The sequence below is a fragment of the Psilocybe cubensis genome, chromosome 5, assembly GCF_017499595.1.
Source record: "Psilocybe cubensis strain MGC-MH-2018 chromosome 5, whole genome shotgun sequence".
NCBI classification, from domain to species: domain Eukaryota; kingdom Fungi; phylum Basidiomycota; class Agaricomycetes; order Agaricales; family Agrocybaceae; genus Psilocybe; species Psilocybe cubensis.
The window spans coordinates 602,649-1,675,642 of NC_063003.1; the positions used below are offsets into that span (position 1 = coordinate 602,649).

The window sequence follows — 1,072,994 nt, forward strand, 5'->3', positions numbered from 1 at the left end:
CAATATCTATTTTCTTCAGTCAGCTTCGAGATAAGGTGATTGACGATGCGCTCACCACTGTAATGAATATGAGGCACTTTTTACAAGTGTATGGTACACATAAGCCATCAGTTACTTTTTTTCGTGTGTGTTCAGTGCCGATCGTAAAACAGGCCCTGTGTATTTCCGGACTTCGATATTTATACGGGTAAATTTGAATCGCAAAACTAGCACGAAACCGACCAATATTGACAAACCACGAAGTGAAAGGATATTCGCAAAGCAATTTCAATTATCCACTGCGTTGTAGAGGCCATACATACACAAACGCGTCTTTAGGCGCCTTCCTATACTGGACCGAAAGTAAGTCAGCGATTCGTGTAATGCAAATATACTTTTCTCGTACGTGAGCGTGAACATACGTCATGCCGTGAGGCTATATAGAAGCCAGATGACAAGTTCATTTCTTGAAAGACAACCAACATTCACTGATGTCAAAAGAGCTAGACCGGGCTGCAAAACGATAAGAGAAAATCTTGGAGGCTCCTCATCTACACGTCGAGAATGATAAATGCTCAAAGTGGACGGATTGCAGGCAAAGACGCTTCGGGGATCCATTCGATGGAAAAGTACTGCTACAACGTTTTCAGTACACATGCACATATGATGGATATTTACAACTTACCTAATGTGCGTAACCAAAGTATATAAACGAAGAGTATAGCGTGAAGAATTTTATGAGGGCATCCAAAGTGTGACAGTGGAGGGATCGATCGATGTAGCGATTGCAGGAAGTGAATATATGCATATGTTGAGTATCCCTCACTTCTGACTAAAACTAAAAATACATGACAGATCATATATGTTTGTTTAAAGTGTATAAGTAAAGAAATCTCACTTACTTGGATTATGCTCATGCGTCTAGCTCTTGGTCCTGTTCGATTGTGCTTGCTTTTTAAAGCTAATTGAAAATTGCTCTCCCTTCACTGGAACAGGAAAATCCCAGTTACACGTCATGCATTCTGGCATCGAGTTAGAACTGGTGGCCATCTTCCATGCTGGTGAGAATTTGAACGTTGGGCGTAACCACAACGCAATCTTGGACAACTTCTTGAACATATAATAAACCAATTTGAGAGATGAGACCGATACTAGCGAAGACTCACCCTAAAGTCGATAGCAAGACGTTGCATAGTTGGCACAGGGTGCCTTATCAAAAAGAAGGGGTCAGGACAGAGATTCGATGCAGTTGGTGGGGTGTTGAAAGTAAAGGGATATATGCGCGTATATACGCTTTTGGTCGTCTTGTAAACCGAAGGTAATCACTGACGCGTAAATACACCAATAGGAGCCTCAAAATAAGCGGAAGAAGAAAAGCTTACCAGACCTCTCCAGTGCTATCCATTTCCCCAGGTTCCGTTCCCCAACCTCCATCTCTACACCAAGCCCACATGCATTCCGAGAGGGTTACCACAATCAGCACAATTTACCAATTGTTGTAGCGAATGACGCGCATGGTTTATTGAAGTACCAACGAGTGGTACCTAAAACCATAAATTCGAGCGTTCAAAGGCCGAAAAAATATGAGGAGCATGATAATACAGTAGATAGAAGGTTGTGGGATGAAAGAGAGTGGCTCTAGTAGAGTCTAGGCGAATTGTACATCCAGCTCAGCTCTAATTGACGTGATTGGATCATACAGCCATCAGTGGCAGTGCAGCTGGTATAAATTTGTGGCTCGGTTGAATGCGTCCTCTTTCCGAACCCTCCTGTCTTGTCGGCCGTTGGCACAGAGCAAAGAAAACCAAGACTCTCTGGAAGCCGGTAATCCTTTCTTGAACTGGAGTATAAACATTGGTTCCCGGATGCTGAACGATATATATTTTTTTTGTTAAATGAGACCTCGCTTCTTCGTTTGAAAACAGGTTCTTCGCAGGTTCTCCCACACGAGGCTAGAGCTGGCTGGTGATTCCCTATGCCAATGACTTTTGGTTTTTCTCCGCAATTTCTGTAACGTACGTATCATCAGTATATCTAACTATAGGGGTATCTTCTTGCGCGTGCTTAACAGCTGTCCTATTGATCAAAACCGGGCTTGGAACCTTTACTCAGGGCCCAACTTCATCACTAGTTGTCCCCGCCAGCTTGACATGTGCGACAAAGGATTAAAAAACAAGTTCGTTACGCTTAAAAAATATCTGTTTTGAACTACTAAAATACACTGTACTTCTAGCGTCACTTTCTTATGAGCATGCAATCAAAATCCGTGCTCTTCAGTCGTCTTTAAGCTCTGACTGCCAACTGGCGATGACGATAATCTGACTGGCATACAACTATGTTCTTGGAGACTGGCTGAGTCTGGCTCACACTGCTGGCGCTGATACATATTTGATAGAAAAATATGTATTGGTAATTATGTTTCCTGTTGGTTTTTGACATATTTTTCTCGTATACAGAGTCCGGGGTTACCCAATTAGGGAAGCCCGAAGCCTATATTCCAATAAAATATGTCAAAAAAATGTAGGAAACATAATTACTGGGTCTTATTTTCTTTGAAAATATGTATGAGCGCCAGCGGTGTCAAACTGTTTTGCAAAGAAAACTTTGACTCCGATTTCGTTCTCCGCCGGAACACTCCCGAACATCTGGAGCCAGGATTGATTGTCTTCCAGCCTCGTCGTGCTCGGGCTACGTGAGGCAGGTCCTTCGTTGTCAATGCTGACGAGGACGAGGTGGAAATGCTAGCACGTTTTTTTTTCTCGCTGACGAAAACGAGGAGGCAAACGTCCGACAGAATCTCTGGCTCGTGTGTACACTATGTTCTCGCTTGTCACGGATTGGCCTTCTCTACCAATAACTTGGAATTTCCTGAGAAAATTTCTTTGCCATGACTTCTAATGTGCAACAGTTCCTGCAAAAATGCTATACATGTTGCTCAGAGCTTGGGAACTCGAAGGCAATCTCCGATAAGATGTGGGCTGCTGTCAGCAAGTATATCCGGGTCGCCAAGCGTCTGAGGGGAAGGAGAGAAAAACTAGGAAGAACCGGTGAGCACGCGCAGTTTAACTCTAACGTTACCTAGAACATAAGGAAATACCAGGAAGCGGGTGAACTCGGGACCCAGAAGAAGTAGGTATTAGCCTTCTATGTCTAGGCAGCCGCAGCCGCAGCCGCAGTCCCGACTAGGGTCCGCAAAATATCATTTGGTTGATATACCATCGATAGAATTCACCTTTATCTCAATGCCCATCTGAATTGATACAGCACATACCAATGTGAAAACCTGTCAATCCAATCCGGCACCGTGAATGCACGAATGATATCAATTCTTGAGGTTTGTACTTGTGTTTGTCGATTTCTAATAAGCTCATTGAACGCGACAAGGAATGCATTTTAAATGTCCTAGGCTTCATCATTCAGAGATAACGAACTGTTTCAGTTTTTTCCTGAGCATATGACGGGGTTGTGAAGCATGAAGCTGAAGGGTGACTGTGACTGCGCTCCCAGGTCATGGCATGATTCAATTGTAAATCTTATAATTAGCACAGTGAATACGCCCCTCACTTATTTGAGGCACTTCATGTAGGACATTGACAGATAGTACGCAGATGTGCACTGGCAGGGGAGCACTGCCTATATCACCGACAATCTCCATCCCGATGTTCACGAATAACAAATTTCAAGCAATAGGGTTCTCTGGTTTATTGAACCACCTTTCAACGCATCCATGGAAATTATGTGAAGTTTCAAATTTGGGCCCGTAGAGTTTTAAACATATAACACTGCACCTTTAGGCGCCTTCAATGTTCATTGGACTGTCTGACATTTGGATTACCTCAGAGCTTTACTTAGGCATTGCATCATGACCCACCATGATTATCTATCCATCAAGCGCCCATGGACATCCATCAACCATGAATTTCCGCGTGCTAACCTGTCTATCGGTGCTGATATTGTGCTGCCAGGCTTATTTAAATAAGCTTTTCTGCGATTGCCCTGAGCCAGCAAAGTGGTAAGCGTGCTATGTGCACTGTCGTTCTATGGATCGACTTGTCTTAAATGATAGTATCACTTTTGCGACCCACACAACCAGGTACATATTCATCTGCTTTTTATAACTGAGGACTTTAACGGCCTTGAATCCGTTATGTATACTGGCTTCCCAGGCGCCTAATTTAGATCTTAAATGTAATAGAGTGTTTGGATAATATTCAATGTGTGAAACGCATCACACCAGAAAGAGTTCTCTGAAATAGACTGTAAAAAATTTATACATAAGAACCGTGTGCTGACTAGGCTAAAAACTTGTTTGCGTTGCTACCAGCCTACAATGGGAACAATGAATGCTTCTCAGTTAAACTACGTCGCCGACTTATGCGAGTCGGCGCTGTATGGTATGCTATTTTTCCCATTCAGATTGGATGACGATTCTAATCACTTTTTAGGTGCCTTCTCCGTCTTAATTCTACTCGTCATTTGGATTCTTTTGTGAGAAATTCTTCCTGCCGCCAAATTCCACCTACCATGGCTAAAGATGCATCCCTTTCTAGCACGGCTAAGAAGATGACGATAGTCCATAAATGTATGTTCTTTGCCAGTATTATAATGTGGGCAATGTCAACCGCGCACCTGGGCCTCCTCATACAACGTCTGTCATACGGGAAAAGCACTCTTTGGGAAGCAAAAGCTGCTGTGTCTCTCGCCACCTTGCAGGTATGCATGTTCTATCGAAAATCGGTGTATTCGACGAATTATCAAACATTTAACCGGATCTAGTTGATGGTTAGCGACACAATTCTAGTATGGCGAGTTTACGCGGTATGGGGGAAGAGTTACTGGACAATCATTATTCCCGCCATATTGGAAATCAGCGCAGCTGGTATACTCTTTTGCATCTCAACTGCCATTATTCCATCTAATTTGTGCATTGTTGGTAGCTGTTCGATTTTCCGTGGTCGCAAATGGAACAGAAGTACTTCGTTTTGTGTCAGACCCCGCTAGTTTTATAGTAGCCGCCAACACAGTTTATTGCACAAGTCTTATTGCGGGAAGAATCTAGTAAGAACTTGCTGAGATAATACACCCCCAATGTACTCATATCTGATTCCACTTTGGGTTCTAGCTACTTGCAGTATTGTATCAGAAAGGCGGCACCAACCTTGAATGCATCAGGAAGAAACAGGTATCAGGCTGCAGTATTGATGATTATAGAATCTGGAGCTCTTCACACTCTGTCTCTGGTTAGTTGCTGTAATGTGTATATTAAGTGTATCACTAACCGAAGCCACGATGGTGCTTGTATACTAGATTATTTCTATAATAATTGACAAAGTTAATAGTCCTGGCATACATGTAGCTCTGGATATAAATATGCCTCTGACCGTAAGACGTCATTTACTATCTTTCCACCCATTCTAAAAAGTCTCTTAGGGAATTCTTCCGACATTAATCCTACTCACTGTGCACTTTGAGCTCGCGCCGGGCAGCCGTGTATCAAGCTCAGAATTTATGCTCTCTACTGATCATGAATTCCAGACGGCGGAGGCGCCGGCTATAACCTTTAAAGAGGGTACAAGTATTGGTTATTCGGGGTCGAAAACAACTGTGAGCACTTTGAAGGATGGAACCAGTGACGAGCCACTTGAGAAGAGATATGAGGTATAGAACATCACAGTCTGACAGTAAAGTCCGAAAATACTGTCTATAACGCTCCGTGTTCTTAATAGTTTTGTTTCAACATTACCATTAAGAAACGATTTTCTAACCAAGTCTGGCTGTAATACACGTGGCCAGTGTCGGAATTTTCAGGAATGCCTTACAAGGCCGAAAAGGCCGGCAAGGCCCGGCTAGCCTTGTGATGCCTCCCAATCTGAGAGCGTGCCTAAGAAGTAACCGTGATTGACCTTGTAAGGTAGTGGCTTAGAAGTCTATACATGCCTAGCAAGGCGTAGGGAATAAGATTAGATTAAAAGACCTTGCTAGGTTGGGCTTGATTCAAAGGGCATCTAACAAATTAAAAGGAAGATGAACGCACTGACATAGTTTCCAATTGATTAGTAGTCAACGATTGCTTTCAGTAGGAATTGTGTTGAAGTCAAACTTTTATGCACTTACCAAGAACCGAACGCCAGACCTTCAAGACAAGACAAACCTACCAATAGCATTGTTACCACTAGACCAAACCTCCTTTCTTAAATTATAGTGTGGCGTTAATATGACACCACATTTTCTGTGCTTAGTCAACTGATGTAACCGATCGAGTCCAGAGTCGTCTACTCGGACTTCAATTTTTTCAGACAATCTCAATCGTGAGGGCCGTACTATGCATTGAAAAGCAAAGAAGTAATCAACCAAACACAGTAGTATGTCCGCCATAATGAGATACACCGGAATGCAAAGTAGTCTAAGTACAGCGTGCCTACTATAATGGTGTAATATTAGCACGCTTACTAGAGCGTGTGCTCCGTGTTTTGGCTACAACAGTTGCGTCAGGCTGCACAGGGGCCAACCCCTTCTTTCGACCACGTTTTGGCTTGATTACTGGTGCTTCAAGTGGAGAAATGCTTGTGGAAGCATTAGGAACAGAGACTGTATTGGAAGAAAGGGGAGGGCTTGTCGGAGTCTGAGTCTTCGGAACTGGGAGAAATACTGGGAGTGGAGCATTGACCGTGGTATTTGTAACATGGAGTGCAGACTCAAAGGCTGCCGGAGTCGGTTCTAATACCAATGATACATAATGGGCATGAGCTAAACGCGTGGGAATCAAAAGACAAGTACCTTCGTCAGTATCAGATCTATCTTCAGTAATATCCTGAGTATTAGATGGCAGGTTCCGAGTGCTTTGTAGTGGCGGCGCAAAGTCTTCTACATCAGAGTCGGTGTCACGGTCTTCCACATTAACGATAGGACCCGGAATAGAAGTTGTTGAACTAGGAGTTATGGTTGTTTGTCGACTAAAGTTGGCAATCATCTGATAAACCGGATGCGGAGATGGACTTGACTCGGAATCCGACATCCTGGAATGGCTTGATGTAAGGATTTCCGTAGGCTGCTGTGTAATAGAAGTAGGAATAATGGGTTTTTGGTGTGGAAAGAGAATATTATCCCAATATTTGAACAGTGAAGCGAGTGATGACTGCTGTGTAATGAGATAATGCTTGTACATATCGTGTTGAGCAAGATAAAGCCTCCCTGTTGTTGGTCCTACACCACTACTGGTAAATTCACGGTCGTCGGATAAGATGTATATAGTCTATATTAGTAGTCAATATCTAGCACTCAATTTATAATACATGTAATAACAAATACATACCGCTGTTGCAGACGCAGCTATCAAGCCTGGTGTTGTACAATTCATACGACTATCAATATGGGCGCTTGGACTATCTTCCCGTGTTCGAGGCATAATCTCCGCCTTTAAGGCCGATGGCCCTAGAAGAATGATTCTTGCCGTCTAAACTAGAGTTTTAGCCAGGTATTATGTATTTTCAGAATTAAATATACTGTACCTTCAAAAGAAAATCACTTTTAAAAAGTCCCAAAGCGTTGTTGGTGTCAGAATCTGCAAATAAAACTGGGGGAAATGTGTGCGCAGTGTCATTGGGATAAATGAGCTTCCAGATTTCCTTCGTTCCGGTCATCACTTTTACACGGTCCGATGCACCAAGCAATGTTTGCACAACCGCATGGGAGCTTAGGCCAAAAGACAATGGTGAGGTGAACAGCTCAGATGGAATGTTTGGGAAAATAGAAGGCGCAGAGGTCCGAATCTTATTTAGTATTGTTGAACGGCCTTCCGACAAGCCTTTAACGAACTATAGAATAAAGATATATGAGCAAGATATCCTAAACTTGGAAAAAAGATATAAAACGCACCACATTAACTGCCATCTCCACATTCTCACTGATAATTGAATGGTACTTTGCTGGAAAGCATTCGTACAATTCCGCAATATTGCCAAGCTTGGATGTATTCTCGTCTTTGTACCGAGCAGATGCATTGTTAGAGCTGAACGAAGGCCTGGGATTTCCAAAGAGTGACTTGGGAACAATAATACGATAGAAAATGAAATGATATTTAGCAAGACGAATAAGGTCCTTTCGGAGAGCTATTTCGGCTGCGCAATCCGATGTGTCAGAGACAGCAGGTCGAACAGCGCCTTTTTTGTTGATCAAGCGCATTTTCAAACTTGCGTTTTCCTCTTTAAGCTCCCGGACCTTTGATTCCAGATTAAAAATGGTATCTTGCTGGATCCGACACCTCTGTTTCTATTCATTAGAATCTAGAAAATGCAAAAATACATTAAAATATTACTTACTTGCTCAAGCTCGGCCAATGTTGCTCCACGGAAAAAAGACGCGCCTGAAATGGATGACTCGCCTGCAACGGAGCTTGGAACAATTGACATTGATGAAGACATGACCAAAGAGTTGTACCAGAGAGGATATGAGTTAGAATATCAGTGCTGCTACTCAGAAAGAAGAAATTTTGTGTCTTTTAAACAGAAAAGTGAGCCGCACCCTTTCCTCATGTTAAGCGCCGTGCTATAGCCTTGATATAACATCATTTTCCCACTATGTAAAGGATCAAGCTGAAAATTTAATATAACGTGTACAAAACACAAAAATAGAGCACTATGCATGCTTGATTACACTCTTTATTGTATTCTGTTTAATATGTAACAACACTAGTTATAATAAAACATGTGTAGTTAATTTTATTGATTTTAACCGCCACCACATGTCCGGATCAAGTGAATCCATAACAATAAACTCGTTTGCATCATTTCCAAAGTCTGGAATCAGAAGGCCACCGCGTACTATACTACGTACGTCAATAATTGCAGAGTTTGTTCGCCTTCGGGCTCGTACTCGGAGAAACTCTAAATCTTTATCACGCCTACGTGCCAAATTTGTGCGCTGATCAACCGGTTCATCAAGTGGCAGAATAAGAGCAAGCGGCCACTCTGTTTTGTCATCTAATGACACAATAAACATGAACAGAAGTTGTGCAAAGCAGTACTTCTGATGATCAAGTGCCAAAAGGACGTAATCATTTCGTGGCCGCTTGTGGAAACTTTTGCTAACTCGAACCATATCTCTTTGAGCCGACCAATCAATTTCCGACTGATAATGAATTCTTGCAAGCTCAAATGGTGTAATCTGTTACACAAGTAAGTTTTGACATGAAAAATAAATAATGCTTAAATTGTTCTTGTAACTCTTACCTTATGATTGGCTTTTAATCGGATAGTACTTCCAGAAGCTGCTGCAAGGTATTTTCCTGTTTTAATCCGGAAGCGTTCAAATGCCATGTTCTCTTTGAATTGTTTTTCCACATCGGCAAATGTGATTATTGCTTGAAGTGACCCAATTGAAATGTGACTTTGAGCTCTTTTCTCATTACTTGATCCTGTTAAATGTCAATTTAATAACATTATACATGTACAAACAAATAGACCGTTACCCAATGAATTTCCAAGATTGGAAACTTGTGGTGTAGATATAAGTGATTCTTCGCCGTCCTCTTTGGGCATGTCAAGATCATCAATAGCATTGATATCCATGCGAATAATCATTGCAATAAGATCATCGTGGTTCATTTTTAATATCTGTTAGAAGCAAATTTACTAGATCAGACAAATAATATTGTACACATGAATTAAAGCACATTCCTGTGGCGCCACATCTTTGAAATTGGTGTGAAAGCGGTACCAGAGCTTAAGCAAGCCATGTGCCTTTTCATTGGGTTTAGTATTAGAGTTCCGAGTTGCACCTTTTGCAACAATATCTTGAATCATATGGACATGTGAATGGATTTTAGGAAAATTCCAATTTTTGTCTGGATGGAGTTGAATATATTCCTGGAAATTTTATTGTTGAGAGAATTAATTGGGTCTACATATGAATTGGAGAATGCCTTACCTCAAGAATAGAACAGAACTTTGCAAGTTCTTTTTGTAACCCATGTAATGTTGTACTGCTATGAATAATCAAAGATGAATACATATCCAATTCTACAAAGCTTCGCATAAGCTTGAGCAGACAATATCCACGGTCTGACTTCTCTAGAACATTATGAGATGCATAACAAATGATCTAGAAATCACAGATATATTATATTCACAATTAGTGTCTAAAAAATGCATGTGTACCTTTGCTATATCTTCATATTTTGTTCCATCTGCAAATTCTCCTGTCTTAATTATAGATGCAAAGTGATTAAGACCACTCCATCGAGGAATTTGATCAAATCTATAAAAGCATAAACCTTATTATTACTTATCCATCAAGAGGTTATATTATCAATGCTTACTGATTGTCAATAATCTCAGCATCTTTCCTTCCAGAGCTATCAATAATAGCCTTAAATTCTGACCATAAATGATCAGAAAATAGTCCACCATGGTATGCATGTAGTCGATCCCAGGAAAGAGCTTTATATACATCACTCCCATTCATCATCCAAAATACATTCTGTAGGAAATATTAATCAAGAATAATGACATATATAATGCACTATACCTCTACATTTCGTAATCCATATTCTTTTAAATAATTCTCCTTATCTTTAGCTGTAAAATTTTGTGCCTCTGTATATATGTGTTTCATTTCTGCTGATGTTCGATAAGGGTATACCGTGGTAAGATTTGATAAATTTTCCTTTGGAACCAAGCATACAGGACACGGAAAGTTGCTTGTAGCACCACGGGTTAGGGCCATAACACATCTATAAAATAGGCGCCCAACAGTTTCATTTACTATAACAATTATATTGAAGTAAACTATTACTTACTGCTCTTCATAATCCGCTGATAAAATCAAAATAAAGAAGAATAGCCACCGGACAATGTTGTCTGCACACTGTGCATAGTATCCTGTTGTGGCATATTCTTGAACGGACTTAAGAATTTCGTGGAATCCTTTGTGCCAAACAATACGCTTGAAGTTTACAAAAATTTTCTTTCCTGACTCGCCAGCATCTTCATCAACCTAGAAATCCATATTTGGAGTTTAATACTAAAAAAATTTATAACATTTAGAATGCTTACAATAGGCAGCCATCCAACTAGGATTCCCCCACCAATACCATCACTGTTTCGAAGATTTGCTGGAAGATTTGCACAGCGAGCAAGCACTGGATATGCCTTTGCAGTACCAAAGGTGGATAGCCGAGTTTTGTCTGCATATAGGATAATAAAAAATGGTAATGCACCATTGGGAAGAAGGTTCTAAAGCAGAGTAGGATGATAAGTATTCTACATTTGTAAAAAGAAAAATATATACATCTACCTGGATGCTCCACCATTCATTTGCAGTCCATGGTTCTCCAATCAACCGGTCTCGTTTACCGTCATTTTGTTTATAATGCCTTTCAGCAATCCAATGAAACTGTGAAAGTAGAGAAGGATTCTGAAGAAGACTATTGCACCACTCAATTAGTGGCCGGATATACACTTCATACCCAATTTCATCATTTTGGTATGGTACAAGATATTCCTTTTTCTGGAACTGTACTCCATAGTATTAGTTAGTACAACTACAAAATAGAAAAAATATTACGCACTCCAGTTGAACGGTAGCTACGAGCAAGCTCCCAGGTCTTCTCAAGCTCTGATACACTGTCAATTGTAAACTGCTCTGGCTTTTCTTTGATTCTGTCAATAAGGGTTAATAAAATCTGCTTTTGCTGCCTATTCATATGTGAGCTAAGTGCAAGTTCTGCCACTTCGAAGTCAAGACGTGTCCTAAATGGATGCCACGGGTTGGTACTGGTAGAATGGGGTGTTGGTGACGTTTGATAGGAATTTGGATTATATTGGTGTGTAGGAATGAATTTTGGTGGCATATTTGCACTTGGATGAAATTCAATGCAGATTTGATGTGGAAGCGGTGGGGGCAAATGATTATTTGAAATTTCATCAAGCATTTGAAGTATAGAGGATTGATTTGTGACTGGCTCAATTGAATCTTCCGGCTCCATTGAAAGGGAAATATGATGACCATTTAGAGAATCCTGTGTCTCCATTTGAGCCATATCTATAGCAGAATAAGAAGCGGTTGTAGAATCCTCATTTGGTATAGCTGGAGAGTGGCTAATAGCAGCATTTAAAATTGATGTATAATGTAGAGAGTCTGTATGAGTTTTGAATGGTAAATGTCAATAATTAGATTATACACTATGACATACTATTTTCATAAACCCTATTTGCAAAATCTCCAAAAGCATTCTGTGCATCCAGACTTGGTGTTTTGCCACTACATGATCGGATATGTTGAGCAATGCCTTGGATGCTAAACATCTTGTTGCATATTGGGCACAATTGGTCCTTTGGCTGGCGGCGGTTAGCCATGTCTTTGAAAGTAAAGAAGATATCAGAAAGAGGAGCAGATAAAGAATTAAATATGATCCAACTGCTTTTATACTATTTTACCAGCATCTAATATAGAGTGTGCTGGAGATTATTCGTCTCATAGGCCCTAGTTTCATCATTCTGCTGCGCTACATCACTAAGCTACCATAATCAGTTCATCAATTTAGTCTGCCAGAACATGTATTCTAGTAACCATCTATCAAAATATGTCATAGTATCCAGCACAAAGGTCTTTAAGAGGTTAAAGATTCTCATTGTTGATGATTAAGGCAGTACTACCATAGTTGTACAGTGCAATATGCATGCAACATACAACAATCAACACCGAGTTACAATGCATCAACTTATGAGATATCAGTCAAATCATTCTTTCCCATGTATCATGTTCAAAATTAGTCTCTCTTCGTGTGGAATTACTGATTATCCACCGTACCCTAGATTATTTACCTTTGTAGATAGCATGTGCTACATAAACAGTTACTTTGGTGAAGACGTAGACGATGTATGTGATTTTCTTCTAAGTCCACTGTGTCGCGTGATCCATGTGACATTCTTCTCACGGCCGTGACCCTTTGCTTACTTGTGCTCTATGGCGCACAAACTGCAGGGATATTGACACAGCACTAAAAGTACATAAAATAAAGTGTAAATGATCCACAATGACGTAGAAAATTGTCCAATTTGATATATCTATACTGACCATCCCTTGAATGCCTGACAACTTTGCACTTGCTGTGTATGTGTGTGACGTTAGTCACAGTCAAGTTGTAAGGCCTCGTATGGTTGTAATATGGATCAACTTCAACTTCAGTAGGTTTCTTACGGTAGCTTGTACATTTAGCACTCACATTTTCTCAAAATAAATACGCATTTGGTCCTCTAAATACATTCTATAAATCATTTTCATTTGCCCCTCTTTACAAGTGAGTGACACATGACTTCTATATTTATCTAATCCAACGCAAGGCAAAAGTCGGCATTCTAAGAGAGCCGAATCACATTAGAAGCCAAATTTTGGCCTAATCTAGGCCCCATCATTGTAAGGCTATCCCGAAATTTCCGACAAGCGGCATGTTTCCTGCTCCGCAGATAATTGTTCTTCTGAGTTTCAAGACGGCAGTTATTTGCCGTGCTTAATAAGCACGGCCACCTTTCAAATTTCGAGGTTTAAGGTTCAACGTCAACTCGTACCACTACCATTGACAGTGACGCTGAACACATTTTGAAGATTTGAACTTCATTTTGTCTCCTTCTCAAGCCACTCACTGCATTCTTATGTATCACTTGGAATTCACTTCGACACGATCCGTTCGTATCGGCACTTTTATGCTCTCGAAACCTTACACCATCAATTCAACTTCCCCTCCGCGCAACCTACAGTTTCTCCGTAATTGAACCCATGTGGCATCCTCTGCACGCCAGAGGACGGCTCCTGCATTGTGAATTCTTGCCTGGACACTGGACCTCTGGGGATTTACCCTTTTTTGCTAAGCAGTATATCTCAGGGCAAGTAAACGGTGCAATGGTATGCCCCTATCTGGTTCCTTTTCACAACTTTATGGATAAAGATTATGAGGCTTTTGATATTCGCCCAAACTGCTAAGATTTATTTCCTTGCGGCAGTGTCTGGTGACAGTGAAACCTGAACTGATCCATGATAACCATCAATCCAAAGAACACGAGTCAAAGGATAGCGACACTATAAAAAGGGGCGATGGTTGGAGCCATCCATCTCTGCGAGGTTTCCAAATTCTGTTTCACAGGTGGGCATACACAAGTGAGTATCATATTACTGGAGTTGAAAAATATGCCTGTTTACCAGAACGCAGTCATCGAACGTTTCCAATCCACAATTTTTAAATGTCATTTGGAGACCTTCCACTGGAACTCGTTCACCTAATCGTGGGCTACTTACGTGACAACGCAAGCACTTTGAAAATCCTATCTCTCGTGTCTCATACCTGTTTAGCTGTGTGTCGAACCCATCTGTTTAGGGTTCTGCGCATGAACACCCTCAATCCTTCATTTAGCTACAAATGCGCACTTTGGCAAACGGTGCTCAAGCATTCCTCGGCGGTCCTTCCGTACGTGAAGGTCTTGGAGTTGGGTCCTCCGGTTTTTCAACTTCGCGCTCGCGATGTGAATATGTGTGCCAAGCACTGGACAGAGGTCGTGGATAGAGGTCTGCCATCAATCCACAATGAATGCATAGAGTCAATTCTCCAGGGTGTCATACACGTCCAACAGGTCACCCTTCGATTCGAATATCAATCCTGGGGAAAATTTTCCCCGTCCTTTCAGCGGTCTATTATAGATCTTTTGGGAAGGCCATCTCTGTCATCATTGAGCGTTGAGGACGTTGTAGGCTTCCCTATCAGGATTCTCGGCAGCTGCAAACGACTACGGGATCTGTCGTTGATTTCTGTGGAGGAAATTTCCGACGACTATGATCCTGTTTACTGCAGAACCTCCCTCGAGATGACAACGGGTGTAAGAAAAGGAAGCCTGCAATCGCTTACCTTGTTCGCATCAGACGGTTGCAGCACGTCTTTGGACTGTATCCTTACTGCGCATGACTCTGGAATAATGGTGTCAAGTCTTCAGCGGCTCTCTGTCAATATGACAGGTTCTGACGGTCAACTGGCACTGATAAAACTATCACATTCTGCATCATCAATTACTACCCTTGAACTTCGTCTCTCCGATCATATTGGTGCGCCAAACACAGAATGCTTGTGAGGTATCATGCATTTACTCTTCCGTTATATATTTAGGACACAAATTTTGCAGTCTGGGCGATTTCCCTGAGTTGCGGATCTTGAAGCTCAGCATTTCGTATGACAGCTTTCGGCCGCTGCATGTTCTGGCTCTCTTTTTGTCTAAATCCCAACCTGCTAAAAAGTTGGCAGAGATCTCGATCCACCTCAGATTAGACGCCGAAAACTTCGAACGCTCTTCACAGGAGTTAACACGGATATGTTCCAACAAAGACTGGCAACTTGTCCAACAAACTTTAATCATGGAAGCTGCCTTTCCATCGCTGAGCAAGTTGAACATTGTGTTTCGGCCTAAAGACGTTGCAACATTTATAAGCGACTATCTAAACCTCTCGCTGAATCTTTGTCTTCTCAAAAGCATGCCAACTTTGTACGCGCAAACGCATCCGAAAATTGATATTTACGACGGTACGTGAAGGGAATAACTTCATCAGCTAGTGGATGATAGACACTGACTTTCACAGATCGATTTGAACAATATGTGCATAGCTGAAGAACATTCCATACTCTCACTACTATCGAATGCAGTTTTCAGTACATGATTCCTACCATCTGTTGGGATGGATTTACACTGTGCTCACTGAGGAAGAGTTTTGTAAACGTTTCAATGTGGAAGTTTTTCCCGATCTGCGTGTAAGTAAACTAATTCCGGAATCGGCAAAAAGACAAGGGTTGCGTCTAACGCAGGTCTAACGTCGTTCGGCTAGCCATCTGAACACTAGAAAAATGGATAAGGAGGCCCGATGTACCGGTGTATGCAATACCACCTTCAGGCTTCAAAGTCGTGTTTTTAAATGTCAGGAAGCGGTAAGAAGATATGGGGAACTGGCCAAGAGCTTCCTCTCAATTTCTTCAATATTGTTCGCCGTCGACTTGCCGCCATTGTGAATTTCCATTCAATATCAATGTCATTGATGTCGCCTCCCCGGTCAAAGCGTCCGTAAATAGTCCGCAACCCGTAGGTAAGTTTAGTCCAGCAAAACACATCTCATTTGACGATAACAGTTGATGAGACTGCGTCAATGAGGACATATAGGCGGTCGAACAGTCTTGATTCAGGTTAAAGTGCAAGGAATAATTTAATCTAGCTGATTCTAAGCATATTTCGTCACCTCGACTTTTATGGGTATCTGCAGCGCCCCATGGAGATGAGATCTCGTTGCCACTTTGTCCTTTTTGCTGGCTCCCGGTTCTAGTTTAGTTTTCCTGCTCAATGCCGAAGGCCGTCGAGTGCTTACCTACGCTCTCCCGTTCCGGGCACATGGCCGCAACGGTTGAACGGGACCTGAAAGTTGGGGTGCGAATTTGAAGTTGGAGCCTTTATCTTCCTCCCGTCCACTGCCCAGATTGCTAAATCCATACGATCGGCACCACGCCTTTCGTCCATCTTCAAAGCCGACAGTTGCATCGAGAAACGACGACAGCCACTCGTTTCTCCTTGCTCCGATCTCACCGTCTGTCGCTGTGGTCGCGTTCGCGATCGTGCCAGTCTTCGCATCGTCTCATAGTATTCTGGCAAATTGGGCACGAGGCCTGTACACCCTACGTCAGCTTACTCCACCTGTGTGATACGCACGGCACGAAGATTCCTAAACAAACCTCGCCGAATAGAGGTTTCCTTGGGTTTCTTGTTCCCTTCATCCCCCAACGAGAGTGGTTGCTTACTCGTCCCCCGTTTTCTCAGTGCCACGTTGTCCTTTATTCCTCTTCGCTCTACGCAAAATCTGAAAAAAGGTTTCCAAGCCGCTGCCTTGGTGCAGATTTAACTAGCCAAATCCAAATTTTCTGGTGCCGGACTGCTACGAATTCTCATTCCCAAACTTTCTAATCTACGACGTGCCTGCGGATAAATCTATCGTATACATCAGATTGGGCGTTTCATTACACCCTGACCTCGCTGCAAAGTCGAACACGTTCATGCCTAGAGGCTTCACCCTGCGAAATCTCATCGATCATTCTTGTTCAAGATCACGGCCTCATTTACAATTTAGAGGAAGTGCGATAACTACAAAGAGTCCACCCTCACTCGGCCCCCTGTACGACCGTTTACTTTCTGTGTGCGACCCGTACTCTCCTCATAATTAGAGCTTACTGACGGATCAGGCCTTCCACTCACTTGTCCTCATCAAAGTAATTTCCACCTCAAACAATCCATTTCCGCTCTTTAAAATCTACATCGTTGTACTCTTCAATTTCAAAGCACCCTACGCTTAGGATCGGCTCACATATTCTTGATTTCTTGATAAACCCCAGCCCTTGACCTTTAGCGTACACCAAAATGCCCCATCTGCCTACTTCGCAACAGTCCTCATCACAGAAGTCATATACTATGTCTCCTGTCTCGCCGACATCGTCTTATACCTCATCTGACTACTCGTATTTCTCTCCACACGCGCCATTTACCAGTCCGAGTCCAAGCACTAGCAGTGGCACTTTGAGCGTTCCAAGTTCTCCGTACGTCAATGTTGGACCTCTTGCTATTGGACATGGGTACAAACCTCCAATGTCACACAGCGCAGGCACAACTATAACAACGACGACGACCTCGCCTGGCGGTCCCGTTATCACCGCCACTATGACGACGCGTACTTCAGCAGGCATTAGCAACGTCAGTAGTGCCGGTGGCGGTGGCTACGGCAGTTATTCTGGCTACCAGCCCCAAGCCAACAGCAATCAGGATGTCCTTCAGCAGTTTGCGCTCCACATTCCGCCTCCACCGCCATTATCGCTGTCTCTTTCTACACAGCGCAATCCTTCCGCTTCCTCCACGGACTCTCGGAATTCCTCTGGATCTCCTCAGATGTCCCTCTCAAGCACACCGGCCCAGCATACGCTCAGCGTGCTGCTTCCTCGAAACGTCCAGCCTGAAATGGTCACTATATCGGCGAATAAAGGTGATCGAATACGCGTCGTGGCCGATGCATGGGGTGGTGGAAATGAATGTGAGTCTGTTCTTACTCTCGGATGCTCCGTGACTTCTGTCCCTTTTTTGAAATTGTGAACGGGCACTAACGACTGATGTTTATCCCCCTTTCAACAACTTTAATCTCCATATTGTGTTACATGCTCACCTCACGAATTTTTACGGTGCCCTTACAGGTCATTATGAATGGCAGATCAGCTTCCCACCTCATGACATAGATATGGGCGCTGTACATGCTCGCTTCGATCCCGATGGCCGATTGACGCTTGAAGTGAGGAGAAGAGCTGCTGCCAGAGCGCGTTATCTCTGATGCAACATCTCCATTGTATCCCCTCTTCCCTGACATTCAGCATCTCAAACCCGATCCAAGAGCTATGGTAGGAATACCGAACACACATCGCGTCGACGTGTCCTCTAGGCAAAACTGATGATGGGGGCACGTGTACATGAACACATGAGCGACGAGGTGGAGTTGCGGATCCGAGATCATCAGTCTGCTCTTTTTTACGGCGTTGGGACTTGGGACCCTGAAGTCCTTGACTTTGCGGGGGTATTTTATTCCCTTTTGTTATCATTCCTGAAATTCTAGATATTTTATGGTCTTATTTTTCAATGGGCCCTCCGTCGGTTTACCATGACGAAAAAGACATTCACGACCTTGTGAGTGTCTAGGTACTAGTAAACTGGTGTTTGTCAGGTTTCTTTGATCCTTCCTGGCCAGTTTTCTGCGGCACCTTGGGTAAACTCAACGTTACCTCGACTCCCGGCTCCGACACGACTTTACTCTCACTCTATTTTCTTTATATGTATGATCCGAAATTTTGACCGGCTGGCACGTCATCATATCGTGAAGGGCTATGCAATGGGAATGGGATGCTGCGGGTGTCCTAATTACACCGATACCTCGAGAGATACCTCGTAGAACTACATTCTGATCTATGCAAACTCCTTGTCATAATGTATATATATGCAATCCATCGATATTGCAACTGTGATTCGCAAGGTAGATGACTGAAGGGCGACAGTCAACGTAAATGATTACATTAAGGATCCAAAGAGTAAATAATTCACATCGTGGTGCGAGCACAGGCCCATGCAGGCCTCCTAAACCTAGTTCCTTTCGCATTATTACCTCCGCCTATAAGATGCTTCCCGGTCTGAGTAGCCAACGGGTAAGCCCCGCAAACTGCGAGATTTTAAACGAGGCTTCCTCCGACAGCCTACCGGAGGCTCAGAAGGACGTTTCTTCACATGATGATCGAATACTTGTCTTCAATTCTGAATTTGTTCTTCGGAGTTCCACTCCTGCGAATCATAGGTGACATAGCAACAAAATTCATTACGACTTGTACATTAAGGTAATTAAACATTCAAACGTAAAGTTTAATTACTTTACAGGAGCTGAAGTAGTCGTATATTCCCGACATCAAACCATCGAGGTTTCTTGCAACGTCTAGCATCATCATTTATGACCACATTTCACCCACTGCCACATCTCACCTCATGTCTTCAACTTCGTGACAAAAACAGACTAGTTCCAGTTCTTGAATTTGTTCACAGGAAGACGGAAGACACAAATTGAAGAATTTCTCTGTAATTCTTCTTAGACCATGATCTAAAAATAGAATCAAAAAGGCTGACATGCACAAAAACATACAATTCGTCCAAATTGCAATGGACTATACCTTGGATCCTGGCCTGGGCGGCTGACGAAAGTTTCAAAAAAGTATATGGCGCAAATCCCGCCGGCCTTACTTGTCCTTGCAGGCCAGACTCGTCCACGACCAACATAGGCACAGCAAGATGGGTAACTCAAACAACAAATCGTCATTGTTCGTTGGACTGTTGATAGCGATACCCGCAGCCACTGCTCAGAATCTCAGAACAACCACCGCATTCCCTCTTCCCAGCATCCCGACCATCTCTGCTCTCGCCCCGCTCCCCGTCCAGTCGACACAAAAATTCCAACCTCAGTTATCCATTCTGCCTAGCCAGCCCATCTCACTGAATACGCTCGTCGCTGCCCCAGTACCATCCGGATTCCCATCTCCACTTCCAGACGGTGTTGCCCGTACCGCCTCCGGGAAACCTATACCATGTTCCCCAAAGAACGTCAAGTTGAACCCTTCAACGCATAAGCTCATTTCGGAGTGTGTTGAAACCTCTTTCTGCGCCCAACCGCCTGGGACACCTGTAAATGCTACTGGCCTCGGAATCTGCTTCCCTCGTTTGTGTAGACGCGATGAGTATCCGTTCGGATATGGCACATATGGTGGAGGACAAGGCAGAAGAAAAAACGCGACTGTGATCCCGATCCCACCCATGTGCCCAAAAGGAACATTCTGCCCGGACACCGGTAGTGGATGCAGGCTGGAAGTTGAGATTGGGGGTCAATGCGAACTGGCGCGGGATGAACAGTGCATGGCTCCACCGCCTAATCCAAACGTCAACCCAAAGGAGAATAAAGCGATATGCCTGAACGGTGTGTGCATGTATGTCCAGATCCCATTGTTCGCACAGTTTGCGGTTATTAATGCTGCGATTACGCGTTCGTTGTTCCTAGGGCAGCAACACAACCGTTGGGTGAAAGTTGCACGATAGAAAACACGACGTATGTGAGCGACATGAACAGAGGTGCAGCCGGAGGAGGCCAATTCATTAGTTACGTCATCAAACACAACTGCCTCGCGCCCGATCTTTTCTGTGATCCAACCGGAAGCGCAAGCGGTCCAGTTTGTCAAAAGGTCAAAAATCTGAGTGAAAAGTGCAGGTTTGATGCTGAGTGTAAATCGGTGAGAAACTTTTTTCCTGTGACGGATCATGGAGAGATCGCTAATAAGTTGGTTTGTTGCTTGCCATTCGTTGGTCAGGGTAACTGTGCTGATATGTCCAACACTTGCATACCAGCTCCTGACTCAGCATTCCATATTGCGCCCTGGCAATGGTTTGCAACAATTATGTCTATCGTACTCTGTAAGTTCAAAGATAAACGCAGAGAGCGAAAAGGCTGACATATTCGATGACATGATATACCAGTCCTAATCTCTGCAATTCTCGTCCTCCTATTTCTCCATCGTCGGCAACGGTACCTCCGATACCAAGAGTTGCAAGAATACTATTATGAGCAAATGAGGTGAGTGGTATCAGAATTCATATAAGTCAACAACTGTGTTGACCATAGACTTGATAAAAGCTTGCGCCGGTCGATTCTTGCCCTACACGCTGCTGCTGCTGCCGACAAACATGCAACGAGCAAAAGATCCAAAAATGAGAGTGCGGATATTGTTAGCGAGAAGGAACGATTTTAGTATGGTGGAGAGTATAGCCTAAGTCATTGTTGGCTTCTATCCAGTCTGACGATTGAAGGCGTGGCTGGTGTGAAGTGATAAATAGGCTGAAATAATGATGTGCGAGAGTATGAATATATCTACTAAGTATTCTGCAAAGAGCCGTCAGTAAATTCGCGCAGAGATTTCGTTTGAGGGACAAAAAATGGAGCTATGCATCAGTGAACATTCCACTCCAATGGTGGACAAATTAAGCCGGATATAGATCACTCTGCTTCCCAAATGCGATACCGAGGCAGAAGCCTGGATATCAACATTTCGAAGCGTCATCTGGCCCCGGCAGATGTCGTCATATAGAAGTTTGAGAAGAGGGGAGGGTACAGAACATTCACTCACATATATTGTATCCTAAACTCCTATCTGATGGGCCTTTACACATCGTCATCTTCTTCATCCGTGAGCTCTTCTCCCTGGCGTATTCCTTGGTGTCGCTCATAACCATCACGGCGCGCCCATGAAAATCCGTCGGTGTACGGATTAATACGCAAAGGTAAAATGAGAGTCCATAAGGAACTGGAAACCGGTAAGTTAGTCTCTAGATTGAGAAGGGGCGAGTACGTACTACCCAGAGTCTCCTAAATTGAAAAAGAACGCCAAATTCTTCTTTTTGCTATTTCCCGATCCAAATTTTAGAGCACCGTGATGTTAGCAGATCTGTGTACGCACCCTACATCGTAGGAGTTGACAAATTCCTGATAGGAGAAGCGTCAATAATAATTCAAAAAGCCGTACCACATCACACAGACCTCATTTCTAGCCTTCGCCTTTTTCCGGTATTCGTCGTGGTCCTGGGCTTCGACGGTGGTCTCACCCCAGGAGATGCCGTATAGATGATATGATAACATGACACCGACTGCAAAGCATAGAACAATTGAGAGAATATACATCATGGCAAACATTATTTCTGGGACGTGATGGTCCCAAGGCTAATTGACTATTAGCCAAAGGAATTGAACAAAAAAGAGTCAAAGTACCTTATAAGATACTCCAATGGAATCAAAGAATTTATCGTATCCAGAAGCGCATAAGCAGAAAGTGGAAAGGACGAGGTAGGCCCTGTAGAACCAATGAGAACATGTTTTCGCGAAATGAGTATCAATTCTTACATGAACAACACAAAATGGCGCTCATTGTGCAAACCCACGCATTGATTAATCCCTAACGCATATCATTACTGTTGTCTAGACAGTAACTGTGCTCATATACTCACACTATACATGTCCATGAATAAGGGTGTAGGGGTCAGGCGGGTTGAACTCACTGGACAGTGGTGGTCATATTTCAAAACACATTTATTACATATCCGACAATGATGGGCTCTCTTAAAAGGGAGTTAATAATGTACACTAATCGATAGAGCAAACGCACATACCTCTGGTCGCGATTTTTTGCATTTCCAACATTTGGTATATGAGGCAGGTGTGATTTTGGTACCTCTGGTCGTCCACCTCACCCCACCAGTCAGTACTTTCTGTTTCCCCTTCCTTCCTTTTGTTGCCCAAAATATTCCTGTTCCAGGCTCCCGTGGAGGATCATCAACGAAACCTGGCGAAACGGTCACCACGTAGTAATAATGCATAAGTAAATTCAGTGTTATGAGGATGCATAAAGGAATTGTGATTATTGGGTATGAGAGATCCGGTGCAATTACATCAACTGGTGTACTGGTGGTTCAGTAATGTTCATATCTTAATAAAAAGCCAAGGCTCACAAAAGCATACAACTCCAAGAGACATTAAAATTACTGCGAATCCGACAAAGTATGGCCCAGCCGCGCCTGTGATTGCGTTCCCCCATCTTTCTAGAGTTTTAAAGCACTTGAAGACTGTCTTCGCGCATATCATGACAATTAGAGAGAGAGGACCTGGTGCCAGGCCCAGGTGGTAGTGGTGCTTGAACAGGATTGTAGGACATGACGAACGCATACAGTCACAATCATAGACTCACGTGAAACGTCACAGTCAGAGTTCGGCACGTTCGGCATACAAGCCTTCATGGTCCCGGTCCCCACGGTGCGCGCTGCCAGTACAAATTTTCTACTGAAGTATTCGACCCTGTGTGGCAATCGCGTGAGATAATTTTTCAGGCGCATTTTGTAATTTATATTTCCTCAGATGACTATTTCTGATGAAGTAAACGGATCTATATCCGAGAATTACGGTGTTTTCGCCAGAATTTGAATAGCGCCCATACAATGATTGGATTTGGTCAAATTGGTAGGTGGATAAGCGCCTGCATTGAACTTGTAAAGTAATCCTTGACAATGCAGAGAAGGTGGTCATGGAGAAACTTTTCAAACCGTATGTTATTATTACGTTAAATCGATCATTGATTTCTAAAACAATCTCTAGAATGCGAGGCAAATAAGGAGACAAAGATGCATACGGCAAATACGTTGCCGCCCTCGACAGCAAACTCGACGCTTATGAGCGAATCCTGAGCAAGCAGAAGTATCTCTGGCTGGAAAGGTAAGCATACTGTTTAGTATTTTTAATTTATGTTTTAGGCTACCAGAACATTACCCTTGCAGACTTGTTCCACATACCATACGGTGCTGTACTGCCACTCGCCGGAGCACCTCTTCTGGACACAGTAGACTCCAGGCCAAATGTAACTACGTGGGTATAGTAACGTCTATTGCTACACAAATGAATAGTGCCAATGCTAATTACAAATACAACAGGTGGTGGTGGAGGGATATAACTTCGCGCCCTTCGTGGCAAGCAGTCAGACCATTGGAAAAAATTCTGAATACCGAAACATAGTCTTTTCTTCACTTGGTGGATTTTTAACTAGTGCCGAATATATTCTTCCATCGTGGTCCCCCAACGTCACCGAGAACTCGCTCAACTTCGCTTTGTTCCAGATTGAGAAGCATCCTTTGCTCGCCTTTACGAGTGACGGTCAATCCTTCCTCCACAATAATTGCACGGGAGGCGGCAAGAGAGTCCATTACCATCGCCAGCTCTGCTGGAGTGGGTTTACGTTTCGGGTCGTCTTCTTCAGTCAAAATATCCATATAGGTCAGATGTTGATCGTGGACCTTTAAACGTCGAGATCAATATCGGCAAATGGACATTGAGACAAACAGATCACTACTTGCCTCACTTAATTTTATCTCTTCTACTCCTTCTCGTTTGACACATTTGATCAGGGATGCTAACATGAGGCGTTCGTGGAAGCTAAGGTCACGAAGATATGCTGCAGTCGGACTGTTCTGTAGTGATTGAATGACCTGCTGGATTTGAGCCACTTTAACCGTAGTTTTCGTACGCCTCGCCACCTCTGCAGCTCGCCTAATTATCAAGTCAAGCAAAGGTTCCCAAACAAAGTTAAGCACCTTACCGACAAATATCCAAGACACGTCTCGCATCTCCTGTGATTCTACTAACAGTCATAGATGCGTATCTGATAGCATCGTAAGCGATGATATCTTTCGATGCATCTTCCTCGTCTTCTAACCCTTCTTTCGCACTGGCTAATCGCGCTTGCACTATTTTGATCAGCTGTGGTTGCTTATAAGGCTCGAAGTTGATACGAGTCATCCCTGACACATTCTTTTTTCAGAGCGGTCGGGGAATTAGTCATAAAATAAAGCAAACCTAGTCGACTTCGAACTCTTCCTGTCATGACTCTTTCTGGGAGATCCATGGTGTTTGCAACAGCGATAACAACAAGCTTGCTACCAGCCATCGTGGGCCAGTTGAAAAAGTTATAAACGACCTCCTGTTTGGGTGTCACTAGTTGGTCTAATTCATCCATTAGGACAACGCTAAGACATTGATCAATTGAATATTCTAAAACTGGATAGATGCGATGAAGACATACCAGGCATGCCCCCCCGGTCCACGATTTCCGGTGGCAAAATGACGCGACAGGGCTTTCAGGGATTCTTTTGCGGAAAGACGGAGATGACCATCCTTCTTAACGTCGTGTCCTGATACACCTTCCCATAAAAGATTGTATGCAGCAGCGGGTTCAGGAATTTTTAGGCCATTGATTTCGACATATGTGAAGGGATTGATTTCCTGTTGCAAAACCACCTTATTACACAAATCAAGAAATAAAAAGAAACAACACCCACGCTACATTCTGCCATTCGTTTTAGCTCTTTCACTACGGTGTGTACAGTGGCTGTTTTCCCAGTTCCAGGAACACCAGAGATATCTAAAAAAACAAGGAATCAGAAAATTGTGGGTAAAAGTAATACTAATGTAACGCACATATACAGCCTCCACTGCCTTCTTCCAGAAGCTGGGAAACACTATTCATGACCAACGCATATTCGTCGTCACGACAAGGCAGGGTATCAGGCCTGCTTCCTACATGGAGCGCATGCAATGAACGCAGCCAAGGATCCTTTGGGAGGTGTGCCATGCTTGCTTGGAATGTGAGTGATTGCTCTGGGAACCGCAAAGTCATCCCAGTTTTCCGCTTTCTAGGTGAGTCGGTGACATTCCCATTCCTACGAGCTAACGCAGCTTTGGAGTGTGGAGTTGGATGGACAATAGTTCGATTGCGCTTCTTCTTTCGGGGCGTTTGCAGTGCACCACCTCGCCGTTTTTTTGATGGAGTCCGGGGTTCACCCAGAGCATCTAGCTCGTCCTCCTCTTCAAACTCCTCTTCTTCGTGTTCATCGTCCTCCGCCATTTCATCGTCAGAGCCAGATTCTTCCTCCTGTTCTATATACTGATCGGATGCACCGTCGTCGAACTCGGAGTGATCGCTCTCCGCACCGTCCTCTTGTACTCCATCGCCATCCTCTTGTTTGCCACCCTTTCGACGAACTTTTGCGGCCTTGGCTTTTGGCTTTGTTTTGGTTGGTGATGCACCTGCTGTTGCCTTTGATCCTTTATCTCCTTCCACATCCCATATATCCCCTTCTCCCCAATTGTAGGCGTCGTTCTTCCCAGAACTTGGGCCGGAATCGTCTTTGGGGGGTTGTGATCTTGTAAGCGTTGTACGGCGATGTCGATCGTAGTCAAGCTCGTAGAACAAGCCTCGTCGAGAGTCTACTGCATATCGGCAATAAAATTTCTTTGTTGGATCGTCTTTAAAAGCAGAATCGTCTTGTTTACTTGTAGTTTCTTCTAGTTCGTCATCGGGTGATCTGAATCGAGTAGACTTTTTAAGAGGTGATTTAGGGCGCTGTGACGGTTTATCAACAACATATATGAACTTTGGTTGTTCCAAAGCAATGGCGCTGGGAGAAGTGGAGACTGTGCATCGCGAAAGAATGACACCGGGCGTCAGGGTTACTCTTGTCGAAAGGGAATAATAAATTTCATTCTGTTGATTGAATAAGATAGTCGAAAATAATCGCATGGGAAGAGTTTACAAACCTCTTTATGCTCTCTCTTTGCTCGGATACTAGCCATTTCCGAAGGTCGCAGGAACCAGTGAACACGAACACGCATCTTGGTAGAATCAAGGTCCACACTCTCCCCTTTCGTTCGTGTTTGCCACATAGACACAATGACACCGATGCTTGGAGGACGCTTTGTGAGATAAAGCGTGTCGGTTTCAACCATAACTGCATCTCCAATACGGTATGTTTGGGTTTCTGTCGTTCCAGCTGCAATTCTTTTGGACCCTCCCTTGAAACTGGTTACTTTGCGCTTCATCAAAAACGCGTCGAAAAACACGGTTTCCTCCTCGTTATCATGCTCTTTTTCTTCTTCTGTCTGATTTTCACTTCTCTCATCCAGTTCTTCTGGCAATAGGTCGATAGCTGGATTCATTCTTCGTGTGTATATTGGATCGCCTATCCATCGACAATCAAGGACATTTTTGTCGGAATGCTTCGCCGAAGGGGTTGCTGTTGGTTGAAATCTCTGAGAGCGTCGTGTTGGTGTTTGTGGCAAAGACATCAAGACCGTTGCTGCGGATAGCTTAGGGAATGCTTGCGCTTAAAACGACTTGAGGAAAGAATGTCAGGTTCAGTTTGGGTTGAATTCAATTAGGCGTGACGTGTTCTGGAACCGTTACATATCCCGTGATCTGCATCACATTACGTGACGTTCGTGATGCGACATGCATATAATTTCTCACGCTCTCCGGGCACTGACTCAGCTATCCCCCCGGCCTTTATCTTTACATTCCCGTCAATGACAAACGGCAACGCAATAACCCCTCCAAATGCATTATTAGCTACAATGAGCTTGGGTCCGATATCTCTCCACATATATTCGGTGCCCTGACAAGAGCTACTCCAGAGTCCAAACTCTCCCTGTCTTGAAATTAGCTTGGCTTGAGATACAAGATGCGATGGACTACATGGCTAGACGCAGTCCCGGCACCCTAGACCATGCGTACACTCTTCCTTACAAACCAAACAGGACTGGGGAAATTTGTCATGTACCTCAGGAAGATGGTTATCAACACCGTGCAGTTCCGCTGAACAAAAGTTGATATGGAAATAATGTAGCGTTTCCGACCTTGACATTATTTACAGTGCTGCCACGAGTCTCTTAACCTACTTTAGGAATTCCAAACGCGCTGTAGCATATATGTGCCGAACTCTTAGTATCAATCCTTCGCTAAACGTTAAGGTTCCCGAGAAAATATGAAATATTTAAGTCTATGGCATTTGCGTAATTCTGTTTTGTCACAGAGGGTGGCGAGGCTGTTCATCTCAACATTGGTCAAAGTTTGACGCGCCCCTTGCTCTCTGATCACTCGCCGCTGCGGAAGTTCAATTGGTGCTGTTGCTCCTAATCTTAATCTGGTCCGCCGCCACTGGCTTTTGTAACGTATCCTATTGTACCGTGTCAGTACTACAATGCACAAATGCTTCTAAATGAATAGTTTCAGGAATTCGCATGCATGTTTTACGGTCGTCGGTCAGTAACTGCTCCGGCGAAAGAGAATATCAGGAGCGTCTTATATCTGCCATTACGTTTACGTTCTGTGTATAGTGAGGCTTCAAACTACAGACCAAAGATCCGCTAAGCTGTAGGTATTTTCTTCTTGATCGTCGATCCCCCTATAGCCAGATGATACACGACCTTTGATATATGCGACACTCAAAAACAGCAGCCTCCCCGCTGATAGTGAATATTTGCTCCTGCACAGGTCATTGCTGAATTTTGATGGAATGATAGATCATCAGAGGTCTCAAAGCCTCTCGGGGTGACAATTCGCCAACCCGATAACTCGGCATCACTACAAATGATGATATCAGGCGCTCCATGCTACGGAATTGACGGATATACTCGTACAACGTGATCGATGATGCGTGGGTCCAATTTCCTTAATAGTCGATCAGAAAGGCGCCACAACTTGTATGCGATACCAAGAAGCACAGAATACTCAAACCAAAACTACTCACAAAACGGGGTCACTTCATGGGAAGCGTGAAACCAGCAGAATATGCTCTTTTTCTAGACTCTCTGATCGAATCTAGCAGCTTGACTAAAGACAACCTGGGTCTGATATGAATCTATGTCTGGTAGTGGAGGACCTTATTATCCGTTAACATTGAGCCCTTCAGTTTCGTAGTCAGCGACAATGGGGTGAGAGCGCTTACCCTGGTACAGATAACTTGGCCAATAAAAACATATGCAAAACGGGAGTTGGGGTGTCCCCCGACCACACACTCCTAAACCCATCCTCGTCTAGACATTCATCAGCAATGCCAGTTACCCACAAAGCCGCTCTGTACAAAGAAAAGTTTGGACCATTTGTTGTGGAAGAAGTTCAAACCTACAAACCCGGTCCTGGAGAGATTTTAATCAAGATACATGCAACCTCCCTGAACCCCGTCGACTGGAAAATTCACAAGACTGGGGTCTTCGGCGTGTGGTTAGAAAACTATCCTGCTATTGTTGGGACAGATATTGCTGGTGATGTCGAAGAAGTTGGGGAGGGTGTTTCCGAGTTCAAACGAGGAGACAAGGTGTATGTGTTCCTTTACTGAACTGAACTCGAGGCGCTATATTGGATTCATCATGACCTTTCTTAGATTTTGTCAAGGAAAGCTTGAGAATGATGGAAGTAGCTTCCAGCAATACACCGTCGCTCTGGCTGCCACGGCTGCTCGAGTACGCTTGGAGCCATAAATATACTACTCCGTTTAAATGGTTTACGCTCTATTTATGTAGATCCCTCACAACCTCTCGTACGACGAGGTTGCGGCCCTCCCTGTTGTTCTCAGTTGCTCATGGGTTGCACTGTACAACAAAGTCCCCCATGGCCTAGGCATTACTCCTCCCACAACCAAGAAAACGCAGGGACTATATGCAGGTACACCAATCCTCATCCTTGGCGGAGCAACGTCGGTTGGGCAGCTCGGTGAGTCCGTGATTGATTATCAACTTCATATATGCTCATGATGCGCCAGCCATACAATTTGCGAAGCTATCTGGCTTCTCGCCAATCATTGCTACAGCGTCATTGAAGCACAGCGATCACCTTAAATCCCTCGGAGCAACACACGTGCTGGACCGTAGTCTTCCGACAGAGACGCTCGTCGAGCAAAGCCGCCAGATCACTGACAAGCCGATCAAATACGTATTTGACACTGTATCGGCAGAGAGCACACAGAAAACTGGAATTGCTATTCTCGCGACTGGTGGAAATATGGCAGTTGTCCTTCCCCCTGCCGTCGAAGTACCGGAAGGGAAGAACATCATAGTTGCAATTGGCTTGTTGCGATTCCCATCAAATATCGAACTGCTCGAAAACCTTTACCATGATACTATCACAGGGATACTCGAGCAAGGCCTAATTAAGGTATGTGTATAATGACGGGATCAATAAGACATCGATTTATCCGGCTCCTTCTTTAGCCTAACAAGATTGAAGTCCTTCCCAATGGGCTGGAGGGTATTGCTGAAGGAATGGCCAGAATGGAGGCAGATACCATCTCTGGTCTGAAACTTGTTGCCCATCCTCAGGAAACAGCTTAAGTGCCAGAGTAACTGTGGAACAACAATTTTTACTACTACTTTCATTACATGTAGATTCTGTTTTCTTACATACATCATAAGTCTCAATATAATGAATACACATGCAAATTGCAAGGCTAAATATTGTGCGACAGAAAGACTCGGACAGAAACAACTATATGGGCAACTTCATAATACTTAATTTTATGTTACGTAGTTCTTTGATGGCACTCGAGGCTTGAAGCTTGATTTTGAAATGCCCAGTTAGGCTATTTTTGGAGGCGCCAGCGCCAAGAAGGCAGGCATCTGATGGCAAGCGCCGGCTTGAACAATGGTGGCAACTCATGAAAGGAGACGCTTCCGAAGATTCCACAGGCACCGGTAGACAAGAGTGTCGTATTCGTTAGAGAAATGCTCTGACTTCCTCAAGACATCGAGGTTACGATTCGACAAGCACGCTTTCACATAGACAGAAAATATGGATATAGGACCGGGAGATCACATCCGTTGAATAAGCCTCTAGTACTCAACAGGTATGACAAAAATCAGAATGAGTACAATAGGAAGTTGATGCACAAAACTATTCCGGATTGGAGCTTCCGGAGGATGAGCTTTCAGGTCTACTCATATGAGCCTCCACCTTGATATCCGTCGAAAATCAATGAAGCCTGCTAACTGCAATGAATATGATAATGGATAACATCGTTGTCGAGTCGGTAGCAACACTGTCATAAGAATTTTAAGAGAATATAAAGAGTTGAACTAGCTTTTCGGGCTAATTCGAGTAGGTAGAATTGTTGTTCAAGTTGTTGAACAAGGACACTGTTGGTCATAGCCGATGATTAGATCACTTAGTCAGCAATCCTTCGAAGCCTCGGAAGACACGCATCGACTCGGCAGTCGGCTGCTGCAACCTGCAAGAAACGTTCTACTTCTCCTCCAGTTCGAGTCTGACATGAATAAAAGGACAGACCGAATGGGTAGTCGTGTTGAACGACCTCATATCTATCATGCAGAAAGCCCTTCTTCTGAACTCGAAATATGGAAATTTTGTCGTGTCCGATATCCCTCGTGAATCGCCTGGAGTAGGCGAGGTCCTGATCAAAGTGCAGTCCGCGGCTCTTAATCCTGTCGATTGGAAGATACAGAGATTCGGCTACCTCATCGATGGATATCCTGCTGTACTAGGGAGCGATATCGCGGGCGACGTTGTTGAGGTTGGCGAGGGTGTTTCGGATTTCCAGAAGGGCGACAGAGTGTACGCACCACAACAACTGCGAGCTTCATCAAACGATACTGAGATCCTATTCAAAATCATAGCTTCAGCCAGGCCGTCTTCAAAAAGACTCGTGGAGCGTTCCAACAATATGTCGTTGCCTCCACTTCATCCTTGTCAAAAGTACGAGGTCTAGTTGCTGCCCCAATTGACATTTCATAAATTCAAGGGGTTTTAGATACCTCCCAAGTTTTCGTATGATGAAGTATCCACATTGCCCATGGCCCTAACAACTGCCTTTGCAGGCCTCTACAAAGATCCTGACTCTGGCCTTGGAATCACACCGCCAATAACTGAAGAGGCTCGGGGCAAATATGCCAACACTCCAATCGTCATACTTGGTGGCTCCAGTTCTGTAGGGCAATATGGTTTGTACCATTCGTCTTGCCACTTTCCGCCGAGCGACTTACTCTTCATTAAAGTCATTCAGTTTGCTAAGCTCTCAGGCTTCTCTCCAATCATTGTAACTGCATCGCCCTCGCACACCGATTCCCTATTGGAGATCGGAGCATCAAATGTGATTGACCGAAATCTATCTACATCCTCTCTAAGCGAAGAGATAGGAAAAATCACATCCAAACCTATTCATTTTGTTTTTGATTCCATTGCATTGGCAGAAACACAGCAAACTGCGATCGATATCATATCTCCTGGCGGTCGTGCCGTCGTTGTCTTACCGGCTGTAGTGGCTCCAGCTGAAGGAAAGTATCTCTCCAAAACAAATGCAGGACACGTGCATCCAATCCCTACCTTCTATCGTGAACACCTCTACGGATTTTTGGAGAAGGGTTTCATCACGGTGAGTATAAATAGACTCGATAACATGACCCCTGCTTACATCAAATAACAGCCAAATCGATTTGAGATTCTACCGAATGGTCTAGCTGGAATCGTGGAAGGACTTGAAAGGCTGGAGGCCAACAGAGTGTCTAGGTTGAAGCTTGTGGCGCGTCCTCAGGAAACATTGTAGCTGTTGTGGCATCTGATTTGTACAATCATTCGTGAGCAGCGCGAGCCACTGGCACCATGAAAAATCCGCCTTTTTGATCGCATACTTCGTCATCGGATAGACCTTTCGCATCAAGTATAACGTTGAAACAGGTTGTGAACTCATCGATCCTGAGATAAGTTACCGCCTGAAATGGAGGCTGAACCAAATATAGTCCGAGTACCGTATAACGATCAGCAGTCAATCAACATGTATCACCCACGCCCAAATACGCACCCTTCACTGGAATAACCGCACTGAACTATTATAAAAGGCTGGCTACTCTTACAATGGCATCTATCAGTGTAATCTTCCACACTAACTTTCCTCTAAGCTTTGAGTTTTCGCTTCCGTTACTATCCCAAACATGACCCTGACCCACAAAGCCCTTGTACTTCCCGAGCAGTTTGGAAAATTCGTCGTCGCAGACTTCCCTCGCGAAGCGCCCGGTCCTGGCGAAATCCTGATTAAAGTGCAGTCAGCGGCACTAAATCCCGTCGACTGGAAGATCCAGAAATGGGATGGTTTGATGGACGGATACCCTGCCGTTTTAGGGAGTGACATTGCCGGAGACGTTGAGGAGGTCGGAGAAGGCGTGAAAGAATTCAAGAAAGGAGATAGGGTGTAAATATTATTTTTCTACCCCCCGACTACACATTCTAACCGATGAGTATAGCTTTGGTCAGGGAGAATTCAGAAAGACCCGAGGCGCGTTCCAGCAGTACGTCGTATCATCTGCCTCAACGACATCCAAGGTGCGAACATCACAGAGCTGGATACAACCCTAGAGTCTTTCATTAATTTTATGGTGTAGATTCCGCCTAAATTTTCTTACGATGAAGCCTCCACGTTACCGATGGCACTCACCACAGCTTATTCGGGTCTTTATAGCAAACCACCCAATGGATTTGGCCTCGAGGCTCCGTTGACCGACGCAGCTGTCGGTAAATACTCGGGGAACCCCATTGTCATTTTTGGAGGTTCCAGTTCAGTAGGACAGTTCAGTAAGTACCATTTCCTGCTCGACGCATTGACGATTAATCTAACTGCCTAACGTCCCATATTTCCAGCAATTCAACTTGCCAAAGTATCGGGATTCTCTCCTATAATTACAACCGCATCTTTGAGGCATGCCGACGCTCTTAAAGATATTGGTTGCACTCATGTACTCGACCGTAACCTTTCTTCAGACGCACTCAATGCAGAAATTAGTCAGATCACTACAAAACCCATCCACCATGTGTACGACTCAATATCTTCCGATCTTACCCAACAAATCGCTTTCGATATTTTATCTCCCGGAGGTCGCATCGTTTATGTCTCATTCCCCACTGTAAAAGCAACAGAGGAGAAGCAAATTAATTTTGCGTATGCAAAGCTCACAATACCTCCAAACACAGAGCACATGCCTGCGTTCTATCATGACCATGTCTACAGCTTCATAGAAAAGGGTTGGATCACTGTGAGTCAATCTATACACTTTTTATGCCATGAAACTAATAGCTTGATTATTATTATAGCCTAACAACATTGAGGTCTTGCCCAACGGTCTTGCTGGAGTCATTGAGGGCTTACAAAGGTTGGAGGCGGATAAGGTTTCGAGGCTGAAGCTTGTCGCTCGTCCACAAGAAACAGATTAATATTTATTTTTGCTCCAATGTCCCCTTCAATTCTCAGAATGTTATTTTTATGTACATGGATTCAGACAAAGGGAGCAATCACACACTATTGATGAACATGAAAAGTCCTTTTCATTTAATCAAATCAACCAACGGGCCTCTAATAATGGTATTGTCCTTCAAATAGTAAGTATTTGGAATAGATAATGTGCTACAAAAGTTATACAAGGTAATCATAGGCTCCAGCGGCTATATGTAACTACGTGTAAAAGATACGCGACCAGAGCTGCACTGTAACTCTTTCCTCACTCTCCACGAGTGGCAAGATATAGATAGGGATATCATAATCCCTAGCGTCTTTCCTTGACGAAATAATGTAGAGTGATATAGCTCGATATCGTGAAAACAACGAAGAAAATGGCGAGTAGCGAAATGTTGGGCCACCAGAATGACTTTGAAGGCAGATAGATGAGATAAAAGAACGAAAATAGCATGTTTAAAATTTACCTGGGATCTAAGCCCGAATACAGACAAAATGGTCGCAGCTGGAACGTCCAGCTCGACGCCATACTGTTGTTGAGATTTGTTAGGTTAAGATCATTGATGACGTCATCGTATATAGCTCACCTTCACCTCCTTCAACTGCAGGAATCTCAGCTCATTCACAGCAAGAGCCTCAAACGCGGCATGGAAGAATGAAATAGTATGCAGCCATTGGAATGCAGGAGAAACGCTCTCGCGATTGATCAACAGACCCGTGAACAACAGACTAAAGAAGAAAAATCAATCAATCAAAAGAGCCACAGATGGCCATATCAGCTATTGGACGTACTTGAACAGCATGATGAGCGTGCCAACTAAACTCGCCACGCTTACATTCGCAAATGCGATTGAGAGCCATAGTACAACGCTGGCGGTGGTCAGGTTGAACAACACCAGCGTAAGCATGAACTTCCAGAAAATAGACACGGCTGGCACGAGGCCGACGAGGCCATATACGATTCCGCCGAACATCATGGGGGGAATGAGACGTAATGGTAAGATATCAAACAGAATCTGTCATGTAAGATTATCAATCAAGCTCTAACAAGCTATGATTAGGGGTTACCTTCGATGAGAAATATGTGAAAGAAGAATAATATCCATTTGCCCTAAGATGATGTGTAATTAGAAGGGATTCCAGGCACCAAGGTGATTAAATCGAACCTTTCTCTAATGAAGAGTATGCGTTCATTAGCGAATAGGCCCAGACTCGACAAACAAGAAAAGCCGAAAAGAGCCAGCGAGAAAAAGAAAATGCCTATAATAACAAAATTACAGAATGTCTTCATAATTCAAGATTATAACATACCGAGTCGATTCTGGAAACCTGAAATATCATTCCTAAAGAATGGTCAACGTATAACGACGACACAGGCAAGACAACGCTTACGTAACGTTGTGGTAGAATAGCCCACAAATAACTGAAAACAATCATCAGTTTTGATACGAAGAGCAAAGACACGAAAATACATACTAGCCAGTGCAATAGCGGAAGTGTAATGAGCAGTTAGCAACGCGGGATCACGATATAAGTTCTTGAAAGCCCTGCCACTCAAAATCCTAAATTGCGTGGTCCAACTAGCCCTCTTCCGCCCTCTCAGCATCGAAGTCTCGAGGATAACATCTGGAAGCTCATTGCTTGTGGTTCCATTTGCATTGCCATTTCCACTGCTGGCGTCTGCGCGGACGACTTCCCTCCTCAGTTGTTCACCAGCCGCCTTGATCTCAGCAGCGATTGTGCTTCCCGCATACGCCTCCACAAGCACATTCAGCGCCGGTGCAACAGGTACATTCTGCATTTGATTTTTATTCGCGACGAGGCTTACAACACCGTTCTCTAGCACGGCCTTGAAGATCTGTGATGTCTTGCGCTTGATGTAGTTCCCAGATGAGGATGAACTCGTCGGCCGCAGCTCGGTATCGTCGTCGGGGTTTGTTGACAAGAGAGAGCGAACAGAGAGGGGCACGCTATGTGGAACGATAGACAGTCCTTGTTCTGCGCTGGCAACATTAGGATTGTCGCTAGGAGGTGAGACATCGAGAGGTGTTGATGATTCCGAGGCCGCAGGAGCGTCAATGCTCGCATGCATCGTGAGATCAACTAACAAATGAATCCTTCAGTCGGCGTAATATGTCAATCAAATAGAAGACGAACTAAGGAAATCGGCGATATTGAAACCAGGGGGGCAGGGCTGGCCTATTGAAGCAAAGTATTCCTGGCACTTGGTGAATTCACCGGAGTACACCAACTTCCCGGCGGCTAAGACGAGGAGTTGGTCGAATAGAGCAACAATATTGCTGCGGGGTTGGTGTATAGTGAAGACAACAGTTCGGTTATAGTTGCGCGCAAGGGATACAAGACTTTCAACGACGTTGAAAGCATTGTAGGCATCGAGGCCGCTGGTAGGTTCATCCAGGAAGAGGATTGAAGGCGAAGTAACCAGTTCACAGGCAATCGATACTCTGCGCTTCTCTCCCCCTGAAATTGAACGGTGACCTGAATAAAGAAGCAACAGGTTGAGACCGAACCGGATTACAGCATAGGGTCTACTTACCGCTCTTTCCGATCCTCATGTCCTTGATACCCAGAATACCCAACTCGTTCATAGTCTCGAGTGTCCTGAATTTCTTAGCTTCAATGCTCATCTCCCTCGGGAGTCGCAACAAGGCACTGTAAAGAATCGTTTCGTAGACGGTTAACGTGCTCATTAAGGTGTCCTCCTGATCCACATATCCTATAACATTCCGGAATTCGGCATCACTGACTTCACGTCCATTAACAAGGGTAGTTCCATAAACGGCCCCTCTCTTTCGCTTGCGAGCAAGGATGTCGAGGAACGTAGACTTTCCGGCACCGGAGGCACCCATAATGGCCATGATTTGCCCAGGCTTGACACATCCAGTGATGTTATCCAAAATGGTACGGCCGGCAAGGTCATATGTGATACCAGAAAAGTAGAGGGAAGCGGGGACGTGATCCATCATCAACTTTGCAGATTCATGTTCCGGTAGGCGAAGCTGACCAAAGTCTCCGCCCTTGTTGGCGCGACCAGAATACCATAAAACTATTGAATTTGTTAGAAGCCAGATATCGGACTAATGATGTTGTACAAACCTAGGAATGTCAAAAGAACGAAAAGAAGAGCGCCAGCTGAACTTAATGCCACCCATAAAGTGTTGTCCGGTTTCGGAGGTTGCTGGAGGGATATTAATATTGGTACCGGAACCAAAGATAACAAGATAATAGTACTCACGACGTAGCCAGGAACCTGCGAATAGTGTAGACATTCACCACCCTCGCATTGAAGAGTGATATACGCGTCTCCGAATATTTGATCGATCAAATCATTCATTGCTGGCTCCTCAAATTTACACCCCTGTTTGGACTTGCAACTGAACGTCGCAGGACCTTTAATTTCTTCAGTCAAGAAATCGGAGATGTCTATGAAACGGGCAGCACGTTCAGATTTCATAACAAAAACATGCACATGTTAACACGCACCTATGCTTCCGTCCTCCCCACAGATAAACCTCCCAGGTACACATTTGCATTTGATCTTTTCGCATTGATAGCTCGTTGTGTTGGAGGCGTAACTCCTATCCGTCTTCGATTCGCATTCTTCCAAAGCGCAATAAAAAGATTCGACTTGAGCGGTCCAGAACTGGAAGGCGCAAGTGCGGTCTTGAGCGTCGCAACTGAAAGTAACCTGCGGCGGCCGTCCTGGTAGCATATCAAGAATCTTCCGGTCTGAGATTGAGGTAAGTAAGGCGCATTTTAAGAAAACAGTTTGCGTACTGGTGACGTCGCACATCTGATGATTGTTGAAGACAGTTTCCCCGCCCTTGTAGCATGTCATGTTTGCTACCTCATCATCCCCTTCGGTAATGATACCACCTGCCAGAGGGAAGCCGACACAAGCATTGTCGGTTTTACAAACTGGAAGAGGTAAATTGAGGAAAATCTGCTGCAAAGGTATACAAAAAAGACTACTCACCATTGCAATTTATTCCACCCCAACCATCTTTACATTCGCAACTGTCCCCAGTTCTAGGCCTTCGATGCTCCCCGTCCGCCAATGAGTCACATTCTAACGACAGAATGTCAAATATGAGGTATTGAAGAAGGTTCATTTTGACATACGCGGTTGTAGACAGTCAATTCCCGACCATCCAGGAGGGCATTTGCATTGACCGTCGTACTTATTGCATTCAGCAAACTGCCCGCACTCGAAAACGGGCAACATGCAATTGAAACAAGGTGGGCATTTGCCTATAATAAACAGAATTAAGAGATGGTTGTTTCGTGTCTGCCCGCCGGACTTAACAGACCTGAAGGTGCCATATCTGCGAATGTATTTAAGCTCTGCAACATCTTGTCAGAACGCCGCAGGAGTAGATTAAAGAGTATAATCCTACTTGAGAAACATAACTGCGATTCGATAAGAGTTCGTTATATGACGTGTTGGTTGCCAACACTGAGGTCGGCAATGATATAGATGCGATGAGCACTAAGGAGAGTATTCGCCCAGCGGTAGAAGATATTGTGCCCCTTGAACGGGCAGCTGCCATGCCCATGGCTGCGGGGAAATTTAGAGGTTAAGTAGAAAGAGTGAACACAGGGCTCATGGCTTTCCCCAGAGCAGCGCTGACCTCTCGTGACCGGTTACTATAATTAAATGCCGCCGCCCCGCCGCCGTAATTGTCCGGTGTTTAACCGATCCAGCCTCGGTGTCAACCACTTCGCCAACAACATCGACCACGCCGACAACTTGCAAGAAAGCAAGAATAAGAAAACATTCCTAACACAAAAACATCTCATCTACCATCGTATCAAATTCGGCAATCGTGCTATGAGCGTTGCTTTGGACGTTCTGATCTTCGCCGTAGGTTGGGCACACGTCGTCCTCGCCCCATTCTTCAAAGTCGAAGAAAGCTTCAATCTACACGCCACACATGATGTTCTAATGTATGGTGTTGGTCGTGAAAACTTATATAATGTGCGCTCTGGCAAGTGACAAAGACCTCCAAAGCCTAATATTTCTTTGAAAGTACGACCATTTCACATTTCCTGGGGCAGTGCCACGAACATTTGTTGGCAGTGTACTTCTTGCATGGGTTTCCACACCGACTATTAGGGTTGCGCAATGGCTAGGCTTCGTTCCTTCAAAATTTGAAATACAGATCATAGGTATGTGTTTCTTTCATATCCCGACTGTTTCTTCTCATCAACGCGTAGTTCGCTTGTCACTCGCCAGTCTCAATTCTTGGTCGCTTTGCTTGATTCGAAGAGGCGTATCACGACGATATGGAAGAGGCACAGGCTTATTTTTTGCACTGTTAACGTGTACGCAGTTTCATTATCCATTTTGGATGGGTCGCACCATACCCAACATGTTCGCCACTATCCCTGGTGTGTAAATCCTTGGTATACTTTGAACCTACATTTAATATGATATAGTCAATGTATCAACGTACCTCCTTGTTGACAGAGCTTCAAATTCGGTATATACATCCCTCAAGAGGATCTCTGCAGCAGTTACCTTACTTACATTCGTTGGGGTTGTGCTTCGCGCGGAAGTGGCACTGTTTTTGGGACCTTTTGCTCTCCAATTATTAATTTCTCGACAAATTCCCTTGCTACGATTATTGAAAGTGGGGTTCATTTCTGCTCTCATCTCACTACGTAAGATGCTTTCTTTGCCTTTTCACCCCTTGTTTATATTTTTTTCCTGTAGTTTTAACTCTCTTCGTGGATTCCTATTTCTGGAACAAAAGCCTTCTATGGCCCGAGTTTTCTGGGATTTACTTCAATGTTATTGAGGGCAAAAGCTCGGAATGGGGTGTAAGTTGTTTTCTCTAGATCAATATCTAATACTCATTTTCTCTAAAGACATCGCCTCCGTTGACTTACATTACGTCCTACCTACCCAAGCTCCTCCTCGGTGCCCTCCCTTTGTCGATTATAGGTTTTGCTATCGACCATCGTATAAGATCCCTGCTTCTTCCATCGATGGCCTTCATTGCTTTGATTAGTAACCTTGGACACAAGGAATGGCGATTTATTATTTACGTTGTGCCTATATTCAACGTCGCAGCGGCTAGAGGTTCCAAATGGATGTAAGTTGTACAGCTGCCATTAGTTTGACTCCCCTTTCATAACCATATTGCAGGGTTTCTCTCAGAAAGAGTAGTCTTTTTGGTCGCCTCTTTTTCATGGCCACCGCAGGCATTCTCGCTCTCAACCTCGTTATTGCTGTGCTTTTCACCAAAGCATCTATGCGCAACTACCCTGGTGGCCAGGCATTATATACATTTCACCAATTATACCCAGCGAAAACGACATACCGTCAGTCCCCATTCTCCTTTCTCTCATCAGAACTCTAACGTTACCTTACATAAAGCTATTCCACACGTCCACATATCCAACCTTGCGGCACAAACAGGTGCCTCCCTCTTCCTCCAACTCAATGCGCCACCTTATTACCATCCTTCCCAATCCCAACAACTCTCACAACCATGGGTCTATAATAAGACGGAAAATCTTTCGCCTAACACTTTATCCAGTTCCTCAAGCCCTTTTACACACCTTATCTCAGAGGTGCCGCCCTCGACCGACTCGCGCATGGATCGTACATGGCGAATAGTGAGCGAAATCAAGAGTTTCGATCGCTGGGCTATCAACCGGGAGATTTTCAGTTTTAGAGGGAAGAAAAAGGGCGAATTGTTGACCCGCTTTAGGGATGTGTTGATACTGCAGGAGAGTCCTAAGCTTTGGCTTCTGGAGCGCAAACGTTAGGGGATTCAGGTAGGCCTATAATGTCTGATTTTTATGCTGATTTGAACTTTCAACCAACAACATGCACTATTTATTAAAGGATTTGACGCTGGACAATAAATGAAATCTGGGACCACCATTCATCGATTGTATATCATTCGAATCATCTGACTGGAATCAAGTTTCTTGCGGATGCGCGACTAGCTTGAATCCAGACACCTGATCCTTCTGCAATCTAGCCAAACCTTCCGGAATACCTGCTAAACCACGAGGAAGAATTTCGATGCTGTTAGGCTGTTGAAATGGAGATTAATTGTTCTTATTTAGAATTGACCTGCAAAGGGAGCTAGAGACCTACCTTGATTACACCCTGCTCCAACCACGCGGTGATGTGATCGCGATAAAGACTTTCAAGCAGTTCGACGTTATTGGGGTCTCTTAAAAACCCGCTGACAGTGGTGACCTTCTTATCCTCTGGAGCTGGGACTGCCAATGGCAGTACGAGTATAATTTGACCGCCCGAGGCCAATATGTCGAGACCGTCCTGTTCGGTCTTCGCGGACGAAACGGTGTCAAAGACATGCTTAACTGGTTGACTTCCAGTAGCTTTCTTGATTGCAGTGATCAATGCGGATGAAGGGAGGTTTCGATCGAATACTTCAGTTGCTCCGATGGATTTGAGGTGTTCGGTATGCTTAAGCGACGCGGTTGTCAGAATGGGCGAAAAGCCTGATAATTTGGCGAGCTGTATAGCTGGAAGCGAACTCTGTTGCTTATCAATCCAAGAGGAACAAACGAAACCGCGTACCAATCTGTCCAACAGATGAAGCCCCTCCCAGAATCACGATAGGGGTGCCAGCATATTTTCCTTTTGTCGCTTCTGACACCGGAGGCTCGAACCCTAGACCAAAGGGAGATTTGTTGTATAGAGCAACGTAGGCGCATGTCAAGACTCCCGGGAGTGCGGAGACTTGTTCGTAGGACCAGTTGTCGGGAAGCTTGACAAGAGGGATAGTAAGTTGGCTCACAAAGTTCAAGAAACCATCGTGCATACCTTGGCTACAGTTGCAGCAATTGCAACACAATATTGTTGGAAAGAGGAGAATCTGCTGTAGTTGAATTGCCCTTGTACAAACCTAAAGCAGGTTCACAGAGTTAACGGTAACTCGTAATGCCAGATTTACTAGCGCTTACACTCGGTCGCCTTTCTTGAAGCCAATGACTCCTTCCCCAAGTTCTTCAACATCCCCTGCAATATCGCATCCTATAACTGCCGGAAATTCCTCAACAAATATTCCATACTTCTGGATCTTCCAGTCGACAGGATTGAGAGAGGTCGCTTGAATTTTAATCAAGATTTCTCCGGGGCCAGGCTTGTAGATTTCGGTTTCCTTGATCAAGAAATCACCGAATTTTTTCTCGAGGAGGAGTGCTTTCTGTGTGGAAGGCATGCTTGATGAGGAAGTGATAATGTTGCAAGATAAATGTTGGACGGCAACTTGCACTCCAACACAGACTCCTTCCATTTTATACTGCAATGCACGATCACTACCCGTTTGAGTATTCTGCGTTTCGCCCCCTTTCTAATCTCTCAGTGCGTTATTTTCTAGCTTGCTAATGCAGTCTGATATTGTCAGGTACCGCAGCCTTTGTTAACTGCCTCCACTTTTGAGAATGAGCTGCCACCAGTGTTGCGTAGGCCCTGACCCGCGTGAATTTGTCTTGCGGCATCACTGCGTTATCCAGCCGGCTTAACATGGGGATCCATCATGACATAAACCGTGGGCACACAGTGTATTAAATTCGGTTATCATCCTTGGCTGACGTATGATAATATACATGGTTATAAATTGTTAAGCCTGTAGTAAAAAGTGAAAACTTGGCAGAGAGTCGATGGACTTTAGACAAGTGCTAAGTCATTATTGCATCTTTCAAGTTCAAGTTACTTTTCGTCAGATGATGAACTTTCAGCGTCGGATACGAGCACAAAATTCCTTTGCTTATACCTAACCTTTTACTTTGGACGCCTGATATTCTTACGTGGAGTGCGCAGCCAGAACGTTGAAATACGCGAACACTCAAATTTCAAACTTGATTCAAAGGACAAAGGTTGCTGAATTTTCTCCATTTTCTTCGGAGGACCGAGATTTGAAATGTAACGCGTGACTACCACGAGGTACTCCGAGTCTATATTGGGGTACGACGATACCAAAACGGGAACACTATTTTTTTTTGGAATCTGTTTATGGGAACACGAATTTCATCTCTTGTATCTGGAAGATTTGTGGTCGTATCAAATTTGTATGCTGTTACAATAGCGACATTTCCGTTGCGATTCTTGAAGCTTGATGGCACATCGTGTGTAGTACTTAACTTGGCTGCCCATGCCTTCATACCGGAGGTCCCCTAACTTATTGCAGGCTCAAGCCGTTGAATAAATCCTCTATCAATTTCACCCTTTCTTTCCCTCTTGGGCTGACCTTGCACTTGAGAGGCTTAGGCATAAAGGATATTCCCTAATATTGCATCCAGTTTCTCAGTAATTCAATGAGCATGCACAAATTGAAGCTAGTACTTACATCGTTGTACTCATCCTCCAGGTTCCACTTAGTTCCCGATGCATTCGAACCATCTGTCGGAGTGAGGTCAAACGCCCAAATGAGCCTCATGGTAATGAGATTCTACAGTCAAATTTTATGTATGATTGAACGTAATCTTAGAGTCGAATGCATGTGATCGTACCGTATTCGTAGTAGCAAGGTGCATTCCAGGACATAAACGCTAAGATCAGCTAATTTAGCCTATCGCTCAAAATAATATGTATATTTGAGAAAATAAATACCTTTCCGCCTCCGAACACGAAGCTCTGGCGAATGGTGTAACCTTTTTCGAGGCCGGGCTTTGTTCCATCAGTTGTGAAAAGGTACCGTTCTGGCCAGAAGTCATCTGGACGTTCGAAAAGTTCTACAAAACGTTTATTGATCAATGTACATCTTATTTTATTGTAGAGATGCATACTTGAATCATGCATGACGCCCCCTAACACAATGCGAAAACAATGAGCGACGATATTGTGTGATTTACCATGGATGGCAATTACAAGTGTTTATCAAAATGGGAACGCCCTTCGGGATGATGTAGCCTCGATACTAAAAGCATGTGCCATTCATGGCTATATGATAGGCCAAAAAACATTGACTCACTTCTAAATCCTTTATTGCAGCGTGTGGAATGCCAAGGGGCCCTACGGGCCTCAGACGATGTACCTATGGTCATGACTTGAGTGATCATCACTAAGATATAAGAATTGAATGAACTTCGCGAATAACAGCTTGAATGTATGGCAGGTTATTAATATCCTCCAATGCTGGGAGCCTGCTGCTGCTAATAACCGAATCAATCTCAGCTTGTGCCTTTTTCAAACATGACGGGTATTTTATGAGGCATAGAATCAAAGAATGAATGAACGCCGAGGTTGTATCAGTTGCGGCGTCAACCATTACTCCACCTATATAACTAAATTCAATGAGTAAAAACGCATGGTTAATGTACCACAGGTGCACGGTTTGCGCTGCTCACCCTATCATTTCCCGACTCAGTCCGAGATCTATTTGATGCTCTAGGACACCTTGGATGATGCTTCCATCTATTTGACCACTCTCCAACCTCTTTTCTGCATGTTCAAGCAAGGAGAAGTATAAGGCTCTTTGCTGGCTGCGGGTCTTCCTCCAGAGCTTTTTCCACGGTGCGCAAAATTCAGAGAGATATTTCAGAATGGGTATGAGGTCGACTGGAGTGGCTCCAGGTAATACAATCTTTGAGAAATGACGAAAGTATTGGGTAAATAATGTCAATTCTGGCGTATCATTTGTAGCTGCTGATTTTTCGTAAACCACAGAGATCGTCAGCGAGAATGCCAAACGATAAATATGAGAGCAAAGATCCTGAAAGACAGTGGATGAGAGAGGCTTGCATAAGCAAACAATGTACAGGGCCGTCACCTCCGGACTATGTAAAACATTGTACAAGAACTGTGTAGTTTCGGCCTCAGCAATTGGGAGATGAGCATGTACGGCCTGCGGAGACACCAGAGATTTTATGGCGTTGCGTCCAGCTTTCCAAAGGTGACTATCTGTATGTAAGCATTATACCAGTGTGGTTAGCGTACATTAGTTTCTAATGTCAATATAAAGAGACTACACTTGCCAGCAGGTGCAAATGGGAAAAAATTTCCTTCAGTGACAGCATGCATTGCGTGTAGAAAAGGGCGGTTCGACGTTTCACTCGCTCTGTCCTCTAGAAGCTCCTTCACAATTGTCGCATCCGAAAGAACGATTATTGTTTCATTCAATGCTTTCAACTGTTCCGGTAATTTACTCTCAGGCCCTTCACAGAAAGAAAAGACACATACAGAGAAGATCCCTCCATATTGATTGGCCAACTTGCTAAATCTAATTAGCAGTAGTATACGTCGTATGTGTGCAACTTAGCGCTTATCAGATTGAGCAAAACAAGCCAATGACTCACTCAAGGAATGGAAATTTCAGCGGGATTTGGTGCATGTTGCCGACTATAGGAAATGTTGGAGGTCCGGGTGGTAAATTTTTGTCTCGTTTTCCAATCAGAAGCAGCTTGGAAATGATCCAAGCCATAGCACATGTAGTCAACAGCGCGACGAGCATCATAACACCTTGCCACCGAGCGGAACGCTGGTTAGAGGGTCAGTATCCTTTAGTAGTAACGGGGCTTTGTTGATGGTAGAAGTCTTTGGGAATTGTGCCTAGAGGAAAGGAAGAGTCGATTTGAAGCCTTATAAAACATGGGTTTGTGGCACTCAGGAATGACAGAAGGATAAACGATGTATAGGGCTACCAGTGCTCAGGTGCGTCAGAAGAAGCAGTGAAAATGATCAATCAATCATTTAACGCTTTGGAACATTCTTGAAACGCCTTACTTGAAGTGAAATGAATGGGGTACTTTGATAGTTTTCCATTTTGGTAGACTGGAGGTGGCAGCATATATACTAAAAATAGGAGCTTTGGTGGACCCCATGTTCTGCCCATCACTTAAAGTTAAACACGGCATCTAGTCTCTGGAATCCCACCGTCATTCAGGAGAGGGCACGAAAAAGTTAAAATTTTAGTCTTTTTTTGGAACCTCTCCCCGTGGGGGGCATAAGGCCCAATTGTTTCCGAAGTTTCGAAATCTATCTCTGATGAAGATAGGGGCGTTATATATGAGTGAGGACACTTGCAGGTCAAGTGAGTGCAGGGACTTCGAACTCTTAGTAGTCTACCAGCAAATTTATTCAGCATAACAGTGATAGATTATACATATTGTGTAGATCTTGAAATAACATTTTACCTTGAACCCCACCCAGTAGACCCACTGCCAGTTAAACAGGATCAAGTTTATTGTATGCATTCTCAATGACATCCATTCTTTGATTATCCCTGGGGGTGATTTTACACCTAAAGGGCTTAGGCGATAAAGTAATTCCCTTGCGTAGATGGTTACATGTAATGCATGTATGTGATGTAGGGGTCCACTCACGTCTTTGTACTCGACTTCTATTTCTCTCCAGTGCTGGGTTACCTCACCATCAATCGGGGAAATGTCGAATGCCCAAAGAAGACGCATGACGGCAAGACTCTGTCAGCAATGATTAGAGCGAACACAACTTCGAGCGACAATGACTATACAATGTTTGATTTTGCGAGGTGGATTCCGGGGCATATTCGCTAAATAAAAGGGAAGCCGGCATTCAATGTGCCGTATATTCTATTGAAAGTGAAGGTCTAGAAACGTACCTTACCACACCCAAACATAAAGTTTAGACCGATCGTGTAACCTTTGTTAAGGCCTGGCTTTGTCCCATCTGGCGTCATCAAGTACCTCTCTGGCCAAAACTCTTCCGGCCGTTCAAACAGTTCTGAAAAATGCTTTTAAACATCGATAATAATTAAACAGCAACACATTACACACCAGGGTCGTGCATCATTCCCCCTAAGAACGGTAGAAATACTTAGACGGTGCCCAAGTTAACGGGGTAATTGACGTACACATGTTAATGAAGATTGTAGCACCCATTGGAATGATATATTCATCATACTTGGAATGACAAATGTCAAGACGCACACCAATCCGCAGAAGGAATATTTCCTCACTTGAAAGTCTTTTCCTGCAGCGTGCGGTACTCCACTTGGACCAACAGATCTTATACGAAACACCTAGTTGATTCAAATGTCACCAATTTTCAAAATGCAAATCTAAAGTGGTACAAAGAGCAAACCTCTTTTATTAATGCTTGAACGTATGGCAAGTGATCTATATCGGAGGCAAATGGAAGTCTTTCCCGACTGACAACAGCGTCAAGTTCCTCTTGCGCTTTTTGCAGAGACTCAGGTGATTTGAGAAGGCAAAGAATTAAGGATTGGATAAGCGCCGCTGAAGTCTCAGTACCTCCATCCAACATGACTCCTCCAATATACCTAAATGTTGCGAGGTCAGTCCTAATAAAAAAATGCAACTGTAACACCCACCCTAGCATTTCCCTGTTTACCACATCACCTGGCATTTTTTCCAAGAGGCCTTCCATAATAGTCCCTCCACCTACTGGGCCATGTCTGAATTCCTGCTCCGTGTGATCAAGCAGGGAGAAATACAACATTCGCTGAAGTTGACGTGTCTTTCTCCAGAGTTTTTTCCACGGCGCCCAGCGCTCTGGAACGTATTTGAGAACAGGGAAGAGATCTACCGGAGCCGCATCGCCAGGTGAAAGCATCTTTGTAAAATGGTGGAAATAGTCGCAAAAAAGGGTAAAATCTTGAGAGTCGATCCTAGGAGCAGGCTTCCCATAGAGAACCGATGCCATAAACGAGTACGTGAAACGAGTGATATGGGTGTAGATGTGCTGCAGAACTCGTATCAGTATCCGGAACGGGAAAATAAGTGGTATCGGGTCGTGTACTTCGGGTTGGTGTAAGATGTCGTACAATAACCGTGCCGACTCTTTCTCAGCAACATGAAGATGAGTTTGGACAGCTTGAAGTGAGACCAGAGACTGCATTGCCTTGCGCCCAAATTTCCAAACCTGACTCTCTATACAAGTATCAGCGCAAGCAATAGTTCAACATTTAAGAATTCATGGACTGGCAGCACCCACCGGATCCCGAGAATGCAAAGTAGTTCCCGCCAGTAACAACATCTAACGTGTGTGTATAAGGACGCTCGGAAGTCTCGTTAGCTCGATCTTCTAAAATTTCCTTAACAATTTTTGCGTTTGATAACACGATAATGGTCTCGTTAGCAATTTTCAGCTATTACACATATATCAATGCAGCTCAGAGGCTGGTTGCGAGTAAAACGTACAGAGAAAATTCCCCCGTAGTCTTTTGCCCATTCAGTAAACCTGGATCATCGCCTGAAATCAGCGGTAAAGAAAACGAGTAATGCAGGCAAGGTCGCACTTGAGAAAAGCGAATTTGCTGGGAATCATATGAATATTGCCGAGTAGTGCAGAAAGGTTCGTCCACGAGTTTTTTTCGCGCGGACAGTCTGGCGGACAGTCCGCCGGACTCTGGGTGTATCGTGGGTATTTGTGACCATAGTGTGACCTCCGGGCCACGTCGGGGGCCCACTTGCATGGTCACTGTTCGAGGCAGCGAGCTCAATGCTTTCCAACAATGCCCCGCCGCTTGATGCGCTACACGGCGCACGCATTGTTGTTGCCACTTGACACTACTGCCAAACACGTGAGAATTGGGCCGGCTTATTGCGGCTTCTTTTCCATTTTTGGATATTGTGGCTGGCCCAACGCAGCCACTCGTGTTTAGACGCGCTTTGTAGCGCCAAAGCTAGAAATCTCTGCATTGACATACTATGTAGCTCTCTATAGGGAGATATATGTAATATGACAACCGAAAATCTATAAATTTGGCACAAGTTCTTGAGTTTTAGAGCATAGTTTTAGCAATGAACCCAGATAACCTACCTCCTGATCCTACTATATCACCTATTGGTCTTTGTCCAGGAAGATCCAACCGCCCATGTGGAAGACCTATGCCACCTATAGCTATATACAAAGCTACTGGATCTCCTTCCAAGAGGCATTTGAAAGGATCTCTCTGTCAAACTGTATGTGTTATTAACTTAGCTTATTGTGCAAGTCTAATTAATTGTCTAGTGTTCTGATTATAGGTGTTTGTACACCTATCATCATACTCCTGCATATATATATGAGGATGCCCAACGTCTTTTGCACCGAATTAATTTTCCTGATGATCCACAGGGCTATCCTCGCACTCTTAGACCTTATATTTCCATTTCAAACACTGCCAATCATTCTTCTTCTCAGCCAAATCAGACTCAACAAAGACGAGCTCAGTCCAACTCTACTGGTGTTATTCCTATTCCAATATCAGATAAACTACTCTGCACAGTTTCTACATGCTTTACAAAGTCAGGAACCCGAACTCAAGGGAGTAGAACTTGCATTGAAAATAAATGCAAGACCTGTTGTACCAAAGCTTGCAAAGATGCCATTTCTAAGCAAGCTTTTAGAAAGGCATGTCATGCCCATCGCCAGCCCGAAAATGTACCTTATGCTCCTGATATTTCAACTCCTGCTTCTCCAGAAAGAATCTCTCAAGTTCATTCTCCTCCTCTTCCTCCTCTTTCTACCCAATCTGTTACCCAAAACATTTCTATCTCACCACCACCGAGCCCTTTCAATATTTCTGCTTCTCAGGTCTCTCCAAATCAATCCCCAAACCAGGATATGGTTATTTCTACACCACCTGCTACTCAGTTCGGACTTGGACAGGTTATTCCAAGAGGCCTGGCTCAACCTGTAGGAGGTACATGGGCACAAAAGCGAACAGGATTACTTAGTCATACCCGAAACCTCAAATCTCTAAAAGTTAAACAACATGAAATGGATGAACAACGAAAAAGAACATGTATTTTGGTTGTATATCACACTGTGAGTTCATATTCTTGTTTATATTCAAGCAGTTAATAATATTCTTCTAGAATGGACAGCCTCCTATTAGGCTTGAATATTATATACAATCCTTTCCCCATTTTCGCTTGTCAGACTCTGCTGAGTTAATGAAAAACTTGGAGCTTCAGCCAACAACCAAACTGGATTACTGGAAAGGAGAATGGGTAACTCTCACCATGGAAAGTGTTCTTACTGTTGAAAAGGGCCAAAGACTGATTTTAAAAATCCGTCCAAGCCTTAGAGAAACATTAGAGCACTGTCCTGGAATTGAAGATGAGCTCAAACTACAACCAAAGACATCACAAGCTTTGTTAGCCCAACAACACACCACATTAGTGTCGCCTATTCGTCAATCTGCAATACAGGAAGCATCTTCTCTAACAATTACACATTCTACCTCAAGAAATCGGTCTGCTAGTCCAATTTTATCAAATCATATCCATATTCCTAGGAAGAAGCGCCCACATGGATATAGAACCCCAAATTCATCAGACAGTGATTTACCCCCACCACCAAAAGTTCTAAAGAAATCTCATAACTTACCACCACCACCAAAGGTTCTAAAGAAATCTCATAACTCTACAAAGCAGTGGCCGTTTGATTTCAAGGTCTATCAAATTCACAATGGATTTCTTCAAATGCAAGAAACACTATCCAAATCTCAAACCTCTAGAAGCAACCCTTATATGAAGTCATCCAAGAAATCTGCATTATCTATTCGTCCAAGATCTCGTATAAGTGTCAAAGATGCTTTCTATGCTGCTTTTCCAGATGCTTCTTTTCACAAATCCACATTTTATGAACACAAATCTTATTGGAAAACATATGACAAAGATATTGTTGGCTATTTTGTGGACATGGGCAACTCGAAACAGGCAACATATAGGTCATTACAGGCTGCCTTAAAAAACCCCCAGGATATTCCAGATACCTTTTCTGAGTCCTCCTCTTCAGACAGCTTGGATGACTCAAGTTCTTCAGAAAACATCAGTCCTAGTGCTCGTGTCAGCCCTCTTTCCCATATTTCCTTGCCTCATATAGCTCAGTCTAATGTCAATGGTGGATTATTGACCAAAGAAAAGATATCCAGTCTCCGTCATCAAATCCAGGGTGATAAAGAATTACTTTGTTACGTTCTTATGGACCCTGAAGAAAGCATGTTTTTCTGTAATTCCAGAAAAACCTTTGAAGCTAGCTGCAGTCAAACTCCGGATAAATCAAAGAATCAACTTCTTTTAGATTGCATTGCCTAGTAAGTAATTTTATACTGCTCTTAGATGGCTAGATTTACTAATTTGTATCTTCTACAAAGCTATGGTCCAGAGATACAAGCTCTTATTATTTCTGAGCTAAGAGAAATGTTTCCTGAAGATTCAGAAGACATAGATATGTCAATTCTACAGCCTCTCACCTATGATTCAGTTATTGAAGAGGTGCTTTTTCCTGAAACAGTGACACTTCTCATTCAAGAAGATCTTCGGATTTCTATGCTAGAAGTAATGCAACTTTTGCAAGACAAGCATGCTATCACCAAGGATGCAGCAATATCTACTCCTACTATAAAAGAAGAGAAGAGTGATAGTATTACCCTCACTGGCTCTGCAAAAGGAAAAGAGCGTGCTGTTATCAGCGGTGATATTATTGACCTGACCGTGGATTCTCCAGGCCAAAAACCTATCAAGCAGGATGTTTCTGCTCATCCTGGCATTGCTTTTGGTACCTGGGAAATCATTGACTTGACTTTAGAGCCTGATTCTCTGTAGCTACAGTAGCACTTTGTAACGATTACTTATATTACAATTGAACAAATTTACAGTTAATGCCAATCCGACGACCCAGAAATTGACGAAGTCGTGAGGGCGCGTGTAGTCACATGACCGTGTGCACATCCATCGTTTACACCTCCCAACACACCCGTTCGCTGTTTCCACCAACCAAGAGGCAGAGAGTATGTTACCAGGAATTTTCGGGCACGGAAATACACTGGCAACATACTCAAAACCACATCAACAACCCCCGGTCACTGAGAGGCGAGTAGAACAGCTCGCTCGTCAACGTCAAGACTCCCTGCAAGACCCGACCTCAAAATCCGTGCTGTAAGTCCGTCAAATCACTCCATCGAAATTTTTTGGATGACAACGGGCTCTGGCTTGTATTTGTAGCCGGAAACAAGTGCGAGTTTTTTAATTGTGGTATGTCTACAGCACTCTTCCCCAAGGAATGACCTGCTCATTGCGCTCATAGCTTCCGTCTCAATAAATCCATCGGCCCTCTTTCCCTCAGTCGTTCATGCATCATGTTCACTGAGGTAAAGTTTCCACTCTCCCTTTAGCATCCTCTCGCCTAGTCACTAACTACACTATTATCTAGTCTCGTGTCTTTCTCTAGGTAGATTGGAACATAGTCGTTCATGCATCATGTTCACTGAGTCTTGTGTCTTTCTCTAGGTCTGATAACGATGACCTTCGACGACGTCAGACGGTTGAGAGTCGCGGTCTTTGGAGCAGGTGAGCTCCTTCCTCCGGTTAGTTGACTCACATGATGAACTCATAGCTAGTATCAAGGCATGGGTGGCCTCACTTGTGCCCTCTCGTTAGCACACGAAGGGTTTCTCTATATCGATGTCTACGAAACTGCGCCCAACCTAGGTTTTGTAGGAGCAGGAATTCAACTTGCCCCCAATATGGCACGCATTCTCGATAAACTCGGCGTTTGGAAAAAGATCGAGTCCGAGGCTGTCTTAGTCAAGAGCACGAGCATCAGACGTAAGTAATATCAGTTCTTGACATAGTAAATCAATGTGCTTAAATCTTCCCAGAGGGAACAACCGACAAAGAGCTCGGCTTTGTCGAGTTCGACTCCGTCAAAGATAAATATGGCTACGCTCACATGGTAGGACACCGTGCCTCGCTCGCTGGGAGCCTTTACGAAGGCTGCAAAGCACAATCTGCCATTACCTTTCACTTCTCGACTGCCGTATCTGAAGTGAATTTTGGCGGGGATGACAGGAAGCCATCGTTCTTGGCTACGCCATTAGTAGGTCCAGCCGTGCGAGTCGAGGCTGATATCATATTAGCCGCCGATGGTATCAAGTCGCTCACTCGAGCAGCAATGCTGAAGGAACTTGGTTCGACGGATCATGTGGTGGATTCTGGACAGGCTGCATATCGCATTATGCTGACCCGCGAGCAAATGAAGGATGATCCTGAGCTGTTGGAATTAATAGACGCTGACAGAGTTACTCGGTGGATTGGGGAGAAGCGGCTACTTATTAACGAGCTCGCAGATGTCATGGGTGCGCTCACGCGGACGCCGACGGACTCAGAGCTCAGCGCAATCCTGTTCTCTGTACAACTCAAAAGTGGTATTCAGAATCGGTCTCTTCCCTTTTGCGACTCCCGTTCAATATTGTCTCCACAATGCTGCCCACAACCCCACAACCTCATCTCTCTCATCAACCGGACGAACGTTTCTCAACTCGACCTCAGTGTGCCAGAGTGATGTAGAACACGAAATGCCAATGTACCCCGGAAGCATGTATGCGCATCAATACTTAGGAAAGGAGGATGAGGATGAGGTGGTAGACATGCGTGACAACAGCGCGTGTGAAGGATGTTGGGCGTTGCGGAGGTGCTGCGAGTCAAGTCAAGGTGTGGGATCAGCATGGGTTGATATATGACGCGGTGAGTTTTCGGCATGTTAATGCGATTTCCTGCCTTCAGTTTCAATGTTTTTGATTCACGTTTGTTCTGGGTCTGGTTATTGATCGAGTGTTAGCACCCTAGCTTTCAATAAACTGGCATTCACACTTCACACTTTGTTGACGCCGTGCCCATATGTGTTTCTCAGTTTCATCAGTGGCAAAGCTTATTACAGCTTATTGTTGTGGGGTAGCGAGGCAATACTGGATGCATGTTTTGAAAAACTGCCGCTTGTTTGATAACACCAAGGATCACCCCTGGGCCGGGGTTATCGTGCGAGCGGCAGGCTTTCAAGACACAGAGCAACAACTAAACCCGGATTGCTGCTTGTTCACAACAACTAATGTAGGTTCCAACATGATTTCTAATGCTCTTTATTACAACTTCCTACATATCACTAATCGACTCTGGGTGTATCTGGCTTGAGTAAAAAATCCCTTGGGATTTCATGTGGATTTTTCCCTTTTTTCTCCAAATCCTTAATGATGTTTCGATTTCGCCTCTTGATTAACTCGTCCAAAAAGAATTCATATCTGTCGGCCTGCATCTCACGAACAATGGCTTGATACCCTCCTAGCCAAGCGTTGGCTTGTTCTGCTGCAGATGAGTTAAAACGCCACTTCCCATCAGGCGTCATAAGCTCGGGCCATTTTGCTGGGTTACAATTGGCATTACATTTGTCGTCTTGAGCTTTATGTTTACACTTGAAATGGAATACGTCAACGGGTAATGCTGAGTGGGAAAAGTACGTGTCTTTCTCCTTTTCAAGCATTAACATAATTCGACAGTTATTGTCGTGCCAAAGAACTCCTGGAAGAGACTTTTGGGTAGGAAACAAAGTCTTCCAAAATGTCTGAAAATTAAATAAGCAACAATTCTCTAGAAGCAAGAAAAATGACGCACCCGTACTCCGTTTGGGGCCTCTGAACCATAGAATGTTGCTCGTCCAAGAATTACACCACACGATGCCACACACAGCTCTTCATTATGAGTGCGTCGCCTTCCAAACCGAGCTCGCAATGTTTGATTACCCTTCTCTGACTTCTCGTCACAGACACCATTGGCGTCAATCAAAACCTCTTCATCGCCAAATATGGTTGACTGGCCATCATCAGTGGAAAAGGCATCAGTGGGCTGTGAGGTTTTGAGACGGGCAAGCCGAAGTTTTAATTGAAACATTGCTTTATTGTGGATATCGTTGTATGCTTCAAGAGCTCGGTGATCCTTCAGACTGCACGTTTGATAGCCCTCATCAATGGGAGCTGAGCAGCTAGTAACCGCACAGATAAGGTTCTGATCTTTATGTGTAGGGCAGAACCGATGTTTGACGGAATCCAAAGGAATATCGCAGTCATGAATAGAGCAGGTAGGCCGTCCAATAGTTATGCCATCAGTAACCACAGAACGAAGGAAAGCTAGAATCAAGCATGAGTTATATATCACTAGAATCATAAATTTTCAAAATTTACTCTGTGTTCCATCGGGCAAATCATTATACCAGCAGCATAAATCACATACATGGTTCCAAGCTTCCTGACCAGTCCCTGCCATCCAAAGGTTCCGTCTCTTTAAGGCTTTTCTGAGGCGGATGGCTTGACTAGGCGCTACATGGTCAATTTGTAAGACCTCATCTTCTTCTTCCGAGTCTTCAAGAAGCCAGAAGAGACTAAGACCATTCCATACGTCATTGTGTTCTAGCACCATGCTTTTGGAATATGCTGCAGGAAGAGAGGATGACAGGGACTTTGAAGCTATTGCTTCATTATAGATGCGGGCACAATTTGAAGCAGAAGTCCTGTACACTCCAAGTTAATGGAAGAAATTCACAACAAAAGAAAGAAGCTACCAAGACGTCAACATCATTGTCGTAAACAATTCCAACGTGGCAATGTCCATAAAAATTCCTTCTGTAACATGCAGAAAGGTGCGATGTATACGGTAAAATGTCCGAGTGGATTGTGCTCTATCTACCCAGTAGTTAGGGTAGTATCGAGTTTGGCATCCTGCGTTTATTATTGTTAGAAGGGGGAGTTTCAACAAAATAACAATACTAAACACATACCCGAACAAAACATTGAAGTAGAAATACCCGGGATGGGTCCAAATGATTGTGTAAAAACAGTAACAGAACGGCTATGTGCTTCTTTCAGTGGACGTCGATGGAGCTCATCCTTTTTAGAAGTCTTGGGCTTGATAACACATCGTGGATCAAGGCAATGACGAACAGGAGGCATTAGATGATAAAAGGCTCCGATTTTAGAATTAGTAGTGGTTTTAGCTTGATATATATGCTAACTCACCTATGCCATTCTGTCTTCCATAGTCAAGAAAGCATTGAATATGACGTTGACCAAAGGAATGAACACAGCTTTCATCAACCCTAAAATTCCACGCAATATTGGCCATTGCACGCCAAATAATCTTCATAGCCTCATGATCGACACTTAAAGATTGTGCGAGAAAAGTGTGTACGTTCAGACGCAACCGTGCTGGACATTTGTCTTCACCCGCATCAGATTCTGCTAGTCCTGGTTGTTGTGACAGACAGATTGTTGGCTTTAGGAGTTGGATAAGTTCAATGAACTTCAAACATCCTTCAAAGTCCAAATATTTGGCAATACTAGCTTGGATTTGAAGGATTGATTGGAGAGTAGATGAAGAATATGCACTAGATGAAGAGGACATAATGGTTGCAAGGTTAGAAGTTGTTCAACGATGTAATTGTATTAGCATTTTACATCTATTGTCTACTAAAACAGCTACAATAAATACTACCTAAACGGGCCTTGTCTATGGAAGTAGCACACCGCAGGAGTAACTGGTGGAAAAGGCGGAAAAATACAGGAGAGGCGGGGTGCCATTAAAATATTAACCAGTGGCACTTAGCATTCTCATGGCCAGGTCGGGGGCGGGGGGCGGAGGGCGGTAATGTGTCGGGGAAGGCCACTGATCGCTGTAGAGCAGAGTGAGCACGGCTGTCACTCACCCAAGTCACACAGGCCCACCCAAAGGCCTATGAGTCCGGCGGACAGTCCGGCGGACAGTCTGGCGGACAGTCCGCGCCATTTTTTTTCGCAAACCACCTGTCCTCGAGTAGTGGGAGTGTCGGAGGGCCAGGTGGTAGGCTTTTGTCGCGTCTGCCTATCTTTAGAAGCTTGATTAAGGCCCACACAGCGCTGCATGCGAATAGTGTGTAGAATTTAAGGTTCATTTTGGAAGGTACGGATTCGAGATAGTCTGTGTGGTGGAAACCGAAGCAACAGTAGAAGAATAAAAGGCCGAGAAGAAGTCACTTTATAACACTAGGAGTTTCTCAGGGACCGTGGAGTTCGAACAGTGCAACAGAACTTCGAAGTATCCATATTGGGAGGGAACAGAATCCAATCTGGGAATGGCGTTTCAATCAGATAGGGTCACCTTTCAATTGTCATTCAAAATGAAATTTCAAAAAACGAAAAAACGAGGCCCATTTAGTCATGGTATTTGGGCGGAGATCATACTGCTAGTTTGAATTTTGAGGTTGGTCGCAAACTCTCAGCCACTGTGAAGAAAAAAACTGAGCCAAACGAAATCTGTGTCATGATTGTAGTCAGAGGACAATACTCAACTATCTGGGTTCTTGTATGATTCAGTGACAACGTGGATGTAGTTGGCTCTCAGGTACTAATCACGGTAGAGATGCTCGGAGATCTCCAGCGGTGAATGAATTTGGATTCAAAAGCCGTGATTACCCGGCATACGCCGTGTGCACATAAGTTTTAACTCTCTTGTTCTTCAACAGTTGTTAGTAAAGATGTACTCTGTATACACTACCGCTTCTGATATAACAGAGGTCTCGCTAAGTAGTGGATACAAGCGTACTATATGCATCTTCAATTATATCCACCCTAAATTTATCCCTGGGAGTAATCCTGCACTTAAATGGTTTAGGCGATAAACTGATCCCCTTTGATAAGATATTTAGATAGGATATAGATATGCAGCATAAAATCCGCTCACATCATTGTATTCATCCTGTATGCCCATCTGCTTTTGTGCCGAATCACCATCAGTCGGAGAAAAATTAAATGCCCAAAGAAGACGCATCACGGCAAGATTCTTATTATCATAATGAAATCAGTCAACGATAATTTTTGAGAAATACTAGGTAAGTACTCGTACAATGTTCGAGTTCGCGAGGTGAATCCCGGGGCATATGCGCTAGTAAAATCAACAGACAATTGAGCACAGGTGCGTTGTGATGTGGTTCGATAACGAGGAGTATACCTTGCCACTTCCAAATACAAAATTTGGGCGGGTAGTATAGCCTTTTTTAAGGCCTGGTTTTGTTCCGTCGGGGGCCAGTAGAAATCTCTCTGGCCAGAAGTCATCCGGCCGTTCGAAAAGATTTAACTATAATCTAAGTGCCAAGTATGCGTGTCAGCATATGTCAGGATATTACTTACCTGGATCATGCATTATACCCCCTTCAGTCGGTGTATAAGTATTTCAGAAAGGCCTAATTTTTGCACGAACAACCCACATGTGTTGATAATGATTGGAGCTCCTTTTGGGATGATGTACCCTCGATACTTATGGAGCCAAAATAGATTGGTGGAAAGACATATTAGAGCTCACTTTACAGTCTTGGGACGCTGTATGAGGTGCGCCGGACGGTACGGCAGGCCTACTGCGATGAATCTAAAAAATAAATTGAAATCACTCCCTTGCGAGCAACAAAAGGAGCATCATATTAAACAAACTTCATTGATTATTGCTTGGACGTACGGTAGGTTTTCTATATCGCGGGGCTTTGGAAGCCTTTCTTGACCAACAACACTGTCAATTTCCTCTTGCGCCTTTTTTACCGAAGCAGGAGATTTGAGCAGGGAAATAATCAACGACTGCATGAGGGACGCGGAGGTTTCAGTGCCTCCATCCATCATGACTCCCCCAATGTACCTATACGTTCAATAAGCATCAGTCATGCGGAAAAAGTAGGTACAGGTCAGAGGTCAAGCACGTACGCAATCATCTCCCGACTCAGACCAAGTTCTGACTGCTTTGCTAAAATATTTTCAACAATCGATCCATCTCCTAGTCCAGCGTTGTAGTTCTTCTCTGATAATGCAAGTAGAGAGAAGAATAATTTTCGCTGAAGTATCCGCGTCTTCTTCCAGAGCTTCTTCCATGGTGCAAATGCCTCTGGAATATATTTTAGAATGGGTATCAAGTCGACGGGAGCAGCATCGGGGGCTACCATCCTCCCAAAATGACGGAAGTAGTTGGAGAAGTCAGAAACGTTGGGTGAATCACATCCTGCTTCGGGCTTTCCAAAGATCACTGATGTTACCAAAGCGAAGTTAAATCGAGTTATATGGGTGTATATGTCCTATACATTTATATCAGCATGCCGCAGCGCACAAAGAACAACAATAAATATATTTCAGGTTGGTGTAGAATGTCAAACAACAACCGTGTCGACTCGATCTCTGCCGCAGGATGATGTATATGAACGGCTTGAGGCGACACCAGTGGCTGCATCGCCTTGCGTCCAAATTTCCAAATGTGAGCATCTGCAACCAAGGCAATTATGAGTATATCATTCGGCAGGGATCAAAAAAGAAGAGAGTTTCGACCAGAATTAACAAGAGCAAAATAGTTGCCTTCAGTTATGGCGTTTAACGAATGCAGAACAGGCCGGTTGGACGTTTCATTTGCCCGGTCTTCTAGCAGCTCCTTCACAATTGTTACATCTGACAGTACAATCATCGTTTCGTTTGCTACTTTCACCTGAGGCGCCAACGTCAGCAAAAGGCATAGAACCATCATCAAGGAGAAAATACCGAGAAAATGCCACCGTATTCCTTGGACCATTCTGTGAGTCTGGAATATTGTCTGTAGTCAGTGGTGAATGGCTAGTATCAGCAAGATGAGCCAAACTTGAGAAAAAGAAATCGATAAGGGAGCAAGTGAATATTTCCAAGAATTGGGATGGTCGGTGGGCCAGGTGGTAGGCTCTTGTCTCGCCTGCCCATCAGAAGAAGCTTCAGCGCAATCCACACAGCGCCGGAGGCAAATAACAAGGAGATTTTTTGGTACATTTTGAGGGAATATATTTTGGTCCAAAGGCGTTTTATAGCGGGTCTATCATACTATCGAAGTCCGGCAGCAAAAAAATGGCATACCATGAATGAGGTAGAGGCATATATCGGTGGCATCTGCATACCGATTCTGCGATGAGGCCAATGAGTACCGAATAAGTGTAATATTAAAGTACAGCATGAGGGAGAGGTTGTTGCCTTGTATCTCGCTTGCCTACTCAAATTATGTACGTTCCATGAACACCGATGCATGTCGGCCCCGAAAGCTGTATTGCCCGACAGCTGTATTGGACGTGGTTTGGGACAGCATTTGTGAAAAAACCCGGCACAAACGTGGTACTGAACTGTGGAATTCAAAAGGTTGAAAGGAACAAAAACACTGAAGTACTGACCACTTGTAGTACAACGTAAACGTTTATCTCATCTCGTCGTTACCTTTCCCGAGCCCATTCCCCCGGCACTTTGCACGGCCTGTTCCTGTCGTCCGCAAAATGCAGAACATATCTACACCTATCAGAATCAGTCATTGAAAAAATAGTATCATTCAAACCAATATAAATACATAAATCCCAAATACATAATAAGTAATACATAGTAAGGAAACAAATCGAGGGTCCTCAATTGGCAATGTTCTAGAATGTCTGAGCTATTTAATATCAAGTTCCAAGTTCATGTTCCAAGCCAAACCAGATATCATGAAGTGTCCATGGGATTGCAAGATAGCCTTTTAGAGTTGCGTTGAGATTTGGATTGAGATTAATAAAATAAAAAAGAGGAGGAGAAAGAGAGAGAGGAAAAGAGAGGAAAATGGTACGTAGGATAGAAAGAGGAGCATTTCAAGTTCGAGGAGGCAGTGACCGACAAACAGAGTAGTACTTAATTAATAGCAAGTAAACCGACAGACAGAAAACACGGAGACAAAAGGAAGAAAGAGAAACGGGGGAGAGCATCAAGCCTTTAGCAAAAGAATGTACACAATAAATCCGATGCAGCGAAAAAAGGAGGTTTATGTGTGGTGGTGTGTGTTCGTTTCGTCGGGTCACAGCAAGGTGAAGAATCGTGAATTCATAGATAAAAAGAAGGAAGATGGAAGCAAGATGAGTGGGGGAAAAATATGTGAACAGTAAGAAAATGGCAACAAAAAAGGAGCGTGTCCCATCATATCTCGTTCAAAAACAAGAAAGCCGGAGAAAAGGGAAAAGATACGAAAAGCGAAAACATAAAGGAAGAAAAGGTTGGTGTCATAGAGCAACGCCAGCTGCACCCCACTCGCCATCGTCCATCTCGACCGTCTGTCTCCTGCGAACAACCTGTCTACCACTCCTCGTCGTCACCACCGTGGGCTGTTGCTGCTTGGGTTCTTCATACTCCTCCGGGTCCTCCATTTCCATCCCAATCCCCATCTCACTTCCCGTTAAATTCAACCCAAGCCCCAAATCCTGCTGGCCTGCCCCAGGACCACCAGCACCGCCCTCACGACCTCTTTCTACAACCCTAGCACACTCGGCCCCAGCCTCGCTGCGCAAGTGCCTGTTCAGCGCATCCATCCTCGCAAATTGTTTCCGACACCCATCGCACTCAAACGGCCTGAAATTGCTATGCAGCTGCTCATGCCTCTTGCAATCGTGCTGCCTCGCAAATCCCTTGCCACAGCCCGGCCAATGGCACTTGTACGGCTTCTGCTCATAGTGCGAGCGCAGGTGGCCCTTGAGGTTGAACCCCCGCGTGAACGTCGAGTTGCACCCAGGCACCGTGCACGCAAAATTCGCGTCCTGCTTGCGCCGCCGGATCGACGCGTTCGCCGTCCGCCCCGTCGTCACATTCTGCTTCGCAATTGGGTTGCCTTGCGCGTCTGTTGCCCCCACGCTCGCCTGGCTGCCTGCCCGCCGTCGCCCACTGCTAGGTCCTACATCGCCACCGCCATTCGACGACGCCCCATCGTTGATGTCTCGGTATGCCCCGCGCCCGGCGATTGGAACCTCCTCGCTGAACCCGCCGCTAACAGGCGGCTCGCCAATTTCAGGGCCTGCCAGTCCGAGATTATGTACGGCATGCTGCGAGTGCGCACCGCCGAGCGTCAACCCACCGCCTCCACCCAGCCCCAACCCCAGCCCAAGACCCATTCCCATCCCACCACCTCCATACCCACCTCCACCACCACCCCCATACCCATCATCCTCCACCAGCTCCTCATACCTCACCCGCGGACTCGCGTTCGGGCTAGGATACGGGCTGACTCTACGGTTCGCCGTCAGATGCCCAGACGGCGACACACTCAAGCCCTGCAGCCCATCCCCACCCAAACCGAGACTGCTCCCACTCCCACCACCCACACTCGAGGACCCGGCTCCGACGCTCGCATGGCGCGAGTGTCCCCCATGCGCGAACGACTGACTCCCCCACACTTCCGCGCCACGATCCGACCGGCTGCCGCTGCTCGCGCGGCGGAAGTGGCCGACATGCACATTGGGCGGAGGTGGCAGACCCAGGCTGTTGCCACTGCTGCTCCCGGCAGCACCACCCCCGAGAGACAACGAGCTGCTGTGACTGTGTCCTGAAGGCGACAGCGAGCGACGTGCGGGCGGTAGATTCGGGTGTAGGAACTGCTGGCTCTGACTCTGACTCTGCCCCTGCAACGCCGCCTGCTGCATCGAATGCAACTGCGCCTGCTGCTGCTGCATATGCATCTGCTGCTGACTCTGTGAGAAATCCGGATATATACCGCTCATTGAGCTTGTGTGTGCATGCTGCCCTCCTTGTCCTTGAGCCACACCTCCTCCCTGATACACACCGACCCCAATCGTAGGCACATTCAGCCTCACATCCTCCGACCTCGACACTCTATGCCCGCCTCTGCCAATACCCAAGCTCAGAGAGTCCGACACAGCGCGCCGGATTGGGTCCGCAGGCAACAAAAAGTTGTTGTTGTTATTGTTGGTCATGCCCACGCCCATTGTTACGTTGGAGCCAGGATTAAGGTTCGGAGGGGAAGGCGAAGATGTCTTCGTACCGGATGGAGAGGACGAGGACGAGGCGCCCATGGCGCTGGTGTTGTTGATCGTAGGCGATGCATTCGTGTTGGGGTTCGGGCTGCCTCCTCTCGACGCAGACGCGCCACCAAAGCTGAACGATTGCATCTGTTGTGCCTGCTGGGCAGCCTGCATCTGCATTTGCATCTGCAACTGGGCATGCGCCTGCTGAGCCTGCAGTTGCTGCTGCTGCTGCTGGGCTTGCAACTGCGCCTGAGCTCGCATCTGTTGCTGGCGCGCAATCGCCTGCTGCTGCTGCTGATACTCGTACGAGCCCCACGTGTCCGAGTTACTCCGCTGCCTACCGCCCATACCCAACCCCAAACCGAGCCCAAGGCCGAGAGTTTGCGACTGTCCCGCCTGCGCTTGCCCAGATAAATTGTAGCTCATATTCTCCGGGAACACAAAGCCTCCACTTGCACTCCCTCCTGTACTTCCTCCAGCACCCGTGGACGCCGACGACGGCGCACCACCGCTCGAAAGCCCCGCACTTCCCAAGTCATTGCCAACATTTGGCAGTGGAACTGGCAGCGGCAAAGGCGATGGTACAGGGCTCGTGCCATGACCCGCCCGGGTGGGACCAGCATACGGTGATGCATGGCGCGACGCGGGCTGCGATCGTGCTTGCTGGTGTTGTTGTTGCGGGGACAGGCTGGTTTGTTGTTGTTGGGAGAATGACTGCTGCAGCGGCGGCGATAGGGACTGTTGGTGCTGGTAGAGGTCGTTGTTGTCATTATTGCCGTTGTTGCTGTTGCTGCCAGCATACTCCTCGGCGCCTGAACGGTACACACCCAAGTGTCAACAAAAGATGACGATGCCAAAAAAAGCGAAAGCGGTAACGATAGTGATGAAGATGATGAGACGCCCCCAATTAGATGTAAAGGAGGGATAGCGAGGGAGACCAACACGATGATGCGACGACAATAACGGATGAGCGTCAGAAAAGCGACAAACCATCATAAACAATGCCATGTTGATGGCGACGATGTAGAGGTAGTACGTACGATGTTGCCGTAGTCGCCGTCAGTCGTTGTTGTTTGGAATGGTTGAGGTTGTATAATAGTGGCGATCCATGACGATATGATGCGATAGGTGACAGACAAAAAAAGAAATGAAAGGAAAGATTCAAGTACAGGGGATACATGTCCGAGGAGGATCGGCAACAGTAGCGCAATAACCGATGGGCAATGGGCAATGGAACGAGACCAGGGGGAGCAGATGTGTGAAAACAGACGGAACAAATGATGTAAACAGGAAGAAAGGATAAACAAAGCAAAGAGAGCAAGGAAGCAAGTTGAGCAAAAATGATAAAAAAATAGGGAATGAAGATAAAGATAAAGGAATGCAAGAACAATGCAATCAGAGGGATTGGGAGAAGGAAACAGATCATGCCGCAGTGATGAATGAATGAATCATTGAAAGGGACAGTGGAGAAAGACCAGATAGAAAAAATAGACGGAAAAACCATTGCAAAAAATAAAAAACAGGAAAGGAAAGAAATAAAGGAAAGAAAATGACAAAGCAAAGCAAAGCAGAGATAAGGTTTTAGGAAGTAGCCAGGCAGTCGATCATACAGTATGTTGAGCCATATGATTGCGACGACGATTCATGTAGTACAATGTCAATGTCGTCGTCAGTCATTGTTGTTGTTGTGGTTGTTCCAAAACATCGGCAATAGTAGCCCAACAATGAAAGGAAAGTTGTAAAAATCCAAAGAAGAGAAAAAAAGGCAGAACAGGCATCGAGAAAAATAAAAGAAAAAAGGGTAAAGCACAGAGAGAGAAAGGGAACCAGCAAACAGACAATCAATCATACCGTAGATTGTGTGGATGCCCGTAAGTCGTCGTCGTTATGGTTGATGATAATGATGGTGTTGACAAGGTCAATGTACCGCATAACATATACCATTCAGGGTGTCGATGCCGTCAATAATCATCGTTGTTGTGGTTGATGATGATCCAAGTACAGGGGTAGATGCCCGAGAACATCGGTGGCATTAGTGCAACAACGATTGGATAAGTGAAAAGGACCAGGGGAAACGAATGCACGGTGTGATAGAGGCGATAACAGAACGACAAGGAGCACAAAACAGACGGAGCGAGCCGTTGTAAAAAAGATTAAAAAAAGGGGACATAGGAAAGGTAGAGATTGATTAGCAAGATAACCCAACAAATCACAGGCGATAAGCCAGGGAAAAAAACTGACCTTGGGTGAGCGTTGCGAGAGTTTGCTGGAAAGGAACATTGGCATGCCCATCGCCTCCACCACTAATGGGTGTTGCAGGAACAATGTGAAATCTCGGTCCGCCGCCTCCGGCACCTTCAGCATTCCCATTATTCCCCTCCATATCGTCGTCTCCCGGGGCGTTTATCTTGGGCACAGCTGTAAGCATGCTGCTATCTTGCTGCTGCTGCTGTAAGATACTTGGTGCCTCGTATTCGTCCGGCATGAGAAGCCTGGGTGGGCTCTGCGGCTTCTGTGAGGGTAACGGAGAGTGCATCCGCAGATTGTTCGGTGACGGTGAGGTGTTTGGGTTCGCAAAACCACCCAAGCTGGCCGCAGGCAACGGTTGCGTGCCCCAGTTTGGTGTGTGCACCGACATATTCCCAAACGAATGTGCTACATCGAGGCGGGGCGACGGGTGGGGCTGAGGGTTCTGCTGTTGGTAGGGTTGCGGGGACGGTGAGGGGCGGGGCGACTGGCTGTTCCCGTGCAGCGATGCGACTGAAGACGCGCGCGAATGTCGACCATCTCCCCCAGCCCCACCGCTACTATTGTTCGTTGCAGCATTGCTGTATGGATGTCCGATATCGTGCGGATCGCCGCTGCTGCTCGCTGGTGAGCTGTGGTCAAAAGGCGACCCATGGGTTCGGTGTTGTTGTTGTTGCTGCTGCTGTTGCTCTTGCTCTTGCAGTTTGTGCTGCTGTTGGTCTGCAGGTGGTGAAAAGTGTGGCGACATGTAATCGGCATCCTGCGTGAACATGAGCAAAGATGAGGCCTGGTTGGTCGACCCAGAAGGGGCGTCATAGTCGGATGGTTCGTAATCGTTCATGGCGTGGAGTTCCGACAAGATATCGTAGTTTATATCCTCTCCCGAGAACGAGAGCTCAGAATGCTGCGAAAACGGAGAGTTGTAGTAAGAACCGTTGTAACTGGGAGTGTGGGTGTTGTTCGGGTCGGCGAGGTTGAAAGATGGGTTGTCAAAGTCTAGATCTGCAGGCTCACGACGCGGTGAAGGTGGAACTAGTTTAAAGTCGCCTATATAGGGCGAACCATCAGTTGTAGCGTCCATGGCGTTGCTGTGTCTGCAAAATGGTCCAAAAGTAAAGAGGGAACGAGGCGATGAGCGCTCGCACGGCGGAGTCTCAATTTCTTCTCAATCAGCGCTTATCTAATCATCTGGCGCTTGTCGCTATTAATAAAACATGCCAACATCAACTTGAAGTGCTGTGCACCAGGAAACCCACAAACATAGCCTTTACCCCTTCATCACCCCTTCTGAGTCCTAACTTAATCCTTGTACAAACAAAGCATGTCGATTTATCCCCATGTTGTCCAGGACTCTACCAGCCCATTGCTGAACATCGTGAATGAACCCTCTTTGTTTTTCATTTCCGACCAGGTAAGTCTACGGGTCTCCGGAGCACCTGTCGAGCCTATATTCCTCCATTTGCTCCGAGATCCTCTTCGCAAACCCAAATTTTCCCTCGCCCGCCGCAATGTCCGCAAGTGCACCCCACATTCATCAATTAACGACGGATCACGGAGTGGTAGTCTCCCAAAGCCAATGGGAATCCTCTGGCGTCTCGTTGCACACAAATCAAGAAACGATCTGCTCTACGATTCGTCCATTCATCCAACCGAGCAGTCAGTCAGTCGTCAATTCACCGAGACAGAACACCACAATGCACCACAAACCCACACTCGCTGTGTTATGACATTGTCAACGCATGCACACCCACGCAGGGCAGAATTAGAGATGCTGCTCAGAGTAAGTGCAGCCTATGTATAGTATACTCATACCAGAAACACCCGCTCGCTCTGTGAGTCGAATTTACTTTTACAGAATTAACCCTGCGCATCGCTTAACCTCCTTTCCGAAAAGATCATCATCGTCGTCGCCATATTTATCGTCATCACATTCACCCAAACACTTCGATCATGATCATAAGGCTATGCCTCGATTCCCACCACCCAACGGTCTGAGTCGGTGTTACTCGGCACAAACGGACAGAACGTTGGTTCAAAAATAGCACAACACGAAACGCCTAACAAAGCGTAACAAGAGCAAGAATAATATGACGTCTGTGAAGTAAGTAAGCAGGGGCAGTACAGTGTCTAAGGATAACTGGAAATGCGTGTATATTATAACCCAGCAAGCAGAAATGCATAGCTTGGATTTGTTATTTATTCCTGAGACTGGGCCGGCGCAGTAATTCACGATAAGAGTGCCAGATATCTATACTGACATCCAACCGCAAATCCAGACCACACCCAAACAAACAATTCGACCGGCATCGAGCATCCCAACTTGTAATTATTTAGTCTTCATATTTAAATACTGTATGCACACATGCCAGTCAGTTGGTTTAGAGACACCAAACTCTGTACATCAGGTAACGATAGGATTGGATGAGAGGAACAATCAATTCAAGTCAGCGATCTAAAGAATAGGCCCAATTCAATAAATTTACTTTACGTACGGTGTGTATGGAAGTATGGACATTGGTCAGTGACAATGCAAACTAAGTAGAAAATGGCAATTTTGATAGGTTCAACCCAGGATCAATCTGCGAGACGTATTTCGCGCTTTTGCAACATTGATACACGTTTGCAGGTTCGGGCTTAGTAAATTAATTAGGCCAAGGGCCAAGGCGAACAGCAGGTGTAAAAAAAGAATGACCTGAGAATGTCAAGGGCGCGGCGTGAGGCCAATACAACGCCGTCAGGCTTTGAAAATGGTTGCTGTCCTCCAACCAACAAAAAGCAGCTGCATGGTGATGGTCCAATTATTGTGGAATATCGACAATGTTTGCGGTGACCTGCTAATGTAGTTCATTTTCCAATTAATGCGGAATATTAAAAACGATTGCGGTGATCTATTACCTTAGTTCTCTGCCGCTGTATCCGAGTCGTGTTCCCGTACTTTGGATGGAAAAGTACGCTCAGTGATATATTTGTTCTTAGAGATAAGAGATAACACCACTACCTCATGCCTCTGACGGGTGCCCAAAATTCCAGTTAAAACATGCTTCTAGTCAAGGTGATTAGAATACGTAGTTAGGAGAATATCATTGAGCTCTGAGCGACTACCCACAAGTCAAGGTTTTTTTTGTGTCAACTTTGGTTTCTATCAGAAAAGATGAATGACAAGTCTCTACGACTGCAACGCAGTTGGCTTCCATATATTCGTATCTGGCTAAGCAATAATCTAGCCTTAACCAAACGGACGTGTTTCTTTTGGTTGACATGGTGAATCTTTAAAATAACTCGCAGCGCAGAAAAGTATTCAACATCGATACTAAGAAGACCTATCACCCTCATCTCATGCGAGATATGTTATGAGATTAGTGAGTCACCAGTCTTGTCATGGAGGATAGTTACTGTAACCACTTCTCAATCTTGTTGTTTCCAAAATCTTCCAAGCATTAGGCACCGTACTCATGTCTTTCAATGGCAAAATGGACATCAAGAAGTACGCCAGTCTCCAGCGGGGACTGCTCAAGGTATTGCGGTTTCCCAGTGACGGGCCGGGGTTCGTGTAGTAACTCATGCTAGCCATTTAGAAGTTACAACAATACTATGGGCACATTGAATTACCCATACTTCATTCAGCCGCTCAGTAAGTACGGCAACGAGGAGAAAATGTGTATGCTGTCAATCAATGCTGGCGCTTTGTATCCCTGGAGCTGAGGCTAGAGACCAGTGACGACGCTGTTTTGTTTACTTTCTCTGAATCGAATGGAATTAAATTATCCGACCATAAATTTCCCAGAGATGCGACGTACATGTTGTATGTACGATTGGATAGTTGTGAACGTCAAAAGATACAACGGATTATCCATCAGACGTGGTCCGTAACGAGATAGGCATCTTCAACCAACTTGAAATTGATAATTCAATGTACAACAAGTCTTTCAGTCGTGTAGATCAGAATTTACGTATTGAAATTCTGTTTTGAAAGGGAAATGAAAGGAGATCAAAACTTAAAGTAGGATGACAAAGAAATACTTGAGGTTTGGCCTATAGTTAATGTCCGATTGCAGGTAAAGTTTGATAACAATATATAATATTCAATGCTTTCCAAGCGTCTGGCCGAATAATGGCGGGACATCGGGAATTGTAGATTGTACTTTACTTCAACCACAACTTAGTAAACTATTCTCAGGTACCAACATCCGTCTTGAATGTTGAAGTTACTACTATTGGAGTAGATTGACGCATATCCCTGGCCGAAATGGATCTAGGACCGTGAGAGGCGCGCGTTTACCCCGACGTCGGGCACGGATTCGTATCGTGGTCTGTCTACGAGAGACTAGGCACGGATGCAGTTGATCTATTTATAGGTTGATCCGTTGATGGATTTGCTCCCCGAGATGTCAGTGAGCGAGTCATTCACCTTGTCATCGTTTCTCTTGGTTTCCTTCGCTATGAGTGGTGTGAGATTTAATCCTGTCGTCTCATCTAAAGGCATTCAATACAATCTGAGAATTATTTATTATATAGCCATTCAGTACTCGAACAGTATCATTCCCCTAAGTTAAGTACCTATGTTTCATTCGAACTTATGGCAAGCGAATAAAGGTTTGAAAACAAATGAAATTTGTACAAGAAGTGTAAAAGTTCAATGCTTCAAGAACACATGCTCCTTGTTTTTCCAATAGAGACCTATAACAAATGATGGTGTTAGTCACAGGTAAGGTCGAAGATCGTTTTAAAAGCTTCTGCCGATTCAAGTGCAGCCAACTTTGGCAGAAACAGCTTTCGCAATGTATCGCAGGGCACGACAAAACTGATTTTGGGATCAATTTTCACATGAATCCTGAGTGTGAAGCGTCGCAGCGTTGATGTCCAGCCGGATTTAAGAAGAATGCGTTCTAATAGATGCCAGTCGCTCTCAGGAACGTTGTACTTGCAAACTACAACGAGCTCGAGGTCTTTTATGTTGTGCCCGTTTTTAACTTTGGACAAAAGGTCAAGCTGTTCGCGGAGAGGTATCCACGTTTGGTCTTCTCCCTCATCCTGGAGAACAATCTTCAGAGATGTTAAGGTTTCAATGGAAGGCATAACACATTTCGATATAAAATGTATATCGTCGGGCTCTAAATATATTCCAGAGAAAAAATAGGTTACTTTTTTGATTGAAAAAATGAACAAATTTCTCACTTTCAAGATACAAACAGACGGAGTTCAAGTTCTTGGCATGTCGAAACATCTCCAATGCAATTGCTGAGCGCTTCTCAGTAAATCTGAACTTTAGTGTTTTCAAATATTCAAAGTCGAGTATCATCGAAGGGCGTGATATGGTGGTCTTGAGCATGCCATCAGCGTCGTGGAGACTGTCGCAATCGACATTGATCTCCTTTACCCGTACATGCCCATACAAATCCAACATCTGTGGATTGCCCTCGAGATCCGGGCAGCCAAAGTAAACCAAGGAAAGAGTTTCTAAAGCAGTGCGCGGAAGCAGATGGAACACGTTAAAATTGGTGACGTTGTTTAAAACCAGATTTGCGAGTGTTGGTGACTGGATGAGGTCAACGAACATAGATCGAGTGGACGATTCCAACAATCTCCAATTAACCCTCCATTTCAGGCGATCAAATGCAGTTAACTCTTTAGAGCAAAGGGTGAGAGTTTTGAGGTTCGAGAGTTTCATGAATGCAGATCGTTGCTCCGGGGAAATTTCATACTTCTTATTTATAGTTGTAAAGCATAACTCCCGCACGTAATTGGCGATATGAGGATGGTTGTTGATAAGCACTACAAAGCAATCTAGGTGCTTAGTATCCCAAACCCCCAGATCAAGAGAAATTGAGCCGAAAAGATATTTGCGACAGTGATGAAGAAACATGGTGTTGACCAATGAAATCAACTTTAGGTTACAAATAGAGCTTGGTGTCGTAGGGCACGCAATGATGTCAACGATATCTGCAATGACATCGTACGGAAGGATTCTGGGAAGAGAAGACATAAGGCGTGAAGGCTGAACGAGTAATAGAGGTTGCTTGGAAATGTAGACGAGTGACAACAGCACAACAAAAAGCCTGGAAAAAAGGTGCTGGAACCAGAGAGCGTCTTTTAAGCCTGAAAAGATGCCACTGCAATGGCCCCCATGACGATTCCATTAAGTGACGGCCCAACTTGAGGTAAATGCAAAATTGTGGCCCATTACATCTTTCCAAGCAACAACAGTAGGGTCCAAGCCCTAATAACATAGCCAATGGGTTGTACTGACACAACGACGATGAAATGGGTTGCCCGTGGGCCACTGTTTCTAACGAGATTGGAAGGAACTTCCACAGGAGGCCCAAGAAAATTTTGAGTTCGTGAAGTTGAACCATCACATGATAAAAAAGTTGCGACACGTGTTGCCTCCACCTCTCATCTGCTGCGCGTTGATCCGTTGGCAGTGTTTATGGATGGGGTCAAGGTGGTTCAACTTGCAAAATGATGTTACGAGACACAACGTATAACTAATTGCTGTTTTTCTAGGTCAAATTATTGGTAAACTAAGATTCCAAAGTCCACGCACTCGCTGGACAGTGGACACTATAACTGCAACCTCATTTCTACATAAAGCCCCTATCATCAGGGCAGGCCCTAATGCCACCACCGGACCGAGAAACTATAGTTTGACTGATTCGCGTCTTTCTTTTCTGAACAACGATGGGATCCGACTCCTAAGGTTAGACACCGCTACTATTTTCAGTTATGGGAAAACATGTGGCGCGACTCCCAGTTTACCATTATTGACAACCTCGCAGAATCGAAGGTACCGCATTCATTTCACTTCCTGCAACGTATTCCAACTTGAAGCCTAGGAGATCCGCCAGTCTTCACCTGGAGCGGGTACTATGAGAATGTTCTAGCGGTGATGGATACACTTTGTACTTCTTCTGACGCAAGATGCGTGCAGCATTGCTATTCAACCTGCCACGCCTCAGCGCCACGCCATTACTGCACATCCCTCTTGTCAGGTTTCAACTCGGCTTCTTTCTTATCTTTTCCCAAAGCCTTCTACTGCTACTAAAGCCTCGTCACCACTATAGATCCTGACCCTTTGGTCATCTTTTAGGTGGCGATTTTATCTAAAGGTATCTACGATGCTCATCATGCTGCTCGTTACATCTACTATGGCTTGGATGATTTCCAAGCTGCTTCTTATTGGAAAACGACGCAAAAACTTACCACCCGGACCTCCAACATTTCCTATAGTCGGCAACATGCACCAAATCCCGCTGAAATTTCCATTCCTTGAGTGAGTCATTGGCTTGTTTTGCTCAATCTGATAAGCGCTAAGTTGCACACATACGACGTATACTACTGCTAATTAGATTTAGCAAGTTGGCCAATCAATATGGAGGGATCTTCTCTGTATGTGTCTTTTCTTTCTGTGAAGGGCCTGAGAGTAAATTACCGGAACAGTTGAAAGCATTGAATGAAACAATAATCGTTCTTTCGGATGCGACAATTGTGAAGGAGCTTCTAGAGGACAGAGCGAGTGAAACGTCGAACCGCCCTTTTCTACACGCAATGCATGCTGTCACTGAAGGAAATTTTTTCCCATTTGCACCTGCTGGCAAGTGTAGTCTCTTTATATTGACATTAGAAACTAATGTACGCTAACCACACTGGTATAATGCTTACATACAGATAGTCACCTTTGGAAAGCTGGACGCAACGCCATAAAATCTCTGGTGTCTCCGCAGGCCGTACATGCTCATCTCCCAATTGCTGAGGCCGAAACTACACAGTTCTTGTACAATGTTTTACATAGTCCGGAGGTGACGGCCCTGTGCATTGTTTGTTTATGCAAGCCTCTCTCATCCACTCTGTTTTTCAGGATCTTTGCTCTCATATTCATCGTTTGGCGTTCTCGCTGACGACCACTGTGGTTTATGGAAAATCAGCGCCTACAAATGATACGCCAGAATTGACATTATTCACCCAATACTTTCGTCATTTCTCAAAGATCGTATTACCTGGAGCCACTCCAGTCGACCTCATACCCATTCTGAAATATCTCCCTGAATTTTGCGCACCGTGGAAAAAGCTCTGGAGGAAGACCCGCAGCCAACAAAGAGCTTTATATTTCTCCTTGCTTGAACATGCAGAAAAGAGGTTAGAAAGTGATCAAATAGATGGAAGCATCATCCAAGGTGTCCTAGAGCATCAAATAGATCTTGAACTGAGTCGGGAAATGATAGGGTGAGCAGCGCAAACCGTGCATCTGTGGTACATTAACCATGCGTTTTTACTCATTGAGTTTAGTTATATAGGTGGAGTAATGGTAGACGCCGCAACTGATACAACCTCGGCGTTCATTCATTCTTTGATTCTATGCCTCATAAAATACCCTTCATGTTTGAAAAAGGCACAAGCTGAGATTGATTCGGTTATTAGCAGCAGCAGACTCCCAGAATTGGAGGATATTAATAACCTGCCATACATTCAAGCTGTTATTCGCGAAGTTCATTTAATTCTTATATCTTAGTGATGATCACTCAAGTCATGACCATAGGTACATCGTCTGAGGCCCGTAGGGCCCCTTGGCATTCCACACGCTGCAATAAAGGATTTAGAAGTGAGTCAATGTTTTTTGGCCTATTATATAGCCATGAATGGCACATGCTTTTAGTATCGAGGCTACATCATCCCGAAGGGCGTTCCCATTTTGATAAACATTTGTAATTGCCATTCATGGTAAATCACACAATTTTGTCGCTCATTATTTTCGCATTGTGTTAGGGGGCGTCATGCATGATCCAAGTATGCATCTCTATAATAAAATAATGTGTATATTAATCAATCAACGTTTTGTAGAACTTTTCGAACGTCCAGATGACTTCTGGCCAGAACGGTACCTTTTCACAACTGATGGAACAAAGCCCGGCCTCGAAAAAGGTTACACCATTCGCCAGAGCTTCGTGTTCGGAGGCGGAAAGGTATTTATTTTCTCAAATATACATATTATTTTGAGCGATAGGCTAAATTAGCTGATCTTAGCGTTTATGTCCTGGAATGCACCTTGCTACTACGAATACGGTACGATCACATGCATTCGACTCTAAGATTACGTTCAATCATACATAAAATTTGACTGTAGAATCTCATTACCATGAGGCTCATTTGGGCGTTTGACCTCACTCCGACAGATGGTTCGAATGCATCGGGAACTAAGTGGAACCTGGAGGATGAGTACAACGATGTAAGTACTAGCTTCAATTTATGCATGCTGATTGAATTACTGAGAAACTGGATGCAATATTAGGGAATATCCTTTATGCCTAAGCCTTTCAAGTGCAAGGTCAACCCACGAGGGAAGGAAAGGGTGAAAGTGATAGAGGATTTATTCAACGGCTTGCGCCTGCTATAAGTTAAGGGGATTCAAGAATCACAACGGAAATGTCGCTATTGTAACAGCACAAAAATTGATAAGACCACAAATCTTCCATAATACAAGAGATGAAATTAGTGTTCCCGTTTTGGTATCATCATACCCCAATATGGACTCGGAGTACCGAGTGGTAGTCACGCATTACATTTCAAATCTTTCTCTTGTTTGACCTCGGTCCTCCGAGGAAAATGGAGAAATTTTAGCGACCTTGTCCTTTGAATCAAGTTTGAAATTTGAGTGTTCGCGTATTTCAACGTTCTGGCTGCGCACTCCACGTAAGAATATCAGGCGTCCAAAGTATATTATGTTGATATTAAATGTTAGGTATAAGCGAAGAAATTTGTGTGCTCGTATCCGACACTGATTCATCATCTGACGAAAAATAACAACTTGAATGATGCAATAATGACTTAGCACCTCTCTTAAAGTCCATCGACTCTCTGCCAAGTTTTTACTTTTTACTGCAGGCTTAACAATCTATAACCAAAGATGTATTATGGAAAGCAAGAGTGTTACGCTCGATCTTGGGAGCGTAACGCTCTTGATTTCCATATGTATTGACCAATCACATTCATCCGCATGTATTGCATGAAAAATACGATTTTGAGAACTTTTTAGTGAGAGGTGATCGACTTGTAACTTGAGATACATTAAGCAGTTTCTTGGGGACGAGCGACAAGTTTTAGCCTCGAGACCTGATCGGCCTCCAATCTTTGTAAACCTTCAATGGCTCCGGCAAGGCCATTAGGCAAGGCTTCAACTCTGTTAGGCTAGAATTGAGATGTTGTCAGTTGCTACTTCCATTAGAAAACCAAACACAGTTGTTTAACGTACAGTGATCCAACCGTTTTCCAAAAATCGGTAAACATGATCATGATAGAACAAAGGCATGATCTCTGCATTATGAGGCGTGGAGAGTGCTGCAAACGCAAAGTTGATTTGTTTATCTTCCGTTGCTGTGACAGTAGGTTGCAAAACATAGACGACACGGCCTCCGGGAGAAAGGATGTCAAAAGCGATTTGTTGAGTTGGACCGAAAGAGATTGAGTCGTACACATATTGGATGGGTTTCGAGGTAATTTTGCTAATTTCTTCTCTGAGGGCGTCCGCGGAAAGGTTGCGGTCGAGTACGTGAGTCGCACCAAAGGTTTTGAGCGAGTCTGAATTTTTCACAGACGCGGTTGTAATAATAGGAGAGAATCCTGACAGTTTAGCGAGCTGGATGGCTGAGGTTTGCACGTTGTTATTCATCAGATACATAAGTTGTTGCAACAGGAAGGTATACTCACTGAACTGTCCTACTGAACTGGAACCTCCAAGAATGACAATGGGGATGCCGGCGTATTTACCAACGGCAGAGTCGGTCAGTGGAGCCTCAATGCCAAAGCCATTCCCTGTTTTACTATAGAGGCCAGAATAGGCAGTGGTAAGAGCCATTGGCAATGTAGAGGCCTCATCGTAGGTATATTTAGGTGGAATCTATATCACAGAGCACATGAGATGTATGCTTGCAATTTTATTCCGTTTGTGCGCACCTTAGATGTTGTTGAAGCAGATGATACAACGTACTGCTGAAACGCCCCTCGGGATTTTTTGAATTCCGCCTGACCAAAACTACAGTGTACTGGTCAGGAAGTGCACTTGAAAATTGATAGGCAAAACCTACACCCTGTCGCCTTTTTTGAACTCTGTCACACCTTCTCCGACTTCCTCGACGTCTCCGGCAATGTCGCTCCCTAGAACGGCAGGGTATCCGTCAATCAAAACGTCCCATTTCTGGATTTTCCAGTCGACGGGATTTAGCGCTGCGGACTGCACTTTGATCAAGATTTCGCCATGGCCAGGTGCTTCGCGAGGGAAGTCGGCGACGATGAATTTCCCAAGTTTCTCGGGAAGCACGAGGGCTTTGTGGGTGATTGTCATTTTGAGTGCGTAGCGTAGAAGAATACAGGGGCAAGTTGTGGAGGTGGCTTGATGAATACACATTGTAAGATTGACTGGCCTTTTATACAATTTCTGGTCGGGTTTAGCATATCGGTTCGATGCTGGGTTGTTATCCGTATACGTATCTGTATAATAGTGATTCGTCATCGAATATGCATGGATATCAACAAAAGAAGATCGTCGGCAACTGCAAATCCAAAAGAGTCTAATTAGGAAGGTGCTGACCCAAGTTTAGGTTGGGTAAGCTGAAGGTGCGTTCCTCATTGGGCGTTTTTGGAAAATGCTGACTGATCGTTGGAGCAATCCTTGTGCTTTTTTTAGTTCATCCTCCATTTCACGCGGCGAGTTACCTCAGAATTGAAGAGCCCACAAGCGACTGCGTTGTTGTCTTCTTGTCGAGATAGTTCACGAGAGTTCACGGGACGAAAATTGATCTCGTTTTCGATTGATTCGCTGTTCGATAGAATCTCATATCTATTTGGCAGTCCTCTGATGTAAACAGCGATCATAGTATGAGGCATTGCCATACTTACCCCAATACAACCCTTCTCCAAAAATCCACAGAGATGTTCGCGATAAAACTTTGGGATTGGATGCACATGCCCTGCATTTATTTTCTATCGGTACATTCATTCGGCAGGCGTTGTGACAGCGGGCAAGACATTGACCGCAGCGTCGCCGGAAGATATGATGTCGATGGAGTTTGCTGTGTTTCTTCTCAATAGAATCAAAAGCAAGACCAAATAGAGAAGATGTGGATAGGTTTCGGATAATCACTTTCGATGCCCCTATCTCTACAACGGAATTGATATACGAGTGCGATGCATTGAACTTTTAAGTACGATAAACCTGAAAGCCTTGCAAATTGAATGGCCTTAATAGAGAGTGAGTCGTGCGGCGGAAAGTGGCAAGACGAATGGTACGCACCATATTGCCTTAAACAATTGGAGCCACCGAGAATGACTATTGGAGTGTTGTCATGTTTACCCCGAGCCTTTTCAATTAGTGGTGGTTTGATTCCAAGGTCAAAATCAGGCTCTTTAAAGAGGCCTAAAAAGTCAGAGGTAATGTGGAAATTTCATTGTACGAAAGCTTGGGGGTACTGAAATGTCGATTGGGGCAGCAGCTGGACCTCATACTTTCGAAAAGGAGGGTAACGATATATTGCGAAATTCTGGAAGAACTGAACGTTGCGGAATTTCATGAACACGCTTCCTGCGTTCGGGCATAACGAATTTGCTTGATGCAGGTAGTAAACAAAGTGGCCAAAGTCGAAACAACAAAATTACAACTTCGTTCGAACTCCGCGCCAACTCCGATTTCTAATCTCGTGACATGCTTCTGATTTCATCAGGCTGGAGAAACCTTCACCGGAACCGATAGATCAACGCTACACATTGTCGCCACACCACACGCACGGCCGACATCGATTCACATTCGCTATTAACTACTCTAAAACTCTATAAGTTATCAAAATGCCTCCCAAAGGAAAGCAATCCCAGGGTTCCTCCAACAAAGTAAAGGAGGACAAGGTAATCTGATACCTAGTTCTGTGCGCAGTGGAATTGGATCATTGACCGCAATGGCATACAGACTTTTGGGATGAAAAACGTCAGTGTTTACTTCTATTCCCCGTTCCAATGAGATGGTTTCAAGACTCAAAGTAATGGATCAACTGTGGAGAGTTTTGCATCCACCATTTTTCGACCTACGAATGAACTCCCCAAACTCACACATGCTTCCTCTTTTGTAGAAAAACAAATCAGCGAAAGTCAAAGCTGAAGTAGCGCGCATCCAACAACAAGCTTCTATGGCCGGAAAGTCACGCGATACCCTCGAGAAAGAGAAAGAAAAGGCTTTGCGTGCGAAGGCTGCCGCCGAGGAGGAGAAACGTAGAAAGGAGGAAGCTGCGCTCCTCAAGCCCGTTCAGACGCAGAAAGTGCCTTTTGGAGTAGACCCAAAGACAGTTCTTTGTGCGTTCTACAAGGCCGGGACTTGCGAAAAGGGGAACAAGTGCAAATTCAGTCATGACCTCAATGTGGGGAGAAAAGTCGAGAAGAAGAATTTGTATTCGGATGACAGGGAGGACAAAGATAAGCTTACAGGTATGATTTATTTCTACATGTCAATGAATTGGATATGGTACCCTTGAGACTAACGTGGTTCGATCTGCCTTTGTTCAGATACTATGGATACCTGGGACGAAGAGAAATTGCGAAAAGTCGTGCTATCCAAGGCTGGTAATCCTAGAACAACGACAGATGTACGTCGCTTTTTTCTCGTGGTCCTATCTTTGTAAATGTCAATAACATTGGCTTTCAGATCGTCTGCAAACATTTCATCCAAGCCATCGAGACCCAGAAGTTTGGTTGGTTCTGGGAATGTCCAAACGGCGAGGGTTGCCAGTACCGTCATGCTCTACCTCCAGGTTTCGTCCTCAAATCGCAAAAGAAAGCTGCGGAGGATGCGGCAAAAGCTAATACCATCAGTTTGGAAGAGTTCTTGGAAGTCGAGGTACGTTTTATATGCTTTATAATGCAGTGTTGTTATTGCTGCTAATCTTTTTCTTTGTCTTTCAATGCAAGCGTCATAAATTGGGTAGTAATCTTACGCCAGTCACCCCGGAGACATTTGCCATCTGGAAGAAGACTAGGATGGACAAGAAACAGGCGGAACTCGATGCCCTGAAGAAGGCCAAGGATCTCCAGAATAGCATGGGCAAGAGCAGCGGTATGAGTGGAAGAGATCTGGTGCGCTCTGCCTCACTCTTATTGCATTCCAATGTTGATGATTCATGGTTATTATGTACAGTTCCAATACAACCCCGAATGGTTCGAAGACGACGAAGACGACGACGGGTCAGACGACTGGGATCTGGAGCAGTACAGACGAGAGAAAGAGAAGGAGGATGCAGAGGAGGAAGCGCGGGCACATGGCAGGGTTCAGGAAGGTCCTGCCGATTCGGATACATTATCGGAAGACAAGGGCGAGGGCGGAAGTGGTGGGACACATTGAATGCCTATGTTTCTCCCGTTATTTTCTTCTTTCTTACCATTCCCATTCTATGTAAACCGACCTTGTTGTCGGTTTCCTGGAATGCATTTGTATAGTAGGATGGACAACGCCGCATCTAGCATTCAATTATTCTTCAACGTGCTCATATAGTAATTGAAGTTCACAGTGAAACGTACAGCAGGTCAGGCCTTGGATAGCGAACAAAATACAAAAAACAATACGTAGATGAATCAATCCTCATCGCTCCCGTAGTCCGCCAGTCCCAATCCTGTCGGCTTGGCTGCGGGTGGGGGAGCACGCTGTTGTGGTGCTGGGGCACCGCCGTGTCGTTTGCGAATTTCCGCGAAATATTTGAGACCTTCTAGCGTGTCTGCGCTCAACAACCCATTTGCCTGGATAGGTTGCTCAGGCACGTCCTCTATCCTTCTCCTTTTGCTATCAGGCTGGTCATCATCTACTTGATGCTCCAGCTCCTGTCGTTGATCGTCACTATCATACTCTTCATCTGGTGGCAATGTTTCCCCTTCCTCCAGAGCTCTTACGGATCTCATGGCGTCCACAATTCTTGGGTCCATTTTGGCCTTGATAGCTTCTTGACCCATTTCCTCCAATCTGCGCTTCTCGGCAACCTTTTGAACGGGATTGGGATCCTCCGTTGCCCAGCGCACATTAAGGATTTCGTCATTGTCGAGAGACTGGCACGCCATAGCTTCCTTAGCAAACTGTGCGTGGAACTCAGAGACGTACGTCACGAAAGCAACGCTCCTATATTGCAGGACACGTACTAGATTGGGGAAAAGAGAACGTTGATCAGTTATCCGTGAAAAGACAGAAGAACAAGCAGAACGTAAACATACTCCGTTCAATGGTTCCCCACTCCCTGAAATGCCTCGCAACGACCTCCTCAGTTTCCTGTCCATTGCCTGTCTCCTTGATGCGTCCAACATACAGCGTCCGATTCTGTCTGTTGAAGCTTCCAACACCACCCATGTCGTCTCTGTAGTCTGCGAACTTGTCACGGGCGAAGCAATCCTTCGACGAGTCAGGCAAGTCATCCTTCGCGTCAGGGAGGGTGTGTCGGTACTCGCATTCCCAGCCGTACGGGCAGCAGCCGCGGGAAAAGAAGAGGCAAATGTATTTCATCCCAGTCGTGTTGGCGCGCGTGAGCCCCGAGTCGCGTTTAATGCTGCATCGTGTTTGGGATTTTGTTTTGCTGTAATGGGGGTTATATGGTAAGCATATCGACTTGCGTATTGTATTGTACGTTAAAAACTTACTTTGAGTAACTGTCTTCACGGTCACCCCCTGCCCACTTGTTATACCAAATATCTATTCGTGGTGGACGGTGTAAGATCATGTATTGCGTGAACATGGTAAGGTCTGAAACTACGTACTATATTCTTTTCCCGTCTGAACAGTCTCCTCTTTCACGACATCTCCGGGTTTGACCTGCTTTCGAGCAGGCTTTAGCTTTTTGGGTGGTTTGGGTGCTTGTGGTATCGGTGTTGGCGCAAGAATTTCAGCTTCAGTTGGAGCAGTAGTCGGCATATTATGTGATAGGTTATACAATAGTTGCAAGGAATGATATAGCGGCCGAGTAAGAGGGAAACTTGGAATTGCAGTGTCAGAGTCAGCGAGCAAGATCAATTCACGAACATTGTCACGTAAGGCCGTGACGAATCACCGCGTCACATGTTCAGAGGCTGTTGTCTGTCACGGTGGTTCTGCACGGTGTTCATTTTCTTTCATTAATTATGTCTCGTAACTTTTCTCATTAGAACGCGCTCAATGCCCTCTTGTTGATTGAGTCTAAGCGCGTGCTTTCGAGAAAACATCAAGCCTCAGGATGGGCGGCTTTCTTTCCCTATCTACTTACACCTGCCCATCTTCAAAAGCGCAAGTCCCTGTCTAAGAGGCAAAGTCTCTAGAGTATGTGCATTATAATTACCCTCGCTTGGCCTCTCCTGAATTCATTCGATTCAATAGTGTACGGGCCCCGACTTGAACAAAGACGTACGCGGTGTAAGGAAGCAAATATGGCCACTACTTAGAAAACAAAGGAACTGAGAATTCCAAGGAGAAAAAACCGCTTCTTTTTGGAACCCTCCGTATCCGATGACGAGACTACAAAATTCACTTTAGCGGCCTTCTGTCACTTTTTTTGGACACCGTTACTCACAACTCCTAATCCTCAGCAAGAGAAAACGCTGATGAAAGAAAAAGGTCGTTGGGTATGTTTATTTTTCTTGTACTTGTACGCAATGCGACTTAAAGTCTCGCAAAGGTTGCCAGGCGTGGTAAACCCTCGGCGCAATTATACCAACGTCACCACTACAAACAAAAGGCATAATTGGAACGCTAACTGTAAAAAAACGGTTCTTTGTTTTTCAACACAGCCCACATTATATGACGAGAGGCAATATTTCCAATGACTAGTTGGCCCCTGACCTTCTCTTCCCATAGTGAGTATATAATGTTAACCCTCAACAAAAGTGTTCTCATTTTCTCCAAAAGGTCGCGGTGACCAGATATGGCTGGCACTGGAAAGCGCAGCCGCCTCGTTAAATATGCCTTGCTAGTCGCTGTTACTGTCGAGTCATCCACCGCATATGCGAACATCATGATGAAGCAATGGAAACTCGATACTCTTACGCCTTCAACCTCCATACTAGCCGAATTTATACCTTTCGACATCTTCCTATCTCTCTCAGAAAACGTGTTGCCCCATTCGAACCCTTTTCTCAATGGTATCATTTATATGGTATATTTTCAGCAAGCTGCTGCATGTTTGGGTGTATCTTTGCTTGGAGGTATCTTAACCTTGGACATGGCCTTCATGTGGTTGAAGAATTATCTCAGAGGAGACTCCGATTGGCTTAGAGATCCTCAAGACGTTCTAGATCCCCAAAAGTGCAACTACTTGGAAAAGTTAGGTGGGAGAGTACGCTCAACATATACCGCATCACTGAAGCTCACGCTTTTTTGTTTTACCAGTACTGAGTTGGGCAAAAGATCTCGGCCGTCTATGGAGTGCAATTTGCATCATTGTCATTATGGCTGCTGTCGAATGGGATATTGCTCATCATTGGCAACACTCACATTTGATCGACACTGAGAGGTCGAGTTAAAATTTGCATATGGCCTTGACTTGTAAGATCAAACGTTCATCTATTGCCAATATCTCGTTACACCAATATTTTTATCCAGAATCCTCAAATACATAATCAATACTTTTGAATCGTTGGTCATCACCTTTGCTGCTGAGATATCCAAGCCAGAACCGGTGTTTTCAGGTCAGGTCTTGGGGTACTCGTCACCTCGTTAATGACGGGCGTGACCCTAGGGATAGTCAATGAATCCATTTCAGTAGATTCGGACGTATATGCGCCTTTACCTGTTTCGAAAGTTCGGATCTGTTCTTGACCCTCTCTTGCAGGATTTCTGCGGGTGATTGGTACCCAGTTTCTAGACATTTCCTCTTCTCTCTGCGCCTCCATGGTCATAGCGCGGTTGGCTGTAAATTCAATACCGAAACCTGTTAATATGTGGGTCACAATGCGGTCTAGTTTGGACTCACGCCTATCCGCCCGGAAAGTGAATCGGGCAGCGAACCTGGTCAATGTGTTCTCGCTGCCCAAAGACAATATGGGCGTTCTGGTGCCATAGCTAATGATGACGATGTCAATGATATACTCATAGTCCCTTGGGACTGCAACCTCGTTATAGTTGACAGTGACTCCTGTGCTGACACGGAAATTGCTACGTCCGCACATCTCGAAGTCGGCTTGTCCTGTCAATAATCCATTCTCGAAAATGAAGACGCGGTCGTGTTTGTGCGGAAGCACGAGGTCGCGCGAGGTGGGGCAACTGTCGAGCTTGAGCGCGCACATCTGCTTGAATATTGGCTCCGGAGGAACTTTACATGCAGCCCATTTCCCATCAGCGCTTACAGTTATATCCCTCTCTGGAACGGATGTCGCCTCGTTAGCGGTGTGAGTGAATCTGCACGAGTATCCTCCGGCATATAGTGGCATTTTGTCGCGTGCTATGAGCACTTGCGAAGGTGAGTACACTAGGGGTCGGGTTGGACTATGGAAGTGGGCTTTTGCGCGGTCTTTTGAATGTGCTTAAACCTCGGTGACACCTGGAGGGTGAGGAGGTTGAAGGGTCAATGTCGACGTCCTTTGGCGGTACAGGCTTTTTATGCACCCTTCCCTGAACCATACGAACAGCGGGCGCGTGTTGGTGCCCTACAGTACTTCCTGAATCGGCTCTACTGCCTAAACCACCTCACAATAGGCCGGCAGCCTGTGGTAGCTGGGCTTAGGAGACGTGTGTGGTTGAGCAAGGTCTTTCCATTGTTTTCTGGCTGATGGTTTCGATGGATAAGTCTTTCAAGTCTGATGTTCTAGATTTCATTTCCGGGAAATAACCCGCTACAATGATTTCATATTCATGTGTCTTTGAGGCTTCTTTCATTAGCATCCTTTTTCGGAAATACGCGGTTGGTGATACATGGCCCAACAATGAACGGAATTCTAGTGGGAAGCTTTTGTCGTCGCAGGTGTTAGTATTTCATTGACATTACTTGTTATGATGTCATCTCTCACCTTTCTCTGTAACTCGTGCCTTGGTAGCGGTCTGTGAATTGGTCTTTGAAGCGCCTCTGACTACTACAAGTCCCTTTATCCGAGCATAGTAATCTCCTGCGTTTTCTTTTGAAAATCTTCATTGAAGGCTTCCATTGAAAAAATGGCATCAACTCTCCAAACAAGTTCACAGAAGATTGACATAGGGGTGACACTCCTTTGCACTATCAAAGAATTGGTGTAAAACGGCTGTCATTCAAACTGGATCTTTTGAGAAATCCCACTATAATGTATGTTCAAATTATATCACTAATCGAATTGCATCTATAAATTTCAACCAGGTATTGTGGTCTACACTTTGGGTGTTCCACAAGACGGGTTTAAAGAGTTTGAATGAATTTCTTTCAAACTGAGAAGCTATTGCGATGCATGGTTTTGTAATCAGTCGGGGGGTAACGATAAGGAATATGTATTGGCACAACACTCACGGACGGTGTGGTAGACGAATCTTGCTTGTAGTATGATGCTACTGATCCCGTCAACAGCAAGCATAGTAGGATTCCATGGAACTTCGCGGAAATCTTTGTACTTGGGACCTTTGCCTAACTGGTATCGGACCACGAAGATATCTATCTGCCCATAGCTTTGTCTGTTATTCGATATGTGCCTTCCTATCTCGACGTAAGATCTGGCTTGCAAAATTTTCAATCGATGTGCTGCAACCTTTCTGTTATCGCGGTACACATAGGCCCAATCTTCGTAGATTTGAAGTGTGTCCCCTATTAGCACCGGACGTTGTGTTATCTCTGCGGTACATGCATCTTGAGTCAAAAGTTCTGCGGGTACACTAGCTAAATATATCGTTGTGTCCGGTTTGAAAAGCTGTTGATGGAAGGGTATCCCTGTATCGAGAGTGTTCCTGTATACCAATCTGCAGGCGTACTCGCTGTTATTTGACATAGTGTGTTTGTAATAGAGGAAAAGAAAGACCGGCTCTCTTTCTATGGATCAAATTGTGGGATAGGAAAGGTGTAAGTAGAAACGAGAAAGGATGTTTTGTCACGCCCATTCCAGTTCATTGGAATTCGTTCGGCCTTGCGGACTTTTCCCTTTATGTGCCAGCTATTATATTTCCATCTCTTTTGTGACACACATTGACCGTGCGAGGGTCATGCTACATATGACCAATCAGACATTGTACTGTTGAAGTTTGGTTGAAGTGGGTCCGGGCGTCTAAATTGACTAAATTCGATCTATTGAAGCGGCAACTTCCTCAGACTCTAATGTGGTCATTGCCGAGACGCGTAGTGCGCTCAATCCTCGATATACAGCAATCATGTTATCACTGACTGAATGATGTTTACATTTGCAACAAAACGATGAAGATACTATTAACCAGGCAATAGCATCATCGGCAGGACGGCAAAGGTCTTTCCGCTTTCGGAAAGTCCTGACCCGAAGATCACTTCGCTTTTGACTCCACGTTCACCGGGCTGAACGCTGAATGACGGCCGGAACCCTTTACATAGCTCAATAGCTCAATTTTCAAGGCGCAGAGCTCTACACTCATCTTTCAACATCCTAGTGGCTTTCAAAACGACGTATAGGGTCATCCACGTCGATCTACCTTATCTTCTCGGTGGCGGTCTGTCCGACTCTGATGATTATCATAGGTCACAAATGAAAGAGCTGTCAGGGGTTCTCTATAAACAAAATATGGAGCCTCAGAAGCAGAAGTACATCAGAACTCAGATACCGGCGTAACGAAGGCGTTTGACCTAACTTTGATTCTGATAATCTGATTCTCAGCGCTCTTCGGGTCAGTCGACATCGATTAGGGTCTATTTGGGTATATAAAGGCCACTAACCATTCTGTTCAACCGTATCGCTTAAAATGTCCCCCACTCAAAAGGCCCTCTTTCTTGATAAGAAGTTTGGTAATTTTGTTCTTGAAGATACAGAAATCTACAAGCCTGGTCCTGGCGAAATCCTCATCAAAATTCACGCTACGTCACTTAACCCTGTCGATTGGAAGATCCAGAAGCTTGGGGTGCTTGAAAAGTATCCCGCCATCTTGGGGACTGATATTGCTGGAGAGGTTGAGGAGCTTGGAGAGGGTGTTAGTGAGTTCAAGGTCGGGGATCGAGTGTATGTTTCAAGTTTTTCGTAACCACAGTCCGAGTCGACCTCCCTCATCAACACAATTTCTTTTCAGGTTTATTCAAGGCACATACGATAACAGAGGAAGTAGCTTTCAGCAATACACTACCGCTGTTGCCTCCAGTGTTGCAAGAGTATGTGCATTAGTGTTGCCTTTGGCCTCAAATATCTCACTTTTTGTACTCGATTGTACAGATACCACCTAACTGGACATATGATCAAGTCGCTGCTTTACCAGTAGTTTTGAGTTGCGCATATATAGGACTATACAACAAGAATCCGTATGGTCTGGGGATTGATCCCCCTATCTCTGAGGCGACTGAAGGCAAGTATGCCGATACCCCTATCGTTGTTCTCGGAGGTTCAACATCTGTGGGTCAAATGGGTACGTGTAAAACAGCTTAGCATGGGCATAAAAGAGGTTCAATTGTTCATTATAGTCATTCAGCTTGCCCAACTCTCGGGATTTTCTCCGATCTTCACCACAGCGTCGCCCAAGCACACGGTTTTTCTCAAATCCCTCGGTGCAACGCACATCTTAGACAGGAGCCTTTCATCAAGTGATATGAGGGCCGAGATAAAGAAAATCTGCAATGATAAACCGATCCATTTTGTGTACGACACCGTCTCTTCAGAAGATACGCAAAGAACGGCATTAGACATCCTGGATTCAGGAGGACAAATGGTCGCCGTGAATCCACTGAAATTAACTCCATCGGAAGACAAGAAAGCCTTCATGGTGCTTGGAATATTGCGAGCACCACATAATGTTGAACTTACTGAAACGCTTTATCATGACAAAATATCGGGATGGTTGGAACGAGGTCTGATAAAAGTAAGTCCTCATGGAGAACATCCGTTCTCAGAAATATCCAATTTATCATTTTTCTAGCCCAACAATGTCGAGATCCTTCCCAACGGTCTTTCAGGTATTCCAGACGGTTTGGCAAGGATGCAAGCAGATCAAGTGTCAGGCACGAAGTTGATTGCCCATCCTCAAGAAACGTAAAATATGTCATTGTGGACTTTCAGACAGAGAACTTCCAAACAGAATGTCACTTGTATGTACTTCATATTGATGATTTATGGTCTACGGAATACAATCATGCTCAAAACAATGCGGGAATTGGAAGGTGGGGTTTAGATAATCCACAACGGCCACGCACCCAGCCGTTATTCAGGAAGTACATGCGACAACAGTTTTTCGAGAATCAACGGGCAATTCCTGTCTTTATCAGCGTGTCTACATTCCAGCAAGTGAGTTGGACTTCTGATTGTAAAAACAGGGACTGAACGTACCATATGATAGAAGATACATTCTGAATTTCGCCACATACGTATCCGTTTCTATATCGTACATGCTGTTGATCACCGTTCCTCCCAATGGGTGGTCGCAAGGAAGTACTATAACATCGAGGGTCTTCCATTTTCCGTATTCAAGGTTTCTGTCCACAAAGGTCCGAGGCGATGGCTTGGCCATATCGACGCGATGGACTAAATAGTCTGAGAGTCGCCCCATTGATTTTATGCTGGAGGAGACAAATAATTGGTTGTTTGTATCGAAAATGTATACCCAGCTGCTTGAATCTGGACCGCGGATGTCAAATACAATGTCCTGGTCGGATTCTATCAGCTCCTGGGGAAAGTAGCATGTGCAAACTTTGTCATCGTTTTTGCGCATGGCGATTTCGTAATGAGGAGTTGGTAGTCCTGGGTTGTCTTTGTAGGCAACCCTGAAGGTGTAATTATTTCCTGCCACCATGATTGGAACTGGAAAAGACATGACCTGCGACTTGTGTTTGGTTGGGGAGTATGAATGTGCGGAAGGGAGGAAAACGAGTTGGGAAGGATGCACACAAACAGGGCGTTGATGGCATTTAAATGGTGTTGGTGTGGTATATGTATGGTATTCGTGCCCAAGTAAAAACAACGTTGTCATCATTTTCTCGAAAGGCACAATAGCACCTTTTGTCCCCGTGTATCTGGGCCACTCAAGTACTCATGGCCCAACGTGTTCGAGAAAACTAGGTTTCCGTGAAATTCAACGAATAGGGCCTCGCAGTTATACAGAATCTTCTAGAATACTGGCCCGGTACTGTAAGTTTAATCCGCAGAATGAATGGGGCGACTGTAACCTTTGGGCGCCTAAACAAATATAATGCCACCAAGTTGAATAATCTATAGAATCCTGATTCTAAATATAACCCACAAACGATACCGAGAACATGTACCAACAGAACAAATAACGTTATTGGTAGAAATCGACAGGAATTTCTGGCGAATAAACTGGCCACGTTTGTAGAAAGTTGTCCTTCTTAATTCCAAGGTCGGAGTCGCTGTATTGAATATCATACGTAAGGTCAAAATCAAAAGGATCCGTGGCCGAGAGAAAGCTCTCTACGAATAGCAAAGATTTCTTCATTTCATCAGGACTCATTCGTGCATGATTTGCGAAAAAATCAAAATAATCGGCTTTCAGGAATCCCATTTTGATGAACGTCGCTATGATGGATTAGACACTGTTAAAATTGGCGGGTTGAAAAGCTCATGTAGTGACGTACCCTTGGTTATTAACCTGATTTTAAATACGGCCACGCAGATTCGCGCAGCATCAGCTCTATCGAGCGGTTTACCCTCCATTTCATGGTCAACTGGTACTATAAAAATGGCCATATCATATGAGGCTGTATCGTGTGGCTTTTTCTGAGCGGAAAAGAGTGGTGGCGGCTTTCCTGTATCAGCTCTGTCTAGCCAAAAATGTCCTACACGGCCTACGGGCTTAGACTTGGTATTGGAGGTTAGATCGCTGGTAAATGAATACACCCAGAAGTCGGAATCTGGCCCTCTGATGTCGAAGATGACTTCCGGCCCTATCAGTTCCAAAGGGAAAAACCCAATATTCATATGGTTGTTTTGGGGCATATGTCGAAATATGTTGATAGCCGTGTTATATTTGTATGCGAACCGAAATGTGTAGTTTCTTGAAAAGAGCATCGTTTTTTCCCTGTCATCAGGGTTTGTAACTCTTTCCATGGCAGAGTAGGCCTCTGAATCTTGTGACATGCCGACACTGATACCAGGTGGTGAAGAATATAAAGGATATACAGTACTATAAAGCAAGGTATTTATACGGTGATATTGTGTTGGCATTGTAGTCCTTTACAAACAATGGCCCATTTCCTTTACTGGATGCTCGGCCTCAGCAAAGATTTGAACGGGCCACGCATACTGGCCAGCGTGGCCCCATAAGCGGCGGCCAAAAGAGGTTAGTATATTGAAGCAAAGAAGAAATGTAGGTAATATTCAGACCTTTCTCCTTATGTTACAGACCTATGAACCGTACCGGCTGCTGGTGGAAGTCCGCGCTTAAAAGAGAAGGAATACAACATACCCAGGGGTATCTCCATGTGACGTCCATTTTGGTTTTTCCGTTCATGGTTTTGGGTATGTACCTTCATGCCTATATACTTAAGCTGTTAATTTTTTTTACCTTCCCTTTCCAGAAAATTAGGAGCTCAGGCAAGTGCAGTTACTAGTTTGGTAATTTACTAGGCTATAAACCCCTTGTGGGAAATATGATTTTAAAAAACAACCGTGGGATATTTTCGCTGATAGCGTAGTCCTATTACATCCGTCCGTTCCCCTTTCTATGTAGAGACACTCCTTCAGACCGGCTTTGGCCTTACTCTTCGTATACTCCCAACAAACCTTATCTATGAAACTTCAGGCTGTTCAAATGACCAATCAGTATTAACAGACCACCCGCAGGCCCTCCAGGCATTAGTGTAACACAACTATACGGAATAAAGTTCACATTTTCACGCGTGCCGACATGTTGAATCATTTGGTTATGGTCCATGGACTGATACTACTCGAACCGAAGCTTTTTGGTGTCATGACCATGACACATCGCGGACGCTGCTAGATGATCGAATGTTCTGAGTAATGTGCACACAATTGCTGACATTAACTGGGCGGTAATAAAAGGCTATATATCTGTCAGTAGATTCATTAACTTTTCCTATGACGTATTTTCGATTTGCTGACCTGTAGGTAAGTAGTGGCAGACAGGTAATAATTTCCAAGTTTTTCGGTGCGTTTTGCCTTGACTCGCGGACAATTTGAACACCGCTACGATTACAACGGATGCCAAATCCATGAAGCCACACTAATCATTGTCCCCCATACTCGCCACTTGAAATGGCGTCGACTCAAAGATCATATCACCATACAAAAATCGGCAACATGTTCGTGGCGAAACAGATATCCAGTACCCCAACCAGAAGAATAATCTGCTATAATATCGCCGGAGACATCGTCGAACTTCTTCAAGGAGTCAATGATTTTGAACTGGGAGATCTATCTTCATTACCTCCTTTTGCCGTATTTGAACTGTGTTACTTGAAATAGCCCGACCTTGGTAGCATCGTGATCGCAAATCATCGCAAATCATCTCAAACATATCTATCGGCCCCAATGTTGAACGAACATGTGAAGCCGGGACTGTAAGTTGAGAAAAGCCATAGTAGGCCGAGAAAATCTTATTAATGCATGAATCATCCAGAACATTCTATTCCGTTACCCAGATACCAACCTTTTAAACTTTCAAATCTTTACTAATCTGCTCTTTCCACCATATTTTTAGTATAGTAGCCTCACGAATCTGCGATGATGCCATCCGTTCTCAGGGGCTCAATATTTGATATTTAAGCTCGACAAACTTAGCATAGCCGTCCAAAGACATTCCAACGCCCTTGCTTCCCAGACACACCTTCCAGAGTGAAACATGCCTACTACACAGAAATCCCTCGTTCTCGACAAAAAATTCGGCAATCTGGTCATCCAGGACACTGAAATATACAAACCTGGCCCCGGAGAAATCCTCATCAAGGTCCAAGCGACGTCGCTCAACCCAGTTGATTGGAAGATTCAGAAATATGGAGCATTTTTGGAGGAATTCCCAGCCGTTCTGGGTACCGATGTAGCTGGAGACGTTGAAGAGCTCGGTGAAGGAGTTACTGAATTCAAGAAAGGGGATCGAGTGTGAGTGCATTAGTCGATGTAAATTGGACGCGACCTTTGGGCGCGTTGCTGACGTCATGGATATTTTTGCTAGCTTCATTCAAGGCAGATTTGAGAACAGAGCTAGTAGTTTCCAGCAATACACAACTGCCGTCGCCGAAAGCGTCGCAAGAGTGCGTCTGCAAAATAACTGTACTCTCTTAATATCCTAATGGCAATCTCTTTAGATTCCTCCCAATTTCACATACGAGCAGGTCGCTGCACTTCCCGTAGTCCTGACATGCGCATATGTAGGACTATACAATCAACAGCCATACGGCTTAGGTATCGCTCCACCAGTAGACGAGTCCACCCAAGGAACTTACGCCGGAACACCTATTGTCGTTCTCGGTGGTGCGACCTCGGTTGGGCAAATAGGTATACACTCTTTTTTTGCGATGTTTATGACATACTGAGACAAATTTCCATAACCCAGCCCTTCAGCTCGCAAAGCTCTCCGGTTTCTCTCCGATTTTCACAACCGCGTCTCTCAAACACACAGAGTTCTTGAAATCGCTAGGAGCTACGGCTGTTCTTGATCGCAGCCTTTCGTCCAGTGATATCATTTCTGAGATAAAGAAAGTGACCGATAAGCCAATCAATTTGCTATACGATGCCGTTTCTTCAGCAGCCACGCAGCAACTTGGATTGGACATTCTGTCTGCTGGTGGGCAAATGATCACAGTTCTTCCATTGGCCGTCAAAGTCCCGGAGGATAAGAAAGTCATTCCTATTCTCGGATTGTTGAGGTCGCCAGAGAATGTGGAACTCACTCGTACATTGTATCACGACAAAATAGCAGGGTGGCTCGAGAAGGGTGTGATCAAGGTAAGATTCAAGAATTTATCTGAGATGGGAACTTAAATGATTAACCGCTTGCCTGGTGATTAGCCAAACAACATTGAAATTCTGCCAAATGGCCTGGCTGGAATACCCGATGGGTTGAAGCGGATGGAGGCAGACCAAGTTTCTGGTCTGAAACTCGTGGCACGACCTCAAGAAACAAAATAGTTTAATAGTACTAGTATTAGATATTATGTATAAAATACAGCTATATTTTCTGGAATATGTGGACATCGTTGGGATATTGTCAAAAAAGCGAGGTAGCAAAAGGCAACCTCGCTTGTTCAAAGCCACTGGCATGGAAATTGGAAAAACGGATCAAAGATTCTGTGCCAGCGTTATCTGATTAGATTGCAAAACCACAGTAATACCGAAAGGGGTAATCCAACGGAATCGCGTCATGTGGGTACCCTAATCGCGTTTTTGCTCCTACCCCTCATCTTTCTCTTCTTCCAGGCTGCGCTTCTCTGCTTTGCGCTGTCTTGAATATTTGACCGTGTGGAACCCCAGCTTCCAAAGCGTATACTATAGGTCCTCCAGTGTCGGGAGACTTGTGGCTAGCGTGCGCGAAACCGATTAGATCCGGCACGAGCACGACTGTACAACGCTACGCAAACTCAGGAGATTCAGAACCTATACTTTGAAAAGTAGCATCGGCCGACATACGACAGACGATACTTTGCTCATGCGTCATCTCTGACTTCTCTCACACTGACGGTACAAACAAGAACTCCAACTGCGAGACGTCAATATTTTGTGTGTGTGCACAAGCAAAAGAAGCACAAGGGTTGCTAATTTCTCCACGAAAAAGTGGATTTTAGACTGGGTGTTTAATTGGGATGGCATCTGCGTCGGCGCTCTGTGCGCGGCGGGTTGTAGGTGCGGCTACACGGGAGAACTGGGTGTATTCAGGAGCGGAAGCAACGGGGACGTGGGTTAAGACGGCGGGAATAGCTCCAGCGCGCGGAAGTGCAAGTGGGATTCTAGGAGCGCGTGGGGTAAGTTTGGCTGGTCCGGGTCCGGGTTCGGGTTCGGGTTTGAATTCGGGTTCGAGCAGAGCGAGGTGTACGGGAACCCGCAGTTGGAGCTTGTCGGCTGTTGCACGACGACCCCATCCACACCTGCATTCACAATGCTCCCATCCTCGCATACAACACGCGGTTTTGGTCAGAGGCGCGTGGCGGACGACGAGTATCGGCATTGCCAGCAGCAGTGGCGGAAGACGGTTATTCCGCCATATGGCGCAGCCGCCACCTGAAGATGGTATTCCAGCTACGAAGAACGCTGCTAGTCCCAGTGCAACTAACTCCACCGTGCAGCAAACACACGGTTCTTCGACTGTTGCTGCTGCTGCTGGAAAGGCTGTGGCTACTACATCAACGGCAACAGCGAAGACAACGGCGCCGCCCCCGCCCAAGAAAGAGCATCCAACTAACGCGGAGCAACGCCGGACGGACTGGAGCATCATCAAACGGCTCATGGTTAATGTGTGGCCGAAAAACGACTGGAAGACGCGGTTGACGGTGCTTGGTGGGTTTGGGTTGCTTGTCCTCGCGAAGGTACGCTTGTCTACCTTATCTGCGTGCTGATGGTGAAGGTGGATTGCGGACAAAGGTGTTAAATGTGCAAGTGCCGCAAATTTTCAAGTCGGTAGTGGATTCGCTCAACGTGGATATAACGTCTTCGTCGACAGTGTGGGTGCTTGCTGGGTCGCTGATCATTGGATGTGCGTTTTTCTCTTTTGACTTTACTTAGCCATTTCCAATTACTACCGCCGCTCTTACAACGCCAGTGAGACTGACCATCCCTCTTTCTCATAGATGGCGCAGCGAGAATCGGCGCAACACTCTCAAGCGAGCTGTTAAACGCAGTATTTGCCAACATTAGCCAGCGTGCAGTGCGCAAGGTCGCAAGGCAGACGTTTGAGCATTTGCTTAATCTCGATCTTAAATTCCACCTGAGCCGGCAGACGGGTGGGTTGACGCGGGCTATTGATCGTGGGACCAAGTGAGTGCTTTTATTGCGTTGCTGTATGTATACTAAGCTTTGCTGAACTTTGGCTGTGGCCCCTTGTAATGTAGGGGTATTACGTTTTTATTGCAGGCCATTATTTTCAGAATTGCGCCTACTGCGCTGGAAATTAGCATGGTTTGTGGAATTTTGGTGAGTGTTTTGTTGGTTTTGAGGACTAGGTCAATTTCTAACGCTTTTTTGTTTCTTTGATGACGTAGACATATAAGTTTGGATGGGACTTTGCAGCTATTACTGCTTTGGCGATGGTTGCGTATACTTGGTTTACTGTACGGACGACTTCCTGGAGGTTTGCGTTTTTTTATGCTTTAATGTTATTTACTGACTATTTCTTTGGAATATAGAACTCGTTTCAGGCGAGAGGCTAATCAGGCCGACAACAAAGCTGCTACCGTTGCAGTCGACTCATTGATCAACTTCGAAGCTGTCAAGGTGCGCTTGGCCAAATATATCCCCACGTTGTGCATACCCCTCATAGTGCCTTTCCTCCCCTCTTCCCTCCCACTTTCCACTTTCCACTCAACTTCCATATGCTTCTTTGACACCAGTAGCATTTCAACAACGAAAAGTATGAAATTGCACAGTACGACAAGCATTTGGCGGATTATGAAAAGTCGAGTGTGAAGATTACGACGTCCCTGGCGTATTTGAATTCGGGGCAGAATGTCATCTTCTCGAGTGCGTTGACGCTGGCAATGTTTTTGGCTGCGCAGGGTGTTGTGAATGGTGGGTTTGTTTGTTGTTTTCATACTATGCATCGATGGTTTGCTGAGATATTATGCGCGTCATAGGTACTATGACTGTCGGAGATTTGGTCATGGTCAACCAGCTGATTTTCCAGCTGTCGCTGCCTCTCAACTTTTTGGGCACGATTTATAGGGAGATGAGGCAAAATCTTTTGGATATGGAGGTGTTGTACAAACTTGTTGAGGAAAACACACCAGCAAAGGTATATCTTTTTTACAACCATTCCCGATCAACCCATTGAGGCTGTCATTTTAGGACGCAGAAGACGCGCAACCGCTAACTCTCAACGGCGGATCGATTCGGTTCGACAACGTCGCGTTCGCATACCACCCTGACCGGCCCATCTTCCGCAACCTCTCTTTCACGGTACCCGCCGGGAAAAAAGTAGCCATCGTCGGACCCTCAGGGTGCGGCAAATCCACCGTTTTCCGCCTTCTCTACCGATTTTACGAGCCATCTTCTGGGCGAATCTTCATCGACGGGCAAGATGTGACGCGGGTGCAGCTCGAGTCGCTCCGGCGCAATATCGGTGTGGTGCCGCAGGATACGCCGTTGTTCCATGCGGATATTATGCATAACGTGAGGTATGGAAGGCTGGATGCGACCGATGAGGAGGTGGTAGAGGCTGCTAGGAAGGCTAATGTGGATAAGACAATCGAGAGGTTGCCTGCTGGGTATGGGACGATGGTGGGTGAGCGCGGGTTAATGATTAGTGGTGGGGAGAAACAACGATTGGCGGTGGCGAGGGTTATGTTGAAGGATCCGCCGATTTTGTTCTTTGATGAGGCTGTAAGTTTTTTTCCTTCTTCTTCCTCCGAGAAGCGTAACTTTATTGAATTGTTTCCCTGCTTTTTCGTTTAGACTTCTGCTTTGGATGCTCATACCGAGTCGGAGCTTATGAAGAACATCAACACGGCACTACTGGATAAAGCACGTACAAGCATCTTCATTGCTCATCGTCTGCGCACCGTTGTTGAATCCGGTGCGTCTCTCTTTCTCTCTCTACTCTTTAACTTTTTTTCTCACCATGACTAATCCTTCTTGTTTATTCTCCTATTCTTGGGACCTGTAGATTTGATCATTGTGCTAAGAGAAGGCGAAGTGGTCGAGCAGGGTACACATGATGAGCTTATGAAGCTGCGAGGGCTATATTATAGCATGTGGCAACAGCAAGCTTCGCTGGAGAAGATAGAGGAGGAAGGTGAAGAGGCGTTGGAGGGTTAGATTTATCAGTTTCGTGGATTTGAGGTATCGGTTTGCTGTGCTGGCTTCCTCTCTTTTTCTTTTATGGTTGTCTCTCATCACCACTCTTTTTTTCGTCTCATTATCTACACAACTCACGATGGAATAGAGCATTGCATTTAGGCTTTGTGCAATTTTCCGAGGTTCGGGATTCAATCGAGGACAGAGCTGCATGATGAGGTCACGTGATCGTTCAGAATCAGTTTTCGCGTCGGAGAGGGAGACAACTTTTTGAACTTAGATGAAACTCTCGCTTTCACTTAAACCACTTTGAAGATCTACATGTCTCTGGCCTTTCCTGATTATATGAAGTCGGTATGAACTCTGTCCGTTTCGGAGATTAATTTGGTTCCAGAGGTAATGGAAGTTGAAGTTCGGGTATGTTTGAGGACCGGTTGAAGAAGTTCCTTGTCTTGTCTGGTCAACGTCATGATTACGGTGTGATGTGGAGAGGGCATTGACTATAAGAACCTGCGCTGCTGGCTAGGGAGGTATAGGCTCAGGATAATCCGCGTCTCTTGGAGTTTTTCGGTGCGGTGAGCGCGCGTATTTACTTCTTTGCTTTTGTTGTCTGCTTTGTGTGCTTATGGTTTTTTCTCCTTTTTCTCCAGCAACCCATTGCGTTAAGTTCACTTGAAATCTCATACAGCTTTATTGTACTGGACAATGGCGAAATATAAACTCGGATTCTTGTTACTCCTCGTCAGCACCGCGATGGCGGCGCCGCGTTCCCAACCCCAGATGCAGACGCAGATTGACTCCATGGTATCCCGCAGTACGGTGCCCCCGGAGTTTCAATGCGACAGGAACTGTTACCCGTGGCCGACGCAATGTAATAGTATCTCGTATTCGGTGCTTGAACCGGAGGGATGTTATAGATGTTGTTTGTTGCCTGATCATACGACGGTGGGAGGAGGAAATGGGGATGATGGGGAGGTATAGGTATAGGTATAGGTGTTAGGTATGTGCGTTTTTCTTGTTCAGAAGGCACTTGTATGCGCCTTGTTGATGTGTTCTTTTGGCGCTTATTTTAGACGTATGCGTGTGGAACTTTTAGGACTCTCAGAGGTTTATGCAGATGTTCTGTGTTCAATGCGAAATCTATAGAGGTTTTTGTTCTTTTGTTGGTTATTCTTGCTGTTGTGAGTAACTGACCTATCTGGAATTCATGCTCCTTCCCGACTAGGTATTATATGCAATCAACTTCCTCCCCTCTCTTCACCAGATTTCAAACACTAACGACTTGTTCTTCTTTGATTTATCACATGTACATGTCTAAATTGCCGTCGTATCCGCGGCTCGCTTTCGCCTTTTTATCCTTACTCCTTACTCCTGTCCTTCTTCGCCGCCTATCGCCCTCACTCTTGCTTCTGCTAGATCCCGAAAAGGCGTGTTTTGCAGGTCGAATGGTGACATTGGCGTTGGTATTTAAATTGGCAGAACAATGATGGCGTTAACGTAACGCATAGATATGGATATGGGGCACGGGACACAGATGGTGTGTTTAAATTGTTCGAAGGTAAGTGTGGTCATACTCACAAGTAGCTTTATTTTTGCAACTTATGGCTGTGCGGGCTCGTCATCGGGTGAGTAATGTATAGGTATGCGCGTGTACTAGTGTCTGGATTCTGTGTCGAGTATGTTCTTGCGACGAACTGCTATTGCAATCGCTTCAACTCGGCGATGGTAAAAAGACTGTGTGTCTTCCTCGGATCTATCATCTATGTCATCCTTTAATTTCCTGGCTCTTTTACTCGAGGTACGTGTGTATGCGCTATTCTTATTCACGGTTCGGGAGGACTCTCGATTGAAGATTCTGACGTGATATATCAGACAGAGCATGGGCCGTTGATTGTGAAAATGAATGTGATTGTGAATGTGAATGTAAACGTGAGTGTTGAATGTTGAATGCCGTCAAAGGCGAGTAATTGCGATGTCATTTGCTTCCGTCGCATTGCCTTTGCATTGCGTTGCGTTAATTTCCGTAATCATTCTTGCTCCTGACTCCTGGCTCCTGGCTCCTGGCTCCTGCCCCTTTCCCTCCTCCCTTACCATTTTTTCCTCCTTTTGTTGTGGTGTGATCTGTGATTTTGCTTCTTGAAATCTTCATTGTTCACTGAGGTGTGAGTATTTACGTCAAACTCGCGTTTGATGTGTGATATGTTATCGCCTTTGTTTGATGCATCGTGGGTATGTCGAGCCGTGTATGTGTGTATTCTATGCAGGTGAAGTGGAAGGGCTCAGGCTGGGAAGGAAGGAGTGCGAGAGCCGCTTTTCGTCCTATCTAAGCTATGATTGTGATTGTGATTGTGATTGTGATCAATCAACACTATGATGTGATGTGATATGAAGCTGTGGTGATCATGAAAATTATATCATATCCTACTTCTATCCTGCATCAGGCTCTGTTAGGGGTATATTTTTGAAGCTTGAAGTTTTATAATTGGGGTCTATTCAGTTTTTGACATTTGTTCAGGTAGGCGTTGAATCATTTGGGAATTGGGAATAGGAATTCTCCTATATATATATAAATATATACATCATATACACTTTTATCTACTCATTCTAGTTACCGTTAGTAGTACTACCAGTACCAGTGCTAACTCGACTCGACCTCGAAGACTACTACCCGAGTCCACTCTGCGCCACCAGACTCGGTCAAGGTAAATTTGCAATCGCTCTATTTATTCATTATTTCGCTTACAGTTGTCGTCTTGAACTTCTTTGCATTGGATTTGGTTGGCATTAGTGGAATGTTTAGATAGGAGTGGGAGTGTGAGGAGATGCCAGATGATCGTGGTGGTGCGATAAATAATGAGTCTTTTGGTTGGGTGGGAGGAGATCATGTCATGATGGGGCAGTGGCAGGCAGTAGCGGTGGTAGTAGTGTCAGTCGGGATGTCACCGGACGAGACCGTACAGTTGTCAGTCTCAGACGTCAAAGAGAGAATAAAACATATATAGATGTAGTATTAGTACTAGAAGAACGTGAAGTTGAAGCAAAGGTAATGATCTCCGAGGCTAGTTTATTTTATTTTTTTACTCTGGTTCTGGTGTTGGTTTTGGTTTTGGGTTTCCTCGAGGTTCGGCTTCGGCTTCGGGATTGGATCTTTCTTGTATTATTTGGACTCTTGATTCTGATTCAGCGTGTTAAGTTCTGCTGTAACGCAAGTGCAATGTTTATACTGTTAATTGGTGAAAGTTTTTAGGAAGGGGAGCCTGGGGAGGGAAGAGTGACGGGCGCTTATGACTAATTTCCTGTGTTGAACTTCTGACTACTAGTTATATAAATATATCTGTAGGCAAATATGTACACATGTACATTGTGTACGTATGTCGTTGTATGATTTTACTTTGTTTTGATTTTCATTTGAATGAGCCGAACAGAAGATGAAGATGTAGATGTGGATGAAGATGAAGATGATCTGGCCCGTGAGATGAGTGATGAGTCTGAGTTTGAGACTTTGTGAATGTGCATGCCATTCACACTATGCGTATGTACATACATAAGTAGAAGTTTGACACAAACCAGCTCTGTATTGTATATGACATGCATTACCCAGCAAGCAGAGTTTACTTATGTACTATGGACGGATGGGTGATCAAGCGGCGGCGAGCCGAATGATGGTGTGCTAAAAATAGCGCTGCGTCGATGAACAATTGAAACTTGGAAAAATTTCGTGATGTTTTGAGTTTTGATCAGAAAATTGTCAGCGTTCGGCAAGGTGAGGGTGGTGTCAGTTGTAGATGTCGACTGTCTTTGGGATCTGATGAGAGTTGGGAGTTGAATTTTGATGTTGTCGATTGAATCTGAGTGCTTTATGGATATTCTGTGCTTGTGATTTTTGACTGTTTTCTTTGTTTGTTAAATAATTGGTTGTTCGGTGTGTTGTGGAAAACAGTATTTCTTGAAAGTCTTGGATAGTCTATGACTAGAATTTAAAGAATTGAATTAGATGCATGGTTTACGGTTACTTGGAATTAATCTCTCAAGCTGGTCTCCTATCGCGCGCCACGCTTTCGATCTGCCAGCGACAACGTACCAGTCTATTCATTTTAAGAATTCCATTGCATTTGACATTGGCATTGGTGATGCCCAGTGTATGACTTGGGTTCTTGTCGTATTTTATATTTATTTAATTCGGAGTCGGGAGTGGGGGGTGGTCACCCGACCGTCTGAATCGAATGTCGAGAGTTGTTGTTGGAGGTTTGAGGAGCCCTTGTCATTGCTCTCTGCAGGAGGAGGAGGATAGGAGATCCTGAATAGTCGCAAAAGCTATCTTGCACAATGCTATGTTGTGAACAAAAAAGGGATCAAGCCTCGAGTCACGAAAGAAGCAAGCAACGGCAGAAGCTTCGAAATTCCGGACCTCGATGTGAGCAGTTATTATAAATTCCCGTCGAACCTGGATGAAGACATTGACAGACTGAGGTCTCCAATGCGGTACTTATCATTCGAAGAAGACAGAAGACGGAGTTACTGTTTATCAGATAGCACGGGTATACGTGCGATATGGGGAAGAGGATTTTGAGTTGGAGAAGGAAGGATCCTTTGTGTCGGGTATATCGTGTGTGTGGCGCAGATATACGTGATCGAAGAGGGTGATTGGGTTCTTTGAAATTGAATGAGGGTTTGTGGTGTGCTGTGGAGAGAAAGGGAAGAGAATGTTAGCGCTGAAAGGGAGAGTTGTAGAGATGGTAGGAGGTGGGATGATGTGGACAATAGAGCGAGCGTGTATTTTTGGAGTGAGAGTGGTGTGGGTTAATTTAATTTTGAGATGGAATAGAATAGGGTGGCGCGGAGGCTGTTTGGCGTGGTGAATGGAAGACACTGTGAGAGGCTTGTTGACGGTGTTGTCCTCGTCGTTGTCGGTGGTGGTACCGGTGTTGTCGTTGTTGTTGCCGTCGTCGTCGTCGTCGGTGTTGTCGACAAATTGACTAGAAAAACAAATTGAAAGACAGGGGATGGAAATTAAGAGTGTGAGAAGGAGGGGCTGGGCTTGTTGATAAGATGATGTTTCAAATTTAGGTCCGCTGATTCGTGCCCCAATAGTCTAAGCTGGGCTTGCTTTCAACATTCATACTCCCGTCTGTTAATGCAACGCCATGGACGTCGACCACCCCCACGGCCTCGTCTACCCAAACGGTCTCCTCGCTGCCCTCCCCGTCCTCCACCCACCTCCCGACAATGACCCCCATACCCTCAATACCAATACCCCGCATCACCACCACAACCACCCCCGCCCCCGCCCCCGCACTCGCTCCCCACGACACACTGCCTCGCCCCCCATTCGCGCCCTATCTGCACCCCAGTTCGCCGACCTCCACCTACAGCATACACTCGCTCACCCACCGGACAACACCCTCTTTCCCTTCTTACATGGCCTCGAGGGCGACAACCACGCCCAGAACACATTCTTCGCCTCGTCGTTTGCCAATAACACAACCACCAACTCCAATGGGAATCAAAGACACCATTACCAGCATCAGCACCAGCACGGTGCAGAGCCGCCGCCGCGGATTACGCCGCGCGTGCCGCACTACCGCGGGCTCGTATGGGTCGTGTGCGAGGACGACCTCGAGCGTGCGCGGGACTGGGCCTCGCTCAGGGTGCTCCGCCGCAAGCCTGTCGGGCCCACTTCTACCGCAACCGCCACTGCGAATGCAAATGCAAATGTTAGTACCAACGCTGCTGGAGGTATAGCGGGCGAGGACGACACGGACCACAACCCGCACGCGCCATCGTCCTCCGACTCGTCTTCCTCCGCGTCTTCGTCTTCTTCGGATTCGTCGTCTTTGTATGATGATGAGGACGAGGATCTGGACCTGGACCTTGACCTAGACCCGGCGCATGCGCATGCGCATAGCCAGCCAGAGCGCGGCGTCGACACCGACGCGCAGGACATTTTGCTTATGCTCGAGGCGACGAACGAGGCGGCTGTCGCTGCGAAAGCGGCCGCTGTGGCTGTGGCGGCCAAAGACCTTGATACAGACAAAGGAGCACTCGAGGACAAGGAGAAAGAGCGGGAGAGGATGGGGTACAGAGATCGGCCGCTTGATGCTGAGCTCGACCTTGACACGGACCCGGACGAAGAAGATGCGGATGCTGATGAGGATGAAGATGGGTCGCATACCTCTGCTTCCGCTGCTCAAGTACGGTTGCCGTCAACGCAGACACAGACGCAGCCGCAGGTCATTTCACTTGAAGAAGTCTTCACTGTCGATACAGGCAACGCCAAAGGCACACAGAACTACGAGGGCGCGCATATGCACCCTGTTGCGCACCGGCCTGCGTTGGTGCTCGCTCCGCCTGTTGCGGTGCCTGGTGTAGGTGTCGGTGTCGGTGGAGGAAAGGGGCTGGGGATTGATACGAACACAATTGCAAATGGCCATGCTGTCTCTTCGATTGCAAATGGGAACGTTGTCTCTTCATATGCGAATGGCCATGCAAATGCGAATTCCAATTCGAATTCGAATGGTAAAGGTGGTACAACGACGACGACAACAAACGCAACCGCCAACGCGCAAATTACAACAAGCACAACAACACATGCGACGCATACATCCCTCTCCCCACTCACATTCGCAACCATCTCACCCTCATCTTCGCTCTCCGCAACCTCTGCCTCTGCCTCAACGTCAACCTCGTCGTCTCCGTCGTCATCTGTGTCTTCCTCGTCCTCCTTCGTCGATTCACCACCGCATTCAGTGTCCGTTTCCCCATCAGCGTCCGTGTCAGCGTCGCCTTCTCTAACAGGCTCCCCGTCGATGTCGATGTCAGGAGATACAGAGGGTGAAGGCGAGGGCGAATGGTCGCCTGCAACGTCCATCTCACATATTGCTGGCAGCCCGCTGTCGAAAGAGGTTGATGTCGATGTTGATGCTAATGCTGAATTAGGCGTAGAGGGAGAGGGAGGACAGGGGAGGCCGATGTCGCTTTTGGAGATTGAGCTGGATGCGAAGAGGGTGGGTCGTTTACAGTCACGTCAGGAGTCGGGGCATCCACATGAACATGAACAACAATCTCAATCTCAATCTCAACATGAACATCAAGAACTAATACCCACCACATCCCCAGCGTCCGCCTCACCTTTACCTTTGCCTCTACCTTTGCCTTTACCATTATCCTCACCCTCGTCCTCATCTTTACCTTTACCTTTACCTACTACACTCTTACAACCTGACTCGAACCCCAAACCCAAACCCAAACCCAAGGAACGCCGAGCAACAGACCCGACAAAACCACCGCTGCTCACATCCACATTCCGGCCTAAAGAGCTGTTGAGGCGGGTTAAAGGGCAGGGGAGGAAGCATAGTCATGGTCATGGGCTTGGGCATGGGCGTCATAGGGAGAAGGGGAGGTTGCGTGTGGATGTTGGTGGGAATGGGAATGGGGTTGTGGGTGGGGGTGAGGGCGAGGGCGAGGGTGAGCAGGATGAAGATGTGGATGTGGATGAGGATGAGGAAGATGGGAGGTGGGAGTTCGTCCCTGCGCGTGTACCGGATGGAATCTCGTTGAGGAATTTTGGAATTCAAGTGGTGAGTTTCTTCTTTCTTTTGATTCTTTTTTGTTTTTGTTTTTGGTCTTGGTCTTGGTTTTGTGTTCTTTTTTTTGGAGGTTGTTTTTATTTCTTTCTGTTGCTTTCTTTCTCTCTTGTTTCTTTTTCAACAAAAAATTGTTTGGGGGGTTTGGTGAAAGAACGTCATTTTGTTTATGAAATAATTTCTTTTGAGAGGCGTTTGGATGGACAGATGTCTTTTGTTTTTTTTATTTCAATTTTGGAAAGGCAATTTGGGGAAATCGTCGTATTCCTATGTGATGTTTCTGTGGCTTTTTTCTTTCTGTTTCTTTTTTTCTGGAGGGGTTCCAAGAAGTTTCTTTTTCTTTCTTTTTTTTTTTTCGTGGTGGCTTTTTTTGAATTATGCGTGTGTTCTTGTTTTTCAGTGGTCAGATTTTCTTTTTCTTTTTTTCTTTTTTTTTTTTTTCTTTTGGATTACAGTTGGAGTCGCGTTGGAGGGTAGTTGGATCGTATACTTGGAGGTCTGCCGCAGGGTTTGCGGATCATTATTTCTTTCTTCCTTCCTTCCTTCCTTTCTTTAATTTTTGTCTCTTTTTTTCTTTGATTTTGACGCCTGGGGTATCCTGAATTTGCAATTTTGCGACTTAGAGGAGAGGAGGTCGAGTTTAATTGTGGTTCTTTCGGTGAAGAAGAAAAACCTCTTTGCCTTGTCCTCTTTGTGTTTCTTGTAAACAGGAGCATTCCATGTTTCTGTTTACAATGCGTTTATATTTTTTGGATTTTTTTTTTTGCTTTCGTCTCTCTATTCCACCTCGTTTGTGGAATGAGAGTTTGGGGTTTAATCCAAGTTCACATTTATTCTACTGTCGAAGTCAAAAGCCAATTTTTTTTTTATTCTTTATACTTTGGCGTTCTTTTCTTTGTCTGTCATCTCGATTTTTGTTCCCAATTTTCGTTGGTTGCCGAGATAGATGGTGGTATTGAAGGCCATGACAATACCCCAAGGGTGCTATGGATGGAGCGAGGTGTTCAGCGGTTGGAAAAGGGGAACAAAACAAGAAATAGTTTCATTTTTTTTTTTGGTTGTTTCTTGCTTCTGCTCAGAGTTTCGTTACTCAGCATTTGAGTTTTTTTTTGGACATTTTTGCCGTTTCTCTTTTTCAGTTTGGTTTGTGCTTTGCAAGCCCTTTCAGATGGTTCTGGCGCAAAAGTTGGAAAAGAAAGAAATGGGTGGTGGGATAGGCAGGCGCCTTATGTGTGGATTTGGAGAAGAAAAAAATTGCGCTTAGGATGTGACTCGTATATGCTTTCTTTTGATAAATGAGCGACGACTTCCCTGATTTGCACTTTTTGTCGTTTCATTTCCATTTGTCTTTTATTTGTTGGAATATGAAATTTCCCCGGACAAGGTTTTGATATATTGGATCTGCGCCTTTCCTCTTTTCCCCCTTTTTTGCGGGGTAGTTTTGATTTTTCAACTTTTTTAAATTTATTTCATCGAATGATTGGCCTCGTCGCCGCGTCCAACTTTCACTTTTTTCTGTTCTCCAAATGTGTTTCTTGATGCACACACACTAACTTGTTCTCTTCACACAGCCGATTTATGCTACATTGTCTGACATTGTCATCTACTCTCCGCACGGTGCAACGCCTGCGGCTCTGGCCCTCGCGCGCCGCTTCAGAGCTGCGATCAAGGCAAAACGCGCGGAGCGCCTGCGTGCTGCCGGTCTGGACGATGAGTCCATCAGGGGCGCGGAGAGGGCGCTGAAGGCCAGGGAGGCGGTGCAGAACAAGTTGGATATGATGGAGCGGGAGGGGTCGGGGGACAGTGGGAGCTCCGGCAGCAATTTTGGGCCGGTGTACGAGGATGACAATACGGCTCAGCAACAGCAACATCAGATGCCCGAGTTGCAGACGGAGAAGGACTCTGCTATGCATCCGCACATTGCAGCGCTGCACAGACGACGCGCGGAGTTTTTGGAGTACAATGTGTTTGTGCTCGACGCGGACGAAGATGAGATGCGCCGTGCGATGCCGCATATGATGATGCGCGTCTGTGGTGCGGGTGTGCCTGGGGGTTTGGGTTTGGGTGTTAGTGTCGAAGCCAGTGCAGTCGGCTCTGCCGCCACTGCTACCGCCACCGCAACAGCTACCGTATTCGGCGCGGACACGGCACTGATGGATGGTGGTGCTCATACGGATAGGTCGGATGGGCATGTTATTGAGTTAAAGAGAGAGGAGGAGCTGGCGGCCGCGGAAGCGAGGCGGGTAAGAATGGAGGCGGAGGCAGAGGGGATGGGAATGGTGGTGGATACGGTGGAGGCGGGTGTAGATGTTGATGCTATGGATGTGGACGAGGTCGTGGATATTGTCGCGGCCGCTGCGTCGCGTGTTGCTGCTGAGCAGGCGCAGGCTGAGAAGACAGAGGAAAAGGACACAAAGAAAGAGGAGGAAGAGGAAGACATCCTGCCCAATACAGTCGACTTTGCTCTGCGCGAGCGGGAGGAGATGCGCGATTTGACTAAGGCATCTGAGATTATCAGTCTCCCGCCCATTACGTCTGCATCCTCGCGAGGACAAACAAAAACGCCTGTTGAGTACAGCGACCTTGGGCCCTCACCTGTATGGGATCCTCGCGTTGGCCAGGTATATCTGGGCAACTCGGGTGATGTGCCGTTGACGCCTGACGTACCGACACAATTCAGGCATGCAGCAAGTGTCGCACGCGCGGCAGCGGCGGCAACGACAACGACCGATGCAAATGCTGAAGAGAACGCTAAGTGGAATTGGAAGACGCTCACGCGGCATCTGCGTGGGGTCGATGGGCTCATGAAGGAGTATAATGGCGAACTTGGTCTAGAATACCAACATGGGTTCGAGGAGGAGGATGCGGAGGGCACGCTCCCCGCGGATGACCCGTTCAACTACGCCGCGACGAACGACCCAGCACACGGGTTTGGGTATGACATCTGTGTCGAGTGCCATGATCTTGCGCCATTCCCTTCCGCGGCGCACCTGCGCGCGGCGGAGGAGCATCTTGGGATGCTAGATGTCATGTGGCGGGAGCGATGGGAACGAGCATGGACAGCGCGTCTCGTGCGTCTCTGTGCAGGGAAGAGCGCGGAGGAGCAGGCAAGAATTAGAAATATGCATGCCCCACCGACGCCGCCGCGCCCCCCTCCCCATGCGAACGCGGTAATCCACCTACCGTTCCCCAGCTCGCCCCCGAACTCGCAGGGGACGATGGTTGCACTTATGCCTGTGGTGAGGTTTTTGGAGAAGTGGATCCAACCTGTGCCTGTGCCTGTTATTGTCCCACCACCTCCACCTCCTCCTGTGGCCCCTGTGCAGGAGTCCCAGAAGGGAGAGAGTCCACCGGCAACTACTGGTGGAGCGGGCTCGAGGCGCTGGTCGTCTGTTACGGCGCTCATGCCGTCGTTCCCTGTTTTCCCCGGCAGTGGCAGCAGTAACAACAATACAACCAAGGCGGCCCCTACACCTCCTCCTTCTTCTCCGCTGCCCCCCGCCCCCGCGCGAATGAGGTCCATGACCTCTCCGTCGTCTTCCATGTCGCACCACCCACCGACGCCTGTGCAAGCGCGCTCAAGGCCGCTCAAAATTTTGTTGTATTCTTCTGATGGGTACACCGAATCGTCCGTCCCAGCTTTGTGCCTGTTGATGGCGATCAAGTCGTTAATGCTGCCCGAGGCTTACCTCGAGCTGCAGGTGGAGAAGCGGCGTAGCTTTTTTGTGTACCAGACTGACCTGGGCCTGTTGCGTCGCGTGGAGAACCGGCTGCGTGAGGAACGGGAGCGAGAAAAAGAGAAGGAGAGAGAAAGGGAGAGGGAGCGTGAAAGATTGGCGACTGGTGTGTATCTATCATCTTCGTCTTCGTCGACTGGGGGTGGGAGCATCAATGCAAATGGAAAGAGGACTGCAGGAGGTCCAGTGGTTGTGCCTGCACGAGGAGGATATTGGTCTGGTTCGTCATCCAGTGCTGGCAATGCAAACTCGAATCAAAATCCGGGTACGACTTCAAACCCAACCCCGTCTGCGTTTACGGGGCGGCCTGCCGCCAAGTCGGTGTCGTTTGCTCATGCACCTGGGTATATGCAGCAGCAGTCATCATCACATCAGGTTGCTACCAGCTCCATTTCTGGGGCCTCGTCCGCGTCGTCTCCTTCAATGGCGCAGCTTGTCCCACATGCGAGGGTGGTATCGTCGCAGCAGAGCACATCGGCCTCTCAGTTCTCGCAGAAGCCACAGTTTGAGTTTGGGAGTTTGCCAGCTACGCCTCCTGCAGGGATGACTACTACGCAGCAGCCGCAGCCGCAACCTCCTATGATGGGCGTCGTGAAAGGACGACCGAGGGCGAGCACGAGTCCGTGGCTGCCGAGTTTGTTCGGAGGCGATCACCAGTCGTGGTTCAACGATCCACGGTTCGATGGCAGTTTCCCCAGTAGGGTGCTGCCGTTTTTGTATCTTGGAAATCTGTACGTCAGAGTCTTATTATGTTTAGTTTCCTTGAACTCAAGGTTATGTTTTAGGAATCACGCGTCGAATGTGTATATGCTTCATGCGTTGGGTATCACGCATGTTGTTTCTGTGGGCGAATGCGCTCTAGTTCCGCCTCCGCATCATATGAGCATGCACGGCGGGGCAGGGGATGCTTGTGCTCGGCCAGGTCCTGGAGCGCATTTCGTCCCAGGCAAGGGCCCCGGCGGGCACGGCTCGTTGTGGATCGAAGAACGCGAAGGGCGCATCAAGGTGCTGGACATCAAGGGCGTGTGTGATGATGGAATTGATACTCTCGAGCCCCAGCTCGAGCCTATATGTGATTGGATCGACAAGGCGAGGCAGGAAGGTGGGCAGGTCCTTGTGCATTGCAGAGTAGGCGTGTCGCGAAGCGCGACTGTCACGGTGCGTATGATTCCTCTATGACTCTCTTTCTTTTTTACTGATTTTATACGGTGCATAGATTGCATATGTGATGAAACACCTCAACCTACCGCTCGTGGATGCGTATCTGATTGTTCGCTCGCGACGACTTTCAGTACTCATTCAGCCAAATATGCGGCTACTTTATAACCTGTGCGGATGGGAGATTAAACTGGCGAAAGAGCGCGCCGGTGGTGATGAACGAAAGCTTAAAAAAGAACTGGCTAGGACGTTGACCTGGCCATATCTGTCCAAGGAGGTTCACGCTCTGAACGAGAAGTATCTTCATTGAACGATCATCGGTTGCCAATATTCTTTTCCGGCGCTGTATGACGACATCACTACCATTCTCTCGCTCGTTATCATTCTATTCCCACTCCTACTTTCGACATCTTGACGACAGAAAAAAACCACCGTTCCAGAAATTCAAGATTGGTCCCCTGAACCTTCTCTCTTACGAAAGGCGAAACGAGGGTTCATTTCCTTTCGAGAAATCAACGTTCACCGGTTACGCGCTGTCAAATCTGCAACTTTGTTTTTCATTTTTGATTTCTTACAACGAAAGCATCAACCAAGCACAACGTAACGCAAATATTCCCGATTGCAATTTTTTCTTTGTAACAATACTGTCCGCACATGTTTGTCATTTTATCTTTTCTTCCTCTCTATTATTGTTTGTACTCGTGGCTCGATCTTTTCGTTCTTGTGTCATTTTGTCTTCTTTCCTGTCTATCTGTCTGTCTGTTGTAACTGCCTTCTATCGTCGATTCTCTGCCTGTGCCTATAATTGCTACAGAAAAACTCTCATCACTCCGTGTTGTACATCTTGTATATCTGTTCCGTCGTTTTATATTTCCCTTTTTTTGGTGTCATTTTCTGTTCCAGTCCTGAGTAACATTTCTCTTACTTCCCAGTAGCCTTGCACCTTGCATAAATACAATCATGTTCGATGGTTATTTGCTCGTGCAATATTTTTGTCTTTGATCTTCTGAACAAGTTTCCAAACTCATTCCTAATCATTGTGGGACCCGCAGCTGACCTGTCTCTCAGGTCCTCAAATCGCGCGGACTGCAAAATTGTGCGAACTATTATGATTACATCCGAATGGCCACTTGCAGAACCAACGTGCGGGCAACTGCGCACCTCCCTCTTTGCCGCCGGTGGATTTCACAAATGTGCTTCGATAGAAGCTCTCCTGTGCTTTTCTCTCCTTCTTGGTCCAACATGAAATGAAACAATGCGGTTCATTCCCGCGCATGTTGTTTACTATATTTTGGATCCAGCAGGTGTAGAAGATTGTAGAAGATTCGGAGGTTTGTTGAGAACTTGATAATACGACAGCAACATATGGTTTTGCCCTCCCAAAAGTGCCTCGCGGAATCTACGTCACTATTTTCCGACTTCTTTTTTTTCTGAAATGGAAAAAAGTCCAGCAGTGGACTCACGCAAGGTGAGTGTTTAAATATACGTTGGTACCTACAGTCTCGAGCGAGACGCTGGTTCCTCCGTGTGTAAATGAACGACGTTATCAAGTAAGTTTAGTAAGTTATCGCAAAGTCGGGCTGTCCGGATCTGGGTTAGTATACAATGGGTTGTATTAGGTTACAATGGATCGGCAAAATCCTCTGTTCTGGGCGCTTGTTTCCTTACTATGTCCACGAGCTATATACTGCCTGTCTGAGGTATCAATTAGTATGTCAAGATATACTAAAAGGCTTGTGGGCTAGCCGTTTTTTCCACGACCTTCCCCCTGCCACCGCCTTATCTCAAAAGCAGAGATCTGAGAATATTGACAGGAATAATCATGGGTCTGAAAGCCTTGAGGGAAAGAGGAGCGACAAAGGAGCGAGTAAGTCCGAGCGTCCTCAATCAAGGCATGAATATTTCCCCGTAGCGAGGTCAGCATTGCCTCCGATCGTCAACAATCACGATAATCATAACTGAGATATTAATGTGTTAGTAGGGAAATGAAAAAAAGAAACGGACTTCAAAGGGACAGGGCAAGAAACGGCGAAGCCGTTCAAATCTTGCCCCTGGGAATCCATGCTGTCTATCTATATGCATCTTGCTGCACGTCACTTTCGATCGGTCGATCGCGTTTAGAGGAGGGAGTGAGGCTTTGAATGAATGAATTCATCGAGACCTTCGATGTTTAGTGTGGCACAACTGATGTGCAAAAAGGGGATGAGGATGTCTGATGGAACGTTGTTCGAAGCCAGTTGCGCCACGGACGCTATAGTCCTTAACTCCTTTACATAGCCGTGGAGGCGTGTGCCATTCACCACTCTCAGTCCTTTATTAAACTTGCTATTTAGGACTAAAAAGTCGCCCAAAAAGCTTTATCTTGAAGTTATAGCCACTGGTAGTTTAGGTTATTCGGCTTATATATCAGGACTCTGACCTGTATAACCCTGGTCCTTACAAATCAAACATTCTCAGAGCTTGAGGCTGGAATTAGTCCTCTAATTTGAATACTGGCAATATCGACTTCAGACATGGAAGCAAAGAAGAAAGGAAAAATGGACTCGCCACAGGCACCGTTTCCAGGCTTGGTGGCGAAGATAGCTTCCTTCAAAGCATCAATATCTAGATATCTATACGGACGATATGTGTTCTTGATTTTATTAATAAACCGATTCACGCCAAATTCTGGCACAAGAGAAACTGTGCATCCGCCCCATCCTGCGCCTAGCCGCAATGGAAACAAAGGTGATTAGAACAAGGTCACTAAAGATATAAAGGTAAAAGAGATACCGGTGAGTCTGCTACCGTATGCTCCTGCCTCCCTGGCCAAGCGAGTTAGCTCGTCTAGTTCGGGACACGAGCATTCAAACGATTTCGAGCAGCTTTCTTGAGAATCGTTCATGAGCCGACCAAGGCTTTCAATATAGAAATTATCGTCGGGATCAGAAGACACCGCAGACTCCAAGCAGGTGCGCCTGAACTGCAGGACCCTTCGGGCCTCGGAGAAAACGTGCTTAGCACGCTTGTACAATTGGAAATGCGTCGCTTCGACTGCAAACAACCAAATACAAAAGGCACAAGGTTAATGTGGTTAAATGGGGATCATCGTGTGTCCGAAGACGAAGCTGCAAGACGGACTTACTGTCAACCCAAGACAGATACAGCTCTTCAAAAGCACCTTTGGAGAGCCCACTCATTTTGATCATCTCATCCATCGTTACTCCAAGCTGTCCATTGACGATTTTATTCGGTTTCAAGACCTCCAGCTTATATTCCATCTCCACCAGCGCATTTTCCAGATTATCAGGTCCTATATCCTCATTGTCCCTTTCACCTATGAATTTCCCAGCGACTTCCCGGAATGTTATCCGTTCGTTGGCATCGACTTTAACGCCTAGAGATTTAGCAAGTATTCGTGCTCCTACTAAAGTCTCCACGACACGGAGGTTATATCCCCGCTTTGCGCTCAGAGCTTTATCAGCCACCACCAGAGAGTTGGCGATGACAAACACCGCTCGGCCGGGAAGCGGGACGGTTTCAGCATGCAAAGACGGGTGAAAGGTGATATACAAAGCTGAGGATGGATCGCACATCACTGACGCCGCTTGATCCATGCTTTAAAACGGATGTCAGGTATAATGTTATCAGAATCTAAGGAGTTTATGTTTAGCCTACCCTCCACTGTTAACACCTGCTCAGATAGTTGATATTTTATATTCAATACAATTTAAATGAGCACTTACCGACTCTCTTCTCGTTTTCCATTGCCATACGCACAAGGTCTCCTTTACTGAGAATGTTCGCAGAGGAATCCAGCTATTGAAAGAGTAGATGAAATGTAAGAACAACGACAGACTCTATCTATTGCAAAAAATCCATGTACCTTTCCATTCACAACCAGAAATGCCAATGTACTCGCAACAACCATGGCAGCACTCGACGAAAGACCAGACCCGGCTGGTACAGTCCCACTTACCAAAAGATCAACGGGAACTGGCTCTTCCCGTTTCTCTCCAGCAAAATGTTGATTCAACACACCCTGCTCAAAGATAAGAACAGGGCATAGATATTCATTCCTCGAGATGCTCACATAATATCCAGCCTTCACATAACTTTCCCATCGAAGCTCTCTGGTGTTGATGTCAAGGTGCCAGAATTCCGCGGCACCAGATTGCCTGTTGGCCTCTGTGGGTTCTTTGACAGCAGGAGCGAAAACCTGGCGAGTATATTTATCGTCTAGATTTTCTGCGACGACGCTTCCCGGAGTATGCTCAATTGCCTGCTTTCTTTGCCCTCGCAAAACAGGTCGGGGAGCACAGGCGATCAAGATATCTGGCTCCACAGCGGCTGGGAGGACACCAAACAATGCGTAATCGACATGTTCGCCTTGATCCGAGGGCGTCTAATGAGCATCCATCTGTCTCCAACTTGAAATATATGCGTACCGATCAAGCTGGATTGATATCGTTTTGATCCAGTCAGTACCAGTAATCTAATAGTATGTCAGAGAGAATACGTACTTCACACGTCCTGGAGCTCTCGCGATGTACGTTGGCCTCCTTCCGAACCGTCTCTCGAACTCTTCAGCTAAGTTGTTCCACCTTGTCGCATGCCGAAAGGATACCTCTACGGCGCCAAAGACATCAACCAAAGACGTGTAAATCGGTATGGGTTGTTCAGCAATCATGATAGGGGGATAGGGGGATCTCTGGGAGAAAAGGAGAGTCGAGAACTAGATGAGCAGATGGGAGAAGGTGACGGTAATGGACCGCGAATTTTCCGTAAAGACTTGCTACTCATGTGACTGGTGGGTGTTTTCGCCATCTCAGACACCGTCAGCTGAGCGGACATTTGGTAGTGTTCTTATCTCTCTTTTGTGATCATGATCTACGGAAGGTATTGTCATACCTTGAGGCTGCAAAGACTCAAAAACGCTACCCTCAAACCCCATATTTTCCTTCAACTATCAAAATTTCTTGGACGTTCGCGAGTTCAGGCTTGATTAATATTTTTTTCTCGGGCAGGGTTCGATGCGAAAACCGTCACAGTGATTGGAATGTTATGTACGTAGAACTCATCAATGCGGCCCGACTCGGAATCCGGGTGTTTTCGTCATTGATGCTATATTTTTGTTCTTCTGTAACAGCTGAGCTGTTGGATATGGCCGTCAAACAACCGTTCGAATGAAAAGTATTGCGATGGGTGCGGTAGTGGAACAACTCTGGAACGAGCTCTAGTCTTGAGAGCGTATTTGGCGCTTGCTTGGCCATATTTGGTTTTGATCAAAGTGACAAGCAAACTGCCATGTTTGGGTCTCCATTTAGGCGCTCTCGGGGCATTGCCCCTATAGCCGTCATGTCCGATACCGCCACTTTACCAAACCCTCTAACAGTAAGTAACTTGCCACTAGTTATGAAAGGTAAATTTGTTATTTACAATATTCATTCTGAACATTTTATCCCACCGCCTATTTCTTACCACCTGTTGCCACCTAATTAAACTTGAATAATATGTCACTCGCACTGTGCTAATGACTCGGTAAGGTTGAGTATTTGAAGACTTGGGATCGCCTCCTGATCTAGAATGTCTTGATTGGAGACATTTTCCGCTCTCATTAAATATATTATATTATCATACTTCTCGTATGCCACTCTTCAAAAGTCTGACGGCTCCGAATATTCATCAAATCCGAAGGCACTTTCCCTTCATTGTTCGCTACTGGGTTCAGTGGAAGACATTTCATTTTATTTGGGAAGATGGATTATGTGATCCCACTACATTGGTGAGGGACTAAGGTAAAGTTATAAATGGTTTTCTACATTATGATCTTGTGTTAAAAAAGTTGAGACGTCGCGATTAAGATTAAGAATCATCTTCGAAAGTTTTGATTAATATTAATAACTGACAAGCAGCATGTTACTAGTACCTGATGGGACTTGCAATCACAGGGGATAATATCTATCCGGATAGCAGAAGACCCTTGGGGTAGCGTCAGTATCAATCTTTGCCAGGGTATATAGCAGATAGCTAGAAGGTTCAAGGAATTTGTGCTCTTCGCACGTAAAATGGATCAATGTGTTCCTAAAATAGTCTTCTTTCATAGGTAGCAGATATGGTGAAAAATGTAGAATCCAGTGCCTGGTTATATCGTCATGATGGATGGTTTACGGGGGCCCACAATATTCATTGTTCAAGGTCAGCCAACCATTACTCAGCCCACTGACAGCGACAATAGCCCTGCAGGTTAGTTCAGTGTTGGCTTCCAGGCACCCCACCTGATGAAGTGACTCACTCCAAATAATATGGGGTCTCTTGACAATGATTTGAGCATCTTAGTCTGTGGCGCACGACGAGAAGCTCATCTGACATGAAAATTTCTGATGTTTTTTTCTGGAATGAGATGATTAAATTTAACGCCTTTACAGGCAACCTCACGGTAGATTCGTTATATTACTAATAGCCATTGTCAGTCAATTGGATCCGGTCGGCAATTAAAGGCAAAATACTGCCCGTTTGTAACGGCTCATTGCTTGATTTCAAGTAAAATATAGGAGGATTAAATCAGATCAAAGATAGGGAACCCTATATTCATCGAACCTTATATCAAACCGCTCATTCGACACTCCTGAGGAAGAGTCACCATCCATTCAGATGGCCTATGTATTTTTTGACTTGACTAGTCACTCGGTCGTGGTTAAGCTGTTCGTCGAACATTCAACTATGCACGAGGTGACTTGTTATAACTGTGTAATGACATCATGACCGGCAATTAATGTTAATGAGTAAGCGGTTCATTGACAAATATTGATGCCTTCTTCCCTTATCACTTGGCCAACTTTTCTTTGTGACTCACATCTCTAGTATCTACAACTTCGGCTGAATTCTGGCTTTGCTTTTAAAAGACGACATCCTACTCCTTTGGCACATCATTCACTGAACTATCTTTACCCTCTTTTTTGACAACACAGGATTTACAATGGCTGCAGTACGCATTTTTACATGCATCAGTCGTTCCACAATTTTGTTCTGATCGTTTTTGATTTTTGAACCGCGTCAACAGACATCTGATACCAATGGTACCTCGATCCACCATGACGCGGTTGGTCGAACCCATATCACGTATACGATCATGCTCCAGGCCTTCCTAACTAAACATATTTTCCCTAGATCAAACGCCTCCCCGATGCATTCTACGATGACTTCCTTTCCGACCTTGCCAAAGAAAGGAAGCCGAGCGCAAGTGGGTCCACTATAATCTATCCCCGTATATTGACTTGAGCTCACTCATTGTATCTCATTTCACCGCACGCGTGCATCTGCCTTTCTTTTGACATTCCAGTCCGTAGTTTGTTCCCACTGGAGAAAACCCCCGGTTTGATCTCCCTTTTGGCGGGCAAGCCGAATGCTTCGACATTTCCGTTCACCTCCCTGACTTTCAATGCGCGTTCGCCCATCAACCCTGAAGAAGAAACGACGCTCACCGTCTCGGGAGATGATCTCGCACAAGGGTTGCAATACGGCGACACTGCCGGCTTGAAAGCCCTTCTCGATTGGCTTCATGGTCTCCAGGAACGCAACCACGGACGCAAATCTGGAGAAGGCTGGAGAATATCAATCGGTTCGGGGTCTCAGGATTTGATTTACAAAGTCTGTTGCGTTTTCTTCTTTCCATCATATCTGAAAATTTAGGTTCTCTCATTAACAAATCGGCTGTTTGTTATGTATGATTGTTGACAGGCTGTCGCTGCGATGGTCAACCCTGGTGATTCTGTTCTGGTCGAATCTCCTGTCTATGCGTAAGCCTGTGCTTCTATGGAGCTTTGTTCGCTCTATCTTTCTGCGCCGAGCTAATCCTTGTTCGTTTTACAGCGGTGTTATTCCGATGTTCCACAGTTTGCACTGTAATCAGATCGGTGGGTCAAAGAATATCTCACAACAATGTTCTTTATCTTAAAAAGACCGTGTCCGAACTTTACAGAAGTAAACACAGACTCCCAAGGGATACAGTCAGCTTCCCTGAGAACAATTCTAGAACAATGGCCTGAGGGAACACCCAAGCCTAAAGTTCTATATACGGTGCCGGTACATGTCAAATTTACTGGCATCTTTATCTATAATTGTTTATTTGCTCATTGCTTTGCTTGTGAGTAGTATGGGTGTAACCCAACAGGGATGACAGCAACTCTGGAGAGACGCAAAGAAGTTCTCAAGTTAGCCCGAGAGCACAATTTTATTATCCTGGAAGGTGAGCCAGAGTTAAAGTCTCTACCTTTGCTCCTAGTTCTCCTACTAACCGTGTCTACTCAATTCACATACTCAATGACGTGTAATAGACGATCCCTACTTTTACCTCTACTACGGCAAGGCGCCGAGATACCCATCGTACTTTGCGTTGGAGCTTGAAGAGCCAGAGGTCGGCCGTGTACTCCGGTTCGACAGCCTGTCGAAGATTCTGTCTGCCGGCATACGCATCGGCTTCGCGTCAGGTCCGGAAGCCCTCCTCAAGGCAATAGACCAACATGTGCGTTCCTTCTCCCCTCCAAAACCTATTGCCGAAAGGTCTTTCTCATGAATATATGCTAACGAAAGTCTCTTCATTTTCTGTGCTCCTGGCCGTGGTCCCTCGCTTAAAATTGTATTGGATCATGTTATATTGTCGGCTGCCGTCCCTTCTGTCTGTATTTATTGCTGGTGATGATGTCTACATCAACCCAGACGGCGACGTCCAACTTGCAGACTTCTTCTCTCACACAAGCGATCGTGTTTAAATTGCTTGATTCATGGGGATACGAAGGCTTCCGTATCCATACTGAGCGTGTTTCCGCGTTCTACGCTGCGAAGAGGGATGTGTTTGAGCGCGCAATGAACAAATACCTTACTGGCCTCGCGGAATGGAGTACCCCTGAAGCAGGCATGTTCTTCTGGTGATTGAAACCCTCTTCTCTTCTTCCTCGATAGATCACATTCACACTTAACTTTCTTCCCTTCATCTCCATATACACAGGTTCAAACTGCGTCTGAACGACACTCCCGACGCAGACGCGCATGCGGACTCGGGCGATTCCGCAGCCGTGATCAGAACCAAAGCCGTCGAAAAGGGCGTGCTCGCGCTGCCAGGCACCGTCTTCCTTCCCAACGGGCGCGCGACACCGTACGTCCGCGCGTCGTTCAGCTTAATCGGGGAGGAGGACGTGGATAAGGCCATACAACGATTGCGGGACGCGATTCTCGACGCGCGCGTTGCTTCTGGTTCGACTGCGTGAGCTGAACGCTGCCTGTGGCTTTGAAGCACTCATTTCTCTGAAACCGAGAGTGCGGATCCGAATTGGATTGGGATATGGATGAATAAGTATTTAAAATTTTAAGCTTTTTGGTGGAGCGGTTAGAACTGAATGTGTCGGGGTTTTTCACTGACTTAAATTGCAATTTGGATGGGAGGATAATATATGAGAATTTCTGAGGGATGATGGGGGCGGCGATGACTACACGGGGTTTGTGGCCGTGGGCCTGAACGCCTTGTGGACACTCTCAACTGTCGTAGTATCGTGTTCTGAATTTGCTCCTATCTACTTAACGGGTTGAATGGGCATGTCTGAATACAGGAAAAATTTATACAATTGTTGTAGGATATGCCTGATTTATCCTCTCGATGTATTACAGTGCTTTACATGTTTATTTCTAGATTTCTGTACGGATAAACGGATAGCTGGGTGTGTCTATATATTGCGTTGAAACCAAATTCCAGTGAGCAATTATGTATCGGGAGATTATTTCAATTATTTAACATGTGCGAAACACACAAATGAAAGCGAGATGGGGAATCGGTCAATTAGAAATTAGGTGTCTTTTGCCTTTGGAATGCCGGGATTGCGAAGGACTGAATATTGAATATTGAGTAGTTGGTCCTGGATGCCTACAGATGGCCTACACTCTCCTCCTGGTGTTGTCAGGGGTACAGTGTGTCCTATGACCTGATTTTATTTCTGTCTTTAAAATAATTCTTGGATCACTGTAACGAATCATGACTGACCAGTTGTTATTCTTGTTGGATGATCACTGCCAATACTTCCCCATACTTTTGGGTCATTTTATTTGGGGATGGGTACTTTGATTCAGAGGAGCTTGAGTCAGGCGGTGCCTCAGTTAAGACTTTTAAAAACTAAAGGCGTCTGATGATACTACTAGATTTAGTGCATGGAACTTATGACTACAGATTGGACACTGAACCACGGACGGTCCACATATATATCATCTTGAATACCAGAGTTCTGGCTCCCTAGTACCGACTTATGGGTGTCGAATCTAAGTTTGAAAACGTCTTCAAAATGATACCGTGTTCCATGTTCCTTTGTCAGTGGAAAGACGGAAGAAATTAACGGATGTGATGGGAAGAGCTCCATATTTAATGCCATGACAGGTAACAATGTTATGAGGTATTTTTTGAATCTTAGCATGGGTCGTGTTATTTAGGCTAGATGTGGCGAGTTTTAACATCTCTCACTGCTACGCCTATGTGAAAAGGAGCGCTCTACTAGCGGCAGAAGGCTTTCAATCTAATTTGAGCTCACGACCGCCCAGATAGAGAGTTTGTCAGGCTCTGTCTAATGTGACTATAGATAAAGGGGGAGTTGTGTCTATTTAGTGTTTGGTACACGCTTTGTGCTTCTCCTGAACGCAACCCTAATTTTGGCATACCTCCACTGTCAGACCCTTCATAGCAATCTTATCTTTTTAATTTTTGACAGCCTTGTCCACTACTGAGGTTGACGCGCTGTTTCGGCATGTAAACGTATTTCTTAACGAACTATAGCCGATCAGTTCTACCTGTTTGGTTGCCTTCTCGATGAGCAATGAATGATCATGAGAGTTCGGAAGAGGGTACCAGGTCCGCCGCCCTCACGTCGTTTAACCAGGAAAACATGAGTCGGCAGCCTTAGACAGCCAAACAATTATAACGACCAATAACCTGGCCCTGGGGCAAGCTATCCCAGGTTGATCCCTTTACAAATTACAGCATGCACTATGTCAACCGCCGTCAACAATAGGGTGTTTCCTGCACAAATTTGGTAGTTTTCCAAAGCGGGGAAAATTTAAATTCAATTTGATTTATTCATAGGCGGACTTGCGTACAAGTCACGCCCACTTATGAAGCAGGTCACGACTATGTTTTATCAGCAAAGTTTTGGCATTATAAAAGAGCGGAGGTTGTCTCATATGAACTCCAACAGCGAAAACTGCAGAACTACCATCTAAGAACCAATGTAAGTTTTACTGGTTTTTCCTATAGTCGCCCATACCAGGCTTCTCACGCTCGTACATAACTGCAGTCTCCAACCATGTTAGCCGAATCCAGTGCTCCCGTAGATGCATGCCGCCAAGTTAAATGCCCGAAATGTGGGAAGATTACCTGGGCGGTAAGCAAGCTTTGTTTCGAGTCAGACACCAAGGATCGGATATAAGCTTCTTTGCTATTTTCGCATCCTTGTGTGGCTGCGGGTTACGAAGAAGTCTGGATTATTGAACCCTCTTTTTTGTTTGATGACAGGGTTGCGGCCAACACGTCGAAGCGGTACGTTCGTGCCCTCTTTTTACGCCATCACTCGAGCATTGCATCACCATGCGCCTCTGTGGCATATATCAATACATATGAGGGCGCTACTCGGGATGCAGACGGGGATTGCCTTGTCGAGTTCCTTGACGTATTCCGCCTTGATCTGATGATGGATCTTTATTCTAGGTCATGCAAACAGTCAAAGAAGAAGACAAATGTACCTGCCCGCGAAACTGAGCGGCAGAATGGGGACTATAATGGAAGGGTGTCCGGGGTCACATAATGTCCCGATTAGGAAGGGACCTCATGATCTTCAGAATCTCGTAGTCCGAAACGATCTTTACCGTTACATACACTACATTTAACAAGCAAACATATTCCACACCCTACACTCACGCTCCCTCCATGCTATGATGGATCCACAACCTGTTCCCCGCCAGAGCAATGAACAGGACCCAAACTATATTTACGACCCCGAGGGCGATGTCCTCGTCACCACCAACTATGACGCCTATGTCGATGAGGGCAAGCCCATGATCAACGACTATGTCAGACATGCACGGGTCGGTGGCGGCCAGCATGGAGATGTTTATCTGTGCCAGAAGATCAACCACAAGCTCCCAGCCAACGATCCTGGCCGCCGTGTTGCAGTCGTAAGTTGCGCGTCGTTCTTAGATGGTCTTGTCCTTTGTTCCAATTGTTCCTTGTTCGTGATCGCAGGCTATGAAATCGGTGAAGAGAAATAATCCTCGCGCAGAACAGTACAAGAGCCTTCGAAAGCAACGTATCCCATCGTCTCAGACTCACTTGCCCGTCGCGGACAGGTTGAACACAACAGAGGCAAAGATAAAGAGGGAAATCGCTATCATGAAGAAGCTGCGCCACCCGCATGTTGTTAGATTATTCGAGGTTATAGATGACAGGCTGCATGAGAAAATATATATGGGTATGTGTCTTCTTTTTCTTTTCGTGAAACGCGTCTATCGCGATGTGCACCTTTCATCTTTCTGGGGTCAATATATCCGGTCATCACCAATCTCAAATGCCTTTGATCTTTGCAGTTATGGAATATCTTGGAGGCGGAGAGGTGAAATGGCGCGATGAGCGTAATAACCCTGTTCTTACTGTCGCCCAAACCCGTCGAATATTGCGAGACGCTGTTCTTGGCCTAGAATACCGTTCGTGATTATCTCTTGCCCCTATTTTTACACTTATTCACATCTAGCTCAGTACACTACCAGGGCATCATTCACCGTGATATTAAGCCAGCTAACCTTCTCTGGACGGAAGACCGACGCCAGGTCAAGATTGCTGATTTCGGTGTCTCACATTTCTCCTATGCCCAACGTCTAGCTGCAGCAGGAGGAAAAAATGTTGATAACGACCCAAGTGACCCTATTCTGCTAGATGAATCAGGCCTCACCAGGCGTGCTGGAACACCCTCTTTTCTCGCTCCTGAGGTGATATACGAGCATACGAATGATGTCCCTGGTTCAATATCTCTCAATTCGACAGCACTGCATTCTTCATCGTCTCTCGGTTCTATGTCACCCATTAGCCCAACCGACCGCCCAGAGATAACCAAGTCCATAGACGTTTGGGCCCTCGGTGTTACGCTCTACTGCCTGCTGTTTGGGACGACCCCTTTTGTGGCGAATCAGGGCTCACGCAGCACACATGGTTCTGAATTCTCTCTGTATATTTCCATTTGCAACGATGATTGGCCTGCCCCACCCCGTATTGGATTCGACAGGATTCCTTCAGGCGGCCGGCATCCAGATTCAGACACAGAAGGAGCAAGCATCATCCGCCTGCTAGATCACTTTCTCCAAAAGGATTACCACAACCGCATAACCCTCGATGAAGTCAAGGTGCGCATTCCAAGCATATTCTACATGAAACTTCTTTTTTGAATTTCTCAAACGCTGTTTACAGAGAAATTCGTGGGTGCTGACGGGCCTCGAAGATCCGGAACAGTGGCTCAAGATCACCTCCCCAAGAGCGAACACAAAGATCAATGTGTCGCAAAACGACACCTCGAACGCCATGTCAGCTGTGCGATTTCAGTGGCGGTGGGGCGGGAAGCTCGTGCGGCATGTTTCTTCGCTGTTCCGTCGCCCAGGTGGATCGTCGCGCATGTTGGTACCCCAACCAGTGCAGGAACCAGTGATCACTCCAACAAGAGTTGTTTCTGACCCTATGCATCGGCAGAGCTTGCTTATTACTCAAAGGCCACCTGGCCCAGGGACTGCAGTCTCCAGCCCGCCGGCGCACCAGTTGACCCATGCAGCTGTACAGAAGCGGGACAAGGGCAAGCAAAAGGCGGAGCCATCAGCCGGCAGAACGTTGACGCGTGCATTGTCGAGGGGCGGGTCGAAGAGCCTGCGCTCGAGTTCGACGGAGCGTGAAATAACGTTGCGCGGAAGCTCAACGTCAGCGAGTCCGCTGCTGGGCTCCACGAACAAGGCGCGCCGTGGGTCAGACAGTCGGGTTCTCACACGCGGCGCGAGCGGATCCTCCGCTCCTGGACAACACTCGAGGCAGTCGACAGCAGGGACGAGCGCAGGAGAGAAGCGCAGCCGGTTCTGGTGGTGGAACAGCGCGTCCATATCGGCGTGGCGACCAAATAAGTTTGCACCGCAGACGCCCACTGCTGTCGTGCCCGACTACGCGCCACAGACTGTGCATGCTCCGGGAGAGATTATCGTGCAGCAGCAAACGCCAAACACACGAAGGAGCGAGGAAGCGTTGAGCAAGTACCGCCCAACCGGTACAGAGGCCATTGTCGACAATGGTGCGCTGCTTACCGCCGCGCGTCGCGCGTCGAGTTGGGGCCACCCGGGGCAGAGCGATACCCCGAACATGGAGATCATCAACGTGCCGTCGATTGGGTATAACCTCAATGAGCATGATATGATTGTGGGTGCGGGTGGTGTGACGAACGCTGAGGCGGGGCCACTTGTGGTTCCGCTGGCTCAGATCGCAGGACCGTCGACACTTGTCATAGCGCAGCCATCGCAACCGCAGACGTTCGACGACCGCTATGGCCGACCTGTGTACGACGACGACGACTCGTCAATTGAGAGCTTGCCGGACGACAGTGGTAGTACTTGGCAGCGCGGCGGCGAGATGGATGATCTGATTGACCTCCACGATCCTGATCACGGCGACGAAGATGGAGACATACTCGAGGACACAAGCGATGATGAAGAGGAAGATAATGTAGTCACCTTTTCTCCTCGAAGACCAACATACAACAACAATAATTGAGGACAAAACCATTGAGTTCTTTTTTTTCGTTCTCATTTCATTATCATCCATCCATTGGTGGTTTCGCCATCATCATCATATACCTATCATATTATTTTTTGGAGACGCATCTTTCAACAACATCCATCCAAGCCACGGACTTCTGCGGACACTTTTGTGCACATCCATATACAACTCTCCCACTCAATACCACTTATAACCACCCTCTGCTTATTTATATTATATCGACCATCCTTCCAACCTCCACTCAATCCATTAACTTTCCCGAGCCAATGCCGACATCACATCTGCTCATGTATTTTTTGTTCTCCAGATTTTCTTCCTTATTCTCTTTTAATACCCCTTCCCCATAGAATCACTATACGTCCTTTCGACACCCGCAATTGAACTTTGTAGCTAGCCCATCCTGTATTGCTCCGCACCCTTCTCGACACTACACGGACACCCACCATTTAGACGGTAGCAGTAGTTATTAAGCTTCATTAGAATTAAAAGAGCCAAAAAGGGACGCTTTTTTGGAGGTGTCTTGCATTTTTGTACACTTGTACACTAGATTACAATTATTGCACAAAAAAAAAACACAGCAATATTAAGTTAAGCCCGCTAGTGCAGGAAAAGCAAATCCCAAAAAGAATAGTATGTATCTGAGTGTATAATGAACATGATAGGTCGTGAACGGTTGAAAAGGGAATAAAATAAGGGGAAATGTTGAATTACTGTGGGAGAATGGTATGTAGGATGATGAACGGCAATCAGTAAAGTGTTGAGTGCTGAGTGGAGGTGAGGAAGGAGGGAGAGGAGGCGTTTGAGTAGGTTGGTGATTATAAATTAGCGAGTGACTATCCTGGAGAGAGAAAGCATAATACAGAGTAAGCATGGTGCCCAAAAAAGTGAACAATGTAAAACCAGCGGTTGTAGGAGGTCTCTATATCTTATCTTATGTCGGCCATCCTCGTGCGTATCTCGCAGCTCCGCCAGTGAGACGTCGAATAATCTCCAACACGGCCGTGGTCCCATCAGCTGTATCACCTGGCATTGCATTGAAGCTGTTCCACGCAGCCCTATCCGCATACGTGACGCCACCAGCAATTGCGGCTTGTGGCATCACATACGGTGACACCGCAAGCACAGCAAGTGCGCCTACACCCAGGTATGTGATCATCTGGCTGGTAGTAGGAGCAGCGGCAGAGATATTCTTGTCGCCGTACACATAGGTGTTGTAGATGTTGTAGAACCTGTTGCGCCGCGGCTTTGGGTCCTTAGGAGCAGCATTCTTTTCGGAGGCTTCAATCATCTTGTCAATGACGCTGCACTCCACACCGAGCTCTTGCTTGAGCGCCTTCCACTCCTCGATGGCCTCGGGCGATACGCCACCTGGGATGGGCTCGAAGGGTATCTTTGCACCGTGGTGCCATTCTTTCAGCGTAGCTTCAGCAGCCAACCGCCATTTTCGTTCCTCTTTGTCCGCATCTGCGACTTGATTATACGCGGGTGGTTCGTCGAGATGGTCGAGAGGTTTGGTAGTGGGTTTGGGCGTAGGCGGGACGATGGTGGAGGATGAGGAGGCCATGCTCTCGTCGTGAGAAGGCGATGGTGACCTTGAAGGTTCTTCAGTTGCTTCCTCGGTTTGAATTTCCATTTCGACGGTTATTCGAGGCGGAGGAACAGGAGCGGGTTTGGGAGCGGGTATTTCGTCCGTTTGAATGCTGAACGATGCTTTGAGGGGTTTCCTTTCCGGTTCCGTTTGAACGCCATGATTGACAGCAAACTCTGTAGGGTCATATTGAGTTCCAAAATCAGAATATTCTTTCATTTCTTCGAAAGTAGGCCTCATCGAGGGAACTATGTTCGCAGCACGACTTGCAACCTTCTGCTCGCGAAAAAAAAGGTAAGTGTTTATATATTTAGTAGAAAAAAAAAATAACAAACTCTTTTCCTCTTTGTGATGATCGTCTGGATGACATCTTCATCCTCGTCTTCTTCCGTTTCTTCTTCTTCTACGACGGTATTCTCCCCGCTGTGGTAATCTTCTGGCTCTGGAGATTCTTCCGGGTCCATACTCCATTTAATGTTGGCAAGTTCCGCACCAAGGCTCTTCGACATGGTGCTAGGTCCACTAGGCACGTTGCTACCACTAGGCCCAATAGATGACATAGAATTCCGCAATTCATCCATATCAAACCGCATCCTGTCAATGGTCTCCTTCAGGAGCATATTTTCCTGCTTTTGCTCATCGAGTTGGGTATGAGCTTCGAGAGCAGCAGATAGCTCGATCTCAAGCTGTGCGATGCGATCCTCATAGGTTTCATGCTCCTTTATCCATTTTCCGGTTTCGATTTCGTGCAGTGAGACGGCGTCTTTCAAAGAACGGATGGTTTCTTCCCTCTTCCTCAATTCGTCGCGGTATCTTTCAGAGGCAGCTAAGATAATTTTTTTAGCGTCGCCGCAGTCAACTATTTTAGAAAAACTAACCGCATTGCTCCTGATATTGGCGTTGCAGACTACTGTATGTTGCTTTTGCGCTATCCAAAGCTTTTTGCACTTTGGCGACTTCGGCTTCAAGGGCAGCAATTTGGGTCATGTTTCGCGACTAAAAAGGATAAGGTCAGTTACATGTTCACAGAGGAACATAAAAATAACACGTACATCTTTTGCCCTTAATTCTTTCTCCTCTCGATTGGAAGCACTTAACTCGCTCCGCAATTCCTCCAGACGCTGGTGTGTCTCTTCCAGTTCCAGCTCATGCTCGGCAAGCTTGTTTTGCAGAGTTGTCTCGAGCTCAACAACTTTACGGCCAAGCTGGTCATTCGTCCTCGTTAAAGCTTCTATCCGTTCGCTAACTTCCATGGACACTGTGGAAAGGGCGATAGAGCGGTCGTGAACCAGACCTGCATCGATGTCATCCTCATCTGAATCATCTCCTGAACGAGGCATTGGGAGAGTCGATATGGCATTGTCAAAGGAATCATTGTAATCGAAACCATAGTGCGGAGGACGTTTGACAGTGTCATCCGGAGAGGAGTAGCCGTCAAAAAGTCCTGTGGCGTAGGCATTTTGTGGTTGAGAATGGGCACGAGAATGTGGGCGTGATCGACGTCCAACGGGCGAGCCAGGAGAAAAATTCAGTTCCATCTGACCACTGGAAGGCGAAGCGGGGTTAGAAGGTGTCCTGGCCCTGTCGCGAGGCGTTCGACCCCATGCCACTGGCGGGCCCGACTGTATAATATGACGTGCTTAATTAATTGGAAGTCCGGAGGTGACATGGAAGCTACGTACCTCTGAATCACTACGATTTCCAGCATCACTTTTTCTGCGGCCTGCAGGCGTGGGACGCTTTGCCCAGCTTGAAGGGGCAGTGTTGAGTGGGGTAGACCGTTGTCGTCGGTCGGAATCCAGAGGTGACTTTATCCCAGGAGTCGTTGGGCCTCGAGAAGGTGGACGACTATGAGGACTTGGACGATAAGATGTCCCCGTCGATTCATTGCTTATGGTTCTGGTATGCCCATAGCTATCTCGTTCGTCTTCACTACTATGACCTTCGTGCATTGGGCTTTGAGGTGGTGTGATGGCCTTTGTCTTTTCCGCTACAAGTTGAAGAAGAAGAGGAGGGGTAACTTGGATGCCTTTATGATTACTGACGAGCTCCCGTAGCATGGCCGTTTCTTCATCGGAAAGTAAAGGAGTTCCATTGTATAAATCGGCAAAGATATCCAAGATTGAGAACACGCTGTCCCCTGGCACCGATGGCTCTCCTTGGTCGTTTGTTGTGCAGTCCGGATGCTCTTCAAAGACTCGAAAAAGCTCTCTTTCGATATCCGCTACTGATTGTCTGTTTCTTCCAAACTGTTTATCCTACGACAATATGAGTGGACTGCAAAGATACAGCAGCGTTTTACTCACCATAATTCTTTCCTGCTAATGGTGGAAAAGCAAGAAGGGTATCGCATTTAATGCCACAATGGTAGCGTAGGTGAACAATGCTTGATTTCCAACAGTGCCTTGTGTTGATGCCTGTTTATCAACCAGGTACACGTGATGGTGTGTCCACATGGCTTGCATCAGCCGAGCCCCGGTCCCGACTTGCAAAGTTTCTCAACTGATCCCCATAGTTTGCCCCTCCGAAATAAATCTGTCTTGACCTCCACTATGGACGAAGCCGGTGATACAACTCCACGGGTAGTGGAAAAACTGGACGTCGAGGACGAAGAGGATAGACAAGCTAGAATCCGTATGCTTGGACCCACCCAAGCTTATTGTTTGCAGCAGCTGATCATGTATCGTACTCCCCAGAATCATACCTTGAAAAACTGAATGCATCTTCTCAGACGAGGAACTTTACGCGTCCATCTGGTATTCCTGAGTTTAAATTCGATTTTGGTGACAGGACAACGTTTCCTGTCGTGCCTAATACAGAGCGTGTGTTTTTCCATACGTTTCAAATGCTCCGCGAATCAAGTTGACCTTCTTGCCAGTTCTGTCTCGCGTGCAGGCGTTCCTTCCTCAACTTGAGGCATCGAACGCAATCCTAACTCAGCGCGCCCAAGAAGACCCAAGCAGTGTTGATATTGAGCATATTCCAGAGGGCATGGACCAATACATCGAGATGGTACACGCATAACTTTCATTCATCAGCTGTAATTACATTCTGACCTATACAGAATCTGGGTCTTGGAGTGTTTGAAGATCGGTCTCACATTGCGAATCAGGGTGATGAAGACTCCGAAATGTCCACATCCTCTTCCTCATCATCCGAATCTTCAGACAAGGCGCGTGATAACGACGACGATGATGATTCGGACGCGGACTCGGACGAATCCTCTGAAATCATAACCTCCTTCGTACCTTCCAGGCCCATTAAACCTCTTCCCAGACGCGCCTCGACCAAGCCAAACCCTGGTATTGTTGTCCTAGACGAACAGCCGCAATCTCAATCTTAAGTATTTTACGTCTGTATTTTGTATCTGTGCCTTTCTATCCCGCGAAAAGTACACAACAAACTGCAAATACGTGGTCCTATTCGCAGCCTTTCGCTATATACTGCCGATTCTTCGCTCTTGGTTTTTTCTGTATTTGATAGACGTTGTATTCGGTTTCCATCGTTTCTTATCTGCTTCTGGGTCATGTGTAGTTGTATGATTTACCAATTGCCTCCCCCACGAAATCACAAAACAGGAATCTCCGGTAGTCGGGACGATCCCCGTAAATTGGTCAAACTGTTGGGGAGAATAAGATGCCTAACTTCAAATGGTTTCTAGAGCTGTTCTGGAAAAAGTCCAGTGCACACAATCAATGGGATTTAACTTCATATGCCTGTTCAAATGTCTCACACACACCAAACCCACACTTAGAGTTATATCCAAACGACAAAAAAAACTCGAAATTTTAAGAATAACGAAATCGAACGAACAAGGAACGAAAAATCGATCCAAAATGCTTGAATACAAAGTGACACCGGAGTGTGGAGAAATCGAAAAAATTGAAAATCTAGCCAGATTGGTACAAAGCAGGGCCCGCGACAATATGGTCATTCAGCATCGACATGTTGGAGGGGGTGATGGTAACATTAGCGTCGGTGACGGCGATAAACCTGACGGGAAAGTAAATGGATATTAGTTATTAATGTCTTGCACCAAACATGAAGGCAACGTACATAGTGCCGTTGATGATAGGCGCCGTATCGTTGCCAAACACGTTGCCTCCGGGCTGGTAGGTCTGTCCGCTACTTCCGTTGATATTGACGAGCTCCGAGTAAGTGACGTTGAGCTGGGAAATCCAGGCGACAAACTGAGAGTTGGAATCGAGGAAAATGTTAACCAACGGTACCAAGAATGAGGAAAATGAAATTACTACGTACCGCTGGAGAACCTGCTGTTGTGTTCGTCACGTAACTGTTGTTGTAGCTGACATTTTGACCGGGAGCATCCCAAGTCAAGAAAACTTCTCGCCCAGGATAGGAGAGGGGATCGCTGCGATTATGGGTGATAGCAGGGGTGGTGTCATTGCCAATAATAGACGTGTTATACAGAGGAGTAGCATCAGGGTTATTCTGAATTCGAGTTCGGATGAGCAGATGAGCTTCTGGGTCATAATGCGCAAGAAAAAGAACGTACGCTGATGTTCAGGGCAGGGAAGTTTGTCCACTCGATGCGCGGGTTTTCAGCAGGGCAGCTGACAATGTAGGGTGCGAGCAGTGTCCACGCCATTGACTGCGAAATCCCTGTCTCAAACCACACAGGCATGGGGAACAACCCCTCAAACTGTCTGAAAATCATTTGCTGCCTCGCCTCCGTTGTGATAGATTGCAGCAACAACTGCGCCGCATCGCGCGAGTTCAAATGCTCCAGGAAACCATACACACCAGATTCACCGAAGCGCGTGAGTTTCTGACAGAAGTCGACGTACTCGCGTACGGTATTGAACGGATACTGATAAGTACACTGCTTCGCTGCATTGGCCCCAAGAATGTTGGTGAGAAGTTCTGCATGCCCCTTTTCTTGCTCAGCCATGAATTGGATGAGGTACCGGTCTTCAGCGTTCAACCCGGCAGCTTCAAACTCTTCCACTGAGAATCGTGCAAGACCATAGTGAAACAGGTCGAGCTCAATCCACTCCTGGTTAAGAGCCAAGTTCTGAAGAGTTTTAAATGGTAAAAGTTGAGCGTACTGGTTTAAAAACAGAGGGAGAAAGAAGGCGAAAGGACTGACAATAGATTGGAAGTCGAAATCACTCAGCGGGTGATAATAAGGTATGCTTCCATTGGTACCAATCCCACCGGAGGGCGTAGGAACTGCAAGAGCAGCACTTGCAAGAGAGAGAAGGCCTCCGAGTATTTTTGAGAATTTCATGCTGAAGACTTGTGACGGAACCCGGAGAGGTATGTGTATGTTGAAGCGAGCAGGAGTTCCTTATGAAAGCTAGAATTGAATCTTTTCATGTTTTTAAACCCTCTCAGACCGATTAGGAGATAATGTTTGAGTTGGGATAATAGTAAACTCGCTCGGAAAGCTCGGTAGCACTGATGACGGAGGAGTCTCAGTCAGTGGTGGAGATCGAATGGCAAGCCGAACTCGCTTCTCTGTTTGTTGCTACAGCCAGAATCAACAATCGAGAGGAATACGATGTCTCGGAGCTTAGTGTGTATGTGGATACTCGATGGGTTCCGCCTGGTGTAGTACGATCGCTCTTGGGGCCGAAGAATATAACTGAGGTTGCCGACTAGTTATGCCTCGGCCCTTCAAAGGTCTTTAGATGATTCAGACTCCAGTAGCTGTCTTTAATTGAATTCAGACTGGTAGAATCTGAGCGACCAAAAGGAATACAAGATTCCGTACATATCATACTGTGTAACGAACTTGTGGACACCAGTTATCGACGGGAGAGTTGGGTTTAAGTTGGAAAGTAGTGGCAAAGGCATGACCATTGACCAACGACACAACACGGTGTTTGCCGGTGTCGGAGTGTCAATTATGACGTGCCGTACAACATGTGCCCATACTTGAACAACTTTGGTATCTTTTCAAGATGTGGCCGTTACAACGCGGTGCTCAAAGCAAATACTAGCCCTATATTCAAAGGGCCATCGTTCTTTTATTAATCCTTAATGGACCGTCTTCTTGTAAAGAGAAGGCCAACGTGACGCTGAATTCAGCCACACATAAGGTCCTTCACATCATCCTGTACCCCAATCGAGCTGTTTGGTGGCCTTGGCCACCGCTTTGGAATGCGTATAACTCGCATTGTAAGTATTGCGCATTGAATCTGTGGAGGCTTATATACACGCCAGCGCTCGACATCTTCGAATCACTATCCTTTCTGCCTTGCCTCTAAGCGTCTCATTGCCATTTAATTCTTACCCAAGCTTTCAAATCGCTACTCTCTGATATTAAACATGATTTCAGGAAGCTCTGCTACATGCAACAACTTCACTCTCAGACTCCGCCACCGAGTAAATCCTTCCCTTTCTGTGCCAATGTTTGACCAAGCATACATCGGAATGCTCAACTTTACAGTGTGCACAGTTCAGCTTGACTCGGTCACACATTCCCCCGGAATGCTTTTCGATATTCAAGATAATAATTATCACAAAGACCCCAACAACTTTGTCTATCTCTTTGACGGAAACCAGGACCGAATTTATTGGGAAAACCAGCCATCGCACGCCCGGATTCACGAATTTGGTGGTATTACAAGCTACGCTGATACAAGATTGCCTAGACCAACATATAGTTGGATTGACCAACCAGTCATATACGATGCGAACCGAATCTACGCCATTGTTGTTGTACTTCCGCCTGATCACCCACTCAGTGGAAAACCCATTGAACGGTTTACATCCCTTGGCAGTTCGTCTTCGTGGCTTGCATGCTTCATTATAAGATGCGATTGTCCTCGTATGTTCATCAATTTATAACGTGTTGTGAAGGATAAATTAAGCTTACATATCTCTTTTTTAAGCACCAGAACAGCCCAGGAGAGTTGCGGAACTCAACAACCCGCCTTTCGATATCGACTCTGCCAGCAGGTATCTCTCAAGCGAGCCTCTGGAGCTTCAACCTGGATATCGCACTCAGGATTCTGATGTGAATTTACCAATTGAAGGGCTTTTTCAATTCCTCAGACTAGGGAATCGTAGCACGTACGAGTAGATCATCTGTTTTTTCAAATAATTTTTCGTTATGATTCGTCCTCCGGCAATTCTTCTGATTCGATTCAACATTTTATATTACATATATTCTACATCTCTAGATTAATTTCTTTAACATAATAGAACTTGGCTTCTCATACCTTGCCTATCGGTCAACGCGCATTTCAATTAGCAAAATACATGCGTTGCTCTCGGTCCATATTGAACGAATGACTGTCTTTTATCTGGCACTGGCGTGACTACAAATGTGGCCCGATACTGGTGTTTGTGGGGGAAAATAAAAAAAAATAAAGAAAAAAGAAAAAGGAGAAGGAAAGGGGGGGAAAGAGGGGGGATTTTCGTACCATATCCCAGTACCCCCCATCGATAAAACAATTATGCTAAATGGTACAAATTCCAAACTGAGTATTCCTCAGTATTCCCTAGAATACCCCACTAACACCTAAATCTTCATACCAACGACCGCCCGTGATCGTCAAGTTGTATTGAAACGTAGATATCTCCGAAAGCTTTGCAAGCTGCACTTCGTATGTTCTCCTGACAGCATCCTCAAAGTGAATCTGTTCAGGTCCGGGATCGAAGTGGTCCCAGACGGTGTTATGGAAATTGATTTCGAGTCGTCGTAGGTAACGCCAATCACCCTTGGACAAAAATATGTCTGCGATTGGAGTCCAATCTTCTAATCGTTCTGATCCAGAATCGCTGGGAAATAATATAGAGGCGAGTACGAGCGTGGTAATGCGGCTCTGGCCTGCTAGTTCTTTGAGTACCTCGCAGATTTGAGGCACCCAATGATCCTGGAATTCTAAATAAATCCGCAGAGTGTGTAATGTGTCCAGAGATTTGGACGCGATGATAGAAGGAACAATGGCTGAGGTGTGAGGGGGCTCTGCAAAACATATAAATTATCAAATAATTTTGTTGATGAAGGTAGACATACGAGACAGCTTAAAGTGAATGATCGACAACCCCTTCATGTAGCCAAATAGTTCCATGCAAGATCCAGCATCTGCTGACGGATGGAATTTAAAGTCAATTTTCTTGACCATATTGATGTCCATTATCGGATTGAGATGATTTTTTTGTGGTTCAATCAAAGTTTTAAGAGATAGCGCTGTAAAAGAGTCGGTATCAAGTGCATCAGGCAGCAACGGAGGGAAGATTCCTGAAGAAAATGCATTGATAGAGTCATCCTGATTCTGCGGCAAATGAATATCATATTCGCTATATTTTAGGTTTGAATTTCGGAAACAAAGACGCTTGAGTCCGGTGCAAGGAATGAGGTAGGCAGGATTAAAAGTTAAGAAGGTCATGAGTTTGAGGTTAACGATGGTAGGCAATTGAATGAGGTGAATGAGCACGTCTAGTGTGGTAGGGGGTAGCATTCTCCAGTCAAGACCAAATATACTGTCAGGTCTGATAACGAGAGTGTGTAGGTTGTTTATTTTCTTGAACGCAGCCTCCTCTTCATCAGACATGTCGTAGTAGTGGGAAATGGGTGTGACCTCTAACACTCGAACATAATCTGGAACCCAGGGCGCACTTTCGATAAGGTCCCGGAATAGACGACAGGTACTTCCATCGATGATATCGAGGGTGATGGAATGGAATATATGCTTACGGCAGTGCTGCAGAAAGGACTTGCAGGTTAGAGAGCACGCCTTCAGATTGGTGGAGGCGTCATCGTCCATGCTGGCCACCCCATCGATGATAGTTAGGATGATATCTGAAGGCAGAATATCCACAAAAGAGATCATTGTCCTGAAGTTTGTTCTAGAAAGAGTTTGACGAAAGGAAGTGCAAAAGATGGATAGATGGTTTAGATGGTGGACTCCAGCAACGAAATTCAACCGCCAGTGACTAGTAGCCGTTGTCGGAGTATCGGAGTCTCGGCGTGACATTTAATTCTGCACACGACTCCATGCCGCTTTTTTTATTCCAAACTTTATTCAGTGAGGTTTTCCTCGCATGCAACATGTCCAACTGTGCTCCCTAGTAGGTTCTACAGCCACTTCTCTGTCTACTCATGTCCGATTAGATCGTTTCTTGCGGATGCGCAACCAACTTCGACGCCGAAATCTGTTTCGCTTCCAACCTCGAAAGACCCTCTACAATCCCTTCAAGTCCATTCGGGAGGACTTCGATGTTATTAGGCTGCAATTATACATTACATTTGAGTCGGCATAACAATCAGCACCTACACAAAATGCGAAGTAGTAAAACTCTCACTTTGATAACACCGCTCTCGAGCCACCCAGACAATTTATCGTGGTACAGAGTTTCAAGGAGCTCTCGATGTTGCGGCACCGTCATCAGACCAAGGATACTCGAAACCACCTTCCCATCCGGCACTTTGACATCCTCGGACAGCGGAAGCACAATGGCCATCTTTCCCCCAGGACTTAAAACGTCAAGTCCTGTTTGCTGAGTGCTTGCGGAACTGACGGCGTCATACACCAGACTGACTTGACGGGCATCGTAGAGTTGGTCTATTTTGCTGGAGAGTTCGCTTGATGATATGTTTCTGTCGAAGACGTGGGTTGCTCCAAGATTTTGAAGGTAGGCTGCGTGCTTCGAGGAGGCCGTTGTGAAGATCGGAGAAAACCCTGAAAATTTGGCGAATTGAATGACTGGAACGCGATTGATTCATTGATTGGTTATTGGTAGGTAAGTAAGAAGACATGCATTCATAGAGCAGATGTGATACCTATTTGTCCCACAGACGTGGCCCCTCCGAGAACGACTATGGCAGTTCCGTTGAATATTCCCTGGCTGGCTTCGGTTACAGGAGGCGGAATGCCTAAACCGTCCGGGACTTGGTTGTACAATCCAACATACGCGCATGTAACGACCACAGGAAGCGCAGATGCCTGATCGTAACTCCAAGAATCAGGGATCTAGAACAACCTTAACAGAAATGACAAAAGAGGATTAAAGCCAAAAAAGTACCCTTGCGACGGTCGACGCTTTCACAGCTGCGAATTGCTGGAAAGCTCTCGATCTGATTTCAAAAGTACCTTGAGTAAAACTACCAACAAGCGACATCATAAATCATCATTAAAAGGAATCACATCATATTGAAAACAAAAACACTTGCACTCTCTCGCCTTTTTTAAAGTCTGTCACTCCCTCGCCTATATCCTCGACGTCTCCAGCAATATCGAGCCCTAGAACGGCGGGATACGTGTCTATGAACACGCCTGATCTCTGGCTAGCTGCGTCGACGGGGTTGAGCGCGGACGCTTGGATTCGAATCAGTATCTCGCTTGCAAGGGGCTTGTATATTTCGGTGGTTTGAATTGAGAGGGGTCCGGATTTTTCGGCTTGCATTAGGGCACGTTGAGTGGAAGGGGACATTATGAAAATTGCAAAATTGGGTTTGAGAGAATAGGGTTCTGAGAGTGTGTTTGTATTCCGAGTCTTGTCTGATCAGTAAATTATAAAGGATATTATATATCTACCAGGCACGTAAAGGAATTGGCTTACAGATAGTTAGACGGGTTGGATTACAGATCATGTAGGAATGTGTGATTACAGATCTTCGAATGACTACTGTGGGTTTCTCGGGCAGTTAAATCAGAGAACTTACCGAGAATAATACCGCCCGCTCGTTGTATTAGAGCTACGGATATATAGCCGTAGGAGGGAAACTGATTTGTGTTTGGTTAAAGACTAGGTCTTTGTACAGGGTAGATAAGATAATTGATCAATGACCAGTTCAATGCCATACGATCAATCGTTTCCATACACAAGTAGGCAAACGAGCAAATGCATATTTTGGTTCTTCACGAATCGCACATTGATCTAATCAGATAAGATGAACCTTCATCACTCCGGTTGCATCCACTTGCCCAGCCTTTTTTCCAAGGCTTTGAACTTCGCCAACGCAATGAACGGGCGCCTATTCCATCCAACAAACCACAGCACACTGCAAAGTTAGAATACTACATATTATCACCAACCTATTCAAAGGCCTAGGATGCCTCCAAATCCACTATGCGACGTCTGCAAAACTCTCAATCTATCATCCACCAACAACCGCAAAGCAGCCAAATACCCACTAGATTTTGTGCAAGACATCTACCGCAAATCCATCAGCCATGTATTCTGCCCGTTCTGCAGACTTGTGATTGAGTTCATTGGCCCTGGCCTCGGCGGGCAGATCTCCATCGAGTGGAAAGACAAAGGGGGGTTCTTTTTTAGTGTGCAAGGTCGGACTCTGGCGTTTATTGATGAGCGAGAGGCGGCGACGTCCCCGTATGGTGCTGCGCGCAGGATCGAGCCGACGCTTGACCCAGAGCTTGTCAAGAGGTGGCTTCAACTATGTGCGGCGGAGCACACTGAGAAGTGTACGCCGAGCACAGGCGTGATTCGGCAGGCGGAGGGGGACGTGGGGGTGAAGACGTTGAGACTCATCGATACCCACAATGCATGCCTTATCACTGCTGCCCCAGGCGACCGCTACCTCGCGCTAAGCTACCGGTGGGGGAACAGCAATCCCCCCATCCGCCTGGAAAAAAACACAAAAGACCTCCTCTTCACCACCGGCGCGTTTGCCTCGCCCTCTGTGCGGCAGAAGATACCGACTACGATCCGCGATGCGATTGATTTTGTACAGATGATCGGGGAGCGGTATTTGTGGGTGGACAGTCTGTGCTTGGTGCAGGATTGCGAGGAGGATATGGCGGATGGTGTGGCGAATATGGATCTGGTGTATCAGTGTGCGGTGTGCACGATTATTGCTGCTGCTGGGAAGGACTATAATGCCGGCCTGCCGGGTGTGCATCCGGGATCGAGGTTTGCAAGGCAGAATGTGGTTGAAGTTCTTCCTGCAATATCGATGGCGATGACGGAAGGGGTGTACGATGCGATGCAGGCAGAATATATGACGAGGGGTTGGACGTGAGCTTTTCAAATTTTAATTGTATTATGCATATTAGTATCTGACGATGTCTAATGAACAGCCTACAAGAGCTCGTCTTATTCTATAGAACAATTGTATTTACTAGGAAACAGGTCTACTTCCGATGTCGCACAAACTGCTGGAGCGAAGACACAATCTACGACGCCTTCCCATCCGCAACCAACGAAATCCTGCACTCAGGCAGCATGGTCAACTTCGCAGAGAACGACGTCTCAAAAGTCTACGACACATACACCGCCCTCCTCTCGCGCTACGCCGACCGCCATCTGTCCGTCGAAACCGACACCATCAACGCCTTCACCGGTATCCTGCGGTTCCTCTCCGCCAGAGCCCAATCAGGGCTTCTAGAAGGTTTATTGACAGCCGCGTTTGATATATGTATAATTTTCTGGGATCCCTGGCCGACTATTACTAACACGCCTGTGAGACGCCGCCTGTTCCCTAGCTGGTCGTGGGCGGGATGGCCGGGGATGCGGGATGGGCTCGGGAGCAAATTGTCAGATCCACAAGCTGCGAATGCGTGGTTGCATGAGCAGACATATATTGTATGGTATAAGCGCGGTCCGAGAGACTCTGAACCGTCACTTGTATGGAGCGTTGAGATGAGCGAGGGGTATAGGCGCGGAAGGGGCTATGAAGCGTGTGAGATTGGGTATCGCGCGAGCGCGGGCGATCCATATGGCCGCCAGCAGCACCAGCGCAGGGCCTTTGCCCCGCAGCGCTCGCGCGCTGACTCGGAGGAAGAGGGAGGGGATACCACGTACCAAACAGTGCCCACGCAGCCTGCGGACGACGCACGGCGGGAAGCGATAATTTCCCGGGAGCTGCACAAGCGCTCATACCATCTCCTGCAATTTTTCGCGTACACGGTGCGCGTGCATGCGTTTGGCGAGCCGCCGCAGAGTGATCCGTATACCAAGCTTCACCCTCTTCTCAGTGGTGTCACTGGTCACGGCACCGGCAACGATGGGATGCACCAGCAGGAGATTGGGCGCATGAAATTTGATAACCATTTAAAGCCCGAGATGGGGATGTCGACGCATGAGCTGGTTGTGTTAGCCAAAGCGGATGTGTATGATATGGTTTTTAATGATACGGCTAGGATTGAGAGGCCGTTTTATTGGGTTATGTTGATTAAGTGGGTTGAGGAGGAGGAGGAGAAGGTTGTGGCGGAGAGATGTGGGATTGGGATGTTATTCCAGGATTGTATTGAGCTTGTTGTGTCTCCCGGGATGGTATGGAAGGAAATAGTTTTGGCTTGAGTTAAACCATTACAAGGCTCCTGTTTTGTTGGAATATTAATGTCACTTGATTGTGTAATTTTAATTTTAAGGCCGTTTTGGGAGTGATGGCCATGGGCGCTTATGGTAATGCGTCGTTGGTGGTTTCGATAGAAGCTACTTACAATTTTAATTGATAGGTGACATTGGGTCGTGGTGATTGAAAGATCAGGATTGGAATTGGATGGTTGCACTTGCGAACGTGATTGGGGAACGGAAATGGTCCTCGGTCCAACGGATTGAGTTGGAGTCTAAGGGTTAGTCTCCTGCAAGATTAAAGAGAGTCGAGACTGAGATGTTCAATCAATTCAAAGTTTGCCAATGAGATTTCGCTAGGCGCTTATGCCAATGACTCTATTAACGCGTCATTGTTAGTTTCATCTTTAACTAATATGGTGACGTTGGGCCATGGTGCATGGTGGTTGAAGGATTGGAATTGGATGGTTGCAATTGCAAACGTGATTGGGGAATGGCAATGGTCCTCAGTCCAACGGATTGAGATGGTGGGTTGGTCTCACCTCTGACTTAGCCGTGGGGCCGAAATATCACTTGTCTGTGTAAGATTAAAGAGATTCGAGACTGAGATGTTCAATCAACTCAAAAGTTTGCCAATGGAACATCGCTGGGCGCTTAAACTTATGACTCTATTAATGCGGAGTCATCACTTCATCGCTAGTTCCGTCTTTAATTGATATGATGACGTTGGGCCATGGGTACTGCGCATGGGGGTTGAAGGATTGGAATTGGATGGCTGTGATTGCGATTGCAACTGCAACTGGGGAGTGGTCCACGGTCCATCATGACAATCCGTTGGAGTCTAACGGTTAGTCTCACGTCTTACTTTGCCCGTACCGAAATATCACTTATCTGTGTAAGAGTATCGAGAGTCGAAACTGAGATGTTCAATCAACTCAAAGTTTTGCTGGGCGCTTATGACTCTATTAACGCGTCATCGCTAGTTTGAGCACCAGGTGGTTGAAGGATCGGGATTGGGATTGGATAATTGTGGTTGTGGTTGTGATTGGGGAATGCGCCAACGGATATTGGTTATTGGAGGGTTGGAGGGTCGGCTCAAGTTGATCGATGATAGCACTTCTGCATTTCTGCCCGTCCCCGGGCCCGAGATGATGATCGTTCAACGTTCATTGATATTACTTACTAGCACGCTGATGGTCATGACCATGATCAGGTCTATGCGGTGATTGGGTTGTGATTTGTATCAATTCGTGAATCCATCATATGCAATTCCAGCACAGTTGACTGGAGACTGGATATTGTATATTGGAGATTATGATGTGTTTAGACTAAGACTGAAAGCATTGAGCAACACTAAGACCAAGACCACGGCTAGCGCTAGTTTATAAGGAGCGCTAGTGTTGCTGTAGATAGCTTCAAAGTCGAAATCAAAATGAACTTGGGTTGTAATTGGCGTGCGAAATCTGCGTACGTGGACCAGGACTAGTCCACGCGTTGGACCTAAAGTATCCGAATTCTGAGGACCGACTCGATGGGCGTCCCGTTGTCCCCGACTTCCCTAGCTCGCAGAGTCGCAGGGTGGGTATCGTATAATCGTAAAATGCCACAACCACAAGCTCTGCCGCTGCGCAGTAGTAGATATTTCGGGATCCGGAATCCGGGCTCGGAGTTGGATGGGCGTGGACATGTACGTATAGGGATAATGGTTATGGGATGGACATCGGCCCTCGGGTTCGTGATGCGTGTGTTGTTTTTAGAGTATAGTATTGTGTCCTATCCTGTGGTTCTGTGGTTCTGGTTGCTTGTTATAGGTGATTGTTTCCATGCGCGAGCTGCGAGTACTTATGTAGCTGGGGATATTTTAGGTCAAGTGTAATTGGTTGGTGGCTGTTAGTGTTACCTCGATGGTGTTCGATCCGGACCAATCAGTGCCAATGCCAATGCCAATAAATGCCAGCGGCAAGTTATACTGGCATAGTATGGAAATGGAAGTGGGGATGCTGGAATGTGTCAATGTGGGTTTACTAGGATTTCTGGAGATTGTGATTGTCAATGTCAGTGAGACGGATTCATCATTCCGGGATAGTATTTCGATGTCGATTCGGACCTCGGAGATTTCCCGCGCGCGGGTAGCCGTTGAATTGTGAATGACAAGGCGATTTCGGGAGAGAGGGCGGCGAACTTTTGACGAAGACGAGGATGAGGATTCAGGAGGGCAATTTTAGTGGGTACTGCGGGTGGACTTCGGATGCCGGTTGGGATAGTTGGATAAGATTATGTACTACAATACCTGTCCAGCGTGGATGGATGACGACTCTCGGATGTCGCCATCGCGCACAAGGTTTGGTTGGGTATACAGCTGGCGTGGCAAACCTCGTGAAGGATGAGCCGTGTGCACAAGGGTAGAGATCAAGTGTGTGATAGAAGTGTATGGGTATGGGTGGGCGTGGCCGAGGTGGCGAGGGAAAGATAGGCGCACGTGATGGGGCTGGCACTGGCAGTGGCAATGGAGATGCGGGAGAGGAGAGCCACACTTGGCATGGAAATGGAATGAGAATGAGACACGACAAGCTCGTTGCTTTTGCAATTCAACCACCACCACCATCGTCCATTCTATCCTTCACACTACTCTTTCTCCTTCCACAACACCGTCAACACACCGTTCACGATGGCGAGAGACCCGAGTCTGCTCGTCGACGCTGACAGACCCCGCGCCATCGCCCCGGCCGCACCAGCCATCGCACATGTGTGAGTCCAGCCTTTTCCACTTTCTTCTCTCCCCAATTTTTTCAAATCTCCAACCTGCTATCTGCAATCTTCTACCCCACACCAACCGAGACGTCGATCTCTCGCTTATTTCGTTTTTCATTTTATATAACTCGCTTTGCTAACCGAGCCGTACCTCGCTTTCTTTCATTCTCTTACCCTGCCCTCCTATTCCGATCCGCTCTCGCTCTCGGATATACATACTGTGATATGGGCACGGAACACATACACCTACGACGGATATCGACATCGACAGCCAACTCCGCGATCTGCTGATATGCCCCCGCGAAAGCGGTGTCGTCAACTACGTCGTCGATCATGGCATCGCAGAGCAGGATGTATACGCTCCTGGCGTCGTGAGTCCTCCTTTCTCTTTTCGTTAGTGTTTTCGTTTGTAGAGTGGCATGGGCAGGCGGGTGCGGGTGGGTGGGTGTGAAAGGGCACAGTGGACCAACCCCTGAGTGCGATTACGATTGCGATTCGACGACTGGACTTTGAGCTTTGAATCTAATCATCCCATTTCACATTCAAACTCATATCTAAATCTAAATCCAAATCTAACCAATAACCCTCTTTCTCCCCACAGCCCCCGCGCATCCTCGCGAAACTAGGGTTCACACCCAACTCACTCACAGCCCTTCGGCTAGGCGCGGACGACACGCTCGTAGCGGCGGGCGGCCAGGACAGAGAGCTGCATTTATCATATTACACACCATCCTCCTCCTCCTCCTCCTCTCCATCCACGTCCACATCCACTTCAAACCCAAATGCCCTCTCAAATTCAAGCTCAAGCTCATCCACAAACGCATACACACTCGCCTCCCAAACCCGGCTCTCAACAGGCCACCCAACGCGCCTCCCGCGCACACGTCGTCTCTGGACATACGAAACCCGGCTCGTCGGGTCCATCAACAACTCCGTCCTCCTCCTGCCCCCGGGGGCGAGGGGTATGGGCGCTGCGGAGCCCCGCGCGGTGATTAGCAATAATGATTGGTGTGTGAGGGTGTATGATATCCCGATGAGGGTTAAGAGTGCGAGGAGGGAGTTGGGGTTGGTTGGGGAGGTCAAGTTGGATGTGGCTGTTAATCATTGTGAGTTAAATTTAATTCTATATCTATATCTCTATTAACATATACTCCCCATACAGCCTCGTTATCACCAGACGGCCGCACCCTCCTCTCCGTCGGCGACTCGCACAAGATATACTTCCACCAGCTATCAGGCAGCGCGCATCTCACATTCACACCCATCCAGACACTCGACATCCCTCCGCCGTCCGCGACACCGTTTTCGTCGTCCCGCTCGTCGCCTTATTCGCGGGCGCCGTACTCCTCTTCTCCATTCTCCTCCTCCTTCCAATCACCGTACTCCTCCTCCTTTTCATCACCGTACTCCTTTTCCTCTCCATACTCCTCCTATTCATCGCCGTATTCCTCGTACTCCTCCTACCCATACACACCAACCCAAACCCACCCAACAACACTCACAGCAGCATTCTCAACAGCCTTCAACGCAGACGGCAGCAAGTTCGCGGTCGCGAGTCAGGAGGGCGTCGTAGCTGTGTGGGATGTGAGGAGTGTGAAGAGGCCTTTGGGGGTTTGGTGTACGGATCGGATGCGCGGGTCTTCTTCTGGGTCGGGGAGTGGTGCGGGTGGTGGGTTAGGGTCAAGCTCAGGCTCAGGTTCAGGCTTAGGGTCAGGCTCGGGTGGCAATGTAGGAGGAGGACAAGGACAAGGACAAGGAGGCGCAGCATCAGGATACATCCACCCACACACGACCCCCCACCTCTTCGACGACCCCTGGGACTGGACACGCGGCACGCGCGCCCCCGGGTGGTGCGTGCGCAATGTCAAATTCAACGCGGGCGAGGGCGCGCGGATGGGGAAGGAGGTCATGGTGTTTACTGAGGTGGGTGTTTGTGTTTTTTTGGTTTTTTTGTGTTTTTTTGGTTTTTTGTGTTTTTTTGGTTTTTGGTGTTTTTTGGAGAGCTTTCTTTGGGAGTTTTTTGGGGGGGTTTTGGTTTTTGGAGGTGCTTTTTGGTTTTTTTTTTTTTTTTTTTTTTTTGCTTCTGTTCTTTTTTTCTTGTGTTTTTGGGAGGGTCCTTTTGCGGGTTTTTTTCTTTCTTTCTTTTTTTTTTTTTTTTTTTTTTTCTTTTGAGAGAGGGTTGGGTTTGGTGGGTTAGGTTCGGTGGTTGGGTTTGGCGTTTCTGGTGGTTGGGCTTGATGGGTTTTGTGGGTTGGGTGGTTTTGTGGGTTTTTGGCTTTGGCGGGTTTTAGCGGTCGGGTTTTAGCGGTCGGGTTTTGGTGGTCGGGTTTTGGTGGTTGGGTTTTGGCGGTTGGGTTTTGTGGATTTGGCGTTTTTTGGTGGTTGCGCTTGATGGGTATTGCGGGTTTTTTTGGCTTTGTGGGTTGGGTGGTTTTGGTGGTTTTAGGTTTTGGCGGTATGTGTGTGTTTTGTGTTTTGGAGGTTTTGGCGGGTTGTGTTTGGGGTTTCTGGTGGTTTTAGTGGTTTTGTGTTTTGTGTTTTGGAGGTTTTGGCGGTTTTGGTGGGTTGTGTTTTGAGTTTTGGTGGTTGTGTTTTGTGTTTTGTGTTTTTGGGTGTTTTGTGTTTTGTGTTTTTGTGTTTTGTGTTTTGAGTGTGTTTTGTGTTTTGGTGTTTTGTGTTTTGTGTTTTGGGCTTTGGCGGTTTTGTCGGTTTTTGTGGGTTTTGTGTTTTGGCGATTTGTGCTTTGTGTTTTGGTGGTTTTGATGGTTGTGTTTTGGTGGTTCTGTGTTTTGTGTTTGGGCGGTTTTGGAGGTTTTGGCGGTTTTGGCGCTTTGTGTTTTGTGTGTGTTTTGTGGTTGCGCTTTATGTCTGCTTTTTTGTGAATTTATGATTTCTTTCGCGTTGTATTTTTCTATTTCCCCACTAACCAATCTCTTATACTCATTCTCTCTTCTTTCTTCTCTTTCTTCGCATTTTCCCTCTTTCTCTTCTCTCTTTCTTCTTCTTTCATTTACCCTCTCTCTTCTCTCTTCTCATCCTCTCATTCTCCCCTCTCTCTTCTCTCTTCTCTCTTCTCTCTTTCTCTATCCCTATTCTCCCCGTATATCTTCACTCACTAACACACCCTCTCTCCCCCCCTTCCCTTCCAAACCCAACCAAAAAAAAACACCCAACCAACCAAATACCGAAAAAAAGCACACAAGCAAAATCCACATAATAGACGCCCAGACCTTCGACTCGCACGATATAGTCACCGTTCCGACCGTGTTTAGTCCGCCTCGCAAGGCGGGTGCGGGTGGGAGGGTGAGGCCTCAGAGTCAGAGTCAGACTACGAATCCGCGGGTGCGTGTGAGAGGAGGTGTGGGTGCCGCGAATGGAGGAGCGAATGGAGGAAGTGTTGGCGGTGTAGGAGCGGGAGCGGGAGCGGGAGCAGGAGCAGGAGCAGGAGCAGCACCGAGCGGCCGACCGAGACTCGGAACAGGAACAGGAACAGGAACAAGAACGAGACCAAGACCGAGGCTTACAAGGACCACGAGCGGCGTGAGCGCCTCCGCTGCATCTGCAGGTGTTGGTGCCGCCGCGCCTGCTTCTGCTATACCTTCTGCTGTAGCTTCTGCTTCGACTACAGCTTCGGCTTCGACTACAGCATCTGCAACACTAGCTAGACAGTCCCCGCCGACAAGCTCAAGCACGACCGCGTCGATCGCAGGGGAGATCGCGAGCGCTGTTGACGTGGACGTGAACATGGGTATGGCGCGGGGTTTAGCGCTGGTTGGCGGTGTTGGCGGTGCTGCTTCGGGTCTTGAGGGTTCGAGTGGAAACGCAGATGTCGACCTGGATGCAGACGCAGACGAGGATGAAGACGCGGGCATGGACATAGACGTCGCGCTAGCAGCTGCACAGCGCGCTCTGGCGCGGCGCCGGCGGCGTGTGCGCGGGCCTGTTCGCGTGGGTGTACCCGTGCGAGATACCGAAAATACGGAGAGCATGGATGTGGACAGAGAGGGAGACGGAGGAGGAGAGAGAGAAGGAGGTGGAGGTGGAGACAGAGACAGAGAAGGGGAACGCGCGCGTGCTCATGCGCGTGCGATGGCGCTTGCGTTGCCTGTAAGCCACGCGCGTGCGGAGGGCGAAGCAGAAGCGGAATCTCCTGGCGCTGGTACTAGTACTAGTGCAGGGCTCTCGCCGTTGAGACGGTCCGTGACGGATCCTTCTCCTTCTTCTGGTTCTGGTTCTGGCTCTACTTCAGGACAGCAACAGCAACAGCAACAGCAGCAACAGCAGCAACAGCAGCAACAGCAACCAAGCATCGTCCGAGCGCTAGGCGACGCGTTCCGGATCGCGATTCCCTCTTCGTCTTTGTCTCCATCTTCGGGTTCTGCTTCGGGTTCGGTTCCGGGTTCTGCGTCACATGCTGCGAGTGGGAGTACGAGTACGAGTGGGGGTGCGAGGACGCGTACTCGTGCACACGCGCACGCGCATACACGCGGATCGCACTCGAGTTCAAATGCGCGCTCGCCTGCGCGCCGGACGACGAATACAAGCACACCGAGGTCACCACCCACACATAATCATACATCAAGGTCTTTACCCACACCTACACCGCCTACCCATACGCATACGCCTACACCGCCTACCCATACGCACACGCATACGCACACACCCACACCCACACCACCGCCAATGACGCGCACACCCGCACACAGCGGATACTCGCCGCCCGCTAGCATTGGGGATTCGACGTGGCGCACGCTTGGGGGAGGGATTGGCGTGCGTGGGCCGTGGGGTGTTTCGCATGTTGGTACGAGTGCGAGTGCGAGTGTGGGAGGGGATGAGAGGATGGATGTTGTTCAGCATGGGGATGGGAGTGGGAGTGGAGAGGATGAGGAGGGAAGTGAGAGTGAGAGCGAGAGCGAGATGTTCCATGTGCTTGACGAGACGGAGCTCGCGAGGCGCGCGCGCGAGAGAGCGAGGATGCGGGTTGTTGGTGATGATGATGACGATGATTATGAGTACGAGTACGAAGAGGAAGAGGAGGATGGGGATTTGGAGTATACTGAAGGCGAAGGGGAGGGAGAGACGGATGCGGACGGCGAGACTGAGACCGAGACGGAGACGGAGCAGGAGGAGGGCATCGTGGTTGTGCCGGACTTGGGGGATCGGGAGGTGGAGAGCGAGGTGCATGCGCTGCTTGCTGTGCATGGTATACCCAGCCGCATTGGCGGTAGGAGGAGGAGGAGCAGGGAGGATAGTATGGATGTGGATGAGGTTGGTGGGTTGCATCAGGGAGAGGAGGAGGAGGAAGAGCAAGGAATGTACCGCTATGATGAAGATGATAGACGCGAGCGCGTGAGGCAGGCGCTGCATGACGCGCGGGATTATCGGTATGACGTCAATGACGAGGATGTCAACGACGATGATCGGGATGAAGAGCAGGAGCAGGACTGTGTGGAGGGTCAGTCGAGGAGTGTGTCCCCTTCGCGCTCCGTGCTTGGACGCCGGCGCAGGCGTATCAGACAGGGTGCGAGTGCTACTTCAAGTGGATATATTTCAGGGGGGAGTGGTGTAGGGATGAGACGGGCTGGGTTTAACCTCGCGTCCATGTCCACATCGGCGAGGTATGGGAGTGCTGGGCCGTCGCGGTTAGGTGGCGGTGCGGGTGTGGGTATGGAAGAGGATGAAGATGAGGAGGGGGAGGAGGGGTGGGGGTCTGGTGTGCATTATGGCGGTCTAGCCTCTGGAAACACGAGCGACGCGGACAAACGCGTCCGCCCGCGCCGCGCCGGCTCGGGCTCACATCGCGGTACAGGTACACACACTCCCACATCTACATCTGCATCTGCATCTACACACGCACACGCACATACGCGCGCGAGTAAAACCACGTTGTCGTCATCTTCGTCGTCCCCATCGGCGGCGGGAGCGAGGTTCGCAGGGCGCGTGGGGATATACGACGAGTTGGATATTGCCGGTGTGTGCTTTGACCCGTGGGGAGAGAAGATGTATGTGCTTGGAGTGGGCGCGGCGGGGTCTGCTTATGGGTATGGGTACGGTTACGGTTACGGTTACGGTGGTGCTTATGGGGTTGGGTACGCGGTTGGGGGTGCGGGTGCGGGTGTGGGTGCGGGTGGGTATGGAGGAGCAGGCGGAGGAGGAGGAGGAGAGGAAGAGGAAGGTGTAGGTGCTGTTGTCGAATGGAGTGTGAGAGGTGCTGAGAAGAGGTGGTGGGTTGATGAAGGGTGGATGTGAGGTTTTTTCTTGCTTTGTTTTCGTGTTTTTTTCTGGTTGTGTTTGTGGTTGTGTTTTTGTGTTTTGTGTTTTTCTGGTTGTGTTTGTGTTTTTGGTTGTGTTTGTATTTTCTCTCTCTGTTTTGCTTGATTCTTTGCTCAACATCCAACATCCACATCCAACTTCTATCTTCTATCGTCTCCTCGCTACCTCCCCATTATGAAAAACAAATCGTAAAAATCGCTTCATTTCATTTTTTTTGGTCGGTCGGTTGTAATAACTAGTCTAAGGACGGTGTATGTGTACAGTATCTGTATGTGTATGTTTGAATTGTAACATGTAACATTAGTTTGCTTGTTGTAAAATTAAAATTAAATGTTCTTTTCTCTTCTCTACTCTTTACTCTCTACTCCTGCTCTACTCTCTCTGCCTAGTGCCTAGTCCTTCTATCTTCTCTTCTTGCGAGGTTGCAACTTTTTTCCCCTTTTTTGTACAGTTTTATTCTTTTTTCTGACGTACAAAAGGCTTAAACTGTGCTTTTGCTATATCGACTATGACTATGACAGCTGCATACAGTATCTTGGCTTCTTACCTGTACTCGTATCCGTTCGTGTTTGTACTATTGCTACTAGTATTACTACTACTCTCCTACCATTAAGCTCTATAAATCATGCATCTGGATCTGCATTCGTTTCTATTCATTCAGAGTCTCCTGTCTCTCTGTCTTCAGTCTTAGGAGAGTGTAACTTTAAGTATGACTCGGACGCGTTACTGATTGCACGCGACGCGACACGACATGACACGACGTGATAATTGATCGCGTCGCGTCGTCGTGTCGCGCCGCGTTGGTGGCTGCGGCTGACCTTGACTTCTGACTTCTGACTTCTGACTGCTGACTGCTGACTGCTGCCAACTATAATATATAATGGCTAATGGCGGCTGACTCGTGATGGACGGCTGACGCGCTGAATCGTGATGGACTCTATGGCTGACACTGAAGCGTAGGGTAGGGTATATAACCCCCCACATCTCCCGTTTGAATTCTTTCATCAGCCCATCCAAGGTTCAAGGTTCAAAGAGCTTGTTTGTTTGTTTGCTGGTCAATCCGTTCATGTGGCTGGAGGTAGAACCTGAGGTAGAGCCCAAGGTACGCAGCATTCCATTCCATTCTCTTCTCCTCGCTTCCTCGCCTCCTCCCTTGCTCAATTATCTCAATTATCTCAATTATTGTAGGATGGGACCGCTCGAGAATTATCTCGCGTACTCTTCCTCCTCTTCCTCCTTCTCTCCTCCGCGTCCTTGGTCGCTCCAGTCCCTGTGAACCGTCCGATGACCTAGTCAAGATACGTCACGGACGACCCCAACCACAACCACCATCGCACACGGCCACACACAGCGCTGCGCTGCGATGCGTACGTGCATGTGTATATACCCGAATCCGGATCGCAGCTCGTCAAGAACGCTCGATTCACCTCTAACCCCTTAAAACCAAAAAACCAAAAAACCAAAAAAAAATAAAGTGTACTGAGAACGAGAGCTGAGGTTGGGTTGGGATGGGTTGGGATGGGATGGGATGGTAAAGGCATGTCCTCCTCCAACCTTTAATATTTGATATTTTAAACTTGAAGTGCTGAATAGAATGGGTTGTTTTGGGTGGGCACTTAGATCAAGGCTTTGAGCTCCGCTCGCTTCTTTACTATTCTTGTCCCAGTCTGACGACAACGGAAGCCTGTTGAAGGACGAGGGTTTGGAATGGTGAAGGTGTGTCTTTTCCCCCCTAACTTTTATTATTTCATCGTTTCATTAATTTTGGGTGGTAGATAAAGGCTTTGAGCTCCGCTCGCCTCTTCACCCTCCCTACCCTCATTCGACGACCAATACCTATACCCCGCTGAGATGAGGGTTTGAAATGGTGAAGGCAAGTCCTACGTCCCTCATTATTATACAATTCGGGGTATTAACTTGGTTTATTTGTGGTAGATAAAGGATTGAGCTCCGCTCGCCTCTTCACCCTCCTTGCCCTCGTCTCACGACAACGGAAGCCTGCTGAAGATGAGGACTTGTGATGATGAAGGTTTGCTATATTCCTCATTATAACATTTTTTGGGTGCTGAATGTTAATGATTTAGATAAAGGCTTTGAGCTCTGCTCGCCTCTTCATTATCCACGCCCTCGTTTGACGACCTGTACCTAAACCCCGCTGAAGATGAGCGTTAGGAATGGTGAAGGCAAGTCCTATATCCCTCATTATAACATTTTTTGGGTGCTGAATGTTAATGGTACTTGTAGATAAAGGACTGAGCTCCGCTCGCCTCTTCACCCCCTCACGCCCTCGTTTCTTGACCAACAACAAAACCCCGTTGAAGATGAAGGTTTGGAATGGTAAAGGTCTGCTACACCCCTCATTATAATATTTCTGGGTACTGAATGTTAATGATATATATAGATCAAGGATTGAGCTCCGCTCGCCTCTTTACTATCCATTCCCTCGTCTGAAGACAACGGAAGCCTGCTGAAGATGAGGGTTTGGAATGGTGAAGGCAAGTCCTATATTCCTCATTATAATATTTCTGGGTACTGAATATTAAGATTTAGATAAAGGATTGAGCTCCGCTCGCCTCTTCATCCTCCTTTCCCTCGTCTGACGACAACGGAAGCCTGCTGAAGATGAGGGTTTGGAACGGTGAAGGTCTGTCCTATATCCCTCATCATTATCCAATTTTTAGGGTGCTAACACATGGATTATTTGTGGTAGATTAAGGCTTTGAGCTCTGCATGCCTCTTTACCCTCCCTGCCCTTGTTTCTTGGCCAACAACAAAACCCCGTTGAAGATGAAGGTTTGGAGTGGTGAAGGTACGTCCTATACCCCTCATCATTATCCAATTTTTAGGGTACTAACACATGGATTATTTTGGGTGGTAGATAAAGGCTTCGAGCTCCGCTCGCCTCTTCATTATCCACGCCCTCGTTTGACGACCTGTACCTAAACCCCGCTGAAGATGAGGGCTTGTGACGGTGAAAGTGTGTCCTATATCCCTCATTATAACATTTTTTGGGTGCTGAATGTTAATGGTACTTGTAGATAAAGGACTGAGCTCCGCTCGCCTCTTCACCCCCTCACGCCCTCGTTTCTTGACCAACAACAAAACCCCACCTGAAGATGAGGTTTTGGAATGGTAAAGGTCTGCTACACCCCTCATTATAATATTTCTGGGTACTGAATGTTAATGATATATATAGATCAAGGATTGAGCTCCGCTCGCCTCTTTACTATCCATTCCTTCATCTGAAGACAACGGAAACCTGCTAAAGATGAGGACTTGTGATGGTGAAGGTACATCTTATATCCTTCATTAATTAGTGATTTTTGGGATATTGACACTTGATTTGATTTGGGTGGTACTCAGATAAAGGCTTTGAGCTCCGCTCGCCTCTTCACCCTCCTTTCCCTCGTCTGAAGACAACGGAAACCTGCTGAAGTGAGGGTTTGGGAATGGTGAAGGTGTATCCTATATCCCTCATTATTATACGATTTTCGGGGTATTAACACATGGATTATTTGTGGTAGATAAAGGCTTTGAGCTCTGCTCGCCTCTTCATTATCCACGCCCTCGTTTGACGACCTGTACCTAAACCCCGCTGAAGATGAGGGCTTGGAATGGTGAAGGTCTGACCTCTATCCCTCACTATACGATTTTTGGGTTATTAACTTGGTTTATTTTGGATGGTAGATAAAGGATTGAGCTCCGCTCGCCTCTTTACCCTCCCTACCCTCATTCAAACAACAATTTATCCCTAGCTGAAGATGAGGTTTTGGAATGGTGAAGGTCTGTCCTGTATCCTTCATTAATTATGCGATATTCTGGGATGTTAATACTTGATTTATTTTGGGAACTAGATAAAGGCCTTGAGCTCTGCTCGCCTCTTCATTATCCACGCCCTCATTCAACAACCGATACCTATACCCCGCTGAAGATGAGGGCTTGGAATGGTGAAGGTACGTCCTCTATACTCTAACCTTTACTATTTGATGTTTTAAAGTGCTGACTTGGTGTGTTTTGGATGGTAGATAAAGGATTGAGCTCCGCTCGCTTCTTTACCTTCCCTGCCCTCGTTTCTTGGCCAACAACAAAACCCCGCTGAAGATGAGGGTTTGGAATGGTGAAGGTACGTCCTCTATACTCTAACCTTTACTATTTGATGTTTTAAAGTGCTGACTTGGTGTGTTTTGGATGGTAGATAAAGGATTGAGCTCCGCTCGCTTCTTTACCTTCCCTGCCCTCGTTTCTTGGCCAACAACAAAACCCCGCTGAAGATGAGGGTTTGGAATGGTGAAGGTCTGTCCTGTATCCTTCATTAATTATGCGATATTCTGGGATGTTAATACTTGATTTATTTTGGGAACTAGATAAAGGCCTTGAGCTCTGCTCGCCTCTTCATATCCTTGCCCCCATTTGGCGACCGATACCGAAAACCCGTTAAGATGAGGGCTTGGAATGGTGAAGGTATGTTATTTTTCCTCTAGCCATCGTCATATCATTTTGTTGGGGTGCTGAATACAAATGATACTTGTAGATAAAGGACTGAGCTCCGCTCGCCTCTTTACCTTCCCTACCCTCGTTTCTTGGCCAACAACAAAACCCCGTTGAAGATGAAGGTTTGGAATGGTGAAGGTATGCTACATCCCTCATTAATTATATGATTCGAGGTACTAACACATGGTTTATTTTTGCTAGATAAAGGATTTGAGCTCCGCTCGCCTCTTTACCCCCCACGCCCTCATTTCTTGGCCAACAACAAAACCCCGTTGAAGATGAAGGTTTGGAATGGTGAAGGTACGTCCTATATCCCTCATCATTATCCAATTTTTAGGGTACTAACACATGGATTATTTGTGGTAGATAAAGGCTTCGAGCTCCGCTCGCCTCTTTACTGTCCATTCCCTCATCTGAAGCCAACCACACCCAAGGGAGGATGAGGGCTTGTGATGGAAGGTATGGAGTCCCTCTAATCTTTATCCTTCATACATTTTTTTCGACCAGCGTCCCTTTCCGCCTCTTTTTCATTTCACTTTTTTTAATTCTTTCACTGAATATGAATAATACATAGACATCGCTCGAGCATTAGCTCCCGTACTTCCGCCACCTCTCTGAGTACCCCGATGGCCTATACATCGGATAATGTATACGCATGCTCGTCAAGAAAGCAAGCGACACGCAGAAATAAATAAAAAAATACAACCCAGGTGTGTCACCTCCATCCCCATCCCCCATCATCATCAAGCTACCAACTAACGCAAATCGGATTCAGAAAACCCAAAAACCCACTTCGCCCACTTTCGTGCGCGAGACCCCAAAAAAAGTGAGTGAATTTCCGAACCCAATCTGCATCATGATAATCCAAACCTAACCATGAATCTGTCATAATCATATTATATAGAAAGATGGTCCCGGGAGTTTCTCGCTCTCCGGCCCTCTACATCAGTTCGCATACGAACGCAATTTCAAATTAAATACCCCAAAGCAGCATCGGAAGGTTAGGAACGCGCCACCACCGCCATCTTTGATATAAGTTAGGATAGGAGATGGTAATCATCTTCCATGCTGCAAAAGCTCCAGTGGGGGTGGTCTCCGTCCCCCGCTGTAATGAACGTGCATGTCATTGTCAAGGATAGCTGGGGGGCATGCGATGGTCGAGGTGCGTCCCGATGCCCATACCTATTCTTTTATCTACCAGCGTGCTGATTCTAAGTGCTAGTCGAGATAAACGATCGAGCTCCGCTCTCCTCTCGATCTCCACCATCTATGCCCCTCCCCGTCCGACGACGACGACAACCACACCCCCATTGCAAAGCAGTCGTAGTTGACGACGTCACGCTCGCACTGCAACAATATACCCGGGTCGCTCAGCTCGCCAAGAAAGCAGGCAACCCAACGCACAAGTTGAATAGATTAAATACAAAAAATCCAACGTCGCTGCACTACGCGCGAGACCCAAAAAAATCGTGTATAATAGTAAAACCCCTAGCAAAAAAAAAATATAAAAAGTGTAAAACGGGTTCTGCCTGGACGAAACTGAGTGTCCTGTGGGATTTGACATGAAACACAATAGGCGCTCATACACCCGCGCTCAATTGGTCAACAAGCGACTTAACCAGCACCGCTTGGTGATAAAAAAAGCCGCAAACATACCCTTTACGTGCTCACCTTCTCTTGTTTTTTTTTCAAGTTCTCTCCTTTGATCGGTACCCCTGGGAATAATTTCGGGCACGTCGGTCACTTCAAGGTATCGCGTCGTTCGTCTTTTTGGACTTCAACATAACTACACATCTTTCTTCATCACCAGTCCTCCTCCCCGACCATCACACCGTCCAGCCAGCTTCTAGACAATCTGTTGCTCCGTATCATACAAGTCTCTGGGACCTACGGGACCCTCCTTTATCGTATCACGTATCACTAGACAAGACAACATCTCATCCAAACGGACCGCGAATCGTCTCAATCACAACTAGTATCTATTGGAGCGAAGTACCGAAGTACCTTGTCAGCGCCCACCGCCATACCCAAGCGAGCAGTACCTGGAGGGTCCAGCAACCAAAAAAAAAGGCAAGGAGTGGACGGCGGTTACTATGGATGCCAAGACAAGTTTTCACTCTAGACGATCGGGAAGTTGCGACTTCCGCTTGCTAGTTGCGAAGTGGTTGCGTCGGGCCCCGAACTAATGACCATACAATTTTGTCCTTAACAAGCGCTAGCGGTCGTCATTTCTGGATGTTGAGATCATCCCATGTCTTTGAAGTTCGAATCCGGGAGCAGACAGACAACTTGAAGCACAGGGACGATCCACGTACTCGACCTTTCAGAACAATTTAACTTTGGGGGAGGATTGGGATGTCGCAAACTGAAAACTTGGCCAGGTTGGTTCTCGAACACACGGATTGTAAGCGCCCACCAAATCGTCAGGCGAAAGAATGTGACTTTGAGCCATAGGTAAAGCAGAAATAGCCTGGCAATAAGGTGTCCCCAAAAAGTGCCAAGAACCGGTACCGATGCTCGATTAATAGATATCTGAATTAACAGGGAGCACACAGCGGGCGCCGCAAGGGCGCTCTAGGTCACATCATGGATTGAATCCAATTAGACAGACTGTGATGTTGATTTCAGTTTTGTGTGCAAGGTTAGGTTCGCTCTGGGAAACCTGCTCCTGAAGATCCTGAAATGCCACATCGATATCGTCCTTGATTGATAAATGGACGGATAAAACGGAGCGGAAACATTCTTGACTTTGTCGTCCGTGGTGCGCAAAGTTGAGGATATTCAATTGAAGTAAGGATAGGGATTGTGGGTTTTGAACTTTAAGGGCAGGCGGCATGACGTGGATAGTTGTAAAAATAATGATGAGCCATTCACATTACTATATTGAACAAAGTATACAGAGAGTGTGAGTGTGGGGAACTGAAAAAGAAGATAAGGTTTCAAATATTGTTCACGAGAACATATTTGATGATGGGGAGCGTACCTTTAGCCTATCTAGCGCATAAATATTGCCCCTATCAGCCGAGAACTGTTGTGTATCCGCATCACCAGGTCCAATCAGTAAAATGTTTCTGTAGGCCAACTTACGCTGGTCCATCTGCAAGCTCCTTTGTCATAAATAGGTAAAACAGTAGATCCGACCATACACGCCCTGAAGCAAAGTGAGGCATTCAAAAGACCGTCTTTGATAAAGAGTTGCGATGGCGTCAGTTTGGCTAAACATAGAATTTCAGGGCCATTTATAGATTCGGAGCGAGCACGAAAGGTCGACCTGTTGCATACAGTTTGACGAGGCAAAGTCGAGACGCGTCAAGGATCCTGGCATCCGAGAATTGCGTCATTACAATCCTAGAGAGAGCACTCATTCTTATTTCTAAAGAATCAAGTGAACTGGGATCATGATACCATAAATGAAAACACAGAGATTTTTAGATCAAAGCATTCCTTTGACGAGCCAGACGATGAACTTCGTTGTCCATCGGACTTCTCGTTGGCGTCCTTGCCATTCGGTTGTGTGGCTCCTGATATTTCTTATTTCTCGTTGAAGATCCTTTTGGAGCGCCAAAAGTGGCGGGTCAGAGATGGTATGCGTCTTTTCTGGGGAGGCGATGGAGCTTGCGTGCTGCGCCGAAGGAATGATCAATAGAAAGGAAAGTTCAGTATCGATGTGGGCGGATCGTGAGTTGAGATTCGTAGACCCAAAGAGGGTTAGAACAGGAAGACTCGAAGAACTCGGAGAAAGCCAAATGCCTGTAAAGAAACGTGAAAAAGGTGCCTTCCAAGAATTTCTAGATATTTGCAATATGGAATAGGTTTACCTTTCGCATGGTATGTCCACCCTGGCCTTTCCCATTCGCTCAATAAGATACCTTGCCCCTGTTCTGGGGACTTTCCTTGCCAAATTCTTCCCGCTCTGGAAACCGCTTTCATGAATCTCTTCTCGTACAATGTGTAACCTTCCGGAATGCGGCCTGAGATTCCTTTTGAACCATAGAAGCCATTTGCCTAACAATCAGATTAGATATCAGTATTCCCACGCAAAAAGGCAGATTACCTTTGGACTAGAAGCTACAATGCGACAATCAACGCCAGAAGCCTTCATGATAAGGTCCTGGTAAGGTCTATACAGACTGAAATAGCCACTAGTTAGGTCAAGTAACGGACGTGACATTTGGCCGATATTGCGGAAAAGAGATTTGAAAATGGACTCTTCTTCCCTGATATTGAATTGCCCCGCTTGGATAATCGGAAAGAGAAGTGCCTCATTGGGATTATTTGGTTCTTTGCTGGTTATGGACGGGTTCAACTTCCGATATTTTGCCTGAAATTTCGAAAAGGCCGACTCTGCGATAGAATTAAAATGGTGCGGATGCGTATTTGAATTAGACCAGAGGAGCGTGTAGGCGTCGTTCGTATATGAGTGTGGATTGAGTTGGAGAGTCGACTTTGAGGAATGACTAATAGCAGGTAATAGAGTAAATGAAAAGTTCTTGACAGTTTGAATAAAGTCGAAACAATATTGGGCGATATTTGGTTGACTGGAGAAATGAACATAGCGATCTTGACGATTGGTAAAATAGGATTTGTTTAAATTGGCTCTGGAAAAATACAGTTAAACATCGTCAAGTATGCCTGATGAAGAGACACCATACCCACTAATCATGACATTGTCATCTGCCCCGTAAATTTTGGCGTGCCACGTCCCCCATCCTTCGTTAAACCGGGGAGGAACTAATTTCGCGAGAATACCTCGGAGACTTGGGCTACGAAACATGGAAACATGCACACGCGATGGAAATTCTCGAAGCAAAGGGAGTAAGATATGAGCCGTAGAATCCCGCCCTGGACGTGTCGACCGATTAAAATCAAGCAACAGATCAACGTTAAGGCTCGGAATATCGCGCATTCTACGCGCTATGGTTGATATCTACAAAGAAATAAGGTAAATTCACAACATTGCCTTCGTAAGCCACGTACAAGCTCGTCCTCTTCTGACCCGATGTATAAGGAAGATAGAAAAATCCGCCTTTCCGCTTGATTTATCATATTCTATAAAAATTTAGATATAAGAAAGACGAGAGAAAGGACGACATACCAAAAGTGTCGAGTAGAACTGAGGTGGTTCGCTCAAAATGCGAATTGAGGAAGCAGGGATTGGAAAAACCGGTTGGGTATCAACTAGTTCCGAGGCAAAAGCGCGTACTGATTGGTCTACAAATGTCGTGGATATCCATCTCCGTGAACTTGGGTGAGATATTCGAGAAAATAATGGTGCTTTCCCAAGGGAAAGACGTCGCCACATAGAAAGGAACACAGACGTTCGTGAACGCACCCACCAAAGCGAAACTGCCGCTGCTTGGCTTGCACCTCCAAATAAAACAGCTTATCACGTGATAATCATTGAATCCATTCTAAATCCAAGTTGTGACACTGACTCTGCTGGCTCTTCAGCGTAATGTGACTCGTACGTATCGCGGTCTCCACCTTACCACCTAACAGCCTCCTTGCATCAAGAAAAGCACTGGAAAAACAGAAAATGAATTCATTTGAAAAGGTATATCAAATATCCATTTAGGCAATCTGTAAACTCATATGAATCACTGTTATGATCACTAGTAGTAGTAGTAAGCAATGTTACATGACACATGTGTGAATGATTCGCGCGCTGAAATATACATCGGGCCGCCGAATGTCTGTCCTATTCTCAACACAACCCATACATTGATATTTCTCCCCCAGGTCCTCCTCCGTAAGTAAATATCGTAAATTCGATCAAAGCGCCCTGGTGAATTTTTCGTAAATTCTGGATTAGGCGCCCATCAACGAATATCAGTGATTCTTCAGACTTCGAAGTATAGACATGCGTCATCTCCATCTACTCCTTTGATAGGCTATATCATGAACCTGGTAATGCTAGGATCCCACATTCATCTTGGTTATCGTGATTTGAATGTATGAGTCAAATTGACGCAGACGTCCCATTTACTCTTTATATTCCCCCTTATAATCCCCACCTTCCAATCCAGCCTCTCAGGACTCCCCCACCTTTAGTACATATGGAAAAAGGCCAAGAGGAGGTCGACGTAGCCGAATCTTTTGTCACCGCCTTTTACCATGACTCGGAAGATGAAGACGTCTCTGTGTATGTGTTGGATTGCCAATGCGCAGACCTCAATCGCTTACCTCTTCTTGCAGTCAAACCAGGAATGAAGATATATTTGAGCTATATTGGAACTCTCGACCGTTAACACCACTGGAACGAAGAAATCCTGAAGATGCGACCACAGGTTGCACTGGTGATCCAACCAGCCAGATATTTCTGATAGGCCCAAAAATGCTATCTCATGACAATAGCCAGAGCGTCAGAGAAGATATCATCAGATCAAAAAGCAACGTGGGGTCGACTGAGAATAGAGAGGAGAGCGATGCAGCTCCAGCAACCAAAAGGACAATGCCAGAAAGCGAAACAGCTTCAGAAGTATGCAAAATAGACTCTGTTACTTCGCCCACGCTGACCGAGTACACCGGTAACCGTTTTCAGGGTCTACCGGAAGAGAAGACACCTGTCGAGGAGGTCTAAATCAATATCCTTGAAGTAAATTCAAGCTTTTATCAATGATGTAACTAGAGCAGCTGGAACAAACCAGAGTTTAGGTTGATTTGCTGATACTTTAGGGTTTCTATCCCTAAAAACTGACCGGAGGTGACATTAAATTTTTTGCACACATCGTCCCATACGGGAAAAAGCGCCCATGAAATCCATATTTTACAATTCAGACCTGGCTTAGAATATGTGTACTTGCATTTGATCACATCAGGCTATTAGTTAGGGGCAGTACCGTCCCTTATGGTTTGATATTCAATATCATAACAATTCAGGGTCAGGTCAGGACCCACATAAAACCTGTAAATCTAGAGACTTTCCAAATTCTAGAACCGTATGGACGTCTAACTGAGGAATATCCATTTGTACCTATATTTGTTTCTTGGGCAGTGGGGCTAGTAACGCTATGCCATGATTGCCATCCAATCTCAATCTCACACGGTGGTCAACCACCGAGAAAGATGTCACCGCCACTTTGTCATCCATAATTCCATCACGATGGGTATGTTCACTGACCACACCCTTTCCTATATACTATATTACTATTATATCCTGACCCAAATGTGTCATCGGAGCGAAAATTACCGCCGAGTAGTGTTTCATGGACATATAGCTCAAAAATTAGGACGATGCCGAGGTAGCTAGGATATTATGACTCTCTACCCGGGAAGGTTTGATAATCTTTACAAAAGGGTGCCTTGTTAACAAATCTGCAAAACCTACACTTCGCGAAGCTGCCAGGCGCTTATGGGCGTAGTCCACTCCTTATTAGTGACTTTTTTCGGGTCTTGGCTATGCAATCATCAATCCGATGTACATTGTAAGTTGCTCCGACTAGTAAAGGTGTCGAAGGGAGATATCATTGGAGATATAGAATATAAGGAGGTGTGACGCTCATAGGGAGGCCGATTATTCTTAGTGCATACGGATAGCAGAGATTCCCGAGATCTGTTTTTGGACCTGCGGATACGGCAGGTTATACTTATACTGACAAGCCATTTCGGGTCCGTCGTCTGCGAACTTACATGACGTGAAAAAGTGACGTACTAGTTTACTGTCCTAAATCGTGAATGCTTTAACAGTCGTACAGCCTTCAAGCGGTAGGATTCTCAGTTGCACAATTGCGCACTAGGTGAACTATGGATAATATAAATACAAATGCTGCTTAAATCAAGCCTTGATGCCGGATTGGACATTACATTGACTGACGAGAAACCTGACAAAAAACCTTTTATGCCACGGTTTTCGACGAAATATCCTAATCATCGTCTCTTCCACCACCTCTCAATAATCCATCTTATAGCCATGGCCACGCATATGGGTCCGAATAGAATGACCAAAAATACAGCTGGTCCAATGAAGCCGGCCGTTGCGAATATAGATAAGTTATTCATCAGTCCACAGGACATGGCGCCGAAGATGGACCCGACGGCACTGCACAACATCTCCTTGCAGACCATGTGGTGTATCGAGGCGTCATTTCGAAGGTTGTCTCGCCGTGATGCCAAAACGAATAGGTGAACAAAAGTAAGAACAGCGCCCCCCCATGCACCGACTTTAATTGACGTTGCAGATGATAGGCCAGAATCGTTCACCGAAAAAGTCAGGTTAAGAAGTTTATATCCCAGGAACTGAAGTAGGGCGTATTTTGCTGGCGACAATACAGCTTCAGCAACGGCATATGCATCTTCATCGTTCCCCGGCCACGATGACTTGGAGATTTGGACACCTTCACGAAAAATCTTTAAGGACATCAAAGGTTGAATGAGAAGAAATTTCTATCGAATACATTGCAAGCGTACCATCATGTCCATGTCAGAGAGGAAGAAGTTGGAGAGATGAGTTGGTGGTTAGGTTCCTTGGTAGCGAGTATGAAAGGCTCTGGGGAGAATAAAGCCGTACAATGAGATGAAATCAACGGTGCCAGTTTGGCACGAGGCTTTATAGCACTGACGCACTTTAAGGTACCTAAAACGTCCTGTTGGGATCTCCGGCTGAGTTGTTGTTTCTAAACTACTTTGACACTGTCGGACGTCGTGTAGTGATCGGAGCGCTGCTGCAAAGAAGTTTACCCATGTAGATTGTGCTCACATTGACGATTAAAGAGGATATCTGAATCGATTTCGACGAACCTTGACATAATATCAATTGAAGGGAAGAATTAAACCGCAAATCTGGAATCAGCTTGGAGATGACACAAGTGTCTGTGAATCGACGGAATCTCCCAGAACTCACAATTTACATAAATCTAGGTAAAATAGATCCCAGGGACACGGCGCCGCATCGCCAGTTTCACTGCTTCCGATAGGGTGACGATCCTGACAGTATATGCATCATCATAAAAAGTAATTATATCGTCAGTCACGAAACGCACTGGGATACTCGTGACTCCGTAAGTTTGACTTGTTGCTTAAGTTCATTCACGTTGATATTTTTAAGCTAGTAAGGGGGTTGTGATGGATAAGCACGCATGTTCAAACGAAACTTTAAAAGATACCCTAAAAAGAACACGTTTTTTCGTCTTCGATATACCGAAGCCCGATAGCTCGCTGGCATCGGAGGCCTTGTTGGAGCTTCTTGTGAATCGGTTGACAAATTTTGCCCTATTCAGTGTATATTATGCCCGGACACGAGTCGTAGATACGGAATAGAGAAACACGCCATTGATTTGGCGCCAGGGCGAGCGTGCAAAATGTCTGGTCAATTCCGAATTGTGAAATCTGCCTGCCAGGTAGCTCCAGCCTGATCAAAGAGGTTGTAGTGGCGGAGAAGCGGTTACGACGACTGTCAAAACCAGACAGCCACGTGGAAATGTCAAGCAACAAAATTTGGGGACGATCGAGCAGATGTATTTTTTGAATTTTTAATTTATTGTGAAGCGCTCAGGTTGAAAATGGCGCCACTACAAAACTTGACAACCAGAATTCCTCTGGTTTTGGAGAAACAAATAGTACATTTCTGTTGATTTATTACTAGTCTGGGAAACGAAGCTGAAAGTATCTAGGTAGAGTTGTCTTGAACCCTGTCATTTCAAAATAGTAAACCTACAGGATACTACTACATAGAATATGCGACTTATGGTGAGAGTGTAGTAATCGTACGCTAAAGCCAAGCCTGCGCATTGTCTTCCATGTGCTAAGCGTGGCCGGTAAGTAGCACATAGCGCCGTACGGTGATGGTACTCAAAGGAGTTGCGATTCATTCGCAAAGCATTTACTAGGACACTTCTAACTTTAAGAAATTCAAGTTTCAATCCTTGAAATTTTCAGCTGTATGTCATTGCTGAATTAAATTTGGATGATGTCTTGGCATGTGCCGCAGCTGTTAATACCGCGGATGGTCCAAAACTACCTCAGGCGCTCAGGAAGTCCGCAATTTGTTGTGCCCCCTCCTCTCTCTGGAAACGGTTGCAGACCAAAAAACCCTCAGTTAGGGTCATATGGCCTAGGTCTTCTCATAAAAAATAATATGGGTATGCACTTGCGAAGATAGGCAGACACCATTCGTACGCCCATTCCATAAGGAAGTTTAAATCAACAGAATTAGTAGACCTCGTGAGCACATAGTAAGGTAGCTTTTTTCTTTACGATTTCCAAAAAAAGGCTTTTGTGAAACCGAGGCTCTGGATGACTCACTGTTGCCGATACACAAATCGAATATTTATGATTTATGGTCGTTACAGCACTGGTCGGCGGACATGAGAAATGCGTCAAAAACGTTGCGTTGTGGAATGCTAATTGAGCTCGGGGAAGGAATATATTGGTTAATCATGACAAAGTTGTCGCACCTGTCCAGCGTTGGCCGAATAAACATCTTGAGTATTAGTAAGCATGCGGGCGAAGTCTGAGCTATCAGGAGTTAGCTGTAGACTATTGCGAGAGGAGCAATCGAATATCGACGAACATTAATAACCAAGTAATGTTATTTATTTCGGCAGCTAGGGAAGTCAGCCGAATCATAAAGTTGAAACATAAAGGTGCATTTGCAGATAGCCATATAATCTTCATTTCGCATCTGCGTACACGCCGATAGAACACTTGCGAAATATCCGTGACTTGTGCATTGTTTTGAAAAAGAATAGATCAAAAGAATAGACCAAGGAAAGAAAAGGTACTTCATTTAGGAGATCTCGTGCGATCCAAGGCATTGATTTAGCGTTGACCGAAGACCCTTCTATTTTCGCCGACTCGTAGGCAGGTCAAAAATAAATGACCAAGGGGCGGGGAAAGAGGGCGGTATCGAAAAGGACTAGGCAATGACGAATCATCCGGAGAATATATTCAAGGGTTATTATGTTCTTGAAAGGCGTCATCAAAGCTGGACGCGAATCATGAATAATTTGGACGTATAAGTTAGGGCCCAGATTCTGAGGCAGCAGCTTGTTGCCTCTTCTCTGCAGCGGCCTTAGCCTCGCTCAAGGGCTTGCTCCAGCGTGCTTCCGGTGGGTCCCAGATACCAAACTCCTTCTTCATGTCTTCTATGTTTTCTGACCATCGCTTTTCCCAATAGACTGTAATGAGACTCTGCGCACTTCCTCCACATTTAAGGGCCCATGGTACGTATTCAGAGAACAGTCTGGACCTCTTCTGTGCCGTTAACCGTAGAGGCCCAAACAAAGCAGAAATAGCGGTCATTGGCAGTCCCAGATTGGCAAATTCAAAGTATTTGAGGGCCAGTTCCGACTCGACGTTGACAGGCAAGTTGCAGATGCAGTGATAGAAATCGTGACATTCACGATATCTCTGCATAACATAAGCAAGTTCAGGATCGTCAATGTATTTTACCTGAAGGACGAATGAAAAGGCGTCGTTTGGTATGCGGCCTGACAAAGTGTACATGTAACTTACCGGGGCGCGAGTGTCAGGTGTGACCCCACATCTTTCTAGCCAAGTCACATAGGCTCGTCCAAAAGACCCTTCTGGATATTGCGCTAGTTTGTTCATATCGACCGTAGATGAATTGACGCGTGGTCTGTCTTTCAGGACTTTGCGGCCTTCAGGACTCGCTAACATTCGATCCCTCAAACGTGGAAGGCTGGGGCCGGCGGTAGTTTCTCCAAGTGCAGCAATCATGTCTGCCGAGATGCTCTGTTAGTGCCAAAATAGTATGTAAGTCTAGAGTAATATAAGCCTCACCTCCTCTACGCGGATCTGCCAACGACACGAAGGCTGATCCCACTGCCAGAAACGCGTTTTCAAACCAACTGAGAGGTATGTGGCCTTCATATGCTGGTTTTGTTGCAGAGCTTATTCCACGGAAAGATTGGCGAAGCTCATCCCTTGTTCTGCATTGTGGTATCGATAAATGCCGTGTTTCCAGGAGGGGTGTCGCCAAAGATTTTAATATGCCATTAGAAGCTCGAAATTTTGAAGGTGAAAGACGTTGCATCATAATCCAATAGCCCAAAGAATATTTGACCGGAAGTCTAACTCGCAGAGCAGTGAGATGTGGTGTGGACAGACAGTGGCCAATATGGGCAGGAGCAAAGGAGGTAGCCTGCAATTCGGAGCAGTGCCAAGAAGGATGTGACAAGCTTCACGTGAGTATAGTCACATCCTTAAATACTTCTGGCCCTTCAGGCCAGTGTTGATCCAGTACCACAACGATTGATCTGGGTCTGCCACCACCATGAGGTCGGAGAAATCGCATGGAACGTGTATACGCTCTCTCCTGATCTTAGGCCCATTTTTGTCACATCATCACAACGAGTGGCAGGGCATGAAATTGCCTCGTGTTCGGCAACAGTAGAAGAGCAGAGGATTCATTTGATGTTTTTGGACCAATACGCGCCGAGTCTTTACCTACTACAATGGCGGCCTACATTCCAAGTGGCATTCGTTCACATTTGTCCCAACCCGGTGTGCACGAGTCAGAATCGTGTAGAAGCCACTGGAGTGCCTTGAACGCCAGTTCACTACGCTCTTCTTTGCCTATATTATAATATGCTGCATCCATGATCGCTGCTGGGCCACTCCCCTCTTCTTCACTCTACCACACTCTCATTTACTGTCAACTTGAACATTTCTTTGCGATGGATAATTTTGCACGTCTGGCTGTCATCCAGGGGCTTATTCCTGCTGCGCAGAACACCCAGCCTCGGGTCGGTGACGATCGCAGACGCTATGCTGTTTATTTCTCTTCGAGGCCCAGTTTGCTCCCGAAGGCTAGCGAGACCGATGCAGGAAGTACTTGGACTTTCTCCGCGTCGGAATTGCCTCGTTCTGGAAGCTCTGGAAGCTCCAACAATACTAGTGTTGAAAGCGGGGTCATGACGCCTGCAAAACGGATTGTCGATAGTTACCGAGCTCGTCATTCACTGGAACAGATCAGCCAGACTTCTTCTGGTTCCAGTTACTCATCAGAATACTCGCAAACTAATTCGTCGAACAAGTCGTCTCCGTTCGAATCGCGTCCCTTCCCGACAGGAACCTTGAAACCGAAGTTACGACGCTCGCGCCACGAAGCTCTGCTTACTGCTGTATGTTTGCTAGTGATGGTTTTCCGCTATGTATAGTCCCCTGTTGACAGATGGATTTGTCTGCTAGTTGCAGGAAGCGCAAAATATCGCCAATGTGCGTAACCTTGGACCTCACGAAACGATTGCATGCCCTCGTTCGGGGTGTCACGACTTGCTTCCTGGTATACATGCCTTGGCTTATCATCTAGACATACACGATATACATGACTGGTACGCCTGTTTCAAGTTCCGGAGTCCAACTCTTTGAGACGACCTATTTATGTGCCACAGTACTATCGGTTGTAATCGCTGCAAAGATCGTTTTGAAGATCAGACGGCACTCCGTCTACATCAATGCAACAAGTCCCATGTTTTTGCTCTTCCGTCCATCTCTGCGTTCCCTCTTCGCTGTAAGAAATTGATTGAAAGCATCTTGCGCCTTGCTAAATCGTGGTCTCTTTAGACGGATTCCAGAAAGTTGTTGCCTTATTACACAAAACGCTCTGACAAAAAGGTTCTATTGTACTATAGGTTCTGGTAATCATGCTACACCTTTTACGATTCAGTTATCCACATACTACGCTTTGCTTTCACTTGTTATCCGATTTGTATCTTTCGCTGTATACTTACTGTCACTATCCTCAAGAATCTTTACGTTGTCTATACACCTACATTAATTAATTAATCACATCTTATCCCCGACCCTTCAGGGTTGTTAACACCCCTTGCTCTTGTGCACACTGTGACATACATACTGTATCGGACGCGAAACGCAATGTTCCGGTGCGGGACAAATCTCGGAAAAGTATGTAGTAGAAATATGTATTTAAAGTTTGTTGTGCCCCTATTAAGATTAGATTACATGTTTCCTTTTACTATTAGTTTTACTGACTTCGGAAAGGCTTGATCGATCCCGACGGTGGTTTATGAAAGTGGCAGGGCAATCGACTCAAACCTGAATGAATTGCTAAGAATATGGTATGCGGTCATCATTTACATTATAGAGACGCAGGTCCCCGAAAGGGCCAGCCCTTGACTAGATTCCAAATCACTCCTCGACTCCGTCATCTTTGTATTCCAAGTGCTTATTCAAGGACTCCTCCCTGCACCCTCGCGAACAGAAATAATCGGTGTCGCTCTGCGGTAAAGTCAAACACATAATACAAGGCGATGCCAGACCAGTGGCAACTGCTTCTCTATAGCGTTGAGCGACGATGACGACAGCAAGTTAGCATGTAATTTATCCCCATGACAAAAGGGGAAGAAACAGAAAGAGAAATTGACGTACTCGCGGTGCCGCATAGAGCAATAGTCGCTGACTTTCACCCCTTTCGAGTCAACGTGGACAGGCTGCCCGCAGCCAGGGATAAGGCACTCAGTATCATCGGCAGATTGCTGCGTGCTAATAAGATGAAGCTGTTGAGCGGCAGAGTGTAGATTAGAAGAAGCTACCAAGATGACTGCACCATTAGTTACCGCGTTCTGCGCAGAACCTGCTTGAGAGGGTACGCCGGGCTGCGGGACTACGTTATTGAGGAATGGATTGTTTACGGGCGCGTTGGGGTTATGGATGGCGGGTGGAATGACCTGAGGCGCAGGATTCGCGAAGGGATTCGCTACAATTGGTTGGGAAGTTGGTGCGGTCTGAATCGTGTGCCCTGCAGGGTTCACATTAGGATTGATCAAGGCCTGAACTTGCGGAATGTGCTGTGCTACGAGTTCTGTCAAGACAGTGGAGGAATGAGATCAAGCACGATCAGGTTAATGATAGCGAACATGTGCTTACTTGCCAACTGTATCGGATCGAAAGCTGGGGCTCCTTGTTGCTGAGCTTTTGCGTTGTTGGCTTTAGTTTGAGCTTGATGGGTCCCGACAGTTGGGTTCCGAGGTTTGCCACTTGCAGCTGCTGAAGCAGCACAATTCTTGCCACAGTATTCAAAATTCTGAAATTTTGGCTTTTTATGACATTGCTTCAAGCGCACTTACATTAGCTGTCTAGTTCTTGAAGTTTATCGAACGAGAAAGACATACATTGCACATAGTGGCTGCCTGGCCTGCACATGTCTTCGAACAATAGGAGTGGTTAGAAAACTTCGGTTTCTGATGGCAATACTAAAAAGGTGTTTGTCAAGTCGCCCATTAATGTAGGTTCACAGGAGCATGTCATACATCGCAAAGTTGAGGCGCTTGAACAGCAGGTGTAACTTGAGCGACGGCAGCCATCTTTGTCCAGGTATAGGTCAGAGATAGAGGAGATGGTGAATGGATAGCTAAATTTTCCTTCCTGGTTTTAATGCTGCACCCACCCACCTCGAGGACATGGGACGGTCAACTAACATGACTGATCCATATTCAAAAGATGCGGCAAAGATCAATTACCATCAACCATAAGCATAGATACACGCGGTGCGCAGGCGGTAAAGAGCACAGATCAACCAAACAGAACGATAAAAACGAGGCCCTATCAATGACGATCTAACATCCGTTGCCACGGAGTTTCGCCCTCAACCTCTCTAGGCATTTCCCGAGTTCATTTCGGCCCTTTCTGTCAGCTCCTACGCCCCAGAAGGCATCTTTGTCCGAATCCTGTAGAAAATATAAGCATGAAGTCATACACAACGAATGATCACGGCACCTCAATAAGCTCTGCGTCGCCCGTCGCCAACAGTTCCGCCTGCAAATCGGCGTGCTGGGTAAATTTATAAAATAATGTTTCATCCATCTGTCATTACATCAATTGTCAACTTTCAGATTAGAGAGAAAATATAGCCAACCTTTTCTATATTCACTTGCTTCCAGTCAGGTCTCACTTCAGGTTGGAAGCGACGAGCTTCAGAAAATGCAACACTTGGTCGCTCCGAACATGTTCGGATATGCTCAGCGAGGTTTGGTCGGTGCTGTTGGAACTGCAGAAAATAGAAAAATATTAAGCCGTATACAATCAAAATAGTGTTTCTATATCTAACCTTGAAGGATTGAAAGAGGTGTTCGCTGGTAGGGTACTTCTTCCCGTTATAGATAACAGGATGAGGGGAAAAGTTCGTGAAGCCATAGTGTGGGTCATGCTTGTGGTAAAACAGGATACGCTGACGAGCGGGTGAAGTCTTGACAGGCGAAGAGCGTTTTGGAATTTCAGGAAGAGGGGGAGAGAGCGTTCCCGCACCCCTTATAACTGGTCGACGAGAGCGATACACGCTCACTCTAGGCGAAGTTATCCGTGGCTCGTCAACCTGATCAGGAACATCTTCGGTAATGATGATATGACTGTCGACGTAAGAATGGGTCCGACGGATGGGCTCTGTAGTGCCTTCTTGGCCATTTTCAGAGGTTTCTGCTAGGGTGAACATGGTATTCAAGCTATGGGTATCCCATTGAGATGGGTCAACGTCAGAAGAGACATAGATTGTTCTGCTTCGTTCTTCAACCCGGTAGACAGGCCCTTTCGTTGCAGTAGGAGATGTGAGCCCACCAATGGGTGGAAGGGCCCTAGTATTGACCGAGGGAGACGTAACAATGGTAATGGTTTGGCGCGTTTGCATGACTGAGCTGGTGTTGGGATATTGGAATTAGCTATTTGGATTCCAAGTTCCTTGAAGAGTTATACCGCTTGGATTGCTTGAAGAAATTTGTCCTTTGAGTATCCGAGTGAGAGCAAAGCACCGCTGTTGGCAAATATTGGTCAAGTAGAACCGTTTTAGAGCAACGTTGTTTCTCTGATTATCTCGAAACGGCCCCGTGGAGTCAACGAGTCAAAATGTCGGATATAGGTATCTTTCCGTTTCGAAAGCAGGGTGTTTAAGGCCGTCAGGCCTCGAGGCTTCGTAGATTATCATGGTTTGTTGTTGTAGTCGCGGATTGAAAATAGCAATCCATGAGGCCACAAGGGCATGGTGACGTGACTCGCGAACGTAACTCTCTTGGATTCAAACCACCATACTATCAGTTTTTCCCCACTTCATCAAACTCTGGAATTTGACAAAGCCTGAAGATGTATTGAAATAACCGTTCGACTATGGAATACTATACTCTTTAACTTCGAGAAATGGAACAGTGTGTGGCTTAGTGTTGGTTCAAGTTGCATTTCAACGTTTGCGATGTTTGGCCATGGTTTCATCAATGCGAAGAAGAACGCAATGCGATGCGGTAGCGTCAATGACACGCTCTATCCTCGTGTCTACTGGAATGAAAATCCAAGAACGCCGTCATGGTTTCTGTGTAACTGCTCGGCGCAACCACAGCCTAGTCTAGAATTTGACATTGCTTTATTATCGGTCACCTTCGCCTCTTTTTTTCACAGATTCACAAAGACATGACTACATTCATCGATGAGTTCAGCTTCAGTCACCCAGAAAATAAAGGCTATGGGAAGCATAGGAGATTGAAGATCATCGCTTCCGGTGATCCAGAATATTCAATGGGTAAGGCGCACCTCACTAATTTTTTGCATCATCACTGACAGAATGTACATAGTCGAAGCAAAGTTCAACAAAGGATGGAAACACCCTCATAAAGCAATACCCAAGATACATGCTGTTTTCAAAGTGTTATCATCTGATTCCAATCTACAGCCATTCCATCGCTATCGGTGCGTCATGCAGTCATGCGGAAAGTTCGAACGGCTTCCTAAATCCACGAAAATACCTCAGAGCTCTTGTCATATCGTCTCCGTCGCTCCGAAACCGTACAAAAAATCCAGCTAATGAACAACTGCTTTTCCATGGAACAAATCGCTTTTGCGGCCTGGTTGAAGATGGGAGCAGGGTTCGGCTTTGTAACCTCCCAAAATGTCACCTGTGCAGTGTCATCCGCAATTCGTTCGATGTTGAGAAATGTGGTACGATATATGCCAACTTCAGTCAAAACACTGTAGTGACATATCCGAACTCAAGGTACAAAGCATAAGTTCCGGAGGTTCGGGACAGGGATTTATACCACAGCATGTTCCTCCAGTGAGCAACTACTCAACTTTTACACAATCTATGTGTCTGACGTGCCATCAGAAGCGGATGACTACACTCTCAATGGTGACGAGTCTTCTAAGCTACGGGTTCTTTTGGTGAGCCGTGTAATCGTGGGCAATCCCCATAAGCGTCGGTATAATGCTACAAACTTGACTGAGCCTCCATGCGGACACCACTCGGTAACACCTTTACTTATTCGCGCTTGCCAAGGGTCTGACCTCATATCGCAGGTTGTAGGAGAACCGGGTGGAGACTTAAATTATGAAGAAACCGTAGTATACAACAACGACGCAATTCGTCCTGCCTATCTCATTGTCTACGGTGAGATGCCAATATCAAAATCTAAATTCCATTCCTTTATCACTGCCCTTTTCAAGACGCCTTTGGCGTCGTAACTTCGGCATTCAATCTGTCATGTAATATATTTGCATAATTTATTAGAATACACATTCAATCCAATATTTTTTGACGTAGAATTGTTTGAATATGTTTTCTATCTTTTTCTCACTTGGTTGCGTAAATGATGATATGCACAGGCAGAATACCGTCAGCTGTCGGAACGAAGAGTGATTCTTCATCGGTATCCTGGGACAAAATCAGCAACGATATCGATATGCAAATAGGAAGCGACCTACATTATTGACACCCGCATTGTTTGACTCGACAGCGATATCACAAGCAATCATGACCCTGTACGGAGAAGATGTGCACGAAGTTGCAAATCGATCAGCCAAGGCAGGATTGCGATACGAGTATACGCCTTCTCCGAATCTAAACGTCTGGTCAGCATATGTTTGTCAATGTCATAATAATGACCGACTGATGTACCTTCCATTGTTATAGCTGGCTCCGAAGGCAAACGACTTGAAGCACGATTTGACAATACTGCAAATACCACAAGATTTAAAGTTGCAAAGTGTCGGTTCTTTCGTACCCAAGTCGCAAATGCACTGAGAGCTGTGGAAGGTTCTGATTTCCTCAAGTGTTGGGTTCGCTTGCCTTGGAAAATTATAAAGATTCGTCGTTACCCATGATCAGGTTTACAACTTGCCTGTATTGCTCATGACGAAGACGGACATCTCTAGGAAGAATGATCTCGAACGCCTTCTCAAAAGACGGAGATGAACCAGGTGATTCCCATTCACTTAGAAATTGAGCTCTTACTGAAAAATGGTTATCAGGAAACGTGGATAAGATAAATGAATCGCCGTACAGTTTTTGTAAGTAGTGCTGCCGGAGCTTAATTCTCGAAGTTGTGGCTCTACACGGACGACGCGATCGCAAGGAATGCACATCGTCCCGACAGTACGAGGCTGAACTTCGCACAGTTCGCATTTATCGACTTGCCCCAAGCGTACACCTTCGCTGAAGAAGCGTCGGAAACAACATCAAGCTCGAAAACCTTCCTTAATCTTACCGAGCATGTACCTCGGAGCAGAAGTTTGCAAACGCAGGTTTGCCTGTTGAACGGCACCCTTGAAGAATACACACCGTCGGACTAGGACCGCCTCCATTTCGTGCGCAGCTCCTGCTGCAATATGGATGTTTGTGGCCATTTTCGATGAATTTTGGCTTCTTGCCGCAGATCTTCCAATCAAACCATTGTCAAGGAAGATATATTCCCAACGATTGAAACGACGTACCTCGCACAAGTCGACTACTACAGGCTGCTTTGTTCTGTGGCTGGATCCCCAACTCACGACATTTTTGACGAGGGACACCATGTTGGAAGAGTTCGGAAGTGAAGATGAGAGTGTACGGCACGTTCATCGATATCATGTACTCTATAAAGGGTGCATGATGGCCTCGTGAACGACACGAAGCATCCTCGTTTTTTGCAGTCAGAATCGGTGCTGACCGGGCATGGTTATCAACCGGTTTCTACATCAGTTTAAAAATCGATTCTTCGGATTCTGGTTCTTCTTCAAGATTGTTCATCTCTTGTCCTTGAGACAGGTGTAATTCAAGTTTGACAATGGCCTCTCATATCCCTCTTGCGCTATCTTTGCTAGGCACGTTGGCCAGTCACTATCCATTGGGTTCAATAACTCAGAAAGCCGCGCCGCCCCCACCTCCAAGCGTTGCGCCCACAAACGCAACACCAAGCGCCTCCGCTCTACCTTCAGCTCCGCCAGCAACCACAACTGCATCAAACCCTGTCGGAAACACGAATGGAACTACTGCGCCTGCAGCAGTTGGGAGTAATGGAAATACCCCTCCAGCTATAAATCCTGTTGCCTTGTGCGAGGTATGTTCAACATGGAAGCCCGACATTTTTTATTCTTCTTTGACTTGTCGTTGTAGGTTTGCCACGTCCGACCAAAATACTTCGATGGTACGAGAACGCATCCATACTGTAGCAAGTCCTGTGCAAGCAAAAAAGCCGGCAATGGTAACACTAATCCTCCTGGATCTTTCTCGGGGGCCGGAAATAATGGAAACTGCAACGTAAGTCGTCATCGATCAGATCTCTATATCGGTCCTGACTTCGTATATATGCACTAGTTTTGCCACAATAGACCCAAGTACACAGATGGAACAAAGGTGCATGATTACTGCAGTAAAGCTTGCGCCAGGAGTGCAAATGGTCCGCATACGAAATCTACAGGCGGAAGCGGAGGTAACTCGTCGGCTGGTAAATGTTGAGCGCCCACTTGTTGCAGAATGTTCGTCCGTTCTGACTTTGCCATAGCGACTTGCCAAGCTCCAGGATGCCAAAATCCTCCTCATCCAGGAGGACACGATTACTGCTCACTTGCGCATAAAACGTTTGTTCTTCGCTTCGAACCGTTGTCTCCCAACTAGATACTGACCCCTTCTAACAGGCTAGGGGAAAACCTTTGCCTCATGTGCCTCCAGGCTCCCAAGATGGCAAATTCTCATTTCTGTAGTCAGCCATGCATCGACGACGCAGAAAGCAAAGGCCCCATGATCCTTGAAGTGCCCGCAGGCCATGTAACCTTCAAAAGCGGTTCGTTTTCGAAACAGTTTCATTATCCCATTTGAAGTTCATAAGTTCGGTCTGTTTCCAGTCGCCGATCAATTTAAAGCATCTTGGCGGCATGTTGGGACAGTTTGCCCGCCCGTACGACGCGTGTACAAGATTTTGGCTCCTCCAGCCTCTTTGGCTGCTTACAACACGTATCGGTAATGAAAAACCTAGTCTTTGTTCTCTTTTGTGACTTCTCTGACACTTTCTTTCTTTGTTTGCGTAACAGTTCAGCGGTCGAGGCTCGGGGACAATTCGTAGGTTCAGGTCGATCTGAAGGGAATGAGAACCGACGCTGGCATGGCACTCGGCGTGTTTGCAATCTAGGGGACAAAGGACACACGCAATTCTGTGCAGCCTCCAACTGTTCTTTGTGCTGCATCATCCGCACCTCCTACGATATATCACTGTGGGGAAAGAAGACAGGCTGGGGAAGGTTCGTGAATTGGGCTATTACTTCTCTTCCAGGGTCGCGGTTGATGTTTAAAATTCAACCATCCAGGTTTGGGAAAGGAATCTACACGTCGTCGACTTCTTCCAAGTAGGCTGCCGATTGATTGTGTTTAATGAAAATTTTACTCATGCTCCATGGTTAGGTCCAACGATTATTCACATAATGATTGCAAGTCGTCGTTGAAGGCAATCTTGTTGAACAAGGTCGTCGTTGGGAAAGGATGCAAGTTACTGCAGGACAATACGTCGCTAACGGCCCCTCCTGTAGGATACGATTCCGTAAGTAACATGTACTTCCAGAAGTTCTGCCCTGTACTCTGTACTCACGTCTTGATAATGTTAGGTTCTCGCAGAGAAAGGAGGAAGTTTGAACTACGACGAACTCGTCGTATATACCAACGACGCCATCCGGCCGTCTTTCCTTGTCATGTATGATGAGCCTTGATTGCCTCGTCCTTCCACCCACCAAAGCGTAAACAACATCCAAGAGAGTACCTGCTATTTTAACTTATGTAAACCGTAAAGATAGCAAAATGCATTTAAATAAAAACCACATGTTTATTATCAAACTGAATTGTCCAACCATAGTCATATCGAAGTGCCCTAGATGAAGAGCAGTCGTCAAATGGAAAGGAAGGAGTCTGACCGAAATTTGGCAATGAAAACAACGTGGCAAGAGCTCAATAGAGATAGTATGCTGAGAACATTCGAAGAACAGGATTCTACGTGGGTCCAGCACGTTGCTTCAGCGCATTGCGAATGCAGCTGGCTGCATGACATATCGCGTTGACTGCCAGGCCAGCCATAGCATGATCAACATTCCAGCGGAGAGTGTCAAACTAAGAAGATTTATGTGTCAGAAAAGTGTTTCGTTACTCTGGGTTAAAAAAGGCATCGCACCTTTCGAAAACTGCGATACCTGTGAAACGAAAATTTAAAGCAACGATCAGAATAAAATGATTTAGCCCACAGTGCAACAAAACGTATTCTTCTTTAAAACTCACCGAAGAGACCCCGAATCTGAGCACAGTACACCACGTCCCCACACATTCCGGTATCTAGGAGAGATGGCACCGAAGTATTGACAACACCAGCTCCAATAACCCAAAACAACCACGTCACAAATATCCAAATGACCTGGGCGCCGATGGACGCTACCGGGTGTTTTGACCATGAAGGGTGTAAAAAGAGAAGACTATATGCTCCTGCCGTTAATGAGGTCCAGGAAGATGCAAACCTGGATGAAAGTTGAAAATTGTTAGAGCGACTTTTGAAGATGATATATGAATAAGAATGGATCACAAAAGCAGCCTGATTCCATCTCGCGCCCTTGTGTTAGGGTAATTATCATGGAAGCGGTACTGCAAGAGAAGCCAACTTGCAAATGCGACCTATGAAAAGCGTGGTACTGAACAACCAGATGATCAAACAAAAAAATACACTCTACTTACTTCCATCAACCCGCTCAAGACTAAGAAGATGTAAGCCCATGGTGCCCATCGCTGCAACCTGACCCCGGAGGTTTTATTCAACGGCCGCGGATTGGTTTGGGCACGTTGATACATCCATGAGAAGAGGGCCAGGTACATAAGTCCGAGTGTAGGCACCAGACACGCTATAATGCTTGTTGTTGTGCTCGAAAGATATGAAGTGCTATCAAGAACATCCGGAGGGATTGAGGGTAATATAGATGGCGAGTTGGTGGCGGAGGAAGTTATTGTACTTGTCGAGATTGATGTATGGGACAATGTAGATGACGAAGACAGGAAGGACGAAAGCGAAGACGACATCGTATACTAAATTCGACCAGCTAAACGGATTATAAGAAGAAGAAAACAGCAGAGAGTTCAAATCAAATCTTACCGAATCAAGGAGAAGGCAACGAACTCTGCGTTTTTGAAAAGTGGAAGAGTAAGTATGAAGATAGAGAAGAAAGTATGTGATCCCAAAGTCAATGGCGAGGACACCATGCTCCGGTTTGCAGCACGTTATGGTGAGGTCGCAACGTGTTCAGCTATCAGTATTATCACCCAGAAAAAGACTTCTGGGATCCGGTTATGCCTTGAACAATGGAAGACGTCTTTGTTCCGTACCTTGATGCTGAAATAGTTGCAATGTGTGCTGGGGATGCTTCTGCGATATCTTCTACCTGAAACCTAGTAAAGATCAGTTGACCGCACAGCCGTCATCCTCCTCGGTAATAGCATAATAGCACTGATAACATTGGAACAGATTTTATGGGGAAATATACATTGATGATACATAGCGAAAGAATAGAGCCAAGAATAAAAGGCAAAAAGCGCGGTGGAAACGCAACGTGCTGGGACACATTTTTTGAGTTCTTTGACGACCGATAAACGTTTAGACTTGAAAAATTGGAGTACAATTTCTCAGGGTGCAAAAAGATTGTTCAGGAAGGCCTCGGAAGCAGCAGAAGGTTGCTTAGGCTTCGCTGCGTTCTTTTTCTTCAACCTCTCCTGCTTGACTATATGTGAATTGGTTAGACTATAACCTCCAATCCAGATATTTTGTAAACTTACGAATCTCTTGTCTGCGCAAAGTTTTAGCGTAGGGATTCAGACGGAAGAGAACCGCCTTGTTGACGAGGGGATTCTTCTTCTGGGTCCAAGGACGTTTCTGGACCTTCTGGCCGGCGGGGCGGATCACAGACTGAATTTCGTCGCTATTGATCAAGCGAGTAACATCGGGATTGGTGACCTTTGCAGATGGGAGGCTGAATGAAATGAAAGTCAGAACCTTTTCATTCCGGCCAGATGGGAAAAGCCTACATATAGTTGTTTTTGTAGACGGATGGCTTGTCAAAAGTGCCGAAGACTTCATCCAAAAGGGCAAAAGCTGCTTCCGTCCAGATCACGAAGCGGCCAATATGTCCACCAGGAGCAAGCTGGAGAAGATTGAGCCTCCTGACATTGACAAGCTCAACTCCAGGCAGATTCCGGAAAGCCTTAACAATTCCGTTATCCTCGTTGTATACTACAAGAGGTCCACGGCGTTGACGGTGCCTACGATTCCTAAGTTTTCCCTTCCCAGCACGAAGCTTGCGGGAGTTGGAAACTTTGACAACATCTTTATATGCATGAAGGGCCTTGAGAAGGGCGACAGCTTCCTTCGTCTTCTTGAAGGACTCAGCACCGTTCTCGATGACCAAGGGCACTTCCTGAATCTCCTCGATGCGGTGTCCTCGGGCAAGAACGAGCGACGGCAAAGCAGAAGCGGCAAGGGCAGAGACGACAGCAAAACGGCGCTGTGTCTGGTTCACCTTGACGTGCCATCTACGCCAGGTCTTGGTAGGCGCGAACATGCGACCGCCGCGGCACATATTACCGAAGGCGGCCTGCAAACGAAATCTCAAAAGAGTTCCATGCAACGTGACGAGGCCGACATACCTGACCCGACCTGTGGGTTCCTCCACCTCCAACACGCGGAATACGTGCGACTGCACGACCCGTACCCCACGACTCGGCGCTTGTCTGATGACCTGCTTTCTCGCTAACGGAATATGCTTGCCTCCTGTTCTTTGCGATGCTTTCTAAACGTTTCTTATATGTTGAAGAAAAAAAATTCGTGATATTCGACTACATACTGTGAACTTGTTGCACGACATCCAACCTAATGGGTGCAGTCAAGACCGCAGGAAGAGGCAGCGATGACGAAGAAGCGCCCGAGGCGGATTGCACGGAAACAGTAGGTCTGGACGCCATTTGGTAATTAACAGATGTGCGGTTATCGCAATGAACAGTTGTTATCTGTTGTTGTCCTTCTAGTTTTAGAGTTTGCTACTGTACATCACGTCGCATCCTAACAAATCAAAACAAGCCCCTATTTTGTCGTTTCCAAATTAGGTTCATGTGGTTAAGCGGAACCAGATGGGATATTCAATGTTCTCTGAAAAATGTTGCATCGGAACACGACATACTTTCCCTACACTCAGGTGGTTTGTCCGTACCTATCAAACTTAAAGCTAGGTAATCGCTTGTCGTCCCTTATCTAAAAACTTGTCACATCATATGATGTGTGTGAATCAATCGGATTGCACTACCGCGGTTTAATCCATTGAGACCATCTAGAACACCTGAAGGCGAACAATCTTTCCATGTTTTAAGTCACAGATAGACGTATATATTTGCCCTGAAGCTTGACAGGCCCCTTGTCCAGTACCATTGGCACTAATGCCTCCGACTTACTTTATTGACGACGGACCTTGATCTACCTTGATGCATAAAAGCTAGGATAGTATCTTGGCATTTCACAAGCGCCCAAACTTGGCAGGTCAGACTCACTCTTTCTGTACATCTGTAGTCCAGGCCGAATGCGACCATGTCATTTCTGAGATAATTCCACACTTGAATAAGCCCCTCGTGTATCTGCATGATAAATGACCCTGCCTCCACCAGTTTCACCGGTATAACCCGAGTCCTCGACGTTTTTATTGAAGACGAGCAGTTCCTTATGCTTCGACATCCACAATGCTGGGCTCATAGAAGGAACTGATTTTTCCGCGATAATGTCCTAGAGATAACGGCAAATCAAAGGAATCCCGAACATCAGTGTATTTTCCCATGTAATGCTCTTGGTCTCCATCTGCTCTTCTTCTTTTCGCTGGCAATACTGGTCCATGACCATGAATTCGCGTCACGAAGTACGGTAGAGCGGCCCTTCAGAATTTAAGAACCAGAATGGGGATTGAAAACAAACAAGACCATATTTTGTCGCTGGGGTATATAAATCCCACCTGGCACCGATCTCTCTTTCATCCGTACCACCATCATCAACATGGCACGTCTCTCCTACAACGAAAGCTCATCACTACAGACTACCTTGCGGTCACGGCCAAGGTAGCCTGTTTACAGTTTTCGCCCATCACGGCAAATACCAACATGCGTTATGGTCACCTCTAATGGCCAGACCGCCGTCACTTTGGATGGAGCGATATCATTCAATGTACGTTCTCCATTGACGAGGAGCACCCGATTGTAACTAATTATCATTACGTCTAGTTTATGAGTCGCATATATCCACCCATCAGGCAGGTCAGTCATTGACCTCGCCGAGGCGCTTGAGCCTTCGTTATCGATGTAAGATGATACTTTGAAACACTAGGTGCCTATTCTTACCAATAATTTTCTAGTATCATAGTACCCGCAAGAACGACGGCCCTAATGACCTGCCAAAGCAACAATTCATTCAATTGTCCTCGTTTTTATGAGGCGGGGTGCAGCTCAGTAAGTCTTTGTGACGTTTTCTACGTACCTTGATGGAAGACTCATGTACATCGGATAGAATCCCATCGCTTCGGTTCTTTGAACCGCCTCCACCATACCTTGAAATTATATATATAGTGTACTGTAGTTGCATCCCCACACATCACTTCCATACGTGCAGAAATGCCGTTCCCCAATCAGCGTCGACTTGTAGCATGGAAGATGACGCCCGGGTACCCCACGACCCAGACTACCCGGATTTCTGTTTGAAGTCGCGGCTCTTTGAGCACGCACATCAACATGATCCCGGTTCTTGTCCGTGCAGTGGGAGAGGGGTTACATATGTCCAGTGCTGTAGTCCTATCGAGCTAGAGTATCCGACATCGTCATTATGTAGTACAAAACATTCAATGCAACCAGCTTGACATACTTTAGTTTGATTGTTAGAAAATCTACAGTGTGAATAGTTGCCACTCGCCAAGTTTAACAAGAAAGCATGATGGTTGATCATGAGGTTGTCGTTTATCAGACACTATATAGTACAGATATAAAAGGGAATATTATCCGTGTATCGTCGAGGGTTTTCGGTATCAGGGTAACTTGACTGTGTCACTTGAGGAATATAGAAATAATGTCGATTTGCAAAGAGACGTTGAGGATTACAATGTCAGGTCTATGATTGCATCGTCGTAGGTCATAGATGGCTCTTGTTTTACTTCTCTTTTGATTCTCTGTTCAAAGTTCATCAAGGACGGAAAACCATTGCAAGGTGATAGCACATACCTTGCGCTGCATTCTGTCCAGAGTATCGTCTCGGCCGTCATCACGAGTGAGATCGATCAAATCCAGGTGTTCTGACGCATGTTGGCGTTTTACAGAAGGTGGTGACGTTGGTTGAGGGGCAATGCCATCGGCCATCAAGATATCTATGAGATATCAAAGTATGCAAAAGTTAAACTCCTAGCGCAAAATGAACGCAACACTACTCTCACCTATCGGGCGATACCTGAACTCAAAGGTTACTTGTGTCCGTTTGAAATTTACTTTTCTGGCATGCTTGGGTTCTCGTGGAACGGCAGTACCCAATCTGTAGTTCATATGTGAGATTGTCTCTCGCCCGATATGTTACGACAAGCTCACTGTGTTCCGTGCGTGATCCCCTTCTTCGCCCGTTCATAGATCCTAAGCTCATCGAAGGGTGGAATATGTCCGTGGTTGTCAGTGACTGAACCAGTTTCAACATGGCTAATCTTGACTTTTATCTCGCCAATAGAAGACAAGTTTTTCACCATTTGTTCAGATTCATCCTCTGTCGAAGGTGCGCTCAGCTCTATCAATTGATACAAAACACAACATCCCAACGTACCCACTAATCGACAATGAGAGAATACAAAAGGCCTGAGAGTGTTGTTTCCCCCTGAAACTCCCTTTTGCACTGAAGTCGAACTACGTGTAGGATGTGAAATCTTCGAGTATATTATTTTCCCAGCGCATTTATGTCCGTCGATCCTCACTTTGGAAGCTGTCGTTTTCGAACGTTCACTATCGCGATAGCAGATTTGGAACTCCTACGTTCATAATAACCAGAAATGATAAATTTAGCGCGATGTAATTATGCTTGAATCCGGATTTGCACTCACTTTGCCGGCCTCTGAAGGTATCCAGCACGTCGCTTTTCTACCATCTTGCGAATACTCAATCTGGTATTCGGGCAGAGGTTGATTGTCAACTTGAATCCAGGCCGAGAAGTTTCCGATAATAGGCATTTACTCAGCCGCTAAATAAAGCAGAAGATACGGTACGAGAGCAGATTAGAAACTGATGAAAACCCGTAAGCAGGCAATTCCTGAAATCAATTACAAAGGCGCCGACCTTAATGAATGATTGCGACCAAAACGAAGAGGAGATTGCAGCACCTATAATGCGTTTATACTGGCTAGATGGATGATCGACGCCGGTTGGAAGGACAAGTCCGCACCAATGGTCGGATCGTGGTATAGTTGTGGGAGGATCATCTTGTGTGGCAACCTGCTGCACTTCATGTCCGAAAATAGTGCTTACAAATTATGTCCGCCTTAATCATAATGACCGTGTGAGTAAAGTCACATCATCTGACTCTGGTCACAGCAGGTTCATGCTTAGAGTGACAGAACATCAACCAATTCTTACCACTCTCCAAAACAATCTCATTCCCGATTTTTTCTAATGGTTAATGATCAAGTCGGTCACCGCCCTCTCTACCCATTTTGGCTCAGTTACCTTTATGTGATGCTGTACCTAGTAACATTCATCGGAGTGTTGCTGCCACGACAACCTGAAGTTCCTTCTTAAACGATCATCTAAGGGATCATGATGTTAAGCTGCAAGCATGCAGCAGCAAGCTCGTCTGATATTTTGGTTCGGATTTTTTTAGATGGCGCTGCCTTAACGTTTGACTGGTTATTGTAATCGATGTGACATATGGTGGAGGCAAAGATATTCTTGGATGATATCTGTCAAATGATTGTGCGTTTCAAAACGACGATATGGTTCGATATGCTCATTATAACTCATTGTTAAGGTATCGCTTTTGGCACCCCCCAGGATCAGAAGTACACCTATTTAAACCTCCAATCGTTTTGCGACCTAACCGATTTCTTGAACGTGATTGGCCTATGCTCAACAATACGTTCTCATGTATTGGCGAATCATTATTACTGTCAGTATCAAAGATGATTCAATGAGTACCGTTATCTTGGACGCTGGGCAGTGGATATCTGAAGGCCTTTATGATACTTATTCTCTTGCATTCTCGACAAATACTCCGATTGTGCCAACAGTCTGGCGCTTATACGGCATAGCATGGGTTCTGTTTCACCACGATTTAGCAAATTAGGCGCATTATCATCCAGCATTACTCTACAAGGTCTTCCGAAGAGATACGAAAAAGCATCATCAACTGCAGACCTGTCGTTTCCAGTATCCATCAAAGGCTATTCCGATATGATGCGGACATTATCTAGCTTCATTAACGACGGCCTTCTTGATATGACTTATGGTTCAGCAGTGAATATATGAAAATCTTTCTTCCTTAAACTTCCCTCGCCGAGCAGAGGTCCTCTCGGACGCCCTTCGCTACGATTGTGCCAGGCCTTGGCTTGGCTGAGAGTGTGGTAAGTCGCCTTATAATCTTTGACAATTTGACGCTTTATGTTCAAACGTGCTGGTCAATTGATCAGAGCAGGCCTTTTCACAACTCAGCGTTACTCCTGGCAAAATGGACCACATTGTCTTTTGCGATGTCCTCCACGTCTTCGCCTTTGTAGTTCTCTCCGCAACACTGCTAACGGCCACCATCTCTCGGCGGGTCCCAAGAACAACTCCATGGTTCTTGTTGCTTTCATCAGCTACACTGGGGGCAGGGTCCCGCATTCTCATCGTGGGGCAGCAAACAGGGCCAGCAATTAATCCATCTATTTGTACCATGCAGGCCATGTTGTTGAATGGATCAGCCCTTCTGTAGGCAGCTCTGTTTAAATTCGTGCAATGTTTATTTCTCATATTTCTCCAGTAATATCTACACAAGCGCCGCTTTCTTGCTACAAGTTAATAGCCTTGTCGTCATGAACTTATTGTGTCGTATCTGACCACATTTGGTTTAGTTTTACCTCACATTACTTGCAGTCCAGAATTCGAGGGAACTGCCCACCATCACCTTCGCTTTGGTAAGTGGGTCAAAAGTCGTCAATCATTGTCAGCTAACTATCTCCTGTATTTTTCTTCATAACGCAAAGATGCAAATTGTTCCGATATTCATATTTCTTGGAGCGGTGCTCGCAACTCTTGTGGTATGTAACAGTCATTTGACAGCATGTATATAAAACCATTGTTTCCCAAGGTTGCAGCCAGCAACCCTGATTTGATTCATCCGACGTTGACGGGGATGTATTGCGAGATCGAGTCCTCGACTCTGTGAGTTTTATCAATTGCGGATTCACCGTGTCCTTTTGATATATCAGCAATCTGTAAATAGCAATATCACACTAACAGCAGTGGGCCTTGTGGGTGTTTTGACTACAGTCAGTACAAAAGGTGAGTACCTTACCGGTCTTACAAGGGCTATGCAAGAACTACCTATAGTGATCCTCTTGATCAACCTTATTCGGAGAAGAAAGTCCCTTCACTCTCCGGGACTACCTGCAATACTAAGGCATCCCTCGGTCATTCCAAGAGCGTTCGGGTATACATTCGTCCTTTTTCTCGTTTTTGTGTACGTCAAATCCTTTTTCTTTGAGCCCAAATATGCGCCCCTGATTATCATACTTCATGGACGCACAGATTAGGTATCGCATCCCTTTTCCTTAAGGACTCGAAGACGCTCTCTCAGGTGTTCGATATTGTTATATCGGTAGGGTCAGCAGTAACAGCTGTGGTCTTCGCCACCGAATCGGTAGGTTAAACAAAAAGAGTCACATACTACGCGGACAAACTCAACATCCTGTCTTCTGTTAGGACATCCTCAAGGTTTGGTTCTTTTGGCGAAATCTTAAAGAAACAGATATAAAGGAGGGCGTTCCAACAGCAAGTGTATGATTTGTTTATGAACAGTTTAGGCATCAGTTACGATGCAGTTTCAAAACCATCTGTAAAACAGGACACGTAAAACTGTATTTTTAGCGGGGCTGATACAAGTGTTTGATATTACCTTCGTCAATTATCAGCCTGGTCCAAAACTCGATCGGTATCCTCGACTTTGGCTCTCTTTGCGGGGCTCTCTTTCCCTTCTGCCTCTACAACCGATCTTGTGCGGTACATATATTGTACTGGCGATGCAAAGCGTCGCATTGCCCGCCTTTGTTTGGCGTTCTTATGCTTGCGTCTGTCTCTATAATTATTCTCCTGGACGAGATTTCTCAAATGCCTCTGCAACTAACAAATCAGCTATGTATGCAACTTGGAGACGTAGTGGGGACAGCATTGTCTTCCCACATACCTCGAGGTCGCGGATTTCTGCAGCGAGATCTGCATCTGTGGGCCTAGTCATTTCATCGAAGTTCCTCTTTGTGCTCTTAGACCATGTACTGGGGTCTGTATTCCGCATTGTCTCTAAGTCTAGAAGAATTGGATCATCTGTATGGGCTGTTCCCGAACCAGAAACGGAGGGGTTCAGATCATTGTCATTGTCATTGTTGGGTGTCTTGTACTTCTCCGCCGATTCCCATCCGCCGCGAATGGTCTCAAAGGTGGGTTGAGTTTCTAACAACCCCATAGACCTTAAAACGCCTTGGAACCAGTTTCAGTGACGCTACACTAGTGACCAGAAAAAATTGAAACTCACTAAGGTCCCTGTATTTAAAAACAAACGTGGCTATTATTTCGACACGTTTAATGGGTGCCTCTTCCCGAAGTCTATGGATTCTTTTATTAGCAACTTAATTTAGGCTTGTTGAACAAGTTCGTAATGCACAATTTGGTATTTTCGACCACGGGCCCAATATGCCTATGGGTTGGAACGCTCCTCGAAGGACTTCCTGTACGATTTATAACTAATCTGATTTCTCGAGCTCCATCGTGATCTATACATCATAACAAGAAAATAGACATTTGTGAATTTCCATCAGAGGCATCAGAGAGCAACAGAAGATACCATGTTTTCCTTTGAATGTAAACCTTTCTCCTCGGTGCGAACTGAACATTTCTGCATGAACAATTTCCTCGTGCTTGGCGTATTTCTTCTTCGCTTCGCTGCGGACCTCCAAATTGATAGTTATTCCTCCTGCGTCGACACCATCTATTGATACGTCGCCACAACTGTCCATCAACGATTTCTTACAGATCCAATTAACTGAGAATTTCTGTCCGCGATTCGAAGTGGATAAGAGTATAATCTATGAGTTGTGATCTCCAGATAATTGGAATAAACTCACTTGTCCTACGACGCACGGGATCCAACATTCTAAAGTCCTATCCCTAACAAAGTGGCGCATGCCGTAGTGGACTAATTGTTGGTTATTGACGGCAATATAGGCATCAAAATCATTGATGGTGGGCATCGTAGACGGGCGATCTTGACAAGTAGATAATTCACTGATTTAAACGTGGTCAGAGAAAAAAGAGAAGGGTGCCACTCAGCGATTGGATGGATGTGATTGATCAGATATGCTTATTACTCACGCAATACACACAACGCGGCAAGTACCCGGGGCCGAGTGGAATTCGACTCCGCTCATTGTTGTGGATTGTTGACAAGGCTTACGGGCGCCAATCTGGTTTATTCAAATCAAAAGTTGAACATTACTACAAATCGATAAACACAATTACAAATCTAATCGAAGAATTCCTGCACGAGAATAACATCTACACCTCCATCATAATCAAATACCGCCATTGGTTTCCTCGTGTTTGACCATTTTCTTCAACGCGAGTCTGCGGCGCCGCCTGGACCTTTTCGATCTAGGCTGAGGCAAAATAGCCGCTTGTGGATATTCAAATTGCGGAGGAGACCCAAAACGCTTGAGCTTCTTCGCGCCTGGCTGAGCGTTGCGCAATGCCAACCGCTCTCTATGGCCCTGCTCCTGTTGAAGGCACTCCAGATGAATCTGGTACCGATCATGCCGCATTAGCCAATCAAGTTGAACAAGGCAATCCGGAGTACTGTTGAATAGCACACCTGTAAGCTCTGAACTTCCTTCGCTAATTCTTCATCTGTAGGGCATATCATTTCATCGAAGTTGCGCTTTGCGTTTTTTGACCATGAAGCTGTGCTTCTGTTCTTCATCGTGTCTGTGCCCAAACGCTCTTCAAGCTGGTCGTCAGATTCTTTAATCTTAACACTCTGCGGGTCTACAGGCCTATTCTTGGCAACGGTCAACCAGGCTTCCCTGATGGTCGAAAAACTAGGTAGATTATCAATCAACCCTTTAGATTTCAAAAAATCTTTTTGATCATTCAGCGCCTCAGCTTAGCTCTAAACATTTAATAACGATGGTGATCAACTCACCGTACTCTCGATACTTAAAAACGAATGTAGCAACAATCTCCACCCGCATAATAGGCGTGTCTTCAGACCTTCAAATCACAACATCATTTGTCAGTAGCTATATAAAGCATTAATAAATCAACAGGGCCGTACAAAGCTTCACCATCAGTTATTGGCCGAATGGTCTGGTGGGTGCCAATGGACTTGGAAGGACCACGAGTACGACTTATAACAAGGCGAATTTCTCTAGCACCATCTGTATTATCGACATCCCGCCAAATATTAGAAATTTGCGTAAGCGGTTGAAACTTCAGTAAAAACGCGACTTGCCTTTGTCGTCTCCTGGACCCTCGAAAGCGAGCTCCTCGCCTTTGTAGGAGTGAGTCACCTCTGCATGATCATACTCCCCGCGAGGGCCTCTGTAACGACGCTTTGGGAGATGCTCAGGCTCTTGGTTAATGGTGACCCCGCCAATGTCGACCCCGCCAACAGTGACATCGCCGCAGCTATGCATCAGCGACTTCTTGGAAGTCCAATTGACCGTGAATCTCTACAAGCATACAGCGGGTGCATATTTTTTGAATCTCCAGTTACAGTAATATGCCAGGAGTTTCACGAAAAATGCGCTAACCTGTCCTTTAACGGAAGGAATCCAACACTCTAGCATCCTGTCTTTGGTGAACAAGGTGGTCCCATAGCAGCACAACCTCTGGTTGTCGACACGGATATACGCCCAGAATTCGTTCATATAAGGCATCTCGCAAAGGCGTTGTAGGCGACAAGAAATTCTGCAAGGACTCGCTATAGGCGGGGTGAATAGTGATGATGATCCCGGGCACAAGAAGCGTGATTCAAATGTGCCGCGTCGACTCTGCGATTGTTATGACTTGTTGGGTTACTGCCACGCCACATGGGCGCCAATTTGGAAGATCCGGTTGTAAACTCGTTGATAACAAGGTTGAAGCAATGTCGAAGACCAAGTAAATGGTACGAGTACGCGCTGTAAACGAGATAGTAGTCCAAATTTAAAGTTTTAACGTTACCGTCAACCTATCAAGGCGACACAGATATTCGGCCGAATAGGGTTCTGATCAATATATAATTCAACGATGAGAGCGCAGCCGGACTCATCTACGGATAAGATAAGAGAGAGATAAGGATATCCCCTGAGATCTTCATTACTTGCCATCACCATCTAGACAGTCAATGATTGTCTTGACTGACGTGAAAGCTCTTCAAGTCACTAAGGCTTCTCTAATTTATCGTGGACTATATACTCGTTCGAGCTCTTCAAATTTTCTCTTTTCAATTTTCGGCTCTCTCTCGCCTCAAGCAGCCTCAGCCCTCTCCTCATCTCTCGTCTCTCGAGTCTCTTCGAGTGCTTTTCCTGAATTTTTCGTTCCCACCCTCCTCTCCCTTCTCTCTTCTGTCCAGTGTTTGGTACAGCCACATCGGGCCTCTCGTTTCGGCTCTCCGCGTGATTTTTGACCCAAGCGCTCAGGCCTTTGGCGGCCAGACTTACTCCGAATCAGCCACATCTTGTCCATCGCGAAAACCGCCAAAAACATGCATTGCCTTTGTACCCTTTTAAGGTAAGTCAGGAATTAGCCGACCTTACCAAGCCAATCAAAACATTTGTTGACCTTGGATTGCCTTTGAAAGGTTAGTGAATTATTAACTGATCTTTGCTTGGGATTTTAATATTTGTTCTTATTGTAAGTCATAGCAAAAGATTTCAGATGTATGTATAATCAGAGAATTATAAATTCTACCTTATTTTCCAATATAATTATATGCTTTGCCTTATATTGTGTTGTGAAGCTTTAGAAAAATATTTCCTTGTTAATGAAATCTTCCCTAAAAATTGAAAGGCAAACCAATATCTAGATTAGTAGTGTAGGTTATTCATTGATTTTTAGTTATTATATTGATTGTTCAATATTTATAACCACGGGGCGCTCCTCACTGCTCAGAGCAAGCTCAGAGACAAAGTTCCGTGAGAGATCACATGACATAGAGTCAGACATTGGGGCCACGGAAATTGGGGACGGGGACTCTAAAAGACCGTCGCACAACTCAAAACGACTCTGTCAAGGCTTTTCACCTCCCCCATCTTCAAGAAATTAAATGGTAAGAATTTCTTCCTAACTTGTGAGATTCCTGCCTTATAACCTCTAGCATATACAGTTCTAACAGTACTAGCACACATGTGGGACTGGGTTTGGCTGGTCAGATAGTAAGTGCACATCATATTCTGTACCATCTATTCCACAATGTACTCATTTTCAACACAAAGGTGACCAACTATCTGATTCTCGCACTCGGTCTCATTCTCGCTTTTAGTGTAGTTTTTTTGCTCTGCTGTTTTGACTTCTACAGTAGCTTTTTTTACTACACGTGTATTTGTATTTAGTTGGTTAATAAGCAATTTGTACATTTCTGGATACCGGCGGCCAAGCCAGAAAGAGTGAAATAAGATTCATTAATGAGCGCACATCTTTGCAAACTTACCCAGCTTTGCAAGGGCAATTAAAGATTTGCCCTGCCTTCAAAGGTCAACTAAGAATGACCGAAAGTTACTAAGGATTTGCAATGTTGCTAATTATAACGTGTCCTTACTTGTAAGTGCTTACAAGTAAGGCCATTTATAATCTTTGTGTCCTTAGTGCCATTTGTTACCTTTATTAGCAATGTATTATCTGGCAAACTTATGGCGGTTTTCGCGATGTCGCGTCTATTTCGCGTCAGATTCAGATCTTTCAGTCGATCACGTGACTTCCGTTTTCCCAGTCACTTTTCGACTAGCCGCCAAAGCCCTACGCACATACGGAAATTCGTGTCACCGCGAATATCTCAACCTTCATCCAGACTTAAACCATTCATCTGCAATTACTTCTATTTTTCTCACTCGTTTTCCTTTACTCATCTCGCAGGATTCCGTTCGAACGATATTAGCTTATCACACAGTTTGGCCAACGGTACTCAAAAACAAATTTACAAGATCATTCGTACGACATGCTCTGAGACGGCAGCAAAGGTTTGGGATTCTTTAATTCTAGCATACAAGCTCGTTTCTAAAGGTGATATGTCAAATTGAATCATATTGCCCCTCACTCAACACATGGAACTTACAATCTGTGGTTGTCGACAAACCCAAGTTTCAATGAAACCTCAAAAAATGAATCCAGCTCCTTGCTTCCCTCCCGCCTTGAAGAACGCAGCAGTCGCACTTGCGCTGCCCACCTGCTCAAGCATCCCAATCCCCTCCGGATTGCCCAAAGTTCTATCTCCCGGGTCCGGCTTAACATTCGGGGACGCCGCATCAATACTGAAATTATCTCTAGTCACCCTCGCCAGCATCGCGCTGCGCACCGACTGCGACTGCGGATCCTCTGGGTGCTTGTTGTGTGGGTAGATGACGTGCCCTTGAGACATGCAGTCGTTTTGCTCGTACAATGTGTCCTGCGAGAGGGATACGACGACGGATCTGTTCATTTTGCTCTGGGGGGTTATCGCAGAGATTGGACGCGCCAGGCGCGGTGGAAGGAGCTGAGAGAGTCTTGATGCTGCGGTCATTTTGGTGAGTGTGTACGTGAGGTTGCTTGATGCGAGGTGAGTTGATAAATGTTTTATACGTGTGCGTCAAAACGAAATGATTTCCTTTGAAATGTCTGAGTTTCTATTCCGATATCTAGCCCCTATCTACCCCATAAATGACATCACTGGGGAACTATCGGAATATCGAATCATTGACTAACGGCGCCAAAAATCAATATCGTTGCCATAAGATTCGAATTATATGCCTATCAATTGAGATAAGCATCCAGTGACAATGTATCAAAGTACGAACTGACCTTTATCTAACCGTCATTTACTTCTTCTCAAAGTGCTCAGCACTACCACCCGCACTTCCGACCTGATCCACCATGCCAATCCCCTCAGGATTGCCCGATCCAGTATCCTTCGGCTTCGTCTGTTTTCCTGAGCTCGCAGCATCCAACGAGCCGCCCGAATGATCTTTCCGCGTCCCCTTCCCGCCCTGTGCAGACTCGCTATGCGTGCTCTTCTGATGAAGGTTCGACGGGTCGTTAACGTTGCCTTGCGAGATGCTGTCTTTCTTTCCCGAAAGACTTTCTTTAGAAGGCGAAGCGGCGTATCCCCTGCGCATCCCAGTTATGGATGCGCGTGCAGGCATAATAGCCATTGTTCGTGAGGCTTTGAGTATGCTGGTCATGTCTGTGTAGTTTAATGTCAATGTTCAGAGCAAATTGAATCACAACCGTCTCTTTGGAGTGTAAATGGAGTTTGTGCATATATGACGTCACGCGAGCCAAGAGCCCTAAGTATGCCTGAACGCGTGAGGCCGTGGCGTCGACTTGGCGCTCCCGACTTATTTTTAGAACCCATTGTCATCCTCAACCCCTCTTGAGGTAAGTTGAGCTCCGAAGGCAGACCCTGAAGCCGCAGAAGATATGAAGGAGATCAAGCCTATCTCTGCGCATGTTGAAATTAAAATGGCACGATTCGTGTATGCGGTTGGATTATAAATAAATACTATCGTACAACATTGGGTACTCAGTCGATGATCACAGGATATCAGAATCATGATACAGATGCAGAAAAAAAAAGATATGCTAAAGTGGGAGATACGGTATGTTAGAGTTTTGAATTGAAGGATAGGTTGAGAAACGCACGATAGCATAGAATGTAGACAAAAAAGGGCACCAGAGCTCAACTCGCGCAGGATTAGAAGAAATACTGGATAAACCGAAAACAAGGTCAGAATTCAAAGCAGCAGTGCAGCAGACGCCCATGGAGCAAGTAAAGAACGTACACCAGGAAGAGTAGGCACCCGAATGTACTCGAAAGCATTCTGCTGGTGCGACCTCATAGGCAACATCTGGCTCCGTGACCTGTACGGCACTTTCGCCTGTGCCGGTTTCGACGACCTCTCAACTGGAGGTGGAGGGCGTCTGGACTCCACTCTCGGGCTTCCAGCAGGGCTCGAGTTCAAGCTCGACGGTGGACTGGCAACCTCTGGAGAAAAATGGACTACCGTGCTGCTTATACTCTCGACGGGGCTAACCGTTAAATCGGCTGTGGTTGTGGACGATAGAGGGAGTACTGGCGTAGAAGCTGAGAGAATGGATATTGGTGGTGAGGAAGAGCCTTTGCGCGATTTGCGGCTGGAGAAAACTGATTTGAGACGCAGAGGGATTGTGATAGAGGGCATGGTAAAGATGATGACAACGATAACCAGAAATCAGAGAATATAGGTATTCGAAAGAGAGGTTGAAATTATGGGTTTGAGAATGAGACGACGAGCCTGCGGGGTTGAGAAAAGAAGAAACGGTAGTGTTATATCCAGAATTTATAGGTCCCGATGACAGGTTTCTGGGAAGAGAAGGAAAGACGATATATGAGATATGAATAAACCGAAAGAGGGAGTGTTCCGAAAGAGACTCTCACTTCAACTAAGTTTAAATAGTCCTAGCCTGGCCAGGGCACCATGCACACCACGATTCCATATCTGATGAGGAGATGATGCTCTAGTCCGATATGAAAACTTTATTGACACCCGATAGGAATCCGCCGGGGGACAAAGCGCCGCATACAGACGCGGTGATACAATGGTTTGAAGGGTTTTTGAAGGAATCGAATATAGCTGCTAAGCGCGGGCGCAACTCTGCCGCATAGCGGTGTCTAAGATTGTATTGATTGATCCAGTGGCTAAGCGGATCCTCGAAAGAGCTGGTTACGGGTTGAAAATAAAGGTTCTTGGGAACTGGAAACACGATGATCGTATATTGTTGTGGATGCTGACAGGCGGGGCGACCCTCCAATTATACGATTTGAATTGTGAAACCCGCAAGGCGTCGCCTCACCAAGGAGCGCCAGCGGTATCAGGTCCTCGTGTCGGGCATGCCCAAAAGCCACTCTGGACACCGACCATTGATGTTATTACGGCGTTCTTTTATCTATGACACATATCCTCTCAGACAGGTCGTAGACAGATATCGATACCGGAAAGTTTGTAGGCCATTCCATCGCCGGGTGCCCACAATTCGATGGATGTATGCGGTAGGATACCTTTCTTGCCACCAGAACTCTTCAAGTGGGATTCCATATTCTGTTCCGGGAATGGTCTCGCATCCTTACTTTGATGACGGCCAGAGGAAGATGGCCAGAAAGACTGGGTGCATCACGCGAGCCTCTGCGAACCTGATTTGGCCGCGTAAGACCCGAAACGCGAATGCGCTAACTCGTACATCGGAGCCCTCAGCTCCAAATGGAACGTTGGAGTCTCGTTCCACATCTTCTATGGATGATTCCGAGACCAAGAGGTTGGATGGTCATATGAGAGCATGCGAGAACAGAAACCAAGGTACTAGGACACCAACAATGAATATGTTAGCGGTGACCAAGCGGTGACTCTTGGAAGAGAAAAGCAAAAGTGATATGGCACCGAGAGCAACTCGCGCCACGTCGGGAATGCCGGACGCGGGAGCTTGAAAGGCGGTGCCGAAAATACAGGGCCATTTCAGGCACAAACGCTGACCGCGGGGTCCACGGACACGATACTCGAGACTCGAGTTACCTCGAGTTGTCTCTGTTGAACCTGGTGGGTTGTCGCATATTCTCGAGCGATTGTAGATAGAAATAGAACGATGGTACAGAAAACATTTGACCTGAAATCAACCCGAAACCTCAGTTTGAACTCGACGCATGCATTGCGAAAGTATCAAACCCTTATAATTATGATCAGATTGGATACGTGCATATTGACTACAAGTACAAGTCATCCAACGGGCAGACCGACATCACGACGACAGAGTTCAGCAAAAGACTCGTTCTCCAGGTCTCCATGGAAGTAATCGGATCGTTCGTCACAAACATGTTTCATTCGCAGACATCGATCCCAAATAGGCATTGGATATTCCTATTGTATCAAACCTGCCGGCACCATTCAATCCCAGTTTGGGCAAATACAGCGTCGGACCCGCACAACTACAGCCAAGCATAATCTAAAACAGCTTGGTGTTATCCTAACTACAAACTACAACAGTAATACTCGTCTCCCTACCGAACTAGATTGTCATCCCAAAATATTTGGCATGCCATTTCCCCAATCCGCGTTAGACGCTGAACCATCGTTGGACTGGGCAGTATAAATACTCTGACCTTGAAACTGATTGGGTATGTGGAATGGGGGATAGCTCAGTAAGGAATACTGAACATTAGCATCATCAACCTCATTGGCTTCTCCATAGGTTGTGTATTGGGTATAACCCATTTCCGTCAAGGCTAGATCCTGGATTTCCCAGTTATTCGAAATTGGGAAAGATAGGTCAGGGAGGACATGTGCAGTAGTACTGTCATTTGTCGTGAGATGTCTTGATAATGACGGTTCGTAAACGTGTTGGGGATTTTTGTAGCTCAGTTGGAGTGGTCTCTCAAATCTACCTCGTTCTGTCAAGGAGTCGCTGACGAGTATAACGCTCTGCATTAAATTGTATACTGATGATGCAGAAACAGACATACCGGAATCGCCCTGCTTGGTTCCACCTACATACAACAAAGAGTGAGCTTGATAACAGACATATATAAAACACGAACCCTTTCTCGCATTCCTCCAGTATATTCATACATGTATTGTAATCATGGCTCTCTTCTCCTAGCACTTCATCGACCCGCACACTAGATTTAATCTTCTTCAGTTTATCAAGAACCAAAATACCCCCTGCCATGTACGCAGAAAGCTAGAAATATGCCATAATTTGTAAGCATACATTCCATAAAATTTTCTAGAGAGACTCAGGTGCACGATTATACTCACCGCTGTAGTGGGAAAGATACACAGCCCACGAGCCAGGCCCACCTCCAGCACCCTAGCACACTGTATCGCTGCACTCGTGCATTTTTCAAAGCTGGCAGTGGCAACGAGCTCTTCCGTAATATGCCGCCGATGAATCTGAATGTCTATGTAATGAAAAATCGTATGGAGGTTAACCGACTGATGAAAGAATATCGGATCCGCTCTGAGAGGATCCCACTGTACTTTTTAACGCAACCATCGCACATTATTAGTACATCCAGAGGCAAAGCGAATAGCATGGCGCACGATAGTCAGGTAAGTTGTCTTTCCACTCTATCATGGCCGAGTCGAGTGCTGCGATCATCCGGGCCTCCCAATCGACTCCAACATACCCAGACATCGTTTTAGATTTTTTGTTGGAGTATAATGTCCTCAGCACGACACTAAGCACTTCGCAAAGCCTGATCAGGCGTATGAATGCGGTAATTGTGCAAGGTTTCCCGTCTGGCTGCTGAAATGCTTTTCGAGGGTCGTCCATTATCCAGTATTCGTCGTCGCATGCAATGGGGTATTCAACATCAAATCTGCGCATTTCAAATGTCAAAAATTTATAACTAGTAAAAAGATGTGAGCCAAATCAGAAACCCACATTTCGTCTTGATATGCACAAGGGCGACCATATAGCGAGCTCAATATACGCTCAAGGCAGACGAGGGACCTAAATCACAAATTTATACTATCACTCCAAGTTGAATGGACAGATTCATTCACCAGAAAACGCGTTTTCGCAATTCTTTCTCAGCGGACGGTGGTTCGTTGTGTGCGTTACGCCTATGCAGACCAAGCTCTATCGCATGTCTTAGCCCCATGCCAAATACACTCCAAGACGTGTGTGGCAAAGAGGTACTGTAGAGATATTGCCCTGCTAGCTTACAACACCAAAAGTAAGCCAATTTATGTCTTGAAAGAAAAAGAAAAAGCTAGCTTACACAGAAATATTGCAAATCATAGATGCTCGCATTGGAAAGCGTTGCCCATCGGTGGACAGGGACCTGCGAAAAGTATTTCCACCCTGCAGACAAGTGTAACGTTCCATCGTTTATCAGCACACGGGGGTCCGAGCAGTACTTCGACCCTAGTGCACAGACCATCAAAACTATCATTCCAAATGAGGCATCCCAATGGTGTTGCCCGATAAACAAAGACTTCATGAATGTGGGACGATGAAGCACTGGAATGAGGATGTTGGTTTTCTCAAAGTAGAGAGATACGAGCTTTTCAAGCAGGTCGTCCTCAGGGAAGATGTATGAAGCTTCCGATGGTGTCACGCAATGTAGTTCCCACTATAGAAACCTCAGATTTCGCAGTGAAAAGAAAAAATAGTTTTTGCAACGTACTGGATGAATGCCCCAATAGCTACTGATCCTGTATGATTTGAGTTCGGGTTCTGGTTGCATACCGGTTATTGAATATTTAATATCATTCAGCCGCTTCGAAAATTCGAGTACACTGTTCAAAGTGTCAGCCTAACCTCTCCATCTCTTTCAACACTGCAAAACTGACCTAGCTTCTCCAAAGTACCGCACGTCCACACTAGCATTCATCGTGAACTTCTTCATCTCTTCTGCCAGCGATACATGTGATAAATCTTCCTCTTCTGGAGTTTCTTGATCATTGGTATTTGCTGGCAGCGAAAATTCCGTGTCTGGTGATTCAGCAGGCTGAGGGGGCGGATTTGTTACGATTTCGTCAGGTATGAGTGGTTCCGTGGCATAAGCATCTTGCGCAATCTCTTGCGCTCGTCCAGGTTCCCGACGTATCTGAGACGACAGTGAATTAAAAGATGAGCATCAGGCCATAAGTCATAACAATTACCTGATCAATAACCCGCTCGAGGGTTCTTATTCTCTGCTCCAGTATTTCAATGTACCTATATGCTCCATTATTAGATCCACAAGACATAAACAAGCAAGATGCGTACCCTGCCAGTTGCATCTCTCGTTTCTACAGTTTGTAGAGGTAAACATCTCCAATCTTCCAGACGCAGCATAGGTTTGATGTACCTTGTGACGGGTTGGCAAATCGTGGCTGCAGTATGCATCGGACTGGCGGCAATTAGTACAGGTGCTCCCAGGTATCGCGTTGCTGTCGCCTGAGTCACAGTGAGCAGAAACACCATCGAGTTTTGGAATCTGGCACGGAACATACATTTGACTGTTAAGTAAACGCTTAACTTCAGCATGCGATTTACCGAGAAAGGAACGTGTACTTCTTACTTACTCTTCTTGACGCGACACTTGTCGCATGCACCACGTAATCTTCGGATTTTTGCTTTTTGGACCGAGCTTGAATCTGCAGCGTTACTTGCTGGGGGAGTTGGACTTGCCGAAGACATGACACGAACGACTTTCTCTTTCTACCACAGTTGAAAGTGATCGTTAAAGTAACAGAGGGGTGGTTGGTGGTAATGAAACCTTTTGAACGGTCATTTAGCTCGTTGACGAGTTGTCTGCATTGCCCAACGGAGTAGCGATACACGTGAGTTATGTTAAAGTCATTTACGCGATTAGGATTGTGAAACGAGTGCGGTCTGGATTGAAGTGAAGTCAGGGAGTGCCTCAAATTCAAGATGATGTATTAAATACGTAGAAAGTCCATCCAGGGCATAAATTTACAAAGAAGAAATTCGGAAAGAATATCGAGAAATCTAAGAGCAAGCCAATAACACAGCCACAAATGAAAGCTGGACAGGGTCCCACGTGACCATGGCGTAATTATTAATATGGAAATAGCCGAAGGTAGATCTTTTTTTGGCACAGGGGACGTATTACCCCGCATTGTAATTCTTCGAAAATTCTCGATGAAGGTTTCCTTGCCACTGCACCACAATTGCTCCATAACATGTTCTGTTGGAGTGCCATGACCATTGAGGGTTATGGAAGTGCTCAAGGTTTCATACATATTCCAGCATTGTTCCCCGCTACACTCGGAGATGAGTAAAATTGTACGTAGCACCGCCAGTCCCGATTATTGTTGCGAACGACCCGGGTCGGAACCTGGGCGCTAACTGGGAGGTGGGAGTGGATGAGGTTAGCGCATCAAAGGCGTAATAATAGGCGAATAAGTGCTAGGCGGTCATGGGTTATGTGAATCTGAAAGGTTGAAGCTCCGGCACTGACACACCATCATCCTTTTTCCTTTCAAGAATCCAGTCTTCGGTCGGATGAAAACGTGATCGCCCTGGCATTTCCACCTACATATATCGGTGCACACCTTTTTTCGACAGAACCACCAAGTGCATAGCAGAACACACTAGCAAAAGGCACAAAACCGCCATCCTTGTTTACATCGACCATGTCCGCTCACCCACGACCCATGCAGCACCCGGTTCTACCTTGGGAAATAACTGACGCCATCATCGACCACCTCCACTCCGACGTTCGAGCACTGGCAATATGCAGTGCGGTCTGCGCAGAATGGCTCATACGCAGCCGCCATCACATTTTTTCGACCGTCCAGCTGTGGCCCTGGCGGGCCCAACGTTTCTTCGAGCTTGCAGCGTCCAGGGAGTGCACGTTCGTGAACAAGATCAGGTGCATCGAGGTCGACGATTCGAAAACGGTGAGGAAGGTGGATGGAGATGAGAGAGGAGCCGACGAACGTGGAGACGGAATGACCTTTTTCGAGGCCATGGCGCATTCGCATTTCTCATGCTTCGCTCAAGTCCGGACGCTCATCGTGCGCAACGTTGATTGGACAAAGCACCCGCTGCGCCACCAGGCTACCCTGCGTACCCATCTTTCCAAGTTCCATCAAATCGACAGGCTGGAGTTGCACGGCGTTGTATTCCATGACATGCGCGAAGTCGTACGGGTCGTCGATGCCTTCCCGGCGCTCTATCACCTCACTGCGAATGTCACATTCATGAAGATGTTGGAGCACACCATCGCTTCTGAGATGACGAATCACTTGACCAATAAGCTCGGTTCACTTGACTTGGGAACTGATGACAGTATACCTGCACTATTGAGTAGCGTCGTGTCCGCGGACCGTAATCCTTGCTCAATCAGGGAATTGAACCTGCAGAATATAAGGTCAGATCATCTGAAGTATGTTCAAAATGCGCTCGAGAGAGCGGGGAGCAACCTACGACATCTATCCCTAGGATTTGAGTCGGAGTTGGGTTCAAAATCTTTGCAGGGTATGAGCCCATCTAACGTTGGGTGTCCATTCCTAACTTGGTCTCAACAGAAAACACCGACCAGTTGTTAAACTTTTCCCGTTTGAGCTATCTTGAAACCCTGAGCCTGGAGGGATGGAACCTTTTCAGGACATCAAGTATTCAGGACAGAATTTCTGTTATTCTGGAGCGTATAGAGTCGTCCTTCCTAGAGTCCATCCGCCTCCGAGTACGTATGGACATTGAAGACAGTGCCATGCAAATGCAAAAATTCAACTGGTGCCGAATTGAGCGTGCATTGCTGGCACTTAACTTCTTTGGCATGAAGTCTGTCGTGGTTGTGGTTGACATTCCATCGCGAGGGACGATAAAGGAGACCGAGGTCGAAAACTGGATAATGACGGGTATGAATGACTTGTACTCTCGAGGCGCGTTGCGCGTCAGAGTCGTTCGTGAAGGAAGTACAGAGAGTATTAAAACCTCCAATGGTCAGTCGGGCATTGTCATCTCTCTCATCCCCCTATTAACCACGAGCTGTTCAGCAGTTGTGTCGAAAGAGACTTGAAATAGTTACCTTGGAGGAGTATGTTATGATAAGAGTCCCTTCATTTGGCTTGTCTGTGTATGTTATATGATTATGGTGGAGATTCGAATTAAAATTTGGGTGAATAGAAGGGAAGAGGAGCGAACGTTGAAAATTGGCTTGAGGGATATGGTGGTTTGAATGCAAAAGGCGTTCCACTCCTTATCTCGCCAAAACACCGAGCCGTGTTGCGCAACAGATAAGAGGCAAACGGGACGCCGCCCCACATAATATTATAAATAAATATCATACGGCCTCCTCGACTCTTAACGCTTAAAGGTTCAAAGTTTCCCATGGTGAGATGGCCGAGCGGTCTAAGGCGCCAGACTAAGGTTAACGACCAGGATGTTAGACATCCAATTAGGTAACCAATCATTGGTTACTTAATATCTGGTCCTCCGGGGCGTGGGTTCGAATCCCACTCTCATCACATCTTTTTAAATACCATTTGTGGCACCGTCGTGTGGGTTCAAATCACACTCCTATTTTACGGTCAGTTTCTCCTGTATGCCATGTAACTATGCTCACACCATTTATAGATGACCATGGCCATAGTTTTTGATTTTAATATCATTTGACTGCACGTTGGATAAAGAATTTGTCCAAGTAATAAGCACGACCGTCGAGTCGCTCATATTTGAATCGAAGTGATAGATAACAATACATTTAGAAAAAAATGGATCATATGTTGTTTAAATTAGTATCGCTGGTTTGGTGTTTGGTTCCAGCGAAAGACTAAAAAATCTACCAAGTTTGTGATCATATTGCGTGAGATAATGTGTCGGACTATGCCGAATTCATAGAACTTATAACATAAAATTTTACAGCACGACAGCTTGATATATCACGCGTCTATGTGGGCCTTCTACTTTTCTGTCCAGTTCCCTGCGCAAATACCTCAGTACAATGTTGCAGTAATAAAAAGCTGATCAATACGTCTTCTTTTTAATGACTTATGATTTATTGTGAACTATCACTATTCATTTGCGGCTTTGATGAGATCAGCAGCCCTTTCTGCGAGAAGATATACAGAGCCTTGAGTATGGCAGCTTGGAATGAAAGGCTGAGAAAATTAACGCTCAGCAGAGGCTCGAGATATCAATCAATGCATGACTTACAAACACGGAAGCATCTACAATGCGGACTCCATCGACGCCTTTTAGTGTCAGATTTGCATTCACCACTCCTGTTTTTGCATTCGCTGGTGACATCGCAGCTGTCCCAACCCCATGAAACGCGCTTCCAGCAATACCACGGACGTATGCCTCTATGAGTGAATCATTTGTTGCCGTCGCAAGTGCTTGACTGAAATTTCCAGTGACATAGCGGGACCATGCAGGCGCAGAAATGAAGCGGAGAGCTCCTTTAACCGACTCTGCCGCAGCAGAGATATCGAAGGCAGTGGTCAAATACTGCGGGTCAACAATAGGCAGTTCATACGGATTATTGCTTCGTAGGGTGACGGTTCCCCCTGAAGTCACCAGAATGTACCCAGGAGTATATTAGATATTCGATCAAGGACATAATTAAAAAACATGAACTTACGAGAAGTGGGTGTACTTGGAACAGTGACGACTGTCAGAAAATTTCCCGTCGTTGGCATTGGAGTTCCTGGCTGAAAGAAAAAATTCTAGTGCATGTACATTCGATGAAGACTATATCATTTTCTAGATTAAGCATCCTTACGCTGAATATAATTTCCCAATGTGGAGTATTCTGCCCTGCAGAAGGATCCGGTGTAGACTCGAAGATGGAATCATTTGACGGGAATCTTGTGAAACCGTAAAAACTGGCGACAGTGTTTGAGTAGATACCCCTCTTATTTCCACTCCATTGTGTTAGTGCAGCGGCGGCGGCAGTTGCATTTCTGAATATGATATCAAGCGTGCCAGTGTCATCTACCTCGAAAACATTTGGGATGAGTAAATGATCACTCAGGTTGGCACCAACAGAAGGATTATTAATTGTTGAAGTGACCTGTAAATGATTTAGCGCCGTGCTATTGCCAATTCCTGAGAGCATGAGCAGCTGCGGCGTGCCGATTGCTCCGGCAGAAATAACGATCTCCTTGGTCGCGGTAACAGTTTGTATTTGACCTACAAAACATAAATTAGTTTTTCTATGCACAAAAAAAAACAAGGGAAACTGTATGACCAAGTGTGAGATTTCCTGGAGGGGGAGAGGCCGTATAATGTACACTTCGAAATGATGGCAATCCGTTTGTTGAGTTGCCTGACTGAATTAGCGCCGTCGCCGTAACATTAACAAGGACTACCAAGTTAGGCCTGCCAATGACGGTGGAATTTAGATAAGCCGTCGAAGAGCTACTGCGAGCTGCTGATCCTATAGTAGATTGAATAAAGCCCACACCAAGAAGATTATGTTCTCCTCCTCCAGTATCTTCGTTGAACGGGAACTCGGCCAACTGTTGAGTGGTTTCCAAAATTCGTTCGTCTATTGTTCGATTGTTCCCTGGAAGACTGATGAAAACTTGACCGTCTGTTCCGTGATCAGCAGGATCACATTGGCCCACTGTGCTATGCCCATCAGCTGGTGCTACTAATTTTTCATGCTGTGATCTCGTGTTACTACCTCAGATAAATGCATGCATTTTGCGAGAGTTTGCCTACCTTGAAGACATATTGCTCCATGTTCGTCCATCCCCAACCCGAATCACCAGAGACCGAAGCAAGTCTATTCCAATCATCTGCCGAACAGTATTGATGAAACAAAAAATCTTGGGAACACAAGAAAGTTATCTGTTAAACATGGCCACTAAAGCATCATCGTCACCAAACACTTACTTACGCTACTTGATCCTCCCAATACATGGCCTCTGATATACGGAACTACACGATTGTTCAATCCCGGCTGCGCCTGGGTAGTAGTGTTCCAATCAACTTGTGTATCTGCCGTTGGAAATGCTTCATTTATTGCGAAATTCGGTCCATAGTAAAGTTACCAACTAGGGGTCATAGTAGGCGCTAAAAAGGGTATCCGGAGATCAGGGAAGTTTTGGTCACTTTACAAGAAGGAATCTTGATTACTTGGTCGCGACAAAACACCCCAGTTACATACCTTATTCCAGCCTCAAGTACAATGACAGTCGTGGAAACGTTCTCCGTAAGACGGCTTGCAAGGGTAAGCCCAGCAGTGCCACCTAGAAAGAAAATAAATTATTCCTTGAGCGTTAGCGCACTTTCCTGCGCCAATTTCATCTCACCGCCTACTATCACATAGTCATAAACCGTAGTGTTAAGTTGAGATGGTAGCGTGATAAGAACAGCTTGAGTACTAAGCACAAAATAAGTGTGAAAGACGGTGAGCGCGCTTGTTACTAGATAAGTTTGGAGGAAAGGCGCCATTTATGGTTGAACATGGAGATGAGTACATTTCGAGATATATACCTGAGGCACAACTGAGAACTCCGTAGAGTGCGCGGGACAACTTGAAGCATTTTTGCTTCAGACCTTACCATGCGCTGGCAACTGGGGTCAAGCTGAGAAATAAGAAGCTGCTCCCACGCGGTTTCTCTCAGGGAAAGATTCATAGAGTGGAGGAGGCTTACAGATGGATGCAGCGTTATAAATGGTTGACCTTAGTTTTTTGGTTTTTTTGGAAATGAACCAGTATTGTCATGTCGGTTTTGGTTTTACAAGGATACCATACACGTAAGGAAATATTTCGTTATACATCTGTGTGTCTTGAAGATATCATAGTACACACCGATATTCTTGGTAGACAAGGAAGCCCTTGCTCTTCAATGGACATTCTATTGGCATCTATATATTTAGAGTGACGATTAAAGATAAGAACCGGAAATGAGTACCTCAATATCGAATTTACATGCTTACCCAAACTTTCTTGATAGAACCTTCCGCGAAGCTTGATGGAGGTTTGAATCTTGGGAAATAAAGCAATAGTTATGGGCAGGTGTGAAATAGGGGCCACCGCCACCTGTTCGCAGGCATTCCTTTCTGTGGCACCATTCACAACCAGACCTGTTCAATTGCAGCTTTGTATCAGCAAAGAAACCTCGATTTAGATGTGTTTATTATAGGCTTGCGTTAAATTTATCACAAATATTATAACTCATCAGGCGCGCCCAATTGAACAGATCCATTATTGCGGCATGTTAAATTCCCTTTTCCCATCAATACCGCTCTTGGTTTATAATGTGATTTTTATTTTAAATATGTTGTGGTCCACGCTGCGTATGCGTCGTATTCATTGTTGGCTTTTCCATGTAGTGGTTTAAAAAAACGTACCGTTCCGTGAAAATCTGACCATTTGTCAATGATTGCATTGGACATAATAACTTATCAGTACAATCACTAGTTATTTGCCGCTTTAATAATGTCAGCTGCTCTCTCTGCCAAGAGATATACGGGTCCTTGAGTGTGGCAACTCGGGATAAACGGCTGATACCATTAAGCGCTCAGTGGAATATTTGAGTAAAACAAGGCACAGCACTTACAAACACAGAAGAATCCACAATACGAACACCGTCAACGCCCTTGAGGGTCAAGTCAGAATTGACCACGCCCGTCGTTGCGTTCGAACTTGACATGGCAGCCGTGCCGACTCCATGAAACGCGCTTCCAGCGATACCACGGATGTATTGTTCTATAAGTGCATCACTAGTCGCAGTTTTCAGTACGTTGCTGAAATTGCCGACGACGTAGCCAGACCATGCAGGAGCAGAGATGAACCGGAGAGCTCCTTTGACGGACTCCACCGCAGCAGACATATCGAAGGCAGTGGTCAAATATTGGGGATCAACTATTGGTTGGTCGTATGGATTGTTGCTTCGGAGAGTGACAGATCCTCCTATGCACATAAACACAAAACTGCATGAGATATCGGGTACTGGGAACAAAGATAGAGACACACTTGAGGTTGGGGTACTGGGAACCGTGACCACCGTTAAAAAGTTTCCGGTCGAAGGCATAGCAGTACCTGGCTGAAAGAAGAAATTCTAATGAAATGTTTGTCAGCCTCGAAGCGGACAGCGCTTGCTGATTCTCACACTCAATATAATTTCCCAGTGCGGAGTATTTGGACCAGCAGAAGGATCAGGGGTTGTGTTGAAAATGCTGGAGTTCGCTGGGAATCGGGTAAAGCCATAAGTATTGGAAACGCTGTTTGCAAAGGAGCCTTTTTTGGTCGTCTTCCATTGATTTAATGTGGATGCTTGGGTGGTAGCATTTCTAAGAAGATCATCGAGCGTCCCAGTTCCATTTACTGCAAAGACGTTTGGGATTAGCATATGGTCGCTGAGGTTGGCGCCAACGGAAGGATTGTTGATCGTAGTATTTATTTGTAATCGGGCCAACGCTGCGCTATCCCCAATCCCCGAGAGCATTAACAGCTGAGGTGTCCCGATTGCTCCAGCTGAAAGAATAATTTCCTTCGTCGCTGTTACTCTTTGTATGGTGCCTATAAAGACAAAATAAGCGATTGAAGAATGATATACAAATGCAAAAAAAATATTAACCAAGTGTAAGATTGCCAGGGGGCGGAGTAGCTGTATAGTGTAAGCTTCGGAAAGATGGTAATCCATTGGTCGAATTTCCAGATTGGAATAGCATCGTCGCCGTGACGTTGACCAACACAACTAAATTCGGCCTGTTTATTACACTGGAATTCAAATACGTTGTCGAGGAGCTACTGCGCGTCCCATTTCCAGCGCTGGATATCAGGAAACCTACTCCGAGGAGACTGTGGTCCCCACCGCCAGTGTCTAGGTTAAATGGGAATTCAGCGAGTTGCTGAGTCGTGGCCAGAACACGAGTGTCTATCGATTGATTGCTTCCCGGAAGGCTAATGGGTACCTGCCCTGTTTTTGAATGGTCAGAACCATCAAATTGGCCAATGGTGTTATGAAAGTCGGCTGATGCAACCAGGTTTTCGTGCTATTTACCTTCGTCAGTAAATTTGGACACACAGTCGCGAAATGAATGATGTTCTTGCTTGCCCTTGTGACATATTTAGCCATTCTGGTCCATTCCCAGTTTATATCACCCGAGATGGAAGAAAGTCTGTCCCAATCATCAGACGAACAATACTGATGGAATAAATAATCTAGAAAATACAACGGGTAATTGGTGAAAGGCAGACATGAAACAACCAGTAAAACGCACTGATGCTACTCGAACCTCCAAGCACATGGCCTCTGATATAGGGAATCTCCCTGTTGTTTAGGCCTGGTTGAGCTGTTGTTGTAGTGTTCCAGTCGACCTGGGTCTCTGAAATGTAACAGATTTCAATCTTTCCTTCAAATCTCAAAAGACAAATCACTGACTTGGAGATAAGGTAGGTGCGATAAACGGTATCTGGAGATTTGGGAAATGTTGATCGCTACGTAAATAGCACCAGTTAGAAGTTTAACGAGCATTCCAGTTGAGTCGCGTACCTGATGCCTGCCTCGAGAACTATCACAGTTGTTGAGGCGTTCTCTGTCAGACGACTTGCAAGGGTAAGCCCCGCAGTTCCACCTAAATTAGCCAAAAATGAATAAAACTTTACATTCCAGTTTTATTTTATACCCACCGCCTACGATTACATAGTCGTAAAACGTCGTGTTGAGTTGCAGTGGCAGCGTAATAAGAACAGCCCTCGCAGGAAGCACTACATAAAACACGAGGCCCACCAGACCGATAGAAAGCCAGGTTCGTAGAAAGTCCGCCATTCTGTCGATGGATCCCATGCTTTGCATATAGAGGACATGCCCGTCCATGCACCATTTATACCTGCGGAACGCGCAGATAAAAAAGCGATCACGAGGCCACTTTTCACTTCGAGCAAAACTTTCAATGCTGCTATTCAAGTTCAAGATGAGAAAGCAGAAGCAGAGCGAAGCCAATTCCACGCGTGGTCGGTCAGGGGCTGCTGTATGTCGTGTGAAGCGCTTGTGTTTCCAAGATAAGTAGTTGTTGAATGTGTTGTACCTGGTTAACTAGCTGAGTCTTTACAATGCGTCCGCGGCTGATTGCTTAGTATGAAAATTCAAACTCCACACCACCATTGGTAAAAAAGCTTGAAAACAATTTTGTTCGAAGAGATAGTGCCTACCTGTCTCGTTTGAGGCGCATGTATGTTTAGAATGAATCAAGGTCTCGGGCTAAAAGAGGGACAAGAACATGCATAAAATTAGTGGCCCTGCGGAAGTTGTTGGATTAATATACCACAGCCGCTGCGCCGAGTTCGTAGGTCAAAATAGTGCCGTTCCAATGGTGCCTCGCGATTCTCTGGAGTGTACTCGACGAATCATCCATTATTCATTAAATACAACACTGGGGAGTAAATACTGAACACAGGGTATAATATTCTAATCATTCTTATCTACTCATCCATTAGTGGGGGTTGGGTTGGTGTGGTTGATGTGTGGAAGGCCGAAAGCAGACAATCCTAATTATGCCGTTACTATGGACGTGTGTACATCGCAAGCGTATGTGGGGGTTGATTAGTTAGTAGAAGCGAGTACTGATATAAGGTTTCTTGTCCATCAAGCGCCTGTGTACGATATTACTGGTGAACGAAGACCACTGTGGACGACAAAATGATCAGCAAACATTTCAGGGAAGTGGGGAAACAATCACGTACTCCATTACCGATGAAGACAGCGGCCTTGCGCGCAATATCCATATCCACAGCCATTCCAACATCCTTTTGCTCTGCGTCCAATTGCAAGTCCCAGGTTGAAACAATAGTGTTCCATCCGTCCTTGCTGAACTTTTCTTTGAGGCCGTCGACCCAGCCGGTTTTGTCGTTTGTCAAGAGGAACAGCACGTCGAGGTGCCTGACCTCGCCAGGCTTAGCATCGCGATAGTACTCAGCTCGTGCAGTCTGAATTTTGTTCATGATGAATTCGTCTGTGGGATAGCAGTGCTTGAGGTAGTATTCGACGTTCTCGGGAGTGTTCTTGCCGTATGTGTAACCTTCGGGGTTGATGAACTTGTCGGGCAACTCAGGGGTCAAATTCCAGCTGTAGAAAGTTGAGTTCCATTGAGCCAGTCCCAAGCACGCTTGCTTGTAGTCACCTCGTCGAAGATGGATAGCGAGCATGCGATCGTAAGGGTTTCTCGACGCGGGCAAAGATGGCCGAGGACCTTTGGGCAAGAACAAGTACTCGTTCCTGTCGACGGCGGAGCGAACGACGGGAGAAGTGTCAAAGAGGCGGCTCACAGGTGACGTGCTGAACATGTCCCAGAGGTTCAAAATACGGTCGGATCCCCACAGGAACAAATCGAACACCTGGGGGAAGTTGTCGACGGAGCGGAGAGCGGGGCGAATTTCGATACAACGTTCGGGTGCGTCGCGCAGGAGCTTCTCCCAGTGAGTGAAGATAGTCATTCCGTCCTCCCACATGATATCGGGCTTCACGTCGCCAGTGTTGATGATGCGGCGTTCGTGTTGAGGGCAGACAATGTGCCACCAATCCTCAGAGACCGAGCGGGGGGCATCATCTTCAGGGTCCCAGGGTCCACCGACGGCGGGTCCGCTCATGAGCGCGTTGGCAGGGGTGCGTGGAGGCCAATGAGGGGTCTTGCTCTCTGGCCATGGGTAGTAGTCGCCCTTCCAGACGTAGGGCTGGAACACGTAGGCACGCTTGGACTTGTAGGCAAGCAGGGCGTTCATGAGCCTAACGAGACAGGTCAGTAGGAAGACGGCACAAAAGGACGCGACGTACACTTCATTCAGCTGGTTGTTCCATCCAAGCATTTGAATTTGGTTGGCGAAGTGGAGGTACCTGCCTGTCCTACCCTCAGGGAAGGGAAGGTCGAGGTTGTGTTGAGGCAGGTCCTTCTCCCACTGCCATAGCTTCTCCCAAGTAGGAGGCAAGTCGGTATCATCCTTGGAGGGGCCGTTGACGATTCTCTTGATGGAGTGAAGACGTTGCTTTCCGTGCCGTGAAAAGGAGTAGAAGACGAGGGCTACGACGAAAGCGACACCAAAAACGATCCAGCGACGACGAGTAACACGGTTAGTGCTCCTCCATCGCTGGGTGGCTTGCTTTTTCATTGACCTGTACGGGCTGGACATGGGTGTCAGGATGAAAGCCAATTTTTTTGATTTGGTCCCACTATATGTTTCAGCCGCACTAAAATAGGCAGAAAATCCACGTGTACTTCGGACAACCAAACTTGTTCTTCTACAACTACTGTTGGCACTCAGTACTCAACAACGACTGCGCAAACGGTTACTATCCACCGTTCAATGCCTTGGTTGCTTATACAGACGAGGCTATGTGCTCTTAAGATACCATACACCTTCTCTTGCTCATTTCGACGATTTTCGCTCCCGTGCTGCGTGTGAACAACTCATTGGAGGATCAGGTAGTGATGGTCTTGGCAACCTAAAACGCCCCTCCCCTGACACTGTGGGAATAAAAAACAATATTTATTAATGGACCATTTTCCTTAGCATATGGTGTTGCCGCGCAGCAGAAATACCAAAATATTTGCGGCAAATTATGCCGGTAGTTATTTGTCAAAGTCGCCCTAAATCATGATGTAATGAACGGAGCAGAAATTGGGTTGACGACATTCGGATAAGAGCGAGCCTAGAAGCGCCCCATATTTAGTGGTTCCGGCACGCACCATATTCTGGGTAGGGCGGCAAGCCCTATTTTTCGGCGCTTCGGCACGCACCATATTGGCAGGCACCATATTTCGGCGCTTTGGAGCGCACCATATTCGGGGTATGGCGTTATGCCTGATATTTCATGCTTCGGCATGCGCCGGGTTCCCGAGCACCATATTTTGGCGCTTTGGCACACACGGTATCGCTGCCACCAAGTTTTGGTGTTTGGCACACGCCATATTCAGGATATGGCAAGCATCATATTTTAGTGCTTTGGCAAGCACCATATTTCAGTGCTTAGGCTAACAGCTCTTATTAATGTTTTATAAACAATCCTAATATGATGAATTTTAGTACAGCAGATTTTGAAGCGTATTAGACGATAGAGCAAGCAAAGAATTTATTGCAAATAAGCAGTAGAAAAGTATAAACGCGGGCCAGATACATTAAAAAGGTTTAAAGTAAAGCAAAAGAGGACATGTTAGGGGAATAACCCAATAGCCTCACGGAATATCCTGTTCAATAAAAACAACTAATAAGAAAGACTGCCACCGACATCAGTGCATACAGTAGCGGCGGCGTATTCAGCCCTTTCGTCCTTCTTCAAGCGGTATGCTTCCGACGTATAGACCTACGCAGAGGCTGATCTAAATGTTAGCAAATATTACCGACCATTAAAACATGATTATACCAAGTTCTCCTTTTCGCCCTCGTTAGGATCCGCAGCCCGTCTCTTACGTTTTTTTCCAGCCTTCTCGTCAACCGGTTTTGACAAATTGTCAGCCAAAACACCTCCATTGCGGGCATTTGGACTGGCGCTGGGTTCCATAGAAGGGTTTGCAGGATCAGTTTGAGTTTCATTATTGACCGTTGTTGATGAGTTTTTGTTCGGGGTGTTATTGCTTTTTGAGGGGAGATTCTCGTCATCCGTTGAGATTTCAGTAATAGTAGAAAGCTCGCCATACAAATATGCAGACTGTACAATCATCACAAGTATAAGCAGAAGGAAAAAGCGGTTATAGTCAAAATTAAGAGCATACATTGAATGCTGGCTTGCAGGGAGTTTTTCGCTGGAGGCGTGGGGGTTTTGATGTAAGCTGATTTTCCGCCTGCGCCTGCATGGCTTGTAATGAATTACTGCCCCCCGCTGCTCGGAGCGGAGTTTGAGGAATAGGGCATGATGGCTGAGGAGTATGGCACCTTGGTTGTACTTGCTCTATTGGGGCCTAAAAGAAGAAAGAATGTTTAAGCAAAGGGCAATAAATGCAAAGATTAAAAACGATAGAATACTTCAAGATATTGAGGATTTCGCGTTAGAAGTGCTGAAAAAACTTGATGTAGAAAGTTATCCACGGAATTCATCTCATCATTATCGTCAAGATGACCATGATGCAACTTCCCAAATGATGCACTTTCCCTCCGAATTTTGTCGGCGTCGTCGTAGGCACAGTTCATATCTTCCATAATAAGCAGGTTGACGACGTGGGGGACCATAACCATGTCGAAAAATGATTCAGCGTTGAACGCCCGACTTTTACGCACAGATTCTGATAAATTTGTGAATTCATCCCAAAATCTATATGCATCCTCTGACGAATATGCTGCCAAAGCGTCCTCTTGTCCAGAGATCTGTTCCACCGGAGATTTGAGTCTGTACAAACCTATGTCAAACGTACTGTGGACGAGCAACTCCGTAACATAGTTTAAATCGCCGTCTACAACAAGCTGAGTCCAATAGCTTGCAATCAGACTACGCACAATAGGACCATAGCTAGCCAATATTTTAGTTACGTAGATAATATATTGGAAGATGCAATGAACGTACTATCCTGCAGATGCCACATTATAACAATACGGCGCTCTCTTGTCTAGTTGATTTAGGAATGATAATTTTGGGGTTTTGCATTTAAGAAGCATTAAGCCCACAAATCTTCGCCATGGCAGAGATGTTTCGAATCTTGCACAATCCGTGCCGGAGCCTTCGAATATCATAGGGAAATTGTGCTTTACGTGAAGCTCAGCGATACGGTCGGCTACCTGGTCATAATCAATCTCGGCCACCGGCCAACCATTGCTGCGTGCAGCATCCAGCGAACTTGTCAGTCTCTCTTTGGATCTGAAATAAAGGTGGCTGCAGAGGAGCTGGCTTTTGAAGGACATATTCTGGGCTGCTTTGAGACGGTTGCGATTGTTGGCAAGGCGAAACTGGGCACGCGCAACGGCATACTCTTTCATTATCATTTTCAAAGAAATATCTATCTCATCTTCAGGCGGGATTGTGTGATGGGGGTCGTCGGATTTAGAACAACCTTGATGAGGGCATGATTTGATAGAAAGGTAATCCGAGCCATCCAATACGATCTAGACCGTTAAGAGGGTCAGCATATACCCAATAGAGACGGTCGACACTGAAATAATCCTGTACCTCATTCTTCTGGAACGTAGCCTTCGGCTGGGACGTAGCCTTCTCCTGGGACGTAGCCTTTGGCTGGGACGTAGCCTTCGACGTAGCGTTCTCCTGGGATGTAGCCTTGGCCTGGGATGTCGTGTTCTCCTCAGAAGTAGCGTCTTCGCTGGGCGGAATAGTCTAAAGGTACGGTGATCTTTCAGTCAAAAAACAGATAGAGTGTGTAGACTTACCGTTGATTGTGATACCTCGTTATTACCGTCATTTTTCTGAGCGCATATCACGAGCACAGGGGTTAGAAATGTAGAAAGATACCGGCACATTTTCGAATGCAAACCTTTGCTTTCTTTTTGGCTAGTTCCTCAGCCTCAAGACTAGCTGCTTCAGCCGAGCGTTTCTGCAAAATGTGAGATTAGATAAAGTAAACAATATGCCATCCAATTAAACAATACATACCATACGCTTAATCTCATGTATAGATTGCAAAGATTTGACTACTTTGCTCTAGAGTAGGTTGAATAAGGCTCTTTTTGAGAAAAAAAAAACAAAAATGATAGCACACCTCTTGGAATGTAGTAAATTGTTAGTAGCAAAAAATTAGCATAATAAATAAAAATCATTCATTACCAACTACGGTACCGTTAAATTTACGCGGCAAAGTAGCTGTGGAAGAGCCAACCTCCTATACAGTAGTCATTAGCGGTGTTTGTATACTGAAGGCATGTATTTCCAACCTTTGATTTCTGAGAATAAAGATGTACAATAAAATGAAGCGCAGCGGTTGGTAAGATATGAGCCATACCTCTTTAGACGTACGCTCTTTTGAAGCGTTGGGGTCAGACTGTGTGGAGGCCTTGAGAGGCTCTGGGACCGGAGCTCGATTCTCTTTTTCAACTTCCTGAAACTCGGGGTTTAGGCATAAAAATTAAAACATCGGACTTGAAAAAAACACGCACATTGTGAGCTTCAGGCTTGGAAGAACCGGGTTTTCGTCCTGCTTTGGACTTTGCAGTTGACCAGTGGAACTTGAGAGTGGAAGCTTCTTCTTGCACAGGACTGGGCAAGGCGGTCAAACCAATTGCAGGAAAGGCAGTATTCATATTCTAGATAGCGTTCTGTTAAATTTATAACCCACGGCATAATCATGATGCTTGGTACCTGTATTTCAGAGTTAGAACGAAGCGGCTCTTTGCCTTTATTCTGGATTTTCCCATATAAACATTGAGCAAAAAATGCTAGGCAAAATTATAGAAAATAAAGAGCACCTTGACACCCTTGTTGGCCTTTGCAGTCACTTTTGAATTTAAGACTCTGTCCTCTTCATCGGATTGATCGCTCTCGACAAACTTAAGCTTGCGTTCCTTACGCGTTACAGATCCAGGGGTCTTCATAATCGATCGTGGAGGAGGCTTGGATTTGGGAGTTGATGAAGGGGAGACGTGACGCTCTTTTCGCCGACCGGTCTTTGTGCGAGAATCTTGAGGTTTAAGCGCGGGTTTTGATGCCTTTTCCTAAGCACGCTCCAAGGTCAATTACACTGGCATGCATTAAATTAACGCCCTCTTACACGAGTAGTATCTTCTTGATGGTGTTTCTTGGACTTGCCTGCCAAATCCTCGTCGTCGGCGCATTCCTTGTCATTGGAGCATCCCTCGTCATCTTCCACGTTGTTGAAGACGTGATTGAAGTTTTCCTCGTCGTCCGAGCTGCAACTAATATTGTCCATCTCTACTTCAACGGGCCCAGAGTCATTAGCAGCCGTTCCATCGCCAGCATCATCTCTAAGGACCTCAAGACGAGCGCCCTGAATGGTTGCAAGCGCCTTAATATATTTCTTGATGGCTTCTCGGTCAGGTTTCTCCTGTGAGTTCTTTTCATCCTCTATATCTTTGGTGGCCGTTGCAGAAAAATGGCTAAGAAACTGTTTCAAAAATTCGTCGATGGGCCAGGCGTGACTATATTCACGAAAGACCTTGGCATTTTTGATAGCCTGTACTCATTTGGGAGTCAGTAGGTTATACGTGCTTAAATAGTTTTTGAGAGAATCACATACCCGTTCTTTTGCACATCTTATTTTGTCTCTTGATTGACGTCTAAACGGTTGGCGAACATCCAGGTACTGGAAGGCAGCTAGCTTGACTATCCGCTGAACACAACGGCATTTTGGTCATCATGGGCGCACGTAACATCTGCATAAGAAGCTCACATTGAGACGCAAGTAATGTTCTTTTGTCAATCCCATGGCAAGCTCGAGGTTAAAGCCGCCAAAGGCCTCACCGCGTCCTGCCTGGCCAACGGGACGAGGTATTAGCCTATCATCCTCTTGGTCCTTAGCTACCTTGCATTAGAACATTTAATCCGTCATTTTAAAATCAACACGCACATAATTGATATTTCAGGTCTTTTACGACCTTGTCTTTCTCTGCTAACTCTTTTTCTTTCTGAGCCAATTGCTTAATCAGCTCTTCTCTTGAAAGTAGGCGGGGTTCCGAGGAATTTTCAGCCCCGGAGGAGTTTGCTTTCGAAGAGTTTTCAGGCCCGGTGGAAGGGTTGGGGTTTGCTTTCGAGGAGTTGTCAGGCCCCGCGGCGGAAGGGTCGGGGTTTGCTTTTAGGGGTTTTGCAGGCCTGGCGGCCCTGGACGGGTTTTGATTTGCTTTTGATGATTTCGGCGGCATGGAAGCTAGGAGGCGAAGGTAGTCGCTGTGTACTGTTCAGTTGAAGTTTCAGAGGTATATAATGCTGCGTTGGCGGAAAAACTCGGATTATGGGCACCTGCCCAGCTAAAAGATAATATACGCTAGTCCTTATTTGGTAGCATTATATGCGGGGGCGCGATGTTTGGGGTATACTCTCACGTGAGGTTGTTCTAAGCGTATACCTGGCGGTTTGCGTCGATTTCAACTTCCAAGTCCCAAAAGCCCAAGTCCTGACAAATACAGCATGTCCTTTAACGTAGGTTATTTCTCCGGAGGCCATTATGTTACCTAAACAACCGATGGCATTGGGCTAAAATTCTATACAGAAACACAACTGCGTCAATTCTGCAGACGGTAAACGTCCCGATGCCCCAGTCGACGTACCACCGGCGAGCCCAGCGTGCATTTGTTGCGTTTTACTTCCGATGGAGGGCCTTTTGAACACAAATTCGGTCGATAGCAGCTGCTTGCAGCCAACCAATTCCTCAGATACTACGCCCGCGGAACCTGCTTACGGCCAGCTGCCCACCATCGAATGCGTCTGCGGCTGTATATCGCTCCAGCAAACAGCCCAGGCTGCGTCCAGCAAACAGCCGCATCAAGTTAAGAAAAAACCCGTCCAATCAATCCCGCTTTGGCGTGCCTTTGTGCAACAGGTACAACCTGCCGTCCCTCCGAAACAGCAAGCCGTAGCCTCCTGCCAGAATCCTTTGAAGGGCGGGGTAAAACGGCAGGATACCCTTATTGTTGAAGACTTGCCTAGAAAGGATATAGGAGGAGAGAAACCCCGTTCTTTAAAGCGTAGCAATACGGAAATCTTCATTTTATAGTACGATAAGGCTTTGGAGCAGAAATAATATATCTACATGCCTTTATGCTACCAATATTATTACCCGGCCGCTTCAAATTTGAATATCTGCTAAATTGTCAGAAGCACTCAGGTTGGAAAGCAATGTGGTCCTACCAGAAAGAGGTAAAGTCAGCTGGGAAGTAGCCCAGTTGTTGATGGTCACCAGCCGTTGTCGATCTTGTGAATGACTAGTCTTGCAAAGATGATGTTTAGACAGATAGGTCTTAGACCACGCTTTGATATGCTCCTGCTTGATAACAACATTCTTGCCGCGACAAAGAACATGTTGATTGATGTGAAGGCCGGCTTCCCATGCGCAATCCAAAATGAGAACTTCTTCTCCCAGGTAATCTATCAACTCGCGAATAAACCAAGCAGTCCATTGGCAGTCAACAGGCGGAAAGTTAAACCAGTGCTCAAGGATGGTCGAACAAAATTGCAGAACGCAGGTCTTCGAAACGGTGTTATACTTAAAAGATCGAGGAGCGTAGATGTAAACGGATTCTCTTGGTTGAAACCCGCTGATAAAGGAAGCGGCGTCGAACTCCGCATTTGTTTGTACAGCCAAAACTTCTTCAACCCGTCGAACCAGTACACCCAAGCCATTTGAGATGTCGTCCTTGCTACGATAGGCTTGCTCGAGGACGCTGTCCAACCACTCCCATAATAGAACGTTGGAAAGGAGAAGCTGCTTTTGTTGGAATTGGAGATCAAGTTTCGAAATTGTCTTCTTCTGGCTGTATGAAGCGTATAATTGGCAGGCTCTACGGATGTCACATGAAATCACAGGCTGACTGAGAATTTCGGATATCAAAGACACGTCAAGCCACTTTGACTGCCCTTGAGAGGGAGTGTTATCGATTGGGAGGTCTTTTAATGCAGCCAAAATTTTTGATATGCATTCTGGCCTCAAAGCGTTCAAAAATTTGCTTTGTCCTATACAAAAGGAGCGGTCAGAAACCTTGAATTCAGGCTGAAACAGCGGAAAAAATTGAACCGACCTAGGGATGTTACCGAACTGCTATTCCTGGTAATTCGTTCTTTAGGAGCAGCATTTTTCTTGGAAGCTAATAGTTTTGTTTGCACAGCGGACATTTAGTAAGGTTTGAACTGACGAACCTTTCGATTTTGTGACCGTAGAATCTCTGTCTCCATGTAGATTGTCTTCGAAGTTCAGATTGATATCTGGCCCGGAGTCGCTTTCGGGATCCTTGCGATGGCTCATTCGGCGAGCCTTGCTTGAGGTCAAGGTCTCTAAATTTTTGCTTGTAGATATTTGAACTCGACGGAGACAAATAATACCTTTACATACGTTGTGATGTATTTCTACGCTTTTTGATAGGTAAATCCATTTCAGAAACATCCCTAGTCCGTGCCCGTTTAACCGCTCCTGTGTATGTGTCAGTTATCAGGACGATGAAAGCATAATAAAAGTAAGCAACTAACCCTTGCGCGAACCTGTTTTGCTCTGTAATCCAATCACGGCTTCTTCGTCGTGGTCTCCAGCGGTTACACACAAAGGAATAGACTTTGCTGAGCTTTCCATGTGTTTTTCCCATTCTTGTACAGCCTCTTGGAGTTCAACGTTACCGTACGGTGCTTCGGACATAGAATCCGAGTTACAAAGCCTTGCAAGATTCTCTGACGAAAGATCCTCGATGGATGAAACGCCTAATCCACTGAGGATGCCTGAGTAGTCGGTACCGATTTTGACATCATTGCCTCTCCATCCGGGACCCAGATCCCACTCATCCGCCGTAACTCTCTTATTATCGATAACCACAGAAACCATTTTCATGGCTAACGATTTATCAACGCGTGGAATCAATTCAGGAGGCAACTGACGGGCAAAATGCGTGATTGCTTGGAGAAGAAGTCGACTGAAGTGATTGATATGAGCCTTAGGAGAAAGTAAAGAACCTCCGTCCGCGGTCCATGTAGCTTGCTTGCACATTGGCGTCTTCGATAATTTGTGCGACCTAAATTTCATTTAAGATGCTGGGCATGATGTAACGTTTATGCTGACAGACGTACACTGGATTTCGCATTTCAATACCGATGGCAAAAGTTGTATCATTAACTCCAGCCGCAAAAGCAACGCTATCAACCCCGTCAATTAGTTGACCAGGAGGGTAACCAATGAGAGTTAGGCGATAGTAGATTTCGTTGGGTTGTTGGACGTAAATGGGTTGATGACCTCCATGGAAATGGAGACCAGAGAAAAATATGACGGAAAACTCCTCCATGAGATACGCCAATCCGCAGCATAAAATGTAAAAGTTTTCAGGCGCCACGTCGGCCCTGTAGCGACTGAGAACGTGCATACAAGTTGGAGCACCTGAACTGTCGGCAGCGTCGACATGTGCCATCCCAAATTTTCCGAGCGAGGATTCCAAGGCAACATCTAAGCCAAAAATGAAGTTCAGATTGTATAATAGTTATGCGGGACACACCATGCTGTGGAACTCCAGGAGCTACATTCAGTTGCCAAGACGGCCAGACGCAATTATCATCATATCCTACTGGCGCAAGCGAGGCCACCTCGGCTTGACGCTTCAGGCGCTGGAACAAATGCTTGGATGCTTTCTTAACTCCTTCAATGCCAGCTTTTGCCCCAGCCTGAGAATGCCATCAATTGACGTGTAAAACGTTCAGCGAACGACGTACTTGAAGTATATTGAACCGCATTTGCAAATCATAATCCCTGGCCTGAGTATACACTTTGCTCTGAACTCCTGGAGCGCTGAGGGACTTCTGTGCCTGTAGGGTTGATCCAAGGGTGTAGCATCGAGGACCGGACTTGATATTAACTGCGCGATCGCTTCGTTCAAACTGAATACCCCCCGAGTACTCTCCGTTTGTGTCCTTAACGGGTTTCTGCGAAGACATAAGTTCTTGAGGCCCCAAGATTTCTTCCTGAAGTCTGCGGCATTCTTGAAGGTCTATTGGATCTCGCTCATGTCTGACGGTTGTTTAATCACAAAATCAAACGCAAAAAAAAGATCCTTACTTGCTCAGTGTCCAGGATTTAAGTACATCGTCTCCAGGAAGCCCCGAACCGTATCTATCGCGTTCTAGATAAAAAATGTTGTCGCTTGGTTTTATGTATAGCATTCCTGAAAAATAGAAAAACTGTCATTGCCGGCGGGTGAATTACAGAAAGGGATCAATCACCTTGCATCTGTCCTTCTGCTGCAGTGCTCGGTACCTTCAAATTAGCGGAGTAATGGAATCTACGCCTCATCGCGTCCATTGACCAATCGGCAATGCCCAGGATGATCCGGGCCTTGGGGTCGTCGACTTTAGGGTGAGATTCAAGTTCGTATAGCACCGGAAGCCGAGGGTCGCGTCCAACAAGTTCCGTCATAAGGCGAGATCCAGCAGGAGCGCCAACTTCGATGCGGCTGACGTGAGAAGACGGAGTCGCATCCAATTGTTCAATAGTCGGACTGGTCTGAGGCGTTAGACGACGTGTCGTAAGGCTGGATCGAGAAGGAGAAGTATAGCTGCCCGCAGCTCGAGATGCAACATTCGATGGCTCAAAAGTTGTAGTCGTACGAGGCGTTCGGGGTTTAGAAACAGGAGCCGGTGTGGGCACTGACGCTAATACTCTGCGACGCAATACTGGACGGAGTGACTTTGGTGGAGGAGTGGCCGGCGCCGATGCAGTTGGGCGACTTTTACTTCTGGTCTCAGCAGGCATCTTGGGCTGTGGGGAACAGGAAGGAAGGAATGAAAACAACCCTTGGTAGAGGAGCATTACCAATACAAAAGCACGTACCAGGACTCTTTTTGGGAAATTGAAATACAGAAGTGTCCGTTCCGCTGGGCTCCTAAAGCAGCCGTCTCCGTATCCTCCTGCATATCTCGGGCACGCACCGATACTCGGCTTCCTTCATACCGCGGTTTCAAATTTTGCAGACCGCAAAGTATAGCCTACGCCATGAGAAAGCACCGCTTGGGGGATCGAGAATAAAGACAAGTCACAGCGCGTAGCGCCCAGCGGAAGTCATTCCGCGTCCCAGAGGATTGCTTTCGTTCAAGTCTCTACACTTAACCGGCCAGTACGTACATATTAATACCGTATGTAGATTCATGCACCCTCCCTACTCACCGATACGAATACGTATGCGATATGCGGCTATCGATTGGCACATAATGTGTGATATTCTTCAACTGGATTTAATTTATATTATTTTGGATTCGAGACTGCGCTGGCCTACGGAAAAACCGCCCTTGGAATGATGTACGACCTGCTTATCTGGGCTGGTTAAGATCTCCGTCCCGGTACAGATATGCTGATGATGACATACCGGGGCCAATCCATTGCGCGGGCTCTTCGATGTCGTCATACGGTATTTATTTGGGCGCAAATGCAGTCTTTATTCTGGCCTAATCGAGTCAGTAATGCAGAAACCTGAAGATGAAGGCGCGACTTCTGCTTGCGTGCGCACCTTATCTCTACCATTAGGTCGCCAGGCAGACTGCCCATCCGACGCGTACACACGCACGCAGTCGTACATGTACATGTTGAATTCTATAGCTATACTAGCTGCGTACGTATATATTTACCCGGTATAATCAAGCCTTGTTAATACACGCTAGCTACAGAGATGTACGAGATATTATATTTCTGCCTACTCTAGTAACTCTACTAACTAAACCTTCCCCTATCGCACCGCTCATGCTGGAGGAAGAGAGAAGAGGGAAACCGTGCGAAAATGTTGAATCGGCCTACTTGACGCACGGGATTTCGAAATCCATGCCGAACACCGGCATGGATTTCGAAATCGCCGGGTACTTATTCCCGATTCTGGCGATGATTGACTCTTTTTCCTTCCCCACTACCACTCAAACGCGTACGTTGTAGCAGCGCGCGTCAGACACAACAATGTCGATCGTAGATTAGGTAGCTTAGAACGTACGCGTTTATATACATAAATTTATAGTAATATGAACGCTATTCGTTCCTAGATCTGAAAACATATACGCGCATTAAATCACCTCGATCATGAAGAGGGTTTGTATGTTAGGATATCGGAACAGATCAAACACTCATAGATTTGTTTAAAGCAGCGTTTAAATGCCCCGAGAAATGTAGCTCGATTTCTGGATGTAGAAGCGGGAGTTGATGATGGCGAGGAGGTGGACTCCAACGAGGAAGAATCTGACCAGGAATTAGAAAGTACGCAAGCCCTATAATCTTGACTATTATCCTAGGCTGCGCATACCGCGAAAGCCACCCTTACAAAACAATCCCAGATGACTTTCTCGATGAACAGGAAGTGGATGGGCTAGACGTCCGCCCTCGGTCGCTGGATGAATATGCTCAAACAAACGATGAAGCCCTAGAGGCGTTGCTGCTGCGATCCAAGGAAAGAAGCCGTGCAGAATCAAACCGACGAAAATCAAACACTGTGGATGCAGAAGCAGAAGATGATATATTTTCCGCCAGTTTTTTGCCTGCATTAACTGCAACGGATTATCCCTTGTGGAAGGTGACTTGCCGCGTAAGTTCTATCCTAAGCTTCCCGTCTACTTTTTCTGTTGACGTTTCCGCAATATAGGTTGGCAGGGAAGAATTGGCAGTTGCGTCTCTACTATTCAGTACTCAGGATAAGCACAAAATTCGATCTGTTTTTGCTATTGAGAAGATGAAGGGATGTATATTTTTGGAAGCATTGTGGAATCTTGATACCGTCGATCTGTTGAAGAAGACTCCGGGAGTTTTGATAACCAAACGAGGCGTACAAGAATCATTGGTTTCACCTGATGATTACCGAGAAATACTTCGGGGACAAGGCAAAATCTCTTCTGCAAAACCAGGATCCTGGGTCGCCATCGCGAAAGGTGCATATCGAGGAGACGTTGCGCTGGTGAAGGAGACAGAAGGGAGGCTTGTACGCCTGTTAATGCTTCCTCGGCTTCCCTTACCAGGTACAAACAAGGCCAACAAAAGAAGGAAGACGGAACGTGCTGGAGATTCTGTTCTTTGGACGAAGACTCAGTGGTCGGAGTGGTTAGACTCTCAAGGGCGCTTTGATCAGGTTGTAGAACATACGGCACACTGCTGGCAAATAGGAAATATTCTTTTTGAGAATGGACTGATGCTTCAAGACTTTGGACAGGACTCCATCAATGTTGTCGTCGAGGAAATGCCCTTTCGCTACTTCCAGCTTTTCCAGCAATCCACACACAGCTCACTGGACTCCTCATACATGCTACGCCCCAGCGAGTGGAAATTTGAACCCGGAGAGCGCATTCTGGTTGCAGGTGATGAAGGATCGCAATCTAGAGAGGCCTCTGTAGCTGTTATCCATCCGTATTATCTAGAGGTTGCATACCAGACCCACGATTCGCCTAAGATCACAGATACCGCGCTAGTGCCCTGGATTCGCGTGACAAAATTGTTTCAACTTGGCGATTACGTTTCTGTACAGAGCGGGGAAAATCAGGGAACCGAAGGTTGGCTAATTGCGAAAACGGACGCGTCGGTCGTGATAGGACTTATCGACTCGAGCATTCTGACAATTTCAAGCTTGCAGGTTTTGGAGACTATACAGGTAGGACTTCTTTCCTTTTCGCCTTGACTAGAATTCCTAATAAAATATTCGATATAAAGACGGTAGAAGCGCCTATAAACTGGGTACATCTATCAAAAGCTCCTTTTCAACACCTGATGAAAGAGGACAAGAAAAAAAAAGTCACAATCCCTTCCGAGGCTCGTCATATTTGGTGTGATAGAGAAGTTTTGATAACAAAACAGCATCATCCTATGAAAACTCGCCGAGGAAAAGTGGTGGATGTTTTGCCTTCCGCCGATTCTGCACACAATATGAGATTATTAGTAGAGCTGTTGGATTACCACGCAGCTTGTCCTTTTCAAAAAATCCTTTTAAATCATGGAGACGTTATTGACATAAGGTCGTGATTTCAATTCTTACATTATGTGAAGCAGATGTTAATAAAAGTTTAACAGGACTCGCTTGCCTCTGGGAAATCGACACGCCCTCGAGGGGATATCTACCCTAGTTCTTCATAACCATGACAGCTCTGTCGACACTCAGTCCGCTGAACGATCTAGTACGCCTGTTCCCACCAGCCCAATCGCCGATGGGCAATGGGATCCATCAGCACCGTTGCCCCACGATCCTCAATCCTCAATGTCACCGTCGGAATTATCGCAATCCTCCCATGTTCTATTCAGCGAAATGCTAGTGGGACAGAAGGTCGCCGTCTATATCACGGGGGGTTCATTCAAAGCTTCGAAGCGACACTACTTTGTAACTATCGCTCGAGACGAAAGAAACCATTTTACATTCCTTTTGCTGCGCCAAAAAAGGCCATCAATGACTCTACAGCCGGACTGGGTTACGCCGAAGCATCCCAGTGGGACTCACACTAACAACCTGATGTTTGTCGTTGATGGAGAGAACCGACACCAATTTGTACGCCGGATCGCTCAGCGAGACTTAATAAACCAATCCCCCATCCTCTTAGTTAATCCAGTAATGAGGAGGCAAGGGCAATCCGATATATTGTGCGGGGTTCCTTTTGAGGTAGAATCTACTGCATTAGTCATTGTGGAGGAGACAGAATTGGAGAGAAGTGCAAGAGATACGCTGATGGCAGAATTGAGAAAACCATGGCGCTGCTGATATATCGATATGTATCTCACTCTAATGTAAATCGGCCGGACCCAAGTCGCGGAAACCAATATATTTGTTTATCAAGGCGTTTGCATTATATTACTGGCTTCTGAAACTAAAATGCATATCGCGACGTAAGTATCTTCCGGTTACGTTTGCTTCCTTGGATCAAGTGGCGTGGGCAATCTTTATGTTCACGCCAGCGAGCGCGTTGAGTTTTTTTCAAGCCTAGTTTCTTTCGCATCAGCTCTTTCCCCCTTGCCCACCTTTTGTTCGTACAATCCTCAGTCCTCGATTTAGGCCTTTGTCAATCATTGCAAGGTAGCTTATGTGCTTATCAAAGAGCTAGCATAACAATCTGAAATGCGGGTTCGTTCTAGCTGCACTGCTCGTAGCAAACGGATGTGTCGAACTCTCAATGTCTGCCACCGAGGGGACAAAAACACCGTGATTGCCCTGCTGGATCTCTGTTGTGACACAAAAAACTACCCCGGTATGCCCTTCATCTTTCTCAGAAAGTTTACGCTGCTCATTGCCTATCCTCGCACGTACGCAGAGGGAGTTGAGGCGCTACAATGCTACCTACAAAGTTGCTTTGAAAACAACATCGCGCTTTCACATGATGATGCGCAACTCTTCGCAGACTTCTTGCAAGACTACGTCCGATGTGCGCGCCGCTCTCTGGTATCAATTTCCAGACCTAGGACCATCCCACCGCCTGGGCCATCAGCTTTAGCACGCCTGCTCCTCATCGATTTCAAAAAGGATGACCTGATAGTTTCTTGCATCAAGGCCCTTGAGGTTTCTTTTGACCTCTCAAGGCTTGCACGACGTCGCACCCGGGCATATATTTTGGTCATGGTTCTGTAAGTCAAGGGCTGTCTATCAGCGCATTCTTGCTGACTCTGAGCACCATTTAGAATTTCAACATTCCTTCTGGCTGTATCAGAGGCGGTTGAGAGGTCTGAAGGTCAGCACTACATCCTGCAATCTTTCAATTTTCTCCAACGAGCAACCCGTGAAGCTCGGCAAGCCGGTATCTCGCGTACAGACGCAATCTATGCAGTCATTCATTCTCAAGTTGGATCGCTTTTCGGCTCCCTGTAGCCGTTTTGTTGGCCGCCTTGAAGAATAGGTTTTGTCTTTAGTGTCAGTTGGTTATTGGTTTTCTCGGTCTTCATTTCTACCTACTATGTTTGCCTCAACTGTCTTTCCTTAGGACAAGTTGTAGTAATTGAACTCTATTGTACGTGCTCCTGCATTCTATGCACAAAATATATTTGGGGCTCTTCGTTTGCTTGATCCATTGGCAAAGCGTTACTTACCAACGCCTCTCCCTCTCTAAAGCCTGTAGATCTGATCTGCTGCAAGTTAACTATGTTGAACCAAGCTGCTCAATGATGCCTTAACGTTAACTATGCATGATACGTACTTGTAGTGGGACAGCCGGTACCCCAGTATGTTGATGACCCTGTTCCGCTGACCAGTCATTACTAAAATATATATCACAATCGCCGTTAACTGCTCTTTTGTAATACCGGTTGCAAAGCCCTGAAACAGCTTTATAACCAAGCGCCTGTTGCTGCTTGCTGGTCCCATCTTTATTACTTCGGCGCTGCTAATTCTCTGGCCTCCATCCAACTTAATCTCCTCAACAATTGGATCGATTTCTCTGATTCTAGTTGACTTGCTAATTAGCTAACACAGCCCGATCCATAGTTGCTATGGATGTGGCGCCTCAACATCGCGACCAACCTCGCGTCGATGTCCCAACTCCTGAGACAAACCCCTTTCCCGTCCTCTCAAATCTTAATGATACCCACTTCCAACATCAATTACTCTATCTGGCAATGACCTGCGATACGGTTTTCGGTCTCACCAGGGCGGCAAATGCGCTCCACAACCTCTTGTTGGAGAACTGCGGGATTCTCGAAGAACAGATTATGACTTGCGGTCGATCCATGGTTGAAGAAGCGACTGAATTCGCGGACAACGACATTGTGAGGGCCTTTTCTCGCTGTGTGTTGGGCGTCATGAAGCACATCTTCTGACCACTCCTTAGTTTGAACTTGCCACTATTGTTGCTGCTATCCCCTCAGTCAACTTTCAACTGAACATGGATCTAATTCAAGATGCAGCACGCGCCGTCTATGTCGCAGCAGGTCTACGCCGAGACCTGGATGTACGTTTGAATTCCCATTCCTTTGATTCAAATTAACCGTAAGCTAACATTATGGGTCTAGGAAGCTTTGAAAATATGTAACTTGGCCTTGAAGAAGCAAGAGTGAATTATTTTTCCAAAGATTATTTATTATAATAAAGCGTCGTCGTCATCAGGTTCCTCAGGGTCACCTCCGTGAACAAATATAGTCCGCGAATACTCGTCACTTCTATCTACAATTGCCCACCCCTTCTGTTCTCGATATATTCTTCCAATGGCATTTGTGATTGACTGCAAATCAAGCGCTATTGTTGCCCGCTTGTCTGATTCCCTGAAGACCGTGAGGGTTGTTGCTGCATTTTTCCCGTTTGTTCTGTAGGGAGTCACAACAGCCAGCAGCCGAAGGGACCGCTTCCACAAGCCCCAGAAATCATCTCCAGGGACGTTGAATTCAAGAATTAATTCCAAACGTCCGTAACAGATCTCTGCATTCTCATCGATAACATTATTATTCCGGTCCTTTGTCACGCCAAGTAGTTCATACTGGCAGTAAATGTCATGCCCGCAGTTAATATATAATAATCAGTCACACTTAGGTATTTTCAGGGGGTAAATTGTCAAAAACGCACCTTCACCCAGGATCTGCTTCTTTTATTTTCAATTGCATGCTCTGAATGTACTTCTATCGTGTCCCCACCCATAATCCTGACTTTTCCCCAACTTACTAACGTCTGAGGAAGCCTTACTTGGATTGAGCGAGAGCTCTTCTTGATGATTGGGCTAATGTATTCCGCAATTCTTTGTCTAATGTCATGGCTTGGCTTATATGCTTTGTTTTGTGGCGCCATAAGGATAGAAAGTGGATCTAGTATTATATCAATTTGTTTAGGAAGTTGGTAAAAATTCTTATGGTCAACTCACACTGTGCATATAGGCGTTCACGTTCTTTCACTGAATCTCGCGTACTTCGAGAAGGAACCCCGCGCGCCTTTAAGTCATACAAGTTGTCAATCATAGAGAGATAAGCCCTGTTTATGACAGCGTTATCCATATTTGCCCATGGACTGACGTGGGATCGAAGTTTGTTTCTCATAAAACCGCAAAACCGCTCCATCCAAAACGTCCACGTAGCCCAGACAGGTCCACAATAGCGTATATTATCGCATAAGTGTAGCATGCCGTGAAGAGTCAATACACACATCGGCAGCCGGTCGTACTTATACTGGTAGTAAAGCCTGCAGACGACATTGAAGACTGATTTCATGGAAAAACTGACTCATGCTTACTTTTCGTAATCCTGGACCCAGCTTGCAATGCCTATTTCGAGCGCGCTAAGATCCTCACGCTTCATGGTCAAAGCTGTTAACTTTTTCATAATGTTAACCAGTCGAATGAAGTGCTGATAATAGATTTCTTTCTTGAATCTGTCCTTCAGAAGAAACGGAGCAAGGTATAAAAACCAAAATGACCATCCCTCTGCATTGAGATACTTCTTGTTGTTGTAGGGGTTTCCGAGTGCCCGGACAAAATACGAGGGTATCCACTGGACGGCATATTCGGACTCTTTGGCAATTTCTTCCCATATATGCCCTGGGATTATGAAATCATACTCCTCCTCGTCATCAAAGCCCTTGAATGTTCCCAACCACAGATCTACAAGATTTTTGACTACATTTAGGAACAAGAGATGCATGTAGTCCCAGGGCATCCCTCGAGCGTAGTCCAGTGATTGCACACGCTGAAGTGCAGGCATTCCCTTAATTCCCGTTTGCATAGCTATCTCTCCTCGCCGCTGCGCAGTTGGCATTTGAAGCATTTTCTCTGTGGTAATTTGCCAGTCGACATGCTTTCGCAAAGGTAAATTCAAAGGATCATAAATTTTCTCACGACGGGTTGCCAACAGTGGCACATAATAGATCCCATTTCTTTTCCCGGCAGGCTTGTAGAGTGCTCCGTGGATTCGACATGATCTACATGGGCACAAGCCGTTGTGCCCTTTGATCTTGAGAAATTTTTCCATTGCGACAATATCTCCGGTTGTAAAAATGCAATAGGCATGGAGAAGAAAGATGCTGCGAGTAAGGCAATTGAAGGTTTTGATGCCTCTGGCTAGCGTTGCCAATTCCTCGTCAAAAGGATAAAGGAACGATGTCAGATTTTTGGGGGCATTTGGCCCTGGAACAACCCCTAGACAAACGACACGTGCTGAATGAGTCCTAACGTCTGATGGTAAGCTTAAGATTTGCACAAGTATGGGCATCGCGGATGGTCCACTTGGCCTATATTTGTAGAGGAGAAAGCTGTCCATACATAACGACAGTGCAATATCGGTAGGAGCGGAGAAGTATTTATGTGGAAGCTGTTGTCCGTCAACGACAACGTAAGTTCTACGCAATTTCTTGTAATGTCCGCAATCAAACACATCCTCAATATCGTCCGAATCTTCCTTGTTATCGTACACGTTCTGTCTATAAGACAAAAGGTTCGCCGTTTCTGGATTTGCAAAAAGTGCCTGGAGTTGCGGTGATAGTGGGATATAACGGAAAATTCGACGAGATCTGCCTCGCGAATCGAAGCGGGGTTCCTGGCAATAAAAACATAGATTGTCGTCCTTGAATTCTCCCGTGTAAGCCTTGCACGAATTAATGCAACAATCGATTATTTGCGGCACAAGGTCTGACAACTTAGCCACACGATTAACCGTGGCTTTCCAAGAACTTAATGGCATGCGATGGACAAAATAATAGCGCATATCATCATAGACGGCGCGGGAAAAATTTGACATGATTCGAAACCTGAAAGCCTGTATATGGTCTACGTCCTTTAATGTGAGACTGTGGCGACCTGTAAAGCTTGCAGCTAAGTCAAACACATACTGAAAATCAAAGAATGTCAATAACTTACTATGCTCCATGACATCTATAAGGTCGGAGTTGCTGTCACGATCACTCCAATCTGAAGTGTCCTCTACGTTCAGTTCCTCCTCAAGCGCGAACCTTGCGGCTATTTCGTCTTCCTCCACATATTCAAAGCTAAAGTCGTCTGGGTGGTCGGAACGTTGGCCGGGGCCCGGGATTGAACCATCACTGCCCGTGGTAGAATTTGAAATTGTGTCGAGGAAATCATCTCTATGGAGCAAATTGTCTGCACTGGCAGGGCTCTCAAGGCCGTTGTCACTTCTAGCAGGTGTTTCCGCGTTCAACCGTCGGATGGGAATGTGAGGGCTTGTATCTTTGGCCTCATCCTCATCCGTCTGATGAAGTAAACCATCACTATAATGCAAATTTTCAAGACTGATAGGGGTATCAAGGCCGTCATCCCTTCTTGGAGGAATATCCACGTCCAACCGCAGGATTGAAGGCTGAGGGCTGGTATCATTTTGGGGTTCATCCTCATCCATTCGATGAAGGTTGCAGTTAACACGGAATTTCCCTTCCTGAAGACGGCTTTTCTCATCCTCATCCATCTCACTAAGCTCTTCATTAGCATCGTATTCAGCTATGGATATATCTGAACGCCCCCCCGGCAAATCTTGTTCTATTAATAGGTCTGAGTCGTTTATATCTGGATATCTGTGAAGTACTACAGATAAGCGTTCCATGCTTCATGCGATTTCGATGATACAACATACCCTGGACCGTAACTTGAGCGATCCAAAGCGTCGGCAGAATAATCGGTTTCTTCCTCCGTGTCGGGGGGTGGTGTCCTTCCAACCCTCCTGTAATGTTTAGCCCGAGTTTGACGCGAAATGGGCTTACCCATACTACGGCAGTCGAGTGCGCAACCACAAAGCACCTTTCCAGTTCTCTTTCGTCGGCGAGTCTGACGACGCTTGCGATGCCGGGTAGTGCGACGCATCGATAACTAACTTTACATACGTATATATACCAATTAAGTTGAAAGACAAGGCAGTACTTATGCATGAATGAAACCTACCGGCCGGTGCACGAATGATATGCAAGTGTTAGGAATATTGTTCTTATTGTATTTCTCAATCCTATCTATATACTAGTATCGTGTACTATTGAAGCTCACTAATTGTCGTTCGTTCGATTACAGTGTAAGAGGGGAAAGGAAGAAACCCTTCAAACACGTGCAAAGCAGGCGTAAGTACTCTGCGATTCCGAAATCCATGCCGACTTTCGGCATGGATTTCGGAATCGCGTATGGTAAGTTTACGGCTGCGAAACCGAGGCACGTTTTCGCAACTTGTTCCTTCCCTTGATGGTACAAACACAACAGTCAAGCAGAAAATCGCCGTATGTACGCAGTTTTGTACATAGTTTCGGGAGAACAGTAAGCTGATACGACCTCTTGACTGACAAATTAAGGTATTCATCGTGCTTCCCGGCCCAGCGTGAACAACACCCCTCGTCTCGCTTCCCATACCCACCCTCACCTTCGTCGCAGCATCCCCATGATTCATAATATAGCACATTAAAGTCTGTACACTCAGAGACTTGAGGCACAATGACACAATCGGCAGTGAGAGGGGCGGAGGATGCGGGGCTTGGTCGTCTTCCTGAGCGACATCCCGCTGATAGAGACAACTCACCATCATCGATCAGCACCTCCCTTGGGCGTGGCAAAACAGAGAAAAAGATGTCTCCAGCATTATCGTAGTTATTAATTAAGCATACTCATAGCTACATACACATAAAATTTTGCAAGCTGCTTGTCTTGAGGTCTCGTCTTTTTGAATGGTCTGCACCTCCAAGTTGCTGCTTGTCTTTGTCAATAGAACAGTAATTATGGTCTGGGGTCAACATCATGAACGACCGCTACGGCTTTCTCACTGAAGAGCTCAGTCTGACGCAGAGGTCAGTCGTCCTCACTCTGCTTTCTAACTCCTCATTAACCTTCATATATATAAATGTAGACTTTAACGACGAAAACAAAATCCTCTTCTGACAGTTTATTATCTATGAGCAGCGTGGGGCGAGTTCCGGGAGTCATTAGAATGCTGTGATCGCATACAGGAAATCACATTGCAGCAGCCTCCGAGTTGCGCAGGTTTCAGGAGCGGCCGATGGACCGGCGGACGTTCCTACATTGGGACCACCATCCGCCTACCTACCTGAAAAGCTGGCTTGCCAACGTTGACGTTAGGTCCCAGATCGGGCATGTTTGCGAGCTGAAGGAAAAAGGTAAGCTTTTCCTTCTAATTTTCTTCTTTTTGTATACCTCAATCTAATTCATTGTGGCGCATGTGGTTTCTATTGGAGGAGCGTATACTACCAGCCTAAATTTAACAAGAATTACAAAGGCTACCCGCAGACTGTCTACCGAGATAGACCGAAATCCCGCTTTTTGGAGTTCGATCAACCTTCTCGACTTCTCAACCAGTTCCAGACAACTTCGGTCATACTACTCATCTTAGACGGCATCTGTGCCCTGCAGTACATCGAGGAGCAGCCGAAACCTTCATCACCCGCCGTTCATCAGACACTAGATTGCTCGTACAGCATTCCGGTCGCCTTGAATCCTAACGACGAGCAGCAAAACGCTGATTGTCCTGGGATATTATGAGCAGCAAGTGTTTACGGGAGAGTATCGCCATTCTTAAAAACGCATCGATTCTGTGAGTGTGTTCTATCACTGTCAGTGTCATCTTTGATTTTAACATCCAAAGGCTCAGGCACTACCGATAAGATTGTTGAGACTCGGTAATGACGCGCTCAAACGACAAAGTTTACTTTCAATGCGCGTGCACCTAATTCCCAGCCTATTGCACGGTTTCTTGGTCCTAAAAGTGCATTACTATCCACTGTAAGCGTTCAAATTCCTGGATTTAGAAGCCAATATATATATCTAGGATAGTAAAGTGGAACAATGAATTAATTAAAGCGTTCTGCTGCTCGTCCCAGCCGTTCAACACGACGACAAGCGGCTCATTGATCCGCTCGTCATCCTCCTCAACCCCCTCTACACCTGCCGCGCCGCCTTCCACCCAAATGACGAGCAGTCGGGGTGGCATGAAAACAAAGGAACGCGCATTCTGACGCGCCTAGCGTGATCGTGCAGGACGAGAATCAGGACGAGAATTAACACGTGAAGTGGTGACAAAGCAACAATATCGGCATTACGTTCGAAGCGGGACGACACTCATGCAGGTGAAACCGCGTCTCATAGCAGGTGCAGCTGCATACCCAAGGCTGGCCGAAAAGAAATCGAACCGAGCCGCGAGACAATGTTGAGCCGGATGGGAACTTGAACAAGGAAAAAGCAAGGGGTACCTCCGGTATAGTCCTTCAATGTGACTCTCTCCAACCATCCTCTCACTCCTTTCCGAAGTTCTGCATAGACGCCGAAGCACCGTAGCAATATGCCCCCCCCCTCTGGTAGGTAGTTCGCCTTTCGCCTTTCGAAAATACGCTAATACTGATCACCTGTGTTTGGCGTGCACACCAACGGTAGATGAAGACCACCAAACCGTGACCAAGTAGAAGAGTGGCGCCACCACCAAGTTTGACCATGGGGATGGTAATGATTCGGATGGCTCCAGTCGCGACCATTCAACACATTCTGAAGACAACGCCCAGCATTCAACCAAACCCGACGCCTCATTGCCCTCTTTCAAAGCCATCCCAACCTCGGGCACGTTAACCTCCTTCACGAGCCCCATCGACACTGGAACCACCGCACTCTCTACATTGGCTGCCATCGCCGACGCTGCCGACCCCACATCCCCTCCCGCTAACGAGGTAGCATCCATCAACGCCGCCGCCGTTTCGGTTTCTATCATGGCCTGAGCGTCATCATTTGTCGAAAAACCCCCTGTCTCGTCTACTGCGTCATCGGACGTCGCTGCTGATCCGTCGCGTTCGAGATTGCATACCCCGAGGCGGACGGTAACAGCGGCGACGAATCGAAGCCACGCAAGGGCAAGGCCAGAGTTCGAGCGAATGTTAGAGTTGGCAAGGCGAAACCTCGGGGGAAGCCCTCTGCGCCAGCTGCTGCTGCGAACGAGAAGAAAGAGAACGGCGTCAAAGTTAATGGCGCCGCCTCTTCCAATCCTTCGGTCGATTCTGGAGACAACATTCCTTCGCCAACGACGAAGAAAGGCCCTCCTGTACTTCAGATTGATACTACTGTCGAGGAGCCTGCGGACGATGCGGCTGCTGCGATTGCCGATGACGACGATATGGACGTTTCCATGGAGCATGAAGACGCCGAACCAGAGGAGGAGGAGGAAGAAGAGGAGGAGGAAGAAGAGGAGGAGGAAGAGGAAGAAGAGGAGGAGGAAGAGGAAGAAGAGGAGGAGGAAGAGGAAGAAGAGGAGGAGGAGGAAGAGGACGGTGAAGAAGAGCGTGAAGAGTCCACCCATGAAGAGGAGGAGGCAGAACCTGTTGATGGAGAAGCAGCCGACGGTGAGCAGGAGAACGAAGAGGAGGCGGTCGAAGGAGAAGGTGACGGCGAGGAGAATGAGGGTGAAGGAGACGAAGACCACGAGAACGAGCAGGACCAAGAAGATGCTGAAGCCGAACAAGACAATGAAGAGGGCGAAGAGGGCGACAATGACGAGGATCCTTCGCCTGGCGATGTAGACGCCGATGTCGAAGATCACGATGGCAATTTGCAACCTGCTCATCGCGCGGAAGCCCTAGACGTTTTGGCCACCATTGAACTCAAATTCGCTCTACTCAGAGAGCGAGTATATGTGGAGAAAATGGAGGGCTTAGCTTGGGAAGAACTCATGGTTCAATCTGGTAAGTTCTGTCGTCTATTGTTCACATCCGCTAGGTTTATATCATTTTATCTTGTTATAGCTATACATCCGGAAATGCTACATTTACAAAAAGAGCTTTCCCAACGAAGAGACAAGCGCCTCGAGCTCGCTTCGAGGAAGCGCTCCTACGAAGTCGCCAACGCGGAAGCTCGTCGAAAGGCGGATGAATCAGGAGTTTGGAGCTGGTGGAAGGTAAATATGGCTATCATCTAAATTCTAATCTTACAACGTCTAATACTTGATTTTCTAACACCAACAGGTTGCCAGAGATGATCTTCAGACCGAAATGATCGCTGAAATGAGCAGAAAGCGACGCCGAATGGAAAGGGATAGACGAACAGCTGAGAAACATCAACCGCGTACGCATCGATTTACGTTTATTTTCAATTTTCATACTAATTGGAGTCTGTTTAGCACGGCGCATTCCAGTGCAGCAATACATCGCTGTTCCACCTCCATTGCCTAATATGCGCAAAATCGTCAAATCTTATCCGTTCGGAAGTCGAAAACATAATAAAGCTGATGCGCATCACCATCACCACGCCCACCACCCTAAAAATCTGGTGTATCCTGAAATATCCACCCTTTCTGCAACAGACATTGCCAACGACCTGGAATTCTTGTTCCAGAATAGCAAAGCGTCCGCCGCGTACGACGTTCAGCAATCTCTTCATTCGCATCATCATCATCCCCAACAAACCTATTCATCATCTTTCGGACCTCTCCCACCACGAAACGGAATCAGTGGCATGGGTGTGGGCATGGGCAGATCATCCAGTATGGGTATCACGTCCAATGGTCCACCTCTATCTTCTCATATGCCTCCGCCATCATCAATGGGGCCTCCTCATTCCAATTCAATGATGCAGCCGCATCAGCACGGTATGGGGTATGATCAGTACGGTGATATCCCACCATCCTTCGGTCCCGGAGGGCCACCACCACCACAGGGTAGAATGCGCGATCAAATGAACAGTAATTCATATCCCCCACAGGGACCTGGAGGCATGATGCCGGTTGGACCTTCGTCGAACAACTCGAGGGACCTCAACTCGTACTCGAATTTCCCAGGCGCAGGCGGACGCTCGCAGTCGCATTCTCATGGGCCGCCAATGCCTATGTCGGGTGGAGGACATGGCAACGGTAACGGATACCCTGGAGATCATGAAATGAGTAGTATTGGTCCTGGTGGACAAGGCAATTCTACAGGAGTTGGGCACCAGATACATCCGTACCATCCGTACTTCGGTCAAAACAGCATGGGCCCTGGGCCAGGTAACCAACACTCCCAGCAGCAACAGCAACAATCTCATCAACCACCTCCACCGCATATGTCAAGCCATCACAGTGAAAATGTGAAGAGTGGGATGAACGGCCGTAGGTCAGTGTCTCCTGGTCCGATGATGTCGAATGGTGCTCGGAGTGGCCATGGACCCGGTGCCAAGTCGAACGGCAATTGGATGGGAGCAGGCATGGGTATGCCCTCATATAACCTATGTGGGGGTGGGGGTGGCAAGGGAGATTGGGACCCAAGGCTATTGCAAGAAGAGGAAGAAAGAGAGCGGATGGCTCGAGATAGGGACCTTCGGGAGAGAAAGAGAGACGCGAACGCGAACGCGACAATATGGAGTGCGAGAGGATTCGAAGAGACCGAGAATTCCAGAAGATGGACCGGGAGCAAGAGAAGACGCGAGCATCACATGCAGCAGCAACATCGTTCTGCCCTGCCAGGTTCGTCGCACCCAAGCCTTTCACATTTGCATGCTGGTTTCACAGGTGGACCGCCCCCGCCCCGTCCGCCCCAAAGATCTGGCATCATACCCTTCATCACCACCATCGAATCCACCATCACCACGTCGTTCATCACCATCACGGGCAAGCGTCGCAGCACGCGTCGTCCTCACTGCCGCCTTCTAGGGGTCCACCTGCCTTCATACACAGTCCGAGGTCGACTCGAGATTACGAGAGCTCGCGGCCTCCATTGCTGCATGCCAGCTCAGGACCCAGCCATTCTCATTCAACGGAAATATGGAAAGGGAGTCTGGTCATTGGTCATCCAAAAATACAGAAGACCGTCATCGCTCTCATCTTGACTTCAGAGACAGAGATCGGGACCCAAGGGACAGAAACAGAGACAGAGAGCGGGAAAGGGATCGAGAAAGAGAGAGGGAAAGGGACAGGGATTCCAGGAAAATTCTTCCTTCAAGACACTCCTCTGGCCCTCCTATACACCCTCTCGACGACCGAGGCGATCGACCCATGGCTATGCCCTTCGTCATGGCGTCCTGTCAGGCTATGCAACAAACCTCTGCAGGCTCGTCCTCCGGCTCTCACATGAACGGCTTATATAGGATTAGGTAGTTCTACAGCTTCTCCTCGAGGCCCGCCGTCCTGGAATACACCTGCCGGACCAGAAGAACCATCGTATCGCATCCCTTCTTCTTCCTCTGCTCCTCCGCCTTCAGGCCCATATCTAGGATCTTCACCAATCCAAACGCACCGTTATGTATCTAACAGCGGCCCACATGGTCCACCTCTATCTCGCATGCCGAGCAACAACCCCTCTTCAAGTCTGAGCAGAATGGCATCTCCTTCAATCCCTCCAATTACCAGTAGTCGCACCCGGCCACCCCCGAGTCCCTCTTACTCTACATCGATGTCAAATTCACATCGCTCCCCAGTGACCAGGTACGCTGCTGACTGTTAAATTAACTTTTTTTTAAAGGCACTAATTTCAAACAATCGCGCAGTCCCAAATCCCGGCCATTGTCGCCCCCGCCGCCCAGCGGAAGCAAACAACTTCTTTCTGGACCTTCAGGATCAGGTTACTCACCTTCACCACGCCTGAGTGGACCTGGTCGCACCTCCACGCCGATTGGACACCATCCGCCACCGTCGCCGACGTCGTCGGGGTCGCTGGCAAACATCCAATCGGAGGGGGTGATGAAAAACGGCAGTCACCATCCTCGTATCCCGTCAGCAGCCGCACGGCATCGCCTCTCATGTCGTCATTACATGCGCCCCTGTCGGGTTCGGGCAGACCGACGTCAAATGGAATGGGCGGAAGCAATGCATTAAGTGGCGGGTCTGATCGTGATCGAATTGAGCGGGATCGGGAGCGACATGCGGTCGCTGCTTCATCGCCAAGGCTGGGATCTACAGTGGTACACCCACCACCGTCGAAGTTGAGTGCATAGTGCAATGGTATTATTGAATAATTGTGGACATACAGTATATCGTTTTCGTATTTTTTTTCCTATTATTTTCTCTTCGTTTTCTGTTTCTATATTTTATTGTATCATGGTATCTTACCCTTATTTTGTTTCCCTCCCCTTCTTCTTCTTCTCTCTCTCTCTGTCCTGTTTCATTTTTATCGTCTCATACCTCATCTTCTGGTAGCGCTGATCACCCTGCTGATCAGCCGTGGCCTGTGGATTCAATCGACACATGGAATTCTCAATCCGCGGAAATGTGCGTACCTTTATCATGCTTTGAACTCAGTTTTCTAATTATTGCACATACTTTGATAGTTTCGATATTGGGGCCGGCATTACGACTAGCGGAAACAACCTTGGGCAACATATCTACGCCCAAATTCAGTCAAGAGCGGTTTCTGCATCGGATCCAGCCGATATCGAAGAAGATGGTGAACTCGACTGGCTAGCCAAGTCATTCCAATCAGGTAAGGTATCAACAAATCCTTTACCATCTTTGCTTACCTTTTCTCGAACTTGCAGTGGTGCCCAATGATCACAACATGCAGGACTTGGATACCGGAGACAAGGGTCAGTAAAGATTTTCAACGAGGTCGCGGCAGCAGCAGCGAGCGAACCGTCTCCGAATCCTCGTTTTCAGCCTCTTCATATGAAGTTGGCCTTGTGCATTCTGAGCCAACAACTCCCACATCAGTAAGAATTTCACTCATAGTCCATATTTCTGCCTTTTAACCAGAAATTTAAATAGCCTGATGCGCCGAAGGGACTGTTTCCTGCTTCTCCACACAGTACACCGCCGCAGTAGCTCTTACACTCTACGAATTCGATTATAGAACCGCCCAGACTGCCATGCGCCCTGTTATCAGCCTGGACCTCGATGAACACGCCATCAGCATCCCCTCTTCCTCGACTCCAGGGTTCATTCATGCCGCCGAAGTTCGATCTAGTGGGCCGATTTCACAGTGCTCTCCCGTTATCAGCTTTACCTCCAACCGCTTTTCGACCGAAGCGCAGTACCGCTGTGTCTCGGACGTGTACATCGATGGAAACCAGGTCTACAGCATGCCTGCGCACTTGCAGCTGTGTAGTGCCAGCTCGGACGGAATGATTGTTTACAAGATGGAACTTGGTAACGACGTCTGGGCGATTCTTACGAGGGACTCTGATGGTGCGTCTTCTTTATGCGTATCCGCGCTTGATTACGACCTTCGGTACTTACTCTTGATTAACAGTCCATTCATCTTATACCATGACGCAGAACATCTTTACGGTGTCTACTGGAACGATTCACGACGAGATTCCTGTGTTCTCTATCAGCTATAAGTGCGTTGAGCACGAAATGCTCCTCCGCCTTCAAGATGCCGATGAAGCGCGCCAGTACTTGCATGGCAACGTGTACTTCAACAGGAACCCCAAAAAAGTGTACATAGGCTGCGAGTTGATTCCTGGAAAACCTGGTACCTCCTGCTTTGGGCTTCGTTTTGGGATGAACTCTTGTAGCCAGGTTATGAGGAGATGCGAGGGTAAAGTCAACGATGGGCTATTGCAGGCGGTGATAACTCTCTCCCTACAAACTAACTCGAATCGGCCACTACGAATATACGCGGATTCGTCGCAGTTCACTTCGCTCATGACTGTGAGTGCGGGCGGACAGAGTTCAGGGATTGGTCAGGGAAAAACGGAAAACTTCTGCGCACGGCATGCACTATTCTCCGGTGTCACTCTACAGCATATCATGCTAGGGCGTTTATATCACAATAATATGCTATTTCAAGAAACATTATATCACAATACTATGGTATTTCAAGAAACATTATCGTACAAATTGCTGATAAGATAAACTAAGCAGTGATTTATTTACAAGTCCAAAAGTAAAAGCCAATACGAAAGCATGATGAAAGCGTAGGAGAGTAACGTGTCAAAACATGGAATAGTCGTCCAAAAAAGCGGCTTCAAAAAACAAAGGGAATGTGAAGTAAGGTATTACGTCGAAAAGGAAAGTCATTCACGATTAACGACGCGTGCACAAGGGATGGTATGACGTATTGATGTTGCATTGCAGGGACGGGCTAAGTGGCGAAGGCCCTATGCGTCGTATGGGTCCACGGGATGAGTGGTGGGCAGTAGTGAACGCGACTGGGAGCGGTGGTTTCGTCGCAAACGTGGGACCGACGTAGTAGATGGTTGTCTGTCGCTGTGGTCCTCAACGTTCGCTGGCGACTCTTTATATAGAGTAGTTAGCAACTGGACTAGTTGGAATATATCGGAGCAACGCACCTTCTACATGTGAACCCGCCTCTACATTCTTTCTCAATCTCCTCTCCCTCAACCTCTCGTACAAATTTTCTTTGATGTTCTCCGGCAGAACTTCCTGGCATCGGTTGTAGAGCCAGAGGCGGGCTTTCTCGATAATGGCCATAATGTCGCCGAGGAACGTCAGGACGATGCACAACATCCCACCAATGAAGATTGGGACTACCATCACGAGATTAAAGTAGTGCGTCGCTTTGTCCACAGGGATGTTCAAGTCGGGCATGATGAGTAGAATGAGAAAATTTAGGATGGTAAGAGAGGTTGAAGGAGTAGTTTTGAGGGAGGATGTGAGGGAGGTGGAGGTTATTGGAGAAGAGGTGTGTATGTGGAAGCTGTGCAGGTGAGCAGGCTCTTAACAAACGTTGACAAACGAATCAATATACTCAGATAGAAAAGTTTTGTACACTAATCATATGGCTAGGGTAAGTTAAGTACTGTACGCGATCAGGATTTTTACTTTCGTTATACATTTCATTGACCTTTGAGGTTTTCCTTGTGCTTCGAGGGAAGGAGGGAAAGAGGCAACAAAATCGAATAGTTAATTAAGATTCGATGCAAACGTCGCTCATGGCCTCGATATCGTATACCAGGTTTTCGCACTTACCCAACGACTTCGAGCTCTCGAGGGCCGTGTACTGCAACACATCTCTTCCATTTGCTTTACCTGTTTGAAGCGTCGTCTTACGGTTTCTCTTAGCGCCCAATTTTGTTACTTGGTTGCGTTCTTACACATGTAAAATTATCTGTATCACGCGCCCCTAAATTTGCTGATTTGAAGTGCACGTAAATATGTAGTATCAAAATCGCACTAAATATAGTTGTCTGGCTAACAGTGTGTCCAATACTCCACAAAATACTGTTTAGTTTCCCAGAAAATGTGATGTATTGCTAAAGCACTAATAATAATAATTTCATTCACACCAAAATGTCTTCTTTCCGTCATATCAGCTATTTTTATTGGTTCTAAAACGCCAAGCGATCATGTTTCAGCTTTCAGCATGGGGAAAGGTGATTAGATCAATAATTATGAGTGTGAAATTTGTCATTGTAATTTTCAACAGCATTTTTTATTGGACAAATGGAGCAATCGCTATTCGCTCAGTATATTTTAGTGTTCTTGGGTCCCACAGTGCTGACAGCCTGGAGTCCACGAATTATATGATGATCAGAGTTGATGGTGGCCTCTGTTTCAGTGCACAATCTGCTGTGTAGAAGGGAATTGCGGATAACATCAACTGTAGCCTGTAGGCCTCTTGTGTTTTGGTCGACACCAAGTCCGACAAGACCGACGACCCGGATCCCTTGCCTTCCATTCAAAATTTTGAGTTGCCGTTTGACAGGGGTTATTTTGAGCATTAGGATTATGAAGAGGTACCGTGACAATTCTCAAGCTTATGTACATGGAGTGTTCGCTCACATTATTTTGTCAATCAGAATTCCCCTTTCATATCTTTGTGACTATTGAAATACTAGTAGGAGAACTCTATGATATTGATCTTCGGACGAAAGCTATTAATTCGATGATGAATAGTTGACCCAAAGTTGACCATTGACTATAAGATGCAATTCGGAATCCGGTAGTCGTTGGCTGTCGTTGGCAATCTCGTCATATCTTAGGATGTCGCGAGAACAAAACCAGAGGAGCGTTTTTGGATTGGTCATTCAAGATCTTAAAGGGATGTACCAAACCAGACGTACCGTATTATTCCTGCCCGATTGCGAGGACCAACTGGAAACCAAGCTTTCAGCAAACAGTCAAAACTCTTTGATTCAGAGGGTCCGATGCCGAGTTATAGAGCATCAACATCGTGTATGCTGAATGGGTCATGGGTGAATTAGATGCTCGCCGCATTTGTTAAGTTGAGTTCATAAGAACAAATAACTCGTTAGAATAATGACCTTATTGGAATGGGAATGGGGAAGCTGCTACCTCGGTAGTGGCTGTCAAAAATTATTGCTATGATCAGTGCGGCAAGCAAAGTGGATGGTTTAAATTTTAGTAGGCATCGGGATCCGCGAATCGGGGCTACGTGTTTCGACGTGGACGTGATCAACGATAGGTTAAGTAGGCAGGCATTTCTGAAGACTCAGCGCTATTCAGAAGTTTTCCATTAACTGCAGTGTGAGTGCTGGTAGAAATTTGTTGTAATATAGAAGTCAGAGACCAGCGCTTCTCGGTCGATTCAAGGTCGGTGGTTCGTGAGAAAGTTTTAATTAACCTATTTTTCTTTTCTACTGTGATCCCCCAATCTCACCAAAGCATTACTTAGAGCTTCTAGGCCCCAGTTGATAACGGATCACTCATGATTTTCTTTACAGGGTCTTTGTCGAAAATTGACAGTCAATCAACTTAAAACGAAGGCAATACGCAAAGGCAACGTATAGGCAACGCAAAGCCTTGCTTAAGCTTTCCCTCGTGCATATCCAGAATGAATCGAAATCACCACCTCGCGAATCAATTTCCGGCGTAGCATGATATATATTCATGAGGTAGCTTGAGCTGCCCCCTGCATCTTTCTCTCCTGTGCCCTACAATGACATGTTCTCAGTGTAATGCGGACCTTCAATGCGATAAACACGCTCTCGTTTCGTTGACGGAATGGTCTCACAGCCATATCAGAGACGTATTTGAATCGACCAGCGAGAAAGAATGTATTCAAGCTATTCAAGGCACGTTTGCTAGCGATATAACTGCATCAATCAACGGGAAGCAAGCAAATTTCGATGAGATTGTAGAGTCCGTATTAAGGATTCGAGGAGGGTCGGAACATGGATTAAAAGTGGAGTGGAGGGAGAGTGTAGAGGCTCCTCGAGATGGCAGTAACAGAGTAAGAACCTCTTTCAGCCGATTAGTTGACGAATTTCATGGAGGACTTTATAGGCGGGCACCTTCGGGGGGTCGTATGTTATTCATGGTATCCACAAAACGAGCACCAAGGACGGTAAAACACTAGATTTCCAGAGGCAGAAAATTATAGTTGTGCAGTAGGCTATTTTTTTTTTCAGTAAAACAAAGTTATTGAATTTATTTTGAAGGATTAATTCTCTTTCAGACAATGTTAGATTCGACAGTCGCAGAATAACCAATCTCGTCTTCGTGGCTGTCGATACGCTGGTAAACAAGTATGTATTAGCTGCATTATTCAATTACAAGGCTGACCATGGTCTTCCGCCAATCAGCTGAAGCCTTAAAAGTATCTGGAACTAAATGGCGACAGTGTAATAATACATACCCAACACATCATAGCAGCACATTCCAATGTGATCACGTCAAACCTTGTGTCTTATGATGAACTGGGAATTGAGCGACATGGGCGGGCCGCAATCGCCATATACTTGCTCTTACTCACCCAATGTATTGTGCTGCGCACAGCCTAAGCACCAAACATGATCCATGATTGCTTGCTGGTATATTTAGGAGAGTCCTTGATGCTTCTTTCTTCACTCCTTGATACTCAATCGTGCTACCAATGGATTCGAGCACACCTCCTAATACTCTGTCATATTTCCCCTCAATTGGCGCGTTTATCGATAACGGAGCTCTTCAGATTGTGGAAGTTCTTACGACTTGGGTCGGATATTCTGGTGTCGTCTATCGGGCAGTCGATACCCGCACCCGGCATCCTTCGGGTCAAAAGAAATATTTTTCTGTGAGATGTCTTTGTATCTCTGTCTTCCCGAACACGGCAAAACGTCAAAAGGAGATATACTTACGAGGAGTTATGTTGCACCGTCTTGCATCAGCGCATCCAGGAATCATCGATATTCATCATGTGTTCGAGCAGGATAACCGTTTATACATTATCACAAACCATGCGCCAAACGGCAATCTGGCCACTCAGATCTTTGAAAAAGGTCGCTACATTGGAAGAAATGCCGATATAAAGAGTGTTTATCTCCAGTTACTGGAAGCAGTCGATTATTGTCACTCCATCAGAATTGCACATATGCATTTAACGCCACGAAACATAGTTTGCTTTCAGGATGGTCTTCGCGTTTCGATTACCAACTTTGGCCTTGCAACCACTGAGCGGTTTAGTGAAAATTTTCGCCAGGGAAGCGTTCGTTATATGAGCCCCGGTACGCCCTCTATCCCAAATTTTCCAAAGTTTGATTCAATTTTTACCTTTGCTTTTTAGAGTGTCATGGCGCGCAGTTTACCCATACCGGAAAATATTCTCCAAAGTTCAACGACATTTGGTCGCTTGGGATTATTATGTTGAACATGATAACTGGACGCAATTGCTGGATGGTAGCCACACCGGATGACCCCTTCTTCCGAGATTATTCGAACAGTCCTTTTGATATCTTGCCAGTAATATATCCCATTTCTTCTGAAACGAACAACATCCTCTCTCGCATGCTCCATCCCAGCTGGTACCAGCGAAGCACACTACATGAGGTCCGCATGGCCGTTGAAAACGTTACCAACTTCTACTCGGAGGATGCCTTTTTTTCAGGAGGCATGGCATGCTTCCGTCGTCAGGAAATTAAAGAGAGTCCCCTCACGAGAGCAATGCGTGAACAACACATACTCTCAGAGGCTCCCAGGTAGTATTACTTATATTACCTACTTGGGTATTATTACTGATCCAAATTCGCTTTAGCAGAGACAGATCTGAGGATGAAATTGATTTAAATGTTGAAGATATGGATTATTTTCGAGAAAATTACTTGAATGATTCCACACTTTCACTCAGTACGGCATATTCCAACCCTCATTCTAGCATTGAAACATGCGACTACGGGCAATATTATACGAGACATGCAATCTCTGATGATTCGCTAGTACTTGAAGCTGGTAAATGCTAGTAGACGAAATAAAATTAGATTTAATGATGTAACTGTATTTTTTGTACTCGCTTCCTTGAATGGATAATGAGTGAAGTCGGAGACAGTCATCTGAGGATAATTGATAATTGATAATTAAATTGACGCACCGGTATAGCTGAAGGCTTATGGTGTTCTAACATCCCATGAATATTGGAGTCTTCCCCACCAGACACTAGGTGGAATCGCCAGCAGGACCCTTCTGCCAAATATTCCATTTTAAGATATCCACTTACTTGCACACTGCTGGCGCTGATACATATTTGATAGAAAAATATGTATTGGTAATTATGTTTCCTGTTGGTTTTTGACGTATTTTTCTCGTATATAGAGTCCGGGGTTACCGAATTAGGGAAGCCCGAAGCCTATATTCCAATAAAATACGTCAAAAAAATGTAGGAAACATAATTACTAGGTCTTATTTTCTTTGAAAATATGTATGAGCGCCAGCGGTGAATTGATATAGTAGCCAGTCGGAGACTGAAGTTCGGTTCCCACCTACCGTGCATTATGTAAGTGGCTATGTACATAACAACCGTCACAAATGCTAGTGACTGCCCTGCCATGTCCCTACCAGTTTCACCTTTTTGCCTTGATTTTGTCTTTATCCTGTTTTTATATATAACGCTCCTTCCCAATGATCATCCTCTACCTTTTTTTCAATGCATATTGACCGACTATGATAAACGGCCACTGGATGTCCTGAAACCACTGGCAGAAGCTTGAGTTTCGAAGACCTTTCACTGCTCAAAACGCTTTAGAAACGTAGAATTGGGCGCCTTAGAAGTTGGATTTGGACCCGAACTCGTGCGGAAGGTCTCTCATCCTAAAGGACCAGTTACGAATTGCAGTGCCAATGTGCCATCAACTGGTACGTAGCTTACTTCCGATATGCGCATATTCGGTAACAATGCCTCCCAGCAAACTTTGCATTTGTTCTAGCGAAACATGCTTGGACTCGTCTTGGAGCTTCTATGCCATTTTCTCCACTTGAACTTCCTGTATTCTTTTTGTGCGGGACCGGTACCAAAATCGTATCTGGGGTGCGCCCCCGCATGCCGGTTGCAATGCATTTATATACTTGAAATAATTTGTAGCCGACTTTTGACCGAGGTTCAAGCCGCTCCTTCTGCAATCAAAGTTTTTGGAAGCTTTCACTTCTGGTTTATTCTACTACACCAATACAGTGTGGTAAACATTTACTTTTCAAAGAACATAGGCTCTAGATAACCTATGCATGCCTTAGCATCAACGTCGACATACCAGCAAGCGCGCCGCCAACTACAGCAACGGAGTCTTTAGTATGCTGCCGCTGGAAGCGTCTCGAGATCATTTTTCATGTGGAAGTTATATAGGAGGTACCATACTGGTGGCCGACCGACCCACTGCGAAGTCGCGTGTTCATTTTTTTGATACAAAAAAGCACATTTAAAACAAGCTTCTTCGCGAGTTAGTGACATTCACGTTATCTCTCACTTTGGACCCTCAATAATTCTGACCTATGGCAGTAAAACTCGCTTTATCGTTCGGTTGTTTACTTTCAATCCTTCCACTTGCCATCGCCCAGTCAGGCGCATACGGCCAGTGTAAGTTGACACTTTTATCGAAGTTTGTTTGTTTAGTTCATTGACCAAAGTTATTCAGGCGGAGGTATTGGTTGGACAGGCTCGACAGTAAGATCATTTAGACGCCGTATATATATATCCTCAAACACCTCAAAATTAGACCTGCATTTCTGGATTTACGTGCACGTATAGCAATCCATACTATTCACAGTGTCTCCCTGTATGTTTCCGTGTGGAACTCGCAGCCATCTATCTGATGTTGTCACAAACAGGGAACTGCTCCTACTAGCGTCAGAACATCAACGGCTCCTGCATCGACTTCTACTGCAGGCCTTGCAGTTGCAGCCAAGGCAGCAGGCAAAAAATACTTTGGGTCGGCGACTGATAATCCGGAGCTCACAGACGCGGCCTATGTGGCGGGGCTGAGCAACTTGAAGGACTTCACGCAAATTACCCCTGTAAGGAACTGCCAACGTTTTTGTAGTGGATTGAGGTGCATTATTGACTGCTTGTAGGGAAACAGCTTAAAATGGGTCGGTTTATCGCATCTCGAGGGTAACAAATGTACTGACAAGTTCAACGATTCTCTAGGATGCCACGGAACCCTCGCGCGGAACCTTCACGTTTACTAATGGAGATGCTGTTGTAAACCTCGCACTAAAGAATGGGCAGCTATTGCGAGGCAAGTATCATTGCACTGGAACCAAAATTTCTCGCATTTACACCATTTATCAGGGCACACTTGTGTATGGCATAACCAACTGCCTGACTGGGTCACAGCTGGAAGGTTTAACAACGCAACGCTTCAATCCATCGTCACTACTCACTGTAGCACCGTCGTCGGCCATTATAAAGGAAAAATGTGAGCATAATAGCCTTGATACCCTGGAGGCTGACGGAAGCTGAACATTATTGTTTTTCAGTTGTACGCTGTTACATGTTGGAATCCTCGCTCTAGTAACTAACATTTTAGTCTCTTAGACAGCTGGGATGTTGTGAATGGTATGCCGTTAATAAAATCCTCTATCAAAACTTCTAAATCTTTACTCGCACAGAACCTTTCAACGAGGACGGTACCTGGCGAGATGATGTTTTTCACAATACCATAGGCGACGGTTATGTGGCGCTGGCTTTGCGAGCTGCCCGAGCAGCTGACCCTGCTGCGAAACTATACGTAAATTCACAGCAGTATGGTTTCAACGAATTGGTCGTTGCTAACAATAATTCAACAGCTCAATGACTACAACATCGAAAATACGGGAGCTAAATCTACTGCCATGTACAACCTCGTCAAATCTCTGCAGGCACAAGGTGCCCCCATTGACGGAGTAGGATTCCAGTGCCACTTCATTGTAGGACAAATCCCGACTAGCTTCCAAAGGGTGCTGGAGCAATTCACTGCCCTCGGTATTGAAGTGGCTATCACCGAACTCGACATCCGCATGACGTTGCCGGCTACCCCCGCTCTCCTACAGCAGCAGAAGCAAGACTACCAGAATGTGATCGCTGCATGCAAGAATGTGGCTGGCTGTATTGGAGTCACCATTTGGGATTATACCGACAAGGTCAGTATTTATTCCTCCTGCATAAACATCGGCGGCTGACTTGATTGGCGGCGTTCACAGTATTCATGGGTCCCAAGTGTATTCCCTGGTGAAGGTGCACCATTGCCGTGGGATGAGGTCTGTATTCAAGTTCACATGACCCTAGTATAAGCCATTAACATTGTCCTAATCTTAGAATATGGTCAAAAAGCCGGCATACGACGGGATCATTGCTGGATTTGCGTAAACGTAATTGATTTAAATCTGCACGTTTCAAGGCGATCCCAATAAGTGTCCTCTTTAATGTAATCATCGTAGCAATTTAACTATGAACGACGTGTGAACGACATGTCGATTTGTCGTTTGATACGTTGAATCCAAGGGGATGCTTGTAACTAGTCCCAAGCTAACATTAATTTCCAAGTGTCCACCACAGCATAGAGGCAGAAAGAACGACAGCGCTGAGGATGGGGACGAAGCCCAACCCCGAATTCGAAAACTTCGCCGCATTTGGACCTACAGCTACATAGTGGCTCCAGTCAATCTTACGGCATGCCCACCAAAATTGAAGAGCAGAGCCTAGCCGATCCATGCGCGCTGTCATCAGAACATATTTGGATAAAGAAAATGCGCCCACCGACCTGGGAAGATTGAGACGTTCCTGCCGTTATGACCAGCTCTGTACCACGATGAGCAGAATGAAAACACCATGTCATTGAGTTTGGATTGGAGGCCTTTGTTGTAATCGTCATTAGCTTTGGGTGTTACTTCAAAAGAGGTAACCTCATTGTCGAGAATGGGTTTGACCAATTGCATGATGTGTAATAACTAATTGGAAGAGAGATAAATGACCAGAAGACTAGATTCACATAAGTTACTTGCCTGGGACTCAGTAAAGAATAGCACAGATGTATATCCGGTAGCAGTGTTGGGTCCTAAAACGCAGTTAGATTCCACACCTTTGGAGAAGATAGATATGATAACATCATACCGTTGATCATGAAGAAGTTGGGGAATCCTGGGACCGTTGTTCCGAGATATGCCAGTGGGCCGTCATGTTTATCGTAGAACTCTTGAATGGTGGATTCTCGACCTCGAAGGTGATACGGAAATTTGTCCTGAGAGTTAAGCATTAGTCCAATTGTGCAAAGCAAACTCTCGCTAGACTCACTGTCACAAAGCCGGTTCCACAAGCGATGACATCGAAGGGAAGCTTCTCTCCTGTTGTCGTGTCAGGTATGAAACCAAAACAAATCAAAAATTATTCAGCTAAAGTACCTGTTTTCATAATTATTCCCGTCGAATCCACGGAGACAATGTCTCCTCCTTCTTTCAAGTCCACGTTTGGACGATGCAGAGATGCGAGATATCCAGAGTCAAAAACGATTCGCCGGCAACCGAGCGCTATCAGTCGTTGACTTTTAGTTATCGAGGTAGTGGTCGCGGGGGCATTACAAAACTTACGGAAAGATGGTTCAAGGAGACCGCGATATTTTTTGGGTGCGGTATCATTCATAAACTTTTTGCCAGCCTAAATGCACAAAGTATGAGTCGAGACAATATATATATATATATTAACTAAACCGACCTTCATGAGAAAAGCCCTTGTAGTGGCCATCTTGAATATCAAGTAGAAGCTAGCCTCAAACTACCAAAGTCCAGGTTAACGAGAAATTTGCAATCGTTAAAATTTGCAACCATACCACCCAGAACATGGTCCATCGGAAAAGCCGAGTCAGGAAAGGAATGTGCCTAAAGGCCCATTTCCAGTAACGGTGAATCGGGGCGACCATCTACATAATAGTTGAATATTTCTTCTTCCCTAAATCAGTTATGAAAGACATACTGCTGGCAAGATCCAATTACGCGTTCGAACAAAGTGTGTCAGCTGGACACCTTCGGTCTTAGCGACGTATGGAACAAGCTGGCACCTGGTCCTCCGCATTAAACACTTTTAATTTGGGCTCTGGGTGATATAAGTAACATAGTACTCACGCTGAACCACCGTTACCAATAACTGCGATCTTCTTTCCCCGAAGATCCAAATTTGTGTCCCACTTCGCAGTATGCATGATGGGGCCAGAGAAGTCGTTCAGCCCCGGGATATTAGGATATCTGGGGACATGAAGAATGCCGTGGGCGGATATAACGATGTTCGCCTCCAGCACAGAGAGCTTTTGGGAACGCACGTCCTCGGTTGTGATAGTGTACGATTGCGAGGTCGCGTCCCACGTGGCTGAGATAACCTTTACTCCGAAGAGAATATGTGAAGTAAGATTATTCTTCGCCACAATGTCCTTAGTGTACGCATGGATATTGTACGCAAATTCGCAGGTGTGATCCCAGTCGTCCTTGAGATCCGTGGACAGAGAATAGTAATGAATGCTAACGTCCGACGTGCATCCCTATCCAATCGAGTGAATAAATCATAAATACAGTTTGTGCGGCGAACGTGATTAGAAACCTACTGGGTATTTATTTTCCTAGTTGATGATGTGCGTCAGTAATTTAGACGTCAAAGGACGGCAGTGGCGTAAGCCTTGAGGTCATACGTACCCTCCAGGTGCCACCAACATCGAAGGCCTTTTCTAAAATCTAATTGGTATTAAGCACGCTGAGCAACAGACAGAGAGGTGGCATTCGCTGCGGTGGAATCTACCATGAAATTTTCATAGCCGTGCTTTTTTAATGCTATCGCAGCTGCGATACCGCCAAATCTGGACAGGGTACTTCAATGATGAGGTGGGTAGTGTGCAAAACCTGATGAACTCACCCCGCTCCAACGATAACGACGGATCGATTTTTGGAATGCATACTGGGAAAAAGAGGCGGTTTTCTTGTATCATGGGGCTTTTATCTGAAAGTGAACAGTGGAGTCGACAATACACAAGCTTTCTCCCCTGGCCCCAGGCATTACAGCATTACAAACACCAAACGGGCCTATAATTGCATCTGTCACCGCTTAATTTGAAAAAAATTACATAGATGGGAACGAATCGACCAGTAGCATGTTCCTTTCGCCGAGCATGAGAAAATCCGAAGCAGCACTAAGTGCCTAAACGCAGCTAATCACAATACAATTGAATGGTGCCCTCCAAGACAGCTTAATCCGCGATAGAACATATCAATAAGAATAGGAATGATTTCACAAGCTTAAGATACACATTCGCTGCCTTCCCATGGAGATTTAATAAACGGTTGTTGTCTAGAGGAGTATACAGAGGGCATGTGCTTTGATGCTTGAACCTTCGATGTATAGGAGGTTCGCAGTATATAAGGCGCTTTGCTAGAGAGGCACGGACATTCTTTTCCCGTCCCGGTCGGTGATGAAGTATCGGCGCATCTTGGAGTCAAGCATTCGATTGTACATGTTTCGGGAAGATTACAGTCAAATTGGACAGTCGGTACAAGGCAAGTATGGAGGGAACATCATAGGGCATGAGAAGATCGCCTCAATTCTGATGGATCCCAATTGCAGGGCACGAAATGGGTCTATGAGACAAAGTTGGAAAGCTGGTCAGGCGCAACGCCTGTCAACTTGCGCCGCAATTACAGTAAAATTGGTCCGTCGTTTCCAAAAAGTGAGTTTGTCCGGCGCGGCAAACAGCATAGCCTGGAAATCGTTGAAGATATGCGTTGTGAATCGTAAACATGGTCAATAGCAGAGTCAGAAAGGAAACGGGGTCAATTGGGGGTTTGAATGCCAGTAACTTTAAGTAGAAGTATGCAATGTTCTGTTAACGTATCCTCGGAGTTTGAATCGCCTGTCCGGCCAAACATTTCCCGTCCCGGTCAGGTGATTGTACTGTTATCTAATTTGCTTAAGTCATTGGAATCGGCCATCCCCTCGGGCATTTCTTTAACTTCAACCGCCAATTAATCTCTCTCTCAACTTCAGTTTACTGGTCGCCGAACAGGGATCTTCTGTTTTTATGATTCTGTCTTACTCATGATGACTATCGGTGTCTTATTTTCCGGATGTCTAAGTGAGCTTGCACTGGGAGTAAGATTGCTTCGCCATAGCATACACTGTATTGCATGATCGTAACTTGGGTACTCTTGCTTTGAAAGAATCGGCCAACAACGGGAAAGTATGACATGTATCTGAATCATGGACCATGCAGGGGCGCTATGTAAATCTTGTTACCCCGCTGAAATATAAAAGGAGTGCGATTCTTTGTCCTTCCACAACATATCACACTCCGACGAGTTTACTGCCTTATATTCTCTTGCTCTCTAGAATCTGTACTATGCCTTCCTCTGTTCTTCTTCTTGGTGCAACTGGCGGAATCGGTGCCCTAATCGCAGGTCAACTTTCCAGTCATCGGCACCAATTTGATCGCGTTGCATTTTTAACAGCAATAGCCGACGCTGGCCCAGAAAAGGAGGCCAAGTACAAGGCTGTCCCTTTGCCTCGCATTGTCGGGGCTCTCGATGATCCCGCATCATACAATGGCTTCGATATTGTCGTTTCCTCCGTCAACGACTTGGAAGGTGCACAAATTAGATACATCGACGCCGCATTTGCAGGTGGCATCAAGCATTTTTACCCCGCTGAATGTAAGGGCTGGTTCTGCTCGTTTTAAACACCTCTTAATATGAATTTTTTTTAGTTGGAATGGATCTTACGCGCCCTGAAATCCAAGAAGAATCATTCTTTGCACGGAAGCTGAATATTCGCAAACATCTTGAACATGTTGTCAGTCAAGATCCATCCAGGGGCTTTACATATATCCTGGTGGGCATGTGGAGCAACTGGATGTTGGACTTCAACATTTTCGGTCTCTCTGACGACAAAAAGAGCGCCACTTTCGTAGGAGCTCCGGACACGCTGCTGACCACCACCCACGCTGAAGAGTTAGTTTGTCTTGCAAATTTCTATTTTGAATGGGAATCTGACTTCTTTTCAGCGTCGCCTCTGTTACTGTTCTTTCGCTCTTACCTTCGCATTTGAAGTCGTTGTCGGAGCGTCGCCATATTCGCCTCGCTGGATCGACCTTGACAATTTCACAGTATTATTCTGTCTTGTCAAAGGTCCTTGGGCACGATATTAACGTTCAATACGTCTCCAAAGAAGCCTCATACTCTGAGGCCGAGGACCCCAAAGAAAAATCCAACCACTTAGCAATTATACTCGCATCTCTGAAGCGCACCCTTGGGTTTGGAGGATCTGTCTTGGAAGGAGTTGACAACGACTCGTATCCGGAGATCACAGTAAAATCATGGGAGGAGGTGGTAAAGGCAAGGTTTTCTTGAAACAATACGCAATTTTTATATAAATGCCGGAAGATGATGATTGCATGTGTACCAAATATCTTCCTGAACCATTAACCAAGATGCGACAGGTTTATTTTGACATTCAAAGAGTTTCTAAGCGTTGGATATTGGTTGTATGACTTCAGGCTGGCACCGAATATAAAACTATAATGATACGTCGAAGCAATCAAAATTAAACCTTTGTTTGCGAGCCTTGGGGAAAGACGGCGAAGACTGGGTAAATCTGCTGATACAACTGGGCCCATCGGGAAGCTTATCGGTGATGATTGGTATCCCTAAAAAAGCAAGAATTGAGAGAATCATTCAACGTCAAATCAGCTTTTCTTAGATGTACTATCTCTTCTCAGGAATTCATTGGCTTAAGCTTCCAACCAGAACGCGAAATAAGACGGCAAAAATCATAATGGGTCGTAAAATCGTCACAGAGATACAGTGAGATACAGGGTTACAATCGAAAATGTAGAAATCATAGACATAATGAATCATGAACGTCACACAAGAAAAATGGGGTTGACCATCTATCGGTCGCAGAAATAATGCCAGCTTATTTCTTTTTCTTCTTCTTCTTTCCACCACCAGTGGTTACAGCGGCAGCAGCTTGTTCAGGTTCGGCTTCAGCCACAACAGGAGATTCGACAACTGGCGTCTCTGGCTCGGCCGTAGGCGTATCTGCTGCACCTCCTGCTGCACCCTTCTTTTTCTTCTTCTTCTTGCTTCCAGTGGCGGCCCCAGTATCTGCTTCCTCAGCCTTCTCTTCGCCCTCTGCATCTCCTTTGTTTTCTTCAATGGGACTAACTATATCTTGAGGATCGGAGGGATCAGCTGGAGTAGCCTCTGGTTCTGCAGCAGGTGCTTCAGCAGCAGGAGCAGGAGCAGGAGAGGGTGCTCGTGATGGCACTCTCGAAGGAGGTTTGGAGGCCGTTTTCCCTATACCACCAAATCCAAAGTCAAGGTTGGGTCCAGAAGAACCAAAGTTGAACGTCTCAGTTGCCGGTAACTCCACGGGGGACGGTTTAGGAGATGGTTTTGGTGAAGCTGGTTTATCGGCGCTCAACGACGCGCCGAAGGATCCCCAGCCGCCTAAGCCCGAGCCGAAAGCTGAAGGTGGACTGGTGACCACAGGTGTAGAAGCTTTGGATCCTTTCTTCTTCTTGCTGGTGGTAACTGGAGTGCCCCAGCCACCCCAGCTGTCGTCTCCGCCGCCAGTATCTGTTGATAACCATGGTTTGTCTGGAGGATTAAGAGAAGACGAAGAGAAAAGCCCACCAGAGGAAAGGGTGGCGACATTGCCGAATGATGAAATAGGTGCATTGAATCCAGCATCTGCCTTTTCCTTTTCAGCCTTCTCTTGTTCAGCCTTTTCTGCTTTCTCTTTCTCCTCCTTTTCCTTGGCAGCCTTCTCCTTTTCTTCCTGCTCAGCTTTAGCCTTACGCTCTTTCTCGGCCTCTTCGGCCAATCTGGCAGCTTCAGCCTCCTGTTTCTCTAGTTCTGCAAGTTCCTCAAGCAACTTCTTCTCCGCCTCCGCCGCTTCTTTTTCAAGTCTTTCTTGCTCTGCCTTTGCTTTCTCAGCCTCCGCCGCTTTCTGTGCCTCTTCCTCTGCCTTCTTTGCTTCTTCTTCTGCTTTCTTAGCCTCCGCCTCTTTCTCAGGTGCCTCCTGTGCTTGCTGAGACTTGGTCGCCGCAATAGGACTCGCCGCAGCACTAGCGGCATTGCCTTTCTTCTTCTTCTTCTTGCCAGTGACAGTAGTTTCCTTGACTTCCTCAACAGGGGTCGCGACCTCTACTGGAGGCTCGGGCTGAGGAGTAGGCACCCGTGGCGCTGGATCAGGTTGAGGTGTCGGCGCGCGCGAAATAGCCTTTGGCTGAGGCGACGGGGCGCGCGAAGGTGCCTTTGGTTGCGATTGATCTCCTAATCCAATATCATTCCACCCATCTCCACCTCCAGAGCCCTTGTTGTTGTCGTTGAATCCCCAGCTATCTCCTCCAGCTGGTTCTTTATGCTCTCCAAGTCCCCAACTATCGACGGCAGAGGTGCCTTTATTCTCTGTGAAACCCCAGTCGAAGTCATTGGCGGGTGTCGTGGCTGCAGCCGGGGTATGAATCTGAGACGCAGGATTGAGTGGACTAAGTGGCTTGTCCTTCTTCTCGAAAGGCGAGGGTGCCTTTGATCCCCAAAGGCCGCCGCCGCCACTGGCGAATGGTGAACTTGTCACTGCAGAGGCGACAGGTACCTCCTCGTGAAGAGCATCAATGGTGTTACCAAACGGCGACTTCTTCGGCGAGGGTGCTTTCGATCCTGATCCCCAGCCCAAACCAGCAGGAGATGATGATTCTACAGGGGCAGCAGCACTTGAAGGCTCTTCATTAAGGTTATCCGCTGCTTGGCCAAATGGCGACTTGTTTGCACCGAACAACGGGGATGCACGAGAAGCCAGACCACTCGCAGGAGCAGAGGCAACAGGTGTAGCTGCAGGAGATGCAGCTGCGGTGTTGGCCGCCGATCCTTTCTTCTTTTTCCCAGATTTGGTGGTAGCGGTTGTTGCAGCCGAAGGCGATTTCGAGACCGCAAAGCCCCATCCATCGTCGGCAGTGGGAGTTGTGGTATCAAATACAGCAGCAGGAGAAGGATTACCGAACAGAGAGTCGGCGCCGACGCCAACCTGAGCAGCAGGACCAGAATCACCAAACATAGCTGGAGGCGGTGGGTCATCCGCAAAGACATTGTGTTGAGGATCACCAAATGCAGATCGAGGCTTTTCGTAGAACGAGCCTTCGACACCGCTCTTGGGACGGTCGATAAAAGGCGACGAAGTGCGTGCAGGGGGGGCAGCAATGTCATGACCGAACGCTGATTTAGGACGGTCAAGCGGTTGCTCAGGGATAAAGGGTGACCTTGGCTGGCTATGTGGCTGTTCCTGAGCGAAAGGCGATTTGGGTCGGTCCACATAAGGAGAGCTTGATCGCTCTGGAACGACATCCGAGACGCCTGGTTGAGGGGCGTCCCACACATGGCTTTGCCTACGTTCTTCAACAGCAGACGGCGGGGCAGCTGATAAGTCTTGTGGTTGTGAATATTCACCACCAGCCGGAGATCCATACATTGAAGGTGACCGCGAGTGAGGAGGGTTGATGGTGGGCGATCGAGATTGAGCAGGGTACACACTAGGAGGCCGCGATGGTTGCTGTCCAGGATGAACGCTCGGAGGGCGAGATGGCTGAGCAGGATGAACACTTGGCGGGCGGGAGGGCGGAGCAGAAGTGGAAGGTGGTGGCTGCCAATTCGACGACAATAAATCACCACCGCCATTGGTGCTCTGAACTTTGGCAATAGACGGTGCTCCATACGCACTGCTGCGTGTGCGCTCGACAGGGGTCGCAGAGCCAGGTCCGTTGCTGAAACCTCTATCTCTATCGTCTCGGCTATACTGGCTTTCCCTCTCCCTTCCTTTTCTTCTATCAGAATCGCTTCCTGAGCGCTCAATGTCACTACTTCGTCGAGCGTCATGAGAAGGAGGATAAGCAGCACTTCGCTGAGAAGGTGTGACTGATGGAGGGTATCCTTTCGAGCTGCTTCGTTCCATACGAGAGACATCAGGCACATTGGAGCTGCGCCGGCTGCTGCTGCTACCACCTCCTGGAGGGTAATATGAATCCACCGGGGTGCGAGAGCGAGAGCTTGTGTCTGAGCGTAAGCGTTCGGTACGGGTACCATTTGTAACCATGTCATCTTCAGGGTACACATCAATATCGTCGTCTTCTAGGCGATGCCCGCGTTCGTTGTAGACAATAACTGCAGGACCACTGCAACGCGTGTTAGTTATGAGAAGTGTATACGATCGACGTAGGAAAAACTTACTATTTGACTTGCCCCTGTAAGGAAAATGTTAAACTTTATACGACCAAAACAGAAGAATAAATAACTTACATTGTCCATCCATTTGATCCTCGCTTTGAACTCCGTAAGTCCAAAGTGGATTTCAACAGAAAACACAATGGTCCAGTATTTCTTTCCATTCTTCCCCATCTTAGGCTCCGCGCTCCCGCTGAGCAGCGACAAGTCTGCCTGGACAACACACAACGTCGAAAAATCGTCTATAAGTGAGAAAATCAGTCAAACTTTCAAATTTCTGGAGTATCAGAAGATAACCTACCATCACCTCTATTAATCCATTTGGGAACAACATTTCCCCCTCTATAGCACCAAATTTCTACTTCAAAGACAGAGAGCATAGACAAATTCGTAAGTTCAGTACAATACTTTCGCGTAAACACAGTCGACTCTTTGACTTTCACGCTCTGCACGCCAAAACCATCAGCACACGCCATAGAGCAAAAGGAGAACTACAAAAGCTCACCCGGGCGAGAATACAATCAAAGGCATCGGGTAACAATTTGGGGCCGGATGGAAGTTCGCATAGTTTTTCTTTCCGCTGGACGTGGTCTGGGTCGTTCGGGTCGAGCTCGCGCAGGAATTCGACACCGTACATGAATTTGGACATGCGCGCAGAGACATGGTGGTCGCAGTAGAAGCCAACAGCTCCATCAGCGACCGCTTTCGATCTGGTATTGGAACATGAATGAGCATCATCAACTTTGTGATAAATCAAACAAAACGTACGTTTGTGTGTCTGGTCGACTAACTGTGACTCTATATGGTGCCAGTCGCTCTTGAAGTTGTCTACGTTGACCGTTTAAACTTTCTCCATCTCAAACACTGGTAAAAGTCACTCGTACCCAAATAACCACGGAGAAGCTGCGTAACCTCCGACGAGGAAAACAGACTGCGAGATAATAGTCAGAGGCGCACGTGCATATCAGACAAAGGAATAACCCTAATCATCCCATTCGATGCATCTATTTGCTTCTTAATGCAGGTTACGGCAGCTAGAAAAAGATTAGATCAAAATGCCGGCACGAGGTGGATGCGATGGGCTCACCATCGACGGAAGGTTCGAAAAGGTTTGCAACTGCGCATGCGCTAAGAAAATATCCAGATTGCGGTTAATAAGGATCAGAGTCGCACCTTCATTTCTGTAATGAACGTTGGGATTAGAACCATCCGGATATGAAAGACGCGGCAATACTCACCCAGTCAATCGCAACTGTCCTGATCTAATTCCTACAGCCGAGTCCTACACCCATTGTCAGAAACTTAAATTACACACACGCGAGCGTTCCAATGACCCACCTTGTCCAAAGGCGACCCAAAAGGAATGAACTGAAGTTCATTGCGATCTCTAAAAAGCCGTTTCGTTGTCTCGTCGAATCGGCGTGTGATGTGGTCGACAGAGTCAGGGGTACCGTATTTAGAGTGCCTGAGTTTGTCTACAATACAATGATTGATTATCAGTTCAAGGAATTTGAATATCGGCGATCACAAGGTTGCACCTTCTAGGAATTCTCTAGCCCTCCTGCTAACGAACACAGAGCCTGCGAATATACCTTAATAGATAGTGTGAATGTTCGTCATGGAATAAGATATCTGTGAGCTCACAATCTGGGGGTGCAATTTCCTCCATTGCCAGAGGTGATGTTCCTTTGATCGCATATGCACTTATATCTAGCGTTCCACCTCCCGCATCCGCAATTAAAAATCCATGTTTAGACGGATTCTGAATATAGAAGCAGACATTATCAGCACGAGCCCTCAAGAACATCAAACGCTCAAGAACCAGAGCTCGCACTCACCGACAGCACATCCCCCGCGAGCCCACTCAACACACATGCATGCAAGCTCGCCTCGCCCTCCGTCACGAACCGGATCCTTGCGCGCCCCGCATCCGTATCCGGCACCAAACGTCCATACACCGCCGCATTACGCATGCGCGTCTGCTGTGGGCCCTCCCAGCCGTTCGGGTGGCTCAGCACAAACTGAATGTCTGGCTCGACCGCATTCCACAGCGCAGTCCCATTCGCATGTGTATCGCAGATAAATGACCGCGTGCAGCTGTACAGGTATGCCAGATAGTCGCCGAAGACGTGCACAGGCGTTTTGCGCCGCGGTAGCGGCGTGAGCCGCATCCCGTTCATGTTGAGCTGCATGGTGCGCGGGCGGAGGCGTAGTTTGAATCTGTAGGTGGGGTTATCGTATCGTATCGGGTAGGGATTAAGGCGGAGGGGAGGGCGTACAATTCTGCCTTGATCCAACCCTCGTCCTCAGCTTGAGCGACGACGGCGCTAGAGTCGGCCTCTGCGCCTGCAGCCATAATGGCTCCATTCTTGTCGTAGTATATTACAGACGGTATCTTTGAGTTTCCCGCAACATGCTCCTGTCCAGGAAACCTGCCATCACGGATATCAGTCCCGCGAACAGCAAGAGCGAGCAGGGACGTCCGTACCTCGTTACACCGTGAATCTTAGGAATCTCTCCCGGTTCAAGAATCGCATAGGACACCTAGAAGAGCGGGTGTGAGTGCACGATTCGCCTGCGCAGTGGCCGCATACGTACTCCACTAAACGTCGTTCCAACGTCGATCGCAATAACGAGTGATCGTGATAGGCCGCTATAGGGCTTTCGGGTATCGGCTGCGTGCTTCATGTGCACCATAACCCAGCACACGGGGCGGCAGCACAAGTACTTCTACTATACAGAGATGAGTGGGGGGGAGAAATACAGTGGAGGGGCACTCCGGGATAGTTATTGTACAGAAGAGAAATTTTTGCACGAGGCGTTACACGAGGTTGACATTCTTGATGTGTTTCCCAAGCGTTCCGCCTCCGGCTACCGAACCCACTCGCCCTGTTTTGGGTTCCCGGAACAATCCCTCTCAGTCTCCGCTCAAACAGGCATTTAACGTTAGTTCTATTAGAAGACATATGTATGGGCTACTGGACGAGCATGATAACAGACCGCCGGACATTTGACTTGCCGGAAGGTTATAAAATGGAATGGAAGAGTACCAGTTTTGTCAGTTCACCATAGAGGCATGACAGTTCATTCAAAGAGAGCCTTCAAACTCAATATGCGTGTTATCACAGAAAGACACCTGAGCTTTTAATGATGCCTTTCCAGCTTCTGAAAACATAGTCAGAGTACAAGCCAATTTCGCCCAAGGAGGATTTCAGATTCGAAGATGTCTCAAACAAAGAATCAAGGAACGCATATGCGGTATGCGGTGATGTTAGTTGGTGCAACTCTGTCATGTAAATGCATCAGATATACGCTAAAGATGAAAATTAGCTAGTGTTCTACCTGACGCAGCATATATCACGGCCAACGACGCGCGTTTCGCATACCAATCCAACTACAACATAGCGTGAATACAACCAAGTTAAAAGTAGGTTAAAAACATACTTGGAGCGATTGGTCCCCTGCTACATAGCAAGCTTCATCCGCTACACTCGCCGCATGTTTGAGCGCAGGTGTCGGGTCCAAAGGCGGAATACCGTATTTTGGCGAAGCCAACAAAGCGAATGCCTAAAAAGCCTTCTGTCAAATCATTGTCGTTCAGATAATACTGACAAACCTCTGGGAGATGCGCAAGCACAGGCTCATTATAGTCCAAACGCGCACGTAGAACATCTCGGAGCGAAGCCCTCTTCATACTATTAGTTGAATCCGAGACATTTGAAGCTGACACTGAAGACATATGTCGAAGCCCTTCTTTCATCCATGCGTCAATTAGTGTCCGCCGTGCGGTGTCGCCATTCCCGAAGAGAGCTGAGACAGCAGTATCGGAGAGAGGCACTGTATGTGCTTCACCCTCAGGTAACGCGAGCACAGATCGCGCGAGGGCTGCCCGAGTGAAGCCGTGTGTCTTCACCAGAGGCAAAGCGAGCTTTAAAAGACGCGCACTAGCAAAAAGTAGTTGGTTAATGTCGATCCTGACATAAAAATAAACAAAAAACACCTCGATGCTTTTGACATCGTTCCAAAGGCTTAGAACTTGGGTCGTTAGAAGAAACGAAAGGCGCCACCTTGATGTCGTTCCAAAGTTCAGAACGCTCGGCGCAGCGACCAAAGGGGCGTGATCAACGGAGATAGCCGATGCGCAAACCCTGAACCCGATCTCAATCGGCTCGTTCTCTTCAAAACTATACCACCGTATAACTTTTCGAGATCCATTTCTCTCCCTTGCATCCAAAACTCCCACAGCTACAAGTACACACTGTACAACATCCGATATGTCAGACTGGGGTAATGTTTCTCACTTCATTCTTGTCCAAGCTCATCGAATGGCTCACAAAGGCACCTCGGGCAACAGAAGAATCATCAGATAGCGAGCCTTCAGTGAAAGGAAAACCCACCGCTCCGGCCGCCAAAGTAACCCCCGCGCCTCCCCCAGCGGCAAAGAAACCAGCAGTAGTTCCCGCTAAAAAGAAGTGGGAAGGCGAAGACGAAGAAGAATCTGACCCTGTGGTAAGTAAAGTATCCGATTGGAGCTTATATTTGTGCGCGGCGACTAATTATGACAATCAAGAGTGATTGGGAGGAGTCTTCCGAGGAAGAGTCAGAAGAGGAGGTCAAACCCGTCGTCGCTCCACCCAAGAAGAAGGGCACCCTTAAAGCCAAACTTGCCGAGAAGGAAGCCGCAAAGGCGAACAAGAAAGATGGCTCGACTGGTTCAGACGACTACGACTCAGATGCCGTTCTTGATCCCAGGGAGAAAGCGCGTTTAGACAAAGAGCGAGAGCTCAAGGCTGATCTCAACAATGCTGCCGATTTGCTCGGTGCTGCTGCTCTCGGAGGTACGCTTACTTTCAGATTCATCTTCATCATCTACTTACATCTTGTTATATATAGGAACTTCTTCATCAGAACTTGACTCACTAATATCCTTCCAACCACGAACAAAGGAGGACTTCGTTGTTCTATCTGATCGAATTATTGAATTTATCATCAAGAAACATCACAGCAAGCCATTATACCACACCTTTGTTGAGCACCACGCTCGTGCACTTGCCGCGCCACTGAAGGATGTTGAAGTCCGCAAGGTAGCCAGCGGCCTAACAACCCTGGCGAACGAAAAGCAGAAGGAACAGCGTGACAAGGCCAGTGGGAAGAAAAAACCGAAGGGAGCCAGCAAACCAGGGCTGGGTGGAACCAAGTCATTGGCAAGGTACGCGTCCATTCTGTGCATTTCTATCACATCAATATGAAACTTATGAACTTTTCAGAGCAAAAGATACGGAGCTCTACGACGAGGCATTGGATGACTTTGGCACCAATGCCGATGACTTCATGTAAAATTCTTTACCTACCCTACTCAGACAATACTGGTATCGGAATGCCTGCGGCGATGTTGGGATTAGGACCTGAGGGTCCTGGTGCTCATGTCATCCGTAAAATTTCGGATCAGTAGTAATTTTTTGGTTGCTTCAATGAATCTTTTTCTTTGGTTCAACATACCTGTGGACCCATTTCTGATCCGTTGGGGTCCATAGGCGCCCATTAGTAGATTAGATGACGGGATCCTGAGCGATATGATGGTGGCTGTGCTTTCACTTTTCGACCCGACGGCTACTTGTCTGATGTTTGTTTGATCACATCGCAACCTCGTTGCCGCATTCCTGAGTCCTCACCAAAAGCGACACACATCGTCGCTTATTTTCAAGCTTCAATCATAAGAAATGGCCATCAACGCACGTTTCCCTCCAGAAATTTTAGACGCCATCTTCGAAGAGTATCTTTCAGGGACCATTTTATCGGTAGACACGAAAAATACCTTCTTCGCCGTCTCCGAAGTCTGCACACTATGGCACAAGATATCCACCCGGCTCAAGAAAAGGTCCAATGCATGGACACGCCTGCACATCCATGTACCTGATTCGCAAGGCCGCACACCGGTTTACCCCATGCTCAACTTTTGGCTCACCAACTCTCGAGACGAACCGCTCGATATCGTAATGCACATGGGGAAATACTGTTCCGGGAGGGGTGCCATAGAGAATGCACTCTTAAAGCATATCGGAAGGTGGAGAACCTTGACCGTTAACAGCAAGAGGTCGAGACAATTTGATGAGTTCACGAGGGCGGCGAGTGCCTGAGGCAGGTATCTATCCAGGTGTGGGATAGAGCGCGGTCTCAGACGCACGGCAACCCATTGTGGAACCTCGAGCTGCTACGCTCGTGCTTCTCCCTAGCACCGCGCCTCCAGACTGTGTGGTATTGTGGAAACATGCTCGCGGCGACCGCGAGAGATGGAGATGAGGATGAGGATGTCAATAATAAAGCGATTTCCGTGCATAAATCACAGAGTCATCTGGCGCTGGAGTACGCCGGCGAGGACTACCATAGCATGCGCTCGGCTGGGGCAATGGTACTCTTGCTACAGGAGCTGAGGCCAGTACTGCGCTCCCTGGCGCTGCGTGTCCCCATGAATGCTGAGGACCCGAGTGATGTATACACTACATTGGGAGTCGAACTGGAGGAGCTGCAGGAGTTAACAATATCGGAATCGGACAATCTACTAGCGTTCTTGCCCCGCATACGCGCGCCGAACCTTAAGGGCCTCAAGATCTGCCGGTCTACAGAAGACGATGTGACCGCAAACGAGCAGGCGGGAAAATGCGTGCTTGACTTCTTGACGCTTTCCCATTTGCCTCCGATTTCTGAGTTGGAGCTAAACGGCGTCCAGAGTATCAAAGAGGAAGATTACGCCCGCATATTTGGCTTGTTGCCTTTGCTCCAAACGCTCGTCATCCGTAACAGCACGATCTCGGACATTGCTTTAGAGACTCTCAACATGAACGGTTCGGACAAGTTTTGTCAATTGCTAAAGCGGCTCGATCTGATCAATTGTGAAAATGTTCATGGGAAGACCATCTACGACGTCGTCAGTAGCCGCCTTGCGAAGTGTGTTCTTGGTCGTGGAGAACAAACTTCCGGGATTCAAATCACGGTGGAAGAATGTGCATTTAGTTGGTGATGAGGATTTGAGGGCACTCGAGGCAATCAACACTGGTCATTGTATGTGAGAGGATGGCGGTGATATCAAGCATTTGCGTGGGTGTTGTTACTTTCTTGGGGTTATGTTTCGGCTAAGTATAACATTTAGCATGCTGGACCATTTGATAACGATGGTAACGAGGAAATCAACGTGGATTAGACAATTTTTTTCACCAGAGGAGGTTATATAACTGGAACTATATATTGTTTCTATACCCCGGCTTATTGCAATTTTTTAAGTTTCATTCTTCCAATATCGAGATGCTGTACTCCCCCGTCAGATTGACGCGTTCCGATGCGCTATGCGCCTCTAGGCGCCCATAGTAGATAAAATAGCCGATTTTGACACGATGCCGGGGATATGACGAAGAATATATGTGGCTGTGCTGACATACACCCGAAAAGCCCATTGTTGGCAGAACTCACATCAGCTCACATTCCAACTTTACGCGTCTCGTCATCTCCCTTTCTTTTTCCCTGTAACAATCTCACTGAATGGACACCCAAGAACCCAAGGCTTAGTCGGGTCTATGCCAATTCGCGCATTCTATCTTGCACTCAACGATGTGCCACCTGTCTTGATGAGACATTTGCAGGCGCCTTTCTAAATTCGCATTGACGTCGTCCGAGCACAGTCAAACGGCACTATAAACTCGATGTGGACAATGGAAAGCGGAGGAAGATTTAGAAGACATGGCCAGGTCAGACTTTTCCACCCATTCTTTGAAGAACAGTCTTCAGCTACTGCTACAGAAGTTACAGTGACTACACTTTCTAGAACCAATGGTTGGCGGCCGCCTACCTGAAGTTGAAATGCGCTATATTTTCATAGTTCATAGATAGAACGCTAAGGCAAGAAATTAGAAAAGAAGACACGATTCTTTGGTTCATCGAGGAAGTTCTGCTCCATTTGTTCGCACCTATGGAAACGCCGGTGTCCCTTGGCGTTTATGGAAACTCTCCCCTGCTTCTTAAGACTTTGGAATGGCACACTACCGGTACTTTGGCGGCCTTTTCTTTCTCCATAACTCAATTGTCAATGCATTTCAGCTTTTCAGGTCGATATTGCTTCGATTTTCTCGTCTTTACTTTCCCTTTTTGTCTCAGACTCGGAAGCCATTGGAATAGGTTGGGTCCAGCTGGTCTTATTCCAGTGGACGACGGTTTCAATAAAATTAAAAGTGATGATGAGCGGCCGTGATAGAATGAGCTCCTTTATTACCAGCCTGTAATGAACGTCTTCGGTGTTCGCACTTTGGCTTTCACACACTACACCATTGCTCAGGAGAAATATTCAACCCGTTAGTAAAAACTATCATTGCCATTGACAAGCTCAGACTGACGCTGATTTAGTTCTCAGGAATTACGACATCTTCCCACATCGCGATGGCCATTGTCTCATTTTTCCCCCCAGAGCTCTTGACTATCATTTTTAAAGAATGTATAGCGGACACTATTTTATCAACCAATGACGACCCAGCCACACGGACCGCAATTGCGTTCTCTCAAGTATGCTCTTGGTGGAGACAGGTCGCGAGCATTCCAAACCTGTGGATACGACTTCGTATCGATATTTGCGAAGGGTGCAGGAACCCTCTTTCCTCGATTTTGGAAACTTGGCTGGGAAAGTCTCAAGGCTTGCCACTCAATATTAAGCTTCGCATTGGACGAGATTCCGGGGCGGACTTTGACCCTATTCGACGTCTTATGAAGGAAATATCTCGCTGGAAGACTCTGCGGATATACGCCGAGACCTCTAGATTACTCTCTTATTTCTTGAATAAGATTGAACCTGCACCTGCACTGGAAACAGTGTATGTAACCGTACGGCAAAGTGGATCTTGGTGGCATTATCAACATCCTCTTGATAGGTTGGAGCAGCTCAGAAACCGCTTCGCAGGATCCCCACGCCTATGTTGGATTGGCATTGACCGGAATGTCATCGCAACCACTGAAACGATCCCTTTACGTGGATCGATATTCCATTTATCTCTGGAATACACTGCAGAGAAATACACAATGGTTCAATCGACCGGCGCTTTGGTAGAACTTCTGCAAGAGCTCCCTCAACTTAAATCTCTCAACATAAATATCCCGTTTTTCGACAAAGAAAGCATTGGCACACCTCATGTTGACATGATGAACCTGACGAAACTACTTTTGGAGGGTGCAGACAATGTCTTTGCGTTCCTTCCTCGAATTCGTGCCCCTAACCTCACAAATCTCACTATCTCTCGTTCTGGAGACAGCTTGTCCAGGAACCCGCTTCTAGCCAAATCAATTCTCGACTTTCTCAAGGCTTCTCATTCACCTCCTCCAATCTATTCCCTGGAGCTTTATAACGTTCCAGAAATCACCGACCAAGACTTCACTCGTATTTTTGCTCTTCTACCTTCACTCGAAAAGCTTGTCATCCACAATAGCTCGATATCCGATGCGACTGTGCAGGAGTTGATCTTGTGCGAATCGAATGTAGATGGCCTGCGTCGATGCTTGAAACGACTGGAGTTGTGCGTCTGCGAGAATGTGCACGAGCAAAATATTTCTAGCGCTGTTCGCAGTAGGATCTCGAGGGGCGCTCATAGAAGCGAGGCGGAGGCGTGTTTGCAGGTCTTGCTGGTGGATTGTCCGCCAGTCAGAAAGTACGATATAAAGTTTCTTCAACCACTTGTAAATCTTTGCATCTGAAGAACTGAAAATACCAGACAGCATATTTTTCAACACCTCTTTGAACTATTTGTTGCTTATTGGAAGGCCTGAAAATTTGACAGTAAGTAAACCGCGCATTAGGTATCCATGTTAGAACACTGAGTTACATGCAGATAACTAGCCGGAACCGGCATGGTTGCCGGTGATGCACTCCGGGCACCAGCCTTGATTTGGCATATTCTAGCTTGATTCAACCCGCATTGCTTTGCAACGAACTACATACATTTCAAACGACAATCGACTCTTAATTGGCGCACGGCCAATCGACAATGATTTCGGATTTGGATCCCAGTATCGTTCGCCAGTCGATGCTCCAGTACAAACAAGAAGTCGAAACGATAGACAGAGAGATCGACAATCACAATCAAGCAATTCAACTGTTACTTCTACTCAAAGAGAAACGCCTGGCAGATATTCAGGTATGCAAAGAACGGTTGGCTCTTGCTAGCCGTCTACCTACAGAAGTATTGGTTCATATATTCGAAGAATATGTCCTGGACGATATGCTGGATGTACAATCGCTCAAACGAGGCCCTTTGGTTTTGTCTCATGTTTGCTGTAGGTGGAGGCGCGTAGCCAGCCTACCAGCGCTTTGGTCATACATACACGGCGACCTCCTCATCACATCACACCCAAAAGAGCTGATCCAGATGTGGCTTAATAAGTCTCATCCCACACCTCTTACTATCAACATAATGCTCCTTAGTCACCTAAAAGGCTTTGTTCTCCATCCAGCGATGGGGGCTATCCTTGATGAAATGCCACGTTGGAAACATTTGAGGCTCAAGGGGCGCAACCCAGGTATCATCAACGCGTTTCTGGCCGCCTGCGTCAAGCCTGCTCCTCAGTTACGCACAATAGATTTGACTGTCGAGCACACAATAGACCCAGGAGAGCAGTGGCAGGTTACTAACATACAAAAGGCTTTCATGTGGTCACCTCAGATTAAATCAATACGTATAGGAGGTCACGTTGTTCCAGTATCCGATTCACTCCCAACCTCACTCACACATTTCATTTTGGTGCTTCCGTACCAGATTTTCTCTCACCCTCAATATTATCAGTCCCTCTTGAGCTTGGTGACTCTCCTCAAAACACTTCCCAATCTTCAAACGCTCACTGTTGAAGTCCCTCTCTCATATCTTACAGATTTCTTATTAGATGCAGACCATATGAAACCGATCGAATTGGTTAATCTGACGTCTTTAACATTATCTGGGCCCGGAGACATTGTTGGTCTTTTACCTCGCATAAGGGCCCCATCACTTCAACGTCTTACTGTCTCTGGGTCAATTGCTGCGGCTGTCAACGCAAACACAGGCCAATGGCTTCTTCACCTCTTGCAGGATTCATCTCCCCCTTTATCCCATCTAGCGCTGGTTGACCTGACTATTGATGACACGACGTACATCCAGTTGCTCGCCTTGTTGCCCCGCTTACAATATTTGGGAATTCATGATAGTGACATATCCGACATCGTCTTTCAACGATTGTATGGGCCAACGTGCCTCTGCCGGTCACTCCAAAGGCTGGACCTCAGATGGTGCCAGAAACTATCTGGAAACGTTATTGTGGATGTTGTTCGCAGTCGCTCATCGAGTGTTGGCAATGGAATAGACGGAACCATCCGACCATCACCAATATCAGAATTGACAATTATACATTGCGGGCTAATTGTAAAGGACCATACCTCAATTCTGCAGGGGTTAACTACCTGTCGAAATCGACGTCGTAAACATGACGATTTGTGCAGTCAGTATTTCTTACGCCTGTGTTACCACGGGTGCACGCTGATTTATTATTTATATCATGTTTCTAGATCGTTGGAGATGTTGCGGAATGTGAAGTGATTCTCCGAGTATTGAGCCTCTTCGCGCATCGCCCACACGGTTGCAAAAATAAAGATATCTCAATAATCTTCTACTCAATTTCAATTAATTTGATTACTAGATTGCCTAATTCTCGATGAGATACCGAAAAAGGGGCAGTAATAGATTGCAGGATTATCCATTCTTGATAAATTTGACGGAGATGTGCTGTTGAGCGATTTCATAGGGCAATTTTCCGTCAGGTGGACTGGAGCACAAAAATCAAAAAAATAAAAAGAAGAAAAAAATGGCGATACAGGCGGTGGATACATTATGGGCAGCTCAGTACCCATATCTCTAGAAAAATACGAGAAGGAACAAAGCTAAAGCAAACGTTAAGCTAAAAATATCGGTATGGGTCCTTAATGCTCCAGCGCTGATATTTGCTGTGGAAATTGCCCCGGGCGGTGAGGTAGAAGAAACTGCGATTTCTGTAGAACTGCCACCATTGTTGAGGTCTTCCCAGTCAGGCTCTCCTGTTGTGTTGCAGGAACTCATCAAATCTGTATCAACAATTTCAGCCTTAATGCCAAGAACGTTGTACAAAAGGCATACCCGCTATATTCCCGTCGACTACAGTTTTATTGGCCATATTCGCGTCTACAACACATTTCTCGCAAGTTTTGAGATCGTTCATGACTCCGGGATTAGTGCATATGCACTCATAATCTGCCCCACACATTGGATCCTGCCAGTGATAAAACATCTGTATTCAGACATTTTTATAGAGATATAGTTCTATAAATGAACGCACTTGGAGGTACGAAAGGAAGTCTTGACATTTGCAAGAAGCAGGGAGGCTTCCAATGTCTATCAAACTAGACTGGCGTGGATATAAATTAGTAAGAGATGCGGCAACCTTTACACGAGAAGCGTCCGCTAAAATGAGATGTCCATAATTAAAGCCTAGTTTTTTAGTGGCGAGCAGTCAATTTGGAACCTACCGGCGTCTAATGTGGAGAATAAAGCAGTTGCTAAAGTTGCAACAGCTGACAACTTGCTCCAAGAAGGCATCTTTTGATAACTCTGTTGACGACTCGTCGGGGAGTATTGGTGTCACTCATAAGCTATCATTTTGTAGGTTTTATACGCACTGTATTGAAACACGATGTCATTCAAAAGACCTAGTACGTAACCTTTGAAACGATTGCGATGGATAAAATTTAAAAACCATGTGGAAGGTCTATTTTGTATTCTACGGTGAGGTACACAGATCACACTGTGGGTTAAAGGCGCACGCTAAAGCGGGGTGCTTCGGCTGGGCCTACTATTGAACATACCGTCCTAGACCATAAAGGAAGACTATAAAGAACTGAGCTGAGTTTTGTCGGTAAGGTTGTTTCCAAGTTACCATGCTTGATTGTGTTTGTGACAGGACCCGGGAAGCTCCCGTACAGGCATGTCCGGATTTTCGCGGATTTGAGGCCAAAAAATGGCAATTTCTTTGTCCAGTTCTCGCGGATTTGAGGGCGCCGCAGGCAAAATTTTGGCCAAACAAAGTCCGGTTTGGCGGATTTGAGGCCCATATTTTTAAAAAACTTCTGTAGTAATTGTTCAAAGGCGGCATGCCGCAACCATTTTTTCCCAGATGCAGCTAATTGTTGGCCAAATTTGGGGCCGGGATCCTGCTTAGATTGCAATGATTGGCCAGCGTCTATTATCTAAGAGCGGTAGACGATGGAAATCAACGGAAACGCACAGTAGTAAATCGAAGCAAGGTTACATTTCCTATATACAGCATATTGGTGAAACTTGAAGACGTCTTTTCTCTGTTACCCTGACATATTTCTTCACTATCCTGATAACTAGTAATGGAGGTTCCACCTCCTCAAAATCCTTCCCCTCGAGGCCTGTAACACCTAAATATCTACTCCATATGTTTCTTTTGCAATCAATTAATGACTTGTCGAGCCGTCGAGTGGTTTTGCAAGCTCGCCCCGCAGGGCTGAAAAAAATTCCTAATCGGGAAAGCCCCTATCGGGCATTGTCCGGTTTCGCGGATTTGAGCCCCAAAATCTCGCGGATTTGAGGGCAAAAATTGGGATCCCAGGCGGACATGCTTATAGGGGAGCTTCCCGGGTCCTTTTGTGACGTCTCCGGTCGGAATGAGACCACAGTTCACCACCGCACACCAAAACACATGAATTTTGGTTTTCTGTTCGTATAAGATCCCAAATGGGAAGTGGCCGAGAAATGGAGGAAATAGGAAGAGATTCAATTCGTTTCTTTCATTTGAGGGAAGAGCTTTTTAAAAATACCGACCAAGTCCCAAACAGGCTCATCAAGGAAATGATGGCACACCATTTGCCGGGCGCTTGTTGCTTCTCAATTACACCCGAAGGGAGATCTCAACTCAACATGATATTAACATCACATTACTTTCTGGGAGAAGCTAATCATCAAGGAATTATGGCAAATGGTATTGGTATATAAGATACTGGTCGTCATATTTGGTGCGTCACTATTTGGAAAGATTGTCCAAGCCTACTGGTAGTTCTAAGCAATGACCACCATCCCGAGCCCTACCCAAAGGAGAGTTACAAGGGCGATGTTCATAGTTTTATCAACGGCTCCATTAAAGGGATTTGTTTGGGGTCCATTAGTGTTGCCACCGTTGCCGTTGTCGTTGTCGGTATCTGGGTTTGTACCTGTTGACGGACCGCTTCCACCACCCGGATTGGTGGCAGTAGGCGAAGTTGCAGTTTTTGTAGAGGTGCTAGTACGACTGGTGGCAGTGCTTCCACTGCCTCCAAGGGAAGTATTGCTTCCGGAGCCCCCACCGACGCCGGAGATAGGGTGGCCAGCGTCGCTGCAGCCATCCACAAAGTCTAGTAGAAATAAGCAGGAAAATTCGTTGTAAGTGTTAGAAAAAGCATAACTGTGTATTGTATCGCACCTTTAACGGCTTGGTCAATATCCGACTGTGTTAAACCAGGAATATTTGCATCAACGAGACATTGCTGACAGGCATCGAGTGTTTTAGCCACTTGTGCTGTGCATATGCACTCTAGATCCATGCAGTTTTGTTGCTAATGAGCGAGGAGAACATTTCGAATCAGAAAGGTTGAACATGTATTGCTAGAACGATGAAACATACTCCGATTGCAGCCAAATAGTCGGCGCACGAGCCTGCAAGGCACGATGATGGGATTTGGTCTGGGTCAAATCCGTCGAGTTGTCGAGAGTAGAGTAGTCCAGGGATTCGTACTGGCTTAGCACTGACTGGAGAAATCGAATAAATACTCCATGAAAGAAGGAACGCGCAATGAGACAACCTACTGGAGGAAACAGCGAAGGATAATGTCGCGGCTGCGAGGGCACCGGCAGATGAAAACAACATGACAATATACAAGCGACGTGAGTATGGACTTAAACTAGAGACGTAGGATGCTGGGTGTAGAGCACTGGAGGAACTCAGGGAAGGAAGAGTCCTATTTATGCGCGTCTGCACTCAGGAACGAGTAATACACCCCAGCCATTTTGGATTTAATGTACCTGCCAACCGCTCACCATTCGGTAAGCTCAAATTCCCCAAGACAACTTCAATAATTGCCTCAAGACAGACTTGCACAGGTTATTTCCCGATTGAGAAGGCCATTTTACTTTTTGTAGTCTTCCGGAGACGCTGCGTTCTATATTTCTCTGTCAAGCCTATTCTCATATGATATTTACAGAATACGACTTACAACCTTCAGGCATATACTGTCTGGTTCTACTGGCTGACCTGGCGCCCAGCCTGCCGCGGGATCAAAGCTGTCAAGAATGAGTAGACCCTGGATCCACGTTCACTAATGATTCCGTCCATTTGCTAACCGAATGATGGCGGGCACCGCATTGAACAGGTTAATGACCATGCATAAGTACTGAAGTGTCTTCAACGCCTGCCCCAAGTGAGAGCGCCCTCTGTCATCTGCCATGCCGTGAAGGCGCGCAAACGCAACCCAAGACTCTTGAAAGCTATGCATTTGAAAATGTCGATATGAGAAATTGACGCACAACATGGTTGAGGTTCAATAAGTAGAGGCGTTCGTCCTTGCAGGGTAAATCGAGAGGCGATGAATCGGAAGGAACAACAAACTTTAGACAACCTGGTCATACTGTGCGCCCTGCAGTGTGGCGGTTCAGCCAGCAACACATGACTTTCTGGCAAGTTTCTGAAGAGGCGACGCCGAGGATGAAGAGATAAAAAAAGGTCACGTTAAAAAATATGATAATACTTAAAGTATATTAACGCCTTCGAGGCAGCTTTATCATATGTCATGAACGACACGATCCGGGGTGTGGCGAGACAAAAAAAGGAATGTGGTAGAGATCCTGGGCCTCGACCGATTAGCGTAGATGACTTGGACGCCCACATACTACATAGACGCTGGACCAGCGTGACCGGAGACGACCCCAGACGAGGCGATACATGTCCCAGTGCCAAGTGCTCTTGGGTGCAACGAATTGTACTTTTTTCGCATATTGGGCACCACAGCGGAAAGGCGATGAGGCGTGAGAACAGCAGACTGCTTCAACCAGCGTGTCAAGACATCTTAAAATTTATCGAGTTCCAGTTGTCTTGTGCGGAGAGCGCCTTTTATTGGTGAACCCCTCATTGAGGCAAAATCCAATCGACGGTGTTGGCCAAGAGGTCGGTGGCATATTCGGCAGCTTTCGACAAAGAAAAAATTAGACTAGAGTAACAAAGAGCAACAATCACCGTACAAAAAGGCACATCAGCAAAACTGACCTCTTAGGCATTATACGAGTCTCGCAACGTGAATCCCCACGACAAAAAGCACCCAGTGCTGTCCGCGTTGCAAGTGCCAAACTGACGTTTTGCACCAATGACTATTGTGAAAAAAAAAATCCGGAAACCGCCAATTAAAGTCCATTTTAATCAGACATCCACCCCCTCCATTATGCACAATTCCAAAGTCCGACGAAAAAAAAATAACCACCACCACATTTAAACCCACCAATTAATTACCCAACGGTTTGCTCTGCATCCTCGCCGTCGTCTTCACTAACACCTTCTCCATCGGGGTCTTCACATCCTAGCTTGCCCTCGCCGCCCTTCCATTCTCTCTCCCACGGAGGGTCTGACAGGATGGGTGTTAGTGCCGGGTGTCCTGGTGGCAAAGACGAGCGCGCACGATGCAGACGCGCTAGCAAAGCTGATCGGTCTGAAAGAAGTGCTTGGATATGATCGATTGCTACAAAAATGGTTAGAATATGATTGAATGCGGTAATGCGAAGAAGATGAAGAGAAAAGAGGATCAAAGAGGCAAAGCAAAAACGTAATGGAACAATCAGGAAAAGCGTATCGAAGATATAAACACATACTCTTTGACAGCACCACGTTCTCGCTTCTCGGCCCCGCTCTGCCATCTAGTCTATCCTTATCCTTATCCTCTCCGTCTTTAGCATTCTTCTTCCTGCTCTTCTTCCTGGGTGCAACCGCGGGGCCATTGCCATTGATAGCACTCCGCAAGTTTCTCTCTGCTTCTTCCTCCTCTCGAATCGCCTCTCTTAACGCAGGCACTGTCTCGCATAACGCTTCATACCCTCTCCGAATATTGGCGCGTCGCTTTTGCTCTGACTGTATATGATTTGCCTTCTTCTGCGACGGCGACAGCAGAGTCTGCTTCGATGGGCCTGATTGCTGCTGTTGTTGCTCGTGTGGCCTCTGACCATGGATAGGAGGAGATGTAGATGATCGTTGACGCTTGGCCGACGCGTCGTTCATACCATGTGGCAGTCGGGGGTGCGAAGAGGAGGATGCACCAGCGTCGGAGGCGCTTTGTATCGACTGATGGGAGGCTGTTGATGCTGTGACAGCGGGAGTCGATCGGGAAGCTGATAAGCGTGTATTTCGCGACCCGGAGGGTATTTGTGGCTGCTGCTGATGAGGTATATGGACCTGTTGAGGGGGATGTACAGAGATGGTCATCGGGTTGTGAGATTGATGAAAACCACCATATGGAGATTGAGGCGAAGTAGGTGAGGAATGGCTAGAAGAAACTGTGTTCATGGGAGGCACCTGGTGCCGTAGATGGGAGGGATGCATTGGATATTGCAGTTCCTGGGATTGCTGCGGTTTGTCATTGAGAAAAGGGAAGACGTCGCGTGAACTGGAGAAGGAGTTGTGTCTTTGTTGCTCTTGTTGCTGCTGTTGCCGGTGCTGGCGTTGATGCTGCAGCACCTGCTGCTGGTGGACTAGCAAGCGCTCATGCTCCTCCCGATCATATTGCGACATTGTATGCCCATCTGCTCCATATGTGTGCCGCCGCTGGTGGTGCATAGTGGATTGGTGATCCATCATTGAGGATCCATTGTCCCATGAATTGGAATCCAGAGACATAAGGTCCTTTGTCGCCTTTGTCAACGCTTCACGATGTTCTGGATTGGCCTCCGGATCATGCTGCGAGTCTTGTGGGGAATATATTGATGGATTGGAACTATAGAGTGCCCATTCTGATGATGAGATCGACATGGCTTCTGATTCTGGATAGTCGAGAGACGAGAGAAAAGACTGAAAAGCATTGCTCTCGGAAGGAGATAGAAGGGACTGCATGTTGAAGGACGAAGGAGAAAGGGAAAAAAGGGTGTTCGTAGACGTGTGGTAGCCGTTGCCGCCGCCGTCGTCGTCGTCACCAACAAAGTCGATGTCGTATAATTTTTACAATGCGGGGTAAAGTCAGAAAGCAACGGTAGGGAGAGATCGCATGTGAATACTGTGGCGGTGCAATTTTGCCTTATATGGATATGTTGGACGGATGCTTTGTTTTCGTCAGTTTAGCTTCGCCTCCTAACTCTTGAGACGAGCAACTAATCGGCCTCCTCTGTCCAAGTGCTCTGATGGACGTGGGTCTCTGTCTGTAGCATGTGCCCAATACTCGCCATACTCTTGCGCGTTTTGAGCTCATCTACCTTATGCTGCCCTGTTATTCCGAAGGGACTCCATACACGGGCCACCACCGAATCACCAGCCGTCTTTCAGGTTTCCTCTTTTTGCTTCTCACCTTAAAAAACCTGTCCACCGGCGGATAGCTCCATTACCACTACCTCTTTGGCAACGCAGATATTTTCTGTCACCGGAAATGTCCAGGTGCTAACAATCGTGGGTCTGATTGGTTCACATGCCAGCAAAAGATGCGCCCATGCAACTTTAACTCGTTCACCCATTTGCAGATGCCATGCCATATGCTCTCTGAGAATCACTGCTCGGTGGATAAGGCTCCGGTTTGAAGACCATGGATGTTTGTGATCACACACTGATTGGATCACTTGTATCGAGTCTGACGAGTCACCCGCTTGCGTTGCTGAGTTCATACTCTTGGTTGAGACCACGAGACCTGGAAACCCCATCGATTCGTACCCTCTTCGAGCATTTGTTCCAATATTTCATTGGCTAAATTCCCGACTTGCTAAGTGCCCCGGACCATTTGTATGCATTCAATGATCCCTCAAATTTGATCTTCCTTGGACGACAACGGGACTTTAGGCTGGACTCTACACGCCTTTGTCGGCCTTCTGGTGGAATATTCTCGCTCAGTAACCCCGAACAGATTCAGTTGTTGTATCGATTTTCTTCCACCTTTTCTACCGATTAAAAGGATTTTTTTGGCCATTAACCTCGGCGGCCGCGTTAATTAAAGGAACCACACATCGAGGACCTGCGAGCTTAAAATCTTTTCGGCAATCAACCAGCCCAAACGAGCCTTTATGGGCGTTTACTGCACAGAATTGAACGACCGAGGTTGAACGTTGAAAAGTTGAAAAGGTACAAGTAGTCCCGTGGTGCCATGGAGAATATCCGGGGGAACTGAACATACCTGTAGACTGTAGACTTCAACATAAAACAATGTGCAACAACCGGTCGATTCATTCGCACATTTTTTTTGCCTTTCTGATTGAACACAATGATTGCTCATTTTCATAGCAAGAACCCCGAGAAGTTCGCACACATTCGTTCTCAAGGCTCGAGGTGGAACCAAGACTTCTTCCATGGCGAACAATCGCTCTTCCTATGGGTCTACGTTGAGCATTTGACACCTGCTGACCATGGTGTTTCAGAAAATTCTATGTCGAGCAAACACATGTTTTCTCGTCCCTAATAACACTCAACACTGAATAGAACATGACAGACCATACGATATTACCAATGATTTTTCTAGCACATGGTTACCCACAATTTTGCTCCATAATCCGTAACGACGTATCAAGACACGACCTACAATTATAACAGCTAAGAATTATCGTCGTTTTGACATCATATGAAATAAAAAAACTAAATCTGTAACTCCAGCTACTTGTTCTCGTTATTGGGTCGTATGGTCTATTTACACTGGTTCCTCTACATACGCAAAACTCAGATAGTAGTGTCTGAAAGTTTCAAACGTGAACGTAAGTCAAATATTAATTCATTTTCGGCAGGTTTATATCCCGTCACTGCCACAAGGCCCTCGAACGCATGGAGAAAGGCAGCCAAAATGATATATACTCTCACATTTGAGGTGCTTTTAACTTGTCGGGATTCGAGAAAAGCTAAACTCAATCTGCATGGCCACATATCTATTTCGATGCTTCTTTTTTCTTATCTCCTGATCTTTCTTTTCACATATACTTATTCTGGAAATAGGATTGAACACGCTTGCGTATGACTTGAATGATCATGGCCTTTCCAATCGAAATCTGGGGTATATAGATACCAAAAGCAGTTACGCGAACACTGCCAGAAGCATTTCCTAATTAAAAACGTCCAACAAGTCCCTTCACGTGCGCCCTGATTCTTTAGCTTTCGGTCTTACCGCATCGGACTTTTTTGTGAATTCTACAAGGCTTTTGTCTCTGAAAAGAAACTGTAAAAAGGTTGCATATCCACACCTCCAGATATATATTTCTTCGGTGCAAGTCGGCGCGATCACGTCATATGAATTCTCCTTTCTAAAGGTGGGAGCAACATGAGCTCTGCTGGCATGCGACGTACTGATATTCGAGGTGGGCCAACAGTAGCACATGTTTCTTGCAAGGATAGAAGCCCGCTCACCTGCCCGACCTCCCGACCTTGTCCGGTATTCTAAAACAGCCTCTAATCAATTGCAGTTACAAGACCTATGCCCCTTTGGTCGTTATAGAGGATTTTTACAGGCCAACATTCAGAATGAGTCGATGGGTGTTCTCGAACACCTGTTTTTTGCGTACCAAGGTCTTTCCGTCAAGATTATCTGTTCTATCGCCCCAGGAACATGCCATAATTTTTGACAGGTGAATCACATTAGAGTTGTTCTGTTCTTTCCGGTTTCAAATATTCGGATTTCAGGCTTCAACGAAAGATGACCCCGTTCCCAAGATCTGTTAGATCTTGGCCAATATTGACTTTGTGATCCTGGATCTTCCTTCATAATTCTTGCGCTGATGCTCTTGGTAAATGTTGACCCGAACCTGTGAGAGTGTGGAATCTTGAATCAACGAGCCTAGAAATGTATGAACCTTCAAAGATCCCCTTTCCACGGCAAAGTATCTCGGCATTCCTTCGAGATAGCGGAGATAAATTCTGGGAGACGGAGCTCTCTGTTTTTGATTTCTGCATCTTGCTGCCGATAACACTGCCGGTTTATATTCTGGAGTGAAGAACTTTGTCAGCAGATAAAGTTGGACCTGCATGGACCTACATATGCCGTTTTGACTGCCCCACACATCGACCCACATTGCCCGACGTTTTACGGCGGCATTGTTCCGTATCCCAACACTCGTTCTTGCCGCTCCGAATCAGGGTCATCCGCCGAAATGCGCCCCTTTCAACATTTGTTACTCGAGTCATCATCCTGTCGAAGTGCTTCTAGTATATAGCGGAAAATAAGGGCGCATTCTGCATATCTCCAAGTAAATATCTAACCGTTCTCACATTGTTGTTTTCTGACCCCTCGATGTCTAGTTCTGTGGAGCCTCGACCTCGCTTGTCCTCGCGTCTGGACGCGCAATTCTCAAGAGGACCGCACAAGGCCGCACCGACGCCATCACAAGATTTACAATGCTTACCGGTCATCCCTGAGGGAGAAATCAAGGCCCAAGGGCTCTGAAGATCACGCCTTGACATGAACAGAGGTGTTGGCTCCGTTAAAACGGTGATAGCCGCCGATGTTCTTCAACAACCGGTGGCGCATCACATCACTCACCTCGTATCCTTGTCATATATTCTGCTCTCAAACATATGTTCTTGGGTGTTGTCGCGTATTTTGGTTACCCTTTCCCCCATTGCATCTACACCACGTTTACTGTCATAGCTCGGGTTTATCCTTACGTACTGATGTCCATTGAAGATCCATGATAACAGGGCTATCATTTGGGCGATCCTAATCCTTATCACTTTATGCGATGGAACCGCTTGCTCATTATTACGTACTGATTTCTTTCCCCACTCGGGCTCAATTACTACAAAATTTGTTAGAGTGTCGCTAGATTAGCGGAAAGAGTTGTGCATAATTACAGACTCATTTATGGAGAGAAATCTGCCCGATTTCGGAGGCAGACAGAGTATAATCCTGCGATTTCATGGGCTTCAATATGTCATTTTTGCTTTGTCGTGATTCTTGAAGGCTTTATGAAGCATCCGGCTTGAGCTGCCCAGCTGGACTTTGAGCATTCTGCTCTCCGCACGGTCACAACATGTACCTGTCTGTGTGGAGCTTACAAATTTTGAGCAGTTTGGAAACTCCGTTGTGGGCTGCCCTGAAGACACCTTTCTATTGGGACGCAGGTTATACACTACCGCATTTTTTTCCCTTTACGTTTATGGTGATATCACAGTACCGAATTCTACTTCAAGTTTTGACGTTGAGTTTACGTGTTAGTCTGTTTTTATGTAATATGATCCCAATAACAACAAACCTTTGGAGGTTTCTTAGCTAGAGCACAGCAGATAGAACCGATCCTTAATCCAGTTTCATCAAGTTAAACTTCTCCGCGGCGGGGTGCTGGCACAGTTAGGCGTGCGCATGTGAGTATACACACATGAGGCTACTCGATTATCACACATCTGGCTCACATGCTCAACTAAGAGACGGTATGTTTCATTGATTTTGCTTATTCTGAATTTCAGGATGATCAAGATATGTCGATATATGATTTTTTGTAAGGCGATGTGCTGATAACTTTGATCAAAGTCTAAACCACGTTGCGTTAGAAACATAAATTGATGATGATAGACCTTCTCACTCATAGACCAGAGACATTAGGAGGTCCTTAAAAGCTCTCCCATTGGTATTTAGGGTACTTATTGAGTTTTTCTGATTGACGTTTCTTCGCTTTGTAGGTGTAAGGTTATATGCCTTTTTAAGATATAAAAAGGCTAGTGGGGTTTGACAGGTTTGATACCTATGATGGTATTGAAAATTTGAAAAGTTATGATAGCCTTTAGGCTTTAAGCTCTATTCATATTCGCCTTAACTTGCCGTCTCCAATGCAAAATTCATCTGGGTAAGTAGTTGCATCGGGGAAATATCGGGAGATGAAATCAGTTTGTCAAATGTACGAAGGAAACAAATGATGCAACTTTTCTATCGTTAGAAATTGAAAAAAGACATACAATATATAGTCTCTATAAATTCATTCCGAGTTATTATAGGAGTCTCAACAGGCGTCTGAGAGAGAGCGGCAAGTCGATGAATGACATGGCCAGAAGCGCGGGAATTTACATGGCCTGGAATCGTCCTAATTAGGAAAGCGTACAACCACAACCGCCAACGCCAGTCAAGCCAACATTGATCTATTCATTTCTTTTCCTCACCCAAGTGCTACCACACAGATATCTCTTTAGACATGGCGGAAGTAATCGATTCGATGTTAGATCTGATGCGGAGGCTGCCACCTACGCGCACGGAAGAGAATGTCGAGGCACTTGTTGGGATCTGTCCAAACGAGGCCGACGACCTGCTGCAAAGCGTTGACCAACCCTTGCGGGTCATGGTAGATCGCGCGACTGGCCGAGAGTATCTTGCGTGCGACTATAACAGAGATGGTCTCAGCTATAGGTGCGTGATTTGGCAACACCATCTCGTTCATCATCATGTATCCCGTACGGACGATGCGTTGCCAGCGTCGCGTGCTAGGAAACGGGATTGTACTGCAAACATGCTGATTGCGCCATCAGGTCGCCTTGGTCAAATGAGTACGACCCACCCCTTGAAGATGGCACTGTGCCGTCATCAAAGATGCGCAAGTTAGAAATCCAGGCCAATGAAGCATTTGATACATATCGCGAGATGTACTACGAAGGAGGCGTATCTTCGGTTTATTTGTGGGATCCAGAGGATGCAAGTGGTAGCAACTTTGCTGGAGTAGTTGTGATCAAGAAGAGTAAGTGCATACACTCCATACCTCCCTCCACACAGTCCAACTGAATGGCTGACGCCACCCTGAATATACTTTTTTTTAAGCAATGACACCCGCGTCGCCTCTTGAACCTGCTGGCTCATGGGACTCCATCCACGTTTTTGAGACCGCAGAACGTGGGAGACAGGCTCACTACAAACTCACATCTACTGTGATGCTTCATCTTATTACCCGGAAGGGGTCTGATAGCGAAAGCAGTAAAATTCCCGCTGACAAGAAAGGATCAGAGAAATGGAAAAGAGATGGGGAGGTCAGCCTAAGCGGCAGCATGACACGTCAGGTAACTGCTATCCAAGATCATGAATCATACACAACAGCTACATTTCCGATGGCAGAACGAACAGGATTGGCCGCTTAACGATGCCTCATCACACATAAGTAACATTGGGAGAATGATTGAGGACATGGAGATCAAGACGCGCAACTTGCTGCAGGAGGTGTGTTATTCATTCCTGGCCCCTAGCCGTGTGATGTTGATTCGACTTTTTAGGTGTATTTTGGGAAAACTCGGGATATTGTATACGACTTACGCAGCGTGGAAGACCTCGAAAAAGCGCGACGACAGAAGGAGCTTCAAAAGGAACTTGTGGGCTTCATCAAGCGCTGACAAGGGACCTAGAAAGTCATTTATCTACGAACTGTATTATTAACTTTGGGGCGAGGATGAGTTACCGTGGCAAAAACGTGAGTTGGGATCCAATTACGGAACAGCCGGTCCTTCTGGAAGCTTTACAGTCGTTGAAACGAACTAGTATACACAAGCAGAGGTCCTGTCTGACATTGCTTCTAAGTCTTCTTCCGCGCATTAGAACCTATTAATATCGGCGCTTAAGAGCATTCTTTTTCCCATTCAAGTTATGGGGATGCCATTCTGTGTCATCGTCGACCAGCCAGCTCAGCGTCTGCGATGGGGTTGGAATGAATTGTCACCTAAACAGCGAAGTCAGCGGCGTTGTCTCGCGTGAAGCATAGATAGCCTACTCCAGTCAGTTTAATCTCATTTAAAGGTCGATTTTTGTTGGTGACTGGAACACGTTCCATAGAATCCAGTGTCGAGTCTGCACCGTCAATCACTTTACCAAAGATGGTGTGTTTGCCGTCGAGGTGGGGCTGCTTCGCGTAAGTGATAAAGAACTGGGATTTGTTTGAGTCAGTAGCATTCCCTGAATTGGCCATCGCGACAACGCCTCGGTTATTAAACTGGAAGGGAAGTGCGGATCAGAAAACGAGAGAAGACGCGAAGAAAACCAACCGACCTTGAGGGTTGACCTAATTTCGTCAGAGAAAGGCGCGCCCCAAATGCTTTGGCCGCCCTTGCCTGTGCCAGTGGGATCACCTGTCTGAATCATGAAACCGCGAATGTTTCGGTGAAATATGCAACCATCATAGTATCCAGAAGCACAGAGGGCCAGAAAATTCTGTTGCGCTCTGAATGTCAGTGTGGCTGGTGATGGAGATGGAGTAGAACATGCCTCAGCGGCTTTTGGAACAGCCTCACAGAATACTTCAATCTAACGCAGCCATATGAATATGCGGACAGCTGTGTGTAGAGCTATGGACGTACTTTGAGGTCACCGTGAGAGGTGTGTAGAGTAACAGACTGTGCATGTGTCAGTCAGTAGTTTGTGATGGTGGAACGGAAGACAGTACCATTTTTGTTCAGATTTGGCTGTGTGACAAAGATCAAGTGGATAGGCGTGTGACTGAGAACGTTACTCGGATATGAGAGGGGCCGCTCTTCGCGTTTATTTAGTGCACTTTCCGTCCAAGATTAGGGCTATTCTTTCCTCACGACCACCACTATCCCCGCGCCCTCAGGAATGCGTTCTCCATCGTTGTATAGTCAGGATGATCCAATTACTGCAGCTATGAAACCGCCCTCCACAGAGACAGACTCGGAGCGGGCTCTCCGTCTTGAGGCAGAGGCAGAGGCGAAAAGAGTCTCTGAACAAATAGACGAGGATCTGCGAGAGGAGCGAGAAAGGCTGAAGAAGAAGAAAAGCGATGTTAAGGTACGCACTTGTCTCCCTTTTTGTGCGCATATACTTTGTCTGAGCGCTTATCTGCAGTTATTACTGTTGGGCCAAGCCGAAAGTGGAAAATCCACGCTTCAGAAGCAGTTCCAACTCATGTACAAGCCCAATTCTATCGACCAGGAACGCTCTTCGTGGACAGCTGTCATTTATTTCAATGTTGTGCATTCTTTGAAACAGATCTTAAATACATTGGAGCAGTGGGATGATGTCTTGGACGACGAAAACGGCGACATTCTAGATATCGCCCCTGAACCTTCACACAGAGCCAAAGGCAATGGAATCGCCGACCAACCCTCACCCTCGACCTCGTTGATGGGCGGCAATGGCACCGTCAACGGGTCTCCTGGATCTGTCGCTCACTCTGATGCCCCTAGTACTTCAAACGCTGCTGGTTCATCTAAGGATGCAGGGGCTATCCAGATAGGACAATTACGCCGCCGACTTTCTCCCCTCATGGCTGCCGAATCCCAGTTGGCTGACCGATTAAGTGGGGGCATCACGGTCTCCGGTTCTGGCAAAGGAGGGGTTTACGTACGTAGTGGGTGGCAAGCACGCACGATCGAAAATGCCCTGACAATGATCAAACGACCATCTACTGCTAACGAGAAGAGACCTCGTATAAGCGAGTCACAGGATTTTACCCCAGACCCCATGGTCCAAGAAATCGGTCGCATGCTGGAGGCTTGCGAGGAAGATATCCATGAGCTTTGGAGCAACCCAACGGTCAAGGGCATGATTGCCAAACGACGTTTGAAGTTGGACGAATGGTCCGAGTTGTACGTCAATATGGTTTCTATTATCTATATTTCGCTCATATAGTTCTTGTCAGTTTTTTGAGGCATATATCGCGTGTAGCATCGCCGGATTACGTGCCAACCACCGGTATGTTACTTTTTTCAGTTCGTTCTTAGCGCATATATTGACCTAATTTTCTCAGACGACATCTTGCACGCCCGCATTCAGACAATGGGCGTGGCAGAGCATATATTTGATGTTAATATCCATGGAAAGTTGGTGACCTGGCATCTTTTCGACGTTGGCGGTGCTAGGGGCCAGCGACACTCGTGGGTACCATATTTCGACGATGCCAACGCGATAATCTTTGTTGCCCCTGTGAGCGCATTTGATCAGGTATGCTCTCTGTTTTTTCTCAGGCGCATTGGGTGCTTAATATCTTGTTCAAGTACTTGGAGGAAGATCCTCGTGTCAACCGTATCGACGACTCCCTGCAACTTTTCACGCAAGTGTGCTCAAATGCCCTTTTGAAGAGCGTTCATCTTGTCCTTTTCCTAAGTATGGCACTGCCTCCATCATTGATTGATCTTTCTCATCATTTTCTCATACTATAGATAAGACTGATCTCCTGAAGGCAAAATTAGACAAGGGTCTGAAAGTTCGCAAATAGTGAGTGTGTCGTGGCGAAATTTCTCCCATTTGCTGACATCATATCTTAGCATCACGTCCTTTGGAGAACGATCCAATGACTACGAAACCGTTGTCCAATATTTCCGTGCCCACTTTTTACAAGTACACAGGCGGAACAACGAAAATCGCCGTGTTCTCTATACCCATTTTACCAGTGTAGTGGTGAGTAACGGCTGTTGATTCTATGAAAGCGGTCTCTAATATCTACTCAAGGATACCAAGGCGACTCAGCGCATTATTGGAAACGGTTGGTTTCACTGCTTTTGATTCATGAATAATTGCACTTATCTTCGTATTCAGTTCGCGATTCCATTTTCCGCGGATATCTTCAATCCGCAGCTTTGGTTTAATGTGCACCTTGTATGACCGGTTTATGGCTTTTTGATTGCTATCGGCTCTTCCATTCTCCCGCATTGTTTTCTTGTTATAATTATTGTCTTCAAAAAGAGCTCTCTTTTGTTTTGGTGCACTTTGTTCAACGTCTATCATCCATTCTCTTTGAATTGTCTCATACCTACCGCCTTCGTCACGCATTTTCCCATTCACCCCCACACATACCAATGTTCTTGAACTCATGTTATCATGTACCCATCACTGCACCTGCAGCACGAAACACGTTGGAGCTAGCCTTCACTCTTTTTGATATTAACGATTATCCAACGCCTATATGTTATACACCCCTGTCCACGTTTACTTATTATTACCCTCTCTCCACGACCACTTAATACATTTAAATTATTGGCTGTCTTTCCCACTTGCATCATTCTCTCAATCCTTGACAGGTTTATCTTCGATGTCCGACCAGGCACGTTCGATGGACGAGTTGTGATTGATTAGTCAGTAGCAGGTAGCAATACTACGTCAAGTATCTCTCCACTGGGATGACCTCCGGACCCGTCACTGTCCAGAATTCAGTGCAAGGACCGAGTACGGGGGCATTACGCGCGCGCAGATCCAAGATCGTTCAAATTACCTGGAGCCCAACTGGAATCTTTTCTTCTGGAAAGCCCGCTGCTCCGATTCGGGACTCATCCGAGCTCTGGCGTTTAATGATCTGCTTATGCCTTTTGACGAGCGTTGCGGAAAATTCTAAGCTCGAAGTTTGAAGCCATCATATCATGACAGGGACTGTAAACCTGGAAGATGCGAATTAAGAACTTGTGGGAGAAGTCAACGGAACATAATATTATTATTTAGGTAAGCTTTGAATCTTACCCAGTCATTGGTGACTGCCGAACCATTGTTCAGGCTTCATCATAAAGTGACTGTGAGTATTGGGGATACAAATGATGTACGTATTTAAGACTTCACTGACTGGGGGTAGATTTGGTGGGCGCGCAACACGTACACGGCGGCATATAAATTATTTTTGTCAGTCTAGATCAAGGGTCCCGTCCCAGCAGGAGTAAGTTCAAGAATGGGTAAGGATGCGATCACAACAACCCGTCTTCTCTGTATTAAAAATAAACATTGTGGATGGTAGGATGTGGAGGAGGACATATCATGATCAAGGAATATATTCCACGCGATAAAGGTGATTTTGACGAGCTCCTAATTCCGACCTTTAAGCTGATGCAAAATTGTGGGAATGTTTTGGCTGTAGAAAGTCTATTGAGGCTCTGAGATTCGCTCGTACCAGTCGTTGCCTCAATCTACAGTCGGTAAATGGTAGCTTATTAGAAGGAATGATTAACCACAGCCTCCCGATAAAACGTCCATGAACTAAGCGACCTGCTCATTCTTTGGCTCGAACGCGGCAAAGGACAAAAGACAAGATTCATTGAAAACCAAACTTGAAGAAATCCTACCAGTAACCGAGATTAAGGCGTTCTCGCCGCAATGCTCTGTCCATCACAGGCCCTTCGAGTAAAGGAGCAGTTGCGGATGGAATTGCGTGCGATTTATTGTGGTTTATTCCGCGAATTATGATGTATACCATACTTGTACACAGGAAAGACCGACTCGGAGAGCCGGAGTCAAAAGAAGTTCAGGGACGTTATTTACGTGTGTTTTATAGCAACATCACCAGTAGATGTCTGTACCTGGTAAGAATCATAAAACTGGGCGCTTATGATACTATTTCACTTACCAGTGCAGGTATCAGCATAAAGTGTCAGCTACATTAATCTATTAAAAAAGCGCCAAAAAAATACCTGGAACTCTGCATAATAATGGAAAGCGAACGGCATGACTCAGTTGCCACATCAAAGTCCGGCATCGCGTCTGAAGGAAGAACGGCTCGAAAACTGAAGATGCAAAACAAAGCAACTCAGCACCGGGCTGAGAACAACATTCACTGCCGCTTACCCGGATTGAACGAGTGACCTTTTCATAACGTGACACATGATATGAACATGGGACTACAAGTGAAACGCGCTACCACTACGCTAAAGCGGCTTACTGGCGTATTTTTCTTCTTTAGTAAACGTTATTATCGAAGAACTTGGGTGCAAACTAGCGCAAAGCATGGTCTCTTGTCAATCTCTTGTGGATATTTAGAATACAGAAGCCTTGCATAAACAAGTCAATGGGTTAAAAGATTGTCTACAAAGAGATCTTACAGAAATTAAATCTTTTTGTACAATTTTTTGCGCCTTTTTACCATCTCTAAGGGTTACTTCCCAACTTGTATGCTTGCCAGAAAGATGCCAGCGTATTACACAATCTACAAAAACTGCTAACCTGAAGGCCGAAATCGTCATTTAATTTTTCTATGTGATAATCAATTAGACAACTGTCTAGCGACCCTGTAAAACTGTTTAAACTCTGCGAACATTGTTTTGTACAACTACTTCCAAGTTATAGAGTGAAACCCAAAATAGGTTCGTCTCTTAAAATAGATCATTCTGATCGTGACGAGTTGCCCGGTACCGTGAGAATAAAGGCGATCGGGTATACCGTGCCGATCTGTGCCATCCTCTTGAAAAACATCCATCGAAGTATCATGTCCGAGTCCAAACGCAAGTTTCAAGGCGACGATAACAAAAGAAAGAAAAAGTATAGATCGGTAAGATCTCTGATACAATGATGTTCACTTCTATTATGTCGTTTGCAGGATGGCACGCCGATTTGGGGGAAAAGACACGTCGAAGGACCTGGCGTATGGGTGAGCTGTGCGTACACGATCGTTCTCATAACGCAATGCTTATGATTTTAACTTAGGCGTAAAGGGAAAAGAAAAACAAACAATTGGAGAAATATATGAACTGTTCGAATCGGTCTGTCTTCGAGACGTGTCGTGGCGCAGAGGCGCTGAAACTTTCATAGATAGCTTCGGAATTGTGGCCGTTAGAGCAAGATTCAGAATCAGAAAATGACACCGGCCTCAGTTTAGAGGATCAGATTGCAAACGAGGTTTCTGCTATCAAGCGTCCTCGCGGTCAACAACTTTTCGGTAAGCATTCTCTTTTTTTTCCTCTCGTTGTATCCCTCATCGTTGTGTGTAGCCAACTGTCAGACAAATACACCATGTGGTAAGCATACTCTCTTGGCATTTTTTGCTCAGTCCTCATCAAAGACCTCAGTAATTTTTATATCATGCAAACCGCCTGTGGATCCCGTGGGGCTCGTTGTCAAGTATATCCAATCTGTACAACAGTCGGGCGTTACCCGCACTCGGTAAGGGGTCCACGAAACTACTTCATATCCTACCCATTGATTCATCAACGACGTTAGATACGTTCATCGCTTGGTTCCTGTCTCAGGGTCATGTGCTGCTAATCTTCCTGAAATTCAGTCGCTTTGTCGCAAAGTCTTCAAAGAATTCTTCGACAAACACCCCGACACACCATTCAAGGTACCTTACTCGGCTCTTTTCCCTCGAAATTTCTCATTTTCCCTCGCCCTGTTAGTTTAAAATTGAATTGCGCATTCGCAATCATACTACGATTCCTCGGACGGTGTTGATCCAGAATGTAGCGCAATGTGTGCCGGAGGGCCATACCGTTGATTTACAGGATCCTGAGATATTCCTTTTGGTCGAGGTCTTCAAGGTTTGTTGTGCAGCTAATTCCGAAGACGCAGCCTGACGCCTATTTTCTTAGAGCATTTGTGGTGTTTCGGTTGTTAAAGATTATTACGGTTTACACAAGTTCAATGTCGCAGAAATTGCCAAGCGTAATGATCAGCCACAGGAAGCAAGTCGTTTGACAGTCTCTTCGACTCCCACAGATACGCCCGCGGCAGGCACCACTACAGTGGAAACGACACAGGCAGATAAACCGGAAACATCCGTCACATCAACGGAAAACGTGTAATTTTGTGCCCTACTAAAGATACAGAAGATAACTGTTAATACAAAAAGAATCTCTATTCGTCCCGTGGTATCCTAGTGTGTGTTGGTCCTGATTCCTGATAACTAAACTGTAGATGAACGATGAAAGCGAAAGGGAAAAAGTGTTATGAATAGGTGCTATATGACGATGGAAGGGAATTTTCAACATTGAATAAGAAATTGGAGTCAAGAGGCTGGTAGAACGATCCGGCGTCCATTTGCGACATTGATCCCATTCCATCATATTTTGGCATGCCATCCCTGGAGGTGGGAAATCCGCAGCGCTGAGGGGCAGGCGCATAAGGGGTCATCGGGTTGGCGGGGTAAGCGTCGAAGGTGGAATCCATTTGGTAGGACATTTGCGAATAATTGACACTCAAGTTCTCGTCCTGGGGGCTTGGCCATTGAGAGTAGAGCAGGCTGGAGTTAGCCTGAGAAGTCATCGGCGCGGGCTGCAAACAATTTATAATCTTATCTGAGTAAGCAAAACCAATACTACGTACCTCGTTAGTCGGTAAGAAATTCATTCCGAAGGTGGAGCTTGAGGACTTCTTTGAAGCCGGCGGTGTGCAAAATTTGAAAATGATAGAGACATTACGGTTGGACGACCCTTGCGGTTGTTGAGAGGGCATAGGTTTCAACGTCTGCAGAATTGTGAATTGGGTAATATCTGTCCGTGGGTGAATGTTAGAGGAACCTGGGATATTAGCCGAACTTTGACATGCCTTGACTGGAGCATAGCTTCCCCCAGAAGCCCGGTACGAGTTCCGAGGAATACAACCACCCTGATCTATCCACGGGAGACGAGAGACATTTAATGGGAGCGCTTTCCATATGCATTGGTGAATTAGAACCATTCGCGTAGACAATGAAGGTCGACTGTGGCATGAGAGCGAAAGGGGATGGGTAATGGATAGTACCACAAAGAAAGGGTAGAACAGATATCGTCCTGTCCTGAGGAACGGCGCCGTGGGGACTGCATGCAGCTGGAGCCAGCTGAATTATTTGAGGGTTGGGAATGTCTCTGCTAACAAAATCGACGGATGGTAGTCTGGTGGGCCAAAGTTCGTTCTGTAACATTATTTTGACATGTACGGGTTTTGTGGGAGACACCGCCGGACAATATTCAGGCTGAGCAGGTGGGGGAGAAGGTGAAACACATGGGCTATAATCTGATTGTGAACCTGTAGATGGGGCTTCGGAAGGACTTCTATGAGAGATGAGCTGAAGAACTGGTAACGCGTAAACACATGCGGTTATAAAACAATGGGCGTGGGGCATACTTTTGTCCTTTTTACATGTATCCCGAAGTTGTTGCAAACGACTGCCGACTTGCTTTGGTGTTCTTCTCTTGCCCGTGGTTTCAAAGATATAGTCTGATATGAACCTGTTGCGCATCGGAAAGCGTCCAAAGGCCTTGTCAGGCTTTGAACCCAGATTTTCGGGTTGGTATTTTTCCAGAGCTGCCAATCGATGTTATTGCTGGTTGAACTCGAGCAAATCACATTAATAGATACCTTCGAGAAGAGCAGCTTCTCTGTTGACATATCAGCTGATGTGGTTTCACAAACAACGACCATACTTACAACAGTGGTGGCCATACAGCCTCTCCTTTGCCCTTAAGAGTTTTCCAACTTCTCCGGCCTGTAGCGACGAACTGTGCCTCATCTCTGGACCTTTCCTGTTCTGATGGTGTATACGAAAGATCGTCGACGGTTGTCGACATACAAATGAACCCATATTCTTTCTTCGAAGAACTAGAAGAGGAGGATCCTGACTGCCAGTCCATGAAGGGCATTTGCTGAATGTAGGGATGTAGAAGAGAAGGCGGATAGAAGTGATGACACTGGACAGAAGGTGGGGAGTGTGTCGAGTTACCACTTGAGTCCTGGACCTTTAAAAGGGAACGAGTCTGCGGGGATGGTCGATTAAAGGTCGATTGGGAATGAGATATTGAGAAGCAGGGTGGTGGACACGGATAGCTACGGATAATTTATGAAGACCACAATATGGGTCCAAACGAAATATAAAACGAAACGAGTTCCCGATCGCCAGATTGGCAATCGGGCATTGTAACTGTTGAAATCGTCCGTCCTTTTTTACGAACTAAACGATTTGCTGCAGGATGTCATGGTTTTCGAGAGACCAGATTTGGGGTCGCATCCACCGTCGATCCTCCCTGTCCACATACACGATCGGGCAAGCGAGATCCCCTGGGATTTCACGGAGAATCTGGGTAACCCCATTTGATGGAATGAGTGAATCCTTTTCCCTCGGATTGAGATTTGGTACACATAAGCCTGCCGGTATACTTTTTAGAGTGCACAGGGAACCATTGACAAGGTATTTAGATTCCAGCGAAGGAAGACATTGTCGCGTATTCAGCAATAATTCAACGGCATCCACGCACGGTTCGCGGCAGTGTTTGTAAAGAACTACATCAGCCTGTTGCACTATGAGTATTCAAGAAAGCAGCTAGTGGTAAAGCCACTAACTAGCCGGTTTTGAAAGCAAATCGTTTTGTGTTGAGAGAAACACGAATTGGGACGAGATGAACAACAACAACCAAAACCAATGGCGCGTTATGCTTTGTCGGTGTTTGAACTACACCAACGCGGTCCCGTCGGCATGTTACGGCATCTGATGAAGTGCATAATCACTCCATCCCGAGTCTCGGTGCCTTCATTCGTTAGTCGGGACCACACGAAGGCTATCTGTTTCTCTGATTGGAAAATATTTCAGCAACTGAATAACGAGATCTGGGACATACGTCTCTGACAGACCATCCGTATCTGTCTGAACAGGGGCTAATCTTAGGGCTATAGTATATTAATTGCTAACTGGCGTCAACTTCTCAGTGAAGTGAACTCGTTGTTCGGGAGAATATCTATTGGAGGATACCTCATCATCAATTTATGCTCATAACCATGTGTACAGTAGCAGTCTCGTTATAGCATTCAATAAGGTTTATCATGGTATGTCGAAAGCGTCTTTAGTACTACTCACGCGACAAACTTCCAAGTTGCCCAACTCCAGTGGCGGAGTTCTTTTCGCAGCTTGGCCGAGTTGAAGTCGAGCACGGAGTCCTGAGATCCGTCCGGCATACTTAGTTTTATCGTTCTCAGTTTCTGATGTTTCCGTCTGATATTCTCTAAAGAAATAACCACAGATAGTATGGACAAATGCAAACGACGCTAAATACAATAACAAATCATGATGATATGAGTGAGCATTTGGATGCCTTCACATATCTTATCACGGCCTACCACCAAGACGTATAAACGTTGACTCCATAATTAGAGAAAAATCAGAATATTTGTTGACAATGATCTCAAGAAGCTGGTTGTTGTATTTTGCGCCACAGAACGATTCAGTTGTAAATTACCCATTTGCCTCGCGCGACTAATCTTGCGAGAAGGTCAACCAATTAACCACACAAACCTCACAGCATCGCCGTACTTGTCAGTAGTCTGTCAAACAAGCTCAAAAAAACATGGCCGTAAAGGTTGTCATCTGTGCAAACAATCAACTAAAGTATAACTGGATAAAAGTGCCGTCCTCAGCAGACGTCGGAGATCAGCTGTCAAACATTCGTCTGAACCTGGGCAAATCACAAGAGTGTGCCGTAAAACGGCTGGAGAGCAGAGACACCATAGTTTCACGATCTCCGGGGAAGCTGGCATCCTGCCAACTACTTTTTAGCGTCCCTCATGATACTAACAAAAGTCGCAAAGTAATTAACACATAAACGGCCTGAAATGCTGGTGATTCGGAATGACTTACAATGGTAATGATCCGAGTTATCATGAACTTTGTTCCTTTCGATATCAGTGCATTTGAACTCTCTCTGTACGACTTAAATTCGTTGGAGAGAACTAACCATTAAATGTCAAGGCGTGATGCCCCAAATGCAATAACAAAAGTACCTGTAGCAGATAAGAATTTTAGCCTAGTCCCAGTTCTAGGTAACATTCGTTTAAGCGCTTGCCTTAATTATGCTGCACAACTTGAATATTCAATCTGAATCATAGCTGCATTTGACTGGCAGAAAATTTTCAGGTTTACAAGCCTTCGATATCGAAGATCAGAATATAATTAGTGTTACGGCTTAAATGTATTGATAAAATGAGATTAAACCTCACCACAAACATGACTTCGCGTGCAGAAATGCATTTCCGCAGTAAAAGCACCGGCGGGAAATAGAGGCCTTGTTGCCCGAAAGAAGTGTCAGAGTAGTGTCAGCCATCGCCAAAAATTGCCGATAAAATATAGTCATCATATTCATCTACCAGGAAGACGAGCCGCACAGACACCATGGCCCCATAGACGATTATCCTTGGCATTAAGAAAGGTATCACTTTTACAATGGAACACCATCAGTCAGTCAGGTATTGACTTATATAAACCAGTTTGATCAATAAATGGGGTATATAAGCCATTACTGTTGCGGTGTTTTAGAATGTGTAATGAGCAAGAAGGAGCAAGGAAGTGATGACTTACAAGTGGGGTTTCTTAAGTATCGTGACCAAACCCTTCAATTAGATTTCGACGTGCCTTTTTGGCGGCCTTTTTTTCCCTGTCCTGACAAGATAAGGTGCTTAGATGCATACATCAGAAAACATTTCTGGGCGCCTGACCCAGTTGCTGATGAATAGCATTGATGACCGAAGCTCGCCGCTATAATTATCACTTCAAAATTTTACGGTCAGAAAAAAATGACTCTGGGCCGAACATACCTAAGGTAAGTTTCGGTGGAGACGCAATAACGCACATGGTCAGTGCGCTTCGCCTACCCGCAATACAGTTTTGAGAACAATCAAATGAGACATCGTATGGTGGTTCTGAATGTGTGCAGTATCTAGCCGGGATATCAGTCCTTCCCTCCCAAGGGGCCGTGCAGGTGTAAAGCGGTGTCGGGATCATGTCACCATCACTACAGGTGCCATCAACGCCTCCAACGACCGGAATGGAAGTGAAATCGCTGGGGAGGATTCGCCAACTGTGCAGATTTCATTTCGCCCACTGCCCTCGCTTACGAGGGAGCAGAATCCTAGCTTTGCGAAAGGCCGTAATGTTATACTTAAACGATGGGTTGTGTTTAATTATGATGCTTCTGGGGATTTTGGCGTCCCGGAAGGAGGTGCTTCGTCATGATTCCTGAGAGTCGTTTACCCAAAACTGACACCTGGGGCCTAAGACGACAGAACTTACCAAATCGCCGTGAGAGGACGAGGCACAGGCGACGGATTTGCTTCAGGACATAGACATCCGTGTACGAGCACAGGCGGCTGCACCCTTGACTCATTGTTTCATAGACAAGACGAAAGAGGTCCCGAATGAATTCAGAGGCCAAATAATAGATGCGTGAGGGGACCATATGCAAATGAAACAGACGCACCGCGCGTTGAGTCAGTCCTTGAGCAAACGAGTCTTCTGAGCATTGTAAGCGCAAGGGAATTCTCCGATGCGGGAGCGCAGCGGAAAATACAGGGCCGGGTCTCCACTAGTGCAGGGTGCTGACAGTACAGACGAGAAGGACAAAAATTAAATGTTCACGTTCAACAGCTGTGGGTGAAGAAAAAGGGACAAAAAAGGCAATATATTGCAGGCGACGTCATGCGGTAAGCAAAGAATATAGCGAAAGGTCTGGACTCTGGGGATAAAATTGCGCAATTAGGTCGAAAATCCTGACGCCTAGGGAAATACCATCGCCAATCAATAGCGCCGATCAAATTCGTTGCAAAAATGTCGAAATTTCACAGCAAATAAAGTACCCGGGGGCTATTAAAAAGGACACAAAGGGACAAGTAAACGAGTCAGGCAAGCGGGGAGTATTAGCTTGGTAGGCGCCTCGAAGATATGTGTTCCACGAAGAGAAGGCGAAAAGAACCCGCGAGATGGGCTGGATGATTACGTCGTTAGCCTGCTTTTTGATCAAGGTGATTCCAATAATGCCGTACGGTTGGGAATCCGTAGAGATAAATTTATATGACCATTGTTCCGGTAAAGAATAACAAGTTTCCGAATGGCCACCACCCCCAGGTCAGGGTTTAAAAGTAGTTCAAATGAATACATCGCCAGGTCGGTCCGTAAGGAGTATGGTTGTGGACCAAGTCAGCGCAAACTCCTTGACAATGATCGAAGGTTGTCAAGCGCATCCAAACGCCAATCCCTGAGCTGGTTTGATCAGAACGGAATGCTGGCTTGTTGAGAGTGGTGAGGCCTATACAAACGAGATATTCATCAGATCTGCCACTGTGATGACAAAGAAAGAAAGACGTAGAATATTACTCACGTCTCGGCGGCGGCACGGGAAATCCATAAAAAAACCCTCTAGAAGGCATTTTCTTGCATGTGGTAGATGCTGCAGGCGTAGACGTCAGTCCTGTCCGCTCATAAAGGATCACAGTGTTTATCTCAATGTCCGGGCCCAGACGGTCAGTCGCTACGAGAGAGATTGAGTGTCCGGAGTGGGGCGTTTGAATAAGCGCCGATGACCCGGAGCCATTGACCACGTTTAGTAGAAATCTGGTCTTGAAATAGACAGAGATTTTGTCCGCTCGCTGAATGGGAGATACACCGAGTTTAAACTGCTCCCAATGAGAGTCTTTAGGTCGGGACGGAAGATCTGCGAATTCAGAAAAACGTGGTTTTAGATAAACTTCCATTGAGATGTCGGCATGGGCGATGAAGAGCGGGGTATTCACCTATTTTTCCACGTGCCTTTTAGGATCTTAAAACGATCCAGGAACCTTATCGAGAGCTTTTATAGGTGATTAGTGACGTCCTATAAGCAGATATTATGTGCTGATTGATGATAAAAAGATGTTGAGGAGATAGGGGGTTGGGAAGTTGGAGATATGATCATCACAAAACTGGCACGAAGTTTATTGATAGAGGTTGCAATCCAAGAAGAAAAATTACATACCTTGGCCTTAGAGTAGTACCTGGCTCTCCATAGACATGCGCGTAGGTAGCACGACGGCCGACGCGTAAAGACACCCACAGACCGTCTAGTCGTATCCCACAGTGGCGCTAACCCACACAGCAAAGAACCGTAATGACTCTAGTCGAGAATGAGTAAAGTTGTTCCACCGTAGCGTCGTTCGATGACTTGAGAGGAGTAATATGTTCTTTTGTCCGCATAGTTGCAATGGGCCTCGGATACGGCCAATTTTTTGCTCGGGTCTACCTGGCAGTATAAGCGAATCCTGATGAAGTTCATATATATCCATCGTGAATTGCAAGACGAATAAGAATGCTTACTAGTGGTACAAAAACCGTTTCCTGGAGCGAGACAGACGTACGACCCATCCTCTACTCACAGGCGCACAATTCGAACTTGTCCAAGCAGTTTTAATAAACATGGAGCATAAAGACAATGTTCAAGGAAAGAATGTTAGTCACCTAAGATGGGTTTAAGTCCGAAAGGCACAGGACACGGTCAGCTTGCCGATTGCCGATCCCTAACTATATGGAGAAATGTTCATGTGGCGGTGCTGGCAGTGGTAAGCCTTTGGTCAAAATATTTTCGGTCAGCTTCTTTTGTCAGCAAAATCCAACTCTATTTAATTTTTACCCCTACGCCTACGAAGCAACTCGGCACAAAAAACACAATCGTCGTTACCTCCAATTATTATATGAATCAAAGAAGGCTGTGTTTTTTTTCCTTTTAACAAGGGACCGAAGGATACTGTAAGTTAGGATTGGTGTAAACTTGACCACTTTCAGAATAAATTACCGACATATCAGGCAAAATCTGGGCCTGAATTCTAAAATCCGTGCGCAGGATTTCTCAGAATTTACGGATTTAAGATTGGGCTCATCAGAAACCAGCACCCTTACGTAATCAATGGGCTTGGCGCCAAGAGCGGCCAAAATCCAGCTCGAAAAAAAAATCAAAAGTTATGTTGACGGAAAATGGTTTCAGACAAAAAGTTTAAAAAAAAAAAATTCATAAATGTGCATATACAATCCTTACTACTAGCCTTTATGCCCACAATAATAGAATTACACCTCAGAGGTCAAATTGTAGTCTCTGGAAGTCCATAATGAGTCTGAGAGGTATTACTTAGGCGTGACTTATTGTCACGTGTGGTCACGTGTACCATTATATAAGCGGCCAAAAGAACATTGTCAAATTTTCGAAAATCTCCCAAACTCGAGAAAACACCATTTCTGACGTGTTAGACTAAAAAAAAAGGAAAAAAATTAAAATCTTTATAACTTCTTGAGATCAAAATTTTTTTGAAAAAAAAAACCACAGATGTGTTCAAAGAAGCATAACCTACATATCTGTGGTTCAAAAATGTAGAATAGTGTGAGTGCAGAAGGGTTGAAAAGGTTCGGAGGTAAGCCAACTTTTGCTTACCTAAGGGGGTGCTGGTTCCTGATGAGCCCAATCTTATAAAGGACACCAGTGAGAAATCTTATTCAACCAGAATTCCACAAATCTGAAAGTCAGCATAACCTAAAAATACAGGGTCAAAGAGAATGGGTTATTAGATTGACTGTCTTCTAGGTTACAAACACCTTTACGGCGACTTTGAGATTAAAAGGACCAAAGTGAAGAATACGCACAGAACCTTACCCATTCTAGTTGAAATTCAGGTTCTTTTGCTGCGGATTTACGGTAAAAAGACGTAATTTGCGCCCAAGATAACGATTTTTTGGCCTGGATCAGGTCTAGACAGCTTACTCCGATTTTTACACCCAATACATCATTTGCCTGGGCTTGCTCACGAAGTCAGAACCCTGTGAGAGTACCCATTTCTCGGGTATAAAAAGAGCATCTTATACAACGAAGTTTAGATGTGGGGCCGAGATTAAAGTGGTCTGTCATTAAAATATGCTACGTCTAAGAAAAGCGATGAAATAAGGTTGCATTGGCAGCACAACGACGAGGCAACAAAAATATGATTCGGGCAGGGGGGCAGGGCATAGAAAGCGAAGGGACGGGTCCGGGGAAAAAGAAGCCAGGGGAAAAGAGAATAAATTCTATATAAGAACCGTCCAGAATAAAAACACGATCGCTTGCTCTTTCTTTCTTCGCATAACGAAACACTGCCGAGAACTTGAGGATCGGATAGATTACGCCTCGCCCGGACATGACGAGCGTCGTGAAAAGAAGTTGTGCATTGATTGAATGATGCCGAATGTTTTTTGAAGGGTTGGTTGAGTGACGTCGTAGTCCGAGGTGCATGATAATGGAAAAATAGGGAAAGGGTTTCAGATGGCGGTTGCGGGGACGGTGTTGCAATTGGGGGTATGAATGATAAATATTGTGGGGTCGTAAAGTATGATGCGGGTACGAGATGTGTTAAAAGCCAAACGGTTCTAAATGATAGCCAGCAAAAGATTGGAACCACGAGGTGTTGCTTCCATATCGTCATGGGCGCGTTATCCTATGTGTACAGTTTCAATTGGCGGTCCTCGAGGCACCAGAGCAGTCGTATAGGAGAGGTAAGAGGAAGGAGCAGGTATCGGCTAAGGCCTTCAATGGGCGATTGACGAGGATCGAAGACCTTGGGCTAGTTCAGCCTTCCACTCAAGACGCTTGACGGCTTCGGCATAATCGACCCATTCTCGGCGTCGTTCGTTACGTTCGAGCCAATCCTGATCGAGGCCTACAACATCGAGCTCGTAGAAATGATATATAGCCGACGGAGTCGGTATTGTGATGACATAACGTGTGATTGTACCACGCACACCCGCTGTTTGGAATGGAGAGAGGGGACAGCAGAGGGGGAGCAGGAAAAGAAGAGGAGACGAGAATCAGGAAGTGAGGAGACGAATAGAGGAACAAAGGGTAGGACCTTCTTCCAGAGCCTCCCTGGAGGCTGCGGCTTCCAACTGCACATCCGACGTCTCCCAACCACCCTTTGGCACTGCGTGTTTCAGAGAAGAAAGGAACAAGGCAAAGTCAGTACATCAAAGGGTAACGAAACGAGAAAAGGCAGGTCGAAGGCAGAGAGTGCAAGAAAGATGTCAAGGAAGATGAGACTCACAGACCCAATTATTGGGGCGTTTTCGACTAGTGACGACGAGTACTTTGCCAGCAGCTCGTGAAATGGGTATAGCACAGCACACGACACGCGGTGTAGCACGACCTTTATTAGGAACCATGGCACACGACTGGGAGTCGGAAAAGGGTTCTGATTGAAGGATTGAACAAAGAACGACTTTGAGAGAACGTTCACAAGTTCTTCATGGGCTGAGGGAAAGATCAGAGGGCAGTAATGGACAACCGAGGACAGTCGTGGCGGAATAAGCGCGTTTTGGTGGGAAGATGGAGGGGAAATGGAGAATTATGGGTTCTTGGACCACAAGAATAGCGTCTAGATGAAATATAAAGCTTGTAAGGCTTGCAAGACTATTAGTGGTGGAGAGGGAGATGAGAAAGGACATGTATGAGAAAGAGAGAAGAGCAGACCTGTATTCCTCTGTGAGACGGTTGTGGGAAGAAGAGATATTAGTATATGTAGCAGTGCGTAAGATTATTTGATGAATACTGGTTGGGGGTTAAGTAGAGAAGGAGAAACTGACCAGGTCCATCCGCCGTAAAATTACGTTGTCCGTCGCCAAATCTGGCCAACCCGCCACTTGATAGACTCACGCACGTTCTTCGCTATTTCCCGGTCCGTGCCGTCTCGGCTACATGCTATCATTACTCAAGTTCAAGTGCTACAGACTACTATTATTCTACTCGTTCCACCTTTAGACCCCGTATTCAGTCAGATATCATATTTATTTCACAGTCAGTCTACTCACGCGACCAATAACATGCACACGACCCCAAATGCCATCGCAAGGAACTGCAAGATAACAGCCGTTACTCTTCCCGAACCTATCAGAAATAATCTCCACTTGCCTCTCGTATCGCCTGTTTTGCGCTCTTGCTCTCAGCGAGCAGTCTGCATCAATGCACCATGAGTAAATCGAACCCATTAATCATGACGTCTCCACGCGGCAAATAAACCACCACTCAGAGCGGTGTTATCAATAAACAAGGGTCATTCGGAGTGTCTAATCCACACGAACACCCAGAACGCGGGAATCCACTCGTCATTACATCATCAAAAACCACTCACGTTGGTAGAACCGCGACTGCACCAATGTACAAGAATCCGCCTGCGACGAATGGTATAACCTGTGTATCAAAGCCATCGTCAGAAATTCCTCGTTCTAAAACCGCTAACAAGGGCTTGGCTGACCAGGTCAGATAGTTGAAGTGTTGTGCCGAGCAGACCGGTGGCGTCCTGGCGCACGCCTGCAGCAAGGTCAACCGCATGAGATGCTGAATCAGTAGCGGTGGCATTGTGTACCGCAATCCCGATAAAAGTGCTGATCGCATCAGACTATCAGCAGGCACACTCTGGACTCATAGAGTATTCGACTTTACTTACCCGACCTATAAACGCGTGCCCAAATGTAGACAGATCAAATGTCAAGCATCGTTCAAGTAAAGTTTAGACGAAAGTCTGGTATAAGACAAACGTTGACTTACAAATGCCCCAACAGCAGTCAGGAATTGGGATTGCATGGCCTGCTTTTTCGTGAAGCCGCTTCGAATTAGAATCGAGTAATCGGCAATTTCATGGGGTATCTCGTGAGCAAAACAGGCCAATGTGGTAGTTGCGCCGATCAAAGGCGAGGCATAAAACGATGCAGCCATTCTGTTAAGCGATGAACGTGCAGACCAGAGGTTGTAAATGAAATATATCGCGTATCGTTGAATTCAGGTACGCACGCTAATCCGTCCGTACTTTCGAAAAAAAAAATGACTCATTAATTTAGGTACGCAACAAAGAGCCAATAAAATGCTCACATATTATGCACAAAGTCTCCAAACAAATTAAGGTATGCGGATAATTTAGAAGGGCCACTAATTGATTGAGGTTCTTGCTGCTCTGAAGATCCATTAGTATCGTCAGATTTTCTTTTGCGGACGCCGTTCTGCGTCGTAGAAGGCGAAGCTACTCCTGATGCTTTCGAGGCTTCTGGTTCTATATGTGAGTGTGAATGGGAGTGAGAATGGCCCGGTGCGTCTTCTTCGCCGCCCAGGACCCGAAGGGTCTTTTCCATGAAGAAGAACGTAGCAAAGCCAATGAATATACCAAGTCTGGAAAGCAGGTGAAAATTCGTAAATCCTTTCAGTAGGAGGGTCCGTGAAAGGAATTTACCCGATGAGAATATTGCGCTTTTCTTCGACAATGATGATGTGAACACCATTGCCTGTGTGCTCTCCCATGAATGAGTGTGGGACCAAATGGAGGAAAACATCTGAAAGTAGGCCTCCCGTCTGCACATGTGCGCTTTCAGAGAGTGTGAAGGAATTCGGGGTGTAGGCAAGCTTACGGCGAAAGCTGTCATGGTATTGAGGGTATTGGCATTGATTTCGGCGGGGATAAATGCAAGTATGAAGTTAGGGACACTGTAAAGACGATAGCACGGTCACTAAACTACGCCATGGGATATTTTGCAATATAAATTACACACGAGCTGATGTAGAAGGTGCCTAGAATAGAGTTCCATGCTGGACCGAAGGGAAACAACCAAGAGAATACAGTGCGCATAATTGGCGATTGTTGCTCTTCCATTGTCTCCTTGAGCAACGCCAACTTTTGTACAGGTGCACACCCTTGAATATCGTCATCCTAAAACACACACGATGTGTTATTTCCCCCGTCGATTCAAATAGAAAGAAGTAACCAAGAAGTAACGCACATAAACCGATAAGATATGACTGGAACTGTTACTCTCTCCCGTTACTTTTGCATTGGATGCATATACATCTAGAGATATTAAAGACAAAAGAGCGACAAGAAATAATAGGTTGTTGGTGCGGGGCGACATCACAGTCATAGACGAGTTCAGGCGCGTCCTCACCGCTCGTCACTCCCCTGAAACGCGTGGTAATTATTTTCCGCTTCCGAGCACCATCAATTCACGGCTTCTGAGAACCATGAATCACGGCACTGCACATTCTCTGACTTGCTACAACAATCAACTTGTTTATAAAATCTTTTCTATTTCTTGAGACCCAGCACACAGGATGTACCCCAATCTTCAAGAGAAAGCTGTCGTTGACGCCGCAGAGAAGATCATGATAGAAACAATGAAGAGGTACGACCCTTCACACGACAGACACCATGGTGAGCACATATTCGTAATTGTTATTCAAGCCACCTTGAAGAGGTTCTTTATTCTCCAGTGGAACGAGTTCGTAAAACTGCCCTGTCGTTAGCACGAAACATAAACCCTACCCCAGATCTGTTGATCGTAGAAATCGGCATGTTTTTTTAGCTGGCACTGCCCATATTGTGATCCTCAGAATCATTGACATCTGTCTTCCAGCTGCATTACTGCATGATGTTCTAGACAAAAAATACGTGTCTCCCGAAGAGGCTGCCGATCCTTATAATTTCTTCCTACCCTTTTTTCAGGAGATGTCTGAACAACATGGACTCGATCTGATCCAGGATGGCAGGGCCAAAATTATAACTAGGGTAATTGAGAACGTTTCGTGGACAACTGAAAACAAACTCAGAGCTGCCGGTGAATGGTCAACTTGGCACGACCAGTGTGTGGAGCTTCATTGTGTCCAAGACGCGGATAGACTCGATGCTATAGGCGCTTTTGGTCGGTTTTCATTATTAAGCATTCGATTGAGTTTTGGCTTTAGCTGGTGCTTACCAAGTCCCTTGGACTGAATTTCCATAGGTATCATGAGGTGTGCTGCATATGGCACTGTGATAAATCGGTAGGTCTAAAAAGACTTGTATGCTGTCTCCGTGCCATTCGGTTTAATATTGACTTCGTCACTTTGCTCAAGGCCCCTCCACACGGCTCCCGGCGACCCCGAATATGAGCATGCAACCATACACCATTTCTATGATAAGTTAGTGAAAATTCGCGACCGACTCAAAACAGTCCCCGGAAAAAAATTAGGGGTCAAACGGCACCAAGTGGTCAGTGACCGACGCATTTATGGCCACCCATCCCCATCATTGGCTAATGTGTTCGAAAACCTTTATCGATATCATTATCAATCTATTTTTATCACAGCTCTTGGACTTCCTTGCTTCTGTAGACGAAGAGGCTGGCGGAAAAATAGAGTGACAACTTCAAACACACCCTACATCTTTTGGAATCTATTGGGAGGAGTCAAGCTGAAAATATAGGCAATTTATCACCCTGAAGTATGCAGACTTTGTGAAACGAGGACCTATAAACAATAGATGCGTTTTAGAGTTCTGACGGCCAGGTACATACTCAGCGATTATGGATGAAGTGTCTCTTGACATTTAGACTGGCGTAGAACAAAATGGTGGCTAGCTTAATCGGTTTAATTCAAAAACGAAGCCTAGAGATGTTTGTTAGCTACACATAACACATTAGCAATACTCTTTTATGTACAATGATCGGCGGTCGGTTTTCGGAAAAGACTGATTAGAAGCAGTCACCGTAATCAATGGGGTCATATTTGCAAAAATATATAGTCCAGGAACTTGGTCTGTGCCAGTGGCAAGATAGACTGTGCCATGATCTCACAGATCTGGCAGAAGCTTTTGAACGCCATAACAACATACCGAGCGCTAATATAGTAAAGATGTTTGTCATGACAGAAATCCTACGGTAATATGTATTTCGCGAATCTCATAGAATCCGGATTCATCTGGTAGCAGATGGAAATCCCTGTGGTGTCAGGTTGGCTGTAACCGATGATTAGGATGGTAATACAAGAAATACATGTCTGAAAAATTGTAACGGTGTCTGGGAAAGCTTAGTCGAATTCCGACATATCGATATTATAAAAAAATTGCTGTGCGATAGACTTTTAAGTTGCAAATATTTGCGACCTGACGAATAGGAGCATACCTTGTACAAACTCATCACTTTTACCACCCAAGCCTCGAGGTGATATATTTTCTTATTTCCATTTCGCATACGGACTTCCTGGTCTCGGAGTGAGTAAGTTCTATATAAAAGTACAATCCCTCACTGACGTAAAACGCTGCCCAATGCATGATATCTGCTTTCAAAGATTCATCAACTTTGTCAACAACTCTTTCGGCCACAGTCTAGAAGGTATAAATTAGAATACTATAACGGATCATGGTATTACAATTTACCTTTAGAATGACAGTCGGGGGTATACAATGGCTCAACAATTCATAAAATTTCGTTCTCACTTCCATAACCCTGGCCGGGGACTGCTCTGAGACGATCAAATCCGCCACTTTGTGACAATACACTTCCCAATCAGGCTTGGCTATTGATAGAGGTCCAGTCAAATCTGGTCTAGTATCTCCAATAGTTATTGTATGTAAACAGGGGGAAAGCGGCAAACTCACGACTGCATCTTCAGAGCTTCAAGTACGAGAAGAGCTTTTCTTAGATTTCCGTTGGAATCTTCCACAATTTTGGTACCGGCCTCAGGGGGAAGATCGAAGCCAACGCGTCTGGCCACGCTCTGCAGTACTGCTAGCATCTGCAACGCTTGTTAAAAACGTTAATAAACCAAACGAATGTAGCGCATTGCACCTCATCTTCACTGGGAGCAGCTACGCGCATGAGCAAACAACGACTTTTGATTGGGGCGATTAGACGACTTGTGCTATTCGCACAAAGTATAATCCTCATGTTTGACATGTACTTCTCCATTGTTCGGCGAAGAGCAGCCTGGGCATCTCTTGAGAGTGAATCAGCTTCGTTGATGATGACCACTACAGATATGGTTAGAGTGATGAGCAAGGAAAGACTGATTTAAATCACCTTTGAAACGTTGCTTTGCACCCATGTCCACTTGTTGTGTCTGTGCGATTTCTTTGAGCAATTCCTGAATTACAACTCGGTCATAGTTGCCAGCCTCGCTAGATCTTCGCGTCAGGGTTTCCCATAGGTATAGGCTGGGTGTTATTTACCTCGGTGTAATCTCGATGTGATAGTTGCTCTGTACAATGTTTATTTCAATCTTCCGCTTCGAAGGTGAGAGAAACACTCGTTGGTCAATTTTAAGCTATTCACAAGGTGAGCAAAGGTCTTCATATATTGGAAAAGCACACACCTTCTCCACCCCAGAACCAAATAGTTGCTTTAGCGTACAACTGATACGTGTCTTCTTTCCGGCGCCTGAAGGACCATAGAAAAGCATATGTGGAAAGTCGCCTGACGCAGCCTTTTTGAAAATCAGTTTGAGTTAAGGCCGGCAGCGGGTGTCATACCAAAGCTTTCAGACGCTCTGAGAGACCGTGGTGATAGCTGAGTGCATCCAAGGACCTTGGCCTGTACTATAATCGGCACTGTGAGTTGGTGCACGCGACGACTCACGACCATTAGAAGTCGTCAATTTACTCATACCTGATCGACCCACAAAGACATGGTAGAAATAAAAGATGTTGGATGGTATGAGTTGAGTCCACGGGGACAATCTTTTTGGTTTTGTTCGGTAGTGGATTAGTGGATGTGAGAAACTCAAGTTCAACGAAGCTGGCACGGCCACTGGCACTGGCACCCAGTGACACGATTGGACGTTAGCGTGACACAAAACACGTTACATAACGCGTTGAGACGTCACTATTCACCCCTTTTTGGTATTACTTGTAGTTCATTCACTAATAAATAACCAATTACTTTCCTCACAAATATGTACTGGCGCCAGCGGTGTTCATTGAATCGCAAACTTGAAGGTCAATCGCCATTCTAGGATCACTTGAATGATTTGGATACTTGAGTGACTGCTAGTAGGCTGTTGTAAGAACCGTATTCTCTTGAATATCATTGTTAAACGTTAAATGCCAATACCTGAAAAAATGGCCTACAAAATTTTGACAAAACTAGTTTGGATATGGCGATGAAAATCTTGGTTCTCTACTCTGTATGGAGTATAGCTACACTGATATCTATTCTACAGGCTACTAATATGTCATTTACACAATACTTTCCTAGCAGCAAATCTAAGCAATTCTGAAACTTCAATTTTCATGTACAATCCTACTCTTCAGAAACACCTCCAATCCCCAAGTCTTGCGCTATAATTACAGCTGCTTTCTCTCCGATAGCAATTGCAGTATTATACATATTTGCACCAACATTTGCAGGAGCAATGCTGCAATCTGCCACCAAGTTGATGCTAAGCTACAAAATCGAGTGTCTGAGATTTAAGAATCATACCTGCGACCTTAAGACCCTGAACGCCGTATACATTCAATCTCGCATCTACCACACCTCCGGTCTCTCTTGGTTTCATAGCGCAGGTACCGATCTATTGAAAGGGGTTCAATCTGGGGCTGTGTTAAAAAGGTTACTTTTCATACCGAGTGCCAGCCAGATTCCGCTTCATCCAGGCAAAAGAAGATAAGATTCGTGTAGAATATAGCAAAACAGACCTCACCTCTTTTTCGGTGATATTCATCAATGGCTTCATCGTCTTCTTTTGAGTAAACGATGTCAGCATCGGTTAAGGATGCCGGTGCCGATGAAGCCTTTGGTTTTGCTTCGCTGGTTTCTTTAAAATTGGGATGAATGGCAACGACATCTCCTGCATAATACTTGATCCGACGAGATAACTCTCTTGCTTTCTTGTAGCAGAAGCGAAGCACCGAAAGGTCTGACGGGCTATATCAACATTTAGTACAGTAAGTAATACCGACAAACTATTTGCTCACTCGTCGAGGAAACCAGGATGGAAATCCGACGGGGCGTATGGGTCCGTTCCAGAAGTAACGTGTATACTTCCTACTGACGCTGGATATGCCTAATCAAATTTGCTGTTAACTTCGATGTATGGATATTTTATCGTCGCGCACCGAAAAGTACACAAAAGAAAAATATTTTGCAATAGGAACATCAGGTGTGGCCCCGCCGTATCTAGTAATTATCGAAGTATTAGTAAGTTCAACAGCACATAGTAGAAACATCATCTTACGCTGCCATAAATCCAAGTAAAGCAATTGGCTTATCCTGGTGTTCAGGGCTGGCATAATATGTCTTCCACCTCTGATCAAAATCGGGAGACATAGATCGCAGTTCTTCTTCTACAGGCCGAATCTTTATACCCCAAAATAGCCCACTGTTGATTTTCAGATGTTAGATGCGCCTTGCCGAAATGTAAGAACCCACTTGTGAGCCATTAAACCTTGTCCGTTTTCCAACCATTGTTTTTCATGTTCTGTGTCCATGGTTAAAACGAAACGTTTGCCATATATTTGAACGTACTGGCTATCACTTCTTCATCCCCACGGAATATTCCATCCATTGAATCCGTGTCTGGGGTCGCTTTACTCTGCAAAAACATAAGATTGTGGTCTGAACGTGATCGTAAGAATTTAATTAACCACCACTGTAATTTTGGTATCGTACCCTGGTAATTTTCTCCAACTCCAGGCAAATCAACCAATGTTTTTATACCGGCTTTATCCAAAATAGATTTTGCGCCAATTCCCGACCTCTCAAGTATTGTCGGGGAACCCAGCGTCCCTGCAGCCACTACAACAAGGCGACTTGCCCTAGCAATGACGCGAGCGACATCCCCTCCTTTCCGACCAGCGAGATCATCTAAATACTCGATACCAACTGCCCGATTCCCTCTACCGTAGGTAATGGGTACATCTCCTGGCATTATTTCTGTATAATGAATTACTCACTCAAAGATAACGCGGATGACACGATGCCTATCGAGGACCGTTAGATTGAGGTTATTCTCTTGATTGTAAATGTAATGATGGGCAGTATCAGATCTTCGCCCTGTTAGACCGTTGATATAACTGTCATCATTAATCAGATAAAAAGTTGAGCAAATACGACCGCATCATTACATACCGCTCAGCGTACTATAGATAAGATCACAACGCCGTTAGGCTCGGAAATTCGTGCACGGAACGGTAAGTGGCACTTACTCCGTACTTGTTGCATTCATAGAACGTATTCACATCTTCAGTGATCTGAGGCCGCTTCTTATCATACGCTGCGGCAACTTCTAGGCTATTCGATGCAATGTTTATCAACCCAGGAGGAACATGAGAAATTTTGAGAGGACCAGATGTGCCATGAGTATCGTTCTTTGTCTCGGGTTGATATGTCTCAGCCTTCAAATCCCCAGTTTTCAGCCATCAAAGGTATGAAATAGTAAGAAAAAACATACCTTCTTGAGTAACGGAATGAGATGTTTGGAACCCCAGCCAGCGTTGCCGTACTCTATCTCCCAGTCGTCATAATCCGACGCCGCGCCACGAGTATAAACCATAACTAGGATATGCACATTTAGCATTCAGAAACGAGAGAAAGTGTTGCCACAAACAATTGACACTAGAGCCACCTCCAACTGCACTTGGGGCCAGAACAATGGGAGCTCTCCCCAGAAGAGAATCCGTTGGTTTGCCAACATGTACAGCAAACATTTCAGATTCTCCTGTGGCAACTCGTGCTAATGCATTGGCATAGCGGGCAGGTTGAATAACATCTCGTTTTTCTCGGGTATGTGGGCCTGCCTCAACCACCTAGAAGTGGCCCATTAATTTGCCAAAAAATAAGGTAGTTTAGGGCATCTGTGTTTACCAGTATCTTAAGAGATGGATCAGCAGCAGCCAGACGGCCAGCCGTTATGCAAGCAGAGGCACCACCTGAAGTGTTAAGGCATGTTAAAAATCGTGGTTTCATTAATTCGAGCTTCAAGAAAACCTACCTCCTGCGAAAATTATATCATAATCAGCTTCAGTGGTCATTCTAGCTAAGTGTGGAATAGTGAGAAGAACAAATGGTAGCAAACCATGGCATCCTACACCGGCTACTATTTATTAGAAGGGAGCTGCACCCTGAATATTCGATTGGGGCGAATTCAAACCGGCCTTTGCGGTCACGGCACACCAACACGGGTTGATTATCTTCCAAGGGTCATAAAGTTCCTGCTAGCTTAACGATATAAGGGCATCTTTTATCGGACTCGGCAACTCGGATGGATATCTCGCACGACAGGGTCGCGCTGTGACAAGAATTGTAGTTTTATTTGAGCTTACGATAACTAGTGGCACATGCATAATTCAATGCGTGGTCACTCCAGCTATGCCTAGATCTTCTGCTATAATGACAGCCGCCTTCTCGCCGATGGCAATTGCTGTATTGTAGGTGTTGGCTCCGACATTGCCTGGACAAATGCTACCGTCTAATAAGGTAGTGATTACATGTAAGCACAAAAAGGCGCTGAAGTCATTTCAACTTGCCTGCAACTTTAAGGCCTTCAATTCCATAAACATTCAAACGCTCGTCGACGACGCCTCCTTGTTCTCTTGGTTTCATTGCACATGTACCGAGCTATGTAGGGAATTAGTCAACCCAGGCTTCCTCTAGCAAACATCTGAATCGTACGGAATGCCAAGTGGTCGTAGCTTGATTATCAAGCGATCAGTCAGACAAGTCGTTATCAGTGTGATAAAAGTGCATACCCTTCTCTCTAGTGAACTGGTCGATAGCGTCATCATCTTCCTTGGTATACACAATATCAGGTTCTGTCAATGCTACAGGGTTGGCTGACTGCTTGGTGGCAGCATTGCTTCCCGCCTTGAATTTAGGGTGCTCGCTAATGAGCTCGCCTCTATAATGCTTCATCCGGCGGGAGAGTTCTCGAATTTTCTTGTAGCCCCATCTCAAAACAACAAGGTCTGCCGCACTTTGCACGCAGTTAGCTAAATGTAGCGTTTAAGATGATATTTCAGCGTACTCGTCAAGATAACCTGGATGGAAATCAGATTGGGCATATGGATTATTCCCTGAAGTGATATGGACGCTGCCAACCGAAGCAGGATAACCCTATTAAACAGTTTCAATGCTTCTTAGCATATGTGAATGTAGTATTGATCCAAATTGCATACCAAAAAATATGCCATGGTGAAATATTTTCCAGTCGTAATTGAAGGATCCGGGCCGACATATCTATGAGAAAAAGTTGGAAAACCTCCTATGGCAAGAAAATCCAGAGCAGAACACATACGCCACAACAGGAAGAAGTAGCAGAACAGGACGATCGGGAACATCTGCATAGTAAGTTGTCCAGATTTTGTCAAATTCTGGTGACATAGCCGCTCTTTCTTCTGCATTGGGTTTGAACTTGATACCCGAGTCAACAGAGCTACAGATCCCAAGATTGGTTTCATACAAAAACAGGACTGAAGAAAAAAATCACTTGTGTGACATAAGACCTTTCCCGTCGTTTAACCATTGTTGGGCATAAACTAAATGAAAAAGATACGCGGTTTGAATCAACAGGAATGCGGAGAAATTTGACTCCGTACCGTTTATCTCTTCCTCACTTCCATGAAAGATGGGATCAAGAGTATCAGCATCAGGAGTCGCTGCGAATGGTAAAAATATCCCGAAGTGATCTATAATGGCGTACGATAAGCATATAACAATCTCCTCAAACAAAATGACATGTACCAAGGTAATTTTCACCAACACCTGGTAGATCAACCAAAACCTCAACACCGGCTTTCTCCAAAACGGATTTTCCACCGATGCCTGATCTTTCGAGAATGGCTGCGGATCCAAAGGCACCTGCTGAAAGAACAACAAGACGGGATGCTCTTGCGGTCAATAGCGTGGTAAGTCCTCCACTGCGTCCTATAACATCGCTAACGTATTGGACTCCAACAGCACGCTTGTTTCTGGAGAGATCGTGGAATCATCGATAAAAAAGAATTGAACTATGTATGTAACTTACTCGAAAATGACACGAACGACTTTGTGTCTGTCCAGGACTGTCAAGTTAGTGTTGGGTTCTTGGTTATAGATGTAATGATGCGCAGTATCGGAGCGTCTACCAGTCTCCGCATCAACATATCTAGGGAAGAAATGGTTTGATTTAGACCAGACACTTAGCCATGCACAGCACATTTATAATCACCTTGCCCACGGCTAAAGTAGATAGATATACAATGAGTGAGGCACCTCATGGGTCATTGCAATAACAGAACTTACGGCATACTTATCCACTGCCCGGAATTCATTAGCGTCAGCGGTCAGAGAACGCTGTTTGTCATACGCTCCTGCAACTTCGAGAAAATCATCTGAGACATTCTTGAGATCAGGCGCAAAGGACACCTTGATCGGACCGGAGGTGCCATGAGAGTCATTGGTGATCTCCGCCTGATACGTTTCCGCCTGGAAGTGACTTCATTGAAAAACTAGTTTCTACACAACAAAATAGGCGAACAACAAACCTTCTTAAGAAGAGGAATGAGATGTTTTGAGCCCCATCCCTTGTTCCCAAATTTAGTTTCCCAGTCGTCATAATCAGATGCGGCGGCTCGAGTGTATACCACAACTACAATATTTTCTGACATGTTAGAATTTTTATACAATGAATAGGCAAATAACCCGATTCACAATTGACAGCGGAGCCTCCTCCGACGGCACGGCCACTGGGGACCACTGGTTCGCGACCAAGAAGGGATGGACTGGGTTTTCCTTTATGAAAAGAAAAGACCTCCTTGGCAAGGGCAAGATTGCTGAAGTAACGTGCAGGTTGTATATGGTCTTGCAATTCTCGAGTATGTGGTCCCGCTTCAATGACCTGAAATAATGCGTTTGGTTTCGTTAATTAGTTTGACCTCTGGTGAAGATTACACGCACTAAAATTTTGAGCGATGGATCAGCAGCAGCCAGCCGTCCAGCTGTAATACATGCTGATGCCCCTCCTGCATCGATGTGTCAGACCTTTAGTATATCTTCAGTAGGTTAAAACGTTGAGCCAAACCTCCTGCAAAGATAATGTCGTAAAGCATCCCTTGAGGTTCCGCCATTGGCAATTAGTAGGCTTGAAAAGAGGTAACAAAGTTTGAGCAAGAAAGCTCTTATCTTAAGTAGATATTCGGATCGATATTAAACTGGTTCTTCAGGCATCTGCTTCTTTGGTACACTAATCAAACGACAGGATCGTGGAGTAATCTAAAGCCCACGAAGTAAATATTCACAAGCCTAGCAGCCAGAGGTTATGATTAGTATGCATTCTCGTGTTGAAAACCGATATTGCTTACCCGTTAATATTGAATTGCGTGTCCAAAAGTACAGGCTGGTGTGGCTTCATACATGTCAGCTGCCCTTTGTGACAATGCAACCACACGCCTCGTGAGATCCGAATCGTGAAAACAGGGCATATTACATCCCTTCCATCAACCAGGTACTTAAGGGACTTGGGAGGGGGTTCTTTTAGCGATAATTATTCATGTCTGAGGATAGGACCAAAAGCATTTGCGACTTTTTTCGAGGGGGAACACCAATGCGAACGGGTTTCAAAAATCGTAGAAAGGTAATTCTGCTGGGCAAATATGATTATGTTGACTTTCGATGCAAAGTAGAATTTGGTAAAGGCAAGGCTGTGAGAAATCAGGTCTTCAGCAACTTGACCACATGCGATGCTTGTGTATCGGTGATTACCGAAAGCTCTAAAAAGCGATTTATTAACTCGATCAATGAACAATGTGCTCAAGAATCGGACACGGCTGAGTTCCGAACAAATACCAGGAGATAGTGTAAAGTAGAAGAGAGGTCAATGAATATTTCTACGGAGCTGTGTACGAGTTCATCTTAACAAATTGCCTTTCTAAAACACTTTACTGCTAGATCTGACGGCGTGGAATTCAGATGTGGAGCTCATAGGAAAATATGTCTGTTTCAATGCTTGATCTAGCCGACAGCGTATAGACGAACAACTCAGAAGAAAAAAACGACACCTAAGCCAGTTATTGAAAGTTTTCACGGCCTTGCCACTACTCCTATAATTCCCAGTTCCTCCGCGATTATGACGGCGGCTTTCTCCCCAATGGCGATGGCAGTGCTATATGTGTTAGCGGCAACATTTGCAGGGGTAATACTACAGTCTGTTCGAACATGATCATTCAGGATATGATTCAGGAAAATAAACAATCAAAACATACCGGCAACCTTTAGGTTTTGGGTACCATATACGTTTAGCTTGGAGTCAACCACACCGTTTTGCTCTCGAGGTTTCATTGCGCACGTTCCAATCTTAAATTATTTACTTAATCCAAAGGCAGAAAAATAATACAGAAGATATCTCACTGAGTGCCAGCATGTCTCAACTATTCAATTAGACGATATTAAGCTTTTGAAAAGCAGACAAAGAGAAGTCGACGTACCTGTTGATTTGTGGTACTCGTCAATAGCTAGATCATCCTCTGTAGTGTACACAATGGGGGGAGCATCAATAGGTAAAGGCTTGGTCTCCTTCCCAACAGCTGCTGCGCTGCCAGCCGGGAATAGTGGGTGTCCGACAGCAAGCTCGCCGCGGAAGTACTTCATTCGTCGGGCGACTTCGCGGGCTCTCTTGTACCCCCAAGCCAAAACAGCCAGGTCAGCTTGCCTAAGGGGAAGGTGATAAGTATCTAGTACCGTTAAGGGTCATAAGCTATCCTCTTACTCCTCTAGGAAGCCCGGGTAAAAGTCAAGTGGCGCATAAAGATCAGTTCCAGAGGTGATGTGGACATGTCCAGTAGCGAGAGGATGTGTCTACATAAATGTATGTTAAACGACTTCATACTTTTAGTATTTTTGAAGGTTTACTGAGAAATACGCCACGCTGAAATATTTGCCTCGTGGTACTTCAGGGTTAAGTCCGACGTATCTATAAACAAACCAATAAGTCAATTACGGCAACATGGACGAGTGGAAGACGTACGCAGCCATCGTCGCCATCATTAAAATCGGTTTGTCGGGTTTGTTCGCATAGTAGGACTTCCACCGTTCTTCGAAACTAACAGGTATTTCTTTGAGTTCAGCTTCTTTGGGCCTCAGCCTGATGCCTCCATCTATGCCACTATAAAGAAAAGAAATTAGTCAACACCATGACAATAACTGGCTGGATTTGAATGCAATCCACACACTTGTTGGCGAACAGTCCTTTCCCTTCTTTGGTCCACTGATCTGCGAAGGCTAGAGACGTGTCAAAAATTAGATATGACACTGGTATTCAATAAAGGTACACGCATACTCTGTACTTCGTCTTCGTGACCACGAAATACTAAATCCATTGTGGTGGCATCCTCACTGGCAAGGTAAGGGGTGAAAATTACATTATGGTCTACAGGCCAAGTCAGTAATTCCCTTTGCTATTTTGGAACTTAGTGTCCTTACCCATATAATTTTTTCCTACACCTGGCAAATTGACAAGTTGTTCGACTCCATTCTTTTTCAGAATTTCAGGAGAGCCCACACCCGAACGCTCGAGAATGGCAGGCGAACCAAATGCGCCAGAAGAAAGAACCACAAGGCGAGCAGCTCTGACAGAGATCGGCTTGATAGCACATTTAGCTCTTCCTATTTTGTCATCCACATATTCCACTCCAACAGCTCGAGTACCACTGTCAAACTCAGAAATTAGTGACTGTACTTTTGATAATTTCGACTGTCGTTCACTGACTCGAATAAAACACGTAGCACCTTGGAGCCCGTCTGTACAGTCAAATTTGGGTGTGCTTTATTGTAGATGTACCCATGAGCTGCATCAGATCGTTTGCCGGTATTAGAGTCGACATATCTAATAAACATCTCATCAGATGTTGAAATGGAAATCTGGTGGAATGTTACCTCTGTATAGGCTATCATTGAATATAATTGACTGTCAAACAAGGCCCTGCCGGATAAACACAATTACTCACACCCCAGGAATTTAGAGACTTGGAACTAAAATCGTTGATATCATTAGTCGAGCCACGCCCATCTTTGAGGGCTTGACCAACAGCAATCAATTCTTCACCAACATTGTTTCCTGTAGAGGCGAACGATATTTTAATTGGGCCAGATGATCCATGTGCAGGATGAGTGGGATTCGGCTGGTAGGTTTCGGCCTGGGTGTCATTAAGTGGCAAAGGATCAGAATACGCTCTTTAAACTTTTCTTCTAAACGCGTACTTTTTTCAGAAGGGGAATTATTTCTTTGGAACTCCAACCTTTATTCCCATGAACGGTCTCCCAATCGTCAAAGTCGGAGGCAGCTGGCCGCGTGTACATGAGGACTACGGCATTACATATTAGCTGCAATATAACAAGAAGTTAAACGTCCATACAATTTATGCTTGATCCACCACCTACAGCGCGCCCGGATGGCACAATGTGGAACCGTTCGCCAGTACCTTTGCCACCTTGCCCAACGTGAAAGGACAGCACAGGCTTTCCAGTCAAAATGTTGCTGAAGAATCGACCTGGTTGTACGTGATAGAACAAATCCTTCGAATGGGAGCCTGCTTCCAAAACCTAAATTCGTGGTTAAGATATTTAACACATCGCAGCTTGAGCGACCGAGCAATCGTACCAATATCCTTAAAGTTGGATCAGCATCTGCGAGACGACCTGCTGTAACACAAGCACTGGCACCGCCTAGAAAAGAGAGTGAAAAAATGTAAACCCTTCTTAGTAGGCCTTAAGAATACATACCACCAGCAAAAATAACGTCGTAAGTAGCAGACATGAGAGTTCGAGATTGAATGCGTTTGGTGTGGGATATGCTGTAGTATCGGCTGGCCCTGTAGTATTTATCTGAACAGTCCTTCCAGATATGGTTGGCTTGTGGGGTTAGCGATCGTTTCATTGCTTTGATGTCGCAAATATCACCAAAGCGATAAATGCTACAACCTGGCAAGCCGAGTTCAACTGTGACAAAACGTTTTAGGGGTATGTAATCGTTAAGGAAAACGAAACAATAAAGTGGTGAAAATTCGTCTTTATATCCGCGTTATAATTAGGTTTCGACACCTCAGATGCTCAAGGGTCGAAGTTGGAAAGGAATTGCAGTGTGGTCATGATAGTTAATCAAACCACATATACTTGGCTCCTCCTTAATGCACTACGGGATACGAGTTGAATAGATCTTGAGAACTTGACGCAGCTGATGTACGCATAGACATTCAGGCAAGAACAAAATGACGCCGAGAGGTAATGACTTACTATAGGCCATGATGCTAGATGGGGCAACAATTAGCTCTGGAACACCCCTTTGGAGTTCGTAGGTCTGATTAATATACAATTGTGTATCAGTCATTCAAATGACGGTTCAACATGGAAAATCAGTAACCGAGGCGGTGAGCAGAACTAGTCTTCAGGATATGCACCACAACGTCAACCTTTCGCCGAGTATGCTGCCGATCAGCAACCGACTCGACGTCAGTCTCAATAGTCATTCAAATAGTTGCCAGTGATGGATAAGATATTGCCGGAGAAATAGCCAACAGTTGCGTGTTATGTAGACATATCATAGGGAACAACATTGTCTGCAGTGATATTCGATTTTTCCTTCGGCTCCGGGGGTGGAGGGAGTGCAGTGGCATTCCACCCTGTCCTGAAGGATGCAACACCTCCAATGAGTGAGAAGATGGTGACCCAGATCTGTCAATTATCATCAATAGCTGTGAAAAGACATCATCATCATGAGTCCTTACGTCATTGCCGAAGATGCCCTGTTCCAGTGACCTAAAGGTCCAGTTAGTTGACTGACCACGATATAAACCACAGTACCGACTCACCAATGAAGTGTTAACGGGAAGTTGCTGAAATTGGTGACAACCTCCGACCAGAATGCATCTCGTCGCTGATGCATCTCGACTTTTTCTTCCCGTGTTAGGCCTGTGCCTTTGGCTTTGCGAATTGAACTTTGTCTTTGCTTCAAAAGTTTCCAATCTTCTATCAAGTGAGCAAACTGAAGGACAACATAGATACCCCAAAATCTGCAGGACCACATCCCTAGTTTGGCTGGATCGAGGCGGATGAACTTCTTTTTGGAGGAAAAGATTGTCGCAGGTGAAGGAATAGTAGCTGGGATGATGCCATGCGAACCCAGATAGGACAAATGTTCAAGGGGATAATATGCCAGCATTGACCATCCTTGCAAGCGTTCGATGGTTAAAAGTTTCCTTGTTGCAGGAGGATTGCGTTCCAAGGATATGAGCCATTGGAAGATAGGAAGAAGACCTGCAAAGGACATTTGCATCAACAGATTCAACATTGACAAATGAACTTACCCCATAATCGCCAAAGAGTGCGCGAGTCTCCAAGTATACCGGCGAACTTGACACAACTTGCAGCAGTTCCACTCGTTGGTGTAGCACGTAGGCCAGCGCGATATTGTAAACGGGCACGGAGGTGGAAAAAGGGGGCGAGTAGCTTTAAGGTGTATTGCAGGACCTTCCAAACGACGTCAAATGCTTGAAAAGAATTCAAGCGTAAAATGGCTCACTGTGAAGAGTTTGCTATAAAGAAATGGGGTTTAGTATGCATACAAGGATCGATACAATTCATGACGCAACTCGCTACCGCTCCATGTACTAAGATACCGGATTAAATGATCGAGAGTCTGAGAGGGTTTGACGAGTGAAAAGCACCCTAGGACAACATCGTTAAGACGAGCCGCGGTCATGGGTTTTGAGTAACGGGACATTAGAAGAACAGGTTCGTTGAGGATGTGTTCTGAATTTATTGGTAACTGTTAGCCAGTGTAATGCTGGTTGTGGCAGTCCATTCGCGTCGCAGAAACTGGCCTGAGCGCGTGATTCCGGGAATTGTAATTGCCGGTCGTGAGAATATGTTACATAACTACTATACAGATTCATATATAAGTGGAACTTGACCCTTTTTCGTTCTTTGAACAAACACTGTGGACATAAAAGTTCGGGCTTGGTATAAGCTTTTCCGCCTCCTTGTCCGCGTTCCCGTCCCCTAGAATAAACCAAGGTACCAAAAGGTGCTGGGCGCTGTTGGCATCGAGGTGTTCTCGCTTCAACGTTTTCTTCTTCTTGGAGGTGTCGCATTGGCTGATGCCCAGGATGCGAGGTGGAAAGCGAGAGGGTTCATCTTGGTGTCAGCAACCTCTACATCTCTTCGTCTGTACACTATGTTTTAACTATTGGAATGTTTAAATCAACTATTCGTTTACCTTACTCCGTGATGATTCATTTCTATTCTAAACTTTTGTGCAATTTTTTCATCTTGTACGGTGTGTGCACAACTTCAAAACGCGTATGCATTCTCTTCGGGCAGTCCAAGCATTCCAACTAATATTTCTCTGCGTAGATTCTTGGGATCATAATGGCTTGAGCCTTACTTCAACCGACAACTTTTTCCGCGCCGCTTTGACTGCCTCTATTTTCCGATAATCTCTTGGTTGCGACGACTGTTCATGCTTTCAAATGACTGGACATCGGAAAATCGCAGGAGAAACTTGGTCTAATCATTTCGCTAAGGAGCGCTTGCTGTTTATGAAAGCTCATGACACTTGTCACTCCCTGCCATTGCATGATTTGTGTTGACAATATGGAGATAATTGTATGCAAATCTTTCATTTTCCATAGGTTCATGTGGGACGTTTTGCTCTCAGGTCTTGAGCACCGGGGTTAATATTCGAAGTTTCCACCCTTTATAAAGTAGGGTAGTCCATCAGTACACCCTTGTCCATCTTGAACATGCACATTTCTCTGTGGTCTTCCGGCTTCTTGCTCCTGGTTCCAGCGGCAACTGCTCAGCTCAACATTTGGGCTCGAGCTTCAGGGAAACTTTACTTCGGATCTGCAACGGACAACTACGAGCTTTCGGACAAACCATACAAGGCGCAACTAAGTAATACTCATGATTTCGCTCAAATTACCCCAGTGAGCTTTTTTTGGACCTGGATATGTAATATAAGCTAATTCGAGTGCAGAGCAACACCATGAAATGGGTAATAATTTGTTCGAAGTCGGTAAAATAAGTGCTGATCACGTTTTAGTTTGCAACGGAACCGACCAGAGGCAAATTCAATTTCACTGGAGGAGACGAAATTGTCAAGTTCGCCAAAAAGAATCAACAGCTCGTCAGAGGCCATACTTGTGTTTGGCACAGTCAGCTTCCGGATTGGGTTGAAGCAGGGAATTTTAGCAAGGCAGAGCTTAATTCCATCGTGCACAACCACTGCCACGCCTTGGTTAAACATCATAAGGGTGATATGTGAGTTTCGACACTTTTTCGTGGTTGATGGATCTGACACCTTGTTTTCTAGATGTAAGTTGCTCGAGGTCCTCACCGAATTGAGACAAGATGGACTAATACACTGATAAGATGCTTGGGATGTGGTCAACGGTCTGTCGAACTTTTCCGTAGATCATTGCATATATCTAATTATGTTTCAACAGAGCCATTCAACGAAGATGGAACTTTCCGCGAAACTGTGTTTTACAACACTATAGGTATATCGTATATCAGCACTGCTCTTCGAGCAGCCAGGGCAGCTGATCCTAAGGCAAAACTCTATGTAATCATTTGCTTCTTCTGTCCTGAATTTATGCCCTCATCAAGTTATTAACAGATCAACGATTATAATCTTGAGGGATTGAGCCCCAAATCTACAGGAATGGTCAACCTTGTCAAGCAACTAAAGAAAGACCGCGTTCCAATTGACGGCATCGGTGTGCAAGGTCATCTCATTGTCGGGAGCTTGCCTACCACAATTCGGGAAAATCTTCAAGCATTCGCAGATCTAGGGGTTGAAGTCGCGATTACTGAACTAGACATTCGGATGCCAACACCTCCTACTGCTGCGCTTTTGGAACAGCAAAAGAAGGACTATCAAACTGTGATCGCTGCTTGTAAAGCGGTCAAGAAATGCATTGGTGTCACCATCTGGGACTGGACCGATAAGGCACGTTCATTCAGTCCATGACAGTGCAGACTTTTTTTCTGACATTACTTCTTAAGTATTCTTGGGTTCCAGGCGTATTTGAAGGGGAAGGCGCAGCCTTACCTTGGGACGAGGTACGATCATATATTTAGTAGCCGAGCTCCATGATCAAACATCTTGCCTTTTTCTCAGAATCTCGTCAAGAAACCCGCCTACTACGGTATAATAGATGGTTGGAGAAATTGATGTAGTCTTTCCCTTTTCTGAAGAATGAAAATCTTGTTTGTCTCAATGTTTATTGTGCCAAAATCTCAGTCCTGAGACGAGAACAGCATCAGCACCACTTTTACAAACGTACTGCGGTGTGGGTATATTTCTGGTCTTCACCGTCTTCTTTTTGACTCATCCTTTTTCAGGACATATAGAATATTCTACGCGACCTCATGACCTCATGACCACAGTAATCGGCAAGAAAACATACGGTTGTTTTCTATCTTCGACAATTCCGGCCCGTGCCACGTCGTTTAAGGTGTCAATTCACTCTACGGCCACTCAAATGCAATACTCATCACTAAGTCTACGCTGCCACGAAGCGTCTTGCGGAGTCGATACGGCGCGATCACTTTTATGCACCAGCAACGCCCGCCAAGTATCTCACGATTGTGCGAACCAATGAACAGAAATCGGTATAGTGGGCAAGCATCCCTGGCATTTATTTTCAGACTGCTCGCTGAAATCTTTTATTAGTATGCTTCATGTGGGGGTGTAGGCGTTTAGGAGAGTGATATAAGGCGACGTTAGGACCCAGAAAGCCACGCCAGAGAGGATACTGCCATTCTGAAGCACTTTTTCAATGGCGAAGCTTGCTGTGTTTGTGGGCTCCTTACTCATTTCGATTCCATTCTCTGCTGCCCAATTAGATATCCTCGCCCAACTCGCCGGGAAAAAATACTTTGGAACTGCTACAGACAACCCAGAACTTACTAATGCCTCTTATGTAGCCCAGCTAGGCAACACATTGGATTTCCATCAACTGACCCCGGTACGTGATACGTTTTATTTCATTCTTTCATGAAACCTGTCTCATGCGATTCGATAGGCCAATAGTATGAAATGGGTCAGCAATATTTCCTCTCTAAGCCGGCTTGCTTTGACAATTGTCTGGTAGGATGCTACTGAACCTTCTCGAGGAATATTCACATTTAATGGTGGAGATGCTATTGTCGCCCAAGCAAAATCACGAGGGCAGCTTATGCGAGGTAAATTCAGTGGAAATTATCGTTCATAAGCTGCGTCTCTGAAATCTCTACAACTCTAGGTCATAATTGCGTTTGGCATAGTCAGCTTCCTGACTGGGTGACGGCTGGAAATTTCGACAATGCCACCCTATTATCAATCGTAGAGAATCACTGCGGCACGCTAGTTGGACACTACAAAGGCCAAATGTAGGTTTTTGGTCATTTTCCGTCAAATGATACTAACTATTAATTAATAGATGTATGTTTTTGTTATTCTTCAACATATTTGTCCCATCTTTATTAACCAGAAAAAATAGATGGTTGGGATGTCATCAATGGTGAGACATTCAGCCATGTCAAGACTTCTTTTTTATCTCATACATCGATTAAGAGGCGATAAATGATGATGGGACTTTCCGACAATCCGTCTTTTTCAACACAACTGGTCTTTCCTACATCAAGGCGGCTTTGAGAACTGCTCGAAAAGCAGACCCCAAAGCAAAGCTATACGTTCGTTGTTTTTCATCGATCGCACATGACTCTGGTTTTACTGAATTTTCATTCAGATCAATGATTTCAACATCGAAGGCACTGGTGCCAAATCGACTACAATGATCAACCTTGTCAAGGAGTTGAAGTCTGAGGGTGTTCCGATTGATGGGATCGGTGTCCAATCTCATCTTATCGTTGGCGAAGTTCCTACAACTATGCAAGAAAATCTTCAAGCCTTCGCCGACCTCGGTGTAGAGGTTGCTATTACCGAACTTGATATCAGAATGACTCTACCAGAGACCCCTGAACTCCTTGAACAACAGACGAAGGATTACGAATTTGTGATCTCAGCTTGCAAGGCCGTCAAAGGCTGCGTCGGTGTGACTCTATGGGACTGGACTGACAAGGCATGTTGATTGCAATTTTTCTCATCGGGAATGTTTCTCTGAAGATCATATTTTTCAGTTTTCATGGGTTCCTGGAGCCTTCGCTGGTCAGGGTGGTGCTTGCCCATGGGATGAGGTTAGCATTCGGAAGTCTCCCAAGTTGCAAGTAACTAATAGGCATATTCAGAACTTCAAAAAGAAACCAGCTTACCTGGGTATCGTCAAAGGATGGCTGTCGTGAAAACAGTTAAAAGGACGAAGTAATATTTATATATGAAACCAGCAGTCTGTTTTAGTCTATGCGAATACACGCCATTCATTGGTCTATTCTAGGACCATTACTGAATCAAGTAGCTAAGTTTCTTGAACTGTCAAAATTCTGTTTCTCGGTGGTTTTTTCCAGAATTTCATCGACCATTGGCGTGGAGATGAGGTCAGGTTGTTGTTATAGGTTGCTGCGGCATTCTCACAGTGATTTTCGCCTAGAAATGTGATTTTCATAATAGTCATATTACTGACAATATGACCTATATGTGGAGCCTCACTCTCTTGCGTCACAACGTCTTCCAGTGTACCAAATCAATTTTGGAAGACCACAACATTCTTATAGTCTTTACCAACATAATTACCACCACTCTTTATGTCGAGGACCGCATCGCCTTTTTGATCAAACGAACCAAGTAGATGGGTCCTACCAGTGATTTCACCCGTATTCTCTCTGCTCACTACACATCTTTTGACGGCAGGAGATTGACATTCGAACCTCATGACTGCTCTTTCTATTTTCTTAAACGATAGCTCCGTTCCGTCTGCAAATTTGGGTTCCGGGCTCCATGCAAGGACCCATGTATCCGGACTTGGACACCATCTAGAGAAAACGGGATACATTTTGAATGTCATGACCTGTGTTTTGGAGCTCGTCTTCCATCGGTACTGGGCCAGGACCATACATTGGACTCGCACGAATGTGCGAATCAGTTGTGAATTTAGTCTCCAATGATCAACTGTTAGAGCACCTGGAGCACCTCCTGGTACATCCTCATACGACGTGCGGGGGCGGCCCTTTTATCTGTGGAGGGTATATTAACGAGGGGTGAAAATGGCTCAGCAACATAATCCTCCTTTCGAATATGACGAGAATTGCGGCGTTGTCGACGATTTTTTTGGCCTACCTTCCCTATTCTCTCGCTCAACTGAATACTTTGGCCCAGAAGGCGGGCAAACTGTACTTTGGCACAGCGACAGACAATCCAGAGCTATCCAACACAGCATATGTAGCACAACTGGGAAACACGTCCGACTTCCATCAGATTACAGCTGTGCGGTTGTATCATTTCTGTCTATAATCCATATTTGACATTAGCATTAGGCCAATAGTATGAAATGGGACGCGACTGAGCCATCCAGAGGTACCTTCACATTTAGTGGTGGCGATGCGATCGTTGCCCAAGCACAGGCACACAAGCAGCTCATCCGTGGTATGTTCCGCCTAGTTGCACTTTTTCTCTTTTGTGTACGATCCAATCATCATTATTTTTTAGGACATAATTGCGTCTGGCATAACCAACTCCCTAGCTGGGTGACAGCTGGAAATTTCAATAACGCCACCCTTTTATCTATAGTCCAGACACATTGCAGTACCCTTGTTGGACATTACAAAGGGCAGATGTAAGTGTCCACATTGCTGTTATTTTCCACATCACTAATTGTTAACCCTTCATAGTTGTACGTCTCAGAATTATTAACTCACTATCTACCCTCCTAATATAATCCAAACAGTGAGCTGGGATGTCATCAATGGTGTGTTTGTTGTGACAAGTAAATTGATGATTCTCATCCAACGTATTGTCATTTACTTCAGAGCCATTCAATGACGATGGAACATTCCGCGACAGTGTTTTCTTTACAACTACAGGCACGGCATACATTAGCACTGCTCTCCGTGCAGCTCGAGCAGCCGACCCCGCCGCGAAGCTTTATGTGAGTCCACCTAACCACATACAGTTAATGCAGCATCCTCTCATACACATATTACCAGATCAACGATTTTAACATTGAAGGCACAGGCGCCAAATCAACTGCAATGGCCAACCTCGTAAAGCAGCTCAAAGCGGAAAATGTTCCCATCGATGGAATCGGCGTACAAACACATCTCATCGTCGGACAGGTCCCCTCAACCTTCCAACAGAACCTGCAGAATTTTGCCAACCTAGGTGTCGAGGTCGCTATCACTGAACTGGACATCCGTATGACGCTGCCAGCGACTACTGCGTTGCTCACGCAGCAGATGAAGGATTATCAGACTGTCATTGCGGCATGCAAAGCCGTCTCGGGTTGTGTGGGTGTTACGCTGTGGGACTGGACTGACAAGGTGTGTGAGATCCTTCATTGACATTCTGGGTAATCAGTGATAGACGTTGTTCAAATTTGTGTCATAGTTTTCCTGGGTACCTGGTACTTTCGCTGGTCAGGGCGCTGCATGTCCATGGGACGAGGTACATTTCATTTTTTCTGATGGTTCACAAATTAATGGATGCATGGTGCACAGAACTTTGTCAAGAAACCGGCGTATCAAGGTATCGTCAATGGCTGGAATTAAAAAGATGAAACCAAGTTTCTTGAATTGTATCATAGTCACATACCGCGTCCCATTTGTATTCTGTAGTACCTCAAGTTCGGTGAAATGTTGCACACAACCAAACGTGGTAGTTGCTCGAAAGTTGTTAGTTCGAATCGCTGGCGGCTGTTCCGACCCGGGAAATATTGCTGTCATTGGGTTCCATAAGTAGAATAAACTTTATAGGACGTGATTATACAAACGGTACATAATAGCATCATACTTCACGTCCTTTGTTCTGGCCTTGACCAATGTCCTTTTAGCCAAAAGCTTTCGATTCGACATTCAAGGATCCTCAAAATCGTCTCTTCTCCTAACTGTCATATACCTTTATACGCTCAGACGCTGATTGAGCCGAAGATTGAGCTCTAGGGTGTAACACTCCACATCTGCACCCAATCTGCACCTTTAGTACATGATCACGAATCAAAGATGGACATGATCCACGAATCAGATAACGCGCAAGAGCTCAACGTGAAGTTTTACCCGGAACTTTTCTTGCAGCGCCGGATATGGATACTAGATATCTTACGGAGGGAGAACATCACACGAGTATGTCATTCAACAAATTTTTTTGAATCAAAACCGTTTCACAGAAGAGGACTTTATTTTTGCAATGACATAGGTGCTAGATGTTGGTTGCGGTGAAGGTCAGATACTAGGCGTGCTGTGCCAGCCAGCGCCATGGCTTACACCACCACCATCATCAATTTTGCCCCCGATCAAACCCTCGACGTCACCCGACGACATTGTGCCTCCATCCCCTATTTACAACGACGATGAGGTACCCACCCTGCATATTCGTGAAGTCCATGGACTCGATATCTCAGCTGAAGACCTTACCTTCGCTGTAGCGGCAATTACACCTCCTCAAGAAGAGGATGAACCCGCAGAGGGTCTGGGATTCCGACCATTCTATCGTGGTGTGCAACGGTGGGAAGAGCTCCTCGCTAAGGTTTGGAAAGGTGGGCTGGAAGTCATAAATGAAGAGTTTATAGACATTGAATGTATCGTCAGCACCGAGGTGTAGGTCCGAACACAAACTGTATCATTTCATACATAACTGACGACCCTTTCCCAACAGAATCGAACATCTCCCAGAGCCCATATTCTCAGCGTTCACACCCATGCTATTGGGAGTATACCACCCAAAATTTCTGCTCGTTACTACGCCTTCATACACATTTAACGCTCGCTTTACCCCACCGGATGCACCAAGGTCTGCTAGGAAAGGATATCCTGATCCGACAGGAAGAACGGATCGCATTTTCCGACACGATGACCACAAATTCGAATGGACAAGAGATGAATTCGAAACTTGGTGTAATGAAACAGCCAAAGAATGGGGATATGATGTCGAGTGGTCAAGCATCGGTAGACCATTGGAATATGACCCCTGGGGAAGAGATGAAGAACTCCAAGGAGCATCTTTCGTTGCTACGTTTCGCAGACGGAACGATGTCGACAATGAAGAGAGAGAGAAAAAAGGCCGAGCCAAGTTAGGTGATTTGGCGTTAAATCAGGAACCACACGAAGCCTTGGCCATATACAACCATGTTACAAGCTCAGTTGCAAAGAAACCCAAACCTCTATCAGATATAGCAGCTCTCGTCAAGGGGAAAATGGAAGAATTTCGAGAGGCCTTTATGAGGGTGGAAGAAATGTGGTTTGAACCAAGTATTTCTAGGGCATGCGGTGGTTGGATCGAGCTCTTAGTTAGGGCAGTTGAAGAGAGTTCTGATCTGAACATGAAGAGGGATGTTGACGGCGTCGTGATGAAACAAAGTAGTATGTGGAGTATTGAACTCATTGGAGCGGTTGCTTTCCCCACAAATCCGTGGACAGATACAGCCAACACTAGTGTTGACTATATCCCATTAGACTGGACCCCTGGAGAAGGTCCCCATGACAGTTGGGATGATAGCGATGCCGAAGGTTCGACGGGTATAGAAGGCGACGTTTCTGCGTTTACGTCGGATAACGATGCAGACGAGGAATCTGACAATGAAACAACTACTGGGATAGAACGATCTGCCTGGAAAGAATTGTCAGATATTCAAGCGAAGACCCGGTCACAAAACAACTGGGCAAGTTCAGGAAGTGATTGGGCAGCTAGCGATACTAGTGGGTGGGGAGAACACGATAGAGATGACACAGACATAGGTTGGGGAAATCCTGCTGCTAGTTCAAGTTCGACTGCTGGATGGGATGGAGATGAAAGTGGTGATACTACTTCATATTAACCTTATTCATACTGGAAAGATCGTTTTGGGTAACCAGTGATATATTAGAGTGGAACTGTCCGCGAGGTAAACTGGTACAATACTGCATATATCCACGTAAGTTAAATCCATGAATGTAGGACATATTGACCCTTACCTGGTATAAATACTCTTCCCGATTCTGACATCTAAAAGATAACTCGATTCTACTTCTTCCCTGACCGAACTGGGACTGCATAGATTTATTGTCAATTTCAAACAGAGTGGAATGAATAGCCAAATTCACCAATAAGGGGATGTAGCTGAGCCATGTATGTCACTGCCCACATAAGATAGCAACATGTTAGCGTCAGTAGCAGCGCCGTTCGTATCGTCCTATATGCACGCAATAATTAAAATGACACACAAGCACCATTCACGAAGATGAGTACTTGCACTTGTTGGGGTCCTTTTGGCACAAAAAGCGCGGCTGCTGTCATCAGCGCAGCTGTAACGACGAACATGAAGAGAACAGGAAGAACTGTCGCCATGATGGTTGACTCGCAAGACGGTGAGCAAGGTCATTCCAACGTTGGCGCAGTTCCGCTCAATTTCAGGGATGTGGGAATATATTACGTCATCAATACTGTTCAATCTGTTGACGTGCCAGCGTCAGTGCTTGCAAAGTTATCCAAAGCTGGAAACTTAGTCGAAAACGTACTTTATACCAGATGCATACTCCATGTCGTTGAGCTGCATCCTCGAGATATCCATGCCCTACAAAACTTCACCGGATCCAGTAGTATGGGCGAAACAATCAAATTCAAATTCACCACTGTAGGTGAATCTCTGTGAATTTGCGCAGGCGGTTCAAGGATCAAAATTGACAGCGATTTACCGTTGTCATACGTTGGATTTCACGAGGCGTCATTCTTGATTCCACAAAGGGTATTCATTTGGTTTCACTGCCCTTTTATTTTGTGCTGACCGATGAATTCAGTAGTAGATACAACACTCCGGGAGAAATCTCGGAGGACCACACGGATCCACAATCAAAGTCAACCAATACAAATAGGAGTCTTTTTATGAGACCTCAAAGCTTCAACTCGCGGTACAACTTACTGGCAAAGAACCGGCAGCTTGTGCGACCGCCGACGGACAATACTCGGGCATTTTTTAACTGGACGGTACAGTCGGCCTGTTTGATGTGTGTCGTTCAACAAATCCCGCACAACACCACTTTCATGCTCAAATTTTCTCCTTTTACCAGTCATTTTTACGGAAACATTTTCCATATCCATCTTGATATACGTCGAGGCAATACATGAATCTTGGCCTCGTATATTTATTCGCCTCTACTCTACAGCTGAAGATGTATCGGTGCCGGGAACTTGAAACGATGGTTGCATCCTCCTTCACTTTCTGAAGCGTGCATATGCATGTTCCAACATCAATTTGTCAGGGCCTTGTCAGAACTTTATTGCATCGTAAAAAGCAGTGTCTTAATCGAAAGGGACTATCCTGTGCCCTAGGTTCAGTAGTCGCACGCTCAGGCAGATTTGGGTCGCACTCTATCGGTTGTCATACATACCGTAAAGCGGGCTCAATCGCCGTCTACGAGTCACGGTGAACGGAGACTAATTGTACTTACAAGTAGTCTTCCTAACTCTTCCTACCGCTCCGGAATCAAACGCATTAGGATCTGCAAGCAATTCAGGCATCACAGGACTATTTACCTGCACCATTATTACAGCGACCCTGCCCCTCCTGCCCACATTTAAACACATAGCATGGATGCCGCGTGGCCAACTGCCCATGACTCTCGCGTGGAAAGAAGACCCTTACCAGTTTCCTTTTATCGAGTTTATTGGATGCGCGTCGTGTCATGAAGCTTAGAAGCCGTAGAGCTCGCGGTTTGGATAGGCAGTCCAAGTACCGTGGTGACAAATTCTGACCATTATTCCTCCATGCTTTTTACAATCATTCCCCGACACTACTTTTTTTCCAAACTCATCTAGGCGAGACCTCGAGCCCAGTTCCAGTGACTTTTAATGCCCCTAAATGAAAGGCTGCGAACTAAATGGATCTGTACAGGTCCATCTGCATTGCATCTCCTTTCAGGTCCCAGTTACATGGTCCGTGATTGTAATATTATGTCAAGTGTTCAAGATTTCGTCCACGATAAGCGAACACAAAATGCTCAGCGTGGCGCGGCGGCGCTGTTGTCTTTTTTGCCTAGAGCCCGCCGGCATCCATCCTTTCTTTCGGGCTTATGGGACTTTTCTGTGGCTACACTGACCGCTCCGAATCTATGTCCAGAAGGAAGCGAAACTCCCACTGCCTAGTGAAGCTGATGAAGCATCTACAGTGGCGACTCAAAAATTTTCAGGTCGTCCGACGTAAAATGGTATGGGTGCCATACTTCGATCTTCCTCGTTATTTCAAAGGCTCTTACTCCTTGTCCTGACTAGATCCTGATTCCTCCTAGATCTCAAAATGTTATGATGACTTTAATTTCTATTAATTGATCTTTGAAAAAAAATACAGGCCCGTAATTTGCTCATTTTGCTTTTTTTTTAATATTTGCAATCCGATATGCAAAAAGCAGGTTGTACCAGGATGTACCTTCCCGCTGGAACGTTTCTCAAAACCGAATTTCATGTCCGATTAAACAACCTTTCCTGCTCTCAGCAGCAGCAACTCCTCTTCTCTTTCGGCTGTTCTCCTGTCGCCTGAGGCCTCGCCATTCTCTAGAATTTCTATGGACATATGAGGCAACTACATCCCCGGACTCCGGATTGCGGAGGTGCGCGGGGCAGCGCGGGGCGACTTGGCACTGGGAGTTTCCTGAAAACAAAAGGGTATGCGGGATTCACAAGGTCTCTGTGGACCGACTATGCGCATCATCGGATCGTTCGGAGTTTGGCGCGGGATGGCTCAGATGTAGAATTCTACCGCGGGTGTAATGCAATTGGTATGTACATATAATAATGTATGTAGTACTGGTTGGTTGCATAAAAGAGGCAGAAATGATACAAATACAGAGAGCAAAAAAGAAATTGCATAATGTCCCTTATTACATTACTGACTTGACATGGATAATAGAGAGGATAGATGAAAAAAATGGTAAAGGAATGACAGACGATTAAGACAATCGTGTTGGGTAAATAAGCAGTCAAGGACTAACTTTACTGTACTCATCGAGCACTTCTGAATTTGAGTCAGGTCGTGCCTGAAGCTCGATCTGTGAGGTTTGAGTGTCGTATTCTCTCGTTACTGCAATCTAAAAATCGAAAAATGTGAATAATCCACGGCGCCGCGGTGTACATTGTGCACTACGAACCTTCAGATGTCGCTCGTTTGGTTGTTTCTCTCGTGTAAACAACCGACCAACCCATGAAGTGTTAGTTTTTGGGAAGTGACCCGGTCTGCCATTTTCGATATCACCGTTGTGGTAGCCTGGGAACGAGCCTGTAGTGTCTGAATCATGGAGCACAGGAGGAGCGTTGGAAAGTGTGGTTTTCAACCCGGGACTAAAATGTACACTGTCGGGGTTATTGCCGGTGCTGAAGGTGGGGTTCTCGCCGTGGTGGACGTGGTTGTTAAGGTGTCTGCCACGGTGTCGCTGTTCGGGAGGTAGCCCGGAAGAGGTGGATTGTTGTTGACTCGCTTTACTCCCTGACACCCAGAAGATTGCGGCCGCATTGATGATGATCTTTATTAAAAGACATTAGCCAAGAGGGGAGAAAGAGACCATAATTTTTTAAACTTACATCGGCGCTGCAAATGGAGAGATTTACCCAACCCATTTCACGTCCGTCCAAGTGGATGAGAACGGCAACGTTGACCGTTGAAGTCGACAAAGCAACGATACCGGCACTGAGAAAGGAGGTGAATACATCAATGGATGGTTTAGTATGTTGCGAATGTCAAAAACGTACATGCCAGTTCGAACGGCCAACCTTCGAATCGCACTGCTCTTCACTTTGGCGCCGATGAGAGGATAGAGGAACATGAACGTGAGGAATAAATTGATATATCTTCAATCCGATGTTCAGTCATTAAAGTTATCTAATAAAAGCAATAGGAACTCACAGGTCATAAACCAGTAATGGGATAGATGCCCGTGGTTTCAGGCCTATTACGCACTGCCCATTCTCCTTGGTCTCGTATATGGGACCTTTATGATATGGTTTAGGGTCCAGGTGAAAATCATTGAGGTTAAGTACCCACCGCCGAGCATGAGAGTCATGACAATGCAGTATAGAGAAACGGACACCAGGCAGCATAGATATACGGACGATTCAAGGCGTCGTTCGCCTTTGGTGGGTGACCATACTATGTGGGCCTTTTCAGCTTGATTATCGTGTCAGCATAAGCGCGATCGACGCGAAAAAGTAAAGTGATGGACCCACCAAGGAAGGCGTATACGAAAAACTTGGCCGTGGAGTAGAAAACAACACAAAGGTAGGCAGCCGTGATACAAATTGCCTCTGAATGTTCGAGTCCCAAACCGAAGGTTAAAATGGCGCCTGCTATGGGTAAGAAGGAATTCTTTACAAACTCTTGCGATGCGACTCACTTCCGAGGATGAAAAGCCATGAATCAAGATACATCAGCACCACCGCCATTCTCGGCCAAGGCATCGACCGTATGCCCTGTATCGACAAGTTCTCATGTTGAAGTCGTCTTGAAATGCAGTGGGTGATGGTGGTTAACCCTGAAAGATCAAGTATAAGGTAAAATGAGCCATGCTAAAGCAGTAGGTAGTAAAATCGATGAACTCACCCAGAAAGTAAATGAGGGCGGTCATGACCTGTAAACCCGGGGACGGGAAGAACACAGGGCGCGGGGCAACCGCCATGACTGGAGCCTGGAAGACGGGAACAAGGCTGGCAGTGAGGCGGAGGGAGAGTTAAGCCAGCGGTGAGTAAATGGCGACGGGAACTTTTATTGCACCCTTATATCCAGGATCTTTGGCCCGCTACGGCGATCTACCAGGAGCTCATCTCCCCTGTTTAGAGATGAACAGGTGGCGCATATCCAGGAGTAGCAGACCGATATCGACACACGGACCACGGCCATCCGGCCAGTACTGTTTTTTCAAGATCAGGGCAGTGATGTTTGAATTTGAATACCAGAACATGTGGACGAGCCAGAGCCTGCCAGAGCGCTCAAACGCACAACACAGTGCGATAATTTGTCTTGATCCTCCTTTTCAGATTCTAAAGATTAAGTCCCTGAGTACATTCTTTACAATCCTATTGAGAAAACTCTACCAATTGGCAGAGATAAAGATAAATTTTACCCAAGTCAACCTGGTAAATATCGTCGGCAGACGACCAAATGCGACCCCGATGATCACGAGTTGGTCCCATCATGTGTAACTTCAAATTGCCCCATTATGATCATGGTGGAGTATGGTACCAATAAACTTGGCCCTGGAGACCTGGAGAAATCGGGCGAAATAGTACAGCGTCAATTTTCAAAAATGAACATCAGTATCTTGATTCGTAGACTCTATATTCGGAACCGATGTTCAGGAGGATTGGTGGCTTTAATGGACTTAGACGGCTTGAGTACTGGAATCGATTAAATTCTACAGTCAATAGGAGAGAACAACTACTCACTTTCTTCTCGCACCGGAGAGGTGAGAACCCAATGTTGCCTTGCCATGTGAAATGTGTCAAAACCGGATGTCATAAGAGTTATCATGCTTTTCAGAGTCCGGTTTGGACTCTTTTGGACGATAGTCGAACTGGGGACCACCCGAAGATGACCAAGATTTAAAAGGGGCCACCACTCTAGATTCCAGCTCATAATTGACCAAACAACTTGCCCTCAATAGGCATCCAGGACAGAAAATGATTTCGAAATTGCCGCTAATTCAGAGACGGACCTAAACCGATAGCCAAGCTGCAGCCAGTCGGTAGAAGTCGTTAAAGACCGGCAAGAGGTATAACGCTAAGATCAAGTCGATTTATTCTTCACGCAAAAGGAGGCAGCTCCAGGCTTAGTCATCGAACAAACGTAAGCATTGCACTGCATCGCAATCGTCTCAGGGGTCAGTTCCGTTGGACGTCGAGGAGCGTTAAACGCCAGTTGCGATCATGTTTTCTCAACAGGGAAAATTAAACACGGTCAGGTGGACAGATAGCTAGATTAGACTTTAATTTTTAAGGTACTTTCATTCGTGGTTATTCAAATATAACCTCCTGTCTCATTCACCAACAACTGGGATTAGCGCCTAGGATGCCAGCAAGTATGTACCAACATATCTTCAAGCCCGTTATTTTCCGATAAATGTTGCAAGCCTATAATCTGATTTTGTCGACGTGGTTAAACAGTACTTGCGGGGGGTACTCAGCCCCACGCCCATCATCGTTGATTGTACCCCAGCTGGGCGTCTGGGGAATTTCCAATCCAAGGTCGCTCGACAGTATCATTCCCCCGAGTATCGTGTACATAGGGGAAATGCAGAAACAACGGGCATGAAATGCTTCTAACACTTGTTGTTTACGATTGATCGAGTGAGAGCAAGCATTGAACATGATTATTCACGAAGGAAAAAGGGGTCGTTCGAGAGGTGTCCAGGGTATTCTTAAAGAAGGCGAGATAAAATATCGACATCATATATAACACGACATGACTGTAATTATCTGATAAGATGCTACATACAATCTTTACCGTCGCAACAAATGGATCAAAGGTACGGCCTACTCATCGTCATCATCATCATCATCATCAGCTTCTTGGAGCCACTAAACAGAATGAAACGTCAACCAATGTTTCAAACCATGGACACGGAGACGGAATTGTACCTTCAAGAACGGCTCACTAGCCTTCCTAACCTTCTTGCTAGTATCTTTATCAACATATTTCTTGCTGACATGAGTGCCCCACTGCGTGACTACATCTTCATCAATGAGATCAATCTGATAGAAAGCCATGAGGATCTTGGGCACAGCAGCAATGAGGTCTGGATGAGAAAAGCCGACGAAACGTTCTACTCCTCCGAGGAGGGCCTTCTGGTGCTTCTCTGAAGTGACCATCTATTGGGATTAAAGAATTAATTAACATCACACGAAACGAACCATAACCAATTACCTTCGTCAACAAAGCTCCGTATTTCTCGATCTCAGACACGATGTTGGCAGTGAAGAGGGTCTGTACGACAACTGTCACAGCCTTGTGCTTCTTTTCAATACCAAGCTCTTCTGCCTTTTTGTAAATGGCGAGAGAGCGAGCTTTGGCATCGTCGTCCTTGTTTTCTTCAATCCAGTGACCAAGAATAGCATACGGGCTATTAGCGTCGTCGTCGCTGCCATCTTCATCACCCCCACCGAGGGTAGCATTTGCCATGGCACCCTCAAGAGCTTTCACGCGCTGTTTAACAGCTTCGGGTGACGTATCGGCAGACCATTCGTCATTGGCCAAAGTGGATTCGGTGTTCAGGTCAGCCGCTTCTGCCTTGATCTTCTTGGTGAGATAGTCATCGCTCTCGTTGCCGTCATTCGTGGTCTCGGCTTCCCCAGTCGGATCAGGAGTGCCTTGTCCACCGACGCCTCCGGCAGCATCACCACCGGTGTTCTTGCCCTTGCCCTTCTTGATCTTGACGGGAGGATTCTTTACGATGAACGTCGTCAGTTTGTGACGCATATCAACCCCCGTTCTCTCTCCGCAGGCCTTGCAATCACGGATGATGTCTTCCGTGCGACCAACCTTGAGGATGACAAGCTCGGTCTCTGGGTTCTTACAAGACTTGCACAGCACGAATTTGTCAATGAAAACGTCAAGGAGCTCTCGGAGGCGATTAGCGTCGTGAGCACCGTTGACGATGTAGCGATCATTCTTCTCGTCGAAGGTGGTCTGTGCACCAAGCTCGCAGCCGAAGAATTTGGTGGTATAAGTAGGCGGACGACTGAGGGCGCGGGCTACGTCCGACATATTGGGGATGACAGTTTTGATTCCATTCCCTTTGCCTTCAATTTTGGTAGTAAGGACGGGCATGCTGTTTATTTTCACATGAGTATTGTAAAAGTGAAAAAATATCAAAAAATGTACCGATAGCGATAGAACTTGTCATCGACATCGCGGCGAATGTTTACAACGGCCATGCTGGGCAATAAATTGTATTTTAACGCTATTGCTGAATTGTCAACATTGATTGGAAACACACAAAATTGATCAATACTCACAAGACGACTACAGGATTTGGGAAGATATCTTTTATGCTTTGGTTTAGCAATTGGCGGTCGAAGCATGAATCCTCTGCCTTGACAGAAGAGTATGCGAGAGTGGGAGTGGGGGAAGTGGGAAGACGAAATTGTGAAATCTAAACGATGAACCTTGTAAATAGAAGGTAGACGAGGAGATGGTGGTGGTTCACTGACAAGCCGGGTTGGCACACGTTGGCACGGCTTGCACAAAACTTACCCTCCAGGGTTCGGCATTTTCCGAGATGTATTTGTCAGTTCAGCATGTGACTTGCCCATTACCAGTGCAATCCATCATGATGTCCGTGTTGTACAAGCCATGCACGCACATGCGATGATTCCATTCGGAATCGCCTCGAACCCTTGAATATGGATGCGGAGTCGCACATTGTATTGAGAAAATAGAGGTGAGCAATGCCACTATTTCACATGTGCTCCGTCGGAACCTACTGCCGGACTTGAAGACAAACTTCTACAAGTGTCATCCAAATACTATTACTTGTATCACTGCCAGGTGTTCTGTATCAACACCGCGCATGCGTATATGATTATCAAGGAACGTGATATAAAGTACCTCAAAAACATACAGTCTCTATCATTATCATAGGCTCCATTTCGGCGATGTGCCAAAATACCTGGGAATCACCGAGATTTGGTTCAATGGTTAGAAGTACTATCTTCTGAATGCATTGTGTATGAAGGTATTGAGATGCATGGTACATTTAAAACTCAGCGGAACAATAATATATCCGAGTTGAAGACTTTTGAAAGTCAACATATGATTATGAACGCTTAAGCGCGCAAGATGCCGCAGGATTCAGAACCAAGCAGAAAAGATAGACCATGGTATAATATGCAAATATACCCAAAAAATTAGAAACAAGTAAAGAGGCCAGATGCAGTCAATGGTGCTCGAATCGCATATGGCCCCTACCAAAGAAACTTCTCACTGAAGGAATGCTCCTTGCCAGTGCACGCATAGTTCGGGAATCGACCTCCCTTTCACCATAGCACAAAGAGATATCTGCCAGCTTCCATCCATTATAGCATCTGTCCCCCAGTTTGTTGACAAACAAACGCTATTTAAAAATAAAGAATGTTAATCGATCGTCGATAGCTGTTGCGCTCACTTACAGGATAACCGTCGACAAAAGAATCAACAGTTGAAAGCCGCAAGCTTTCTAATCGCGGAAGCTTCATGTATAGCTGATCGAACAGATTGATATCTAGCTCCCAGATATTTAGGTGCAAAGATATCAGATTAGGGCAGTGCGAAGCTGCGTCTATGATTAGATTGACTTCGTCTGCTTCAAAGTACCGATCGCGAATAACGATCGACCTAAGATGCTTAGATGCCCGTCTAATGTATCCGAGTACTATATCACAATTTCCTCCTGTCGGGTAGATATCTAATACCTGGATACACGACAATGTTTGGGGCTCTGTCAGACAATCAGATAGCCATGGAATAAGTTGGCCTTCTAGCGCCCATGGAAGGGAGAATCCAGCAGGGTTGAGACGGAGACAGACGTTTTCAAGATTATGAGAACTTTTTGAAAGGAGATTTTTTAGGCCAGAAGGATCGAGAAGGTTCTGGTTAAATGGCATACGGATTTCAAGAGTGCGAAGATAAGGGAAGAAGGGCATCTGAATGAAGAGTTGAGAAAGGTCTGTGGGTATGGAATGGCAAGGCTGAGATTTGATCCTCAGGGCCTCCAGACGAGAGTTGACTTTACCGAGAAATGGTACAAGGGTATCCATCAATACAGACGCCTTGCTATTTTCGCAATCACCGATAAGTTTTGGGTCAACTGTGAGGTCCATGCCTAGCTCTTTCAAGTTCGGGAACGTGGGCCTGCTTGCTAGAACCGTACAATATCCCTGCGCAGTTCCCTTGAGAAAAAGATGTCGCAATTTCTTGCGAACCAATGGCCACAGTGATCGAATGAATAACCCGAATCCCAGTTGCGGGCTTGACACCGGAGAGATGCTTGAAAAGTCGAGAGTGAGCTTTCGTAGGCTTGTTAGCCCAGCGCAAGTATTCAGAAGGGAGTTCATGATAGAATTTGAAGCGTCCGAGGAACGAAGACCAAGTTTCGTAGAGGTGGGATTGTACTTCCTAGTCGTTTCCTAAAAGGGATTGTAGGTACCAATTGTCACTTATAACCACCCGATTTAGAAGGTAGATTAGTTACGTACACGCCTGGCGTAGTCGATGTTGTGCTGAGTGGAAGGGGCGAGTACCAAACCATTCTGAGAGGGCTCCCAGCTCGCCAAGTGAATGGTAAGCGCCCTTACTCTTACTGAGATATATGGATCGCTTTATATAATGTATTTAGGCGCAAAATCGGTAAAACAACACAATTTAAGACTCACGAAATTCGATCCAAGATTTTCTTGGCTTCGTAGATCTGCTTGGTCGAAATGGTGACCTCTTTCCACCTAATATTGATGGCGAGCTCCAGGAAGACAGAATTGACGCATCGCAGTTGGTAAATGACCTTGTCTGGGATAAAATCGGCAACGTAGAGCCAAATGTCTGGAGGCATATTAGCCATTGCGTGGATTAACGGAGGGATACCGAGGAAAGCGCCATTTGTGAGAAAGGCCTTTAATATATTGTGGTTCTGTAGAGGTCTGTGCACCGCCTGGGTGTCAGGAAGATGCCACAGTTCGTATCAATTTCATGTATCGTATACTGTCGTTTCGGAGAAACCACGAGCTATGATCGTCTATTAATAGAATAGGAAGATAAGAAGTCGAATTGTCATGATGGAATAGGCAAGGTACAGGTGGCAAGTAGAGTAGTCCGAGGTCTTCCTAAAATAACATCGAACGTGTAGTCCAATCCTAGGCCGAAACTGGAACACCGAATAGATACCGTGCAGAAGGGAGGCTGCGAACGATGATGAGCATAACATCTCGACGTACGTTTTGGTCAGAATTCTTGATCCAGATATCTTTAATATTCCAGTCGGCGTAATATCTATTCTTCAGATCCTGAAAAAATAGGGTCTTTAATATAACAACAGAGTTAGACTTCAAAACAAAATAGCGAACATCAGAAGTGTGTAACTTACGGTTGATTCACTGTTATCTGCGAGGTCAAGTCTTTCTTTGACGGAGATACAGAGTCGGTAAAGATACGGGAGTTCACGGGATAGCTGATCGAATACCACTACGCCCAATCGGTGAATATTGAACGATAGGTCCGTCAAATGGTGGCAATGACCTAGCGCGTGCGCCAAGATGGAGAATTTGTTCGGTTGCAATGGCTGCGAACGAATTGTCAGCTGCGAGAGATGCGGCGCTGTCCTATGGATGTAAGCCAAAGTAATGTCAATGCTTTCCATTGTTTTGGTGGAATAAATCTCCAGAGACCGCAGCCCAGTAAACAGGTTTTCATTCGAGATGCACAATAGTAACCAGTCTCTAAGAGTCTCCTGAACGGCAGGCTCTAGGTGTAACTTGAAAGGTATAACAGGGAGTGACAGATGTTGTAGATTTTCGGTGAATAGTGTTGTAAGACTTCGGGGATACCGAGACGGTCTGATAAACGCCGAACGAATGTCCAGTCTTATCAGGGAGTTCATGGGAGCCATTGCCAGAAAGAAATCTTCGAGTTCTTGATGTTCTCTTTTACAGAAAGACATAATCGACAGTGTCTTTAAATGTGCTCCTAGACTGTGTATAAAAGGCGCAATGATGTCAACGAGGATTGATTGATTACCACTATTGGCGTTGCCTGTATGCGACTCCTCCTTGAAAACGAGATTAAGCTCTTCCAAAGAATAGAGTATAGGCCTCTGTTCAAGCATAACTTTAAGCTCTTCGAGGCTGGCTTCCAGCGTCAGGCAACAGAGACGGATTCCAGCCGCGGAGGAGAAGGCGGATACCAGGGGACGCATCGATCTGTGCGTCAGGGATGGCTCCAAATTCCATGTACATCTAATAGACAATTCTCGAATTTCGACGAACTGAGGTGCAGCTGCAGCGATAGACTCAAGGACTTCTTCAAAGTCGGCAAATAGCTCGGGTTCAGGATCTCGCTGCCTACGAGCTTGACTATTCGCTCCGCGAAAAAGTCTGAAAGATGATACTAGACTGGATATACGTCGTTGAATATTTCCGACTTTCTTTCGCGGTGGTCCATGATTTCGGTACAAAATTAGAGTTAAGCTTCGAATCCATTTCCCTAGAAAAGGGTCACTGCCTTTATGCATTAACGCCAAACATTTGTGAGAAACTGACTGCAACACGACTTACCAAAGCCTTTCCAAAAACCTAAGCTGTATGGCGCCTGTGGAGAACTTTACACATTTCCAGTTGGCCATGGCCAGCTCGAAAAATGTGCGATTGACGCCAGCTAGTCGACCCAGGTCGTTTCGAGGTATAAATGAGGCAATATGGCGCCAAATATCAGGATACAGCTCTGGCATGGTGGGTGCAATGATGAAAAGATGAAAAGCCCTAGTAATGGTGCATGTCGCGTTATATATGGCGTGTCGGTGCGAAAATATTGAATCAATCACGATCACAGTAATGGCTGTGCTGATCCTTTGGAGCATCACTACGACGCTATTATTCGATGTCTGCTCGCTCACGAATCTTTTCGATCAAATCCATTGATTCTTGTGACCTTGCATCCAGGTCAACCACAGTGACTATCGCTGATCCACACTTTCAGAAAACGGGAACAGGATTTCCCTTTTTATTCCAAACCGGGACACGCACCACGATTGGTCGTGTTTTCAGGAGTAATCAAAAACGGAGACAACCTGAGAACGCTTGCTTTTCATTTAAGGACGATGTTGCGGAGTGAATTAGGCGGGAAAATGGCAGTAAAGAGGACCCTTGAAGACCATTGACCTTTACGCCCCATCCCGTTTGGGGCGAGGTCAAGTTGTGAGCACAAAACTGATGCTTTACAGCAAGATTCGCTGACGTGCGTGTCAAAAGATAACATCCCAATTGAACATTAGCATGTATATACATGTGATTAGAGTAGGGTGCAGATATTGAGGCACTTAGGTGGACCTTGAAGCATCGCGAGGCGTAATAATTCCAATACAACTTTATGGTGCTAGATGAGCAAAAGTGTCAAAGAGGACGAGTGATCATGGTCGCTCACAATTAAAAGATATCCAGAAAGCAGATTTGTGTCGTCGTAATCGACCATCAGCAAGGTTCATAACTTCATATGCCCATTCCCGAAAAAGCTCCGAAGAGATGGAACACTTCTAGCTAGGGCATATAAAGTGTCAACCATCCGTTGATGACCCTCCAGGTGCCAAATCGAGATATCCTCAACTTTCCAATATTCATAACGTCGACCTCGTAGTTGCTAGTGAACAGAATATCAGAAACCTAACCAAGGATGTCTGATAAACCTCCTCACTGCTACAACATCTGCCTCCTGCGGATATGGCTCTCCTATGGCAAGATATATCCGTCGCACATCCGGGACTTTATCCGCGAGACATTCAATTAAGGCAATATCCAACGTCCGAACCGTCAGTCGCAGGTAAGTCAGATTGCTGCAGTGCGCAGCAGCCTTGATTACTGAAACGGCTTCATCGAAGGAAAGATATCTGTCACGGACGAAGATTTCCGTAAGCCTGTCGCACGCCTTGTATATGAAGTCCAGAAAAGCGCGAATTCTATCGGCCATGTAGAGCGCGTAGACATCGAGTACCTGTATGCAAGGAAGATTATTCTTGTTCGAAATGAAGTTCAAAAGCCACGGGCTGAATGGAATATCCCAAAGGGTGTCCAATGACTCCATTCCCATCCCTAATGAGCGTGAAGCACTCCCAATTGCAAGTTTTTTTAATCGAGGAGCTGCATTCGAAATAATGGTTTGTAGACCAGATGGATCACGTAGCGAGCGGGAAAGGAACATCTTCACTTTAAACCTTTGAAGGGCAGGAAACAGGGCTAGAGAGGCGAAAAAGTGTGATATATCGAGGTCACTTCGTGACCAAACCAAAAGGTCTTCCAAATGTGCATTCATCTTGTTGATAAAAGGAGCGATGACGTACGTCAACACTGAAGAGTCCCCTTCGCCTTCGTAACTTTGTTCGAACCGCAACTGTAGTTGTTTGAGAGACCTAAAGGTACTAGCTCCTGAACCAAGCATAAACCGAAATTCTTCCATAGTTCCGTCCAGAGAAAGAGATATCAAATTGTTGGAAAAGGGTAACCAAAACAATGGAGATAACGTTGGCAGTGGGATTGGATTCTGCGAGAAAAATAGACATCCATCGACGGAAAGTTCGCGAACGTTTGGAAAGTTGCCATTAGATGCACTGATCACATCTATGACGTCCTGCAGTTTACATCGGCGAGTTGTTTCCTTTCGTTCAAGCTCCACGGGTTTTAGACGGAAGAAATTGGCAAGAGTCTGGTGCGAGCTTCGGAATCGAGAGCGGAGTAGTTTGTATAGCTGAGAGTTATCATTGCCTGTCGATTTGTCGAGGGTCAAATAGATAGCCAGACTGGTCACTCTTCTGGCAACGAATGGATCTCTGATACTCAAATATCAGAGAAGACTCGAACATAGGGGTTGGAGCCTTACGACAATCGTTCCAAAGTCTTGTACCATGTAATGTCCGATGAAATCCTTGTCCTCGACCATTGTGCATCCATCGCCAACATGAAGAATATGTGGCTGACTCCCCGGAGATTGTAAAGATCATTGTCCGGGATGAAGCTGGCTATTCGTAGCCAGATTTCAAGTGGAACATCGACCATTGCGATGAGGGGTCGTGGACGAATGACGGAGGAGAGATCTCCCAAATAACTTGTGGTGGCTGTGAATGATTAAAAGATACGGGCAATCGTAATCACGAAGCGAAACAGATCTTTTTAATACCATAATGAGGTACTACAAGTCGTGAACTACAGCCCCGGTGAGAACAGATTGGTATAAATAAGGAGAAAAAGATCCAAAGAATGGAATGAGAACTCACATTTATATCGAAGTATTTCAAAGCAATTAAATACCTAAGCCCTCCTTACTAGCCCCTAAGCGGCACAGCTCTGACCTGGCATAATGCTCTCTGTCGAATATAAATTTGTCGCATTTTCCTTCCCAAACACCCAAGCGAGCGTCCGCCCCGCGAAAGAATCGACGCGACGACTGTCAGAATTGAGAAATTACGTGACGGAGCGGTGGCGTAGTTTTGTGTAGCCGTTGACACGAGGCAGCAATCCCGTACATCGTGTTGTCGGCAGAGCCGCAAGGTTGCCACGATGAACAGCAGAAAAACAGCGATCCACGATGCACAAAACACATATACGCTGACTAATCCGGGGATCTGATGCTTCTCGCCGGTTTCTTATCTCTTCTTATTTGAACGCCGTCAACGCAGTGAGTGAATTTAACCCAACACTGAAAAGAAAAGTGCTTTATTGCCTAACGTTCAGAACGAATCTGCAGAGGTCTTACACTTACTTACAGGACGTTATGATTGAATTCAAGATTGATGGGAATCAGCCACTGTGATACCATCATCGTTATAACAAAAACGCCTGACACATTAAACCTTAACAACCATGTACGACAATGAATTGTCCTGCATTCTTATTTCTAAGGGCAAACCACCATGTCATTTCCTTCTTTACCACTGAAACTCAACCCGGCGCCTAACTTCTTCTCTGAATACTCCGTTGTCGTGCCAGCCTCCTTAAAAGACGCATATGCGACCTTGGGAACCTCGGCTGGTCACGAACGCGTCTGTCGCCTTTTCAAAGGTTGCACCTCGGTCGATCTGTTGCATAAAGACGAAATCGCGCTCCCAATACCCACGTATCCGGATGGAAAACAGCTTGCTGACGTTGCCGTGCGCACAGCCAAAGCCAGTGACGATGCAGCCAAAGACGAACGTGGCAATTCCCCTATAATAACGCGTCAACACTTCACAATGGTGGAGACAATCCCTCTTCTATTCGGCCTCTTCAACTCGCAGGTCATGCTCAAAGGAACTATGTCATGGGACAACGTTGCACTCACTGCGCTGTCGAAATCGTCTGATTCTCCAGAATCAGGCGTTCCGCCAGCCCAGGAAACCCCCACTCTTTATGCTCTGTATGAAACCGTTGGAAATATGGGAATCATGGTATGGAAGTTGCGGATATTTACTCGCGATCAGGGTGACCCCTCGAGGACGAAAGTGACGGAAAAAATTGAAGGATGGGCACCAGGTTGGATTCGGCCTGTCGTGCAAAACGAGACTACGAAAGGACACAGGTGAGCTCGATTGATTGGGTTTAACGCGTACCTAATGAGATTTGTTTGTAGAGCGCATATGCATTTGTACCACACCCTTTTCTAAGATACCCATCACAATAGAATCTCTTTTAACATATCTGGTTTCGGATAACGCGCAGATTTAATCATCTCAATTATATTGGTGACGTCTTCCTGCCTCGCGTGAATGGTTATACTACTCACCCTTTAATATCATCTGGCTGGTCTTTGCTTGGACGGTTGTCTAACCTAATCATACCATCAAGGTTGCTGATTTCTCTGATCGCAAGGAGTAATTTGATTTGCAGATGTTGGCTTCAGGCGCACCATTGTTCAAAAATGAGTGGCAAGATTTGTTCAAGTTTGGAAGAGTGCCATCCATCACGAGGTGTTTAACTCGAATCGGTGGCCCGTTGTTTACATTTTATTCCGGGAGGCACCGATTTTTTGTATATATAATCATCATCCTCCAGGCCACCAGTCACAACTACCTTTTTCCCCAGTACATTTTCTGTGGTTCATCATGTCCGAAGAACCGTGAGCACCCTCTTTTGCCTTATTTTCTTTAGTTTTTCCAATAACGATTTCCTTGTAGAATCCCCAAACTCGACGCTCAGTTGTTCGATTCTAAAAGCCCTCACCTTACCTCTGGGGTCAAGATTGGTATTGGTTTGTTTAACAGGGACACTGGGGTCGTTGGCAACAACAACAAGCCAATCAAAGTCATCGAGTGGACTTTGATCTTGCACCATAAAAACTATCGATCTTCTTCCCGTACAATCCACGGCATCTACAAATCTCAGCCGGACCCGACCTCCAAATCTGACGCAGAACGCGCGCAGGACCGCGACGAATGGGTGTGGAAGTTGCGAGACCCTCAGAATGCACAGTCCCACACCGATTTATCCGAGCCTATCGGTATCATTCACGTCGCCAATTTTCCATGGTCGCATGAACTTCTACAATCTGCAATCGAGACCAAATTCAAAGCTGAAAAGGGTAGCGATAACCCTGGCATGGTCTCCATGTGGTCCTCCAGCGGTTGGACGATCCGTGTGTTGCATTACCTGCAAGAGTGGTACGGGACGGACACTGGGTTTCGGCTTCCGTGCAGCACTCGCAGGCTGCACGACCTGATCAAGGAGAAAGCGACCGCGTTGAAGGCGATGAATCATCGAAACGGGAAAGTGCCCATTGTCAATCTTGATGACTCTGAACCGTATAATACTAAACGCAAAGATAAAACCAAGAATCGCGGAAATCGATCGTGAGGGATGGATTGCAGCGCATTGTCCCCCTCTCTAATGTACTAGTTGCATCTATGTCTATGATCTTCTTGCTTATGCTCTATGTATGCCACACATTATGATTTTACAATACGTCCACTCTGTTTTACCTCGTTACTTAGCATAGTATACTTCTCTATATGCTTGGTTATATATTTGATAATCGTTATCCTGTGTGACCTCTCTCTGAGTACTGGGTTGATATGCATGCCACAATGGTATTCCTGTCATGTTGTTTGCCCTCTTTCCTCATTAGGAAGCTAAGCGCTGAACACAGTTACGCTTTCCAGTGCCATTTAAGCACGTCTCTCTCTCAAAAAAAAAGACGCGATGTACAAGGATTTGTATAATCACATTGACCGCTAGACATTATGGCAGATGTAGATGCAGAGGTTTCAATATGTAGTACTGTGTAGCATTCGCAAAAACACCATGAGTTGGCACACGCGACATTAAAGTTGGTGATATGTCCGAGTATATGTATACATACATTAGGAGGCAACAATGGCTCGTGTAGAAACCCCGGTTTTTTTCCAAGCAGGCGCACAATAGTCGAATTTGATAACGAAATCGATAGAGAAACTAGGACCTCCATTTCTATCAGATTCAACAGTCATGCTCAATTATTCGGCTCTTCACGCAGTGCCATACCCTTAGTTTGGAAGACTGGATCTGGCTCTGCCCTTTTAGATAATGAAGCTTCTCATCACCAAGGTTAGTAAACTCGGACATAACACCATAGTGACGGAAACCGGGGCCAAATATGGTGGAGGCCTGACAATTTCAAAAAATATTGAAGACAATGGACGGCTTCCAGGACCTTCTTGTTTAGGACAACAGTGCCACAAATTTTACTCTATAAAAGAGAGCCGTTCGAACACTTTAACCAACATAGTACTTCCCCCTCATCCACCGCATTCCAGCTTACAGTTAAGTACGTCCTTCAAGTTTCGTCGTCAGTAATTTTTTGCTACCTATATATAAAGTTCAACTAACAAACACCCTTCTTGCAGAAATGGCTCCAACTACCAGATTCGGCATTGCTTTATTGAAGAAGTTGGACCGCAATCGAAACGGCCCCGAAAATCAGTGGGCGCTCGTTGCACATCCCACCGATTTCACCGCCAGAGATGCTGCATTATACTGCGCCACAGAGTGCAATACCACAATGTCCGGATGGACCATCTTGATCCAACGTGGATCTGTTTTGCAAACCGCTAGAGAATTGCACTGGAAGCTAGTTGGGATTCTCGAATTCGATAACCGAAACGGCCCTGACGTGAAGATGAACATGACAGAGTTGGATCAGTTTGTTCGATGGATGGACCCGCACATGAATGGCTGCGACCCCAGCGGCGAGTCGGGGGGATGGTCCTCTTTGAAGTGGGTTATACGTGTCTTGAATATATTGCACGAGGCAAACAAGGTGAAAATTCCGCTCCCACCGGCGTTGATGGGAGCTAGGATTAGGGAAAGGGCAGATTATTTGGTTCGGGAGGAGTTTAGAAAGAAGCCAGCGACGGGAGTGTTGGTTATTAGTATCTACAATAGGTGACCTGATCAGAAAAAATATTCTGTGTACTCCAATCACTGCTAGTTACTGCGTTTAAACTCTGTACATTGTCTAACTCGTGTGTTATCACGTTTTTCTTCCAATTCTACTACTTTGACATCTTCATCAAACTCTGAATGAGAAACACTTTATTTGCGGAGACCAGTGACCTGAATCTTGGCCCTTAATTTTTTTAAATCCACCATATCGCACACAATAACGTGTACATTTACAAACTGTGGCATTTTACGTTGATTATTTCACAGCGTAGTAATTGCTGACCCACCAAACGAAACCGGGCGAAGGCACGCGCGCTTGAAGATGGATGTTAGCCACTGTTGACTAAATGGGACTATATCACTTCGAGTTCCAGGTGATTCCAGATAGTAGCATATTCTATTTTCCCGATCCGAGGCATTTTTGTCAGGTCTAAGCGTCCCGACGCTTTGTTGTGTCTAAGTTTAGACGCCAAAGCAGCAAATGTACTATGGTTGGTATTGTCGAACGCATTCGATATGTGTCCAAAGTTCTCAAAATAATAGGCTCATTCGGGAGATGTAATAGACGAGTTGCGAGGGAAACACAGTGTTGGGCCAAGTTTTCTTTGTGTGTTAAAATTTATTGCACCTAGTCATTTCAACAGTGAATTCCGTAGAATTACCGTTATCCCCGGCGGGGTCTCTGAATGGAAGAATGAAGAAAGGTATACTCGAAAGTTGGTGATTAGATTAACATCCTAATATGGACTACAACGACGCTCATTAACGTTAGTCCTATCCGTGGCCATTGTCTGCCTGGTGAGCAGCATATGCAGCGTTTAGGCTTCTTTACGTTCTGGGATATAGGATCCCCAATGTTGCAAAGGGTTATGGTATAGAAATTAGGTATAAAGAGGCCCACCTCTGCGATGGAAGACAGACCCATTTCCTTCGTCTCCACCATATCTACATCCGTTCTTTCCTCCGTAAGTATCCCATGCATGCTACACTTCCTTCATTAGACGCTGATTTTTATAACCCCAAAATACCAGAACCAACATCATGCCTTCCGTTCACATTGGTATTGCGGTTTACCACCAGGTCGATGACCGCGGTCGCACCATCAGCCCACACTGGGCCCTCGTCGCACATTCCACCAACTTCCTCACCGCAGAAACCACCGTGTACCAAATAGTTCGCACTACCACTGGCTGGGCTACCCGTCACAAATCCAACGTCTACCTCCCCGACGCACCGACCCTCATCGGTGTCATCGACCTCGGCCACATAAACGTCCCCCTCACAGCCCTCTCGTCTCATGTTGTTGAGGTTCCGCCTTCCAAGGGCGGTGAGAACCCCAGCGCGCTGTTCTTGTGGGACTGCGCTGCGTGGACTATTAAGGTTCTATATGGCCTTCACGAAAAGGGATACTATACTTTGGCATGTCCTGCTCAGCAAGTATACTCGCGTGTTTTGGAGAGAGTCGGGACGCTGAGAGCCATGCGCGCTTCCGCAAACACCATGCCCATCATTCATTTCTGAGTTCCGATATTTTTAGGAACCCCATCACCGACACATGCCTCAGGCTGCTTCATTTTATACCCCTTTCTTCAGTATCTTCCAAAACCATCGAAAAACACAAAAAAATGACATTCAATAGCTACAATAATCACATCATCTCGTCTCATTTGCATTTTCTAGCTTTCTAGTTTTCAGTTTCTCCTTCCATTGCTTTGTATGTACATGTGTTGTCATGCTTTCCCTTTGTGTACGTCGTCCAAATACAGATTGTGTGCCCTCTTTCCTCTTTCGGAAGTTGAACCATGTGGCTTTATGACTTTGAGCCCCGCGAGCCGGCGGTTAGATCAGATAAGATGAATACAAGGAGGTATTAGTGAATCCGCTGCCTGAACTAGACAGTAAATTGAGGTCTTGAAAGTCCGAGAGGTCCGCTATGAACGACAATGGAGATGCAAGAACAATGGAAATCAAGCCACTCATAGTACAGTTTGGCCCAACACCGCCAGAGAATACATATATAACGCGCGCCACGGAGATCCTCTGCCTCTTCGCAGCCAACCTTTACATCCAACCCCAAGGCAGCAAGCAGAAGGCACCTCACACACCACCCTCCAACCGTCCAATGTCCTCAACTAAGATAGGCATCGCCATCTACGCCCAACAAGGCACCTACAACCGACCGCGTCCCCCGCACTGGGCGCTCGTGCTCCACCCGACGTCGTACAGCGCGCCAGACGTGCGGGTGTACCATATCAGGGGCCGCAACGGCGTGTGGACGCTAGGACACGACGTACGCGAGCTCCAGGGTATGGGCGACCTTATGGGTGTGCTGCATATCGCTGACATCCCTCCGGAGCGAACTGCACCACTCAACGACAACAACAGCACCCACAACCACGGACAGGAACATATTCACGGCGAGCCCGTCGCGACCACAACCACCACCCCAGCACCTACAACCACTGCCGTGCAAAGGTTGTCCAGCTTCCAGCTTGATGATCTCGACGCGTTCATCCAGCAGTTCCCGGCGACGAAGCAGGGAGATGACCCGAGCAAGCTGTTCGTGTGGACGTGCGAGTCGTATGTCATCCGTGTGTTGGCATATCTGAGCCGCGAAGGCGCGCTGCAGCTACCGTGCGTGCCGGAGGAGATGTATGATTACACCAGGCGAAGGATTGCGGTGTTGAAGGCGCTGCCAAGAGACGGGGATGGGATTTGCATTGTGCCTTTTGCAGAGTGAATTTGTGAAATATGGAATTGAGGTTCGTTGCATGTTGCGTCTTGTTCGCGAATTGGACCTGAGTGGATGAATGAAAACATCAGGAAAGAGAAAAATGAGGGTATATGTTGTTGTATTCAACAGTTTTTTGTACTATAAAGATTAGAATGAAAGATATAATCGTCCTAGGGGTTAGATATGGTGATTTCAAGATACAATCTCCGTCGAACGAGCTGGAGAAAAAGCAAAATAAAGTTTGTACAAGTATCAACAGCTATTGTTGCTGGAACAACGGATACGCTGGAATATCTGTCGCGTTGACGACTGGTGTTGTGGCAAACAGGGATGCAATGAAATCGGCGCCTGGAATTGGGATGCCTTTCTTTTGCCTGTTGATGCATTGAACAGTCAGTAGGGTTCGGGTCGAACGTTTCATCCGAGACTCACAACTCGCGAACTAAAAAAAGAGTGGTAAACGACGAACGTGGGTACTATAATTAGCGGGGCAATTGGTGAAAGTAAAAAAGCAGGCCGCACGCACCTCGAATGATGAAATTGGCTAGGACAGCTACAAAGAGTACAACACTGAGAATTACAGGGCCTGCGAGCGCGTCTGGAGGCAATTCATCAGCATACACACGAAAAAGTGCACGATAGAGTACGAACCGAAATGGCCAGGGTCTCTGCGACGAATTAAGGTGATTCGATGTTGATACAAGCAGTAGCCATACACCTAGAACGTCGGATAAGTCGATGAGGCGGGAAAGTTGAAAAAAGAACTCACGAGCACGCAGACGCTCACAAAGGCGTAGAAATACGCGAAACGACGTGCGATATCATCTTTTGAAGCGTTGAAAAGCCCCAACGATAGCGCAGCCATTAAGACGGAGATCCCGAGCCATGATATCCATGCTATTCATCAGATGTGAGCATCCTGTTGACTGCCAAACCAACAAAGGAGATAGAGCGCACTTCGTTCATTCGCAAACCAGACTTTGCCCTCAACCTTGACTGAAGTCGGAATCTTCTTCGGAACGCGCACCTTGGGCGGGAGAGTGTTTATAGAATGATAATCTCTGACGGTTGGGCGCTCGTTCGCATCGTTGGTCTCGGTCTCTGGGATGTTGTCCGCGCGAAGATGACGACTGGGGCGTCGCACATTGGGGAGGGACGCGAGAGCGGACTGGGAAAAGGGGGAGAGGATTGCCTGCCAGGATTTGCGGAGAATTGATTCGCTGTGCTCCGAGTCCCTGAGCTGGGCGTCGGGGTGAACGCCGTCGCTGTTCTGTGCAGCGGCCATGGAGGTTGAGCGAAAGGAGGATAATGCGGCAGGAGACGGCACGAAGGCGGAGATTGAACAATGAAAGCCGGAATGATGTGTGTGACGGCCTCGAGATGTCTAGAACAGTGTGACATCATGTCGTAGTTGCTAGAATGCTCTCGGACATTCATTGGGCACGCACACCATACCGCAATAAATACTCCTCTCCTGTTCTTTCTGTCCGACATTTACTGTTTCCCCAACACACACTATGGGCAAAGACTACTATAAGCTTCTTGGCGTCGACAAGTCGGCGTCAGACGATGAAATCAAGAAGGCCTACAAGAAAATGGTATGTCCCGCTCTCCTCCCCTCCGCTCAGTTTCACTGACATAGCTCACAAGGCCTTGAAATGGCATCCTGACCGCAATACCAAAAACAAAGAGGAAGCCACTACCAAATTTAAAGAGGTAATTCTCCTTCTATTTCTGTCTTCCTTATTACGTCTCATTAACGCCCTGTCCAGATCTCAGAAGCCTTCGAGGTTCTGAGCGATAGCAACAAACGTGCGGTCTACGATCAGTTTGGAGAGGAGGGCCTCAAAGGAGGAGGTGCGGCTCCGGGAGCCGGCGGACCCTCTGGTTTCTCTGGATTCAGTGGTTTCCCTGGTGCGGGAGGTCCTGGCGGAACAACATTCACATTCACTTCCAACGGTCCTGGAGGATTCGGCGGTGCTGGTGGAGGATTCAACCCAACAGACCCAGAAGAGATATTCAGGTAGGCTCCTTTCGTTACAGTTCCGTAAGTTCCCCGCATTCTGACGTCATGGCTTCTTTACAGGCGGATGTTTGGCGGTGGAGGTTTGTTTGGTGGTATGGGTGGTATGGGAGGCATGGGCGGAATGGGAGGCGGCCCACGGCGCGGCAGCGCCAGTATGTTTGCCGACGAAGACGACGACATGAATGGCGGTTTTTCATTTTCAGGGATGCCCGGGGGCATGCCTGGCGCCGGCAGAGGGCGACCAACAGCACAGCGGACAAATTCGCGCCGTCCACCGTCACCAGAAAAGCCATCAGAAATCACAAAACCCCTCAAGGTTTCCTTGGAAGACCTCTACAGCGGCACAACGAAGCGTCTCAAAGTTGGCCGACGGTTACTGAACGGCACCACAGAGGATAAGGTGCTCGAGATCCAAATCCATCCCGGATGGAAAAGTGGAACAAAGATTCGTTTCCCCCGCTCAGGCAACGAGCAGCCGTCCGGAGAATCGCAAGACCTCGTCTTTGTCGTCGAAGAGAAACCACACGCTGTGTTCAAGCGCGAAGGCAACGATCTACATGCGAATGTCAAGATCCCACTCGTGGAAGCGTTGACAGGCGCGCCAACGCCTACAGGCAAGCTGTCGAAAACACTTGAGATGCTTGATGGGCGGAAGCTGCAGATACCTGTGCCAATGGGCATCGTCAAACCTGGCCAGTCATTAGTGATACCAGGAGAAGGCATGCCCATCCGGAAAGACGGCGTTGCGCAGAAGAAAGGCGACCTGATAGTCAACTGGGAGGTCACATTCCCTACCACCCTGACGGCTGCGCAGAAGGAGGGTCTCCGCAAGATCCTCGCGTAATCCCCCTGCCCATCTCTGGTTTTCACCCCCTCAATCTACATCACTAAAACCTATCGACTTCCCTAATTTTTTTTCGGACTTTCGTTGTTGTTTTATTATTTTCGTTTATTTCTATCTTTTCATTGATACTAGATAGATACCCACCTGTATTTCAACGCAATGTATTAACACCGCATCATTCAATTGCAGCCGCTAGCTTCTGATTCTGTGCTTGGTGTGTGCTAGATTGTACGAATAAAGTTACAGGCAAGTTGATGGTGCAAATGCACGATTGTGTTTTAACACCGACAATCGTGTGACGGTCACAGTGTACCCTTGAGTCCTGATTAAAATTACTTGTTTTCCCAAACCACCATCAAGACGGCCAGCCATTGGGAAGCCATGCAACATTATGATAATGCGACGCTGATGAAACGGTCATAAGACCAACCTTCTCTTCTTCGCAGTGCCCAAGATGTTTCGCAATGATTTCGCTCAGGAGAAATTGTGGCACCAACAGGCCCGGAGTGCTGCGCTTTGAATGAGGCGTCGTCAATTCAATATCTGTTATCTTTTCCCAGAGGCGGCGCGAGGGGATTCTTCGCTAACGTCCAAGTGCGCTCCCATCTCTCTGCTGTGTCTCCTTTTTCTGACAGATTTTATTTAATTTTAATTTTAAACTCGATTTTTGCGCAGTGTGACTCAAAGTTGACCTCGAACTTTGTTTTATCATGCGCAACTCGCTTTCTCTCACTGGGAGATTGGAAAGAAAGTTTGATGGTAAACCATCATACATACTTCCTTCTATAAATTCATCCCATCATCATCATCATCATCGTCGTCTTCATCGATCATATCCAATTGCGTCGTGAGTTCTCGCATACCCAATCTTACCTCGTATTTTAAACCAATCTTTTTTTCACATGTTTAGCGACAGGCCAAACATAGGCTGAACTATACTAGCCCAGTTATTTCTGATGGATGGGGTTGGTACAGGCGCGACCAGAATAGAATGTGCGGCGATGGACGACAACGAGCGAACGCATGGGGTTGGACATCGTTGGGCATATGGCGCGCTGTTCGCTATGCTCGTCGCGAATTTCTCATGTTGCTCAGTGGCGTATACCAGGACGATGGTGCTTCATGATCAGGGTTTCTCTGTTCACGTGCAACAGTTTTCTCAAACTCGCTCATGCGCATATACGAAGGCCTAATAGTAATCAATAATCTTGCCTTTGTGTGTGGCTCTCATGTTGCTTCGATTGGCCTTTGGCTCCTACTCGGCACTCTACCCTACCCGAGCATCTACACCCCTTTGTTATTGATCTTGCTCTTTGACTTACTGCATGGGGTTCCCGAGGTGCTATGGTCTATTTTGCTCTCGACAGCGTATCTATCTCGATGTCCAATAACCTTCGATCATGGGCAAGTATGCTTAACCAAACTGGGGCACCACGAAACGGACGGACCAACGACTAACTTATCATATCCTAGAGGACGATCGCCGTCAAAAACGTTGTCTCCAATGAGGACCTTGATGCCTTTTCCCAGACTTTCTGGCAACACTTCCCGCTGCTACTGGATTTAGGCGCTAGAAGATGTTCTGTAGCGCCTTGCTATATGTTTAAACATATCTGTTTTTTGACATGGCGTCGCATGAGCTTAAATGCCATTGCATCATATCATTTGATGGAAAAACAATGGATCCACCGTTTTTTTTCCTCGAAAGAGAGCCATTTGGACAGGACAGAGTATGTGAGACTCTCGAACATAGGCAGACGCTACAGAAATATCGTCGATGTATGCCTCCCTGATATCAGTGTGCTAAACTCTAAGTGCATCATTGTGCTCGCGCCTGCTCGGTCACAGGTCGGCCTTTAGGCTGGCCGAAGGATTTACCTTTTTATCCTTTCCTGAATCCGCAGCGTCCGTAGGCCTTGCAATTCAATGTAGTCCTCGAGCGGCATTCTCTACCCTCATTCTTACTGCCGTACTAATCATCGTCATCGATTGTGAACGGCTATGATCCTCCTTCATGTGATGTCACGAAATGTACGGGCCAATGACTGCTTTGTACCCTCGAAGATCGTTATCAGCATCGTTATCAATTTTCTTCTGACTTCAGTCCGGTCGGTGCTTCATCTTAGGCTTCTTCGCGACAACTACGGCCAGAAGAATAGACTAGAAGGCCATGCGCAGCCTTGCTTTCTATGGTTTGCGTCGACTCCTGCAGCGTGAAGGTGATGCGGGAAGAGATCGTGCATCATTTCGTATGATGGATAAGTACATATTGCTCGTATGTTCCATCCCAATATGTTTGCCCTCAAGTTTTCGTAGAATGAATTGTTGTTTCCCAGCGCTCCAGCGCGGCGAAAATTTTCCCCACCGCATGCGGCGGCTTAATCCCGGGGGGTAGCTTACATCGCCTGTAAAGCGTCAGCAAACTTTATATGATGCAGGTTATGCTCAGCCGTGCTGATCGAGTACTCTGGCCGCGGGAGAATGGGTTCCTCCTCTGCGCGTTGGCTACGTGCGTGGTTTGTGGTGATATTTTTAGCTCACTTTAGCCGCAGAAAACGGAGACTTTGATGGAGACTGACATGATGGCAAAGCTCTTATATCCGAAATAGGGAAGCCACAAATACCCAATATCTCGGGAGATGACATTTGACGATAGGAGCGTGGAGTGCCTTGGGTAAAATGGGCGTGCTTAGACATGCTTCTATCAAAAGAATCGCGTGGACAACCAGGACGCAAATTGTATCGTACACTTAAACCTAAGGACATGCCGACAGTTTTGACTCCGTCCCTTACATCCCCCTTCAACCCTTCTCTCTTTGTCGAGCAACCACGATGTCGAGTCTCAATAGCGGTTTACCACTCAACAGTACCTTGGGCGCGGCTTATTTGGGGACGCTGGCGGCGGCATTGTACGTTTACTATTAAGCCAACTTGAAGAAAATGGAATGGAATTAATTTCTAATTTTATAACCCGCTTGTAAACAGGATGTATGGTTTGACCACCTTGCAGACCTTCTTGTACTTCAATAGCTATAGAAGTGATAAGCGATGGCTTTCGACTATGGTGTGTTTCTGAATAATCCAGTGATATAACCTCCGATTCCTGAAGCTCGCGCTTGTAGATCCTGATCCTGTGGTTAGTCTAAATTTTCTCTCCTACAACAGACAGACAGTTGAAGGGGGCCCTCCTAGGATCCTGGATTCAATACACTTCGCCTTCACCGCCCATGGGGTCTACTTCTATCTGATAACAAACTTTGGAAACTTTGCCGCAGTTCAGTCGCCCACTTGGTGAGTACACTTTTAATTAAATTAAATCAAGTCAATTAATCGGATTAATCTTGCTGCAGGAGTATACTGGTGCAAGTATATGCCTCGGTAGAGTCCATCTTAATACTCTATATTGAATGTATCCTGATTTTTACGTCAGACAATGATTGGCGCCATGGTGCGATGGTACGCGTCTATTTTGCTAAACACTATTAGATCAATCCACTGATATGATGGTTGCTCCCAGTATATTTGGGTGGAGAGTTCAAATACGTGGGTCTATACCGTTGTGTGACTTTTCAAGGTGCTGAGAGCGGGTGACACACAGTTTGCGGAACTCAAAGAGCGCTGGGTGCAGCAATTTTCGGCATTGTGGTGCGTAACTGTGATCATTCAGGCGTCCGTGCGGGTTACCAATGTGCTGTTAACAGGCTGTCCTTTCTCTCCTCTCTGCTGGTGAGTTATTTGTCACCCTGCTTATTTCTTCTTTATTGACGAAGAACACCAGTTACTGCATATGGTTAGTGACTGATGAAGACTTGATTCCTTTCGTTCGTTCGAGCTCATAGTATTGTCTTTAAATCCAGTTTTTGCATCACGATCGTGAGTCGAATATTTAACTTCATGCTACACATCCTCATAGGTCTTTAGATTTACTCTAAATACTTTCGCCAAAATGAACAAGATGTCGGTGAGTAGATTACTCAAAATTCGTTAATTAAGCCACCTTGACTCATTCATCGTCCTTTATCGTTAAAAGTGGCTTCTTTACCTAGGATTTGCAGCCGACGTTATCGCAGATGTTTTAATTGCTGTCTCGCTCTGTACAATTCTGCTTCGCAGCAAAACTGGCATCAAAAGGTGCTTCAAATTTTGGGCACTATATGACTCGTTACTCATTTTTTCTATAGTACAGACTCGAAAGTGTCATTTATCATGGCATTTACGGTTAATACTGGTACGTAATTCCCGAAGATCGACATTAAATGACTGAAATTAACGCGGCAACAGGTCTGCTCACAAGGTTAGATTTTTGTATAATACATATCAGCATGCTCTCGATTTTGATATTAATATTTGACTAGCATTTGCGCCCTGGCATGCCTAATCACGGTAAATCTCGTTCATTTTCATCATGTTGGTCTCCAATCTGAAATTGTCATCTAGTACGCGATCTGGCCTCAACGTTTCATTTTCCTCGGTATCTACTTTGCCCAGAGCAAACGTGCGTGTTAGCAGATACTATCATCCGTGAGTAAATAACTGACGGGCACTCATTCAAATCTAGTTTATGTCAACGCCTTGTTGGGATCTTTGAACGCACGAGGCAACATAGGACAGTCACAAGCCGGAACTACAATGATCGTCCCAGGGACATCCCTTGGAACCAGGTCCATTGCTTTCAATGATCTAGATCTGATAGAAATTGGCACGACAGTTGAGAGGAAAACATTCAGCGATGGGAGAGACCTCTCACATCATGATTCCTCCGCCGGATCAGAAACAAACCACTAGTACACTCCCTTTAACATTTTCTATGTATCACCACAACGCATATTATATACCAACTGACTGTATAGTACTTGTAAGCATGAACCAAAATCAAACAGTATTAACAACAACCTTTACTTTGCTCTTCTTTTGCCACCTAACCGCAATTCCATTAGGGACGTCGGTATCAACTATTGCCGAGATATGTCAAACATTGATTCTCACACTACGACACCGAGCAAAGCTCACATGATTAGAGAAATCAACTGCTACGTATTGCTTGATTTGTGAGCGCTTGTTTGAGCTAAAAATAGACCATCATCTCCTAGAAGCAAAAACGTCCGTTTATCTCTCATGGCTATGTCTGGCTATGCTTTCAAGCTGGGTGGTTACCGGCACAAGCCCATTAAACCTTCTATCTTTGGATAAAATACGAACTGTAAACAGAGGCGCAAGGCCGGAACTACATCACAAAAACCCCGCCTAACCCCGACCAAATTTCCTCCTAATTTCCTGAACCAAGATCTTCCACTATCCATGAAGAATTTATGAGGATTCATGCTTCAGCCTCCGTGTTTCTCTGATGAAATGATTAGGTGGGTCATGGTTCAAATTTTATGCAGGTCTTACGATCAATAGACTGCTAGAGGATCCGGAAAAATGTGACTATCATGATTACTTGACTCTTTCGCTCGATATATTGCCACATGATATTTCTATTCTACACCAACAGTCCGCAAAGGAGTGACGTTACCATAACAAATGCATGAAACGCAGCACCTATCAGGAGTTCATAATGTGAGCGATACCCGCATAACTACCCTCATTCCTCGACATCATGCAAGGTGAAACTGGCAAAAGAGTCTGTAAACCCATAGTCTGCAGATGATGGCCGTCTGCTCGGGCCGTGAATACTTTATCAGATTGATTAGGATGCTTCCATGACTCTACTCTATTGTCAACTACCGTCACAAGTTCGCACAGGAATAGGAAGCCTATGTACGTTCCATTTCTATTCTCGGCGATCAGGATTCTAACGCAAAGTGAAGTCCACTGCCGTGTCTACATACAGCGATACATGCGCAGTTGGGCTTCATATTTGGGTATCTTTGCTGGTCTTCTCGAACAAGAGGGTGTACATTTCACACCAAAACATCAGATCGATGGAAATTTGGCTGTGATTACACGGTTCTTGATATCGGGACGCGCTTAGCCTAACACATACAGAGAAATAGCATGTGTTGGTGTCCCCACAGCTTGTAGATAGGCTACATTGTTTTCCACTTAAAGAAACGCTCTTTGGATTTTATGCCTTTCGATCTTGGCTCTAGGCCACCACCCCCTCGATATGGAGCATACTTCGGTTCAGGAGAATGAGAGCTCACTCAGTAACAGAGCGTTGGCAAAGTTGGAAGATTCATCACTGGAGTCCAATAACCCTACCAACAAGCCTGCAAGAGGATTTCGGTTTTGGGTGGTTTTTTTCTCGCTTTTTGTAGCGGTATTTCTTATTTGCCTGGAGGCGGTGAGTCTTTATGCTTGGTGCCTGTGGCTACCGCTCTGAGACGTAATATTATGTAGACTGTGGTTTCCACTGCTTTACCAACAATTGCAAAGGATCTAGCCCTATCACAGTTTGTGTGGATAGGATCTTGTTATGCATTAGCAAATGCAGCCGCGCTTCCCCTATGCGGTGGTTTTGCTCAGGTGAGAATTTGACTTCAGTATGTTTGCCCTGCCTCGAGCCTCTGAACTTGATTGCCCCAAGGTGTTCGGCAGAAAGCCCGTAATATTGGGCTCGCTTATTTTGTTCATAATCGGGTCGGCTATTGGAGGATCTGCACATAATCAGTCAACAATACTAGCCGCCCGTGGTACGTAAAATTGTTCCTGAAGCGATAATTACACGTTTCATGCAGAAGTGTTTAGTTATTCAAGGTGTTGGGGGAGGGTGCACACTCGCAATTTGTACCATTATTGTGTCTGATTTAGTCTCTTTGTCGGAACGAGGAGCCTTCAATGGGATTCTGGGCCTGTAAGTCACCATATGATTCAGTTAATATACCGACTGATTGAACCATGACAATAGTGCCTTCTGTATTGCTGGTGGTATAGGCCCTGTGGTTGGCGGTGCACTAGCTCAAGAAGGACAATGGCGATGGATTTTCTGTAAGAAGCAACTTGGCATTGTGTTACGACAAAATATTGATTAGCTTTGATTTAGTCATGAATATTCCAATTGCTGTTTTTTGCATTTCAATAATCATATTTTCTTTGCATGTGCCCACTCCGCCAGGAAGTGTGAGTGAGAAGTTAAAAACGATTGACTGGGGGCAAGCCTATTTTTTGCTTTCCAACGATTCAAATACTTATATTTCCATTCATTTGTTTGTAGTGGCAATTTTATTATTGTTGCCAGCACGGCGTCCTGTAGTACTGGATTGACTTGGGGAGGAATTGAGCATCCTTGGAATTCGCCACAAGTCCTCGTACCACTTATTCTAGGACTCCTAGGAACAGCTGCATTTTTTGTATATGAAGCTTTTGTTCCGACATATCCACTTGTAAGTAATTCGGAGATTCACATCAACTCTGTAACACTTACTTTTAATTCTAGATACCATACCACATCTTCGCAAATCGAACCAGTATAAGCGGGTAAGCGGTCACAATTTCTTATTTTGCTATCAGGGAAGAGGCTTAAAATGCAAGTTTAGATTTATTCAGACGTTCATACTCTCCATCCCTCATCTGAGCCTCCTCTGTGCGTACAATATTTGTGCTCCGTCGTTCATATTTCCATGTCTGAAACCATCTATTTTTAGATTACCTTCCTGTGTACTATCAGGCATGTAAAGATGCTTCCCCAACTGCGTCGGGCGTAGACCTTTTCGGCCTTGTGTTCAGTGTTGCACCCATGGCAATGATTTCTGGGCTTTCCGTCAATATCTTTAAGGTTTACAGACCCCAGATAATTGCCGGATGGGTAATCCTAATCGTTGGCTCCGGAGCACTCAGTATTGTAAAGGAGAATTCAACAAGAAGTTTGTCTCTCGGCTTGCAGATCGTTAACGGCATAGGAATTGGGCTGGTTTACATGACAGTATACTTCCCTATCCTGGCGCCCTTGCCTATAACATCCACTGCCCAGGCATTGGCGCTGTACAATTACCTACGCGCCATCGCACAAACCTGGGGGGTAACAATTGGTAGCGCGGTCCTCCAAAATCAGCTTAAGAGTGACCTTCCGGTTGGCTTCACCGATCAGTTTCCAGCCGGGGTCGCTATCGCATACTCGATCATTCCTATCGTTCCAGGCCTGTCGCAGCCGCTAAAAGACCAAGTCCGAGACGCCTTTGCAAAAGGATTGGCGACGCTTTGGCAGGTGCACACAGGTATCATTGGTGCGGGACTTATTGCCTGCCTTTTCATGCGAGGTCTACCATTACACACAGAAGTCGACAAGAATTGGGAACTGGAAGAAAAGGCAGTAAAATCCAAGTAAATAGATAGAAGTATACTGGCACAGCTAGAGCATAATGTACCAAAAGAGAAGTTTTTGAATGCGTGCACCAGTCACATTGAACTAGATTTCAAGTTATTATGCCCGAGGGCTAAGGACAACTGGAAGAACACCCTTTATAAAAACAAAGCAGTCTTCAAGATCGTTTAACCAATTTGCAGGATCCCAGCCAACTTTGAAGTCCATTTCGAATTGTTGTACCAGAGTAGCCACGATGATTCGCAGTTCTAATTGCGCGAGTGACTTGCCAACACAATTCATTGGTCCAAGTGAAAAAGGGAGGAAGGCTGCTTGGTTAGTTATCACCTTAGGCTGTGTATTCAACCATCTCTCAGGCCAGAATCGATCAGGATCAGGGCTAAAGTATCGTTCGTCGCGATGAATCACATACGGAGGGGTATACACTCCAGTCCCTGGTGGGATGAACCTGTCCCAAAATAATGGAGCCGCTTTAATATCATCAATCTCGCCAGGTAAAAGGTTACTGACATGTTGCCGACCATTTTGCCCTCGGCCCCAGGCTCGGGCCCCCGTTGGAGACCAGTTGGAACAGGTGGTTGCAACCGTAAGGCCTCATTTCTATAGGCAAAATAAGAAATAGCGAAGATGGTGAGGATTTTGACATTACATGACTGCATTCAAATAAGGCATGTTTGCGAGCTTTGTTGAATCGTCACTAGGGGCTGTGCCTTCTTTTCTTGGGAAATTGTGGTCAACCTCTTCCCGAAGCCTGGAAAACAAAATCAGAAAGCGTGAATGGAGAAAATCCGGAAAAACAAACCTTTCGAATATCATTTTATCAGATAGAATGTAGAAAAATATGTTGCTTAATACAGTGGCCGTGGTGTCTGAGCCAGCAACAATAGCCAGGAAAGCATCGGAGGAAAAGTCACCGAATGAAGCCGGTTGTGGTGACGCACTGACTTCATCAAGCTATCACAATCTTTAGATTGCGTTTTACGACGAAGCTTTGAACATACCAGATGGGAGCTGAGGTCTTCCCCAGTGAATGCCACGCCACGTTCTATTCGTTTTTTAGATGTCTCTATCACGAAGTTCATCAACTTCGACGCATTTTTTCCCATCCCCGGCAACTCATACAAGATCGGGGCAGCCCATGGAATATGTTGTGTGTAGGCCTGTACCCTAATATAATGTAAGGGGCTTTGTACTATAGTAAGATACTGTGCATACCTGATGCCCTTCTCCATCATTTTCCAAAGGCCATCGACATCACCATCTCGCATCAACTCGAAAAATCCACCAAATCTATACTTAATTTAGGTAAAAGTCTGTAGGGCAGCAAAAAATGCTTACGCCATGTCACCCATAAAATCGTATCTATTGATAATGTTAGTTCCCGTGTTCAAACGCGCTAAACATGGCACGCACGCAAAAAATGACATCCACTCTGCTAAATCAACGTGTTTATTTGATCTGGAAGCGGCCTGAAGTGCATCTACTAATTGGTCCAGACGTTTTCTTAGAATAGGTTCGTAATTTTTAATTCGAGGTATGCTGAATGCCCTATTCCAGACTTTCCGTCGTCGAAGGTGTTCAGCCATGTTCCGGATGCTGATAAGGGAGTAGTGCTTCCGTTTCGGAGTATGCCTTCCCGACCAAACTTGCGTGATATCAAATCATTGTTCAATGCATTTCGACTGGAATGCAACTCACTTGGTCCTTTAGCTAACCCATCTGGTCCAAGTATGGCCTGGACAACGTCTGCGTCACATACCGAGACCTCATTAGGACCTAATTTATGTTAGATGATGCTAGAACAGGTGAGAATGCATGCTTTACCTGTCCGAACAATGGGTCCATAACGTTTGTGAAGATTTAAGTGGTTGAGATGCGTCCGGCCTGTATACGAGTTGTATATGTTCCAAAATTGACTGCATTTGGCAAGGAGTGGTCCAGGGTACTTGGCTAGTGGGTGGATAGGTGATAGACGGTAAATGAGAATTGATGCGGCGAGTGTTCCATAAACAATGCCATAGGACACTAGGATTGCAACCGAGGCAGAGTTGGGATAGTGAGGGAGTATAGCGGGCACTGGAAGCAGCGGTGATAGTATCAATATACGTTTCAGAGCAGTAATGTGGGTGATTTCAAGTTTATTGAATAATAGATGAAGACTCTGATAAAAGCGTACAACGAATGTCAGCCGCGTCATCAGAGATTAAAATAAACGAACCAGTCCGCAGAAAACGGCACTCAACAGTGCGTCTGAATGACTGAGGTGTACACTTGGAATCTTCGCCATAATGAAGCTGGTCAAGGTTTTCAAGGTCCCACGTTGCAGTGGTAATATATCCCAAAGTCAAAACGTAGCGCCAAAAGGCGTAAAGTGATCCAGTCTGGAATTGTGATGCTTGGCGTAGGCTTGACGTGTTCATGCGATTCCCCCGTCCCCGTCGTATCACGACTGCGTTAAATTTAGCACGGAATCCAGATGTGTACTTGAAGCAACATGTGATAAGGAGACAAAGAGAAGGAGTAAAGGTAAGGTGGAACATATGTAAATCCATTAGAAATCAAAAGCGAGTCCGTACCGCTCTTCAGTTTTCAGTTTCATTTCAGCATAACATCCTGGCGACTTCCTTCTTCACGAGAGCATTCATCTTCATATACAGTTGTTGACGATTCTACAAGTTGATTCCCAGATTTCACCCAATTTCAGCAATCCAGAATTTTCAAAATGCGCTTCTTCGAGAGTAGTTCATGAGCCACAAATGGGCACAAGGTTGAAAATTTGTTGAATAGAAAAAGTAACAGGACGAGAGAAAGTCACTGGTGGCTGTGACGTTCTAGCACTTCAAACTCCGAAATAAATCACGTCACGTGATGTCTGTCACGATTTGAAGTTTTGCTGGCGGCTCCAACGGTCAGCCAACTCAGGCATTTTCTTCAAATTCTTACCTTCACCACCTACTAATTTCCAAATTCAATTTACCCTCCTTCACAAAGATTGGTGCTTGAAAAATTTTCAGACGTCATTCCTATGGTATCATCATTGGTGCAACCCTTATGATTTTGTTCGCCTTAAATTCCAGCTGGAGTAGAGGCTCCAAGTTCCAACGGCATTCCATTTAAATAATATCTAGCCAGGTATGTCTCTAAATAATATGGGTATAAATAATCCGATATAATACAACTTCAAAATAGCAGTCTCCATGAAGAGTCGATCGACACGACGGTAACAAGCCATCATGAACAAATGATGGATTCCTGGCCCTGTTTGAACATTCAGCTGGGGAAATCTTATATAAAAAACCAGAAAAGGGCGCTTACCGGACGTTTCATTGCCCACAAGGTCAACCCTAACCATCTGCGTGAATAAGCTACGTCCATGTACATGAACATGTAGTGCCATTTGCGCCGAAACATGGACATCTGGGCAGGGTCGCCCAGTTTGGGATGTTTCTGCGTCAACGTCAGCGCAAGTTTCTCGCTCCAGTTTTCATCGAACCGTCTGATTTTGAACCTATTAGTGATTGATTTTCCAAAGTTGATCATTTGAACTTACCTCCCCCATTCACGAAGGCATCGGGGATAATCTTGAATGATCTATCAAATCAAAATGAACCCTCAAGAATAGACTATGATGCTTACGGTCTCCTAAATCTTGCACGGTATCAACACAGAATCGACGCGGAACATGTCGCTGAAAGTCAACCAGAAGAGAAGTAGGACTAGGCGAAACACCATTTGGCCAATGGTACTTCCGCGTGAAGTCGTTCCCTCTGTGAAGTTACATTTGGTATTAGGTGGCTGTCATACTGAAGTATGGGTCGTGCTTACTGATACGGAGTATAGGTACTCTCTGGATATGTTGTCGACGTAAGGACCACGGTAGCTTTATCGTCTTTAAGCGCCCAGTCAATCTGCGAAAGATATACTTTCATGTTTCTCGCTCCTACAGCCTTTTTGGATTGTCAGCATGCCGTACTGCCACAGAAAAATATCGTCACTTACTTCCAACATTTCCGTGCTGACACATGCGTCGAAAGCCTTCTCGAAATGGGGAGGCATGTGTCGATAGTCCATAAAGTGGACAGTCACCCTATCCTGTACATTTGCACGTCTTATATTCTCTTCCGCTCCCCGCTGTTGCTCTACAGAAATGGTGATAGTGTCAACAGTGCATCCCATTTTTGCGGCCTACATTTTTCAATGAGTCGAGCCAAAGTTATCTGATTGACGGTAAGCACGTACGGCAATCGCAAGTCCTCCCCATCCGCTTCCTATTTCTAGTAGACGGTCGCCAGGTCGCAACCGCGCTTTGTCAAGGATGTACGCGATTTTGCGGGCCTGTGCGTCTTCGAGGTCTCCTGGGCGTCGATGGCCTTCCAAGTCTCCTCGTACGCCACCTTCCTCTTTACCCCAAATGGGACACGAGTACATCATCTCTTTGCTGAGAAACGCCTAGCCATGGTTGTTAGCCTGCTTTTTCACCTCTCAAAATATTTACATACTCGATACATTTCGTTTGAAGCATTGTACCCAGCCACCTAGATATCGGTGAGAATGTCGGTATTTTTTTAGTTGATTGATTATAACTCACATTCTCTATGGATTTTGTGATCCCATGGCTCAGGAAGAATGTAGTGACAACGTCAAAACATCTCAAGAGTTTGTAAAACGGAGATGAAAGCCCTCCTAATTGGTCTAAATTGTCGATGTAAAGCTAGTGGTTATTGTGCGTTAGTAAGTCCGTTAGCGCCGCTGGAGGTCCCTTACTGACATTGAGCAATGCTTTCAAATCGGAGGTTTCGAATTCTCCGGCCATGTAAGCTTCGGAGACTAACAGGTGGTACGTAGGTCAGAATGAATTTATGGTAATTCTCGTTACTTGCAGCTTACATCCAATGTCATAGGAGAGCAGGATGCGAAGCCAGAACATTTCACTTCGGATGATGAGGGTGACTGGCGGTGTTTGTTCACCCTCATCCAATGACCCGAATGTCCTTTGTCCTATGGCAGCATCATACAAATCAAGCCGACCCCTTGTGACCCCTTCTTGAAGGGCAGACAGGACTCGATTTCGCGCTAAAAATGGTCAGTAAGCTACATGGAAGTCCACGCAAATCCGAATCTAAAAATCACCGAAAGTAATGACATAATCCCAAACAATGACGGTTAGGTAGCTCTTCAGCTGATACAGGGATGGGGGAGTCAATGCAGCATACGTCGATGATGAAGTCATTGTTTGCTGAGTTAGCGTATAGAGAATTTAGTTTCTATTGTCTTCAACTTCTACGCGGCTTTTAAACCCCTGAGGCTGGAGTATCCTTGAAAAATATTTTTTCCACTTCGAGTCAAATGCTATGTGTCATTGTATCAGATCTCAGTTGGGCGACGTGGTTATGCAGATTAGTTGGCTCCAAGTAATGCTCGATACGATATTAGATCTTGAAACGGATCAATCTGTTTGAATATACAAGCTGTGTGTGTGAGTAGCCCACAGGTCAATCTCATGCTGTTCCCGTAAGAATGGAAGTTCGAGTCAACACATTGTATCCGCCCCGTTGAGCGCCGTTGTCTCCCCGAAAAACGTCGATAATGGCCGCGTTACAAGGATGTCCACTTATTCGACGACCTGGATATTTTTCTATATTTAATCTCAGATCAAATCAACATGCCCCGACTCGTGGCAAGAGGAGACACACTTGATTGTCTCTGGGACGAGGTATTGTAAACTTTATACTGAACGGGATCGTGTTTCGTCGCTGTGCATTTAATGACGCCGGCCAGCGTTATGATATCACATGGGTTCCTTCTTTTTTGCTTGACTTTTGTTAACAATACCATATCAATACTATGATGATCACGGAGGGTTTCCTTAGTGCTCAGATTCAGAGCTTGCGAAGCATGATGGAACTAGGTGTGCTTCTCATCTGATTGATCGTTTAGAGTTGAGTGCACGATCTTACAACCTCGAAGTAATCTATAGCTGAATATAACAACAGATCTACTTATACCTACTATGTTTTTTTTGAACTCGAAGTTGACTCGACTCAGATATGAGACGTCGGTGTATGAAAGCCCGGGGGCCCTGAAATAGTCTAAAAATAGAACAATCCCACTGCATCTCCCCGGTTATGAAGCGGGCCTCCATACTAATCGCGCTCTCCCCGATTTTTCCATTAGGAAAGCACATGGGTGAGGATCTCGACCTGTGAGGATCGCAGCGGCTGTTTGTGATCATATCTCATTTACAGTTGACTTTTTCATAATGCATAACGTTATAATGCATATTTCTCATAATGCATGACTTTTGGGCTTGCATCACGTAGGGAAGCAGGGAATTGGCACCCATATTGCATATTGCATAATGCATGGGCTTGAGATGTAAATATGCATTATGACAATGGGTATAAACAGAGATTTTCTGTACATTTTGGTAGTAAAGGCCGACATCAGGCTCATCATAAAATTTATTGGGTGCATTAACGCACTATCTACACAATTTTGAGCCCTTCAGAGAACAATTTCACCTGTTTTCCCACATTACGGTTCACTATTTCTTCCCAATGCAAAAAAATACGGAAAAATACTCAAGTCACGTGAGAAGCCAGCTCCATATAACTGGCAAATGCAAAACAAAAATTGTACCAAAGATGTACCAAAAACTTCATCCAGCTTAGCTGCGGCAAAATCACGGTTAAATTTGACAGTTGCTGACTGGCCGCTTGTCTTTGATTTTGTCAAAAAGCACCCATTACTGTCCCAAGGTAAGATAGTTGCTCATTTTAAAAATAGGAAAGAGGATCCACTACTTTTAATCAATCTACACTTTCAAGAAAGCTAGCAAAGAGCACACAAGCAATTTTCCATCCCAATACATTGTCTACAAAGCGAATGAGAGTCGTGGATCACCATTCATGTCACGCATTTGGCTGGGGTCACACCTCAGTCACAATGCGTGACTATCTTCGTATTGCATACTTGTCATAATGCATAGCTTTTGACCGTTACAACCGGTATGCATTATGAAAAAGTCAACTGTACTCATTTCTTCTCCACCGGCGCCGGCGCCGTCTGTCCCACACTACTTCTACGAGCAACGTTGCCAGCTTTCTAGCCGAATTAGATGGAAATTACCTGTGAGTAGCACTGTGACAGCCTGCTAAATGTTATACTTATACTTAGAAGCAAGGTAACTGTCCATATCACATATCCAGCAGAGACTACGCCCACCGTCAACCCAGCGTCAGCATTCAACATGTCCCTCAAGGTCGAAACTATCACCCTCAAACAGCCCACGACAGGCCTAGTTTCTCTGGCTACCCGCTATACGTCAGTAAATCAGTCGCCAGAAAGTCTAACTGTCCTCTTTACGCATAGCACAAGCAATCGTACGAAAAATTGAGATGCCTCCTATGCAAGTTCATGCTTACTGAACTCGAGTTGATGTAGACAAAGAACAATGGGACATACCGATCCGACGTATCTTTGAAATTTGTCCGGATGTTATTGGGGAGGCATGGAGTATCGACTGGCAAAGCCATGGACAGTCAGCTCTGGTAAATCAGGCAGTGTTGAGTCAAAGAACAGCGAGTAAGCACATCTATAGATGTAATCGTTCGCATGTCAAACTTACCTTCATTAGCTCTTACCGACTACGCAGACATCTTGAGGCGGTTACTCGAATCCAAATATCTCGAGGGAAAGAATGTCGTCGTTGTTGGACATTCATCATCAACACTAGCCTGGTACGAATGACAGACTTCGGATTGATGGCAAAACTAAAACAGAATACGTCTAGGACACTGGCTATACTTCAGGCTATCATATCCCCATCTCTTATTAAAGCGGTTGTTTTCGTCGAAGCTGCATATGTCCTTCCTCCGCTCAAGGAAAACGACGAGCGAGTAGCTAAAGGAGTTACCAACGAGAAGGGTGTTAAATCCAGAAAACACACATTTCCCTCGAGGGATGAGGCTGCTAAATGGTGCCGAAGGCGCATGCCCTGGAAGCTCTGGGACGAGCGAATGTTCAAATGTTACATGGTAAGCGTTTAGCGTCTCCTCAACGTCAAGTACTGATCACTCTTGTGAGTGTAGGAATACGCTTTCCGATCAGTAGCACCTGGATCAACTGAGGTGACGTTGAACTGTACACTAGAGCAAGAGCTAGATGGTTATGGGCCAAACATTCCCCTTCTTGCTGGCCATCTCTACCCGAAGCTCTGCGCCACCTATCCAGTACACGGAATATTTGGGGAGCGCCCTGATCTCTATTCAAATGCCACCAGGGACAAATTCTTTGACGGACAGGAAGGACGAGTAATGGCCAGTGTCCATATCGTTCCTAAAGCAGGGCATTTGCTAGTACAAGAAGTCCCTGAGACTGCTGCAGACATAATTGCCGGGATCTTGAAAAGCACCGGCCACCAGCGCACTCCTATGGCGCGCCTTTGATGTATAGCACAATGTGAGTTCTGAGAGTCCGGGGACAGAATTATCAAACAGGTTGCTGCGTTTTTGATAGAGCACAAGGATGATATGTATGTTAATCATACTGCAATTTCGAGTCTTCGGCCGCAGAGTGAACTTGGAGAAGGATATTTCCAAAAAGTCAGCATTGATGACGATTAAATTTGATCCCACTAGATTCTACCAACAAAAAAATTTCTAGCTTAAATCTCTCCATGAGGTCCACTGAAATTGCACGCGATACAATCTAAGGGGGTGAAGGTTCAAGCTTAATGTTTTTCCTCGTCCTCTCCATATCATAATTGTCTTCCAAATCATGGTTCCATCCTCGCTTCATATACGTCTCTGTGGGCTTGTATGCTAGACCTGGACATCTGTGTGAATAGCCTGACAATCCGGGATTGCGTATGACACCGTAGGCCTGAAGCATTCCTAGATAACATATAAGAATAATATCACCGCCCAACCCAATGAACTGACCACGAGGACGGTAATTGAAGATAAACGTCGCTAGTATGCCGCAATTTTTGGATTTATAGGCGACCTGCTTCTCAATCATCTTCGTTTCACCATACCTGAATTAACCCATTTTTTACCTATCATTACATGTTGAATGGATGTGAACTTACGTGACAATATGGGCAAGTCCCTTCTTTGTTTTCTCGTGGATTATTACGGCTTCAGATACATCATACGTCGAAGATATTTTTTCTTCTTTAGGATCGAAGTCAGACTTTTTTCTAATGACCATTCTGATATCTCCAATGTGCATTGAAGATTTATTATCCAGATACTGGTCGTCGTCTAAAAGCAGTTGGAAAGAGTTGGAAAGTCCATGATAAATATACATAGGCTTGTTGGAGGTCTATGCCCCTCACCGGTAAGTTTAGGCGTACCAAATTTGAATTGGCGCTCTTCTGTAGGTGAAGTCAAAGCACCGGATACTGTACCCACCAGTGTAGGTCGATGTGGAAATAGAAATTTCTTCCGAACAATCTTTCCGTCCAACAAAATCTCGACTCCCATTGCGTATTCTGTATTATCACAAATGCTTTTATACTTCAATTCGAACGGTTATGTATTAGTTGGTGAATATTTGAGCAGAACAAGCCGAATTAATCATTGGGGAAGAAATAACAGAAAAACCCACCTTGTCGACTAGAGATTCGATCCAACAGCTGACCTCTTTCTTGGCAGAATCATAGTATACTGCGTGATGAGTGACCGTTTTCCCGTCAATTTCTATCCAAACTTCAATTGGCGCAGCTTCGCAAGTCATCGATGTCGTGGGGACCTTGGGGTTTTGATATGACCCGGCCAGATCCATGAGATTCAAATGAGGGTAAGAGTTTTCCAAGTCGTTTACTGGTCGCAGATATTCGCAAGACGTATGGGGATAACGATAACGCTGGGAATCTTGAAAACGAGTTGTGGGCCAAATAGACGCCAACGTCGAATTCAGGGGTCGCTCTTTCGGTTCACGTATACCACGTGATTAATGTTCCACCGCGTCGCGTCGCGCCATTGCATCGTAATTTCGCAGCCGTCAGCGTTTAATCCATCTCTAATTTTACAAAAGACGTTCAATTTACAAGCCACTGTAGCAAAGTGAGTTAAAAATCGAATATACTCAGGAATCCCAGCTTTGATTTCCTATCTATCATGCTACTAGTACTCTTGACACATAGTAGAAGGTTGGTCGTAATATTGATATACATATCTTCGAGTCATTTAATTATATAACGATTACATTCTCGAATAATATAGTAAGTTATGTAATTACGGTTTGAGACTGAATATCCCAAATAAAAGCCCATGCTCTCATGTGAGGTCAATAACTGGCGCAGGAGTTTTCGGAACCACTGTCCGCTGACGAGATTTCGCTGGAGAATTTTCATCTGTCAAATCGATGACTTCATTCGGCAAAAAATGCTTTTTAGGCTCTAGCTTGATTTTCTTCCTGGCCCCACCCTCTGCTTCTCTCTCCAGTTTCTTCTGTCGAACTTTATCCAGTTGAGCCTGAGGGTAAGTAGGGGACACGAAAAATAATTGTTCGTGGTCAATAGTAAAGGCGCAATAGAGTGACCTGTACATACAAGTAAGACCCTTTCCTCTTCATCAACACTGTTTTCGCCTTCATCCTCTTCATCCTCTTCGTCCTTCACTTCTGGTTCCTTGCGTTTATTCGAGGGACCTGGTTCTGGTGTTGGGGAAGCAGATGCCCTTTGATCACGCGCAACAATATCCGTAGCCATGAGCCACTCTAAGCCAGTGGATTAATGCATAGTTCTAAGGTAAGAAAATGGCAGTGCGTACCAAGAGGGCGATACTTGACGATAAAGGTTGCAATTACACCACAGCTTACCGAGCTGTAACTGCTGCGGGTAGCTACGACACTCTTTTCACCAAATCTAGACAATGATTTTTGTTTAGTAAAAAAAACGGAGGTGGATGAAGTATGGCGCTTACTTAACATGATGCGTCAATCCCTTCTTTGATTTTTCGTGGATTTTATCTACCTCAGGGATATCATAATGAGCTACCTTTCCTAAAGAGGCTGCAAAACTGGTCTTCTTGTCAACAATTAGCCGGATTTCCCCAAAATGAGGGTTTTGGGCAAGCTTGTTAAGATATGCATCGTCGTCTGAGCTATGCAAGTCAATCTGCAGGCTCAAAGTTCGACATGATGATTTGTGGTACCCACCAGTTAATTGCAAACATCCAAATTGAAACAAACGCTGCTCCGTATCCGAAATTTGGACCCCAGTTATGGTGTGTCGAAGATTGCAAGCTTCAGGCAACACTATGTAGCCGCCTGATGTTACTCCATCTAAAATGATTTTCAAGCCCATTGCGTACTGGTCGGTAGTGGGTTTATACATGATTGCGAAAGGCTGCAAAGCTATTGGTGAGCAATCAATTGACAAACCAGAATGAAGAGACGTACCTTATCCGATTCCGATGCTATCCAGCAGCTAACCTCTTTCTTTTCCGCGTTGTACTCTATGGAGTAGTGAGGAACCATCTTCCCGGCCACTTCGATCCAGACTTCTATTGGCGCGCCTTCGCACGTAAGAAAGGTCGGTATTTCGGGCTGGGAGGTCATGGAGAATTGTACACGGCCTATGTGACGTTGAGGAATTACAGAGAGGGCTAACAGATCGGTTAGCCAGGGCCTCAGTGGCAGCACAATCTAAATTGTAGGAACCTCACCTGATAAGACTTGTACAAAGAGAAAGGCAAGGTTTGGTAGATAAGATTATACAATTTTCCAGTACGGCAGAGAGGAAATAGAAAATAAATTATGGCGTGGGGTGACAGGTGTTCGGTAGGTCCCTGAGGGTGTAGTTGGAAGAGATGAAAGGGAGCATGTAAATTACATTTGACGTTTTTTTCACACGTGATATTTTAATTTACACACGTCGCGTCGCGTCTGATAAGTAGCTCATTTAGAAGACTCAAAATGGCGCGCTAGTCTTCCAGGAATAAAGCAGTACCCGAAATATTCAAATAAAAACTGAGCGTCCGATTTCAACAGCTCCCAACACTTCAAAGGCTCAGTGTAAGCAGTCTGTTGCAATTGAGGTAGCTATGACCCATTTGGTAGTTTAGACATGTCTTCAGAGTGTCAAAACGTCGGCAGGTCATTTGACTAACGACCCGAGTCTACCGTATAGATCCAAAGTATTATATGAGCATAAGCGAACCACACAGGTACAACAGAGCTGTCCAAATCAACGTAACACCATAGGAGCACGGCCAACTCTAAACAAGCCCACTGCCAGCCATCCGCACCGTATCTCCTACAGCGCGGACAATCTCCCACCACGCTCTCGATACCACGCCGCCCTCAGCGCCCCCGCCTGCAGCATGCAGTCTCCGCCGTACTAGCTCAGCATTACTGCTGCCCGCTGAGACAGCTGCCGCCGCGATGCCGGCCGCAGTCGTCCCTCCCCCGCCTATCCCCAGCGCGCCCAGCCCGGATTCCAGCAGCCGTTTCTGGCGCCTCATCCGCAGAATGAACGATATAAGCGGAACAAGAACAAATAACAGGATGAATGTAGTCGTCTTCGTGCTAGTGAGGTACGGAGCTAGCGATGCCCGGATGAGCGCGTAGATGCTGGGCGAACCTGGCCGCGCTGACACCTGGTGTGCAAGATGTGCGCGGGGATGGGGTGTTGAGTAGGCAGAACTCGCTGATGATGACATTGTGCGAGCTTTTGAAGGCGAGCGGGAAGATCTCTGGGCGGGGTTGCTGCTTTGAATAGTGCCATTAAGGGGTATAGGGCCTGATTGTTTTATGGGTGTAGCGGTTTCATCAGATGCTACAGATATTGAGGATGAAGATGCCTGAGAGATGTTTGTCAATCCGGATGGTGAGAAGCGATTGCCCCTTGAAGTTGCAGGGACGACGGTATGTGTTGAAGTGGTGGATAGTGAGGAAGAGGAAGAGGAAGAGGCGGAGGAAGGGGCAGGTGAATAAGAACGAGGCGATGACGAGCCTGATAAAGGAGCAGAGGGAGTTGCGTCTTGCGTAGGAGTAAAAGTGCGGCGGGCAGCTAAGGCTTGCATGTATTGGTTGTTCAGAGTGGCCTTCAGATGCTGGTTGTCATAATTTTTGGTTAATTTTACGTCCAAGAACCAAAAAGATCATATCAACGTACCTCTCTTTTCTGAGCAGGCATTTCGCCTTCATACTCTAAAAACTCCTTCGCATAATCCCATTGGCCCAGTTTTGGAAGGATGTGAAGACAATACAAATCCAAGACTTTCACATAGCCGTCACCCCCAGCGTCTGCTTGGTTATCTCTCCGAGCAAGCCAATCTTCTATGATCACGCGTCCTACATCCGGTGCGTCTACCTTTAGGCAGCAGTATACCAAGGTAGTTAGCACCTGAGTTGGGAGGTATGCGGCGTTTAAGACAGTCTTCTGAGCGCTACCAGCCGTCGGAGTGAATAAGGCAAGTGAGCGAGTGTATATAGAAGTTGCTAGAGCTTGCGGTGATTCTGAGAGAATTTCGCGGAGGGCCTCCGGTAGAGAATCGCTTGCGGATGGTGGGGACGTGTATACTGTAGACTCAAATGTGATTCGTAGAATATCCCATTTTCTCCTCTGGTCCGATAGCGAGTCAGTAGAACTCTGAGGCGATTGCAAGAGATCAAACGCGGATCGAAGAAGAGTATGTGTGAGGGGGATATCTCTCAGCACGAAAGCTCGCGCTGCACGATTGTAGAGGGAACGAAGGGTCGTCCCTACAGACGCCTCAAGCGTCTTGGACTTGAATGGAGACAATGCTGGCGGTATATTTGAGGACTCCAAGGTTGCTTTTAGAGGAATTTGTGCCTGAAATAAGGCTGTCTTTGCGACTGTAGTGGTTGTCGCGGTTGGCATTGAAGGAGGAGACGGAGAAGGAGGAAGTGCAAGGAGTAAATTCCGGCTCCTTAGAGGGGTCAGGTTCGGTAAGCGGTTTTCACGTGTGCCGGTGCGGCTGCCGCCAAGCGCCCACGTGCTCTTCTTCTCAACAATCGATGCAGCGCCTGTCTTCCTTCTTGTCTTCATACTTTGCCGTCCGTCCGACTTGCACCCAGTTGTTCTGGCCTAACCGCAATGCTCCAATGTACATTCGCAGGGCGTCTTAGCTGGATCTCAGCTCTCTATCACGCGCAACCAACGCTATCAACCAATGAACGACGGCCGCCTGACGTGCTCGCTGGCAGCTCCCATCCATTCATTACTTCCTTGGGTGCGGATTCGATGCCTCCTCTGTCCGGATACATCTGTATTCCCATTAATGCGCTGTCGGATGCACTTGGGTGATATAAGTACAGCCTAAATATAACCAAGAGCGCTTTAAATCGTCTTTCGGGTTCACATGACGAACGCGCGACCCCCTACTTCTCAAAGTATTCCATTGGCGGATTTTTTTGCTGTCGTGGAGGCCCGATTTACAATCTTAGCATATATCGTACAAAAAAGGAGCGGTCCTCTTATCTGCCTAAATAGCGGCAGTGTCTAATCAGTGCTGATGCAATGGCCGAGAATGCTTTCCACTACATACCTACAATTCATCTGGTGTGACTTATCTTGGGCTTTATGGTAATATCCACGCCGACCAACTGTCAGGAAACAATATAAAGGATGTGATGTCAGATTCTCAAAGCCTGGGACTCGTCCTACCACTTCGTAGTCGACCACGACATGGTCGATATCCCACTGGAAATATGGTTCAATATCGCACATTTCATTCCTGCCCAAGACCTCCTTCGTCTCATGAGCCTCAACAGAGTCTTCTTCTACGTTGCAATGGATATTCGGTACAAAGGTGTTACAATCCCTACGAAAACTGGGACGGAAAGCAAACAATTACTGACACGTCTCTCGTGAGTGTAAGGCCCTGCATAAACGATGAACACAGGCTAACGCTTGTGTCGCATCCCCCAGTGATCCTTTTGTGTCTTCCCGAGTTCGTCATTTGTCTCTGGTTTTATACGCCAAACCTCAGTCTATGGTACCCAACCCCGGTCGGTTCATGTATCTCCGCACCACTCACGGCCAGCAAAGCATCACCGACACCGTTATGTTTTTTCGGCTAGGACAACAAATCTCCCCGACCCATCCCCAGTCCCCAGATTTTGAAGATCTGCTTGGTGAATTCATTGCCGGATCGTCCGACTTTTCAAACATCAACGGATTTACTATCAAGACCTGGTATATGCCGTCTGCGTATAATTTGTCTGCCATTTACTCGTCTATCTGGTCAGCCTTTGGTTCAAAGCTTCAAAAGCTTTGCTTAGAAGGAAATTTGGAGCATTATCGTCTGCTAGTTGACTCCCGTCCGTCGTTGCCAGTGCTGAAGGAGCTGAATATCGACTTCGACCGCAATTCATTCCATCATGGCCGAATTGCTAACAATGCACTCAGCGATATCATCACTTTTCTCAATGGCCTCAGCTCCCATCTGGAAGTGCTCCGGATACGGTCCTGGTTTGCCCTGGACATCTCTGATTTGCTTGCTCCGCTACCGATTTTTCCCAAATTGGTGCATCTCGAAGTCAATGTGACGTTCATGTCCTGCAGGGACCCCGCCGGCCTTCAGAATTTCATTTATCACCTCTCTCACACGGTCAGGAAAATTAACCTACGCATCAACCCCTCTCAATCTTTCGTTAATTCCCTTGCATTCCAACCTTCCACTCGATGGTTCTTGACTTGTGTGGAGGATGACGAATGTTTCTCGCAATTGAGAACGATTGATATCTACCTTATTCCAACGATTGGAAATGGCCTGATGGACATTGCTGCTGCATTCATTCGGCGTGCGTCGAGCAGCCTCGGGGAGCTGGGAATCCACGAGCGCAACCTCAGTGAAGACGATGCGATGCTCCTCATCGACGCTCTGTCGGGGTGCACAACTATCAGGTCCTTGCATCTCAGTGTTCTGAACATAACCATCGAGTTGATCGACAAGTTGGCCTCGTCTACGCCCGGTCTACAAAGGCTTTGGATTTCAGTGGAAGGAGCATTTGATAATGCCGAGGCAGAAGGTGGCCACGTACGTTGTTCTAAATTCATAGCTTATGGTGGCGCTATGGCTTATGTTTGATGCTTTTCGTGTTCGCCCGACACAGGCCACTTTTCTTCGGGAGCTACAAACCCGTTCTTACCCCGATTGGAAGCTGGAAGACCTTTCCGTTATGCAGAATAAATTCCGGCTTCGCGAGGTCAACCATGATACCATGATGGCGTTTTCGCGCAGTATACCTTCACTCTTCAGCTTTTTCGGGAATGGACATATCGACCGAACGGCTACTTCAGGAGACATTTAGAACGCTATCTGCCTCCTGTCAATTTTTTTCATCTTCTTTTCCAATGGGATGCCGATGGCAATGTTAGATTTTGATCTATTAATGAATGCCACTCAAGCTTCCTACCGAAATGATATTTGCCGAACTGAAGTAGTACTAAGCATCACAAATGGGTGAGTCTCTATCAGCCTTCGAAACCTGGCTCATGCATACAAACTGGCGATTTGGCGTGTCACTAGATTTGGCGCTTTTCGGAATAGTATTCACTGCATCTTTGTCTCCTACTCTCTTGGCCTCGTGTTGGCTCGGGAACAAACACTTCTAAATGACAGAGAATCGAGAAACCCTTTGCCACGCCTCTATCAGTCTCGTTACTGCATTCCCGACCCACTGCATACCATTTGGTATCCAAGTATGTACCTACTGTTAGTCCTTTGCGACCAGTGGGCCACGAACAACGTGGACGAAACTGCTGTGCCATCAACAGATATCCCGAAAGGGAATTATCCGAGCATGGCTGTAGATGGGTTAACCGGCCAAACAAAGGAATGGGTTCTACTCTCAAATGTCTCACAGTAACCAACACATGCAACTTCCATTGACTTTCTTTTTCTTTTGCTCGCTGTCTATTTCGTTTAAGCAGATCGCAAATTGCATATAGTGGTTGCTATGAGAAGGCATTGTTCAGCGGCTTTTTTTTGCGTAGTCGCGAAGGCCTGCTCCAGGATTAGATCAGAAAAAGGTGTGTTTTGAACGTGGTCAACACAACATGAGGCGCGCCCACAATGATAATCAAAAACGAATCGAGAAAGTGGAGGCACAAATTCACACATGTATGCAAAACAGATTCTTCTGCCACCGCCTCGTCCCGCAATGATCTATATATGCTTTGTTCTGGGACACCGACGCGGATATCTGCCTCGTTGCATTCAATTTGATTCCAGTATAAATGCTGATTCGTTCTCTGTGGTGGCCCACCAAACTTGATCTTCTGCTGTTTCTCTCTCTCTCCTCGTATTGTATCTCCACACGTCCTCAGCTGTCTGCGTCTGCATCCACTTGAAAATTATACCATTATCGGCTGAATATACATGGAAGCTCACGAAATCCTCGGTATCTCAAAATACGCGTCGGAAGATCAGATTAGGGCTGCCTACAAGGCTTTGGTACGTAACCTAGTGTGTCCATCCGACCCAACTCCAACCTTTCCCTTTCTAAGGCTATGAAATGGCATCCCGACCGCCAATTAAATAATTCTGAAGAGGCTACTGCCAAATTCGCCGAAGTGAGTCTCTAGTTTTGAAGCAGGCATCTTTGGACACTAACGCGGTACTACGCAAGATTAATAAGGCTAACCGAACTATGCTCCGTAACCTTCGTCGCGCTCGTCGGGCAGCACAGGCCGGGCAAACTCCCTCAGCGTCGGAGTGTTCTGCACCACCTTCTCCCCAGTCGGCCACCACATCCTTGTCTGAATCATCGACATGTTATTCGGCTTCTCAATCGAGAGCGTCATCTCCGGCACAGAGATCGTTAGAGTTGCCTTCGAGTTCTTCTGCGACTTTAGACCCTTTTTCGTCTCCTCGGTCCTCTTCCTCCGATCTACGTCACACTCGAGGAGGGGATCAAAGTCCAAAGTCAGTCAGGCATCCCGCTGCGGACACCCTAAACTCCCACGCGTCTCCGAAATCGTTCCTTTACCCTCTTTCGACAGATCCGCTACGTAACAAAATACGAAAGAGTTCGAAATCGAAAAACCCCGATCTGGAGTTAAATGCATGCGAAGACGAAGACAACCAGCCTTTACTCCACCACGGCGGACGCGACGTCAAGACCTTGCGTCCTGGGCGCGTCGCGCTGCACGGAACCGGGGCCGAAGTCCCACGAACATGGACACACACCCTTCACATGAGCCTCGAGGACATCTATCGCGGGAAGACGTTTCATTTCCGCGTCGTTCGGTATACGCGATCAGGCAGGAAGCACGTTTTGCCTGTGAGCGTTCGCGTGCCTTCGGGCAGCCGCGGTGGGACTGAGGTCATCGTCCAGGGCGCTGGGAATGAGTGCAAAGACGGCTCGTGGCAGGATCTCAGCTTCATTGTGAAAGAGACCAAGCACGAGAAATTTAAGCGCGTTCATAATGATCTGATTTTGGAGATCAGGCTTCCTTGGGTTGAAAGTTTGAATAGCCAGGAGGGGCAAGTTTACCTTCAGGGCATCGACGAAAAAGACTATTTGTTCAAGGTCGATTATCATATCACCCGGCTTTTGAGTGGAACTGCGGTTATACCGGGCGCTGGAATGCCCTGCCGTGACGGAGGCGGTCGAGGTCGGATTATTGTTCGGTCAGTAATGTTGTCCAAGTTTCTCCACGTTCTGCGATGCTTATGCACCTATTTAACACAGATGGCAGATTTACCAAAGTTCTTCCTCTTGGGATACGATAAAGAATGCCCTTCGGTTTTCAAGTAAACATTGATTTTAGCCTGACCTACCTTTTATGATTATTATAAAAAGTATCAGCAAAATGTCTGAGGATATCCCTACTTATCGTAGTTCCATGGTATATACTCTAAACTACATCAGCTTTTAATTGAACACCAGAAACTGGAATTCGTATAAGGCAACGCTTGTTTATCGACAATCGCTATGTCTCATATCACGCTCATTTGTGAGACTGAGAAACTGTTGACCCAGGTTTCCGTGGCACAGTCAGTGAAATTTGAATAAAAACATCTCATATATTGGGGAAGTAATACTTGTACAAGGAGTGTGGATCGGTAATCAATACCGTACGCAAAAAGCAAAGCATACTTGTAAATGAACATAAGATGCGATGTTTGTGTTATAATTCATGACTACAAACGATTAGATTCTGTAAAATAAGGGATTAAAAGGTCAAGTTGATCAACGACTAGATCAAATACCTACCATCCCTGACAGTTGTCATCTGGCTGTACACAGAAACACTATCATGAGGATTTGCGGTAGCACCATGTTCCTTAGACGCAGTCCTTGTAGTCATCATCAAGGGAGGACGAAAAGGGGTATAACCCGGCCCTGGTTTCTGAGGAACACTGGTCAACGCTGGCTGGGAAAACGCAGCAGCTTGGTTCATAGGATAAACGGTGCATCGAAGGTGCACTTCAGGGAATAGAGCAACATCTCCAGCCACTTGTGTCGGATATGGTGGACGAAATGCAAGCGGGCCTTTGTTAACCTTTCGCTGACTTAGACCTGGAATCCCCGGAAGGCTCTTCTCCTTCCGATAATCGAGACTGCGGAAACTTTTCTGAACGTGAAGCCTTTGAGACTTGCGTGCCGCAGTGGTAGTTGCCCGAGAAGGCTTCTTGTGAAGTTCGCGTTCACGCGGGAGCTTTGTTCGCTCGGCTTGGACAGACTGTTTGGCCCTGAGCACTTCTTCCTTCCTCTTGCGGTGATATTGGTTGACCATCTCCGTGACGATGAAGGCAGTGACATTGTAGACGCCTTTGCACGGGCGGCCATCTGAGCGACGCCCTAGACAGTTGTACAGACCGACGGCGGCCTGAGGTGGATTGGGGTACCAGCATGCCTGCACGCTGCATTTACTGTGTAAATCCGACGGCCAGTCGGAAGGTAGAACCATCTGGGACGCTTCGCCCTTTCTGGGACCTAAGGAGCGGACTGCAATCGTTAACAGTGAGATACGCACTAACAACAATGATCATGCCACAACCCGACTTACAAAAGTTAAATAATTTCGTGGGGTTCATTGGGATAAAAATGAGTGATGTATCAGAACGAAATAGTCGAGGATGATATCAACGAGTAGTAGGGGTGAAGAGAAGGTTCGAACGGAGGGCAAGTGAGGATAGCAACTCCCCGCAGTGCAGTCCCTTTTATACTGCCAACACCGGCAAGATAGCATTGTTCCGACGGAGATACTCGAACAAAGCGGGAAGCAAGTAGTGAGGCACATTGCAGGCCTGTTGCATCGCTGCGGACATCTCGAGGCCTAAACAAACTTGAATGTGCCATTCCGGGGCCATAACAAAGGCCATACAGATTCACCACCTCGAAAGTGCAAACAATCACATTCTGTGTCAAACAGAACAAGATCATATAAGCATTTGTGGTAGATTTCTGCTCTCCAACAATATATAAATCGAGGGTGTGAGAGGTTAAACGCAACACATGGAAGTAGGTGTGGTCGAGGAGCAACTTGCCTGAAACTCTGGCCAACACACCTTGGCGGAACTTGCAAAAAATCGTGGCATCGAGGCACGTGACCGTGGTAAAATGTGAGTTGTTCGGACTTGGTAACGGCGGTAAACTTGAGTGAATCCTGAGTCAACATGATTTTCATGACAACGACCTATTACTTGCCTAGCGAATCCTTGTTCAATTGTTTGAATTATCACATTCCCAGACTAGTGGAGATTAAAATCGAAAGTATAGAACGACGTGAGACCGTAGATGTTGTTTTAAAATTGATTTGACAAGTTGAAGGTCAGGGCCGAGTCTGTTCCAAAAGGGCGTCTAAATCCTCCAATGCAAAAAAAAAAAAGATTGCCTTTGTTGAGTATATTCACGCGCTAAGGAAAAATTAAACCTGCCATCATATGCTAAATTGATCATAGATCAACGAGTCACAAAGTTTCTGTTTATGTCACTATCGATCCAGGTGCATATTTGTTTCGTGACGATTGTATCCTTGTTTTCAGAAATATTTATTGGTATTTGGCACTGGATGATTGTAAATGAGTATGGTATGACTCGTTCATTGAGTTAGCAAACAGTGCATACATCAGCCGCTGATGGGTAAATATTAAAACCTGAAAACCCTATCTAAAGCACGGCCAATAGGAGTGAAAAAACCTCCACCTCCTCCTCCGCCACCACGGTTAGCCATCCGCAAACTCTGAATTTGGGATTCAAGCTCAGATTTCTGTTTGTCTGCTTTAGCAGAAGTCTGCGAAAGCTGATCTCTAAGCCCAGACAGCTGTCGATTGTGCTCGGCACTCGCTCTTTCTTGTTCCCTACGTGATGCTTCTGACATCTCTTGCATTCGATTTTCAAGCCTCTCTTTTTCTTTGCGGTAGTCGGTGGCCAACTTTTGAGATTCATTCTGCACGCGCATCATCTCCGCTTGGAGCTTGTTCGCCTCTGCCTCGAGCTCTCGTCTTGCCTCCTCGTCTTTAACGCGTATCGCCTCTGGATGTGACAAAATTTCCTATGATTAGAATTGCAAGATATATACAAATAAAACCTACCTTTCATTTCTTCTCTAACAGCCTTGATCTCCTTACGGTGCTTCTCAATCTGCTCCATCATCTCCTTATTCAACTGCGCTCCAGCGGCCGTCTGCGCCATATCCTTTCCCTCATCAACCAGCTCGCGCTGGATCTGCAGCGCCATCGGGTGGTTCTGAAGTATACGCCTAATAACACTCAACGCCGCAGCGCGCGTATTATCGTGCCGGAGGAACTGCGCGCCTTTCGCGATGACGGGCTTGAAAAAGATGTCCTGCGTAGCGAGCTCGTGCGCGCGCGCCTCGCCTACCTCCGGTTTGACTTCGCCCCACATGTTGGTGAGGATGACAACGTTGCGGAGCGTGCTCTCGCCGCAGAGCTCGCGGAACATTTTAAAGTTCCTTGTTGAGATGCCGGTCATACGGAAATCTGAGATGCGGTGGATGTAGATCACACCCGCGAGGCGCTTGCCGTGTTCGTACCTATTTGCAAAGAAGAAGGGATATGAAGAGAAGATAATTGCGTAGACGGTGAGTTTGGCCTACGTTTCAGCGAGAAACATGGCGATCATACGCAGAACGTCCGCGTCACTCTTGGTGGTATCATCAAACCCGGGGGTGTCAATGAGACTAACGGACCGCCCGTCGAGCTCAAAGGACGGCGCTAGCTCGACCGCGCCCGTGCAAGAGTGGAGACCCTGCCCGACTTTGAGGTTTGCCCCGCTCGCGAGGTTGATGAACTGTGCCAGGCAAGGTGCCGTACAACCGACGGTCAGTTCAGACGATGCGTCGAGTCAAAAAAAAAAAGGACAAAGGCTTACGCTGGTTTTGCCGGTGCCTGTAGCTCCCATGACACTGTTGGAGAGAGACATGGTTACGGTTGCCGCCTCAAACATGGCCTACATAAGGCAACTGTTCCGCTATCAAGAAGCGGTGGATGGGGGTCCTGGCACTGCGTTACTTTCCTGTTTGTCACGTCAGGTAGAACTGCTGTTCAGACCCTCTATGTGTGGCTGTGGTTGGCCGGCTCGGGGGAAGTCGGAGTTTCAAATTTCAACCTCTGTCCGTGAGCCGGAGCCTCGAGGTGCTTCTCCGAAATATCCTTACCCCACCTCCTCGTTCTCTAACAAATTGGCATACAGCTGTACAACTCCCTCAAGTCACCACTCATTATACCTACCTTGCCGTCGGCTACCCTCCAACCTTGAGACAGGCATGCCGCCATGTCCCCGTTTAGATGGAGCATTTTGTGTGTTTGTTTAAGTTGGTGGTGTACAACGCCGTCTTCCAGCGTATTCCTGCGCTGTAAAAATTGGCCCTTATTCTACACAGCTTATAAGTAGATTAATTAGGTTGTATTATATATTGCTCATGAATTGGACTATGAGAAATGTTATTTTTTGATGAAAACTAAATATACAATAAGTCTCAGCCGAATGAAACAAAGGGCTGATATATTGACCTAAATATACGATAAGTCTACAAACTCAATCAGCTATGTTTTATGAGTGACAAAATTGAATTTACCTCAGCCGAATGAAACAAAGGGCTGAGGTAGTGAGACGAGATGAGCCGGTATATGTGAGGATTGTGAAGTCAGAGAAGTTGATGAAGAAAATAAGGAAGGTGATGCGTTGTACGCTGAAGGAAAAGAAACTACTGAACTCAGTAGTAGGACAGGGGCTACCGGATCGAATGGTCCGACTACAAATAAGGAAGGTCCAGGTGTAAAAAAGGAAAGAAGGGAGAATAAAACATAAGTAAAGAACTCGTATTCCAACACACCCCCTCAACGCATCGCCTTACTGACTGTTTTCAAATCGACAAGACCCAAGCGAGTCACGCCTTCCAGGAATTTGACACGCTGAAGTGGTTTCGTGAGAATGTCGGCAGGGTTCTCCTTCCCAGGAATGTGAAGAATGTGAAAGGTCTTTGCTTCGATGTGGGAGCGAATAAAATGATATCGGATGTCGATGTGTTTGGCTTTGGAGTGTGAAGAGTCATTCTCACAGAGAGACTTGGCGCCTTCGTTGTTGGTAGCGACCACTAAGGGATTCGGGCATACAATATGAAGATATGAGAGTGACGACCCCAGCCATAAGCCTTCTTGAACTGTCCGTGTCAGTGCGATGTACTCTGACTCTGTTGAGCTTGTCGAGATACAGGTCTGTGTCTTTGATGACCAACTCAACGGACCGCCCGCGACCATCCACACGAAGCCCGATACAGACGCACGGGATTCCTTGTTCCCAGCCCAATCTGCGTCGGAGTAGCCTTGAAGTGCTTGAGATGCATCTTTACCCCCGTAGTGGAGACGATAGTTCCGTGTTCCACTCAAGTAGCAAAGGACTCGTTTGGCCGTGGCAAAGTGTCTGGGTTGAGGATTTGAAGCGTGTTGTGAAAGTAAGAGAACGGCAATGGAGATATCAGGACGAGAATGACGTTGTATGAAGAGAAGGGACCCTATGAGACGCTGAAACATGGACTTGATGTTTGGAATGTCTGGAAATACATCTGTTTCTTGCCCGAAAATGTTATTGGCGTCGAGTGGGGTCGAGACGGGGCTACAGTTGAGAAGTCCGTATTCGTCTAGAACACTCTCAATGTACGGTGTCTGATGGATCCATACTTCTCGGGTGATTGTGTTTCTCTCGTATTGAACTCCCAGATATGAGCGTAGAGGGCCGAGGTCCTTGATGCCGAATCTTTTATTAATTTCAGATTTTGCGTGGTCGAGAAATGCCTTTGAGTTGGAGGCACCAAGTCCGTCGTCAACATGAATGCACAACCAGCAGTGCACCTGTACCCCATTCCAAACTCCTTTGAAGATGAAAGTTGCATGGTCTTTCTCTGATCGCTTGAATCCTATGTCCTGAAGAGTTGAACGAATCAGAATATACCACACGCTACTTGCCTGCTTCAATCCGTAAAGCGACTTCTTCAACCTCCATACGCCTTTCGGGAAAGGAGATGAGTAACCAGGGGGGCACTTCATGTAGATGACCTCTGTTAAATCTCCCCACAGGAAAGCCCTCGTAGCATCGAAACATTCTATGTGCCATCCATTAAGAGTTGCATGCACGACTATAGCTCTGATGCTGACAGATTTGGATACGGGCGCAAACGTTTCATGATAGTCAATAAGGTATTTCTGGGAGAACCCTTGAGCAACGAGCCTCGCCTTGTAAACTAGTTCTCCATGCTCGTCTATTTTGAACTCGAAGACCCATCGACATCCTATAGTGTGTGTGCCATCCAGAAATTGCTCGTCCATGTACACGTTCATTGACTTGAGCATATTTAGCTCCTTTTCGACAACTTTCTGCCACTGGTCGGCGTCAGGACGCTGCATTGCTTCAAAGTAGTTGGCTGGTGGAATTTTGAGATCGTAGTTGGGGGAATGAGGGTTTCTTCTCTGTTCGCTCCTGACCGAGAGCAGAATAGCCTCGAAAAAAGCGTCCTTGTCTCGTGTAAGGTAGTCTTCGACGTCAAGAGAAACTAGTAATGCTTCTTCAGAGACATCGCTGTGAGGATGATGTTCTAGCATTCCAACGGAGCACAAGGATATAAACGGATTGTCATCGTCACCCCCTTGCTCGGTGGAAGGCTGAACGGTTGACGATTTCTCGGCACTAGTCGCCCTGCGTGAAGCTTTAATGGACTTGCTTTTTGCTTTCTCTGCGTCGCGGAATTGGTTGTACAAGAGTCCTCTCGAGAAAAGATGACGTTCCCTTGATGATGAAAGAGGTGGTGGCAAGATACGTCGAGCTTCTGGAGTCGGAGGTTGTTGAGGTGGAAGGGAAGGGGGAGTTGCAGGAATAATGTCAAGATTTACTGAAGGAGACGAGGTGGAAGCAGAAGAAAAGGTAGAAGAAGAATTAAGGAGTTGAGGAGAGTCTAAGTCAGAGGGAGTAGCTGCAAGATTTGGAAGAAAAGAAGGAGAAATAGTAGAAGGAGAAGAAGAGAAAAGATCAGAAAAGAAAGGTAAGGACGAGTAGTCTATGGGAAGAGAAGAGGTACTGTTAGAAAGAAAAGAAACATTTTTGTCAAACACAGCATTAGAAGAATCAAAGAAATGTCCTGTTTCAAGATGACGGAACCGGTACCCTTTTCCACCTGGCGGGTAACCCATAAATCTGCATTGCACAGATTTTGCTCCCAGCTTTGATTGCTACTCGTCGGGGACATGGACGAACGCGCGGCATCCCCATACACGGAGGTGAGAGAGATTAGGTGGACAATGATACATATTCTCGAAGGGAGTGATTCCATCCTCGTCGGTGCTTGTTACGTTGAGAAGGTAAGACGCAGTCAGAGCAGCTTCACCCCAATATGTCATGGGAAGTTGGGCCGTGGTGAGCATTGCGAGCATGCGGCCTTGAATTGTTCTCATGAAACGTTCAATTTCGCCATTCATCCAATGTTCGCGTGCCGGCGTGACTTCCTGTTCAATTCCCACATCCAATAGGTAAGCAGCAAAACTTCCTTTCCATTCCGGACCCCCATCACATCGAAAACGTTTGATTTTGCAGCCTGTACGCGTCTCCCAGCGAGCTTTGACTATCTTAAAGGCCTCTAACATTGTGTCGGTGGTTTTGTCTGCAGTAAGCTGGACATTATTGACTTTCATCCCAACGCATCTGAAGGCGACAAAATATTCTTTATGGTGTGGTGTTTGAACCGGGAAAGGACCGCAGGTGTCGGCAACTACAAGTTCGAGGGGTTGATAGGCGCGCTGGCCAAGAGAGCTTGGCGGATGTGGGGTAGCGGGGTGCTTGGCAATGATGCACGGTTCGCACTTTATGTTTTCATCTCTCACGTCTGCTTTAATCACCCTTTTGACCAGCATGCGTGTGGCTTGTTCTCCAGGATGTCCCAGATGGAGATGATGAAGGTACATCGTCTCCGGGACCTTCACAAACATAGCTCTTTCGACAATAGAATCTTCAGATCCTGGTACGAAGACTCCATTGTCTATTGCAAATAAGCCGTTAATGAGTGAAGCGGAGGCAAACGCGACACCCCTTTTGGAAAGGTGTATTCCACGTCCTGGATCGAAATTGCATCCGATTCCTGCGATGAATAATCGACTAACGGAGAGTAGGTTTACGGCTGCAGAAGGTGCGTGAAGGCAATTATTGAGCTTTAGTTTGATTACTTTGCCCTTATAAGTCACGTTCAGGATGCATGTACCGCCGCCCTGGGTTCTGAGAGTCCCAAGATTGGCTGTAGTGACGTTCCTGGCATCGCCCTCGGAATAAGTGTGGAATAGAGAACGCGATTTGATGATGTGGGAGGTAGCACCGGAGTCGAGCAGGATAGACGTGGATAAGAAAGATCTCGTATTCGCAGAGGCGACAACGTCAGTGTTCTGATGTATATCTTCGATGTCTTCAATTAATGCACAAGAGATCTCGCCACTGGTTTCCAGAGAGGCAGAGTCAGTTGCTATCGAAGCCATTTCCGCCCTTTTCGCTGCGACTGCTGCTTGATATGCCGGTCCCTGCCCTTCCATGCCTCCACCCTTTGCCCAACAGTGTTCTTTGTCGTGCGAACGATTTTTACAGTTGGTGCAACGTACTCCATTCGGATTGTTAGCATGTTTGGCTATAGGGCGATTTTCATTTGAAAAATTGGAATATTCCGAACCAGGAGGGTGACGTTTAGAGCCTGCTTCCGCTTCTAGGCGCTGACATTCTATGGTTAGGCGCGATATAATTCTCTCAAGAGCAGTGTTTGGTGCAAAAGGTGTTCTCCCCTCGTCGACTGCGGCTTTGTCCCTATCCAATGTGTCTTGATACAACTGTATCATCAGTTGTTTGAAGTTGGGCCATATACCCGAAGACGGAAGACCACGAATAATGTGGTGAATGATATCGCCCTCCGGGTAATCGACGCCCATGTCTTTAAGACGCTCCCTGCCAGTGCGGAATTCCCCAAGGTACTTTTCAATTTCAGTATAATCCTTGAGTTTGATGGACGCTAGTTTCTCCTTGATAGCGAACTGAGCATTGATATCGACACGAGCATACCTCGTCATAATTTGATTCCATAACATTCGCGCAGTAACGTCTTCTCCTACGCTCAAGTTCGATTTAACGAGCGCTGACACCTTTCTGGTGATTAGTGTTTTGGCGCTATCGTTGTCGCTCCACCATTTTCTGTAGGCAGTGATGACTTCGTCGGATGCGTCGTTTGCAGGTTCTGCAGGTTTGGGTGAGACCAGATAGCGTGCAGTTCTGCTTTCGGATCCCTCAATATGTCCATAGACGCCGCAATCCTTTAGGATATTCCTCATGTCATCCCTCCATGCTATGAAATTTGATGTTCCCTTGAGGTTGACGATATGATCTACCTTCGCATTTGCAGGTGTGATCTTGTTATTCATTGTGAAATTGTTGATGGTGGTATGGGCAGTGTTTGGAATCTCTGCTGCCATTTTGGTATGATTTTGTCAAGTGAAATGAGTATGGAGTTTGATAATAAAACTGGTGTCCTTTGAAGAAAAACTGTGCAAGCCTGATAGCTGAGTTTCGTCTGTCTTCGTTTACTTCAGGCGCGAGCGGGGCCCATAACCTGATGAAAACTAAATATACGATAAGTCTCAGCCGAATGAAACAAAGGGCTGATATATTGACCTAAATATACGATAAGTCTACAAACTCAATCAGCTATGTTTTATGAGTGACAAAATTGAATTTACCTCAGCCGAATGAAACAAAGGGCTGAGGTAGTGAGACGAGATGAGCCGGTATATGTGAGGATTGTGAAGTCAGAGAAGTTGATGAAGAAAATAAGGAAGGTGATGCGTTGTACGCTGAAGGAAAAGGAACTACTGAACTCAGTAGTAGGACAGGGGCTACCGGATCGAATGGTCCGACTACAAATAAGGAAGGTCCAGGTGTAAAAAAGGAAAGAAGGGAGAATAAAACATAAGTAAAGAACTCGTATTCCAACATTTTTCACAGTATATAACAGTGCTTTACCGGAAAGTGTGAATGTGACTCAGAAATTGGACATAGGATACAAGCAACATGGAAACCCGATCACCCTTCAATTTAAGTTTTTGCTTGTTTCTGCCTCGTGTTCTGATAAACTTGGGGGTTCGTTTCCATTTCTATTGTCAGGTTCGAACCGCTGAGGCAACGAGAAAAAAAGAATAAAAACATTGAAACCTTGACATGTTGTTGAACGATGAAAAAGAGGAAACCTTCGACTCGTACACGGAATATTTAATTTTGAGTCTTAACAAACGGAAGTGAGTGTCGATTACACCTTAGCAGCATGAGCCAGGACTACTAATTTGTCAATTCACTTGTAACCTCTGCAACTGAAAAGCAGACTCGTTATCCAATATGGCAAAACACAGCCGTACTAACAGCCCAGTGGCTTCTTTTAATTGGACATTGTAATTTATTGTATTCATAGATGCAGAATCATTGAAGCGCGTCCGGAGCCGCTTCAACGATTCAGAGGCGAGTCAGCGATTCCGATTGAGAGGCGATTCTGCGTCTTCCCACGCTTCTGATGAGGAGAATCACCTCTGCGTTTGAATCGTCTACTCTGACCTCCCATAATGCATATAATACAAACTTAGCTCTACATATTAAACTGATAGAATAATCTGATACTCGAACTTCAACTTCAATTTTGTTCAGGCTCATGTGCCAGCAGCCAGTAACACTTTGGTAATGGCACTAGCAAATGATTTATCCTCGGCTGTCGGCAGAACATTGACTGTACAGTGTCGGAGATTGTAAAGCTGCAAAAGGTGTCACAGAGGTAACGGAGAGTTATGCTACGAGGAAGGGACCCCGATTAACAAAAACGGACTCAGATTCGACGATCTGCAAGAAAGTTAGACCATGTTTGAGGCGGCAACCGTACATGGTTATTTCCTTGTCTGATATTTTGGAAGAGGTTCAGCTGCTCACGCGATTGTGACTTTGGTGTTATCGACGACGCTAGCCTGGAAGATACTCAGACAATCATGTTATGTATGTCAAGCAAGAGGACATCTACGTGCCTTGTTACTGCTCATGGCGGAGGGAAAGGAAGAGATGTGTACCCTACTTCACGTCGAATGCACCTTTTTTATATGTGCTCTTCACGGTGTCTACACGTGTGAGGGTGGTTCGATTGTGTCTCCAATAAAAGACCTTCCGCAGCTCATATTACACCTTAATCCAGTCACCAGATGTGCACGCAAATGGCGAGTACAGGCGTTGAGGGCTTGCGCACCAGCATGTGGAAGGACTCTGCTGGAACGATTGTGATCCATCGGATAGACGCCCATCGAGTTCACCGCGAAAGATGCCGTTCCAAATTGAAAACTTGTTCGCACGTTACAATAACAAGAGGCAGCAGCAGAAATTCCAGAACGCATGGTTCAGGACAACCTCGTTTGTCGGGACCTGACTGTCACTGTCAAATGTGAACAGGCGGAATGGTTGGACATATATTTGTGCAGTGTGCCCAGCGCCGCACAGCACACATATCGTAAGCAGGCTATGCTACGACTGCACATATATTAAACAGCTGCTTCGTCGCGCAAAGCAGCCTCAACGCAGCCAACATCCAAACAATTATCCAGTCTCCCATCAAAGAAAACATTGCAGCACAATGAGCGCCGGCCTTATATGCGCGTACCCGCTCTCTGGCGGCTACGGACCCATCCCACGGTTCCTCTACTACATCCTGCTGATCATCACGCTCGTATTCCACAAAACGAAATGGCTGGTCGACAGCACACTCGGCGCGTCCATGATCTTCAGCTCCATCGCAGCTGTCCACGCGCTCGCGCTGGACGCGGCGAAAGGGAAGGCAACGGTGGATTTGGACATTATCCCAGTATATGCTATCACGGGCGTCGGGCTCGTCGCGGCGATACCGCTGATGGTGTGGTCCAAGGCGCTAAGAGAGGCGGAGACGTCTGCACGACTGCTTGTATTTTTGTGGATCCTCGTTATGTTCACGGGGAACATGGCGTCTTTAGCAAGCATCAAGAAGATCCCGTCGCCCGCGCCGTGCGACGCAGACGCGTGCACGGCGCCAGTGTGCAATGTCACGTTGCCGCTGAGGCACACCCAGCAGATCGTCTCTGTCCCGTTCCACCGTGGCCTCGGCCCATTCGCAACCGACACATGGGCCACGCTCTTCTCGTGGATTGCAGCCTGTCTCGCGCTCACAGCCGCCATGTTCTTCTTGGAGCAGAAACGCCCGCTCGATATTGCACTCGCACAGCTGAAGACCAAGGCCGGCTCGCGGCGCCTCCGCCGCAAAAACGCGAATAGAATCGCAACGTGCGCGGTATGCGCGCCGCCGCTTGCTATTGGGTTCTGTGTGGGCCATATCGTTGTGATGGAAGTGGCGATGCTCGGGCCGAGGGGGTTGCCCGTGGGCGAGGATATGACAGCCATTGGGCAGTGGGGGCCGTTAGTTGGCGCTGCATTTGCGACAATCGCGTCGATCATTCAGTGGGGGTTCTACGAGCCGGAGGTCAAGATGGCAAGCACTAGAGATGTGGAACAGATGCGTAGGGTTTCTCAGACTGACCGGGCACCTGGGGCCGGGAATGGTGTTTTTGATACGGCGATGTATTTTCAGGAAGGGTATTGGTGGGGACGAGGGGCGGATGCGCTGCCTGTTATGGAACACGGAGGTGTGAAATGGATTGTTAGGGATGGAAAGTTGACGCGATTTGAACAGTTACTTGAGATGAGTAGTGTAGTTGTTAGAGACGAAACGAGGAGATGCAAATATCCATTGTTTTAGCAGAACACCACTGACGAAGGCAATGAAGTAGAATCTGAATAACTGACTGAGAGACTTCATAATTGTCTTGATACCGTTTTTCCAGGGGTTTAATGGTCTGCGTAATATTGGGAGCCTTCCAATACTATACCCATACCGCTAATCATGACGAATGCTGGAATTCTGTAATGTGGATGAGAGAGAGCGTTTAGATAGTAGTCTACGTAGTTACTAGTATGCAATTGAGCAATGAGCAATGAGCACACTCCCTCCATCTCCTCGGAAGTAATATACGTTTCCTGTGTTTATAACCGTAAAAGAACGCAACAGAAGATAATGATGTCGATTCGGAGGAATTCATGTATGACTAGACTTTTTATCTTGGAACTTTTTTTTGACTTTTTTTCTAAAAGTTTTGGATTGGGCTATTGCCAGTGACTCGTATTTTAGATTTTAATTTAGACTCCGAAAGAAAGTGCAATATGCCGTCTATATGCCGCATACTTACTTAATAAGTTAGTATTAGTAATACCAGTAATTTAGGTTGCCGGATGGGGTTCCAGCCTTCCAAGTGGACCGGTTACACTTACATCTAGATTCTACAGTTTCCTCCAATTGCTTGATAACTTCCTCCTTTTCATTCCATTGAAGCTCGTTACGCGACGCGGCGTCGCTCAGGATAAAACGCGTCGTACCATCTACCATCTACCGTATACCGTATACCGTATACCGTGTACCGTGTACCGTGTATTTATCCCCCAAGCACCATTGAGCCGGCACCCTCGATCATACCGACACATCCTCGTTCACGTTCACGTTCGTGTTCACAAGCAGATAAGAACGCACTTTAGTATAGATTAGTATAGTATAGTATAGTATAGTAGGGTAGAGTAGAGAATGAGCACCTCAAGCACACATCCCCATCCCCATCCCCATCCTGCATCCCCACCCCCGCCTTCACATTCAGCTTCACATTCACGGACTTTGCGGAAGAGACGCGCGGAAGATGAAGATGGAGTCGGAGAGGGAGAGGGAGAGGGTGTGGAGTATACAAGTGCGAGTGCGAGTGCGAGTGGAAGGGCGGGTGAGCGGCCTGCGACGCGTCGGAGGGTTGAGGTGGATGGGAGGGGGGTGGATGGAGGAGGGGGAGGAGAGGGAGAAGGAGGAGGGCAAAGGAGGGGAACGCAAGCGTTCGACGCGTCGAGCCGTCTAACGAAGGAGCAGCAACACACCGAACCCATCTTCATCCCATACCCAGACCCAACCAAAACCACACCCAACCCCATCCCATTCCAACAACCAACACAACTAACATCCTTCTCCTACACCCCCGCGCACATCCAGGAATTCAACGACGCGGCGCTGAGATACTTTGTCGATCCGCCGCTTGGCGCGAGTTTGCGGTATGGGTATGAGAGGTGGGTGAGGAGGCCGGATGAGAGGGGGAGGTTGGATGCGCTGTTGCGTGCTTTGTGCAAGGTGAGGCGTGAGGCGGAGGGGAGGGGAGGGTTCCCGGAGATTGGGGTTGTGGCGTGGAGGGGGATTATGACCAAGTATGTGTTGTGTTATGTACTCTTTCGCTTATTCTATGTGTTTAAGAGATTACCTTTGAGGTTAGAATTTTGACGGCGCCTTATGAAAATCGGGATGGGTGGGATTTGAATGTGATGTTGGTTAATGGGACGTTATACCTCGAAGAACATTTGACAGAGGAACGGTTAAATGAAAAGTAGGTGGTTTGTTTAATTGATTAATTCAAAACCAAATTTCTGATGTGTTTTGTATTGTAGAAATAATATGAACGAAAGACAGAGGTCTCAGACATATTATGGCTATGCGTTCGAGTCGTACTGTACGTCGGAGACACCGCCGGGGCAGGCGGCAGCGGGGCGGACAGGGAGAGCGCATGGGGAACCGGTGGGCTGGGGTGGGGACGTTGACACGAATGTGCAGTGGTGCAGTGTGGTGCGGACGAAACTCGGGGATATGCGTATGATCATAGGTGGTGAAGTGGACTGCGTCAGAGGTAAGGGTTAGAAAGTGAGCCCCGAGGGCATCCGGCTGATCCTAGGATGTAGGAAAGTACACGGGACAGACGGACACATTTGTGGAATTGAAGACGTCGCTTGCAATACGCGGCAGACAGGACGAAGAACGATTCGAAAGGTATAATTTTCGACGTTTGGTCTGACTGGCTTGTGGCTGACTGGGCTATAACAGGAAGCTGCTCAAGTTCTATTTCCAGTCGTTTCTGCTTGGGGTGCCGGTGAATCCGCATTGGGCTAATTATGTCTCTGACGCGATTTGACGATGTGTTTGTGAGTAGGAGATCGTGGTTGGATTCCGCACGCCAGCAGGGGTTGTAACAACTGTGCAATCATTCAAGACGATGCAGCTGCCACGCATGGTGCGCGGCAAACCGGGCGCATGGGATCCGATGGTCTGTATGCACTGGGGCGCCGGATTGCTTAGGGAGCTAAAGGTCCTCATTGACAACGCGCGCGGCGATATTGTTAGTGACACGTCGGTGTGGCGCGCGAGATTCGTGCCTGGGAAAGGTGTGAGTGTGGCGGTGCTAGAGGGCAGAGAGCTGGAGGAGGTGGTGAATGGGGAGGAGCGGGTCGGATTCCTGCCAAGATGGTACTGGGACACATGGCGAGAAGCATCACAGGGCAGACGCACCCATTTAGCTTCCGTCATCTGACTTTAGAGGGGGCGCGTATTATAGTAATAGTGTAGACCTTGATGCAATGGATTCAGAACGGAGGATTCTTCACCCGAAACCCGGAGAATGCCGATACGCGTCGTCGCGTTTCTCGCGGGCCCACCCTCTGACCCTCCACCCACTGACCATCCTCTCTCTTCTCACCACAAACGCGCGAGTCTCATAGTCCGCAACAGCGGCCACCCACTCTCCTCCTCCACCAGCGAGCACGCGCACATGGCTACGCCCTCGTCCTCAGCCACGTCCCCCTCGCCCCCAATGCCTTATCTCCCCGCAACCCAGCAGCCCGCTGCCTCCCAGGACCAAGACGACGAGCAGCAGACGAGGACCAAAGCCGTACAAAAGTTCCTCGCTAGAGCAGAGGTCGCAATGGTATGTAGCCCCTCCTCCCCTCCCTACCCTCCGACGCGTTGGCGTCGACGCCTTCCGAGCTGCGCGGAGTCCCCTCAGCCCATCCGTCCGTCATGTCCAGCCAGCCAGTCCCCATGCAGCTAATTTACATCTCATATTTCACGTTAAATCTAGTACAAAGTTCTTACTCATGTTTCTGCTAGGTAACCCGCGCGCTGCGAACGCGTCTGGCGTACGCCTCGTACAAGGCCACCCACAATGTCCCACACGTCCCACTACGCGACCTCGAGGCGCAGAACCAGGGCCAAGCGGCCTCCTTCAACCGCACCGTCGCAGCGAAACGCAAGGCCGTCGGTGCGGCTCCAACGTATTACACCCAGGGTCAGGGTTCCAGCAGCGCAGGCACCATGCGCCGAGGCCCACCAGGCCCCATGGCCCCTCCTCCATCCACATCCACCGCGATCTCATCACCACGCACGCACGCCTACCCACCCTCCGCACCCAGCACACCAGGCTACGCAAGCTACCACGCCGCCGCCGCCACGATGCGGAACATCACCCACGCGCACTACCAACACCAACAGCAAACGGCCCAAGCGCCGCCGAACCTGTACTCGTCCATCCTCGCCCCGCCGCCGACGAACAGGGCGAGGACGATACATAACCCGAATGATCCGCCCATCCCGGCGCCTGCGCGTCCGGTCGCTGGGCCGTCTCCGCGGTTGCGCGCACAGCACCAGCAGCAGCAGCAGGAGAAGAAGAAGATGTCGTCGCCGCGCGGTGAGACGCATCGCGATCGCGATCGGGAGCGGGAGCGTGTGCAGGGCAAGGCGAAGCAGGCGATCAAACCGGGCAAGCTGCCCGCGTCGCCTGACAGACGGCGGACCAAGGGCGGCAGTGGCAGCGGCGGCGGGTCAATGGATAAAGGCAAACAAAAGCAACACAACAAAAGCAATAGTATCAGTGCCAGTTCGGGCGAGGTGGATGTGGGTATGGGCGTGGATATGGATATGGATGTAGATGGCGACGTGGATATGAAAGCGGTGGCGACGCTGACGTCGCTGCTCAGACACCACAACAGGCCGTCGATGTCGATCGCGGCTGGAGCGGCGAGCGCGTCGTCCCCGAAATCGAGCAATGGGTCGTCGGATGTCGGCTCGTCGTCGTATGCGTATGCGCACTTTGCGCAGTCTTCGGCGCGGATGGCGGCGCCTGCGCCGCTTGCTGGCGTCGCGTCCTCATCGGGCGTGGGTGTAGACATGGAGAGCAGGATGATGGCGCTCACGCCACCACCACCACCACCCGGCGCCTCGTCCCTCCCTCTTCAGACGACCCCGCGCGGTAATGCGGCCTCAGCGTCAGCGGCACCGCCGACGGATAGCGAAGCGGCGAATTTGATGTTGTTTCTCGCTACGTCGCCGTCGCCTGCGCGGCCCGCGAATGGTGGGAGTGGGAGTGGGGGTACGGGTGGGAGCAAAGAAGCGAGGGATATGGCGGCGTATCGCGCGCTTGGAGGTGGATCGGGCGCGTTGAGGTCCAAGGGAAGGGTGTTGTTTCCGTCGAGTGCTGAGCCGGGTCCGGGGTTGGGTCTGGGGACGGCGGCGGCGGGGTATAGACCGGTGCTGGCGAGAGGCGGAGATGCGAGTTTTGGGTCTAGTATGTCGAGTATTGGTGTTGGTGCCGAGTTAGGTGGTGGTGGTGATGGGCATTCGAATGTTGGTTCGCAGGGGTCGGGGTTGGTGTCGGTGTCAGTCGGCGCGGGTTCTTCTGGGTTGGCATCTGGTTCTGGTTCTGGTTCTGGTTCTGGCGCTGGGTTGGGTTCTGGCGTTGGCGTTGGCGTTGGCGTTGGTGCGGGTCCTTCTGGTTCTGGTTCAGGTGTATCGCAACTTGGACACGGCCTTCTACCTCCCGCACCCCTCCCTCTGCCTTTAACATCGGCACCTTCAAGTCCAACTCCAAGTCCGAGTCCGAGGCCTGGTTCAGCGTCGGCTGCGAAACGAACAGGGACGGGGACGGTGGAATTTAATATAAATGAGTTTATAAATGCTTCGCCGTCTTCTTCTTCGTTGTCGCCTTTGAGGGGCGGGGTGGTGGGGTCTGCGTCGGGGGCGGGGGTGGGAGCAGGAGGAGGAGGAACAGCAGCAGGAACAGCAGCAGGAGGAGCTGGAGCTGGAACAGCAGGAGCAGGAGCAGGAGCAGGAGGAACACACAAATCGAACCATAGTCTCCGCGCGGATGTTGGGAGGAAGCTGTTTGAGGAGGAGCAGATGCGCCATCATCAGCAGCAGCAGGTGAGAGAGAGAGAAAGAGGGGAGGAGAGGGAGAGGGAGAGGGAGAGGGAGAGGGATAGGCCAGGGTCGCGCCCGAGTTCGAGCGCGAGTTCGAGTTCGCGGTCTTTGGGAGCTGGGATTGATCTTGTGAAAAGTTGACCGGACGACTTTCTTTGGTTTTAGGTTTTGGAGTTTTTTTTCTCGGTTGATGGATGGATACCCGGTTCCCTCTTTTCCCTCTTTTCCCGTTTCCCACTTCCCATTTTCTACTTGCCACTTCCTACTTCCTACTTCCCGCCAGGTTTTGGTTTTTGGGGTTTCTGAAGGCTTGATGAGAGGGTTGGACGTTGGAGCGATGATGACTAGATTGTTCTGTTCTGTTTTTTTTTTTTTTTTTTTTTTTCAGAAATTTTTATTATTTTACTTCTTCTCTTTTCACTCTTTCTTCTTTTATATTTTCTTCCTTTTCTCTTTGCTCTTTACTTTTTACTTTTTCATTTTATTTCATTTCACTTTTCTCTATTCCTTTTCCTCTATTTCATTTCCTTTATTTCATTTCCTTTATTTCATTTCCTTTATTTCCAAACACCAAAAATCCATTTTTTTCCCCGTCTTTTTCTCCCGTCTCCCAAAATTTCATTCTTTTCTTTCATATCGTCTTTTGTCTGTCTTATTGTCTTGTTCCTGTCCTGTCTGTCTATCTGTCTATTCCGTTTGTCTGTCTGTCTGTTGTACTATCCCAAGGGACTCGTTACAAATCACATGCACGTTGTATCACCAGCCACATCCACACTTATCCATACACATCCACATCCATGCATACGTCCACGCATACATCCATGCACACATCCTTGCATTCACTGCGCATACATTCACATCCATATCCATGCACTCACAACACAACACACAACACACACATATTGCATATTGGACTCGCAATGCATACATCCATCCAACCATGCACTCACACTCACACTCGCAACGCCAACACCAGCGCCAACGCACACATATACGCACCCATTAACGCACGCACGCACCGCACGTACCATTTACGTCCCACACGTCTTTTCGCATTAGCCCATACGCACCCACACGCGTCCACACACGCCCACACATCCATACGCATCCACACGCGCGCGCGCAGCTTCATATTATTCATTCTTGGAAGTTGGAATGGTCGATTCGTCGACTCAGCTTGAATCTCGAATTCGTGTTTTGTGGTCTTGCCTCTGTCGATTCTATTCTATATATTTATTTGTCTTTTGTCTTTCGTCACGACACGCATTTTTTTTTCTGTTTTTATTTTTTATGTTTCTACGGTTCTCTGGTTCTGTGTTTCTCGCTTTCCTGAGCTTATCCTTAGTCCATTTATTCATTCATCCATTGTGTCCAATTCTCATTTCCCAATTCTTATTTCCCAATTCTCAATTCTCATTTCTCATTTATTCTCGGATCCCATGGCTTCTATGATCCAACGATACGATGTCGATGTATGTATACGTATACGCATATTTTCCCAGTCACCAGTGTCTAGTGTCTCTCTGTCTCTAGTCTCGAGTCTTGACAACAGTTTCCTTCCTTCCTTCCTTTTGTTTTTTTTTATTATTTGTTCTCCTCTTGAAGACGGATGGACGGACGGTATATATATATATATATATTTCGATTGTGTTTTGCGATTTGTGATTTGTGATTTCTTTTTTTATTGGTTTTTCCCAATTTTCTCCATCTTGAATTTTGAATTTTGAATCTTGAATCTTCAAGTTTCGAAACGGTTTCTTACAATGTTTGCTATGTTTTGTCTTGCTTTGTTTTATTTTATTTTATTTTATTTTGTATTGTGTTATTTTTTTAATTATTATTCCATTCCGAGTCCATTCCATTCTATTCCATTTCTCTTCCTTTTATTCTTCTTCTTTTCTACCTGAAACTCGGGTTCGCGTCGAGATTTCAATCTCAATCTCAAGCACAATCTCAATTCAATTTCAATGTCAATGTCAATTTCGATCTCAATCTCAATAAGAAGTTCTCGTTTCATTTTTTGAACGTTCAGTCCATCATCCATCCATCGCGAATTACAAAGTTGTATTTTTTTCTTTTTTTCTTCTTTGTCTGTCTCTCTATCTCGAATATCAAATGTCAAATCTTGAATCTTGAATCTCGAATGGATAATCGAATAATCGAATGATTGCATCTACTGTCTTCCGTTCAAAGTTCAAATATTCGTTTCGGGAATTGTACCAAGTTCATTCTTTCGAATTTCGAATTTCGAATTTTGGCTCGCAGTGCTCCTCGTCCTCGTCCTGTTCGCGTATTACTATTACGCATGTATGTGTGTATATCTTTCTTGCTTTTTCTCGATCTTGTTTTTGTTGCTTTTTATTTAGAAACGCTTACTGGTATTTAGATTTGCTTCATGTAGACTGAATGTCAAAGTTAAAGTCAAAATCAAAGTCAAACTAGGTGGCATATGGGGACTAAAACATGGAGAGATACAAGGATTCAAAATGCCAGCTGGGTCTTGGTTACCACTGACCAGACCAAAATGCGCTCGAGAGTGTACGTAGACGTGAAACAGGTGTCTGCTTGCCATTGACAAGTCATTGCAAGTTGCGATGTTGAACCTGACATCATAAGCCTCTGACCTCTGATCCGGATCACTCCGAAGCAATTCAAACTCCCTTCAAAGTTCAAGTTCAAATCAATCGAGGCTTGTCTATATTTAGAAAAGATTGCCTGGTTTGGGTCCGGACTTCGAACCCTTAATGTGACAGGGGATTGCTTGGCATCTCGGAAAGTGCCTTTGCGGCGGCGGCAATAAATGGGCATTGGGCACGAGTTCAGAATCAGAAGTTCTGGGCAGTGGGGGCAGCAGCGCGGGGCTAGGTATTAGGTTCAGACGAGATGAGGCTTCGGCTTCTCTCTTCTCTCTTCATTCTGTTCTCCACTCACTACTCGCTACTCGCTATACTTATCGGATTTTCTGGGCTCTGGATTTATGTGCGGTCGGCTTTTCGCTCCTTGAAGTTGACATGTTCTAGTAGCCCTCGGAGTCCAAAGTTCAAGCCGACTTCTCGATAGCGATTCCGACTCGAGGAGATATATACCGTCTATTGTCACGGTTATCGCCGCCACCCTTCAACGAGTCCCTCACGGAAACCTTTACCTTTGACGATTGATTGATTACCACTTACGACTGCTACATACCACCACCTCCACCACCACCACCTCTCACGATGATAATTTACGCCAATCCGACATTCTACGTTTTCCTATCCACGCTTGCTGCTTTCGTTCTATTGTAAGCCATTCGTCATTTCGCGAGCCATGAATCATGATGTTCAGAGCTCGTGCGCTGATCCAAAGAGTCGTATAGGCTTCTCACTGTGTTTTCGGTGCCGATGGTGTCCACGTTTTATTTTATGCACTCGAGCCAGGCTAATGGAGTGAGCTTTGGGATGTGGGGGTGGTGTTTGGATGAGGGTGATGTGTGCTCGCCTTTACAGTGAGTTGTGGTCTGTGTATAAAGTACGTACCTGGGCTTGAATTGATGGTTTGTGTAGGTTGGGCTTCACATGGCAGCCTGAGATCGACAACCCTATCACGAAAGCTTTTGTATTTTACCCAATATGTATGTGCGCGTCTGATTTGCCTTGTCTTTTTTTCTTTCTTTCTTCGATGGATCGTGGATCGTTGGTGAGCTAATTGGCGTTTTTTTTTGTTTGAATAGCTGCTATATTCACATTTCTGACGATGGTCTCGATGATGCCTGTACTCTGCGTTCGGACGGAGCGAAGCGATAAAGTCTTCCGAATTTTCGCATGGATCTCCTTCGCATTCTCATCCCTCGCTTTCCTCTTCATGATTGGGATATGGGGCGTCGCGAAGTCGAGATTCGAGAAACGAGGGTTCAGCGCTACATACGGAAACTTGGTGCGTATTCGTATCAACTCAACCCTTCGTTTTCGAGCAACGATGTGTTTTTTTCTGATTTGCGATGCGTTATATATAGCCTTGGATGTCGCTCTCTGCGACTCTCCTGTTGCTCGCGGTGTCTGTTAGCCCGTATTTCCTCGCGCCGCCTCCTAAGAAATCTTCGCGGCGCTCCCGCCCGAGACAATATGATGCTGAAGCCCGTCCGAGACCTAAAGCTCTTGCGTAGATGTATTTGCGCTTGTATTATCTGTTTTCGATTCTTTTGGTTTAATGCAGATTAACTTTGCTTTGATTAGTTAGGTTCGATCAGAGGGGCAGAGCAGAGTAGGAGATGGGCAGTAACCTGTGTGACTGAAGACTCCCGGATTGTGGCGCACCGAGTTGTGAGGAATAAAAACGCAGCTTGAATTCGACTCAACTTAGCGGCAATGCAAAACTTCAAAAATCCCCATGAAGTAAAACGTTGAACTTGAAGGATACCAAGTCATTCATGAGCTCGAGCCATCTTCTGTCACCATGTTCTTTTAAAAAAAACACTTTGACTTCGATCAAGCGTATATTTAGAGTACAAGGCATTGGAAGGCTCTCAACGTTACGCAGACTATTAAACCCCTGGACAAACGGTATCAAGAAAATTATGAAGTCTCTCAGTCATTTATTCAGATTCTACTTCATTGTCTTCGTCAGCGGTGTTCTGCTAAAACAATGGATATTTGCATCTCCTCGTTTCGTCTCTAACAACGACAGTACTCATCTCAGGTAACTGTTCGAATCGTGTCAACTTTCCTTCCCTAACAATCCATTTCACTCCTCCATGTTCCATAACAGGCAGCGCATCCGCTCCTCGTCCCCACCAATACCCTTCCTGAAAATACATCGCCGTATCAAAAACACCATTCCCGGCCCCAGGTGCCCGGTCAGTCTGAGAAACCCTACGCATCTGTTCCACATCTCTAGTGCTTGCCATCTTGACCTCCGGCTCGTAGAACCCCCACTGAATGATCGACGCGATTGTCGCAAATGCAGCGCCGACTAAGGGCCCCCACTGACCAATGGCCGTCATATTTTCGCCCACTGGCAACCCCCTCGGCCCGAGCATCGCCACTTCCATCACAACGATATGGCCCACACAAAAACCCACAGCGAGCGGCGGCGCGCATACCGCGCACGTTGCGACTCTATCCGCGTTTTTGCGTCGGAAGCGGCGCGAGCCGACGTTGGTTTTTAGCTGTGCGCGCGCGAGATCGAGCGGGCGTTTCTGCTCAGAGAAGAATATGATGGCCATGAAGGCTAGCCAGCCTGCGGTCCATGAGAAGAGCGTGGACCATGTGTGGATTATGAATGAGCCGAGGTGGAACGGGACAGAGACGATCTGCTGGCTCTGCCTCAGCGGCAGAGTGACATTGCACACTAGCGCCGTGCACGCGTCTGCGTCGCACGGCACGGGCGACGGGATCTTCTTGATGCTTGCTAAAGACGCCATGTTCCCCGTGAACATAACGAGGATCCACAAAAATACAAGCAGCCGTGCAGACGTTTCCGCCTCTCTTAGCGTTTTGGACCACACCATCAGCGGTATTGCCGCAACGAGCCCGACGCCCGTGATAGCATATACTGGGATAATGTCCAAATCCACCGTCGCCTTCCCTTTTGCCGCGTCCAGCGCGAGCGCGTGGACAGCTGCGATGGAGCTGAAGATCATGGACGCACCGAGTGTGCTGTCGACCAGCCATTTCGTTTTGTGGAATACGAGTGTGATGATCAACAGGATGTAGTAGAGGAATCGTGGGATGGGTCCGTAGCCGCCCGAGAGCGGGTACGCGCATATAAGGCCGGCGCTCATTATGCTGCGATGTTTTCTTTGATGGGGCGATTTGGATAATTGTTCGAATGTTGGCTGCGGTGAGGCCTCTTTTCGCGACTAAGCAGCTGGTTATTATATGTGTAGTCGTTGCATAGCCTACTTACGACATGTGTGCTGTGCGGGCACACTGCACAAAAATATGTCAACCATTCTGCCGTTCACATTTGGCAGTGACAGTCAGGTCCCGACCAATGGGGTTGTCCTGAGCCATGCGTTCTGGAATTACTGCTGCTGCCTCTGGTTTTATTCTTACCGTGCGAAACAACGTATCTTCAAGTTCTCGATTTGGAACGGCATCTTTCGCGGTGAACTCGACGGGCGTCTATCTGATGGATTACAATCGTTCCCGTGGAATCCTTCCAGATGCTAGCATGCTAATATTTAACGGCCCTGTTGTCCATTTTTGTGCATATAATGACTGAAATAAGGTGTAAGATGCGCTGCGCTGCGGAACATCTACTAATTTTTGAGCCACAATCGTATCATTCTACCCTCACACGTGTAGATACCTTGAAGAGCATATATATAAAGGTGCAGTCAAGGTGAATTAGAGCTTACACGTCTCTTTCTTTTCTTTCACTATGCACGATACTTATCCTTCGACGATGGGTACCTCACCCACTCATTCTGCTCATTCGGACAACGTCTCTATCGGACAGAGGTTTGTTCATTGATACCCACTGTTTGTATTTTCAGGCAACTCAAGAGAACCGTTTTAGCGCCTGGTCGAGCAGCATGTCTCTCCGTAACAAGGCACGTTGACGTCCTCTTACTTAACATACATAACTTATCTGAGTATTTTCTAGGCTACCGTTGTCGATAACGCCAACGTCACAATCGCGTGAGCAGCTGAACCTCTTCCAAAATATCAGACAAGGAAATAACCATGTCTTCCTCCAACAGTGTCATGGGAGCTACAGGCACCGGAAAAACAAGCGTAAACCTTTTTTTTTTGGCTGGACGCATCGTTTGAACTGACCGTCCGTTGTAGGGCACCTTGCCTGGCACAGTTCATCAACCTCGCGAGCGGGGCAAACCTCAAAGTCGGGCAGGGTCTCCACTCTTGCACGGGCGCGGTCGAGCTAGCGCCGTCCTTTGAGCTCGACGGGCGGTCCGTTAGTCTCATTGACACCCCCGGGTTTGATGATACCACCAAGAGTGACGCGGACGTTCTGCGTATGATCGCCATGTTTCTCGCTGAAACGTAGTTCAAACCCACCATCCTACGCAATTATCTTCTCTTTACATCCCTTCTTCTTTGCAAATAGGTACGAACACGGCAAGCGCCTCGCGGGTGTGATCTACATCCACCGCATCTCAGATTTCCGTATGACCGGCATCTCATCAAGGAACTTTAAAATGTTCCGTGAGCTCTGCGGCGAGAGCACGCTCCGCAACGTCGTCATCCTCACCAACATGTGGGGCGAAGTCAAACCGGAGGTAGGCGAGGCGCGCGCGCACGAGCTCGCTACGCAGGACATCTTTTTCAAGCCTGTCATAGCAAAAGGCGCGCAGTTCCTCCGGCACGATAATACGCGCGCTGCGGCGTTGAGTGTTATTAGGCGTATACTTCAGAACCACCCGATGGCGCTGCAGATCCAGCGTGAGCTGGTTGATGAGGGAAAGGATATGGCGCAGACGGCCGCTGGAGCGCAGTTGAATAAGGAGATGATGGAGCAGATCGAGAAGCACCGTAAGGAGATCACGGCTGTTAGAGAAGAAATGAAAGGTAGGTTTTATTTGTATATATCTTGCAAATCTAATCATAGGAAATTTTGTCACATCCAGAGGCGATACGCGTTAAAGACGAGGAGGCAAGACGAGAGCTCGAGGCAGAGGCGAACAAGCTCCAAGCGGAGATGATGCGCGTGCAGAATGAATCTCAAAAGTTGGCCACCGACTACCGCAAAGAAAAAGAGAGGCTTGAAAATCGAATGCAAGAGATGTCAGAAGCATCACGTAGGGAACAAGAAAAAGCGAATGCCGAGTACAATCAACAACTTTCTGGGATTAGAGATCAGCTTTCGCAGACTTCTGCTAATGCAGACCAGCAGAGAGCTGAGCTTGAAAAACAAATTGATAATCTGCGTATTGGTCATCGTGGAGGAGGAGAAGGAGGAGGAGGATTTTTTACCCCTATTGGCCGTGCTTTAGATGGCTTTTTCAGAATTTATTAGTCGTACCCATTCAGATGTATACATAATTGCCTTAAAAAAGAAAACGAGTCATACCAGAGAAACAAATTTTGGAAAGCGGATTCGCAGGGTAGTAGTGTAAAGGAATATGGTTAACTTGACCACAGGAAAATTTCTTTTGACTTCGAAAAAGTGATTAGTCAAAAATGGCTGGTAAGAGCCTACAGTAGATCCGCGCTATCGAAGTGTTATTTCAAGCGGAGAATAAAATCGGAGTACAAGAATTTCGTCTTCCGTTCCGAACTTCCTTTCCCCAACTTTGTCCTGAATTTACATTGCACAAACGCTCTTCTATCAATCTTCTCTAGTATCCAACTCAACTTTGGGTTGCTTTCATGAATTCTGTGACCACTTCTAGTAACTCTGCGGTCTGCATTTTAACCAGGGACGTTGACATGATTATCCTAATGATTCGTGGCTAGAAAGGATCGTTCTTAACGTCACGGTTACCGATTGAGTTGCTGCAAGAAATACTCAAATGCGCGAGATGGGACGATTTACTAAGACTTCGAAGGGTATAAACCATTTACATTTATATTTCTGACTGTGTAACTTTCCTGATTTCGGGATGACAGACCTGTCGATACCTGGGAGAGATGACAAGGGCAAGGGAAGTTTGGAGACACCTTGTCGAGCAATACGTGGTGTCCAACGCCGTTCGTCCGAGATTGGAACGCCCAATTTCTTTGTACTCGTCTTTAGAGCTCGAGGCTCTCCTTCTCAGATGGATGAGCGCGCATCGTGCGTTGAACGCAAAGACGTTCCAAACTGCTCGAGAACGTGAGTTCAAAATCACAGATGCCCACCGTGTGCACCTTGGTGCGGGAGGGCGCTGGCTTTTCGTCGCAAGCTCAAAGGCAGGAATAACCTACTACGACCTCGACTCCGACTCATCGGAGTCACCATCTGGAGTGGAACTCATTCCAAATCAGATAGCGCATACTTGTCCTTCCTGGGTTCAGGTGACCATCGAAGATGACATGCAATCCCCCTTTGTCGGGTTTTCAGTGGCTTTCGCCCTCTCTAGCCATGAATATTCCACCGGCGCTACGGAAAATTGGCACCATTTTCAAATATGGCGCGTTGAGGCAGTTTTGGATGGCATGCAACGCGTTATAGGGTTGAAGGCTACGCAGATTGCTTCTTTCCCTCATATACACAGGATTGCTCCTCATTGTTCGATTTCGCTTCGTGGACCGCATCTCGCTTTCCATGTTATGGCCGCTCGCGAGTATTACGTGTGTGTGGTCGACTGGAGGCAGGCCAACAGCCTACCTTCGAAGTACCCATTTCGTGTAGCACAACGGGCATCGTTTCCATCAGTGAGCTTGATATACCACTCAGTATCAATAATGTCCGCTAATCCATTTTTCATTTAATATATAGGTATTCCTATCACTGTTGCCGCGGAATCAACTTCTGGCTGTTTCTGACTACTACTATCTTTGTGATTACTCGTCGAATCCAGAGTTTACTTGCATACCAGACCAAAACATACCACTCATTGCGCCCTATCTACGTCGTACGGAAACTCCATTGGTGACCGTAGATCCCTCCAACTGGTTCCTGGACCGCACAGGGACAAAAGCCACTATCATTGTGTTTGGTGGTGAATATAGCTCCGATTGGACTCTATCTGCTTTAACTTTCGACTGTACCTCCCCTTCAACTGGCGCTCTGGTCCCTAAAGCGGATCTTATGACAAACATCTACTCTGACGATCTGCACGCAACATATTTGGGCTCCAAATTTTCGGTTTTCATAGACGAAGACTGTTGGAATGATAGTCGGCGAGCGACTTGGTCGCTAAGTCGTTATCTTCCTCTTGTAGTTTATCTTATCATATTTTTTCTAGATTATTCTACTATAGGTTCCGTAGTTACTGTAGGTACAACCGTGTAGCTACGTCGTGAATCTACATCTTTTACCACCACTGCGCATTATACTTACAACAGGTTATGGGCCCCGAGAGGTCATAACTAAAGCTCGCTTTGTTCTAAACTCGTTCTATTCTTATCGATCTATATCTAAACTTGTACTCGACGTCAAATGGCTGACTCGACAACCGCGGAAGTCAACATCGGCGGATATCGCATCGACACACTGAAGGCCCACAATTGGATGCCGTGGAAGCGGCGCATGCTAGCAGTACTGGTGGACCTCGGACTGGAGAAATACGTGGACGGCACGTCGCTTCGACCAGGATCAGCGAAACCGAACGCACCCACGGCGGAAGAAATCGCAGCTCAGACAGCGTGGGATAAGGGAGATGCGAAAGCGCGATGCAGGATCGAACTCGCGTTAAGCGATGCGGAGATGGTACACGTCCTGGGAGCGCGCACGGCGCGCGAGATGTGGACGCAGTTGTGCACAGTGAAGGAATCCAAGGGACGACTCGGTGTTTTGGCGACACGACGAGCACTTTTCCGGGCAACCGCAGAGGAGGGATGCGACATGGCAGAGCATATCGCAAAGCTACGTCAATTCCAGGAGGAGCTGCACATCATGGGCAGCATTGTATCGGACGAAGATTTCGTCATGATTTTGCTCACCTCGTTGCCGGAATCTTGGGAGAATTATGCGTCATCCTTTTTGGGCTCGAGCGGGAATCGTCCTACGCTCACTTCGCAAGAGCTCGTTGGTGTTCTCCTTGAAGAAGCTCGTCGTCGGAAGGAGCGTGGAGGTGATGGTGCCGGAGGGACTACGCTTCAAGTTCGTGGAGGTCAAGGGTCGTCGGATGGAAAGGGTAATGGTTCGAGGGATGGCAGCGGCGGGAAGGAGTGCTATAATTGCCACAAGATGGGGCACATTTCGAAGGATTGCTGGGCGAAGGGCGGAGGTCGTGAAGGAAAGGGTCCGAGGGGGCGGAAGACGAAGAATAGAGGGCGGACGAATCAGGCTCGGGAGGACGTCAACACTACGCTCAACGATGAGGTTGCGTACCACACGTACTCGACGTCAAACTTCTCTCGTTACGACTGGCTTTACGATTCTGCAACCACCAGTCACGTTTGTCCCGTCCGTGAAGCCTTCATCGAGTATACGCCACTCGTTAATTCCTCCGTTCGTGGTGTCGGAAAGAGTCCAGCTATCATTGCAGGCCGCGGAACAGTCATCCTCAACTTCGATGTCGACGGGCAGACGATTACTCATCGTTTGAAAGACGTTTTACACATCCCTGAAGCCGAAAATGCTTTGATGTCGCTCGGAAGGTTTGAGAGGGATGGGAGGAGCTCGTCGTTTAAGAATGGGAAGGTTCTTTTGATGGATGCGAAGGATAAGGTTATTGGAAAAGGGTCGAAACGCGGTCAGATGTATATTCTTCACGCTCGCGCTCAGCTTAATTCAGGGGAACAGGTCAACTACGTCTCGCCAAAACTCACCTGGGATCAATGGCATCGTCGTTTTGGCCATATCTCAGTGTCGTCGTTGCAGAAACTCGTCCGGAACGATCTTGTCGTCGGTCTTTCCGTGGACGAAACGTCTATTCCATCCCCATCGTGCGAGGCGTGCATCCAAGCGAAGCAGACGCATAAACCTTTCCCTGGAGAAGCAGAAAATCGATCCACGGTTCCTGGAGAGCGAACCATGAGCGACGTATGGGGTCCTATCGGAACACGCTCGGTAAATGGATTTTATTACTACATTACGTTTATGGACGACGCGAAGCGATACAACGGCGTGGTTTTCTTGAAGGACAAGAAGGAGGCGGCGAAGGCGATTGAGAATCATGGGGAGCGAGTGAAGAGGAGGTTTGGGCAGTATCCGAGGTACATTCGCATGGACAATGGCAAGGAACTCGTGAACGAGCGGATTAAGAAGTGGGCGGCGGAGAGAGGCATTGAAATCGAGACGACGGCGCCATATTCCCCATCTCAGAACGGCGTCGCAGAGCGCTACAATCGTACGCTGTTGGAGCTAGCACGTGCGATGATTATTGCGAAGAATTTACCTCTCTTTCTCTGGGACGAGGCGGTCAATTACGCGAATTATTTACGCAACCGCGCGCCTACTCGAGCACTCGACGACAAGACACCATATGAAGGCTGGCACAACAAGAAACCGGATGTTTCTCACCTTCGGGAGTTCGGATGCGATGTATGGGTGTTAGACGAGACGAAGGGGCTTTCGAAGCTCAAGCCACGGTCGAAGAAGATGGTATTCGTTGGTTTTAACGAAGGCTCGAAGTCTGTGCGTTATTACGATCCCAAATCGCGCACAGTGAAGTCATCGCGAAACGTATCGTTTAACGAAAACGAAACGCCGCAGAACGTCGAAATTCCTGGATTATCGTCTGAGGGGGAGCGTAACGAATCGACAGACGTTAAATCCAGCGAAAACGAGCCAGAAACCGTCAAGAACGAACCTATTTCGTCTACAGCATCGATTCCACAGCCCAGCATACGTCGATCAGCTCGTGAACACAATTTTGTTGATTACAAGAAGGCAAACAACCCGAATGCTCGTTTACCGACTACACGATCCCAAACGACTCTAAACGCACCACAAATCGCTACAAAATCGACCGAGACCTCGAGCGCAAAGTCTACAGCAACGGAGCAAGCAAACATTGTCAAAGAACAGCTGTGGGGCGCGATTTTAGACGATTCGGAACGTGTCTTTGCCATGCGCGAATTGGACGTACCTCGGACACTTGAAGAAGCTTTGGAAAGCTGTGAGGCAGCTGCGTGGAAGGCAGCTATGGACGAAGAAATTGAGACGCTTTTACGGATGGGTACTTGGGAGATGATGAAGATTCCGGATGGAAGGAAACTGGTTGGATGCCGTTGGGTCTACGCGAAGAAACGGGACGAAAACGGGAACGTCATCAAGTACAAGGCCCGACTAGTCGTTCAGGGATGCTCTCAGAGACCTGGTACAGACTACAGCGAGGACGGAACATTCGCACCAGTCATGCGATTCGACACGCTACGCTCGCTACTCGCATATTCGGCCGTACACAATCTCAAGATGCGTCAATTCGATATAAAGGGTGCATATTTGCATGGTTACATCTCGGAGGAGATATATATGGTCCAACCACCCGGTTATGACGATGGCACTGGTCAGGCATGCCGTCTCATTCGTTCGCTTTACGGTCTCAAGCAGGCAGGAAACGTATGGAACCATGAACTCGATAACGCTCTCACTTCATTCGGTTTTACGAAACTCAAGAGCGATTACTGCTGCTACATCCGTCGAGCTGAAAACGGCGATTTTACGATTTTGGTTACCTGGGTGGACGACATAATCAGTTTCTCAACAAACGACTCGCTCAACGACCAGCTGGAGCGAGAATTAGGCTCGAAATTCGACGTTAAATCGATGGGTCAGCCCTCGATGATGCTAGGATTCAAGCTCGAGCAAAAGGACCATTACATTTCGCTCTCGCAAGCACACTACATCGACAAACTCCTCGAGAAGTTTGGTTTACAAGACGCGAACCCCGTTTCGACGCCTATGGACCCGAACGTGCGATTGGATAAGGATGAAGGTGTTCGGGAGGATGGAGACGGTCAGGGGGAGGTTAATTCGCGTTTAGGATTCAGTTATGCAACGGTCATCGGCTCGCTCATGTATCTGGCACTCGGAACTCGTCCAGACATCGCGTTTGCGGTATACAAACTCGCGCAATTCACCAGCAAGCCGAAATCGACTCATTGGACCGCTGTCAAACGTATATTTCGTTATCTGAAGGGCACGCGCAATCACAAACTTACTTACGGCGGCGATTCGCAAGTTTTGGACGTAAATCTCAATGTTTATTGCGACGCCGATTGGGCTGAAAACTACGATCGGAAATCAACTAGCGGATACGTGGTTACGATAGCAGGCGGCGCTGTGGCATGGAGCTCGAAGAAACAGAATACGGTCGCACTTTCAACCGCTGAAGCCGAATACGTTTCCACAACGCATGCGGCGAAGCAAGTCTTATGGCACCGCTCACTCTTCACGGAGCTCGGTTTCCACATTCCATCAACGTCAACCATCTTTACCGACAATACGGCAGCCATTTCGATTGCGCATCATCCAGAATTCCATGCCCGTACGAAGCACATTGACATTGCATTTCATTTCCTACGCGACTTGGTGGAGAAGAAGACGCTCGACACGGTTTACATCAACACTTCAAACAATTTGGCAGACGTTTTCACAAAGGCTTTACCTCGCGTTGCACACGATGGTTTCACGTTGCAGTTGGGAGTTTTGGCCGACTAAGGGGGAGTGTTGGAATGATAGTCGGCGAGCGACTTGGTCGCTAAGTCGTTATCTTCCTCTTGTAGTTTATCTTATCATATTTTTTCTAGATTATTCTACTATAGGTTCCGTAGTTACTGTAGGTACAACCGTGTAGCTACGTCGTGAATCTACATCTTTTACCACCACTGCGCATTATACTTACAACAAAGACAACCAGATGACAATTGTTTCCTACCCGTCATTTGCGATGGAAGGGAACCATGATGTCACGCAGCGGCGTGGCGTTTTGAGTCACCCATGTCACCTAGTGTCTATTGAAAATATTTGCTGATGAAGATATTGGAAGAATTGTTTATTGGGCGAGCGACCCTGCTCTGGGAAAATGGAGAAAGTCGAATCTCACTGTTGTAGATTTTGCTAGAGAATCACTACCTTGAAGCAAATTGGAGGCTGTATATTCAAATATGAAAGCTTTTTTAGCAGCTGCTTCAACTAGAGATTTACCTTGTTCATTACTGCGATCGTCTGTTTCGACATGTTCAGATATAGTACTTTGATACTACTAATTATTTTAGCGCTTTTAATAGCGGCAAATTTGTTAGTAGATCGGAAATGACAGTCCTTTTACTCCAGCAAATTTAAATATTAGACAAGATTTTCTGGTCAGCCGCAACAAACCTAAATTCTCATTCTCCCTTCGCTATACGTGAAGGTCCAAAGTTATCAAGGCTCGAATTGCGGTGCAATATTATTTGTAATACACAAATTGATCACTCGCCGAGCCAATCAGGGGCAACCCGTGCCTCACTTTACGCGGGATCGGATTGTGACTCGACGCCCATCCATCTTCCTCTATTACAACCATGACCTCCTATCTTCGCAACTGGCTCTACAGCGGGACATCCTCTGCCGAGCCTGAAACCCCTCCGGTTCCCACTTTCCAGACATTTTCCCCTCCTGCTTCAGACGACGGAGAGGGCGAAGACACGGAAACGGAACAGCAAGATGACGACACCCCACCCGCATTTCCTAGTCTGAACAGCGCCCAGAGGGTGCAGTCTGCTAAGATGCCGGGTTTCTTGAGCGATTCAGAGCGTATGCCTCCCCCGCCGGTGCCCTCGCTCTCTGTACGGCGGCCCGGCGTTCCCAATCCACCCTCAAGTGGCTCATCGCTCCTGGTGCCCACTACAACCACAAAACCTCCACCGAAACCCTCTAAAAAGGCAGGTGGGAAGGTTGCGCTGTCTCCGGGACACAGCCCTCTAGATTGGGCGGCTCTGAAGTCCTCTGGGGCAGATCTAAGAGTACGCCCCTCTTTCTCCTTCATATGATTGCATTCTTTGTGGCTAACCGTTCTCTCGTACAGGGCGTTGACAGCTTGATGCGTATACCTCCTTCTGTTCTAAAGAAACATAACAAGCGTGATGATGCTTGGTCGGCGTTCAATGGAAAGGTTTACAATATGACTGCGTATCTACCATTTCATCCAGGCGGGGAAAGAGAGCTGATGCGTGTTGCTGGGAGGGACGGAACTCAACTTTTCGGTACGTGACTTCATCTTTATAAACGGTCTACTGGTTCTTATGTGTTCCTTTACCTCTGTAGCTTCCACCCATGCTTGGGTTAATGTTGATTTCATGCTAGACTCGTGTTTGGTTGGGTTCCTAGTTCCCGAACCGCCTTCCCCTTGAGAAAAGGGGACTCATAGAAGCCAGGTTTGACATGTTATTAACCGAGAGCTGTACTAATTCATTAGAGTAATGATACAATAGAATGCGAGCCAGGAAACCCCACACGGAGTTCAGTTGCAGATCCAATCTGATCAAGCAGTTGCAACCCAGCATTGTAAACACGCGGTCTAAGCATGCACTCCTTTAATGTGGTGCTGTTGGTGGCAAGATAGGCACTGGTCAGTCATTCCTTTCTGATGCGCAAAGCGCAAACAGGTTATCAGACATCCCAGACAATTGAATGAACTGGACTACGTTCTGTCCTTCTTGAACAAAATCTTCAATCTGGACAGGTGCATTATTTAGACCCTGAAAGTTTGATCAACGAAAAGGCCTCAAATTCTGGAATGTTGAATCACTAACAAGTCTATTGGGCAACCATGTCTTTGTGTTGGCAGTATCTGGATTTATTTTGACAATCAATTGCCCTTGATTTGGCCACTTTTGTTCGAGTCCGAAAATAGCACTAGCAATGGTTGCAGGTGTCTGATCTGTACCGAGTGTTTCTATTACTCCTTGTACAAGTTGCTTGGAAAAGGAGCATATTTGTAATGACAGTCTCTTTCTTGGAACCTGAACAGAATGAAAGTCAGTAATAACAGCGTCCTCGTTACTAGTTATCGAATCAGAAACTCTTATTTAATATTCAAAACGCCAGGGCGCATATAACATACTTTGTTTGGCCGATATTCCACTTCAGTGCCGTTTCTTGATCAATTTGGAAATCGCAATTCAGGGTTCCCATGTTATCCAGGGCTAGCTTGACAAACCATAACCCAGGCACATTGTGGCATGGTAAAACCGGCCGAGGTGGCTGTGGTTCAGCGGTTTCTTGTTCTTCGATTATTTCCGGGACAGGGCTTGGAGATTTTTCCGGATCTCGAGTTGTTTGATTCATTTCTGTGCTTTCGGGTTGTGGAATTGGCTCATTCGAGAAGCGACTGTTCGATGACGGTGCTGCAGAGTGCATGGATGATACGGACATTGGCACAGAATGATCTCGAGTCTGTATTCTTTCATTCGAACGCGGTCTCATAGGCGATATTCTTGACGTTATGGAGCTTCTTCTGGGTGGCGGAGTACGAGGGCCTCCTCTTCCTAAGGGCGAGCGAGTTCTTGATGATAGGTATGATTCACTTCGGGGCGGCGAACGGGACGCTCTGCGTGGTGGTTGGGCTGACCTGGGATGCGGCCGGTATGGTGGAGGCGTGCGTGGTCGCGGTGAACGACCACGCGAGTATAGGTTGGGTTCTCGGGGTGGTGGTGTACGTGGGCCTCTTCTTACGGGTGAACGGGATCGGCTGCGTTGCCTATATGAGCTTGGTGGCGGTGGTAAGCGATAGTAATCATCATCCCGAGAGAAGCGCCGTGTATGAGTGTATCCATCGCCTCTTCCCCTCCCCCTGCCTCTTGCCCGTCCCCTCCCGCCGTATGGGGCGTGATCGCGACTATCAGAACGTGATTTGTGCCCAGGACTTCGACGGTATCTTTGCTCATCGTATCGCGAGCGAGTATTATCAAATTCGTGATCTGGAGGGTGTCTTTCTATAGTTTTATCTGGAATGGTTCGAGGCGGCGATCGCGATAATCTTCTTCCACCGTAACGTGAATCAGATGGGTGGCGCCGTTCATAATCTTGGTCTCTTGAATCTTGAGAATCAGGTGTATGCCGTTGAAAGGTCTCTTGGTGGTGATAAGGTGCGCTCCGCTGCGACACTTTACGAGTTTCCTCCGTTTGAGAAGTTGTTGATGTTGCGGAGGGCATGCTAGGCGCGTACGGAGCAGAATTTACATGCTGGTTATATGCTTTTTGATTGTAAGCATGCGCGGTGCCTGGTGAGTAAAGTGGTGCTTCCACGCGTTCCTGAGTGGATGTTGATGCGATAGTCGATCCATTTCTCGGGTCTACACGAGGAGGACTTCTCCGCGGAAGATCGCGATCTTGCATATCTTTGTGAACTTTGCGACCTAATTCAGAAAATGAAGCAGAAATCTCGTTAGTAAAAACTTTCGGATTAACGGTTTTTTGTTGCGGAGGGCCATTCTTCGAATCGTCATTGTTTGCGCGACAATCTGCGTTTTGCTGCACAACGGGCATCATGATAGTGCGAATGGGGTCTGAAGAAAGAGGTGATTGATGCCCATCTTCTTGAGCACTATTTGAACCCCCAGATCTTTCGTGTGGCATAACGTTATTCATTTCGAGGTTATTGTTAAAATTGAATTTGGATGGTGATGTATGCGTATTGGAATAGTTAGGTCGCGGTGGCGCGTAGCCATTTTGCATGCGTTGAGCCAGCGTGAGTTGAGAACTGTTTCTTTTTTGCTGAGAGCCAAAACCAGCGTTATTGCTAGAGGTTTGGTTGCGTGTCTCAGAGGCGGAGGTCAATGAAGCAATTCTAGGCTGATTTGGGTCCTAATGGCACATATATGCGCATCAATCAGACCTGATCAGAAAGAAAAGAAGGGAACACGCACTGAGGTCCCAACGTTTTTCAAGTTCTGTGACTTGTCTATGCTTCCAGAGGATATCACATCATCGTTATCTTGGTCTATATCCATCTCACCGCCGTCACGGATGTCATGAAACCCTCGCTCGGCATTGTCGTCATGTATTGCTACTCTGTCTATAAGCGGTTTGGACGCATTCTTCAGTTGCTCTGTCTCTGGACTTTGATGAATGAGCCCGGGGAGGATGGGTCCATCCATCAATCTGTCTTGAAGACTAGGCCTGTCTGGAGAGGCAGAGTTGGAGAAAGAGAGAGGTGGGGGAGAAGAAATGAAGTATTGGTCGTCGTTGAAATTCCCTGAACCTGAGTCGCTGTCCCCTTCGTTGGTGGTGTCGGAGGTGTCCCAGACAGCAGTCGCAGTCTTATTAGGGGTGTGGAGCCCTGGCCTCTTCCATGTTTTATTACGAAAAAACGGCTGTTCCTCTTGTTTAGGACCTATTCGTGACTGTAAATCCGCCATATGAACGTCGGAGTGGAGTGGAATGGAGGAGGTTGCATGAATTGAGGAAGTATGATGGAATTGTCAAGGTAATAAATACTCAGGGAAGGCGGTGATCAAGCAAAAGCTAGCTGTTTCTGGAACGCATCTTCAAACGATATCCGAGACGCACTTTGTGTTTCCAGCGTCCATAAATGGTCGTGTTACTAAACATAATTTGTTCCTCAACAGATTTGAAATGCACATTGCGCCTTCATAACTCTTTCAAGCACTCTTAAATCGGCGACCCTCTGGATTTCTTTGGTAAACCTCTGGGACATCATATCACAGGGCCTAAGTAAAGCCTTTCACACGTCAAACTGGACATATCTATTCGCCCTTCTGATTATTAAACTAACCCGGGCTCTCCAAGTACCCGACGTGATGTGGTCACTGAATCCGACACATTCATACTTATATGCGCTATGGTTGACGCTCTTGTTCTCCTTCCATGACTTCAACCATGTCTACCAGTCTTCCCGATTATGGCGCTTTAGGCTACAAGGAAATTATTGCTACCCTTGATGGATCCGTCGTCACTGTCGTCATCAACCGAGCCAAGTAGTGAGTGTCTGTTCAAAAATATGCTGACGCCTTAACGCTTCTCTAACTTCGATATACAGCAGGAACACGTTTGGAGGAGTTCTTGACAAGGAACTTATCAACGTATTCCAACTTTGTGATCGAGATGATCGCGTTCGGGTCGTCATTTTGACAGCAGAACACACAGCACCGGCGTACTGTTCTGGCGTGAGCTCTGTTTTCGTTGACATGTGCCCGAAATCGGCTCAGACTGTGAATATTTAGGCAGATCTAACTAATGGATGGAATCTCCTTTGGCTGGAAGAGTCTGAAAAAGAAGGCGAACACGGTGGGTGCTACAAGGATTCCTCCACTTTTAAAGTCCTCAATGTACATGTCGCCACAGCTCACCGTGACAGTGGAGGACAAGTTTCGTTGGCCATCATGAACTGCCGTAAAATCACGATAGCAGCAATAAATGGACATGCCGTTAGTACCATAGGTGACACCAAAGCTTCATCGTCATAGGCTCAAGCTCTTGCTCTTAGGCTGGCGTTGGGATGACGGCCTTACAGCTCCCTTTTGATTTCCGCTTTGTCTGGGCCGGAGCGAGGCTGACCTTCCCATTTGTCCGTCGTGGAATCGCACCAGAAGGTAAACTTAAAATCGACATTGTCCAATTCACGCATTGATTCTTGCAGCTACGTCAAGTTATCTGCTCCCTCGACTTATAGGTCATTCGAAAGCCAGTTATCTCATGCTTTCTGGGGCTGTTGTGTCTCCGGATTCAAAGCACATAAGCGACCTATATCACGAGATTATTCCTACTCGTGAAGCCGTGTATCCTACGGCCAAAGCATTTGCAGAAGAGCTTGCTGCTAATACTTCACAAGTGGCCGTAGCGTATACTAAAGGCCTTCTGCAACATCCAGGAGACTCTATCGAGGAAAACCATCTCCTTGACTCTAGGGCCATTAAACTCCTAGGAAGCTCTGCCGATGGTCATGAAGGTGTACAATCCTTCAAGGAAAGGCGCCTGCCCAAGTTCACAGGAACTTTATCCAAAGATTCCTCACCATGGTTCCCTTGGGTAAGTATTTTGCTTTACAGATACCTACAGATAATTAACCACGACATTAGTGGAAACGAGTTGACGTTTCACACTACAAAACTAAATTATAAATGTGCGCTTGTCAGTATATGCTAATGTCACCTTTTGGCCCTGTCTCTGTTCCGGTGACTTCAAGTCAAAAAAATGAGAAAGTAAAAGTATCTGTATAATATAGCCAGCCACTTGCCTGGATATCTTTCCTACTAAATTGTCCTAGGAGCGCACATGCAAGCTTGTCAAGTTGTCCTATTTGCTTGAAAATTCTCAAGGGTACAAGTGTATTCACATTCTTTTCTGTCGCTTTCTCCTGCAGGAAATGCACGGTTGACAGAGTATGACGCTTTTGCATTCTCTGTTGTTAAGAACTTTGTCACCTATAACCATGTTACCATACATCATACGGAATCGCTGTACACCTTTGATGATATTTTCGGCGGTGATGATTAAAAGAGGACAATCTGGGTCATAGTACTTGAGGTCAGTCACAAGCTGAGAATGTTTTAGGGTTACACACCTTTGCAGAAAACCTCCGACCCCGCAACGTCGATTTCAAAAGAAACGAATTGACTGTACGTACTGAAAGGTTGAATTATAAACGTGACAGCCGTTTTGTTCAGCACCGCCCAGCATCACTGTTAGCTGTGGTTGCCAATTCCAAGTAGTCGAATCAAAATGAGTATGTGTATATGAGCATCTTCCGGGATATTCGCCTCAAAATCCTTTTGAAGCTTCCACAAAATAATCCATAAACTCTCTGGTTTTAAGATACTCTTCCGGTGTTAGTCCACAAAACCTTTGAACACTCGGCAATGCGCCGACTAGCGCATGTTTAAAATTCGTCATCTGTGATTGCATTAGATGCAATGGCGATACCAAGTTCAACTCCCGGAGACGCCATGTTGGGAAATTAAGACGGCGCATTTCGTCTGCGAACTGCATCGCAAGGCGCAAAATTAAATCTCCTCTTGATAATATGGGTACAGGTCTCACTCACGAGAGGCATGGTATTGGTGGGAGGGTCGGAAAATCCATCAGGGCCTATGTCATGGAACAATATCCCCAAAGTGACCAGGTTCGGTAAACAGGAGGCGAACGCCTCAATGATCGACGCTTCAAGTATAATCATCTTGAGCTTCAGTTCTCTTAAGGGTGAATTTGATGTCAACCCATCCAATAGTAATCTTATATGGTCCATTTCCCAAGATCGCTCAATGATTGCCAAGGATTGCAGGGTTGTGCTGAATTGTAGAGCGAAAGGAATTAAGTCGATAGAATACTGAACTGGAAAGCGATAGAAACGGACGTAAAGATCGCGAAGGGCTGGGAGTGTTATATGGAAACAATGCTGTGCGAAAAAGGAAGGGTGAAGGACAGGATCGAGGCCGAAAGCAGCATCTATCTCCAAGTGAAGGGCAGTCAAATGTACTCGGTGTTTCTGAAGAAATTGTTCAAGACCACTAATACCGGTTTGATCATAGTTCATAAAGATCGACTTAAGTTTGAAGATCTGTAGAGTGTGAATATGGTCTATCTGTTGCAACACTGGAGTAAGATCCATTTGTTCCGCAATGTCAAACGATAATGAGCGGAGGGTGGAGCTATGGGCATTGACAAAAGGTAATATCTTCTCCAGGAAGACCGTAGATGCATCCGTTGTGATCGATTCACGAATGATTTGAAGTGATAGGTTCTGAAGATTTGTCAATATTGCTCCATTTGCTGGTAAGACGTTCTCAATATATTCCAGAGGGATCCGAAGATCCAGTGACTTCAGGTTTGAGCCAAAGGTGGCCCATCCAACCGAGAAGTACGTCGACGATGGAGGTTTAAAATGGCGAAGTTCCCCTTTATCAAGCACGATACGAAGACTTGTCAAGTTGATCATCTGCTTGAAAATTCTCAGCACATTCTTGTGGACAGCATCGACAGGCAAGGTGTATGAATTCATCAGTTGACTGGGAAAAGCTCTCCTTCTTTGTGGGGCAATATCCAGGCGTTCGAAATCGTTTAGTAGTGTAGTGACTGTATTGGAATTTGAGGGTCCCTTGAGAATTGATTTGTCGTCTAGCAGCTTGCACAAACTACCCGGTTTAAAGGTAAAATCTCGCACCCGGGACGTCAACTTTGGGTCACTGTACCAATATCAGAACCAACGCACCATGTAAAGTCAGGATCTAATCACGTACATAAGTGTATTCAAATTCCTTTCCGTTGAAATGCTACCCGGAGGGCCAATATATGCTACCCTATATCGTTCATCCAATGATATGTTCAAAAAGGCACGGTTTACGGAGTACAGTCTCTTCAAATCCTCTGTGGGCAAGAATTCCGCGATGCAGCGCCACACATCGTAGGGGATTTCTTGCATAAGTTTGAAGATACCGGTGGGGAGCAGCGGAGTGTTTGTTGGCTGAGCTAATACAAATGACGAATGAAAAGTGGACATGTTTTTAGTATCTGTCAGTGTAGTATGCGTGATTAAGGAGAGTAACCAACAAGTAAAAGATTCGACAAACAGCACAACATGTTCACGTGCCAACGACGTGTTTTGTAAACACAACTTCAGTGACTAAGTCTTATTCCGTTTCAAGACCCATGGTTTCGCTCAACCGTAACACGCCCGGCCTTTAAGAACCATAATATTTAGGTTTCTAATTTCTTGTTTGACAAGTCGGAAGCTTTAACAAGCCTCAAATACGCATAGAAGGTCGGAAAAGGTATGTATTAAAGCAGCAGCAACAAGCTGTGACAAACATACACACGCATTGTGGATTCCTAAAAGTATGCTAGACGAAAGAACGAGAACGAGGATTGGCTGGCAATCCTCTGACAGGGGGAGGACCCCGACTCCTATGAGTGTCGGCAGACCTATCACTAGAGATCGACGGCTGATTAGAGCCATATGAGACGACAGACAAAGTTTCCATGGGCGAAGAAGGAGGGGTCAATCTGGAGCCATTTAGGCTGGAAAGAACCTTTTCTGACTGCATAGACGTATGTTTGATGCTGCGCGAGGCGGCATCGGGGGAAAGGAGACCGTTTTTCCTGGACGGTGTTGGCTCGACTTTGAAACTTTGCGCACTGGGTGAAGGGACACGAGACGAGAACCTCTTCAGAACGCGCGAAAACATCGACGATCTATTGTTGGATATGAGGTCTGACTCGAGAGGCGGCGACGACGAAAGTAATATGGGCGACGCATTCGTGTCGGAATAAACTGAGACACCCCGGGTGCCGGCCGGGTTAGTGGCATAAATGGGTACCGGGAGCTCGACGACATGTTTGCCATCGGGGGTAAGTCTTGTTAGCTGGGGTACAATTTCAGGCTTCTCAATGTCGCTTTTCGAGTCGTTAGTGAAATAGACGGGTGTAAAGTTGACGCCTTCCAAGGCTTCAGTGACTTGAACTACAATGTGCTACATTAACCAGTGCTTTAAATCAAGTCAAAGGGGAAAGCATACGATAATGAGCAAGACCTTCTCCAAAGTGTAACCGGCATATTATCCCCAAAACCGTTGTCCCAACCAAAAGGACGAACGCCGTGATTGTGATGGTGGCAAAGAAGGGCCACGTCGAAAAGATATAGCGATAAACTTTGAGCAATTAGTTAGGCCTGAGAAGTCGGGTAAAACGGTAAGAACATACTATTGCTCGAGAACATGGTAATAGAAAGCGAAAATGCAGTTGTAGAGATGAAGCAAAATATAAAAAATCTGATGCGGCATTCACGTCGAACACACACCCATCCCTATGGAATAGATCAGTAGCATACATTACTCTACAAGACGATGGGACACACGATGATAAGCCAAGGAATTTGAAGCTAAAAGTGAGACGGAAAAATATAAATTACATATGCCGAAAAGTTTGGATCATAACTCACCACCAAAGTCACGATGAAACCAGCCAGATATAATTTTGCGTGCTTCGCCAACACTGCAAGAGCACCGTGACTGACTTTGTTGATCCACATGCCTGCTGAAGCGACCGAGATAAATGACGATAATTGAAGACAGACGGAAAACATCAGAACAAGCTGTATTTGAACCTCTTTTATCAGTATAAATATTGAATAGATGTTTATTGAAGAAAATCACCTTATAAATTCTGTTGACCTTTGGTGATGCGCCGGCACGGTTGAAAGTTTGATGTGCATACACCTAGATTTCATTAGTGATAAGTTTAGGCATGATAAAAAAGTTAACATACTTTAAACAACTTATAAGATAGATATGCTACCACCAGTAAGGCAAGTGATTGAAAAACCACGAGTGGAAGCTGCGTGAATTTTTAGAGCAGTAGGAGGAATTTGAGAGAATCAAAAATCAACTTACAATGAACTTGATACTATCTTCCCACCAATTTCCCATGAAGTCTCGTCCGTCACACGCATTTGGGATTATTTCATTGCGATATTGATCCATAAGACTCTTTGTGAAGTGTACCCTGTAGGCCGCCCAGGCGGTGCCCAGCAGGTGGCCCAACAGTCCTGCTCCAAGGTGAGGGATCGATTCGTTCAAAATCTGTATGAATTTTAGATAAATGAGGTAGGATACGAAACTGTATGGATAAACTCACGGTAACGAACGACAGAAGTAAAAGCCAAAATTGGAAAACAAAAAGGACGATATCTTCGCGTCGTGCGTCGTGCAAACTACGAGAAATCAGTCAAAAGATTCTCTTATTGTATATGACTGGACGTACATGTCATTCAGCCACATGACAGAAACAAGGCATTCATCACGGACTTCAAAGAAGTCATCCGTGGCGCGCTGCTTAGTTGCCTGGGGGATCGCTGCAGAAGTCGTAGTTGAAGCTGTTGTAAATGATATATCTATCGAAGATGATGATGTCGGGGTTCCAGTTATGACAGGGCCAGGAACAGAACTGGTGCTTGACTGGGATAGACGACTAGATGTCGTTTGGGCGATGCTTGAGCTGGATGCGAATATTGTAGTTGAGGCTACGGTTGGGGAAATTGATGTTATTGGAACTCCACTTGAAATCTCAGAAGTTATAGAAAGAGAAGGAAGGGGAATCTTGGTCACGATTGTCTGAAAAATATCAGAAATGGTTAAAGTTTCAAAGCCTGTTAAAGGAAAGTTGGTTGACGACGGGACAGGCGCTCCAATGGGTGGGAGAGAGATGTCGATTTTGTCCAGTTGATCACCGACAGGAATGTCGTCGTCGTCATCATCATCCTCATCCTTATCCCCGTCATCCTCATCGTCGTCTTCGTCGTCCGAATCCTCAACATCAGACTCATACACATCATCATCATCATCGTCATCCTCGACCTCTTCATCTCTACCGGTCTAGGGAAATGATTAGCATACTGTCTTGCGAAACAGAGGAGATCGTGTTAATTACCAAACTTGCTGTCCTCAGGCTGTTTTGCAATTTGAGAGCATTAACACAGACGGTACCGGATTGGTCTGGAAGGCCGGAGCACAGTTCGATGGCATTGCCTTTGAGAATGGCTAGTCCATCTAAACGTGGGGATCCTTCGATTACGGAAGAAAGGGCAGAACAAGCCTCAGAATCATGAGCCAGGCTAACGGCTTGCAATGATGTTAAGATAAAGCAACCAAGGACTGCGCTGAAAAAATACAATGTTGTGAATCGGTTCAAAGTAATTTTGTCATACTGGACAGCATAAAAGAGATTTAATGTTAAACATTAAACAATGTGGAATCTTTACTCACCAGAAGCTTGACTTTAGTGATAAAGAGGGTATGCTTCAAGCATTGCCGCACTCCACCGTTCAAAAACACCTGCTTGGACATAATTTACAGTGAAAGGGCCAGCCGATAGTATACAAAAAAGAAGCAGACAAGTCTGAAAAATGGATGAAAAGGGAAGGAATGTAAAAAAGATCAATCCTATCCAGTAGACATAGAAAAGTCAACGAAGGTGGAGGGGAGGGGGTGGGGGGAATGTGAAAGAACAGAAGAAGCGTGGCAGTAACCAACTTCAACTAGCCGAAAATCTCTCCCATGGCAGTGTGCCTCTTGAATCTTCCGTTCCTGAAGGTCAGAGGGCCAGCGGACGGATAGACAAAAAGGTTAGAACAACAGGCTACAACAGGGCACGATATTCCGTTTTCATCATGGTTACTATCAATTTTTATTGAAAAAAGGGAGGAAACGGAAGCAGGAAACATGCCAACGGATACCGAGGGCCCGCACGAATCCAAATCCAATACACCTCACATAACTGCGCAGCCTGCTTCGTCGTACAATCACTGAATGGACACCCAGTGATTATTCAGAGATTAGGTTAGTTCAGGTTATTGTTTAGAATCTCGTGGAGCATTGCAAGGTGGTCTCTGTCGGGTCGGGTGTATCGATGGAGCGGGAATGCATGTTTGGTCGCCACACAACTGCCAGGCGCCAAGAAAATTCACAGGGCAAACATTTCATGATTTCATTATGATCACGTGATCGACACGGTGAGGCATTCGCGCAATGACAGAAGCCCCTATGTGCACATGGTATAAACTCTTCATACATTGAAATGCCACATATTAATGCTATTCTAACACAAAAATAGATCATCAGTTTCCATTTTTTACACTGCAGAGAAGTGGAATTTTATATATTAATTCGTAGAGTAGTACACACTACCCAAATGTCACTAGGCTAGTATTTCAACATATCCTAAAACATAAAAAAGCAACCTATATTTAGTTTTCAAGATGTACATAACATCTTCCTAAGACATTCTAAGCTGTTTAAAGAGTTTCCAACCAAGCTTCGACTGCCTTGTTCACTTCTTCAAATTTCTCGACGTGAACCCAATGCCCAGCGTCGAACTTGACGGTCCTTACACTATTACCGAATCTTTCTAGATTCCCTATTGACATGTCAGGGATAGACACAGGGTCCCTCGTTGCTGCTGCCAGAAAGGACGGCGATTTTAGTTTATAGTTTTCAACGAAAATTTCTAGAGGGCGCGGCGGGAGATTATTATTATTGAACTGGATCGACAGGAGACAGACGCTAAATACTTACTTTTGTTATCCTCCAAATCTATATTTGCCATCTGGCCTTTGTACCAGTTTAAAGAGGAACGTATACCGGAATTCACTGTATCTTGGTTTATTTTTTCGAATTCCTTAAGAAAGTAAAGAAGTCAAAATACTATGTTGTCCAAAGCATTTAAGAAATACTCACGGCGTCTGCAAGCCACAATGGCCTTCCGGGTTGCTTGTTGCTTATTATCCATTCCTCCGTTTTTCCTCTATTGACAATCCAATCCAACCAATAACCCGGGCTTTCTTTTGGATATAAGAGTTGGTTGAAGCTTTCGATCTAGGAGAATAAGTGATTAAGTATCTGAATTATAATAATCAGAAAGGTTCAAACTTCATTGAGTTACATTTTTTTCGATAAGTTCGGGTGCTTTCTCAGATATCAAAAATTCCCAATATGCCAATGCCTCGTAGCCTACGAGTGCTTTGGCAAATTTCATTGCAGCTTCCAGATCAAATGGTTCGGTGTAAGGCGGTACAAAACCAAGCGCCATCCAGACAAAGGAAATGAATCGCTCCGAGTAAAGTATTGCCAGACGAGTGAGAAGAACTGAACCCCTGGTACACAATTATCAGCCCGCTACATGAAATAAAAATGGCAACGCCGATCAACATACCAGTCATGGCCAAATCCAATGACTTTATCCACCTTCACGGTATTCAAAATTTGGATTATATCTCCTGCAACTTCGTTCATGCGGAATGCATTCACGTCGACTGGCGCGGATGTTTCTCCTGATCCAAGAATATCGGGCGCGATGATGCCGTATCCTTTGGGTTGGAAGTGAGCGACTTGTCTCCTCCAGTCATACGACGTGGCGGGAAAGCCATGGAGAAAGAGTAATGTAGGCTTTCCATCAACTGCAGGAGAGTAATAGTAGTGATATTTGAATCCTCTAGGTACTGTGACGTCTTTGTACAAGGCAGGATGCATCGTTGCAATCAGAGAGATCACTGTTGAAAAGCCTGCCTTTATAAGGCCAATCTTATATAGTGCTCTCGTACGGTGAAATCCGTCGTGATCGGCGCGCGCGCCGTGTGGAACATATGGTTGTGGATAAGTTCTACCGTTAAGTCATACTTTCGGAACCTACGTTCAGTCACGTTAAAGCGGCTCTTTGGGCGTTAATAACCGCTTATGAAGCCCCTTAGGAATTGATTATCTTCCGAGTCATAATTCTTGATGATGTATAGAATTCATTTACAAAGCGTCCAACCATTTCACAAGGTCAAGCTTTAGGGAGATCTGCCAACCACTCTTCAACTGCCTTATTCACTTCTTCAGACCTTTCAACGTGAACCCAGTGTCCAGCATCAAATTCAACAGTTTTCACCTGATCACAATGTTGTCCAAGGATGGCTATTGACATCGAGGGAACTGAAACAGGATCTCTCATTGAAGCCGCCAAAAATGATGGCGACTTGAGTTTGTAGTTTTCGACAGGGATTTCTAAAACACGAGGCAGATTCATTAGCCCAACTCACTACAAAGAAAGGTAATAAACACCCACTCTTGTTATCCTCTAAGTCGATGTTTCCTACTTGAGCTTTGTACCAGTTAAGAGACGAGCGGATACCAGATTTCAACACGTCACTGTTTAACCTGTCGAATTCCTATACCAATTGACAAATAAATTCTGATACAGTGATGTTGTATGCACCAAGTTACTTACTTCGTCACTGAGCCAGGATGGCCGGCCTGGTTGCTTGTTATTCACCATCCATTCTTCCGTTTTACCTCTGACGGTGATCCATTCGAGCCAGCAGGCAGGACTTTCCTTTGGATACAATAGTTGACTGAAGCTTTCAATCTGTGAATCCCTTGATTGTGAGACATTGTACTAGTCATATAAAGTGTCACTTACATTTTTCTCGATAAGTTCAGGGGCCTTTTCTGATATAAAGAATTGCCAATAAGCATAAGCCTCGTAGCCAACAAGTGATTTTGCGAACTGCATTCCAGCTTCCAAGTCAAATGCCTGGGTGGAAGGCGGCAAGAAAGAGAGGCCCATCCAGACGAAGCCAATGAAACGATCTGAATGAAGTAATGACAAACGAGAAAGCAGGATAGAACCCCTGAAGTACGCTGTTAGTAACTGCTGAAAACTGCACACATTAAATTTTCTCTGGGTTACTTACCAATCGTGCCCAAAACCAACGACTTTGTCCAAATTTTCAGTGTCCAAGATATGAATGATATCGCCCGCAGCTTCGTTCATAAGGAACGCGTTCACATCGAGTGGCGTCGATGATCCCCCCGATCCTAGACTATCAGGCGCGAGAATCCCATAACCCTTTGGCTGGAAATACGCGATTTGCCTCCTCCAATCGTAAGATGTGGCAGGAAATCCATGAAGTAAAAGCAACGTTGGCTTTCCCTCAGCAGCAGGAGAATAATAGTAGTGATACTTGAAACCTCTGGGGACGACAACGTCTTTGTATAAGGCAGGATCCATAGAGTCGCTTTACTTGAAGATCAGTAAGTAAATTTTGCAGATCTTCGAGCGTCTTTATGCTTTACTTTGTTTTACCGTGAAACCCGAACTTTTGAATACTTTTCGAACATGACAATATGACAATTGGGAGAGGCGTATCATTTGACTCATGACTTTCGACAGGGTCATGACGACCACGTGATGATTTGCGCGACGCGATCATGAACTAAACAAGGACACATTGAGCGTTTTGAACTTGAACGTTGAATTTCGGCCTCGAGTTAATCGGCAGGCGCTGTCGGATAGCTGAAGAGCCCAGATGTCTTCCCGCACGAAGGAGACGCTCTCGAGTCAAGATCGAGAGCTACAGCGTCAGAAATACCAAGCGAAGATAGCCACTGCTCTAAACGAAGCAGACGATCCTCTTGCAGCATATCATCAATTTGTACAATGGACCATCAAGAACTACGGAGAACACGACCCCAAATCCGGGCTTGCGGAATTGTTAAAAGAAGCCACAACTCAATTCAAGGATGATTCACTGTATAAAACCGATCTTCGGTACCTCAAGATATGGGCTCTTTATGCAAGGCAAAAGGACAAGGCGGGAGCCATTTCGATCTATGCATACTTGATAGATCACGATATCGGTACATCATACTCAGCACTTTACGAAGATTATGCAAATTTACTGGAGGACACAAGCAGGTGAGTAGCCTGGACTTGTCGACGTTGAACCCCAGTCAATATTTTCCAACCGTCCCAAGATATCAAGACGCCGATGGAGTGTATCAAAAGGGAATTAAAAAATCTGCAAGACCAGTGGAAAGATTGAAGACAAGATACCGGGAGTTTCAAGCCAGAGTCGCTTCAAGGAACTCAAAAGCGAGCAGTAGTGCGAAGACCGGTTCTTCCTCCGCCTCATCAGCAACACCGACGTATTCCGGGACATTCAATTCGACGGCGGCAGCACGGTATGCACTTATGCTGGCTCCACCAGCTCCTGGAAAACGTCCAGAGAAGTTGAGGTTCAACATGTCCTTGCTTTTCACGGACGAAGGTGTCGAATACAGTATACAGGAAGCAAGAGCTCGCTCAATGGGTCTTCTAGGAAAGAAATGGGGCCCTCTACCTCCAGATCCTTCTCCTCCATCCTCGATGTCTTCCTCCTCTGGCTCGTCTTTTGCGATGGTTGATTTCAATGATGATGGTCAAAAGTCATCGCGACTCAAATCTGGAAGACGAAGCATTATGGGCGGTGCAGAGCCGACTGTTACGATTAATACCAAAGAGGCGTTGGCCGATGTCTTTGGAATGTACAATTCCCCGGACAAGACCACCAAACTTGTTATTCCAGGTAGTAAACATGCACCTCTGAAGAAGGTTGAGCCCATAACGCCAGGGGTTCAACCACGCCTTGCGTTCTCAAGAGAAAATGAGAATGCTCAGAACACAAAAACGCCAACTCCTGGTAATCACATTTCATGAATTGCATATGGAAACAATCTAATCTTTCTCAATAGCATTCAGGCCATTTACGGATGAGAATGCCCAACCAAACCAAAGCCGTACACCAGCTGCTAAAGTTTGTTGCTTCATTTTGTCAACACGACTTAGATCTCATACTATCATAGTTTACACCATATGTGGAACCGAACCAACAGAAAACACCTTTCATGACTCCGAGGACGGTTCTCACCGTGAAAGAAACCGTTCCTTCATCCAGCCTTCGACTCTCAGAAGACGCGGAACAAAGCGAGCCCGCCGATATAGAGCCAAAGAATGCAGACCCTGTGTTCTCCAGAGTGTTCACACCTGCTAGCAAAGCTGTCCCTCTGGCGCCGCTCAGAGACGTGTTTACAGACGACCACGGTAAACCAGTGCCAAAAGCAAAGGCTGCTCCAACACATGAACGGGCAAGGTCACAACATGACTTATTATCACCTCAAGCCGAAGTCGTACGGCCGTCTGCGTTCACACCATTTAAAGACGAGAATGGACGAGCGCCGTTCAAAGTCTTCAGCCGGCCAGCAGAACAGGGAGAGAATGCGCACATGACGGCACCGAAAACGCCTAGTGCTGCCTTCAAACCATTCTCAGATCAACCTAAACCTCCAGCGTTCACGCCTTTCAAAGATGTTACTCCGGCTTTCAAGCCTTTTGTAGAACCGGCCACAAAGCCAGAACCTCGATTCGCGTTGCAGCCGACAGGTGCATCTGAAAATGTGCAACCTCCGCCTTCTCGCCAAGTTGTTGAGATTGAAGACGACGAAGAGGAGTATGAGATTGTAGAGGAGCCTGAGCCCGACCAAGGTGATTTCGATCAAGAAGAGGATGGCAATCAATACTATGAAGAAGAGGAATCTCATATCGAAGAGTATGTACCACTGGCACCCGAGCATCTACCAGAGGAATATGAGGAAGAAAATTCCTACCATGAAGTGCCTTTGGGAGGTCGCTTTGGGCAGTTCAATGTGATGACCCCAATCACAGAGCGGACGTTTGAGTTTACTTCAAGTACCAGAGGTGGAACCCCCAGCGAACGGTACGCCAAACATGGGGAGAGCGGCCAACAAGCGGAATACCAGGCCGCGCGTACTGCAGCGCTGTTGGCCGAGGAGCTACGAGAAAGCGACGAGGATGAAGGCGAGCAAGAACATCAAGAGCTTGAACCACTTCGATTGTCTGTTGAACAACCGCCTTTCCAAAGCGATCCTGCAGCAGTGGTCATTGAGGAGAGGGTAGGAACGCTCAGTCTCGTCGACACCCTCACCCTGAGTTCCAAATTCCGCCCCAGCAATCCATGCAACCCTTTCGACCCCTCCATCCTCTCTTCCCTGATAACTCGAATTCCTGCGGATCCTCATTTCTACGATCTTCGAACGCAGCAGTCAAACAAGCTTCCCGAGCTGCAGAAATTTGCTAAGAAGAGTAGAAAGACAAGCTCGAGCAGTAACGCTGGTGTTTTAGACTCTGGATCTTTCCCGTTGATTCTTCAGGGTCATCAATTCATGGTCACCGAGAAACTGGGGGAAGGTGGCTTTGGGTGCGTCTTTAAGGCGAAAGACAGGGGAGTGCGCACAGTAAACGTCGACGATGACGATGAAGATGAGGATGAGGACGAAGATGAAGATGAAGATGAAGATGAAGAAGTATCTTCCATGGTGGCTATAAAAGTGGTCAAGCCCAGGAATATTTGGGAGTATCACGTCCTTCGACGCTTGCACTCAGCTTTGCCTCCTTCCTTGCGCAGGTCTGTCGTGCTCCCACATGCTCTATACGCCTTCAGCGACGAAAGCCACCTCGTGCTCGACCTCTGCCCTCAAGGCATGCTCCTGAACATCGTGAACAACGCCGCGTCGGCCGGCGTGGCACAAGCTGGCGCGTGTCTGGATGAGTTGCTCGTTGTGTTCTTTACAATAGAGCTACTACGGCTTCTGGAAGCCATGCACAATATAGGATTCATCCATGGGGACCTCAAGATCGACAACTGCCTTCTTCGGCTGGAAGAGGTGCCTGGAGGTCCCGCTGCATGGTCGGGCACATACCAGCCTTCCGGGGACGGTGGATGGAGCCACAAGGGCCTTAAAGTGATCGACTTTGGACGCACAATCGACATGCGCCTCTTCCCGTCCGGTCAGCAGTTCGTCGCGGACTGGGATACGGACGACCGCGACTGCTTCGAAGTCCGCGAAAACCGACCATGGACCTACCAGACCGACTACTTTGGTCTTGCCGGGATCATTTATTGCATGCTCTTTGGAAAGTATATCCAGGCGAACTCGGTCGTGGCGTACAATGACAACGAAGGCACGTCGCGATACAAAATCGCAACGCCATTTAAACGATACTGGCAATCGGATTTATGGAACAGGTTGTTTGATGTGCTGCTAAACCCATGTCTAGTGCGGCCAAATGGCGAGCTACCGGTGTGCGACGCTTTGGGTCAGTTGCGCAAGGAGATGGAAGACTGGTTGCAGATCAACTGCAACAGGACGAGCAATACGCTCAAGGGCCTCTTGAAGAAAGTAGAGCTTTCATGTTACAAGATGTAACCTACGTGCCGCCAACCTCTGTCTTGAATATTCATCCCATTCGAAATTTTCTCTGTATATATATTCTACTTTTACTTTTACCTTTACTTCTTTTGTTCCCTCTCCTCACATTTGTCATACGAGATACAATACTCATTGCAATCATGCCTTATATTTACCTCTGTCTTCATTGCGCGTCGTTATCATCATAACATAGGATCTAATACAAACCCGCCTGTACTGAACGTAATCATTCCAGACCCCCGATGGCAACGCAACAACAACAGAGAACAAGAGCTAACTACAAGGACGAGGGAAAGAAAAGTGGCGGTGGTGATGATGGTGTGGTGTGGTGTGTGTGGATCCAAAACAACGACGAGAGATACGCAAACAATGACAACGACAACAGAGAAAAAAAAAGAAAAAAAAAGAAAAAAAAATCGGACAAAGCCACCTTTCCTCCTCCATCAGGCTGGCTCTTGAAGAGAAAAGAAAAAAAAAGAAAGAAAGATAGAACAGAAAACCCCCTACAGCTAACCCAACTGGTAATTGATAATTCGACGAAAAATCACCAACCCAACATCGTTCGCCGTCGCCAAAGCAGGTCATGCAGAATCCTGCGCCCAGTACATGAGTTTAAGCGTGTCCTCCCATGGGGACGGGCGGAGCGGGACCGCCCTCGTAGCCATGGGGTGGCATATTGGGTGGCGGCATCATCATGGGATAAGCGTGTTGCACTGTAAAAAAAAGGGGTAATCAACATTCGTGCACGAACAATTCAAGCGACACGATCTTAATTTGAATGTGATGACGCACATTGCGGGCTCTGGTGGTAGTATGGATGAGCGTGCGAGGGAATTGGAGTCGGCGGCATCGACGGCCGTGGCCCAGCACCGTTGGGTGGGGGCGGGTACGCGCCCGGTGGAGGTGGTTGCATGTAAGCTCCGGGTGCTGATTGCGGAAATCAACTTCTGACCAAGTCTCGTAAAGAAAAAGAATTAAATACTTACGCGGCATTTGCCCCATAGCAGGAGAGTACATTGCTATTGGTAGGTAGATAAAGGTATGTTGTTTAGCAACAGAATACAGGAGAAAATAAGATACCGTACAATACGTACCACTCGGAGGAGGCATCCCTGGAGCGTAAGGTATCGGTTGCATATAGGGCCCTGGCATGTATGCACCTGGGGGTCCAGGAGGGGCCATTCCGGGCATCATATGCTAAAAAAGTAAGGTAAGCATAAAAATAATATACGAGACCCTGCAATTGCAAGGAGACAAATTGCCGAAACTTACTTGAGGGGCATAACCATAAGGAGGATACGCGTAAACATAGCGATGCTGCTGCGTCGCGTCCTGCTGCGCTGCCGAGTCCTCGTAGGATGGCGGGGGCATCGGGGGTGGCATGGGAGGGACCATATGGCCGGGATGTGGGTTGGGTGGATGCTGAGGGGCAGGGAACATTTGCATGTAACGTTTGCCGCTATATGGCCACAACGCCGCTGTTTCGTTGAACAAACCAATCAGTATATTACATTAATGATAACAAAATGCGCCGTCTATGAAGGCAAGCAAAATAAATAAATTGACATACAAACTTGAGCCGCGTCGACGACTTTGTTGTGCTTGAAGGGGTTGAAATCATCCTTGACATGTACAGGTGTACTTTTCTTGATAATCCGAGTTCCAAAGAAGGGATTGGGAGTAGCAGGCGCCTGCAAAAAGTAAGATATTAGACCGAAAATACACACAGCATCACAATTTTAAAAAACATACCGAATCCGACTTGGACTTGGACGAATTGGGAGTACCGCTGGCACCACTAGCATTGGCACTGGGCGCTCCATTTGCTCCAGGACCATTCTTCGCTGGAGCAGCGACCTATAACATACAAGGAAAGGGAGAAAAAAGGACACATGTCAGACATGGACAGTTCTCATCGGTCAGCAAGCAAAACACATAGAATTACAGGATTGAAGGCATTTGCCTTGGGGTTGGGGCGGAACGACGACGCGTTCACGTTCAGTCTTGCCGCGGTGTTGGGCGAGAGCGGAGACATGGCCGCATTCGGGCCTTTGGGCATGTTGGTATTGAGGGTGGGAGATGGACCGGCTTTGGCGGCGGCGGGAGCGTTGGGCGCGGGACTGGCCACAGTGGCGGTGCCGTTCGCTGGACTGGCGCCTGGGGCGGCAGCCTTTGCTTTTGGCCCACCCTTGAACGGAGGAATGCTCTGAATAACCATGTTGATCTTCTTGGTCCCTGTCGAAGACGAGGCAACTTTAGCAGGGGCTGGTGTAGCAGCCGCCGAGGTCGAGGCCGACGCAACGGTCTGTCCACTCGAGACGACCTTTTGCGCGGCAATGTTGGCCGACGAGGCATTCGAACTGGCACCATTAAGGCCCCCAGCGGCGCCTCCTTTGCCAGCAAGAGCCTGGGAAACTGGTTTCCTATCAGAGATCTTTACGCCGGCGACAGCGAAACCTCTTGATGCTGTAGCAGGTGTAGATGGGCCAATGGCGCGGGCTTGGGCAGATGCAGCATCTGCCTTGGCCTTTTCCTTGATTGCCTTTTGCTTCTCCTCATCTTTGGCTAAGATGGGTACCAGGTCATCGGGAATAGGTTTGTTGAGCTGTTTCAGAAGAAATCAAAATGCAGGGAGAAGGGAGAAATACAATGTTAGTTAGGATGACGGATGAAACCGACGGAATCAAGAAGCGAACCTTGAAGCTCTGACTGAACTTGACCAACTCTGCCATTCGTTTGTCCATTTCGCTCTTGACAAGTGCCTGGCGCTTTTGGTTCAACCTGTGCTTTTCGTCCTTCACGAAATCACGGAAAGCGGGAATCGGATCCGCTGGGGGCTAAAAATGGTGTAGATAATATCAGAATAACTGTTGTGATTGTCAAGATTCCAAACAACTGACCTTGGTAGCACCAGCAGGCGCTGGTGATGCCGCCTTGGACGATGGCGGCGAGGGAGCTTGCGCATTCGTGATGGATGTTCCATCGGGGCCATTGACAGAGACTTTTGGGATCTCCGCCTTAGCCTCTGTTTGAGGAGGAGCGGCAGGGGCAATAAAGGAGACAGCACCCTTGGCACGAGCGCCTGGCGGGACATAGGCATTTTGGCCTCTTACAACAGCACCGTATCTTCAAAGACGTTGTCAATTTGGGCTCAAATAAAACAAACAATTGACACACTTGTCTTCCTCGTTAATACCAGAATCGTCAACAATTCCGCGCTCCTCGGCGATGTGAGGGTTGTTCGTAGCAGCCTATTGATATGTCAAAAAAATCTCAAAAGCAGAGCACACCCAAAATAGCCTACTCCAATAATTTCGTTGGCGATCTTCTGGGCCTTCCTTTCGCGTTCTTTAAAGTCTGGTGCACTGCGGTCGAGTTTGGTAGTATACACATCCTCATCAAAGCTAGCCTTGACACCGAAAAGCTGCTCGTTGGCAGAGAATTGGTCCCAAGATGTAGCACCGTTGGCCGATGGCCCAAACGTGTCATCGTCGCCCAGTGCGGAGTGAGTGGGTTCACCACTGGGTACCCACGCTTGAAGCTCACGCTCAGGCCTCCCTGTTGGAACTTTCTTTTGACTGATATCTGTATCTGTGCGGAAAGCTAGGTAGAAAGTTAGGCGAATAAGCCGATCGGTTCAGGGTCAACGACATACTATCTCCGTTGGTAGGACGTGCATCCGCTGGGCCAGATGTGTATGTGTCGATGTCGGTAGAAGCAATGAAGAGCGTATCCTTGAGAGGTGCTCCTGGATTGTTAACGTCTTTAACATCTTTAAGTGTAACGCCATTGGTATTTCCTTCGGCTGAAGTAGAGGAGATGACGCCCTCAAATCGCTGGGCATTCTTGGTAACGAGGGTGATAGTAGTCCCCTTAACAGACAGAACAGGTCAGCGCACGACAACAGCAGCATGATACACAGCGATAGATGGACGTACGGTCAAACCAGAAAGCGCCTGGAGAACACGGTCACGCGGGGAAGTAGGAGTGTTATCTGACCTGGGCTGGGTGGCCTGAGATTGAGATTGGTTTTGAGCTAGAGGTGGAAAGCTGGCCGGTAGTGTAGGTGCATTGTTGCTTGGGGCGGGTGCAGGAGACTGCTGAGCGGAAGCCTGGGCAGACTGTTGCTGACGAGGACCTGGGGCATTTGCTGGAGAGAAAGTGGGGGAAGCGCGAGCGCCCGCCCCCCACGCAGAAGCACGGCTAGCGACGGCAGCGATAAGCAGAAGAGTGTATGCGACCCACGCTGGACATACCGAGCATTCGCTGGCTCCGGGGCACCTTTCCTGGGCCCCTTGGTCTGACGGGCAGTAGTGGCCATAGGTAGAAAGGATATAGTATAGAAGAAAAGAAAGAAGAGAGAAGAAGAAGAAAAAGTGAAAAGAAAGAGGACTCGGTTGTCCAGACACCAGAAAAGTAGGTGCGAGCAGGTCGCGGCGGAGGTGAAGAACGGGTACTTAGTCGCTGAGGACAACGGGCAGAACAGAATTCACAGCAGGCATCAACTAGGCTATGAACGCACGGACCCCGGTCACTCCCATTATTCCTCACAAACAACTCCTCCTTCTGCTCCAGTTACATTCCAGCTGTCTCTTTTTCTGCAGCGTACAATCCATCTCGTCTCAGCTGTCGCCAGCGTCTCAGCCCATTTAACGGGCAACCCATGCCCTCTCTTGGACGACCAGCCATCCGGGGTCCTGTTCGTTCCAAACTAACCACAACACTGGTGTTTCAGGAAACCCAAAAACTTGTTTCCAAACATCATTATCTGCTGACATGTATGATAGCCTGCTCTTGCAGATTATCTGCGTTACCGCCCTCTCATCAACATTCCTAACTGATCGACCGAGCGTCTACTCAATTCAAAACCCCTAACGACTTCCGCTATTGATCCCAGGCAATCGTTGCCATTCCGCCATGGTTAACGCCAGTATTTCTACCAGAGCACCGCCCTGCTGAGTGTCTTATGGTTTACCGCATAAGGAACAATCACCGTCGAGGCTGTACTTGTGATCTCTCCGCGAAAGTCCTTTGCATTTTTGTTTTGGTAAATTGCGAATCGTATTGCCTTCCCTTTGCGTCTGTGCGCCACACATACATAGTAGGCGATTATTTATAGACGTAGTACTCGGTGCAGGAGCACATAGCATAGTAAATCAATAATCTTTGTATCAACCTGACGATTGATTATATATCTCACCTTAGCTTGGCTATGTCCAACAAATCCCTGACTGAAATAAACATTATGGAAACAAGTGGAAACACAAAGCACATGAACAGATTTGCTTTCTCGCCACAAACTTTTCAATACCAGCCTGGATCTGCCGTCAATGTCTGTAGATGTAGGCTCATGTCTAGGAGATATCCCGCGCAGCCGTTCATCTCTAATCACAGTAGGATAGGAAATCATATAACAGGCTCATACCTTGACGCGTTCATCTTATTAACCACCGTGACTGTCCATGGACCCATCCACATAGTCTGTTCACATGAGGCACACGAGGACCACACGGGCCACTGTGCTTCTCGAGCCTTCTGCCGCAGTGCGAGGCATATCTCTTCTTTATATCATCCAAGATAACAGGGTCTTTTTCTTTACCCACACCAACCAGCAGAACTGGTAGTTACATCGATTGCCAGTGGCAGTAATGTCAGTGCCTACCCTGCGTCCAAATCGACCAATTGTACCAACACTGATCAACAATGAAACTCTAGATCAAAAAAATAATATTTTCTAATGGCAGCACTTGAATCTATTTCTCCTCCTGGCTCGCCAGGGACCGACGTCACTGCACCAGATCCTGAGAGTGCCCAAAATTTCAAAACTATTGCCAGCGCCCTTGAACAGCAAATAATCCTATACAACGATGCCTGCGCACAGAGACGGGCACACCCCCAAAACGCCGACTCCCAGTCCGAGGTAGATATCGCTGCAAAAAATGTGGCTTCTACGCTCAGAGAAGCGTCCAACCTGCATCCTAATCCTGCCACTGGTGCAGCCTGGCGCAAGATGGCCGACGACTTTGTCAATTCAACCACGGAGAAAAGGGAGGACACATTGAAACAAGTCGGAAATGGGCTTTTAAAAATTGTTCTCGCCCCGCTGGCTTTGGCTGGTGTGGGGATTTATGCGGCTGGAGAAATAGTGACGGGTGCGGGCGTTGCAGTTGGAAGTATCTTGACAGGTGCAGGTGCAGTTCTGAAAGGCATTGGAAAGTTTGGAAAGGAGGCTCTTCTTGGTAAATAAAATCAGTCCTCTACTCATAACACTCTATGTTCTACAAATGTGCACAGACCTTGTTTTTGCGACTCTGTTCCGATTCCAATTTTTAGCGCTCAATTACATATCTTCAGAACGCACAGACGTAAAGTCTCCATCACATGTTGAGCTAAAAATAGATTTGATGGCGGTAACATCGGCCCGGTACACAGAGATGAGATCACATCACACCCCGCGTTCACTTGCCATGCCCACTGCTTGTGGAGGCCAACCCACCTTCCCCAGACCATGCCAGATATACCCTACGAGATATGGGTGCAGATCACCCAGTATCTATCACCGGAAGAAGTAAAAAGGCTATATCCCGTCAATCGCAGCCTATTCAACATTGCTATGGACGAACGGTACAAAAGGGGCTTTGTGGGCGTTCTTTCCAGTGCAGACACCCACAGAAGCCTGATCAGATTGTTGTGAGTGTACAAAACAACTATCTTCTCCGACTCCGACGAGATACTCGTGTCTCTCCGGGCATAATTAAATCAATGACATATTTTATAATTATGTTTTCATTTCACTTAGAGATCCCAGCGTAGCGGCACGGGTGCGCACGTTCACATTAAAGCCTGCCGACCTATGCAGAATGCTCGCAGAATTCAAGCCAGTAAAATACGAGCGCATGGTGTCCTACATGTACGCCGGCCTGCGCAAGTCGATCGCTAGGTCCAATGACACAGGCACGCCGCTGCCTGCTGGTGGGCATGGCCACAATAGCCAGGGCCAGGGTCGTAAAATTAGAGTCGAGCACGCGCTGCCCGCAGACAAGGCTAAAAAGCACCTGAAGAAGATCATGCACGCCATGACTGGGCTCACGACCCTAGTAGTCGAGATATTGACTTCCCAGGAGCATCGAGCGTTTCAAGGGATATCAATATCAGATTCGAGTGCACTTCTCCAGCCTGGCTGGCACACCTTTGGATCGAACCTGAAGTCACTGGATTTGCGGGTCCCATTGGAAGATATGGCTCGGGTCCTCCCCACTACACAAAGAGGAGCGAGCGAGACGCTGCCCAGCCTCGAAACACTGGCGATGCACGTCCGCCATGCCGTCTACACGACGTCTGACAGCGACATATTGCTCAACATCGTCCTTCCCTTCCTTCAAGCTCAAAAACATAGCTTGCGGTCCCTGACGCTCGATGTAGGGCCCCAAGTAGACATCTCCTTGTTCTTACTCAGCATGGAGAACTTCCCGCTCATGGCCAGCTTTCATATCAAGCAGTTCTTCTCTAGGGACGGTCAAGGCAATCTCAAGGGTCTTTATCGACTCCTACAGACCCAACAAGAACACTTAACTGATCTATCCATCGATCTCGTGCCCCATTCCGGGAACCTCCCTCCTGTGAATCAGTTTTTCAGCCAAAAATGTTTTGCTGTTTCTCTTCCGAATCTAAATCGACTTACCATAAACCTACATCAGTTTCCGTCCACTTACAAGGCTGGGTTGATACGATATGTCTACTCATTTGCTGAGTCTTTGACCTATTTGTCAGTTGATTTAGATCAGCAATACTGCACCTCTGAGGATGTACAAACACTCACAAAACCGTTCAAAGAACATCGAGGACTAAGAGAGTTGAGGTTATCCGTCTTAGAATTTGGGCCATCGCTTCTGAACACACTCGCTCAAAATCTCCCCCGTCTCGGAACTCTTCACTTGTCCTTTCGATACCTTCAACCAGATGGCTATATTTCCAGGCAGTCGCTTGATCCTCTAGTAAGTCATAGCCATTGAATCGGTTCTATCAAGCAATAACCGCGTCTGCAGTTTCGCCATGAAATAGCCCGTTACGATTATTCAAATTGGCACCTCCAAGTGTTAAGCGTGAAACCTGGACTGCACCAAATCAACTCTGTACGGCAAAAATGCAAGGCGGGCTTGGTGGCAGCGTTACCTAGTGTTTATTCATTTTGTGGACTTGGAAGGGAAGAATACGTGATGACCACTCATTTTATTTGATTTTGAAGCGGGTAGTGACGATTTCTCTTATTTCATTTGGGAACATAATCCCAACCTTCCGACAAGTCGCCTGCAGCTTTGAAGGGAACAATTTGCAAAAGATTTATATGCATCTTAATTATCAATATTTATTCCAATATTTCCTGGGTTCAAGCCTTAGAGGACTTCATCTCAGCTTTGATAATATCGGCGAGGTGCTCGGCGCTAGCCAGGACAGCGCCCGCCTACACGTAAAACCCGTTGAGCGAAACACCATTTCAAACAAGAATCATGAATACGAACCGTATGTCCAGATACAATTTCAGGGAAAATGGATGCATCGCACACCCTCAATCCTTTGATCCCATACACTCGCAAACTCGAGTCAACAACGCCACCATCTTCAAGAGGCGCCATTCGGCAGGTGCTCGCTGGGTGATACAAGGTCTCAACGCGCTCTCGAACAACCTCTTCAAGTTCAGCATCGGACTTCTGGTCCAACTTGCTATCGAGAAGGGGGCTGGGATCATTTAGATCAAGCCTCTGTGCAAGAGGCTCCTGTTTGCTTATCTTGAGGATAAGCTTGATGCCGCGCTTTAATCTTTCAACGTCTTCCTGAGCGCTTAGATATCTAACGTTTAAAAGGTAAACCGTAGAAATACGTCAGATATTAAAATTACACATTTTGCAGTGATGTTAACGTACTTGGGATCCATCACAGGGTCTGCGAAAGGGTCTGCTGACCTTAGCCGCAAAGTGCCTTTACTCATAGGTCTAAAGAAGATGACGATACAAAGGTGACTTCTGGCGTTCAATATCGCATAATACAAATTGCCTACCGCAGCAAACACACGTGCAGGGAAAAGGTGTGCATCGGAAACATGGTCTGCCCGTGTTCCTAACCGACATGTGAGTTTCTCTTTGTCATAATCGGAAGGAAATGAAATCGCAAGTGTATTGCATTCTGTGTGTGCATATATGATGAGAGATCGAACCTTGTAAGCTATGGGAGTGGAAAATATCTCCAAATCAGGCGAGTCCAAATGCGAGGTGCTGTCCGCAAGTTTCACTGGGAATTCACTTTCAGGGAACAATCCTGGGTCGTCGCTACGACAGAACGCCGCAGATTCACCGAACTGAAGAAAGGATGCAAGGCTTGATGAGTACGCGTTTCGTTGAGATCACACATAGTATGAAACCTACGTTCGACGTCAAAGGCCCTCTTTGTGATGTCAAGTACTGGAATGTGGATCCCACCAGTTTGAAGACTTCCAAAATTCCATGTGGCTTTACATGTTTGGGCGAGTCATTGGCCTTGGTTTTGAAGTAAACGTCGACGACTGGATGGTCGATGAGGTTCGATCCGACGCCAGGAAGATTGTGCGCCACAGGAATCTTGACCTCTTGCAGATGTTCCGCCGGACCTATACCGGACAGCAAAAGAATCTTCCAGAAAATCAAAAAATTAGAATGGATTGGCGTAGCATCAGCCATTGGACTCTACGCACATGGGGCGAATGAACAGCTCCGGCACTACATCAAATTCTGAGCTTGTGTGTCAAAATGGAAGAGCTCAACACCACTTACGCCAATATGACATCTCGTTTCGAGCGCACAGTGTAACGACGAGCATCCTTGCCCTTAGCAAATTCAACACCCGTGGCTTTGATCTCCTCCCCTACTTTCTCGGTTATGACCTTCGTGACGGAAGCATGAAGGACAACTTTCAAGTTTGGCCGTGCCAAAACGTCGTCCGTCAGATATGCAGACTCAGAGGAAACTCGTGTGCGTGTTTCGTCGATATAGGTCACTATTTAGACAATTGAGCTTCCCTTTTCACTTTTATACCATGATACACATACTGATCTTGAAACGATAGTCAGCGAAGAACGAAACGAGCAGCAAGTCCACTTACCCTGTTCACACCCCTTGTTCCTTCAGTCGTGTTGAAGTCGCGATTGTACGGAATTCCGATTTTCGTACAGGCCGTGATGAAGTCTTTCGAGTTTTGGCAAATTGAACTGAAGTAACCGACGCGCACAGGTCCGTCGGTCCCTTTGACGGCGCTGGTCACGTCTGGATATTCAGGATCGTCGACGTATTTCTCAAATTTCTTGAAGTAACTGCCGGCGCTATGAACGAGAATTGGAGTAGAGGTAACGAACATGCTCACCGACTGAAATTCTGCCACGCCCATGCTTCATCTTTAATAATCTTTCCCCACTGATCGAAATCTCCAGGTGAACCATATTGTGCCCTAGGGTGAATATGTCAGTTGTAGAACAGTTATAAGTTGCAAGGAATTAGACGTACATCTGAGCGTTGATAGAAGAACCTACAATCATTATTAAGATTGACAAAAGGATATAGAGATTGCGACTCACATCCTCCCAACATCTTACCTATTCCAAATTAATGCATTCAACTCAATTGCTCCATTATTTTCAAATCTCTAATACGCACCTCTAGGCCAATACTTCTTCTTCCCTTGGGCTCCAGCTTGTGGCTCAGTATAGAGATTGTAAACATTCTTCGAACCAAATAGCATAGAGAAACCGACAGGGATACGCGTTAAAATCAGACTCTTTCCACTGATAGAAACGCGTGAATTGAAGATAAGCATAATCCCAACTAACAACACACCTAACCCCTGATTCTAAGAGCAGAACCTTTACAGAAGGATCCTCAGAGAGCCGCGCCGCTAGTACGCATCCTGCTGTACCTGTAGTGTCATTTTGTAAGCAAAGAGCACGATGAATGTATTGTTTTAACTCACCGCCGCCAACAATAATGAAGTCGTATTCTTCTGTGTCCTTCCCCACGACCTTGGTTGGGTTGGTGATATATTTCTTGTTCGTACCGGGGAACAGATGACGAATGAGAAGACCCATGACAATTGATGATACTAGGATGATTTTATTTCTCTGAGTCCCAAACTTTCCAGATGTTGGTACCCGCTTCAGAAGTAAGAGTACTGCCCCTGCTAGAACGATTGTTCGGGTTGGAAATGACACACTCATCGCAAGGTCTTGAGAACGACCTAGTTATATGCGGGGTCAGGGGGTAACGTCGGTGGGGAAATGTTGAATAAAATAGCTAAAAGAAGATCGGCGGACACTTCTAGTATAATCACATTCATCATGCCTGTGATATGATGTGGACTGCCTGGGTAAGCCGGGATAAGTCTGGTCCATTGAACACATCTGCAAAGACAAATTGGCAAATGATGTAAATTTTTGGATTTCTTGTTATTTTACAACTGGAGACACGGAGTTGGACTTCAGGTGTGATGTTCATATTTCTGTACTTGCCAATGGCCCAGGTCGATGACAAACATATCTTCGAGGTTTACATGGTGTCAACATGGTGTGTGAAGAAACAGATGCAACTCAAAGCGAAAAGTGCCAAGCCATGTTAAGTTGTAGTTGTGATCATTCAATTCAGATTGTCACGATACATAACACAGCATCATGATCAGCCGCCATCGAACGATCATGTGAACACGGGTGGTCACGTCACAATCCACGACGGAATGTTCTGGCGCTCAAGTTGGCGCTATTGGCCGCGGCGGTTTTCAAATATTCAGAGCAATGGCTCCGGAATATCACAATTTGAACGCCAACATATCTCCAACTCTGCGGTTCTATCTTTGGATACTCCAGGTACACTCTATAATTACAACTTACAAGAACCAATTGGCTCTGGGATTGAATTATCTCTATCAACATTGAACATGAACAACCCCTTTAGTAATCCTAGTAATCCGGGGTACCCACCAGCCTTGTACGTATCATTTCACTCCCCTTGACTGGAATATCTTACAGTAGCTATAACATTTGCATGAATATGAACAAGCAAGATCCCAATATCGGCGCTAATACGATGCTAAGCATTGCTTTTCCGTGTCATAAGTACGTCAATTTGCAACTTACACAGCCATGATAACGAGCAAGTCATTTTAAGACCATCAATTTATTGACGCGCTTTTTAAACAAGGCTGTTGAAGCAACGTTGCATTAACACACCATGGAATGCGGCCTTTCCAATGTATTCCCCGTTTCAGCCAACCGGACCCTCGAAGTACAATTAGCGCAAAGCTTTTCTCAGTCCCTGGACGTGAAGATCGACAATTCAACCCTTCTCTCAAGTTCCTTTTTGTGGGTTCTGTATTGTGCTGCGGATACTGCTCAACATTGTCATGGGATTTGTCCCAACGCAGACCTCGCAGGTGCCTCCGATTTGTAGTCAAGAATTAACGAACAACTTAAAATTGTATAGGGGTTGGCGTTCGGACAGCATTTTGGTTATCAAGTATACTACAAGGTTTGTCAATGTATGCTACGGTTTGAACTTAACACTGATCTGAGCAAAGCCATACTTGTCGCAGTATCCCCTGAGGAATCAACCCAAGGAGGTAGGTTACCATTCAGCTTCGTCCAGCATGGTCTAACACTTCTCTTTCTTAGCATGGACAGCAGCTATTCTAACTGCTTCTGTCACAATTCCTGCACTAATTCAAAAGCGGAACCGACAACTTTCAATATACCATGCCACTTTGGTTCTGAATTTTGCCACATTTTCCTCAATTGTTTCTTTGGCTGTGGCGCCAATGTGCACCGTATGGCGACCTGCAGGCGATCCAGAGCTCCCAGCGCTCATCTTTGGAGAGGAGGGGCGAACGTTGTCAAATGATGCTGAGCCCTTGACAAATTTACCGAAGAATAAAGTACATCGACAACGTCTAGTATTGTCTCTTGCCTTGCTCACTCAAGTAAGTAAACCTTCGTAACATTTCGACACTTACGAAAAACCTACTAATTTTTTTCTTTCATGGCTAGGTGGCTTTGCAGTGGGCTTGGACTATTACACTGTTCACTGACCCTGAGTACTACCAAAAAGCCTGTATTCCGAGTACTATCGTAGTACTATTTGGAAGGCTTTTTTCTGTACAAAAGATTAATCACGGACAGTATATTATTTGGCCACTCTGGCTTCTCTTCAACCTCGCGATCACCTTAATATGGGGGGTCCTCCTCGTTTATAGCAGCTCTCCGTCCGTGCACCCTGTTTTGTCCAGGTCACCATCCAGGCTCGACTTGCCGCTAACGTGGCGGGATAAATTACCGCAGGATAAAGGCCGGATCATGGTCATCATCTCCAACTTCGTTGCCTTCTTAATATCCTTGCTATTATTAGTCTCTTCCGAAGTCCAAGTCGCCAGAAATTGTGTCCATGACGAGAACTCGGACTGGTCGTTCGGGTAACGCTGTTCCTTGTTCCTGTTAAGATCCGTTGGCGCTGACCTTCTTTGTCTACGTTACTCTGCTCATAGCCAGATTGCGGCGATCCTGGTCGCGTGCGTTAAACGTTAATCTTCCTCTTGTTTACTACTTTACCCTGACTTTTATGAATTCGTTCACAGGCTAGCTCCAGCGTGGTCAATCGTCACAGCCCTGGACAACCACCACAAGCCACAGATGGATGACAGAACGCCCATACACAATGACGTAGAGAGCGAGCAACACACCCGAGATTTAGAAAGCACCTCGGTATTGGCATCTACCGACGGTCGCAAGACGCCCATTGCACCTTTAATTGAGGAGGTACAAGAAACAATTTCGATTGACGAAGAACCCAGCTACTCATACCACCTCACCGTGCCCCGTGACGCCTTTCGTCAACGTGCGCCGTCCAAGCCTCCGCCTTCGCATTGACGGTGATTGAATCTGTACCTGTGCTTATGCTGACTTCTCCGCAGCCCAGAGGCTCTCGCTTTTTGGAGACCGTGTAGTCTGTTTGACGGCAATCATAGCATTTTCATTTTAGGGCGGCATACACATATGTACATATACAGTATTGTAGTCAGCATACTAAGCCTAAGTTTCTATCTAATCTACTAATGCTACATATTATACAATTGAAGTCTATTTGGATTCGTTGAAGATACATGTACAAGTCGCGAAGAATGATAAGGATAGTGATTTCTGGTCTGGGAGGGGTATTAATTCCCTCCCCATAATCTCCTCACAAAGTGAAGAATCTTGGTCTTAGGAGGAAGAATCTCCCACCTGCCAAAAAATCTATTAGAAACACGACTCTTCCGAATTAGAAAGAGCTGTGTACTCACTGAATGATCAAGTCTCCTCTGCCAACAATTTTGCCCTGCTCTCTGATGGGCATACCGGCGCCCTTGATGATGCTACGCCCATTCAACTTCTTGTCCCTCGGATAGTCGATTTGTATGATCAAGCTACGACCATCAATGCCCATGAAGGGGACTTTCCCTCCCTGACGACGTAGACTATCCACCCATGGCAGCCGAACGTCCATGACAAGATCGTCATATAACCGCACAAACCTCTCGTGCGGCGCCTCTTCGATGATGAATGCAATGTCCTGGAACACACCAGGCTTCCACTCGTGGCCGACGTTGCGGCAGAGGATGCGGGTGCCCGGCCGACACCCCGACGGAATGTCGATTTCAATGACCACGCTTTTGGCTTTGCCCGACAAGTACGCGCGAGAGATACCGAATCGGAAATGCTTTCCAGTGAAGAGCTCTTCCAGGCTGATTGCTAGAGAGTAAACCCATTCACCGGCTGAACCAAGACCAATAGAGACGAGAGGTATTGAGTATGGGGGTGTGGCATGGTTGTGGTATGCTTGACTTCGGTAGGGGTAATTATTGAGATGAAGATGGGAACTATGAAGACTGAGTGAGATGCTGAAGAAAGAGATAGCCAATTGAAATTATTGCTCACCTTCGAGGAGACCCATTGACTTTTGGTGGTTTGGATGATTTCGACTGTGGTGCTCGTACTTTGATGGGCTCTGGGTTACGTGGAATGGGAGTGAAGGGAGTGGTTGGTCGATACAGGGCAGGCCCTGTACCAGCTCCTTTTGTGGGCGCTTCGTAAAACGTGTGAGGGCGGTTGGGGAGATTACGGTAGTGAGAGGCTAGAGTTTCCACAGGTTCACGGACACCTTGCTTCCAAGATGAGCGAAGACTTTCACGGTTACTGGGAGGGGCCGTCGTATGCGATTCATCACTTGAAGCCACCAAGTGAATGAAGGAATCCAGTGAAACAACAGAAGAGTCGCTGCTGGTTTGGTGGGCCAGTGGAGGGGGGCGGGGTACTTGGGGGGTACGGTCCTTGGCCATGGTTGAATAGTTAGGCTTAGGCTTCACGAAACCTTCTCGCACGAGAGTCCTATAAGCATTTGTTACCTGTAAGAAGAAAAAAGTTTTGTAAATGAGAATAAATGAGAGAGAAACGGAGATCGGGTCCGATCATACCTCAAGGAAATGCCTCGTCGATGTCTCCTTATCGTGGGCATTATGTTGACGATCTGGGTGCCACTTCAAAGCCTAAAGGGCGATGAACATATCCTCGTTTCCAGGGACTCTGAGAAAATCAGTACCGTAATCCTGTAGGCGTGTTTGATTTCATCTGAATTGGCATCTTCGAAGATTTCCAGGATGCGGTAAGCGTCTTGTACGGACATGGTAAGCATGAGGAGAGTTAGACCCTTAACGAAGGGCGGCGGCAAATCATTGACACGGTCGACGTTCCCTCGACCTCCCATTTATACATCCAAATCCTTATGTCGGCTCTAGAGAGTGGCAGAGTTATAATAAAGATCGCGCAAGCATCAGGTGCCCACAAGATCTAGGACAGATATAAATGAACTTCCGAAGTTCTCATTCATGAGCCCACAGGGAAAGCCAGTCCTCAGAGCTGGCCTCGTGGTGTTCGTAATGGCATAAAGCGGGAATGAAGAAGGACGCGCAATCGATTTATGCGAAGAAACGGCAAAGAAAAAGTACAACGATAGATGCAAACGCACTAACGGTTTGACCAGGTATACCCCTCGTCTGGTAGCAAACGAGGCCAGATGCGCAAAGTCCCGGTATGAAGCATTCCTTCGGTTTCCTGCCCACAATTCGATGGACCCCAAATTTAATGTGCTTACAACCGTACATATGTCGAAAGTTAATTGAAGTTCATTGTGTTGCATTCAGAGTTGGCAAGTCTTGCAGCAGGTTGTGATTGCTTCAAATTCGTCCTCCGAGAAAGTAGTACTCGTTAGGTATTGATAGTAAGGGGTCAAAGACATTTTAAGACTTAGCATGTCATCATGGCAGTGGAAAGAAGAAAGAGATGGATAAAGTTGGGTCAACATGCTTATCAAACAAGTTACTTTCCCCATTGATCTCCGACCTCTTACTCCTCCACTATCACAGATTCACAATCACGTCCGAGTCGTATTTTGTTTCTTCCCGTATTTTAAGGATATCCTCCTAAGAGCAAGGAAAGAAGATATCAACCTTCTTCTCTCAGACAATTACATCCACCTTTCAAAGGGGGACAGTTTTTGTTACAACGCGGCCGAAGAAGTTGCGTGGTTTTTGCCTCCTCGGCCGTTATCTTCTGAGTCGAAGCGATGTCCTTCATCCTCCCTTTCTCTCCGAATCGCCTCGATTTTTCAACAGTATCAACACGTTTCGAACTTACTCTGGCCCTCCCGAACTATTCCGACGTTCAAGTTGGGATATCTACATCGCGCTATCGCTGCACTGACTCTTGAGTGCAATCAGTGACCGGCCTCCTTGAACATTTGCACCCCATCGCTTAAAAAGGGCATGCCTTACTACGTAGCTGTAACTGATAACCAGTCAATCTGTTGCGATTCATTACATCGTGATAACAATGAATACCGCACCGTGATGCATAGGCTTTCTTTGAAGCTATGTCGCGGCCGATTTCATGAAGTAACCGAATTTGGGCCCTTAACGCCTGCTTCCGGTCCTGCCTCATTGCATACTCTTAGGCTTGGTTAGCGCGATAACCTTCGAGCTTTCTTTAGCCCCGTCTGTCGTATTGTGGCAACCTTAACCTCCTGCAGGCTCAAGCGCAGTGAGTGTAATCAATTCGTTTATCCCTGTCAAGCCTCTCAACTTACGAAAATTGAGGACTTCCATTTATTCCGTAAAGACAGGCAACTATGCGAGCTACTCGGCGACCTTTAGCACGATAAAAGAAGCATGTCGCGATAAGAAATGCGCAGTTCAGATGCCCGCCAACCGACACCAAATTTTATTACGCATGGACAAGAAAGTACCTTTGGGCAACTGTACGTCGATTATCTTTGATTGATTCATCTCATAGATCGCAGTGGTAGTAATTAGGCGATAGCATCGTACATACCAATGGTAGTGTTCAGCCAATTCTATCCATCGGCAGCTTTTCGTGAATTTCGTACTGAACGCACAATGGTACAGCACCCTCCCGAGTAAGCATGTCCGTATTTGAGCCCAGCTACGCTCCTAGATCATCACGCACATTGCACTCCACTTTCCTGCCGCCTTCATTTTCCCCTGGTGTAACGTTCCGCATGGTTATTGCGATCGAAGTTCGCTATAACCCATTGCGAGGTCTATGCACATAAAAAGTGTCTACAATTACAATCGGAAGGGTTGTGGAAGGTGTTATGGCAAGTCTCAGAAAAGCACTGCTAGGAGTCTACTCCAACGGGTCGTGGGTTCTTCCTCATGGATTTCAGGGATACGGCCTCTTTCGAAGCGCATTTCGTGAAGTGTGACCATTTTGGTTCTGAAAATCATGATCTTAAGGTAAACGAAAAGAATTTTAATAACAATGACAACAAATTATTGACCTGAATATCAACTTATAGCCTAAGATGGCTAGTAAGAAAACAGGCTGGTTTATTGACATCAGTGCCGTGAATACACGATCTTTCGTAATAGGGCAGGGATAAATATCGTCACTCACAATGGTGAGATAAGATGAAACAAAGGCCGGCACCCAGTTCCCTATTGCTGGGTCGTTCTCGAGAGAATTATCTTCTAATTCCCGAGCTGCACAACGTATGTAACTCGTAAACAGGTCTCTAAATTAATGTCCGTATTACAATGAGATGCTTACCCATCCTCCAGGGACCAGGACGTGTGAAAACAAACCACCCGTTAAAGATCAGGATAAGCACACACATAACAAAAGCATAAATTGCAATCTACAGCACGCGATCATCATGATGATTCGTGTGAGGCGAATCGGAACGGAATGACGGTGAGATACACGAGGCAACTTACCCATGGTTGCATGCGATATCTGTTCTTGTACAGCTCTTGGTGAGTTTGCTTGAAATCTTTGTCTTTCTTCTCCGCAGCAATAGTCCCTTGATACCAACTATAATCGTGAAATTACTAGGTCAATAGATTCGTGCGAAGCAATTCAACCCATTCAAATTCTCACCGAAGGTATGTAAAAAGCATGCCAATCCATGACAGCAAGGCAGTCGTGCTGTTCAGAGATGAGAGCCAATGGAAAATCTATGCAATGAAGTCGAGAAGTAAGTACACAGGGAACTTATTCATAAGAATCTTGACAAAACTCACTTCCTCAGCTCTTGTTCGAGACAAAGACATGAACGCCATCAATGCAAAACAAGCAGATGCAAGAATTCCAACCCATGGAATAATTGTCTTATTTGCTTCATTCCGAAAAATTGCGGCACAGAATCGCGGAGCGTGGCCACACCTTGCAAGATAGTACAGGAATCGGCTAGAGATATACACTGACAAAGGATGAATTTGAAATACATTTTTCAATTATAGTGAATGCACCGACCATCTGAAGTTGCGGCACTAAAGGCAGAAATAACGAAAGCTGCGTTGTAAATATGCTCCAGGTGTTTGAGACGTGCATTTTGCATGGCAATGACAAAGGGCGAAGATAGAACAAGGGTGTGTCCAGGACTCCCTATTGTCGGTCCTGTGAGCCTAGGGTCGTCAGACCTAACCAACAGTCCTGCCACAAAGACAGCCAAGACATAAAAGAGGGTTCTATGAGTATGAATGCCATAATATGCGGTCAGGAAAGCTTAGTTCATCATGTGGAACAGACCACTTGCATTCGTATCCAAACGCGATTCACCGCACGAGGGATGTTCTGAAGATATGTTCAACAAAGGAAACGTGAGTGCCAAAACTGAAGTGACTTGGATTACCTTTGCCGGATTTTGTACCTGTGTAAATTCATACCATTTTCGTAAGTCGGAAGTTCAAACGCAGAAAAAAGGGCTTTACCTCTCCAGCAGCGACACCAGGAATCTCGGTTCCAGAAAAAGCAAAGACTGCCTACAAGTTGAACGTTACAAATTACTCTCAACCAACAAGATTGAAAGTATAAATATAGACACTACCTGAATCATCGAAGACCAGACGCCCAAAAACCTGCCGAGGGTTCCTTTGGCTCTAAATTCTACAAAAGGCCCAGGATTTCTCCAATTCTTGAGGCCAATAAACCTAAGTTAACGTGAACAACTCGATGAAAATAACGCGTAAGTATACAATTCTGCATACCCTTCTGTTCCACCGCCTAGATCGAGGATTATTCCTCCAAGTACGAGCGAAACAACGGTAAGAATCTTGAAACAGCTAAAGGAAAACTCTGCCTCTCCATACGCCCGAGACCCGAAGCAGTTAATACCAATGGCAAGGACGAGCTAACCAAAAAAAGATCCATTAACGTCTGCGATCGAATTTGAATGGATTCAAGGTCGTATAAACTCACGAATACGCTTATTGTTATGAGGTTGATAGTACTGGAAAGAATGAGAGCAGGGTTCCATAATCGCATTACATCTGAGAAGATTACAGACTCGCTCACTTTATGGACTCAGCGCTACCGTTAGGGAAAAATCCATTAAATAGTATCGTTGCGGCACTCAATTCGGTCGGCAAGATTATCGCCCTGCAGATATAACAGAAGAATACGGGGTGACATCGTAAAGCAGTGAGCTTCACATACCAGCTATACCAAGCGTTCCAGCCTGAGTAGGATCAAGTCAGCAAAATGATTTTAGCACCATCAAAATTGGCAGCTTAGAATACCTAGGGCAAATCCCAATGCGGGATCAACATATAATCCTGCAAGTCCAACAGGTCCTCCAACGTTGGGCCTTATTGATCATATCTGGTCACCGGCAATGATAATTAAGAGGAAATAGATAAGGCTCAACAAAAAGGCTACAATCTCTCCAATTGATGTAACCTAGGCCCTATGAATCAATATGCCCTCCATAAACAAAGAAAATGTCTGGACACACCACAGACCACACAACGCTCCCAGTTATTGCGTATCCCTACTAGTAATTCAGTCAACCAACAGAAAAGCGTGAGTTGGGGTGAATGTAACTTGCCAACAGTAAGCCCACTGGCCCAGCATTATGCAATGCTATTGAAGGGTAAGATATAGAATCAGAACTACCGAACGATCCATAAAGCTGCTGTAATACCTGTCGCACTCCCGATGAATAGACCAGTCCTAGTTTGTTAAAATTGAGGTAGCCTAAACCACCTGTAAAACTTGAAACCACAATGCACCTCACCCGATGACTCCACCTGCATTTCTGGTCAATAAGATCGCCATTTTTCGGCGTTCTGAAAAGGGTACATACCTATTGAGATGACACTGACTGTCGTGACGTCGCCAAGCAAGTGAGCCTTGGAAAAGAGTTTTAGCAGGCTGTGCTTTACTCACTGTGTCTAATCACGACCAATAAATCGCATACGTAGTAAGCAACTTCGCTTAACAGTCGCGGTGTAAGTAATTACATACCTTCGATTGATTTGTGGTGGTAGCTCTTCTCCGATCTCACTCCATCTCCAAGAAAAATAAATGAGTTAAATTGGAAAAAATAAACGGAATCAATAAACCTTTGTTGATACTTCTCCAGCCGAAGTCTTGCGGCATCCAATGATGCACTGAATTTGTTCATTGTTGCGTTGTGGATATCATTGTTGGACCGAATCGTGTGACCATTCACTTCATACTCCGAAGGCAAAGTAGGTGGACCATTGCTGGCCCTACTACGTAGCTGGAACTGCTCCATAGCCGATTAATAGAGCTGGATAACTAGGGAAAGGGGAAGGGGGGAAAGAGGTGAGATAAGGCTGGGATTATCATCAGTCTCCCAAGCCTGCAGCGGCTATGGGAATTGTTGACACAACTTGAGACACAACTTGAAGTACCCTTCAAGTTGAAATCTCACTTAACTCTAACTGCGGGATCCTTTCTCATGCTCAGCGCTCAGGTCCCAACCGTGTGATGGACGTTTAGATTGATGTCAGGCAGAGGTTATGGCGCTTATGATCAGCACCTCTTGATAGGTGCTATTGGCGCGCAATTTGGATTGCGATGAAAGTTGTCGATGGAGCATGTGTTAGCAAGGCTTGATTTAGTAATAATTTCAAGTACGATGCAGAAATCTATTGCGTGCTTGAGATAGATAGAGAGGCTCTGGTCTTTTGATTTGTAATCCAAGTTTGGGCCGAAGTTGTGTGGGTTATTATTCTGATCAGTGCCAGTGACTGATCAGTATGTCGATAATAGTCCACTTCAATCAAAGTCAGTGACTATGTAAAGAAGAGAAAGGAGTCTTTGCTCCTGTCGCGGTTTTAGTGCGGCTGAGTAGTGAGCTCCAAAAAGGTTCGACCGCCGTGGCCGAGTTACAGAAATTCATTACGATAACGATAGCTTGAACGTCGTTTAAGGCTTCCCGATCTAAGTATATAACGGATATGAATAATTAAAGAAAAATTCATCAGTGGCAGCAACTTAGTCAGGTTCAACTTGTCCATCTTGGATGTTGTTATTTTATTTGATTTAGCCCAGCACACTTGTGGACATCAACAAGTAAAGCTAGTAGGTTTGTGTTCGGCGTTCGAAATAAAATTGTGCATCGATATAGCAGATCTCAGAAAAGCACTGCTAGGAGCCTACTCCAACGGGTCGTGGGTATTTCCTCGCCATCGTCATGAATATAACCTCTGTCAAAGCGCATTTCGCGAAGAGTGACCATTTTGGTCCTGGAAGTCATAATCTCAAGGTCAACGAAGAAAACCTTGATAATAATGAAAACAAAAACAAATTATTGACCTGAATATCAACTTATACCCTAGGATGGCTAGTAAGAAAAAAGGCTGTTTTATTTACAAAGAACGTCGTGAATACATTAATCTTTTATAATAGGTCATAAATGAATATCAACACTTACAATGGCGAGATAAGATGAAACAAAAGTCGGCACCCAGTTTCCTATATCTGGGTCGGACTCTACAGGTATATCGTCTAGTTCCCGAGCTGCATAAAATACCTGGGTCGTGAGCTGGTCCCTAAAACAGTTTGCGTGTTGCAACGAGCTACTTACCCATTCTCCAGGGCCCAGGACGTGTAAAAACGAACCAACCATTAAAGATTAGGATAAGCACGCACATCACAAAAGCATAAATTGCTATCTATACCACGCGATCATGTAAAGCAAATCGGCACGGGATCACAGTAGGTCCACGAGGCAACTTACCCATGGCTGCATGCGATATCTGTTTTTGTACAGTTCTTGGTGAGTTTGCTTGAAATCCTTGAAATCCTTTTCCTTAGCGATAGTCCCTTGATACCAACTATAATCAGGAAACCACCGGGTCAATGTCATTCTACGAAGCAATTCAAACCATTTAAATATTCTCACCGAAGGTATGTAAAAAGCATGCCAATCCATGACAGCAAGGCAGTCGTGCTGTTCAGAGATGAGAGCCAATGGAATATCTATGCATGAAGTCGAGAAGTGAGTACACAGGGCACTTGATCATAAGAATCTTGACAAAACTCACTTCCTCGGCACTCGTCTGAGATACGGACATAAAGGCTAACAGTGCGATGCATGCAGATACGAGAATTCCAACCCATGGAATGACTGTTTTTTTGCGTTTGCTGTGATAGATTGCAGCACAAAATCGTGGGGCATGACCACATCTTGAAAGATAGTACAGGAATCGACTAGAGATGTATACTTTCCAAAGGATCCAGTTAGATTACAAGATTTAGTCGTAGTAGATATACTGACCATCTGAAGTAGCGGCACTGAACGCAGATATTACGAACGCTGCGTTGCAGATATGCTCTAAGTGTTTGAGATGCGAATATTCCATGGCGATGACAAAGGGCGAAGATAGAACAAGGGTGTGACCAGGACTCCCTGTGGTCGGTCCTGTGAGCCTAGGATCGTCAGACCTGACCAACAGTCCTGCCACAAAGACTGCCAGGACATAAAACAGGGTTCTAATGAACAACATGATCTCAGGTCATAAAATCTCAGCTCACGCAAAACAGACCACTTGCATTCGTATCCAGACGCGATTCACTGCGCGAGGAATATTCTAAGTTGCTATTCAGAAAAGAAAACTTAACTTTTATAACCGAGTAGAGATTATATACCTTTGCCGGGTTCTGCACCTGGGTAGAGACAAAATTCGTATTTTTTGTCTGTGAATGGAAATCGGAAGAAAAAAGGTATATACCTCTCCAGCAGCGACACCGGGAATTTCGGTCCCAAAAAATGCAAAAACGGCCTACAGAGACGTCACATGTTACTGTAAATCGTCCAAAAGGATTTTGCACGATGAAAAGAAAGCATACCTGACTCATTGAAGACCATACACCCAAGAACTTGCCGAGGGAACCCTTCGCTCTCCATTCCACGAACGGGCCTGGATCTCTCCAGTTTTTGAAGCCAATAAACCTATTCAGATTATGAACGAAAACAAAATCAATCAACAATTTCGTGACAATTACACACCCTCCTGTTCCGCCTCCCAGGTCAAGAATGATTCCCGTAATTATGAGAGATACAATGGTAAGAATCTTGAAACAGCTAAAGGCAAACTCTGCCTCGCCATACGCCCGAGACCCGAAGCAATTGATACCGATTGCAAGGACGAGCTAAACAGAAAATGTCATTAATGTGTGCGATCGGCTTCGATGCTCTGCAAGCTCACCATTATGCTCATGGTTATAAGGTTGATATTACTGGAAAGGAACACAACGGTTCAGAATCACATTACGATTGAGCCTTCCACGAGGAAACACACGTACTGTATAGACTCAGCGCTCGCATTGGGAAAAAAACCATTAAAAAGTATCGCTGCGGCACTCAGTTCTGTCGGTAAAATTATTGCCCTAAAAATACATAGTTATTCGTTGGCCATCACAGTAAGCAAAAACAACCTACCAGTTATACCATGCGTTCCAACCTGAGTACACGAGTCAGCGCATGTATGGTTTTGTAACATCTGACAACATGGAATACCCAGTGCGAAACCCAGAGCAGGATCAACATATAGTCCTGCAAGTCCAACTGGACCACCTACATTGGGCCTAGGTATATAGTTAGTGGTAGTGAGTGTTCGAAAGGGAACGTTAAACTTGCAAAAAAGCGACTATCTCTCCGATGGATATCACCTAGTTTTTCACAGCTTTTAAAAGGTACTTTTGTCCGCCGAAAAAGAACAGGCTTACGACAGACCAAACAACTGTCCCAGTTATTATATAACCCTAGATTTCTTTCACCATAGTAATTCAAAAATATGACGATTGTAACGAACCAAAAGTGTGCCAACAGGACCAGCATGACGCAACGCTACAGAACAGTAAGATGTGGGTCCGCTAGTGAACAATCCATTAAGCGACTAAAAATACCCGTTGCGGTTCCAATGTATAGGCCAGTCCTAATTTTGGTAAAAATTCAGCTAATGGCCTCTGTCAAAATTAACGAATATATGATCCGCCTCACCCAATGACACCACCTACATCCCCAATAATGAGGTCAAACCAGTTTCGGGATCCGATGAAGGGAGGAAACTCGCCTATTGATATGACACTGACTTCGTGCAAAAAGAATTGAACACCATGCAAATATGCCACAAGTTGGTGTAATTTTCCCACTTACTATGTCTGATCATCAGAAAATAAAGCAAGTGAGTATACAAGGACACAACGTGTTGGGTACAACGCACACCTTCGATTGATTTGAGGCGGAAGCTCTTGTCCGATCTCGCCCCATCTTCAGTAAACAACCGTATTAGATTCTGCAGGAAAGGAGACTTTAAAACAGATTGAAGGCAAACCTTTCCTGATACTTCTCTATCCGTATTTTTGCTGCGTCGAATATGGGTCTTCTTGAATTGTGACTATTGGATCGAAGTGGTCGACCACTTGCACTTTGCCCCAGCGGTGAAGTGGATGAGTTTGTGGCAGGACTGACGGTTCGGACCCTGTTGCGCAGTTCAAGCTGTTCCATGGACGGGTAGTGCGTGGGATACGGGAATGGAAAGGTAGAAAGGAAGGAATGAAAGATCAAATCCTTCGGGCGTCGTGGGCTGTTATAATGACTTGAAAGATGCCTATTCTGTAGTGCTGCCCCGACAGCGCGGATGTTTAGATTGAAATCATAGAACACAATGCAAACGGCCGAGCGAAAATAGTGACCCAATAGAGATAACGTCAAAGATAGCCCCATTTTGACAGATGCTATTAGCGCGCAGTGGGGTGCGGAATGCACTCGTGTTCTTGGGTGCCGTGTGCCATCCCGACAGTATTCTTGCATGGGTGGACGCTATGCGCTCTAAAGCACGGGAATCAACAGAGATAGCAGTTATCCCCCGTAGTTTCTGATTCTGTGAGATTGAAGTCTAATGCCTCAGACAGTTCCTGAGAATTGGCACACCAGTTTGGGGCAGCCAGGCGCGCGATAGGACACCGAGGAACAAGCCTCCTCTATGTCCATCTCGAGTGATGCGAAGCGCAGAATGGGGAGAAAGCAAAACACGATAACAGAGCACAAAGTTAAACTTAGAATGTTACCCGAGAAAGATGGGGAGTAAAGGAACCAAAGAAAAAAATGGCGTATTAGAGTATGGAGCATGTCAAGCTCTCGGAGTCTCTCACCCTGTTGTCTGTTGTCCTGAGGTTAGTTATTCATGATCCGTTTTAATCTCCGTCAGGGGCTGTACCCAGAAAGATAAAACATCCGGCAGACACCTAAAAATTTTATGATTGGGACGAAGGTTGTGAACACCCACAATAAGATCTGTATTACATTGAATTCCATACGAACAATTCGCATGCCTCGCAAGACATTCCTCGGAAAAGGTTCGCGAAGAAGTGGTCAAAACTCCGTGGATTTGTGATAATCAATGTAATTAGTGACTCGGGCAGTTAAACTGACAAGATATCGGTACTATAACACCCTTTGTCCCTTGGGTGATATCTTGAGTAGATAGTGCAGAACTTCACAAGTTCACATAGACGGCATATTGGTATTCACTGAATTGGGGTTTCGACATCAAAGAAAGCGGTGAAGTCCTTATGATAATGTTTAGTGACTAGTCCTCATGGATCAGGTATAATAGTCGGAGATAGGTTGGAGAAGGAGTTGCGGTATCATATATTTCTGTAAAGAAAATATGGGTGTCCTCCAAGGACGGTATGGTGATAATGATTTCAACCCCTCACGGGCATGACCGATGGACTTGTAAAGCAACGTAACCTTCATGACTGCACTTCGTATAAGTGCTGTGCAACAATGTAATCTGCGACGTCTCCTGTAACCAGTTTACGCCAAAGACTGTCGTGGCCCCATCCCAGGCTTCCAAGGGAACGACGGACCGTCGTCGAGCTGTATTTACTAATTTCATCGCCTAAATCAATGGTGGCAATTTTTCCAGAGTCAATGAATTCTTTGGCAAGAGACATGGTGTCTTCTCCTAATGACTGAGATGCAATGTCTCTCCGTGCGCTTACGATGCGCGAGTTGTCGCCTTCCGGGGCTGGGGATAAGAATTTACGCAGCGACGCCATCATAGCCTCTTCAGAGGAATAATAACGTCGGGAGAACAGGCGTTCGAGAGTATCGTGACCAACCAAGAACGTAAGTTCTATGCCCTCTGGTGTGGGAGTCGGTGGAGGGATTGAAGCAAATCTGTGTTGAAGAAAGGCTAGCAATGCGTCTGACTTTCCTACAAATGTCGGTTCGTCGATGATAGCTATAGCGACATTTGCGTCTTGCAATGGCGTAGGTCGAGTCGATGGTTGCTCAGCGTCTCTCGTCACACTTGACGCAAGCAGGGTCATCATTTCGAGTCGTTGTTCGTATGTCGCGTCCCCTGGTTTGAGAGTCTTGTCTGCGTTCTTGACAGATAGTAGCAAGAGTTTTGCATCGTAGGAAGGAGTTTCCCCGTTTCCATTATTCGTATTCGTGCCTTGAGAACGCCGCGAGTTTGCTAGAGCAAGATGGGCAAGAGTTGGAGGGTTGAATGACGAATCCAGTATTGAAATTCTCAAAGGATGCTTGGCGTCGTATTGGCGTAGTACTTTGGTACGAGGAAGAGGCCATGTTGAATGTGGTATGGAGACCAGCTCCAGAGTAGAGAGTCCTTGCTGGAGCCGCTGAAGAAGCTGGGGTGCTGTACGACGAACGGTGGCCATCATGGCCTCGGCCTGAGAGCTTCCTGCCACTTCATGATCGAAGTCTTCCACCTGCATGCTGTAAGCGAGAGATGACCGATTTTGGTCGCAAACGACGAATACCGTCCAGGCGTCGAATAAGACCCACAAATCGCGTCGACGATGATCAGAGTTGGTGGTGGAGCATTACTGTCAGGGTCGATCCTTGAAGCGGTTTCGGTTCATGGAAATACAAGCGAACTGGCAAGATAAGATTAGATTATGAATACTTCGGTTACAACCGACGATAATGATCGCCAAAATCCATTTCAAGTTCAATAGCACTCTCTTACTGACTATCCACATCCACCATGTCCATTTCATTGTCCAAAGACGAAGATGGTTTCATCACCCCATGTAAGCCCGAATTGCTGCATATTGACGCGTTTGTAGTGACGTATCAAATATCGAATATCAGCTGTTTCCACTACGCCAGCTTCACCGAAGAAGGATGAGGAGCCTGCAGAAAAACAGAGTAAGTAAGAATGTTCACTAGATTCTTGAACGCCCTGAACACGCAGAATAGAGACCACTAGCGAGCTGTTGACTTCGACCTTCGAAGTTATGGTGCGAAGATCAAATCATGTTGCATCTGGTTACTTAAATACTCAAATCTTACCCCACAGGTCACCCTTGCAGACCAACAGGTTGATCCAAATTCTCCGCTCTACAGCGTAAAATCCTTCGAAGAGCTTGGATTGTTAGTTGCACATTCAATATTCAGCAGAAACCACCATGCTTAACCCAGTTGCGCAGGAAAGAGGAACTTTTGAAAGGTCTTTTGGCTATGGGCTTCGATCAACCATCAAAGATTCAAGAGAGAGCTTTGCCACTACTTCTATCTGATCCGTCAGTCCCATTCTCTCCTTTAGCAGGCAGTTACTGACTTCTGGAAATAAGACCGACAAACATGATCGGTCAATCACAGTCAGGGACAGGCAAGACTGCTGCCTTCGTCCTTACCATGCTCAGTCGTGTAGATTACAATCTACACAAGCCTCAAGTACGTTATCGTAACTGTTGCTGGGTTATATGACATGTCCAATCCTGTCCATAGGCTCTATGCTTGGCTCCATCGCGAGAGCTTGCCCGACAGATCATGTCTGTCGTCACTGCCATGGGCAAATTCACTAGTGTTCAGACGGAATACGCGATCAAAGACAATCTTCCTAAAGATGCTACCAATATCACTGCCCAAATTATCGTTGGTACGCCGGGAACTATGATGGATCTGATGAGGCGGAAGGTGCGCAGTGTCAACGCTTGTTTAGGATTCGTACTTGACCCATTTCTAGGTTCTCGACGTGAGCCATGTCAAAGTGTTCGTGCTCGATGAAGCCGACAACATGCTTGATCAAGACGGATTGGGCGATCAGACACTTCGAGTAAAAAAGTATGCACATTCTACGTAAATACGAATCATCCTTGCTCAGTATTGACTGTATGTGCGCGTTCCAGCTCTCTCCCTAGACGCCAACCCATCCAAATCATCCTCTTCTCTGCCACCTTCCCTGACAACGTTCGCGCCTTCGCCTCTAAATTCGCCCCCAACGCCAACAAGATCGAACTGCAGAAAGAAGAACTCAGCGTTGACACCATCAGGCAGTTTTACATGGACTGCAAAAATGAAGAGCATAAATACGACATTCTTGTGTCACTATACCAGCTTCTGACCATTGGCCAGAGTATCATTTTCACACAGGTTCGACATTTGTTTCGTTATTATATTTATGAGAAATTTGTTTATAACATTGCATTCCCTTACCTCATACAGCATCGTCATACTGCAGACAGGATTTCGCAGAGAATGACGGCAGAAGGACATAAGGTAGCATCCTTACACGGCGCCAAAGACGCTTCGGAGCGTGATGCTATTATTGATCGTTTCAGGGAAGGTCGTGACAAAGTGCGTACTCCCCCACATTTTTCCTCTTTCCACAAATCAAAATTTAATTGCAACTAAAACTGTATCTCTAGGTCCTCATCACCACGAACGTCATCGCCCGAGGAATTGACATCATGCAGGTCAACATGGTCGTCAATTATGATCTTCCACTTATGAACGAGCGCGTCAAAGGGGGTGACGAGCGACCCGATATTGAGACCTATATTCATCGTATAGGTAGGACAGGTCGCTTTGGACGTAGGGGCATATCCATCAATTTTGTACACGACAAGAAGACGTGGCTCCAGATGGAACAAATCGAGAAAGCCCTGGGCAAGAAGATCATGCGTATAGAGACAAATGACTTGGATGAGATGGAAGCAGTACGTATCGTATTCGTGTTTTGATCTATTATGTATGCTGACGTACCCTACCCTAGAAAATGAAAGCAGCATTGAAATAGTCATTTGGCTTGCAGCCAACCACTTATATACGATATGACAAGAGGATAATGATACACATGTTGCATAGCTTCACAATCGTGAACTTACGAGTCGGCACCGAACCCTGGTGTAATCTTAGTCAGGTCAAGAGTTGAAGAAAAGATCTATTGGATATTATTAAAACAAGTAATTGATGGTATGTATGCTCTATATGACGACGAAAAGAAACTATGTAAAACAATGGGTCCGTGATGACGAGAAGAGATCATGAGGTAGCCTGGGCAAACGCAATAGCAACAGTCTGAGAGGAATAAAGATCAGCAACTAATCCAGGACAAGCATAGATTCAACTTACCTCAGAGTGGCTTAGGGAAATCAAAACCTTGGAAACCCCCTTTTCTGTGGCCTTGATCTTGGCCTCGCCATGCAGACGTACAGTAGGAACACCGGATTCGTCATTGATAATTTCGATGTCTTTCATGGCAGCGGCGGCGCCTTTGGATTTGACACCAAGGGATTTGAACACAGCCTCTTTGCCTACCCAACGTGCAGCGAACGATGATGAAGGAGAGGGTTGAGATTGGCAGTATGAAATCTCAGCGTCGGTGAAATTACGAGCAATAAATGTAGGGTTATGCGTAGGCACGGAAGAAATCAGCTCTAAAAAGCAGCGAAATTAGTTTTGTCCAAATCACAATTTAGCAGGAACAAACCTTGATCAACACCAACTCCGAGGGGGGAGCCTTCAGAAAGGCTTTTGGCAGCAATGATATCAGAAACAGCCTTGACGTTAGCGGTGTCGTACGTCGCAACTTCAGGGAGTTTTCCTCGGAAGGTGTATTCGCCTGTCTTGGGGTCCAAGGATGCCCTAGCGACTGAGTTCAAAAGAACTTTGCCCTCCATATCACCCTGGTATGGCGGATGATCCTTGATCTTGACCAAGGAGTTCTTGATCATCATCTCGCTCATCGCTTTATAGGACTGAAGGCCACGGAGACGATTCCTCTGTTTGTATTCGTTGTAGTATGCAGAGTCGAGAGAGCCAAAGAGGTAACGAGGATGAATGAACATGGCCGTTCCACCGACTTGACCGAAACCGAAGGAGGACTAGACAGTAGTGATGAGAAAAAGTATACGACCGTAATGATAAACTACACACCATAACACCTGCGCGGATTCCATCCGTACGAATCGTCTTCGAGGGGAACATCAAGAAGTGGCGATCTTGGAAGTGAGAGTCAATGTTGCTAAAAGTATCACATTAGCACAAGAATTAGGGTGGAAGTCATTCTGAAACACTTACTCGCTATTGCGATTCCCTGGAATTACACCCGTGATGACTGACTGCAAAAGACCAGCAGCTTGCCAGGCAGCAGATCCACCCTTGGCATGTCCAAGAATGCTCTTCTGCGCCACGATGGGGCAGGCATTCCCTGGAGATCGCGAAATGGTGGTAAAGATATCATTCCAGATGCGGGTCTCATTCTCCTCCTAAAGTTCGATAAATTAGTTACTACACGGAGAACAAAAAGAACTTCACGCACGTTGGCGTTGGTGCTAGTTCCATGGATAGAAAGAACACCAATGTCATCTGCAGTAAGGCCCCAAACAGCAAGAGCTCGGCGGAGAGGAGCAATGTGAGGATCAGAGCCCTCCAACATTCCGTACATTGCAAGGGCATCCTTTTCTTGCTGCTTGGCCTCTTTCTCGATGTTCGCGACGCGCGTTGAAACATAGTCTTCGTCAACAGATTCGCCCGAAGCTTTGAGAGATTCAACTTCTTCAGTAAGCTGCGCGTGTTCATGGGCGAGCCACTGAGAGATTTGACTACGACGGAAAGAGAGTTGACGTGAGCGGTAAGCGATGTCCAAGATGCGGCGAGGATGCTTCGCGGGAATTTCTCTGGCAACAGTCAGAGCTCCACGACCTGGAGCAGGAACCGAACGTCCAGCTTTATCGCTACGAAGCATTGGCGTAAGCACATATAAAAAGCACAAACGAAAGAAAAACTTACGTGGAGGTTGAAGTGAAGGCAAGGATACCACGAATGGGAGCACCGAGTTCAAGAGCAGTCTTGGCATTCATGACGATGTGTACACCTGCACCTTGCGATTCCATGAATCCAGCGCGAGATGTAGTGGCAGGACGTGACATCTCGGTTGGCTCACGACCCATAGCAAATTCAGTCTCGGCATTGCTGGTTGCTTTCATGTTGGCGAATTCGTAGGATCCCTCTTCGCTGATATCATCGAAACCACCAGCAATCATGACCTTTGCTTTGCCAGAGAGAATAGTATCGGCAGCAATCTCAAGGGATTGAAGGGCAGTGGCGCTACGTAGTCGAGATTAGTTAAAATCCTTAAGGCAAGACAGAAGAAAAGCATACCAAGCACCGACTGGAATCTTGACGGGTCCAGAAGAAGACATAATCAACAAGTTGATCCACCCAGCAGTGGTGTTGATGAAACTAATAATAATATCATCAATAAAAAAAATTATGAAAAAGCAATCAAAAACTCACGTCTCTTGAAGGATGTCGTTCTGAACTTCCTTCTCATCGCGACGGTCCTTGAACATCTTGCCCATACTGACGGTACCACCCATACCACTACCAAGACATGTACCAACGTCGGAGGGATGCATGTGTTTGTATAGCTCATATGGATCGGTGATACCAGAGGCGTTGAGAGCCTCAACAGTACCAACTAATGCCCAAAGAGTCAAACGATCAACTTGAGCGATGATATCGTCAGGAATGCCATAGCGGCCGGCATGCCAGCCAGTGGGCACTTGACCCGCCACAGTGCGACTGAATGAGAAGGCCTTGGGCACAAAGACGCAAGCACCTTTCTTGAATTTAGCGAACCATTGTCCACCTTCGCCTGCCCAGATGTCGCACTTGTCGCCGTGCTGCAATTTGAACTTCTGCGCCTCGCTGTCGGAGACCTCGATGGGTTCGAGATCATGGGTGAGCTCGATCTCCTGATTGAAGACCTTCTTCTTGGGGTCATAGCCACGGAAAAGTTCAGGCTCTGTGTGTAAGGTCAGATAAACATCTCCAAATGTTTTGTTATAGACGCACCAATCAATCGAATACCCGCATGCTCCAAGATCTCCTTTTCGTAACGTCCTCTAACATCCTTATCCTCGACCGGTTCGTTGGTCTTGCTGTCAACCCATCCAACATAAAGCGAACCATCCTTGAGACGGCCGTCAAAGTGCTTGATAAAGCCCATGAGCCAGGCCATTTCGATACATCCCTCAATGGTGAATTCACCACGAGCCTCCATCTCCCAACGAGTACGAGAGCTGCCCCAAGGTCCGACTTCACCGAAGCCAGTAACAACGACAACCTTCTCGAGATCGATAAGCCCTTTGAGGTGGGCCAAGTCTGAAAGCGAGCTGGCAGATTCAAGGGCAGGGAAGTCGAACTTGAAATTAGCACGAGGCTGGACATCGACAGTCTTGAGGAGTCGTTCAGCTTCGACACCATTGATGACCTTGAAGTCGGCAGAGTTGTCTCGGGCGATAGCACGACGAAGGTCTGCCTTTTGGTTGAGTTTGGCACGGATACGGCCAGTGATGTCAGCGAGATCAGGGAGGCGATCCATTCCACCGTTCAAATCGGCCCAGATAGGCTCAACTTGGGTGATACTGAAGAGCAAAGGATGCATAAGGCCGAGAATGTTGAAGGCCATTTCTTTCGAGGAGAAAGTGCGAACACCATAGCTCTCGAGTTCGTGAGCAACGATATTGGTAGCACCCATAAGCCCAGTACCACGGGTCCATCTATCAAAAAAGTGAGATGGTTTAGAAGAATAAAATTATGCAGAGACTTACCCAATGACAGCTCCAGCCAAGCAAAGGTATTCACCCCAGCTCTCAGAAGCCCAACGTTGGAAGAGAGTCTCCAGGGAGATCTTGGACTCCGAGTAGAGACCATCGTTACCGAAGAGACCATGGTTGGGAGAAAGGGGAAGGATGACTTGGGTTGGTCGAGTGACGAACTGGCGGCTGGCCTTCTTGTTCTTGACAGCACCCAAGATACGGAGGAGATTGACCAACATCATACGATGAGCCAACTCAGACTTGTCGTCAAGGCCGTCGATCTCGCGGCCATTCTCAGGAATACCAGCGAAGGGCAAGATGTAGTCGAGATCCATGCCGAGGTTGGCGTAGATGTAGTCGACCAGCGCTTCAACATCTTGCTTAGAAGCCTGGTTGAAAGGAACGACAGTGAGAGCGGAGCCACGGCTACCGAACGACTGGAAGATGGATTGGTAGTACTCGACTGTCTTGCGATTGTAGCTGGAAGTGGTTATGACAACGTGGGCGCCACCAGAAAGAAGACCTTTGACGACCTCCACTCCAATGGAACCTTTGCCAACACCAGTCAAGAGAGCATTCTTGTCCTTGAAGGTGGTACCTGAGGTGGCGATTTCGTGCAGGATATCGAGGTAAACACCGGTCAAGTTGCTGCTGTATTCCCATGTGGCTCCAACTTTGCGCTTAAGGTGGAGAAGGGGAATCTTATCGGCCTCGATGGAAGTTACAGCATTGACACCGGTAATCTGAGGACGTAAGAATTGAGATGAAGAGCGACGGCTACGAGGGGTGCTGGCACGAGCGGGACGAGGATCCGATGACTTGTGGAGGGTCTTGACAACACCTTCATACAAGGCCTTGATGCGGTTCTTTTGATCGGAACTGATCTCGGGCAGCGATTTGACGACAGTCCACAATTTGAGAACGTCATCCTGAACCTTTTGAATATTAACGGCACCAGAAACGGTGTCGCCGCTTGCCATCTCCTCGACGTAAGCCTCGAGTTTGCGCACGTTTTCCCGGACGACCTCGGAATACTTAATGTCACCCTTTTCGGTAACCTCGGTGTGAGGAGCAGTAGGGAAAGTGACTAAACGAATAATTATTAGTAAATGCGAAAGTAAAACAAATTTAACGCACCATCTTTGTAAACAGGAGGTTTTCCAAGAACCTCGCGTGTGTTATCGATAAGCTGTTGGCCGAACTCCTTCGCCAACTTGTATGTTTCACCCTTCGAAGCGTCGCAATGATCAATGTTGTACTGCATGTACTCCAACATGGCGGGATCGGCACGGTTAAGGAGAGCAATGCAGCGAGCAGTAATTTCGCGATCAACAGTGGTCAGCTTGCCGAAGATGATGTCGTAGAACATCAGCAAAGCATCTTGGCGAACCCAGTTCCACGATGAGTCGAAGTGGCGAGCCTTGAGAACGTCGAAGCGAGGTTGGATACCCTCAATGTAAGCATCACCGTGTTCTCGAGTAATGCTGTCCAACTTGGCCTGCAGAGCCAAATTGTCGGCCTTCTCTTTGTCGAAAGCAATCTCACCAGCACGAGAATCACGACCGAGTTGTCGCATATAGAGCTCAATCTGTTGAGCAGTGAACTTCTGTTGGTCGGCCTGGAACTTGAGGAACTCCTCGCTGTTGATGACAGCACCTCCTCCGCCTCCGCCTGCACCACCAGCAGCTCCAGGTGCAGAGAGAGAAATACCAGCGCGCTGAGCATAGATTGCAACAACACCATCGAGCCAAGTCTTGGCCTCAGCTTCGGAACCGAGACGTTTGGGAGGCTCAAGAGTGGTCGCGAGAAGGAGAACACCATCAGAACGGGCCGGTCCGAGACCCCAGGTCTTCGAGAGGTAGGCCTTGATAGCGGAAGCATTGAAACCACCAGGCATCTTGCCTCCAACAACACGAGAAATCAGCCCATTGCTGTACTTTCCGAGAGTGCCATTGAACCCGGTACCCAAAGCAGATCCAAGTTCCTCCAAAGGAAGCTCTTCACCCTTTTCAGGCGCCGAAGCAAACTCTTGCTGCAGGTCACCAAGAATTTCATTCTGGAGCGTCGACTTGCCACCGACGAGATCTTTGATGGTTTTGGAAAGAGGAATTTCGTCGATGCGCTTCTTCAACTTCTGAGCAACGATGACGAGGAGAATGTCAATGGCCTTGACAGGAGCATCTTCAATGCTCGCGACAGGGCCAGAGGGGGCGGCAGCGGCGACGGGAGCAGCGGCCACTGGCGCAGCAGCTGCTGCAGCAGGAACAACAGCGGCAGCCTCAGCCTCCTGAGCCGCTGGGGCCTCAGCTTCATCCTCGTATTGATAATAGATCTCCTTGACGTTCTTAGAGTGGCACAAAATAGTGCGAGTGGTGCTGACGGATCCATCAAGGGTCTCGTATTTGGCCTTCTGGGTGCGAACAGCCATACCAGTCAAAGTAGGCGAAGGACCAAGCTCGATGAGACGTTCAAAGTTGAACCGAGTGAACAGGAGGTCCTGTGTCTCGATCCAACGCACAGGAGATGCGAATTGGTAGGCGAGGAGCTCGACGAGAATGATGTAGGCAAGTTGTTGGCGGTTCTCGGGGCTATCCCACTGATCCTCTTCCCACTTCCTGAGGACCTTGTCGAGTCTGGGGGAAGAGGTCTGGTCGTAGATGATCTGCGCGTAGTCGCGAGACACCTGGAAGGGTTTGGCGATAAGATTAGGAATGTACTTGCCGACAAGCATGTCGGGGTTGAGATGCTTCGCGTTGATCTTCTTGGAAAGGTCTAAACCGATGATTAGCAAAAATAAGAAAAAGAAAAAGCATTGATAGAAATAGCACTAACAAGCACGGAAAGGCAACACACCAGCCCAGAGGTAACGCGAGTGGAAAGGCACATCAATACCAGGGAGAGGAATCGTAGCAAATCCACGCTCCAGCTTAATGTACCCTTCAGCCTTCTGCTGCTCCTGCGCCTTCTCGAAGCACGACTTGACGATATCTCCAAGCATCTCCTTCACCTTCTCGACTGAATAGGTCTCGGTCAACTGTAGTAAATATGACTTTTAGTATGTGGCCGACAGAAGATTATTGAAAAGTTACCTTGGCAATATCAATCTTCTGAACCTTGAGGAAGTTCAAGACGTTCGTCATAGTCTGCAGAGCAATAAGTTCTCCAGCGCAAACATATTGTTGACCCTAAACCAAAATACTTCAGATCAAATCCATCATACCAACAAAGAAAAAAAACACACCTCAACATTATAGTTGACAATCTCAAGCAACGTGTCCGAATTGGTCGCAATAGAATCAACAACCTCACGTAGAGCTGCATCGCTGAACGTAGGCGAAATGCGGCTAGGGTTAACAGCGCACATGGCATAATTGGAACGATTCTGCGAATCACGCTCGACAGCGCGCTGCATCGTGATACCACGGTAAAACACAACGTCGACGAGAGCCGAAATGTGCAAAACATCAGCAATCGAAGCAAGAGCAGAGTACTCTCCCAACGAGTGTCCGGCAAAGGCGCAATCCTTCTGAACAAATCCTTTGACGCGCATGTCCTCAAACGCAGCCTTCTCAGTGACGACGAGTGCAATTTGGGCAAACTGGGTAGCGAAGAGAAGGCCATTGGGATGGCTGAAAGTATACTTGGGTGTACGAACGTCGATATCGGCAAAGAGAGGAAGAGTCTTGACGTGCCCATCCTTATCCATAGTATCGTACGTCATATCCATGTACCTCTGGCGGATAGCCTGGCCCTTGATACCACCGAAATGGATCGTCTTTTCCTTCGGGTTGTCCTTGACAATCTCGACGATCGAGAATCCATAGACAGCGAGAAGATGGGCATCGGCGCCATCCCAAACAGCACGAGCGGCAGGAGACGAGTTGTAAAGATCCATTCCCATTCCAGGCTCTTGCGAACCTTGACCGGTGAAAACGTAGACAGTACGAGGCTGCGAAACCTCCGCTGAGCCCTGGAGAACCTTCTCACCACGGTCATTGGTGCTCTCGACACTGACAACGATGTTTCCATCGCGCATGCCAATATGGCGAAGTTTAACTTCAAGGGTGTCTCCAGGGAGCACCATGCCGACAAAGTTGACATTATATCTACAATACAAAATATGAATGAGCAATGCAAACAGAACAAGTAAGAATTAAAACATACGCAATGACACGTTCAGGGTGTCCCTTCGCCACAATATTCTCAACATAACGGCGAGTAGCAGCGCTAGACCACAACCCATGCGTAATAGTCGCAGGCAAAGAAGCAAAGTCGGAGAAATAGGGGTTAATATGGATAGGGTTGAAATCGCCCGAAATCTTAGAATACGGCTCATTGGTCAACGGCGCGCGGAAAACGGTCGAAATCTCGGGGTTGGTAAGGGCGTATCCGTCGTTCGAGATGGGGGTGGTAAGCCCGAGAGGAGATCCATGGCGTTGCAAGTATGCAAGAACAGGGTTTCCGTGCGAATCATCTTGCTGGAACTCAATCGAACCAACCTTGACAAGAGCCTTGATCTGGTTGCGGACAAAGACATCACCAGTAACAGACACGTTACGGAAGGTAGTCCTATCCTTGAACGAGACCTGAGACTGGATACGGAAGACGAGGGTTGTACCCGCAAGGAGAGGAGACGCTTCATTGTCCCATTCGAACCACTCCTTCGACATCAACACACCAACAGCGGCGTCGTTCTCGAGGTGAACAGAGTAGTCGGGCTCTTCAGTAGTGTCGAAGGTGTTCTCGTAATCATTGAAGCGTCCGCGGTAAAGGAACGCGGAAACAACTTCAATGACGCACTGGCCTTGTCGATAGACGTAGCCCTTGACCTTGACAGTCTTGCCCTCAGGCGCGTTAATGACAGAGACAATACGGGCCTCCGCCTTGCAAACATCTCCAACAGCAAGAGGCTGAGCACCGTCCACCATGCGGAATCCGTTCGAGAGGTGAACAAGCTTGAGCAAGTCACCGTCAATAGTAGCAGGGAAGATCGACTTCATAATAGCCTACACAAATTTGAACCATTAGAATCCAAATAATTCAAGGTTTAGTAAAATCCCAAACGTACCTGCCACCCAGTGACAATCGCAAAGTCCATAGGAGCCTGCACCTTCTCATTACGCGCAGTCTTGAATGCCTCACCCTGATTACCAACAACAGCACAGAACCTCTCCACATCCTCCGCCTTAATAGTCACCTCCGGCCCAACAAACTTCTCCCTGATATCGATCTCAGGCAAGGTCTCATTGTCGCCGTACCAAAGCTTCCAGTAGAACGCCTTGATGCGCTGATTGCGGTCCGCCGCAATCTCATGGATAGGCGCAAAGCCCTGCGACGGCTTGTACTCAAAGTGAAGGGAGAGGGGGATGGACGATCCGCGGCGCTCTTCAAAGAGCACAACAGTAATCGCCTTGGTCTTGGGCTCGAATGAAATTTCAACAGCCTTGAAGTCCTCAATGTGTTCGCCATACGACCGAGCAGCACCGTACACAGTGACAGTTGTAGGCGCGGATCCAGAGTAAGCAACGGTCACCTTCTGACCAACGCGAGGGGCGAGAATGCGGGGAAGGGGGTTGTCGACATAAGACGTGCCCTGGACAATAGTCGTAGAGGTAAGGAGGGCACGAAGCCAGTTAAGCTCAGCGCCGCTCAAAACATCAAGCCAAGCAGCCGTCTCAGGCAACTTCTTGCCAAACTCAAAGGTAGTCGTCGATCCGACCTGGGTGCGAGTGACGCCTTCAAGAGTGGTGGGCACCGATTTGGGTGCAGCAGCAAGATAGTCGACGAGGGGGACAGCGTTAACATCACCCGCATACTTGCGCTCAAGCAAGCGTTGGATCAACGACTTGTTAATATTGCCAAGCAAATCCTTCACAGGCTCATCTTTGACGACGGACCATTTGACGGCCACCGGGCCTTGCAGGATGCAAACACGTTGAGGATCCTGATCAAACACGGCATCAATGTCCTCAGCAGCCCATAAAGAGTCCTATGATTGCCATATTAGTAAATTCGTGAAATTCAAATACCGAAAAAAACCATGAGGATCAAAAATCACATGAAAGAGGACATACCTTCTTGAACCATACTTCAAAGCTCGCATCGAGCACAGGGATGAATGGAACAGGTTTCTGCCCCGGCCTCTGCGAAATCGCCAGGAAATATGCAGTATCCTCCGCAGCGAGCAACTGATCAACCGCGGCGGGGTAGCTCTGGAAGAACTTCTCGACGAAAGGAAGGGGGTCATCCAGCATAGAGAAATTTTGCAGGATCGACGCTTTGGTACCCGATCCGTTAACACCCGCGAAGCGCTCCTCGACGCGCCTCAACCAGTCACCGACAAGGTTTCTCAAAGAGATATCTACCCATCGCTTCTGGTGGGCGACAAACATCAAACGAACCATTCTCAAGACGGTCTCCTCGTATGTCATATCACCGAGATCCATTGCCACGGTTCCGTCCTTCTTCCATCCAAACCAGGGCTTCGAGAAATCCCTGTTCAACTTGCCGACGATCTCTTCCTTGCGCTCAGAGAGCCAAACTGTCCTCTTCTCCTTGGGCATCTTGAAAACTGTGTCGTCGAACTCTTTCCAAAGCTTGACGCCGCGGGTGGCAACCTTGTGAATGGGCTCCCCGAGTTCAGAGCGAACGGTAAGGATGCCACCGGTAGGCTTGGAATAGGTCCCTTCCCATGCGCTGTCCTCGACACCAGCAGCAGCAACAATCAAGTCCTTGACAGAAGAGCTGGTGTGGGCCTCCTTGGCCACCATGACGCGACTGGCGAACAGGAAACCATCGAAAGGCATAGGCTGGACGCCAAACCTCGCAACAGACCAGTCACCCGTCAAATACTCCCAGACGTCATCCGCCGACCCGAACCCAGAACCACCGACGAGGGCAATGTTAGAGTGTTGACGAATGGCGCGGTATGTGGAGAGTATAGGCTGGTGGAAGTCCTCGAACGAGTGGTGTCCTCCAGCACGTCCTCCCGTCCACTGCATGATGACAGGGAAATCCGCATTGGCGGCAGCGATGTTGATAACTTGGCGGATGCCGTCGACCGATCCCGGCTTGAACGCGACGTGTTTGATACCAGCAGCTTTCAAACCCTCGATGATCTCAATGGCCTTCTCGGTGGTAGGAATACCAGCGGCAACACAGAAACCTTCGATGGGCAGACCCTCCTTGCGCATCTCTTGCCAGAGAGGGAATTGGAAGGTAAATTGGCGGGGATTGATATAGAGGGAGTTAAGGGTGAGACCAACACCGGCAGGAATTTGCTTCTGAATTTCGGCCACCTTGGAGCGCAAGGCAGCTGGGTTGTAGTGGCCTCCACCAGCCAATTCGATGTGGTAACCAGCATCCAAAACGGCACTGACAAAGCCCGCCTTGACGGTCGAGGGCGTCATACCAGCAACCATGATGGGAGGTTTGCCCAGGAGGCGAGAGAAGGGAGTGTCGATGTGCAGCTCGCCATCGCTTCAAACCACTTCAACGACTTGTTCGTGACTTGGCAAAAAGAAATACACGTACCTAGTGCGGACGAGACTGGGCGACCATTTCTTGCTCCACCATTCCTCGTATGTGATGCCTGAAGAACCAAAGATCTCGACATCACCTTTTGCCTTCTCGCCGGCGACAATGACACGGACACCGCGCCCCTCAAAGTTCTTAGCGGTCAGTGGGCCAATACCACTTAGCCCACCGGGACCGAAATCAATAGCGTGGGTCGCGCTTTCAGGGAAAGCAGTCGCCTTGGTCCAGTGGATAGGAGACGTGAAGATCTGTTCGCACAGCGAACGCGTGATCGAGGTCTTGAGCTCGCGCATATCGGAGCCTACACACAATTAGTCAGTAACTGAATTGAAACAAATCGACAAAGTGAAACTCACCATCTTCTGTGTTGTAGACAGGAATCTTGATGTCCTTCGCTTGCCAAAGCTCCTCACCCTCCAAATCTTCTTCAATGAGCTTCTGAGTCGCCTCGGCCATATAGTCGCTGTGGTACGGAACGCCAACAACCAAAAACCTGATGGAGAAGACTGGTTTGCGCTGGGAGAAGGGTACCTTGCTCTGGTCAAGGCCACTGGGGGCTTTGACTTTTCTGAGGCTGGTGACGAGACCGAAGAGTGCTTTTGATGGACCGGTGACGACAAACGCCTTGGGTCCGTTGTGGAGCGAAACGAAAAGCTGCGAGTTGGAAGCGAGATGCTTGTTGGTCTTTGCAATGTGAGGCTCGAGCTCCTTCAAGCTCAAACCAGTAACTGACAACATGGGGCTAGGGGTTCCTTCGCCTCCTTCGATGGAGTCTTGCACGATGCCAGACTCCAGCGAAGTAACAGGGAAAGCTTGTTGACCACGAAGGCCAGAGTAGAAAAGCCACTTGAGGGCTTTGCGCGAGTTTTCGGCAAATTCTTCAAAGCTCGCTGAGGCGGCAATTGCGACAGCGGAAACAATTCCTTGGGAGTGCCCAGTCGCGCCGGTGACGCGGCTTCTCAACTCGCCAGGGGTAAGGTTGGCGACGCGGCATACAATGAGGTACTGGACCAGTTGGGTCAGACCAATAAGAGGGAAAGAGACGGGCACAGAGGCCAGATATGCGGTGGAAGGGCGGGGCGTTGCTCCAGAAAGCCACGACGACACGTCAAGACCATAGGTATAGAACGTCGATTCTTCCTCCTCCTCAGCAAGAGGGATGAGGATATCCTGGATGACGGTTTGGATGAAGGATGCAACAAAAGGTGTGTAAATATCGTATAAATTTTGGAGTTCATCAAAGTAAACTTCGTTGGTGCCCTGTCCACCGAAAAGGGCAAAAATGGAGGCGTTGCCGGTGGCGGGGGCGGAGAGCAGGGCGGACTCTGGTTGGGATGGGATGGCAGATACGCGTTGCTCGCGGAGAGCAGCGACTGCGCTGAAATAGGCAGCAAGGACGGTCTTGCGCGTGATGGTATCGTAAGATGATACAAGGGTATGGACATCCTTTGTCGCGAGGTATGATGACGTGAAGTGTTTAAGCACGTTGAGGAGCAGCGAGGTGCGTGCTGAGCTGGACTGGGAGTCTTGTTTAATACTCGCCGCGACGTGGGCGAGGAAGCGTGCAGATAGCTCTACGGTGGCCTCTGCCTCGTTTTCTAATTGGGCCGTGCTGTCGACCGCGTCTAGTTGCGATTGGATATGTGTGAATTCATCACGCAGAACCTCTGCGGCGATCCACTGGTCTGCTTGTGTAGAAACTGGGATAGAAACCTGAAGGCGGAGACGCCATTAGCTATGACAGCGTTGCAATGAAGCACATGTTGTACGCACTCTAATTTGTCCAAAGGCGAGAATTAAAGGACGGGTTGCAATAGCGGGCGCGTGGACCGCATGTCCATTGGGAACAGCCATCTTTAGGTCGGGCTCGCTGAGAGAGACGACGACGACGGCGAGTAGATAGGTGGGGGAAGTCTAACAGGTAGACGCGGTAGAAAATGAGTTGACTGGGGGGTATACATATACTCTTGACCCCAACCCCCAAATTTTTTGGAGGAGACCACGTGACCGAACGCGTAACATCGCTCTCGGGCGGAAATATCTATTTTGGGAGATGTCCATCAATTGATTTCGTTGACCAACGCCCTTACCCCAGACATCTGGCGACATGCTTGGCCTAGAGCTCTCGCTCTCCTCATTCATAAGCAACGCACCCCAATGCTCTCAGGGAGCAAAGTACCCTGCCTTTGCGCTTGATCTGCCAATCCCCAACGCAGGATAGGCGTGCGCAGTTTTACGGGGTCCGGCAGCAGAGTCAAAGAGCTTAAAAAGTTGGTCAAAGAAAAATAGTCAGCCAATAAGCAGGAGTGTATCCGTCGGGATCGGGATAAGTGGACGACAACCTCCGAGCAATTTTATTCGACGGCTGGGTAAAGATGGACATTTTTGGGAGGATGAGCCAATGAACGTGGAGAAACACGTTGGGAGTAACATTGTCGGCAGGCAGACTAGAAGTCACATTTGTTAGGGGCATATAATCCGACAATGTATCTGCAGGCACAGGTTCAGAGTCAAAATGCAGGGGCTAATAATATTGAAGCAATCTCATTGCACGACCAATAGCAATGGCAGTATAACACGAGACCCCTCTCGAGCTCCCTAGGCCAGCGATGTCTTTCCAAGATAATCTAATCTATTACCGCATTGGGAATGACTTATCCGAATGGTTCGATTTCTGAATTTTGAACAAATATAAATCTCGGGCGAAAAAACACTTAGGCCCCTTAACCATTCTCATGTCTTTCGTCTCCCAGTTCAACGGGACTCTTCCCTCCTCAGATGAGTGGTCCGGCTATCTCGCCCAGGCTCAGACTGCCATCCAGGAGCACTCCCGCCTCATCACCCTCCTCCTCATCAACTCCCCACTCATTCTCATCGTCCTTAATGTCCTCCGCCAACTCGTGCGTATTCATTATAACCTAACTTGACACGTATACCAACCACTTATTTCTCTAGATCATCCCCAAGCGCGCCTCAGACCCTCCTACAGTCTTCCACTGGCTGCCCTTCATTGGCTCAGCCATCTCATATGGAAACGATCCTCTCAACTTTTTCTTCGAGTGCCAAAAGAAGGTCTGTTGCTCTTTTCTCGCGTATTTAACCTCCTCTGAAATTTTCACATAGTACGGCGACGTGTTCACATTCATCCTGCTCGGTCGTCGCGTCACGGTAGCCCTGGGACCTAAAGGAAACAACTTCATTCTTGGCGGAAAATCAACGGTATTCAACGCCGAGGACGCATATACGGTACGCGAACTCCGGTATTCAATTTTTCATAGCACTCATCCAGCTTTTCCAGCACTTGACCACTCCCATTTTCGGCAAAGAGGTCGTTTATGACGTCCCCAATGAGATTTTCATGGAACAGAAGCGTTTCGTCAAGGTCGGACTCTCAACCGACAACTTGCGCGCCTACGTCGGCATGATCGAGGACGAAATTGACGAGTACCTCCGCCACGACCCCCACTTCAAGGTCTACCAGAGCAACGACATTAACGAATGGGGCAGCTTCGATGCAGTCAAGGTCATGCAGGAAATTACCATCCTCACCGCGTCGCGCACTCTACAAGGCAAAGAAGTCCGTGAGAACTTGAACAAGACTTTCGCCGACCTGTACAACGACCTTGACGGAGGCTTCACCCCCATCAACTTCCTCTTCCCCAACCTGCCCTTGCCCAGCTACCGCCGCCGTGACATTGCGCACAAGAAGATCTCCCAGTTCTACGTCGACATCATCCAGGCGCGCCGAAGCGGAAAGACTCAGGACCACGAACACGATATGATTGCCGCCCTCATGCAGCAAAAGTACCGCAACGGCCGATACCTCAACGACAAGGAAATCGCGCACATGATGATCGCACTCCTCATGGCAGGCCAACACACCAGCTCCGCCACTGGCTCCTGGGCTCTTCTCCATATCGCTGCCAACCCCGACGTTGCGTAAGTCTCTCATAATCTATTTTTGTCGTCACTCTCACAAGCTTTTTTTGTTGCTTCTAGTGAGGCTCTCTATGAGGAACAAATCAAGAACTTCAGCACTCCTGACGGCAAACTGCGCTCTGCGACATACGAAGAATTGCGCGCGCTCCCCGTGCTCGACTCCGTCATCCGCGAAACTCTGCGCGTGCACCCTCCAATCCACAGTATCATGCGCTACGTTCGCGACGATGTCCCCGTGCCACCCACCCTGTCAGCACCATCGAAGGACGGCGTGTACATCGTACCTAAAGGAAACTACGTGCTCGCTTCGCCCGCCATCAGCCAATCGGACCCCACCGTGTGGAAGAATGCGGACAAGTGGATTCCGTCGCGCTGGAACGATGCGGAGGGCGTTGCTGCCCAGGCGTTCAAGATGTACACGGATGAGGGCGGAGAGAAGATTGATTATGGGTTTGGCGCGGTTAGTAAAGGCACTGAGAGTCCTTATCAGCCGTTCGGCGCTGGCAAGCACAGATGTATCGGTGAACAGGTGATTATTATTTTTTTTCTTTCAATTTTTTTGTGTTTGGAATTCCAGGTTGCTTATTATGTTCTGCTAGTTTGCTTACCTACAACTTGGAACTCTTATTGTAACGATGATCCGTAACCTCGAGCTCAAGATTGACGAAGTCCCAGAACACAACTACCACGTACGTCTTCCTTCTCTGCCCTCCTCCCTCCGCTCAATTCGATTTTTTTATTATTTACAGACGATGATCACGATGCCCAAGACGCCACGGACAATCTCCTACCGCAGGAGAAAGTTCGACTAATTGATATACACACCTGTTCTTTATTACACGCATACCCACCTTTTAAAAAGACGTCGAGAGACGTTGGACTTGCACCCATCTATAGCATAACTTTATTTTTTTGCATTCTTATTTACGCATGGGATACTTGATATATAATAGATAGTAAACGCACCGCTGTGTTGAGGAATGACGAATGTACTTAATTTCGAACCTCTCTCTGTGTCCGGCTCTCTTTCATAAGAAGGTTGTGTAAAGTGTGAAATCTCCATATCAAAGCAACGTGAGCTAGTAGTAAGGACGAGGGGGTAGGACTAAACAAAAAGACCGAAGAGAATCTACGCGCTGAATGTATATGTAACGAGGATCGCACAACTACTCATCCTCATCCGCGTCGCTCTCCTCATCATCGCTCTGCACACCAATAACCCCGCCCTTGCCCTCCTCCTTCTCCTTGAGCTCTTTTCCCGCCGCGCGCAATTTCGCGCCGAACGCCTTGCGCGCGCCGAATGTCGATCCGACGTCCCAGATCTGCAGCTTGGCTTTTGAGCCGGCTGCTGCGAGCGTCAGCGGGTCGTCTGGGGAGAACACGGTCGAGAAGACTTTGCCCTATTATCATTAACGAAAAAAGGTGCGTCAGGGAAATCAATCAGAGGGTGAAGATAAAGATGGGGATGATGAAGAAGACAAAGACGTACCACACCCAGATCGCGCGATGTGACGAGGCTGACGTTGCGCTTGTCGCCCTCCTCGTCTACGTTCCATACTTTGACGAGCTTGTCGGCGCCGCCTGTCACGATGCAGCCGCGCATGTGCGGGTTCACGTCGATGGAGGACGCAGGGCCGTCGTGCGCTGACACGGTGAAGCGGGCGGGTGACGGCTGCTCGAGGTTGGACGGTAGCGTTCGCGCGTCAAAGTTGAGTACGAGGCCGTTTTCTAGGGAAACCTAAAAAAACAAAAAATACGCGTAAGAAAGTAGAAAGATTGACAGGTAAGATGTAAGATGTGTTCCTCACATAGAAACTATAGCTCTCCCATGGATCCCAGCACAGCGCCTCGACATCGCTGCCCACAATCGCACCGACGCCCGTCGTCGGCGCACGCGAGTCGAACGTCCTCACCGTCCGATCGAAGCTTCCCGTAAGCAACACCGTCGGCTCCAGATTATTCCACTTGACCGCCTGCACCTCGCCCTTATGCACATCGAAGCTCCTGATCGCACCCGCGGCCTCGCCGCCCTCGCCGTTCACCGTCGGGTCGCGGCTCAGATCCCACAGCTTCACCGTCCTGTCCGCGCTCGCGCTCGCAAGCAGGTTGCGCTGGTGCCTGTTCCAGCTGAGCCCGAGCACGGCGCCGACGTGGTACGCGGACTGCGCCTCGCGGTGCTTGGGCTTTTTCTTTTTCTTCTTGCCTGTGCCGCTGGGCACGGGGACGTGCGCTTTGGTCTCGTCGGGGCGGCCGAGGATGGAGGAGGGGTACATCGCCTCGAGCACGTCGAGCGACCAGATCTCGATCTCGGGGTCGAGCGTGCCGACTGCGATGTAGTTCCCGAAGCCGTTGGCGTGCGGTCCGTGCTGCGCATGCGAGGAGGAGGAGGCGGGTGGGAAGTCGAGCCATTCGAGGCAGAGGGGGAAGTTGGGCAGCATGAGGTCGTGGTGCGCGTAGAGGTTTTCTTGCGATTCGTCGTAGACGTAGATCTCGAGTTGGGAGATCTCATCCTCGGTTTTGGCGACTACGATCAGGTTGTCGGTGGGTAGAACTTCGAGTTCTTCGCGTTCGTCGTCGTCTTCCTTGAAGAAAAAAGAGTTCTTGAGTTTGAAGATAAAAAATGGAATATGTATGGCGTACGTCTTTTAGGGTGATATAGGGATCTTCTTCATTATCCTTGTAGTATGTTAGTCCCTTGATATTACTGAAAGGCCCAACGGCTAATAAAAAGTGAAAAAATAAAGAAGTTATAAACAGATCCTGATTTTTAGTAAAAAATCTCATCCAATAACTTACCCGTAGTGGGTTCATCGTTATCGTAATCATCCAGGTTATATTCAGCCAGATCGTCTTCTGCCTTTGGTTTTGGAGCAGCACCAGAATCGACATCCATAGCATCATCATCCTCACTAAACCACAAAAAGAAGAAAAAATTCAATAGATTGTCCAGAAATGAAAACAGATATGTACACACTCGACCCAGTCGTCTTCATCGTCCTCTTCTGCATTATCATCGCCCTCCTCGTCCTCTTCTCTCTTGTCCATTTCTTGAGCAGCCAAGTGCGCGCGTTCTAGCTCGATGCGCGCATCCTCGAGCTCGATCCGGGCGAGGGCACTGACGCGCTCAAGTTCCTTGTCATCAAGGACGTATTTTTCTGGGTGCTGGACGGCCACACCGCGCTTCACCCAAGCGACGGCGGATATGAGGTTGCTCATCGTTTGTGAAGGCGTTCGATCAGTTACAAAAAAAAGGGAAGCGCGATATGATTGGATCGTAATATGGACAAACAGTCAATTCACGTGCGTCGTTTCAGTGGACTTGGTTTTGTTTCGACTTCCACCCTCACCACGACCGATTTTCATAACTTGGTCCTCAAAAGTAAATCATGCTATGCTACAAAATAAGTTGAACGCCGTAGATCTTTAGATATACGCATCATCATCATCTTGTGAGCACAAGTATACGCCTTCAAGCTTCAATGCCTAGTTGATTGACTTATCTTCTCATGATGTCTTAGAAAATTTCTATCGTAACGCACAAACTAACGACCCATACATTCACATTAGCTTCTTTAAAATTACTTCCCTGGAGAATTCAATCTTAATAACTTATTGACTACGGACCTCCATCTTTTTAGGCGCCGCTCCTTTGGCTCCTTCACTTTCTCCTCAGACACTACTGCTGTTGCTGGCTTCATCGGAACAAAACGAGCGGGGAATCGCATGCCCACTGGGTTTGCTACGTCCGACAAAGACTGTGCGGTTGCCGATTCCGGGCCCTTGTATTTGACAAACATGAACCACCCAGGAGCAGGTCTCAACGTGTCTCGGTTTGGGCCCTCAAGACGCCCTGCCATATGCCCCGATACCATCATACAGTCAAAATGCTTGCCGTTATCGTTCAAGTCTACGTCGACTTCGCAGAATCCAACTGGGATTTTATCGTCGTCTATAACCGCATATCGCACACCATCCAGGACAAGTCCATAGCCCTGATTGTATGCGCCGTTGTCTTGAACAGGTGAATGGCTCAGAACTTCGTCGATATTTGGCCCCTGCCATTTTCCGGTGTTGCTCCAGACACAGAAAGCCGTTATCCACCCTGAAAGAGAGTCGCTTCCCGATCCTCCGTAATCAATGTGACAGATTTTGCCCCAGAACTCGATATCTGGTTTACCATCAAAAGAGGACACAAATCTGCGCAGGATGGGTTTCAAAAGTACCGCCCATGCTTCTGGTTCACGTCCAAAAGATGCCAGTTTGTCCAAACGATTCAAAAGTTTCTCCCAGTCTTCCTTCTGACCTTCAAGCGTGACCAAAGGTATGCCGCAACATAGGCACATCTCGTATGAAAAGTACCTTCGAACGGCGTCAATTTCTGACAGAAGCGCCCATAAAATGTTGCAAGCTCACGCTTTGAGAGTAGCCATCATAAGGACTGAGCATACCACCACGTCGTTAAATGATGTCGTAGAGAAATCTGGAAGTATCCAGTTTTTCAATTCTTTGTCGACAACCTGCAGTTATAAACCATGAATATCTCTTTCACACCTAGAATATGCCTCCTTACGAACATTGTTGTGGATCTGTTGCGTCATTTGATTCGCTAGGTCACCAAAATTGACACTATATCGATCACCTGCTGTTGTTACGGTGAGTTTCTTCTTTCCTTTGTGCGCGACAAATTTTGAGCGTAGTTGTTCCGCATTGGCGTTGACACTATTCAAGGTATCAGCGATGTAACCTGTACTTCAAATAGAATGCCCACTAGAAGTTAAACTGTCCAAGTATTGCTATCCACACATCATCCGGCCTAGCGAATCACACCGTTAAATACTCCTGTAATCATATACAGTGCCAAGACACACCTAAGGACAAGGTGATGGTGTTGGTTGTAGGCATGTATGACGGTGTCCACAAAACCATTGCTCTGTGGCCCCAGGTCATGACAATCCGAAGGGAAAGAACTTTGAAGCAGCTCTTCAAAGCGATTTGCGCCGGATTTACCTCCCCAAGTTGAAGCCAGTACGTCGTGTGCATTCTGACAGCTGCCGTATCCCCCAAACATGACAGGGTTCGCGTCATGTTCTGCAACCTTGAATGTTACTGGCATCGTCAAGGTACGTTGGTTGTTCTCTTCGACTCTCCCCAGCACTCATTAAGTAGTATTTTAAAAAGGCGGTGTACGATTATATTTGCTTTTGTGAAAAGGGACCGATCAGCCTGATAACCGCGAGGTACGAAACTCTGGTCACCAATTTCACTGTAAGAACGACTCACTGTTCGCTGAACAGCATTGCAAGATTAGCTCCGAGTCGACATGCGCAAGCGGCGATGTGTTTAGACGATATTTTACTTCCTTGGATGAGTCACACCAAACCACTTAACATTGATTGATAGAAGTGTATAAGACTTGAAGTGGGGGTATTTCCATGTGTGAGTCAATGGTTTTCAAGAATATCTCAAATGTCGTACTGCCTGGCGCTGTGTAGCAAAACAAAGAATGTACATATAACTTCATAAAATGTAAGGCCGCTACTCGTTGATTCGTTCAATAGACTGGTTATCCTATTTCATGCGAGGACCTGGATGTAACGCTTTCTCCCTTAATCTACAACTCCATCTAAGTAATGCATGAAGACGTTGAAATTATTAGTAATATACCTTGTCTTGAACCATTTGGTGAAGCATAGGAGCGTATCATCCACTCGGTTAATCCTATTTTGATACGGATGGTTTTCGAAAGAGGATTGAAAAAGTCTGAAATCGGTGCCTGAATTTGGCTTTCCACCTTTGCAGAAAACTTTCCGTTTTCACTGCCTTGGTCGTCGCCATCAACTTTGCATGATTTTCCGCGCCGTGTTTGATAAACATAAACCAGCCAGATGAGGGACTAACAGTGTCTCGTTGTCGCCCTTGGATTCGCGTCGCAACATGTCCCGATACCATCATACAATCGAAGGGTACTCCGTTGTCAATCAACAGCACGTCAACCTCGCAAAATCCAACTGGAATGGTAGATAGCTCCAAATCCATGTTGGTTGTAAACCAGAATCGATTTTCCTCTATATTGTCACGAATCGGTTCCGGTGGGGAATTTAACGTTTCTGAGACATCTGGGCCTTGCCATATTCCTTTGCTATCCCAGACGCAGAACGCCGTGATCCACCCTGAGACGGACTGTGAATCGGATCCGCTGTCAAAATGACATATACGGCTCCAAAACTCGGGATCATGCTCGTCCTCAAAAGCCAGCACGAATTTGCGCAAGATAAACCTTAACAAGATAGCCCACGCTTTGGGCTCCTCTCCAAATGTGTCCAGCTTATCCACACGAGCCAAAAGATTCTCCCGGTCAAGTTTTGTACCTTCCAGAGGTCTCGAAGGTATGCCACATTCCAGGATGAACACATACGAGAAATATCTGCGAAGGATTTTGAGTAGAAGTCATATGAATCCCAAGCTCAGAAGTTGATATAGACTTACGCTTTGAGAGTTGCCATCATCAGAACAGAACAGACTACTATGTCATTAAAAGTCGTGGTGGAGAAATTGGGTAGGATCCAGCTTTCCAACCTCTTATCAACAACCTATAAGTTTTATTTCTAGAATGTTTTATTTTAGTTAAAGGGCATGTCACGAACGTTTTCAAGAATCTTGCTGGTCATTTGATGAGCCAAGTCGCCAAAATCAACAGTATACCGATCGCCTGTTGCTCTGACTTCGAGCCGTTTCTTTCCTTCGTGCTTAACAAAACTTGAGCGCAACTTTTCTGCATTGGCGTTGACACTGTTGAGTTGTCATGAAATGGTATCAACAATTCCAGCACAAGCGCCATATCCGACGTACTAGAAATTGAACTGTCCTAGAATTGCAATCCATACGTCGTCGGGTCTGCCCGGAAGAAAAGTGGAATCATAGATCGGCGAATATCATATACAACCGGAGTCACTGCATCCCTTTACACACCTTGACACAAGAGTCTGATGACGATTGTTGGCATGCACCGCTGTGTTTACATACCCATTCCTTTGAGGCATTATGTCCTTAAATCCGGATCCGAAGGAGCTTTGTAGAAGTTCATTATACTTATTGTTCTCGGAAATGAGTCCCCATGATGCAGCCAGAAGATCGTCGGCGTTCTGACACTCTCTGGTGTGGTTGTATGCTGACCACCCGGTAAAAGTGTTGGCGCTATGGTCGGCAACTTTGAAGGATATAGGCATTGGTGAAGAATGATTGATACGTGGGTCGATTTCGAATCAGTTGTTCTCACTGCTACTTATACATGTAGAAGAGTGAGAACACCAGAATTTGATGCTTGATCTGTGATATTGCATCCTTTCCTAGTACCATGTTACTAGGTAGGCACCGAGCGGACCCTCATGATCGCCATGAATAGTACAGACATAGAGCTTTCCATTGTTCATCATCCATCAGTCTAGGGAATTCGAAAAGGCAGTCTGAAGTGTAGAACACTTTTCAAGGTCCCAGCGAGTCAAATTTCAAAGAAAAACGCTTCCACCTAGGTTAAAGACAGATAAGACATAGTTGTGCACAGCAACAGACAGCAACTCCATGAGAATGAAACAGCATTCGCGCGTAGAACGAGAAAATCTTGGAAAAGGGTATGCGCGGCCGAGACAAATGAGAGAGGCTGAGAGAGTGTGGAGAGAAGGGGCCAAAAAGGGGCAATGTGGCTGTGCAGGTGTCTCGATAGGTGCCTGACATATGCCCCCGCACCTTTTTGACGACTTCATCTGGAGCACACTCCACTATCCACTTCACGACCTTTTACGAACAACATCACGATATCCAATGCATTGGGCTCGCTTCTCTGACCTAATATCATCTTAACTTTATCATACCATCCGATTTTTCAACCAACTTTATCTGAAGCCTGCAACCCCAAGTTCAACCATTACCATGCATTCATATATCCTGACGAATCTACGCTTTCTTTTACTACTTCAGTTTACGGTTTCTCAGGTTTGGGGATTCAATGCATCGGCAAGGTAATTTGTCGCCTTCTTAGCCTGTTGAACTGTTCTCATTCAATACCGCAGATGGGGTCAAGCCGCGGTGGTGATCAATGATGCACTTTACATCTTTGGAGGAAAGACAGACAACTACAACTCATTTTCATATACCTCAGCACCCAATAACAACGACCTACTATATCTCTCGCTATCCTCTCCATTCGATGCGTCTGCGCCCCCATGGGATCTGGTCAGCAGCTCTACGAACCTGTCCACTTCGCAAGGGCCTGCGCTTGCATGGAGCACTCTCTCAGCACTCAATACCTCCACCATTCTACTGTTTGGCGGCCAGCCAGGTCCTAACTCACCCATAGTAATCACCGATGCTGCTGATTCTGCGGACCTTTTGGACGTCTTCTCGCGTTTGTCTCCAAACTGGATTATAGAACCTGCATTTTGGTTAAACGAACCTATTCGCCGTATACGACATTCGACAGTCACAGCTCCGTCTGGTTTGGTGTTCATATTCGGTGGGGAGAAAGCAGATGGGTCAAGGAACGGATTCTCTGATCACTATGTATTCGATCCGAATGCTCTGAACTTTACGCTGCTGCCCTTGGATAACGCCCCCCCAGACATATACGGCCACACTTCTATCATCCTCCCTGACGGCAGGATACTGGTATTTGGTGGGTTTTGCCAGTCACTGGGAAAGCTACTTCCTTTCTCCACTATATGGATACTCGACACAAAACAGGCCAACTTGACATGGTCCGTAGTCGAACTTGTTCAGACGGATGTTCCTTCTCCCAGGATGGCATTCGTCGCCGTCTTGATATCCGGAGGGAAGATAATTATACAAGGTGGAAGCGATGCAAACCTTCAAAACAACTTCTCCGATGGATGGGTTTTGGACACAACTCAGAGTCCTATGACCTGGACGCCCGTGGATGCCTTGTCGCAGTTGGGACCTCGCCGTGACCATTTCGGAGTGTCTTCCGGAGAACAAGTTATATTCGGCTTCGGTATGTCTTTCTAAACTGTGACATCTATTAAGTGCTCTAATTTCTTGGTCATTAGGATACACAAACAATGGGCCAGCCCCTGCTCCTCTGCAGATTTACAATCCCTCCAGTAACAGCTTCACTCCGACTTATACCCCTCCACCAGATAATTCAGTTACCCAGACATTACCTATACCCAGTCAAACGACCAAGTCAACATCACACACAACGGCTGGGTCAACCACCAATGGTGTGCACCCAACCTCCACATCAGATCCAAATAACCCAGCTGGAGGCGGCAACGGCGAGCCTAACGATGACACTGGTACAAATCGGACCACTGCTGTTGCTGTCGGCACAGTATTTGCGGTTATCGGTGTTCTCCTTATTGGCATTGGATTCGCATACTATGTGCGCAGAAAACACCGGCAGAGGGATGACCGCCAGTTCTTGGCTCTCGGTGGCGACGATGACGACGAAAGTGACAGTCCTCATCTTTCTGGTCCGATACCAGTAGTTGGGATGCACCGCGAAATGGGTGAGGTTCGTGGTGCCCGCGGGCTGTTAGGCAGTCTAGGCATTGCTAGTGCCTTGAGCGCCGCCACCAAGATGCGCAGCATGCGGAATCAACCTCCGCGTCGGGACATGCTGGCAGACGAAGATACGCGAAGTTTTGGGGAATGGTACAATGCACGGAAGAGAGAAGGCCGAGGGGGGAGTTCGTGGTCTCTGTTGAACATGTTTGGAGGCGGGACGCCCCGTCTGCGCAGTCGGCAGGCGAGTTCAACCGGAAGAAGCGTGAGGAGCACGCCTTGGGTTGAAAAGCACGATCCATTCTCTGATGGCGCGACGTCGATGAAGGATGAAGAGACTGGTTTCATTGGCGCAGCTGCACTGGACCACAGACCTCACACCAGGAGAGAATCAAGTTACGCTAGTTATGCCAGCTCGAGAAGTGGGCCCTATCGGGATCCTTTTGCGGACACTATCCAGGAAGAAGCAAGACCTGAATATGCTCCGACCGATCTGGACGAGCAGTATTCAGATTCTATACATGATCATCTCGAGCCTACAGTGCGACACGTCGTACCCCCAACTCTTCCTGCGATCCGCACCGTCCTCCCACTATCTCAGCAAATTAACCAAACGTTGAGCCCCCTCTCAGAAAGGACTTCACAAAGCAGCTTCCTGCACGCTTCTGGATCTTCGCAAGCCCATTCAAGTGAAAATGTTCCTAGTCCATTTTCAGGAGGTTTTATGTCACAAGCGACGTCAATGACCTCAATTCATCCAACAACACCCAGTTCACCGAAGACAACATCTATCATTGGTGCCTCCGATCCTTCTCTTCTTCAGACCAATCAACCAATGAGGAGGAGCGACTCGTGGTGGTCCAGGTTTTCCCGCTCTAGTTTCTTAGAACGCAGATCGAGCAATGCAGGAGCACGAGCATCATACGATATTCGCGATCCCAATCCTGCTCCGAGACTTGGAGCCATCGAAGAAGGTAGCCTGCACACCGACTCCCGCAGCTCGCCTGGCAGCGCCGATCAGAAGGCATTGGAGGCTGCAGCCGCTGCAGCCGTCGCTGTAGTAGCGCAGAAGGAGAAGGAGAAATCCGGCTCTGGCTCGCAACGTGAATCAGGTGGACCACATGTGTATGGCGCGGAGGGGCATGGGAAGTCGATGTCGTCTTTGCGCACGGCGGATTCGGAGGCAATCGAGCGGATGGCGGGGACGATGGATGTGGTGCAGAGGGTCAAGGAGAGGAGCAAACGTGGCTCTGGAAGCACGAGCTCCACGGGTGGGCTGAGCTTTGACACTCAGGGCACGGTATCGGAGATCGGTGAGGACATGCATATGAGGATGGTCATGTCGCCAGATAGCGATCCTACTGGCCTTGCTGGTGCTGGACCGTCGACTTCGAATGCGATAGCTACGTCGCCTCCGTCGGCATATAAGGATACTTTTGGTCCTATAGGCCCACTCCATATCGATGGAGGATCGACTCCCCTCTCCCCGAGCAAGGTCTCAGAGCGAGTGCAGGCGTACGAAAGGCGGATGTCACAAGATCAACCTACCAGTCCTCTACCCAAGAACTCCAAGCAGAGAGAGGAGCGGCCGAAGAAGAGGGTTGAGGTCGACTATGGCCTTGTTCCCAGGCCTAGTCTGTTCGTGGCAAACCCTGACCATCGACTAGAATCGTCATAAATCATCTGTATTTTTTCCGATCCCTTGCCTTTCACCACTCCATTCTGGTTTTATTCGACATAAACATCAGCATTGTATCGCCTAAATCGTTATTCACGGACATCTAGACTGCTTTCGATTTTCCTGACACTGGCTGGTTGTAAACTAAATTCAAAACTTTGTACAATTGACGATATCCCTTGCACCTCTATTTCTTTTATTTGTATGTTCCTCTTTGTCTTACTCTTTATTTGTTTTGATTTTGTCACTTCAACTCACCCATGACAGCGTTACGACTTTTACGACACCACAGAAACAATTTTATGTGCTACATTATTCATTTTTGCTTGATATGTACCTTGTACTGCCTTCTATCAGCGATCACCGTTTGTACGACACTTCGTTGTTGTACTATTTCATGAGCTTGTCGCACAAACATTGTGTTGTAATATACGATTTCAAAAAGTGCGTCTGTGAAGCCAAGAGTGACTCGGTGAGTACGAACGTATGTCAGTAGAGATGCTATATTCGGGGCGTCTATATTTTAGGCGATGGTGCGCGCCTGTGTCATCGACCAATAGCGCCTAGACAAAAGCGCCCGCCGTTTCTCGGGCCGCCATTGTTCTAGAAACCCTAAACCCAGCATCAAGTGCTTTCCGGCGGGCACGAGGCCAAATAGTACAGCAGACAATGTCAACACATCAACACACTCTTCTTGTCTCTCACCACCATACTCGATAGCACGATTGCGCTTCCATACTCTCCCGCCCTCTCTCTCTGCAAATTCATGTCGATCCCTTTACCTGTTTTTGCCTGCGTACATATCATATATGACCATTTCATTGATGCACCAGCTCTTTCTTATGAGATGATTTGGAATCTGTTACCAGAGTTGATGAATTGGAGAGGTCGTGCAGCGCCCGCCCCAAACCTTTGCGGGCGCTGCACGATTTCTCCAATTCACGCTCCTTTCTGGAATTGGCTCCAGTTCGATTATGAGTGCCTCAAGATTTTTGAAACCTAAATTATCCTATGCATCATGAAAGTCGTAGCTGCTCAAGGTAGCAGTCGTCAGCAACAACATGGAAGTGCTCAAGCGCTCAAATACTCCAGCTGACTGTAAGCATGCATTATCAGTTTTTTTTTGGCCTTTTTGTGTTGTTTCTTTCCTGGAGAGGTTGAACTGTTGTTCACCACCACCATCTGCCTCGTCAGCCAGTAACGGCGATGCCGTATGCGACGATTGAGTGCTGAGCAGCTGAACGTTCTGGGGTTCAATGATATCGGCATGAAGCCCAATACTGACTTCTTCCCTTCTATTCCCAGAACGCTGCGGAGCTGCGATACTAGTATCGTTCAAATAGAGGATCAGGTGAGCACGGGGACCATTGTGGCGCAGAGATGTCCACAAGTTATACTTCGTGGGCGGGAATTGCGTTCTAACTCATCTAAAAGGGTACGTCGTCTGATGGTACTTTTCCTTCAATTCATTTCGGTCTTCTACCCGTAACAGTCGCATCAAGTTTGAGGCGGTGAGATTGTTTATTTTTTGTAGTGTGCTGACTATGGTCTTCCACTGTAGGCGAGACAACACTTTGTATGTTTTTCAACGACCGCTGGGCAATTGATGATATTCAATGAGGAGGTGAGTACTTATTGTCGAGCGACGGGGGATAGGAAACTAATGCAAACCCCAAATAGAAGAACTCCCCGAACCTTATTCACTGCCCCTTATCTATTCCGACTCTACAATCGATAGGACAGGTATACACGGCACTGCGATCAGTTTCTTAGAGCATACTTGACAGCGGCTATTCTTGGTCGATGCAAGAGGACGTGGTAACACATTTCTTTCAATTTTCGAGCTCTAACGTCCTTTCGTCTGTTGAAGTGCACGCATAGTTTCTGATGATGGCGTCTTGAAGGTAGTAATCTTGTGGGTCTCCTCGTTGGCATCGTCCAAACGAACAGCCGATAGCATATCAGGGGAACGTATGCATGGAGTCGTTACGACATCTTTCAAATGGGTTCTCAGAAAGATGAGCACCCAAATACAGATTGTACTATCTTGGACGGACCCCCTCTTCTCAGGTATGTGACAACAATTTTTTGAATTCTTGTTCTTGACCGAGTAGCACCCTTCATTCAGGACCCCACAAACCATTTGCTATTTCGAAGGCGACGGCGCCAGCGGCATATGATGACTCGAAGGCCGCCAATGCGTGCATGCACAAAATTCCACGGTGAGGTGGCTCACGAGACTTTAAATATGGCTAATCCGGTTCAAAAGCGGCAGAAAAGTGCTTGAGCAGACCAGACGCGGTCGCACACAAAAACTTTTTTGAATCATTAAGCCTCGCGTTTGGCTCGGGGAAGGGAAAGAATCAGAAGTCCGAAACCAGGTGAGAATATCGAGAGCAGACTTGCCAAAGCTCGCCAGTGAAAAGATCTCACAGTGTCGATTGCACGACGGCGCACATTGGCCATTGAACTCTTTGGATCATCGCGATGCTGGCTCTACCCTGCATGGGGCCACTGGATGAGGAAGAACGGTTGGCTGAGACAAACGGCGGCTTTTTGTGAGCCGCTCAATCTTTGCCTCTAACCTTGGAAATCCCCGTCAACTACCGTCCAGCGCCTTGAAATGGATCCAGCTGCTGCAATTACATCTATGATCTCGATAACCCGTGCGGCTTTTGAGAGTGACTAGATCTAATGACTCTGCTGACTTCTCTCATGGCACTGGAATGTTTTGAATGGCTTGCTTTATTGGATAAAGCGGTTTTCATACTTAAGAATACACTCTTCGGCCGATCTCTTTGCTTGGCTACACTAAGTGGCGTTTCTTCTCTGAGTTGTTACTCGTATGGGACGGTGCTTAACGTTAAGCGTCAACACTACTCGAGTGCTAAAAATAGCATTTAGTCCGAACCCGACAATCCAGTTAGACTTATGGAGGTGGGCGATAGAGACTCCACCCCTGACCACCGAGTTTTATGTGAGGTATCATTGGACGAGCATCACTATTCTGGCACTAGCAATAACTGTTGCCGATGATGAGGGTGTACTAATCTATTTAAATGGTGATCATGATGCTGTCTTGTTTTCAAACTTGACTTCAACTTTCAAGTATTACACCCGTCTCCAAGGAGTGGTTCTGGATCTGTCACCTGTTGAGGATATTCGTCCCATAGTCTCGTTTGATCATCCGGAGAAACTGAGATGATAGGTTTGCTCATCCATCTGAGGATTCAACAGAGATGAAAAGTTTGTCAGTTCGTCAAAATCCCGAGGTTTTCAAAGTTGGAATGGAAATGTACTGGCAATGTGGGTGTAGATAAGTATTGCTGAGAGAACAATGGAAAAGTCGCGTGATGCTGCTACGTAGGTCATGATAAACCTGGGAAATGCTCGATGGATTGGTTCTTGTAAAGATACCCCACTTAGTACGTGTTTTGTTGCCCAAGTAAATCTTAACACCCATATGTAAACGATATAAATGAGGTGCACCAATCCACGAAAAATTCTACCAGATAAGCAAGTTCGCCGCTTTAGCAGTTCTTGGGAGGCACGCAGTCTTGTCATTCTTGCCTGTCCTTTGTTTTGGACTCTAAAGAAACGCCAGGCGGATGCTGCGGAGCGGGACAAGCTGAACGTCTCCTAAAGGACTTTGAAACTGCGACGGGTCAATATTGCACAGCGCACTCAGAACTGTTGACATGTCAACATCCGTTCTACACTCCTTACTACCATAAAACTTAATAGAAATCCATTTTTTACATCGTTCTCAATGTCCAAAACATTCGTACAGTGCGATCCTTCAAGATATTGATGCCCACGTCGAAGTGGAATGTGTTGGACTATCTCTGGGGTGGTAGTCAGTGTTAAATAAAAAAAAACCACATACACGATATCCATACGTCATTCACATGAACAATACCATAGATAGTCTACGATTCATTCGTTATTATAGTATAAACCATACAATGATAGAAAAACTCGCCCGTTGCACGACCTTGAAACTGTAGCTGTCGTCTCTATGAAAGACATTCGACCCCATAAAAGTAAAGACTGGCATGACATTGTAAAGCACGGATTCGGGAGCAAGGCGTGCCAGATTTGCGATGAGAAGAAGCGCTTGATGGAATGTCTGTACTTTGGATAACTGAGTCGGTCTCAACTCTTCGCTCCCCCCTTCTGCTGCAACGCTGTCCTCCATGTCAGATGAGTGCATTCCGGTGAGCTCACACCGGCCGCCTGCATATAAGCTGGCTGACTGTATAACGATAGCATCATGACTGATTCAATACCCTATTGACCTTTTCTCTTTGTTGTGGGCTTATTATATCCTACATGCCACAGTTACCGTATTATCCGGGTAAAGTCTTCTGAAAGATTCAGCCCCGAATAATTTTATTCAATAACCTCGAGTTCGCAAGGCTGAGGTGGCAAGAAATGCATTCTATCCGTCGGGACGCTGTTTTGAGTCCATGGACCCATGGAACCCCGATTTTAATCTATTGAGGGAGATTGTTCAGGGTTTGTCTGTCAGGTTCAGGTAAGGTTACTCAATGTTTCCACACCATAACAACGTGTACACATGAACACGTCGCAAGATCGCAGGCAATTGAATATCAGTTATCTAGCCATCTCCGCAACAAAATGTGTATTGTTGGCGCATAGAGGCATATTTTCGAGGCCTAAACGTAAACACATTCATTCGGATACCCGCGAATATGGGCGTGGCATAGTTTCTCCGAGTAACTTTTGCGGCTAGTGGATGACGGCACACAGTATAATTGAGAGGAATAAGTAATCCGACGTCTGCTATCTATCTATATCTCACATGAGACTGTCAAATCGTTTATACATTTGTATATCGGACCTTCCAGTTCGATTGTATATAACTTCATTTATCACATAGCGAAAAACGTCGTCTAAAGATTCTCCGGATGACGCGAAAACAGTGGAGAAAGTTCACTACAGAACAGGAATTCTAGGAATGTCATCGTACGTTCGAGTTCTATTGTTTCACTGAGTTAATCTACCATAATATTTCATCGTCCAGATATTTTAAATCATGAGATAAGAGTATCAGGAGCCACCAGAGCTACAAGGCAGCCTGGTCGCATTGTTCACCGAGAGGTGCCTGTCACTCGATCAGTGTGGAACTAAAACCATCCGTCGTTTATTCTCAGCTAACTTATGTGTAGTTATATACGTTTGATTCAAAATAGTCGCCATGTTCCGGGATACGTTCCATTATGTCTTTGTTGTTGATCAACTACATGCCGAACTTCCAGCATAGTGCTGAGAATCTTGCAAGTACTAAGTGAGGCCACTGGTATGGATTGAATGCAACCGTGGTTTCGTACTTCTCCTTTTGTGGCTTGGCCCATTCGTATGGGAGCTCCGGTAGGGTAAGGGATATTCGAGCGGCAACATCGAGGACCGAGTGGTGTCGCAAAAACCTTAATCTCAAAGAGGAATTAACAGAGGCCCCGACCTCGTGCATCCTCCTGCAGGGCTTGGAGACCGAGCTGAAGTCTGAAGGCGGGGAGATAGTGCTGTCTAGATAAGGGCCCTATTGTTCTTCTGAAATAGAATTCCAATCTGATTATCGCTTTTTCGCACATAAGTTGCAAAGTGTCCCAATGAGGAAGAGAAGTTGATCGCAGGCGCCCACAACTTTGTGACGGTAACAGTAACGAGTAACGATCAGCGGTGTAGGAAAAAATGCACATGTATTTGTCAGCAAAAGAAAAACAGGGGTGTGAGTGTTCGGGGTCTTGCCAGGTAATATTTTTCGAGCCATGCGGCCTACTGGCGGCTAGTAGCCAGCGTCTGCCTTACTAGAGGCGCCGGGCACAGCCTGACTGGTGCAAGGTCATCACGTTCAAGTCTAGCACATCCCATCCCAATATTATACTATCCTATTGTCGTCAGTGCCATCGGCAAATTATTTTATAAAAACGAGCGGGACATAGCCTTTGCTTCCCAAACCTATAGATATACAGACTCCCGCTTTTCGCCAGGATATATGTGCTGTGCAGACTTCATTCGGTCCAGTGGATGGTGGAGCACTTTCAATGAAATCATTGTACAACCAAGTACCCATCAATTCAATTTGTTAAGTCAAGTATACACAGATATTTCCGACGAGTTAGTATCTCTCATTTGAGATGGTGGGCTTAGGCAGCGTTGATCTCTTCAATGTATTTCTTAGACTGCTCGTCTCCAGCAGCTTCGAGGATCTGATGTAAAAAAACATAATGAGACAGGAGGCCAAAAACGATGGCTTCGACCTGCCAACATACCGCGATAAGTTTCTCAACGTATTTTTTGTAAGCCTCCTCCTTGGTAGTACCCTTCACCGAGGTCCATGCGTCCCTAGAGCATGAGACGTCAGAAAAAAGGAAAATCATTCCGGACTACGCGGCAACTTGCCATTTGGCCTTGCCTGTAAAATCGAGCATGCCAGGGCGAGTGGTGGTGTTATCTCCGACTTTAGCTGTTGGAATGTCAGCCACACGTTCCATATGCCACTTCGAACTCTCCACATTACCTTGCTTGAAATACTTGTAGAACTACCACACCCGAGCGAGAAAGAGCAGATTAGATGTCGAGAAATAGGGGTCTTTTCGATATTTTTGGGAACACTCACGAAAAGCTGGTCATCCTGGGTAGGTTTGACTGGCCCATCTTTGGGAAGGGAGCCGATGATGGCTACGGCTTTCTCGAACTGGGATTCAGACATGACGGTAAGATGAAGAGTCGAGTTTGTGGTAAGATATTTGCCCGCCTGTGATCGTTATCTCGTCACTGTGATTTTCCTTTTTGAGCAATCGGCTCGGGTCATTCCCAGTCTTTAGGGGACTTGCTCTGGGAATCCCAGAGCAAGTCCCCTAACCGAATGAGTTGCAAAACATAAGTTGGATGAGTCGTACTGCCTCCTAATAAAATTGAATTCTTAAAAAAGGAATCTATCGCTCTCGCACTTTCGAATTCCCCAGAGAGACTCCCTTCTCTGGGAAAAGAGAGGCAACGGTCAGGATCATCTTAATCGTAGTATGTCATCCCGTGCCACCTTAAATAAAGGTCAGAAAAGCATCGCGTCCAAGTTAGTTATGAGAATAGTATGAGTATCAAGCTAGAAGACTCTATGTATAAATCGCCGTTTGAATATGACCTTCATGTCCGTAGTGCGTCCAAAAACTTAACCTCATCTTACGTTGCTGGCAGAGTCTATATTTGATTCACGAGAGAATTTCCATGCCATGACCCAGTCATCTCAGTCCATAACGCCGATTTCATTTGCTTGTGATGAAAACTGGATGAACACGAAGGCAGCTCATCTGGAAGTGGATATCCCGACTGATTCGCTGATTGTCAAAGACACCCATTTTGACCCTTTGACCGTGGGGAGCATGGCTGTGTTAAGGTGGAGAGCAGTACCTTCGCATTTAGAGACCCCCGTCAGAAATAGTGCTTGCTGCAATGCTGGGTTACACAACACCTAAAAGTCAGTGAACAACACAGGCTTGTGGGGCATGGCATTCAGGAGCCAGGTTCGCTCCGTTGGGTTGTCACTGTATAACCAAGGTTACATTATCTTCATTTCTGGTTAGAGAGAATCCTAGAAGAACACCAGACGGTGCCCATCTTATCTGTGCTTGGGTTTGTAGCTGCTAGCAAGGTTACAATTCAAAGTCAAAGGATCGTCTGGTGATGTGCCTGGAGAGGCAGGATAACATAATCATTGCACGTGCGCAAGAATCTGCCAGTGACCGAATTACGACCAGTGACCAACAGATGGTTGGCCTATAACCTGGTGGCACTTTCTCTTCAAGCTCTGACACGCTCTCAAGGCAAGGGTTACATCTGCTCTGCTACAAGAGCTTAAACCTGACACCGTGCTGTTGTCCATCGCCTAGTCTCAGCACAGAACATGTCGCCTACAGCAGCTCCACCAACACCACAAGAAATCATCAGAAAACTATCAGTACATTCAGTTTCGCGGGAGAGAGTAAAGGTGCGAGTTTCTACTTTCCTGGTCTTTATGACCAATCTTTCTGTCAACTTTGGCTTACAATGCAGGGCCTTTGGGTACACAGACTGCATCATTTTCAGGAGGACCCGTTTCTGGTACAGAATCAGACTCTGATTCCATCCTGACGCCGGACGTATCGACGCCAATGGGGCACCCGCAGAGCATGCACGTTGGTCCCTCATCGACGTCACACCCGCCCCTCTCATCCATCGCTGAGCGGCGGTCGGACAGTGGAGAAGACTCAGAGGACGAAGATGCCGCAGAAGGCCCGGGAGGATGGAAGACAGCGGACGTGCGTACCAAGCCACGTAACTCTGCGGACGAGAGTGTCATCAAGGCGGGTTATCTGTGGAAGAAGGGCGAGCGCAGAAAGGTATGTGCTTCGTTGTCTTTGTTGCATACAAAATGTTTTATGCTGAACTTAAATGTTTTTTTTCCTCGTTCCGTACGCTCGTCTGTAGACGTGGAAGAAACGGTGGTTTGTGCTGCGCCCTGCGCACATTGCTTATTACAAGAGCTCGGCGGAGTACCAGCTTCTGCGGCTTCTAGAGCTCTCAGATGTACATTCGTGCACACAGGTCAACCTTAAGCGACACGAAAATACTTTCGGGCTGATCTCGCCGACACGGACGTATTATCTGCAAGCTTCGACGCCGCAAGATATGCAGAGCTGGGTGAAAGCCATCGAGGACGCCAGGGAGACGCTGCTGGCGACATCAACACGAACATCCGCGGCGACACCCATCCCCATCCCCCGTCCGACCGCAGAAATGCGGTCATCATCGCGGGGCGCGATTCCGCTTTCGTCCTCCCCTAATAATATCATTACATCGTCTGACTCGGAGGATAACGCTGGCACGTCAATAATGCAGGGTTACTCGGCGGCATCGCCCACACAGGCTGCGTTTTCCCTACCACCGAGTAAGGCGTCTGTCCCGAATAAAGATCCAGGGAAAACCGTTCTTTCAGGGTATTTGATGAAATGTGGATCCAAACGCCGTAATTGGAGGAAACGGTGGTTTGTTTTGACGGGTGAAAAGCTTATGTATTCCGGAAGCCATATGGTGAGCGCTTTTTTCTTGACATTGCTCTCCTGATCCGGCCTTTCTAACGTTGATTTTAGGACACAAAACCACACAACCAATTCCCGTTCAGCAGCATCCTCGATGCCCTGGAATATGATCTCCACAGGCAACACCCAACAAATCCATCCGTAACCTCGCCACCGCATGGGATGAACCATGCTGAGGGTAACGACGAGGTTAACAGTACGCACACGTTTAAAATCGTCACCACGAAACGGACATTGCTGTTGTGTGCGCCGAGCGAAGATGATGAAATCAAGTGGCTGGGCGCCATCCGTGCGTTGATTGCCCGGCGCATGGAATCCGGTCAAATTCCTGGCAAGACGTCATCCAAGTCACCTCCGGTCGCTGGTCACCAACACCACGACGGAAGCGCTGGTGCAGGCGCTAATGCAGGTGTTCCCGCTACTGCTCCCGCTGCGAGCGGGGGCTCAGTTGCTGCTAGCGCCGGATCGGGGATCAAGGCAAAAGTGCGCCGGTTATCAGCAGCGGGTTCGATCAGCCTGGGGCATCATGGTGATCATGCTCCTCATCATGAGATGCGAGAGGCCAAGGCATCTTCATGAACACTTTACGATCATGAACTAGAGCACAGAAGATGCTCCAGACAGAAGGATACGATTGCCAGTATATACCACCACCTCATCCTTTGCTCCCCTTTCTCTTCTTTCTTCTGGCTCTGGTCTCCGTATATCTGTCTTTCTCTCTCTTCACATTTCTTGGACAAGGAAGGGACTCTCTAATATGCTACACTATCATTTTAGACTCGACATCTCTATGTTGATTCCGTTTCTAGTTCTTCTCTCCTTTGTTTTTTCCTCCCTTACTGTGCCTGCCTTTCTATTGCCCGGATTTTTATCTTAAGTCTGTCGCCCCCAAAAATCAACTATGTACATTTTGCCTTCCTCTGCCCTGTCTGTTCACAACTGTGTGTGCCTCTTGGGAATGTTCTTTTTTCGTTGTCTTGCGTCCTTACTCTACATCCCATCTTTTACCGTCCTCAAGGAACTGCTATAATTGTATAACCTGCACCAGTCGAGAGAGGAACACGAGCTCTTCACGCGTAGTTTTCTTTTCTTCCTGTAGTCCGTCCGAAGATCCACATCTGAATTCAAATGGAGGGTTATTGTCTTGTATGGAGAAGAAATAAATGGCGTCGGAACAATCCAGGAGACCACAAACTTAGAATAGGGTATCAGGTCTGTTGCCTAGTGCTACGTGCAACAACGGTATTCAAGCTTATTATGGGATTTTACCTTTTGTAGAGAAGGCGGCACGGAACAACTCTTGATCTCCGTGTTGTCATTTTGACGATGCATCCGCGCTCAACGTGGAAACTCTTTTGAGATAAGTTATTATCCATGAGCAGTCTCCGTCGTTGGTACTTCCCACTAGAGGACCTTTTGCAGTCTTTGTGGGCGCACAAAAATGAAGATTCTAGGTTCTTCTGGCATCTAGACCCGCTGCGGAGGTTCTTTGATAATAGAATAGGAATGAGGAGCACTGTCAGGCGCAGGCGGGGTTAACTTTGAGTCCCCTTTTTTGGAGTTAGGACTCCATTGTTTCGCTGATAGTCCCTCTGTCGACGAAAGAGCACTAGCGATGTCATACTGAAGCCGTTTCGGACAATCAATCAATGATTTCGTTGAGCCCCTCCCTCTGATAGGATTGAGAGCGAGCAACAAATCACCAGGCTATGAGGATGGCGGTGAAGGGTATACGACTTGTATTAATTACGATTGGATTTCCGCGATAGTCTGTACCCAATACCTGATTACTATTCGTATATTGAATAGATGCTGCAGATCGACCTGTGTAAAAAGTTACATGGACGTTCAAAGAATATAGATAAATTAAGGCAGGACAGCCATTGCCAGGGAGGGGCATGAGGCAGACAGGACCCTGGACACACTGTCCAGATGAGGAAGGAGGGAGGGGGGTTGGTACTGTGACGCGTGACATCTAAGGTTCACATTCACTGGCGACTAATCACAACTCTTCCGGAAACGACAAGCTACTGTACGACCTCCTCCTACTTATACCATGGCTCTTCTCTCTTTTTTGGCACCCGGTTCCCTGTGAACTACTGTATTCATTGCGTTGCATTGTTACCACTTGTATCCTTCTCTTTGCCTCTCTTGTTATCGTAACTCACTCTCATAGCTTCGACACCACTACAACTTGGTGTTCAATCAACGTCTTCCATCATGCCAGCTACCCCCAAATCACCCAGATCTAAAAAGTCGACCAGTATCAGCAAGCCCAAGGGCGCAGTGCGCGCCAAGTCAGGCTGCTATACGTGCAGAATTCGTCGTAAGGCAAGTGCACACTCTTTTCTTCCCATGGCTCATCTGTCCGTTATGCCACCGAAGACTTACATCTGCTAATCTTTTCAGAAATGCGACGAGAAACGCATGGGAAACCAGGAGGAAGGTCCTTGTGAGACATGCTTTCGACTCAAGTTGGAATGCTTGGGGTTCGGCGCTAAACGACCCGACTGGCTGAGGGTGAGTGTCACACCTTCCAACTCTCTTTCTCCCATCCTTTTTTTGCACATCACTTTCCCCGTCGCTCACATCGCCTCTATCATTTTTAGGAAACCTCACGGGTCTCTGAGATTCGAGACCGCATCAAGGCTCACCTTGCCGCCCAAGGCATGATTAAAGGTCATGCTGGGTCGGGCTCAAGGAGTGCTGTTCAGGAGGACATTTTGCGCCTCAGTGACTATCGAGAGGGAGACATGATCTATCCTAGCGCTGGATCATCTTCCTCTTCGAGTAGCCCACGGCGAGGAGACAGTATGGAGAGCGATCAGCCATATGGCTACGCTCCCCATACTGCCTCTCGTCCAATGTTTGATCATCACCGGTATGATCAACATGACCACCTTGAACAATACCCTGTTCATTCAGGTTGGTCCCCGTTCTGCCTCATGGACGCACCAGCCCTGATCGATTACGATATGTAGATATTCCGTCTCGAAGTGATAGTCCGTGTGATACTGCTATGAATTCTTCTGTATATGATGAAGGACGCGACCAATCGTTGTACCTGTCTCTAACTCGTTACGATAACATTGAAAGTGAGGATGACGAATTGTATTTCTATCCTGTATAGTTACTTAAATGCTATTTCTATGCCTTTTTTTGTTTTTATACAGCGCCCGCCAGACGGAGTACATTCTCCAAGAATGGGCTATACGAATTCTCTTTCGACAACCTCTATACCATTGAGCCGGAAGAGCCGGCCCCTCGAACATTTGGTATCTCCTATGTGTACCCTTCGAATCACATCCCTTCCAAACTCCTCAACGACTCACTGAAAAACTACGTCGATAACGTCGTCAAGATTCAATATCTTCTGGGCGACAGACAAATTCTTCCCAATATGATCTGGGAAGCAATCAACAATCACGATGATTCGAAAGAGGCCGTGACGCTTCTATCGAAAGCATACTACAGTCGCCAGTTGGACCCGCAAGTCCCTGTGCTCAGCGACCGCGAATTCGAAATGCCAATCACTACGCTGAAGGTTTCACTGGCGTCAAAGAAGCGGGAGACCAGATTCAATTCAGACGATGCCATGACCGCTCTGCATGTTGTTTCTTTGTACCTCTTCGATGGCGGAGGCGGAGACTGGCTCACATTCCTCAATCTTGCTGTCTCTTATACCGAGCACGTGCTGAAAAGCCCCGCTAACCCCGCCTTCCTCGACAATTATCCTGCTACCCTCGAGGCCGCCAGTGCCAAAGACGAGTTTGTGGTCAAGACCACGATCTGGTTTGACGTCCTCGCATCGATCACGACACAGAAACCGCCGCAGCTGCTGTCATATATCCGCGAATTGTTCAGACCGAACCTGAGCTGGGTCGGCACGCCACAATCGTACTCGATGATGTCGCCAATGGGCTGCCAGAACCAAGTCGTCTGGGCGCTTGCGGAGACCTCGTACCTCTCGTACTGGAAGAAGATCCAGCAGCAGCAGGGTACACTCAGCATCGCTGATCTCGTGCGCCGTGTTGCGGACATCGACGTGTATCTGGAGGAGGGCCCGCTGCCAGAGCGGCCTCAGAAAGATGAGGAGGACTGGACGCGTTATCTGGCGTCTGAGATCTTCCGCACAGCGACGCGTTTGTTCCTACGGACGGTCGAGTCGGGCGACTATCCAAAGGTTACGGAGATCAGGCAGGCAGTCTACCGGACGTTCCAGGCCATCCGCAACTTCCCCAAGTATCTCGACGGGTCACATCAGTCGGCAGTCGTGCGGAGCACCGTGTTCGGAATCTTCATCTGCGGGGCGCTTAGCGACGACCCGGAGCTGCGGAATATGCTCAAAATTCAGCTAGAGCAGAACCAGGGTGGTGTCAATGGTGTCGGGAACTGCGGTGTGACATCTGGTCTTCTCGATAATCTTTGGTTTAATCGTAGGCCAAACGATGGTCAGCCGGTGAAGTGGCGGGATATCTTGAAAGTTAACCAAATCCTGCTCGTCTAAACCATACCGTCGACGACTACTCACGAAATATCCACTATCGAATCCCTCGTCATCGTCAATTGTATACCAATGTCATCTGCGTTATGGACTTTCTGGAATCTCGACCACTATCAATCCCCATTCTTACTTAAATCGCAAGCCATCATCTGTTATGACCCTTTCAGAGTTTTTTTCTCGATTTACTTCTTTTGACGTCCCTTGCCGTTTCCTATCTCCAATTTCCTTCTTCTTGGTTCCCGACTCCATTGTGTTATTGCTCTGTTTCCCATTCGGGTCCGTCGATCTTGATATGAAACGTCAACCCCCTAGTACCTACAAAACCCACCTACACATGTACGTTGGATACCGACAGCGATTTAATTCTTCACGTCCATCATCCCATCCATTCCATATCCCATCGATCTGTCTTCCCATCCATCCTTATTATTTTGGTATCTCTTGTTCTTCTTTTTCTTTCTCTCCTCTTAGGCTTTCGTGGTCTGCATGATTAAAATGGCTCCTCAATGTCTCTTCTTATATCTACCTACTACACACAGCATCCATTAAATCGCTTCCAAAGCATCTAAATTGTTCTCTGTACGTCTATCATATATTTTTTATCCCATCCATCATCAACTCGCACATCATCTACACTTCTCCCTTGTTCCAATATTATTTGTGTGTTGGATGACTCGGGTTATTTGATCTATCTAGAGAGGATAGATCAAAACCCAATAGATAAAAATATAAACCATGCAACACACAAGTAGACGAAATGGTCCCGTGCCTCCGTGCTCCGTGCTCCGAGCCTCCGTCTTTGTGTGTCCGAGAACAAAACATTCGCATTCGTTTTCGATAACTGCGAAACTACTTATTTCTGCACATGAATCTAATCATAATCATAATTTGTGCAATCCCGTGGATTTCCCCCCCGTTCCTTGGCTAGTTGGGAAAGGGGGCCAGGAGCCCCTCGCTTGTCCACATGATGGATCGCAATCATTACACCTCTCGACCCTAATTAAGCTTCATGTTACAGATTTTCAATGGCAGCGAACGGGTTTGCAATTGTTGACAATACGCATAAGTTGCCTTGTTGTTTTTCCAAGTGCATTATGAATGTATTGGGGACCTCGCGATAAAGTGTCGAGATCTTAACGTATTTATATAAGGTTAATCGCAACCTTGACAATCAATAGCAATGCACTTAAGGAAAATGGGGCATGATGATAACTGCAGCTCAGTGGCGCCTCCGGGCCCTTGTTTGTGTCCATAAAACCCAGAACGTAGAGAAACGTGTTTGTGTCTTCCATGCATCCGAGCTAATTACATATCTAGGCATTTGTATTTTTTTTGAACTTGCCTTTTACACACTTTTGCACATGTTGCGTTAAAGCGTTTCGAAATGAGGTCTTTCGACTCTTGTGCTTGTACTCGTGCTCTTTTTTTCCTTCTTTCAACGAGGCCGTGACGAATTCACCCGCAAGATGATGTATACGCAACGCGGTAATATTCTCCGTCCGTTCTTTCCAGAGATTTTCAGCCATCAAAGACATTATCCAGAAACGGTGCACCAGCACTATACTTCTTACCTTAGCGAGGACTCAAGCTCAAAGGCAATCAAATTCGCTAGCTAGCAGCTGGCCCATATGCGGCAGCCTTGATATCTAGGAAGCTATTGGAGTTGTGTATCATGTTAGGAATCAAAACGACCATTCGGGCTCGTATAGCCCTAAGCTAATTTCTCATGCTAAGATCAAGACTAATTTGCGAGTCCAAGAAAGCACAGTTGTGTCGAACAAATAGCTGGGAGACATTTGACAATACACAAAACACAAAACAAGTCTGTCCAGTTGGAAGTGGAAAGTACAATGTCCCACATACCGAGTCAATTACAGTCATCATGATTTGCCAATCCTTCCAACATTTCGAAACCAAGCATCATCTAACATCATCATCATCATCAGTCCTGTTATTCTTAGTGATATACGTCGTATTTACGAATTGCGAAACGAAATTGCATAGTTAAATTCTAAAGTGCGCAGTATTTGAACCTTGAAGCGATTTTCCGGCGGCGGCAGGACTGGAAGAGGCACAAGATTAACATACCTGGTGTTCGGACAGTGGCAGGTGGGGAGCGAAACGTCTAATAGGGCAGCAACGGTACAGTCAAGTCGCGTCAGTTGAAACAGTCCCAGTACAAGGGAATACTGACCTGTCCAACTTTTTGCAACTTTTTTTTAGATGCATGTCTTGTGTAGTAATGAGGAGGTGGCATATCTAGATAGCTGTCCTGAGCACCGAATGTGGATTCACAAAGGAGGTCTATGTATAGCGGACTCTCATTTGCACTGGTTGATGGGATAGACAGAGTAATAATAGAAGCGAAGGCAAAAAAAGCTGTAACCTTACATCAACTGGGTTTAGCAGTGCATATGTTGGAAATCTCAACGACGAAGTGGCAGCCGCGGTACGACCCCGTCAACTGGATCTGACCTGGGGATTTTGTGCTTGGACGATCACACGCGCCAAGAAGAAGAATCCTGCTTCGGTACGATCGCAATCAGGCACGATGATGGCATATAGCCTACTAAGGCACATGGGGACTTGGGACGAGAAGACGACTGTGGTGGGCTGTCCCTTCTCTTCCAAGATTCCCAGTAGATTCGCTTGAGATGCGAATGTTTCGCTGGTTAGGTAAGCGCCCATGAGATAGACTTGAGCTCGTTTTTTAGGGAAAAAGACCTGGTAGGTGAATTTGAAGGACATGGCTCACTGATAAAGCTTTCATGTGGAATCTGGGGAGGTGGGGGACCAGAAATCGGAGGACAAGGATGGCCGCGTTCGCTGAGAGGCGTGGTCCGACGAGGATGGAGAGTGGAATCGCGACTTGGCCAAAAGAGGCAAGTGTATTGAGAGACCGGAGATTCGTAAGCGGGAATCTGCCGATCCCAGCAGCCGTTTAACTCGAAACTGACAAGCTACCTCCACCGACAAAAAGAGAATTAAACAAAGTAAGACGTATATTATTTTTCCCAACCCAAATCTGAGCCTTGGATACAGAGCCATCAACTGTTTTGTGCCTCCTTTTTTTAGATCGCTTTCCTTCTTGGTCGGTATCTGACGAACTCTTTTTCCTACGAACCCTTTCCTCATAATCGCGTCCAATAAATTACTCCGACACAATCTCATCTCTTCCTCTTTAAGTTCCTCCGGCCATTTTATATATACCAGCAATATCTTCAACCTGGTATCTTTCCAACGCTCCATTACGAATGGCATACCAAAGCCACACCCCTTCTCCAGCTGGGACCCCTTCTCCCTCCTCTTCCACCAGTGTGTCGCCCTACATCAACCCCTCACCCCTCGACATGGTCGCGAATGATGACCACGACTCCTCCTACAGTGCCCAAGGAACACCCAATCACTCTACCACCAATCTCCCCCGCACTCTTAATGCAGGCAAAGGAGGATGCTGGTGCGTACTTTTTGCGGCCCACATATTTTTCATCCATTTGCTCATGACATGCCGTACTTTCATAGGACATGCCGCGTTAGACGGAAGGTGTGCAAAGGCTCTCGACATCGTGCGATATCGACGGGTTCACTGACGTTTTCCCCCTTCCTCCTCTTCAGAAATGCGACGAGCAGCGCGAAGGTGACTCCTGCCGGACATGCAAGCGTTTGACAATTAAATGTTTGGGTTGGGGGGCCAAACGTCCTGATTGGATGCGGGTTAGTACGCGCTGCTGGATTGATGCGCGAACTCGATCACTGATGTTTACCCCAGGACAAGAAGAACGTCGATGCCTACAAGGCCAGCATCAAAGCACAACTATCCAGGGCAGGTCTCATTCGTGGACAACCTCGACACAACCCTATGCAAGTCCCATCACATCGCGCAGTCCAGCAGCAGCAGCGACAACAAGTTCGACAAACGACTGTAAACAGTCACACTGGTTCAGTCAATGTCACTCGAACGAACTTTGAGTCATTCCACCATCCTCTGGATACTTCTTTCAACGCACAGCACGGCCCCCACCTGATGTCCGGGATGACCGGTAAGTTATTAGGAACTGCTTCATCGTTGAAATAACTCACAGAGGTTCCATTGAAAGGAGCTCCTTCCTCTTTCGATGACCACATCAGCCGACAATTCGACACCTACGACCCTACATTCTTCCAGCAAACAGCGTTATTCAATCCGTCGCTAGGTGGAGAGAACACAGACTTCGGACTGTTGTCAACACAGACCGCAAATGACGTCCTGTTTCAAGACCCGACTACGATGCCGGCGTACAATTCTCCTGCTAATCAGACCGCAGTCCAGGAAGAGCTCGTGATGCACTACTTCAGCAATGTCCAAAAAGCCCAACCGTTTTTCGCTGGTGAAGCCCTAACAGATATTACGTATTCGGTAAGATACCACCGCAAAGCCCTTACGACATAATCTCACCTCATCATCCCATCCTTCAGGCAATCCTCGAGGAGCCCAGAGGGGCCGTAACATTTGCTATCTGTGCACTGGCTGAGCTGCACTTGAAGCAGATGAGGGTATCGCAAGGGCTTGAGCCTATCAACGCAGCTGCGGAAACCTCCACCAACTATCTTCGAAATGAGGCGGTACTTCAGCTCGATAATAACAAAAACACTCACGGCTGTTGGTCCGAGAAGGACGCCATCGCAGCCCTGCATCTCGTCAGCCTGTCCCAACTCTCCGGAGGTGCTAGTGATTGGGAATCGCCTTTCACGATCCTGTGCCAATGGCTTCACCAAACCAACCTCCACCTCGCAGAAAACCCTTGGTTGACGTTCCTCAGCCTCACTGCCTCCGTCCAGCATCTGGTCAAGGCCACTTTGGTAAGCAATTTTTTCTTCGTAAAATTTTACTGTCCAGCTTATCAGAATGTTAGTGGCTCGATGTTTTCTCCAGCATGTCGACTCTTCGACCACCAAAATTTTTGCCATTGTGGCAGAAGCTCTTGGGGGAGAAGAACTTCTACGACCTCGACCTGCCGCGGAGCATGCACATGGAGGCGCTCACAGGCTGCCCGGACGAGGCATTGCTGGCGATTGCCGAAATTTCCGCCCTTGCTCACTGGAAGACCTCCCAGATACGCAATGGCTGTCTAAGCTATCCTGATCTCATTCGTCGGGGCACTGTCATCGAGCAGCAGCTTCGCCGACAGACGGAGCAATCCGTTGCCACCGATGGTGTTCAAACAGGGCTTGGTTCTGCCAACGCTACACATCCCTCGGTTGAAGAGCGGTCTTTGATCGCAAATATCTTCCGCGAAGCCGCAGACCTCTATCTGCATTCTGTTCTCAGCAATTCAACGCCTGGTAAGTTGATATCCATCACTATCTCTTGATCAATTCCTGATTTTTACTTGATAATTTTAGGCGTACCCGAAATAGGATCGTGTGTCACCACGATTGTTCGACTGTTCACTCAGCTGCCCGCCAGTGAAGTTGATCGTACCCTGGTTTTCCCAATCTGCCTCGCAGGTTGTATGACTAATGATTCCACGGTGCGGGACTTCTTCAAAGGCCGCCTTCGTCTGTTGAACGAGAGTTATGGCAATCTGCTCCAAACTCGTCGACTGATGGAGGCCGTCTGGCAGAAACGAGATATCGGTGGCAAAGAAGTAGATTTCCGCGAAACAATACGAGAACAAGGATTGAAATTGCTCCTTATTTGAAAAAGACAAAACCTGCACCTAAACTGTTTGATGATGGATCGATGGATCGATATTGTACTGTGCACGCACCTAATCCCTTTTTTATGTTTTCTCTTCTCTTTCGCCCCATTCCGCTATGCTGTCTTCTTTGTTTCCTCTCTCTCTCATCCCTTCGCATTGTTAAAAACTATTCTCCATGTACCCATTCCTGTATTTGTATACCCACAACGAAACGAATCTCCTATAACATATAAACTATTAGCTTATAAAATGGAATTAAAATTCTGTGTCTTATCACTTTCTGGCCGCCTTTTAAGGCTGAGAAGAGAGCGCCCAAATGACGAAAGCGCCGGTTAATCGATGAGCGCAACTGCGGTTGAGCACCCCACAAAGGGGCTACATGACCGACCCATAGATCCTGGGCGCGCCATGGGCGCAGCGCCAGGCACCAAAAATACTCCTAAAATCCACATAAAAATCAAGGTAAATTCGTAGAAAAAATATGGAGAACAGGGACGTACGTGGAATGGTCCATAGAAGCTCTCAGAAGTCATACCATCATCTTCCTATTCTTTACCACCGCAAATAAGGACTCAGGCAATCTTTGCTTTCAAAAGTTGCATAAAGCGTGTCGTGAGTTGCTGCATTTCCCGAGCGCACCGGGAAATTGTTTTGTGGGGTTTAACCTGGATTTTGGGGGAATACAAGTGTACTAGGAGGTATTCCGGTGCATTCTGAGGCGTTTTGAGCAGAGACAAATGGGAGGTGGTGGTTCAAACGAAAGAAAGGTGGGCTGATTTCATGGGCGCGAGTGAGATGTTGGCAGGTTTATACCGGTCGCTCCGGGAAATACATTTTGTTTGTTTCGATGGCCATATTTGGGTTATTTGGTGCCTTTTTCGAGTCATTTTAGACCATGTGACTTGCAAAACCGTCATGGGCGCGATGTCCTTGCCCTCAATCTGTAACAAAACTCCACTATAAAACGGCGCTCACTCGCGCCCAACGTACAAATACCCTTTCACTTGCATTTTTACCTTATACAACCCCCATATCTTTCCTTCCTCTGTCTTTCAGCCTTGCTAGTTGTACTCTTGGACTGTGGATGCACCGGCAGCCGGTTCAAGTCGATCTGAAATAACGCTGTCTACTGTCAACGGCGGTTCTAGTTGTGAAGATACCCTCAGCTTCTCTATCCTATCATATATCTTGGCCTCGCAGCTCTCTGGCGCTCTCGACTAATTTTCGACCACTCATACTTTTGGGCACGGGAGTGTCAACAAGGCCGTAGGCTCCACAGCTTCACTGTCGCTCACACTGAAACATTTCATTCTGTTGACGCATATGCTGCTATGAATCTAATGGTCTACATTTCTCTCTCTACACCTGATACCCACACCAATTCAACGCCTGTTGATACTCACCTTGTTTCACTGGTAACCAATGATGTTGACAATGGCAGGTTTGATTTAATTTCCCTGATCCCTGATGGAAGTTCCAAATATAATTGGAGTCTTGCAAGTTGCAAGCTTGTCGACCGCACTAAACATTGTGGGTTCCGTAGACCCTTGGAGAGTTGCCTCGACTTTCCATTATGCCGAACTTCTAGTCGTTGTGTTGGCTCTGATCATGGCGCTAACTGTCGGTTCGTGTACACCCAAGGAGGGGATAGACACCCTTTTCTCATCGCTCACGCCGACGTCAACGGCACCTTGGTCTCTTGCCGGAAATTTCGGCACAAGTAGATCCCAGTCTACGAATTTATCGCCCTTTCGTGTATTTCTGTCAACTAGGTCATGGTCGTCAAGCTTCGCTTGTGTGTTTCCCCCGATGAGGTCGATCTTTTGAAAGTATGGGACTGTACAGGGCTCCACTTATGTTCTGTACTTACTACATTACGAGCTGATGCTTTCCAATGTCTTACCACTATTGTGTGCCCACTTATACGGATAGAGTGAGCCGTCGCTATTTATTTTGACATCAACTTCTAATGCGATTTTCTCATAGAGCCATATATCCTGACTCGCAGTCGCACAATACAGAAACGATAGACAACTGGAAGACAGTCACATGATTCTCTCCATTCTTCATCATTCTTTACTTGGCCCCGAGCTCCTTGAAGATAACGAATCTTGTCTTGTACTTTGCCACCAGGCAGAAATGTGTTCTAGATCTCCGCTCTTGCCAAGGTGGTAAGTTGCTGGGTGTCCCTCCCTTGCTATTTTCAACCCTCAAAAATAACCGACATACTCCAATCGGCCCATACATATCCTCCCCATAACTACATACTGTGATATCGCAATTTATTCTGGAATTCCGGGGCAAACTATGTACATAACGAAACCGAAATTCCGACCTGATTTACCTGATCGTTGCGCCAGTTAAACTACACCTCTCCATCTCAAATCACAGTGTCCAAGGAAACACAAGGCGACGTAGCGTAGCTTATACTGTCTGCGCTTACTTTCTATAGGCCCAAGGCAAGCGAAGAACTTGAAATATCCCACAGAACTCTAACCTAAATCGCACTCAAAATTCGCTGTAATGCATTACATTTACTTGATGACTTGTCGTCGAGATACATCAATGTCTCGAGTCTCAACCCCTGATAAGATATCTAGCGATCTCATGTCGACTTTCCAATGCACATTACTTCAAGGAGTTAAACTGGTGATGGCTAGGGTCAATGGCAAGATTCTTTGAAATCTTGAAACGGAATCCTAATGACACGACGAATCTGACCAGTCGGCGATGCCGGTCCCCTATAATAAACCACTAGTCGTACTCCCCGATATTAGGAAGAAGTGAGTGCAGGTTTGGCAAATCTTAGCCACTTCAGATAAATTCCCAAGGATCTACAGCATTTTGGAGGCGCATCCTCCACGGTGCCAATGGAATTTGAATTTGCATTGCCTCGGAATTCGGTGCAGTGCTTTTGACATTTCTCTAGAGAATACAGAATAAACGAGGCCGCAACTCGTTCTGAAAATTCCAAAGGCTACCCTGAGATAAATGTCATATATTCTACCCTTCATTTTTGCAGAGGCGATATCACAGCGTGAATCGTTGGCCACGTTTTCCAGTAGCTACTGCACAGCACAAGTCCGTCGACCGCGAACTTTACATCGAGTCTACAAGCGTGAAATTCTACCAGGCTTCCATCAGTAGTGTAATTTATGACTCTTACCACCTTAGTAGCACCTGTCGTGCACCCTAGGACAGCTAACTATTTTCTTCCGTTTCCGAAGATACACCACGAATACGCTACCTCCCGTAAACGGCCAACGTGTGCTGCATGGTAGGCATAAAATGTCTTTTCCAATTGGAAGACGCCACAAAATCAAAAGAGTGAAAACATTTTTCTGTTTCCTCGGAGTCACTTGCACCGCTGCACTTGATCCTCGTGTCGCAGTTCCCGATAATTAGTACAATTCCACCGTTTACAAGCCCCTGTGTGTACCCCAGGCCTCCCTCCGGCCTGGTTAATACACCATGTCCGAACAGCTTCTCGTCGCTCAGATTGGAAACCCAAGTACAGGTGTACTAGGAAAGTGTCAACGGCCTTAATTGGGTGAGTCCAACATGACAATCCCGTCCGCTCTTGCTTCCGACGTGCACGCCGGAAAAGACAAAAAAATATGGCTCACAGAACCTCACAGTGACGCGGACGCGTGATTTGGTTGTCTAAGTTGAGGCTATATAGCACTTAGTCTCCGAATTTAGCTCAGAAGCTCATGGCAGATCCAAGTCAAGGTGAACAGAAACGACATATACTTTTGATCATAACTACTATATTCTCTGTCGAGATCTTGAAGCCATAGTAGCAAATTTGTATACGGCATCTGATTGTTTTTTGGTAATCCTCATGAGTGTTCGCACTCCTTTTGACATATACATTTCTCTACCAGGAAACGATGATGGTTTGACTCAGGAGCGTGCGACGCTGCCGACAGAAATGAACTTGAGTAAGGATCTCTGCAGCTATTCCTTTCAAAAATTATCCTTTGCGTACAATACAGCCTTACACAGCACATGGCCGTCGTTCGTAAACGATTAATAGAATTTAACCGACTAATCAGCCCAAGAACCATTATCATTAGGTGAGAGTCCAGTTAACATCGGTCGATCCACTAGAGATGATTATCACGTCTTCCCTCCCCTCTTATCGCATTGGATTATTTCCTATTGGTACCTTTTGTTCTTGTGAACCTGAACGCAAACGTCATTGATCCAAAGTTGGCATAGCGTGATCATCGTATTGCAGCCGAGTCTAAGTCAAGACGTGATGATGCACGACAGACTCCATCGTCCGTGTCCGGGACTGAAAACGGCGGACCGCGACAATGTTTAAAGACTGCGCATCTCTCGCATGATTATTCTCCGTCAGTCGGTCGTTCAACATTTTAGTTTTTAATTACCATCAATTGTTTCGGAGCACCAATTGTTGTTGTGGGATTCATGGCTCATTGCTCGTCGGCCATCTGCCACTTTTTTCAAAGCCGCAGTTCCGAGCAAAGACTCATCGCTCATTGAACGTGTGTAAGCAACGGGAAATTTGCTTCAACAATGATCTGAAGGTTGACGGTGGCGAGTACTCGTTGACACCGTGCAAACTTTGTAAAAAGGGCTGTGAGTGCTCTGCAGGCATGCTGCAGAGTCACGAAAAATCCAGTACACAAACCATGAGTGATTTGCAGTGCGTTTAGTATTTCAGAATCGCACGGCTAAAAATAACCTTTAAATGAGATCCCACTGACACAGGCATATGACATCTCCTTCTACTTTCCAGAAGGCCTCGTTGTTGATCAGTAGTCATCGGCACGCGTCATAGGCCATCATCAGGCCAAAAAAGTGCAAAGAGAGGACACCCATTCGTGAGGTGCAGGGGTTCTTTCCATTTTGCAGAAGGCTTAAATTTCTAATGTTAGCACTTTCATGATCTACCAGTGTACAAGTCCAGCCAGATTTGGCCCATGGATGAGTTCGCCGTGGCATGCTCAAGAAACTCATCTGTCTGAACGCGAAGCTCGTCGATTATACCTCGGTCGAGCTGCGGAGAACAATGACTCTTCAGGCTCAGCAATCATAGTGCGACCTCGAGCCACCTTCTAAGTCCAACGTCGCCAGAAACGAGGCTGACATAAATGGACACATCAATCCAGGATAACAAGTAAGGTTTACACGGGTAAAGTGAATCTTGTCTCGGCCATTGGCATCCCGGTATACTTCACAAGTAAGCTATGATGGCTGGACATAGCCGCTTGTCCTCACTAATCCTGAGATGTGTCTGCCACGTCCCATAAATTAAAACCTCCCAAGCTCGACAAGAGATATCATGAATCAAGGGCGCGTTCGAAAAGTGCGCCGACCTGAGTCTGTGGTCATGCCAACTGACGTCTCCCTTTCATACAAGCTGGCACATCTCTCTCTACACACCCACCCGCGGTGTCAAACTCTCCGGACCCGTCAAAAAGTTGCGCGAGCTTTGATGTGCTATTAATAGATCATTTGTCCAAATCAGGCACCGTATGGGAAACACTTGTACACCAGCTATACGGACGAGTTTGAAAAGCGATAGCAGGGCACAGATATGTGGATTGTTAAATCTGCTAGACATATGCAGAACAAGGTGAACTGGAGTACAATTTAGCCGACTGTTTCTTTCGCGTTCATCACAGGCAGAATGTTTTTATTCACCGAGTCGAAACGTTAGTGGTGAACAATAACCCCTAGAATCCCAGCTCGTAGCTAGCCAAATCCCAATTTCCACATTAATACAGCTAAGATCCGACAAAATAAAACGGTGACTGTATTGTACTAAACTTCACGAACCAGATAAGATCTCATTTATTTTTTCTTGTTGCACAATCCACAGTCGAAGGTTGACAGAACCAATTATTTCATAAATCGAAACACATGAAAAAGCCAGCGCAAATGCCAGCAATGTATAGAAACAGACAAATGGAACCATATGACTCTCCCGATACAGAAACAACATCATTTATCGACGCTCATGCGAGACAACCTTTCCAGCATGCTCAACGGACAGGGTTTCCCTTGATCATGATGCTAACAACAACAAGTTCCCCCTAAATGAGCACAGCGGGTAAAGTAATAAATTGAACGGACACAGTGAATCTTCGATCAATCATTTACTCAATTCAATTTCGCGCGCCCACCACGAACCGTGCTTGAATAGAAGGCCTAAACAGAGGAGACATGTACAAATATGTCCAACAACGCTCAGGGGACTGGGCAAAAAAAGAATATGAATCCCAAAGCGAACACATTTGTGGCGAGAAGAAAGAAGAGAGAGCTATATCAGATTGCTTTATTGGAACAACGAATCGATATTTCAGTGAAGAAAAAAATCAACAAAAAATGATATTAACATCCTCGACGGAAAAAATGCAAACATATTAAAAATTCTAACAAAAGAAAACGAGAGTACCTGAGGTCCATAATAATCAAAAAAATGAACGGGAAAAGTCAAACTTCCCTATGATCAGGTATCCAGACCTGAAAATATCCGACTGCCGTTTACTCCTGTCTACACACCACACCGAATAATCCCAACCCATCGCATACTGACTTGCCGACAATCACAACTATATCACCCATCGATGATCTCATCCCACCATCTACCGTCTTTCAGAATTTCACCGACATCTTTCATCTTCCAGTCGTAAAGATATAGGAAGCAGTTGAATTTCCACATCCACCTCCAACCCTACCCTATCTGACTCCACCTCAACACCCATCTTTCGTCGCCAGCCAGCGCGCTGATGCGCGGCGAGTTATGAAGCGCGCGGCTCGGCGGCGCGCGTGTCGGGGATTCGGAGATTTAAATTTGATTCCCACCAAACAAACGGTTGAACTTCAATTGAACTTGTGCCGACGTGGTGCACCAAAATCCTCAGTCGCACCCCCATCCCGAACTCGTACTGTCCTCATTGAACTGATTGGCACCATACGTGGTGGCATAAATCAGTGGATTCTAGACTGGGTCAGTGACTTTCTTCTGGTTAGTTTCTTTAATTACTATGATATAGTAACATAACCCATACGAGTTACAGCAGGAGACGCGCCCATATATCTTCAGAATACCTATTGAACTGATTATTGAAATTCTCAATTTTTTGGAATGGAGAGAAGTATTAATTGTGCGACAAGTATGTGGACGATGTCATTTGCAGTTTACTGCAGACCTAAACCCCGCAATCTAGACGTGTAAATATCTCGCCGGTGTAACGGCGTCTAGTGTCATATGGAAGATGTTTATCGATGAATACACTTTAAAAAAGTTGTATGCCGCCAAAAATAAGGCGATCTCTCGCATCACATTCCTCTCGGGAGCTCGAGTATCTGTTCCTTCGATGGAAAAGTGCAGATCTTGCTTTTGGGTCCGAAAAATTCCATCTTCCTCGAGAACGCACGTTCATGGGGCCCAAACCAGAATCCCTCCGTATCATTAGGTGTCCCTGACTGGCTCACCACCGTCTATGACTGACATTGCTCGCAACGAAAGGGTCTGTCTTCAACAAAGTGCTTGTTATCATGGAGGCGCCAAGCGTAAGATTGCCATGGTTCGCCCCCACAAGATGCGTATTTTTGAGTATTCACAGACGTCTGCTGAGCCGACAGTAGTCCGTCAAGAAGGGACCTTGTAGATGCGCAATATCTCCTACATCGTCGCCGATGACACTATTGGGAGATGTGTTTGGTGACGAAGAATACGTAAACCAGACCAAATTTCATGTGGTAGAATTTGGCAGACCGCTGAATAAATGTTAAGGCCATTTTATTTGTACTTGCCAATCCACTCAGCTCTTATCAAGTTATAAGTAGAGAAGAGTCAAGACAAACCCACACAAAACAAAATCGAACAAATCCAAAACCACACTTCAACGAAAATTCAACAAAAAATGATTTTAAGATCTTAAACAAAGATAAAAACAATGCAAACATATCAGAATATTTTTAACAGAGAACAAGAAAAAGAGAGCAACTAAGCTTGAGGTCCGTCATAATTAAAAAAAGAATGAACGGGAAAAAAAGCAAACTTCCCTCTGATCGGGTATCCACTCAATAAAATGTCCAACTCCCCGTCTACACACACACACACACACCGAGAGAGAGAGAGACCGAGTGCGAAAAATCGCATTCCATTCAAAGAAAAAATCCCATGCCATCCCATCATCACTCATCGACAATCACAACCATATCACCCACCCGAAGACCATTACATCCCGTATCTTCCATTCCAATCTAGAAGATTAGAAGAAGCCGGAGATCCTCAATGTGCGTCGCATCCCATAGCAGCCCATCGAATCCATAATCACATCCACATCCACATCCATCATACCCCCACACCACCGCACCGCACCCTACATCTGACTCCACCTCAACCCCACATTCGTCGCCAGCGCCACAAACAACACCGCACAAAGCGCCGTAGGCCCATACCGATCATAATACAACCCCGACGCCTGCCTCTCCCTCAACTTCCACGATCGATACACAAATATTCCCGCAGAATATGCAATAGCCATCAGCGCGGCGAGCGTGAAGAGCGCTGCGCTGATTAAACCGCGTGTATCGTCTGCTGGGGTGAAGTTGAGGAGTGTGGTGGCGATTGTGCCGATGAAGACTGCGTTGTTTAGCCATTTCTGTGTGTGTGGAAGAAAAAAAGTAGTGTTAGGTTTGAGTCGAGAGTAGAATTGCAAGCAGAAAAAAAAGAAACGTACCAAGAACGTCCGCTCAGCAGCAAAATACACCTTCGGCTCAATCCTCACAGGTATAGCAATAAGCTTACCCTCCGGTGCGCGCCAATTCCGCTCCAAAATCCTATCATCCCCGTTCTTCCTCCCAAGCGCAGCAGCCTCCTCTGCCTCATCACCCCGCGGCCTCTCGTCATTGTCCTCGTCATCATCATCAGCAGCCTCTTCGTCGTTCCTCAGCCCATATTGCTGAGCAGCATGCCGTGAAGAGCGTGACCCCGAGCGCGAACCGCGCGGGCGTCTACGCGCGCTGCCCAACGACGACGTCGACCTGCGCGCCTTGGGTCTCACACCTGACTGGTCATCACCACCATCGCCATCGCCATTCCCATTGGCAGCGGCGCGCCGACGGCGCTTCGCCTCCTCACCCTCAAGCCTATCCTTCAACCGCTCATCAAACGCCAACGACGGCGCGAGCGGGTCAATCGAAAGCGCCGCCTTCCCAATACCGGTCGATAGATGCCTGCCCATCTCCGGGCGCTGGTGTTTATATGATTTCCCATTCACCTGCCCATTCACCTCTGCAATCTTCACATGGCTTTCCTCACCCTCACCTTCATCCGCATCCACAGCGCGAATAGCCTCCTTCTCCTTCCCAGCCTTCTTCGCGCGCTTGCGATTCTCCTCGATTTCTTCCTCCTGCTTGTGCGCATTGAGCATCCGCTCGCGGTACGCAACAGCAGCTTTCACATCGTCCCCACTCAACCCTGTGCGCTTGCCCAGATCCTCATTCCGCGCAGGCTCGAGCTTCTTCTTCTTCTTCTGCTTCTTCTTGCCCTCGGTATTTTCACCCTTGGTGTTCTCCTCATCAGCCTCCTCCTCCTCTTCATCCTCAGCAAACTGATATCCATCCTCCTCCTCCCCCTCCGACAAAGGCTCCGTATAAATCCCCATGCCCACACCCGCACTCGGCCCAAGCTCCGGCGAGCTCGTCCCCGCCGACGCGGTACCAGACGCAATCGTATGGCGAGACGAAGACGCCGGTGTGCCCGCCCCACCGCGCCCCGACGACGGCTGGCTGTTCGCTCCTGACCCGGAGGGCCGCTCGATGACGCTCAGGTATCCGGTGTCGGGTTTGAGAATGTCCACGTCCACTGTTGTGAGAAATGATGAACGATAAATGAGAATGTGGGTGAGAATGTGGATGTGTAATGTATGAAGTTTGAACACCTACTTTGGGGTAACCAGAACGGCACGAGATCGACGCGCGTCGGGAGGAGCGTCGCACATCCATGGATAAATTTACTATATCACAAATCAAAAGTACAAGTAAAAGCAAAAAGCAAAAGTTATTAGCAAACCCCTTCAAAAAAAAGTGAAAGAAAGACCAGGAAACACACCTGAACTTCGGCACAGCTTCCACCAAATGCGACTGCACAAGGTCCGTAACCCACTTGGGTGGCTGCTGCCCAAACTGCGTCTGAAGCTTCACTTCCAAGACTCCATACCTGTAAAAAAAATCCAGAAACATCAGTCACCAATCCCAAATCTCCAGCGTCCCCAAAAAATTTTTTTTTAAAAAAAAAAAACAGAAAAAGAAAACCTCGAAACTTACTTGAAAATCTCTTTATCCTCCTCCGGCACCCCTTCAAACGGAAAATCAATCCCCACATCCGTGCGGCGCCAATTATCGCCCGAGCGCGTCCGGCCGTCCCAGTTATCCTCACGAATGAGCGTGAGCTCCGTGTCAAGCGAGATCCGCACGCGCGCGTCGCCTGGGAGTTGGAAGGCCGTGCGGTTGTAGAATGAACGCATGACTGGGGAGGGTTGTTTAGAAAGAGAGAGAAGAGGCGATTAATATGGTTGTGTTGAGAAGTGTAAAGCGGAAAGCGTAGAAGTTAAAAAACCAAACAAAAAAACTCACCAGGCACCAACCCCTTCGTCAAAATCCTATACTGCACCTCATTCGCCAACTGACACATCGCATCCACCTCCGCCTGCGTCTTCTTTCCCCTCTTTACCAACTGCTGAAAATCCTCATCGACCGTGTACTCCCCGCGCAGGAAGGGCACGACGAGGTGTTCTTTCAGTGGGAAGCGCGCTTTGACGGATTTTTCGCCCGTCCAATCTTCTCTGTGCGTTTTGCGCTCGACGAATATCTGTGGAGAAGGAGGGAAGGGTTGGGTTAGGTTAGGTATTGGAAGTTGGGTGAAAGGAAGGGACGTACAGTTTTAGTATCGACATCACCATACCACCTCAGCCGAATCGCTTCTGCACCCTCCGTCTTCTCCAACCTCCCAAGGTACAACTCCAAATCCTCATTATCAAAATAAATCGACGTGATAGCTAAAAAAAACACCAGCTCTCGTAAATGCAAAATGTTCAATGTCAAGTTGACGGGGGGTATGTGACGTACCAGCGTCTTTAGGCTCAAACTCTTTATCGGGGTTAAACACTACACCGCACAAACCATTCCAGATGAGCGACCAACGAACAAGCGAACCGAGCAACAACAAAAACAACAAAAGAAACACGTACCCAACACAGGCAAATGCCTCAAGATCGCCAACTTCAACGGGACAAGGTTATCCTGATGGACCCAATACTTTGTCGTCTGCCTTACGAACGCACTCTGGCTGCCGCCCGCGGCGGAGTCGCCCTGGACGGGGTGGCCGCGCGTGCGGACGAGGTCATAGAGCTTGGAGAGTTTGACGATGAGTGCGTCCCAGTTATATTTGTAAAAGGGCCGCTTTTCGAGGTAGTCTTGGATGAAGGAGGTTTTGAGTGCGAGGTGGGTTTGTTTCTGTAAAAGCGCGTGGGTTAGATAATGTGTGAATTCGAATTTGAATTTGGAGTTGGATAAGAGACTTACGTCGTGTTTCTATGTGGATGGAAAGGGGTCGGTTGTAACGACGATAAGCGCTCCCAAGAACAACAGAAAAAAAAACGATGGAAAGCGAACCTTGAGAATTTTCATGAACCCAGTGATATTAAGCTTCGTATACAGCGCAAGGTCATGTACATCCGCAACGAGGATGGCAACTTCCTCTTCGAGCCCATGGAAGCGCTCTTCAAGCGCATCGAAGCTCTCGTCCGATTCTTCCTCCTCCTCCTCGTCAGAGAGGTCGTCGTCGGAGCCAGCGTCGTGCGCGTACGGGTCGCGGCGCTGCGTCTGACTCTCGGCGTCGAGCAGCTGTTCGGAAGAGCGGGCAGCGCGCGGCTGCTTGGAGGGTGTGGACGCGGAGGAGCGGTGTGCTTCGGTGTCCTCTACGACGAGAGCTTGTACGTCTTTTTCGGCCTCGTGTATTCGGCGGGAGAGCTCGGAGGTCTATTAAAGTTGGCTATTAACTATAGAGTAGACAGCAAGGGATCACGGACTTTGGCTTTTTGAAAGTCGTGGATCTTGTCAAGCTCTTTGGTGAGCATGAGGGTGAACTCGTGTTCATCCTTCTCGGACCAGCCCGTCTGGGAGGTTGTGCGTGTCTAGATGCATGTAAAAGAGGATCAGATAGGAAGGGAAAGGTGAAATGAAAAAAAGATTACTTTGAGCTCGCGCTTGAGACCGTTGTAGTCTAGATAAAAGGGGCGCCATTCGTTGTAGAGGTCGGTCTGTGAAGTAATTAGACAGAATTCAAGAAAAGAGATAAACTGACGGACACTGATCTTTGTGCCAAACTTCATTGGGGATGGAGGGTGGCTGGGAGGAAAGAGGGCGGAGGATTAACTTGAAGCGGAGGAGAGACACAAACGTGCGTGCCCGTCGTCATATATCACGTGATGGAGTAGAGATGGAATGTGTTTTCGGGAAAAAGAGCCGAGGTGCTTCAATGTCTGTTCCCAATTACTCGTCGACCGCGAAGAGGGCGACTGTCAATGGCGCCAACAACCACCGCACAAAGATTTTGCTGCTCGGCCTGCGCAGGTGTGTGTGGTATCATTGAGATAGTCATAAACGCTGACCTTTGTAGAGCGGGCAAGACGTCGATCCAGCAGGTGCTGTTCAACAACCTGCCTCCGAACCAGACGTTCTATCTCGAGACGACGATGCGGATCGTGAAACACCAGATAGAGTGCGTTGACTTGTGGGCTCTCTGTCTCTGCGCCTCTGACGCCGCGTAGCACGGTGATCCCGCTCGAGCTGTGGGACTGCCCGGCCAACACGACCGTCGAGTCGCTCGGTGCACCGCTCTCGCAGTTTTCAACTATCATCTTTGTGATTGACATACGCGTATGCTCATCTTTAGCGATATAACTGCGTGTGCTAACTATATTCTAGGACCTGTACAACCAGCCGATATCTAAGCTGGTCGAGTTCATCGTCGCCTCCTATGCGGAAAACCCCAACATTATCCTCGAGGTATTCGTCCACAAGGCAGAGAAGCTCCAGGAAGACGACAAAATAGGTCCGTTTTCTCTCGTTTTCGCTATCTCTACTGACACTCTCCCCAGAAAACTTTCGTCAGATTCATGAGCGAGTGTCTGACCGGCTGCTGGACATGTCGCCCGAGTACGAGCAGATGCAGCTCAATTTCCACCTCACCTCTGTCTACGACCATTCTCTGCACGAGGCATTTTCTCGCGTCCTCCACAAACTCATCGACTCTCTTCCTTTTCTTGAAGAGCTCCTCAACGTCTTTTGTGCGGTGCGTCTTTCTCAACCCCCTATCTCCTTTCTGTGCTGATTGTTTTACAGAACTCGCAATCACCTAAAGCTTTCCTCTTCGACACCCGTTCGCGTCTCTATGTTGCTACAGACGCGTCCCCCGTCGACTCTGCTACCCACAACCTTTGCTGCGATTATTTACAGATGCTCAACTCCTTTGGCCCGCTCTACAAGTTTGTTTCTTCCTCTTATTCCTACAATTTACTGACATCTTTCAAGGTCAATAACAGCAACACCCTCACGGCAGCGACAGCTCATATCTGGCACATCCATACCCGTCCCAGCTACACCACCGCCCTCTTCCATCTCCTCCATCTCCTCCCGTTCCCTGCGGCCCGCAGCTACACCCTCCAGCACCAGCACCGCAGCCTCCGCCTCCACACCCTCCTCTTCCTCTTCCAACCCTTCAAATTCGAATTCCAACGCCAGAACCAACGCCTACAGACCACCACCACCCACCAACGGCTCCTCAAGCCTCCTCGCCCCCATCCCACCGACCCCGCCAACGCCCACCACGCCCCGCGCATCCGCCACCACGTCGCCTGTGCACACAAACGGAAAAACGGCTGGCAACAAGGATAAAGATAGGGATAAGGATAGAGGTGTGGGTGTAGGACCGGGATCGGGAACGGGTTCGACCACAGTTACACCGACGACCGTGACGCCTACGAGGCCTTCTGTCCATGGATCATATTTTCCGCCTATGCCGACTCCTCCGCCTTCTACTTCTACTTCGACGACGGGACGCACGGGTATGGTGACGTCACCCCCGGGGCCTATCCACCCGCCTACGACGAGTCTCACTGTGAATGTATCGCCCGACTCAAATGGATCGGGATCAGGTTCAGGTGCGTCGGGGATAGGAACAGGGAAGAGGAAAGATAAAGATTTATTTTATCCTTCTGCTTCGACGACACTTTCGTCTTTCTCGTTTTCATCTTCCTCTTCGTCTGCTTCGGCGCCTGCGTCTGCGATGGGTGCGGGCCATTCGCATTCGCATCGGCATGGGCATGGGTCAAGGCATGCGAGCGCGCATGGACACTCGCATTCGCAACTGCCAACCGCGCTCTCGGCATCTTCGACATCGCTCTCGCGCACACCTGTGCCAAACGGACACGGGCACCACATCACCCCCTCGCATTCGCACTCGCACTCCACCAACACCCCCACAAACCCCTCCACACCCATAACAACCGCCCCTGCTTCCCAACCTCCAAACCCAGGCACAACAACACTCACATACCACCTCATCACACAACACCTCGCGCTGCTCGCTTTGATACCCGCGCATGTGTACACGGAGAGGAGGGGGCTGGTGGAGTATAATGTTGTGTTTTTTAGGGAGGGAGTGCAGGAGATATGTGAGATTGAGGAGGAGGCGAGGGGGGTATGAGGGGATGGTGGGGGGTGCCGGTGAGGAACGGGATGGATGAATTTTGGAAGCGGAGGTGGAGGTGGAGGGAGAAAAGGGTGTCGCGGTCTTCAGTTTGACCGTGACCAGTTGACCTGTTAATCTTGCATCCTTTTTTGTGTGTGTGTTTCTCTATTTTCATATGCTTTTCATGTGCGATTTCACTTTTTTACTCAGTTTACAGTTTACTCTTTCAACTTTCACACTTCGCGCATTATGCATTATGACAATGTTTTGATTACTTACTCTTATTCTTACTCCTTGCTAATTTTGAAGACGTGAAGTTTAAAGCTTAAAGTCTTATACCTTGACATTGCTGTCAGATCATCATCTCAAGTACTATACAAATTCACCGCAAACTCATCTGTTCTGTCCGGTGCAAAGTTGCAGTCGAATTTGGGCTTCTACTGCAAATCACGTAAGTCTCTGTCGCTTGGTTTCCAATTGGCGCGTTGGGGATACTCGCAGAGTCGCAGACCACGCTCTCCTCTCGCTGGCAATCTAGCGTGCGCTACGAATCTAGCGTGCCTCACACCTTCGTACAAATCTTGCCAGCCAGTTGCGCATTATCAATTGGCGGGAGGCTCACCACAACCGACCACATCTCACTGGATTATCTATTCCGGATGGTTGAGAGGTTGGAGTAGCACCTATCAAGTGGAGTCCATCTGATGCCCAGCCATCTAGAATTTTATTGATCTTGGTGCTTGCATTGTTTAACGATAGGCATCCGTACAGCTCCTTCCAACGGTCAAAATCCTCGTCGCGGAATTCGGGAACTACAAACTACACAACTACTCCTCTATACCTATCCCCAAAGCGACCTACGCAGCCAGGCAGCTTGAACCTATCCACTCATACCAGCCAATATGGAATATAGAGGGACTCAAGGGCCAATCACATTGGCCCTTTAGCTGCTTCGCCAGCGGGACACGGTCCAGAGCATACACCGTCATTGCTCAATACGCGCTGGTGACGCTATTGGCGTACGACTATGACGATGGTGCATCCCTGACTCGCAGCGCACCTCCACCGACGCCGTCGATGAATGTCGTTTCGCGACGAAGATGTCGATCTGCGACGGCACGCCTGCTGCGCTGGCCCTCAACGCACATTCACTATTATCGGCCTTCATGAGATGAGTCGTGTCTTTGGGTGTTCGTTTGTTACGCCGTCCCCGTCCCCGTCCCTGTCCTCGTCCTCATCCTCGGAGCACCCTGCGGTACACTGTAAATAAGGGTCCGTTGCGAGTGAAGTTCCGCCATGCATCGTATATCGTCGTCGATGACGATATCGGGTTTAGTTAACCGCAGATTCGGCGAGGACTTTACGAAAACGATGGACCATTTCCAGCTTCTGTGGTGGGCTTTGGTAAACTGCCAATCAATTTTGAATCTGTGGAATGTGGTTACAAGCATGCCTGCACCCTCCTGGTCTGCAGTCATATAGAGAGCGGGAGACAGCGACTAGCCAGCAAAATGGTCCTAGACGCCAACTAGACACTTGGCCGCATGGAAGTCTCAAAAAGCTTTTTAGCCAGATTCAAGTATCGCTCTTTGGATATATTTTGGTTTTATTGAATGTGTAGTATACAAAGTATAGCAGTAAGGATCAAAAGTTGAGTTATTACCAGCAATATATGACTTTCGGCTGGGTTGTGATCGGTTTCAATGTTAATCTTCAAGTTCAAGCTCCTGCCATATTGACATCGGATTTAACATAGCCTCCATAAAACCTAATTAGTCATTGGTCCCTGTAGTACAAAAGCAAACTTACCCAAGAGACCATTAGATTAAAAAATTTTTTGATCTGCGCGCTGAGGAGGTTTTGGTCTTCAAGGTCGTAGTTAAGCTTCATAACCGTGGAATGGTAAACCAGACATTGCGTATGGTCTGTTTTCTTTAAGCTGATTCCAAATATCCATGCTTCCCCTGTTGTTATGCACCATGTCACCGCAGTTTTAGTCCTGAATCAACTTGTGAGTTACAGCGAGAGCAGGCCATCTCTTCAGAAGAACCACTGACTGAACTCACCTTAGTACTGTTATCCTGTAAGCAATAATGATTGCACCCTAGTATCAAAACAAACAAATCTACTAGTTATGGAAGTTAAACTCACGCTGCTAGTACCTCTGCGACAACTTGAGGGATGAAATTAACCAGATCGTCAGCATTTCCCATCTTCTTGGCCTCTACCATGAATAGATGCAGCTGATCTCCATGTATCGGAAGGCCGGAACGATCCAAATCCCTCTCAAGCTGGGATAGGTTGTTGAAAGTTCGCATCTTTAACAAAACAGATTGTTCTAGATAACTCCATGTCAACTGTCTCAACGCAGCGAATATAGCAAAAAAACGTACTGATTGCGGAACGAAATGCAACAAACAGAGCATAGTCGACCGACCCTGTAATGCAAGTTGCGACCTTTGTCGCACTCCCATTCGGAGATATTTTTGAATACAACACCACAACTGGTTTCCGTACAGTAGCTAGTTGAAGCTCAGGAAATAACAGTGGAATCATGTTAATACTTATGAAGTATCCCATCATAAAGAGAATGAACTGATCAATAAGAAGACGTCCCCTCGCCTCAGGCTATTGCAGAAATTATCATGTACTTATTCTGTCTGCAAGAAATTATACGTAATCGATTTACGTACCTTTTGGCCTGTGTATATCACTATGTTTTGGATGGTCTTCGTCGTGGCCTCGCCGTATGTTTTAAAGTAATCGGCCCTATGTTCCTCCCCAAAGGCAACACCGCCGCTCAAATTGGTGATGACGGCTTCAACATTGGCAGCTTTGGATAATATCGAGATACCCAATTTTTCATAGTGATTCGTGTTAACACGAGAAAATGATATTGCCTGTATTAATTATCATTAAGTTGACCCTTTCAAGTATTAAATATATGGACACACGGAGAATGTATAGTTCTGCTGTGTGTATTTAGCCTTGAGCTTTTCTACTGTGGAAAAAATCTGCGATGCTTGATGAAGAATGTCGGATATTGTGCTAAATGCGTCCACATGAGACCACCTTTTTCCTACGTGGCTCCTGAGAGCCTCAATTTTTCTTGGGAGGTTTTCAGAATTTATGTCGCGCAGCGACGTAGATTTGGGTCGATGATCATCTAGATTAGAGTCGTAGTCGCCGGCTGCAACGTCAAGCAGAGTTATGCTAGATCCTTCGGTCTTGAGACTGTAGCCTTCCTCTGCATCGTCAGCGGGAGGTATGATCGGAGGTGTTGATGTGGATGGAATGCCTGTGCTGTCTGTCATCGAACGGGAAAGTATAAAAAACGGGAACTGAATGGGTAGGCGGCGTTATTTCAAGTTTACTTTTTCCTCAAAAACGCCTCCTTTATAGGCATTTGGATTGTCTCTTTATAGATTCACCGTGACTTTGTAAGCTCGAGGGATCAATAGACCGACAATTGGGGACCGGGAAGAGTGAATGCTACAGGATGACCTTCACAGAAGGACAAAGGTAACCTGACCAAAGCTGTGATTCATACATGATAATCTGAGCCCACGTAAACATCACAGTGCGATTGTGTATACAGTTGCAAAATTTGCACAAGATCTCACAAGATAGAAGCCCAGGGGACGGTGTTGCATGCAGACCATGTACCCATTCGCGAGTATTTTTAGTGAAGGTACTACCGAGGAATAACCGCTGCAGCACTTGATTACAGTCGTAATTATCCGACGTCACATGGCGTAACTTTCGGACTGTCTGTAAAGATAAATCTCATGCATGAGGGACAATCTGGGAAAATAAACCTCACAAACGAAATGATCTGTCTTGATTAGTACCTTGTTTCGGAAGTCGGAGATCCAAATTTGATTGCCAGCAAACCAACAACAACAACAACAGCAACAACACAACAACAACAACAACAGTGTCGACGTGGGCCCGTGGTACATTGATATTCTAAGTCCCATCGCCTTTGGAACTGATACTGCCCTAGTTAAACTGGCGACTTCGTTGTGTCGTCATACTTTGACGATATGACCTCCATTCTCGGTAGTATGAATCGGTGGATTTTGCATTGGGTCAAAGACTTTTTTCTGGTTAGTTTCTTTATTTATGATGTAAGTAACACAACTCACATGAGTTAACACAGAAGACGCGTCCATATATCTTCAGAATACCTGTTGAACTGATTATCGAAATTCTCAAATTTTTGGAATGGAGAGAAGTGTTACTCGTGCGACAAGTATGTGGACAACGTCATTTATACCTTACTACAAGCCTAAAACCCGAAATCTAGACATGTAAATATCTTGCTGGTGTAACTACGTCTCGGGCTATTTGGAAAGGACTTGTCGATGAATACCTTGTAACAAGCTTCATGCCGCCGAAGATAGAGCGACCACTCGCGTCGCATTCCTCTCAGGAGCTCGAGTGTCTATTCCTTCGATGGAAAAGTGCAGATCTTGCTTTTGGATCCGACAAATTTATTACTCCCCAAGAACGTACGTTTATGGGACCCAAGACTTACTCCGTACGTCTTATTACAGGAGGGCGCTGGCTATTGAGCATACAGCAAACAGGGGCCGTGCAATACTACGACCTCGATGCAGAGATGTCTGTCGCCGTCGAGCTCATCCCAGCACAGAGTGAAGAAGCCGTTATTACGTCAACTATCGACTACGACATGGACGCTCCATTTCTGAAATTCAATATTGCGTTTTGCTACAAGTCTGAAGACGCGCTCGAGATGGAATCTCATAAATTTCGAGGAAATCGTTGTATATGCAAAATATGGAATGTCAAAGCCATCCTGGATGACACTAGGCATGTAATCGGCCTCATTGCTACACAGATCGCTTGGTTTCCATTTGGTGTGGAAGTGAACAGTGTGCCCATGTTCTCTCTTCTTGGATCAAATCTAGCGTGTATCACACATTTAGCGTCCCTTGCACCTTCCTACGAACCCTGTCTACTACGCATTATCAATTGGCAACAGGCTCACGAAAACCCTCTGCGTTATACATTCCGGGTGGTTGAGAGGTTAGAACGCCAAGTACGGTTCTCCATTCCACCATGGAACATTTATTGATTTTGTTGCAACAACAGGCATGCGTACAGCTCCTGCCAACGGGCAAAATCCTCGTTACAGAATATGGGAATTACAAACTTTACGACTACTTATCTATACCTGAAGGGAATTATACGCCGGAACAACCTATAAGTTCTTATCAGCCAATCTGGAATATAAAAGGACCAAGTTGTGACTGGCCCTTCAACTGTTTCTTCACCGGGTCACGGGCATATGTCATCATCGGCGAATACGCGTTGGTGTCGATGCTGGCATTTGACTATGTGTCCCCAAGTGGCACCCCACCGTCTATGAATATCGTTTATCGAGACAAAACGGTCCTTCTACAAGAAAAAGGCACTTACGTTGGTGCGAAGCGTACAATTGCACTTGTTCGTCTTCACACACTTCGTATTTTGGATTATTCATCCTTCACAACGTCCAAGGAGCCGGTAGTACTCCGTCAAGAAGGGGTGACGAACATCAACATCATCTCCTACCTCATCGCTGATGACAATATTGGGAGATGTGTTTGTATATTTAATGGCTACGATAATGGCAAATACAAGCACCAGACCGAATTTCATGTGGTAGATTTTGGCAGGCTGCCGAAACAAGTAGCTCAGTCCTGCCAAGCTATACTTGCGGACTGTCTGTAAAGATAAATCTTATGCATAATGGATAATCTATATAGGAAAATATGCTAATGCTTCGGAATTCGGAGATCCAAATTTGATTGCCAGCAAACCAACAATAACATCAACTGTGTTGCAACTGTGTCGACACAAGTCCCCGTCGCCTTTCGAACTGATACTGCCCTAGTTAAACTGGTGACTTTTTTATGTCATCATAATTCGACGATACGACCACTAGAACTCTCGGTAGTATGCATCAGTGGATTTTGCATTGGGTCAAAGATTTTCTTCTGGTTAGCTTCTTCATTTATGATATAGTAACTTCATAACTCACATGAGTTAGCACAGAAGACGCGTCCATGTATCTTCAGAATACCTGTTGAACTGATTATTGAAATTCTCAAATTTTTGGAATGGAGAGAAGTGTTACTCGTGCGACAAGTATGTGGACAACGTCATTTGTAGCTTGCTACATGCCTCAAACCGGAAATTTAGACGTGTAAATATCTTGCCGGTGTAACTACGTCTCGGGCCATTTGGAAAAGACTTGTCGATGAATACCTTGTAACAAGCTTCATGCCGCCAAAGACAGAGCGACCACTCGCGTCGCATTCCTCTCAGGAGCTCGAGTGTCTATTCCTTCGATGGAAAAGTGCAGATCTTGCTTTTGGATCCGACAAATCTATTACTCCCCAAGAACGTACGTTTATGGGACCCAAGACCCACTCTGTATGTCTTATTACAGGAGGGCGCTGGCTATTGAGCATACAGCAAACAGGGGCCGTGCAATATTACGACCTCGATGCAGAGACGTCTGTCGCCGTCGAGCTCATCCCAGCACAGAGTGAAGAAGCCGTTATTACGTCAACTATCGACTACGACATGGACGCTCCATTTCTGAAATTCAATATTGCGTTTTGCTACCGAACACAAGATGCGGGCAAAATGGAATCTTATAAATTTCAAGGAAATCGTTGTATATGCAAAATATGGAATGTCGAAGCCATCCTGGATGATACTAGGCATGTGATTGGCCTCATTGCTACACGGATTGCTTGGTTTCCATTTGGTGTGGAAGTGAACGGTGTGCCCATGCTCTCTCTTCTTGGGTCAAATCTAGCGTGTATCGCATATATAATGTCTCTTTCACGTTCCTACGAACCCTGTGTAGTACGAATTATCAATTGGCAACAGGCTCACGAAAACCCTCTGCATTATCCATTCCGGGTGGTCGAGAGGTTGGATCATCAAGTACGGTTCTCCATCTCACCATGGAACATTTATTGATTTTGTTGAAACAATAGGCATGTGTACAGCTCCTGCCAACGGGTAAAATCCTCGTTACAGAATGTGGGAATTACAAACTTTACGACTACTTATCTATACCTGAAGGGAATTATACGCCGGAACCACCTATATGTTCCTATCAGCCAATCTGGAATATAAAAGGACCAAGTAGTGACTGGCCCTTCCGCTGTTTCCTCACAGGGTCACAGGCATACATCGTCATCGGCCAATACGCGTTGGTGTCGATGTTGGCATTCGACTATGTGTCCACAACTGGCACCCCACCGTCTGTGAATCTCATTTATCGAAGCGAATGGGCCGATATGCATCGAAGAGCCACTTACGTTGGTGCGAAGCGTACAATTGCGCTTGGTCGTCTTCACACACTTCGTATTTTGGAGTATTCAACCTTCACCACGTCCAAGGAGCCTGTAGTACTCCATCAAGAAAGGTTGACGAACATCGAGGTCATCTCCTACCTCATCGCTGATGACAATATTGGGAGATGTGTTTCTATATTTAATGGCTACGATGACAGATACAAGCACCAGACCGAATTTCATGTGGTAGATTTTGGCAGACTGCCGAATCAGTTAGCTCAGTCCTGCCAAGTTATACTTGCGGACTGCCTGTAAAGATAAATCTTATGCATAATGGATAATCTATATAGGAAAATATGCTTCCTCGTACTAACGAAATGATCTGCCTTATACATTAGTATCAAGTAAATTGTACCGCCTCCAACTGAACCCCAATGGCATTATTGATCTTCACGGCTCTCACGCAAACATCAGGGCTCTAGGCTGTATATGTGACTGCAGTGTAATGGAAGCTATTTCTATATTTTACTCTTTCCATGGACCGTTCTTCAACTAAAGAAACAGCACTTGAAGAAATTGAAGGCGTTTTGTCTGAGCCTCGCACACAAGAACAATATACCGGTGCTATATGGACCACTAAACGTCCGGAGCTGTGGGCCTACTATCTATACTATGTAGGGAATAACGGACTTTCGGGTTTCAACTTTGGACCTTCCCAGTTCCAAAATTTGCTATTTCTTGCAGGCTACGATCCGGTAGCTGGCCCTGGTTCAGCATGCAGTGTGAACGGCTGTGTCTTGCCATATCTTGGAGAGATCCGCGACAGTAAGCCCCTTTCCTTGTTCTTTCTCATTGGCTAACGATCTATCATAGTCAACTCCATCGTCTTGCTTACGAATGGCATCAGTTTTGCTCTTCAAGCATTTCTGTTACTCCTCATCGGAGCATGGGCCGATTATGGAACTTGGAGGTCTGTTCGACTACGAAAAACCATTTCCTCTCTAAACGGTGATACTCAGGCCAAACATCACCATATTCTTCACATTGATGGCGGTGGGTGTGTCATTTGCCTGGCTTGGGGTTGAAAGTCCCTCCCAATGGCGAGCAGGTGTTGTCTTGTATATGCTTGGACGTAAGTAATAATGGATTTTTTCTATGGAACCAGCTCAATTTTCATCGTGTAGTTATTACTTATCAAGTATAATTCTCCCCTGAAACTCCCTCATAGATAATTGACCAACGGACGCTCAGTGTACCCTGACATTCTGGACTGCTGCATTTCCGGGGCTTGCTCAGAACCTTCCAGAAGTGCTGTTATCAAACAGCGAAGTAGCCAATGGTAGAAAAACGTTTGTTCTTCTTTCTATACCCTGTCCGACTGATGAACTGAGTTCTCCTTTTCATTGTGCGCACAGGGTAGAAGAACATAACCGTTTCCACTCCCTTTCCCGCAATCGAATATCGAATATCTCGTTCGCTATTTGCTCCGCCGGGGAGTTGATCATTTTGGCGGTGATGGTCGGTATACTTCGAGGGATGCATTCAGAACAGAGTACCGAAAGCAATACCAAAGCATTTAGCGTCCTAATCGCTTTTTCCGGCGGCGTTTGGCGTAAGCAATATTTTGCAGCACTGAATACGCTAAACTTTATAATCACGACCTCGTTGTAGTGCTTTGTGCATTACCCTGGTTCATCCTTGAGAAACGCCGACCGGGATTAGATCTTCCGCAAGGAACAAGTTTGTGGACAGTTGGATTCAAGCAGGTGTATGTCGCCTTTCGAGAATGTATGCGATTGAAGCACACCTTTCTTTATCTCGTCTTCTACTTCTTGATGTGAGAATTCTATGACATCACATTGCATTTCCAAATAATGATACCATCTTTTCTAGGGGCGATGTATTGAATACAACTGTGTATGCGATACTTTCAATGAAATCTACATAATTGATTACATTAATGATACATATCCACTTTTGATAGGACTGTCATTGCCACCCTTCAGAATAGGTAAGATCGCTTGATATCTCTTTTTTTTTTTTTTTTTTTATTTTGTGTTATAGCCTCTGAGGGGTGGGCCCCTCCCTCGGCTTTATACTACTAAGCTACCTACTCGCCCCATGGCGATCGTTCCATCCTCGACGCGACTGTGCACCACGGAGGGCCCTCACGTCCCCCCTCAAGGTCCAGCTTTCCTAGGCTGTTTCGTCGCCGTCTCCGGTTTTGGCGCAGGTTCTTTCGCTTCTTGAATCCTCGCGCTGTTGTACTTCTGACGTGGGTGTTTTTTGTTGTTCCCTTCCTGCTTTGTCCATCTATTCCTCTTCTTCGATCCCTCTGTTCAGTAAGTCTTCCTTGTACGGCTTCAATCTCTTCGTCTTTGCTATGTACCGTAGGAGTGCTTTCGCGTTTTCTTGTTTTGTCGTTAATTCTTCCAAGTCGTAGCACCTTTCTCCGATTTCGTCCCATAATTGTTGTCTTTCCCGTTGGTAGCCTCTACATTCAAACACAAAGTGCTCCACTGTTTCGGTGGCTCTTACCCCGTCTCGTCGCTCCCAGCACCTGGGGCATGTCTTATCTTGCTCGAGCCTGAGTTTGCTGATGTGATTGTTAAGCGGGATATGTCCCGATCGCACTTGAATAAGCACGCTCGCTTGTGTCCTGTTCAGCTTTCGCAGCGCCTTTCTGAACTTGTTGAACGGGAACTCTGAGTCTATGCCTTCGAACTTCGTTTTCCTATGTGAGGTGTTCCATCTCCCTCGCCATATCTCGAGTAGTTCCTCATGGTAGGCCTGTTTTTCAGCGGACGCGCTTTTCTTAATCGGGCTCGTTAGTTGTAATGGGAGTTCTTCGGGTGGTGAGCTGTCGCCTTCCGCTGCTCGCTTCGCTTCTTCATCCGCCCTCTCGTTGCCTAGGACGTCCGAATGTGCCGAAATCCAGTGTATTGTTATGTTTCCCTGCAGATTTTTGAATGCATCGTCAATGCTCTTCATCAGGTGCTGACCGGACTTAGCTTTGGGTCTCCTCAGGTTTTTCAGTAAGCCCTGATTGTCACTGAATACGTCGATGGTATCGTTGGCCGTGGGCGATTCGTTTTGAATCAGCTTGGAGGCCAGCAGGCCTCCTACCGCCTCCGCCTCGTACGAATTGTGTTCTTCCTTTGTCCCAAGGTATTTTCGTAGGACTTTGCCATGTCTGTCTTTCCTATCTCTCAGTAGGATTGCTGCTGCTCCTACCTTCCCATCGTGGCTCGATCCATCTGTGTATATGCGTATGCTGGCTGTGCTGCCCGCTTCGTATATCATTGACAGTTCTCTCGTTTGGGCAATCACGATTTTGAAGGGTGGGCGGTATTTTGGTGAATATGGCATCGGCTCTATCTTCTCGAAAGTACTGGGTTGTAGGTCGAAAATTCGGAGTAGGTTGTCAATCGGGGATTTGTGTCGTTTTGGTGGTCTTCTTTCCGCCTTCTCGATTACCGCATATAGTGGGTGACTTACCGGGAGGGTTGCCATTCTGACTGCTGCCCTGTGGCAGGCTTTCAGCAGGGCTAGTTCTAGCGGTAGGACGCCCGCATGGGCGTCTAGCAGTTCCGTGGGTGTTGTCCTCATCGCGCCGGTTATTGATAGTGTTGCTTTCCTCTGTATTGTCGACATTCTTCTCAGCGCCGCCACTGATCCGATGTTGTTTCGATAACCCGGTGGTTTTGTTGGTGGTGTGTACCAAACGTCTATGCCATATGTGAGTCTTGGAAGTACCGTCGCGATGAACAGATGTCTTAGGAGGTACGGGTGTATGCCCGTCGTCGGTTTTGCCAGTCGTTGGAAGTTTGCTACCCATCTTGTTGCTTTGTCGGTCGCTGATTGAAGGTGAGTTTTCCAGTTTAGTTGGCAATCGACTTGGAATCCTAGGCACTTGAACACATTGACTTGCGGCACTAGTTCGCCGTCGAACTCGAGTCTCGGGTGGGTTAGATTGTTAGGGTTTCGCGGGTCGAGGTGCATTACTGCCTGTTTGGCGGGGGCAAAGTTTGAGTTGTGGCTACTGCTCCATGTGAGTGCACCGTTCTCCTTATGGATTAAGTCACTCAGCTTGTCTGTTGTTTCGTCTGTATCATTCCCTATTGCCATGATCGTAACATCGTCAACGTAGCCTATGGCATCCTCTCCGTCTTCGCGGTCAACTATTTCAAGCAGGTCAGCATTATATATGATGTAAAGTATCATTGATAATGGATCTCCTTGTCCTATTCCGTTATCAATCTCCATCAGTGCTGACACGAAGTCATCGAATTTGAGCTTGGTTTTCCGGTTCCTGAGCAGTTCTCGTATGAAGTTGACATATACTGTCGGTATGCGTCGTCGTCGTAAGTTGTGAATGAGTCTGTCCGTTACCGCGTTTGGAAAAGCCCCTTCCACGTCTAGGAACAGCATTGAGACTACTTTACCCCGCCTCCAGGCTGCTTTAACCTTGCTGACCATGTAGTGCATTGCGTCGGTGGTGGTTCTCCCAGGTCTGCCTCCGAAATGCGTGTTTGGTAACAACTTGTGTTCTTCGACCGCATGGCTTATTCTTTCCGCCACGATTGCCGTGAGGACCTTGGGCAGGGTGTTTAGGAGAGCTATTGGCCTGTACGCTTTTGGCGTTTTATAGCTGGGTTTGCCTGGTTTCTTCAGTACTACCGTCATTGAGTGCTTCCACGAGTCTGGGTAATGGCCTGTTTTAAGGATTGCATTGTAGATCGCGTGTAGCCGGTTCATGATGAGCGGGGCTGTTTTCTGCAACACGATGTTGGGTATTTCGTCGATTCCGCATGCCTTGTACGGCGACAGACGTTCCAGCTGCCTCCTGATTTGTTGCCGTGTTATTCGCCCGTCGTCTGGGAGTGCTTCCGGGTATTCAAAATTCTGTGGTACAGACGATTGAACCGGTTTTTTAGGAAAGAAGTTGTGCGCAAAGATCTTAGCTTTTTCCTCATTGGACGATACTTCCTCTTGTTCGTCGTACTCGTTGGTGACCGTCAGGGTTGGTATTCTGGGGCGTCCTCCATCCCCTATCGGGTTCTTGAAGTAGCGGTTTGCCGTCCAGATGTCGGTGCCTTCGGCGTCGAGTAGCCAGTCGTCCCAATGCTTGCGTTTTGTGTCGATTACGAGTCGAGCAAAGCTCCTCTTTGCTGCTTTGAATTCATCGTGGCATGGGTGGAGAGGGGTGGTGCGGAACTTGTGGTGTAGACGGCTCAGTCGGTTTTTGTAACGTTTGGCTTCTTCTATCTCGCTTGTCCACCATCGTTTGGCTTCGGGGAAGGGCTTTCTCAACTTCACTTCCTTGTTGATGGTGTCCTGGAGTGTTAGTGTCAGCATGTTTACCGCCTCATCTATCTCTTCCCCTGAGTTCAGGTCCAGCTGGTCTTCTTGTTCTTCCAGTCGTTTCTCAAGCGTCTTGCAGAAGTGTTCCCAATTCACCGTACGAAAGTTTCTTTCCAGCGTTACTTTAGCGGTCTCGCATCGCATGTCAATGGTTGTATGTATTGGGTAATGGTCGGTGTTGGCTGGCCGTGTTGCATAGTCGACTTTACATTGGATGACTGCATCGATGAGCTTTTCCGAGATAAAGACGTTGTCCGGCCTTGAGAGCCTCTTTGTCACCATGTGTTCCAGCGTCGGCATTCCCTTGGGTAAGGCTTGGGCCATGTTGTGTTCCTCGATAAAGTCGATCAGTCGTTCCGCTTCCGCTAACGCTTGTGGTGTGAACAGTCGTTCGTCCTCGTCTCGGTCCCACATCGGGTGGTGATGATTGAAGTCTCCCGCCCACATTTGCATAGTGTCGGCTTTGTTGAGCTCCAGCTGATTTTCTTCTATATACCGCCTCAGTATTTGCAGCGTGCGTCCCGTGCGTCCTGGGTGATATATGTTGAAAATGAAGAGTGTTCCTCTGTCGCTTTTGATCTTTATTGCCGTCAAATCGTTTGTGTCCGGAAATGGGATTTCACACCAACTGCTGGTATCAAGATTCTTGTTGACCCAGATGCCTGAGCGGGTTACCTCTTCATTTGTTCTGCTTACCGGGTACACAGGGCGATAGTATGCGTTAGTTCTGATGTTGCCAAAGCGTGTTATATGGGGTTCTTGAATGAGGATTACGTCGTAGTTGCTGCCGAGGCTACTGTTTATTAGCTCGAGGTGCGCTACCTCCGACTTGTTCAAGTTTATCTGTAGGAACCTGATTTGGGTGGTATGCTGCTCTGCGAGGATGGTAACACTCATCTTTTACTGGTCTCTTTCTTCTGAGGCGGACGCCGCCGTATCACTTTCTTTGCTCGCCGGGTTCGAGCTTGATGCCTTTGCTGCCTCTGGTTCGGGACTCTGCTCTGGTGTTTTCGGCAGTTGCGATCGATCTCTCGTTGGTGGCTCTATCGTCCATCTGGGGGATTGCCCCCTTGCGAAGCGGTTTCTTTGTATGGTCGGCGGCGCTGAATTTGTGTTCATACTCCAGGTCCACGGTTCGTCCGTTGGGATGAAAGGAAGTAGGTTTTCGGGTGTGCGTTCGTTCTTTTCGAGGGCTTTCTTGATGAAGGTTGGGCACGTTCTGGCGTAACTGGGGTGGTCGTCGGAGTCACATGAAACGCAGTGGGTTGTCGTTCTCTCGCAGTTTTGTGTACGGTGGCCCTTCTCTCCGCAGTGGCCACATACGTCGTGTTTGGAGGTGCACTCTTTTGCGAAATGATTGTACCCTTGGCACTTCATGCATCGTATGGGATCGGCTCTGCATTTCTGAACTCTTACTCTTTTGTTTGCTATGAACATCCCGATGGCGATTAGCCTGTTCGCTTCGCTGGCGTCGCTAACCGTTATGATTATGTGTGCGCTTTGCTGCCCTTCGGCTCTCCTCGATATCTTCTTTGCCCAGCGCATAGCTACGATCGTACCCTCGTCGATTCGGTTGGCCTCCTCCACTTCCTTCACGAAGTCGTCGTCTTCGGGTTCGGCTGAGAGTGGGGCCCCCATCGCAATAAGTTCGTAAGTTCTCTTCTTCGTTGTGACATCGTCGCCTAACTGTTTGCATAGGTTCTTTCTATTGTTGTCGATACGCATCCATGCTGCTCCATAGTCGGAGTCGAACTCGATTAGAAGTCCCCCGTTTCTTTGCTTGATTGCCGACCGTATTCGTACTGATCCCTCTGGTTCGAGTTTTTGCAGAGCACTGTTGATAAAATCTTTAGCCTCTCTGTCCCCCATTGTACTTACCTTCGCTTCTTTATTTAACCCTTCTAGCATAGTTTGTCTCGCCTTTATTCCGTGTCTCGCTATCATTTTTGGGTTGGTGGCCACGTTGGATTGGACCAGTACTTGACTAAAAGTGGGTTGCCCCTTCATCACTGCCTGGCTGTAAGCCATCCCGTTGTTTGGAGCTTGCTGCGCGTTTTTCGTCGATGCCGATTTGATAAGATCTGCGGTCGCCAGATTTATTTCCTCGAGCTTTTGGTCGACCTTCTCCTGTGCATGTTGGACCAGGGATTTAATTTCGTTCGTGAATGAGGCGAGCTCTTCACCGAATCCGTCGTGGTAAGTCTGTGTCGCCAGCGGGAGTTCCATTTCTTCGAGCAAGAAGGCTAGACCACGCATGGCCTGTACTACGATCGGCGGTGTCTTCGACGACATTAGCGATATCTGGAATAGGCAAGCGGCGGCCCGGTGTGCCGTCAGTCCCTGTCCAGCTGGCACCAAGAGCAGGTGCTCCTCCAGTATCGACCGGCCGCCTTTTGCGTCCTGGACCTGCTGTGTCTCTTCGTTTATCACTGTACCTTTACTCCTTGAGGATCTATCGGGTGGTTGCGATTCTCCCGGGCTCGGAGTTGGGGGATTTCCCATGGTTGTCTTCCTGGCACGAGCCGTGCCGGTGTTGACGTTCATTTGACAGTTCTAATGGGTGTGGGTGTTTTTGGATGTTTTTGGGCGTGGGGTGGTACTTTTTAGGTACGTTTTGTGGTTTTACTCTACTCGACTGCTTGTTTTTCACCTTGCAGGGCTGTTCCTCGCGCTCTATGTGCGTGGGAAAAGTTCTGGAGGTGGAAGTAGCGGATCAAGGAGCGGTTTGATATCTCTTATTACTGATACTGATGACGTCTCAGCGTAGTACTGTATTCGACTTTGGATCTTACGCTGCTTCTAATTGTAGGAATCGTAGCTCAAGGATTAGGCATTTAGTTGAGTTTATTTCTATATCATGCATTGATGAAACTCAAAAAAGGTCGAACAGTATCTTTTGGCGCGTTCAGAAATATTATAGAATCTCAACAAAAGCAGTGCGTATAGAATATCTCTGTTACTTGATCATTGGCACAATTCTGATGAGAATAATCATTGTTAGATGCTCTCATTCAATGTCGTATGGATAATTGTAAGTGATAATCACTTCTTCAATGCCCGTAGGCCATTTTGTTAAAGATTTTAACTCAATATAGGTATTGACAATATGGGGCTTGATTGGTGTCCATACCAATAAGTTCGGTTTCAAGCATGTATGGGAAATCTGGTAAGTTGTCGTTTTATCTTATCTTTATTGCATGTTCTGAGCCGCAATGCAGGTTGTATCAGGTGTTCTATGGATTGATGGTGTGTCCATGGTATGCATACAGTCAAACCATGATAAGTGAAGTCTCCCCTTTGCCTCAAATGTACGCTGTGACTTGTGTCTTTCCGATATATGACCGATGATACCATCTCGTTTCAGGTTTCTTTTCTTCGCCCTTTTTTCAGTTGTACGTACGCTCACTTTGTAATGATTTTTTTCACAATTAAACGATAACTAAACCTTATGGATAGGTTGGCAAGACGTCGGCCTTCATAGGCCCTCTCGTGTCCAGTGCCATCATTACTGCCTCGGATAATAACGATAACATGCCATTTGCTTTTCTTTTTGCCTTGTGCGTATGGTTACCAGTTTGATTTTGATAACCAGCTAAATATCGATATTCAACAGAGGGATTATCAGCACGCTTTTTCTCTATTTGGTGGACGTTGAAAAAAGCCATCAGGAATGCAATGAGTTCATCATAGCAGAGAGCAAGCGGGACGCATTCAAAGCTACACTGCCTGACAGTGGGACAAGCTGCTCTTAAATTGTCTGTTGATCAAGAGAGAGGTTTATGCTAGTGACCGATCTCTTACCGATTCCATGTGGAATCGGACAGACACACGAGTGTAACTTGATAAGTACATAAAGTCCTCAGTCCGGTGTATATCCTATCGGAGTTCAGATCTCACTCCCCGTCTCCTTGACTTGATCATAGACTGTATCGCGCCTCGGATAAATAAAAGAATTCTTACGGATTTTCTGGAGACTTGACCCTCTTTTCTTGCTTCATATCTTATTGAGCACACTTGTTACATGTCGTAATTGAAAGAATACGCCAAGGTCAATTACTTGCGTGCTTTTCGTTATCCGACCAAGCCGTGTGAATCGGCCGAATGAGACTTTTTAGCTCTCCTCACGCGCTCTATTTTTGACTTTGGACCTGACCAGTGACTCGGACAATGCACAAGTCGACCAACAGGGTCCCTCTCTACTCATCTGCACAACAAGGGATCCACATGGTTTGTTTGCCATAAAGCATAGAATCACTGCCATGAAGTTCCGCATGCCCATTCCGAAACCTGATATCTATTCTAGGATACACATCCATGTGTGGTTATAAACTGGCTCCACCAGCGCTTGCGCAGCCCACATATCCCGACGTGTGTGTCGCTAACAGTCATGTCTACCTCTCGCTCTGCGGTAACTCGGCCTTCTTCTTCCGGTCCCCTGACTGGAAACAATCCTGCTTCTGCCCTTGTTCCTGAGAATGTTGAAGCATCTGATACGTCAGAGTTGCCTGCCTACGTGCCGAGTACAAGGTCATCTTCAAGGTCCAGGAGAAGGGAATTTCCAGAATTCAAAGAATTTTCTTACGATGCGAAGAATCGAAAAGGAAAATCAGTCGTTATTCTCACTGTAATTGCAGAGCGGTCGTATTCAAAGCATATACCCACTTTTCTCCAAGACTCTCCTGTTAAAGGAAGAGTCCACCTTGACCTTGACAAGCCCGAATCTATCTTGTCTGTGGTTCTGAATGTAAGTCATTTCCTTCTTTGTGTTCTGTGTACGTTTCGCTTGAATGTATATCAGATACGAGGTGAATACCTTACGGGCGCCAATCCAGACCAGCAGCTCATTTTTCTTGACCTTGCCTATCCTCTGTGGTCGCAATCCGACGGTGATCCTCAAAGAATGAATGTTCTCAGAGAAACAGAATCTCTTACTCGCCAAGGATCCTCCACCCTTTCTGCAAGATTCAACGGCCCGAAGCTCGTGGGTCAATATACGTGGCCATTTTGCATTACCCTCCCTAAGGAAGTCAGTGTACCGTATGGGAAAGGCAAAGCATTACGGTCCTTTGCTCTTCCTCAAACATTCAATGAGCGACATGCGAAAGGCAGCATTAGATATGAGATATCCCTCAGAATTAACCGCGGTAGATTCCAGCCGAATTACAGGTATGTAATATTAGGCAGATCCACGGAAGATGTTAACGCATTTTAGGATCCCTGCAACAATTGGGTACATACCAATATCACGACCTCCTCCATTCCCACCTCTCAGAAGTATGTGCTATCAAGAAGGGACAACACTTCTCGGCCCTACTATTGACCCTGACGGTTGGTTTTCTGATACTCCTGTCACTATCAAAGGGACAATATTTAGTGCCCGTGCAGTTCACGTTACATGCACAGTATGTACCAATCTTTGCACCTTCCCAAGTGACAATCTTGTTGATTATCAAACTGTCCAATCAAGTTATGTTTGGCTAAGCCTGTCAGTGCATCAGCTTTTCTGATTGATCTGTGTGGTACTGACAATATCTTTTAGCTATGCTATACTCGAGGCTCAGTGATCCCATTTTTTATGCGCCTCGAGAGCGACGACTTTCAGGCTCTGGATTTACTGTCTAATCCCAAGTCCATATCTGTCTCTCTCCAGAGACGTATCAAATATCATGCCTTTCCGGAGAAGGTGTTGGGCTCCTTTGCCAAGGATTCCGTAGAATATGTGCAGCAAGCTGTATGGTGGCCATCATCCGAAGGTGTGGAAGTCAATGTGGAACGGTTTCGATTTTTGAACGGAGAGCTGCATCTCAAGGCCGACACGAAACCCAGTTCAGCAATAGCAGATTTTTCTATAGAGGTAGGAGGTCTACGTTTCGTATGTCATGGACAGACTGGACATTGAACTAATATTTAAACAATGACTGCTGCAGTACTCTGTTGTGCTCTTCCCTTTCAAGTCTGCCGGCTTCGAGGCTTCTGACAACGGACCGCTTCAGACATACCCCGTTGAAATTGTCACCTCCTTTGCACATGGGCCGCGGCCCAGAAAATACGCGCCTCCTGGGTATGACGCAGATACACCCCCATCTATGGATTTTGTGAATTTGGATCCTGTGGCCTATAGTTCTTGAAGCCAAGCTCGCAGCGTCGTTATGTGTATATTTCTTCCAATGCCAGGATTATTTTATTGTTTCTTTCTTTCTTTTTCGGGTTTTCTTAATTTATATGTAAGTGTGTACCTAGTTATTAGTAGTGTTAGTATACCATCTCTTTCCAATTCGGGACTGGTAATTGCAGGTTTGTGTATCAAATTCATGTTTGAACGAGCACCCGGCACTACTTGATCGAAAACGCGTCACGACTGTCATAGTATGTAGGTTGTCATGTGACTTTAGTGATGACCAGTCCGTGAATTAGCTGCAGAAGTTTTTCGTCTTTGGGCATTGCCTACGAGTGCAGTCTAGCACGAAATGCACCGCTGCCTCCGTTCAAGTCTTTCCCACTTCTCCAAAACACCTGGAGGAGCTACTTTTGGACATGCGCGTCGGAGCGCTTCTAGTGTTAATGCGCCATCTTCAATGCAGGCAGGGCCTTCAAAACACTCGCCGAAAACTCTACCTAAACCTGAGCGGCCGAAGGAACAAGTTGGAGTGGCAAAGAACACAAAGAACGACATTGTAAAACTGTATGACATGAAAAGGTCCTTGGATCCCGCTTTGGAAGAATCAGGGCAATTAGCTCAGATTATAGCTGAAGGTGAAGATGAAGACTCTTCGGAAATGGCTTTTTTACCTGGCACATTCGTTGAAATAAGGAAGTGCGTGATTACTCTCTTATGCCACTTACTCGTCGATTTGATGTTTTCATGCAATTAGAAATGACCTTTCTGCTTATGGAATTGTGCTGGGAGAAGTAATTGAAGAACACAGATATGGCGTTTACACTCTGACGACGAAAGGCATGATCATTAGCCATTTTCGTGCCGATGTTTACTTCGCTTTTCCAAACGTCATATCTGCGTCCCTGGCCGAGCGTTGCGATTTTAGCAACCCTACGGTAACTACAGAAAATAATTCCGCACGCGTAGAAGCCCTAAAAAAGCTGCGTGTATTGGTCGCCGAGGTTGAAAAGTATTCTGCGGGTATGTTGCAACGGCCGATGAATGTGTACGTCGAGGTTATGTCAAACGACAAGACCAAATGGTCAACAACAACGGTATCGCACGTTGCCAATTTATTGTACGAACGCCCTAGCTTCATGGATTTTTACATGACACACAAGATGCTCATGGACCAACCACTTTATTATATCGCCAAGCCAGGTTACCTTAAAAATCAAGCATTCGCAGTACGGCCGCGACAGCAGGTAGAAGAGATAGAAACAGTGACTCGGTACATATACGATCATCGCATAAGCAGGTCCGACCAGCAAACACATTTCAAGAGGTTCGTTTCAAAGGCTTCAAAAGTGGTCAAGGAGTTCGAAAGGAGGAGGGATTCTGGACCGATCAGTCAGGAGAAAATTGAGGTGGAATGGGATGTAGAGGACCGAATCTTCATTAATTTCCTCATCCGTTCGTTACAACCTCATCGATCCAACCAATTGGACCCCTACACAATGGGACGCACTGAAATCGTCAGAGCCATTTTCCAACCAACAGAGCCAGTCAACGACGACATGACTCACCAACTTCTCATCAAGCTGGGTATCTTCGCACCATGGCACGACCTTCACGAATTCGTACCTTTTCTTAATCCCTGGGGTGACCTATATTCAAACAAGCACACCATCGAGACTGAAGCCAACGAAATTTTGAAGCTGTCGCACGCATCAACAGCTACAACAGGCTCTGTACTCGGTCCCATGGACCTCATCCCTTCGGATCCTCTGGAATCTGTTCGCCACGATTTTGGAAATGCTCGGGTGTTCGTCATCGATGACTTGACTGCACAAGAACTCGACGACGGTTTCTCCGTGGAGCGTATACCCTCTGAACCCGACAATTGCTGGATCCATGTTCACATCGCAGATCCTGCAAGCGTTATACACCCAAACCACGCTTTGGTCAAATTGGCACGTCAGCGGGGGTCCTCGTATTACCTTGCCCACAAAACGATCCCCCTCTTTCCGGTTGCCCTAGTCCACGATCCTAAATACTCGCTGTCACTCCAATCGCGTGACGGCGAATCTACCCGTGTTTTGACTTTCAGTACTAAAGTCGACAAAGACGGCAATATCCTAGACTACAAAGTACGCGGAGGTCTCATTCGTAACGTCAAAAAAATCAGTTATGACGAAGTTGATATGGCCATCGGTCATGGCCTGGTCAAAAGATCGTTGCCATTTGGTGGTACAATACCCTCCATCTCCGTGCCCACATCGCTGGATGAGGCCGACCTCGCAGATATTAAACTTGCTCAACAAGTGGCCCAAGGGCAGATACGTCGTCGTATGAAGAAGGATGTTTTCATTTATGACGATCACTCTGCTCATGTTAGGTGGGACAGCACTATCCCTCCCAATATTGTTAGCCCAACTTTGGGGAGTAACTTATATCATGGGTACCCTGACATGACATACGAAGTTTATACGATTGAAGAGTATGAATCTGGTTCCCGTTTGATTATAGCAGAGATGATGAAGTTGGCGAATCGGACAGCATCGCGAGTGGTACGCGACCACAATCTACCTGTATTACGACGCACCATGGATCCTCCCATATTCAGCAACCCCGAAAGCAAACAAGAGATCATGGACTTGCGATCACCTTCGGGGCATGTTTTGATGCAAGAAGTCGCGAAGCGCGTCGACCTCAATCCCGTCGGGATGTTCTGTTTGGAGCCGAAGCAGCACTACGCTCTCGGGATTGAGGAAGGGGATGGTTATGCCCGTGCGACATCGCCTCTGCGCCGGTTCGAAGACATCGTGTGCCATTGGCAGCTACACCACATTCTGCTTGGATCCCAATCCCCGCGAGCGCCATTTTCTGTCGCCGACATCGAAGCCATTCTCGGGGACACGGAGATGGCGTTTCAACAGCAAAAAGTTGTCAACAAAAGCATAAAGCTATTTTATTCCCTGATGTACATCAAGAGGTTTGCGGATGACGTTGCGAAAGGCATACGTGATCCCGGTCCAGTGGATCCTCTAGCTTCGATGTCGGCCTGGACGAAGAATACACCCCGGGTGGTGACAAATACGTCCCAGATGTCTTTGTCGGTAAACGTACCCCACCTGGGCGTGACGGCGCAAGTGGACGACCTTCCATTCAGCATGAGGAACCTTCCTGTCGGCAGTGAGTTGCGCGTCAAGTTCAAGTCAATTGATCTGGGTATCAAGAGGACAAAGATGGTTGTGTCGCTCGAGCAGTGAAGGCTCCTCTCGTAGTTGTATTTGGTTGGAGGGGATTTTTCGGTGCTGTGAACCCAGATCGCAGGGCGGCAAATCATCGATTCAGACTGGGAATTTATATAATACATGTAGTATAATCATTGTTCTATAGATGTAGGCTCTCTACCAACTTGATACCTAATCATAATAACCCCAGCTTTCTATTGTTACGCCGGTCATTGCTCTACCAAACAAAGTTGGGGAATCCGACAATACTATATTATATTTCGCTTTTTGCGAAGTTGGATACTATCGTTTGTTGACCGTCATCGCCTGGGTTTGGTACGATTGCAGTTCAACAAAGTGGTAGTGGGTCGGTGGTTAAGCGGCTTCAATTGGAGTCGGGGAAAGCCCTCACCAATAAAATTTTGAATAACCAAGCAATTTCACTATGTGTTCTTGACAAATAGCTTAAACCAGAGAAGACACACGACACCGTCCTTAAATAGTACAAAAGTGAGATTTGGAAAGCGAAAACAGCAAAAGGTAAAAGAAAAGACAGACAGAGGAACAGATGGGTTTTGTAACTGCATGGTAAAGATTTAGAGTCCATTTGACTGTCTACCATTGAATGTCCACCACATAAAACTCACTAACCAGAAGAAAATCTTTGACCCAATGCAAAATCAACCGATGGTGGTCATATCGTCGAATTATGATGACATAACGAAGTCGCCAGATTAATTAGGGCAATATCAGTTCGAAAGGCGACGGGACTTACGGCGACACGTTGTTATTGTTGGTAGTGCTGCCGCCACAGCGCAGTGCAGTGACAGTGCAGCGTATTTCAGTCCGCAAGTATAGCTTGGCAGGACTGAGCTAGCTGATTCGGCAGTCTGCCAAAATCTACCACATGAAATTCGGTCTGGTGCTTGTATCTGTCATCGTAGCCAGTAAATATAGAAACACATCTCCCAATATTGTCATCAGCGATGAGATAGGAGATGACCTCGATGTTTGTCAACCTGTCTTGACGGAGTACTACAGGCTCCTTGGACGTCGTGAAGGATGAATACTCCAAAATACGAAGTGTGTGAAGACGAACAAGCGCAATTGTACGCTTCGCACCGACGTAAGTGGCTCCTTGATGCATATTGGCCCATTCGTTTCGATAAATAATATTCATAGACGGTGGGGCGCCAGGTGGGGACACATAGTCAAATGCCAACATCGACACCAACGCGTATTGGCCGATGATGATGTATGCCCGTGACCCGGTGAAGAAACAGCTGAAGGGCCAGTCACAACTTGGTCCTTTTATATTCCAGATTGGCTGATAAGAACATATAGGTAGTTCCGGCGTATAATTCCCTTCAGGTATAGATAAGTAGTCGTAAAGTTTGTAATTCCCATATTCTGTAACGAGGATTTTGCCCGTTGGCAGGAGCTGTACGCATGCCTGTTGTTGCAACAAAATCAATAAATGTTCCATGGTAGGATGGAGAACCGTACTTGGTATTCTAACCTGTCGACCACCCGGAATGGATAATGCAGAGGGTTTTCGTGAGCCTGTTGCCAATTGATAATGCGTAGTAGACAGGGTTCGTAGGAACGTGAAAGGGACACTAAATATGTGATACACGCTAGATTTGATCCAAGAAGAGAGAACATGGGCACACCGTTCACTTCCACACCAAATGGAAACCAAGCAATCTGTGTAGCAATGAGGCCAATTACATGCCTAGTATCATCCAGGATGGCTTCGACATTCCATATTTTGCATATACAACGATTTCCTTGAAATTTATGAGATTCCATCTCGAGCGCATCTCGTGATTGGTAGCAAAACGCAATGTTGAATTTCAGAAATGGAGCGTCCATGTCGTAGTCGATAGTTGACGTAATAACGGCTTCTTCACTCTGTGCTGGGATGAGCTCGACGGCGACAGACATCTCTGCATCGAGGTCGTAATATTGCACGGCCCCTGTTTGCTGTATGCTCAATAGCCAGCGCCCTCCTGTAATAAGACATACAGAGTGGGTCTTTGGTCCCATAAACGTACGTTCTTGGGGAGTAATAAATTTGTCGGATCCAAAAGCAAGATCTGCACTTTTCCATCGAAGGAATAGACACTCGAGCTCCTGAGAGGAATGCGACGCGAGTGGTCGCTCTGTCTTTGGCGGCATGAAGCTTGTTACAAGGTATTCATCGACAAGTCTTTTCCAAATGGCCCGAGACGTAGTTACACCGGCAAGATATTTACATGTCTAAATTTCCGGTTTGAGGCGTGTAGCAAGCTACAAATGACGTTGTCCACATACTTGTCGTACGAGTAACACTTCTCTCCATTCCAAAAATTTGAGAATTTCAATAATCAGTTCAACAGGTATTCTGAAGATATATGGACGCGTCTTCTGTGCTAACTCATGTGAGTTATGAAGTTACTATATCATAAATGGAGAAGCTAACCAGAAGAAAATCTTTGACCCAATACAAAATCCACTGATGCATACTACCGAGAATTCTAGTGGTCGTATCGTCGAATTATGATGACATGAAAAAGTCACCAGTTTAACTAGGGCAGTATCAGTTCGAAAGGCGACGGGACTTGTGTCGACACAGTTGATGTTAGTGTTGGTTTGCTGGCAATCAAATTTGGATCTCCGAATTCCGAAGCATTACAATTTACTTGATAATAATGTATAAGGCAGATCATTTCGTTAGTACGAGGAAGCATATTTTCCTATATAGATTATCCATTATGCATAAGATTTATCTTTACAGACAGTCCGCAAGTATAGCTTGGCAGGACTGAGCTAGCTGATTCGGCAGCCTGCCAAAATCCACCACATGAAATTCGGTCTGGTGCTTGTATTTGTTATCGTAGCCATTAAATATACAAACACATCTCCCAATATTGTCATCAGCGATGAGGTAGGAGATGATGTTGATGTTCGTCACCCCTTCTTGACGGAGTACTACCGGCTCCTTGGACGTTGTGAAGGATGAATAATCCAAAATACGAAGTGTGTGAAGACGAACAAGTGCAATTGTACGCTTCGCACCAACGTAAGTGCCTTTTTCTTGTAGAAGGACCGTTTTGTCTCGATAAACGATATTCATAGACGGTGGGGTGCCACTTGGGGACACATAGTCAAATGCCAGCATCGACACCAACGCGTATTCGCCGATGATGACATATGCCCGTGACCCGGTGAAGAAACAGCTGAAGGGCCAGTCACAACTTGGTCCTTTTATATTCCAGATTGGCTGATAGGAACATATAGGTTGTTCCGGCGTATAATTCCCTTCAGGTATAGTTAAGTAGTCGTAAAGTTTGTAATTCCCATATTCCGTAACAAGGATTTTGCCCGTTGGCAGGAGCTGTACGCATGCCTGTTGTTTCAACAAAATCAATAAATGTTCCATGGTGGAATGGAGAACCGTACTTGGCGTTCTAACCTCTCAACCACCCGGAATGGATAATGCAGAGGGTTTTCGTGAGCCTGTTGCCAATTGATAATGCGTAGTAGACAGGGTTCGTAGGAACGTGAAAGAGACATTATATATGCGATACACGCTAGATTTGACCCAAGAAGAGAGAGCATGGGCACACCGTTCACTTCCACACCAAATGGAAACCAAGCAATCCGTGTAGCAATGAGGCCAATTACATGCCTAGTATCATCCAGGATGGCTTCGACATTCCATATTTTGCATATACAACGATTTCCTTGAAATTTATAAGATTCCATTTTGCCCGCATCTTGTGTTCGGTGGCAAAACGCAATATTGAATTTCAGAAATGGAGCGTCCATGTCGTAGTCGATAGTTGATGTAATAACGGCTTCTTCACTCTGTGCTGGGATGAGCTCGACGGCGACAGACATCTCTGCATCGAGGTCGTAATATTGCACGGCCCCTGTTTGCTGTATGCTCAATAGCCAGCGCCCTCCTGTAATAAGACGTACGGAGTAAGTCTTGGGTCCCATAAACGTACGTTCTTGCGGAGTAATAAATTTGTCGGATCCAAAAGCAAGGTCTGCACTTTTCCATCGAAGGAATAGACACTCGAGCTCCTGAGAGGAATGCGACGCGAGTGGTCGCTCTGTTTTTGGCGGCATGAAGCTTGTTACAAGGTATTCATTGACAAGTCTTTTCCAAATGGCCCGAGACGTGGTTACACCGGCAAGATATTTACATGTCTAGATTTCGGGTTTTAGGCATGTAGTAAGGTATAAATGACGTTGTCCACATACCTGTCGTACGAGTAACACTTCTCTCCATTCCAAAAATTTAAGAATTTCAATAATTAGTTCAACAGGTATTCTGAATATATGTGGACGCGTCTTCTGTGCTAACTCATGTGAGTTATGAAGTTACTATATCATAAATGAAGAAACTAACCAGAAGAAAATCTTTGACCCAATGCAAAATCCACTGATGCATACTACCGAAAATTCTAGTGGTCGTATCGTCGAATTATGATGACATAAAAAAGTCACCAGTTTAACTAGGGCAGTATCAGTTCGAAAGGCGACGGGGACTTGTGTCGACACAGTTGCAACACAGTTGATGTTATTGTTGGTTTGCTGGCAATCAAATTTGGATCTCCGAATTCCGGCAGCGAGTTTATTTTTGGATGATTTATGTGTTCACGTGCTCACGACGGTCCTCTGACGGACAATCCCGGACACCTTATTCCGCTCAACGACGTCGACCACGACGAGCTCACCTAAACCCATTTTTCGGCTCGTCAAGGCTATAGCCTAACAGCTTCGGGATGTATCGAGCTCTCCCTGTGTCGCGGCAGGCCGCCTCGACTTCCAACAGACAAGCTGTCAGAGTCATTAGACGGGTAAAGTTCAAGTATCCTTGTTAAATATCCAATCTTGACTATATATCCTTTGTAGCACCTGGCCACGGATACCACAACCCCGCCAAAGAAAAGCAAAGTACTTCGCCGCATTATTTTGACTACTGCTGGCTTAACTGGTACATTCTACGTTGGGAGCGCGTTCCTCGCGTTTAATAACCAGGCCTACTACGACATCTTCTCTGAACAAGTGCCTCTCGGTCAATCTGTGCTCGACTTCGGTGAGAGCCAAGGTTGGGACACTTTGACTGTCGGTGATGTCATCAATGGGACTACTGGGTTGGTTGTCACCACATACAATTTCGCGAAAGATATGATAAATGGAACCACGCCAGAAAAAAACAAGGCACCAGTTGAAACGAAATCTGCGGAACCCAAGTCCCCCTTCAAAGTGGTTAAACAGACGACTTCAGCCAAAATTGAACCTGCTGTACAGCAGGTGAAGAAAGAGGTTGAAGAAGTCAAGGAAGCTGTAAAGGAGGCGGCTGTCAAGGTGGAAGATGTAGCGAAGGAGGTCACCGACAAAGCTCGTATTGAATACCAAGACTTAGTGAAGAGAGCGGAGGCTGCCATTGCTGGAGCCTCTAAAGACGGCAACCCCCCCAGCGTCATCACCATCGAGACCACAGAAGAGGAAGAAATCCCCCCTCCATCCTCCAAAAATGTTTATGATCGTCCCCTTCCCCTTGGGTTCGAGCCTCCTCCAGGATTCTCTCGCCCCGCACCTCCCCCCAAGCCCAAAGTGACTGAAGCTGAAGCCCAAACACCTGTACCTGAACCCGAGCCAGTTGAACTTCCTTTAGTAGCGCCAGTTGTTGCCACTGCTTCAGAACCTATCATCACACATTTGGCCGGTACAATTGATAACCTTGCCAGTTTTTTGAAGTCGGATCCTAAAGCTGCTCAACAAGCTGGAGACGTTCTAGAAACTGCCAAAGGTGACTTGGCCGCCCTTGTAGATCGAATGGAGGCTGTCAAAGAACAGGAACGGGCTGCTTTGGAGGCGAAAATGGACGAGCAAACTCGGGAGTATAGCCTCAAACTTTTGGAACTGGAGATGGAAGCCCAGGATAAATTGGACCATCAAGAAGAAGGTTTCAAGCAACTCTTTGAACAGGAGCGCGCGAGTTTCGTACAGGCTTATCGGGAGAAGCTGGAACACGAACTCAAGGTTCAGACAGAGTTGATCAACGAACGGTAAACCGTTTTATGCGTTTGTCAAACTTTTGTCCTGATGCTTTAAATTAGATTGAAGGAAGAGGTCATTGCCCAAGGAATTGAACTACAAAGACGCTGGATTCGAGAGATCAAAGTTCGCGTTGAACAAGAAAGAGGAGGCAGGCTTGCCAAATTGGACGAGCTTTCTGCCAACTTAAAACGCCTGGAAAGCATTGCTCTCATCAACTCTGCTCACCTCGACGAGAACATCCGTGTCCATTCACTTTGGTCCGCCATTCGCGCTCTTACGAACAGCGCTATTTCCTCCCCGGTGCGAAAACCTTTCCGAGATGAGCTCCGTGTACTCCGGCATATCACTGCGGCGAGGGAGGATCCTGTCGTTTCTGTCGTTCTTGATTCCCTGGAAAGCACTGATGTTCCTGATGTCGGCGTGGAACCATTGGCTGATCTTGCGACCTGGTTCACCAACGAGGTGGCCCCAAAAGTATCACAGGTTGCGTTGGTACCTGACGAAAATGCTGGCGTTTTGTCTTACCTCGCCAGCCGTGCTCTTTCGGGCCTCCGCTTTAAGCGCCAAGGACTCATCCCTGGTGATGACGTGCTGAGTGTTCTGGCTAGAGCCGAGTATTACCTGAACGAGAAGAACCTGGACAGTGCCGCACGTGAACTAAATCAGCTCAAGGGGCCCGCAAAGGTTTTGCTACATGACTGGCTGGAAGCCGCCCGACGGAGACTAGAGGTCCAGCAGGCATTAGAGGTGAGCTCACAAAATAGAATAATTTACAGGTGTCCAAGTTACTCAAATAATAAATTACAAATAGGTGGTCCAGACGCAAGCCACATTGGCTTCGCTTCTTGTCGTATAGATGGAGTAATGCAGACTTTATAGAGACTTGAGATAATATGGTTATCCAAAGTGTGAAGAATCCGGTTTGAGCAGCAAACATCCTCCTCAAAAATAACTGGGTTGCATTGTTGTTCCTCCTATCATCGGAGATTGCCCGACAGTTTGTGGGTAGTCGTTCAATTGTTGAGGTTCGTAAGTTTGCTGAGGTTCATAGGCTGGTTGTTGGGGCTCATACGCTGGCTGCTGAGGTTCGTATGCCGGTTGTTGAGGTTCGTAAGACTGAATTGATTGAACTGATTGCTGAGGGTCGTATGGGGTAGCTGCCAAAGTCGGGACTGCAGATCCGCCCATTGCACATTCGCAGATCACTTGCGCGCGTCTAACAACAGTCTATAGAAATGAGGAGAGATCAGTGTCACTGAAATTGAGTTGTTGAATTGAATCGAAAATAACTAACCTGCACAGTTTCCTCCATACCCGGCACGCTGGCTACTCGAGATACCTTTACCAGTCCAGGGAATATAGTTGCTCCCACTCGATCCGACTCTCCTCTTTCACTTCTCAAACACCGCTTTACCAGCTCAATTTGACGGGGGTATAAGACACTTCCCAACTCAGGGACGAAAGCTCGGTAAAAAGCGTCGTTGGAAGGCGACCCAGACGCATGCAGCATGCGCGAAAATGCGTAGGCTGACTCTAGGATCGAGACCCCTCCAGATGCCGGAATCTTTCCATTGAGCGCCTTCATCAACTCGGGTATCTGCTCGTACAAGATGCTCAGCGACATGTCGGGTGTACAAGTGTCTACGGCGGCGGAGAAGGTCTGCCGTCTCCATACACTCGCCACAGTCGGATCGCCTGTAAAAAAAGATGCAAAAAAGCCGGAGTGAGTCAAAGGCCAGAAGCCGAAAAGACAGGCCTCCTTGGGCGAAGTAAAAGACCTTCGCGGAGTATAGTAACAATATACGCACGTGCAAAGATATGTTCATGGATCCGTGTTAGCTGGATGTTTGCCTCCGTAGAATTGGTGACAATGAGGCAATTGATGATGCCTTCAGAAACGGTTTCGGCCATCGCGTGACGGAGGTAGCTTTGGACCTGCATCGGCGTCGTTTCTACGTGTGATACGTCTAAACCGCTGACGACGTCGTTCAGAATTGCAGCGCATAGCTCAGGCAGAGTCACCGGAGGCGCTCGTATGACATCCGCCGCCCATCGGTTGATCAGCTTGTCCAGTTGAGATGCTGAGTTCTGCAAACACCGGAACGGATATAACAGGACATTGTGGAGGTTAAATGAGGTCAATGGGAGGAGCGTCGAGAGGGAGAAGATTGTGTCAGTTTACCCGGGTGAGAGGGCGGTCCATGGCGCGTTTAGAGTAATGAATACATACGCACCTTAATTGAGAAATCGTCAACTGTGTTCCCATTCTGGCTCCCAATCGTAGGATTAGATCCTCCTTCTAGCAGTGCTATCCGGGCGCGAAGGGCAGCGACTTGAGCTTCTTGCTCCTCCAGCTGCTTGCGTTGCTGTTCGACCTTTTCGTGGGCAATGCGCTGGGAAGGGTAAGATGATAACGCAAGTCAGTCGACATGGCGCTGATAGCAATGACTAATACTCACAAAGTTCGTCAATGCGTATCGATACTGATCTCCCGAAACAACATCGGGCTGCGCGAGTTGTTGAACATAAGGTGAGCTCTGCTGGTATGCCATCTAATCCAGGAACGAAAAACGAGAAAAAAAACAATCTAGTCCACAGGGTCGTATCAAAAAGCAAGATGACAAAAAACAAAATAGAAATGTAAGAATGCAGAAAGCGGTCGGATATGCGAAAATCAACGACTCGGAAAGCTCAAGGGGGGTATAGGGAAGTTTGGTATCGAGTTACCCAGGTTCAAGCTAGTCTGTAAGCCTTTATATCATACCCTTGATATTACTCCTGTCAACTCCCCTTCGGGTGCATTTACGTGAATCCGTTTCGAGTTGCTGTTTAAAATGAACAACGGGGCCGAAGTAGTACGGTTTTTGTCAGGAAGGTCCAGGAGGGGCGGTCATAACTCTTGATTTCGTTTCATCAACATCCTCTCAACAGCCTCAGTCAAAAGACGTGCCAACAGCCAAACTGGGTAATCCTTTTCCTCTTGGTTTGTTCAGAGTTCGTGATCACTCACGGGTAAATGGATAAAACATAAAACATATCCGACTCGCGGATATTTTCCTCACAGTGCTTATTTTAATTTAAGACTCTGATGGGTAGTAAGTATAGTCACTTCTGAGTGTATACCTATGAAAACCAGATGTATAAATGCGGTAATATCATGTACTAACATGTCTCCCAGTACCGCGAATTTGGATATACTACGCAGACGTGAAGCCCCGAGTTAAACCCAACAGAACGCGACACCCGCAAAAAAGAGGCGCAACCATTTTCCCTTCGTTATACACCCAACTTCGCTGCGCAACAACGGGAGAACTTCAAGAAACACAGCCCTATGGAACCTTATCGAACATTCAAACCACTCAATCCAAAATCGTTGCCAGCCCCGGTACCTGACTTGACAACGTCGTTGAAGGGATCACGAACACTCCCGGTCTTGCTACGCCATAGTTGCGTGTAGTACACCTTGATCTTTTGGAGCTCTGCGTCGACAGCTGCCGTTTTGCTGGCAAGAGCAAGGAACGTCGAGTGTTGAGCTTGGAGTGTCGCTGATATGCCTGGCAAACAAAAAAATGATTAACATATGACTCAACAACCGCAGAGGGAGGAGCAAGCCAATGCACGTCATGTTCACGGTTTTGACGGAGATAACAATGACGCGACATTTAGACTTGTGAAGTGAAAGGAGAAGAAAACGCCGCGACAATGGCAACGTACTTTGGGGCGTTTGGCTGGAACCTGATGCGGAAGCTAGCTTTCTTTCAATTTGCTGGTAGACCAAACACATATTTTTGAACACCATTTAGCATCAGAAGAATAAAAACAGGAACAACGAACTGATCGAACACACCTCAATGGTTGACTTATACCATGTTAGCCTCTCTTTCATCTGATCTGTCACACGCGTGAAATATCTAAGAAAAGAAAAAGACGTCAGTCATTCATGAGATAAGGATAGAATAAGTGAGATGTCAAGTCAGCTTCCGGTGTTTATAAAACATGGGCTGTCAAACAACTCAAAAAACTTACTCGAGAGGGAACGAGGCATGGTCTTTCAAGTAAGTGTTACCGCTCTGCGGATTCTTGAATCCATCAATGATGTGGGTTGCAACAATCGTGTCTTCTACCGCTTGATCAACTTTAGCTTTGAGGTCTTTACTAAGATGGAGATCGTTTCGAATGGTTGTAGCGGTGCTAATCAATTCCTAGAGGACAAAAAATAAATAAATAAAATGCGGAAGTGATTAAAAGAAAGCAGGCTCAACAACCAAGTAATTGGGAGGTAAAAATAAATTTTACTAACTTTTTTCAGATTCCGGATAGCGTCGTGACTTTTGGTTGGCTCGTCACCCAGCTTACGCTGTTGGAGGTCTTTACATATTTGTACCCGGCCTTGTATATGCGTCCTTGAGAAAGTTAAAGTGATGGAGAATGGGTATCAGGGTAGGCAATGGGCTCGAAATATGATTCAATCATTAACACCTACTCGATTTGTTCCAGCTTTTGTTGGATGAAATCTGGAAGATCATTGAATTTGGTGGATTTTGTAAACGGTGGCACTCCATTATTGGAATTGTTGGCGAGAGTTGCAACTTGGTTTTGGTTATTAAACCTTTAACGAAAAAAATAGGTGCAATAAAGAAATGGAAGACCTAAGTTTTGGTATCATAATAATAACAGAAGGAGCTATACACTACGTACCCAAAGCTGAATAAAGTGTCGGCACACGATTGGATCGGAAATCATTGGAATAGACGTGACGCGAGATCTAGCAATTGTACTTACGTCGATTGTTGTGGTTGCTGTGATTTTGCACCAAAAAGCGACGACCCAGCACCCGTACCAAATCCACCAAACGCCCCACCCGTTCCAGTAGTCGTTGAAGGCGCACCGAATGCACTTGCAGGTAAAGTTCCTTGTGCGGCGAGGGGATTGGGAGTCGCGTTCTGTTGTTGTTGGTTCGCGGTGTTTCCGAAGAGACTTCCTCCAAACAGGTTCGATGTTTGTGGTTGGGTTTGTTGTTGCTGCTGCTGAGGTTGACCAAAAATATTCGTAGCGGGTTGAGCAGGTTGTTGTTGCTGCTGCTGTCCAAAGATATTGGTGGACGGCTGCTGCTGCTGAGTTTGTCCAAAAATGTTCGTAGCAGGCTGTTGTTGTTGTTGTTGTTGTTGAGCAGGTTGTCCAAATAAACCAGTCGCTCCCGTCGCTGGTTGCTGCTGCTGCTGTTGGGGCTGGCCAAATAGATTGGTAGTGGCAGCGGGTTGTTGTTGTTGGGGCTGGCCAAACAAATTTGTGGTTGCGGGCTGTTGCTGCTGCTGTGGCTGTTGTTGTCCGAACAATCCACCCGTCTGTTGATTCGGCGGCACGCTAAATAAACTGGCTGGTTGTTGTTGCTGTTGCTGGGGTTGAGTTGGTGGAGTGCCGAAAATGGATGTCGCAGGTTGTTGTTGTGGTTGTTGTGGTTGTCCAAAGATTGACCCAGTATTGGTGTTACTGGTCGTAGCGGGTTTCATGCCAAACGCCGAAGAGCTATGTAGTACCACAAAGAAAGCATAAAAGCATGTTCAATTACTGAAGGCACGAGAAGACTAATGAAAAACCTACTTGCTTAGAAACGCCATGAATACGGCAGGGAGAGCGGTAAAGATCAGTGCGAATTAGGCGAAAGCGATAGAGAGATCGCAAGTTCAAGCCGAACGATGTCGAGAAACAAGACTCGTCGACGCCGTGGACGCGATTGTGCACGTGGGCATCAATATCGTGCGACTTTCTGCACGCGTCAGGTTTGTGCGAGGTGCGCCTGCAAGTCTTTGTTCTTCTTTGTTTCACTCTACGCAAAAAAATAATTTCCCCTGTCACGGCTACAACCAGTTACAAATTGAGGCTCCTTGAGCATAGTTGTAACGCTTGATTCAGGCTGCTTTAGTTCGAAATCATCGAGGGTAGAACTCGCAATAAATATTTACATGTTACTATATGATTAATTTCCGTGCTGTAGCCAAGTGCACATCATTTAGGTGCATAGTGAACGATTTTGGTGCATTATATGTGTCGCGGGATATCCACAAATCTCTGTTTGAATTTGGCTTGGAATAGAAAATAACTGATTGATTCCAATAAAAGTTCTTCGGTCACGGTGTTGTAGCAACATGCTGAATTATTAGAGAAAACCTCCGTAACAGATGACGGTGCAGCAGGGTTGGACGTGTTGAATGTTAAACTTGTTGCTCCTTTGAAGTCCAATATGATGATTGACGAGTAATCATACAAAGTGTAAAATTGACGGGGTATAGTAAGCAGTTTCCCTCTGGTATGAGGAAATATAACCCTTTAAAATAACATCGTAGTAGACTCGCCATGGATAATGAGGGTTAGCGTTCGCCTGTTCCCAATTGACTACGAACGTGTATCCTTCTGCCGACCCACTATAATTGACAGTAAAGGCGAGCTCTGGTCCAAGAAGGGAAAGCGAGGATACCCGATTGATCCTACTATTGTGTGGAAATGAAGCAAAGTACATACCTGCCAGCCCAGTGACGCCTTGAAGTTCATTCAGCACTACATCGACCCGCCATAGTTTAACACCAGGCTTGAAACCCGTGAAGTTGGCAATCTGGAGAAGCGGGCCTGATAATGAATGGGTAATTAAGAATCCGAGATAATTGGAAGATGCATATCATGATCTACAGCAATGATATGGCGATCCAACCATTCCGTCTGATTAGAGGGATTTCGTCTGGAAACTGAGCTAAATCAGCTTTTGACGATGATTACCGGTCGTTGAAGAATGAAACTTGAAACTTGAAATCGAGGTCAGATTCAGGAAGTTGATCATAGCAAAGCTTCAACAAGTTCATGATTGCTTAGCATCGAGTACCCGGCAATTGCCATATGCACGACTGATCATCGACGTCAGAGCACGTGGATCTAATTTTAGACGTCGCGTCGTCGCGTTTTGGTCGCGTGTCTACAAGATGCTGATCAGTGCTGGATAGCTATCTTAGCCAAAAGATATAACAAATGAATGATTACATTGTGGGATTGCGACAATTGAAATTTCTGAACAGGGGTTCTTTTCTTTAACCACCTGAAATGTGTATTGCAGGCTACCTTTCATGATTCCAGCGCGGCTCTGCCTGTGAATCGATCTGAGGCTTCAATCAGCGAAGACTCTCATATCTACGCCAGTCGAAAGTCCCATCGCGCAACTCGTCTGAGTCTGAGTTGTTTCCGCAGTTGTTGAGAATAAATTTGCAGTATTAATACAACTAAACAGGAGGCGCCTAAATTTTCGCAAAATCTACAACAGCAAAGCTATTATAGAGTTTTGACGTGAGATACATAATCCTGCCCGTATCCTCGTCTGCCGCAATGTCCATATAGCCCCCAACGTACTTTAAGTCACATTTTCTACACCATGCCATATTCATCCTCTCTGGACCATCGTCGCACCCTGCACTCACATTCAATGGTGGGTAACAAATAACTCTCACCAAGTGAGAACTGATAAGGAACGAGCGCCTGTAGCCGAAATAGACAACACTGAAAAGAGTGAAATCATCCATTGGAGCATTTAGAGTATCCACCACGTCTTCAACCGCTACTGAAGAATGTGTGAATGTTATGGCGCGTATCGAGGATTGGCAATGCCTGACGATAGAGGCTTTTGTGTCATCAAAGAAGCATGCAGAAGAGAAGTACCCTATAAGCTCGTGATCCTCTGTCTCCCACACAGTTTGGAAAGAGGGCTGCTGGAACCCTGACGAACTGGAATATGTGGAGGGTGATGCGTAGTCGTAAATCATATAGTTATTGTGTGTCGCAACAAGAAGCTTTTTCCTTGGTAGAAGGAAAGGGGTTTCCTTGCCACCGAGTACAACAGGTCAATTTCCAGTTCCATCAAGGAAATTAATGAGATAAACCTTAACCCCAATTCAGAAAGCATTGCAGGAACACTCCAAACCTGGTTTTGCGTAGGATTCTTGCTAAATTCTTGCCAGTTGACTACATAAACATGCAGCCGGTGGGATGTACTATACCCAATGAATGCAAGATCTGTTCCGAGAAGGGAAAGGGATATAATCCGGGTGATCGCAAGATCGTGACCAAACCAAGCGATTTGCGTAGCTTTTAACCCAACGACATAGTTTTTATCGTCCAAGACTGCAGCGACTCGCCATACTTGAATCAGATATCTATCAGATAGTTGCCAGCTAGGAAAGGACAGAGCTACGGTGAGCCTAAGGAAAGGGGATTGTGTGTCGTGTTCTATGCTCGTGGAGATTTTCGTAGTGTTTGATATTTGATCTGGAATGAGTTTGATTCCAGTGATTATTTCGGAGTCAAGATCGAAATAAGTCATTGATGCGGTTTGGCTTATCATCAGAAACCAGCGACCACCTTTGACGAGGTGCGTCCATCTAGCGTCCACTGCGGTGAATCTACGTTCTCGAGCGGGCTCAAGTGTGCTTGATTCAAACGCACGATCTGCGCTTTTCCACCTGAGAAAAATGTTCTCCAGTTCCTGGGAAGAATACATGGATACGGGGCGCTCGAGACAAGGCAGAAGAGAATTGGTCGACATGTATTCAATGACAAGGTGGCTCCAGATATTTCTGGACCTTGTCACTTCGGCAAGGTACTTACATGTCTATCGTTATTTTTGAGTATGAGTAGTCGCGAGACTATTAATCAACATGGTCTACGTACCCTGCGAATATGTAGTATATCTGTCCACTCAACGAGTTTGAGGATTTCTGCAGTCAATTCCGTCGGTAGTGTTAATAGATAACGGTCTTTCTGATCGTTCGAGATTCATCAACATTCATTTCAAAAGGACTGTAAGATACAATGCATACCTGGGGAATATCATTTACAGAGTTGTGAGGCCGCTGAATAGTACTGGTGATTAAAGACATCGCTGGGGACCAAAGGCATGCGATGTCAGTGCAGCGAATCAAAGGATCAGTATCATCTCCACTTCTTTCTTCCACGTGAGCCGTGGCAACCATTCAGACGGATCAACGATTGAAGAGTCTAGACGGTCCAGCCGCCACCGCGTCGGTGTCATGGGCTGGGTGATGCGATGTAAAATCGTTCTGATTCATGACATGCTTGACTTGCCCAATGTTGTTCAGCGTATGCAGAGATAGAAAAGTGCCTCGGTATTCTCATGCCGTTCATCCTTTGGCCCTGTACCTCGTGATGGAAAGAAGGAATTCCGACACGGCTTTGTTTTCTGTGATGTCGGCGATAGGTACTTTGGCGCTTGTCGGCGACAATGATCACTTTGACGCCAGGGCGAGGTACATGATCCATCCGAGATAGTCTAAAATTAGGTGGGAGTTGACAAGTGTATTGAGAAATACCGGTGAAGCGTGAACATGTTGAACTAGACGTGTTTGCGCAGGAGAAAGACGCGTTTAGAGGAGAGAATGGTGGTGGTTGGAGGCAAAGAGTCGGTTTGATGCCGTAAGTGAATTAATTTAGGGCGTGATGTTGCGGACCGACGCCGAGTGGGTTAGGGGTAGAGTATATAAAGGACGACGGCTCGCTCTCCACCGGATCCCCTTGAACCACTACCACCCACACTACCCTGGTACCCTGGTGTTGAGGCACTCCCATTGTCGCTTATCTGATAGTGCCTCCGCGTTTCCTAAAACGTCATTCTACCGCCTCCAATTTCAAATACAGACTCGCTTTCGCGCCGGTTTTCCACATCTCTTGTCTACAGGTCTCACCAGCCAGCTATACCCGCCCAGCCGTAGTTAGCCTGTGGCGCTCATATATAGTGCGATCCCAACGCTTATTTCCCCAAGCATCTATATTAATAATGCCCGTAAATCCGAACAGACCACAAACCCCACAAAACCCCTTTTCAACCAATCCCCAACCAACAGTTACTCTACCCCGCATCTCTACCAGTACCCACCTATACCTAGACCACCATGGCACCAGCCCTCACCCACCCCCCAGGAGCCACCTTCCTCGATGACCACCACAGCCATTCCTCCAAGCCCATTGTCGACGCCGCGTCGTACTACAACAGCGCCGACGTCCACTCTCGCTCCCGGACTTACAGCCACGTAAGGCGTTTTTCTCTGTCTCTGCTTTACTCTAGTCTGACTCTGGTCACCAGTCTCAGCTCCACGGTTACAATCCTAAGAGGGTGCCCGCCTTTCAGGAGGACTGGCACTTGCGCCCTCGCCGCCTCTCGCATGACGAAAAGACCGTGTCTGGCCCGCCCCGCCGGTTCCTCATCGACGTAGAAGAGACAATCCGTGTCGTCCTCGAGCAGGAAGATACCGATGGCGACTTCCAAATTAGCATAACCGACGCTGGTCCCAAGATGATGGCGCTAGGAACGGCGACGAGTAACGGATTCAAAACATTCGATATTAGGGTAAGGTATTAATATTTATTCGTACACTGGATGCTAATCTATTGATTGTATCATGGCAGGGCACGTACATGCTGTCCAATCTCCTTCAGGAGCTCGCCCTCGCCCGGGACCACAACAGGAAGCGCATTGTGCTCGACGAAGCGCGCCTGACCGAAAACCCGGTAGACCGCTTATCAAGGATGATCAAGCACTCATTTTGGCACTCTCTCACCCGCCGTATCGACGGTGACGGTCTGGAAATTATCACAGCAGATCCCAAAAACCGTACTGGGCGTGTCAACCCGCGCATCTATGTTCCCCACGGGGAGCCGGCAATGGCGGAATACTACAGGAAGGTTGCGAAGGAGAAGCCGCACATGAACCTTGACGTGCAGGTATTGCCTGAGAAGCCAGATGATCCGCTCTTTGTGAAAAGCTTGAACTCAAAGCCTGGCCTTTTGGCCCTCGCGATGAACGAGGTTGATGATGGTGCCGGTGGAAAGACATTGAAAGGTATTCCATTCATTGTTCCTGGTGCTCGTTTCAACGAAGTATGTCTATCGCTGCATATATTTGGACTCATATGTCTAATTTTTCAATACAGTTGTACAACTGGGATTCCTACTTTATTGCACTTGGTCTTCTAGTCGACGGACAAGTCAGCATGGCAAAGGGCATGGTGGAGCATTTCATCTTCGAGATTAAGCATTACGGCAAGATTCTTAACGGCAGCAGGAGTTACTACCTCTGTCGTACCCAGCCTCCCTTCCTGACTGATATGGCGCTCCAAATCTACAACCAACTCGACCGGTCTGACGTCGATGCCAACCGGGATTGGCTCAAGCGCGCCATTCAGGCCGCGATCAAGGAGTACCATACCATCTGGGTAGCCGAACCGCGCATGGACCCCAAGACGGGGCTCTCGCGCTACCGTCCCGACGGCTTGGGTATCCCGCCCGAGACTGAGGCGACCCATTTCACACACATCCTCGAGCCGTACGCTGAGAAGCACGGCCTGTCTGTGCTCGAGTTCAGCGAGAAATACAATGACGGCGTGTTGAAAGAGCCTGAGCTTGACGAGTACTTCTTGCACGACCGCGCCGTGCGCGAGTCTGGGCACGACACGACATACCGCTTCGAGAAGCGCTGTGCGAATCTCGGCACGATTGACCTGCAGTGCCTGCTGTACAAGTACGAGGTGGATATCGGGACCGCGATTCGCGAGGTGTTTGACGACGAGCTGGATTTGGAGGAAGATTTCCCCCTCGCGCCGTTCCCGCCATCCGTGGAGGCGTACGCGAACCCCAAGCGGGAGAGCTCGAAGAGCCGCGTCCAGAGGAGTGACGAGTGGTTCGAACGCGCCGAGTTTAGGCGGAATATGATCGACAAGTACCTGTGGAACGAGAGCAAGGGGTTGTATTTCGACTACGATACCGTCACGGAGAAACAGATTCTGTATGAGAGTGTTACAGCATTCTGGGCGCTTTGGGCAGGCTGTGCGAGCGAAGAGCAGTGCTGGAAGCTTGTGTATGCCTTTCTTGCCTTTGCTGTTCATGGAATTTGGGTTAATTGGCGTGTTTTTTTTTCATCTAGGTCACGTTCGTTGAAGAAATTTGAAGTTCTCGGTGGTCTCGTATCTGGAACTGAGGAGTCGCGAGGAAAGATCTCCCTCGATCGTCCCAATCGACAGTGGGACTACCCGTAAGTTCTCTATATCCACCATCCTCCCGTCGGTGTTAACATTGTTCTTGTGGCTTCTAGATTCGCATGGTACGGCTGAATAGTCATCTGATGCTTGCGGATGGACGTAACTCATTGGTTTATTGATCAAATTTTAGGCCACCGCATCAGATTATGACTTGGGTAGGACTCGAACGGTATGGATACCTTGAGGAAGCCCAGCGATTGGCCTACCGTTTCACTTATATGTTTGTAGTTCCTTTGATATGCCTTGTTGATCATGTTATTCATTGACTTGTGAATGATACAGGATGACGACTGCTTTCGTCGACTTCAACGGTGTCGTGCCCGAGAAGGTAGGTTGCCCAAAGTTTTTCCTGTCGTGTTGAATAATTTTCTGACATTGTTTATTTGGATAGTTCGACGCCGTCAAACTCTCACATTTGGTGGACGCCGAATACGGAAACCAAGGTATTGACTTCAAGATGGTCCCCCGTGAGGGCTTTGGCTGGATGAATTGTAAGTTCATTTCTCCCTACATTTATGTCCAAGTCCCGCTAACAACTACCCTTCCCCTCTTCCTTCCTTTCTTTTAATCAACAGCTGCATTCCAGGTAGGATTGTCCTTCCTGACCACGCACATGCGACGCGCAGTTGCAGCTTGCACGAGCCCAGAAGTCTTCTTTGGAGCCGGTGCTAGTGGCGTTAGTGGAGAATCTGCTCTGTTGACGAATAACCTCCCGCCATCGGATCCGTTGGGCATGGCGATGGAGAATTTGACCCTCTGATCTTGATGTCATGGATATATGCGCATCGTCAGGGCATATTCACCCCTGTATTTCTTTGGGGGTGAATGAATAAGTACATCTTAAGGCGGCTTTTTGGTGGGGGTAGAGGAGGGCACATTCGAGGTTCTACAATAATTGGCAAAAGGCAAGGCATCATTAATTCGTTACATATCCATTTTTATTTCTCGTTTTCATCTACCCTTTTCCCGAGAATTTTACTCGTGCCATTTTTTCGCTTGAAAGGTATATTGTATTCGTATTCATTTATTTTATAGATGGATAGAGTAGAAAACAGATTTTGATCTTTCTTAGAGGTAGTAGTTAGCAGCGTCTTTTCGTAATTTTTTTCGAGTAGATTTTACAGGTAGTCAAATTTGTAAATAGTTCAATTCATGATCAGTGGTGGCTCTTATCTTTCTACTTGGATTTTAGGTAGCCATTGAAAGTCTGAGGAACTTAAGGTTGACCCGGTATGGTAAGTGATGATCCATATATAGATGTAACGTCGATAACCAGCGAATACTCATTAAAGGCTAAACGCTGTGGACTGCGTCGATTTTCACTTCCTGGAAAGAAATAAGAAACAAAAATTAAGGTTGGGAAACTGAGTTAGTACTGAGAAAGAACAGGCGGAGAATTGACTGTTCAGGCAGGTCAGTCTGGGCACTGGGCAGGAAGCTCTGGGTGACTGGGTCACATGCTTGGGTTAACTTTAGGGCGGGCGAAATGAGGCCAAATTTGAATCGAGTGCGGTGAGATCTCCGCCATCTCTTTCTTACTGTCCAAGAACTGGTTGATTTGAGGCTTTTCTCTCGATCTTCAACTTGCTGAAAGTCTCCAAGCACGGTAGAAGAGAACACGAAGAGAAGAACGAAGGTGCAGTCATGAATTATCCTTTCAAAACAAGCATTACGCTTCCACTTCGGCTCTTAAATAGATGTTGCTAAGTTTTGCCAGGCTGGTGCTTCCACCTTCAAGCAGATCTATATCACGGTCTTAGTAGGTGAATCTCGAACAGCTAATACATTTTCATACAGACGCGGAGATTTACATCCCTCGTCTTTGCATTCTTTAAGCTTGAAAGCCCAATGGCTTACAAACAAAACTGGGTCATGAGTTGACGGGCACCTGCCGCCGTAACTCGTTTCTGGGTCTTGTCACACTAGCAGCTTAGTCGATGTCCGAACGGTCTCGTATTTTCCACCTCTAGACGGTGTAAGGACCGAAGGCTATGAATGTTTTGCTGTTCTGGATGCCCGTTTCCTCATCTCTGCCGTGTTACAGATCGATGTCTCCGGTGTTCTGCACGGCTCAGTGCTCTGGATAATGCCTATTATTGTCTCGTAAGGTCTTAAGTCTCCGGGACTCTGGTTATGATCCATACCGAGAGGCTACCTTTCGAAGCTTGCTTCTGTATAAAAGGCGACAAAGAACTGCTGCATCTGCATTCACTCAAACAAAGCCTCTTAAGAAGTCTTCAAGCATCATAACAAGCAACTCACCATGAAATTCTCCGCTATCTTCTCTTTCGCCCTCCTCCCTGCCATCTCCTATGCCTTGACCACGAGCTACGACACATCATACGACATTGCCAGCCAATCCCTGGCCACCGTCGCCTGCTCGGATGGTCCACACGGCCTCATGACCAAAGGATTCACCACATTCGGCTCGCTGCCCCACTTCCCCAACATTGGAGGGGTCCCCGCCATCCAGGGATGGAATTCTCCTAGCTGCGGAACATGCTGGAAGTTGAGCTACACCGACGGCTCAGGCGTGACGAGGAGCGTCAACATTCTTGGAATTGACGTTGCTGTCAACAACTTTAACATCGGGCTCAACGCTATGAACACCTTGACTGGGGGACAAGCTCAGTTCCTTGGAAGGGTTCCTATCACTGCTACTCAGGTCGCTTCTTCGGTTTGCGGACTGTAAGTCCTTGCAATCACACGTACTATGCATGACGCTGTTTATTGACTTGTCCGTTTTTCCGATCGTAGGTAAACATCGGACTTTTTCAGAACATTATCTTGTGTATCATTGACTTAGGACAATGTTGGGACATTTAACACGCTAATCGGATTATATTACGACTATGTTGCTCAGTTGAACCACTATGTATCTAGTTTGTATGTAGTAACCAAACTGTGACGTTGGAATTGGCTTGATTTTCGGCGCTGAGACAGGTTTAACTCAGTAAAACAGGCAGCAATATCATGAAAGCTGCGTAAAACAACTTCTTGGGCGCTTTTAGTTTTACAGATTTTGGCCATGCATCGTGGTCTGTGCGCCTGTTCTTCAAAGCGTGGGAATAGAACGTTCGCAAACAATGACAACCAAAGCAACTCTGAATAAAAACCTTGATTTCAAGTTTGGAAAAGAAAATCGTCGAAACGTACACTTAAATTCAACATTCTGAACTTCTCTTAACTTTAATACTAACCTGAACGTCTTCCCATTAAACTATACCAAAAAAAAACCTACTCGAGACCGCCGATTTTGTCCACGAACATACTATGTCAACTACTACTAGTTTGGGTCCGATGAAGGCGTCTGGTAGAATGGCGAAAGCAGAGTACATTGGAAAAGATGGATTTCATTCCAGAATGGTAGAAAAAAATGAGGATATTGCAACGGACAGATATAAGCTTGGAGATGTATTTGAAAAGCAGCGACGTTTTGAGGGTTTCCTTGAACATCAGAAAAGAGACGTGCCAGAGTGAGTTTTTATTACAACCCATATTTCATGACATTTATTTTTAATCTCATTGATTCAAGCTTTGAGACTATGGCGGATGAAGTTTCCAGGGAAGCAAACAGTGAATCATTTCAAAAAGAAATCGACGAATTGAAGGCCGCTCATGCTAAAGATCTTGAACATTTATACGACTTTAATGCGAACGAGTATAAAGAATCGATTCGGATGCAATACATGGCTCAGGACTGTACTTGTCAAGACCCAGAAGCCTACGAAATAGAAAGAGCGGCTATAGCGGTGATATTCCGTAATCCCTTTTGCTATCTTACTTGGCTTACTTGGGTTCTAGGACCTTTTTGAGGCAGAACGACAAGGCCTCGTTAGTACCTGGGCAAATCGTCACGAGCAGCTTCGCCACGCCTACGTTACCGCGCTTCTTGATCTGCAAAACAATAAAATCAGTGCGGCACAGGACGAATACAGGAACAAGTTAACGCTTGAACGAGCGTTCCCCTTGTCCATAATAGACTTCCATACAAAGCCTGAAGATTTCAAGTACCGAATTGCAGTTTTCCTTACTTCGGACGAGACGAAAAAAACGGAGATAAAGAAGCAGCAGCAATGGAATGAAGAGGAAGTGAAGAATCTCTGCAACCTTTATAAAACTGATGTGAGAGATCACTGCAGTGGGCGTTCTGGAATCACATTCACTAATAGAACCTCCCTCCTCTCTAAATATCAGAAAATGTTCGCGAGTGATATACAGGGCATACTTGTCAAACACAAGAATTCTATACTTTCTCCAAAAAAGAGCACCATCAAGAGGAAGCGTCCTGCTGCAGCAGAGTTATGGTAGATTGGGGCATCTTTGGCGCTAGCGAGAAAATGCTAGGAAAGATTCATGCAGCAGATAGTGCCCGTTTCTCACAAGACATATTGCTAATGTAACATTGTGTCAATGGTCAACCTTTTGGAGGCTGAATTGAAAGTATTCAACTTGATTTGTTACGCTTTTGAGTCTGAGCAATAATGGTATTGGAATTCTTTCTTTAATCATGGTCATATACATACAGCCAAACCTTATACTTAGGATATAACAGTGTGTAACTCAAAATATCTCGTCATTTAGGCACTTGTTTGTCACTCCAGGATATCCAGCACCGAAGTGACTGCCTACAGGCAGGTATTTCCCTGTTATCCGTGGAGTAAAACATACAGCTTCTCGATCTCGGTCCTCCTACTCTTTGTTAAGAGTTTTAACAAATCACTCTGTTCTTTTGGCGATAACCTCTTGGAACGATCTAAAAGCAGATATATCGCCTTCTCCAGCCTGAGGTAGTGGCTTCTCATTGAAGAAGTTCTTGTAGCCCCCCTCGCTTCCCTCAGTATCAGCATAGACGTACCCGTGCCACTGTGGGTGGTCTTCTGTGCCCTCCTCTATACCGGGAAGCGGATTAAAGGAGAATGTTAAAAGTCCAATCAACTCTTCCTCGAACCGCTTGAAGATGTCAGCCCAAGCTCTGGGCTCAGTAGCAGAGATTAGGCCCGAGTCGGGTTGGTTCCAACACGATAACAATTCAAGATGGAGAAGAGTTTCTTTATGGCGTAGTATGAACGGCTCGGGGCTGAACAGTTCTCCAAAGACAAAATTTTCGAGAGTCAGACTTTCAAGTTTCAGGAATGTAACAAATTTGTCCCAATCGCAAAACGTCTTGATGTCGCTGACAAGAGTCAGTGATGCTAAATTTCTGGCGGCATTCAGCATGGTTGTCATATCGCGATCCCAGAATTGGCAGTAATCCTCATCGCTATGGTAGAACAGTTCCGAGTCGTTTGTCAGAAGGGAGATGGTGAGGCTTGTAAGGGTTTCTAGAAGAGATTTGAATTCGTCCGTCAGTATGCTTTCGTTAGTGCGAGTTATGAGGTTGTGAATTTCCAGGCTTTGCAGACGAAGACCCTGTTGAGAGTGGAGAGTGGAGAGTGTCCTGATAGCAGCAATTTGAAGTTGCCTGGCGGGAGACATTTCGTCTGGTTCGTCCTCATCTTCACTCCAGGTGCCAAGGAAACGTAGTTGCAAGGCATTGACGCTGGGAAATTTTGGGATACATTCAAGGTCAGACAGGACACCTTCGTTAATAGCGTCTGTTATAGTGAAGACGTCATCGATCATCAACAGAAGTTTCCTCAGGCACATTGCGCGACTCACCATCAGTGCGAGCACCTTTCCCAGACGTTACGAAAATGATTTGCTGGACAAAAGCAGCAAGTTGAGGCGACGCGATTAAGTTTTGAAATCCTTCGCGGCTTTGTTGGGTTCGAGAGACTGTCAGCGTTCTAAAGGCGAAGGGGTCGGCGGCAGACTTGAACTTCCGAGAAATCAAACGACTTCGTAAAAGAAAGGGCTTGTCATCGATGTGCTTCAGAATAACTCCCACCAACTCCAGTGATATCTCGTGGCCTATGGGCAGAATCGGCCTGACGCTTTGATTTTCGTGACGCTGCTCTGCATCTACAGCGATTAACTTTAACAAAGACGGTGGATATCTTACGTATCATTGTACTCACCCGTTGACTCAACATCATCAATGAGTTCCTCCAGAAGTTCATCGGCAGTTTCTCTTCTGGCTTGTGCCCGAGGAGCTCGCTGTTGGAACGCTGCCCTGGCCATACTACTGGTAGTGTGGGTTACTTCTGGGCTTCTCCAGTTTGCAGCGTCAGACTGTATATATATTGCGCTCAAGGGTCGTGCAATTACAGCAAGTATGGCCGAAAGTAGGTGTAAGGTGATCGAATTGTCGAAGATCACTGATGGACTCGACAATATGTGCCGGCGCAGTTGATTATTTCAAATGTGACATATCTACGTCTGGCTACGCTCGGCGCCCAGTGATACATATAACAGATAAGTACAACTACACCCTCCAATGTGAACCGCATAACTTATAATGAGCATGAATCTGACCAAGTTGAATACCGCAGTCAAATGATATACTGTAGAAGATAAACAATTTTACACGTCAATGCTATCGAACAAGGAACAGGGTATAGTATAAACGCCCACCTGCGATACAGAAACCGCGAACTTAAAATTGAACGATTTTGTTGATGAGAGTCCACGAAGGTCTGATTCAGGAAGTAAATTAAGCTCTTCGAGTGCCTCCGGTAGTTGTTCAGGACGAAGGTTCTTTATCGCGACTTTGATGTCGACTTCTTCTAGCGATGACCAGCCGGGCGATAGAAGGGAATCCTCCAGCAAGCCCCAATGGCCACCAATCACGAAAGTATCGTATCCAAGTGTAAAGCCTTGGAAAAGTCGAAAGTGAATGGTGAGATTTCGTAGACAGTTGGATTCTTTGGAGAGTTCCTCAAGCATTTTGGAAAAGCTATATAAGACATCGAAAGAGTCATTCAGGGATATGAATAGGGTCAAGGATTTCACTGTTGATATGTTTGCAAATAATAGCAAACCGAGAGTTTGTGCAGTAACATCCGGCATGTAGAGAACTATAAATGAACAGATATTAGTCAATATATATAAGCGCACACAAATGTTAAAGCGTACGCAGATTCAAAATTTCCAAGTTATATGCGCAACGGAGAAACCTTCCTGTCGTTTCTTCAAACGCATTCTTGTCTAGAACCAAAGTGAGTGTCTTGAGCTCTGTAAAATCAAGGAAGGGAAGGCGGGTTGAATGATGGGAACTCTTTCGCAACATTGGGACAATTATAGGAGTGGCTGAAGCATGTAATTGTAGTTGCTGAAGTCGGATTGGCCTCGCACGGTGGCATAGAGAAATCTCGTTTTGGTGGCCCAAAGATGTTGCGAGCATATATAGATTTTTCAGATTGATGCATGGGCTCAGTTCGAAAAGATTGAAGCCATGTCCTTGAGATGGTAGAGTCAATGAAATAATGGTCGGAAGTTGCATCAAGTGAAGCAAGGTGCATTTCATGGACTCTGGAAGACGTCTCCAATCAGATCCTACCCCAAGCCGGAAGGGTGCAACAAGTTGGTGGTCAAGGGTAAGAACTTCAAGCTTGGTGAGGTGCTTAAAGGCGGTTGGCACTGAAGATGAGGGGTTGAAGTGATCTTTCATCACTAGCCATTCGAATTGTCGAACATAGTCAGCGAGCCAAGGAGATTTCTCGATAGTTCTAGCAAATCGGTGGGTCAGCCTGGCCGCCAATCTGAAGTCTGTGAGCTTGATGCAACGAAATATAATTTTTTGACAGGGAGGAAGGAAGGTTCTGCAAGTCAGTGAGCATGCTTTGAGGGTTTTCTTGTCGTTTTCGTCCTCTTCTGCAACGAAATCCACTATGGTTGCGATTAGGTCGTAAGGCAGAGTGTCGACAATGGAAGCCATGGGTGTGGGGGAGGATGAAGCCTTGAATGCAAGGAAGTGGAGGTGCGAATATAAATGAAGCGGGGAGAAACAGGGAGTCCACTTCGGTGCACATCTTTCCGATAACTTTTAAATTAGATGCCGTAAAAATCTTCGTGCAGGCAGCCAGGAGGCGATCCACTTCAAAAGCGTGTTCAGCCCTCATAGTTCGGAAGTACGTGTTATGGCAAGACCGTCAATTGTTTCATTGTACTTCGCCCATTTTCAGCGACAACGAGTTCGGCACGTACTGATATTTACGCAACCATAGGTCAAGAAGCGGAACGGTTAAGGCTATTCGGACTGGGTATAGAAGTCTGAGGATAAATTGGGTAAGAACGGACGCCATAGGCGATAGTGGCACGACAAAGGTTGGTATTTCATCAAGGGTCACAACTTGTGAGAGACATCAATGAGAGGTCGCAAATAATGGATGAAGACCTGCGTACCTGCGTTTTCCTCCGACTCCACATCATATGCGTACTTTCAGAGGGTTGACATGCATAGGATGATTAACTTGAAACTTTGCGGATTTGAGACTGTATGTTCAACGCCTTTATACGGAGTTGGTCCTGAGCTATAGTATATTGTATTCACAGCATATTCAAGTCCCATTGATCCAGAGGCACTCTCCGGCCAGACAGAGCCTGAGAGAGCTATTTAAATTGTTGAACCTATTCCCGTTCAACGAATTGTCCATCAACATCTCTAAACGGTGCCACATTCCATGCACAAATTCCGGAAGTGATCGGCATCTAGAGGTCGTGTAAGAGGTAAACCCACATGTGGGTTTGGATTTCAATGATGATTTCAGTTATAACCTGTTACGAGTTATCATTGACGGAGCCTAGCGCAGAGACTACGCATACATGTAAGCCAAAAGAGCCTGTAACGTTGAGGATAGTTTGAGTTTACGCTCGAGTTCATAAGTGACGAAGTCGTAGAGAATGGAGGCGTCAAGAGGTCAGTTGGGGTTCCCCGAATAGCGGCAATGTGGTGGTGGTCGAAAAGGTAGACGTATTGTCACGCGGGCGTCACTGCACGCGCATGCCGCTTCGCCTCCGCTGCGCTTTTGTCCACGCACCCACTTCCTGCGCTGCTGCATTGGTTATGACTGATGCTATTATCATCAGTGGCGACCTTGCTCGTCCCTCTCCTTAGCTGGCTCAATGGCAACCAGCCGCCGACCAACATTCATGGCAGTGTACAACCCCTGAACGAGCCCAGCACAAACTTGCAATTCGAACTGCGACATCTTCATGCGGTATCTCCAGATGCGCGGGTTGTATTCGCAGATGCGCCTCCTCCTGCTCTTCAGACGCTCTCGGACCCATCAGGGAGCACTAAGGCGTCATACTCTGTCCGCTCAAAGAGGGCGAAGACGTATCGCCCTTCTTCGTTTGTGGCACACACTCAGGCCCGGTTGCGATCACTGTATTTTGGAGAGAACGAACCGCTGGACTGGGACGATGAAGAGATATTGCACCCAGATGTAGAGAGTAGGGAAACGCTCCTCGAACTGGCCAAGATGACGAACAACGCGTATCTCGAGCCCAGCGACGCTGGTTGGTACGATCTGGATGAAAAGTGGAATGTAGTACGTCATAGTATTGTCCATTATCCCCACCGGTTTGTTGACGATTCGCCATTTCCATTCAAAAGTCCTTACCTTTTGGCTGGGAACCTGACGCCGATGGTTTTCGTGGGCATGTCTTCGCAACACCTGATAACTCCACCGTCGTTATTTCAATTAAGGGAACTTCGGCTGGCTTGTTTGGCAGTGGAGGCCCAACGCAAAAGAAGGACAAATTAAACGACAACCTTCTTTTTAGTTGCTGTTGTGCAAGGATAGACTGGACGTGGAGTACAGTTTGTGGCTGCTATCGTAATGGCTGGAAGTGTGACCAAAATTGTTTGGAGGATGCTCTCATCTCTGAAAGTCTATTCTACCCCATTGGAACGGTAAGTGGCTACTGCATCTCCCACCAATCTCCTACATTTCTATTCATGCCGTATTTTCATCAGAATCTCTATAATAACGTTTCGTATGTATTGTAAGTCGCAATCGTGATAACACGCTCGCCAATCCGTTGGTTAAACAATGTATAGCCCGAACGCAAATATTTGGGTGATTGGACACTCTTTAGGAGGAGCCTTATCTAGTCTTATCGGAATTACTTTCGGGCTTCCGGTTGTAGCTTTCGAAGCTCCTGGAGAAAGACTGGCCGCCACGCGACTTCACTTGCCGTCTCCGGTAAGCTTTAAATTATTCAACAGTGGCGCATTTTTTGAACACTTCGCCCCAAGCCTTCGACTCATCACGTCACCCATGTGTATCATACTGCAGACCCCATCGCAATGGGTACTTGTAATGGTATTTTATCTTCTTGCGCCTTAGGCGGATACGCTATGGAAACAGCGTAAGCGTTATCTCAGTCATAACAGTAAAACATCTAATGCACTCTCTGTTAGTTGTCATGTTGGGAAATCAATTGTATACGATACTGTGTCTAACTCATCATGGTCCGTTGATGTACGGACCCATGGTATTGTTACTGTGATAGATAAGGTCTTATCGGATCCCTGGCCACCAAGTGTAGAAATCGGAAGAGAGGTTCCCGAAGCTGCTGCGGAGGTAGACTGTGTGGTATGTTTCTTTCCATATCATCATCACGAAGAATGAGATTCAGACATTCTACATCAGGAGTGCTATAGTTGGGAGTTTGGTGATTTCCCGGCTTAGATGGCCTTGGAACACTTACTATTGTACTTATTCAATTATCATTAATTATCGTAGATGGGTCTTCAGACGCTTGCCATGTACTTTCGACACCCAATCATATACACGGGCAAACTATTTCTTGACAAGTAGTCGTCATAAAGGAAGACACGTTCAGGGCCTTTCAAAAAATTCAGGGTCAGTTTGATTCCATCAAAAGAGGACACACAAGACAACAACGCGTCGCGTCGCGTCCACTTCTTGTAATTGACTCTCATGATCAATGAACCCGATAACCTCTCTGCCTGTCTATAGCTTCACAGACGCCACATTCGCCAGCTTTGACTAAGAGAACATCCCTCAATATACCTACTACCCACCAGGCCGAGAGGTCTTCCATCTATTTGTCTAATATCATTCAATGATTATACCCGTCACCCTCGCCTCCGCTTCCACGACTGCTGCGAACCCAAAGCTACCGCCGGGTCTAGTCAAGCTCTCGAACGATGAGATCGTGCTGATAGAGCTTCAAGGAGCGCTCGAGGTCGACCTGAGCGACCCGACCGAGCGGAATGGGAAACTGGTAGGAAAGCTCAAGATGGACGAAGCCACTGTGAGTACTACTGAGCATTGCTTGTTTTTTTGTTTTTTTCTCCTTCTGTTTCTTCTCCTTCTTTATTTCGTGGACCTTCTTCTTCTTGGTTTTTTGATCATTGCATGTATGGCTTCTCCTCCCCCGTGGTTCTTTCTTCTTTGGCCAATATTTTGTGGTGCCACCCAGTGCTCGGTGATGCTATTTGGAGAGAACGATATGTTATGCCATGCAAAGCTACGAAGCTGGAACGTGGAAGACTCTCTCAGCGACACGTCGCCCACTCCCTCCGCGCAGCCTTTCTGTCCACACTTCCTTTCTTCGGTCCCTATTCCATTTCCATTTTCACTACATTCGATGCTGAGATCGTCTTCGTGGCTCCTTCCATCGCCTTTTCAGTTCTTCCTGCGTTTATTTAGGGTTCCGGTGTGAAAAAAAAAATCACATAACCCCAAAGCCCAAAGCAGTAGATGGCGCACTGGTACTGAATACGAAAATCTCTCATTAGAATAAACCTACCCTTCTCATCGGCCATCACTTGCTCGAAGGCAAGATCGCTGCGCTGCCCAAACCATACGCCATTCTAGTCCGTTCGGGGGGATCCTCCTCCTCCTCCGCATCCGTGAGAGGTACCACCACTGCCGCGAACACATCCAGCACCACCTCGACCGCACCTGGGAATGGGGATCGGCGCATGCCCAAACGCACTCCCGATCAAACTGACGCAGAGTCGCTAGACGACGATGCCGATGAGAGCATGGCCGTCGATGACGACAACAACGATAATGACGACAACGACAACAACGATCACGCCGTGTCGCTGGGAAATGCGGGTTCTGGGTCTGGCGCGGGCTGGAAGATCGCTGGGATCGTGAAGAAGAAGATTATATTTTCGAAGCGGCCCATGCCCGTGATAAAAAGGAAGTAGGATGTTTTTGAATGAAAATATGGGGATTGCAAGTCATTCTAGGTCTCTTCCAGACCGTTGTGTTCTGCATGAGTATGTTTCTTGGGAAACTTGCAGTTCATAACTCGGGGGATGGGACCGGATTATACTTGGAGACGATGAGATGGTAATATTTTTCGACGTTGCAATCAAGGCTTGCGGGAACACGTTACAATGCGTATAAATATATTTCTTCTGTATCAAAAGATAATGGTACATGTATGAATTTCTCTGGGACTGCTAATCGTACACAAAAAAGTACACCTGTGCACATAGACACACAACGACAAAACGAAAAGGAAAGACCATAACACAGGGGAAACGAGAGGCACACGGAATAAATGGTTCTGTAGAGATGGCTTGTTGGAAACAGAATGACAAGCCGAAATCTCCAACTGGACCAGCCAAGCAAAAAGGATTAGCATGGACGTTCACTCGAAAAGGTAATTATAGCCATACCTAGCGTATTTTTCACCCAGACTCGGGAGAACTAGTGGGGTGGGTGCAAAGAGTGACGAGGCAGGCAGTTTGTTGTGATTAGATTCTAGACCTTCACCTCCTCGACGAGAAGGATACGATGATAGTGGCGAGCATGGATGAAGAAGTCCAAGCTATTGAAAAGAGTATAGCTGCGGCGATTGGGTGGATGTAGAGGAGGATGAGTGAAGGGTCAAGAACGTCCAAGAATAAGATAACGACTGTATACAGATTTGGCACATGCAGGGATAATTCGTTCTGAAAAAAGCAATGCACCCAACAGTATGGCTTTATCGATATTACAATGCACGGAGTGATTTGCGGGTATAGTGTGCTAAAAAATAACAGAGATATTGCTTCGAGAGAACGAACGGCGGCTGCAAGAGTAGAAGCAATCTCATAAAGCTAGTTGAAGCCATCAAAGTGTCCCTTGAGGATCCTTTCGCCCATTGGAGATGGCGCTCTGCGAGGTCTTCCACCCTCGTTGCTGATAGTAGCAGAACGGCGAGGCTTATTGATGAAGGGTGCCGTCTTGGAGGTGGGGCTAACAGCCGTGTTAGGAGGAGGACTCGGGGGCGAGGCAGTGCGGGTATTAACTGGATCAAGCTGGGGCTTGACACACAGAGAATGATGGTGAACATTCGATCAATGCATAACATGCAAGGAAACTGTACTCACCTTTACGAAGGCAGAGCTGCTAAGAGACAGCCTTCGAAGGAGATTGGTGCCACGATCGGCATTGACATCCGGAAAAGCGGGTGGAGGGTTCTGAGAGAAACGATTGGCAGCCTGAGCACTAGCTCTGCGAGCATGAGCGGCTACTGGAATTTCTGCATCTGTATCTTCATCTGCTGCAAAATAGAGCGGGCTCTGTAAGCATATTGACCGAATGCTATTGTGCAGATAAGAAGCACCTTCAAAAACCGGGGTTGTGCCAAATTTACGCTTGAATGGGAAAGCAGTGGCTGGGGTCTTCGTGGTAGGGGACTGAGCGAGGAAGTAGGAGAGAATGGGCGATGAAGGCGACGGAACAGTAAACCTAGCAGAATTGGCAGAGCCAGACGGCGGGGTAGGAAGCTCTGAAGAACTGGTTGAAGCCGAGGACGCGGAAGAGACAGACATGGACCGTGCCCGGCCCCGTGCGTTGGTCGGAATGGAGATGGGCTCTGAGTGCTTTGTGTCGGAGAGATTCATGTTATCGTTGGAAGACATTCAGAAAAGAAAAATAGATGGAAGGGAGTTGTGGGTGTAATGAAAGTTGGGAGAGAAAGGAAGGACCGAGTGCAAATGCAAAACACTTTATATCCCGTCGTGGAGTCAATCTAAATGAGTCACGTGACGCAGCTACTACCGGCAACATGAATACAAACCCATCGACCACAGCTCGACCCTGCGTGTCTCATCACCTCAAAGCTTAATTAGAGGCCCCGCCCTCCCTGGATTCTCGACGCTGCAAAGATGTCCACTTTGTCTCCACATTGGAGCTGCTTTATTTCTTCCGCAACAACAACCCTGCTTCCTTGCATCCTTGTACATATCTCGACCCCTCGCCCAAACCAGCGCCAGGTCTCAGGCCAGTCTCCCGTTCTGCAAGTTTTTCAGTTCAGCGGGGAGACATTGGCACTCCGACGCTTTGTGTTCATGGATCTGGATAGCATCATTTTGGAGCGCCCGTAAAGGCAATCCCCTGTACACATGATCACCATTTTATACCCCGCATTCAGTCCTTTTCGCAGAAACCCAATTCAGTTCCTCCATTTCGTCCAAACGGATGCAAACCAAAACCAGAAGAACACAAATATCCGCCAGAAATAACTCAGACCCACCATTCTGGTGCTTCCATTGCGCTTCTTAACTTTGGCAAAGACATCATCACCAACTGTATACTTGCCACTGTTCTCGAATCTCATTAACGGAAGCTGGAGTAATACTTACACCTCCTGCAGATCGACCAACGAGTTTTATGGGCACTTGATAGAGCCTTTGGCTCCGTAGCAGCATCACTGTACACTCAATGCACTCTTCTGAACTCCAAAAGATGTTTCAAAAGCTCTCACAGTTTTTTTTCCGCGGAATACGCCGACTGTCTAAAGTGATCTCGTCCTCGCCAAGTTGGCGTTAGAGTCTCATGGGTTTCGATCTAACATGACGTGGAAATCAAAAAGCTGCCCTGTGACCCGTTTCTCTCAAAACGTCGACGCCTTCTTCAGGGTGCCTGCCTGATGTGGTAGGAGACAGACGTCTGATTGCCAACGCTGTTTGCATTCGGGATCCATCATCAATGTGAGTAAAATCGGAATACCTTTCGTTTCTGGTCCTTTACTTGTACATATATAGGCTGAAAGGCTGCGGCATACCGATCCGCCTTCACTATTTCGTCCCAGCACCAGCCAAAACTACCCTCGCAGTGGGTTCGATAAACGTAAGGATGACTGTACATACACCGCCGATTTCTTATCTTACTAAACCTATACCCCTGTCATACAGTAAGCGTAATCCTATGTTCTGATTTCCCCATCGAAAGTAAGTTTGACATGTAGAAGATGCAATTACCATCGACATGGATGATAACTCCTGGTGTACCCGTTTTTCGTCATTGAGAACATCACACAGTTTTATTTGCAGGACGAGCTTCTCCGCCTCTCTCCGGCCTTTCAGCTTCTCTATCCCATGTGTTGCCTGAGATCGACATAAATGAACGCGAAGACTGCTTCACCTGATTGGTAGCCTGGGCCATTCGTGTTGTCCTGGTATTTTCCATTCCTCAAGAACGCAGTACACGGACAATCAAATATTGGGCTAGACAATGGCTAGGCTGAAATCGACTAGAGGAAACCGGGTAGACTACTGGCCTGCAGTGACGCACCGTCGTATCTTCCCGAACCGCAGTGAGCTGAAGACCATCTGATCATGATTTACAGTAGCAGTAGTATTTTTAGAAGACGTAGTATTAGTTTCGCGTGCTAGTAGGTCTATGGATTATGTTTATACAAACGCCTCACTTTTTACTCGTGTATCAGGGGCTAACTCCAATAGGTCTTTGGTTGGACCTTGGGGTGACGCCCCCGGCCACACCTACTGCATACCGGTACCGCGGCCTAGAAATAGCGTTAAAATCAAATTTTAATTGTACCTTATTACATGGACCGTCTCGCTCATTCTCGTAATTTATGGCTTCGTTCCCGATGTACCGAGGCTGCATTTCACGGCCGGAACTGACGATGTATGAGTCTGTAGGTTATACGATGACAGTAAATACGTATTGTAGATTGATTGTATTCCCCTATGCGGCGAAGCAGGCTTTTGTCCATTTATATTTGTTGCGGTGGAGTTGTTTTTGTCATTTGCGTTTATCTTGCCGGTGGGGCCTTTATCTTTCGGATGCTTTAGACGCGCGCCAATTTGCGTGTCGCGCGACGCGGCATGGCGCGATCAAACAGCATGATATGATAGGGGCTTCACGTGAGCTGTCTAGAGGATTTTCGCTTCCGATTTTCTTTCTCCCTCTTCCACCATGATGAATGCGCCTGGTTTATGCGACATGCCTTCTGAACCTCTCAGCTATATCGTTAATCACCGAGATCATTAATGTTATTGCGGGACAGCAAAGCCGACTTGAAGTCGTGCTCTCACACCTTTACCGGAATCTAAATTGCTCAGGTCTTTATGTGCTTGAAGAGCAGAACGGTGGCCGAGTCAAATCGCTTATTAGTACTCTCTAACGGTGACCGTATATCCTTGAGTTTGTCAGGCACCTGGAGTTCATACCTTAACTGCCGTTCGTTGCCGTCTCAGCCTGCCGTACTTACTAGGTTCCCGAACCTTCAATCTGTGCTCTTCCACGCCGGATGTGACATTTATCACTGGGGCTCTGAGGTACCCTCTGGTGGCAGACACCTTGTCTCGTATCATGATGCTTCCTACGGTGTCTGTTATCAAACTGGCTTATATAGGGCTCGAGTCCTGTTCATCTTGTCATCCCTGGTAGCCTTGATCCTGCAGGGTACACACAATAGACATTCCTACTCGGCTTCACCATTTGACAATTGGTGCAGCTGATTGCTTTCATTATGAGCTAGACTATGTTGCGAATTTGGTGACAATGCGTCGAGCGGATGGTAAAGCAATATTTAAGTTGGAAACTTTGAGTTTCAGAGCCTCAACGAAGATCCATTGGGTCACAACTGGTCTTTTCATCACAGTAGCTCAAGAATCTGGAGTTCTTGTATCAATTCATTAACATCCCAAGTGTACGTCGGTGTTCTTACCATGGACGCAGCCACGGACACAGGAGCTTGCGGCAGGCCGGCTACAATCCTTTAGCATGCGACTGCGTGAATGAGTAGTACTAGAGTATCATTATTTATTTTACTAGTAGTATAGGGGTGTATTTTTCTTTTTCGTATTCAAACGTCATTGACAATACCACTGGGGTCTCCTCGATTTCCATTCAATTTACAACCATGGTGTCTGGTCAATGACTGGCCAATGCCTCACTGTTGGCCAGTCATAACCAGGCTAATCACGCGTTGACTAACTGAGGACGTTCGAATCTAATCGATGCGAGATTTTCAGTCACGTTGGACAACCGAGTCATGACCCGTGTGAAGGTGACTATTCAACCGGGTCGTTCCAGTCAAATCACTCTACCGTTGCTGACCTGTTGTAAGTCACTCAACTTCGTTTCCAGCACAACTGTGTATGGCCAGTAATGGTTTCGTTGATCGACCGATTTCCTCTCGAAATTACTGAACTCATTGTGGAATCTCTTGCCCCCCCACGGTACATACCATACACGGATTCAGACGACGAGGACAGTGAGAACGAACCCGAGGACGCAATCGCCCAATACAAGGGGCTCAAAGCTTTGGCTCTGACCTGCCATACACTTCTGCACATCTGCCGAAAACATTTATTCTTTTCTGTTGGGTTACATTCTGATAAAGAGTTTACACGATTTGTTCAAATTATCGCTCGCTCGCCAGCACTAGCTCAATTCATCCGTTGCTTATACTATTGGCCAAAAGCGTCGGTCTCCGCATTGCCTTCATTGGTAGAGGCACTACAGAGTCTCACACAATTGAAGTATTTGACCCTCAATGGCGGAGATCTGCTTTCCATACCCAATTCGCTACGGGACGCTATTCTCCATCTTACACACCTTCCAACAATCGAATACTTGGGCTTGTCTGACGTGGAAAACATAATACCTCATCTGCTGGTCTCATGCAGTAATGTAAAACACCTTCTCGTTTCTTCCAGAGGCTTCTCGCGATTTTTAGGGGATGATTTGCCGACAATCATAACAAAACCAACACAACCAAGAACAATATTTATCGACGATTTCGGAAGCGAGGTTTTGTTGTCTATGCTAAAGGCCCGAGATAGTCGAGGAACTTCGATGATGAACTTCGATAATTTACGAAGATGTACTGTCTTCACCTTTAACGAGGAGCCAAGTCATCTTCGTTCTGAACTCTATGGTCTGATAAGTTATGTAACTTGTTTGGAAGATTTAGAAGTCTGCGGTGGGTTATTTACGTATCAATCTCAAATGCGAGATTATGTGTTCACAATTCGGATATTACAGGTAGCCCGGAATCGCTTGTTTCGGATGCCCTTTACGCAATCGCATCCAATACTAAAGCCTTGAAAATTCTGAAGGTGGAAGCTCGTATTCGTGATGACCCCTTGACAGCCATCTGCGCTGCTTTGGGAAATATAGCGGGCCGAAATCCTATCGAGACACTGACAGTGGAAATTATTGACTGTGATCATATTGTTTGTTGCAACAACGTTGCGTTAGACGGAGGATATAAACTTCTTGAAAACGTTCTTCTTCAGCCTGGATGGAAGCATTTGCAATACTTCAAACTCCGTTTTACGATATGGCCACGGACCACGGACCGCCACGGCTCCTCAAATCTACCCCGATCAATGAAGCAAGAGCTTGCAAGCAGAATTAAAGGCCAGATCGAACCGAACTTTCAGAGATTAGCCACGAAGAAATCATTTAAATTTGAATATAGAATTCGAGATTACCAGCGTTACCTATGGTGAGGACACATTTAATGGCTCTGCCTAGTATATCTGAATTTACAGTAATCATCGTCTTTGCTACCTGCCGTCCAGATTGGATCTTTCGAAATACTTAGCTTAGTGTCCGGCAGGTTATGCAAGACCCAGGGGCGTTAGTAGAACATATGTCGCGGTGGTACCGGACGTACTCAAACCTGATATGAAAAAATGTATTATATCTCACAGTTTTTGAAAGAAATTTGCATGCTATCTTCAGCGCGACTAAAGGAATAACCGACCACTATAGTGATTGTCTTGAGGAGTGCCAAGTGGAATTTTCCACTTGGTGCACACAAACTACTGTAACACCTGGGTAAATATGCACAAACACAAATTGGCTCCAAACGGCAATATGCAATGTTCGAAAACGTTTGTTTCTGGTACCCTCCACTTGCTTTCGCAAGGTCTTGAAGTTCTCAAGCAGAATCTAACCACCTCCAAACACTTTACACTTTGTAGTTGATTTGCACTAGGCTTCCCAGCGCTTCAAAAAAGCATATGCCCCTCGAAATCCTTGAACTGATCATCGACAATGTGTACGCCCTGTACCCCCGGGACAGTGCTTAAATTTGCAACAGTCGCTTTACACATCTCAGAGCGTGTGCTCTTACCCACCGACGCTTTATCCATCGTTTTCTCCATCAATGCAGGGTGCACTTGTTCCGTGATATTGACTTTGAAAAAGCAGGCGAATGCATCAAGTTATCGATCCGAAGCTCCTGCGGAAATCGCCACACCTGTCCCAACACGTTCGATACATCTACTTTGAAATCCACGACTTCATGCTCTACGAAACTGAAGAAGCTGTTTCCTTAGCCTTGGCCTTGAAAACCGTGACGAGGCTCGAGTATTTGAAACTTGCCATGGAGGTGGATATAAAAGTGACTTTCTGTCCTTCAATGTGTGTATCTTTGTGTCGCCTTGTGCGCCTACCGACGCTGAACACTCTTGATCTGCTTGGATGCATCCTGCCGGACGGTCTCGTTGGGTGTACTATCAAGAAGCTATATATGGTGGATGTTCATGATGCTTCCTCAAGTTGCGCAGACCTTTTCAGTGGTCTTGAAGACTGCCGATTGACCGATTGTATGCAAGTAGAGCATCTGTTATTGGATTATAACGATGTTAGATTCGCCGTTGACATGTTCAGAACAATTATATCCTGTGGTGGTGTTCCAACATTTGATTGGAAGATGATTAAAAAGATCACCATATCGGATGGGACGGGAGGCAATACCATAAAGCATGCCATGGCTGTGCACATTCTATGTCCTTTTGGTACGTTGACCATTCAAAAACTGCACACTTTTCCAAACCCGCACTCTGATAAGCGCCGGTGCAACGTCCAAAGTTTTCACACCAGTGACGCGACGCACTTAACGAGGAAAAAACCTGCCGGATACAAGAAGTCAAGAACAGACGCATATATTATAATTTAGCATCCCGGAACGACCTCAATACTCCTCCGTCTCCGCGGTCAGCGATAAACCAATCAAGCGTAGGAAAATTGACGCCGAGGTATGAGCGATAATGTTAATGATCCACAGCTTGGTTTTTATTAACACTTGACGTAGACTTGTTCTGCTCGAGCCTCGAGCCTCAATCACAGCCCGCCACAATTCATAATGCCGTGATGATGATGATGATGATTGGCGTCTCGCACGCATCCATCCAGTCCACAGTCAAGTGTCACTGAGCAGTCACCACAATTCCGAGTCAAAATCAGGCCCTGAGGCCCTGAAAGATGACGTTGAAAGGTGTACTGTACAGATGAAACCTCAGGCCAAACTGAGCAGACAAATGCCCGGGATCAACGTCAACCACCACTCCCATTCACCATTCAACATTCAACAAGATCATCAAACCTCCTCAAAATCAAAGCTCATCAAAAGAAAAATTAAAATTAAACAACTACGATCGGATGTATAATTAACTCGAATGTATTATGTGCAGTGACATGATGTACATACATATGTACACATGTACGGCGATTAGACGCTCGCGGTCCCTGTCCGCCCGGCGCTCGGTGAAAATGAAATAGCGCCGGTGAGAGCAGTGTTGCGGGAGGGGGGGACTCATGCCAGCGCCGCGCCGCGCCGCGGACACCGAGTTGTAAATTGCGTTTCTTTCTGTTCACACTGACGCACACGGCGCACGCTCACCGGGCGCGCAATGAGCGATACTGGCGGTATCTTGAAACGCGAAAAACAAAGAAAGAAGGAGCCAACTGGTCGCGGACTCGCAGTGTAAGACTTCAAGCTTCAAGCTTCATACATTGGCGACGCACCCGTTCATAACAGTACTTTAAACATGGACCCACGCATAACCTATCCGATTCCGATACTCTGCATAATAGATACGAAGTTATTGCATACTACTTGGCGAGTTTAGCGTGCAACGAGCCTGACACAAAACCACAAAAACACAGAAACACAGAAACGGTTACACCGGTGGTCCAAGTGGGTCCGATGCGCAGCCTGACTAGTGACTCCCGACTTGGAGGCCCTGAGTCGTCATAGAAAATCAGTCAGCGCGCTAATTTTCGGATGTAGATAATATGCTGCTTGGTCACCGACTCACCGTTCACCGTTAACTTGCTTACTTTACTTACTTTACTCACTTACTTACTTGCTTGCTTTTACTCACTTGCTTGCTGACTTTTACTTTCTCACTTGCTTACTTTACTCACTCATTTCTTTACTCACCTACTCGAAAAAACACGATACCAAACTTTTTAACCTTCAACCTTCAACCTTCAACTCCCAACTCCCAACTCGCTTCTCGCTTCTCACTCTTCGCGCTTTGCGGTATAACCGAAACTCGAGATGCATGTCTGGATCTGTACACGACCACGAGTCCACGACTGAGGAGGGTAGCCTGTCTTAGCCTGTCTTAGCCTATATTAGCCGCTGGAAAACCAAACATGAAACATAAAACAAATTACAAGCTCAAAATTTGAATCGCGAATCACAAAACGCAAACGCAAAACGTACACACGCACCCCTCAAAAAAGAAAAAAAATAAAAGGGGGCAAGAGGTAACCTGTAGGCGCTAAGCGCTAACATGAAGCATCTTGAAGCATCTTGCATGAGCGCCGCTAAAGCTGAAAACTGAAAAAGAAAAAAAGAAGAAAAAAAAAAAGAAAATGACACGAAATCTGAACACACAGCAATTAACTATGACATGACACGGCTTTTCCACCTTGAAATTGAATAAACCAAAGTATTCAATTTCCCAAATATCCAAATGTCATAATCTACGTTACACGTTACCAATGGATAGATCAAACTTTCTTTCTTACTTTCTTTCTTACTTGAAAGAACCAAGGAACGAAGAAATGAATGAACGAAATGAATGATAACGACGTAGCTGATAGAGCATCCAGCGATTCTGATTCTGATTCTGATTTTCTGACTCATTCAATTACGATTATGATTCCAACTATGACTCTGCCAGTGATTCCGATTCCGCTTCTGTTTCTGATTATGGTGCAGATTAGAGTAGACCGGTATAGCGTAGCATAGCATAGTACAGCATATAGTATACCTGAGCCAGAGCGCTGATAAAGTGAAAGTACTCGCCTTCTGAATCGTACATCATACATCGTATGCCTACTGCCACGCGCTGACGGCGCTGAGAGAAGTTGAGTTGAGTTGAGTAGAGTAGAGTAGAGTGGGTGATGATCATCGCGTCGCGTGAATCAGAACGCAGGGTCAGGTCAGAGGAGTCTAAAGCAAGAAGCAAAAATCAAGAATCAAGAATCAAGCAAACGAAAGCAAGAAAGTCAGCGAAAGCAAAGGCAAAAGAAAAAGAAAAAGCAATGAAAAAGAAAAAAGAGATATCAAGACGCTGCATTCCCTTTTCTTCTACTTTTACTCCTTCTTCTTCTGATGTTCTCCGCTCTTTGTTTCCGTTTTCCGTTCCTCGTTCTCCGTTCCTTGTGCCTTGTTCCTTTAATTGCTCTCTGAAGTTGACCTGCATTCAAAACTTCAACTTGACAATCCGTGTCCGAGGGAGCGAGTGCGAGTCCGTGTCCATGTGCGTGTTCATGTGCGTGTCCGAGTAGATATGTCGCAGGTTTAAATTAACCCTTCAAAAAATGACAATGCAAGTGATGGAAATTTTGGATAGGATTGAAATTCAAATTCGGGATTCAAATTCGGATTCGGGATTCGTGGGTGTGTGTGAGGGTGAGGATGTGATAATCTCAATCCGCACTGCGATGTGGAATGTTTGGTCGGTACGAGGATGCGGGATACGTAGGTGAAGGTGAAGGTGCACGCTGTAAAAGAAAAGAAAAGAAAGATGTATGCGCATTACCTCCACCCCCGTCCCCATCCCAGTCCCAGTCCGCGGCTTGCCGCTTGTTGGGGGTACATGCCCCATGCGATTACTTATACGCATCCTATACAACAAACCTTGCAGTGAGAAAATTCCACAGAGACAGAAAGTGAGTGAGTCTGACTCTGATCTCCTACGAAATGATAAATCCGACGGCCGAGGTGGTGTGAAGACTATGCGAGGGAGACACGACGATGCCGTAAACTTTGTAACACCTAACGGCATGCACACCTCTTTTTTAGCGTTCACGGCGCACGACTTCTGGGCCATTTCCAAATTCCGTCAGGGTGCACAATGTACCATGTGGCGCGCACGTTCGGAGAATGGCGTTAGCCTGTTAGTGTTGAGCATGACGTTGGCCGATGACAGTGACGAATGACAGCAGATCATAATGATATGATGCGCATTGCGCAATGTGTCTTTTGACTCTTTTTGATCAGTGATCATTATAGAGACTCTGACTCTGACTCCAGAGAGGGTCTTTTGGAAGGGTGACGGCACGGTAGTGTTGTGTTATGGAATAATAGAAGTGAGCAAGTTGTGCGTGTAAGTAATTGGAGCTATATTTAACGTGGAGGAGTGTCTAGTCCAGTGTCGACGACGACGTGGTTGTGGGAGGTGGATGGTGTGAGATGAGATGGATGTGAGAATGAGAATGAGAATAGGATTAGAGTTGAGCGCTGGGGGACCGTGTGTATGCGTGGGAGTCTTTGAAATTCGAAATGCGGGTTTTGCCAGTAGTATTGGAATTTTTGGGAAAAGCACAAACGCGCGAGCCCGAGGTGCGTTGTTGTTTGTATAGGTATTAGCTCGTCGCGCGGAGGCAGTAGATAGAATTAGAAAATTAGAAGCCCAGCAAGGCAACAGCTACAAAACGCGCATATATCCGGGTTTCAAGATATAGCGTCGAATCGAATACTAGGTGGAGCAGGGTGAGAGGGGGTGAATATGCGGGAGCCGTGGATCGACGTAGCGGATAGGAAAATGATGATGGATTTCATCAAGCGTCAGCAGTTGTGGAGCGAGGAAAGGGTAAGGGCAAGAAGGGTGTGCACTGTGCACTGCGCAGCGGTACCGCAAGCGCAGAGGATATATGGAGGTGGTGGGGGTTAGGTCCTACTACTACTAGAGAATCCGCTGTTGAAGTAGCGCCTTGGCGGCTGACTGGGGTCATGAGGATGATTCGGTCAGGAAGGAAGGAAAAGCTAGAAAGGAGGATCTGTTGATAAAAATAACAGACTTCAGGGGAAATGAATGTGGGGGTGATTTGATTTCTTGATTTGAAATGGAAATGGATATCCGGGAAAGACTTCTCGCACTCCGGGGAACTCTCACATGTCTTGTCTCTGATCCCTATTAATGTCCTCCTCTCTCTCTCTTGTTTCCCCTCTTCCACTATCTACTACCATTCTACCTACCTACCTACCAATGCCCACACCAAACATCCCGTGCGTCTGTCCTTCGCTCTACTAACCACATAACATACTCATCTTCTCCAGAGAACGCGATGTCCGCTCTTCCAAGCCCCGCACCCTCATCCGCATGATTTCCACAAAGTTCACCCCGCGCACTGTCTCTGTACCCGCACTGCGCTCACCACCCGCTGCCCCCCGCAGCGCATTCTCCAAGGAACAGCGCGACGCTGCCCTAAGAGAGCGCGGCCTCCTGCCCCCACTGCCCAATAGAGACCTCAGCACCCAGGAGCGAGAACAGGACCGTCACATCCCCATCGTCGAATTGGGACAGGAGGAGAGTCATGGTCATCAGCGCCAGGGCGAGGGCGAGGGCGAGCCGTCGGCGGCTGACCTAGTCAAAAAGGCATGGGAGGCGAAAAACAGCCAGCCCCGCCTACCAGCAGCAGCAGCACCACCACCACCACCAGCAGCAGCAGCAGAAGGAGCGGCTGACGTCAACGAAGCAGCGGCGGATCCGCGAACCAGCCTAGCAATAAAAGCAGGACAGCGCGAATCGGCAGAGTCGAAAAGGCTAAGCGACAGCGACATGCTCCGCCCTTCTTCTCTTCTTGCCGATCTCTCGGATGAGATCCAGGCGTTCATGTTCCCTCTCCCGCCTTCCTTAAACACAAACACAAACACAAGCACAAGCACCGACAAGACAGATGCAGATGCGGATGTCTCAGTCCCGCCGCCGTCTACCCCTGCGCCAAGACTACGGCCGCCCGCCTCCAAAGCAGACCCAGACCCAGACCACGAGACCGATCCGTCCCTCCTCCGCGTGAACAACAGAGACTCATGCGGCGGCGCGCCGACCGAAGAGTCCCACTCCGACGCGTCCATAATGACGCCCTCCCTCGACAGCACCACCCAGACCCTCTCCTCCTTCTCCCACCGCAGCTCCTCGGGCGTGTCCTCCGCCTCGTCGTCTGTGAATAAAAAGGGATGTTTGCAGGTCAGGATGGCAGGTGAGGGGCAGTGTGACGAGGCGTTCTCGGGGGATGAGTTGGGTGTGGTGATTGAGGAGGATAGTGTCCCGCCCTCGCCGTCTCTGCTGTCCAAAGCACTCCCTGCTGCGAATATCAAGTTCAAGCTAGACCCTGCCATGGACAAGGACCGCGCAGAAAGGGAAACACACGCGGATCAAGATACCGCGCTTTTGTCTCCTGTCAAGGACTCGGCTGTGAAAGCGCCTCCGCAGTCGGTCGAGCGTAAGAAGAGCATGAACCCGTTTAAGCGCGCGGCGACTATGTCTGGTGCGCATGGGAAGGACGAGAACGAGGATACGACTGCGACGCCGGCGGGGACACAGACGCCGACGCCGACGCCGCGCAGGCGGATAACGATGGCTTCAACCTCCTTCGCAAGCCTCTCGAACCTCCGCCGGTCCGTCGTCGGCACGCTAACCAAAACGCCCGCCAGCGCACCGATGAAGAGTCGGGGGAGCACTGTTGTTGATGGGTTGCCTGGTAGTCCTACTAGTCCTACTCCTACGACGGCGAGGGCGATGCAGATGAGCGCAGGGAAGGGGGAAGGGAAGCCGATCCCGCGCGTGCGTCAGCCGCAGCAGCTTGTGATGTATAATCGCGGGAGCATACTCCTTGAGACGGCGGGTATTGAGGATGAGGAGACGAGGAGGATGACGGAGCTTGCGTTTTTGGGGTAGTGTGTTTGAGTTGGTTTTGCTGCTCTGCTGCTGGTTGGTGCTGGTGCTGGTGTGTGATGGGAGAAGGAGGAAGAGGAGGGAGTTGATTGCGGCGCGGATAAGCAGGGGCAGGGGCAGAGTGTGGGCGCTGGTGATGGGATGGGAATTTGCTGCCTGATAGTGGATGATAGGTGGTGGTGATGGCGGCGGTTGCCTTGGGCGCTATCGCGAGTGTCCTATCGCTATCGTGGAAGGTCGTGGCTGTGGGCCCAACCCCACTTTGCGCTTATCTTATATGTGGTAAGCGCCGTGCGATTGGCTTGGCTTGGTGGTTTACCTTAGACCTTGAGGTGGACTATGCTTGCTTGGTACTTTGTGCGTTGACAATGCGCGTCATATCTTTTACTCTTGAGTCGTCTTTCCATCCACCCATCGTTCGCGTGCGCGGTTGTTCACTACGTCCTATCCTTCCATCTATCCCAACGTCAGCATCGCGTTTCTTTCCTTTCCTCTCAGCCTCTCCTTTTCTCTCCTCTCAGCCTCTCCTCTCCTCTCCTTGCAACACGACACGACACGACGCGACGCGGCGTCGATGTCCTGATATATCCTAGCGCCCGCCCCTCTTCGCTTCCTCTTTGCCTCCTCCTATGATCTATCCCGTGCTGATCATTCATCTGCGATCCCTGGACTGGACTGGGATCCGGTGCTCCACCTTCCATTCGACATACCACGTACGACATTCGACATTCTATCGCTCCAAGCTCATACATAGCTCAGCAGTTCAGCAGGCTCAGAAGCTCAGCAGGCTCAGCAGTATACAACAAACAGGTTACAGCCTTGTGCTTGTATGGGGTATGGGGTATGGGTTCATGCGGACTCACGCTCCACTTCATTGGGTCACGGTCTTGTTCTGCGGTTCCGCGGTTCTGCTCTTTGTTTCCCTCTTTTTTGATTGTTGGCCATTGGGAACCGCTATTTGAATTTTGGTTCGTAGGTATTACATGCACATTCACATTCACATCCACATCCACACACACATACATACATCCACATCGACACGCATACACGTACATACGGACACGCGCCGACTGCGATACCTTCCATACCTCTCCGCTTGTTTCTATTTCTCTCTCGTGCGATACGGTCATGATCATGCGACACCTCCATCCTCCACTCTCCATCCTCCATCCTCCATCATCCACCCCTTAAAAATGGTTTTCTGTCTTTTAGTTTTTTTTTAGTTTTTTGATACTTTTCTTTTTTTTTTCATTTTCGTCGTGATTATTATTCGCTACTGGATACCTTCCTCCTCCTCCTTCATTCTCTCTTTCTCCTTCTGCATCCTCCTCTCTTCCTCATCTTCCTCATACTCTTGCGATCCCTTTTGCGATTCCTACCTCATCCTCTTGCGATTCCTACCTCATCCTCTTGCGATTCCTCCTTCATCCTCTTGCGATTCCTCTACACCACACCACTCCATTTGCATTTTTGCATTTTTGCATAACATCTAGATACCCCTACCCCACATACACATACACATACGCATACGCATACGCATTTTGCATTTGAAAAATGTACACTTTACACTGTACACTTTATATCACCATGGACGACATCTTTAAGTTTTTTTTTTTTTGTTTTCGTTGGTGTGCTGTTTTTCTTTTTTGTTTTCTTTTTTTTTCGTTTTCTTTTTCTGTTTTCTTTGGTTTTTTCTGTTTTCTGTTCTCTTTGGTTTTTTGCTTCGTGGTGTTCTGTGTCTTTTGGGTTTGGTTTTTGGTTTTTGGTTTTGGTTTTGGTTTTGGTTTTGCTGCAAGTACTTGAATACCCGTATTATAAGTTATACGGCGTACGGAATACGTTCTTTTTTATGTCTTGTTATACGTACATGCTACACGTACACATTCATTCGTTCATTCGTCCAGTCGTTCATTTATAAATACAAGTAGAAGTACATACCCACATTGCTATTGCTATACCTCTCCCTCATTTGTTCAGTCCACTCATTCATTCATTCATTCGTTCATTCATTCATTCGTTCGTTCATTCGTTCGTTCGTTCATTCGTTGAGTACGTATATAGCATGTACATGCACTCTTCAATGAAAAGAAAAAAGAAAACAGAAAGAGAAAAAGAACAATTGCATGATGACTCGGAGTCGCGTGTAATCGATACCTGATACTTCAACTTTGAATTGCCAGTGCCAACTCAAACTCAGTTTGAAATTCAATGTTTGCTTTTCAGTCATCTGAGACTCGAGTCGGTTCGCTCTTTAATTTTAATTTTATGTGTGTACTGTACTGTGTACTGTGACTGTGACTGTGCCTAGTAGTGTATAGTGTATGGTGTAAAATACAATTAGCGCCCGGGTGGTTAGCTGGGAGCTGGGGGCCGGGGAGGCGGGCGGCGGGCGCTAATCAGTCCGACCCCTTTTTGAACTTTGATTTTGGATATTTGATTTGAGACCCTCCTCGCCCCTCCCCCACCCCACCCCCCCCAACGGTTCTGAGATTTTGATCTGGGTAGTGGGTAGTTAGTAGGGGACGTCAGAGTGGAGAGTGGACGATTTAGCTATAGATGCCATTCTGACATGATTCAGGTTAGGTCAGACCAGGATTCAATATTCAATATTCAATATTCATGCATCATAAGTCATGACTGATTCTGCCAGGATCAAAAATTTGCTTGAGTCCGAAGTGCGATTCACTTTGTGACCCCCCCTCCCCCTTTGATGAAATTCAATGATGAAAGAAGGGAGGACTCTCCTGATGAATTCAATGATTTCAACACATAGAGTGGAAGTATCCTTAAGAGGCTTTCAAATTGCTTCGAACATTGCAGATTCTGAGAGGAACAAATTTATTTGAGAATGAATTCATAGAGGAAGAACAAGGAAGAATCGTGCTTCTGAAGCGTTGAAGCGCCTTCTCGGAGGCCATTCCGCGATTCCGATTCTGAGGCGATTCAGCGACGCGATTTCAGGTCATCAAATCGCGTCGCTGAATCGCCTCTGAATCGTCCACTCTGACCTCCCCTAATTTGACTAGAATCTCATTGGTCATTGGAATCGAGTTGCTGAGTCGCCTCAGAATCATCCACTAGCTTCAACATAATAAGTAGAGGCACGTTGCTTTATCAGAGCACTGCTTTAATTTGCGGATTCAGGGTTGCTCTGGAGGGCGAGGGCCGCTGTTTAGCGGAGACAGCGAAGACCTATGGGCTAAATCTCACTATCCTCGTAATCTTGGAGGTCCTCTATTACATAGTCGAATTTGAACGGTTTCTTCTCGGACAATTTCTTGAAACATTGGTTTAAGCTGTCCTTGATTTTATCCTCGAGGTCCTGCTTAAACGATAGGGGCAATTGATCTTTGTGATTAAACCATGAGGTCAAACCATCTTCAACTCCTTCAGGTATGATGATCTCGAGTGTCAGGTTCGTTATACTGTCCCAACTGGGTTGGAGGAAAATCTCTTCAATCTCTGATAGCTTTTTGTCCAGCGCGAACTTGAACTTGTGATTGGGGATGTAGTGGTATGAATCGAGGATGTCTAATTGCAACGATTGGATTGGATTCCTGCCTTTTATCGAGCGAAGGAGGGTGCAGACGCTGGATAACGTGTCGTCTCCCAAAAGATCAAATCCCAGTTGTAGAGTCTTCAGGTTTATATAGGCTAGAGAGTATTTCTCGACAAGTTCCGCCGCACTAGATTCGTGGCTACCTGTATATCATATCAGTGAGAACGCGCGCGGGGCCAATGGATCGCAAAGAAAACGAGTTAACTTTGACTCACAAGCGATGTGCAGCTTTTCCAGATTTGGCATCTGCATCATCACCTCCTCAGTCGCGTAGAAATCCGTTGGGTTTGTAATGCGGTAGACCGTGTAGTCCGTCACTTGTTCCAAATCTAGAACCGGATTTCCTTGTGCGTCGCGCGTGTTCAGCATGTCAAGCACAAATTGACTTCCACGGCCCTCGATTTGCAGCCGTTCTAGCTGAGCTGGTTTACAATCCTGAACTTCCAAAACTGCAGGTTTCCCAGGGCGTCTCAGCAAGACATCGGACAACTCGAGTTCTTTCAAGTTGGGGCATGGGAAGAGCTCGTAAGGGGCGATATTATAAATGTCTTCTAGGCGAAGATAGCGGATAGACGGGAAACGTATAAGATTGAGAAGAGGGGTCCGCAGTGCGCGAGGGACATCATGCCATGTTTTAGAGCCCGCCACAAGATTGATCGAGGTAAGTTTCGTGAGGCGTTGGAAGGCAGCTGGAATAAGAGGATTCCCGGTATGCGACGGTTCGAACACGTAGTAGAGGAAGCGGACGTAGTGAGCTAGTTCTGGAAAATCGTGTATGAAATTGGCGAATAGATATACATCGACATCATGTATCAACACGAAAGAGTGAAAGATGTGTTTTCTGGCACGAGGTAAAAACGCTTGACAGGTTAGAGAACAGGCTTTTAGACTCTCTGCGTCTATGTGGGCTCTGCCGTCGGGATCGACATTGTAGTCGGCAAACTGATCAATGATGTGTTCTATGACTTCAAGAGGTAGACGATGCTGTATTGAGAGTCTGGAAGCCATGGTGTGATTTCGTAGTTGGATGCTTAGTGCATGCGGTTAACACTGACGACAACGTTTAACGAAAGTAAAGAACTCGGCAAACTTCCGGTTCCCGAACACGGTATTTGCCTTTATATACTTGTGTGTGTCCAAACTTTTACTTATCCTGTGAGTATTAGTTGGCTTGCCAACTGGTGGATCGTCAGTGTCGTCCTCCGTCATTTCGACTCTTATGAAGCATGATGATGATGCAATAGCATTTATTATTTCAAAAAGTCTCTCCTTCTTTGGACTTTGTCGTTTTTTCTCTGCTTATCTCGAGTTTTAAATGCCAGCAGGAAATTCTGCAAGAGGTCTTGTTTTGGCTAGATCTCTCGAATAAAGTAACCAATGTTTGTGTTTCCCGCTTCGCGTTGTTCTAACTGATCAAAATCGCGCTCGAAGTCGATGAGGCACACATTTACATCTCAGTGGTAGTACAACGGAATCCTCCCGCATGATTAATCCAAAGTAGGCATTTGGCACATCGACATATCAGCACTGAAGGCCTTGCAGGTCGAGTTTATAGAGATTTCTTCCATATTTTTGTTATGTAACAGGTCATGAGGCTCAGGTAGTTCAAGCAACGAAAAGGCTCAGGACATTGTATTGTAGTTGCGTTGCAGGAGATAGCGGTGGTCACATATGTAGCTTTGGTGGTCGAAAGAGAGGGGTAAGCTGTGCGAATTGGAGAAGGCGAAGGCGAAGGTGAAATCGAAATGCAAAATGGTCTCACGGTATCAAAGTCAACTAATATTTGGCTGAGACTTTTGAACCTAACATCGCGTATCATCATCGGTCATGGCTCGCGTTGACAAGTTCCCATTCGATTCTTTCACCGTCCCACCGCCATCTTGTCACATATTATCATAGCAATCACATTCTTCATGAATATACCTTAATTTTTTTTATTTGCAATGTCTACATCACCTGTTACTCCACGGGCTTCCAAAACAACGTTCACTCCAACCACACCAGCCACAACGCGCGTCGCGGGGACCAGTGCTATTCAAGCATCACCTCATTATACAACCACACGGCGTCATTCTTTGTACGGTGTAGAAGACAGAGTCGTCATTGACCCGGGATCTCGAATATGGAAAGTAGGCTTTAGTGGCGAAGGGAGACCGCGAGATGTCTTTTACGCTGGAGGTCCGAATGGTCCAATCTTCTGGAATCTAACCAGGGCTATGGATTCTGCTACAAGGACAGAAGAAGAGAAACTTTTGGAAGCTCGCCTGAAAGGTTGCCTGCGATCTGTTTTCCACGAGTAAGTATGCTAGTCTTTCGCTGTTCTCTACTGTTGATGGACCTATGAAGCTCTCTTTTGGCAGACCCAAAAGCTCGTAAAGTGATCGTGGTAGAGCATCCACTTCTGCCGCTATATATAAAGCATATTATTGTAAAAATATTGTTTGAGAATCAGGTATTTTATCCCATGAACCTTGTTGGATTGCCCTTAACCGATTGTCCACACAGGTTCCTTCAGTGTCTTTTGCTTGTAGCCATCTTTTATCACTATTTGCTGTGGGCCGAATCACAGGGCTTGTTCTAGAATGTGGTCATCTCGAGTCCGTTGCCCTTCCTGTAAATCTCTCCCCTTAAATGCTAAGTCTTTCTTACTTATTGCGTCATAGATTTTCGCTGCCAGACCAATGTTCCCGCAAATGCAAACGACTCCTAATGCTGGTGCCCGGCTTACATCCCATCTTCGAGCCCTTTTGCTGATGTTCGGAACATATCTCCCACCACCTTCGTCACTAAGTGCGGCCACCAGTGTTCCTGCAGCAAACCGATCTACCAGAGTACCACAAGAGGTATTGACAGACGCCGTCATAGAGGAGATCAAAACGCGCTGCTGCTTTGTTGGAGAAGTCTTTGGCACCTCTAGAGATCCTGCACGTGGCGAAACACCTGCTGCAGAAGACGAACTGCCTTCGGAAATGGATATCCCCCCGAGTGAACCCGACTCTGAAATTTCGTACACCGGAATGTCGCAGCAAGATTCCGAATTTTCAGTCGTCTCAAGCGCAGGTCCCAATATAGAAAATCCTGTTATTGAAGGACACCTACAGGCATTGGCCAGGATGTACCAGCGGCATTCGACGGCCACGGATCTTCAGATGCGAGTGATGCCCCCGTCTTCCCAGGCAACTGGTACAGGGAGAGGCACCCTAATCATCCCTGGCTGGATAAGAGAGCGTGCCGCCGAGGTGCTGTTTGAAGGCGGCGACGTGGATGAGAATAGTTTAGCAGAGTGTATTCTCAACGTCTTACTAAAGGCAAACATTCCCTTCTCTCAATAATGCTTCATCTGATGTCATTATTTCAGGCCCCCCGCGACCTCCGCAAAACACTTGCTTCGTCTATTCTGGTCTCTGGTGGAACTTCCATGCTTCCTGGATTCATACCACGACTGCATGCTGAAATTATCCGCACCCTCGCGCCACCAACGTCCATCAGGCAGCCGACAAGACCCGACAAATCACCTCCACCGCCATATGACAAATATCTTGCGCTACGGCCACTGCTCCCCTACTTTGCGATTTTGAATAACCCCTCTCCACCGGCTGCGACTTCCGAAAGAGCAGGCGCAAATGCAGGCAAAGCACCCGCATTCTCCCCTGCCACTTTAAGCTGGGTGGGGGGTTCGTTGGCTGGGTATGTCTACTTTCATTTTACTTATTATTGTCTTTTTAAATAAGGTGTATGATACATTCAGGGCTCTCAAAATTGGAGGTGTCGAAGTTTCCCGTGAGAAATGGGATGAAGAAGATCCAAATAGGATGGATGATAGTATGGACGTTTCTGCGGATGCAGGTAATAACCAAGCACAGCGAAGCATTTTGCCAGATTGGACGCGATCGCCTTTACCGATGGGTGCACCACCAGCCAACTTGAACGCTCATGCAACTGCTTCAGCTGTTTGATTGATGCGCTCGCGTTTTGGGACTTTTTTTTTTTGAGGGGGCGGAGACCCTTTTGTACTGTTTTTCACTTTGTATGATATATAGCTTTACGATGGACTTAATTGCTAATCGGGATGCTTTTCCTTTTGCAGCTTCTCTAAATACCTCTACCTTACCCCTGACTATTGGCTTTACGATATACCAGCAACGATGAACTATACTTACGAGCAATGTCGGGTGGAATGCGGCAATTCGATAGAGAAACTGCGCCACCACTCAACCAATTTACTATTCAGAGCCACCCACAACGCCACATAATGAATAACGTGTTTCGCCGCTCAATGTCTTTGCAACCCGAAGTTTTACAGGATAGAGCCGAAACGCTCATTGTGCCATTGTTAATCGCTGCAAGATTGTCTCTGGTTAGTCGAACCGCATAGAACATAACATAATCGCCTAGATTATCCTTGCGTACACCTGCAGATGCGCGACGGCGCGCAGTGATACTGATAGTAGGGAACAATCATTGTTCAGCCATAATAGGGAGGACTTTTTTTCGCAATCTCGGGGGATAAAGTTATAACCATCTAAAATTGTGTTTCTTAATGATGAGCAACTCAATTTGAACACTTAAAAAGATAACCTCGGGTATGATGGGTTTGTCACTTGGAGTACCCTTTCTATTGTTCTTCTGGAAAGCAATTCGTCCGTGTTGGTGTTTGCATCTGCTCGGTGATTTGTATTGCTTCTCCGATGATAGTGCAAGCGTTGGTTGTTCGATGCCATGACCACCGACACGGTCCAAGGTATTACATGTTTTGGAAGTCTTGAAGCCTCTAACGATCATGGCGGAATTTTGCTTATCCATATCTGCATAACTTACTTGTAGTACCTACCACACGACGCGTATTGATTGCAATTGTTTGTCAGATGTCACATCTAGAACACGGTGTTTTTGAGAGGAGTGCAGGAAAATCTGTCTGATTGTTTGAACAAAGGTGAGGTGAGATGACACCTCATGGGAAGTCTTTGGTGCACGAAACCAACAAAGCGTGATGAACTTAGAGAGAGCCCATCAAGACAGGTATATTCCTGAAATGAGAACGTTCCAATTCAGCCATGGGCAAGGGTACGTTGAAAATAAAAGTAAATGTGTTACAGAACGCAATGATGGATAGCTGATTAGTACAAATGTCTATGAAAGCTGAAGGGATGCAAGCGAGGCGGGCAGGCGTCAAGGAGGAGTATCTAGGATACGCAGTGTTATCTTGCTTCCATCATTTTTGTCAGCGATCCTGCGCCAATCTACTTCGCGGTCGATGAAACTCATCTCAGTGCAGCACGCGAACGACACCCGTCTGCGTCCTGACGCTGATCGTCCCAGATTAGACGATGATGGTGGCGGGAGCGCGAGAAGAACAGAGAAAGAATGTGATAGGAAAATGTTTTCCTGGTGCACGAATTTGTTGTAGAGCCGTTGCTGGAGCTCTTTGAATGTGATATCGCGAGGTGTCCGGAGCATGATGATCGAAGCGTTGAGAGCGGCTTTGATGTAGATGTGGTCGACTGCTTTAGGTGATTCAAAGGAAACTGGGCTCGCAGGAGGGCTTTCGACGCGGTGCTGCTGATGAGCAATGGGTGTAATGACTTCGAAGCCCTCTAGCGATGATCCTGGTCTGGAAGGAAGTGTTTCTAGAACATATGAGTTCGGATTAAATAGAAGGAACAATAATGTCTTTCCTACCGAAATCAAAGTCGCTCTCTCTATCATCTTCAAAATCGGAGCAAATGTCAAAGTCTGAAAGAAAGTCGTGGCGGAATATTCGAGCTTCATCTTCAGTAGAAAATTCCACGTTCGAAAACGGGGTTGTAGGCCTTTGGGGGCGATAACGGTCCTGTGATGCGAATTTCGAAATCTCAGGCTGTAATTTTCCGCTGGATGTTGTATGGTAGTCGTCGTCAGTGGAATCGGAGAGACCTAGAGCAGAAAGAAGGGCGCTAAGTGACGCAGAGGACATGCTCGAGCCAGAGGGTCGTGGCATGGTGGTTCTTGATCTGTGTGGTGTAGACGGTCAGTGCCCGGGTAACTTGACAATGGTAGTCTCCTGCTTACTGTTTAGATCGTAATGCGGAGTTGCGACCATTCCAAGAACATGCAACAACCTCCTTGAAGCGCTGCGGGACCGCCGTAGCCTGGTTTAATGAAACTTGATAGATGAGATAGCTATTGGCAACTCGAGTGTCTGGTTTAAGCCATGGAAGCCCCGGAATACACCTGCAGCAGGAAGGTTATCTGGTACTGGATAAATCATATGGTTTCCCCACACTTCCGAAATAGCTCCTCGTGAATCGTGTCCGTACATAGATGCAAAGGTTTTTCTGCAGTTGGTCATCCAAAGCCGCCGTGCGGTTTGGCTGTGCAAAATGGTGGGACCAAAGCCGGCTGACGCAAGGTTGATGAATTAAATAGATTGAGATGTCGCAACAGCTGACTTGAGGTGACTTGGCAGTTGAATCACTGATGGCGCCTCACGACAACATCCAGATTGTACCATAGCAAACCATAGCTCGATACCAACTTAACACAAGCAGGCTAGCAGTCGATAGAGGTTACATGTCTGTCAATAAAAGACAGTGAACCAACGGCCACCGTGTATAATGCCATTGAGTAGGATAAGTTTACAGAAGCAAGTGGCAAGAGATCAGACGGTCAATTGTGCACAATAGAGAATGATAAAATCAAATGTTGGTTGAGTTGGCTATAGTTTTCCAGAAGAATAGCCATACACGTGAGCAAATGCGCCACAGTTTCGAGCCGCATTGTTAGTCACTGTTCTCGGCGTTGACAAGCTCTCTGCGCGCATGCCACCACATTATTTACAAATCAATCTTATTTGTGAAGTCGATACAATGCATTTACGCAATAATGGTAATGAAAAACAACAATTACCCCAGTAATTTCGAATATCAGATCGCAAAGGGTAAAAAAACCGGGGATCAAACGTCCGAAAGAGGTGCTGGAAAAAATGAGTGTAGGAATGTGAGTTGAAGCAAAAAAAAAAGTTAAAGAGTGAAGATCAGAATGCTATGCTAGGCGTGGAACCGCAGTTCGCACAAAGATGTGTAACTATTTGCAAGAATCCATGATACGAAGGTTGACTTTACTTCCAGAAGTAGTGGAAACAATTTCTTGCCACTCATCATCTGAGTGGATGAAGAAAAAGTCCATGAGATCATTGGGCGATAAAGAGTGAGAGCTCGACTGGTCCTTTGTGGGCGATGATTGGGAAGGAGGGACGAAGATTATGTCGAAAGACTTGGATAGGGGGACACCCTCTTGTCCGACAAATTTATTGTACAATCGCTGCCTGATGTCAGCTAGGGTAGTTTCTCTAGGAACCCGCAGCAGGATGATAGAGGAATTGAAGGCGGCCTTGATGGAGATACTGGTACCGGGAGATATTGTGCTAGAGGTGGTGGAAACTGAAAAAGCGGTGGAAACCGTGGATGGCGCGGTAGATGGTACTGGAGAGGGAGGGCGATCAAATGTAGTTCGGATGGAATCAGGAGTACTGGGAGTACTTGGTGTCTCGGAAGAGGAGTAATGTAATGTGGGGGTAGCTGGTCGGTCATCGTGTTGCTCGTAGGAGTGGGGGTGAGGGAATGCATCTAGGATAGACGTACAGTCATCGTCGGCATCTCCATCGTCGGAGTAAATTTCAAAATCTGAAAGAGATAGAGGAGTAGATATGCGAAGTCTAGACTGATTGGACCGCCGCCTTTCGGAGGGTATCACTGCCTCGGCTGAGTCGGTGGTCATAAACGTAGAGATGCTGGCGATAGAAGCTCGGAACTTTTGCTCTTTAATTTTATGTGGAAGTACGAGATTTATTCCCTCCAAAAGAGCGTCGGCATTGGAATCCATGGAAGAGGTGGTCTGCCATGATTCCCTGATTGAGTGGGATTCTAATGTAATTAGATAAGCCACAGAGAATTAAAACGGTATATGTTATAAACTTACTGCTCTCGCTTTCTTCGCGTCTATCCACAGGATGTCCCACTATGGAGAAGCAGCGATTAGCTTTGCGTTCCATCAATGAAGCCTTTGTGCGTCGGGGGATAGGAGCAGGGAGATATCCTTCACTGGATTTCGATAGTAACTCTCGTTCCTCTGGTAAAATTTCCAGAATGGAGCTTGGGCGATCATTAGACTCTGGGTTATGCCCAAAGCCAATGGAGGCTTCGGCGGCGATGGCTGGATTCGTGGATGCCGTCGAGCATGATTCTAAGCTGCCGTCTGAGTGTATTGAGGATGAGTCTGAAGCCGAAGATGTCGAAGACAATGGACGTCGACGTGGCCGGTGGGTTAAAGCAGTCTCGTTGCTACGGATACTTGTCCGCTTCGACGAATGGCATACAGAGGAGCCATCGCTAGGTAGATCAGATGAAAACGTGGAGGTCGAAGAGGCGCTTGACGATACACGTTTTCTCGGGGAAGAAGCCGTAGTAGTTGACCTCCCTGACAGAGAAGGACTTGATGCCGAGAAATAAGATGAAAAAACGCTACTCGTCAGAGAGTTTCGCTGTCCTTGTCTGGAAGATTCGAGGAGATCATAGTCCCGTCTCCAGAGACCGAAAAAGTCAGTGACGATTGTGCTTGCTCGAATCTCCTGAACCAGAGCAGGCATGTCGTCAGAAAAAAGTGTTTCAACCAGGTTGCGGAATTCCTTCTGGCGGTTCTCAATGGTGGCCTGACTCGCACGGAACAATGTTCCCTTCTTACTGAGCTTTGGGAGATAGCCATGGATATCTTGAGCGACGGAGTTAGGGTCTGGGCCAGGAGGAAGGGATTCCCAAGATGATGCCATGTCCTGCTTATACATCCCGTTGAATGACTTTACTCCCTTCCCTTGCTGGAGACGAATCTTTTTCTCTCTCGCAGATCGGCGGTACTCCTGCTCTAGTGTTTCTTGAAGCCATAGACAGTCTTCCCATCGGCGCCAGATGTCGTATTCCACCTGGCGACCACGAGATGACACAGATATATCGTCGTCGAACATGATAGGAGAGATGTGCATCCCATGATTATAGCTTCCACCTGACATCCAACAAATGAGCCGGCCTCCACTTGTGAATGACAGTAATGTACGTACTGGACTTTGTCGTCGGCAGAAACTCCACTGAGAATCGAGACGGAGGAGCGCGGAGGACTGCTCTCTTGTATTGCTGCACAAATGGTGAGCTCTGACATAGAATTGGACAAACAAAAATTATCTCACATCCGACGGTAGTCCTGTATCAGTGGCGGATTGGGAATTCTACCGTGGTCAAACATTATTTGACGGCACTTCAAAAGATAAGATTATATAGAAACATACGAATTCAACAAGCAACATATCGAGGGTTGTGTGTAGTTGTGGATTGGGGTATGATGAATGTGGGTATCCTAGAAAAATTGTACACCGTTACTTCAGATTGAGTTATAAACAGGATAGCCTAATGATACCTACGCTGCACTTCGGTTTACGCAAGACTGTCTGAACAATGCGTATACCAATCGAGAGGTGAGCACTGTTCAGTCAACCTATCGTTGCCAGTGTCGTTGGGAGTGGAGAGCGGGTTTCCAGAGAGATGTGGTGGGGGGTGAAAAAGAGTAAATTGGGGCAAGAAAGATGTCCGACATTTTGCGGGACAGAGTCTTATTGTCTTCGACGATTTGGACCATCTCAAGCTTTCGGAGTCGGAGGTCAAGGTAAATACGGAAACGCGAACCAGTTTGGCTTGGCTTGAAGTCACGTTTTTTCTTTAAATGGTAATCCCGGTCCTTTGCCGCTCGACGCCGTGTACCTTTCTTATTGTCTTTTTGCTCAAGTCATTTCCATCGTTCATCCGTTGGACCACACGCCGACTATTTCAATAGGCGCGTTTACCGTATATCACACGCATGCAACTCTATCGATGGCCATTTCTTCACATCGTCACGATCCATGACTCGGCGAATAACCCTAAAATCTGGCGTGGCCTCGAAAACCATCCCACTCGATGATGGATATGACCCGAGGCAGCTAGTGAAGGCAATTTCGGAGACTATATTATGCTCCGTCGACTAGCACAACACAAGTTATACAGGACTGTCGGGAAATGAACCCCTATGTACTGCCACCATCAATGCGATCGTTGTTGGGCGGACATTGTTTTATTGTGTTGTACGTTCACGCGGCATCTCGTCCTGGCACCCTGGCCCGCCATGGCTTTCTTTTATGCATGCACCAAGTTTTTTTACGTTGCCTTTTGGAGACATGCAGGATTTATGACGTTCCTCACGTCCTAGCACGGAATCACCGGCGCGCTGGCCTCGTATAATTAACAAAATCCCAGATCAAAGTTCAAAGGCGCAGTTAACATATCATATCACGCTCATATCTTCATAAACTAAAGCTATCTTAACTTGCTCGTATTTGCTAATGACCCGCTGAATTTCTGCTTGGGAGGTCCCGTACGAGGCACGAAATACCTAAACAACCATGACGAATTGCTAGTAACGTCCCCTCCGATGATGCTACGGGGGTTCGCCTTTCCAAGCTCTAGGCACGCCAATCCTCCATAACGCTGGTAAACGGCTTGAAGAACAGAATTCACCGCTTCAATCTCTTTAGAAGGGCCCCGGATTCCATCCACGGTATTTTCGCATTTATGATTGTATCACAACGTGATATTTTTTGAAACGCTATGTTTTAACTCTAGCTATGGTGGTTGACATAGTTCAAGCGGTAATGTGCCGGCCAATGTGTGCCCCAATGTGTGCTATTTCTATTCTCAGCTACAATCGCTGGCGAGGAGCCGAGCTCCATAATTCATTCCTTACACCTCTCCATCTTCTCACAGCTGTTGTGCTGGCATAGGCATTGGGCACTTACCCCAATCAACGGGAGCACTCACATGCACGGGCGTCTGGTTGCCGTTAAAATGCATCATAAGCTTCCTATTATGGTTTCTGCTCGCCGATAATTATCTGCGTGCCCGAAAATCCTTGCGGTACATTGTGCATGATTCCAAATTTACTCTCGAAATGACGGGTAGTATTTTTAGGATCTCTCCTTCGCCATGCTTCCCTCAGGGACCTTGTGTGCAAAAACATGCTTATCGCCCTACGAGACTTCCCGGACTCGGCTCAAAATAATGTCGTAGTCCAGTATATATTAACTGTCACTCTGAGTGGTTCTTCTTCGTTGGACTCACCATGGCCACACCAAACGCTGATGTTGACCATGAAAAACAGCAAGCACATCTGGGGGACTCCAAGGACATCGAGGTGATCAGTGACCAAGACAGTGGGTTTGGCGTCCTCGAGGACGAACGGGACATCGCAACCCATGTCATCACCGTCGCGGACGACCCGTCATTGAATCCTTGGACCTTCCGAGCTTTCATCGTTGGCATTGGCCTTTCAGCCTTCGGTGGTGTTCTGGGTATGTTATCCTCTGTATCTAAGCTCTTTGACTCTTCTGATACCCTGCGCACAGCTGAAATCTACTACTTCAAACCGGTAAAAGTTCAACCGTCCCACTTTTTTTCCGTCGCTCACCATCTTCTAGCAAACGGTTTTGGTGTCGACTATGTTCTTGGCCATCATATCCTACGTGCTGGGGATTGCAATGGAAGCTGTCATTCCCACCAAAGGACTTTTCCGATACCTCAACCCTGTTAGAAAACTGCTAGTATTTACTCTTTGTTCCTTCGCTAATCACCCTTTTCGACTAGCATCCTTTCAACAAGAAGGAGAATGCCTTTATTGTCATCATGGCCAGCGCTGCGGCCAATTCGGCCCTTGGGACTGAGGTTCTCGCCGTCCAGCGGCTATACTACAACATTACGCCTAACCCTGCGGCAAGCATATTGTATGTGATCGTTTTCAGCTACTGTACTAAATGAAACACTTTCTTACTGGCATTCCAGCCTTCTTTTCTCCAGTCAACTACTTGGTATGATATGACATAACAACATATTGTAGAGATTTCTTGGGCTGATATTATTCGTTTGACAGGTTACGGAATCGGAGGATTGTTCAGAAGTAGGTCACGACCGAGTACCTCCATGTCTACACACTCACTGTAACAAACATTAGATGTTCTTCTTTACCCCTCCAAGATGCTATATCCTGGAGTCCTACCCCTTGTGTCCATGTTTGATGCCCTATTTAAAGATGTAGCTGGATCTCAGAAAAAACTCCGTTTGTTCTGGATAGCTTTTGGAGCGTGGGTTATTCCTCTTTATAGTCATATCCTTATCAGTTGACAACCATTCAGAATCTTCATTTGGGAACTCTTCCCTGAGTGGATTTTCCCGCTCCTGACTGGTCTATCAATTTTCTGTCTCGCAAACCAAAAGAATGCAGATTTCACACGCGTCTTCGGCGGATCGAATGGAAATGAGGGTCTTGGGCTGCTTTCTATCTGTTTCGACTGGCAATACATATCTGGAGGTAAGATGCAATTTAATATGTCCTGGTTAGATGGGAGTATTGAAGTATTATAGGCTACAATCCCATGGCGATTCCACTCCGTGCGCAGTTTTCGAATTTGTTGGGATACATTCTGTGCATGTGGGTGCCACACTGCCTTTTCGTACACATCAATCTAATATTGTATACCAGAGTCGTATTTGTTGGAGTCTATTATAAGGACATCTGGTCCTCAAAGAGTTTCCCTTTCGTAAGTGGACTTTGATGTCATCCATTGACCTTGTCTTCTCATATAGGTATTAGCTGTCTCAAGAGTTATTCTACCCTGATGGCACGGTATATAATCAGACCCTCATTTTAAACGATAAGTTTGAAGTAGATCCCAAATTGCTTGCCGAGCAAGGACTGGTACGTAAAAGTTTGTATCTCAGAAACCACCATAACTAAGAAAAGATTGTCAGCCATTTTACGCCGGGACATGGGTTGTACAATTGCTCTCCACTAATCTTGGGATGGGTGCCACATTTGCCCATCTCCTCATTTGGAACTTTGACGACATGAAGCAAGCATGGGAGTGGATGACTCCATCTGGAATCAGAAAAATGTTTGGCAACTTTAATTGGAGATTCTGGAAGGACTCCGGTATGCGCGAGCAACAACAACAGGATGAGACGCTTGATCCCCATTATCGCGAGATGCTGAAGGTTAGCAAGCCTAAACATCACTCTTCTCCACTTCTGACGCGGTCTCAAAAGTACCCTGACGCACCCAATAGTTGGTACCTGGTGACCCTAATCATCTCTATCATCATGGGCCTCGTTATCATCTACAAGACCAATTCAACTCTCCCATGGTAAGCATTTTAATTTAATCGAGTGCTGTGCATTTATGCTTTGTTATCTAGGTGGGGTTTCCTTATCAGCATCATCCTGGCCACACTGTCTATTCTTTTCTTCGGAACATTGTATGCCATCACTGGGCTTCAATTTATCATTCAGCCGTTCATTCAGGTGAATGGAACGACGAAATCTATAATAAAACTATTACTGACATCTGTGTAGATGATCGGTGGCTTCATTCATCCAGGAAAGCCCATGGCCAACATGTACTTTGTTCTTTTTGGCTACAGTCAGTGTCACGTTTTTGTAGTTAGAATATTTTACTGAACCACCTTAGACTCCGTTTCACAAGCCCAGTTGTTGTTGCGTGACCTTAAAATCGCACAATGTAGGATATAAACGATTTCTTCGTCATGGTTGATATCTGACGGTACCATCAACATGATAATCAGACACCAAACTACCTCCCCGTGCAGCGTTTACCGCCCAGATTGTTGGCACATTGTTTGGAAGCGTGTTGAATTTCAGTATGTGTTTGATTACTTGGCGCGCTTGGCGTAGATTTAAGCGCCTGCATGCTGACTTTTGGTTTAGTCTTGATGAATTCCATTATCGACAACCAACGAGAGATTCTTTTGTCTGTTGAAGGTACCAATATTTGGTCAGGGCAGCAGCCACAACAATACAACTCTCAAGCAATTGCGTGGGGTGCCTTAAGGTAAATGCTATTGTTATACGCTGACCAAAAATACCTTTTGGCTAATTGCTCCCGACTCGATCCCAGCCACCAACTATTCGCAATCGGAAAACGTTACCAGTTCGTCGCTTGGGCGTACCTGATCGGATTCCTTGTCCCCATTCCCTTCTGGATCTGCCATAAGTTATGGCCCAAGTTAAGAGCCGATTATCTGTACACACCTGTGATTTGGTGAGCAGTGGTTGCCATTTATCTGTGGAGAATTAATTTCATGGGAAATCGGTTTCATTTAGCTATTACATCGGCTGGCTGTGCGTCGGTATAAACTCTTCTATCCTGTCGTACTTCGCTATTGCATGGGCATCGCAATGGTGGTTGCGAACACGCTATCCTCGGTGGTTTACCAAGTACAATTACATTCTTGCCGCTGCTTTGGACGGGGGAACCCAGGTGAGTATCTCAAGGACCTAAAAATTGTCCAAGTATCAATAGAACACCTTCCGTTTAAAGGTAATGGTTTTCATCCTATCATTTGCCGTTGCTGGTGCTTCAGGCGAATCCCATCTCTTCCCACAATGGTTCGTCTCTGTTCACTCTATGCATTCTCACATTTTCTAATCAATGTCCTAATTCAGGTGGGGCGCCAACCAAAACGGTATGTCTAATACCCCCTCTTTTTTATCCGTCAAATTTACCATTGGTCGTCTGCAGGAAACTACGACAGGTGCCAGTTCATCGATACCTAATTTCAACTGTGGTGGTTGCCTATCTTTCTCCCGTTTTAAATTTTTTGCGATGCCTTCTTGTAACTTGAAGACGTTGTACTCTTTGGCGTTTTTTCGATATAATCTTTCACAATAGTTGATTAAAGGTTCATAACTTTGAAATATTCGACGTAAATATCATGATTTTGGGCAAATTTTGGGAACTACATATTTCTGCAAACAGCTCCTTAGTTAAATATCATAACCAAATCTGAGACACCGAAATTTCACACTGCAAGTACTTATAACCCCGATGGCTTTCCAAAGTTCAACGTGATGGTGTGTCACTTGTCAGATTATGATGATGTTGAGTTGCAGTGTTGAGTCATTTCTCTGGGTGTCGTGATTAGATGTATGGAATTGTTCGATCGGCGCCCTGCTGTAATCAAAAGGGATGCTAAGCGCTCAGTATTAAGCATAATGCTAACTTCCGCTTTTAACGGTGGAGAGCGGGGCTCAGAAATCAGGACTCAGAGCGCGTGACCGCAGTCGCGTTCTACCACGTGACTAGACTTCTCGATCAGGGGGTTTAAGAGAGTATTAGCTCCATGTTCCCAGCCTCGTTGTACTACTTGATCGTTTCTGTGCTCTAACTCATGCTAGGACAATCTTAATCGAAGCAAACAACCCCACAAAACTTTATCAAAGCCTCATCACATATATATAAGTGACTTCATTCCCATCGTCAACAAAGGAACCCCATGGTCCAACACCCCAAACCGAAATTAAAACCGAACAGGACAGACCCAGTGACTAATCATCAGCAGAAAGAGGAACACTTCGCCACGGAGGGATACGAAAGCAATGGTTCGGATGATGATAACGCTGAATGGGAGGACGAAGAGATCCACACCTCACAGTACCAGAAAACTCCACTTGTAGCATCAAAGAGCCCACGAACAGGTGGCGCCGTGAAGACGAGCCTCCGTAAACGCAAGAAAGCAATCCAAACTATCCGTTCTAACAAAGAAACAAACCTCCCATCTACCTCACCGTCACCCAAATCTGAACTCGATCAACAAGATGCTAAAGAAGAAAACACGTTCATTTCTTACAAAGATATGCAAAATGCAGCAAAAGTGGGCCTTTTCTCCACAGGAAAATACCTATATGAGATCTCCGCAACTGTGTTTCGCCTCCTCCGCCCTCTATTTTCACTCCTTGTAGTCCTTCTGGTACTCTCTTTCATCATCGGACGTATCTCGAGCACTCTTTATTCCACGTTCTATCCGATCTGCTATATCCCAGGCATCTCAAGTAGTCCTATCTGCCGTCCTTTGGAACCCGTTATCCCGACAGCCAAAAAGCAAGCTAAATGGCCAGACTTTCCGAAACTGGTCGAGGTTCAGAGTAAAACATTTGAACAGTTGCTAAGTGAGTCTATTGGAGGACCGGCGCTCTCGATGGAACTGCAGAGTGCACAAATGGCTACGAAGGACTTGGCGGTCTTGGTGAAGCATAGCTCATTGTCAAGCAAGGACAAACTTGTGGGGATCTTGAAAGATATAGCTAGTGACGCCAAAGTCGCAGCAGACCAATTGGGAAGGTTGACTGCGAAAGTTGGGGGGTCTGTCGATAACATTATGGCGGCAAATGATTGGGCTTTATCGCGAATTGAGGAGGCTAGAGCAAACGAGCCGTCTCCATGGTCTCTTCGTGGGACAGTTCCTTGGATGAAGCCAAAATACACTCTCCATGAGGTGATCACAACAACCTTCGACGATGCCATGGACGTAATGTCTCGCCAAATGGAACGACTGATCACTGAAGCCGGGAGTAACCTCCAAAATCTAAACGTCCTCGAAGAACGCTTGACAACTTTTTATGATGTCTATCACCGCGAGAACATTGAACAATCGGCTGCTAAAGAGGAGGTCCTTGCCGAGCTCTGGACAATTTTAGGAGGAAATCGAGACAGAATACGAAATTTCAATGATAATCTGGAGTTGTTGAAAGGTTTGGCGACGTACAAAAAGGAGGCCATGGCGCATGTTGTCGCGACTTTGATGGCATTGCGTGATATGAGGGATGAGATGGAAGATATGAGAGAGCGAGTCGCCGCTCCGCATCTACTTGGAGAAAACGTCCCAGTAGAAGTCCACATAAAGAGTATTAAATTAGGGCTCGAAAGGCTGAAAGTGGGAAGAATTGAAGCGAGGGAACAGGAGAAAATGAAATCCCACGAAGTGGCTTCGAAACGCGGTTTGTAGAATCGTATCTGGTTATTTAGACAGCCACTGTAGACTGGTTCTGTGTTGGCACAATCATTTATAACCTGCGATATGTTAGCTTAGAGCCTGAGAGGAAGTATACTTGTCACATACGTATTCCCTTCAGCCTTTACAAAAGATCTTATGAGACTTGAGTATCCTTAAACGCTTCAGGGGCACCGTCTCCAGGTTGTTGAGTTGAACCACTTGGTTTTTTCAATAGTTCATTCAAAATTTGTTCCACTTGCTTTTTGGCCTCGTCTCTTTCTTCCTGTACGACCTTCATCTCAGCGTCTCGGCGGTGGGCTATCTGCGCTTCATCCGAAAGAAGGAGAAGAAGTTTCATAGAGTGTGTAATGGATAACAACGAGTTTGCCGCGCGTATCTGCAAATATCAGTGAGTATTCTATCATTTCATATTCCTGCTGAGCGTTTTTTTATACCATTGATTCTGCGCGAGATTCCGTCTGAAACGACTCTTGCGCGATACGAAACTTATCTTTGTCGCCAATCTTTCACTCTTGAATCAGCTAATAAGAAGGTGAAATGGAATATGAGCGACGTACTGAAGCTATTCCCACAAGATCCACCATACCGTCGACGAGGATGTCGACCTCCGCGTCGACTTTCTTATTCCATTCTTCCTCAATCGCGTCAAGATATTCAACGGAATTTTGTTCGACTAAAGCAGGTGGAACGCCTCCGCGCTGCGAAAGATTTGCAGTGGGAAGAGCAGAGGGACGAGAAACATCTGTTTGGGGGATGGCGTCCGCCATGTTCGTTGAATGATGAGTTCTGGTCCGTGAGTTATCGGTATCAGTCGCGTAATGCCTGTGAAAAAATCAAAATGTTAATGAGTCCTGTTTTAGGTCGATCATTGAGCCTTTATTGATCAAGCTTCCTGCTTGAGGTTTCTTCATTGCTTCACACTCTGACTTCGGCTTCTCATCGACTGCATCATAGCAACTAAACTATTGGTTGGGATAAAATTTTGTATATAATATAAATAATAGATGAATGAGGCAATACATTTAATTGAAATCCATGTGGGTCAGCGAATTTGTGATCGGTGGTAATCCATGTCGTTGTAGCTCATTTAGCTTTTGGATATTTCTGACTGCATACCTTCTTGTGAATGGATTTCCAATGACTCTGAAAACAACAAGTTAACGTCAACGGAAGCACGCTGGGAGATGAATTGCACCGACCTTTTGATGTTCACGAGAACAATACCTGAGATAAAAAATCAATTTGGTGATACAAAAAATGCGCATATATTCCATACATCACTTGCTGGCAACCAGCGCAAGCCTTTAGCTGCACCTCGGAGGATGCGGGCTTTCCGCAAAAGCCACATACAGCTTCCTTGCGGGCGTCTCTCTTCGTGGAGACAGTCTCATTCCAAAATCCATAATTTTCCATGTCGTGCGAATTGACAATTGTCTGACCTTTCTTCAGATGTTGTTGATCCATTTGGTTGATAATGTGCTCAGCGCCTGGCATGATAGGCATATGGAACTTCTTAGCTCCAGAACGAACAGAGGTTGTGCTGCTCAAAGCTTCTGCGACTCTTGCCTTTGCAGCATCGAGGTCAAAGACCGCAGGGTCGACCAATGAGGGTGGCTTTCCAAATGAATTGTAGTTGGGAGTGGCAAGGATCTCCCTTTTCATTTCTGCTCTGACAGATATTCAGTTTTGCGTCAGTCAGTTAAAAGGATGGACCTTACTGTCTGCTATACGACGCAGAGTCGAATTCATCCAGAAAGTCAGCATACTGTAAATTTCCATGCAAATTTTCTGGACCAAGCATTTAGAGTAATGTCACACTTATTGATTAAACAGTACACCATACCTCCTGGGCACATTCCTTTACCTTCAATCACTTCTACAGATCCAGAAGATTCTTCTTGAGGTATAATTTTGACAATCTAAGTCGGATTAATTTAATTGTCGTTAGGCCATACAAAATTGTCTGTGCACCTCAATTCTGTGATACCATTTATCGCCGTAGTCATAGAGGTAGCCTATTTGATCGCCTGCTTTTCCAAATAGGTGTGCAAGCTTGTACCTGGGAAATATGTGAAGACATTGCGACAAAGAAATCAAAATACAAAATAGTGACTCACATATTGTCGGACAAGTATTTGTAACCAACCTATGAAAATGCATATAAGTAGCTATTTTGGCAAGTGATGAAGTATATAATACTTGAGCTATGTGGACTTGATCGATTGAACCCGAGCCCTGGTATTTCGATGTAAAAAAAGCATGGCATTGAAAGCGATCTCGACACGAAACACACCTCTGGACCAAACATTGCCCCATCTCTGAAGTCCGTCAACGTATAGGAATGGAAATTTCTAACCCTGTGCCAATTACGGATATTACTTCGAGAATGACAGAAAAGATTACATACCACCCCATGACTGGCGCGATGACTTTGTCCTGAAAGACGCTGAGGCTTATCCCAGCCGAAACCTTGAATAGACGCCACACACGATGCTCCCCGTTTCGATCAATCAAACCTCTAGGTTGAAGAAATCAGTGGTTGATGCAGCAGAGCAACCTTAAGCGGAAACTTGGACTTACGGGAGGTATATACGACAAAGGACATCACATCTGTCAAGTCCCTTGAGATCCAGACTTTCCAATTGTTTCTTCTGTTTGTTGTATGAAGCGCAGCTTTTGAATTTGCAAAAGTAGAAGATAACATACCTTTCTTTCAAGGAGAATGTCCATGAATTGATTTTCAGGGCTTTTGTTATCCCCCCAGTAAAATGTCTGATAAGTCATCTATGCGCGCGACGCACGGTGCGTCAAACCAACTTTTGTAAATAGTAAATTATTATTGCTGACCTGACGCATTGCTGCCTGCATTCCGTCGACTGGTAAGCCAGAATCAGTCACCAACTTTGAATGAAGCGCTAGGGAACTGGATACAAAACTCACAATCTGGCCAATTATTCTCCTCAGCCGATCCTTTCAAGTCAAGGTCATCTACAGAAGTATACTGCAGTGTTGGTTTTTAGAGGTATAAGCTTGCTTGAGGACAGACACCTATTTCATTTACTTACGGGGTATAAACCCCATGCATGAATGTGGCCCATCGGTCCTGGCTTTGGAGAAAAAGTACGCGGGTCTATGTTTGATACATGTAGTTATTTTCTCAAAGTAAAGGTGATTTCACACACCTTCAAAAAAGACATCTGGAAGGTACTCCCCTTCGTCTCCAGGCGCAAAAGTGACATATTTTGGTCGACGACTTGAAGCATTATTCTCAGACTGTCGACCAGTGGGAGCCATCAACCCCATTGAGCGAAACATTGCTGATATATCAAAGCTCATGATTTATAGACGCCAAACACGAGCGCTAGTGACGATGAAGCTAGAGAAACGATAGTAAAACGTTGACGAAAGGCACGGCTGCAAAACTGAGCCAAGCCGAACAAAGGCTCCCCAAAACTGCCCAGATCAATACATGATCGGATTATCTAACATGAAGAAGTTAATAGGCATACATAGGGGCGTTGGTAGTTACTATGGTGTATTTCAGTATTCACTACATTTTTATAGAAAGTTGGAACTTATTACGCGTTTATTGTGTATTCTTCGCGTGAAGTCGCGTCGAGACTCGAGGATAGGGTTGTGATATGGACGATGAATGAAGTGAACCCTTGTCACAGTCACAGAGGCTCGCCCCTATTTAAACTGATCGTTTGGAAATCTTCTCCAACCCTTCATTTCTTCCACCAACCACCACCACGACCATAACCAAGTGCTTAATACACGAACCTACATTATGTCTGGAAAAGGATATACCTACACTGGTAGTGGCACCAACAGCCAGGTACGTATCTTTGACAGTTTTGTCGCCTCGCCGGCTTTACCATCGACTAACAAAGGGTCGTCATTTTTTTCAAAGGGAAATCATTACTGCAGCCGTCAGGGAAACGATGGAGGCAGCGGATATCACTACTCGAACACGTATGTGCGCATTCTCGAGACCTCTGAGCTTTTTTTGACCATCACTTGTGAAACTACATTATATTAGTAATGGTAGCTACTACTACGCGAACACCAACGGGTCTACCTACTATAACAGTGGTAAAGGCAGCTCCACCTATACCTCTCCTAGTGGATACACGGTTTCCAAGTCTTCCGGAAAGTAAATATATGCAGGTAAGGTTCATATGTTAGAGCTGCAAAATCAATCACTCACAAAATACATCTTAATTGAATTGGCATAGTATAGCAGTTTTGTTCTCGAGCTACGGGACAGACATTGAGACAATTGTGAAAGCATAGGCAAATGGAAATTAATTCTGAATAATCATGTACTTTGAATAATCCACAACGAAATGTGAATGACCTTTTGTGTACTTTTTGCCATGAATTGACAGATGTCCCTGATCGCCCGTTTTATCGTGTTTACATGGACAGGTGACCCACAATTTGCCGTACGCAAACTACACCATGTCAACCAGTTTGCTCATATTTATGACAGGAACGGACCATGTGTACCGCTAACTATCGCTATATAAACAAGGAGATTCAGCTTTCTACTCAGCCAACATCATTGCTGCTCTGCCTATCAACTTCACAATGCCTGGAGACGATTTTGTTTACACTGGTGTGACGGGGCGCGTTATTCACACGGGTCCCGGCACACTGTCGAAGCTCAAATGACTGGATAAAGTGGTCTATTCAAGCTCCGTCCTTCTACCTACTCTACCTACTGCTTATATACCTTACTGTAGTACATACGTCATAGATAGAATAATGAGAGAAATATCAAATACGAAACTTGTGGAAAGCGATAGAAAACTGTGTCGCTCCGGCACGTCCATGCCGGATATGCTCGGCATTCCCTATTAGGATGCCGCCGTCACATACGCCCTCCAGGCATTCCAAAGGAATGACTTATGTCGCCGCTTTCATGGGTGAACTCGATAGGGCAAGATTTCTGACACTCGATACCTTGTTTAACCAAAGAATCTGCATCAAAAAGGGATGTAGCAATTTTCTCCGGCTCGAGGTCAACATCTTCATCCTGAAGTTGGGCTGTCACGGTTTGTGCAAGTTGTGTCCACCCGCCCTCCAAATCTTCGGATACGAGGATTTGATTAACGTGTAATTCGCTCAGTTCAACATTAGTTCCTTGTGAGGCCGTAGTATCAATAGCAGAGTGGTCACTGTAACTGTAAATATCTGTGTTCAACCCTGTGTCTGCAATGTCACACATAGCCACTTCAACTTCCATGAAATATGATCCCAAACCACTGGCAGTCTGGTCTGTTGCTCCATGGTGCTCATTCTCGCTATTACTATCGAGCTCACGGTCACGGTTGCTTACACTCGGTGACTCGTTATATGTAGACGAGATGTTTCGGCGAACATTCCTGCAGTGACGTCCGATATGCCCAGTTTTCCCGCATCTGTAGCATTTAATTTGGGCATTTCGGACATATCCGCTAGCTTTCACATTTGAATCCTGAGGTAAAGCTAACACCTTGTCTTCCTTGTCTTGATCTGAGTCATCATCTGTTCCCCCCGATGAAAGTTGACCATGATCACTGTCACTCGGCTCGTCGTCATTATTTACACCATAGTTGTTATCATGTGTCTTGTAGTCATATTTACCAGAAACATAGTATTGCTTATTGTATTTTATATATTGTCGTTGATTTCTTTCAATTTCATGCGCAACTTCATAGCGAGTAGCAATTCTAATGACTTCATCCCATGTATTTTGCTCGTAGTCGAGTCCTTCCTTCCAAAGGGCGGATTGTAATTCAGGTTTCAATCCGTTCCACAAACGATCTACGCGTTGCGAAGGAGTAGACTTTCCCACAATGCGGAATAAAATCAATAATTCGGCAGCATACTCAGCCACAGTCATTGATCCTTGAGAAAACTTCTCGAGTTTCTTTCTTTGTTTCAGTCTGTAATCGGGTGGGAAGCAATAATTATAAAGTTCAGTAAAGAATCGTTGCCTGTCCCAGGAGTCTACACTTATGGACACCATTGTAGAGTAGAATTTGTATGCTTTTCCGGCGAGGTAATCAGCACATTTCACTACTTGATCCTGGGGAGGTAATGCAGCCTCTTTACAAAATCTGTCACACTGAGTAATGTATTTGTAAAATTTCATAAAGTCTGCATCGCCATGATACTTATCCGGGGCTGTAGGCGGTAACGGTTTGAATCTCGCGGGATTTATTATGTGTCCCTCGGTGTCCAACGGTCCCAGTGCTCGGGCGCTTAACTCGGCATGCTCCTTGCCGCTATTACCTTTCGGGTTGGCCAGAAGCTGTCCGAGTAAACTTTCCGCGGGTAACTGGTTGCTAGGCTTAATAGCCTCTGTCCGTCTAGCCTGCGTTTGTTGACGCGCCGCTTGCGTGATAAGATCTTCGACATCATGAGACATGGGAGTGGTGGATATACCACGTCTCTCAGTTTTCGGTTGAACTTCAATGGATTGATATCGTCTCGTATATGCCTTCTTCATTTCAGTGAGTTTCCTTTCCATTTCCTGAATTTGTAAGTAATCATTATCAATTGCAATTTCCTGCGATTCTTCGCGACCGTGACTGTTATCGGAGTCCTCTGGTGCACGGGAAACCTCAAAAATGCTACCATTCATATTAATGGCATTCTCAATTCTACTTAACCTATCCATCAAGGATGTAATGAGTTCCTTAGTTTCAGTAACAACAGTCTGTGCATCATTCACAGAGCTTCTATAGACACTATTAATCTCAGTGTCTACCATATACCTATTAAAACTATTCAAGCTTAAGCTTCTACGAGCGCGCCTGGCTGCAGCGGCTGCGCTCCCGGTGTTGTTTGGATTATTCCCGCGGTGGTCATCCCGACCACGCGCGCCGCCTTCCTCCATTCCGGTAGGCAAGGCTTCCTGCTTGGGGTCGTCACCTCTCGAAGCAGGGGGATCCCGGTCAGACCCCGTGGTTGGCACGTCCCTGGCGGCCGTATGACCCCTCGGTGCTCGACCACTCCTCAACGTGGCTCCTCTAGTAGCCATGGTCTGAACTAATAGCAAAGTTAATACACAAAGAAAGTCCGTCACGACGTACCTGGTATCCTCGGGTGATCAAGCCGAGGGGGAACGCAATGGTAGATGTCGGCGACGGCGAACGCGAGTTAGAGAGAGTAGAGTAGTGCGATGAGAATAGACGAGAGTCAAAAATATGTGACGGGGCGCGTTATTCACACGGGTCCCGGCACACTGTCGAAGCTCAAATGACTGGATAAAGTGGTCTATTCAAGCTCCGTCCTTCTACCTACTCTACCTACTGCTTATATACCTTACTGTAGTACATACGTCATAGATAGAATAATGAGAGAAATATCAAATACGAAACTTGTGGAAAGCGATAGAAAACTGTGTCGCTCCGGCACGTCCATGCCGGATATGCTCGGCATTCCCTATTAGGATGCCGCCGTCACAACTGGATCTGGTACCAATAATCAGGTATGATTCTTTATCTATTCATCTATCGAAGGCACTGGCCTGCATTGGCTTCAGGGCAATCATTGGTGCAGCCGTCAAGGAACTGACGGCGGAAGTGGGTATCATTATTCCAACAAGTATGTTCACTACAATGCATTGCTATTTTATTCTCTAAAAATTGGGGTTTACACAGGGATGGAAGCTACTACTACAAAAATACAAACGGTTCTACTTATTATAACGATGGGAACGGCAACTACAAGTACACATCTCCAAGCGGAGATGTCAAGACCTCCTCCTCCACTACTACCAACAAGTAATCAGAAAGAACTCAGTGTTATCTAGCACAGATAGTATTGGGAAGATTGGGTACGATGTGAGCTGTCAGTGAATCCAATGTTTTTAGTTCAATTGGATATCATACCTGCGCGTGCTCTTCGCCTATCTCTTCTCAAATAAAGTGCTTTTGTAAGCTACGCTGAAAGATTATGTTATCTTCCAGGAATAGTATTGAATATGAATGACTCGAAACTCTTTTCGATTGTTAGGTTTAATTAATATCGAATTAAGCTTCCCAAGTACTTGAAAGATCAGGCGGATGTATCTGAGATATATCTTAACTCGCTTAAACATGGTATATATTCACTGAGGTATAATTGAATCCTCATTAACGAATTGAAAGAGATTGAAAGCTAATGAAAGTCGATTGGGAAGTTGAGGAAGCAAGGCAACGCCAAATCAAGATTGTCGTGGCTCCATCTCCATTTGTCCAAGTCCTCGGAAGAATTGGGCGTCTGTGCCGTGGCGTACCACCACGTGATGTGAGTATCACTCGAGGTCACAGGCGTGACTTGAACCCCACTCCGCCAACTTGCAAATTGCCATAGGGCAATAGACCACCATTTAATACCACATTTCGATTCGACATGGCCACACCCGTCATCCTTGGAGTTAGCGCCATTGCAGCTGCAGTGCTAGGGCGTTCTATTGTCAAGAAAGGACTATTTGTGGGGAAAGGAGCTGCTGAACAATGGGTAAAAGGTGGCTTCAGAGCAAAAATGGACCGTAAAGAAGCTATTGCAATCTTGGGTTTGAAGTGAGTATTAAATTACGGAAAGTTCGTCGTGGCTGACCTCTACTACAGGGATGGCCCCAAATTACGCTCCCAACTGAAAGATGCGCACCGCCATATCATGCTTGCAAACCATCCCGATCGTGGAGGTTCACCGTACCTCGCCAGTAAAATCAACGAGGCAAAAGATTTGCTAGATAAAACGGACGGAAGGGGTCGGTAACACACGCTCTCTGCATTGCTATAGTACGTCCCGTCTTTTGACCGACTAAACCTCGCCTGCGCTTACTCTTCCTGTAGTTCAACACTTCTATGTATATTATGTCCCCCCACTTATAATCGGTATCTATCATAACAACACTTCCACGGAACCACTTTACAACTGCTCGTTTGAAGTATCAAATTATGAGGTCTGATAAAGTCGTCAGAATCACCCTCCAAGGACCATAGAGAGACGTTGCTGGTTCACAAATGTATCTACCGAGCAATATCTGCCGAACGAACTGAATTTGAAGTACGTTTTCGGATTGCGGAAATTCATGCAGATCTTTTGTTTGTGCAGATTTACGATTCTTTATACCCCTACTAATCAAGACGACCTCGATAACAGCAACAGCCTGTGACCTCGAACCATGCGTACAGGTACAAAGGAACTTCGTCCACCTGGATTGTCCTCATTCTTCGAACAGTGGTCGTCCTTTCTACCTAGGAAATACCGACCTATATCATGGGCATGGCCAATGCTATAGCTCTCCAATTACGCGTCTGTTTTGAATAACGTCTAGGCGTCAGGAATTTAATTGAGCGCAACTTAATTTTGGTAATGAGAGCCTGGGGTAAGATACCGTGCGGTGGAACACACTCAATATGAGACAAGCCTCTTTCCAGTTTCGGCGATGGCATTTAATCTTTGTGAACCATTTGTGCAATAAAACATTGGATATGGGTAGTAAGTGGATGTCCACCAAACAAGACTTGTTGCGGCTTCCCGTATGCATAGTAATAAGCAAACGACAGTGGATATGAGAGGTACTATCTCCGATATTTGGAGGCTACCAATGGATTCCATTCCCCAAAAGAAACGAACGGTCTAACTGTAAAACTGTGTATCAAGTCTGGTCGGTGCGATTGATCGACGCTACCCATGCAGAGAACTCTGATGGTATGTTCACCGTTTTTTTTTTGTTCATGAGTTCCGCACTATCGCATTTCACTATTACTCCCTTTAATCTCGTCTCAATGCGAATGTTTGGGTCATCTGATGACTTCTCTCTTCTATTTTATCTTTACAAACCCAATTTTCTAGATCACTGAGTTGAGTTGTCCGCATTGCGCAAGAAATAACTTACGTGACAATGATCCAGACCGGAATATGCACGCAACAGCGTTGATTGTGCGCGATGAAAAAGAAAAAGTCCGAGAATCCACACAGTTTGTTTTCGAAAATATACCGACCACATTCTGTTTGCTAGATTCCAGAAAGCATTGAGATGTATACCACGAAGGGCCAAGCAGCATTTTTTATGGAAAACACGCCATTTAAAATACAGAGCATATCATCGCGATGATAAGAGCTAAACCTATGACCAAACTTCAAAAATGCAGACATCTGAACGCGACAAGGACGTGAAGAAGAAGCCAGGATAATAAGAGTTTTGTTAACTTGATCATGTCGATCAATTCCCAAGCTTCTTGTTCAGGGTCTCTCCTGACCTTGATGCAGGGTCACCATGCGTCGTGCGGGGTTTAACCTGACTTACAGGCAAATTCTACCAAAAATATACGAAATAATCGCCGATTATCTTGCTTCGGAAAAAAACATCGACGTTGTTGCTTAAGAAAACCACTAGATACATGGTTTTGACTTCGCCTTGGTGGAATAATTGCTTCCAGCTTCGACTTGGAAATCGACTTGAATGCAAGCATATCCGAAGCCCGAGTTCCATAAATTGACCCAATTCTAAAACTCAGAGGTCCGCATCTTCTAAGAAGTCCTCAATTCTCAAGATGCTCCAATTCATTGCTTCAGCTACCACGCTTCTTACATTTATTCTCGCCGCTTCTGCGATCCCCCAGAGGAGTCCCCTGACTTCTCTTCCCGTCATCACCGACCCTCCCCCGGGCTTCAACATGTACGTGGCCATTGTAGCCTATCGAATCATTACCGAGAATATCTCGCTAATATATTATCTTCTTTGTGGATCTTAGCACAAGCCTCGGTGTCAACGGATCAGGCTGCCCTCCGGGCTCAACCTATTACCTTTTGAGTCGTACGTATGCAAGCTGGTTCCGAGTCGACGCTATTTGCCTAAAAAATATCCAGAGGACAAGAGTTCAGTCACCGTTACCTTCAGTAAATACTATGCCGAAGTTGGGCCTGGAATCCCAATCAGCGCCAATCGTAAGAATTGCCAACTTACCTTCGGTGTACAGTGAGTATGTCTCCTCGACCACGATCAGCATACACTAATATTTTACTTCGAAAATAAGAGTTCCAGGAGGCTTTTCTTTCGGACTTGCAACGGTTGACTATGTAGGTGAACGATATCAAACATACAACACGGTTTAACGAAAGTTCCTCAGAGGGGATACTACCAATTGGACGACAAAGTAACGGCTTCACAACAGTCTATTTACTACTGTGAGCGTCTATGTTTTTCGTGCTCTCAGAATGACCATACTTACTATCTATATTTTTAGTCCAAGGACAAATTCAACAAGGTTTTTCATAATATATAACACATCCTTTGCGTATTATTTGGCATCTAACTACGAGCTTCTAGCTACCGCCAGATCAGATCTCGTTGGCCCCGTAGATGGTATGAGATTTACAGAAATGTTTACCGTATATGTACGCTAACCTTTCGCCAAAGGTGCCGACTACACCTATCGTGATTCATTTGACCTTGTTTCAACCGTCCTCTCCCCTTGCGGAGCCAGCACAGTACTCAACGTCGTGAGCGATGTAAGGGCCAGCAACACCCGAAACACTAAAGGAAGCGGATACATCGCCACGGATTCGGTCAGTATTTTTTGTCAATCTCACGAGATACTCTGATAAAACTAACCAAATACCCGTTCACCTAGATCGATACCGCACTCAAGCAGGTATGAGAAGCATTTACAGATATGTCTCTCAAGATGCTGATGATGTTTCTAGACGTATGGATTCCAATGGCAAAAGTGCTAATTGCTTAAGCGCCCAACCCTGAACCCTGATAAATCTGTTGGTTCATTTAGTATTTTTTCGTTCTCGATTACGTTTTTTCCAATGTCTGTGTTCTTGTATTAGATACCTCTTGATACACATGTGCCTCTACCCTAAGAGTCGCATTGAATGTATGATCAGCCTAGCCATCCTATGTTTGAGAGTTCAAGAGCCCAGTGGTCTAAAAATAGAATTACCGCGGATACTTTTGTTCAACATTGGTTTCCGGACAAGGGACCTTGAAATCAGGTAGTTAGCATACAGCCTATACCCTACTTCCTTTTCTTAAGTTTTAACTGTATCGTGTTGTTCTTTACAACGGTCTGGTACAACATCTACTCGTCTTTGAGAGGAGAGACACGTCGTTTTCATTCAAATGATCGATTTTTAATGTTCATTTCAATAGAGGACATTAGACGGTATTGGGGAAGCGGATAAAATCAGACAAAAGGTGTGTATCATAACGGTTTGTTGTGCTGTAGAAGATCCTTCGGCAAAATCTACGGGCACTCGGTTTCAAAGGTGCTTCTTTTTTGTGCCTCGCGGGTACCAAGATTTTGTTTCCTTAAAATGTTGACTTAATGGAGCTATCAGGCCTACTAAGCAGAATTTCCGAAGTAACACAGATGAGGTCGAGATCTGGCATAATCTGTTGCACCTGCTTGTCAAGTCCAATAATCATACTATTGGTGGCAATAGCATGACTTGCTGTTTGTCCTCTCGGACACGATCATTTTTCGGGTATAAAAAGATGGTCATTCCTCACGATTTCTTTAGTTCTCTTCTCCTCACCTCTTTACAATGGTCAAAACCACATTCACATCTATAATTGCCTTGGCCTTGGGCGTTACCTCTGTTTTCTCTGCCCCTGCGTCCTCGGTCGCACCTCCTCCGGATTTTGCCGTGTAAGCTTCTTACCTCTCGCTGAATCAATCTGGTGAACTGTCTAACTCGGATACAGTACTAGCTTTGGCATTAACGGCTCCGGTTGCCCTCCTGGATCCGCTAGCTATTATATTGACGGTTAGAAAGTGCCTTGAGGAGCATCTTCATCGTGATAATCCTTCCTCACAGACAACGCCGCCCTCAACGTCGTCTACAGCAGTTTCTACGCAGAGGCGGGTCCTGGAATCCCCATATCTGAAAACAGAAAAAATTGCCAGTTGACGCTGGGGGTTCGGTTAGTTAATTCATTTTGGCGATAAATTCCATTTCTTTTATTTAGTAACCGCCTTCCTACTTTACAGTGTCCCGCAAGGATTCTCGTTTGCACTTGCATCCACTCAAGTTGTAAGTTTATTTCCCTTTGCGCAACCATATGAACCTTTAATGATGATGTACAGAACGGCTATTATTATCTCGATCAAGGCGTCACGGCTGCCCAAGATACCCTGTATTACTGTGAGTGTTGTTTTATCTAAAATGCATCCTGTTTTAACGTAATGTTCAGTCCAAGGATCTCTGAGTCAAGGTAATGGCGGTACACATTTTCAGGTGTAATATAGCTCTAAGAAATTACTCAGGCAATGCAACCCATAGAGTAACCGGCCCGATCCCAGGTATGGGCAAAGCAAAACTTCATGCCTCTCGCGCCTCTTATTAAAAGATAAAACGTCGTTCCAGGGGCCTATTACAGCTACGATTCTTACTTTCCCTACACCACCTTCTCTGCATGCGGCACAAGCACTGTTCTAAACATTGGAACTAGCATCAGAGCCAACAACGCCCAAAATTCCAAAGGTAGCGGATATATTGCAGCTGACGACTCCAAGGTCAAGCTAACGCAGGTAATAAAAACCATCTTATTGCTCCGATAACTCATACTAATGATTTGCCACAAGCTATTTAATATTGTATGGAAAACCTGCTAGTGGATTATTTTCGGGTGTATGTCGGGCTTGAATTGCCTCTAGGAGTCGCCTCTGAGTCTCCTCTGCCTTACAACTACACTACTATATACACGCACAATTTATTACTGTTCATGAAAATTGTACTTTTAACAACGGAAGAATGATGATTTTTCACTTTTTTCTGCTATAATTGAAAATTTCAGCTAAGAGCACATATTTCCATGATTGAACGACTCGGATTTACAACATGCTGTCACCTATCAAGGTCTCTTTTTGACCTAAAAATAGGAACCGATCGCCTTTTGATTTGATCACGGCTGACACTTGATCTTATCAAGCCAACTTTCAATTCCAACTTTTCATCAACTCGACCCAAATGACCACATACGACGCTCTACAACCGTCGAAACTCGGCACCAAAGAGCAGTACGCGCGTTCATATGGTCACATATGCTTAACCTTAGTATCTCTAATACAGCTGGGACAATGTCTATCAGCAAGAACTTGAAAATTTCGAAGAAATCGGGGATGAAGGGGAAATCTGGTCAGCTGTTATGCGTTCTTGGTTCCATTTTGTGCCATTGCTTATGGGTGAAGTTAGGTTTGGGGAGGACAGCGTGGAGAAAATGGTAGACTGGGTTTCCGAACATGTTCCCCCCTCAAATAACGCGTCAATTCTTGAGGTAGGTAGTGGCAATGGAACCCTGTTGTTCGGGCTTCTTGAGGCAAGCTACGACCCTGCGACACTATACGGAATCGATTATAGCGCAGGTGCAGTAAAACTGGCTGCTGGAATTGCGGAATCTAGGGGAGCTTCCAGAATCACCTTCTCTGAATGCGATTTTCTGAACGAGGATCCCATTTTACCAAAGAATGTGGATAGTTCTGCTGAAGGGATCCAAGTGTGGGACCTTCTGCTTGACAAGGGAACATACGATGCAATTGCCTTGGGAGAAAAGAACGAACAGGGGTATTCTCCCGCTGTAAAATATCCCAATCGTGTCTCCCGTTTGTTGAAACCGGGGGGTTTCTTTTTGATCACATGTTAGTTTTTCCGTGCTACACGACGTTGAATTACTGACAATGTGCAGCGTGCAACTTCACCGAAGAGGAATTGAAAGTCAACTTCTCCACTGAGGACACCGGTCTAATCTATCAGTATGCATAAATTTTGAGTCGAATATCCTATTACTCATGCCGCGTTCTTCCCCAGTTCACGAATACAGCACCCGACATTTACCTTTGGGGGACAGAAAGGAAGTGCTGTATCAAGTGTAGCGTTCCAGAAAATCTGATTACAGTGACACTAACACGAGGGATCAACATGCAAGACAAAATATCACAATGTGGGTATTAGGTCGACACCAGTCCGCAGAGTTTCCTTTGCAACGCCGATCGCCCAGTTAAGAAATTTGGGCAAGTCTTGATCAGAGCTGGATTTGTCTCTAAAAGATTCCGAGAGGAAGTATACGAGTCCCATGGCCAAAGCCTGTACTCGGGATGCCTTGATAAAAATCTCCTCGATCACATTTCGATTACGCGTGAAGGTTATATTCTGGGTATCGGTGGTAAGCAGAGGGGTGGCTCGCTGGCTGTTGATAAAAACTTGTGTGAAAAGCTCTTTTAGGAACCCGTGCGCTCTGGGCTTGAGCATAGTAAAGTCCACAGGCTAAAATTTACACAACCAGATTTTAATCAGATGATTGGAGGATGAAAATTGAGATATGTTACCTTAAAAATCATCAAAGTCAGGCAGTCCTTGGCAATCCACCACGCATAAGCTTTGGCCACGTTTTGCAAGCGAACATCTGATACACTTTTGAGATTGAACCCGTCGTCTTCTTTGATGTTCTTGATCACAGCGGCCCCGCCCACTGTTGTTTCGCCAAGGTCTCGCAGAAAGTCCCACAAGCTAAATTGTAACGTTATTCTGTAGGCGTGTGATGTTCGACATAACTGCTGGCAGACAAGGGTGTAATACGGATTATAAGATCTTTCCTGTAATCGCCAGGTAAGTTCATGCAGATACAGTAGATGATCAGACCTGTACATTGCCACAACAGTGCAGGATGACCCGAATGATTTCGCGTTGCTGAATCTCTGTAAGGTTAAGTTGAGACAGGCGTTCACATGCATCCACGTAATCCTAATTGACCGGCACCTTTAGCACGAAAGACAATGCTGGGGGACTTGTGCGGACTCACATCGCTGCTCATTAGAACCACGAAGATGCCCCGACGAATATCAGTATTCATTCCTTGAGATCGAGCGAGTTTGATAAGATCAGCCGATTCACTGCTCATCTCGATTGCTTCCTGTGCCTGTGCTGCAGTGGATTTTGCGAATTCATCGTGTTTTTCAACTAAAGGGTCCCCTTGCCACGCAGCACCAACCAGCCACCATTTGCCTTTTGTTTCAGAAGAATGAAGGTCTTCAAGTGACACGCGTAGAGGTTCATGCGCCAGGACTATGATTTACACCGATTGAGAGTCAGGAACAATGGACGATAACTTGCCAGAAACATACCGTGCTTCGTTTTGCTGAGACCCGAGAGAAACTTTTTCATCCTTTCAACAGCCGCACTGCCCTGGTTCTGGGTAGTGTTCCTTTTAAGTTTGTTGTTCTTGAGGTTTGTCAGAGTCTCAACCATGAAACGGGTACGGGAGCTGCTAAGGATTAAGCATAATAGTAAAAGGAAGATGATAAATTGTCTTTCCTAACGGAGTCGTCTTTCGACGTTATTTTGCCTTGAACAATATCAATAATGTCTTTCAGGGCGGAAGGATCATCCTGCCTGAGTTGCTGTCCGGAATCTAGAGGATTACTTCAGCCACCATGTCAATGCGATGTCGAAATATGAATACACACTCCGCACAATCTTCAATAGCAATTCAACTGAAACTTCGGTTAATTCGTCTGCGAGAAGGGCTCGGATAATATCGAAGACAAGCACAGCAGAGACAACCTGAAAGTTGTACAACTCCGAGATCAATACAAGGAGATTGGAACATTCTTTCCCATTATTTTCGATGTCGGTTGAAACAGAGGAACGTAGTTCTTTATATCGTTGTTCGTAAGAAGACACAGTAGCCTGGACGAAATGGGCAGCTGCATACAATCAGTAATACGACCAAGATGATTTGTAATGAGTTTGTACCGAATTCGATCCCTACGACCTTGTACAAGGATGAAACAAATGCTGCGTAAATAACGACGTACGAGTCAAGGAGAGAAGAATGAGAAGATATTCCGTTGATAATAAGTGTTGTTGTGGTCGAGGTCACGTCTGATATTCAATGGACTTTTTTATTACTTGAGAAAAAGGGTGCTGAATCAAGTCTTACCATTCCTACGGTGTTCCCTATAAACGCCCTCAAAACTATCCACAATCGATGCAATGTTTTGTTCAGTCATCCTAAAATGAGTGAGTATATTAAATAGACCAGATACACAAATCCATACCTATTTAGAAGACCTTTAAGCTGCCTCGTCAGTTTTTGAATCTCCTCTGAGTCAGCTTTTTGTGCGGGTTGGGTGTTACGTAGGTGCGGAGGTATATATGCGCCTTTTCGTAATATTTGTCACTAGAGAACGATGATAGAAATAGTTAGCAATGCGGACCTTTTGGGGGTGGAGTCGGTGCAGGTGGAGCGGTGGTTTCTCCTTCTGATTCTGTTACAGATTCTTCGTCGCTATCATCGTGGCCGACACCATGCCACTCCTCTTCTTCAAAATCATTTCCTTCGGATTCATTTAAGTATTCCGATTCTGGTGTTTCGTCCTCTTCGTCTTCGCTATCGCTTTCGTCTTTCTCGTCAATGGCTTTTGACTGATATTTATTTTAACGACTGGAATGGAATAGGAATGAAATGTTATAGTTACCACTTACCTCAGAGTGCGATGGCAGGAAAGAATCAGCCCAATCCATTAGATCTAGATGAAAGCATAAGCAACGAAGCATGGATCAAGACGGTTTGGACAGATACCGTCGAGTCCGTCATCTTCTTCAGCACTTTTGATCTTTCGCTTTGCACCTCTTTTGATACCGAGCTTAGACTCTAAAAACGCGATATATTTGTCTTCCTTATCCTCTGCAAGTGTTTTTTGGACCAGCACTTTTTTTGGCACTTTTGGAACAGCTGAGGTTTTCGGAAGTTTGGAAGGAAGAGGTTCAACGACAGGTTTTGAATGGGAAGGATCGAGTTTCTGAGTTGAAAGAGGCAAGACAGAAGGTGTTTTTTCCACTTTGCGGTTGGAGTGATTTTGAGGGCCGGTCTGGCGGACTTTTTTATGCTGAGGTGATTCCGCGTGCTCTTCCTCAGCGGCTCTTTTCCTCAAATTTTTTGCTTGAGCAAAGTATTCTGCTCGTTTTTGCTTTTCAATAGCACGCCCTTTCTTCCTAGCTTCCTTGCGAGAACTATGGGAGAAGCGCCAATTCTGTGGCTGATCATTTGCTGAATGGCATTGAGGACTTCCAAAAGTTGCATCCTGACATCGAAAAACTTACCAGTAATTCCTTCTAGTTGCTGCTGTAAGATTTGGGGCAGCTTTGTAGTCGAAGTTTTCTTCCGAATAGGCATAGCGCTTGAGCTAATCCCAATAATTGAGATTTACTAGTACACGGAGAACGATGGGCGAGAGTGAAGAGGTTACGAGAGATGGAAGGGAAGCTAAAATTAGGGTTCACATTGATTCCGCTTTTGTGGAACTAGCATCCCGGTGCTTCTGAGGCCTCGGTTGGAAGGGCATTCATCGGCCTAATGGTCTAGTAGTATGATACGCGCTTCGGGTTCTACCCGCATCGTCATGGTGCTTAGATGTGCGTGGTCCCGGGTTCAATTCCCGGTTGGGCCCTCTTTTTCTACATGTTACCAAAAACCCTCCACCCTACGTGTGTCTATAATAACACAAAGATCAAGCCTTCATGAAGCATTGGTGGTGTAGCGGTAACATTGGGTCTTCCCATGGCCTAGCTCCGGGTTCGACTCCCGGCCAATGCATTTTTGGGCTGCCATTCTGGGCATTCTGGAGCCAGTTTTCCGGGAGCTCACAACTAAAATTCAAAACCGAGTTTACCCAGCCTTCGTATGCATTGATGGTGTAAGATTGGGCTCATCAGGAACCAGCACCCCCTTAGGTAAGCAAAAGTTGGCTTACCTCCGAACCTTTTCAGCCCTTCTGCACTCACACTATTCTACATTTTTGAACCACAGATATGTAGATTATGCTTTTTTGAACACATCTGTGGTTTTTTTTTCAAAAAAATTTTGATTTCAAGAAGTTATAAAGATTTTAATTTTTTTCCCTTTTTTTTACTCTAACACATCAGAAATGGTGTTTTCTCGAGTTTGGGAGATTTTCGAAAATTTGACAATGTTCTTTTGGCCGCTTATATAATGATGCACGTGACTACACGTGACAGTAAGTCACGCCTAAGTAATACCTCTCAGACTCATTATAGACTTGCAGAGAATACAATTTGACCTCTGAGGTTTATTTCTATTATTGTGGGCATAAAGGCTAGTAGTAAGGAATGTATATGCACATTTATGAAATTTTTTTTCAAAAATTTTTTGTCTGAAAACATTTTCCGTCAACATAACTTTTGATTTTTTTTCGAGCTGGATTTTGGCCGCTCTTGGCGCCAAGCCCGTTGATTACGTAAGGGTGCTGGTTCCTGATGAGCCCAATCTTAGCGGTAACATTGGGTCTTCCCATGGCCTAGCTCCGGGTTCGACTCCCGGTCAATGCAGACGTTTGTTTTGTTTTTGTGGCAAGAAGTCCTCTTCGAACGATCCGTAAGGCCTTCCTTCCCTTCCAATATTTTTAAAACATGTATAGAGTTCTTAGCCAACCCAATGTCTTTAAGTTTAAATTACAACGGCAGTAGTACGCTCCAAAACGAGTGATAAAAGAATGTCATGAAACAAACTAGCAAGAAATAAGTCAGAACAAAAGAGAGCTGAGCAGTACTACGGTAAGTTGCGATAAATCCTAGGTAAAATTGTATAAATAAGCGTTGGCTAACTTCAAACTTAAGACGGTGAAAAGTCTTTTTCTTGAAGAGACACGGGCAATGATTGTCCGATGATTGGAAATGTGGATAGGGAGGGATTCGGTATTTTGGATGATATGTGGGTAGAGGGGGATGTAGATATGACTCCAACGTTGTACTCTGTACTAATCAGTGAAGTAATCAGGGAGACTGGCAGTTTGGGATTTTTATTCCGTTCTTCAGGGTTCGGCTGTCGTGGATCTGGTAAGCAAAGTAGTTATACATTCACAACACCAGAAAGACTCACTCTTGATTGAAAAGTCCCCACCATCCTTCGACACCGCCGAATTGCTTGTCCTAGACAGGAAGGTACCGTCAGTACGGGATATCACTACAGAACCGTATAGCATCAGTCAACTGACTTTCCAGTCCTCATCAGCGAACTAAATACACAAAGGTCAGCTTAGTTCTCGCCAGACAGTGTCAAAAACCCACTTCGAAGAAGAAGTATTGTGTACCATTCGCGTTAGCCTGGCATACAAAGGTGTCAAGGAATGTCTACCATTCAAAAATAGATTAGCATTTCGATCAAACGGCGGGCTTGAACGACCGACCTGGAGACCGGCAACAGATGCGGGTGATCCTCCCAGTGAATTGGCGTGAGCAGCATCCGATGATTTCTGCGCAACCAAAGTAAAACAAAATCAGAATCATCGGAAAAAATGAAATTCAAACTCACAGTTGGCCATCCAGTCTCAGCGATATACATCTGCGGCCTGTTAGGCAAGGTGTTAGCTAAATCCACATCCTGGTTCTGGAAGAAGTCAGCTGTCCAAGCAGCAGATGCGTCAACAGTAACACCATCTGCAAACCAAGGATGCACATTTGCCATCTAATATGGAGTAGGTAAACGCTGCATATCGTTTGATAAAAGGAAAAGCGCACTCCGTAGTCAACAGCCTCCAAGATTTTATTATTAAAGTAGCTACCAGCATCGGAGTTACCCACGGGGATGCTGACACCTAATGATTGAAGCATGGCTCGAGTATCCTGAATATCAGGAACCAAGATGGCAGCGGCCTGGTCACCCTGTGCGCTGTTGGGGTCTTGATTACCGTTTGTTAGGAAGCTTAAGCGAAAGGTTAATTTGTCAGTATAAGATAGAAACACACGGGAGTGCGACTCACTTGAGAACAAATTCGTTTCCAACAGTGATTCCTCCGATGTTGTCCGTGCCATACGTTTGAATGGCTTGTTTGATGGTGTCTCGTTGGCGGTTGTATGCCGCATTGTTATCCGTCGCAATTACATAGTTTCCTAACCAAACTTTCATGTTGACCTTGGTTTGCTTAATCGCTTCAAGCTGTAGTCAAATATCAGTTATGATGGGGTCAACGGTAGATGCCCCAAGATGCACATACCACCAAAGCAGATTGATTGCAGTCAGCACCATAAAGGCGGATACGCTGAAAGACAAAAAATGCATAAAGATTGGAAGTTGAGCATAATCTTGAAATAAATGTACGCACAGTAGTTAATTGCGACATGATCTTGAGCACGATTGAGTTGGTGATCTAAAAATAGACGCTGGTAACACACCTGGATGTCTTGGATCACGGCAGCTGTTTATGTACAAAATCATTTCGTTTAGTCACTTTGAACAAATCCTGATACAGCAACGCCCGCGATGCCCACCTAAAGAGTTTCCACAGTCCGGCGTCTGCGAACCAACCGGAGTGTATGCCATCCCCCAGAATGCTTGATGGAAATTTGGGTCTTTGGTGAACTTGCTCGGATCGCCAGGATCTGTCTGTTGCACAGTAGAGTTTGACGAGACTCCAGAGACAGACGAAGACAAGTTGTTGTTGTTTTTCTTGTTGTGGGACACAACAATCCCAACTGCAATGGCAATGACAGCAATACCTATCAAACCGACAATGGTCCCCATAATCTATGGTTAAAGAAATACTTGAGACCCCCGCTATGACTGTAACCGGAAGACGACGCTTACGATCCACATTTTACGCTTTCCCTTCGGGGGCTGAGGCTCCATCCACCTTGACCCTGGGGTGTAGGCTCCTAGTTTGGGCTCGCTGCTTCCTACATGGTTCACTGAATTCAAGTCACTGTACCCTCCCGGTGCAGCCATGCCTTGCCTACTCGGCGGAGGGGTTCCGAATGGATTTTGGGACGCCAGATTGTCGGTGGATTCTGCAGAGAAAGGTTGATTTGCACCCAACGGTGTATAGGTCCCAGAACCTGAGGCAGCCGTGGGTCTCAGTGGGATGTTGTTGAAGCCTGCTTGAGATCGCCCTGCGTTGGAAGGTGACCGACTGGTCTGTAAAAGAGGGTGGGAGAGGTTAGAAACAAGGCTCCGAAGAGGGAAGGCAACTTGAAAAGCTATGACGATCGGTCAGCCGGCCGCACGCAATAGTGTGGCCTCAAATGGCCGTGTAGTTGAACAAAGCGGCACGTTATGGATTCAAAATGAAAGCTCCAAGTACTCAAATAGCCACGACAGGACACTGACTTGGTAGTATTCGTTGAGATCTGATGAACTTTGATTTGGTTCAAACGGATTGTCGCGATATGCCTGCATGATGGGGACAGAAGTTCAAGAAAAAGGGTAGGGAGGGGGTGATAGAAGGGAAAGCGGAGGGGGAAAAGGGTGTAGATTGGCAATGGAGGTAAGAGAGAACAACAGAGGACACCTGCATGCGAGTGTTATGCCGCAGGTCATCCCAAAATAATCCCCGTTGTTCCTTTGCCACAGCGGTCTGCCTAGCCGCAGTCATCGGACACGTTCTATTTATAGCCAATAGCCTAGTTTATACTTGGTCCAGTACAACGTAGAGAGCACCAACGAAATACACGCCTACTCCATTATATGAGACTGAAATACCGAAAATAAACGAACTATGTACATGATAAAATAGACAGCATGATAAAAGTGTGGTTGTGGTAGTATGGTAATATGATACAACACGAGAGCAAAAGCATTGACAGCAGAGCGCTAAGCAACTGTCGTACAGCCCACTCAGCATTTAGGCGGTAAAAAGAGGCAGATAGTCAAAGATGGTGGATCGGTAGATCGACATTATGTCGGCGACAGTCATTCAACTATCTTTGCCCGGCCCTTTCTTCGTTATATCGCCTTAATGCATCTATTTCGTATGCCATATGCCCTGGGTGAGCAAGGCCTGGGGCAGCCAACTGAACTGGGACCCGACGGGCGGCAGCCATTCGTTGTTGTTCCGCTTGTTGTGGTTCATGAGCAAGAATCATCGCTTCTGCGCGCTGGAGAAAATTATCCGCTGCCGGCTCAACCACCTCCATACGCTGCTGTATACCACCCTGTGGGCCTGCCAAGATTTGTGGAAAATTATTATAGTTAATACCTTGTAGAGCCCCCATACCCGCTGGTGGCACCACAAAACGATCCTGGCGTTGTTGTTGCTGTAACCCAAGCGCCCGCTGTTGCGCGAGTTGTCGTTCCTGGACAATCCGTTCTGCCAGCTGCTGCTGCAAAGCTACGCGTTGTTGTTCCAGTTGCGCATACTGCACAGCAAAATTTCCGACTGCGTTTCTGTGCTCTTGGACAGGCTGAATGCGCGCCTGCGCCTCTTGTTGCTGTTGTTGTATCTGTTGTTGTTGTTGCTGCTGCTGCTGTTGCTCCGCGAGCCTCAGTTGGTATTCTCTGTGTTGTTGGGCAATTCTGGCAAGTCGTGTCTGGCGAGCAGCTGGGTTTTCCACACGTGCTGGAAACACTTGAATGCCTGGGTGTACCATGGGTCGTGCGACTTCGTTGCCAACTTGCTGCCCTGGCAATGCACCCATTAAAATGGGCCCGCGCACTGCTGCTTGCGGTGCAATCCCTCTCAACAATGCATCATGTGGCAAATGAGGCGCATGATTTAGGCGAACAATTTGTGGGGCAGGGGCAGGAGGAGGAACAGCAGGAAGATCAATTTTAATGCCTTCATCGCTGACTTCAGGATGGTCTCGCTTATACTCTGCCGCTGCTTTCTCCGCCGCCGCTCTGACCTAATCACAAAGTTGACTCCATTTGTTCACTTTAGCAATTTAGATTAAAACTAAAAAGACATACCTCGAGTGCATGACGTTCTTCCACATTATCCCACAATCGACATTTTCCTGCTGACTTCGAAGTGGACGGTTGGCCTGGCATCTAGAAATGAAGTAGCCACATTTTAGTTTGGGTACTAACCAGATCACCTCCGGGATAACAAAGATACTTACCTGATCGAAGTGTTGGTATCCATCGATGACCTTTCGACATACATAGCACGAAAGAGTTCGGCAATGTGGGCAGGTCATTTTATTACACTGTCGAAGTAGTTGAGTTATTACAACAGTCATAACGATCATAAGTATATTGCCTACCCCTGTTTCCTTAACAAAGGCTAGTGAAATGGTCAATAACATAAGAACATCTGGAGGATATTAAACGACCACAAACCTTTATTGCATTTAGGACAGTTTCGCATCAATGCCCGAGCTACGCCCAAAATAATCAGAAAATATTTCAAATAATATAAGGACATCATACTCATTGCCTCCTCAATCGCGTGCCTTCCGTCGAGCACTTTGTCCTCTTCGGCCTCTAAAACAAGGATGTGTAAGTGATACATATACCAGAGTGCAGAAAAAACTCGAACCTTTGCAGCTTTTGGGAAGATGATCCTGTGCAGAAAAAACAGAAGATTATGTGGTAGTAATGAATATGGTTTCCATAATCCGTTTGATAACAATGGCAGACCTTCTTTTTACAACTTCTGCAACTAACCACTCCACACCCGCCCTCCTCGTTGCCACACCGGAACAGTTTTTCTTCCTCATTGGAAGCTTCCAAAACGCATTTCCATTCACAAAAAGGACACTCTTCCAAACCTTCCAAACCTGCCGCCTCGATTTCCTTTTGCTGCTTGACGCGCTCATACAAGCTCATCAATTTGGGTGAAAGGATGCGGCGTAGCTCAGACTCAGTGAAAGGGAGCGAACATCCAGAAGCATGCATGCATAGTATAAGGTGATTATGTTCCCCAAGTTTCGTGGCGGCATATTGGGAAACACAACTGCTGCAGAACAGGTGGGCTTCTGGACACTGCACCATTCTATCCTACAAGTTGAGAGAATAGATAAAATAAATAAATAAAAAAGAAAGCGTACACAATGACATCACTTACGAAAGCGTATTCTGAAAAGCAGCATTGACATTCGATGCCAGTGCCATCTTCCAAAGGAATATCTTCTATTTCCCCTTCATCTTTTTCCTTTCCCTTTCCCTTTCCTGACAACCCCGCCTCGTCTGAAATGGCAGTTCCAACAACCCCCAGCTTGGTCTCAGTCGGATCTTGCAGATGTTCAATTAACCATTTCCTTTCCTCGGCAAACTCTTTGTCAGATCGGCGTCCATGAATTCGAAGGTCTTTTGAAGGATTATAACGCATGGTTTTTGGGATATACGGAAGGAATCGATGGGGATTGTGGGCGTCATCTGCGTAAGCTTTGTGCAATGCTGCCACTGCAAAATGGGTCGGAGCATATAAACCATTGTTTTGCTCGAGAGTGCGACGTAAAAAAGGTTTCGGTACAAGAGGAAAGCTCAGTTGGAGGTGAATCTACATAAAAAGGTTTGTTAGTGTTGGCTCTTATACCAATGAAGTCAGATTTAGAACGTGAATGGTATAGGAGAAGATGAGGTGGACAGAAACGCGACTAACCAGTGCAAATTCATGATACACAGGGCTGTTGACGTTTCTTTCTTTACTAGCATAATCAACTTTCATCTTTTTCTGAGGATTCTCAGAATCATGATGTACCGTGGCCTTTCTTTTTCCCTTACTCCTATCGACACGAGGGTATCCACCATTTTCGAAAAGTAAGCCTAGGATGTGCTCTGTAGTCTGAGCACCAAAATTGGGTAGGTGAGTTTCGACCAGCCCACGGAGATAGTCCGGGTCCACATCAGGCATTATCTCAAGAACTTGAGCGATGACTTTAACCATAGGATCTCCTTGTGATTGGGGTCCATGTTCAGGCTGGACTTGGACAACAGGCTCGGCTATATGACGAGGGAGGTTCTGTGGAGGAGGTACAGCAGGAATGGGCTGATGAACTGGCACAGGAATGGGTGGCACAATTTGGTGAACTTCAGGCATATGTGGGTGTGGCACAGGTGCTGCAACGGGCGCAACGCCTGCAAGAGGAGCTTCTAGTCGCTGCCTTGCACGTTTGTCTTCTTCATGAAACTGTTGGAGATATTGATCCATTTCTAAATCCAAATTATCGTCCAAAACCAGCGCATTCATGCCTGGTTCTACAATTTCCGCCCTATTATTAGGGATAGTATCGACATCTACCACAGGCGGTTTGTTTTCTTCGTCGCTCTGGGATGGAAGAAAAAGCGTAGGCTGCGGCGCTTTCCTTTTTTTCTGCGAACCTGAAGTTGAACCTGAACCAGACGCGACGGGGATATTCTCCAACGATGCTGCCACAGGCAATGCAGCAAGTGCAGAATTTGATCGTTGGGGTGATACTATAGGGAAAGGTTTGGGTCTGGGACGCGATGGACCTGCCTGAGCTTGGTCGTTTGTCTGAATTTGACTTTGCGGTACGCTGGGACCTGGCTGCTCAGAATCCGACTCGGAATCCGTCAGTTCAATAACAGGTCCCATTATCACCTTACCAGTCTTTTTATTAGACTTTGCCTTTGCCTTCCCCTTTCCTTTTCCTGATACATTCGCCTGACCAGAAGTTGTTCGTGACCTGGAAGCTGACTTAACAAACCCAGGTTCAGTAGGCTCCGGAGAAGAGCCAATGTCAATGACTATTTGAGCACCACGTTTTGCGCCAACAGGCTTCGCTTGAATTGACATGTTTAACCAAACGATAAAGTCGTTGGTCGCACAAGGGACAGTGTGCTTGATTCAGGAGGGACGACTGACTCGTGCAAAGTCTCAAATTAGAGTGGCACCTTCAATAATGGGGGCAGGCAAGCACGAGGATATGAGTGAATGGTGACGATTACAACGAGTCTTCAATTCGATATGATATCTGGAGCAAAATAATTGGATATGAAATATAAAGAGAGTAGGAGCGACTGCCGAGCAAAAACAAGATATTTAGCGAGAGGTAATACTTGAAGTGAACAAAAAGTCATTCACCAGCCAGACATGCGATAATAAACAGTGAATCTTGAAGTCTTCAAAATTATCTGCTCCGTCTTCTTATCTGATAACTAGAAAAGCAGAAAATCCAGTGAAAGCAGGTAAAAAAAGAAGTGGTGGCGTGTGTGCAACTATGAAGCGCTGGTCATCATGGTAAGTGCTCAAAATAGGGATTTGCCGACCGGTGCTGGACCCTGGCTAGACCGGTGCCGGTATCCCGATTTCTCACCCATGGGCACCAGAGCCTCCAATTAAATATGCCACCCGAGTCCGAGCTTTACGCTACCATCTCCAATTCACATATGGTAAATAATCACAGACGCTCTCTCAAAGCATTTATACGTTGGGAGAATACTCTTCGACATTTCGATTATCTACGAAATTAAATTCAACGTAAAAATCATATACATAAACAAATCGTCAAAATGCATGGGTGCTACGAAACACTGTAGTAGGTAAGGCAGACAAGTAGGTAATATGTAGTATGATAAATAGTAATCATCCGTGTAATGATCGTAACCATGAAAATGCGTGGCGCTAACCAATGAAGTAAAGTACGAGCAGAAACCATTAACAAAGTATACCAAAAATCATTAAGAGAAAGACAAAAAGAGAAAAAAATATAACTGTTCACGTATTGGCATACTATAATACAGTAAGGCAGGGTAAAAAGTATACGTCCAGCAGATGGGTATGAATCGTTTCAAGGTCTTAAGAATCGTCATATATGTAGTGCTACAGCATGTTAAGAAGGATCGGTGCATCCGACAACCATGAAGTGTCAAATGATCCTCTTCGATTGTCCAGAAAACAAAAAATGATGACTCAAAGAAAGGAAAAGAAAGGTTTGCGAAAAAAAACACTGACTCAGAAATATCAGATGATTCAGATCCGGAGCCTGAAAAATACGGTGGACATCCACACAAGAGCAAGGCAAGGCTGTCGCAGTAGAGGGCCTGAAATACTGAATAGCAATCTTTCGCGAGTCGCCGTTGGGTTTTCAAATATTTGCTGTGATTGCCACGGCTTGGTGGGGGGGAATGGGAGAAATGCCAGAGCCAGAGCCTCTTCTCTGCTTCTTCAAGACTCTCTTTGTCCTGGAATCATTGCCCTCTCTTGTCCCTTCTTGCTCCAGGACACCGTGGCTGGCCTTTGCAAAGCTTGATGGTGGGATTCCTTGCGACATGACCGCCGTGTCTGTATCGGTAGCACTTCCTTTTTTTCTCGAAGGAAGTGTTTTACTTCGCATGACTGTTGCACCTCCGGAAGTTTTATCACAGTCCTGTTCAGTTGAGGCACCCCCTCTAGCAATGAGTTCTTAAGGAACAGTTCCATAAGTAACGATTGAAAAAAATACATATTGATAGTACTCACCACTGGGATCAACAGCCGTTCGCCGCCTGATCATTTTCAATGTTGCACCTTTATCCTTCTTTCCCAATACCATAAACCCTGTCCCTGTAGAACCCTGAGAACGCCCATTAGCAGGCACCGCTGCAAACCCTTTCGAAACTAACTTCCATCCACCTCCAACCCCTGAAACCTCTTCCCCAGACGAAGGAATGACCATAAATTCATCGACGTCAGATGACCCCGATCCAAGTGGTGAAGAAGGTATGGGTGGAAGACTGCTAGATATTGGTGGCTCATAAGGGTGTGTTTGTGTATGCGAGAAGCGGGCGTGGATGGGGGCATTAAAAGTAACATGGTTAGCAGTGTTGAACGCAAGAGGAGACGGATAAGCGGGTGTCTTGGAAGATGGGCGTGGGTGTGATGATGATTTCGTAGGTGCTTGGTCCGCTGAGGTCGACCTTGTATGCGGCTGACGGTGATGGGGAATAATGGGAAACACGGGTGATGATGGAGACGGGGGTTGTGAAGAATGAGGACTCGATGGTTGCGAAGACATATTTTCTGTCAAATAACCTTTCGCGGTGGCTTTCTGCGATACTGGCTGAGATTGTGAATGCTGCTGCATCGGTGGTCTCGAAGCCCAGTTAGGATTTATATTTTCATTGGATATAGGGCTTGGAGGTGAGTGGGATAACGATCTTTGCCGCTGATGCCACTGGGTTGGCTGGTTTGGCGGTGACTTCGTTGTGCTTCCTAGCCACGGTGTGATTAAAGGAGAGACTGGGGTTATTGAAGGGAGCGGCCCACTGGGTCCGCTCACTACACGGTGTCGTCCAACCGACTCCATTTGGGGTGAACTTGATTTCGAAGGCCCTGCCTCAGCATTAGTATACGCGTTTGCTTGTCGTGTCACCTGATTTGACCCTGCATTCTGTCCAGCTAGTGGGGTACTGTTATTGTCCATAGAAGCACCAGTCCCTCGTCTACTAGGCCCAGGGGTATTGGAACCTTCATGCCATTTGCCTCCGGGTCCTGACCCACCTTGCCCTCCACTACCGCTCGGACCCGCACCTCCACCTTCGAAAGTGGTGACACTGCTGCTCGGAGGAGGAGATATATCCAGCATGAACCAATCTTGCTGGGCAATGAGGAACTCCAGCACTCGCTGGCTGAGAGCGTGTTCTTGGGGTGACATTTCGTGCTGAGGGTGGGAAAGAATTCCGGGACGGAAGATGACTGCCAGATCTAACAAGGGAGATTGATAATGAAAAGTTTGAATAGTGATGCAACTGGTAAATACACACTGGTAGCCGTCATCAGGTTCTTGTCACTTTTCCTAGCAAAAACAGATAACAAGTCAAGGACATAGAGCAGTAGGTATTGGTTGGGCCGAGGCATTTTCCGAATAAGGGACTTGTAGGTGGAAATGACTTCTTCTTGATTGAAAGGTTTTTTCGCTTTCAACGATATAATATAAGATTTAACACGAGACGAAAAAGCAACTACTCACAAAGAGCATCGCGAAACTGTCATGGACATGTTTATCAGTTGCTTGCACTTGATACAAAAAATAAACGAACAAGATGGTACATATCGTAAGGTATCACTGGTTCCTAAGGGCAGAAATTAATTAAGCTCGTGTTGAGAACTCTCGGAAGAATCAAGCTTACCGGCATTTGAGTCAGGTATCTCCGAAAAACACTGGCAACATCATGGGTAGTATATGTTTCCTGTTTCCAATCTAGGGATTTGCCGTACTAAACAGGAACATCAATGTCGACGTATAAACTCGAAAGGAAAGAAGGAATGGCTTGCTGAACACGGTGCATCCGATACGGATGCCCGGAAGTTTATCGAACAGAATGACGAGCATGGGCAAAGGGGATGGGAGCAGCTAGAAGCATGTATGAATCAAACTTACGCGAGGTGGGGATTCGAATATAGCTTGAAGATCCCGCATACGTTTGTTGGAGCCATTGACGCGGAACGTCCCTGGTACTTCGGTGGCTATATGGATGGGGAAACAAAGAGGAAGGAACAGAATTGAGATCATGGAACGAAACAGAAAAAGGTGTTATCGACAGACCATTTTCCTTGAGATACAGACCGCTACTCGCTTTGTGAGGACGAACAGGGGGATCAAAGAAGTGGCGAACTCACCATTTAGCAACGACCACTGGGATATAACCCCATACATATAGATCGCCATTCGCATTCGCTGTCGAGATCTGCACACTGGCATAGCGGAGACTCTCCTTGAGGGGCTTTCCAAAGACAGGATGATCCGCAGTGTCATGAGCTGGAAACAAACATACGACATGCGGAGAGATTGGTGGAATGTTTATGTGGAATCAAATAGAGCGGCGGACCTTTATAGGGAGCAGTCATAGCACTAAGGTCCTTCTTCGGCTTCGAAATGAGGGCGAAATGGTTCCACCAAGACTTGTGATTCTGCTTATTCTGGGCTGGCTGACGAAACTGGGACTGTGGTTGGAGCATGGCGGGATCGTGGTTGGACTGAAGAGAGAGCAGGGGCGGAGGAGAGTGGTGTGTTGTTGATTCTTGTTGATGTTGTTGCTGTGACGGCAGCGGGGCAAGTGAGGAGACAGGCGTGCTGGAAGGCGAGGCAGTTATAACTGGAATTGGCGGTATATTTATCGTTGCTCTTTCGTCCTGGTGCGGCTCGCGGTGACCTGACTCGCTCTGCTCGAGCTGCACGGACCCTGGATCTGTGTTTCTGCGCACCGGACGCTTCAGTCGAATCAAGGCGCCGACCTTTGCAGCAAGCCCAGATCTGGGGGCCTTTGGAGGAGTATTGAACGCCAGGATGAGTGGGAGAACAGAAGGAAGAAATGCACGGCCACAGCTCTCCTCCATCCTCACTCCAGTCGTGACTTCCCCGCTCCACAGCCACAATATCACTTTTGTTTCCGCTGCGCTTGGCGCGAATTCAACTTTGCCATTCCGTTAACTCTACATAAGCATACAATTTATTTACTGCCTCCATATTCTCCCTTCATCTCCTCCGCAAGTTTCTCTGCTATCGCAAAGCATCCCCCAGCCTGGTTCATTTCTCCGTTGAGACAGCTGTCCATATGTCCAAGTAATCGCAAACTCACTGTATGTCCAGAAATAATCCATGGAAACACGCTGGCGTCGCACACCCTTAGTCCATCAACACCGTACACCCTCAGTTTCCCGTCAACCACCCCGCCGTCTTCTTTTGGTGCCATGCGGCATGTCGAAGCCGGGTGGTAAACAGTCTCAACTCGTTCACGGACCAATGCGTTGATCTCATCGTCGGAACGTAGGTGCAGCTGGTGGTCAAAGTCGGTCCTCGTGAATGTGCTATCGAGGTGAGATGCAAGCGGGTCAGCTTGAGCGATACGAAGTGCGAGTTTCACCCCTCGAGCGAGTTTTGCCACGTCTTCGGGTGCCGAGAGGTAGCTGAGCGTTAGATTTAGTATGCAGAAAGACAAGAATAGGTGCGCGTGCTATACTTGGGATTGACGCTGGGCAGAGCCCATGGGCTTCTCGATTTTAAAAGCACTTCTCCGTGACTCATGGGCCTATGAGCCGCGCTTCAGTTTATTTTAATCATCGGTTTGCAACGGCGTCGCCTACCGTAATAAATAGATATGCAGGCCATATGTATGGACGTCGAAAAAGGCTTGTCCGTGTTCCTGTATGAACTATTTGGCATTCTGGAGGTCGCAATAAATAAGATAGACATCTACCTTGTAGGCGAATGGGGTCGAGAAAATCTCCAAGTCAGGACTGTCCGCCGCCGATGTACTGTCGACCAATTTGTCTGGAAATTCGGCCTTAGGGAATAGACGCGGGTCGTCCGAGCGAACAAACGCCGCCGATTCCCCAAACTAGATGATAATGTTAGACTAGACTTCGGACGCCAGTACAAATATACAATGCACATTCATAGCCAGTGGACCACCCTTGCCTAACTTGTATTGTACCACGGCGTTCAAGACTTTCCAGAAATCCTTAAGAGAGCGAGGTTTGAGGTATTTAGCAGAAACATTGTGTTTGTCTTTGAAGAACAAATCCACCACGGGATGGTCAACGAGGCGTTTGCCAACTCCAGGCAAATCCAGGATAGGTGTGATGCCGTGTTTCTTCAGGTCTGTAGACGCTCCGATGCCCGAAAGAAGTAAAATCTAAGTACGTTCCCAGTCAGGTAAAGGACGCGTAGAAAAGACATTAGCCTACGTGAGGTGAGTGAACGGCACCTCCGCTGACATATTGGTCAGCCGAATATAACAAAAGAAGGCTAAGTCGACTTACGAGAGGACCACTTCCTTGCTAGCGAAAGCTTGCCATGTTTGTCCGCCCTCTTTCCGTCCAAATTCAACACCGATAGCTCTAGGTCTAGGATTTGTTGATTTATCGAATAAGATTCGCGTGACAGTGGCATTGATTGCCACTGTTAGATTAGGTCGCGCGAGCACCTCCGGTGTCAGATAAGCAGTCTCGGCAGAAACGCGCTTGTAATTTTTGTCTACATAGGTCACTAGAAAATTTTGTTAAAATATGAGTGCTTCATGTCGTAAGCAATCACTCACTGATACGACCAGCACCGATCGTCCCATTCTTTCCGTTGAAATCAGCGGTGAAAGGGATCCCAACGGCCACGCAAGATTTGATGAAAGCATGACTAGCTTTGGTGACGGTGTTGTAAAATCCGACATGAACAGGCCCAGAAAGCCCTCGTGCAGATGCGTCAACTTCTGGATAGTCTGGATGAGGTTGGAATGCTTCAAATCTACGGAAATATTGAGAGATGTTTTTCCAAGACCATGAATCGTCCTCAATATAAGTTGCCCACTCGTCGAAGTCTCCGAATGCGCCATATTGCGCCCTGTTATTTAAAATGAACAGATGACATCAATTAAAATTAAGAGCATACGTACATCTGGGCGTTGATGGACGAGCCTATACATTAAGGTTATTAAAGTGTCAAATCGCCATTTGGTAGTAAATAGGAAGGATGATTGATGCTTTCACTTACAACCTCCCAGCATCTTGGCTGACAGCAATCATTGTTTAAGTATAAAGGACAGTTCAACCTGACATGAGAGCACCTACCCCGAGGCCAAAAGTTTACTTTTCCACCAGCAGCAACTTGCGATTCAGTCCGTAGTTGATGAACATGCTTCGCGTTGTATAGTAGACGTCCAAATCCTGCTGGAGTACTGCTATCACTCAGTGCCTTGCCGCTAAATAAGGAACGTTAGGCAGGTGTTGCGGTCAAGATTCAGGCATCAAACGTCACCTTCCACCAGCTTCGAGCAACAAAACGCGAAGATTTGGGTCTTCCGAGAGACGTGCAGCTAGCGCACACCCCGACGTTCCTATATTGAGGTTCCAATTAGTTAACCATACGTCAGTAAATGGTACTTCAACATACCTCCACCAACAACGATAATATCATATTGTCCACCGGGGCCCGATTGACTAGCTACTTCAGTTCGTTGGCCAACCTTGTCGAGATTAGATGTATATCCTTTCGACTTCTTTCCCTGAAAGCACAGACGAAGAAAGATGGCTAGTGCTACTCCTGATAAAAATACGTTTTTTGCTCCTGAATACGCATTAAGCTTCTGAAGAATTAGCTGGAGAGCATCTGGGGCAGGTGCAAGAGTATTAGACGGTGTCGACATAGTGTACGGGGCCAATGATAATGTTGGGACCGTGGATATTGGTCTTCTAATATATGAGAAATCGGATAAAATCATATGCATTTTTGATGGTAATCCAGTCCCTAGATATGTTCTTAATTCATGTTGTGGGAAAGATGCGGGCGCCGTTCAAGGAAAAGCGTTATTAGGATGATGATCATGGGGTAAAGCAAAATGATATCTTTGCATAATAGTTACTGGCTAGGCCTCCGTGCCTAGAAGGGAATAAATTCCAGGAGGATATTAGACAGCAATCACACTTGAATAAAATGTAGGCCGAAGAAACATCTCTTTCTTGCTCAGGCGTCAACTGGATAATTTGAAATCGTGTTCTTGAAAGCTTTCATAGATTGTCACTTGACGCCCTTGTATCACACGGCCAGTTTTGAAAAGAATTACGTCAAATTGGTATGTATGGTGACCAGCAAGGCAGTATTGGGAATCCGAAGGATGATGGACGTGCTTGGAGGCGTGGACGGTGGAACGGAAACAGAGGAGCCTGGGAACTTTGACGGACCAATGAAGCAAATGGTGTTAACCACGTGCTATCGCGGTGACCCTTAATCGCACCAAAAGAGTCATTTTTGTAACCTTTCCGTTGTTTCGAGTCTTTCTTTGTCTGCTCACTTATTCTTCTCTAACGAGCTCAGGCTCAGATATACGCGCTGTGGGTTGCAATCGCTCTTAAGCATGGAGCAGCAAATAGATCAGGTCGTTCAAGCTATCGCTATTGCTTTTGATCAGAGTCAGATTTCATTGCACCAACAAGCCCTTGCGTATGTCTCGACATTCCAACAAAATGCAAACGAAACGTGGAGGCTCGCGTTGAGGCTTTTCGTAGATCAGAATGCAGATGGAACCAGGAAATATCCTCCACAGGTTAGATTCTTTGGCCTTCGTGTGTTAGATGAATTTTTGGATAACCGGTGAGTATTTTACCTGTCCTGGGGATGTGTGCTTCTACATGTTGTGGCTCTTCACATCTTCTATATAATATTGTGTTTATCCCCTCATTTAATTCAAGGCATTGGTGATAATTGCGATCTTTATTCACCAAGTTGTCCCTGCACTGTAGATTCGAAAGATTCGATGACGAGTCATTCCAAACTCTCCAACAAGCCTTAGTCGCATATATCGAATCCGAATATGTTCGTGGTCCCGCTGAAGCAGATGCTACTTGTGAGATCAAATACTTTACGATCGATGTCAATGAATACTCACGCAACCTGATCTTCACAGTTCTGCGGAACAAGTTTTCACATACCCTCACGCTCTTCTTCCTGTGCACCTATCAAGATCAATGGCCCAATTTCTTTACCGATCTCTTTACGCTCATTCACCCCACCGAACAGAGTCCCTCCAGAGGATTTAACAGACATGTATCCCTGCTTTTTTTCCATATCGTCCTCGAGATTTCGGGCGAGGTTGCCGACCAGATTATAAAGTCGGCGAGATCGTTCAATGCTGCACGTCATGCGCGCGACGCCAAAGTTCGGGATGGTGTTCGCGAACGAGATGCAGCAAGAATTAATGAAGCTGTTCTCACCATTGTGGCAGAACGCACCGAACGCATGAACGAACTACGCAAAAATCCAGGTTCCGCTACAGAGCCAAAAGAGCTTGACAATGCAGTAGAAGTAGTGGACTGGGGTGTTCGAACCTTTGGATCTTATGTTGGTCTGTGTGATTCACGTTGTAAGTCTTTTTGATGGCTGACTGTCTGGTTGCGTAGGATGGATCGACATCAATTTGACTGTTACTCCAATTACTGTGCCGCTACTATTTAATCTACTTGCTGATCCGTCTCTACCAATACGATTGGCAACATCGGTTGCACTACTTCGCATCGTGTCAAAGGGTCTCAAGGAGCCAGGTGATAAGCTCCAGTTGTTAAAAGTTCTGTCTCTTGGTCAAGTTCTTGAGGCTTTGGAAGCGAAAACTCGTGCTCAACAGGTAGAACGCGGCGATGATACTGATGAAGGAGAGGAATCATACAGGGAAGCATTGGGAAAATTGTTGAACGTACTGGGGCAGGAGCTTGCTAAGCTAGTCGAAGTGAGTCTTACTACCACAATTATGTCGCGTGCCAGTAACCCAATCTGGTGTAGGAGTGTCAGAACGAGGAGATTCGTTCTGAAGCATCAACATATCTTACTCAGATTCAGCCAATCATGTTGAATTTTTTGGCGGATGAATACGACGACACATGTTCAACCGTGTTCCCATTGCTCAATCTCGTTTTGGCTGCCGTATGTTATCCTCTTTCTGACATATTTTTGTCGACTTACCTGAGGTCTAGTATAAAAGGTCACGTAAAATATCCACAGAACCTCTTGATGAACCAAAGCGGGCATTTCTTGCCTCTCTTCTTCAGGTCATCCTGGCCAAGATGAAATGGGACGAACATCCCGATCCTGATGGTGCCGAGGCAGACGAAGATGATATCGCCGAATTTGAAAAAATGCGCAAGGTAAGCATATTCATGTTCAAACCTCTGATGAAATCATGGACAGTATTAAGATGTTTTCAGGACCTGCGTGTCTTTTTAGACTCTATCCTTTCTATAGACCAGGATCTTGTCACTGAAGCTGTGCGCACGCTGTCTCTGAATACGATCTCAGCCTATACGTCGGGTGTGTCATTGAAGTGGAATGATGCGGAACTTGGTATCTTCTTGGTGTATATATTTGGGGAGATTAACAAATGTGCGTAGACTTGACCTGAGCGCGTTTTGCACACATTCTAAAGTGATCATATCAGCTGGTGGGAAAGGGCGTGCGGCATTTTGTCAGGCACCCACAGTGGACAAAGAAAAACGGAAATCCGCGGATTATTCAGAATATCCTCTTACTGCACACGGCGAGATGCTCCTTGCGCTTGTGCAATCCGGCATAGCTTCATTCCCCAATCGAAATGTAGCACTGCAGTTCTTCGAGACAGTGTCAAGATATGCAGATTTTTTTAAAGTTCGAAGGGAATGCATTCTTCCAACGCTCGAGGCCATGGTCGACACTCGGTACGTTCTGATTTTTGTGTTATATTCTACTTCTCTAAACAATCTTAGAGGGCTTCACAATGACAATGATCAATATCGCTTACGCATGTTTTACCTGTTTCACCGTTTCATCAAGGAGCTCAAGAATGAAATTCCCGTCGATATATGCCCTGGAATCATCGACAGTGTACGAAACCTCTTGCCAATTACAGTGGTGATCCCTGAACCCGAAGAACCCGAGACCGATGTATTAGCAGAGGCTCTTGCAAATTCTACGTTCGCCTCCCAGCTCTATCTATTCGAAATTGCCGGCATGTTATGTTCTCTAGTTTTCAAGAATCCTGCACAGCAATCGGAACTACTGCTGTCACTGGTTAAGCCACTAATGGATGATCTATCTGTCAGCTTCCAAGCTTTCAGGACGAATGGGCCATCAGATTTAGTGCCAATCGTTAAAGTCCACCATATCATCATGGCACTTGGTAGCATTGCAAAAGGATTCCCAGATTATCCTTCGACGGTCCCCGAAAATTACATCCTGCCTCCATTGGAAGTATTTAGCCAAATGGCTCAAGCCATGATGGTTTGCCTGGAAGCAATGAGTGTCTTCAAACCTATCCGAGATGCAGTAAGTGTCTTGGAGTACGATGCTGTTTCATTCTCACTCTGCTTTCAGAGTCGCTTTGCTTTTGCAAGAATTTTGGCTACTGCAGGCCCGACAGTCACACATTTCATTCCGCCACTCATGAGCAACCTGCTGGTTCATTTTGAACCCGCAGAGCTCGCTGATTTTATGAACTTCATTGGTCTCCTTATTCATAAATTACAGGTGAGTTTTGGTTTTGATTACTGTAGTTCGATGTCACTGATAATTTGTATCTCAGAGTAATATGTTTGATGTTCTGGATCAATTGATAGGACCTTTGAGCACGCATATAAACGAACTCTTATCTCAACCCATCACTGGTACAGATGATCAGCGTGCGCATGTAGAAACTAAAAGAGCGTACCTTGCCCTTTTGAATAATATCATGGCCTCCAAACTGCAGGGGATTTTTGTGTCAGAACGTAAGGAGTATTTTTCTCTGCATAGACAGCATATCTTAACTACTTGATTTATTCAGGAAATTCTGCGCGTTTTGAAAGTCTAATCGAAACTATGCAGCGCTTAGCAGAAGATGTTTTAGATCCCGCTAGCGAAAAGGTGGCATTAATGTTCCTAAACCGAGGTGTTAGCGTCTGGGGCCAGCCAGTCGATTCATCCTCTGCAACTAATGGACTGGAGGCGGGTGAAGGGTTGCCTGGATTCGAGCGTTTTATTTACGAACGACTCATTCCGATGGCATTCCGTGTTCCATCATTACCCAATTTCAATATGAAAGATGGGCAAATTACGGTAGTATGTGTGGTTCTCGCCTTCTTGTATACCAGTATAGCACCAACCTCTTTCTTTCTTTAGGTACTCCACGAAATCGCCAATCTTCTCCAAGTTGTCTGTAAAACACGAGGAGCGGAAGCGTACACATTCTTCTTGAATGTCTTCTTGCCCTCCCAAAACTGGCCTTCGGAAATGGCCCTAGATTTTACGACCAAGCTCAAAGACCTAGACGGCAAAAACTTCCGGAGATACTTCACAGATCTCATTCGTTCTTCACGCACGTCATCATAGCATATTTCGCGAATTTGGTAACATCCACCAAATACTACTAGACTCTGCAGTGGCGTCTTCGTTGAATTGGCGATCGAACATCTGCAGTGATCCTTTTATTTGCATCATATTACCTTATCATTCCCTTCACCGTTTTCACATCATCTGAAAATCTAAACGCACTCTTTCATTCATTGTAATATAACTTCGAAGGCACGTAGTGACGGGTAGCTGTTGTATGACTCGTTAAGGTGAGTGCGTCGAGCGTACTCAGGCTATTAAAGTTAGCCTCCCAGTCTTAGAGAACCACACCACATTTACATAAGAGAGATAAAGCTTCCATTGAGAGTTACCAGTATCTTACAGCTGGTTGAGCCTTGAAGCCGACGTAGTGTTTGAATGCGTGTTGTACTTTGTACACGGTTTGTGTGACTGCTGCCACTTTATAAGTCCATGGAAGCTATTAGTGGCATTGGCCTTAGAGTCAAATATAGACAAAGTCTATTCAGGAGAATTCCCGGTCCCTAACAAGGCATTTGTGACTTATTGCTGCTTTCTATCCGATGCACTATCAAAGTTCCGATTAATACATTTGCCCTCACATCACATTGTAATGGCGGCTGGTCAGTTTGCCTCTCTTTCTGTGGTCATCATAACCACGTTTAACCCTTCATTACTGTTCGTTACAGCTCCTCGACGCGGTAGGCCAAGGATTGTATGCTGATTCTCCGCGCCTTAATAAATATCTCTACTAACAAGTCCGCTCACTGGACGGCAGATGGCACCGCGAAGGGTAAAATAACCGTTTACTCACATTTCTTTTTCTAATCTATGCTTTATCTTGCAGCATGGCCCAGAATTCTCTCCTGAAAGCACATGGGCTGAACTATCCAGAAACATACGCGAAATCCAAAATCACAAAGCATCAACCCTTTCATTTGAGGAAAATCACCGTTATGCATACAATATGGTCCTATATAAACAGGGTGATATGTTGTACAGAGGTGTCAAACGCCTTGTTATGGAAAATCTGGAATCGCTGGCTAAGGAGGAGATCATCCCAGCGTTTCCAACTGGAACGACCGATCCAATAATGCAGAATACCGAGGAGGAAGTTCTTCTTAAAGCCCTCCGCAAGGTCTGGGATGATCATAAAAGCAATATGGTTCGGTTAGGACAGATATTAAAATATATGGTGTGTGCATCTCTTTATCGACGTACTTGTTCGACATCTTGATAACTATGTTATAGGACCGCGTACATACCAAGTCTGCTCAAGTCCCTACAACCAATGAAATGGGTCTCGAACTATTCCTTAGCCACATAATGAAAAATCCCATCAAGGAGCATATTGTCACCGCGATTTTGAATCAAATACGACACGAACGAGACGGAAACGTCATTAATCGATCAGCTGTAAAGGAATGTGTTGATGTCTTCCAGAGCCTCCAGTATGAAAATACGCCCACAGCAACAATTTACAAACGTGATTTGGAACCCCCGCTGTTGGAGGCTAGCAGGGCTTTCTACCAAAAAGAAGGGCAGGAGCTCGCCACTACATGCACAACTCCAGAGTTCTTGATCTTAGTGCGTGCGCATTTCTTTCCATCTCTTCTATGCTAATACTTGAGCAGGTGGAAGCGCGCTTTGAAGCAGAGCAATCGCGGACACATCATTACTTGTCCAGTCAGACTAGTCATCCCCTTCTTCAAATCTTAAAGGATACCCTACTGGACCCACATATAGAGAACGTAATTGCAAAGGAATCTGGTCTGGATTCTATGATTGACAACAACAAAACATCAGATCTTTCACGCCTTTTCCGATTGTGTCAGAAAATTGGGAAAGGCTTGAAATGTTTAGAATCATCGTTGAAGAAATCTATCGTCCGCAGAGGACAAGAGATTAACGCTGCATCAACAGGAGACGAGTTTGGCGAACCTGACGCCGAGGGCAAAGAGACGGAACAATCTACCAAAGGGAAAGGAAAGGCACGACCCCCTAAAGCATCTGGTATTGAGCCAGCCATAAATTGGGTTCAAGAAGTCCTCAACCTCAAGGATAAATTCGACGTAGTATGGAAAACTTGTTTTGAAAGTAATAGAGCCATTGAAAGTGCCTATAACGATGTAGGTTTGTTTTGCCGATTGATGGTCTTTCCGCATAACCTTATTTGACTCCAGGCCTTTGGGACGTTTGTCAATCAAAACGAAAAGTGCTCCGAATTCATTTCTCTGTTCATCGACGACCATCTAAAAAGGGGACTTAAAGGCGTCAGTATCAGTATCCTTGTCTTGTGTATCCTACATTATGCTGATGGACAATACGTACAGAAATCTGATGTTGAAGTCGATGTTATCCTCGATAAAACGATCACCATTTTCCGCTTCATCTCAGAGAAAGATGTGTTTGAACGATATTACAAGGGTCATTTGGCGAAGCGTCTCCTTCAAGGGAAATCAATCTCCGATGATGCTGAACGCGGGATGCTTGCAAAATTCAAAGTGGAACAAGGAATCCAGTTTACTCAGAAGATGGAAGGAATGTTTAACGACATGAAGATATCCGCTGACATGACGAAGGAGTACCTGGAACATGTCGCGAAGACAACAGTAAGTTAGGCTGCGTTTGTCCCAAGCTTAATGTTAACATATTTTAGGCCCCTGAAATTGAACTGAACGTTACAGTCATGACCTCAAATGCATGGCCAATGACTCACTCGGCTTCAAAATGCCTACTTCCTCCGAAAATGTCAGAGGCATGCCAATCTTTTCAGCATTTTTACCTTGGACGGCATCAAGGGCGTCGTTTAACGTGGCAATTTTCTCTCGGAAATGCCGATGTGATAGCAAGATTCAAAAGTAAAACGCACGAGCTTAACGTTTCGACTTTTGCTTTGGTGATCCTTCTTTTGTTTGAAGATCTTGGCGACGGTGATACCCTAGGTTATTCAGTAAGTGTTGTTTGCTACTTGTGTTGAGAAAATACAATTAATAATATGTGAAAGGAAATTAAACAAAACACTGAGATAGATGAACCTGAACTCAAAAGACACCTCCAATCCTTGGCCTGTGCAAAGTACAAAATATTGAAGAAACATCCTCCAGGACGTGATATCAACCCAAATGATACATTTTCGTTCAATATCGATTTCTCATGCCCCATGAAGAAGATCAAGATTGGTACAATTTCTTCGAAGGTCGAGAGTAACGAAGAGAGAAAGGAAACTATCGATCGCGTCGAAGATGAAAGAAAATATCAAATGGAGGTATGCTCGGTCATGTAAATCAAATTTTTCTTGTCTCACAAATATTGCACCCCATCTTTTGCATAGGCTTGCATTGTTCGCATTATGAAGGGCCGGAAAAAGATGACGCACAATGATTTGGTCCATGAAGTTACTCAACAACTGACAAGCAAATTCATGCCCGAACCTCTGGCGATCAAGAAGCGGATAGAAGGGTTGATCGAAGTAAGTCTACGTTGATATTCAGATGACACTTCTTTAACAACGTTCATAGAGAGACTATCTGCAACGTTGTGATGACCGCAAATCATATGAGTATTTGGTACGCTTCAGTTTATCTGAAAAATGCTCAGCTTATTCAACAAATGCGTTCTACAGGCATGAGCATGAGCATTCTTAACTTAATCTAACATTTGTATATCTCGCAATTGTATAATAACATCACGCTATTGCATCTTGGTTTGTTTTCAGTTGTGCTCTTTTTTGAGCAAAGCTCTCGACATATCAAGGTATGTACTCTGTTATCTACGCAATGATCCAGGGTTAACTACATTTACCATGGAAGGTCTTTAATATCTAGTCCATGCAAAGTCCGTAAAGAATTGACGTTTTGCCTGTGCCTGCCCAGTATGTACCTATTTCTTGTTTCTGTTTATAAAAATCCATCTCCATCACACGTTATACAGACTTGGGCATCCCAGTAAAGCCTGCCCACATGCTTTTAAGTACCGACATTGTGAGTTTGGTTGAAAATTAGTCGGCCATCCGTAAAACCCGTTCGACTGCCGAAGATCAAAACCCCAAGCCGTTATGCAGACTCTGTAATTGGAAAATGGTTTGTAGCTTGAGAATCGATTGAGGGGACCTTGAGTCATCCCAATTGGAACCACTGAAGACCCTGGAGTGTTGGCCGATATCACGACCGTCGAAGCCGAAATCTCTGTTGTTAAAGGACCCATCTGAGTTCAGGATCTGAAGGATCAGTGTCGCGATATTGGAATCAAAGCTGACACTGCGCCCGGACTGGCGCGATATATCCCGTTTAAATTGGAACAACCGACTTTGGAACTGCTCCAGGAGGATGAATTGGGTCTCGACATCGCATATCTGCTGTAGAAGGATCCTTTTGCGGGATATCAGGCTACTTCAATTATATCTAATGATCAGGGTGGCTTACTGTTTCGCAAACTCTTGGACGATGGAAAGCTGTTGCTGGATAACAGTAATATCTTGGTTTCTGCAAACTTGGTCTTCTTGAACAAGAATAACTTGTTGATTTCGAGACCCATCAAAATTGTCGGTCCCGAAGAAATTATCGAAGTGGGCAAGAGAAGAAAGGCCACCCCAGCTATTGAACAATATACTACGAGAGCTGCTCACTAATCAAAAAACGAAATCAGTGACCTCTTCGGGTATTGGGCGACAAAAACGAACCAATCGATGTATTACGTTTATGGCCAGGCATAGGTGATGCAAATACCGTCAAAGCGGCGGCGAACATAAAAAGGGTTTTCAATAAAGAAGCGACCATAGTTGGAAAGATGGTATGAATTGACAATTTGCAAAAAAGTTTTTGACGCAGGTATGTTTTAGCTTTTTTTTTTCAAAAAAAAGTATAGATGTGCCGGTAAGATCAACGAAGAAGCAAAAAAAAAGAAAACGAGGGGAAGGGCGACCTGGCCAAAGGTAGGAAAAACAGAACTTGAAAAAAGGGATAGAGCAGCCAGTGTGGCGACAAATCGTCTTTTATACCGTGGAATTGAGGAGGACTAACGACACCCAACTCTTTGGCCATGAATCCATGGCAATCACAAGGTAACACCATCTTTCAACCTTATGGATCCAGAACCTGTATACTATGTGGGCGAAGAGCTCCTTTCAGCGTCGAACGCTAAGCTCCATCCCAACCCTTACTGCAAAAACATGCGAAACATTCACAGGAATGGATAAAAATAGCCCAAGTCATGGAAGGGAAACATCGGGGTAACGAACTTGTTGCTGTATGCCTACCTCAATGGACGTATGTCTGGAACAAAATGTCATGGTTATCTACGAAATGGAGTTAGAGGTTCTTTTGTAGAAAAAAAGATGTGGTATGTTCCTTGCACTACGCTCTGGCGCCTATGTTGACCTAACACACCTACACTGGCAGTCGAGGAGATGAAGAAAAATCTCAACTTACTGATATTCCGAAGACATTAATAACAAAAAGAATCTTTAAGAAACGTGCATCTCATTATGTCTTTGTCGGCTTCAATACTAACGAAGGCCAAAGTGCGTTGCCATCACCCTTGTGAGGAAAATCAGAATATACCACTAGAAATTGTAACTCGCAAATTCCTCTTAGGATAGCACCCACGCTGGACCCTGGTCAACAGAAGGAAACGAGAATGCAGTGGCGAATGGTCATTTGATCATTTTTGCTGCGAGTCCTTACTCCGGAGACCAACCGTAGATGGGCTCTTTGTCTTGGCGTGAGACGAGGGCAACCCGGAGGTTGGAACAATCTTAAACCACTAGGACTGACTGGCAAATCTGTGAAAGGCAAGTCGGCAATACTGCTGCATTGTTTGGAGTACCCATTTATCCGTTGTATCTCTGTTTCTATAGGCTTATTTTTCAGTATAAAATCGATCCTAGATGGTATATACTTGAGTTGAACTCAGACATTCTTTAAGGCCATTCTCTGGGGGTTAAATTGGGCGTCCCTTATTCGGGTATCCTGAAAGCGGACCCAGCCAGTAAACTTTCAGACGAGAATTGTGAAGAAGGAACGCAAAAATAAATGTATTGCAAATGGAAAAAAAATGGAAATTTTTGAAGAAAAAAGGATGGACCAGGAGCGTACAAATCGATCCAAGGCTATTAAGGCAAGTCGTTTACATATCCAAGCGTCCATAAACTAGGAATCTGTCCCATGACAATGCTAAACGTGTAAAATCATCAGTTAATAAAACACTCCTCCAAAATTACGTCTACTAGAGCTAGCGTCTGTATGCGTCATATTTTGGTCGAATGCTGAACCACTTAGAAGGTGGTGACAGCAGAGCGGGCAGCCTTGTAAGCGTTTCCGACTGAGCCGAATGAGCGGCTGTTGTCCCAGTTGTTGCCACTGGGGACAACGTAGGAGTGGCCGAGGTCGCTTCCAGAGAAGCCCCAGTCGTCGGTGCTCAACGAACCATCGCTTCCGTAGAAGTTGCTGAAGTGCGAGACGATGTCAGAGTCATATCCAACGTCGCGGCCAGAGAAGCGCCTGAGGTCGCGGCTGAATCCATGTAAACTGGCATGGAATTGTTCGAAGACGACGGTCTGAGTCTCAACTTCACAGATCTGCTCGGAGATGATGCTATAGCCAGATAACGTGAGTATGTATTATTCATGCGAATGAGATCCAAATGTTACTAACCGCTTGGCCATCTCCTGGAGAACAAGTAGACGCTGTTGAATAATTTCGACGCTTTCGGAGTGGCAGACAACCTCCTTCTCCTTAATAACAGAGATGGAGCTTTCGCTGAAGTGGCTGTTATCGAAGTTATCGGAGCCGTAGAAGTTGTCAAATCCATTGAAGGAGCTAATTCCACCGTAGTTGTCAAAAGAGTGGACTCCACCACGAACGACTAACACATAAGCCATAAGCAAGCAGTTTATACATGGATAGAGAAATACACACCCAAGCCAGTGTTAGTGACAGGAACGGCAGAGGCCGAGAGGACGGAGATGGCGACGGTAAGAGCAGCAGCGAGTTTAGCGAACATGATGATTTAAAGTGTTGAAATGGGAAAATTCAAAGTTCTGGCCGAATTGGATATCAGTCTTCAAATTAGTAGATCGAAAAAAATCAGACACCTACTTGCTATAAGCACGAATGTAAGGCCTACCCTGGAGGAATTGAACGAAGTGAGCAAAGACTGTGATGGGCAACCTGGCCGAACAAAAAGAGCAAAGAGCGAAAGACGAAAAGAAAGAAACGAAAGTTGATGCATATTCAGCTGTACATCTTGAGTATTTATACCTGTGAATTGAAGCATATTAGCCGAAAGCGAACTCCTCTGCAGACCCGCTAGGGTGCTGTGACTGGCAGGATGTCAAGGACTGACAGTCGTAAGGAGTTTACAACCGCCCGTCGTTGGAAATTGGCAGATATACAGTACGCCTGTCAACAAATACTGTGCTCATCCTTTGAAGCTAATCATAGCAAGAGGCCAATTACCGCTAATCCCATTATATTGGAACCTCCGTACAACTGTCTTGGCGTTGATGATATTACTGATCGCTGTCTGCATTAGGAAAGAAAATGCCTAATTATAGAGATAAGGCTCACAAATGTCCATCTGCCAAGAAAAGTGAAAATAGGTCATCACAAGCGTTTGAAGATGCCAGGCAGGGACCATGGAAACCTGCATATCCATCTATCATTGATGATTTCGGTGAGAGCTAATTAGTTTACGGATTGTCAAACCCAAAGAGCAATGAGTTATTTTATTCACGGGTTCAACATGAAGATTGCATATACAGATTGCAGTAAAACAATCTGCGCCAATATTGTAGGCAATACCTCGATAACGCGGGTCGCAGATATCGTGGAGTTATTGCTACCTTCGATTATAGCAGTTAGTTGGAATATGGATTTGCGGGCGTGAGAAGAATCCGGATCCGTCGGTCAACTTTCAAAATGACCTGTGCTATCCGAATGACAGAGAGTGACCGCACCTGAACATGTACGCACGTCCGACTCCTAGCGAGGCTTAAAATATTCTGTGCTATTGATAATGGCATCTTACAATATCGAAAAAGATAAGTTTGGACGGTACCTCATGGAACATTTTTCCAAAATTATATCTTTCCTTCCCGGTATTACCATGATACACCCCACGCAAGATGGAAATCTTTTGACCTTTTGATAATGTACGAATATTTGCTGCAAGTGGTCGTAGAGACAAGTCTAACATTTGAGCGCATCATTAAACACCATCTTTTACCTTGAATTTGAAACTATCCGGAGGGCGCGCGCTCTGTTGCTTCGAGGAAAGTAACAGTGCTTTGGGTCGCATAAATCATCATGCTGACGGAGCGGTGTTTCACCTGGGTTATGCGCGGCCCCAAGCATGTATGTATGTCGTCGTGTTCATGAATAATAATATATATCCGCAAAATTAAAGTAGTGTATAATTACATCACAGTTCGTCGTGTGTTGACGATGGTGACTGGAAAGCCTCCGTGAGTTCTGCGTGGAGAAACAAATGTTTAGTGAGATCATGACAAAAAGTGTAAAGAGACACAGGACATCTGGAAATCCAAACAAGGGAAAAGAAGAAAGCACTTACTCCTACGCATCTCCGGAGTTATTTCGCCAGGTAGAATAACGTTATACTCGATGAACAAGTCGCCCTTCACATCTCTATTGCCGAATACCGGCATACCCTCTCCTTTCACGACTTGTACAAAACCTGCCGAGTGTAAAATGATTTACAGCTAGATATGTCAATGTGGTGAGGCTGACGAACCTGGTTGCGTGACCCCTTTTCTCACAATCTGAACATTATGACCGTCTAAATGGGTGATATTTTTCTCGAATCCGAGCAGTGCCTAAATGATACGTCAGGTCAACGTGTATTAATAACCACACGGTGCTAACCTCATCGATACCAATGGTTTGTTTCCAGTACAGGCTTGTTTCTTTTCTCCTCCATGACCCTTTAACCTTTTTACTCCTTACTCGCAAAACAACATCACCGGCCTCCCAATCAGGACTCTCGTCTGCCTCTCCTTCGAAAACTACTTCATGACCCTCTGGCATACCAGGCGTAACTTCAAGCGTGTAGTGTGCAGTATGGTCGACGACTTTATGGCCTTGACAATGGGGGCAAAGCTTTTTGATAACCTTCCCCCGCCCATTACACTCATTACAGGTTACTTGACTTTGCGCGAACATTCCAGGGAATATCTCCAGAGGAGTTTTAGATAATCAAAACGGAAAAAATATGAAAACTATACCTGTTGCTTGACTAACTTGACGCCGGCTCCGTTGCATCCTGTGCAAGTGTGAATGTCACCATCTGAAGCCGCACCCGATCCTCTACAATGATCACATAGGATACGCTTCTTGATCATAAACTAGATATACCATTCGGGGAGGGTGAGTAGGGGCTACTAAAGGCCAAAACTGACTCACGTCTATACTTGCACCCTGATATCTACATCCCATGTTGAGATTGGCAATAGTTTATAGAATGGACGTAAAACTTACATATCCGCCAGTGAAACCTCGAATTCAGTTAAAGATGACGGCCCTCTTCTTGTCTGCTGTTGATGGTCTACGGCCAACGATTAGATATAATATTTACAGCTGTAAGCTAATTGAACACTTACGGCCACCGAAGAAACTCGAGAAGACATCGAAGGGATTTGGTTGATGCTGACCGCCTTCATGAGCCTTGAGGCCCTCCTGATGATGAACGCGTAAATGTGTCTTCCAAGCCGATGAACAGCAAGAGCTTACCTCTCCATGTCGATCGTATATTTGGCGTTTCTTGGAAAGAAGCGTGAGTTCGAGATCTAGGACTGAATATGATGGCAATCATTACTGTTGGATCTGACAGAACTTCATAGGCTAGATGGGAATTCGAATTAATTTGTATTGTACTTCGAATCATACTCGCACTCACCTCTGGCAATGTCTACAAACCTATCCTCCGCGCCCGGATCCTTGTTCTTGTCTGGGTGATATTTCTTGCTGAGTCTCTTGTATGCAGCTCTGATATCTTTCTCCGATGCTGACTTATGCACTATTAAACAGACAAGACGCAAAGTTCATGATTAACGCGTTTCGTATCCGACGCCTCATGAAATTACTGACCATCCAATATTTTGTACAAGTCGGCCGCTGCTACTAACATTGCCAGGCCCAGAACCACCAGCAAAACAGGCGATAACATCATGAAAGAGAAGGGGTAAAAAGAAAAGTGAAGGGTATTAGGGAACACAACAGCTTTACGCCGCTATGTTGTTGCTCTCTATAAATTTACTTAATGGTCTACGTGTCCTAACACCGTCAAGGGGGAAATGATTGAAAGTGTGACACGTGACATAATAGTCTAACGTGGAGCGGACCGCGACCCCGTTGATCGTGCAAACTTGGAACCCGTCCCTCACATCCCGAAAATACAGTGGACTCGTTCAAACGGTGGTCGCTCACTGCTCAGTGGGTAGACAACTCATGCTCAACTTGATATCTCGTCAGAGGAGCTCAAAATGGATTGTGCGAAGGGGCCTTCATAGCACAATATACCCGTATCAGAAGCTTAGAGGTAGGGAGTTTTCCTCTGGCTAGATAGCAGTGATGACTGAGATGTTTACCCTCCCATTGTTATATAGCATTTCCGTTTGTTTTACCTCCTGAAGAAGCTATACAACGGATGAATCCTTATGTGAGGATCTCCTGCAATGAATTTGGATGGCGCGACAGGTTTTTCCCCCGAGGATTTGTCGCAGCCAAACGCCCTGTTATAATAGAAGCAGTATATTTTCCAACCTGGTTATTTGGGGGCCGCATTATGTTGGATCTCATTGGCATGAAAGGTGTGATCATCAAAAAATTACTTTCCACCAACCTAATCTAGCCGCACCGACAGGCACACCTCTCGAGACGGCTATGTTTGCGCACATTTTCAATCTTGCTAGGTGAGTCTTCGCTGCGCCATTCGGAATTTTATGTTGAGCATTGAAATCAGCCCAATCCCAGGTAAATTTTTAACGATAAAGTTAATCCGCTTGGTTTGAATATGTTGGTCCAGGATGTGCCGTTCCGTTATTATCCTCTGCAAGCATATGGTCTCTCCGATCCATGGAAAATATCACACCACTCCCGCTCACAGATTCATTTCTGCGAGGGCAAGAAGCAAGCATTGTACGTATGCAACACGAAGCCGTAAAATTTTATTGCTTAAAAGGTTTTTCGCATGGATACAGGAGACAAGTTATTTGAAAGGAATTCGATGCATACCCTTTACTACCTCCCCGTTCTCCGTCTTGAAGTTGATAGATACAGCAGCTGGGCGTACATTAACACTTGGTCCAGACAGTCTCTACGTCAAGTCGAGCAGAATTTATGACGTGAGGACTTCGACGATCTTATGTTTTGCTGTCTAACAATGTTTACAATAGTTCAGCGCCATGCCAGTCCTACTTCCTATGTATGTCGCAAAATTTAAGGACAAATATAATCAAAGTTTACGTGCATTTATAGAAGCACATACAATAGAGGCTAGTTTTTTTGTCTTCGTACTCAATCCCATGCTCATCACGGTCCTTAGGCGTCAGTTAAAATCGACAGATTTCAGGCAGCAGCAATAGCACGCAGCCATAATCGCCCTTTGCCTCGGGTTTTTAATAATGGAATGAAAGACCATGATGTGTCATTAATCGACAACGGAAACGAAGTGATCGATTTTGGCAACCCTTTCAAGAGGTTAAACGGTACATTTATGACTAACAATGAAAGCAACATCACTATAGGACTTTTTGAAGCTTATCTGTGGCACATTTTGGGTTCTTACGAAAATGTCAAGAAATTGGAGTCATTGGGGAGCCTTGCTTCAGACGAAGACAGTCGCATTCATGAAATGACGGCAAAAGAGATGGCGAAAAGAAAACAGGCCTTACAAGATGAGAAAGACAGGCTGGTAAGTGCATCGTGTAATTGTAACGTCTAGAAACTTAATTCATCGATTTTCATACGATATCTAGCTAAATTTCATGAAGACCCGTAATATATCGCCTACCAAAGAAAACGTTCGACAGCGGACTTCCAAGCTGGGAGTATGGTCGAAATACAAGACTTCTCCAGAGACACGACGTACATCGGGCACTGCGACACAGGAGCAGCCAACTACTCAGCCCAGCCAAAAGAAGAGCGGAAATCCTTGACATCTGCTGTTACCTTGCGAAAATCATGCATACAAGGATTCTGTTCAGTCAACAACCGATAAAAATTAGCTAATTTATCTATATAATACATTCATATATATATGCATGTGTGTCTGTGTACTTTTCAGCCAGACAAGTATCAGCCTCGGGGCCGGGTTTGAATCAATCGTAATTAGTTCAACAGCCGCTCGGGCACGTGATGTATGGTAAACCGTGAGCAAGCGCGAACGTTAAGCTACAACAAGTCTACAAAATATTGCCACCATGCTCAGACGAATACCTAAAATAAAGCACTGTGCCTCGCAGATATTTTCTCGGAAATCGTCAACCAACCGCGGTACACCATACGATGCCATTTTCACAAATAAGAAACTGAGAGGTCCATTTCATCTGTAGAACGAAGTCGGCAATTTCTAAAAGTAATTCGCAGCCTATCCCTTCGAGGTCTCTCCGGAAGATGCTCTAAGGCAAATGGGAGGATGGGCGGGCGCATTCAGCAGTACGACAGCGAGTGGGCTCATGAGCTCGGTGCTTGCTACGGTGGTGCCATTTATTGATTACCAACGCCCCGTCAAAATGACCGCTGTTTACTTTCCGGCTTGGATCATCAATGCAGAAATCGAGGCCAGACTTACCCATGGATCATCAGAGGTCCGTTTTATGTCCATAAGTTCTTTCACAATGGGATTTTTTCATTAATAGTCATGACAAGCAGCAAAACGCGTCGGCAACCATTAGAAATACGTGCGTCTTTTAATTCATTTTGGGATGATACAAATTTTATCTGAGTATCTGAATTTAAAGATATGTCCCAGGTTTGCCCATCGATTTACCAGAGGTTCAAAAGCTGGACTAAAAATTTGTAGGCTTCGACGCTCCACTATTGTCTGCTGCACCTCTGTGGAATTCAGACGGAGACAACTACAGGGAAGACTTGGTACCGTTTACTGCAGAGTTTTTGGAGCAGCAAGCATTAGATGTCCAATGTATACCTTTCTCGGTGTCACCATTTTCCCTTCTCGACATTCCGGCCTCTGCGAACAGCAGTACATCATGGGAAATTAGCCGGGATTTAAGTGTATCCCCTTCGTCCATAAGGACAACGTTGGTAAGGCCTTCGCGTTATTTATTAAATTGACCAGTAACATTTCATCTTACATACTTTCTCAGTTTTCAGCACAGCCAGTTTTGATCCCACTCTACATGGGTCTCTACAATGTTGGTGAAAAGACTGGCCAAACAATGACTTTCTTCACTTCAGGCTTTGCGAATGCCGTAAGTACTTTCACTAGCCCTCTGCGAACAAGCTTAAAATCTTGTACAGCAAAATGTCATGACGCAGAACATCAGTGGTATGAATCGAGTAGTGGAAGAAACCTACAAAGGCCTCTCGAAGCTTTCCCTATTCAAATGGCTAGATCTTGACGCAGGTGCATCGTAGAAGTGTTCAGTTTGAAGAATGTCGTTGCTCACTCATTAACGTACAGAGGTTTTCAGGTTCACTGACTACGAGTCAGTGCGGCAAGTGCACATTGGAGGAGTATCTATATCACCCGCCGTCGACACCGCAAATTCAATTTCCAAATGGCTACAAGGCCAACTTGGTTCGTCTGAAAACATCTCGAAACTGGCTGCAATGCGCAGATTCGAAAGTGATTCCGACCTACGCATTCGGGAAATGTCAGAAGAGGAAGACCAGGCATTGAAACGATATTTAGATCTTTCATCAGAAATAAGCATGATCAAACGGATTATTGAAGTCAGTCTACATCATACTTTGCACTGTTTCAGTCCCTAACCGTCCCCACAGACGATGAAAGTCGCAAATAACAAAGCCATGGTTCTTACTTATGGGGATGGCAAGATGCCGCACTTTCAGGCTGCAGAAGCTGCCGCTGCTACGTTGGCCGCCAAACTTGAGGAACTAGAACGCCAACGAGAAGAAGCTAGGCCTGAGTGGTGGATGGTGTGGGAGGTGTCAAATAGCACGTTGTAGTGGGATAACTGGCGAACAACTGCTTAAAATTTAATAAAGATATGTAGTTGCTCACTGCCCCTTCCCTCGGGGGTTTTCATATGTGAAAATCGTTGAATTAGTTAGCAGAGTAGGTGATGTGTATAGACGCTGCAGTTAGATATAAATATCTTTTAACATTACAAGTACAAATCCGAATATGTGCATATATGAAGTGTTCGACATTCGTCAAGTTCTAGGAAATGACAGCGCCCACGTAATTGTGATGGAAGTAATCAGTAACACCCAGAATGGATTGTTGGGACCTGCGCTGCTGGAGGGCAACCCCAACGTTACCGCTGCCATAGAGGCAATCGAAACAGTGGTCGAGACATCCCCTGCCGAGTCAGTCACAACGAGCGTTCGGACTGTAGGCGAAGGTGAAATTGTGGGTAGAGCAGAGACGTTGGTCAATGCGGTCTTTTGGGCAAACAACGCACTGTAGGTGGTGTTCGCAAGGCCAGAACTCACGATACCACCGACTGATACTGATACTGAGGTGTTAAGAGTGTAAGGCGGTGTAGTGAAGGTTGGTGTGGATAAGATGAAGTTTGGAAGAGTGGTTGTGACAGTTGCTGAGTTGGCAGAAAGGAAAGAAGCAAGCTGGGTTTCAGTAATGTTTGTACTGTTTTGCAGGGGGTATAGGCCGATCAAGGGAGGCTCTTTGCCGTTAATTCCGAAACTATTTGGGAATTAGCTCATTTTCGAACAGATTGAAAGATAAATATTACTTGAAAATCGAATAGACTGTCCTCAAGAAGGCTGAACCTGTACAGAGAGTAAGTAGACGTTCGATGTTTTTAGCTGAAGACGTTTTACCGAATTGCCAATCAATGCCGTCAGAACTTGGGGGAAGGGCCAAAGGCCATGACAGACATAAATTTGGGTTTCCAGAAGCTGGTCCGATGATATAGTCTGTGGGGGAAATGGAGTAATTACGTTGTCTGAAGTGATGTCACATGAGGGCTCGAAATAGGAAAAAAAAATTGATGATGTACCCAAAGGTAAACGACATCGGAACAGTGGTGTCGCATGGAAGAGCCCATTGTCCATTACTAGCATCGACTAGGCGTGCGCCGTCGATCATAGTAAATATACGAGAAACCTGTTGTGTGAAAAGTCAGTGCTAAAATATCGCGATTTCTTAGAGGCAAGACGATTACATCTTGGTAAGGCCCATAGATGCCTGGTGATCCACTAGTCATTTTTTGTTAAAAAGGGTTGTTGGTGAATCGTCAAGCTAGCAAGAACTATACACACATGTCAAACAGCGCAAGTGAACGTGTTAAGCCAATGTTGGCATATGTAGAAGTAGGGGTAAATTGCGTGCCATTAACCTTTGCCAAACTACAGTAAATATATATTGTACGCTTTCGGAATAAGATTACAACACTCACAGCAATACCCGTTATCGGGATCGCCCATTGCAAATAGCTAGAAACATTACTCTCTGCTCCAAAGGGGGGAAATTGAGCAACTTTATTCCACCCAATGTTGGTAGCGTTGGTCACAACGGAAGAATCAATTGCGCCTGTACCATTTGGCCGTTCAGCAAAAGTGCGAAACATGGGATCATTCTTCGTACCAAATGTAAGCGTTCCAGAAGCATTCCGCGTCAAACTGAGAGCAAACAGCGGATATTCCAGAACACCTCGAGCAGCTAGAGTTGCAAAGAAAGATGAAGCTAATAAAGGAAAACAAATTTACACTTTTGTGAGCACAATTATCAGGGCGAAACAAAAGTGTACAACACTTACCATTGGCTGCAGTGGAGATAGAAGAAAGCCTAGGAAACCCAAGGCCCATGATTCCAGTCGTCTGATCCGTGAGAGAGACATTCGAGTCCGTCACAACGCCTGAGCATCAAGAATATGAGAAAAATACTGCATTACACCAGAAAAAAAAATTCCGAAGACCACAAAGGAGTGTAAATAAAAACGTACCAAACACCTGGTTGGCAATCGTCAGGTTGGAATTGGACAAACCAATCGTTTCTCTAGCGACAAATCCTGATGCGACTGTGACGTCAAAGTTGACCAAGTTGCAAAGCGCCATTTGTATCATTACAGTCACCGATATTGACCAAGCAAAGCAAAGCAGAGGAGAAGATGAGAAGACAGATGAACCACTTCAGAATCAATACATCATTTTGCGGAAGTGGCAAGCAAAAACGTACATGTGGTGTCGGCATATGACGCCTTGAACACAGTCTCATTGGCGTTCAGCTCGACGAACGAGGGACTTCGATGATTAAGCGGATACAAAGGTATATTCTTGCAAGTAATTGTCTCGCAGGCGCTCGAGGCCAGCCATAGATCCGCCGAACCAGTGTCCAGATCAACGCGAAAGTTCAGCCCACCAACAGTGATAATCGTATAATATGATCTAGATGAAAGCGAACGATTGTAAGTTGTGACGAACGAACGTTTTTACATTTATGGGACGAGTAAACATACTGTCTGTTACTCGCCAACGAAAGTGAGGTCAAGCTGGCTCCGAAAGTCGTGTTGTCCGCTGGCGAACGTGCGTGTAGTGTACGTATCGGGAGGGTAATAAGATCCGATGGCGCTCTCGGGATAATGTGTCCACCCATACCATTACCAACTGCTGCATAGCCCGCCGTTACAAGTTGGAGGAGCATGACGGTGTATAGCGCAACATTCGGAGAACCCGAGGAAGACTCATTATGGATGAAAGTCAGACGCATAGTCCTGCGTAGATGTATGACTCCTTGTACGGTGTAATGATGCTTCAATTAGCACTGGGGTATCGGCGACATTAAGTGGATGGCCGGGGTCAAGGTCGCGAGAGCAGTTGAACTTTTGAAGAGTCGGTAAGAACGAAAATATGGATACAATGGTGTTTGAAAGTGATAATACTTTTCGAGAATGAGAGTGAAGAGAATGAGACCCGAGGAACAGAAGAAAACGAAAGGACCGGAAATATAACGACAACGAAACGAGTGTGAAAGTTAAGACAAGGTCAGTACTGGCCGCCGCAGCTCTGATCCCGCTTGCCTTTTCCGGCTTCATCAAGTCTTGGGTCCTTTCACCACCTCTAGAGCAATTCTAGAGATGTTGGAAATATTTTGGCCGCAGAAACACTCAGTGGGAATGGATTTCAGTTCACGGTGTAGATAGACATAGGACAAAACACATTTTTGGGATAGTACACAGTAAAATTTGATACATCCGATACAGCGAGAATGGGCCCTGGGTACTGGAGGCGGGGTGGGGCAGAGAACGAGAACTGACACGGTTAAAAGCTTGGGAGTGTGATAATGTTGAACGAATGGGCGTTGCCAAAAAAAAGAAAGAAAGAAGAAGAGAGAATGAAACTAAACCATAAAGATGAAGAAAAGAAACAAAAAAGTACGGAAAATAAATCATCAAGGGTAGCGCGCCATTACAATATATAAAAATGGTGAAAAAACACGGCGTACAAAGGGTACGGATGTCGGATATATAAGAGAGAATATAAAAAGAGAGAATGATAAAAGCCATTATCGCTTGGCAAATACTTTCTTGAGTAAACCTAGAACTTTTGGAACATTGAGTTGGACATATTCCAAATCTAACAGATGCTTGTTGTCTTTTTGCTGAAGCAATGTGTCAGTAGTGGAAAAAGATCATGTCCGCCTCAACCCCATGGGTTGGCTGCCGACTTTAATCAGATCAAGAAAACACACCTTCTCCAGCAAATCATCAATCTTGAGATCCATCTCTAGAATAGCTTTCTCGCGCCCCTTGTAATGGAGTGCAATGATAAACGTCCCGGGAGTCGGTGACGTTATGTTGAAATAGATATTCGGTCGCCTACAGGCACATTATCAGCCACGCGACATCGAGACATCTGAAGGCAAGTTCAGAAAGACACTAACCGATTATCAGGCACATTACTCTCCACAATAATACCCTCTTTTTCCAGTTGTGCGTGTGTGAACCTATAAGGGCCTAGTACAACTGCCTTCACAGGCTTCTTCTCCTTTCCACCAACAGTAACTACACCGACACCCGTCGTACTGCCCTTGTCCTTGGTCGCAGTCAGACGCACATTCTGGAGATACGCCTTGTACTGCTCAAGCTGCGACCGCATGTAATTGTTGTGATCGCATATTGTCTTGTACACGGCCTCCAGTGACTTAGTCTCCAACACAACCTTTTCTCGCAGGTTCCCGAGGTGTACCAACTCTGCAGCTACTTCTTCCTGCATCAACCTGTACCCATCCGCCGCCTCGACGATTTTCTGCTCTTCCAGCTCCCGAAGCATCTCCTTGACCTTGATGCCCTTCCGCACAAGTACGGCGTCCTTCGTCGTGGCTGCCCGTTCGGCGATCGCAGCAAGGTTGTACGGTCGTTTCTCGGCCGCATGAGGCAACGAACGGATCAGCTGCACAAAGATAGACTTGGTCTCCATGTACAGCATATCACTTGATGACACTGAATCCATCAATGCACTTTGGATATCGTGCACCGGTGTTTCCCAACGACTATACAGGTTCAACTCGATCGTTCGGTTTTCTTTGCGGGGTACTTGAGGAGGCGCTGGGCCTAACTCGTCAGTAAGAATTCGTAGATGTTGCTTGTCGTTTGGGGACTGGAGGAAAACATTATTCAATGTATTTCCTCTCATTACGGGCTTCATGCTTACCAGTGTCTCCACGTGTTGAAGAATGAGGGAATGCGTATTGTAAAGTTCGTTCAGCGTAATATGGATCATCAAATCTTTTTTAGAGAGGGCCATGTATTGATCCATCTGAATATTCCAAGTAAGTAAGATAGTAACAAATCCTTCTCATGCCAACGTACCTCAAGGGTATCATAGAAGTCTCCGACCTCGCAAAGGTTGTTAAGGAACTGGTTGATGCGGGCTTTATTATTTTCGACGAAGGGATTAAGGGTCATCATGTACGCCTCCTTTGCGTACGAAGGTTTGTTTGCAAGATTCTGCAACATCTTCGCAATCTATTGTTCATGAATCATAAGTGCGTTGATTAGAAACTGTATCCATTGGCACACACCAAGGTAAGGGTTCGTCGTGGGTGCTTAGCAGGAACACCTTCCACAAGCATGTATGCCTGTGGCGTTACGATAGCGGGGTTGATGAAACGAAGGAAGAAAAACCCGCCAATGAGAGAGCAAATAGCATAATCAGTAGCGTCAGGATATTTACGCTAGTAGGAGGAAATGATTAGCAGGGCACGAGCAAAATGGAGCAATGGACACCAACTCTCGTCAGACTTCGAATCTGTTTGCATATCCAACGGATACCGTAAGGTACACTCTCCATACTCTCAATGATAGTCAACAAAAAGCTGTTGGCAATCTCCATGAGCATTGTGAGGCGTGGTGCGATGATAGCTTGGACATCATTGTTCTCTGCTGCTATTTCAGGTGCCACACCTCTGGGTAGATTAGGCGGAAGAGAGCCTGTTTCTTCTTCAATTTGGTTGATCATTTGCTCATAGACCTGTGATGTCCATTTAGAGACGGACGGTGCCTCCGATAAGCAAAGCATACCTTGACAGGATTGATCTCTAGGTTGAGGTCCTTGTGTTCGATTAGGCTGTTTATGCGTTCGGCCAAGACGCTCTTGAGGTAGCTCTGACCAGGGCCACGGCGGGTATATGTCGTCATCATGCGAGAAACAGGGGTATTGGCGCGAAGAAGCGAGCCGAACTCGGTTGCAGTCTCGAACTGAGCTGAGAGCACGCTCTGAAACATCGTGAGGAGAAGGTGTTCTTCTCTACTTTCGTACTGGTTTCCGTAAAGGGTGAACATGACGGTCTGAAGGAGAGTGTCGATCTCGGAAAGTGATACAAGGCGACAAAGAGCTGCAATATGTCGCGGCTCAGACTGGAGAAGGAAAAAAAGATTGGAGTACTGCTGTATTTTTCTGTCGTCTGGGTAATGTCCTTCTGTTGGATCAACTTCTTCCAGCGTGCGCTCCACTTCGCGTTGCTGTCAGACGATGTTGAGTACATAAACAAGGAACATTAATGGAGGATCGTGGTGGGAACAGATGCTTACTTCGTCGAGTGCCATTCTGTTCTGAATCAACAGGGCAATGCGAGAGTCAAGATAACGGACATCCCGTTCTAGAACGAAATTCTTTTTCGACTGAGCAGAGATCTTTCCCTTGAGGTCACGAAGACGCTTTTGCGCTGCAGATAAGAAAACGGGTCAGAGCAAGTGGGGAAAGCGACGGGGGGAGAAACGAACCTCTGGCCAAATCATCCTCTACCTCGACATCCTGCTCTGCCGCCATGCTGAAGAGGGCGGTAACACTGTAGCGGTTTGTGTTCCTGTTGGTGAGACGGCGGGTGGAGGACATGCCTGGGGAGGTGGGCTGGTCCTGGTACGACATGATGGAGAACCTGGGAGGGTGGGTATCTTTTGAAAGGTGGTGAGGCGCTACGGAGACGAGAGGAGGAGAGGGAGAAGAAAGAGAGTCTGTATACTGAGAGGACCTATAACGAGACCAGCGCTAGGGAGCGTTCGTATACAGCGGGAAGGAGAGGTAGGGATCGTTGGGAAGGAGGGTATCGATATGAGGGACAGGGACGGAAGCAAGCAACTGACCATTCTCAGTCTCAGATCCATACAATTGATCACCTCGGCAGACTCCTCCAACTGCACAGCCACAACCTTGCCTTTTTTTTGTTTGTTGCAATGATCGAGAGCCATGTATGATCACTCTGTCGTCCTCTCTGGCACGCACAGCTTCAAGCTTCACCGCCAGACTCGGTATGCATGCCTCTCATAATTACTCGCCCACATGCGGGATGGCTCTCGCATTCCGTACACGAGGCTTTATCAGCCTCTACGATGAGGCTATCCCTTCATTGATTTTCAACCACATTCTCGCCTCATCTCTGGTCGCAGCTCGCCTTTTTCGACCACTGTCCCAGCTTCTCGGGACTAGAGCTTATTTCGCGGCGTCGTGTCCTGCTTATTTCCCAATATTCCTGACAGAAGGCTATTGATACCAGACTTATGCTTCAGGGTGTTCAGAGCATTCTACTGGCAAAGGCATGCATTTCATACTTGGACTCTGCATGTCCATATTCTGCCCCTGCTTTCTCTTTCGTGTATACTACCGACTGGGGCCAGGCTTTCCGACGTCCAAACTCAGAACTTTATTCACCATTTGGGAGTCAAATTCGGGTCCACAGCGAACACATGTCCAAGCGCGTAGTTCTGGTTGTGATAGCGTATCTCTTTTCTCATAAACAAACGTTCTACTTTCAGGATTTCAGTTCCCGTAATGCTCTCGGTGAATTTCCATATCGTTCGTATCAAATTGTGGTGACAGTTGCACTTATCATTTACTGCAAAAGAATATGGAATCGATTCTAGAGCAGAAAATAGATATTCAAATAATATCGAAACCATACACACATCAAGCTGTTAAGCTTTCTGCAATTGCTAACAATTGTTGAAGCGACACCGCGGCCTGAGGAATGAAGCACCAGATATCGATCGGCAACGTTTTGAAAAATCTGGCAACCAGTAACAACCAATCGCGTCCGGGGATGAGAAAGGTTAAAGTGAAGCAAAATGCGACATCACCGTCGGTTAACAACGGTGTCGTCGAGCAAATAGGTTAAACCTGCCCTATATTCGGACATTCCGGACACCCCTAACGAATAATACCCGACGCACCTTTCTCATCCTCCAATTACACCCACGAAAAATAAACGAGTTCATATAGCGACCCACTCTTTTGACGAATCTGCTGCCCGGTGAAAAACCCTTTTGGGCTCCCGGCGGAGATGCCGGTTTGATTTTTATTACCTCTTCACCGCCCAGCTCGAAATAGAGAGCACAGAAATCATTATAGAACAGGATCAATGGTGAGCCATTGCTCAGGAGCCACGAACAAGAGGCTAGATCTTACGAAACAAATCCCTACACCTTCGGAATACATCAGCAACAGACTGGCTATCTCAAACTCGGTCAAAAATGATATGTAGCTAAAGATAATTCACCACGGGGTATCTTTGAGATGGAAGTGGAAATTGGAGAAACCTTGACAAAGCCTTGAATGTGAACAAATCCGATTCCTCTCCCATGAAATCTGGGGTTTTTTGAAATGCTGGAAATGAAATGAACATGGCGCCACCTAGAGGTTTTAAACACCCAATATGATGGCAACGTATTATATTTATATTTTTACAGTCAACTTTAAGAGAATACCCACACACAAAATGCACAAAATTGGTAGATCATCCCGATGTTCACCCGCTTCGTTCGGTCCTAGATAAACGGACGGGGGGCATATGTACGCATGTGTAGAGCATTGTCTTCACACACCTCAGCCACCAGCTGCTGCACACCTTCCTAGCCTCAGACGGACTCTGATGGAGCCAGGGTCATTGGATTCGAAAGTAAGCACCGACGTCACCTCTTGCCAATCAAGCTCGGTGCTACTGCCATTACGATGATACTGTTATGGTGCTAGTTTTGACATATTGTTATCCAATCAAGGCGACGAACGCCCGATGTACATGCACTGGAGTGGCACCTGTCTCAAATTCCCAGGCACCCTGCCAGTATATGTTATATACACCCGTAAGCAAGGCCAACTGAATGCGGTGCCCATTTTTGTTACACAAAGTCTCCGTGTCCGCATGTCCATGTGGTAAGATGGCAAGCGATAAATCCCCCCGCTGATGCGCCCGCCGCCTGACTAACTGTGCACTCTGGGGCGTTAGCAGATACTGTGTATCTTTCCCCCGTATCTCTGCAGAAAAAGTAAGTCGAGACAGCAAAGGATAGCCGACATCTATCAATTACGTTCATCAAAGACGACAATCATACAAGCGAATAACGAAAGATCTCCTTCGCGGTGGTTGTTAAGGCGCCTGTTTAAAATAGGCGCCCGTGACCGTTTGCGGTGCGAAAAAGGGATTAGCTTCATCAGCACGCGTCTGGTGAGTTCATGTGCATCATAGATGATGTGTTTCGGGTCTTGTCTTGTGCTGTTGCTGTGGTGAAGTAGCAGCCTCGTGTACGGAATCCGTTGAACAGTTTTGAGAACAATGCATACAAGTTATTCCGAGGCCAAGCGTACACATGTCTGTCCTCTTATTAAAGCTCGCTGACTTTGAAAGGCACGCGAACCATTCCTTTTGAAGACGAGTCTAAGATTTGTTGTACAACTTGGGCACTGTAAGGGTACTAGTATGAACACCATTATGTTCCATCTTGGGAATCTGGCGAACTATCATCTATGTCGAAAGATATCAATACCGAGATATATTACTCGAAAAGGCTTCTTCTTAATTATCCAGATATTCGAGTTCCCATTACCTCGGGATTCGGAGGATATTGTCGTCCGGCTTTTAAACAGTGACTTTGAGGTTTAGCTAGACATCCAAAAGTTGCAGGGGAGTTTGATGTACGTCAACGTACGATGACCGTATCGTACCCTTCATCATATTGCTAATAGCCCCCCTTGGAAATTCACATGCTCCCCTTTGCTCACCACTCGCTCCGCAAAACGATATACCAGCCAATAGATCTAGATTGAGGGTCATTTATTTTGTTTGTCACTTCCCGCGACGCTTTGCCCATTTGGAGGCAAAAGGATCCGAATTAATGAACAAAGGCAATGTCGAGAATATATATATATAGGTGTCTGTAACAGTGTATAATTTTTAGTTTCCCGAAGTGGACCTCTGGCAGGGACCATCGACCTGATCTAGAGCGCTCGCCGACATCCAGGGTCCGCGCTCATCACCTTTTATGTCTTGTAAAATCCCTGATAATTAATGGTAAAATTAAAATATTTATCTCCAATGTCGTTTCGAGCTGATAGTTGGGCAGGTGCACTCCATGGAATCAGTGAACTAAATTTATTGGTTTAAGCTATCAAGTAGGGTAGGAACCGATAGAGCAATCCCCTGCTAGAAAGCCTTTGGGATTAAAGTGGCTCCTTTGGATCTGCCGTACTGCGAAGGGTTTGGGGCAGGAAACCTTTCATGTAACCGGATGATCGGCGGCACAATTGGTTTTCAAGGAACTTCCCAGCCCACGTTGAATTCGAACTCTTGAGTCTTTACTCTGTGCGTGTCCCTGGTGAATTGTATTTCCAAGGCTTTCACACATTACCTCATACTACCGTCAACCCTTCGAAGATGTTGCTGTAACATGTCCATTCCGGTCCTTACTTTCTTGGCTGTACCTATCTATACTTTAGATACTGAAATCTCACGCTTTAGATTGCCAGCCTTGGATGGCTCCTTTTCGGAATGGGATATCAAGATGTAAGAAAATATATTAGTTTACCAATAGATACAGTGCTTGAGGAGATGCCAGTCTGATCACAGACTGCACGAAATAGGTAAGAAAGCGTGTACAGTTCCCAATAAGATGGTACGTGTGTGAAACTTTAGCAAGGGCGGACGTGGTCAAGGTTATTTGGGAAGTTGTCTTCCCGCCCGCGACCCGAACAGACATACCTCACCCTAACAAAAGCGCCTGTTACCTGAGTAAGCTTGTCAGAGCCAGTCACTGACACTACAGTGCCAAAAGACATAGCACTCACTGCCTGTACAGCGCCGAGCATAGCAACAACAGTTCCAACTAACCAACCGTAGCCTTCGATGTTGACCTGGACCCGTTGGTTCTATTATCATAAAAATCACATTGAGCGCAGTCGCTAGACAGATCCAATTCGGATGACATACAGTTAAAAAAGTCCTCCACTAAAGAAGGTATTCATCAGTAAAGATTATGAACCGACTTGAAGAAAAAAGCTCACATGGGAAATCAAAGGACCTGTTGCCGACGAATGAGACGTGGTAGGAGGTGGGTAGTAACCTCCAGAAGGATATCCTTGGGGTATAGCCATGCCGTGGGAACCACCGTGATAAGGATGTTGGGCTCCGGGGTAGGCATTGGAATCAACGGGGTAATGGGGAGAACCATTGTGTTGATGAGAGCCATCCGGATAGCGGGGTGCAGCATTTGGGTAGCCGTATTGCGTGTAGTCGGGATTGGAGGAGTCCCGGACACGTCGTGCGTCTAGACGTTGTTCATTTCTAATGACAGCTGAGAAGACAATGAACATCCGTCAAAAAAGCGTATGGGGAAACATACAAGCAGAACAATCTGCTCGGTATACAACATCACCCGTAGCAAGGGAAGCAACGGAGAGGAGGGCGTTCTGGTAGCAGATAAGTTCCTTCGACATTGTAATAACTGTGTGGAGGAGACAAGGGAAGTAGAGTTTTAGTTAATATGTACGTCGGTTTATATACACTCAAAATTGCGGAGCCGTCTAGATTGAAATTACCTTTCTACGGCCTGTTTTTTACGTGAGAGCCAAAACTCTTGTATATTATATCGTATTCGTGCGCGTGACAGGATGTGTCCGAGATAACCTGGTTTGCATATCTATGGCATATTTCAGATCTGGTATTTTTAAAAGCCAAAAGGGGGCACCATTACCACAAATTACGAGATGGCTCCCGAACGAAATGTATAAGCTTTTTTAAGTCCTTCTATGTCGGGATGTGGAATTGCAGTGACACACAAGCTGCGATGTTCCCTGTATATTCGCAGCAAGCCGTCCGGAAAGATGCGTGTGATCAATTTATGAGTTGGCCTGTTCTAGTTGGGTGCAACAACAAATTGGCCAGGATGCGATAAAAAGCCAGGGTTGTCATTTCCACTTCAGGACATGACACTAACCCAGATGCATGGTTATAAGATTGCACGGTATAAGAACGTTGCTTCTACAGAGCTCCAAGTTGTACCATTGCCGGTCTCGATCATTGATTGGTCCAGTAGGCCGTGTTATGGGTACCATTCGGCAAGATTGGGCACAGCATAACGAAATTAAATCCTAGCAGAGCGAGCGGAGATATAGAAAGCATGGCAAGGAACAATTCCACAAGTTGGGTATAATAGTGCTTTCACGGAGCGCACCATCCAACAAGGTTGATTCCGAGGAAGGAAGTACAAGTTCCAGCTACCATTTCTCCGCAATTCCGGTTACCATATTCCAGAAAGCCCTGAGAGGAGTAATTGTAGTGCATGATAATATCTAGTCTCAGCGCAAAGGGGCGGCCAATGATGTGAAACGGAGATAAATCCTAATTGTGGTTGCTGGCAAGGTAAGATTGGGCTCATCAGGAACCAGCACCCCCTTAGGTAAGCAAAAGTTGGCTTACCTCCGAACCTTTTCAACCCTTCTGCACTCACACTATTCTACATTTTTGAACCACAGATATGTAGGTTATGCTTCTTTGAACACATCTGTGGTTTTTTTTTTCAAAAAAATTTTGATCTCAAGAAGTTATAAAGATTTTAATTTTTTTCCTTTTTTTTTAGTCTAACACGTCAGAAATGGTGTTTTCTCGAGTTTGGGAGATTTTCGAAAATTTGACAATGTTCTTTTGGCCGCTTATATAATGGTACACGTGACCACACGTGACAATAAGTCACGCCTAAGTAATACCTCTCAGACTCATTATGGACTTCCAGAGACTACAATTTGACCTCTGAGGTGTAATTCTATTATTGTGGGCATAAAGGCTAGTAGTAAGGATTGTATATGCACATTTATGAATTTTTTTTTTTTAAACTTTTTGTCTGAAACCATTTTCCGTCAACATAACTTTTGATTTTTTTTTCGAGCTGGATTTTGGCCGCTCTTGGCGCCAAGCCCATTGATTACGTAAGGGTGCTGGTTTCTGATGAGCCCAATCTTATGAGCCTGGTGAGGTTAGAATCTTTGGACAGTCACATGATTGCTGATTAGATTGGGCTGACTGACGCGTTTGTTTTCTGTCTTGTTTTTGTACAGCCCTTTCACTGCACCTTAGGTCCGCGTTCGACCACATTACAATGGCTAATTTACTGTCAATACCATTCAAAAAAGCTTATCCAATCGAAATCAAACAGGCTACCAGAGCATATTTATCAAACCAGGGAGGCGCCCACCCAGACCAATTCAAGGAAGATATCAAATCATGGCAAGATCTCAGAAGGGATGGAGTAGGTGGCGTCGTGCATGAAAATCGGGTCGGGGATTCTCTCTTGTAAATCGTCTCGAACCCTTGTATATTCTGTCTCCGAACAAAAATTAACCAAATACACAGGTACCACGCACAGCTTATATCCATTTTGACCAAGTTACCAACGGATGTAAGATAATCGTGCTTTGAAATCTGATCTTCTAGCGACTAATTGCCCCTTCGCAAGATGCAACTCGCAATTTCATATGCTCCTGCTTTCACTCCATCCTCCATTCCGGTCACCTTGAATAATCTTGTTTTCGAACGCGCGTGCCTGTTATTCAACCTAGCTGCTCTTTATTCTCAGCTAGGCAGCGCCCAAGATCGATCAAACAATGACGGTATAAAGGGCGCTGCCGCGAATTACCAGGTACAGCTCCATGTATTAAATTTTGATTTATTCTTCTGAAGGATTCATTTTCTCAGCAAGCAGCCGGGACCTTACTCTACCTCCACTCCGTTGTCCTTCCAAAACTTACCTATTCTCCAAGCGATGAAGAAATCGCTCTTGACCTTTCCACTGATTTCGTAAAGGGCTTGGAGTGGCTTATGCTTGCTCAGGCACAAGAGTGTTCATGGCAAATGGCCAAACTCAGTAAGGTTATGAATCTACTTGCAGTCACCAGAACTAATCCGCTCTAAGATCAGTACAAGAACTCGGTCATAGCAAAAATTGCATCTACGGTATAAAACTCCCCCTGCATACACAGTAATTCAGTGACCAGATGTCTCTATTTATAGGCTGCATCTTTATATCGTTCTGCATCGTCTGCATTCCGAAATGCACCATCTGAAATCAGAGCGCTGCTTCCTTCAGTAAATCAGTTCAATAAGAACCTCAGACCGCTGATTTGACTTTTTCTTCGAAAGGACTGGATACCTCATATCGAGACCAAAGAGCACCATTTCTCATCTGTCGCGGAATACAGGGAAAGCCTCGTTGAATATGAAGCTCGTAGGTCCGAATGTCTTTTTGGTTTTGGCCCCCATCGATAACTCAGAGTAATTGTTCTAGATATGGAAATGAACTAGGGCGATTGGCGAAAGCTCATATCGAAGCCAAACAAGCTTACGATGTTGGTCGACGTGGGAAGGTTGCATCGACAGTCCTTCAAGATGCACAGGTTCGTCTTCTGGATACACGATAACTATTCACCTGAAAAAAAATTTCAGTCTCTTCTAGAAACTGTTAAGAAGAGTGAAGCCCGAGCCCAACGCGACAATGATCTCATTTATCACCAAGATGTCCCATCTCCATCTGCACTTCCACCAATCCAGGAAGCCAAACTTGTAAATTCTACTATCCCTAAAGGACTTCAAAATCCAAGTGGTATTCTTGGCACGCGACATCAACTGTTCAGTAACCTTGCAGGATGGGGTTCCCGCGAGGCGATCAGTAAGTGTTGGCAAACTGTGCCATTGATACAGGCGCTTAGCGTTACTTTAACAGGTATATACAAAGACAGAAAACAAAATCTTATAAAGGATCAAATATTCGACGTGGCACAGGAACTTCAAGATCAGATTGATGAGTATGTGCACCACATTTCTTCCGTTTTTCATTCTTCACATCCCAGCATCAGAGAGCTTCGGAGATTAAACCTTCCATCAGCTTTGGAAGCCCTTGAGCGACCAATTGGGCTTCCCCCAAGTCTCCTTCGGAAGGCAGAAGAAGTGAGATTAGAAGATGGGCCAGCAAAGATAGAGGCATCTATTGAAGACGTTCAAAGACTCGCACGTCAAGATTTGGCTATTCTCGAAGAGGTAAAACAACGACGATGTTTTCCAGGTCGGACACTTTTCTAATCACAAGTATGCCAGGCGCTGGATATTTTAGACACTGAGGCTTCCGAAGATGAAGCCGCCAGAAAAGAGGTCCCACTGAACCGCTTGAAGTCATACGAGGCGAATGTTGAACTTATAGAAAAGTCGAAGAGATATAGAAGCATTCTAACTCAAGCTGCGGAGAGCGATGAAACCGTCCGGCAGAAATGGGATGAATGGGAGGAAAACATATGTGAATTGACGCTTGACGAGGTGATTTATCTCATCATTCGCAAGTAGGCCCTACTCACTTCCGGGCAGGAAATTCTTGAAGCCGCTATTCCATCATCTACCATTTCTTCGGCTGCACAAACAACGCCACAAGGACAAGTAACTCGAACCCATGCCCGCGCTTTGCGTGTGAAGCTTGAAGAACTTGATACACTGCGTCAAGATCGAGATCAAATTCTGCATCGGGCGCAGACTCTGGCTGATGGTGATGATATTCAAGGACGTATAATGCAAGCCGCTGCTGGGTTTGAACGTATGGCAGAGGTTACGCCGGATATGTTTGAGGATATTTTGGATGAAGAGCTTGCTAAATATGATCGATTTATTGTGGAGATGAAAGAAATTCGGAGGAAACAAGATGAAATGATCACGGAGATCAAGGTAACATCAATATTTCAAAAGCACTATAATAAACTCATATGATTACAGAATCTAAACACACAATTTCTAGATTCGAGAAAAGATGACCCCAGTGTCAAAGAGCGCGAAATCGCTTTGCAATCCCTTGACATGGCCTATTCTAAATATAGAGAGATAACTCGGAACTTGGAGGAGGGATTCCAAGTGAGCATTGAAACTTTACACAGCGATTCATGAATCACTACTCAGGCTATTACAGTTCTACAATGATCTTGCTGCGATACTCATCCAATTCAAAGAAGTGTGTAAAGCATGGTGTCACCATCGTAATCAGGAGATTCAGTCAGTCATGATTCATGATAATCCCCATTGTATATACCATCTCTGACTGCATCTTGGATTCGCACAGTGCGTTCACGCGTGCGATGCAATCGATGTCCATAAAGGACGATAAACCCCCGGAAGAAGTATCCTCTGCGAAACCAAAACCAACTCCAACTATGAAGAAAGCACCTGTGGTTCAAAATACCTCTACACGAAAGGCTCCCTTGGGGAAGTCTTCATTGGGTTTACCTGCTATCAATTCGAGTGAATGGGACTTTGAGGAGCTCCCCCTTCCTCCTGGACCTGGAGAAAGGTAAGGGTTTCAGCCAACTAATATATACAATTAAACTATGTACTATACGGGCCAAACTAAATGCATATAATCAAATAAAAACTACACACACCGAGTCGTCAATTGCTTTCAAATTGTTCGCTTTCATGTTTGCAACAGAGTGAAGGGCGTTATTTGCCGAAACTCTGGGGTTTTGATAGATAGATCAATTATCAGATCAATCACGTTCTGACCCACAAACTGCTCTATTATTATAGTTGTACACATTGATTATACCCACAGCAACCTTTATTCCGTTGAGTATTGACTGTCCTTTTTGTTCATATATTATACTCTGACGCTAATATGTCACCTCGCCGAAGAAGTCACGACTCCTCTTCCTCTTCTTCCTCAAATTCATCGTCTAATTCGGACTCGTCGCACAAGAACTATAAGAAAATGGATATGCCTGGTGTTCCTCCCAGATTTCCTGAGGCTAATCGCGAGCACGCTGGCGCACCTCCTCCTTATGCTGGCAACCCTGCACCCCCACCCTCCGGATACAGACTTCCTCTAACAACATCTGCAGCTTTTCCAGATCACTATCAAACTGGACAGCCACCCTTTTACGACGCCGATGGGACATCTCCGATTTTCATTGGATCAGCCTTGTTTGAAAAATCAGTTCATCCATGCAAAATCGGACCTCATCTTCAACCGTTTGCTTCAGTACCCTATGGTGGAGGAGAGCACGGACACCATGGACGATACGATCTCCTTCCATTTAGGCCGGACCAAATGGAATTCGTGCATACCTCTCACGGCAGGATTCCTCCAGGAAGACGACCAGTCGAAGGAGGATACGAAGAGGGTGGTGAAAGACTTTATCATGCTGTTGGGATGGTTAATGGCGTGAAGGTTCCAGGAAAAGCTGGAGAACATCTGTACGTAAACGAGATATCTTGTATACGTTCCCTAGTAATACAAATTATCATGTAGGAATGGCTGCCGACTGGCGTTCGGTGGAGTTGAATACTCTTTGGAGGATAATTATGAGATATTGTAAGTTCTCGATATGATCGTATGCTATCACTGCCTTAGCCTTTTCTCTGTAGATGCTGGAAGTATTAATTGTAACCATTAGCGACACCTCAAAGACACTGGAAACCAATTTCGTCGAACCTTTGCCACATCTCGAATTGTATTCTTGACGCAAAATTGAAGCGTTGTAGAGTTTTGCACTATTAATCTCCATTTTGAATTAGCCTTTTTCAGCATTCAGGTGCCTACACCACCCTCAAGGGAGAAAAAAAGGCAAGAGTGGCTTATCTGTCTTAGCAAATTCAACAACAGCCTTTTATTATCTCAATCCACCAGCATCGACTCTGATAGTTTGCTCAGCAACACTAACGCCTAATCAAGCTTCTCCAGCCTGCTCTCATATGGCGGTCGCCCCTATTCATGCCGATTTTTGCTTTAAACCTTGGGACAAAAATGAATCCAAACTAGAATATTAATTATTCAGCTATTTTGCGGCATAGATGATTCGCTCCTATGTCATCAGACTCATATCTACACACTAGACTCTAGTCTCGAGCTTGAATTTGACTTTCTTGGCACAGTCTTGGGTGCCACTACGTTGTGGCCATGCGCCTGTCGAGCAGGATACCTAAACTTAAACGCTTCTAAAAATAACTGATTTCAGGAGCACATGCTCTCTGGAACCGTTCATAAGTTCAAACCGTACGTGGATCAGCAAATCAGCCTAATATGGGTTTCTGCCTGCCTCTGTCTCTAACAACCTCTACTAGGACACGGTTGAACATTCGGATTCGGTGTAAAATGATGTGATTCAAAAGTTGAGTTGACTCGGAAGCACGTTCGTAATGTTCGCGTGGGTTATTCTGGGTTATCCCAAGGTTAACCCAAGCGGGTTTGCTCTGAGATTCTGCGCATATACCATACTTGTCATCTCTTGACATCGGCAGCGTATATTTCACTTTGTCTTTCAGACCAACTTTGGAAGGACTGGCTCTGTTCTGCCGATTCTTGGGATAGCTCGAAAACCTTTTCACTACCGTCGTGTGACCGCTGAAGGCCACCAAACAGCGGAACGTATGCCGTCATCAATGTGTTTGAACGACTTATCTATCCTCCCTGATGGCGAGCTATATCGATACTACACGGACGATTCGGGGCTTGTACGGTCACTTTCATGTTCTGATTTTCGCTTGTGCACCATTATGCTATCCAGTATCAGCGCGACCACCATATTGTAGCCCCTGGATCGTGAAGTACCATATCCAAAGCGAGCTTGCCAACCGAGTCATCAAAACGTGTGCCGTTCTCTATCGTGGCGGAACGGTAATACATCACATAAAAGCCAGACTATTACTTGCATATCGCATTCTCCTCACTATCCAGCATCCGCAAACATGCCCCCCCGGACTTCGATCCTCTTTTTAGCCCTTGCAGGCGCAGGTATTGTCTCTGCACAAACCTTTCAGAGACTTGGAACATGTCCAACTTTAGGATGTGTTTTCCCTCCTGATCAAACAGACTTTTTGGCTGGCCAACTATTTGACATTCGTCTCGAAGTTCATGCTCCTGTCAATGGTAGCGAAGCTTATAACGGAGGTATCGTGAACGAGAAGTTCAGTTTTTGCATCCAAAGCGGAAAGGGCTCGTGCCAGGATGTTACTACTTTCTTCAAATTGCGGGACCCAGCTTTGGAAAAATGGAGCTTTTCGTAGGTATTTTTTTTTTTAATCCAAGGATTGCAGCGTGCCTGACAGAATTCCTTCATTACTTCATTGTGTTCATATTATAGATACTTCGAGGATCTCTTCGCCAGAGATGCAGGCGAGATAACGGTTGTAAACGTCGCCTCGAAAGCTTACCGTGCTGTACGTTGTTGATTATCACCCCTAATGTAGATCACACGCAATTAACTTGCATTTGAATATTATAAAGCTCTCCTTGACAAAGGTATCATCATCATTCTAACACTTTGCTCTCTTCGCAGTCGCTCATGTATCTATAAATAGCCCGGAACGTACAAGGCGAAGTTGACTTACAACGGCGGTAGTACCACTGTTGCGACTTGGACAGTACGCGAGCCTGCGACACAGCGCAAAGCAAAAAATGTTCTGCTCTTTATTGGCGATGGTGAAAATACTACATCTATCTAGTATTGTCCATTTACTGAGGTTCGTCGTTAAAAGGAATGACACAGCCCATGATCACAGCAGCACGACTAATTGCCCACAAGTCGATTAATGGAAAGTATCAAAGTCTAATGCAAATGGACCAGATGGATAACCTTGGACAGTACGTTCATCCATATCGTTCCGATGCATCACGCAAGGAATTGAAATTTTCATTCCAGTCAAATGACACATTCCGTTGATTCATTTATCACCGATTCCGCAAATTCCGCCACCGCCCTTTACACTGGAAAGAAGTCTTCAGTTAATGCTTTAAATGTTTACGCAGATAGCGTAAGATTTAGTTTCTCTTCTCCATGCACGCACCAAATGAGTTTACTGACCAATTGCAACTTGTCTTTAGTCCAAAAACTCTTTCGACGACCCTAAGATTGAGACTATTGCTGAGCTCTTCCGCAGACGCATTGGTGGCGCCCTGGGGATTGTATCAACAGCTTTCATCGCTGATGCGACTCCAGGTACGAAAAATCGCATTTTCATCATATACGGAAAACATTTGCTGAAACGGACGATTTGTTAATATAGCTGCCCTCTGCGCTCATACCCGTGATCGTACTTAAACTCGTCTATTGTCATCTTGAAGATTCGTTAACATGAGAATTCTAGGTGGCCAGTACGCGGCAGTCGTGACCGAATACCTCTACGGTGCCAGCGCTGTCAACGCTTCTTATGCCTGGCCGACAAGTTGTGACGCCCCTGATGTTATTTTCGGGTAGGAGTTGCACTTTCTCAGTTCTACGAATACTCATTGTTGGCTTCATGGCAATAGGGGTGGAGCTGAACAATTTATCGCTGGAAAAGGATCCCCAAATGGCACCGACTTTTACAAGGCGTTCGAAACGAAAGGCTACAATGTTATCTACAGCAACACAGAGCTGAAGAGTGCCCCTGTTAAAGAAAAGACGCTGGGCATCTTCTCCAGTGAGTACTTTTCCATCAATCCACAGTGGCTCGTGATTTTGAACCCTTTTTGTCTACAGCTGGAAATATGTGCGTCGTAAATTTACGGAGACCCATCTGTTGTCTAAGTTTTTCGGCTATACAGGGCCAAATGGATTGATCGTAATGTAAAGTCTTATGTCCTACACAGATGAACAATTTGATTGAGAATGACATCTGTAGGTTTTGACCGAAAATCTTAACGGATTGAAAAATAGCCCAACAGGAGACGGCTCTGACGCCACTGACCAACCCGGGTTGAAGGATATGACACTGAAAGCCATTGATATTCTACAGGCCAGAACCAAGAGGAATTCGGGATGGTTCATGATGTCCGAGGCTGCTAGTATCGATAAGGTGAGGAAGAGCCATCTATGTATTAATTTCCTTCTCACGACCGATCGCAGATGATGCACGCTCTTGACTATGACCGCGCATTGGGAGAACTCCTCGAACTTGACGATACCATCCGAGCGTCTATTGCCCGTGAGCCCAATTTGGTCATGTTGTTGCCTTATAGAGCCTTAATTGTTCTGTTAGATCTGAAGAAAATAGGCGAATATGAGAATACTTTAATTGTAGTCACAGCTGATCATGGTCATGGCTTCGTAAGGAGCATCGCATTCTTGTTATTGTTTAGTTTTGCTTAATTTTTATGATTTAGGACGTTTTTGGTGGGGCTGATACTAAATATATTGCTGCCCAAAGGGACGATAGGTCAAAGCGAGGGGGTGGTATGCATTTTTTCCATTTCAGCGCAATTATCTATTCAATTTCTGTTCATGTAGTCGGCACTTACGGCGAGTCTGGCCTTAGTGGATATACTGTGTCTGAAGGTTCCCTTCCCAACAACAACACCATTGTATACGGGAGCCAAGGTCCAAATTTCCCTGTGCAATGGAACCCACGATACACCTATGCTGCGGGCTTCGGGGCAAACCCTGATCAGTCAGGCGCTTGTTGACTATTTCAGGAGAAATGAATGGCTGATATAATTGTTTAGCCGTGAATCCTATGTCCTCAATACGGAAGGTCCCCGTGTAGCTACTGTTTCTTCTCCAGAGGGTATTGTGGTAAACCCTACCGACAATGTTGACGGTCTGTCGCCCTATTACGTTTGCTTTCTAATACTCACTTCTTCCCAGGTTTTAATGTTGGAGGAACTATCGGTACCACCGAAAGCCAAGGCGTTCACTCGCTACAAGGTACGCGTGTCCATTTCGCAACAAGAGCAAAACTGATGCAAGTGACCGTTGTCAGATGTTTCTGTATTCGCTAATGGACCTGGATCAGAAGCATTCCGCGGCGTCTGTGAGTTCATCCCTAAAGCCCAACAACGTAAATACTAATGCAACTGATGGCTTCATAGACAGCGCTGTAGACATTTTCTTCAAGATGGCGGATGCTCTTGCCCTCGGCAGAGCTAATAATTAGAAAAGCCTTACAGGGGCTATAAGCATCTATGCTCATATCTGGGCAAAACATACAGGACATACCATGTAGTTGTACTGGAAATGATACCTAAAGCTAAACCTAATAGACACGATGTTTGGTCACTAATGATAGTAAATATCATAATGGATCGCACCAAGCTCGCACTGAACAATAAGGCATTTTGTGGATAAGCTAAAGATGGAGTGTGGCGCAGGACCATAAGAATTCAGACGTTGACCAGGTTTCTGGACAACGTGGCATCGTGACCAGCCGCAACACAAGACATGATTGTTCCGCATGGACGTATCAACAAGGACGCGACGCGTTGCGCGGGAACAATGTTGTCAGGCATTGTTTTGCGGAACAATGCACGTGTTGAGGGAGCAGCCAAATAGGCGCAAATAAAGTAACGCGCCTTGATCTTGGTTTGGGCACGTTTTGCGATTCCTCTTTACACTCTTCACCCATCACCGCGAAATAGTTCCCGATTCCTCTTATCTCAATCCCCGTCACATTTCATTTCCAACATCAACCTGCCTCTAGTCGTGTGTATACATCTCAATAGCTTGAAAGTGTTACATGTCATTTTCGGGCACACCTTTAGGTCAAGGCAGGCGTCTCGATCATAGTACTTTTCTCGGTAAACCCCCATCGAACGGGAGCACACAACCATCCTACGCATACGGGTATGTCATTCCCACATTTTCCTTCAGGCCTGTCTCATCAAGTACTATGCCACCTGTAGCGCACCAGCGCTCGGTTCTAGATCCCCTCCGAAACCTGTATCTCCCTCTCGGGACAGAAGTAGGGCTCTCGACTCGGAATCAGGGCACGAAGACAACGAACCCGCCCTACAACGCTTTGCTCGGCTTAAACAGCGAGAATCAGCGACTGGCATTATCTCACGTCCAGGCGGCCCAAAAACAACCACAGAATCTCTCAAACCAGACAAGTGGCCCTATAAGGACACATCCGTCAACATTGCCAACGCCTTTGTCCAGGCAGCAAGCGGTGCTGACATGTCTTCGTCATATACCAATCCCCACAACGCATCATGGGCTTCATCCCGGGGTGATAAGGCCCCCCTTCCGCGCAGTACATCGGAAGACTATGAAAACCATGTCCACCATGCCAACAAAAGACTCGCTCCCCCTCCAGATAAACTCGGACGTGCACCTACTACTACCAGAAAACCCCCCTCAAAGGCCGGTTCATCCTTGCACGTGCCAGATTCTGAGGAGGAAGCCAATACATCTGGTCGGGCAAAAAGTCCTCTACTGGAACACGGCCTATCCTTCGCTAAACAGGCGTTAGGAGCTGCTGCGTTTTACGTTCGACAACAATCTCGCGAACCAGAGAACCTGTCAAACGAACATCCACCCCCCAATCCTGGAAATGGTGCCACGAATACCAATGGCAACGATTCCAGTTATGACTATGCTGCAGAGGAGCAGGACTTCCAAGCGTCGAAACGTAACGCGCCCAAACGTGGTCGTATATCAGTCGACAATAAGGCATACAAACCATCATTATCGGATGATGAGTACTCAGAATATTCAGACGATGATGGAAAGAAAAGAAGAAAGAGGAAGTCGAAGAAAGGTCCAAGCGGAGGCCCATTAACCACACTTCCTGTTGTAGCGGCCGACAAGAGAAGGAGGAGAAAAGGTCAAGGCTCCAAGCCCAATGCCGGAGGTCAAGACGAATCTGAAAGCGATAGTGATGAGAATACTCAAACAGAAAGCGTAAGGTCGCCTATCTGCCTGATAATTCTTTCTTTGACTTGTTCTTCAGGTATTGCAATCTGCCCAGCAGCGCGCATCATTAACACGAACATCAAATCCCCCTGTGTCACGAGGATCAGTTTCACGGTTGTCTCAAGAACCTCCAGAGTATAATGGGGATGATTCGTTAATTTCAGCCAATCAAGGTCTGGAATCAATACCAGAGATCGACGAGAATGCTTTGCCTACAGAACCTATACGACAATCTTCGCAACCACGACGAGGAAGATCACGGACGCCGGCACCGCATGCTATTCCACGGTCTTTTTCTGTGGGAGGTCTGCTTGGTACCATCGTTCATATTTTCATTAAATTATCACTGTGGATTGTTTCTGGCGTTCTTTCTGCTCTCAACATGCTTTCTTTCCTTTTTGGTCAAGTTTTTGGCACAACGTTCGACATTGTCCTACGGCGGCCCATAGGATGGGCATGGAGTGTGAGCCATCTTGGAAAATACGTGATACCCGGCCTGGTTATGGTCTCTGCATGGTATATCCTTCAAAATGATCCTTTATCTTCGTATCTGCCCAGCCTCTCCTTCCCTTCGCGCACACCCATTGCCCCGCCCCCATCAAACGTTGTCGATCTCGCCAATCGGATTCTTCGTTTAGACACGCTAATGCTCGAAATTTCCAACGAACTCAAGGGAATTAAGCACAAGGTGGATGACAGTGTCAAGAGACAGGCGGAAATATTGGGCAGCCTCAGTATAACGGAAGACCGTCTTTCCTCGAAAGTAAAGAACGTCGCGGACTCGGACGCCAAAGCGAGGGAGGATGTTACGAGGACAATTCGTGGGGTCCAACAGCACGTAGAAGTTCTTCAGTCGCAACTTGTCATCCAGCAAAAGTTGCACGAAAAGGAAAAGGAACAAAGAACTTCGGCGGCAAGCGGTAGTGATGAAGATGCGAGGGCGCAGATCAGGATTCTGGAGGAGAAACTTGCTAATGTGCAAGGAAGCATTCAGGAAGCTCTTGAACTTGGCAAGAAAGCAATCGCTGCTGTCCCCGTCGCAGTACCTGCTGCACAATCAGGCCCTGCTTGGTGGAACAAGATTACTCATGGGTCTGATTCCAAGTCGACTTTACAAATCAAATCTGCAGACGGGCAGGACGTCACTGGATTGGTCTCGCAGATGGTCGACTCTGCAGTGTCGAGGATGAGCAAGGACACTGTAGCCAAGGCTGATTATGCCTTGTTCTCCGGCGGAGCTGTCGTTATTCCTCGCTTGACATCACCTCTTATGGAGATCAGACCACGCGGCCTCTCGAGCAAAATATTCGGTCTTTTCAGCGGTGGTGCGACATATGTGTCCCGGCCGCCTACTAAGGCTCTTCATCCAGATATGCATAATGGACAATGTTGGCCTTTCGCCGGTACCCATGGCCGTCTGGGAGTTGCACTGGCTTTCCCAATACACATCGAAGAGTTTACAATCGACCATATCGCGAAGGAATTGGCGTATGAGATGCTTGCTGCACCGAGGGACATGGAGGTTTGGGGTATGGTGGAAGGCAAGGAGAATGTTGAACGTGTCAGCGCTTGGAAAGCTGATCGCGCAGCTCGTGCGGAAGCAGGCGAAGAGGAATCGGTACATGACAGTATTCCATACCCCTCAGAACTACCCAAGAACCCTGAATTCGTGCGCCTGGCTAACTTCACGTACGACATCAATGCCCCGAGCAATGTGCAGACGTTCTCTGTGGACCCGGAAATCAAGGAACTTGGTATTGATGTTGGAATTGTAGTTCTTCGGGTGCTCAATAACTGGGGAAGGGACGAGTTTACCTGTCTCTACCGATTCCGTGTGCATGGAGAGCGCATAGGACCAGCTATTCCTAAGCCTCTGTTAGAGAATTCATAACCAGGTTGTTGTGGTATGGATTTTGTACAGATAAACAGGATAGGACGGATGATATCCCCGGCTACTCTTCATGACTTTAACGACGTTTATTTGTTTATCACTTCTCCCTCCGCCCGCGACACAAAACACCATCTCTCTTCCTAATATCTATTTTTTTTACTTTTCATTTTCATTATTACGTATTTGATGTTGCAGTTTCCGATCTTCTTTTTCTCTCCCTCGCTGTATTTTGGGCTTGCTAGCTTTTCACCTGAACTATCCGTCTTTACCTCGATGCACTGTGTTATTACCATCTCATTCACATCTTTATCGTACTGCTGTCTTCGCATCACCCACCACGACACTCCTTGACGTCTTAGTACCATATATAATCCTTTTCAACGTCGATTTGGACAAGTCGCCCCAATTATGCCTCAGCATCCCACAATGACGGCGGCATATGTACACACCCTTTCATTCTGCATCTAAATCCTCCCTCTCATTCCCTCTTTCAAATGCCCTTGCTACATTTTATTTAGCTAGATAATTGTTATGTTCAAGAAGAAGCACCCGAATGCGATAATAATTTTCCTCCTTCGATGAAATTCTGTTTCTGAGGCAACCTAAACCACTGGTATATATTTCTCGTCAGGTTTTCTTTTTTCTTTCGTTGAGTCTGCCCGAAGAACTAATACAACCGAATAGACTTCTAAACACATTTAATTGAAGTTATTGTACGCCTACTCTGGATTACAAGTCGGCGAACGAGTCAGTTGCCTGATGGCGACGCGATGTCAACTTCGCTTGGACCTTATCTTCAAATAGTGCATTCCTTACCTCGACGAGTAATCTGGCAATACCTGGCTCTCGGGACGAGTGACCTGCATCGGGCACAATATTTAAAGTGAGCTGCGGGAAGACCTGCAACAAGTTAGTATCGCGCTATTCTCGATCAAATTTATTAAACTTGTTACCTTCTTGAGAGCATAAGCAGTTGTGGCCTATGGAAGGGGAAAACGTCTGAGACGCACTTCAGGGCGGTTGAGTGGGCGTAAGACGTACCGGACAAACGACGTCATATCTTCCTTGAACTACGATGGTGGGAATGTGCCGTCTAAAATCCATCAGATTTTGGTAGGAAGATAAATACAGCGACACTTGCATCTTATCGATTTCCTGAGGCTCAAGTAATTGGCCCTCCCTCATGAAACCCTTTTACAATTGGTCAATGTGGATGTAATGAAGTTAGTTCGGATAATATTACTTCGTTGACGAAATAGTGGTTCTCAATGCGTGCAAAGGCACTAAAAAAGAATGTCAGTAAATTTGTTGGAGACATTGTTAGAGGAAATAACCGACTTGGCAAAATTATCATCATCTGCGTGAGCAATATGAGCCGGATCTACTAAAAGTTTTGAGGTCCACATTCTAGTCGGCATGATAAGGCTGACAAACAGATAAAAGTGTCGGAATACGTACTCCCATCTTGCCCAAGCTTTAGCAGCTTTGAGACGGGTCTCTTCGTCTGTCGAATTTAATTGGGCATGGTACGCCAATATCATGTCCTTCCTCTCAGCTTCAGGGATTGGGGCAATATATTCATCCCTATACCAATGAGGCCACAATGATGAGAGTTGAAAGCGTGTTATGCTCACCAAGCTTCTGGAAACAGGTGTGATGCTCCTTCTTGGTAGAAGAACTTGAGCTCGCTGTGAATGGCGATAAAGACTAGGCCAGGTAAATACCATTGCGATAGATTACCTTTTGCGCAGAGTGAATATCCCTCTAACACAAACTCAGAGAACTGGTCTTTCTATAATTGATGAAGCATACCGGAGGACCAAGCTTTTCACGCGATCAGGATGACTCTAGATGTAAGATGAAGGCGACAGTCAAGTAATGTCATGAGATCAACGAACTTGAGCGTATGCCAGAGATAACGTCGACCCCTGGGCATTTGTTAGACTATCTTGCCAGACGCGAACACAACAAAACAAACAAACCCATGACCCTCCAAACACATGCCATTTCTCAATCTTGAGAAACTCTCTTAACTTTTCGATATCTTTTACCAGATCCCAGGTCGTGTTTTCTTCAAGACAGGCGCTCCTGTTGAAATGATATTAAGCACTTGTATGGAATTAGATACGCGACAACCTTACGGAGTAGATTTCCCCGCGCCTCTTTGATCAAAGAGAACGATCTAAAAGACATGGCTCGATTACCTTGATTTGAGGACGGTTTGATTATGAAAAATCTATTAACCTTGTATTTCTCCGGGTTGAAGAAACCTCTATCGCTAGGATGTACACCACCTCCAGGACCGCCTACGATGACACGATGATGTTGATCTTTGAAGAAAGCACCGAACAACACAATGCTATACCGTGGAGGAAAACGACTGCATAAAATGTCAAGCTTGGATATTAGCACATCTATACATCGACGAAGTTACGTACCTGGAGAGCCATCTCTCTTTCCAGACACCTCATAACTATGTAATTGATAAATAATTAGTCAACAGGGGTTGATCGCATGGTCGCGGCTCGACCTCGCAAGACACTGACTAGAGAGTGTGGATATCGGAGACCTTAAGCTTGCCGACTTCAAATGGCTCTCTCTCAGGATACATTGTATGAGCAAGTCTTATAGATGGTGAAGATAATGAAGGGGGGAAGGCGTGGGGTCAATAGACGGGAAGCAGCCATGTCCTAATTTAGCGAATTGTACTCACACAGCTGTCGACGATCCCTTGTTGCATCGGAAGGATTCTGTCAAACATTGATCTTCCGCATATGGATATTGGCCAAGGTTCAACTTCATCTCCATCTCTCCTTCGACGAGATAATACTCCCAAACACGCGTAATCCTTACTTTTGACGCGTATTATCTATATTTCGGTGAGTTTGACTCATTTAGTGCTTTTATTTCATTACACCAACGACGCAATTCAGATATAACGACCAGTCCACGTCAATTCAACCTTGCATGTTCACTTCTACGACTTCACGAAAATGCCAAACTCTTCTTTAACTCATAAATCTGAGCCTTCGGAACCTCAGAGCACCCTGGTACACTCCAGGAATCTCTCAACGGTTTCCAGCGTTACGTTGCACACCAACACCACACTTCACTCACAACCATATGAACCACTGCTTCGTCCCATATCACCTGGATCCGGAGAATATTACGACGTCGTGTCTCATCAATCCAGACAATCTGACAGGGTTCTGTCGCTTCCTCGCTGGTCGCAGTCCAACGTAATCTCTCGAAGCGTCTCTGTGATAGACGAAAAGAAGTCGTTCTCCGACAGGAAACCTCAGAGGCGCCGTGCTGTAATGCGGTGGAGTAAAAACACTCTCCAACTGGTAATGGGTGAGTAATCACTTTGAAATACGTGTTCATGTACTGACTTTGTATTAGCTGCCTGGGCAATATACAGCACAGTGCGATACTTCATTGCGTTCACAGTCTATCAAAGTATCACAGGCCAGGCCGTCTCCTTGGCTCTGGGCACCGCAACAGGCTTATCGTTTGCGTTTGCTTCTTGTGCAAGCATACTGTGGACTGGACAAACATATTTACTCATTCACGGATTCTCGGTACAGGCTCTCATGACGCTGCGTCGAACCCTGCATTTTTTATCGTCGTGTTGTCTCTTTGGGCCAAGCGTTGTCAATCTTGTGCTCGTGTTTCTTTGGAAGAAGCATATTGACTTAGAACTGCAAGTTCGGTACAGATGCAAACTTGACGTTGACCTTGTATGGTCTGTCAGAGAGTCCTTGTGTAACCATAGAACGCGTAAGTGGGGGTACTGGATTGCTCTGTCGATTGTCCGTCTGTTGGTGACATTAGCTATCATTGTGGGTGGTTCATCCAACATTTCATCATAATTTCTAATTATTGAATTTAGGTTGCTTTCCATCTTATCGCATCGTCCGCACAATTTACTCCTTCTCGAAAGCCAACTAAACCGCGCCATTTAAAGGGTAAAAAGTCACATATTCGCCTAGAATCCGGTCCATCACCGTTTCTACCACCGAGTACGCACATAAGTCCACGCGACCATATCCTCCAACATCAGTCCTCCGAAGTGACCCTGTCTGGCAAATCATCTCCCCGAAATCGCCTTCACCCAAGTCGATCTCATTCGTCTACCTTTTCTGAGCAGGGGGATGCACCAAGTTATCACAAAGAATTTATTCCAATGAATAATGAACAACAGGAAGGCGACCAAGAAATGACAGGCTTCGCTGATCGTTTCCGCCTCCTCATATCTCAGATTACGCGGGAAACAGAAGAAGCTTTGGCATTTGCTCGCTCGGACGATGCTACATCCTCACAAATCAGCGCAGAATCCCCTCCTCCACCGCATCCACACGACGGTCCCGACGAGGATATAGAATACGCGCATGATCACCACGACTACCATTATGATGAAGACGATGACTTCTATTCCTCATCTCCTGAGCATAATGTTTCGCACAGCGATTATCACCAAGCATATCCCGCAGAGGAACATATACGAATGCTAAATGGATATATCAGGCGTATGCCCACCATTGAATCTATGGGGTCCCGTGAATGGAGAAGTAGCGTTGGCGCATCGAGTCAGAACACAAATCGGGATCGGACAGGGACAAGCAGACCTCCAACGCGTGGGGCCAGACTTTCATGGGCAGGAACGGAGTTGTCCAACAGCAGCGAACCTCGTAGTCAGTCGAACAGTCTGGCCGCTCAAGCAGAGCTTCTGGCTGGCATGTTTTCAAAGGCACATACCACAGAAATCGGAGAACTCGTCCGACGAGGAGAAACAATCCGGATGGTCGATAACCATTCCGCTAACGAGGGTAGTTCAATTGGCGATGCGGTTGCTGAAGCGTCAGTAGGCTCCGGAAGCCTTGGAAATGCCAGTTCATCGAACTCTTATCACACAGCAAGTACTGTTAGTTCCTTGTCGTCTGCCCTGGCGGACGCAACTGACTCTCCTCTACCTACGCCACCACGCATCAGCGGTGAACTGCCGCCCATTTCGAGCACTGATTCCAGTAAAAAACATTGATTTTTGGATATTTAAATCTGCTTTAATGTTGTATTGTAATTATCTAAATAGAGTTTAGTTCGCTTCTAGTTCTTTGAGTATCTACGTTGAGCAAGATATGTGATCTTTCAGTCTGCGCTATGATTGGCTGCGTCAGGGCGAGTGGGCAGATTCGAACTGTTGGGGTCAACCTTCAGGGCCGAAATTAATGATCAAACAGGTTTAAGAGCGCCCTAACTGTTGGTAAGCTTCTCTTCCCTACTCTTTGTTGATTCATCATCTTAGAATGTCCACCGCGGAGAAGGTTTTCTTACCTATCCCACCACCGGTAACACCCTACAAGGATGATCCTCGGGCCGTTCTGTCCAAGTCCGAGCAGGCAATGTATGATGAGGTGTTAGCACACTTTACCCGTGCCGACCCAGTCTACGTTATCCCCAACATTGAGAAGGGCGAGCTCACTGAACAGGAGAAGTTTTGGCTATCTCGTGAATGCCTTCTTCGGTGCGTTTTGCTATATTGATGGCGCTTAGTATGCTCATTAAAAGTGGATCATTCTAGGTATCTTCGTGCATCCAAGTGGAAGGTTTCTGGGGCAATACAGAGATTGGAAAGCACTTTAGCATGGCGTCGTGAATTTGGCATGTACGACACTCTTAATGCCAATCTCGTCGAGCCTGAGGTCAGCTTTATTTAATGTTCGCCTTTGGAATAGTTCTTCATTAGTGCCTATAGGCAGTTACTGGAAAAGAAGTACTCTATGGCTATGACACCACCGGAAAGCCAGCATGCTACATGATTCCTAGTCGCCAAAATACGACAGAGGGGACGCGTCAAATCCAATACGCGGTCTGGATGCTTGAGCGCTGCGTTGATTTGATGGGCCCTGGTGTCGAGTAAGCTTCCTTGACTTAATATGAAAAGTATTTATTGTTGACTCCATCATCTGGTTCTCTTTAGGACTCTCGCACTCCTCATCAATTTTGGAGACAGAGGCAAGAACCCATCGGTCTCCACTGCTCTATCCGTGTTGCACATCCTGCAGAACCATTATCCTGAACGCCTGGGTCTCGCGCTCATCATCAATGTTCCCTTCCTTGTCAACGCGTTCTTTAAGATGGTCATGCCCTTAGTTGACCCCATTACACGTCAAAAAGTTAAGTTCAACCCGGAAATTTTCAAAGATGGGTTCTTCACCAAGGACAATGTCATGAGGGAATGGTCTGGAGACTGCAACTTTGAGTACCAACACGAAAAATACTGGCCCAACCTGGTCAGTATATGCGAGGAGCGCGTCAAGATTTGGTTTGAGAACTGGAAGGCCCTCGGCGCGAAGATTGGGATCAGCGAGTGGGCATACAAGCAAACTGGTACCCCAAACCTCGAGGAAGAGAAAAAAGGGGAGGCTTCAGTTACCGTCTCCCCTGCCGCTGATGCTGCAGAGTCTATTGCAACTCCCGGGGCTACTACAACCACAGCCAACGCTGCGCCAGAGACGACGGGCAAAGTGACTGAAGAGCCATCCGCTGAAACGCCAGTCAAGAAATCAGCTGGTGAAGCACCCGCTCCCGTTGCTTCTCATGCTACCAGCACTGGGGCCGCTGTTGTTGCAGGTGGTGCTATCAGTGGAGCAGATGCGAATGCTGGGGACAGCTCAGCTGCTGCCGACGGAGGAGCTGCAGAGTAGATGCCATGTTGTGGTTTGTAATATTGTTACTATAACGGTACAGAGACTAACTATACCAGCTTCGTACCTGACACTCACTCCAATATCTCAGTATATATCTATATGCATCTTCCGATAGAGTTTTGCTTTATTTAATTACAAACCAAGAGGGTTATTTTGGCCTATATTTTCTGTCGACTAGATTTGACTCATTTAATCAAACTCGGTGTATTGTAAAACCATTGCAGCACTGGAAGGCGACAGTATCTGAAGAATTGCTAATTTCAGATTTGAATGGCTCACACTGATAAGATATTTTCGCTATGTCGCGTCTTGATGTCGGGGCGATTGACACTGACAGTTGACAGCAGGTAGGTAGTAGTGGGTGTGATTAGTTGATGTGCTAAATACATCGATTCATGACAGTGTAATTAGGATAGCCATGGACTACGACACAATCATGACATGTACAGTAGATAGTACGAGCAAAACAATGTTGTCCTTTCAACGACGCGATTCTTCTGGCTTCAAGTTGAAATTGATCTCTCCAGATTAAATTTTCGATGGTTTGGTAGCCCATGGTAGTGGAAAAGGATGGGTTACGCGGGACACGAGGCCTTGAGGTCGAATATTTGTTGGTATTGACATGTGACGCCTAAAAATACACCTCGTGCTGGGGGTGAGGTTGGCGCGTGTTGGACTCCTTTTCTCTAGAATCCCTTCGTTTGCTCGAAGGCCATTTCTTTTCCTTTCTTCAATGGATTCCACAACGTACGTTGTCCATCTATCTCCGAGTATACTCCTTTACATCGTCTCTAGCGTATTGATCATGTTTGTCTGGTATTACAACAGGTCGGCATTCTCTGTATTGCCTATTATGGGCTACGCATTGCTGGCCATCGTGCTCGCCTACCTCAGTATTCGAGGGTATAGGTACCTAAAATCGAGGGCACAAACCTCGGTCTCTCTCCCCAAGCCGGTCTCTGGAAGTTCCCATAAATCCACTTATGCCTTGGGTCGTTCCACGGGATGGAATTGGAGGCGATGGATATTACCACGTGTTCCGTCATGGCCCAAAGTTCCAGAGGTCGTAGTAGGAAAGGCTAAGGCAGTAGCCCACTCAAAAAACCTGAGTGTTGAGTTGTTACCGACGACTGGTCTGCCACCTCCCCCGACGGCCTCCCCAACCCCTATTGCTGCAGTGACAATGCCTACCCCACAGCTTGTGGATCTAACTACACCTGCAACACCACCCCTAACGACTGGAACTACTTTTAACTCTTATCCAACGTCGCCACGAACACCATCGCCTCCTTACATGCCGCATATAAGCACATCCAAACTTATTTATCCAACCCCGCCGCATGCATCATACCCTCGTCCACCTTCCCCTCATGGTATTTTTGCAACAACCATTCAGAAACCCCACCGTAGGAGTAGAAGTCTTGGTGGCGTTCCTGTCCGACGCCTTTCAGGAGGTACCTCTGGATTGCGAAATGCTATTGAACTTAAAGAACTGTCTGGAGACCACAAACGAGGAACTAGTCGGGAGCATCTTCTCATCGACTTCAATTCTTCGAGCTCATCGGATGACGATAGAGAAAGCATTATGAAGATATCTCCGGCCGCATCAGATATTGGCATCCTTCCACCAGGAAAAGGCTTGATGCCTTTGGTTGACCCGCGAATGGTCGGGAGACATGTCCCCCTTGTAGATCTAGGGGATGACAACCATTTCTCGTCCCAGGTAGAACATGAAGACGATAGTTGGCGGTGGTTTAATCCCTCTGGCGTCACGACACCATTGGCTGACAGGATTGGGACCAGTATTTTGCGCCCCAAATCATCACTCGCGACCCTTCGTGTTGAAAAACTGGTGGATGTGGATAGCGAGAGTGATTCCGAGCCGGTCTTGGGATCCAACCCTATTGGGATTCATCGCGTGGAAGTTCAGACAACTCAGATAGAAAAGCTCATTGATATCCACCCGCCCAAAGAGGAAGTCAAAGTCAAAGAAGCCACTCTAGTTGATGTTGACGACTATACCTCAGTCGCAGATGGTACTCAAAATCAGGGGCAGCTTGTGGACGTTGAAAGCCTTGGAAACACGTTGGAGCCAATACATAGCTCACCCCCACCCTTCCCGATCCAAACATCCATCCTCATGAAAGCCACCCTCCCATTACCTCAAGAAACTTTGACTCTCGCCGAAAGTCCTTTTGCGAACCCTCTGGCACGTGCACAGTCACCTACTGTCGAAAATCAGGATCAAATTTCTGTAGTTTCTAAGAATCCTGGTCTTCTCGTTGAACATGCGAACGAAGAACACGAACTTTACCACTCCGAGAGTAAAACCTCTAGCCCTCTTTCCGAATTCAATTATATCTCCGAAAGTACGTCGAAAGGGGCCGAGGCAGAAGATTTAGAGAGTGGAATTCTTTCTCATGACGGATGGGAATGGGACCTACCTGGCCACAGTGACCCTTGGGCAAGCCATATAGCAGAGACCCCGTCGCCCAGCTCAGAGGTATTCGTGTATACTGGATTGGACGCCGTAGAAAGGGAGGGACATGAACCGGATGTTTTGACATTGGATACATCCCTTCCGTCCGCAGGGTCTGATTTGGAGTCCGAAGGGTTTAAGTACGACGCGGAAGTCTTAGAGAAGAGTCCGGGCGCATCCTTGCTTCCGACGGAATTGACAGAGGAAGACGAGGAAGAGATGCCATCTCTTACCTTGAGTGACGACTTAGAAAACCCTACACCAGATCATGTCGACTTCAATCTAAGCGAACATATACTGTTGGATGAAGAACAAGATCTGACTCCAAAACCGACACCTTCCTCTTTAGAGCTCGCCCTTCCTGCTATGCCTGCCGAGGGTGTTATGCTATCGGAGGACTATCCTGATCCAGAATTGCTTCCCTTGCCCGAATCGCCATTGCTGTTGACAATTGACATCCCTGATCCTGAAACTCCTAGCCTCGCCTTCGAGAAAGATGAACCTGTGGAAAGGGCCATGCCATGCCAAACCCCTACACCCCCAGCATCACCTCCGCCCATCTCGCCGTTGCGATTTGTCAACAGTTCTAATGGTTCAAACGTCTTTCATCTGTCTCCCCATGCCACCACACAAAGTATGTCACACTTGCAACTCCCCTCCTCGCCCCGATTGTCTGTTTCCACCGGGCGTTCCCCTCGAACTTCTTCAAGTCCATCGCTCCATGATATTGAAGAAAAAGAAAACGCAACGCCAACTGCATTGAGTCCCAAAAACCCAAAATCAATCGTTGCCCAGGATGTGCATGTTACCCTTGCATCAAAGGGTGGTAACACACAGGAAAGTCCGGTTTTACACAGAAGGATTTTGGGCGACCATATTGCTGACGAAGTCGAATCGAAGCAAAGTGAACCGGCCACGGACGATGTAGTTGTACACAATGAGATGACACCTGAATCATACTCGCTTCCAGAGACGGACATAGCAAAGGCTGTGCAGCACGTGCTTGCAGTCAAGCTTTCTTCCAATTTCGACGAGACACCACTCCCGGGCTCATTCCCGGATTCCAAACCATTTGTTGAAGTATCTACGCCTATTTCCAAACCCGACACTTCTGCTACATCTACCACCATCGGCGCCCGGCTTGCCATGACTTCTAACTCTCTGACGCCACGGCCATCTGCACGCGCTCTTGTTCGCTCTCCTGTCGATATCGCGTTGGCGATGCAGCTTCGCCCCGGACTCGGTGCTGGCGCAGACCCAGCGTGGATGGTTCGCTTTTTGATGGCAATGTTTGGCTGGCTCGCCGTCGTCGTTTCGGGTCAAGTAGAATATTAAAAACCCTTACATTCTTTTTACATCAAGCACCTTTTGCACCTTATATCTGACGACCTTCTGATGACTTTCATGATATCTCACGCTTTGACTTACGCTCACAATCACCTTCAATCCCATTCTATCACTCGCCTTCGCATTTTGCTTTCATTATTCATTGGAACACATTTCTGGCAACCCATGCATTCCTATTCATAGTACTCGCATTATTTAAGCTATATTTTTGCATTGTTCTACTACCTTACACTCGCTTACGGAGATTTCTGTACCACCCGATGATCAAATGAGCACTTGCACTTTTGATTGGTTTACATCGGTTTGATCATTATTTCCAACCATCTAACTACATTTGCATACATCGTACCTACGTTTATCGTCATTCACACCTCAGTCCGATAACTTCGCATATCTTCATTGCCCTCTCCAATCCCTGTACACTGTCGTCGTCTATATCACTTTGCCTGGCTAATTATCATAGGCATAGTTGGTGTAGTGCTATCGGGGTCCGTGTTGGGCGTAACGATGCCTGTCATTTGCCAGATAATCTCCTGTTTTGCGAGGGAGAATTCCAGATTTTCCACCATGAGTGCAAGAACAACCTCTATATAGTAGGTCAACCAAGAATGTAAAGAAAACGGTATAATCAAGTACTCACTCATCTCGAGTTGCGAAAATTTGAAACCACTAAACTAATATTAGTTCCTGGTCCCACTGGTCTAAGAAATTGATTTGCCACGTACATGCAAGCTCTACCGCCTCCAATGAACGTCATCCTTTAGATTGGAAAAAAAAATAATCAGTAAATGATAGTATATTCTAAAGAACAAGATGCAGGACATACAGGTGAGAGTATATTCCAGGCATATGAGCTGTAATCAAAGGCTCGGGTAAGGGACTGAGCCACCTTTCAGGCTTCCATTCGTATGAATCTGGACCCCACAGGTCTGGATTCCTGTTCGAAGCCAAGATAGAAACAAAAACGTTGGTGCCCGCAGGAACCGGTACTTCACTTATTTGCTGGCCGTTAAGGCCTTTGATTGGCGTGGCAAGTGGTAAAACGATGTCTTTTCGAGCGCTGTTCAGTCGGATGTTACTATGCTTGTTCCCAATTGTCGAAGACCAACAACTACTCACGTCCTCATTATAAACGACACAGGAGGGTAGCTATAATTAAGCGGTTAGTCAAACTCAAGCAAATACAAGAAGTTCCTTCATACGAACAGGCGGAGTGTTTCCCTGCAAATTGCGTCAAGGTATGGTAGTGAAACAAGCATGTCATATCCAATATCTTCTCCACCACATTCCTTTCGAGCATTTCTGATCTCCTCTCTTAACCTGTCTTGAACGTCTTTATGAAGTGCAAGTAGGTGGAATGTTCGAGATAAAGCACTCGAGGTCGTGTCGGTTGCAGCAAAGGATAAGGACCTGTTAATTTTTAACGCTAAATGATTTATCAATGAGTATAGAATGGAGTTGCGTTACATACATAATTTGGCCTAAAACGTCTTTGTCGGTCAGTTTGTCTTCTCCTGAGGCAGCCATATTCGCTTTCACTTGTGATATAAATCCATTGGCACGAGATCAGCCCACAAATCAAGACGAGGGGACATACTCAATATACTAATGATATCTTTGCCCCTCCCAACCTGGGCGGCAAGCGCTTCATCTCCTGCTTCCAGGGCTTTCTTTTTTGAGTCGAAGATCTCGACCGCTGTTTCGTAAAGGACGTCTATAATATCCCTTACTTCCTTCACTACTTTAAAAGGCAGATGATCAACGATAAACCTTCGAAAAGCTGGCGTGCCAATTTTCGAAAGTGTCGGCATCAAAGTTGTGAATAACATGGCTTCCTGGCCTTGCGCGGGTCTTACATCCGTATAAGAGAATGTCCAAGTAAAACAAAACAAAATCAAACCTACACCAAGGATTTGGACGCGATTCCATATGGGTGTTGAACTGCATTTTCAGTAAGTTCGTCGAACGTATACCCAAGCCCACTTTGACCAATCAGTTCCAATGCTAGTCGAGTCATCCAGGTGAGGACATCAATCTGATTATTTGTTTAGTATAACGGTTCACTGATGACCTGCAAAAGAAAACTGACTTCTTGCGGTCCGCCCTGCGTCTTGGTGATGAATACCCTTCGGACCTGGAAAATTTCATACTTCAGTATATTTCTAACTTGAAAGAATGTGTAATGCACCTTATGTGCGACATCATAGAATATAGGGACTAACGAAGAAACGTTAGAGGTCACAGAGATAGTAGCGAGGCAGATAAAATTGATATACCCATCTCGCGCATATGAGCGATCGAAAAGACAGGGTTCAACATCTTACGCTGCCGACGATGATCATCACCTACAATGTTGTATAGGTATAAGCTATTCTAGTGTCCGGATGATTTACAACGAATTTGTGAGATTTTACTCACCAAGTGTGGTGAATATACCAGCACCAAAAATCATCTTATTCGATCTATTGTGGAAGCTCAGAGAAGCCACTCGGGTTTGTCTATGTCGACATACGCGATGAAAGCATCAGTTTCCTCATATATATATTGGTCCTAATAATGATTCATATTCATTTCGCTTAGGTGGTTCATTAAAAATTTCCTTACCTTGACAAGAATATGATGCATGGCCTTCGGGTCGTAAACATAGAGCTCATCGGACTAATTTTTGACCAAGTGAGTAGAAAGTAATAATATCAAGATAATGACATAATTCATACCCCAAATACTCCTTTTGTGCGCGAAAGCCCTCCGTCTGATTACCCATTAATTGAAGTAGGGTGTCATGGATAATAGACGACTCACATGTATCAGCAAGGCTTTGATGGAAATCCCATGCCTTTGGGTTCATCATTTGTTTGAGTGAACCTAGAAAATCTGTAATCAGCCAAACGATAGTACCAGTCAGGCTATGAATTCGATTTAGTACCTGATATCCACGATCCCGCTGGAGGACCTGGAATATTCTTAAGTACCGATCGATAGGTACGGCTCTTTATGAAATTCCATGTAGCCCATGCGATCCCGAAGTAGAAAACACCTAGTAGTAAAAGGGAGAGCATGGTATGGGACAGCAGAGGAAGCAGAGGATATCAGAGAAAGTGGCTGTAGTAACGTGGAATCTGCCTTTAAAGCCTTTATAGGGGCTAACAATAGGCAGCCAGGATGCGTGAAGAGGATTGTAATGAGATAAACATCTTCACAGGCAGTCTACAGGATGCAGTCTGATAAGTCAGGTGAGTGTTCGTATGGAAGAACCACAATTCCTTGCCCAATAATTCCCAGGGTTAAAGTTGCAAGTGGAAGTAGCGACGACTCCCATCGATACATAGTCGAGTGTACACGCATACGCCAAAATGTCTTGCTGGTGTTGCTTATAAGAAGGAGCACGGAGCCCGGCGATGTCATGAAGGTGAGAGGAATCTGTTGACAAGTTGCATGCACGTGGAGCCATTCCTGATAACCCAGCGGTCCCAGCCTCTGTACTATCCAGGCTCGGAAACATAAGCACACGGTAGTTCACACCAGGAATACAAACAGGCCTCTTCAGAAGACAACAGATAGTCTGCCCTCATGTTTGAGGGCTCTTTTGGATTCTTTTTGATGGAAGTGTTGTTTCAACGCTTATTTAAGTAACTTTCTGCAGCAATTCTGACGTCGGGCGTCTGTCCCGGGCATGTGAGTCATTTGAGCTGACTCATACTCCTTGTATTGAAGAAGAATCATATCGGGCCGGCGTCTTCAGTAATGAGAAAGAGTAGAAGCTTTGAAAAAGAAAAGACCTGAAATAGGTGCAGACACATAGAAAGTCAAGTACCAAAATTATTTACCAAAAAACAACGTTATACGACTGACATGCTGATTCATCATTTCTCTTGGTTGACAGCAAATCATGGCTCCTCAAGTGTTAATCCTGATCAATCCTTTTGATAAGTAAGGGGAGTGTTGGTGTGTTGCTGTCCGGATTTGTATTGGGGGTGCTGATTCCAGTCATTGACCAGAAAACATTTTTGTCACTAGGACTGAACTCGAGATTTTCAAGTAAAAGCGCGAGAACAACCTCTGAAAAGACAGTGATGAACGTGCGTATACCCTTAGTGAACCACCTGCACGACTTACTCATCTCTAGTTGAGAGAACTTGAAACCACTATTGAGATAATTTAATCAGTTTTGAAATATTTTATCAAGAGGGAAGAAACATACATGCAGGATCTGCCTCCTCCAAGGAATGTCAATCTGGCGAAAGAATAGTCAACCCGGGATCAAGGACGTAAAAGATCCCTGCATCTTACAAGTGCGAATAGACTCCTGGGATCCGGGCATTGACTAAAGCGTTAGGTAGTGCATTCAACCACCTTTCAGGCTTCCACTGATCCGCGTCGTCTCCCCAAAGTTCCGAATTCCTATTCGAATTGAGGATCGACATGTGAATAGTCGTACCACTAGGAATAGGAATTTCTGATATATCCTTTCCGTCCAGTCCTTTAATGGGCGAACCCAAGGGCAATATAATGTCGCTGCGGGCCCTAGAGACCATATGCAGTAAGTCGTTAGAAGACACCAAAAAGAACAAAATACACAACGCACACTCTTCTAAGTTGACTAATAGGAGCATAACTGTGTTTCGCGTATTAGAGAAACTATAAGTATAGGCCTTTGGTATACTTACAGTCGAAGAGTTTCTCGGCAAATGGCGTCTAAATAGGGCAACGAAACCAATTGCTCATATCCCAGATCTTCTCCTCCATTCTCCTTGCGAGCAGTCACGATCTCCTCCCGCAATTTTGCCTGAACATCTTTGTGGTGAGCTAAGAGATCAAAAGTGCGAGAAAGAGCCCCAGAAGTGGTGTCTGTGGCGGCAAATGTTAAAGAGCTTTATGAAAAATTAGGGTGCTTCTGGCCGCAGAAGATAGTAAAACATACGTGACTTGTCCCAAAAGTTCCTCTTCAGACAGTCTTTCAGCCTCGGAGGCATGTATGTTTGCCTTCACTAACAGACACAGAGATGATTTAGAAAAGATTTATAAAGTCAGGCAACCAGGACTTACAGAGGATACTGATAATGTCCTTTCCCCTGCCAATCTGAGCGGCCACTGCCTCATCACCCTCAGCAATGGCCTTCCTTTTCGACTCTAATATTTCCTCTGACGTTTTGTGTAAAACATCAAGGACACCTTTGAGGTCCTGGATTTCCTTGAAAGGAAGACAATCAACAACGAACCGTCTAAATCGTGGAGTTCCGATTCGAGTAAGATAAGGAAGGATGGACATTTGCATTAGGGCAATTTTGGGACCTTGGGAAGGACTGTACTCCATTAATAATACCATGGATAAGTAAAATGAAACGATTATACATTAGCTGACTCGCAGCGAGTGCATACGGGTGGCGCACTGCATCCTCGGTAAGTGCGTCGAAGCTATATCCCAATCCACTCTGTCCAATGAGTTCAAGAGCCAAGCGCGTCATCCAGTCCGCAATATCGACCTCCTGAGGTCCATTGTATGTCTTCCCAAGAAGCGTTTGGTGAACCTAACAGGAAAGTGGCGTAAAAGACAATTCTTATGAGTTACAATGCCTAGAAATTCTACCTTACGTGCAACACCATAAAAAATTGGCACTGATAAAGGACACTGAGCAATGTCGCTACTATGTACATAGTCATTGTCTTTCTTACCCATTTCTTTCATATGTGCAATAGAAAATACGGGATTCAGCATTTTCCGTTGCCGACGATGCTCTTCGCCTAAGGAAATTAACCAGGATAGCCTCGATTAATTCTATTCACAGTTAGCATACTCACCTAAGGACGTAAATATCCCTTTCCCGAAGATAATTTTGTTTGACCTATCGTAATTCGTGAGGAATTATCATAAAAACTGCCCATAATGTATTCTCCACTTACTCGATAAAATCGTCAGTCTCTTCGTATACATATTGATCCTGATAATGATCATGGTCAAAATATGTGTTTCACAATATACCGATAAAAGAAATTGAGTACCTTGATTAAAATGTGGTGCAATGCTTTGGCGTCGGATACATAAAGATCATTCCTCTGCTTGTTGTGAGAATTGTGCATCAGTATCGTTATGAAAGAGCATACCCCAAGTATGCCTTTGATTCGAACTATTCCTCCATCTATTCAAGACGATCAGAAGAGAAAAATCATCCAACTGTAAATCCATCCATTGGTGGAGCTTACACGTTTGACCAATTTCCTTATGAAATCCCCAGGCATTATTTCCGATTATTTGAAGTAGGGATCCTAGCCATTGCCTTAGCTTCAGTCATTCTCCAACATTCGATATCAATGAACCTTACCCGTGATCCAAGAGTCTGATTTTGGTCCCGGTACATTGTCTAGCATTGTCGGGAAAAGTAGAGGTCGCACGAACCGCCAGAGTGCCCACGTAATTGCCAGTGAGACAGCCAACGATGTGTATAAAATCATGATGGAGGTCCGACCTAGGAAAAGGAGAGAAACAATGAACAGTAAGGAATCCAGATTTTTCTTGTGCTAGAGGTCTTATATAATGTATAAGGACCAAGAGAGAGCAGCGTGGGGAAGAAGCATATCTTGATCATTCTCTCCGAAGAAATTTATCCTTGCTTACAGAAGGCCAGCAGATCGCCAAACCAGTTCCAGGCTGATCGTGATAATAAATTTCTGGTAATCCATAGTTCATTGGCCCAATTGGGTGACACGAGAACGGGAGATGCTACCCATATGTAACGTTGTTATTGATAGAAGCATGAAAAGCTCATGTCAAGAACTGTCCCCTTTTCAAAATTTAAGGTGAAGTGACAGGGGTCGCATCATACTCCAGTGATTGGGAGGCGGCCAATCGCCTCATACAAAGTTGTGCATCCCCTAGAAATACCCAGAATACCTACACATCTGTCAGCAATCCAAGAGTATATGTATTAGACCAGAACCACAACAACGCACTGAGAGTATAAGGTCTGGAAGGGGAAAGGCGATCGAAAAACCGGAAAATATTGGCATGTGCTCATTTGTGCAAAGCACCCTTTGGGATCTTCTTTTCTAAATACCTCAAATCCCTGAGAAATTTGTACGGGTCTGGCCAGCGTTGTGTGGTAAATTGTGGGGCAAATGCGCTTGTTCGCCATAATACGGTCTTAATCATCAGCAGATTGCCGACGATATGAGTATGCTTGCGGCCGTCCAATGGTACTAGATAGTGGCAGATGCTGCACAAGCAACAACAATCAGCAGTCTGTCAGCTTCCAACATGGTAACTTTTGTTTCGAAGAAGCATTTCAATCCAGAAAACTTGTAGTATGCTAGTGGTGGTTGTAGGTTGGGTCGCATAGAAGCCAAAAGGTAATGATCAAAAGTAGTTGCATTTTCTCACAATAACAACAACAGTGCCACAAAATCCTTTCGGGTTGAGTTACATAAAAGCGATGTTGTTAGAGATGCGGGATATAGGCACTGCTTTTACTCCAGGATTGAGTAAAAATCACTTCTTTCGACTCATTTGTTGACCGATAACTCACACCCGCGCAGTTTGACTAGATAGAAGTCGAAAAATTGCGAAGCATCGGTGTCAAATCTGATCATCGTTGAGAAAAGCATTGGTCATGCTATCGGCGTCCCGGTCACTAGTCACTAGTCATAGTTCCTGTCCCATTACCGTGGCAAGGCCATCAAGTAAAAATCTCGGAGTTCCCAGCACACTCATTAAACCACTCGCACCCTAAACCAGTAGGATTGTATGGCACTTAATAATCCATCGCGGCATAAGATCGAATTACTATCCAAGGAAGATTTTAGTTACATCCTACTCTGAAAAGCGGTGAAAGGCCCGCAGATGATTTGAGAACAGTACACTAGCTGTACTCGCAATGCATTGAATAGGAGCACTTCACATCGTTCAGCAATTGCATTGGTTGTCAGTCCCATGCTTTAATGATATATACTAAAAAGAGGTCAGGTACAAAAAGCTGGGGAACAATTGAATGATTTGCAGAACTCAGTGGTAAAGATCGGGTACCTAGACCAAGTGTAGGACGGTTAAATGATGTACCGATTCCAACAAAGCGTGAAGAGCACTCGTGATTGTGGCATTGTTCTTACCCCTCCCGTTATGCTGTTATCAGATTAGTAGATCTGTAAAATTTACTGGCCACCAACCTGTGACTAAAGTTCGTCGGTGGTAGCTTGTTCCATGTAAACCCATGCTGTAAACTTCTATGCGAATTGATATCTGAAGCTCTAAATGGCTTAACTTTGGTCACTGGATTGTGCATTAAGTATGTATTCGATGCTCGTTTATTCTCAATGTGTAGGTTATTATCGAGAAAAATTGTACAGTACTCTAGTCTTCAGCTTCACCCGAAGTGATCACATCATCTGAAAACATGATCAGAATGAATAGATGAGGAAATATGTGCCAACACACCGATTTTGAGCACTGCACGGACAAGCTGTAAAGTAATCAATACGCAGAGTCAGCTGGGACGCAAGAGAAGAATGGAATACTGACCTGAGTAGCAAGCAAATATTGCTGACGCTTGGAAATAAGAGGGTCGTAGACAAATTGCTTCTTCATATCTAAATGGGAAAATCCCACCGTTAATGGCGGATGTGACTCCGTACACAATGCAGATTCTTACCATTTTCTCCCCTATCGTTGCAGTCGATTCCAAGTCTTGAGTTCTTTTCATTTACCTGCCGGCTGCGAACCTCCGTGAGGGTCTCAATGGGCGATAAACCACTGTTCTCTGCCAAAGCCAATGGAATAGAATCCAGAGCGGACGCAAATGCACGCATTGCATATTGTTCAATGGAGGCGATCTGTATGCAAGTGTCAGAAGGTTAATTGCAGCAAAGGTGGACAGCAATCCTACTTCGTCTGCAGCTTTAGATACTGCAATGGCGCAATTAATTTCTGCAGACCCGCCCCCATAAACCACGCGGTTATCCACCACAAGATTGCGCACAGCACAAATTGCGTCATGGAGAGCCCGTTTGGCTTCGTCAATGATCTGAATGGAAATAGTAGAAGTGATGATGAGATATAAGGGGTAGGCATGGACTACTCACCATCTTATTACTTCCTCTCACGAAGACAGTAACTGCTCTTGTGTTTGCACATTCCTCAATAACGAGCATTTTGTCGCGTGTTGTGCCGAAAGAAAGTTCACGCACGATTCCGGCTTTTCCAAGCTTGTCGGCTGTAAGGTCCTCAAATCTAGGAACAATTCTTCCTTGGGTGGCAATGGCAATCAGCTTCGAAAAAAAAAGGTCTTCAGTTGTTGCGCTTTTCTCAGAGGCCACTCCTTACCTCGATTTCTGGACCACCCACCCACCGCACCGCGGGTAGTTCGTTTTGCATCAACAAATGGTTAGCCTCATCATCGAAGCCCCATTGGCAGATGACCAAGTTTGCTCCAGTATCCTTAACCCGCTTAATCATATCTGCAAACTTCTCCTTCTCGTATTCTCGGAGTTTTTTGTATTCATCAACACTTGTGATATCCAACTTGTGCTTGGTTTTGGGACGAGGAGGCTCAAACGGACACGTCAAAATAGCAACACGAGCATCTTTTACGTAGTGTGGCATTTGTGGATGCGACATATCCTTGTCTATGAGAACACCCCGAATGAGCGTTGTGTCAGCCAATGAGCCTCCGACTTTGCCATCGACCTTGATCAGATCAAAAGGTACATCACGACGCTCGAGGTCTGCGACAGCGAGAACGGCATCCACAGCAATCTGAGCAAACTGAGTGTGTTCTTTTGAGACGCTAGTCATAAACAAAGTTTAAGTAAAAGGGTTGTGTGAGATGCAACTTAATGACAAACATTTTGCTGCCCAAACTTGTTTTTGCAGTCTTGAGGAGGTTTTCAGTGTCTGCCAATGAGAAATCTACCCGTTCAGAGATACGATCCAGTTGCTCGACGGCTACTGCACATGCCCGATCGAAACCATCTGCAATTCGGATAGGATGAATGCCTCGGTCGAGAAGGGCTTCACTTTGTTCAAGCAAAGCGCCTGCGAGGACTAGTGGATAGTTAGCACCAGGTATATCAAATAAATAACATATTCGCGCGCGCACCGACAACACCTGTAGTTCCATCGCCGATCTCGTCGTCTTGACTTTTTGAAAGCTGCACGAGAAGTTTAGCGATTTGGTGCTCGACTTCCATCTGCCCCAGGATAGTTGCTCCGTCGTTAGTGACTGTGATTTCTCCATCCGGAGAAATAAGAATTTTATCCAATCCTTAGGAGGCAAATCGATGTGAATGCGTCTTACTGAGATATAATCCATTGATCAGCACTCACCTCGAGGGCCCAGAGATGTTCTGATAATATTCGCGACTGTACGTGCAGCAAGAATATGAGACTAGATACCTGTAAGTCCGATTCAGAGAGATATCAGCAGAAAAGTACCTTGATTGCCTCTACACCATGCGTCCTCGTTTTCTTTGCTTGCTCGCGAAGGATGATGAAGGGTCTTCCGTACTGTTGAGGAATAAGCGAAGTTTCGAGCAGATCTGTACAGGTCTTACCTCATCTGTAGTGTATACAGCAGAGTTTGGGTCGAACGACATTTTTGAGGATGAAGAAAGGTGTGGACGTTATGTCTGAGGACGCGTCGCGAATCTGGAATAATTCTGCGGAACGACTTGATGTGACAGCGTGACGCCGTTGATTGACAAGGATTGAGGGATTCGTAGGACTGCGGTACTACTATCACTGCTCCACCTATCTCCCTTTCAGACAATCATCGCTCCCGGTCTCTTTCAATCTTTAGAAAGTCATTGTACGCATGGAACACGAAATCGATGGCTGGATCGAACAACTCAGCCAGTGTAAGCAACTCTCAGAAGCTGATGTTAAAAAACTATGCGACAAGGTTCGTGAACAGGCTATATACCTCAAAGTTATACCACTGTTCCTCCAATTCCAATCAATTAATGAACTTTTATTCTGTTGTAACCTTCCATAGACTCGCGAGATTCTCATGGAGGAGTCGAATGTACAGCCTGTAAGGTGCCCAGTCACTGTCTGCGGTGATATTCATGGCCAATTCGTGCGTGCCGCTTCGTTTCCTGTACAAAATGACTTTCTTATATCTACTGGCGCTCGTTTCTTTTCCTACGTATCGTTTGCATTCCTTCTCTGGGTCATTATCGTCGTCATCAGCACGATCTATCAGAACTCTTCCGGATCGGAGGCAATTCTCCGGACACCAACTACTTATTCATGGGCGACTATGTTGACCGAGGATACTATTCTGTCGAGACAGTTACACTACTTGTCGCCATGAAGCTTCGCTATCGAGATCGGGTCACCATACTTCGCGGGAATCACGAGTCGAGACAAATCACGCAAGTTTATGGCTTTTATGATGAATGTCTCCGAAAATACGGCAACGCCAGTGTATGGCGCTACTTTACCGACCTTTTTGATTTCCTACCTCTTACTGCTCTCATTGACAACCAAGTACGTCGATATCTGCATACACAGCTTATTGAGATTAAGCTGTAACATTCCTCGTGTGATGACCCCTACAAGGGTTATCTCACTTTGGAATCATGATCTACATTCCCATCAATTGCTGACTCTCATGCCCTAGATATTCTGTCTACACGGTGGTCTCTCACCATCCATCGATACTCTTGACCATGTTCGCTCCATCGATCGGGTGCAGGAGGTTCCACATGAAGGGCCTATGTGTGATCTTCTATGGTCCGACCCCGACGATCGCTGTGGATGGGGTATATCCCCTCGCGGCGCTGGTTACACGTTTGGGCAGGATATTTCAGAAGCCTTCAACCACAATAACGGGCTGACGCTCGTCGCCCGAGCGCATCAGCTAGTCATGGAGGGTAGGACACAGTAATCTATCTTGGCTTCATCCTTTTTTAACTTCCCGCATCGAAACCCAGGTTACAGCTGGGGACAGGATAGAAATGTTGTGACAATCTTCAGTGCTCCGAACTACTGTTATCGTTGCGGTAACCAGGCCGCTATCATGGAAATAGATGAAAAATTATCATATAGCTTGTGCGTTCTGTCTCTGTTGGAGGTCGTATGCATGTTCTGATTTATCGACACCCGTGCAGCCTACAATTTGATCCTGCCCCGCGGGCCGGTGAACCTCTTGTGTCGCGGCGTGTACCTGATTACTTTTTGGTAGGTTAGGCGTACATCCAGTGTTACCCTAGGTCTGATGTTGTTCTGTTAACAGTGATTCAACGACTTGGGTTTCCCTTAATAACGTACATACTGTTAAACTTGTACATTCTTATTTCGAAGGCAGCAAGATATATACCTCTCTCATTCTTTCACGCATGGACAACATACGATGGCAGACCATTTCATGTTTTGTTGAGAATCTGTAATTTGACCTTGTTTCTATAAACCTTCTTTGTTCTTGAAAAGTGTATCAATTGAGATGTCAAACATTCAAGTGTGTTTTCGTTTCCCTGTACTTTGTTATTGGTGCTGTCTACAGTCGAACTTGTCATAACCTACACTTTAGGTGTTCACCCAGACAAGCTCATAGGTTTGATAACTTTGATTGGTAAAAGCACCAGAGGCCGAGCGACCCGAGCCCCATAAAGCGATTGCTCCGATATCAATTCGCGAATGACGTAGACACCCCTGAGCTCAACTCGAACAGAACGCAGCGAGGTCGTAATGAGAAAAGCGAGTTTTGACTCGAAGCAAAAGCATGATGGCGCACAAAAATTTGTCCTTATGTTTTCCCCGTCATATTAGAGTTATCGCACTCGAATTTGTATTAACACAAGGGTACGGATACCAGATATATAAATAAAGATTAGGATTAGCTACCGAGTCAAACTTGAAGCTTGAATGGTCAAGACTCAAGAGATGAGAGTGAAGGCCCCATCCAATCGAAAGTATAGATCTAGTGGGTATGACTATGGCCATTCATATGGCCATTGAGGGGAGAATGAGCGTGGCCGGTACTAGCTCCATTGCCAACGGGAATTTCGCGGTGTTGATGAATGTCGTGGATGACCCCAGCAGCCCCTCTGATATAAGCACTTCCACGCCCGTAGTATCCACCTCCATAGATGTGTAGGTTTTCTGCTGCTGTGATAGACGCGCTGGCGCTTGCATGCCCGACAGCGCCAGTAACCAGGGATTCCATTTGGGCGGAAACATGCTTCATTGCGGATGCTGTAATGGCGGTGATAGCTGTCTCCATTGCGATGGTGAGCATTTTATGCATCTCAATGGTGACATGCTCCACGGTCGTTTCAGCGATGCTGACGAGGGTCTCCTGCATAACAGGATGTTTTGCGAAGACGCTGAGGTCTGGCTCGGCAATGACCTTAAACTTCATCCAAGGAACTTCGCTAAGCATAAGCGATAGCTTTTTATTGAGTTCGATGATGATAAGTACGCCATTGGAGTTACGAAGTCGAGTGCGAAGGTCCAGGCGGGCAATTCGGTATTCATCGCCTTTATGTATCCGGTATTTCGCGACTAAAAAGAATCCATCGAGAGAATATTCGAAGCAATGGGTACTAAATCCTGAGATGTCCCACTGGAGATGGCCGTCGAGAAACCCGATGATTGTGTCGAGGTCAATCTTAGAGTGGACGACTGCACCGTCGAGTCGACGACATTGGGCGTGAAGGAATGTTCCTTTGAGCTCAAGCTTCGTGCAAGTTTCCTCAATTAACAGGTGGTGACTTTCACTTGAAGGGAGCATGTCAAAAAAACGTCTCGAAGAAGATATTAGACATACCGTCTGAATGAAGAGGAAGCAAAGTACGACGATTTAGAAGTCATGGTAGATGATGTTGAGACTGTGGTGGCGCTTGACATAGTCGATGCCGCAGAGAACATGTTGGACGAACTGGCGGTAGTGGCCGTCGAAGCAGAATTTGCGGATAACATGGCTTTGGCGACATCTTGCCCTGCAACTAATTTTATGGGTTCAGGCCGTTTGGGTCTATGTTATATATGATGAGATTCGTATAGCTCGGTTGAGAGTCAGAACGGAAAACACACGAAGACAGTGATAGGGGACGGGTGATGAGTTCCAAAGAACCGTCAACGTTTTTGATGTGGCGGTTTAGATCGAGATGGCTCTCGGTAGCCTTGTCGGATCCTCCTTTGGACCTTGCTGTGAGAATTCCCTCCGCATTGACTGAGAGACTCTCGGCAGCAGCACTGAAGCCATGGGATCCCCAGGTTAATTTGCCGTCAATAAAGCCCACATAATCGTCCAGCTTGATGGAAGAACTCGAGAAATTGTTGGTGTCGCGAATCTTGCACTTGGCGGAAAGAACACCGGATTTTGAGATCGAGAATTCCTTGCAAGAAGATGAAAGTGACATGGCCTTGTTGGGAATAGGTTAGGTTATTACTCTCAATGAAACTTCGACAAGTAAATATACCTTTATTTTATGCTAAAATATGATACGAAAGGGATTTCGGATGGTTGAAATAATACTCGTCGTCAAAGTTGTGGTTTTTATATGATGTCCTTACTGCAAACATCGGCTAGCGTTCATCTTTGAGTCGGAATAGGTTATCCCCCGCGGTAGGAACTCTTCAGTCATAGCCAAGTATCAAACAATCGAAGCAGGACAAGGCCCGCCTGTCATGTAAGAATACATCGAGGTACAACTTGAGCCAGCTTTTCACAAACGGCACGATTGAGTACCGTGCAAAGTATACTCCGTAAATAGGTCTTGACATTAACTGACATGTCCGATGCAGAGAGGGAATATCGCTTGGTTATTGCTAGTATGACAGGAATTCAGGGTATGGCAGATGGTCCGGGTCTAAAGGCAAGATGGTTCCGAGAAAATCTGGTCTGATAACGTCTGAGCATAATCAATGCGCTATTAACAAATTATTCAGCGTACATTGTACCTACTTACCTTGAAGGTAGTATGGGAATGTGCCGCGGAAGTTGACAGGAAAGCTACCATGTCGTTCGACCAGAAAGACAGATATTTGAATCTATCTGCCGAGACTCAGGAGTAGATTACTATCCGACGCGCCACTCGAGCAAAGGTGTTGTGAAAAGTCAGAAACAAAGTCGGAAGGTACTCTTCAAAGCCTAACCGTGTTGACACCGTGTGAAACTGAGCCACGATATCCGCACAGTTTGGTTTGTTTGGCCTTGTTATATCAGGCATTTCATTTTTTTTTGAGTGTAACCTTTCGCGACAACTTGTCAGTGGCAATCAAGACTCAGAACAACGGAAGGCGCGGTTCAAATCAACCTCCGCTTTAATTTTAGAGACTGCTTCAGTTATATTTTTTTGGCCGATATACGAGTCCAATTATATAGTAGTCCAAGTTGAATAAGTTGTTCATTGGGACAAAGTTCCGAGCTACTTCTAATGATCGTCGGACCTTTCTAGACAAATTTCCAAGTGTTTCACAGGTGCTAAAGAGGGGTGGTACAGTGGTGGGCGTAGCTTAGTACACACTGTCGAGAAAGTTATCGCTAAGTACTGTATCTCTAGATTTCAGCAAGCCTTCAGAATGGAGCCTATACTTTGCGCTACAGAGGCTTTATGGCACAACGCTTACGATAGATCTCACATGAAACACATGGCTGTTGTCGACATTTTAACATAAATACCTGATATAAAGCAATTGATATGACCATCTCGGGAAGAATCAGGAACATTTTGCTTGGTCAATGGTGAAGTTCTTACCTGAGTATATTATAAAGCCAAAAATAGACCTTGCACTAAATTAAGCGCGCGCTGCCGGTGATCTTAGGTTCATCTAAATTTAGCCAGATCTGGCGGGTTTGTTCTTGAAATGCCGTCAGAACTTCAGATTTTCATCATGGAAAAATCGTTTTACATCTACAGGATATATAGGCACAAATACTACTTATTTAGAGAATCGTTTATCATGTCTAAGGAAATGAATTATTGATTTAACTGAAATTATTGAACGCGTTGTTTCGAGAAATGTAATCCGTTTAGTCTGATGCTGTACGTAGGTTTCCAATGTTGGAACCATATGTCCTGCTTGAAGTACTACTCAATATATAGGACACTTTCAGTCAAAGCTGTTTGAGTTTTACTGAGGCATTGAATTGAAATGCGTAGCTATTAAACATGAAAAATATGTGAATGAGTGACTGAAGACCCGGTAATAGTCTTATACATATGCAATCAATATGAAGCGAAGCAAATACTAATAGCAGGGTTTAGAAATTACATAGCACATTATTGACATGAAGGGAGTGTAAATCAACTTGAACCCAAGCAGATAAAAAAATATTGAGAAATAAATAAACAACACGAACCCAAAGGAATGTGAATAGCAAAATATTCAACGGTAGTAGTATAAAAAATTAACCAAGAAACTACCAAACGGAATCGGACATGAGCGGTTTAGGTGTGTTTCGCGATTTCGGCGTAGCTGTGGTGGGCGTGGCCGTCCGCATGATAGCTTCCATGGGATTCGTAGTGAGCCGAGTGGCCGTTCGATGTCGCGCTATATCCGTAACCCCCAGCTGCACTATAGCGTCCACGACCATAGAGGTGAAGGGATTCGGCTGCGGTGATCGAAGCGCTGGCGCTTGCATGGCCCACAGCACCAGAGACCAAAGTTTCCATTTGAGCAGAGACGTGCTTCATGGCGGAAGCGGTGATAACAGAAATAGCAGACTCCATTGCAATCGTGAGCATTTTGTGCATCTCGATGGTGACATGTTCGACAGTGCTTTCTGCGATGCTGATAAGTGTTTCTTGCATGACGGGATGTTTAGCGAACACGCTAAGGTCAGGCTCGGCAATAACCTTGAACTTCATCCAAGGGACTTCGCTGAGCATGACGGAAAGCTTCTTGTTGAGCTCAATGATAATGAGGACGCCATTGGCATTGCGGAGTCTGGTTCGAAGATCAAGACGAGTGATTCGGTATTCGTCGCCCGCGTGAGGTTTGTATTTAGCGACCAAGAAGAAACCGTCAAGGGAGTATTCGAAGCAGTGAGTGCTGAATCCAGAGATGTCCCATTGGAGATGACCCTCAAAAAATCCGATGATCGTGTCGAGGTCAATCTGAGAGTGGACGAGGGTACCATCAAGACGGCGGCACTGAGCGTGAAGGAACGTGCCCTTGAGCTCAAGCTTCGTACAGGTATCTTCAATCAAAAGGTGCTGGCTCTCACTGCAAAATAAACAACACGTTAGCACAAATGGTTGACCGCGGTTCGGAAGTAAGTACCTTCGGAACTTTGTAGAAGAGAAAGCAGCGTATGAAGAAGAAGAAGATGACTTGGTCTCTTTGAATGATGTGGACACAGATGTCGAGGTTGAAGTTGTTGAGGCAGCAGAGAACATGCTGCTGGCACTGGCAGCGCTGGCGATGCTCGAAACACTAGCCTCAGAAATTCCCCTCAACAGCTCAGGTGCAACGAGATGTTTGCCATTGGCATGCCTGTGCGAAGTTACATGTCAGAAAAAGTAAAACAAAATTGTGGGTAGACACTCACGCATCGACTGGGTGTGGGTTGGGAATAACCGCCAAGAGACCGTCGTGATTTTGAAGATATATATTAAGGTCGAGTTTGCTTTCGACCGTCTTGCCGTTCACTTTGAATTTGGCAGACAGTACACCGTTGTGTACATGAACGTCCTCGGCGTGGTGACTGAAACCTCTGCCTCCCCACACAAGTTTTCCGTCAGTTACTCCGATGTAATCATTGAGCGAGATTGAAGAGTGGATAGTGCTCTTCTTGTCGGCCTTTTTGCAATCAGCAGAAAGAACACCCTTGGTGATGGTGACTTTGTCGCAAGTTTCGGAAAAGATCATACTAGAGGGCAGACTTGAGTCTCGCTGGTAACAAGAAAAATAAAACAGAACGCACTTGAAGTATGAAGAAGAAAATTGAGTTTGTGGATTACTTGGAGGTTGAGGATGATGATAATAATTTCAAGTCGAAAAGTGGAGACTTTATACATCTTGCCTTCCGTGCAAACCTTAGTATAGGACAGGAAATTACCCGAATTCTAGTTTCGGATCCGACCATGTTTGCATCCGACAAAACGACACTGGATCGCAATCGACGAATGCCAGTAAGATCCATGGCCCGTTTTTGGATAGTACAGGGAGCTCGGTGCCAGTGCCATAAATAACAGATCCTTTAACCTTAAACCCGAAATTTACAATTGAATTGAAAAGAGTCAAAGGAGCTAGACATGACCGATCACTTCTTTAAGTTCTTAATGCCGTGGTTTGATTGACATTTGCCATTCCATAATGAGGGGCAGGCACTGCGTATCTCCGGACACAAGAAAGGCGTCCAGTTCGAGAGCGAGAAAGAGCCAACATAGATAATGCATCGGGTTCAGCATATCGACTTCACTAATTTCAATCTTTCGAGGCACTTCTGCAGCGAATTTAACCAAGATGTGGGCCTGGAGAAATTCGGTCCGTGATGGAAAATTGGAATCACAGGGATTCAATGAAGTGAGCCTGGTGTAAGTATTCGTTGAAGAACCAGACAGGAACTACTAGTGAATGTTGAATGATTAATGCCCACAGCTGTGAAACACCATCGGTCAGAAATGTTGGCCGGTTCGAGGAACACTCGAGTTGAGGACATTCGATACGGTGTGTGGTAAAGCTGTCACTTCCAGAGCAGGAAGAGAGCGGTGCAGGGGGCTCGCAGGAATCTGACAACGAGGTTACGAGACAGAAAAAGACATGCCGTGTGTTAGCCAATTCATTTTTGTTTGCAGCTGCTTGGACGTCTTTTATAATTGACCACGGCGGACTTGCACTTGCGCGGTCACACTGTACAGATTTTGTTGAACTTTGTCAATCACTTTCGTAATAATCCCTATCGAAAGACCTTTCATCATTCCGCATAGTAAAATGACCGGAACCAAACATGACAAGCTTTGGAACTATAATCATTGAACAATAGACAGATCATGCAACTATGCTTGTTTACCATGATGATCCAGTGGCCAATAATGCTATGGCTCACCTATTCGGTTTCACTACTAACTATTCTGGTTAGTAGGGAAAAATTGTGCGACAGTGTTTGGCCAGTAGCGAAGCATCGAATAATTGCATTCTTACAGCGGACAGACTTTAGCGCTTCAAGCTTCAGCTCTTGTCCAACCATTGCGAAATATGGAAAGAGATGTTTTCACGCCCATGAAATAGTATATGGGTACTGGCCAACAACCTGTGCCTCAGGACTCAAGGCTCACAGGCGTCTCCGCGAGGAGAAAAGTACTACAAAGAAAAGTCAAATTCCGGGATGCGCCACACTATTAATCGGGTGTAGCCCTGATGTGGCCAAGAAAATGCAGAACTACATCTTCTTTACCACTGTTTTAGGCCATCAGGAATTGGTGAGCAGAATGTGACTAGACAATTGGCTGACCACTGCCTGATATTGAAAAAAAATTGATGAAAGCAAATTAAATTATTAATGCTGGACCAGAGGACTCAGCAGCAGGGTATTTACATAAAGGCAAATGGGTGGGTCAGAAAACCCAATCTAAGACAACGGAAACTTGATTTAATTGGAGTTGCACGAATCGAATGTCATCTTCAAAGCGTCATAGTCGACGAAGAGTATAAGGAAAAGTATTGCCTAATGATGGCGTGGGAACAACAAGGAGAAATAGGGTGGTAGTGACGTCATGTGTAGGTGCGGGTATTTGAGAGACAACACGTCGCGTCGATGCAGCCATCCTTGCTTTCCACCAATACAGAAATTAAGATGCTCTCTTCAATCACTTGCTACTCTGTCCCTCGCCTCTCCATGTCCATTAGAGCTGCTGCTGGTGCAAGTGCTCGATTTAACAGTACCAGGTTCGTGAAACACTGCACTTTTGTTTACTGTGTCCCCCTTTCCCACTAACAGACAACCAGACTCTATTCAAGGTTTTCTAAATGTCGAATTCCCTTAAAATAACATGCTAATGGAGTGATATCCTAGCACGATGCATGAAAACGATCCGGATGCAAGTGCTCAATTTATCAAGTTCCCGATTCATATTAATAAGTTTATTAGGTTCTGGAAAAGGAAAAACACAGAACTCTCAATCGCGATCTGAACGACAAGACATCTTCACCTCATGAATATGCACCTGGCTGGAATGAAACTCTTGCGAGCGCATCAGAGGCAGCAGTCAAGGTTAGTTTTAGTATTTTCTTTACTTCTACTTTGATTTACTAATGCATTCTCAGGCTGATAGGTCAGACGGCGGTCCTCAGGAAATGCAATCCAGAACGGTTGAACATTTGAAAGCACGCCGTCGTGAAACAGACGGAGAAAGTTCGACAACGGCGTACTACAGCCGTGATACGGTAACTGGTCCCCTCTCCGGGGCAACTGGAAAGGAAGAGGTGATTGTACACTGTGGAAAAGTGGTACTAGACAAGTTAGGGGCTGATGTTGTCTCAAAAGGTTTAAAGATGCACGATTTCATGACTCCCAGTGAAGAAGATGTGCGTTAATCTCTAAAACGCAGTTCTTTATCTGTTCTTCAACATGTTTATCCAGGTAAAAGCCGACAGGGGAGAGGTCTAACGTCCTGCTGTCGTCTATTCGAAGCCCCCACGCCTCAAGCAGAATAATCAGAAAACAAGACGGATTTGACCCTACCCGCCGTCCGCGCAAAAAAGATATGTAACTTATAGCGCTTTCCATTCTTGAGAATCATAATGTCTGTATTATTGTCATCCTTATCTTCTGGACGAGTCAATCCGCCAATACATATGTCTTCAGAGTCAATCAGGAATTTTATTTGAAGATACTGAAAATTACATGCATTTATAGTTGTCTGTAAATGTGTCCGAAAGCATATCTACGCAATGAGCCCCCAAACATTTACGCAATAAGAGGGTCATCGATGCAGCGCAGCTTCTCATTTTTCTCTACATCATCGAAGTGGTACTTACAACGGTGGGCAGTGGCACAAGCGCTTAGTTCGTAGCTATGATCTTGGCAAACAACCGGATCAATATGATCTAATAACGCCTCAATTGATGGTTGATTTCAAGTTATAACGATCATCCCGCAGAGTGGCTTTCAGAAAAGAGCACAGCTCCTTGGTCGTCTCTAACTACCAACAAAATATACGGTCATTGTGGAAACTCTTATCGAGGATATCAAGCCTACAGTATCTTGGGTCTTGCAGACAATATTTTGAGAGATTGAACTTGTGTTTATTGGACATCATGCCTATTATAAAGCATTCACTTCGGGTACCACCGTGACGAATGTTCTTTTAATCATTTCCTTGACCTGCAATTCCATCTTCTCCCCGTAACTTTGAAAAGTAGCTTCAGATGGTCATACAACATCGTTTCGAGAATCTTGACCAGATCATACACACAGCCAGGATGTCACCGTTGCTTACCGGCCGAGGCCTCACTGCGAGCCCATCCCTGCTTTCGAGGGATCTCACGAACCATCAAATGTATCAAGCAAGTCGCCTTTCTGGGGATACGCCAATGGTCCAGAAATTGTCAATTATTCGATTAGCCGCGGCGACCGTTCTCCAAATGCCTCCAATATAACTGAGGCAGGATTCCCAAGCAAAGCTTCTTGATTTACCACCTGACAAATTATTCGTATGCACTATCACACTGTACTACGCTGAGTCTTTCCAGGTCTTACTCTGATTCGTTCATCAATCATTGGTGCCGTGAAGCCGCAAGGAAATGCGGTGTGAAGCACTTGTATCAGGTCTACACTAGTTCTGCGAGACGATTGCATCCCTGGGAACGGATTGATCGAGATGCCTGACAGAAGTTCTTTTTATTGATTCTACGAAACTTACTTGAAGCCATCCCTTTTCCGTTTCTTTGTTCCACTCTTTTGCTTTCTTTGCTGCGCAACCGCAACACCTCTGGAGGGTGTTCTGTGGAACTTGACGCAGAAGTCTAGATACTTCAATAAAGGACTGTGGGCCAGGCGCTCAGTACCTACTCCTATATCGATGGCCGGTGTGTATTGTATACCGTTTGAATAAATAGCTCTCATCATGCTCACTTTCTGCCTACAGTGGACGGTCTTGAAGCAACTTCGTTTTCTGGATTTCTGCTCGCATACGATGTCATCTACGTCCTAGGATTGGTATCTCTAGGGGCGGTTTTTCTGACGGTTTGGTTTTCGGCAAGGGTCAAAAGGGCGTCAACGTGGATGATGGTCGTATTTTCGTGGATTGTCACTAGCTTGGGGAATTTGATATTGGTCGGGCAGCAGACGGGTCGTCCTCCAATGGCCGGGGCGTGTCTTCTTCAGGCGATGTTGATCCATGCTTTGCCAGTATTGTGAGCCCCCTTTTTTGCACAATTGAGGGTTGTAACTTACGGACCCCAGCACTTCGTTTTATGTCACTGCGTTTATGCTACAGGTTTACATATCGATCCATCTTGCCCTGAAAAACAATTCAACACTCACCAAATTGCAAATGACTCTGGTGTGTCCTGTCGTTTGTGGCTTGAATTTCTTCGTGCACACGAGTTTAATGCCTTTCAGCTTCATCTCGTCCCATGTGGTGCCTTCTTCTGTGTTCTACTCGAGATTATGATTGTGATTTAGATATTCTTTATTGTAAAGCTGCAAAGTCTGATTCTTCTTAGCTTGGACTTATAAACCCCAATTCGGTGGAAAGACATCCTTTGGGCATGTATTGCCACTTAACGACCTCTGCCGCGTAAGGCTTAAAAACGTTATTTGATTGGATATGGCCCTTACATGCTACTTATAGGCCAAAGATCACTGCTGCTCTCACTATCATGGCATTAGCAATATTTATATGCATAGAGGGTAGTATTCTTACATCTTTGATGTACGAAACGTCTATTTATGCATGGTATCCTCCAGGATTGATCGCATTTATGCTTTGGCGTCTTTGGAAGTCGACAGGGAGATTAAGTCCTTTGCGAAACTCATATGACCACATCTCCTTCGACGTCGCCCTTCGTGTAGTAATATTTGGATTTTGTCCCATGGTCGCTATAGGGTATGGACTCGCTGAGATTTTAGTTTCCTGTGAGCTGAAATCCCAACCTGGCTTGACAGAGTATCATCTCTTCAGTATTTTCCGAGGACAAATATAGACACTATCACAAGCACTATAATCCAAGCTGTCCGTAAGTCATTCGGACCCATATAACCCAATTGCAAAAAGTCTGATTCTTTCATCTCCGTAACCCAGTGCCAGTTGTGGCAGGTTTGATATTCGGAACTCAACGGGTACGTCAGATTTTCTAAATCTACTGTACCATTTTCCGATATTGAAATTTATGGCTTAGGACATTCTGCGTGTCTGGATGTTCTGGAGGAAAAATTCAGAGCCAACGAAAGCCAAATCTGATTTAGCGTAATGCTATATCATACTTTACAAATTCATGAAGCAATCGTATTTATTTATTGATTTTTGCTTTCTGCTTTGCTGTATGTGGTGGACCTTTTGTCAGGCTCCCGTGTTTATGAATGAGCTTTGTCCACTTTTATATATATATCTAGTCCATGCACATGTGCAGAGCTCGAATCAAGATAATGATATCTCTCTTCTTCATGGGTACAGCCTCCATAAAGGCAATCACATTTGATATTGGTACTCAGCATAATCCAGTTTAAAAATAAATATGTATGAGGTCGATGACTTCAATGACTCCGACCCAGACAAACGCCATCAAATGAGAAAAATGTTGACTAAGGCTTGGCGTGCCCTCTTAGATTTGTACATTTACTATCTAAATGTACGAACAACGCCGCTCGAGTGTTGCACTCCCTGGCCTGCCACCCGGGGCTCAGCCGCCCGTAATCGGTCAAACAAGTTCCGCAGCCCATGCATTTCCGGCATCGACAGCTTATAACTTCGAAGTCACACCCCCTATGTCAGGTCAAGAGCCCTTGCCAAACCCCTGGGACGCACCTTTCACATCGAATCGGCCACCGCAAATGTCTAGACCAACACGGCCGCGCGTGGTGTCCATGCAAGATACATACCCGACGCCGTTAGCTAGCCACGGCGCAGGACCTCGCATTGATACTGGTCAAAGGATCGCATTTCCCTTTCCTGACCCAAATTACTATCGGTCTACATCTTATCGGAATGAAATGCAGTCTGGCGAAAGACCAACTCACCATCATAGTAACAGCGATCTTGCATCCCCTTCCAGTGCCTCGACGCTACAACCCCCACAACCATTACATCATCGGAACACTTCGGTCACTTCATTTGCATCCTCCTTCAACGGATACAGTGAAGACGGTCATTTTGGTTCAGATTATCATGAAGTAGTTGATTTTTTTGCTTGCTATTCGACTGACCTGACAGTTGATTAGGCAGATTATCAAGAAGTCGATAACGATTCAGTACGCGCCTTGACCGATCAACAGTGAGCATAGCTAGTCATCCTTACTTATATCGTTGCGCATTTTCAATGCAAGTGTTTCAGGCTAGCATCTGAAGAAGGTTTACGTCGCTTTCAAGCAGGAGAATTATCTGAAAAGGACCAAGAATGGCATCGCTTAGTCCCTGAGGAGGCCAGAGATGCTTTAGGGAAGCAAGAAGTTCAAAGGCAGTCAGTCATCTTTGAAGTTATCAAATCGGAAAGAGATTATGTCGCCGACCTCGAGGCAGTCGAAGCGGTTTGTTTTACAGCTTTCTTGCCGTCGTTCTAGTAGTAACTTACCTCCTTTGCAAAGGTTTATGTTGAAGGCTTGCGCATGGCGAAGCCTCCAATAATATCATCGTCCCGCTTGGGGATTTTTATCAATGAAGTGTTCCAAAATCTGCGAATTATCTTATCCTATCATCAACGTATTCTTGCTGCCCTTTTTGCACGGCAACGAGAGCAACATCCTCTGATCCAATCAGTAGCGGATATCATATTGGACAGTTAGTGTCTTTATGCAAGTTTTTCGCGTGCATCCATTAACAGCCATTTTAGCTGCCCTTGGGGATGACTTCCGTTCAAACTACGAAACGTACATCAAGCAATACCCACTAGCTGAATCTCGCCATCGAAAACAAATGAAATCTAACCGTGCATACGAGACGTTTATCCAATCTGTTTCGAATGACCCTAGAATACGCAAACGAGATCTGATCACTTTCCTATCGCGTCCTGTTACCAAACTTCCACGACTTAACCTACTTCTTGAACAACTTTTGAAATTAACTGACGCCGAATATGACCACCCTGATCTGCAAACGTTGCCAATTATTCTTGGAATTTTAAAAGATTGTATCAAGAGCACCCAACCTGGAATTGAAGCTGCGGAGAGCAAGGTCAAATTCTGGGGTCTTTGCGAAAGTTTAGTGTTCCAAAAGGGTGAAATCATTGTGAGTGGTACTCCATCACCATAATTGGTTTCGGGCTAAATTCTTTTGTGCATGTTGTCGTCAGGATATGGATCTTTATGATGGAAGTCGCACTCTTGTATATCTAGGGCCTGTCATGCGTCGCAGCCGAACCGAGACAAGTTTTTCTGACAAATGGGTAGAGTTGACTGCTGCATTGCTTGACAATTATTGTAGGTCAAGGTCATACACCAAAACACGCATATATGAACACTCTGCTTTTAGTTCTTCTTACTCGGGAAGAAAAGCGTGCTAATGGCACTGTTAGACGTTTGCTCATGTCAAGGGTTCGTTCACTTCATTCTTGGGTTGCTTGTTTTTTTTACGCAACTTCACGTATGCAGCCATTACCGCTTTCTTTCCTTCGGCTTGGAGCATTCAATACACCACCCGAGCCACGTCGCGAGAAAGCAGAGGACGGTGGCTTGTTGGATAGATATCGCAATGTCCCAATGTATCCGTTCACAATATACCACGCTGCAAGTCGCTCTACGCGGCGGTATACCTTATATACTGCGAGTGATGCTTTGCGGAAGAAATGGTACAATTCGTTCGTTGATACAATCGGAGTGCACAAGGTCCGCCAGGAGGCGAATATGGTAAGCCTTTTGCTTGTCGACCAGTGACGCTTTATTCTGATTCCGATTTTTAGTGGTTCAATCCGCAAACCCTCACAGATGGATATTTTAGATCTGTGGGCAGGGATTTCACCCCGGTCAATGGAATGAACATCACGGGAAGAATACAATGCGCCGTTCCCTTTTGTAAATATTGCCTATTGCTTATATGCTGTTTTTCTGACATTATGTCGTTTCCAGTTAATGGTTCTAGACGTTTTCTTGCAGTTGGGTGCGGCCCAGGAGTTTATGTTGCTCCTGTCAAGACAGAAAGTGAGCAGTATATTCCACTGAATAACGACTTGTAATTTCTCTAACCCTGTGAATACAAAGAATATCGTCTGGCCGTCTCTGTTAGGACACCAAACACCTTGGCTGCTTTCATCACGTGGGGTGACAAAATTTTCAACCGACTTGTCGTCCAAGTTGACTCTTCATTGACGTCTTACTCACTGGATATTCTTGCCCGCTTTGCTGATGGCCAAACGGATTCCACTGCCGTGGATGCCTCTAAGGAACGTATTGCCGGTAATGATTCACACATTGTCTTCTTCAGACACGTACACCTGGGAGGCAGGGCATTGTGTGAGGACAGCTGTTCCATTCGTATCTGACAATTTTTGACACCTTCCGCTCATTCTTAGTGATTTATTGTTCGAAACGAAGGCTAGCGTCATCAATGACTTTGCAAGTACTGGAAGCCCTAGATGTCAAGGACCTATCTATAGTTCCCCGAAGGTCTATTGCATCGAATATGCATTGCTTTAGACCATATGGCGAAGTGAGCTTGATGATTCCGCCGTTATTAAACATTACATGAAGACTGATGTACGTCATTCTCAGCCGGGCTATATACCCAAGGATGCGTATGACATTGTGGCTTTATCGAAAACAGTTGGAGTCTGCACAAATGATGGAATCGTTACATTAGATCCGACGAAGTAAGTTATCTCAATGGTAGTACCTACCTTTCAATTTTAACATCAACTTTCTTCTATGAAGCATTGTTCAATCTGCTGTAAATATTATCCCAGACCTCAAGGACGGACTTACCAATGAACCTATGGCGCTGCTGAAAGCACGTCTCGAAGGCAAACGACCACTAGGATTTGTGAAGGTTGACCAAAATGAATTATTAGTGATTTATGATGGTAACAGCAAACACTATTCATCACTTGGAAAATGTGCTCATCTGTCCCCGTTCCTGTTAGAAATGGGGTGCTACATCAATAAACACGGTGTTCCTGTCCGTCGCAGTGGATTCATCAAATGGGAGATCAAAGCTGTATCATATGCCTATCGTAACGGGCATATTTTGCTTGTCTCTCCCGAGTTTATAGAGATACGAAATGCTGGCACAGGTCGGATAGTGCAGGTCATCGAAGGGCAGGACATCAGATTGCTTTATTCGGGACCATATTCCACGAAAGATGATCCAGTGCTTGTTGTAATGCGGGGAAAAAAGGACGACAAAGAAGGCGTCAGCGAACGAATTGCAGAACTGGTGCAGACAGAAGAAATTAGCGTGATGACGCCGGCAGTGACAACTCCATCGGCATCTGTGTGGGATGAATGGGACATGTAAATGCGCTCTGGACTGTTGTGGCTAGTTGAACGATTGTTGGAATTTTTATTGCATCTTTATGTTTCTCTGCGATATCTCTTAAAATATTGTATCCCTTGTAGATACCCATACATGTATCATTAACGAAATTAGTTACATAGACCTGTTAATCTCTACAACGTAATACAAAACCGGATTTCCCTGTGGTTGCTTCTTCATTATCTCCATGAAAAATTCAAGAACCTGCTGCCAGTGTGCGCCGCTCAATGAATCCTTTGATGTTCGAGTGTCCCTCCAATGTGCCAAAGAAACATCGCTTGACACTATTCTCCCATACCACTACATCAAGCTCCTTTGCATAGTTAAGAACAAACTCGTAGTCGGCTTGCGACGCAAACGCGGTGTAGAGGTAACCTGTTGAAGTAAGCCATATTTGGTATAATTTATTAAACTCATAAAATGTAGTCGCTGACCTTCCCGAGATTTTAAACGATTCCGTTCCAGCTCCCAGAGTCTAATCTGATCCTGTACAGTGACCGGAAGCAGAGGGTTCTGGATGAAAATTTTCCGTGAACAATTTGTCAAATGATATGAGAAACAACACACATTTTTACGCATCTGAGGATGTGCATGGGCAGTCAAGTAGCTTATAATCTGGGAGACATCAATCCCAAGTCATGACATATGGGAGAGTCGACGTAAGCTTAACCAACCTGGTCAGCAGATATTCCATTCATCAAAGCCTTCTTCACGCTGTCTCGTGTAATAGAGCCCACGACGAGGTTTGGAAAACGATATTTCAACGAAACGAAGAGATTGAGCACAGCAGTTTGCAATGGGTTGTCTACACATGCGTGTTTAAATGAGAATCGAAGATTATTGAGACAAAGAAATTACCAGTATATGCGTAAACACGGTAATTGGTCTCTAGAATGATGAAACCTTCCTGCGGACCAGAGCTTGTGCCCCTGGCTGTAGGAAGAGGCGGGGCTGACGATGTCAAGGTAGTCGAGAGTCGCGTAGGGCTAAAGCGCCTCGATGAAGGCTTGCAGACAGAATTGAATCTTTCATATTACTTAGATAGTTACTTCAACATACCTTCCTTTGCCAGATGAGGCCATAATCTCGCAGATCCTCCAGCATGGCCTTTTGTGTCCCACTCAGATTTTCAGTTGAGTATTCCTGAGGTATTGTAATTTAGTCCAATGCTTGAGCAATACTCAGAAAGTCGTACCCTCCCCAACTCCATTGTCGATAGCATGAATATGAATCCAAGTACCTCAACGAGGTCCATTTGTCGCTCCTATACAGAATGATTAACCCAAAAGGATTTGACGCCTGCAACACCATGTACCTCCGCCAAATGTAGGTATTGAAGCAGTAAGTCCCAAAGTTGATCGTGAGGTGAGTGAAGCAAGAACTGGAATCCAGCGGACGTAATTTGAAGTAATGAAGAGCTTGAAGGGGTGATAATGAGAGGTGGACAAATGGAAAGAAAGTGGTAAACATACTGGGACAAAGCCATTAACCCACTTCGCTGTAGAAGAAAAAGAACGCCTTGAGACGGTCTTGTGGGTGATTGGCCAGTTCCTGAAGACACCATATAGTGTAGAATAGTCTATAAAGCGTTCCAAGTTCAATTAAAGACCGTAACAACAGAAAGGTCTTTAGATACCTCCCATCGTTCCAAGGCATATCCATCCAGGGCTTCAATATCAATGCCTTGTCTTTTATCATCCTTATCAGCTGGGACACCGAAACTCCCGCTGGATCCTCTATGAATGTTTTCAGCTGCGCCAAAACTCGAAGAAAATAGACAGAGCCTTACCCTCCAGTCATCGCTTGACGCAACCCGGACTTGAATGTTCCGTTCAGTGCCAACTTGGTGGATGACTGTGGTATAATGTTCAACCGTCCGAGAGTAGCAAGGGCATCTTCATATAGCCTAGGAAGTTATAAACAATTGTTTACGACTCTCAGCAACAGCGATCGACCGTGTACTTTTTGCCTTCGCGGATGACCCACGCCGCCATAGTTGACGCCGCTATAGCAGACTCAAGCCATAGTAGGTTCATAATTATTTGTCGTTCTAACGGTGCAAGAAGCCTATATGCATCCGTCAGCCATTATATGGCTATATAACAAGATAGACGTACCGAAATATTGACAGACATGATGATGGCCTTTGGTACAGCCTCGTCAAAGTGTTTTGTGATTGAGATTGTAGAAAGGGCAGCAACGCATGCGGGGTGGGAGTTGAGTCTCCGTTCTCTGAATATATGTACGGTTGTGTGGAAGGCATTACACAGAATGTATAGCACGACTCTACGAGGCAAAAACAAATCTTTGGCAAGTTACTTATTTCCTAGTCACGGGAGAATAGAACCGATTCGTTTATGAAGCCTAACTCTATGGTTAGGGTTTACGAGCGCTAACAAGTTCGACGCATAACATATTTGCTTTGAAAAATAATCATTACCACAGTCTCAATCGAATGATTTATTATAATTTAGAGATGGTGTGCATCACAACAATAAGATAGTTCGAAGGTTATATATCTAGGCACTGGCATTCGAATTTTTGTGTCCAATCGTTTCCAAACATCCCACTACTCGGTTTCCTCAGCTTCTGTGGTGAATACCATGCAATGTCCATCATCTCCCGCACTTACGACTACAGAACCATCTAATCCAAGCGACGCACCGAGAACTGGTGCCCTGTGTCCCGTGTGTGTTCGTAGAAGCTTGCCAGTTCTGGCATCCCAAGTGCGTAATGTTTTGTCGGCGGATCCAGAAACCAAAAGATATGATTTGGGAGCAGGATGGGCGAGAAGTGTTGTAATAGCGTCCTGATAACAAGCCATAAATGTTAAATTATGAATTCTCCGACAGTTTATGAACTGACCTCGTGTTGAAGGGTAGAGCGTAACCTCATTGTGCTAAGATCCCATATGCAGGCTTTACCATCCGTGGCTCCAGTTACAACCACTCCAGAACCAGAACCACCGGCTCCTGTGAGATCGATGAACACGATGGCTTCGATGCTTTCTCCTTCGGTATGACCACCCAATGTTGAGACAATCTCTCCTTTGCTCAAACTTACGACACGGACGCCACCAGCAGCACCGCCGACGACTGCCAGTGTTGAGGATGGGTTGACAGCTACAGACGTGATTCCGTCAAGGCTGAAGCGAGCATCGTCTGGGCCCAATTTGAATAGAGGTGTAGGAGATCGAGGATCCCAAAATATTAGGAAACCTTCTTGATCTGCTGAAATGATTCTTTTTCCTAACTATGGGTAAGTATTTAGTAAGTTTGCAGGAGACTTAAGTCTTACCATCCGGCGTAAATTCACCACAGTTAACAGGACCCATGTGGCCTGCAAAAACTTGCATAGTATTTCCGGAGGGCACTAACGTAATGGTTATATGAAATAGACAGTATAGCTAATACTATGGTACTCACGTTGCCACAGCCAAAGCGTAGAGTCGTTTGAACCAGCAAGTAACACAGAGCCTTTGGGATGCCATCTCAAAAACTGCGATCTGATTGAGCTCGGTGCTAAACGTGAGTGTAAATTAACACATACCATGACCTCATCAGGACCTTGTAGTTCTGTCAAAAATTCCCAAGTGTTATAGTTTTCTTTTCCGACCCTTCTCCAAATTCTGATCTTGCCGTCCATGCCTCCTGTGGCGATCATCTCGCCATCTGTGCTCCAGGCCGTGCTTGTTACACTATCTGTGTGTCCCGTCAATTTAACAAGAATTTCTCCATCAGTGATATCCCATATATATCCCAAGTCGTCTTCTCCCCCAGAAGCAGCGATAGGTTGAGTGGGATGACAGGCCACGGCAAAAACGGACGCGTTGTGCGTTGAGAAATGCTGCACAGATATATCTTCGACGTGACCTGATGATCCTTCAGCCAAGTCACCAACGGTGTCTGCTGCTTCGTCGTCGTCGTCGTCGTCGCCCATGGGGTGGTCACCGTCGTCCTCTATTTCCTCAAGGACATCATCTTCGGTGATGAACAGCTCTTCCTGATTGTTCTCGTCCTCGAGGTCGATATCTTCAGCACGGGCTTTTCCTGAGGCCATTTTGACGCTGGTATAGTATATGGGCTCTGGTTGACGTCCAAAGGTATTTTATAAAGTGGCTGCTCAGTGCTGAGTAAACGAATTGCTGACCTGACTGTCAAGTATTTGCGAGCGAGCTGACGAAGGTGCGATAAAAAACTGCTAAATCGGGAATTGACTCATCCACGTGGTGGGCATCTCGGGTCGGCGGGTCCTAAAAAGTTCCCGAAGAGTCTGTTGGCGGCTGCGAAGACTCTGGGTCTCAGAGATGGATTTGTTCTCGGGCTCGGAGGTCTGTGCATCGTCGGTGTGAGATCCAGTGCATTTCGCTGGGAAGAAATGCACGGCTAGCCATCAGTGTGCGTGTATAGACCCAAGGGTCATACCAATACCCGCCGAGCCGGGATGACCAAGCAAATTATAAGATGGAGGCTCCTCCACGTCAGTCCGTCTTCCACCACTTTCTTGTTTCTCGTTTTCCATTATGTTGTTTTCTTTCTCTTTGGTCGTGACGGCCTTGGTCGCGAGTGTCAGCGCGTCGAATGTCGTTGAACTTGTTCCTGACACCTTTGACGGTGTCATTGGAAAGGGCACACCTGGTTTGGTCGAGTTGTGAGTTCTCGTGCTTTACCGTGTCAATAGTATGAAAGTAGACTAAAGACATTACTTCTAGCTTTGCTCCATGGTGGTATGTACATCTGTACACCATATTCCATCGCTTTGAATACTTATAAATCCTTCTTTCAACATAGTGGGCACTGTAAAGTGAGCAATGACGGCACAGAAGTTTCGACATTGCTGACCAATTGTTTAGAACCTTGCTCCTGTGTATGAGCAACTTGCAGATGCCTTCGTACATGCCAAAGACAAGGTTATCATTGCAAAAGTTGATGCAGATGGCGAGGGAAAACCTCTTGGGAAGAAATATGAAGTAACTGGATACCCCAGTTCGTATGACATACTCTCCATCATCACTTACCGCTAATACAACTTCTCAGCTCTGTTATGGTTCGACGGTGAGGGGAAGCACGAAAAGTACACTGAAGGCCGTGATCTGGATAGTTTGGCCAAATTGTAAGTCATTAACTAATGAATGGCAATCATCACTTATACGCATGCACTTGAACAGCATCACCAAAAAGGTTGGCGTCAAGTCAAAGATCCCTGCTCCTCCTCCTTCAGCTGTTGTTTCCTTGGACCTTCACAACTTCGATGAAGTTGTCATGGTTAGTTCCTTTAACAACTGAAGTTATTGGGCACATTCATTCATTTATTATACCTATAGGATCCTTCAAAAAATGTTATCGTGACTTTCACTGTAAGCATGGATCATCAGGAGGTAGCCTTTTACTCATGGAATCGTCACTAGGCTCCCTGGTGCGGCCACTGCAAAAACCTTAAGCCCCATTACGAGAAAGGTAGGTTCGCTCTTTGTCTACACTTTCAATTTTAATAGTCATGTTTTCATAGTCGCTACTACGTTTGAGCCTGAGAGCGACGTAAGTTGGAACACTTCCCAGAATTACTATGCTTAACTGATCTTGGTTTTAGTGTGTCATTGCTAACATTAACGCCGATGACCAAAAGAACCGACAAATTAGCGAAAAATACGAAGTTACTGGATTCCCCACTATCTTGTTCTTTTCCAAGAGCGACAAAGAACCCGAGGATTATAATGGCGGACGTACAGAGGCTGATATTGTCTCTTTCTTGAACGAGAAGTGCGGTACAAAACGTGCTGTCGGTGGTGGGCTGAACGACGAGGTGCGTTCATCGATCTAGTAGACGGATGCTTTCTGGATCGTGTTGTTGACGATTATTGTTCCTTTCTTTGTCATTTTAGGCTGGACTTGTACCCGAATTTGACTCTTTGGCACACAAATTCTTCACCGCACAATCTAGCGCCCGCGATGCAATCTACAAAGAGGCGCTCAGCCTTGCCGCCACTACCGGAGCAGCATCTAAGCACTATCTCCGTGTAATGGAGAAGGTCGCTAATGGATCTGCTGAGTACATCGATAAGGAGACTAAGCGGTGAGTTTTTTCGGGTCTTCAAGCGTCTCGTAATAAGAAACATGGTTCTCGTACTCTTTTTCTGCTCTCTGGCTTGACTCGGTGTTTTGAATATGGCTGACCTTTTGTCGTGTATCAGATTGAGCGGAATCCTTGCGAAGCGCAACCTTGCACCCACCAAGCTGGACGAGATCAAGGTTAAGATCAACATCCTCAAGTCCTTCGTCGAAGACAGGGCTAAAGATACCATCGCACGAGAGGAGTCGGAGCTTTGAGTTTGTGCATGATACCACTATAATTACCAGTAGTCAAGTGTATATAACATCCGAGCAATTGGCGACCAGCATATTTATGTCTTAATAACCGTGTTTGCCTTTTTTCGTGTCTTGTCAACATTTTTTGGCTGTCTAGGATGGGGGTGGGAGGTGTCGATAGTGATGATGTGATTTACCCTGAAATCTCCTTCCAGGCGATTGAAAATCGCGCGAATATTTGCCTCGTGTCGATGCAATCAGGCAAGAATGCCAACGACATGCATAGACTCGTGATCAACAAAATGCCTTGAGGCATCCAGGTCCGAGGTGAGCGTCGAATTTGTATGAGGCTCTAGCAAGTTCGCCGTTTAATTGATTCGCCTTTCGAAGACCTGTAGCCACTTCAAAGTGTGGCGTTTCTACAACATTCAGCTCCTCCACCATCAGATAGGAGTATTCTCCCGTGTAGCCATTTGGCTGGTTGAGTCCAGATCCACATTTTCCTAGCGCTTGTGTGCTTGTGTGCAGTGGGCATATAAATACAAGGTGGGTGGGAAGTGGCATGGCGGATTTCATCCCTTCACTTCTACAACTTTTGGTACACACAGAACTCATTTCTACAGATTAAACACCATTGATAATGGCACATTGGCCCCGCTTTGGCTCGTTATCTCGTCCGCGATGGAACCCAATAGTGGGACTGCAATCCAAACCGCTCAGACACCCAGATGAAGAGGAAGGGGTGCCCTTCATCCCTCCAAGTATCAGCTCCATGGATGACCTCGAAGAGGAAGAGGAAGAAGAAGAAAAGGAGCAGAGAAGGGCTGCGAGGCCAGCACCAGCGCCGAGCCTGCCCGAGGAGCCCGTGCAACAGAAGCTGATCAAGCTCAAGGCATATCGATTCAGACCGTCCAAGAATGCCTGGAAGCACGTGGTGACGAATGTACACCGCGATGACGAACATGCGGTGGACGAAAAGAAGGGCCCGTGTTCTCAGCTGAGGATTATCTCGTGGAATATAGACTTTGACTCGCCGCACAAGGAGGAGCGGCTCACGGCGGCTCTGCGGCATATCGAGGAAGATGTTCTGCAGTGCAAGGAAGATGAACCCCCGGAGCCATGCTGTATCCTCCTTCAAGAGGTCAATCAATCGGTAATGCCATCTCTTTTGCGCGACGAGTGGGTTCGGAGATGGTTTGTGGTGACGCCGTACACGAAGGACAAATGGCCAGAGGACGCAGGCTATGGGAACGTGACTCTTATTTCGCGCTCTCTCAATCTTGTTGAGAGCCACATTCTGCACTACGGCTATTCGGTTATGAGTCGCACCGCGCTGTGCGTCAAGATCAAGCTGAATGTTCCAGGGACACAGGAGAAGAGGGTCATTTCAATCGTAAACACACATCTAGAGTCGTTGCCGCAGGGAACACCATTCAGACCAAAGCAGTTGGAGATGTGTGCACGTTTTCTACGGTTGAACGGGGTGTATGGTGGTGTGATTGCAGGAGATATGAACAGTATTGCACCTGGCGACGCAGAGATTGGCAAGAGGTTGGGCCTCAAAGACAGTTGGCGTAAAGGTGACGACTCAGACGCTGGCAAGACTTGGGGGTTCCAGGGACAAAATCAAGGCAACTACCCGACTGCAAGATTAGACAAAGTATTTTACCTACCTGGAATGGGGTATAGGGTGGACCAGCCTAAATGTATTGGCGTCGGATTAAAAATCCTGGAGTCTTCAGACGAGGCGCTATGGGTTAGTGACCACTACGGGCTAGATACCACCCTGCGGATGTTGAAGCCAAGATCGAACTCATCGTAGTTTTCTGTACCTTTTCTGTTGCAAAATTTAGGTTGATCAAGGAAGAGAATGAAGAGAGGGCATTATAGTTTGGTTTCCGTGACTCTTTTAATTAATCATGATAGTGAGTCATTCTGACTCTACAAATGCCAAGTTGGGCGACTCTGCTGTGCGGCCTAAAAATAACGCGTATGGGGGCAAGCTTGACCCTTTGCGCAGATTGTCATTTATCGGGCAAAAATGGCCATCAAACGAGGCTATGTGAGACCGATGTGGTGATCTTAGAGATAGCACGGGGAGAATGTGGAAGCACAGTAGATATATTTCAGTTTCTGAAGACAGAAAAGCAAGGGCAGAGTCGAGTGCTCTCAAGCTACTGAAAGAGGGGTAGGTCAAGCCTCAAGAAGAGGACAAGAGGAAGGCTCTGTGGTGACGTTGATCTCGTGCTCGAATTGATCGGGGGTATTTTTTAGAGTGTTGACACATGTTTGTTTGGTTGTAGTTTGTGTACCGCGTAGTCATAAACTCACAGTCCAGGCTTCTTCTTGTTCTTCCACGTTTGCTGAATTGCCCCTCGTTGTCGCTCTTCACGATGAAGTCTGCTTTCGCTGCCGTCGCCACTGCTCTGTGCCTTTCTGCTGGTGCTCTCGCTCAAACTTCCCCTCCCTTGGTCAACACCCCGTGAGTCTGCTTCACATTCCCGTTCTTTCTTTTTCTCAATCGTACTAGTGTACCCAACCCTCCCGTTTGCCAACCCCTCCTGATCACCTGGAGCGGAGGAACTCGTACGTGCTCAGCTTCTGTTACAATCTTTCCATTCACTGATATCACTTTTGCAGCCCCATACTTCTTGGTTCGTACACTATTCCTGCCTTCGCTGCTAGTTGACCTTATATCCATTTCGTATCTTTTATAGAGGTCCGTTGGCTTCCCCTCACTTGTTGTGCCATTGCTCAAGTTATTTCTTTAGCATTCTCCCTGGTGGACAACCCAGTGCCCCTGCCCTGCTTGACTTTGGTCAAGTCGACGGCACTTCCCTCACATGGCGTGTCAACTTCACAGTTGGTGAGTGAAACGAACTCATTCCAAGGAAATGTTTGCTCACCCTTACACCCAAGGCACCTCTCTTGGACTTGTCCTCCGTGACAACACTGGTTTGGTTTCTCAGTCCGCACCCTTCAGCGTTGCGGCCGGCAGTAAGTTGCATCCATTCCGACGCCTCATGCCAGTGATGCTAATATGTAATAGGCGACCTCTCTTGTCTTAGTGGCTCCGGCTCTTCGTCGACTGGCTCAAGTTCTACTGGCTCTGGCCCTGGCTCTAGCTCCAGCTCCGGCTCTAGCTCCACCGCTGCTGTTACCAGCCCAACTTCCCCTGCGTCGACCCCCGTGACCCCGACATCCCGCTCGTACGTGTTTTATCAGCAAGTAGTACCGCATTCGTTTACTAAATTTGTTCTGAGCAGTTCTAGCGCCTCATCGCACTCATCCGGCACCGGTACTTCTTCTTCAGCCACCAATGCCCCTAGCTCTGCAGCATCCATTGAGAGCGTCCAGATGGGCCTTGTTGGTGCTCTTGGGGCAGCCCTCGTCGCTCTTTTGGCTTGATTGAATAACTTTCCTTATTGTCACTAAACTTTTCTGCCCTTTTGCTTTAGAGACATTGTTTTTAATTGATTCCCTTTGCCAGATAAGAGCACATCTATGCTTACATTTTCTGATGCTTTACTTGTACGCTTTTTTGGATGTGGGGACTTCTTAGGCACTTCCTTCATACCACTTTTACCCCCTATACGATTTCCAATGACCGAAAAGTTTCCTCCTGTTCTAATTACTGTTGCTGTAGTTTGTGACTCTTTTCTACTTGGGTGTTTTACTTGAACAATTTTGCTGTCAAAGTAATACATGTCGTTCTTTGGTTCGCACCGTTGTTATCTCTCTAAAAATTATGACGCCATTTGCAGGTATACAGCTGCGCAGTGGTGTATGGTGGAGCTATTGCCATAGGGATTGTGACACCTTTTTCAAAACCAACATGTTACACGAGGGCCTAACGAACAGTTGATGTCGCATCAACTCTGCCTTCATTGTACTCTAGTACTGTATCATGTGTAGATCAATCTGGAACATTCACTTGGCAGCGTACAAAGGCTTCGACTCTTGTCAATTCGAATATCAATTGAGGTCCCAAGCATTCTACACGATTCTACGAAGAGGAAGAAGGAACTCCGTCATTCCAAGAAATTCTCGAACAGCTCGATGCACATGGGATGGGTTCATGATCTAGCAAGCGGAGTTTTCCAAATGAAATAGGGAGTAATACTAACCTATACTATTGCCTACTTAATCTTGAAGCTATTTCTTTCCGCTAGAAGTCTGTCCTCTCCTTTCATTGATCAACTGCATGACGGTTTCCGGGTTTCCCTCTTAGCGGTTCCGGGTGCGAGATGGCCGACTTCCGGGTGACTGCGACTTTGAGTCGGTGGATGTGTTCAGCTCAAGTTCAGCCTCTTTGTTCCAGCAGGGATAAAGAAGTTCCAGATGCATGTTTTACCTGATGCTCCATGCCAGGCAGCGTCTTGACTTCAGTAGTTGTAAGAAATACATGTTATAACTGTAAGGTCTGTAACTTAAGATTGTACACTGGCGGGAGTAGCTTCTGAAGATCAGATGCTTTAATTAATTTAGAATAAGAATTCCTTTTACTTACGGCTGCATGGAAATTCATGGATTGTCAAATTTTCTGTAGTACGCCTTCATTCATACAAACAACCATGTCATAGTAATAAATGAGACACATCACTATTTCCTGGGTTATAGGTGATGAAATAGCCCCAGTTTGGGCCTCGCCGCCCCGTGCCAGAGAGACGAAATTCTTATCAGAATAAGTGTCAAGAATAGGGTATGCATGGTAGATACAAATTCTCAGCACATATGATTTGTGTACACAAGAGGTGAAATCTCGCAATATATTGAAACAGGTGTAATATGTATGTATAGGTTCCAAGAAGCTGTCTGCTTTTATTTCAAGACCTTCTCTTAGTCAATCATAGAGAGTTACTAGCCAGAATTTGTCTTCATGTCTGTACAATATGTATGGATATAATTTTCCCGGAAAATCCTCAAAGATTAGTTTATACAAGTTTCTGGCAAGAAGAGAGAGAAAACAGCACTCGGGATTCTGATAGGATTCTCCTCCGAGTCGGGCGGCAGAGGCTCTCAATAATACTGTTGTCAGTGGTGAAAATTACTTGAATTGATATTCAACATCCAGTTTGTCTCAATTGTCACTAAAAATATGAGGCATTTATATTGAGTAAATGTAAACATATGTGAAAGTTAGCACTTTCAGTTTGTGCAAGAAAATGATTGAAATATTTACACAACCCACTGCATAATAATTGTATAGTGAGATGCAATCTATGGCAGAAATAAAGGCGAAATGAATAGTAGTAGTAGCTTAACTTGAATCCCTAGAACTTATAAGTAGTACCCCTAAGCGACCACGAAGTTAATTGACGTGAGAAAATATTACGTGGCTTGTAGCCACCTACTTTGTAAGCCAGTCAGGTGTGACTCTGAGTGAATTGGAAATTGAAATATTGACCTTTTAGCTTTGACTTTTACTCCAAACACAACCTCAATCAAACTCGTTCCATAATTCACTCAGTGCGAACGCGCGTAGCAACACATCTATGACTGTTATACTTAACGGACATGAGGAATCTATCAGAGGAGATGGATGCCGCCTCAATGACGTGCTACATCTCAGAATCCTTTTTTAACGTTCATACAGGTTATTGAAATTTGTAGACGGGTCCCCTCTGGTCCCCTTTACTGCTTCCAATCCTCCGATCCATTATTTGCTCTCACGCCACCAGCATCTGCCTTGACAACCTTTCCAAACCATAAGACGCAAATCCCCCCTATGGACCTTAGATTGGGAAGCTACAAAGAACTGTCGAGCAGCTTTCTGAATAGCCTATTCTTCTCCATGCGCGCTAATGGTAGCCGAACTATGCTCGCAAACAGTAGAGCTACACTTATGCTCGGGTACACGGAAATCCGGTTCATGGTGCCCAGTTCGCTGCTCAAGAAATCGATAAACAAGATATCTTTGTTTATCCATAGAAAAATCACGGCTTCTTTAGAATTGTACGTCTATTTTTTTTTCGCGTGGTGCGAGTCGCAATTTTATTTAAGGTGCCTTGCAGACCAAAAACTTGTGAAATTGAACACCGCGAATACGCGAGCGGCGACGGTGTCAAATGCGCCACTTTCTAGTCGTTCCCACCCAACCCACATTTCACATTGTGGCGTCCTACCAAGACAATCCAGCTAGGTGCTTCTCACGACAAAATAGCATGAGAGAAAAATAATCTAATGTTTCCTGGTATGTTTAACGTGCGGGTGTCTTTCACAATGCATATTGACCCTCGACTATACTACAGACTCTTTGAGTTCGAGCTCACGAATATCATCAGTGACTGTAATGAAACGCACACCCAAGCAGCCTATCTTCTTGACAACTACATCTCCATGGCACATGAGTATCCGAAATCCTATGTGTTCAGGGTGCTTATTTTGATGGTTCAAGAACACATTCAATTGCAACGTCTTGTAGGTGAACGGCGTTAGTACGACCAAATTTAGAATCTAACGGCATTCTACTTTCCAGTACCGGTCATCTCTCTGAGAATCAATGTTGCGGGGCGAAGGGGGTTGATATGAGGCTTATATTGCTATCTCTTGTTACATTCTTCAAACGCTCGCCTATCAACTGCTTCAAAATAGTGTACATACTCATCCAGTTATCATGGCTCCTGGCGGCCTTGGGGCTATTGTTGACTATATTCATCAGGGGCCATGGTACAAAACTAGAGGTGACTTGCAATTCCGTGGTACGATTGGAATGATAATTTTTATCTTTCGAAACAGGCATCTTGGTCCTAAACATTTTCCTTCTTGTCCCTCTTTTGACGTCAGTGATTAATGGCCTTGACTCCTCGTTGGTGAATGGTAAGCCTGTCTGGAGAGTACGAAGTTCCATTCCTGTACAATGCCGCTTTTACAGGGCTCCAAATCTCTCCGGATTGGCAAGATTACTTTGGCAATCCAAGAGGAAAAACATTGGGTGACATCATTCTGCCTCGAGCTGTTCAGCACATCGACTTATCACTGCTGCTATAGGGCTTCTTAACTCTGCCCAATTCTTAGGAAACCTTGTCGGCCTACCTTTCTCACCGTATGTGTCCGATACATATGGCCGTCGTGTAGCCTTGTTCTTGGGAAGTATGATTATGTGCGCAGGTGTCGGACTACAGGCCGCGGCTTGGAGTATCGCAGCGTTTATCGGTGCTCGATTCATCAGTAAGCTTTATTGAATTGAGTGTTATTTCTCTGGCTTTGTCTAATATTTTGGCATTACCTCAGTTGGGTTTGGGCTCTCATTTTGTACAAATGCCGCCCCTCTACTTCTCATCGAGCTCGCATACCCCACACATGTGAGCGTAGGTTGTTGGTTAATATTGTCGTATATCTTATGCTTTGCCGCCATAAAAGCGTGGAAGAATAACTGCCATGTTCAACTCCTGCTGGTATCTCGGTAGCATTATCTCGGCATGGGTATGTCGTAGGCATTATCACTCGGACGAGATCCTCTCAATCACCTCACCTCGAACGCCAGGTCTGTTTCGGCGCATTTGATCACGCCAACGGTAGCCAATGGTCCTGGCGTGTTCCTACTCTGGCTCAGGCTCTGGGCCCACTGATTCAGATTTTCTCTATCTGGGCTATGCCGGAGTCTCCTCGTTGGCTTGTTTCTAAGGGGATGGTGAGGAAATGCGCCACTTTCCCAAAAGTCGTTGTCCCCGTTACTAAATATAGAAACTTGTATTCAGGAATCCAAGGCTGCCGCTGTTCTAGCGAGGTATCACGCGCCCACCAACGATGTTTACGATCAACTGGTGGTATTCGAAATGGCTCAGATCCGGCACGCTATCCGTATAGAGGAAGAAATCAGCAAGTCTACATCCTACTGGTCTCTATTTTCGAGCCCCGGTAATAGGAAACGTATGCGTATCATCTTGGGTATTGCAGTATTTTCGCAATGGAGGTATGAATCCCCAACTTCACAAGCTTTTTTATCCACTGAGTGTCAGGTATTAGTGGAAACGGACTTGTGTCGTATTACATCAATCTCATTCTAGAAGGCGTTGGTATCATGAAGACGGAGACAAAATCTATTGTTAATGGATGCTTACAGGTGCCTTATGACTTTCTCTGTTGGGCCTTGGCAAATTTTGATTATACCCTAGGTCTTTAACTTTGGTGCAGCAATGGGTGCAGCAATGCTTGTGGATTACGCTGGTCGTCGACCATTATTCTTAATATCAACTTCTGGGATGCTCATAAGTGCGTCGTTACTTTATTCAAAGTCGGCCTTAGGAAATAAATGTTGATCAAGGCCTGCAGCGTTTTGTATCTGGACTGTTACGAATGCATTATACAATACTGTAGGGGACGTGAATGCTGCAAAGGCTACTATTCCTTTGATATTTGTTTTCTTTTTCTTCTATGATCTCGCGTATACGCCCATGCTTGTTGCATATACTCTGGAGATTCTTCCTTTCAAGGTTCGAGCAAAAGGCTTTGCAATCATGGTAAGTATCTAATTACATGTTTCTTGGTTGACCTATTGATTAAACTTTGCCACAGAATTTGGCAATGATGGCTGCAATTGCCTTTAATCAATTTGTAAACCCGTGGGCACTTTCTGCGATAAGCTGGTGGTATTACGTCGTTTATTGCGGTTGGCTTGTTTTCGAACTAGTCTTCATCTTTTTCTTCGCTGTGGAAACTAAAGGTGTGATGTTTTAAACCAGTTGACATATCAATTTTTAATATCATATAGGGCGTACTCTGGAGGAAACTGCTGCTTTGTTCGACGGCGAAGAGCGACCAAACGATCTGGCTGTTATGGGTGACGCGGCTGCGAATCCGACTGGAAATCGCAGGCACAGCATAATTGTTATTCACCCACAGGGACAAGACTCTTATCGGGAGCGACAGACAAAAGTAGAAGAGCAGTATGAAATGAACAGGCGATACTTAGACTCTGATACCTCGAGTATATCCAGCAAAGATGTCCTACGCAAGGCTTCTGGTTAAGTTGACGCTTGTTTACCGCGATCTTGATCATTTAATGGTGCATTCTGTATCAGTATGCGTGATATGATTGTATCAGTACCCATTTGTGGACAATGATGATGACTTCCTAGTCAAGTTTGCCTTAGTAGCCGAGAAGCTGAACTCTGCCCTCTATAAGAGCTGGAGTTTCGCGGAATAAACATATGGTTTGATGGTGGGGAGTAATATGCAGATATTATCTATGTCAAGATTGAGAACACAAGATGCACTAATTGCCCAGGCCTCTGAAAAGCCAATGCGCGCCAATCGCGGGCGCTTTTACTACATACTAGTCACGTGAACAATGATTTGTTGAAATGGACACCGATCGCGAACGTCCAACTGCCTTTACATCTTCATGCATCTTGCTCTCGCTGTTGTTCTCTACCCTTTCTACGAAACATAGCTTATCACTTGAACTCCCCATAAGGCTACACTTGCAGTCTTCTACCTCCTGTCATCGCGAGTAATAGTTCCATCCATCACATGATGGCTTATGATGGCCGTCGTAAGCTATTTCATCGGATTTTCTCCGGTGGACTCTTTCTGCCTACATCTTGATTTCACAACGTGAGCGGAATGTAGGGATGTCAAATATCATGGTCTTGCGGCGCCCAGCGTATCTGTGCCAACTTCGGCAATGTGATCGCAGAATAATGTGGTCCCAGATTTGTACCTGACATATTCAAATCTCGGAAGCGGGAGCAAGGGTGGATTTATAGTGCGAGAACGAGTATTTCTACTTGAGAGAACTTCATAGGGTGGAGCCCGTAGTTCATCCGTCCTTATATTCCTCCGGCTGTAAGGAAGAAGTTTGTCGTATATTGCATTTTCCCCACTTCCCCTTAATTGTGGGACCCTACAATGGCGCCGACGGGTAACGAAGGGCATTGGTCTGTCGTTGATTTCCTTCACAGAGGATACTGGTGGCAGAACCGAGGTGCGCATCAATACTGTTAACCCAACACACATTTTTGATTTGTGATCTAACCCTGTACAGGCATTCTTCTGCTAAACATATGCCTTTTGACCCCCCTCATGACATCAGTGGCCAATGGCCTTGATTCTTCTCTAGTAAATGGTAAGACATTGACTGACCGCGTCCGTTACAGGTCCAGGCTTATGTATTTTGTGTTTTAGGTCTTCAAATTTTACCGGAATGGCAGTCATCTTTTGGTTTTCCTAAAGGCCGAACGTTAGGTACGTACTTGCGGTCTCTCTGAAGACAATCATTTTAACACATTTCAGGTGTCATAAACTCCGCCCAATTTTTAGGAAATCTAACTGGACTACCATTTACACCATACCTCTCTGATATTCTTGGACGGCGCGCAGCACTGTTCATTGGCAGCCTGATCATGTGTCTGGGCGTAGGTTTACAGGCTGCGGCATGGAGTGTACCAATGCTAATTGGTGCACGTTTCACCAGTGAATATACCTCCATCCAATATATTTTGAGTTTTGTCTTAACATCATTTGCAGTTGGCTTGGGTCTCTCGTTTTGTCAAAATGCATCACCGCTACTGTTAATCGAACTCGCCTACCCAACACATGTACGCTCGTAGCCATTCAACTCAACTTGATCAATTTTTCTTACGACATTTTCGCAGCGCGGAAAACTAACGTCCATGTTCAATTCATGTTGGTACATTGGAAGCATCATTTCTGCGTGGGTGAGGCATCATCTCTGTTTTTCTTTTCTTCCGCTGTTTATGCTAAATGATTGTATACAGGTTTGCTATGGTGCATATCGGCATGCTGGCGAAAGCGAATGGTCGTGGCGAGTACCGACACTCGTGCAAGCCATTTGTCCGGTGATCCAGCTTGTCAGTATTTGGTTCGTTCCCGAATCACCACGATGGCTCGTTTCAAAAGGTCTGGAATCGAAAGCGTCAAAAGTCCTAGCGAAGTATCACGCACACGGTAGTGATGAGAGAGACCCTTTGGTTACCTTCGAAATGGCGCAAATACGCCATGCAATCCGTATGGAAGAGGATATTAACAAGAGCACGTCATATCTCTCCCTATTTTCCACTCCTGGCAACAGAAAACGTATGCGCATTATTCTGGCTATTGCTGTTTTTTCTCAGTGGAGGTATGGTATTTCGTGAAGTTCAGCTTTCACTGTTCAATATCTCATTTGTGGTTCAGTGGAAACGGTTTGGTGTCATACTATATTGACATAGTCCTCAAGGGTGTCGGAATCACAGACACTGAAACCAAGTCAATAATAAATGGGTCTCTCCAAGTGTTCAATTTTGTGATCGCCATGGGCGCCGCCTCGCTTATCGATTTTGCTGGTCGTCGCCCACTTTTTATCATCTCGAATTCAGGGATGCTTATTAGTGTGTACACTTTTTTTTATAAACGTTACATGATTTTTTGAACAGCTCTCTAGCTTTCTGTGCCTGGACTATTACTACCGCTCTTTACAATACCATGGATAATGCTGCAGCAGCCAAAGCGACCATTCCACTCATTTTTCTATTCTACTTTTTCTACGACCTCGCCTACACACCCATGCTTGTCGCCTATACCCTTGAGATTTTGCCATTCCGCGTTCGTGCTAAAGGATTTGCAATCATGGTAAGTATCCAGGTTTAAAACTCACATACACACATTAATCTCTTCATCTATTCGGCAGAATTTGACAATTATGGCCACCGTCGCCTTCAATCAATTTATCAACCCGTGGGCACTGGAGGCAATTTCATGGTGGTACTATATCGTCTATTGCGGATTCCTTGTCTTCGAACTCGGTTTCATCCTTGTCTTCATTGTGGAAACAAAAGGTCAGTAACCTCTTAGATATCGCCAAGTATCATCGTAGTAATAAATCGTCAATTGCAACAGGAAGAACATTAGAAGAAACAGCATCTCTGTTTGACGGGGATGAGCAACCAGCAGACCTCGTTTCTATGGGAGGCGTAGCCGCCGATATGTCGATGAGGCTTAGCCAGGGTGTAATTGTGACGCAGACTGAAATCCAGTACAGAGAAAGGGCTCCAGAGTTGGGACGGTCGGAGGACAAACTTTACGAACATTACGAAATGAAAAAGCGATACCGGGATTCTGACATGACGACGTCAAGTTCAGATCTCCACAACTCGCGCGCTTTCTGAGCATTCTATATACCACCTGTATTTGACTTGTAACAACCCAAAATACCAACATTTACTCGCTGTATAACTTAGTACTTTCAATATCATTGCTGTTGCATTAGGATGTTTTAATATGTAAGAATCAACTTGTAAACGTTTTCCATCAGCTTGTAATATTTTCGAAACCAAATAGACTCATTGTCAATCAATGTCAGGGTTAATATCTACAGTAAAATTGCTGTTCAGCTAAGTAATTTTGCATTAAGTGTATCGCACTTGGCTATAAAACTGATTAGAAATGAGGCCAAGTGAAACCATAAATCAAGTTCTTCTGGGTCAAGGGGTTTCTTCGAGAGGACTCCAAACCTGAACGTTGTTTGCAAAGCACGAGAATGTGCCCCAGCCTTGCGCGTCGATTTCCACTCGTCCATGTTGTGTCATTTGACTCTTGAACATTTTGCCAGCATAGCGCTACGTAGAATAGGTTACGAGGCAGCTGAAAAGAACGAAAAGGAATACACGCACAAGGCCGACATTCATACGAAGTTCATGGACGAACGAGTCAGCACTGCGTAACATCGCGCGTTATTTAGAGTGCAGATCATCCAGAAGAGGACGAACTTACCCATCCTCCTTGTTGCTGAGGATAACTGCGCAGCCGTGATGGTTCTCATCGCCTTTGCGTACGAAGCCGATGCAGTTTTTCTCGACTAGGTAGTCTTCAGTGGGGCCGTAAGCGAATTTTCGCCGCATCTCAACCAAGAGGTAGATATTCCGAGACGTGTTCTGGTTGTACCCTTCTTTATTTGGGTAAAGGTCACCGTAGAACAGGCACCTGCGGGTGAAGCGGGGTTTTCTTAGTGAGCGGAAGCGCTGCGATGGGGAAATAAGCAAGCTGTGTATGGCTACGTACGGGAGACCATAACCTCGGAGTAATATTAGGGCATATGCTTGTGTTTTGAAGTTGTCCCCCACCTTTGGATGCGCATGAGACATATGTGGGGAAATAAGCTCCGACGAGCAGTGTCAAAAATAACGCACCCAACTTTCTAAGCTTTGGCCCTCGACCTGCGACAGCACGACGTTCGATTTAGAATGACGCGTGATTGACTGGTGGAAGCATCAGAAGAAAATCCTTACCGTACTGATTATGATTGGAAAAGTGTTTAAAAAGGTCATTTGCAGTGATGGGTAGCCGGAAGCAAAACAACTCACTCGTGGTTATCCACAAAAGTCACTGCATCATCGGGTTTTACCTGGACAACTGTATCCTTGAGGATCCGCCTGAGATCGTATCGTGTTCGTTCGCGACTCGCTTGATTGAAATTCATGTGCAAAGGCACATCGAAAAAGGTCGTCTGAATAAGGAGAAAGATCCTGAGAGTCGATCGGATGAAAGTCGGAAAAAGACCCTTACTTCGCCTTTAAAGGCTTTTATGTAGGGCATTATCATTTTCAAGCTGTGGTACCGACGGTGTTTCAACAAGACGCCGTTCGGGTGGTATGACGATCGACGTACTTTCCAGACCAGTATTCGGCTGGAAAGAACGCGTTAGAACGCTGACAACACCTAGAACCTGACATTAAACTTACAGACAACAAACATGTCTTTCAATCCGGATCGACGACGCGTTTCCTGGATCTGTATGTCATGAGCCCACAAGTTTATACGCGTAGTTGACAAATAGTCACCCAATGTAGCATAAACTTCCTGTCGACGTGTTTTATGGCGTCAAGTCTGAATCCACTCGCACCGGTGGTCTTTTAGGTGCTGGTTAGACGCGCGAAGGCCGACATCTCTAAACGCTCACTTTTAAAATCCATTCTCCCCAATTCTCCAGGTCTTCCCTTACGGCTGGATGGCGATGGTCGATCTGCAAAAGCAAATTAGTGCTATACAACGAACTTGGACTTTGCGACTTACATCAACTCCCAGTAGGAAGTCGTAGTTTCCAAGCTCGGAGTCTACGTTTCTAGACCAGCCCTTGTGGCCTGGTGCAACTATACGGTATATCCCTTTCGTTTTAGTTTTGTGGTCCCAATCGACGCCTATGATGCAATTAGTTTTCAAGGAATTGGGAATTGGATCTATATCATACCAGTAAAATGTTCCCTATTCCACTTCATGGTGCTATACTTGTTGCATTGTACAAATTAGGTTTCCAGTAGACCCAAGAAGACTGCAGAACATACTTTATTACCCCTACCCGGGTAGTTGAAGGCAGTCCACCCCTGAGTCCAGAAATTCAGCTATAAGCAGCGGGATGTTGAAAGTATAAAACAGTACATCTATTTCTCTAACCGGGCCCGCGTCTTTCAGTCTGTTTTCTGGCTGCGATGGTACAGCGTTGAACGTTTCTACATGATCGCCGCCCAATTTATGCTGTAAACAAGATGTTAACTTTTTCTCCCTATGAAAAAGGACAGGTGATGATGTACATTCAGAACGGCGTCGATCAAGATATCAATCCCGTGTTCTTTGGCCACTTTACACGCTTGAAGAAGCTCCTCGCGAGTGCCCCATCGTGTTTTGATCGTCCCTTTCTGTTCGAATTCGCCCAAATCCCACTGCGAATACGATGAAAAGTTAGCTTCTTAAAGGATAGGGGCGCTCATACGCGACGCACCAAATCATAGGCGTCGTACCCTCGCCCTTTCTGCAGCAACAAGCGCGTCAGGTAAATGAATACACCAGTTGGAACCCCATATGCAAAGGTGCCCTTACTGGTTCAGCTGCCTTATTCGGTGGTGGAAGCCAGACTTGGGTGACGCCGAGTTCTGCCAAGTGAGGTATCTCAGCCTCAAAGTGCTTCCACCAACTCAGCGATTCGTGCAAGCAATCCCAAGTGAAAAACTGGATCTACGACGCGTCAAAAAAAGAAAAAAACAAACACCCACAGTCAGCTTGGAGAAACACAAGAAAGTAAACACAAGTTTGCGGCGGGTTTCAGGTTTTTTTTAAAAATGCCATTTTGTTTACCATTAACGGGTTTGCGCTTTTGAGCCTCTCCTCTGGCCCCAGGCGCATGTAGGTCAGAGGCGAAGAAATCGAGGAAGGCGCGAGACCGAGCCATGACTTGATCTTGGCAAACATCGCAAGACTTTCTTGAGTAGCAGACCACTAAGAGGATGAAGGAGGATTCAAAAAAAGCCACTTAAAAAGCTTAGCATAATTAAACATTCCATTGCAGCTGGCAGCGGAGCGGCTGGCAAGCGGCGAACTGGCCATTCCAACAGTTGCAACGGTCCGCATCAATCAATGGAAGTAAACCCCGCAGGCAGCAGTAGCACGTGAGTCGTGAGAACATCAAGCCCGGCACATCCCGATAAGGGTATAAATTTGCGCGAGGTGGATGTGCTGTCCGTTGAAAGTTCCCACCACAGCGCCTCCTCGTCTCATGTTGGCGTTTTGCTTCACATTGGGATATGGATACGGTGCACTCATTTGTAGTCAGTTGGTGGGGAGAAAGAAACGGCCTCCTTAATCGCTCCGACCACGCTATAACCTACGTAGGAAGGAGTTTCATGATGACGGCGATATCTCCCTTGTTCCTCGTCGCTGTTACCACTTGTATAATTTGTAGTTATGTGAAATTTATTGTTTTGGTGATTGATCGTTGGTTGTGCGTTAAGCAAATTATACCTTCTTCAAAATGAGCCTTTTATGTACGCAATCAGTCAGAAAGAATTGACCTGTACCCAATCGCGTGAATCCGTCGCAAAAATTTGCATTCCGTCCAAAGTGTAAAGTGCAATGTACAGCATTACATGGCATAGATACCATAGAAAAAAATTAAGAAATGAGGATAGCACCAAAATAAAGGGAATATGATAACAAAATGGGTCACTTGCGCGATAATGCATTCTTAGTGAATATCGAATTCACTAGACTAGACGACATAGATCTCTGGGGAACACGCTCATCTTGCTTCAAAGGTGAAAGTACCGACGGTATACCCAACGCATCGTCGACCTATAGCCAAAAAAAAAGTCCACCCATTATTAATATTACATGCAAAATGTACAGGAAAGAAGCAGAAGCAAATCAGCGCACCTGTGCCAAATTCAACGTATTAAAAGCGAACGGTCCAACGTTAGCAGCAAGAGGTATAAGTTTCCGTTTCTTTTTCTTCGGAACTTTCTCGTCATCGCCATCATCGTCCTCGCCGTCTTTCTCCTCGCGGTCTGTGTCTGCTCGGGATACCGGCTGCTTGCTTCCCGCCCGTCTCGCTTTGTTAGGTTTCGCAGCAGGCGCCTCCCGCGCTTCACTTGGCGCTCTCGAGCTCTTCTTCGATCCCTTTGGCTTCTCCACAATTTGCGGTATATCTGCGTCATTTTGCTCCGTTGCCTTTCGTTTACCCTTGGAATTTCGAGGCACAGCAGCAGCAGTAGCAGCAGCAGCATCTTCATCCTCGGCATGTTCACGTTCGACAGCTTTAGCTTTTCCTTTCCGTTTGGTGGTAGGAGCAGGCTGTTCCATTTCGTGTTCAGATATTTCGACGATGTCTGGGTCATCATCAGGGGTAGTGGTGGTGGTGGTGGTCGGGGGTTTCTTGCGACGAGGTGGCATGCCGCCTGTTGACTTCCTTGCTATCTGCCGTTGATTTTTGCTGGGTTTGTCCTGGTCTTCGCGAGCTTTCGAGCTTGTCGCCTTTGACGATGCTTTTTTACTGGCTGCAACGGGCTCCTCTTCTTCGATTTCTTCGATTTCGTCGTCGTCGACTTCCATTGGAGGAGGAGAGGTTGGTTTCCTAGATTTCTGCTGAAAACGCTAGTTGGTATTTTTGTGATGATTAGAGTAAAAAGACAGCATACGATGGGTGAAGGTCGGATTCGGGATCGTTCTTCTTCAATGTCTGCCTTGAGTTTCTCATTGGCTTTCTGAAGCTTGGCCATTTGCTTTTTGAGACTCTCATTTTCTTCCTCATGATTATTTGACTGACTCTGTTGACCAATGAGGACATGTAAGGCATAAACATAACACAATATTACTCACCTCCAATTCTGCCAAGGCATCTTTTGTTCTCTGCAGTCGGTTATGCGCCTTTTCGAGATCTCGTGCTGCCTTCTCGGTGTCATGTTCATACGCCTCCTTTATTTCGCGGAGCTCCAGTTCGAGTGCCACTATTTGTTTACGTTGTTGCTCAGCGGCTTCGCCCTCTTTGTTTTCTAGACTCTGCCATCGTTCAAGCTGGTTGGACAGGCTGGCTTTCTCTCGTTTGAGTTCATCAGCGAGGCGGTCGGCATCTGATAGCTTGTTTTGTAAAGCTTCCATGTTCAACGTTGTTCTCTGAAACTTTGTTTCCAGAGATTTGATCTCGTTCTCGAGAACAGCGTTTTTCGCGGTCAGATCGACGACTTCAGCCTATTACAGTGTCAATGAAAGGGCTTGGAAATGGAATGAGAAACATTACCGACATCTTTAGCGTCCCTCTCCTGCTTTGCGATCCTGAGAGCATTTCGCACTTCAGCCAACTGGAGTTTATTCGACTCGCGCGTTTCCTTGAGTTTCGCCAGATACGCCGCAGACTTTTCCTTCTCCGCTTGCAGCTCCCTCTGCATCTCCTCCGCAAACTCCGCCCTCTCCTCCTCCATCTCCTCCACCCTCCTCTCCAACTCCTGCTCGCGCATCTGAAAGCGCGTGATCTTCACATCCCGCTGGACCCTCAACAGCTTCTCCTCGCGCGTGATCGCCATCTCCCTAATCACCGCCGCGCGCTCCGTCTCGACTTCGACCTGCAGCTTCTTCTGCACGATGCGGTACGAGCTGAGCACGGCCTCGCAGCCTTCCTTCCACAGCTTTTGGTTCGCGTCCCATTTGGCTTGGATCTCGAGCACGGCGTCCCGTGTGCGCGCTTGCTCGTGGGAGACTTGGTCGGTGAGCTTTTTGATGGTGTGTTCGAGCGTGCGGTTGCGCTGCACGAGGTCGTCGATTTGCGCTTGGTTGGCGGCTTCGAGTGACGGAGGGGCTTTGGAGAAGTGGGGTCCTGCGTGCCGGAGGGACATGGTGCAGTGGTGGGGGAGATAGATAATAGGTGGCGCTAGATCCGGGAGGCGCTTTCAAAGGAGTGAGGTTCGCGCAGAGATTAGTAGAGGCTAGAGTTGAGTTCGGTAAGCTAGATGATTTCCAGAAAAGATATTTCATAAAAGAAAGATATGCTATATTTGCTCACAGAGGGTATTATATCCGATATGGAGGAGTATGCATGGAGGTAGCAAGAGAAGCGCGCGTCAACCCTTGTCCGTTCTGAATCGAGGGTGGAGAAGCAAGCGTGGGAAAGAGGCAATAAAGTCGCACGTGGGCGCGAAACGATTTCCAAACAAACAGAGCCCGCAATCACTGCTGTCCATGGCTCCCTCCAAACCGGCCAAGAACATATCCCTCAGAGTACCGAGACACAATGCGCAGCGGATCAACGTCAAGCTGTCGGCGGAGGTGCAGAACCAGGCTAGAATGCAGCGGGTGCTGGTAGACGTCGTCCAGCCGAGCTCGAGGCTGTCGCAGGCCATTGTGTGTAAACTGAGTGTTATCTGTTTTTTTAAGGCGCTGAAATGGGTATATCTAGGAAAGCGCATCGGATTGGAATTCATTGCTTATGACAGCTAGAGCCGAACGCGGACCACAATGGGACGTTGGCACACAACAGTCCGTCACCTTTGCTGCTAAATTGTTATAGTCATATTTCTAACAAACATCCAATATTCAGATTCCTAGTCGACAAATACTCTGATTTATACTATGACCCCACACCTCTGCTAGAGACAGTTAAAAAGTTGACAGAAGACGAGCACGGACCTGAATCAGGCTTGCAGAGCCAACAACAGCACCAGCACCAGCAACACCAGCATCAGCAGTCGCACCGCGACCACCGGGAGCACCAGCTTCCATCGCACCATCCTCCGCACGCGCCGTCCTCCTTCCAGCCCTCCCTCCCACCTCGGCACCAAACGCCGATGCGGGACAGAGACTTTGGGATGGCGCAGCACATGGCGCGGGACCAGTCCCCGCACCGACATCCAGGCGGCGGCGGTGGTGGTGGTGGTGGAGGAGGCCCCGGTGGCCCTGCGCAGGGGAACTACCCATACCCGCCAGGGATGAACATGCGTGGGCCGTCGAGCGGTGGGTTCCCTGGTGGAGGAGGACCATCGGGCGGCTCTCCGTTCAACCCAGCGGCGAATAGGTATATGGCGGCGGATCCTACGACACCAATACGCGGAGGAAGTGGGATGGGGATCTCGTCTCCTATAGGTGGTGATGGTATGCGACCTAACATGGGTGGTGGAGGAATGGGAGGAATGGGAGGAGGAATGGGACCTGCAGGGATGGGAGGGGGGATGGGAGGAGGAATGGGACCAAGTGGCATGGGAGGTATGGGAGGGGGCATGGGAGGAGTTGGCATGGGAGGTGGTGGTATGGGCGCAGGCGGCATGGGAGGCGGCGGTATGGGATCAGGCGGCATGGGAGGCGGCGGGATGGGATCAGGGGGTATGGGTGGTGGGGGAATGGCAGGAGGTGGTATGGGCAACATGGGAGGAGGAATGGGCAACATCAGTGGAGGAGGCATGGGCAATATGGGGGTAGCAGGAATGGGCAACATGGGCGGAGCTGGAGGTATGGGCAATATCGGCGGCGGCGGCGGCGGGATGGGGAATATTTCAGGGGGCGGGATGGGTCCTATGGCCGGAGGGATGGGCAACATGTCAGGCGGAGGAATGGGCAACATCGGTCCCATGGGTGGAGGCGGCATGATGAATATGGGAGGTGGTATGCCCAATATGGCCGATCGAACAATGGCTGGTATGGGTGCAAACACCATGGGAGGAGGCGGCGGCATGGGTGGTATGGGCGGCATGGGCATGGGCGGTATGGACGGCGCAGGGATGGGCAACATGGGCGGAGGTATGGGTGGCGGCATGGGCGGAAGCGGCGGCATGAACGCAGGCATGGGCACCGGTGTGGGTCCCATGGGCGTCGGCATGGGCGTCGGTATGAACTCGGGCATGGGAGGCATCAACTCGGGCATGGGCGGGATGGGCGGCGGGATGGGCGGGATGAACGCTGGGATGGGCGGGATGAGTGCTGGGATGGGAGGCATGAACCCCGGGATGGGCGGCGGCGGGATGAACGCAGGCGTCGGCGGGATGGGCATGGGTGTCGGCGGGATGGGCATGGGCGGGATGGGAGGCGGGATGGGCATGGACCACGCGAACCCGATGGCTGCAGGCAACATGGGGATGGGCATGAACATGTCTCCGAGGGGGATGAACAGAGGCATGCCAGACGGTTACAACTGATACATAATCGATATACCCTTCATTATTCCCCCTCTTTTTATTTTATTTTCGCTAATGTACTCATGTATATCCTCTACTGCAGCTATCCTGTCTCTTTCATATCTCCTGATCTTCTTGTTTTTCTTTTCTTTTTACCACTTACCCAACCAAAAAAAAGTGTAAACAAATCGCGCGCGCAACTTAAGTATCACACAGAGATGTAGAGGAGAAAAAAAGCTGCTCATGGGTGCGTTAAAAACCCACTGGGAAAAGTATAAAAACCCAATGGGAAAAGCTACCAAGGCAGGGACATGACAGACAAAAAAATCCACCGAGATCCTCAACATCAACAGAAGCAGAACTGAATCCCATTCCTCCCACTTCCATCCACACAAGGTCGGGGTGTCGAACGGAGGGTGGTAAATTGTCGAGTCGAGTCGAGTCGAGTAAGCGAGTTTCTTCGTCCTCCAAATCAACATGCCCATCCATCCCGCCAATGCCAATGCCAATGCCAATGCCAAACCATCCCACTACAACCCAGCCCAACACCAAGGAAACAAAAAGTAAAAACAAAACAACAAACAACGTACAAACTACCGAAAAAATCATCGTATATCTTGAGGAGATCCTTGGGTGCGTCAGCGTCAGCGTCAATTTTGCTTTTTTTTCTTCTCATTTCATTCTTTTTCTTTCGGGTTTTCTCGTAGATCTCTCAGTGTAGCACACAATGAACGATATTTCGAATAAAACTCAGCGGATTTGTCGCAGGTGTCAGCCCAGAAAAATGACAACCCATCATCGCCTAGCCGCGCCGTAACAGCCAGAGAAGTCAAAGTCGAACACACGTCCTCGCCGTTCTCGGTGCCACGGCGCATCTACACGAGACAGGTGCCGTAGGCTTGGGGATGGGGGATTTCATTCACTAAAAGCGCAGTTCGTCAGATTATATATGGGGTGAGGAGGATTGAAGCTGGAGTGTTACGCACCGTATGTTGAAGAGCCTCTTGTATGGCTGTCGGATCGTCAAAAATTAAAAAGCAAAAAGCGAAAAAGAGAAAAAACTCAAAAAACGTCGAAGGAGGATACGCGGCACCAGAACCAGAACCAGCACCAGAAGAAGAACCAGAAAAAGAACCCAAAGGAACTCAGAGACTCAAGAGGTTGATAATGGAGTCGTTGCAGTCTTTTCTTTCTAGGCGTTGTCGTTGTCGTTGTCGTCGTTGTGGATGTCGTCGTCGTCGTCGTTGCGGATGATGCTCTCACTCATTCTCTCACTCATTCGCAATCTCACTCACTCACTCACACCAAAGACTCATCGAACAAAAAAAAAACCTATATCCAAAAAAAGCAAAATCAGAATCCAGATTCCAAAACGAGGCCTCCTTAAAACAAAGAGAAAGCAAGAAAGCAAGAAAAAAGCGAGAAGGGAAGGAGGGAAGGAAGAAAGAAAGAAAGAAAGCCACGTACATGAAACGCTCACCGGTCTTGCGTGGCGTTTATCTTTTTCCTTTTTCGTTTTTCGTTTGTGTCTGCGTGTCTGCGTGGCAGTGATATGGCTCTATCATCAAAGGTAAAAAAGCGCGTACACCAACGAGAACAAGAATGAGAAAGACGGAAGATGGAGGAGCGTACCTTTCGAGGCATATGTGCCAGCGGCTCCCCATGGGGAATATGTTCGTTTGTTTTTTTTTTGGTTTCGGTTTTTTTTGTTTCTGATTTTGGTTTTGGTTCCTCTTCGTCATCGTTTTTTTTTCCTTGTTTTTTTTGGCTTGTTGGTGTCGCGTTTCTCTTGATCTTGATCTTGCTTTGTTCCTTTTCGCTTCTTTTCGCTTCGTTTCGTTTCGTGGTGTGCTAAAATCTTGAAGGCAGTGATATGACTCTACATTCCCATCGCATCGAAAGACATCAGCACAGCGACAACAAAACCTTCAAAAAAAGAAAAGAAAAGAAAAGAAAAGGAAAAAACAGAAAAACGAAAACGAAGAAAAACGAAGAAAAGCAGAAAAACAGAAAAGAGAAAAGGGAAAAAACGAAAAACGAAAAAAGAAGAAAAAACTCGCCATAGAGTCATATATGCCATCTGTCCTCCTCCGTTTCATTTTTCAGTTTTATTTTTTAATTCGTTTGTTTGTTTGTTTGCTTGCTTGCTTTATGTTTTCCTTTTGGTTTCTCGTTTCTCGTTTCTTTTTTCTTGATCTGTTTCGTTGTCGTCCTCGCTTTTTTTTCGTTTCGTTTTATCTTGATCCTCATATTCCGCCTTATCAATCCCCATCTCCTTTATTATTATTATTTTTCTTGATGTTTCATCCGTTTATCTTTTATCTTGACGTTCACATTTTATATTTGCTGGGCTACAACACAAGAAACCCACGCGTCAGACACCCAGAAAACACAACACAAAGTAAGAAAAGGAAAGGACACATACAAAGAGAGAGAGAGGGCCATGTCAGTGGTATGTAGAAACGACGACGCACTGTATCATGATGATCGATAGACGTCAGCCATCTAGTATGGACAAGGGCTAGGTAGCCAGCAGAAGACGTACCTTCCGTATTCTTATTCCGTATCATTCGTCTTCGATTGTGTGTATGTGGAACCCTTTCTCTTGTTTCTATTGAGCGATGTTGTCGTTATTATTATTATTATTATTGTTGTTGGCGATGTCGATGTCGATGTCGATGTCGAGGTCCATGGCGATGTCGAAGTCGAGTACGATATCGCCTTTACCCAAAACCCACCAACGCCCAAGGACACAAACAAGGCGACACCGAAATGCCACCCCGCCCACGCCCCAAAGCAAAGGCAAGCAAAGAGTAAAGTGAAAGGCCAACCCCCGCCCTACTAGGTACAAGGCGGGAGAAGAAAAGAAAAAGAAACGTAGAACGTAGAAGGTGGAAGGTAGGAAGAAGGGGAAGAGTTGTGAAGAAAGAAGAAATGACAGAGGAAGGGGGGTTTATATACACCTGTGGCTGACTGCTGATCGTAATCCTGTATATCTGTATATCTCATTTGGGAGGCTGAGGCTTGAGGCGTGAGGCGTGAGGCTGACTCGGTCGTGCATACACACACACAACATACACACAAAAGTTATTTTTGGAAATGTGTGGCACACAAACCGGCAAAGTCGGGTCCAAGACCAATGCCGTCGCGATGTCGGATTTCGAATGCGTCCGGGATTAGAACTGGTTAATGGAGGGGGGTAAAAATCATTGAAGTTTGACCTGTTGAACTCGCTCGTTCAAAATTGGAATAAAAGGACACTGTAACTTTCGGAGGGCGCGTATGGCTTGATCTTGATCGCGGCACGACAGGATCGCAACGTGCTTCCATGTTCAAAGAATCAATCTAGGAAATACAGAAATAAATAAACAATATAAAATTTTGATTAGCATTGTGTGGGGGTTTGATACAAGTGAGTGAGTAGGGGGGTTAGATGCACGAGTTAAATAGCCCGATTAGTAGGGAGGAAGAAATGGTAAGTTGTGTGTCTAGACGTGGGCGGGTTTTGCTTTTTCTTCGGTTTCAGGGTCGACCAGCATATGCCATAGTTCAGGCCCGTCGCGGATTAAAGCCTTGTTGGGGACGGACGGACGGACGTCAGCTAGCGAATAAAAAAGGCCAACGAGGGTGGCTTACAATGACAACTTCAACAGCAATGAGAGCAATGATAATAAGTTCCATCGAGTGCGTTGATGACTGGCAAAATAAAGTTGTTCAAAGGCTGTCTTTACACCTAGAAAAAAGGTGTACACACCTCGGTCAGCAATTGACGAAGCATCGATTGAGCTTCAGCCGCATAAGTAATCTTGTCATTGAAGGATGCGGTTCGCGACGTGACTTCCAGCGCATCACTCAAAGACTTGAAGTGAGCTGTAAATTTCAAAATAAGCATTCACATCCAAGAATAATCGTCCGTGCAAGCTCTACCTTCCAACTCGGGCTCCGACCAATAAAAGTCTGGTACTTCGGTAAAGTTCTCCCTGTTAAGATTCAAAAGCTGCCTAAACTTCATGAGTTCGCCGAGTTTCTTGATAAGCTGTGTGCGCCCCATGCCAGGTTTGCCTGTCTGCGCCAGAGTATGTGGAAGCAATGCCATAGAGCTCAGATACTGGTCCAGAGACACCTCCAGCGCTGAGAGCGCCGTCGAACGAGAAAGGGCCTGGGAGAACGCGTATCGGGCCAGAAGAGTCTCCTCCGGGAATGCCATGGGAGGAAGAACCTTGGGCAGCAATTCAGGCTCGTTAAGTGGTTCAGCCTGGCCGAGGATAATCAAGTCTCCCTGCAATCTCGTTTTTCTAGTAAACACGTTCAGCACACATCCTGAAAATAACAGTACACAGACACGCACTCGATAGGATCCACCACGAATTCCAATTCCTCAGTTTCCGGTTCTCCCAAGGGAGAGACTTCCATGCCTCTAGCGCGGTCAATCACGTCGCTGACGAATGTCTTCGCCTCCGTCTCTCCAAGTCCCCAACACACAATATTGCCGTTCGAAAATACAAAGATCTCGCCTTCTTTCCCTGCTTCGCCCCATTTCGGAATCCACCAAGACTCGTGCAGCGCCTGAGACCGAGCAGGCAGGTCGGGATGAGAACGGAGACGCGAGAGGATATATCGTTCCGCAGTGGCGAGAGTCGTGACGGGTTGTATGGTACCCCTCGTTGGTGTTGGATTTGAGCGAATAGGCAACGACTCGGAAGCTGAACGGCGTAGAGGTGTTGTCGACTTTGGTTTAGCCTTACCGTCAGACAAAGGATTCGCGGACGCAGCAGCAGGCTTTTTCGCGGAATAGCATCGTGTAGAAACCCATTGAGGAGAGAAAATAGCTCTGGTCAAACTTTGACCAAATCTTGGAATACTTGTGGAAGAAAGCCTAAGAGAAGCCATAACAAATTGGCCGGAACGAGATTGATTATATCATTACCCAGCCGAGCCGTGATGTCGTCTCACTCCGGCGACCCGTCTGCATTACACTACAAAATGTAAGTAACTCAGACAATTCACACAAATAATAGGCGTCTCAAACCAAGTAAAATTTTTGTTCTACTCGATACATGTACGTAAAATTGGCCTAGTACATGGGAGACACCAGATGACCTGGGGTAATTGATTTGAATATTCTGGAATCCACACCATGATGGACAGTCGGCCCATACAACAATCCTCTGCTTTCACATCCCAGTCTCGACGCCGCAAAGGCCCGGACAAGAGTCGTCAACAACTGCAATGGCGCGGATATCCTTTCCGCCCACCAGGCTTTGCGCCCTTTCCCCCTTCCGACACTCGAGCACACTGAGGACCAAAGCCACAAGTGATACCTTGTATGCCCCGCTGGAGCACCACGTGAAAAACTAGATCCATTCATCAGACCAGGCATCGCAGGAATGATTAGAAAACCAACTAACCCCAGCCGAAACGCCTAAACAGGCGTCTCCATGAAGCCACTAGTCTCATCGAGACCAGCGGACACAGGATACCGATAGTAACAAAAGACGATAGTAAAACGGGGACTAAATCCTTCAAAGGCGATATGAGTAAATACAATAAAAAGCAGTAAGACTGGAGATACGAACCAAAAATCCATCAACCAGCTAGGGATGCCGACAATTCCCTTAGCTTTACTGTGATGACATAGAAACGATTATCCGACACTAGGACTTCGACTCATAACGATCGGGAGAACACCATACTGATACCTCTGTGAAAGAAAAGATCAGGAAAGCGATTAGACGATGTGGGGGATAACATACTCAGACATGGTGGGGTTTACGACCAAAGAATTCTCCCATACTCCAAGCCCCTTTATATAGCCTGCCTTTTTGTTTCGGGCAGGTCATTTCTGACGCGTGATCCATATTCAGTGGCGTCTTCTTACCGGCCCGGCGCTCCATAATTTAGGGGCTCCCGCCAAAGGCTCTTTGTAGAATGCATTCAAAGTGTAGAAAAGCTTTCAAAGGCTCTTTGTCTACAGTTCATACAGTCTCAAACCATCCTGCCTGTATCATTTCCTGAGCTAACCCTTCCCACCCTCGCCGTCGAGCTTTTCTTCCCGAAAGTTCGGTTGCAAACCTGTATCGGACTATCAATATCGCGTTACATGCTCTTGAATGGACAAACAGACCTTAAGCATTCATCAAGCTTCCATCTCCCTCGACCATCTTCACCCGCCGAACTAAAGTCATCTTCTCCACTCCATGCAGGGGTATAAGGGAACCCGGGACATATCCTCCGGCTCAGGGCGTAAATCATCCCTGAGATGAAAGCGTCTTGAGCACCAACTTCGTCCACCACCCCATCATCTGCATCATGATCACGGCCAGGTCTCTCAGTTCCCTGCGAATCATTGTCATCTTCTTCATGGGTCGTAGTGAACTGGCTACTTTCATTTGTACCCTGTCCTTGGCGCGTGTGCGACCTTATCTGGTGTTGGTGGTACATATGAGGCTCGCTGATATCTGTGTCCGAGAAATAGTTGCTTTCTCTCGTGTAGCCTCTCGATGATGGAGTCCTACTCCTTCCATCGGCCCAAAAGTCACTCCCACTTCGCACAGATCGAAGCTCAGAGTTACGCTGCGGGAATGGAGTCCGTAGGTGGTCGACATCTGTGTTCTTGATTTGCACGGGAGGCGGCTTGTCCTCGACCCAGCCCGAGCTCTGGAAATACTCCTTCGTGGGGAGAGACAGCACTGCGCCGCCTTCTTGGCCCCAGTGAGCGATAAGCAACGCATGCGGAGGAGCGCTAGACGCAAGCGATAACAGAAATGCACGCGGCGTAGTTTCATAATGCGGTGAGTTTGCCTGTGCGTAGTGTTTATTGAAAAACAACACGTCGGCGTGGGGGATAAGCTAGATCAAGCATTAATCGTACAATCATTCCTCAAGTCAGAGAAGATAGACACACAGCTTCCACGCCCTGTTTTCCTTTCCTTCCGACGTCTATACTGAATACACAGTGACTTCTCCACTTCCTCTCCCGCGCCAGCCCATCCAGACCAGTGATATTATTCAGCGTCGTCTTCACTGACCTTCCTTCAAAGTGTAACCAATCGAAAGGGGCCGGGCTGTTTGGATTATGAAATACAGGGTTTACCGGGACACGAGGGCCCGATTGAGATGGCCTGGGTGTAGGGTTAGTTGTGGCAAGGGAGGCCGAAGAGTAATTAGGTATCGTTGGGCTGATGTTAGGTGTCGTCTGCGGGTAATTCTCAGGTGCGAGCAAAGGCCCCAGTAAAGATATGAAGTCTTCATGTGTGATATCTGGTAATGGATTATGGTTCACGACAGTTCGTGTATTATTCTCGGCTTCAAACGAGCATTAGATTCTGCGATGTTTAGACAAGCTTGAACACACCTGAATGAAGCACCCAAGCACTAGGAACACCCGCATCCCGCCAGATTTTGCAGTACTTCGTGACAACACCCTCATTTTCCAGATCCTTCAGAACCATGCGCCCATCTTCGTTTCCGCCCAGAGGCGCGACAAGCACGGCTTCCACTCCAGGGAATTGAGCCAGAAGCGATAAAAGCTAAAACGTAAAGAAGAATCCAAAGTTTAGTTCATCTCAGTCTTCGAACTTGATTGAGTTACTCACCATGTTCGCCGATCCCCCTCGCGTCTTCTGGACCGAATGGGCCCGCACCACGGAAGAGGGTGCGGGATGGCATGGTACATGCAGTGTATGTGTCTGAAAGAGTGTTCCCGAAGCAACAATTCGGAGGGGTTTGAAAGTTGGTTGCTGGAAATATGGGTTGTTATTATCGTCCGATCGTTCGCGTCGTGATTTCATTCTGATATGGCAGACGGGTATAATATGAGTATTACGAGGTATATGTGTGTTCCAACCGAGAAGCAATAGCAGAGAAAGCGGGTCAAGAATTATAAGGGGCCCGACATGTTTGTTTAGCACCAAACGCGTGAGGTCAATCCTTGATCAAGGAATCAGGATAAAAAGTGGGTGCGCCTTTCTTGGATCTTCTGATCAAATAACAAAGAAGGTATACTGTGCCTGCTCAACACTCACTTTCTAAACATCTTAAGTTCCAAAAGTTCTGCTAAAGTGAACAGGGAGAACCACCAACCCCATGTAAAAATGAAATGAAGGCAATTGTCAGTCGGATGCCGAAAAAGATGTGAGTCCTGTCAATACTACGGTAATACTTTTAATAAAGAAGATGAGAGCCTGGGGTTTATGATTCCCGGCTCCTGGGTCTACTGCATCTCAACATCACCATCACCATCCACACTCCCGTCGTCGCTCTCCCACTCACCCTCACCATCTTCGCCCTCCTCGCCCTCATCCACAGGTGATGCTGTGATACCTAGCTCGTCCAATTTAGCTATGAGTTCCTGCACATGTTCCAACAGCGGCTTATCAGGATGCTCTTGATTCCGGTGCAGCTTTGGAAACGAAGCTAAGATTAATTACAAGCAAATGAACACGAGGAAAAGTACCGACCACTTGACATGTCTCGAGGCAATCCCTGGAATCCCTTCCCAATTCTTGCCATGTTAGGTCTTCCAGTTTTCCACCATTTTCCTGAGCTTGCTCGGCCATGAGGTAGAAACACCACCCTTCCAGGTACCACGCCTCCACATCTTGATCATCCGAGGACATTATTCCATGGAGAACTAGTAAAGCTGGTGTGTATAAGGACAGCTCGAGGAAAAGTTTTACAAGAGCCAGGCGAGTAGGAATTGGGGGTAGTTTGGGATCATCTGGTACAAGTTTGATAAGACTCGAGATAATTTCGTTATGATTGAGACGCACCAAGATCAATATCTTGCATTGTCGCCCAGGCTTGCTCAAGAAATGCCTTGGCTTCGTCGGGTCGCTCCTGGGACATACGCACGGAGGCCAAGGTTTGCAAAGCTTCTGGATTCCCTGGATCGATTTTCAGTGCAGCCGACAGTAGATCTTCACAGTTTTGTTCAGCTTCAGGTTCATCGCTGTGTAAAATTCGTCAGACCGTAGATGTGCGATTGAATGAAGATAAACATACCATAAATCATACGAAGGGTCCATCCAGATCTCCACTTGGCCTACAAGGGCTCGGACGATGTTACTTCGCAGTTCTGATTCGTCTTTTTTGGATGCTTCATCATCTGCACGCTCTTTTCCTTTCAGCTGTGCATGTAAGATATGGATAGCAGCTTGATAGTGTTTTAAGGCTCCTCTTGGGTCGTCTTCGCTCAGCTGAGCGAGATACAGATGTGCGGATGGGGGAGATGGAGACGGGGCATCTGGACTTGGGGGTATTAACGATAGGAAGGTCTAAATTGCACCAATATAAATAAATATCGAATCGTTGTGATGTCGCTACTCACCTCTTTTGCTGCGTCTAGATCTCCCAGTTCGAGCAGAGAGACGCCTAGCATCTCCCTCGCCTCTGCATTTTTGGGATCTTGCTCTAAAGCCCGGCGAATAAAGCGCACGGCGAGCTCATAATCGCATTGAACGATCAAGGCCTGGGCCTTCTCAAGAAGAGATTCGGTGGATGGGGGAGAAGATTTTGCTGGGGCGTCGCCTGGCTTCGAAAGGCCCTTTTTCTTTGGTCTTGTTCGTCCCATTGGACTTAAAGTAGGAGACGAGGTTAAAGATTTTGTCGATCACGTGGGCGAGAGATCGAGAGGAAATTGGAATGTGAAATTGTGACAAGTCTTTGAATTCATTCCATGCTGCGTTTGCCAGACTTGTCTCTTCTATTCAGTTTGCAGGTCTGCTTGTCGCACAAAGGGATGACAATCTACGTCGGCGATTACTAGACACACATTCACGTCCAATTCACCTTGTTGCCTGATATCTGATAATCGATGACCACGCTTTCATCTACCACGTTCGAGCTTGACTCACCTCCAGTAGACGAGTCTGTTAATGACCCACTGTATAATGAACGATTCGATGCTTTCCTACAGAAGAGCCTCGCAGATATCAAAGCTTTTGCTGATCGAGAGCTGCGTTCATATGATGAGGTCTCTAAGACCTCCTGATAGAGTAGTTGGTATTCTGACTGTACTCTGCACAGACAAGGCGGCGCGTTGCTGAATGGCATGCTAAACACCTCTTTCCTCAGTCGCCTTCATCCCTTGCTTCGGGAAAGAGTCCGCCTCAAGGTATGTTGTGCATCTCGTTTGTATCAGATGATTTCTTTGATTCTTTTCTAGTGAGATCTATTCTTTGCGATGCTTCACATATCCTCGAATCCCTATCTGCGGTCTCAAATACACAGTCATTTTTATTGGCAATAAATCCCAGCGATCCATCTGATCAGGGATTCTTAGGAGGATCTGTGGTCGGTAGGGAGTTCTGGCGTGGACTGCGAGGTGGAGGCGTCCAAGGGGCCAAAGCTTTCAAAGTATACTGCGCCAATCTCATATCACAGGCGGAGGCAAGCCAAAACCCCTCGAATGCTGGTAAATCTGAACGTAATGTATCTACACCTCCTGCCAAATCCATCAAATCCGAACTTTATGAAAGCGTGCGCAACGCCCTCAGGTACGGATCTGTCATTTTAACTTACTAGTTAATCACAAGCCGAACAACTCCTTTTATAGGCTGGCGAGCGGCGTCCGCAATGCAGAAATGAAATGGACGAATCCAGAGAGATTAGATGTATACGGAGTCCGACTAGAGGGCTGGCCAGAAGGTGTCCCTGCCCAGAATCCCTCGACTCTGAGGGTTAATCAGAACAAAATGCTGCTCGAGGCAATGCAAAACGGCTCGATGAAGTTTGTTAAACTTGTCCCTGAACCTAATGAATCACACGACGCGTCAACATCAGGCCAGACTGAAGCTGCGAATGAAGATTTTTCGTGGGCTTATGATGCGGATGCTCTCACAACGTCGACTTCGCCTTCTCCTTCTCCTGGCCCAAATCCTGCCTCTTCAACTTTCTCCAAAGCTTCCACTGTGACTCCAGTGCCAACGACAATGATCGATAACAATGATCCATGGGCCCTGACACCGTCCATATCCGTTGAACCTGACGAAGCGAATTCTTCTTCTTCTTATGATGTAAACTATGCTTGGGAAGACAGCTTCAATGAGGAAGCCGTAAATACCCTGGGAGAAGATTGGGACGATGGAGTTATCCTTGAGCGGCCGAGAAAGCGGCAACGAAGCGAAGAGCCTCCTTATTCTGGGTTTACAGAATAGCAGTGAGACATCGGTGTAGAATCGTAGTGTAGTAAAAATCTTCTATCTACTCATCCATCGATAGTGTCATTGAGTATATTAGTTTTTTTTTTGTCTATGGCATCATCACTACTTGAATACATATTTGCAGAACATCATATACGAAATGAAGGGTCTAGGTTTCATCGATGTTGTCCAATGATGTTGTTCCGGATTCGATATATTTGTTTATCAAACACGACCTCCTTTCCGGCTGCGATTCTTTCTTGAAACTTGAACTTGCACTCCCACTACAAATCCACTATGTTTTCTTCGATCTTTTCGTGAGTTTCTCTGCTCTTATTTGATTTCCAAATTTGTCAATATTTATACAGAACAGCACCCCCTGTCGATCCGACAGCCCCCAACTTCCACTCCGTCTCGTCTAGTGTACCCGAGAATGAGCTTTTTGGTGAACTTGAGCCCAAAGATACTTCGCTTTTGTGTGCAGGAGGCTTTGTGACGGAGACCCAGACCTTCTATGTCATCACCGAAGATGGCACGTCCGTTATGTGTCAAATAATCCACTCTGCCGTCGGGTGAGGCTTATCCTGCATAGATCGTAAAATCCATTACTGACATCTATTTCCTGTTAGTGTATGGTATCCAACCATCCAATTCACATGCAAAATTGCCAATCCATCGAAAGGAGAGAAGATCTGGAAGTCTGTCAATGTCAACAATTTTGTGACGCCTCCCCCAGGGGGCTACGATAAACGCTCGAGCAAGGCGGACGAGTACTCTGTCCTCTACAAGGCGACTGCTGACCCAGAATACCCCGAAGGCTACACGATCCGTGCAAACCTTGGTAACGACCTCCAGATCTCGTTAGAAGTCACTCGACCTGCCTCTATTCCTGGCTACAAGGTTGGAAAGGGCCCAGAGGGAGGATATTCATACTTTGGTGTTGATCCCAAGAAAGCAGATGGATATGTAATCCACCGATTCTGGCCTCGCTTCAAGGCAACAGGACACATCATCCGCAGCGGGCAGGCTGAGTCGATTCAGGGAAGCGGAATGTTCGTGCACGCTATTCAAGGCATGAGGCCTAACCTTGTTGCATCTGCGTGGAACTTTGCGCACTTCCAGAGCGAGGAGCTCGGAGGCGTCTCTGCAATCCAAATGGAATTCACAACAACTGAGACGTACGGTAAGAAGGGTTCAGGATCTGGAGGAGTGGTGGTCAACGTCGGATCTCTGGTGATTGGGAACAAGTTGGCCACTGTCACGGCGGAGACGAAGTGGCCAGGAGAAACTTCTTCGGGTCCTGTCATCTCACGCGCGCATCATCTCAAACCAGAACACGACCCCGACACCAGCTACCAGAAACCTTCAGAAATTGAATATCAATGGAAAGCACCCTCTGTTGTCCCTGATGCTCCTGGTATTGTCGAAGCCAAACTGCACGTCGACCTTGGGACGAACGAAAAACATCAAGGTTTGATTGAGAAGGTGGACATCCTTGCAGAAATTCCATATGTGATTAAAGTTGCCGTAAACTATGTCGCAGGAACGAAGCCCTACATCTACCAGGTAAATCAATTATTTCTTGCTGACATTCATTTTCCCCAATTGACGTGGTTTTTTCTCCCAAAAGTGGCTGAATAAGACGAAGCTCTCAATCACCGGACCAGAAGCTTTGGCCCCAGGGCTCTCGTCTGGAGTGGAGGTTGCAGGAACGTTGTATAATGAGGCCACTTTTATCTCATAAATCTGCTGCGCCTGGGACGGGCCGTATTAGTATCTACAGTCATATCTACTTACTTACAACGACGATATCTTGAATTCGCGAACATCGGTGTGAGTCAGTGCGGTGTTCAGAAGAAGTCGCTGCACGTGCATATATGTCGAGAAATGAATTCTTCAGTCAGGGTCAAAGGTAGCCAAAGTCGCAGCAACAAGTGAACGGAACCGTAGTTGGAACTTTACTTGAAACAGTCCCCGGTTGGTCTTCTTCTTATGTTTATCATGCACCATGTTCAGTCGTATAATCCGCATCGTCCCTAAACCAATTCTACGTCGTACAGACGGCCGTTCGTTATCCCGGCGTCAGCAATCATCGTTGGCACTGGTGTCGACTGCAGCTTCCAAGCCTAATTTATCTCAGATATCTCGCATTCATTATCACCCGCAACTTTCAACATCGACTGTGACTTTGCTGCACCCAGTCCTTCACAGATCGTTCCATTCGACTCCTCCCAACAATGGTGGCCCACTGATACCCATCTTGGCATCGTTTCTCAAGGCACGAGCGCCCCGTTCCGCACATCTATGCACCGTCACTAAAGTACTCATGTAGGCTTCGGCAGGCTTTGAGCTTGCCCGCGTCGCGAGTCGCATCGCCCTCACATTCATTCCATTTCTATGGTTCAATAATGTTAGGTCTCACAAAATGATTAAATACGCTGCCCTGCACGGCTTTCCTTTGTCGGAGGAGAAACAGATGAAGCACATGAAGAAGATACGCAGGAGGACGATGATGCTCCAATTTCTGCTCTTCGTGCCCTTTGTGCTGTTCTGGGCCACGATCACAGCCAGCCTCGAGAAAACACCATTGACTGGACGGTATGAACGGTCTCCCGGGGTTCTCGGTTATCTGTGCTCACAACGAAACTTATAGATGGCGCATGATCCTACTTTCCCCAGAGGAAGAAGACGAGATAGCAGCGAAATTGGCGGGCCCTGGGTGGTACAACGCCGTTGGAGACATTCTCGCTGAGCAGGGTTCACCAAAGGCTATTCCACCGAGCGACTGGAGGTATCAATGGGTTAATGATACGCTTCGCCGCCTGGAATCCAGCATTCCCATCCTTTCTCGAGAACCAGAGTTGTGTCCGAAATGGATGGAAGGTGGTGAAGATTCTAAACCTTTACCTCCGCCTGCGAAATTTCCCCTTCGCCCTCGCCCTCGAGCCTCAGAATACATTCATTGGGCTTGCATGAAGATGTGCAATAAGGATGACGTAGCAGCTTTTCCTCCCATGGGACCTATACCTGGAGTACCTTACTCTTTGCTCGTTGTTGAGAACCCAGAACAATCGAACGCTTTCTCATACGGCTTCGGCCCTGATGGAGGCAGTGGCATCGTGGTATATACTGGATTCCTGGATGAGATCTTTGCTCGCCATCCCCAAGAATGTCAGTCAACACCGCCCCCTGCCCCAAAATCATCTTGGAGCTCGGTCTTCAGAAGCCTATTTTCCAGTTCGCCGCCTCCACCTCCCCATCCAATCCCGACATCAGAACAGACAGCGGAGCTGGCAATTCTGCTTGCCCACGAGATGGCCCATCTTTTACTATCTCACCATTTAGAAAGTCTGTCGTCCGTTAACATCATCATACCAGGCACACTTTCGATCATGTCCGATATACTGCGGGTGCTTATTTTCCCTATCACCATGTTGTTTGGTCCCTTTGTCAACGATGCTGTTGCGCAGATTGGCAAAGTTGGTTCAGGGGAGCTGCTCAAAATATCTGAATATTGTAGCAGCACGCATCAAGAAATTGAAGCTGACGTTGTATCCGCCAGGTAAGTGTTTACTTGGTCGTGTGATAATGCAATGCCGAATGCTTAGTTATTGATGACGTAGACTTCTGGCACACGCTGGTTTTGATGCGCGAGACGCTATAAAATTTTGGGAGCATAGATCGGGAGAGGAAGCGGAGTGTGCAAAACCAGGCAAACATGAACTTCCGGACAGCACCAGCACCAGTTCAAGGGTTGCCAGGCAAATCATGGGTGACCACAGTACCCATCCAGTCAACGAGCTGCGGGTGAATAGCCTTAAAGAGGAGCTTGCGCGATGGGAATCTGAAAGGCAGAAAGCAGTCACTCGATTATCGTCGTCCTCGCCGCCCTAAAATGTGTCCATCATTTTTCCTTTTGCTTTATTCCACCATCATGATATATTTTTGTAAGTTAGTACCCAAGCCATGTAATCATAGCACAGTTAAGTATCTCTCGTCGTATCATCTATCGGGATCTTCCACCGCTCAAATATAATTATTCCCTACCGCTTATTAGTGATGGAATACAATCATATAAAAACTATTGTATTGACATGCAAGCCAAATCTACGGAAGGTATCTGGTTTGAGCGACCGAAAACGGGTATGTAAGGGTGCAAAACAGAGTTTAATGAGAGTGCTCCGTCTATAGTTGCTCTCCGTCTACAATATGCACTGTTTTATACCTTCTTACCAGTCGAGTATTCTTCGCACCGTCTGCATGGTATTGAACCTCTTCGATAATTTCATACCCATAATACCTGGGTAAGAAAATGATCCACACCCAGTAATACAAGCCACAACACTGAATTAAAAAATTAGCCCATAAAATGGATTAAAAGAACAAGGCGCTTACCCCAAGGAGGCCAATACCCGCCACACAGTACCTAATTATAGGTGAAAGGATCGACATCAACCCCAATCCGAAGCCGCGGATGCAGGCTATACAAGGTCAAAAGAGAAAAATTACTTACGTGGCGTACCAAAACGAAACGTCAGCATGGCCAGGTTCCGGTGGTACCCTGGAAAGCAACAGAGTACATGAACAGAGTAATCTTAAAACAAAAAAATAACGGAACACACCATGGCATTAAGAGTAACAAAACGCAAGAGGTGAGGTACAATGCGACAATGGAATTTTTGGCCTGAAATGCGGGAGGTTTTATGTTGGCCAGCGCCCTGCGTCGGCGGAGGGCCCATAGACCTAACGCCAGAGCGCAATTGAAAACCTGTCCAAAATCTGTCAGTGGGGTTTCTGACAGATTTATTGTCATGAAACAATTCTACGATGCACACCAAGGATGGGTAAGATGCCAGATCCAACACGAAATTAAACGCATCTCTAGCAGGTATAGCAACAATTACGAGGACGGTCAAAAGGCCTTTCAGTGCTATAGGGCCAAGAGGCGTCCCGAAAGGCCTTATAGACGTGAAGACGCCAGGATACGGCAACAAGCCTTGTCTGGCGACCTCTCGAATTACGCGTGTGTGGCCAATCGTCTATAACACAATGGTTGGATATGCCCAAAATTTGGACAATAGATGGCTCTTACGACTGCGATCTATATCACGTATGGTTAATATAGATGAATTGGTACACTAAACAAAGGCCAAACTTACAATATTACCAAAACAACTCGCCGCTACAAATAATGGGAATACTCTTGCACCTGTAGTCCCAAAGACACGCTGAAAGAATAACACCGCAATGAGCTGCCCAGAGTTTCGTATGTCTTCTTGTGGAACAGCTGCGACGTATGCAATATTTATAAATAAGAACAAAACAGAGACCGATAAAAGAGAGATTATTCCGGCTCTGCGAACAGTTTTGACAGGATCCTTGCTGCGAACTTCGCCGAGTACATTGAAAGCATTGTTGTAACCAACAAATGCGTGGTTTGATTTCACCTGAAAACGATCAGAGGGATTAGTTGATGCCGGTATCTATTTCCGTCGGGGGTATCACATACAAATGCTGTGGCAAGTGAATTTGGATTCCACGAAGTGCCTTCAAAAAGGTTGTGGAAATTGGCATAGGGATCCTCAATTCGGGTCAACCCCAGCAATACTGCCAGTCCAGTAGCAACAATGCTAGAAGCTTCATCAGACCAGGATAACTGAGGGGATGGTATGCGGAAGCTCACAAAACTAGTGATAAAACCTTGAAAACTGTAAGAAAGTTGACAACCCGTAGAGACCATTTGGTGGAAAAGGCGACAACTTGTTAGATGTTAACAAAAATACAAGACTAAAGCCACAAAGGGTTAACGCCTTACACGCAATAGTCACGAATATCATAGCTAACGCGGTGACAGTTTGGTTTTGAGCTGTGATCGGGACATTGAAGGCAGATAACGTGTATTGCGCAAATACGATTGAATTCGAGGCACTGAATCTATGACCTTGCTTTATCAAATTCATTAATGAAAATTTTCTGTTTTTTGACTTACGAAGTCAGGATTGCGGTGGCAGCGAATGCGGTGGAAACAAGAAAGCGGGGTCTGGGGTACGCTTGCTCCAGATATACAACCTCGGCCCCAGATCTGTTTGGAAACATACTTGCAAATTCGCTATATAAAGATATTCCAGCTGTATTGAATGTCATTTATAGGTCTTTACATCAAGTAGAACGACTTACCGTACGCGAAAATTGGCGTTAATATCCAGTAAAGCAACAGAACCCCGACTGAGCCAACTGAGTTTAGGATGACTCCAGGTACAGCAAAGATACCAGAACTATAAAAGAATGTTCGTCAGCACCGAATTTGCGATTTTGTCAGTAAAAGGGCCTACCCCGTAATCTGACCGATATTCAGCATAATTGCGGATAATAGGGTCACTTCACGACCAAGGACAGAGGACTTGGAGTGTATAAGTACAATAATACCTCATAAAAAGTTATGAAAACTACAGTACCCTTTCCACAGGAGCGCCGATTGCTTGGAATTCATCAAGAGTTGTAATGGGTACATCTGAGAGTAATGAAGTAGTTTCATTTGGCCCAGCGCCCTGAGCTTCAACTTCTACGTCGTCTTTTCGCATTGCACAGATAGTTGGTAAAAAAGACGATGTAGATCCTCTCTAATCATCGAGCATGAAGCATGAACATTCTGCTGAGTGAGTTTCGATAGTGCACCATTTCTATACATAGTGGCGTCATGGGATACCCCAGTTGGATTACTCTCACGACGTTAGGTGAACTGAATTGAAGATATGGACACAAAAATCAAGTGCAATCGCACAGGGAAAGAGTCCAAGCATCGAGCCGTGGGAGTGACATTAAGACAAGAAAGTTCAAAGGTTGACAATTTACGATTGTTGGACGTTGACATCATCATGGTTCTCTAAGTATTACAAATTGGAAATAAATGGTTACGTCTTCAGTGACAGCAGCTCAGCTGGAATCGAATCGGAGAATGAAACCAACAACAAATGATTATACTCCGCCTAAACTGTGTGTCTACATTATAAATGTCCTCCGAGGACTTGAGGTTTATGTTATGATGTTTGCCTTCGGCAAGGTCAATCCTATTGATTGTTGCTGGCACGAGTCTTTGTTATGTGCATGGCTCTAAACTACTAACTTGTCCAACCATACTAATCTTGGACGATCACATCCACCAAATTTTGGGCGCCTGCAGAAACCACATTCGAACACCATTTAACATTTGACATCTGCTATCATCTGACGATTATAGTCATGGGAGCGATGGTTTCGACGTTGCGCATGGCTCTACAGACGTTCAAGTCTCTCTTAAATGACTTTGAAGTTGTTTCAAGTCGTATTTCTGAATCTCCAGGCATACCACGTCCCAACAGTTCTATTCCATACTGGACAATTCCAGCATCCCCTATCGCAAATCACGGAAAGGACTCTGATTTACTACAGGAAGTTGACGTTGTTATTATTGGAAGCGGTATCACAGGAACTTCCATTGCCAAAGCTCTTTTGGAGCATAAAGACTCCCAATCTGGCGATACCACTGGGAGACTCAACGTTTTGATGCTGGAGGCAAGAGATGTATGCTCAGGAGCAACTGGGAGGTGAGTGGATAGATCTGTAGTGGACCAGCTAAAGCGAAACTTCTGCCCATCAGAAACGGGGGGCATGCTTCGCCCATCATTTATAATGAATATTTTGGTCTAAAGAAACATCATGGTGCTGCTGTCGCGCTGCAGATAATCCAGTTTCGTTTGGCCCATATTACGACCTTGCTCGATGTTGCAAAAGAAGCAGGGTTGTTAAACGAATCTCAAGCTAGGACCGTGGACAACTATGATGCCTTCATACAGTCTAGTTTTTTCGCCAACGCAAAAGGCGAGTTAGAAAGGTTCATGAAGGAGGTGCCTCCAGAAATAGCTGCGCAATTTGGGTCTACTGACGATCGCGAGACTATAGAGGTAAAGGATTTATACCAGTATTTAAAGCCCTTTGGTTGTAAGGAAATCTTCGTTATAGAAACTTCAACTTGCTACCTCTATTATTGGACTGATTTCAAAGCCTGGAGCATCCATCCATCCATACCGCCTTGTCACTGGAATTCTTTCAAAACTTCTGGATCGATTTCCAAAGTAAGTGGGTTAAGAACTTGAACACTGGACTGTATTTATTGACCTGGATTATAACGCGTATTAGCTTCAGGTTATACTCACACACTCCATGTACGGAAATTTCGACTGAGAATGGAAAGTATGTTGTAACTACGCCAAAGGGGAAAATACAGGCACGACATATCATTCATGCCACAAACGCTTGGTCGTCGCACCTCCTCCCTGGGCTTCGGAGAAAGATCGTGCCCATTAAAGCCCACATGTCGACTCAAAGGCCAGGAAAGGGGCTCCATGTAACAGACAATGTTGATAATATCAACCCTTTAGGCGCGCTGGATTGGACTGGCCAACGTGCATTCGTATTCTACCCTGGTCATGTCGATTATGCGTACGACTATCTCACCCAGTTTTTACCTGCCCCATCTTCTCAAACTGCCATACTATCCTCCGATGACAATGGGAACCCTCATAGTGCTGCAATATTGCCGACCGCAGGGGAGTTTATGTTTGGAGGTGGCCTCACTATTGGCGGAAGTAGCGAAGCAGCCTTGATGGCCGCTGTTGGGGTTGCAGATGATGAACATACTGATTTCGCTGTCGAAGCCTATTTAAGTGGCGCCCTTCCGATGTACTTTGGCCAGCATTGGGGAGAAGAAGCTGACGGTAAAGTTAACGATCCTTCTGGCTCTGAGTGGCAGAAAGGTCGCGTAAAGGCGCTATGGACGGGCATTGTTGCAATATCGGCCGATGCAAACCCTTGGGTTGGACGTGTGCCTTTGTCTGTTTCAGGGCGTCCGGAGCCTCAACGACCAGAGAGCACACGGTTAACTTCGAATGCAGAGTCATTCCCTTTATCCCATTCTGGAGAATGGATATCTGCTGGATATAGTGGTGAAGGCATGGTACATGCATGGCTGTGTGGACGTGCTCTGGCGCACATGATACTTGGAGTTCCTGATCAAGCAAGTAACCCAACTTTACCAGCACCTTTCTTCATTACGGACAAAAGGGTTAAGCGAGCTAAGATTGAAGATTTTATGGACAATCTCTAAATAGGATGAAATGTGTTTGGCTTGAACACATATTATCTTTGTTTTGTTATGCCTTTGAAACTGAAATACAATGGAGTGGATATTACTTCGGGAAAAGTATCTAGGATGAAAGATTGTCGAAAGTATCCAACTCGCTCTTTTTCATTTAACAATACATGGATTGTATGCGCATCTTTGAGTCGTGTCCGTTGATCGACTAGGTTGCACTATATTTCTGTCACGCTTGTAATCCCAAGGTCTTGTGCAATGATAACAGCGGCCTTCTCTCCAATTGCAATAGCTGTGTTGTACATATTAGCACCAATATTTCCAGGTGCAATGCTACAGTCTGCTTTTTCTGTCAGAGATTATTCCAATTGAAAGGCGGATTTAACGCACCCGCAACTTTGAGGCCATGGATTCCGTACACATTCAATCGTTCATCCACTACCCCCTTCTGGTCTCTGGGTTTCATAGCACTGTCAGAATCTAAGTAACGAGCGTGAAGCTCGATCTCAGTACGTATCGTGGAACGAACTGAGTTGCAGTATCTACCTAAGTAACGAGCGTGAAGCTCGATCTACGAAGTGATGTAATAAGTAAATAATGAATGTTTAATGAATAAACTTTAAGCATACCTCAGTACGTATCGTGGAACGAACTGAGGTATGAATCAAAGAGAAAACAAAGGAAATGGGGGAGCACGATACACGTGATGAAAGAAACGGATGAAGTAGTTAATCTATGTATACGGCGTATCCGAGTCGTCATATTCTAACACTCCCACTCGTGTGAGGGCGTAATCCCATGATGTTGCAGAATTTCCAGTGTTTATCGTGAGATAAGGATTTGGTAAAAATGTCAGCGACATTATCTTCTGTGGGAACGAATCGTACTATCGCTTGACCCTTTCCAACGATGTCGTCTCGTAGATAGTGGTATTTCCGTTGAATGTGTTTGGTACGTGCGCGAAACTGTGCGTCTTTGGTGAGAATGATTGCAGCTTGATTATCGCAGAATAATTCTGTGGGACTGGACTGCTGGTGTCCGATATCCTCGAAGAAAGATCGCAACCACGCCAGATGTTGTCCGGCATGGCATAATCCGATGTATTCTGATTCTGTGGACGAGAGAGCGACCATGCTTTGTCGTTTGCTTCCCCAACCGATTGCAGCTCTGGAGGTAATAAATACGAAACCGGATGTTGACTTTGAGGTGTCTGTGTCGCCGGACCAGTCAGCGTCGGAAAACCCGTGAAAATTGAAATCGCCTTTGAAGTCCATATCCATTGAGACGTCATTTCCATCAAATTCGAGTGTCATGTCGGCCGTTGCTGATAAGTATCGTAGGACACGTTTTGCAGCTACCCAGTGATGTGCTTTTGGGTTTGCGCTGAATCTTCCCAAAACTCCCACTGTGTAAGCAAGGTCTGGTCGGGTTCCCATCATGGCATACATTAGCGATCCAACTACGCTTGCATATGTGACTTGTTTTCCGTCAATGTTCATCTCGTAAACTGTTTCATTGTTGCCGTCGGGGCTGTCTGATGTGAGGTGTAAGTTGGGTGCCATTGGAGTATAGATCGATTTCGAGTTAGACATGCCACATCTTTCGACCACAGTCTTGATGTATTGACTTTGGGATAAAGATATTGTTCTGGCCTTTCGATTTCGTGTGATTTGAATTCCCAGAATGTACGTGGCTAATCCCAAGTCTCGCATTTTGAAAGTTTCCGAAAGTTTTGATTTTATACTGTTCATGAATGGGCGTGAGTTTGCTGCAAGGAGGAAATCGTCGACGTAGACCACTAAGAAACAAACTTCGCCCTTTTTGCCTTTGAACACATAGAGACATGTTTCAGCATTTAATCGTATAAATCCGAGTTCTCTAAGTTTCTTGTCCAGCGTGTGGTTCCATGTCCTTCCCGCTTGCTTTAGGCCGTATAATGATCGTCGAAGTCGCCAGCAATGTCCTTTCGGAATCTCTACTCCAGCAGGCGGGTGCATGTACAGCTCTTCTTCGAGTTCTCCATTTAAATACGCTGTCGCCACATCCATTTGATCGAGCTCTAAGTCATATTTGGCTGCCAATGCAAGGATGATTCGGATTGATTCAAGATTTGCTACTGGTGCAAATACTTCCTTGTAGTCAATCCCTTCCTTTTGTGAGAAACCACGTGCAACTATACGAATTTTATATCGTTCGACGTTTCCATTTGCATCGTATTTGACTCGCGGAACCATTTTTGACGTGATGGGTTTGACGTGCTTTGGAGTCTGTACAATTTCGTACACATGGTTGTCGTTGAGACTTTGGAGTTCTTCAGTTAGCGCTGCTCTCCAGTGATGTCCATTTGGTCCGTTGAGTGCATCAATCGCATTTGTTATGATCTCGCGAGCATGTGGGCCAGTACTTGCAACACCAGCGAAGTAGATGTCTTCATGATCTACGTCATCAGGGTTTGTGTGATCGGCCCTTGATTCAGGGTTAGGGTCGACTTCCAAATTTGGACTGGCATTGTTTGGTGGTGATTCGTCCGTAATCCCCGAGTCCGATTCTTCTTCCTCGACAACTGGCCAGTTTTTCCTCTCGACATTTCCACTATCTCTTGATTGCTCGGATTGTGTTGCGGTTTTGGATCTTAAAGTTTTAGTGTTTGCACGGTGAGTGTCCTGCAATTTCTTTGCACGGTAATAATCATTGTTGGGTCTGTTTGGTAAGGGGTTTCGTCGAGGTCGGCTAGCTCCCACTGAGCTTGGGTCAGGTGTATAGGTCTTTCTCGGTCTTGTTATTTTTGGTGGTGGATCATTTACGGCGGTTGCTGCTGGAATGTCTGCAGGTGCGTCTTCTTGTTGTGTTTTAGCTCCCACTGACGCAATACTGCGCATGACTGTTTCAGCCATGTCCTCCCACTCGTCGTTAGATCCACTGCCTTCCATGTTATTTAAGTCGTCCAATTCAAGATCGGTAGAAGGAGGCAAATTTGGAGCATCTGTGTGTCGTAGGATTTCGGATTTATTTTGTAGGATGTCGTGTGATTTGTTTGGGGTGTTTGGTGTGTCATATGAACTTAGATCAATGGGATTGTCGTTGTTCTCATCAAAGCGAACGTGCCGACAGTGAAATACTTTTCGAGTTGCAATGTTAAGAAGGCGGTATGCCTTTCGCCCTGTTGTGTAGCCAAGTAGCAAGGATTTTATTCCTTTCGACGAGAATTTTCCTTTTCGTTTGCTTTTGGGTATTAGCGCATAGGCGACACATCCAAACGGTCGGAGCCATGATATGTCCACTTTCACCTTAAAAAGTTTCTCATAGGGTATTCCTCCAGAAAGTCCGGCAGCGGGTGCTCGTGCCATGATGAACGCCGCAGTGAGCATTGCGTCGGTCCAAAAAGACATTGGTACATTTGAATCTTCAATCATTGCTGTTGCTAGGTTTACCAGTGTTTGGTTCATCCTTTCAGATATTCCATTCTGTTCTGGTGTATCCGGCGCTGTTATGCGGTAGGTGACTCCTGTACTGGCAAGTTCCTTTTTGAATTCTTTTGATAAGTATTCACCGCCGCCGTCAATTTGGAAGAATGAAACAAAGTTTGGTGAGAAGATTATTTGCCCAATCTCTTCGCCGAATTGAGCTTGAACATCTGAGCGCCATTGTTTGTAGATTCCGAGTGCTTCGCTCTTTTTCTTCATGAAATAAATCCAAGGATATCGACTGTGATCGTCGATGAGTGTGATCCAGTATTTGTATCCATGTCGATCTTGGGGTTTGACAGGACCTCCCACGTCGGAGTGAATTATTTGGAGTGGTTTTGAGGCTCGTTCTCCTTCATGGGATTTGAAGAATGGCTTTTTCATCTTTGCGAGTATGCAAGGCTCGCATAGTTTGGGAATTCCAGTTACTTTGTCAATGTTGACGATGTGGCCATCTGACACCATCTTTTTCAGCCTTTCCATTGATATGTGTCCCATTCGGCGATGTAGAATGTTTATATCAATAGAGCTGAGTGCGAATTCGGGATTGGTGTAGTCTCGTGGTTTTGCATCCAGTTGATATAGTCCATCCTTATCCGATCCTTGAAGAATGGATTTACGACCTTTTGACAGTTTGACTGTACATTTCCCATTCTTGAAGACTGAGTAACATCCTTTCTTATCGAGCTTGCGAACCGATATGAGTGTGAGTTTAAAAGATGGTATAAACAGCACATTGCTTAATTTAGTTTCGATGTTCTTTCCTCGGATAGTATCACAGAGGGTTATTGATCCGATTCCAGTAGCGTTTACAAAAGATTTGTCGCCAAATTGAATTGGTTTTGGCGGGTCTAGTGTTTGGAATGTACTGGGATCAAACCACTCACGACATGGAGTCATGTGTGTCGATGCACCCGAATCAAGAAGAATATCGTGTAATGTGTCTCTAGTCTCATTTGCTGCAAGGTAGGCTTGAATGCGTGTTTTCAATGCTCTATTTACGGACATGGGAGTAGGATTACTAGATGTGTATGCCAAACCCGAGAATTGGGCTTTGTCCATTGCCTCAGTATCCGATTCATCGTCGTCATCTGATGAGACGGCAGATTCATGCTTAGCCTTGTGTCCAGACTCCTTTTTCTTCCCCTTTGAAAGTGATGTGGATGCTGCCTTTGCCTTTTCTCTATCCATTCGCTTCTTAGCAAAGCACTCCTTTGTGCTGTGTGACGTCGAATCTGGATGAATGTCGCAGTGTTTGGGAGTCTTTGTTTTTGACGCTTTTGATCGAGCGTTCAACGCTGACTCGGCATTGGTTGATCCTTGAATTCGAGTTGCTTCGGAAGCGAGGCGGTTGGATATTTCAGCAAAAGAAAGCTTTGAATCCTTTGGCAATGAGTTTAGGACGGTTGACTTGAAGGTTTGCCACATTTGATCGTCGGGTAATGAGTGGAGTAAAAGGAATGCGAGAAATTCCGAATCGAATGGCTTCTTCATTGCAGTCAGTTTGGCATCCGCTGATGAAATCGATGATATGTGGTCTTGGATCGTTGATACGTCTCCGTCCCATTTCTGACTAACCATGCCGACAAACGTGTAGAATGCGCTTACTCCAACGTTGGTGTTTTCGTGCATGTTGATGAGCTTAGAGAACAATGCGAATGCAGTTGTTTCCGATGCTGTGTCCAGTACCAGTCGATCAGATATGTGGTCGGTGATGATTCCGTGAGCCTTTGCATCGCGTATCTCCCACGAATCTCCGAAAATAGTTGTCAGGCCAGCAGCAGCTGCTCGAGCAGCATTTTCGGCTGCAACAGCGGCTGCCTGAAGCTGTGTATCGTCTGGTTTGGCATCTGCTGAGCTTCGAGCGGCTTGAGCGGCTGCTTGGGCTAGGTTGAGCGATGTTGAATCAGATGTGATTGGGGGTTTTGGAGTGATGGTGACATCAAAGACTTTCTCTCGTTTGAGTTTGGCGGATATTCTGAGTTTCCAGATCTGGAAGTTCTCAGCGCCAGTGAGAACTGGGCATTTGGAGGTGTCCGAAGTAGCCATTTTCGGGTACCAGCTGCTTGACAGCTGTGGGATATGTGTCGATCAGGTCTGATCTTGAGATCGCGATTGAATTGCGGACACTCGGAGGGTACGCAGTTGATACGAGTTCGTTTCGTTGTAGATCAGGGTTAAAATCGCGCTAGGCGGGGCCCATAACCTGTCAGAATCTAAGTAACGAGCGTGAAGCTCGATCTCAGTACGTATCGTGGAACGAACTGAGTTGCAGTATCTACCTAAGTAACGAGCGTGAAGCTCGATCTACGAAGTGATGTAATAAGTAAATAATGAATGTTTAATGAATAAACTTTAAGCATACCTCAGTACGTATCGTGGAACGAACTGAGGTATGAATCAAAGAGAAAACAAAGGAAATGGGGGAGCACGATACACGTGATGAAAGAAACGGATGAAGTAGTTAATCTATGTATACGGCGTATCCGAGTCGTCATATTCTAACAAGCACATGTGCCAATCTGTTACTCGAGTGTCAACCGATGCATAAAGGACGTATGAGGTCAGTTTTTCGTACCGAGTGCCAGGCGGTCTCAACTATTATGTGATTGTCGAGATAAATAAATAAATATAGGGCAGTAAAATTACTATGACTGGAAACGCACCGTTTCGTCTATGATATTCGTCGATGGCAGCGTCATCTTCTTTCGAATAAACGATAATGGGAGCAGAAACATTGACAGGAGATGCCGGTTGTATGGTTCGGGCATTACTATTTTCTTTGAAAATTGGATGTCCGACAACTAGATCCCCTGCGTAGTATTTGAGCCGGCGGCCAAGTTCACGAGCCTTTTTGTACCCCCATCGAAGGGAAACAAGATCTGACGGACTTGAGCAATTGGTAAGGCTACGCTTATGTTTACTTTTCGAACGGCTGGAAACATACTCGTCGAGAAACCCAGGATGAAAATCTAACGGAGTTTTTGCATCCTTAGAAGTGACATGGACGCTACCAACTGATGATGGATAACCCTTGTAAACCGAACAATATGTCAGATGGATTAAGCTACCTCAAATTGATGAATATGTAATTACCAAGTAATAGCCAATGCTGTAATACTTCCCGCGTGGAACTTCAGGGTTGACACCACAGTAGCTGACAACGGAGGTTGCTGGTCAGGCTTTGCTCGTTCGATATGCGGTCATTATAACATACGCAGCAAGTGGAGCCATTAAAATGACAGGTTTGTCGTGATGGTCAGCTTTAGCGAAATAAGATTGCCATCGATAGTCGAACTCAGGTGAGATTTCGGCAAGCTCCTCTTTGCTTGGGCGCATCCTGACCACAGCATCAAGTCCACTGGTGAGGTTGATGAGGTGAATCCGCTGAATCTTGTAAGCAAGCACCTACTTGTGCGATAACAAACCACTTCCATCTTTCAACCATTGCGTTTCGTAATCTGAACCGAATTAAAGGTTAACTGACTTTAGAGAACAAATGGACGTACCTTTGATTTCTTCGGTGCTTCCTCGGAAAATTTGATCCATAGTGTCCGCGTCCTCTGTTGCGACAAAAGGAAGAAAGATGACGTTGTGGTCTAAATAGATGTGTACATGAGCTTGTTTTGAGATGTCAAAATCATTGTCTGACTAGCTTACCCATATAGTTCTCTCCGACGCCAGGGAGGTCCACAACAAGGTCTATACCAGCTTTGTTCAATACCGCCTCTCCACCAATCCCAGATCTCTCGAGAATTGCTGGTGAACCGAAAGCTCCTGCTGAAACTACGACTAGACGAGATGCTCGAGCGATGAGCAAAGGAGATTCTGTTCCCTTGGATTCATTAAAATATTCTACGCCAACTGCCCGGCCATCTCTGAATCGACTTAATTAACGAAATCATGTATGCTTTATAGTTGGAATGACCACTTACTCCAAAACGACGCGTGTAACTTTGTGTCTGTCCAAAATTGCAAGGTTTTTATTGCCCTCTTGGTTGTATATGTAGTGGTGTGCAGTGTCAGACCTTCGTCCCGTCTTGAGGTCAATATACCTGATCTTATAAGTCAGATGTAATAGTCACTTAACCTGAACACAATGAAGGTACCTTTGCACTCGCTGAATAAGAGATGCAAATAAGTATGACCTCTTTTCACCACCCTGGATACACTCACTCCGTACTGATCACAGCTAGTAAATGTATTGGTGTCGTCTGTGATGGTGCGCTCCTGATCAAAGGCGGCTGCAACTTCCAAAAAGTTCTCTCCGACATTTACTAAATCTGGCGCGAATGAAACTTTTAGCGGGCCTGAACTTCCATGTGTGGAATTCAGCGTATTTGGTTGGTGTGTTTCCGCCTTGATTGAATTCGAATTAACAAGGGTGCCTGTTAAGAATACCCTTCCACACCTTTTTTAACAGAGGAATCAAATACTTTGATCCCCAGCCTTTGTTTCCGTATTCAGTTTCCCAGTCATCGTAGTCAGATGCCGCTCCTCGAGTGTATACCATGACTAGGATGAGATATTAGAACCAAAATAAATTAGCACATTGATATCTAACTTGCAATTGACACTCGAGCCACCTCCCACAGCATGCCCGGTCGGCACAATGGGTGATCTACCGAGAAGAGATGGGCTAGACCTGCCAATGTGGAAGGTGAAAGTTTCCTTGACCTGAGCGAAGTTGCTAAAATATCGGGCAGGTTGAACACAGTCTTCCATTCCTTTGACGTGTGGACCGGATTCCACAATCTAAGCGCCTTCCTGAGTTTCATCACTATTTCGAAAATTAGTTGACATACCAGAATCTTTAGGCTAGGGTCAGCCTCGGCAAGACGGCCAGCTGTGATGCAGGCTGATGCCCCTCCTGGTGTGTTTCCAAAGGATGGTTGGCATCAACGAGTTGGATATCATGTCTTGTCAAAGACGAACCTCCTGCAAAGATTATATCATATGTCGATTCTGACCCTGCAGTTTGCTGGTGCGAATGCATATTCCCAGATAGGTTTGAGTATAAGACCAATCAAATGCCCAAAGCAAGCAAGGACTTGACGAACTACTGTCCTGCGAGTTGCAATATTTATCGCTAACAACGCCCGGGTGGAACGGTGACAACTCATCCTCCATCATTCGGTAATTGGTTCATTGAACGTGGCGATGTTTAATGCAAAAGGGTGCGCATGCGAAAGTCGAGAAGTTGTCAGATGTCCAAGCCATGTACTACAATGTACTATCGTGCTTGGCTCTTGATGTGCTGCGGAAACGGAACAACGGATAGAACAATAACATTAGCCGGCCTTAAGGTAAGCTAGACTCGGAGTCTGCGACCGGGAAACCTAGGGAAAGGGCACGAAGTCCAATGATTAAAGTTCCAGATCCTGTGAATGGTCATTCAAGTTTCAACATATCGGCTTGATACCACTAACTGCACGTACACATTTCCTTGGAGTAGACCAATCATCATGCTTAATTATTTAGTATAAGGAAATCGAAAAGTGTACCGTTATATATGTGACGCGTTTTTGCCATGAGTGAGAGCTTGTGGCATTATTGAACCTGTGCCATGGAACAGAGATTACATAAATACTAAATTTCTGTCATCATTTTCTTTTAACTCTCACGATCCTCATGATGCCAGTTTCACCCAAGGTTCATCTGACATGCAATAATACCTCGTTAGATCAAGTTAAAAACTTACGGCAAGGTCAGTTCGCCACTATTGTTCGCAACTTATCTGTTAGGGGCCTAATGCGCAATAGATTGATGGAAATAAACGCGAACAAATGAAATGCTATGCTACAGTACTGGTGAATATCATCATGGTCTAACGTGGGTCAAAATGTCTGTTGGGAGCCCCAACTATTAGTTGCCAGCAGCAGCGATGCACTGAGCTTGCTGAGCGTTGCAAGCAGATACAGTGAAACCATTCTTGTTTCCCGAAGCGTTGGCAGCATTTGCGCACTGGTTATTTTGAACATCACTGTTATACAATAAATTTCAGCGCCGCAAAATTTGAGTTCCTGAATGGACCTACCAAGAGCGCACAACGGCATTCCTGACGTTGTTGAAGGAAGCGTTACCTGCCACTTGGAACTGTCCGTTACCAGCCGCTGTCACGACAGGAGCTACGACGTTTCCAAGAGCACCCTGGAAGGTTTGAAGATTGCCCGAAACGTTGGAAGCTTGTGTGGCAGTCGCCACCGGAGCAGCAGCGGTAGTAGGGGCAGCAGCGGTGGTGGTGGCAGGAGCGGCAGGAGCCTGAACAGCTCCAACAACTCTACCTTGGTTATCAATTTGCTGAACAGAGGCAAAGTTCTACGGAAGATATTAGCACGATAAATAGTTACAATCGCATAGGCACGCACGGTGGTGATTCCGAAGACTTGATTGAAAGCGTCTGCCTGTGCACCGCTTCCCTTGGTGGCGGCGGATGCAGCGCTTTGGGCAGTCTTGCAGGTTGCCTTGGCAGTTGCGTCTGCGGCACAAGAGTTGGTCAAAGTATCACAGATGAACTCTAAATTGAATTGTTAGTAAAAATTATCGGTTAGACCGAAGAGACAGCTCACGGGTGATGATGTCGATGTTCTGAGCAGATCCATGGTTGAACGAAGCTAGAATATAATTAACTTCCAAGACCTAACGAAGCAAACTGGTTATTTACCTTTGTCAACAGGTTGGAAGCTGGTTTCTTTTCTGTTGTCGAAACCCGCAGCAAATTCGATCTCAGGGACAGAACATTTACCAAAGCTACCAATGCCGGAGGAGACAGCAGGGGTGCTAGCAGGTGGGGTCTGAGATACGACAGATGCAACAGGGGCAACAGGGGCAGCTCCAGCAGAAACTACTCTTCCTTGGTTGTCAATGACAGCAACTGTGCTAAATGTCTGAGGGATTTCACATTGTCATCAAAAGTAGAAGCAAAACTAAAAGAAATGCATTTACGGTTGTGATCCCAAACGCGGCATTGAAGGCATCAGCCTGCGCGCCTGTCTGAGATGCAGCGGCAAGGGCAGCTGTTTGAGCCTGAGCACAGAGGTCTTTAGCAGCCTGGTTAGCCTTGCAGCTGTTCGTCAAAGTATCGCAGATGAATCCTGAGAGAAGAAATGAGTCATTGTAACAACATATGGGCGGCAGAGACGCACGAGTGATAATCGCAATATTTTGAGCGGAACCATGGTTGAAAGATTCTAAAACAACTTATCAGCATCTGATAGAAAGTTACAGCAAAGATCTTACGCTTGTCAGTGGGCTGGAAGCTGGTCTCCTTTCGGTTGTCAAAGCCAGCAGCGAATTCAATTTCCGGAACAGTACAGCTACCAAAGTCGGCGCCAGCAGGAGCAGTGGCAGGGGTAGTAGCTGCGGGAGGAGCAGCCGTGGCAGCATCATCCCCCACAATGACGGTGACAGCAGGATCTGATGCAGTAGCAGTAGCAGCAGCAGTGACGGTGACGGTGACAGTGGACTGTAGAGGACGTGATTATTTATCGGCGCAGAAATAATCCAACTAGTACTGCACTTACGGCAGCGCAATCAGTCGCACTCGGTGTCTCAATCAAGATTGGTTCCGTCTCCTGGGGTGTCTCTACAGGAGTTTCGGGAGAAGGCCTTCGCTACAGGTTAGGATCTAAAATCAATTTAACGGATTAATTAATGAACTTACTGAGCAACAGCACCGTTGAAAGGCGAAGTATTGGCTTGAGTGCCTTTACGGACCGACGCCTTCTTTGCAGGGTCGAAGAATATGTTGGGGTCGTTCGCAGGATCCTGAGCTTGAACAAGACCGTTGAGCTGAGGGTTCTTGGGGGCCTTCTGACAGAAAACAGAGTTTCGGTTGGTGGGTGGATTTGTCGTGAAATCCTACCCATATCGGATCAGAAACAGAACAAAGTATACCAATATTTATCATTACCGGAGGAGTATTCTTCTCGACTTGACGGTATTCAACGGCAGCGGCAATCATGAGTTCTTGAGTGGCGGCATCGAATTGCTTACTGGCATCTACAAGGCATTTAGCGGACATTTTTTATCAATATAGGCGATGGCGTACCGATGATTGCATCTGCGTGATCCTGTTGGGAACACTCAGGCTGAGCGGCGAGCAAAGGAGTCACTGCTTGGCCAGCTAATACACCGCAAACTTCTCCAGGGCATGCGGTTCTGATTTTTTCAAGGACAGCAGGCTGTTCTTGACCAAATCTCCGTGGATACAAGTAGACAGCACGTCCATCCCTCTCGAGCCACCTTTCACGTGCGAAGGCTTGATCAACTGAAGCAGCAAGGACAGAGCACGCTAACAGAGCAAACTTGGAAGTCAAAAGCATTTTTGATGTGTTCAGAAATTCGGATTAAGGAGCAAAGAATGTGTGCAGCAGGTAGGCCCAAGAATAAGAAAAGAATGAAATGGAAAAGATAGACACCTGGTCAAAAGTTGGTAGAAGAGGCAAAAATGAACGAGCCGTCAGCGACACAAGTGTCTAAAGGTTCACTGAACCTAGAAAAGAGAAACAAAGGGAAGTAGTTTTCGTATAATTGCATTAGGCTCATTTAATAGTGAATCAACAGGAGTGCCTAGTCCCGGTTGTTCTCTCCAATCAAGGCCCCCACCCGAGACCGATATATTTCCGCGAGTTGCTTTGCCAACATAGGATTACAAGGGCCGAGTCTTGGATAGTTTCTTCGCTCAAGCGATTTCAGAGGTAAAGCGAGCCCCTTTGGAAGTTCCAAAAAGAAGACGGATGAGAATATTTCACATAAACGAAATTTCACTGATGATGGTTGGTATACAACCTCGTATCAAGCCATGTTTACTTGTTTAGGTAGACATTACTAGTAGTGAGACCGCGCGAGGACTTGATTTAAATTTCTGCATTGGTTTTCTGGTATTTTTCACCTCGCACAACCGACTTCATGATCAATTACCTTGAACATGGAGGACAGATAGAACTGGCACAAGATGATCGTTACTGTTGCTCATGACCTTTGGTTGTGAGAGCTGAGGAGATCATCGATCAGGAGCATATGGGTAAGGTAGCAACCAGAGATGCACACCAATTATTACGAGTTTAATGGTGATATGCAATAACTGCTCAAATCTAACAGTAAAAGTTCTTTAAAGAATGGGAAATGTATTCTGCAGTTTCAAAAAATTACAGAGTCAACCACTGGCTGAGCCCTTGAAGTAGGACGGACTATGTAATAGCAAAAAATATTGTCCGCATCTGACACAAGTATAATAACTTGAGCATAACGGGTTGCTACCTAGTTGCTATCGGTTGTCATCCCAGGGTCAAATACGGCACCCTAAAGACACCGCTGATAGGTATTTAGACCTCCCGTCGTACCCTGTCGTACCTGATCGCAATCAAGTCTATTAACGCAGATTAACATAGATTAACCCTCGGGCATCAATGCTCCATTGTCGCGACTCACCATACGTAGAGGCTTATAATAAAACATTGCAGGACCTATTTCTATAGCAGTCGAGGATTTACAGGAACTGCATATAATCAACAATTTCAACTAATCTCTTCGATAGACGTCGTTTATTTTGAAACACAAGAAGAACACCACACCTAAACCAACTCAACCATATTGAGATCAGTAGTAATATTTTCCCGGAATCAATGGCAAAGCAGACACCACTTTGACTTGAGAGCCAGGTTACTCTTTGAGTTCACCAGCTGTTGTCATGCCGTTTTCGCTCCACTAGTTTTCTCACACCGCTGGTCTGGGAAGGATGTGACAGCCACCTTCGGCTACCGGGTTATGAGCGTATTGAGGCCACCTTGTAAACATTCTAAGCATTTTGTTAGTTCCCCGCTGGGGGGTGTATACCCACCAATGGAGTTTATTGAAAACCAAAGCGCATGGCAATCGAAATTTCAGACACTGCTCTTCAGCCCCGAGAAAGTTATAGCGAGTTCTCTATGAACGTATGCCCCATGACTGACAGAAGCTTGAGTCAGAGGTCTTGTTGTTTTACACTCGACTACACCAGAAAGTGTCAACGGGTTCGGACACACAGATACTATGTTTAGTTAAGGAAGACGTACTGAGTATCAAACTCGGAGGTCGTATGCAGAACCATGTGGTCGTGTTTAAGTCCTCGTCTGGGGACTCGGAAGCGCCAAAGACAGAACTCCATCCGCAAAGTCATTCGAATCCAAATAAAGAAACCACAAATCGTCATGGTCAACATGCATACTATCTGTACCAAAAATTCGAGATTCATCTTGTTGTCTAGGTTATAAGGATTATAAGCACACAACTCTTGGAGTCATAACTGAGGATAACTACCAGCCCACAAAATCACTTTCTCCCAGTCATTTTTAGAAGGCAGCTAGCTAATCAATTTCCACGGGTGAAGGGAAACGTCATGGTCATAAACTGGCGAATGTATATCTTCTGACCTCGTTGCCGTATATATGTTCATTGCACGGGGAGATAACAAATGTTCAGTAGACACTTAACTAGGCCAACGGCGGTCGCAACCGTCCCGAGAAGGATCAAGTTGTAGTGTAAATTCAAGGTAAGCAGATAAAAATTTTGGGATCAAGAACGTAAACGAACCTAACGATCAGATGGGGCATATCATTGCTCTGTAGCTCAAGAAAGACAGAGATATTTGCTAAGACGTCCGTTTGTTACAGTCAAAAAACCGAATTGAATAGTACACGATAGGACATTTGTTGCCCAAGTAATCCAGAGGCTTTGATGGTACAGCGCCATTACGTTACGTGGGCGTTGGAAATGGTCACTCGGGGAGATTTCACAAACGTAATCTTCAACCTGTTTGCTTTTTAAGTAGGATCCGATGGAAGACGATTGTTTGTGCGCAGACTGCGCTACGAGTTATGACAGAAGAGGTCAAATAATGCCAATGCAAAGAAATGCAATAATACTCGAGCGAATTGAGAAAGTCTACATGTGCGATATCAACTTCAGGAGAGTTGGATATAATTATCTTGCCTCCGACCCAGGCTACTGGTCCGTCTCTATCGAATTGTTAATTCAGCACCCATCAACATCCATATTTTAATGGTGGTGTTCATCGTGGTGCTCTTCACCCTGGAAGTCAAGCTTGTAAACTGCGGGTCACATTGTAAGATCCAGATAAGCCGGTAGGAAGATAAACCAAGACGCGTACCTGAGCCGCACTCCGTGCAACGGCCCAACTTGTCCTTCTTCAGGTTGAACCAGAGGATGTCATGAGAGTCGGCAGGAACACCCGTGCATCCGATGATGCGTTCAACGTCCTAGAAACGAAACAAAAAATACAAAATACAAGAACAAAAGCGGTTAGTATTAGGCGGGTTACAATATGAACAATGTATGTCGGTCACGTACAAAGGAGGGGACGAGAACGGGGTTAGCTTTAGTACCAATGCGGGAGGAGTCCAGAGGGCTGTCATCAAAGACATTGATTCCTTCAAGCTCTCCGAGAAGTTGCAGACGCTCGAGACCGGTGGCCTGTTCAATATCGGTAGGGACTGTACCGGGTTTGGCACCTTCACCATACAACTGAGGGGGTGGGGGTCCAGATTGGACGCGAACGCTGGTGGAGAAAGCGCGCAGGGTGGATGTGGATGGCTTGGTGAGAGCGCGACCCGCCAGGGCGGCTGGACGAGCAGCACGGACAGCGGTCTTGAACATGGCTTTTGGGAGAAATATTATTGACGAGACGACTTGGAGATGACAGTCCAAGGGCGTGTCACGTATACTGCCATCGCGTTACGGTCACTCCGGCCTCTCCCGCTGCGGCTTCTCCTAGGCAGCGCCTAGCTCTGATCCAGACTTTCAATTCGTTTTTTCCTTTCTCTTTTAAAATCGTAAATTCGAAACGCGTTAGGCTACATTTACATACATGATACATACACTGCTCGTACTGCCGATTTTGTACTGTAAGTGTTGAAACGGGAAAGTAGAGAACGCAAACAAAAAAAAGCTAAACCGCTAAAAAAATTCAAGAACAATCTTACTCTTGTTTGGTGACGACTTCGTGAGACTCTTCATCGCTCTTTCTGAGTCCCTCCTTCTCTACATCGTTGAAAAGGCCAAGTCGGCGCAAGATGGCGGCCTGGCGCGCTTGGTCGGCGGCAGCCATGCTCTCGGTAGCCCCAAATACGTCGTCCATTTCCTCCAAAGTAAGACCTAGAGAGAGATACATGATCAATAATTATCAGTAACGAAGTGTTGAACTGACCCTTGGTTTCGGGAACGAAGAAAAGAACGAAGAGACCTCCAAGGAAGGAGAAAGCCTGTGAATAAGAATTTGAGTAATCGAAAGGAATCTGATAAATATTTGATCGCGTACTCCGAAGAATATGAAAGTGCCGAAGGATATATGCGTGAGCATAGAAGGGGTTACCTGGGCAGAAGGATGTCAGAATTTCGATGCTTATTTTGTGACTGCATGCATCTTACTTGACCAACTACAAGAAATACCGGATCATTCTGTGTCAGTGTGCGTATGGGCAGGATTATCGGTATACTGACCAATAAAGTTATTCATCTACACCCATGTAAGTCTTAAAAAATTCTGAAGAGTATTTTCGACATACCCAGTTAGAAGAGGCAGAAATGGACAGCCCTTTTCCTCGGACACTAAGAGGCCAAATCTTGGTTTCAGGTGAGCAGCAGACATATACCAGAAAGAAAAGGTAAAACAGACCTCGGCAACAAGAATCCATGCACAGGGTCCTTTTTGGTGTCACTATCATGCACAGATAATGAATGAGTAATCACTTACCCCAGCTGTAGCCAAATGCTATGTAATGAAAGTATCGATCAGTTGTAGGGGTGGAGAATACAAGTAAGATAGCGTACCCATAGCGAAGATCCAAACGAAGACACAAGCAACCCATCCAGGAGCTAAGGTCCAAAAGTTAAAGGTGTCCAAAGGTGTGTCTTCTCATATGCTTACCAACATGGCTGTGAAATAATCAGTCAACTGTATCCACAAGCAAAAAATCTTTACGCACGCTGGCCAATCAGTATGGAAGAGACCAGTTAAGATGGCAACGATTATATGGCAACTAAAGTATAGAAGAAATAAGATATATATAACTGATAGAAAACCTAAAGGACGAGGGACTTACCCAGCCATAATAAAGGCACCAGAAATCAGAACAGGTTTGCGCCCAACTTTGTCGACCCAAAGGACTGCAGGAATGGTAGCCAAAAACATGCTGAATACCAATAGTCAATTAATGAATGAGCGCATTAAAGTTGATTATTTACGCGATTCCAACAACACCCGTAGCGAGAAGGGAGTTGGCATTTCCTTGTTGACCGAGTTCTTGGAAGATCGTCGGGGCGTAATACAGAATAGCGTTGACACCGGCTGTTTCATGCTCGTCAAACAACGTTCGTTCAAAAACCAACCTAACAACTTACTCCACTGCTGGAAGAACATGGTCCTGTTTTTTTTTTTAGCTTTCGTAGTATTTGAAAGTAAATGGACCTACAATGTGCCCACGGCAACGCGGTAAAGCAGGTCTGGTTGATTGAAATTAGAATCCTTTATTAGTCGATCAAAAACAGTTGACCCACTTCTGTCACGGAGAAGACTGAAGTAGTCATAGAGTCCGAGTTTGAAGTTAGAACTCCAGCTTCCGTCTTGGAATTGGGGGAACTTCAGTTCAGATGTTTCTTTCTCGAACAAATATTGCGCCCGAATTTCCCTGTTGCCCGGAATACGAACATGTTAACAAGTCATAAACGCCCTACAAGCTTGATACCCACAAGAATTCGATTTGGACAAGGTCAGAGGTAGGGGGAAGTCTTCGAGCGTTGCTGAGGACCGTCAAAGCCTCATCGTCACGGCCTTGATTGACCAACCAACTATAATCTATTCAGAGAATACCCCAAAATACATTACGAACCGCGTGGACAGACATACCGGGGCGAGAACGGCATAAACAAAATGCCAACTCCCAATACGATCGCAGGAACCAACTGCAGACCCAGTGGAATGCGCCACGCCGCTTCATGTTGGCCCGGGCCTGTCCCTCCGATGTAATTGGTACCTAAAAAGGGAAAAGTGAATCCATCGGTATATTTGATACACAATTTATCAAAAGCGTACCATAGTCAATCCAGAAAGATATCATGATACCGAAGGTGATAGCGAGTTGTTGAAGAGCGACTAAACTTCCACGAACTTCAGGAGGAGCAATTTCAGCGTTGTAGAGAGGAACAGCCATGCTCAGAGATCCGACCCCAAGACCAGTGACAAATCGACCTATGAGCGCGTCAGTGTGCATAAAAATGGAACCTGGAGAATGGGGTATGCAACAAACCTCCAAAAATAGAGGATGATTCGAATGCAGCCGTCTGAACAATGACGCCAATACAGAATACGATTACGGCTGGAGCAAAGATCAGAATCAATTGCGAGTAGTATGGAGTGATGAGGAAGAAAACATTACCCAGGACAATCGTGTATTTCCTTGATAATTTGTCGGCCAAGTATCCTAATCATCTCAGTTCAATCGATGCTTTGAGGCCATTGAAATGGTTCGGCGCACCTGTCATAAGAACACCCGCCCAGGCACCCAGTTCAAGGATGGCCACTAGCCAACCCTTTTTTCCTGGGTCGGAGACGGCGTCACCCATGCGTGTACCGAATGAATGCATTCTATCATTGTGCCCCGTCAGTTTGACTGAAACACCAAAGATGGTGAACGACGTACGCCAGTACTCCAGAGAAGACGCCCTACTGAATGTTAGCAGGGAATCTACATAACAACAATAATACTCACCTGGTTATAGCCTGGATATTGAAGGTCGGTCATTTAGAACGACTCCTTAAAGTCTTCAACAAAATATTTACCATATAAGCTGGAATAGCCTAGGGCTCAAAAAAACGCAATCACGACAAACACAAAATGAAAACTCACAGCCCTCCAAGTGAAGCAAATACGGCGGTAGCAAAAATTTTGCGATTGTGCACAAGCCCAGCCTGATAATCTGTTGAGCATCCAATACAGATGAAGTGCTTAAACGATGCCCACCCATCCTGATTGTCCAACTAGAGCCTTGCGACGGCTCAGAGCGAAAGAGGTAGGTTCTGCGGAGGCACCACCCATATTGAAATTACGGTCTGAAGGCAATATTTTGCGTAACACGACCTCGTCCTTTTGAAAGATGGTTCCCATCTTATATGAAAACTGACATTGCCATATCTCGTCGTATTCTCGGAGCCATGACATTCAAATGGAGCTTCTTCATCTCCTCAAAGTAATGGAGAACCCGTAAAAATATAGAAACACGGGGTGAGCGGACCGCTTAATCTTTTCTCCAGAGATGTTCTCCAGATAAAAGTCAAAGTTAGTCACATTGCCTCCACTTGATCTAGGTGACACCTATAAAAACTCAAACAGCAAGATATAAGCGAATGTAATTTAAATTGAGGCGTACAGAAGGCCACATGGTCAATAATGAGCTATAGATAATACGAACAACCGCAAGTTTTGATCTAGAGGCCGTCTAAGAAGTCCCTTAAAGTCCGTATAGATTCATGGCGGATATAAGAAAAGAGGGCATTAGCGTTCGAATATTGAGCAACGTCTCAATATCTCAAGTTGGATTGGCTTAGGCGACAAGGGCGAGCATGGCAGCGCCGACCATAGCAGCAACACCAGCAGGAGCGTATTGAGCAATGGCTGCTGAAGAGGGAGTGGTCGAAGGAGTGTTAGACTTGGTGGCAGAGGCGGTACCGGATGTAGAACCGCTGTTAGGGGTAGTTATAGGTCAACGCAACACGAAAATTGAGAAATCAGGAGACATACGAGGTTGACGCGGGTGCTTGGCCAGCAGCTCCGCCCGGGCCAGCGCTAGTAACAGGTGTTTGACCAACACAGCTGGTGTTGGCTGAAGAGTATTTGAACAAGACAGAAAGCTAGCGAGATGTCATAAAACTTACTTCCAGATTGGACAGTGAAAGGACCAGACTGGGCGAGAGTACCAGTGCTATCGCGCAAGTTGAGGAATCCACTGATGCCTGCGTTTGGACATTAGCCATGGAACCGTTCCAAATGATTATGCGTAGACATACCAGGTTGGAGGTTGGCAACCCATGTTACAGAATTTCCCGACTGTGAACCAAGGTCAAGAAGAGCAGGCGCAGATGGTTGTCCAGCAGGGAGGATGCTGAGAAAAGCGTGTGAATAAAAGTCTCGCTTTGGAGAGCAGTTCACAAAGTGGTCACTTTACCTCTAAAGAATGGAGGGAGTATGCATTAGACTGGTGCCAGAAGAAACAATATCAAGAAAAAGACAACGAACCAAGAAGAAAGGGGCTGGGAAGAAAAATATTAGCAGTTGCAGTATCTGGACAACAAATTTAATTACGAGATCCTCCAGTCCAGCTCAGCAAAGCAGGTTGGCAAACTACAACAGACAAACTGAGGAAAATGAGTGCAAAGGTAGATAAAATGTTGAGTGAGATAACTCACGGTGTGTTGATCTGGTAAGTCTGGGCCATGGCACTAGTGGCCAGGAGAGCGGAGAGAGCGACATGAGCAACGAAGGAGAACATAATGAACGCAGGGGGGAAAGATTGACTAGAGTACAGGTTAGTGGGCTTTTGAAAGAGTGATAGGTGGCGGTTGCCTTGGCGGTTCAGCAGTACGGACACCAAGCCCTTGTTTCCTCCGGACAACCCCGCTTCGGTATTTCATCAACAGTCACACTGCCGTCACTTGCGACCAAAATTTTCATTCTCCAAGCTCTCCCCTATCTCTTCTTTATATATGCCATTGGCAGTGGACCTCTCTGTCCACAAACGAAAGGCAAAACCACATCTTGAACAGTAATTTATCGCTCGAATTTCAGCGAGAATCACGTCCATCTGGTTCAAAGAGCAAAGCTAAAGGTAAGCCAATCAACGTCTCTAGGTGTCCCGACAGTCCACGCGTCCATCTATCCAAGCTTCAGTAATACATATCAGCAATGTCAACGGTTGCTTATGAATGGAAACCTTGTACACCTCGACAAACAACAGCGCGCAGCCTGTGTTGTCAAACACAGCAGCTCCGCTGCTACACAAACGGACAAAATAAACCTTGAAGATTCTTGATCTCCGACTCGGCGTCGAATAACTAAAAATATCGAGTGACTGTTTTGATTTACGCAATTGTTTACGTTTTCAATTATTAACTGTGTGTCCATTACGTGCGACAATGATATGCATTATCCAACCTTCTTGCATGTGCGTCACTATGTATTTTGTCCTCAAACATGATCAGTCTCTCGGGTGAAATTTTAATTCCAGTCATAGCGAGATTTCAAAATACAAGCATGATGTTGAGAAGGCATACTATTATAGAAATACAGATATTTTTTTTTAGAATAGAGGATGGTCAGAATCTATTTTTACGTGCAACTTAGTTTAAGAAGCGTCACTAGTACTAGCAAAATGATGCACAACCATGGGTTATGCTGAACGTAAGTGGTGTGTTGATCGCCGTTTACGAAATCTGCTACATTCAAAAGAAGAGCCAAGGTTCAAGCAGGGCCAAGTAATCAGACAAGACATGGATATACGCACCATGGTATCACAAACATTCAAGTCTGTCAAAATAGGCAAGGTGCTTGCTTACTTGCGGGAGTGAATCAAAAGCTTTGACTTCTGAATTAGATATGTAACGTTGTAAGTAAAAATTCTGTTCAAACGGGTGTGCTGGGCCGAAATCCTCTGCCTGGAAACCATCAGGGTAGGCCATAAGTTGCCACAGGAGATAAGACAGACATAAGAATCTGCACTTGAGATCAAGATAGCATGCGGATCCAGGAAATGGATCTAAATAGATTTACTGTCTTTGAACGCAAGCAATTAGGCATGTCTAGCGAAAGTCGAACATTGCACCGAATTATTAGTTCAAAACCTCAGTGCATCCTGGCTGATGTGACTCGTGATCATCATTGAAGGATCGTCATGCTATTGTCTCCCAAGACAGATCCACCCCACGTCGCTAGTATTGGCTCTCATGAAATTTGGTGGAGCAACGTAGCGCAACCTACATGCTGTTGTTTCCAAATCGGATAGTTACCAGCGTCGACTCTGCCACCTTTTGTCACATCTCCTTTGATGAAGAGCCTCCACAGAAAATTTAATTCGGCTGCGAAGAGGAGGAATAGGATTCAACAAATAAGATATATATCCCTCTGTTACAAGAGTTGTTGGCGTGGTTGTAACTTGGACATCTAGATGCAGGGTGTTCCGCAAGCTGTGAGGCGATATATCCTTCGACGCAAGAGCAATTGAAAGAAAACGAACGCCAATGGGCAGGCCAGATGATCGCAGCAAATTGCAATACGAGTCAGAAGGCCCCGCCAATAGACTTCGTTTTGTAATATATGTTGGCATCAACGAGGACATGGTCAATCGACCATCGCTATCTGACAACTGCATATATGGTTATCGTACTCTTTTTGCAAGTTGGCAATCACTGAGCTAAAGCAGTGTTTGTGACGTTAACTGTAATTTTTCAGCAGCGAAAACGTACCCAACCTAGATATTTAGTTCCCAACCTAGATATTTATGAGCAATTCTTCAAGGTCAAAATACCCCCCAAATAAAGTGCCTTGATTGAACGCTTCCCATGGTGGAAAGAGTGAGAAGTTATGGGCTGAGCTCTGCATGGTCGGACCGCCGCCTTGTAGTTTAACAAATGTGACAGTGCAAAGTTGAAGTGTATCCGCCTAGATGGTATATTCGAGACCCTACATGATGAATTGAGATATGATTCATAGATAGTAACGATCGCCTGAAAGGTCATAATGAGTGAACTGTTTGGTCAAGTTTCCAACTCGCGTACCTATTTGACCCATACCCGGCTTCATCACCCACACTTTCCGCCCTTTTCCTTCCGGGTTACCTTCGCCCTTGTACCCCTCAAGCCATCCTTCCTGCATCTCGTCGTCCACAGCTCCGCAAACAATCTTAACTCCAGGGAAGGCACGCCTTAAAACAGAAACGCCTCCTTCGCGAGCGACTAAGATTGTCACAAAAATAATGTGGTCTTCCTTTACACCATGGTCTAAAAGGATGCGGATAGCCATGAACGCGGCGGCGGCGGTACCAATCTGAAGAAAAGATAGAAAAGGTCAGGAAGAGTGGAAAGATTGATATTTAAGGGATGATACCTGTGCATCGAGTAGGAATACATAAGATTCATCTGCCAGGTGTCGATGACGAACGTATATAGGGAGAGTAACTTGAAGTAGAAGTGCTTCGCCGGACTTGCTGTCGGATTGGATAAGTAATGAACCCACTGGGACATCATTGATGACGCGGCGAAATCCACGTTCTAGAGCACCTCCTGAGCGTAGAATTGTAACCCCACAGATGTACTATGCGGAAACTGTCAGCAGCAGCAGTAGTCGTTGACATTTTTAAATAAATACCCTTGCACCCAACTTTTTGCCATGGGCCTGAACACCAACCGGAGTCGTAACAGTTTTGGGTATATACGGCAGGTGCTGCAAAGCATACTCGACTAATAGGGTCGAAAGCCGATCAGTAAAAAAAATAAAGTCCTGTCGGCTTGTACTTTTGTCTCGCAGAATGGAAAAGATGCCCTAAAAAGGAACGCATAAGTGAAATAAACTTGATAAAGAAACATAGAGTTACATGGACTTGGCGAGTTTGAGGAAGAATAGTCAGGTTGAGGTCTTCCAGCCTCCTTTCTGGAGTAGAAACTCCGGATGGAAAAGAAATGTATCGATGAGGAATGGCAATTTGTTCTCTGAATTTATTCGAACGTTCCTGGAGTTTTTGGCGAACATGTGTGCATATCAAGTCAATAGCCACATCATTATTCGAACCTGGAACAATCTACTATAATGAGCAGCTTGTACTCGCAATACGGCTTTATACAACTTACGATGTCAGCGTGAGCCGCTGAAGGTCGCACGAAATTGTCGTATGAGGGCTTTACGTATCGTAGGTACCTGATGGCAGAATCAGAACTTGGATAGGAGATGAGTGTTGATCAAAGCCCTACTGGTCGAGAATGCCGCCAACATCTCGTCTACGTTCTTTAACGTCTCGCTTGATGCGCCTTGCAAGCATCAAGTCTGAGTCACATTGCACAAAAATCTGAAAATGTCAATTAAGTGTTTAAATATACGAAATGGAGTATAAACCTTCAGATCATACAGGGCGCGTAACGCAGGATCAGTAAGAGCCATGATGCCCTCCGCTTCAACAGACAATCAACAAATCGGTAGATGAATGTGAATAAATATGCACACCAATAATGATAGTGGCTCCATACAAGTATTTCGTTTCTTCCAGTCTTTGATGTTCTGCAAAGGAGTATACGGGAATGTTGGTTTGTTTACAGGCTTTAAGGTCAGCAAGGCACTATAATTAAAACAGAATGGCATCAGTCGTATGTTCTTCAGATTCTGAACAACGCACCGATGCAAACAATGGCATGTCAATTGCGTCTGGATGGTCAAAGTCGAGTAGGTTGGCGTGTGCCAATTTCAATTCTTCCTCATTGTGATATTTGTAAAAGCTATCCTGGACATCTTTGAAGATGAGTACAATGAATCCGAGGATGATGAAGAATTGAACCTGTGATAGTATAATAACAGTGGGTATTGACCCAAGCCTTCGTACAATTTGCCTAGCGACATGCGTCTGCGATTCCATAAAGTTTAGCCTTTCTCTCTTGTAAAATTCAACAGGCTAACCTTTCCACTTGCTGAACCTCCTACAAGCAGTATGAGAGCAATCAGAACAATTGTAATGCAGACAGACATGTATATACCAGCTACACCGATAACGAACGCGTCTGATATTCTCGCGCCATCTTCCGCATACCTCACGATTCAAGAACTTTAGATAGATAGCGCGATAGATGGTTAGTACACACCAGGGTGGCCTTCCGTGGGACACAAGAACTGTGTTCTTTTTGGGTTGAAGAGACGGAACAGGTCTGCCTTGCCAATCGTTCCGCTGGGTGGAAATATAACCAGGCTCCTGTATAAATTCGTCAGGCATGTCTTGACGGTGTGGCTTTGTGTTGTTCAACTAGGGGTATACAACAATGTGCGATGATTCCGTTTGTACTTGTCTGTATTGCTGGCGTCTTTCGACGGTTACGATGACTAGCCGTTATATTAAACAAACTTTTTACGTTAAACAAGCCTTCGATAGCTCAGTTGGAAGAGCGTGGGACTGTAATGGTTATCATAGGGTTACTACCCTATCCTAAATCCCGAGGCCATCGGTTCGATCCCGATTCGAAGGAACTTTTTGCCATTGCGAGCTCTCCATATTTTCAGATATAATGTTTTTGAGAGGATAACCCTATTTTTGAAGTTTTGCTTGATATAACAGTCGAGACGGTTTGTGTGACGCTAGTGACATCTGTGACGGAAAGTAACACCGGTTTCGCCATTTATGGTAAGCTTTGGCCCCTCTCTTGCAATCCGACATTGAACGCGCCTGTACTCCTACCACCGATCGTGACTGGTTGGTAGGCCTTTCATTCGGCCGTTTCCTTGCACCTGGATCTTCTTTATGGCCTCTCCAGCCCCCTGCCCTGTCTTGGCTGAGCGGGCGGATATTCATAAGTCCTGCAAATCCATCGAAACTTTGCTAAATACTTTGAATGAATATTGCGAAGCTGCCGGGGCCGTGGTAGCGCTACAAAAGAAACTCGCAAAAGCCCTAAGAGATACTGCAGCGCACAAGGTTACTGGAGAGATATCAGGTAAGATACCTCCGAGTCATTTTGATACAGACCTTTATTCATATAGATGGACGCGCCTCGTTTGAACTCTAGCAAATGCCATGAATGCTAGTGCAAGCATCTATGATTCATTGTCAGATATAGACTCCAAGTTCTCCAGAATTGCAGACAAGGAGTACGATCTAATCAGCGCAGAAGTGAAGAAGTGGTTTAAGAAACTTGCTGTAAGTCATCGCAATTGTCTTTGTTGGCACGCATTGAACAGAACAAACGCTGAGATAGAAGGAAGAAAAAGCCCACGACGAACGAATCTCAAATGCAAACGCAAAGATCAAACAAGCAGGTTGGTCCGATTCCATCTTCTTAAGACCCGTACTCTTAACGTATTTATTTCCAGGACAAACTTACGAGAAAAAGTCCAAAAAGAAGACGACTGACGCTGGAGAGGAACATGCACGGTATATCAATTTAATCAGCACATTGGGCCCTGAAGTCTCACAGGAGAAATAGTATGTTCTAAATCCAATTTCTCATGGCGGTAGTATATTAAAGCCCGGCAAAGCAACCACGCGCTTAACGTTACTCAAAAACACCTCGCAATTACTTATAACGTTGCCGCGAGCCTTTCTCGACTGGCAGATACAGAATGGCAAAAGTCTTGCGAATGTATTCGCAAGTTCTCTCCTGCGATTGGTCCTCTTGGCCAATGGCGAGCACTATGCGAAGGAGGGTGGACTGGACCCATTCCAGGAGATTTGCCAGATACAAAAGATTCTAACGACGCAGTAGAATCTGAGAAAGAGCCTACCAACTCGACAGATCTGAAATTGAAGCTTGGAGAAGATATACGACAACCTCAGCAAGTGGCTTCATTGAGTCCTGAACCTCGCATTCCACCCCCAGGATATTCGACTGGTCCTCCTTCTGCTTCCGCTAGTTCCAATGATCTGCTGAGAGAGCAAACGGCCCAGCAAAATTCTCCCAAACTTTCTAGACAGCAATATTCCACCTCAAGCCATAATACCCCTGCGCAATCAGGTACCGCAGCACCCACCACATCGGAAGCTTTGGAGCCACCAAAACTCCCATTTGTGGACACAGTTACAGGGTCTGTTCGCTCTCTGTCTGCTTTTCCGGTGCCTCCGAACCACTTCCCAATTCCTCCCCCTCGAAGCCAGAATTCATCTCAGTTCCTCTCGTCGGTTGCTTCTTCCTCGAATCTAGATATTCCATCCGAAAGCCAATTTCCAGATTCTCCTGTCTCTGCAAACGAGCACCCTTCTAGCCCTGGAATTCTTGAAGAATTATATTCTAGAGCCAATAAACACGGCTCTCTTGATTCTCCTGTTTCTCCTCCATCTCCTGAAATCAAGTACAGGGATCGGCCTCGCATGACCGACGGAACAACTCGCGAACAATATATTGACGCCAATGGGCAGGATATACAACAACCTATACCGTCAAGGCCACAGACAACTTTCTCTATTGAACTAATCAATGAAAGCAGTCGAGACAAGCCTACACTGCGTCGCGAAGTACGGCACGTACCATCTTCCTCTGCCGACTTGAAATATAGGAACGCTGAGCCACCGAGACGACGTAGTTTGGATCAAGAAAGCCAGGGACTCGAAGCTGGGACCAGGACAGAAGATGGTAAGGTACGAACGACTTCGAACGCAAAACACCCGCGGCTCGAAAGAATGGACACAGGAGAAAGCAGGGGTAGTATCGTTGCAGAAATGCGTAATAGATATTCCAGTAACGTATGTTTATCTTTTCTCCTGAAACACATGGTAACTGATATGCGCGTTATTTTGAGCCTGAGTCAGCATCTCCTCCGCCCAGAGATGTTCCCCGACTGCCTCTCAGCGTCAATGACCTGGCCACTCGGTATCAAGCCACAGATGCACCACTTTCGCCTCGACACAAGGCTGCATTACCGCCTGTCTTGCGTCAACAATCTTTACCTCTCCTAGAGACTACTGCTCACCAAGTTAAAGAATCGTACCAAGACCGTTCATCTGGACAAAGCCAGTCCAAGCAAGAGCAAGATAAACGAAGGCAACTACGATATGATGACAAGGCAGAGGCTGAGCGTAAAGCAAAGGAGCAATCGTTGAGAGAGCGTGAGCGAGAGCTTGAAATTCGTGCCCGAGAATTGGAAAGGGATCGCGCTCGACTTCAGACACTCCTCGAAGATGATAGACGGTCCAGCCCAAATGTCTACCGTGAAGGAAGTAACAGTGGTCAAGCGCAATCTACACAATTTGGCCTGCGACCCAGAGAACGCCGTACATCGCTTCGACACCAATTGCAGCGGCCTTTGTCTCAAATGGATCTTGAAGACCTAGGGGAACTCACCCCAAGAGCTCCTTCGGGTGCTGGAATCACCAGCACCAATCGCCAACATTCTGACAGCGCGAAGCACATGGCTCTTCATTCCTCTTCTGGTGTTGATCTCCCTCTTTCACCTACACGACCCCTTCATTCACCTAAAGCTGCTCAAAATGCACCTCGTGCATATGACCTATACCCGAGCAATAGTGCAGGATCGAATTCCAACACAAGTAGTTACGAGAGTGCTACATCTCATGCGTCATACTGTGGCTGTGAAACGTGCTCTGTCAATAAGTACAAGTACTCTGGTTCAAGCACACCCAAGCAACAATCCAACAATGCCAAATCCGAGAAGCCCACGAGGAGTAGTTGGATTCGCCGCCTGAGCATGCCAGTTGGCAACGCTTTCAGCCTTGACTCGAAGCGGCATCAAAACAGTAACAGCACAGGAAATATTTATGGACTGGGAAGCGGGGTCGAGAATGTACCTACTGGCCCTAGTCGAGGCCTTTTCTTTATGGACGGAAAGAAGAATGCGAGTACGACTGCCTTGTTGTCATCCAGCACCAGTGGAGAAAGTGGTCTTGCTGTGCAGGAAGATGGCCGCCTGCGTCATGGTAGGAGAAGCCTTGAAACTAGCGGTGGAAACAATAATCGCAGCATGACTAACTTGGGCAACCTGGGACTACGATAACATGGTCCTATTTGAGCTCCTGTTAGTATGAGTATTCTGCAATTTGGCGATCCTGAAATGGTTTTCCTTCTTCATCTTATACCCCAAGGACAATTATTTGTATGTATCACCATCGGTGTAAAATTATTTGTATACTCCTCACGAAATATGTAATTTATATCTAACCTTGTATTGTAGCATTTTTTTCCTGCTCTGAAGTATTTACCTTTTTATCTGATTATTTTGGCTATTTGGGTCAAATCGTATGCTATGCTTCGGTTTGCTCTGCTTCATATTTACAAACGTCTCATTATAGTTTTCTGTTTGTGATTCTATTCGTATTACACTTTGTACACTGCAAATTTATCGTTTATTTTTTCAAGATCTAGTATTACCCTTTACAATGTTTTTGGCGTCAAAGCAAAGCGGCTGCAAGCTGAACCTTCAGTGACTTCAAGACCTCGACAGCAGCCTTAATTTCAGCGTCTAGTTCTGGCGTCTTTGGGGTCTTTGCCTTCAGCTCCCTGACAATCTGGCCTTGTTCGGCAACCTTCGTCTCCAGAGCAATCGCCTCCTCCGACTTTGGCTTGTCGCTAGCAACATCTGTGGTTTCTCCCTTTTTCTTCTTGTATTTGGCGCCTTTGGCCGGCTCGGCCTCGGCTTCTGCAGCAGGCTTGCCACCAAACTTAGCCTTCCACACCTCCTCCATCTTGTCGTCAATCTTCTTGAAGAGGTGCTCGGGCTTTCCAATCGTGTGGCCGCCAAGGATATCGTTTGAAAGCACTTCGGGTACGACACGCGCGGGTGCATTGAGTTGGGAGAGAATAGATTCGGAGGTGGCAGGCATAAATGGATAGATGAGAGTCGACAGCGCATAAATAAGATTAATAGCTCGGGAGATAACCTGGGCACATCGGGTTGGGTTAGATTCCATAAGAGCTTTGTTGAGGCCAGATGATTGCAGGTAGGTATTTCCGGCGGAGGATATATGCATGACAGTTTGGAGTCCCAGACGAATCTTTACGGAGTCCATGGCGTCGATATATTCTTTCAAGAGGGTATTCACGTTAGTAATAAACTCCGCGTCATCGGGATCGTTGGGAGAATAAGGTCCTGGGGCGTCGCCACTCTCTGGAATCACACTGTTATATTGCGACGACACAAATTTGAGAGCACGGTTTACAAAGTTTCCGAAGCTGAAAGATGGTCAGTGAAAGTGAAAAAGGAGCTGAAGGTTGAAAAAGTGATTCGTACTTGTTTAATAGCACGTTGTTGTTGGCGGCAATCTGTGCAGATTTTTTCAGATATAGAATATCGTGACGGAGAAATCAATCAACTTACACATTCTGCCCACGAAAACATGGCATCTGCTGTTTCTGGTCGGGAAGACAACAAGTAATATCTCCAGACTGACGCAGGAATGCCGGTTTCTTTGGCAGCTGGTCCGAACACACCACGATTCTTTCCTTTCGAGAACTTTCCACCTTCGTAGTTCAAGTATTCTACAGATGCGGTGAGGAGAGTCAGAATGTGACGCTATATGGCAGATATCATGGGCAGACCTGTCGTAGAAAGATGGTGGAGCTTGGTCCAGTCCCTGCCATCACCGATTTGCACCGACGGCCAATAGACTGTATGGAAGTAAACATTGTCTTTGCCCATGAATTGATATAGGTCAACATTTTTGGGGTTGAACCACCATTGCTTCCACTCTGGTGTCAAGTGAGCCGTGATACTGGGGTACCCAATAGGAGCGTCGAACTAATAGGAAATGATAAATTTTATGGCGGGGGAACCAGAGAAGTAAGTCGTACCCAAACATCTAGGGATATTGGGCGTCAGAACAAAACTTGGGCAGTAAACAGCTCAAAAACGTACATAATACCTTTCCTGCCATTCCCAATTTATCCTCATCGTCATAAGGAACCGGGACACCCCACTTCAGATCGCGCGTCAAAGGGGTAGGGAGAAGTCCATTTTTCAGTCGAGGATCGACGATTTCTCCATCGGCGTTGATCACAGAGTTCGGAGACCATTTACCGGCCTTCCAGGATTGTTTGATCCATTCTTCCGTTCGTGGCTGGATCGAGTCAAGTTTAAGATACATATGTGATGATATCCGAGTGGTAAGTGTGTGGGTCTTATCAACGATACAGCGAGGTTTTATCAGTTCAATGGCATCCAAAGTCCTGCCACATCCATCGCATTGATCCCCTCGAGCATCTTCAAAGGCGCAATGAGGGCATACACCTTCAACATAACGGTCGGCAAGGAACCTAGGGAAACTCAGTACATATTCTAGTAGAATCTTGTGATAGGACGTACTTTGGGCACCCTTCACAATAGATCTGTTCCTTCTCTTGTTTTTCTAGAAGGTCGTTCTTTCCCAGATTAGTGTATATTTCTTGAGCAATTCTGAAAATCCCTTAATTTTGATAGCTTAAAATAAATAAGTCCCGTAACACATACTCAGAATGAATAGGGGTAGAAGTGCGACCAAAATGATCAAATCTAAAAGCTCGCAAGTCAATCTAGATATCACATATACTATATAATTTGAAGCCATACCCAATATCAAACCATTCATACGTTTCCTTGTGCAGAACATAGTATTTGTCGCAAAGTTCTCGGGGGGTAATTCCTTCCTTGAGGGCCTGTGTTTCCGTGGCAGTCCCGTATTCGTCCGTCCCGCAGATGTATAACGTCCGCCATTGCCTAGTTCCTGTAAGTATTTGAGCATTGAGATTGGCTGGGATGAAGGAGCAAGCATACGAGCATATCTTGAAGCAATTTAACTAAGAACAATTATTTATGACAAAATCAAGTGCGTTGGACATACCGACTGAACACATCAGCACTGAGGGTGCTTCCGATGATGTTACCTACCCGAGGTCAGCACGCATAACAACAAAAGATGACTGCACACACCGAGATGGGGAACGTTATTGCAATAGGGCAATGAAGAAGTAATAAGTATATTTTTCTCTCCTTCCTTGGGCAGTCTAAAGATTCTGTAAGCCAAACGAGCGCGTGTTGTAAAATGAAAAATCTGCGTACGGCGCCTCTAATCCGGGTGGTGGTACCACTCGCAAGAATCCATCATCGGGCCTGATTTTCTGGACCATATTTGTAGGAGAGTGAACAAATCGACGACTGGTAATTTAAAAAGGAAAGGATGTCGAGTCGATAGAAGATGAAGTTCGCTCAATCGATCTTCATCAATTTAATTAGCCATATGACTCGACCAAACAAGGATCTACAACGCGCCTGTCACGTTATGACACACCAAACTTTAGCCGAGCTTTGAACTGACCCCTTACCAACCCCACATTGATAAATGCTCCCTTCAGTGCAGCAATCATGAATTCTATTAGAGCCTGGGTCAAGTGAGTCACTGGCGTCTTGCTTTTATACCAATCATCTTACTGGTAGTATGAAGCTTTCTCAAACCCAGAGCGGGTGTTCCTACAAGCTCAGCACAACCCGAGTTCACTCTGCGAGCTGTCTGTTTAGGCCTTGCAATCGGTTGCTTAATATGTTTTACCAACTTAAGTTTGGGACTTCAATCAGGATGGATATCTATGTGTGTCGTTGTGATCAAAGGTGGAACTTCTGAGGGTCTAACTTAATTGTAGGATGTCCATCCAGTCCGCCCTGATTGGTTTTCTCATATCCAGAACACTTCCTGTCCCGTTAACCCCACAAGAGATTATTGTGGTCCAAACAACTGCTGTCGCAACAGGAACTATGCCTCTTGCTGCTGGATTTGTGGGTATACTGCCTGCTCTTACGTTGCTTAGCGAAGAGCGAGACGGCACTCCAGCTATACACCTCACCTGGATTGCTGCGATAGGTTGGTCATGCTCAGTGGCTTTTTTTGGGTAGGTGTCTCACCGCACTTCAAGATCGTATTGATTATCCTGTTCCCAAGAGTCTTCTTATCCCCACCTATACGTAAACAAGTTGTATGTCTACTCGTTTGCAGACCATGCATGCCCTTCGCTCATATACGTCCACTAGATCATCGAAGAACAACTACCCTTTCCTTCAGGAACTGCAACTGCACATCTGATATCAGTTCTACACCATCTTCCCCCACCAGATACCACTATACGTCACCGACAAGGGTATCAACAAGTTGAGGATGAAGAGGAGGTCACTGTATCTGCTGAGAACCAACAAGAATCAATCACGGAAGAAGAATCTGAAGATGAAACTGAACGTGATATTGTAGAGCACCAAGGATGGTCAAACCTTATCTGGAGTTTTGCTGTTTCTGGTGGTTTAACTGTAATCCGACTGTCAATTTGTGAGTTTACTTTTCAAACTGATCAGTAGTATTTCAGCTCGTCGCATACTTTTTCCCTGTTCTGTTCGCCATTCCATTATTCGGAAACTATCTTGCAAAGGAATGGCTATGGTATTTCACACCAAGTCTGTCTTACGTCGGACAAGGTTTGTATACCAGTATTTCTGGGATACATGTCCATAACTTCTATGTCTAGGCGTGATTATGGGATTTTCTACGACTATCAGTATGAATTTGGTGCGTGTAACGCGGAGCATTGTTGTTATGGTACCTAATGCTTCTTGTTTTAGGGCATGTTTGCAGGTTGGGCAATTTTGTCTCCACTTTCCAAACTGTCTGGTTGGGCTCCAGGTCCTGTCGGGGACATGGCCAGTGGTGCTCGAGGCTGGATTCTATGGATATCCCTCGGTATTATGTGCTCTGATAGCCTGGTTTCTCTTCTTCCGGTTGTTTTTGAATATCTCGAAGATGGTCTCCGCCACTGGAGAAGAGATTATTCTGTTGTAGAAGGCCTCGGCCAAAGTAAAAGTCACGAAACCGAGACTAAAGAACGACTTGTGCCCAATAGCTGGGTTATTATTGGTCTTTTCCTTAGCGTTTTCATCGGCACTATCTTAGTATGGATCGTCTTTGGTAACGAAGGGATCAAACCTTGGGCCACTCTGCTTGGTTTTATTCTCGGGGGAATGTTGAGCATTATCGGGTACACAGTTTCTGAAAATATATCTTCTCAAGCTGATCACTTTACAACAGAGTTCGTGCTCTTGGCGAAACAGATCTTAATCCAGTGTCTGGTCTAGGAAAAGTCTCACAATTGTTCTTCGCATGGATTCAGCCCGGTAACATCGTTGCCAACATAATTGCTGGAGGTGTAGCTGAAGCTGGTGCACAACAGCAAGTAGATTCAATCGCCAGCGCCTGCATACGACTTATCATTTTCATTACTCTTTAGGGCTGGTGACCTTATGCAAGATCTGAAGACAGGGCACCTATGTCAAGCATCTCCACGAGCACAATTCTATGGTCAGCTTATAGGTTCTTCGGTGTCAATTGTGGTCACTACTACAGCATACACACTATACAATCGTGCCTATGTAATACCCGGGCCTTCTTTCCCTGCGCCAACAGCATATGTGTGGCTAAGCCTTGCGAGACTGCTTCGTAAGTTCGACACGTTTTCCAGAAGATAAGGCTAATTCCTGTTTGTAAATTTAGGCGACGGTCAATTACCGGAGAACAGTGCAATGTTTATGGTAGTGTTCTCTGCCGTCTTCGCTTTCATTTCAGCTACGAAGACTTACGCCTCGAGGAGAAGTCTATGGTATGCCAAATGGCTTCCCTCAGGGGTCGCCTTCGCGATCGGGTTTTTGAATACTCCTTCCTTTTCAATCGCGCGTTTGATTGGAGGAATCATGGAATACGTTTATCGCACTCGTTTTGCTAAAGATAAAGGTGACATTCGACTGATTGTGATCGCAAGTGGATTCGTGCTGGGAGAAGGTGTAGTCAGTATTATATCCCTGATCCTTCGGACACTTGGAGTTGGTGTAGCTAGCTGTTATGGGTGTGGACATGGACTGTGTGGAGGATGCGCTACTGTATCCTGATGTAGACGTTGTATCGATTTGTAAAGATTACACATTGTTTCCATGTCGTTTCATCTTCAATACCTAGCTTCTTCCGTGCTTGAGGTGTGAGTTGGGCCTGAGCTTCATTTGGGCCAGGTTTGATCCTTTTACATCATCCCGACACGTTTGTTCCACGTCAGCCTTGCTTTGGATATGTTGCTCAGTCAGTTCACTGCCCTGCACGCAATATGTCGCATACACCAGTCATCCTTTTAAACGAACGTCCATGTCTAAAATCGAACTAGCCAAAATCAAATCTCTAACGTTCTACAATGACGCAGTCACTGCTGCCCGCCGTACTGCTCCTATGCCGCAGCTAGTTTGCGTCGGCAAACCATGTAGAGTTTTCCAACCCGAAGCGGTTAGATGTGTTAACCTTGGAGGTTCTGGGACGGACGTCGACTGGAAGGTGGTTGTCATGTTTATGTCACTTGGGTTGTATTTCTTATCATCGAGCTAGTGTGAAGCAGATCTTCCAGACTCGTTACGGTTTGGCAAAGTGGAAGTTTCTTGTGAAGGATGGTCAAAGCCTGGTGATCCTTATGTTTTGAAGGGTACGCAAACAATTTCGATATCACTTGCATACCGCTGGCTTATTGACGTTGTTTAAGGATCCTGTTCTTTAGAATATCGACTTGTTGAAGTTCCGAGGACACTACTCCGCGATTCAGACTCTCCTCTTTTCAACCCAAGTTGTAAGGGACCCTTGATTCATCTTTCTAATTTTTTCTGAGTTATGGAGCAGCATATGACTGGGCAAGCATCTTCTTCTTCATTTTATGGCTTGCTTTCCTCGGGATCATCCTCTACAGCTTTATCCTGTCATGTTTCCGTAACAACACCACAACACGAGGGCCTCGTCCCACAGGTCACAATCGACCAGGCGGAGGCGGCAGCAGTGGGTGGTTCCCAGGAGGATACAACGACCATTCAACCGATCCTCCTCCTCCGTATTCCAAAAACGCACAGCCTGAACCCCGGCAGGGTTGGCGACCTGGTTTCTTCACCGGCGCTTTAGTTGGCGGACTGGCAAATCATCTGTGGAATCGACCGCGCAATGAGCAGTATGCTCGTACCACTAGTTATGACTGGGAGCGGCGTCGAGCGGTACCACGATCGTCATTCTTTGGTGGGGGGAGCACCTTTAGGCAGCCATCATATCAGAGCGATGACCGGGGAGAAGGAAGTTCGAATTTAGGATCGATGAGACGGAGTACAGGCTTGGGAGGCACAAATGTCCGGTGAAGCTGGGTTCTATGGTTTCTTGAGTCCTCTATATTCATTTCTTGACCTCTTTTGATCTTACACAAAACTGTAGCTAGAGTTCCAGACGCCCTTGCGCTATCTATTTGTACGGATTTCCATAATCCTGTATACTGCTTCGGAAAAATATATGTCATACCATTCAAATCGAACTACAATTTGGGGGAAACATTAAAGCTCCGGTTTTATTATGACCGCAACGAAATCAAGCTTTCAACAATCAATGCCGTGCTTCGAAATTCGGATCCTTTTTCTCCACATTAGAATTTACGCTTCTTGCGCGCCTGCAACCCGACTGGGAAATGTATCCTATAAAAAACGCAATTAGGTTCTCACTGTACCTGTCTAGTGGAACCTTCGTGCTTACAGACCAGTCCTCATGAGATTGAGTCTTGACCACATCAACTCTCTCAAATACAAGAACCTTCGCGTCGTCCCAGCGCTTTCTCGACGGTTGCTGTGGGGTAATCTTCGGATTAAGTGCAATCTTGAACAGCCAACCGACAATAAATCACGAGTGCGACTTAGCAAACCACAACAGGGTTGTCACTGCTATATCGTTTGGATTCCTTCCATAGCAATGATGCGGGGCTTGTTATCGTTCACTCGCAAACATAGGACGTACTTGGATCCGAAGAAACTTCATCAAGGACTATGTTGTAAGGATTGGCGTGGCACCCATTACGCCTCATATCCCCACATACCTATGTGTGCGTGTTTCTGAAGAATGCCAAGTCTCGTTAGAATTCATGTGATGCCGTCCTCCCTCTCCCTTGTGCGCGTACTACCAGCGAGTGCGCGAACATGGCTGTATGTCGGGCATTTAACGGATAACCTCCCGCTACGGAGCGAGTATTAAAGCGCGCGTCTTCTGAAGGGGGCGAGAGAAGGCAAACCCCCTCGGCTCGAAATGAGGTCCTCGTTCACTGCGTTTGCATCTTTGGCGCTCTTGTCGTCTGTGTCTCCCGTCCTGTCGGTCCCTGTCTATGGCCAGTGTGGTGTATGCACCTTTTCGCTTTCCAGTGGTAGATGAGGAAAATATCTTGTGCTAACATGATGTGGTGTATCGTTGCAGGGACAAAACTACTCTGGCTCTACAGTTTGCGATGACGGATCAGTGTGCACTTACTCCAACCCATGTAGGCGACATGCAATATCCAGAAACATACGCAAGGTCGTTGACCAATTTGAATGTAAACAGGGTATTCACAGTGTTTGCCCGGCAGCGCGACGACTCCGACACCCACCACGACAACTTCGACCACCAACAATGGCGGCACACCCACCTCCACCGGCACATCTCCAGGGAACTCCGTCTGCGCAGGCCCGCGCACCAAATTCAAGTTCTTCGGTGTGAACCAGTCCGGTGCCGAGTTCGGAGAGTCCATCTGGCCGGTAAGTCCATAGTTGCTAAATATAAAACAGGGACACATGGGCGCTTATGCTTACAACCAATCTAACAGGGTACCCTTGGAAAGGAGTACACATGGCCCAGCCCGAGCTCCATTGACTACTTTGTCGGCCAGGGATTCAACACGTTCCGCGTGCCATTCCTTCTCGAGCGCATGAACCCCCCAGCGAACGGCATTGCTGGCGCGTTCGACCAGATGTACCTCAACGGTCTGAAGACGGTGCATATTCCAACTCTATCCTGCGGAAGTGTATGATGGATAACTGATGTAAATTCCAGACCGTCAACTACATCGTCGGCAAGGGTGCATATGCCGTCATCGAACGTACGATATGAATTGGCTATGGTGCGATCATGTTAGGCTAATTGAGGATACGTTTTGCAGCCCATAACTACATGAGGTACAATCATGGTATCATCACGAGCGTCTCCGAGTAAGTTTGGCCCTGCACATACGAGCGCTTAACTTTTCTGATCAAATCTCGTTGCCAGCTTCTCTACTTGTGCGTACCCTGTTCGCACTCTGTTGCATATATACTGAGCTTATTTCTCAACATAAGTCTGGAGGAACCTTGCCAATGAATTCGTGCGTCGATTTCTTCGAGTAACATGACTACTGATAGTTGAACTAATGTCCATAGAAATCGATCAGCAATGTCATCTTCGGTGAGTCCTTAAATTTTTTTTAGTAACTATTTCTTACAATATGCGTTCCTCTTACAGACGTAATGAACGAACCCTACGGTATCGAAGCTCAGACCGTCTTCAACCTGAACCAGGCCGCCGTCAACGCGATCCGCGCCGCCGGTGCAACCCAACAGCTCATCCTCGTCGAAGGAACCTGTACGTCCTCCCAGCAAAAAATAAAAAAAACAAATCCCACTCACTCCTCTCTCACAGCGTGGACGGGCGCCTGGACATGGCAGTCCTCCGGCAACGCAGCCGTCTTCGGCGCGATTAAGGACCCAAACAACAATGTCGCGATCCAGATGCACCAGTACCTCGACTCAGACGGCTCCGGCACGTCGCCAAACTGCGTCTCGCCTACGGTCGGCGCGGAGCGCCTGCAGGTCGCGACGGAGTGGCTAAAGGCGAACAACCTGAAGGGCATCCTCGGCGAGATCGGCGCGGGCTCGAATTCGCAGTGCATCAGCGCGGTGCAGGGCGCGCTGTGCACGATGCAGCAGTCTGGTGTGTGGATCGGTGCGCTATGGTGGGCTGCGGGACCTTGGTGGGGTAATGTGAGTGTTTTGCTTTTATTTTATTTTTTTGGAGCATTTTGTGGTGGATGCTGATGTGTGGGTTTGTGTTAGTACTTCCAATCTATCGAGCCGCCCAATGGAGCTGCCATTTCGCAGATCCTCCCCCAGGCGCTCAAACCCTTCCTGTAAAAACAGATTTCTGGGAATAGGCCATTCGTACTAGAACCGTTCGCATTCGACTCTCGAGGGCGTTATCCGGTTGCTGACCCAGGAATGTCGCCTGAAGCTAGAAAAAAACTTGCTTTGATCTGAAATGAAATATTTTATATTCCATCAATTCTAACTGAATATTGAAAGGTGTGAAAGTCGAAGAAGTATCAGCCAGAAATAAACAATATTATCATGACGTTGACGTTTCCGCGCCGGACAGGTCCCTCCAATTCCTTTCAAAAAGTTTCTTTCTTCTATGTTGCACACGTGGAAAACGAGAGAACAGGCGGGAAGGCCGCTTTAACAGCCTGTGGCCATGATCTCATTCTGACCTTGATTTCGATGCTGACCTCTTTCCTTGCACTTATTTCGAGGTTTCAATGGTTCAGATGAAACCACTTCAACACCATGGCTGGCAGCGCCCTCTTGGACCCAGATACCTTCTTATTCAACTCACACACCGTCCTGCACATCTCCGCTGCCCGTGCCCTCCAGCGCAAGCTAAAGAACAAGTAGCGCGCAGCAACACCAGAAGATGATGGGACTGACGATGATCCATTCTCTTCGTCTGTAATGGCACGCTCTCCCACGGGCCACGGGCCACGAACATGAATCCTGATCATCTCGACGACACTCAAATACCAGAAATGAATAACAATAACCCCAGCGCTTGCGGATTTTACACTTTGTTTTTTTGTTTTCGACGGTCGACGGTTGCCATCGCCATCATTCAATGCCGTGCAGCGGGGGTAAACTTCGGACTGTCCAACCTTCGACAGTAAGCCCGAGCAGCCAATCACAAGTGTCGAACTCGCCCCGAGCGCAGGCAGTTGTGGGGCAGTTTATACTAGGTTACACTTCTGTGTTCTTCCATAGCATCGAGCAATGATGCGTGATGCGTGATGCTTAATATGGGCGCGCGGGGGTTGGGTATCAGGGTACTGTGCAAACATAGGACAGAGTTGGATCCGAGGAAACTTCATCGAGAGGCTTGAAAGGTCTCCTTTGCGCCTTTTTGTATTGGTGTTGTCCCCCCGGCCCGCAGAAGATATACGCGCTATATGTTTGTGTGTTTCCGAAGAAAGTCAAACGTTTCGCGAGAATTCAGGTGATACCGTCTTTCCTATCCCCCACCCCCCCCCTCCCCAACCTATTGCGCGCATGTTAGCAGCCGGCCAGTGCGCGAGCTATGGCTGTATGTCGGGCATTTAGCGGATAACTCTGAGTTACAGCCCAGGTATTAAAGCGCTAGTATATGGAAGGGAGGCCAGAGACGAACCGCCTCCACTCCCCATCCTCCCCATCTCGACTCTGAGAAAAATGAGGTCCTCGTTTACTGCGTTCGCGTCTTTGGCTGCGCTCTTGTCCGCTGTGGCTCCTGTGCTGTCTGTAGCTGTGTACGGCCAGTGTGGTGTATGCTTTTTTCTCGCGATGTGAATTGCAAAAGAATTTTTTGATCAAGCTGACGTTCGAATGCAGGGACAAGGCTACTCAGGCTCAACAGTCTGCGACTCCGGCTCCGTATGCACCTACTCCAACCCATGTAAGCTACCCTCTTCCCTCATCCCCCCCCTCCCCCCAAAAATTAAAAATAAAAATAAAACCCACTAAATAAAACCATGTATCTGCAACACCCAGACTACTCGCAGTGCCTCCCAGGCACCGCAACAGCCTCACCAACAAAGACGACGTCGTCAGCGAGCAGCAGCGGCACGGGCACGCCCACGTCCACGGGCACAGTGCCGGGCAACTCCGTCTGCGCGGGATCGCGCACCAAGTTCAAGTTCTTCGGCGTGAGCGAGTCGGGCGCCGAGTTCGGGGGCACCGCGTGGCCTGTAAGTAAAGTTTTTTTGTGCTTTTGAGATTCGGTGATGTGCGCAGGGCGCTTATTTTTTTTTTTTTGGGGGGGGGGGATGTAGGGTGTCCTTGGAAAAGACTACACGTGGCCTAGCCCGAGCTCGATCGATTACTTTGTAGGACAGGGATTCAACACGTTCCGCGTACCCTTCCTCGTCGAGCGCATGAACCCGCCCGCGAACGGGCTCGCAGGCGCATTCGACCAGACGTACCTCAGCGGCTTGAAAACCGTGAGTATATCATATTAATATCATCCTCGCTAAGCTCGCTTTTTTTCGCTTTTTTGGGGGAGGCTGATGCTTTGTGTGTGTGGGTTGAATTTTAGATTGTCAATTATATCACGGGCAAGGGTGCATTTGCCGTTATCGACCGTACGTCTTGCGTTTTCGTGCCCGCTATGGTGATAATAACAGACTAGCTGATATGTGATGTGCAGCGCATAACTACATGAGGTACAACAACGCAATCATCACCAGCGTCTCCGAGTGAGTGTTCCTCTGAGCCTATGAGCGCTTAATTTTGTCTGACAAAGCATGGGGTTGTTTGCTAGCTTCACCACTTGTACGCGCTAAATTTGTGGTTTATTCGAAATTAATTAACCATTCTCTCCAAAAACCAGTCTGGACAAACCTCGCTGGTGAATTCGTATGTGGATTTTGTTTGATATGTCATACGGTATTTGTTAAATGCCAATAGAAATCGAACGCCAACGTCATCTTCGGTGTGTTTTTTAATTTTTTTTGCAGCTTTGACTGGGTCTAACCTCGAATAGATATCATGAACGAGCCATACGGTATCGACGCTTCGACCGTCTTCACCCTGAACCAGGCAGCCGTCAACGCGATCCGCGCAGCCGGCGCAACCCAACAGCTCATTCTCGTCGAAGGAACCGGTACGTCTTCCCCCCCTCCAAAAAAACAAAAAAGAAATACCTACTCATACCTCTTTACAGCATGGACAGGCGCCTGGTCATGGCAATCCTCCGGCAACGCAGACGTCTTCGGCGCAATCAAAGACCCAAACAACAATGTCGCGATCCAGATGCACCAGTACCTCGACTCGGACAGCTCCGGGACATCAGCCACCTGCGTCTCGTCGACGATCGGCGCCGAGCGCTTGCAGGAGGCGACGCAGTGGCTGCAGGCGAATGGGCTCAAGGGGCTGTTGGGGGAGATTGGCGCGGGCTCGAATGCGCAGTGTATTAGTGCTGTGCAGGGTGCGCTGTGTGCGATGCAGGAGTCTGGTGTGTGGATTGGTGCGCTTTGGTGGGCTGCTGGGCCGTGGTGGGGTGATGTGAGTGTTTTGGTTCTTTTCTTTTGCTTGTGGTGGATGCTGATGTGCGGGATTGTGTATAGTACTTCCAATCGATTGAGCCGCCCAATGGCGCTGCTATCGCGCAGATCCTGCCCCAGGCACTCAAGCCCTTCCTGTAAAACAGACTTTGTGATAAGTGCAGTGGGTTATCATTGTCATTGCGCTTGGGAAGCGAAGATAGATTGTAACAAAAGAGGTGTTGGATCTGAAATGAAATATAATACTGTGATATCGGTTCCCAGTGAGCGGTGTGAGCTGAGAAGGTGTGTTGGACTGAGAAGAAGCTTTGTGAGCACTCCTGTGTGGCGCCTGAAAGATCCGAGCAGGTTGGGAGTACTCAGTACAGAGGGATTCAGCTGCCAAGAGATCGATAGCAGACGTGGAGGTCAATTAGGGTTGCGATGAGATAAAGTAGGAGTCGAGTGCAACGTCGAAGAAAGTAAATTGTGTGACCTCGTGCCCGGTGGAAGGACGATGTGCAAGCCAAGGCCCCTAACTGGTGGTGCACTAGAATGTGCCAAGAGATTTGGAGGGACGTCATGGGAAGCGAGGAGGGTGATCCGCTGGTTTAGCGATGTTGTGATGCAGAGATATGGATTCCGGGGCCGGGTTTGAAACGGAATGGGTAATAAAGCGCCCAAGGAGAGTGGATGGCAGAGGCGCTCGCGCTTTCAGGATGCCAGAATTGGAATGTAGTCTAAAATGACGACAGAAAGAGGTAGCACGCGATAGAAGATGGGACAATTAGACACGGGCGACGGGATATGAGAAGCGGCAAGGCGACAGCATGTGTCGCGCCTGGCTTGTCCTTGGGTGTCGCATGACTGGGGATTATGGTGAGAGTTTGTTTGAAATAGAGAGTTCATGGGTAAGATAGATGATAAGTAAGAAAGTTATGTTGGGACGGAGATAAGAGACGAAAATAGAGGAGAGACGCACTGCGGGCACGAGTGTTCACGTACGAGTGCAACGAGTCAGGATGACAGCCGAGAAGCCGGAAGCTATCAATGGATGTCTAGTGAAGAGACGCTGGGCTGCCAGTCCCCCTCATTTCTAATCTCTGCCTGCTCGTGTCTCACCGCCTCCGCCTCGCGCCTGCCGCGCCTGTCCTTTCATATCCCTTATATTAACCTGCCTCTCCCTCCCTCCCTCTCTCCTCACACTTCTCCCTCATGTCCCGCTCTCAGCTGCCGCCCCTCAACACCGTGGCGGGCGACGCCCTCATCGGCCCAGACGCCTCCTCTTTCAACTCGCCCTCCCGCACAAGACACCACCCCACACCTGCCACCGCAAAGCGGAAGAACAAGCAGCCCGCAGCAGTCCTCCCAGCAGACGATGACGACAGAGTGCCAAGCGACGAGTCGACGCCTTTGTTGGCGTCAGCACAGAAGCCAAAGAAGAAACCATTCTACCGCCCACGACCGTTATGGTAGGTCCTTTGCCTTTTCCGTGCGCATATATCCCTCATTCTCGCTAGGCTTGTCCCATTTGCCGTCACTGCGTCACTAGTGGTCAGTATTATTCTGCGCTAGCACTATCTCTGTTCTCACTGCCATGTCTACAGCGCGCAATGACCCTTGCACCCCGTGTCGAAGTCTTTACACAGCTCTCCTGCAACAAGCTCCACGGCGACCACCACTGGAATCACACACAGGTCCCTGCCATCTTTTCCCCTACAGTTGATCCCATCAGCCCCCTGCTACATCAATTCCATCCCTCCAACAATTCATCACCGCTGTCCGTCTCTGTCCTGCTCGATCCGTTAGACCAGGACAGACAGGACAGCGACGACACTGAAAATCCAAGTCGCCTGCCTTCCAAGAGATGTCTGTCAGACCCGGCAGTCATCGCAGGTGCAGCACGCATACAAGCTATCATGACCACAACCATGGGCTTCCTCTCTGCCCTCACCACAGGCTGGTGGGGTCACTTCAGCGAGCGTCACGGCCGCACTCGTGTCATGGCCATCGCCACCCTCGGTCTTTTCCTAACGTGCGTCCCACATCCATCTCCATCAACAAGTTTGACTGACCCCCCATTAGCGATCTCACATTCATTCTCGTCTCTACTCCTTCTTCCCCGCTTGCCCGGCACGGACACAATCTCCTCCTCATCGCACCTGTCATCGAGGGTCTGCTCGGCGGCTGGTCCACTCTCCAATGCGCAACTTCCGCCTATCTCAGCGACTGCACGTCCCCCGGCTCCCGCGCACAAATATTCAGCCGTTTCCAGGGCGTCTTTTACCTCGGCCTCGCCGTGGGTCCCAGTATCGGCGGTTTCCTCATCCAGCATCCCTTACGCATCTTCGCGGCCGAAGCAGGTGGGGATAAAACAGTCACAACCGTATTTTGGGTCTCCATCATGCTCTCCTTTGCAAATCTCCTCCTCGTCCTCTTCGTATTCCCCGAGTCGCTCGGGAAGAAGAAGATGCTAGAGGCAATCGCAGAGGCAGAGGCCGCCGCGCTCGCTGCAAGCAAGCACACCGCCGTCGCTGTCGACCCAGCGCAGGCGAATGATGCAGGAGCATCGTCATCCGATGTGCCTGAACCGGCAAAGCAAGAAGACGGCGTCATTGTTGGGTTCCTGAGGCCCCTCGCCGTGTTCCTTCCTGTCATGGTTCTCCAGCCTTCCCCGAATGGAATCGGCCTGCGCAAGAAGCGCGACTGGAGCTTGACCATTCTGGCACTCGCGCTGTTCGCGTTCATGCTCTCCACGGGCTTGTACCAGCTCAAGTATATGTACGCTATGCAGACGTACGGATGGGGTGCCGAGCAGCTTGGGTATTATATTTCGTTTATGGGTGTAGGAAGGGCGGTCTGGCTATTATTTGCCTTGCCTTGTGAGTTATTTATACCTCAAACCCCAAAATACGAGTTTGCTAATCCTCCCTCAAGTCCTCATTGGGTTCTTCAAACCAAAACGTAAAACCGCAAAGAAACAACCCACAGCAGCAGCAACATCGTCAGGCGCACCGACAACAACAACGAAGAAACCCAAACCGACACGTACACAGCTGGGCGAAGAGATCCGCTTCGACCTGCGTCTCACGCGGTGCTCGCTCCTCGTCGACATTCTCTCGCACACGCTCGTCTCGGTCCTCCCCGGCCCGGCGCATATGAACCTGGACGGGCTCATGGTCGGCGGGATCAGCCCGGAGAAGAGCCAGGCGCTGTTCGTGCTCGCGTCGTCGATGAACGGGATGGGCAGCGGCGCTGTCCCGGCGATCCAGAGTCTCGCGCTGTGTATGCTCCAGGTGCGCGCGTTTAATGGCGGTGAGGGCGGGGATAATGTCAATGAGAATGGGTCGCCTTCCGCTGGTAGTGGTGCGGGTGAGACGCCAGGCTCAGGGACACTGTTCGGTGCACTCGCGGTACTCCAAGCTGTCGGGCAGATGATCCTCGGGCCGATGCTCTTCGGGCTGATATACAGCGGCACAGCCGCGAGCTTCCCCAAAGCCATCTTCGTCGTCGGCGCGTGCATCGTGGGCTTTGCGGGGTTGATGATGCTGTGTGTGCGTAACCCGGTCAAGGGGATGAAGCGCAGGAGGAGGATATTGATGTTGGGGGATGATGCGGAGGAGGCGGAGAGGGGACGGTCGAGGGTTAGTAAGGATTTGAGGGGCGGGGCGGTGCGCTATTCGTCGTGCGATAGTTAGAGCACAGGAGCGCTAGAGGATTTGGGAGGTTGGGTGTGTGGGGGGGGGGTTTGTGTATTTTGCTTCTGTATGATTAGCATTTAGGCTGCGTTGCTGTTGCCCGTTTTCGTCGATTGTATTATTTGTTAAGTAGTATAGTAATATTGTAGACTAAGTATTAGTAGAAAGAATGAGAATGGCACAAAAAAAGCATACATTCTTTTAAATTTTTTTTTTATCTGTGAACGAGGAAGTTGGATAAGTATTGAGATCTGAGAATTAGGTGGGATTGGACTCAGGAGTGCAAGAAAACTTCGATTTGGTAGTGGGCGCTGGGCTTGACCTTCACGTGATGTTAATGACGCGACGCGCCAAGGGTTCATTGACATTTCACAAAGCGGTCGGCGAAGAGAGTGACAAAATATGCTACTCGTAACTGGAAGTAATCATTCAGACTTATTGTGCGGCATAGTGACTAGATAGAAACATAGACTCAGAGGGCAGTGGGAATACATCCAATTATACTATTAGTCGGCCGTACTGCTAGTATCATCACACGATCAGGGAGATTAGCATTAGCAAATATTTGTAGGAAAAAATTGGTGAATTGCAGAACTTGAACTTGAAGAACAGGAACATATCCCATTTCCGCGATAGAAACTTACTATGTACCCGAAATCATAGACGGCTAAAGATCATCCAAGATTTCTCAAAAATATTTCCGCATATTCATAATACCTATACACCTACAAGTACAACACAAAGATAGCCGTCTGGCCACGGATTGGCGACGTGGAATTTGATCTGAATGAATAAATCAACCAATACTTTTTTTAGAGAGAAAAAACATCACAATTGGCTGGAAAAGAAGTTGTTACAGTGTTAGCCTCATAATTAGAAATCAAGAAGAAGAAATAAAAAGACACGGACTCGACGAAGAAAGGGGCGCCGTTCAGTGTACCTTCGCATGATCCGTGCTGAGTGTTCCCGCAGACATGGAACACCTCTGACGCAGCGACACCCTGTATGTTCAAAGGTGACAATCAGCATTCAGCAAAACGGTATTTGAATAATATTATATATATATATTTTGTAAAAAAGAAAAAAAGGCGCGTACAAAGTCGTTGAAGCAGTATTCTGTCGGTTGCGTCGAGCTGGTGCCGAAAGCGGCGTATTCGCAGCTGTTGAGGATGAATGCGAGAGCCTGGCCGGGTGGGATTGTGAAGGTAGCCGCTGCAGAGCACACATATGTGGGCCAATGTTCTCGTAGAACACATTGATGATGCTACACACGATTGTTTATAAGAGAGTTTGCGAGGTTGGTGCAGTCCGCTGCTTGAATATGATCGGTAGTAGCGGAGCACATGCTAAAGAAACCTTTTTCGGGCGACCGTATGGGTATTTACAACTGTAACAGCGAAAATGGAGAAGTGCTTACAAGGAACACCGCAGATGCAGTTGGCTGTCGTGCACTGAGAAGCAGCGCGCTTGTCCTGCAGAGATCGAAGTGAGTTTGCGGCCGCTCGAGCTTTGGGGGCCTCGTGGATGTCGTTGGTGCAGTTGAACCTCTGCATGGTAATGGTGTGGCCAGAGGGCATAGTCACGGGTGTGGAGTCGATAATGTGCTTGTTGTCGCATCGTCTGGCGTTGCCTGTATCAATGAGAGACAATCAGCATTTTGTTCAACGTGAATGAGGAAGAAGGGCTACCCAAAGCAATGCTTGACGCTACTGCGAGGGCAACAAAAAGGAACGTCGAGTACATGAGTTTAGAAGTAGATTGACGAGAAGCTGCAAAATGTTCAACTGATGATTTTTCTTTCGCTCTTCGAGCACCCGCCTTTAATTTATACCTTTGGCGAGGCATCCAGTCCAACGCATTCACCTCGGTCCTCAAGCCAATAGTCCATGAACGTCAACTCCTGAGACCAATCACCCCCACCCCCTCTGAAAAAACCGCACGAAGAAGTAAAAGTAACGATCAGAAATCAGGCATTGCACTCAAAAAAGTCTGAAGCATGTCAACGGCGACGTTGACCATTCAAACAGCCGGAGCTCATTGCCCTTCTGGGTTGCGCCAAATACAGTGCGGACGTCGGTAGGTCGAGGTCTGTCGTCCGCAGCATCAATGGAACAGTCGATTCCAACTTATAGGGGTGTGTGCACGCTACAAAAATACCGACATGTGTGATCACCGGTGTTAATGAGTGAGCCACCGCGTCCAAGGGGAAGGCCATTTTTGTGACTGTATTTTGCGAGCGGGCAAGATAGGGGATGAGAGGACAATGGTCCAGAGTACAGACTAAATACCTATAGTCCGCCAGGTCGATTTTGAACAGAGATGTTGTTTGGCTTTTCGTAAATTGCTAATTGTTTGGGGTAAACAATATCGCTCGAAGGGATTCCTGCGAGATATAAGAGAAGAAGGAAATATAATTGTGAGATTGAATAACACAAGATATCAAGTAAAGTGAGGACTATATATCCGTGGTGACACAAATTTCTGTGGGTGTGTAGCTGAACATTGGCTGCGAGTCGAAGTGACCACAGGAATTAAAGGACACGTGATCGTTAGTACAGGTCTGACGCGATGAAGACGCGACCTGGATGAACTGATTTGGAAGGACCCGGGAAGCTCCCGTACAGGCATGTCCGGATTTTCGCGGATTTGAGGCCAAAAAATGGCAATTTCTTTGTCCAGTTCTCGCGGATTTGAGGGCGCCGCAGGCAAAATTTTGGCCAAACAAAGTCCGGTTTGGCGGATTTGAGGCCCATATTTTTAAAAAAACTTCTGTAGTAATGGTTCAAAGGCGGCATGCCGCAACCATTTTTCCCAGATGCAGCTAATTGTTGGCCAAATTTGGGGCCGGGATCCCGCTTAGATTGCAATGATTGGCCAGCGTCTATTATCTAAGAGCGGTAGACGGATGGAAATCAACGGAAATACACAGTAGTAAATCGAAGCAAGGTTACATTTCCTATATACAGCATATTAGTGAAACTTGGACGTCTTTTCTCTGCTACCCTGACATATTTCTTCACTATCCTGATAACTAGTAATGGAGGTTCCACCTCCTCAAAATCCTTCCCCTCGAGGCATGTAACACCTAAATATCTACTCCATATGTTTATTTTGCAATCAATTAATGACTTGTCGAGCCATCGAGTGGTTTTGCAAGCTCGCCCCGCAGGGCTGAAAAAAAAATCCTAATTGGGAAAGCCCCTATCGGGCATTGTCCGGTTTCGCGGATTTGAGCCCCAAAATCTCGCGGATTTGAGGGCAAAAATTGGGATCCCAGGCGGACATGCTTATAGGGGAGCTTCCCGGGTCCTGATTTGGAGAGGAGTTGGGCTGCCAAAGGCCTGAGCGACTAGGTCAAAGCCACACTAAAGCCAGTTTCGAAGATTGTGATGTGGCTGTACCAAACACTAATAAGAAGAAAGACGGGAGCGGTGGGTGGGATCAGAAATTCCCTGGAGAAAATCATTCCAGAATTCGAAAACTTAAAGTTCAGAGACAGAAAAAAAGCGAAATCTCCTGGAGGCGAGAAAGAACCTCGAGATGGGGGAAAGGCACATTCTCGAGGTGGTATAGCAGGTCCACAAAATTGAAGAAGGACATTGTATTTTAACTGCCTTCATGTCACAAATAGAATGATCATTTATCTGTCAAAAGAATTGATGAAGATCAGTGAAGATCCCTTAGGGGAAAATCCTTTTTTCTCCCTCTCATGTTATCCGCAGTTGAGCTCGTTTGCGCACTCATCGCTGGGTATACGCATTGCCAATGTCCAGTCGTTTGCTTCAGCTGATGACGTCACAGTACGAGAAGTAAAAGAAAGAAAGAGGATTAAAGAAAACAGGATCTGTTGAAGTGCGCCTCTCACGACATCGAGTAATGATTCAGACTTTTAGGTACAGAATACAAGTTACCACTTGCCGGCTTGAACAGTTTCAGTACGTAGATAACACAACAGTAGACATCCATAATGGCCAACGTGGAGTAAACCAACCAACGGAATACAAAGACATCACAGGAGGTTCAGTTGGCTGATAAAAAACACGTGAGTCCCATAATGTACGAAAGCACAGTAAAACGAACACGTACTCGACGAAGAAAGGGGCGCCGTTCAGTGTACCTTCGCATGATCCCTGCTGGGTGTTTCCGCAGACGTGGAACACCTCCGACGCAGCGACACCCTATATTTTCAAAGGAAACAATCAGCAAAACACGATACAAGTGGCACAGAAAAAAGCAAGAAAGGCGCTTACAAAGTCGCTGAAGCAGTATTCTGTCGGTTGAGTGTTGCTGGTGCCGAATGCAGCGTATTCGCAGCTGTTGAGAATGAATGCGAGAGCCTGGGCCGGTGGGATTGTGAAAGAAGCCGCTGCAGAGCAACTGTTTGAGCCAATGTTCTCGTGGACCACATTGATGATGCTACGCACGGTTGCTTATAAGAGAGTTTGCAAGATTGGTGCAGTCCGCAGCTTGAATATTCGCGGTTGTAGGGAAGCACTTGTTAAAGAAACCTTTCGGGTGATTGTATGGGTATTTACAATGGTAAGTGCGAAAAAGGATAAGTGCATACAAGGAACACCGCAGATGCAGTTGGCTGTCGTGCACTGAGAAGCAGCGCGTTTGTCCTGCAGAGATCGAAGAGAGTTTGCGGCCGCTCGAGCTTCGGGGGCCTCGTGGATGTCGTTGGTGCAGTTGAATCTCTGCATGGTAATGGTGTGGCCAGAGGGCATAGTCACGGGTGTGGACTCGATAATGTGCTTGTTGTCGCATCGTCTGGCATTGCCTGAATCAATGAGAGACAATCAGCGTTTTGCTTGACGTGAATGAGGAAGATGGGCTACCCAAAGCAATGCTTGACGCGGCTGCGAGGGCAACGAAAAGAAATTTCGAGTACATGAGCTTAGAGGTAGATCGACGAGAACTGTAAAATGTTCAACTGATGATTTTTCTTTCGGTCTTCGAGCAACCGCCTTTATACCTTTGGCGAGGCATACAGACCAACGCAGTCACCTCGGTCCTCAAGCCGATGGTCCATGAACGTCAACCCATGAGATCAGTCACCCCCAACCACTCTGGAAAAAACGCACAGAAAAGCAGGGATAAGAATCAGAAACCAAGCATGGGGCTCAAAAAAAGCCTGAAGTCTGTCATCGGCGACGTCGTCCAGTCAAACAGTCAAAGCTTATTGCTCTTTTGGGATACGCCGAACACAGTGTGGACGTCGGTAGGTCTGAGGTCTGTCGTCCGCAGTATCGATGGAGCAGTCGGTTCCCAGATTGGGGTGTGTGTACGGCTACAAAAATAAGACCTGTGTGAACACGGGTGTTAATGGAAGAGCTGCCGGGTACACGATGGGACCAAGGGAAAGTCCATGTTAATGACTATATCCTATGAGTGGGTAAGATACAGGTCGGATGAGAGGACAATGGCAAATGCGGATCCGTCATGTCTCTGACTGACGGGCAAGACCCAGAGTATAGGTTAAACACCTACAGTCTGGCACCTCAATCGGTCGATTTTGAGCAGAGATGTTGATTGGCTTTTTGCAGTTTGCTAATTGTCTGCGGTAAACGCATTACTAACATCCAGTCGTTTGCTTGGTCTGATGACAATCATAGTAATATTGAGAGGGTGGATGGCTATGGACGGATTGGTTTAAAGTCTATTATTGACAGCATGGAAATGGAAAGCTATCCATGAATAATGTATTTCTATCTGTTCAGAGGGAGGACGTACCAGTACGAATTACTTGGAAATCCAAGACGGGCAATACAAATGGCCTCATGAAATACAACGCGCCGAGAAGTGGTTCGTGGTTCGTGGTATTTGGAAAAAGTAAACAACGAGGCGAATTGACCTGTTGCAACACTTGTATGATTTGCCTATTTTGACGGATGGCGTCGAGTCGAGTGAGGCAGTAAATGCCTGAACAGATATAGTGAGAGAGTGCGTGGTCAAAGGCCAAATGTCGATTGACAGGAAAGCCAAACTATGAAGGCGATTGATACACTCTTAACGACGATTGGAGGCAGACTGAAGTCCGTAAGTCCGACCTTTCCGAACAAATTGGATTTGAAGGCTGGACTGATGATGTCCAACGGCTTATTTGAGGCTAGTAACCGTCCTAAGAAATAATGCCGCTAGATAAGAGCATGGGTAGTTCAAGCAGCGAGAACCAGCTTTCACTGCTTTGGATGTAGTTCTTTCAGCATGCCATGGAAATTAAACATGCCATTTGCTGGAGAAGTCGAGCATGTTGCCGAAAAGATATGAAGAGATGGAGCAGTATGTGTTGCATATGATCGCCGGATGAGAAGAACGTGTGTTGTGATAAGCTTCCCGATAGTTGCTGTATGGCAGTAAAATAAAAAAGCGTAGAGAATGGCTGTGAGGAGAAAAGAGAACTGGCCTGAGGGAGGCACTGTGCACACGGCTGGACCGATGAGAAACAAACAAATGACAACAGTGTGTGTTCTGTTGTTGTTCCAGTGACTTGAGCGAGACTTATACTTTTCTCTCTTTCAGCAGGAAGAGATGACAAACTCCAACGCCGTTGCTGGCCCTTCGTCCATGCCGTCTCTCATCCCCCACTACTCCAGTTCTCCGTCACCGCCGCCCCCAGCCCACCACTACCCACGCCCTCCCACTCCGCCCCTCCTCTTTCTACCCCCCGCCCCAGGTGGTTTTCTCTATTTCTGTTCTTGATCTACCTGCTAACACTTGTACCCAATTCCACCTTCCACTTCATCAACTCAGTCCGCCAGCAGCCTAAGCAGCATCTCGAAAGCACACAGGACCTCCTCGCCCGATTTCACCTCCACCCCGCCTATGACAAATACGTTCGTCCTCTCGTCACCCCAGGCGACGACTTCGCGTCAGCTCCCACACACGATCAGCATGCACCTCCAGTCGACGGTGCCACAGAGAGGCTGGATAAAGGAAAAGGGAAGGAGCGGGATCCGGCCACAGCAGCAGTCACCCCAGGTCCCTCAGGTGCTACAGAGGCGGATCACGCCGATGGCCCCGATGCTGACGACGACGATGCTGCCGGGGGCAAGGGAGAGAAGAAAAAGAAGAACTCGTATAAGCATTTAATCAAGGGTCTGCCTGGTATGTCCCATCCTTCTCGCGTTCAATGCTCTGTATGTTTGGTTTCGATGGAGAGACTTTCTTCTTTTGCCATGTTTCCGCGCTTTGGCCTTCCAAAATTCGCTTCGTACTCGTGCTTACATCGTGTCTGTGACTGCTTCAGGCAAGCATTCGTTCAAAAAGGACGAAGAGCTCACCAAGATCATGCTCGCACCACCAAAACAACGCATGCGTATACTGCAATTTGATGCGAAAACTCAAGAAGATGCATTCACAGTAAGCGCAGAAGGCTTAAAAGGCGTACGTATCTACCACTGTTTACTACCTTTTCTTCAATCTCAAAATATATTCAGTGGAATATCAACGCCCTCGTCCTCGAATCCGCACAGGCCCGGGAAGACCGGAAAAAGAGAGTACGTTATCTCTTTTCGTCATTCATACACAATCTATCATCCCATCCCGGTTTACTCACACACTCCTTTTTTCCTATCTCGTCCTGTAAACAGAAAGAGGCCAGGCGGCTCGCCAAACTGCAGCAAGCGCAGGCGCAGGCAAACGGAGTGGCCCTCCACCATGCCGACTCCACTACAGGCGCATCAACGCCTCAACCATCTTTTGCTGGCACAACCCCTGGTGTGTCAACGCCCGGCGTAGCGCAACCTCAACCGGTAAAAGCATCCATGCAGGCGAGTGCAGGCGTTGGTGGTTCAGGTATAAAGAAACCGGGTGGAATTGTGCCCGGGAGAACGGGGACTCCTCGGACAGCGGCTGGAGCTGGTGTCGGTACTCCGAGACCTGTATCCGCGGCCCCTCAAACTACGGTCGCTGTACCCAGCCCTGTTATTGCTGCTCAGGCGTCAGTTGGTGGAGGCTCAGGCGTGGCTGGTGGGCCTGCTACAATTCCAAGATCGACATCCACAATTCCCAGGCCGGGGTCCGCTGTTCCAAGGCCGGGATCAACCGTTCCAAAACCTGGGAGTGTACCCATGAAACAACAGCAACCGTTGAGATCGGGAACGCCGATGGATGTGGATCAGCAGCGAGGGAAGAAGAGGGAGAGAGATGACGGTGGTACAGTGAATGGCGCAGTTAACGGGAATGGGAACGGCGCGCATATGAATGGTCATAATGGGCACAGCACGGCGAATGGTACACAACAGTTTCATCCTGGTCATCATGCTCTCAATTCGAAAGCTGGTACGGGGAATATACGACCGAGGCCCATCAAGAAGCAGAGAATGGTATGTTTTTTTCTCCTGTTTAGTTTACACAAGCTTAGCAGGGTTGCTGTTACGAAGGATATGCAAGGACAAGCGAGAGATGTCAATGGACCAGTGCAGCAGCAACCAACGCCTCAAGGGGTTTGAGCAAATTCTTTTCAGTGCCTGGTTTTTCCCTCCTGCCTACCTTGTTGCTTCTCTTCGTCGTTCGAATCGACGAAATGTGGCCAGTAACTCGAAATATGGTGCTTTCGTCATTCTGTTGCACCAATAGCGTCCAATAATTCTCGGATCCTATCGGGCAAGAGATTATCAAAGGTCGTGGATAATGCGTTAAACCACGTCGTCTCTCAACTCCGCTTTGGATGCCTCCTGCACCATATATTGTTATGGTTGTTCTCTGCATTCGCTTTCTATTGTGGATTATCGACGAGTCACGATTGCCATGAATCACGACGTTCACTGTTTCTTTTCCATGTTCCACTTTGTGGCCTGCGGCAATCAATCTAATGGATCAGTATCATCAAACATAATGTCTGGACGAACTCGCTTTTTTCTGGTGTATTTCCTTTCTCCAATGCTTCGTTGTTTTTGCTTTTCGAATTTCTCGTCGTTTTGTTCATCCCTTTGATTTTGTGTATTGGTCTGTGGTATCTCTGTTCCTTCAATTTTTTTTCTTTTTTCTTTTGTCATCACCTTTTTCTAGCCTTCTTTCAACGTTTCTTTATTTTTTTTGTTAATTCCAACCGTCAATCTGTTTCTGGGTTCAACTTCATACTTACTTGCCTCTTTTGTCTCTGCGATATCCTCCCCATCATTCATCCTTCTGAACAAGCAATACATCGCTCTCCCGAGCACTGCATTTTTCCATTATCCGGACTGTTATTATGAGCATGATGTAAGGATTGTTTTCGCAGAGAATCTGAAGGGTTTAGAATGCGTCTATATATGCGCATTCTTTGGGGTGTCGAGCGGTGCCTTCTTTTCTGATGTGTGTGGAATTGTTGTTGGCTGGATATGGCGGGGAGGGCATAGGGCATTTATATATGCTGGGTGTGTATGTATGTGGAATTTTCATTCCACCACCACCTATTTGGGGCAGACCTGCGGCGTAGTGTGGATGCTGTGGGTATGTGTAATTCACAATCGAATCAGCGGGTGAGATTGCCGGTCGGGTTAAATGTGTGCGTGTACTTTGACGAGCGGCCTGTTGTGGTTGTATCCATGTCCGCGACCATGTTCCAGTGTGTGTTTGTTATCTGACTACCTTCAGCCGACTTGTGTTCGTTACCGCCGTCTATTGCTTAGACATTTTTCACTGACCTACAGGCTCTTCATTTAACCAAGCTTTCCTTGTGAGTTTTTTTTGCTTGGTTAACGGGATAATGATTGTGGTCTGATCCCCTCCCAACAGCTTTGCATTCTCGTCTTTCACTCTAACTCTCAACTTACGTCGCACTCGATAGTCTCAACTTCAAGTCGCTAAAATTCAATTAAAGTATACACGCAAGGTATATTGAAGCTTAAATTTCTCATGTTACATGCACGATAATGATGTCGACTGTCTAGTAGCCTTGCCTTTTTTCCATAGAACCGGCCCGAATACTTCGACGTACCCGCTACTTCTTGTCACCTACAGCCTAACATCTATTGGAAGCCGGTGTGGGTGAATGCCTACATCAAAAGTGTTCACCTTGGCATGACAGATTATGTAGTATGTGCGTTCTTCGTCTCTGAAATGCCGCTGCTTAATACATCATTGGGTCTAGGTTAGACCAAAGCGTAGGAGGAATGGCGCGTTCAAGGCCGTAGATCCTTGCCTTGGTTATTACATCCCACTGCCGCGGGATACCCATCCAGGTCCAGAAACTATGAGGCAGCTGCCAGATGGTGGATCGAATCGTGAAATGGAAAAGAAGGCTGAGACAGCTGCGACCGGCGGCAAGATGGCGGTGGATGAGTTGGACGTGGGCCCTGACGTAGACTCGTTATCCTGCGCTGACGAATTGGACCGCTTGCACCGACAAGAGAATCGCGACTATGGCAGTGGTTCGGATTCAGACGGGCATACTGTAACACGCAGCCGCTGTCGCAATCGAAGGCGCATAGTCGCTTCTCCGCCGTCTTCTCCCAGTTCATCTTTACAATGGGCGAATGCAGACTGGGCGATCCTCATTCCTGGACCCGTTGCCGCATTGAGTCGAGACGTCAATCGTACTCGTCCACATCAAGCCAGTGGCACTAGCTCTCCGAAGCCTTACGACCACGTCCAAAAGGAGCCACAATCAGAGACCCTTACGGTTGAGGCATTCTTGAAGCGGTCGGCACAAAAGACGTACACCAGCAAGCGGAAGCGTGGAAGGCAAAAGAGGGTACTTCATACGAAACTGATTGCCGGGGGATTGGAATCTGAAGCGCACGAGGAGCAACATAATCGCGAAGATGAAAGGGACAATGAGAACGTGTACCTGAACGCGAATACAATCCAATTGCGTTCAAGAGAAATAATAAGAGCACTATCTCCCACTTCTCCTGGCTTCTCGTCTGATATCTCGTCCGATATGGAGACAGAGACGGAAAGGCTTTCAGGTAGCCGAAACTCGTCTTCTCCTTCCTCGAAGACGAAGAAATATACAAAGTCTAAGAAAACGTCAAAGAAGAAATCCAAGTCACTGAGGAAGCGCATATATGAAGCTGCGATATCCACACATGTTGATCCAGATCCATATTTTGCGTGTTCCCAAAAAGCAGGAAGCGTTTCGACGCGAATACCTTTACGATTTGTCCCTGGTGTACATGTAGGGTCAATAGGTGGTTCTGAAACCCACTCTTCGAAGCGTGTAATGAAGATGAAGAAACGCAGCTTTACTCTCATCGACCCTCGCAAATCTGTGGGCATACGCACCGCGGCGTTCTCGTCGAAAATCAGGCCGCCCAATTTGGCGTTCAATAACGTCCAGAATGTGTTGCCGTCAAACAGTAGAATGACTGGCAAAAAAACCCAGGGAAAATGGAAGTGGGATCCACAGCTTGGTGCACCTATGATTGGTCCGAAACAACAATTTCTCGAATCAAAGGTTGAAGCAAAGAAAGAACGAATCAAGCAAGATGTACCCGAGACAAAACCTGGAATCAGTCCACTAGTATTTATACCTATGCTAGAAGCAGAAGCGAGCTATTCTTCTTTGTTTCGTGGACGAGGGTCAGCTCCAGTTTGCATCCTCGGTCGCTGATAGGCATTCACCTCTTTTCGTTTTGTGGCTTAAATAAACGTTCAGAGCCCGACCAGCAGAAATGGCACAGCCGGAGAAGAGGTCTAGGCTGAAAACTGGACCCGTGAAAACTCAGGCCAATAGATCCTCGAGCAAAGGAACCGAGTGAGCACAGTTCCAGATCCTTATACACGTTGCATGTGTCATGGAAATGTCTGCAGGTTATCAAGGATACAAACATTAACAGAGAAAGATTATTCGACCATTGAAGAGTGTACCCCGCCAAACCGCGCATCCAAAATGGCAAGGGCAAAGTCGTCCCAAATGTAACTCACTGAAATATTTTCTACCCAGGCTATCGCACCTACACCTCGGTCAGAATCGCCTGTAGAGATAGAATCGCCGTCCATGACACCCCTCGCCGGTGTTTCCAATTTATTGGCATCCCCACAAAACTCCGCCCTAGGTAGTATAAGTTGCACCGGTAAACAGCTGCAACCCTTGGCCTCTTACGCAGACAAAATCATGGCGACAATTCTAAGCGTTACAAGAACCGAAAGCAACAAGGTAATATTGCATAGTTAGACTTCGAAATAGCTTCAGGAACAATAAGTTGACCCAGATCTTCCAGAACGCTTGATTTCCTTTTTTTACGGCATAATAGTAAAACGCTGTCAAAGCCTTCGGTAAGTATTTGTGGGGTTCAATCTGAAGCTATTTTATTCCAAGCTTACACTTCAAGCTCACTTCGTATCTTATTGGATCAAATGGAAGCTATATCGAAGAGAGCACCCGGTTCGTCACATTATTTCATTTCTTTCTCGGGCACGTAGATAGCAGTTCATCTCCAGAATCCTCACCTGAGTACGTGGCCTGATTTAACCCAAACGGAGCCGAACTTAATTTCCTATACTCTCTTTGCAATCTGGCGTCACTTTAAATGACTTTTGCGCACTTGCCCTGCATCTGTTTTGCTCTTCCCGATTGTTTGTCAAATAGCTTCGACCAGCCTGGACTCCGTATCATCAAGTGATACTTGCATCACTCTTGCCTCAATATACAGATTTGTTTGCCGAATGCCTCATGTTTCGTTTTCCAATAAATAATCTTGAATAATCCAGCGGTGATGTTAAATCCTTCTTGGCACCGACATTAAAGACAAATAATATGTTCTATGCAAAATGGATTCGAGCTAGGTATGCACGCGTGATCCCCACTAGGGGCGACAGACGTTACTTACTATACGAAATTTATGATAAGGATTATGACCAAAAGAGAAAAAAAAAAAACAAGATAACACTTCCAGATAGATGGATGGTAATTCAGTGAGAAGAAGAGAATGATAATTTATGCAGTTGAAGATCGTTCGATGGATGTGGTATCACTATAAAGAGAAAATAATCAAGAATCTCCGGAGCGTGAGCGAGCGTCAACCCTGTAGCAACGCATGTTAGGGTATCTTAGAATGAGGCCTTTGCTAGTCATTTGAGCATGAATTTCTTCGAACTGTAAAAGATGATTGTTGAAAGGAATGAATATATTTGTTAACCACGGGGCCGGCAAAAGAACATCGAATAAAGATGATGCGTACCCGGGTTCCCTCTGGAAGGGGTAGGGTCCTGTGGAACATCTTTCGGACATGTTCGCGCAGAACGACACCGTCCTCTTCCTCCCATTCGGTGATCTCGCCGCTCTCCCATGTGAGGACGAGTTTGTTGCGTTGGAAGCTGATATGGATGTCCTGCTTCGCGACCTCGGGAAGGTCAAAAGTGGCCACTATGGCGCGGCCGTCCGTGGATTCACGGAAAGTTGATCTATCAGGCAAAGGGGAAGACGGGTAAATTCAGTTTACGAAGTCCAGAAAGCGACCACGACTCTGTCGTTTCAGACGCGAGCGGGGAAAGACAAGAGATATAGACTGTTATTTACATTGATTTCTGTTTCCTAACCGACTTAGGAGCCGATATTGGGGGGGACTCCATGAGTGGTATTTGCATGGGCACATGGTCGGCTGCATACAGTTCCTGAACGACCTCCTCCAAAGACTGGACCTTTGGCCGCTCTTTCGCCATCTTCTTTTCCTTTTCCTGGCGGATGGAGTCCCACACCAAGGTAAGCGATCGAGCGTCCGCTGGAGGCTCGACATCTTCGATAGAAGACCCGGCGATATTGGGATGAGTATACAGCCCGCGAGTCATTCCACGATGCCTGTACATGTCCAGCTCGGTAGAAGCGTCGTCAACAGAAGGATAGTCGATACCAGTCACGGCTGGGCTCAACGGGGAAGAAACACCCTTGTCATCCTTGCGATTCGGGATGTGGGCAGGCATCAAGATAAGTGTGAGGACAGGAATCAGAAAGCAAGCGAGAAAGATGTCGACGATAAGAGAGGGAAAGATATCTAGTCGTTTCAACACGGCTTTATGGGATTAAGGGTCAGAGCCAGACAGTCGAACGCTGTGAAGGTGCGTTACTCACGAGGTATAAGTTTCGAGGAAGGTCGACAAACTGCGTCACTGTACGGAGATAGAGTAGTAGTTCTTCCGCAATAAAGGAGACGGGTGGAAGGATCATTCAATAAAAAGGGTGGTGAGCATCGCGATAATCTATAAAGTGAAGTATTGGGAAACGTCCAGAATGGAAAGAAAGAGCTTGAGGAGACCGGATCAGCTGTCTGAGCAGGCTCCTTGCCTCATGTTAACAGCGAGGCTGGAGATTACACCGACGACAATCGCACCGCTACCTTTCCCCATTTGGGAAGCAAGGCCCGGTATTTTGCGCTCCTGCTCTCGGTTGTCTCCGACGCCGGTATAAAAATTGGCTCACCAATACACCGTCGTTGTTTTCATTCATTTCATTTTGTGCGCCTACAACCTTTTGCAGCTGTGAGTCCTCGTTCTATTCTGCCGATATGATGGGCCTTGTGCCATCAGTCAATAGCATGTTAGACTACCAAGCGCCCTGGTGCAGCTGCGGATACTTACCTCGACTCCTGATTCTATCTCCCTCTTGCCTTTCGCTCATATGCTGATTTCTTCTCCAGAATCCAGATGGCCTGATATACGTCTCGTGTTCTTCCTGTCTTTCAACCTGCCTTATCTGTGCAACTTCTCGGCCTACGTGATTTATCTGCCTGCCCTTTGTGCTCTTGTATATTTACGCGAGAAAGGGTGCATGGTGCTTTTTTCACCAGCTTTGCTCTCGCGCCTTTCTGTTCGTGTAGTTTTATGGTGTCAATGTTAGCCACCATCATCTGTGCTTCCAAAGCAAGCCATGTGTTAGTTTATTAAATCCGATCTCACTTTTATCTCACACGTACTGTTACAATCGATTCCAAACAAGGCATTGAGTATCGCCCCATTCAACGGTCCGAGTAGTACGGTCTATCTCACCAGATGGTTAAGGGCACCTTACGTATGTCAAGAATAGAACATTGGAGTTATAAATATAAGCAATAAGTTACAAAGTGTAGTCTAGCAAGACGTAAATTGGTCAATACTGAAAACGGTAGTTCATAGTTGGTTGTATACATTACAATATGCAATCAAAGTGGTTTCTTGAACTTCTTGTTCGAGTACCCAGTCGTGCTTCGTCCCATTCCCAAACGTCGCTTCACCCCGGTGGGTTGAAGAATAGGATTGACAATGTGCGAAGACTGCGAAGGTTCTGTTCGAGGAACACCTTTGTTCAAAGATGGTATTTCAGTTACGACACTAGGGATTGACGATGGCATAGGAGGTCCTTTCTTCGGCTGAGCTAACACGATGTTTGCCGCCGCGGGTCTGTGTTCAGTCACCGATATACCCGTCTGGTACTTGGGAATGACAGGTACGTCATTTTTAGCAGTAGCATTTGGAGTAGATGAGTGTCTTGGTGGTGGAGGAGCATTGGATGATTTGGGGACATCGGGTGTAGAGCAAAATATTTCCATGTCATAATCAGGATCTGAGAGATCTTCATTGCTCCCATGCACAATAGCTTGTTTCAATGAGAAGCAAGGCCCTGGTTTTAAGCTAGACTCGCCAAGCCGTCGATTATGATAATAGAAGGGTTCGACCTGCGTATTGTTCCTCGAACCTGGCACCGCAGATGAAGAAGGGAGGCTGACGGTAGCAGCAGCAACAAGGTGAGGCAACACAGGGTTTGCAGGCGGTTTGTGGATTACAGCAGACCCTTTGGAGAAGTACGAAGGTGGCTTGTTATGGTCAAGGGTCTGAGAATGAGTTTGATGTTCATGCTCCTTTTGACCAGATATATATCCCCGATGACCCCCTGGTATCGAGGTCCCTACAGTGTGCGGGGAAATGAATGATCCAGAATTGAGACCTTTCTGGGGTTTAAGTGTTGAAGCATTTATCTGGGGAGTGTGTTTATGCACCCCGGCAAATGTCGTGAATGCGGTACTAAGTGTATTCGATGACGAAAGCGGTTTGGTTGGTCGGCTGAACGCACATTTTTTGAAGTCCCGTGTAAAGGTCGCAGAAATGGCGGCAAGAGTCTCCGGAGCAGCGTACATGGCAGCTAATTCAGCTTAAAGAAAAAGTCCTGTCAGAGATCGAAACATGGTGCTAAGATAGGAATTATTACCAGAATCGTTTGGCACCTTCTGTATTTTTGATCGCACTCCCTGTAAGGACACTGTGACCATTTCACCTGTCCGTGTCTGAAAGGTCGGCTGGACGTAGGACCCGTCTGACTCGCTGTTGTGATATCAACTCCCTGCATACACAGAATGAGAACCGAAATAAACTTACAGCTCATTGAGCCTGCGGTTTATTTCATCGTCCTCAGGAAGGCATCTATCCAACACCTTTGATACCACAGCTCTATCTTCAGGCAAAAATCGGGGTACATCGCAGCTGAAAAGACTCTAAAAATATGATAAGCTTTTTTTTATTGACTACTTTGCTCTAAGTGAGACGAGTTTATACCTCGTCCTTGCCTCTAACAGAAGCCACAAAGTTGGAGAGCCGCTTTGATTTGGTTTTTCCTGCTACCACGCGCTTTTCCGCCATCAGAACGTAAAGGAGCGATTTTGCTCTTGTGAACGCCACGTAAAGCAGGCGGCTGTGAGGGCATGGGTCAGAGCTGCGTGATACATGTTTCAATAATGGTATGACCATACCGTTCTTCGTCAATATCTTCAGTTCGATAAAAAGGGAACGTCTCTTGATCGACTTTCCACGACATTAAATCTCAAGCATACCATTGTATTTGGGACTGCTTACCTGACGGAACCATTACTACAGGCCATTCTAAACCTTTCGCAGCATGGCAGGTAGAGAGCGTAACTTTCTATAGCCAGGCATTAGTGTATAATTTTGGCGACAATCTTAGCCAATCACCTCTTGCGCTTGATCTTCACTGTCATTATCACCCTCTGATGAAAGTGTAGACGCCTGTAAAAAGTCGCGCAGCATGGAACTGCTAGAAAGACATTATTAAGTCAAGTGACCAACATGGTACCAATATAAGACTTGCCGCTCGGACTGCTGCTCCGGGGCAAGTTCATCAAATGGCGGTCGACTTTTGAGAGCATCCGCTTCAATTTCATTTGCAAATGTGATTAACTCCTGCACATTTTCCCATCTGCTGTCCCAGTCTTGCTGTGTTTTTCTCAAATGATCTTCGTACTGAATCATGTCAAGCAGTTTGCGTATCAGGTCAGACGGAGGAATTTTCTGAGACCACTTTGAGTACAGAATCCGGATTAAGAAACAAGATTTCATCACCTCTTGGTCGAGTCGTCGCATACATCGAATTGATTTAACGAATGATGTGATTTTCTTCTTGATGGGAGGTTTGATATCAGAAGCTTTGTTATCATGTATCCTTTCTACAAGTTCCAGTTGGGAGATTTTAAGTTCTTGTGCCCGAATTGCAAGCTCGGATAAGGACTGGTGATCTTCTAAATAAAAGTTCTACGAACGGATTCGTTAGACTCACTTTCTCCCCCATCCCACGAGAAGGGACTTTGATAGCGCGGATAAATGCGGGGTTGAAACTCGGGTTATCAACGAGCTGTAAGTATGCTAAAATGTCTTTCACCTAACGAACATATTAGAAACCATTTAAGAAAAAAGTTGGATCCATTGAACACACCTCCATCCGTTCGAAGAATTTATGTCCTCCTAGAATACGACATGGAATTCCTTGCTTTTGCAAAGCACTCTCTATCGGCCGTGACAAGGCATTGAATCGAACTACACATCAAATCAACTCGCTGCCTATGTCAAAAGTTAGCAAATGCACTCACGAAGTACTACGAAATCCCCCCATTTAAGAACTCCTCCCATATTTGCGACACATCTCTTTATTTCACTGGCAACGAAGCTCGCTTCTTCTTTTTCGGTTTCAAAAGTGCCCACGAAAGGGGTGGCGCCAAGAGGGTGGTTGGTATGTAGGGACTTCGGTATCCGCTTTTTATCTGGATCGCATAAATGATATATTCAACTTAAGAAGCTTCAAAAACCTAAAACCTAAAACCTTCTGAAACTACGGCTAAGCAAGCACGAAGGATTGATGCTGTTGAACGGTAATTTTGTTCTAAGAAAACTTGAACCGTGTTTCGAAAATCTGGAAAAAATTCAGGCGCATATATTCCTAAAATATCTGTTAAACTTGCCATTTCGCATCCTAGACAGGTTTATCACTTCGGCAGAACGCCAACCATAAACTTCGTAAGACAATCAGCAATCATCGTCTACAGAAAAAGTATGTCATTCAGCAACTTACTTGACTGGTCAGGATCGCCAACAATGGTCACACATCGTCGATATCCAATAGCTTTCATGAGTTCATATTGCATTGTATTGGTGTCCTGACTGCAAGAAATTGATGGTTATAAGAATACAATTTGACATTCCGTGGCCGACAACCCACAATTCATCGACCAAGATGTGTTTGCACCATAAAACGGATTCCGTATGTGTGGAGAAAAGCTTGACACCATAGACCAGTAAATCATCAAAATCAAGCGCGTTGTTTGCCTTTAGAACCTGTTCATAGCCTATATAGACTTCAGCAATTATACGCTGGATACTTTTCTTCTCTTCCTGGGCGGTTTCAGTTTTCGATACTTTCGAGCTCCTGCCTTCATCGTGCTCCACTTCCTTGAAAAATAATGCAGCGGTTTGACCTTTTGCCTTTGATTTCGAGATGAAAGATGAAACGGTCCCTTCCGACAATGTAATGTCGTTATTGGCCATATATTCCGCGTATGGTTTCATTAGAGCAGAAAGCAACTTTTTACTGTAAGCGTTTCAAATGAGAGAGTGAACAATGGACAAAAAATCAGGAACTTGCCTATCGTCTGCGTCGCATATGGTGAAATTTGAATCCAGGTTGACCGCGGCAGCGTACATTCGCAAATACCGTACACAAACGGAATGAAATGTCCCCATTTTCAGTTCTGCTGTCCTTCGTTTCCCGATGAGTTTTGTGAGTCGATCGCGCATTTCATTGGCGGCTTTGTTAGTAAACGTTACAGCACATATTGAAGACGGGGATATTTCATGGGTAATTATTAAACGAGCTATCCGTGCAGTTAATACCTATAATGATTATAAACCGGAGTCATAATAGCCAGATGGTGTGGACCTACTTTGGTCTTGCCGCTACCGGGACCAGCCAATATTTGCAGGGGAATAGCTGGGTCATGCTGAACAGCTAAACACGTAAAATGTAAGAAATATTAGTATTACAAAGGGATAAGCCTTGGATACCTTTTAATTGAGCTGGGTTGAGTCCAGCGAGAATGTTTTCTATGCAGGTTGCCGAGTCGGATTGTGAAGGTTGTGCTGAAGTGATGCCATCTGTACCACTAGCAGGGGTATTCATAACAGAAAGTTGTCTTTACAAAGCGAAAGGAGATTAGGGGTTATATGAAAGCGCAACGGACATGAGGAAGTATAGATTGAGAGTTAATCTGCTCAGAGCTATGGGCACGTTGATAACCAGAAGGATGGATGCAAAAGAAAGATATAAAGACACATTAGCAGTTGAGATTGATTCAAAACGTGATCATACGAACGCGACGCGCTGTTACCTAAAGTCACGTGGACGTGACAGTTCCAACGAAGCGCGTTTCTGATTGTCACAAACCGCTCTAGTAACTCAATAACAGTTTCTTTGACTCTTTCCATTGCCAATCATGTCTGGTTGCAGGATAGATTATTTTCTTATCACAACCTTCGGAATCAATGGCATAATTGCTCCACCTGAAACAACACTCAATGCGCTAGCACCTTCCTAGTTTTCTTCGGTAACCACATTCGGCAAACCGATCGCTCGGGGCGGGGATTGACCAAACGCACTAGTCTAGTTCAAGATCGGTTGTGGGTCTTCCTATAAGTACCCAATAAACCATCCTAGGAGGCATATAGCGCACGCTCTTTTTTCTTTTTTTAACCACTTCTCTAAGTCTTTGTCGCCTTGACGGCACTGGCGGCCTCAAGCATATACACTAATACACTATCAGGCAACCTCAACTGTATTGCAACATGGCGCGCCATCTAGGCCTTGGAGGCAATGTACCAGCGATGCTTCGGACAGAATCCGAGCTCTCCTGTTGTTCTGTTGATTCAGCTTCTAATCTAATCAACCAAAGCGATCTCGCCGAAGGCACAAATCAAGCAGAGTTGCCCTACTTTCATGCCCGTTCGTCACAAAGCAACCCCTCTTTTCTCAACGGCGGGCACAAACGGCACAGGTGGACAACTGCATTTGTGGGTTGGAGAGTCGCTTTTTGTTCATGTGGGTCCAACATTGAGTTCGGGTTGTTTGTGCATTGCTCATTATTCTGGATATAGGGCTCAACTTGCTCCTCGTGTCAATACCAATATCAGTGAGTGCTGAAAACTGCTTCGTAAATTACATCTCTAACCGCGTATCTGGTGACAGTGGACTTTGAATCTTACCTTGAAAAACTCTCATGGCCTCACATTTTCGTGTCAGTGACACCACACCATAAAAGAAATCATCATAATAAACTAGCTGACTTGAAATATTTCCGTAGTTTGTGTTCTAGCGTTACTGCCTTTAGTCAGGGTAAGTATGCTGTCATTTTCAGCTTTTGTACGCTCAACTGACGTTCATAATATTCCAGCTGCATGATCTGGCGACCAGAGATCTGGCCAGCAGAGTTGGAGGATCGAAAGCTGGACTGTTGAACGGTAGCATGGTAAGACTGTAATGTGACTTGGAGGATGATTCTTGTTTATCAACATCCTGCTCATAATACAGAGTAATTTGTAAGTGTGTCTATCCATATATTTCCACCGCACAACAATATTTACTTTACATCAATACAGCGTCGAAATTGTCGTTGCTGTGAGTCCGCCAAATATTCAATTACACACGAACATTTTTTCCAATAGACTTCTATCAGATAAGCGCCCTGCGCAAATGCGAGCTGAAGGTGGTTCAATCTACACGTGAGTTAGTATCCAGCTTTACAACCGTGAGCGCCAATAATCTATCTATCATTTAGTGATTGGAGCTATGTTATGCAAACTATGTGTGTCACGTTCCCTACTTTCGAAGTCATTTATACAAATGTACTAATTGACACCAAGTACTTGTTCTTGGTCTCTGTTTTTTTGCGGGTGGTATGCGATTTTCTGAACAAGGATTCGATCCCAGTGGGTTTCACCTCATACATATATTTAATTTAGTTGATTAAATGTGTAATAGCCGCAACGCAGGTTCATTCCTCCCTTCTTAGTCTGAGTGTCGGTGCCGTGCTACTCCCCGCAGCATATCATTTTACATTAGGCAGCCCGGGAGATGCTTCTTTCGAAACGCAGAAACAGAACATCTTGCATATGAGCCACGGTGTAAGTAATAATATCTATCCAATGAACTAGCATGTTCACGTTGAACTTAGGTATCCATCGTATTGCTATTCAGTTAGTGTTCTGTATTACATTCACATCAAGTTTCTCTCATTTATTGACTTTCTTTTCTCTCAAAAGTTTACTTGTCATATCTAGTATTCCAACTATGGTCTCATACCTACCTATACAACGATCAGCACAACAAGAAGAGTAATAGACTATCCGCCGTCTTACGGGGCAAGCGCGCCGCAAGAATGACACAGTACCCTCCAAACCTAACACAGGCCTCGGAAAGCCACATCGATGTATATAAGCAGGCAAACGAAGCCTTCTCACTAGACCCTCCTCGCAGGCCTTATGCATCCACCCCTTTATCCTCATCTTCGGATATAACAATGCACGAACGTGTGGATATCCATTTGGATCATGTTGCTCATATACCTCCAAAAAACTCGACTGTTCGATTGGTCAATGGCCCTGAAGGAGTCCCAATGTCTCGCAAAACAAGTTACGGCAGTAGCATGCGTTCAACCAGTTCAGGAACATCGCCGTCGATTCTCAAAGAACCCGAACCGGAATCCTCAGTCACCGATATTCCGCCTCAAAAGGAACCTCAATTGAGTTGGTTTTTGACAATCTTTCTACTGATAATAGTGACGGGCGTAAGCTGTTAAGTGCATCATTTATTTCTCAGCATGTTGATCTCATCCACATGTATAGGCTGTTGCAATTACTGTTGATTGGTTGGTCGAAGCAATGGATGAGGTTTCCACTACTATTAGCAAAGAATGGGTGGGTCTGATACTACTTCCAGCGGTCAGTTCAGTTGCAGGTACATCGTTTCTAAATGCTTTGTATATTGCTATTTCTAACATGACCAAAGAAATCATCACTGCAGTGAAAGTATCTGTAAAAGACGAGTTGACTCTAAGTGTTAGCGTGGCGGTGGGGTCTACAATTGTTCGTAAAATATTTAACCGATGGTTATTATATTCGCTGATGTAAATGACTTCTTCCAGCAAACTGCACTTTTTGTTATCCCGTCAGTTTTCATTCAAATTTTCATCCCTCAAGAGGTAGTCTTTTACATGTCATTGACCCTAGATTTACTGTTATTCTTGGTTGGGTTCTCAAAAAGCCTTTATCCTTGTTGATGGACCCTTTTCAGTCAATGGTGAGTCAGTTTACTTTTTATACCGCCCCATTCTAATGTTACTGTAGGTCCTTTACATAGCAGGTAAACAATTCGCAGTCTCCATTGATTTCCTGTATTTATCACCTCCTGGCTAGTGCACACTATGGGATATGTCGTTGGAGATGGCAAATCAAATTGGCTTGAAGGTGTCATTCTCATCTGTGAGCCGGTTGTCGATATGTGATTCCTCAACTAACGCCATCAACTAGGCCTTTACATTATTATTGCTGTGTCATTTTGGTTTTATCCAGGTTTGTATAGCAGTGTGAGCTTTTCCTGACATAACCTGACCCTCCTTTTGATAGCGTCAAACATCGACTTGACTACTGCATGCAGAGTGTAATATCGCTCATGGACTCCAGTAAACCTACAAACAAGTAAACTATGGACAAGTACATAAACATATATACTAGCATCACATCCACATAATAATGTATCTAAATTGTATAAAACAACTTTCATTACTCTTCTGGCAGTAGGAATTCGGCGATTTGCTCTCTCATCTCAGATCGGCTTAGCTTCACTCCTTGGGCAAGGTCCGGATGGGAATCATGCTCTGCATGTTCTTGCTCTCGCTCTTGCTGACGCAGTTTTTCAATAGTAGACTGAACCCATAGCGGTAGCGGAATATTATCCAGAGACTGTCCAGGAGGCAGTGATGCAATCGTCGCGCGACTGCTACGACTTGTGAGAAGTGTATGACATGCATAGCATAGCTGTGGTGTCAGAGAAGGGACAGTTGGCGTCGAGCCCAACGTCGATGTTTTAGTAAGATTTGTGATTTCGTCTTCCGTCAGATGTGATGGGCGTGTGTTCCCGGACACCGCTGATCTTGCCTCCTGGTATGAGCGTATCGATATCCGCGACTTCCATTCCTGAACGCCACTTTGCGCAGGGCTAGAAGGAGGAAGATAAGCCACTGTGGGAGTAGAAACTTGCAGGGATGAACTTACCGCCCACATAGGATGCAAGTGCCATTCGACCCTTCCTTTGGTGTCAATTTAGCACAAGTTCGGGCGATCGTGGAAACCGTTGCAGGGTAGTCGCTTTCGAGTCCGTATATAAAATCTATGGAAGGTAAGTAAATTTTCTTTGCAATATTCTGTGCAAAGATACCTACCTTTTGTTAGTGCGCTGATCGCGTTCTTCACCCCACTTGGCGAAGTTCTTGAATGGGCAACGATGTTTAGTTTGCACCACCAATCCCAAATTGCACATTCTTTCATGCCAATTTCGCGCATTGGGCGCACTATGCGTATTGGCAATGCATCGCCTGAATTCGGCGGATCCCACACCTCTTGCGCCTCTTCCGCTACTGAGAACCCTGCACCCTGAGCAATGCCTGATATCAGGTTCACTGAGAGAGCTGTCAAGGATGTTCCGAGAAGCAGATGTGATGCCCGTCTCGATGCTGCGGTATGCAGAAGTAGAAGCCGAATTAGAATTTGGACTGCGCTATGGAACGCGGTTGGTGTGGGTAGAGAAGAAAGATAAGTTCGCATGGCCGTAAGAGAGGAGATTTCAGAAGACGAAGTGGCCAACCGTAGATCTAACGAAACTGAGAAGATACAATTGAAAGAAGATTTTTTCTACTTACCTTCATCTCTCATGTCCAAACCAAGAGACCGTGCTGAATTCGACAGATCGCTGCCTCCAAAAGTATCCCACCATTTCTTGTCAAAGCTGTCCTCCAGACGGAGGGGAATGAACTCGAACTCCGCATCAGCGTAACTCTCAACTAGATGTCGAACTTCTTCTATCCTATCCCTTTCCTGAAGTCATAAAATAAGTATTCAGTAAACATATGCATGACAGAAAAAGGACGTACTCCAGGAAACGCACCACAGACTTCAACATAGCACACATAAGGCTTTCCCTTCCATACACTTTTGTCTACGAGGCGAGGATGTTCCATTCCTCCTTTAAAATCGGCTTCGAGAGGTGCAAAATATGTCTTTGCAACTAGGTCTAACATTGCAACCGAGCTTGTTCCACCAGATATACCTACTACGAGGGATCCCGATGCTTTGAGTCCTTTGCGCCTTGTACCATTCGGTGCATTGATTGTGGGTTCTAAGGATTTGCGAAATCGACCTTGCACAAGCGGGAAGAAACAAGTTCTACGAGGATAGAAAGGTTATTGTGCGAAATTATGTTCACAAATAGCCGCAACGCACTTGCAGTAAACGGCATATCTGACCACGATATTTCCTCGATTTTCTTTGCACTTTACACAGATTTTCGTTTTGCCATCAAATTTCTGACGCCCTATTGGTTCTTGCTCAGCATTGCTGTGCACCTTTCACGTTATGTTGTAGACTCACTCGTCATCAGAGCATCTTTGTCGACATTAGGGTTCTCACAGGAAGACATTTTATTCTAACGCGTTTTAGAGATGGGCGATGTACAACTTGGAAGGTGGAAGATCATTAAGCAAATCGCCTTTGGCGCTGACTCGATCAGATTCCGTATCTGGCAATGATAGCGGGCCGAATAGCCGTTGCCCCTATTTGGGAGTGTGAAATCGGTACAACGAACTCGGTCAAGGAAAGCCGGAGAGCCAGCTGCGTATCCTTATTCAGAGCCACATAGGTAGCTTTGTACAAGTTCTCCTCCAACAATGGCAGATTCGTACTCAGCATTTTTCTACGGAACGTTGATGCACCCCAAGGTGTTGATAGGTGTCATACGCAACAAAGGAGAACATCTTGAAGTATGCCCTGCAGTTCTTCTGGTAAGAGATTTAACATGTAGATTACCTGATTCGTAATGGAGTAACAGTTGGCGGCGTTAATCAGGATCACACACGCCATGAAGTAAAGGTAAAAGTCTGTGCTAATTTACTAGGCTAAGCTCACTGTATATTACCCCCTCCAGGGTTGCGAATATCCAGGAGTTATCCCGATAAGCAAGGGCATGAAGATTTTGAACCGTTCCCTCACACGGGAGGAGGGATCAGTACGAGGAACCTTGGTCAAAGGTTTAACGGCCCAAGATATAAAATATCTGGATGAGTTTGAATCTGACGTGAGTACACTGCCGGAAACAGGGAAACTTTGGCACCGGGTCTTATATTTTGAAAGGAATACGTGAGGAGAAAGGTGAAAGTCCACCCGTTGGGATCGTTTACGAGAATCTTTGAGAAGATCGTCGATGAAGATTTCGTCCCGGAGCACCCACCGCCGCTACCAGAAATATCAAAACTCCATGAGTCGAGCTTCGAAGCCGACACGTACATATACTGCGACGAGACCAATCTCAACGAGGAGCTTTGGTCGTTCGAGGACTTTGTAAGAAATAACGCATGGAAATGGTATGGAGGAACGAGGTGACGATCGTCGATGAGAGTCGCGAATTGCAAGTCGGGACTAGTGGGTGCACCAGAAGCCAACAAACTCGGGACTAGTGTCTGCGGTCATGTGATGTGTTAAATATATGACGTTCCTTGAGCTTGGCTCTGGTCCGCATCTTGTTGACACTCTGGATAGTGAAACAACCAGGCTGAACGCCAGGCACTGCATTTATCTCAACTCATACATATTCCGCATACGCACTGTATTATTTCACCCCAAATTTTATCGAACATTCCGTCCTTAAAATCCTGACTGGTTTGGTATTTCGGCGGCCATGCTCATGTATCCTGCTCGGCAGGTATTCGCGTATGGAGTCCTGTCGACCTTCCTGGTGTTCGTCTTATTCTATGGATTCGCGGATTCCTTGTCGAACATGGACTTCATGGATAAATCAAGCAAAGATTGGGGCATTCTCAACGGCGTCAAGCTACAGAAACCAAAACTATGTGCGTCGTCCATTTTATTTACGATTGACACAGGAGGTTGCCAATATTATGGACATCTGCAGCTTTTCCTGAGCTCAGTAGTTACAAGCCATTGAGGACGCTGTCACCGAACGAGTTCCCGATAGGTACGATTCAATGTTGAAATAAACAGTGTCGTTAACGCTGACCCAAATGCAGATGACCCAACGAAACGTGTGCTCATCGTGGGTGACATCCACGGACAGATGACTTACTTAGAGTAAGTCCGCAGCAACTATTGCCATCTCTTACCCAATCTTATTTTGTTTGTTGAACCAGAAAGCTTATGCAAAAAGTGAAATACTCGCCATCCCAGGATGTTCTCTTACATGTGGGAGATATAGTATCCAAAGGCCCCCTCGAAGGCTCGCTTGCCGTTTTACAATTCATGGTCTCGAACAATGTTACTGGGGTGCGCGGAAATCACGACCAACTTGTCGTTGAATGGAGAAATTGGTACGACTGGGTGACGGACTCTTTGGGTGGAAAGGAATGGTTAGATGGTCTACAGGCCCGATGGGAAAAGGCAGTGTCCAAGGACCCCGACACGGAACTGGAAGCCTGGCTCAAAAGGGAAAAGAAAGCGAGCACACGGAGAGAAAAAGCTTGGTGGAAACTTATACCGAAAGGTTGGGTCATCCTCGACGACCATTACTATGTCGCAAAGGAGATGTCCGACCAGCATTTCCAATATCTCCTCGACTTGCCTCTGCGGCTCTACATCCCCAGTGCGCATACATTCATTGTACATGCAGGTCTACTGCCATGCGATCCCAGATATCCAGTTGAGGATGAAGCTCGACAGCCTTTAGCACGCATCCCGACCCTTACCCGCCGGCCCTCTGGCAACCAAACTGGCGTCAACACTACACTCCTTCACGACGTCGATGCCAACTCTACATCCACGTCCCTTATGTCCAATAAAAGCATTGACGCCCTCAGGAATCTCCAAGAGACAGGGATTCTCACTCAGATTCCACAGAATTCCGATCCTTGGGTGGTCCTAAACATGCGTAATGTTCTGCCCGATGGTAGAATTTCAAAGCAATTCGGTGAAGGGATGCCCTGGTCAAAGTTGTGGAAACAGCATATGCAGAGTTGCTTGGGCTATACCCGCTTTCCTCGAATTGCCAGTCGGGATGCCGATGATGACATCGACGCTTCAGGGAATGAAACAACAGTTGACGACTCGGACGATGATGAGCAGGGAGTCAAGAAATATAATTTGCTCTGTTACCCTTCCACCACAGTTTATGGACACGCTGCCGGTCGAGGGCTAGATGCAAAGAGGTGGTCCTTTGGTCTTGACACTGGATGCGTATGTCTAATTAGAAATTTTGATCAAGGATGCTTCTTACTAACTCTCTGCAACAGATCTATAGAAGAAGATTGTCAGCTCTGATGATAAAAGGACAATCGAAGGACTTGAAGGACGTTGACTCTACTGAAAACGGTACCATGCCAAGATATGAAGACGACGAAGAAGATGAGGATGAGGACGAGGGTGAAGACGACGATAGGGATGAGGGCGATGGTAATGACGAGGATGAGGATGAAGACGAAGACGAAGATGAAGATGATGAAGATCACTCTGACTTAGCTGCGAAGAACAAACACAAAAATAAGGCTAAAACCCCTTGGCTGCCGTTTGGAGACAATCATCGAGCTACAGTCGCCTCCGTCAGATGCAAACCACGATCTTAACTACAGACTTCATTTGCCTCATACAATACTCAACTGCTATAATATCCTCCATTGCTCCTAGCGCGTTTCCTTGCGGTGTGTAATTGATCTCATTGGTTTGGTGTCCTTGTCGGGTTGGTTGTCTAGCGGCCTTGTTGCCTTGTTCTTCGCTACTACTTCACTGTATTTTGTCCTACCATAACCTTATAGTATCTATAAGCAATTTTTGTACATTACTCTAGCATAGTAACCCATTTATACGTCCCAAATCAAATAATCATGGTCATGCAGGACACTTATCTTTTATATCGTCACTGGTGGAAAACTGCTAATTGACCAACCTCGTCCCCTTGGTATGAAGCTTGTACTGTATCGGAATGTTGCTTGGAGAAAGCGCCACGCAAAATGGATGGTAGGATGGAATAAAATACAAACGTGCAATGCAAATGACGACTAATTACTTGTCCACTAATTTACAACATAACATAGCAACTTGACAGAATACGATATGGAAAAAATCAGCCCTTAACTTCGACAACAATGTTGATGATCATAATAATTGTGTATGTTGCTATCAGGAGGACTCCCCATTGTCGTGTCAAGAAGTAGCCGTTAAGGGGTACAAATAGCAGAGTGGCAGCGAGCAAGAACAAGAGGCCAAAGGCGCTGACGAATAGTGTTTTTGAAAGTTCGAGACTGTACGGTTGAGAAGTTTGGTGAATGATGTAGGACCCAGAAATGCCGATACCCAGGAGAATGTTGAGCATTGGCCCTCCAAAACACGCAGAGAATCCCATGATAGGGGCGAAGACCTAAGGGGAAAGAAGGGATCATTTAATTTAAGTTCAATCCTTGACACCAACAGTAGCCTTACCGCAACACTCATGTTTGCTACAAGGTCTGCAAGCGAATTACCGACAGCGAAGATCGTAAGGCCAATGATAGCGTCTGATAGACCGAAAATGAAACCAAATGTCTAGCAAAGGTTTAGCTCAAAGCCATCCTGAAAGAACCAAAGAAAGTTGGCATACCTGAAGTACATTGACTACTTCATCAGCAATCGCCATGATCCAAATGATGGCGACAAAGAACCCCATTGAGCACCTGGTCATACGAGCAGCAGGGCTGTTACCCTTTTCACTAAAGATAGCTACTAGAGCGCCCATGGAGAGACCTGTAATAAGTGTTCCCAGGAAAATCCAGATGAAATTGTGTTTGTTGCCTGTACGCCGTAATCAGTCAGGCAACAATAGCCGGACAAGAGTGCTACATACCAAAAAGAACTTTGACACAGAAAAGTGGACCCAAAACACATTGTATAGCAGTGAGCCACTTGCTAAACAAAAGTTCGTGCATATTCTCCTCAACCTCCTCTTCGGCGATCAGGACGCGCTCCATGCCTTCTTCCTCGAAATCCACGAGTCGTGCATCACCATTGTACATTTTCTCTGGAGAAGCATGGAGGTTCGGATACGGTGTCACTACAACCGGAAGAGTTAAAGTTAAGCATAACACCGCAGGCGTGGCAAACAGCAAGGCAATTTGGCCCACAAAGCTCTGTTTCCGGAAGTTATGCAGTGTAGGGAAAAGGGTGTGAAACACTTTCCCCAATGTTGCCAAAACGCGTTGTTGTTTGGTCATTGGAGCGTATAGTTGCTCTTCACTGTCAACTTCGGAGGCAGTTAAAGATGGAGACGCCGGCGTACGAAAGATTGAAGGTACGGGTTGCTGCTGTACAGAACCGAAATAGTCATCCGGCTCGTCCGCCAGTAGATCCCGATGTTCCTCACGAAGTGTGGCGTTGGACGAAGATAGATTTGTGCGTCCTCGAGTAGGCAGTTGGAGGCCATGCAAAGTTTCCGAGTCCATGCTTGACTGAAGTGAAGAATGAGGGCTTCTTGTCATGCCCAGTCGATTGTGATAATGGCCTCCTGCGTATGGAGTTACGGGTGTTTCGAACATCCCTAAAGAATTCCCCGCGGCTTCTTTTTGTAATGAGGCGACCACGTCCCGAAATTCGAGGGCACCAATGAGAGAGAACGAGGGTAGCTGTGTAATATGCGATGGTACTGGGGAAGGAGAGCGCGTTGGACGTGGTGATATATTTGTTTGAATTCTAGGAGGATTGGGAGCAGATACTGCGCGTACTCTTTGGGGAGTAGGGGTGTTGACAGTCAATGTCGGGGGATTTGCTGTCCCACCAGTCAGTATAACCAAAAAATTGAAAGAAAAACATATGCTCACGATCGTCGGTATATTGAGGAAAGGGCTCAGCAAATTCGTCTCTTGCGCGCGCTTCTCTAAGACGTTTACGTTCTCTTCTGCTCTCCCACCAACTTCCAATAATAACAACCAATACGTATGTCAAATATAGACCAACAAGTGCTCCTGCCTCTATCCGCGAGATTTCGCCGTCCCACAGAATGGTTAATATTAGAGATACTGCTAAGGTGAAGAAGCCCACGTCTCTGAGGAAAGGTGTACGATGTACTTCGAAAGGCTTGATGATGCACATAGACCCGACGACACAAGAGACAATGAAAGTGGCCGCGCCAAGTAGTTCGCCCAAAGCCAGACTACCTGAGTCGGCGCGCATCGCAGAGAAGGTCGAGAATAAATCTGGACTGCCGTTTCCGAAAGCTAAAAATGTTACGCCTGCGACGTTTTCATCTAAGCCTAGAAGTTGAGATATAGTCGAAAGATTGGGGGTGAAGAAATCGGAGGCGCTGATGCCCAGTGTTGAGAAGAGAAAGACCAGCCAGAACAGAAGACCGATGAACATGACAGGCCTTAAGGTAGCGTCTGTACAGAAGTAACGACGAAGATAGTTGATTGCGAGGACGGTGTCGGATCTGGGGCAATCTGCCTTGACATGTTTGCACTGAGTGTCGATTGGGTATGCAAGAGGTTGGCACTACAGACAAGTGAGCGCAAGACAGAACCAAGAGACATCAGGCTGACCTCTTCTGAATAATGTGATACTCGCGTTCCTTGAGGTTGGGAGAGTTCAAATGATATACGCTTCACGAGACTGGCGTCACCGTGGAGCAAACTTGAACTGGACTCCAAAGGCTGGCCATATCGACCTCTCGACCACAGTATGCAGTTCACGACGAGGAAGAACACGAATAGCGACCTTGTTGTACCGGTGGACATCACGGAGTGAAAACAAGGTGTGGAAGGTGAGTGTTGAGCAGCAACATGTGGTCGGGCCAGCACGTCCTGGACGAACTGCCTCAATATAGTTTGCTAACTCCATCTTGCCGTCCAATTGATCATCACTCCATATTTCAAACCCTAACCACGTACACATTATTTGCGACCTCAAACCACGATTTAAGCACTTTCCCCACCATGCTTATCCCGGATCTTCTTTGGACTCCGTCAACTGGCGAACATCCTTGCCGATGACATATTTTAGACATCATTCGTTGAACATCGTGGGTTTAATAACCCAAAAACTATTTTCGTGGAGGTTGGAACTCCAGACGGCTCGCCGCAGTGGCACAGCATCCAAACGACAAACTTCTTCTAAGGCCCGCAGCTTACTGCTCTTCCGAGTACCTAACTACTCAGCATATTCACAAAATGGATTATACAAAAATGCAAGGGCCGGTGGAGTTGATGTGCAATAATATAAATATACAGGGTATCTATCTAATATCAGGCAAAGGCAACTAGCTTCAAAAGAGTCTTCAGCGACTACAACTCTCCAACGTCAATATTTCATGCAAGCTAGATCTTTTGGATTTATCCTGTTCATTTTATAGCTCAGTTGTAAATTATCCGAAGATAATCTATCCATATACTTACCAGGGTTTGCTCCGCCTTCTCCGAGTCAGCGTCAGCCAACACAGTCGGTCTAGCAACAGCACTTTCACGAGACCGAATCTATCGTGCAAGTGTCGGACATTGTTCGATAATGCAATATAGAATCACCTACTTCAAATAGATTCGATGCACGATTGCTGTCTACTGCCGAGGCCACTTTGAACCGTGTCGACATTTCTGTCGATGAGAATCGTTCTCGTTCAGGTTCACGGAGATTGGCCCGAGAGTTGAGAACCGCTAACAAAGAGTTGGCGTACACTGGCAAAATCCTCAGTCAGCGGGGCATGTCAAAAGATGCACACTGGTAATTACATTTGCCTATGGTAAAATCAATAGCAAATGAATAGAAGGTATTTGGGATGACAGTAAATGCCACTGTTTCTACGATTGCCACTGCCCTAAAAATGAATCAGAACTCGGAGGTAGCACACGGCCTAATCAGAATAGCAAAACCTACGACGTCAATATACAACGATTAATGGCATATATGATTAATTTGTTGATTAGATTATTCGTATCGCTGTCCCTATAATCCGATCGGGTGTTGTTCAGAAGTATGCATAGAGCGGCTGCAATCAAGACGTCCGATATGATGGTCATGATTCCAAAAGGAACGACAGCAGTGACCTGTGAAGGTTAATTAACAGGCAGGTTGTAGCTGTGATGAACCACAAGTAGATACCGATAACTCTTTCAATAAGACAAATTCCTTTTTAACGAAACTAGATATTATCAGATATATCATATTATCCTGGATTAATATGAACAGATACATACAGATTTACAACAGTTCCTAATGCCAAAGTAGGTGAATTTCGCGACTATATCATATCAAGTCATCTATACATACGGATCCCAAAAGCTTGAAAATCCATAAGTATCCTCTTTGTATTTACAACCGGCAGACTCACCAAAATGGAGTAGAACTGTAAGAAAAATAAAGCCTCCCACCCAATATCGTCGAGCAGGCGTGCATACTAGATCAGATGCGTAAAGTTGGTGTTCCCTTTGTCTAAAAGATATTGCAATGCCTCTTACAAAGGAAAATGCGATGCGTGAAAAATCTAAGATGCAAAAAAGTAAGAGCATGAATGTAAAGGTTTGTGAGAGCACCGACGCTTGAACAATGAATGCTAGAAGTATCTAAATTCTCTATCTGTTAGCCAGTGACTTTTGAAGAGCTGATGCTGACACACATTAATTGCTGTGGACATCTTTGGGTTGCCGGATAAGCCGTAGACTTCGTATGAATAAAAAATGACATACAAAAAGTGACCTAGATTTTGATTCTCATCGGACGCGTTTTAAACATGATAACCTGAATTACATACCAATTTCCGTTGGAAAGTATAGTGTGATCCACAAAGCCGACAATCTATGAGGTGCAATATATCAGTAAAATATTTTCAAGAAAGAATGATTTATTACGAGGTAGTAGTGTATTGCATGACACACTGTAAATCATTAGTGCCAATACACCATTCAAGATTGGCAAATATACTCACTAAATATGACGTGAATAGTATCCATGACCCTGATATACATTGTATCAAAATAAGTGATAACGAAATGCAACAAGATTCTAACCAGATGAGAGCAACCTATTTGTATTTCTTATCAGTAAAGCATATTTAAAGGCCAGTGCCAAAGGGACTAATTTACAAGTGATTTTGTCGCAATACCATCTCGAGGGAAAGACAGATAATAGAAATAAGCCTTTAATTTTAGCGTCAAATGCGTTCAATTTTGAGTGGATAACCAGGGAACCAAAGTACCTGCAGAGTTGTGATTCCGTAGATGGCCATAGTGACGAACGCTCCTGTTAGCATTGCGCCTACGAGAAAGGTTGAGTAACTAATTGGATGGGATGAATCATGAGACTGGTATACATACCAAAGGTATCCGTGATATCAAATTTTCCTTCGGGAGTTGTCATTATGCAAGCCTCGAGAATTGAGACAAGCTATTCGTAAATTCGAGAGGGAGAACAAGACAAGCGAGACGCCACACAGGGCGAGTGCGCCTTTAGGACCAAAATTTGCAGTGTGGTTAGGGCAGGATGAGGGGGAGTATAACCTCGTAGTCAGAGAGTAACATGGAAGTAGAAGGAAAAGAAGGATGTTAACAACTACGGAGAATGCGATAGGCAAAGCTCAGGATCCCGTCAAGTTTGCATTGCATGATTTGCTTCTTCCACGGCAACATAAAATCTTATGGGGTAATCTCCGGCGCATTAGGACTTAGCGCAATAGATATTAGATGGCCAGGGCCTATCCAACGCTCCAGATACACGGAAATCGGATTATTCGGAATGGTGGCTGTTGCAGGCCGCAAAGTAAATGCTCCAGCAAGTACATATGTATGATCCATGTGCAGCTGTGTGAGGTTGCCGAAAAGCCCTATATGTACAATCATTGATCGATGATGTCGCTTTGAAATGATGTGGATCAAACTGCAAAGCGCCTGCAAAACTTCCAGAGATTACAGAGGTTGGCTGCAGGTTCGAGCTTAAATAACAGAAGAGTCCATTTGACGCAATGTCGCAGGCGGGAAGCAAGGAGAAATCATCCATGTTTTGCGGCGAGGCAGTCAATGGTATATGACTTGGTCTTGCTTTCCAGACACGTCGCTGGTAATAAAGTTGGGCGTTTCACGACCAAAGTTTGGTCATAGATTTAACATGTCGTGTGAAGTGAGTGCTGCCAATGTCCAGTATGGGGTCAAGTTGACAGCGAGCGCCGAGCATTCCCCTCGATCCAAAATAACCTGGACCTTCACAAACCTCAAACAACACTCTGCAACACCTGCTTACATGTCTTGTCATGCCACAGGACATAAGATTTGCTCACAAGCCATGTGAAAGAAAAAGACGACGAAATCGGACATTTTTTCCATACGCAATGAAAACCAAGAAACCATTATTTCCGGTGGTGACTTTGGTGCGGTTTCGCTTTATACGCTGACGCGGTGCGGATGCATCGGCCCTGCAGCTGTAACGACCACTCTCTTCATTATCCTCACGTTCGTTCAAACAACAGAACCAGATTGAACGAGCTGATGTCTGCAGTCGGTGAGAAACTCAAGCAGCTTGGAAGGTCAACCAGAGCGACGTTACACGCACGCGAATGATAATCATCCACTCAGGGGTGATATGGAAACCGATAACTGTGTCCGCGGCATTCAAGTTCAAGGATTCATGAATTCCAGAGATCTCTCCCTCGTCTCGACTCAACGTTTTGTAACATTCTCGGACTGCAAAAGCAAGGCTAATATTTGATATCCAACTGGGAAGGGGCAGATCTACGCCTTTTAGAGTAGACGATGCTTAGGGAGGTTTGGAAGTGCGTCGGGGCAGTCGGGTACTCCGCGCGAAGAACTCGTTGCAGTCTCAAAGGAGCACCACCGCTTCGTTGTGGACCCAGAATCTAATCCATATTCGGAAACAAATAGCGACTAAGTAGCTTCCAACCTTGCCGTACACTACACAGGAACGCCCCACGACAAAGTCAACTTCGAACTTTTTCCAACTCTCGTGCTACCACTAGAATGTTATCAGCACGGACTTTAGCATGGATCCCTGTTATTGTGGTGAGTTTCAAGCTTTTACAAAGCTTGCACCAGTTGTCCTCAATCTTTAATGCCACTAGGGCGCACTGCTGTATCGCGCCGGAGACCTCCTTCAGAATGGCGTTATCTTTCGTTCCAATTTTCCCCGCGGATACATAGCAAACGGAAATTACTCTTCAGAATGCGAAGTTGTACCCAGATACGCAGATTCTCCCTCTGAAAATCTCAGCCTTTGTGAAGACGAAACGTTTTGGGAACTGTTCGATACGCAGGGCGAAGTCGCTGAACGTGCTGTTATTGTTAGCTGTGATCCCGGTCGCAAAACTTGGAACACAGTAATGGGTCCTTTACTTGACCCAACGCCTCATGGAGGATTGTGGATTTACGTGTCGCCCGATGACACGACACGACGCTCAGATGGAAGCATTTTGGATCCAAGTCTGCCTGTATACCAGGCACATCGAATCACACTGAAAAATTACCCTGAAGGCCACGACTTCCATCCTCTAGGATTAGAAATATGGCCCTCATATTCCGGCAATTCTTCAAATCTCTACGTCATTAATCATGCTCGAGAAGCTACTGTAATTGAACACTTCCTTCTGAATCCAGCACATCCTACGGAGGCAATGCACATCCGCACCCTCCGATCTCTGCATTTCCACTCGGCGAATGGTCTGGCACTCACGTCTCCTGACTCTTTCTATGTGGCCAATGACCATCTCGTAACGCGTCGCCTACCGGTGTTAGGCCATATTCTTCCTATGATTGAGTCGGTTCTCAGCCTCCCGTCGGGTTTCGTTTCACACATTACACTCAATAAGCACACCCCCACAGAGTCCAAATCCATATCCGAAGAAGTTTTTGTCAAACTGTTCATCCCTTTCGCGAATGGCCTCGCCATATCTTCATCGGGCACGCAATTGGCCTTAGCATCCACCTCTATGGGCGAAATTCTGCTCTATGAACGTGATCCTAAAACAAACAAATTGAAGCGTAAGACAGACACGATCCGCCTGCCATTCTTTCCGGATAACGTAAATTTCTCTCCTTCCTCCGAAGGCGTTGAAGAAATTATTGTTGGTGGCCATCCCAACTTCCCAGACCTCATTGAAGTCGCCGAAGGCAAAAGCGCAGGATGTCCGTCATGGGTTATTGCCATCGTCCCGCAGGAGAATAGCAGAGGCGAGCAAAGCATTGTTTTCGATCAAGATGCACCGGTGTCATTGAACAGTAAGATCCGGAAAGTTGGCCCCCGTTGGACCATGAAAACTCTGTTTCAGAGTGATGGTGTCGAGGAGAAGGGGGGTTTCTCTAGTTCAACGACTGGGCTAATGGATCCCAATACCGGTGCCTTGTATGTGACAGGAATCTACTCTCAAGGTGGTATGATGGTTTGCACACCCGGTTCCACGAAAGTAAACTAGAGGTGGCAGATAAACAACGAGACACAATAGATGATGTACTCTACTTACCAAGCTACCGCTTGCAATGCAATATCATCATAAGCTGAATGTCGATAAAAGAGCTTCAAAGGTACTAAATTGGATACATTTGATAAAGAAATAAAAAGTCAAAAAAGCAAAACATCATAACCCACAACCAATGCTTAATGACAGTACATACATACACCCACATATCGAGAAGATTGAAAGAAAAAAGAAAAATCGGAATCTATAAACTAAGGAAACCAATAGATAAGCCGGCACTCGATTGGGACTGTGTGGGTAGGTGCATCATTGCACAGAATGGTAGGGGTAAATCGTTAACAGTCGGGTTGTATGGATCGTGCACTGATATACAAAGTTGAATTACTGACGCTTTATAAAAGGTAACAATAGAGAGCAATGAGATAAAAACGACAAGAGTTGAAAGGAGATACGGAGAGCAGAAGTAAAGAAAGATACCATGAAAAGCATATAAAGTCGTCGCCCATGGTCAGGAAAGAATCATGAGGATCCTTTGGGCTAAAATAGAGATGGGACGAAACTGTAATACGGGTTAGTTACGACTTTGTCGGAAGTTGATATCACTTACACCGCCCCCAGGCCTACAACGAAGGCTGCAACACCCCAAGCAACTGATTTTCCTCTCGGTTCCAGATTAAAGCGACCCACACGTCGATTGGTAGCAATTACCCGCTCCTCTGTCTCGGGCTCTTTAAATTCAAACTTCAATGTTGCTGCCTCATCTTCTCGCTCTCTTTTCTTGGTCGATGATTCCTCTACAGTTTCCACAGTGGTTGCATCGTCTCCAATTGAGGATTTAGCCGCATCCCTCTGCGCCTTCAGGTCTTGGATAAGCTTTTTCTGCTCCTTTACATCTTCCTCATGTAGTTTCGAACCAGCAATACCATCCTCCACCAATTGGTTCTCTTCCTCTACGGTATTAAGATCGGAGTCACCACCTGGGGTTGGTAATGAATTCGACGCAACAGCCTCCTTCTTCGCCGATGAACGGGTTACCTTGGGGGTGCGGATTGAGGTAAGGGCTACGGGGGTAGCAGTCGATCGCGGAGCAGGGCTCTTCGTCCGTGCAGACCTCCTGGGAGTCGCAACCGCAATTTTCGAAGGCGCAGGTGAGCCCCGTGATGGAGGTTTACTGCTCTGCGGTGTGGGAACGGGCGACGATTCCTTCCGGCGCTTACTGGGGGGCAGGACGGCTGTGGGTGAGGGTGTAGGAAGCGTTTTGGATGCAGAAGGTGGCTTTGGAGAAGCGACTACAGGCGCAGACTCTTGTCGTGGGGGCTCCTGATGAATGGGAGGAATGTTTGCGCCGGTGACATGATTCGACGGTGCTGTCGCTGCACCCTTGCCAGACCTCCTATAGGATCCATTTGGATCGGGAGTCGCCTCCACGACGGCCTTGATGAGCTTCCCCAAAGAGTATGTTTGTCCTAGCTCCAGTGCAATCTCTGTGCTGACCCATGTTCCAGCGAGACGGGTGATCTGCGGCTCCTTGGTAGAGCCATTATTCCCACTTAGGTCATAGTTATCTCTAACCCATTGAATTTCTATCCTCTCGTCATTGTCAGAGGCATTGGGAAACGCGGCACGGAACATGGTTGTCAAGCTGACAGCCCCAGTGTCGAACCTGCGTAGAATGAAGGCATGGCCGGTGTCCTAAGAACCGTTGAGTCGTCAATTCGATGAAATTAGGGAAAGAATTGGCCGTGGCATACAGTGGGGGTTTCAATCTTCAGTCGTCCGACCTGCGATGCGCCATCATTAATCCAAACGGTTGGGGTATCAACGAAAAGTGTACATACAAGGATGTCTTTCCCTTGGCAGTTGAGTATCTGGTACTTGACCGGGGGAGTATTTGGAGCAGCCACTATGGGGAAATAAGCGCAAATTGCATTTTATAACAACAAGAACGCACAATGATCTTGCAATCTCGGGTTCGCGAATCGGAGGGGCAACGGTGGACGGGCGACCATGATAGTGGTGGATGAAAAGTGAATTCAAATTAAGAGGTGCGTGCTGTCCGTGATCAAGGCGATGTGTCAACATATCAAAACACAATCTCGCGTCGTTCCCACGGTCTATGCATTAAACAATGAAATTACAATTTTAGTCCAGTTTTGTTGTACATGGATTCTACGTTTATCTATTTCATGCTCTCATATCCCAGACAATTCTACTGAATCCTTGGGCAGACCCAGGAACTGAGGCTTTCCTGCCAGCTGCTCAACCAAATCCGTAGCATTTCCCCACCAACTTTTTTTGCCCCGACGATTTGCCATGTCTGCGTGCTTGACCATCTCCTGAGCAGGAACCCACGCGATATCACTTTGCTGAATAGTTATCACTGCTGCTGTATTGGGACCAGCTTGACGAGATTTATGTGGCTTTTGCGACAGAATTTCATGATGCTCTTCCAGGAATTTCATACACCGGAGCGACAGGCGTGCAGCGCGTGCGCGATCCATAGGCGAAGGTACACCGCCTTGCAGTGTGTGCCCCAGAGATGCTGATCTCGCGTCAAATAGGGAGCCGCCTTCCTCAATAAGCATCTTGGTTAGTACTGAGGTCGTGTACACTTTTGAAGCTGCTTCGGTCCTATATACAGTCATTAGAAATGATAGAATAAACCAACTGTAGTACTTACCGGATGACAAGACGGCCTTCACTCTTTCCTGGCACATCTAGGCTGTATCTTCTCTTCAAGAATCGGATATCTCTTCTCAGCATATCGAGGGTCATACCACCCTCAGGAGTGTAAACCAAACTTGCTCCGACCTATTTACACATTAGCTATAATTGGACGCAAATGCATGAGATACATACAGCAAGGGCACCCATAGTTGCAATGTACCCGCATTGTCCTCCTTGTGTCTCTACCACGAACACTCGATCTCTGCTTGCACTGGCGCTCTGTTTGATAGCATCACAAGCATCGACAAGAGCATTCAAACTTGTGTCGCTTCCAAGACTGTGTTCGGTCAAAGGCACATTATTGCTGATAGTAGCTGGCAAATGCGCCATTGGGATATGGAATGCAGGATAGTGCTTGCGCGCATCATCCAGCATTAACAATGCATTGAAGGCCTCAAATCCTCCAATCATGAGAAGGCCGTCAAAGGCGTATTCTTGGAATTTTGATGCAATTCCCCCCATGTCGACTGAAGGTAAGGCGCGGTTGGTTCCTAATTCAGAACCACCACGAGCTGCCCAAGCATCAACACCGAGCCACGACAATTCATCAACATTATCGTCCAACAAGCCACGGAAACCATTGTGGACGGCAAGAGGGGTATGGCCTTGTTTTATGCAATAGCGAACTGCAGCCCTTGTAGCAGCGTTCATCCCACCTGCAGGCGCACCCATACTGAAGAATAATGTTAGCATGGTTGGCAAAATTGTTCATAAGAACTTCTTACTGAATGATGCCTACACGCATCCTCTACGAAGTGTGTCAGAAAACTTCAAAAAGTCTTTTTATATGATCCTAACCTTGGCCTTTGGTAATTTTTCTGCCTCAGAATTATACGAAGAACACCCTCGGAAGCCATGCAACATTTCCAAGAATTCAGGACCACGGAGGGACAACGCCTTATCAAACTCTTTATCCTTCAAAGCTTTTCCAATGGCCCTGGTCTATAATAGTCGATTAAGCACATTTATGAATATATCGGCATAGCTGAACCACGAACCGCGGAGACTGCGTCCATCAATGGCACACGGGTGATTTTATTCTCTTGCACTCCAATCATGTAAGTAGGTGTACTCGGCTCCGCTTCCAGAAGCGCTTCGACGGCCTCTACACCTTGTACTGTGGGCTATTCTGAAATCAATTGACGAAAGGACCGGCAAGGAAAGCAGAAATTTACCAAAATTCTATCGAAAGCGCATGGCCGTCCACCTCGTTGGGTGTGTCCCAATGTAGTGACACGAGTATCAAGTCCAAGGCGGTCTGTGAGAATGTCCTTGATGTAATCTGCGCGAATTGGGTTCAATTCCCTATCATGAGCCCCCTCCGCGACAATGACAATTGTCTTGCGCTTGCCCAGGGAACGATGCTAAGAAACTAAGGTAAATATTTGATCAATAAAAATCGAAAAGAATAGGCTAACGCGGTGGATCTCTGCGCACATCGCGTCCTCCCAAGGCATCGTTGTCGGCGGCTTTTCGGGAATGAAGATAAAGTCGGCGCCACCGCTTAGGAACAAGTGATTGAGAGATAACACTTGGGAGACTGTACGTAACTGGGAACTCACGCAACACCCGCCATAAGAGCAAGCCAACCACAATCACGACCCATGACTTCGACGACGAAGGCGCGCGAATGACTATACGCCGTAGAGTTGATATTATCGATAGCCTCGCAAATGCGTTGAAGAGCTGTGGGTGCGCCGATGGTGAGGTCTGTCATAGCCATATCGTTATCGATGGAACCGACGAGTCCAACAAGTTTTAGATGCGAATGATTCTTGAGTTGTGCATCGGTGATTCTTTCTGCGAATTGCTGGTCAGATAATCTGCGCGACTTCAGTGAAACAAATAACATACTTTCTGAGTGAAGGGTTTGAATGAGGTCTGGCCATTCTGACCTGAACAGGTCGGCTCCGGTAAGAGAACCGTCACCACCACAAACGACAAGCGCGTCAATTCCCTCTTTGACGAGATTGTATGCGGCCGCTAAGCGCCCTTCAGGGGTTCTGAATGCAGCCGAGCGAGCTGTGCCAATGAGAGTTCCACCCTGTCATGATAAGGCATATCGCCAGTCAAATTTCCGATGTCCAGCAAAGGACCCAGGTTGACGCACCTCGGAAAACCAGCCTCGCACATCGTCCCACCCAACGCGGACGATGTACCTCCCCTTGAGCGTCCGCCCGCCAACATACTCGCTTGTACCATCTCTCAGAAGTTCACCGTCACCAAAGCGGAGATTGTGCAACAAGTTTTTGTCCGGTTCATGAGAAGTGATATCTATAGATTGCGCGAGTTCTTTGTCGACCGCCGCAACGGCGTTGGCGTTTACTTCCTGTCCGACCTTTTCTGCGCGATCTTCATTTCCATTTACAAGACCTTCGTATCCCTCGCGGACGATCCACATCTCGCATCCCCTAGAGCGACCATGCAAAGTCAAAAAAGACTCAAGGAATTCAGAGAACATAGGAAACATACTTGAGGATACCCCACTTGACAATTGCTCGCACTGCGGCGTTCATGCCGGCGCTGTCGCCTCCCGAGGTGAGGATGGCAATCTTCATGGCGTGTTGGGTAGAATGTAGTTGAGAATACTCTAAGAAAGAAAGAGTGAGGATAAGGAAGAAATGAAAGAACCCGAGGTTGAGCGATTCTCGAACTCGGTATGAAACAAATCTGATATGCGTCGCGTCGAAAGGTGGAGATACGTCACACGTGCACTAACCTAGATTTCTATACTGCCATCTAATTGGGTGGCGGTGGGTAGCCTCGAACACTTGGTATTATAAACAACTTTACCCTAGGTTGCGCTAGGCTAGTACCTACATCAACAGTTGTAAGAATACTCTGGCCCAGGCGCAGGTCTACGTCTTTCACGACCTCACTGAGATGGCCTTGGGTCCTCTGCCAGCTGCCGACAAGCGCTTATGGAGACGAAATAATAGGAAAAGCAGACATTTGGTGTGCCCTCATACACTCGTGATTTCGGAATGAACGAGATATGCGTCCTCCACGGAAGAAGATAAGGAAAGAGAGGGGATAGATCGCTCGAGTTGGCAATGGAGACATAAGCTGCAAATAAATCACCGGAACTTGAACGTGGCCCTCGTCGGCGTGAGAGAAACTCATGAACGACGCCTCAGCTGACAGATGCTATAGATGCAGACCAGCATCCATCGAGCCTCCACGACTCCGGGACATCGTTCTTCATTGCTGAATAGACATCTGCCCTGGACTGTGACATGGACACTGCAGCCACCAATCATGGACACTCCAACCACCGACCATGTTCGAGAACCATCGCAGTCTGTTGGTGAGAGAAAAAGACCATTGCAAGCAACAAAGTGACGGATAAACGGACGGTGTGCACTGTGCAAACATGTCTGTGAGAGACAACAGGGGGGATTGGCGCTCCGGAGAAGTTGCCGACGAGCCGAATTATGATCGGGGTCCAAGAGATCCGTTTTGTCGTCTTGTTCTCGTACAATTAACCATGGACGCCTCTCCCAAACTTTTCTCTATATCACTCACGACACCTTTTTGAATGGCTTTGGATACATGTACCTCTTGCTAAACTATATCTGTAAGTATCTCCGTCTATACGGGGCTACCGTGGGCATCTCCAGATCCACCACTTATCATATCTCGCACAGTATACCACATAGGTTCCTGATCTTTTCTCGAGAGGTCCGTCTGCTTACACCACCTCGTGTGTGTCTTCGAGCGAGGCTGTCAAACATACCGGCTGCGCTCTCTTTAAATACCCAACCCACCACTTCTTTATTTCTTTTCCCTCCATTCTTCTATGGCGACCTCTTCGAGCACTGCACGTAAACCAACGACGAGGAGAGCGCGCACCCAACCCAAGCCATGTTCTTTCGCCCATCCAGGCATACCAAATAGGCCAGTCGATGCAAATGTGAAAGAACGGAGTCGCCGTACACAAGGTCATGATGCCACTGTCCTGCCACAGTACTCCTCGCCGTCACACTCCCCATCCTACATTTGCATTCTTCCACCGGAGATACTGGCGGAGATCTTTGCATACTGTATACCCACAGAACAGTTTCCCATCCCATCCCGAACGGAAGCCCCCCTCCTCCTGACGCACGTATCTTCTTTCTGGCGGTCTGTGGCCATTTCCACCCCAGATCTTTGGTCATCATTCCACATCAACTATAAAGACCCCACTGAGGATATCGCTCTCGCCAACTTATGGCTTTCCCGTTCCCTCAATAAACGACTTTCCATCTCCATTGCTGTTGATTTTGGAGAGCAGCCTCAGCAAGCTATACTCGATGCGTTGTGCAGGCATGCGAAACGCTGGAAACATGTTCGCTTCGACTTCCGTCATCTTCTCTGCCCACCCATGTATTCTCTGGACCTGGCTCAAGGTAATGTACCAGAATTGACAACCTTCGAGTTCCATGCCAGGGATATCAGTAATACCAACATCTCCCCCATAACCCATTTACTCTCCTCAGCCCCCCAAATCCGCGAACTATCATGGGTGGATGATTTGGCAGACATGGAAACACTTCTAGAGCTGCCTCTCAGTCGGATATCTCGCTTATCACTATCGATGGAGCATGGTACACTCGACTATCTCAAAGTCTTGAACGAATGCCCCAACCTCGAGCACATCAGAATCACGAAGCCCCTTCTCCAAACTACACACCAATCCCCTTTATTCCTCTCCAAATTGTCATCTTTGAATATATCCTCAGACCTCACCGGTATCCTCGACCACCTCATCCTCCCTGCACTTCGAGAGGTCCGAATCTATTCAGCAGACAACGAAAAGCACGCCCAGCCCCACTCGCCTTTGCATCATGCCTCGCCTCATGTCCAGCCTCACTCCTCTCCCGTCTCGTCGACCACGGAGACATGGGACCCCACGGCGTTCTTGAGCCTTGTTGATAGATCGGCCTGCGCCATCACCAGTCTCTCGGTCACACCCCCGATGTCAGAGGTCGCACTCTTGATGTGCCTGCCCCGGATGAGTGCCTCGTTGGTCAAGTTGTCAATTGAAGGTGTGGCCATCGGCGATACGCTATTGGGGTGCCTCACCCGCCCTTCCACTTCTAGTCGAAGAAGGGACTCCAATGCCGTCACTCATGTCGGCTCCGCCTCAGCACATGGAGATTTTCTGTGTCCATTGCTCACTGATATTAATTTGGACACACGCATTGTTTGCTCACCTGGTGTTCTGGCGGGTATGGTTAGGTCAAGGATGAACGTAAGCGAGTGCAACGTGCATAGTAACGTGAGCTGGACTCGTATGAGAAAACTGCGGGTAGCGGATGGCCACAATGACATAGAAATGTTGAAGGAGCTAAGTCGGGAATCACACACTTCTGCGACGTCTAGTCTGGTCCTTGATATCATCCCGAAGAAGCCTAACAGGATGCGGAACAGGCACTATTTCTTCAGGAGGAAGTTATGTGCCAGTCGATGAAGACCAGTTTGTGACGTCAGCGGGGACATGTGTACCTCTCGTCTTAGTCTCTTCGAATCGATTTATTCGAAGGACAAACGACGGATTCGGATACATATAGGCTTTTTGTGGAATTCTTCCTATATCTTGCTTTTGTATATCCACTTTTTGTTTTAATCGTGCTTGCATCTGGCTTTCATATACCTTTTCATTGACTTGTTTTGTTTTGATTCCCCTAATACTTAATCATACATAGTTTTGTGTTTTTTAGATGGACTGTTTTACAGATTTCTTACAACCTAATAAGATACAAACGGTCAAAACTTATACATCTAAACTATCTCGAATTCTTTTCCTATTTATTTCGCTCAAAGCACCAAGGGTATGTATGGTTTGGCACGCGTAAATATTGGTACACGTGATCAATTAGGGGTTGACGTGACCCATTAAACCTATTATCCTCTTTCTTTCTTCAACTCTTCATTCTCAACTGCGTCCCATGGTACACCTGCGCCTTAACGAGAAGGAAACCAATCCGAATCCTCATATTAACTTTATAACTGCATTAAAAGCAGACGCAGATGACGAAGAAAGTGCGCGTCAGCTTTTGCGCGCTTTGGCTGCACAAGTCAGACCAGTTATGAAGGCTCATGGTTTTGCTGTAAACAGCTTTGAGGAGGTTTGATAATCTTTCATCAGGCTCACATTGATACGTTCTTATACAGTCCTTTGATGACCGCAGTACGAATATAACAGTGTATTTGCTGGCCGGAATTGGAATAATGGGGAGACAGTCGGTGCGTTTGACATATTCTGCTCCATATATCACGAAGTTAATTGGTACCCATAGAACTCGTGTTGAGACGACCTGATGGATCCTTTTATCCCACTTACTGGTTAATGAGTACGCTATGCCACGAAGTCCGTCATTTTCAGAACCTTGCATGGGATTGGAAATGCTTATAAGCTGTATCAAAGTAGCTTGCACATATCAAGGTGCGTTTCGAATATCCACCATATATACCCATTCTAAATGTGTTTTGGTTCAAGCATATGAATCATGGCCCTGCTTTTCAAGCTCTGTGGTCTCGTCTTCGTGCCGAGGTTCGTCAATTGCAAGACAGAGGATATTACGGGGACGGTATGCTCGTATTTTTGCGTCATACAGACATCATTATAATTTATCAATGGTGGCACAGGATACTGGTCCTCTGGGCAAAGGCTCCGCGACTCTGCTCGGGTAGGCGAAGACGGGATCAACCCAGGGGATATCCCTGAATACCTAGTTCGCAAATCTCATTTGGTTGTTAACAAACTGTTTTCCAATAATACTTGTGTAGTGCGGCGGTGCCCAATCTCGTACCAAACCTACGGCGCGACGCCGACGCCAGACGACTAGGGGAAAGCGGAGGGAGGTTGTACCCTCTCTCCATACCGGTGCACAAACTGCGAAGAAGAGAAAGTCTGGAGCACGAGTCACATCGAAATACGCTTTCACTGGTGAAGGGACATCTCTGGGAAACGAGGGCGTTGGCACTGGCTTTAGGAAGCAAGCAGCCAGGTAACGTAATTGGTTACTGTAAAATTTGGTTTATCTTTAACATATGTAAATTGATACAGCAAACGGGCCCGGGAGGAGAGAGCACTGGCTGCTGAACGCAGGCTTCTGGCTCTGCAAACCGCTGCATCAGGTTTGTTTAACATACCTTTCTACTTCTAAATTTATTTAAATGATCTACAGGCACATCTACCAAATCTGCTGAAGAAGAATTGGCAGACGACGATGACTCAGATGACGAAGTGGAATTCGTACCAGAAACGGATGCAGAACGAAGACAAGCCATCAAAGAAGCTGACGAGGACAGCAACAATCTAAAACTAGGCCCTGGATTTTCGTGGACTCAGTTCAAAGATGACTTCAATTTCAATGCAGCAAGCAAGCCAAGCGGATCTAAGCTTCCCTTCCCTGATATTATTGATATTTCATCAGACGACGAGGATACTGGACGAGCATGCGATGTACCTGTTGCCTCTGGGTCTACATTCACATCTGGATCCCTTCGTGGTGATAGCAAATCCAACAAAGGCAAGGGCAGGGCGGAAATGGGTTTGAACAACTTAGTTCAAAGCGAGATTAAGCTGCGGAAACAGGAGTCTCTCGGGATGGCGCCCGTGAAAGGGGGAGGTAGGAAGGTGGGCGGCTCGAAATCCGGACCACAAAAGTCCGGTGGTAGGTTTGAACAGGAAAGGAAACCTCCAGAGGAAGTGGTGTCGATTGCGGGTGCATGGAGTTGTCTTGCCTGCACCCTGTGAGTTTTGACATGAAGTATATATTTTGACTATTTGCTGATCATTTGGAACAGAGAAAATGCGCCAGATCACCTTGCCTGTGGTGCGTGTGCCACGCCTCGTAATGAAGTATGGAGGGATCGCGGTCATTAGGGCTGAACAAGTTTAGAAAGCATTGTTTGTGGAGTTTGGATAAACTATCAATCAAGTGATCAAAAATATTGAAACGCAAAAATAATTTCTGTTTCTAAAGTCAGAACAGTCGGGCAAGAAGGGATAGTCAGCGGAAAATCGGAGAGCCTTGATGATATCCCTTATTCGCTCAAGGAATCATCATGATACAACACAAGACGAGAGACGACACCTTGATCCACATCAAGGCAACTGTATAAAAAGGTAACATTTCCCACTGACTTCATTGAGCCAGTCATGATACTTGAGCATCGGGCAGCATCGCCCGCATGCAACTGTTGACCTTGTTTCTGTAACCATGTCTCTCTCCACGAGAACCGCCAAGAAAGAATAAATTCCCTTTTTCTTTGGCCTCAAGATGTTCATACAAGAAAGAATGGCAAACATAGTATACATGTGCAGCCCTTCCAAGTTCAAGGTTGACAGGCGCGCTCCTCTAACAATTCATATTGCTTACAATCGCAAGAAACGATGAGCGAATTGAATTGTAGAGAAAGGGTATATTTAAGTGAAGATGGATAATGATAATTGTTAAAACAACATCGATAGTAGCACACTGATACATGTTGTAGCATAGGTGAGTTGCAGGCAGATGGGAATGGAGATTATCCAGCTCGGAGTCGAGAAAAAATCTCAACGTCCCCACAAGACAGCAAGATCACCCTGTGGAAAGAAAGGAAGGTCTCCAGAGATCTGAATTGAATAGAATAAAGAAAGAAACGAAACAAAAACCAAATCCCACATATCGGTGCAACCTCCGTTAAAAAAGGACATCGTATGATCCGTAAAAAAGGAAGAAGGAACAGCGAAAGGCTGTTTACACGCGGCGCCACCCTATGGTCATTGGGGGGCGACATTTGGCCGGAGAGGGGGTATCATTTACAGCATGGTGAATGCCGCAACCAATCCGGCGAGGGCAAGAAGGGGAGTGGTGGCTTGGCTGGTAGAAATGGCACCACTCGAGAATGGGTTTGTGCCTGCATTGGCGGCTCCGACAGGGGCTGCGAGACCAGTGGATGAGGAATCGCTGGAGTCGGTGCCAGAAGCAATGCTACAAGGAAAGAAAAAAGAGTCAGCCCCTGGTCTATTACGTGGGATAAGTTGCCCGTACCTCGAAGAAGCGGGGGTTGCAGATGGTTTCACAGATGAGGAAGCGGAACCGGCCAAGTTGGTAGACAAACAAGAAGCGTCCGTGGAGGCACCGACGGTGATCTAGCCTACGTGTCAATACATGGGAGCAGTTCAAATTCACAATTTGACACGAACATTCTTGCTCCAGGCTTCTTGGTCGTTAGCGTCTACCAACGAGAGTTGAACCACGGTTCCAGCTTTGATTTTGGCAGGCCAGTCAAGGAAGGTCTTGTTGAAATCACCGAGGTCGACCCTGAAAAGGAGCAAATAGTTCAGTAAGACGCTTCCACGCGGCGGGTGAAGCGTGTACATACAAAGCATCTCCACATGGGTCAGAGGCCTTGACAATGATGAGGTTGTAAGGCGCCTTGGTGGGCTCCCAAGAGATACGGGAAGTCTTGCACTGGAGAAAGAGAGAAACGGAGTCAGAGAGAAAAACTACGCGTAAGAACAATGGAATACCTGAACAAGATTGGGGCTGTTGATGGCGAAATCAGCAAAGACGCCTTGGATGGCGGGGGCAACAAAGAGAGCGACAGTAAGGAGTGTGGAGAACATTCTGTTTATTTGCAGCCACGGAGCGGGGTTAAAAGAAAGTAGGGGTAGAGGATGGGCGGAGGAGGAGGCGTTGAGGACGTTGGTAGGAAGAAAGATTTGAGCAACCGTTCTGCAGGCACGCTCTCTACAAACATTACATAACAAACCTTTCACACCCCAATTCAGCCGACTACGGTAACCATTAAGAACAATGCATCACCCATCAACAACTTGGCATTATTTATTCCACCTGACAGTCTGCATAAAGATACATAGAATAACGTGTCCCTAACTCTCCTACAGTTTCGCAATTGCTTTTCCTTTAAAGTTGGCAAGCATTGTTCTCTTCGTGATCCTGTACACGTCGTCAGTTACCTAATAAACCACCCTACAAAAACTTGGGACCCACCCAGAGTGCGGGATGGCCGACGGGGTCTTTCGTTCACCTTCTACCGCGACTCTTTCATTGATCGGAACGTAGTCCCGCTTGCTGGCACCGACGTATATCTGATTTGTCGCACCCCCGTGGGTAATCAGTGGGTTGACGGAATGCTTCAGATAGTTTTGCATACCTGACGTGGCCGCCAAATTTTTACACCGCCCTCTTGCAACATCATCTGTTCAAAGCGTCAGTAAATGTCGGTAGTACAGACGGGCGCTCTTAGGCTTACTTGGCGCCAATGGGCAAGCCAACCGACGACCCGGGGGACGGCAAAGAGCACCGGGAAGAAATCGAGGGGGAAACCTGTCTACTGTAAGTCCAAGTTCCTGCAGAAATGTTCAGATGACATGTCCTCACCCATAGCGCGGTATATTAGACCACTAAATTTGGTGAGCGCACTAGATACGTTTCTATGAATCAAAATATTTACCTCCTATAGTAATGATTGAGTGGAGTCCTCGCTGGAGAAAAGCAAATTCTCTTACCAAAAGTCAACATTTGGTGCCAGCTTTCGTTTAATAAAATAGTCGTCCTTCATAGCAGCTTCGTGCAAAGCCATGGCAGTCTCGAGCAATTCATCCTTTCCAGTACTGTTCAAGCTATTAGTAGAGCAATTTGATGAACTAGAACAATATCGAACATTTTGAAAACCTCGTCTGCCGTCTTGCGAACGATAAAGGAGCGAGGATCAGACTGAAAAGGATCGATCGGCATTCCATTGTGGAGTATGTAAACTTAGCAACAGAACTTACTGTCTTGTAGACACGATGTCCAAAGCCAGAAAGAACTTTTTCCCGCTTCTTCACCGCCTCGATAAAGGCAGGTACGTTCTCCGGCCTTAGCCAGGCATTAGATATAGACAGACACTTTCGTTGTGATCAACTCACTTTCCAATGGAAATAAGCATACGAATGACGGCTTCATTTGCACCGCCTAAGGACAAACGATGTAAGAAACGTCGGAGAAGGAGCAACGAAATAAACCCCACCGTGTAGAGGCCCACTGAAAGATGGTGCTTTCTGTAAGCCAAAAAAATATGAAGCAATTTTGATGTCACTTACTACAAAGAAGCGCAGCCAGCTCTGTAGCAAGTGGATATGAGATTACCGTTAAAATTGCAACCAATCTTGCCAAAGAACTCACGCGACGGCTGAATAGGGGTCAACAAGTGAACTACCAGTTTGTAGAACGGTCGTAGAAGAAGCATTTAATTCATGGTCCGCGTGAAGAAGAAATAAGGTATCTAATGCTTTTTCGAGAACGGGATTAGGGGTATAATTTTCTTCGCCGAGATGATCCATTTGATAGAGGAACCTACGTAGTCCAGCAGACCGATTAAATACAATCATGTGTCGCAGAAGTGGAAGTTTCGCTCACGATCCAGTATAACTAAGCCCGGTAGGCGGGGTCACGAAGTCTCTTCCTTGACGAACACGGTAGGCCATACTTTTGGTATGTAAAGGTCAGATTGCCATGAATTGGCACTAGGTTAAAGACATGAAGCTTACGCGGCCAGTGTAGTTGCTTTGCCAATTAATCTGTATATTTGTTTATCCATAATGGTAAGGGATGCAGCATCTCCTTTGCTATAGAGTGTCTGGCCTGAACAGCATACATTTGAACAAATGCCACGAATATGAAACAAATCGTACCTTGCAATGAGGGGTTGGCTTCGGCGTAATAAGATCCCAGATAGGCAAATGCACTGGTCAAGATTGCCATGGGGTGTGCATCATATCTGAATAACTCTGTTCAGAAAAAAGTCATTCCAAAGAAATTGTATAGATTCACCGGAAAGATCGACAAAATTGTTCTGCATCTGCGTGAATGACTCCATGATGAAGAACTTCTGTTTCAAAAATCTCAAGTTGACTTTTAGAAGGAAGCGATCCGTAAATAAGAAGGTATGAAGTCTCCAAGTGCGAAGAGTGGAGAGCAAGTTGTTCGATAGGGTATCCTCTATCATAATAGATTTCATATCAGACCTAAAGAATGCCAGAAGTAAACAATACCTGTAACGCAGAACTTTGGTACAGTAAGTCTGAAGAAACAAACAATATGAACCAGTTATTCACCTCCTGCTTCTCCGTCAATGTACGTGATTTCACTTCTCATCACAGCCGTGTTCAGATATCCCTTGTCCGCGACACGCAAACCTTTGTCAGTTTCGTTCTCTTCCCTCTCTCCAGGTGAGAATGGTGCTTTCATATTTTTGAAAGCTGTCGCAGGTATGCTGTTGTCAACAATTCTACATTGAACAAAAGCGCGTCATTAATTGAAGTGCTTCGTGCGCTGAAAGCAATAAAACTCACGGAATGTCATAGACTTTTCCAGTTCTGTTGTCGCGTACGGTTAAGCTATTTGTAGATTCACTGGATCCCGTAGGACGTCCCATGTCGGTGCAGATATGTGGTGAAAGATATAAAAGCTACACGGGGAGAAGTGAAGGTCCGTTTCCAATGTATTCATCTTTTGTATGGTCAGACGTCACTGCATACCCAGGTTCAATTAACTAGCGCCGGAGAAAGCCGAGTGTTCCCTAAAGAATCACATGCACCCGCCAGACTTCGCGTCACTTCACCTCCAACTCCCGAGAGACCTGTGCTGAAGCGTTGGCTGGGTAGCAGTTTTTAGAGCAGAGTAATTCCGTCCATGTGACGTTTTATATTCTATTTCGGGGGCGATATCGTAGGGGATCGCATCAGTGTTAGAGACTTTGCCTCATGATTTTTTTCAAAGGTTATTCAAGGCTTGTGTTTGCAAGGTGTGCACGCTATGTTTATTGCCCTTACTTATCCGGTGCTTACTTCCCTGACATTGCAATTTATCAGCCACTCATGGGTGGACACGACGATTAACTTGTGTCCATGTTAATCTCAGCTCGATTGGCGCGTCAGACACAATTGCAACCACTCTCCCGAACGCTCACGTACCGTAGCCGGCCCTCAGGTTACGGTTTGATCAGTAGATGAACAATTTGACAATAACGGAGAGGAATAAGCACAGATTTGAACGTGCTAAAGCAAACAATTGCTGCTACAAGCTGAAATCTTGTTCGGCCAGTATATGCGATTGCTGGAGTGGATGTTGGAGTGGACTGTTTTATATGATCTTCTACAATCGGGTGGAATATCGATTTTTGAAGGTAGGGCAACTTCGGGCCAAACCTTTCAATTTATATTGATGTTAAATCTAGGTACAGTTTCTTTAGAAGGTTGGGCGCAGTGTTTATTTATAAATTGATATCTTCGAGTCGGAGGACTTCAACTTCCATGTTCAGTCAAGGAAACATCACGCCACTTCGAATGCAGAATACGGAGCATTGTCCTTATCTCTGCGCAACTGTCTGGGTCAAAAATAACTTCACCCACACCGATTGGTATATTGTAGGCAAATGCCGCTACGGGCGGACTCACGAAATAAGGAGAGCTCTAAGGCAAGTAGGACACAACAACGATGTTTACCTAGTATGACCGCCACATGTTGAGGGACAGTGATGATATGTTTTCGATTCTCCAAGTTGTACCTTTACTTTTTGTGGCCGTAGGTCCGAGTCCAAATAATTTTTATACCATCATTTCACCGGGACTCACCCATAACGGCAAACAAATTGTATGGCCTTCATTGTGCTGTGCCAGGGCATTTGCAGGGCTAACTTTACATAACAAGCCGGGATGACACTTTAACAGAAGAGCTCAGCAGAAAAGCAGAGGTTTCTCTATCACGATCATTGGCATGAATGTATTGACGTGGGTATCTTTATTCAAATTTGATGGTTTCTTGAAGTGAAGATATGTAACAGACTTGGAAAACCTCCAAACATATTGCAAATGCGCAAGCAGAGCAAGTTGTATGGACATTCTCAAGAAGGAAAAGGCAACGTGTGTATCCTGTGAACCCACGCGCTGCAGTTACTTAGATGTTAACAATTCAACGTAACTGTGTATCTTGTCTCATCAGGCATCCGGCCAAAAAGTAAAAAATTTTGCAAGCTCTATCGAAGTGGTTAATGAACGACCGTGAGTGTATATTTGGACAAACGTGCGTCAATGAAGTAGCCAAAACTTATTTTCTCAGTTGAGACCGACGCTGCTTAAGATTCAACCTGACTAGTCCGTGTAATTTTACAGCGGTGTCAAGGCGGGGCCCATGGCACTTACGCAAATTCCCATGGAGTGTTCCCCTTTCGGTCGACATCCGTTGATTCTCCCTGGAGCACTATAGCTTTGAACCAATATGGTCCACATGCATCCATATATAAAGCATGGAGCCGATAGAGGATCTGTCTTCCTCTGACCGTGCACCGTGAGCGCTCTCCACGATGACTACTTTGGGGCAAAAAATCAAAAGTGTCTCTCTTATTTTTGCGTGAGTATTGCACTCCTCTTCCTAAGAACGCTTCAATTAATCAATGTTTTCGTGATGCAGTTGCGGAACGGCCTTGTTCTCTGATGGTGCGTCGTCATCCCTTGGCATAAAGGCCTCAGTGAGCATGCAGTCTATTTACTCAAGTTTCTTGGATCTACCATAGGTTATGCCAATGGAGTGATTGGTAGCGGTATGTCAGCCAATATTCCCAATAAAATAATGGTTTTATACCTAACATCTGTGTGCCTGCAATTTTCCAGTCAATACTTGTAGGTAGCTTCAACTTTTGGTCATGTAACTTGTATCAAACCTACCGCGTACCCATAGTATTGACGAGGGTGTATGGAGCGGAGGCACTTTCCCATCACAACTACAGCAGGACTTTGAGCAGTCTTGGGTTCGCGGGCACAGTTGTAGGAATGCTGGTTTTTGGTGAGTTTTCAAAATTGCCATGGGCGCCAAGGGACTGACTTAACGCATTCAGGCTATCTATCTGACAAGATTGGAAGGAAATTCGGCATGGTAATTATCTTCCCTGCAACCGACCCGCCATTCGACAAACACTTGTTTATAGATGAGTGCCACGGGCATAGTGGCTCTGTTTTCTCTCCTTTCTGCGGCATCTGCTGGCGCCCATGGCAGTGTAAACGGCCTTTTAAGCATGCTTAGCGCTATGCGGTAAGTATATTTCCGAATACGTCAAGTACTCCGTTCATTTGTTTCCGTTTATTCTCTTAGCTTTCTCCTTGGCATTGGGGTTGGAGCAGAATATCCCTGTGGTTCAGTATCAGCCTCTGAGCAGTCTGAAGAACCAGGAATCAACAAAAAGGCTCAGCACAGATGGTTTGCCCTAGCAACAAGTAAGGTTTTTTTTCATATTACATCCAATCCACATCTGCATTTTTGTTAAATACAAGTTGCCAGATTCGATGATAGATTTCGGTTTCGTTGTCGCTGCATTCGTTCCTCTTGTTCTATTCTGGATGTACGTATAGGGCTTCAGATCGACTTGACCTTCCTAATTTGAATCGTTTTAAAGCTTCGGTAATGACCACCTTCGCGCAGTCTGGCGCTTATCACTTGGCTTGGGAGTCATTCCTGCCCTTGCGGTATTTATCTGGCGTCTTAACATGGATGAACCAGAACGATATAAGAAAGATTCTATGAAACACACCCGGATTCCTTATCTATTGATCCTTCGTCGCTACGGTGGTAGATTAGCAGCCATCTCCTTCACTTGGTGAGCCCACATCGCAGCCAAATCTTTAAATTTGTACTCAATTACTCAATTACTCCCAGGTTCCTTTACGACTTCATTGTGTAGGCATATGCTCCAGATTTATCGCTTCGAAAACTGTTCACATCGTTTTCTTCGGTTTTTTTAGATATCCCGTGAGTGGTTATTAACAACTGTCATTGTCATCAAACCTGAATAAGTTCGAACCAGTTTGGCCTGTATTCATCTATCATTGTTGACCGGTGAGGCGAAGCAAAACGAACTATTATTCTCGCATACACCTGATAGTCGAGTAGTGTAACTGGTGGCTCTTCCAACCTGACTGTTGTATTTGGATGGAATGTGGTTATCAAGTAAGCCAGTTTTGTTTGATTTCGGTAAGCCCCGCTGAACACGAATCTTTTAGCCTTTTCTATATGCCAGGGACACTTGGTGGTGCTTTCATTGTAGATCACCTCGGTGCCAAACGAACGATGGTGAGTATCAATGTTCTGAGACCCTCTTTAGGTTTTAATCGCGTATAATCCCTAGATAGCTGGCCTTCTTTTACAAGCAGTTATCGGATTTATCATGAGTGGGCTCTATGTTCAGTATGTATGATGGTTAATGAGTCGGATACCTGGAATGACGGTGTTTTACAAGCCTTACCAATCACATTGCTGCCTTCGCTGTGCGTTGATTACAGCTATGCCATTCCCAATCATTGACATGTCTTTGCGATTTAGGTTGTCTATGGTATCTTCTTATCCTTCGGGGAAGTCGGTGCGTTATTTGTTCGCTGTCCATTTTGAAATGACTGTTGATATGATTGCCCAGGGCCTGGAAACTGTCTTGGGTTGCTGGCTAGCAAAACTAGTCCAACAGCTATCCGTGGTCAATTCTACGGTATTGCAGCTGCTATAGGAAAGGTTGGCGCGTTTGTTGGGACGTGGGGTACGTATATCTTCTTGACATAAAGATTTGCTGATGCACTAACTTCTTTGCAGCATTCCCACCAATGATCGACGGTAAGAGATGGTGGCAGTTGAGGTCGTAAAGTTGATTTTCATAATTGCGTGTAGCATTTGGAGGTTCAAACACCACCAGAGGAAACACTGGTCCTTTCTGGGTTGGGAGCGGTGAGTGCAACAAGTAACATTGCCCTCTGAATCGTTAACGGATGTTGGCCCCAGGGATGGCGATTCTAAGCGCAATCATCACACTTCTCTTCATCAAACCTCTAACCACGGATGGTATGGAGCTTGAGGACCGCAAAGTAAGTCTGATACCCTGCTAGTTTAGGATTAAACCTGACCCATTATCTAGTTCCGCGAGTACTTGGAAGCCCATGGTTACGATACCTCGACAATGGGTTTCCCTGGGTCAAACATCAAGACAGATTCGTCATCTTTCGAGGAGAATGAGAATAATGAGAAGAAGGGTAGTGCACAGGTGTGACGGGTTCTTGGTTGAACAGGGCAACTGGTTTTAAATTTAGTATTATAAATCCGTTACGAAACGACATGGCCTGTATGGTTTGGTGTCCTTGGACACGCTTAATGAATGTGATGATCTCTGACTTCTAAGAGAGAGTGGGTGCCTATCGTTCGAATTTGTTGATTCCTTATTGGAGGATAGGCATGAATATGAAATGTCAAATCATCCTTGTAGCATTCCGTGCTTTACAAATCGAATGTCTAGTGTTACATCTCTCCAGTTCATGAGCTTTGTGTTTTAGCCAACTCATTCCTAAAGGCTCAACGGTTAGATAAAATTGCTGTTGTGAAACCAACGCGCGACATGCCTTAGCTGAACACTGAAATCATCTTCCACATCATCGTCATCCCAGTTATCTTCCCATAATTTATCTCCCCCTGATTTCGCAGCGCCCGGAGCAGCCCCGCCAAGGTGCGCCAGATCTGTTTTTGAGTCATCCCAGTCTATGGAGAAACCGTCAAAAATTCGCAACAATGCTGATAGCCAGTAGTGCTATGGGTATTTGATCAACTCACCAGACACAGGGAATTCCTCGAACTCGTCGTCTTCCTCCAAGACGCTTAGGTTGGGTTGTTGAGCCTCCTTTGGTTTCTCCTCTAATTTAGAGGACTCAGCGGCTTTAGAATTTGATTCTGATGGTGACATGGTGAAGGGAGTTGGTGGTTGTTCAGTGAAAGTGCTAATGTGACGCGTCCCTTTCATCACCGCGACGCGTGGGAATGTGCCTCATTTGTATCCGCCTCATACTTCAGGCCTTTAGGACCTTGTTGGAATTATTGAAATCCATCTGGAGTCCTTTCACATTATTCTACAAGATCACAATGTAAACCCCAGGTCCAACATACGGTCAGAGCACCCATGTAAACATATAATGGATGATTATGGGCCAAATTTTATATCTACTTTAACTTCAAGTGAACTCCATCCCAAAGTGACCTTTGCGGCCTCAATTTAAATATCAGTGCGTCGAAAGCAGGAACTTGAAAGCGATTGCAGGAGGGAAAAGGACAAAAGGATCGGTATCTGAACTAACCACTAAACAGTCCATCTAGTAATAACCAATCAATTTGGAAGAATGAAGGAATGAGCATAGTCGGAGCGTTGTCATACTGAAGTTGAGGCTCAAACAACAGCAACTGAAAACTGAAAATTGGATGACACAGGATTTTCTGTTACAAGTGAATAAAAGCGCCGAAGAAAATAATATCTGAATGGTTTCTTTGTAATGTCCGTCCCTTTCTCCTCGATGATTCATGGTGCTGAACTTGAAGCTCCTCCCCGTTCATCCACTCGTTCATCATATGGTTCGAGAGTTTATTAGGTATATCGATTGATGCAATGGTATCTGTATGTAATGGCTTCGTGATTGGTGTTAATTAAAGCTGCAGGGCTTCAACCATCTGTTCAAGTTCATCTTTCGACGATTTGTAATTCTCAGTGACTTGAGGAACTTCATCTTCGAGTTTCGGTGCTTCGTTTTCAACGACTTCGGATGCTTCGTCTTCAACGACTTCGGGGATTTCATCCTCGACTGCCTCGGGACTATGGGGAGCATCTTCACCACTTTCAACATTATCTGATACTTCCAGAGCTGGAGAAGGTGATTTCGGCATGGAACCGACCTCTCCGGAACCAACGCTTTGAGATTCTTCCCCCGCCTCGTCAAGTACCTCCCCACCTTCATGTGCTTCTACACCTTCCTTTGGTGCAGAGTCTTCTTCCACAGGGCCGTTGTCGCCCACCTCCTCTGAGTTGAGAACGGGGTCGATAATGTCCTCGACTGCCTTTCCATCTCCACCTGCCTCAGCTGAAGTAGCAGCCAGACCGACGGCGGCCACGGAGGCAACTACGGCAGAGGCTGTAGCAGCTGGTTTGATTGTAGGCGCCTTCTTTACTTTGGATGGCGATGAAGCGGGAGTAGATTTTGCTTTCCCTGAAGTAGATTGGCGTGGAGTGGTTGTTCCCCCAGATTTGGGAGCAGGGGCGGGAACAACAGCAGCAGCAATTCTTGCTTTGGACGCAGCGGTAGGCTTACTGAGCCGATCCACCGAACTACTACTGATAGTTGTTTTCTTTGGGGGAGCTGGCACCTGGGGAGCAGCATTTCGGGATCGCGCAAGAGACGCCGCGGTGGGTGCAAATAAGCCTGTAGAAGGCGTTTTTGGACGCGACGATGTAGGCGTTTTGGCTCTAGACGCGGCCTCCGGGCGTGATGGCGTTTTGCTGACAGGTGTAACGGGTGCCTTGTTGGTAGGCCTCCTGGTTGTTGCATTAGAAGCGACCGATTGGCCTGTATGCTGCGGTTTCAAAGGTTGCGCAATGGAAGGTGTTGCAGGCTGCTTGGATACAGATGGCTTCAAAGGTGTCTTCGCAGGAATCTTGGATGATACTGCAAGCGCCTTTCCCGAGGACGAGGGTGGTGTCTTTGTAGAGGGTGTTTTCGTAACGGGCACTCTGGTCGTAGCTTTCGAGATGTTGGATGTGCGAGGAGTGGTCGGGGTATTGAGCTTTTGAGAGGCAGAGGGTATCGGTGTAGTTGCTTCTACCTGAGATTCCATTGAAATGGTTGCTGGAATGGGAGCTTCAGGTTCTAATTCAACCTGCGCAGGTATATCTTTTCTCCAATTTTCTAGAAAAGTGTTCGGCTCCGTTTTGGACTGTCTTTGGGAGGCATTGAGCGCCTTTGCCGTAAGGGGTACTTCTGGCTCTTCTGCGGCGTCTTTCGTCCAATTGCTGGCCGTTCCGAGCTCAGATCCGTTCGACGTCGACTGGGCGACCTGTGGGATGTTGCGAGAAGAGAGGGAGGGTAAAATCAAAGGTGGCTTTTCTGCGTTGGAGACAGACTTCGGGGGCCATTCGCGTTTCTCCTTGGGTTCATCCTTGACAGAGTCTCCTGTAATATGTGACACGACGCTTGAGCTACGCGATGGCGAGCTCGCTGAAAGAGATAGGCGCTTCGTCTGTGTCTCGAATCTGCCTATTAGATTGGCAACGCTCTGGCGCGGACGCTCATCTGGTAGCGGCCTGAGTCGCAGATAAGTTGTAGATACAACATCGCTGACGTGACAGTAGTGCTTTCACTCACATCTATGCCCCTGAGACAGAGATATATTGGAGAACGACGAATGCCGTTGCCCTAAAGGACAAGGACAGTAAATAGTGGGTGAAGTTGAGAGGTTAGGGGAAGAGAGTAGGGATACGATGAAGAGAAAGGTCTAGAAGTAGGTCGTTGAGATTAAATCAGCTTGCTACAGAGACCTGGCATGGCCTAAATTAGGTAACACGTTGTTAGGAACGTCGTCATGAGGGCGTGTCGTGTCCTCGTTCCAATCGACTTATCATTTAGATTACATTCCACGAAACGGCCTTAGTCTATGACTGGAATTTGGAAAGTTTAACATTTATTTCAGCCACCGTTGTATTAATGATACAAGCTCCCGGCCGCTCTGGCCGCGCCAAAAGTGAGAGGCATTTTCTACTTCCTGAACTATTACATTTCCATGTAACGATGATACCCAGCTTTTATAGTTTGATTGCGAGGTAAATTCGTCACGATCTCCGTAAACGATAAGCACATTAGAATTTGTCTGCTGCAGGAGATCTTTCAAGGCTCTATCGTACGAGGAAGAGTTGAAGAAGGTGAGCCAGCCTCTGGGACCAAGAGGATATGATATTAAGATATGATATGTTTCGACCGAGGGGAGGACAGGGAATAAAGATGCAATCAAGGATCCATGAGAGTATCCCTACATACGGCTCATTTGAGTTTATCGACGTTACTAGATAAATCAATAGTATACTTACAGCAATCAGAACAGAGCGAATGTCAGAAATCTGACCCATAGCCCATTGAACAAGATCCTCCAAGTCCTTAGCCTCCTTGAATCCTGTAAAGGAAGGCCAGCCAGATGAATTACCAACGCCTCTGGAATTGTAGTGGAGGACATGATAATTCTGGACCAATAAAGGTTCAACAAGAGACCAAAGTACCCTACCATCCATTAAAGGATGCAACGTTCTGAGGCCGAATTACTGGAATGTAAACAGGAGCGACGCACGGGTCTTCCTTTCTACCGCCTAGCCATGACCATGGGTGGAGACACACTGCCAGTTTATTGCCTTCTCCACTTTGCTCCGACACCACGGATGGTTTCCACATGTCGGCTTGTAAGACAGCCCCAGAGGGTAGACTGATGGCGAGTTCTTCTGGTTCTTGGTTCATCACGGACATGTTAGGTTCAAATGATAATCTGGGTAATGATACTTGGTCTGAAGAGCTGGGACACTGTTCCGTTATTGTAAAACTTTTGCTCGTGATTCAAGGGATAACCAGAAAGTTGATTCAGAGTAGGTTGTTACACGTCGGTATAGTTGCTGTGAAAGTCCCGGTACAGATACACTAAAGCAACAATGTCGTTCGAAAGAACAAAATGTGTCAATCCTGGATTGTTGAGATTGATTCAAGGCAATTATGATTGCTTACAGATCCAATGTCCTTATTTCGCAGCCAATCTGTGGGAAATTGAGGGATCAAATGGTTTTCTAAAACTTCAACACAGAAGACAAAGCAAAATTAGCGCAAAAGGACCTAGATGGTCGACGTTAACGGTCAACTTAGTCAAAAACAGCTGGGTAATTCATGTCACGGACCGGTCACGGGTTAGTGCTTTTCTCTTCCCACGGTCTATTTATTTTTACCACCCAATGATTCTGTTCTTTTGCGGCTTTCAACAATCATCTTCTTGATATGATGACGCTGGTGATTCTGCGTAACAGCTGCGCTGTTTAAGGCTTCTTTCTCTCAATCCGACCATTCAGCGAGACTTATCGCTTGCTCCTGCGGGTTCACTTGCAGCTCCATCATTTTGATTTTTTTGAAGTGCTGGCTTGAGTCCAAAAGTTGGGCCTCCTGCTTGTCTTGCTCCGCGACATGAACGTCTTTACGTCTTTTGGCGCTCTGCCCTATCAACATCATAACAGACTGACTGCGGGCTCCTGAACCAATTCCGTGCCGGGTGCATGCTTCCTTAGTTTCCAAAATGTCATCATTACACATGTGCCCTAAAGGTCTTCCAATGGTCTCTAAGCCACGTAAATCTCATAAAAAGTGATTCCTAATTCCGCTCCTTCTGGCATAGCGCGTGTGAGTTTTGTCATTCATACCACTATTTGGTAAACTGACATAAAAACCTACGGTCAACTGGTCTCAGACTCTGAACGGTAAGACTGGTAGTAGTAAATCCTATCTACTTGTTATCTCCACGAACTCCCATGTGATCTTCATCGCACTTTGACGGTTGAAAGGCCGTGGACGATCGTGCTGTAGATTCAGATCTACGTCGATGGTGTTCTATTCTCAGGATGTGTAAGGTCTCTTGAAAGTGGTACCTCTCCTAAAGAAGCAGCACAACGTACGCGAAATCTGGTCAGCACGCCCGATTTTCCTGCGATGCCCCGACGTTTCCGTTCAACACAGGCTCCAATTTTTCTCATACTTGGGATCATGGGTATAAAATACATACAGAGCACTTATTATTGCAGTTTCACTCGTTGCTTTTCCTCTATTCCCTGAACTTGAACACTTCGGAACAGGATATGATCAGCTCTCTTCTCCAAGTGTGCGCCTTATGCACGTTATCATGGGTTGGTTGGGCGATTATCAAGAGACTCTTTGTCAAGTCACCTCTCGACAATATACCTGGTCCACCAGCTAAGTCTTGGAAAGGCTGGTATTGTACTTCCTGACTGAAAATGCCTTGCTGAAGCTGTTCTTAGGCGTTTTCCCTGAGGTTTTCAATACCAATGCATGGGATTTTCATCGGAAGATGGCAGAGACCTGTACGTCATTCCTGGTCCTAATGAGTTGGTTGTTCAGCAAAATTCAATCAAACAGATGGAAGCGTCATTAAAATCAAAGCGTTGTTCGGAGTTCGTCCTTGTTTAATGTAATCTTCCTTATCTCTGAATGCTAATAACACTCGTTCAACAGGAAAATCAACTTTATGTTTTCGATCCGAAGGCAATGCATCAAATCGTTGTAAAGGTAGTAAATAATTCATACCTCTGTAAAATCAACCAGCTAAGTCCGATGTAGGATCAATACATATATGAGGAAACCTCATCGTTCATCGAGTACATTTCATCGTCTTTTGAATGACAGACCAATACCTAAAGCCGTTTGTAGGGGCAACAAAATTATTTTCGGTCATGGACTTCTTGGCACACTTGGTGGGCACTGTCGTCCTTCTGAGTGTACGTTCTTGGATTGACATCAGTCTCGTAGGCGAACAACATCGCAAACAGCGTAAAATGCTAAATCCCGTTTTCTCCATTGCGCACATGCGTGAAATGGGTAATGTGCTTTAATTCACCCGTAGAACTTTTGCTAATTTGTTCTATTAGTTCCCATTTTCTATCAAGTTGCTTACAGACTACGTGACGCAATGCAGAAAAGGACTAAAGACGGTGCACGGGAGGTGGGTTGCATGAAAACCTTCACAATACTATACTAAAGGATCTTCAAGATCGATCTTCTATTGTGGATGAGTCGAACTGCGCTGGAACTCATTGGTCAAAGTGGGATCGGTTATTCCTTCGATTCTTTGGAGGAAGATGTTGCCACCCATCCGTACAGCAGAGTTGTGAAGAAATTGGCGTATGTAGTTATTTTGTGTTATTTTGCTAATTTACATTCAAACTCATCGGATCTATAGGCCGGTTTCTTTTAAGCTCATATTCCCTCGCACATATTTGCTTGCGCCACTAGTCAAAATTGGAACTCCCAAACTCCGTAGGGCAATACTGAATTGGCTACCTTTTAAAACTCTCCATCAACTTCGAGACATCGTGGACACCATGCATGAAACTTCGGTCAAAATTTTAGACTCTAAAAAGAAGGCTCTGATGGAGGGGGACGAAGCGGTCGAAAGGCAAGTTGGTCGGGGAAAAGATATCTTGAGCATTCTTTGTGAGTACCAAATTGACTTTAATATTCACATGAGAGCTTATTGGGGGCTACAGTAAGGGCCAATATGAACGCTTCGGATGACGATAAATTGAGTGATGAAGAAGTCCTTGCACAATTATCGTCAGTCGGCAAAGCATTCACATTTGTTTGCCGGGGTATTGAGTGACTTAATTTTAGGACTTTGATATTTGCCGCGATGGACACGACTTCGGGAGCACTTTCACGGATTCTTCACTTGTTGTCTATTCATCAGGACGTCCAAAGCAAACTCCGAGAAGAAATCACTGAGGCAAGGAAGCAAAAGGGCGGAGATCTCCCTTACGACGAATTGGTTAGCCTGCCTTATCTGGATGCGATATGTCGTGAGACACTCAGATTGTGAGTTTATGTCGTCATTGTCTGAACCTACACTTTTAAACCTGTCATATCGATGGACCTAGGTACCCCCCCGTTTCAGTGGTGCAGAGGACGTGAGTATCTTACCCCTTTTCATGTGTTGAATAAAATTAGCTTATCGTTGTCCGCGACACAGTACCCGTCAAGATGTAGTTCTTCCGCTCTCAAATCCCATCAGAGGCGTGGACGGCAAGGAAATTACTGAAATACCCATCCCTAATAATACCAATGTCATTGTTGGAATTATGGCTTCGAATAGGAATCCGGAATTGTGGGGTCCTGATTCTTATGAGTGGAAGCCTGAGCGCTGGCTTAAACCCTTACCGGAAACTTTAATAAGCGCACATTTGCCTGGAATTTATTCCAACTTGTAAGAGTCTCGATGCATGATTATTAATTCCTGGTACTGACCAATCTCTGTTGTAGAATGACTTTCCTTGGGGGTGGAAGAGCATGCATGTAAGATCCAACGAACATCTCGTAAAGAATGGGACTGATTTTAGTTCTCTCTCAGCGGCTTTAAGTTCTCACAACTTGAAATGAGTACGTATAACTATCCTTTTCATTGCCTCATGTAACTCTGACCAATTCAATAGAGGTTGTATTGTCTGTTTTAATCGAGTCTTTCCGGTTCTCGGCCCCCAGTGACAAGAACATAGTATGGCAAATGAATGGAATTGCTACACCCACCACCGACGACGTAAATAATTCCTATAACCACCTACCACTTGTTATGGAACTGGTGAAATAAGTGCCGCACTCTGTAGAAAGCCGCCTGGATGTATGTCGAAGCCAGGACACTCAGGAAGTTGTCCTTCCTGTGGACATGTCTATGTATCCCATTTCTTCATTGTTACCCCTTTACCACGACCCAATTTTTAGCAATGTCCCACTCTCTTGAAAGCAGGAATTAGTAGTAATTCACAATCATCGTTAGTAGTATCCAATCATTACTGTTTGCTATTAGTATCAGGAAACCCCACCTGGTGAATTTTATCTTTGATTTTACTAAACCCTCGACATAGTTCTGCTATATAATGGCATGAAGTAGACCCTCCTTTTCACAAATTTTATGATGGATTTTGGCATTTTACTAATTTTTTGGCGGTTTTCAACTTATTTGTTGGTGGTTGTGGGCAACAAATACAAAAAGGGAAAAAAGCCGAGTGATCATGTTTCATTGGTCAGCATCCTTATTTTATAACCCGAGTCAACAAAACAGGCCAATTAAGATTTGATAACGTCCATCGATCCCTTACCCTCGACGTATACCAGCCTGCTTCGGCAGTTCGTTTTTGCAACCTCGGATCCAAGTCTTCGAGACTGTATAATACGCTAGGAGGTTTTATCAAATCTTAAAGAATGCCTAAGGTCCAAAATTTTTATATCTTATTGCTCAAGAACCAAACTCATAAATCCTTCAGAATAAAGGAAAGGTCTGTGGATCGACTTCCGGCTGCTTTCTCAAACAGAGATCAGACCCTGAACATATTCCGATAGGGTGGAAAAAACAGGAGACGTGGAAAGAACGAGAACGATGATGATAAGCGTGAGCTTGTGTTCCGTGAAGACGGACAAGAATACGCCCAGGTGATAAAAATGCTTGGAAATGGACGACTGGAGGCCCAGTGTTTTGACGGCGAGAAGAGATTAGCTCACATTCGAGGAAAGATGAGGAAAAAGGTGCGCAGCCTAGATTCTTATGCATGATTACTTTCTCTGACATTGGTCGTACAATCATAAGGTTTGGATTAACCAGGGCGATATCGTTCTCCTTTCTTTGCGAGACTTCCAGGACGACAAGGCCGATGTTATTGTGAAGTATACAGCCGATGAAGCCCGTAATCGTGCGTCTAATTTTCTCAGTACATATCCGATTCTCTCTGTATTGAATGTTCTGATTTAGTGAAAGCCTACGGAGAACTTCCAGAAAACGCCAAAATCAATGAAACGGATACCTTCGGTGAAGAAGACGGAGAATGCACATTCGAGTTCGGTGATGAGGGCGAGGTTGATATTGATGATATCTAATACATTTCTCCCATTTTCAGGCCTAGTGCCTTCCACCATGTGCATGAGCATTTTTATCAGTTTTTTTGGCATCATATTCTCCCCCTGTTGTTTTTATTGTATCAACATTCCATTGCTCCAACGACCTCGCACTAGGACATACACCTTCTGTATGGCAGAACTCCTACCCTTCAAATCTATTAGATGCTCGAGTCAGCGTGAGTCAGGCCGGCATCAGGCTGACGAGGCTTTGCATGGGAATAGATCTCAGTCACGGTGACGTGATGGATCCGTTAGAGATTCCCTTAATCGCAAGGACATGATAATGACGTCTCGGAATCATATCCAGTGTTTTCGTATGTCGCCGAAGAAGTGCACAGTGGTGATCTACAAGTACGTTAAGACAATTCACTACACTGTCTTTTGTTGCTGTATGAAGACTTACCAGCGTGAGGTCATTATTAATCTTGGGGAAGGCGTGCTCTCGGCCTTTTGAAAAAAAAGAGCAAGAACTCTAAAGGAAGTCATTTAAGAAAATGTGGGCGAGTTTTCAATTGTATCATACCTCCCGGATAATCAAGGGGACTCTAAAAGGTCAGGTCATTTTCTTCAGAGTTTGCAAATCGGGAAGAATCTTTTTCTCCCTGTAAAGGTACTCCACAATATCCTGTGCGTTGGCCATAACGGCAATTTTGAGCATGTCTGAATCCAAGGTCAACCTGTCTTCAAATTTGCGCCGCTTGCCCTTCTTCTTCGTTTCTTTCCTTTCCACCAGTAATTTTACCATTTCGAGATTCTTCTGGCGGACTGCGACCTTTACCGCTAGGTTATCTCTGCACGCAGGAGAGGCATGATGAGCGAGCAGAAATTGGACAAGAGGATTGAATCGCGCGTGCACTGCTCGGGTGAGCGCGTATCCTTCGTTGGCGTTGGTATTGATCCTAGGTATTTCTGGTGCATTGTATAGGTAACGAAGAAAAGGAATAGGATAGCTATCCTTACTCCAACCCGGTGTAGGGGGAGCAAGGTTCTTGAACAGTCGTCGAGGTAGTTGAACTGCGGATTTACTTGGCCGAAAATCCTTGAGCAGCATTTGCATTGCTTCGACAACTTTTTGTGTGCATAGTGGATACCGCAAGGCCTTTGTATAAACCTCAGAGAGATTAATTTCGTTGTTTTCTATCACCCTTCCGATGATGTATTTCGCATGAAAGAAGGGCGAAGCTTGCTTATAGACATCGTTGAAATGATGGGAGGCGTGTGGGAGGTTCTCGGATAGAGCATATAGTTCTATATCGTACAAAAGCTATACGGAGTGTCAACTGACATATACAGAATATATATTAGAAGTGGAACTGACCTCTACTGGCAAGCTATTGATTCCAATAACTTGAAAGGACATCCGCCAGCTGCCAGGATTGATCAGTCTAAGATAAAGTACCGTCTTCTTCTTCTTCGGCTTCCTCCAAGGCACTCACGTAATAGTAAATATTACATAATCGTGTTATTCGCTTCAATCCCACTGCAGGAACCATTTATAATTATATACCTTACACATCGTTCATCCGTGAACTTGCAACGCATACCCTTATATACAATGGTATCTGAACCCCTTAGATGTGCTACAAAGCCACAAGGAGAACAGAAATGACCCAAAACTTGATTACACTTTCAGATGTCCGATAGTCCAAGATTCAAACCATAGGAAAGAAAAGGTGAGAACAACGGAGTAGCTATCCACCTCATTGCGTCCAAATCTGATTCCCGTTTCCGTCGTAGCATTGCCATATTTGCAGCTGGTTTGAGTTGCTCAAATTACCATTCGTCAAGTCAAGGCAATATGCTGCGACAAAGGAGTCAACTCATGACGGTGGAGATCATTGGCGACCTTACCTGTTCCTTCGAGGATGATTTGACCGTTTGGCGATTTGTACCATCTTTGAGCCGGCAGCCCGTCGTAGCATTGCCATATTTTCATCCCGACTCCGTTCGCTGGTGCTACATATTCCCGAATGCCCAATCAACGCTTTTGCCAATGCGCGATGGTTTATAAACTTACTCGTTCCGGCATCCAGGCAGAAATTAGTCCCCGCTACCTGAATCTTGGTGGCTTCATTATTGAACACGAACTTTTGCGCCCCAGTTCCATTGCAGTCATATCTGTGCTCTGGGTTTAATCTTCTGGGCCAGACTCCGGTAATCTGTGAAAACGTACATTTGGACGGGTGTGCCGTTTGCATAGTTCGCTGCACGGACATCAACGCATTTTGTACTGCTGGCGGATGGGTGTATGGCCTTTGCAGAGGGAGGAGTAGGGAAAGCACCAGAAGGACAGAATCTGCGAGCAAGATCAGTCAAGGTCATTCGGGCTCTCTACTTTCGTAACCTCACGTTATGGTGAACGAAACATCGGAATGAGGGCATGCATAAACGGGTGGTGTAGGCGGAGTGTTTGATACTGGCGGAAACCTCGTCGGTGGCTGGGGGAATGCGTTCGTGCAATCCACATTATCACACCGGGCGACTGGACAGAAGCCCCCGCTCTTTCGACCGTGGTCAAACAGCATCTGCCTTCTGTGTAATTAAAAACACATACCTCTTGATAATTGGGAGCAATACTGATACCAGTATTGAATACGGCGGAATCTTTGACAATATAATAGTATGAGCTCTTTGTTGGGATAATGTCAGACTTTTTTTGCATCTTCAGAATAATCACTCACGTTGTTGTCTCCGTAGAATCCTGCGCGGGTTCCTATTGCGTTTCCTCCATTTGCGAAGACATAAAAGAAGCCAGCATTGACACCCAAAGTTTTGGTGGTACTAGCTCCTGTAGCTAAGTTGCTGTCGAATAATCCGCCAATGTAGAATGCCACAGTGCTTGGACAGCTGTTAACGATTTTATACTGTCTGGCACCCTGTGCATTGGTTACCCATATCAAACCAAATACAAAACATATGCGGAGTAGCGCAGTTGCGACGAAGCGGATATGTATCATCGAAGACTTCAAGAAGATTTGGACATAAACGGTCTCGCTATCCACATACTTATAGGTCTCGTAAACCTGGTAAATATAAATTGTGGGGGCTGTGGTCAAAAGTCTGGAGACTGATAAGGATCTGTAGTGCTCTAGGTATGCGAAGCCCGTCTGTCATGGTTTGCGGTAGATCCGCAAACATTGTAGGCCCCATAACTGGAAGACGCCCGCGTCATACCGATGTTCTGGAAGGTCATGAGCCTCGCTCCCGTAAGGCGAGGCGGTAGTATTATTTAATTAGTGATCTTAAAGTTTAACGTGTAACGAGGCTTCAGCTGGATCCTGTTTGAAGTGTTGGCCAGACCAAACGACCACATAAACCTAGCGTACATTTTTAGAGGTATATTTCCTCGTTGACCAGTGCATACCCTGCAACCAGACAGATCTACAATATATTGTACTTACTCCATGTTGAAAGTGGGCATCTTGTGAAAAATTCTGACGCCCGGTACAATATATAATTCAATTCACTATTGTAATTCTCTTTCTCGTAGCATATATACGGTCTCAAATGTCCGTACCGAGTCGAGTGAAAGCACAATTCATACAAATGCCAAGATCATTCAACCAAGCGCTAAAAGTGCCTGCAAATCAAGGACGTGAAACATACTATAGACTTTGAGTCAGTGCCTTTTAGCAAGTATAGTAGAGGTAAAGTTGCCATTAGCGAGACCAGATTTTCTATATTGGCAAACAAGGATTATAATACTATCCACGTTTCAAAGAAATTCTGTTGATGTACGATTCATAGTGATCGTGATGACTAAACTATCGGTTCCTCTATAAAACAATTTGTTACGATTTTGTTTATCGGTATCCCTAACCAAACCTGACTTTAGGCTACTTACTTGACCTACAATTTTTTCCGTACCCTCAACGGCGTGTAGGATGGATCCTCAGGGTATCAGAACAATTGATACCCTTTCAATTCTTCGAAAAGAATCGTTGGATATCTTTAATCGCCTTCATTCCATTGCAGAAGATGCTGCCTTCGTCCGACAGGTTCGAGCTGCCTACCCGGCCATCCCACTATTGCGTTTGTATCAAATGTCGCGATGGGAGACACATGGATACTAAACACGTTATATGCAGCCAATCTGCGTTGTGGATCGTGGTATGCGGATCCAAAAATTGTAGGCCCGAAATACTCTCAAGCTTTCTATCCTCAATGCCAAATTCAAGATTATTTTATCAGTCTGCCAAGATCCCAGCCTACTTCAAATCTACGGATGGTCATTTCAACAATTGGTCCTTTAATTTACGACGTTCTAATCTACATTTACTCCCTCTCATAATGGAAGAAAATGGGTGATTCTGTCTTTCATACATTCACAAGTTTTGACTTCACTGAGATTCTTCTGCAACCTTATTAGTCTGATATTAGTCGACTCTACACGCGCAGGCAAAAGAATACCAGACGCCCTATCCAAAACGGTTCCTATTTGGTGTGCAGTTATCAACCGTGCTTTGGTCATATTGCATCCCGAGCTGTCAAATGAGGAAAAGCGGCGTACCAAATGGGATTCCGCATTGTACACTCCTCCGTCAGCTGTGAGCAGACAAGAACACGCTCAAATTGAACAACGGCTCGACAGTTGGGCTAGAGCACTTGCGGTATTACCAAAATTCTAGAAGATCTCGTTCTTGTTATGCTTACGGATCGACAGGACTCGTCCTTTGTTCTTCCTGTTCTGCCTGCACCTCTCAGGCCTATGTGGATTACACCGGGAACCACTACATTTCCTGCATTGCCTACAAAGGACAATGATAACCTTGATTTTCTTCCTGTTGTCTGTTTGTCAGCTTCAAAACAGATTGAACAAGGGCTTGAAAGACGCTCATGTGGATTTTCTTATATTCAAGGTTCCGGAGATGACCACGAGCTTTGGGGCATGGTTAGTTCTCAACTACCACATCTTATGTCGATCATTCATTTTCTGCTGCAGGGTTTGACCCCTGAATTATTTTGGGCAAACCACGACGAACTACTAGCGACTGAAAGACATCAACTTCCCGACCTGGTGTCACGGGTGGTATCTGTGCACATGTTATCTTGTAAACGAGAAGGCCAATTACCTACTCCTGTGGCCAAGGTTGACGGGCGCCTTCTCATATGCGCTATCGGAGAAGTACCAGAGACACCAAAACAACCAGATTCTGAAGAAACAGATATTGCTTGTCTCATCCTTACCCCCTCCATTGAGCAGCAAACCACATCGACATCTTCGAAGTCTTACATACATTTGGCGCCTGGCAAAAAAGGCCAAACAGATTTTCTGCAAATTGTATTGCCCCAATCCATGGATTTCATTGCCAAAAATTTAGCTTTAGGAAGACGTGTTTGCATAGCCTGTGAATCAGGCAAGGATTATAGCGTGGGCGTCGCGTTGGCAGCTTTGCAATTATTTTTCACCGATAGAGGCACCCTACTGCGTAATGACGCCGAAAAAGAAAAGTCATCAAATAGTAAGTTACTAAAACTGTCCGCAGTGAGTCCCTTAATTCTTGATTTTTCGGCAGAAATGGATAAAAATACAATTCGTACTCGACTTGAGTGGATAGTTGCGAGTCGGCCTCAGGCCAATCCATCTCGAACGACACTCAAACGGGTCAATGAATTTCTGTTGACCCCGTCCTCCTTCCGTATAGCATCGAAGTCATAACAGTCTAGCTCGTGCGCTGCCTTTCGACTTGCTGTATAGTGAATCCGGCAACGTTGGAATAAACAATCATTCGGAACATGAGCTCTACACCAGGGTTGTACGTTGAGGGGACAACATAATACTTTCCTGGTGCAAGAGTAGCGGATTGTATTGCGACGCCTGCGATAGCGTCATCATATGGACCTGATGTTGCTAAGTATTTTTGACGTTCAAAAGATGTCGCAAATCCGTCCTTCGAGCCTGGATAAATGGCAAGGTTGAGGGCCACGGCAGTCGATGGTTGGAGTAGCTGAAGCCGAATTCTTCACTCGGTATTAGCCTTATATCTTGTCAAAACTGTGGAATATTATCTTACATCACTCTTGCCGTAGAAGGTATCTCGAGTTCGAATATGGGATTTTGAGAGTATTTGCCGAAAGATGACCCACCAGCCGCTGTTTGTCCCTCCCTGTATAATTGCTATAATCAAGACCACTCTTTTCAAATAGACAAAAGACACACCATGATCCACGGACAATCTTACTATACATGCCAGCACCTTCTTGCGGTATGGGCTTGAGATCGATCGGGAAAGAGGAATATACTTTTAATGAAAAAGGGCCTGTATAATGGGGTTCAAATGCTGAAGCTACAATAGTATATTCTCCGGCTAACAATCTCAGCCAAAGGGAATGTATCAATGGGGCAACATGAACTCACCAGTTATGTTAAGAGATAGATTTGCTTGCCCGTAATTGTAGGCACCAGATGTACCTACAAGATCCTTTGAAGTAAGACTGAAACGAAATTACTTTGGGAGAGTGCAACGCAGAGAATAAATGCGCACTCTGCAACTCGTCGTCCCTGAGACCACACCACAGCTATATGGACTGGAATGTCTCTTTTGGTTTGGAGAGTAAGTATGGTCTTTGCCTTGCTATTATCAGCCGGGTTTCGAGCCGGGTAAACAGTCAATCTGTACTGCGGATTGGCCATGAACGTCGAGTACGTGTAGTTACCGCCGCATGTTTTTGAAGTAAATGACCCATCTACCTTCAAGCGCAGTTCATAATTATATTCCTATTAGGAGAACAACAGAATAACTATACCTTTTCCGCGAACGGTGGTGTCTTTCTATTATAAAGCCATTTTATATCCATGCCGGGGTTGGAATACGCTGTCAAAGTAAAGCCGACCTCGCGGGCATCACCGTCGCATGAAGCAGAGATGAATAGAACACCAGATCGTTGAGACTTCGGCACACGGGTCCTGGTCTAAAACTCGTAGCTCAGCTAATGTCTGAATGTTGTAGCCTTATAAATCACCAATACGTGTGTGCTGTTTGTATATGTTCCCTTTTCAAATTAGTCAAATAATTCCATCAACACCAAGTATATCTTACTTTTGTCAAAAGAAGCCTCTGGTTTTCTGAAACATTTAACTCTTTGTTTTGGTCCTCTACCTCTACACGGAGAGCAATGAACTCTGAAGTCTGATGTGTATTGACGACGTGACGTGTCAATAAAATCCAGACTTCTTCATCCTGAGTACCACTGTTGGAAAATTCGATATATGCTTGACGTGATTCTGGAAAAAACTGAAGTTAGCAGTGCTGATATCAACAGACACATAGCGTCACCATCATCATCATCGGTATTGCGTTTCCACATTCTGCAAAAAGGAGTTGTTAATCACTCACCAACAAACATTCATATACACATACCCATGGTAAGTCAAGGTTTTCTTCCATATCATGGGATCCCAGCTCAAATATATTCCATCAAATATGTTCAATACGTCAGACCAAGGGATCTGTAGAGCCCCTATCCTTTGAATGTAAGTAGGGATACAAGGGTGACATATGTCGTGGCTCACTTGATGGTTCCTCCACGGAATCGTTATCTCGGACCCAAGAATCCAGCACCGTAAACATTCGACCTTCTTCGGCTTCATATGCATCTACAATAGAGTCAGTTTTCTGATAGTAACACCCACAGTAACCGTAAATTACTTGTCACAGCATAGCTATGTGAAGGAAGGAATGACACGTCCCGCCACTGAGTATAAGTAGATGGGCCTGTTCCAAGTGTAATGACACAGTGGCCTATTATAATCAGCACAAGACCTGGAACTAAAAAAAATCGTTTGAAGTACCAGCTGAAAAACCTTTCTGCAATCTTTCCCATGTCTTTTCCCTCTCAAAGGTAGAGCTGGAAAAAGTCTTGATTAAAAGTTTTGGCATAGCCGGCTCACTGACGGCATACCTTTTGATTTCAATATGTTCAGGTATCCAACCCGCGAAAGCACTGAAAAGCGCATAAATTGATACAAAACAGCTAGATGATGCCTATTGCACTCACTGTAAATCAATGCTTGAATTCCTGTCAATAAATGTTAAAGTCATGCTGCTATGGTTGACAAGGTAGTCACAATCACTAACGATCCTGGGAAATCGTAACCCCCCATCAACTTCATATACTTCGGAAAGAGTGAGCTACAGTAGATGCGAGGTGCACTTTACTCACGGCTTTCTCTAAAAGACTGGGCCAAATAGTATCCATTGACGCATTTCCACTTTGACCATCCGCCAGAGATGGTAAGACTGACATACACATTAACATCCCTGAGTCAGGATGAAATGGTAACCGATCATCGATAACTGATTATGGTTAGTTATTAGAACTTCAGCGAAGTTGAAAGACATGCACCTATCTGAAATTAGATAGTTATTATAAAGGGAAAATATTTTCTTAAATCAATGCTACGCACTCGACGCCAAGCACCATTAAATAAAACTCGAATATCGTATCGGCCATCTATGACATGGGAGTTCTTTCCAGAGACACAATGAATAGCCGACTCAAGCTTGAAATATGTTAGTGAGGTCTCATAGTTCATTTCGACTGACATACAGATGTCCCAAATCTTCGACCATGTTCAAGACAGACAGATATAGATGCGCAAACGGAACAGTCTGTGACGATGTGCTGGATAATCTCCTCTGGAAGTATACACCTTTTTGTCATAGTGGCTGATGATGTAGCGGATCTATCACAGGCATTCAAATTCAGCATACAACCCTAATGCCCAGTCGTCCCGCTGCTTACTGTGGACGTCGCCATATCGGTGAGACCTTTTCTTGTTCAGGAGAAAGTTTAGGTTGACCGTCTGGATCGCTGAGAATGCCTAATAATTAGATAGCATAGAGCGAAAGGTATGAAAATACACAAACGTAAAAATCGAGGATTGTGCCCCTTTGACCACAACTGGGTCCTCCCACAGGGGATAGAATAGACCATTGACATAACTCCCCTTCTTGAGTACATACGACTGCTCCTCTGGGATAATTTGAATCAGTGTACCTCTTAGCATATAGAAAACATACGAGGTGAGAAGTGATCAATTCCAATGGGGGTTAATTTCATTTCGGAAACCGGTATGGTGAGGGTTTGTTCCGATATTGCAACTAAACCGCCTCTAGACTTTTCGACGAATCTTTTAATCTTTTCTGCCCTTTCGAGAGCTTTAGCAGCATTGGTCTTCCATTTCTGTTTGGTTTTATCATCAACCGCACTAGTTCGGCTAAGATGTAAGAAAGATTCTGCTGTTTTGATGTACAATCCAAATGCTTGATCGTATTTCTTCGCAAACTCGGCTTTCGAAGCTTTAGACGATGTTGCCTAGAAAGGAAAAGATTAGTGGTTTGGAGAGTATCACGGTGTTACCCATAACTCTCAAAACGCACCTCAGCGTCTCGTTCGGATGTTTGCATTTCCGTTCGTTCGTAAATAGCAGCACAAGTTGTAGTACTGTGTCGTCCGCGTTGTCGTAAGTTGACAAGCGCGAACGATAGCTTCAGGGAAACTAATGGCTTCTTTATTCGGCTTTAGAAGGAAGTAGTATACAAGCCGGTCTGGGTTCCCTAAAAAAGTGAGACGTGCTGGGTTAGATTATAGATCCAAAGAGAAGACAAGAAAACAATCAACTGGTCGTACTGTCTCAATGACGTTTATGGACTAGCGGTCCGAATGCTCCGATATTTTTCCACGGTCGCGAGTGCTACATGACCGACCGACTCTTACTTTCGTGTGCCACTTTCAAGTTCGATCAAGCTTAATGTTCATATGTCTCTCTCGACTTGAGAGGTATCCAAAATACCGCTTTACAGAGAAAATCAATCATTCAATGTCGTCGATTTTCGTCCCACTTTCTTCAGAGGTGAGTCGCTATGTCATAGACTTGCTGGTGATCTGGAACAGGTCGGTTCAGCATATCCTCCGAGGTGGGTTTATCGCCAAAATCTGACATACCACTATCTACTAGACGTTCTTTTTGACGATGCCTTTCGGCTGGCATCATTCCAGCGAAACCCTGATTAAAACGGGGAACAACCTATTTGCTACTAGTAGTCTGGAATCCGAGTCTGAAGCTATCCTGGGCAAAACTCTTGCATATGGAAGGTCATCTGGACCATGTTATCTTAAGAACAAACATGTATTACTCACATATTTTTAATGTAAGGTTTTAATGGCTACAAGTGATCTGAAGTTCTCACCTCCAAGCCGCTACAAATGTGGAACTCCGGCGTTTCCAGAAGCTTCGAGCCTTGATGGCAAGATAAAAGTACTTTATACTGGCCCATTACATACCCACTGATGACTAGGGAGCTTGAAATATGAAGCGAAACGATTTATAAGAGATGGCACGATCACTCAGAAGGTCAGAGTTCCCAAGCACGTATATTGAACGTCATAGCTCATGATTATCAATTGAAAGGACAAGAAACAGAATAGCTATATAAATGACATAGTGTTAACGGGGTCCTCTCGTTCTTGCATTACTCATCCTTCTAGCTATACGGTACCTCAACCAATCTTCAGAAGGCAATGTCCTCGAAACTTAAGATCTTATTTACTGGTGCTACTGGTAAGCACAATTGATAGCTTTTGGACCATAAGTTAATAATAAAGGATATCATCTTGAGGTTACATTGGCGGTTCTGTCCTATCGCGTTTCCTCAGGCATCCTGACTTTGGATCATTCACAATTACAACGCTTGTACGATCCCCAGAGAAGGCAGAAAAGCTCAAGGCACTTGGATTTAATGCTGTTACGGGCTCACACGACGATGTCGAGTTGATGGAATCACTTGCGGCAGATCATGATTTTGTTATTGCAACGGTATAAGCGCTCGTGTCATGAATCTATTTCCGGGTTTTTACTGACCTCGTTTGACCTACAGGCAGATGCAGACAATTACGAAGCTGCTATAGCGACTTTGAATGGGTTGAAAAGGCGACACGAGAAAACCGGTACCACCCCTATCTTGATACACACGGTATGTCAATCATTTCCTTTGAATGTAATAACCGATGATTTATTCGGCTTCATGGAAACTCCCAGTCTGGTACTGGTAAGAAGCATTTTACGCACTCAAGTGTTCAATTTCACAATAAATAATTGGAATAGGTGTCCTTACCGATAGTGCTGGTGGGAATTTCGCCGGTGAAACCGTATATGACGATGCCAATCCCGACCAAATCGAAACACTTCCCGACACACAGTTACACAGAAATGTAGATCTTGAAATTCTTCGTGCCGATAAAGAAGGTATCTAACACCCGCACTTCATTAAGATGAAAAGGCTGACGGAAGCATAGGTTACCTCAAAAGTTATATCATTCTCCCATCAACTATTTGGGGCATTGCTACAGGCATCCTTGTAGAGAAGGGGATCCAAAACCCTCATTCGATTCAAGTTCCTGCTCTCATTCGCGCATCGCTAGACCGCGGCAGGGCAGGGATGGTAGGAGCAGGCAAGAATTTGTGGCCCGACGTCAATATCGAAGAAGGTAAGCGGGTCTATCATTCCTTTATTCAACTTGATCATAGCTTAACGAGCCGTTAAATAGTGGCAGACCTATATATTGTGTTGTTCAATGCTATTCGCTCAAATCCATCGACGACCGGTCATGGGCGTGAAGGGATATATTTCGGAGAGAGTGGGGAGCATAGCTTGTATGAAGTTTGTAAGGCAATTGGCCAGGCAATGGTGGCACTAGGAAAATCAGACAATCCCGAACCCACCACATTTACAAAAGAGGAGCTGGACAAGTACTTTCAGGTATGGACTCGAAGTTCAATTGAATGATTCCATGTAACTTACGGATCAATACGCAGGGATCTGACTACCTAGGGACGAACTCTCGTTGCCGAGCAAATAGGTCAAGGTCCATTGGATGGAATCCTGTGAAAACGAAGGAGGATTTCATTGCGAGTATTAGGGCGGAGGTGGAAGCCCTGCTTTAAAAATGAGGGCAGTAGTAGTCTGATCTGTGGATCCCAGATATTAATCTTCAATGCTTTGCGTATGACGAAATCATATATTCAAATTTCCAACCAACAACCGGATGCTCATTGGATAAATTTGTACTCTACGTCATATTGACTAACTATTTGAGTCTCGATAATGAAACCACGCAAACATTTAAAAAACGCAGCCTAGAGGTGTCTCATTTTCCATCAAGCATTTTCCACTTCAACAAAATGTCCACTAAAATCAACATCTTAATGACCGGAGTTACTGGTAATCCAGATTCCTTGGCCCCTGTCTTTCTCAGTGACAACGTTTACAGGTTACATTGGCGGTTCTGTTCTTACTCGCTTCTTGAAACGGCCTGACCACAAGTTTTTCAAAATCACCACGCTTGTACGTTCCCCAGAGAAGGCAGAAAAACTCAAAGCGCATGGTGTCCACGCAATTGTGGGCACACACGATGATAGCAAGGTGATGGAATCGCTGGCGGCGGATCAGGATGTCGTCATTGCAATGGTATAAGCGCCCGTGACGTAATATTGCTTTTGATGTATTATTGATGCTGTTTGCATTTGCACAGGCTGACGCTGACAATCTCAAAGCCACCAAAGCAATATTGAGCGGTTTGAAGATTAGGCACGAGGAAACCGGAACTGTTCCGATCTTGATACATACCGTACGTCTGATCATCCTTCAAACTGAATTTTCCATCTCTAATACCTTGATCATCCATACAGTCTGGAACAGGTGAGATGATTCCTTTTACTTGAAATTATAGCCGCGAAACTGAAGTGGATATAGGTGTCCTTAGTGATAGCGCTGGTGGAAAATTTACTGGAGAAACCATATACGATGATGCCAACCCTGACCAAATCGAATCCCTCCCAGACACCCAATTACACAGGAACGTAGATCTTGAAATTCTGCGTGCTGATAAAGAAGGTGAATATACTTACTCCTACCCTTTACTATTCTTAGCATATAAGTCATTAGGGTACATCAAGAGCTATATCATACTCCCGTCAACTATCTGGGGGGAAGCTACTGGTGTTATGGTGGACGAGGGAATCCAAAACCCTCGTTCGATACAGGTCCCAGAACTTATTCGTGCTTCATTAGCTCGTGGACGAGCTGGGATGGTAGGAGAGGGAAAAAACTTGTGGCCCGACGTAAATATCAATGATGGCAAGTATCTTTCTTCCATGCGGTTCGTCTGAAACCTTGTAGTCTAATAATCACCTATCAGTGGCCGACCTTTACCTTGTCCTATTCGATTCAATTCGTTCAAACCCCTCAACCGGACATGGACGTGAAGGTTTTTATTTTTCAGAAAATGGGGAACATAGTTTGTACAGCGTGGGAAGAGCAATCGGCGACGCCTTGGTTGCTCTCGGAAAGTCAGACAACCCTGAGCCAACTGCTTTCACCAGAGACGAACTGAATAAGTATTTTGGGGCGAGTACTATTTCAGCCTCACATAATTTGTACTGAGATGTAAAATTTCTAGGGAAGCGATTACCTAGGTTCCAATTCGCGATGCCGCGCAAACCGCTCAAGGTCAATTGGGTGGGAACCGACTAAAACCAAGTCAGATTTTATGGCCAGCATCAAATCTGAGGTTGAAGCTTGGGCATAATGCAAGTAGTATATTGGTAGACCATTGGAGTATCGATGAAATTGCCTGCGCACCAAAAGATTTAAATCATGCTGAACTTAACTGCGCCCTGCCAAATATTAGAGGTCGGCATAAACTCCTTTCATTGACTTGCGTGAGCAGCTTGACCTCATTCCTTCTGAATTATGAAAATGGAAATGAGAGGTTGCAAACTGTTTTGTCGTTGTAGGGAGGGGGGAAATGGCATCCTTCGGCAGAGCAGATGATTCTGTCCCAGCGTCATTCTAAAGGAACATAATCCTGCGACAATTTCCGTCTTCAAGGTCTTTGATCCCGGAAAGTAGACCCCCAAACCCTTCCAGACAATTGAACAATTCCTCGTAGCATCAAGCCGGAGGTGAAGGCCTTAACTATGGAATGCGCCGTATAACCCATAAAAAGGTCGTAACTGTCTCATTACAAAGGAAGAGCAGTACATCATTATCTTGCCTGTCGGTCCCATTTGAGCTCAAAATATACATTGTTCGAAAATTTACTACAGGCGTGATTGTGTCGCTGGGAAAGCAACAGGTTCGGAAGTTCGAGCCGCCTCACCATATTGTAGAACTCCTACATAGGGCATCAAATTGTATTTTAGGGAATAGCTCGCAGGCGGTACACCACTGTCCATAAAAATTAGAATGCGACGCAGGGTACGACATAGAAGAACGAGAGGTAGTTACTTACTTGAACGACGCCGAAATGTCACGGAAGACGTATTTGTTTTTTCCTTCGAACTTGATGACAGCATCTTCTTTTTTTCTGACAATGCGATCCCAGATCACGACTTCATTTTTGACCTAATTGAAATTCAACGGTTATAGGCTGTCAACGACGTCATGGTTCAGAGACGTACCCCTTGCTTATTCGCATATTCAGCCTCGAGGTATAAAAAGAGCTGCTTAGTATTCCAATGAAATAAAGGAGTCAGGTCTGGATTGAATGATGGTCAGTTGTAAAATATAGGATAGCAAGAAACCTCTGCACCTGCTGTTATATTGAAGTGCACGAACGCCAAATCCTGCTTTTTGTTGGGGTATCTCCGAGCATTAGACGATACTCTATGTCATTGCGGTCGTTTGTGATTGAGCCAACAAGGGAGAAGGAGCAGAACGCACACTTTAATAGACGAGACTGTAAGGTCTCCTTGGGGCCTTGCGGTAAACAGGAATGAGGATAGAGCAATAGCAGCCAACAGCGTCATCATGCATGATGACAAGAACGCGGAGACATTATTGACTCTAGAGAATATGTTGTGCATGTCGGGTATACAGTAGGATATTGGGGGAGGAGAGAGAGTTTGAGCACGGACACGTTGATTGTAACTAATACAACTCAGCAGTGACACGATCGTGTACTTGTCCGTGTTTGGCTGTGCCTTGGCACCATCGCGCTTTCCATCAACGCGGCCCGTCTCACTGGATGCCTGACTCTTTTGCAATTCAAAATGGCTGTCTTGCACCCGAAATCCATGTTGTTTTATTTCTCGAGATACTGAGAACACAAATAATGTCTGGCATAACTTCTGCCACCGCGTCTATCACGCCTCCGACACCCTTGCACCTCCTTCGCTCACATACTTCTCCAGTAAGCGCGATCGCTTGGTCCGATGACAATGAGCGAATATACTCTGCGGACGCCTCTGGCAAGGTAATTGTCACGTCGACACGTTCTCTGCGCGCTATCGCGTCCTGGATGGCACATACAGACTCCATACTCGGTGTTGAAGAATGGGGTGAATCTATTGTAACGTCTGTTTGCCTTGCAGTACCAGCTCTACATCGACATTGATTCAATGATGTGAAGCCACGGCCGTGACAACAAACTTCATGTTTGGCAAAGAATTGAAGAGCTCCCAGCGTCGGCCAGGATCGGTGGTTCTGCTGGATTGCCAGATCTTCCGACCCCTACGCACCGTTACTCGATGGATGTTAATGCTCTCAATTTCTGTCGATTCTCTTTGCTGAGACTCCCAGATGTGGCCGAGGAGAACTCTAAACAAAAAGCACTTATAGCGCTTCCAAACTTGATAGACTCAACTACAGCATGTACACCTCTTTTTACTCTGTTCACCAGGTAATCTTATGCGTAAATCTCAGGCAGATGTCTGGTCGTTGCCCACTATAGATCGGTTGCATGCTGCTATTGGGCAAGAGACAAAAATTTTCCCTTCATCGAATGCAACAGGACGAAATAATTCAGGTATGACAACAGGAATTAGAAGTTGTCTTTACGCTCATCAAATATCTAGGAATCATAATGTCGATGCATCTTTACCAACAAAATTACACCGACGCGCAATCTCCTGCATCGGATCACAAATGCCTTAGACTCCTTATGGCCTACGAAAACGGAAGTGTCGTACTGCGGGAATACACACGGACTTCCAAGGAGGTTTCAATCGAAGGTGAGGGATGGGATATACTTTGGAAATCAAAGCTTCACGTTGAATCAGGTACAAAATCATAACTATTTCTTCTTAACATTTATTTTTCTGACACTTCTTTATAGTCATGGCAATGAGAGTGTCTCGAGCCAATGATTTTGCATTGACGGTGTCGGCAGATCATATTATTGGTCGTTACGATCTGAGGGTATATAAATTGCCTGTATATCCTATACTAAACTGCCTTACCTATAATCGACCAGGATCAACATCCACCATCCGAAGAGCATGCTACCGCATTTCGTTCAAAACATGCTGGAAATGGATCCATAGCAATTAGGGATGATGGTAGGGTATGTGCAGCTGGAGGTTGGGATGGAAAGTACGTTTGATCTTACTCACAAAAGCGATCCACCGACAAAAACTTTTAAAGGATTCGATTATATTCAACGAAATCCTTCAAATCTCTCGGCACATTGAAGTACCATAAATCAGCATGTCAATGCATAGAATTCGCTCGGGCGTTTACAGCGCCGTCACTCAACAAATTGACTCAGAACGAAGAAGACGACGAGTATGAAGACTTTAGCGTTGAAGAAATGAGCGAAAGATCTCGGTGGTTAGTGGCAGGCGCCAAGGACAATCGTATCTCGATCTGGTCGTTGATGAGTTTTGAGAAATAATGATAGCAAACCAATGTTAAGGTCCACGAAGTTACATACTAACAAAGTGCAAAATCTGCAAGAAGTGTAGACTATAATAAAACAAGTAAACGAGTGGGAGTGTACATTGAAAAGGTTTCGATACTTAACGATAACAAATTAGGTCAACGGCAAGAAGCGAGTAGTGACGATAGAAATGAAATGTATGGTAATTAGTAATATGCCGTGCTATAGGATACCAGCTGCCCTGAGATTTCTTTGTAGCCTAGCGTCTTCCAGGGCACTTTGCGAGGGAATAACGATAGTGTTACCAAATTCATCCCCGTGAATGATGGTCGGCTGGTGCTGCTGCTGGCCTGGTGGGCCACCGATGCTGATTCCAAAGATATTTTCCAACCCGCGGCGGACAGCGGCATCGTGTTCGACCTGCTCAGCACTTGGTGGAGTAACTGGGGCTCTGATGGACTTCTCCCATCGTTTGACTCTCCAGTAACCTATAATGGAGGACAGTAAAAGGAACCATCCTGAGAAAGTATCAGACAGAAGAAAAAAGATGATGTGACAAATTGTGGTTACCAAGGGTCATGAAGAGGAAAGACAACCAGTCTTTGGAGGTGGCAGACAGAACCTCTGGCTGAACGGTAGAGCTGGTATCAGATACTGAGTCGGAAGGAACGGGAGCTGCAGGGGGGCTGTCCCATCCATCGCCTGCACTCGGGTCTGTTCGGTTGCTGTCCTCATTGAAGTTCATCGTCCGCGAGTAGAATCCATACTGAATGAGAGTGAGCCCCAATCCTGCTCGAGAGCCGAATTTGGCAGCATGTGATGTGTGTAGAAGATATGTTAGAAGGAAACCTATGAATTGGAAGAAAAAGGAAATAAAGATGTTGAGGCAGAAAACGAGGAAGGAGCCTGTTGGGAGATCATCTATGATCATGTCGCCTGTACCGTCCAATCCCGCAGGTGCATGGACTGTGGTTTCCCAGTACGGCGGCACGGTATCCTGCTGAGCTTCTAGGTATGACTGTTGAATTATAGGTTAACCAAGATGTATGTCATTAACACTATAAGACTCACAGGCGGGCTCTCCTTCTGATTATCCTCAGGGACCAGGTGAATATCACCATCGTCTGTCCGAACCACCCGAGCAGCCTGCGGTTTGGCGGTAACGTTCGCAAATACACCATCATTCTCAATACCTCCGCCAATTCTCGTTGACGAGCTGGTGGGCACAGGCTGATAGTGGGTAGGAAGAATTGCTCCAAAGGCTCTTCTAAAGATGGACTGCTTGGGTTTTGGGATATCTACGGGGTCAGTGGGTAGAAGCCCATTCGAATTTCCATAATCGTTGGGAAGCGCCCGGGAAGATGGTCGAGGTGGTGACCCAGGTGGGGGGAAATCGTATTCCCGTTCAAAGTCGTATGTGCCTGGGATAGCGCTCGTCTCCACCTTCGAAGTGGATTCCACTCTGGAGGCTTCAGCATCAACATTGTCGTTCGTGAGCCGCGTGGATTCGTGTGCGGTTTCCTCGTCGTTTTCGTCGTCATCCAGATCGAATGCATCCTCCATCTCTCGCTCTGCATCCGGCGCTGAGCGTGGATTTGCGAGAGGTGCGTACCGACCAGACATATTGAGTAATTGAAAAAGTAAGGATGAAAGGCAGACTGTGGGGCACCAGTTGAGAGTGAACCCAGCCCGCAAGTGACAAAGAAAGAAAGCGTAAGTTAAATGACTGGATGGAAATCAGGTCGTTTCTAACATAGCCGCATTCGGCATCGGATCACTCCTCCAAAAAGGCTTCGTTCCTCTCAGCAATCATGCGAGCTCATATGACAGGCCAAGGTTAGCTTATATATTATCCCAAGGTTCTCTCAAGTTGTCGACTTGTACAGAAACTTTGAAAATTTTCAATATCTTGGCTTGATTGGAGAGATACGACTGCTAAAAACATGCCTGTACAGGCCTGTACGCAGAGTGCAGTAAAACCAGAGGATTAGCACAACAATTCCCTAATAATAAATATGTCCAGAGGGCGGGCATCCTCGAACCTCTTCCAAAAGGTAGATATATCACCTCTTCAGCCGCACCAACATATGTTATGTGTATCAGAAGGGAACACAATAAGACACAAGAAGTGCTTCGATATGTTCTCCAAATGCTTATGAGTAACAAGCATGGAGACTGGCGTTCCTTGGTGTGAGAATGGATGGTATAGTTGGGAAAATGGTCACTGAGCTGATCATCTCCAGGAAATGTGTATCGTAGCGCTGATAGGCCAGTGGTAACGCGCATAAATGCATGTTTGTAAGGTGATGTGAACGAATTGGTCAAAGATGCTTTGGAGAGAGTTTTCATCTTGAATCCAGAGGCAATTCACATTGCCCACATTTCGATAATTATGAGCTGACAAAGAAAGTGGTCCAGCTCACAACAAAGAAGGTTTATACCAATGCCTGGTACTAGAGGTAAATTCCAGATGAAGATATTAAGTCCCAGGTGGGAGCTGAACTCACAAGCAACGGGAAGCGAATGATAATTTCTTTCCATTACATATCGTCCACACTCCACTGATAACTTTCAGCGCCTTTTCGCTTTTTAGCGTTTCTGCTTTCAAACAATTTCTTCTCGAAACCATTGCCTCGGTCTACAATTAAAAATTCTCAATGACAATGTTAAAGCATTTAATAGACACGTACCAACACCATCCCATCTATATCCAGGCTTAATGCCAAACCTGTTAGGCGGTGGCGGAGGCCCTGTATATTCTGGTTTTCGAGGGCCTTTGGCTTTAGATTTCTGGATGGTACACAAATATGTCAATACCATATTCATTGAAGGAATATATTCGTACTCACCGTCAAGAAAGCAGCTGCTGGGTCGTTCCACAGCTCCTTGGCCTTCAACTCCTCGTTCAATTCTTTATCATCTGCGCGTCTCGCAAACGGCGCATTCCTATTCTTTTCTAGCTCCTTTTTCCGTTTCTCGGCCTCTTCTCGTTGCACCAAGCCTTTACCCCACTCCATCTTTTGCGCTTCTTTCTCTTCTTTAAGGCGCTTCAATCTAGCCGCCTCAGCTTTCGCCGCTTTCGTGTCAATCTTCTTTCCAGAAGCATCACGATAAATGGTTTCCTGAGCGCGTGCAATTTCCTCTTCTGTCATCTTGTCCGTCGTTGTAACATTGTTCTGCGGGAGCATCTTTTTGAGTTGCTGCGCGTTCACCAGCCCACCGACGAACGGAGTATCGACAACCATAGGCTTCTCATCAGGTGGAGGGCTTTCTTCCTTTATCTGCGCATCATTCAGCCCTTCCTGAATAGTTATCCAACTTGACTCGGCGGCAGCGCTGGCGACCTTCCGCTTTTTGAAGCCTCGGTCCTTCTCGATAACTGCATCGGCCAGTTCATCAGGGTCCTCTTCTTTAACCATTTCGCCCCAGCCTCCATCCTCGTCACGTATCATGCTGGTCCCTGTTTGTGTATCTGCGCCGGCATCCTTTACCTTGCGCTTCTTTTTCTTTAGTGGCGCCGTTTTGGACAGAATGGCTTCTGCCTTCGGTCCTGACATATACTTTTCAGCCAAATATGCTTTGAGATTCGACATCCTTGAAATAGATAGAGGAAGTGGATGGCTATGAAAACAAGAGAGCAAACAAATTAGAGCCAATAGTGATACATGTACAAGTTACAGTTTGTTCTGGGTTGCGCGCTATGTCACTTATGTCAGCCCCCTATAGCGGCCCGGGTTTCGTGAAAGGCGCAAATGACTTTGAAATCCAGTCTACTCAGTGTGAGGAGTCCTAACTTATAGGAATGTCATCCAAAACAATCATAACATTAACTATGTACATGTGGCATGAACTTTTTGTATTCTACAATGATTCTCACTGTCTGTACTACTACCTTCCTCGTCCTCGTGCTAATCTACAATCATGAACATTAATTGGCTCATCATTGACTCGCCCAAACGTAAAATCATCAGTCATAAAAAAGTTAGAAATAGGGCACCAAACTGTAGTTGTTCATCGCCCAACTACCACATCACCTCCGTGGGCTCGACTCGTCAGGTTCCCCTTCGCCAATCGGGTGGTATGAATAGTGTTCCGATGATGGTCGTGTCCTATAATCCTCTCCGATCACGGGAGTGTGTACTAGTGCAATGTCTTCCTCATCCGATGATATCCGGCTGAGGAAGAAGACCACTGTATATAGAATGCAAGCAGCGAGAACAAATATCGCCTCCGGGAAGTTGGCCACGCTCGACGCATATGTCAGAGCGTAGATATATGGCTTAATCAAGAAATAGTTCAGAGAAATTATACAATCGTAGACAAGTATCGTACTCACCGACACTATGTGCGCAATCGCAGCTAGTACGCCTAATGCTCCGAACAAAGCGCCAACCTCTGATCCTCTTCCACATGCATGAAGACAGACCGCTCCTAGAGAGTGTAAGGCGGGATTTCCGCCTGAGGTAAAGGATGATAGGCATGAAAGTGCCACAAAGACAGATTGTGACCCATCTCTTGTAATCGCAACAAGACTGTCTGCCAGACCATCAACTGCAAGGGATATAGAAGCCAAATAACGGTCAAAGTTCAGTTCGGCTGCAATATCGTGAGCGTTGGGTGTGCTTGGGGATATACTGGTCGATTTTGGTTTGAAATACGATAGGACAACTTGTGATTTGACGATCAGTGATGAATAATAGAGTAGAGGCAAAAAACCTTACTAGGAAGGAACAATAATAAATTGATGGCTCTGGATATCCAGAGTGTCGACATATAGTAGCCGAGCTATTTAAACGTTAGGTACAAGTTATGTTTTAAACCTTACAACATACCTCGGCAGTAGTCCAAGAGTAGACGTGTTGTGCGTATAAATATTTAGCTGAATAGACACCCTAAGAAGTGAACAATAAATAACCTTCTTTTGATGTTCATAAAGAGAAAATACACGCTTACTGTGGATACAATATATAAGAACAAGGTCAACCCAACGAGCGTCATATTGTAGTTGTATCTGGATGAACCCGGAACTCGACGTGGTGTGAACATGGAGATAGGCAATAGCAGTGCGGAAATAAAGTCGCGGAATAGACGTCCGACAACCAGTATAGGGGATGACTTGAAGGACACATCGGATTGTGCCTGAGATGCAGGCGCTTGGGCAGTGGATTGTCGTGACTCAGGACAGATGAAAATCACATAAAGCAGGGTGAAGGTAATAAGGCCAATACTTCCGAAGAAGAATCCATCGTTATAGCCTTTAGGTGGGAAGAATAGACCTCCGAGCTGTACCATAGCATTAGGGAAAATATGTAAAATGCTCTGGACGAAACATACCCAAGGTCCGATAGCAAGCCCAACGAAAACCATTCCTTGAACGGTAGAAAATATTTTAGACCTACAAGCTGTCAGGACTTTGCTCTCCGCACGTAATTCAGTGTGCATACCGAGACCCATGTCGTGTGCAATCTGAGATATAACTGCAAAGGAATTAGAATCGGGTTACAGCTTGAAATGGACAATATTTACGCATGAACGACACCGTTGAAGGTGGAAAGACCGCCTACAAAACCTTCCACCACGGGACCCACGAGGATAAGGGTTTCCGCATGACGCCCGAAAAACGAGTTAGGCCTCATCACCAAAACGAAAACGCCCTCCCTAAAACAACTGGTCAGTCGCGTTAAGAGGAGGTAAGAAAATATATTACATGATCAGAGCTCCAAGTAGAAAAGTTGATAGGATAAGTTTGCGTCCATGGGTATCTCCAAGCCTACTCCAAAACCCAGTGGATATCGCGCTGAGAACGCTCATAGTCGTTACGACGGCTATTCAAACTCTTTATAGGAGTCTGCAAAAGACTTTCAAAAAATTATCTGACCTGCTTGTATTTTAGCGGCCCGAGCCTGCACCTCAGCATCACCACAGCCGTCCAAGAACGACGCGAGAGGCGACGTGGCTCCTGGAGAGTCTTTGCTCAACGCCCTACAAGCTATGGCTTTATAGACTTGTATACGAGGTGACATGGTCACTCCTCGCTGTGCAACACATTTAATACCCAAGAGAATTTTATAACGTAAATTCCTCACCGACATGGACATAATCAGCACAACAGGGATTAACCTATGGAAAACATGACGTTGAGTTTCCAACTGAGACAGCAGTCAAGCGCAGACTCTAACCAAAAAGGATGCGCATCCCAAGAAAAACGAGGGAGGTGCAGCTTCGTTCGCCATCGTGACCGCCGCATGCGAGGTGTGGTTGTACCTAACAGTGAATCTTCTTCGGACGAGCCTTCGCCGCCCTGCATTGAACGTGTCATTGCCATAATTCCGCGGTCACGAGTGAAAATGCCTCGATGAGACTGGTATCCTCAAAACACACAGTGGGGATGAACAGAAGAGACCTGGTGTTCTGGTAGTTTATATGTCGTCCAGAGCGTGTAAAATGCTCGTGGGGCAGTGTCCGTGCTACTGGGCCGCTGGGAGACGGGAGGCGAGTAGGACTGTCAGTGATTCCCCACCTGTCATTTATCAGATAGCTACATCAGCCGCGGATCTAAATATGCCATCAGTACGTCACGTGAATTACTATATTTCTTATCAGATAAGTGCGGCCCGCATCTTTGGAAGCCATTTGCCCCTGTCATGTTCCCGGGTAATCTTGATTACCGTTCCATCCTCTGCTGACACTGCCAATCGCTCCCATGAAGTTTTCAGAGCTTACACACCGTTGACCTCCATTCCATTGTGACCTTGTGCAATTTGCCACGGCTATTCATACAAACTGGTGTAAGGAACCACAAACTCGTACCATTCAGAGAAATGATGCCCTTGAACTGAGTAGTCAGGAGATTCGCGTATGTCCGAATTCCGGAATGCCAATGCACACAAGCTAAGCCCAGCCTCGCTCTACCCGGTCTAGTCCCCAGGTGTGGACTGTCATACAGTGTTTATGAATCTCTACTGACTCACCTCGATCTCATGTCGAGACTCGAGTGTCACTACTTTTCATGGCAATATACAGTAAAAGCTCTAGTAGAATACAACCCACGATATTTTTGACTCGATCACTTCATTATTAAAAACGCGCTAGAACTCCGTTGAAAAATTAAAAAGATTTATAATGATAATAATAGGTGTGGTAATGATCTGTGTGTGTTTTCGTCCGAGTATGTGTAATAGTGATGTTACAAAAGTTCCCTCCATGGCCGTGAATCAGATTACAGAACAACAGCGCCCACAAGACCGAGAGCACCGGCGACGAGGTAACCCCCAAGGCTGAAGCGGGACTCAGCTCCAGAGGCGTTGGTCCCTGTTGTCGAAGATGAAGAGGATCCCGATCCCGCGGGGGCGGCGGCGCTTGTGGTCCTCTGCGCCGTAACAGACACTGGGGATGGGGTAGAAGTAGAGCGGCTAAAAAGAAGACGTTAAGTGAGCAGCAACATATCAAAATAGTTAAAACGTACATGGTAGCTGCAGATGGAGCACCTGCAGCAGGACGACTCGTGGAGGTAGAACCCGCTGCGACTGATGAAGATCCTCCACTGGCGGCAGACGGGTTCGCGTCAGTAGCCTGGGTAGTAGGTGAAGCCCCCGAGTTTCCACCCGCTGCGTTTCCACTATTCCCAGAGTTTCCAGAACCACCACCCAAGCAGCTAAAAATGTGTATGTTAAGCGCATACAAAAGTTGAATAGACTTTAAGACCAACCTTGAGTCATTGTTGGGCTGAATGGTGACGGAGTCCGTGTAGGATGTAGCTCCAGTGCTGTCCTTGAGCGCGAAAGTCCTATCAAGAAGAAGAAAGTTTCAGAAAGTGTTCCTAATCCATAATCAAACGCGCATACACTTGGGTGCCAGCCTTGATGTCGACAATCCAGGTGATGCTTGTGCCGCTCTGGGTGTCAAAGGTTTTAAGCTGTTGTCCCCATTAGTCAGATATGTTGCCTAATGAGGAAATATGATGGAGGAAAAACATACAGGCGAGGCACTGGGCTGACCGCCTTGGGGAATAAAGTTAGTACCTTGTGGAGAACATCCTTCACGGGTAAAAAACCATACCAGGAATGATGGTCAGATAGTAGGGTGCGAGACCGTCGCTCCAGGTGATCAGCTGGGGTTCTATGAGGGGTTGGTTAGCCACCTCGCTTAGGGGAATGACGAAAGAAGACGCGTACGACACTGAACCACGCTGGTTCTGGTAGATAAATGCAAGGTTAGTACCACGCCCGGTCCAAACATGTGTCGACGTACGGAGTATTGATGGTCATGGCCATGATGCTGGGAATGACAGTGACGATGGCAGCGAGAGTAGAGAAGTACTTCATCTTAGAAAATATGAAAGGCGGGACTGAAAAAAGGGCTAGAAGATTGTCGAATGAAAGTAGAGAAAGAGAGGAATGAGGAAAGTAAAACGAAACGAAAAGAGAGACTATATACGTCCCCCGGGGGTCAGCCGCTTTCAATGTCCGCCGCATCCGCGATCGCAAGTCCCATTCCAAAGCCGCCTTGCCACACGATTTGTCAGGTATCTCGATAAAGCTACGCGACATTAACTAAACTGGTCCAGATGGGCCAACGATGATCAGCTGGGAGAAGACTTCACCCACGTCGTCGTCAGCCATCTCGGTCAGCCACCATGAGACTGAGCTCTACAACCCGATCCAACTACTCCGTCCACCTGCGTTATGCAGACTGGTATGACCGATCTTGACCATCTCGTACTCTACCCCGCCGGGACCGGTGTCACTGTTTTGCATCCTCGTCATATCCAAGAATGGAGGTTCTTTCGAGTCCACGAGAGGGCTAGGAGCACCCATTGATGAGAATGACGGCGAGCTCACGGAAAAGCTTCCGCTGAAAGGTTGGGTCATCAATAGTTCTTCGCTACCGCCTGCAGACGTAGGGACGGAGATGAACGATTCTGCATGCCATTCGTACCACACTTTCCTATCATTGGTGATGCGCCATATCGACACTTGGAGCTCCGAACTGCTGGGCAAGTAAAGTGGCTCCTAACAGTAAAAGTCAGTGTTTATCTCCTTCGCATAGGTTCTGAATGCTGACCCTGAATGGGAAGAACAACGGGAACCAGCTGAGCATATCTTTGGATACCTGATCCTTGCGATGAGGGTGTATGCTAATTCCAATATTTCCGTAGAGCACCTGAAAATCCACTCAGAAGTCAAATACAGCAATAAATGGGCGCATATACTCACCGCCTCGAAATAACCTGCAAGGCCACTGTGATTCTCGATGTCATTAAAGCTCTACTTCCAGGTTCTCAGTCGCACTTACTGCAAAATTCCGGCGTGAGGAATATAAAAACGCAATTTTGCCGAACGCGCGTTATGGCTGTTCGTAAAAGGGAGACCTATCCGCAGCATATCAAACTCTGGCCATGATTACTACCCACATATATGCGTACCTTGGGCATCGAGTACTGCTTCTCGTCTGGGATGTTCAAATTCCCAGCATTCCTGCACTTGAGGGCCACAACGTCCATCGACAGATGCTTTTGTCCCGCTGAGGATGTTGACGGCCTGGAACATGACCACATAGGGTGTCTCCAGGCCTTTTTCCGTTTTAGTAGACCGCGCTTCGTTGTACAATTTGGAAGACGACAACGGGGCTAGATGCGCAGTATAAGATGATGGTATAGATATTCCAGATGCTACAACACATATCAGCATGTATACTCAAGAAAAAAGTTAGCGGCGCGTACGTTTCAAAAATCGCATTGCGCCATCGAGACACTCCGGACTGAGCTCGTTATCACCAAACGAGCCTAGGAGTTCGCTAACCAGGATGTCTGCTTTCTCAGGAACATCGATGATTCGCATGTCTCCGAAAATCAGCTGGATTTTATTGCCCCATTCTTTTCGTTTTCTCTCCTGGAGTCTATTCTTTGTCCGTTAGAATGCAACTCGTGTTATCGGGGTGGACATGCGTACGTGACGAAAGCATTTGGGTTCTTTTCGACGGCTATGACCGTAGCCTGGCGCTTTGCCCGTTCGAGAGCCTTGAAACACCTAGCAACAAGGGGTCCACGGCCAGCACCAGCAACACAGACAACACTAGGAAATTATCAACAACTGCAAGCGCAGCTAAACGGCAGTACCCACAGTTTCTCATCAACGGCATGGTCCAGGAATGCCCGATACATAGCCTACACCAAAAAATGAACCAACAACACAAAACGTAAGAGAAAACCGAATACCTCTTCGTACTGCCTATATTTCACAGGATCCTGTTCGAACGTCTGGTATGTGATACTAGGCAAATTATCCATCAAAGGCTTAACCAAAAACAATCAGCTCCGAGCGAAGCTGAAAATGGTAGAGAGCAAACAGACCTGCAATGGAGCCTGCAGGTAGTCTTGGTAGCCCTGTGCAAAATTTTCGACGGTTCCAGCCTTCTTCGCCGCTTGAACAGCGGGACTGGTTTTTTCCAAATGCCTCACGTACTGCGAATACGCATTTTCGCCGCCGCGCGTATGGCGACCTTCTGACACTTCTGAGAGGATAATCATAGGCCGGTGCTATATACGAAGAAAATAAGAGAAAGGCGAGGAAGTTGGGGGATATATGTTAACTAGATCGTCATGAATGGGTGAAGGCAAGAGAAGGAACTTGCTATCATGCTATCGCGGATAAATTCCTGCGTCGGTTTTGGGAGGACTGGGTATCCTTTCACGTTCGCGATGAACGTGGACGATGGTAGGAAAAGGTGGCGCACGGATTCGGCTGCCCATTTGCTGAGCACACCCAGGGTCGTCGGGAGGGCAGGAGAGAGATCGAGAGCTGAAGGGATCAGTAAATTAAAAAATGCCTCATTTGTATCTGATGATAACCTCACTCAACGTCAGCTTCATGTTATAATCACACATGCTTCTGATGAGATCCCACATCTCCCACGTTGCATTGAGAGACCCTCCGGAGTTGCTGGCGGGGAGCTGCTCAATCTCTGATATGACCAGCGACGGAGCACCCGACGAAGACGATCCAGGGGACGACAACAACATTGGGGAGCTCGGGCGCAGGATGGGTGACGCGGGCGATGGTGGATGGAAGACGGATGGATTGTAGATGGGGAGCCGGATGGAGATGTAGAGGAACGGGAACTTGACGAGGCATGAGTGCACGATGCGCGCGTAGGACGCGACGTGATCGCGGTTCCGCGGTGCAGGGAGGATGGCGGTGTGAATGTTGAGGTATGATGCGTACGCTAGTTCCTGCTTAAGCGCCTGAACGGATGTAAGTAACAGTGATGCGAGTGTGCGGGAGAACGCAATCTGGACGTACGATTTCAGCATCGTGGCGCACCCAGTCGTCGGCAGCGTCGAGTTCGAGCCATTCGGATATCATGGCGATGACACCCTCGGCCTCATCTAGTCGGAGGAATCAATATGATCTATACGACAAATCCCAATCACAGAGACGCACCCAATCTTGTGATCATCACCTCGTCCCTCTCAAAGGCCGGATTAAGTCTCCAGGCTTCGGCTGCCTTGCTGGCCTCCTCCTTGTCCTGCTCGCTGCTCTCATTGGGGAGCAAACACATCTTGGCCCAGCGTGCCCGCCACTTGTCAGTCGTCAGAGGCATGCACACGCGCTTGTACCCCTTCTGCTTTGCCTCGTCGATGACGCGCAGCACGGGTGTTTCGTAGTCGTAGTCGTCATCGCGGTCACGGGTGCGCGAGGGCTGGGTGTGTGCGTGTGCCTTTGCGATGTCGGTGAGAGTGAGAAAGGTGGACAAAGTCGCACAGTGGTCCCAGTCCGAATCCTGATAGTCCATGGTTTCCGGTGTACAGCAAGCCGAGGTATGTCCGTGTGTGTGGTATGTATAGATTAGAGTTGGAGTGCTCGAGGTGTCCGAAAGGCAAGGAGTGGATGGAGCGGATGCAAGGCGAGTAATTGTTTTTTAAAAAAGGCAAGAACCTCACGCTGTTGTTTGTTCCAGACAAACAACGCGTTAATTAAGCAGCCGAAGCACTACGCGCTTCCTATATATGCGGTTTCTGAATAGAATAATCCTTGCCTGACCGTATGAAAGCTAGACATATTTGCATGAATTTCGTCGACGTGGCGAATGCATCCTCAGCGCGTTCGCTGTGTCGCTGGCAAATGCACGGAAACATATTCTTAAAAAAGGCATTCCAGTGACCTAAAGGAGTTTGCGGGTGATGACAGTGGCGTTCCGACAACAAAAGCGACAGCTCAGTATATGTGTACAGAGGCCGCAAAGCGCACGCCCGTGTTTCTAGGAGAAACATAAGGACTCGTATATACCAAGTACCGGATTGCTTCTCTCCTTCGATCATGTCTCTAGGCAACATTCCTTCTATGCTATAGATATAAACTTCGGTCCGCTAATTGACAACGGACACGATGCGGGAAATCGCAATTGTACCCTGAGCTGATGATGATCGAAACCTTGCCCTGCTGATCACGATCAATCATCGACAACTTCTGATCATGATCATGAAATCAGATCGAAATTGGCATTAGTACCGCGTTTACTTTAACAATCATATCATACAAGATAATTGACGTCAACTAGATTTTCGCGATAATGAATTTTTTTTTCTTAAATTATCAGAGCGCGCACCTAGGCAGTGCTGTCGTCGTTTCGCGGGCGCTTTGACGGGGTGCCGTCCTGGGCACTACCGTCTCTCGGATGAGTGGTATCGCTGCTATCGACGGTCATCTCGTAGCCAGTGACTACTCCTTCCAAAACGGTCCTGCTAACGAGCTGGCGAAGTTCTTCTTCAGGATCCTGTCCCTCGGCTTCGGCCCGTTCCATAATTTCCTGTACAGAAGACATCAGTGCAGATGTGAGCTGTTCGGAAGCAAGATTTTGTGAATGCTGAGAGGGCGAGGTCGTGGCAGCTGTGGATGGGAGGACGGCTGGGTCGAGCGTGGACCGCAGATAGTCGGCGATTTGGGGAAACTCTTCTGTGAGATGCTCGATTGGCTTTTGTGAAACGAGATGAGGTTGGGGGGTATTTGAATAGAGGAGGAAACTCACGGAGACACCCTCTAGATTGTGACGGTCCACGATTGCACCATGTTGAACGAGGAAGCGGGCAGTTTCGAGATTTTCTACGGTATAGAGAGGAGTATCACCATCACTGTCTGTGATATTGATGTCTCCCCCTGGAGGAAGATGAGGGAGCCGGAACGGGGGGATATGAATAGAGAGACAGACCGCACGACAATAGATACTCCAACACATGTATCTGGCCGTAGGAAGCGGCAGCATGCCTTGTGAACAGGGTGAACGAGCTGAAACATGAGGCAAAAAGCAAAGAGGTACATTGGAGTGTAGGTGTAGGGATCCGGCATGTTGGGAGAGAGGGCTAAATGGAGATTTTGATTATCGATTTGTCGAGCATACTCCGGAGGACAGAAGAAGACTTGCAGTGCTGCTCGATGAGCACCTAGAGGGACATCGATGATTGAGAGAGACAGAAGGGGGAGAAGAGAAAGACGAACCCTAACTCTATCGAGGTCGCCATCACCTGCGGCGACCCAAATGTTCTTTGGGAGGACAGCCATAGTCCGAAGAAACGACGATGGAGGAAGAAAAGAAAGCAGCGGATCTGACGGATCTGAAGACGATCGGAGGCGGTGACTGTAAAGGGAATTCATTATGGCATGGGTGATGGACAAAGCGGGCTGAAGATGACCAAATGCGGCATACCAGACTCGCTCCATTTTGTCTCAGCTCTCTTTCTCTCTCCGCCCTTGATCGATTCCTCCGCCTCGATCCAGCGGCAGAGTGATCTCTCTCCCCACCACCATGAGCTATCTTATCAATTCGTTTGACCCGCCTCACCACCCGCTCTCCCAGTCCGCTCATTCCGCCCGCCCTCCCTCCCGCCCCGCCCCCATGGACCCAGACTCCTTCGCCCAGTCCCAGTCCCAGTCCCAGTCCCAGTCCCAGTCCCAGTCCCAGTCCCAGTCCCAGTCCCACTCCTACCCGCCCCACCATTCTCTCCCAAAGGTCGGCCAGACCCGCTGTTGTAAGTCTCTTCCCCTCTCCTCCTCCCCGACTACTCCCGCTCACTCTCCCTCCAGACTGGGCTATGCTCTCCTCAGACCTCCAGTTCATCTATCTGGACCCTGTCCTCGCAAGTCATCTAGAGGACCAGGCAGAGCTTCTCGTCGGCAAGTCCCTTCTCTCTTTCGTCCATCCCGACGAGCAGGCCTCCGCCAAGCAGGACCTCGGCGGTGTCTTGGAAAGCCGCACTCTCCATGGCTCTGTCACCCGGTACGCGTCCTTTCTTTCCCCCCCTTTTCTTCTTCTCTGTCTTACCTTTTTCCAGTGTCCGCTTTTCGCGTCTCTCCAAAGTCCGCAGGCAGCTCGGCTACGATGGTCCTGGTCCAAGCTGGTCAGAGGCTGACAAAATCGCCCTCGACAAGGATTACATGGCCGTAGATATCGTCATAAACTGGGCCGCAGAGGGTCTCGTCTTGTGTTTCATTCACGCAACAGTTGACCTTACTCCAGACGACAACAACGAGAATCAAAAGACAGAATGGACAAATTGGTGTGGAACTCCCTTCATGGACCAGGAACAGGTCCAGCTTTTGTACCGTCGTCTTCTAGTCTGTATCTCCCAGACAGGTTCCATGTCCAGGGTCTTTCAGATTCTCTCAAATCGTCAGGATAGGCCCGTGCTCATGAGCTGGCCTCCTGACCCCACTCAAGGTCCTACCAGCAGGGATTTTGCCAAACTCGTGGAAAACGTTCAAATCGGGAGCGGAGTTCCCGGCGGAAACGATGCTAAAACGAGTTGCACACGCAGGTATAAAGCATTGCAGGACATGCCACCACTCATTGGGGGTGAGGTAGAAAGCATATTCATTCCGCATGGTAAGCTGACCTTTTTCGGACAATTCTTAAAACACCTTTTCTCGGTATAACTAGACCAACCGGATTTTTACAGGCACTATAATTTTTGCCTGCCACAAGGTCAATTCGACCCCTCGCAGCAGCGCAAATCCAACCGCTCCTATGCAGCAGATCGATTATGCCCCAACGAGCTATGCTCCCCACCAAAATGCCTCGCTTTACGAGTCTCCAAATTCTTATGCTCTGCCCCCTCTTTCTACCTCTACACCAGCATATAGCAATAATTATATCACTCAGCAAGGGCCTATGGTTCAGCCTTCGTATTCTCCACAACGTTGGTCTCAAGGTTCGTTTTTTGTTCCTATCTCTCCCATCGCATTTTGCCAACCAACCATACAGCACCACTCCCACCTACTGTCAGCAATTTGAGATCAGGATCCTATTCTACCACTTCACCCACGCAATCTCCCCAGACGTGGACGTCTGGACCCCCATCAGCGACGTATTTGGATACTCAATCTACCCCTTCATTCAATCGGGCCCCATCTCCCAGCTACACTTACTCTGCGACCGCAGGCAATAGTGCAGCGACGTCACCGACCTCTGATGTCGTACCTCCTCCGAGGCGCCGAATTAGTCCTGGTTCTTCTCGAGATCACACCGGGGCCGTTCGGGCCACTGGGAACCGACCTACTGGCGTTCAAAAGTGTTCTAGCTGTAAGGCAACTTCCAGCCCAGAATGGCGAAAGGGTCCAAGTGGAAAAAAGGAACTCTGCAACGCGTAAGCAATCACCCTTAATCTATAGTTCAATCTGCACAATCTAACGTGGCGTGTTCCTTTTAGATGTGGCTTGAGATATGCACGTTCACGCGCCAAGAAGGAGGGACCCAATCAGGCACAACAGCGACGCCGAAAAGAAAAGGGAAATTCAACAAAGCGAGATTCGACGACCCCTCCAACGACCACTCCTGCATACTCGGCCATCCGTCGTAATTACGCAGACAGCTCGTTCTCTACCTCGTCCGCGGGGTCTGCTTCAGGTAGCGATATCTACCCCCACTCGGGACATCATGTTATTGATAACATGACCCCTTCTCCTTCTCCGCCGGCGGCTTCCAACAACATGAATTTCGTACATTATACAGGTGGTTCAAACGGGTCTGATTCCCGACCATCGTACACCGGCACGGGCAGCACATTTTATTCTGTCCCTTCCCCGCTCTCCAACACACACGTGTTGCAACAGCAACAGCAGTCTACGTCGCATATGACCACGACGCAGTTGCCGCCTCTCGGGCAGCTTTCTTCGTACGCGGATCGGTTGTCGCCTATGATTCCTTCCGCGTCCCCGTTGTCACATTCCTCACTCGGCTCATCCTTGGCGCCTGTGGCTTCCTATGAGCGCGAGAGGGATCGCGAGAGGGACTATCGCGAGATGCCTCCGACGCCACTATCCGCTGAACCTCGACTGGTTAATAGGAGGTCGATCGTGTCTCAACCGTGATATGATGCACTTTTTCCAAGCAGGCACTTCGGGTTCAAAAATCATATCCACAGAGCAGCACCCGAACAGAAAATTTTAATTTTTTTTTCGATTCTTTCCTTCGTTCTTTCGTCTTCTCTTCCGCGCATTTGTTCTGTTCTTTGCATCCGCTTTAGTACTCGTGTCTCCTCGATGTCACTCCTCTATACGTGTAACCTTTCTCTCTCTCTTTTTCATTCATGATCGCATGCCCATTACATATTAAAATAACAGCAACCTCTTTATTATTATACACTCTTCCCCTTTTAACACACCCAGTCATCCTCTGGTTCGCTTATGGACGATACATTAGTATAAGTTTACTTTATATTTCTCCTGGCCTTTGCGCAATACGTACCCTACCCTACTCTAGTCGGCTTACTGGTTAAATCATCTCTCACCACCATCCTCTTGTATCCATCATCGACCTCGTTTTGTATCCGGTATTAATGTCATTTTTGCGTGTTTCCTTTTTGTTTGAAAATACCATACTTACCGCTCAGCGACTCAGGGCGTCGCCGTGAATGTCCGCTTCGAAACCAATATCTGTGACGTCATTTTGCAACCTTATTAGGGGTGCCATTGCGACACAGCCACCCACTCACGGTTGTCTCGACGCGACAGCCCAATCAGTGAGTCATAGACTGACAATCAATTGCGTTTCTTTCAAGTTCAACCACTGAGACCCCCCCTATCTGCCTGTCCATTTGAATCAGCAGGAGAAAGAGAACATGTCTGTTGATCCTGAAGCTGTGAAAGTTGACGCACCTATCGTATCTTCGGAGACAGATCAGTCTTTGGAACTCAAGAAAAAGTACGTATTTAGGCGGTCGCGGTCGGCCAACTGTTGTATGAGGAGTTTTTGTGGACTTCGATCATGATGAACATTGTTTGCTGACTCGAGAATTTTTTTGTGTTGGTGTTAAATCTTGCCAAGGTCAACGCAGACGGCGCGGGTTGTGTTACCGACTGCTGCTGATGATGCGCATGCGGATGTGGACACCGATGAAGAAGGTCCGGAGGACGGCGTTGAGGAGGAGACGGACGATGGAGACTTTTTGAGCGAGTTTCCTGATGACACCGAGGTGCGTTTCGTTTGTGCTTACTGGGTATGGTATTACTTACACCCAGATGCTTATTTTCCTCTGCCGCCCTGGCTGCTGCTGCTACTGCGATCATGGTTGTATGTCTGCATTGTAGGATTTGGAACTCGTGCACTCAAAAATCGGCTCTTTGGCGGGTCTACGGCTTGCGCGGTTCGCGGAGCATCTGAAGAGATTGTGCCTCCGACAGAACTTCATCTCTATTCTGGAGCCTGAGACGTTCCATCAACTGACGAAGTTGGAGGAGTTGGATCTGTACGACAACAAATTGAAAGGTGTCGGAGATGCACTGGATAAACTCGAGAATCTGAGGTGAGCGCGCCGTTCCTCACTTCCCCAGGCCGTCCCAGGTTGTCTGTGGCAAGCGACTCCGGTGGATGGATTTTTGATGTTCTTTGAAGCTAATATGTGGAATTGGTCACAGCACACTTGATCTGTCGTTCAATCTCCTGCGATCGGTGCCAGACCGCCTGGAGTTTCTGCACTCTTTGGATACCATCTACTTTGTGCAGAATAAAATAACCAAGATTTCTGGCTTTGCTTCATGCGTCACGTTGAGAAGCTTGGAGTTGGGTGGAAACAAGATTCGTGTTCGTTTCTTTTGTGTTATTTTGTATATAGGCTACTGTGTCGCTGATTTTGGGTTTTGCAGAAAATCGAAAATCTGGAAAGTCTGGTTAATCTGGAAGAACTTTGGCTTGGGAAGAACAAGATCACTAAACTTCAGGTATCACCTTTTTGAAGTATTATCCGGTCCAAGGACGTTATTTATCTTGTTCTAGGGTTTGGGAACGCTTAAGAAGCTCAAGATTCTTTCTTTGCAATCCAACAGAATTACCAAGTTGGAGGGTCTTGAAGAACTGAAAGATCTTAGCCAGCTATATCTCAGTCACAATGGTATCGAGCGATTAGAAGGGTTGGAACACAATGTATGTTGTCGCCCACACTTTGATCAATTTGGTGGTCTAATCTTCCTGAGATATAGCTTGAGTTAACTACGCTGGATGTTGGGAACAATTTCATTCCTGCAATCGAAAATATCTCCCATCTGAAGAAGCTTGAAGAGCTCTGGGTGCGCCATCTTTGGCAATCAATCCGTATTTGTGACTTACACATCGCACCTTCCGTTGTAGATGAATGGAAACAAGATTCCTGATCTTTCGTCCCTGGAACCTGAACTGAGAGGTATATCTACGTTGGAGACTCTGTATCTGGAACACAACCCCTGTCAGAAGAACGATATGACGGGATACAGGAGGAAGATTCAACTTGCGCTTCCACAGTTGAAGCAAATAGACGCAACGTGAGTTGTACTACGATGTTGACAGATTCTTTTGGGTGGCTATCTGACAATTCTGTTTACTTTCCAGGTATACGAGAGCAGCAGCTTGAACAAGCTCTGATGCAGATGACCAAAGTAGTGTTTGTGCACCGTGGTTACACTAATTGATTTATTCGACGGAATACTTTGAGCTTGTATATGCTTGCTTTTGTAATAAATAGCGTAGTAGTAGTTACAAATAACCGAATACCTTTTTGACAAGCGATAAGTACAGAGTCGTGGATGGATTGAAGCGACTTCGATTTGGCTTTGCGGACAAGTTGCTTCGTCACGTGTTACCACAGAAAGAGAGATCTATGGACGTTGTAGCAGGTTAACCGCCACATTGCTCATTTAATAAGGATTCAAGGAACTATATAGCTCATTGAACCTCTCATGTCTCACAATAGCAAATCCAAGGCAAAGGGAATCAACGCAAGCTCGTTCTTCGACCTCAAAGCAGAACTCTCAAAACAGGAAGCAGAGTTCGCCAAAGCCAAAGCAGCCGGGCGCAGCACCTCGATTGTTGGTGGTGTTAAACGTCCAGATAAGGTCGGGTTCGTGGTCGCTTCCATCTTTTATTTCTGTGCTTACGCGCCGATTCACTTCAGAAACCAACGGTATGGGCACGTCAAAATAAGGGCGTTAATATCCGTGCCGGTCGAGACGTTGAATTGGAAGAGGTTGCAAAGCCTACACTTGACTCGGCTAGAGCAGCTTTAGAGCGGAAAGCGAAAATATACGAAAAGCTCAGAAGAGGGAAGACTGGAGGCTTGAACGATGCGCAGTATGACGCACTTCTGGTCGATGTGCGTACTTTTTCTCTTTCTAATCGCCACCTTCGTACACAAGTTGATTCTGCGTCCTACTGTAGTTTGACACGGATAACGTTACCTCAAAGTACTATGAAGCAGATAGCGCAGATGAAGATGAGAGTTTAACGGTACCTACACGTCCTGAGGTACGTTTATACTTCTCGTCTGCCCTTTTTTTCTTTCTTTAACTCTTAAATTGCACCAGGATGACCCTATGGTGGAATATGAAGACGAATTTGGACGAATACGAACAGCACGACGCTCTGAAGTGCCCAGAAATATGATTACAAATCGTGAAGATGAGGTCGACGAAGATGAGTAAGTTGGGATGCGCTATTGGGTCAATATAGTCTTATACTGATTTTGAAATATGTAGAGATATCATCATACGTAAGTAGCGTTATCGCGCCGCTAAAGGACTCAGAGAGACTAACATTACACAGGAAACCCCGTCAACCACTTCCCCACTTACCAGCCAACTGAGGAGAGACTGGCTGAAATAGCAAAACAATACGCAGAGGAAAACAATCCTTTGAGTCAGCATTATGATGCTTCGAAGGAGGTACGCGCTAAGGGTGCCGGATTCTACCAATTCTCTGGCGACGAGGCGACGAGGGCTGCACAAATGGAAGAGCTCAAAGCTTCAAGAGAAGAGACGACTAGGATAAGACAAGAATTGGGAGCCGAAGATGTCAAGTTTGGCGAGATCGAGGGCATGCGACACGGCGAAGGACAGGGAGGTACGGCAGGGGGACCAGTGGTTAGCAGGGGCGCTGAGAAAAGGAAAAGAGAGCTTGAAGAAAGAAGGAAATTGCTCGAAGCTAAAAGAAAGAAAGCGAAGGTTTCCGACTCCTCTGCCGCTACCCCTTCGAGTTCTGCTACTCCAGAGATCAAGGTGACGTCGCAAGATCTCAACAAATTGCGCGCTGCTTCGCCACCACCGCCACAGGCTACATCTGCAAACCGAGTTTCGCGCTTCAGCGACCGTCAATCAATTAAAGAAACTAGTCCTGCTTCAAGTGATCCTTTTGCGGCTCTCGAATCGAAACTAACGTCTTCTTCCAAAGCAAAAGGGAAAAGTAAAGCAGAATATCCTACGAATGATGCAGATTCGTTCTTGGCCCAATTAGAACAAGAGTTTCTGGCCAAAAGATAATGTGACCATCGTGATTTTTACCGTTCGTCTCTCTAGATCTATCATCCGACATTGCCACCTCAGTCATTCCTCATTACATTCTGTGCTTCGTGCACTAGCCGCTCTGGGCAACGGAGTGAAAATCTATCCCCCGTTTTCCCATACATCACTGTTGCCTCTCCCCGACTCCAGCCCCTCTCTTTCACCTCTTCTTTTCCCGCAACTACGTCCTCCATGAAGTATTTCGCTTTTATAAGAACATCTAACGCTGGCTGCCGCGCTGTACAGTGGCCGGAGTTGATCAGAATTTCTGAGGGTGCTTGACCCTTGTCATCGGAGCCTTGTAGTACAGAGTTTTTCTCCTCCACGAAGGATATCAGATAGTCCATCGAAGAAAACCAGGTTGCGATCGACCCTTCTTTCGGGAAAATAATTGGCTCCCATTCATAGAGAGAATCTCCGACGTAGAGCATCTTTTCTACTTCATCATAGAGGGCGATTTCGTCCGGTGTATGTCCTGGCGTGTGCAAGATTGTCATACCTAATGGCTTTTTGTCGGCATCGGATGAAAGAATATTATGCATGTGTGGCACGAGGGTTGGTGTGTATTGAGGAGTCGTCAAGTTTAGCGCATTACAAATGGAATGCTCGGGTATCGCATCTTTCTCAAGAAAACTGGGGGAATGTGCGGAGGCGAGAATCGGCCAATCTTTACTGTTCTCATGGTCAAAGCAGAGTTGTCAAAAATGGCCGTTGAAGTGACTTACAAGTCTTCAACCGCCACTGCAAAGGATCAGGATTTGAAATTCATATGGGATACAACGACTTCAACGCACAAATATGATCGTAATGGACGTGTGTCAAGGCTACCACGTAGCCCATCTTTCCTCCTTCGTTAATTGGTGCCCCATTATTATCTTTGACATTGGCGGATTCAATAAACTTTCGCAAACTAGTTATCTCGATATCTGTGTCATTTGACAAACCGCCGCATCCCGTGTCGATGATGAGGATTGTGTTCGCTGATGGAACGACTTTGGCGTATATGAAAGGATGTTCAGAGAAAATATCATTGTATTCGGTGATAAGAAAAGTGCTCGGTGTCAGTCGTGACGCACGAAATGCGGCCTTGGGTAACTGAGTTGTAAAATATGTCTGCGTAGAATAGGCTAGATAGCTTATGACGGCACAACCTGCTGCTGCCCATAATCTGGCGGAGAAGGTGAACATTGGAGAGGAATGAGGTGGGAATCCAACGAACCACTCACTCTCAACCGTCCATGATTTCTCCCATGTATTCTGACTTCTTGTCATTCTATCAGCCCCCTGACACTGGGCATATCACAGCAACTTCCTCGCCTCCCTTCAGCAAAATGGTCTCAGGGTCGTCCACCATCTCGAGATCAACGCTCCACTGGCTTGCATCTATGATTTCCTTGAGGCCTACATTTGGGTGCCGCGATACCAATAGTTCGGTCAATCCTAAAAGCTTTAGACCACTTTCAGGTATCGGGACTTCCTCTGATGTTATTCCCGTTGCAGTAGAGGCTGCTGCGAAATACAGAACAGTTATCGTTTTTGCATGATCTGACATGATGATGGAAGATAAGCAAGGAGCTTTCCGAACGAGTCAAAACGTCGGGTATTTGTATAGAAATTCAAAAGTAGTTGGGATCCAGTAACATGGTAAATTACAATAAGTTGTGCTTTCCAACACTTACTTGTCTGATTGCACTCTGATATAATCGCGATGATACAGATAAAACTAGCGGCGAAGGGGTTTTAACTCTACCGTCCACCATATTGGCTTGGACGTCCTAATTCGAACGATTGGCTCCTCAGGAAGTAAGTGGTTAGATGTCGATATTAAGCCCTCGAAAGATGATGTATCGTTGGCTAGGAATGATTTTTAGATTGCTAAGGAAGTTGTGATAACGTTTCTTTGGACGCACTCAAATTCCATCTTAATCCTGAGGTGGTAAGAATAGTTTCATCGATGCCTACTGGAAGAAGGCCGCACGTTTGACCAAGGAGGTCGTGGTCGATTTCAATTTCGTGTTCTCCCTGCCATGTGTTCGTTCTTATTATTCCTCAGAAGGACGAAAAAAATCAAGGTCTTACCGAGTCAAGCACCCAACCAACGTTTTCATCTGTCACGACGAAGACACGTTGGCGTTGCTTGCGCAATTTGTGAAGGTATGATAAAGTGTGAATAGTTTGATCCAAGCGTCCCGTTAAGCCACCGAGAAGAAGAATTTCATAGCGCTAACAATATTTCAGTCCATCTTCGAAACGTTGAATAATCGATTTACTCGCCTGTCGCTCGGAGCTTTCCTTCTCCTCCAGGGCACTAATGCATTTCATCAAGTCTGTCGAATCTTGATCGCCATCTTTAATTATTGTGACGCCCTGTATTTAGCATTAAGTTTAATTAACCAGCTCCCAAGATGTTTTATCGTACAAGATTAGCGTAGAAATTCCGAACGTCCTGACGAAGTGAATCTAAATCTCCTTTTATCAGGTCGGGAAGATAACTTGACAGTCGGAAGTTTTCAGTTACTCTTCACTGTTGAGTGGTAGAAACATGGCTAGAGGTCCTACTTGGTACGTTCTTCAGCCTGGAGAGCATCGTAAAGTCGATTGGCGCCTCCATCAGCGCAGCAATGCCATTGCGTCGAGGACCAGATTCTTTGTAGGAGGTTTAAGGAGAAAGAGGTATTTAGAATAATAAGCGCATTGCGGCCTTCAGTGGGAGCAACAGCTCCTTCATCTCGAAGGAAATGCACATTCCACTCTGTAGGAGTCGACGACATTGCGGTAACAATTACACGGGTGAGAGCAGCCTCGAAATAACCGCAATTGGAAGTAAAGATTGCGATCACCTTCACTTGACTTAAAAAAAAATTTGTCGAGGTTCAACCAAGACTTGAATATTTTCCAGTATGATAAATTAGACGGAAAGCATTGTCTAATGAGGTAAATACATTTGGTATCGAGCATTGAGCAGTGTTTCTGCGGTATATCCCGTCATAGTATTACATTTATCAAGTATTACGAGCTCTGGCTCCTCCTTGACCAGTTTGAGAAGCTCAGGGCGCCGACAATCCCTACAACCAACAAAGCAGTCCCTGCACCAATTATTCCAGGTATATAAAGGTACCATGTATTGTCATAATCGTCCATGTCTGTGTTTGGTTTTTCAAGAACAATCTCTTCCTCTCTTTTTCTGCGTCGACGAACGACAGGAATCTCTGTTTCTGAGTCTTCGTAGTGCGACTCTTTGGACTGGATGCTGTCAGGCGCCGACGGAGTCAGATGCATGATGGGCATTTCCAGCTCTAAACCAGCATCGGATGGCAAGGCAGGTATGTCGAGGATAGGATACAATGTTCTTGCTCGTTCAAAGAACTCCGCGGCCGCTTCACGATCACGTTTCCAGGCTTCCGTACCACCTTCGCCAATTTGAGCTTGAATAGGTATACGAATAGAGGCCAGAGTAGAGTAGGACGCGGCAAGCAAAGTAGATGCTGCGCCCTCGAGATGTAATAAGCCTGCTTCAAGGTAAAGTTGTGCAAGGCCCCTATATCCGCCAATGGAGTGAAGATAATAGGCTGTACTTCCAGGGGCAGGTTTTCCGACCGGTTCAACAATCTCTTCAGTCGATTCGAGAGGTAGGTAATGAGACACAAGCCGCATGGTGGCCGATGGGACATGTGCCTGCTTCCATGACCGTCTGGCAAACAAGCATCGTAAACCTAACGCTGAGATAATGAAGGTACACAGCACTCACAGGAAATACTCGAAAGCTTCTTGCTTTTCCTTACGTATATCAGACAGCTCTAAAGCAATCAACGCCAAGCTTGTTGGATCCATGTTATACTTTTCTTCTGACTCCTCATTTGCATCAAAGACCACCACTGTGTTTGAAATGCTCGAGGACAAAGATTCAGGGACTGGTCCAACGATGAGAGATGGCCAAATTGTGGATTGCTCTTTCTCCAGGTGAACAGTCAGCAATCTACCTGACTGTGGTGATTGTCGGGAATCTAGGGAAGAGAAGGACGACGTCATACTGGGGTGGGCATGGCCAGGGGACACAGAGCGAGAGTGGATAGGGTTTGGACTGAGCTTGCGGCGTTGGACAGGATATAAGCCTTCGTCAGCGTATGCAAGCACTGGCGATGAAGGCGAAGGCGAATAGACATCTTCAGCGTCTGATACAGGACCACTTTCGAGAGAGGCAGCAAAGCTGCTTGATATATCTGGATCAGAGACAAATGCGTAAGATGAGTGTGTCGATGTTGTTGATGCTGTAGAGTGGGTTCGTTCCCGAGCGGTTAAATGCGAGCTACGAGGTTCCAATTGCCACACGCAGCTATCGGTGTCGACAGAGCCATATATCCTCCCCTATGTATCTTTAATACCAAACATAACAAACAGGAACACAAGACAAGGGCACCTTGACAATGGGGGGATTTCCTTTGACGCTGATGATTAAATGTTCCTTGTCAATGACAACCTATGAGGATGTGTCGAGCGTAAGCAGCGTTCATACTAAAGGAACATGCATGCAAGCCTTACTGATAAATCCTCATCTTGAACTGAGTATGGTACCATAAGGAGCACCGTAGCCTAGTATTACACTTGAATGAGCACCTTCTCACCACCGAAAACCCAATTTAATCCACCTGATCATGCGACTATGAATTAGAGTCTGGTCAGCACGAGGCAGATCGACAAGATGTTAAGGCTTGACCTGGTGCCATGAATAGGGATAATAGCGTCTTTCGTTGAATCTGTCCATGAGTGCGTTGGGGAAGAAATGGGGGAAGAATGTGGTATGAGTACAAGCAACAAGAACAGCCCCAAACAGATGGCGGTGACTCGGGCAGTCGGAATTACGCGAGGCCCACTTTGGCACAGGGGCGTCTAAAGTAGCAATAAATCGGCCACGTGTTCGTGTAATTCTCTCTCCATCCCGGCATTCAACCTGAACGAGGTGCGGAACGAGGCAAAATGTACTTAGGAGTCGAGTGCTGTCAAGAGCATTATGGAAAAGCATTATCAAAAATATCATTCGTTATGATGTTCCAAAAAAAAATGCGACGATACAACAAAGCATTTAAAATCAATATGGTATATATAAGATTGAAGCGGGATAACGAAGCGAAATAAATAGTCCAACGTATGTATGTGTGTATGGCTGGGAATGCAAAATGCTAGTCTAGGTAGGGTTAGCTGTCTGTTTCAGATGAGTTGCTATTCTCTTGATGTGGTCTCTCTCATCTTCAATATGCTGAATGAGCATGCCATCTAGTTTTCTGAGCGATTCCTGCTTCTCTTGATTATGTCTCCACGTATGCACATGGTCAGCAGTAGCAGGTCTGCGAGCCCCTTCGGCATCGCCAGCGAGAGCCGAGAAATTAAGCGGATTATCTTGAGCGTATTTGAAGAAATCATAGGAAGAACCCTGTGCATCGTTCTTCGATAGTAAGGAGGGAGTTTTGTTGGATATAGGCTGTTTAGAGTGAGCATCGTGTCCAATTGGAGGCCGGTTTTGGCGGATATAGGGTGTGGAATAATTGCCATGCTTCATTATCGGACTGCGCGATCCACCAGGAGACGTACTGACCGATGCGGCTCTATTTCGTGGATCGTCGTATATTTGAGGGGTAATACGCGGTGGTTCGTCTTCACTTTCGTCTGAAGATGATTCCAAATCATCCATGGCATTAGGTTGACTCTGAATATCATCGAAGAAAGACGTTAACGAAGATGGCCCTGGAGCTGACCGCAGTCCAGGCGAAAGCGAAACCATAGAAGTATCGATAGAGAGAGGGGGAGTGTGGAAATGACTACGATGTCCAGATCCAGGCAGAGGAGGTGTAGTAGGTTCGGGAGCTGTGATGTGGAACGTAGGGTCGTCTGAGCTTTCACGCAAGCTGTCTTCTCTTCGAGAAGACGACGAGCTTAATTGTTTCTTTACACCTTGATAGTTCAAAGAAGTGGTCCGAGGTGGTGGTGGTAGCGGTGTATAAGCCAAAGAGCTTGAATGCCTTGGAGGCGGGGATGTAGCAGCAGAACGAGCGGAAACACTTGACCTGTATGTAGCCACTCGTTCAAGCGGTTCGCCAGTAAATCGAGAGGGTTCCGATTGAACCGGAGACACTGACTGAGAATCATGATTAAGCATATCCTGGAATGTAGACGTTGTAGGTGATTGTGAGGCATGAGAATATTCAGACATAGAAGGCTTGCTTCGCATGGCCGACAGCGCCAGAGATCTTCGAGGTAATGCTTCGTTGTCGGAAAGGTGCACTTCGGAGGCGTCGTCATCTACGCTTGTGCGGATGGACCGTGACGATGATGCTTGGGAAAATCTAGGATCGTAAGGAGGCATAGGTGGAGGTGAACTGAGGTCAAGTCTCGATAATGATGTATTGTATCCGTCTGTCATTAACGGCGACGAAGCTGCCCGTCGTAGAATATGGCGGGAATCATCAAGACTACGTACTGACAAAGGAGAGACTCGTCCATTGGTTGCATTAGATTGGGACAATGAAAACGCAGAGTTAGGGAATCTTCTAGGTGGAGGCGGCCCAAGTGGTGTTAGCGGTCCAGACGGCGTGTCCACGCGCTGGTAGCTCGTGGGTCTTGATAGTTCTTGAGAACCGTCAGGAGTGGAAACAGTCAAACCAGCCTTCGAAATACTTTTCGCAGTCGACGCATTAGACTTCTCACGAAAATGCTTGATCTTGGAAGGACTCTCTGGAAGAGGATGATTTGTGATCTTTTGCTGCAGCAGATTCTGGGTAGCTTTAGGTGTATCTTGATGTGGGGAATCAGTGGGAATTGACATCGGAGAACTCAAGGGAGTCGATGGAGCAATGATCTGAGAAAGAGTCGAAACATCCGGGGTATTGTCTAGAGAATGATGTACAGCTTGATGCAACAATGCTTTTCTCCAGGTGTCCTCAACAGGATCATATGCGGGTGTATGTTTACCAGGAGGTAGACGCTCAGCAAGAATATCTGCACCTACTGATTCTGAAACTCCCAAGCCATGCATTGCCGAAGCCTGAACTGCAAAAGGATAAGACGGAGATGGAGGGGGTATATCTACAGCGTCTGTTGGGTCGATGATATCGTCTACAGAAGTTGAATCGCCCTTCTGAGAGGTTTGTTCAAGTCGAGCACCCCGCATCTTAATGTCTTGTTCAGACTGCTTGGCAGCGACGGCAATGTCCGTCATTTTCTCTCGTACAACCACCACTCTTCCCCTAGGTGCTGGATTCGGACTATGCATAGGGACATTAGGCGCCTGTTGTGGAGGTCGCGATTGATTGCCCCGGAGGGCATAGGAAGCTGTGATAGAGTCGGCCGTGGTTCGAAGCATCGGAGCCATGGGATCAAACGCTGATCCTTGTCCAGTTGGGGTTGTTGGCTTCGACTTCGATTTGCCGACCCGAAAGAGGTCCAGAAAATTAGGCGCGGGGGAACGTGGCGACTTCTTCGAGGGGTTCAGGGAGGAAGATACGAGGTCTGCAGGAGAAGGCTTCGAATGTGCTGGGGGGAGAAAATAATTATTCTTGACAAGTAAACGGAGACGATATGCCACATCGTCGCCGTCGAAATCCTGCACTTCGTTGACTTCGACGCTGAATGGCACAGCGTCAGCTTGGCTTGCCATCGATTGTGGTGATGTCGGAGATTCGGGCGCAGAGGCAGTGGACGTGGAAGGAGGGTAAAGAGAGGACGACACCCCCGACTGTTGCGTCGATACCGAGTCGCGTACATTGATCACCGGTGTCAAGGCAGGATCTCGTTGAAAAGCTGATGGAGGGGGTCGATACCCGGTGTCTAGATGCGGTAGAGTAGACGCCTGTTTACTTGCCTTTGACTTTTGTATAGAGCACGGTTTAGCTCAAGTTGGACGCGTGCAAAGTTTAAACACGTACCGGCTTCCCAGAAATAGAGGTGATTGGAACAGGAGCCGCATCAACGAATGTTGGGTCTGCATCGGTAGCACCCTGTGAGGACGCCGTATCACTGCTACGTATCTCATTTGCGTCAAGTCTATGAGGAGACCTTGGAGGCCGACTAGGAGGCTCGTTCAGGGGCGTTGGGGACGAGGATACTTTGTAGTCCTCTGATGGAGCCTCGTGAAATGGCGAAGCAAGATAAGGTAGGTCTGAGGGCGAGGTTGGGAGTTCGGGGACATCCTCAGCACGGAAGGACCCTCCGGTGACAGTGCGCGAACGTGCCCTGCTTGTTGTTCTTGGCCGGCGGGAGAGACTGACGCCACTAGCTATGCTGGAATTGCTTGCCATCGAGCGCAAGGAGCCCGGCCTGTGGGTGGGGACAGCTTCCATTGATGACCACGGGGAATGCAAGAACCGTGGCGAAGTGGAGAGAACCAAGCTTCCAGGGACGAGTGTTCCTGCAAATTCAACAAATTCACTGTCAGGGTCGCGATATTTGCATTAGGTAAGCCAACTTGGCTTCTTTCCTCCCACACGACCACGTACACCAGACAGAATCAAAAGATCCATAATGTCCTCTTTCCTCGCTCCTTGTAGGTCCAAGACGCGCTCTATTGTTATCTCCATCATTTCACTCAGTCACGTTTCTAAAGATCTCCCATCCTCCGCAGGATGGCTCGCATACTGGCAGCTGTTCGTTGCTGGTGCGGCCGTGTTCAATAGCATCCAGAATCTTCTGACGCTCAAGCTGACCCGTAAACTCTACAACAATGTTCCCGCCACCTCTGGTGCGTCTGTGATCCCGTTGCGAGCAGGCTAGCAGAATAAACGACGTGACACGTCAGTGACCGCCCTCCAAGCGCGTACCTTTGCTGTGTGGACTCTGACGTCCGCAGTCATTCGTGGTTATGCTGCATACAATATCAACAACAAAATGTACGCGACTTGTATGCTTTGAACTGCGTTGGTCATCTGACACGTCAAATTAGTATTTATGATATAGCACTCTTGTCCTATCTCATTGCCTTTGGCCACTTTTTCTCCGAACTCCTCATTTTCCGAACGGCAAAGCTCTTTCCAGGTGTAATAAGCCCTGTCATTGTCTCAAGTAAGACTGCAACACCCAGTTTCACTCCCTGTCGTCTGACCTCCTTTATCAGCTACAAGTCTTGTCTGGATGTTCACCCAGTATGACTTCTATGTTCGAGGGTGAATCCAGATACCCCTAGAGTGTATATTTGACACCCTGTATTACTCAGTACAACGGATTGTCATCGCGGGTAGTCATTGGGTAGGTCCTATTTAAAGGTCCTTCGTAAATGCCAATCATACGGGGACAATTTAAGTGTCGATTCTTCGCACCTAATTCTGTACATTTGCAACTTCGCGGTTGATACTAATAGACCTTCGACTGCGGCATTCCCTGAACCCACGTCTTTGACATTGCGTAACATAGCTGGTTCAGTGGCATCAAGAACGGAGAACCCCGAATAAAACACGAATGAATGTGCAAGCCGCCAAACCCACGGGGTAAGAATATGAAAGGATAGAATATGAAATTACGAAAGTTGTGTCTTGTTCACGGATCTCACAATTTGTGGTTGTAAAGGTTCAGATGATCCTTCAACGGATGGCACACATTCTCATTTACTTATCCCATGATCGGGCCCTTAAAATGCCAATTAATGTGTTTGAATATGGCCTGATTCCATGAGATCCATAACAGACACGAACCAGCCTAGCGAGTTCTCCGAACAAGTCCAACGTGCTTAACAATGGCATTGGTGGACGCTCGTCGCTAGTAGATCATCTCGTTATATATCATCGCCTTTGGGAGGTCATAATTAATCCGCGCCCGACGGCAGAGTTCGCAAAAGGAGGCATTCCTCAGCAGCAATAATTATAGGAGAAGGTCCGGAATTTTTCATTCATGGCATCAAGGTAAATTGCGAAGGGTAGAAAACCATCAGATGATGCTAAGGTGGAAAGATACCAAATTGAGGAAGGATAGAGAATGTGCTGGAAGATGTGAAACAAATCAATAGAAAAGTATCATAGGCAGCGTGTAATTCAATCGAAAGCTTTTCGCTTGAAGGAAGAAAATGTCCATATTGTGCGTTTATGTGTTCATCTGCTGTCATGAGGGTCATAGACTCTCGGGAACTCCAATACAAAGTTGGCGTAAAGTGACCCCGTAATTAGATCATGATCCTCCGCAGAATGTGGTGGAGTAGAACACCACATGTGCATCGAGGGAGAAAGGCAATTCCCAGACCAATGTCCCCAGATTCACAAGTAATACCTAGAACAAGGGTAAACCTGAAGTAAAGAAAGATGACACTCGATTGGCGCGGAGAGCCGTCGGTAGAAATCGTTCCAGAAGATTTTTAACCGCATACCATGCTCTGGTTCTGCAACGAGGACATCCATGCCCATATAGCTTGGATTGTACGGCCGGAGTCTAACTAGCAACATGGGCCGTGAGGCAGCGAGAAAATAGACTGAACGGTGTACGCCAAATCGCAGTTTGTACGACGGATTTATTCGCAAAAGGCAAGCGATGTGAAAGCCTGGTCAGTGCGTTCCTTGTGGCAGAAATGAAAAGAGTTAGGGCCATTGCAGACCAACAAAAGCCAAAATGCAGGGTGCTGGACGTAATTAAAGCATAGCGCCTCCGACACGAGCACCGAACGTCGCTATTTTCCTCAAAATTTCACCATATGTTGACATAGACGAGGCCCGACCGTGCCAACATGATCCTGATGAATCGGCAGGACATATAGAGAACGGGTCTCATGACCGGGCTGGGGTTACCGGCAGGTTCCGAGGGTGAAAAATTGGAGGCCCGCAAGGGACGCTACAAAGCTAGAGAAAAGTGGGGGGAGTTGGGAGAGAAAAAGAGGAGTTTCAGAGGATCTGGAGGGAGAGAGGGCAAGTTATAGTGGTGGTAAGAGGCGAAAAGATAAGGAGGATCTGAGATCTGCACGGCTCGGCTATGTGCACGATAACGGAATAAATATATTTTGATCCGGGATATGTTTATTCTAGAACGTTATTACCCCACATTGTGTGAGATTGTGTGACACACTCGACGAACGGGCGTCACTTCTCTTGGTATTTGTTATAAGACACCGCATCGATTTCAAATGCATTCCCGGCTCTTCCAACAACTCTCATCCAACTGCTTTTTTCTCTCCATCTCACTCAATCTAGTTTTTGAATGTCTACTGCTCTCACATCTACTACTCAAGATACACAGTACCCCCAGGAGATCCTCTACGCCATATGTGCTCAGCTGTACGCTTCCTGTTTGCTCCCAGATGAGCCTTCCCTCGACCCTCTCATTCACGTAGAAGGTGACCTTGGGGTTCCTACCGCCCATCCATCGTCCGTACCTCCAGGTTACTGGCCTGAACCAGTGGTTCGTCGCACACTCGCCAACCTCTGTCTCGTCAATCATGCCTGGTACCAAGCTGCAAAACCATGGCTCTGGCACAAGTGTGTCTTTTTCTTCATATATTCAAGGCCTTTGTTGACCTTTTTTCATTTCAGGCTTGAAGTCCGCTTGCCTCGCACTTGGCTATCTCTCGTCGAGGAGATCGCATGGAATTATGATGAGGAAACCGTCGATAGCGTAATGGGGAAAACCATTCAAGCGGCAACACAAGCTGCCATTGACTCCGCGCATGTTATTTCCAACCATGAGCAAGCGTTCCGCTTCGATGAAAATTTATTCAACAATTTGGATGCACCCGATGTTTCTATCAGTTTGGACCTACTTTCACCTGTCCCATCGCGAGACCCAAGTCCTCGTCGACTCAGGCCCAAGAGCAAGAGTCCTGCTCGGTGGAAGATCCTGAGGTCGATTAGCAACGCCATCCAGGATGTCATGAATACCAGAGCCCCTGGTGTCTACGGTATGTTTTGCATTTTTTTTTTCTTCATCGAATATTGACCATATCGGCTCTGTAGTCCCGACTCCCGAAGATCCTCGTCCTGGCCGCTTTGTCCGGCACCTTGATTTCAATCATTTCCGCACCATTGGTATGCGTCGCTCTGTAGAAGAAGGTGTAAACAGTCGCTTTGTAACTGGCGACCGAGTTCAAGCCGTGCTAAAGGTTTGTTTCGTCATATCACGTTTGGTTTTTTTTTCTGACCTATTTTTGTACAGGAAATGCCAAATTTAACCGCATTTGGTGCGACGGAATATATGGACGGGGCATTGACTTTACCTGTCCTCAATGAATTGTTCCTGCGCGGCGCTCCTTCCGGCGGCAGAGGTCGCCCTACCCGCGGTCGTGCTCTTGTGGAGTTGCACGATATTGAAGAAGAAGACCGCGAACGTCGCAGAGAGTGCAAAGATATCGAGGCTGTCGATTTAACAGGTTGCGTCAGCGCTGTGTTCGTCAACGCATTCACCGACTTTGTAAACATGCACCTTCTTCCACCACCATCCGATTCCGATTCCGAAGGAGACGAGGGTGAGAACGGTGCCCGTAGGATTCGTCAACGTAATCTGTATGAACCTCTTGTTTTCCCCGGTCTTCGACGGCTAGGGTTGCGTGGCGTCAAGTCCATTTTGCCTCAATTCCTGGGACCATTTGTGCTAGCATTCCCTCATTTGACGCACCTCGACTTATCCGGCACACGGGTCACTCCCGAAATTCTCGATTCATTGGGACAATCTTCGACACTGCGTCTCAAGTCTCTTGCCCTCGCTCGTTGTATCAAGCTTACCAGCGAGTGTATTACAAGTTTTTTGGTTGATTCCGCTGTCACTTCGGAATTAACAGAGCTCAACTTATATGGAGATATGTCGTACGGCTCTCCAATCGTCGCAGACGATTTGTTGAAGATCGTTACCTTTGCGCCATCCTTTGTCAACGGTAACTTGGTCTATCTTGACCTTTCAAGTACGCCGATGACTAAGGAAATTCTGCTCAAGTTCAAGCCGCAGCTAAAACTACGGTCTTTGGGTCTTTCGCATATACTTCATCTGGAACTCAAGGCAGTGGCGGAGTTCCTGAAAACCAAAGCGCCGAATGTCGAAATCTTGACGGTGGTTAACACCTCGCCCGAGTTGGACTGCGGACTTCGGCTACCTACTGCAGATGCCAGAAGTGCTACACGGCAGTCTTCCATTGCCTTGCATACGCAACTAATCCGGCCGCTTTGCACTCCGCCGTCATCTTTCAGCATTATGCAATCAAGTTCATCTGCGCTGCCACCTCCGACACGGTTGCGTGTTGTCGAGTTGTCGACAGCTATGTTGGGAGCTCTTGGCGCTGGAGCCGGTTCTTGGAGGATTATCAGAAGCAAAGGGGGTCGTGGATGGTACGTCGATACTGCCAGCGCCTGGGTTGCTGAGAAAGGGTCAGGGGCAGGAAGTGTTCTTTGCAGAGACCTTCCGCCCTCTCATCTTTTCAGGATTGAAATGGAGAAACTTTCGGACGCGAATGGCAACGTTAGCAGTGGAGTTGGATGGCATGCAAGAAAGATGGAGGTTTGTCAATGTCCTCTTTGTTCCGACTGTATTTGATCGCTGACCATGGATGGCTTGATGTTTAGATCCTCCACGGTCACGGTATGCTTGGGCGCGAAGATGGTTTATACGGCGCAGTGTCGTTTGCGTACCAGGGCTAGAAGCGCTGGTGATTCGCCCAGCTTCCTTTCAACTTCCCTTATCCAGTCAATTCAAGGGAAGTAGGGACATGGTCCCGTTTGAAAAAACTGGCATATTCGCTGTGCAAACCGTAACAGATATAATCTGATGACGTTCTATCTGATTGACCTATCGGGTGTGCAGAACTGTGCCTCGAGCAAGGCTATGCTCACACGATGTTTACCTTTGCTAGATGACTTGTGAAAGGATGTCATGACTAGCGCTCTTTTTTTCACACTTTTTACCTGGGTTATTGGTAACAAAACATGTATTATTATTTGGTATAATTGAATAATGGGATTTTGGTGGACTAAGCATGCGTTATGGATCGCATCTACATATGCTGATGTGAGGGATTTTGTAAGATGAGAGTAATTTAACTTGGTTTCATAGGCTGTTATCTAGGTTTCCATGCGGTGGGTAATTGGCATCCGCGTTTCGATGAACAGATATAAGCTCAACTAGAACAACTCTGCATGTAGAACTGTACTTGGATTTTAGTTGTAAATGTGACAGTAAGTCATTGTCCTGAAGTTCTAAATATAGACTGTTTACTTTTTAATATATTCTCTTTCCCACCTCATGCCTACTTCATGCCATCATCATGCCCCCTTCGCCGGTGGCCCCAGTAGTGTCATAGGAATGCTCTCCACACATGGGATCATAGTCCTGGTCCCTTGCGCCATACTGTAAGGGTCTGGTCGTAGAGAGCTATTGTTATGACAGTGTGGGCCAATACTTATGAACATCGCTGAGTGTGGTTATGAATTTGCTAGAACGCAGCAGGTAAACTAGTCAGTTTATTTTTAGCATCCAGTAGTTTGGGCCGTCACGATGCACATATAAAAGGGGTTGCATGGCTATGCGCTGTGGTTCCTTTCCCAAGTACTTCTTGCTCCCGGCCAGCAGTGCACTTTCCTCTCTGCCCGTCTCTTCCAGCGGCTATCCGACCATGGCAGGTACAGGTCTTCCTTTAATTCCGTGGCCGCTTCGTTACGTGGCGCACAGCTTTTCTCAATTACTTATATGATGGGCTTTGGTAGAAAATCTCAATTTATCAAGTCCAACTTCCAACGGGCCCAATTCGCCCGCACAGGGTGTCGCCTCAACATCAGGTGTCAACTCAGGCCCGCATAGGAGTAATAGCAACGTCTCGAGGTCGAGATTCCAACTTATGCGCCAGAAAACACGAATGATTATGGAGCCCCCACATAAATTAGGAGAAACACCCACAGTAATGCAGAGTCTGAAAGCAATTTTATGTGCCTCTTGTAAGTATAATGACTTTTATGATTCAGAATCATACTCATTATTTACAGGGCTTAATGTTCTTCTCATATTTATCCCCGTATCGGTTTGTCGAACGAATTGTTAATGCAATATGACTTGTATACTTACCCTATGGGTTTGATGATGACAGTGGGCGTTGCATTTCGCACTACCGCATTCTTTTGCCAACAGAGATACCATAATTTTCGTTTGTGAGTGGCACGCCTTTCATTGATCGACTCTGAATCCTCATTTGTTGCATATTAGTTTCGTTTTTGGCCATTATACCCTTAGCAAAAGTGGGTCCTAGTACGATTGTTGATACCCAATTCGCTCATTTAGAGTCGACTTATTGTCAAGTTGTTGGGATTTGCTACTGAAGAACTTTCGCTAAGAGTTGGGCAGACGTTAGCTGGACTTCTCAACGCAACATTGGTGAGCCGTATCCTCAGGGTTTCTTTTAACTTGAAATAACGTAATCTCTTCTACTAGGGCAATGCGTAAGCTTTCTTGTTCGCAAATAGATACTGATACATTTCTCACTATTTGCTTCAGCGTAGAACTTATCGTCGCTGTAAGCAAGGCGGCCTTTTTGTGGGATAATGTGACTGAAGTACAGAAAATATCTAGATCATTGCCTTGGTTCAATGTGAACTTCGTGTGGTTCAGGCGTCGTGTAAGTTGATGATTTTTTACTACGTCATGATGTTCTCGAAGAAGACTGCCAAATCGAAACACGATCGTTTTTACTTTGTCATGTGTTACTGTCAAACGTGTGCTAATGTTTCTATTTTATGCTAATAGTGGTGGGATCCATCCTTAGTAATCTGCGTAAGCGCCCAACTGTCGCGCCTATTTCCTGATCGATGGATTAACCCTTTTGTCTTTCTTAGTTCTTGTTCTCGGGATGTGCTTCTTTGCCGGCGGCATGAAGTACTCTGAACAAGGTTTCGGAATAAGTGCGTGTGTTTTTTTCCCTGGGATAGCCGCCCAAGCTTATGGGGAATCTGTGATAGGCGCCGTCCAATTAAATTCATCCCTATTGACAATTAGTGTCATTGCTGTCCTTCTCCCTGCCGCTTTCCACTTTGCTGCGGACCCAGCGCTCTCAGATGACCAAGAAAAACATGATATCTTGGCAGTTAGTCATGGCGTGAGTTATTGTTGTTTCTTCAAGTATCAATTACCATCTGAATATTACAACGATAGGTCGCCGTTATACTTCTGATAAGTAAGCGCCCCATTGCTGCATAGTACTTTCATTGTAGTTGACTGATTGATTAACTATAAAACAGTCTACGGTGCATATCTTAGTTTCCAGCTATACTCCCATACTGCACTGTATCAAGACAAAGGGAAACACACCATTGTCAGCACTGGTTATGACTCGCCTAAGTTCAGGATGCAAGGCTTAAAAAATTTCCGCCACCGTCACGATGACGTACATAGTACTGATATCGAATCGACTGCACAAAGACTTGGTGGCCCAGCATCTGTAGAGAGTAGTACAACTTTACACAATGGAGGACCGCACATACAACAATTCGGTCTTGCAAGTCCTAATGGTAACAACTTGAATGTCGCTGCTGTAGAAAAGGCCCAGGAAAATGTAGAGGAGGAAGAGGAAAAGCCTTCTCTAAGCATCGTCGTCACTGTCGGCCTGTTAATAACCGTCACTATTGTAAGCTACTTGCATTGGTCCGTCAAAGTAATGACTAATAATATCTGGTCAACCAGTTGGTCGCGGTTACTGCTGAATGGTTGGTTGATTCTATAGACGGCATGACGAGCAACGGAAAAATCTCCAAAGAATTCGTCGGTATGATTCTGCTGCCCATTGTAGGCAACGCAGCAGGTCAGCTTCATCATGATTACGTTCAAGCAAACACCAAGGCTAACAGTTCATCGAATAGAGCACGTAACTGCAGTTACCGTGTCTGTTAAGGATAAATTGAACCTCAGTATTGGCGTCGCCGTCGGTTCCAGCATCGTGAGTACAGGGTGAATCATACCATAATACCTTCAGTAAACTAATGATTGTTCTTCATTGAATAGCAAATTGCACTCTTCGTCATTCCGTGCGTTTTATCCTCTGTATTAATGAAAGGGGTCTAATGAGCTTACTCTACTTGCAGTTTCATTGTTGTTTTAGGGTGGATCCTTGGGAAACCAATGACCTTGCTGTTCGATCCTTACGAATCTGTGACCATGTTTCTGGCAGGTGTGTTGGGCTCGAGTAATTAGTAATTCACTGTCTCATCTCTCCTTCCCAGTTCTTACAGTGAACTACGTTGTTCAAGATGGCAAATCAAATTGGCTAGAGGGCTTTCTTCTTATGGGTAAGCTTTATAGCATTTCGTCTTATTTCAATAAAACTCCTTTGTTCATCCTACTCTATAGGTCTGTACTTTATCTTGGCAGTTACCTTTTGGTTCTATCCTGGTATGATTTCTTTTAACGCCGGGTTTTTGAAGTATCACTGAGAGATGTGCTCCAATTAGGCTCCGATCCTTTTGGGCTCCTTGATAAATGCTGAAAATCTTGACATATATTTATTCCCCAAACCTTGCCCCATCTTGTTACCCTATTCGCATAACGACCATTCAGGCGAACATACTGTAGTAAACCAAGGGTATCCAAATTCATGTATAACGACATAGCACACAAACGTATAGTTTTGTTACTCGCAGATGATATACTTACTTTTCCATTATACCCATGTATTTTTAATATTTGTCATAGATTTCTTGTTCAATTCATCTTCATATAAACTTCCAAATGAGAAAGACAAAAAAAAGTCACAATTTTGCTTTTGCAGCAGAATCTTCAAGGGTCACTGCAGCAGCAGCAAGAGCAATCGTGTTACGCTCCTTTACTTTCGCGGCTATAAAACATCAGAGTTCAGCGTCAAAGAACCGAGTTGGTTGGGTGGGCTTTTACTTACTGAAGATAACCTTCTGGCCTTCTTTCCACATTTCTGTAACAATGGTTTCGCCAGGGTACACAACACCGGCAAAGCTTAGATTGCCTCATTAGACGAAACGAAGAGTGGCTGGTAAGGTTTAAGGCTGCGTACCGAACTTTGATATCTTTGTAAGGCCCAAAAGCTTTCAAGACATGCTTGCCCGCTATCCCCATTGAGCACAGCCCATGAAGAATGGGTTGGTCAAAGCCGCCAATGGCCGCAAACTCAGGAAGGATCTAAAGAAAACATCGTCAAGCCCATGCAGTGGTGGTATGGAACCAATGAAACCTACATGAAGAGGGTTAGAATCTCCACTTAGGCTGTGTTCATGATTCCTATCAGTAACGAGGTTTCGGAGACGCATATACAAGGAGAAACTGACCGGTAGAGAGCGGCTTGGGATGTGCTAGTCTTCTCCTCAATTACAGCGTCTGGGCTGCGTTTGGGTGGTGTGTTGGCAGCAGAAGCAGCCCCACGATCTGGTATTATTAACGAAGTATAAGACCAATAGAACCAACGCTATGATGGCATGGATTCGTCTGACCGTTTCCATTACGTTTCCCACCAAAGCCGCCAGCTCCTCGAATGAACACCGTTGACTGATTCTCAAAGATCAGTTCACCAGTATTTTTGTCCCTTGTTTCGATTATTGATGTAACCGCAGCTGCTTTGCCCTTGTCAAGGACCTCCAAGATTCTGTGCATTCCAAATTTATGAATAAGTGACGTGTGATGAAATGAGGGATAACTGTGAGCGACCTAGCCTCACTAACGAGTTCCCCAGATGTTGGAATTGGCCCCTTGATATTCAGGTACTGCTCTCCGTGCAACAGTTTGGCCTGTGAGATGAAACCAGAGTTAGATCCCTCTACTAGCAGATATAAAAGTGGGAGCGCACAGGGTTGAAGTTAGGCAGCCAGTCAAGCGGGAGTGCTGCACTGCAGGCAAACTGGGGAATGACGCCGAACGTGGGCAAAGCGGAGAACTCGTCGTCTCCTTCAAAGGTCCATTTAAGCTCTTTCTCTGTAGCACCTATTCCAAGGTTGTAGAGAATCACGTCACGCTGTGAGATTTTGTGGTTAGCATAACGCTCTGGTGCGGGAAACAGTGTCTTGAACCTCAGTGTATGAATAGGGGACAGGATCTGCCACCTCTTTCTTCGCATCTCGTACGAGTTGAGAGTCCTCTGGATCAGAGAAGGCATTTGGGTCTTTGAAGGAAGTCATTATGCTGTCAATCGGTCGTTAAAAGGCAAGGTAGTAGTTCGACGTTCAATGTTCAACCGTCCAGAAAGCGGGGAACGGATTCTGAGAAGAAAATCACATGCCAATTCCACCGATGACGCTCATCCAGAAACGTCTGATTGCTGGAGTCTTAGACGTTGTGAGGTTCCGGCGCACGCATGGTTAAAAAAGTTTTTCACGAGATATCATTGATGGGAAGTGTCAGTAAGAGTGTTCGCCTCACTCAAAGTAATTTTATTATTTCCATACTGTACATCATTGTTCGGTAGGGGGTTGTATTGCATGTAGGAACCAGAGAACGATAACATTGGGATGATGCATATTATACAAATAGAACAGAATATTGATAAAGGGTATGGATAGATATAATTACAGTTTCGCCTTGACAGCGTCGCCCTTGTTCCCAAAGTTCTCCACAAGCTAGTAAGATCATGTCAGTGACATTGCAAATCTGGTTAAAAATGCGACTAATACCTGTTGAATAGCTTCTTGTGTAGATGATGGATTAGTTGCGCGACCATCATCTAAAAACATTTTTGTCAGAGATATTAGAAATGGTAAATGGGAAGAGGGCCTACCGAAGTTGGTGATATTACTCCACTTCGCGAAGACATCTTCGATGGTATATGGCTTGTTTGTAGGGAAACCATATCCACCAGATCTCTGCCAACGTGTCTGAGCTGCCCATCCACCAAGGATTTCAAACAAGTCTCCGGTTGTTGATTCATTGTCTATGAGCAGGTCGCCGTCAACCTTTGGAAAAAAAAATGGAATGAGAGATTAAATAATACCTTTGCTGCTCAAGTATCCAACGATAGGAGCGATGAAGTCAGGCTAATAGATTCCTTAGAACTGATTCTTATAACTTTATTGCTGAATTTTCAAACCTTGAAAGCATCAACCATATCTTGGGGCCTGCAAAGTTTTTTTTATTTAATATAACGTCTTGACTTCAGAAATAAAATAACATACCAGATAGTGCTGGTCATGGCAGTACCAGCAGAGGGAGCAATTGCGTTGGCCAGAATGTTATACTTCTTGCCCTCAATTGCCAGAGTGCGGGTAAGACCAGTGATTCCGGCTTTTGCAGTTGAATACTATGGATGTTTCATCAGTCAGTGAGTTGACAGGAAAAAGCCAAAATTATTACGTTTGCTTGTCCGAAGTTACCGTCTAGGAAAGGCGTCAGGCGTGAACTGATAATCCAGAAAACAAAACGTACAAATTCCAACTTGGGAGCAGGTAGTTACGATGCGTCCGTATTTTTGTTTTTGGAAGATAGGCCAGACGGCTTTAGCACACTAACAATTGATAAATATGACATGTTCCCAAAAGGAATCAGTGGAGAAATACTTTGTAGGTTCCACTGTAAACCTAGGTGAGCACGCTAGTCATGAATATGTATAACTTTAAGCACGGACCGAAGATGGACGGCAAGAACGATGTCCCACTCTTGCTCAGTCATAGCTTGGAAAGACTTGTCGCGCAAAATACCGGCGTTGGCAATGAGAACATGGACAGATCCAAACTTCTCCAAGGCGACCTGCACAATCTTCTCGGCATCTTCAACAGAGCACACGGCGGCAGCGGCCTTTCCACCGGCTATACGATGCCGTTGACGAAAGAAAATTTTGTAAAGATAAAGGACTGCTTACCCTTGACAATTTCATCAACGACAGCGCCAGCTGCGTTGGCGTTGACATCGTTGACAACAACGTTGGCACCAAGCTTGGCATACATCAGAGCATATGCACGTCCCAGACCAGCTCCAGCTCCAGTGATGATGACAGTCTGTCCATCGAAACGAACGGCAGGAGATGCCTGAACGTTAGGAGGGAGTTTCTTCGCGGCCTCTAGTTTACCCTGTGGTGAGAGAGATCAGTATATAGATATTTTCCCTAAACCAGGGGAAATACCAGAGAGTCGACATCGGTCACGGCAGTTGGGCTATGATGTCATAGGTTAGACATATCTAGGCGATAAAACGGAAGGCGTACTAATATGGCTTGCTGAAGTCTGTCACTTCGTCCCATTTGGCTTTCACCTAATAAGAAAATCAGATGCACTAAGTCAATACTAATAGAATAATTACTTACAGCTGAAGGAGTAAAGCTATCATCAGTCTTGAAGATAGCACCGTTGCTCCTCTCCCATCGCACTTCAGCAATGAAGCCAGCCCCGACCTCGAATATTTTGCCGGAAGCATCGGGTCCGTCAGGGTGGGAAATAGCAGCAACGAAAGGTGCAACATAATCAGGCTACGATTTGCGTGAATATATGAAATGTGGAAGAGGATATAGGACGCACGCTAAGATTAGCCAACATTTCAGGAGGCATGATGGTTTCGGTCATGGCTGAAGCGGCCATCTATCAAAGAAGATTGGTCAAGTTGGATTCGCTAAACGCAGATATTGAAATGTGAAGAAGGACATACAGGAGCAATGACAGTAGATTTGATGTTATATTTAGCACCTTCACGAGCGAGCGTTTTGGTGAATGCAACCAGCGCCATCTTGGCCGCGCTATAGTTCGCCTGGCCGAAATTGCCTAATGATATTGATATACATATTAAAAAAATGAACCGCAGAATGTCAAAGTAAATGAAGAGCGCACCGTACAAACCAGCAGCGCTAGCGGTGTTGATGACACGGCCAAACTTTTGCTTGCGGAAGAGGGGCCAGGCAGCTTTAGTGCACGCGAAAGCACCCTTCAGGTGGACCTCGGTAATCTGATCCCATTCCTTGTCAGACATGTTCTTGAATCTGAAGAACATTTAGTGTTAGGTTCAGATGCGCACTCTAGTTCAGACTGACCCCTTGTCTCTCAGGATACCGGCGTTGTTAATGAGAATAGTGACGGTTCCGAACGCGTCTACGGCGCTCTTGATAATGGCGGCTCCATCTGACACAGACGAAGTGTTGGCAACGGCCTTGCCTCCAGCTAAAGACCCGAGATCAGTGACTTGGACACAAAGCGGGTATTCTTAAATCTACCCACCGGCGACAATCTCATCGACAACCTTCTGCGCAGCGGCAGCGTTGAAATCGTTCACGACGACATTGGCGCCTCGAGAAGCAAAAAGGAGTGAGTACCTAGAATCAAACGCAGAACAACATCAGCCTCTCTTGTTCCAGCTGGAAGGGTCCAAATTATAGAGGAATACGTACGCCTTTCCAAGTCCTCCGCCAGCACCGGTAACAACGACTGTATGGCCTTTGAAAGAAGCAGACATATTATGATTATTTTTGAGGAAGGACAGGAGAGATGATGTGGAGAAACGGGGTGAAGATTCAGTTTATATCCGGACGCCGAACATGTGAAAAGCCCGAGGAAATGACCGGCTATTGATAACGTAATGGGCTCATCCGTCTGGGTGGTTACCGACGACCGTAGCTCCCGTTCCGTCTTCACATGAAGGAAGGCGGGTTCTGTCTTCTTGACATTAAGCAATGGTCATAGGAGAGACATAAATATTTTCGTATCGGAGCGACTCGCGCTATGCGTAATATACAGGCGTAAGAACAAAGGACTGTACTATATCATGCATAGCATGAGAGTGAAGAGGCAGGTTTCGTGACGAAAGAGAGAGGGTCAAGGTGTCAAGGCAAGGGTACGTAAAAGATTCCCCATATTGGAGACATCGGCTCTGGCAGCAGAACAAATGAAAAATAACCATATTTAAATGCACTTTCAGGAATCAGTTGAAAAAAATGAATTTAAGAAAAAAAGATAATGGTACAGAGTAACAAAAGAAAACGAGAAACGACAGAGTGTAAGAGAGCGTCGAGTCGAGGGCGTAATTCATAACAGAGTATATGTGACCCAGAGTGAGCATAGAGTTATGGCGGCATGCGTGGGCATTAGAGTGCGGTTCGGTGAGAGTCGGTGAGTCTAGGGTTTTTGTTGACTGGAAATAAATGGGGAGGAAGAAAGGGGGAAAGGAAGGGGTTATGGCGATAGCAATAAAAAAGCAGATGATATCAAGACCGAGGTAAATGCAACGTCCGGTGAGATGCCGAATCAGACTGGATGGTATGCAGATGGAAAACACCAAAGAAGAGAAGAGATATGAGATATGGATGATCGACGAGATGGTTGGATATTTCAAGTACAGATGCTAGGACACGTCGGAATCCGAAATGGGGGAGTGAATGTGCACAAAGTACAAAGCCTGAAGACGGCTTATTGAGTTAGAATCATGGATTCTGGGACGGCCGCGTTTGTTGTCTCGACATGGTTTTTAGCCCAGTTGATAGCGAACACGGATGCCTTGAGGAACTTCTTATTTGCATACTTTTTGCACACATATTGCTTGTTGAAGTTGTCTTCTGTTAACTTCTCGACGAGAAGGTTGTGTCCTGGAATGAGTTGTTCTTCCGTGTATCCAGAAAAGAACACAAATGCTTCGTTCTAAAAAGATCATTTAGTCACATGATGTTGAACAGGATGCACGAGGGAATCGCGTGTCTGGAGTTGAAAGAATAAAAGGATGCACATACCCAATCACCACCTAACATCTTCCGTGCACAATACATGCCAACTGCAGCGACAAGATTGGGTTTCACCCGGAGGAATCGGTAGTCGAGCAGTGTTACTTCTGTCAGGAACTTGCTGAGTGTCCTTGTTTGAATATCATAGTCGTCGGCTTTGCTGATCTTCCTCATCCAACTGTACGGAGAACAGTAGTGTGATATACGGAATTCTAGAGTCTGCAGCATAATCCGTTCGCCCTTTAGAATCTCCTCTTTGGTATAACCATTCTCCGTCATGAACACAAATTCCTCCACGGAAGGGGCAAGGATCTCCTCGTATTTGGCGGCGATGAACATAGCTGTAACGCCAACCAACTGCAGCTTCAACAATGAAACAACTCGTTTAGTGAGGAATCGATCAACGATGTTCACTGCTATCCACAAGGTTTCCGGAAGCATATGATAGCGCAGGTGAACCTGCAAAAGCCAATCGACTAAAGTCTGGCGCATGCCCCATGATATTTCATTTTGCCCGTCCATATAATTTGGATTCGGCATAACTTCGTCCTAACAAAGCCATCAGTCATCTTATTCGAACGGTTAAACATTATTCTTACTTCAAGTTCGCACATATATTCGAAAATCTCTTCAGAATATTCAGAGACCATCGTTGTGTCGTACACATCGATCTCATCCTCGAATCGAGAGCGAATGACCTGCACTTCCTTTTGGTACCGTAGGGCTCGCTCAGTCTCCACATCGGGCCAAACTCGCGGAGGTTTAGCTTCTACAGGCTGTAGGGACTTATCATCTTCCTCTTCATCCGGCTCAGCCTCGCTGTCGATACCGATCATGGCCTCCACTTCCTGTTCGTTCACCAATAATTCTTCTTCGTCATAGTCGTGTGCAATATCTTCTTCGACCTCCATTTCGCTATGGAGATCTTCCCGCACCTCTATTTCCTCCTCCAAAATCTGCTCGGTGAGTACTTTGGAAGAGCGTTTAGGAGGTGCTGGCACGCGTGTTCGAACAGGGAGGGTGCGCGCATTAACAGCGTTTGTAACGGGAGGAGCAACTTGACCTCGTCCAGGACCCAGTGGCACTCGCTGTGCCAGAGTAGTCGAGTTAGACCGACCGCGCTTTAGACCGGTTTCTTCCTTTTCTTTCCCTAACCCTGATTTTGATATGGCATCCTGAAGATGAGAGGGATTATCGTTAGACATTGTGGCTCGGACATGCGAACAACATGTATACCTTTCGGTTTACGGCTGCGGTGGTCACCTCGCTCAGCGCTTGACGCGTAGCCGTGCTCCTAAGGGCTTCACTCTTCCCAGCAGTGAACCGGAATGGACCTTGAGTTCCTCCGGCGGAGGCTTGTCGAACATGTCTGCTCATCGCGTTCTCGTCGGCTTTCGCACGCTGAGCCAAAGTGCGTCGCTGTGGCAGCTAATGGATGAAACACATTAGCTAGACAGATAGATCAGTAAAGGAGAAGACATACGCGGACATTATTCGTGGCCATGTTATGAATGGGAGTGGGTAAGATGGTTGAAGTAAGGGTTTGAGGTTAGTGGCCGTGCTCTTAGATATCGACAAGGATCCAGACGGAAAACTTGGACCTTTGTTGATGGAAGTAACTGGGAAAGGAAAAGGGAGAGAAAGAATTCGAACAAAGTCCGCTAGTCAAGGTCAAAGACAATCGTCAGCCTCAAACAGAACGACAAGAAACAGAAACTCAACCACCTTCCGCTCGAACAACGATCACGTGTGAGCCACAACTTCACCAAATAACGCGTCGCAGGACGCGTCCATACATTATTCTCACGTTTCTTACGTCACCCAAACAAACCCATGATATCATAAAATTTTCTACACTGTCTACGATCCAAGGACGAGTCCACACTATTTCTTTATCGCCCAAACGCTCCAAATCTCTTGAGCTTTTCACGTTCTTTCCAATCGAGTCCAGATATTGACGTGTCTGTGTCTGCGGGGGGTGACTTCATACCCAATCCGCTGCGATTCTGACTTGATTTCAGTTCCAGTGGTTCAACGAGTCCGATCCTACCATCCTCTGGATCTGAAGGTGCTCCTAACGACGTCCCTGGAGCCCAACCTTGTTGCATGAGCAAGCGATGTCCAATATTCTCTGGTGGTAATGGAGTAGGTGGTTGGGATGTAACCGAGTTCGGAACTTGCTCCTCAGCTCCAGTTAGCGCTGGCTGCAGCTTTCTAGTGGTTTCCGTTGTTATGCTTGCAACACCCGGGCTATCAGGTCGAGAAGCAGGATGGAGGAGCCGTCGACGGGCGGCCCGGTCGACGTACTCAGATTTAGTAATTGGCGCCGTCGAAGTGGAGGCGTGCTGTGAATCGTTGTGACGGGTCAGGAGACTCCGCTTCAACATGGTGAGAGCTTTTTTCGGGTCTTTTTCCATGGTCGCAAAACCAGGCGAGGCCGCCGAGGTATCTGAATCTATTCCAGCAGCGTCTCTCGTTCGCTTCATAGAAGCCTTTTTTGGTACTGGGAACAACGGAATCTCTCCGTCTTCTGTCAGTGCGCAATCACCGCAAGGTCTCTGATTGTCGTGGATGTGTACTTCGAATGTCGTAGTTCCCAGCTTCAATTGGTCAGAGTGTCGTAGTCGTTTTGGTATGCTTGCCATTCGTGGCTGCGATAGTCGAGTACCAATACCCTCTGAATCGGGAGACATTGTCCCCGGACGCAAGAACGTCCCATGCATAGAGCCCATATCAACTATGTTCCACTCCTTCCGTGCACCATCCCAGTAGGCCGTCGCATGAATTTTGGACACTTGCATCTCCTTAAGGCGAATTCGTGGAGTGGATGACCCCTCTGGCTGGACATCTCGACCAAGCTGGACCTCCGGATATGAATCAATAACCGCCACTTTCTTCTTCCTGGACAAGATGGAAGAACGCAAGACAACCAGTCGGAAGATCGGTTGACCTGGCCTCAGAGCCGTAGTTAAATTCGTACTGTCGTATTCCCGAGATGTCTCTGACTCTCCCGGCCATTCAAAAGCTGGATCATATCCGTTGGCCGAGTGGTCGTGCGCGATTTGGCCTTCCTCTAACTCTTCCATTGGAGAGATTGTCAAATGGCGGAAGCACTTGAAATTGTTCTTCTCATCGATAGGTAGATGTTCCGTTTTAAGAAGCACTAAAAACTTCTACCTTGTTGATGACGAGAGTAACATATGTAGACAAAAGCTGTCGTTGAATCGAAGATAATAGTAACGATTTTGTCTCCGAGCATGACGGTGAGAGATAGGTGTGCTTCGGCAATGGCCGGTGGCTATTGATCGATCAATTAGGCGACGGTCATCCGGATTTGATTACAGGGGCTTGGTTCGAACCGTCATCACCGTCGCGATATTTCTATTATTTCGTGTGCAAAGCAAATCGACAGGTGTGTCATAACTTTTCCAAATTGTCAGTAAACGGATCATTCAACGCTTAAATATCTGGGTCAGCCCCTCTCTTGAGTGACATTCAACCTTGTTCCACGTTTCAAAGGTGGTACTTTAGTAACCAACCTCAACAAAGTCATCTTAATCGAATTTTGAACGCATATTATTTCCGGTCTTCTATCAAGGTATTCACATATGGAACCATTTACCGAGGTAAGTGCTCGATTCTTTATTTATGTTTGATTGATTCAAGCCTGGGTAAAAATAAGGATCACGATAAAGACCTTCTGAACACTGAATGGTTGGTCAAAGTTGAACCAAATAAATCAACTCCATTTTTGTTTGTAGGTGCTTGACGCTAAATGATTGGTAGATGATATACTCATTTTATGCAAGAAATATGGTGTATCTATACGCGATTTGTCTTGTTATATCTTAATAACAGATACAAAGTCTGTTTGGGTCGAAGGTAAAACAAATTTGCCTACATTCTAAACTGGATTGCATGCTAAACGGTAATTTTTAGTCCTCACCAGCAAACAGATTGCTCGTCGCTGGCGCGAGTGCAATCCTCAGTCCTCAAAACAATACACACAGACTTCCGATGAGGAAGCTTGGAGAGAAAATATTATTAACCTGCTTTCAAACGGACATTCGATGGGAGGAATGCTGGAAATGAGTCTAGAGGAAGTAAAATCAAATTACTCAGTATGTCACTCTCATATAATCATTTTATCTCTACGTGCCAATTCCATCTTAGGACTTTGCCTTTGTTGTCGAATGTGAGGCATTCAAATGGAGATGGGAAACATGTTTTCTGGGACATCGACGATCCTCGGAAATCATATCCAAGCATCTTATCTTTCCGCTTATAAGCCTCAACCACCTGACATTTTCATCGGCTCATTCGATGAGCGAGTTGTCTGATACTGAACTGGAACAGGTAGTGTTTCTTCATAACGCTTTACTCGGACCACACCAGCACTGTTGCTGATATATATTTCTAATCCCAGTCGGTCGGAAAACTCGGCCAGACAGCGAGGCGGGCGACTTCTAATCATATTAGGACCGCTTTGTCAAAACCACGCGTTGCGACTGCAATCAGACGAATGACCGCATTGTTTAACTTTATACCAGATCTAAGCACGTTCAATCACATTTTTACTCTGTATTCTGAAAATGCTTACTTGATCTTTTCCACAGAGCCTATCACCTCAATTGCTGACAAGCCTTTGCTTAAGATAGAGAACACTTTTGTCTCTCAAGCTCAAACGCCAAACTCTCAACCACCACCTCCCCCTCCAAGACAACAAGAACATTATAACACAGTAAGCAATTTATTCCTATATTAGACTCCGATTCTTTAACATTTTAAATGTCTTGTAGCCCCAACCAGAAAAATCTAGTCCTAAGAAAATCACACCCGAAAGAGAGCCCAGGGTAGATAATAAAGTTAAAGTTATCGAATCAGCTTCAGAAACGGAGTCTGATAGCGAGCCGGCGGAGACCACAAAAACAAGTTTGACTTCCAATCTTGCAGGACCGTCAAGGACATCAGCGAGAAGTCCATCGCCTGGTTCACCGAAAGACCCAACTCCTCCACAATCCGAACCCATTCGTAAAAGCAGAAGTCGATCAAGCTTAGAAGCCGAGGTACCCCCTCCTCGCCCCGTAAAGAAGACCAAGCCTACTTTGCAGTCTTCAAGCGGTGAGGACAGTGACCAGGATGTCAAAAAGTCGAGGAGCAGCTCGGCCGTAGCATCAGGAGCCAGAAGAGGTACCCGACAACCGATTAAACGCGGTGGCAAGAAATTCTAAAGTTGTCGGAACACGCCGTTGACTGCTTTTCAACTTAAATCTCTATAAGGACATTTTGGAGAAATCCCGATGTTTGGTTTTCCAATTTTGTCATGGTTCGGACAAGGCGATCATTTCAGGCATACACTTGGGTTATACAATTATTCTACGTTTTCCTTGTTTAACGACCAACTCCTCGTCTTGCATTCTCGGCAGCCTCCTTGCAATCATCGCATTTCCAGTGAAACATGCTTACAATGCGACGATTATCAGCTGGGGTCTGCATAGTGTCGGACAAGGTGTTATCGCCAATTGTTTTCAAGCATTGGAGGTTAAATCTCACCGTGGGGCAAGGGCAAACTCTGGCTGTATGTACGTGCGCGGAGCTCAGGGCACAGTATTGTGATTTGCAATCGGTTCGGTTACCCGAATAATACGATTTGACGAAATGCTTCATACCCTCATTCAATAAACATCACATCCGGGAGAGCGACTAGAGGACTGCAGCTTACGCCACAGGGTCTGTACCAATCTCCGAATCTGCGAAGAGCATCCAGAGGTAAGCATCAATATCAATGCAAAAAGTTGTGCAATGTTACACTTCATCGCTACACATGTTGTCAGTTGACTGAATGAATCGAGGATAATTTGAGAATCGAGACGCGAATGCGGAGGATTGAGATAGAGATGCGATGCTGTTGATCTTGTGGACCCGGCCCATAATATACTTTTCCTAGAGTGACGATGGAGTAACTGACAGTACGCTCAGAGCGACCTCGACCATCTTTGAATGTCACGCGATTGCCATCGGACCAAAAAGATCTCCCTGCCCTGACTTTCTCCAAGTAACGTTATCAATACAATCTTGGCTTCAGAGATGAGGAGATTGATAACATGCCAGCAGGCATCGGTGATATATCTATCAAGACCAGGTCACCGGGGTCAAATCATCCTCTACCCAAGTCAACAGTCACCGAAACTTGCCATTCAACGACCAATACGGATAATTATCCCACCGGAAGGGAAACTAATTTAAACCGTGACGATGTGTACATTCAAAATAAACGGAGATTATCACTGATTGGATCCCAGTTGCCTTGTATAGCTTCTTGTACCAAACTGGCATATACAGCAACATACTTACTTTCCTTGTCGAAAGGAAGTATATAATCATTTCGGAGTAAACCTGAAGGTAGCAATAAGTCTGTGTGCCACAATTCCGCAATCTAGATAAGGAAGGAAGTAATACCAGTAGTAATAACTACCCGGACATGTTACATCCAGGCTAGGGAAGATTACAAAGCTTTGAGGCCACTGTAGACAGCTGACTCTTTTACTTGCGAAAAAGAAGACCGTATCCAAGGTATGAGAGGCTGATCATCAACCCACGCAAAAAAAGAAGACAAAATGTTTTGTGGGAGTAAGCGGACGAACAATGCTGTCAAACCCGCAGCTTCATTACCGGTCCCATTTCGTTTGACGCCGTCTTTGCGCTGCATTGGGGCCTCAGAGTTGTATATATTAGATTAGGAAGCCCGAGATAATCGTGCTACTCACAAACCTCAATTCGCGTGAGTGGCAACACGCCAATAAAGTAGTAAAGAAGATCACCGTGGCTCACATCCCTAAGGCAGAGGTGGAACAAACGATCATATGCTGCAATTGAGGCAGTGGATATATAACATCCCAAATAGAATGAATTCAGAAATAGGTGAGTATAACAGTGTCTGATCCCCGCACGTTCTGAATTCTGGGCCACTGGAGGACTCGAAGCAGGTCTAGACCTCATCATCAGCTATTCGGTTGGCCAGGGCTTCCAATGATTTCAGCTTCGCGGGTGGCCAATGCCTTGCTGGTGTTTTAAGAAGCGCAAAACAACGGGTGCGTGGGTAGACCAAAAATGGGAGAGTAGGTCCGTGAGAGCAACAGAAGGCGTGTAAGTTCTTGCGACACAAGAGGGAGTCACTAAGTACGTCGCCGGTAAATAATCAATTCGCCCTTGCAGCATTAATATTTTATCCAATCATTGTGAGATTTTGCAGAAGCCTAGGACAAGAGCAAGCACTACATCAAATAGGAAGAATGAACTAGAAAAACCACGTAATTAATCTTTGAACGGCAATATTTTCGGCAAGAAATGCAGGCCCTGAGAACGTGAAAGAGCAAGTTAGCCCAACCGCCATAGCTTGGAAATGCTTACTAGTCGTCGGATGAAAATTGAAAGTCTCACTGCTCCCTTCGACCACGCTGACGTGGACACAAGGAGAGTGTCAGATGATGATAAGAGTATTGAATAAAATGGAAAATTTCCTAGAGACTTTGTAGATAAAGAGCACTGCAGAAGAAACTGCTCTTTCAGGATACAGATAAGTGATTGGCGGAGATAGACGATGCACTGGTCAGTGTCTTGCAGAAACTATGGAGACAGCGGTATCGATTCACGGCTTAAAATAATTTAGCCTGATGGTCACAGTATATAAGGCGAAGTATTCGCGGTGGTCCTGTAAGTGCGAGACAAGAACAACGGTCTATGCTTTGCTCCATGATGGACTCGGGTCATATGGATCATACGGAGCAGATAAGTCTTGAATCAAAAGCGAGAGACCAGTGACATGCTATGAGAATAACATGCGAGAAACAATAGCCGAAATCCTCGATGCCCAAGTGTGCTGACGCAGAAATACGGAAAGATTACAGTTCGACGAGGAAGAACCTGCAAAATGGGTGTGATGTCAACCATGTCACATGTGATCTTTTTGTGACCATTATCGCGTGATTGAGGACCTCGGCCGAGTCGATCGAGAATATGTGCCGGGGTCAGAAAGAACAGTACAACTACCATGGCCGCCTCATCAAACGAAAGCTTGGACATCCTGGAGGTAAGCAATAATTCAATCTAGTATAACAATAGACCAACTTTCAATGTCTCCGTAGTCAGCGCTTGATCAGGCCTTTTCCGCACCCTTGCCAACCGTCCCCCAGGAAGTCCCACAGGAGGTGTCGGCAACAGAGCAATCCGACTCCTCCCAGTTTGAATCGGTGGAAGAATCTAACCTTACTGAATCATCAGTGGTAGAAGTCAACTTGTCTGAATCCACCGTGTCCAATGACTCGTGGAAAGAGGAATATGAAGCTCAGGTCAAGTCCTGGCGCGCCCGCTCAGCTGAGGAGCGCGAAAAGGCCGAAAAAGAGCGCTTGAGATGGGAAGCCATTCGCGCTATTGAGAAGGAAGAAGCGGCGAAAAGGAAAGCTGCAGGAATTGTCGACGAACCGGTAGTAGCCCCCACTCAACCTCCAGAAGAAAAGTGGGAGGACGTCAAAACTTCCAGTGAGACCACACCCGAAACCCCTGCTTCCAAAGTCGAAACAGCGCCCTCAAATATAAAAGAGGCATCAGAGCTGGTACATAATCATTTTCATTGCTATTTTTCTTTTCTAATTTCTTGTTACAGAAAGTTCCCTCTTCACCCACACCACCATTACCCCGCACAGTCTCGCATCAAGACACCGCTACCACCACGGACGATTCACAGAAATGGGAGGATGTACCTTCCGTGACTTCATCCTTCCCTTCAATGTCCTTCCCGGAAAACATAGAGGCATCCACTCCCGCCAACCGTGAACAACCTGCTCCTGCCCCCGCCCCTGTGTCTGTGTCCCTAGCCATCTTCGATTCGTCGCTCTCAACACGCACCCGGGTAACGGCTTTAATCTCTTCCCTGGCTGTCAACTTGTTCCTCCCATTCGTTAACGGTGTTATGCTTGGGTTCGGTGAAATCTTTGCTAAAGATGTCGTCATGCGATGGCTGGGCTGGAAACCCTCTGGACCAGCGTCAACCGTGACGAATGTTGGTTTGAGGTCAAGTTCTCGTGAAGAACGCCAAAGGAACGCTTTCCGGTGACAAAATCGGACGAATTAAAACCCATTCGTATTCTTGTATAGGCGCCAAAATATACATAATGCTAATAATTTGCATGCTAGTCGTCCGGGATATTATATTATGAAATTACAGTAATTAATGGTTCGATACACCATGAGGGAAACTATAGTCTCGAGTTTTTGGGAATTCCACGGATTGCCTGTCGGACGCCGAGGTCTCCCAACACATCTTCAGCTCCTCCAAGGATACTGAGAGAGAGAGAGAGGGAAAGAATCAGCAAGCTGCTCCATTAATTACTTGATGTAAAAACTTACGCATCGAATGGAACAGTGCGGTGGTACTGGTGACATGAGTATAGTTAATCAAACATATGGCAATGAAAACTTACGTGTTCAATGAACTCTCCCATCCCTATTATTTGTTGTGGTGAGTTTCAAATCAAAAACAGGATGTGTAAACCTAGCCTCACCTGTCCTGGTAATACCACGGCCACCGAAGATCTGGACAGCATCCGCAGCGGTTTCCTGAGCAGTGCGAGTGGCTTGCATCTTCAAAATACCGATGGGACTGTATCATCACATTAGTCAACGCGGTACGCAGCTATACAGTGCGAAAATTTATACCCAGCCAATTTGGCAGCTTGCTGCTTGTATGACTGTTATGCAAAGAAAAAAGCATCAGGGGCGTAAGAATGGAAAGACGCGGAAGATCATCTTACCATGTTGTTCATCTGGTAAGTGATGTTTTCGAGCCAGTTTTGGATGGTTTCCACTCGGGCAATCATTCCCGCAAGTTTGTGACGGATGACGGCTTGCGAGTGAAGAGGCTTGCCGAATGCCTTGCGCTGGTTGGTCCACCTATGCGGAAAATGTTAGGAGGAGAAAAACAACGGTGACTATCCCTTACTTGAGGCATTCCTCGACGACCAGACGCTGACTTCTGGCAGACGAGCAGATCATGACCCATCGCTCGTGGTTGAAGTTGCTGAGCATGACGAAGATTCCTCCGCCCTCAGGGCCGAGAGTGTTTTCAACAGGAACCTTGACATTGTCGAAGGAAATGAAGGCTGTTCCAGCGGTAGGAGACTGTCCTAAAATCAGTATTACGAAACTACTGATAAAAATTAATTTAACTCACGTAGCTCGTTTTAATGGGCTTTGTCTCTACACCCTCTCCTCTCTCAACGAGGATAACAGTGAAACCATCCTACAACGCTGTAAATAACACTGCATAAATGTGGGAAATACGACATACATCTGTCTTGCATCCAACAGTGAAGCTAGAAATATGATAAGTACTCCAATTAGCATGCGAAAGAAAAAACCATACTAGTGAGCGAATCTGTGGCGAACTGTACTTAGCAAAATCATTCAGCGCAAAACAATACAAAGGCACTTACGTTCCGTTGGTGATCCATTTCTTGGTACCGTTGATAATCCAGTGCTTTCCATCCTGGGTCTTGGTAGCAGTGGTTCGCAGACCAGCAACATCACTTCCTGCGAATGCCTCTGAAATGGCCAAGCAAATGGGTTTCTCTCCCGACAACACCTCGGGAACGACCTTGTCTCTGATAGCAGGGCTAGCGAAGTTGAGGACAGGAGGAAGTCCGATGACGGAACCAGCCATCAAGCCTGAGGGGTTGTATGAGAATTATGGACAACATGGAAATTAACAATGCTCACCATCTCCGTAGCCGCGCTTACCACAGCGGGCAAATTCTTGGGTAATGATCATCTGTGTATCGAGGTTCACTTTTTCTGTTCGGTGCATGGCCATGGATAAATACCTCGTGGAAGTAGTCGAACTAAGATAAGAGGTGTTCAGCATGTTTGGCAGTATAAATGGTGTTGGATGGTTTCTCACCTCCTCGGGTTTGACAATGCCTCCCATGAGCTCAAGTCCTTTCAGGTGTTTTCCAGGACCCATACGCATGGCATGCAGGTTGAGTTTGCTGTAAGATATCCGTTAGGAAAACTAGTTTCAACAGTGATTGTAAATAGACGCCTTACGCCATAGCCTCAATGACGCTCTTGCTAGGCGGTTTGCCATCTTCTTCATGGAGCTAAGGGAGAGAGAATGGGGTTATTCTCTCGTCGAAATGATGCAATGTTGATGAAAAGGACTCACGGCAGCGTCAGGAGAGATAACTTCATCGATGAATTTGCGGACGGCTTTCTGGAATTTACGATGGTTCTAAAGTCACAGATATCAGAAAGGACTACTCGACCCCTGATAATTCAGTAAATTCTCACCTCGGTGTAATAGGGGGATTTGTAGCCCTCGGACAACCATGTAGGCTCAGCATAAGGAACTTTGCTGAGTTCGCCGGGAACCTTGCCGGTAATCACACTTTGTTCACCCTCGACGACACCGACTTGGAGGCGGGCGTATTGAGGCCTGAGGATGACCTCGTGCTTATGGAGACCATAGAAAGCCTCGGTAGCGTCCTTTCCGGCTAAATTTCATCCGTCAAATTAACTGAACGCACGCGGGCGATGAATAAGAAATATTCCGCACCGATTTCATCGTCGACGAGGACGGAGGCACCTCCGGGGTGCATGTTCTTGAAGCGCGTCAAGTCATAGACTTTTCCGTCAATGATAACCCACTATGTAAAGCCATGTAAGATAAGCGACGTATAGAACAGTTGTTGAGAAGACTCACGAGGTCTGTGTCTTTGTTGTGCTAATAAACAACATCACGGTTAGATCGGGTATTAAACAGGTTGAGGACAGGAGACCAACGAACCTTCGCAACCTCCTCGTGCGTATAGGTCTTGAATTCTTTGGTGGCCATTGTAATAGTACGAAGAGATGTGCGGGGTATTGGTTAAGAAAAACTCGGAGTGGTCGAATTGCGGAGTGGTAGATAAAAAGCGGGGCTGCTGGGCATGTGATTTCGGGCTGGCAAAGTTGTAGCCATGAGACAAGTCTTAGTGACGGCAACTATAACGGATCGGAGCCACCAATCGCGTTTACCGCATTGAACAAGCATATCTCATTTTATATTCTCCGAAAGAAACACAAGCAAATGCTGCTACTCTGTGCTTTTTTACATCTCCTATTGTGTACCCCGCAAACATAACCTGTATAAATACCGTAACACGCGGTGTTCATCATGAGGGGCCTGATTTCGCTACTCTTGCTGCCCAGTGCCTTCCAGCAGATGTCCATTGGCCACAGGTATACCTTGACGAGAATGGTATTGCTTTCACGGACCCACTGATTTATTTTTGGCATATTCTTATAGGCACCGTGACGCAGGACCGCTTGATTTTGACACGGCGTTAAAGATAATCTGAGAGAACGCAATCTCATCAAAAGGCTGGTTCGTCTCAAAATCAATGACACAACTTTACTGATGGAAAGCGCCAGGTGTCAGCCATACTATCAATAACTCACCCATACCATCAAGTTTGACATTCTGAACTCAACTAGGTGATGCGAGCAAATAACCCTCGTATTTGCTTTGGTTCGCGTGATATATCATTAAATGATGCGCGCGTCGTAGCAAAAAGATACAATCGTGTCGAATGGATCCAGGCTGCATGACAGTAAATAAACAAACAAGTGCAAGGAAATGTGGAATGGCCGCCATCTGGGCTCAGAAGTTGCGTTCTACACAAACGGAAGGTCGCGGACAGTTAAAACATTAGGACGGAAAGGCCGACCATAGTAGATCCAAGTGATCTATGGTTCCGGAATGAAGTTGAAAGGCTACCGTGAGCCTGAAAATAGGGTGTTGGTTTTAAACCGGTGATACGAAAGGGCGAATCGCAACAGACAGCAGATAAGGAAAAAAGGAAACGTAAGATGGGCCGGGGTATGAGCGGTGTACAAGGGAAGGATGGATATGTGAAGGGGAAGGTGTGTATTTGGGTTGGTGAGTGGTCGTGTTCATCAGAAATTGGACCATGTTAAGATGGAATGTCGCGACGGGCCAGATTCTTCTAGGTTGATGGTAATGCCCAGACTGGTACTTCTGACGGGTCTCTCTGCTCGCAAACCTTTCACAGGTTTCATGAAGCACCATGCCGGTACTACACCGAGCTCAGTAGTTTCAGCCTCCGCAGCCGGAGCTGATTTGAAGAGGGATTTGGCGGTGGGGAATAGAGACTTGTTCTCGCGTCCGACCACGCACCATCCATCGTCAAAGGACTGGACGACCGTCAGTTGTTCGTTTACGCTGATAAGCAATTCGTCGGGAAGAACGGGATCAAACGTCTGGCGGACTTTACGCGTCGACCCTGTGGTCGCGCTAATGTTGGAGGAGGCGGTTGAAAGCACGGAGGAGCGGTTGCTGGGGAAGCGGTTACTGCCCAAAAAGCTTACCCACGAATTGCGGGCACTTGATGGGGCGTCTAGAGTGCTGGCTGGGAACGCCGGCATTTCCAATGCTGGTTTTGCGGCGAAGGGTTTGGGTATCGAGCCAGTTCTGCGGTGGTAATCGATAACCGCATCTCGAGTAGCAGGAGGGGACAGCGCCTTGTCTGGGAAGACAATCGTTGGAGAGTTGATATCACTCAAAAAGCCTTTAGCAACGCGCCTAAAATGCGATGAGGTTGAAATGGTCAGATTAATTAATTAATTTTTTCCAAGGGAGTTTTCCAGATGCACTGACTGTTCAAAGCCCTCTTTTTCTCCCTCCTGGTTCGGGTCGTCGCGCACGAGCCCTTTGACTGAGAGGAATGCTGCTCCTGTCTTTTCCTGTCGTTTGGCAGCCATACGCTTTCGGAAGAAGCGCAGACCCATCCAGAGTCCAGCACCTACGAGAATTACAATGGCTACAATGAGACCTGCGAGGTAGATAGGATTCGCGAGTGTAGGCCCATCCGAGTCCTCTGCTCTGGCGACAAGAACAGGCATTTTTCAAAAGCGCACGAAAGGGGTAGTGTTGCAAGACGTGAATGTTTAAAGAATGTGAGCGGACGCGGAGTCCAATGTGATGCCGTGGGGGCGTGAAGAGGGAAAAAGGATCGTAACGTCTAAACGAACAATGAAGAGCGAAGTAAGAAAAGGACGATAAGTATATTAATATCCGCGCACAAAATGAACCAAGAACCAGCACAATTCCCGACCCTGGAAAAAGTTGGCAGTCCATTTCCACTTTTGGCCATGAACTGGATATATCGGGCATGCTTGGCGTTCGTTGGTAACCACAGCCGTTGCAACGTAGCGTGGCAACTCAAAAATAGAATCAATTGTGTCAACATCCGCATTCAGCTTCGTATGTTGCGCGTTCACTGTGAAGTAGAGCGAGGCCGAACTAAAACTTTTCTTTACTGCAACGTATTTCTTCTAGTGAATATAATGCGCAACTTTTAGGGTTCGACATGCAAATTGAATTTTGTTTGGCAACAGTCGTGAAGTTGAATGGTGGATATTGTGGAGTTGGCGTGGGTGGCGAAAAGGCAACGAACATTAATTTGATGTATCCGGATAATTGAAGGATCAGCACCGTATAATGAATATTAAATGATGGAATTTACGCAGAATTTATACCTTTTCTTTGGCGAAGGCATTTCTCCGATTAGCGCCCATGTAGTACTCTTCCATGCCTTTGCGAGAGGCATAAATAGACGCCAAGAAAGAGGCTCGGATACTACATGGAAAATGTAATTCATTAGTACATATTTTACAGCAATTGAACCGCAACAAGGTAAGTACAATGGTATATATCTACGGTGTATATCAAACGTTTTACTATATCAACTCAGTGTTTAAATTCAGCCTTGATACTCGCCAACATATCCTTCGTGGTCTTCTTGGGCTTCCATCCAAGCTCCCGGCCTCTGTCTGCTCTGCAACGGGAGTTCGTTCCCATCATAGTGCCATTAGGGAAATATTTCTTGGTCTCTTCCTCGGTGAATGGAGTTGGATTCGCGTCTTTACTTTTTCCAAGGGATACCATGACCTTTCCAATGGCCAAACCGACATCGTAGAGCGTATGCTCCCCGTTCTCGCCAAAGTAGAAACCAGATGGGCCATGTGCCAGGTCGGGATGCGGGGTTATTGCGCGGTGTGGGTGAGAATGGGTGTCACTTCTGTGAGGCACGATGCTGTCGATGAGTACGACGTAGAGGTCGACAACTTTACGATGGCAAAAATGTAAGAGGAGAGTACAGAGGACGAATGTTAAACCGATCTCACCGTCGTGAATATGGACATTGGGCCAAATGTTCTTTCCTAGGCCAACCATGCCCGCCTGTCCGCGGTCAAGACTCAATTCTACAAGCTGAGGAATCTGTTGCGAGTGTGCGTTCTGAAGGCCGGCGTCTACAAGCGGGCCTGTGGCAATTCCGTAGATAGTACTCGGAAGCACAATATATGTTCTCACGTAGCCTGCCATTCGAAAAGATGATGTCATTTAACGACATTGCATAATTTCGAACTGAAGCTATTAGATATCGTACCTTCCTTGTCTGCGTCAACTATAGCCAAATCGACAGAACGGTGAGGCTGAGTTATAGGTATGGACTCCATTTGCTCGATGTTGAGGTCGGAGTATATCACGTCGGTTGCCTTCATTCCTTGTGCGTCGTCTACCAATACACCTTGGACGCTAACGATAAATTCGTGCTGCAATCAGAAATAGATGGTATTTACACACCAGTTCCAGACTAAAATGTAACTTCGCATCAGTCATATCAGTTGGAGCATCTCTAGGAATAGGTACTGACGGTATGAATGAGCGATGGTACTTTTCCCGTCTTTTCAAACCGTCTCTTGAGGCCCCGCAAGATTGCCTTTGCCGCACCTTCGTCATCCGCATCAGCCTAACCATCAAGATGTAAGCAATCCGTGCACAGAAAACATTGCAAAAAATGGTACTCGCACAAGCGATAACGAGATCCGCATCCGCCGCCGTATCCTCGAGCAGTTGCAGGTCAGAGTGTGAGCCAACGACGGTATGGATGCCCATCATCCGGAACTGGGATGCCTTCGCTGCATCCCTAACGAGAATTGTGAGGCGGAATGTGTCTGACAGGGGGTGCTTTAACAGGGAGGCGAGAACGCTGCCCCCGATATAACCTGCAACATCCATGAACTGAGGTCAGCGAGAACTTTGGTAGGCCGTTGACCTAGCAGTTCATCTCGTTCAAAGACTGCTCGTACCTGTCGCTCCGGTCAGAAATATGTGAGTCTTGATTGTGAGATGGCCGTGCATGATTCAGTTCGCGCCTTGTTGCAGTTGGGTTAATTGCAAGTGTTGTCAATGGCAAGTGTAGAATGCAGGCTAGTAGAATGAATTTCAAATGGACTTATTCTACGAGGTGAGTGAAGAATTAGAGAACGAAATCGAATGTACTGGAGGTGGTGGAAAGAGTGCAAGTCTGTCAACTATAAAAAGGGGTGAGTGACGTGATATTCACTTTGTCCGTTGTGATTCAAGTTGGACGATGTGCGCGGGTCAGAAAACAAAGATAGAATCGTTCGCGAGCTGATATGAATGGCATGTCTTCCTCCGAAGATTTGGGAATGGATGCACTGTTCCTCTATAGCAAGGATATCGGGGATGGCATTATTGGCGTCATAATCGCTGTTGCTTCAATGTCTCTTCCTTCGAGGTGGCAACTCCGAAGGCCGCACCCGAGGGGGATGACCGGAACTACCGGCACTCGGCTACCATTTACCCGGATCGGCGCTACCTTGTATCTTGGCACCGATCCTTATAGTCCGGTCTTGCGAGGCAGTGAAGACACTCAGTGCAATTTTGATGCAGCAGAGAGTGGTTCTACACTTTATGGAAGATGGAAAACAGAAAAAAAGCTAGGTGGCTCTAATAATCTGATAACGTTCGGTTTAAGATTGTCTCGCTGTAGTGCGAATGAGATGCCGGCGAGCACAACCACTTAATGCACTAGGGCCACAGGCGCCTAATTTTGAGGGCATCATTGGTCGACATCTATAACTTCGAGATAGTAAACTCTCCAAATTTCTTCTCTACGGAGGTAATAGCTCATCATCTACGTAGAATAAATATCCGCTTTTTATAACGTTTCTGGCAAACACCATTGGATGACCAACTCCTTTGTCAGAGTAACTGCCAAATTATTATTGGATATTTGATGGTCTAGAGAAATATTATAAGTCCCAGACAAGCTATCAGAACACCGTGGACATCCGATGAGATGATGCAGCAAAAACATATCTTCCTTTAATTTTCCCAGTGGGTCTGTTAATTGATGTAGACATTATTGATTTCAATGAGACCACCATGTGGCATGCTCATCGCATCTATCAATGTTCTGTCTAAACCCAGGGCCTTGATAGATTGGGTCACGGGGCAAGCGGATTGAGCATTGCTATTCATAGTACGTTGGATAATGTTAGAATATTGCGGACCTGTACCTGGAGTAGGAATAGAATAGTAAAAAAAATTGCTGTACTGCCAGTTAGTTGAAGGGGTAAATGTTCAAATAGTAAATGGGACCTGCTATTTGACATCGCAAAGTCATTCCAAAAACAAGAGGTGTCTTGGGCTGTTTATGTACAGAAAAGGTGCTCCTTGAAGTGTGACATGATGGTTATAGCAGGAGAAGAGCATATCATCCTATGGACCCACGTAGTATGTCAAATCTCCAGAAAAAGGCAAAAATTTGAACATTAGGGATGAATTTTTTATATGAGAAAATTTGGCCAGGATATGTGGTGATGCGTCTCTGGGAGCCTTTGTGAACCAAATACAAGGAAGAACATGGTAGTAATTCCAATCAACGAGCAAGAAGTGCTCCTTTCTGGTGAATGATAAATGAATTGTGTATCCATCACAGTTTGTGGAGGTGGCGGTGGAGAAAGGTGGACTAGGATGGAGTGCGTTGCGAGTTCCAAGCGCGCTAATGGTCTAACCGATCATTCCTCAGAAACGTACTAACGGCGCCCGACCAGGCGGCGAAACATGAACATGAACGCAAAGGATGGGGTCAAAAAATTGGCGAGCGCTCACAATACGAGCATAATGTGGGGCATATATGTCGTTTACAAAGGAGATGGGGGCGAATAGTTTTGGAACAGTGATGATCAACGACAGGGATGATGGCAGGAGGCTTTCCCCCAAAGCGATTATCAGCAGCAGAATCTGAAGCTAGGCGTTTTGAGCAAGCCGGATTATCAGCAAATATGCAGCCGCGCTGAAACGCGGGGTGTCCGGAGGTTTATTTTTAAATATGAGCGTGATCTCACGGGAGTCACAGTGTGACAAATGGAATTTGGACGCTCTTGACAACGGATCCATTCGTTGACCCAGAACACCTACGAGTGCACTCCGTCCGACGCTCAGCTTCTTCTTTGCAGTATTTGGATGTTCTAGTCCACTGGGTTTCGTTCGTATTTTATCTCATTTCACTGCCATGTCCGTATCTGACATATGTTTGCATCAATTCACATCCCTGCCTCATCTCTACTTGTTTTAGATTCAATTACAGCCTTCATCACGGCCCCTTCCATTCTTTTATTCTGCATACAAGCCCGCTCTTTTTTCCTTCTCTGTCCACTTGCTCACGCTCGTCATGGTCGCCCACGAACGTCCTATTCACCTTGCGAAGCGGCAAGGTCCAGATCCGCTCAGTGTCTCCGACGCTATAGGCGTCAACCCATCGTCTACACTTGTGGTCGATACTGCAGCGGCGACATCCGTAACAAACCTTGCTTTCAATCCCACTGCTTCGAGTAATCCCGGTGCTACAGCACCTCCCCTGAACCCCGCAAACCCATTCTCAACGCCGGTGGTTACTAGCTCAGTGACGCAGATAAGCGCTGCATCTTCTACATCGGAACCTGTTCCTACAGCAGCAGATGCCTCTTCGGGCGACTCTTCGCCATCCTCTCTCTCTGCAAGCGCGAAACCCACTATAGCCATGGGCACAGTAATTGGCTCTTGCGTCGGTGCCTTCGTTGGTGCCAGCTTACTCATTCTCATTGCGCTGTGGTATTACAAACGCTATTCCAAGTCCCTCAAAGCCCGTGTAAATGCACGCGGGCCGCTCTCGCACAGTCGCAATCTTAATGCGGGCGAGCAGCGGAGATCGCGTCTCGAGCCATGGAACAAGCTCGAAGATAGCGACGACAAATGGGAGGACATGTACCAGACAAAGGAAATGAAGGAAACCGAACAAGTGGCGCCAATGGAGAAGCTAACGATGTTCAAGAAGACACCTAGCGTGCGTACGGCATACACGCACAAGTCGACCAATATTGCCTCTTTTGACTTCCCTCAGACTTATTCGGATATCGGCGCGACCCAGGCTCAGGCGACTCCTATGCCAGTTCCCCGCCCGTTCCTTGATCGAATTGACGTCAACCCGGAGATGACATCGAGCTGGGAGACACAGACAGGCAATGGATCATATCTCTCTGTCCACTCACAAGCCGATGGAGGGAGGATGTCACCTACAACCGCTATGGCAATTCCCACCCCACATCCCGTTGCCTCAGAAGCACACAAATGGGAGTCTGCCGAAGTGGTGCACTACACGGACGCCGCTCCTATCGCAGACGCCGCCAGCGACCCGGAAGCCAACAACAGAAGGAGCATCCATAATCCATTCTTCAATGCTCAGGACACCGATTTCCAGCCGCGATCGCGCTCTAACTCAGTCGTCAAGTCGGCCAAGTCGAAAGGCAAAGAGAAAATGCGCTACTCGAACGTGTCGACTGTCTCAGCCGCGCACTCGGTGAATCCATTTGAGGACATTAACACAGAACTACCTCCGCGCCCTACGTTTGTGCAGCATGCGGCGACAGCTTCGTCGTCGTCGACGGAGAGCAAGGAGCGCGCGCTGCAGTCGCTGATTGCGGCGCTTGACGTATCGGAGGATGAAGTTAGAGACCGTTTGCGGATTGCGTCGATGCAGCCGTCGGTCATCTCACAAACGTCAACTGCTGGGTATGACGAGGAAGCCGACGTAACGAAGGAGTTCCCGCTCCCACCTCCCAGGGCCGCATAAACTAAAGAAAGAAGCCAATTGAAACTCACTCTTCCCCAAGTTTAAACTCTGTTACAACACCAATACGTCTTGCTGCCCTCTTGTCTATATTTCTATTGAACTCTCGCCCAGTGCCTAATCACCTTCGATCGTTCTTTTTGCGTATTCTACTCATAACTGGCGATAAGTACAGTCCGTCCTATTATCCATTCCCCTCACGCACCAGCCCCATGTGCACCCACCCTCACAAGGATTCTTTTTCTCTCCTAATTCCCCCCATCAATGGCCTGTCACGCTATCAATCGCGCCTTCTTTACCTTGATTTTGCTTTGACTTATGTTATTTATTTTTCATACAATTTTTAGTCGTTAGTCGTCAGCACTGTTTTCCAGTGCATGGTGCTGACGCATGTTACCACCACGAACTCGGGCACATTGACGAGTTTGTTACTTGTTACCCCCAGCCTCTTGCAAGGCCCAGTGGCTTGTTCAATTCTTGTTCTTTACATTGTTTCCCAAGGCAAGCCGGGCTTTTTTGATCTGGTCATCGAAGAATCGCAACAATATCACCATCCATCCATCACCTTGCGTCCCCTCCCTCTTCCCTCGCTTCGCCCCCCAAACGTTCACCATCTGTATCATATTCGACTCGACTTCTCACTCAATGCGCCCTAATCTCTGCTCTGCAGCTGTCTGTATTCCCAGTCTCCTCTGACCCTATACGCTAAGTGCACGACTATGGACGACCCCGCTGACAATCCCGAGACGCGATGACATTCACATCACCAGTGGGAAGGGGTGAGAGTGCGCTTTTTCGCTGTTGATTGATGATCCTCTTTTACCCATAATTTGCTGCCTCCGCCACTGCTCGCCATCTGTTTTTCCCCTTTTCTTCCTTTCCCTTCTTCCATGATGAGCTTTTTTTGTATTTTTTCCCTTTTCACTTCTCCCATGGTTTTATGCTCGTCATGCGATTGTCATTTTATGTTTTTTTTTTTTGAAATATTTGTTTTAGATCGTCTGCATTGGTCTGTGTTTTAGTATGTCTTTTTTTCTTCATATTTTTTATTCTTGTCGTCATCTTGGTCAGTCTTGTTATTTAGCATTTCAGCCCAAAAAGAATAACCAATTTTTGCTTGCTTTCTGATTACACCTTGCTGGTGTTGATTGACCTTTGACTGCTTCTGATTGGTGACTTTCTGATTTCTGATTTATGATTTGTGAGTGTACCTTTCATCTTGTTGGTGGGGATGAACACCTGGAGGAATAACATGGGTGGGTGATGTGAAGGGTGATGGTTTGTCATCGAGAATTGATGTTGATATCGTTGGTCTCGAACCTGTCTGTGCAACTCTACTGACACGTTACTGAGCTTTGTGTGTCATGAGAAAGTAGGTCTGAAAGGGTGTAGATGTGGGAGGTGGCCGCGGATAGACTTGGACCGACGGCGTGACAAGTTGATATAGTTCAGCCTTGCCGACATCGCGAGTCTGCGTCGTGGGTTCTGCCTTTGATTTGATGCGACTGTGCTATGAGCCTATGGCCCATCTACGTATATACTTAAACTCAATCTGACGGTACCGGTGTTCAAGAAACAAGCTTCAATCCTTTCGTATGTTTTTATAGGGATGTCGTAATAACTTGAAAGTGAAGGCGCTCACTACGGTAGTAACTGTAAGATATACTTAATACAATGCAGGTCGGATACACGAATCCCGAATGGCCGGTTGTGGTTTTACTGACCACATATTCTTTCATTAAGATAGCTTGAGGCATTCATCACATAAAGCAAGAATTTCCATATTCAGTGAGAGATATGCCTCCGCACTCTCGGCGTTTTGCCTCCGTTTCGAATTTCGAATGCCGCGTGGGTTGGCGGCTGTTGGCAGCTGTTGGCGCGCATGAAGTTTGGCGTGTGTGGGGGTGATTCAGGGGTAAGTCTGGTAAGCTCTGGATGACTGAATAGTAAGCACCGATGTGTTATTTCCGACCTTGACTCTGATACGAAAGGTTCTTTTGGTGTTTATTGGCCTTATAGGGTGGGGCAGCCGCGGATCGCTGTCGAGGGTATTAACCAGAAGACGGCGGTGACTTCAAGTAGCGAGGGCTGAGATGAAGATGACGATGGTGGGTGTTCTCAATATGACTGGGTTCACAATTACCGTCGAGCCGCATGCTGGCAGCGACGCGTGTTTCGTGAAAAGAACGGTGATTTGATGGAAATGATATGCATATACGCGCTTAGATTGTTTTTTTTGGATGAGTCAGACATTGTTCTGCCCGGAATGCTGATGGCGTAGGGTTACAGTCATCTTCTCCTCGTATGTTTTTCTTCCTCATCATGTGCATAGCGACGAGTAAACTGTTAAAAGAGCTTGGAAGTTGCAGGATTTCGGGCCGGGGATGCTCCAGCGCTAATGTAATAAGCCGTCGCTGGTGGATGTAAGAACAGAAAGGTGAAATGTTGCAAAAATACGGCCGGTGGGAGAGACAGCGACTCGGTGAGGCACCGATGTGCATGTGTATGAGGATCTTCAGCTTTTTTATTACATTATTTCCAGTGGCTGTGAATAAGCCACGCACAGCCCAATCCGGAAATACAAGTCCGTTGCACACTTGCTCGTCCATCTTATAATCCACCCATAACCGTTCTCGGCGATCCAGCTTTGTGCTCAACGCCCAGCAGTCTTCGTCGTCGTCGTCTCGCGTCCCAGAGCGACCTTCAGAAAGCTAGGCATTCTCTCTCCGTTTATGGTGAGCACACATATCTATCATTCAACCCCTTGCCCCATGTCCTTTTGTTGTCATTAGCCGTCTTCTCACTCGCACTTGCCCCCCTGTCAGATCCAAGGCGATATCTTGGCCCGACCTTCCTTTTTCCCGTGCTGTTCGGATTATCACCACCCCAACACGTTCTATCTACAGACGCCAAAATAACAGATCATGTCCAACTCTTACAATATGGGCCAACAGTGGAACCAGTCCCAGCTCAACTTTTCGTCCCTTCAGCTCGAGCAGGACTACGAGTTTGCTGCTAACGAATCTCGCCAGCAGCAGCAGCAGCAGCAGATGCTTCATCAGCAACAGCAGCAGGCGTATGCCTCCAGCAATGCATATCACAATCAGTATTCCCAGCAGCAGCAACAGCAACAGCAACAACAGGTCCAAAATCCAAATGCCCACTCATCGTCTCTCATGGGTGCCTTCTCCAACCCACTCAGCCAGCAGCATTCGCACAGCCGTTCATCGTCCTTTGGCGCTGCCCAATCGGGCCAAAATTCAATGAGCGGTGCGTACGCTGGTCTCTACGGTGCCCAAGCTACTGGCCCGCCTTCTAATGGCGCCAACGGACCTTATCGCCAGCCTACCTCTTCGGCCTTTACCTTCTCACCCCCAAGCGGCATCCCGATGTCGCTGCAGAATAATTTATCGGATGTCAGCCAAGGAGGCAGCCCGAGTTATCTAACTTCGTCCCCCGGTCCGCTGCACGAGTCCTTTTCCCCGCCTTCATCCTCCTCTCAACTCCAGCAAACCTATTTCAACGCAAACGATACCTCTGGGGCTCCTCAACCTAAAAGGCATCACGGATCAGCTTTCAAAGACGAGTCAGCGATCGAAGACCCAGACTCGGAGGTTGGCCAATCAGATACTAAGGATAAGCAGTCCAAATTGTCAGTGTTACTTCTATCTTGCTGTATTATCTTATTGATGGAAGGAAATATAGGTCCAGGGCGTGTGCGCGGTGCAAAAACCTCAAAGTTAGATGAGATGTGAAGCTAAGACGGAGACCGAGCCTTGCAAGCGCTGCTTCAATGGTGGGCATGAGTGTGTTATTCCCGGGAGGAAGATTCGTCGTACGCCACCGTGAGTTCCACCTTGATCCCTGCATTCTCTCGTTTTCTAAAGGATTCATACAATGCAAACGTAAAAACTCGATACTGTAGGAAACGGGAGCATCTCCTCAACCAGATCCAGGCCCAGGCAAAGGAGATCGAAAGGTTAATGCACCAGCTCGAAAAGGTCACCATTTCATCCAATCAGCCTCGTAATGCCGGTATGGATACTTCTACGGGCGTAAACCTCTCCTCCCCCGTGTTAACTCCCTCGTCCAACTCCGGCTCCTTCTTTGGTTCGGATGTGCCCGGGGACGAAGCAGGCGGTGACGAGCACGGTGGTGCGAATGGGAACGGCAGCAACAATGTCGTAATGAACAAGGCCGTCGAGGAGTGGATCGCCAAAGCGCGCGAAAGTTTGCATGAATTTGGCGCGTTCATCGGCATTGGCGGCGCGGGTATGCCGAAGCGCTATCTTGTCGAGGAGGACTATGAGGGTGGTGACGACTCAGATGACGATGAGGAGTATGTTGATGCCTCGGACGAGGCACTGGCCGAAGCCTTCGGGAACGGCGATGAAAGATACGAAGTTACGGTGGACAACGCGCCCGGAGACGCCTCTGGCTCGTCTAATCCCGAACAGGGAGGCAGAATATTGAATCACAAGAGCTCTAGCTCTAGCATCGGCACAGTTGCGACGGCAAATACACAACAGCGCAAGAAGAATTCTGGTGAGAATGCAAAACCGGTCAATTTGCCTGTTGGCGCTGCGCCGTTTGGCCTTTTTGGAGAACTCAGTTTGAAGAACCCTGTAAGCCGCGCGGGTAGCGCGGAACCTGAAGACGAGGATCGAGGATCGGGCATTGCGAACGCCAATTTCTTCAAGTCGAGTGAGTTTGTTTTACTGTTTCTTTACGTTTCAATAATTCTGATTACAATGAAGCTCTTGCACCTCAGGCTTTGGGGCGTAGGCTGGAAGTTGCCCAGCACCAAGCACCATCCATTCTTACTCGGGGAATCATCACACCTTTGGAGGCCGAGAAATTGTTCAAAATGTACGGGCTTTACTCCACAGAGATTAAAGAATCTGGCTAAAAATGTCTTATCACTTTTTCTAGCTATTTTGACAACATGAATCTTTCCGTGTCACTGCTCGACCCAGTCCTGTACACTGCGCAGCGTACATTCTATCGAAGCCCCTTTTTGTTTACAGTTAGTGAGTATTCGGCTCTCCGTATGTTTTTATCTTCCCAGTGCTAATCTATTTGTGGGCAATCAGTTTGTGCTGTGGCCTCCAGGTTCTATTTTGAGCGTCCCGATCTCTACGCGAAGTGCATGCACTATGCACAGTGGGCTGCCGGTACAGCTCTCATTGGCGGAAACAAAAATGTGGAGATGTGTTCTGCATACATCCTGCTGAGTTTGTACCCCGTACCTGCGAAGAAATGGGAGGACCAACGCAGTTGGCTGTACCTTGGGCTGGCTATTCGGTACGGATTTTTTTAAAATTTCTCTCTGTCTTTTTTTTTTATCATTAATGGCGGTACTATCTCTGTTTCTTTTTTCCAGTGTGGCTACCGACATTAATTTGCACGTTCCCACATCTGCGAAACCTCTCAATGAGAATCACGCGCGGGAGATGCTGAACCGCACCCGTGTTTGGCTGAACTGCTTCAACCTTGACCGGTCCACGGGTTCGCAGTATGGTAAACCACCCATCATCAGCTCATCGGATTATATCGCGAACAATTCACCGAAATGGTGGAACTCGTCGCCGCACAATATGCCAAACTTTGATATCCACATTTCGGCGTATAATGCAGAGTTGCGGGTCATGTCGAGCTTTATTGCGAAAGTTTACAGTGATCCGTTACACCCTACTAACTTGAACAAGGTATATTTTTTCTTTGCTTAATTTTCTTTCTTGTATTTGACTGACTTTTGTTTAGAACATCGACTTCGAAAAAATTGCCATTGAGACAGATGACGAGCTACAGGTTCTACGTGATCAATGGTTCTCAGTGCTCGAGACGACCGACATGAACGACCCACACAATCGCTTCAGGACTGGGCTGCTGCGATTGGCGTACAGCTATGCCAGGTTGATCGCCTTGTCATATGGCTTCCAGCATGCGTTTGGAAAGACAGATAGGGTCAACGAGAACCCATTCCTTGAGCGGGTCAGCATTTTTTACGCATAGCCGGTTGGTTTTTCTTGGTCGCTGACTTACTGTTATCTTTTGATAGTGCTTGCGAGCTGCTTTCGACGTTGTTGACGCTCTCGTCAGCGATATTTGCCGGCCGGGACAGCGTATGTTCACCTTGACATTTTTTCGCATTAGGCTTTGGGTTGCTGATGAGCTCTAATCAGTCCATTTCGTGAAACATGGACCGGAAGCTCAGAGCGTCTTTGTCACTTTTGCGTCTGCTTTCCTTGTCAAGGTGCGATATGGCGCAATGTTACCCCCTCGCTCGCCCATTCATTGTCTTTTAGCTTCTCCAACCAAGATTTACCACCTATCTTACACCGGAGACTCGAGCAAAGATTCGTAGTCAGGTACAAAAAGTCGCCGACCTCCTTGGCTCGCCCGAAGTTGCTATCGATGAGCGACACGGTCCCAAGTTGTACTCTCGTTTCCTCGAGAAGCTCCTAGCCAAACCCATGGCCAGCCTCGATCCCATGTCCCCCGGATCCACCGCCAGCTCGACCGTTCCTCTTCCCCGCCAGAAATCGCGCACATATAGGTCACCACCCCCGGCCACAACATCCACTAACATGGCCACCCACTCGGGCTACGCATCCAACTATGACGCCCCTTCAAACGTGTTCACTCACCCTTCGCCGTCGACGAGCAACTCGCTCTCGCCGCCACCCACCGAGTCCGCGCTGTCATTCGACAACTTTGCGCCGGCGGGACCGATTGACCCGTATGTGCCCCAGACGGGGCCGATGAACGCGCTGAACGTCAATCCGACGGATAGCGTGGTGACTGGAGGGAATGTGATGATGAACGAGTTCTTCCAGCCGCCGTTGCCGTTTGATGATCATATCATGCAGAGTATGCAGTCCCTGACTGATCCTAGTGGATGGCAGGATATTTCCTTGCCTGGTAAGTTGTCGAGGCTTTTTGATTGTGATTCTTTTCACTCATCGAACCTTATCTGTAGTTGGATTCAACTGGATGGCACAGTTCCAGGAAAACCTTGGTCTTGATCTTCAAGGAATGGCTTATGATCAAAGCATGGATTATATGACCGGGCCTAGCAACTAATTGTCTTTTTCTCTCTTCTCTCCATCTTTCCTATTTTCTTTTGTGTACGTGGTATGGTCAATGTCCCCCTTTTTTGTTCATTAATTTATGCACAACCTCCAGATAACTGTCATGGATGACTGCCGCTGGATCTCTTTCTTATATCTCATCTGTTTCCACTACCATCTCTTCTGCTTGATACCTTATATCTTCTCTTCGGCGGATACTACCCATATATCACTTCAATGTATGTATGCCTTGTAAATCTCTCGAAAGTAAAGACTAGAAAAAAGCTTGTATTCCCCCCAAAAGTCAGAAGTTGCTTAACTTGACAATAAAAAAAAGATATATTATGGTTCGATGTTCTCACGCACTAACCACCACCATCAACATGGTCAGCGTGCCAGCTCACCGGCCCCGCTGCTGGGTACACGGCGACAGCGCTCTCCAGACTCAACCCCAGGCCCAACAGAGTCAGAGAGTGATGGCCGAAAGCTGCTACAGACCAAGAGGTCACCCCATACGAAGCGCCTTATAAAGAAAGGCAGAACTCACCCTCGGAAATCAGTGGATGCCCCTCTGGGTCCCTCTCCACAGCACTCTGTCAACACACCCATACCATTGGCGGACCCACACAGTGCCCCAAACACCGATGCTGCACCCCCATCTACTCTGCCCCCGCCAGCTGTGTCTTCGGACATTGTTGCCGGACAGGTTGCTCACCTCGAGACTCTGCTGGACTCCATTCTGGCAACGGTCGCGATTATACAGAGCATTTCTCACGGTACCGTCACACTCAGTGACCGAACGATGCACGCCGCTCTGCTGCTACACTCAACCTTATTCCCGGCAGACCCGGAATGTCACCCCCAAAACCCTGAAAGGGTTACTGAGCCCCGGTCATATGCTACGGTGGCCAAAACTACACTAGTGGCTCAGCCAGCCCACACGCCGCAGAGGACATCCCCAGCCCCAATTGCTGGAGGCCCTGTTAAGACCCGCCCTCACGTCACTCGTCCAACCCGCCATTATTCCTCAAATAATCGCCTTATTGCATCCTGGGATGACTTTCCACTTACACAGCCATCTGGTCCACTCACTGATTTTGTGGAGCGACTCAATAGCGAGCTCTCGCCAATGTCACGGGACCCCCCTCGTCATGTTCTCGGAGCTAATGTCTCAAAATCAGGAAGGCTCATTATCCACACTGCAAACGACACTAGAACTGCTAGAATAAAAGCTCGCCCGATGACCATTCTTCAAGCAGCTCAGGCCTCCGATTGCTTTCCTAATTTTGATTCAACTATTGGTGACCCACCCACAGTTCACTCGGATGTGCCATGGCATGGTATAGTGGTCCATGATCTCCCAGCTGATTCACTTCGCGACTCTTTTGACTCCGCCACTCCAAAAAACAGCATATGGTCATTACTTGAAAATGAGGCAGGGGTATCTAGGCAGGATATCCGAGGGCAAATACGGGCTCTTTGTCGCGATGGGGAGGAGTTCCAGAAGGACCGACTTTCTATTCTCATTAGGTTTGAAGACAAGAACATCACAGAACGGCTCTATCACTCTGGCATTTTTCTCTTTGGCTCCTGGTGTCGAGTCTCTCGATATCGGGAGCGGAAGAGGAAACCTCAACCTTCAACTCCAACACCCCACGCAGAAAACACCATGCCGCAATAAATGTTAGTAATCTCTCATAAGCAACACTTCTTATTCCTTTACACAGTACACATGGAACAGTAGGATTACAACCTATATAGAGAAACTGTAATGGTAGTACTAAGCCAAGGGAGGGGCCCACCCCTCAGAGGCTATAACATAAAATAAAAAAAAAAAAAAAAAAAAAAAAAAAAAAAAATATTATGGTTCCTTGGAACTGGTACATGAAAATGCAAGTGCCGATAATCAATAGCATATAAAATTATGTTACATCTTGGAAGTTGTCGACACTAATCAAGACTTTACAGTCTCACGTCCTTGGGCATTGCCCTAAGTGCTTGCCGCACACCGAGATCTGCAAGAACGTCTTCGGCACCTCCCAGCAGTGCGTCGAAGGGAATTGTGCGGTGATACTAAATTCAGTAAAGGTCAGTCCAATAGGAAAAACCCATAAGTCGGAAGCAAAGTGCACGAACGTGTTCAATGAATTTGCCCATTCCCGTTTGAGTGATTCCACGCCCGCCAAAGACCTGGACAGCATCTCTTGCAGTGTCTTGCCCACAGCTTGTGGAGTAGCTCTTCAATAAAGCGATTTGGCTAAAAATGGACAGTCATCAGTGATTGTGCTCAACAATTCGCGGTAGTTGTATTTACCCGGCAAGCTTTCCAGCTTGTTGTTTGTACGACTAGAAATAGGGTGGAGCGTGAGGAAATATCCTGGGTCGCCCTGAATACAGCTTTGACGTACCATATTGCACATCTGATACGTGATATTCTCGAGCCAACTTTGGACACCTGGGAATAGGTATAGTTCAAAAAATGACATGTGAAGATATCGGTGAAAAGTCTTACTTTCTGCCCGCGATATCATCCCCGCGAGCTTCGAGCGAATGACGGCCTGCGAGTGCAGGGGCTTTCCGAAGACTTTGCGCTGCGTGGTCCACCTGAAACGTAGATGAGACGTAATCCCCGTTGAACTCTGACATCGGCGACTCACTTCAGACACTCCTCGACTAGAAAAAGAATAAGAGGATACATTTTAGGCAGACTTCGATGCAAATGAGATAAAGAGAACGCACTGATGCCCCTCTGGCTCCTTGCAGAAGCGCAACACATGACCCATCGCTCGTGGTTGAAGTTGCTGTGAGCCAATAGATCAGCAACTTCTCAACTACAGTGAGGCAATGCCATGGATGGACTGGTACATACCTGAGGATGACAAAAATACCTCCGCCTTCTTCACCCAGTGTGTTGCCAATTGGCGCTCTTACGTTATCGAAGGTGATGTATGCAGTACCAGCAGTTGTCGAATAGCTGGTTTTAATCTGCTTGGTTTCAACACCTGGACCACGCTCTACCAGAATGACGGTAAATCCGTCCTCAGTCTTGCAGCCCACAGTGAAGTAATCGGCAAATCTAATTTTGCATATGGGTCAACATTTGGTAAAGTGTTGAAAAGATAAAATAGAACTTACGTTCCGTTAGTGATCCACTTCTTAGTTCCTAAGTTGAAATGTGGATCAGAAGACTACACCAGAACCACAACAGAAACCCGTACCGTTGATAATCCACTCCTTTCCATCTTCTGATTTAACAGCAGTTGTTTGCAAGCCCATAACATCGCTTCCTGCGTGTGCCTCTGAGATAGCAAGACAGATGAACTTCTTGCCGCTCAAAACTTCGGGTACGACTTTCGCTTTAAGCTCTTCGCTGCCAAAATTGAGGACTGGAGGAAGCCCAATAACCTTGCCACCCATGAGACCTACACTACGTGAGAACAAATAACACGGTATGGGGAAAGATAGCAGCGCACCATCACCGTAGCCTCGTAGACTTGATCTTGCGAATTCTTGGGTAATGATCAACTAGTAGGATGTGGGCAACGGTGAGTGTGGTGGGTTGGTGGCAACCGAGAAAATCCGTACCTCGTGGAAGTAGTCGAATGTCTCAGGCGTTACAAGACCGTCCATTAGAATGCGACCTTGGAGGTGTTTACCAGGCCCTAGACGCATGGCATGGATGTTCAGAGCACTAGGGAAAAGGTGGAATTGACGCTCAGTTTATTATTACATTGACTTTCGAAGACAGGATTGGCGACATACGTCATTTTGTCAATAACGCTCTGCGATGGTCGTTTCCCATCTGCTTCACGGTCCTGTGGTGGTGGTGGTAAGCCTCTTTGCTACAAAAAATTGTATGCGAAAACACTAACGAGAGCATCCTGATACACAACTTCATCGAAGAACCGCCGAACGGCCTTCTGGAAGATCCTATGTCCCTAAAAACAGGAACCACGGATTTAACTTCGCGCAAGCATCAAGGGGTAAGGATGTTAAGGACCTCAGTGTAGTAAGGGCTATGATAACCATCAGAGAGCCACGTAGGCTCAGCATAAGGAACTTTGCTGAGCTCCCCTGCAACCCGACCGTGGATATGAGGCTCCTCTCCGTCGATCTGACCGATGCGCAATCGTTGATATTGAGGTCTCTGGAGGACTTCGTAACGATGAAGGCTGAAGAATGCCTCGGTGGCGTCTTGTCCAGCTAATTGAAAGTGCCCACTTCAGATCAAGCTACGACCTTCAATAGACGAGTTGACTGACCGATTTCTGGGTCCAAGAGCACGGAAAGACCTCCGGGATGCATGGCTTTGAACTTGCTTAGGTCGTAGACCACCGCATCGATGATAATCCACTGAATAACCGACTGTGAGTGTATGTTTCAGAAACCGGTTCACCGAGGCGACACTTGCCAAATCATCGGGTTGGTTGTGCTGTACATTGAACACAGAAATTTAGAAACCTAGGCAGACATGATCCGGAAGTGTCTGACGTACCTTGCCAACCTCTTCCTTTGAGATTCGTTTGAGTTGTGTAGAGGCCATTCGATGTGATGAAGTAGTGTGGTGTCGCAAAAGTAGCAGCCGAGCCGAGAGAAGACAAATGTTTTGAATAAATGTAAAAGGATTGAACGTTACATGTGATAAGAGCTCCGGGGTAGTGCAATCACTATCACCACGAACCATGATGGTATCCCCATGCGTCTTATTTGCAGTGCCAATCAGCAGCCTCACATTTCATCCTTATTTTGTCTTAGTACCTTATTAACTTGAGCATTTGGGAGTTACAGCATTCTGGAAAGCATTTGACAAATGTTTATGAAAACAACTACAATTTGGAAGGGGGTAGGGATTTGTTTCCCAGTACACCGGCATTGTCTAATTCGCGTATACGACTTTCATCAAGACCATACTCGCGCAAAACAGCATACGTGTGAGTTCCCGGCTGTAGAATCACATTCTTCGAATCACAAGGTTTTCCCTGATCTATATGACTAGTAAGCTGGGGGTGGAAGGCCGGGATATTGGAAGTTTGTTTGCCAGCTTCTTGCGGTGTCAGAATTGGTACCGTACAAGCGTCAGTTCCTGTAATTGAAATCGGAATGGGTATTCCATGACCTCCCCGAACACGAATAAACACTGACCATGAAACAAGTCCGTCCAGAAATCTCTAGACCTTGTTAGAAAACCTTTGGTTAGATATTCTTGAAGCATTGGCCACTCGTCCTTCTGGAACTGTGTTGAAGGATTCGGCTTCCAACCATTCAAAGGGTTGAAATCTTTTGGAACGTGATCCGTAAAGGCCTCGATGAAAATCTTGAAAAATTGTGGCTCTAGGCAGCCAACCGACATCCAACCTCCGCCTTGACACGAGTATATGTTGTAAAAGGGTGATCCACCGTCCAAAATGTTGGTCCCTCGAGGTCCACCTACGATTCCAGTCTTGAGATAGTTTTGAATAAGGGGGAAGGACGAAAGATAACGCGTCCCAGAAACCTATCGAGAAAATAAATACTGTGAGGGAAGTGCAAGAAAAGCAGACTTACCATATCTGAATTCACCACTTGGCCTCGACCTGTTCTTCCTCTTTCAATGAGTGCCAGAAGGATCCCATTTGCGCATGTAAGTCCTCCCCCAGCAAAGTCGGCAAGAATATTTATCGGAAACGCGGGCTTTTCAGCAGTTCCGGGAAGCATCTATTGATATATCTGAGGTTATTGAAAGTTGCTTTAACATTGTGTCGCTGCTTACAGCCAAAACACCGCTCAATGCAAGATAATTAATATCGTGTCCCGCCATATTTTTGTGGGGTCCTAATGCTCCTTAAGTACGAAGGCAAATACAATGCATTGAATGAAGTATTCACACCTGTTCTTGGGAATCTAAGAACAAGGTTATCAACATATATCTGTGAAATGAAAGTTTTACGGCCTACCCAACAATCCTTGCATAGATAAGTTTCTCATTTAAACCCTTCCGTTGTCCATCTCCCAAAAACAGTTCAGGCCCAAGTCCGAGCCTTTCTAGAACACCAGGTCTGAAAGGGTCTATGAGAACATCTGTAGAGGCGATGAGTTCCTGGAGTAGCTGACGTCCACTGGGTTTCTTGGAGTCCACAATGATAGAGCGCTTTCCACGGCATAAAACATCATTGGAGGTAGAAGATGGCCGGTCGATGCGCGTTACAGAAGCACCATTGTCTGCCAAAATCATCCCAGCAAAGGGACCCGGTGCAAGACCTGCAAACTAACATCGCACATGTTTTTAGTAGGCTGAACATCCGGGTGTTGACACATTGGTACCTCGATAACTTTCAACCCAGAGAGAGCCATTAGTGAGAGCGAATAACAGCGTCGGGCATGATATTGTCAAGAATGATTCGCTTATATGTAGCCGGAGATGTTAGGTTCTGTTTTGAGCACTTTCTTGGACGCATGACCTGGGAACGATTATCAGAGGCGTTCAGGAGCCTCGGCACTGAAAACCATACGTAATTGCTTGCGATTTGACGATGGGGACGGAGCTATTTAATGCGAATCTGAGCGTTACTTGAATCGCTTTCGTTGAAGATGTCGGTGGGATGTGGCAGACGACGTCAAGAACGTACAAGGTTGACCGGAAACCAGCCACGGGCCGCGGGCAAACAAGCGCAACTATGAAGACGGTCTTGTGATCACCCAGCGACGCGCTTGAACTTCTTCTGGCACATCACTTCAACATATATACACATCTTCCAATGTTGTTCAAGTTTAACGGCCCGCAGGTGGCTTCTATGTCGATGTGGCAGGCTCCTCAGTGGAATAATAAAAGACACAACAGGAGTGGAGCAAACAGAACGACACATCGAGCACAATGATTCCTCTTACTCTGTTCTGTATATTGGCTGGAATTTTGAAACCAGCACTATCATTGTCACCTTTGAGACTTCAGGGACCGCCGACGCTCCCTGAAGATGCTTCGCATCCTTTAAACCCAGCCTTAGCAAGCTTTAGCATTGAAACTGCCTTTTTCGAGGAATTCTTTGGCAATGCTTCTGCTCCCAATCAGCTTTCGCTCAATCTATTGGAAAATATCAAGTCCCGGACTGGAGTACCTCCTGAAATAAGGATCGGCGGGATAACGGCAGATTCGACACATTGGGATCCTAACCAAAAGGTTGCGCTGTCCAATTTCATAGATTCAACTGGCGCTCTACACAACACTACCCTTGGGCCCCAGTTTTGGAAATCTGTTGGCCTCTTGCCTCAGGGAACGAAAATCATCATGACTCTGGTGAATCTCTTAACAAATTATTCTGTAATTACACTGATGTCCGTTTTACAGGACCTGCATGATCTGGATTTTGAAGGCGCATTGAGTATGGCTGAGGCCACAGTGAAGGGACTTTCTCCAAGCCAATTTTTATCATTCGAGAGTCAGTACATTCCTCATTGCTCATTATTCAATACTTCTAGAAACAAAATTTATCATCGTTGCAGTTGGAAACGAACCAGACCATTACCTCTCCTTCACCCCTCAGAATTACACGAGTATCTGGGCGGTATGTAATTTTGCATCTTTAATTGTCTACATTACACCAATCTATTTTACTGTTGCTACAGACTTGGGCCAAGAATATCTCAGCTGCCCTGAATATAAAAACACCCAAATTCCAGATAGCCGCGACTGTTGAAGATCCAATTTGGCCCTATGATACCCCTGGAGCCTCTTCAGCTCTTGACTGCGTTAGTGCTCTTGCAGCCGGCTCGAACAAGGACAATGTTGTTGCAACATGTAGCGAGCACACCTACCAGTATAGTGTAAACCGCTTAAAATCTCTGTTTCTATATCATTGTCATTCAACCAACGTGATAGGTTTGCGACCCCCCTAGAATTGCAGTTGCCACCTTACCGAACTTGGTACGCGCTTGCCTTCCTCTACAGACGAAGGGATAATCACCATACATGTCTGAAAGGTCAATCACACACGTCTAGCAGAGTAGGGCATTCACACGCGGTCTTTCGTTATCAACTAATTTCAGCTTCCAGATATCTTGATCTCTGGCAGCCTCGTATCAAATCTGTCAGAGCTCAGCTTGGGGACGATAGCTTTGTAATAGGTAGGAGTATACTCGTGCGTATTTCGAGCCAGTAAAAAGTTTAACGGCATGTTTGTCAGGGGAGTATAATTCAGTTTCTTGCTCGGGGAAGGATGGCGTTAGCAACACATTTGGTCAGGCTTTGTGGCTGGTGAGTTAATAAGAGCACTTAGTTGGACCTGAATGTTAAAAGCGATGATCAGCTGGATACAACATTATATGCTGCGTCTTTAAACGTCTCAAGGTAACAGTGTCCACCGTATCTCAATGAATAATACACTTAATATAAATCCTTTTAGATTGTATCTACATCAAGGAGGACCTCTCGCGCTACAAAGTAGCACACAGCTAAATCATGGCGGCCTGAGTTTTTACGACATGTGGTATGGGACAGCGGCTTATCGTTTATTCTTAAGAATTTCATTAATTCTCTTTCAGGTATCCTGTTCAAAATCAAAATGGCGCCATACAAGTCTTCCCTTCCTATTCCTCGTATCTATTTATCGCAGAAGCCCTCGGACGTTCTACATCCCTTCGTATTTCCAATATCTTCCCCAGTAGACAAGCAAACGGGTCGAGCATCACTACCGCGTTGGGCGACGAGTCGGCTGGTCAACTCGTTGCATACGGCTTCTGGGACACCTCCAAGCCAAATGCGCATTCATTCCCAACCAAATTAGCCTTGATAAATCTACAAATATTCAACCAAACCGAGATAGGCCAGAGACCGTCCGCAGAATTTGATATAACTGAATACCGTCAAAACAAGAATAGGCCGGTGACCATCAGGAGACTTCAAGCCCCTGGCGCAGATGTAAAAGCTGCAAATCTAACGACATGGGCCGGACAGAACTTTGCCAGTGGTGAGGCTGCTGGGGCATTGAAAGAAGAGAAACAAAGTAGCAGCAAAATATCTGTGCAAGCTTCTGAAGCTGTTTTAGTTGTTCTGTAATCCTTTTATCGAATAATAACCCATTGTCCCAAAATTGATGTATCTCGACGATTAGAAGACGCACTATGCTGCTAATTCTCTACCAACTATGATATCTGTTAGAGCAAGGGTTGGTTTTACGCAAAGATCCGACGTGATGTCCCTTCTCCGAAATGCCTGTTGCAGCCGAGATAAAGGTACATGGTCCAGGGGATCCAACCGTTTTTCTCGTTCCAGGATTGGAAGTTAAGATGATTCCTCATCTACAAAAATGTTGCTGATTTTCTGGATATTACATTATATTGATGATTTGAGTTATTCAACTTGCTTTCTTTTTAAATGAAATCGGTTTATAACCTTTGTTTAAAAATACATCGATGAATTAGGTACCTGTGTGTTCAAGGGTTGGCCAAGGTTTAGCAATACCCGCATGAACACGCATTGGCTTTTGAAAGCCAAGTATGTCTTAGGGCTTCCTTTGCAGTCAGTCGATTACTGGGATCAGCACGAAGACAATCCTTGATAAAACCTGATGCAGCAGAGACGTCGTCCTTGTGGAGAGATGTCACAAGAGCCGCGTGGATTAAATTCAAGCCTTCGTCTTCATCCACAAAACCGGGAAGATTAGATCCAGTCAAGATTTTGAATGTCTAATGGCGATCGTCATAAGAAAGAGAATTAGCACAAGCAATAGAATGACCCACTAAAGCTCCCAGCTGCCAAATATCGGTTTGAAGTGAGCATGAAGGATTTTGTGATATGGTTTCCGGTGCAGATGCATAATCCCACGAGCTTTCTGGCTTGTATGTAGATCGTTGAGCTATCAGCTCAACGTTAGAAAAAGTACATGGTATAAAAGCGGAAATTAAATACCATGTCCAAGATTCAAAAGATAGAGTGGCCATTCAGATACAATAGCCTTCTTATGTTTCCATCCCCTCAAAGAATGTTTTATCGGTTGGGACTCTACAGCCTCAAAGTTCCCGATCGGGATGGTTAACGGCTCTTCTTCTTCTTCCAGTTGGGGCCTAAGCACATCAGCTTGAGTTCCTGTTGCGAAGTATATGTTTCCAGCATTGACAGCTAAATGAATACAATTATCAGACGCCATTACCAAAGAAGTATAGTCAAAAACATACCCCCATGCATGATTTCGGCAGAATGCAATCCCTCAAGTGCAAGCGTTGTACAGTAGATGATTCGTTGTACAACATGAACTGGAAGTTTTTTGGCTTCCTCTTCCAAACGAAGAGCTTCAACTGTGGTCGATAAAGGATTGGTCACGATGCAAAAGTGCGATCCATGATATCCCGTCTCCCAAAAGCTGTCTTGATACCAAGGAAGCGGCAAGGTCGAACTGAGGTTTTTCACAGATCGTAGGATCGGAAGCTCTATTTCTTCAGCGCGTTTGCTCTCTGCGACCGTGTAGATCTTGACTGAAAAGTATGCGTCGTCGTATTCGCACCATACGAGCCAGGTTGAGGAACGAGGACCGTATCCTAGCTTGCGAATGATTTCGTATTTGTCCTTGTTGAGCTTTTGACCGATGGTTGCGACAAAGTAACCGGGGCCACCACTGGCTGGGGAAAGATTGAGAGGTTCTTCGGGGAATGACATGGCGGTGATGTATGGGATCAAAGGCGTGAAAAGTTATGAACTATAGGGTGTTCTTTGGCTCTTCTTGAATCTTTAAGAGTTCAGATAGAGGCGTTGGAGTGTGATCTGGAGTTGGCTTTCGTGATGGTGCCACGACCACAGCCTTGTTAGCCATGGTGATAAAACGCAATTCCTTCGTTATAGATCTAGACTGATACCGCGAGTATCGGATTGAAGAGCGTCGAAAAAGTTGGCAGATGACAATGAACAAAACCTCTGCATGTCTCCTGAATGTCCTAGACGGGGCGCCGATCATCAAGCATGCTGACAGCTTCTCCATATGGTAGGTTCTATCATTGTATCAGATTTCATGCAAATCACTTGAAAAGATTTGCAAAATCATGAAACGATCAAATGCCTTCTCGTAGTATATATTGCTATAGTACATACTACATATGGTCATAAAAGGTCAAACTACAATGTTAGATACACAAGCTCAGGCCGCAGTGGTCAAAGAACGGTCTCCAACTTCAGGCTATTACATTCTAGGGGTCTTTAGCATTGACAGCCCCATCACCGGGTCCTCTCATGCAAACTTTATACAATACAGATAAAACGCCGTGTACCACCGTAAACCCAAAATATACGCACAGCCTTTTCAATCTGAGGTTATCCCATGTGCCATGCCAACATAAACCGCACCGAGAGTCGGGACTCTGAGATCACGTTCAAACCTCAGGTTTCTCGTATAAATTGACCATTGGACGAATAGATGCTCTCTACGGCTGGCCCGACAACTCAATCCTAGGTGCTGAGCATCTTCCACGCTTCCCAAACACATCCATACCACACATCCATTTATCACCTTATAATGTACTTCTCGCTTAAAACCTTGCTCCCCACTGTCGCTGCTCTTGTCCTCCTCAAAGGAGTTGTCGCAGCACCCGTATTGTACGTTTCCGTTATACTCTGCTGCACACAGCAAATTCACGCGAGGACGATTCGTGCAGTTCTGACTTTAGCGATGACCTCGTCGAGCGCAATGATTTTGACGATGCGTCTTTGCTGGAACGCGATGCAGTCCTCGATGCCGTCTTGGAGGCGCGCATGGACGATATTCTGCATGAAATTGATAGCGCCGCTGGCAAGCACAAATACACGCATGGTCCGACGCGTCTCTCTATCAGCGATAATGCAAAGGCGGAGCTCAACCGCCTGAATATCCACGGAAAAGAACGGAAGAACGCGATAAAGTGGAACAAGAACAAGGTTAAGAAGGAGATGAGGAAGAACCCTGAACTGAAGGGTGCCCATACTGGTGTGATCGAGTAGGTGTTTTGCAACGCGATAGCGTGGAAGAGGAATATTTTCTGACTTGATATGCTTCGGTCAAAAGACATCTTGCACACAAGGGTGGAAGCCAGCCCAAGGAGAAAAACCACATCACCGCATCGTTCAAGGATAAGCACGGCCAGCAAATCCACAACAGCTACAACGGCGGGGTGTGTATTCCGTCACAGCTTTCTTATGCTAAGGCTGACAGGAAATTTTTACTTCTCTTTAAATAGCCAAATCACCACTTGTATATCAACAAGAATAACGCTGGTGCTGGACGTCAGGCAAAGGGCGGGTACAAGAAGAACAACAACGAGATCAAAGGCAAGAACACCGGTCACAAATCAGCTGTTAACAGGAACCCCGAGAGCCGACACGGAAAAAGCAGCCAAAAGAACGGCGGGAAAGGAAAAGGCCAGCAGCGCCAGGGCGGAGCATCCAAGAACCAGAACAAGGGTCCCCAGGTAAAGAAGGGAGGCAGGAAGTAAATTCTTGTCGCACTGGTCTTAGTCTCTGTGATTCTCCCATGTGGAATGGTTAATACATTGGGAAATTTGAGGAATTTTGAATTCGGATTTGACACTGCGGAACTGCCTCAAGATTTGGAGAGTTGGACGTACATGAGCGTGCCGTAGAAGGACTTCAAAGTATTCCCTGGCACTGCATGCCATTATTCTAAGAAAGCAGTCTAGACCCAAGCAACTTGCTTTAGTGGTTTTCTGTCAAAAATGCTCGCACGATGCAGAGTGCAAGATGAAAGTATCGAATTTGATGAGATGTAGAGTGTTCTTGGAGTGTTCTCTGGTACGACCCGATCAAAAAAAAATCACATGAGCGAGATTCGGCAATATACGATTCGGCGCTCGAATATAAAATGGACTTGATTGAATTCCAAAAAAAATACTTCTCCAGACAGTGGTACCGTCAAGCACTATAGAACCTCGACTGACCAATTCATGACAAAATAAGGCTTTGCATCGTTATCCACAAGGTCGGCGTCCCACCTCTCAACCTGTTTCAACTCCGCTTCGACCTTGATTTTCATCTCTTCCGGCCGCTGCCAACCCGACTCCCCCGGCCCAAAAATATCCTCCTCCCACATCTTCTTCCAGGTCTCAGGCGAGTGACAAAACATTGCAGCTTGTCTGACCTCAAACAATGGGTCAGTGCTGCGTTTCTTCTCGACACGGAAGCCCTTTTCAAGCATGGCGCCATGCTGGCCGAAGATGATAGAGCCTTTCTCGGGAAGGAGGAGGGACGCGAGGCGGCGCGCGAGTTCGCGTTGGCCTTCTTCTGGGAAGAGGTGGAATAATGCAGAAGCATGGATAGCAGATACTTGGTGCTTTAGAGGGGTGAGTGAGGTGAGTCCTCGAAGGGGACGGATGGAAGGCGGTTGCTTGGCCTCTGCGTCTGCTTGAATGTCCGACATATCAAGCATGGATGAGTCGAAGACATCTCCCGCAATAAATGTAGCCGGAAAGCTTTCTGGAGTGGACTTGAAAAGCTCATGTCCGCAGTCCCAGAATTCTAGTTCAACATTTTAAATTCATTCTGTCATTCTGGGAAAAGTTTCGACATTACCTCCACGAAGGTCAGACGCAACAATGTTCTCAGCTGGCCAGCCGTCCACAGCCACCTTTCTTGTGTCGTTTCCAACTTATGGGAGTGGAGAGTAAGTGACATTCTTAAGAATACTAAATGAAAAGTACCGACAACAACAGCCGATATCTAGAAAAATAGGATCCCTGTGCTGTTCAAGAAGCTTCAAGGCCTTTGGATAAGCCGGTATCCCCGCAATCTTGAGCCTAGCCGATGTGAGTACTGAACATGTAATTAGCGAAATGCCCAGATAGCGCGTGTACCTGATAAACCATAATTGGCGAATACAAGGGTACCTATAAACCTTCGAGAGAGCTAATCAGTAGCTTATAGACATTTTATTCGCCATTTGTATACGCACTTGATATGCTTTTGCTTGCACAGCTAATACATGCTTCTTTAATTCATCATCATCATATATGCCTGTAAGAAGCTCGAGGAATTGACGTTCATGATCTTGAAGACTATAACGAGCTGGATCAAGGATGGGACGTGCGGTTGACTGTACATTTACGGACATCGCAGCTGATAGTAGAAACTTGAAAGCAGGGTTGGGACAAAGATGGTGGAGCGCAAATACAAGCTTATCGGCCCGTTGTTTTCCCAGGTAACGCTGAAGGTGGGCAATGTGAGGTTTCTGTTCATTTTTTGGGACCTTGTTCCCTAATATGGACCGTTTGAGAGCGTGGTGGTTTCCGGGAAGGTTGTTCACCGATGGATCAAGATAGTCCAGTTAGTTTCAGGACACTAGAGAGATACCTTAAAAATCAAGAAGTTTGCATTAAAGGAACTCTCAAAATTAGGTTTCAAAGTTAAAGAGTGTTCTTTAGTATCAAAACCACCGTTCGGCAATCTACGGTTCGGAGCTCGAATACAACATGGACTTCAATATCACGAAATAACCGGCTGAAAACTAGCTACGTCCAAAACAATATAGGTAAGGTCGAGGGGCGGACTTGAGCTGCTTGTGCCACATCCAAAGCAATACGAATGGGTTGACGATGCTAAAGCACCTCGACTGACCAATCCATGAAATAAAACTTCGTGTTTGTATTCACAAAGTCCCAGCGTTCAATCAGCTTAAGCTTCGCCTCGACCTTGACCCTCACCTCTCCCTCTGAATCTCCACTGGCCCGGTGGCGCAGCGACCCCGGACCGAAAATATCCTCCTCCCACAACTTTTTCCAGCTCTCAGGGGAATGGCAAAACATAGTGTGCTGTCCTATCTCGGAATCTGTGCCGTCCATGCGTACGATCTCGAGACGCGTTCCCATTTCAGGCTGCGCACCGTGCTGGCCGAATATGATGGAGCCCTTTTCGAGAAGCAGTAGGGACGCGAGGCGGTGTGCAAGGTCGCGCTGATGGTCTTCGTCGAATAGATGGAAGAGTGCGGAGACGTGGATGGCGGATACTTTGTGTTTTAGGGGTGAAAGCGAGGTGAGGTTTCTGAGGGGACGGATGGAATCTGGGTCTGCTTGGGTGTCTGATTCCATGTCGAGCATGGAAGAGTCGAATACATCTCCTGCAATAAATGCAACGGGAAAGCTAGCTGGGGTGGACTTGAAAAGCTCATGTCCGCACTCCCAGAATTCTTGTTGGACATGTCAGATCAATTCTACCATTCAGAGCGAGTCTTTCAATAAAGTTACCTTGACGAAGGTCGGATGCTACAATGTTCTCAATCGGCCAACCATCAATCATCGCCTTTCTGGAGTCATTGCCAACTTATGGGTAAAGAAATTGAGCGATGTTAATAGGATAGGAATACCAAATGAAAGGACTGACAACAACAACCAAGATCTAGAAGTATGGGATCTTTACGCTGTTCAAGAAGTTTCAAGACCTTTGGATACGCGGAGAGCCGTGCAATAGTGAGCCTAGTTCATCAGGTTACTACATATACGGTAAAGAAGACAAAGAAGCCTTCGTGCCTCATAAACGAGAACAGCCGGATACAAGGGTACCCGAAGACCTTGAAGAGGACAGTTCTATCACTATCCGATAGGCATTTTGTTGAATTTTTAGGGACGTACTTGATAGGCCTTTGCCTGTACAGCTACAATATGCGCCTTGAGTTCCTCTTCGTCATGTATGCCCGTAAGCAGTTCATAAAATTGTCGTTCATCCTCTTGAATGCTATAACGAGAAGGATCTAGTTTTGGACGTGTATTTGGGTGCGCGTATATCATCATGGTGGTTAAGCAAGCCTGGTTGATGATATGAAACTTTCAGAGTTGTTGTTGTTGTTGTTGTTAACTTGAAACAAGGCGGTGGGTGGTTAAATATTTCACAATTGAAACTCCTTTGCCTCATTGGCAAAAAATCCAAATGTACATCAGCGAGATTATTCACATCTATGAAAACAGATAGTAATTGATGACCATTCCTGTCTTTTTTATTTTTATGCCTGGATTTCCTTTGCATGGGAAAAGGCTTTCGGCACCCGTCTCAACCAATTTTTGGTTCATAGTTGGGAACGAGTTTGAGCAAGATTGGGTACTCAAGATATACCCGATGCCCTTGTCCCAAAACTTAGCTCAACTCAAAGATTTGTTAGCCACATACTTGTAAGATGGTTTTAGAAACAAGATAGACAAAGCGGAGGACGTTAAGTAAACTGCTGTGTATGTTACCTGTGTTTGACAATGTAAACACAATGATAATAGCATGCATCAAGGAATGCCATGGAATATTGTCGACATTGCATAACGCAAATAATGATACGGGGAGAAGTAGATAGATGTAGAGTCTGGGACAAGTTATGGGATGGGGATGTACTGGAAGTCAGAAAGCAACACCGTGATTCGGTAGATTTCGAAGGATCACTAGGGAGAAGGGGGAAAGAGGTAGGCTGGTTCACGTCGAAGTTAGGAAACAAGAAACAAAAAAGAGTAGAAGGAATTCTTCGGAATTGAAAAGAGATGGTCCACTGCGAATCGGAGAGTCATCGATTTAATTTGCCTTGGCTGTGATCGGCGCCTCTTCAATTTGATCCATGTACTTTTGTACAAATTACCAAGGTCGACGATGGCCGAAAAATCGAGATCAAATCAAACCACCTCTATGGACCAATTCAACAGGTAAATTGTGGGTTCCAAATCACGGTAATCCCAGAGCTCAACCTCCTGTAGCTCCGCGTCTACTTTGACTTTGACATCTTGATGCGGACCGAAAATATCTTCCTCCCACAACTTCTTCCAGCTCTCAGGTGAGTGGCAGAACATCGCGCGCAGTCTGATCTCAGATGCAACTGCGGTTCCGTCATTATCCTTGCGTACAGTTTCAAAACGGAAGCCCTTTTCAGGCCGCGCAACTGGCCAAAAATAATGGAACCTTTCTCGGGCAGCAGGAGGAATGCAAGACGGCGCGCAAGCTCGCGCTGGCTGTCTTCCGGGAAGAGGTGAAAGAACGAGGAGGCATGGATGGCAGACAATCGGTGCTTTAGCGGGGTCAGTGAGGTGAGGTCTCGGAGTGGATGGATTGGTGGTGGTTGCTTGACCTCTGTGGTGGAATTGGAATTGGGCGATGGTTGAGTGTCTGAGATGTCGAGTGTGGCAGGGGAGAAAACATCTCCTGCGATGAATGTAGCGGGGAAGCTTTTTGGAGTGGACTTGAAAAGCTCATGTCCGAAGTTCCAGAATTCTAGTTGTGCATATCAGATTGGTTCTACCATTTCGAAAGAATTTTTAGTAACCTGGGCGAAGGTCGGACGCTACGACATTCTCAGCTGGCCACCCATCCACAACAGCCTTTCTGGCATCATTACCAACTTATGGGAGTGGAAATTGAGCAAATTGATTAAAGAAAGTATGCAGGCAAGACTGACAACAACAACCGATATCTAGAAGGATAGGATCCTTGCGTTGCTCAAGAAGTTTCAAGGCCTTTGGATATCCAGGGAGCCGTGCAATTTTGAGCCTAGTTTATGTGAGTACTAGTATGTTCAGCGAAATATCCATGCAGTATGCGTACTTTGCAAACGAAAATCGGCGAATGCAAGGGTATCCATAAACCTTGAGGGATAGTTTCACTTCTTAGTCAAGAGGTACTTTGTTCGATATTTGGAGACGCACTTGATAAGCCTTTTCCTGTACAGCCAATATATGCTTCTTCAGCTCCTCTTCGTCGTTTATGCCTGTAAGGAGTGCAAAGAATTGTCGTTCGTCCTCTTCAAGGCTATAGCGAGAGGGATCTAGACTCGGGCGTGTAGCTGGGTCTCCGTATCGGGTCATGGCGTCTGAGAAAAGGGAATGATATTAGAAAGCCAAGTTGGTGCAGACTGGGAATAAATGATGAAAGTCTTTTGTACCATTGACCCAACCCAAATTTACACAAATAAGAATGGGAGACTCGGTGCAGACCATTCACGTATACGAGAATATTCTGTTTATCTTTATGCATCAGAATATTTCCTCTAGTGGATGTTCCATGATGTCAGAACAGATATATGCGCTTTGAAGGAATACTAGAGAGATGAGAGCGGCTCGCTGTTGAGTTGAAAGTGACGTTGAACATTGAGCTTGTGGGGGGGAAATTGACATCCATTTCTCTGTGACATCTCCTTGAAGGAGAAAATACGGTTAGCAACAGCAAAGTATGTCGTGGGAGGGTCTGCCGGAGTGTGCGTCGAATATGCGGCAGGATGAGTGCAACTTTTGCTCTCGTAAGTCATCCGTAAATTTGCAACCGGATCAACGCTTTCCCCGGTCCGAGGTAGGAAAGTGACGAAGTTGATTGCTCCTGCCTTTCCTCTGCCGAGCCGTGCGCTCTCTCCCTCTCCCCACCACATTCCTATGCATAGACTCCCCCTCAAACATAGCCAACGGTCATTTCAGCTAACAAGATACAATACTTCTTCCAGGCGACATATCAACTCTCTTCCACCGAAACCTCCACCTCTATCTCGACCATCCCGGTCCCTCAAATATGCGCGTAGAACAGGCTACCTCGTCGCTGGTCTAGGAGCGGCCTATGCTGTCGATAGATATTACAATGCATCCTCTATCTTTAGAAATTTACGTACTTTATGGACAGTGAGTACCTCTGGTTCTACATATTACAGACATCTCTGACTGGTGTTTCTTCTTCAGTGCGCTTTAATCACCTTAGACTACAAATGGAACTTTACACCCGAGAAAAGCGACTTGATTCCTCAATTGCATGAGCGAGTCGCACAGCGAGTCTATGACTTGATGACATCTAATGGAGGATTGTACATCAAAATTGGGTCCGTCTTAACTTTTTTTCTTCGACATCAAATAATTGTGTTCATTGAATATCATTTAGTCAAGCTATCGGCGCGAACGCTGCGGTTTTGCCCAAGCCTATGCAAGTTAAATTTGCGTCCTTGTTCGACGATGCACCTCAAATCCCGTACTCGGTGGTGCATGACGTCTGTATGCGTGAGCTTGGTCGGCCGCCTAGCGGACCTGGTGGAGTGTTCGAGATATTCGAAGAGAAGGCGGTGGCTAGTGCCAGCATCGCGCAGGTGCACAAAGCCAAGTTATGGCCGCGTGTCCTTCCAGATGGTACCTTGGAAAAGGAAGAGAGGTGGGTCGCCGTCAAGGTTCAAAAGCCGGATGTAGCGAAGCAAATGGTTTGGGATTTGGGAGCCTATCGCGCTGTCATGTGGATGTTTGAAAATTGGGCGTTCGACCTTCCTGTATATTTCGCTGTTGGTGCGTATAATATGTGTTGCCTTAATTTTTTTTTTGCATATGTTTATTTGATTTGAACAGACTTTGTGTCGGAACATCTCAAACAAGAACTCGATTTTGTACGCGAGGCTGATAACGCTCGACAGACAGCCGAGTTCATCGCTAGCGAACCGACACTCCGCGACAAAGTCTACATACCCGTCGTATATCCCGAGCTTTCTACGAAGCGCATCATGGTTGCCGAGTGGATAGACGGGGTGCGTCTTTCGGATAAGCCGGGTGTGTACAGACTTATGGGCGAGAAATATCCATCCTTGTCAGCATCCACCATCGACCCAGCGTCTGCGACATCTCTCGTTGCATCCCCATCTTCAGAGTTATCAGCTTTGCCAAACTCACCGACATCCGTTTCCTCGCTTCAATTCCCTTCCAAACCTCTGAAGGGCGGTTTAGATGCCGTCCTTCTCCCCCTGGTCCAGCTGTTTTGCGCTCAAATGTTTGATTGGGGTTGGGTACATTGCGATCCCCATCCCGGAAATATCCTTGTGCGTCCCAACCCTGTCAAACCTTCAGTACCACAGATTGTGCTCTTGGACCATGGATTGTATGTACGCGTACCAGATGGATTCAAGCATGATTGGGTCAAATTATGGCGAGCGCTTCTGGCCAAGGATTTCCATGGGGTAGAAGAGGTAACGAAGGTGTGGGGGTTCGGAGTACCTGATCTAATGGCAAGCTTCATGTTGATGCGGCCTACGGTGTTGAAGAAGGACAACAGGAAGGGTCCACAACCTCCTAGGAAGCCTTTGACACAATACGAGATCAGCGTCAAAATGAAGCAGAAACTGAAGGAGTTTTTAATGGATACGGATCGTATGCCCAAGGTTCTTATTTTCCTTACAAGGAATATGCGGATGGTGCAAGGTGAGCAAATTCGCGTTTCCTGTAACGTCGGTTCAGAGCTAATCGCTGTCTGTGTTTGAAAGGCAATAATCAATCATTTGGCTCACCTGTAAATCGCATCAAGGTCACCGGCCTTTGGGCATCCCGTTCTTTATCGCGCGACACTGCTTTGCCATTTTCTCTGCGCGTGCGAGAGTATATCTATCACCTCCGGTTCCGTTTCTTGATCTTTGGATTGGACGTCCTGTTTTGGAGAGCAAAGGCCACGGCGTTCATTGGGAGTTGGGTAGAACGGATCGTCAATGCCTTGGGCATTCGGCGGTGGGGTCTTGGGTGGGTGCGCAGAGGTAACTTTGAAGAAGAGCTGGAGAAGACAATGAGGGGGTTCGCCAAGGACAGTTTAGGTTTCGATGTGGGATCTGGGGCTTTTGAGGGTTAATGTATTTTGTTGCTTGTAATGTAATTGGTTGTATACTACTCGAAACTTATTGGTTATTTGTATCATGGTCCTGATATCGAACCTCGAGTTGTCCTTCGCGGTGGAATGAAGCGCAACAAACATTTCGCTGCCCCGGACTGTTCCTATCGGCATCCTTTGCCAAAGAGCCTAATATTAATGACGCAACTTGAATTTCTTTGGGAGTTCGTCTATTCTTTGGACGGATCCAGGCTCCCCGAGTCAAGTCTTTGTTAACTTTCCTTGTCGTAATTGAACCAAAGATATAGCGGAGCCTCATGACATGCGTGTAACCAAAATTTCCGACAATGTCGTTAGGAGGATCCACGTCGTGTAATCGCCTTAAAGACTTGGTGAACATGCGTAGAGGAGGAGGAACTTTCGTTGGGATGGTCGTTTATGAACGTAAAGTCTATTTTGGCTCCGCTTCATTTCGTCTCGGCGATATTTCGATCATGATCGAGCACGTGCTGCCATCCCGAGTAATGACCGTGTTTAATTTGTTCCTCAGACCTTCACCGCCATTGGAATCGTCAGCTATACGACGGATTCGTGAAATTTCACTGAAATGACGCGTAAAAATCTTGCATATACTCTGATCATCTAATTTAGAAGTGAATGCGACGCGTTTTCTCGGCTATTGAAGAGACAACTTGAAGATGTCAACAGTGGCACCTAACTAACTGGACTCTCTCCGTATGTGCTACACAATGGACGCCAGGACGTCGGGTGAGCGTTCCACCATATCTCTTTCTATTCTAAATCCGTGCTAAACAGGTATAAATGGGGAAGAATAATGTGATGTCATTGAATTGGTATAGCCTCGGGCCCAGATATGCTGGCCCTCTCTTTGTCATGTCAGTCAAACAATGCGCGTTGATTGTGGTTTTTCGTGGCCCATCTCTCCAACTTCGACTAGTCCCGTATGACCGGGGGTCCACCAAAGATCCTGGCCGCCAGATATGTCACGGACGCGGTCACTGGTATAAAGACGGGCCCAAGATAAGTTTTGTGCCACTATCGTTCTCGGGTCATCGCCCTCCCATTCTGGTTTCGTGTCTCCACATTTTTTCTTCTTCTAAGTTTTAAGTCGCTGGTCGTCTCTTTTTCTTTACTTTACACGTTTTGAACTCGCTAGATTTTTAATATGACTTCGTACGCGTCGTATATTCCTATGGGCACAATTCCTGTCGATGGTCCCAGCCCCTACAACAGGCAATTTACTGGTGAAATTGCCTCTCCTTCTGGCCTCACCCGTGGGCCGAACTTTTTTACACCCTTAACTTATGACGGATACACTGGGCAAGGCACGGCATGGGTTGTAGAAGAACAACACGACTTGTATCATGGGGTGAGTATCTGTTCAATGTACGACTGCCCTAGTTATTCATATAGATTCCCGGCCCCAGAATCCACAGACCCCTTCCAAGCGAAGGAGTGTACCCAAAACACACCCCTACCATTACGCCCATGACACGGCGCGTTCGCCTACCCGCGCCAAGTTCTCCATTCCGGAGCCACCTCCTGGGTATTTCCCCTTCTATTCTGAAGGTTCGCATTTGATAACGCGTCCCAGGAGAGTATACGCGGTGTCTCAGGCCACAGACGCGTATAGTGACGCGTCTTACTCGCCTTCACCTCCGATACAGATGCGCCTGCCTGATCCCTCACTGATTCCGAAGAGGAGATCCCCCTCGGAGGAGTCGGTAGAGAGCCTCAGCAGGATGCAGCGGGATGCGTTCACGACTCAGCGTGGACCTTCTAACTGTGAACGCGTGCCGCAGGCCGTGTTCAGAGCTCCCGCGTCGTCTGGCTCGTTCCGGTACCAGGACATTGCGTTCCATAAGGAAGGGTTCCCCGAGCCTGGCATCCGTGTAGGGGAGATTGGGCAGCCAACGTTTTTGTTGGAAGGTGCGACCGAGTGCACCCTCCCCAATACCGGAGATAGTTTTTTGAGCATCCAGATCATGGTCAGTAAAACCTGTTTACTTCTTCAGAAAGATATTAACGTGATTGTTTTCCATTTTCTAGTGGCCTGGGTACGAGCCGTACAAGTTTAAGCTCAAGGCGTTTATGGGAGAGGGCCGCGCGAAGGTTCCAATCACGCACGAAACTATTGCCAACAGACTTTGTGCGGAGCTTCTCGAGTTCAAGAAGTGCCTGAAGGTGTGTGTATACTGTGGGTCATTGATATTCTCAATTCTGAGTCTTTCCTCTTTTTTAGGTTGTTGACCCTATGCTGGCCCACTCCTGGTGGATCTCTAGACACTACGGTGACGCTGGTATCGACATCAATCAGCTCTTCCTCTCGCACATGGTGCACCGTGGTGGTTCTCACTGGCAGGTAGAGTTGTGGGCTCCCAGACGTCAGCGTCACTCATAAGGGTTGGAGTTTGTTTGCATCTTCATGGTTGTTTTGCTTCATTTTCTCCAGTTGCGTTGATTGCACTTTTTTTCTTTTTCACTTGTTTGCTAGGCGCTCTTGAAGAGCTGTACGACTGTTCTTTTGCTTATTTTTATTTTTTTTCGGACTTTTTACGACTCCACGATTTTTACGCACTTTCCTCCACAAATATCCCCACCCCCCTCCCCCTTTTCTAATCTTGCCTTCACACATTTTTACGCATCATATCACACATCCCTTTACGACATTCATTTGACGATCTATTTTTCCTCTTTCACATTCTTCAGGGACAATTAAACATAAATACAAACATATGTAGCATATCATTTGCATTAGGATCATACCATTTAGCGTAGTACATTTTTAATAATATAAACACCATGATTATTGCAGACTAGATCCAGTGATATTCCCGTTTCTACTATTTCCGCTATTATTCGACGAAGGTCTATTTGTGGTCGGATGTTCTATGGACACCTCAGCGGTAAGCCGTGATATTTCTGAAAATGCAGCTCGAAGGAGGTCAAGGTCGCTGTCAAGGCTTTCTGCTCTCGTCTTCATCTACCAGGGAAGTATGCATCAGCAATCATATTCCAAACACAGAGAAGCGGCAGGCGTACCGCTGATATTGTGTCGCTTGCTGCTATCAGTTCGTGGTGGTGGTTGTACACTAGTGACTGTCGTTCACTATCCAGTTGCCGGATTTCTGAGAGGTGAATGTCAAGTCAATACATATATCAATAAGCCTGCCGTGACACAAAACGTACCTGACAGAAGCTCATTCTCTCTCTTCAGCAGCGCAGGTAGCGACGACGTTGTAATCAGCTGCTCATAATAACTCTTTGCATCAAACGCAGTAGAATCTACAAACAGAAGTTTGAGTCACAATATCCAACTAATAACCAGAGTACGCACTCAGATCCATAGGGTCCTGCGAGTTGCCCCCAGGGCGCGGCGGCGGCGGGCCAACGCCCAGCCCATAATGCTTCCTCAGCAGATCCCTCGCGCGCGTCTTCTGTCCCTGAGGCGGTGGGGTGGTCGTCACAGAGCGCCGAGGTGCGCTGGCTCCGGCTTGGGCCTGGGGCGCCGGAGACGAATGCGCGCTGCTCGGTGTGCTGTGTGACGGTGTTTGCTGTTGCTGTTGATGTTGCTGCGCTGCGCTGGGACGCGGGGTGGGCATGGCGAGGGGTGTGGTAGCGGTGGCTAGGGAGGCAGATGTGGAAGAGGAGACTGAGGCTGCGGACGACGAGCGTAGGGGAGAAGGAGGCGGGCGGGGAATGGATGCGACGCGTGGGGTGGATGGAGAGGACATCGCTGACTTGGGTATTGTCAGAATAGATGGGGATAGATGTAGAGAGACTTGCGATGGTGGTAAGTTGTTGGCTCAAGTCAAGAAGAGGAATCAATTATAGCACACATCCTCTCGGGAGCATTTACTATCACTATGTCCACATACTATTTATCAATTCTAGTCCATCAAAGCAAAAAACAAGATGAATAAGATTAATATACTTTACATACCCAGCCTCCGAATTTTTCAGGTTTTCAATTACGGTGAAGATACAACAGTCATATAAACAAAAACAACGTTCGTGAAACAGTGTTCCACGATGGAAATGAAGAGATATCTCCATGGCATGATAGTTCGTCGTAAACGGTAAAGTACTCATGCGAAGAAAAATATAAGTAACGCAGATAAGTAGGAAGAAAAGGCAAGGCAAAACAGAAATAAGAACACCGTATAAGCAGGGCACAAAACGAGCGTGCTGGGAATCACAGAAGAAAAGAATGGAATATATAACACAATGTAGCACATGTGTCAAAAGGTTGGAGAAATGCTATCGCCAACTACAGAGGAGGCCAAATGGCGCCTTCATTTCCCGTTCTCTTTGGGTCGCATGCCCTGGCCATTCGAAGGATACATCGTATACTGGTGAGATGCGGGCTGCTGTGGAGGTATAATCGGCTGCTTAGGCGCTTGGTCCGTTTGATTAGGGCGGGGTCGGTAATAGCTAGACCGCTGCTGTTGGTCGTGCGAAGGCGCCTGGATGACGGTGGGCGGTGTGCTAACCGCTACTGTTGGCATTGGCCACGGCAACTTAGCAGCTGGTGCTGCTGGTGCTGCCGCCGGGGGAGCAAGAGAACTAGGACCTTTAGAAGAGGACGGTCGCTGTTGATGTTGCAAGGCAGGTGAAGCCGCTGGAGTAGAGCCAGTCTGACTGGTACTGTGAGCGGGCGAAGAGATAGGCATGGCCATTGTTGCTGGGACAGAGGCACTAGATGTATTGGAATTAGATGTTTGTAATGAGGACATTGGGGCGTCTGGCTGGTCGTCTCCTCGTCTTCGTTTGGTTGCCCGTGTTGAACTCTCCTTTAGCCCCAAAGCAGTGGCACGGATTAAGATCTGATGTCTAATGGCATTTCAACGTGAGTAAATGGCAAATATTTTTGAAATGCAGAATTTAACTTGCCTTGTCCTACTGATTCCCCATTCTTGAACTACCCAGTCCCATTCAATGTCACCAGAAGGGCCTTTTGATCGACTTTCTTCCGTCAATTTCTTCAACCTCTCATTCTCTTCCTCCGACCATGCACCCTGATTTCCTATTACAGTACCACCTGTTGCAGGTGTTGTCGTGATTTTGGCCGTGGGCTGGGCGGGTGTTCCAGCTGCAGGAGTTGACACCATGTGTTGGGGTGGCACGGGAGTTGGGTAGTATCCTCCAGGGGTGTATGCCGCATACTGATAATACGGTGTGGTTGTATATGCCCCTGCAGCATATACAGGATACTGCGGATGAGGATACCCAGGCTGCGCCCCTAAGGGTACAACAAACGACTGTGGGTTCGTTATAACCGGAGCGGGTGCTGTTGGTGTAGAGGTGGAGGGAGCGGGTGTTGAGGTTGAGGGCGCAGGTGTTGCCTGCGGGGTAACCACTGGAGGCTGATATATGGGAGTGATCACAGGATACATAGGGGGTGGCGGATTTGTAACGAGTTGCGATGGGTTGGCAAGCTGGATGAAAGAAAGGCAGTCAACAACGCGTCTGAGTTGACGTGTACTGATGCACCTTACCAGCGTGTCACAAATACGTTTGGCTTCACCTAGCATCACTAAGGGATCAATCTTTGCGCTGGGTCCCATGTGGTAGCACTGAGCCACGACAAGAGGCGAGGTTCCTTTCTAATAGCATTGTTATTGATAAAACAATGCCGACAGCGACTGGATCTCACCACAAGTTCCTCAGCCGCTCCGTAGAATTCTGCGCAAAGATTGAGAACACGCCACTGAAATTCGTAGTATTGCTGATTTGAAGGGCTGATGTTCGGATGCTGTGGCACGGCAGATGGTGTCGAGGTAGGTGCTTGAGATTGTCCAGGGTGATAGATCTGCGAATCGTGCTTTGCTGAACCTACTCTTGGGCGCCTATTTTTGGAACCTCTTGGCCTCCCCGGTCGGCGTTTTTGCTCGGGAGCAGGAGAGGAGGTTTCATCATGCGTCGGGATAGTGTGGGCGCTTTGGGGCGCGGTAGCACTGTGATCTTCAGTGGATCTGCGATTTTCAGGAGATAACTGCGTTTGGACTTACGTGGTCAATTTAGGAGACGACGGATCACTGCCGTGGATATCGTCGTTTTGGTTCAACTGCTCCTCCACGAGGCCTTCGTCGTCGTCATCTTCCTCCTCTTCCTCTTCCTCCTCCTCCTCCTCGGCAACGGGTCGTGCACCGGTTGTGGGCGTTGGCTCGGCCGGCTTTTGTGGTTGTGCATAGGACCCTAGATGACTATTTGGGGTGTAGTGGGATACAAGCGGTCGGCTAGAGCTGGTTGAAGGGGGATGTAGGGCATGAGATAGGGGCTGGTAGTGCTGGGGATTATCCATAACGAATATCGAAAGGTAAGATGGGGAAGACAATGGGGGTTGGTGTGGTCAAGCAAAGGTGTTGAATTGATGTTGAGGGAACAAAGGAGACTAGGGTCACTAGACAAGACATTGTTATTAGATGGATCTTGGGTATTCTGAAAGGAAAGGGAACAGAAAAGGATCCGCATGAGTACCTGGAGCACTAAACCGTCCTGAAAAATCGGGTGGATAAATCTTTTATTGGTTATGGATTAGGATTTCTCATCAAATATAAAAATGTTGCAAGATATGCAAGAAACCCACCAGATTCCGAGATACGCCACAAAAAGGATAAGCTAGCAGCAGTTAGCTATTGATGTTGACTGACTGTTGATTGGCGAGTATGCTGTGAGCGTTGTCGACTCTGTCCAGCAAGCGTTGCAACTCAACCAACTCGTCACACGTCACGTAAAATAACCTATGTTGTACTTTGTTTTCTTCCCAGGATCTTGCCCACCGACTTTATCGCCAATTTAGGCAATTGTATAAATAGTTCTCTCCTCTCTCTCCACATCTTCCATCCATGCCTGTCCTCTCGCGTCTCGTCCCAACCATCGCCAGTGCCTATGGCCTGCAAGCAAGTCTGTGCTTGTCGTACATGTCATGTCGCTGTAGCCACTCACGACCGTCATCTCAACAGTCTTTGCACTCATCTTCGTCCCACAGCAGAACGAAAAGTTCTATGACTTGGGTGGTGCCGTTGGATGGTTGACCACCACCTTTTTGTCCCTCTACTATCCCTCTCTCAAGGCAAAGTACTGGGATGCCATTCCAGGGTCTCTCCCAGCGTTGTCGTCATTCGCGCCAAGACAATTGCTTATATCCGCTGCCGTTGGTATCTGGTCGGTGAGACTGGGCAGTTTCCTTGCAATGGTACATCGGTTCAGGTCCTCCTGCTCTGTCTGAGGACTTATCTCACCGCGTTAGCGAGCTATCAAAGCAGGGGGCGACTCCCGGTTCGATGAAATTAAAAAAAGCCCACGCAAATTCACATACTATTGGATGGCGCAAGGTGCGCATATATTCACCTCCCAAGACATATCTGATTCCCCCTCAATAGCGACGTGGATCACCCTTGTTGGCCTTCCGCTCTATCTTGTAAACACCTTTCCCAGCCGCATTCATCCCGCCTTAGGCGCGCGTGACTATCTTGCAGTTGGATTGTATGCGAGCGCTTTGTTGTTCGAGGTCATCGCCGACCGTCAGAAATCAGCTTGGAGGAAAGCCAAGAACAACAAGCAACACGACGAAGACTTTATATCTTCAGGATTGTGGGGAATCAGCAGGCATCCGAAGTAGGTCCTAACCTTGACTTTATATGTTATACTATTAATCTCGTGATTCTATTCTAGCTATCTCGGCGAAGTCGGAATCTGGACAGGGATTTGGGCACTTTCCACTTCGTCGATTCAGACTGCGGCATATCCCCGTGGTACCATTGCACTTGCAGCTTTGAGCCCCCTGTTTACTTGGTTTTTGATCCGCAATGTGAATCACTTTGTACTGCGTCATTTGTGAGACCTCTTTACTTACATATTGAATCCAGGTGTCGGGCGTTCCGCCACTTGAGCGTGCTGGCGACAAGAAATTCGCCGGCAATGCTAAATGGCAACTGTACAAGGCGTACGTTTGCATTATTATTGTTTTTCCTATAGTCTAACGTCATGCAAAGCTCTGTCCCCATTTTCTGGCCCTGGGGGTCGACCAAATAATTGTTGTACCTGACAAAATTGTAACTTGTAATATCACCTGAAGAGCATAATTATTTTCCTGAGATGCGCACATGTCATACACATTATTTTTGAGACGCCGGCTCTAAACTCCGTTGACCCTGAAAGCTATCTTTAGCAGACGATGTTGGCATGCAGTTACGCAAATTGTTTGCTGGCACCAACATGCTCCAGGTCCCCAGGTATGACAATGGCTCAAGTGGACAACGCCCAGTCATCCGATACCTGAAATGAATAGCAAACAGCAGCGTTAAGACATGTACAGACCCGGACCAACCGAGAACAAGGATTTCGCAGGTAGGAAAGACCTAGGCAGAGTGATGAGTTGATGGCATGGTTTATGTTGAAAATCTAATCATTTGAGGAAACACGTGATGCGGGAAAAAAGCAAGTGGCCTGATGTTGAACGTAAAAACAGAAAGCAATAAAAAGACAGGTCAATGCTTCTAAACAATTTGTATACCCTCCCCGGTTCAGTGCATCCGTCCCATCTCCGCCCCCATGGACCTCGTCCTCCACATAGCTGATGAATGGTTCCTCGACAAGGTTTATGCTCATCTCGTGCCCCTCTCTGCCTTCGGCGCTTCCCCAGAATTGGCTAAATCCCTGAACGCGACCACCAATTTATTTACCACTTCTGCTGATTCTTCAACATGGTCACGACTTGTCTCCCATCTACCCCATCCTCCGCTATCCCATGAAATTGCATCCTCAATATACGCCAACTCTCAGTCAATATCAGCTTGGCCAAGAGACTATATTCCCCGGCAAATCGCGTCTTTGTCGATCCTTACTATGATTGGAATCCATATTCTGTACTTCCTGTTCGCTGGTCTATCATACCAGTTTATTTTCAATCATGAGATGATGCGGCACCCTCGGTTCCTCAAAAACCAGGTTGCACTGGAAATCCAGACCAGTCTCCGAGCCTTCCCCGTGATGATGCTCTTGACTCTTCCCTGGTTCCAAGCTGAAGTGCGAGGATACTCCAAATTGTATGACGGGTTGGACACATACGGCTATTTCTATCTTTTCGCATCGGTACCGCTGTATGTGATCTCCCTATTCAGTTGCTATTTGCGCCACACACACAGAGTTCTGACCATGTTCCTTTTCTCACCCAGATACCTATTATTCACCGATTACGGTATCTATTGGATCCACAGGTGGCTTCATATCCCATTTTTCTACAAGCACCTGCATAAACCACACCATAAATGGATCAGTACGTGTTTTCGTGGGGTTGGAAAACCGCAACTAACTGTTTTTATTTTCATCCATTCCACCAGTCCCCACTCCGTTCGGATCACACGCATTCCACCCTGTGGATGGCTATCTCCAATCTGTCCCATACCACCTCTTTATTTTCATCTTCCCGCTGCATCGTGTAACCTATCTTGTTATGTTCGTTCTGGTCAACTTCTGGAGCATCTTCGTGAGTTTTATATGTGTTGTGGATGCTTATCAACAATGATCGCTTACTTACCATCTTATCTGTTTACTCGGTGTAGATCCACGACTCTGATATGATTACGGGACATATCTTTGAAAAGGCCATTAATGGCCCCGCTCACCATACGCTCCACCATTTGTATTTCACTGTCAACTACGGTCAAGTGAGTGAATTTTTTGTTGTCATGTAGGCCTTTTAATTGTGATGCTAATCAATTTCTCTTTTTAGTACTTCACATGGGCAGACCGTGTAGGAGGATCATACCGACAGCCGGAATCCCATCTTGACCCTCTCCTCGAAGTAAAAGCTTTGAAAGACGAGTAGAGAGTTGTTTGTTATGACCGTTATTAAAAGTTAATGCTGGATCTGTATAATTATTTGCTACACATACGCTTCAGTCGATTCTTCTATGATAATTGTAGAAAGTTAATCGTCTGTCTAATGAAAGGAGTGATGTCACTCACCGTGCATCCTTTTTTATGAAGATTTTCTTGCCGCACATCGTATGGGAGCATACGTAGACGTTGGTGGTTGAGTGCAGGACTCAGAATGCGGTGGGGTGCTCACTATGACGGAAATTTGAAACTTGTTTCTGATGCGATTAAATCCATAACTCCTCGGAAATTCTACATTCTACTGCAGGACGTCGAGTTTTCCTTGCTCTCGGATATCATATAAATCATCCAGGTGTCTGGGTTAATGTTTGTAATTGAATACTCTCTTGCAAGCGGAACGATCTAGCGGAGCGGACCCAATGTGCCTTCAATCATCAAGGCGCGGGTAATCTCATATTTGCTTCAATAAATCTGGAACATATTTGTAACCCAACTGTATGTCGGAGAAGGGCTGGGCGCGTTGTCTAGCGTCTTTATTTCCTCATTGTTTCTCAGCGTCCAACGTGTTCCAGAAGCATTTGATACGAATCCTGACAGACTGATTTTTTTAATCGTTGAATATCAGCTTGTAATAGCAAAGGGGTTAATCCACAAGTTCATATCATACCTTGACGTCGTACGTCGCAGATATGCATGTCGACGCGCTAAATAGGAAAAGACTCGCGTAAATCATCTGCTTTAGGCCCGACACGTCCTCGAGAAGTCTATTCTTTTCTCCCAAGCCTTGACGCAAGTGGGTAAGAATTTTCGAAGGGGACAAGGACACATGGTGAGCGGAATCGTCAGATGAACCCGGCTGTTATCTCCCGACCAGCTCCCGACCTATGTATACCACTCTTTGACACATCTGACCATCTGAACAGTTGAGACCCAGTATTTCGCGTCTGCCACGGTGTGAAAAGATTGACTTGAATCTGTACCAGAATGAACCATTGAGCGCAAGGCTTGCGGAATCGAGAAACCTCCTCTTCTGCCTGTCGGAAAAAAAGGAAGACTTCGATCCGCGCACCTGAATGTTAATCGCGTACTATGTAAAAGTACGCTGATCATGCACGCAATGATAAGCTCGCTGCGCTAGCGGGCGATTGGCGTTCCAAACCGTGAGTTTGCTCATGCCTATCGTTGTCTGGAGACTGGGGAAATTGATTGTAGGTGTCGGTTTTGACAGACAGGAGAGAGACGCGATATTTGGCCTTCTGTGTCCTTAAGGCCAACTACGCCTTGCCTTTGGTCAATGGGACTGATCCCGTCATCTAGTCGCTGCGTCTCGTTACACGTCGAACATACATTGAAAATCCACCTTTCTTCCCTCCCCGAGACCGAGCTTCGCAAAGAAAACATATGCTATCTGCGAGTCAAAAGCCAGCTACGCTTATACTTACTTCTCCGCCTACAACCACAACCGCCTCCGTTCTGTGACGCAAACGGAAGGGTGTGAACGCGAGACACCGCTAAATGCCACCACGATTCGTATTAGCGACAACTCAGCTACTTGCTTCGGCCATGAGCTATTTATAACACAGATCACCGAAGTCTTAGACGCAATGCGGGATTAACTAGGAGTCACGGTCCTTGTTTGACAACGGTCCTTGCTGGATTTTCAACACCTCTTATCAAAAGTCCCCAGTTTCTTTCAATAATCAGGTCAATTCGATTACCGATCCTCCATTAGGAAAAGGTTAACCCCCGATGTTATCACACTCCGCGGTTAACTTGATGCTGATAATTTGGCATCTAAGACAGTATTATCCTTGAGCATAGGAGTATATAAACATCTGGGAGCGACATATTCTTCAGTAACCTACTAACACTCCCCGCTCGGGATCTTGCGTCAAGCATATTTCCCGGGTTATACTGTTGGCCATATCTCTCCAGCCATGGCTCCATTGTCTTACACCGACACACTATTAGCAATCGTCGGCGCCAGTGTAGTATGTATCCAGCTTGATTATCCAAAACAGGCTTATCATCAATTATCTGCAGGCCGTGCATCTTACTTACAAGAAGTTTGAATCATACGAGCCCATTGTTGCCTTTGGTTTACTTGTCCTAGTCCCATCTGCACTTTCGGCTCTTTACCTACCGCACGCAGTCAGCTTGGCATGGGCGGCGCTTACCGTGTTTCCCCTCTTTTGGACCTCCCTGCTTACATCTATACTCATCTACCGTCTCTCTCCTTGGCACCCACTGGCTCAATATCCCGGACCACTGCTGTGCAAAGTGTCCAAATTCTACCTCGCGTTCCGTTCACTCAATGGAAAGCAGTATATCTATTATGATCAACTACACGAGAAATATGGCAATGTCGTCAGAATTGGTTAGTCGAAGGGCTGCCGCGGCCCTGAATAATCTATTTACGTGAGCGCGCTTTTTACCCAGGTCCCAATGAGCTTTCGATATGCGATGCAAACGCTATACAACCCCTCTTAGGCAACACTGGCTTGCCTAAAGGCCAATGTAAGCCATTCTGATTGACTGCGTTAATGAGATACTTGTGTTTATTTTTTTTTGCATAGTTTGGGATGGGAGGATTCCCGAATCGGAGGTCGTGAAACCCTTGATTGCCATTCGCGACAAGACAGAGCACACCCGTAGAAGGCGTCCATGGACCAGGGCTTTCAGCACTAATGCCTTGAAAGGATATGAAGAATTGGTCGTTAAAAGGTCAACACAGCTCGTAGACTCCCTAGCCGCCGAGAAAGGCGTCACGAACCTCGCCAAATGGATTTCTTTCTTCACGTATGTCGCTCTACTTGACAGTATATATATGTCTAATTTTGTTCGACATACTTCTAGATATGATATTATGAGCGACCTCGCGTAAGTACCCTTTCCTGGGTATAAAAAATGATATTCATCTTCTGATATGTTTCTTCTGACTCAGTTTTGGAGGAGGATCAGAAATGATGGCGCAAGGTGATGTTACTGGACTTTGGCACTTGTTGGAAGGAGGTCAAAAGTAAAATCAGCCTTCCCGTTTTTATGTTTATTGTTCTCATCCATTTTCATCAGGAATGCAGTATTTATGAGCCACGTTCCATGGCTAGGCCGGCTCTTTTTCCGATACCCTAAATTTGCAGCGGAACTCAAGGCCTTCCGTGCGCACGCTCGGTCTCGAGCTGTGGTAAGAAAAAATGAGGGGTCTGCATACAAGGATATTTTCCACCACTTGGTGCGCCAACCGCATACACAAACGAATAATGATATTAATCGTGCACCTTATTTCTAGATGGACGAAGATGGCGTTGCTTCCGAGCGCCCCACCGCTGTTGAGGTGACCAGCGATGGTACATCAATTCATTCATCTGGTAAAAGAATTTTTATTGACGGTTGTGCCAGGCGGTCTTGCCATCATTGCTGGATCTGACACGACATCAAGCGCCATGACGCATTTGTTTTTCTTCCTGATGTGCAATCCGACGGCATACAAACGCTTGCAGGCTGAAGTCGATCAGCTCGGTAATGATGTCCTAGATACCACAAAACATGCACATATGCCTTACCTAAACGCCGCAATGTATGTAAATTTAATTATACCTACAGTAGAAGATACTGATTTCGCGACAGCAATGAAGCCATGCGATTACTTCCTCCAATTTTGGGAGGATCACAACGCACACCTGATAAAGGTAGTGGTGGCAGAATGCTTGGCTCATAGTGAGTGGACCTAAAATGTTATTCATGATCATACTAAACATATCCAATAGTTTCCTGGCTGAAGGCAACAGCGCGTTTATTCCCACTTACAGCCTACACCGGGATCCTCGAAACTTTTCTCCTGCCACCGACGCTTTCTACCCTGAGCGATGGTTCTCGGAAGAAAAGAGGATCAATCTTGAACCAAAAGTTTTCGGAAATCCGTCAGAGTTTATCCATAACTCAGCGGCTTTCATTCCCTTCTCACTGGGTCCCACCAATTGTGCGGGTAAAAATCTGGCATACATGGAGATGCGTATGGTAATTTGCATGATTATGCAACAACTAGACTTGAGGTTTCAAGACGGTTACGACCCAAGTAACTGGCAAGTTGACATGCTGGACTACTTTGTTACGCTTAAAGGTGTGCTCCCCGTGATTGTCACCCCTCGTAAAGGGTCTAGATACTAGACATTTATTTGTTGTAACCTTAATCTATTACCCAGATTTGCTTTGTCTTTTCGAATTTCCAGTAGTTGTGAAATGAAAATGTATATCATTCTTGTTAGGATCATTAATATACACAACATATGCAACAGATCGCAAACAAGTAAAGCAAGAAAAAAAAATACGGGATATTTCAGGACACACAACAAAGAGAAACTACAAAACCAATTCCAATCCTATTTACGAGCGGCTCTCTTCCTAACTTCCTCATCTTTGCATGAATGCAACATAATTTTGTTAGGGGCCCCAGGAGTCATGCCCGAGTGGCCCTTAGACCAGTCGTAGGAAACGGCGTAGGCAAAGATGTTACCGTTTCTGTTGAAGGTCGTGGAAGAGATAGGACCCGGAGCAGCATCGAATGCTAGAGAAAAATTTAGTCAAGGTAGACCAAAAGGCACAATTAACAGTTACTCTTTAGACGGGTACGGGCGTCCTTATCCCAGAAGTGGATGGTACCGTCAGATCCTAATATCTCCGTGAATAACGTTGGATAGAAATAAGAGATCTGAACGTACCACAAGTGGAAAATGTTCCATGAACTGGGTGGAAGGAGATATCGTTAACGGCGTAGACGAGTGCCTGGTCTTTTGCGTTTGGGGTAGAGTCGCGGCGGTGACACTTGAAAGAAAAGTTGCTCCTATTGAAAATGTATTAGAATTCGGTGTATGATGAATGGTTCTCACTCACTGCACATCCTTATCCTCAACGTATCTAATAAAAGATAAGCTTCTTTCCAAACATCAATGTCGCAGAACTCACTGAATAGCAACGCGACCTTCTACACTTCCAACGGCGAAGCCGCTGTTGGCAGGAGAGGTGGTGAAGCACGATACAACACGTGTTTGCCATTTCAAAGGAGACTGAATAGTCTGCTCCGAAAGTCAGTCATGAAAACGTCCAACAGGACAGATGAACTGCACCTTATACGCAGTGTTTGGGTTGGAAAGATTGAAAATCTGGATATGACGTTCTGCTGTGCCAACGACCATCAGAGGGTATTGAATGTCAAAAGTGTAGCATCGTTCTGGAAGGGTGACAGTCGCAACAGGGTTGGGGGTACGTAGATCCCAATACTGATAGACAAGGTTAAACACACACAATACAATGCAGAGAGGAAATGGACGCACCTTGATAGTTTTATCCCAACTTCCTGTTGCTAGAATACCCGCCCCTGGGACATCAACCCAGGAAATTACTTTTATCGGAGCATCGTGTTGGGCAACCTGCGTGGCTTGGCCAGTGGTCACGTCAAACATACGTCCGGCATTGTCTGCCCCTCCAGAAAAGATCTTGTTTCCCTCCTAAAGCACCACGTCAACGCGATCGCGCGTAAATTGAAGCAGATTATATACCTTGTTCCAGCAAACGTCCAGTACAGGGCCTTGATGTTGATACATTGCCTTCCCTTGAGTCTGGCCATTAGCGCCAACTTCGTAGATTCGAACCTAGATAGTGCGAGATGGGAACAAAGGCGTGTAGAAGTCGCCAAATTACGTACACTGTTATCCCAGCTTCCAACAGCCAAGTAGTCTGCTTGGCTGGAGAAGGACAAGGACGAAATGGAGTCCGAAGGGGGTTCAGCAACTTCAATATCCTTTTCTGCAGTAGCTGAAGTGTTTGCAGCCGCCCCCACAGTGGAGGAGGCCGTACTCCCAAAGAAAGACATTATGCGTATAAGAAATGTGCACCAGTATCAAGAGGTTGTTCAAGGAGGACAAGAAGCGAAAGATGTAGGCAAAACCAAAACGCAAGTTGGGACCACAACAGTTTGAATTTGGGTTGAGGCACATGTCCATTTTTGGATGACATTTACGACATAACGTGACTCATGGTTGGATGCAATCACGGATTTTGCACTGAGTTTTGTATTCGGGTTTCGTATTAATACACATGAAATAGTCGTGCTACAGTACATCTCTATCGTAAGGGTTTGCGACTCGCCCCTTTTCGAGGATGGCATAGACTAGAAAAGAAGAAGCTTGAGATGATGATGTGAAGAGTATGACGTCGAATCAAAAAAATGAAGAGGTCGTGATATCTAGTGAAGTGAGTGGGTGAACGAATCTAACTGAACGAACAATGCAATGAATTATGGCGAATGTTGATAAAAAAAGTTACTAGGCAAATATGCCTAGAGGAGATCAAATACTGATTAATATAAGGTATCGAATTGGGGTATGTTGAAATAAAGTCAAATGCTGGCGGCCAGATGTGTTGATTGTCGATTTGATGTCGTTTGCTTCGGAGTATGCATAAAATAGACAAGTCATGGACGGAGCGATAATAAATTAGGCTATGTTTTCTTTGCCAGCGAATTGGCGGTAGACGGGGTCATCTTTCGATGTCTCGGGGTGTATCTGGAGCTTGCCCTCCCATAGAGCAGCAGAGGACCTCGAAGGATCAGCATGTGCTGGATCAGACAACGAACCAGCCTGAAGATATGCTTGACCTGCAGCTACAGCGCCGATCATCAACGTCGGGGCCATCGTCAGAACAGATGATCTGAAGGAAAGTCAGTATCAGTTGATAGAGTAAACATACAGAAAGCCATACATTGTCATCTGGTCATTTTGGTTGCTGAGACGCGCGGACCGACTTTTGAGGACAAATGATGACGACCTAACACGACCGCCACGGATGTTGGCGAAAGTGCTAAGGTTGTCCCGAACAAGATTGATAGCGCCACTCCACCCATCCGTGTCTGGCTTGACAGTAGGAAGAACCTCTGGTTTACCGACCAGCCTGATAAACTTGAAGAAGGACTCGAACGGCTTGGTGGGCATACAGCGGATAACGGCACCCCAAGGAATGGAGACAAATCCAAGAGCAAGTGAAATTCCCCATTCGCGTCCGCTGATTCGTGTCACCTGGAAAGCGGCACCGCCAACGAAAACAATGAGAACCTGGATGACGATTTCTATAACGACAAAGTTAGTATATATGCGCTAAAGATGTTAACCTTTACATACCGAGCAACGTGATCCCAATGAAGAAGCGATTCTTTGTAATGCCCTCGAAGATATTGAGTTTGCTATCAAGTCGCCTACAGTTGACGGAGTTGAAGATTTGGGCAAATACGAAAGCGTTGAAAACAAGAGTCTTAATTTCAAGCTCCCGGTGCTCAGTATGCTCGAAACCAAGAATGTCGATACCACGGAAGTGGAACAGAAGGATGATAGTAACTTGATAAATAGACTGCATCAGGATCATCTTGTACATCTCGACGCTGAACAAAGGAGCGGTTTTCTTATCCGGCTTGCGATCTAGGAGTTTTTCGGTAGCAGGATCGGTGGCAAGAGCCAATGCTGCAAAGGTATCCATAATGATGTTGATCCAAAGCAGTTGGACAGCCGACAAGACGGACTCCTCCTCAACAGACGCGACAGCGGATACGAAGGTGATAATAACGGCGGTGACGTTGGTGGAAATCTGGAACTGCAAGAATTTGCGGACAGCGTCATTGACGCAGCGACCCCACATGATAGCCTTGACGATCGACGAGAAATTGTCATCCATGAGGATGATATCGGACGCCTCTTTAGCCACTTCCGTTCCAGCGATACCCATAGAGAAACCAACATTGGCGGTTTTGAGGGCAGGGCCATCGTTGGTACCATCACCAGTGACACCAACGACTTCACCGATCTTCTTGAGAGTTTCGACGAGAATTTTCTTGTCTTCCGGTGATGAACGGGCAAGGACTTGTAGACGGGGAACGATCTCGATCATTTCGGCCTGACTCAGTTGACGAAAAACGGGTCCTTCCATGATGATACCGCCTTTGGTGAAGATACCGCACTGCGTAGCAATGGAACGAGCAGTGAGAACATTATCTCCAGTACACATCTTGACAGTGACACCGGCACGATGACATTTCATGACCGCATCCTGGACGCCATCACGGAGCGGATCTTCAATACCAGTTATACCGATGAGGGTCAAGTCACGGGCAAGATCCTCGAAAGGAACCTGAGTAATTGTCCATTAGTATCTGCTGAATGAAGGGATGAAATAAATCGAAACTAACCTCGTTGCTATCGTCGTAGGAGAGACCGGTGGGTGGCCAGCAGGTAAAGTCGCGATAACAAATAGCGATGGTGCGTAGAGACTGGTTAGCATAGAAGATGATAGTACGACTGATGTTGTCCTGAGCAAGTTCATCGATAGCCTCAGTTTCGACATCTTCAGAATGTTTACCATCTTTGTTGACAACAACGTGACGAGTAGACTTCTTCGCGAGAATCTCACTAGCGCCCTTGAAATACGCACGATATCCGCCGTTGGGGAGCTTGACAACCACGCCCATCGCCTTGCGCTCGCTAGAGAAAGGAATCATTTGAACAATTTCGGCTGCGTTGCGAGTCTGTTGGAAGGGAGGCCAGTTAAGTTCCTTGGCGAATTCAAGTAAAGCGGTCTCGGTCTTGCTCCCGACAAAGATAGTCTTCGAGGCAGGTGGTGCATTGTCATTGGCCTTCTTCTTCTTGCCCTGCAAATCGGCGAGTGTCAGATCCTCAGCAACGATATCCTCGAACGCAGTGGAGTTGACGGCGATGGCTTCATTAAGGAGATTCTGAAGTGCGGGTGATAGGACTTGGTTGAGATCAGCCAGCTCGATGGAGAAATCCTGCGGGTGTTTGCGCGTAACTTCGGTGCCAGATGCTGACTTTTCATCTGCGTTGGATCGCGCCGCGTTCTGGTCGAGATTACGAACAAATTTAGCGTGAATGCCAATGGAACCCGCAACAACAGTCATGGAATTTTGAGTGAGAGTGCCAGTCTTGTCAGTGCAGATGACGGAGGCGTTGGCCATGGTCTCACATGAACCCAGAACGCGAACAAGAAGGTTCTCATATGTCATGCGTTTCGTCGCAAATGCTAGCGCAAGTGTTACAGCCAAAGGCAGGCCTAGAATGGCATGTTTAGGCAAGATCAAAAGGAACTAGATATGATGACAAACCTTCGGGGACAGCAACGACAACCAAAGTAACGGAGATGATCAAGATGTTGACAAAAGCAATTCCCTTTTCATTGGCATTACTGCACGGGTATGTAAATTAGCATCACACAATCCAAAATAGAGGAAAAAATTACATACCGCACAGGTTCTCCTTGACCAAGCTGTACGAAGAATCGAATCATTAAAGAGAAGAATAGAATGGAACCGGCGACGGATCCAATCTTTGCAATAAGTTCAGCGAGTGCGTTCAACTTTAGCTGAAGAGGAGTGTTTTCGGTATCGCCACGTAAAGCTGTGACAGGATAAATTATTGCCGCCAGGACCGCAAGGTGGAAATAACAACTTACCCATCATGATACGACCGTTGAAGCTTTTAGTACCGACAGCTACGACAACGTATTTGCCGACACCCTCCAAGACTTTGCTACCAGAAATCATGAAGCAGTCCGTATGTCCGGTGTGAGGGTCCTGGCCCGCAGCGAGAGCTTTACGATGATGTTCAAGGACTTCGTGGTACGAAAGCTTCTTGATGGCATCGGATTCACCGGTAGCACCGGACTCATCACATTTCACGTTGTGACCAGAAATGAATATGCCATCGCAAGGGATAATTTCTCCAGGTTCCACTAGAGCGATGTCGCCAACGAGAACTTCCTAAAATAGTTTATGGTCAGGCAGTGTAGTGATATCATGATGATGGATACTAACCTTGATATCAATAACTTTTTCAATACCATCTCGAATGACTTTGACACCGCGTTCTTCCTTACGCTCATTGAGAGCTTTGAATTGACGCTCCTTTTGCCAATCATTAACTGACCCAACGATAACCTGCGCTAAATGAGCACATATTCTTACAATGGATAATGAAGATGTTACTTACGACAATGCTGATAGCAATAATGATCGCTACGCCTTCTACCCAATCTACAGGAGGTTCACCAGGTTTACGCGGAGTTCCAAAGTCTTGGAAAAGACCAAGTGCAAGGGAAATAGCAGCAGCAATCGAGAGTAGTATCTAAGTTCAATCGAGTGAGAAACTGAGGTGAAGAGTCAATGCAAGAGATACGCACCAAAACTTTGTCCTTCAAAGCAGTCCACATGAGCTGTAGCAAAGTCTTGCTAACTCGGGTAGGAAGAAGATTAGTGCCAAAAACTCGTCTCCTGTCCTCCAGCGTGGCAGAGATAGTGGTACCATCGTCACTTCCAGTGGGTGACGCGAGTTTGCCATTTGGTTCAGTCAAAACAATTTCAGGTAGGTTACCATGATCAGAGCTGGTACGCGCTTCTTGCTGATGAGATTCTTTGTGACCCAAGCTTGGACGATGACCATGATCGGCCCCAAGTGTCGATGCGTCTGTACTGGATAGACCCCGCTCTGCGTCCGTACCAAGCCCTCGGAGAAGTCCGTCAATTCCACCAAAGGATCTGAGAGCGTCTAGATTTTTAGGGTCGAGAATGTGGGCAAGCTGGTATGGTTTGAAGCGGAAAGGTGCAGGGTCAATAGCGTCGTCCTGAGACAGTTCAAGTTGATGAGCTGTTAAAGTAGGCTCGTCCTTGTCATCCTTTTTTCCCTTCTTTCCCTTCTTCCCCCCCTTCTCCGGCTTGCTGTTGTCGCTCTCTGACTCGGCAGGCTTTTTCTCACTATGAGAAGGCGAAGGAGAAAAAATGTCAACATGAGTAACAGAAGTCGTCGTTGAGGGAACGTGCCGATAATCCGACTCTACGTCGGTCATTGAAGTAGCGTTGCTAGCCTTGCGGTTATGCGTCGCCAACCCAGGATTCAAAAGTCCGAGAGATGAAAGGCCAGACTTGTCTTCAGGCCTATTCTCGCGCAACTGGACGGTGGTAGGAAAGTTGCCAGAATGATTTGAAAGCGTAGGGGAAGGAGGGATGTAACTCGAGTCGGAAACGTCTGAAGGGGTAGGAGATGGGGGACCGTATGCATTTGATGGACTATGAGGGGAGAGTAAGCCTGAGGATGGGGGCAATGAGGACGCCACGTGTGGGTCTGTCGTAGCGGGGACGTCGACGGTTATGTTGATGGAAGGTATACTTCTGCTGTCCTCCCCGTGAGACATCGCGAAAGGTGGATGTGGGTGAGAAGGAATGAAATGTCTTTTGGTTGGGTCTTATTACAGTGCCAAGCCACGAGGCTGTGCATCCACAACTTTTAAAAGTTCCAGGGCAGGACCAATAGGGCGGTATCCTGGCTCTCAAAGTATTGAGCACTGGTATAATGGACTTGCTCTTGGCTGCCTCAACGCAGTGGTACAAGGCTATGGATGAAGGCAGGTGAGCGAAGAGTTGCTTGCCCGAGTCCACCAGAAAACAGAGTTGCCTGATTGGGAAATCAACAAACAGAGTGCGCTGCCTGGCAAACGTGCTTTTATAGTCGTGCTTGGCCCTGCAACCGAGGCGCCTCCAACGGGAACGTTCATTGTCCCAAACTTGCCCAGCATTTTCTATTCTACTCCAATTCAGAAATTTAGAAATTGGAGTGCTGTTTGGTCCTGCGTCATTGCACCGAAACCGGAAATTCGAACTGTTCAAGTTGGAGCAAAATACACCCCTCTTGGCCTCCATCATTAAATACGACAGGGAGGGGCTCCAGTTACCTATACCTGTATACAAATCAATCCAGAATGAACCTGTTCCTATTACAATGTGCGATCCTGCGATTCCCTGCCGAGACAAGTGTTCGTGGAACCTCATGGTTAGACACTGTGGTATTTAAAGGCTGTGCTTTCTAGATATCTCTGTTTTTTCATCCGCTCCAAAACGCTGAGCATGAAGCTTGCTTGCGACTCTTTCCATGCTTCTCTTGGGCACTTTTCGTTGCTGCATTGCATAAACGTTTGTGTTCCATCCTGATTGTCACCCCCATCTCATTCCCATATCTAAGTATGTACTACTTTTAATTTCAGACTAATTGTATTCTTTCAGCTTCGCGGGATTGCATATGCCCTTCTGGAAATACTTGTGTGTAAATTATAGCTTGCCAGGTTCTCCATGCTGCTTCCTCGAAGTGCCACTAGAAGGTGCGATCATTTAAAGGAATGTCAGATGTGGACCATGATGTCTGAGGTCAGAACTGCATGCTCTGTCAATATGGACCATCTCCATGAATTCCGGTTACTCGCGATGGGAAGGTTTGGTTAATTGTTTTAAAAGTATGTGGAAACCTTGAATGAATACCTCTTACATGCGTAGCTACCTTGGCGTACATATCCATATGCTTTGGCCACGAACGCTAATAAGTTGGCAAGTTGAAATTTCAACAATCTACCAGCACAAAAATAGATCTGAATCTTGACAGTTTACCCCACAAAGCCTCCTAAGCGTGGCTCGCCTATCAAATCAAATTGAGTGTCTGAGGTACACAGGTAGGCACGTGACGCGTTTGTGGTATGTAAATGTCATTTTTTCAAAGAATATCGTTGGTGGATTGGCGTAATGGCAACGCGTCAGTTTCCGGTCGCTCGCCTGGTAGCTGAAGATTGCGAGTTCGAATCTCGCATTCATCGTTTTTGTTAGTAGGAATATCCTTTAGAACTAGCCTTTAAGAACGTTTTTACAAGCATATGAGTCTTGGACAATTTTTTGAGCTTGACAGGATTGAAAAAAGCAACGGCAGGATGACATGAAGTTGAACTTAACACGACAAGTTTGATTCCCACACTCAGTGCTTTTATTAGAACAATTAAGGAAAACGAAAGGCGTCATACTCTGATTATAAAGAGCAACAGGTCTTTTCGTAGCCATGACTGTTCTCTGATTGTTTGCGGAGAAGAAAAAACAGCATTGCGACTGTTCACCACGCTGTGTTTTAAGTGGAGGTTAATACATGCAACTATTGTCCAGAAGCTCAAACATGAAGAAGCAAAAGTCCTGTAAAAAATCCAAAGATTGACGATATTTAATCCATGAGGAAGAGGAATCCCTGCCAATATTATTGAACACGGGGTTTTTGTTGCATAGAGGAAGACTACGGCGGAACTCTTCCACCTGCTATCCATTTGTGTGTTTGAGTCTTTCGAGCTGGTCGAGAAAAGCAGTGCAATCTGCGTAGCTCGGATTCGTAGTTTGAAATCTTGCGCGTGTGACAGAGAAGATTTGTTTTGCAATCGCAGGATTCTACAGTCATCATGGTAATTTCGAGGTACGTGTACTAGTCTACTCGTCAATGACGGAGGAATTACTGACATGAGAGCGAATATCTCCCTTTGTCGCCAGTTGTGTGTTTTTCATTTGTAAACGAGGTCTTTATTTACCGGGCGCTTCTTATAAGGTTGCGATCATCATGGAAAACTAAATGGGCAAGCCTGATTCTTAACATACATTTCAAACTACGTTGCGCTTCACCAGGTCGGGAAATATATTTTATTTACATGTTATTCTGCAAAGCAGTCTATTATTTCTTCAAGACCTATCTATATATATACGCTCAAAAATAGAACATGATTTCCTGCAAACTTCATGTTCGATTCTCAAGGTAGTTGGAAGCATGCTGCTGCTCCACGACCGGACTCATTAGATAGAAACTGACTGTGCAAATCATATTGGGCAGAATGCACTGCCATGTTTACAGTGTCATTCATTACGTCGTCACGGTGCCCTGCACAGTAGTTCGAGACTAGATGCTGGAAAGCAGTCTAATTTGCAAAGCAAAATAAGTTCAGAAGATCGATACGAGGCCAGTAGCCAACGGCCATTTTAGCTCTTATCTTTCCGTTTCAATGGCCCAAATTTTTTTAATTCATTCACTACATGTTCAAACTCGTGCAATGGAATAAACAGTTCACTGCCTCTCGGATCACAAGACACAAGAGTAGGCTCCGAGTCGGAAGGATTCTCTGCACGACCATTCTTCTAGTTTACGGGGTACAAACATTTTCAGAGTCACTGCCTTCAAGTTATTTCATTGCTTTGGAATGAATCGTAGGAGCTTGACTCAAGGACTCTTCTGATAGAACAAGCGTTCATTCAAACTCCAATTCATTTGAACGTTTTTAAAGTTGCAAGTTCTTCAAGAAATTTCAAGTTGATGCACGTTCATCGCATAGAATTAAAATCACGTTGGCTGAATTTGTACTTGATTCCTTGGCTGGCTTGGACAAACTAATGCGGGTTTACAGCGGTTTTCGTGATGTGTTATGGCTGTACTTCATTGCATTTCAGTCGACTTCATGTTTGGCCAAGAATGACCTTTGACATACCTGGCTATTGCCAGGCTGAAAGGTTGTGGAAGACCGACGTGTCGTATCAAATGCAGTGTCTCCGTTCTATTGGATGACACGCACCAGCTGAGCTTGTTTGTATAGTCAGCTTCCATTTTCGAAGGCGAGAGAGCAATGCGTAATGTCTAATACAGCTTTTGCGGCTTTTCTAAAAGTCTTAAGAAGAATTTGAGGGCAATACGATGTACTGGCAAGCATGGTTAGAGTGGCAGCAAGCCATGAGGTAAACCGATTCCAAAAACACGGACAATGCACAAAACTAATGGACGTGACATGCTCCAGAAAATTCAGCCAGAGTCCTCGTGTAATTATATTCCATGGTCATATCTCCTGAAGGTTCCAAAACTGCGGCACGGTCAAGGCTGTGCTCATTGATCTTGCCGCAAAAACGGACCGTGCAAATGCCCGTTATAGCCTCTATTTCGCTCATTCCCCAGTCCGTCTGAGCCTCCCCAAAATTCCACGGAGAATGCACCAGATTTCATTTTGCATAATATCGTTACTTTAGTTGACAGAGTGCACTACAGGGTGCATCTGGATATCCTTATGCGGCAACCGTGTCGCCTAAATGGGAAATTGTCAACGTGAAATGCCCATTTGCATTCATCTTCCCACTCTGGAGTCTGTCATTCGAAGCGATCCGAGCGGCCCGATCAAGAACATGTTTACACGCTGTTCGCTGGCTAAGTTGTGTGCCGAAATAAGTCGCTGAGAAAGTGAACAAATTTACTTTTCTGTCAGATCTTGTGTTTTACCTTTCGTATTCCAGCCCTTGAGCCTCAAGTATTTCATCCCTGCCGGAAAATTTCCGTGATGATAACTGTAGTTTAATGTTAGGTTTCCCCTTTTTCAGCAGTCGAATTATTTAGAATCGGCATTCGGAACGCCATATCATAACAGATGGCACTCGGCCCTCTAAGTGAAGTCGTACCACAGAGAAAATACGTGGACAATAGGCCTTGCCCTGAGATGTTCGAGTATTATTTTGAGACATATGGACTCGTATATACCATAAGAATCTACAATCAGTCGCAACCCATCCGTATATAATAAATGAAGGAAGAATGGAGCATTACTGGGTCTGACAAAGGTAAGGGCGTAGCGCGGGATCGTATATATAAGAAGCTCTATGCGGCCAAGTGGACGGTGCACCAAACCTTCTACAAAGAAAAAAAAGAAATAAGTCATACCCCAAACCTTTCCCTACTGTAATTTTACACTTTGGTGTACATCGTGATAGAGTTATACAGACAACGGCACGGAGCCATTGACAATAACGCTCCCCGAGCCTGCAATATCCTCAGGTTTTACCGAGAGCTCTGCCTGACCCTCTGGCGCGACATCAGTCGCTTCAATTTTGCTCATCTCTTTGATGAAACTGCTCCCCCAAAACGCCGCACTGTACTTGTTGACGTACTTGAAGAGCTTGCGGTGGTTTTCCGCACGGACAGACGCATCCATTGTGACGGCCTCATGGATAGCATCAGCCACCTGCTGCGAGTCCCAAGGGTTGACAATAATAGATCCATTCAGACTCTGCGCTGCACCTGCAAACTCAGAGAGGATCATGACGCCTTGACGCGCTTGTTGACAGGCAATATATTCGTATGACACCTATGAACGAGGGCGCCTCGTTGAGTGAACAGATGTATAGAAGATAATTGTGCACGTACAAGGTTCATACCGTCTCGCGTACTGGAGACAAGGCACACATCACTGACGGCATATAAAGCACAAAGTTCATCGAAAGCCAAACTCTTGTGCATAAAGTGGATAGGCATGAATTCCACGGTCCCAAAACGACCATTAATACGGCCCACGAGTTCGTTGACAGTCGACCTCAAGTTTTGGTATTCCTCAACATCTTGTCGTGATGGGACAGCCAACTGGACGAGAACGACCTGAAACAAGATGAGCTAAATCTCACAACCAAAATATAATTAAAACATACCTTTCCAATCCACTCCGGATGCTGAGATAGGAACAACTCAAGTGCATGTAATTTTTGAGGGACACCCTTGATATAATCCAGACGGTCGACGCCAACGATAACTTTGACGCCCCCAAACCGCTGTTCGAGTTGCTTGATTCGGTTGATAACGGACGGCTTTTGAAGATTCTGTGGCACGACTATGATGAACACAGGACTGGATGCACCAAGTGAAGTCAACGTACGTCTATGAAACTGCTCGGTTCTATGCCGATGGGGAAAGTCCCCACATGAGCAAGTCTGCCTTCAAATTCCACACCGTTGGGCATGGTAGGCAAACCCAAAATACGGGTACAGGACGACAAGAAATGACGAGCGTAGTCATAGGTGTGGAAGCCAATCAAGTCACAATACAGAACACCGAGAAGAATCTCCCTGCGGACTGGAAGAATTCTAAAAGTGCATCAGCAATGATACAATAAAGTACGTAGACGCTGGTACCTGTAGATTTCACTACTCGGGAAGGGAGTATGAAGGAAGAAGCCGATTTTGACGCCGGGTGTCGGAGCCTGGGTAGTTGAGAAAGCGGTGACGTCAATGCCTTCTGTGATTTTGGTGAGCTCATCATTGGTGAATGTGCCGACATTCTTTTTGCCGTCGAGAATACCACGCAGAAGCATGGGAAGCAGCATGAGATGGTAGTCCTGGACCCAAACCATGGCGCCTGGGGTAATTTGCTTGCGAACTGCCTCGGCGAACTGCATGTTAGCCTGACGGTATGCAAGCCAGTTCTCTTCATCAAAGTTCATCTCGCCAGGGTGATAGTGGAAGAGGGGCCAGAGGATGGAATTTGAGAAACCGTTGTAGTGACGATCAGCTACGTCATCGTCGAGGTAGACTGCCTGGCATGAGTACTCCTCCATGAGCCGTTTGTCGACGAGCGGACGATCCTTGGGGGGAATGAAGAACCCTGGCCATCCGATCCAGGTAAAGTTGAGGGATTTCTTGAACCCAGAGAGAGCAGAGACGAGACCTCCCGAGGACATCTTAAAGTGGTACTCGCCATGGGCATCCTTGTTTATGGTGATGGGGAGTCTGTTTGAGACAACAATGAGGTGGCCGCCCTTGCCAAAGTCCATGGCTGGCTGCTCTGTGGAAGAAGAATGGGGGACTTCGGAAGCCATATGCAAGGCAGAGTATAAGTATCGCAGAGAAAGATAGAGTCGAGAGAATAGATGGCAAAAGCTCGCTGTATACGCCAAATTGGGAAAGATAATCGGATCGCTTAAGAGGCGACGCCCGGGGAACGTTCGAGCATCTCCATGTCTATAATAATCTCTGCCTCCGTCGTCATACCCAGATCACTTCTTATTTCCTATTTCGTCCGATCCCGCTCTTTACGTGCAACATCACTCTTTGTATTTTTGTACACACTACACATCTCGTATATATTACGGTACAACCCCGGAGTACTACACTTAGTCGAACAGTCCGAAGCCCTGTATTGCAAACGTGCTTCAGTCCTCTAAACCTCTTTCTTTCGTTTCTGCAATCACTTACCATGTCGTCGTCAGACTCCTCCTTCTCTTCCTCTTTCTCCTCCGCAGCGGCAGCGGCAGCAGGAGCGGCCTCAGAAGCAGCAGGCGCAGCAGCGACGGCAAACGCCTCAGGGTTGGCAAGGTATTCCTTGATCTGTAGAGAAACAGAGTTAGCATCTATGTGGTAAGGACGCATGCAAAGTAGTAAATAAAAAGTCAGAATATGTGTTTTCCGCCAGATTGAGCTCGGAATTTTCAGTGTGTGTTTTAAAAGTATTAATCTTCCAGGCTCGTATGGCATATGACTCTCACCTTATCGGCAGCCTCGAAAGAGTACTCAGTCTCGAGAGCAATGGCAAGCAAGTTCTTGTAGGCGTTGACAAGGGAGTGGGTAACCGACACAATAGTGGGGTAGTTGAGGGCAAGGGAAATGGCGGCAATGGTCTTGATGCCGGACAAGAAGCGGTCAACGAGCTCTTGCTCGTCAATGTCAAGGACGGTGGGGGAGAAGATGTTGCCGTTGTCAAAGATGTAGTCAACAGTCATTCCGTAGGTGAAGGGAGAGATGTTGAGCATGTTGAGGAGGGTGGCTTCGGAGGATCCGACACGGGTTCCAGCAGTGACGACCTTGACATCGGACACAATTTCAATAGTACCACGAGCAATCTTGGTGGGGATACCGAGGGCCTGGAAGAAAGAGGTCTTGCCGGGTTCCATTCCGGTGTTGCTGGCAGGAACGATAACGTCCTTGGGGGCGAAAGCACCAGCACGGGCGGGGGCAGCGACCTTGTTGGCAACAATGAGGTCACGGACTTCCTTGAGGTCGTCGTTGGTGAAAACGAAGCCAATGTTGCCCTTGACGTAGGGGAGGAGGCGCTCGAATTGGGGGCTGTCCGCGAGGATGGTGCGGAGAGCACGGCGAACCATGGTGTTCTTTCCCATCAAGACAACACCTTTGCCACGGAGGGCAACACGAATTTGATGCATCTGGTTGGAGCCGACATTGTCAACGTTGACCAAGAAGATCGAGGCTGTAAACCAATGATATAAGGACATTTTGATTAAATGGCAGTAAAGGACATGGTGCTCACAGTACTTGGACAAGAGCTCCTTGAGCTTAGCGAAGTAAAGCTCCTTATCAGCACGAGTAGCACCCATTGTTAGATTCGGTAATCTGAGAGGTTTTGTTGAGTCCCAAAATCTCCAGACGATTCAATTAACGAGAACGCACAAGTTTTTGGAAAGTTGTTACTGTAAGATGCCTCCCGATTGACCTCTGCTCCTAAAGAAAGAATGCATGAGCAAGATACCGATATGATTGCAAGGTTGGAGACCAACCTGGTAGTGCCAATGGATTTTTCAAGGCAACTTGGTGTAAGGACGAGCTTTCGACGCGACAACTTGTGTGGATAAAGGCACCGTGGGAACTATAATTAAGGTTTGAGTTCAGATTCCGATTTCGGCACAATCCGAATTGCACACTCGGCCTGCAGTCATTGGCCAGCTCGAGGAACTTCAACTTGTTCGAACCTATCAGAAGCTTCCCTACACACCAGATAGTCTGTATACCCCAGTCTCTCAGGCACTATCTAGGAGTAGGTTAATTGGGCACACTTCTGTGCGGATTTTATCCGTCATCTCTTGTGTGTTGAAGCGACCCTGAAGTCACATACTGGTAGAAACTCGATCCTATGCAATGGAATGTCGCGATGGTGTCAATCGACTCTATACACCTTGGTCGAACAAAGTTGTGACGCGTCGAATATACGGTGGGATATCCTGTACTTGAATCTATCCTTGTTAAGCAGGCCACTTATATCATCTGTGAACCAGGCGTTTGTGTCCAGGATATGCAACCTTAGCGTCAACGACCCGTTCAATCCGTCGACATCACGCTAAAGAACGGCACTCGGAATGTTCAGAAGCTAAAATTCCTCAAGCTTCTCACAGACGCTTGGAACAACGCGTCCTTGGGCCTTCTTCTCAAGGTCAGAGGCCTGGCGTCCGTAATACACGCTTTGGTGCACCTGCTTCAACATTACCAAAAGCCGACTTGCTTGCCGCCTCCTCTGTGTCTACGCCGACGCCAAACCATCCGAAATCTGCATCAGAAATTCGTCCCTCCTTGTCAAATATATCCAAATCTCCCTCCAACGCTCGTATCTGTAAAACCACCCATCACACCATTTCCGCAATTGAAGGACTGCTGACTCCTAACACTCCTGCAAAGAAATTATCGACCCGTCTACTCACTTCCCTATATGAGGATGCCTCGAAACAATTGGGTGTCCGTTTCTTAGGATCAGAACGGTTGTCGGCCATTTTAAGCCTATGTGGATCACTTGCTTCCAGCCCTCACCCGACGCTATATTTTAATATTCTTGCTTCACGGTATCATTCAGACTTGCCCAAAGCACAGTTATGGTCTTTTGTTGCCAATGTAGGGGCCGACAAAGCGAAGTCAGGTTTTGAGCTCACAGTGGAAGATCGGTATTGGGTTATGCAGGCGCATCTGGCAAAGGCTCGAGTTGCAGCGAAGAACCGCCTGAAACCATGTGAGTATTGTTTACCTTGAAGGTGGAAATGCGTTTGACCCATTTTTTTACCAGATTTGGATAACTTGCGCCTTCAGTATGAACAACTCCAGAACGCGAGTGATGCACCTGAAGCTCACCTACCTTATCTTCGGCTCTTGGTGTCTACGCGCAACGTCACTGAGGCGATTCAACACCTCTGCCGTGTTTTACAACGGGTTGAGCATCCTGACCCTCAGTTCCCCCAGTTTCTTTGGGATGTTATCCTTATGCATGGTGCTGACATTTCTATCACCTCAAAAGAGCTCATCTGCTCGACTGTCTCCCATCGCATCAATGCGATCTCGAGCCACTGGGTACCACGTTCATCTGGCATTTTAACAACACCCCCATTGATCGCGGGTGTTGCTAGCCAAGGCGCCATTGGAATTCCTCATATGACGGCGGCGCTTGCTGCTGCGTTGTTTCCTTGCTACAATTACTCGGGTCATTTTCTATACCACTGGGCAATTCAACAGGCTGGCCAAGCATTTGCTTCTCACCTTCCTATAGAAGATCGATGGAACAATATCCTCCTACTAGCAACAGCGATTCATCCAAAGATGCGGCCGGCTTCGTATTCATCTGCGACTACAGTTCCACTTAATTCTGGAAACATACTATGGAGGACGGCTTTAGCATTGGAGAACATGAACAGAAGTTTTCCAATTACCGGATCTGATTATGGGTCGTTGTGCGCAAAGGTACAGGCGATCACAAGACCTCTTTGGACAAGTTACTCGAGCATCAAGAAAGGGATGCAGCATGTGGACATCACTCGCGCATATATTTCAGCATTTCTCCAGGTTGCTGAGAGATCATTCGACGAACAGCTAAAAGGAGAGTGCTATCGTTTTTCGAAGGAGTCAAATCTCTGGACCTTCAGCCAGAACGACGATCGGCCTACAAAGGCACAAGCTATCGACTTAATAGTGGCCTATGCAAAGGCGCATATATCTTGTAAAGGGCGCGATTGGGTGGGGTGTTTCTCTGCAATCTCTGCTTTGGTACCTAATTTGGCCTGGCAAGAAGAGGTTACGACTCAGCTCATACAACAGTACTCTCAACGCAAGGTGGAAATTGCTTATGATCTCTATGTGCAGTGCTTGGAGGTTGGAATCCCCATACGACCTGAAGCGGTCAACAACCTTTTCGTGGGACTTGTCAAAGGTCATCGCTGGGATATCATCACCCTGTTCTTGAAACATTCGTCGACTACCCATCATCAACGACAATTTCTTTTTGGTGAAAGTTTGCGTGTATTTCAAGTGGAAAGGTATCGATATGTTGACACGGAATTCATGAAGCTATTGGCCCAGACTTCTCTTAAGTTATTTGAACATCAGTCACCTCCACGATCGCTCAAATATCCGATACGTTATTTTCTGTCCATGATGATCTGGTCACGCCTTGGCTGGGACATGGTCAAACTCGTCGAACTTCTTCACCGCCAGGTCCCAGATTTCTTCACGCAGAATTTGTTGCGTGCTTTAATCGTTCAGCTGGTTCGCCACCGTCAATCTTCACAGGCACTCCAGTTATTTCGCATCTTTGAGCGTGGTTCAAACGAAGTTTCATCTCAGTCTCTTGAGCGTATACGACATGCTCTTATGTTCAAATTATTCAAGCAAGGTGCTTATTCGATGGCTCGGAAGGCGATACGAGGTGAAACTCGGGCAGTTTCACTGACTAAACGTGAAGCTTTAGTTCGTCGTAGACTCTCCATGCCGACACTTCCAGCCTCGTTCTATCAACGCGTGCGAAAGGTAGCTCTTAATGCTCTTGCCGAAGGTTCAACAGTCAAGGAGGCCGTTTCAATGCTGGTAAATGGTAACCGGCTACTTACTGCAAGGAAGCTATACGCCAAATGTCGTTCAACACTGGACGTCAAGATTCGTACGACGATTGGCAATATGATTATTCACGGCGCACTCCAAAACTCTGGATTTCGAAATGCTCGCCTGGTCCGTCGCGTCGTCCGCATGAAAGACCTCTTCATTAAACAGTACGGGTTTGTGCCCGACCGGGCGACCCTAAACATCATTGTCAAAGCTATTCTGAATTGGAGGACGATCCTGGACGCTCCGAAAGTGCGACGTCTATTCGATACCATGGTACATGGAGGTTATCCCGTTCCAGAACAATTCCGGCAAGAAAATGGGGTGCCGTTTGGCTCGCCCAAAAGACCGTTCAATTCCTTGCCTCTTGCGTCGCTTCCTGCAGGATACTCTTTCGCCAAGCATATCAGGCCCATGTACAAGATGTTTATCAAAGCATTTTATGTGCGGAAAGATGTGACGGCTGCGAAGACGGTTGTTGGCATTTTAAAGGAGGTGGAGGCTGCATCGCTGAGGGAGTTGGAAAAGCGGGATAAAGCTAGGCGAGATGGAATCATTAAAAAGAAGCTTAGGTTACGAAGGGAGGTTGAAGTTGCGCGGAAGGACGTGAAATAAAGCAAAATGTCAATGTTACATAGTTTTGTTGTGTTTATGACTTGTCACTAAAAAGGTAGAATGGTAATTCCGGAGGCTGGATGTGAGGTAAAAATATTAAGAATGTCCTAGTAACTTTAATGGGTGACTTGTGACGCATTTGAAGTCAACTGTCAAATCAGACAGGTAGTGAGATCGTTATATTGTCGTACAGTCAGAAATAATCGTAACAGAAGTGTATAGATATTATAGTATAACAACAGATTGACCCTTTTTTGAGGTCGCAGAATAAAGGCGAAATTACTGTTTACTTTCAGGGATTACATCGCCATGTTTGTCGTGGGTAGCATCCCAGTGAGCTAGCTCATCATTGGGGACCTTAACGAGCACGGTCGTCTGTGCACCGTCAGGAAGTCGCTCCAGAAGTTGGCGGATGGAATAGTTCCCAAGTTTGGGAAGAACCTGGATAATCAAAACATACGCAAAGCCCGAGATACCGAGGCTGTAAAGAAAAATGTCAACATCTATTATACTGGTCAAACAAAGGACATACATTGCAAGACCGACGATGCAATAGGTAGCGTAGAAGAAGCTGACATCTCCGGCGTAGATGCCTCCTTCAGGCGGGACCCAAGGAAGGATAAGGAGGTAAATGTTTACGAGGATTGCAAAGATAAGGACAACGTTCCACGCTCTGAATTCGGTGGGCGGTGCACCGATGCTAGCCCGTCGCTTCCGCACAAAGAAAAGGCCCAAGGTCATCAAGAAACTGAAGACATTTCCGGGGTATGATTGCAGGTCAACGACTTGCGAAAAGTATCAGCAGGAGAAGATAATATTAAAATAGAGTAATTGACGCACTGAAATTGAACGCATCTCCAGCTGGCGGGGCGATAATGACAATGACTGTCAGAATCCACTTCAACAAATATGGGCCCAGAGGGGTGTTGAAAGGGCGCGTAGAGGCCCAGAATTTGGGATATGGCAAAACGCCTTGTCTATTTTGGTCTTAGATTGATAGCAGAAAGAAAAAAGTGACAGCGTGTGCATACCTTCCGCATTCTCGGATGATCCTCGATGAACCTATGATCACGGCCAGAAGGTTGCCAAAACTACTGACTGCGATGAGTGCACTCATGGCAGTGACAGCTTTGCTGCTCCCGAATACAGCCGTGAAGAAGAGACTGGCGGTCAGTACATTTGATGACTCGATCTTCTCCTTGGGAATAGCCGCAAAGTAGGCAATATTGGCGAAGAAGTAGAGAATGAAAACAATGGTGAGCGATATGGGAGCATATCGCTTTACTGTCTTCACTGGGTTCTTGACATAAATTTAGCAATAAAACACATGATATGCACACGCATTGACTTACTCTGACTTCATTCAAAACATTAAAAGCATTCTTTGACACTGATGAGCATCAACACCAAAGTCACGTAAAATTGAACGAGTACCTCAAATCCTGCATACGCAAAGTTGACCTTGACAAGTGCAGTTGCTAACCCGTTTCCGTTCGAAGATGTACCCGCAAATGCATCTCTAAAGTTAGCAGTCGGATCTTCAACCCGAGTATTTCCACCAAGTACCACAAGTCCTGTAATGGCAATACTATATGCACACTAAATGAGCGTACTGTGCATCGGGATAAGTTCGCTCTAAAAACGTACAAAACAAGGGTAATGACTTTGACAACGCCGATAGCATTTGAGAGACGAAGGGACCACTTGGTACTTAGTATGCAAACTAAACAAGAAGTCAATCATTTGACGTTTAATGAGTCTTCTTCAAGGTCACTCACTGATAACTATTATTGTAAACATGCCGACGGCCAACCCCCTGATATTCCAAGTCGTAGCTTGTGCGCCCCCAGCCACTAGAAGGTACCTAGCAAGAACTGCGCAAGCTCAGATTGTGGAACCTAATCAAGAACCATGAGATCCGTACCAATTGCATTGCTACTGCTGAACGACAGGAGGACGGATTGGACAGCGAAGGCTGTAGGAATGAGGAACCTCGGCCTGGGGTAAGCCTGAGAAAAGAGTTAATTTCGTTATGTGCTATTAAATTCTGAAACATCAAGACGATCCAACCTTCTCGAGATATGCAACTTCTGCTCCAGAACGATGCGGGAAATAAGATGCGTATTCAAGGTAAACAGCCAAAGACGCTGGAGATGAAAAGGTTGAAATGTGGTTCATTATCAATAATAATAATTCATACCTCCAGCAAAAAGATAACCTATGACCCAGAAAATGAGACTAAGCCCTACCGATCCAACTGCCGACAGAATGGCACCAGCTATTCCGCAGAAATTTTGAGCTAGAGTCGACTTAAAACGTCCAATTACGCACGAGTTGAGAAAACTCCAGTTCCAATCATTTTGCTGATATTCTGGAAATGTCAAATAGTAATGAGCTATAGATATATTAACATTGAAGAACGATACGTACCAGAAAGATGACACTAAGGGCGTCGACATGATAACCCAGTGGACTGATCCTCTCCACTGGTGCACCAGAGGTGACCGCGGCATCTTCATATTCAGCGAGATACTCGTCAGAGGAAGATACAGTCTGGACACCGTACGTTGCCTTCTCGTCGCTGGCGGCGCGGTGTTTCTCGTCTTCCGAAGACATGTCACCTCAAGTTGAACGCCTGGGGATCAGTGAAGTTAGCGGGACTTACTACCCTTTAAAAAGCTGCCTAGAATATATAGAATCTCTAGATTGCTTCAAGTCAAAAGTGATTGCGCCATATCAAAGAAGAATGGCCGGATTGGCACTTTGATGCCAATGAAAGAAGCATAGGTGTTTCATGGCGCAATCTAGTTCAGATCCTCAACGTCGGTGACGGTTTGAGCAGTTGACAAAAGCGGATATTCCAATGGTAGTCCATGAGGTTCAATAAGGACGCGGATAATTGGCCCTCACCACGGAGCATATACTTATCTTTATTCAAGAAAAAGTCTATGAATATATACACGGCGGGGGTTTTAAAGCCGATAAAACCCCAAACTGGAAGGAATTTGGACTTGAGCCCCTCTTTAGTTTGGGTGCAGGTCGTTATTTTTTTTTTTGGCAGAAATAGAGTCTCTGGACTTCAGATGGTTTCGTACGCTGCCCCGCCTAGATGAGCGCATTTGACGTCTACGTGACAGAACATAAATGTTGGCCTGAAGTCACCAGGGAGAATACGCCAAACGGCTTGACCCCATGAGGGCTTTTGGAGCAAAGAGACAGTCGTGAGTGGGTGTAACTGAAACCAAAGGGTGTTGTAGGCTCAGAGAGTTCCAGTGGAAAGTTGTATACTCATCGGTAGGCGCAGACGTTTGAGCAAAGATTCATTGAGATAAGACCTTTCTCTTCTCCGAGGCGAATCACCATGAAAGACATTAATATTGAGGAGAGCCTACTCTCACGCTTATATTTTTGTCGAATGCTTGCTTGAACACTTTTGGGAGACAGCTCGGAAATGTCAGAAAAACTTTGGTCAATTAACCCAGGTTAAGAGTCAAAGTGCCTGAGCTTGGTTTCACGATAGACGGATGTCACGATGACACGTACAAGATCGAAGTCGAAATAATTCGTGCTTCTATCGACACATGGGCTAGAGTAACAATGCGTCCCTGGGGCGAGTCTTGTGGTGTTACAGAGTAGTGTAAACTTGCTGAAAAAATGGTATATGGAGAACACATGAAAGCCTAAAATGCCCAGACTAACAGAGCCACAGAGGCTCCGGATCGCATGGTCGATGATTGAGAGTTGGAGATATAGTTGATTACGCGAACGAGGAAGTAGTTAATCACAAGAAAAGGTTGGCGAGTGAATTAACTGTGAGAATGACTAAGCAGAACGCGGCATACCAACTCAGCATTGGCCGGCACTGGGCGCGCTCTTGTCTTCAAGCACACCTCCATGACAGAATCATCTTCTCTCTCTCCTATATCTGAATCATCTTCATCCAACGAAACAAGAATTAGATCCACCAAGGTTTCTATATTTCTTATGTGATGGAAAGGACATACATTCATCCCATTCACAGCGTAAACTCGACGATGCTTTCCAAGTCTTGGACAGTGCGGTGTCCCCAAGTCGCGCACTAGACGGACCGCCCCCACCAAAAAGAAGCAACACAATACGTTCTTTGTACTCAACCCTTTCGAAGTATGGCATCAAGTCAGGAACTGCTCCGAACAAGAGGCATGCCTACTTAAATCCCTTTCATCACTGGAAAGTACTAATGCACACTCAGTTTCGGTATCCCGAACGCGAAGAGTACACCACATTTAACCGCTATACTATCACGAGCTGCATCAAAGACTAAAAGCACGTTTACATTCAAGTTCTCGGCGCCAACACCTACCCCAGGGCCTGTTCTCCCTCCCACTGCTGAATACAGGCCTTCATCTCTTACATCATTTCTTTCTCGTCTTGCAACATTCAAACTCGCTACGTACGCGAACAAACCCTCTGCAATTGATGCTGTAGCTGCATCGAAATGTGGCTGGGTAAATGACGGCAAAGACCGTCTAGTCTGTGGTCTGTGCAATGCGTCATGGGTCCTAGCAGGCAGGGAAGGGTTGAGCCGTGATGCTGGTAAGAAAGGTGCGTTAAAGAAGTAGCTTGGGCTAACATTTTGCTTCAGCAAACAGCCTCATTGAAAAGCAGAGAATTGGCTTGGTTGAGTCTCATAAGGCGGGATGCCCTTGGAGAACACGTCAATGCGATGGTGAATACTTTTTTTCATTCTATGCGCAATACGCATTAATCTCCTGCAGAATCTATTTACTGTGTTCCATTGAGCTCTCCTACAATGATGATTAAAGATATTAAGACCAAAGCAATCGCGATGGATCAACTTATCAAAGACATTTCAATTAAACACCCTCTGGTATGGGCAGTAATTTCCAGCGCTTGGATTGTGGTTTAACTTGCTTTGCAGACAGCATCACAACTCAGCTCTCTTCGCGCTGCTGTTATTTCCTATACCCTGCCGGTCAACGAATCCTCAGAAAGTACAAACGAACAAGAGGTCCAACCGCCACCGCCGCCATCAGAACCTTCAGACAATGCCATGCTCGCGTCACTATTTGGCTGGAATCTTGTCTCACCATCTCTTCCTGAACCACCCCGTCGTGTATCCCTTTCTCGTGCCAATTCAAGCGTGCCTTCTGTGCCTGCTAGCCCAGCTCTATCACGCGCCTCCTCTGTGTCTCTTCCCCAAACACCACCACCAAAGCGCCCAAGACAATCTATATCTACTGATATTGCTTTACGATTACCCATTAATCTTAATAAGGCGGAAAACGCACTGCTTCAGTGCGATTTGTGTCAAAGGCGAATTGGGCTTTGGGCCTTTTCATTGCGGAGTACAGAGGACGACGCAAATATGAACATCGGCTCGCCGTCGAGTCAGCAGGCATCTGATGATGTAAACAACACACCAGGGCCAGTGTCGCGTCCCAAAAAACCGCTGCCGCGACGGTCTTTGGACTTGCTCAAAGAGCATCGCTCATACTGTCCTTACGTTGTTCGGTCGACTGTGGTTCCCACTTTCCCTAATTCTCAGACCCCCTCGACGCCAGGAAAATCTTCTGTCGCTTCATCAAATGGACATGGATCCAGCCTATCGCTGTCCCAGTTCAATTCGCGTAATGGGGTGCCTGGAGCACTAGAAGGTTGGAGAGCTGTCTTGACTGTCGTTCTACGGTATGGGATGGTGCAAAAACAAAGGATTGAATATTCTTTCCTTGCCCCGAAGGATTCTACTGAAGAATCTGGGGATAATTCGGACAAGATGGACGTGGACAACGTTAAGGCTATGGTCACTGGTGTGAAAACCCGGGGTGTAAGTTTGGTTCTGTCAATCTATGCATGCTTCTTTGTTGCTAATAACAATTATAGGGGAAAGATCTTCTTAAATACGTGAAGGGACTCCTCGGGTGACTGACTTTTAGATGTATGTATGTATGTGTACTTGATGGGGCAGGGTATTGCAGCATTTCGCGGCTAGCTCTGGCGTGTATACACCTCTTTCAGGTTGTTGAGAGCGGCCTAAAACAACGATTAGCTAACCGCTATAGCAAAACTGAATATGCAAAGTTACTTCATAATGCGGCAAAAGCGGGGCCAAATCTTTCGCGTTGATCCTGACCCTTTTGACCAATTCCAAGTGACCTGCATTCTTCAGCATCTGCTTGAAATACCGCGCCTAATCGTATTTCTTTAGTTATATATACCCAGCTTACGCGAAAGAATTTTACGACATACCTCCTGCTGTTCAACTAAAGTCCAAGCATCTCCTGTTCTCCCAGCACGCGCCGTCCTCCCGACGCGGTGCACGTACTTGCGCATGTCTACAGGCACATCGTAACTGACGACGTGAGATACATGACTGATATCTATCCCACGGGATATCAAGTCAGAACACACAAGTCTGGCGTCATACAATGTCAACAAAGGCGTTCCTATCTCAATTGAACGAAACAAAACTAAAGGAACTGACATGTTAATTTTCTGTTCCTTGAACTGTTCAAGTATAGACTTTCGTTCCTGGCTCGGCAGATCACTCGAATAAGCGCGCAGAACAAGAGGTGCTGAAGATTCATTATCTGTTCGCTTGGCCTCGAAAAATTCGAAAAGGCGTACGAGACGGATGGTGGATTCAGTAGATTTGGTGAAGACGAGAGCGTTGGTGATATTTTGCGTGTGAACAAGGTGGAAAAAGACTAGTGGTTTTTCTGAAGGGTCGGAAACAATCATATGTTCCTGAACAGGACAAAATAGAATAAGCATTGTGTGCTATGTTCTGACCGAGAACACGCACATTTAGGGTCGCGGGCATTGAGAATTTCTCGGTAACGACGTCCAATAAGTTCGACTCCGTATGATTCGCGTCACTTCCTTGTACGATAAAATATTTAGGGTTTCTCAATTCCAATGTGGATATTTTTCCCGGATCTCGAGTAAGCGTTGCAGAAAAGAGTAGTTTTTGGCAGGATGTTGATCTATGTTCGGTGAAGAAGGACGGCATAGAATATGATGTAAGATTACCCAAAACTGTGGGAGAGAGACCATCTGGAAGTAAAGAATCCAACGGGTGTAATTGCGGGACCATTACATTTTGTTCGGATTCGGATTGTGGTTGTTGGGCGACCAATGTGGTAGGCCGTACGCGAGTCGCTGCCAGAACTTGAGCAAGCCAGCCTTGAAATGATTGTGCAAGTAACCTGTCGGCCTCATCAACAACCTGATAGTAATGAGTGCCACGAAAGCAACGCCATCAAGGTGCTGAAACCCACCAAAAATCGAAGATGTTGCAAGGAAAAATTTGGCGTTCCAACTAGGTGATCTATCAGTCTTCCAGGGGTGCAAATCAAGATATCAACTTTGCTTGATCCACCCAACAAACTGCCAAGCACTGAATTCATTTCTAAATGGTGGGTGTAAAAAAACATACTCGATATTTTTATCTTGAACTAGTTGGGATTGCTCATGGGCAAAAGAATGCTGACCAGTGGCAGTTCCAACCTATCCAAAGAATAATCAAATTGTCGCTATGCCTTAGCAATCACAACTTACTTTCAATTTAGTTCCTTTACTCAGAACCTCAATTGTCTCCCTTACCTGAGCCACCAGGTCGCGTGTAGGTAACACAATCAAAGCTCGTAAACGAGTAACAACTCGGGAAGAAAGGGTCTAAAGACATCAGACGCATTGAAGTAGTGTTTACGCAAAATAATGCACACCTCGATGATAGGTAATACGTATGCCAAAGTCTTACCGCTCCCAGTGGGCGCAGATACGCAGACATCTCGAGGAGGACTGTAGGGAAGATACAAACTGTGTTGCTGCGACGGTAGCAGAAAGGGTAGAAGGGCCGTTTGCACTGCACGATGTCAGTTATTCAAAACAGCTTATGAAATTGGATAGGCGACGTACCAGCAAATAACTCGGTGATGCCAATGTCTCTCAGCCGCATCCTCGTTCGTTCAGAGAGGCGCGTGCCTCCATCGTCCTTCCCGATGGGTATGGGCAACACAGTGGTTGGTGAGACCCATTCAGCACCGATCAATGCCTGGTCTAATCCTTGAAGAGCGAGGTCGGATTTTGAGGGTGCATTCGGTAGCGCAGGTAGGGGAAATGAAGGTAAAGCCGAGACTAGCTCTGGCGATTGGCTTCTGCGGCTAGGAGAAATATCTCGTTCCTCCGTTGCCATTAAAACATCTTCATCTTCCTGATCTTCCTCTCGTGAACGTTTTTTCGACCGCTGAAGGGTTTTTTCTTGGATTAGACCGTTCCTTTCTTCTGGCAGAGTTAAAGAAATGCTCTTAGGTGCATCTTCCATTTCTTCATCTTCGGATTCGTCTTTATCGTCACCTTTACTTTTGAGAGATGATTTTGTTCTGATCTTTCTCCGTTCTTTCTTGCGCTTCAGATACCTTTGCTTCGATTTTGTTTTCTCCTGGTATTCTGGAGTAAGATTTATATATCATAACGCAATGAATAACGTGCAAGTCATTGACTCACTTTGGTGATTGGTGCGACATTGGCACTAGCTGTTCCCGACATATTAAGAGCCAAGAAAGTGGCTTGCTAGTAGATTTATAGAGAGTATACACGGACGTCTATTACTTGGTTGATTATGGAAATGATCGAAACCCACAAACTGAAGCAATTGTGGCTGTGCCATAAATTGATCTCAGCCGCCTCCTAATGTTATCATCACAAACGTATGTACGACACACTGTCAACCGATTCAAGCGTCACATTCGTCCACCATGCCATGGTCTGAAGCTATTATTGAACAGTTTGCAATTGTCGACTTTGATACTACTGAAGAAAGAGACTTTTATGGTCCATTCAACTCACTTCTGGTCGACATTTTCCCCAGCTCAGAACATTACCAAGTCTCCCCACAGCCCAAGCTCAACGACGGGACACTAGACCTCGCTGTTCAATTTATTGTATATCACCGTGCCACTCCAATTTTTTTCCTAGATATCAAAGCATTTCGCTCCCTTACCCTGTCATCCACCCGTGCCAGTGCAGACGATCAAATGCGCCAGACATTTCGCCACTTTTCTTCGGCGACAATCCCGTCAGCCACATTCTATGGTCTCAGTGCATTCGGTCCGCAGTTCTGTGTTTATTCGTTGGACACCGTTACTCGCAGTATCGATCCGCCAGGAGTTGCTCGCGATTTGACAATAGTCAACGACATAGCACCTGAGAATCGATGGGCATACAATTTATTCGAACCCTCTGGGGAGGCCAAATTGCGAGAGGTTGTGAATGCAGTTAAAGAAATGACAAAAAATTGTGATAACTCCTAAATTGACATGATCCCGAATGCGTACAAAAGTTATATTCTACGAGTCAGGCGCAGACATCTACGTGTATCTACAGTCCTTCTACAATCAGGCGAGGAAATCTTTTTCTGTGATACTGCTATTGTCACAGAGAGCACGGAAAATCCCATCTGCGTTTTGAAACAAAGAAAGGGGGGTATCAAATTCCTTCAGATGTAAGTGGTCAGTGTGTCATGTGTTGCAGGCAGAGCGATGCCGATGCACTAACCACTATATTTCCGCTATCAAGAACCAAAATCCGGTCGTAGTTGAGAATTGTTCTTAGTCGATCTAAAGCAGGGTCGTGAATATAAAACATTCACGATACGATAAACACTTACGGGCAATGCATATCAATGTCCTGTCTTTAAACTCTGTTTGAATAGTATGTTGGATCTTTTTGTCCGTTTCTAGATCGACTGATGCACTGCAAGAAGTCAGATGAATTCAGAAAAAATATTGTTAAATAACGTACGTAGCTTCATCTAAAATAACGACTTTTGTTTCCCTGACAAGGGCACGAGCAAGGCTGAGAAGAGAACGTTGGCCAACACTGAGGTTTGATCCTTCTGATTCCAGCACGGTATCGAGACTGATTCGCCCTGTGGCTGTAGCGGACTCTTCGCTCTCTTCACCAGATGATCGAGTTTTGGTATCTTCCACTAGGAATGATCGACGAAGTGCATCCCATAAGTGGGCGTCATCATACAAGGAAAATGGGTCCAGTGCAGTTCTCACAGTGCCTGATGCATAAAGTGAGTAAAAATTGCTGTTGCAAGTCAGCCTCTTACCGCTGAATATTGTTGGCTGGTCATGAAATGAAATATTCTAAGAAATAGCTCTGGCTAAGATCGAGACGCGCTACTTACCTCTTGCGGAATTATTGCAATTTTGGTGCGCAGGTCTTTCAACCCAATCTTTGAAATGTCAACACTGAACCGTCCCATTATACTTTAACCATATTTTGGTATGACAGAGCTTAAACAACTGACCCATCGATAGTGATTTTGCCGACATATTCAACAATGCGTAAAAGGGCCAAGGTTATGGACGATTTTCCAGCGCCAGTTCGTCCAACGATGCCAATTTTCTCACCTCCCCGAATTGACATGGATATTCCATGAAGAACATTTGGAAGGCCAGGGCGATACTTCATAGAGAGGTCCTTAAACTCTATTGCACCTTTTTGTGGCCATTCGGCTGGAGGTTTGTTTTCAGGGATCTCGTGGGGGGCTTCTTGCCTCATGACGTCGGTTTGACTGTAGTGGACGACTGCAGAAGGGCGTAAACTACTGATAAACGGGTTGAAATTGAGGCGTACTTCTCTCTACTGAATTTAGATAGTTCTATAGCCAGCATTAGCAACTAATATGCCATAAAACACGAATGACGTACTTCAACTTCCGCGGTTTGTCGGGTCAGCATCCCACAGGCTTGTGTGAGTGAAGCTGTAAAAGGTATTACGCTCAGCAATGTCGAGTGAGATGATATCAAAAGTACGCATACTTGTGTAAGTTAGAATCAACCCCACCTGGGCCGCCGATGATCCCGATGCTCCAGTTACAGCAAATATAGCAACCTGAGCCATGCGATTCAGGACGAATTATATTCGTATTAAAATCAGGGAGACACACAAAAAAGACAAGCAAAGCTCCACAAAAGTCCAGACGTATGGAAAGCCACCTGACAAGGAAATAAGTTCGAACCAATATTGTGTTTCAATTCAATGGTCCTCACCTTTGGTTGCTCACGGTTAGTATCAATGCGCGGTTCTCAAGGTCGATATAATACGCATTTTCCTTCAGAAAACGTGGAATCTCTCCGTATGTGCGCAAAGTTGATAGGCCTTCAAGTCCAAATAAACGTTAGGCAATACTATGATTCGGTAACGCATTGACTGTCACTGACCTGTCAACGATTCTGAGAAATGAGAGTATAGCAAAGATCGTAACATGGAATCTGTGCATTGCGTCTGGTCAACACTTCTACATAGTAGGGATAATACATAGATGATACCTAAACGTTTCACTTCTCTTGCACTTGCACGATAGAAAGCAGCAAAATATTGGTAACCAAGCGATATCACAATTGCTGCAATGACTACAGAAAGGTCCAATCCCGTGAGATCGATTTCAATATTACGGTCGAAAAATAGCACTAACTGAAGTAATGTTCGACGACGGTGATGATAACCACAGATCCGAGAACATTGGAGACGGTCAAAGTAACTAGAAGCTGGGATGAGAATGACGTTTCATTTTGCAAGGTGTCAATGACGTACGCATTCGTAAAGACACTGAGCACACATCATTAGAAATGAAATGTAATCAGAATAAATGAGTCTATACCTGGAAGTTGATTGTCGATGTCTGCAGAAGCTGTCAGTCAGCTTAGATCATGTAAAGCTTTTCCAGATGTACTGACTATCAATATCTTTTCCAAAGACACCTATGATGCGTCCCATTGGCTATCACGTCAAACATGTAAGATTGAGCATGTATATGGTTCGAAGCTTCTTACAGTGGTATCGAAGAACGCCATGGGGGCATAAAAAATATTTGTTATCCCTTCATGGTGAAGATTTTGAGAAACAAAGTAGGAAAAAATATCAGTGCAGCAGCCCCTGCATTCAAATACGTTTCAATTCTTCAAAATAGCACCGAAGCCAAACTGCTTACGATAAAAACGTTGAGATAGCCTGCGAAATTCCCAGGATGGCATACAGTGTTTGGTAGAAAGAAAATGCTCGGTGGAATGAACTAGGCAAAGTCGATTAGATCAATATTGACAGCTACAATTACAGGCCCACCAGAAAACTCACTTCGCTTGCCACCAGACCAGCGTGTAAGAACTGGTGAGTTGGCTACCTTGCATCATAAGGACGGACAAAACTAAGATAGGGGCAGTAAACCATCCTCGCCCTGCTACAAACCATGCCTTGTATACTGCCAGAGAGTGTTAGTCTGACGCCCAAGTTCAATGACACCAACTGGAAGCAATAAAGCATACCGGCTTTTGAAATGGAGCCCGTAGAACGCTGTTCTTTCACAATGAGTTTCCCCTCCAGTTTACCGGTTCCAGCACCACGACGATTTGAAGAAGTTAATTGCTGCATAATATCTTCCTTATTCGCTTCGACCTTTTGTGTCTCTTGGTCTGAGGTTTGCTCCGTTTCATTTCCACCGAACTCCTTGTCAAGTCTAGCGAATTCGCCATTAGCTTGAATGAGTTCTTCGTATGTTCCTTTCTCGGCCACCCGGCCGTCGCGAAGCGTGTAGATATAGTCGCATTGGGACAGAAAATGCAAGGCATGGGTGACGAAAATCACAGTTTTCCCCTCATTGCGGAGAGCGCCAAGTATAGCATCATGGAACAGGGCCTTTCCAACATGGGCATCGACTGGTTGTACAATTTTTGAGTCATTGTCCTTCAAAAAGAGAATCGTAGACTAACCTGCAGATAAAGGGTCATCCATTATTACGACATCTGCGTCGTAGTAAAGAGCCCTGGCGACATTAATCTACAAAATCATAATAAGATATCAAGATAGAGACAATTGGCAAAACGCCAAACCCTTTGTTTTTGACCACCACTAAGGTTAACTCCCTTTTCACCGATCTGTTTGATTTGAAGATTTGAAAGATGTTAAACGTTAAAGTTGAACAAAGCACTTGCCTCTGTTAAGTCACCATCGGCCAGCAATTGTAGATCATGAAGAAGAGATGCCTGTTCGATGACCTTCCAGTACCTTTCTTCGTTAAATGGCTGTCCGAAGATGATGTTATCTCGCTGAGTATCGTTAGCGAGGCTATTAGGCGGAATGCACAAACCGGCTTACAACAGAAGCGTTTTGGATCCATGCAGTCTGTGGACAGTAGGCCACTCGTCCACCGAAAGCGACAGTGCCAGATACCTTCCTCATCTCTCCGATGAGACCCAAAAGTAAACTAGATTTCCCTGAACCAACGCGGCCGACTACTGCCACCAGAGACCCGCGAGGTACGTGCATATCGATATCTTCGACTCTAAAGGGTGTCAATGATTGGTGCGGTACTGCAGCATCTTGGTTTGAAAGAGATTCTTCCCATTCAAATGTGGCTTTTTCCACTCGGACTGCCCATTTCAATCCATGGTCCACAAACAAGCTGTCAAAATCCCGAGTTTCTGCATTGAAAACGCGACGAAGCCGAGAAATGGCACTTCGAGCGTCCGATGTAGCAGAAAGCGCTCTTGGAAGGAACATCATTGGCTGACGTAGAAGCTATTCGCCGATTGTCAACAAGATCCTACGGTGCGGATGTTCGATGAATACCTGGAATAAACTAAGAGACGCAAAAATTATGGCAACGTCAAAGCCAGGTTTTACATGAGTATAGGTAACGAATGCAAGCGTAGCTGCGAGAACTGGGATAGAAAATGCAAATGCCACGCTGTCGCAAGGTCTCAGACTGAGCGCAGGGTAGAAGGCAGATGTACACACTTTGCAGACTGAGAAACGAGGATATTTTTGACACCTCGAAGTTCATTTCTTCTAATTGTGTAAATGCCTGTAACATTATGAAAACACTAGTGCTTTCATCACAAAAGGTTGATACTCTTACGATTGAGGAAAGGCATCTCATATGAAAAGTATTTTACTACACGCATCGACCCTATTAATGATGCATCGTGAGTTACACACCTACGAAAGTCATCTCTGAATTATTGAGATCTTACCTAGCACCTCAAGGAGGGTTTTAGCTCGCTGATCCGTGTATTTCATAGACCTCTTTCGAATTGAGAATTGCTGAGCCATGGCACGTTCTTGAAGAGGTGCAATTGCAAGGAAAAGACCAAAGCCAGCTAATGCTGAAGGCCCCAGCTATTGTGAAGTTAATTATCCTATAGCAAAACACAACTTGACGTGGCACCTACCTGAAACAGTAGGATTGTCAGACATACTGTGATTTGAATAGGTGCTGTCCAGGCTAAATACACGTAGTTAATAGCGAGAGCAAATTAAGACAGAGGGTGCTTACTGGCATGCTGGTCATGGAGAAATAAGTTATATGATACTACGCAGCGACTAGGCAAAACGAATACTTACAAACCACTGTGCGCATGCGTCGATTCGACTGACCTATTGCATATGGTTAATAAGTTCGATCTTTACATCTTGACCGCAGCAGTTGGGCGCTTACATCTGTTGAGATGTGATTTACGAGATCGGAGTTGGTTATCTGCGTTCTAGCCTTGCCAGTGAGAGTCACTCCTCGTTTATAGATAGATTTGATTAGGGCTGCACGGGCAAGCACGCCGGTCACCATCGAACGCCAAAAAAACTGTATTTTTTATCAGAATATTTGCATAATGAGTATTCGAAGGAACACAAATGTACCTGATGTTGCCCTATACTGGCGGATATGGTGAGTAGGAAAAGGCCAATGGCCATTGCTATTCCGATTCCAACGTTAGGTTCTGGTAAGCCGTGTTCTCTTGCGGCCTCCCTCTTTTTCGCAAAATTGATGATGGCCTGGTATTTGACTGTCAAAAATTAGTCCCGTCGACATAATCAACCATGGACTACCTTGATTACTATTGGGCCCATGAGTTGCGACGTGTCTCCAAAGACCTATTCAAGTAATTTATCATTTTGAAAAACTTGTCAGGTATACGATGTGTGAAGACTTGCCTTGAACATCCCGCCTGTCCAGAAAAAAAGTCCTACGGTGTCATTGAGGGCAAGAGCTAAACTAGCAGTTTTCCTCCCGTCCACATCTCTCCATTTCTTTTCAAACTCTCTATATTTGTTCGTACAGTTTGTACCTGCAAAAATAGACCGAGAAACCCAAACAGAACGTCGAACAGGACCTGGGCCGATTATACCTCTGTCTAAATTGTCATTCCAGGCATCTGCTTCAGCTTTTCTTCGCGCCCAAGACTCATCAAGCTTTTTTGACAATGTCTCAGACGAATGAGATTCACCCAACTTCCACAAGTCGGTTGCTTGCAGAGTTCTTTGGTATCCAAGGGTCTAAATTGAAAAATTGTAAGGAAATAATTTGAGTTGGACAGTAAGTGGCGAAATAACCATCAATGGCGTAACCCAGGCGAACGTAAGGATGGACGGAATTGAAGCAGTATAGAGTGGAATATCCTAAGATCCTGTTAGTTCTGCACCGTCATATAATCATGAAACTTGTACAGGTGCGTTTGATAATGAGCTCCGGGGCGGCGGCGGCATTCCATTAGGAATCCTAGAAAGTGTTGTTAGTTGTTTAATGTGATGTAATATTTCTATGAGTAGCATACCATATTTTCCACCAACTCGTTCTGGATCTAATTTGCACTTCGCCAAAATCAAGGTCGATCTTCACCTCGTCAGACGTATTTTGTTGTTGCTGGCCTTTTTCGTGGTGTAGAGAGGATTTTTCACTGACGGTGGTGGATTGAGAAGGTTCGCCTTTCTCGTCACCTAACCGGCCTTCGAAATTGCCGTTTCCTGAAGCCATTTCTAAGAAGCGACAACAGGTTTGGCCATGCAATGACCTCAGTTATATGGACCCGGGGAATACGGGACAGGGGGATTTCCCCTTGGACGGCCGAAAGGAACAAATTTCCAACATGACAGCATTCCTGGATATTTCTGGCCCAGATATGCATAATTGTAAGATCGTGCGAGCCTTGAGCTCAAAATTAGAAAAAGTCGAACTAAAAGCAGAGCAGATAACACCTACCATGCAATGCCGACCATACACAAATCTAAAATCAGAGACGGCTTTTCGGCTAAGCGGAAGGGTATCCGGTTTTGCTAATTGATACGGACATCCACTGGCATGTTGCATCTGGCCCCGCAAGAGTAGCCAGAAGACCGTTGTCCTCGAATTTGACTAAAGATAATCATTACATCCTCTATAGCGCATTGTGGAGAGGGATTTCTGACTGAAAGGAAGGGAAGTGTAGAGTTGAGTATGACCGCAAGCAGGGGTTTTGCGTGGATTAGAATTAATAGAAACGAAAGGAGAGCATCATGGAGTCAGGGTCAATGGCACCATATATACATACCTACGTCATGTCTCGTGATCTTCGTGGTCGCGCGACACGCATCGCGTCACAGGGACTCGAACTTGGTCTTCAATTCACTATTAATTATTCGAGTTGATACATGAGTCTGCCATCTCGAATTGATTACTATTAGACATAACACTCTTCCACCTCGAGCTCAATAAAGGTTGTAACCATAACAACGAGTCGGTGTCGAATGTGTCGAGACAGTCAGATGCCACTTTACGTTAGTATGGCCAAAACGCACCGTATCTCTTAAGCCCGTTCTGTTGATGAAAAAAAGGGCTACTCAATCGTAACGCCGGAATTGTGAGAGTCATATATGAAAGAACTGATTCGGCCATCCATGGATAGGAATGTAGCCGAAGCATACTGCAATGATATCTTTCAAAAGGGAATTAAATTATTGGGCGATTGCGGAATATATGATTCGATGCCACGAGAATGTTACCAGGTCGCGTCAGGTCGCGTAATGTAGAACTACAACCTTTGCAAAAAACAAAAAAAAAACTATTGTTCCCAAGCGTCCTGAACCTGAAGAGACGACTCAATGCGACCTTTCGGTATTCTGCATACTCATGCCCTCACTGATTCGACGTGTGAGTGATGTGCCTCTGTAGCGCAATATGTAGTTTTTCAGTCGGATGAAAACAGTACTCAGCACTTGGGTGACTGGAACGAGATAAAGGGTTGGATGAGTCCCACTCGTGGTCATTGGTGATGCAAGGGATGATCATGGCACTGGCAGCGAGGCCGGCAAGTCCCCTTTGGTTGTTGAACAATCAACGATTGTTCATCTACCTCAGTGTTAATTCTCACTCTGATGATGTCCCACACATCAGTCGCTAAAGGCAATCAAATCGACCAGACCCCAACCTGAAGCCCTCAGGCCAGCTCAGGCCTCAAGCCTCATGAGCTAAGTAACGACATGAGCGCGGGACGACGGAACGGGACTCTATTTTTGACTGCGACTTTGTCTGATGATTGGCAATGCTCGTCAACATTCTGAATTGGATGAAAGCTTGAAGGTATAGACTATAGAGGGGATAGACGGAAGAGATTGGTAAATCAGGAGCCGACATAGTATCTGAGTGAGAGCTACAGAGATCTGATAAAGGTTCGATACTTGATCACTCTTTGATCTTTCCTGTCCTGAACTCTCAATGACCAAAAGTCCTATACCTCAAGATCGCGCCCAATTCGCGACTACTGCCCGTCTTTTATCATGCCTTGTGACGGAATCTCTCACTCCAGCCTTTTATATACCTCAAAGAAATCCTACACATGGAGGATTTGCTGTCATTTTGAAAGGCGGACGCTCTTTCAATAAATCATTGGCCGCCAATGATATTCTTGCTCTCGTTCCTCTTCACCACCCCCCAATCATAAATCCAGAAACAAAAACTGATGTGGCTGCAGCTGAGATCGGCTTACTCGACCCTCTGGATATGATGCCCATGGTTTTCGAAACAGAAGAATTCCCCCCAGAGGAACCTCAGCAGGACAGGTGCCTCTCCAATCCAGTAAGAGTCTTCGATGCCATGCGTGATTATTTCTGATATGTTTCAGTGCATCGCAATTATGTCTTCTCTTTTGGAGATGCTTAAGTATGTCTGCGCTATTCATCTCGAAGAATACCAGATACGTCTATCGTCAGATGCCCTGTCTATCTGGAACAAGTTCGCAATTAGCCAAAATCTCGATCGTGAAATCCAAATGGATATTGCTCAAGAACTATCGAGTTCTGTTAAATGGCAAGGTATGCTGGTTGATATTTCACTCACTGACAAGAAGTTCTAACTATCTTTTGTTTTTAAGCTCATTCGTACGAGAATCCTCCAAATGCCCCTTCGTTTTTGTCTCCTAGCATTCAGTGGGAACAATCCATCGTCGAAGGCCATCCTACTCACCCTGTGAATGCAGTTTTGAAAATTTCCTAGATATATTGCTGAATAATCATTTGTCAAGATGCACAAGACACGTCGATTTCTACCTCCACTAAAAGACTATTCCCCCGGCTCATACGATCTACTCCATCCAAGATTACGCTTCGTATCGATACCCCGCGAAAATTTAAAAGTTACGTACGATTTCGAAGGACTGACTCTTCCGGTTCTCAAACTTGCATCCCAACGAGCCGGAAAGGATTTGTCCGTTGAGGAACATTGTATTGCTATCCCGGTACATGAACTTCAAATCGCGCATATTCGAGATAAATTTCCAGAAGCGTACATCTACCCTGAAGAGTTTAGCCTTCCTTTGTTGGCCCAACAAAGCTTGAGGTATACCATCGGTTGCCAATAGTCTTCCAGATGAACTGATTATTGAGCTAGATCTGTTATCGTACCTGATGCATATCGTGGGCTGCATCTCAAACTGGGAGTGGGAGTCAAGCTCACTTCTGCAGTTCGAACCATTTCACCCGAATCAGCATATCTGGGGCCTCGTTTTTCTGCCCAAGTTGTTCCCAAATTGACAATGGATCGAAATATCGTCACGGTAGCAAGAGAATTGGCCAGTGTGGTGCATGCGCATCCTAACGGGGAGATAGCAAAGCACTGCGCTGCCATCGTCAGAGAGTGCCACGAGGACACAAGCGATACTCGAGGGGAACGGTTAATCGTCTGCACTTCCCTAGTGGAAAGTGGTCATGCTGGAAAGGACGGTCATCTTCCCTCCGTGGTCCGCGTGTTTGGATTAGATACAGAAGAAAAGTGTGCTCAGTGGTTCGAGAAGTGAATTTCCTTCTTTGTGGCCTGGCGATTTTGTTGACGCATCATGTGCAGATTCGCCGCACTCTTCCTTCAAGCTTTCTTGCCTCCAATGCTTCACAATGGGGTGGCTTTCGAATGCCATCCACAGAATTGTGTTGCCAGGTTTGACCTCGAAACCAAAGAATTAAAAGGTTTCATTGTTCGCGACTTTGGTGGTCTTCGTGTGCACCCCGAGACGCTCAAGGCAACTGCAGGAGTAGAAATTGATTTCATGGCAGGCCACTCAATTATCGCGTCAACTTTGGATGGTGTGTATACGAGAATGTATCACACGATAATTCACAATCATTTCCAGCAACTCATTCGCGTTCTCGGACTTCACTACAGTGGTCGCGGTTGGGCCATTGTTCGCGAACAATTAAAGATCCAGATACCTCCAGACCACCCGCTATACGAATCGTGGCTCTCACCAGAAAGAAGGACACTCCCAGGGAAATGCTTTATGCGAATGAGAATGTCCTCCATGTACCGTTTCGTGAGTTCTTTCTAAATCTTTTTATCTGCTTTTGTTAAAATTGGCCTTTAGCATCTCCACGGGCCATTCCCGAATCTTATTCACTATACGGGCTCAACCTAAACCGAGAAACCGCCGTACGGTCAGGAAAGAAGAAGTGCTTACTCATGTATTATATTTCTGTGATCATAAACTCGGAGCTGGGAAATATACAGAACAACTGTGCATAAGGCAAACATAGAAGCTTCGCGGAGTTCGAATTGCATTGGCCATGAACGCTCATGAACGTTCATGAGTTTACACCCACAGTTAACCGTGCTCCTTCTCTTTCAGCATTTACACCAGTTTCAACAGTCCCCATTCTCGAGTCTAGGAATGCAAATAGGATCTCACAGGTGTTGGAAGTGAATCCTCCAATGTGCATGCCGAATTTCCAATACAATGTCATTGAACCAATGGAATGAAATTTACACAGATGTGTGATTTTTGCGTGGGTACCATCCAGCCTGAAGTATATGGGGCTTGTCATACTGAGATTCGGAGAACAGAATCCCCAAAATGATCATCGACATCGATTGGACCCAGGTCGCTGCCCATTGTAACTTGATGCTTGATGCAGATGTCCCGCTGCTTAGTACTTGTCACTAAACCGCAGCGGCTCCGGGGACATCCCCCCTTTGAAGTTTGTATCGACATATTGTGTACTCTCCTTCAGCACTTCAGGCAATACCTACCTTATGATTTGGTCAAGTTCTTACACTTTGCAATGCATGGCGCCTTTCGGGTTTTGTCTGGTTTTGTGCACTACCGTAGGCACCGTGGAACTCTCCAACACGTTTCGTTACAAGCCGAGGCTCGGCTTGTGAACATCACGTTTAGTCATGAGAGATGTCTACATCTTCTTTATCAGATAACGACAATCTCGCCTTACTCATGCCCGTCCCAAAGACGTGCTCGCATCTAGTCTGCCATTTTCGAATTTTGCCCGCGCAGGCCAATATATATATATTACAGTGATTTACTGAATAAAAGGGACACTCCATTTCTGCTGTGCCTAACCCCCTAATCAGCAAAAATTTCAAAAACTTCACAAACAGACTTCCAAAGTGAGTTTTTTGAACCTTGTTACTCCAAATTTAATCCCAAGACAAATTGCTTTAACGTCGAACTATCTAGATCAATAACTGTGCCAAAATACCAGAGAGTCCCCCGTCGATTCCACAGTGGTCTTCATCTTGGAGAGATCGCCATCGGTGTATCCGTACAATTGAATTCCAATTGGTATGCACCTGTTCTTCATTCGCGCCAGATAAACTTTGAACGGGCCGCGACTCCAGTAGCTGCGAAACAATCGCACATAACTTTCAAAACACCAAAGCTCGACGACATAAATTTCTCAAATCCAATAAACTCCTTCGTCAATCATCCCTCAGATGTCTTCAGAACCTCCTCGCGATCGCGCGTCGTTTGCGGTAATGTCGCGCCTTATATCATGCCTTGTCACGGAACAAATTCTTCGGGCCTTTTACGTGCCAATGAAGAAACCTACCCATGAGGTTGCTGGCCTCCTTGTTGTACTTTCTACGCACACTATCTCGGAGGACTTCAAAGTCTCTCGCACGTTCCACACCCGCGACATTTTTGTCATTGTGCAGCTGAACCATAAACCAGTGCTCAAGGATGTTCAAATACACAGAGGTAGTCAGCTTGTTGGCCTCGTGGACCCGATGGATATGATTTCACCCATCTATGAGTTCCAAGATGATCGGAATGTAAATGATAATGTATGTTTCATCTCTTCTGGACATACTATGTTCACAGCGCCTCATGATATGTTCAGGATATTTTTGTCGAATCTGTTCTGGAAAGCCTTAGTTCTCCTCCTTGGGATATAGAGACATGCGGGTCCTTATATCTGGTTTCCGATCCCGTAGCTCTGTGGAAGAAATTCGTAGAAACTGTCATCATAGCAGACGAGCTCCGAGACATTATCGCCCTTGAACTCCAGAGTTCACTTGATTGGCAAAGTTAGTGCATTACCAACGTATTTGCTTACTGTATCTGATGTCTGGGACAGCAATATCATACGAAAATCCTCCCTTGTGTCCAAGTCTACAATCAGCTTCTATTGATTGGGAACAAAGTCTAGTTGCTGGACATCCAACACACCCGGTATAGTCGCTTTTGTCACTTCAAACTTATTTGAGCATGCACTAAAATCTTGCGAAAAGATGCATAGGGCAAGAATGTTTCTTAACAATGACGAATCGTCCTTGGAATACGATTGGTATCATCCCCACGTTCGATTTGTCCGAGTACCGGCTCGAAGCCTAGACGTCCTTGGTCAATTTCGAGACATAAGCAACGCAATGGTCACAAAGGCTGCCACCAAAGCTGGAAGATCAATATTGATCGACAACGACTATATTTATATGCCCGTCCATGAGTTGCAGATTATCAATATCACTTCGAAGTTTAAAGATGTTGATGTTCTTGACGAAGACATCTTCCTTCCTGCTCTTGCTCAATCAAGCATCAGGCGAGTCAATCAGCTGGCTCAATGATGTCACAGAAACTCACATAGACCAACAGGACTGTGGTGATACCTGATTTTCCCGCTATTGCCCTCAAGCTGGCAGTAGGAGTCAAGATATCATCTTCACTGCGTACAATCTCTCACTTTACCGCCAACTTCGGGCCTCGATTTTCCGAGGAGATTGTTCCGAAATTAGCTGTAAACCCAGCCATTCTGGCAGTGGAGCTTGAATCGAGCAGCGCAGTTTATCGCTGTGATGATCCGGAACTTTCCAAACATTTCACAGCAGTCATCAGGGATGAATATAAACCAAGGGAAGGCGAAACGGTTATAGTATGTGCGGCCTTATTGGAAGCCGGCCACGCCAACGTGCCTACCGGTATCTCTGCCGTTCAACATACATTTCAACTCGACACGGAAGAAAAAAGGGCATCGTTTTTAGATAGGTGGGCATGTTTTTGACCATTCAGAATCTCTAAAAATTGACTAAAGAGACAGATACATCCGGATTGCCTGCGAAGCCTTGTTACCTGCTCTCGTCAAAAACGGTGTCGCCTTTGAAGCCCACGCGCAAAATATTCTTGCTCGGTTTGATCTTGAAACCGGACAACTACAAGGCTTCATTTTTCGAGACCTGGGAGGCCTGCGCATTCACCCCGAAACACTTCGCAATTCCACTGGTGTTGACTTCCAGTTTCTTCCCGGGCATTGCGTCGCAACTAAGTCTCTCGAAGAGATATATCCTAAATTTTATCATACCTTCGTGCACAACCACATTCAGCGGTTGTCGAGATTGCTTGGTCTTCACCACAATGGGCGGGGATACGAGATGCTCAGGAAACACATGGGCTCAGTTATCCCTGAGAACCACCCAGTTTGGAAAGTATGGATGGATCCAACAAGCACTACCGTTGACTCCAAATGTTTAATGCGGATGCGGATGCGTGATTCGTATCGAGATGTGAGATTTCAAAGTAACGTTTCTATGAACAAATTTCACTGAGCTTTATGATAGATGGTTTACAGCCCGTATCCCAACATGATCCAATACCGACCCACGCCAGAAGTGTCTACAGCGGACAAAAGCTACTGGTCAATCACCAAGCTGTTGGTGGATTATATGTCTTTTATTCGAGCCAGCCTCTTTGGCGGCAAGTAATTAAAGCATTCACCTATATCTTTTGCAAATGTATATCCCACTACTGTTGTAGACTTTATAACTATTTCAAAACGTATATCCAATGACACTTGGTGTTGTATAACTTGCAAGTTGTGGTCAAATTGCTGACTGTGAGAGAGTTCATGTCACTGTGAAATAACGTGAGAAGAAGTATGTACATGAACGATTGACCGCATCCAACACAGGTCTGTTGTCATAATGATTCGACATTTCTCTGCGGTCTCCACAGGGGTAACAAGGGTGCCCACACAGCTTTAGTGGTAATTTCGCTGCTTCCACCCTATATAAGCCACCAGATCCGGTCCATGGTTGCTTTTGAATAAAGGTTATCTCGCATTCCGCATTCTATTTACGACCCCTCACGGACATCATCGTGCTATCCGATGAACAAAACCAAATCCCCGATCGATTTGAACGATAAAATCAACAAAGAAGACGAAATCGGCACACTTATCGTCGTTCTTCTTAAAGCTAGGAATCTCAACGACAAGCATTCGTTCCGGAAATCTGATGTCTTTGCGCAAGCAACTCTAAATGGTGCATTTCCATTCTCCATAAGCTCATCGTCGCTTTATATCTGATCATATCGACATTTTCATGTTTTTCTATGTTAAGGCATTCAGAAACGTACTCATGTGGACATCAAGGGCGGTCAGCGCCCTGAGTGGGATGGGGAAGTCAGATTTACAATTGTAAAGCATAAAGCAGAAAAGTATAGGAAGCTGGAAGTGGCCTGCTATTCTCAAGAGCCACGATCGGAGGATCTTATGGGACAAGGGTTTGTCGATATCTCAGAGACGCTACGAACAGGCGAATTCGACGGCGAGTTCATTGTTCTTTTATGTTATCATTCTGCGCCGATACTAACTGCAGAGGAATTTGATAGACTGGGTGCCTCTAGAAGTTGATGGAGTCCAACGAGGAGAGTTGTATCTGGAGATGACCTATTATGCAAACAAGGCAGCTCCGACGGGACCTCCGGTGCCCAACAAACAACTTGCTGCTGTGCAGGCTCAAAACAATCTTACTAGACGTCCCTCAAAATTGTCACCTGCGGATCGACTATCACGTCCACAGCAGACAGCAGCGGCGGTGCAATACGCCCAAGTACACTCTGTACCTGGGCCAACTTCGGGTGCTCCTTCCTCCCGACCTCATCAACAACACTACCCATCTCAAGCCATCAATAACCAAGGCTTCAACCCCCAAGCAAATGCACTGCCTACAAGCCTTGTACCGACACATCCTGCAAGTACCGGATCATCACCCAAGGGCAAGCAAGATGCCCTGCCCTCCCCCTTTCCCGAGCATAGAAGGGCTGAAAGCCTAGGTATCACTCAGCAGCCCCAAAGTGCTGTGCCTTTGCCGACTATTCTCCGTCCGGGAGCGAATGGCAGCACAACTCCACCATCAGCGTCGGGAGGTCCTCGTCCTATTGGTCAAGGACACGTTCGTCACCATTCACAAGGGCAAGGTGAATCGTCCGCTCCTAATGCATATATCCCCGGGACCAGCGCCACTTCGCAGAATCCTTACATCGGAGGTGCTACCACACCTCCAAGAAATCATGGCAACACATACGTAGGAGGGAATACAACTTCTGGGTCTACCAATCCATATGTTGCGAAGAATGGCTCTCCTCCCAGCAGCCATGCTAATCCTTATGTGGGTAGCAATATTCTACCCAGCTCAGGCTTGGGACCGGGTCGGGCACAATCTGTTTTAGGATACGGATCACCTCCTCCCAGTGGCCCTCCGCTTCTCTGGCAGCAAAGTACTTCATGCCAGTCCGATGGATCGTTCTCGTTCCCAATGCCCATGATCGTACCACCTTCACAGGAGCAAATTCCTCATCAGTCGTTCTCCACATTTAGTGAGCATAACGGGGACCATACTGGTGGTAGGGCAGGGCAGCATTATCATCATCGACCTACCCATCGAGTTTCGTCGTCTCGCGAGGAACAATTTGACCCGTATCTACAAGCGAGGTATCAGTCTCCGTTGCCATTGCCTCCTGGGGTATCTGCTTCCTCATCCTCTATCGCGCCAACTCGGCCAGCACCCCCTACTCCAGCACCCACAACCACTGCGCCAGCACCAGCACCATCAACCCGGGTACCTACGCCTCCACCAAAGACTGACGTTACTCCCGGACCAGATAAACGGCGACTTGAGGCACTACGCAGGGCTGAGGAAGAGGCAGCACGACGGCGAGAACAGGAACTGAAAGACTTGGAGCTCGCCATGCAATTGGACCGAGAATTGAATTTAACAGAAGAAAGGGCGAGTGGCGCTAATGGCGACCCGCCAATTCCTGGAAGGTGGCAATAACAATCTAATTCATCTATACCACGGTGCTAGAACTGGAAAACAGGAGGGATTGTTTATCTGTGATTTAATGTTATTTTTAAAGACCCATTTAGTGGAGTTATGATATACAAGTAACATATTTATACAGATGTATTTTTTATTTTTATTTTTTTTTATTTTGTGTTATAGCCTCTGAGGGGGGGGGGGCCTCCCTTGGCTTAGTACAGTTTTTCTACCTAATACGCCCCTTTGCGTTTTCCCTCATCGATCCTCCTCTGCGCCATGGAGGGCCCTCACGTCCCTCCTCAAGGCCCAGCCTATCCAGACTGTTTGAGGTGGCATCTCCGGATACAGATGTATTAGATGTAATAACGCAGTGTAGTCCACATACAAACTACTAAAGCAAATCAGTACAGAAAGCGAGAAAGCAACGCTAATAAAAATCCCGTTGTGGTGATGGATGTACAATTGGTAGATACATGCAGAAAATAAGTGTGTAGGTTTCGAACATCTCAAATAACTTGGGCCATTTGGTTGTCATTTTGTATGTTAGTTCGGCTGGGGTGTGCAAGTGCCTTCAATTCTCCTTTTTCGACGTTTTTGGACAGACGGAGATCGTAGAAGAAAGTAAGGAGATAAAACGTGAACCCGAATGCAATGATCCATTCTAATACCGCTGAATACGGATTTCAGTAGACGGAAATGACAATTTTTAATAAGAAAATACCTCCAGCGTCGGGGGCATGAAATAGCGTTATACCAAATGCGATAGCGAGGATAATTAGAGTGATGGCTATGATTGCTTTAGCGAAGTATGCGATCCGGAGCCTTGATTGGTCCACAAAGTCTTTGCTGACCCATCGGTACTGTATTGAATAAAATTACGTTAATTTACGGAATGGGGTAGAGGAACCTTGAAAATTATAAGCGCATACCTCCATAATGGAGAAGATGGCGCTTAACGCAACGCCAACAATAAAGACCAAAAGGAATACACGATGGGCCCTCGAAAAGCGCTTGGTATCGAATATGGAAAGAAACAGGAGCCCCACGGCGCCAATGAGCGAGCCTATAATGGCAAGTATGCTGAACACGCGCTCGCGTCTGCGCATATTGGGCATCAATCTGGAGAAAAGACGCAGTCCGCATTAGTCAATTTCGACCGGGAATGCTTGTGTGGCGCACAGGAGTCCCTGTCGGCTGCAGTTTGACGCCATCACGACAGCGAAGCCCTTGTGCGGGACCGAACTTGAGCTTGCTTTGCTTACCTCCCTGTGTGCCGCAATAGGCGCCCAGTCACGAGTGTCAAGAAAAAACCGACGCCTGTAATCGCGCATCCGGTTATGAAGAGGGGCTTGAGCTTGTCCGCACCGACGTCTGAGATGTACGCGATCGAGCCCTCCTGTGAGACGTACTTGGGGCGCCCCGACGCGAGCCACACGATGAGCATCGCGAGCAGCGTGGAGAACCACATGGCGGCGGCGGCGACGGGGATCCAGACATAGGCCCAGTGTTGGTAGCGCAGTGGTATGTGTGTCATAAAGGTCACTTTTTGTGAGGGGCTGGTGGATGGGCTACCCTGACTAAAGCACCCCTAGCGATCGAGAGATATTTCGTTCGCGTCCGTGATGTCATGGTTTCTCACGACAATTGTGGGTGCTACTTACAGCATTCATGCATCATGGTACTCTCTACACCATTGATTATAATTAAACACGATTACCTACGAAACTCTATAATGACTATTGGGGCTGACCTAAATACAACACTCTATGCCGCCTGCCGATGAACACTATGAATACTCTGGGTCGCATATCATCCATCATCAAAAGCACAGGGCAGGAGCACGGTAAGGCATTTATGTAAGATATGGGCATACGATTGTTCCACCAGAACACCGAACGTTCGCAAACAGTATAGGCTGTAGGACTAATGTTCCTGTCGAATCGTAGTCCTGAAGACACTCAACGTCAATCTAAGAACCCCCTTTCCACTATGACATACAGAACTCTTCACGGTAAGGCTAATTGTTGATATATTTGCTTCATCTTATCCGGTGGATACTTTTTCCTGAGAAAAAGTGCCAGGAACACCTTCGCGACATCGATGCGTTTCTCCCACATACGCATGAGGCATAAATGCTAGATTACAAAATGGCTCGACCGGGAGCCCCGGGAGCGCATCCATTCCCAAAAGGCATTAGAAACGGTAAAAAGGGAGTTATTTACGAAAAGAATCATGTGTAATGTAGAAAACAATTGCAGGATGGTATCGAGATCCAGAGCAAAAAAATGTTCTGAATGAAAATGCTGGCATGAGGGAGTCATCAAGTGACCTTAGTCATATAGGGTTTTTTATATTAATAAGATTTTATGTCTGAAAAACAGTCCTAATTTAGTAAGAAGTTGACACAATCGTATCACTGGACTTGCCTTATAAAATTAACAAAGCTTATGTATCATCGCGTCACAAACGGACAAATCGGAGTTTCGGGTTTTGGAACAAAAACTTCTAAGGAAAAATTAACCAAATAAGTACAGAGCTTGATGAGATTACCCGCCTAAAAAATGACCAGTGCTTACCGAAGGGGGTCATACAAGTGCGGCAAAGCATGTCAGCGAGTTGTAAGCAGGGAAAACCTAAGAGCGGTAAACCCGAGTACAGGTGGTGGAGTTTGATGGTCAAATGGCATTGTAGCGAATTCAAAGCAAGCAAGTGGAGGATAGTAGCATAGCAAGGAAAGGCTTTGCAACTAACGGCTAAAGAATTACAAGCACTGAGCAGCTGAGAGAAAACATAGAAGAGGAAAAAGAGGATATACAGCCTACAAGAAAAGAGGAAAACATAAGAAGAGAAAGAGGAGATGACGCAGATGATCAAGAGGGGTAAAATGGATAACGAGACGAAGAAAGAAAGTAATAAGTTGATGCAATCCAAACAAAAGTCACTTAAGCTTCGTAACTAGAATAGAGGGGCCATGTAGGGAGGTGGTCGAATCAAGCAACAAGGACTGTGTCGGCGACAGGACCTGAGAATGGAGATGAAGGATTATGCGATCCAGCGACAGCAAGTTTCTTGAAAATCTGTGATAGCGAGCGGGCTTTGGCTTGAGCGAACAATACGGGAACTTGAAAATACGCATTTCTTACCTGTACAAACACATCCGAAGATTGACCGCCACTGACAGCCCATTTGCCGTCGATAATCGTCATTGGGACTCCAGTGATGCCTTTCGAACGCGCCTCATTGGTCATAGAGTCAACTTCCTTCTCGAGTTCGTCCGACTCCAAGAACTTGATAGCCTGGTTAAAAAAAACAAACCATCAGTAACCAACAACAATCAGCACAAGACAATAGTAACACACTTCTTCTTTGGACATGGTTCCAGTGCTTTCAGCAAGTCCAGCCAGGACATTGATATCGGCAATGTCTTGCCCTTCTTCCATGTACGCCTTGAAAACGGCACACATGAGAGGGATTTGTTTCGATTGTCTGCCGAGTTTGTACGCCTTCTGGCACAGGCGATGGGCCCGGGTGGTCTGGCTCATGACACCGCGGAATGATCTGTAACAGACGATGAGCAAGACGACGAGAATGAAGAACTGAACGGTGCGCACATAGGAATGCCCTTTTCCTCAGCCCATTTAGACACGGCATCGGACATCTTGGTGAATTTTTCCTTGCCGATATGGGTCATCAAGAAATCGGCCTTGTCGACTTTGGTGCAGTCATCTGGGAGGATGCTGGGGTTTATGAGACGGAATGGGAGGTGCTCAATCTCAAATTGAAGAGGAAGATGAAGGGTATCCTGGCAGTAGGAAACAGCATTTAAAAGTTCATGTTGGCCGACACAGCAGTTTGCACAAGTCTAAATGCGAACCGAGCGTAAGCGAGACATCCTAGAAGGGCGATTATGGGCATATCCGGAATACTCACGAAATCGGTGAGGACAGTCAATTTAACAAGGCGGGTAGCCATGGTTGTAGACGACGTTGATGTTGATAAGTCAAGGGAGGGAAAGCGAAGATATATAGTGGTGTTATGAGAGGGATTTCACAGAGAGGAGGAACATGGATTATGAAAGGGGTACACAACAGCCGCTGACTGTGCTTATAGATCGACAAACGGATCGGAGCGCATTCAATTCCATCTTAGTCACAGTCACACACGATGACAAACCCCCACATTCCTACTTTCTTGTCCTTTCTCACGCTTTCCGCCCGTATCCTTGTCTCTTTCCGGTCAATTTCTTACCAAGGACCCCCTCCTCTAGCCATCCCCATCGGCCACATTCCATCTCCTTCACTCGGTCTCCCGCCCCGCCGACAATCCAGTGCACGAATCGCTTCATTATCCAGCCTAGTCTAATACTTCTAGCATCGCACACAGTTAACCCGGATTCACCTTTTGCTTGTCTAAGCTGCTCTCACCGAGCCTGCTCTCGCCCGCTGCCGGTCCCACACACCGCCACAGAACCACCTCGTATGACCAAGATAATCCACCAAAAATGCAAAATCGGGCAAAAAGGTCACGCTATCCAGAAATTACTGCAAAAGGTCGTGCGCGTCTTCATACCCGAGACCGAGCGGCCAAGGCTCCTCGACGTCGCAGTTCTCAACCTGCAGCAGATTTTGTAGCCAGTCCAGCCGGAGCTTTGCCCGAAGCACGGTGCGGCTGCGTCGGTCAAGGCAGACCTTGGTAAGCTCCTTGCGCGTTCGGCTCATATCGAACAGCATGTGGCAGAATTGCGGGACGTCCGTGTTCAGCAGGTCGTGCTGCATGATTGTCTGCAAATGCGGCCATGGTGTGTTAGCAGGCGACGTCCCAAGCACGGTTTCGGGTATCAGCTTGTCGTAAATATCCGGTAGTGACTCGTCGATGCTTAGTGTTCTGATTGCAGGGAATGAGCGTATCAAATGGTCAATTTCTATTCTGTCGAGGGCGCAAGAGTCGAGATGCAGCGACTGGACAGAGGGTATGGCGTCTGAATCGAAAGTATCGACATTCTGCAGAGATATTGAATGGAGGTTTGGCATTCGCATCAGGCTTAATGGTCGACATGTGCCTCGAATGCGTAGATTCCGAAGATGCGCCAGTTCAACAGGCTGAAGAATTTCAAAAGGATCGCGAGGGTGATGTATGCATAATTGATTTAGGGACAAGTTCACAAGAGAGGTCGCCGCCGTGAGTATACTTTTGAATTGGTCATAGGTCATGTAATGTCGAGTCCATCCATCCAAGTGAAGAGTAGTTATAGACGAAGTCGGTGGGTGCAAACTACCTAACGCGAGGCCTGCAAGTCGTACGAACCTCAAAGATGAGGCACTGGGAGTGATAGTGGGGAGCACACAGGCATACTGCTTCCTAGGAGATAGAGACCCAGTTCCGTCTTGAGGTTTCCCAAGGCTCAGAGACAGATGCTCCAATAACGGCGCGTGGGCGTCACGCAGCAGAGCGCGAATCTCGTCGATTTGCTCATATCTCGTAATAATCGCCAACCGCCTCCAGCGCGCCGATTCTGGGCTCAGGAGGGAGAGATAAGCGGATATGTTATCTACAATGTGGAAATCGAGCGTGATGTCGAGAAAGCACGTATCCGAACGCGTTAGATGCGCTTGTAATTGCGACAGGATGTGCCTTTGGACGTGGTTCATTGGCCTCACGCGGAAGTTGATAGTGTTCCATAATAACGGAGTGGACAAGACGACTTGACGCCAGCGGTGAGTTATGTGGGATATGACCACTTGAAAAGGGGTAGTTGTGGCTTTGCTCGAATGCCGGAGGCTCTGTTGACAGGTTATGAAGATGGTTATTAGGAGCTCATTAGGCAGCTTGTAGATGGGAGCCTGGTCGTTCAAGAGTCTGGCGTATTGAGCCTTCTGGACGTCAAGAGCGAGGTCAACATCAGCGACTTCGCGCAGGAGCTCCTCTTTCCTGCGTTCTAGGATGCGGATAGAGTCCAATAGCTCGTCCATGGAGAAACTAGGTGTGGACGACTGTCATGATATGAGCACCCTGTAAGCCTTGGCTCGAATACTCACTCCGAGAAGTAGATTGATACAAGTCAAGTACACTGTTGGTGCCAGCTAGAGATGAGCGGCATGGTGACAGGACAGAGGAAGCACAGATGGTTCGGCGCCATCATCGAAGTAGTTGTTTGCCATCAAGGCCAACAGCAAATATTGACGAAAATTTTATTGCGCAACAACTGTAGTAGTACAAATGATTAAATAATAAAAAGAGGATATCCATCAGACAGACGCTCGTCTCGCTGGAAGAAGAAACCAAGCACAAATAAATGCGCAGGAGTCGACCGCCAAACGTCATCGAGACTCTCCGCGAGAGAGAGCCATGTTCTCTGTCAAACGAGAGAGCGCTGATATCATCGAGTGGATATAAAGAATGCGGCATTTGTAAAAATGCGAGACTCGGTCAGTTTCTGTAAACAGATCCTGATTGAGTATGTTCTAAGGAATTCGGGATGTAGGAGGTCAGGTATATATACCTTTTCCCTCACCTGGTCTGTGCGTCTTTTCCACGCTTTGCACGTGGTTTTGACAGGTCTGTCGCGTGGCCCTCGCTTACCACATTCGATCATGCTCACATCCACCAACTGATAAGATGAAGGAATTCTAATTATGGGACTCGTCGTACATCAATACACAGATCTAGAAAATTAATTGAATAGTGTAGGCTGTTAGAGCCGTCATCGAAATGAACATGAGGATATATTGAGGAATCAAGAAAGGAGATAGATGCTCCGCGCTTCCAGTCCCACTGTAAACCTGTGTCAACAGGACCTGCATGTATATATATGTCCGTCAGTATGCTACTAACTTGAGACAGAAATGAATCGTACGTGGACTGTGGCCGTCGGTAGACATGAGAAGAAACTAGAGAAAAATGTTAAATGTTTCTAAATGAATGATTAAAGTGGACTTGCATGCAAACAAATCTCAAGACAATGTCGTCCTTTGATATCACACCGGCCTGTGTTAATCCTTGGCACATCAGAACCCCAACAACAGGCATGATCACCATCTTCGCAATTGATAGCCAAATGATTGCACCCATTGGTTGGTTTTTCCATTCTCCCTTCCTAGGCATATTCAAACGAGCGATTGAGGATCCCAGGCAGACTAGGCCTAGAGGAACGGAGGCGGCCCCAACAAAAGTGGTTGCGTCGAGCAGGAATGCAAGTGGAGGTTGACCATCTGGAGCAGGTGGCATGTATGTACCAGGTACTTCCACAAAGAGTGCTTTGATTTTGGGAATCAGTGCAATAGGGAATGACGTCAAAATCGTAATTGACGATGGAGTCAGAAGCGCCTTGAAGAACTCCAGCACGCGTTCTCGATTAATGTAATGACCGAAGGAGGATTTCGATGTCTGCGTTACGTGTGTTGGAAGAACCTCAATGACTGCTTCTTTGTTGACTCCTGGCTGTGAAATGGGTTGACCTTCGTTCGACAAGGTGTTAACCCTCGTCATCGTCGCGTTGCCGTCTGGCGAGTCCGAAATCGGGTAATTGACTTCGGTAGGAGATAGAGAGCACGAGGGCGACAGTATGCCTACATCTTTGGCACCCTTTGAGCAATTTTGGTCAAACGATACTTGCTTGCGCTGAACCAATGTTCCGGATGGTGTTTCCTTTTCCGTCGTATTTTCAGGAACATCGATGACAGGCTCACGGTCTCCTTTATCTGACTTTTTCCGCCATAATCGACAGACGGAATGGAACATGACCTTGCGCTTCAGTCGCATGGCCTCTCGGACTTCTTCATGTTCTACATCTGGACCTGCGAAATCCCATGCTACCAACTTGTGTCCTCCAAAAGGAAATAAAGTTACCTATAGTGGAAAAGCTTAGGTTCTCACTGCTTTTAGACAAAAATGACGAACGCACCATGAACACGAGAATAAAAGCCGATATATATGCGACGGCGAGATTCTGATCTTGGACACCTCGAAACGGAGCGGCCCCTGTTATGCTCATGATGACCGCCGTTGCTAAATGAAAGATAAGATGATCGGAGCTACTCTTTCGAGTATCGCGCACACTCACGAATATCACCCACATTTCCCCACCCTCCAGCGACGATGAATCCGTATCTGAACCTATGCGGCACCCAGAAGAATTGCTTGATAATCCATGCAAAGATGGCGCCTATTATCTCGTACAAAAGCGCGACGAGGATGAGTGGACCTACAGTTGCGATTGGCTTCGATTGAAAAAAGCTTGCGTTCAAGTCAAGGTAGAAACTCACCTAGCGCATTGACATTTTGTGAAGTGAATGCTGGGACGATTTTGGAAAACATCAAGCATGGGAGAGTGATGTTAAGTAAGATCTGGCCGGCCCCTGCGGCGGCGACAGGTGGAAATATGTCCGCCTTGGCTATGGCAAAACCAGAAGAAACACAGAAAATCCTACGTATACGATGATCAGCGCCTCCAAAGATAGCATACGAGGAATGTGCATCCTACAGTCGGAGCAGCGGTCGACATGATATCCAGATAAGTTTTCCCGCAGACAGCATCGCCTCTTAGTTACTATGAGAGTCTGAAAGAAAGGGATGGGGGAGGGAGGGAGAACGAAAATATACCATCGAAAGTCGTGGGTTTCATGTCCTCATGGTGGATAAATAAACTGTGACTCTGGCAAAGGCTTGGGCACTCCGCTTTCCAGCATTATCTGTGCAGTCGATCCCGGCCCGTCGTTGGTCCGCCCGTCTTTTTTATTCCACTGCCTTTTTGGGTAGCCGCCCCTGTCTTTAAAGAACTTTGCGGATCCAAGGTCGTTTATCCCTGAGTGAAAGGACGCTTCAACTTCATCGGGTCGCTCTGGCATGGCATTTTGATGTCGTATCTCGTATGACCTGTGACTAGGCTTGCGCCTGAGAGACTTTGCTGCGTCGCGCCAAGAATAGGGTTTCCTGTACTTCTTACGGTGACTCTCCAAATTGATGGGTCAGAGTGGTGCGATGTTGATGGCTTTCAAGTTCAATGACTTCTACCATGCCGACGTTGACTAGACTAGTAAACCTGGAGCAGTATCTGTCTAGATATCAACTGTCCCAAACTCGCGGGCACTTGTTCACAGCTGTCAACGTCAATAGGTTATGTACTCTGACACGCGGACGGAACAAATTATGCCATTGGGAAACACGAGACCGCCGACTCCAGTCAGATCAGCCTATATACTGCATCTTGCAGGTATAGTCGGTCAATTTTACGGTAGATGGCATAGAGTTTCCCTCATACCACAGCTTCGACTCTACGGCCGCAGGCAAAACCTACAAAGTAACGGCAAACCCAAGCCCCCTCCGTATATGATGTGCAAAAATATCGATGCTACCTAGATAACGCTTAGTCGCTTGCTAAGGAATACCTCACACCAGGGCCGGTTTGCTCATATCTTGTGTCCTTGAATTTTCTGGTAACCCACCATCCGCAGGCGCTGGTGGGAGTTTTGATTGTAATACTAATAACACTGTTTAAGCTGTCGGAAAGTCGGATATAATCTCGATCTTAAACTGGACAACTCGGTAGTTTGACCTCAAAAGAGATGCATTTCCTAATTTTGAAGATACAGTTTTCTCCGAATCTTGAAATCCAGTAGGGGGTCTCTCAACCGACGCATATTAATATATCTAATTGTGTGACGCCAATAATTCGTGTCTTGCGAGCATTCCCAAGCGAATATGTTATCTTATAAGCCACTTGACAAAGACATCCGGAGTACCAAAGGCCTCGCATGGCCATCTTTAAGTATTGACAGCATACCCTAGACTTTCTTGTAATTCTCATGACAAATGACATGGAATGATTATTCAGCACGGTTGAGTTGACTTCAACTCGTCCACAAAATGAGATTACTGTGCCTCCGGGCTTCAGAGGAATATACAGATATTTGAAGACTCAAATATATTCCACAAGCAATATTATTTGACAGCATCTCGGGATAGATTTTGTTCAGCAGTCAAACAGATAGGCTTGAACATCACCGTGTACCAATGAATAATCCTGCCTAGAACACCAGCCGAAGCGGTTAATACTGATAAACGAAAAGGAAAAATTCGCTGGAAAGAATTTGGATCTGGGCAGATGTCAGCTGTAGCGGTCATAAGGCCAGATGAGAAAGCATCTGAATCGACTCGGACTTTCTCAATCAGGATTGGAGGAGACCCGGCTTTAGTCTTCAAGGTATCCAGTGCCGATGAGTAGTTGCATCGGTAAGGAATACGGTCCTTGGTCATGGAGTTAGCAGGTAGGAAGGGAGAAAACAGGTTGAATGGAAGGCGCATGGTTAATACGGAGGCAACCAAAGGCAGCAGTGGTAGTTAAACGGTCACTTGGACCGAATGTGATTATCGTCTGACAAAACAGAATGAAGTATCCCGTACCTCGTACCTCGCTCAAGTCAGCTTGATTTACAAGCCGTCTTTCTGGCCTTTCGAATGACCGCTGGCTGGACGTATATGTGGATCGATGAATAAGTACCTGACCATCACAAAGTACTGTCCGGTAACGCCATAACCGTGTCTCATGTTTGAAGAGTTGGAAATCCGTTCGAGACCGACATATCCCAGTGAGCGGGCCTTTGAAACTGCTGTGTAAGCTCCGGACTTGTCCTTACAAAACCATCGATGTGGTAGTGGCATTCACCAGGCAAGGATTAAGTAAACTTCATTAGGTAGCCATATAGCGAGATTAATTCATCAACACATCTCGACCTTATATGCCGTAACTTTAAAAAGATATTTAGCCAGCGTTATCATCAGTTTTCATTAATGTACGAAGGCTCACACATTCTCAAGCATAATCCTAGTCAATCTACAGATCCATGAAATATCAGTAGTTGGTCGCAAACTTTAGAACTTGTTTCACTGACAAAAACGGAGAGAAATTGAAGCCTAAGGTAGGCCACTGACTAGAACAACATGAAGTTTCGTTCATTCCAAAGCATGAAGGTATCAATTCTATGCAACATAAGAGCATTGTTAATATGTTCTCTGTTGGATGGAGTCGAGAAAGTGAATAGACGCTGACCTATTTTTGGCTTCGGGGTTCGGACCGAGGTAGATAGTAAAGCAGTTTGTCTCGTTTGGAGTCCTGAGGTCTGAAATGCCACTGTGCCGAAATTTCCTGCCTAGCAGAGTTGCACTGTGTACATCAGTGTACGCAGTAGATAATTAGACAGGGTTTGAAAGTCTGTAAAACGGAGATGTGATGAATCATTGATGTTGTGATGGTGAAAAGTTGAACTTGGAAAGCCCGGTGTAAAATGATAGTGGTGCCAATTTGTACGGTTGTACAGCGCCATACGGGACACAATTTTTCACAAAAGATATCATCCAAAATGTTATGCCGCAGACAAACAAAGAACTAGAAGACATTTTTCGTCGCTACAGTGGTACCCGCACGAATCGCTCCATATTGACCTTGAGGTAGGGACATGTGTGATTCCGAGAGTTGGTTCGCCTTGTCTATTAACGGATGTGACACTGTTCGTGTCCAAGCCTCAAGGCTCTAAAACCCAGATATATCCGTGATGGTCCAAATTCGCAAGGCAAAGAATGCTGTAAAAATGCAGAAAACAGTCCAAGGACAACAGAGTTTCCCAAGGATTGCATTTGCAAAAGACATGGAAAAAGCAACAACTAGTGTGTCTTCCGGTCTCTTGGAAGGTGAATCAGTGGACAGAAACCTTAAAGAATGGGGGTTTAGCGCCTCGGAAGTGAGTTAACTACCGAATTGTTTCATCGAAGAGTGTATTGTGTAGACTTTGAGCATGGCCTGCATGAGGTCCGTTGGTAGATCGGAGGATTTGCTGCGTTGCCACATGCATGATAAATCGTATGAATGGTGTACACAGGAACAGTTGTTAAAAATCGAAACATAGCAACACCGACCAAATAATCATTGCTTCATGTATCTTTAGTATAGGTACCGTGGAGAGGACAAATATGTTGCAGTGATTTTTCATGAAGATCATTGATCCGTACAACAGAGATTGAGAGGAACAATCCCATTACTGAATTCCCTATATTCCGTGCAGTGAGATAGAACGGACACGAAAATAGAACAGTTGACTGGAAGCTGACGCGAGTAAACATGCATTCCGCAGAGAGAACTGGATATGGATTACACAGCTCAACAACGGGTAAACGAACTTTACCCTCATGAGGCAGTGTCCAACAGTCGATCAAGAGGGTGCAGAGGACGTGTCCTCTGGTTAATATGGCAAAAGGACGCACTAGACGGAAGAAGCTGCAGGGTCGTAAGGACTGATGTTTATTGTTTCAAAAACAAAGGACAGTTGACTGGTGGAAGTTACCATGTGGAGTGTGAGAAAATCAAAGTCCGCCCGCCGTTTTAGTGAATCTTCCGATTCCCCCCCAACCTCCCTCCCCTCCCCTCCTCGCTGGCCGTACGTCCTCCGCCAGGTCCCTTCCTTTATATATCTGGCCCCGACCTCTAGACGACTACCATTCTACAGTCATGTCGACGCCACATGTCATAGCGTCTTCCTCTAACCATCCTTCTCATTCTGTTTCCTCAAACAATGGGATTGTTGGCGGCCACTACAAGGTTGGGAAGAAAATCGGCGAAGGCTCATTCGGTGTCGTCTTTGAAGGTGAGTTCTTTGCATTCTGCTGCCTTACTCAGCCTTGGGTCGTCCATTCCTTTGCTTTGGCCTGGCTCCGCAGTTCTCGGTGTCAGACCACATAGCAAGTTTCATGAAATTTGTGTTGTTCTTGGGCCTATTTTTTCTTTGCTTCGTTAGCTTTCATTGTAGCCTCATGTTAAACTAACTCCGTACACAAGGCGTCAAGGTGACCACAAACCAACCAGTGGCCATAAAATTTGTGCGTGCATACCTCTCAAGCCACCCCAACCCCACTCATGTCATCATGAATAGGAACCTCGCAAGTCTGATGCTCCTCAACTTCGAGATGAATTCCGTTCGTACAGAACATTGAACGGAACACGTATGTCTTCTATCTACCAGAGTAGTATGATCCGTGCGTTAACTTTGTTGGGGCAGCGGGTGTTCCACAGGTGTATTATTTTGGGCAAGAGGGGCTGCACAACATTTTGGTCATCGACCTTTTGGGTCCCAACTTGGAGGATCTTTTTGATATGTGTGGGCGTAAATTCACTATCAAGACTGTGTGCATGGCTGCCAAGCAGATGGTAAGTTTTTTTGCATGACATTGGAGATGTCTCCTTTCTCCGTCTCATTCGGGCGCTATACCCACACCTTCGTCTGCTCTTCTATGTTTTCTTACATGCCGCTCCCAAATAGGTTACTCGTGTTCAGGCAATCCACGAAAAATCCCTCATCTACCGAGATATCAAGCCTGACAACTTCTTGATCGGCGTTCCTGGAAATAAGAACGCGAATACCATTCACATCATCGGTAAGAATTATACGCTCAATCCAGGTCACTCGCAAGTTGACATGCGTGCTCTAATAGACTTTGGTATGGCAAAGCATTATCGTGATCCCAAGACGAAAGTGCATATTCCTTATCGGGAACGCAAATCGCTGTCTGGTACCGCACGCTACATGTCCATCAATACTCACTTGGGTCGTGAACAGTCTCGTAGAGATGATTTAGAATCTCTGGGACATGTTTTCATGTACTTTTTGAGAGGAGGCCTTCCATGGCAAGGATTGAGGGCCGCAACGAATAAGCAAAAGTATGAAAAGATTGGAGAGAAAAAGCAGACGACTCCTATCTCGGAGCTTTGCGAGGGATTCCCTGGTTAGTCGTTTTCCAGAACGCAAAGTTTGATATTTTAATGACGTTATGTTATTCAGAGGAGTTCACAATCTACATGAACTATGTCAGGAAACTAGGCTTTGAGGAGACACCAGATTACGATTTCCTGCGGGAGCTTTTCTCCAAGGTGTTGAAGACGTTGGGTGAACCTGAAGATGGTATCTTTGATTGGATGCTGCTAAACAACGGCAAGGGATGGGAAGCTAGTAGCGTCAGTCTTCATCTTTCTACATTCAAATTGCTCTGTACCAACCGAATATCTTATAGCACGCATCTGCCTCCGCGGCAGCAACGCCACATCGGGAAGCGCGCCGAGAACGCGACCATGGTCGTCGCTCGCGACAGCCTGATGGGACTACCCCCAACCAGCTTGTCCTTAGCCCTGCCCCTATCCATCAGAAGAGCAGCCGCCGGACCCCAACAGGAGATCGGGATCGTCTTGCGAACACCTCGGGAAGTGTACAACCTCTCGCGCCTACCAGCAGAAGGGCCAGTCAACAGCAAAGAGGAGATATTGGAGGCATCAATAGTGCCACTCTCACTGCACCTCATCCCTATGCTACTGCGCCGAGCCCTAATGGTTACCGTAATGCTCCTACGCCCAATACTTACGGCCGTCAATCTCCAAACCCACCTCCAAATATGCATCTAGGAGCTAATGGACATATGAATGGGTCTGAGTCGTTTTTGTATGGACAAGCACAAGCAGGCAAGAATGGGTCTGGTGAAGCTACTACAGCTGCTGGAACGGGGCAGAAGGATCTACATGGACAAGTAAGAAACGGAATGGGAATGGGAATGTACGATCGGGAACAAATGCAACGGGTCGGCGATCAGGGAGAAGATGGCGGCCACGGACGACCTAAAGGATTCTGGAGCGTGCTTTGCTGCCGCGGATGATGATCTTTTGGATTAGTTTCGCATTTTGGCGTGCTGGCTACGCTTTCATGATCCCTTGGTTAGTATTATTAAATCACTATCGATTGTTCAATGGGACGAATCATAACTGACCAGTTTAACCCGCCCTGCAGTTGTGTCGCACTTCTAGATTTTGCTTTGGTTAAATTCTACAACTCTTTAATCCGGCATTCCACGCACAACTGAACGACAACCCCTGATGCATATACACTCTTTCAAGGCTTCTCCTACATATAATATATCCAGCTAACTGCTATTCGACATCCGCCACTCCCCCTTCGGCCAGCCCGACTCTTTAACCTGGTCGCTAACTATACCTCAGGATGCTATGACGAGACGAGCGAAAGTTCATGACCTTTTCTTTTCCTCTCAATCTTCTTCTGTCAAAACTCAACTTTTGTCTTTTTTACAACGTGTATTTTGTAGTCCAACGTAATGCTTTCCGCATGAAACCATGATCAATATCTATGATTACTATGTTTCACCTTTCTCTATCCACCCTTCACTTTTCATCTCACTCTTTTCTGACCATTTTAATCATAATCGCGTGTATGGATATAATTATGTTGACGAGTTTCTGCTGCTCCTGCCTGTTTGCTTGCATACTCACTCCTTTCTTCAATTTCATCGATTTGAGTCTACCCCGGGTCTTGTCTGAATCACCTGATTGCGCCACACCCAGGAATAGCCGCTGAACGGGATTCAAGACAGGCAAGAGCAGCTATCAGTCGCACGTTTGTTCCAGTGCTTATCTTGTATCTCACTGTTAATCATCCGTTCTTGGGAGAAGCCCACACTGCGCACACAGAGCACGACATATCGACATCGTGTCAAAGATCAGATTTCGCATAGTTAAAGGATTATATCATGGATGATGGGAACCATTTAGTGGTGCCGGGCGTGCCATTGAAGAGGGTTTCTTCAATTGCAAGTCCATCTTGGTCAAAAGTTGCGCATACTGCCCTTGCTGATTTATTTTGTCAAACCCTTGCTCCTGCCCGCGCGCGCACGCACCACACATATATAGGAACCTGCTCAACATCAGGTATCTCAGGATCTCAGGTTGGCGGCGATACAGTTGCAGGATATGCAGGATTCGGGTATGTTGGTCCAGCCGTTCTCCCCTGGCATTCCGCCTGCTGCCTTTGGCGCTGGGGGTCCCATGTGAGTTCGCGTTGTGTTCGTGAGCTTGGTCCGATCTTAGAGGCTTAGGCACTGTCTGGATAGGTTGAAGCAGTTCGATGAGTCGACGGTTGTGAGTAGGAAGGGATCGCAGGCGCCGACGCCTCCGTTATCGGTCAAGGGGATAGGGAATAAAGGTGTGTATCTTTGCTCATAGGCTTTTGTCGATTGCAGGTTGAATGGATGTGCGTTCTGTTTTTGCAGTTGCGAAACCTGATTATTCAGAGTCCAAGATCGTTCTTGCTATGGTAAATCAATTTCGAGATTTGACGGTCTATTGGATCTCTTACCGGTGTCTGGCCTTGATGCTTGTTGTCGTATCCGGCTCCATAGGTCGGCCTTCCTGCTAGGGGCAAGTCGTACTTGAGCAACAAGCTCATGATCTATCTCAAAGTGCGTTGTACAACTTTTTGGTCGTATTGGTTTATATTTGAAGCTGATCAATATATATCATGGTATTCTGTTTATATCGCAGTGGTTGGAATATGATGTTAAAGTGAATTGCTCGTTCTTGGACGGGATCTTTGATTTCGGAGCGTGTATATCGCTGACATGGACTGTGTGCTTTTTGTTTTCTAATACAGGTTTTCAATGTCGGTCAGCTGCGCCGTACAAGAGCGAAGCAGAAGGCGCAGCAGTGAGTCTCTTTCTCTCTATTGTCTTCTCTATTGAGTTTCCCAATATACCCCCTTCCTGCTTCCCCCGGGGATCTACCCACACCCACACACCTCCTCCCCGGGATACTCCTGCTCATATTATCTCCACTCTTCCGTGCTCTTTCTGATGCTAATAATGTCATTCCATGGAGGCTCGGAATCCAGGAGGATCACACGGCATCCTGGTTTAGCCATGACAATACCGAAGCGAATCAGTCGCGGGAGCAGCTCGCACAGGACAGCCTCGAAATGCTGATCCAGTGGCTGAAAGACGGGGGGAACGTGGGGATCCATGGTGCGTGTGACCACACACCCTATTTCCTAAATTTCCAGCTGGGCTGCTTCGCTTCGCGCCGTTGGCCTGTCGAGGAAGAGACAGGCGGCGGGAGCGAGGCGGATTAGCCGGAGCTCCCCTTTTCTGTTATGATTCATCGCCCCTTTACCTTCCCCGCACTTCTGGTGTGTGTGTGGCTGTTTTTGGAAAAATGCTTATTTTGGTACCTGTGTAGATGCGACGAACAGCACGCGAGCGAGAAGGTGAGTTGCCGCTCGTTTATTTTCTTGTGTGGCCGGTTTTTATCTACGCGAGGATGATGATGATCGTATTAATTGACTCTTTGGGATGGTTTATATTATAGGGCGAGCATCGAAGAGCGAGTGGCGAAGGAGAAGGGGATCCATCTTATTTTTCTCGAGTCGTTGTGTGATGACCCAGCGGTCATCGCAGCGAATGTGGCTCTTAAAGTGACGTCTGGCGATCCCGACTATAAGGATATGTCGCCCGAAGTGGCGAAGCGCGATTTCCTGAGACGGATAACAGAGTACGAGAAAGTGTATGAGACGATCACGGAGCCGCACCTGTCGTATCTGCAGATTGTGAACGTGGGCAGCCAAGTGACGGTGTCGCGGATCCATGGGTATTTGCAGAGTCGAATTGCGTTTTATTTGATGAATCTGCATTTGAAGCCGAGGAGTATCTATTTGTCTAGGGTGAGTTTTTGTTGTTCGGTTTTTCGTTTGTGCGTTGGAGGAAGGAAAGATTGATTGGGATATTTTTGGATTTGATATCTGGTATGGTACTGACTACGGGTATGTAGCATGGAGAAAGCCAGTTTAATGTGGAAGGCAAGATCGGAGGTGACTCGTTGCTCTCGCCGAGAGGTATGAGCTATGCGGAAGCACTGCCTGCTTTGATCAAGGACAACATTGGAGACGCACCCTTGACTGTATGTCGATTTGCTCATTCTCAAGGAGCAATACAATGACTCTTTCAACATAGGTCTGGACTTCGACATTGCGGAGAACGATCCAGACTGCGAGCCAGCTGAATTTTCCAAAGTTGACGTGGAAGTCGCTGGATGAATTAGATGCTGGTGCGTGTTTGTCCCTTTTTTTCAGTGTTGCATGTTGGGGAGCAGAGTTGATCGAAGAATGGGTTTAATCTCTAGGTGTTTGTGATGGCATGACATATGAGGTATGCATTACCAATTTTTTAAAAAAACAGGATGGAGTTAATTGACCGGAGATCTGCAGGAAATCGAGGTTAGTGATTAGTTATGGTTGATGGACGAGCATAGTTAATGAAAGTTCTGTGACATAGCAAGCGTACCCAGACGACTTTGCGAACAGAGATGAAGACAAGTTCAACTATCGTTATCGCGGGGGCGAGTCGTATCGCGACGTGGTGGTGAGGCTTGAGCCTGTTATCATGGAGCTTGAGAGGCAGGAGAATGTTCTTGTGATAGGACACCAGGTAAGGATTTCGAATGGACAGTATGCTTCGCTGCATGGATGTGTACGAGTGCTGAGCGTTTTCTGTCTATTAATAATATGATCTAGGCGATTCTTCGGTGCCTGTGAGTGGACATTTCTTTCTTGGCGTGAAAATCGCTCACAGGTAGTGGTGTAGATACGCGTATTTCCATCACCTGCCGCAGGTGGATCTGCCGTATATTAAGATTCCACTGCACACGGTGATCAAGCTGACGCCCAAGGCGTATGGGTGTGACGAGGAACGGTGGGTGTATTCGGAATGGACAGTGAAAATTAATGAGAAAGTGATGTATTGAATGGGGCATGTTTCCAGGTATGCGCTGCCGATTCAGGCGGTGGACACGCACCGTCCGAAGCCGAAGGGACCAGCACCTGTAGTGCATCCCACGACAGCACGACAGTACTTTACGGAGACGGAGGAAAAGGCGTAGATATTTTATTTTACGTGGGTCTCGGTCTGGAGAGAGGAGATGAAGGAGGTCGGGATCGGGAGAAAATCGTATGTTTCGGGTTCGGACTGAAATTGGTGGATGCTACCTGGGGCCTTAATAGATGGGATTGAATATCGGACGTCGCTAGAACACGCCCAAAATAGAAATGCGGCATCTTAAATTAGAAAAGTGGGGTAACCCAACATTCCCACCTTTTAAATCCAGGGGCTCTATATAAGTCACTTTGGAGTCTCAGTCTTGCACTACCACCCACCCACCATGTCTTTCGCCACAGTTGCTCTCCGTGCCGCCAAAAAGCCCGCTGGCTCTCGCGCATTCCACACTCCCTTTGCTCTACTCGGCACGTCGCCATTGACCGCATCCACATCCGCACCCCCTAATGAGCTCGCATACCAATACGAGAAGCAGTACTATGACCTGCCTCACGAGCCCCTCATGTCCTCCTCGGGCTACCGCACATACGTTGTCTCAGAGCCAGACGCGTCCTCCAGGCACTATGAAGTCCCTGCAGGCGCATACCCTACATCATCGCCCTTTTTGCACCACTTTGGCACCACCGCCGCGCCGGAAGTTGGCAGCGCGCAATATTCATCTACCAGCCCGAATCTTCTCGCACATGGATTCACTACACGCGCTGCACCGCAGCATCCCGGAGGAGTAGGCGAGAGCTCCGCGGTGCGCTTCAAGGCCGCACCAGGCGAGATGGGCGCGCGCGGAGGAGGGTATGGCGGAGCTGGCCTGGTCGATGCAAAGGGGACCAAGGCGGGTGTGGGCAGTCTGGGCGAGAGGAACCCGCAGCCCGATAGCAAAGTCGCGGAACAATATTCAAAAGCGGGCGTAGACAGCGCATGGAAGCTGAGAAAGTAACGATGACGATGAACACCTTTTTCTCTATAGATTGCATTGCTTGTGTTGTTTTGTACCTTCCTTTCTTCTTCTGTTTTAATCTGCACTATGATAGCTCTGTACTACACATTGAATTTTATTTCTCATGACATGTTGTGTTTTATATTTGTCGCCCTCGGCAATGTCTCAAGCAGCGTGGGAATAACTGTATAGAGGACTTGTCAAGCTAATCGTTGGCCAGTCGACGCCTTTTTGACCAGCCACGACCAGCTAGCTGCCTCAAGGCCTGTCTGCGATGACCCTCCATCTCCCCCTCAACGCAGCCTCGCCCCTGCCCCCGTCCCCCTCCTTTCTTGTCCCCGCCAAAGACCATGCGGCATATCTAGCCAGGGCCTTCCATGCTATCATGAAAGCGAGGCGCATCGTCGTCATCTGTGGTCCGTGCTGCCTGCAGATCTTGAGTGTAGTCTCTTACCGCTCTTCCGTTCGTTAGGTGCTGGCATCTCGGTCCAGGCGGGCATCCCAGACTTTCGTTCCGCGGATGGCCTCTTTCAGTCCATTAAGCGCGATAACCCAAAGGAGGCCATGTCCTCTGGGAAAGAGCTTTTCGACGTGTCGGTTTTCAATGTCAGTCCATCGCACTGCGTCGCGCCCCTCTAGCTAATTTTTTATTTATTTATAAATTCATTTTTTTTTACGCTTTCGCAGTCTGAGCAGAAAACTTCGTTGTTCTGCCAGATGATCGCCCAGTTGTCTGATCTGTCTCAGGCGGCGGAGCCTACATCATTTCATCAAGTTCTTCGTGAGCTAGACGACCGCGGAAGACTACTACGTGTGTATACACAGAACATAGATGCCATCGAGCAAAAATCGGGTCTTTCGTTCGGCGTGCCCGAGTATGAAGGCAAGCGCGGCAAGGCCGCCAGAGCAAAGGCCAAACTAAAAGCTGCCGCCGCTGCTGCCGCCGCCCTCGCTGCTACTGAGGAATCCGCGACTACTCCTGCGAACCCAGATCAACAACAGACTGAGAGCAGCAGCGATCCAGTACCATCGACGAGCCGCCTTCCGTCCCCACCGGCAGAGACCCCCCGCTGTATCCCACTGCACGGCACCCTCCAATCAATGCACTGCCAGATCTGCAACCACTCCTCACCACTCCTTGACTATCTGCCCTCACTAGCCTCAGGTGTTCCGCCGCCGTGCCCCGAGTGCACCTCCCTCGAAGCGACGCGCCAGCTTGTCGGCAAGCGCCCGCGGGGCATCGGCCGTCTTAGGCCCAGCGTTGTGCTGTACAATGAGATGCACAAGGACGGCGAGGGCGTGGGTGATATTGTGCAGAAGGACCTCATGGGCGCGAGTAAAGGTAAAGGACGGAGCGGCGCGGACCTGCTGCTTGTCGTCGGCACGTCCTTGCGGGTTCCCGGGACGAAGCGCATGGTGAGAGAGTTTGCAAAGGCTGTTCGGTCCCGCGGTGCGGGGAGCTCTTCGACTACGACGAAAGACGAGCAGCAGCAGCACGTACCAACGACGCCTGCGCATGGGGGCCGGACGACGGTGAATAGCAATAGGACGAGCTCCGGGTTGGCTACGCCTGCACCTTCTCCGCGGCGCTCGCCTACGGCGGACGACGAGTCCGCTTCTGGGAGCAGCAGCAGCAACGCCGCGCCTATGAAGGCGATCTATTTGAATCTAGACTTTCCTGTGCCGACGCGTGAATGGGAGGGCGTATTTGATGCGTGGATACAGGGTGACGCGCAGGATTTTGCGGAGATGCTAAAGGTGGAAATTGAGAAGGAGGCAAAGGCGAAGGAGGTGTTGGTTGAGAAGAAGATGAAGAAGAAGAGGGAGGAAGAAATTGAGGTGCAGGCGGAGGAAAAGGAGAAGGAGAAAGGGGAAGTTGCAGAGGCGATGTTGGATTTGGCAAGTAAGGGCAAAGATAATTATGCCTTGCGAGAGGAGGAAGAAGAAGAAGAGGAGGAGGAGGAAGAGGATGGACCCGCGGAAGATGAATTACCGGACTATGGCAGGATGATGTTGCAGAGGGAGAAGGAGAAGAAAGCCAAGGCAAAGGTGAAGGAGATTCTGAAAAAGCAACAGCAACAGCCATATGGGAGTACATCGGTGAAGCGCAAGTTGGGGCAAGTATCGAAGAATCCTTCGTCTTCGTCTTCATCATCTCTGTCATCCTTGTCGTCACTGTCGTCGTCCGCTGAATCTTTGCCTTCTCTATCTTCGTCATCGATTACTCCACCTACACCGACTTCTTTGGGTAAGAGAAGAAAGGCGTCGTTGCCACTATCGCCACCATCTACTCCAGTTGTAAGAAGAAAGGTCAGAGGCGAGCCACCGTTATCGACGAGAACGAGCAAGGGGAAGGGGAAAGAGAGATCACGAAACGAAGATGGTAACAGCGACGAGGATATCAAAATGGATGATAGAACAACTCAGCAGACGACGCATACGCACTCAAATTCAAAGCTTTTCGTGCGCATTCCTCCGCGCGTCCCAACCGCCAATGTGCAGTCAGAGAATATGAATATGCATGTCAAGACGAATCTGACGAATTCTGTTCCTCAGCCGCGGTATGTGTATACGCCACCGCAGCCACCGTTACAGCCGTATTATAGGGCGTCGTATGTCCCGCCGTTGTATGTGAGGCCATATGAGTTTTTGAGAGGAGATCGGATGCATGTAGGTGCGGAGGAGGATATGGATGTTGATGTTGACGTCGTCGGGGACGAGCGAACACAATACGATTACGAACAACCACACACTCCAGCGCGTTTCTCCCCTCTGTCAAGGTACGCTGGCGGCATGTCTTCTCATCCTCATATGCCCGTTCAGTCACACTCGCACCCGCCCTCGCGTTCGCGTTCTGGCTCGATGCGTGACTATGACCATGCCCGTGATAAGGATATTCTGAACATGTCGCCGCCAACCAGTCCGTCGAGGTATCGCCATTCCATTTCATCGTCGTCGTACTCGCGCTCTCCATCCCTTTCGTCGATGCCGTCGTCTCCTACCTCTATTCGTGTGCCTCCACGCCCTCGGGCTGTTCCGCCTTCTCCTCCTTCGATTCATCATAGCTATGATCAGTACCATTCTTCTCCTTCTCATTATGCTTCGCAGACTTCAGGCGCTGGGATGGAGACTGCGGTATCGCTCCCGACGCCGCCGCGCTTGAACGACCACCATCGACTTGGGGGCAGGATTGACCATAGTCATACCTTGCTCAGTTTGCGCATGGCGCGGACGCAGCTCGCAGCTCAGGATGCTGCGTGAGGTGGGAGGAACTTGTCGCGCGTGAATACGCAAGTAAGTGGCAATAAACTATGGTTTACATTCTCCCCAAATTGCAGCATCATAGCTCACACTGACCCTACCACCCGCCACCTCTATATATACTAGGTAAATACTCAATCTTAGATATACTGCCAAAGTTGCCACTTTTATTACCATAATAGATAGTTTGAACAAACGGACCGCAACTCTGAAAGAGATGTATCGCTCAAGTTAATACTTAGAAAAGTTGCAAGCCAGACCGTTGCTGTTGACCACAATTGTTCAATTAGCGTGCGACCAGTTTGCAGTGGTAGATATGGGCACGACCCTCAATTTCCCATCGGAATGTGTTTGCCAAATAGCGAGGCAGTATTGCCATCAAAGTAATGATCGTCTCACGGCCCTCACGTCCAATCCGTATGGCACTTAAACCGTTCATGTTCAACTTTTAGTTTTTCCAATTGGTAACTTCTCTCTCGCTGACGTCTCTGCTCTAAGCCTATATTCCATACGTGTGAAAACTTGTTGTTGACAAGTGCCACTCAAATATGAGAAAACTCCGCGTCCCGAAACTTAGAGCCAATGCTGAAAAGCGACATGGTGAATTTTACCAATAAAATGTACAGGATTGAAATTGACTGTTTTTCAGAGGACAATGGCGCACCTTTGACTTTCAATAAAATACAGCGTGTTGCTGGCTTTCCGAATTTAATTGAACCTCGCAGACATACCGCTTCAGACATATACTGCCGTACACTTTCGATGTCAGGCAACGGATTTCCATTGTGGATTGGCTCTAGAATACTTATGCCACAGCCATATTCCAAACGCACTGTTGAGGTGGGTGATGTTGGATATCTAAACGACAGCGGCAACTTTGTATTTTCATTTAATCTTTTTCTTCCGGGTAACGATCCCTTGAACCAATTATTCCGAAAGGGGCTTCCTGAGGGCTACATCCCACTGGATCCTCCCACCAACAACGAGATTCTGAAAATATCTGATTATTTTGCGCCTGGATCTGTTATTGCAAGCAATGGTGTCGATGTCACTCGGGTTTCTGAGTCTCCCCTGTACGTCTGGAGTTAAACATATCTACCCAACGCTGATACTTGCTACAGTCACCTCAAGTTCAGGTCTTCAGAGCCAGAAGCGGTCGCTCTTGTTCTGCCGGATGGTGCCAGCAGAGAAGACTTCAAAGGACTATCTCGCTTACAGGAATACCTAAAGACGCACGCTGAAAGTTGGATACAATATTTGAGCAATGGAACGTTATATTCTGTTCCCAATGGTGGTCTCTATGTTATCACAGGATGTGACAAGGCGCCAACTTGCTCAACGGCTGTATTCCCCTACAAACACTTCTTGGGGAGCAGGCATACGTCTTTTGAATTCGCAAAAGGTTACATGCAACCTGCCAGTAGGCTCGGTATTGACTCTTATGAAGGGAGAGACCACGGGCGTGATGTTCAAGAGCATTGTTTATTCGTTCGCGGGATACGGATAGCACTTTCTGACCCCGAATGGAATATACAAATTGACGAAGGACTCTCCGAGGACACCCCCATTTCGCCATTACCATTGACTCCCCCTATCTCAGACCAGGTACTCCCCGCAAAAATAGATGTCGAAGAGCCCCTCCAGCTTGAGACCCGCATCAATAATACCTGCAGCACGGACACTATTGATAGCGACATTTCTCAAGAAAATGAAGTTCAAGTCTGTAAAGTGAGAGGTAACCAAACAATCTTCTGGGACTGTTTCTGACAATGTTTAGTATCCATTCCATCCATCAGACCTTATTCTCCAGATTATGCTTTCCACGGTGCATTTCATGAGTGTTTCTAGAGCCGGCCTGAACTGACCTTTTGCGTCAACAGCATCCAGATACCAAGCTAGCTCTCGTTGACGATTACACATGGTCGCAGTTTGCAAAGATTTCTCAGAAGGTTGGACTTCATGAACCCGCCAGGGCTCCATTGATTTCTAGATGCAAGCAAAATAGCTTTATCTCTGATTGGGGCATCTTGTTGGATGCCATATTTAAATCGCATGTCGTTGTCGAGACTGACGGTGTGTTGCTATCTCTTTTTTTTCTGCTTTACGAAGATGTTGATAAGCGTTTAGGGATTTTGAATCTTATCCCAAAGCAAAGCAAAAACTTTAGCATGGTATGCACATTGAGATCTCTTAAGTAAACTATTCAGACTCCAAAATATTCCTTAGACAATCTGGTTTGACAGTCTGCGAAAGCAACTTCGGTCACGTCAGTCATCACCAGAACCGGTTTGGGCTACGGCCCTCGTCGTAGACCTGGTTCGCCAAGGTGAAAGCATAAGAGGCCCGGGACAGAAATTTGTGATCAATTAGATGTGAATGCCTCAGTACATTATAATTATTCATCGTGCGTGGATGCCCAAGTATGTTGCAGCAAATTATGACCTATTCTCAACTTCTTCTCCATCTAGTATTGGCCGCATTGCAACTCATTACTGACCCTTCCCCCTTCCCACTGCGCAACTCTTATACTACATACACCATTGATTCATTTCATAAATGTATGGTACAGAATGCCGCAGCCTTAAAGTATTTGCATTGATAAATAACTTAAACAAACGGACAATGTCAGAAAGAGTCTTCTGCCACACCCATGCTGGAGCGCCATTTAGGAATATTGAAGGGGTCCAGGCTGTGTTCACCCTCATTGCCAATGTTCATGCTCTTAGCTACCAATTTTTTCATCTCAAACTTCTACCTGTTTGTTGAATCTAAAGGTGTAAGGTGCAATGTGCCAAAATGATAACTTTATTCTAGAAGCAAATCACAAAAGATAATAATACTGTCTTTCTCTTCAAAATAATTTCTTCTTTTTCGTCAGAGTGAGTGCAGAGATTCCAATACAGTATTTTTCTTCAGGTCCACCCATACCCTGACCCCCAGATCTCCTGTCCCTGAGCCATACTTTCCCAGAACCATTCCCCACCACCGACCACTCATACTCGTACCATTGTTGGCCTTGAGCATCGGTTCGAAGCCTTGGTTCAAAAACTGCTTGGATAGGATTACTACGCTGGATAGCCTTCTTATTCCGGGGCCTTCGGTAAAGCACCTGGCCACATGGTCCTATTGCAGTGTATGTCCTCTCAATAAGAATGAGATGGGTACTCTTGACGTCCTTCGATATCTTGGAGGATATATGTTCATACCAGTTGTCAATCTGAGCCTTAAGATAATCAACCCCTGTTTCCTGTCGGAGTTCATTGAACAAATCCGAGGCATAGTTTTCTTTGCAATGATCCAAAGGATCGGGGAAAATGAGTGCTGCTTCAACTTCGTCACACTGGCTTGGGATAAGCTGGAATTCGAATCTTGCCCTTTATTTTTATCAATAATCAGAGCGTAGAAAAATTTGCCAATAATAACAAGTACCTGGAGTGAGATCCATACGTTTCGAAAGTTCGGTCAAAAGATTCAAATCCTTCAGTGCGGTTCATGAAACCAAGGCCGCATAATGAAGAGTGCACTGTGATGTTCCCAAATGGCTTAAACCCACTTGGAGGTGCTTTACCAAAACGTTCACAATTCTGCTGCCATGTGAGAGATATATTGAAGAAGCTCTGGAAAGCTCCTTCTTCCTTGAAGATTCCTACGTCTCCAGGTTGCAAGTTTGTTGCTAGCGCCTGCATCCAGAGGGGAAAGTGATCTTGTTGATCCAATATATTGGATTGCATGTACGCCAAAGGCTTGCCGGTTAATGGAATATTCTGTGATAGATAGAGGTTTGTGTTAGTACATATTAAAATTGAAGATGTCTCACTACTAAACGGGCATACCATATTGTTCATTTTGCTGATGTACTTAGTATCTACAGTGTGGAGTGTTGTGAGTCGGCAGTTGTATTTAGTAAGTTCATAGAATTTAACACAAACAAGATTTGGAGCCTGTTAGAGAAAATGATAGTGTTGAACGAGAAGGAGTCTGCCCCAACGACAATGATGTGTCTGAAAAACGGTTTGTTGAAGAGAAATATTCAATATAATCATGTTTACACCGTACTAAAAATTGGAGACATACTTATCGGAGCAGTGTCATAGTTCTGTCTCCGAACAGGGCTTAGAATCATAGTATTGGATTCGCGTTCCCTTGGTATTGCCTGTGTCGGGGTCTGTGTATTAGATTTTGTGAATTTAGCCAGTACATGCAGTCAAATACGCTAGCAACGCACATGTACAAAGCTGGTATAAATCCCTGGTTGGTCGTGCTCGGAATTAGCAGTTGGTACGTATCCAAGGCTGGTAATCGCAGTCGCATCTGCACTGCCAGTAACTGTGTTACCGCTCTACGACAACAATTTGTGTTTAAACATAATCATGATAATTGCCAAATTACCTGGTTTCCGTGGTCATTACTTAAAACGGTTAACGACTGACCAATGTCAGGATGTGGGTACCCTGCTCCAGGTCTCCTGCTTGTTGAAAATTGACTATCCTCCTGAACGTCAACAATGCTGTCAGATAAGAACACATTCCCCAAATGAACCCAAGCACATACAGGAACATCGGTAGCCCAGGTACTATAGTATGTGGGGGGGCGCTCCCTCTCCGAGTAGTAAGTAGTTTCAGATATGGTATCATCAATTCCAAGGGTATCGAATGAATCCCCAAGTGACTAGTAAATTCTCCATCAATGAATTTAGACGAGCAAGGCTTTTAGATTACTTACCTCAACCGTTACTTGAGATGCCTCCGAGGCAGTGTGCTCTCGAGTGCGATCCACTGATGCGATGGAATGATAAATCATCGTATAATCAGTTACAATCAGAGCAGCAAAAGGCATAGAAACGCTAGTTATGTTACACATACCACGAGGGAGGGGGCGAAATACTCTCTGGCCTGAGGTATCTGTCTGAGATGACATCTTAAGGAATGGAGATTGAGTTTCATTTACGCTGGTCTGAAGACTTATGAAGAAGGGAGAAGCAGCAGGAATGCGGAAAACACGAGGATTAATCAGTCAGCGTTATCTTCGCTATCATGATCTGACTTTTCAAGATGTACGCATTCAAT

At 46.4% G+C, this 1,072,994-nt stretch overlaps 346 protein-coding genes and 7 non-coding genes across 353 annotated transcripts; 172 read left to right on the forward strand and 181 right to left on the reverse strand.

The window, feature by feature from the left end:
- Window positions 1-4,503: 4,503 nt before the first annotated feature.
- JR316_0005665 (uncharacterized protein) lies at window positions 4,504-5,643 on the forward strand (the record flags this gene model as incomplete). Its single annotated transcript, XM_047891421.1, has 3 exons — window positions 4,504-4,692; window positions 5,102-5,161; window positions 5,410-5,643. 3 exons carry the CDS (start codon window positions 4,504-4,506, stop codon window positions 5,641-5,643), a joined length of 483 nt encoding a protein of 160 aa, XP_047748770.1.
- A 757-nt stretch (window positions 5,644-6,400) lies between these two features.
- On the reverse strand, window positions 6,401-12,332 carry JR316_0005666 (uncharacterized protein; the record flags this gene model as incomplete). Its single annotated transcript, XM_047891422.1, has 21 exons — window positions 6,401-6,696; window positions 6,757-7,231; window positions 7,292-7,432; window positions 7,488-7,793; window positions 7,855-8,247; window positions 8,298-8,370; window positions 8,500-8,570; window positions 8,812-9,141; window positions 9,207-9,391; window positions 9,440-9,590; window positions 9,636-9,842; window positions 9,904-10,077; window positions 10,134-10,233; window positions 10,295-10,455; window positions 10,504-10,553; window positions 10,775-10,790; window positions 10,828-10,971; window positions 11,031-11,210; window positions 11,272-11,490; window positions 11,546-12,114; window positions 12,170-12,332. 21 exons carry the CDS (start codon window positions 12,330-12,332, stop codon window positions 6,401-6,403), a joined length of 4,404 nt encoding a protein of 1,467 aa, XP_047748771.1.
- Window positions 12,333-14,972: 2,640 nt separating this feature from the next.
- On the forward strand, window positions 14,973-15,672 carry JR316_0005667 (uncharacterized protein; the record flags this gene model as incomplete). The annotated part of the gene is made up of 3 exons (XM_047891423.1): window positions 14,973-15,066; window positions 15,128-15,538; window positions 15,620-15,672. The coding sequence occupies 3 exons, from the start codon at window positions 14,973-14,975 to the stop codon at window positions 15,670-15,672; spliced, it is 558 nt and encodes a 185-aa protein (XP_047748772.1).
- A 1,736-nt stretch (window positions 15,673-17,408) lies between these two features.
- Window positions 17,409-18,363, forward strand: JR316_0005668 (uncharacterized protein; the record flags this gene model as incomplete). Its single annotated transcript, XM_047891424.1, has 2 exons — window positions 17,409-18,072; window positions 18,230-18,363. 2 exons carry the CDS (start codon window positions 17,409-17,411, stop codon window positions 18,361-18,363), a joined length of 798 nt encoding a protein of 265 aa, XP_047748773.1.
- Window positions 18,364-19,856: 1,493 nt separating this feature from the next.
- On the forward strand, window positions 19,857-20,654 carry JR316_0005669 (uncharacterized protein; the record flags this gene model as incomplete). The annotated part of the gene is made up of 1 exon (XM_047891425.1): window positions 19,857-20,654. The coding sequence occupies one exon, from the start codon at window positions 19,857-19,859 to the stop codon at window positions 20,652-20,654; it is 798 nt and encodes a 265-aa protein (XP_047748774.1).
- Window positions 20,655-21,771: 1,117 nt separating this feature from the next.
- Window positions 21,772-22,803, reverse strand: JR316_0005670 (Palmitoyltransferase ZDHHC16B; the record flags this gene model as incomplete). Its single annotated transcript, XM_047891426.1, has 6 exons — window positions 21,772-21,913; window positions 21,963-22,010; window positions 22,067-22,092; window positions 22,147-22,326; window positions 22,375-22,456; window positions 22,769-22,803. The coding sequence occupies 6 exons, from the start codon at window positions 22,801-22,803 to the stop codon at window positions 21,772-21,774; spliced, it is 513 nt and encodes a 170-aa protein (XP_047748775.1).
- Window positions 22,804-24,188: 1,385 nt separating this feature from the next.
- JR316_0005671 (Origin recognition complex subunit 1) lies at window positions 24,189-27,270 on the reverse strand (the record flags this gene model as incomplete). Its single annotated transcript, XM_047891427.1, has 8 exons — window positions 24,189-24,443; window positions 24,504-24,696; window positions 24,746-24,947; window positions 25,003-25,172; window positions 25,229-25,428; window positions 25,485-25,567; window positions 25,624-26,689; window positions 26,743-27,270. 8 exons carry the CDS (start codon window positions 27,268-27,270, stop codon window positions 24,189-24,191), a joined length of 2,697 nt encoding a protein of 898 aa, XP_047748776.1.
- A 1,763-nt stretch (window positions 27,271-29,033) lies between these two features.
- On the forward strand, window positions 29,034-30,309 carry JR316_0005672 (Dehydrogenase azaJ; the record flags this gene model as incomplete). Its single annotated transcript, XM_047891428.1, has 5 exons — window positions 29,034-29,299; window positions 29,364-29,442; window positions 29,503-29,692; window positions 29,742-30,133; window positions 30,190-30,309. The coding sequence occupies 5 exons, from the start codon at window positions 29,034-29,036 to the stop codon at window positions 30,307-30,309; spliced, it is 1,047 nt and encodes a 348-aa protein (XP_047748777.1).
- A 989-nt stretch (window positions 30,310-31,298) lies between these two features.
- JR316_0005673 (Zinc-type alcohol dehydrogenase-like protein C2E1P3.01) lies at window positions 31,299-32,534 on the forward strand (the record flags this gene model as incomplete). Its single annotated transcript, XM_047891429.1, has 5 exons — window positions 31,299-31,546; window positions 31,609-31,687; window positions 31,743-31,932; window positions 31,987-32,363; window positions 32,415-32,534. 5 exons carry the CDS (start codon window positions 31,299-31,301, stop codon window positions 32,532-32,534), a joined length of 1,014 nt encoding a protein of 337 aa, XP_047748778.1.
- A 385-nt stretch (window positions 32,535-32,919) lies between these two features.
- Window positions 32,920-34,192, forward strand: JR316_0005674 (Dehydrogenase azaJ; the record flags this gene model as incomplete). The annotated part of the gene is made up of 5 exons (XM_047891430.1): window positions 32,920-33,176; window positions 33,229-33,307; window positions 33,367-33,556; window positions 33,623-34,014; window positions 34,073-34,192. 5 exons carry the CDS (start codon window positions 32,920-32,922, stop codon window positions 34,190-34,192), a joined length of 1,038 nt encoding a protein of 345 aa, XP_047748779.1.
- A 329-nt stretch (window positions 34,193-34,521) lies between these two features.
- Window positions 34,522-38,555, reverse strand: JR316_0005675 (ABC transporter G family member; the record flags this gene model as incomplete). The annotated part of the gene is made up of 18 exons (XM_047891431.1): window positions 34,522-34,623; window positions 34,679-34,741; window positions 34,799-34,940; window positions 35,004-35,227; window positions 35,280-35,322; window positions 35,378-35,471; window positions 35,523-35,554; window positions 35,604-35,634; window positions 35,688-36,314; window positions 36,369-36,710; window positions 36,769-37,278; window positions 37,329-37,410; window positions 37,468-37,655; window positions 37,716-37,961; window positions 38,010-38,150; window positions 38,209-38,301; window positions 38,355-38,483; window positions 38,543-38,555. 18 exons carry the CDS (start codon window positions 38,553-38,555, stop codon window positions 34,522-34,524), a joined length of 3,102 nt encoding a protein of 1,033 aa, XP_047748780.1.
- A 334-nt stretch (window positions 38,556-38,889) lies between these two features.
- On the forward strand, window positions 38,890-41,009 carry JR316_0005676 (putative Dol-P-Man:Man(7)GlcNAc(2)-PP-Dol alpha-1,6-mannosyltransferase; the record flags this gene model as incomplete). The annotated part of the gene is made up of 8 exons (XM_047891432.1): window positions 38,890-39,210; window positions 39,263-39,401; window positions 39,450-39,623; window positions 39,672-39,896; window positions 39,949-40,055; window positions 40,104-40,330; window positions 40,384-40,559; window positions 40,615-41,009. The coding sequence occupies 8 exons, from the start codon at window positions 38,890-38,892 to the stop codon at window positions 41,007-41,009; spliced, it is 1,764 nt and encodes a 587-aa protein (XP_047748781.1).
- Window positions 41,010-41,165: 156 nt separating this feature from the next.
- On the reverse strand, window positions 41,166-42,439 carry JR316_0005677 (Dehydrogenase orsE; the record flags this gene model as incomplete). The annotated part of the gene is made up of 5 exons (XM_047891433.1): window positions 41,166-41,282; window positions 41,347-41,741; window positions 41,797-41,986; window positions 42,043-42,124; window positions 42,183-42,439. The coding sequence occupies 5 exons, from the start codon at window positions 42,437-42,439 to the stop codon at window positions 41,166-41,168; spliced, it is 1,041 nt and encodes a 346-aa protein (XP_047748782.1).
- Window positions 42,440-46,453: 4,014 nt separating this feature from the next.
- On the reverse strand, window positions 46,454-48,634 carry JR316_0005678 (Cytochrome P450 monooxygenase; the record flags this gene model as incomplete). The annotated part of the gene is made up of 10 exons (XM_047891434.1): window positions 46,454-46,459; window positions 46,542-46,640; window positions 46,799-46,920; window positions 46,974-46,994; window positions 47,051-47,099; window positions 47,156-47,218; window positions 47,281-47,500; window positions 47,531-48,089; window positions 48,154-48,307; window positions 48,458-48,634. The coding sequence occupies 10 exons, from the start codon at window positions 48,632-48,634 to the stop codon at window positions 46,454-46,456; spliced, it is 1,470 nt and encodes a 489-aa protein (XP_047748783.1).
- A 3,924-nt stretch (window positions 48,635-52,558) lies between these two features.
- Window positions 52,559-53,493, forward strand: JR316_0005679 (FAD-dependent monooxygenase OpS4; the record flags this gene model as incomplete). Its single annotated transcript, XM_047891435.1, has 2 exons — window positions 52,559-52,757; window positions 52,811-53,493. 2 exons carry the CDS (start codon window positions 52,559-52,561, stop codon window positions 53,491-53,493), a joined length of 882 nt encoding a protein of 293 aa, XP_047748784.1.
- A 597-nt stretch (window positions 53,494-54,090) lies between these two features.
- JR316_0005680 (uncharacterized protein) lies at window positions 54,091-56,378 on the reverse strand (the record flags this gene model as incomplete). Its single annotated transcript, XM_047891436.1, has 6 exons — window positions 54,091-54,546; window positions 54,597-55,108; window positions 55,163-55,488; window positions 55,540-55,696; window positions 55,756-55,941; window positions 55,994-56,378. The coding sequence occupies 6 exons, from the start codon at window positions 56,376-56,378 to the stop codon at window positions 54,091-54,093; spliced, it is 2,022 nt and encodes a 673-aa protein (XP_047748785.1).
- Window positions 56,379-57,531: 1,153 nt separating this feature from the next.
- JR316_0005681 (Cytochrome P450 monooxygenase) lies at window positions 57,532-59,776 on the reverse strand (the record flags this gene model as incomplete). The annotated part of the gene is made up of 11 exons (XM_047891437.1): window positions 57,532-57,639; window positions 57,693-57,791; window positions 57,855-57,893; window positions 57,960-58,085; window positions 58,216-58,264; window positions 58,311-58,373; window positions 58,461-58,634; window positions 58,700-59,064; window positions 59,322-59,465; window positions 59,519-59,558; window positions 59,616-59,776. The coding sequence occupies 11 exons, from the start codon at window positions 59,774-59,776 to the stop codon at window positions 57,532-57,534; spliced, it is 1,368 nt and encodes a 455-aa protein (XP_047748786.1).
- A 1,241-nt stretch (window positions 59,777-61,017) lies between these two features.
- Window positions 61,018-63,195, reverse strand: JR316_0005682 (Transcriptional regulator CRZ1; the record flags this gene model as incomplete). The annotated part of the gene is made up of 1 exon (XM_047891438.1): window positions 61,018-63,195. One exon carries the CDS (start codon window positions 63,193-63,195, stop codon window positions 61,018-61,020), a length of 2,178 nt encoding a protein of 725 aa, XP_047748787.1.
- Window positions 63,196-64,978: 1,783 nt separating this feature from the next.
- JR316_0005683 (uncharacterized protein) lies at window positions 64,979-66,097 on the reverse strand (the record flags this gene model as incomplete). The annotated part of the gene is made up of 1 exon (XM_047891439.1): window positions 64,979-66,097. The coding sequence occupies one exon, from the start codon at window positions 66,095-66,097 to the stop codon at window positions 64,979-64,981; it is 1,119 nt and encodes a 372-aa protein (XP_047748788.1).
- A 3,614-nt stretch (window positions 66,098-69,711) lies between these two features.
- Window positions 69,712-70,999, reverse strand: JR316_0005684 (uncharacterized protein; the record flags this gene model as incomplete). Its single annotated transcript, XM_047891440.1, has 2 exons — window positions 69,712-70,127; window positions 70,192-70,999. The coding sequence occupies 2 exons, from the start codon at window positions 70,997-70,999 to the stop codon at window positions 69,712-69,714; spliced, it is 1,224 nt and encodes a 407-aa protein (XP_047748789.1).
- Window positions 71,000-74,146: 3,147 nt separating this feature from the next.
- Window positions 74,147-74,404, forward strand: JR316_0005685 (uncharacterized protein; the record flags this gene model as incomplete). The annotated part of the gene is made up of 2 exons (XM_047891441.1): window positions 74,147-74,236; window positions 74,330-74,404. 2 exons carry the CDS (start codon window positions 74,147-74,149, stop codon window positions 74,402-74,404), a joined length of 165 nt encoding a protein of 54 aa, XP_047748790.1.
- Window positions 74,405-75,075: 671 nt separating this feature from the next.
- On the reverse strand, window positions 75,076-76,348 carry JR316_0005686 (Dehydrogenase azaJ; the record flags this gene model as incomplete). Its single annotated transcript, XM_047891442.1, has 5 exons — window positions 75,076-75,195; window positions 75,260-75,651; window positions 75,715-75,904; window positions 75,961-76,039; window positions 76,092-76,348. The coding sequence occupies 5 exons, from the start codon at window positions 76,346-76,348 to the stop codon at window positions 75,076-75,078; spliced, it is 1,038 nt and encodes a 345-aa protein (XP_047748791.1).
- A 1,496-nt stretch (window positions 76,349-77,844) lies between these two features.
- Window positions 77,845-79,384, forward strand: JR316_0005687 (Translation machinery-associated protein 46; the record flags this gene model as incomplete). Its single annotated transcript, XM_047891443.1, has 7 exons — window positions 77,845-77,901; window positions 77,963-77,980; window positions 78,123-78,474; window positions 78,553-78,632; window positions 78,692-78,883; window positions 78,955-79,119; window positions 79,181-79,384. 7 exons carry the CDS (start codon window positions 77,845-77,847, stop codon window positions 79,382-79,384), a joined length of 1,068 nt encoding a protein of 355 aa, XP_047748792.1.
- A 230-nt stretch (window positions 79,385-79,614) lies between these two features.
- Window positions 79,615-80,932, reverse strand: JR316_0005688 (Pre-mRNA-splicing factor CWC2; the record flags this gene model as incomplete). Its single annotated transcript, XM_047891444.1, has 4 exons — window positions 79,615-80,168; window positions 80,242-80,597; window positions 80,662-80,713; window positions 80,779-80,932. 4 exons carry the CDS (start codon window positions 80,930-80,932, stop codon window positions 79,615-79,617), a joined length of 1,116 nt encoding a protein of 371 aa, XP_047748793.1.
- Window positions 80,933-81,914: 982 nt separating this feature from the next.
- On the forward strand, window positions 81,915-82,512 carry JR316_0005689 (uncharacterized protein; the record flags this gene model as incomplete). Its single annotated transcript, XM_047891445.1, has 2 exons — window positions 81,915-82,317; window positions 82,379-82,512. The coding sequence occupies 2 exons, from the start codon at window positions 81,915-81,917 to the stop codon at window positions 82,510-82,512; spliced, it is 537 nt and encodes a 178-aa protein (XP_047748794.1).
- Window positions 82,513-82,632: 120 nt separating this feature from the next.
- Window positions 82,633-84,933, reverse strand: JR316_0005690 (uncharacterized protein; the record flags this gene model as incomplete). Its single annotated transcript, XM_047891446.1, has 2 exons — window positions 82,633-83,429; window positions 84,462-84,933. The coding sequence occupies 2 exons, from the start codon at window positions 84,931-84,933 to the stop codon at window positions 82,633-82,635; spliced, it is 1,269 nt and encodes a 422-aa protein (XP_047748795.1).
- Window positions 84,934-85,867: 934 nt separating this feature from the next.
- JR316_0005691 (Zinc-type alcohol dehydrogenase-like protein C2E1P3.01) lies at window positions 85,868-87,142 on the forward strand (the record flags this gene model as incomplete). Its single annotated transcript, XM_047891447.1, has 5 exons — window positions 85,868-86,121; window positions 86,189-86,267; window positions 86,329-86,518; window positions 86,574-86,968; window positions 87,026-87,142. 5 exons carry the CDS (start codon window positions 85,868-85,870, stop codon window positions 87,140-87,142), a joined length of 1,035 nt encoding a protein of 344 aa, XP_047748796.1.
- Window positions 87,143-87,344: 202 nt separating this feature from the next.
- On the reverse strand, window positions 87,345-87,916 carry JR316_0005692 (uncharacterized protein; the record flags this gene model as incomplete). Its single annotated transcript, XM_047891448.1, has 2 exons — window positions 87,345-87,376; window positions 87,433-87,916. 2 exons carry the CDS (start codon window positions 87,914-87,916, stop codon window positions 87,345-87,347), a joined length of 516 nt encoding a protein of 171 aa, XP_047748797.1.
- A 465-nt stretch (window positions 87,917-88,381) lies between these two features.
- On the reverse strand, window positions 88,382-89,196 carry JR316_0005693 (uncharacterized protein; the record flags this gene model as incomplete). Its single annotated transcript, XM_047891449.1, has 2 exons — window positions 88,382-88,635; window positions 88,695-89,196. 2 exons carry the CDS (start codon window positions 89,194-89,196, stop codon window positions 88,382-88,384), a joined length of 756 nt encoding a protein of 251 aa, XP_047748798.1.
- Window positions 89,197-90,919: 1,723 nt separating this feature from the next.
- On the forward strand, window positions 90,920-92,205 carry JR316_0005694 (Zinc-type alcohol dehydrogenase-like protein C2E1P3.01; the record flags this gene model as incomplete). The annotated part of the gene is made up of 5 exons (XM_047891450.1): window positions 90,920-91,176; window positions 91,250-91,328; window positions 91,383-91,572; window positions 91,631-92,022; window positions 92,086-92,205. 5 exons carry the CDS (start codon window positions 90,920-90,922, stop codon window positions 92,203-92,205), a joined length of 1,038 nt encoding a protein of 345 aa, XP_047748799.1.
- A 1,070-nt stretch (window positions 92,206-93,275) lies between these two features.
- Window positions 93,276-96,039, forward strand: JR316_0005695 (Iron-sulfur clusters transporter atm1, mitochondrial; the record flags this gene model as incomplete). Its single annotated transcript, XM_047891451.1, has 11 exons — window positions 93,276-93,596; window positions 93,652-93,763; window positions 93,858-94,044; window positions 94,155-94,185; window positions 94,269-94,357; window positions 94,413-94,500; window positions 94,620-94,794; window positions 94,860-95,017; window positions 95,071-95,604; window positions 95,677-95,797; window positions 95,888-96,039. The coding sequence occupies 11 exons, from the start codon at window positions 93,276-93,278 to the stop codon at window positions 96,037-96,039; spliced, it is 1,968 nt and encodes a 655-aa protein (XP_047748800.1).
- A 5,123-nt stretch (window positions 96,040-101,162) lies between these two features.
- Window positions 101,163-108,806, forward strand: JR316_0005696 (Dual specificity protein phosphatase PPS1; the record flags this gene model as incomplete). The annotated part of the gene is made up of 6 exons (XM_047891452.1): window positions 101,163-103,595; window positions 104,057-104,109; window positions 104,741-104,831; window positions 105,173-108,069; window positions 108,124-108,496; window positions 108,555-108,806. The coding sequence occupies 6 exons, from the start codon at window positions 101,163-101,165 to the stop codon at window positions 108,804-108,806; spliced, it is 6,099 nt and encodes a 2,032-aa protein (XP_047748801.1).
- Window positions 108,807-110,939: 2,133 nt separating this feature from the next.
- On the reverse strand, window positions 110,940-113,165 carry JR316_0005697 (Galactokinase; the record flags this gene model as incomplete). Its single annotated transcript, XM_047891453.1, has 9 exons — window positions 110,940-111,202; window positions 111,269-111,529; window positions 111,621-112,093; window positions 112,154-112,169; window positions 112,222-112,294; window positions 112,362-112,517; window positions 112,569-112,864; window positions 112,924-112,931; window positions 112,999-113,165. 9 exons carry the CDS (start codon window positions 113,163-113,165, stop codon window positions 110,940-110,942), a joined length of 1,713 nt encoding a protein of 570 aa, XP_047748802.1.
- A 2,289-nt stretch (window positions 113,166-115,454) lies between these two features.
- On the forward strand, window positions 115,455-117,741 carry JR316_0005698 (Aminotransferase tdiD; the record flags this gene model as incomplete). The annotated part of the gene is made up of 11 exons (XM_047891454.1): window positions 115,455-115,463; window positions 115,539-115,577; window positions 115,646-115,718; window positions 115,818-116,125; window positions 116,216-116,274; window positions 116,348-116,391; window positions 116,457-116,560; window positions 116,630-116,723; window positions 116,812-116,999; window positions 117,194-117,402; window positions 117,483-117,741. The coding sequence occupies 11 exons, from the start codon at window positions 115,455-115,457 to the stop codon at window positions 117,739-117,741; spliced, it is 1,386 nt and encodes a 461-aa protein (XP_047748803.1).
- Window positions 117,742-119,814: 2,073 nt separating this feature from the next.
- Window positions 119,815-120,266, forward strand: JR316_0005699 (uncharacterized protein; the record flags this gene model as incomplete). Its single annotated transcript, XM_047891455.1, has 3 exons — window positions 119,815-119,892; window positions 120,024-120,047; window positions 120,216-120,266. 3 exons carry the CDS (start codon window positions 119,815-119,817, stop codon window positions 120,264-120,266), a joined length of 153 nt encoding a protein of 50 aa, XP_047748804.1.
- A 176-nt stretch (window positions 120,267-120,442) lies between these two features.
- On the forward strand, window positions 120,443-123,299 carry JR316_0005700 (Serine/threonine-protein kinase ssp1; the record flags this gene model as incomplete). The annotated part of the gene is made up of 5 exons (XM_047891456.1): window positions 120,443-120,682; window positions 120,750-120,975; window positions 121,091-121,207; window positions 121,260-121,900; window positions 121,965-123,299. 5 exons carry the CDS (start codon window positions 120,443-120,445, stop codon window positions 123,297-123,299), a joined length of 2,559 nt encoding a protein of 852 aa, XP_047748805.1.
- Window positions 123,300-124,236: 937 nt separating this feature from the next.
- On the reverse strand, window positions 124,237-126,953 carry JR316_0005701 (uncharacterized protein; the record flags this gene model as incomplete). The annotated part of the gene is made up of 5 exons (XM_047891457.1): window positions 124,237-125,169; window positions 125,229-125,719; window positions 125,772-125,889; window positions 125,946-126,515; window positions 126,576-126,953. The coding sequence occupies 5 exons, from the start codon at window positions 126,951-126,953 to the stop codon at window positions 124,237-124,239; spliced, it is 2,490 nt and encodes an 829-aa protein (XP_047748806.1).
- A 492-nt stretch (window positions 126,954-127,445) lies between these two features.
- Window positions 127,446-128,236, forward strand: JR316_0005702 (uncharacterized protein; the record flags this gene model as incomplete). The annotated part of the gene is made up of 4 exons (XM_047891458.1): window positions 127,446-127,527; window positions 127,590-127,715; window positions 127,772-127,905; window positions 127,958-128,236. 4 exons carry the CDS (start codon window positions 127,446-127,448, stop codon window positions 128,234-128,236), a joined length of 621 nt encoding a protein of 206 aa, XP_047748807.1.
- A 547-nt stretch (window positions 128,237-128,783) lies between these two features.
- Window positions 128,784-130,144, reverse strand: JR316_0005703 (Protein rds1; the record flags this gene model as incomplete). Its single annotated transcript, XM_047891459.1, has 5 exons — window positions 128,784-128,886; window positions 128,950-129,083; window positions 129,154-129,345; window positions 129,410-129,928; window positions 130,004-130,144. The coding sequence occupies 5 exons, from the start codon at window positions 130,142-130,144 to the stop codon at window positions 128,784-128,786; spliced, it is 1,089 nt and encodes a 362-aa protein (XP_047748808.1).
- A 173-nt stretch (window positions 130,145-130,317) lies between these two features.
- JR316_0005704 (uncharacterized protein) lies at window positions 130,318-131,944 on the forward strand (the record flags this gene model as incomplete). The annotated part of the gene is made up of 3 exons (XM_047891460.1): window positions 130,318-130,432; window positions 131,198-131,689; window positions 131,754-131,944. The coding sequence occupies 3 exons, from the start codon at window positions 130,318-130,320 to the stop codon at window positions 131,942-131,944; spliced, it is 798 nt and encodes a 265-aa protein (XP_047748809.1).
- Window positions 131,945-132,365: 421 nt separating this feature from the next.
- JR316_0005705 (uncharacterized protein) lies at window positions 132,366-133,700 on the reverse strand (the record flags this gene model as incomplete). The annotated part of the gene is made up of 2 exons (XM_047891461.1): window positions 132,366-132,832; window positions 132,884-133,700. 2 exons carry the CDS (start codon window positions 133,698-133,700, stop codon window positions 132,366-132,368), a joined length of 1,284 nt encoding a protein of 427 aa, XP_047748810.1.
- Window positions 133,701-133,977: 277 nt separating this feature from the next.
- JR316_0005706 (Zinc-binding alcohol dehydrogenase domain-containing protein cipB) lies at window positions 133,978-135,300 on the reverse strand (the record flags this gene model as incomplete). Its single annotated transcript, XM_047891462.1, has 5 exons — window positions 133,978-134,097; window positions 134,173-134,573; window positions 134,651-134,840; window positions 134,893-134,971; window positions 135,035-135,300. 5 exons carry the CDS (start codon window positions 135,298-135,300, stop codon window positions 133,978-133,980), a joined length of 1,056 nt encoding a protein of 351 aa, XP_047748811.1.
- Window positions 135,301-135,922: 622 nt separating this feature from the next.
- Window positions 135,923-138,129, forward strand: JR316_0005707 (uncharacterized protein; the record flags this gene model as incomplete). Its single annotated transcript, XM_047891463.1, has 2 exons — window positions 135,923-136,845; window positions 136,953-138,129. The coding sequence occupies 2 exons, from the start codon at window positions 135,923-135,925 to the stop codon at window positions 138,127-138,129; spliced, it is 2,100 nt and encodes a 699-aa protein (XP_047748812.1).
- A 2,662-nt stretch (window positions 138,130-140,791) lies between these two features.
- Window positions 140,792-147,123, forward strand: JR316_0005708 (uncharacterized protein; the record flags this gene model as incomplete). The annotated part of the gene is made up of 7 exons (XM_047891464.1): window positions 140,792-140,871; window positions 141,146-141,245; window positions 141,288-141,311; window positions 141,476-141,980; window positions 142,037-142,797; window positions 143,048-143,062; window positions 144,103-147,123. The coding sequence occupies 7 exons, from the start codon at window positions 140,792-140,794 to the stop codon at window positions 147,121-147,123; spliced, it is 4,506 nt and encodes a 1,501-aa protein (XP_047748813.1).
- Window positions 147,124-151,078: 3,955 nt separating this feature from the next.
- JR316_0005709 (uncharacterized protein) lies at window positions 151,079-152,638 on the forward strand (the record flags this gene model as incomplete). Its single annotated transcript, XM_047891465.1, has 6 exons — window positions 151,079-151,100; window positions 151,145-151,154; window positions 151,685-151,776; window positions 151,840-151,938; window positions 152,349-152,464; window positions 152,543-152,638. Coding segments are annotated over 6 exons (435 nt in total), but the record flags the coding sequence as incomplete, so codon positions are not given.
- A 5,056-nt stretch (window positions 152,639-157,694) lies between these two features.
- On the forward strand, window positions 157,695-158,218 carry JR316_0005710 (uncharacterized protein; the record flags this gene model as incomplete). Its single annotated transcript, XM_047891466.1, has 2 exons — window positions 157,695-157,780; window positions 157,834-158,218. The coding sequence occupies 2 exons, from the start codon at window positions 157,695-157,697 to the stop codon at window positions 158,216-158,218; spliced, it is 471 nt and encodes a 156-aa protein (XP_047748815.1).
- Window positions 158,219-162,594: 4,376 nt separating this feature from the next.
- Window positions 162,595-163,630, reverse strand: JR316_0005711 (Ubiquinone biosynthesis protein; the record flags this gene model as incomplete). The annotated part of the gene is made up of 3 exons (XM_047891467.1): window positions 162,595-163,026; window positions 163,090-163,316; window positions 163,378-163,630. 3 exons carry the CDS (start codon window positions 163,628-163,630, stop codon window positions 162,595-162,597), a joined length of 912 nt encoding a protein of 303 aa, XP_047748816.1.
- Window positions 163,631-164,273: 643 nt separating this feature from the next.
- On the forward strand, window positions 164,274-165,206 carry JR316_0005712 (uncharacterized protein; the record flags this gene model as incomplete). Its single annotated transcript, XM_047891468.1, has 4 exons — window positions 164,274-164,720; window positions 164,788-164,930; window positions 164,991-165,109; window positions 165,163-165,206. The coding sequence occupies 4 exons, from the start codon at window positions 164,274-164,276 to the stop codon at window positions 165,204-165,206; spliced, it is 753 nt and encodes a 250-aa protein (XP_047748817.1).
- A 541-nt stretch (window positions 165,207-165,747) lies between these two features.
- Window positions 165,748-166,922, reverse strand: JR316_0005713 (uncharacterized protein; the record flags this gene model as incomplete). The annotated part of the gene is made up of 5 exons (XM_047891469.1): window positions 165,748-165,895; window positions 165,988-166,420; window positions 166,486-166,669; window positions 166,731-166,811; window positions 166,869-166,922. 5 exons carry the CDS (start codon window positions 166,920-166,922, stop codon window positions 165,748-165,750), a joined length of 900 nt encoding a protein of 299 aa, XP_047748818.1.
- A 252-nt stretch (window positions 166,923-167,174) lies between these two features.
- On the reverse strand, window positions 167,175-168,238 carry JR316_0005714 (N-glycosidase YbiA; the record flags this gene model as incomplete). Its single annotated transcript, XM_047891470.1, has 4 exons — window positions 167,175-167,285; window positions 167,335-167,421; window positions 167,474-167,605; window positions 167,666-168,238. The coding sequence occupies 4 exons, from the start codon at window positions 168,236-168,238 to the stop codon at window positions 167,175-167,177; spliced, it is 903 nt and encodes a 300-aa protein (XP_047748819.1).
- Window positions 168,239-169,322: 1,084 nt separating this feature from the next.
- JR316_0005715 (uncharacterized protein) lies at window positions 169,323-171,384 on the reverse strand (the record flags this gene model as incomplete). Its single annotated transcript, XM_047891471.1, has 8 exons — window positions 169,323-169,563; window positions 170,169-170,245; window positions 170,296-170,431; window positions 170,489-170,659; window positions 170,712-170,823; window positions 170,874-171,025; window positions 171,078-171,247; window positions 171,304-171,384. The coding sequence occupies 8 exons, from the start codon at window positions 171,382-171,384 to the stop codon at window positions 169,323-169,325; spliced, it is 1,140 nt and encodes a 379-aa protein (XP_047748820.1).
- A 251-nt stretch (window positions 171,385-171,635) lies between these two features.
- JR316_0005716 (Protein mono-ADP-ribosyltransferase PARP4) lies at window positions 171,636-173,547 on the forward strand (the record flags this gene model as incomplete). Its single annotated transcript, XM_047891472.1, has 10 exons — window positions 171,636-171,901; window positions 171,965-172,108; window positions 172,166-172,295; window positions 172,353-172,428; window positions 172,491-172,631; window positions 172,693-172,807; window positions 172,879-173,085; window positions 173,152-173,190; window positions 173,246-173,381; window positions 173,446-173,547. 10 exons carry the CDS (start codon window positions 171,636-171,638, stop codon window positions 173,545-173,547), a joined length of 1,356 nt encoding a protein of 451 aa, XP_047748821.1.
- A 1,945-nt stretch (window positions 173,548-175,492) lies between these two features.
- JR316_0005717 (60S ribosomal protein L4-B) lies at window positions 175,493-176,824 on the reverse strand (the record flags this gene model as incomplete). Its single annotated transcript, XM_047891473.1, has 5 exons — window positions 175,493-175,587; window positions 175,643-175,836; window positions 175,892-176,457; window positions 176,510-176,652; window positions 176,707-176,824. The coding sequence occupies 5 exons, from the start codon at window positions 176,822-176,824 to the stop codon at window positions 175,493-175,495; spliced, it is 1,116 nt and encodes a 371-aa protein (XP_047748822.1).
- A 2,159-nt stretch (window positions 176,825-178,983) lies between these two features.
- On the reverse strand, window positions 178,984-180,090 carry JR316_0005718 (uncharacterized protein; the record flags this gene model as incomplete). Its single annotated transcript, XM_047891474.1, has 6 exons — window positions 178,984-179,055; window positions 179,108-179,250; window positions 179,317-179,411; window positions 179,465-179,633; window positions 179,691-179,892; window positions 179,965-180,090. 6 exons carry the CDS (start codon window positions 180,088-180,090, stop codon window positions 178,984-178,986), a joined length of 807 nt encoding a protein of 268 aa, XP_047748823.1.
- A 1,697-nt stretch (window positions 180,091-181,787) lies between these two features.
- Window positions 181,788-182,896, forward strand: JR316_0005719 (uncharacterized protein; the record flags this gene model as incomplete). The annotated part of the gene is made up of 8 exons (XM_047891475.1): window positions 181,788-181,822; window positions 181,875-181,908; window positions 181,966-182,028; window positions 182,098-182,151; window positions 182,202-182,275; window positions 182,337-182,573; window positions 182,642-182,753; window positions 182,816-182,896. 8 exons carry the CDS (start codon window positions 181,788-181,790, stop codon window positions 182,894-182,896), a joined length of 690 nt encoding a protein of 229 aa, XP_047748824.1.
- Window positions 182,897-183,013: 117 nt separating this feature from the next.
- On the reverse strand, window positions 183,014-184,533 carry JR316_0005720 (uncharacterized protein; the record flags this gene model as incomplete). Its single annotated transcript, XM_047891476.1, has 7 exons — window positions 183,014-183,226; window positions 183,297-183,586; window positions 183,642-183,712; window positions 183,771-183,879; window positions 183,951-184,158; window positions 184,231-184,390; window positions 184,478-184,533. 7 exons carry the CDS (start codon window positions 184,531-184,533, stop codon window positions 183,014-183,016), a joined length of 1,107 nt encoding a protein of 368 aa, XP_047748825.1.
- Window positions 184,534-184,677: 144 nt separating this feature from the next.
- JR316_0005721 (uncharacterized protein) lies at window positions 184,678-186,039 on the reverse strand (the record flags this gene model as incomplete). The annotated part of the gene is made up of 6 exons (XM_047891477.1): window positions 184,678-184,902; window positions 184,974-185,239; window positions 185,304-185,371; window positions 185,436-185,538; window positions 185,631-185,832; window positions 185,914-186,039. The coding sequence occupies 6 exons, from the start codon at window positions 186,037-186,039 to the stop codon at window positions 184,678-184,680; spliced, it is 990 nt and encodes a 329-aa protein (XP_047748826.1).
- A 2,414-nt stretch (window positions 186,040-188,453) lies between these two features.
- On the reverse strand, window positions 188,454-188,858 carry JR316_0005722 (uncharacterized protein; the record flags this gene model as incomplete). Its single annotated transcript, XM_047891478.1, has 1 exon — window positions 188,454-188,858. The coding sequence occupies one exon, from the start codon at window positions 188,856-188,858 to the stop codon at window positions 188,454-188,456; it is 405 nt and encodes a 134-aa protein (XP_047748827.1).
- Window positions 188,859-189,153: 295 nt separating this feature from the next.
- Window positions 189,154-189,984, reverse strand: JR316_0005723 (uncharacterized protein; the record flags this gene model as incomplete). The annotated part of the gene is made up of 3 exons (XM_047891479.1): window positions 189,154-189,518; window positions 189,894-189,916; window positions 189,977-189,984. 3 exons carry the CDS (start codon window positions 189,982-189,984, stop codon window positions 189,154-189,156), a joined length of 396 nt encoding a protein of 131 aa, XP_047748828.1.
- Window positions 189,985-190,068: 84 nt separating this feature from the next.
- JR316_0005724 (uncharacterized protein) lies at window positions 190,069-190,515 on the reverse strand (the record flags this gene model as incomplete). The annotated part of the gene is made up of 1 exon (XM_047891480.1): window positions 190,069-190,515. The coding sequence occupies one exon, from the start codon at window positions 190,513-190,515 to the stop codon at window positions 190,069-190,071; it is 447 nt and encodes a 148-aa protein (XP_047748829.1).
- Window positions 190,516-192,378: 1,863 nt separating this feature from the next.
- Window positions 192,379-195,093, reverse strand: JR316_0005725 (Thiamine repressible genes regulatory protein thi1; the record flags this gene model as incomplete). The annotated part of the gene is made up of 12 exons (XM_047891481.1): window positions 192,379-192,800; window positions 192,825-192,848; window positions 192,931-193,042; window positions 193,120-193,262; window positions 193,405-193,682; window positions 193,748-193,816; window positions 193,870-194,027; window positions 194,088-194,441; window positions 194,496-194,607; window positions 194,662-194,918; window positions 194,974-195,028; window positions 195,080-195,093. The coding sequence occupies 12 exons, from the start codon at window positions 195,091-195,093 to the stop codon at window positions 192,379-192,381; spliced, it is 1,998 nt and encodes a 665-aa protein (XP_047748830.1).
- A 1,359-nt stretch (window positions 195,094-196,452) lies between these two features.
- On the forward strand, window positions 196,453-197,370 carry JR316_0005726 (uncharacterized protein; the record flags this gene model as incomplete). Its single annotated transcript, XM_047891482.1, has 1 exon — window positions 196,453-197,370. One exon carries the CDS (start codon window positions 196,453-196,455, stop codon window positions 197,368-197,370), a length of 918 nt encoding a protein of 305 aa, XP_047748831.1.
- Window positions 197,371-197,513: 143 nt separating this feature from the next.
- On the forward strand, window positions 197,514-197,843 carry JR316_0005727 (uncharacterized protein; the record flags this gene model as incomplete). The annotated part of the gene is made up of 1 exon (XM_047891483.1): window positions 197,514-197,843. One exon carries the CDS (start codon window positions 197,514-197,516, stop codon window positions 197,841-197,843), a length of 330 nt encoding a protein of 109 aa, XP_047748832.1.
- A 313-nt stretch (window positions 197,844-198,156) lies between these two features.
- Window positions 198,157-198,291, forward strand: JR316_0005728. Its single transcript has one exon. It is a non-coding gene; the product is annotated as a tRNA-Leu (tRNA).
- Window positions 198,292-198,837: 546 nt separating this feature from the next.
- Window positions 198,838-201,339, reverse strand: JR316_0005729 (Pyranose dehydrogenase 1; the record flags this gene model as incomplete). Its single annotated transcript, XM_047891484.1, has 11 exons — window positions 198,838-198,924; window positions 198,980-199,332; window positions 199,407-199,476; window positions 199,548-199,957; window positions 200,016-200,433; window positions 200,492-200,568; window positions 200,666-200,770; window positions 200,828-200,883; window positions 200,940-201,021; window positions 201,061-201,155; window positions 201,269-201,339. The coding sequence occupies 11 exons, from the start codon at window positions 201,337-201,339 to the stop codon at window positions 198,838-198,840; spliced, it is 1,824 nt and encodes a 607-aa protein (XP_047748833.1).
- An 856-nt stretch (window positions 201,340-202,195) lies between these two features.
- On the reverse strand, window positions 202,196-204,552 carry JR316_0005730 (Pyranose dehydrogenase 3; the record flags this gene model as incomplete). Its single annotated transcript, XM_047891485.1, has 10 exons — window positions 202,196-202,282; window positions 202,339-202,691; window positions 202,755-202,839; window positions 202,891-203,300; window positions 203,359-203,776; window positions 203,848-203,945; window positions 204,005-204,109; window positions 204,166-204,221; window positions 204,277-204,358; window positions 204,414-204,552. The coding sequence occupies 10 exons, from the start codon at window positions 204,550-204,552 to the stop codon at window positions 202,196-202,198; spliced, it is 1,833 nt and encodes a 610-aa protein (XP_047748834.1).
- A 778-nt stretch (window positions 204,553-205,330) lies between these two features.
- On the reverse strand, window positions 205,331-206,906 carry JR316_0005731 (Strobilurin A biosynthesis cluster protein l1; the record flags this gene model as incomplete). Its single annotated transcript, XM_047891486.1, has 3 exons — window positions 205,331-205,408; window positions 205,467-206,505; window positions 206,554-206,906. 3 exons carry the CDS (start codon window positions 206,904-206,906, stop codon window positions 205,331-205,333), a joined length of 1,470 nt encoding a protein of 489 aa, XP_047748835.1.
- Window positions 206,907-207,978: 1,072 nt separating this feature from the next.
- On the reverse strand, window positions 207,979-217,102 carry JR316_0005732 (uncharacterized protein; the record flags this gene model as incomplete). Its single annotated transcript, XM_047891487.1, has 27 exons — window positions 207,979-208,077; window positions 208,138-208,422; window positions 208,487-208,672; window positions 208,779-209,217; window positions 209,272-209,807; window positions 209,872-210,033; window positions 210,087-210,122; window positions 210,191-210,250; window positions 210,310-210,357; window positions 210,656-210,751; window positions 210,810-210,956; window positions 211,012-211,053; window positions 211,119-211,364; window positions 211,421-211,843; window positions 211,907-211,999; window positions 212,060-212,187; window positions 212,237-212,560; window positions 213,514-214,335; window positions 214,401-214,466; window positions 214,519-214,653; window positions 214,712-214,789; window positions 214,846-215,378; window positions 215,434-215,803; window positions 215,853-216,018; window positions 216,067-216,361; window positions 216,410-216,515; window positions 216,574-217,102. The coding sequence occupies 27 exons, from the start codon at window positions 217,100-217,102 to the stop codon at window positions 207,979-207,981; spliced, it is 6,450 nt and encodes a 2,149-aa protein (XP_047748836.1).
- Window positions 217,103-218,410: 1,308 nt separating this feature from the next.
- JR316_0005733 (Protein RNA-directed DNA methylation 3) lies at window positions 218,411-219,989 on the forward strand (the record flags this gene model as incomplete). Its single annotated transcript, XM_047891488.1, has 4 exons — window positions 218,411-218,419; window positions 218,476-218,584; window positions 218,620-218,909; window positions 218,967-219,989. 4 exons carry the CDS (start codon window positions 218,411-218,413, stop codon window positions 219,987-219,989), a joined length of 1,431 nt encoding a protein of 476 aa, XP_047748837.1.
- A 1,554-nt stretch (window positions 219,990-221,543) lies between these two features.
- Window positions 221,544-222,155, forward strand: JR316_0005734 (uncharacterized protein; the record flags this gene model as incomplete). The annotated part of the gene is made up of 2 exons (XM_047891489.1): window positions 221,544-221,914; window positions 221,969-222,155. 2 exons carry the CDS (start codon window positions 221,544-221,546, stop codon window positions 222,153-222,155), a joined length of 558 nt encoding a protein of 185 aa, XP_047748838.1.
- Window positions 222,156-222,772: 617 nt separating this feature from the next.
- Window positions 222,773-223,336, forward strand: JR316_0005735 (uncharacterized protein; the record flags this gene model as incomplete). Its single annotated transcript, XM_047891490.1, has 3 exons — window positions 222,773-223,048; window positions 223,111-223,230; window positions 223,292-223,336. The coding sequence occupies 3 exons, from the start codon at window positions 222,773-222,775 to the stop codon at window positions 223,334-223,336; spliced, it is 441 nt and encodes a 146-aa protein (XP_047748839.1).
- Window positions 223,337-223,359: 23 nt separating this feature from the next.
- JR316_0005736 (uncharacterized protein) lies at window positions 223,360-224,057 on the reverse strand (the record flags this gene model as incomplete). The annotated part of the gene is made up of 2 exons (XM_047891491.1): window positions 223,360-223,752; window positions 223,839-224,057. 2 exons carry the CDS (start codon window positions 224,055-224,057, stop codon window positions 223,360-223,362), a joined length of 612 nt encoding a protein of 203 aa, XP_047748840.1.
- A 3,922-nt stretch (window positions 224,058-227,979) lies between these two features.
- On the forward strand, window positions 227,980-228,738 carry JR316_0005737 (uncharacterized protein; the record flags this gene model as incomplete). Its single annotated transcript, XM_047891492.1, has 3 exons — window positions 227,980-228,029; window positions 228,223-228,356; window positions 228,476-228,738. 3 exons carry the CDS (start codon window positions 227,980-227,982, stop codon window positions 228,736-228,738), a joined length of 447 nt encoding a protein of 148 aa, XP_047748841.1.
- A 796-nt stretch (window positions 228,739-229,534) lies between these two features.
- Window positions 229,535-233,276, forward strand: JR316_0005738 (uncharacterized protein; the record flags this gene model as incomplete). The annotated part of the gene is given in 7 exon segments (XM_047891493.1): window positions 229,535-229,550; window positions 229,741-229,943; window positions 230,039-230,918; window positions 230,979-231,130; window positions 231,198-231,297; window positions 231,353-232,989; window positions 233,007-233,276. The coding sequence occupies 7 exon segments, from the start codon at window positions 229,535-229,537 to the stop codon at window positions 233,274-233,276; spliced, it is 3,258 nt and encodes a 1,085-aa protein (XP_047748842.1).
- Window positions 233,277-233,940: 664 nt separating this feature from the next.
- Window positions 233,941-235,993, forward strand: JR316_0005739 (uncharacterized protein; the record flags this gene model as incomplete). Its single annotated transcript, XM_047891494.1, has 7 exons — window positions 233,941-234,122; window positions 234,338-234,409; window positions 234,469-234,620; window positions 234,676-234,723; window positions 234,746-234,846; window positions 234,943-235,321; window positions 235,386-235,993. The coding sequence occupies 7 exons, from the start codon at window positions 233,941-233,943 to the stop codon at window positions 235,991-235,993; spliced, it is 1,542 nt and encodes a 513-aa protein (XP_047748843.1).
- Window positions 235,994-236,238: 245 nt separating this feature from the next.
- On the reverse strand, window positions 236,239-236,689 carry JR316_0005740 (uncharacterized protein; the record flags this gene model as incomplete). The annotated part of the gene is made up of 2 exons (XM_047891495.1): window positions 236,239-236,375; window positions 236,431-236,689. The coding sequence occupies 2 exons, from the start codon at window positions 236,687-236,689 to the stop codon at window positions 236,239-236,241; spliced, it is 396 nt and encodes a 131-aa protein (XP_047748844.1).
- A 2,311-nt stretch (window positions 236,690-239,000) lies between these two features.
- On the forward strand, window positions 239,001-239,455 carry JR316_0005741 (uncharacterized protein; the record flags this gene model as incomplete). The annotated part of the gene is made up of 2 exons (XM_047891496.1): window positions 239,001-239,294; window positions 239,348-239,455. 2 exons carry the CDS (start codon window positions 239,001-239,003, stop codon window positions 239,453-239,455), a joined length of 402 nt encoding a protein of 133 aa, XP_047748845.1.
- A 481-nt stretch (window positions 239,456-239,936) lies between these two features.
- On the forward strand, window positions 239,937-241,021 carry JR316_0005742 (Negative regulator of sexual conjugation and meiosis; the record flags this gene model as incomplete). Its single annotated transcript, XM_047891497.1, has 2 exons — window positions 239,937-240,546; window positions 240,606-241,021. 2 exons carry the CDS (start codon window positions 239,937-239,939, stop codon window positions 241,019-241,021), a joined length of 1,026 nt encoding a protein of 341 aa, XP_047748846.1.
- Window positions 241,022-242,797: 1,776 nt separating this feature from the next.
- On the forward strand, window positions 242,798-244,652 carry JR316_0005743 (Endo-1,4-beta-xylanase A; the record flags this gene model as incomplete). Its single annotated transcript, XM_047891498.1, has 10 exons — window positions 242,798-242,882; window positions 242,941-242,969; window positions 243,022-243,081; window positions 243,134-243,319; window positions 243,453-243,723; window positions 243,843-243,863; window positions 243,917-244,035; window positions 244,094-244,426; window positions 244,487-244,543; window positions 244,602-244,652. 10 exons carry the CDS (start codon window positions 242,798-242,800, stop codon window positions 244,650-244,652), a joined length of 1,212 nt encoding a protein of 403 aa, XP_047748847.1.
- A 165-nt stretch (window positions 244,653-244,817) lies between these two features.
- JR316_0005744 (Baeyer-Villiger monooxygenase) lies at window positions 244,818-247,219 on the reverse strand (the record flags this gene model as incomplete). Its single annotated transcript, XM_047891499.1, has 15 exons — window positions 244,818-244,984; window positions 245,047-245,233; window positions 245,312-245,340; window positions 245,397-245,523; window positions 245,577-245,626; window positions 245,684-245,809; window positions 245,870-245,936; window positions 245,994-246,053; window positions 246,109-246,198; window positions 246,252-246,336; window positions 246,401-246,810; window positions 246,874-246,888; window positions 246,962-247,000; window positions 247,065-247,122; window positions 247,179-247,219. 15 exons carry the CDS (start codon window positions 247,217-247,219, stop codon window positions 244,818-244,820), a joined length of 1,551 nt encoding a protein of 516 aa, XP_047748848.1.
- A 1,436-nt stretch (window positions 247,220-248,655) lies between these two features.
- JR316_0005745 (Isoflavone reductase-like protein IRL) lies at window positions 248,656-249,661 on the forward strand (the record flags this gene model as incomplete). Its single annotated transcript, XM_047891500.1, has 3 exons — window positions 248,656-248,965; window positions 249,019-249,262; window positions 249,316-249,661. The coding sequence occupies 3 exons, from the start codon at window positions 248,656-248,658 to the stop codon at window positions 249,659-249,661; spliced, it is 900 nt and encodes a 299-aa protein (XP_047748849.1).
- A 565-nt stretch (window positions 249,662-250,226) lies between these two features.
- On the reverse strand, window positions 250,227-255,887 carry JR316_0005746 (uncharacterized protein; the record flags this gene model as incomplete). The annotated part of the gene is made up of 15 exons (XM_047891501.1): window positions 250,227-253,482; window positions 253,538-253,551; window positions 253,607-253,773; window positions 253,833-253,977; window positions 254,037-254,241; window positions 254,300-254,359; window positions 254,416-254,462; window positions 254,513-254,565; window positions 254,619-254,659; window positions 254,770-254,813; window positions 254,870-255,006; window positions 255,070-255,123; window positions 255,176-255,293; window positions 255,370-255,751; window positions 255,811-255,887. 15 exons carry the CDS (start codon window positions 255,885-255,887, stop codon window positions 250,227-250,229), a joined length of 4,800 nt encoding a protein of 1,599 aa, XP_047748850.1.
- A 933-nt stretch (window positions 255,888-256,820) lies between these two features.
- Window positions 256,821-257,548, reverse strand: JR316_0005747 (uncharacterized protein; the record flags this gene model as incomplete). Its single annotated transcript, XM_047891502.1, has 4 exons — window positions 256,821-256,844; window positions 256,976-257,098; window positions 257,148-257,475; window positions 257,532-257,548. The coding sequence occupies 4 exons, from the start codon at window positions 257,546-257,548 to the stop codon at window positions 256,821-256,823; spliced, it is 492 nt and encodes a 163-aa protein (XP_047748851.1).
- A 273-nt stretch (window positions 257,549-257,821) lies between these two features.
- Window positions 257,822-258,868, forward strand: JR316_0005748 (Eukaryotic translation initiation factor 3 subunit J; the record flags this gene model as incomplete). The annotated part of the gene is made up of 4 exons (XM_047891503.1): window positions 257,822-258,040; window positions 258,102-258,369; window positions 258,425-258,740; window positions 258,799-258,868. The coding sequence occupies 4 exons, from the start codon at window positions 257,822-257,824 to the stop codon at window positions 258,866-258,868; spliced, it is 873 nt and encodes a 290-aa protein (XP_047748852.1).
- A 383-nt stretch (window positions 258,869-259,251) lies between these two features.
- JR316_0005749 (uncharacterized protein) lies at window positions 259,252-260,549 on the forward strand (the record flags this gene model as incomplete). The annotated part of the gene is made up of 2 exons (XM_047891504.1): window positions 259,252-259,595; window positions 259,697-260,549. 2 exons carry the CDS (start codon window positions 259,252-259,254, stop codon window positions 260,547-260,549), a joined length of 1,197 nt encoding a protein of 398 aa, XP_047748853.1.
- Window positions 260,550-261,955: 1,406 nt separating this feature from the next.
- Window positions 261,956-265,128, forward strand: JR316_0005750 (uncharacterized protein; the record flags this gene model as incomplete). The annotated part of the gene is made up of 3 exons (XM_047891505.1): window positions 261,956-263,169; window positions 263,571-264,683; window positions 265,098-265,128. 3 exons carry the CDS (start codon window positions 261,956-261,958, stop codon window positions 265,126-265,128), a joined length of 2,358 nt encoding a protein of 785 aa, XP_047748854.1.
- A 2,514-nt stretch (window positions 265,129-267,642) lies between these two features.
- On the reverse strand, window positions 267,643-268,486 carry JR316_0005751 (uncharacterized protein; the record flags this gene model as incomplete). The annotated part of the gene is made up of 4 exons (XM_047891506.1): window positions 267,643-267,974; window positions 268,043-268,175; window positions 268,244-268,368; window positions 268,426-268,486. The coding sequence occupies 4 exons, from the start codon at window positions 268,484-268,486 to the stop codon at window positions 267,643-267,645; spliced, it is 651 nt and encodes a 216-aa protein (XP_047748855.1).
- A 259-nt stretch (window positions 268,487-268,745) lies between these two features.
- On the reverse strand, window positions 268,746-269,111 carry JR316_0005752 (uncharacterized protein; the record flags this gene model as incomplete). The annotated part of the gene is made up of 3 exons (XM_047891507.1): window positions 268,746-268,778; window positions 268,833-268,899; window positions 268,960-269,111. 3 exons carry the CDS (start codon window positions 269,109-269,111, stop codon window positions 268,746-268,748), a joined length of 252 nt encoding a protein of 83 aa, XP_047748856.1.
- Window positions 269,112-270,114: 1,003 nt separating this feature from the next.
- Window positions 270,115-271,705, reverse strand: JR316_0005753 (uncharacterized protein; the record flags this gene model as incomplete). Its single annotated transcript, XM_047891508.1, has 2 exons — window positions 270,115-270,344; window positions 270,475-271,705. 2 exons carry the CDS (start codon window positions 271,703-271,705, stop codon window positions 270,115-270,117), a joined length of 1,461 nt encoding a protein of 486 aa, XP_047748857.1.
- Window positions 271,706-276,951: 5,246 nt separating this feature from the next.
- JR316_0005754 (F-actin-capping protein subunit beta) lies at window positions 276,952-278,131 on the forward strand (the record flags this gene model as incomplete). Its single annotated transcript, XM_047891509.1, has 5 exons — window positions 276,952-277,163; window positions 277,283-277,488; window positions 277,569-277,804; window positions 277,860-277,961; window positions 278,015-278,131. The coding sequence occupies 5 exons, from the start codon at window positions 276,952-276,954 to the stop codon at window positions 278,129-278,131; spliced, it is 873 nt and encodes a 290-aa protein (XP_047748858.1).
- Window positions 278,132-278,400: 269 nt separating this feature from the next.
- JR316_0005755 (Peptidyl-prolyl cis-trans isomerase cyp10) lies at window positions 278,401-279,177 on the reverse strand (the record flags this gene model as incomplete). Its single annotated transcript, XM_047891510.1, has 5 exons — window positions 278,401-278,454; window positions 278,506-278,724; window positions 278,781-279,035; window positions 279,089-279,124; window positions 279,175-279,177. 5 exons carry the CDS (start codon window positions 279,175-279,177, stop codon window positions 278,401-278,403), a joined length of 567 nt encoding a protein of 188 aa, XP_047748859.1.
- A 167-nt stretch (window positions 279,178-279,344) lies between these two features.
- JR316_0005756 (Guanine nucleotide-binding protein alpha-4 subunit) lies at window positions 279,345-281,335 on the forward strand (the record flags this gene model as incomplete). The annotated part of the gene is made up of 9 exons (XM_047891511.1): window positions 279,345-279,536; window positions 279,594-280,336; window positions 280,390-280,442; window positions 280,498-280,691; window positions 280,745-280,853; window positions 280,910-280,964; window positions 281,015-281,147; window positions 281,199-281,232; window positions 281,286-281,335. The coding sequence occupies 9 exons, from the start codon at window positions 279,345-279,347 to the stop codon at window positions 281,333-281,335; spliced, it is 1,563 nt and encodes a 520-aa protein (XP_047748860.1).
- A 1,947-nt stretch (window positions 281,336-283,282) lies between these two features.
- Window positions 283,283-283,382, reverse strand: JR316_0005757. The gene has a single exon. It is a non-coding gene; the product is annotated as a tRNA-Thr (tRNA).
- Window positions 283,383-283,929: 547 nt separating this feature from the next.
- Window positions 283,930-285,241, forward strand: JR316_0005758 (uncharacterized protein; the record flags this gene model as incomplete). Its single annotated transcript, XM_047891512.1, has 9 exons — window positions 283,930-283,992; window positions 284,041-284,098; window positions 284,148-284,203; window positions 284,253-284,379; window positions 284,432-284,458; window positions 284,510-284,603; window positions 284,661-284,781; window positions 284,837-284,977; window positions 285,029-285,241. The coding sequence occupies 9 exons, from the start codon at window positions 283,930-283,932 to the stop codon at window positions 285,239-285,241; spliced, it is 900 nt and encodes a 299-aa protein (XP_047748861.1).
- Window positions 285,242-285,383: 142 nt separating this feature from the next.
- JR316_0005759 (uncharacterized protein) lies at window positions 285,384-285,890 on the reverse strand (the record flags this gene model as incomplete). The annotated part of the gene is made up of 2 exons (XM_047891513.1): window positions 285,384-285,710; window positions 285,762-285,890. 2 exons carry the CDS (start codon window positions 285,888-285,890, stop codon window positions 285,384-285,386), a joined length of 456 nt encoding a protein of 151 aa, XP_047748862.1.
- A 950-nt stretch (window positions 285,891-286,840) lies between these two features.
- On the reverse strand, window positions 286,841-287,329 carry JR316_0005760 (uncharacterized protein; the record flags this gene model as incomplete). The annotated part of the gene is made up of 2 exons (XM_047891514.1): window positions 286,841-287,059; window positions 287,297-287,329. 2 exons carry the CDS (start codon window positions 287,327-287,329, stop codon window positions 286,841-286,843), a joined length of 252 nt encoding a protein of 83 aa, XP_047748863.1.
- A 7,424-nt stretch (window positions 287,330-294,753) lies between these two features.
- Window positions 294,754-295,383, reverse strand: JR316_0005761 (Diphosphoinositol polyphosphate phosphohydrolase aps1; the record flags this gene model as incomplete). The annotated part of the gene is made up of 3 exons (XM_047891515.1): window positions 294,754-294,971; window positions 295,074-295,145; window positions 295,266-295,383. The coding sequence occupies 3 exons, from the start codon at window positions 295,381-295,383 to the stop codon at window positions 294,754-294,756; spliced, it is 408 nt and encodes a 135-aa protein (XP_047748864.1).
- Window positions 295,384-296,107: 724 nt separating this feature from the next.
- JR316_0005762 (Zinc transporter zipt-7.2) lies at window positions 296,108-297,508 on the reverse strand (the record flags this gene model as incomplete). Its single annotated transcript, XM_047891516.1, has 7 exons — window positions 296,108-296,171; window positions 296,349-296,407; window positions 296,472-296,527; window positions 296,583-296,601; window positions 296,765-296,933; window positions 297,086-297,379; window positions 297,441-297,508. The coding sequence occupies 7 exons, from the start codon at window positions 297,506-297,508 to the stop codon at window positions 296,108-296,110; spliced, it is 729 nt and encodes a 242-aa protein (XP_047748865.1).
- An 804-nt stretch (window positions 297,509-298,312) lies between these two features.
- JR316_0005763 (Putative protein YpgQ) lies at window positions 298,313-299,379 on the forward strand (the record flags this gene model as incomplete). Its single annotated transcript, XM_047891517.1, has 6 exons — window positions 298,313-298,412; window positions 298,472-298,549; window positions 298,615-298,899; window positions 298,981-299,020; window positions 299,093-299,228; window positions 299,326-299,379. The coding sequence occupies 6 exons, from the start codon at window positions 298,313-298,315 to the stop codon at window positions 299,377-299,379; spliced, it is 693 nt and encodes a 230-aa protein (XP_047748866.1).
- A 664-nt stretch (window positions 299,380-300,043) lies between these two features.
- JR316_0005764 (Replication factor C subunit 5) lies at window positions 300,044-301,641 on the reverse strand (the record flags this gene model as incomplete). The annotated part of the gene is made up of 11 exons (XM_047891518.1): window positions 300,044-300,082; window positions 300,139-300,216; window positions 300,267-300,341; window positions 300,393-300,561; window positions 300,615-300,751; window positions 300,805-300,986; window positions 301,036-301,133; window positions 301,185-301,279; window positions 301,328-301,438; window positions 301,485-301,550; window positions 301,621-301,641. The coding sequence occupies 11 exons, from the start codon at window positions 301,639-301,641 to the stop codon at window positions 300,044-300,046; spliced, it is 1,071 nt and encodes a 356-aa protein (XP_047748867.1).
- Window positions 301,642-302,253: 612 nt separating this feature from the next.
- Window positions 302,254-304,982, reverse strand: JR316_0005765 (Alcohol oxidase; the record flags this gene model as incomplete). The annotated part of the gene is made up of 17 exons (XM_047891519.1): window positions 302,254-302,375; window positions 302,434-302,524; window positions 302,577-302,596; window positions 302,654-302,877; window positions 302,928-303,016; window positions 303,069-303,129; window positions 303,188-303,331; window positions 303,382-303,430; window positions 303,478-303,567; window positions 303,622-303,848; window positions 303,906-304,025; window positions 304,081-304,091; window positions 304,158-304,346; window positions 304,403-304,506; window positions 304,559-304,757; window positions 304,816-304,880; window positions 304,943-304,982. The coding sequence occupies 17 exons, from the start codon at window positions 304,980-304,982 to the stop codon at window positions 302,254-302,256; spliced, it is 1,845 nt and encodes a 614-aa protein (XP_047748868.1).
- A 315-nt stretch (window positions 304,983-305,297) lies between these two features.
- Window positions 305,298-308,054, reverse strand: JR316_0005766 (Alcohol oxidase; the record flags this gene model as incomplete). The annotated part of the gene is made up of 16 exons (XM_047891520.1): window positions 305,298-305,412; window positions 305,474-305,568; window positions 305,623-305,642; window positions 305,700-305,923; window positions 305,975-306,063; window positions 306,126-306,186; window positions 306,245-306,382; window positions 306,437-306,485; window positions 306,546-306,635; window positions 306,691-306,917; window positions 306,974-307,093; window positions 307,238-307,413; window positions 307,473-307,576; window positions 307,639-307,825; window positions 307,885-307,949; window positions 308,009-308,054. The coding sequence occupies 16 exons, from the start codon at window positions 308,052-308,054 to the stop codon at window positions 305,298-305,300; spliced, it is 1,806 nt and encodes a 601-aa protein (XP_047748869.1).
- A 952-nt stretch (window positions 308,055-309,006) lies between these two features.
- On the reverse strand, window positions 309,007-311,737 carry JR316_0005767 (Alcohol oxidase; the record flags this gene model as incomplete). Its single annotated transcript, XM_047891521.1, has 16 exons — window positions 309,007-309,131; window positions 309,189-309,279; window positions 309,334-309,353; window positions 309,411-309,634; window positions 309,692-309,780; window positions 309,835-309,895; window positions 309,950-310,087; window positions 310,155-310,203; window positions 310,262-310,351; window positions 310,405-310,631; window positions 310,691-310,818; window positions 310,929-311,117; window positions 311,182-311,285; window positions 311,337-311,523; window positions 311,582-311,646; window positions 311,704-311,737. The coding sequence occupies 16 exons, from the start codon at window positions 311,735-311,737 to the stop codon at window positions 309,007-309,009; spliced, it is 1,821 nt and encodes a 606-aa protein (XP_047748870.1).
- Window positions 311,738-312,504: 767 nt separating this feature from the next.
- Window positions 312,505-313,699, reverse strand: JR316_0005768 (uncharacterized protein; the record flags this gene model as incomplete). The annotated part of the gene is made up of 6 exons (XM_047891522.1): window positions 312,505-312,651; window positions 312,705-312,735; window positions 312,789-313,233; window positions 313,284-313,446; window positions 313,499-313,511; window positions 313,569-313,699. 6 exons carry the CDS (start codon window positions 313,697-313,699, stop codon window positions 312,505-312,507), a joined length of 930 nt encoding a protein of 309 aa, XP_047748871.1.
- Window positions 313,700-314,720: 1,021 nt separating this feature from the next.
- On the forward strand, window positions 314,721-316,357 carry JR316_0005769 (Endo-1,4-beta-xylanase; the record flags this gene model as incomplete). Its single annotated transcript, XM_047891523.1, has 8 exons — window positions 314,721-314,906; window positions 315,023-315,233; window positions 315,426-315,544; window positions 315,599-315,935; window positions 316,004-316,044; window positions 316,103-316,130; window positions 316,226-316,274; window positions 316,327-316,357. 8 exons carry the CDS (start codon window positions 314,721-314,723, stop codon window positions 316,355-316,357), a joined length of 1,002 nt encoding a protein of 333 aa, XP_047748872.1.
- Window positions 316,358-316,763: 406 nt separating this feature from the next.
- Window positions 316,764-318,710, forward strand: JR316_0005770 (Endo-1,4-beta-xylanase; the record flags this gene model as incomplete). The annotated part of the gene is made up of 7 exons (XM_047891524.1): window positions 316,764-316,952; window positions 317,010-317,027; window positions 317,079-317,169; window positions 317,540-317,658; window positions 317,715-318,051; window positions 318,092-318,263; window positions 318,566-318,710. 7 exons carry the CDS (start codon window positions 316,764-316,766, stop codon window positions 318,708-318,710), a joined length of 1,071 nt encoding a protein of 356 aa, XP_047748873.1.
- Window positions 318,711-319,156: 446 nt separating this feature from the next.
- On the forward strand, window positions 319,157-320,625 carry JR316_0005771 (Endo-1,4-beta-xylanase; the record flags this gene model as incomplete). The annotated part of the gene is made up of 9 exons (XM_047891525.1): window positions 319,157-319,345; window positions 319,396-319,504; window positions 319,568-319,578; window positions 319,649-319,694; window positions 319,806-319,826; window positions 319,888-320,006; window positions 320,065-320,397; window positions 320,465-320,521; window positions 320,575-320,625. 9 exons carry the CDS (start codon window positions 319,157-319,159, stop codon window positions 320,623-320,625), a joined length of 936 nt encoding a protein of 311 aa, XP_047748874.1.
- A 450-nt stretch (window positions 320,626-321,075) lies between these two features.
- JR316_0005772 (Small RNA 2'-O-methyltransferase) lies at window positions 321,076-322,886 on the forward strand (the record flags this gene model as incomplete). Its single annotated transcript, XM_047891526.1, has 3 exons — window positions 321,076-321,195; window positions 321,269-321,669; window positions 321,728-322,886. 3 exons carry the CDS (start codon window positions 321,076-321,078, stop codon window positions 322,884-322,886), a joined length of 1,680 nt encoding a protein of 559 aa, XP_047748875.1.
- Window positions 322,887-326,019: 3,133 nt separating this feature from the next.
- JR316_0005773 (uncharacterized protein) lies at window positions 326,020-327,708 on the reverse strand (the record flags this gene model as incomplete). Its single annotated transcript, XM_047891527.1, has 9 exons — window positions 326,020-326,127; window positions 326,188-326,559; window positions 326,618-326,723; window positions 326,786-326,884; window positions 326,940-327,024; window positions 327,078-327,200; window positions 327,260-327,376; window positions 327,427-327,564; window positions 327,633-327,708. The coding sequence occupies 9 exons, from the start codon at window positions 327,706-327,708 to the stop codon at window positions 326,020-326,022; spliced, it is 1,224 nt and encodes a 407-aa protein (XP_047748876.1).
- A 1,852-nt stretch (window positions 327,709-329,560) lies between these two features.
- JR316_0005774 (putative eukaryotic translation initiation factor 5) lies at window positions 329,561-330,961 on the reverse strand (the record flags this gene model as incomplete). The annotated part of the gene is made up of 4 exons (XM_047891528.1): window positions 329,561-329,605; window positions 329,666-329,896; window positions 329,952-330,855; window positions 330,909-330,961. The coding sequence occupies 4 exons, from the start codon at window positions 330,959-330,961 to the stop codon at window positions 329,561-329,563; spliced, it is 1,233 nt and encodes a 410-aa protein (XP_047748877.1).
- A 1,001-nt stretch (window positions 330,962-331,962) lies between these two features.
- Window positions 331,963-333,618, reverse strand: JR316_0005775 (uncharacterized protein; the record flags this gene model as incomplete). The annotated part of the gene is made up of 4 exons (XM_047891529.1): window positions 331,963-332,139; window positions 332,195-333,190; window positions 333,260-333,380; window positions 333,437-333,618. The coding sequence occupies 4 exons, from the start codon at window positions 333,616-333,618 to the stop codon at window positions 331,963-331,965; spliced, it is 1,476 nt and encodes a 491-aa protein (XP_047748878.1).
- Window positions 333,619-333,910: 292 nt separating this feature from the next.
- JR316_0005776 (uncharacterized protein) lies at window positions 333,911-335,499 on the reverse strand (the record flags this gene model as incomplete). The annotated part of the gene is made up of 3 exons (XM_047891530.1): window positions 333,911-334,060; window positions 334,141-335,269; window positions 335,327-335,499. 3 exons carry the CDS (start codon window positions 335,497-335,499, stop codon window positions 333,911-333,913), a joined length of 1,452 nt encoding a protein of 483 aa, XP_047748879.1.
- Window positions 335,500-336,248: 749 nt separating this feature from the next.
- Window positions 336,249-337,813, reverse strand: JR316_0005777 (uncharacterized protein; the record flags this gene model as incomplete). Its single annotated transcript, XM_047891531.1, has 3 exons — window positions 336,249-336,404; window positions 336,459-337,587; window positions 337,638-337,813. 3 exons carry the CDS (start codon window positions 337,811-337,813, stop codon window positions 336,249-336,251), a joined length of 1,461 nt encoding a protein of 486 aa, XP_047748880.1.
- Window positions 337,814-338,667: 854 nt separating this feature from the next.
- Window positions 338,668-340,582, forward strand: JR316_0005778 (uncharacterized protein; the record flags this gene model as incomplete). Its single annotated transcript, XM_047891532.1, has 2 exons — window positions 338,668-339,311; window positions 339,907-340,582. 2 exons carry the CDS (start codon window positions 338,668-338,670, stop codon window positions 340,580-340,582), a joined length of 1,320 nt encoding a protein of 439 aa, XP_047748881.1.
- Window positions 340,583-341,612: 1,030 nt separating this feature from the next.
- Window positions 341,613-343,669, forward strand: JR316_0005779 (uncharacterized protein; the record flags this gene model as incomplete). Its single annotated transcript, XM_047891533.1, has 2 exons — window positions 341,613-342,128; window positions 343,229-343,669. 2 exons carry the CDS (start codon window positions 341,613-341,615, stop codon window positions 343,667-343,669), a joined length of 957 nt encoding a protein of 318 aa, XP_047748882.1.
- A 601-nt stretch (window positions 343,670-344,270) lies between these two features.
- On the forward strand, window positions 344,271-344,888 carry JR316_0005780 (uncharacterized protein; the record flags this gene model as incomplete). Its single annotated transcript, XM_047891534.1, has 1 exon — window positions 344,271-344,888. The coding sequence occupies one exon, from the start codon at window positions 344,271-344,273 to the stop codon at window positions 344,886-344,888; it is 618 nt and encodes a 205-aa protein (XP_047748883.1).
- A 186-nt stretch (window positions 344,889-345,074) lies between these two features.
- Window positions 345,075-346,167, reverse strand: JR316_0005781 (Vacuolar transporter chaperone 1; the record flags this gene model as incomplete). Its single annotated transcript, XM_047891535.1, has 5 exons — window positions 345,075-345,100; window positions 345,409-345,480; window positions 345,534-345,600; window positions 345,652-345,779; window positions 345,840-346,167. 5 exons carry the CDS (start codon window positions 346,165-346,167, stop codon window positions 345,075-345,077), a joined length of 621 nt encoding a protein of 206 aa, XP_047748884.1.
- A 232-nt stretch (window positions 346,168-346,399) lies between these two features.
- JR316_0005782 (DnaJ-like protein subfamily B member 4) lies at window positions 346,400-347,752 on the forward strand (the record flags this gene model as incomplete). The annotated part of the gene is made up of 4 exons (XM_047891536.1): window positions 346,400-346,480; window positions 346,533-346,598; window positions 346,655-346,905; window positions 346,969-347,752. 4 exons carry the CDS (start codon window positions 346,400-346,402, stop codon window positions 347,750-347,752), a joined length of 1,182 nt encoding a protein of 393 aa, XP_047748885.1.
- A 3,946-nt stretch (window positions 347,753-351,698) lies between these two features.
- On the forward strand, window positions 351,699-352,537 carry JR316_0005783 (uncharacterized protein; the record flags this gene model as incomplete). The annotated part of the gene is made up of 7 exons (XM_047891537.1): window positions 351,699-351,713; window positions 351,783-351,883; window positions 351,934-351,980; window positions 352,034-352,046; window positions 352,108-352,135; window positions 352,190-352,247; window positions 352,311-352,537. 7 exons carry the CDS (start codon window positions 351,699-351,701, stop codon window positions 352,535-352,537), a joined length of 489 nt encoding a protein of 162 aa, XP_047748886.1.
- A 1,324-nt stretch (window positions 352,538-353,861) lies between these two features.
- On the forward strand, window positions 353,862-356,018 carry JR316_0005784 (Efflux pump FUS6; the record flags this gene model as incomplete). The annotated part of the gene is made up of 11 exons (XM_047891538.1): window positions 353,862-354,038; window positions 354,095-354,220; window positions 354,282-354,387; window positions 354,443-354,451; window positions 354,506-354,548; window positions 354,603-354,682; window positions 354,738-354,825; window positions 354,909-355,077; window positions 355,131-355,171; window positions 355,231-355,277; window positions 355,339-356,018. 11 exons carry the CDS (start codon window positions 353,862-353,864, stop codon window positions 356,016-356,018), a joined length of 1,566 nt encoding a protein of 521 aa, XP_047748887.1.
- Window positions 356,019-356,114: 96 nt separating this feature from the next.
- Window positions 356,115-358,302, reverse strand: JR316_0005785 (Cytochrome P450 67; the record flags this gene model as incomplete). The annotated part of the gene is made up of 11 exons (XM_047891539.1): window positions 356,115-356,463; window positions 356,526-356,615; window positions 356,665-356,766; window positions 356,818-356,969; window positions 357,017-357,182; window positions 357,231-357,305; window positions 357,354-357,377; window positions 357,429-357,660; window positions 357,714-357,791; window positions 357,840-358,176; window positions 358,234-358,302. The coding sequence occupies 11 exons, from the start codon at window positions 358,300-358,302 to the stop codon at window positions 356,115-356,117; spliced, it is 1,674 nt and encodes a 557-aa protein (XP_047748888.1).
- Window positions 358,303-359,836: 1,534 nt separating this feature from the next.
- JR316_0005786 (Tuberculostearic acid methyltransferase UfaA1) lies at window positions 359,837-361,245 on the reverse strand (the record flags this gene model as incomplete). The annotated part of the gene is made up of 8 exons (XM_047891540.1): window positions 359,837-359,962; window positions 360,015-360,200; window positions 360,255-360,464; window positions 360,515-360,550; window positions 360,604-360,726; window positions 360,784-360,842; window positions 360,903-361,088; window positions 361,146-361,245. 8 exons carry the CDS (start codon window positions 361,243-361,245, stop codon window positions 359,837-359,839), a joined length of 1,026 nt encoding a protein of 341 aa, XP_047748889.1.
- Window positions 361,246-363,264: 2,019 nt separating this feature from the next.
- JR316_0005787 (uncharacterized protein) lies at window positions 363,265-364,462 on the forward strand (the record flags this gene model as incomplete). Its single annotated transcript, XM_047891541.1, has 5 exons — window positions 363,265-363,397; window positions 363,459-363,599; window positions 363,652-363,754; window positions 363,808-364,051; window positions 364,106-364,462. 5 exons carry the CDS (start codon window positions 363,265-363,267, stop codon window positions 364,460-364,462), a joined length of 978 nt encoding a protein of 325 aa, XP_047748890.1.
- Window positions 364,463-366,298: 1,836 nt separating this feature from the next.
- JR316_0005788 (uncharacterized protein) lies at window positions 366,299-367,583 on the reverse strand (the record flags this gene model as incomplete). The annotated part of the gene is made up of 6 exons (XM_047891542.1): window positions 366,299-366,496; window positions 366,574-366,740; window positions 366,794-366,888; window positions 366,947-367,121; window positions 367,182-367,371; window positions 367,425-367,583. The coding sequence occupies 6 exons, from the start codon at window positions 367,581-367,583 to the stop codon at window positions 366,299-366,301; spliced, it is 984 nt and encodes a 327-aa protein (XP_047748891.1).
- Window positions 367,584-368,242: 659 nt separating this feature from the next.
- JR316_0005789 (uncharacterized protein) lies at window positions 368,243-369,870 on the reverse strand (the record flags this gene model as incomplete). The annotated part of the gene is made up of 2 exons (XM_047891543.1): window positions 368,243-369,079; window positions 369,142-369,870. The coding sequence occupies 2 exons, from the start codon at window positions 369,868-369,870 to the stop codon at window positions 368,243-368,245; spliced, it is 1,566 nt and encodes a 521-aa protein (XP_047748892.1).
- An 807-nt stretch (window positions 369,871-370,677) lies between these two features.
- Window positions 370,678-372,305, forward strand: JR316_0005790 (uncharacterized protein; the record flags this gene model as incomplete). Its single annotated transcript, XM_047891544.1, has 3 exons — window positions 370,678-370,859; window positions 370,921-372,031; window positions 372,108-372,305. The coding sequence occupies 3 exons, from the start codon at window positions 370,678-370,680 to the stop codon at window positions 372,303-372,305; spliced, it is 1,491 nt and encodes a 496-aa protein (XP_047748893.1).
- A 1,070-nt stretch (window positions 372,306-373,375) lies between these two features.
- JR316_0005791 (Chaperone protein DnaJ) lies at window positions 373,376-374,756 on the forward strand (the record flags this gene model as incomplete). Its single annotated transcript, XM_047891545.1, has 4 exons — window positions 373,376-373,450; window positions 373,504-373,569; window positions 373,626-374,633; window positions 374,691-374,756. The coding sequence occupies 4 exons, from the start codon at window positions 373,376-373,378 to the stop codon at window positions 374,754-374,756; spliced, it is 1,215 nt and encodes a 404-aa protein (XP_047748894.1).
- A 386-nt stretch (window positions 374,757-375,142) lies between these two features.
- Window positions 375,143-376,039, reverse strand: JR316_0005792 (uncharacterized protein; the record flags this gene model as incomplete). The annotated part of the gene is made up of 3 exons (XM_047891546.1): window positions 375,143-375,159; window positions 375,216-375,950; window positions 376,012-376,039. 3 exons carry the CDS (start codon window positions 376,037-376,039, stop codon window positions 375,143-375,145), a joined length of 780 nt encoding a protein of 259 aa, XP_047748895.1.
- Window positions 376,040-377,094: 1,055 nt separating this feature from the next.
- Window positions 377,095-378,389, reverse strand: JR316_0005793 (uncharacterized protein; the record flags this gene model as incomplete). The annotated part of the gene is made up of 4 exons (XM_047891547.1): window positions 377,095-377,480; window positions 377,540-378,000; window positions 378,064-378,257; window positions 378,339-378,389. 4 exons carry the CDS (start codon window positions 378,387-378,389, stop codon window positions 377,095-377,097), a joined length of 1,092 nt encoding a protein of 363 aa, XP_047748896.1.
- A 7,750-nt stretch (window positions 378,390-386,139) lies between these two features.
- On the forward strand, window positions 386,140-387,291 carry JR316_0005794 (uncharacterized protein; the record flags this gene model as incomplete). The annotated part of the gene is made up of 1 exon (XM_047891548.1): window positions 386,140-387,291. The coding sequence occupies one exon, from the start codon at window positions 386,140-386,142 to the stop codon at window positions 387,289-387,291; it is 1,152 nt and encodes a 383-aa protein (XP_047748897.1).
- Window positions 387,292-389,596: 2,305 nt separating this feature from the next.
- Window positions 389,597-389,974, forward strand: JR316_0005795 (Decapping and exoribonuclease protein; the record flags this gene model as incomplete). The annotated part of the gene is made up of 1 exon (XM_047891549.1): window positions 389,597-389,974. A coding segment is annotated over one exon (378 nt), but the record flags the coding sequence as incomplete, so codon positions are not given.
- Window positions 389,975-390,211: 237 nt separating this feature from the next.
- JR316_0005796 (uncharacterized protein) lies at window positions 390,212-392,775 on the forward strand (the record flags this gene model as incomplete). The annotated part of the gene is made up of 2 exons (XM_047891550.1): window positions 390,212-390,367; window positions 390,550-392,775. 2 exons carry the CDS (start codon window positions 390,212-390,214, stop codon window positions 392,773-392,775), a joined length of 2,382 nt encoding a protein of 793 aa, XP_047748899.1.
- Window positions 392,776-395,849: 3,074 nt separating this feature from the next.
- On the forward strand, window positions 395,850-396,775 carry JR316_0005797 (uncharacterized protein; the record flags this gene model as incomplete). The annotated part of the gene is made up of 5 exons (XM_047891551.1): window positions 395,850-395,914; window positions 395,990-396,118; window positions 396,177-396,244; window positions 396,344-396,546; window positions 396,626-396,775. The coding sequence occupies 5 exons, from the start codon at window positions 395,850-395,852 to the stop codon at window positions 396,773-396,775; spliced, it is 615 nt and encodes a 204-aa protein (XP_047748900.1).
- A 471-nt stretch (window positions 396,776-397,246) lies between these two features.
- JR316_0005798 (uncharacterized protein) lies at window positions 397,247-398,392 on the reverse strand (the record flags this gene model as incomplete). Its single annotated transcript, XM_047891552.1, has 1 exon — window positions 397,247-398,392. The coding sequence occupies one exon, from the start codon at window positions 398,390-398,392 to the stop codon at window positions 397,247-397,249; it is 1,146 nt and encodes a 381-aa protein (XP_047748901.1).
- A 602-nt stretch (window positions 398,393-398,994) lies between these two features.
- On the forward strand, window positions 398,995-400,590 carry JR316_0005799 (uncharacterized protein; the record flags this gene model as incomplete). Its single annotated transcript, XM_047891553.1, has 4 exons — window positions 398,995-399,074; window positions 399,405-399,617; window positions 399,682-400,142; window positions 400,202-400,590. 4 exons carry the CDS (start codon window positions 398,995-398,997, stop codon window positions 400,588-400,590), a joined length of 1,143 nt encoding a protein of 380 aa, XP_047748902.1.
- Window positions 400,591-401,204: 614 nt separating this feature from the next.
- JR316_0005800 (uncharacterized protein) lies at window positions 401,205-401,987 on the forward strand (the record flags this gene model as incomplete). The annotated part of the gene is made up of 1 exon (XM_047891554.1): window positions 401,205-401,987. The coding sequence occupies one exon, from the start codon at window positions 401,205-401,207 to the stop codon at window positions 401,985-401,987; it is 783 nt and encodes a 260-aa protein (XP_047748903.1).
- Window positions 401,988-407,672: 5,685 nt separating this feature from the next.
- JR316_0005801 (Cytochrome b5 reductase 4) lies at window positions 407,673-408,500 on the forward strand (the record flags this gene model as incomplete). The annotated part of the gene is made up of 3 exons (XM_047891555.1): window positions 407,673-408,113; window positions 408,176-408,353; window positions 408,415-408,500. The coding sequence occupies 3 exons, from the start codon at window positions 407,673-407,675 to the stop codon at window positions 408,498-408,500; spliced, it is 705 nt and encodes a 234-aa protein (XP_047748904.1).
- A 219-nt stretch (window positions 408,501-408,719) lies between these two features.
- On the reverse strand, window positions 408,720-409,524 carry JR316_0005802 (uncharacterized protein; the record flags this gene model as incomplete). Its single annotated transcript, XM_047891556.1, has 3 exons — window positions 408,720-408,848; window positions 408,903-409,152; window positions 409,214-409,524. 3 exons carry the CDS (start codon window positions 409,522-409,524, stop codon window positions 408,720-408,722), a joined length of 690 nt encoding a protein of 229 aa, XP_047748905.1.
- Window positions 409,525-410,084: 560 nt separating this feature from the next.
- On the reverse strand, window positions 410,085-411,509 carry JR316_0005803 (uncharacterized protein; the record flags this gene model as incomplete). Its single annotated transcript, XM_047891557.1, has 3 exons — window positions 410,085-410,247; window positions 410,318-410,955; window positions 411,018-411,509. The coding sequence occupies 3 exons, from the start codon at window positions 411,507-411,509 to the stop codon at window positions 410,085-410,087; spliced, it is 1,293 nt and encodes a 430-aa protein (XP_047748906.1).
- A 481-nt stretch (window positions 411,510-411,990) lies between these two features.
- On the forward strand, window positions 411,991-413,231 carry JR316_0005804 (Enoyl-CoA hydratase AFT3-1; the record flags this gene model as incomplete). Its single annotated transcript, XM_047891558.1, has 7 exons — window positions 411,991-412,091; window positions 412,151-412,277; window positions 412,335-412,398; window positions 412,456-412,538; window positions 412,598-412,703; window positions 412,784-413,139; window positions 413,190-413,231. The coding sequence occupies 7 exons, from the start codon at window positions 411,991-411,993 to the stop codon at window positions 413,229-413,231; spliced, it is 879 nt and encodes a 292-aa protein (XP_047748907.1).
- Window positions 413,232-413,871: 640 nt separating this feature from the next.
- JR316_0005805 (uncharacterized protein) lies at window positions 413,872-415,606 on the reverse strand (the record flags this gene model as incomplete). Its single annotated transcript, XM_047891559.1, has 3 exons — window positions 413,872-414,093; window positions 414,155-415,292; window positions 415,347-415,606. The coding sequence occupies 3 exons, from the start codon at window positions 415,604-415,606 to the stop codon at window positions 413,872-413,874; spliced, it is 1,620 nt and encodes a 539-aa protein (XP_047748908.1).
- Window positions 415,607-415,946: 340 nt separating this feature from the next.
- JR316_0005806 (uncharacterized protein) lies at window positions 415,947-418,946 on the reverse strand (the record flags this gene model as incomplete). Its single annotated transcript, XM_047891560.1, has 12 exons — window positions 415,947-416,566; window positions 416,622-416,753; window positions 416,806-416,908; window positions 416,960-416,983; window positions 417,044-417,196; window positions 417,258-417,320; window positions 417,370-417,438; window positions 417,495-417,683; window positions 417,739-417,814; window positions 417,865-418,475; window positions 418,531-418,806; window positions 418,866-418,946. The coding sequence occupies 12 exons, from the start codon at window positions 418,944-418,946 to the stop codon at window positions 415,947-415,949; spliced, it is 2,397 nt and encodes a 798-aa protein (XP_047748909.1).
- Window positions 418,947-419,893: 947 nt separating this feature from the next.
- Window positions 419,894-421,127, reverse strand: JR316_0005807 (Bifunctional epoxide hydrolase 2; the record flags this gene model as incomplete). Its single annotated transcript, XM_047891561.1, has 5 exons — window positions 419,894-420,105; window positions 420,174-420,276; window positions 420,336-420,473; window positions 420,541-420,751; window positions 420,811-421,127. The coding sequence occupies 5 exons, from the start codon at window positions 421,125-421,127 to the stop codon at window positions 419,894-419,896; spliced, it is 981 nt and encodes a 326-aa protein (XP_047748910.1).
- Window positions 421,128-421,422: 295 nt separating this feature from the next.
- JR316_0005808 (Epoxide hydrolase A) lies at window positions 421,423-422,649 on the reverse strand (the record flags this gene model as incomplete). Its single annotated transcript, XM_047891562.1, has 5 exons — window positions 421,423-421,643; window positions 421,705-421,807; window positions 421,867-422,004; window positions 422,059-422,269; window positions 422,333-422,649. 5 exons carry the CDS (start codon window positions 422,647-422,649, stop codon window positions 421,423-421,425), a joined length of 990 nt encoding a protein of 329 aa, XP_047748911.1.
- Window positions 422,650-422,947: 298 nt separating this feature from the next.
- Window positions 422,948-426,683, forward strand: JR316_0005809 (Checkpoint serine/threonine-protein kinase bub1; the record flags this gene model as incomplete). Its single annotated transcript, XM_047891563.1, has 4 exons — window positions 422,948-423,336; window positions 423,396-424,099; window positions 424,152-424,213; window positions 424,263-426,683. The coding sequence occupies 4 exons, from the start codon at window positions 422,948-422,950 to the stop codon at window positions 426,681-426,683; spliced, it is 3,576 nt and encodes a 1,191-aa protein (XP_047748912.1).
- A 615-nt stretch (window positions 426,684-427,298) lies between these two features.
- Window positions 427,299-431,007, reverse strand: JR316_0005810 (PAB1-binding protein 1; the record flags this gene model as incomplete). The annotated part of the gene is made up of 15 exons (XM_047891564.1): window positions 427,299-427,399; window positions 427,479-427,613; window positions 427,673-427,705; window positions 427,781-427,883; window positions 427,959-428,164; window positions 428,257-428,377; window positions 428,439-428,543; window positions 428,632-429,291; window positions 429,383-429,523; window positions 429,587-429,812; window positions 429,864-429,937; window positions 429,991-430,289; window positions 430,342-430,558; window positions 430,625-430,889; window positions 430,943-431,007. 15 exons carry the CDS (start codon window positions 431,005-431,007, stop codon window positions 427,299-427,301), a joined length of 2,751 nt encoding a protein of 916 aa, XP_047748913.1.
- Window positions 431,008-432,423: 1,416 nt separating this feature from the next.
- Window positions 432,424-434,923, forward strand: JR316_0005811 (uncharacterized protein; the record flags this gene model as incomplete). The annotated part of the gene is made up of 5 exons (XM_047891565.1): window positions 432,424-432,925; window positions 432,981-433,110; window positions 433,173-433,376; window positions 433,486-434,680; window positions 434,732-434,923. 5 exons carry the CDS (start codon window positions 432,424-432,426, stop codon window positions 434,921-434,923), a joined length of 2,223 nt encoding a protein of 740 aa, XP_047748914.1.
- A 149-nt stretch (window positions 434,924-435,072) lies between these two features.
- Window positions 435,073-437,922, reverse strand: JR316_0005812 (Dehydrogenase str4; the record flags this gene model as incomplete). The annotated part of the gene is made up of 15 exons (XM_047891566.1): window positions 435,073-435,147; window positions 435,206-435,533; window positions 435,608-435,676; window positions 435,742-435,800; window positions 435,898-436,038; window positions 436,106-436,348; window positions 436,411-436,435; window positions 436,490-436,599; window positions 436,818-437,025; window positions 437,076-437,159; window positions 437,216-437,237; window positions 437,287-437,304; window positions 437,366-437,493; window positions 437,546-437,624; window positions 437,679-437,922. The coding sequence occupies 15 exons, from the start codon at window positions 437,920-437,922 to the stop codon at window positions 435,073-435,075; spliced, it is 1,833 nt and encodes a 610-aa protein (XP_047748915.1).
- Window positions 437,923-438,928: 1,006 nt separating this feature from the next.
- JR316_0005813 (uncharacterized protein) lies at window positions 438,929-440,616 on the forward strand (the record flags this gene model as incomplete). The annotated part of the gene is made up of 7 exons (XM_047891567.1): window positions 438,929-439,130; window positions 439,181-439,225; window positions 439,275-439,316; window positions 439,369-439,673; window positions 439,741-440,162; window positions 440,235-440,258; window positions 440,325-440,616. The coding sequence occupies 7 exons, from the start codon at window positions 438,929-438,931 to the stop codon at window positions 440,614-440,616; spliced, it is 1,332 nt and encodes a 443-aa protein (XP_047748916.1).
- A 287-nt stretch (window positions 440,617-440,903) lies between these two features.
- Window positions 440,904-442,489, reverse strand: JR316_0005814 (Protein psi1; the record flags this gene model as incomplete). The annotated part of the gene is made up of 5 exons (XM_047891568.1): window positions 440,904-440,970; window positions 441,030-441,605; window positions 441,664-442,130; window positions 442,200-442,271; window positions 442,325-442,489. The coding sequence occupies 5 exons, from the start codon at window positions 442,487-442,489 to the stop codon at window positions 440,904-440,906; spliced, it is 1,347 nt and encodes a 448-aa protein (XP_047748917.1).
- Window positions 442,490-444,404: 1,915 nt separating this feature from the next.
- Window positions 444,405-447,820, reverse strand: JR316_0005815 (putative amino-acid permease; the record flags this gene model as incomplete). The annotated part of the gene is made up of 17 exons (XM_047891569.1): window positions 444,405-444,530; window positions 444,697-444,782; window positions 444,850-444,937; window positions 445,017-445,113; window positions 445,180-445,256; window positions 445,323-445,501; window positions 445,555-445,734; window positions 445,831-445,951; window positions 446,013-446,063; window positions 446,129-446,231; window positions 446,289-446,431; window positions 446,500-446,530; window positions 446,596-446,679; window positions 446,737-446,758; window positions 446,820-446,887; window positions 447,547-447,591; window positions 447,645-447,820. The coding sequence occupies 17 exons, from the start codon at window positions 447,818-447,820 to the stop codon at window positions 444,405-444,407; spliced, it is 1,677 nt and encodes a 558-aa protein (XP_047748918.1).
- Window positions 447,821-448,684: 864 nt separating this feature from the next.
- On the reverse strand, window positions 448,685-449,141 carry JR316_0005816 (uncharacterized protein; the record flags this gene model as incomplete). Its single annotated transcript, XM_047891570.1, has 4 exons — window positions 448,685-448,796; window positions 448,867-448,910; window positions 448,985-449,070; window positions 449,138-449,141. 4 exons carry the CDS (start codon window positions 449,139-449,141, stop codon window positions 448,685-448,687), a joined length of 246 nt encoding a protein of 81 aa, XP_047748919.1.
- Window positions 449,142-449,807: 666 nt separating this feature from the next.
- On the reverse strand, window positions 449,808-450,773 carry JR316_0005817 (Proline-specific permease; the record flags this gene model as incomplete). The annotated part of the gene is made up of 7 exons (XM_047891571.1): window positions 449,808-450,045; window positions 450,088-450,143; window positions 450,202-450,219; window positions 450,285-450,335; window positions 450,403-450,505; window positions 450,563-450,705; window positions 450,762-450,773. 7 exons carry the CDS (start codon window positions 450,771-450,773, stop codon window positions 449,808-449,810), a joined length of 621 nt encoding a protein of 206 aa, XP_047748920.1.
- Window positions 450,774-453,312: 2,539 nt separating this feature from the next.
- On the reverse strand, window positions 453,313-454,305 carry JR316_0005818 (Nicotinamide mononucleotide adenylyltransferase; the record flags this gene model as incomplete). Its single annotated transcript, XM_047891572.1, has 1 exon — window positions 453,313-454,305. One exon carries the CDS (start codon window positions 454,303-454,305, stop codon window positions 453,313-453,315), a length of 993 nt encoding a protein of 330 aa, XP_047748921.1.
- Window positions 454,306-454,577: 272 nt separating this feature from the next.
- Window positions 454,578-456,614, forward strand: JR316_0005819 (RNA helicase required for poly(A+) mRNA export; the record flags this gene model as incomplete). The annotated part of the gene is made up of 12 exons (XM_047891573.1): window positions 454,578-454,623; window positions 454,685-454,741; window positions 454,793-454,833; window positions 454,893-454,966; window positions 455,023-455,115; window positions 455,167-455,269; window positions 455,324-455,512; window positions 455,562-455,659; window positions 455,725-455,968; window positions 456,041-456,172; window positions 456,244-456,534; window positions 456,591-456,614. 12 exons carry the CDS (start codon window positions 454,578-454,580, stop codon window positions 456,612-456,614), a joined length of 1,392 nt encoding a protein of 463 aa, XP_047748922.1.
- Window positions 456,615-456,859: 245 nt separating this feature from the next.
- JR316_0005820 (Fatty acid synthase subunit alpha) lies at window positions 456,860-469,812 on the reverse strand (the record flags this gene model as incomplete). The annotated part of the gene is made up of 21 exons (XM_047891574.1): window positions 456,860-456,895; window positions 456,950-457,254; window positions 457,308-457,701; window positions 457,754-457,841; window positions 457,898-458,085; window positions 458,139-458,553; window positions 458,609-458,926; window positions 458,981-459,061; window positions 459,116-459,626; window positions 459,677-460,383; window positions 460,435-461,509; window positions 461,560-463,194; window positions 463,255-463,456; window positions 463,512-463,607; window positions 463,664-464,528; window positions 464,587-465,428; window positions 465,491-466,411; window positions 466,497-467,901; window positions 467,956-468,259; window positions 468,315-469,671; window positions 469,732-469,812. 21 exons carry the CDS (start codon window positions 469,810-469,812, stop codon window positions 456,860-456,862), a joined length of 11,826 nt encoding a protein of 3,941 aa, XP_047748923.1.
- Window positions 469,813-470,693: 881 nt separating this feature from the next.
- Window positions 470,694-472,709, forward strand: JR316_0005821 (Lanosterol 14-alpha demethylase; the record flags this gene model as incomplete). The annotated part of the gene is made up of 7 exons (XM_047891575.1): window positions 470,694-470,858; window positions 470,914-471,030; window positions 471,082-471,204; window positions 471,257-471,897; window positions 471,958-472,426; window positions 472,497-472,586; window positions 472,647-472,709. 7 exons carry the CDS (start codon window positions 470,694-470,696, stop codon window positions 472,707-472,709), a joined length of 1,668 nt encoding a protein of 555 aa, XP_047748924.1.
- Window positions 472,710-473,063: 354 nt separating this feature from the next.
- Window positions 473,064-475,113, reverse strand: JR316_0005822 (putative WD repeat-containing protein C17D11.16; the record flags this gene model as incomplete). The annotated part of the gene is made up of 6 exons (XM_047891576.1): window positions 473,064-473,297; window positions 473,387-473,635; window positions 473,706-474,479; window positions 474,538-474,617; window positions 474,694-474,806; window positions 474,872-475,113. The coding sequence occupies 6 exons, from the start codon at window positions 475,111-475,113 to the stop codon at window positions 473,064-473,066; spliced, it is 1,692 nt and encodes a 563-aa protein (XP_047748925.1).
- Window positions 475,114-475,475: 362 nt separating this feature from the next.
- On the reverse strand, window positions 475,476-477,010 carry JR316_0005823 (uncharacterized protein; the record flags this gene model as incomplete). The annotated part of the gene is made up of 5 exons (XM_047891577.1): window positions 475,476-476,256; window positions 476,311-476,414; window positions 476,472-476,616; window positions 476,666-476,710; window positions 476,766-477,010. 5 exons carry the CDS (start codon window positions 477,008-477,010, stop codon window positions 475,476-475,478), a joined length of 1,320 nt encoding a protein of 439 aa, XP_047748926.1.
- A 498-nt stretch (window positions 477,011-477,508) lies between these two features.
- Window positions 477,509-479,123, reverse strand: JR316_0005824 (uncharacterized protein; the record flags this gene model as incomplete). Its single annotated transcript, XM_047891578.1, has 6 exons — window positions 477,509-477,520; window positions 477,715-478,321; window positions 478,384-478,487; window positions 478,542-478,686; window positions 478,747-478,791; window positions 478,867-479,123. 6 exons carry the CDS (start codon window positions 479,121-479,123, stop codon window positions 477,509-477,511), a joined length of 1,170 nt encoding a protein of 389 aa, XP_047748927.1.
- A 700-nt stretch (window positions 479,124-479,823) lies between these two features.
- Window positions 479,824-483,091, forward strand: JR316_0005825 (Adagio protein 2; the record flags this gene model as incomplete). Its single annotated transcript, XM_047891579.1, has 3 exons — window positions 479,824-479,912; window positions 479,964-480,901; window positions 480,957-483,091. The coding sequence occupies 3 exons, from the start codon at window positions 479,824-479,826 to the stop codon at window positions 483,089-483,091; spliced, it is 3,162 nt and encodes a 1,053-aa protein (XP_047748928.1).
- A 6,170-nt stretch (window positions 483,092-489,261) lies between these two features.
- On the reverse strand, window positions 489,262-489,827 carry JR316_0005826 (Acyl-CoA-binding protein; the record flags this gene model as incomplete). Its single annotated transcript, XM_047891580.1, has 5 exons — window positions 489,262-489,324; window positions 489,388-489,460; window positions 489,518-489,581; window positions 489,636-489,657; window positions 489,735-489,827. The coding sequence occupies 5 exons, from the start codon at window positions 489,825-489,827 to the stop codon at window positions 489,262-489,264; spliced, it is 315 nt and encodes a 104-aa protein (XP_047748929.1).
- A 1,191-nt stretch (window positions 489,828-491,018) lies between these two features.
- JR316_0005827 (Pleckstrin homology domain-containing family A member 1) lies at window positions 491,019-492,771 on the forward strand (the record flags this gene model as incomplete). The annotated part of the gene is made up of 4 exons (XM_047891581.1): window positions 491,019-491,102; window positions 491,185-491,493; window positions 491,582-492,184; window positions 492,244-492,771. 4 exons carry the CDS (start codon window positions 491,019-491,021, stop codon window positions 492,769-492,771), a joined length of 1,524 nt encoding a protein of 507 aa, XP_047748930.1.
- A 1,641-nt stretch (window positions 492,772-494,412) lies between these two features.
- JR316_0005828 (ustiloxin B cluster transcription factor ustR) lies at window positions 494,413-496,699 on the forward strand (the record flags this gene model as incomplete). The annotated part of the gene is made up of 5 exons (XM_047891582.1): window positions 494,413-494,523; window positions 494,602-494,712; window positions 494,802-495,117; window positions 495,174-495,287; window positions 495,366-496,699. 5 exons carry the CDS (start codon window positions 494,413-494,415, stop codon window positions 496,697-496,699), a joined length of 1,986 nt encoding a protein of 661 aa, XP_047748931.1.
- Window positions 496,700-499,950: 3,251 nt separating this feature from the next.
- JR316_0005829 (Trichothecene biosynthesis transcription regulator TRI10) lies at window positions 499,951-502,377 on the forward strand (the record flags this gene model as incomplete). Its single annotated transcript, XM_047891583.1, has 8 exons — window positions 499,951-500,153; window positions 500,219-500,240; window positions 500,312-500,410; window positions 500,466-500,736; window positions 500,794-501,092; window positions 501,152-501,535; window positions 501,589-502,018; window positions 502,079-502,377. 8 exons carry the CDS (start codon window positions 499,951-499,953, stop codon window positions 502,375-502,377), a joined length of 2,007 nt encoding a protein of 668 aa, XP_047748932.1.
- Window positions 502,378-510,743: 8,366 nt separating this feature from the next.
- JR316_0005830 (Vacuolar transporter chaperone 4) lies at window positions 510,744-514,757 on the reverse strand (the record flags this gene model as incomplete). Its single annotated transcript, XM_047891584.1, has 13 exons — window positions 510,744-511,025; window positions 511,104-512,230; window positions 512,311-512,381; window positions 512,477-512,584; window positions 512,692-512,893; window positions 513,001-513,235; window positions 513,304-513,422; window positions 513,493-513,531; window positions 513,615-513,879; window positions 514,039-514,404; window positions 514,455-514,559; window positions 514,620-514,685; window positions 514,734-514,757. The coding sequence occupies 13 exons, from the start codon at window positions 514,755-514,757 to the stop codon at window positions 510,744-510,746; spliced, it is 3,009 nt and encodes a 1,002-aa protein (XP_047748933.1).
- A 146-nt stretch (window positions 514,758-514,903) lies between these two features.
- On the forward strand, window positions 514,904-517,132 carry JR316_0005831 (GTP-binding protein gtr2; the record flags this gene model as incomplete). Its single annotated transcript, XM_047891585.1, has 7 exons — window positions 514,904-514,998; window positions 515,045-515,146; window positions 515,196-515,304; window positions 515,353-515,479; window positions 515,526-515,719; window positions 515,770-515,912; window positions 515,959-517,132. The coding sequence occupies 7 exons, from the start codon at window positions 514,904-514,906 to the stop codon at window positions 517,130-517,132; spliced, it is 1,944 nt and encodes a 647-aa protein (XP_047748934.1).
- A 1,184-nt stretch (window positions 517,133-518,316) lies between these two features.
- On the reverse strand, window positions 518,317-520,431 carry JR316_0005832 (uncharacterized protein; the record flags this gene model as incomplete). Its single annotated transcript, XM_047891586.1, has 7 exons — window positions 518,317-518,616; window positions 518,927-519,116; window positions 519,184-519,221; window positions 519,280-519,455; window positions 519,511-519,745; window positions 519,811-520,017; window positions 520,072-520,431. The coding sequence occupies 7 exons, from the start codon at window positions 520,429-520,431 to the stop codon at window positions 518,317-518,319; spliced, it is 1,506 nt and encodes a 501-aa protein (XP_047748935.1).
- Window positions 520,432-521,163: 732 nt separating this feature from the next.
- Window positions 521,164-524,754, forward strand: JR316_0005833 (uncharacterized protein; the record flags this gene model as incomplete). The annotated part of the gene is made up of 9 exons (XM_047891587.1): window positions 521,164-521,226; window positions 521,280-521,372; window positions 521,427-521,631; window positions 521,677-522,182; window positions 522,236-522,727; window positions 523,181-523,273; window positions 523,328-523,532; window positions 523,578-524,083; window positions 524,137-524,754. The coding sequence occupies 9 exons, from the start codon at window positions 521,164-521,166 to the stop codon at window positions 524,752-524,754; spliced, it is 2,781 nt and encodes a 926-aa protein (XP_047748936.1).
- Window positions 524,755-524,975: 221 nt separating this feature from the next.
- JR316_0005834 (uncharacterized protein) lies at window positions 524,976-525,444 on the forward strand (the record flags this gene model as incomplete). The annotated part of the gene is made up of 2 exons (XM_047891588.1): window positions 524,976-525,264; window positions 525,347-525,444. 2 exons carry the CDS (start codon window positions 524,976-524,978, stop codon window positions 525,442-525,444), a joined length of 387 nt encoding a protein of 128 aa, XP_047748937.1.
- An 8,746-nt stretch (window positions 525,445-534,190) lies between these two features.
- JR316_0005835 (uncharacterized protein) lies at window positions 534,191-535,931 on the forward strand (the record flags this gene model as incomplete). The annotated part of the gene is made up of 5 exons (XM_047891589.1): window positions 534,191-534,547; window positions 534,602-534,969; window positions 535,016-535,205; window positions 535,343-535,657; window positions 535,731-535,931. The coding sequence occupies 5 exons, from the start codon at window positions 534,191-534,193 to the stop codon at window positions 535,929-535,931; spliced, it is 1,431 nt and encodes a 476-aa protein (XP_047748938.1).
- A 339-nt stretch (window positions 535,932-536,270) lies between these two features.
- JR316_0005836 (Exoribonuclease II, mitochondrial) lies at window positions 536,271-539,172 on the forward strand (the record flags this gene model as incomplete). The annotated part of the gene is made up of 2 exons (XM_047891590.1): window positions 536,271-536,617; window positions 536,676-539,172. 2 exons carry the CDS (start codon window positions 536,271-536,273, stop codon window positions 539,170-539,172), a joined length of 2,844 nt encoding a protein of 947 aa, XP_047748939.1.
- Window positions 539,173-539,977: 805 nt separating this feature from the next.
- On the reverse strand, window positions 539,978-541,317 carry JR316_0005837 (uncharacterized protein; the record flags this gene model as incomplete). Its single annotated transcript, XM_047891591.1, has 3 exons — window positions 539,978-540,589; window positions 540,643-541,148; window positions 541,194-541,317. 3 exons carry the CDS (start codon window positions 541,315-541,317, stop codon window positions 539,978-539,980), a joined length of 1,242 nt encoding a protein of 413 aa, XP_047748940.1.
- A 592-nt stretch (window positions 541,318-541,909) lies between these two features.
- JR316_0005838 (uncharacterized protein) lies at window positions 541,910-543,255 on the reverse strand (the record flags this gene model as incomplete). The annotated part of the gene is made up of 3 exons (XM_047891592.1): window positions 541,910-542,527; window positions 542,581-543,086; window positions 543,132-543,255. 3 exons carry the CDS (start codon window positions 543,253-543,255, stop codon window positions 541,910-541,912), a joined length of 1,248 nt encoding a protein of 415 aa, XP_047748941.1.
- Window positions 543,256-543,914: 659 nt separating this feature from the next.
- JR316_0005839 (MICOS complex subunit MIC60) lies at window positions 543,915-546,052 on the forward strand (the record flags this gene model as incomplete). The annotated part of the gene is made up of 4 exons (XM_047891593.1): window positions 543,915-543,989; window positions 544,045-545,204; window positions 545,256-545,943; window positions 546,008-546,052. 4 exons carry the CDS (start codon window positions 543,915-543,917, stop codon window positions 546,050-546,052), a joined length of 1,968 nt encoding a protein of 655 aa, XP_047748942.1.
- Window positions 546,053-546,138: 86 nt separating this feature from the next.
- On the reverse strand, window positions 546,139-547,748 carry JR316_0005840 (uncharacterized protein; the record flags this gene model as incomplete). Its single annotated transcript, XM_047891594.1, has 5 exons — window positions 546,139-546,423; window positions 546,491-546,891; window positions 547,005-547,284; window positions 547,431-547,589; window positions 547,656-547,748. 5 exons carry the CDS (start codon window positions 547,746-547,748, stop codon window positions 546,139-546,141), a joined length of 1,218 nt encoding a protein of 405 aa, XP_047748943.1.
- A 787-nt stretch (window positions 547,749-548,535) lies between these two features.
- On the reverse strand, window positions 548,536-550,814 carry JR316_0005841 (Nucleoporin p58/p45; the record flags this gene model as incomplete). Its single annotated transcript, XM_047891595.1, has 8 exons — window positions 548,536-548,750; window positions 548,911-548,962; window positions 549,044-549,107; window positions 549,223-549,398; window positions 549,497-549,599; window positions 549,680-549,805; window positions 549,979-550,722; window positions 550,798-550,814. 8 exons carry the CDS (start codon window positions 550,812-550,814, stop codon window positions 548,536-548,538), a joined length of 1,497 nt encoding a protein of 498 aa, XP_047748944.1.
- A 4,326-nt stretch (window positions 550,815-555,140) lies between these two features.
- JR316_0005842 (Neutral trehalase) lies at window positions 555,141-558,042 on the forward strand (the record flags this gene model as incomplete). The annotated part of the gene is made up of 10 exons (XM_047891596.1): window positions 555,141-555,278; window positions 555,332-555,595; window positions 555,655-556,125; window positions 556,179-557,101; window positions 557,168-557,275; window positions 557,336-557,344; window positions 557,413-557,502; window positions 557,565-557,610; window positions 557,674-557,773; window positions 557,858-558,042. The coding sequence occupies 10 exons, from the start codon at window positions 555,141-555,143 to the stop codon at window positions 558,040-558,042; spliced, it is 2,334 nt and encodes a 777-aa protein (XP_047748945.1).
- A 1,503-nt stretch (window positions 558,043-559,545) lies between these two features.
- Window positions 559,546-560,207, forward strand: JR316_0005843 (Heat-stable 19 kDa antigen; the record flags this gene model as incomplete). The annotated part of the gene is made up of 2 exons (XM_047891597.1): window positions 559,546-559,970; window positions 560,177-560,207. The coding sequence occupies 2 exons, from the start codon at window positions 559,546-559,548 to the stop codon at window positions 560,205-560,207; spliced, it is 456 nt and encodes a 151-aa protein (XP_047748946.1).
- Window positions 560,208-560,600: 393 nt separating this feature from the next.
- JR316_0005844 (uncharacterized protein) lies at window positions 560,601-561,593 on the forward strand (the record flags this gene model as incomplete). Its single annotated transcript, XM_047891598.1, has 3 exons — window positions 560,601-560,758; window positions 560,818-561,034; window positions 561,087-561,593. The coding sequence occupies 3 exons, from the start codon at window positions 560,601-560,603 to the stop codon at window positions 561,591-561,593; spliced, it is 882 nt and encodes a 293-aa protein (XP_047748947.1).
- A 408-nt stretch (window positions 561,594-562,001) lies between these two features.
- JR316_0005845 (uncharacterized protein) lies at window positions 562,002-565,101 on the reverse strand (the record flags this gene model as incomplete). Its single annotated transcript, XM_047891599.1, has 5 exons — window positions 562,002-562,879; window positions 562,944-563,246; window positions 563,303-563,456; window positions 563,799-564,241; window positions 564,300-565,101. 5 exons carry the CDS (start codon window positions 565,099-565,101, stop codon window positions 562,002-562,004), a joined length of 2,580 nt encoding a protein of 859 aa, XP_047748948.1.
- A 1,135-nt stretch (window positions 565,102-566,236) lies between these two features.
- On the forward strand, window positions 566,237-567,802 carry JR316_0005846 (Putative lipase ATG15; the record flags this gene model as incomplete). Its single annotated transcript, XM_047891600.1, has 5 exons — window positions 566,237-566,716; window positions 566,782-567,081; window positions 567,145-567,173; window positions 567,229-567,373; window positions 567,518-567,802. 5 exons carry the CDS (start codon window positions 566,237-566,239, stop codon window positions 567,800-567,802), a joined length of 1,239 nt encoding a protein of 412 aa, XP_047748949.1.
- Window positions 567,803-568,259: 457 nt separating this feature from the next.
- Window positions 568,260-569,358, forward strand: JR316_0005847 (Chromosome transmission fidelity protein 8-like protein; the record flags this gene model as incomplete). Its single annotated transcript, XM_047891601.1, has 2 exons — window positions 568,260-568,451; window positions 568,939-569,358. 2 exons carry the CDS (start codon window positions 568,260-568,262, stop codon window positions 569,356-569,358), a joined length of 612 nt encoding a protein of 203 aa, XP_047748950.1.
- A 900-nt stretch (window positions 569,359-570,258) lies between these two features.
- Window positions 570,259-571,065, reverse strand: JR316_0005848 (uncharacterized protein; the record flags this gene model as incomplete). Its single annotated transcript, XM_047891602.1, has 2 exons — window positions 570,259-570,465; window positions 570,532-571,065. 2 exons carry the CDS (start codon window positions 571,063-571,065, stop codon window positions 570,259-570,261), a joined length of 741 nt encoding a protein of 246 aa, XP_047748951.1.
- Window positions 571,066-574,564: 3,499 nt separating this feature from the next.
- JR316_0005849 (uncharacterized protein) lies at window positions 574,565-575,913 on the forward strand (the record flags this gene model as incomplete). Its single annotated transcript, XM_047891603.1, has 2 exons — window positions 574,565-575,381; window positions 575,444-575,913. 2 exons carry the CDS (start codon window positions 574,565-574,567, stop codon window positions 575,911-575,913), a joined length of 1,287 nt encoding a protein of 428 aa, XP_047748952.1.
- A 5,787-nt stretch (window positions 575,914-581,700) lies between these two features.
- Window positions 581,701-583,392, forward strand: JR316_0005850 (uncharacterized protein; the record flags this gene model as incomplete). Its single annotated transcript, XM_047891604.1, has 2 exons — window positions 581,701-581,720; window positions 581,772-583,392. 2 exons carry the CDS (start codon window positions 581,701-581,703, stop codon window positions 583,390-583,392), a joined length of 1,641 nt encoding a protein of 546 aa, XP_047748953.1.
- Window positions 583,393-586,588: 3,196 nt separating this feature from the next.
- On the reverse strand, window positions 586,589-587,956 carry JR316_0005851 (uncharacterized protein; the record flags this gene model as incomplete). The annotated part of the gene is made up of 2 exons (XM_047891605.1): window positions 586,589-587,091; window positions 587,164-587,956. The coding sequence occupies 2 exons, from the start codon at window positions 587,954-587,956 to the stop codon at window positions 586,589-586,591; spliced, it is 1,296 nt and encodes a 431-aa protein (XP_047748954.1).
- A 4,161-nt stretch (window positions 587,957-592,117) lies between these two features.
- JR316_0005852 (uncharacterized protein) lies at window positions 592,118-592,925 on the reverse strand (the record flags this gene model as incomplete). The annotated part of the gene is made up of 2 exons (XM_047891606.1): window positions 592,118-592,575; window positions 592,628-592,925. 2 exons carry the CDS (start codon window positions 592,923-592,925, stop codon window positions 592,118-592,120), a joined length of 756 nt encoding a protein of 251 aa, XP_047748955.1.
- A 1,085-nt stretch (window positions 592,926-594,010) lies between these two features.
- Window positions 594,011-595,943, reverse strand: JR316_0005853 (uncharacterized protein; the record flags this gene model as incomplete). Its single annotated transcript, XM_047891607.1, has 2 exons — window positions 594,011-594,849; window positions 594,905-595,943. 2 exons carry the CDS (start codon window positions 595,941-595,943, stop codon window positions 594,011-594,013), a joined length of 1,878 nt encoding a protein of 625 aa, XP_047748956.1.
- Window positions 595,944-598,123: 2,180 nt separating this feature from the next.
- JR316_0005854 (Oligopeptide transporter 5) lies at window positions 598,124-601,626 on the forward strand (the record flags this gene model as incomplete). The annotated part of the gene is made up of 23 exons (XM_047891608.1): window positions 598,124-598,352; window positions 598,407-598,429; window positions 598,479-598,586; window positions 598,645-598,781; window positions 598,840-598,865; window positions 598,928-598,954; window positions 599,009-599,138; window positions 599,190-599,365; window positions 599,419-599,485; window positions 599,537-599,594; window positions 599,648-599,752; window positions 599,806-600,048; window positions 600,100-600,197; window positions 600,249-600,354; window positions 600,406-600,472; window positions 600,521-600,571; window positions 600,636-600,710; window positions 600,778-600,901; window positions 600,968-601,111; window positions 601,174-601,330; window positions 601,391-601,458; window positions 601,516-601,535; window positions 601,592-601,626. 23 exons carry the CDS (start codon window positions 598,124-598,126, stop codon window positions 601,624-601,626), a joined length of 2,274 nt encoding a protein of 757 aa, XP_047748957.1.
- A 719-nt stretch (window positions 601,627-602,345) lies between these two features.
- JR316_0005855 (uncharacterized protein) lies at window positions 602,346-603,854 on the forward strand (the record flags this gene model as incomplete). Its single annotated transcript, XM_047891609.1, has 1 exon — window positions 602,346-603,854. The coding sequence occupies one exon, from the start codon at window positions 602,346-602,348 to the stop codon at window positions 603,852-603,854; it is 1,509 nt and encodes a 502-aa protein (XP_047748958.1).
- Window positions 603,855-603,996: 142 nt separating this feature from the next.
- Window positions 603,997-604,630, reverse strand: JR316_0005856 (uncharacterized protein; the record flags this gene model as incomplete). The annotated part of the gene is made up of 2 exons (XM_047891610.1): window positions 603,997-604,239; window positions 604,421-604,630. The coding sequence occupies 2 exons, from the start codon at window positions 604,628-604,630 to the stop codon at window positions 603,997-603,999; spliced, it is 453 nt and encodes a 150-aa protein (XP_047748959.1).
- Window positions 604,631-604,696: 66 nt separating this feature from the next.
- JR316_0005857 (uncharacterized protein) lies at window positions 604,697-606,171 on the reverse strand (the record flags this gene model as incomplete). Its single annotated transcript, XM_047891611.1, has 8 exons — window positions 604,697-604,820; window positions 604,980-605,006; window positions 605,140-605,527; window positions 605,707-605,782; window positions 605,835-605,922; window positions 605,981-606,009; window positions 606,063-606,098; window positions 606,157-606,171. The coding sequence occupies 8 exons, from the start codon at window positions 606,169-606,171 to the stop codon at window positions 604,697-604,699; spliced, it is 783 nt and encodes a 260-aa protein (XP_047748960.1).
- Window positions 606,172-607,653: 1,482 nt separating this feature from the next.
- On the forward strand, window positions 607,654-608,159 carry JR316_0005858 (uncharacterized protein; the record flags this gene model as incomplete). The annotated part of the gene is made up of 4 exons (XM_047891612.1): window positions 607,654-607,701; window positions 607,777-607,838; window positions 607,906-608,019; window positions 608,102-608,159. 4 exons carry the CDS (start codon window positions 607,654-607,656, stop codon window positions 608,157-608,159), a joined length of 282 nt encoding a protein of 93 aa, XP_047748961.1.
- Window positions 608,160-608,739: 580 nt separating this feature from the next.
- On the reverse strand, window positions 608,740-610,896 carry JR316_0005859 (uncharacterized protein; the record flags this gene model as incomplete). Its single annotated transcript, XM_047891613.1, has 1 exon — window positions 608,740-610,896. The coding sequence occupies one exon, from the start codon at window positions 610,894-610,896 to the stop codon at window positions 608,740-608,742; it is 2,157 nt and encodes a 718-aa protein (XP_047748962.1).
- Window positions 610,897-612,251: 1,355 nt separating this feature from the next.
- Window positions 612,252-612,620, forward strand: JR316_0005860 (Mitochondrial import inner membrane translocase subunit TIM14; the record flags this gene model as incomplete). Its single annotated transcript, XM_047891614.1, has 2 exons — window positions 612,252-612,421; window positions 612,470-612,620. 2 exons carry the CDS (start codon window positions 612,252-612,254, stop codon window positions 612,618-612,620), a joined length of 321 nt encoding a protein of 106 aa, XP_047748963.1.
- A 1,784-nt stretch (window positions 612,621-614,404) lies between these two features.
- On the forward strand, window positions 614,405-615,587 carry JR316_0005861 (putative secreted protein; the record flags this gene model as incomplete). Its single annotated transcript, XM_047891615.1, has 10 exons — window positions 614,405-614,529; window positions 614,606-614,667; window positions 614,721-614,829; window positions 614,888-614,930; window positions 614,981-615,038; window positions 615,098-615,118; window positions 615,181-615,216; window positions 615,271-615,419; window positions 615,485-615,505; window positions 615,558-615,587. The coding sequence occupies 10 exons, from the start codon at window positions 614,405-614,407 to the stop codon at window positions 615,585-615,587; spliced, it is 654 nt and encodes a 217-aa protein (XP_047748964.1).
- An 819-nt stretch (window positions 615,588-616,406) lies between these two features.
- Window positions 616,407-617,208, forward strand: JR316_0005862 (putative secreted protein; the record flags this gene model as incomplete). The annotated part of the gene is made up of 7 exons (XM_047891616.1): window positions 616,407-616,510; window positions 616,573-616,628; window positions 616,680-616,785; window positions 616,853-616,895; window positions 616,949-617,006; window positions 617,056-617,076; window positions 617,129-617,208. The coding sequence occupies 7 exons, from the start codon at window positions 616,407-616,409 to the stop codon at window positions 617,206-617,208; spliced, it is 468 nt and encodes a 155-aa protein (XP_047748965.1).
- Window positions 617,209-617,831: 623 nt separating this feature from the next.
- JR316_0005863 (Protein-lysine N-methyltransferase efm4) lies at window positions 617,832-618,623 on the forward strand (the record flags this gene model as incomplete). The annotated part of the gene is made up of 3 exons (XM_047891617.1): window positions 617,832-617,881; window positions 617,934-618,499; window positions 618,547-618,623. 3 exons carry the CDS (start codon window positions 617,832-617,834, stop codon window positions 618,621-618,623), a joined length of 693 nt encoding a protein of 230 aa, XP_047748966.1.
- Window positions 618,624-618,794: 171 nt separating this feature from the next.
- JR316_0005864 (Suppressor of glycerol defect protein 1) lies at window positions 618,795-622,035 on the reverse strand (the record flags this gene model as incomplete). The annotated part of the gene is made up of 14 exons (XM_047891618.1): window positions 618,795-619,124; window positions 619,187-619,453; window positions 619,506-619,601; window positions 619,660-619,922; window positions 619,982-620,121; window positions 620,193-620,268; window positions 620,324-620,563; window positions 620,613-620,741; window positions 620,800-620,870; window positions 620,918-621,020; window positions 621,077-621,284; window positions 621,345-621,388; window positions 621,442-621,909; window positions 621,963-622,035. 14 exons carry the CDS (start codon window positions 622,033-622,035, stop codon window positions 618,795-618,797), a joined length of 2,508 nt encoding a protein of 835 aa, XP_047748967.1.
- A 174-nt stretch (window positions 622,036-622,209) lies between these two features.
- Window positions 622,210-622,309, forward strand: JR316_0005865. Its single transcript has one exon. It is a non-coding gene; the product is annotated as a tRNA-Pro (tRNA).
- Window positions 622,310-622,384: 75 nt separating this feature from the next.
- On the forward strand, window positions 622,385-622,455 carry JR316_0005866. Its single transcript has one exon. It is a non-coding gene; the product is annotated as a tRNA-Gly (tRNA).
- A 667-nt stretch (window positions 622,456-623,122) lies between these two features.
- Window positions 623,123-623,207, forward strand: JR316_0005867. The gene has a single exon. It is a non-coding gene; the product is annotated as a tRNA-Gly (tRNA).
- A 444-nt stretch (window positions 623,208-623,651) lies between these two features.
- JR316_0005868 (Putative glucan endo-1,3-beta-glucosidase btgC) lies at window positions 623,652-626,049 on the reverse strand (the record flags this gene model as incomplete). The annotated part of the gene is made up of 14 exons (XM_047891619.1): window positions 623,652-623,700; window positions 623,758-623,807; window positions 623,873-623,893; window positions 623,946-624,008; window positions 624,065-624,130; window positions 624,190-624,342; window positions 624,396-624,579; window positions 624,638-624,813; window positions 624,872-624,916; window positions 624,980-625,000; window positions 625,050-625,072; window positions 625,146-625,401; window positions 625,462-625,788; window positions 625,981-626,049. 14 exons carry the CDS (start codon window positions 626,047-626,049, stop codon window positions 623,652-623,654), a joined length of 1,503 nt encoding a protein of 500 aa, XP_047748968.1.
- A 521-nt stretch (window positions 626,050-626,570) lies between these two features.
- Window positions 626,571-630,349, reverse strand: JR316_0005869 (E3 ubiquitin-protein ligase RNF216; the record flags this gene model as incomplete). Its single annotated transcript, XM_047891620.1, has 11 exons — window positions 626,571-626,812; window positions 626,867-627,494; window positions 627,559-627,639; window positions 627,711-627,797; window positions 627,855-627,874; window positions 627,931-627,969; window positions 628,021-628,074; window positions 628,130-628,154; window positions 628,231-628,590; window positions 628,658-629,092; window positions 629,195-630,349. 11 exons carry the CDS (start codon window positions 630,347-630,349, stop codon window positions 626,571-626,573), a joined length of 3,126 nt encoding a protein of 1,041 aa, XP_047748969.1.
- Window positions 630,350-631,640: 1,291 nt separating this feature from the next.
- Window positions 631,641-637,671, reverse strand: JR316_0005870 (Dehydrogenase str4; the record flags this gene model as incomplete). Its single annotated transcript, XM_047891621.1, has 24 exons — window positions 631,641-631,957; window positions 632,015-633,238; window positions 633,298-633,450; window positions 633,504-633,519; window positions 633,574-633,606; window positions 633,664-633,750; window positions 633,783-633,887; window positions 633,915-634,000; window positions 634,080-634,102; window positions 634,154-634,292; window positions 634,363-634,947; window positions 634,992-635,440; window positions 635,494-635,562; window positions 635,618-635,676; window positions 635,731-635,871; window positions 635,926-636,168; window positions 636,221-636,245; window positions 636,296-636,521; window positions 636,574-636,869; window positions 636,922-636,943; window positions 637,020-637,037; window positions 637,097-637,227; window positions 637,284-637,362; window positions 637,419-637,671. 24 exons carry the CDS (start codon window positions 637,669-637,671, stop codon window positions 631,641-631,643), a joined length of 4,779 nt encoding a protein of 1,592 aa, XP_047748970.1.
- Window positions 637,672-638,379: 708 nt separating this feature from the next.
- On the forward strand, window positions 638,380-642,353 carry JR316_0005871 (pre-tRNA nuclear export protein; the record flags this gene model as incomplete). The annotated part of the gene is made up of 13 exons (XM_047891622.1): window positions 638,380-638,615; window positions 638,765-638,868; window positions 638,929-639,366; window positions 639,422-639,744; window positions 639,798-639,938; window positions 639,989-640,159; window positions 640,220-640,394; window positions 640,450-640,705; window positions 640,754-641,312; window positions 641,361-641,513; window positions 641,569-641,752; window positions 641,809-642,083; window positions 642,144-642,353. The coding sequence occupies 13 exons, from the start codon at window positions 638,380-638,382 to the stop codon at window positions 642,351-642,353; spliced, it is 3,225 nt and encodes a 1,074-aa protein (XP_047748971.1).
- A 592-nt stretch (window positions 642,354-642,945) lies between these two features.
- Window positions 642,946-646,336, forward strand: JR316_0005872 (Cullin-3; the record flags this gene model as incomplete). Its single annotated transcript, XM_047891623.1, has 14 exons — window positions 642,946-642,955; window positions 643,022-643,047; window positions 643,180-643,527; window positions 643,584-643,919; window positions 643,967-644,461; window positions 644,516-644,605; window positions 644,666-644,944; window positions 644,992-645,285; window positions 645,340-645,600; window positions 645,667-645,804; window positions 645,854-645,901; window positions 646,051-646,088; window positions 646,145-646,206; window positions 646,266-646,336. 14 exons carry the CDS (start codon window positions 642,946-642,948, stop codon window positions 646,334-646,336), a joined length of 2,496 nt encoding a protein of 831 aa, XP_047748972.1.
- Window positions 646,337-648,606: 2,270 nt separating this feature from the next.
- On the reverse strand, window positions 648,607-649,334 carry JR316_0005873 (uncharacterized protein; the record flags this gene model as incomplete). Its single annotated transcript, XM_047891624.1, has 3 exons — window positions 648,607-648,925; window positions 648,986-649,196; window positions 649,250-649,334. 3 exons carry the CDS (start codon window positions 649,332-649,334, stop codon window positions 648,607-648,609), a joined length of 615 nt encoding a protein of 204 aa, XP_047748973.1.
- A 1,419-nt stretch (window positions 649,335-650,753) lies between these two features.
- Window positions 650,754-652,517, reverse strand: JR316_0005874 (DnaJ-related protein spj1; the record flags this gene model as incomplete). Its single annotated transcript, XM_047891625.1, has 12 exons — window positions 650,754-650,803; window positions 650,904-651,026; window positions 651,084-651,165; window positions 651,215-651,523; window positions 651,574-651,693; window positions 651,752-651,773; window positions 651,827-651,893; window positions 651,949-652,024; window positions 652,079-652,108; window positions 652,164-652,189; window positions 652,245-652,364; window positions 652,436-652,517. 12 exons carry the CDS (start codon window positions 652,515-652,517, stop codon window positions 650,754-650,756), a joined length of 1,107 nt encoding a protein of 368 aa, XP_047748974.1.
- An 843-nt stretch (window positions 652,518-653,360) lies between these two features.
- Window positions 653,361-654,504, forward strand: JR316_0005875 (uncharacterized protein; the record flags this gene model as incomplete). Its single annotated transcript, XM_047891626.1, has 5 exons — window positions 653,361-653,485; window positions 653,529-653,691; window positions 653,748-653,771; window positions 653,892-654,260; window positions 654,325-654,504. The coding sequence occupies 5 exons, from the start codon at window positions 653,361-653,363 to the stop codon at window positions 654,502-654,504; spliced, it is 861 nt and encodes a 286-aa protein (XP_047748975.1).
- A 264-nt stretch (window positions 654,505-654,768) lies between these two features.
- JR316_0005876 (uncharacterized protein) lies at window positions 654,769-656,500 on the forward strand (the record flags this gene model as incomplete). Its single annotated transcript, XM_047891627.1, has 9 exons — window positions 654,769-654,883; window positions 654,935-655,155; window positions 655,220-655,248; window positions 655,309-655,319; window positions 655,371-655,612; window positions 655,675-655,779; window positions 655,829-655,934; window positions 655,992-656,263; window positions 656,315-656,500. 9 exons carry the CDS (start codon window positions 654,769-654,771, stop codon window positions 656,498-656,500), a joined length of 1,287 nt encoding a protein of 428 aa, XP_047748976.1.
- Window positions 656,501-656,597: 97 nt separating this feature from the next.
- Window positions 656,598-659,225, reverse strand: JR316_0005877 (Aspartic protease; the record flags this gene model as incomplete). The annotated part of the gene is made up of 13 exons (XM_047891628.1): window positions 656,598-656,629; window positions 656,785-657,200; window positions 657,250-657,286; window positions 657,338-657,462; window positions 657,517-657,623; window positions 657,682-657,715; window positions 657,779-657,855; window positions 657,916-658,049; window positions 658,104-658,202; window positions 658,276-658,374; window positions 658,462-658,536; window positions 658,695-658,903; window positions 658,975-659,225. The coding sequence occupies 13 exons, from the start codon at window positions 659,223-659,225 to the stop codon at window positions 656,598-656,600; spliced, it is 1,695 nt and encodes a 564-aa protein (XP_047748977.1).
- Window positions 659,226-660,020: 795 nt separating this feature from the next.
- Window positions 660,021-662,884, reverse strand: JR316_0005878 (GTPase-activating protein; the record flags this gene model as incomplete). Its single annotated transcript, XM_047891629.1, has 10 exons — window positions 660,021-660,116; window positions 660,207-660,333; window positions 660,399-661,114; window positions 661,169-661,273; window positions 661,327-661,482; window positions 661,539-661,691; window positions 661,748-661,987; window positions 662,038-662,478; window positions 662,548-662,681; window positions 662,740-662,884. 10 exons carry the CDS (start codon window positions 662,882-662,884, stop codon window positions 660,021-660,023), a joined length of 2,313 nt encoding a protein of 770 aa, XP_047748978.1.
- A 3,761-nt stretch (window positions 662,885-666,645) lies between these two features.
- On the reverse strand, window positions 666,646-667,717 carry JR316_0005879 (uncharacterized protein; the record flags this gene model as incomplete). The annotated part of the gene is made up of 5 exons (XM_047891630.1): window positions 666,646-666,706; window positions 666,984-667,150; window positions 667,212-667,229; window positions 667,286-667,575; window positions 667,624-667,717. 5 exons carry the CDS (start codon window positions 667,715-667,717, stop codon window positions 666,646-666,648), a joined length of 630 nt encoding a protein of 209 aa, XP_047748979.1.
- Window positions 667,718-669,375: 1,658 nt separating this feature from the next.
- JR316_0005880 (pH-response regulator protein palA/RIM20) lies at window positions 669,376-673,621 on the forward strand (the record flags this gene model as incomplete). Its single annotated transcript, XM_047891631.1, has 18 exons — window positions 669,376-669,569; window positions 669,630-669,675; window positions 669,733-669,915; window positions 669,972-670,140; window positions 670,189-670,229; window positions 670,287-670,361; window positions 670,416-670,504; window positions 670,561-670,669; window positions 670,719-670,941; window positions 670,996-671,077; window positions 671,129-671,309; window positions 671,367-671,582; window positions 671,631-671,981; window positions 672,030-672,164; window positions 672,220-672,302; window positions 672,370-672,597; window positions 672,939-673,499; window positions 673,555-673,621. The coding sequence occupies 18 exons, from the start codon at window positions 669,376-669,378 to the stop codon at window positions 673,619-673,621; spliced, it is 3,033 nt and encodes a 1,010-aa protein (XP_047748980.1).
- Window positions 673,622-674,990: 1,369 nt separating this feature from the next.
- Window positions 674,991-678,155, forward strand: JR316_0005881 (Alkaline phosphatase H; the record flags this gene model as incomplete). Its single annotated transcript, XM_047891632.1, has 20 exons — window positions 674,991-675,304; window positions 675,386-675,461; window positions 675,603-675,723; window positions 675,780-675,885; window positions 675,944-676,055; window positions 676,126-676,240; window positions 676,308-676,334; window positions 676,389-676,494; window positions 676,552-676,703; window positions 676,763-676,772; window positions 676,828-676,849; window positions 676,905-677,078; window positions 677,129-677,207; window positions 677,262-677,329; window positions 677,386-677,455; window positions 677,510-677,669; window positions 677,725-677,819; window positions 677,867-677,926; window positions 677,982-678,032; window positions 678,091-678,155. The coding sequence occupies 20 exons, from the start codon at window positions 674,991-674,993 to the stop codon at window positions 678,153-678,155; spliced, it is 1,983 nt and encodes a 660-aa protein (XP_047748981.1).
- Window positions 678,156-678,734: 579 nt separating this feature from the next.
- On the forward strand, window positions 678,735-681,803 carry JR316_0005882 (Spindle pole body-associated protein sad1; the record flags this gene model as incomplete). The annotated part of the gene is made up of 3 exons (XM_047891633.1): window positions 678,735-678,841; window positions 678,901-679,900; window positions 679,950-681,803. The coding sequence occupies 3 exons, from the start codon at window positions 678,735-678,737 to the stop codon at window positions 681,801-681,803; spliced, it is 2,961 nt and encodes a 986-aa protein (XP_047748982.1).
- Window positions 681,804-682,532: 729 nt separating this feature from the next.
- JR316_0005883 (putative proline iminopeptidase) lies at window positions 682,533-684,414 on the reverse strand (the record flags this gene model as incomplete). Its single annotated transcript, XM_047891634.1, has 17 exons — window positions 682,533-682,559; window positions 682,620-682,703; window positions 682,757-682,783; window positions 682,845-682,994; window positions 683,047-683,086; window positions 683,142-683,210; window positions 683,262-683,387; window positions 683,438-683,491; window positions 683,544-683,567; window positions 683,616-683,650; window positions 683,702-683,731; window positions 683,786-683,891; window positions 683,945-683,985; window positions 684,048-684,109; window positions 684,169-684,183; window positions 684,242-684,276; window positions 684,350-684,414. The coding sequence occupies 17 exons, from the start codon at window positions 684,412-684,414 to the stop codon at window positions 682,533-682,535; spliced, it is 990 nt and encodes a 329-aa protein (XP_047748983.1).
- A 382-nt stretch (window positions 684,415-684,796) lies between these two features.
- On the forward strand, window positions 684,797-686,844 carry JR316_0005884 (uncharacterized protein; the record flags this gene model as incomplete). Its single annotated transcript, XM_047891635.1, has 4 exons — window positions 684,797-685,157; window positions 685,206-685,583; window positions 685,638-685,645; window positions 685,696-686,844. 4 exons carry the CDS (start codon window positions 684,797-684,799, stop codon window positions 686,842-686,844), a joined length of 1,896 nt encoding a protein of 631 aa, XP_047748984.1.
- A 265-nt stretch (window positions 686,845-687,109) lies between these two features.
- JR316_0005885 (CRAL-TRIO domain-containing protein C23B6.04c) lies at window positions 687,110-688,510 on the forward strand (the record flags this gene model as incomplete). Its single annotated transcript, XM_047891636.1, has 4 exons — window positions 687,110-687,327; window positions 687,385-687,505; window positions 687,559-687,719; window positions 687,784-688,510. The coding sequence occupies 4 exons, from the start codon at window positions 687,110-687,112 to the stop codon at window positions 688,508-688,510; spliced, it is 1,227 nt and encodes a 408-aa protein (XP_047748985.1).
- Window positions 688,511-689,246: 736 nt separating this feature from the next.
- On the forward strand, window positions 689,247-692,327 carry JR316_0005886 (uncharacterized protein; the record flags this gene model as incomplete). The annotated part of the gene is made up of 1 exon (XM_047891637.1): window positions 689,247-692,327. The coding sequence occupies one exon, from the start codon at window positions 689,247-689,249 to the stop codon at window positions 692,325-692,327; it is 3,081 nt and encodes a 1,026-aa protein (XP_047748986.1).
- A 449-nt stretch (window positions 692,328-692,776) lies between these two features.
- On the reverse strand, window positions 692,777-695,398 carry JR316_0005887 (Cytochrome P450 monooxygenase 91; the record flags this gene model as incomplete). Its single annotated transcript, XM_047891638.1, has 17 exons — window positions 692,777-692,925; window positions 692,980-693,008; window positions 693,065-693,097; window positions 693,166-693,399; window positions 693,459-693,488; window positions 693,546-693,749; window positions 693,811-693,877; window positions 693,937-694,190; window positions 694,244-694,374; window positions 694,429-694,556; window positions 694,616-694,684; window positions 694,758-694,801; window positions 694,852-694,889; window positions 694,944-694,997; window positions 695,057-695,091; window positions 695,142-695,204; window positions 695,266-695,398. The coding sequence occupies 17 exons, from the start codon at window positions 695,396-695,398 to the stop codon at window positions 692,777-692,779; spliced, it is 1,695 nt and encodes a 564-aa protein (XP_047748987.1).
- Window positions 695,399-696,243: 845 nt separating this feature from the next.
- JR316_0005888 (Cytochrome P450 monooxygenase 91) lies at window positions 696,244-698,789 on the reverse strand (the record flags this gene model as incomplete). The annotated part of the gene is made up of 17 exons (XM_047891639.1): window positions 696,244-696,398; window positions 696,456-696,484; window positions 696,541-696,573; window positions 696,630-696,863; window positions 696,925-696,954; window positions 697,007-697,210; window positions 697,261-697,327; window positions 697,386-697,642; window positions 697,719-697,867; window positions 697,927-697,955; window positions 698,013-698,081; window positions 698,139-698,182; window positions 698,241-698,278; window positions 698,340-698,393; window positions 698,442-698,476; window positions 698,541-698,603; window positions 698,660-698,789. The coding sequence occupies 17 exons, from the start codon at window positions 698,787-698,789 to the stop codon at window positions 696,244-696,246; spliced, it is 1,620 nt and encodes a 539-aa protein (XP_047748988.1).
- Window positions 698,790-700,680: 1,891 nt separating this feature from the next.
- JR316_0005889 (T-complex protein 1 subunit epsilon) lies at window positions 700,681-702,920 on the reverse strand (the record flags this gene model as incomplete). The annotated part of the gene is made up of 12 exons (XM_047891640.1): window positions 700,681-700,715; window positions 700,765-700,789; window positions 700,849-700,916; window positions 700,979-701,159; window positions 701,213-701,350; window positions 701,409-701,594; window positions 701,650-702,112; window positions 702,171-702,369; window positions 702,425-702,589; window positions 702,652-702,712; window positions 702,760-702,831; window positions 702,879-702,920. 12 exons carry the CDS (start codon window positions 702,918-702,920, stop codon window positions 700,681-700,683), a joined length of 1,635 nt encoding a protein of 544 aa, XP_047748989.1.
- A 218-nt stretch (window positions 702,921-703,138) lies between these two features.
- JR316_0005890 (Serine/threonine-protein phosphatase PP2A catalytic subunit) lies at window positions 703,139-704,566 on the forward strand (the record flags this gene model as incomplete). Its single annotated transcript, XM_047891641.1, has 7 exons — window positions 703,139-703,225; window positions 703,319-703,402; window positions 703,516-703,815; window positions 703,949-704,201; window positions 704,262-704,379; window positions 704,439-704,508; window positions 704,564-704,566. The coding sequence occupies 7 exons, from the start codon at window positions 703,139-703,141 to the stop codon at window positions 704,564-704,566; spliced, it is 915 nt and encodes a 304-aa protein (XP_047748990.1).
- A 681-nt stretch (window positions 704,567-705,247) lies between these two features.
- Window positions 705,248-706,691, reverse strand: JR316_0005891 (uncharacterized protein; the record flags this gene model as incomplete). Its single annotated transcript, XM_047891642.1, has 3 exons — window positions 705,248-706,046; window positions 706,097-706,303; window positions 706,363-706,691. The coding sequence occupies 3 exons, from the start codon at window positions 706,689-706,691 to the stop codon at window positions 705,248-705,250; spliced, it is 1,335 nt and encodes a 444-aa protein (XP_047748991.1).
- A 2,031-nt stretch (window positions 706,692-708,722) lies between these two features.
- Window positions 708,723-710,419, reverse strand: JR316_0005892 (uncharacterized protein; the record flags this gene model as incomplete). The annotated part of the gene is made up of 4 exons (XM_047891643.1): window positions 708,723-709,500; window positions 709,558-709,770; window positions 709,826-710,169; window positions 710,336-710,419. The coding sequence occupies 4 exons, from the start codon at window positions 710,417-710,419 to the stop codon at window positions 708,723-708,725; spliced, it is 1,419 nt and encodes a 472-aa protein (XP_047748992.1).
- Window positions 710,420-712,114: 1,695 nt separating this feature from the next.
- Window positions 712,115-712,885, forward strand: JR316_0005893 (uncharacterized protein; the record flags this gene model as incomplete). Its single annotated transcript, XM_047891644.1, has 4 exons — window positions 712,115-712,168; window positions 712,367-712,489; window positions 712,543-712,803; window positions 712,859-712,885. 4 exons carry the CDS (start codon window positions 712,115-712,117, stop codon window positions 712,883-712,885), a joined length of 465 nt encoding a protein of 154 aa, XP_047748993.1.
- Window positions 712,886-716,068: 3,183 nt separating this feature from the next.
- JR316_0005894 (Rho1 guanine nucleotide exchange factor 1) lies at window positions 716,069-719,882 on the forward strand (the record flags this gene model as incomplete). Its single annotated transcript, XM_047891645.1, has 14 exons — window positions 716,069-716,611; window positions 716,660-716,712; window positions 716,773-716,965; window positions 717,023-717,215; window positions 717,268-717,662; window positions 717,727-717,853; window positions 717,906-717,967; window positions 718,025-718,279; window positions 718,333-718,444; window positions 718,499-718,570; window positions 718,631-718,882; window positions 718,942-719,078; window positions 719,141-719,238; window positions 719,300-719,882. The coding sequence occupies 14 exons, from the start codon at window positions 716,069-716,071 to the stop codon at window positions 719,880-719,882; spliced, it is 3,075 nt and encodes a 1,024-aa protein (XP_047748994.1).
- A 214-nt stretch (window positions 719,883-720,096) lies between these two features.
- On the reverse strand, window positions 720,097-722,163 carry JR316_0005895 (General transcription and DNA repair factor IIH subunit TFB2; the record flags this gene model as incomplete). Its single annotated transcript, XM_047891646.1, has 13 exons — window positions 720,097-720,275; window positions 720,335-720,413; window positions 720,468-720,515; window positions 720,575-720,705; window positions 720,759-720,906; window positions 720,960-721,043; window positions 721,096-721,164; window positions 721,216-721,318; window positions 721,373-721,479; window positions 721,537-721,636; window positions 721,690-721,806; window positions 721,863-721,967; window positions 722,018-722,163. 13 exons carry the CDS (start codon window positions 722,161-722,163, stop codon window positions 720,097-720,099), a joined length of 1,416 nt encoding a protein of 471 aa, XP_047748995.1.
- Window positions 722,164-722,469: 306 nt separating this feature from the next.
- Window positions 722,470-723,959, reverse strand: JR316_0005896 (Angio-associated migratory cell protein; the record flags this gene model as incomplete). The annotated part of the gene is made up of 5 exons (XM_047891647.1): window positions 722,470-722,709; window positions 722,766-723,148; window positions 723,198-723,272; window positions 723,326-723,398; window positions 723,450-723,959. The coding sequence occupies 5 exons, from the start codon at window positions 723,957-723,959 to the stop codon at window positions 722,470-722,472; spliced, it is 1,281 nt and encodes a 426-aa protein (XP_047748996.1).
- A 463-nt stretch (window positions 723,960-724,422) lies between these two features.
- JR316_0005897 (Protein disulfide-isomerase erp38) lies at window positions 724,423-726,226 on the forward strand (the record flags this gene model as incomplete). Its single annotated transcript, XM_047891648.1, has 11 exons — window positions 724,423-724,550; window positions 724,691-724,703; window positions 724,753-724,885; window positions 724,937-725,012; window positions 725,068-725,164; window positions 725,224-725,256; window positions 725,308-725,356; window positions 725,409-725,437; window positions 725,490-725,702; window positions 725,782-725,972; window positions 726,091-726,226. 11 exons carry the CDS (start codon window positions 724,423-724,425, stop codon window positions 726,224-726,226), a joined length of 1,098 nt encoding a protein of 365 aa, XP_047748997.1.
- A 751-nt stretch (window positions 726,227-726,977) lies between these two features.
- JR316_0005898 (uncharacterized protein) lies at window positions 726,978-728,027 on the forward strand (the record flags this gene model as incomplete). Its single annotated transcript, XM_047891649.1, has 1 exon — window positions 726,978-728,027. One exon carries the CDS (start codon window positions 726,978-726,980, stop codon window positions 728,025-728,027), a length of 1,050 nt encoding a protein of 349 aa, XP_047748998.1.
- Window positions 728,028-728,598: 571 nt separating this feature from the next.
- On the forward strand, window positions 728,599-729,613 carry JR316_0005899 (uncharacterized protein; the record flags this gene model as incomplete). Its single annotated transcript, XM_047891650.1, is given in 8 exon segments — window positions 728,599-728,687; window positions 728,736-728,791; window positions 728,846-728,859; window positions 728,923-728,963; window positions 728,977-729,071; window positions 729,125-729,202; window positions 729,255-729,414; window positions 729,472-729,613. 8 exon segments carry the CDS (start codon window positions 728,599-728,601, stop codon window positions 729,611-729,613), a joined length of 675 nt encoding a protein of 224 aa, XP_047748999.1.
- Window positions 729,614-732,821: 3,208 nt separating this feature from the next.
- JR316_0005900 (Lactose permease) lies at window positions 732,822-735,175 on the forward strand (the record flags this gene model as incomplete). The annotated part of the gene is made up of 13 exons (XM_047891651.1): window positions 732,822-732,888; window positions 732,944-733,024; window positions 733,080-733,139; window positions 733,196-733,375; window positions 733,439-733,509; window positions 733,568-733,630; window positions 733,692-733,838; window positions 733,906-734,120; window positions 734,174-734,270; window positions 734,323-734,419; window positions 734,480-734,667; window positions 734,723-734,870; window positions 734,919-735,175. 13 exons carry the CDS (start codon window positions 732,822-732,824, stop codon window positions 735,173-735,175), a joined length of 1,671 nt encoding a protein of 556 aa, XP_047749000.1.
- Window positions 735,176-736,057: 882 nt separating this feature from the next.
- On the forward strand, window positions 736,058-738,315 carry JR316_0005901 (Lactose permease; the record flags this gene model as incomplete). The annotated part of the gene is made up of 11 exons (XM_047891652.1): window positions 736,058-736,133; window positions 736,194-736,274; window positions 736,334-736,393; window positions 736,442-736,621; window positions 736,676-736,746; window positions 736,804-736,866; window positions 736,927-737,288; window positions 737,345-737,538; window positions 737,592-737,779; window positions 737,838-737,985; window positions 738,047-738,315. 11 exons carry the CDS (start codon window positions 736,058-736,060, stop codon window positions 738,313-738,315), a joined length of 1,692 nt encoding a protein of 563 aa, XP_047749001.1.
- Window positions 738,316-738,630: 315 nt separating this feature from the next.
- On the reverse strand, window positions 738,631-741,388 carry JR316_0005902 (Alpha-amylase; the record flags this gene model as incomplete). Its single annotated transcript, XM_047891653.1, has 19 exons — window positions 738,631-738,765; window positions 738,820-738,862; window positions 738,920-739,129; window positions 739,208-739,269; window positions 739,336-739,362; window positions 739,551-739,652; window positions 739,712-739,754; window positions 739,814-739,832; window positions 739,888-739,936; window positions 739,987-740,055; window positions 740,106-740,168; window positions 740,219-740,343; window positions 740,394-740,430; window positions 740,488-740,526; window positions 740,582-740,677; window positions 740,734-740,862; window positions 740,922-740,951; window positions 741,020-741,154; window positions 741,275-741,388. The coding sequence occupies 19 exons, from the start codon at window positions 741,386-741,388 to the stop codon at window positions 738,631-738,633; spliced, it is 1,527 nt and encodes a 508-aa protein (XP_047749002.1).
- Window positions 741,389-742,138: 750 nt separating this feature from the next.
- JR316_0005903 (uncharacterized protein) lies at window positions 742,139-744,300 on the reverse strand (the record flags this gene model as incomplete). The annotated part of the gene is made up of 5 exons (XM_047891654.1): window positions 742,139-742,267; window positions 742,349-743,056; window positions 743,110-743,238; window positions 743,291-743,659; window positions 743,713-744,300. The coding sequence occupies 5 exons, from the start codon at window positions 744,298-744,300 to the stop codon at window positions 742,139-742,141; spliced, it is 1,923 nt and encodes a 640-aa protein (XP_047749003.1).
- Window positions 744,301-744,643: 343 nt separating this feature from the next.
- Window positions 744,644-746,589, forward strand: JR316_0005904 (uncharacterized protein; the record flags this gene model as incomplete). The annotated part of the gene is made up of 3 exons (XM_047891655.1): window positions 744,644-744,805; window positions 744,861-744,940; window positions 745,002-746,589. The coding sequence occupies 3 exons, from the start codon at window positions 744,644-744,646 to the stop codon at window positions 746,587-746,589; spliced, it is 1,830 nt and encodes a 609-aa protein (XP_047749004.1).
- A 3,467-nt stretch (window positions 746,590-750,056) lies between these two features.
- JR316_0005905 (MIOREX complex component 10) lies at window positions 750,057-751,458 on the reverse strand (the record flags this gene model as incomplete). Its single annotated transcript, XM_047891656.1, has 5 exons — window positions 750,057-750,140; window positions 750,205-750,264; window positions 750,323-750,438; window positions 750,496-750,863; window positions 750,917-751,458. 5 exons carry the CDS (start codon window positions 751,456-751,458, stop codon window positions 750,057-750,059), a joined length of 1,170 nt encoding a protein of 389 aa, XP_047749005.1.
- Window positions 751,459-752,543: 1,085 nt separating this feature from the next.
- Window positions 752,544-754,603, reverse strand: JR316_0005906 (uncharacterized protein; the record flags this gene model as incomplete). The annotated part of the gene is made up of 6 exons (XM_047891657.1): window positions 752,544-752,640; window positions 752,693-753,417; window positions 753,473-753,873; window positions 753,923-754,097; window positions 754,164-754,359; window positions 754,593-754,603. The coding sequence occupies 6 exons, from the start codon at window positions 754,601-754,603 to the stop codon at window positions 752,544-752,546; spliced, it is 1,605 nt and encodes a 534-aa protein (XP_047749006.1).
- Window positions 754,604-754,780: 177 nt separating this feature from the next.
- On the reverse strand, window positions 754,781-756,139 carry JR316_0005907 (putative assembly chaperone of rpl4; the record flags this gene model as incomplete). The annotated part of the gene is made up of 5 exons (XM_047891658.1): window positions 754,781-754,969; window positions 755,028-755,287; window positions 755,340-755,518; window positions 755,572-755,843; window positions 755,897-756,139. The coding sequence occupies 5 exons, from the start codon at window positions 756,137-756,139 to the stop codon at window positions 754,781-754,783; spliced, it is 1,143 nt and encodes a 380-aa protein (XP_047749007.1).
- A 243-nt stretch (window positions 756,140-756,382) lies between these two features.
- On the forward strand, window positions 756,383-757,724 carry JR316_0005908 (uncharacterized protein; the record flags this gene model as incomplete). The annotated part of the gene is made up of 4 exons (XM_047891659.1): window positions 756,383-756,541; window positions 756,595-756,682; window positions 756,734-757,064; window positions 757,124-757,724. 4 exons carry the CDS (start codon window positions 756,383-756,385, stop codon window positions 757,722-757,724), a joined length of 1,179 nt encoding a protein of 392 aa, XP_047749008.1.
- A 282-nt stretch (window positions 757,725-758,006) lies between these two features.
- Window positions 758,007-759,453, forward strand: JR316_0005909 (Survival factor 1; the record flags this gene model as incomplete). Its single annotated transcript, XM_047891660.1, has 4 exons — window positions 758,007-758,026; window positions 758,078-758,245; window positions 758,339-759,275; window positions 759,340-759,453. 4 exons carry the CDS (start codon window positions 758,007-758,009, stop codon window positions 759,451-759,453), a joined length of 1,239 nt encoding a protein of 412 aa, XP_047749009.1.
- A 264-nt stretch (window positions 759,454-759,717) lies between these two features.
- Window positions 759,718-761,603, forward strand: JR316_0005910 (uncharacterized protein; the record flags this gene model as incomplete). Its single annotated transcript, XM_047891661.1, is given in 4 exon segments — window positions 759,718-760,029; window positions 760,042-760,307; window positions 760,363-761,271; window positions 761,333-761,603. The coding sequence occupies 4 exon segments, from the start codon at window positions 759,718-759,720 to the stop codon at window positions 761,601-761,603; spliced, it is 1,758 nt and encodes a 585-aa protein (XP_047749010.1).
- A 273-nt stretch (window positions 761,604-761,876) lies between these two features.
- On the reverse strand, window positions 761,877-764,290 carry JR316_0005911 (High-affinity methionine permease; the record flags this gene model as incomplete). Its single annotated transcript, XM_047891662.1, has 14 exons — window positions 761,877-761,894; window positions 761,943-762,053; window positions 762,105-762,135; window positions 762,223-762,270; window positions 762,332-762,477; window positions 762,545-762,748; window positions 762,911-763,156; window positions 763,219-763,339; window positions 763,393-763,468; window positions 763,525-763,643; window positions 763,699-763,837; window positions 763,887-763,984; window positions 764,042-764,109; window positions 764,165-764,290. 14 exons carry the CDS (start codon window positions 764,288-764,290, stop codon window positions 761,877-761,879), a joined length of 1,551 nt encoding a protein of 516 aa, XP_047749011.1.
- Window positions 764,291-764,948: 658 nt separating this feature from the next.
- On the forward strand, window positions 764,949-766,851 carry JR316_0005912 (uncharacterized protein; the record flags this gene model as incomplete). The annotated part of the gene is made up of 4 exons (XM_047891663.1): window positions 764,949-765,292; window positions 765,346-765,649; window positions 765,708-765,820; window positions 765,885-766,851. The coding sequence occupies 4 exons, from the start codon at window positions 764,949-764,951 to the stop codon at window positions 766,849-766,851; spliced, it is 1,728 nt and encodes a 575-aa protein (XP_047749012.1).
- A 5,734-nt stretch (window positions 766,852-772,585) lies between these two features.
- On the reverse strand, window positions 772,586-774,816 carry JR316_0005913 (Alcohol oxidase 1; the record flags this gene model as incomplete). The annotated part of the gene is made up of 14 exons (XM_047891664.1): window positions 772,586-772,610; window positions 772,669-772,691; window positions 772,882-772,901; window positions 772,970-773,193; window positions 773,251-773,336; window positions 773,400-773,460; window positions 773,521-773,664; window positions 773,716-773,764; window positions 773,813-773,902; window positions 773,964-774,181; window positions 774,239-774,358; window positions 774,413-774,423; window positions 774,480-774,714; window positions 774,740-774,816. 14 exons carry the CDS (start codon window positions 774,814-774,816, stop codon window positions 772,586-772,588), a joined length of 1,383 nt encoding a protein of 460 aa, XP_047749013.1.
- Window positions 774,817-776,168: 1,352 nt separating this feature from the next.
- Window positions 776,169-778,627, reverse strand: JR316_0005914 (uncharacterized protein; the record flags this gene model as incomplete). Its single annotated transcript, XM_047891665.1, has 12 exons — window positions 776,169-776,286; window positions 776,341-776,621; window positions 776,672-776,820; window positions 776,873-776,917; window positions 776,968-777,190; window positions 777,249-777,397; window positions 777,449-777,493; window positions 777,543-777,768; window positions 777,827-777,911; window positions 777,967-778,163; window positions 778,216-778,304; window positions 778,354-778,627. The coding sequence occupies 12 exons, from the start codon at window positions 778,625-778,627 to the stop codon at window positions 776,169-776,171; spliced, it is 1,881 nt and encodes a 626-aa protein (XP_047749014.1).
- A 2,713-nt stretch (window positions 778,628-781,340) lies between these two features.
- Window positions 781,341-781,958, reverse strand: JR316_0005915 (Cytochrome c oxidase subunit 4, mitochondrial; the record flags this gene model as incomplete). The annotated part of the gene is made up of 3 exons (XM_047891666.1): window positions 781,341-781,393; window positions 781,453-781,561; window positions 781,653-781,958. The coding sequence occupies 3 exons, from the start codon at window positions 781,956-781,958 to the stop codon at window positions 781,341-781,343; spliced, it is 468 nt and encodes a 155-aa protein (XP_047749015.1).
- Window positions 781,959-785,900: 3,942 nt separating this feature from the next.
- On the reverse strand, window positions 785,901-786,845 carry JR316_0005916 (uncharacterized protein; the record flags this gene model as incomplete). Its single annotated transcript, XM_047891667.1, has 5 exons — window positions 785,901-786,039; window positions 786,098-786,179; window positions 786,232-786,309; window positions 786,364-786,458; window positions 786,763-786,845. The coding sequence occupies 5 exons, from the start codon at window positions 786,843-786,845 to the stop codon at window positions 785,901-785,903; spliced, it is 477 nt and encodes a 158-aa protein (XP_047749016.1).
- Window positions 786,846-789,055: 2,210 nt separating this feature from the next.
- Window positions 789,056-791,321, reverse strand: JR316_0005917 (Uridine-cytidine kinase-like 1; the record flags this gene model as incomplete). Its single annotated transcript, XM_047891668.1, has 13 exons — window positions 789,056-789,075; window positions 789,127-789,394; window positions 789,455-789,661; window positions 789,716-789,889; window positions 789,942-790,145; window positions 790,195-790,261; window positions 790,315-790,409; window positions 790,457-790,512; window positions 790,565-790,676; window positions 790,734-790,958; window positions 791,012-791,031; window positions 791,089-791,141; window positions 791,194-791,321. 13 exons carry the CDS (start codon window positions 791,319-791,321, stop codon window positions 789,056-789,058), a joined length of 1,629 nt encoding a protein of 542 aa, XP_047749017.1.
- Window positions 791,322-791,467: 146 nt separating this feature from the next.
- JR316_0005918 lies at window positions 791,468-791,571 on the forward strand. Its single transcript has one exon. It is a non-coding gene; the product is annotated as a tRNA-Tyr (tRNA).
- A 272-nt stretch (window positions 791,572-791,843) lies between these two features.
- Window positions 791,844-795,046, forward strand: JR316_0005919 (uncharacterized protein; the record flags this gene model as incomplete). Its single annotated transcript, XM_047891669.1, has 6 exons — window positions 791,844-792,036; window positions 792,109-792,239; window positions 792,298-792,358; window positions 792,413-792,524; window positions 792,578-793,778; window positions 793,835-795,046. 6 exons carry the CDS (start codon window positions 791,844-791,846, stop codon window positions 795,044-795,046), a joined length of 2,910 nt encoding a protein of 969 aa, XP_047749018.1.
- Window positions 795,047-795,440: 394 nt separating this feature from the next.
- Window positions 795,441-798,150, reverse strand: JR316_0005920 (putative methionine--tRNA ligase, cytoplasmic; the record flags this gene model as incomplete). Its single annotated transcript, XM_047891670.1, has 12 exons — window positions 795,441-796,221; window positions 796,280-796,311; window positions 796,367-796,527; window positions 796,588-796,786; window positions 796,911-797,301; window positions 797,351-797,440; window positions 797,495-797,536; window positions 797,594-797,747; window positions 797,798-797,805; window positions 797,865-797,907; window positions 797,954-798,027; window positions 798,083-798,150. 12 exons carry the CDS (start codon window positions 798,148-798,150, stop codon window positions 795,441-795,443), a joined length of 2,043 nt encoding a protein of 680 aa, XP_047749019.1.
- A 235-nt stretch (window positions 798,151-798,385) lies between these two features.
- On the forward strand, window positions 798,386-805,027 carry JR316_0005921 (Putative oligopeptide transporter; the record flags this gene model as incomplete). Its single annotated transcript, XM_047891671.1, has 27 exons — window positions 798,386-798,411; window positions 798,465-798,608; window positions 798,661-798,906; window positions 798,957-798,990; window positions 799,046-799,315; window positions 799,372-799,480; window positions 799,531-799,571; window positions 799,625-800,037; window positions 800,088-800,228; window positions 800,287-800,495; window positions 800,550-800,655; window positions 801,167-801,371; window positions 801,423-801,516; window positions 801,574-801,657; window positions 801,708-802,026; window positions 803,087-803,225; window positions 803,301-803,364; window positions 803,427-803,620; window positions 803,689-803,856; window positions 803,916-803,961; window positions 804,022-804,070; window positions 804,129-804,139; window positions 804,197-804,222; window positions 804,278-804,302; window positions 804,360-804,479; window positions 804,537-804,877; window positions 804,950-805,027. 27 exons carry the CDS (start codon window positions 798,386-798,388, stop codon window positions 805,025-805,027), a joined length of 3,702 nt encoding a protein of 1,233 aa, XP_047749020.1.
- Window positions 805,028-806,667: 1,640 nt separating this feature from the next.
- JR316_0005922 (Endo-beta-1,4-glucanase B) lies at window positions 806,668-808,338 on the forward strand (the record flags this gene model as incomplete). The annotated part of the gene is made up of 10 exons (XM_047891672.1): window positions 806,668-806,883; window positions 806,968-807,135; window positions 807,231-807,276; window positions 807,342-807,390; window positions 807,438-807,466; window positions 807,525-807,550; window positions 807,602-807,626; window positions 807,678-807,797; window positions 807,858-808,198; window positions 808,261-808,338. 10 exons carry the CDS (start codon window positions 806,668-806,670, stop codon window positions 808,336-808,338), a joined length of 1,098 nt encoding a protein of 365 aa, XP_047749021.1.
- Window positions 808,339-809,391: 1,053 nt separating this feature from the next.
- JR316_0005923 (putative membrane protein C14C4.07) lies at window positions 809,392-811,874 on the forward strand (the record flags this gene model as incomplete). The annotated part of the gene is made up of 5 exons (XM_047891673.1): window positions 809,392-809,648; window positions 809,697-809,730; window positions 809,784-810,211; window positions 810,262-811,058; window positions 811,114-811,874. 5 exons carry the CDS (start codon window positions 809,392-809,394, stop codon window positions 811,872-811,874), a joined length of 2,277 nt encoding a protein of 758 aa, XP_047749022.1.
- An 828-nt stretch (window positions 811,875-812,702) lies between these two features.
- JR316_0005924 (uncharacterized protein) lies at window positions 812,703-813,617 on the reverse strand (the record flags this gene model as incomplete). Its single annotated transcript, XM_047891674.1, has 6 exons — window positions 812,703-812,712; window positions 812,784-812,875; window positions 812,971-813,086; window positions 813,147-813,230; window positions 813,292-813,504; window positions 813,563-813,617. 6 exons carry the CDS (start codon window positions 813,615-813,617, stop codon window positions 812,703-812,705), a joined length of 570 nt encoding a protein of 189 aa, XP_047749023.1.
- A 2,266-nt stretch (window positions 813,618-815,883) lies between these two features.
- Window positions 815,884-816,577, reverse strand: JR316_0005925 (uncharacterized protein; the record flags this gene model as incomplete). Its single annotated transcript, XM_047891675.1, has 5 exons — window positions 815,884-815,902; window positions 815,961-816,052; window positions 816,125-816,240; window positions 816,299-816,382; window positions 816,442-816,577. The coding sequence occupies 5 exons, from the start codon at window positions 816,575-816,577 to the stop codon at window positions 815,884-815,886; spliced, it is 447 nt and encodes a 148-aa protein (XP_047749024.1).
- Window positions 816,578-818,405: 1,828 nt separating this feature from the next.
- JR316_0005926 (uncharacterized protein) lies at window positions 818,406-820,327 on the forward strand (the record flags this gene model as incomplete). The annotated part of the gene is made up of 6 exons (XM_047891676.1): window positions 818,406-818,553; window positions 818,628-818,981; window positions 819,124-819,260; window positions 819,314-819,373; window positions 819,467-820,201; window positions 820,235-820,327. 6 exons carry the CDS (start codon window positions 818,406-818,408, stop codon window positions 820,325-820,327), a joined length of 1,527 nt encoding a protein of 508 aa, XP_047749025.1.
- A 1,089-nt stretch (window positions 820,328-821,416) lies between these two features.
- On the forward strand, window positions 821,417-823,561 carry JR316_0005927 (uncharacterized protein; the record flags this gene model as incomplete). The annotated part of the gene is made up of 6 exons (XM_047891677.1): window positions 821,417-821,426; window positions 821,510-821,535; window positions 821,647-821,691; window positions 821,772-821,894; window positions 821,950-823,382; window positions 823,459-823,561. 6 exons carry the CDS (start codon window positions 821,417-821,419, stop codon window positions 823,559-823,561), a joined length of 1,740 nt encoding a protein of 579 aa, XP_047749026.1.
- Window positions 823,562-823,646: 85 nt separating this feature from the next.
- On the reverse strand, window positions 823,647-824,358 carry JR316_0005928 (uncharacterized protein; the record flags this gene model as incomplete). The annotated part of the gene is made up of 2 exons (XM_047891678.1): window positions 823,647-823,854; window positions 824,348-824,358. 2 exons carry the CDS (start codon window positions 824,356-824,358, stop codon window positions 823,647-823,649), a joined length of 219 nt encoding a protein of 72 aa, XP_047749027.1.
- A 435-nt stretch (window positions 824,359-824,793) lies between these two features.
- JR316_0005929 (uncharacterized protein) lies at window positions 824,794-825,722 on the reverse strand (the record flags this gene model as incomplete). Its single annotated transcript, XM_047891679.1, has 3 exons — window positions 824,794-824,898; window positions 824,984-825,206; window positions 825,322-825,722. 3 exons carry the CDS (start codon window positions 825,720-825,722, stop codon window positions 824,794-824,796), a joined length of 729 nt encoding a protein of 242 aa, XP_047749028.1.
- Window positions 825,723-826,936: 1,214 nt separating this feature from the next.
- JR316_0005930 (ATP-dependent DNA helicase srs2) lies at window positions 826,937-831,231 on the reverse strand (the record flags this gene model as incomplete). Its single annotated transcript, XM_047891680.1, has 19 exons — window positions 826,937-827,922; window positions 827,980-828,092; window positions 828,147-828,262; window positions 828,324-828,459; window positions 828,518-828,569; window positions 828,621-828,687; window positions 828,738-828,816; window positions 828,859-829,073; window positions 829,125-829,289; window positions 829,339-829,440; window positions 829,495-829,595; window positions 829,649-829,819; window positions 829,879-829,968; window positions 830,018-830,068; window positions 830,128-830,216; window positions 830,275-830,643; window positions 830,698-830,945; window positions 830,996-831,060; window positions 831,117-831,231. The coding sequence occupies 19 exons, from the start codon at window positions 831,229-831,231 to the stop codon at window positions 826,937-826,939; spliced, it is 3,330 nt and encodes a 1,109-aa protein (XP_047749029.1).
- A 662-nt stretch (window positions 831,232-831,893) lies between these two features.
- On the forward strand, window positions 831,894-834,766 carry JR316_0005931 (Vacuolar calcium ion transporter; the record flags this gene model as incomplete). Its single annotated transcript, XM_047891681.1, has 21 exons — window positions 831,894-832,146; window positions 832,203-832,237; window positions 832,294-832,342; window positions 832,409-832,440; window positions 832,499-832,573; window positions 832,636-832,643; window positions 832,704-832,722; window positions 832,781-832,826; window positions 832,883-832,909; window positions 832,968-833,033; window positions 833,086-833,228; window positions 833,279-833,300; window positions 833,385-833,890; window positions 833,949-834,060; window positions 834,112-834,188; window positions 834,248-834,270; window positions 834,333-834,402; window positions 834,450-834,465; window positions 834,519-834,584; window positions 834,633-834,674; window positions 834,729-834,766. 21 exons carry the CDS (start codon window positions 831,894-831,896, stop codon window positions 834,764-834,766), a joined length of 1,725 nt encoding a protein of 574 aa, XP_047749030.1.
- Window positions 834,767-834,884: 118 nt separating this feature from the next.
- JR316_0005932 (Cytoplasmic tRNA 2-thiolation protein 2) lies at window positions 834,885-836,796 on the reverse strand (the record flags this gene model as incomplete). Its single annotated transcript, XM_047891682.1, has 7 exons — window positions 834,885-835,320; window positions 835,377-835,491; window positions 835,544-835,972; window positions 836,021-836,195; window positions 836,252-836,543; window positions 836,601-836,691; window positions 836,748-836,796. The coding sequence occupies 7 exons, from the start codon at window positions 836,794-836,796 to the stop codon at window positions 834,885-834,887; spliced, it is 1,587 nt and encodes a 528-aa protein (XP_047749031.1).
- Window positions 836,797-837,043: 247 nt separating this feature from the next.
- JR316_0005933 (AIG2-like protein C) lies at window positions 837,044-837,755 on the forward strand (the record flags this gene model as incomplete). The annotated part of the gene is made up of 4 exons (XM_047891683.1): window positions 837,044-837,157; window positions 837,222-837,245; window positions 837,301-837,450; window positions 837,507-837,755. The coding sequence occupies 4 exons, from the start codon at window positions 837,044-837,046 to the stop codon at window positions 837,753-837,755; spliced, it is 537 nt and encodes a 178-aa protein (XP_047749032.1).
- Window positions 837,756-838,149: 394 nt separating this feature from the next.
- JR316_0005934 (Serine/threonine-protein phosphatase 1) lies at window positions 838,150-839,944 on the forward strand (the record flags this gene model as incomplete). Its single annotated transcript, XM_047891684.1, has 5 exons — window positions 838,150-838,222; window positions 838,285-838,347; window positions 838,400-838,460; window positions 838,520-839,558; window positions 839,615-839,944. 5 exons carry the CDS (start codon window positions 838,150-838,152, stop codon window positions 839,942-839,944), a joined length of 1,566 nt encoding a protein of 521 aa, XP_047749033.1.
- Window positions 839,945-840,441: 497 nt separating this feature from the next.
- JR316_0005935 (Putative cation exchanger C3A12.06c) lies at window positions 840,442-843,079 on the reverse strand (the record flags this gene model as incomplete). Its single annotated transcript, XM_047891685.1, has 6 exons — window positions 840,442-840,735; window positions 840,798-840,899; window positions 840,955-841,145; window positions 841,198-842,115; window positions 842,168-842,837; window positions 842,885-843,079. The coding sequence occupies 6 exons, from the start codon at window positions 843,077-843,079 to the stop codon at window positions 840,442-840,444; spliced, it is 2,370 nt and encodes a 789-aa protein (XP_047749034.1).
- A 4,221-nt stretch (window positions 843,080-847,300) lies between these two features.
- Window positions 847,301-848,748, forward strand: JR316_0005936 (uncharacterized protein; the record flags this gene model as incomplete). The annotated part of the gene is made up of 2 exons (XM_047891686.1): window positions 847,301-847,342; window positions 847,402-848,748. 2 exons carry the CDS (start codon window positions 847,301-847,303, stop codon window positions 848,746-848,748), a joined length of 1,389 nt encoding a protein of 462 aa, XP_047749035.1.
- Window positions 848,749-849,354: 606 nt separating this feature from the next.
- On the reverse strand, window positions 849,355-850,760 carry JR316_0005937 (Bouquet formation protein 4; the record flags this gene model as incomplete). Its single annotated transcript, XM_047891687.1, has 4 exons — window positions 849,355-850,443; window positions 850,503-850,532; window positions 850,590-850,654; window positions 850,703-850,760. The coding sequence occupies 4 exons, from the start codon at window positions 850,758-850,760 to the stop codon at window positions 849,355-849,357; spliced, it is 1,242 nt and encodes a 413-aa protein (XP_047749036.1).
- Window positions 850,761-850,943: 183 nt separating this feature from the next.
- JR316_0005938 (ATP-dependent 6-phosphofructokinase) lies at window positions 850,944-854,036 on the reverse strand (the record flags this gene model as incomplete). Its single annotated transcript, XM_047891688.1, has 12 exons — window positions 850,944-851,382; window positions 851,432-851,562; window positions 851,611-852,151; window positions 852,204-852,226; window positions 852,277-852,420; window positions 852,477-852,602; window positions 852,654-852,842; window positions 852,897-852,981; window positions 853,041-853,278; window positions 853,333-853,522; window positions 853,589-853,889; window positions 853,951-854,036. The coding sequence occupies 12 exons, from the start codon at window positions 854,034-854,036 to the stop codon at window positions 850,944-850,946; spliced, it is 2,493 nt and encodes an 830-aa protein (XP_047749037.1).
- Window positions 854,037-855,277: 1,241 nt separating this feature from the next.
- JR316_0005939 (uncharacterized protein) lies at window positions 855,278-856,930 on the forward strand (the record flags this gene model as incomplete). The annotated part of the gene is made up of 1 exon (XM_047891689.1): window positions 855,278-856,930. The coding sequence occupies one exon, from the start codon at window positions 855,278-855,280 to the stop codon at window positions 856,928-856,930; it is 1,653 nt and encodes a 550-aa protein (XP_047749038.1).
- Window positions 856,931-857,408: 478 nt separating this feature from the next.
- On the forward strand, window positions 857,409-859,367 carry JR316_0005940 (DNA-dependent metalloprotease WSS1-like protein; the record flags this gene model as incomplete). Its single annotated transcript, XM_047891690.1, has 10 exons — window positions 857,409-857,588; window positions 857,652-857,706; window positions 857,760-857,830; window positions 857,891-857,905; window positions 857,960-858,050; window positions 858,109-858,194; window positions 858,250-858,470; window positions 858,530-858,600; window positions 858,651-859,190; window positions 859,273-859,367. 10 exons carry the CDS (start codon window positions 857,409-857,411, stop codon window positions 859,365-859,367), a joined length of 1,425 nt encoding a protein of 474 aa, XP_047749039.1.
- A 902-nt stretch (window positions 859,368-860,269) lies between these two features.
- On the reverse strand, window positions 860,270-861,079 carry JR316_0005941 (uncharacterized protein; the record flags this gene model as incomplete). The annotated part of the gene is made up of 5 exons (XM_047891691.1): window positions 860,270-860,441; window positions 860,502-860,602; window positions 860,657-860,774; window positions 860,836-860,924; window positions 860,984-861,079. 5 exons carry the CDS (start codon window positions 861,077-861,079, stop codon window positions 860,270-860,272), a joined length of 576 nt encoding a protein of 191 aa, XP_047749040.1.
- A 276-nt stretch (window positions 861,080-861,355) lies between these two features.
- On the reverse strand, window positions 861,356-863,895 carry JR316_0005942 (Citrate synthase; the record flags this gene model as incomplete). Its single annotated transcript, XM_047891692.1, has 19 exons — window positions 861,356-861,413; window positions 861,468-861,565; window positions 861,631-861,675; window positions 861,730-861,803; window positions 861,858-861,898; window positions 861,986-862,090; window positions 862,141-862,193; window positions 862,253-862,337; window positions 862,388-862,433; window positions 862,489-862,502; window positions 862,562-862,582; window positions 862,644-862,814; window positions 862,878-862,946; window positions 863,009-863,102; window positions 863,153-863,238; window positions 863,292-863,459; window positions 863,513-863,525; window positions 863,576-863,748; window positions 863,813-863,895. 19 exons carry the CDS (start codon window positions 863,893-863,895, stop codon window positions 861,356-861,358), a joined length of 1,497 nt encoding a protein of 498 aa, XP_047749041.1.
- Window positions 863,896-865,821: 1,926 nt separating this feature from the next.
- JR316_0005943 (Glycerophosphocholine permease GIT4) lies at window positions 865,822-868,542 on the forward strand (the record flags this gene model as incomplete). Its single annotated transcript, XM_047891693.1, has 22 exons — window positions 865,822-865,868; window positions 865,929-865,954; window positions 866,032-866,058; window positions 866,142-866,300; window positions 866,353-866,390; window positions 866,443-866,546; window positions 866,607-866,728; window positions 866,793-866,853; window positions 866,908-867,108; window positions 867,168-867,188; window positions 867,254-867,260; window positions 867,316-867,347; window positions 867,402-867,458; window positions 867,512-867,581; window positions 867,637-867,695; window positions 867,748-867,775; window positions 867,831-867,867; window positions 867,922-868,038; window positions 868,092-868,112; window positions 868,167-868,223; window positions 868,278-868,360; window positions 868,411-868,542. 22 exons carry the CDS (start codon window positions 865,822-865,824, stop codon window positions 868,540-868,542), a joined length of 1,506 nt encoding a protein of 501 aa, XP_047749042.1.
- A 306-nt stretch (window positions 868,543-868,848) lies between these two features.
- On the reverse strand, window positions 868,849-869,226 carry JR316_0005944 (Putative 26S proteasome complex subunit sem-1; the record flags this gene model as incomplete). The annotated part of the gene is made up of 2 exons (XM_047891694.1): window positions 868,849-869,024; window positions 869,097-869,226. The coding sequence occupies 2 exons, from the start codon at window positions 869,224-869,226 to the stop codon at window positions 868,849-868,851; spliced, it is 306 nt and encodes a 101-aa protein (XP_047749043.1).
- Window positions 869,227-869,957: 731 nt separating this feature from the next.
- JR316_0005945 (uncharacterized protein) lies at window positions 869,958-872,812 on the reverse strand (the record flags this gene model as incomplete). The annotated part of the gene is made up of 4 exons (XM_047891695.1): window positions 869,958-871,605; window positions 871,996-872,327; window positions 872,386-872,572; window positions 872,640-872,812. The coding sequence occupies 4 exons, from the start codon at window positions 872,810-872,812 to the stop codon at window positions 869,958-869,960; spliced, it is 2,340 nt and encodes a 779-aa protein (XP_047749044.1).
- A 1,594-nt stretch (window positions 872,813-874,406) lies between these two features.
- JR316_0005946 (Cytochrome P450 monooxygenase 91) lies at window positions 874,407-877,975 on the forward strand (the record flags this gene model as incomplete). The annotated part of the gene is made up of 20 exons (XM_047891696.1): window positions 874,407-874,419; window positions 874,475-874,509; window positions 874,571-874,624; window positions 874,676-874,713; window positions 874,766-874,809; window positions 874,865-874,933; window positions 874,984-875,057; window positions 875,106-875,236; window positions 875,295-875,548; window positions 875,602-875,668; window positions 875,726-875,926; window positions 875,989-876,018; window positions 876,081-876,314; window positions 876,371-876,403; window positions 876,459-876,487; window positions 876,541-876,602; window positions 877,369-877,380; window positions 877,445-877,627; window positions 877,689-877,791; window positions 877,851-877,975. 20 exons carry the CDS (start codon window positions 874,407-874,409, stop codon window positions 877,973-877,975), a joined length of 1,791 nt encoding a protein of 596 aa, XP_047749045.1.
- A 574-nt stretch (window positions 877,976-878,549) lies between these two features.
- On the reverse strand, window positions 878,550-879,356 carry JR316_0005947 (uncharacterized protein; the record flags this gene model as incomplete). Its single annotated transcript, XM_047891697.1, has 2 exons — window positions 878,550-879,260; window positions 879,315-879,356. 2 exons carry the CDS (start codon window positions 879,354-879,356, stop codon window positions 878,550-878,552), a joined length of 753 nt encoding a protein of 250 aa, XP_047749046.1.
- A 340-nt stretch (window positions 879,357-879,696) lies between these two features.
- Window positions 879,697-880,953, reverse strand: JR316_0005948 (uncharacterized protein; the record flags this gene model as incomplete). The annotated part of the gene is made up of 7 exons (XM_047891698.1): window positions 879,697-879,797; window positions 879,848-879,952; window positions 880,014-880,114; window positions 880,170-880,292; window positions 880,346-880,497; window positions 880,551-880,625; window positions 880,678-880,953. 7 exons carry the CDS (start codon window positions 880,951-880,953, stop codon window positions 879,697-879,699), a joined length of 933 nt encoding a protein of 310 aa, XP_047749047.1.
- Window positions 880,954-881,880: 927 nt separating this feature from the next.
- On the forward strand, window positions 881,881-883,655 carry JR316_0005949 (uncharacterized protein; the record flags this gene model as incomplete). The annotated part of the gene is made up of 7 exons (XM_047891699.1): window positions 881,881-882,028; window positions 882,085-882,125; window positions 882,188-882,300; window positions 882,366-882,606; window positions 882,660-882,887; window positions 882,939-883,458; window positions 883,513-883,655. The coding sequence occupies 7 exons, from the start codon at window positions 881,881-881,883 to the stop codon at window positions 883,653-883,655; spliced, it is 1,434 nt and encodes a 477-aa protein (XP_047749048.1).
- Window positions 883,656-883,659: 4 nt separating this feature from the next.
- JR316_0005950 (Calpain-like protease palB/RIM13) lies at window positions 883,660-887,406 on the reverse strand (the record flags this gene model as incomplete). The annotated part of the gene is made up of 21 exons (XM_047891700.1): window positions 883,660-883,957; window positions 884,011-884,103; window positions 884,157-884,304; window positions 884,355-884,431; window positions 884,482-884,687; window positions 884,744-884,908; window positions 885,037-885,221; window positions 885,274-885,305; window positions 885,358-885,457; window positions 885,510-885,593; window positions 885,646-885,738; window positions 885,789-885,844; window positions 885,899-885,970; window positions 886,054-886,128; window positions 886,200-886,293; window positions 886,400-886,466; window positions 886,547-886,682; window positions 886,742-886,810; window positions 886,867-886,972; window positions 887,020-887,314; window positions 887,380-887,406. The coding sequence occupies 21 exons, from the start codon at window positions 887,404-887,406 to the stop codon at window positions 883,660-883,662; spliced, it is 2,478 nt and encodes an 825-aa protein (XP_047749049.1).
- A 1,114-nt stretch (window positions 887,407-888,520) lies between these two features.
- Window positions 888,521-889,943, forward strand: JR316_0005951 (Oxidase ucsJ; the record flags this gene model as incomplete). Its single annotated transcript, XM_047891701.1, has 8 exons — window positions 888,521-888,560; window positions 888,619-888,815; window positions 888,877-888,972; window positions 889,038-889,047; window positions 889,104-889,244; window positions 889,295-889,486; window positions 889,547-889,758; window positions 889,815-889,943. The coding sequence occupies 8 exons, from the start codon at window positions 888,521-888,523 to the stop codon at window positions 889,941-889,943; spliced, it is 1,017 nt and encodes a 338-aa protein (XP_047749050.1).
- Window positions 889,944-890,180: 237 nt separating this feature from the next.
- JR316_0005952 (Oxidase ucsJ) lies at window positions 890,181-891,441 on the forward strand (the record flags this gene model as incomplete). Its single annotated transcript, XM_047891702.1, has 7 exons — window positions 890,181-890,220; window positions 890,270-890,466; window positions 890,531-890,626; window positions 890,688-890,697; window positions 890,743-890,892; window positions 890,944-891,119; window positions 891,178-891,441. The coding sequence occupies 7 exons, from the start codon at window positions 890,181-890,183 to the stop codon at window positions 891,439-891,441; spliced, it is 933 nt and encodes a 310-aa protein (XP_047749051.1).
- Window positions 891,442-892,100: 659 nt separating this feature from the next.
- Window positions 892,101-892,865, reverse strand: JR316_0005953 (putative signal peptidase complex subunit 3; the record flags this gene model as incomplete). Its single annotated transcript, XM_047891703.1, has 5 exons — window positions 892,101-892,227; window positions 892,292-892,404; window positions 892,461-892,537; window positions 892,592-892,665; window positions 892,723-892,865. 5 exons carry the CDS (start codon window positions 892,863-892,865, stop codon window positions 892,101-892,103), a joined length of 534 nt encoding a protein of 177 aa, XP_047749052.1.
- A 248-nt stretch (window positions 892,866-893,113) lies between these two features.
- Window positions 893,114-894,673, forward strand: JR316_0005954 (ASTRA-associated protein 1; the record flags this gene model as incomplete). The annotated part of the gene is made up of 7 exons (XM_047891704.1): window positions 893,114-893,355; window positions 893,411-893,648; window positions 893,704-893,806; window positions 893,856-894,059; window positions 894,116-894,198; window positions 894,254-894,372; window positions 894,424-894,673. The coding sequence occupies 7 exons, from the start codon at window positions 893,114-893,116 to the stop codon at window positions 894,671-894,673; spliced, it is 1,239 nt and encodes a 412-aa protein (XP_047749053.1).
- A 207-nt stretch (window positions 894,674-894,880) lies between these two features.
- JR316_0005955 (Metal homeostatis protein BSD2) lies at window positions 894,881-896,281 on the reverse strand (the record flags this gene model as incomplete). Its single annotated transcript, XM_047891705.1, has 3 exons — window positions 894,881-895,176; window positions 895,229-895,676; window positions 895,730-896,281. 3 exons carry the CDS (start codon window positions 896,279-896,281, stop codon window positions 894,881-894,883), a joined length of 1,296 nt encoding a protein of 431 aa, XP_047749054.1.
- A 917-nt stretch (window positions 896,282-897,198) lies between these two features.
- On the reverse strand, window positions 897,199-900,983 carry JR316_0005956 (Pre-mRNA-splicing factor CWC26; the record flags this gene model as incomplete). Its single annotated transcript, XM_047891706.1, has 15 exons — window positions 897,199-897,296; window positions 897,349-897,448; window positions 897,508-898,279; window positions 898,693-898,937; window positions 898,995-899,326; window positions 899,380-899,443; window positions 899,491-899,550; window positions 899,612-899,941; window positions 899,993-900,053; window positions 900,103-900,135; window positions 900,185-900,316; window positions 900,366-900,483; window positions 900,537-900,693; window positions 900,745-900,778; window positions 900,832-900,983. The coding sequence occupies 15 exons, from the start codon at window positions 900,981-900,983 to the stop codon at window positions 897,199-897,201; spliced, it is 2,688 nt and encodes an 895-aa protein (XP_047749055.1).
- An 894-nt stretch (window positions 900,984-901,877) lies between these two features.
- On the reverse strand, window positions 901,878-906,451 carry JR316_0005957 (Protein arginine N-methyltransferase 5; the record flags this gene model as incomplete). The annotated part of the gene is made up of 21 exons (XM_047891707.1): window positions 901,878-902,070; window positions 902,124-902,312; window positions 902,367-902,444; window positions 902,503-902,573; window positions 902,636-902,658; window positions 902,717-902,776; window positions 902,833-902,852; window positions 902,909-903,017; window positions 903,336-903,669; window positions 903,722-903,820; window positions 903,874-903,887; window positions 904,083-904,328; window positions 904,380-904,555; window positions 904,609-904,731; window positions 904,780-904,823; window positions 904,875-904,952; window positions 905,010-905,195; window positions 905,393-905,457; window positions 905,513-905,900; window positions 905,959-906,044; window positions 906,100-906,451. The coding sequence occupies 21 exons, from the start codon at window positions 906,449-906,451 to the stop codon at window positions 901,878-901,880; spliced, it is 2,934 nt and encodes a 977-aa protein (XP_047749056.1).
- Window positions 906,452-907,264: 813 nt separating this feature from the next.
- Window positions 907,265-908,214, reverse strand: JR316_0005958 (Ankyrin repeat-containing protein P1E11.10; the record flags this gene model as incomplete). Its single annotated transcript, XM_047891708.1, has 4 exons — window positions 907,265-907,630; window positions 907,685-907,812; window positions 907,865-907,920; window positions 907,973-908,214. The coding sequence occupies 4 exons, from the start codon at window positions 908,212-908,214 to the stop codon at window positions 907,265-907,267; spliced, it is 792 nt and encodes a 263-aa protein (XP_047749057.1).
- Window positions 908,215-908,458: 244 nt separating this feature from the next.
- JR316_0005959 (GATA zinc finger domain-containing protein 8) lies at window positions 908,459-911,019 on the forward strand (the record flags this gene model as incomplete). The annotated part of the gene is made up of 6 exons (XM_047891709.1): window positions 908,459-908,681; window positions 908,737-908,929; window positions 908,985-909,535; window positions 909,609-909,860; window positions 909,914-910,295; window positions 910,359-911,019. The coding sequence occupies 6 exons, from the start codon at window positions 908,459-908,461 to the stop codon at window positions 911,017-911,019; spliced, it is 2,262 nt and encodes a 753-aa protein (XP_047749058.1).
- A 749-nt stretch (window positions 911,020-911,768) lies between these two features.
- On the forward strand, window positions 911,769-915,432 carry JR316_0005960 (Coiled-coil domain-containing protein 174; the record flags this gene model as incomplete). Its single annotated transcript, XM_047891710.1, has 14 exons — window positions 911,769-911,851; window positions 911,975-912,122; window positions 912,238-912,452; window positions 912,565-912,730; window positions 912,793-912,867; window positions 912,923-913,069; window positions 913,126-913,212; window positions 913,274-913,443; window positions 913,872-914,013; window positions 914,073-914,270; window positions 914,336-914,422; window positions 914,482-914,594; window positions 914,653-914,666; window positions 914,720-915,432. The coding sequence occupies 14 exons, from the start codon at window positions 911,769-911,771 to the stop codon at window positions 915,430-915,432; spliced, it is 2,358 nt and encodes a 785-aa protein (XP_047749059.1).
- A 59-nt stretch (window positions 915,433-915,491) lies between these two features.
- Window positions 915,492-916,641, reverse strand: JR316_0005961 (uncharacterized protein; the record flags this gene model as incomplete). The annotated part of the gene is made up of 3 exons (XM_047891711.1): window positions 915,492-916,125; window positions 916,179-916,194; window positions 916,248-916,641. 3 exons carry the CDS (start codon window positions 916,639-916,641, stop codon window positions 915,492-915,494), a joined length of 1,044 nt encoding a protein of 347 aa, XP_047749060.1.
- An 88-nt stretch (window positions 916,642-916,729) lies between these two features.
- Window positions 916,730-917,005, reverse strand: JR316_0005962 (Molybdopterin synthase sulfur carrier subunit; the record flags this gene model as incomplete). Its single annotated transcript, XM_047891712.1, has 1 exon — window positions 916,730-917,005. One exon carries the CDS (start codon window positions 917,003-917,005, stop codon window positions 916,730-916,732), a length of 276 nt encoding a protein of 91 aa, XP_047749061.1.
- A 1,003-nt stretch (window positions 917,006-918,008) lies between these two features.
- On the reverse strand, window positions 918,009-920,028 carry JR316_0005963 (uncharacterized protein; the record flags this gene model as incomplete). Its single annotated transcript, XM_047891713.1, has 6 exons — window positions 918,009-918,303; window positions 918,396-918,539; window positions 918,572-919,144; window positions 919,202-919,818; window positions 919,871-919,930; window positions 919,993-920,028. 6 exons carry the CDS (start codon window positions 920,026-920,028, stop codon window positions 918,009-918,011), a joined length of 1,725 nt encoding a protein of 574 aa, XP_047749062.1.
- Window positions 920,029-920,635: 607 nt separating this feature from the next.
- JR316_0005964 (uncharacterized protein) lies at window positions 920,636-923,783 on the reverse strand (the record flags this gene model as incomplete). The annotated part of the gene is made up of 2 exons (XM_047891714.1): window positions 920,636-923,311; window positions 923,370-923,783. The coding sequence occupies 2 exons, from the start codon at window positions 923,781-923,783 to the stop codon at window positions 920,636-920,638; spliced, it is 3,090 nt and encodes a 1,029-aa protein (XP_047749063.1).
- A 181-nt stretch (window positions 923,784-923,964) lies between these two features.
- JR316_0005965 (Ergosterol biosynthetic protein 28) lies at window positions 923,965-924,606 on the forward strand (the record flags this gene model as incomplete). The annotated part of the gene is made up of 5 exons (XM_047891715.1): window positions 923,965-923,986; window positions 924,047-924,181; window positions 924,239-924,329; window positions 924,383-924,501; window positions 924,554-924,606. 5 exons carry the CDS (start codon window positions 923,965-923,967, stop codon window positions 924,604-924,606), a joined length of 420 nt encoding a protein of 139 aa, XP_047749064.1.
- A 2,007-nt stretch (window positions 924,607-926,613) lies between these two features.
- Window positions 926,614-929,036, forward strand: JR316_0005966 (uncharacterized protein; the record flags this gene model as incomplete). The annotated part of the gene is made up of 5 exons (XM_047891716.1): window positions 926,614-926,891; window positions 926,946-927,310; window positions 927,366-927,511; window positions 927,565-928,896; window positions 928,962-929,036. The coding sequence occupies 5 exons, from the start codon at window positions 926,614-926,616 to the stop codon at window positions 929,034-929,036; spliced, it is 2,196 nt and encodes a 731-aa protein (XP_047749065.1).
- Window positions 929,037-930,292: 1,256 nt separating this feature from the next.
- JR316_0005967 (Vacuolar calcium ion transporter) lies at window positions 930,293-932,860 on the forward strand (the record flags this gene model as incomplete). Its single annotated transcript, XM_047891717.1, has 18 exons — window positions 930,293-930,326; window positions 930,375-930,409; window positions 930,476-930,536; window positions 930,592-930,623; window positions 930,667-930,759; window positions 930,817-930,824; window positions 930,880-930,898; window positions 930,955-931,000; window positions 931,129-931,155; window positions 931,218-931,283; window positions 931,341-931,477; window positions 931,534-931,555; window positions 931,620-932,005; window positions 932,062-932,179; window positions 932,477-932,545; window positions 932,598-932,663; window positions 932,725-932,766; window positions 932,826-932,860. 18 exons carry the CDS (start codon window positions 930,293-930,295, stop codon window positions 932,858-932,860), a joined length of 1,296 nt encoding a protein of 431 aa, XP_047749066.1.
- Window positions 932,861-934,901: 2,041 nt separating this feature from the next.
- Window positions 934,902-937,764, reverse strand: JR316_0005968 (Peroxisomal hydratase-dehydrogenase-epimerase; the record flags this gene model as incomplete). Its single annotated transcript, XM_047891718.1, has 15 exons — window positions 934,902-934,952; window positions 935,007-935,056; window positions 935,111-935,285; window positions 935,420-935,447; window positions 935,505-935,629; window positions 935,941-936,134; window positions 936,188-936,395; window positions 936,556-936,576; window positions 936,629-936,790; window positions 936,840-936,899; window positions 936,967-937,079; window positions 937,146-937,294; window positions 937,346-937,493; window positions 937,530-937,624; window positions 937,700-937,764. The coding sequence occupies 15 exons, from the start codon at window positions 937,762-937,764 to the stop codon at window positions 934,902-934,904; spliced, it is 1,644 nt and encodes a 547-aa protein (XP_047749067.1).
- Window positions 937,765-938,714: 950 nt separating this feature from the next.
- JR316_0005969 (G2/mitotic-specific cyclin cdc13) lies at window positions 938,715-940,526 on the reverse strand (the record flags this gene model as incomplete). Its single annotated transcript, XM_047891719.1, has 5 exons — window positions 938,715-938,942; window positions 939,032-939,571; window positions 939,622-940,197; window positions 940,259-940,450; window positions 940,506-940,526. 5 exons carry the CDS (start codon window positions 940,524-940,526, stop codon window positions 938,715-938,717), a joined length of 1,557 nt encoding a protein of 518 aa, XP_047749068.1.
- Window positions 940,527-940,914: 388 nt separating this feature from the next.
- JR316_0005970 (Angiogenic factor with G patch and FHA domains 1) lies at window positions 940,915-942,108 on the reverse strand (the record flags this gene model as incomplete). The annotated part of the gene is made up of 1 exon (XM_047891720.1): window positions 940,915-942,108. The coding sequence occupies one exon, from the start codon at window positions 942,106-942,108 to the stop codon at window positions 940,915-940,917; it is 1,194 nt and encodes a 397-aa protein (XP_047749069.1).
- Window positions 942,109-942,630: 522 nt separating this feature from the next.
- On the forward strand, window positions 942,631-944,253 carry JR316_0005971 (uncharacterized protein; the record flags this gene model as incomplete). The annotated part of the gene is made up of 5 exons (XM_047891721.1): window positions 942,631-942,648; window positions 942,889-942,904; window positions 942,962-943,143; window positions 943,449-943,763; window positions 943,822-944,253. 5 exons carry the CDS (start codon window positions 942,631-942,633, stop codon window positions 944,251-944,253), a joined length of 963 nt encoding a protein of 320 aa, XP_047749070.1.
- Window positions 944,254-947,072: 2,819 nt separating this feature from the next.
- JR316_0005972 (Mitochondrial import protein 1) lies at window positions 947,073-948,134 on the forward strand (the record flags this gene model as incomplete). Its single annotated transcript, XM_047891722.1, has 3 exons — window positions 947,073-947,111; window positions 947,167-947,634; window positions 947,685-948,134. 3 exons carry the CDS (start codon window positions 947,073-947,075, stop codon window positions 948,132-948,134), a joined length of 957 nt encoding a protein of 318 aa, XP_047749071.1.
- A 142-nt stretch (window positions 948,135-948,276) lies between these two features.
- JR316_0005973 (Acyl-CoA dehydrogenase apdG) lies at window positions 948,277-950,909 on the reverse strand (the record flags this gene model as incomplete). The annotated part of the gene is made up of 19 exons (XM_047891723.1): window positions 948,277-948,361; window positions 948,428-948,453; window positions 948,502-948,524; window positions 948,583-948,680; window positions 948,737-948,768; window positions 948,832-948,970; window positions 949,020-949,198; window positions 949,251-949,319; window positions 949,368-949,392; window positions 949,513-949,744; window positions 949,796-949,847; window positions 949,900-949,917; window positions 949,977-950,064; window positions 950,123-950,175; window positions 950,241-950,306; window positions 950,366-950,568; window positions 950,631-950,721; window positions 950,778-950,798; window positions 950,862-950,909. The coding sequence occupies 19 exons, from the start codon at window positions 950,907-950,909 to the stop codon at window positions 948,277-948,279; spliced, it is 1,548 nt and encodes a 515-aa protein (XP_047749072.1).
- A 1,103-nt stretch (window positions 950,910-952,012) lies between these two features.
- JR316_0005974 (uncharacterized protein) lies at window positions 952,013-952,978 on the reverse strand (the record flags this gene model as incomplete). Its single annotated transcript, XM_047891724.1, has 2 exons — window positions 952,013-952,658; window positions 952,734-952,978. The coding sequence occupies 2 exons, from the start codon at window positions 952,976-952,978 to the stop codon at window positions 952,013-952,015; spliced, it is 891 nt and encodes a 296-aa protein (XP_047749073.1).
- Window positions 952,979-953,825: 847 nt separating this feature from the next.
- Window positions 953,826-955,157, reverse strand: JR316_0005975 (Oxidase ucsJ; the record flags this gene model as incomplete). The annotated part of the gene is made up of 5 exons (XM_047891725.1): window positions 953,826-954,202; window positions 954,263-954,454; window positions 954,526-954,691; window positions 954,793-954,888; window positions 954,960-955,157. The coding sequence occupies 5 exons, from the start codon at window positions 955,155-955,157 to the stop codon at window positions 953,826-953,828; spliced, it is 1,029 nt and encodes a 342-aa protein (XP_047749074.1).
- A 2,464-nt stretch (window positions 955,158-957,621) lies between these two features.
- JR316_0005976 (uncharacterized protein) lies at window positions 957,622-959,058 on the forward strand (the record flags this gene model as incomplete). The annotated part of the gene is made up of 1 exon (XM_047891726.1): window positions 957,622-959,058. One exon carries the CDS (start codon window positions 957,622-957,624, stop codon window positions 959,056-959,058), a length of 1,437 nt encoding a protein of 478 aa, XP_047749075.1.
- Window positions 959,059-961,979: 2,921 nt separating this feature from the next.
- Window positions 961,980-966,141, forward strand: JR316_0005977 (Transcriptional activator of proteases prtT; the record flags this gene model as incomplete). Its single annotated transcript, XM_047891727.1, has 11 exons — window positions 961,980-962,707; window positions 962,981-963,759; window positions 963,813-963,924; window positions 963,988-964,085; window positions 964,149-964,359; window positions 964,439-964,763; window positions 964,819-965,049; window positions 965,117-965,180; window positions 965,241-965,311; window positions 965,364-965,979; window positions 966,038-966,141. 11 exons carry the CDS (start codon window positions 961,980-961,982, stop codon window positions 966,139-966,141), a joined length of 3,339 nt encoding a protein of 1,112 aa, XP_047749076.1.
- Window positions 966,142-966,480: 339 nt separating this feature from the next.
- Window positions 966,481-967,809, forward strand: JR316_0005978 (uncharacterized protein; the record flags this gene model as incomplete). Its single annotated transcript, XM_047891728.1, has 1 exon — window positions 966,481-967,809. One exon carries the CDS (start codon window positions 966,481-966,483, stop codon window positions 967,807-967,809), a length of 1,329 nt encoding a protein of 442 aa, XP_047749077.1.
- Window positions 967,810-968,090: 281 nt separating this feature from the next.
- Window positions 968,091-970,671, reverse strand: JR316_0005979 (Acyl-CoA dehydrogenase apdG; the record flags this gene model as incomplete). Its single annotated transcript, XM_047891729.1, has 17 exons — window positions 968,091-968,201; window positions 968,265-968,385; window positions 968,443-968,474; window positions 968,537-968,583; window positions 968,641-968,732; window positions 968,786-968,801; window positions 968,868-968,929; window positions 968,998-969,204; window positions 969,264-969,291; window positions 969,347-969,550; window positions 969,602-969,653; window positions 969,714-969,819; window positions 969,891-969,943; window positions 970,001-970,066; window positions 970,129-970,331; window positions 970,391-970,493; window positions 970,624-970,671. The coding sequence occupies 17 exons, from the start codon at window positions 970,669-970,671 to the stop codon at window positions 968,091-968,093; spliced, it is 1,551 nt and encodes a 516-aa protein (XP_047749078.1).
- Window positions 970,672-970,954: 283 nt separating this feature from the next.
- JR316_0005980 (Alpha-methylacyl-CoA racemase) lies at window positions 970,955-972,458 on the reverse strand (the record flags this gene model as incomplete). Its single annotated transcript, XM_047891730.1, has 7 exons — window positions 970,955-971,211; window positions 971,271-971,622; window positions 971,673-971,822; window positions 971,878-971,948; window positions 971,995-972,008; window positions 972,062-972,372; window positions 972,429-972,458. The coding sequence occupies 7 exons, from the start codon at window positions 972,456-972,458 to the stop codon at window positions 970,955-970,957; spliced, it is 1,185 nt and encodes a 394-aa protein (XP_047749079.1).
- Window positions 972,459-972,978: 520 nt separating this feature from the next.
- JR316_0005981 (Beta-glucuronidase) lies at window positions 972,979-975,156 on the forward strand (the record flags this gene model as incomplete). Its single annotated transcript, XM_047891731.1, has 11 exons — window positions 972,979-973,398; window positions 973,450-973,540; window positions 973,605-973,666; window positions 973,728-973,925; window positions 973,981-974,025; window positions 974,082-974,104; window positions 974,155-974,225; window positions 974,285-974,355; window positions 974,408-974,448; window positions 974,504-974,587; window positions 974,643-975,156. 11 exons carry the CDS (start codon window positions 972,979-972,981, stop codon window positions 975,154-975,156), a joined length of 1,620 nt encoding a protein of 539 aa, XP_047749080.1.
- A 395-nt stretch (window positions 975,157-975,551) lies between these two features.
- On the reverse strand, window positions 975,552-976,752 carry JR316_0005982 (SRSF protein kinase 1; the record flags this gene model as incomplete). Its single annotated transcript, XM_047891732.1, has 4 exons — window positions 975,552-975,785; window positions 975,840-975,955; window positions 976,009-976,218; window positions 976,275-976,752. The coding sequence occupies 4 exons, from the start codon at window positions 976,750-976,752 to the stop codon at window positions 975,552-975,554; spliced, it is 1,038 nt and encodes a 345-aa protein (XP_047749081.1).
- An 850-nt stretch (window positions 976,753-977,602) lies between these two features.
- On the forward strand, window positions 977,603-978,554 carry JR316_0005983 (uncharacterized protein; the record flags this gene model as incomplete). Its single annotated transcript, XM_047891733.1, has 4 exons — window positions 977,603-977,682; window positions 977,754-978,059; window positions 978,128-978,233; window positions 978,300-978,554. The coding sequence occupies 4 exons, from the start codon at window positions 977,603-977,605 to the stop codon at window positions 978,552-978,554; spliced, it is 747 nt and encodes a 248-aa protein (XP_047749082.1).
- A 443-nt stretch (window positions 978,555-978,997) lies between these two features.
- Window positions 978,998-980,185, reverse strand: JR316_0005984 (Methyltransferase adrK; the record flags this gene model as incomplete). The annotated part of the gene is made up of 4 exons (XM_047891734.1): window positions 978,998-979,593; window positions 979,648-979,722; window positions 979,776-979,794; window positions 980,027-980,185. The coding sequence occupies 4 exons, from the start codon at window positions 980,183-980,185 to the stop codon at window positions 978,998-979,000; spliced, it is 849 nt and encodes a 282-aa protein (XP_047749083.1).
- Window positions 980,186-980,669: 484 nt separating this feature from the next.
- JR316_0005985 (Methyltransferase ausD) lies at window positions 980,670-981,857 on the reverse strand (the record flags this gene model as incomplete). Its single annotated transcript, XM_047891735.1, has 5 exons — window positions 980,670-981,256; window positions 981,315-981,389; window positions 981,451-981,542; window positions 981,597-981,637; window positions 981,699-981,857. The coding sequence occupies 5 exons, from the start codon at window positions 981,855-981,857 to the stop codon at window positions 980,670-980,672; spliced, it is 954 nt and encodes a 317-aa protein (XP_047749084.1).
- An 858-nt stretch (window positions 981,858-982,715) lies between these two features.
- On the reverse strand, window positions 982,716-983,897 carry JR316_0005986 (Methyltransferase adrK; the record flags this gene model as incomplete). The annotated part of the gene is made up of 6 exons (XM_047891736.1): window positions 982,716-982,978; window positions 982,999-983,307; window positions 983,360-983,434; window positions 983,492-983,583; window positions 983,638-983,678; window positions 983,739-983,897. The coding sequence occupies 6 exons, from the start codon at window positions 983,895-983,897 to the stop codon at window positions 982,716-982,718; spliced, it is 939 nt and encodes a 312-aa protein (XP_047749085.1).
- Window positions 983,898-984,691: 794 nt separating this feature from the next.
- Window positions 984,692-986,664, forward strand: JR316_0005987 (ABC1 family protein lscO; the record flags this gene model as incomplete). The annotated part of the gene is made up of 5 exons (XM_047891737.1): window positions 984,692-984,698; window positions 984,775-984,892; window positions 984,952-985,343; window positions 985,404-986,246; window positions 986,309-986,664. The coding sequence occupies 5 exons, from the start codon at window positions 984,692-984,694 to the stop codon at window positions 986,662-986,664; spliced, it is 1,716 nt and encodes a 571-aa protein (XP_047749086.1).
- A 1,165-nt stretch (window positions 986,665-987,829) lies between these two features.
- On the forward strand, window positions 987,830-989,065 carry JR316_0005988 (uncharacterized protein; the record flags this gene model as incomplete). The annotated part of the gene is made up of 4 exons (XM_047891738.1): window positions 987,830-988,033; window positions 988,092-988,652; window positions 988,714-988,848; window positions 988,907-989,065. 4 exons carry the CDS (start codon window positions 987,830-987,832, stop codon window positions 989,063-989,065), a joined length of 1,059 nt encoding a protein of 352 aa, XP_047749087.1.
- Window positions 989,066-989,470: 405 nt separating this feature from the next.
- On the reverse strand, window positions 989,471-990,398 carry JR316_0005989 (Vacuolar protein sorting-associated protein 51-like protein; the record flags this gene model as incomplete). Its single annotated transcript, XM_047891739.1, has 4 exons — window positions 989,471-989,647; window positions 989,707-989,792; window positions 989,854-989,949; window positions 990,002-990,398. 4 exons carry the CDS (start codon window positions 990,396-990,398, stop codon window positions 989,471-989,473), a joined length of 756 nt encoding a protein of 251 aa, XP_047749088.1.
- A 561-nt stretch (window positions 990,399-990,959) lies between these two features.
- On the reverse strand, window positions 990,960-992,968 carry JR316_0005990 (uncharacterized protein; the record flags this gene model as incomplete). The annotated part of the gene is made up of 5 exons (XM_047891740.1): window positions 990,960-991,490; window positions 991,554-992,102; window positions 992,163-992,270; window positions 992,321-992,639; window positions 992,676-992,968. 5 exons carry the CDS (start codon window positions 992,966-992,968, stop codon window positions 990,960-990,962), a joined length of 1,800 nt encoding a protein of 599 aa, XP_047749089.1.
- A 544-nt stretch (window positions 992,969-993,512) lies between these two features.
- On the forward strand, window positions 993,513-994,701 carry JR316_0005991 (uncharacterized protein; the record flags this gene model as incomplete). Its single annotated transcript, XM_047891741.1, has 7 exons — window positions 993,513-993,570; window positions 993,630-993,862; window positions 993,917-994,001; window positions 994,050-994,284; window positions 994,342-994,477; window positions 994,536-994,612; window positions 994,662-994,701. 7 exons carry the CDS (start codon window positions 993,513-993,515, stop codon window positions 994,699-994,701), a joined length of 864 nt encoding a protein of 287 aa, XP_047749090.1.
- A 519-nt stretch (window positions 994,702-995,220) lies between these two features.
- JR316_0005992 (Delta(7)-sterol 5(6)-desaturase) lies at window positions 995,221-996,496 on the forward strand (the record flags this gene model as incomplete). The annotated part of the gene is made up of 5 exons (XM_047891742.1): window positions 995,221-995,768; window positions 995,844-995,944; window positions 996,009-996,154; window positions 996,231-996,335; window positions 996,401-996,496. The coding sequence occupies 5 exons, from the start codon at window positions 995,221-995,223 to the stop codon at window positions 996,494-996,496; spliced, it is 996 nt and encodes a 331-aa protein (XP_047749091.1).
- Window positions 996,497-998,444: 1,948 nt separating this feature from the next.
- Window positions 998,445-1,000,674, forward strand: JR316_0005993 (Cytochrome P450 monooxygenase FCK2; the record flags this gene model as incomplete). The annotated part of the gene is made up of 11 exons (XM_047891743.1): window positions 998,445-998,498; window positions 998,551-998,884; window positions 998,947-999,024; window positions 999,084-999,306; window positions 999,364-999,387; window positions 999,452-999,526; window positions 999,580-999,739; window positions 999,797-999,854; window positions 999,907-1,000,084; window positions 1,000,135-1,000,224; window positions 1,000,275-1,000,674. The coding sequence occupies 11 exons, from the start codon at window positions 998,445-998,447 to the stop codon at window positions 1,000,672-1,000,674; spliced, it is 1,674 nt and encodes a 557-aa protein (XP_047749092.1).
- Window positions 1,000,675-1,000,886: 212 nt separating this feature from the next.
- Window positions 1,000,887-1,002,376, reverse strand: JR316_0005994 (Nucleoporin GLE2; the record flags this gene model as incomplete). Its single annotated transcript, XM_047891744.1, has 9 exons — window positions 1,000,887-1,001,071; window positions 1,001,122-1,001,175; window positions 1,001,226-1,001,347; window positions 1,001,398-1,001,421; window positions 1,001,470-1,001,579; window positions 1,001,631-1,001,783; window positions 1,001,838-1,002,011; window positions 1,002,063-1,002,155; window positions 1,002,209-1,002,376. 9 exons carry the CDS (start codon window positions 1,002,374-1,002,376, stop codon window positions 1,000,887-1,000,889), a joined length of 1,083 nt encoding a protein of 360 aa, XP_047749093.1.
- Window positions 1,002,377-1,002,998: 622 nt separating this feature from the next.
- JR316_0005995 (Calcium-transporting ATPase 2) lies at window positions 1,002,999-1,007,748 on the reverse strand (the record flags this gene model as incomplete). The annotated part of the gene is made up of 10 exons (XM_047891745.1): window positions 1,002,999-1,003,212; window positions 1,003,264-1,003,627; window positions 1,003,680-1,004,679; window positions 1,004,738-1,005,615; window positions 1,005,668-1,005,747; window positions 1,005,806-1,005,959; window positions 1,006,015-1,006,321; window positions 1,006,376-1,006,498; window positions 1,006,551-1,006,685; window positions 1,006,741-1,007,748. The coding sequence occupies 10 exons, from the start codon at window positions 1,007,746-1,007,748 to the stop codon at window positions 1,002,999-1,003,001; spliced, it is 4,263 nt and encodes a 1,420-aa protein (XP_047749094.1).
- A 1,361-nt stretch (window positions 1,007,749-1,009,109) lies between these two features.
- Window positions 1,009,110-1,009,194, forward strand: JR316_0005996. Its single transcript has one exon. It is a non-coding gene; the product is annotated as a tRNA-Arg (tRNA).
- Window positions 1,009,195-1,012,149: 2,955 nt separating this feature from the next.
- Window positions 1,012,150-1,014,021, reverse strand: JR316_0005997 (Alpha,alpha-trehalose-phosphate synthase [UDP-forming] 1; the record flags this gene model as incomplete). Its single annotated transcript, XM_047891746.1, has 5 exons — window positions 1,012,150-1,012,521; window positions 1,012,581-1,012,808; window positions 1,012,859-1,013,026; window positions 1,013,083-1,013,290; window positions 1,013,339-1,014,021. The coding sequence occupies 5 exons, from the start codon at window positions 1,014,019-1,014,021 to the stop codon at window positions 1,012,150-1,012,152; spliced, it is 1,659 nt and encodes a 552-aa protein (XP_047749095.1).
- Window positions 1,014,022-1,014,315: 294 nt separating this feature from the next.
- JR316_0005998 (60s acidic ribosomal protein P2) lies at window positions 1,014,316-1,015,533 on the reverse strand (the record flags this gene model as incomplete). Its single annotated transcript, XM_047891747.1, has 4 exons — window positions 1,014,316-1,014,336; window positions 1,014,398-1,014,529; window positions 1,014,688-1,015,406; window positions 1,015,467-1,015,533. 4 exons carry the CDS (start codon window positions 1,015,531-1,015,533, stop codon window positions 1,014,316-1,014,318), a joined length of 939 nt encoding a protein of 312 aa, XP_047749096.1.
- Window positions 1,015,534-1,016,071: 538 nt separating this feature from the next.
- Window positions 1,016,072-1,019,401, forward strand: JR316_0005999 (uncharacterized protein; the record flags this gene model as incomplete). Its single annotated transcript, XM_047891748.1, has 3 exons — window positions 1,016,072-1,016,144; window positions 1,016,223-1,016,930; window positions 1,016,985-1,019,401. 3 exons carry the CDS (start codon window positions 1,016,072-1,016,074, stop codon window positions 1,019,399-1,019,401), a joined length of 3,198 nt encoding a protein of 1,065 aa, XP_047749097.1.
- Window positions 1,019,402-1,019,680: 279 nt separating this feature from the next.
- On the reverse strand, window positions 1,019,681-1,022,017 carry JR316_0006000 (High-affinity methionine permease; the record flags this gene model as incomplete). Its single annotated transcript, XM_047891749.1, has 13 exons — window positions 1,019,681-1,019,882; window positions 1,019,934-1,020,186; window positions 1,020,242-1,020,378; window positions 1,020,433-1,020,701; window positions 1,020,754-1,020,783; window positions 1,020,836-1,020,989; window positions 1,021,049-1,021,124; window positions 1,021,180-1,021,275; window positions 1,021,326-1,021,410; window positions 1,021,472-1,021,548; window positions 1,021,602-1,021,679; window positions 1,021,733-1,021,772; window positions 1,021,832-1,022,017. 13 exons carry the CDS (start codon window positions 1,022,015-1,022,017, stop codon window positions 1,019,681-1,019,683), a joined length of 1,683 nt encoding a protein of 560 aa, XP_047749098.1.
- Window positions 1,022,018-1,024,193: 2,176 nt separating this feature from the next.
- JR316_0006001 (uncharacterized protein) lies at window positions 1,024,194-1,025,326 on the forward strand (the record flags this gene model as incomplete). Its single annotated transcript, XM_047891750.1, has 3 exons — window positions 1,024,194-1,024,271; window positions 1,024,323-1,025,228; window positions 1,025,285-1,025,326. 3 exons carry the CDS (start codon window positions 1,024,194-1,024,196, stop codon window positions 1,025,324-1,025,326), a joined length of 1,026 nt encoding a protein of 341 aa, XP_047749099.1.
- Window positions 1,025,327-1,025,389: 63 nt separating this feature from the next.
- Window positions 1,025,390-1,027,951, reverse strand: JR316_0006002 (ATP-dependent RNA helicase dbp6; the record flags this gene model as incomplete). The annotated part of the gene is made up of 11 exons (XM_047891751.1): window positions 1,025,390-1,025,434; window positions 1,025,487-1,025,591; window positions 1,025,651-1,025,816; window positions 1,025,886-1,026,148; window positions 1,026,207-1,026,629; window positions 1,026,682-1,026,790; window positions 1,026,840-1,026,910; window positions 1,026,962-1,027,078; window positions 1,027,129-1,027,268; window positions 1,027,322-1,027,844; window positions 1,027,910-1,027,951. 11 exons carry the CDS (start codon window positions 1,027,949-1,027,951, stop codon window positions 1,025,390-1,025,392), a joined length of 2,004 nt encoding a protein of 667 aa, XP_047749100.1.
- Window positions 1,027,952-1,028,160: 209 nt separating this feature from the next.
- Window positions 1,028,161-1,028,715, forward strand: JR316_0006003 (uncharacterized protein; the record flags this gene model as incomplete). Its single annotated transcript, XM_047891752.1, has 1 exon — window positions 1,028,161-1,028,715. One exon carries the CDS (start codon window positions 1,028,161-1,028,163, stop codon window positions 1,028,713-1,028,715), a length of 555 nt encoding a protein of 184 aa, XP_047749101.1.
- An 84-nt stretch (window positions 1,028,716-1,028,799) lies between these two features.
- Window positions 1,028,800-1,035,221, reverse strand: JR316_0006004 (Multidrug resistance protein fer6; the record flags this gene model as incomplete). The annotated part of the gene is made up of 40 exons (XM_047891753.1): window positions 1,028,800-1,028,898; window positions 1,028,960-1,029,021; window positions 1,029,072-1,029,157; window positions 1,029,206-1,029,473; window positions 1,029,522-1,029,537; window positions 1,029,600-1,029,663; window positions 1,029,723-1,030,002; window positions 1,030,052-1,030,076; window positions 1,030,126-1,030,178; window positions 1,030,237-1,030,309; window positions 1,030,365-1,030,413; window positions 1,030,468-1,030,576; window positions 1,030,639-1,030,689; window positions 1,030,747-1,030,830; window positions 1,030,893-1,030,958; window positions 1,031,012-1,031,026; window positions 1,031,079-1,031,099; window positions 1,031,155-1,031,197; window positions 1,031,251-1,031,353; window positions 1,031,409-1,031,489; window positions 1,031,552-1,031,675; window positions 1,031,740-1,032,129; window positions 1,032,184-1,032,250; window positions 1,032,304-1,032,348; window positions 1,032,406-1,032,519; window positions 1,032,569-1,032,991; window positions 1,033,043-1,033,160; window positions 1,033,211-1,033,277; window positions 1,033,332-1,033,382; window positions 1,033,447-1,033,591; window positions 1,033,645-1,033,697; window positions 1,033,749-1,033,755; window positions 1,033,817-1,033,849; window positions 1,033,911-1,034,051; window positions 1,034,108-1,034,242; window positions 1,034,297-1,034,341; window positions 1,034,402-1,034,743; window positions 1,034,801-1,034,866; window positions 1,034,915-1,034,966; window positions 1,035,022-1,035,221. The coding sequence occupies 40 exons, from the start codon at window positions 1,035,219-1,035,221 to the stop codon at window positions 1,028,800-1,028,802; spliced, it is 4,266 nt and encodes a 1,421-aa protein (XP_047749102.1).
- Window positions 1,035,222-1,036,937: 1,716 nt separating this feature from the next.
- JR316_0006005 (NRPS-independent siderophore synthetase rfs) lies at window positions 1,036,938-1,039,125 on the forward strand (the record flags this gene model as incomplete). Its single annotated transcript, XM_047891754.1, has 7 exons — window positions 1,036,938-1,037,297; window positions 1,037,344-1,037,533; window positions 1,037,593-1,037,687; window positions 1,037,743-1,038,056; window positions 1,038,108-1,038,509; window positions 1,038,561-1,039,023; window positions 1,039,075-1,039,125. 7 exons carry the CDS (start codon window positions 1,036,938-1,036,940, stop codon window positions 1,039,123-1,039,125), a joined length of 1,875 nt encoding a protein of 624 aa, XP_047749103.1.
- A 1,310-nt stretch (window positions 1,039,126-1,040,435) lies between these two features.
- JR316_0006006 (NRPS-independent siderophore synthetase rfs) lies at window positions 1,040,436-1,042,697 on the forward strand (the record flags this gene model as incomplete). The annotated part of the gene is made up of 7 exons (XM_047891755.1): window positions 1,040,436-1,040,786; window positions 1,040,843-1,041,029; window positions 1,041,080-1,041,174; window positions 1,041,234-1,041,545; window positions 1,041,587-1,041,984; window positions 1,042,037-1,042,499; window positions 1,042,554-1,042,697. 7 exons carry the CDS (start codon window positions 1,040,436-1,040,438, stop codon window positions 1,042,695-1,042,697), a joined length of 1,950 nt encoding a protein of 649 aa, XP_047749104.1.
- A 404-nt stretch (window positions 1,042,698-1,043,101) lies between these two features.
- On the forward strand, window positions 1,043,102-1,045,049 carry JR316_0006007 (uncharacterized protein; the record flags this gene model as incomplete). Its single annotated transcript, XM_047891756.1, has 3 exons — window positions 1,043,102-1,043,255; window positions 1,043,334-1,043,544; window positions 1,043,594-1,045,049. 3 exons carry the CDS (start codon window positions 1,043,102-1,043,104, stop codon window positions 1,045,047-1,045,049), a joined length of 1,821 nt encoding a protein of 606 aa, XP_047749105.1.
- A 491-nt stretch (window positions 1,045,050-1,045,540) lies between these two features.
- On the reverse strand, window positions 1,045,541-1,046,568 carry JR316_0006008 (Protein sfk1; the record flags this gene model as incomplete). Its single annotated transcript, XM_047891757.1, has 4 exons — window positions 1,045,541-1,045,704; window positions 1,045,756-1,045,894; window positions 1,045,964-1,046,153; window positions 1,046,297-1,046,568. The coding sequence occupies 4 exons, from the start codon at window positions 1,046,566-1,046,568 to the stop codon at window positions 1,045,541-1,045,543; spliced, it is 765 nt and encodes a 254-aa protein (XP_047749106.1).
- Window positions 1,046,569-1,048,024: 1,456 nt separating this feature from the next.
- On the reverse strand, window positions 1,048,025-1,049,006 carry JR316_0006009 (uncharacterized protein; the record flags this gene model as incomplete). The annotated part of the gene is made up of 5 exons (XM_047891758.1): window positions 1,048,025-1,048,111; window positions 1,048,178-1,048,330; window positions 1,048,394-1,048,592; window positions 1,048,646-1,048,896; window positions 1,048,965-1,049,006. The coding sequence occupies 5 exons, from the start codon at window positions 1,049,004-1,049,006 to the stop codon at window positions 1,048,025-1,048,027; spliced, it is 732 nt and encodes a 243-aa protein (XP_047749107.1).
- Window positions 1,049,007-1,049,572: 566 nt separating this feature from the next.
- Window positions 1,049,573-1,051,003, reverse strand: JR316_0006010 (uncharacterized protein; the record flags this gene model as incomplete). Its single annotated transcript, XM_047891759.1, has 1 exon — window positions 1,049,573-1,051,003. The coding sequence occupies one exon, from the start codon at window positions 1,051,001-1,051,003 to the stop codon at window positions 1,049,573-1,049,575; it is 1,431 nt and encodes a 476-aa protein (XP_047749108.1).
- A 693-nt stretch (window positions 1,051,004-1,051,696) lies between these two features.
- JR316_0006011 (Protein ECM3) lies at window positions 1,051,697-1,053,566 on the reverse strand (the record flags this gene model as incomplete). The annotated part of the gene is made up of 7 exons (XM_047891760.1): window positions 1,051,697-1,051,828; window positions 1,051,888-1,051,944; window positions 1,051,992-1,052,879; window positions 1,052,935-1,053,038; window positions 1,053,094-1,053,234; window positions 1,053,296-1,053,456; window positions 1,053,514-1,053,566. 7 exons carry the CDS (start codon window positions 1,053,564-1,053,566, stop codon window positions 1,051,697-1,051,699), a joined length of 1,536 nt encoding a protein of 511 aa, XP_047749109.1.
- Window positions 1,053,567-1,057,530: 3,964 nt separating this feature from the next.
- On the forward strand, window positions 1,057,531-1,059,719 carry JR316_0006012 (Casein kinase I-like protein 1; the record flags this gene model as incomplete). The annotated part of the gene is made up of 8 exons (XM_047891761.1): window positions 1,057,531-1,057,666; window positions 1,057,858-1,057,898; window positions 1,057,952-1,058,021; window positions 1,058,078-1,058,226; window positions 1,058,339-1,058,453; window positions 1,058,511-1,058,801; window positions 1,058,858-1,059,030; window positions 1,059,087-1,059,719. The coding sequence occupies 8 exons, from the start codon at window positions 1,057,531-1,057,533 to the stop codon at window positions 1,059,717-1,059,719; spliced, it is 1,608 nt and encodes a 535-aa protein (XP_047749110.1).
- Window positions 1,059,720-1,060,824: 1,105 nt separating this feature from the next.
- JR316_0006013 (6-phosphofructo-2-kinase/fructose-2,6-bisphosphatase 1) lies at window positions 1,060,825-1,063,779 on the forward strand (the record flags this gene model as incomplete). Its single annotated transcript, XM_047891762.1, has 16 exons — window positions 1,060,825-1,060,901; window positions 1,060,965-1,061,056; window positions 1,061,124-1,061,167; window positions 1,061,253-1,061,312; window positions 1,061,504-1,061,556; window positions 1,061,728-1,061,870; window positions 1,061,909-1,062,034; window positions 1,062,085-1,062,112; window positions 1,062,214-1,062,565; window positions 1,062,673-1,062,801; window positions 1,062,855-1,062,948; window positions 1,063,024-1,063,049; window positions 1,063,109-1,063,117; window positions 1,063,176-1,063,328; window positions 1,063,513-1,063,592; window positions 1,063,662-1,063,779. 16 exons carry the CDS (start codon window positions 1,060,825-1,060,827, stop codon window positions 1,063,777-1,063,779), a joined length of 1,584 nt encoding a protein of 527 aa, XP_047749111.1.
- Window positions 1,063,780-1,064,058: 279 nt separating this feature from the next.
- Window positions 1,064,059-1,064,667, forward strand: JR316_0006014 (uncharacterized protein; the record flags this gene model as incomplete). Its single annotated transcript, XM_047891763.1, has 1 exon — window positions 1,064,059-1,064,667. One exon carries the CDS (start codon window positions 1,064,059-1,064,061, stop codon window positions 1,064,665-1,064,667), a length of 609 nt encoding a protein of 202 aa, XP_047749112.1.
- Window positions 1,064,668-1,064,941: 274 nt separating this feature from the next.
- JR316_0006015 (NAD-dependent protein deacetylase hst4) lies at window positions 1,064,942-1,067,928 on the forward strand (the record flags this gene model as incomplete). The annotated part of the gene is made up of 3 exons (XM_047891764.1): window positions 1,064,942-1,065,083; window positions 1,065,140-1,065,273; window positions 1,065,355-1,067,928. 3 exons carry the CDS (start codon window positions 1,064,942-1,064,944, stop codon window positions 1,067,926-1,067,928), a joined length of 2,850 nt encoding a protein of 949 aa, XP_047749113.1.
- An 807-nt stretch (window positions 1,067,929-1,068,735) lies between these two features.
- On the forward strand, window positions 1,068,736-1,070,298 carry JR316_0006016 (uncharacterized protein; the record flags this gene model as incomplete). The annotated part of the gene is made up of 5 exons (XM_047891765.1): window positions 1,068,736-1,069,001; window positions 1,069,050-1,069,656; window positions 1,069,809-1,070,001; window positions 1,070,056-1,070,099; window positions 1,070,155-1,070,298. The coding sequence occupies 5 exons, from the start codon at window positions 1,068,736-1,068,738 to the stop codon at window positions 1,070,296-1,070,298; spliced, it is 1,254 nt and encodes a 417-aa protein (XP_047749114.1).
- A 481-nt stretch (window positions 1,070,299-1,070,779) lies between these two features.
- On the reverse strand, window positions 1,070,780-1,072,845 carry JR316_0006017 (uncharacterized protein; the record flags this gene model as incomplete). The annotated part of the gene is made up of 9 exons (XM_047891766.1): window positions 1,070,780-1,071,302; window positions 1,071,358-1,071,692; window positions 1,071,762-1,071,793; window positions 1,071,858-1,071,929; window positions 1,072,003-1,072,093; window positions 1,072,154-1,072,267; window positions 1,072,318-1,072,596; window positions 1,072,651-1,072,703; window positions 1,072,791-1,072,845. 9 exons carry the CDS (start codon window positions 1,072,843-1,072,845, stop codon window positions 1,070,780-1,070,782), a joined length of 1,554 nt encoding a protein of 517 aa, XP_047749115.1.
- Between the last annotated feature and the right edge of the window lie 149 nt (window positions 1,072,846-1,072,994).